The sequence below is a fragment of the Lissotriton vulgaris genome, chromosome 5, assembly GCF_964263255.1.
Source record: "Lissotriton vulgaris chromosome 5, aLisVul1.2, whole genome shotgun sequence".
Taxonomy (NCBI): domain Eukaryota; kingdom Metazoa; phylum Chordata; class Amphibia; order Caudata; family Salamandridae; genus Lissotriton; species Lissotriton vulgaris.
This window is the reverse complement of record NC_141693.1, coordinates 616,178,178-617,331,610: the sequence shown is the minus strand read 5'-3', so window position 1 is coordinate 617,331,610 and position 1,153,433 is coordinate 616,178,178. Positions and strand designations below refer to the sequence as shown.

General features: G+C 45.4%; 3 protein-coding genes across 8 annotated transcripts; 1 reads left to right on the top strand and 2 right to left on the bottom strand.

The window, feature by feature from the left end:
- Positions 1-354,567: 354,567 nt before the first annotated feature.
- On the bottom strand, positions 354,568-359,678 carry LOC147711323 (uncharacterized). Its single transcript, XM_086920147.1, has 2 exons — positions 358,667-359,678; positions 354,568-355,169 (listed from the first exon to the last, which is right to left on the bottom strand). Exons 1-2 carry the CDS (start codon positions 359,676-359,678, stop codon positions 354,568-354,570), a joined length of 1,614 nt encoding a protein of 537 aa, XP_086776273.1.
- A 14,548-nt stretch (positions 359,679-374,226) lies between these two features.
- ARHGEF10L (Rho guanine nucleotide exchange factor 10 like) lies at positions 374,227-1,137,905 on the top strand. Of its 6 annotated transcripts, none has more exons than XM_086922050.1 (27): positions 374,227-374,430; positions 530,881-530,973; positions 538,410-538,676; positions 606,021-606,048; positions 776,966-777,060; positions 777,924-778,025; positions 819,830-819,999; positions 859,074-859,182; positions 929,351-929,457; positions 932,188-932,265; positions 934,797-934,976; positions 936,400-936,516; positions 937,117-937,209; positions 948,746-948,919; positions 968,026-968,171; positions 975,865-976,046; positions 995,615-995,730; positions 997,111-997,238; positions 1,017,455-1,017,555; positions 1,033,797-1,033,918; positions 1,041,819-1,041,905; positions 1,054,557-1,054,777; positions 1,055,528-1,055,682; positions 1,071,344-1,071,486; positions 1,104,468-1,104,639; positions 1,129,252-1,129,374; positions 1,135,403-1,137,905. In XM_086922050.1, exons 2-27 carry the CDS (start codon positions 530,931-530,933, stop codon positions 1,135,927-1,135,929), a joined length of 3,786 nt encoding a protein of 1,261 aa, XP_086778176.1. In that variant the 5' UTR covers positions 374,227-374,430; positions 530,881-530,930; the 3' UTR covers positions 1,135,930-1,137,905. The 6 variants fall into 6 exon arrangements, with proteins under 6 accessions (XP_086778176.1, XP_086778175.1, XP_086778178.1 ...); XM_086922049.1 differs by lacking the exon at positions 374,227-374,430 and adding an exon at positions 481,577-481,710; XM_086922052.1 differs by lacking the exon at positions 374,227-374,430 and adding an exon at positions 481,585-481,710 and having other exon boundaries at positions 1,071,347-1,071,486.
- LOC147711322 (uncharacterized) lies at positions 566,351-572,507 on the bottom strand. The gene is made up of 3 exons (XM_086923593.1): positions 571,854-572,507; positions 571,207-571,498; positions 566,351-566,391 (listed from the first exon to the last, which is right to left on the bottom strand). Exons 1-3 carry the CDS (start codon positions 572,505-572,507, stop codon positions 566,351-566,353), a joined length of 987 nt encoding a protein of 328 aa, XP_086779719.1.
- Positions 1,137,906-1,153,433: the final 15,528 nt, after the last annotated feature.

Below are 1,153,433 nucleotides of genomic sequence, written 5' to 3'. Positions count from 1 at the left end.
GCTATCTAGATGCACCTAAGTGTACCTAGCATGTGAGTAGGAGTAAAGCCAAGAATCCCTCTAGGTTTAATCTACCCCTATTACCTGAAGCAAGAGAGTGTAGGTCCCCATCCTGGTCTCGAGTTGGACACCCCACAAGGGATGTTTAGACAGCTGTCAGCTCGAGTGTCTGCATGCAGGAGCCTCAGCATCTCTGGGCAGTGTGTCGGCCTGGAAGTCTTGGTTCCCCCTAGCTAACACTAGCAAGAGGTGCTGTATTTATACAGAAAGTATCTAAGGTTCCTTTGTCCCTTGTTTTTGTATTAGCCATTGCTGGGTATGAGGATGACGTATGGGATGAACAGTGTATGTAGATATGGGGAGGAAGGTGGTGTAGCCCCAGCCTAGTTTCCAAGAACCCTTATGAATATTCATTCATACTGTGTCAGTCTAAAGATGAAGTCATAGAACACCATTGTTCAGGGAAACCCTCTTCGGCACCCAGGACTAGAACTAGGTAATGGTTCAATCCTAAAAGCCTTGTTACTGGGTAGTGTAGGGGAGGTGATGTAGGTCAAAGGGTATGTTGTTACCCGGACCTAAATTAGGGTACCTATATGAAACATAACAGAACAACCCATGTCACGAAGATGCCATCTAATCTCATTATTACTTTTTCTTGAGTGATAGATTAGTGATCTTCTACCAATGGAAAACTGGAGTATTCATCAACAATCACCATCAGGGGATGTCCATTATCAAGCGGACCAAAGAAGTCAATATCAAATCTTTCCCATATATGTTTTGGCAACTCAGACATGTTTAAGGTGTGTTGAATGGTTTTCACTGATAAGCAATTACATAGGAGACAGGCCTTCAATTCTCTTTCAACTCCTTCATCAAGATGAGGAAACAAGACTTGGTCTTGGCGAGCTCGGTCTGTGGCCACGATTCCACAATTATCTGTTGTGTCAGACTCTCCCTAATAACAATTCTTGAATCTCGTAACATAATATCTTCTTGAGTAACAGACAGTTCCTCTTTGGCATTTTTGAATATCTGGTATTCCCTGTAACTGGGAAGAGGTAAAATATGCTGGTTCCAAGACTGATGTGTATTGATGTCCTTTAGCTTCAACATGCAAACCAAAGGAGTATGCGGTTCCTATAAGAGAAAGGAGAGAAGAGAGATGGGAAGAGGGAAGTGTGTGTATACCAGGCGCTGGAAAGAGAGGGTGTACTAGCACTGGGATAGCTCCAATAAGGAGCAAGGGCCCTCACACACCTGAGAGGTGTCATGCTTCATCATTGGGCAGCTGCTCGTTGGGCTGGTGCTGCAATGCCCAACGGGCCCCAGGACGGGGCTCTTTGCCGGAGTTCCTTTCTGGTTGCTGTCGTGAAGCTATGGGTGTTATGAGAGGGTTATATGTCGTGAGTAGAGGTGAAGTGACGTGAATGTGATCTAAAAATAGCTATAAGAGACTCCAAAGGTATTTGTCTTCTCTCAGCCATCTAGCTATCTTGTGCTTTAAATTACAGTTCAATTATATCTCTGCGAAGAATGACTGTGGCCAACACATTCAACATTTCGATTCAGTGTGTTTTTTTGTGGGGTAGGGAAAAATATCTTTATTGGTGGTCTAATTCTTATTTAACCAAAACAGCAAATGTTGATTGGAATATCCACTTGTTGTCTAGCCTTGTCAAGAGTAAATATCAAGCATTTGCAATGCAATAGGTCTCGCATTTGCAAGAGTTTGAGCTATTGGCATTGTGAATGACAATCCTTTTTATTTATGTGTTTTGAAAACCTGCAAGCGGTGCTAAACACACACTTTGTACTTATAGTCCTTGCTTACAAGAAGCAAGGCTGGCAGCTAAGCTTTGTTCTGGGTTATGACAAATCACGGGCGGCGACGAATCTCCTCGCCACCTGCGATCTTCTTTCTCCTCACCTAGCAGTCATCGCCTCCCCGCTTCCACAGGTAGAGGCGTGATGATTTATTGTAGTCACCGGCAGTGCGCTTTGAGACCCCAAGAGTGTGATGCAGAGAGGGGGCAGCGTTGATCATCCTGGCTCCTACACATGCGAGGGAGCCAAAATGGCAGCACCAGTCTGATAGCGGAGGCTGTCCTGGCTTCCTGACTGCATTGGTACATTTTTGCGGGGCCGGTGCCCCCTTACCGGCAGAATACTTGGGGGGGCATAGTCCTGAGAGCCCCTCTACGACTCGCCACTTATACAGTGGTGGTGGCAGTGGCTAGAGCGTGGACATTTGGTTCTGCCCAGGGCACTTCCTTTCCCAACCACGAATGGATATGGGAGGCTGTCGCGCTCACCCTGCCCCCTCATATCAACAGCTGGTCTCCTCAACACTCCGGGTCAGTTGAACTAGTGCTGCCCTGGGTGGAATGGGTGATAGGCCATCCAGCGGCTCTGGAGGTCCGTTCTGTGCCTGGTGCAGCGAGGAGAGGGGGCCGTCAGCACCAAAGTGCCAGCATGCTGCCGTTTGGACCAGTGGCTGCCTGGTCGCCACCCTTCTCGCCCTGGGCTGGGAGCAAGAAGTCATCCTACTTCGCTTGGTGCAGACTATGTTTCCGGAGTGATCCCATGGTGCCGCAGACTGCTGGAGCGCGGCGCTGGACAGAGAGTCGAGGAGGGTGCGGTTCTGGAAGGGGAGAGGTCACATTTTGGAGAGTGCAGATGATGCCAAGAAGAACAATGGGGACAGGAGGTGAGCCTGCAGTTGCCTTTACTTTCAACTCCCCGTGGCTTGATGACGCTGATGTGCCGTCTCCCCCCCCCCCTTCAAGAGTACACCTCACCAGATGCAGGACTGATGAGGAGTGCTCCAGACTGTTGGCTCAAGGAATGCCACCTCATGTTTCCCTCAATCTCGTGACTCGCCAGTTACAGGAACAGTGAGGAGGCACCCATGCCAGCATTGGCGAGAAGATCATGCTTTGTAAATTTGTATTTTTATTTCTCCAACCCTTACAGCTTCTACCTCTGGCCTGATCGCCCCCTCGCTCCTCACCTCTCCTGCACCAGAGCCTCCTGCTGCCAAGAACCTCGCCGCCGAGAGCCGACGCCGATAGCAGCGCCCCAGCCGCCGCTGGGCCGCCCGCTCTGCCTGCTCCCGTTTTCCCGCCGCTTCCTGCCTGCGGCCCCGCCCCCACAACAGACGATTGGACAACGCGATCCCGCCTCCCAGCTGACACGCCCTCCCGGCTCCCTTCTTAAGGGGACCCTGCCTGCCACTGGGGAGCGACCACTGCGCCTCTGGCCTGGTCGCCCCCTCGCTCCTCACCTCTCCTGCCCCAGAGCCTCCTGCTGCCGAGAACCTCGCCGCCGAGAGCCGACGCCGATAGCAGCGCCCCAGCCGCCGCTGGGCCGCCCGCTCTGCCTGCTCCCGTTTTCCCGTCGCTTCCTGCCTGTGGCCCCGCCCCCACACCAGAGGATTGGACAACGCGATCCCGCCTCCCAGCTGACCCGCCCTCCCGGCTCCCTTCTTATGACGCCCCCTCAGCGACCGCACAGCGGACGCACGCAGCGGGAGCACCGACTGAGCGCCGAAGGTGCGCCAAAGGTAAGCCCGTCTGCGCCCGTCCGTGCCTGGACCGCGCCCAGTGCCAGGACCCCTGGCCCTCGCAGACCCCAGCCCACCCGCCGGACGTACGACGCCGCCACCCTCAACGCACTCAACGCCAGCCGATTCCCGGGCTGCTACCGAGCCACCCCGAGACGCACCCACGGACCCTTCTGCTGCAACTCCTGCAAGTTCACCTGCATCCGGACCTGCACTACTCCAGCACCAACCAAGACCAAGACGAGCAACAGTAGCAGCCACCTGAAATGCATCCTGCTCAACACCCGCTCCGTCCATAGGCAAGCCATCGAGATCTGGAACCTGCTCGACACCACAGCCCCAGACGTCGCCTTCCTCACGGAAACCTGGATGAACGCCTCTTCAGCGCCCGACATCGCCATCGCCATCCCAGACGGCTACAAGATCATCCGAAGGGACCGCATCAACCACAACGGAGGAGGCATCGCCATCATCCACAGGAACACCATCCGCATCACGACCAACACCGACGACACCCTCGCACCCGCTGAGCACCTGCACTTCCAGGTCCACATCAACCCCAAGACCACCCTCAGAGGCACCCTCATCTACAGACCCCCGGGACCACGCACACAATTCAGCGAAGACATCGCCGACTTCATCAGCCCGCACGCCCTCTGCTCCGCTGACTACATCCTCCTCGGGGACCTCAACTTCCACCTGGAGAACAACAACGACTGCAACACCACCACCCTGCTGGACAACCTCGCAAACCTGGGACTCAAGCAGCTGGTCACCACCCCCACCCACTACGCCTGACACACACTCGACCCCGTCTTCTCATCCAGCAAGGACATCGCCTTCAGCCACGCCACCGGACTCCACTGGACGGACCACAGCTGCGTCCACTTCAGCTTCAGAAGGACCACGATACACCACCCCCAGCAACAGGTTGCACGCAGAAGCTGGAACAAGATCACAGCCGACCAGCTCGCGACCTCCCTGAGCATGAACCCCCCCACCAGCACAACGAACCCAAGCCAGGCGGCCACCAACCTCACGAAGTGGATCAGCGACTGCGCAGACGACCTCGCCCCCCTGAGGACCCCGCCTAGCAGACCCGGCAGCAAGAAAGCCCCATGGTTCACCGACGAACTCAAGAGCTCCAAGAAGAACTGCCAAGCCCTCGAGAGAACCTGGCGCAGAGACCCAACTCCGGACAACATGGCTGCCCTCAAGCTCGCCACCCGAAAGCACCACCAACTCATCCACGCCACCAAGAAAACCGCATTCAAAGAACGACTGGACAACAACGCACACAACAGCAAGGAACTCTTCAACATCGTCAGAGCTCTCCAACCCCAACGCCGGAAACAACGACATCACCCCTTCGCAAGACCTCTGCAACTCCCTCGCCTCCTACTTCCACAACAAGATCGCGGACATACACAACAGCTTCAGCACTCAACCGACGCACGCCATGACCGAACCACCACCCCCCACCACCACCCTCCGCGCCTGGACTCCGATCAGCACCGAAGACACCGTCCACACGATGAACTCCATCCACTCCGGATCTCCGACCGACCCCTGCCCTCACCACGTCTTCAACAAGGCCGACGCTGTCATCGCACGCCACCTGCGGGACATCATCAACACCTCCTTCGACACCGCTACCTTCCCGGAGAGCTGGAAGCACGCCGAACTCATCGCCCTACTCAAGAAGCCATCAGCCGACCCCACCGACCTCAAGAACTACCGCCCCATCTCGCTGCTCCCGTTTCCTGCAAAAGTCATCGAGAAGACCGTCAACAAGCAGCTGGCCGCCTTCCTCGAGACGAACGGATCCCTCGACCCCTCGCAGTCTGGCTTCCGGGCCAACCACAGCACCGAGACCGCCCTGATCGCAGCCACCGATGACATCCGAGCTCTGCTCGACAACGGAGGAACAGCGGCCCTCATCCTCCTAGACCTCTCCGCGGCCTTCGACACTGTCTGCCACCGTACCCTAGTACAGCGCCTCAGCAACGTCGGAGTCCAGGAGAAGGCACTGGAGTGGATCATCTCCTTCCTCGCCGGAAGGACACAGAGAGTCCGCCTCCCTCCATTCAGATCTGAAGCCACCGAAGTCATCTGCGGCGTTCCTCAAGGCTCCTCGCTCAGTCCAACCCTCTTCAACGTCTACATGAGCCCCCTCGCAGACATCGCACGCCAGCACAACCTCAACATCATCTCCTACGCCGACGACACCCAGCTGATCCTCTCCCTCACCAACGACCCCGCCACCGCCAGAGCCAACCTTCACGAAGGGATGAAAGAGGTAGCCGAATGGATGAAGAACAGCCGCCTGAAACTGAACTCAGACAAGACGGAAGTCCTCATCCTGGGATCCTCACCCTCCGCCTGGGACGACTCCTGGTGGCCCCCCACCCTAGGCAGCGCACCCAAACCAACAGACCACGCACGCAACCTGGGCTTCATCCTGGACTCCTCCCTCACCATGACCAGACAAGTCAACGCCGTCTCCTCGTCGTGCTTCAACATCCTGCGCATGCTACGTAAGATCTTCCGGTGGATCCCCACTGAGACCAGGAAGACGGTCACCCAGGCCCTCGTCACCAGCCGTCTGGACTACGGCAACTCCCTCTACGCCGGAACCACCGCCAAACTCCAGAAGAGACTCCAGCGGATCCAGAACGCCTCAGCACGACTCATCCGGGACATCCCCCGTCGCAGCCACATCTCCGGACACCTGAGAGACCTGCACTGGCTCCCGGTCAACAAGAGAATCACCTTCCGACTCCTCACCCACGCACACAAAGCCCTACACAACCAAGGCCCAGGATACCTCAACAGCCGCCTCAACTTCTACGCTCCCAAATGCCAGCTTCGATTGACCGGCCACGCCCTCGCCGCCGTCCCCCGCATCCAAAGAGCCACCACAGGGGGACGGTCCTTCTCCTACCTCGCCGCCAAGACATGGAACTCCCTCCCGACCCACCTCCGCCTGACCCCGGACCACCTCGCCTTCAGGAAGCAACTCAAGACCTGGCTGTTCGAGCAGTAGCGGACCCCCCTCCCCTAGCGCCTTGAGACCCTCTGGGTGAGTAGCGCGCTATATAAATGCTTTGATTGATTGATTGATTATTAAAATGTAATCTCGAGTGAATCTGCAACTTGTATACATGTAACTCTAACCATTAGTATCTGTAGTAGACTTTTGTACTTACTACTATTCTGATGTGATTTTAGAGCTTACCTATTCGTATCTTTCCTCAAGTGAATTTGCAACTTGCATACATGTAACTCTAACCACTAGTATCTGTAGTAGACTTTTGTACTTACTACCATTCTTATGTGACTTTAGAGTTTTTCTGTTTGTATCTTTTAAGTAACTCATGTACTCCGAAACCCTTATGTAATGTAACTGGTCCTTTGTAAAGCGCTCTTACACATTCGGGTAAAGTTTGCGCTATATAAAATCGCATTACATAAATGTGCGTATATACGCACCGCTTGCAAGTTTAAAAAATATAAATAAAAGGCATTGCCATTCATAATGCCAATAGCTCAAAGTCTCGCAAATGAGAGATCTATTACATTGCAAATGCTTATTATACTATGCTAACAATCCCTCTTTTCAGTTTACACTTTCATTGCGATGGAGCTGTTTGTAATTTCAGTCGTGTCTCATCTTCTGCTTAAATGTAGTCACCTTATCACACAGGAAATTGAGTAATTTGCTGTGGGCTATCCAAGTTTCTGACGCATGGGGCTGAATCCATGTCTGTCTCGAGCCGCCGGTGCAGTAGTTGCTATGACAGCACAGCGTGGGATTTGCTTTCGTCTTCTTTACGTATGACGGCTACTCCTTCCTAAAACACCCGACTGTATCTCATAGCCACGAATGGCTGAGTCCTTGTTTCGACAATAGGCCTCTGCCCCTCCACAGTCTCGTGTTTGATGATGAAGGGCTAATGACGGGGGTAAAAAAGATATTTTCATCCAGTCCCACCTCTGTAGCTCAGATTAAATCGTGTTTTAGGACTCGAGGTGCATTTTAACACTGAAAGCACGGGTTCAAGAATCTCAGCCTGCAACGTGTTGTCGGTTAAAAATGCCCGGACCTGATGTAAGTGCACTCGGCGTAGGCAGCATTGTGAAAATGGATTCACGCCATCAGAGCTACCACATCAATAAATAGGATTTCTCCGTAAAAAACACAACACTTTCTTGCCTTGATTTCCCACTGCACACATTCATTTAGCGGTTTGGGCGTTCCTTCTGGCAGGTCCAGTTGGCCCAGCCCTGTTTGTTGCAAGCTGGTTCTTGTAGTTTTCCTTATGAGTGTACCAGCAATGATGGGATGGATCAGATCTTCGAAAGCATTGATTAGTTCTCTATGGTTTTCCTCTGGCTTCAACTTGCAAATATTAATAACACTATCATGGAAAAAGGAGTGAGTGCATGGCACCGCTAAATGAGTTAAGTGCAGTGAAGGAGACAAAGAAAGTGAAATTATGAAAATGGTGAACAAAGGACAGAGCTTTAGAGTGTCAAACAGCAAGAGTGAACATGATAGGGAAAGGTTAGAAAAGAAAAGTAATGAGGGAAGGAAAGAAAAATGGGTAGTTTAAAAGGACAGAAGGGAGGAAAGTTGGATGGAAGCAAGTCGCAATGGAAGGATAGGGAATGCTTTGATTTTAAGAAACAATGTTATATACCAATCAGAACAAAACTACTGTCAAACAAACATTGGCCAATCCAAAAGTCCTGGGGTTTGCTGCCAGCAGTTTGACCTGCCGGCCTTAGGGTGGTCTTCTCCCAAACATGTTGCCTTCCTCCTCCTCCATTTTTTTTGCTGATCTCGTTTTTGCTGGGCGTAGGACTTTGTGCACTTTACTACTGCTAACCAGTGCTAAAGTGCATGTTCTCACTCCTTAAAACATGGTGGCATTGGCTTTTCCCCATTTGACATCTTTAACTTATTTGTAAGTCCCTAGTAAAGTGACAATACTTGTGGCCAGAACCTGTACTTTAAATGCTACTAGCGGGACTGCAGCACGGATTGGCCACCTACTTATTTAGCCCTTTAAACATGTTGTGGCCTGCCTTTGCAGCCTGTGTGTGCAGTTTAACTGCAACGTTGACCTGGCAAAATAAAACATTTACCAGGCCCAAACCTTCCCTTTTTCTACATGTAAGTCATCTTTAGGGTAGGTCTTGGACAGCCCAGTGGGCAGGGTGCAGTTTTAAAAGGTAGAACATGTACTTTTAAGTTTTACATGTCCTACATTTAATAAGCTGTCATTTCCAAATGGGACTACGTAACCAGTTCATATTTGGTGCCTTTGGAATTTTAATGAAAAATCCTAACTTATAGTGAAAGCGGATTTTAAATTAAAATTTTGATTATGCCACTTTAAGAAAGTTGGTATTTTCCTGCCTTAGCTATTTAGTGCCTGTAGCCTGTACCTGGGTCACATGACTGGGTTTAGCTGGCATTTGAGCTTTGTCTATTCCTCCTAGACAGCCATAGATGACAGGGAGCTTAGATGTGTCTGAATGTGCCATTTCTGGATGGGAAGGAGTAGCTGGACATAGCCCCACTTCCACTTGAATAGGCAGTGGCGGCTCTTCCGGAGTGTTGCTCCACATAAAAAAAATTATAATAACATTATTATTATCATTTTATTTTTCCCTATTATCGTGCGCTGTAAAGGTGTGGATGGGCTGTGCCAGCCACTGATCAGGGGGAGGAGTGGAGAACACATTCCAAAATGTACATGACTGTTTGTCCGCCCGTCTTGGGCCAGCCAAACAGTCATGTGCACTTTCCATGTTCCCCACAATACTGGTGAGTAACATGCAAGGCTCCCTGTCTGAGTGCTGAACTGTCACAATGCTGCTGTGAGGCAGCTTTGTGATTGGCAACAACCTTGCTCAGGGACCTGGACTCTGCCATCTGTGAATCTACCTTGCCAAGTGGACCCTTGGAAGTGAGTCTAAGGGGTTCTGCCAGCCTCCATGGATTAAGTGGAACCGACGCATCTCCTCTGCTGGGCAGCACAAACTAATCGACTGCAGCCTTGACAATGACGCCGAACTCCACATCACAGCCTTGCAGCTCCACGGAACCGACGCATTGCTCCAATTGTGCCATGCATCCTTGACTCTAGACTTCCCATCCCAAGCCCTCATCGACGAGATCGTCGACGTCAACACAGTGGTACCTCTCATTGCATCGCCTAAGCATCTCAGAACCATGCATCGCTTAGGCTGTGCGGCACATCTTAAATGCAGATCCTCGCAACACTCCGCAAACCAGGATTTAAGGTTCTCTGTTCAGCGGGCCTAACTGGGTCCCTGTAGCTGACCCACGCCCCATCGTAGTCAGCCTGAACTTGTGACTTTGTCCTTGTCCGGCGCGACCAGATCTCTACATTTGGCGCTTTACTCCTTTTGGCTCTATTTTTCACGAAAAACCTAAAAAAATTTATGTCTCCGGTTCTACTGATTGGAATTTTGTTGTGGTCTTATTTTATTTATTAAAAATGTCTCTATTTTTGTAACCCTTTTGTGGGCTCCTCTTGTGGTGTGTTTTCACTGTGTTACTGTTTGAAGTTTTGCAAAAATGCTTTACACATTACCTCTAAGTTGAGCCTGACTGTTCTGTGCCAAGCTACCCAAAGGTTGAGCACGGGTTAATTTAGGGCTTGCTTGTGACTTTACCCAGAGAAAAATTGTGTTTGTTGCTTGAGAAGGGTTCAACCCTCCTCAACCTGTAACCTAATTTCTCACACAAGCCCTTTGACTTTGTCAATACCTCATAGGTCTTGCTTGCCAGACAGTCCAAACAATCTGGTTAAGAAAGAATTTTTGTGGGCTTACCAAAAACGTAGTTAGCTGACAGCCTGCCCATTTCTTACCATTAGTTAGGTTTTTTGTCACTCTCATTTGTTTCTTTTTTATTCAATGGCTTACATTCCTTTTCATGTGTTTGTCTCTCTCGTGAAGCATGGCCTCTTTACAATCATTTTGATTGCTGATTTGTATCTTTCACTGCTCACTTTTAGGAAACTATTTTTTCCCTTGTAGATTAGGAACATGAGTGAATGTATTTTCCATCTCTCTCCCTCATATGATTCTTCACTGCCTCCCTCGCGTGCTGCTCATTCTCTCTTGTGTGTTTCATCTGAACTCCTCTTCACCCTCTGTTTTCCTCACTCCTTTCTGTGCTGCTAGTCATTTCCTCCTCCCACCTGCTCCGCCATTTCCCCTACCCCTTATCATTTTTGTGTTAATATTATTTTTTTGATCTGCCAGATAGCAAAGTCCTGCTGGCCCCTCAGCCTTCCAAAATGCCAGTAAAGTTGGATTTTTTTAAATTTACCGATCCATCATGGATTTGTAAAAAAAAATGCACCTGTGTCATTTCGTAGGTGTATGAATTTGTATGACACAGGCATGCATATACGTCATCATGCATGCACACCCAGTAAATGACATGGCCAGGGACCGAGTCATTGCGCTTTTTAAAATCTTTTGTCAGGTGCTGCACGGATTCATCAAACATGTTTTTATCTCAATTCTGCACAGCGTTAGCAAACAAAAATGGCAAAGCAAAATAGTCGAAATGAGAGACCTATTTGGTTTGCCAATGCTTGATATTTTGTGGGTTTTATCAATCAAAAAAGTGTCTTAAAAACGAAATATGTTTTGGCCTTTAAGACACTCATTGCTACCCTAGTACCTGGCAGCAAAGGGAACTACTTTTATTTGTGGATGTACTCCTTGTAAAATAACAGAATGCTGCCACTCATTGTGAAGTTAGCCAATGGCTGAAGGAGCCATTGCCTCATGCTATTTGCTGTAGTGGGAGGGAAAAAAAAGAAAATGACACAACAGGCCAATGGATAAACAGGGCTGGTTGAAAACCCATATAAGTAGTTATATATACATATAATTTTAGTGAAATCAAAAAGTGTTGGCTAACTCCAAACCTAAAACATAACTGGATTATGGGTATTGAAACTGAAAGGTGACTAGTGCGAGGTTTTCATCAGCATTAAAAATGCTATACATGTCTGTTAGTGGTACTACAACAATTTTAAATTAGCAAAACCTGTATCTTGATAGAAAGAGTGAGAAATCTTTCAGTTACACACACCGCATGTCGATATCAAATAGGGAGAGAGAAGGTGTGTACATCCCAGAGGACTGTTCAAATAGCCACCCTGCCAATGTAGTATCTCCTCACTGACTACTGTATTGGTTAGGATAAGATTCAAATTCTCTGTTAACAACAGACCCAGTTGACTGTATTTACAAATGATAGACTTCACAGTGCAAGCAAAATGAGCCACAATAAACCGCTTGCTCTAATGAATAGGATTTCATATTTTGTTCGAATATCCTGACTGGAGCTGGCCTGGAACCTCACACTTAAATGTAAATGCCACGGAGGGAATCAAAGGCACACAGCTTGTAATTTCTTCATAAGTACTTAGGGGAGGCATGCTTTTGCCTTTCTTCACTCCCTGTATGTAAGAGATGGATGCACTGTGGTAATGTCAGGTGTGTTGGTCTGTCCCAGTAGTTACATAAATAACAATTTCAATAGCACTATTTTATTTATTTTATAGCGCTATGCAACCCAATGCAGGGTATCAGAGCTCTCTACATATCATACACAGTATACAATGACAATGAAGCATGAACATGTGTAAATCGATGTTCAAAATGAGTTAACATGAGTCAGTGAGGGTTAAAAAGGTGTAGGAGTCACATGTCCTTCTTACCTCACTGTGGTCTTTTAGAAAGATTACAGGTTATGAACTGTATGTAACAAAAGGATCTCTGTGTTAAAAGCAGTATTCCACTTTACGATCTACATAAAATAAAAATCTGTCATCTGCATGTTAGATCATGTGCTTTACAGGAGACACATTTACCTTCTCTACTACTTTGATACAAATCTGGGACTTTACCAAATACAGATCTCTCCAGCAAGTGCCTTAAGCACTAGAGTTATCTCACCATTATTAGTATTCCTTGAGATTTACTGGGCACCTTTACAGCAGATGCATTAACCCAATCAAATATTTTAAAATGTAGAGTTTGAAACCAATTAAGCATAACAGATCTACTACCATGCTTCTCCTTTTTGCCAATTACTTTGTGGCAGAGTTAAAAAATACATTTATTAAGTGAGGCCCAGATTTTGTATCAGGATTGTGCCACTTTTTTGGCACGACCCCAAATCTAAATCTCATTTGTTAAATCTCATAATGCACTTAAATGTACTCATGATATACCTGATTAACATATGTGTGAGGTCTTAAATCTGATGTCACAATTTGTGATGTCACTTCCAGTGAGGTCACTTCCTGTGATGTCACGTGCAATGTCATGCGTCGTGACTTCATGCGCTGTGATGGCACGCGTCATGATTTCACTTGCATACTGCTTAACCTGGTTAGTCCCCCCGACTAGAACTTGTGCCCTGGGTACCAAATGTGGAATTGGTGGGAAAGCCAATGACACAGATGTATTGGAAGACAAAAGTAATGCTTTAATGAGTAAAGGAAATGTTGTGGTCACACGGAATGGAGGAGCGTCATGGCAGAGTGACAGAAAGCAATGCAAATTGCTAAGTCACAAAGACGGACAAAATCCATAACTAAGAGATGCACGGTAATGAGACGGTTTTACTACATGCATGCAATTTTATTGTTTCAGTTTGTTAAATCTCCGCAGCAACGTGGAACTGTAAGTAAAATTCTGTGAAATGGGGAATAACCAACGGGCCGATTTTCCAGCCATAGAGCCACATGAATCCCCGATTTCATGAGGGTTTACCTCATATACTTACAGTCTGCTGTGTACGGGTGGTAAAATGTATGTGGCACTGGTGTGTGGGGTAGTAGACGACTGAGGAGTAGGGTCGTGGGAGTAGGGGAAGGTAAGGGAAGTCTTTTTTAAGCAGTGAGATCTATTGTACCATTCTATCCTCTACACCCACTCTCTCATTTATCCTAAACCCCATTGTTATATTCTGGTCTTCTCCTTCCCTGCTGCTCAGCCTGTGTGTGATGTCATTAGAATGTTCGTGTATGCATGGTTTGAATGTGTGGTCAGTTTGAGTGAGTGGGGCTGAGCAGCTGGATGCTGCTCCCGGTGGAGCCTTCTTTCCTACCTAAATTATAACTAATAAACCTACTTAAGAATACCTACGACTATTGGATTTTCTTACCTCTTAAGATACTTTCATCAAATTTAACAGTGGCGACGATCGTGAAAGAACTACGTGTTCAGGAACTATATTTGAAACATGGAACTACAAAGATGTGAAGAAAAGCTTAAAAAAAAAGACAAGCAACGCTTTTGATGCCCCACCGGTGTCATGTTACATCTGACAGCCTGTTGAAGACATCCTTTCTAAAGGTTTGTTTAGAGCCTTGGACTTTGTGTGACCTATTTGTTTTAAACTTGCTGATTTAATTATCGGGGCCATCGGAATTTCACAGTAAAGACCGAGTCTCAGCGTGAAGCAGTAATGGACATTGCGTGGCTGGTATGCCTGGAAACCTTTAATGCCTTTTGTGCTAATTGTTACGATCGGGTTCCAGTTTAAAGTGACCAAGTTATGTGTTGTCGGGGGCAAAGATCGGGCCCGATGTTAAAGTTGGAAACTGGAAATGTTTATTGCGGTAATCGGGGGTCAAAATCGAGCCCCGGAGTAAAGTGCTGACAACTGGCATAGTGAGGAATTACAGCAATCGGGGAGCTCTGTTCTGAAGTGATTAGCTATGAGCACTTTAAGGATGTTGCATGCGACTGTCATCGATGCAACTGTTGGTCTGAGTCACACATCAAGTTTCAAGTTTTGAAGTGGGTTTTGCTTGTGTGTACCCATGTTTTACCCCGCTACACAGTAACTAATCTGACATGTAACAAACTTTCCTGAAGGTGTGTACATTTGAAAAACGTACCTGTGATGTACTGTAGCTGATTCCTCGAGCATCAGCCTGTCAGCTCCAAGAATCTTCAGCTCTATTGCGTTGTTCAGATGTTCCACATTCCGGTGACAGTGAGTGCTGATGAAAGACGGTGATTCATCACGCAGTCATCTCAGAAGAACCAGTGAACGTAACCAGTGAATGCTCGCACGCAACGTGATTACGTTTTCCTTACTGTCCGGAAGCTACTGTGACGTGTCCCAATTTCTAACAACGCTTCTACAACTGGTTAAAATGCACAGAATTGACGGTGATTTCTTTGAGTCAATTTCTGAACAACGATTTTGAAGAGATGGAGCTGCGCATAATTGATGGTGACTTCTTAAAATATTTCAAATAGTTGTATTGCCAAGTGTGAATTTTGCAGAGTCAACGGTGACTACATTTATTATTTTAATTTATTATTTTGCCAAGCTCAGGTCTTACACCCATACCACCACTATGTTCCCCAAAATAACTCTTTCTTCACTCTCTCATACTCTACCCCTCCTTGCATCATGTGACACCTCTTTTACTATACCGATCCCCCAAAACAAACCTTTTTAAACTCTTCCCTCTGACTCTTCCCCTCCAAAAACCCTTTTAACTCATCCAAAAGCCTCCTCCTACTGCTATGACCTAAAAAAAGAAATCCCTCACTCTTCTATCCCTCCACTATCCTTTTCAATCTAAATAACAGATTAACATGTCCACTTCTCTAATTCCATTTGCAACTATACTAATTCACCACTAACCCTTTATGGGTACCAGAGTAGCGTGCTACTCGCCAACAAAGCGTTTCAACACTTCATCAGGGTTACAAGCGCTATATAAATGCAAACCTTTTTCCTTTTTTTACCCCTCCCCAACCCTTCTCAATCCAAATAACTGACTAACATACCCACTACTTCAATTACTTCATATGTCACTATACTAATTTTCAACACTAATCCTTTATGGGTTCTGGAGTAGCCTGCTACTTGCCAGAAAAACGCTTCAACACCCTATCAGGGGTAACAGGCACTATATGAATGCAAACCTTTCTTTCCCTTCTATCCCCCCACTATCCTTCTCACTCCAAATAACTGACTAATATCCACCACAAAAATTACTTTCATATTTCACCATACTTATTCACCACTAATCCTTTATGGGTTTCCGGAGTAGCGTGCTACTCGCCAAAAAAAAGCACTCAGCACCCCATCAGGGGTAAGAAGCGCAATATAAATCCAAACCTTTTTTCCTCTTCTATCCTTCTGCTAACTTTCCGAATCCAAATAACTGACTAACATATCCACCACTTAAAATTTACTTGCATGTTTCACTATACTAATTCAACTCTAATCCTCTATGGGTCTCGGAGTAGCGTGCTACTCGCCGATAACACACTTCAACGCCTCGTCAGGGGTAGTAAGCGCTATACAAATGGAATTACAATACAATACAATTGTACGCACCCTGCCCCCAGTTAGCAAAAAAAAGCAACAAAAGACACAACTGCTGCTGCAGCTGAAGTCTCTTACGATTTTCTTCGGCTGTTTTTTTTTTTTTGGCTAGACAAATTGGGTCAGGTTGTTCCACACCCAGGGAATCTGGGTGTGGAAAAACCTAACCAAGAATTAATTAAGTATATTCCGCCTGACATGTGGGAAGGGTAAGTTACAAGGAAAAGAACAAAAGGATGGCAAGGACGAGCTAGTGACACAGACAGATGTCATAGTGATGCAAATGGATGGGCATGACATGTGATGTAGGATGGAAAGAGCATATCAAGGGGACAATGCTAGGTATGAGCACAACACAGCGACACACAAATGTGGGGCACACCTGTCACAGAATCGGCATCTTTCTCCGACATACAGCAAGCGTAGTTTGCTAGCTAATGCCCACATACGCTGCACATGGTTGCATTTTGTGGCGAGGAGGCAAGCCCGGCTCCAGGATTTGGGATCTGGGAGGGCCATGAAGAAGAATGGGTTGGCCATAAAGATGAGTAGGGTTGTCCATAGTCTCCCAGGCAACTGAGAGTTGAGTCTGGACATGCTGGACGGTTTTGTATGTATGTGAGCTGTATACCATACCTACTGCCAGGTTCAGTCTACTAATTTTAACTGTGTATTTCTAGAGGTTTAAACCCATGGGTATAATATCTTCTGCTCTCTCCACTTCAACCTCCTTTCTCTCTGTCTCACCCTCCTCTTTTCCGACTTCACCCTCCTTTCTCTCCACCTCACCCTGCTGTTCCACTCACCTGACCCTCTACTTCCTCCCACCTCACTGTATTCTTTCTTCATATCATCCTGTTATCTCTCCACCTTATCCGACTGTGTCCTTGCTATGCCTTTCTCTTTCTTCAATTAAGCCTTATATTTCTCTCACCTCCCCCACCTCTCTTTCGGCCTTATCCAACTTTCTGTCTCTCCTGACGTCGCCATCCTCTCAATGTGTCAACTTACTCTCACTCTTCTATTTCCATTTTACCCTTCTCTCTCCACCAAAGCCGCCTTTCTTTTCCTCATCCTTTTCTTTGTTACTTGCCCTCCTCACACTCTTGCTCACCCTCATTTGTCTTTCGAACTTGCCCTGAGCACCTGCAGCTTTTTAAAGGGGGTCTCGAAACGGGTCTCATTCGGGCTCTGTTTTGTGCCTGCTGTCACTGCAGTCCGCTTTTTTCCGGACTGCAGTGACAGCAGGCACATCATGTGCGCGTGCTCACACTGCTCTCTTCTCACTAGTGGAGAAGTCATGGCATGACGTCATGCTAAGGGAGCGTTGTAGGGGAAGAGAAATCCTTTAAAGAGAGTCATTTTCTCTCTGGATTTCCCTTCTCTCTTTGAACCTCAGGAGCAGCAACATTGTCCTAGTGTCACCAGGGCTTTACGTGGAAGCTTTTTCAATATTATATACAAGCCATAGTTGCTGCTTACTTAACTTATGCCACTAACAACCATTGACAAAGCCAATAGTCCTGGCTTGTTGTAGGTATGATGTTTCTTGTTGTATCACATATCTGGATGGAATGACAGAAACAGTAAAATACAAGTAGGGTGGCACACAATGCTAAGCATAGGTTTTTTAGTTTAAGTGTTTTTAAGCCACGCCTCTAATTACACTGCCCACGGCCCTTTGAGAGACCCTCCAGTTTTTTCATTCCACTTAAAGCCCTGTATATAAATGAATGAGGGGTGTGCATGTGCTTGTGTGGGCGTGCACACGCAGAACACTACCTCTGTCTCTGTACTTCACTGCCAACTCTTTACATGCTAAACAGTGGTAGCACGAAGGCTTGGATTATATAATGCATGCTCACAAGCACACATACGTTTTACAAGGACCTGAGGTGATGTCTATTTTAACTAAATAAGGGCCTGATTTATATTTAGCCATACAATCTGCATTTCTGCCATAGAGAATGAGTAAATTACTCCATCCCCATGGTGGAGTGGCCACCCACCTAATTTATAAAAGACATTGACAGGAACCGCCATCATGGCGGTTCTTGTCAATGCATTTTACTGTTTGCTGGAGGGCTGCATATATGGACGCAGCCCTGCAGAAAACAGTATATTTTTTTTCTTTTCAAAAAGAAATTCCAGAAACAGGATTTTCTTACTGTAAACACAAGTAAAGCTCCCCTCGCCATGGGAGGCTTCTCCCATGGAGAGGGCAGCATTCAAATGGTTTTACTGTTCCTTACCACCTGATTTTAAGTGGCAGTAAGGAATGATAAAAAATTACTACATGTTCACCCATCGAAATTGGGTGGGCGGACATGCACCATTTCTCCGACGGCCTTTATTCCCCAGGGCGGTGGGAGACGTTTGGCCACAGAGGAGGCAGAGTATTCTCCGATGTGGCCAAACTTAACGTCTGCCCACAATCTAATTTGGTGGGCGGACCACTATATTGGCGGGAAGGCAATTCCGATTTTGTTGTGAATACCCTCTCCACCAATATATAAATTCATCCCTAAGCGAGGTAACAATTAGAAGAGCAATCAAAGGTGGCAACCAAACCAGACATCAAATGTAGGCCTGTTTCGACACCTATCTGCATACTGTGCCCAGGTTGACGACTTGACTTATAATTTGATGGCTAGTTTCTCAATCACTCTTTTGCTGTCAGTCCTTTGAGCAGAATGTATCTTAATGGGAACAAAGAGGAAACAACCAGATCACGCGAGTGCCTCACAATTGAACTGTCTCTCCAAAATAATGACTGGTATGCTTCCTCTTCTTTTCCATTCTCCTGTCTCCCACCAGTCTCTCCCATTCCCATCATCTCCTTCTTACCCATCACCCTACCTGTCCATCAGTCTCTCCCCCTTGGTGTCCTACAACTATCCTCCAGTCTCTTCACACCCCTTCTCTGGCCCCTCCCCTACCACTTACCATGTGCTCATAACCCTCCTACGTGACCACCTTCCTCTCTCATCATCCTCATCCTTCACAAGCATCATCCTCTGCCATCATCCTTCTGTTTTCCTCTCCCTCTCTTCACCTCTTATCGCCCCATACCCAGTACATTCTTACCCATCTCCTTAATTGCATCACACATTTTGCTCATCAATACACTGCTCCATCCATCCTACTTCCTCTGACTCCTTTTTAGGGCTCGGACTACGCCCCCGAAGGGGCGGAGCTTCGAGATCCTAATGTTAAAGGAAAAAAAAGGATATGTAGGGCTATGGCCAGGCACATTCCTTAAATTCCATAGTGTTTTATGGCATGTGCCTAGTGATTCCTCTTCGCTGTGCTGTCTATTTAGTAGCCTTGACGTGATAGGCTATATTGACTTTTCGTCCGTCATTGATGTTAGTTTCATGGCATATTCTGTAGAGGGATTAATCTTAATTAGGAGCTGTCAGAGTGCCCGTGTAATGCAATCCAGATGATGCGTGCACTTTCACAGCGGTGAGCGCGTTCAATGTAAAATGATGAGGCAGCAGGCGAGGCTCACAGAAGATGACTCATACATGCTCGTCCACACTGTAGTTCTTGTGTTTCCTGAATACTCTCATTTCCAAAGGTCATTTCCTTCTTTTCCTCGCACGCTGCGCTGCACTATTTTTGTCTGTGGTTTAAAAAACGGGGTTTAAAGGCGTTTTATTTTAAAACATTTGGATTCTGGTTCTGTAAGCTTTGTTTCCGAATTTTAATAAATGCTGACATGCAGACTACTGGTTGAATAAATGATGAAGGTTAAAAGTGACCTTCGTGACACGTGCTGTTGAGCCTGACTCCCAGAGTTAACATGCAGTCATCATTATTTTAAAGTTTGTGGAAAAAACGCGAATACGCAATAATCATGGAAAACAGAGCCTTCCCGCTGTTACAATGGGAATTCACAAATGTCTTGTGTGTCTCACGTAATGCCAATGGCTATTTCATTAGGAAAAATTAGACTCATTGATACATGCACCACCACCAGCAGTACTACCAGTACTACAGCCACCAGTACTACCACTACCACCACCACCAGTAGTAACAGTACCACGACCACCAGTACTACCACTAACACCACCACCAGTACTGCCAGTACCACCACCACCAGTACTACCACTACCATTACCACTACCACCACCACCAGTACCACCACCACCAGTACTACCACCACCCCCAGTACTACCAGTACTACAGCCACCAGTACTACAACTACCACCACCACCAGTACTAACAGTACCACGACCACCAGTACTACCAATACCAGTACCACTACCACCACCAGTACCACCATCACCAGTACCACCACCACCAGTACTACCACTACCAGTACTACGGGCAACAGTACCACCACCACCACTAGCACTACCACTACCGGTACCACCACCAGTACTACCACTACCAGTACCACCACCAGCACCAGTACCACCACCACCAGTACTACCACTACCAGTACCACCAACACCCCCAGTACTACCAGTACTACAGCCACCAGTACTACAACTACCACCACCACCAGTACTAACAGTACCACGACCACCAGTACTACCACTACCAGTACTACCAATACCAGTACCACTACCACCACCAGTACTACCACCACCAGTATCACCACCACCAGTACTACCACTACCAGTACTACGGGCAGCAGTACCACCACCACTAGCACTACCACTACTGGTACCACCACCAGTACTACCACTACCATTACCACTACCACCACCACCAGTACCACCACCACCAGTACTACCACCACCCCCAGTACTACCAGTACTACAGCCACCAGTACTACAACTACCACCACCACCAGTACTAACAGTACCACGACCACCAGTACTACCACTACCAGTACTACCAATACCAGTACCACTACCACCACCAGTACTACCACCACCAGTACCACCATCACCAGTACCACCACCACCAGTACTACCACTACCAGTACTACGGGCAACAGTACCACCACCACCACTAGCACTACCACTACCGGTACCACCACCAGTACTACCACTACCAGTACCACCAACACCCCCAGTACTACCAGTACTACAGCCACCAGTACTACAACTACCACCACCACCAGTACTAACAGTACCACGACCACCAGTACTACCACTACCAGTACTACCAATACCAGTACCACTACCACCACCAGTACTACCACCACCAGTATCACCACCACCAGTACTACCACTACCAGTACTACGGGCAGCAGTACCACCACCACTAGCACTACCACTACCGGTACCACCACCAGTACTACCACTACCAGTACCACCACCACCAGTACCACCACCACCAGTACCACCACCACCAGTACCACCACCACCAGTACCACCACTACCAGTACTACCACCAACAGTACTACCACTACCAGTAACACCACCTCCAGTACTACCACTACTACCAGTACCACCACCAGTACTACCAGTACCACCACCACCAGTACTACCACTACCAGTACTACCATTACCATTACCACTACCACCACCACCAGTACCACCACCACCAGTACTACCACCACCCCCAGTACTACCAGTACTACAGCCACCAGTACTACAACTACCACCACCACCAGTACTAACAGTACCACGACCACCAGTACTACCACTACCAGTACTACCAATACCAGTACCACCACCAGTACTACCACCACCAGTACCACCATCACCAGTACCACCACCACCAGTACTACCACTACCAGTACTACGGGCAGCAGTACCACCACCACCACTAGCACTACCACTACCGGTACCACCACCAGTACTACCACTACCAGTACCACCACCAGCACCAGTACCACCACCACCAGTACTACCACTACCAGTACCACCAACACCCCCAGTACTACCAGTACTACAGCCACCAGTACTACAACTACCACCACCACCAGTACTAACAGTACCATGACCACCAGTACTACCACTACCAGTACTACCAATACCAGTACCACTACCACCACCAGTACTACCACCACCAGTATCACCACCACCAGTACTACCACTACCAGTACTACGGGCAGCAGTACCACCACCACTAGCACTACCACTACCGGTACCACCACCAGTACTACCACTACCAGTACCACCACCACCAGTACCACCACCACCAGTACCACCACCACCAGTACCACCACTACCAGTACTACCACCAACAGTACTACCACTACCAGTAACACCACCTCAAGTACTACCACTACTACCAGTACCACCACCAGTACTACCAGTAACACCACCACCAGTACTACCACTACCAGTAGCACCACCACCACCAGTACTTCCAGTACTACCACCATCAGTACTGCCATTTCCACCACCATCAGTACTACCACTACCACCACCACCAGTACTACCACTACCACCAGTAATACCAGTACTACCACCATCAATACTACCACCACCAGTACTACCACTACCAGTACTACCATTACCATTACCACTACCACCAGTACCACCACCACCAGTACTACCACCACCCCCAGTACTACCAGTACTACAGCCACCAGTACTACAACTACCACCACCACCAGTACTAACAGTACCACGACCACCAGTACTACCACTACCAGTACTACCAATACCAGTACCACTACCACCACCAGTACCACCATCACCAGTACCACCACCACCAGTATTACCACTACCAGTACTACGGGCAGCAGTACCACCACCACCACTAGCACTACCACTACCGGTACCACCACCAGTACTACCACTACCAGTACCACCACCAGCACTACCACTACCAGTACTACGGGCAGCAGTACCACCACCACCACTAGCACTACCACTACCGGTACCACCACCAGTACTACCACTACCAGTACCACCAACACCCCCAGTACTACCAGTACTACAGCCACCACTACTACAACTACCACCACCACCAGTACTAACAGTACCACGACCACCAGTACTACCACTACCAGTACTACCAATACCAGTACCACTACCACCACCAGTACTACCACCACCAGTATCACCACCACCAGTACTACCACTACCAGTACTACGGGCAGCAGTACCACCACCACTAGCACTACCACTACCAGTACCACCACCAGTACCACCAGTACCAGTACCACCACCACCAGTACCACCACCACCAGTACCACCACCACCAGTACCACCACTACCAGTACTACCACCAACAGTACTACCACTACCAGTACTACCACCAACAGTACTACCACTACCAGTAACACCACCTCAAGTACTACCACTACTACCAGTACCACCACCAGTACTACCAGTAACACCACCACCAGTACTACCACTACCAGTAGCACCACCACCACCAGTACTTCCAGTACTACCACCATCAGTACTGCCATTTCCACCACCATCAGTACTACCACTACCACCACCACCAGTACTACCACTACCACCAGTAATACCAGTACTACCACCATCAATACTACCACCACCAGTACTACCACTACCAGTACTACCATTACCATTACCACTACCACCAGTACCACCACCACCAGTACTACCACCACCCCCAGTACTACCAGTACTACAGCCACCAGTACTACAACTACCACCACCACCAGTACTAACAGTACCACGACCACCAGTACTACCACTACCAGTACTACCAATACCAGTACCACTACCACCACCAGTACCACCATCACCAGTACCACCACCACCAGTATTACCACTACCAGTACTACGGGCAGCAGTACCACCACCACCACTAGCACTACCACTACCGGTACCACCACCAGTACTACCACTACCAGTACCACCACCAGCACTACCACTACCAGTACTACGGGCAGCAGTACCACCACCACCACTAGCACTACCACTACCGGTACCACCACCAGTACTACCACTACCAGTACCACCAACACCCCCAGTACTACCAGTACTACAGCCACCACTACTACAACTACCACCACCACCAGTACTAACAGTACCACGACCACCAGTACTACCACTACCAGTACTACCAATACCAGTACCACTACCACCACCAGTACTACCACCACCAGTATCACCACCACCAGTACTACCACTACCAGTACTACGGGCAGCAGTACCACCACCACTAGCACTACCACTACCAGTACCACCACCAGTACCACCAGTACCAGTACCACCACCACCAGTACCACCACCACCAGTACCACCACCACCAGTACCACCACTACCAGTACTACCACCAACAGTACTACCACTACCAGTACTACCACCTCCAGTACTACCACTACTACCAGTACCACCACCAGCACTACCAGTAACACCACCACCAGTACTACCACTACCAGTACCACCACCACCACCAGTACTTCCAGTACTACCACCATCAGTACTACCATTTCCACCACCACCAGTACTACAACTACCACCGCCACCAGTACTACCACTACCACCACCACCAGTACTACCACTACCACCAGTAATACCAGTACTACCACCATCAATACTACCAGTACTACCACCACCAGTACTACCACTACTACAACGACCAGTACTACCACTACTACAGCCACCAGTACTACCACCACCACCAGTACTACCACCACCACCAGTACTACCAGTACCACCACTACCAGTACTACCACTACCAGTACTACCATTACCAGTACTAGCAGTACCACAACCACCACCACTACTACCAGTACTACCACCTCAGTACTACCAGCACTAACACCACCAGATTAGTGAGTAGAGTAGTGAGTAGAGTAGTGACAATACTACCAGTACTACCACCACCAGTACTACCACTACTACAGCCACCAGTACTACCACTACTACAGCCACCAGTACTACCACCACCACCAGTACTACCAGTACCACCACTACCAGTACTACCACTACCAGTACTACCATTACCAGTACTAGCAGTACCACAACCACCACCACTACTACCAGTACTACCACCTCAGTACTACCAGCACTAACACCACCAGATTAGTGAGTAGAGTAGTGAGTAGAGTAGTGAGTAGAGTAGTGAGTGCAGAGTAGTGAGTGCAGAGTAGTGAGTGCAGAGTAGTGAGTGCAGAGTAGTGAGTAGTGAGTAGTGAGTAGAGTAGTGAGTGCAGAGTAGTGAGTAGTGAGTAGAGTAGTGAGTGCAGAGTAGTGAGTAGTGAGTAGAGTAGTGAGTAGTGAGTGCAGAGTAGTGAGTAGAGTAGTGAGTAGTGAGTAGAGTAGTGAGTAGAGTAGTGAGTAGTGAGTAGAGTAGTGAGTAGAGTAGTGAGTAGAGTAGTGAGTAGAGTAGTGAGTAGAGTAGTGAGTAGTGAGTAGAGTAGTGAGTAGAGTAGTGAGTGCAGAGTAGTGAGTGCAGAGTAGTGAGTGCAGAGTAGTGAGTTGAGTAGCGAGTAGAGTAGTGAGTGCAGATTAGTGAGTAGTGATTGCAGAGTAGTGAGTAGTAAGTAGTCAGTAGTGAGTAGAGTAGTGAGTAGAGTAGTGAGTAGAGTAGTGAGTAGAGTAGTGAGTAGTGAGAGTAGTGAGTGCAGAGTAGTGAGTAGAGTAGTGAGTAGTGAGTGCAGAGTAGTGAGTAGAGTAGTGAGTAGAGTAGTGAGTAGAGTAGTGAGTAGAGTAGTGAGTAGAGTAGTGAGTAGTGAGAGTAGTGAGTGCAGAGTAGTGAGTAGAGTAGTGAGTAGAGTAGTGAGTAGTGAGTGCAGAGTAGTGAGTAGAGTAGTGAGTAGTGAGTAGAGTAGTGAGTAGTGAGTAGAGTAGTGAGTAGAGTAGTGAGTAGAGTAGTGAGTAGAGTAGTGAGTAGTGAGTAGAGTAGTGAGTAGAGTAGTGAGTAGAGTAGTGAGTAGTGAGTAGTGAGTAGTGAGTAGAGTAGTGAGTAGAGTAGTGAGTAGTGAGTAGAGTAGTGAGTAGTGAGTAGAGTAGTGAGTAGTGAGTAGAGTAGTGAGCAGAGTAGTGAGTGCAGAGTAGTGAGTAGAGTAGTGAGTAGAGTAGTGAGTAGAGTAGTGAGTAGAGTAGTGAGTAGAGTAGTGAGTAGAGTAGTGAGTAGAGAGTGAGTAGTGAGTAGAGTAGTGAGTAGAGTAGTGAGTGCAGAGTAGTGAGTGCAGAGTAGTGAGTGCAGAGTAGTGAGTGCAGAGTAGTGAGTGCAGAGTAGTGAGTAGAGTAGAGTAGTGAGTAGAGTAGTGAGTAGAGTAGTGAGTAGAGTAGTGAGTAGAGTAGTGAGTAGTGAGTGCAGAGTAGTGAGTGCAGAGTAGTGAGTAGTGAGTGCAGAGTAGTGAGTGCAGAGTAGTGAGTGCAGAGTAGTGAGTGTAGAGTAGTGAGTAGAGTAGTGAGTAGAGTAGTGAGTGCAGAGTAGTGAGTAGAGTAGTGAGTAGTGAGTGCAGAGTAGTGAGTAGAGTAGTGAGTAGAGTAGTGAGTAGTGAGTGCAGAGTAGTGAGTAGAGTAGTGAGTAGTGAGTGCAGAGTAGTGAGTAGAGTAGTGAGTAGAGTAGTGAGTAGAGTAGTGAGTAGAGTAGTGAGTAGAGTAGTGAGTAGCGAGTAGTGAGTAGAGTAGTGAGTAGAGTAGTGAGTAGAGTAGCGAGTAGAGTAGTGAGTAGAGTAGCGAGTAGAGTAGCGAGTAGAGTAGCGAGTAGAGTAGTGAGTAGTGAGTAGAGTAGTGAGTAGTGAGTAGAGTAGTGAGTAGTGAGTAGAGTAGTGAGTAGAGTAGCGAGTAGAGTAGTGAGTAGAGTAGCGAGTAGAGTAGTGAGTAGAGTAGTGAGTGCAGAGTACTGAGTAGTGAGTAGAGTAGTGAGTGCAGAGTAGTGAGTAGTGAGTAGAGTAGTGAGTAGAGTAGTGAGTGCAGAGTAGTGAGTAGTGAGTAGAGTAGTGAGTAGAGTAGTGAGTGCAGAGTAGTGAGTAGTGAGTAGAGTAGTGAGTGCAGAGTAGTGAGTAGTGAGTAGTGAGTAGAGTAGTGAGTAGTGCAGAGTAGTGAGTAGAGTAGTGCAGAGTAGTGAGTAGAGTAGTGAGTAGAGTAGTGAGTAGAGTAGTGAGTGCAGAGTAGTGAGTAGAGTAGTGAGTAGAGTAGTGAGTAGAGTAGTGAGTAGAGTAGTGAGTGCAGAGTAGTGAGTAGATTAGTGAGTAGTGAGTGCAGAGTAGTGAGTGCAGAGTAGTGAGTAGTGAGTGCAGAGTAGTGAGTGCAGAGTAGTGAGTGCAGAGTAGTGAGTGCAGAGTAGTGAGTGTAGAGTAGTGAGTAGAGTAGTGAGTAGAGTAGTGAGTGCAGAGTAGTGAGTAGAGTAGTGAGTAGTGAGTGCAGAGTAGTGAGTAGAGTAGTGAGTAGAGTAGTGAGTAGTGAGTGCAGAGTAGTGAGTAGAGTAGTGAGTAGTGAGTGCAGAGTAGTGAGTAGAGTAGTGAGTAGAGTAGTGAGTAGAGTAGTGAGTAGCGAGTAGTGAGTAGAGTAGTGAGTAGAGTAGTGAGTAGAGTAGTGAGTAGAGTAGCGAGTAGAGTAGTGAGTAGAGTAGTGAGTAGAGTAGTGAGTAGTGAGTAGAGTAGTGAGTAGTGAGTAGAGTAGTGAGTAGTGAGTAGAGTAGTGAGTAGAGTAGCGAGTAGAGTAGTGAGTAGAGTAGTGAGTAGAGTAGTGAGTAGAGTAGTGAGTGCAGAGTAGTGAGTAGTGAGTAGAGTAGTGAGTGCAGAGTAGTGAGTAGTGAGTAGAGTAGTGAGTGCAGAGTAGTGAGTAGTGAGTAGAGTAGTGAGTGCAGAGTAGTGAGTAGTGAGTAGAGTAGTGAGTAGAGTAGTGAGTAGAGTAGTGAGTAGCGAGTAGTGAGTAGAGTAGTGAGTAGAGTAGTGAGTAGAGTAGTGAGTAGAGTAGCGAGTAGAGTAGTGAGTAGAGTAGTGAGTAGAGTAGTGAGTAGTGAGTAGAGTAGTGAGTAGTGAGTAGAGTAGTGAGTAGTGAGTAGAGTAGTGAGTAGAGTAGCGAGTAGAGTAGTGAGTAGAGTAGTGAGTAGAGTAGTGAGTAGAGTAGTGAGTGCAGAGTAGTGAGTAGTGAGTAGAGTAGTGAGTGCAGAGTAGTGAGTAGTGAGTAGAGTAGTGAGTGCAGAGTAGTGAGTAGTGAGTAGAGTAGTGAGTGCAGAGTAGTGAGTAGTGAGTAGAGTAGTGAGTAGTACAGAGTAGTGAGTAGAGTAGTGCAGAGTAGTGAGTAGAGTAGTGAGTAGAGTAGTGAGTAGAGTAGTGAGTAGAGTAGTGAGTGCAGAGTAGTGAGTGCAGAGTAGTGAGTAGAGTAGTGAGTAGAGTAGTGAGTAGAGTAGTGAGTAGAGTAGTGAGTAGAGTAGTGAGTAGAGTAGTGAGTAGGACATCACAGGCAGCAGCTGTGCAAGCTTCTTACACTCACAAGGAGACCACAGGCAGCTGAGGTGCAATCTTCTCCCACTCACAAGAACGACATCACAGGCAGCAGCAGTGCAAGCTTCTTACACTCACAAGGAGACCACAGGCAGCAGAGGTGCAAGCTTCTGACACTCACAAGAAGGACATCACAGGCAGTAACGGTGCAATATTCTCACACTCACAAGGAGATCACTGGCAGTACACATCACATGAACACACTCCATAACACATAGCAACAATACATTGGCATTTACAATGCCATTAGCTCAAACTCAAATAAATCCGAGCCCGATTGCATTTCTAATGCTTGTTTTATTCTCCTTCCTCCACCTTTTACCCCATCGTCTTCGCCTTCCACTGTCTTCGCCTTCCACTGTGCAAGAACACGTCACTGCATTTTTAGTAACTTTTGATCGGTTTAAGATGGCTTTTTGTTAAATCTGCTAATTATGCAGCAGATGATAGACTATGTGGTAAATGTGACAAATCCATAATTACGCATAAAACGCTCCGTCTGCAGAATTGCCCGCGATTCTGCGCCTGTGCGGCACATTTCTATCGCGGGTGCGGTCATGACAGCCGGGAGCCGTCATCAGCACAGGAGCACTGTGTGCCATGACGGCTACCGGCCGTCATCAGCATGGAAGGGGTTATTTTTTTTTCTAATTATATTAGCAAGCTTTGCCTTCTGTGAGTACCTTGGGAGATTGACAGTAGGAAGGACATGTTGCCAATGCTGCCACAGGATTGTTACTACTGCTCTTCTTTGCATAATAGGCACATGCACCACTCCTTCCCATTCTGTATTTGTGCTGTATTAGTGAAACTTGACAAGTCTTTCACTTAAGAAGATGGAAAACTGCAAATATTAATTGTTTTTGCCTAATGTAGTACCAAAAGCAGGGTCACTAGAATTACGCGATTCTGTGGCTACAGCATATTCTGCATAATTATGGATTTTCCACAGTTGTCACATAATCCATCATCTGCTGCATTATTTGCAGATTTTAACAAAACTAAATATTGTCTCTAGCTCAAACGGATCAAAGGTTACTAAAAACGCGGAGATCGGTGTCACTGTGCTGTGGGAGGCCCTTTGCTAAGGTTGACTGGTCACCTTTTAGTTGCCTATTGCTGTATTTTGGTGTTAATATGGTACTCCGAGGTGTAGCCTTTGCCAAGACAGTGTTAAGATGTAAAAATAATGAAGTAATACTATCACAAAATGTGCCATATTACTCTGAATAATTTGCCTTTTTTCTGCCACATAATTTAGTCAACCCTGCCACATAATTTGGGGTTCCTCAGGCGCATAATTCCAGGTGATCTGGCCATACGTTAGGAATAACTTCACAGCAGAAAGAAGCTATAACTAACAGCTATTAAGATATATACCCTTCGTCATGATTATTTTCACTTTCTTTTCTTGCAATGGCAACATCTTTCCCACTGTCTAGCCATAAAACTGTTTTCATCTCCTAATTACGGTGAGGAAAGCTTGTGGTCTTGACATGGAGATGTCTCAGGTGCCCCTTCTATTTACAGGTGCAGAATGCTAATAGCAGCCATAACTTGTGACCTCACCTTTGTCCCCAGGCACTTAAAGTAGCCCAAGGCAATGGACTTGGAGAGGAAAGTTAAACTGGTAAGCTTTGATAGCGAGGCTACAGGCCTGTGTGACAATGGTTTTCGGCTTGTGGATGGGACTTGGGTGGGTCACTGGGCTATCTTGGGAGGGCCAGGCCCACCTGGACCACCCTCTAGAACCGGGCCTGCTAAGGGGAAGTGTGTACGGCCATGGGTAGATGGGCTGTATGCCTGATTCTAGCTTGAAGTATAATATGCGGCCAGTGTTACTTGGCTCCAGCCTTGTTATTCTTTATTTTATTGCACAGCGATTCTTTCATGTGTTGCAGAAAGGTGGAGCTGTTGCAGCCGATGACTATGGGCAGAGAGGAGCGGACGTCCAGGAAGCCAAGTGACAAAGTAGAAGGGCTGGTATTCAGGGGCATCTAGTGATAGAAATCAAAAAGGGTGGGGCTTTCCACAAATTAGCAGCAATCCTTCAAACGGTCTTAAATGATATAATAATGAGATTGACTCTTTTGTACACTACAGAATCCAACAGAGATGGCTTTCTATTTCAACGCGAGTGTCTTCTGGGGAATGCTGTCTTTGCCCACCTCAGTCGCCCATACAGAGATGCAGGACAGAGGCCCTTGCACCCATTTTCAATCCATTGAAAACTGATGGGTGGTTTCTGAACCTCAACGCTGACCATCCTCTCCTCTCACCCATGGCTCCTGACCAGGATTTGTAGGCTGTCGCCCTTATAGCAGCAGGGCAACAACCCTGCTGCAGTGTGCTGCAGTTGGGGAGCAAATGTATGGATCACGGGGTGCGGCAGCAGCATGGGACCTCAGCATAGTGCATGCTGTGGTCACATGAATGGTTGGTGGGAGTGCATTGTGGGATCTGAGTTTGGACGGTCTGAGTAGCTCTTATTGTGGTGCAGGAAAAGCCTTTCACCGGGTACTTTATCAACAGTTATTAGAGCTGTAGTGTACCCAGATCCCATAGCTCCTTAAATACAGCCTTGCCTGCACCGCACCAAGTAACAGGTAACACACAATCTTGTTTATTTATTTATTTATAAAGTTTTATATAGCACGAACTTGATTTGTAAGCTCTGGGCTGCCCATCCACAAGGGTTGCGACCTGGCCGTTTTTTACTGTCTTGGAATGCATTTATAAGGCCAAGCAAATACAAAAATTGGAAAGACCAGTGAAATCCTCTATTTCTTTACATGTAAAATCTAAATCTAAAATAGCAAACATGCGGAAATCACTTAAAAAGTGTTTCAGACCTATCTAAAAGAATGCCAAATGTGTATGTGTGTGCTATCTCAAGGATAGTCTAACATTATAAAGATAGAGATGAAGTGCCTATTAAGGGGTCAGGACGGTGTTGTCCTCAAGAATAGATGAGGTAGGGAATTCTTAAGGATAAGATTCAAAACAGCATTTCAAAATGCAGTCAATAAACAAAGAAAGGACTGACTCAAAATGGACGTTGGAGGCCAGTAATTTATGGAAAAACCATGAAGGTTTATTAAAATATTAAAGTGCAATACAAAATGCAAACATATAGCTCAATCAATTCAATAACTCATTTTAAGACATGGGAATTAGTGGTCATAAAGGCCCTCTAGTATTTAAATATATACAATAATGAGCAAACTCTGACAAATAGACTAAGGGCCTGATTTAGATCTTGGCTGAGGGGAACACTCCATCACGAACGTGACACATATCTTGTCCACCTTATTATGATCCCATTATATCATATGGAGATCATAAAACAGCGTACAGGATATCCATCATGTTTGTGACGGAGTATTCCATTCGCCGAGATCTAATTAAGACCCTAAATCCAAAAAGTGCAGGAAATCGGTAATAGAGCAGCATCCCTAGTAGAAACCCATAAGTGGCTGGCTCACTCCAAAATTGAGGGTCCTATGTAGTAATTTCTAACCAGAAAGGAATGAGGAATTGCACAGATATGGTGGAAAATACTCTTTATTTTGAAATACACTAATAGGACATCACAGGATAATACAAAATAGAGGGGCAACTGCGAATATGTTGCACTCTCTGTGACTGAGGGAGGTAAGCATGTACAGATAAAACAAACCTTCACCTTTGTAATTTCAATACATTCCGCTAATAAATTTGAAGACATTCCCTTATAATTACCTACCGATCTATTTCTATGTGTTAACTTGATATTCACTATATCATTGTGTGTTGTGCTTAATTCAACTTGTGGAGGTAAAACACATCCAATGGGAGAAATCAAGCATAGCAATAGACCAAGTAAAAATATTCATACTGATATAAATTAAAATATCACTAAATCAAAGGAGAGAGGGAGGACTAGGTAAGCTAGTCTGGATCCCCGTTTATATATTCAAAATCAAAAGAGACTAGCTAGGTTTAAGCAGAAAAGACTCAAAAGGAGTACGTATGTCAAGGGAAACCAGTAGGTTTTATTTGAAAGCCCTCACCCACCAACCTAGTTGGTGGCATGCTTCATCATCGGGCCCCACCGCAGTGGCACCTAACGTGCCCCGGGTGTGCTTCGACGCCAGATTACTGCGGAGCTGGTATAATTGCTGAGTGTGCAATGTGGTGAGTATGAAGGTGAAAATTTAAAAAGCCATACAGAAATCCCAGCACCCGAGGGTAAAAACTATTTTAATAAAACTGGGTATCTGTTGGCACGTTAAAAAGGCAGACGGACACAGTGGAGTATGGATTATGACCTCCAGTGTCCTGTGTGGTCTACATGTTTCAGCCTGGCCTTTCTTAATTTGAAACAGGCTTTCCTCAGGACCAAGTGAGTATGTGTGGGGGTATTAAAATAAATTACAGTGAGTGTGTTTAAGGTTCTATGTGTAGCACACACTAAGGTGCTATATGGGTGAGAAGGGGGTTCCCTCTCGCTTTGACAGTGTTTTGCTGATCAAAGCCTCCTTGGGTCGCCTGGCAGAGAAAGAGACCGAAACTGTCGATCTAGTTCCTCCCTGGACCTGTAATCCTTCTGCGGCGCCCGGATGGATTACAGGTCCAGGGAGGAACTAGATCGACAGTTTCGGTCTCTTTCTCTGCCAGGCGACCCAAGGAGGCTTTGATCAGCAAAACACTGTCAAAGCGAGAGGGAACCCCCTTCTCACCCATATAGCACCTTAGTGTGTGCTACACATAGAACCTTAAACACACTCACTGTAATTTATTTTAATACCCCCACACATACTCACTTGGTCCTGAGGAAAGCCTGTTTCAAATTAAGAAAGGCCAGGCTGAAACATGTAGACCACACAGGACACTGGAGGTCATAATCCATACTCCACTGTGTCCGTCTGCCTTTTTAACGTGCCAACAGATACCCAGTTTTATTAAAATAGTTTTTACCCTCGGGTGCTGGGATTTCTGTATGGCTTTTTAAATTTTCACCTTCATACTCACCACATTGCACACTCAGCAATTATACCAGCTCCGCAGTAATCTGGCGTCGAAGCACACCCGGGGCACGTTAGGTGCCACTGCGGTGGGGCCCGATGATGAAGCATGCCACCAACTAGGTTGGTGGGTGAGGGCTTTCAAATAAAACCTACTGGTTTCCCTTGACATACGTACTCCTTTTGAGTCTTTTCTGCTTAAACCTAGCTAGTCTCTTTTGATTTTGAATAAATTAAAATATGCCAAAAATATTGCAGCATCTTTGTCTATAATTTTCCATCTTCTACTAAGTAAAAATAAAAATGAGACAATGTTCAGTTCATTGTCTCAGTCCATAGAATTTGAGAAACCCTTTGTCTGGATATCGAAGGTTCAAATAAAATCTTATTACTTCTTCTTGCCTGTTTAAAAAATTTCAGCTCAAAAGTTCATCAAGGAGGGTTCTTCCTTTTATAGTCCATCTTCAAAGCGAAACTGTCAGCAATTTGTCAAATCATAGGTTTCCACATCTGATTCTTCACCTGTTGAGAATGATGCTAGATAGGTACATTCGGTAGATGAATACTTTCTCTTTAGATATCTCTCTTGCTGGTCGTTTGGCAACAGGCGATTCACTTTCACTATTCTAAGAGTTTTATTTTGATTATCACTGTCTCTTCTCTAATTGACTCTGACCTTTGAATTTTCAAGTGTAACCTTTTGTTTCTTCTAACAGATGTAGGCCAGTGGTCTCCACAATGCCCATTTTCATCTTCCAAATCTCTTGTGACTACTCATGAATCTGCTTCACTTTCACATGGATTTCTGCTTTGGTATGCATCAGCAGCTTGGCTCGTTGAGAACTGCTTTTCTTTGGGGGATTATGAGACTCAAAATTTCAGATTGACTTTTTCACAAACTGAAGTTCCAGTCTTTTTTCATTTTCTTGCTCATGACTTTGCTACATCTCTTCTCCTTGATGTTTGATTTTGTTTTCTTCACCCTCCTGTGGAGCTTGAGGTTCAATTTCTCCTTCCCCACTCTGGCTCCATAACCAGATACATTTAGGCCCATTGTAATCTGGCCTTTCTATATAGTCTGCTTGAAGCCTGGTGAATGGGCCTTCGATTTCCCTGTGACTCGTAGCCAGCAGTGTTCGCTTTTCCGAATTAACTCTTTGACAAGTAATACATCTTTGACATAAATCTTCTGCTACAGCTCGAAATGTTGTGTTGTGCTAATATTTTTTTGTAACTCTTGAAAATACTGTCTCTCCCTACATGTGTCTATCCGTGTATTAACCTCCCCATCCCTGACAGCGTTGAATCAGGAAGAACATATTGATAGTCTGGAGTTATGCAAATATCATTGTAATGTTTGTTATAACCAAATGTTCAATGGCAAGAAGTACTGTTTTTTAACATATTTATATTTGCATTCATTCCATGATTATTAAGAAACCATCTCCGTCTGCCTTGTGCAGACAACATATTGTTTCCTTGCACACCAATTCCTTGTACTCCTTGCATTCCCAAACTTGAATTTGCGGTATAAGTAGTATCATCAACCAAAGCGCATTCACAATCTTAAATCACCATCTGATTTCTTCCACCTTTCCACCTTTTGCTTTGTCTGCTCAACCATCAACTTCTACTTTTCTGCTAAGCGTCAAAACAGTAGCTGCAGTATTTGGCATTTTTGAGTTTCATCGATACTCTTAGTTTGCCAGCACATTACACCCTGCTAAATATGTGAACTAAGGGGCATATTATCAAGGGATTTATCTCCACTTTTTTGGCTTTAAAAGCCAAGAAAGCGGAGATAAAATTATCTCCCTATTAGCAACAGGGTGCTAACACGCAAATTCGCATGTTAGCACCCTTTTTCTCTAAGCTTCCCCTTGCTTCTCTAATGAGATGCAAAGGGGGCGTTCCAGAGAAAAATAATAGGAGAAATGTTGTTAAGCGACATTTCTCCTATTATCAAGGATTTCGCTAACCCTGTTAGTGATAAAAAAAGCAGCGCTAACCGCGGTTAGCACTGCTTTTTTTTACACCTGGTATTTTCCTGACTTAGCCATGATATCCTATGGAAGGTGGATATCATGGCTAAGTTTGTGAGCCCTATTATCAAGCTAACGCCAAACTTTGAGAGATTATCGTTGGTTTTCCAGAGATAATCTCTCAATTGGCAGTTAGCGCGAGGATTTTTATCACTACTGAGATAAACCTTGCTAATAGCAAGTTATCTCTGCTATAATTTCTGGCGATGCTTAGCGTTAAAAAATTTGTTGCTAAGCATCGTTAGCGGTAAATATCGCTAAACGTTGGTAATATGCCCCTGAGTTCCGGACGCAAACTATAGCTGATACGAATCCGCTTATGCCTTCTTTCACCAGTTTTTCGACTTTGCTGTACTTTCTATGGGTTTGCCTATGCCTCTACTAGTATGTACGCACTGATTCTTTCGGCTGTTGGGTAGCTCTCCTGATGTTTTCAAGACACACCTACTTTATTGGCAGCTTCGCTTGAAATGCATTATGACTGCATTGTATTTTTCCATTCCCGGAGCAGCCGGGCCATTATTAGGCTATACTCTTGGGGGTTCGTCTGTCAGCCAACCTGCAGCTGCATTTTATTCAGTCCACAAATCCTAGGGAACGATAATATCAAACAGTGCATTCAAATTCATTCGAAGGACCATCAAAATAGTCACTAGCCTTCCAGCTTTCATGTACCATTAAACTGGTTCATATCTCAACTATGGAAAATTTGACGTAAATTAATAGAGGTGAGACCTAGTCCAAGGAACAAGCATGCAATGCCCTTCAAGTACTTCTCGTAAAGGGAACTCTGTCAGAACCATCTCCATTTCATGCTCACTCGTGACCACATCCACTTTCTTTTAAGTATCAATCCTTTTGTTTTTAGGGCTAGCTTTTTTCTTCCACATGTCCTTGAACTTGCTGAATTCTCTTCTGTCTTTTATAGAATCAAATCAGTTCCCTGATACATGCTCACAATCAGTAGAACCATTTTTTCCACTTGGGCTTCACTCAATTTCATTCTAAAGTTTTTATAAAAGCTCCTGTTTTTGCACAAATCAATAGCTAACTCATCATACCTGTCATGTACTTCAGCCGTACACCTAGCTGTTTCTCAGATTGAAAAATTAAATGTATCTGAATTGTACGCAAGTAGTCTTTATACATCAATTCTACACTGTCATATTTAATTTCTCTAAATTTAATTTTCAGATCAGCAAAATTCATTTCTCTCCTTTCCAGTTCAGCTGGCTGTGGTGTAGCAACAACAGCTTCAATGACTGGAAATACTGTATCAACAGCTGTTGTAATTCCACTAGGAGTGGGTAAAGCTCGTCAAAACATTCTTAGGTGGAGCACTCGTAGTACCAAGTGCTGTCATTACCAGTGTACCCATGTTAGACTCTCCTGCACATATATCATGTGCTGGTGGTCTGTGGAAGGAGGAGGTCTAGAAGCTAGCAGGTCATTGATGAAATTACTATCCAATCCAAGAGGAGGTAGGTAGAATATATTTTCAAAGAGAATAACTCATTAAACCAACAGGAGAGAAAGCCTGTCAGACAAAGTATCAGGACGGGTTAGGGGTAGAGACCCTATTCTTTTTCAATGGACTCTTACCCATATATTTTTACGTGGTATACTTTTTATTTATTTATTTAGATTTGTAAAGTGCCTTATCACCCAGGTGTCTCTAAGCGCTTATCAGAGGGTACACACAGGTTTGATGGAGGGGCAGGGAGCTGCTAGGACGTAACCCAAGCCTCCAGGAAGAGCACGGTTTTAAGCTTCTTCCTGAAGGATAGGAGGTTCGGTTCCTTGCACAAGTTCACTGGCAAGTTGTTCCAGGCCACGGGAATTGCATTGGAGAAAGCTCGCCTCCCATAGCGGATAGTTTAAAGCGGGGGAAGACCAGGAGGGTGGCATCTGCTGATCGGAGAGTCCTGCTGGGAGCGTAGGGGACTAGACGTTCCTTGATGTATTTTGGGGCTTGTCCGCACAGGGCTTTATGTGTGGTACAGAGGCCCTTGAACATGATTCTCTGCCTAATTGGGAGCCAATGGAGTTCACGTAACAGTGGTGTAACGTGTGCCCCTCTAGGTTTTTTAAAGATTAATCTTGCTGCATCGTTCATGACTATTTGTAATCTGGCCAACAGGTGTTGGGAGAGGCCAGCATACAGCGAGTTGCAATAATCCAGACGCGACAAGATCATAGCTGATACCGCCCGTCTGAGGGTGGCCGAGGTCAGGAGTCGTGATATTTTCCGCAGTTGTCTTAGTAGACCTACGCAAGTACCGACAACTGAAGAGACTTGTTTTGTCATGGAAAGTTTGGCATCTAAATAAATGCCCAGGCTTTTCACAGCCGCTGCTGGTTCCGGAGAGGACCCTAGTTCTTTTGGCCAAAGAAGGTAATTCCAGGGGCTAGATACTGTGGTAATCGCCAGCACCTCTGTTTTGTCCGGGTTTATCTTTAGTGAATTTGCTGACATCCAATTGACCGTAAATTTTAGTATATTTTGCAATCTAACATATGCCGAGGGTGAGTTGTCAATTTGAATAATAATTTGAGTATCATCGGCATAGTTGTAAAGCCGGCACTCCATCTGGTTTAATGCAGATAATGTTTTATCATTGAGTCCTCACCGGGTAGACTAGACAGTATACCGGGCAGGCTCAACCATGTTTAGGAATTAACTATCGGCTGAAACATGTTGACCTATGGATGTGGGAAGAATGAACTCTCCCAAAGGACACAACTTTTTGTGTTTTTAATCTGTCTCTGGTTGCTTATTAATAAAATTCCTTGACAAAGGGGGCACCCAAAGATATTTTGATTTTCTGACTTTTCTCTGGGTCCCAGCAATATATCACCTAAGAAAATCAAAGTGCCCCCCCAAAAGTGGGTTGAGCCGCCTGGTACACTGTAAAGTGCACCAGGCGGAGACTCAATGATGAAGCATGCCACCTAGAATATGTGGGAGAGAGCCTGTGAAATAATACTAGGGTTTCTCCCCCTAGCCTGTTCTAATCTTTTGTCTGGGAGGATACCTCTCCTGTTGGCTTAATGCATTCACTACAATCATCTTCCTCATCAGAATCATTCTCCTTGTCTCTTGTTTCTAATTTTTTGAATCATAGATGTATTCTCAATTCTCTCTTTGTTTGAGTCACTAATTATTGCAGGAAATGCAGCCATACCTTGCATTGCATCTTCTCTCGATGCCTTTCTCTGCATGCCCCACTTGGATTACAATTGACTCATTGTATCCCTAACCTGCTTCTTTATTCTTTTACTTTTCTTTTCCATGGCCACTTGATCCCACTCATTTGATGCCTCACATTGTGCAGGTGTAGGTTGTGGCTTTCTCTCACGTAATATACATGTCAGGAAATCAAGCTTTCTAATATTAAATGTATCAAGTAAAGGAAGTTGCATATCCTTGTTACTAGATGTGAACTGGTGCACGATCAATTGGTCCCACTAGATGCAAGATGGCATATACTGTGCATTGCGGGGAGACCAAGTGGCCGAGATACACCAGGTTGTGGTTAATGCTGGCAGCTGTGATTGCCAAAAGGAATGTGGCTAGGGCACGGGAGCATCACACCTTCCTAGGGTCATAGACTGGAAGGAGGACCTGGACTGGTGTGGAGCAGCTGAAAAAGTAGTCTATCTCAGCCTGAGATTCCCGGAGAAGAGGGGCAAAATATAGAACAGATGGGTGGAGTACAGAGGGAGTTGAAATGTCACATGGATGTAAATGAAGCGAGACATGTGTAAACACAGTGGCGCGTGAACCTAGATAAATTGAATAGTTAATTAAATAATGTTGAGAGGGAGAAATGAGAAATGCGGGGGTTTGGGAGATGAGATTGCCTTTAAAACTGTACATGTTATGACTGCTGTCATTGACCTAAGATGTGTGTTATGCATCTGCAAGTTTAATAAAAAAGAATTTTCAAAAAAAGATGTGAACTGGTGCGAATCTTTTAACCCCTTCGATGCTCATGACGAGCTCAACTCGTCATGAGGCACGGTGCTCGTGTGCTCATGACGAGCTGAGCTCGTCATGACCACACCCAGTTCTATTATGGCCCAGCACAGGAGAAGAATATCTCAAGCATCGATGAGGTTAACCACATGCACATGTGAAAATCAGCATCCGTCATCCTTTCAAATGCACGGGAAGCATTAGGTTAAAACATTTTACCTTCCATAATAGGAACTTGGGGCTTTTTCAATCCAGCTCCCATTTTACCCCATCAAAATATTCGCAACACACACAAAAACAAACATATTACAATCAACCAATTGCAGTGTGTCTATGGCAAAGGTCCACCAATTATAGCGCGACCCACATAAGCAACTGACAGCACACCTCGTGATGACGCTCCACCAATCACAGCCACCCATTTACAGCATGATTCCTGTATAAATAAAATGCAACACAATGCTTTCAGCCACAGCAACATACAATTCAACAAAATAAATCTTGTTTGCTCAACCTAAATAAAGTGAAAAAGAAAGAAAGCAATCTCACATAATTAAAGAAATCAGCACCATCGCTGTACTGTCAATTACACTAAGGCAGACTGTTTGTTCTTTGCAGCAGGCATATTTACTCTCTGTGCTACTTTATTGTGAGTTAAATCTGCCACTAGGCAAAACTCCAATCTCTCTCTCTAGCAGGAACATTACTCACAAGTTATCTTGACATTTTTATTGCTGCCTGAAAGCTGGACGCACAAGCAACTCTGCAGAAGGTGCTTTTAAAACGTAAGTTATTGCTAAACACAGTACCCCCCCTGAGATCCATGCCCCACTTCAGGTCTCGACCCAGTGCGACTGATCCGGTTGCACGGCTCTAATGCCGGCCCTGTGTGCAGCAAATTGAAATAGAAATAGTAGAAATTCAAAATAATCTGGCTCCCCCACAAAATTAAAGGACTTATATAGAATTATCTAACACATAAAGCAAGGAAGAATTGCACTTTCAGCATTGGATGAGCAAATGTATCATTCTAGCAACAAATCACAGTGCAGCACTATAAAACGTCATATAATACCACCATGTTAGGATTATCCCCTAACATGAATATATTAAACTCTTGCTGACCTAATGGCATCATAGGTGTCATAACAAATGTTTTGCAATAAATAATGGGAAACCTCATAGATGTTCTGTCTACATTGTGTGAAAGAGCCTTGAAAGTAGCAAAAGGCTACCAGTATTTCCTGACAACAGCCTATCGTTACAAAACAAGCAGTGCACATTCTCCTGCGTTCGGTGTCAATGAGCAATATAAACACTAAATGAATATTCAGAAGCAGCAGCCATATTATTTCAAAATGCAGTTAAGGCCAAGGTAAGCATAGGCCAGAAAATGTGGTTCTGTACATCACAGCATTTTTGTTACAATTGCAATAGATTCATTATACTATGCACATATGATTCTAATCAGAAAATAACCCCCCTGGCAATAAAGAAAACAGCAGAATAATTGCCATGTTAGAAAATAATATTAGAAAAGAATACTGAGAATTGTATGCAAATTATCTTTCACCTGCCAGCACTTGACACTTCCAGTGGAGTAGTTGACATCCCTACCACCCATGCACAGAAACAATCCATTTTTTTATATAGTTAGTGCCATGCCTGGTGTTGAGGGTGCCTACTCGTACCTTCCCACCACAACCCACCACACTCTACAAAAATCACCAGATAGCACAACAGTTACAACACTATGACCCACAGCAAAATGTTCCCCCCACACAAACATATTTCAAAGTCCTCATTTCCTTAACCAAACAACAGCCCTTCAACACCAACCAAAAGCCATCAGCATAATACACCCCCAAATTAGCCACATCAAAATTATGCCAGTGCACTTCTACCCATACTAGAGGACATGCAGATGAAAGAAACACAACAACTAAAGTATCTACTCGTCAACAAAAGATCCATGAAAAGAAATCTCTTTAGCATCTTTGACCTACTTTCAAATATCATTGGGCCTCACCTTCATTACAGAAACATTGCTCAGAGAAAATTCTGCACCCACACATCACAAGGCCATGCCTCCTGATTTTCACATCATTAATAAAAATTGTATTGGCAACGTTGGAGGAGGCCTAGCTGTCATCTATTAAAAACATCACAAATAATAATTTAAAACGTCACCATGAACAGCTGTGAATCCTTGGTGATAAGCTGTCACCCCACTCCAACTAGTACATATTCAATCCTCTTTATATATAGACCACCATGCAGCAATGCCAACTTTAAAGATGTCCTACTTGATACAGTAACCAACACCGATCGGATCCAACCAAACCTATACATTCTGGAAGACATCAATATATGGTACGACAAGAATAATCTAACATAACCACAGCTATTACAAAAAACCTTGAGTTCTTCAAAGTACAACAAATCTCTTCTGGCCCAGCTCATTTCCCAGGACACACGTTAGATGTCATATTTGTATCCGTAGGACAAGCCACAGTTACCGACAACTCCCCTGTAAGTTGGAAGAACCACAACATCATCACTTTTACATCAACACACCTATCAATAACAGCATTTCAAGGGCAACAAACATCAACACCAATGAACAGACAATGGAGAAAAACTAGATATGCAGGAACACAACACCCACCTTGGAAGTACCCTAATAAATGTGTGGCCGAAAGACGTATACATCTGCTATAAATAAATCTCCACTGCACTGAACAGTTACTAATAGAAACCACATCCAGGGTTAAACCCAAAAAGAACACCACACAGGTTAATGGCAACATCAAAAGAATAAAAACACTACTCAACATACTACCACGCAAATGGAGAAAATCAGTAGATCAAACAGACAATAGCATGATACAACACTATAACAGAACCACAAAAGACTGAAGCAGGCTGCCCGGGCAAAGGGCGGGCCGTTTGAGGCCGTTCGAGAACGGTAGAGACCGGGACTGGGCCACTCCCTTTGCATTTCCACAATTTACCCTCTACACGGATCAAACTTTGAAACTATGGCCATGAGAGAGACGAGGAGCAAGAGCACGCTAGCTGCAGGGACCTCAAAAGGTACTTTGGACAATTACTTTGCTAAGGCGGGGTCTCTCCTCATTGACGAAATTACGATTTTGGAAAGGCGAATTTCGCAAGAAATAGACTGGGCAAGGCGATCATCCATGGGCATAATAGCGCAGGCTAGGACCCCGGTAAAGACACTGGATTGCATAGACTCTGATAATGGGGAGAATGGAGCTAGTGGTGTGCTAGATACCCCTGACTTAACCATCTCCACCATACTATCCAACGATATCGATACTAGTGCCCCTGTAGAGTTAAGCCTATTACCCCTCCCTTAGCTCCCTCTTCCCCCTATTAATGTCATTGTTAGCTTGGCTAACACGGGTGACAATATTGATACAGTTAGTTGCCCTACGCAGGGGGAAAGAGAAGGAGCCATCCCAAAAAGGAAAAGAGGGCCACAAAACCCAGGGGGCCGCAAGGCCAAGGTAGCAAAGCATAACCCACTAAGAGAGGGAACCACCTTGGGATCTGGTAGAAAGGGGCATACCCCCCTAAGGAGTAAGATGCCACCACCCCAGCCAAACCCCCCCCCAAAACCCAACCCCAGTCACCTAGCCACAATGTAACTTCATGTGACGAAGACATCACCCTTTCTGATATCGGCACTCTTCTGAAGTCACTCTTAAGCCCTTTGGAAGCGCGCCTAACTAAGATCGAAGCTAGATTAGTGTCAATCGAAAAAGCTACGGTCCAACTAGCAAATACCTCCAAAAAAGATAGTCTTGTTGTTAAAGGTGGGGGGGTCTCAGGAATAATAAGCCTGTATCCACGTCAATAACAAAGGAGGTGGTGAAGGAGGCGGCACCGGCCTCTAAGCCCTCACAATCCCAACAACCTGTACCCACATAGTGTCAACCCAGCAGACTGATTGTGCTACATCTTCTCAGCCCCCGGAAAACTCAAATGTAGTTACACAGGGAGATCAGGGCACTAACAAAAAACACAGGGTAGTAAACTTACCGCCAGAGGCGAGTCCATACACAGTTATTCTGGCAGGGGTTCCGGAGCTAAAACCATCTTCAAAAGAACATGTCACGGCTCTTAAAAACAAGGTGATCAGTTGGCTTTCCATCAACAGGCCCCTCCCACATGGAATAACTAGTGACGTCCTTATGGTGAGGAGAGTCCCATGGTTAGGTAATACACGAAAATCGATCAATGGGGATTGCATCCTAATCAACTTCAGGGACTCCTTGACCGTCGCACATATTTGTAGTTGGTCTTAGCCTGACCTTGGGACATCTATCCAGCCCTTACCTCTATCTTTGTTCTACCCCCCAGCAACCCATGTGAGAGATGAGGAGCAATGGGAGACTATCTATAGGAGGGAGGGAAGTTGGGGCGACAGAGGGAGAGGAGTCACCTACCGTCCTTCTGCCTACTATCTGGTCCATATCCCAACCTTTAATAGGTATAGCACCTTGGATTTAGTCGATTGACAGAGTGGGATTGTGAGGGGCGAGGCAGTAAAGTTTCCCAGGGGCTTCATGGAAAGGGGAGCTATTTCCTCCAAACTCTGTCCTAATAACTCCTGTGAGTCAGCTCGCTGTGAGGAGCAACATTCCCCCAGAGTGGTCCACACAAATATAGCCGGGATCATCCCCACTCAGAGTGAAACTATATATGAACAAGTGGAAAGTCTCTTTGGTAACACGCCTCAAATGAACCCCACACACATGGGCACCTCCCCCCCTCTGACTCTGAACCCCAGACCGCCCTTCCTAAATATACTATCTTGGAATGTGGCTGGCCTGGGGAACAAAATAAATTCTCCGGACTGGAATTCATTCATTGAGGGTAGGGACATATGCATGTTCCAAGAAACCTGGGCGAGAGAGGAAATCCCTCGCACAGGTTTTGCATCATATTTTGTCCCCGCAAAGTGGGGGGGGTAGGGGGCGCCCCTCAGGCGGCTTAGTGACTTGGGTGGCGGTTGATCTGGGATGCATGGTTGCCATGCTTCCATCAGTCACAGAGGATATCCTTGGTCTTTTGCTAGAGTGGCCGAACTCGAATAGACTTGTGGTGTTAAATGTCTATTCCAGGCCGGTTGGTATCACACAGGAGTCCTCCACCATTGATGACCTCTCGGTCGCCATTAGTGACATTTCCCAGGGCACTCCCCTCTTGATTGGAGGGGACCTAAACTGCCACTTTGAACCTCTCCTGGGTCTAGTGGATGGACTCTCCCAAGAGGAGGACGCATTATGGTCTGTACCACCAACGGCAGCACCTGCGCCCAGAGCCTGGACTCCGTTGGCCGTCCAAATTACCGGTCTGACTCTCAAACATGGTGTGCGGGCCTGTAATGGACGCACTAATTCTGATATCCCTCCCAAATGTACATACAATAGAATAGGTAGGGATTAGATTATATTCTAGTTCCAATTTCGTCGTGGTCTCACATTATTGACTTCCGGGTGATACCTAGGGAGGACAGTGACCACAACACACTGGAACTGGAACACGCCCATCCAGGTACTGAAGATAGAGGGTATGCGACGGGCGTCCCTGGAAAAGGGCTAGCATTGTCAAATAATAGAAGGAGAGTTAGGTGGGAGAAGCTTGCCTCCTATCCAGAAAAGGTTTCAGGGCTTTACGCCCTGGTTATTCCAATATTTGAAAAGGTTTGCACACTAATGGAGCAACCTACCTTGCCGGGCATTAACGACCAGTTGTGGCTGTTGCATGAGGACATGGTTAAGCCTGTGACCGATGTTTTCTTCTCGACAGGAAAGAATGGTGGTGGCCATCATACCCGCTCCACTTGGTATAATGCTGCATGCCGCAAGGCCAAATCTGACCTGCTGACCTCGATCAAGGAAGGCAGAGACAGATCCGTGATCAGGGCTAGGAGAAGGGCTTACAAGTCCCTGATTTCTCATGCTAGAAGTGAATGGGAGCAGGAGAAATGGGAAAATCTCACAAATTCATTATCTTGTAGGGATTCACGCAAATTCTGGTGCATTGTAAACACGGGGTCTGAGGAGCTAGCCTCGGCAATAGAACCTAACATTTCGCCCAAGGTTTGGCAGGATCACTTCCAGTCCCTCTATGGGGTTGATGATGGTGCCCTTGGTAAACCCTCACCGATCACCAGTACGGTACTAGAAGGGGACCTCTTTACTGAAGGGCTGTGACCTGGTAAGGCGCCTGGTCTGGACGGCTTACCGGGTGACCTATTTAAACAGGACCCCGATGTATGGGCACCATACCTAATGACGTTATTTAACGCTGTTTTAAGGGGTATGGAAATACCGGGTACTTGGCTGGGCGCAGAGATTGTCCCTATCTACAAGAAGGGGTCACCTCTGCTCCCAGCCAACTACAGGCCTATCAGCCTCATTGATGTAATCCAGAAAATTTTTGGTAGGCTGATACTCGACCGCCTCCAAAACTGGATTGAGGAATTTGCCATCCTAAGTCCCTACCAGGCCGGATTTAGAAGAGGGGTTTCAACAACGGATCAGATCTTCCGCTTGAACCTTCTGTTTTGGAAGACTGTGACAATCGAGGGCGGCAGCTTGTACACGGTTTTCGTGGACTTGCGAGCAGCCTTCGATCTAGTGCCGAGAGATAGACTGTGGACTGTTCTGGCGGAGTTAGGGATCCCGGCGGATATTCTGTCAATCTTGATAAGATTACACCAGGGGAACTTTGCCAGGGTCAGGTGTGGCAGAAATGGGGCACTCTCGGGTAGTTTCCCCGTTGGTAGAGGTGTAAGACAGGGCTGTGTGCTTGCACTGACCCTGTTCTGCCTCTTTGTTAACGGGGTGATCAACCACTTGAATAGGCTGGCTGATATCGACGCTCCCAAGCTCAATGGCAGCAGGGTGCCCGCTATTATGTTTGCGGATGACACCCTCCTGCTATCTAAATCTCCCATGGATATACAACGGGTTTTGGACGGGTTCTCGACCTTTTGTGTGGAGCGAGCGTTGGAGATCAATGCCATGAAAACAAAATTTATGATCTTCAACCCTCCCCCCTCAACTCGCCCAAACCCTACCATAGGGCCGCTGAGACTTGAGAGGGTCCTCACCTTCGAATACTTGGGGGTAACCATCAACCAGAATATGACTTGGGACTCACACTGCACCAGGGTTATCATGAAATTAGTCCAGTTAACGGGTGGAATCTGTAGGATGGCAAGTAGGTTGACTTCAAAGCCTTTTGGTCCCCTTATTCATATTTACAAAATGCAGGCAAGAGGGGCCGTTACCTACGGCAGAGAACTATGGGGCCACGCAACCGTCAAGAAATTATAGACTAGTGAGAATAATTTCTTGAGGCAGCTGGCAGCTTTACCACCTGGCACACCCCTCCTCCCACTGATGCATTAAGCCTATTATTGACAAAAGCATTGCTTGATGATTTTTTAAATGTAATGTACTGCAACTGTTTTTTATCTAACATGTTTCTGTAATGTTTTTACTTGTTTACTTGCATTGTTTTTAACTTATTCTCTAAACTTCTCTTGAATTTGATATATTTTTAATCATCCAATTGTTGTAATCTTTTATGATCTATATTGATCGAAATAAAGATTGTAAACGAAAGAAAGGCACTGTTCAAGGCACTCTGCATTGCTCACAGAGCATCCCAACAAAAAAACGACTATACCTAAAGTTTAAGCCAAGCAATACTCACAAAACAGAACACTGCACTCCAGGCTTCCATCACTTATCATACCACCGTACAATAAGAAATCTGTTTTTTCTAACTTTTTTTGGCGGAGAGGCAAGATGGCGCCGGCGTGAGCGGACACACCGGTCTCGCTCTGTGAGCCTTGAGCATCGAAATGCTAGATTGTGCCCGAGTTTACGCAGACAGGCATCGGATAATGCGGCTTTAAAATACCGTGACAGGAGCCCGATTTTGATTCTGCGGGGGAAACGTGGACATTGCTGCGTTTGTTTTGGTCATCCGCCCATGGTGTCCGGTGTTTGGCGCATGGTGGCCCAAGGCAGGCTGCGTTGTGTTTGAATGGCTACAGGATGCAGTTGCGGCTGTGCGGCTGTGTCGGACCGTCGGCGGTGATTAGCGGCTGCTTTGTGGATGTGTTCCGGATTTGCTCAACAACCCCGAGACTTGTTTAAAAGCGACTGGAATTGGCAGAGAAGTATTTTGTGTAGGACCTAAACCGGCGTTTAGAGACTGCCTGCAAAAGCAATTTCAGCCTGAACACTTGGCAAAAGGTAACGTGCCGGTATTCTCTACGCAACATACTGATAAACACACTGACATTTAGTAACCTTAGTTTTGGTCAAGGTTTCCAGCGCTTGTTTCCTTCTCCTCTTTTTCCCTCGGAAAGCACTCTGACTTACCTGCAGCCACGTCATCGGAACACTGGGGGACTGTAGCTAAAAACAATTACAGCAACTACTGTGGAGCATTAGATCAGGCTTGAGGGAGCGTCTGCAAAATTCAGGATATATCAGGGGAAGGAGGTGAATGAGGTGGATCAGTGCGTCTGGATTTTAATTATATAGATATTTTTGTAGTCTTGCACTGTAACTGTACTCCAATTGTATGCATTTCAATGCACGCACACACGTCTGTGAGGGTATGGATATAGTCGAGGGAGAGGAAAGGAAAAAATAAATACAACAGAAAAAATCTAAAAAATACCCCAATACCGGAAGAATCGAATAACAACAATCACATATCAAAAAAAAAATATATATATATATTTTTCATTAGAAGTCAAGACAGCTACCTAGTGACTCTGTAGCTACTGAGCAGTAGTATAAGGACATCTTCGCCTCAGTTAATTAAAGTCTGCAACAAGCCTTACCCTAAGCCTAAGCCTAAGCCTAAGCCTTAGAACCACAATTAATTGTTATCCGAGGGGGCAGTGGAAGGAAATAAGAGCACTCAAAGAGCATTCAAACAAATGTCAGCACAGCGGATTGCTCGCCGTATGATCTGGGTCTGGGCCACTTCGGAGTTCTACGCCTTACCTTTTTGAGTTGCCCTGGTCAATAAGGAATTAGGAACTCTATGCCTCACCACACCACACCTCGCTACGACCTTTCAGACCCTGAACACCCCGAGTATCCTGAATACCTGAATACTTGTCATTGGTAAATTTGAAGCTGGGGGCTACTACGGAGTCACAGGCAAGGGGTGTTGGTCGCACCCCTGGCATCCCAAGTATATCAATTCAGATTTTTGTGGCCAAAGTGATCTACTCCCTCCCTTCGGTGCATCTTTGGAAATGGGGTGACGAGGTCAAGCATAAAACAAACCTTATAGGAAAAATCAAACAAAAGCTGACACTGCTGAGGATTGCTACTAAGAATATTCTAAGGACTGTCACAAAGACTGCCATAAAGACGGCCCAGGAGGGGGGCGACAACCAGACACCTTGTGAGCCGCGTGAATCGTGTGAATCGTTTGAATCTACGATGGAGCTGGATTCTATCCAGAGAGTGTTTCTAGAGACACAGGATGAGCTTGCGGTTCAAGAAAGCCCGGCGGCTCTGCCAAATGAGGAGGAAATACAAGCAAGTAAAAATTCGATAATGGTACAAATTCATGATACCTGCTCAAAACTACAAGTACTGACTAGTCTGCAGAAGACAAATAATATTGGTAGAAGACCTGAAACCAGAGGGCTGAAGGCCCAGGAGGATAAAGTGGACAAAGAGGACAAGACTGGAAAGACTGGAAATGAGGGCAATGGGAAATCTAAAAGAAGTAAAAACTTGAACAAGAATGTTGAGAAGGAGAAAGATAAAGAAATGGGGAAAATAAAAAAACTGGAGCAGGCAAAAGAGCAACATAAGTATCAGAAATATTGCAATATCGAAGATAAAACCGATGACAAGGTCGATGAAAAGTCGGAACTCATGGGTAAGAAAGCCAAAAGGCTACAAACTATCAAAAACTTGAAAGCCACAGCTAAAACTACTGGCCAACCCGGCGAGACTCAACCAAGGATCTCTAATATTTTCGCTACATTACCTAAGGAAAGTACACATAACATCAACATTAATAGGAAGGAGCAAGTCATAACATCGGATTTACAAAAGAAGCAAAATGGCGTTATAGATCAATTAAGTGAAAGTGGAACAAGTGTGTATACAAGTACAGACTTACCTAGCACTGGGATAGAAATATTGGCTGACTTTTCACAGCGCCAGGATCCCCCTGAAACTGAAGATCTATGTTCAGAGGATGAATATATCTCTTCCAGGAGACAAACCACTATCATCGGTACAAAGCCACAATCAACGCAGGAAGATACTTCTGAGGAGTCCAACTCAGATATCTATGAAACTGGGCTGTCTATTTCCAGTGAGACCACAGGGACAAGCGCAACAAGTGATGAGGACAAACCTGAAGTAACTCCGTTGGAGGAGTCCGATAATACAGGTTTAAAAGATGCCAACGCGTCAGGTCAAGATATAAGCCTAAGAAAAAGAGTGGAAAAAAAGAGGTTAAAACAAAGAAGACTCCACAAATCAAATGAAGATGAAACGACTGACCAGGGGAGCAACCCGGATCAAGCAAGGAAAAAACCTAAGCATATACGGAAAAGCTCAACCCCCAAAACATCAGGAGATGTTGCCGGTAAATTGTAGAATCATGGGGAGATAGAGAGGGGCTTAAAAATTTCGTACAGAGAGCATGGTAATCCGGGACTGCCAGTTGAACCATCATTGGGTGATGTTTTTAACTCCATCAAGGATTTCCACACAGATGTGAAAATGGATAGCCAAAGGAATCACGCTGCTATACAACAACTTCAAGGTGCTATCCAAAAAGTGGGCAACACCTGTTCAGAGATTGTGGATAGAATGGCCTCGGTCGAAAGCCGCACCGAAAACCTTGAGTCAGATGTCATCAACCTCCAAACCTGTGGTAAGGCTCAGGCCGGTATTATTGAAGACCTAATGGCCAAAGTAGAAGATCTCGAAAATAGAGGTAAAAGAAACAATCTCCGCTTTCTAGGAATCCCAGAAGGGGCGGAAGGTAATGACTCAAAGGGTTTCATAATCAATCTTATTAAAACTGCCCTGCCTGAACTCCAAGCGTGGGAACTGGAGCGAGAAGTTCAACGCGCTCATCGTTTTCCTTTAACACTTCCCAAACATACCAACCGAGCAAATCAATACCCGAGAGCAATATTGGTTTGCTTTGGAAATTTTCTCTTAAGAGAGGCCATTTATGACAGTGCCCGACCAACGAGTAAAAGAGAATACAAAGGATCTATTTTCTTTGCACGCCCAGATTTTGCCCATGCAACGGTGGAACGCCGCTGGAGGATGCAGCAACTCTTTGCCCCTTTTGAGCAGATTGGAGCAACAGTATACCTGCAGAACCCTGCACGGCTAAGAGTGATCTATAAAGGAGTGACCAAGAACTTTACTAGTGAGATTCAAGCGGAGGCTTATCTACATGAACTTTCCGGCCCAGGAAAATCCGGGGTGGAGGGAAAAAAAATAAGGACTTACTCTACGAAGATCTAAAAATAACTCATATATCAAATATGTTATAATCCTTGGGGCACAATCTGTAATGGTGGTAGGGGAGCCGGTGGGGGATTTTTTTTTTTTTTTTTTTTTTTGCTACTCTAGTTGTGCAAATAGAAAGTTATAATAAGCAACTAGGAAATAGCAACAAGAGCAGCCTTGTGTTCCACCCATCAGGTTTCTTCATAACCACTTCACCTTTATTGTCATCTCAGGCAACCTTAGCGAGCGGTGACGTATGCATCACTCGGACGCCCACACCTGGGTGCCCTATGACCCAGGAAGCCTCTAGTTATGGTGGGGGGTGGGAGGGTGGGTGTCTTTTAGTGGTGGGGGGGGGGACATACAGGCAAGACATTAAGGTAGAAGCTATAGCTCGATGGAGCATTAAGAGACCAGTTCTAGAAGATAAGACAGACCCTATAGGTACCAATGGCTAAGCTGAAAATTCTGACTATAAACATTTGTGGGCTAAATGATATAAACAAAAGACAAAGAACCGCAATAAGCTTAAAATCAATTGGGGCAGATATCGTTTGTCTGCAAGAAACTCATGTTGAGGGGACTCAAATACATTCATTGAAAACATTAGGATATAGAGTTGTCATTGCTACAACTCAGACAAACAAAACTAGAGGGGTAGCTATTCTAGCGCGGGGTGGAGTGGTACAGTTTATGAGATCTGCAGCTGATAAATATGGCCGATGGGCCATCTCTGAGTGCCGATATGGAAAGGGAGAAAAACTTACGGTCTGCTCTATATATGGGTGTGTCACTGACGATCCCGATCTCCTGAAATTGTTAACTAACGAACTAGCATATTGGCCGGTTCCGATGATTGTCTGTGGCGATTTTAATCTAAATCTCCCGTCCAAGTGGTTATCTGTTCATAATTTTAGCTACCAGGGTAGGAAACCCAAAACATTTAGTGCCCTTAGGGATCTTTGTAATACACATGTAATTTCTGACTGTTGGGAAATGAGATTCCCAAGTAACCCGGGGTACACCTTTTTCTCTCATCCCCATTTTAAATTTACAAGATTGGATTATGTTTTTGTATCAGATACCATTATATCTAACTGTTCGGTTGACCGACTACCGAGGGTTCTATCCGATCATAACCCCCTAATCGTCAGCATAAAAATAGGGACTCAGCAAGTAGACCGTAGTAACTGGACATTTGAGAGGGCTTTACTGACTAACGTTAAATACTGTAACCTCATGGAAAACTGGATCCCCAAATTTTTGGAGTATAACTTGGGGAGTGCCCCGCTGGAGGTGGTGTGGGATACACTAAAGGCTGGCGTAAGGGGAGAAACCCTCAGGTTTTCTATCAAAAATAATCAGGAAATAAAACAAAAATTTATAAATCTACAGGATAGCCTTGCTAGTAAAGAAGAAGAACTGATGTTAGCTGTTCAGGGTAATATCAACATTGAAGGAGCGGTAAGAAATGTTGCAATCGCAAGAAATTTAATTTCGGAAACGCTAACTACTAAAGCTATAAGTAAAGCCACTCTGAATCGGGAAAAAGTTTATGAGCTTAGCGAGCAGGTTGGACATCAACTGGCCGTCCACACAAGACAGCAGAATAGCGATAATACAATTAAAGAAATTAGAGATCCCATTATTGGCCTTACCTGTGATTCCAAAGAGATTAGGGTTGCGTTTCATAGATATTATGAGGACCTATACACTGAGTCTGGGAAGAGTCAATCTAAAATAGATACATACTTGGATGGTGGCATGGGGGTTCAATTACCCCAAACAGATAAAGATACCCTTGCAGAGGCACCACAATAGGTCGAAATTCTTTTGTCTATTAATAGCCTCCCAACCGGTAAAGCAACGGGCCTAGATGGAATCCCGGCGGAATTCTATGCCAGATTCAACAAACAATTAAAAGAAATTTTAACCCAGCTGGTTAAGCATGTCTTCCAGGGGGGTCGACCACCCAAATCGTGGGATCAGGCCAAGATTATCGTTTTTCCAAAAAAGAATAAAGATCCAACGGATCTAGGGGCCTATCGCCCCATCACATTAATCAATAATGATGCCAAAATATATTCCAAATTACTCGCCAGTAGACTTGCCCCAGTAATTCATAAAAGAATTTCTGCCCGACAGCATGGATTCATTCCAGGAAGATCCACTACCGATCATATCCAAAGGGTGATCACACTCTTTGACATAGCAGACGATACAGGAGATCCTATGGCATTAATACTTCTAGATGCCGAAAAAGCCTTTGATAGGGTCTCCTGGAAATTTCTTTGGACTGCTATGTCAAGGAGTGGGATCGGGGATGTATTTATTAATGCGGTTCATATGATGTATGTCAAGCCAGAAGCAGTGGTTTCGATCAATGGTGAAAACTCAGCTACTATTAAAATATCTAGAGGAACAAGGCAATGGTGTCCGTGCTCCCCTTTGCTTTTTGCTATATTTATCGACCCGTTTATCCACAGGTTAGAGACGAATATATCTATCATTCCAATAAAGACCCTTAATGGTGAAACTAAGTGCCTTGCATACGCCGATGACATCGCTATAGTCAATGCTGATCCAAATAATTCCGTAGATGCAATGGAACAAGAGGCAAAAAAAATTGGAGAAATCTCCGGATATAAACTGAACCGGAATAAAACTCAAATCATAATCAATAGTAAATGTAATTATGCGGATGAAAGAGTGACGGAGAATGCGATATATCTCGGCGTTAATCTTACTGCTAACTTAAATAATCTTGTAAAACTCAACATGGACCCCCTAATGAAACTAACGGAAAAAAGCCTAAAAAAACTCCATAATCTGCACTTAACAATTATCGGAAGATGTAATTTAATTAAAATGTTATTTTTTCCAAAATTCTTATACTTTTTTCGTACAATCTGCTTAAACTTTGAACCACTGTTATTTAAGGAAATTGATGGTATTTTTGCCCGCTTTATATGGGGATATGGAAGAACTCGTAGAGCTAATAGATTTATCACCTTGCCGACAGACAGAGGAGGTCTCGCACTCCCTAATCTTAAAGCTTATTGGTGGGCGACAGTCCTTAAATATAGTAGACTGCTGTTAACTTCACATCAGGATAATACCCCAGAGCGGTTAGTTCCAACTCCTCAGGAACTTATTCTAGATGAGCAAGTGAGCGCACATTTGTGGCGACTGACTTACGATTGTCACTTCAAGAAAGTGCGCTTCAAAACTCTTAAAGGCATTTATGCCACCTGGAATTATGTTCAGAAACATCTGGGGCTAGGTAGGTTCTCGTATTACACGACTCTTATCAGTAATAAAAACCTCCCAGAGATTTTCTCGGATTCTTGTATGACCAGGTGGATCAGTTCAGGTATATACCAAATTGGCTCCTTGTACGAGCCAAATGGCTTTACTTCATTTGAATCTTTAAAACGTAAATTTGGCCTACTACATCGGGACTTTTTTAAATACTTACAGGTTAGGGATTTCATTATGAAGAAGGGGGGTGGTCGGGTTGGATTCAAGAAAATTGAGTTAATCGAAACTGTTATTCAGTGTAATAGAGTGAAAATTGGGGAAATATATAACAATTTAATTATTGATCTTCCGGATGACCTGGATAAACATACTCAGAACTGGCAGATCAAACTTGGAACTTCAGTTAGCTCCATACAGAAAGCACTTCAATTTTCTCAGTCACTTTTAATGTCCTCTAAATTGCAAGCTCAATTCTATAAAACTTTTTTCCACTTATATCACACCCCCTATAGGCTTGCAAAATGGAGCACTGGTAAAGGGACTTCATGCCCCAGATGCGCGATGCCAGAAGCTGATCTAATACACATGTTTGCTACATGTGGGGCACTCCGTACCATTAGATGCGAGATTTCTAATTTTCTTTCGGAAATATTTGCGACTAAAATGGAGATTACTACGTCAGAAATAATATTGGGGGTAGACAGTGACATCCGAGCGGACAATAGAAAGGGACTTCTGTTCGTCTCTATGGCCGTGCTTAGAATCTGTCTGGCTTCGGCTTGGCTGGACACTGTTCCTCCATCTTTTCAACAATGGCGGGCACGATTATTATCGACATATAGTCTGGAAAAAGCAATATACAGCAGGAAGGGTATGAAAAAGAAAAAGAAGGGACTAGATATCTGGTTCCCACTCGCACATTGGATTGAATGTCTAGAACTGTAACGACTTTAATTATTTTATTGAAAACTTCAGTAGTTGTGTGTTTATGTAATTGGTCTATTTCTATATGTCTAGTATATGTAGTGGATGATGCTTTAGTTATTAGCTTCGTGGAAAATTGCCTGTATTGGGGTGGGAGGGGGGAGGAGGGGTGATATAAAATGTTAAGAAAATGTTCTGCAATAAAGATTTAAAAAAAAAAAAAGAAATCTGTAGGAGACACTGCTTACTCAGTACAAGCCACCAAGCTCTGAAACTCACTACCAACCAACATTAAACGCATTCAGGACTATATACACTTCTGAAGACACTTGAAAACATGGCTATTTCATAGATAACGCCACTACCCACATCCTGGATACAGAGCCCAGTAGACAGTTGCACCTTCAGGTGTATTCCTCTGCTTACAGTCAATGAATTGCAAACAACTGAACCAACAAGATGATTTCAATATACATGTAAGCTAAGAAGGGCTCACCTCTGGTTCGCAGTGGCAATACACAGTTGTGTACCTGCATATATAACAATTATGGCCCACAATAATACTAAAACTATAATACGCAGAGGTCAGCAATAAATTATACCTTTTACCTCTTAAATTCACATACTACACATCTGCTATGAGGGTTGTCAATCATCAGCACTGTATAGCCAAAATAAACAACCATCACCAAATGAACAGACCTGGAATAACTGAAAAGATTTGTCACAGAGTGCGGAATAACCAAATACCTAAACAATCTGTCTACTTCCTTACATCCCACAAAGACCCTCAGACATGGGATTATTATATATATGCCCATCCCTATAATTCTCTCCATGTCTATCTCCCTTCAGCCATGTCAGCTCAGGGCTACATAAAAATCTTAAGTTGGGACAACCCAGTGCAGTAACCCTCTATCATATGACATACCGTAAAGGGACCTGCTAGCTGTAAAAAGCTACCAGCAGACTGAAAACCATATAACTGTGCATCTGTCTCTCCCATTTCATCATCCAACACACTGTGACGCACTGCGCCCAATAACATAACAACTACATCTTGGTGGTCATCATGCACTAAGGCATGGAAACACTTCCCACAAGGGACTGACACAAGACATCCTTCCAACCACACACCTAGGGTGACCAGGCATCCCGGATTTGCCCGGACAGTCCCTGTTTTTCGCAGCTGTCCGGGGAGATTTCAGGAAATTAGGCTCATGTCCCGGTTTTTTGAGAGGGTCGGCTGAAAAGGGTGGGTGTTATCTTTTTATGTTTTGCAAAGCAGGGATAGTTAGCAGCTGTTATAAGAAAGCAATTTAATTAACAGACATGCACTGGCTTTAAAAATTGCCTTTTATGTGGGTTCTTACTGTCTTTTCTGTAATTTTCCGCTAAGGAGCGCTGTTTTTCTGTGGGCTGGGTTGAAGTAAAATGTTAGTCCTTCTTCTGTTTTTGGGAAATGTCCCGGTTTTTGGCTTTAAAATTCTGGTCACCCTACACACACCCTACTCTATGTAGGGTTCTACTATGTAGGCAAGCTCTTCAGTGACCCACATAGGGGTATTAAGCGCCTTATAAATGTTGCAAGACAAAACAAGCCCTTGTATGGGTTGCTGTCTTTATATGGACCTGTTTACATGCTACTCTTACGGATCTAACACACACTACAGTAACTGGGTTAACAGGTTAGATCCTCAGCGTTGGCGCAACATCCTGTGATTCTGGGCAACTCACTTAATATCCCCGTGCCTCCCCAAAAACAAAAAATGAATGGGTTCTTGTGTAACGTAATTTATTTTGTGCTCATGTAAAGCGCTCCAATACCTTCGAGCCGAGTTCGCGCTATATAAAAATCTGCACAAAAAAAAAAAGTAAAATGATGAGGGCTACTATAGATTTTCAGCTTGTAGGTTAGCGTCATCTGGTGGCCTATTTGTATACTACATCCACACGTTCAACCTTCAACAGCCATGTTGCTTGCTTGGTTCTTGTCAGCTGTTGATTGGAAAGCTGTGTAAATTTTGTTAGGCACATCCGTAGTACAACGTACTCGAGTTATGTAAAGGAATGACTTCCTATGTCCAGACTGCGTGTGCCTGTTTCATCGTGCGGGTTTTCGGGTTACACTTTGGTCTCGTGAGCAGAAAAGGCTGTTTTGGGCAAAGGGTGCGCTTTTTTCAGTGGGGTAATTAGTTTTAGGGGCAGGTCTGCGGTGTTAGAATCAGTTTGGTTTTAATGAAGGGTTGTTGTTTTTTAGGCCTCTGTAAGTGTATGATGTGAGATTTTATGAATAAACTGTAGTTTATATAGAAAAAAGTAAGTATGCGCAGCCAAAGTAATAGAATAAATGAACAAATTCCAGCCAAAAAACTTATATTGCGATGCTGCCCCGGTCTCATCTACCGACGGACACAGTCATGAATCATGTGCGAGAAATTGCAGGTTCTGCCAAATTTCTTTTTAGTATTTGGCTACAGACGACCTAGGCTCTCTGATGCCTAGAGCTAATGCCATTCGTCAGCTATGCGGCATATCTCGGAGACTCAACATCCTGTCTGTGATTTAGGGCAAATCGCTTCATCTCCCTGTGCCTAAAAAAATAATCAATCGAATCCATCGTCTGACCATGTGTAATGTAACTAGTGCTCATGCCGAGCGCCCCAATAGGCCGAGGTTGCGCCATATAGACCTGCAAAAAGAAAAAAAAAGTGTTATATGTTTAGACACTATGCCGTTGAAGTATGGATGATGGATTTTTCGTGTTATTAAGTAGAGCCTTCAATTTAACATAGATGGGCTCGCACTCCACCGTGTGGCATACTTATAATATTGCAGGCAAATATTCAAAATGCAAGCCAGACCTGTTTGGTGCATTTTTGTTTTATAAATTATAAGTAGGGCTCTGGGTTTTATCCTATTTTTTTTTTAACATTTCCGTCTGTATTTATCCAAATTCATTTTTTAGTCATTTTAAATGTATTTATCCATATTTTATTTTGTCACTAACAAAAAAAGATGCTGCAGCTAGTATTTTTCACATTTATTTACATAGCGCTTGGTTTTTATAACTTTAAATAGATGTATGTAGGTGGGTAAATCGGATACTGCTTTTAACAACTAGATCCTCTGGTTATTTGCAGTTAATACATTGCAATCCTTCTAATATAGCACAGTGAGCTATGAAGGACCTTGTAACCCTCACTGTCTTTTGTAAAACATCCTACGCATTGATTTACACACATATGAGTTATTGTCCATGTATAATGCTTGATGTAAAGCGCCCTGAAACCCTGCATTGGGATGTATAGGGCTATAGCGCAATAAAAGAATAAGAACAAAATAGTGGTATTTAAATTGTTTTTTATGTAAATACTGGGGCACACATCTAACAGTGCATGCATATCTCTTGGTTTCAGGGACTGAACAAAGTCAAAAGCATGCCTCTCTTAAGTACCTGTCAAGTGATGGGCTGTGTACCTTTGTTTTCCCTCAATTGCTTTAGGTGTGCGTCTGCACCCTCTCCCCTTGCCCCCTTCATAGCTCCCAGCCACCATACTTAAATAAAAGGAGGCTTGATGGCCCCTTAATGTTGACCTTTGTTATGGGCTCAGCTGAAATCCGATATGCCCTCTCTCTGTCTGCATTCAGATAGGCTCCTCTTCTGGCAGACAAAATTAACATTAAACATATTTAATGTACATTTTTCTGTTTCTATTTATAAATACAGACAAAGGAAAAATATTTTTCAGTCTGTATTTATATGCAAAAATCTATATAAACGGAAAACCGGGAGCCTTAGTTATAAGCAAATTTAAGAGAGCCTTAAAGGGGCAATCACTGGATGAGGTGACACACCGGAACATAAGGAGAAATTTTGTTTCTGATGAAAAATATGTCTAGTCCCACCGGGTTTTGTTTACAAGGCACGAGGCCTCAATCTAAATGATCACACATTGGGTCAGTGCAGAAAATATTCAGGAGGAGAAATGACTTCTGCATTTCTGGCCCCAAGGAGCAACCTGGCCATTGCATTCTGAGGTCAGAGAACAGGGTGACCTGGAAGTCCCAGCTGGGGAGATCCAGTCTGAAGAACTCTCATGCCCACTGACTTTGGGCCATCAACAGGAAGAAGGGTACATTTTTTTTGACACTATTTTGAAGAAAAACATCCCAAGTCTCAACTATAGTGGCCACCTGGGGGATGGACTAACAGGAGTTGAAGGGGGTACACGAGATGATGGCCAAGATGAAGGAATCCAGGTGAAGGAGGTCCAGTCATAGCCATTACCTCTGACTTAGTTAAATTACATTAATGTGTATCACATCTCCTCGGGTCAGTAAGGTATGGAGGGCGTGGCTTGGAGCCCACGGAGGTTGGCGGCGCCCAAGTGAGGCTCCTCAGGTCTGCGCGGACGGACAGCAGTAGAACGTCTTTTCTGTAAGTTCGGTAAGGCATCCTCAGCTGTGGATGTCTTCCTGATGGGGGAGACACCATTTGATGTGATTTTTTTTGCCCAGGGACCTACTCTTAAATGAGGGAAGCTCCTGCCTCAGAGCAATGCTGTTTGCAGCCACTATTTTTAATTTGAAACACACTGTTTCCCTGATACGATGCTATCTCATTGGTAGTCTCAAAAAGGCTACCCGGTGCTAATTTGAAGCAAACATCGTAATTTATGAGTAGGGCTCCCGGTTTTATGGTATTTATTTTTTTAACATTTCCGTCTGTATTTATCCATATTTATTTTTTGTTAATTTTTCCTTATTTATCCATATTTATTTAGTTGCGAGCAAAAAAAAGCACTGTAGCTAGTATTTATTCACATTTATTTAAAAAGGCAATGCACTCTTGGTTGTTATAACTTCAGATAGAGTTATGCAGATGGGTAAATGGGTTACTGCTTTTAACAAAGAGATCCTTTTGTTACTTGCTGTTAATAAATTGCAAACATTCTAATATAAGACAGTGAGCTATGAAGGGCCTTGAAAGCCTCGCTGTCTTATGTAATGCATCCTATGCATTGATTTACACATGATTTATTGTATTGTATTGCAATTGCATTTATATAGCGCTTACTACCCTTGACAAGGCATTGAAGTGCCTTTTTATCCAGTAGCAAGCTATTTTGGAACTAACTCATAAAATCAGGGATTGTGAATATCATGACTTTCCGTGGTGGTCACTAAAACAACCAGGAAAAAAATATTATTTGACTAGAGGTGAAATAATTTACTTTTAGACTGAATAAAATCATTCTTTGCCATTTTTACCCATGCATATTGTCTTGTCACTGACCTAGCAGTACTAAAAGAAATGCAGTCTTCTTCATAAAAACATATTAGAAATGTCAACATAAAGGCTCATCTTGAACATTCGGACTGATGATTCACATTTGCTGATTTCACCTGCATCCTAAGATTGAGTAACAGTGAAGAAACTGTTTCTGGGCGCAAAGATAGGTAAGTGACCTCTCAGTAACCAGTAATCTAAACTCTCTCAGATGAGAACCTTATTTCAGTGGAGGCGCGCAACGCCTATTGGTCCCAAAGGGCTTCTCCCCCCGCCCCCTCTCCAGATGTGTGTGTCAGGCTGACACAGCCCGGGCTGAGAAGCACCAGAGTACTTCACAGGTCTTTGAAAGACCATTTACATTTTTCGAGGCTTTGTTGTTCTTTTACCCCTTCTTAGAGCCCCTGCATCTTCAGTCTTGCAATTGCTGGAACAAGTACCCCCCGACATTTTTATTTGCCCCCCCATCTCGAAATTTCACTCTAATTGCGCCTCTGTTTCAGTGTCGCTGAAGGATATGTTGGTCTGAGACCCCCATGGAGAAACTGGAGCGAGAGAAGGTGACAGTGCAGAATGAAACTGAACTAGAGAAAGCACTCCATATCGAACATGGCAAGGAGAACATTAGTTAAACTGTGCCCACCACACTTGGGGGCCTATTACGATGGAGGATTTTCCGCATCCTCCAGGCCGGCGGAGCCACCGCCGGCCCGGAGGATGCGGAAAATCCTCTGCAGACCCACCAAAGACCCACCGCCACATTAGGATGGCTGGTGGGTCCTGGTTTCCGTCCGCAGCTTTTCCGCCATGGTTGGCTTACAACCGGGGCGGAAAAGCTCTAATATGGTGACGGGGTCTCTCAGACACCGTCAGCCAGATTAGGATGGGCTGTGAAACATGCTTTTCCGCGGCGGCTTATCCGCAGTGGAAAAGCATGTGTAACTTCACTGCGGGGGCCCGTTGCGCTCCCCCTAGGTGAAGGGAGGGTGCACCTGGGGGGATACCTATGGTACCCCCTGCATTTGTATGCAGAAAGCGGCAGGCACCGCGCAGTGCCTGCCACTTTCTAAATACAAATGCAATGCGTGCATTTTTAACATTGCTGCGGGTGCAGCTTGAAGCCGCACCCGCCGCAATGTTAAAAATAGATGATGTGACCGCCAGGGTGGTGGTCACATCCTAATTGCACAGGAGGGAACTCCGCAGCCCATGCGGAGGTTCCCTCCTACTCTATGGTGGCGGACGGACTCCGGTCCGTCCGCCATCATAATCGGCCCCTAAGTGTGCCACACTAACTTGTGTTTATTGGGAGGCAGAGAGCTGACAATCTTTCTATCGCAATAGCATATATTATTATTAAATCAGGATGTGACAAGTAAAAAAGAGTACTAAAATGATTTTCTAGACATTACACCGTTTGAAAAAACATGTTTATACTGTTTACATACATGTACGTTTAAAGTAGTTCTCCAGCGCTACGGAACTTTGTTTTGCCATTCGTGCTGAACTAATATTTCAGGTCTCCATCAGTTGTTCTAAAACTCGAGGATAACAGAACATGAATATTTTTGTTGTCATATTTTTGCAGGTAGCAAACTAACAGGCGTGCTGCTGAGAATCACTTCTCCCTATTTTACTCCTAAGTGCCCTTGCGATAGTCGTATCCTACACCAAGCCCTTCTTATTGAAAGATGAGACAAAGTAGTGTAATCTTCCCTGCTCCTTTCATCCTTTATCTCCTGGGGCCATGTAATCAACGGACCCAGAAGCAGTGCAACAGGTGCCCCATTATTAGCACTTCAAGGTAATTTATAGAGGAGGCCACACAGTGTGCATCCCGCCGCACCTCTGCTCCAAGCCAGGATATTTAAACAAAAGGAGGTCTAATGGCCCCTTAACATCGACCTTTACATTGACTCGGGTGAGCCCTCTCCCCGCCTGCGCTCGGACAGACTGGCCTGGAAGACCATAACAAAGTTAACCCTATTTATTTTTCCGTTTTTATATATAAATGCAGACAAAGGAAAAAAAAATTCCGTCTGCATTTATATGTAAAAATCTGTTTAAATGGAAAACCGGAAGCCTTATTTATGAGCTATAAGAGCTGCAAATGCAGGTATCATCTAGATACTACAACCTGCTTTTGTAGGATAATACTTCTTCCCTCAGATGATGCTATTAGAGGCTGCCATTTGGATTAAAAAAAATTCATTGGGGCTTTGCAGATTTGCAGGCAAAATGAAGGCAGCCGCTTCCTTGTACTGATATTCTTATGGTGCGACACATTCTAATACCGCAATTTGCTAGCATGGTGATTTCAAATACATGCCAATGGGTTTTTTTCCTTCTTAATTTCTTTTTTTTAATATACTCCTCTCTGAGGGGAAAAGTGTGGAGTTCCACAGCATACAACAGATTTCTTATTCACCTCCTTTGTAATTTCCCTCTTTGGCAGCCCATATCTGCATTTCTTCATATAGCTGACCGCTAACCTTCTTTATTCCAATATCTCCTATGGGAAGATTGAAAAAATGGGGTCCACCTGCATCACGCTCTACGTAATCCTTCATTAAAAACTCTAAAATGTTTACAGAATTATCTAAAATTGAGGATCCTTTGTTGTCTCTATCAAAAGGGTCACCTTATTTAGTAATGATGCAAGGGTGGTGAGATGCACACTATGTTTCTCGATTTCACCATAATAATCCAATATTTAAACAAGAGTGCGTGCTCACTGGGGGAGTGCCTTGCCCTATGGCACACTTGATGTTTAATTATTAATATTTTAGAGAGAGACCCCTTAAAACCAGGGGAGTAGGGTACTGTAACACAGTGTAGACACGTTTTTCCCTTGGCTCAGTTCAATAGCTATTGAAGCCCAAATACTCGTCTTGGACACAAGAAACTAGAAGTTAAATCATAAACGTGGCAGCATTCTTTGTACGAAAATATATAAAATGTTTTATTAAAACAATTGTCGGACCATATGGACAAAACACTTCATAAAAATAGAGTTAAAGAGGACTCTATGCGTAAATTATAAAAACATCACCACATAATTGTATTAAAAAACATGAATGAAACATGTATATACAGCATTAATCAAACAATTAATCAAAAGGAAGACCTAATCAAGTTCAATAAAGACATAAAGAAAAGATGTTTGGGGGAGAGAAACAAAACAAACACAGACATTCACAATTTGTCATTAAATATTGCACATTAAATATCCGATTTGACTCAAACCCAGACCCGACTTGTTCTCGATGTTCTTGGGGCGAGTTAGATTGTTTAATTGTGCACTAGTATGCGTTGACGCGTTTCGATGGTCTTTCTAGATGAATGCCATCTTTATCAAGACTTGTAAATCTTGTTTATTGCTCTCCTACAATGGCACTGGATGGTTGCCTTTGTACATAGATCCTGTTGGTAAATATATTTGAGTAAATATATGGCATGAAGTTACATATTATTTTCACTGTGAACATTACTTTAGTCCCACTCAACATTTGTTAGCTCTTGTTGTCGGCGTATGCCATTTCTGTTTCACATTTATGCTATACACGAGGTTAACAAACATTAGTCAGCTGCACCTTGTTGTTCTAACACCCCTGCATCATTTCTGGGCACATACTTTTAAGAAATATGTTATTATCACAACTTTTTCGTCCTACCAGTATGTGGGCTTCTGTTGTTGAATTTCCCAATAACTATAAAAATTGGGACCCGCCGTATTTTAAGATAATCAGGGCGTGGACCATGGCTTAGGCAGTTCCTAATATTTCCTCACACTCTATGTTGGGAGGCAGGGCAAAAGAATGAATTACCTTAAATCATCTTTCTTGTGAGATAAACAGCTTTAAGCATCTTATTTTGATGGGTAGTACTGGTGGATGGACCTGGTCTGCAAAGATATAAGTTGACGGAATTAAACTCTAATATCCTATTTTTAGTCCCGGGTTGATTATGCTGTTTGGGGTGTATAGATTACCTGAAAATGATATCTCCTTCGAAAATTATTGGTCCTGGTCAGAAATTCTTGATCTTGAATCAGGAGATATGGAAGCATAAATACGGTAACACCTACACAGTAAATATAGGTATTATTGTAAAAAAGTATTATCCTTAATTCTACTTTAATTGTAAGACCTCTTGGTCACTATTAAATTGCATGCACAAGAGTACCTCAAATATTGTTGTCCTAAGCTTGGTACTTCCGTTCCTTTCTGCTTACTGTTCGCTGTATGATGGGGTTCCCCCTCTTACTTCATATCCTAGAGTGAATATTAATTGTTGTGTAAATAAGATACCGCTACTCTATTGCATTTCGTGATAAGGGACTAACAGTTGGTTGATACCTTACCTATTAGTAACAAGTAAAGAGTCTTGGGATCGGGTGGTTATAACAGTGAAGGGCGCCGTATTTCCTTGTTGGGTTTGACTGGCGTTCCTTGGGGTAATGGAAATGGGAGAGAGTGGTTAGTTTGCTATCCCGTTAAGCATATCTAAGGGCTCCCAGGGTTGTAGAACCTTACCTGTCGCTCTGTTTCTCCTTACGTCCCGCCCGTCCGTATCGCGTCTGTCCTGTTCGCGGTCTTCCGAGAAAGTGCTAGTTCTCGTGGACGGTTGGGGTCTTTTTTAACCTGTGTTTCTGGCAGATGATTGGCTGATATCTAATTTATAACAGCTGTGTTGTATTTAAGTCTAGGCGGGATCGTATTTTTACCTATCGGAACGCGGGTTAGATTACTACCGCGTTCCATGCCTCGTTATGAGTTTGTGCACGCCTCGTTATGGATGTACTTCCGCGTGTTACAAGCTCAGTTCCGGGCAGTTGTATATGTTGCCTTAAATACTGTTTCAGTTGTCCGGCTTGTATTTACAATAAAAACGGCAAATCTTGATTAGATCTTTGCGTGTCATTAAATATTTTAGAATTTTAGAAAGTCAATGTTGTATATGTCTGAAACGCGCGGTAGGATACTTCCGCGTTCCAAGCCTCGTTCTGAATTCATGCACGCCTCGTTTTGAATATATTTGCGCACATTAGGACCTTATTATAGACAAACCTTATTATCTCTATGTGGGCTGTCAACCCTTTTTATAGAAGGAGTCATATTGCTCTAAGCTTCACATCGTCGATGTACTAACAGTAGCGAGTTATTAATTCCCTATATTGTTCGCAAGTCAGCTAACACTCTATTTGCAGTAAACCAAGTTAAATCCTATGTATTAGTCATGTCAGCTGACACCCTATTTCAGTAGACCGAGATAAATCCTATATGCTGGTCTGGGTGGATATAGTGGATTCTTTGTTAAACTGGGCTGTCCTATATTCTTATTAGTTATGTATTAGCTTCTGATTGTATTAATAACTCTGTTGCATAATCCTGGTTATTATGATTCATCTTACAGATTCAAGATAATTTTCGTCCATTCCTCCCTAGAATTTAGGCCCTTTTCAATGGTTTCTAGGTAGCATATGAACCATTGTTCTCTTTTTTTTCTTTTGGCCTCGATGCTGCCTCCACGTTTACTGACAGTTGTTTTTTCAAGGATGTACCACGTAAATTCCTCACAGCCATGTTTTTTATCCTGGTAGTGCTGTGTTAGTGGTACATTTTCTTTATTATTTCTGATTGCTGACTTATGTTCTAAGAGTCTAATTCGTAGCTCCCTACCAGTCTCCCCTACGTAGCCTAAGCCACAAGGACAGACTAGCAGGTACACCACGTTTTTGCTTCTGGAATTGTTTAGACTTCTAGGTATTAGTGTTTTATTATTGAAAATTAGTTTCTTGGTCACAATGCAATTGGGGCAGATTGCACAGGACCCACATTTGTAGTTTCCTGTTGCCTTTGCATTATTTGTTAAGGTGGTTTGGAAGGTGTCACTGGGATTTTTGTAGGTTCTCACTAAACTATTTTTGATAGTTTTGTTCCTACGGAACGAGAAAAGTGGTTTGGGTAGTGGAGCAGACAAGCCACTGTTTATGACTTTCCAATTTCGATATACTATGTTTTTGATTTTATTGCTTATGTTGGAATATTGGCTTACAAAAACTATTCTGTCTTGAGCTTTATTGGCCTTTTCTTTGTTCATGTCTAATAATTGTTCCCGGTCGTAAAACCTAGCGCGTTTTAATGATTGTTTAATTAATTTTTTAGGGTAACCCCTATCTTGAAGTTTCTTCTCCATGGTTTCTGCATGTTTGTAAAAGTCAGTTAGATTTGTGCAATTACGTCGTAAGCGTAAGAATTCCCCAAACGGGATGTTATTTTTCTGGGCTTTCAGGTGATTGCTTTTATATTGTAGGAGAGTGTTTTTATCGGTCGGTTTTGTGTATAATTCTACTTCCAAGTGACCGTTGCTCTCTTTGATTTTTATATCTAAAAAGTTTACGCTGTTATCACTGTAATTTGCAGTGAATTTCAAATTCCTGTCTCCAAGATTTAACCATTCTAAAAATAGATCTAGATGTTTAAGCCAAAAAAGATGTCAAGCAACATTTTACCCCAACCCAGTCACACAGCCAAAAACGAATTCACAAGAAAGATCAAATCTCTTCCTTCATTCATCTTCTTTTATCGTAACGCTTTGTCTCAAAATTTTCCGGAGTACTCTTGTTTTTTTCTGATCCACATGCAAGTTGTCATGTTGTTTTGAGAAAGCTTCAAATATTCAAGATGTGTCTATCCAGACCTCCTGGATAGACACGTCTTGACTATTTGAAGCTTTATAAAAACAACATGACAACTTGCATGTGGATCGGAAAAAACAACTCAGAGTTCAAACGAATGGTCAACATAATGACCAATCAAATATCTCAAGAAAAAGATAAAGCCTCATTGACTACGAAAACCAATGCATGGATTGTGCTGCCAAAAAGTCAAAGCCTCAACCATACTTGTCAGAACATTTTGCAATTCGCATGAAGCAGCAACTGACAATACTGAGACTGGGAGTTTATTCAACCAAAGACCTAACCCCAAAATGGAAACACACTTGGCCATCAATGGACTGCCGCCTTTGTGGACAAGGAGACGAATCCTTGCTCCACCTACTTTGCATTTGTCCGGCATTATTAACCACACGGAAAGAACTTTTACGGCCAATAATGAAAAGACAACAAATAAGGACCTGTAGATCTGCCGTAATAAAATGTTTGGGAGGCTCAACAGTACAATTGGCATGCAAAGCAATACAGTTTTTTACTCTATCTGCTAACAAACTAGAAAAGAGAGACAGAGAATATGAATCGGTAAAGCACGCAATGTGATAAATTGTAGTTAGTTAGCCTGCAGCTCATATAAGAACTATGTAGCCTGAAAGCCTGTCTCACTATTACAAGACTGAAGTTTCCAGTTGTACCCTGTTTTTAGAGAAAAAGTTTTATTATAGATTTTAACGAGAATTCACTAACTAATTTGTATCTTGGTTATGGATTTTATGTGTTTTAGCGGTAAGCCGCTTTTTTTTATGATTTAAACCAAATGAAATAAAAGTAATTTTTCTCGTTAGAAAATACACAGTCCCTAAACATCAGCTTTTAGTTTTCATTGAGTACCGCCATGTAAAAATGCCTCTCATGGACGAATTATGCTTCAAATACCCAGGTATTGGAATCATAGGCCATGCTTCCTCACCAGAACACTAAGAATGCCTCTGTTATGCCAATAATCCCCACCATTAAACCAGGGCTATCGCTGTGCCTCAGCTGGATGCCCAACATATCAGTTATGGCCATTGTTATGGGAGAAGTGGTTGCCACTCTATCAGGAATGGCTAAAAGCAGGCCAGTCATGCTCTTAATATGTCAGTGATGGCAGCAAGTCTGTAATTGCTAGACGTGTATGTCCAAAATAGTCAAGGATGAAAATATTATGGATATGGCACAATTATACCATGAATGGGCACAATTGCGTCAGAGATAATACTCTTATGATGGAGACCAGCATACATATTTGGCAGTCCTTGACGCTAGGAGTAGTTTTAAGGAATCAACACTGTTTATTTGGGAAGGGCACTATGTCACACACCCACACAAAAATAAATGTGATTCTTTTAATTTCTGTGCCCTGGATGCTTACTCTCTTCTCCTCAGCGCTTTGGTTGATCATGCTCCCAACTAACACATTTTCACTCTAGTTCTTGTAGTCACACCCTTTGGTGGGTCAGCCCATGTTACTGCTGCTACTATTCTTTGATGTCACACACAGTGTGACTGATCGAGCAAGGCGGATAACATGGCCAAACTCCTTCTTAGTCAGATTTAAAGTGGATAAAAATGGTTCATGTGGGAGACCCATAGGCCATAGCTGCAGTTTCCACATGCTTCAACACCCTCCCCATACTCAGCAAGACCTTCAAATGCACCCACTCCCTGAATCTAGGAAGATCGTCAACCATGCACTCATTACCAGCAGGCTGGACTACGAGAACGCCCTCTATGCCGGAATCAACAAATCTCTACTTCACAAACTTCAGACTGTCCAGAACACCGCAGCCAGACTCATCCTCAGCTTCCCACGACAAGAGCACATTACCCAGCATATACGAGCACTCCACTGGCTCTCTGTTGAAAAAAGAGTGACCTTCAAGCTGCTCACACACACCTATAAAGCCCTCTACAACACTGGACCCCAATACCTCAACAAAAGAATCTCCTTCTACACCCCCAAAAGAAACCTCCGCTCCGCTGACCAGGCCTTGGCCGAAATCCCCTGCATCCACAGAACTAGAACAGGAGGCACACCCTTCACCTACATCATGGCCAAGACCTGGAACAAACTCCCCCTCAGCATCAGATGAAGCCCCACACTGAAAGCATTCAGGAAGATCCTCAAGACCTGGCTTTTCAAATGACCTGAGCTTCCCAGCACCTTGAGACCCTCACAGGTGAGTAGTGCGCTCTATAAATCCCTGATTTATTGATTGATATGCCACCACAGTGTGTATTTGAGGGTTATTAACAGGCCCTGCCATTGGTTTGGCTATCTGTAACTATTAAGGGTAGTGAAATGAGCAGTGCTGCCTTATTTAATATACACAGAATCTCTGAGATTGACTTGGTTTGCCTTCACCTCTGAGAGATACTTTGAGGGTGCTGGTGAGCTACCAGTAGCTCCCGAGCTACTGGTTGGAGATCCCTGCCCTAAGCTAATGCATCTACCAGAGGGAACTGTCTTTAATATCCAACGAGCTCAAAGGTTAGGCCATCCGCCAACTGGAGTATCAAGTTCACAGAGACTGAGGGGAGTCATCCTATACTTCCGTGAATACACAGATCTGATAATAGTTCTTACAGCATTCAAATGAATTCAATGCATAGGTGGTCATGTTCAACTTTATTTTTCTCTCAGGACTACGCTAAAACTACTGCAGGTAGACGCAAGGAATTCCTCAACATGAGACCTGATTTACATTCTTTGGGAGCCCGATATGGACTTTTTCACATATGCCTCTTCAAGGTCACCTATAAGAACAAAACCACAACATTTGACAATCCAGTCAAGTTCCAGAGCTTTATTAACTCCTGAAAAAAAGAATCCATGGACTTCTCTGGAGCCTCGACATCTCAAACCATTTAATGTTAATAAGCTCTTACTGTAGCTTTTTTTCTTTTCCTTTATTACAATGCTAATATTCTATTATATGATTGTGTTAGGGGTGGTCGGATTTTACCGCATAAATGAGTGTTCAACGTAGATTCCCCAGGGCTAAATCAGAGTTCTCCTTTCCGCATTACCTATTGAACTCCATGAGGCCTTTTGTGACATTCCCTAAGTAGCATGCTGCATTGTGTTTCCGAACTTTGAGACGCTCCCTAACTAACTGAAAAGGGAGTCCCACCCGCGAATCATTGCTTGGCTTACTGCTTGGTTAGTGACCACGCCCCCTTTACTCAGCGTCCTGCTTTGTGAGGTTCCCGTAGCGTTCTTGGTTCCTGTCTGCCTTCGTGTTCCCGTTTGTTCCTCTGATTCCTGAGCCCGTGGTATTTGTCCTTGATCCCCCGTTGGATTCCCGGTATCCCTTCCATTTACCCGACTTTTCCAGATCTATCCTGTTCTCGATACTCAGTCTCCCTACTCCCGTCCCGCTTCTCCTTTTTCCCCAGTGCCTTACACACTTTTCCGCATTTTTGACTTTGTGTCCCTCACGCCCCGTTTTCGTTGTTTGGTTCGTATTCGAGCCATTCTTTCCGCTCCGTTCCACTCGGGCTTTTGTTATTGAGTGGATGGAGGCTTTCCTTGTGCATTAGAGTTGTTGTGTTTGTAATTGTCTATGCGCTCCACTCTGTCTTCAGCTTACGAGTTGGACGCATTGTGCGTAAGCCGTGGATTGTCTCGTTGTGTGTACACCCGCTCCGCTCCGTCATAAGTTTCAAGAGTCGGACGTGGTGTGCGTATTCGTGTGTGTTGTGTGTACACCCGCTCCATCAAAAGTTTCAAGAGTTGGACGTGGTGTGTGTATTCGTGTGTGTTGTATGTTCTATGTTACCCACTCCGCTCTGTCTTTAGTTTATGAGTCGGAAGTGGGAGTTATTGCCGTGTCACTTTGTCCTTAGCTCCATAAGTGGTACGAGCTTGTCATCTGCTGCTCTGGTGGCCCAGTCTTGCTCTGTCTTCAGTTTAGGAGCAGGACTGGAATTGTGTACCTTCTTACTTGGAGGTATCCCTTGCTGAGTAGTCATCCAGGTTCCCTTCATTACCTCCTGGTTCATGACTTGACTGCTCGCTTAAGCCCTGATGCTCACCTGGTGAGGTAAGTGGAATTCTATGTTGAACACTTGAGTATTAGTCCTGTAAACTACTAGTGAGTTTAGTACTGTTGTATGTTTGATTCCAGCCATCTCCTGCCATCGAGACTGCAGCTACATCGTCCCTGCTGGGGGAGAGTGGTATATTCCCTGGGAAATTCCCCCCACACTTTTTGGGAGCAACTGACTTTGAGAGAGTTATTTTTTCTCACTTGGGTCGTTGCTGTTTGGAAGTGTGTGGGACATTCATCTTTGCTCCTGTGGACATCCATCCTCCTCTACACGGGAGGACCCTTGACAGAAAGCCAAGCCCAGGTATATATTCCACCTGAGCAAAGATGAATACAGACCCGAGTACGGGTATCTCTGAACACACCCCTTCAATGGAAGAGATCAATACAGTAGTAACAGGATTACAACAGGAAGTGGCCATGTTACGAACAGAAAATATGAAGTTACAGGCAGAAGTAACCCACTTACAAGCACAAGAGACAGGGGCTGTGGGTGGGACAGGTACAGTTCCCAAGAGAAATTATATTCAACCAGCCCGTTTTTCTGCGCAACCAACCATGGTCAGTCCCCCTGTTGATGCATCAAACATAGTCCCTCCTGTCTAAGTCACCGTCCATACACCTAGTCCCGTTCCCTTGGCTATGCCAGAAAGATTCAAAGGAGACAGTGCAAAGTTCAATAGTTTTATGACCCAGTGTCATCTCCAGTTTAAGTGTAAGCCGGCTGCCTTCCCAGACGATGCCTCAAAAGTAGCATTTATTATTTCTTATCTAGGAGGAAACGTTTCAGAATGGGCAGTCCCTCTGGTGGAAACTGACGATCCCTTGTTATACAATTACAATGATTTTCAGCTCAAGTTTAGAAGTCTTTTTTCCAAACACACATATATGCAAGCCAGTGACAATGCCCTGCTTAATCTAAAACAGGGGTCCAAAGATCTCCTCACATATATAACACAGTTTAACCGGTTATTGGCCGAAACATATTGGCCTGAAGAGTAAAGAACATTGTTAATTTACAGAGGATTATCTGATGAATTGAAAGACATACTGGCGCAAATAGTAAATCCGCCTGAAGATTGTCGCTCAATTATTGAGCTTACGGTGAAGCTGAATTATAGACTACAAGAGAGAAGAGGAGAAAAAACTCACATCGGATTTCCCAAGATTGTGGTACAGAGACCCGACAAGAAGGAGATTAAGGACATGCCTGAACCCATGCAAATTGGTGGGGTGAGAGGCCCTATCTCAGAGGAAGAAAAATCCAGAAGAAGGAAGAACAACTTGTGTTTATACTGTGGCAAGAGTGGCCATTACGCTAGAGACTGTCCCAATTGTCCTTCTATTTCTTCCAAGAAGATAGCCAGTGTTCAGGAAAACTACCAAGCTTGAAGAATGAGGGGATCGATTCTTCAAGTACATCCCTTTTTCAGATCTCTCAAAACCAAAAGACATTGATTAGACCAGTGAAACATTTCTTATTGAATATTACCCTTGTGATCAGCAATCAAGACAGACATAACATGTCTATACTCCTAGACTCAGGAGCGACTGGAAATTTCCTCGACATACAGTTAGCCCATAGGATGAACATACCCTTCGTGACAAAAAATAGGCCCGAACCTGTTAAGTCAGTGGATGGTTCTGAACTATCATGAGTAATGTAACTAGTGCTCATGCCGAGCGCCCCAATAGGCCGAGGTTGCGCCATATAGACCTGCAAAAAGAAAAAAAAGTGTTATATGTTTAGACACTATGCCATTGAAGTAACTTCATGGATTTTTCGTGTTATTAAGTAGAGCCTTCAATTTAACATAGATGGGCTCGCACTCTACCGTGTGGCATACTTATAATATTGCAGGCAAAAATTCAAAATGCAAGCCATACCTATTTGTTGCATTTTTGTTTTATAAATTATAAGTAGGGCTCCGGGTTTTATCTTTTTTTTTTAACATTTCCGTCTTTATTTATCCAAATTTTTTTATTTTATTTATTAATTTGTATTTATCCATATTTTGTTTTGTCACTAGCAAAAAAAGATGCTGCTGCTAGTATTTTTCACATTTATTTACATAGCGCTTAGTTTTTATAGCTTTAAATAGATGTATGTAGGTGGGTAAATCGGATACTGCTTTTAACAACTAGATCCTCTGGTTATTTGCAGTTAATACATTGCAATCCTTCTAATATAGCACAGTGAGCTATGAAGGACCTTGTAACCCTCACTGTCGTTTGTAAAACATCCTACGCATTGATTTACACACATATGAGTTATTGTCCATGTATAATGTTTGATGTAAAGCGCCCTGACACCCTGCATTGGAATGTATAGCGCTATAGCGCAATAAAAGAAATAAGAACAAAATAGGGGTATTTAAATAGTTTTTATGTAACTACTGGGACACACATCTAACAGTGCATGCATATCTCTTGGTTTCAGGGACTGAACAAAGTCAAAAGCATGCCTCTCTTAAGTACATGTCAAGTGATGAGCTGTGTACCTTTGTTTTCCCTCAATTGCTTTAGGTGTGCGTCTGCACCCTCTCCCCTTGCCCCCCTCATAGCTCCCAGCCACCATACTTAAATACAAGCATTGGAAATGCAATAGGTCTCGCACCATTAGAGTTAGTGCTTTTAGAATTGTTTATGGGTTTTTTGTAAATGTTTAGCATTTTTGTTTCCTGTAGCCAATGCTAAAGTATTACAAAGTATTACAAATAAAAAAAGCCATAAACATTTCTAAAAGCTCTAACTGAAATGGTCTGAGAACTATTGCACTGTGTGAGGGGGAGGGTGAGTGAGGGTGAGTGAGGGTGAGTGAGGGTGAGTGAGGGTGAGGGGTTGAGGGTGAGTGAGAGTGAGGGTGAGTGAGGGTGAGGGGTTGAGGGTGAGTGAGAGTGAGGGTGAGTGAGGGTGAGTGAGGGTGAGTGAGGGTGAGGGGTTGAGGTTGAGGTGTTGAGGGTGGGTGAGGGTGAGTGAGGGTGAGGGTGAGTGAGGGTGAGTGAGGTGTTGAGGGTGAGTGAGGGTGAGGGTGAGTGAGGGTGAGGGGTTTTGGGTGAGTGAGGGTGAGGGGGAGTAGTTGAGGCTGAGTGAGGGTGAGTGAGAGTGAGGGTGAGTGAGGGGTTGAGGGTGAGGGGTTGAGGGTGAGTGAGTGAGGGTGAGGGGTTGAGGGTGAGTGAGGGTGAGGGTGGGTGAGGGGTTGAGGGTGAGTGAGGATGCGTGAGAGTGAGGGTGAGTGAGGGGTTGAGGGTGAGGGGTTGAGGGTGAGTGAGGGTTTGAGGGTGAGGGGTTGAGGGTGAGTGAGGGTGAGTGAGGGTGAGGGGTTGAGGGTGAGTGAGGGTGAGTGAGTAACAGTGAAGAAACTGTTTCTGGGCGCAAAGATAGGTAAGTGACCTCTCAGTAACCAGTAATCTAAACTCTCTCAGATGAGAACCTTATTTCAGTGCAGGCCCGCAACGCCTATTGGTCTCAAAGGGCTTCTCCCCACCACCCCCTCTCCAGATGTGTGTGTCAGGCTGACACAGCCCGGGCTGAGAAGCACCAGAGTACTTCACAGGTCTTTGAAAGACCATTTACATTTTTCGAGGCTTTGTTGTTCTTTTACCCCTTCTTAGAGCCCCTGCATCTTCAGTCTGCCAATTGCTGCAACAAGTACCCCCCCGACATTTTTATTTGCCCCCCCATCTGGAAATTTCACTCTAGTTGCGCCTCTGTTTCAGTGTCGCTGAAGGATATGTTGGTCTGAGACTCCCATGGAGAAACTGGAGCGAGAGAAGGCGACACTGCAGAATGAAACTGAATTAGAGAAAGCACTCCATATCGAACATGGCAAGGAGAACATTAGTTAAACTGTGCCCACCACACTTGGGGGCCTATTACGATGGAGGATTTTCCGCATCCTCCGGGCCGGCGGAACCACCGCCGGCCCGGAGGATGCGGAAAATCCTCTGCGGACCCACCAAAGACCCACCGCCACATTAGGATGGCTGGTGGGTCCTGGTTTCTGTCCGCAGCTTTTCCGCCATGGTTGGCTTACAACCGCGGCGGAAACGCTCTAATATGGTGACGGTGTCTCTCAGACACCGTCAGCCAGATTAGGATGGGCTGTGAATTATGCCTTTCCGCGGCGGCTTATCCGCCATGGAAAAGCATGTGTAACTTCACTGCGGGTGCCTGTTGCCGGCCCCCTAGGTGAAGGGGGGGTGGGGGTGCACATGGGGGGGGTACCTATGGTACCTCCCTGCATTTGTATGCAGAAAGCGGCAGGCAACGCGCGGTGCCTGCCACTTTCTACATACAAATGCAATGCGTGCATTTTTAACATTGCTGCGGGTGCAGCTTGAAGCCGCACCCGCCGCAATGTTAAAAATAGAGGATGTGACCGCCAGGGTGGCGGTCACATCCTAATTGCACAGGAGGGAACTCCGCAGCCCATGCGGAGGTTCCCTCCTACTCTATGGTGGCGGACGGACTCAGGTCCGTCCGCCATCATAATCGGCCCCTAAGTGTGCCCCACTAACTTGTGTTTATTGGGAGGCAGAGAGCTGACAATCTTTCTATCGCAATAGCAAATATTATTATTAAATCAGGATGTGACAAGTAAAAAAGAGTACTAAAATGATTTTCTAGACATTACACCGTTTGAAAAAACATGTTTATACTGTTTACATACATGTACGTTTAAAGTAGTTCTCCAGCGCTACCGAACTTTGTTTTGTCATTCATGCTGAACTAATATTTCAGGTCTCCATCAGTTGTTCTAAAACTCGAGGATAACAGAACATGAATATTTTTGTTGTCATACTTTTGCAGGTAGCAAACTAACAGGCGTGCTGCTGAGAATCACTTCTCCCTATTTTACTCCTAAGTGCCCTTGCGATAGTCGTATCCTACACCAAGCCCTTCTTATTGAAAGATGAGACGAAGTAGTGTAATCTTCCCTGCTCCTTTCATCCTTTATCTCCTGGGGCCATGTAATCAACTGACCCAGAAGCAGCGCAACAGGTGCCCCATTATTAGCACTTCAAGGTAATTTATAGAGGAGGCCACACAGTGTGCATCCCGCCGCACCTCTGCTCCAAGCCAGGATATTTAAACAAAAGGAGGCCTAATGGCCCCTTAACATCGACCTTTACATTGACTCGGGTGAGCCCTCTCCCTGCCTGCGCTCGGACAGACTGGCCTGGAAGAGCATAACAAAGTTAACCCTATTTATTGGCATTTTTTCCGTTTTTATATATAAACTAGCAGCCCGCCCCAGCGTTGCCTGGGGCAGAAGGGGGCTGGGGGCAGCATTTTTACCCCGGGGCAGAAGGTGGCTGGGGCAGCATGTTCTCCGACTCCCCGCCCGGACTCGAATTAGGTTAAGAAGTAGCAGGCCCCGCCCCGCCTCCCGCCTCGCCTCCCGCCCAGGCTCCATAAACATTAAAGCCCGCGCTGGGCACCCGCCGACTCCCTCCCCCCTCCCGCCCCCCGCCCCCCGCCCCAGCAACGTACCTCTCACTGCCACTGCTCCTACGGTTCTCGCAGCTCCTACCGGCGCTGTTGTCCTCCGCTCTTCCTGGTTCTGGTCAACGCCGCTCCTCCCCTCGCGTCGCTCATGTCGTCGCCGCTCCTCCCCTCACGCAGACGACGCGGCCGGCGCTAGTTGCAAGGGACTACTTTTTTAAATTTATTAATATTTTAAAAAACGTTTTATTTTTATTTTTATGTAGCCTATGTCCTTCTGCTTGCCCTGAGGTTTTCTAAGATGTCTTGGGTGTGTGGATTGGCGCTGTAGTTCCCGAGTTTACCTTGCCTAAAGGTGCAAGTTCTCTCTTTATAATAGTAGTATAGACTAGCAGCCCGCCCCAGCGTTGCCTGGGGCAGAAGGGGGCTGGGGGCAGCATTTCAGGCTTGCGTGCACTCCCGCCCAGGCCCCCGTCCGCCACGACATTGTCTGTATCCCGGACAATGTCGTGGCGGGCGGGGGCCGGGGTGGGAGTGCACGCAAGCCTGAAATGCTGCCCCCAGAGCCTGAGCCTTACCTCAGAGCCTTACCACCTTTGTTCTGGGCCAACCTCCCGCACCGGCTCCCTCCCGCCCTGACATTTCCCCTGTCCCAGAGCCTTACCTGAGCCGCCGATCCTTCCCGCGCTCCTCACTTCACCGCCGCTCCTTCTCGTCATCACGTAGGTTGCGGCCAGCGCTACATCGCGGCCATCGCAGCATCGCGGCCGGCGCTACTTTCAGGGCACTACTTTTTTTTTTAAGTTATATTTTTAAATTTACGTTTTTTTTTTCTATAGCCTATGTCCATCTGCACACCCTGAGGATTACAACAATGTATTGGGTGTGTGGATTGGCGCTGTGGTTCCCGAGTTTACCTTGCCAAAAGGTTTGTGTTCTCTCTTTATAATAGTAGTATAGATGCAGACAAAGGAAAAATATTTTTCCGTCTGCATTTATATGTAAAAATCTGTTTAAATGGAAAACCGGAAGCCTTATTTATGAGCAATACGAGCTGCAAATGCAGGTATCATCTAGATACTACATCCTGCTTTTGTAGGATAATACTTCTTCCCTCAGATGATGCTATTAGCGACTGCCATTTTGATTAAAGACAATTCATTGGGGCTTTGCAGATTTGCAGGGAAAATGAAGGCATCCGTTTCCTTGTACTGATATTCTTATGGTGCGACACATTCTAATACCGCAATTTGCTAGCATGGTGATTTCAAATACATGCCAATGGGTTTTTTTTCCTACTTAATTTCTTTTTTTTAATATACTCCTCTCTGAGGGGAAAGGTGTGGAGTTCCACAGCATACAACAGATTTCTTATTTACCTCCTTTGTAATTTACCTCTTTGCCAGTCCATATCTGCATTTCTTCATATATCTGACCGCTAACCTTCTTTATTCCAATATCTCCTATGGGAAGATTGAAAAAATTGGGTCCACCTGCATCACGCTCTACATAATCCTTCATTAAAAACTCTAACATTTTTACAGAATTATCTAAAATTGAGGATCCTTTGGTGTCTCTATCAAAAGGGTCACCTTATTTAGTAATGATGCAAGGGTGGTGAGATGCACACTATGTTTCTCGATTTCACCATAATAATCCAATATTTAAACAAGAGTGCGTGCTCACTGGGGGAGTGCCTTGCCCTATGGCACACTTGATGTTTAAGCCAAAAAGATGTCAAGCAACATTTTACCCCAACCCAGTCACACAGCCAAAAACGAATTCACAAGAAAGATCAAATCTCTTTCTTCTTTCATCTTCCTTTATCGTAACGCGTTTGTCCCAAAATTTTCCGGAGTACTCTTGTTTTTTTCTGATCCACATGCAAGTTGTCATGTTGTTTTGATAAAGCTTTAAATATTCAAGATGTGTCTATCCAGACCTCCTGGATAGACACGTCTTGAATATTTGAAGCTTTATAAAAACAACATGACAACTTGCATGTGGATCGGAAAAAACAACCCAGAGTTCAAACTAATGGTCAACATAATGACCAATCAAATATCTCAAGAAAAAGATAAAGCTTTATTGACTACGAAACCAATGCATGGATTGTGCTGCCAAAAAGTCAAAGCCTCAACCATACTTGTCAGAACATTTTGCAATTCGCATGAAGCAGCAACTGACAATACTGAGACTGGGAGTTTATTCAACCAAAGACCTAACCCCAAAATGGAAACACACTTGGCCATCAATGGACTGCCGCCTTTGTGGACAAGGAGACGAATCCTTGCTCCACCTACTTTGCATTTGTACGGCATTATTAACCACACGGAAAGAACTTTTACGGCCAATAATGAAAAGACAACAAATAAGGACCTGTAGATCTGCCATAATAAAATGTTTGGGAGGCTCAACAGTACAATTGGCATGCAAAGCAATACAGTTTTTTACTCTAGCTGCTAACAAACTAGAAAAGAGAGACAGAGAATATGAATCGGCTAAGCACGCAAAGTGATAAATTGTAGTTAATTAGCCTGCAGCTCATATAAGAACTATGTAGCCTGAAAGCCTGTCTCACTATTACAAGACTGAAGTAACCAGTTGTATCCTGTTTTTAGAGAAAACGTTTTATTATAGATTTTAACGAGAATTCACTAACTAATTTGTATCTTGGTTATGGATTTTATGTGTTTTAGCAGTAAGCCGCTTTTTTTATGATTTAAACCAAATGAAATAAAAGTAATTTTTCTCGTTAGAAAATACACAGTCCCTAAACATCAGCTTTTAGTTTTCATTGAGTACCGCCATGTAAAAATGCCTCTCATGGACGAATTATGCTTCAAATACCCAGGTATTGGAATCATAGGCCATGCTTCCTCACCAGAACACTAAGAATGCCTCTGTTATGCCAATAATGCCCACCATTAAACCAGGGCTATCGCTGTGCCACAGCTGGATGCCCAACATATCAGTTATGGCCATTGTTATGGGAGAAGTGGTTGCCACTCTATCAGGAATGGCTAAAAGCAGGCCAGTCATGCTCTTAATATGTCAGTGATGGCAGCAAGTCTGTAATTGCTAGACGTGTATGCCCAAAATAGTCAAGGACGAAAATATTATGGATATGGCACAATTATACCATGAATGGGCACAATTGCGTCAGAGATAATACTCTTATGATGGAGACCAGCATACATATTTGGCAGTCCTTGACGCTAGGAGTAGCTTTAAGGAATCAACACTGTTTATTTGGGAAGGGCACTATGTCACACACCCACACAAAAATAAATGTGATTCTTTTAATTTCTGTGCCCTGGATGCTTACTCTCTTCTCCTCAGCGCTTTGGTTGATCATGCTCCCAACTAACACATTTTCACTCTAGTTCTTGCAGTCACACCCTTTGGTGGGTCAGCCCATGTTACTGCTGCTACTATTCTTTGATGTCACACACAGTGCGACTGATCGAGCAAGGCGGACAACATGGCCAATCTCCTTCTTAGGCAGATTTAAAGTGGATAAAGATGGTTCATGTGGGAGACCCATAGGCCATAGCTGCAGTTTCCACATGCTTCAACACCCTCCCCATACTCAGCAAGACCTTCAAATGCACCCACTCCCTGAATCTAGGAAGATCGTCAACCATGCACTCATTACCAGCAGGCTGGACTACGAGAACGCCCTCTATGCCGGAATCAACAAATCTCTACTTCACAAACTTCAGACTGTCCAGAACGCCGCAGCCAGACTCATCCTCAGCTTCCCACAACAAGACCACATTACACAGCATATACGAGCAGTCAACTGGCTCTCTGTTGAAAAAAGAGTGACCTTCAAGCTGCTCACACACACACACCTATAAAGCCCTCTACAACACTGGACCCCAATACCTCAACAAAAGAATCTCCTTCTACACCCCCAAAACAAACCTCCGCTCCTCTGACCAGGCCTTGGGTGAAATCCCCTGCATCAACAGAACTAGAACAGGAGGCACACCCTTCACCTACATCATGGCCAAGACCTTGAACAAACTCCCCCTCAGCAGCAGATGAAGCCCCACACTGAAAGCATTCAGGAAGATCCTCAAGACCTGGCTTTTCGAATGACCTGAGCTGCCCAGCACCCTGAAACCCTCACAGGTGAGTAGTGCGCTCTATAAATCCCTGATTTATTGATTGATATGCCACCACAGTGTGTATTTGAGGGTTATTAACAGGCCCTGCCATTGGTTTGGCTATCTGTAACTATTAAGGGTAGTGCAATGAGCAGTGCTGCCTTATTTAATATACACAGAATCTCTGAGATTGACTTGGTTTGGCTTCACCTCTGAGAGCTACTTTGAGGGTACTGGTGAGCTACCAGTAGCTCCCGAGCTACTGGTTGGAGATCTCTGCCCTAAGCTAATGCATCTACCAGAAGGAACTGTCTTTAATATCCAATGAGCTCAAAGGTTAGGCCATCCGCCAACTGGAGTATCAAGTTCACAGAGGCTGAGGGGAGTCATCCTATACTTCATTGAATACACAGATCTGATAATAGTTCTTACAGCATTCAAATTAATTCAATGCATAGGTGGCCATGTTAAACTTTATTTTTCTCTCAGGACTACGCTAAAACTACTGCAGGTAGACGCAAGGAATTCCTCAACATGAGACCTGATTTACATTCTTTGGGAGCCCGATATGGACTTTTTCACATATGCCTCTTCAAGGTCACCTATAAGAACAATACCACAACATTTGACAATCCAGTCAAGTTGCAGAGCTTTATTAACTCCTGGAAAAAAGAATCCATGGACTTCTCTGGAGCCTCGACATCTCAAACCATTTAATGTTAAAAAGCTCTTACTGTAGCTTTTTTTCTTTTCCTTTATTACAATGCTAATATTCTATTATATGATTGACTAGTTTAAAATCGTTTAATATGTTATGTTCCAACATTTTATTACAATTCCTTGTTATATTATTTGCCTTTCTCCTTCCCTGCAAGATTGTTGATGTCTGTGCCTGCCTTGTCCTTTCGTCATATGTGATGCAGTTCCTCCTCGCCCTTCGTTTGGTTGAATTTGGTTGAATCTATATGATGTTTCTAGGTACGTTTTACCTCTCTTACCCTTCTACTTTTTCTCCCTCTCTTTTCCTCTTGTCTTTTCTCTCTTTCTTCTTTAATCTTTGTCCTACTTTTCTCCCTTTTTTATATTCAATCTTCTTTTCCTTCATATAACCATTCTTTCACATTTGTATTTTCATTCATTTGTCTTATTTTTCTTGTATTGTTTGGTTAAGTCATTTACAGTTGGATTGTTAAAGGGTTTATCTTTAGTTGCTTGATGGTTTGCCTAGATTGGTGTAAGTGACTTTTTCTTGAGTCACCTCCATGTCTTTGAAAATTGTCTCTTGGAACGTCAGGGTTTCGAACTCTCCAATTGAAAGACAACATGTTTTAACACATTTGGCTAAAATAGATGCTAATATAGCCGTTATACAGGAATCCCATCTTACAGCAAATTAATCTTTAAAGTTGAAGAGGGGTTGGATGAGGGAGGTCTTTTTCTGACCGGGTAATGTTAAGCAGAATGGGATTTTAACTCTTTTGTAAAACGTTTTCGGTTAAATTGCTCTCCCAGAGTTCTGATAATGATGGCAGATGGTTGCATACAAAATTGTTGGTTGGGAATGCTCCGGTTTCTTTACTCAACATTTATGCCCCCACCTCTGGGGATTCCTCTTTTTGGATATCCCTTGCTCAACATACCTCAAATTACATTGAGGATAATTTTATCCTTGTTGGTGATTGTAACCAAGTTATTGATCCCTTCATTAATAGTACCTCGATGGTCTCTTTTGTCCCACATAAGGCACATAATCATTTTGTTCAAACTATTTAACAGTACAAGCTTATTGATGCCTGGAGACTTTGTAATCCCACTGCAAGAGAATTCACTTACTATTCTCCGGCCCATTGTACCCAATCACAAATAGATTATTTCTTTATATCCCACAGTATTTATCAATCTCTACAAGCTGCGGATATTGGCTCTATTCTAATATCCGATCATGCCCCAACCTCTATTCAATTGGATATTTTGCAAAAACCTAAGGTACCCAGGAAATGGAGTTTTAATAATGTTCTTCACATAGATCCAAAGTTTACCTCCTCTTTTGTTTCCTTTTTCAATGAATACTTTTTGCTTAATCAAACTGATACCTTTTTCTGTTGTTTGGGATGCTTTTAAAGCAGCTGTTCGAGATTTTATTATTAGTTTCGTCTCTAAAAAATGCAAAACTACACGTAAACTAACCAAAAACCTCTTGACTAAGATAAAGAGATTGGAGCATTCCTACTACTCCTCTAAATTAAAGGATTGTTTATCTGGGCTTATGAATGCCAAATTTCAATTTAACAAGAAATCGACAGACAATGCCTCAACATACTTATTAAAATCTAGTGCAAAGTTTTAAGGTGGCCAGAACAAGGCTGGGAAAATATTAGCAAATTATTTTAAACTTAAACACAGTAAGCGTAATATAGAGTCAATTATGGATGCACAACAAACATTGAAGTTTCAAGATGCTACAATTTTGAATTAATTTCTTTTTTTTTACAAGACACTATATGTGTCGGAGAACTCTCCCTCAGAACTCCACATCTCTCCGTTTTCTTCTGACATTCAGCATTCCTCTGATACTAGGCTAGATCTCACCTCCTTAGAATCTGATATGTCACAAAAGGAACTCTGAGCTGCCTTACAGACACTCAAAAAAGATAACGTTCCAGGTCCAGTTGGCTTCACTGTCGAGTTTTTCCTGCACTTTGCGCACCGCTCCTTCCTAAACTACACAATCTCCTAGACTTCTTTTTACATTCAGGTGTATCCTCTGGATCTTTTTCAGATGCCTTAACTTGCCTTATTCCTAAGTAAGGGAAGGACTTAGGATAATGCAAGAATTATAGACCCATTTCGTTAGTAAATATCGATTATAAAATGTTCTCTAAGGCTCTGGCCATACGTTTGGATTCCCACTTACCCCAGGTATTAGGCGCAAAACAATCTAGATTTGTTAAAGGCCATCTTATCACAGACAACACTTGCTTATTTTTTTGACATATTATCTAAGTCTTCCCGCCTACCCTAACCCTTAACAGCTGTAGCCACAGACGCAGAAAAAGCTTTTGATCGACTTGAATGGCCTTATCTTTTTGAAACACTTAAATGGTTCAGTTTTAGTCCAACAATTATTACTTTAAATTGGATCCTTTATTTGCAACCACGGGCAGCAGATTGTGCACATGGCAACACATCTTCATACTTTGATCCAAGCAGAGGTGTTCGCCAGGGTTGCCCATCATACCCATTCTTCTTTAATCTAGCCTTAGAGCCTTTTTTGTCTAAAATCCATCAAAAGCAAGATATACATGGATTTGATTTTAAAGAACAACAAATTAAATTGGCAGGATACGCTGATGATGTATTATTATTGGTCTCACAACCCCAATCCTCTATCCCCCCTTTCTTGAGGAAGTTGAATCCTTTGCCTCTGTATCCGGGTATCAATTGTACAGAGGCAAAAGCGAAATATTGCCTTCAACTAAATACACTTTCAAAGGTGATCTTGCTGCCTCAAATTTTACATGGAACGCTCACCACATATAGTAATTAGGTTTATATTTTCCCCTTCCATCCCAGCAACACTTTCTTTATGTATGGATAAATGTATGCAAAGAATTTCCACATTTACTGCTAAATGGCACCCCTTATATTTATTTTGGTGGGGCCGTTAAGATACTATAAAGATAATGATAACCCCCATAATACTTTACACAATTTCCAATATTTCTGTACCCATTTCCTCAAAAAATGTTAAGAAGATAAACTTTGTGTTACCATCATTTCTGTGGAATAACAAGATATCTCGCATGTCATTACTAAAATTGACATGGCCAAAATCAGAGGGTGGTGTCAACTTTCCCGATTTCCCATTGTACCAAAAATCATTTTTACTCTGTCAATCATCAAGGTGGCTTGCTGAGTCTTTCTTGGTTTGTCCTTTGTGGATTTAACTTGAAAGTTCATTTCTTACCCACTACACATTTCAAGAATATTTATCCTTCACCCGTAAACCTCAATCTATAGCTATCGCTACACTTAGAACCTAACTCATCAACACTCCCTACCGATTTAGACTCTTTTCTTGGATCCACAATATGGCACAACAAGCTGATACTGATACGAGGTAAACCTTTGTATTGGAAATCCTGGTGACAGAAAGGTTTAATTTGGGTGCATCAGCTTTTTATACAAGAGGAGGTCATGCCTTTTTATACAAGCTATCCGACTTTCAGTCTAAATATAACCTTTTGGAGCAAACTTTTCAAACTGCTTCTGCTCAATTTCTAACCCTTAATGCCCATACCTCTTCCTCTGTGAACAGGTTACATACTCTTCTTTGCACTTATGCCAAGGCTTCTATTATTTACAACTATCTCCTCACCTCATACAACGCTAGAGAAAAAACTAAAGTAGAGCTTTACTGGGAACAGGATTTAGAAGTGTGCTGGTCATCCTCCGTAGGGAACAAGATATGGACTAAAATCAGGAAATCCTCTAGAGCAGCAAACACCGCTACTTTTCCCTAACCCCTATTCAACAAGAAGTTTCTCAACCTCCATGAGTTTCCACATGTTAGATATATATCAATTTGTTTATATTAATATAATTAATTTATTCTCTGTATGAAATGTATTATCTCTTTGTATACACCAATTTAATTCTCCTTTTACTTTTTCTTCCCCTCCTTCAAGCCATGTTATTCTGATATGTACACCCAACTATTTTGTTTTTACGTCTTAATTTAATTTGTGCGATTATTCACTGTCTTACTATATTATGTACCTTTATCTTGAATTCTTCGTTAAACTTACTTCGGAACTTGGGTCAGTAAGGTATGTTTTGCATTGGGAAAGCTCGGGTGCATTGACAGTCAGACCCACCTTCAGCTGAAAACAGATGTCAGTGTCATCGAGTAGAAATAAAATCTAAAACAAAAAAACTGAACGATTAAGGAAGGCCAGAGGACAGACATAAGCACTGAAACAGACAGGAGTAATTAAGTAGAGTGGAACAGAAAGGGAATCACACTGACAATCCACTGTGCACACCCACTTCTGACAACAGGAAAAAATATTTTAAATATATTAACAAAAATAAAAACATATGAACCACTGCAGTAGGATGTATTGCATGTCTATTTATTATGTACTGAATATTGGATGAACATTGTATTGTAATGTGGGTCTCCCTCTTGCTCCACATCATTGTGTTTACAACATATTTGACTGTGCCCTTTATGTTTATATTTAATAAATACCTTCTAATTGTTGGATGTATAGTTTAATGTATTTTTAGGTCTCCTTTTTTGTCAATTTTATTGTTCATATTAGCAATTTGTTTAAAATTAATGCTGGAATGTACTTCATTTTTAATATTTAATCTTGAATTCACTTTATTATACCTTACCACTTAAGTGTATTTCATCTAACATGGCCCACAGATCCAGTCTATTACAGAGTGGCCCTGACTCACCGTGCCGAAAGTGGCGGACATCTTAAAAAATTGCGATAATAGCTGACCACTATTCGCCTGGTCCAGATTGCTCTTCCAAGTTTTCACCAGCTTTGTCTCTGCGCCCCTGATTGGGCTCGAATCTGGAATGTAATGGATGTAGGATGTGACTATGATCTTGATGCCCTTGTAAAAAGGAACCAGACCATCTCTCCGTGATTTTGTATTAAAATGGAGTCCAGCAGCAGATCTTTAATTACCTGCATCGGGAGGGTCAAGGGGCCATATTATCAAGCAAGGGCAATGCATTATCGCCGCTTTTATCGGCAGGAAACTGCAGATAAAGCGGCGATAATGGGCTTGATAATATGCCCTTGTGAATTCCAATAGAAGCCCAGGTTAACACCATAACCTGGGCTTCTATGGGAATTCACAAGGGAATATTATCAAGCCCATTATCGCCACTTTAGCGGCAGTTTCCTGTCGATAAAAGCGGCGATAATGTATCGCACTTGCTTGATAATATGGCCCAAGATTCGCTAAGCAGTACGACGTCTTGTTCCACTCATCATAATTAACATTGGTGGTAGGGGGAGCCATGTCTTCTGAACCTCTAACATTGATGGAGGCTGGAATGGAGGTTACTGGTGAGGAACTGGACTTGGGCTGTGTCAGAAAGGACGTCTCTGTTCGAGGAGCAGTTTCAAAAACAAAGAGGCACTCTGGTGAAGGATGTCCAACACTGCCGTTCTCTGACTGTGATGTATCAATAATACTGACCTGCTATAAGCCAGCCTCTTAACAAAGGCCTGAGACTAAATTACAATAAAGAAAACCTGGGATTCACATTTGGGCAGTGCTTAATTTGTGCTGCTGTTTGCCAATGCTCGGCACCAGCAATTATTTTGTAGAACCGTCTCATTTTTTTATTGCAGGCTATCAAACAAATCTTGCAGAATCTTTTTTTTTTTTTTTTTAAATTTTTGTAAACCTTTATTGTGCATAAAAAGGGTGAACAAATACGGGCCTACAACCGTCAGGCCGGCCACGAAACGATTAAGCACAAAAGTAAACGAGTTAAACCCCCCTTGCGGTAGCAGGCAGTACAGCATCAAATAAAGCAGTTACCCAAAGTGAATCATGCCGTCAAGGGGAAGGATCAGTGAAGGTTAATTTTTTAAAATTATATCAAACCAAAAATCGGTAAAAATTAAGACAAGGAGAACTGAGTCCATACAGTCCACTTACAGCACATGTAGGCAGCAATAAACATGGCAATAATGATAACACCCAACAGTTTGGCGGCACCATTCTAAACAACAGGAGCAGCAGCCCGCATTAGTGTACCACCCACAACGCTACCCACTCCATACAAACCCTCATTACAGACCCAGAACAAGGAAAGAAAAAACAATAAAAAGCTCATAAATAGGTACCATAGAAATTACAAAACTAAAACATACCCCCCCACCCTACACACATGCAGAGGCTATGGCCTGCCCCCCCCCAGCAGAGTGTCTGTCGCCCCATAAACCCGAAATGCAGCAAGAAAGAGAAAAAGAGAAAGGGAAGAAGAAAAAATAAAGTCCTAGATCGGAAAAGGTCAGAGAAGAAAAAGCGTCACATTCGACATATAGGGAGGAAGACAAGTATGTAAACTAGCCTATAACCCCCCAAAAATGAAACGGGGTGGGGAGGAGCCAACAAATATCAGATCTCTACGCTAGCGAGCGAGACAGCAATTAGTATCCCAAACGGAGCTTCAGAATTAAGTGACCTCACAACAATTATAGACAATTCGCCCTCCCCCAGGCCCCCACGCCGCCCAGTACCAGGATATCATCCACAAAGGCAACCCCCCGTGCAACCAAGCAATCAACCTCCAGACCTCCCACACCGCCCATAGCCGCCATATTGACTTCGGTAAAGCACCGATAGGATGTTGTTACCACCACCTTCAAACAAAAGAAGCGACCCCCCCAGCGCATTGAAAAGAGCAAAAAATGTTCCAGGCCATGTCATCTCCAGTCAGTTGGCAAGTCATTGTGCAGAGGGTCCTCAACCTTGACCAGAGCGCCGAAAGACATCCAGACATGTCCACTGCCGTACACTCCCCTCCTGCTGGACAATGAAACAAAATGGCCACCTCCGAAACTGAGGGCAAAAAGGAGGAGGGGGTGAATTCTCCCAATATTCGACCCTATCCATATCTAGGTGGCAAGTCGCCCCCCCCGCCACAAGTTGTTGCATGTTCCGCAGCCTCAGGGAAAAAGTCGAGATAGTAGAGGCAGGGAGGGGGACCAGCGCCCGGGGAGCCTCTGGGGAGTGCCACAGTGTCGGAGGGATAGCTACAGTTTCCAGCAGAATAACAGAAAGCGACTGTGTAGCAATAGTCTCGTCAATAATAGAACTGACATCGGTGCATCCAGGGGCCGGTCGCACGTCTCCGTGCGCGCGGTGGAGAGCAGTCTCTCGGACAGGGATAGGCAGTGGCAGCGGGGGGGCAATCGAACCCAGTCCCGAGATATACGAGGCAGCTCTCGCTATCTTTCGTTCCAGGATTTGGGCTTGTTGCCGGCATGTCGCTCGCAATCCGAGTAGGGCAGTCAGGATGTCGCCATAGGTTGGCTCCCTTTGTGATGCTGGCTGGCGCACACCGCACGAACATTCCCCCGGATCAACAGCCAGGTCCGCCATGGCAGAAGTACTGCCCGGTGAGAACAAAGAAGCCGCCATCTTCCCTCTACAGGGAAGGGGGCGTCATGGCAGACCAGCAAGAAGCTCGCTATGCAGAGGGGGGGGGGGGAATGGCGTTGCCGACAGGAACAGAAGGAGCGGGAGCCACCAACAAGCCGGCGGCACGCAGGTCTAGGGCAGGGCAGGGAGAGAGATTAATCCCCAGCCAGCGATGTAATGGGCAGCGGTAAAGCAAGCACCCCAAGATGGACTCCGAGCAGCCTATATGTAGCAAGTCGGGACGTGGCTGTCGCAACTCAGGTCCAGTGTCTCTCGGATGACGGGCAACCCAGCAAGAGCCTTACCGCCGAAAAGGTAGGCGATGGAGTCCGTTTCGGTGATCAGAAGCGCCCCTGCCCCAGCCAGCGCCGCCGCGACGTGCCCGTCTCACAGCACCCAGCCGTGTCCAGTGGTAGGCATTCAACTCCAGATCCCGGGTCGGAGTCGGGGGCCGAAGAACGGCACCAGTACACCATGGAAATGAGCGGCGGAGGTCCCAAAAGAACGCCAGCAACCTCCGAGCTCACATATCTCCGTTTGAGCGAGAGATATTCAGGATTCGTGTCAGGATCACGGTGCAGGATCGGACGGCTCGCGGAGCTCAAAGCTTACGCGTCCGTCCCGATCGCCATCTTGGCTCCTCCCCAATCTTGCTGAATCTTAGCATGAAGTACAGCACTGTTAGGAGCACCTGTGCAAGAGTGGGGTAAAACGAGATATTGCTTTCATTTTACCTGAGGTACGCTTGTTTCTGATAAATGGGCATGCTTGGCCATCTTTCCTATGAAATGTATCTTGACAGTGCGAAGGAAGAAGCTTGTGCTATGGGTGTGCAATGCTCTCAGTGCCCCAATCACTCTTAAAAGTTTTCAGAATCCGGGAACAATGTGAAAAAAATAATCTAGAATTCTCTCCATTTTGTTTTGAGCAATTCCTTCATGCAAACCTTTCTTAATTATCAAAAAGGATTGTTTTGACATGTTTTTCTGCAGGTTACACTGCAACACTCGGGCTACACCTGTTAGGCCTGAAGCCGTCTATGCACTGCCACTGTAGCTTTTGGCACAATAGATGCTGCAGTCCACGAGTGCCATTTTAACTTCCAGGCCCAGTACACTTTCTACATCAAATACTTATTGGCAAGTTAACGGTTCCATAAGCCAATGTAACCATGTTTAAAGGGGGAACACATGTACCTAAATACTGGTTAGCAGGGGTAAAGTCCACAGAGTTGTAAAAGCAACAAAAATAGGGTCTAGCAAAAATTGTCTGCCACGAGGGCCGCCAAGGAGCAGCTCGCTCTTAGACTCCCAGTGCTGCTGCTACTGGGCATTGCAACTTATCTCTTCTGCACAACCTATGCCTCTAAGACCACTGACTATTTGCTTCTTAGTTACAGGGGTTCCACTAGACCCACACTTCGGGGGCAGGGCTTTCTTCAGAACTAGAGTGAAAATTATTCGTGGGAGCTCCTTTCACTCTTGTGGGACACTGCACAATGAGGGTGGCCCTTTCTGGGCAATATTTGGTCAATTATGCTCCAAGGACCACTAACAATGGTGTGGGTTATACATTCTTTACAGATGTTAAGAGTTTTCCTGAAGGAGTTGTAAAAGAATGAATGGAAAATGCTGCACTTTATGCACCCGCTGCAAGCAAACTGAGCAGGATTTGAAATCTGAGGTTCTTGTGTCACGGACAATCATTGGTGCATAGTTAAATACTTCTGAGTAAGTTGCATTGGTTTCAACCATCAAAAACAACTTTTATAACATATTTAGGCATCTACCCCAAAATAAAAATTTTGAAAATCGATAGCAAATAATGTAGGACACGAATATTCCTATAAGTATTTTTTGGATCATACTGCATTTGGCAGCAGATAATACCTTTCAGTTGTTCGCAGAATAGGATGTTATTACAGGATAAAACTCTCTTGCTGTTTCAGGAAGGATCATTCATGTCCATGCTCTATACCACATAGACTGCTGAATCTGGCGTATGTCAATCTCTCATCAAATATTGATGGTTTTGATTTGCTTGGTCACTGCCACAGCCTGTAAACTGTAACCCACATTTGGAAATATTTTGGTACCAGTGAAACAAGAATCAGATGCAAATATCCATGGTGCCCTTGTAGCACACATTGACCTTGACCAGAGGTAAACAGTAGTAGAAGCTGCTACAATTCGCTTGCCATTTGAAACCCCTAGAACTGGCATTGCTACTACTGTTTTCAGGGTTCATGAAGGATTTGACAGGATAGGGAAGTAAACACAGCTCCATACGTTCAAATTACTTTCTTTATATACACTTTGTTGTCTCCAGCTAGCCTTTGGGTAGTGAATAGAAGGTTCTTAAATGGTTAAGGGTGGATCATGCAGTCTCTGGTATGACGGAATCGATGGTCAAATGGAGTGTGATGTCACTTCCGGTCAAATGGTGTGATGCCCCATTCACTCCTATTGACAGGCAGAATGCTGTGAGTCAAACTTTGTTCCTTTATCTTAGTTTCCCTGCCAATCACATGTGGCATTTCTCAAGATTCAGCGTGTGTTGCTCCTTTTCTTTAATGTATATATTAGGACTTGAATAGGACTTATTAATCACGAAGGGTTTCTTTTAACTTCCTATTTTGATAACATTGAATTTAAGCTTTGAGTCATTGGCCCAAGGATAGATATAATGACATTGTATCAATTGACAGAATGGAGGTTTTTCTTTTGTTTTATTAACACATATTTTCCTCTGAACTCTGCCTACAAATGCCACCTACATTGGGAGCTCCACCAAACAAAAGGACAGTGTTAAATACTTAATTTCTGTTTGGATTTCACACATGAGTCAAATTCCCAAAACACTTAGGGGCCCATTAGGATGGCGGGCGGATTTCCCCCGCCGGGCCGGCGGTAGGTACCGCCGGGCCGGCGGGAGCAATCCGCCCGCCATCCTCAACACAATGACCCCCCCGCCACATTAGGATGGGTGGGGGGTCCGCGACGGACGGAAAGTCCGTCCGCCGCATTTCCGCCGGTCGTGAAGTCGACCGGTGGAAAAAGTGCTTGTCTATGGTGGCGGTGTCTGCGAGACACTGCCAACCATATTAGGATGTGTGCGGTGAAATGCTTCTCCACGGCGGCAACGCGGTCTTTACTTTGGGGGCATGTTGCAGGCTCCCATGGGGAAGGCGAGGTGGGGGTGCACATGGGGGGTACCTGTGGTACCCCCCTGCATTTGCATACACAATGCGGCAGGCACAGCGTGGTATGCAAATGCACAACATGCATTTGTCACATTGTGGCGGTTGCTGGTGTAAACACCGCCCGCCGCAATGTTACAAATGCATGATGCGCCCACCAGTGTGGCGGGCGCATCATAATTTGCATGGCGGGACCGCCACTCAGGTCGCGGGCGGTCCCGTTTCCACAGGGATGGCGGGCGGACAAAGTCCGCCCGCCATTCTAATGTACCCCTTAATTTCCAACATGGGAGCAATCATGTGGGATGGGGCGGACATGTGATAGAGATTAGTATAGATTCATGGCAATAAACTTTATGGATGTTTCAAAAAGTCTCAAATACAAGAGCCAGAGCATATCCAAAGCTCTGCTTTTATAATAATGTTCACACTGGAGGAGGGGCAAACTTTGCCAGATAAAAACACAGGATGTATATTGGTAGACTAGATGGTACACAGTCAAGGTGTTAAAAACAGTCCTGGGCCAATGGCAGCAGGTCTCAGAGTGAGAAATAAGAGGAGCAGAAGCACTCTAGTGGTAGCAGATGATAAGTGCACTACAATCAGCACAAGGAGTGGAACTAGATACCAGAAGATGTAAAAGACTGGGAAGTCACTGCAGACCCCAAACTATAAGGCAGCAAAGGGGGCAATATTCGAGCAGCAGGCAAACATTCAGGACCACTCCACTATCATGAACTCCATAAAGGATCAACAATGTCTCAGGTACAATTACAGAAACACCAGAAACAAACTGCACCAGGTAGTCAAAAAAATCAAGATGATGGATATTTGGTGTCAGCAAACAGGTTGGCACACAGAACCCCACAAAAGATGGTACACAGTCTGCTAAGATGCTGCCCTGGGATCGCCAAACAAGTTCTGAGGAATTAGCTGCTGCAGTCGGAAATAGCAGGTGGTGCTCGCATAGATGCTGGAGATGCATGGCCCCACAATACAGCTGAGATTTGGCCTCATGAGGCAGGTGTGTGTTGAGGCGTCACCGGTACATCACAGAATGCCTCTACCAAGCCCTGATTCTGAGGCAAAATATGCCTCTATCAGGATTTCTGCAGCCAGACGGTGGGATAGTGTAGCATAAAGGTCTCCAACCTTGTCTCCAGTGGGAGCTACATCAGATCAATTAAAAGGATTCTGAGCTACACCCTATTATGGATTAGATAAGGGTATGTAAAGAACAAACAACTGTACCTCTGCCCTTTAGAGTACTCAGTCCTTATGTAATTGGCACAGGGCACCAATGCCACATGAGCTGTCTCTTGAAAGTTGACCTGTGGTCAAAGTAGTTTCGTCCCTTTGTTCTTACTTGTTTGTGTCCTCTCTCATAAATTAGATTGAATGACACTGCCCTGATTATGTAAACAAAAATACCCCCCTTATCTAGCTAATGGAGCTGAAGTGCATTGGTTGTTGACCAGAAATACACCCAGCCTTAATGCCTCAGGATTAAGAATTACTGGTTGCAGGGACAGTATAGGTTTTATAGGCATGGGTTTTTTAGGCCCATGGGTAAAATGCCCACATACTAACCTGTTCATTCACAACTAAAGCATTATGTTTTTAAAACATATACTTTACATGTTTTACTGGGACGATTAAATGTCACACATTCTGAAGGATTGATGTTAATATTAGAAGCTATAAAGGAGGTAAAGGAGGGATGGGAGGAGTGCAGGAATGGAAGGAGAGGAAAAAATGAAAGAAGGAGAAGAAAGAAGGGGAGGTAGAAAGGAATGGAAAAAATGAAAAAGAAATGAAAAGTGAAAAGCATAGTGAGGAAACAGAACAAATGTGCGAAAGAAAAGAAAGAAGGGAAGAAAGAAGGAAAGAAAAAAACAAACAAAGAAGTGAAAGTGAGAATGAAACAAAGGAAGCAAAACAGGAACAAAGGAGAGAAAAAAGAGAAGGGTTGAAGGAGAGAATGAAAGAAAGAACCACAGAAACAATCAAGGAAATGACCAGAAGAGTCAGAAAGGAAACCAAGAAAGGGGTAGCAAGAAAGAAAGAAACAAGGAATTGAATGTGAAAAAAACAGAGACGCAAAGAAAAAAGAAATAATAGGAAGAGAGAAAGGAGGAAAGAGATAAAGAGAGGAAGAAAGAATGAAAACAGTAGGGAATTAAATAATAGAAAACAACATCAAAGAGTGTGCTGTGAAGCATTTATTTGTTTACAGGCTTCATACTGGGCAGCAGATAGACACTGTTTATTTAACAAGAGGGTGTGCTGGTTGCTGCGCCTGCACTGTACCTTTTGGTAGCCTCAGATAACCGGATACAATTTTTTTAAGGTGCAGCATTAGAGAGAGAGCAGACGCATACTCCTGAACTCCATGCGGAATTTGTGTATTTCAGAAAGTAGCCTCTCCACACTAGGACGTAGATGTAAACCTCTGAGAGTAGATGTACTACAATCTTTGTGAATCAGCCCCAATGTTGCATGCACTTGCAATTTACTAGACAAACATGGAAAGGATTCCTGCTCAGACAGGACAAAACTTTACTTGATCACTTTCATCCAGGAAACACAACGTTTTCAAGAGGCGTCAAAGAACACAATGGGTATAGACTTTGTGAGAAAGTACCTCTTTTAACATGGTTAGCCAACCCCACTTTTTGCCTGGAACATGATGTGGTTTCGATTGAAAGCGCACATGGTTCTTGTCCACCTAGGTCCCCTGTGCCAGAGCTCCTTTCCTAAAACTGTACCACAACTGGTACAACTTCAGATCACCCCGTAATTCCCTAGTAAATGGTACCCCTGGTACCTAGGGCAGTGGGACTGAAGAAGGTCCCCTAGAGACCCCTCACCAAGGCCATGCTAACTGCCACTGCATTCTGCATGCCTTGGTGCAGACAAAAACAACAAAGTCGATATTGCACACTGCCTGTGTGTCATGTCAAAACAACACTTCCCAAGGTATAGGTAAGTCACCCCTCTAGCAGGCCTTACAAGCCCTAAGGCAGGGTGCACTATTTCTTAGGTGTGAGCATATCTGCATGAGCAGATATACCCCTACAATATTTATGTCCATTCTTAATATTGTAAGTGCCAGGGAATCCATAGAGAGTACACAGGCTGGAAACTTGACAACTTGAGTTCCCCAGCACCATGATGGCTTGACTAACCCAGGAGCGTTTAGTACCAAACAACTCCTCCTAATAAACCCACACTGATGCCATTGTTGGAATTTTAAAACATGTAATCAGAGGGCACCTCAGCGGTGCCTCACGAAAACCTACTAACCCTGGTGTGGTCTCTGACTGGCTTTAGGCAGCCTGTCACCGCCAGACATGTTTCTGGACACCTGGGTCGATAGCCTCTGCTATCTGAGGCCAGAAACAAAGCTCATCCTGGGCGTAAGTGTCACACCTCTCTCCCTAGGATGAGCAGAGTGCTCAAGAGGGAAGTTCAAAGGCCTTGTCGCCTTTGTAATGTGACCTCAGCCTCTGCTGCGAGCAGCAGATGGCAGCCCTTGGTACAAACCCCTACTTTTGGCAGGAGAACGAGGGGGAAAACTAGGTGAGAATAGGAGGTGTGCCTTCCTTCGCCAATTCTACCCCTCAGTTGCTGGTAGCGAAGAGAAGCACATTTTTCAGTGTCCCCTATCTTGAAGATGTTGGACATATCCAATCAGGGCTAGGGCTATGCCCCCCACAGGTACCTCCCACCTCAGATAAGGAACCCATTGGTCCCTACCTGTCACTCCCCTATAGCGCCCCTAACTCTAGTATTTAGGTGGCACCCCAGACCCCGAAAACAGATTCCTGATGACCCATGAAGCACAGAGGCTGAACAGCTGCCCCAGCAAGAAAGAAGAAGGACCTGTGAATGACTTGGCCAGCCTGTCTGCTTCTTTTCACCCTTGAAACAAAAGTCGACTCGTCCTGGAGGGATTATTTACAGGCCCCTTGCGCTGCCGGTGCATCACTTTTTGTGACGCACTGGCAGCGCATTTTTCTGCTCCATGTTTACAAGGACAGGAAAAGCCACCCTGCGTGGATTTTCCTGTCCTTGTAAATACGGCCCCTTTACACGCAGCACTTTGCGTGAAAGGGGCGTTCCATGGGTGTTGCTGTGAGTGTTTCCACGCAACACCCAGGGAACCTGACACATTTCCAGATTTACGAGAAATGCTTCTGAATAGTACTCCTCCCCAGGGAAGGCATAGGGAGGGGCAACAAGGAGAAAGGTATTCATTTCTCCTCGTTTTTTCCTCTGTCTATGCCTGCTGCATTCTGAAGCACACGTAGAATGAGGAAATCACCTCTGGTGATTGTTTATGTACAGGAAGGTGTCCCTTCCTGCACATAAATAATTATTTAGAAAAATGACGTTTTGAAAGTTCTGTGTGCAAATACAGCACACATAGAAGTTGAAAACGCAATTTCAGATTGTTGATGTCCAGGAAGGGAACCCTTCCTGCACATAAATAATCATCCTTGTGACGCAGGCATCCTTGCACCATGGTGCAAGTGTGCCTGTAACGGCGCATGGCAGCCAATTGTGCGCCAGCGGAGGGGAAAGCATAGGGATGGAACATATTTTTGTAAATATGTTGCATCCCCGTGCTTTGAAAGGGCTGCAGCGTGGCACAGCCAAAGGGCTTGCGGTGACGTGCTGTGGCACTTTCTTGTAAATGAGGCCCTTTATCCTTACCTCTGTGCACCCTTACCCTTTTTCTATTGCTGCTTACCCCTTACTCTCTTATTCTTCATTCCCTTTACCATTAACCCCTGCCCTTGCCTCCTTAACCTTAACTCTATGGCCTTTCTCTCTAATCCTCAACTACTTACCCTTAACAATTACCATTGGTCCTTAACACTTTGGTCCATTGAACTCTTACTCTTAATTATTTACCTCTAGCCCCTACCTTTACCTCTGTCTTCATACCCATAACCCCTCACCCTTATGCCCTTAACCTCTTGCACCTTTATACTAAAGTGTTGACCCTACTCCCCCTAACACTTTATCTTTTGCTCATATCCTTTCCTTAACTCCTTGCCCCTTTATCTTACACGTAACCCCTTACTGTGCACTCTTTGCCCTTACACATATCCAACTATCACATTGGACCATATCTTAACCCCTTAGCCTTATCTCATTGTCCCTTAATCCCACACTTCTCTTATCCCTTACCCTTATCCTCTTACCGCCACCCCATACCTCTTCATACTTCATAAAGGACTATTTACCATTCTTTTTCAATATTTGCCTATTGGCGAAATCCAAACTTGCAAAGCAGTATAAATCAATTGTACTCTCACAGTTCGTTTAAATGGGCCATATGCCCGAATATTTTTTACAATTTTTCAAGGAGGGACACCTCCACATCTCCTAATCCTCCTCACATGATCTTGAGAGAGCGCAATTTGAATAAAACTTATATCCGAGCCATATTTACAAGTATATCGTATAAACGTAGGAATGAAATGTATATCGTAACATGAAGTTGACACTTATAGCATATAATTAACCGATGTAATCAAAGTAATATAGGAAATGTAACTGTATTCACTTTAGAACATGCATTAGATTTAGAAGGCCCGTATACGTAGTGGGCTAATGTCGAAATGTGTAGAAATGCTTACGAACAGTAGAACGTGCAAAACTGAATGTACGTGTGTAATCATGAAATGGAGAAACGGCGAAAACGTAAAAACGAAGAAATGTGCAGAGAATATATATATATCACTATATAAGTACAAGAATAAAATGTTGTATTCTATGTAGAATGTATTCACTTATAATCAAACGATTTACTAAATGCGATTATATATAAAGATGTGTTAAAGGTTATACTGTGTAGAAAGCTTCTTGTAAGAATGTTAGAAGGGTTTAGGTCATGTGTGATTTTAACCTAGCTGACCAAGGGTTCGCAGGAGTGTAGTCCGATGTTTGTAATTTAGTGGGCTCACAGGAGTCGTGAATAGTCTTGATGTGAACGTGCGAGCCAAGGGGTCTAGTCTTTGCTAGATTTAAGGTGACAATGCCGGACGAAGTTTATGGCCTAAACGTGATAAGGGGCGCTTGGAATTTGAGTCTTGTTTTGAAATGACCATTCACAGGACCAAGAAAGGTTATGTATATAGTTGTAAAGAGTAAAGTTCTGCTGAGGTGATAGACTTTTGCTCCGAAAGGACAACTGATATGTCAATGAAGTCACCAGCAAGAAGACGAAGATGGCGCCTAAGGAGAAGGGTCAACTTAACGGACGACGGAAAGAGATGAAGCCATGGAAAAGAGCAAAGAATGAGATCATGGGGAAAGTCCGCGGTGGGCGTCGAAGGGGCGTTCCACCCACACTGTGATTGTGTATTTTAGGGACAGCACCCCGGGGAGAAGATAGCGAAGGCGAAGGCGAACAGCTCATAGCGAAGAGCTCAGAGCGCAGATGACTTAAGCAGATGTCCTGAGAAGTCAGAGAGAAAGAACAGAGCGCAAGAGAGCAGTAGGCCGAGGACCCTTAGAAAGCGGATGGGTAGGCAGAGAGGGTACTGCTTCTCGATAGAAATTACCATTAGGAGTTAAGAGAGTTTGAACTTCTTTGGAAGTCAAACTGCTGACACCTTTTTAGGTAAGGAACTTGCGAAGTAGGGATGTCACTTAGTACAGAGTAGGGACAGATTTAACTTGTTTATTCTTTTGTAGATGACGCAACGAGACCACATTGTATCTATGCTTTAATCACCAGATTCAAAACAGAATTGAAGGAGATTTGGAATCGATTTTAATTGTATTCTTTTGTATTCTTATTGAAACTTATCCTGAGAGGATTGTATACGCACTTAATTTTGATTTTATATAAAACTTTTGAAACTTCATCAGTTGTAAGTGGTTCTTCAGAGTTGCGTCAGTTAATGGGGTTTATCTAACCTATGCGGGGTTTGTCTTTTACTCAATGACAGATAACAACCGATCCAAATTGATGAATGAGATTAATATCTAAGTGATCAAAAACGGTATCAAAATCTCATTCCCCGCAGTTGGTAGCAGAGGATGGTTTTCTTCTTGAGGAAGACAACCTAGGCCAGGTCTAGATTACCCCAAGGTCCCTAGTCATCGACGACCAGAAGAAGAATCCCTGCCGAAGACGGTGCTGACGGTGTGTCGAGAGAAAAGCAGCAGAGTCGGTCGAGAGTGAGTATAAGGGTCATGCGTTGTAAGATTGCGGTATTTTATGTTGTACCTGTGTTGTAATGTCAAGCGGAGTTGAATGCCTGTAGTGTGATTGAGGGAAGGTTGTGAGCGCGCGCAACCGGATAAAATCTTAAGTTCAAAGAGAGCTTAAGTGGTTCGGGTGTATCGAACACCCAGAGTAATTTGTTCACCATTGAAAGGGGGTCATGAGGTACCATTGATCGCCCGACAGACCGATGATAGGGGGAGCATAAGAGTGAGTGTATGAGTAACGGACGCTGGTCGTACGTTTACTGTGTGTAAGTAACCTATCAGTTAAGGCGATCGTCTGACCGTGTGAGGAAAGACGTTTCGTCAGTTGAGGTGACAATTACAGTTAGACTGTGGCCGTACAGTCAGAGAAAAGTGATCGCTTGGACGGAAGTAGTCATTTTTCAGCGTATGAATGAAAACGCATGCGAGATCGTGAGACGAGTTGAGAAAGAAGGGGAACTGCTGCAGAGGGAACGAGTGACGTCAGCATAGAGCCGCGCTGAGATTGGTTAGTTTGTCATACGTCAGCGTAGAGCCGCGCTGAGATTGGTCGGTCAGCGTAGAGTCGCGCTGGGATAGGCCGATTAGCGAGAGTCGCGTAGGGATTGGTTGGGTTTGTCATCGGGACGTAAACAAGGAAGAGTAAAAGGAAAATTGTAGATTATCGAAAATGAAGTGTTTTAAGAATTTAAGGGCGATCTTTAAGAGAGATAGAAGAAACTTGTATGCCGGAGAAGAAGCTCTACCAGAAGGCACACCAGCTTATCATATGGCAGTGAATGTAGGCTTACACTCGATACTATGGATCTCAGAGTGGAATAAGCTAACAGAAGGGAATAAGGAACTGACGTTTCCGAGATACGGAACGTTTAAGCTAGAAGTATTGAACCAACTGAAAGCGGTAATGCTCGCAACGAGACCTCTACCGAGGCCAACACAGTTCGAAGCCCTTAGTGCATGGTTTAGAGCAGCACATGAAAAGAGCTTAAAGAGGCGCCAAGAAAGAGTGAGACGATCGGTAAAGGCAGTGCAGGATGCTAAATGGGACGATGAAGCCAAAAAGTGGAGAGTGCAAAAGATAGAGGCAGACAAGCTGTACCCGATGCTAGAAGTTACGGGGGAAAAGAAACCTCTAGAAGAAGATGAGGATAGCGAGACAGAAGAGGATCTGATAGAGAGACTACTAACAGATAGACCACCTCCGTACAGTGGAGAAGCCGAAAGTCCTGGAGTACAACAAGGGGACGGAGCTAGGTGGGGGGAATATAAATCACTTCCAGTAACAGAGTGGGATGTCAAGAAGGGTGAGGAAGTACCTCAATCTAGTTCCGAACAGAGAGTAGTAGGAAGATTCGTGGTCCAGAAGGTGCCAGAAACGCAGTATGCAAGGTCGTATCAAATGCCAGATGCTCTACAAGTACCTGTTACCATAGGGCCTATAGTGTCAATCTACAACCCAGAGGGGGTCCAGCAGGAGGAACAGGCACGATGGGATAGGGAAAGGGCAGAGATGGAGAATAGGAATAGGACGATCAATCCTCAGAGGCAGATACTAGCACCAATGAGTCGGAGTACCCCACTAGATTCTGCAACGGGTCCCTGGATAGAACAAGGGGGTCAAAGAGGACAGATGGATTTGAGGGGACCGAAACTGAAATCCTATAAGGAATTAAGGGAATATTTGAGAGAATGGGATACTGCCGAAGAAACTGAGAATAAGAAATTAGAAACAGGAGCAGAATGGAGTGATCAGGATAACAGGATCCTCTCTCACTGCGGAGCTGGCGAAAGCAGCCCTGAGTGGGAGGGAGGGAGTCAAGGAAGTAGAGGAGATACTTGCCATATTACCAGTGGCAATAGGCAAATGTGCAATGACAGAAGTACAGGGTGTGGGGAGGTGCCTCGCGTCACTTTTAGTGAGGGAGAACGAAGGACACAGGAGTATCGAAATAGTTTCAGATGCACTCACCATGCCTCAGATGAAAATGCGCGACATTGGAATCACGGGAACATGGAGAGTCGTGAAACGTCTCGACATGCATCCGGCGATCATAACCGAAATCACGGAAACATGGAGAGCCGCGAAGGGTCTCGCCATGCATCCGGCGAAAACGAACGAAGTCATGAGAATATAGGGAGTCGTGAAGGGTCTCGCCATGCATCCGGTGATCACGAACGAGATCGTGGGAACATGGAGGACCGTAAAGGACCCTTCATTTTATTGAGCGACACCAGACAGCAAGCGAGTTACAATGGTTTAGAACAGCACGGTGGATCCTATATCGTATCTGGAGACACCGAGCCAGAAAGACGGAATGTAGTGATGGGGAATGGAGCAATGTTCCACCACACCCCAAGGGAAGATGGAAAGGCTTGGGATCTAGAGAGGTGGGAACAAAGAGGTGGAAGAAAAACTCCTCATAACTCACCTGTGCTTAGGCGTAGGGCGCATAGTGGAGGTGAGGGGGATGTAAGAGAACAACCTAGGACTGACGTGCTGAGAGCTGAAATAAAAGCAAGACGGATTGATGTAATGAGTTTAAAATCAGACTTGGATGAGATAATTGACGGCACAGTGGCAATAGAAAGGTTAGAGCTGTACGAACCAGATGAAATACTGTTTTTATCTAAGGATGTTACTCGGAAGGCAAGGGCAGCTCATGAAAAATTATCTGAATTGGCAGACAGGTATATGATAGACATGTCACGGACTAAAGCTTTACAGGCTAACCACAGGCTAAATTGTACCGATCGAGATCTAGATGAGCGTAGAACGATTGGGCTAAGAGTACACATAAGGGAATTGATCATGTGTATCAGAATATGGAGAGATATGGATAGATGGGAGGAAAAATGGTCCAAGAGGGGATCTGTCAGAAGGAGTGCACTTGTGAAGTCCCAGGATGGAGACCTAATGCGAATGGAAGCTTTCCCTTTGCGAGAAATCGCGAACGGAAACTACGTTCATGTGCCCTGGAGTAGGGGGGATTTAGCGGCATTTACTAATTCTTTCCCCAAGCTTAGAGAGAACCCCGTAGAGTGGTACAAGCAGGTAGAGAGGTTCGTGAAGATCTCTAAGGTGCTATGGATCGATTTGAATACTCTGTTTGATATCGTAGTACCTGGAGATTTGTGGACGGCATGCAAACTTAGTATCGAATGGCCCACTTGTGAGCCTCCGAGAGATACCCAGACAAACGGCCCATCTGATAGAGTCATGGAAAAGTACGAGAGAGTAATTGCATGGCTAAAGGAGAAAGTGCCAGTGCAAGACATAGACTGGGTTAAGATAGATCGAACGACTCAGGAGCCTAAAGAAACGGTTCACGAGTTCTATGAGAGATTGCTGAAAGCATTCAAACAGTATAGCGGGTTGGATGTCATGGATCCTAAAGACATAGGACAGTTTGTGTCGAAGTTTGTTCTAGGATTGAGACCAGACATAAGCCTAATGATACAACAGCATTTGATTTGTTGGCAGAACAAACCGTTAGATGAGATTCTGAGATATGCAAGGTACTGTAGCGACGAAATAGACTCAAAAGCAAAGAAACTTAAAGAAAAGCTGATGTTGGTGCAGATGCAATCAGCTGGAAAGGGTGGACAGCGGCAACAGGGAACAGGAACACCAGTAAAGAAACAGAATACTCAGAGCAGAGATGAGGAAGAAAGACCGAGACCGAGAATGGATATCGCGACACTGAAAAAGACAACGAGGTGTCATCAGTGTAACGAGGTGGGACATTGGAGACGCGAGTGTCCATATAATGTCGAGACGGGGGAATTAGAACAGGAGGAGGATGAGGTTCAACCCAGCATGGTAAAGGGAACAGCAGTCCCGAAGGGAAGGTTTATCAAAGGGGGGAATCAGACTCCTTGAGCCCCGTTTCCTCAACCGCCTCGCATTACAAATGGAGGAAAAACCTATAGACAAATGCCATTGTTCGTAGGAGGAGAAGAATGCTACTATGTTGATCCTCTTACAGGGCAATGAGTAAATAGGGAAGAAGACTGTACTCTAGGTGCAGCCCTGGAGGTAGACCAGAGAGGACCATACGTAGAGGCTGAAGTAGCAGGATGTCCTACGACCTTTTTGGTAGACACGGGTGCCACTCGATCCACTTTGAGATCAGCGGTAGTCCCAGGTTTGCCAATGTCGGGAGAGATGATTCAGGTGGTAGGAGTCGCGAACAGGAGAATGACGAATCCTCTAACAGAACCAGTGTCAGTGAAGATAGGGAATTACAGTGACGAGCATCAGTTCGTAATCTGTGATTCTAGCCCTGTGTGTCTGTTAGGAAGAGATCTGTTGTGTAAACTGAATTGCACAATACATTGCACACCTGAAGGAGTAGAAGTGCAGACCAACGATGAGGATGCCGATTTTAAAGTTGTAAACTCGCAGGAATGCGTGGAACTATATCCTACCTTGACAGTGGAGGAGCTTCCACAGGATTTGAGGGAGAAAGTGTCAGCTGAAGTGTGGGATTTTACGGGAGAAGAAATAGGATTGATCAAAGGGGTAGAACCTGTAAAGATCATGGTAAGACCCAATGCCGAGTATCCGAGAATACCACAATATAAGTTGACACCGGAGACGATTGCAGGAATAAAGCCTGTGATCGAATCCATGATTAAGCAGGGAATACTGAAAGAGATCGTGGGAAGTCCATGTAACTCCCCGATTATGGGTTTACAGAAGCCTAGTGGAAAATACAGAATAGTGCAGGATCTTCGAAAGATTAATAATATTGTTGTCTCATGTTGTCCAGTGGTACCGAATCCATCAGTGATATTATTTCAGATACCGTTCCAAGCTGAATGGTTCACCGTAATAGATTTGTGCCAGGCTTTCTTTTCGATTCCTTTAGATGAAGAGAGCCAGTATCTTTTCGCTTTTAAGCTGGAAGATCGCGTTTTAACATGGTGTCGTATCCCTCAGGGGTATACAGAAAGCCCATCGATCTTTAACCAGCTGCTGAAGAAAAATCTTGAAAGTCTAGTACTGCCCAAGAACTCGGTTCTAGTCCAGTACATAGACGACCTCCTAGTTGCGTCAGAAACTGAGGAAGCTTGCAAAGTAGACACCATTACCTTATTAAATCACTTGGCCGAGAATGGACACAAGGTGTCTCCAAGTAAATTGCAGTATTGTCTGACCGAAGTGCAATACTTGGGCCACAGGATTGAAAAGGGAAAGCGGAAGGTGTCTCCAGACAGAATAGAGGCGATCATGAAAATGAACGCGCCTAAAACACAAAGAGAAGTCAGGATGTTTCTAGGCATGGTCGGTTATTGTCGACAGTGGATAGCCAACTTTTCACTGAAGGCAAAACCTTTGCTACAACTGACGCACAAAGGAGTAAGTGATCCGGTACCATGGGACAAAGATTGTTTGATGGCATTTTTGCAGCTGAGGGAGGACTTATGTCGTGCCCCGGCTCTAGGAATGCCTGATTACACAAAACCATTTTTGCTTTACTGCTGCGAAAGAGAGGGATGCGCTTTAGCAGTTTTGGCCCAGTTACATGGAGATGCGCGTAGGCCAGTTGCTTATTTTTCGGCTACATTAGATCCAGTAGCCGCAGCGTTGCCCGGATGTCTCAAATCCGTTGCTGCAACGGGTGTCAGCATTGAGCGTTGTGAAAGTGTGGTAATGGGACATCAGTTAGTGGTGTACGTACCGCACTCTGTAGAATTGTTAATGACCAGGACTAAGACTCAGCATCTGACGAATAGCAGGCTCACATGCTACGAGCAAGTCATACTGGCTGCCGAGAATGTGACCCTAAAAAGATGCTCCGTCTTGAATCCTGCAACTTTGATGCCACTTCCAAATGAGATTGATGATGAAATTTGTACAGATCATGACTGCCTTGATGTGACTGAACTATGCACCAAACCGAGACCAGATATCGTAGATGAGCCATTGACTGACCCCGATGAAATATTCTTTGTTGATGGTTCATGCGTAAGAGACGATATTGGTCAGCTGAGAGCAGCTTATGCAGTTTGTACTATTACCAGAGTTGTGGAAGCCGCCTGCCTGGAAGGAGTACATTCCGCTCAGGTAGCTGAAATTATTGCTTTGACGCGTGCCTGTTTAGCAGGTAACAAAATTCGAGTCACCATATACACCGATAGCCAGTATGGTTTCGGGGTAGTTCACGACTATGGGCAGTTATGGTCTCAAAGAGGTTACATGACCTCCTCGGGTTCTCCAATTAGAAATGGAGAATTCGTGAAATTATTGTTAGAGGCATTGCAAGGTCCGTCAGCCATAGCAGTTGTCAAATGTGCTGCGCACACGAAGAATGTAGACTTTGTGTCGCAAGGCAACCGTTATGCTGATGAAGTAGCGCGTTATTGCGCAGAACAAGGTTATTCTCACACCAATGTAGAAGTGGGAGGAATACGGGAGAGAACTGAATTAACAATGTTGTTAGACACTGTAGATACGTGGGATGAGCTAAAGAGTGTTCAGGAAAATGCACCAGAGGATGAGAAAAAGGGCTGGGAGACAGCTGGATGTACTAGAAGTGAGATGAATTTTTGGATCTCTGCAGACGGGAGAGCAGTTTTACCAAACGAGCTGTTAGTCCAATGGCAAGGAAATTGCATGGATCAGCACACATAGGTAGAGATGCAATGGTGAGAGTATTCAGACAAACGTGGTTTAATCCAAAGTTTAGGGTAGCGGCAGAAGCAGTATGTCAGCGATGTGCGATCTGTCAGCAACTAAACGTAGGAAAGAGAACACCAGTCACACTGAGTCACATAGGAAGGTCTGGGGGGCCTTTCAATAGAATGCAGCTTGATTTCATTGAAATGCCTCAATGCAATAGACTCAGATACGTTTTGGTGATTGTCTGTATATTTTCTAGATGGGTTGAAGCTTACCCTACACGTAGGTGCGATACACTCACAGTAGCGAAATTGTTGCTTAGAGAGTTGATACCGAGGTTTGGGGTGCCATCCTCTTTGGAATCGGACAGAGGAACTCATTTCAATAGCGAAGTAGTGAAGATGCTATGTTCAGCTTTGAGTATTGATCAGAAGTTACACTGCAGCTATCGACCAGAAGCTTCAGGGATCGTAGAACAAATCAACAGTACAATCAAGTCCAGACTTGCCAAAGTCTGTTCATCGACGTCTCTGAGTTGGCCAGACGCACTTCCATTGGTTCTTATGAGCATACGTAGCACACCAGATAGGAAAACAGGTCTGTCTCCACACGAGGTGCTAATGGGAAGAGCTATGAGATTGCCATCGGTTCCGACTGCAGCGTTGTTGAACATCACAGACGATTTGATCTTGAACTACTGCAAGGGACTATCTGATGCCATTAATTCTGTGTCCCTCCAGGTCCAGGCTGCAGAGGTTCCATCAGCACAAGACTTGTGCCATGACCTGTGTCCGGGGGACTGGGTCCTGGTGAAGAAGCACGTTAGAAAGAACTGTCTAGACGTGCGTTGGAGAGGACCGTTTCAAGTCATACTAGTTACGAACACTGCAGTAAAGTGTGGAGGTTTGCCCAACTGGATACACGCTTCACACACCCGAAGAGTGCCAACACCTCTGGAAGAAACAGCTCCTCTCTCGGATGAGAATCCAGCGGAAAGCGGAGAAGCCACAGAGGGGGAAAGCCAAGCTGTAGAGGTGATCGAAGAGGTTGAGCCTGTGTCGGAACAGGCTACCGACGACGGTCAGGACACCAGTGAGACCGAAGTCGTCTCAGAAGAAGAGAGTACCTGGGAGTTCGAATCAGATAACGAACAAGCTGTGAGTGATCAAGAGACAAGTCCAAGAACAAGGAGCAGGAGGACAAGGAGTGACGAAGCTAGTTGGCCGGAGAGAAGGAGAAGGCCAAGCTTAAAAGCAAATCAAGAAAGAACCCTTGTCCCGATTTCTGAAGAGTCGGATCAAGAAGAAGAAACTACGGATTCAGGCTCTGAGAGTCCAAGGAGATCAAGAAGGGTACGTGTGCCCTGCAGAAGGTACGCTACCCCAGAGTGGACTTATCTAGCAGATGTCTTGGGGACAGAAATCTGGGAGAGTGAAAGAAGTGAAGGTAATCGATCTCGATCCATTTGTGGCAGTGGAGATATGGATGTTGACGCCTGGACTCGAGACTGAGGGGTTACTGACTTTCACACTTCCCATACCCCCATACCTAAGTCGGATCAAAGATCTAGTGCTAAATCGATTACAGTTTCCGACTTTTGGTCATCAAATTCCAGAAGAAGAAGAAAAAGTTGTTCGTTTTGAACTATTGGAACTTGTTGTTAAAGCCGCAGGTACGAGAATAATTGTTGATGCATAAAGACTTTTGTATATAAGCTATAAAGAAGAAGATAACCTAGCGCCGAGTGAAAAGAAGAATAAATTAGGGATTACATTTAGAGGACGGAGAAGGGTTAGGGTTGTCTGTTGCAAAGAGAAAAAGACATTGTTGCGAAAAAGAGACTTTGTTGATTAAGAGCACTTTACAGAATTTGAAAACAAACAGCAAACAAAGACTTGCAAAGAAACTTTTCTTCGTAAAAGAAGGAGTTACGCTGTTTTGATAACATGGAGAACGGCAACCCAAACCGAAAAGCTAGATGTATAATAGGTACACTAATAACAGTAGTAATTTTTCTTATTATTACAGCAGTTACCACATCATACATGGTAGGACGTGAAAGTGATAAAGAAACAGAAGATGTAAAGCCTGTAACGACTTTGAAACCTGCTCTTGTTGGGAAGAAGGAGGAGAGCAATGTCAACCGTGAAAAGGCGTTACTGGCAAATGAAGCTCGTAGGTTACACGTAGACGAGTCACAGGGAAATTTTAGGTCAAATGCATATGCCAAGCTGTTATACGAGTATATCGATGCCATGGAGGCCAAGGAATGCTATGTTTGTATGCAATTACCGGCTTCCGTAGATGAAGGCATCCGATATCATCATCTCCCACTGACTTATGGGATAACATGTAGTTTACTGCTTAGTATATTTTATGGTAGAGAAGGATTTGAGTACTACTTTTCAAATTATGATTCGGTACTGCCTGAAGTTCCGAATTATAAACAAATGAATAAGTGGGACTATTACAAAAAGGAGGATAGACTGACCAAGTTCTTTCTTCCTTGGGATACATTAGATACTTCATACGCACGCAGAAATAATCTGACTTGCAAAGTGTCAGAAGTAGAGAAAAAGTTCATAGGACAAGTAGATGACCGATACAGAAGGCAGAAGATTCTGAAAATGTCAGGACAGTGGAAAACTGATTGGACCGAAGAAGAAAAAGCACACAAAAAGAAAGGTAGCAATGGTCCAATAGCTTTGGATAGAACGCAGAAAGGAAAGTTATGTTTAACTCGAAGCAAGACGTATTATGAGAGTGTATTTGTAGGTGAAGTGAATTGCGAACATGCTTTTAGGTTAGAGTACTATACGACAGATTTCATGAAAGGGATGCAAGCGATTCCTAATGTATATTTTGTATGTGGAAGAAATGCCTATGTAAAACTGCCTGACAATTGGTATGGTTCGTGTTACTTGGCAATTGTCTTCCCCAAAATATATCATGCAAAGGATTTGGCGATCATAGAAGGAAAGGCTTCGACAAGAACGAAAAGGGAAGTAGAAGATGCAGAAGTAGTTGGAGACATTTTTGGAGCAATGTTTCCTATGTTAGGTTTAATACTTAACGATGTTAAGATCAGGAGACTAGCTACAGTTGTAGATAGATTATCCGCAAATACTGCAAGGTCATTAATGCTAGTAGAAGGAGAGATGCAGTCGATTATAGCAATGGTTCTTCAGAACCGACTTGCTTTAGATGTACTGCTAGCAAAAGAGGGCGGAGTTTGCAAGGCTTTGAAGGTCCAAGAATGTTGTACTTACATTCCAGACAATTCAAAACCACTTGAGAAAGTCATACAAAATATTACACAGATACATAAAGAAATCGAAGATTTATCAAAAACAAATGTTTGGGAAAAAGTAGGTCATGGAGTAGGAAAGGTTGGAAGTTGGTTTGCCAACCTTGGTAAAAGCGTTATATGGTACATACTGAAACCTGTATTGATAGTATTAATTTGCATAATCACATTATTAGGGTTAGTTAAATTGTACAAATGGTATAGGTCGAACCGGTTACAAAGGTCCATGAGAGAGCAAGAAAGGAGATTAGCTGCTTTACAAGATCAACAGTACAAAAGTTTAAGAGCTCTCGAAACGATAAAAAGAGGGAATATTGTAACTAGTTCTGTGTAAGGGTGCTATTCAAATTGCTTTTAGTGATGACTCCCAGAAGTCATCAAAGGGGGGAACTGAGAGAGCGCAATTTGAATAAAACATATATCCGAGCCATATTTACAAGTATATATTTACAACAAGGGGTGGTGAGGGACAGAGTCTCTGAATTAAGCAGAAAGCTCTCACCCAGTCAAGAGATCAGGGCTAGATCCAACACCGTTTTTTAGCTCACTGCACCACCATCCCAGTTTCAGAACCTGGCTGTATGCAAATTAGTCTGTTCCTGTCCCAGTGCACCCCCTTTTGTAAATCGATTTTGGCCACTATAGGTGTGGCAGGGTATACTCAGACATGAGTCCCTTTCTCACTGCTCCATCAGGATTCAAGCAAGCCGGGCCGAAGAGGCTGAAATGCCAGAAACCGGTCCCCGGTAGCTTGTCTCCTTTCTGGTAAAGAATTGGCTTGGTAGTTTAGTCTGCCCTGTTCCCATGATGCACTGGGCCAGGGACAGACTGATTTGCATATAGCCAGGTTCTGAGCTGGGATGGGGCAGTGAGATAAATAACGGTGATGGATCAAGCCCTGATCTTTGGACTGGGTAAGAGTGGTCTGCTCAATTCAGACACTCTGTTCATCACCACCCCCTTTTGTAAATCGATTTTGGCCACTATAGGTGTGGCAGGGTATACTCAGACATGAGTCCCTTTCTCACTGCTCCATCAGGATTCAAGCAAGCCGGGCCGAAGAGGCTGAAATGCCAGAAACCGGTCCCCGGTAGCTTGTCTCCTTTCTGGTAAAGAATTGGCTTGGTAGTTTAGTCTGCCCTGTTCCCATGATGCACTGGGCCAGGGACAGACTGATTTGCATATAGCCAGGTTCTGAGCTGGGATGGGGCAGTGAGATAAATAACGGTGATGGATCAAGCCCTGATCTTTGGACTGGGTAAGAGTGGTCTGCTCAATTCAGACACTCTGTTCATCACCACCCCCTTTTGTAAAAACATATTTACAAGTATATCGTATAAACGTAGGAATGAAATGTATATCGTAACATGAAGTTGACACTTATAGCATATAATTAACCGATGTAATCAAAGTAATATAGGAAATGTAACTGTATTCACTTTAGAACATGCATTAGATTTAGAAGGCCCGTATACGTAGTGGGCTAATGTCGAAATGTGTAGAAATGCTTACGAACAGTAGAACGTGCAAAACTGAATGTACGTGTGTAATCATGAAATGGAGAAACGGCGAAAACGTAAAAACGAAGAAATGTGCAGAGAATATATATATCACTATATAAGTACAAGAATAAAATGTTGTATTCTATGTAGAATGTATTCACTTATAATCAAACGATTTACTAAATGCGATTATATATAAAGATGTGTTAAAGGTTATACTGTGTAGAAAGCTTCTTGTAAGAATGTTAGAAGGGTTTAGGTCATGTGTGATTTTAACCTAGCTGACCAAGGGTTCGCAGGAGTGTAGTCCGCTGTTTGTAATTTAGTGGGCTCACAGGAGTCGTGAATAGTCTTGATGTGAACGTGCGAGCCAAGGGGTCTAGTCTTTGCTAGATTTAAGGTGACAATGCCGGACGAAGTTTATGGCCTAAACGTGATAAGGGGCGCTTGGAATTTGAGTCTTGTTTTGAAATGACCATTCACAGGACCAAGAAAGGTTATGTATATAGTTGTAAAGAGTAAAGTTCTGCTGAGGTGATAGACTTTTGCTCCGAAAGGACAACTGATATGTCAATGAAGTCACCAGCAAGAAGACGAAGATGGCGCCTAAGGAGAAGGGTCAACTTAACGGACGACGGAAAGAGATGAAGCCATGGAAAAGAGCAAAGAATGAGATCATGGGGAAAGTCCGCGGTGGGCGTCGAAGGGGCGTTCCACCCACACTGTGATTGTGTATTTTAGGGACAGCACCCCGGGGAGAAGATAGCGAAGGCGAAGGCGAACAGCTCATAGCGAAGAGCTCAGAGCGCAGATGACTTAAGCAGATGTCCTGAGAAGTCAGAGAGAAAGAACAGAGCGCAAGAGAGCAGTAGGCCGAGGACCCTTAGAAAGCGGATGGGTAGGCAGAGAGGGTACTGCTTCTCGATAGAAATTACCATTAGGAGTTAAGAGAGTTTGAACTTCTTTGGAAGTCAAACTGCTGACACCTTTTTAGGTAAGGAACTTGCGAAGTAGGGATGTCACTTAGTACAGAGTAGGGACAGATTTAACTTGTTTATTCTTTTGTAGATGACGCAACGAGACCACATTGTATCTATGCTTTAATCACCAGATTCAAAACAGAATTGAAGGAGATTTGGAATCGATTTTAATTGTATTCTTTTGTATACTTATTGAAACTTATCCTGAGAGGATTGTATACGCACTTAATTTTGATTTTATATAAAACTTTTGAAACTTCATCAGTTGTAAGTGGTTCTTCAGAGTTGCGTCAGTTAATGGGGTTTATCTAACCTATGCGGGGTTTGTCTTTTACTCAATGACAGATAACAACCGATCCAAATTGATGAATGAGATTAATATCTAAGTGATCAAAAACGGTATCAAAATCTCATTCCCCGCAATCTTTATATGATGTTCAGTTGTCACCAACGTAACTAGATAAATGTATTTCAAAAGGCACCATTTACCATATCTTTGTCCAAAAAGTCTTTGGAGGAATGACCCTCAACTTCCTTCAATGATTAATTCTACTGGCCGAAAGGGTTCGCACAACATCACTTATTATCCGATTTACCCCAACTTTATTGTTGGGAATAGTCACCAAATGACAGGTAAAGGGTTCTTTAAACTGTATCTAGTTCTAACCAATGTTCATGGTCTGACACTATTTAAAATGATATACCCAAACTGAGCAAAATAGGGTTTGAGGATGAAATTCCATGTCCCATGTAACCTGATTTTTTAACCCGTACACAGTTCTGACCAGGGCTAATGGCTCACCAAAAAGGCTATTGGGTTGTTAAAATGCCTTCACGAAGACTCCTTCGAAAATAGCTGAATCATCACTGAAAGCACGGGTCCCCTGCCCAATCAGTTTCTATGATTTGAACTTCAAAACCATACAAAAATACAGAAATTATGGAATACTTAATTTAATTCACGATCACAAAAATGTGGAAATCGAAAGCTATACTTTAGGTTTAAATTTGTTTTTATTGTTACAGCTTTATCTGCTTACCCAGCTGCCAACATGGCATGGAGGGATCACTGACAGAATATTGTGGAGCAAAATATCGACCTGCCAAAATATTGTGGATAAAATATACAATGCCAGAATATCGAATTCCTATCTACAAACAGGTAAGTACAAAAATATTGAAACCAAAATATCGTTGTAAAAAATAAAGTTTGTTAAAATATCAAATTTTTTAAATGTCTTAAAAGTAATGTAAAAATAATTAAATAATAAATATAATTAACTAAACCATACTTAAAAACACTTAAATAACCTTAAAATTAACAAATAATTAATGTAGGTTAAAAAAATAAACATGCATTTTTATTTTTTTTATACATATATATATATATATTAACTTAATATTAATAACAAATATTCAATATTTTTAGCGTAGGATAGCGGGAGGGTAAAAATGACTATTCCCACTCCAGAGAGTGCAACAGTAGGGAAAGCGTTGGATAGCGTAGGGGTAAACATTACTATTCCCACTCCATAGAGTGCAACAGTAGTGAAAGCATTGGATAGCCGGAGGGTAAAAATTACTATTCCCACTCCAGAGAGTGCAACAGTTGGGAAAGCGTTGGATTGCGTAGGGGTAAAAACTACTATTCCCACTCCAGAGAGTGCAACAGTAGGGAAAGCGTTGGATAGCGTAGGGGTAAACATTACTATTCCCACTCCAGTGAGTGCAACAATAGGGAATGCGCTGGATAGCGTAGCGGTAAAAATTACTATTACGACTCCAATGAGTGCAACAGTAGGGAAAGTAATGATTTAATATTTAAATAAAAATACATTAATTATCAATACCAATAAAACATTAATTAAAATTAATTACGAATTGCAAAATATGTAATATTTAATTAATTATAAATACCAATAAATATTATTTATTAAAAATTAATTACCTATGAATAATTAATTACCAACCAATTAATTTTCAATACCCAAAATGTAATAAGTAATGAAAAAATTACCAATTAATAATTTAACAATACATTAATTATCAATACACAAAAATACCTTCAATAATTACTTAATTACAATTAAATTACTTCCACCCTATTCCCCTATAAACCCACGACCCACTTGGAACAATAAATTAATTTAATTAACATAAATATCAATTAATAAAATGTAATTACCAATCACTAAAAATTAATTACCAATTAATAATTAATTAACACTTCATTAATTATCAATACCAATAAATAAAAATAAATATTTACTTAATTACAAATACATTGCTCTATTCCCCTATAAACCCACTACCCGCTACAGACCTAAAACGCAAAATTACATAAAAAATAATTAATAATTCCTAAAAATGTATATTTAATTTACTATAATTAAATTACTTCCCACCCTATTCCCCTATAAACCCACAACCCACTACAGAATTTATTTACGCAAAAACTAAATAACATAAAATTCATTACTTTGAAAAAATTCAAACATACATTACAAAAATAATACATACTTTAAACACATATACTAACACTTAAAACACTTTGAAAAAAAATCAATATTTTTAACAACTATATTATGGCTGTCGATATTACTGTAATGTAATATAATGTAAAAATTATTTGTAGAGCGCTCGGACACCACTGGTTTCATGGCGCTTTAGAACAGATAAGCACAAGGTGGGGGCAGGGAGCAGGTATTCAGTCATCATATGCTTGTCGCAACAGGTGGGTTTTTAACAGTTTCCTGAAGGATATGTAACAGGAGGTTAACCGGAGTTCGTAGGGGAGAGAATTCCAAGTCTTGGGTGCAAGAAAGGAGAACCCAAGGTCGCCGTGTTTCTTCCGCTTAAAGGAAGGGACAGAAAGAAGATTGTGTTGCAAGGAGCGCAGGTTACGGGAGGGGGCATAGCGATGGATCCTAGATGTAACAAAGGCAGGGCCATGGCAAGTCAATGATTTGAAGACGGTGCAGCCAAGTTTAAAAATACCACGTTTTGCCACTGGCAGCCAATGAAGCTTTTTCAATAGGGGGGAGACGTGTTGATACCTAGGTTGACGGAAAACAAGTCTCGCCGCTTGATTCTGCACCAGTTGTAATTGGCGAAGTTGGTAGGCTGGGATGCCAACGTAGAGAACGTTGGCATAATCAAGGTGGGAGATGACCAATGCCATAATGACTTGTACAAGGGCCTCAGTGGTCAGAAACCTGCAAATTTTTCGGATTCGCCGTAGGTGGAAGAAACATGACGAAGTAACTGCCTTGATCTGGGGTGTGATAGAAAGATCTTTGCTGATGGTAACCCCTAAACACTTTACAGAATCAGAAGGGGAGGGAACGGAGCCCCAAGACGGTGGCCAAAAGTTGAGGTTCCAGGGATTAAGGGAGCCTCCTGTTAAGACCAACTCCGTTTTGTTGGGATTTAATTTCAGTTGGCTTTGGCACATCCATTCGCTAATAAAGGTCATAGTAGACTGAAAGTCGGCGATGGATGTGGGTGTGGAGTTAAGATTAAAGACCATTTGAATGTCGTCAGCGTAATTGAAGATGGTGGCAGGATAGTTGTGTAGGGATTGAATCAGGGGTTGCATATATAGGTTGAATAAAAGTGGTGATAAGGCTGACCCTTGTGGAACCCCACAGGTAAGTTTTTCAGGGGTGGCTGAGAAGGAGGATAGGTGAACAGACTGGGAGCGATGGAGTAAGAAGGATCTGATCCACTCTAACGCTGTGCCCCGGATGCCGGCGCTACCGACACGGTCGATCAAAAGAGTGTGATCGACCGTGTCGAAAGCGGGCGACAAATCCAGAAGCACAAGGGCCTGGGGGATGTTGTTATCAGCTCCCTTCCTGAGCTCACCATCACAGCCACAATAACAGCCTCAGTGGAGTCTCCCGGCCGAAAACCCGCCTGCTGGGGATCCAGAAATTGGGAAGACTCAATGAAGGAACTGAGACAATTGGTCACATGGGCCTCTAGAATTTTACTAAGAAAAGGGAGTAGGTAAATGGGGTGAAAGTTACTCAGTACTAGGGGGTCATCATTGGGCTTTTTAAGAATGGGCACCACTGCGGCACATTTAAAAAAATCAGGAACAGTGCCTGTAGTCAGAGAGCTGTTGAGTAATGAAAGTGGAGGGTCGGGGCAGACTCGAAAGGCTTCTTTTAAGACCTCAGGGGGGCAGCAGTCATTTGGGGAGCCAGAGTTTACTCTATTTAGGAGGGCCAAAAACTCTGGCTTGGAAATTGGGGGGATATGGTCTAGCACCTGTGGATTCCCACAAGTGCTAGCGGGGACCAAACAAGGGATAGAAAGCGGAATATTGTTTTTGCTGAGAGCAATTTTTTCAATGAAAAAGGCGTTCAATGAGTCACACAATACCTGAGAGGGGACCGGCTTGGCTAGTACCCGGTCTGGTAGAGTGAGCTCATTAATGATGGAGAAAATATCTTTGGATTTGGACGAGGAAATAATGATTTTTTGAGAGAAATATGTACATTTAGTTTGTAAGATAACATTTTTATATTGTTTTAATAGGGTGATGTAGATAGTTTTTTCCTCAGGAGTGTAGTGGCGCCGCCAGCGGCGTTCAGCCTGCCGCAGGGCTAGTTTCGCCTTTTTTAGATCCTCGGAAAACCAGCGCTGAGCGTCATGAGGACGCTTAGTTTTAATTCTTTTCATTGGAGCAACTTTATCACATGCTGATTCCAACCAGTTAACAATACTAGAAGCTTGGGCGGAGGTGGAAGACAGTCCCTTCGGGACAGAGGAGATCAAAAGACTGAGAAATTCGCAATGGTCAACTCGTGTCCAGTTTCGGGCTAAGAAATTATTGACAGGAATGGGAGGGACATAAGGGGTCTGAGTGATGACAAAGGAAATAAATGAGTGATCAGACCAGGGACATGGAGAGATAATAGGGGGAGTGATTGTGATATTGAAGGTCCAAGCTTGATCTAGAATGTGCCCCTTGATGTGAGTAGCCTTATCAATATTTTGGGTGAAATTTAGGCCAGTCAATAGATCAGAGAATTCAACTGATAGGTTGCTTTCGCCAGGATCTAGAGGCCAGTAGTTGAAGTCACCAATAACATTGATTCTGGCATGATTAAGAGCAAGTTGAGATATCTGTTCTCCAAAAAGCTGAGGGAATGAGGGCATGTGATCGGGGGGTCGATAAAAGAGGGCACAAATAAAGGCAAACTTAGTGGAGGTGAATTGTAGTACAAGACTATCGACACCAGGAAGGCTGACTCTTTCTAAGGTGGTGAATTTATGCTTATGATGTATAATAGCTGCGACTCCGCCGCCTGGTTTGCCTTAAGGGCGATTGGAGTGGAGTAAATAGTAGCCATTAGGGATTGCAGCAAGAATATCAGGTGCAGAGCCGTCCGTTAGCCAGGTTTCTGTCAAAAGGAGAATATCGGTAGTACCAGCGTTGAGTAGTTGAAAAATCTCCAGTTGGTGTTTTACCATCGAACGTGTATTAAGATATGTAACAGTTAGAGGGGCTAGGACCGGGGCGGTAGATTTCCATGGACAGTGAGGAATCCCAGGTGACCTAGCAGGAGATAATCTTATCTGGTGGTTGGACCAGGTGGGTTTGGAAACATAAATATCTGAAGTACGTGCAGCCTGCCTGTCCAGAGGGTTCATAGGACCATCATGTTGTAGGTTATAAAGCTCAGGCAAGGTGTAAGTAATGTAGGGAGCATTATGCCTGGCCCCTGGGCCTGGCCTGGCGTGGACGGGCGCAGACGGGCTTGCCTTTGGCGCGGCCGGGAAAGACACATGATTTAAATGGGGAAAAGGAAGGGGCATGGCCTAGCGTAGAGGGGGCGTAGTCTGACCAGGGGGGCTTACCCAGAATGGCGTCGATCTTTGGAGCAACCCGCGGCAGCATTCAAATCGGCTGCGCAGGAAGATGTACTGGCGAGAATGAGGCAAAGTGCAAGAATCAGCTAGAAGTAAAATCACAAGAATACAGTTTTTAAAAACACTCGTTGCTCCCGGCTTCCGCCTCAGGAGTTCGTATCTGTCTGGCTGCGCGTTAGTTTGAGCGCGCTATAAAGGGCTGGGGGTGTGGCCTAGCGTAGAGGGGGCGTAGCCTGACCAGGGGGGCTTCCCCAGAATGGCGTTGAACTTTGGAGAGACCCGCGACAGCGTTCAAATCGGCTGCGCGGGAAAATGTACTGGCGAGAATGAGGCAAAGTGCAAGAATCAGGTAGAAGTAAAATCACAAGAAAACAATTTTTAAAAACACTTGTTGCTCCCGGCTTCCGCTCAGGAGTTCTTATCTGTCTGGCTGCGCGTTGGGTTAAGCGCTATAAAGGGCGGGGGGCGTGGCCTAGCCCTTTAACTAACTAACTTCGATATTATTAAAATCGATATTTCTTACCTGAATTTCGATATTCTGCACCACTATATTTTTGCAATTCGATATTCTGTCCATTCTATATTAAAAAACTCGATATTTTGTCCAGTCGATATTTTTTTTCTCGATATTGTGACTGTTAACCGGCATGGAGGGCTATTCAATTGTGAGCAAATTACAGTCATAAAGCATAACCTTACAAATAACCCACACCCCATCCTGTGACCCTTCCCCCTCCCTCCCAGGGTACCAATAGCAAAATTAGTGCATAGAGAAAAACTAACAGACAAGTGTTTCTCTGAGGGGGGGCCTCTGCATTCCTTGTCGAAGCAGGGTCTGCGAGACGTCGGGCTGCACTGTTCCCATGAGGCACAGGGTCGGACTGATTTGCATATAGCCATGTCTGAACTGGGGTGGCAGAGTGGGCTAAAGAACGGTGATGGATTAAACCCAGATCTCTTGACTGGGGGTGAGTGTCTGATTGATTCAGAAGCTCCGTCCATCATCAGCCCCTTTTGTACCGCTTTTGGCCGCCATAAGTGTGGCAGGGTATACTCAGACGTGAGTCCCTTGCTCACTTTGCCACTGGATTCAAGCAAGCCGGGCTGAAGAAGGCTGAAATGCCAGAAACCGGTCCACGGAAGCTTGTTTCCAGTCCAGGGAAGACATGGCTTGGCAGTTCGGGCTGCACTGTTCCCATGAGGCACAGGGTCAGACTGATTTGCATATAGCCATGTCTGAACTGGGGTGGCAGAGTGGGCTAAAGAACGGTGATGGATTAAACCTAGATCTCTTGACTGGGTGTGAGTGTCTGATTGATTCAGAAGCTCCGTCCATCACCAACCCCTTTTGTACCGCTTTTGGCCGCCATAAGTGTGGCAGGGTATACTCAGACGTGAGTCCCTTGCTCACTTTGCCACTGGATTCAGGCAAGCCAGGCTGAAGAAGGCTGGAAGGCCAGAAACCGGTCCTCGGAAGCTTGTTTCCGGTCCAGGGAAGACATGGCTTGGCAGTTCGGGCTGCACTGTTCCCATGAGGCACAGGGTCAGACAGATTTGCATATAGCCATGTCTGAACTGGGGTGGCAGAGTGGGCTAAAGAACGGTGATGGATTAAACCCAGATCTCTTGACTGGGTGTGAGTGTCTGATTGATTCAGAAGCTCCGTCCATCACCAACCCCTTTTTTACCGCTTTTGGCCGCCATAAGTGTGGCAGGGTATACTCAGACGTGAGTCCCTTGCTCACTTTGCCACTGGATTCAAGCAAGCCGGGCTGAAGAAGGCTGGAATGCCAGAAACCGGTCCTCGGGAGCTTGTTTCCGGTCCAAGGAAGACTTGGCTTGGCAGTTCAGGCTGCACTGTTCCCATGAGGCACAGGGTCAGACTGATTTGCATATAGCCATATCTGAACTGGGGTGGCAGAGTGGGCTAAAGAACGGTGATGGATTAAACCCAGATCTCTTTACTGGGTGTCAGTGTCTGATTGATTCAGAAGCTCCGTCCATCACCAACACCTTTTGCACCGCTTTTGGCCGCCATAAGTGTGGCAGGGTATACTCAGACGTGAGTCCCTTGCTCACTTTGCCACTGGATTCAAGCAAGCCGGGCTGAAGAAGGCTGGAATGCCAGAAACCGGTCCTCGGAAGCTTGTTTCAGGTCCAGGGAAGACATGGCTTGGCAGTTCGGGCTGCACTGTTCCCATGAGGCACAGGGTCAGACTGATTTGCATATAGCCATGTCTGAACTGGGGTGGCAGAGTGGGCTAAAGATCGGTGATGGATTAAACCCAGATCTCTTGACTGGGTGTGAGTGTCTGATTGATTCAGAAGCTCCGTCCATCACCAACTCCTTTTGTACCGCTTTTGGCCGCCATAAGTGTGGCAGGGTATACTCAGACGTGATTCCTTTGCTCACTTTGCCACTGGATTCAAGCAAGCCGGGCTGAAGAAGGCTGGAATGCCAGAAAACGGTCCTCGGAAGCTTGTTTCCGGTCCAGGGAAGACATGGCTTGGCAGTTCAGGCTGCACTGTTCCCATGAGGTACAGGGTCAGACTGATTTGCATATAGCCATGTCTGAACTGGGGTGGCAGAGTGGGCTAAAGAACGGTGATGGATTAAACCCAGATCTCTTGACTGGGTGTGAGTGTCTGATTGATTCAGAAGCTCCGTCCATCACCAACCCCTTTTGTACCGCTTTTGGCCGCCATAAGTGTGGCAGGGTATACTCAGACGTGAGTCCCTTTCTCACTTTGCCACTGGATTCAAGCAAGCCGGGCTGAAGAAGGCTGGAATGCCAGAAACCGGTCCTCGGAAAGCTTGTTTCCGGTCCAGGGAAGACATGGCTTGGCAGTTCGGGCTGCACTGTTCCCATGAGGCACAGGGTCAGACAGATTTGCATATAGCCATGTCTGAACTGGGGTGGCAGAGTGGGCTAAAGAACGGTGATGGATTAAACCCAGATCTCTTGACTGGGTGTGAGTGTCTGATTGATTCAGAAGCTCCGTCCATCACCAACCCCTTTTGTACCGCTTTTGGCCGCCATAAGTGTGGCAGGGTATACTCAGACGTGAGTCCCTTGCTCACTTTGCCACTGGATTCAAGCAAGCCGGGCTGAAGAAGGCTGGAATGCCAGAAACCGGTCCTCGGGAGCTTGTTTCCGGTCCAGGGAAGACATGGCTTGGCAGTTCGGGCTGCCCTGTTCCCATGAGGCACAGGGTCAGACTGATTTACATATAGCCATGTCTGAACTGGGGTGGCAGAGTGGGCTAAAGTACGGTGATGGATTAAACCCAGATCTCTTTACTGGGTGCCAGTGTCTGATTGATTCAGAAGCTCCGTCCATCACCAACCCCTTTTGTACCGCTTCTGGCCGCCATAAGTGTGGCAGGGTATACTCAGCCGTTAGTCCCTTGCTCACTTTGCCACTGGATTCAAGCAAGCCGGGCTGAAGAAGGCTGGAATGCCAGAAACCGGTCCTCGGAAGCTTGTTTCCGGTCAAGTGAAGACATGGCTTGGCAGGTCGGGCTGCACTGTTCCCATGAGGCACAGGGTTAGACTGATTTGCATATAGCCATGTCTGAACTGGGGTGGCAGAGTGGGCTAAAGAACGGTGATGGATTAAACCCAGATCTCTTGACTGGGTGTGAGTGTCTGATTGATTTAGAAGCTCCATCCATCACCGACCTCTTTTGTACCGCTTTTGGCCGCCATAAGTGTGGCAGGGTATACTCAGACGTGAGTCCCTTGCTCACTTTGCCATTGGATTCAAGCAAGCCGGGCTGAAGAAGGCTGGAATGCCAGAAACCGGTCCTCGGAAGCTTGTTTCCGGTCCAGGAAAGACATGGCTTGGCAGTTCGGGCTGCACTGTTCCCATGAGGCACAGGTTCAGACTGATTTGCATATAGCCATGTCTGAACTGGGGTGGCAGAGTGGGCTAAAGAACGGTGATGGATTAAACCCAGATCTCTTGACTGGGTGTGAGTGTCTGATTGATTCAGAAGCTCCGTCCATCACCAACCCCTTTTGTACCGCTTTTGGCCGCCATAACTGTGGCAGGGTATACTCAGACGTGAGACCCTTGCTCACTTTGCCACTGGATTCAAGCAAGCCGGGCTGAAGAAGGCTGGAATGCCAGAAACCGGTCCTCGGAAGCTTGTTTCCGGTCCAGGGAAGACATGGCTTGGCAGTTCGGGCTGCACTGCTCCCATGAGGCACAGGGTCAGACAGATTTGCATATAGCCATGTCTAAACTGGGGTGGCAGAGTGGGCTAAAGAACGGTGATGGATTAAACCCAGATCTCTTGACTGGGTGTGAGTGTCTGATTGATTCAGAAGCTCCGTCCATCACCAACCCCTTTTGTACCGCTTTTGGCCGCCATAAGTGTGGCAGGGTATACTCAGACGTGAGTCCCTTGCTCACTTTGCCACTGGATTCAAGCAAGCCAGGCTGAAGAAGGCTGGAATGCCAGAAACCGGTCCTCGGAAGCTTGTTTCAGGTCCAGGGAAGACATGGCTTGGCAGTTCGGGCTGCACTGTTCCCATGAGGCACAGGGTAAGACTGATTTGCACATAGCCATGTCTGAACTGGGGTGGCAGAGTGGGCTAAAGAACGGTGATGGATTAAACCCAGATCTCTTGACTGGGTGTGAGTGTTTGATTGATTCAGAAGCTCCGTCCATCACCAACTCCTTTTGTACCGCTTTTGGCCGCCATAAGTGTGGCAGGGTATACTCAGACGTGAGTCCCTTGTTCACTTTGCCACTGGATTCAAGCAAGCCGGGCTGAAGAAGGCTGGAATGCCAGAAACCGGTCCTCGGCAGCTTGTTTCCGTTCCAGGGAAGACATGGCTTGGCAGTTCGGGCTGCACTGTTCCCATGAGGCACAGGGTCAGACTGATTTGCATATAGCCATGTCTGAACTGGGGTGGCAGAGTGGGCTAAAGAACGGTGATGGATTAAACCCAAATCTCTTGGCTGGGTGTGAGTGTCTGATTGATTCAGAAGCTCCGTCCATCACCAACCCCTTTTGTACCGCTTTTTGCCGCCATAAGTGTGGCAGGGTATACTGAGACGTGAGTCCCTTGCTCACTTTGCCACTGGATTCAAGCAAGCCAGGCTGAAGAAGGCTGGAATGCCAGAAACCGGTCCTCGGAAGCTTGTTTCCGATCCAGGGAAGACATGGTTTGGCAGTTCGGGCTGCACTGTTCCCATGAGGCACAGGGTCAGACTGATTTGCATATAGCCATGTCTGAACTGGGGTGGCAGAGTGGGCTAAAGAACAGCGATGGATTAAACGCAGATCTCTTGACTGGGTGTGAGTGTCTGATTGATTCAGAAGCTCCGTCCATCGCCAACCCCTTTTGTACCGCTTTTGGCCGCCATAAGTGTGGCAGGGTATACTCAGACGTGAGTCCCTTGCTCACTTTGCCACTGGATTCAAGCAAGCCGGGCTGAAGAAGGCTGGAATGCCAGAAACCGGTCCTCGGAAGCTTGTTTCCGGTCCAGGGAAGACATGGCTTGACAGTTCGGGCTGCACTGTTCCCATGAGGCACAGGGTCAGACTGATTTGCAAATATCCATGTCTGAACTGGGGTGGCAGAGTGGGCTAAAGAACGGTGATGGATTAAACCCAGTTCTCTTGACTGGGTGTGAGTGTCTGATTGATTCAGAAGCTCCGTCCATCACCAACCCCTTTTCTACCGCTTTTGGCCGCCATAAGTGTGGCAGGGTATACTGAGACGTGAGTCCCTTGCTCACTTTGCCACTGGATTCAAGCAAGCCAGGCTGAGGAAGGCTGGAATGCCAGAAACCGGTCCTCGGAAGCTTGTTTCTGATCCAGGGAAGACATGGTTTGGCATTCCGGGCTGCACTGTTCCCATGAGGCACAGGGTCAGACTGATTTGCATATAGCCATGTCTGAACTGGGGTGGCAGAGTGGGCTAAAGAACAGTGATGGATTAAACCCAGATCTCTTGACTGGGTGTGAGTGTCTGATTGATTCAGAAGCTCCGTCCATCACCAACCCCTTTTGTACCGCTTTTGGCCGCCATAAGTGTGGCAGGGTATACTCAGACGTGAGTCCCTTGCTCACTTTGCCACTCGATTCAAGCAAGCCGGGCTGAAGAAGGCTGGAATGCCAGAAACCGGCCCTCGGCAGCTTGTTTCCGTTCCAGGGAAGACATGGCTTAGCAGTTCGGGCTGCACTGTTCCCATGAGGCACAGGGTCAGACTGATTTGCATATAGCCATGTCTGAACTGGGGTGGCAGAGTGGGCTAAAGAACAGTGATGGATTAAACCCAGATCTCTTGACTGGGTGTGAGTGTCTGATTGATTCAGAAGCTCCGTCCATCAACAACCCCTTTTGTACCGCTTTTGGCCGCCATAAGTGTGGCAGGGTATACTCAGACGTGAGTCCCTTGCTCACTTTGCCACTGGATTCAAGCAAGCCGGGCTGAAGAAGGCTGGAATGCCAGAAACCGGTCCTCGGCAGCTTGTTTCCGTTCCAGGGAAGACATGGCTTGGCAGTTCGGGCTGCACTGTTCCCATGAGGCACAGGGTCAGACTGATTTGCATATAGCCATGTCTGAACTGGGGTGGCAGAGTGGGCTAAAGAACAGTGATGGATTAAACCCAGATCTCTTGACTGGGTGTGAGTGCCTGATTGATTCAGAAGCTCCGTCCATCACCAAGCCCTTTTTTACCGCTTTTGGCCGCCATAAGTGTTGCAGGGTATACTGAGACGTGAGTCCCTTGCTCACTTTGCCACTGGATTCAAGCAAGCCAGGCTGAAGAAGGCTGGAATGCCAGAAACCGGTCCTCGGAAGCTTGTTTCCGATCCAGGGAAGACATGGTTTGGCAGTTCGGGCTGCACTGTTCCCATGAGGCACAGGGTCAGACTGATTTGCATATAGCCATGTCTGAACTGGGGTGGCAGAGTGGGCTAAAGAACAGTGATGGATTAAACCCAGATCTCTTGACTGGGTGTGAGTGTTTGATTGATTCAGAAGCTCCGTCCATCACCAACCCCTTTTGTACCGCTTTTGGCCGCCATAAGTGTGGCAGGGTATACTCAGACGTGAGTCCCTTGCTCACTTTGCCACTGGATTCAAGCAAGCCGGGCTGAAGAAGGCTGGAATGCCAGAAACCGGTCCTCGGAAGCTTGTTTCCGGTCTAGGGAAGACATGGCTTGACAGTTCGGGCTGCACTGTTCCCATGAGGCACAGGGTCAGACTGATTTGCAAATATCCATGTCTGAACTGGGTTGGCGGAGTGGGCTAAAGAACGGTGATGGATTAAACCCAGATCTCTTGACTGGGTGTGAGTGTCTGATTGATTCAGAAGCTCCGTCCATCACCAACCCCTTTTGTACCGCTTTTGGCCGCCATAAGTGTGGCAGGGTATACTGAGACGTGAGTCCCTTGCTCACTTTGCCACTGGATTCAAGCAAGCCAGGCTGAAGAAGGCTGGAATGCCAGAAACCGGTCCTCGGCAGCTTGTTTCCGTTCCAGGGAAGACATGGCTTGGCAGTTCGGGCTGCACTGTTCCCATGAGGCACAGGGTCAGACTGATTTGCATATAGCCATGTCTGAACTGGGGTGGCAGAGTGGGCTAAAGAACGGTGATGGATTAAAACCAGATCTCTTTACTGGGTGTCAGTGTCTGATTGATTCAGAAGCTCCGTCCATCACCAACCCCTTTTGTACCGCTTTTGGCCGCCATAAGTGTGGCAGGGTATACTCAGACGTGAGTCCCTTGCTCACTTTGCCACTGGATTCAAGCAAGCCAGGCTGAAGAAGGCTGGAATGCCAGAAACCGGTCCTCGGAAGCTTGTTTCAGGTCCAGGGAAGACATGGCTTGGCAGTTCGGGCTGCACTGTTCCCATGAGGCACAGGGTAAGACTGATTTGCACATAGCCATGTCTGAACTGGGGTGGCAGAGTGGGCTAAAGAACGGTGATGGATTAAACCCAGATCTCTTGACTGGGTGTGAGTGTTTGATTGATTCAGAAGCTCCGTCCATCACCAACTCCTTTTGTACCGCTTTTGGCCGCCATAAGTGTGGCAGGGTATACTCAGACGTGAGTCCCTTGTTCACTTTGCCACTGGATTCAAGCAAGCCGGGCTGAAGAAGGCTGGAATGCCAGAAACCGGTCCTCGGCAGCTTGTTTCCGTTCCAGGGAAGACATGGCTTGGCAGTTCGGGCTGCACTGTTCCCATGAGGCACAGGGTCAGACTGATTTGCATATAGCCATGTCTGAACTGGGGTGGCAGAGTGGGCTAAAGAACGGTGATGGATTAAACCCAGATCTCTTGACTGGGTGTGAGTGTCTGATTGATTCAGAAGCTCCGTCCATCACCAACCCCTTTTGTACCGCTTTTTGCCGCCATAAGTGTGGCAGGGTATACTGAGACGTGAGTCCCTTGCTCACTTTGCCACTGGATTCAAGCAAGCCAGGCTGAAGAAGGCTGGAATGCCAGAAACCGGTCCTCGGAAGCTTGTTTCCGATCCAGGGAAGACATGGCTTGGCAGTTCGGGCTGCACTGTTCCCATGAGGCACAGGGTCAGACTGATATGCATATAGCCATGTCTGAACTGGGGTGGCAGAGTGGGCTAAAGAACAGTGATGGATTAAACCCAGATCTCTTGACTGGGTGTGAGTGTCTGATTGATTCAGAAGCTCCGTCCATCACCAACCCCTTTTGTACCGCTTTTGGCCGCCATAAGTGTGGCAGGGTATACTCAGACGTGAGTCCCTTGCTCACTTTGCCACTGGATTCAAGCAAGCCGGGCTGAAGAAGGCTGGAATGCCAGAAACCGGTCCTCTGCAGCTTGTTTCCGTTCCAGGGAAGACATGGCTTGGCAGTTCGGGCTGCACTGTTCCCATGAGGCACAGGGTCAGACTGATTTGCATATAGCCATGTCTGAACTGGGGTGGCAGAGTGGGCTAAAGAACAGTGATGGATTAAACCCAGATCTCTTGACTGGGTGTGAGTGTCTGATTGATTCAGAAGCTCCGTCCATCACCAAGCCCTTTTTTACCGCTTTTGGCCGCCATAAGTGTTGCAGGGTATACTGAGACGTGAGTCCCTTGCTCACTTTGCCACTGGATTCAAGCAAGCCAGGCTGAAGAAGGCTGGAATGCCAGAAACCGGTCCTCGGAAGCTTGTTTCCGATCCAGGTAAGACATGGTTTGGCAGTTCGGGCTGCACTGTTCCCATGAGGCACAGGGGTCAGACTGATTTGCATATAGCCATGTCTGAACTGGGGTGGCAGAGTGGGCTAAAGAACAGTGATGGATTAAACCCAGATCTCTTGACTGGGTGTGAGTGTCTGATTGATTCAGAAGCTCCGTCCATCACCAACCCCTTTTGTACCGCTTTTGGCCGCCATAAGTGTGGCAGGGTATACTCAGACGTGAGTCCCTTGCTCACTTTGCCACTGGATTCAAGCAAGCCGGGCTGAAGAAGGCTGGAATGCCAGAAACCGGTCCTCGGAAGCTTGTTTCCGGTCCAGGGAAGACATGGCTTGACAGTTCGGGCTGCACTGTTCCCAGGAGGCACAGGGTCAGACTGATTTGCAAATATCCATGTCTGAACTGGGTTGGCGGAGTGGGCTAAAGAACGGTGATGGATTAAACCCAGATCTCTTGACTGGGTGTGAGTGTCTGATTGATTCAGAAGCTCCGTCCATCACCAACCCCTTTTGTACCGCTTTTGGCCGCCATAAGTGTGGCAGGGTATACTGAGACGTGAGTCCCTTGCTCACTTTGCCACTGGATTCAAGCAAGCCAGGCTGAAGAAGGCTGGAATGCCAGAAACCGGTCCTCGGCAGCTTGTTTCCGTTCCAGGGAAGACATGGCTTGGCAGTTCGGGCTGCACTGTTCCCATGAGGCACAGGGTCAGACTGATTTGCATATAGCCATGTCTGAACTGGGGTGGCAGAGTGGGCTAAAGAACAGTGATGGAATAAACCCAGATCTCTTGACTGGGTATGAGTGTCTGATTGATTCAGAAGCTTTGTCCATCACCAACCCCTTTTGTACCGCTTTTGGCCGCCATAAGTGTGGCAAGGTATACTCAGACGTGAGTCCCTTGCTCACTTTGCCACTGGATTCAAGCAAGCCGGGCTGAAGAAGGCTGGAATGCCAGAAACCGGTCCTCGGCAGCTTGTTTTTGTTCCAGGGAAGACATGGCTTGGCAGTTCGGGCTGCACTGTTCCCATGAGGCACAGGGTCAGACTGATTTGCATATAGCCATGTCTGAACTGGGGTGGCAGAGTGGGCTAAAGAACGGTGATGGATTAAACCCAGATCTCTTGACTGGGTGTGAGTGTCTGATTGATTCAGAAGCTCCGTCCATCACCAACCCCTTTTTTACCGCTTTTGGCCGCCATAAGTGTGGCAGGGTATACTGAGACGTGAGTCCCTTGCTCACTTTGCCACTGGATTCAAGCAAGCCAGGCTGAAGAAGGCTGGAATGCCAGAAACCGGTCCTCGGAAGCTTGTTTCCGATCCAGGGAAGACATGGTTTGGCAGTTCGGGCTGCACTGTTCCCATGAGGCACAGGGTCAGACTGATTTGCATATAGCCATGTCTGAACTGGTTTGGCAGAGTGGGCTAAAGAACAGCGATGGATTAAACCCAGATCTCTTGACTGGGTCTGAGTGTCTGATTGATTCAGAAGCTTCGTCCATCACCAACCCCTTTTGTACCGCTTTTGGCCGCCATAAGTGTGGCAGGGTATACTCAGACGTGAGTCCCTTGCTCACTTTGCCACTGGATTCAAGCAAGCCGGGCTGAAGAAGGCTGGAATGCCAGAAACCGGTTCTCAGAAGCTTGTTTCCGGTCCAGGGAAGACATGGCTTGACAGTTCGGGCTGCACTGTTCCCATGAGGCACAGGGTCAGACTGATTTGCAAATATCCATGTCTGAACTGGGGTGGCAGAGTGGGCTAAAGAACGGTGATGGATTAAACCCAGATCTCTTGACTGGGTGTGAGTGTCTGATTGATTCAGAAGCTCCGTCCATCACCAACCCCTTTTGTACCGCTTTTGGCCGCCATAAGTGTGGCAGGGTATACTGAGACGTGAGTCCCTTGCTCACTTTGCCACTGGTTTCAAGCAAGCCAGGCTGAAGAAGGCTGGAATGCCAGAAACCGGTCCTCGGAACCTTGTTTCTGATCCAGGGAAGACATGGTTTGGCAGTTCGGTCTGCACTGTTCCCATGAGGCACAGGGTCAGACTGATTTGCATATAGCCATGTCTGAACTGGGGTGGCAGAGTGGGCTAAAGAACAGTGATGGATTAAACCCAAATCTCTTGACTGGGTGTGAGTGTCTGATTGATTCAGAAGCTCCGTCCATCACCAACCCCTTTTGTACCACTTTTGGCCGCCATAAGTGTGGCAGGGTATACTCAGACGTGAGTCCCTTGCTCACTTTGCCACTGGATTCAAGCAAGCCGGGCTGAAGAAGGCTGGAATGCCAGAAACCGGTCCTCGGAAGCTTGTTTCCGGTCCAGGGAAGACATGGCTTGACAGTTCGGGCTGTACTGTTCCCATGAGGCACAGGGTCAGACTGATTTGCAAATAGCCATGTCTGAACTGGGGTGGCAGAGTGGGCTAAAGAACGGTGATGGATTAAACCCAGATCTCTTGACTGGGTGTGAGTGTCTGATTGATTCAGAAGCTCCGTCCATCACCAACCCCTTTTGTATCTGCGAGACGTCATACACACAGATAGTGGGGGCAGGTTAATTCCATAAACTCTTAAGACAAGAGTGTTATCAATGGTTACCAAAGGGTTCTGTATGTGTCACCCTGTGTGGAGAGGGTAAGGGTCAGTTTTTCCATTGCAAGGACAAATCATAGGCGCTGAAGCCACCCCAGATAAATTGGTACCGTAGCCATTCCCCACAGTGCTAGGTTAGTTTGATGGACTGCCCCTGCAGCTATGCTGATGTGACGTCCTCTACATGATGAGAGCAGATATGTGAGAGTGTTGGGGAGTCCCAACAGGATGTATGATGGAAATCTGGGGAGCTGGGTGGTCAAATAGGTATCAATGTCATCCAGCATGGATTCCCGAAATGAAGTCACATTTGGGCACTCCCAGAGGATGTGGGTGAGCGTGCCTTAGCCCCACAATGTAGCCAACATCAATTGCTATGAGCTAGGTTACCTCTGTCGAGGCTAACGGGGATCAAGTACCAATAGGGAGCAATTTTTACTGCTATTTCTGTGCTAGATGTGTTACGTGCAGTGTGCTTCATTCTGTAGTAGATGTCTTGCCACTCTTTATAAGTGAGCTGTCTTCCCAGTTCTAACCCCCAACATAATTGAACTGGTGATTTGTCCACTTTGCCTGCTGGGAGAAGAAATGTGTATAATTCTGTGAAGAGGATCTTATCTGACCTTTTAGCAAGTAGTCTTTTTTCAAATGTTGGTATTGGCCTCTGTGCCCCCTGCCGAACAGTGGACTGTAAAGATCCAGTGTCTAATCTGAAGGTATCGAAAACGCTGCTCTTCAGGAATATATTAGTCCACCTTTGGGGTTTCGAAAGGGATGTGGCCATCCTGATACAGGAGTCATTGAACCACAAGTTAAAATCCACTGCTCTAAAATATCCAATTGTTTATAAGATAACATTTAACAAAGTGTGGTGGTAATTCCTTAACTCCCTAGTAAAGTCTATTTTTCTTAATTTCAAGTTCTGACCAATCTTACTGGTTTGGTGTGCTCTAACGGTCTCTAGGTATAACAAAATATATCAATCTTTCATTGGGAATGAACCCAAACTTCCCCGACCAGTGGCGGCCGCCATGAACAAAGGGTGGTGAGTTGGGTGGAGGGAATGCTGGAGGGGTTGCATCGTGGGGGTTAATAATAATATATTAATTTAAAAAAAGAACTTACTTGAAGCGGCGGCCGCCTCCCGCGTCACGTAGTGCCTTCTCTCCTCTTCCTGGTCCCAGCAGCCCCTGGGGAAAACTCCCATCCAATCACTGTGCTGTAGAGCAACGCAAGGATTGGCCTTAGAGGACTGGAAAGATGCTCCGCTCAGGGAGTCATTAGGATTGGAGAAACCTATGTGCACATGTGTGTTTTGGTCAGCCTGAGATGGCTGGCTAAAACACATATGCTCCTCTTCCCCCTCCCATGCCTTGGCCCCTCCCCTCCCTACAGCGCTGGCTCAGATGCTAGAACATTGTTTTATTTTTCATTTGTTGCCTCTGAGCCAGACAGTGGGGCGATGCTCCTCTGCCATTGTGGAGGAACGGCTGCTGTCCCCAACACTTCGTGATAATTCTTTAAACTACACCCAAGGTTGTCCAATCACCTTGTGAGATGTGAAATATATGATTACAATAATAAAGATAGCAGCTTCATTAATTAATCAAATGCATATATGATTAAAAAACTGTCAAAAATAAAATATTTGGTCCTAAAACAAGAGGGAATATTAGATAGAACCTCGTTAAAATTATCACCATTTTAGCGGCAGGAAACTGACGCTAAAATGGCGATAATGGGCTTGCTTGTATGCGTTATAGAATTCCAATAGAAGCCCAGGTTAGATGTGCAGGACCTCTAACCTGGGCTTCTATTGGAATTCTATAACGCATATTAGCAAGCCCATTATCGCTGTTTTAGCTGCAGTTTCTGCCGCTAAAACTGGGATCATTTTAACGAGGTTCTTGCTAATATGCCTCAAGCTTCTTTAGACTTTTTCAGAAGAACGTTAACAGAAAGGAAGCTATCGCAAAACAGGTAAAAGGATCATCGAGTTTCTTTAAGAGAAATAAGGTGGGGCGACATTGCCTAATATAACATTTCTTTACATTTGGAATTATAAATTTCGATCGTTCCTTCTCATAGAAGCTACAATTAAAGAATATATGAAGGTCAGACCGCTCCGATCTCTTGTCACAAGGGTAGTACAACTGGTCAGTGCTTCTATACCTCTTCGCATCAGAGGAATTTGGTTTAGTCTTAATCTCAACAAGATAAATCTATGTTGGCCATTTCCTATACTCTGTAGATATGGGTAATCCCCCTCTTATAACGGTGGGGTTAGTTGGTACAACAACACTGTTTTCTTTAAACTGTTTTCTCTCTGAAGCTCATAAGCCGCCTTTGAAAAGAAGATAGATTTCAGCTTTTGCTTTAAAATTGTGGTACACAATCCAGGGGTAGTAACCAATTCCTCCTGCCCCAAAGCTACCAGGTTTGTCCTCACAGAATCGATACAGGGAATTTTATGTGAGTTGTCCATTGCTAGGCAGTTTTTAATTATAATCTGGTTAAGATTTACTGTTGAGCTTCACCATACAGAATGACTTAGAAGGACCGGATCCAACTTAATAATATCTGTTATGTAAGGTAGACCTGATTCGAGGTGGCAAATATAGTTTGGTCACGAACTAGGAAGGGCGAGTACTTTTTTGTAAAATGTGTCTTCTAAAATTTGGAGTTGGGTTACCGGAACCATACCCTATATCCCTGCTCCATAGGTAGCAACTGATAAATATTGTTTATGGTAGTAAATGGTTTTAAACCCAGCCTTTTTGTAAAACCCATTATAGCTCCCATACTCCTCTCCATCATCAGTGCTCTATTCTTCACCATATTTAGCCAGGTCTGTATGTAGTCGAAGTGAACCCCTAGGTACGAGAAGGAGTCTACCACCTCTAGTTTTCTCTGGCCTATCATAAACTTATATGCTCTCTTTACCACAGGCGTCCCTAATATAAGGACAAAAGACTTGTCTTCATTTGCCCTTAAGCCCAAGGAGGACATAAAGGATATGTAGGCATTTAATAATTATTGTAGGGCCACCCCTGTCCGTGCAATTAACACTGCATCATCAGAATATGCAAGAATCAATACCGTTACAGAATCAAATACGGGGACATCTCTTGTTACTCCTCGGAGTGCTGTTTCAATACCATTCTTATATAAAGAATGGAGCAAGGACACACCCTTGTCTGACACCACTTCGGATCTTAAATGGGCGAGTGCATTACCCCTGTTTTCCGAATCTCACCCTCAGAGTAGGGTCAGAATAAAGTTGCAGAATAAAACTAATTATTGCAGGCTCCACCCCCAATTCCTCCATTATGTTCCAAAGTTTGGAGTGGATCATGCAGTCAAACGCTGCGCTGAGATCCATGAAAGCCAGAAAGACCTGACCTGTTCTGGCTCTAGTATATTTATCAATTATCATGTTTAGGTTGAGGCACTGATTCATGGTGCCTTTGCCACTCTGGAATCCATATTGCGCCTGCATTAGAATACTTTTTTCGTTGGCCCATTCTTCCAGTCTAATTAGAAGTAGGCAGCCCATTAGCTTTGCCGTGGTATCCAGCAATGAAATTGGTCTATACTTTTGGGGCTTTTCTTTGTCACTCTTTTTGTACATAGGCTTTGTACATAGGCATACACTGCTCAACATGACCTGACACAACAGCAACAGGGTGAGTTTTTACCAGGGACTGGGGGGACGGGGGGAGATGGGCACAATGGCACACATGCACAATTAAGTATAGCATAGTGCACACCCACAATGACTCTGGATCATGTCCCTGACCCTCTTGGCACACTGCAGCACACAGAGAAACAGCAAGTAGGCCCCTGTCGACTATGTGCCCAGCGGGGCCCCATCCCACACACCACCAATCGTACAACCAACCCATGCACATGTGCTAAACACAGCAAAGCGGCGTGTCTCTGTGCAACACTGACAATGCAAGTGACACTGCAGGACGAATAGCATTGCTGCAGCCAATATAACATGAAATGTTGCACACCACGACACTGAGGTGGCTGAGTATGGACCACATCCGTAAAGGAGCAGGTCACACTCTGACACATCCACGTGCGCAAACAACCCCTGACATCAACAACACATCTGCGGACAAACCATGCCCCAGAGTACCCAAGTCTGCAACATCTCAGCACTGTATAAGCACAGAAGTCAAAGGCACACCGCGTGAAAGGGATAAGGGGCAGCAGAATCAGAGCTGCATGGGCGACTCTCCCAAATTGCAGCTCATCAACATTGACAACAATGTGGTACAAACCGCAACACGTTCACAACAGAACAGAGGACACAACTGGTGCCGCTTGTGTGTAGAAACTGGCCATTCACATTTGGCATAGCAGGGAAATGTGAGTTGAGACTGTACAAGTACAAACTCACATCCGTGATGTTGTCGAAATGTCCACTGTCCCGCATCAAATAGGCAGCTCCTCCCAAACAGTCACAATGTACACTGTCATGCAGTCTGTATGTAAACATGTACAATGCGTCAGTATACATGTGAACACAATGTTAAACTGCATCTCCCCTTCACATTCCAGAGGGAGAATCAACACCTTCTGCAGAGCAGACACAACAAATCTTTACTGATGACGAAGAGGACCTCCCCACCTTCGACACTGACGCACTCCAAAAGCTCATGGACAGCCTCACCACCCCACCTCCAGAAGCAGGGCAGCCCAGCCGCATCGAGGAGACCCCACCCTCTGCACAGACCACAAAGCAGGATGCACCCACCACCACGGCAGCCTCCCAGGACACTCACGAACAACACATGGCCTTCCAACGCTGTGTGTTGGGGTGCCAGGAGAATATGGCTGAACAGGTGCGGGTGGGGTTCGACCTCATGGCATCCAAACTAGATGCCATACGTGGGTGTCTAAGTCCCATCAGGGACCACTCACAGTCTCTAATGGATACCCACAGTCTGCTCCATGCTCTCCAATGAGCCATGGCTGAAATCGCTGGAGTTCTGACTCCGAGACAAGAACAACTGTCTAGTCAGAGTGGCTCCGGCGATGTTAGCCGGGAGTTGGGACACATGCGGAAGATCATGGAGAACATGGAGCGGATGCAGGCAGAAAGAACGGCTGCCACAGCTGCACACCTTGAGAGGCAGCTGGGTACATCCATGCCCTGCAGACCCTCATCATGGCATTTCTGCCACAAGGCCTGGCACGGATGAAATGCTGCTGCTACCACTCCATCCACATCTCCACCCCCTGAAGTGTCAGTGCCACACAGTTCGGCAGACATTCCACCCGCCAGCTACTGATGTGTCACTGCCACACAGTGATGCAGACAAAACAACACCCCCCACATGTGAGGCACATGATACATCAGAGGACGAAGATGCAGAAGATTTTGCCGCAGTGGTAAGAAGGACGCAGTAGCATTCATCTCCACCATATGGCATGATTCTGCTTGGTTCTGCCCTCTGCATCATCACCTTCCACTGTACCCTGATACACTCTGCGACACTCACCTTGGACCTTAACATGGACTGCCATATTCTGTTTGGTTACCAATGACACAGCGATCAGACTGCAGACTGAACTCTTCCTCTTCCGATGAACTTGCCATTCCCTAAAGGACTCTGAGTGGCCCTCCACGGGGCAACAATCTAAAGTGGGGTTTGCATGGCCCTGTATTTCTCCAGCTACAACACTCCACTGAATGTGCATTAAAAATTCAAATTCACACAGATGTGTCATGTCTATGATCATTCAAGTGTGGAAGTATGGATCAATGTAGGGTCAGTGATCCCTTACGTCCATGTTGCTCATGTTGTGGGACTTGAGTTACAGGGTGCAACATTACCGATTGCAGTCCAGGTGGCTCCGACACTACAACAGAGACACATGCATCCCTTGTGCAGCCCAGACGAAACCACGCCCAGAGCCCCGGGGTAATTGTTCACACCCCTATGCTGGACTGGCAAACGCCAGGCCAGGACACTCCGCTTACGCTAACAGGGTGGGATGACAACGCTACATGTCCCAGGTCTTCGCTGTAGTGATCTGCTGATCACAGGTCTAGTTGTCAGTATGCCACAGCCACTCCCGGAGGGCTGGTTTACACCGACACCACTCCCATCCAGCACAGGGGTCACAGGACATGTGACCCTACCAATAAAACGGGCTGGGCGCACGTGCTCGAGGCCATTTCCACTATCTATCTGGGTGTGTCCATGTGGTTATTATTTATGCATGAGGGCCTAAGGCCCTACCACATCACATTTCCCACTGCCGGAGATAACATGAAGGCATCCGCACCACAAGACTCAATCATAAAGGGCCAATGACTTGCGGTGCACAGAGTTGGTGGCAGCCGAGGCACTTTGGCTGGCATGGGCCTACCTCCATGTGGCGATGACTTGCAGTGCACAGAGTTGGTAGGCACTTTGGCCTGCACGGGCCTACCGCCACGTGCAATGACTTGCGGTGCACTGAGTTAGTGGCACCAGAGCTGAGCGGGTGTGCAGCCTGTGATGACGCGTATGCCTCGATACGCTGTCCTGCCAATCAAGGTTCGATTTGAATTGTGAGCCCAGCTGGACCACTGTGTAGGCTGAAAGCAGCAGGCTACACAGACATGACTCCGCGGCTGGGGGCCTGTGGCACGGAACCCAGCGACTGCTGAGGAGGTTGCACCGGCATGTGGTGGGCCCTCTTGGAGACATGTGCGGAAAGCCTGCTATGGTGTAGTTCCCTTGCTTGGTCTCCGGCTGTTCCTGCGCAGTGTGGGGGAAGTGAAGGTGCAGGGGTATCAAGCTGATACAAACCGTGATGCTTACAGGTATGATATATCCTGCCTAATGAGACCGTAACAGAAGTTCGTGTGGTCATAACCTTACATTTCTTTCCTACGAAGGTTACGACCACACAGACTGCTGTTACGGTCTTTTGGTGCAGGATTGATCATACCTGAATGCATTCCGGTTTGTCCAAGTGCAATGCACTGTACCAGATTACGTTTGTGACCATACGTATGCTTGACCGTTGCCACCAATTGTCCAACAGGTTACTGAATACGGACTTTCGGAATATGGAATTGTATTGGGGTTTTCCCGGATGATAGGCAGTTAATAGGATCCATAAGTTGCCCTGATGTAGTTCCCCATTGGGAATGGAACGCATTGGATGCTGTTTTCGTGTTGTTAATTTATGTTTTTGTAATAAAGTACTGTTTTCCCACTACTATTGACTACTAGACTTCACGCCCTGGCGCTCACCCATTTCAGAAACCACAATCTTGGATCTGGAGAACAGAGGTGCCAGGCAATGGCTGGGGTTGGGGTTGGTTGCGCAGGAACACTACAAATTGGGACTAGCTTCTGGTGCGGATACAGCCGTTGCTTTTGTGGATATGCATCCAAGACATGTGTGAGGAAGTTTGATAGGGCTGGCTGTGAGACTCCTCCGACTCTGGCAGTTGTTGGTTGGAAGGTACCAAAGGCCAACAGGTGCAGCACAGCCAGCAGCTTTGTCGGCAGAGGGTTGTTGGTTGTCCGCTGTGTTGGTACCGTCAGCCTGTGGGAAATGTGGGTCAAGATGCGGAGGATGAACGTCCTTTTGAGCCTGTAGTGGGCAATGACATCCCCTGGCGTTTAGACTTGGAGACTGGTGCATTTTCGGAAGGTCCGCTGCCTTGTTCTGCGCTACCTCAATGGTTGTCCGAGGGGGTAGGGGGGTCGAGGGTGGGGATGGGGGTGGTCCTGGGGGTGGTAGTGGTGGGTGTTGTGGCCCTCTTGGGTCTCCAAGCTGCATGATCATTGGCTCCATGGCATCTGTTGGTCTTCAGATGTGGGTGGCTTTGGCCTGGGCTCCCTTTCATACTGCAGGTAGTCATTCTGCTTAACACCAGTAAAAGGAAGGTGTTAAATTCCCGCTGCTAACACGCCTTATCGCCTGTTTTTGGATCGCATCGCAGATCTGGCTGGTCATTGAGAATATCGCGTAATGGTGTTTTCTTGTGTTTTTGCACGGGACTGCCTACTCTGCATATCATTAGCGTTAGTTGTGGCTCTCATCCGCGCCAATGTTTTTTGCGGAAGCTATTGCTGGAAAACTGGCAATATCTACAGTTTGAGAATGGGGTGATAATTCTTTCACCACTTTTTGCTGTGCTAAAGTGATGATAAGTCCTTGAGAATATGCCCCTGAGCTTTCTGTAATTGCATTCAGTTACACAACACAGCCACTGACATACACAAGTCAGGACTATTGGTTTTGTCAGTGGTTGTTAGGTGTTCAAGATGAATAAGTTACAAAAATGATTTTGTTGTAAACAATTAATCTTGAAAATGTTTCAATTTTGAATTTGTAAGACTGTGAATTAAACATTACTAAGGCTTTTGGAAGGAATAATGGTCTTCAGTGGTTCTCATTCACTCCCGTTCAGTTCACTCTGCTAGACATGTACGCCAAGTTAATTCACCCACATTGTTCATCTGCACATATTACACCCCATCTTGTTCCCCTTCAGAACCCTCTTTTTCACCCTGTCTTGAATGTGCTTCCTCCCATTTCCTTCACTTGATCACCCCCAAGCACACAACGCACCCACTCACCTGTAAGCACAGCTTGTTCTTCTAGTTTCACCATGTCAATATTTATTTATTTTTTTTTTTTTTTTGGTGTAAGATTTTTATTGACAGTTATCATCAAAATAACAAAAGTACATTTAGGCAGTAATCGCGTCGTATGGTAATGCAGTATTATGTACTTATTACACAGCTATTCAGCCGACAACCCTCCGGTCCGGCAGCGAATATTAAAGATGATATGGTATGCCATCAGGATAAAGTATTCGGAGCCATGAAATCTTACGTTTTCAAGTCCACTTTTTCATTTTTGTAAAAGAAAAACCAAACCAAACTCAATGGCTCATCCGTGTTGTATAGTCACAAAGCGTTAAGAAAAATGCTGTCAATAATGTATGCCGATCCCAACCATCCAGGTAAGTACCCCTCCCCCCTCAAGCATCATGTTAAATCGAGATCCTCATCAGCAATGTTACATTTCCGATCCCTCCCCAGAGCACGCTTTCAATTCAATCAATCAGTTCCTCCTCGTCGTCCGAATCTTCATCATCATCCTCCGGTAGTGGCTCACACAGGTCCCCTCTGTATCTATTCCACGCCTCCCATACCTTGTTCCATTTCTTTGGATTCGCTCTCATTTTATATACAGTTCTTTCAGTTAGCATCAATTTGTCCATTGTTCTGCACCACAACGCCAAAGTAGGTACTTCCGCCACCCCCCATCTTTGCGCCATATCGCGCTTGGCCACCATTGTACCAATAGTAACCCACTGCTGTTGTCTAAGATTAAGGTCAGTACCCTCCCATATATTCAAGAGACAGAGGCGCGGCTCCGGCGTAAGGGAGGTATCAAGGGCCTGGGATATTGTGCGCATGACCTGTTGCCAATATCTAACAATGAATGGGCAATCCCACAGCGTATGCAATAACGTGCCATCCTCCCCGCATCCCCTGAGACAGTGAGGGGTTTCAGCCCTATGTATTCTATGTAGGGTGGTTCTCGTGTAATATACTCTGTGCAGTATTTTTAACTGTATAAGCCGGAATCTGGCCGACACCCCTGCCTCCCTTGGAGACGCCATAGCAGCATTCCAATCCGTCTCATCCATAGCCCCTAACTCAGTTTCCCACTTTTCTCGCAATTTCTGCAGGGGATCCGGAAGGTTATTCAGCAGTTTGTGATATGTGAGTGAGGTGGCACGTGTCTGTAAAAAATCCGTAAGAAGCCGATCCTCTAGGGGTGAGGACTCCGGGACGGTGGTCCCTGGTTCCAACACCGCCAGCAGAGCGTGCCTAATTTGGATGTATCTATATGTTTCAGTGGGGCCTAGGGCATATTGTTGTTGTAGTTGCGAAAAGGGAATCACCCCTGAGGACGTCCAAAGATCCCCCACCGTTGAAATGCCTATATTATCCCACTGGGTGAATCCCTTGCTGGACCTAAGGCAGCCCAGTTTTTTGGTGTCCCAAAGCGGGGTGAGTTTCGTGATGACCCCTTTCCACTTCAGCCGAGTGAGCGCCCTGTACCATAAGGCAACTGTATGTTTAGTAGGGCCAATTAGTCCTTTGAGGAGGCTCGGGTTATATAAAGGGGCTAACAGACTTTGCGTTCCCAGTTGGGCCCTATCGGCCAGATATGCCGGGTCATCGTGTGGTGCGTGGAGCCATTGGTTGAGTACCTTAAGTTGAGATGCCCAGTAGTAAAGTTGTACATTCGGTAGCGCTATTCCCCCATCATACCAACCACGGTTAAGTTTGAGGTGAGCAATTCTCGGAGGACGCTCACCCCACAGCAGGGTAGTCACAACTGCGGTGACTTTATGGAAATAGGAGGGCGGAATTACATCCGGGGTATTTTCCAGAACATACAGGAGGCGCGGAAGTGCCATCATTTTAAATAAGGCAGCGCGCCCCAAGAGCGTGAGTGGCAGGGTTGACCAATGTCGGGCATCTGCCTTCAGACGAAGGAGGGGGGGCGCCAGGTTCCGATCGTAGAACATGGCCGTGTTGTTGGTGACATGGATGCCCAAGTATTTAAAGGAGACATCGGTCAACACTAGAGGACAGTGTTCAGGGAGGACTGGCATAGGGCCCTTCAGGACATAAAGGACCGACTTCGTCCAGTTAATAGTATAGCCGGAGGCCGAGCCATGCTTATCGCAGAGTGCCAGTAATATCGGAACATTCGATTCGGGGGCAGATAAGTAGACCAACATATCATCAGCATATAGTGATACTCTGTCTTCCCAGGCCTCCGTCCATTTAATACCCTTCAGTAGTGGTGTCTCCATGTCAATATTTTGACAGCTGAGTACCTCCTTCACACACGTTTCCACAGAATAACAATTGCTACTGGAATACACGACCTTTGCTCTGTGCACTATGCATAGAGGCTGATCCAGCGGGCCAAAGGAAATTCAGTCTCATATGAACAACTCTACACCATGATACTCACCATAATTCATAAATGTAACACCAGGCCCATAAATGACTAAGACATGAAATGACCAACTGAATTATATGACCTAATTATTTAGAAACACTTTAGAACATTTAATTAAGTCAAAATCATAGGCAATGGACTAACTAATGGTAACTCACAGAAACAAACAAGACCAGCTTGTCATTTCAAAATCTATTTTATTAACTTTATTATAAAGCAAAATGCATTTTAAAGCTTAAATTCTTTTATTAGCAATTTTTATTAAGCAAAATTATTTATTAGAAAGGCACATTTGACTGTCAGCTCAAACCAAAATCAGCATGAGAAGTGCTTAAACATTAGGAAGTTTCCCTAGACCCTATTTCCCTAACTTTAACTAAAGAAAACCTAAAGGGAAAAAGTAAAGTACAATGGATCTTACGTGAATCAAAAGTCCGGCAGCATCTCTGGAGCACAGAAATGAGCCAACAGTTCTCTTTCCAAGGGGGCAATTTTTATACCTTTTTCCTATCTAAAACTAACTAAAAGAATACAAATATCCGAGCGACACGAAGCGGGATTGGTCAAGAAATGTCATCCGATGAAGTCATTTGCCTTTCACATAGCAAAAATCAAGTTTCCTCAAGAGCAGCATTGTTAATTGATTATGAGTGTCACAGGCTCTTCCGAGACTCGCAACATTAGACAAAGTCATCCATTGCTTCCTCCTCCAAGCTTTTCCGCCGCTACACATCCTGTCCTTGGCAATGAAAGTTTTATCAAAGTTTATTTCAATGCTCGACACAGCCTTGCTTTTATGAGCGACTTTCAAAGAATTATTGAAGAAAATATTTTCCTTTTCAAACGCTGCTGTGTAAGGCCCAACTTTGACAGAACTTCGGGCATCCATTTTAGAAATAGGCCACAGGCCTCTTTTAGCATGAGTCTAGTATGCAAGGAAACACAAGACAATAATTAATTCAGGAAATGATAATTATTCTGTTATCCACCCTCTTTGCTAATGTTAACCCATTAGTCTATGTTACCTAGCTTTGCATACAAAAGACTAACATAGCACAGTCACAGAAAAAGACACGACATAAACAAAAGCACATTTAAAAGAATGCACATGCTATTATTTGAAACAGCCGCAATTAATGTTTGACAAAACGAAAGACAAGGTAAATATATTATTCAAAACAAAATGACTAACATGACAAGAGCACATATAATTAAACCCGCGTGTTCGTGTAGGTGCACATTATTCTAGGTTGAGTCAGTACAAAAACATGCAACACTCATTAGTGAATTAAAAATTATGGAAGTTTAAATCAACGTACTCAATTCGAAACTTATTTCAAAAGTCCGCTTCATCAACTCCCTCATCTGGTGATTTATAAATCACCAAACAAACCCCAAAATGTATTCTAAATTCTACTTTTAGTAATGTCATATAATGATCTCTCTCTGTGTTAGTAAATCTAAACTCCTGTTTCATCAGTCTGTCTAGAACTCTCATATTGATCCCTGCGAAATTCATCCATTTCTATCTCCTTCTCCTGAGCCTTTCTGAGCTTATAAATTCTCTTCTTTTCCCTCGCATGCTTCTTTCTCTTGTGAATCATGCAACTGGTTTTTAACAAAAGTGTCACTATAACAATGATTATTACAGGATAAAGCACTTTGCCAATGATTGAACTGCCAATTTCTGCAAACCATTCTCTAATTGCCCCAAATCTTTTAGCCAAACGTTCTGAAAAATTGTCACTTTCCATGGGTTCTATTTCTGAGTGAAATTCTGTGATATTCTTGATCAACAATTCTATATTCTGACTCTTGTCTGGGATATATGTGCAGCAATGCTGAACATGATAAAATCCCACAGACTCCTCCCTCTTTTGCTAGAAGGATATCTAAAGCAAGCCGGTTTTGCATAACCATGCTTCTGGTGGCAATGAGCTCAGTATTAACTAACTGAAAACCGCCTGCAGTATCAGTGGACAACCTGTCAACAATTGTGGAAACCTTTCTGATTTTGATTGCATTCAGGGTAATTCCTACCATAGGAATTATTGCGCCAAATATATCTCCCATTATCTCAGAAAAGCTTTCTCTTTTATATCTATTCAGGTGTTTGCCAATTTCAAATGAACCTTCCCCATTTCTGTCAACATGGAAAATTTTAGGAAAGACAAGACCAAGGTAACATGTACCATACCAATGGTCTGGGAGACTAAAATATGCTTTGTTCCCACAGACAAAATAGATTCCTGGGAAAATTGGGTCCTTACCACCTTTAAATCCCCAACCCCTACAATTCGATATGTGTCTTCACATTGGCTAGCACCGACAAAATAATTGGCGTAAAGCGTGTTATCTCTTCTAATGCAGAACTTTCCACTAACTGGATCATCTATGTGAATAGCAGCATATCTATTTTCACCATTAAGCTTCTCGTCCTCGATTTGCCAAAACTTAGATTTAGTTTGTTTCAGCATCTCATTCCTTTTGTAAATCGCTCTCCTCTCCTCAACCTGATCCAGGAAAGATCTTTCTTCATCTCTCATTTTGCAAGTTAAATTATTCTTGTAAGCGTACTCGTAAGTGAGGTCATTAGTTACCAGGAAGAATTCCCTCATCTGTTTAGCAGGCCTAACTTTGTTAAGACTATGCACAACCTTTAAGTTAGCAAAAATCTCATCGAAGTCTGAGTAATGGTACTCCAGTCGACCTGTTTGATAAAACAAGCTTGATATAACACTGCATGTTATTCCATAAGTAAGGGGAAGCATATTATGCTTGACCCCTTCAGAAACAGAAGTAGGAAGCTTAACGCACACATAACAGTCTTTAACATCCATGACTCTAACGTACTCCGATAAGAGTCTTGAAAAAGAATTAGTAGAAAAATCTCCAACAGATCTGTCCTGATGGATCTCTAGTTTATGCTCAATAACCCTGTTAGTTTTGCCTGCAATGCCATGAACAGCTTGTTTAAATTCAGCTTTGCTTGTCATATTCACCGTATAATCCTCTTTGTCAATTCCAAGAGGAAAGATGACTGCCAAAATTAACCAAACTAGAATGATTAGAATCACAAAAATGGAAGACATTTTACAACATCTTCTAAAAATTGCACACCTTGAATTGTCAGTATTAGGCCTTTTTACTCAGCTCTTACTAAAACAAAATTTAAAAATTAAAAATACGTATCTTTAGAATAACACCCTCCCCCTTTTTTTTTTTTTAGTAACCCTCTAACAGCTTTTCTTCGACCTTGCGTACATAAAGTGTATCCAGCTAACACAATTTCTTCGACCTTGTGTCACCTAACACAATTTCTTCAGCCTTATGCCAAAAACAAACCTCAACCTAAAAGAAAGCTAAAACCTAAGCGTTGTCACTATTTTCTTCCAAATCTTCTTGGCTGCTACTGCTAACCTCAACTACTAGTGGAATCAATATATAGGCCCACTCTGGAGATTTGTACTTGTGATTGGGCTTCAATGGTCTCTTGCTTTTTATAGTTATTACTTCAATTTTCTTTCCAGCTTGCTCTTTTTTCTCTGAATCACTCTTCTGACTTGATATTTCATTAACTTGTTCTTTCGACTTATTCACAAATTTGAATTTCAAGTCTTCTTTTGGCCAGACATCACCTTTTCTCAAGAATTTCTTCGTAGGCTCAACTTCATTCAATCACAGGAATGACACCTTCGATAGTTTCAGGTTTCATCTTGTACTGGGGAATGTTTGGAAAGTCTATTCCCTGTCTCACAGTAATTTTTACTGGGTCCACATGTTTCATTAAACCCATTTCATCACCAGTTAGATCCCAAATTTTCGGATTTACTGTCTCTTTTAATTCCTCAGGTAAGTTATTTTTATCAAAAGCAGGGAACATTCTATTTTCTTCGTCAACCATTAGTAGTGTCAATTTGTACAAACCATCTTCTTCTAATGTTTGAAGCTCAAAACCTTCCGGTGAGCAATACATTTTCCAATTCATCTTACATAACAGATCACGTCCTAGAAGATTAACAGGACTGCTGTTACAGACAACAAATCTGTGCTTGTCTTTGTAATTTCCAATTTCTACATCAACTGGCTTTGTCAAGTTTGTTTTAATCTGCTGATTAGCTACACCAACTACCTGGATGGATTCACCCGAGAGAGGAAGATTTTCAATTTCCACTGACCTAACAGTAGAACGGATAGCACCAGTGTCCACAAGAAAAGTGATATCTTTGTCATTCACTTTACCATTTACAAATGGACCTGACTGATCTACCTCAAGAGTGGCTCCAAGCACACACTCTTCCTCCTCTCTCAGGCACCGTCATGAGAAATCCTCTGAGTCACTGCTCTCATTTTCTTTTATCGTAAATATTTTCCTGTTGTTCCGCTAGTCTGACCAATCCGTGCGCGAAAGTCACCAACAAGCCAATCAGGTTAAGCCACTTCACTACCTTGCTCAACCAATGAGAAACCTGTTTTCAGAAATGACCAATCAGCTAACAGCTCGTTTTGGTCACGTGAACCAATCAGCGCGCTCACTGTGACGTATGTCGACCAATCGCAGCGCGAACCCTGTGACGTATACTGCCACTGCAGCGAAGCTGCACGTGTCAGTGTCACTCCGTAAACTCACCCCTCCTTTACAAAATATTTTCACAGCGCCATTTTAAAACAAACCCTTTTCAATAGATTTCAGTTAATAACTACAGAAAAACAAACCATTTGTCCGCTCCGCTAAATAAAGTGATAGTTTTACCATACATTCAAGATTCCACTCTCGTGAAATAGACAACGCTATTTTCACAAAACAGTTTTACAACTTTCATACCGAAAACCTACTCATGCATACATGAAATCTACGGCAGGACTTTAACCAACCAATAGAAATCCAGAAACGCCAGTAAGAATAGACAACGCTACTTCACCCTTCACACAAGCTCAGAAAAATCCTACTACTCTTTTCGCAACGAGTTTTAAAACAGGCTCCTAGTCCCTATACTCAGAACTACAATTTGATAGGCAAACCTCACTATTCATGCAACCTGTCATAGCTAAAAATCCTAAACTTCTGTTGTACGTCCACAACACTTAGTGATATTTCAGTACCACTAATTTGAAACAGAACAAATGAACTGTGTAACTTCACCTGTCACACTACTCTGCCGGCACATAAGATTTTTCTCACTGCTGGAAAACCCTTTAGACAACAAATATCAACCTGACCAAACTTAACATGTGGTAAACATGTATCCTATGTAATTACCATGTAACATGTCAGTTACCATAGTAACCAAACTCTGCTACCAAAGATTTTTTGATCCAGCGGGCCAAAGGAAATTCAGTCTCATATGAACAACTCTACACCATGATACTCACCATAATTCATAAATCTAACACCAGGCCCATAAATGACTAAGACTGAATTGACCAACTGAATCATATGACCTAATTAATCAGAAACACTTTAGAACATTTAATTAAGTCAGAATCATAGGCAATGGATTAACTAATGGTAACTCACAGAAACAAACAAGAACAGCTTGTCATTTCAAAATCTATTTTATTAACTTTATTATAAAGCAAAATGCATTTTAAAGCTTAAATTCTTTTATTAGCAATTTTTATTAAGCAAAATTATTTATTAGAGAGGCACATTTGACTGTCAGCTCAAACCAAAATCAGCATGAGAAGTGCTTAAACATTAGGAAGTTTCCCTAGACCCTATTTCCCTAACTTTAACTAAAGAAAACCTAAAGGGAAAAAGTAAAGTACAATGGATCTTACGCAAATCAAAAGTACGGCAGCATCTCTGGAGCACAGGAACGAGCCAACAGTGCTCTTTCCAAGGGGGCAATTTTTATACCTTTTTCCTATCTAAAACTAACTAAAAGAATACAAATTTCCGAGCGACACAAAGCGGGATTGGTCAAGAAATGTCATCCGATGAAGTCATTTGCCTTTCACATAGCAAAAATCACGTTTCCTCAAGAGCGGCATTGTTCATTGATTATGAGTGTCACAGACTCTTCCGAGACTCGCAACATTAGGCAAAGTCATCCATTGCTTCCTCGTCCAAGCTTTTCCGCCGCTACACATCCTGTCCTTGGCAATGAAAGTTTTATCAAAGTTTATTTCAATGCTCCACACAGCCTTGCTTTTACGAGCGACTTTCAAAGAATTATTGAAGAAAATATTTTCCTTTTCAAACGCTGCTGTGCAAGGCCCAACTTTGACAGGACTTCGGACATCCATTTTCGAAATAGGCCACAGGCCTCTTTTAGCATGAGTCTAGTATGCAAGGAAACACAAGACAATAATTAATTCAGGAAATGATAATTATTCTGTTACCCACCCCCTTTGCTAATGTTAACCCATTAGTCTATGTTACCTAGCTTTGCATACAAAAGACTAACATAGCACAGTCACATAGAAAGACACAACATAAACAAAAGCACATTTAAAAGAATGTACATGCTATTATTTGAAACAGCCGCAATTAATGTTTGACAAAACGAAAGACAAGGTAAATATATTATTCAAAACAAAATGACAATCGGAGCGTGGCTAAGGAAGCCATCATGGCAGACGCAGCTTAGCAGAGCTCCGTCCCGCCGCTGAAGATATCCGCCTATATATCCTTCCTCCCCCGCACCCACTGAAATCCCGGGGTGGTGAGGTGTAGCTGAAGGTGCTTGGCAGCTGTAGAGCAAGTTTGAGCCGTGTCGCAGCATCGGAAGGCGCTCCGCGACATCTGAGACCGGCGCGGCCTGCTGCGGCGAGCGGCGCCGGGGACCTCGAGTTTGGCGACGCCCGGCGGTGCGGACGGCCGGTGGCGGCTGTGGAGACGCTGGTCCGGTGGCGCTGACGGGTGCCTTGGAGTGGTACCTATACACATAGAGGAATGCTGGGCTGCTGTTGATGTGAGGCGCTCGCGGTCCCTTCTAGAGCGGAGGAACAGTCAACCGGAGGGGCCTCTGGAGCCCGATGCCCGCGCTCCGCCGACACCGGACCTAGGCGATTTGGCCGCGTCTGAGGGCTGAGCCCGGAACATACGGGCTGCTGCCGCTTCCTTGGCGACCTTAGTGATCGGAGGGCTGCGCCCACCGCTTCGATCCACCCGTGCCGCCTGGTGGGGGAGATGGTGGTGAGCGCCCGGATTTGGACCTCGGAGGCGGCCATCTTGGGTCTGCGGGAGGCATCCACCTCAGGACACATTCAGACAGATTGACTCTCGCAGCCTCGTATCCACATATCCGGCTGCCCTACCCAACATTGAACATGACCAGGGGTGGGAACTCCGGGGGATCCTCGAAACAAGGGCCCATCGATAAATTTACCGGGCCCAGCGGCCTTGCTGGGGCCTCCGGGAGCACCCAGACCCAGGGACCGGACAACGCAGCGCTATTGGCGGCGATCACCCAATCTAGGGATACGTTGGGTGCCAAGATCGGCGCCTGGGGCGGATGTCACCCTGCTACGCCAGGACCTACGAAATGCGGTGGCCCGCATTACCGAGGCAGAGGCCCGGATCACCGGGGTGGAAGATGACGTGGTGATCCTGAAACGGAAGGTGGCTCACATGGAAGGTATACAGAAAAACCTGGCGCTCAGAGCAGAGGATGCTGAAAGACGGGCTAGGCGCAACAACCTACGCTTTGTCGGCTTCCCAGAGGACTGCGAGAAGGGCAACATGGAAGCCTTCCTCACTGAATGGCTAGAGAGCTGGCTCCCGCCGGAGTCCCTCTCCCGCTGCTTCATCATTGAGCGGGCCCACAGAGCACTAACTCAAAAACCGCCGGCTGCCGAGTGCCCACGACCAGTTATTGCCAAGCTGCTCAACTACCATGATCGGGACACTATTCTAAAGCAGGCACGTTTGAAAGACTCTCTCCAATGGAATAATCAGAAGATCTTGATATTCCCAGACTATACACAGTTGGTGCAGCAACAGCGCCAATCCTTTACAGCAGCTAAAGCTTGTCTGCGGGGCCTAAAGATTCAATACGCCTTGCTATATCCGGGGCGTCTACGAGTGGTCTTCCAGTCCCGCACGATGTTTTTCAATTCTCCTGAGGAGGTGTTCACCTGGACGGATGAGACAGTACGTGTCAGACCGCACACTCCACCAGCTCGCGATTCGGACACATCCTCGTCGGCGATGCCGCCCCGAACGCCCCGGCGTTCCCGAAGCAGAAGCAACTGGCGGTCTCGCTCGTCGAAACGCTCCCCTACTAAAAGAAAGAACACCGTAGAAACGGACCCTCCGGACTCTCCGAAAGTGGATCCTTGAGACACGTGGGATGCAGGTGGTTTGTTGCAAGACAGTAATACGCTCTGGTTGGAGCGGTGGTCGCTGGAGGACAGCCTGGAGGAGTGATGGACATATACTGCATATACATGAACAGAAAAGTAAAAACTTTTTTCGCGGGATGAAGGTCGGGTGGGGTGGGATGGACTTATGAGGTGGACACGTGCCTCACTTTTTGGGGAAGTTTGTGCCTCTAACGAGGCGGTTATACAGTTTTGGGGCTGTTGGTGGGGATCCATTGGTGTAGACAGTCTCAAGTCTCTCGTTGGGGACTGGGGATGCCTTATACTGCGACAGGGACTTCAACACTGCTGAGGTATGGGGAGGGGGGAGTTGGGGGCAGTTTGAGGGGATGTCAGTTGAGGGGGGCATGGAGGGAGGGGGGAACAGTTCTGGGGAGGGGTCTGGGGGGTGGGATGCGGGCGTGGAGTTGTTTTGCACACAATTGTCTCACATGCTACTGTTGGGGTGTTTTTGCCAAATGTACCCATTGCTACGGACACTATTGCAACTGCGCTTAGATGGTAATGCTGAGTCGATTCGGGCTGGAGCCCAACTGAAAGTGCTGAGTTGGAATGTGCGGGACATGCTTGATAAGATTAAGAGGGGTGCGGTGTTGAGGCTGGGGAAAAGGGAAAAAGTAGATGTCCTACTACTACAAGAAACACACTTAATGGGTAATAAAATGCTGAGCCTACAGAGATACGGATTTGACCAGGTTTGTCACGCAGGCTTTGTCAGGGGGTCTCGGGGAGTAGCGGTCCTGGTACATCGTAGACTGGCCTACACTCACACAAAGCAGTGGATCGACCCTCAGGGCCGTTATGTCTTTATACAAGGGATGTTAGGCACCGAATCAGTAGTGATAGGGAGCGTGTACGCCCCGCCCCCATTACAGTGGGCACTGATTGAAAAATTGTTCACCATGTGGGCCGAGATCCCTGAGAGCCTGGCTGTGATCGGGGGGGGGATTGGAACGATGTCATGCAGTGTCGGCTTGATCGTCTCCGGCCTGGAGATGGCCCCATTGCAGATATTCCCACTAAACTACATGACATGGTCCGAGCATTGGGCTGGGTGGACACTTGGGGCTACCTCCATACACATGAACGCAAATACACCTATGTCTCGGCGGTCCACCACTCGTTCTCGAGGTTAGACTACATATTTGTCCCATCCGCGGTTGCGACCAGGGTTGTCTCGGCGTCTATTCTACCACGTGGACTGTCAGATCACATTCCCGGTGGAGATAATACTCACCCTTGATAGGGAGAGGCAACCATTTTGATGGCGCTTCTCCACCTGGAACCTGCAGCAGGAGGCCTACCAGCACCATATGGAGGTTGCGGTCGCCCGATACTGGGAAGAAAACGTAGATACAGTGTTGGATGCACGGACGGCCTGGGAGGCCCTGAAGCCCACGCTTCGAGGCATAGACATAGCCTGGTGTGCGGCGGCACGCCGTAAACGAAAGGAGGATTTAGTGCAAGCGGTGGCGACAGTAGAACACCTGGAGACTCAGTGCGCGGTCGCGGGCCGCCTTGAGGAGGTTGGGCAACTGCTCCTTGCACAGCAAACGTATGCGTCCCTGCTTCTGGACGAAGCCCGACAAGTTTGGCTGGCAACGCGGAGCAGAATTTATCAGTGTGGGGACAAATCTAGCACCATGCTCCATAGGCTCTGCCAAAGGGTATTTCAGGCACAGGAGCTGCCGGGCCTTAAAGATGGCGCCGGCAACTCCATCTCGGCCCCCAGCTAGCTAGCGAATAGCTTTGCTGGATATCTGGCGGCCCAATACGCCCCGCAAGACGCACTCCCGGCGCTAGATGTCGATAAATTCATAGCGGACCTTCCGCCCCGTACACTCCCAGATGATGTGCGAGAACGCCTTGAGGCTCCGCTATCAGCCGAGGAATTGGCAATGGCACTGGGGGAACTTAATACAGGCAAGGCTCCAGGACCCAATGGCTTTCCGAGTGAGTTCTTCAAGCGATATCACCTTCAATTAGGGCCCCACTACAAGGCTGCCCTGGAGGCGGCGAGAACAGAGGGCCTCCTGCCAGCTGACTGGCGGCATGCAGAAATAGTGGTGTTTTGTAAACTGTGTCGCCCCCCAGACCGACACGAGTCCTACCGACCGATTTCCCTCCTAAATATTGAGGCCAAAATACTAGCTAAGGCGCTTGCGAATCGACTGCTTCCGTACATAACAGACCTCATTCACCCTGATCAGGCTGGGTTTATGCCCAGTGGGGCGACCAGACACAATATCAGACGAGCACATGTAGCAGTAGAGGAGATGAGTAGGACCGGGGATCAGGCAGCTTTATTACTGGCGGATATTGACAGGACCATCGGACAGAATCGCACTGTACGCGGATGATGTCCTCTTCTTTCTGACAAATGTGAACAAGTCCAGCCCGCGAGTCATGGAAATAATGAGAATCTTTGGGGAGGTCTCAGGATTGTACCTTAATCCGCGGAAATCCACACTTTGGACACTGGGTGACCGCTCTGGGGTTGGGCCGTGGGCTGCGATGTTGCAGGGGGCAGCAGGAGGCCTTATGTACCTGGGGGTCTTCTTGACGACCTCGCCGGCTATTGCATGGGAACGTAACATAATTCCAGTGTGGGATAGAGTGCAGCAGGAAATGAAATGCTGGTCCCGTATGCCCCTTAATATATACGGCAGGTCGGCCATATTTAAGATGGTTGCTCTTCCCCGTATGCTGTACCAGCTGCAAAATCATATGTACCCAATCCCATCACGGTGGTTTGGGCAAATTAACTCTGCCCTGAGTCAGTTTCTTTGGGCCGGAGGTGCAGTGCGGGTAGCTTTGCGCACCTGTTTTTTGTCCACATACTGTGGGGGTTTGGCGACGTCCGATATACTATCCTACTACCAAGCGTCACATCTCTTGGTCCTTAACGACTGGTGGGATGGTGACAGGGGGGACCCGGCGTATGCCCTCGAAAGATATTTTATGGACCCAGCAACCCTCCATACTGTCCTTTACTCAGCACGCCTGCGGCAAAGTTTACCTAATGCAACACAAGTGGTATTTCTGGTTTGGCGGCAATCGCTGCGTCGCATGGGATGGTGGGGGAAACTCACGAGGGAGACCCCACTTTGGCACAATGGGCAGCTGCCGTCCCTGATGTCCTTACGAGGTTTTGAGGGCTGGGACTCCATAGGTATATCGGCATTGGGACATGTTCTAAAAGGCACAACCCTTAAGTCCTTCCATGACCTTAGTACCGAATTTGCCATGCCCCGCACACAATTCTTCCGCTTCCTGCAGCTGCGGCACACCCTTGCACCTACACTCGCGGCCTTGGACGCCCTCCCAGAATTCAGCCCCGTTGAGGCAAAGGTGTTCATGGGGGACTTAGAAGACAAGAAAATATCCCGCATATACCAAACACTAGTCACACATTGCTCCTCAGATTTGCAGCCCCTCAGGGACCGTTGGGTGAGAGACGTAGGAGACCTTGGGGAGGAAGATTGGCGGGAGGCCCTTGAATCCCCTAGAGGAGCGGCTATAGCTGTGTGTCTACCCCTCATACAGTTCAAATACTTGCACCGTGCTTATTTTACGAGGGAAAGACTGTGGAAGGCTGGCCTAATTGAATCACCCGAATGCTTGCGATGTGGCTATGAAATCAGTGACCTCCTGCACACGGTATGGGACTGTGGCGGTCTGGTGAGATTTTGGACGGGTGTGTGGGACTGTCTGTCAGAGGTGTTGGGCTGGGACCTTCCACGGACCCCGAAGCTGGGACTGTTACATGTGTTAGAAGGAGTGGGGGGCAACATATACAAAAGACACCTGCTACTACTTGGCCTTACTCTAGCAAAGAGAGACATTGCGCAGGCCTGGAAGGACCCCAGAGCCCCCAAAGTGGTTGTGTGGAAAAAAGGCCTTGACTTTTGCATGGGACTAGAGAAACCGGTGTTCTTGGCCAGGGGCTGACCCAAAAAACACTATAAGATTTGGAAACGGTGGGCGGATTATAGGGGCCTGTGGCTGGAGCCTCCGACATCAGCGAGAGAAATGGAAGAACCAGTGTGAAGGGTATCTTAATGGCATTCTATTCGTGTTGATGTATCCATGCTTCACCTGTACAGTACTGATGAGACGTTGTGCACGGGGGGGGGGAGTGGTTTGGGAAGTTGGGGAGAGGGGTGGGGGTTGTTGGGGAGGAAACTTCTATAATTGAATGCATCGCTATTTATGTTGTGCTATACTGGCTACAGCTCTCCCGGAATGCGGAATGCTGTTTGATTTTATATGCGATCTCACAATAAAACGTTTTGAAAAAAAAAATGACAAACATGACAAGAGCACATATAATTAAACCCGCGTGTTCGCGTAGGTTCACATTATTCTAGGTTGAGTCAGTACAAAAACATGCAACACTCATCAGTGAATTAAAAATTATGGAAGTTTAAATCAAGGTACTCAATTCTAAACTTATTTCAAAAGTCCGCTTCATCAAGGCCAAGGTTTGGATGATCATGAATTCTGACCCTCTGGCATGCAAAGTGAGAAACTTGCACTGCCTTCAGCCTCAGCTCCAGAATGGTGAACTGTGGCCCATTGTAAACACTAGATGCGACTCATTTCAAACTATGCACCGTAGAAGAGTAATATTTTGTATGAAAAAATATACAGTAACAACAACATCCTGGAAATAGCTAACACTGGCATTCAAGATTAAGAAAAAAACACATGAAATCTAAACAGGAACCAAATCGCTTACATGGAGTACAGTAACTTGTTTGCATTCGTTGTTCAGAAAACAATCAGTGTTTTAATTATGACAGTTGAGGACATGAATATATGGCCATTTTTCATTATTACCGGGTCTCAGACCTGGAAGGACCTTGCCCACCTAAATCCCTGGTCAGAAGGGCTGTTAGATGAATCAGCCTGTGACCCTGTGGCAGCGGCGTGTTTGGGGAGTCACACTCCCCATATACATTTATTTCTGGTAAATAGTTGGGTACAGGCGCTTTCAGTCGGGTATGGTGAGGCGCCTCTCAGATTTTACTATGAATTTTTCCATACACACAAAGACACACACAAACTCTCTCCCTTTCAATGCCATTGTGATTGTTGGAAAGTCTAAACCTCACACTCCGCACTCTTACTGACCAAGCTACCCTTGTGGATGTCAGTTCCTAGCACATGCTCATTAATCAGCTAGCTTTCTGGCATATTCCATCATATAAGTGGATCCATTGTACCTCTAGGGCCAGTGTCCTCACAACACCGTCATTTAGAGGCCATAGCGCCTTCCCCAGCCCAAAGCATGCAAACAGATCTCTGTAACAGACGTCTTTATTCCTCCACATATGATCACACAATGCACACATTGCGTCATAACTTTTATAACCACACCTTAACACCTCCTAGCAGTTTACATAATTCCTGTTTAGAGTTTGCCCAGAACCGCAAGGGTCCTAGTGCACATAATATCAAGATACTACAGAGGCCACCTCATGTCAAGAAGTTGGCACGCTCCCAGTGCTACAGCAAATAAGACTGCCAGGTGCCCTCATAATGCATGTTGAAGGGGCATGACTAAATGTTACTTTGCCAAGGGTGCTCAAAGAAGCACCAGTCCTGCACACAGTCATATAGGGTGGTCCAGGAAGTTGATGCTACTTTCAGAAGGTCTGTGCAACTGCAGTGTTTTTTACCGATTCTAATCCTAGCAGGGCTGAGTCAGCCGTTCATCATTCCTCTGTCGGTAACAGGAGTACAATTCAGTTAGATATTTCATGACCATGAGGCGATCCTGTTTGTGGTGTGGGCTACCACACCACTTCAGTTGGTGTCTAGGTTCTGTCCGTTCTGACACCTTAGGAAACAGACACACAGATAAAACAAAAGTGACCAGGGCTACCACACAATTATGGTCAGTAGGGCGGGAGCTAGAATTATCACTCTATTATGATGATTATGGAATATGGAATAAGTCATATTCCATATTTAACAACTATAACATCTTTTCACTAAATTGCTGGTTTAAATAGTGTGCCCAGCTGAGTGCCCGAAAAGTAGAGTCCAAGGTTTTTCTTCATAAAGACCCACTGGAGTAGTGGAGTGTGTGTGCCTTTTAAAAAAGAATGCCCTCTGAAGGATTGAATGGACGTGTTCCTCATAATACCATGCTTTCAGTAAAACCCTCGATTTGCACATCCGTGTTTGTGACAGGGGAGGTTCTGTGCTGAAAACCGCACATTTTACAATTCTTTAGGTAGTGACAATATTTGTAGGGTTTGGATGGTAAATGCCAACCAAAGTCTGCTTGGGTCAACAGTAGCTCAAGGTGAATTAGTGACATATTACACAGACCTGCAAAGGTAGGATTGTAAATTATTAACTTTACAGCCAGCTGAATGAAACATCAGATGTAACGAACCAGGGAGGCCACAAATACTTATTGAATGAAGGCAGGAGAACAAATACAGTAAAAGAGACAGCCTGGCCGAGAGGAATACTTGTACATTGCAGTTGAAAGGTCACGAGGTTGGGGCAACATTATATGAATGCCAGAGACAGGCTGACACGTGACTGGTTAGTGGACTAGCTAGGCTTACCTTTGGCCACCCGTGGCGGTCCCTGCGTTTGCTGCCCTCCGACAGCCGCAGGTAAAAGTGTGTGTGTGTTGTGGGGGGGGGGGGGTGATCCATGCGTTTGCTGCGATGGCACGAGATAAGAGTGGGGGGGGGGGAGCCCGCCGCCCCTAAAACTCGAGCCGCCCGGGACCGACTGCCCCCGCTCCCCCCTTGCTACGCCACTGTGACTGGTTTTTCTCTAGTCTCATGGTCCTTCCAGAGACATAGCCTTGTCTCCAACATCTCCAAATTCCAATTTAAGGGTGTTTGGTTGACATTGAAAAGGCACTACTAAGGAAGTCTACCTTGTAACTAATACATAGGGGCAGATTTACAATAACTGGCGCATCCCCAGGGATGCGCCAATTATTGTACGCCACAGCTCCGCCACCCATGGTGCGCCGCATTTACAATGCGGCGCACCATGGGGCAAAAACGGCACAGATGCATGACGCATCTGTGCCGTAAAAGCGGCGCATTGCTGGAGTTGCGTCGCAAGCGCGACGCAGCTCCAGCAATGCTCTGGGGGGCCCTATCTGTCCAATGCTGCGTCAAGCCTTACGCCTGCTTCAAGCAGGCGCAGGGTTTTGACGCAGCATTGGCCTAAAAGTGCCTGTGTGAAATCTTGTATATTTCACGCAGGCACTTTTGCGAGGCGCACCTGCCCCGGAACGCCCACCCTATGCCGGAACGCCCACATGTGGCGCAGGGCTTTACAACGTGACGCATCTGCCTAGATGCGTCACGTTGTAAATGGGTCGCAGGGACGCAACGGCGGCTTAAACGTGGCGCAAGTCCGACATAAATCTGCCCCTGAGTATCTATGATGCAGTGTTTGCAAGGTAGAGGTAGAGAGTACCACCCCCTCCCTGTACCGGGGCCTAAGCCACTAAATATAAACAAAACACTCCCCAGCACACACTAGATTATTGACATAAATTATATTCAAATTTGTGTACATTTCTGTCTCGTTTTTTTTATTGCAGATCCAACAGTCTCAGCCGCCAACACGTGTTTCGTCGTTTGTCGGGTATCAAATCCAGCGACTTCTTCAAGGATGAAAAAATATATACAACACAAGATCTTTGCTATAACTTTGTTACTTGTACAATCTCCATGTATGTCACCCTCGTGACTTCAGTGCAATGCTCAACACATTCAAAGTCCTGCTGTGACATCAGTTGTGGAAACCCATGGATAATAGTAGCAACTCTTCATCCATAATCAACTTCGAGTTGTAAATTTTTCCAAAGGACAATATCATAATACACATTATTGTTTTACAATATCAATTTTTTGTGAATATCCTCATTGGGTATCTTCCATTCGTCCAAGCATTAATCCTCTCTGTGCTCCCTGCCACTCAAACCTGTATCTACATAAAGTGTGCCACCTACACCTTGCTCATTCAATTAATCACATACATTCTATAAAAGAAAATGAGAGAAATACCTTTGTATACACTAAGTCATGCCTGAATCCAAATGTTCCAGAAGGAAAAAAGAAAAGAAAATAATAACTAAGGGGCATGTATCCTCTACTTTATCTAACATAACTATTATAGCTGTTATCAAAATGTGGAGCCCATATGAGAGTCAATGAAATACCTGTAGTCATTCCAGTATTCAGTACTACCCATAGGTGGCATAACTGTTACACCTCTGTCAGATTTTCTCTTGTTAAATCAGTCTTCCTTAAGGTAAGAAAGTTTATGTCATAAGGTCCTATCAACACACTTAGCCATGAGTCATTCAATTTCAATCACACATTCTGATGATCTACAGTGAAAATTTCACAAAAAGATTAGGTTGTCAAAAGAGGTTTAGGTAAAAAATATATATTTTCAGACCAGAGAAGCGATCCTTTCCTGCAAATCTGGATCCCCCTCCGACCCCTGCCCCCCTAAGATTCTCCATCTCATCATTGATGAGATCAACCCTATCGTCAATGATATCATCAACCTATCTCTCAGTTCTGGCTCTGTGCCCCTTTCATGGAAAAAAGGCGTGGTTAAGCCACTTATGAAAAAGGCCAACAAATCTCCAACGGACTTGACCAACCTCCGTCCTATCACCCTCCTCCCCGCCCTGGGCAAAATAACAGAACAGCTAGTCCATAAAGAACTCAAAACCTTTCTGGAATCTCACAACATACTCCATCCCCAGCAATCTGGGTTCCGGTCTAAACATTCAACCGAAACTGCCTTAATCGAACTGACCGACACCATTAAGACACTGCAAGACCAAAGGAAGAAGGCCATTCTGATCCTTCTCGACCTTACGACAGCTTTCGATACCATATCCCACTCCATCTTGATCAATAGACTTATGGACATCGGCATCACCAACTCAGCCCTATCTTGGATCAGATCTTTTCTAACCGATAGGTCCCAAACTGTCACCCTGGGTTCCTTTCAATCCAATGAGAAAAAGGTGTCTTCCGGAGTCCCCCAAGGGTCCATCCTAAGCCCCCTCCTTTTTAACATTTATCTTATCCCTCTTCTCACCCTGATAGAATCATTCGGCATAACTGTCACTTCATATGCCGATGACACTCAGTTGATCATCCCCCTAGACGACAATTCCAATAAGGCAGAGCTCAATCTTAAACAATGCCTAACTGCAGTATTCCAATGGATGGACGCTAACCACCTCTGTTGCAACTCAAATAAAACTGAGATCCTCCCCATTGGAAAGAACGCCTCTTTCTGTCCAGCCCTGTGGTGGCCTGACAACTCTGTTGCTCCCCCCCAGACCGTCACCTCTGCCCGGAACCTCGGGGTTCTCTTTGACTCTGACCTTTCATTTGATCACCACGTCACGTCCGTAGCAGGAAAATGCTTCGGCATAATCAAGTCCCTGAGAAAGTTCTTTGATTTTCTCCCCCTCGACTCTAGAAAAACCGTAACAGTAGCCCTCATACTCTCACGTGTAGACTACTGTAACGGCCTCCTGGCAGGGACCAAGAAGTCCACTCTCTCTAAACTTCAAAGTGTTTTACACACTGCCGCCCGCCTCGTCCTAAAACTTCCACGCAAATCTTCAATCTCCTCAGCCCTAAAGACCTTACACTGGCTCCCCTTGCACAAGAGAATACTCTTTAAGATCCTCACCGTTGCCTTCAGAGCCTTTAATAAAACAGGTCCCTCTTATCTTACCAGACGCTTCCCTCACTACAATCCGAGTCGTTCCCTCCGATCCTCACAAGAAAACTTCATGATCTCCACCAAGTTCAACCTGAAGTCTAAAGGCGGAAAAACCCTCAGCACCCTGGCTATTAGAGCCTGGAACAGCATGCCCAGACACCTCAGACTTCAGTCACTTGAGAAACCATTTAGGAAACTTCTAAAAACTTGGATTTTTAATCTCTCCGACGACTGGACTAAAGCCTCCATCTAGCCTCCCCCCTATCACTCTGTGACCTGGTTTCAAGGACTTTCAGCGCCATGATGCTCCTTCCGGAGCGAACGCCGCGCTCTATAAATACCCCTCCAAATATCCAAATATCCAAATATATATGATTATATATATATAGTATTTTATTAAAAAAAGGTTTAAAAACACATATTTCAATACACAGTAATTTATACAACAAATCAATAAACAAAATAATAATAATGATCCGACAAAAACATACAATAGTGTTTTTGTCGGATCATTATTATTATTTTGTTTATTGATTTGTTGTATAAATTACTGTGTATTGAAATATGTGTTTTTAAACCTTTTTTTAATAAAATACTATATATATATATAATCATATATATATATTTTTTACCTAAACCTCTTTTGACAACCTAATCTTTTTGTGAAATTATCACTGTAGATCATCAGAATGTGTGATTGAAATTGAATGACTCATGGCTAAGTGTGTTGATAGGACCTTATGACATAAACTTTCTTACCTTAAGGGATAAACTTGTGTTTACTGAACGTATACTGATGCTCCATTCCCTTCGGGTCTACAAAGGAGTAACTCTCATTGCCTTTGAGAAATCAGTCTTCCTACAAAAAGCAGAAACCCCTTTGCTGTAAACTAAACTTATTAGCGTTTCTCCCTATTTGAACACAAACACCTCCCGTCACTGCAGTGAATCTGTGACGGTTACTGTGAGAAGTTGGCCTGCTATATGATGCTCACTATTCTAGTGAGCACCTTGCACCAGTCCAAACAACCCTTATGGTGATGGTTGTAAAGTCAACCTTATAGACCAGCTATCCTAGGGGTAGCATGGACAAAGCAGTCTTCGGCTAAACTTAAGAGGGCATGTAAAGCCAGCTGTTTTACCATATGCAATCCTTTTAATACCAAATGAAAGGACACCACACAGGTTATATATTCAAAATATATGTGTATTTATTTCTAAAGCAATCCTCTAAACTCTTTATGATCACAGAAGCACAAGCGCATAAGAAGTAACTTAATATAGCATACAAAAGTTGCACAAATATGGATAGGCCCAGGTGGCCCGCTAAACCATATACTAAAAAAGTTGTATAAGAACCACGTCACGGACAATGGTAAGGCCTAGGGCCTTGGAAATCGCTGGGGCTACACTGGACTAACAATAGTTAGGGAGCAGGAGGCCCACGGGATGCGGGTGCAGGGTCTGAAGGCACACGCGTGCACACATAGAAGTCAATGGGTGCGTAAAGTTAAAAAGTTAAAGGTTTGGGAGTCTTCCGACTGGACTAGAAGCTAACCACTTGAAACTAGGACACTAGCGGCCAGATGTATCAAGATTCCGTTTTGCGAATCCTAAATAGCGATTTTTTGCAAATCGCTATTTAGAATTCGCAAAACGGTATGTATGTACAAAATCGCTATTGTTTAGCGATTCCTTATTATTCTTTATTTGCGAATTCGCAATTTGTGAATTCGCAAATAAAGAATAATTTCCAATGCATTCCTATGGGCCAGGAGGCCCATAGGAATGATAGTGCAATAATTCTCAAATTGCGAATTCGCAATTTGCTAATCGCAATTTGAGAATTATTTCAAGGGTGCAGGGGTGTCTAAAAGACACCCTGATGCACCCCTGAAATCTACATATGTGTGCATGTGGCACACATACATGCCCTATGGGCATGTATGTGTGTCACATGCCACCCTCACAAATGCCAAATAGGGTATTTTTAAAGAAATCGCAAATTACCACCAAATACAAGTTGGTGGTAATTTGCGATTTCTAAACACAAAATCGCAATTTCAAAATGTTTCTTACATATCATTTAAGGAATCGCAAAATTTGCGATTCCTTAAATGCTATGGCAAAGTAAGGAATCGCAAATTATTGCGATTCCTTAAATTGCGATTTTTTCATACATACTAGAAAATGCAAAAGGCCTTTTGCGAGTCGCAAAAGCCTTGATACATTTGGCCCTTAGAGAGTTACTCTTTACAGGAGCACCACAGTACTCGCGTTACCTAACCCACAGGAAGCGGGTGCATAGGTCCCAAAGTGTGTCGGGTTTCGTCGTGGAGTTCTATGGAGCCTTGGAGAAAAGATGCTGCAGGCGGCCAGGAGAGAAGAGTCCGGGTGGATCCAAGGGTGGATCGAAGATGTAGAGGACCTGAAAGCAGAGGGGACAGAGTCTGGGTCACTAGCCAGTGACCAGGAGGGAACCAGGAAGGAACCAGGCGATGTCGTGAAGCAATCAGGTGCTGATGGGAAGCTTGTCTCTGCAGCCACGTGGACCAGGAGGTGTTGACGATGACCAGGAGGCAGGCACGGACTGTCCCACAAAGGCTCTCGCTGTCGGCGGTATTGGCTTCAGGATTGGAGTCAACAAGCCTTGGCAAAGGCAACCCATGCAGGATACGAAGTAGGCTTCTTACTCAGAACAGCAAGGTCTGAGGGGCTGCTTCTTTTGAGGGAAGCAAGGACCAATCTGGAGCAACCAGACCAGTGGTGTAAATTCAAAGGATCATTGCCAAGATGGCCACTAGCCAACGAGCAAGTGACCGGGCAGACGCGTCAAGCAGGAAAATGCAAAAGGGCCCCACGCAGAACTCGTGGAGGGTGCAGGGCTGATCTTTGGTGCAGATGCTGCTCGGGCTGGGGCTTCTCAATCCCCAATGCACAGCTTCAAGGAGGCCTCGGGGCTGCACAATTCGCAGTTCACAGACTTTTCAAGATGGCCGGTCCCACATCTCTTGTCGCCTCCACGGGTCTCAGCTTTGCAGGGACTGTGGATCGAGCTGTTGGATGTCTGGGAATCTGGTTCTTGTCAGGCTCTGTGCTCGGGCTCCAGCGGGAGGCAGCAACAAAGCAAGCCATTGATCTCTGGATGGTGCCTGCTTGTGCAGGGTGGTCACTCCTTGACCACAAGGGAGATTCTTCAGTCGTCTTCTTCAAGTAGATCGTCGAAGGTCCAGAGTTTCCTTTCAAAGTTTCAGTCAGGATTAATCTAAAGTCTTGGGACTCAGCTCCTACCTATATACCAAATCTAGGGGCTGGATTACCTGCTAGGTTCCTCCTATGGGTGGGACCAGGGAAGTGGGTGGTTACACCCCTTTCCCTTTGTCCAGTTTCACGCCAGAGCTGGGGCTGGAGTGCCCCAGCACCGGTTTGAACTGGACCATGCATGGGACACCTTGTGTGCCCCAGGCAGTGTCTCATTCCTTTCAGCCCTCCATGTCCTAATACACAAAAGCCTGTCTGGGGTGGTGCTAGCACCTCCCAAGGCAGGAAACCTATTGTCCAAGTCTCCCTCGCTGGAAGGACTCCCAGCAGCAGGAGGTCAGACTTGTGTCTGTGGCAGCAGCATCCATTTGGTGATGCTGAGGCTCTGGCGAACTTTAACCTGGAATAGTAGGAACAACATGTCTTCTCCCTCTAGAAGGGTGGAATGCTACCCCCTCGCCAGAACTGGCGAGGGGGTAGTATTCCAAATCGTATGACACCTTACTCGACATGTTTTGATAAAGCCAAACCAGAGTTAGCATTTAACCGCGAGGTTCATAATGCACTTAAGAGTTTATGGTATGGAAATATCCTAGAACAGCTATAAGGACATGGTTCCGAAAGCTGCAGACAGGCTCAGCTCATGCTAGAGCACCATCTCACATAAAACCAAGCACTCTGCCTCCAGGATTGTTAAGGCCTGCCATAGGATTGACTTATAGGTATATATGTGTCTAGATATAAGGTTAGATATAGGTATACTATATCTAAGCAAGTGGTTATTACACAACCTTGCCCCAGCTGAGTGATCAGCCATGTGTGTCAATGTGAATGGACAGCCAGGGGTGGCATAATACATGCAGCAGCCCCTGGTTGGCCTTGGATGCACCTATGCCCTGGGTACCTATAGTACACTGTACAGGGGCTCATAAGGTGACCCAGTATCCATTTGGAGATGTACCTAGGGTACATGGAGTCCATTTTAAAGAGAGAGCAGATATCCTAGGCCCTGATTAGCATGATCCCAGGCCAACTAAGTCGAAAATCAGCTAAACACTAGGCAAAAAATCTGGGGAAACCATAGTCAGGTATCCACCTTCCTACAGTTACAGCAAAATAGTTTGAATACTGGGGATCGCATAACTTGTTAGCATGGAGAAGCCTCAGTCGTTATCGGAATTAACCAGACAAATCGCTCCACCAACTAAGAACGGCATGTCTCCAACAACTACATCTGTTAAGCAACACAGCATCTATCACCAGTGGCGGCCGGCACAGATCAGGGGTGGCGGGCCAAACAGTCATGTGCACTTAGTGTGTGCACACCACTCCTCTCCCTGTGCCACCATTCCTGCTGCCCCTCCCCCCAAGCTGCCGCAGCAGGAGAAAATAAAATGATAATAGGATCAAGTTATTATCATTTTATTTTTCCTTTCTTTCACTGCTGCAAAGCAGTGGGCCGGTGCTCCTCCGCATTAGCTGAGGAACTGCCACTACCTAACACATACGTGTGCCTTCGGTAAGTACCCATGGCATTGCGGTAGATGCAGACCTTTCATTTTTTATTTATTTTTTCAATCTTCATTTGAGTAGAAAAAACACTGATCGATTTTCAGTTTGGAAATCTTCCATTTAAACAGTTTAGTTTAGATGGTTTTATTTATAATTCATTGTATTTACAATGTAAAGCAATGGCAGCAACTTAGCATAAAGATGCAAATCAAACAAAACAGGCAGAAAAGGGACAGAACCGAAACCAAATAGTACTTATGAAAAGGTCAGAGATGGATCAAAATAATTTTTTTAATTTTTTTAAAAAACATGCATAGCATAAGTGTACATGCAAACAGTAATGAACCAAGAAGAGTTCAGACATGCTAGCTGCACTGTTCAAGCATTCACGTGACATTAGGTGCAGTTTAAGGATATTTATAGCAGGTGTAAAGTTGGAATCAGTTGTGAGGCTTTTTGGAAGTTCATTTTAAATCTTGAGCCCTGCCACTTTTCAGCGAGTAGGGGAGGGAAGGGTAAAATTAGCTCTGAAACGGGGGTAGGGGCGCAAATAGACCTGATCTTCGGGTGGAGGGCTAACAGTCAACCAATGAAGGTGGGGATAACACTTCAAACAATGGGCTGGAGCTATGCTCAGAGCCAATATAAAAAAAAATAGTAATAAGTTGTGAATTTTAAAAATATTAATCAAAAGTCAAAGCATTAGGGGAGGAGCCAAGCTCGCGACCGTGATGGCCGCAATGTAGCTCGGCTTCGCTAGCCTTCCTGCCCAACACATATATCCTGACACGTATCCTGCCCCGAGACGACATACTCGGGAAGACTCGGAAAGACGAAGGAAAGCTTGTACTCACCATCTGTCCCGGGGGCTCCTGCGAGCCGCGGATCCGAAGTTACACCCCTGCTTGGTCTGGGGCCTCCGCGGTGTAGAGACCGGGGACTTGCCTGTGGAGGTCAGCCGGCGAGATGGTGTCGACGGCGGCCCCTGGTGGAGAGGAGAGGTCGCCTGGGAGAAGCCGTGGTGCGGTTATGCCGATGGCAACGGATCGGGCCCGGTCCAGCGGCTGGAGGGCCCCGTGGTGAGGTGCAGCATGCCGTGGACGGGGGAAGACCGTGTAGGAGGCTCCCCCCTTTGTTGCCTTGTCCGGCCATCTTGAAGCCCTGCACCCGGAGTCGGCGTGTGGCGCCCGCGGGGCGGTGGCGCTGGCGGTCCCCCTTTTGGTGGCTCTCCTTTCTGCATCCAGATTGTCATTCCTGGGGCTCGAGGGGGCTCCCGTGGTGGCCTTGCTTGAGAGCCCGCTCCAGAAGTTGAGGCGCACGGGGACATGGCTGGATCTGCAAGATGGCGGCCGGCGCCCTGAGTCACGGACTGAACCGGGGCGGCGAATTTGTGTCACTGAAGTGTACGGGGGTCTGGTCATGTGAGCGGGAGCCCACGCTTGGTGATGTTCTTGACGCCTTAAAGACTTTACGCGCGACCCTGGCCCTCGACGCCCTTGTACTGGATAGAGGGACGGCCGCCATTGCTGTCGGGCCGTCCCTCATGGACGCGGCTCGGCTCCAAGTGTGTGCTGTTTCATCCCCCTCTGTTGCCGTGAGGAGTGCTGTCACTGTGCATCGGCAAGACTATACACCAGCGGCCCCGGATCCCGGGGTCGCCTTGATCGTGGCGGGCGCGGGCGTGGGCACCGCGTCGGTGCCCGTTCCTGCTCGACTGATCGGGGAACAACGTAGATTGCCGATTCGAACTGCCCCGGCGAGACCCCAGTGTTATCCTGCGGGGACGACTCTACTTTCCTGGGCGGTGAGACTTTACCCACACTGTCTGTTGTTCCCGTTGTTGTTGCTGAAACATCTAGACTGCCGCACAAAGTTCTTGCTTGGCCGCTGGTTGATGGAGTCCTCTGGTTTGCTCCCATGGTCTGTCCTGTTTCTACCATACGGCCTCACCACTTTGATTTGTTTGCTGCCCACTACTCTACCACGCGCGGTAGCAATGGCTAGGAAAGGACAGGGGTGAGCCGGTTCTGGACCCGGAGGACTGATGGTTGGCGGAAGGAGATGAGGAGTGCCCTCAACCACGATACTATGGACGATTCCTTCGAAGGTTTATGATAACCGAGACTATGTCGATTTTGTTTTGATGTTGCATTAATGTGTGTGATGGCGGGGGGTAGGGGCCGAATGGTTCGATTGATGGCTCTTCTCTCCCTCTGGTTCTTTTTCCCTTTTTTTTGTCTCTTTTGTTTCCTTTCCCTCTCTCTAACTTTTCCTATATTTCGGGTTTCCTATTTAGGGCGACGGCACGCTGCTGGGGGGGTAGGCCGTAGCCTTCTGCAGGGGTGCAGGGTGGGGTGGGTGGGTTGGGGTCTTTTTCTGACCGTTTTTTTAGTTTCTGCGGCTCTTTTGTGTCCCTTTCTTAGGACGCTGTGGCTGTGCGTGTTTCCCACGGTGTGATTGCTTGTGGGGGGGGGGCGAGGTTTTCTTACTTTATACGATATTGATTGCACGGATATCCTGATGACTTGAACGCCCCACCCCCAATAACGTGGTCCCCAGTCACTTTGCTAGCCCTTATCGCTGTGGGGGCGCGTACAGCAGCACGGCGTTCCTTCTTTTCTTTCTTTTTTTAGTGTTCCCCCTTTTTCTTATCTTCTGGGTCAGTATAGAGAATGACTGTAACTCCTTTTGCCGTTCTGGTTACTCAGCTAGGTATAAGTATAATAATTTGGTGGTCTGTGTGCACGTGGCGGGCTACGATGGGTACTGTTTGGAAATATGGCATCTATATTCTGATTGCTGTAGACTATTGCTGATAACCGTTTTTATTGATGCCTTAATGTTTTGCTGCTTGATTCGTGGCCTGCTATGGGCACTCAGATGATTAAACTGCAACTGATCCTACTATAATCTCTATTATAAAATTAACCTTCTTTGATCCTACGTCCGGCGGTCACACTCAGCTCCTCTATGATTGAACTACTAGTCCGCAATATACTGGGGGACTGCCGTGAAACCTCTTTATTGATTTACGTGCTTTTCAGATTGCTTCGTGGCCGGCCTAATTGGTTGTAGGCCCGTATTTGTATGCTACTATCTGCACAATAAAGGTTTTCCCCAAAAAAAAAGTCAAAGCATTCTCATCGCATATAGAAACTGAAACAGGAATATTCCTTTAGTGGCCCATCTAATTGAAAGGGATATAGGACTACCTCGCAGGATCTGCTAACTAATACAAATGGTGCGGCCATCTTGGACTGACTCCCTCACAATGGATTAGCCCCTAGACGTTGCTAGACAACACTCTTCGGCTTATTTCTCCACAAGAACATAGGTGAGAATTTTTATTCTGACCTAGCTCCTCATCTATCACACGTTTTCCAGCTGGGCATCATTCTCTCAGATTTGAGACAGCCCATACTCCACCATACCTCTCCTTCCCCTCTTCCCCTAAGCAGTTGCCTGCCCCCCTGTGTTCCAACACCTCCTCCCCATCTCACGCCTACTGTCAACCTATCCAAGCCCATACCCCCGTCACAGCTTATGCCCCCCATAACTGTCCCAATCCCACAACCGCGCATAACGCGGCATACCACTCCATCCCCACAAACAAGCTCCAGCCCCATCATGGAACGCACAGGCCTACATACTTACATCAATAATTCCACCCCAACCTATCTAAAAAAGCACAAATTATTAAAATCACACCGAACCCCCTCAGACCCTACTTCTCAACTAATAAAGGACACATAACCACCAACATTATTTTTTACACCAAAAGAAGAGCACAATGGAGGAAAGCCTTTCTCACCCTGTGCGTGATCTCCTCCACTAGGAAAACAGCGCATGGTTTCAGAATTTATATCTCCCCTGCCCAATCTACAATGCCACAGTTACAATCACCATTTATCACAATGGGATCATCCTCATGCAATCATCGGACAGTAGCTTAAACTCGCTGGATATAATCTTTCCCATCATCATTGAAAACATTTTAAAACCTCACCCCACTCCCAAGTGGCACCCCACAGCACACCTTCTAACTCTTCCCCTAATTCTCCATCCAGACACTCTCATCTGATGACACCATCTACATTCACACCCATTCCTAATGCGACCCCCAACTCCCATCCCAACTCCCCTACAAGACACTCCCCTCTTATAATGCTACCAGCATTTATACCCACTCCAGATCCATCAATCACCCCAGGAAAAAGACATACATCCCCCCAATCCCAACCCTTCCCCTTGCAAAACCAACATTCCCCAGCTCAAGTCACTCCTCACATCCCTGCGATCCATACATCTACAACCCCCACCAGTCCACCTCCCCCGTTCTGGATAAGCAACTGAGCAGGATGCAACACAACAACCCAGACTACTCATACAACGTCCCTGACACAAGCACACCTCCCTTACCCACAATCCAATCACTAAGTATGCTACCACCCACACCAGACCTGAGACTTGACGAGATCTACTCTCTGTGATGCAAGTCAAAGAGGTCCTCCAAGCTCTATTTGATCTGATTCGTCACCCACCCTTGACCAATAGATCTGAACAAGAAACCAGGACAAACGTCCACAATAACCACTCCAAATCCACCCTACTGTGGCACGCACACCCCCAGAAAGCACTGCCCTCAAGGTGGAGATCAGTTCCTCACCTCAATAACACATCCCGCCCAATCCGAAGGACCAATCCCCTATCAGACAAAGACATATTCTCACTTCTACGCTCCTACGATCTCCCACATCCCACCCTCTACACAGTACACTCTGACAACTCCCATAAACCTTCCGTAATCCAAACTATCCCTTCCAATACTCAAAGACTCACAAGACATAATCCCAGATGTATAGTCGAAAACAACCTTAATGAAGTCTCCCTTGTACAAGTGCCCAGCACAACCCTCATCAAGCCCCATCTTAAATGCATACTGCCAAATTGTAGATCTGCCTCAAGACATGCAGCTGATTTAGCTGACCTCATACTTATGCAGGAACCAGACCTTTTAATTCTGACAGAAACCTGGTTAAATGAATCCTCTACGCCTATACTCGACATACTGGTACCCCCAAACCACAATATCATCAGACTAGACAGAAGTGATAAGCTAGGGGATGGTATTGCCTGCATACACCGGAACACTCTCTCAGTGAAACAATCCCAATCTCCAGTATTCCCATCTTGTGAATACCTATGCTTAGACATCACTTGCAATAACAAACCATTGTGCTCTCTGCACACTCTCTATCATCCACCAGGTGACAACCTCACCTTCAGCGAACATCTTATTGACATTGTTTCTACTACTACCTGACAACATAACACCCTAATATTCCTCAGAGACATCAATCTCCACTGGAGTGACCCTAATGATTTAGCGGTCAATAGCCTCAAAACCTTCCTCTCGGACCTTGACCTCACCCAAATCGATAACAGCTCCACACATGATAAAGGTTCAATCCTGGACTTAGTTATCTCTAAGGCCGAATCCATTTATCTCAATTCGATCTTTCCATGCGATTGGTCTGATCATCACCTTTTACATCAACGAAACAGTAACATTTAACTCTGTTCAACCCATAAGAACTAAAATATGGAAGATGGATCTGAAAAATATCGAGGCTAACCTAATTACAACCTCCAGCTCCAACATCCTTATTCCCCCAGTTGGATTATCCGATGTTCAAGATCTTACTAACCACTACTTCCACTCCATGGATATGCTATTAGATAAAGCCACCCCCCTACAGCTGAAGAGTCTCCATAAAAGACTCAAAACCCTGGTACAATGGAAGACTCAAGGAGGACAGATATTCCCTGAGATTAATTGAAGAAAGACGGGGATCTGCACCATCTGCCAACCACCTCAAGCTGCTAAGAATGAAGAGAAACTCCTACTACAGAAAGGTCAGACGATCTAAAGCAGACTATTTCAGTTATCAATTAGTCCAAGCCAAGAATCGTCCCAAAAAAACTATTTGATCTTATCAAAACACAATCAAAGGACGCACCTCAACCCCCCACGTCAACTCAGGCCCATTACTCAATTGTGAAGCGTTTGCCTCCTTCTTCACTCTGAAGACCGAAAACATAAAGAAGGAACTATTCAATGATTTAGTAACACACATTGACACCCACAGCGACTCATCGTCATCCCTTCCAGGAGTCAGACCCGGAGTTCACCAAATTTCGACCTAAAAAATAATGCATCCTGGTCCTCCTTCAAAACCTATATTGAAGAAGCTATACTCAAAGTGCTCATGGCATTGAATCACGCCAATCACTTCACAGGCCCTCTCCCCGCAAACTGCATTAAAGACTTCATCCCAATGCTACTGCCTCTTTGGACCAAGATAATAAATACCTCTCTCCTTCAAGGAATCATCCCTGAAATCCTTAAATTTGGGCAAGTATCCCCCATCCTGAATAAGCCAACGGTTGACCCCGCAGATTTAAATAATTACCGCCCAATATTCAACATTCCACCCTGGCCAAACTCTTTGAAAAATATGTATTCACTCAGCTTGGCAAACACATAGACCATTTCAACCTTCTCAGCCAATACCAATCTGGCTTCCAGTCAGGACATAGTACTGAATCAGCTATTACCCACATAATAGATGACGCACTACAAATCCTTGACCAAAATGAAGCCTGTTTGCTAATCTTGCTTGACCTTTCTTCTGCTTTTGATACCGTATAACACAATAACTTGCTAGACCTAATGAATAATACAGAATGGGATTATCTGGGTCCGTTCTAAATTGGTTCACCTCGTTCTTCCAAAACAGATCGCAAAGATTCAAGGTTGATCATTCCCTGTCCAAACCCGTCCCACTCACTTTAGGAGTCCCACAAGAATCATCCCTCTCTCCAACACTTTTCAATCGATTCATGGAACCACTCACCGAAATTCTCAAATCCTCTAACGTACAGTATCATATGTACGCAGATGATACACAACTATACCTAAAGATCCATTACCTAGAAGACATCAAATCCCTCAATTCAACGCTAGAAAAAACTCAGACCTGGCTGGCCAAAAACCATCTAAAACTAAATAACCTCAAAACCGAATTCCCCCTAATCACTCCACACTCCCAAGTAATCATTATTCAAGACTGGCTGAAACACCTAACAGCACTCAACTGCCAACCTCTCATCATCAAATCAGCGAAATTGCTGGGAGTAACTCTGGACAGAAATCGAAATATGCAGAAACACATCAGCGCCACAACAAAAGGAGCAAACTTTCAGATCAACACATTGAGAAAACTAAAACCCTTCCTGCCTGAAAAGGACTTCAAACTGGCAGTTCAAGCACTAGTTATCACAAGAGTGGAATATAGGAGTGTCTCTCTTTACGCTCTTCCCAGATCCTCAACGGCCCCTCTAAGAGCTTCAATCAACGCAGCAGCTAGACTTATTACCAGCTCCAAAAGAAACTCTCACATCTCCCCAGACCTCAGATCCCTTAACCGTCTTCCCTTTGAAGCCAGAATTCATCTAAAAATCGCATGCTTGACACTTAGAGCCATTCATTCTAACACTCCCAGCTATCTGGCTCAGAAATTGGTGCCCTCATGTGGCAACAGATCCTCCAGATGTGCCAGCAACCTTTTACTGAAAGCACAAAGACTCATCAAGAACATAACATACGACCGAGCCTTCTCTGGGAATGCGCCCAGGATCTGGAATGCACTGCACCCAGAAACTAGACTGAATCCCTCTACCGCATCCTTAAAAAAAGAAGTCAAATCTCTTCTCATGCCCAAATTCACTTGAGCCAAGTTATAAGTGCTTATACGACTCTTGATTTGTTAGGAACTTTAGAATGTTTACGATTTGCCTATGTGTCTCTTATCTTTACTTTGTAAAGCACTCTGATACCTGCAAGGGTCTTGTTTGCACTATATAAAACCTTCAAAATAAATAACTAAATAAACCTGAAGGGATAATAGCAAATATTTTTGAGTGGATTTGCCAAATTTATAGGCTACTAAAAGAAATCTTTAAAAAGGGAAATGAGTGAAGACAACCAAAAGCAGCTTCCACAGATTTCAATCAAAAGCACTTTACAACCATTTTTTTGCAAAGTTATTTCAAGTCAGTTGGCCATGGCTTCTACTCACGATAGGAGGGTTACACCCCCTAGATAACCCTGCTCACCCCCTTGGTAGCTTGGCATGAGCTGTCAGGCTTATCGCAAAGGCAATGTGTAAAGTATTTGTACCCACAATGGGGCACTACACCAGTTTACATCAGTTTAGAAAAAACTATGTATCTTTATCTAAACCAAACAACCAAAATGACAAAAGTCCAACATACATATGTTAGAAGTTTTCAAGCAAATCTGTCCATAGAAATCTCTGGACGCGCGATTTTACACAAAGTACCTTCAGATGCGCCAAAATTCACAATGCCAAACAGCCGCAGAGAAGGGTAGAGTCAAAAAACACAGCGATGTGTCAGTTTCTGAGTCCCTGGGGAGGCGATGATTGAGTTCTGCTGCACGCAAGAGAAGTGTTGCGTTTAATCCTGACTGTATTAGGGAAGTGACCTGTCAATTCCAAGATGATTCTAGTATACAGGTTATGCACCAGAAAACTTGAAGGACAGGTGTGATGCGTGGAAATCTGGATGTGCTGGAGGTCGATGCAACAGCAGCAAAATGGCGCTGCGATGATTCCTTTCTTCCGCGGTCCCACGATGCATCGATTCTTTCAGCTGCACAGCAGGGCCTGTGTCGGAGTAGGTGCGGTGATCTCATACTTCGGAGGTCGGTGCACTGGACCTGGCGTGCTGTGTCGATTCTTCGGCCGCACAGCGGCGGTGCATGGAAACTCTTCCTGCACGGAGTGCTGCGTCGGAAAAATAGGCCCTGGAAGGCAAGGCATTGATTTTCAGGTTTCTTTAGTTCTATGCAGTTTTTTCATCAGGAACAACCTCAGAGGGCCCAGAACCTGAGTTGGTACCTCAAGATAGGCCAGTACGCCCAGCTATGGAGTTGAAGGATACTGCAGGTGAAGTCTTTGTGTCCCTGAGACATCTAAACAGGAGGCAAGCTCTACATCAAGCCCCTGGATATCTTCTTTAGGCAGGATACTACAGAAAGGCAATTGTTTAGTTCCTTTTCTCTACCCATAGACAGAAGCAGCAAAGGCAAGCCAACCCAAAAAAGCAACACACAGCAAATGGGTAGTACTCCTCGTGGCAGATTTTCAGCTCTTCTTCTTGGCAGGGTCCTCTTAGTTCTGGAAGTGACCTAAAATTCTGGTGTTTAGGTCGAAAATTTACACACCATTTTCTCTTTGTTTCCATAATCTCTGAGCTCAGTAAACATCAGTTCTGTCCTTCATGATCCAGCTTCACTAAAGGAGGTGGAGACAACATTGTGCAGAGCAGACACAGCATATTCATGTGCTAGTGAAAACTCCTTCCACCATTCTAAATGCAAAAAAGGTTTATTCAGCCTGGATATGAGTCACCCAGGAAAGCCAGGGTACACCTCAATCCCCATTGTGACTGTCTAGAGTGAATGCACATCCCCTGCTCCTGCCACTCCAAAACGAGATGGTGAATACACAAAGAGGCAGAGATACACAGGATGGTTAGACAAGAAAATGCCCACTTTCTAAAAGTGGTACAAAAGGGGGTGGTGAAGTAGCATTTTCAAACACACAATTTAAAAACCACCTTTACTAAAAGGAGGGTTCTTAAATTCTGAGTTTAGAGAACATAATCTCCAAATCTCTAGTTGTTACCAATTTAAAGTTACACATGTAAAATGTTACAATGCAGCTCCAATGGGAGCCGATGGAAAAGCTAGGCCTTGCAATAGTAAAAAAGAAATTAACAGTATTTTACTATCAGTACATGTAACACATACCAGTACATGCCCTACGTTTAACATATACTGCATGCCACCCATGAGGGCACCTAGGGATTACCTTAGGGGTAACTAACATGTAGTAAAAAGGAAGGGTTAGGCCTGGTAAGTGGGTGCACTTGCCAGGTTGACACAGCAGTTAAAACCTGCTCATGCAGACACTGCAGTAGTAGGTCTGAGACCCATTTGAAAAGCTATTAGGGTGGATGGCATAATAAGTTCTGCAGGTCCCCTAGCAGCCTCTGCCCTTGCAGGTAAGAGCGGTGGGCCGTGTGGGGGGGTATTTCAACAGACGATGACAAGGGAAAATTAATTAATTATTCAATTTTCCCTCGTCATCGTCCATCAAAATACCCCCCACACGGCCACATTGCCCCACCACTCTTACCTGGATGGGCAGTGGCTGCCCCCTAGTAGCATTTGATTTACAGACCCTGGACACACACTGTGCACTTTAATAGGGACTTATCTGTACATCAAAGATGTCAATCATGGATAACCAATCATATTCACAAATTGCACAGAGAGCATATATACTTTAGCACTGATCAGCAGTGGCAAAGTGCCCAGAGTGCTAAAGCCGACAAAGACAGGTCTGAAAATATAGGAGGAAGGTAGTAAAACAATTGGGGATAACCCTGCAAAACGGTCCCGGTCCAACAGTTTGACATTACAAAATACGTTTGTTTGAGACCACACACATATACAGGTCTCATGACATTAAGCTTGGTGGGTTAACACACACCTTTTTTGAGGACGTGTGACTGGCAAGTCTCGGGTTTGATCCCTTTAGCTTGTTCTATTGCTCCTGAGATTGACTAAGTGAGGGCCAATGAGTTAGTAATATTCCCACCTGTAAATTACTCTGCCAGGAATCTGTGCTAGTCTAACTCTGAAGACAACAGTTGTTGTAGCACCCCACTTTGAGCAGTTCTTATGTGAGATGACTGATTACATCCATGGAGGAAGCCACTGGGCCCAAAAGAACTGGCATAAAAGCTAGTGGTGTTCTAGCATATAAAGGACACAAATATTCCTTCAACCTCCAGAACTCATAGATTGTATCTCTGATGGCCAATGTCCTGCCAAGAGGTCACTCCAACAGGTTCGGAAATAGTGGCACGTAATAGCATAAGATATAATAACAATAACCTTGCTTTCAATTTTGTTCTGACGCTCAAGCACATGAAGTGTGAAATCCACTAAAATAGCAATATTGTTTTTGAATCCTGCAGAAACAATGTACATAATAATATACAACTTTTATTACAAATTTCTCCAGTTAGCCTGGATTAGGGACAGAAAGGGAGGACCTTGAATGGACCACAAGAAAGGCATAAAGCAGACACCATGCTCACATTTTCAGCATAGTAACACTGGAACAAGTAGTTCTGAAAGTAGTGTTTTCATTGTGCAATGTTTTTGCATTTGCAAAATATTATTCACAATATCAGAATTGTGCTGCTTATGACAGACCCAGTCTTAGTTTGACAGCAGATTAATATTTTGTAGGCATTTTGCTGCCAACCTACACTATTTCAGAGAGAGGCCACAGGGATTCCAAGAGTACAGAAGGGTGTACTGCCTCTGATTAGACACCATCCTGGAGAAAACCACACAAGGCATGTGTTAACTTAAATTCTACAACTGTCTTGCAGTGCACTCTGAGAAATTGATCATAAAGGTGTATGGTTAGGAGGGAGAGGTATGCCTCGGGTTAAAACATAAATTATATGTTCAGCTTTCACATAGCTGATCTATCTGCAAGACACCCACGTTGTTCCTCAGGTGACAATGCTCCATCTCCAAAGGGCAAGAGCCACAGCCCACTATTTCTGCTCAGTTTCTCCGAAAATGTGCTGCCAGCCCTGTATTTAGTGCCTTAGGGCACCCATTAAATACATTGAAAACCTATACATGCAATATATAAGTAGAGTTAACTTGTTGCTTATAAAATGTAGCAAATACCCTAAGACATTTTCATGCTGAACTAACAACATCAGAAAAGATATGAAGATAATTAATAAAATAGATGACTTTCAACAGTTTTCTTAAACATAGAAATATCCTCTATTTTGTAAAAGTCAAAACTGAGTGCATGCCAAATAGGAGAAGCAACAAAAGATGAGGGAATATCCCTCTTTAGCCCCTAATACCAAGCTTTTTGTAAAGCAGGGGACGAAAATAAGGAGAAGGTGGAGCCAAAATGAAGGGATCACTTAAAGTTGGAAATAAACACATAAGCCGCATGCTGCCTGTTTCATAAAAGGCTCTGTGGGCAAGGCAGAGCACCATACAATGGATCCTTTTAGAAACTGGCAACCAATGCAGCTTATGACAAGCCTCGGATAACCTATCAAATTTCCTGAAAATTCCTGACAAGTCACACCTCCATATTTTGAACACCTTGAAGCTTGTTAATAGCTGACCCAGGAAGGCAAACATAGCAAGCATTGGCATAGTTTAGTGTAGAAAATATGGTAGCATTAACCTCAAAAGATTATTAGGCTTCTACAGTTTAGTGGCATGGAATAAAAAGAACGTTTTTTGTCAACATTTTCTAGATTACATTGTGATGGAATCTTACCTTCTCTGGGTCTCATTTATGAGGTTTTGCCTAAGGGCAGAGGCCTTCCTGCTGCGCTTCCCTACGGCAAATGAAAAGGGCAGGAATGTGCTGTATCTATAAGATACAGCACATTCCTGTTGTTTTCCCCTGCGCCGGCGCACAATGTGCTGCCATGCGCCAACGCAGGCACCTTTGCACCCTGGTGCAAGGGTGCCTGCGTTGCTGAGATGATTACTTTTGTACAGGAAGGGAAACCTTTCTGTACAAAAATAATCAAAAGAGGCGTTTTCCTCTTTCTCTGTGTGCTGCAGAATGCAGCACATATAAAAAAAGGAAAAACAAGGAGAAATAAAGATATTTCTCCTCGCTGTGCCTCACTTATGCCTCCCCTGGGGAGCCGTAAGCTTTTGGCGCGGCCTCAGATTTACGATGTCTCGTAAATCTGGGGCAGTGTCAAAAAGCCATGGATGTTGCTGGGAATGCCCCCAGCAACACCCATTGCACTCCCCCTTAATGCAGAACACTGTGTTAAAGAGACTGATATTTATCAGGCATCATTATGCCCAAAAAAGTGGCTTAGTGCTGCCTGATAAATATCACGCAAGCTTCTGTGCCACGGAACGTCACAAAAAGTGACGTTCTGGAGGCGCAATGAGTCTCATAAATGAGGCCCTCTGCCTTTTGTTGAAGTAAAAGTGAGGTGAAGTACCCCAGTGAGCATTTGTAGAGATGGTGATATGTAATAACTAGGCCTTTTAACCCTGTTGATCTATCCCAGGCACTTTAAGTAACCCACCCTGACCCTGAATTAAACTTGCGCAGTACTGGGAGGTACAAACTCTGCAACAGTAATTAACAGTATCATGCTGTAATAACCCACATGTACTGCGCAATTATAAGTAAACCCCACGTAATGGTGAAATACTGTGCAGACCTGGATTTACCTGTCAGTATTCTGTACAGTGATCCCTTTCCATGGGGTTTAATGCACCCATTAATCATTTGCCCCGAGCAGGTGGTAAAAGTGTGCAGGGGGCTGTTTTAAGGCCAAGGTGAGGAGTGTGAGTAAAGAGTCGAGAGTGTTGTCTGGCACATGGAGCTTGTAATGCTCCCCATGCTTTGTCTGAGATTTGATTTGCAAAGGAGCGACATCTCACTCCTACACCGAATGGACAGCATGCGTTGCTCGAGAAGCAATACCAATACTTTGTTGAATTAGTCATAGTTTTTTAATTGTATTCCTTGTATTCCTCAGTTTACATGTTGTTTAACATCTTTTGTCACAAGGCCAACGTTTCATGCATAGTAGATTTCTAAATATGACGGCTACGCCAATCCAGGCTTTTTTGCTGCCACACGAAAATGTACACGAACTTCCTCCATAGTAACAATGAATCATATATCCAATGCATTTCGGGCTCCCTTTTTCGCCCTTCATCAGGGATTCACTGTGAATATTTAAAAAGGACAATATTAGACCCTATTCAACCCCACGTTCACCTTTCAAATCTACGTACATTCCACCTTGTGTGGTAACTTTGTAACGTGCACTTTCCCGCCAAATGTGCATTTAACCTTCATAAACCCTACCCCTCCCAATCTCTCTATCAGCATCAACTATGTATCTTGCTCCAGTTCAGACTCCCCTCGTTCCCTTCCCAACCATTCATCAACCCAGGATTCCCTGTCACTCTGAGATTTGGGCATCGTTCCAGACTACCATGCAGCCTTCTCCCACAATGGGACATATTGTCAAGGATTTATTGCCGAGTTAACAGCACTTTATCACAGCCAAAGTGGTGATAAAAATATTGCCCCATTCACAAGCCGGTGATAATAACCTCAATCACCAGTTTACCTGCGATAGCAGCCGCAAAAAACATTGCCACAGATGAGCCCGGCAACTATCGCTAATGAGATGCAGAGTAGGCGTTCCCGTGCAAAAAGCCGCAACAACACCACTCCGCAACATTCTCAACGACCAGCCAGATCAGCAATAAAATCCCAAAACAGGCAATAAGGTGCGTTAACAGCAGGAAATTAACACCTGCTTTGACCTGGTGTAAAGTCGGACGACAGCTTGCACCAGAAAAGGGAGCCCAGTCCAGAGCCACACCTGAAGACAAACATAAGCCATGGAGCTACTGATCATGCAGCTTGGAGCCCCTACAGGGCCACAACACCCACCACCACCACCCCAGGCCCCCTGAACCCTCCCCGGACCACCACAGAGGCAGTGCAGACACAGACAGCAGACCTTCAGAAAACGCAGCTGCCTCACAGACTTAACACAAGAATATGTCATTGCCCACTACAGGCTCAAAATGACAACCATCCTCCGCATCCTGAACATCATTGCCCACAGGCTGACGGTACCAACACAGCGGACAACCAACATCCCACCTCAGACAAAGCTGCTGGCTGCGCTGCACCTGGTGGCCTCTGGTACCTTCAAACCAACAACTGCCAGAGTCAGAGGAGTCTCACAGCCAGCCCTATCAAAGTTCCTCAAACCTGTCCTGGATGCAATCATCAGCTTGGTACCCCAATACCTATACTTCCCCACACTGCGCAGGAGCAGCTGGAGACCAAGCAAGGCTTCTACACCATGGCTGGCTTCCCGCATGTGTTGGGGGCAATTGACTGCACACATGTCCTACTTGTGCCCCCTGCCGACACTGCACACAATTACCACAACAGAAAGTACACACATTACATCAATGTGCAGGCAATAGTGGACCACCGGGGACTCTTCACCAATGTCGTCGCCAACTACCCAGGCAGTGTGCATGATTCCTACATCTTCCGACAGTCCATCATCAACCAGCGCTTCCAGGCTGGCACCTACCGAAATGCCCTGCTCATTGGTAAGTACCAAATGAACACACCACACACCTCAACTACACAATCATGCAATTCACAACTCTGGGAATGCACACGTCACTAAGTCACATAAAACATGCCAAACAACATGCCCACCCACCAGACACAACAGCACAACTTACTGTGGTATCCTGGGCCAGCCATGTATGCAAGCCATCAACGGCATGGCACCTCAGCCACACTTTAGCAGAATGTGGGGAGAGGTGGGAACCAAGCATGTGTGGAGGAGGCAAGTGACCGATGAATGAGAATGTACACAATGTCAAGTGTGGCGTGGATGTTCTGGACAGACTGCAGTATGCAGACAACAAACATATCCATGTTGACATACACCGCTGGTGTATGGAGTATAGTGGACAGTGGATGCAACCATGTCACCCCAGCCAGTGGGGTAGATCACGGAAATGTAGCTTGTTACGTCCCCATGTAAGCATGAGCAGAGTGGGCTGGCCCAGCGTACGTCAGGCTAGCGTAGGGGTGTGAAAATAAAGCATGTAACTCTGGGCATGGTCCTCTTCCGGAATGGCCAACGTCCCTGCCAGGGCGGCGCCTCTCACCCCACCACAAGGTCGAACGCCGTGAGCGGTGGTGCCTGCGATCCTGTGCGCCTGCTGCACCCCGGGCCGCTGGTCCCCAAAGCCGTCATGCCTCCCCCTGCACATCCAGGCATCACTGCTCACCTGCTGACACCAGTGTGTGTCAAAGCAGGCCCACCACGTGCCGCTGAAAGCTCCAAGCCCGAGGCCCCTGACCTTGGCAGCCTCCTCAGACCATCATGGCCTCCGCAACACAGGCCCGCAGTACTCCTTTCTCGTTGACGTACTCCACCGGCATACACAGCGGACTAGTAGGTCACACATTTTAACTGAGTCTTGATTACACTATGGGAGAGAACATTCTTTTTTTTTGATAATCAGTTTTATTAATTTTCCAAAACAGCCAAAAAAACAGCACCGTTCAGAAGTACACTGGATAGAGTCAGACCAAGATATTCACAATCCACATCGATACATTAAATGACATAAGTGCAGAACAGAGACCAACACATCCAGAGGCAACCCGTAGGCCCACCCAGCCCACCCAACATCTCCGGTGCACAGACATAATATCGACTCCAAAATATCGACTGGACATAATATTGACTTTTAAATATAGACTGGACAGGACAGAATATAGATGACCAAAATATCGTTTTTAATGTAAGTGATATAATATCGACTGTTAAAAATATAGATAGTAAAAAATATCGATTTTTTAATAATATCTAATTTTTCATAGTGTATTTTTATGGTATAATATGTGTGAAAAGTGTGTATTTATGTTATAATTAATTTTTATTAATGATTTTTGTTTTTATAATTATTGCGTAATTTAATTCTGTAGCGGGTTGTGGGTTTATAGGGGAATAGGGTGGGAAGTATTTTAATTATAATTAATTAAATATTTAAATTTATTTCTTGATATTACATTTAAATTAATAGCTAATTAATTTATAATAGTTAAGTAATTAAATTTTAATTGGTAATTAATTTTAATTAATTGATTAATTGGTAATTATGTAAATTTAATGAAAATATTTTTGTAGCGGGTTGTGAGTTTATAGGGGAATTGGGTGGGAAGTGATTAAATAATAAATAATTCATTATTTACATTTATTTATATTTATTTAATTTCAAATAATTGTTAAATACTTTTTCATTAATAAATAATTAATTGTAAATATGTTTATTAATTAGTATTAATAGGTGATCAATAGAAATAATTATTGTTAATTAGTAAATTTAATATATTAATTATTATATTGTATACACATATTATTTATTTTTAATTAATTATTAATAGATATTCAATAATACATTTTTTAATTATTTATGAAGTATTTACTTTCCCTAATGTTGTATTCTCTGGAGTGGGAATAGTAATTTTAATCCCTACGCTATCCAACTTTTTCCCTACTGTTGCACCCACTGGAGTGGGAATAGTAATTTTAACCCCTACGCTATCCAACACTTTCCCTACTGTTGCACCCACTGGAGTGGGAATAGTAATTTTAACCCCTACGCTATCCAACGCTTTCCCTACAGTTGCACCCACTGGAGTGGGAATAGTAATTTTTACCCCTACGCTATCCAACGCTTTCCCTACTGTTGCACCCACTGGAGTGGGAATAGTAATTTTTACCCCTACGCTATCCAACGCTTTCCCTACTGTTGCACTCTTTGGAGTGGGAATAGTAATTTTAACCCCTACGCTATCCAACGCTTTCCCTACTGTTGCACCCACTGGAGTGGGAATAGTAATTTAAACCCCTACGCTATCGAACCCTTTCCCTACTGTTGCACTCACTGGAGTGGGAATAGAAATTTTAACCCCTACGCTATCCAACGCTTTCTCTACTGTTGCACCCACTGGAGTGGGAATAGTAATTTAAACCCCTACGCTATCCAACACTTTCCCTACTGTTGCACTCACTGGAGTGGGAATAGTAATTTTAACCCCTACGCTAGCCAACGCTTTCCCTACTGTTGCACCCACTGGAGTGGGAATAGTAATTTTAACCCCTACGCTATCCAATGCTTTCCCTACGCTTGCACTCTTTGGAGTGGGAATAGTATTTTTTACACTTCTGCTATCGTACGGTAATATAATAGTATCTCATTTAATTATAGTATGTTACTATATATATATGTTTTAACAAATATGATTGTAAAAATTTCTTTTTATTAATTTAATTTATTATTTAATTATTAGAAGTTAATTTAAGTATTTTTAAGTATATTTTAGTAATTAAATTTTAATATTAATTTAATTTAACACTGTTTTTAATAAAGTCGATTGTTTTTAAACTATATTTTTGTAAACGATATTTTGTACTCGATATTTTTGTACTTACCTGTTTGTAGATACAAACTCGATATTCTGTCTGTCGATATTTTGTCCACAATATTTTTGCAAGTCGATATTTTGTCCCTCGATATTATTTCAGTGATCCAACATCTCCATCACTCCCACCCACTTCCCCACATTACTTGAAATTTCTCAGGGCAGCCTCTGGCCACATAAAGAGGCCGTTCCTGTGCGGCAAACCAGTCCACGCCTCTGCGGCAGCGGCCCGATGTTGGCGCGGTGCCAGTCAGCCATTGGGAAGCGATATCTCTTTTAGCTACCACCAAGGCCGTGTTGAGGTAGAGCTTCTCGGCTCTATTGCCGTCCAGGCCATCTATGATGCCCAAAAGAATTTGCCTGGGTTCCAAAGGTACCTCCCAACCCAGGACCTCCATCAACTCCCGAATCAAAGTCTCCCAGTATCGCTGTATCGCAGGGCAAAGCCGCACCATGTGGTAGAAGTGTGCGCAGGGGTGGGGGCAGCAAGGGCAATGGGCATCTGGTCGGAGCCCAGTGGCATGAAGACGCAGCGGTGTAAGGTAGGTGGTGTGTAAGAAGTAGACTTGAACCATTCAGAGTCGTGCTGAGACCGTGATCATTCTAGGGCCCATTAAGGCGTCACTCCAGTCGGCGTCATCCAGAACTTCGAGCCAACCCTCCCACCGACCTCGGAGCTGAGAAAGGGAGTCGGGGTGTTGTTGGTAAGTGTTCGATATATCCTGGAAATCCCCCCTTTCCCAAAATCCCCAGTCATGATCTGGGCTTCGGGCGGACTATATTCCGACAAGGAAGTACCATCCGCGATGTAGGGGCGGAGGGCATGGGGCAGCTGCAAGTAGCGGAAGAACTGGGAGGAATGGAGGGAATATCTAGCCTGCAGGTCCGGGAAGGAGCGCAAATGGGTACAGAGAACATTATTTATGACAGAGTTTATATCACTATACTCTCTTCGATGTGGTGCCACCAACTCTGTGCATATCATTCCAACCACACGTGTCTGTGGGCCCTTGCTGACTTCGGCCTTCGCCCTACACTGCGGTCCTGCAGGCCTCAGACCAATCCAATGCAGTCCGTATCAGGCAGGACACGGCATCGTCGCAGGCTGCACACCCGCTCAGCTCTGGTACCACTACCTCCGTCAGCCACAAATCTTCTCCACATGCCATTCCAACATTGTATGTTGGAGATCCAGGAGGAGATGGCTGGACAGCGGTTAACCCACACTGACCGCTGCCTCTGGCCTCCACTGCGGTCAACTAGGTCACACATTTGGAACTGAGTCTTGATTTCTTCATGGCAGTGTTCATGTCACAGTATGCAAGGAGAGGAGTAAGAGGAAGACGCGCTTCAGTCCGGTGGAGAAAAGGCTCTCCATTGCGGAGGTGATGTGACAGTACCAACAACTGCACTGGTGCCACTAACTCTGTGCATCACAGGCCTACGACATGTGTCTGTGGGCCACTGCTGACCGCTGGCTCCGGCACACACTGCGGTGGAGTAGGACACACAATTTTGAACTGAGTCTTGCTCTCTTCATGGCAGAGTTCATGTCATTGTACAGGCCTCATCGCAGACTGCATCCCCTTTCAGCTCTGGTGCCACTAAGTATGTACCCCGAGAATTCATGGGCACTCTCTGGTTGAACTTTGGTGGGTCTGAGTCCATGGGCTGGGGGTTGTCTTCATCATCATGTAGCGGATACTGACATGGTGGTAAAGAGGAGTCTGTAGCAATCAACTCCGCCATATGCCTGTTTCTGCTTGCTTCTGCCGTCTGCATCATGCCCTGGAAGGACACCTTCCCCTGACCCCCGCAACCCTCCACAACATTCACCTTGGACATCGATGCGGACCCGCTCAGCTCACGTGACCCTACTTCAGTACACCACAAGTCACTGTCCCGTGGCGGGGTGCCTGTGCTGGCCGCAGTGCATCTGGGGCCACTAACTCTGTGCTGCTCAAGTCAGGGACCCTTGCTGTTTGAACCTTGTACTCTTGATTGTCTGATCACTGTTGTGGTTGTTGCCAACACCAACCAACTCCTGAGGGGTGGCTCACACTACCCAACACCCATCCAGCACAGGCGTCACTGGACATGTGACCCTAGCAATAAAAGGGGCCGGGCGCACGTGCCCGTAGGCTGTTCCACAAACTCACTCAGTGTGTCCGTGTGGTCATTATTTATGCATGAGGGCCCAAGGCCATACCACATTACATTGTCCTGTGTACAGCGGGTGAAACCATGTCACCGCAGGCAGTGGGGTAGACCTGGGACATGTAGCTGTGTCGGACCTCCCTAAGAGCACAAGCGGAGTGGACAGGCGTACAACAGTGCAGCCTAGGGGTGTGGCTCCTCCACACGTGGATCCGGGTGTGGTTAAGTTTAGGTCTTGCCAAGGAACTGACTAATGCGTGTGTCCCTGTTGTAGTGTCTGCGCCACCCGTCCCGCAATCGACAATGTTGCTATGTGGCATGACCCACAGAGTGCGGGCTAGGCTGAAGAGGTACATGGGGGAGGGCATGCCCGCTCGGGTCAGGGTTCACACATGCCAACTATTGTGTGTGTCGCTATTAGCGCAGCATAAGCCAAAGATCTACCCTCAACAGCATGGCGAGTTCAGCCAGGCAGGTGCTCTACATCTGGCCATGTCGTTACAACAGGCCTACACACATGGCTGGCCACCTTCAGCGCACATCATCACTGTGTCGTAGTCAGGCTTCTGTACATGTACAGACAGGCATGACAATGGTATGCTGTAGGGGTGCAAGTGATGCAACCGCGCTGCACTCACTAGTGACTATGCTCGGGGGGAGGGAGGAGCAGTAGTGAGGGTTTGTAATACACATTGATGCCGCTCATTTGCAACAAGCATTTCATGTTATACAGGAATCACTAAGTCACACATATCACACACCAATGAACGAGTGAGCCTGCCAACACATCATGCAGTACGTAGTCTTGACTCACGTCTCTCTGCACTGTCACAGGTGACCAAGGATATGCACTCTGCACTTGGATGATGACACCCCTCCGAACCCCGAACACACAGGCCCAGAGGCAGTACAATTTGGCCCACAAAAGCACCAGGGGCATTGTGGAGCACACATTTGGCGTGTTGAAGTCAAGTTTCAGGTTCCTGGACGTCACAGGTGGAAGGCTCCTGTAAAGCCCAGACATTGTGTGCAAGATGATCATTGCATGTTATGTTTAGCACAGCATATAAGTACGCAGCAATGCCCAATGGATACGAGTGCCAGATGCAACGGACGATGATGATGAAGATGAGGCAGGTGGACCACACCCCACAGCAGCCGCAGCAGGAATAGCCCGTAGGAACACCATCATTGACAATTTCTTCTCATGATGACCTCACATTGTGATGGTCCTTTGCAATCATGGGACAGTACAATAAATGACCACAGGCACAGCATTCGCAAATAAATGCATTCCAAGACACATTCCCTGTGTGCATGTCACTCTTCTGTACAGGCACTTCACTCAGACAAGTGCTGGTGCAACATGTTGTGCTAGCAAATTTGAAATTTGTTAATGGATGGTGGATGTGTCTGTGCAGTGAGGCTGTTTAGGGTGCCACGTATTCGAACTGCCAGTTCTGTGTGTCACAGTTGGTACGGTATCCCACTCTTCGGCGTTTCACATGTGTCCCAATTCATTTCATTTTGGCTGTCATTCGTGGCCTACAAATGACAACAGGGGTTCTATTGGGCTCTGATATGTGTTGCCACAATGCAGGGAGTCACCCTGTGACTCAAGTCCGACGACATGGGCAACATGTACATAAGAGGGAGTCCATGCTTTCATTATTGCTTGATCATGGACATGGCTTGTCTGTGTGCAGGGGGTGTTGATTGTCCCTCTGCAATATGAAGAGGAGATGCGGCTTCACAGTGTGTTCCATGTATGCTTCCGCATTGGCGCAGGTTACATGCAGAATGCATGTCAATGTACATTGTGGCTGTTTGTGAGGAGATGCCTATCTGATGCGGGACAATGGTAATTTGTTCTACGTCACGGTTGTGTGGTTGTGCTCGTACGTTGTCATCTCACTGTTTTTTACTCTGCTTTTATAGAGCATTTTCCCGCATGACGCGTGGGAATCGCAGACCTGTTGCTGGTTATGGCTGATGTTTTTATCGCGATTTGACTCATTGCTACTATTTTCGCGTTGGTGTTTTGTGTTTTTTCCGCGTCGTGTTGTTTTCAACGCAGACATTTAACGTGTAATCTTGAGCCTATCGCATGGTACCGCCGTGTTGTGAATACGCCATTAACATGGCGTTGTTTTCCCACGATAGACTGCAATGTGCAATGTTGCGTTATGCTTATTTTGCGCTGATTATCACACATTCTTGAGAATATCCCCCAATGTTTTTTCTGGTCAGTAAAATTGGATTTGTTGTGCTCGTACCCAATTTGGATGCAGCAACACTGGAACTTTTATAAGTGTATGGAACAGATTTCCACATGGGAATTCCACTTCACAAAGTTCCCAATCAGGGCCGTGTCTTTTATGAGCACCTTGTAGGTGAGCTGATTAGGCAGAGAGAGTGCAACACCACGAGGCATGAGAATCAATGAAAAAAAGAAACAAAAACTCCTCTAGGACAAAATTATTTCTTGAATGACTTCAGTGATTGAAGTGGGCAGGACCTAATGGGAATGACATTCCCAAAGTTAGTTACTTTTTACATTAACACTTTCCATACTTTTTTAAACAAAAACAATTCCAGAACGGTTTCAACCATCAAGTATGGAGGTGGGTCTCCTGTTCTAGGAAGCCACGGGATAGGCGGACAGTGAAAAAAGTAAACAAACCTTCACACCGGGGTGCTTACTACCTTAAAGAAATATAAAAGTGTGCAATTACTTAGCAAATCTAGAGGCTGCTTGGAATTCAAGCTATTTGTTTACATGATTGAGTCAGTTGAGGCTTCATGATGACAAAGGTTTATTCTTTTTGAGAGGTTCTGTCAGGGTGTTATCAGCTGTGTTTCTGGAATATGTCCTAATTTTCAAACGTATCAAATAAAGGTTCGCACTAGCTAAGGTCTGATTGTGCATTACTAAAAATATACATTTTTAATGTACTTATTTTTGCCTAATACATGTACCGGCAGATCTACTAACAATATGCTCCAGGTTTTTATTAAAGAAGTGACACAAACCGGCACAAATAGTTGATTTTGGATTTACTATATAGTGCAAAATCTTATTGGTGCTGGAAAGTAACCCTAAAGTCATGCTAGGCATCAGGTGGAAGGCCATTTGTTTGCATGACAAACGTTGTTACTGGATGAAGAACAACTGCCTGCAGCTGAACACAGACAAGACAGAAGTATTGGTCTTTGGCAACAGCAGCAACACATGGAACGACTCCTTGTGGCCATCAGACCTAGGACCCGCACTAGGTCCCTCCAACCACTCCAGAAACCTCGGAATCATCATTGAAAACAAGCTCACCATGAAAATCACAGATCAACCCTGTCTCCTCCGCCTGCTTCCTCACTCTTCACATGCTACATAAGATCTTCAAGTGGCTACCCCTACACATGAAACGCACCATGACACAAGCCCTCATTACCAGCTGACTGGACTATGGCAATGTCCTCTACGTAGTAATCAGTAGAGACTTCAGACCATACAAAAAGCCACAGCCAGACTCATCCTCCGCCTTCCCCAACAAAGCCACATTACACCCCACCTCAGGAAACTCCACTGGCTCCTCGTACAGAAGAGATGCCTATTCAAGTTGCAGACCCACACACAAAAGGCTCTACACAGCCAAGAACCTGCCTACATTAACCACCATCTGAACTTCCACCAACCATTGAGACGACTAGGCTCCACTTACCTTTCACTTGCCCATACTATCCGCACCTACTGAAGCAGAATTGGAGGACGCTCCTTCTACCACATAACAGCAACGACCGGGAACAGCCTCCCCATGCACCTTCTGACCATCACCTCACTTCAGGAACTTCTGAATGGCCATCTATGCCGGGGTTGTACGAATAAGCCTATGAGGCCTGCAAGCGCCTGGAAACCCTATCGGGTGATGAGCCACTCTTTATAAATCCTGATTGATTGACTGAATGATTTGTGGCAAATGGGTATTCTCATGCAACCACCCATGGTTTTGTAGGCAAAGCCCTGTCTACTAACATTTGTAGACAAGACGTTTTGCTAAAAAGTAGTGTATCTTGGAGGCAGGCTTTAACTTGGAGAAATGTTTTTATTTATCCAAATATTTCCCAACTTTGCATGTGTGATGTACTGTACAACACACATGTTAAACTATGTCTATACATAATATTTTGTCGTGGAGTGGTACCCTTCCTCTACAAAACATATTCTTACCAGAATACACACATCCTTACACAACTGTGCAGGGGTGTGTGGTCTGGCGCATGTCAGCCTAAAGGGTACCAGCTCAGAGAGAAAAGAAAACAGAGCCATATCTTAATAGATACAGTGCTGTTCAGTCATATACATTTTCTGCAACATAACAACTTTGGTTTCTGCTCTGTGTTTGCATACAAAGTTAGTAAATCTGCCCCTTAGTCCTGTTGCACATTTTGTAGCAGCCTTTTTAATAATTTTTATATTATGCATGTTCACAGCGATTTTCGTCGCAGTCGCAGGCGGTGACCTCATTACCCTATAAATAGCATTAACCAACAGAGCTTTGACAGCATAAAAGAATGCATTTCCAAAAATGTATTTAACTTAATTTTTTCATTTAAGATGTCTGCCTTGTATTTGACAGATGTTGAATACCACAGGAGTAACCCGTACACCCAACAGAGACCTTGGTAATTTTTGTATCATACAACTATGTCCCTTGCGGCATCAATAGGAAAAAACTAATATATGAATCCTTACAATACTGAAAGACTATTGCAAAAGGTTGAAACACCATTGACATTCACCAGCAAAAAAAGGTGGTGTTTGGTGAGTTTTGTCAGTCCCTGGGGTATTAAGTCCCTGGGGGGCAAGGTCTTCCCTGGGAAGGGGCCACACTCCGATCCTCTCACTATTAAAAACATTCATAATGGAGATTATACTGACCCTTAGAAACTGACCCATCTCTTGGGTAATATTAGGAATTTGAACAAAGCACTAGATTATTTGTTGTCAAACTGATCCCCAAAGGAGCCAGGCTTCTTTCTTCATTCTCTTTGATCCCGTAGGGCTGATTAGCCAGTGGAAATTGTTGTTTTGCTCCTTGTGGCCAGGTTTAGCCATCATGAGCATTTTCTTCAGGTATCCTGGCCTCCAAACATGAGTTTCTTTATGGGGCTTTGATTCACTCCTTCTGGATCTCTCCTGTCTGGGCTCCAGGCACCTGCCTTCTTCCGGGAGCTTCCTCAGCAGTACCTCTGCAACTCAGCAGCAGAATACCCTCCCTGCTGTACTCCCTACAGCCTTATGGCTTTAATCATATAGCAATGCACCAGTGTCTCATCAGCAGATTGAGTGGTCTCCCTTCTGATGGGGGGGGGTCACCCATTTGAAGGGCAAGTCCACAGAAGATCAAGTGGAACCCTCCAGGGTCTCCCCAAGCAGGCCCATCCATCGATTGTCTCTCAGTGGCATAAGATGGCCAGCACTGCTGGTGAAACACTCCCAGTCCCTGTTTGCCAGATAGAATCAAAGTCATTAATTCCACCAGTGCAGTAGAGTCAGATGGCTTCTCCTTCCAACTGGGCATTCCTCCGATACTGCCGCACCCAGATCCAGTGAATTCTCAACTGTCTTTCCCTTGTGTAGGGGTTTCTAAAAGGGGGTCAAACATACTATAAGGTAGGAACCTCTGCCCAATCCTGGGGTGCCACATTATCACTCAACCTATGGCCCAACCTTCCTGCACAGCATTCTGCAAGATGTGAACATGGAGGTCAAAGGTGCTCTAAGGAAAATCCTGGCCTGGGAGTCTCAGATCTCCCACAACTGCCACAGTAGCCTGATCCCTTTGCTTCAGTGGGCTTTCCACGGTGGGTGCATTGTGAAGAGTTAATTAGAACATGCAGATTATATCCACCCTCCCTTCCTTTCCCAGAAACTGTGCCAAGAACTGTCAAATGGCTCTATTGTGTGAGGAGGCATTTGATCCTCCTGCTGGTCAACAAAGTAATTAACTTGGTCCCATAGTGTGGGCAAAGGCCTGGAATCTAATTATAAGCTGAGCCAGTAAAATGTGACAATTCTCCACTGCCCAGGTATTACAGTTATCAGCAAGGTGACAGTGAATCTATACTCTGGAAACATTTGTACCCTAGGATTGATACCTGTCCTGTCTCTCTTGGCCTGTATAGGATAAAACTGTGTTGTGTTGAAGGTTTCATCCAAAATGTGTAAATCAGTAAAGCACACAGCCTCTTCAGTAATCATCACAGATTACACTATTAATACCCACTCACATTATAATGTCTACACAGGTCAGCATCACTCCCTAAAGTGTCCCTTCTGCAATAGTGTACCTGTGCGCAGATTCCAGGCTGAGCTAGATGGTAGCCTTACAAGCCCAACCCGTATATGTGTGCATATATATGTGCTCACATATGTGCTCATGTGTTCACATGTAACCAGCCTGGAGGCGGAGCCTCTTACCCTAGCTGTGCAGCTGAGTCCATTTCCAAAGAATTTACTGTGACACTCAGCAAAATTCCCTCACAGTGAAAGTTCAAAACCGGTACTCAGAAAGTGAAAAATCCAGGAGGATTTAATGGACTGACTTAATTTTCTACACAAACCATGCCTTAGACAATATGTTTACTAATGTTTCATTTGTTGGAAGAAAATGTCATGGTCAATGGTATCAAATGCAGCCAACAGGTCCAATGGGAACAGGACTGCTCAATGACGCTCGTCACTGAGCTCTTTGGCCTTTTCTCTGCCTCATTTGCTTTGAGTCATTTCAATACCTCAAAGGGGACAGTTTCCACTGAGGTAATCTCATGGCATTGCACACACATTAAAGGTCTTCAGAGAAGCTTTAACTTCTTAGGAGGGGCTCACTTTAAAAGTTTCAGAACATTTCAAATGCGAGAATGACCAAGTACTTGTTTCTAGCAAAGCAGCTATACACAGTATAGAGTACAGGCTCAGAAAGCAGCAAGCTAGAAACACATGAACACAGAAGGGCATATTTACAAGGAGTTAACGCCATCAGAACATCTCTTTTTCCGATGTTCTGATGGCGTTAACTCTTATGCCTTATTTACATGGCGGCATTAGGCCACTTAACGTAGCTTATTGCCGCCATGTACATAATGCCCCTATTCTCGCAGCACTTATTGTGAAAGGGCTGTGCAATGGGTGTTGTAGTGGGTGTTCTGCCACAACACCCATTACTTTTTAGCGCTGCCCCATATTTACAAGGTCTGGGGAAACACCAGATATACCACCAGGGAATATCTGGTCTTAAGCAGGCGATACGCGGAGAAATGTTTTATTTCTCCTCGTATTTTGCTCTTTCCATGTGTGCTGCATTCTGCAGCACACATGGATAGAGCAAATCGCCTGCAAATATTGTCTATGTGCAGGAAGGTGCCAAACCAAAATGGAGCCAACACTGGCATTTTGGAGTTAGATACTGAAGGCAACATCTCGAATGATATGTCCAGTGTTGCAGGCCACTTCCGGGATATTGTGTCCAAGCCATGATGTCCTATGTCAAGTGCTTCATTCAGTTCTGCAGCCACTTCTGGCAAATTGTATCCAGTCCATTATGCAACATCTGGAATACTCTATCCAGTTCTAGATACCTCATCTGGAGTGTTATACCAAGTTATGGATTTATATGAGTAATTTCAAGATGGAGATTTAGGAATTGTATATACTTGTATTCACTTCCTAAAATCCACAAACACCAGCACAATTTGCCTAGTAGACCTAACATATCAGGGTGTGGCACGCTATTAGAACCTCTCTCAAGATATATAGATATCTTACTTAGATCATTTGTCCCACTCACAAGAGCATACACACGCGATTCCATGGACTTTTTAAATAAAATCGAAGGTTCAGTTTTGACACCACTTGGGAGTTGTTGGTGACATGGGATATTAAATCTCTATACACCAACATCCCACAGGATGAGCCTATTGAAGTTATAAGGGAGGTGTTGGTCAAATGGACAAAGACACACGATGTTCCCAGACATTTTTTAGTGAATTTAGCGTTGATATGCCTGAAAAAGAATATTTTTATATTCAAAAAGGATCTTTTCCTGCAAACTAAGGGTGTGGCCATGGGCTGTACTTTTGCCCCGGAAACAACAAATCTCTTTATGGCATTATTTGAAGAGAAAGTGATTTTTGGTAATGACAACCCTGTTAGGGACAAGATTGTCAAATTGTATAGATATATTGATGATATCTTCACCAATTGGAAGGGGTCGGAAATCAAGCTTAAAGTATTCCACAACTGGTTTAACCACTAGTGTGCTGAGCTTAAATTCTCTATAATAGCTATTTGGAATGAAATTAATTTCCTGCATCTATGTGTCATGGTCCCACATGGTAGAGTAACTATGAACTTATACCCTAAACCCACAGACAGGACACAGTGCTACATTTTACAAATAAGTACCCAACATCACTGAAAGACAACCTTCTGATTGGACAGTTTTTAAGAATTTGGCATAATTACACCTTTGTGAAAAACTGATAGTGAGAGGGTACCTGAATAAAATTGTATGTAATGCCTTGTAGAGGTCATTGTATACTCCTAGGGAGACACCACTTACTCCTAGAAATAAAGAAACAAATCCACCATTATCTTGTGTAATTACAAATGATCACAATCCTAACAGGATAAAGAAGGCAATCAGATCCAGCTGGAAGTTCCTATCAGGTCTGAATCTTTCTGATCCTTTGTTTTCCTTTAAAAAAGGTAAAAACCTGAGGCAAAAGTTTTTCCAGGTAGCGAGAAAATTTCCTCGAAACGATTTACAGTCTACTGTGCCTTCAATCTGTGAAAGACCACTACAAGTGTGGTGGCTGCATCACCTGTCAATTTACCAAGAACTCCAAAGAACTGAACATCAATTGTTTCACTTTCCCACAAAGACAATTCTCGAATTGTAACACCAGAAATATGGTCAACTATATCAGTTGTCCGGCTGAGAAGTGTTACATTGGGCGAACCAGTCAACCCATCACAAACCGTATATCACAGCACAGGTTCATGATTAGATGCCAAACCACAATCAAAAAACGGGGGAGGTAGGGGTTAACGTTAGGTTCACCCTCCTTACTGAATGCAATTCCACAACATCCGGAATACCAGAATTAGAAACCTAACCATAGTTTCGAGTTTTCCCCCTAAAGCTCTTCTTCAGGACCACACGAGGGCCAGCCCCGTGCTTACCACTCCTAAAGAATCCCATGAATAGGAAACAATGGGATGCACACCTAATGTGTGTTCACCTGATACCTAATACATACGGTTGTACACTGACACACTGTATTTTTGTTTAGGCAGAAATATGCCTCATGATCTGCAGGGGTAGAGGGGCTTGTAGTCACACCTTCGTTAAAACACTCCTCTTGGAAAATGACCTGATGGCACCCCTGGAGACCACATCTAGAACATGTTGACCCAGTACTAGGGACACCATACTCATTACAGTTAGGTCTTTCCTTAGTATTAACCCTGATTTCAAAACATACCGACTAGGAGCATCAATACAATATTATCTCACTAGCTAGGTATTTTTAACCTATTTTTCCCACTCCACATCACTGCAGCACACATATTTTCCAAAAACTAAGTACTCCTACGTAGTTCGCAAGTCGCAGCATGCCTCAATCCGCAGCAGATTGAGAGGACCTCAATGAAGATGCATGCCACCTAGGGGTAACCCTAATAATAATAATAATAATAATAATTCTTTATTTTTTGATTACTTAAAATCTTACAATATAACAAATACATATACATATACTATAATTTAAAACCTCTAAAATAAGTTACTATAAAATATGTCACTAAGTACTAAACCAATTATAATCGATTTCAAAGGATTTTAAAACGATTTCATAACATTTTCACAATATGAAACTCCCAATTTTGCTTTTACTCTCAATAAGAACTTTCCGAAGGCAGAATTCATACTTATGTCATTAGAGTGCAGACACCTTATCAGAGCTTGCCTACATGTCCTTATTCCTCGCATATTAAAAGATACTTTAAGTATAGTTTTTCTTTCGGTCTGAAGTCCAGGACAAATACATAGCAGATGGACGATATTCTCCTCACCGGTTTTACACAGTCTGCATAGTGTAGACCCCTTCGTTTTCATTCAAGGGGGAAGATGACTAAGTACCGGGACTGCACCAAATCTTGCTTTGATGAAAGTTTGCTTATTTTTTTGTGACTAAGGTATTTCCAAATACACTTGTACCTGCTTTTTTGTGAACCCATTTATTATTGGCCATGCATGTTTTCTCTTTGCCAGTATATCTTTATCTTGAACGAGCGACAGTTGATTTGTTGTTCGGTTGATTACCTTTTTGAATGATGCTGTGTTTATTGAGTTGTTCCAAATTGGCATAACAGCAAACTCTTCTAGCGCCATTTTAAGATAATTCCAGACTGGTGATTTTGTAATGTTATTTATTTCTTGCCATAACAACTGAGACAACTGGTTATCGTGGTCAATTATTTTCCTATTCCATGTTTTAATAAATTGGCCCTTTCTTGCATAGTGCTGGTTATTAAGACCGAACTCCAATCTGATTTGTGCTGGCCTTGCATTATTTGGAAGATAAAAGAGGGATTTGTAAGTTTTTAAAAGTGCATTATTTATTATTGAATAATCTTTCCCAATTAATGCCTCGCTACCGTATGTAAGAGTGGGAAGGAGTTTTGCCGCTATAACCTTTAAAAGGGGACGATAGGTGAGATTTCCAAGTGATTTCTGCAGAATCCTGAATGCTGCCGTCAATGCATTTGCCTTCCTTTGTATGTCCAATTTTTGTGGGCGGTAGTTTCCCTTTTCATCGAATATTACACCCAAGTACCTGAATACTTCCACTTGTTCGAGTTGGGTGTTCTCCATATACCACTTATATTTATGTTTTAAGCTTACATGTTTAGTGACAACCATGATTTTAGTCTTTGTTTCATTTATCACCATTCCATTTTCTTTTGAGTATATTGCTATTCGGTTTATTAGACGTTGTAATCCCACTTTAGTTTGGCTTAAAAGGATGGCATAATCAGCGTATAGCAGATTAGAAATTTGTTTGGAAGCTAATTTCGACGGGTGACCGTTTGTTTCATCTAGGAACACCAATAAATCTGCTAGAAACAAATTAAAAAGTAGGGGGGGGCAATACACATCCCTACTTGAGGCCTAGTGTTGTTGTTATTTCCTTTTTTAGTGTATGGTCATCCCCCATACTCACTCTGACCCATGTTTTGGTGTACAGATGTTGAATCAGTTTTAGCAATTGAACTGGAATATTTTTTTGCTGCAGTTCTTTCATAGGAGGTTTCTTTGAACACAATCAAAAGCAGATCTAAAATCTACAAAACATAAATACAACGGTTGTTTAGCTCTAATTGATTTGTCGATCAATAGTGATAACACTAAGATGTTTGTTGTTGTTCCGAGTCCTTTAATAAAGCCGGTCTGATTCGGAGGCAATACCTTATTGTCCTATGCCCATTCTGTAATGTTGGTGAGCAGGATCCCTGCAAACAATTTAGCGTCTGTACCTTGTAAGGTGATGAGCCTATAATTTTCAGGGAGTGCCCAGTTTCCTTTTTTATAGATGGGCGAAATTAGAGACCCTCTCCATGATTCACCTGTCCGTACTATATCTTTGAAAACGTTTATCAGGTATTGTGACCATAAGTCCGGGTTTTCTTTCTAGAGTCACCTCACCCTGGTGGACTCTAGAAAATAATTTTTCTTTCTGGAAAGAGGGTTTTGTTCAGTGGAATCCCTGCTCTTCCTATGGTTAGGTTTCTAATTCTGGTATTCCTGATGTTGTTAGATGCCAAACCCCCTGTGCCCCACTTGTGCAACAGTTTATCAGACAAAATCACAATGAAAATCAAATCAGATGGTCAGTAATTTTGGTGGCCATCACTAATGTCAGAGGTGCGTCAACGGAAAACATTCTTTTGAAATTGAGGCAAAATTAATAGCAAAATTCAAAACTGCAAGCATAGGCTTAAACTAAAACAATGAATTATTGGCTTTATTACGCGTTTAACTGTACACACATGAGGATGTTGCCCCTCAATTAATGATAATTAGGGTAACCATGACCAGCTGAATATATAAATGTACATCTGATTCTCTTTACTATTGTGGCATGTGATATATATTTTTCTTGTTGCTCAGCTGAAGCCATACCTTAAGTTGTGTTTACTTACAATTGAGACAAAAATTATCTGGATGGTAAACTTTATATTTTGGTTAATGAACACTACATGATTTATTCTGTACTTTAATGGAATATGGGCTTGTCTTTAGCAGGAAAGTTCCACATCATTGCTACTCTGTGTAGCTGCAGCCCTTCTCGGTTTTTTCTCTATTACATTTGTAAATATTTATATTAATAATTGTTTGTGTTTGCGTTCATGTTTTGCCTTACTTCATTGCCATAGCCATTTGCCCAGCCTAGTGAAGTACTCTCAGTGTCTCCTCTGCGGCGCCTTTCTCTGGTTCCCACACTAGTTGTTTTCCGGGTGATGACATCATAATTACATGGCCTCCCGCTACGCTCTCTGTAGGAAATTGGGGGTTTGTTACAGTAGGCCCCCCCCTTTGCCTTGTATCTGATGCAACCTTTACTGAAAGTATGCTGGATTCCTGCTAACCAGGTCCCCAGTGCCAGTGTTCTTTCCCTAAATTGTACGATTGTTCAACAATTGGCAACCCCTTTAGGACCCTTGTAAGTCCCTAGTAAGTGGTACCTCTGGTACCTAGGGCATTGGAACTAAAGAGGGCCCCTAAGTGCTGCAGCACAAATTATGCCACCCTAAGGCGCACCTCACCAAGCTCATGCAAACTGCCACTGCAGCCTGCATGTCTTGGTGCAGAGAAAACCGAAGAGTTGACATGGCACACACCCCTGCATGCCAGCAAAACACTGCATGTGGTATAGGTAAGTCACTCCTATGGCAGGCTTTATAGCCCAAAGGCAGAGTGCACTATACCCATGTGTGGGCACATCTGCCTGACTCGATGAATCTCTTTGATATCCAAGTTCACCCTTAGCTATTACGAGTGCACAGGGAAGCCATGACAAGTACATGGGCAGAACACTTGTAATTAAGAGTTCCCCAGCTACATGATGGCTTCACTGTCCCCCAAGGTGTTTGGTACCAAACACCTCATCTTAATAAACCCATAATGATACCAGTGCTGTATTTATTAATAAATGCACACAGAGGGCACTTTAGAGGTGCCCCCTGAAAACCTACCGACTACTAGTGGATTGACTGACTGGTCTCGTCCAGCCAGCCACTCTAGACAGGTTTCTGACCTCCTGAGATGAGAACCTTTGCTCTCGGAGGTTGGGAACAAAGCCTGCTCTGAATGAAGGCTGGACAGTCCAGGATGGGAAGATTCAAAGGCCTACAACCTTTTTTATGTGACCCTGGGCCTCTCCAGATAGTGGAGATGCCCACCCCATTGTCCTGCCCCACTTTTTGGCAGCAAGACAGGCAGGAATATTAGTTAGATTAGGAGGTATGCCCACATTCAGCCAGCACCTCCCCTAGGCTGGGCCAGCTGATGTAGACCCCACTTTTCAGATTCCTCCATGTTTTTTTTTAGAAGGAATTAGCCTTCTAGGGTCAAGGTTATGCCTATTTTACACAGGAAGTGGTCATATAGAGGGTGTAGGCATCCTAGGGTAGGTAGCCATTGGCTACTACCTGTTAAATCCCCATAAATACCTTTAAATTGAGTAATTAGGTAGCACCCCAGAACCCAAGTACTCAGATTCAATTGATCAACAGAAGAACGATGAAGAAGAGTCACTGTCTGGCGAGAACTGCAATAGAACTTTGGTGGGAAACCCTGCCATCCTCAGTCCTTTCTCGACAGTCACAACACAGTGACTCATCCTGTGTGCTGGAGAACTACCAAAGCCTCGGGAAGCCTGCCAACACTTCAACCAACACTGAAAGTCTCCTTTGGCACTGCCTTGTAGCTCCCTGGCCCGACCAAGGCCGTAGATGATCAGGAGAAGGTACTTGTGATCTGGAAGCTTAGATCTGTCCCCCCACCTAGTGTGAAGGAACCTGGACCAATCAAAGCTGTGCAGTACCAATCCCCGGTGTACCGGACGCCATGCACCAAACACCAACAGCGAGGGTCCAGTCCGGACTCTCACTGCACCAGGACTAAGCAGCCTTGATGGACATCACCATCACTGAGACCCACTTCGAGAGTGACACAGCTTTGTTGATTTCTCCTCATCTAGCTGTTTGTCCCTGATTGCGGGGTGCATCTTTGTGCACCAGCCCAGCCAACCAAACCACTCTGCTCCCGAGCCCTCTGACCTGGGTCCTGATGAAGTGGCTGTGTCCCCAGGCTCCAAGACCCCCATTTGGGAGCCAATGGACTTGCCTGCAAGTCCCAAAAGTGCAGCCTCTTTTAAGGTGCCGCCCTCTTCTTCGTAGCACGGCAGCTAGCAGCCTCTCAACCCTGCTCCCGGTAGAACCCGGGCGTTTCCTGAAGAACTGCTGTTATTACTTTGAACCTTGACCCACTACTATTCCAATTCCAGAAGATGAACCCCTGAAACCGACTGTACCTACATTATATGCATCTTTGACTTTTCCTACTATAGGTTTGCATTGTGCGTAAAACCGCACAGGTTTGAATGCTTTACTGATCTGTGCAAAAATTGTACTTACCTTGAAAAGAAGTTCTTGAGTTTGGAATATATGTAAAAAGAAGTGTTATTTTTCAAAACGGGTCTCTGATGTAGTTGATTATTGTTGAAAAATTAATTGTCTGATTTATCCCTACAGAGACCCCTATCTTTGTAATACTGAGATGAGTTTTAAAGTGCACACTGTGAGATTCAGGTTAGGTGGAAATGTGGTGGGTGTGAGGTTCACATAATGTTGAGGTTGAAAATTGGTTGAAGTGAGGTGAGGCTTATGTGTGGTTAAAATTGGCCTGATGTGTGGTTGAGGTGAGTAGGTGGTGAGGTTGAGGTGAGGCTGTGCTAGAAATGATGTGCGGTTGATGTGAGGGCAATTTGAGGTGAAACTGAAGTAAGATGCGGATGAGGTGTGTGGAAGTTGAGTCTAGTAAATGTCAAAAGCAGAATAGACCATGTACCTCCCCTTATCCTTGTGGAAAAAGCATGGACATGCACCTTTTTTTCTGGAGAGACCGCTGTCCCCAGACAACTAATTTGGCAGCGATTAGCTCGCAATATGAGAGATGAATGTCACATTTTGTTTATTTCACAGCACATTGAATTTAAGGGTTCTTTAGGTGAACACACCTTGCAAAGTGTTGGCCAGTAAAGGTCCTTTCTGTTTGAATTACAGAGATTATGAATGCAGGACTGAAAGTGGGTGAGACCTTGGAAGAATCTCGACCGCAACACCGGTGTCCACCCCCACCCACCTCGCTGGACACACACTCGACGCCGTCTTCTCATCCAGCAAAGACATCGCCTTCAGCCACGCCACAGAGCTTCAATGGACGGACCACAGCTGCGTCCACTTCACCTTCAAGAGAACGACGACCCACCACCACCAGCAACAGGCCGCCCGCAGAAGCTGGAACAAGATCACAGCAGACCAGCTCGCCACCTCCCTGAGCCAGCACCCTCCTGCCAGCTCAGCGAACCCCAGCCAGGCCGCCGACAACCTCACGCCCGCTGAGGACCCCGCCCAGCAGACCCGGCAGCAAGAAAGCCCCGTGGTTCACCGACGAACTCAAGAGCTCCAAGAAGAACTGCCGAGCCCTCGAGAAAGTCTGGAGAAGGGAACCTACACCGGACAACAGGACCACCCTCAAGCAGGCCACTCGGAAGCACCACCAGCTGATCCGCGCCGCCAAGAAAACTGCATTCAAGGACCGGCTGGACAACAACGCACACAACAGCAAGGAACTCTTCAACATCGTGAAAGAGCTATCCAACCCCAGCGCAGGAAACAACGACATCACCCCATCGCAAGACCTCTGCAACTCCCTCGCTTCATACTTCCACAACAAGATCGCGGACATACACAACAGCTTCAACAACCAACCAACGCACACCATGACCGAACAACCACCCCCCACCACCACCCTCCACGCCTGGACCCCGATCAGCACCGAAGACACCATCCGCACGATGAACTCCATCCACTCCGGATCACCAACCGACCCCTGCCCTCACCACGTCTTCAACAAGGCCGACGCTGTCATCGCACCCCACCTGCGAGACATCATCAACACATCCTTCAACACCGCCACCTTCCCTGAGAGCTGGAAGCACGCCGAACTCAGCGCTCTACTCAAAAAACCAACAGCGGACCCCACCGAACTCAAGAACTACCGCCCCATCTCGCTCCTCCCGTTTCCAGCCAAAGTCATCGAGAAGACCGTCAACAAGCAGATGGCCGCCTTCCTCGAGACGAATGGATCCCTCGACCCTTCACAGTCCGGCTTCCGAGCCAATCACAGCACCGAGACCGCCCTCATCGCCGCCACCGATGACATCCGAGCCCTGATGGACAACGGAGAAACAGCGGCCCTCATCCTCCTAGACCTCTCCGCGGCATTCGACACTGTCTGCCACCGCACCCTAGTACAGCGCCTCAGCAACGTCGGAATCCAGGACAAGGCGCTGGAATGGATCATCTCCTTCCTCGACGGAAGAACTCAGAGAGTCCGCCTACCACCGTACAAGTCAGAGGCCTCCGAAGTCATCTGCGGCGTCCCTCAAGGATCCTCTCTGAGCCCCACCCTCTTCAACGTCTACATGAGCCCCCTCGCGGCCATCGCACGCCAACACAACCTCAGCATAATCTCCTACGCCGACGACACCCAGCTGATCCTCTCCTTGACCAACGACCCCGCCACCGCCAGAGCCAACCTACACGAAGGGATGAAAGAGGTAGCCGAGTGGATGACGACCAGCCGCCTGAAACTGAACTCTGACAAGACGGAGGTCCTCATCCTGGGCTCTTCACCCTCCGCCTGGGACGACTCCTGGTGGCCTCCCGCCCTGGGCACCGCACCCAAACCGACAGACCATGCACGCAACCTGGACTCCTCCCTCTCCATGACCAGGCAAGTCAACAACGTCTCCTCGGCGTGCTTCAACATCCTACGCATGCTACGGAAGATCTTCTGGTGGATCCCCACCGAGACCAGGAAGACCGTCACCCAGGCCCTCGTCACCAGCCGACTGGACTACGGCAACGCCCTCTACGCCGGTACCACCGCCAAGCTCCAGAAGAGACTCCAGCGGATCCAGAACGCCTCAGCCAGACTCATCCTCGACATCCCACGAACCAGCCACATCTCCGGACATCTGAGAGACCTTCACTGGCTCCCCGTCAACAAAAGAATCACCTTCCGCCTCCTCACCCACGCACACAAAGCCCTACACGACCAAGGCCCGAGCTACCTCAACAGCCGCATCAACTTCTACGCTCCCAAACGCCACCTCCGATCAGCCAACCACGCCCTCGCCGCCGTCCCCCGCATCCGAAGAGCGACTACAGGAGGAAGGTCCTTCTCCTACCTGGCCGCCAAGACCTGGAACTCCCTCCCGGCCGACCTGCGCCTGACCCAAGACCACCTCTCCTTCAGGAAGAAGCTGAAGACCTGGCTGTTCGAGCAGTAGCGGCACCCCCCCTCCCCCAGCGCCTTGAGACCCTACGGGTATGTAGCGCGCTCTATAAGTGTCACTGATTGATTGATTGATTGATTGATTGATTGATTCGGGTGACCATCTTAAAATGCCAGGTTGGACATTTAATGAGCAGTAATCTTTGAACTTTCTACACCAATTCTGCCATTCACTGTTAGGACCACACTGTCCTGTTTTTATATACTGCAACTGAATCCAGATGTCTATATTCTAAATGCACAGATTGGCTACTTCCTACTGTAAAATTTAAATATTACAAGTAATCACAAATGCCACCAAATATTCCACCCAGGAGAGGAATGGACAAATAAGAAGAAGTGGTCTTCATACTTCTAAGACATTAAAAAAAGGGTTGGGTCCGATTTTCAAAGAGAATCTTAAATCTGCACTTTTTGATCCTCATAGATGCAAATATACAATTTTTCATACTTCACAAAACTCAGCAGTAGTGTGTCTGGAAAGCTATGTGAGGCACAGATTTCCAGGTATTTTGAAAGGTTGTTATTTTCCCAAAGTGGAATTTTGTATACTGTGCCACAATAAATGGCGGAAAGGCAGACAGATGTGCGTACACACATTTCTTTCTTCTTCTTTTCTATGGGAAAAACAGTTTTCCCGTTGGAGATACCCCTTTCTCCAGTCTCCACCAAGTTTAGGGGCGATCTGCTATGCTTCGCACCACAGAAGGGAAGTTTCTTTAATCTTTTGCTGGAGAACTCTGACCATTTCCAAGGTAAGAAAGGGTCAGAGAGGATTTCATGAATATCAACAAACTGACAAGTTTATGGGACTTCACAAATTAACAAGGCAAGTCACACCAAGATGCAGACACTCGTGCTCTGCTGTATTGGTGGAGGTTGTTCCATGTTCTGGGTGTGATGTAGTAGAATGAGTGGCCTCCTGTGCTGCATTTAAGAATGTGGTGGGTGTGTGCTAGTGTGATGTAGATGTCTGGCAGGTTGGTAAAAGTGTATGTGGTTGTTCAGGTATGCCGGTCCAGTGTTATGTAGGGCTTAGTATGTGTGTGCGAGGAGTTTGAATTGGCTTTGCTTGAATTCTATTGGGTGTTGACTAGCCGGTGGTGAATCTTGAAGTGGGTTGCGAGTTGCTTATTGACGGCCTTCTTAGTCCCTTTGGCTGGGTAGGGGACAGGGAGAGTGGACAGAAGTTGCTCAGATGGTCCAGGTAGGCTGATGGTCTCTTCAGGGGGCGTTGACTTCTGCATGTTTCCAGGTGTCCGGGAATTGAGGTTCCATGAATTCTGAACATGGGTCATAAAGGTTATGGTTCCGTTACGATTTTGGTAACATTGAACCGTAAATAGTGAGCTCAGCAAGCATGAGTGTTTTCGTCATGTTACACCGATGGATTAACTGTGTATTTGACGATTTTGTTCTGAACCATGGGTTCCATTTTGTGCATGGCAGTCATTTTGTAGTTGCCCTCACATAGGCTGATGACTTTAGCTGACTGCTGGATGACCTGAGTGAACTGACCCTGTTGCCTGAAGCTGACCTTGTTAGACCAGTTTCTTTCCCAGTAGCTGATCAAGATTAGGATCAAAGAGCAGGACATTGTTGAGTTTATTGTACACGCACACACCCCTTTATCTTGATCCTATCTGTTTCTGTTCCCTCTTTATGGTCTATTTATGATGTGGGCTGCGGGCCCTTTTATTATGAGTTTTGTCCAGCTTGTCTAAAGAAGATTGTTTATCTTGGGTTTGTTTGATGATTAATTATGGGCTGGACAACTGAAATGTGGGTTTATCATCATACAATGCTTCGGTCTTGTATACATGGGATTGGTCAAACTGTAAATAAGAAATGCTGGGGTTTTTGCATGCTTCCAAAAGCTAAGACTGCCCCTTTCTTTTGTGCTGAGTCATGTAACCCTAAAACATATAAAAGGCCTCTGTCCTCTGTATTCCTCAGACTACCTCATTCAGTTACTACGGTTTCTGTGAGACGTGGCCTCATTTATAAAAATTTAATAAAGATGTCTTTTCATATTTCAGCTTCTGTGCCAAGTTCTTTATTGATATTAGGAAGACGCCTGAGAATGAAGATTTTTCATTTCTTCAACTGACGCAGCCAACGCGGGGCTCATCAGAGAAGTGACTTTCTGTGGGAGTGATCTTGTCAGGAGACTGAAATCTACTGAAGGGGACAGAACAGGATTCTACTAAGAAGGTACTCTGTGCACAGGGATTCTGGAGATTCTTTTTCTGCAGCCCAGTATATTTCTGATCTTCCTGATTTTGATCCTGCACATGATGTCATTCCTGACTGAGAACCTTTTTGGCGTGAGTATTCTAAAAAGACAGTTGGGTCATGTAGAACTTGACAGTTAGAATTCGGATAACCTTTTGATTAGTAAAAGTAAGAGTTAAGTATAAGTGGGTCACTCCCAGTCCTTTGGTTTTTTGGGTCTTTGATTTGGTTATCGCAATTACCAAAGCCGAGGGGTTGGTTTCTTGGTTTTTGATTTGGTCATTGCAATTACCATAGCCGAGGGTCTCGTATATTTGCGAGTGTATTGGTAGAGATAACCCCTTGAAGTTTGAAGCTAGATTAGTGAGCTATAAGATGCCTGATCTTAGCAAATTTGGAAATGTAGCTGTGGAACTTTGGAATTTGTGTTGGCCAACTTTTGGTTTGTATAGGTTTGGATATGCGAATTGCAATTTGTGTAGGCAGGTAATGAGGAGATATTTCTCCATTTGGTTTAGTTGAACAGTGCATGTACAAAAAGTACCTTAAGCACCACTTTCATTATAAAACTTGCGTTTTCCGCAGTATTTTTGGCATGCCTGTTTGTAAGCTCACATGGAAAAATGTGTTGCTTTTTTTTTTGGAAGGTACCGTAGTGTGATTTGAAGTAAATTAGCCGCCCCCCCTCCCCCTAGCGGGAAATATCTAAATAGGTTTAGATTTACAAACATATTTCTTCCTTGGTGATTTTGTATCCCCAGGGAATTAAAATATGGACATAATACAAAACAAGGATCCTTTGTTCTGCGCAGTTTTATGAATGAAGATATGCAGAACGATTTTGTTTGGTGTTCTGCTAGCCAAAGCTAGTGAAGTGAGTGTATTTTCGGTTCTTGGACATACATCAGTCTGTTGGGCTGCTTTTGCAGTCTTCTGGAACACTATTGAGAAGCGTTTCTTGTGAATATGACTTACAACTAGTATTTGCAAATGGTTTGGTTCAAGTACAGTCTGTGGGCTGTTCTTTGTTTTTGTTCTGAGTATTGATTTGTGGGTCAAATGTGTGTTTAAATGTCTATGTGGTTTTCCCATTAGTGCAACTTCTGTAAGTGAATAGCGATGGCGCTATTCACGAAATGCATGGCGCGCCATATTGTGTGTCCTGAGTGTTTGACCCTTTTCTGTTTATGTCTGAAATGAGCTCAAATGTGTGTTTGTGTTTTTTTTATGTTTTCAATCTATTAAGCAAAATTTTGTAAGCATATTCTTTGGTCTGTTGCTAATTACAAATTGTCCTTTTAAAGTGGCACAAACATTTTGTCATGTTATAAGTTAGGTTTCTGTACTTCGGCTTATAAATGAATGCGTCTAAAATGATAGGCAAGGGATGCAGCTCGCTTTTATATGTGGAATTATCAAAAATGATTGGGTTTATTAAAAATTATTAATACATTTAGAAAAATAATTATTAAAAATAAGCGCTACAAAATTAGTTTTTCACTATTCATGAAGCTTAATGCTCATACTATGACATCCTAGCATTAAAATTTAATTTAAGTTGTGCTATATCGCATAATGAGAACATTAGCATATGGAATTTCACTTAGCGCAGGCGTACAAAACTCATTTTTCTAAAGATTTACATGGGATATGTCTGATTAAAAATCTCTGTAAATGGTAAAGAACATTCTGAGGATGATTAATATGTATAACAAGTATAGGATATTTATTTTTAAGTGCCCCAAACATCAAAGTCAAATTTGGGTAAAATAGACCATTTAAAACAGTATTTTTGACATTTAAAATAGCTTTAAAGTGCATTAGGCCTCAGTAAATGTATACATTTAGGTATAATACAAATTTGCAGGTTGTCCCCATTTGGGTTTACTTTTAAATGGCCCAGTGAGATCCAATTAAGGTTGCTGAAATGAGTACCATTGCAACAAGCATTTGTCAGCCTCATAATGAGCAGAAACTGTGGGCTAGGAGAACAGGCTGCTCAAGTTGCGCTAAGATGCTATCTTTAGTTTTCCTGTAAACAATGGAAGAGGCTGTCATGTTGACATTTGTGACCTTTTAAATTCGAGCCTTGTCTCTGTGGAATGCAGAATGACCTTGCTAAACAGGCCTCTGAAAGGTGCGATTTCTGGTTTCTCCACAAGAACATCAATAAAATTAAAGAACTTAATTCCAAAGGGACAATATAAAAAAAGGTTTGTTTGAAAGTCCCAACATCATGACATTTGTATTTCTGCTCTGAAAGAAATGTTCATGTTTTTTTTTATGTTTGTGTATTTGGTCCTATCATGAATTGGTCTTGCTGGTCCTGTATGTTAGAAAGTTGTATTTGACAGCAGATATCCACTAACTGGTGATCTACTGTCAAAAGGAGGGTGAGGATTTTAAGCCTGACAAATTAAGCAGGCCTGAATATTCTGTTTTGGGCTGCAGGTTCACAGTGCATAAAGTACAGGACTTGCTTGATATACAGCAAGTATATCTGATGGCTTGACATGTGCGTTCTGTACGTTTTTTTGCATGTTTTTCTTGTTTTATGTTGCTTCTTCTGGTACTATTACAAGTTTACCTGTGTTGTGAAGGGATATACATGACGATGTGTATCCTGCAAACAGTTGGGTAGATTTGCTTTGACACTAAATTTCACAGAAAGACAGACAACACTTCATCAGTGTATGTCAAATTTGGCTTTAATGGTATTTGAAGTAAAATAAAAGAAATATACAGGATCAAAGTATCTCACATGCTGTTAGTCACGTACTGCTCCTCCCCTTAAGGAACAGGCAGCCCTAAATTTATGTATCCTGATTGGACGTAAGGATAAAATTATAGATCTGTGACTCTTGTACATGGTGACCTAATTTCTATATTACATTAGTCAGTTTTGTTCTGCTTCCTAAGTAGTGTATGGCTTTGTACCATAAAGGAAACAAGGCTTCATTTTTACCTAGTCCCATTTCCCTTTTCCAAATTCCTTTCACCAGTTGGTGTATTGCTCAGGTTCACACTTCCAGACTGTAGTAATGTACCAGAGACCCCATATTATGTATAATTCCCTTTTGTATGACCAGACTGGTTTTCAAAATTTTCTTTAGGCCTACTCTGATGTTTTCCAGTCTGACTGTTAGGGTAGTGATGGACTGATTAACGGACTCAATACTATAGTAAGATAAGTTTTCCACCTCAATAGGAGACACCTTACGTTTTTTTGAATATGACATATTCAATGCCTATTCTAATTTGGTTCTTAGTTCCTTTTTTCTGCTGCTTTAATTTTTGATGGACCAGATGTATTTTAAATAATGGAAATACCAGGACTCTCTAGTTCTTGTCTTTTGTTTACACATCTTGATCATTAGCTTTTGTATTGCATAGTCTACCTGATGCACAATTATTAAAGGGAGGTATCTACATGTCCCTGATAATATGTATTATGTGATCTCTCTGTTGAGGTGTTCTAGATAAGGAATTTAGGAACACCTATATGTAATCATTGAGAAAAAAATGTGTTTGCCCCATTAGACAATGCCACCATATGTGAAGACATCCATTTAGATAGAATTCTCGTGTAGTTATCTACCCTTAGATGATGGAGGATATGCTCTCACACGGAAACTCAATTGAAAAGCCTAGAGGCACTGTTTTGCCTACTGCCTTTATATTTGTATTGCTTTTTGAGAATGACAGTGTATTCTAGACCAAAATTGTCCCATGGCGTGTGGCCACTCCTTTGAAGATCGCAGGCCACCTGTTTGCAGTCCCCTTGTTATACAATGAACTGTTTAAAGCATCGCACTTGCTTCATCAGAAGGCGTTCAACATCAGAAAAGAAGGAGGAGCTGGTTTTGCCACAGAACCAGAATTTCAGTGCAAAAGAGCGCCTGTCATGTGCTGGTTAACCTCTGACAGTGTGCAGTCCCTTGAGGACCTTGGCCTGAGTTTTTGGCCACACACCCCCTTTTCCTTTGCTCCAACGGAAGTGCAGTGCCCTGGAGGATTTGAGATTGGCAAAAGGCACTACATTATGGTGCCAATGAAAGAGCAGCCCGAGCATCCTCTGACACTGAATAGAGAGTGTTGGAGCCTGAAAGTGTTGCTGAGAGTCACAGTCTGTTACTCTTTCCCGATTATTAGTACTTGGGTCTGCATAAGATGATCTGTGCCCTTGATCAATGAAGAGCACACTATCTGTAGTGCCTCCAGCACAGGAAATATTGGTGCACTGCATTGAGACATTGAGACTTTTTGAATGAGCTATGAGTGTTTGCCAGGAGGGCACTCCAACGGATCATGAAAGGCCTGAATGAAGAGGCCCAAGCAACAACAAAAGAAGATTTGATGAACAATAGAAGCCTGCCAGAGAGGCTTTTTGAACGGACTCTGGCCATAGTTGGTTATACAAATGGCTTCCGTGCGAGTGCATAGAATAGGTGTTAGGAGACTAATTTTTATTGTTTGGCTGGCATTGTTTTAAAGAACTATTCTGTTTAGTAAAAGCAGAATAAAGTCCATTCTCTGTGGAAGAGTATTCCCTTTTCACCTCAGAGCATTGATAAGGATCGCCACTGTTTCACCTGAACATATAATAAGTTACTGAAATGCATAGGAGCCATAAAAATGTTCCTAGATAATTCTAGGATTTGCTTTCTGCTTAGGGTTGTGAAAATGATAATTGTCTTTGTAATGGTGGTCATTACTGTCTCCTGTTGTCTATATGTTCCTAATAACGTGTTTTCTAGTGTTTTTAAACCTGACATTGTCTTTTATGGGTGGGATTGTTTTTTCTACCCAATTGACATCTGTATCCACCTCCCAACCTATGTCTCTTCCTACTATTACTCCTTTGCATTCTTTCCATACTTTACCTGAACATGAACTGGTTAGGAGGTCAGAGTTTATTAATAATTCCTTTGTACAGTTTCTGCATCAACACCAGTTAGTAGTGAACATCACTAATTGTTGGGTGTGTGGTCTTATGCCACATACTACAGATAGAGGTATTCCCTATTTGGTCCTGCCATATGTGGCCTTTGCGCTACTACGTGTGTAAGGAGACCTGTCCAGAGAGAGTTACTAAGTAATAGGATTATGCTCCAGCAACATCTTGATGATGTGATGAATATAGACCTGGATTCAGATTGACGTGAATTTAGGTTATTGCCTATGTAAGGGCAAAAGGAGGGTCTGAGGTTCCGTGAATTCTGAACCTGGGTCATAAAGGTTATGGTTCCGTTACGATTTTGGTAACATCGAACTGTAAATAGTGAGCTCAGCAAGCATGAGTGTTTTCGTCATGTTACACTGATGGATTCACTGTGTATTTGACGATTTCGTTCTGAAACATGGGTTCCATTTTGGGCATGGCAGCCATTTTGTAGTTGCCCTCACATAGGCTGATGACTTTAGCTGACTGCTGGATGACCTGAGTGAACTGACCCTGTTGCCTGAAGCTGACCTTGTTAGACCAGTTTCTTGCCCGGTAGCTGAACAAGATTAGGATCTAAGAGCAGGACATTGTTGAGTTTATTGTACACGCACACACCCCTTTATCTTGCTCCTATCTGTTTCTGTTCCTTCTTTATGGTCTATTTATGATGTGGGCTGCGGGCCCTTTTATTATGGGTTTTGTCCAGCTTGTCTAAAGAAGAATGTTTATCTTGGGTTTGTTTGATGATTAATTATGGGCTGGACAACTGAAATGTGGGTTTGTCATCATACAATGCTTTGGTCATGTATACATGGGATTGGTCAAACTGTAAATAAGGATTGTTGGGGTTTTTGTATGCTTGCAAAAGCTAGGAGTGCCCCTTTCCTTTGTGCTGAGTCATGTAACCCTAAAACATATAAAAGGCCTCTCTCCTCTGTATTCCTCAGACTACTTCATTCAGTTACTACGGTTTCTGTGTGACATGGCCTTATTTATTAAAATGTAATAAAGATGTCTTTTCATATTTCAGCTTCTGTGCCAAGTTCTTTATTGATATTAGGAAGACCCCTGAGAATGAAGATTTTTCATTTCCTCAGAATATGGTAAATGTGAAGGAGGTGTTGATGATGTGGGTGAGGGCCGTGCTGGTTAGTGGAGCTCCCAAGTTGTAGAAGTGATGGAAACATGGATACATTGGTGGCCCCTGAGTGGATGGTCCGCATGAGTGTCGCTGTGTTGTCCCTATTGAGGGTGGCAATTACTTTTCTAAGTTCAGGTTGGAGTGCAAAGTTGCTGTAGATATTTGCGATTTTGCAATGGAGGATGTTTGAAAGGTTGTTGCAGAGTTCTTGGGAGGGAGTGATTTTGTTGACCTTGGCTAAGGGTGTTTTGCAGGAAATGAGGATCAAGAAGATTGTTAAGTTACTAGTAATATCCAGGCAACCACAGGCATGTAGAGCTATACAAATGCTTTATTGTTTGACAACACCAGTTTGCCAATTCTCCTTAGCTTCTTCCATAACTGTCTCAACTGTCACTTCAAGAACCATCCCAACCTTCTATGGAAGGGAACAAGGGAACATGTAGATAAAGGGTGAATGTTGCATTGTATTCGGCAAACGAGATATGCATAATAATTGAAATAACTATATGTATTTTACAAACTGGAAACTTTAATAATTTATAACAAAGATCTCCATGCAGCTGTTGAAGCCTCCTAGATGTGGTTTGCTAGCGCTCTTTTCTTGATGTCTCTTAGTTGCTGGTGGTAGCGTCCGACCTTAAACCATTTTGCAAGATGCTCATTTTTCTCATAATAAACGTTTCTTCTGAAAACATAAAGGAACTTCCGAAAACATAGGGAAATCTGGACAGGCATAATTACATCAACTACATAATCTTAGCCAGCATTACTTGCTGAGAGTTCAAACTAATTTAAAATATTTCAAATGTGCAGATCAATTGAAGTCAGATAGTTTGCACATATAAGTCAACAAAAATAATAATGTTCATATTCTTCGCACATTCCTGTCAATAATATTTATAATACTAATGTTTGTTTTCTCTTTTAGAGTATTTGAATTTGTTACACAGTCATTAGCAAGTTTCATCCAAAGTCTACCGGCAAATTCTCAGATGAGTTTCTCAGTTACTACATTACAGGAGCCATCAGTGTGTTACCATTGAAGAGTTTTACGTGTGTGTGTGTGTGTGTGTATGTATATATATATATATATATATATATATTCACTGAAAAAACCATAGGTTTGACACCAGTTATAGTTAGCTGGAAATTTTACTGACATAAAACCAATGAAATTCCACGTTATAGTTAGTAGGACTCACTATAACTTGCGCGTGTAATGCACTGCTGATGACGTCACATATTACATCACTCAGGACATGGTCAGTGACATCACTCATGACATCACTGATGACACCATCCAGTGAATGTGTGCCTTTCTGAAAAATAAATATGTTTTATATATGTATATGTAAAGGTCAATGGAAGAATACATCTTTAAATAAGTGTCTTAATGGATGTTTTTAAAAAAAAAATTGATTGGTTAACTGGCTTATTAAGTGTATTTTAGTGAATACATATATTAGTGAATATTGTTTAAATATTTAAATGTTTTAATCAGTGTTTCACTTTGTGTATAAGTGGCTGCATGGGTTGGTGAGTAGCTACATGTGTGTGTATATGGGTTATTAGATTTTTTTTAGTATCAGTATGAGTGTCTGTATGGTTTGGTGGGGGTATTACTTAGCACATAGATGCATCAATGACTGTCTCACTGTTTGTATATGTTTGGAAGATGGCATATGTGCAGGACTGTATGGATGGATGAGTGTTTATATATGTGTGTTAGTGAGTGAATGACTGTCTTACTAGTGTCTTTATCAGTAACTACATATGTTTTAATCTAGTATATGTGAGTATTGATGTATATAAGTGAGTATATGTGAGAGTGAGAGATTGTAAGAGTTCCTGTTTAAATAAGTATGTGTTTCGATAAGTGATTGTTTAAGAGAGTAAGTATGTGTAAGTTTCCTTAGAAGTAAGGTGGTAGTGTGTGTATAGCTGTATATGCAAAGAAATGGATGTTCAATAGTTTATTTGCATGTGTGAGTATGTGTGTGAGCAACTTTTGGAAGACTGTCGATGTGTTACAGGATGTATAGGTGTATCACTACATATGATGAGTGAGTATATGTATGAGTGACTACATAGAACTGTTGGTGAATTAGTGGATGTGTATATAAATGGTGGAATTACTGAATTGGTTGTTGTAACTGGTATGGGTATCTCCCTTTTTTTGAAAATTGTAGTTTCTATTTTTGAATATGTGTTTAAAGGGTTACAGTGAAAGGAGGTCTGTCACTCTGTCACAAGGATGGTGTCATCAGTGATGTCATGAGTGATGCCACTGACCATGTCATGAGTGATGTAATATGTGACGTCATCAGCAGTGCATTACACGTGCAAGTTATAGCGAGTCCAACTAACTATAACGTGGAATTTCAATGGTTTTATGTCAGTAAAATTTCCAGCTAACTATAACTGGTGTGAAATCTATGTTTTTTCAGTGAATTTAATATGTTTTTTAAATGCTAATTCCTAACTATAACTGGTGTGAAACCTATGGTTTTTTCAGTGAATTTCATAGGTTTTTTAAATGCTAATTCCTAACTATAACGGATGTGAAACCTATGGTTTTTTCAGTGAATTTCATAGGTTTTTTAAATGCTAATTCCTAACTATATATAAGGCCCCAAACCTATATTTTTTTCTTTGAATTTCAAAATGTTGTTAATAGCAAATGTCTATAGCTATAAAATGTAATATTTTTGAAAAAGAATGAATCCTATATTTTATTTGTATTTAAAACAATTTTTTTAATGTATTATTTTTTTTTTTTTACCCTGGAGCGCTAGCGTCCCGGAAAGCGTAGTCTTTTGAAGCGCCCTAGGGCGCGTTCCGGAGAGCGTCCCATTAGCGCTATTGCCGCGAACGAAAACATCATCGTGACGTATCGCGTAGCCGCGTCCACGTGATACGCACGGCGTAAGCGCACCCGGAAGCACTCGAGCGAATACGATCGTGCAACGTAAACATGTGACGCGCTTACGAGACGCGCCTGGGGGCGCGCCGCGTAAGCGCGTCGGTCATGTGACCTGAAAATAACACTTTTTATTGGTGCAGAACAGTTTTGGTTTCATAATGATGAAATCCCTGGTCTTGTGACCTGAAAATAACACTTCTCATTGGTTCAGGCCTTTTTTTTTCCAAATGATGAAAGACCCCACCTTTTTTCCTTATTCTGACTTTGTCCTTTGACTTAGGAAGACCTGTTTTGCAATCTTTCAGGTCTATTTTGTACTTTGAAATGGCTTCAAAAGCAGCAGCAGCTGGAGCATCTGCACCCCCACCACCACCACAACCACCAAGAGGACCACCACAAGATTACATAGGTGGTCAACAAGAGGAGGAGGAGGAGGGGAGGAGAAGATGGCTGCAAGAACACAATACCCCATACCAAGCTCCACCTCCCAAAGAAATCAACCCACTCCACTGGGACCAGAGGCAAGGGAGACGATCCCTTGCATTCAGCCACGGTTTGGGGATTTCCGTATAACATGTATACATTGTGGTAAGACCATCTCATATGGTGAACTGAGCATGCAAATATGCAAAAAGGAGAGATTCAAAGTGCTTGTGCGAGATTGGGGTTTTGTGGACTTTCTACTGAGGACATATACAGCCAATGTTAGAAACGGTATTGCACCACAGTTGTAAATATTATCTGTAAAATACATTATTCGTCCTTAGTGCTAATCATATCTGCATCAGCAGTGTAAAAAATATATATATATTTTAAAGTCAGATATCATTGATGTTATTAGATTTTCAAACAATCGACAATCAATACACAATAGTTAATAGGCATACAAATATACATGAAATTCATATATAGGCCTGTTAACACCTTAAAATGGTTATTAAAAGGCTAAAAAATGAATTCATATGGTATATCTAAAATCCTTGAATAAATAGATTGCTAAAATCTAAAATAACATAAGGCAATTGATATGCAATATATATAAATATAAATATCATTGACTATTAAAATATATTTCATTATTTACAAGTCCCATAGAAAAAATTGCACAAATTGTATATTAAGGAGAAGACCATCATCTTTTCTTATCAAAGACAAGTATACAGATCCTCAGTAATGTTGATGCCCGAGGGATGCTTTGTATTTAATTCAATTATGTAGTGTGTTTCGAGGCGGCGTAGTTTGTCTTCTCTGTTACCGCCTCTTCTGCTAGCCTGTACACAGTCAATAACAAAGTATTTGAGGTCACTGCTTCTGGAATTGTGTTTTATTTTAAAATGCCTCGCTACAGGGTATGTGTTATCCTGGTTCCCAATTGCCCGTAGATGCTGTAGGATCCTTTTTTGTACTGGGAGCTTCGTGCTCCCCACATACAGCATGTTGCAGGGACAAATTAGCACGTAGACAGCATATTCTGTTTTACATGTTAATAATTTGGTAATCTTGTGTTCCCTGCAATCAAACGGAGAATGGTAACTTTTCTTATTAATAGCTTGTTGACAGGCTTTGCATACCTTGCAGTTAAAAAATCCTGTATGCATTTGATACCAAGTTGATGCTTCAAGGACCTCAGGACTGGTCTTTACCAGTTCATCTTTCATGGACTGCCCTCTACTATATGTTATACTGGGCCTCTTAGGGAGATCTTTCCCTATCACTGGATCACTAAGTACTAGTAGCCAATTTTTGCTGATAATGTTTGCTATCTCCTTATGTTGGGCATTATACTGTACAATGAATCTGAATTCAGGAGATTTCTTAACAATGTCCTCAGAGTTCGTTGATGGAAGTAAGTTACCAGCCAAAAGAAGAGATCTATCTTTTTGATTTGATTTTAAAATCGCTGCATCTATAATTTTAGGGGAATAGCCACTTTCTAAGAATCTTAGTTTACTCTCCCTCTGAGCGTCCTCCAGATCAGTCTGTCTGCTGTGTATTCTTTTTAAGCGTAACATCTCGCCATATGGGATGCTATTAATGAGGTGTTTCGTGTGTGAACTGCTAGCATGTAGGGTAGAATTACCCGCTGTGATCCTGCGGTGTAATCTCGTCTCTATTCTACCATGTTCTATGAAAACCTCGGTGTCAAGAAAAGTAATGGATGACTTACTCAAAGTGGCTGTGAATTGGAGATTTAAGTTGTTTCTATTGAGGTCTGACACAAAAATCTCAGCCGATGTCATATCCCCCCTCCAAATCACGAAAAGGTCATCAATAAAGCGTAACCAGGTTACTACCTGAGCTCGCATAGTTGCTGAGTGTTGAACCAGGAGGACCAGCTCCTCCCACCAGCCCATGTGGAGACATGCGTAGCTGGGGGAGAAACCGGCCCCTATGGCTACACCCTGCAACTGCCTGTACATGAGATTATTGAACATAAAGATATTGTTATCCAGGCATATTTTAACCATCTCTAACAACATTGCTCTGTGGTCAGGCATATCTGGTAATGACCTCTTCAAATAAAAATCAAGAGCATTAAGGCCATCCAAATGTACAATGCTGGTATACAGCGAACAGACATCTAGTGCAATCAATATGTAGTCTTCTTGCCAGTCAATGTTTTTGGTTTTGTTAAGAAAATCACTAGTGTCGCTAACATACGACGGAAGACCTTTGACTTCTCCTTGCAGGAAGAAATCTACATATTGGGACATATGTTCCAAACAGCTATTCCTAGCTGAAATTATAGGACGTCCAGGGGGATTTGTAGAGTTTTTGTGCAGCTTTGGTAGAAAGTACATTGTCGGTACCACCGGATAATCATTTCTTAGGAATTTGTGCTCTTGGTTAGTAATGAGGCCCTTAGATTTCCATTTAGAGAGTTTTTTATTGCAGTTTGTATACATGGTCTTGAGTTCTGCAACTGAAAATCTAATATAGCACGTTCTGTCATTTAGTTGTAAAAGGGCTTCCTTCATATACATGTCTCTGTGGAGCAGCACAATATTACCTCCTTTGTCCGATGCTCGAATGATTACATTGCGATTGTTCTGTAGTTTGGAAATAAGAGCCCTGTAGTCTGCTGTTTCCTTATTGTACTTATGTCTACCCCTGTGTATTTTTATATTTAGACCCTTTAATTGGTTGGTAACTTGTTCATGAAATAAATCTATGGAGTCTTTAAGCATAACTGGAGTGTATGTGGACTTGGCTCTGAAGCTGGTTAAAGGTCTTTTCTGCTGTTGATTCGCAGATACATTAATAGTTACACCTTCAGTTTCAGATAGAGAAACAATTAGATCACTTTCGTGTGGTGCATTTGGTCCCCACATTTCCGCCAGTTCTTCCATTAATGTCTCTGTTGTTTGTGAGGTTTGACTGGCAAAGGTGTCTCTATTGTCTGGCAGAAGTGTTTGCACATTTTCAAATTTATTCAGTGTGAAATATTTTTTGAGTTTTAATTTTCTTGTGCTTTTGTAGACATCCAATCGTGTGTTAACATAATTGAAGTCCCTTCTTGGACAATAGGTTAAACCCAAACTAAGTATCTCCTTCTCCTTTTGATTGAGTTCTATTCCTGCGAGGTTGACAATGGTTTTGTCCAGATCTATGGGGGTAGTTAATTCTTGTTCCATCCCCCTCTCTTTTTGTTTTTGTTTTTCCAGCTTGCTCCTGCGTTTATTTGCTTTCCTCCGCTCTCTTCGTTTACAGTTTTTTGCGGGGCGTAGTGCTGTTGCCTTGTCCGAGGACGCAAGGTTTGTCTTCGGTCCTCGCAAAAAAGGGCTAGCTCTTCATCAAGTGTGCTTTTGGGTCCTGCTGCCCTTGCCTGTTCATCCTTTTCCTGGTCACTATCGGGGTTAGAACTATCCTCTGACACAGATGATCCAGTGGCACTTTTTTCAACATCCGTAATAACATTTTTGGTAGCCCCTTGTTTGCCTGCTTGCCTGTTTTTCCTTAGAACCTCATATTTCCTGGAGAATGTGAAAATCTGTCCTGTTTCATAATCGGCTTTGTCCCTGAAAAATTTGTATGTTTTACGATTTTTTATTATATCATCTTCTTTTTTTAGTCTTGTGCACATTTCCTTTCTGAGTTTACTTGCTTCATCCACTTCATTGAGAGCCTCGATTTCCTCATTAATTTGATTAATTTCTTCCAATAATTCTGCTCTGTCCAGTTCTGCATGCTTAACTAAAATTACCATGAGCCTTTTGGAGTTGTCTAAGTTGCAATCGGCCCATTCGCGCATTAGAGCGGGATTCAGTTTATCGCACGTAGGCGCCAGTAAAATACGGAGCCCACGAGGGACCCGATTCACATCTAAATACATCTTTAATGATCGCGCCTCCCACCATTTGCTTTGCTCTGCGCGGCTTTTCTTCTCCAAGAGTTTGAATTTTTCTTTAATTGTATTTTTGGGTTCGTTTATTGCACTCGTCGCACCACTCTCCTTTAGCGGTTCAGATTTCTTTTCATCGAACATCATGAGAGCTGCACTCTCTCTCTCTTGAACTGTGTCTGACGACATAATGTATATATGTTTGTGTGTATATATTGTATATATATATATGTGTGTATATGTATATATATATATATGCACATACATTAACTACCTAGTTTCCATAGGAAAACTGTATTTTTGTTTTGTGAATAACTTTGGTGCTGTTTAAAGAATCCTCACATTTCCAAACTAGTTTGCCAGTTACTTCAGCTGCAGTCTGGAAAGTTTTGGGGTGATTCATCAAAGAGGGGCCAAAAAAGGGGGAGGTCCCAAAACACATTTTCCTTGTGCTATTTCCCATAGGGATTTTAGACATGACTACAGCCCGGACCATTGAATGGAATTACATCATATTTGGCAGAAAACTAGATCTTGGTCTGGGAAGAGGCTGTTTTGTAATTTGGTGTAAATCTATTAAATTGTTTTGGAGTTATTAAAGAAAAAATATTTATGTATATCTAAAGACGTGGATCCACCGCTGATTCACCATGGATTCACCATGGAGGATCTCCAGATCCACGTGCCAGCAGCAGTGCTGAGATTGGTTGGCCACAACCTGAGAGGAAAGTTGCAGCCGTCATTATGTATACGGAACTCGGTCCCTGGAAAGGGAAAATAAAACTTAAAACCGATAGAAGTTGTCAGGGTACTGTAACCCTGACCCAATGGGACTAATAAAAGGGTCTGTGTGCTATCCCTCGAGGCAAGAAGTTGCCTGAAGTTGTATTTTGTAGCCCTTGAGTATCCGTGGATCCACCACAGTGGCCAGCTCGGTTCCCTGGGTGAATCTGCAGCAGTTCCACGGATCCACACCCCAATTATACAAAAAAATACACTGACTTATCACCTAAGAGACAGTTCTCTGCGTACAGTACTGTCTGTTCTGAACCATTGCTTCAAACACTAATGACCAAAGAAAACGTCTAATTGTACAGGCAAGTATATTGCAAACCACAACACCTTTCATGAACCCGGAAGGCGTTTTTTGTGTAAATGTCAGATTTACACAAACCACTACAACATACAGCCAGTAGTGAGATCTTAGTGGACAGGCAACTGTGTCACAAACTACTAGTAAAGTTATTCTTCATCCTGGAGAAAGGTATACATACACACACATACACACACGCACACAAACACAAGGTTACGTTAAAAAAAACTGGCCCGGGCAGATACCTCCCTTTACCATTGTCTGCCTTTAGTCCTAATTCGATGACTGGCCTGCTCTGGTTTTTGCTTCTCAAAATCTGGTCACCCTAACTACCAGCCGGACCTGCCGACCTTGGAAGTGCAAAACCAGGTTTAACTGCCTACAGCGGCTCGGCAGCCTGTAATTCTGGATAAGTCACTTACCCTTCCAATATCTAAAAAATGAATCTGACCTTGTGTAATGCAATCCGATGGTCACGTGAAGCGCTCCAATGCACTTGGGTCGGGTTTGCGCTGTATAGAACCAGAAAAAAAGGTTTTGGGAATCTGTTTGAGCTGAAATGCCTCGCCTGTTATAGGTAGGTAAAAAAGAAACTTGCAAAATATAATTTTTCTTTCTTCTCCTCTTTTTTTATAAAAAAAACTGAAAACAAAGAAATCCTTACCATTCATTTAAAGTACTATTGTAACATACGAAACAAGAATCTCAGCTGTTTCTGAGGTGAACAAAGTTCCAGATTTGAAAGTAATTTATTTAAAGGCTACAGTATCGCAAAAGTTTACTTAGAACGTACAGTACAGTCAGCGAGTGTGTGTGTATGTATAAATTAATCTCTGTACAATCAGTAATACATGAACTAACAATCTAATAACAGGAAGTCCTGTAGCAGTAGATAGCATTCGCTGGGATCTTAATATGGTAATCAAATCAACTAAATCACCCGAAAGCTCAATAACAGAAAAATGTAGCCCAGAATCAACAGTTGCAGGGATTTCAAGCATTTATGAGCAGGTGCTATCCTTGGGTCAGTGTTAGAATAAATAATAAATCACTCAACATTCTTTTCAAACTAGACCATTCTATTTGAATCAAACATTGCTCTTTAGTGATCAGTGAGAAGTAATTATAAAGTAATCTTTTTCAGTACAAGGGTTTAGAAATAAAATGTGTTCTAAATACTTTGTGATTGTTTTTGTTAAAGATGATTTCTCCAATAAATGACTTTCATGTTGTCACATACAGGGGAATGTGTATAAGGAAATGGCGCAGCGCTGTGGCAAATTTAGCAGTGCCGCTCTGCATCATTTACAGAAAGCAGGGATGCGCTGTATTTACAAGAATACGGTGCACACCTGTGTATTCCCTGGAACTGGTGCTAAAAATAGTTGCCCAGCACCAACACAAAAACCCTTGCACCATAGTGCAAGGGAGCCTGCGTTGCAGGGATGATTGTTTAAGTACAGGAAGGTGTCCCTTCCTGCACATCAACAATCAATAATGGCGATTTGATATTTCTATATGTGCTGCATTCTGTAGCACACATAAAAGTAGCAAATAGACATTATTTAATGATTGTTTTGTGTGGAAAGGGTCACCTTTCTGCACAAAAACAACCATTATTGGCATTTTGCTCTTTCTATGTGTGCTGCAGAATACAGCACACATAGAAAAAGCAAAAACGAGGAGCAATGAAAGAAATTCTCCGCGTTGTGCTGATCTAACACCTGCTTTTGCATGGCATTAGTTGTTGACACTGCCTCATATTTATACATCCTTGTAAATCTGGGGCAGCTTCAAAATGCAATGCGTGTTGCGGTGGAGCGCCCAGAGCAACCCCCACTGCACGCCCCTTTCACGCAGATACCTGCATTAAAGGGTACCATATTTCCAACGCAGCGTTAAGACATGCAAAGTGGCTTAACGCCGCTTTGTGAATATGGTGCAGGGCACTACACTGATGGAATGTTGAAAAAAGTGATGTTCCAGTGGCAAAATCCCCTTGTACATATGCCCCATAGTGGTTACACCACTAAAGCCCTCCCCAGATAAGCAAATCAAACAAATATACCACACCTTCCCAAAAGCCTTAAAAACATGGTGCTTCAAGGCCCTGAGTGATTCTTAAAACAGTTTGACAACAGCAATCAACCGCTTAAAAGAAACCACTTCTTGCATAATACCCCCTCATTACAGTTACAGTGGTACACATACAAGTAGGTATGGAACTTAAGCAATATACGCAACTCTTCCTACATAAGATGTGGGAAAACCAGATGCTCTCCAAACAAACAGAGTAAAGACTGTGATAGCTCCAGACAGTTTGAGTACTATGATACCATGCTAATGTCAGTTGTCCACTACTACAATACTAAATAACAACATAAAGGAAGCAATTGTCCAGACATCAGTAGCGTAGCTTCAGGCCTGTACTGGGAACTGAAAGCGGCCCTGGCAAACTGCTCAGCCGGGCTCCCTGGGGGAGGAGGAGGGGGGTACGGCCCAGCTGTTTGCTAAGGCCGGTTTGGGCCGATTTTGTTACAGTGGGCAGATATTGGCTGCCCCCAATAACAAAAATGGCCCTGGGGGACAAAAACCAGCCCCCACCCTGGTGGCCAACCGGGGAAACACCTGTGTGCCCGCTACGGGCAGTCCGGCCCTGCGTAGCTCTAATGCAGTGAACCCTGGAGTATGCAAGGAAAATGGCCCCTTTGACTGATGTTGTAGTTGTAAAGTGCAGCATTTATCAGGGTTCAATAGCCCTTCCAGCTAGCCCGGCTGATGACGGGTGATGACCCGAAACCGGTCCCAGGATTCTTGTTTCCGGTTCAGAGAGGACCTGGTCTGGCAGTTCGGAGTGAACTGTTCTCATGAGGAGCAGGGTCAAGACTGATTTGCATATGGCTGGGTCCAAACTGGGGTGGCGTGGTGAGCAAAAAAATTATGGATTAAAATCCAGATCTGTGACTGGGGATGAATGGTTGCATTGTTCATCATTCTGTCCACCAACTGTTCATGTTGCTTTTGTTGCCCTGAGTGGGAAAAGTATGCTCAGACGTAGGTCCCATGCTCGCTGTGTCACTGGATTTGAGCTAGCCTGGCTGATACTCTGAAACCGGTCCCACAATATTTTTTCTGGCCCAGGGAGGACGTGGCCTGGCAGTTTGCGCTGGACTGTTCCCATGAGGAACAAGGTCATGATTGATTTGTATATGGCTGGGTTCAAACTGGGGTGGAGTGTGCGTAAAACATGATGGATTAAACCCAGATCTGTGATTGGGGTTGGATGTTTGCATTGTTCAGCATTCTGTCCATTATCTGTTCTTTTTGCTACAGTCACCCTAAATAGGAAGGGTATGCCCAGACGTAGGTCCCATGCTCATTTTTTCACTGACTTCAAGCTAGCCTGGTTGATGAGGGGTGATACCCCTAAACCGATCCCAGGATGCTTGTTTCTGCTCCAGGAAGGACCTGGCCTGGCAGTTCGGCTGGACTGGTCCCATGAAGAGCAGAGTCAAGACTCATTTGCATTAGGCTAGGTCCAAACTGGGGTGGTGTGGTGAGCTAAGAAAACAATGGATTAAACTCAGATCTGTCTCTGGGGGTGAATGTTTGCATTGTTCAGCATAACTTCCATCATCTGTTCTTTTTGCCCCAGTGCCACTGCACCTGCTGCACCAATGGTAGCTACACCCCTGCCAGACATGTGTATTAACTAACAACAGTCCTTATCATTTTATGCCATACTGAATGATAAGATGGCAGGAGCTCACAAAATAATAATTTAATATGCACCTTCCTAGAATCTTAACATTGGGTAATACAGATTGGCCCAAAATAATATGCGCAATGCATCATACCCTTCCTCTGCTAAACAGAGAAAGCCCTTGACCACAGCTCACCTATTTTCTTCAATGCGTCGGCCGGCCCCCGGCCGTCCGACTCAACAGTGGGCGTGTTCGTCGGACGGCCGGGGGCCGTCCGTTCCGCGGACACGCATCAAATTCTACCACACTGTGGTGGAATTTGGGCCGCTTCGAAGATGTTAATTAAACTCTGCTCCATGGACCTCATTTCCCTTCTCCCAATATAGAATGTACCTATCAAGCGGTCCCATGTCAGGATTGCCTATTGCTTATAAGTTTTGAGCCAATGGAACTGAGGACATACTGGTATTGTCATAAAACTAGAAACACCAAAATCACCAGAGTCACCATCATTACACATGATACATTTGCACCACTCTAAAAATTAACAAACTATACGATGAAAACAGAAACTACTCACTTTGGGCCGTTCCGAGTTCACCTGTACATTTTTTTTTTCAAATGTGCCATTTTATTTTCCACTGACAATTCGGCTGTGTTGTTTCAGACAATGAGGAATCGTCTGGGATAGCTGTGTTTCCATCCACACGAGCAGGGAGTGAACTTAAACAGGGCCTGTGCGACAGGGGCTTTCTCCACTTCGCTTCACAAAACTCTCTGATGGGGCCGACTCAAGAGCTCTCATTGGCAGTGACGTCAGAGTGGTCCATTGTATACACCTCAATAAAATAGCCTTCAAATTCAGACTACCAGCGCACATGTGCCATTATATGTCTGGAGGAAGTGACAATAAATCTGTTCAATTGAATAGAATACCAGTGAAGTGCCACCCTGAGCTCCGGGGGTATAATACGGAGTAGCCTAGCAATTAAGTGCCCAGGTTGTTTCATCCAAAGGACACTTAATGTCGTTATATGATCATCTAAAGTGCCAGTCCAAACATAACCAACATGGCTGCACCAGTATGGCCCGCACCAGACCGGAGATCCAGGGGGTGGGGGCAAGCGCCCCTCCTTGCCCCTCCCTGTGGACGCCCATGACTGGAGTCGTCAACAAGTAGAAGCATTTTCTCAAATAAAATCTGACTTGTTACGTACTCCTCTGCTAATACAATATATGCCAGGTCTTCCTGTTAGTTGCAGCTGCAGCTTTTGCACCAAGAGTATTTACGGACTCAGAATTATTGAGAAGGAAACGTTGGCCTTCACCTGGGCAGTAGACAACTTCAGAAACTCTCTGTGAGGCATTTATTTCCAGCTCAACACTTACCACAAAGCATTGATGTATATTTTGAACAAGCCAAGTGATCAATCTGATAAACTCACTGCTCGGCTTACCACACTATCCTCGAAATAGCTTAAATACAGTTTCACTGTAATATATGTACATGGCATTAGAAACAAAATGGCAGATTTTATTTCCAGATTTTCATAGCAGATCAGGATTAGCTGTCAGATAATGATTTAGAAGAGTGCATTATTGCTTCTATTGCTTTCAATGACAAGATGCATTCAAGTGATTTGATGAAGGCTTAGTCTGAAGACAATGAGTTGTGAGTAGTTTCTCAATATGTCACTCATGGTTGACCCAGAGAGTAGAGTTTTTCGGGTGATCTACAGATTGTTTCTAAAATTTCACCAGAATCCCCCTTAATAGATGATATTCTTTTCAGGGGGTGGATAATTGGTTGCTCCCATCTTGTTAAGGAATAGATCGCTGGAATTGCTCATGTTGTGTATTTGGTAGAACCTTGAACAAAAAGAAGTTACATTAAATATATTGGTGGCCAAAAATAGATTCTGTTTTTAAACTGAAGGTTACAAACTGTGATAATTGTAACAAGACTAATAAACTAAATATTGTGGGACCTCCACCTATGGTAGCAGTTGAGTTAACTTGAAATGTTTGAGAAAAGTTAACTTTGTACTTTTTAGGTCCTTTCTCCTGGCACGAAGATGCGGAGCGATTTTATGGGCATTCAGTTTATATAGCTCAATAGGCAATCCATTGGTACCAGTCGCTTTCCCAAACTTTATGTTTCTAATTGCTTGCACAATTTCATCATCAGTTATGGGTGAGTCTAAATATTCCCTATTTTCTTCCGAGAGGCTCGGCATGGCTATATCTCTAATCATTTCACCGTTCTCAAGCTCAGTAAAGCCATTCGCTGAGGTATAGACTTCTTCATAATACTCGGAGAAGGTGTCCGCCATTGCCTGCGGATCCGTGATATTATCCGGACCCGACCCCTCTAACTCAGACACCAGACGAGAGGCCCGCTCTCCGCGTTCTAACCAAGCAATAAAGTTGCCGGCCTTATCCCCATGCTCGTACACTCAGCTTTGTACGTCTTTATCATGTGCGACTGCCCTTTCTCTAGACAGGCACTTGTATTCATCTTGTTTCACTTTCAACAAGTGTAGGTCTCCCGGAGAAGCCGCATCGGCCACCCTCTTCGCCAGCTCCACCACCTCCGCCTCTACACTATCCATTTAGGGCCGGTGTGCCTTCTTCCTACCTGCAATAAAGGAGTGGACCTCACCCCGCAACACTACCTTATATGCCTCCCCCAGAGACTGCGCGGAATCTACTATGCCCACATTCTCCAGAAAATAACGTTCCAAAATTTGGCATATCTCCTTCCTTGTGGCCGGGTCCTTCAAGTACTACGCATTAATCGGGGCGATCTTACCAACCGCTGATTGACCAACCTCGACTTGCAACCACATCGGGGAATGATCTGAAACACCCCTCCCCAAATATCTTGCCTCTCTAATAGTGTGTGCCATGGCAGCTGGGACCAGTATGTAATCTAGTCTGGACATGCTATTGTGTGCGGCGGATATATGAGTGAAGCATCTCTGAGTCGGGTTCCGCACTCTCCAACTATCTACCAACCCCAGCGATTCAAGGAAGTCAGGGAGCCACTTCTGCACCGTCGTATGCGGACGAGCCGGGAATCTATCCAATTCCCCGTCAAGTACTGCATTGAAATCACCCCACAGCACCAGGAAACCCAGTGGCAGGGTCAAAAAGACAGTACTCAGATCTTTGAAGGTGTCGGATTGAAGACCCGGAGGGACGTATATGGACAAGAAGGTAACCATCCTACCTCCCAACTGCCTCAAAATACCCACATATCTGCCCCTCTGATCAGACCACGTAACCTGCAAATTGAACGGGAAGGAGTTTTTAATTAGGATACTTACCCCCCTAGACCTGGATGTAAACCCCTCTATGCAGGACCATGCACCGATTACCAAAAAGATGTGTCTCTTGTAACATAGCCACATCCGGGGAGTGCCGTCTAATTAGCTGATTGACCATACCTCTTTTAATCTCATCACCCAGCCCATTAACATTCCAGCTCAACACTTTTATCCCAGATCCCTGACTAGTACGAGACATTCACCCCACGCCGCTAGCATTGAAATGCAATACTGTCACCTGATGCAAAAAAAAGGACATACACAAAAATCAAACTGAAACTCAAAACACCCCACAACTCTAAACCACCCTCCCCCCACCCTGCACCCCTGCATGTAGCTAATGCTCATCCCCAACTAGCGGTGTGCCTGTCGCCCCAGATCTAATCTACCGTTAACTAAAAGTAGAAAACAGAGGAGGGCCATTGGGTAGACTCGTCACCCCCTCCCCCGACCATCATTGTCACCCCTGCACTGATCAATCAACCGAGTTAACTTTCAGAATGCAGTGAGGCAGGGGACCAATGTACATGCCCCCCCCAAACCCCATCAACTTACAACACTTTGAGTCTCATATTTACGAAATCATTGTTCGTCCGTCTCTGCTCGGTCTTGACTCTCGGAGTCCGCTACTACCTCAGGATTGTCAAAAGACCAGGCCTTCCCGTTGAATTCCACTCGAAGACGGGCTGGAAACATCATAGCGTACTTCATACCTTTGTCTCTCAGTTTTTTCTTCACTGACAAGAAGCCCTGTCGTTGCTTTTGTACCGCTTGGGTAAAGTCCGGGAAGAAGGATAGAGTTGCATTTTTGAATCTCAATGGAGCCCCAGTTCGGGCCGCCTGCAGGATCACATCTCTGTCCCGTAAATTCAGAACTCTAGCAATCATGGGACGGGGGGCGCCCCCGGTCTAGATCTACCTCCAGGAACTCTGTGGGCACGTTCAACCGTGAAGAAATTACTACGACCTTTAGGTTTGAGGTGATTGAGAATGAAATTTTCAACAAAAAGATCCGGCGTTGGACCCTCTGATTTCTCTGGCACCCCCAGTATGCGGACGTTGTTGCGTTGCGCCCTTCCTTCATAGTCATCCAGCTTAAGATCGGTAAGAACTCTCGAGGCCTTAAGATCACACACCTCCTGCTGCAACTCGCTCACGTCATCTGTGAGGCTAGTCATCTTTATTTCTAGCGATTTGACTTTCTCACTTGCCTTTGTGAGATCCACTCTTATCAGCCCCATCTCAATCGTTACAGTGTCAAGTTTATTGTCCAGGACCTCCATCTTCTGGCCCAGGGATGCCTGCACTCCAATGATGGCCGCCATGAGATTCGCCAGTGTTGGTTCATTCCTGACGGAGCGCCCTCTCCCCCCACCACAGGGGCCTTCTTTGAATCCATCGGCGACCCTTTAGGCTGAGTGTAACGATCTAATTTGTTGGATTGGATGTTCCTGGCCCTCCTAGTAGACTTGGGCAGGGACTTATCCAAGTCTGTTTTTGTTGCCATCTCGCCTACTCATAACAGGTTCCACTTCTCCACACTGCTGTTAGGGTCCCAGCGCCTCCGCCCGCCCCTGAAACCAGCAATGGGCCACCTCCAATTCTGCCCCACTGGCTCCTGCCTGATCGATTCTGGTCACCCAATCCGGGGCTCTCCACTCAGATTGTCTAACTCTCGCGGAGTCTTAGTATGGCCCGGGGGTCCCCACCTCTATTGAATCTGCACCCCAAGTCAAGATATTCTACAACTCTATCGCAGCAGTCGCCACCCCCTGGCTGAATCCTCCACTTCACGAGGCAGATGGTGCGGTCAGCACTCTCACTAGAATCTTCCCCAGGTGCCAGCTAGCGGCTCCCAGTGCTCTCACCAGTGGCTCCTTATCTCTGCTGGAAATATATCTGGTAGCACCTCACAACTCTCACATTTGTGTCTGCCAACTCCCAGGCATGGCTCGTAGCGGGTGGATCCCGGGGTCATCTATTGCGACGTGCTCTGATGTCAGGCCTCATTCAGGACGCCAGCTGGGGCCCCCAGGCAACAGGAGATCAGCACTCACCGGGCCGTCCCAGGGCAGAGAAGATCCTCTGGGGCCCTCACTCGGGAGCCTTCTGGCGGGTTCAATGAGAAGCCCATGCCCGCGTCCCTCCTCCGCCGCTCATCCGCCGCTCCAAACGTGTGGGGGGTACGCCGCCGATCGCGAACCAATCACGTTCCACCCCCAAATCGGGCCGACCTCATCCGGTCCGCGGTGGCCGATGTAGTCTTATCGGCAGGCGGCCGTGCCGCCACCCGAGTTCCCGGCTTTTCAGACAGAACAGGCCTCAAATTTCACCACGGCGTTGCTCCGCCACCGGACCTCGGGGCGACCCAAAACAACACCAATGGGCGTCGCTTCAGCTAACCTACAAGGGAGTGGGGCAGGGGCTCAGGATAATTATCAGGATCTTGTGTCCGGAAAGGGAGGTCGGAGGAGCCACTCGCCTAGCTAGGGGGGGGCGAGGGGGGCGGACCGCCCCAGGCGGCACTGTTTTGGAGGCGGCAAGCGCAGCACTTGTGGCCCGTTGCGGCGGCCTTTATGATTTATTTGGGGACACTCACTGTCTGACACTTTGTCAGTCAGTGTCCCCAGCCCCCAAATAAATTATTAAGGCCGGCGCAACGGGCCACCAGTGCCGCGCCCTCGCCGCGGCACAGTTTGATGAAGTGCAAGTAAACTCACCTGCTTGCAACTGCTGCCTGCAGCGCACGCACGCACGTTGCATGCATGGGGGTGTGGTCGCGACCGGGTCACTCCAAAGTCAGGCAATCTCTCTACAGCCTGTAGGGCTGGCCCTTGCAAAATAACATTAAAATATAGATAAACCCTCCGATGCATTAACTAACCAGGAAATAGCGACGACGCTGATGCACAATGCTTTGGACGGTGCTCCCACTAAGACCATCCTCCACCCCGGGGCTCATGGCAAACTCTGAACGCCCCCCATGGCAGCAGAACTCACTACAGCGTTTTAACCCCTCCTGGTGTCCCAGATCAGTATGGCAAGATTGCAGACTTCCTACTGCTGCGGCTGGCTGTTGCACGCTTTAGTTCATGATAACAAAGTTTCAGGCTGCATTGCTAATGGCAGTGTGTGCTGCTCCTGCGTGTGGCAGGGTAAAGTAAATGCCGATACAGCGAGCAGACCCAACGATCCACCGGCTGCTGAGTGAACCACACTGACCCTGCTGGTCGACGCTGGAATGGTTTCTCAGCAGCCCAGACAACACACCACCACTATGATTGCACTTCACTTCTGCGCAGAGCTGCGCTGAGCCCCAGAAGCATGCCCGACTGCTGTGTTTTCCGCGGGAGTCATTGCGACCTTGAGGCGGCCCGTTACTGAATAGTGAGTTCCTAATGATATCTCTCTGCTCAATAACATTCTCTTTTAAATTAATAGCTTGGTCATTATGATCGTCTTCAGTGGCCTGCTGTCGTGTTTCAAGCAGGAATGTGCCAGGCAGTGATGTGTGATACTGATCCATGGAGCCATGCGTGAAGATGTAAAGAGATTTTTCAGAGCCTTTGTGTAGGTTTGTTAAAAACCTCACATCTTGTCAAGAACTACAAATATTTCTACTTTCTTATTTCTGTTAGAAAGTTATGACTTTTACGACAAATTAAACTGCACATTTACTCATTTACCATTAGCAAATTGATCTGTCAAAGAAAGCATTGCAGGAAAGAGGTTGGGCCTGATGTACAATGTTTGCATGATGTGTGAACTGAAGTAAGTTTGCCTTCTTACAGTTCTCTTTTTTCAAATGGGTGTAATTTCTGATATTTATGTTTCCATTGTTTTTATTGCTTGATTTTCCATGCAAAAAAATTGCAACTCATAGTTGTTGAAATGTCACTCATAATTACGCTGACATTATAAAAATGTCACACTTAGCAATCTGAAATCTTGGCAGCTATGTTATGTCTGGCCTGCTGTTGTTACCTGTACTTCCGGTGCCAGCTGCGCCCCGCCACGTGCACAAACCATGAGCTGAACATCGCAGGCATTGCCCTGCAACTGCAGAAGCGTAGACATGGCCGCCGGTTGTACAGTGGGGTGTCGGACAACATTCCATACAGTACAGAACCCTGCGAATGCTCGTAATTTCTACGTTTTTATTTCTTTATTTGAAATTTTATACCACACGCAGACAAAATTAAAGTACTCTACATTTATTTTTTTACAAAAAAATGTGAGAAATTATTCCAAATAATTAACATATATATTTACGAAGAAATGTTCAGGATGACGTCAGAGCATTTTGCAATTTGTAGATACATATTCTGAGAAATGCATCCAAGTCATGCAATCCATGTTAGCAAAGATGTGTTGTCTTATAGTGAACTTTAAGTCGTCAGTTTGTTCTTCACGCTACAATATTTGATTTAAGAATTGAACTGCATATGTGGCGGCGCAGGTGCTGGAAAGAGCTGCAATTAAATGTCTCAAACGTAAGTGTTAGTGTGGTGGCAGTCTGTGTGTTCTCCTTTGTACTGCCGGTCACCGGTGTATTTAACTGTGTAGCCTTGGACCGTGTCATGTAGGTGCATGTAACTTGCATGATCGAGGTAACTATTAGCGGCAATACTACGTGTCTCTCAGTCCTTTTTCCCCAGCCCTCTCCCCCGCTCCCCAGGGGCGGCAATCTGAGGGATAGCCCCGGGTGCCACAAGCTCTAGCTACGCCTCTGGGCGGAGCTGAGTCCCTAAGCGGCCATCTTGGTCGCTGACGTGGTTCCTCCCCCAAATCCAGGAAGATTTAATGGACTGACTTCATTTTCTACACAAACCATGCCTTAGACAAGATGTTAACTAATGTTTCATTTGTTGGAAGAAAATGTCATGGTCAATGGTATCAAATGCAGCCAACAGGTCCAATGGGAACAGGACTGCTCAATGAACCTTGTCACTGAGCTCTTTGGCCTTTTCTCTGCCTCATTTGCTTTGAGTCGTTTCAATGCCTCAAAGGGGACAGTTTCCACTGAGGTAATCTCATGGCATTGCACACACATTAAAGGTCTTCAGAGAAGCTTTAACTTCTTAGGAGGGGATCACTTTAAAAGCTTCAGAACATTTCAAATGCGAGAATGACCAAGTACTTGTTTCTAGCAAAGCAGCTATACACAAATAGAGTACAGGCTCAGAAAGCAGCAAGCTAGAAACACATGAACACAGAAGGGCATATTTACAAGGAGTTAACACCATCAGAACATCACTTTTTCTGATGTTCTGAGGGCGTTAACTCCTACACTTTATTTACATGGCGGCATTAAGCCACTTAACGTAGCTTAATGCCGCCATGTAAATAGTGCCCCTATTCTCTCAGCACTTATTGTGAAAGGGATGTACAATGGGTGTTGCAGTGGGTGTTCTGCCACAACACCTATTACTTTTTAGAACTGCCCCATATTTACAAGGTCTGGGGAAGCACCAGATATACCACCAGGGAATACCTGGTCTTAAGCAGGCGATACGAGGAGAAATGTTTTATTTCTCCTCGTATTTTGCTCTTTCCATGTGTGCTGCATTCTGCAGCACACATGGATAGAGTAAATCACCTCCAAATATTGTCTATGTGCAGGAAGGTGCCAAACCAATATGGAGCCAACAACTGGCATTTTGGAGTTAGATACTGAAGGCAACATCTGGAATGAAATGCCCAGTGTTGAAGGTCACTTCCGGGATATTGTGTCCAAGTCATGATGTCCTATGTCAAGTGCTTCATTCAGTTCTGCAGCCACTTATGGCAAATTGTATCCAGTCCATTATGCAACATCTGGAATACTCTATCCAGTTCTAGATACCTCATCTGGAGTGTTATGCCAAGTTATGGATTTATAGGAGTTGTTTCAAGATGGAGATTTAGGAATTGAATGTACTTTTATTTACTTCCTAAAATCCACAAACACCAGCACAATTTGTCTAGTAGACCTAACATATCAGGGTGTGGCACGCTATTAAAACCTCTCTCAAGATATATAGATATCTTCCTTAGATCATTTGTCCCACTCACAAGAGCATACACACGTGATTTCATGGACTTTTTTAGAAAAATCGAAGGTTCAGTTTTGACACCACTTGGGAGTTGTTGGTGACATGGGATCTTAAATCTCCATACACCAACATCCCACAGGATGAGCCTACTGACGTCATAAGGGAGGTGTTGGTCAAATGGATAAAGCCACACGATGTCCCCAGACAATTTTTAGTGAATTTAGCCTTGATATGCCCGAAAAAGAATATTTTTATAATCAAATAGGATCTTTTCCTGCAAACTAAGGGTGTGGCCATGGGCTGTACCTTTGCCCCAGAAACAGCAAATCTCTGTATGGCATTATTTGAAGAGAAAGTGATTTTTGGTAATGACAACCCTCTTAGGGACAAGATTGCCAAATTGTATAGATATATTGATGATATCTTCACCAATTGGAAGGGGTCGGAAATCAACCTTAAAGTATTCCACAGCTGGTTTAATCACTAGTGTGCTGAACTTAAATTCTCTATAATAGCTATATGGAAAGAAATACATTTCCTGCATCTATGTGTCATGGTCCCGCATGGTAGAGTAACTATGAACTTATACCCTAAACCCACAGACAGGACACAGTGCTACATTTTACAAATAAGTACCCAACATCACTGAAAGACAACCTTCTGTTTGGACAGTTTTTAAGAATTTGGCATAATTACACCTTTGTGAAAAACTGATAGTGAGAGAGTACCTGAATAAAATGGTATATAATGACTTGAAGATGTCATTGTATACTCCTAGGGAGACACCGCTAACTCCTAGAAATAAAGAAACAAATCCACCATTAACTTGTGTAATTAAAAATGATCACAATCCTAAAAGGATAAAGAAGGCAATCAGATCCAGCTGGAAGTTCCTATCAGGTCTGAATCTTTCTGATCCTTTGTTTTCCTTTAAAAAAAAGTAAAAACCTGAGGCAAAAGTTTTTCCATGCAGCAAGAAAATGTCCTCGAAACGATTTACAGTCTGCTCTGCCTTCAATCTGTGAAAGACCACTACAAGTGTGGGGGCTGCATCGTAAGATGTGCGATTCCTATGCGCACTTTGTAAATTTGGGAAGGTGTCGGTGTTAGTTATGATAGTGGGGCTACTATCGCACGTCTGTTGGGTTTTCAGTGTAAAGCCATTGGTCTAGGCACGGTAAAGTTATGTGCTTACTGTGTCTTTTATTTTTACACTACAGAGCGGGGCCTCATTCTCCCGAGCGGTTGCCGGGTGAGGTGAGGCCATCACCCACACAAAGCTGGGTGAGTATCACTGTGAGGAAAAGCCTCAGTGTGATCGAGCCAGTTTGCTCTCTATAAATGCAGAATGCAAATCATTCATGCATGTGTGCCTGTACGGTCCCTGTGTTTGTGTGCTGGTGGGTGTGTGTGGAACTTGGCGTTGTTTGACATATTGTCTTTTTGTTTTTTGTTAGGAAGAAGAATCATTCCTCTCCCTCCGGTGGACATTTAAGTATTTAAATTCCTGGTATATATGTAACTTTTTTAGTACATGCTTAAATTCTTCACTAATACACTTTGTATGTAGTTGCAGTAGCTATTTTTGTCAATCGGTCCTGAAGAAAAACGGGTCAGATGCCCCCATGGCTGAAACATGTCGACCATACTGCACAGCGCTAGAGGGTAGTCTTACTACCCAGCGTGCTTTTAATCTTTGACACCCGGACTTCTGTTTAAACGCCTCCTGTAGTCCGGGTAGTCAATTTTATTATTATTATTTGAGCACTGCACTTTTTTCATTCACATCATTTGAGGATGTAGATTATGATCATCACTTTTGACATCCATTCCCGCACCGGCATTATTTGGTCGGACTTGGGATGGCATGATCAACAGTTCCCACGTGACATAAACTCCACCACAATGGTGGTCTGATGGGAATTGCTTCAGCCTTCCGTCACCAATAGCCTATATTTCTGGCAGCCCTTGTTTCACGCATTCACCACCAGTGCCGCACGGGTACTGTTGTAGGCACACACCTTTCCTTGACTTGATCTGCTCTATTGTGTGTTATGTATCTTGATGTAGGGGAGCGAGCAGACAGGTCATGAAACATTCCCCTTGACCCTCCACATACCCTTTTGTTTCTAGGCTGCATCACCTGTCAATTTACCAAGAACTCCAAATAACTGAACATCAATTGTTTAACTTTGCCACAAAGAGAGTTATCTAATTGTAACACCAGAAATGTGGTCAACTACATAAGTTGTCCATGTGAGAAGTGTTACATTGGGCAAACCAGTCAACCCATCAAAAAACGTGTTATCACAGCACAGGTTCATGATTAGATGCCAAACCACAATCAAAAAACGGGGGAGGTAGAGGTTGAGGTTAGGTTCACCCTCCTTACTGAATGCAGTTCCACAACATCCGGAATACCAGAATTAGAAACCTAACCACAGTTTTGAGTTTTCCCCTAAAGCTCTTATTCAGGACCACACGAAGGCCAGCCCCATGCGTACCACTCCTAAAGAATCCCATGAATAGGAAACAATGGGGTGCACACGTAATGTGTGTTCACCTGATACTTAATACATACAGTTGTACACTGACACGATGTATTTTTGTTTAGGCAGAAATATGCCTTATGATCTGCAGGGGTAGAAGGGCTTGTAGTCACACCTTCGTTAAACCACTCCTCTTGGAAAATGACCTGATGGCACCCCTGGAGATCACATCTAGAACATGTCGACCCAGTACTAGGGACACCATACTCATTACAGTCAGGTCTTTCCTTAGTATTAACCCTGATTTAAAAACATACCGACTAGGAGCAGCAATACAATATTAGCTCACTAGCTAGGTATTTTTAACCTATTTTTCCTACTCCACATCACTGTCACACACATATTTTCCAAAAACGAAGTACTCCTACGTAGTTCGCAAGTCGCAGCATGACTCAATCCGCAGCAAATTGAGAGGACCCCTATGATGATGCATGCCACCTAGGGGTAACCCTGGTGGGTGAGGGGACTCTAGAAAATCATTTTTCTTTCTGGAAAGAGGGTTTTGTTCAGTGAAATCGCAGCTCTTCCTATGGTTAGGTTTCTAATTCCGGTATTCCTGATGTTGTTAGATGCCAAACCCCCTGTGCCCCACTTGTGCAACAGTTTATCAGACAAAATCACAATTAAAATCAAATCAGATGGTCAGTAATTTTGGTGGCCATCACTAATGTCGGAGGTGCGTCAATGGAAAACATACTTTTGAAAATGGAGGCAAAATTAATTGCAAAATTCAAAACTGCAAGCATAGGCTTAAACTAAAACAATGAATTATTGGCTTTATTACGCGTTTAACTGTACACACATGAGGATGTTGCCCCTTAATTGATGATAATTAGGGTAACCATGACCAGCTGAATATATAAATGTACATCTGATTCTCTTTACTATTGTGGCATGTGATATATATTGTTCTTGTTGCTCAGCTGAAGCCATAACTTAAGTTGTGTTTACTTACAATTGAGACAAAAATTATCTGGATGGTAAACTTTATATTTTGGTTAATGAACACTACATGATTTATTCTGTACTTTCATGGAATATGGGCTTGTCATTAGCAGGAAAGTTCCACATCATTGTTACTCTGTGTAGCTGCAGCCCTTCTCGCTTTTTTCTCAGTTACATTTGTAAATATTTATATTAATAATTGTTTGTGTTTGCGTTCATGTTTTGCCTTACTTCATTGCCATTTGCCCAGTCTAGTAAAGTACTCCCAGTGTCTCCTATGCGGCGCCTTTCTCTGGTTCCCACACTAGTTGTTTTCTGTGTGATGACATCATAATTACATGGCCTCCCGCTACGCTCTCTGTAGGAAATTGGGGGTTTGTTGCAGTATGCCCCCCTTTGCCTTGTATCTGGTGCAACCTTTACTGAAAGTATGCTGGATTCCTGCTAACCAGGTCCCTAGTGCCAGTGTTCTTTCCCTAAATTGTCAGATTGTTCAACAATTGGCAACCCCTTTAGGACCCTTGTAAGGCCCTAGTAAGTGGTACCTCTAGTACCTAGGGCATTAGACCTAAAGAGGGTCCCTAAGTGCTGCAGCAAGAATTGTGCCACCCTAAGGCGCACCTCACCAAGCTCATGCAAACTGCCACTGCAGCCTGCATGTCTTGGTGCAGAGAAAACCGAAGAGTTGACATGGCACACATCCCTGCATGCCAGCAAAACACTGAATGTGGTATAGGTAAGTCACTCCTATGGCAGGCCTTATAGCCCAAAGGCAGAGTGCACTATACCCATGTGTGGGCACCTCTGCTTGACTAGATGAATCTCTTTGATATACAAGTTCACCCTTAGATATTACGAGTGCACAGGGAAGCCATGACAAGTACATGGGCAGAACACTTGTAATTACGAGTTCCCCAGATACATGATGGCTTCACTGTCCCCCAAGGTGTTTGGTACCAAACACCTCATCCTAATAAACCCATAATGATACCAGTGCTGGATGTATTAATAAATGCACACAGAGGGCACTTTGGAGGTGCCCCCTGAAAACCTACCGACTACTAGTGGCTTGACTGACTGGTCTCGTCCAACCAGCCACTCTAGACAGGTTTCTGACCTCCTGAGATGAGATCCTTTGCTCTCGGAGGTCGGGAACAAAGCCTGCTCTGGATGGAGGCTGGAGAGTCCAGGGTGGGAAGATTCAAAGGCCTACCACCTTTGTTATGTGACCCCGGGCCTCTCCAGATAGTGGAGATGCCCACCCCCTTGTCCTGCCCCACTTTTTGGCAGCAAGACAGGCAGGAAAATTAGTTAGATTAGGAGGTATGCCCACATTCAGCCAGCACCACCCCTACGCTGGGCCAGCTGATGTAGACCCCACTTTTCAGATTCCTCCATGTTGTTTTTTGGAAGGAATTAGCCTTCTAGGGTCAAGGTTATGCCCATTTCTCACAGGAAGTGGTCATGTAGAGGGTGTAGGCATCCTAGGGTAGGTAGCCATTGGCTACTACCTGTTAAATCCCCATAAATACCCTTAAATTGATTATTTAGGTAGCACCTCAGAATCCAAGTACTCAGATTCGATGGATCAACAGAAGAACGATGAAGAAAAATCACTGTCTGGCGAGAACTGCAATAGAACTTTGGCGGGAAACCCTGCCATCCTCAGTCCTTTCTCGACAGTCTCAACTGAGTGACTCATCCTGTGTGCTGGAGAACTACCAAAGCGTCGGGAAGCCTGCCAACACTTCAACCAACACTGAAAGTCTCTTTTGGAATAGAGGAGCTACTGCCCTGCATTCCGCAGACACTGATAAGCAGAGTCTGGTCCACTGCCTTGCAGCTCCCTGGCCCGACCAACGCCGTAGATGATCAGGAGAAAGTACTTGTGATCTGGAAGCTCAGATCTGTCCCCCCGCCTAGTGTAAAGAAACCTGGACCAATCAAAGATGTGCAGTACCAATCCCCGGTGTACCGGACGCCATGCACCAAACACCAACAGCGAGGGTCCAGTCCGGACTCTCACTGCACCAGGACCAAGCAGCCTTGACGGACATCACCATCACTGAGACCCACTTCAAGAGTGACACAGCTGTGTTGATTTCTCCTCATCTAGCTGTTTGTCCCTGACTGCGGGGTGCATCTTTGTGCACCAGCCCAGCCTACCAAACCACTCTGCTCCTGAGCCCTCTGACCTGGGTCCTGATGAAGCGACTGTGTCCCCAGGCTCCAAGACCCCTTGTGACCTGAGCCCCCATTTGGGAGCCCATGGACTTGCCCGCAAGTCCCAAAAGTGCAGCCTCTTTTAAGGTGCCCCCCTCTTCTTCGTAGCGCGGCAGCTAACAGCATCTCAACCCTGCTCCCAGTAGAACCCGGGCGTTTCCTGAAGAACTGCTGTTATTACTTTGAACCTTGACTCACTACTATTCCAATTCCAAAAGATGAACCCCTGAAACCGACTGTACCTACATTATATGCATCTTTGACTTTTCCTACTATATATTATTGCATTGTGCGTAAAACCGCACAGGTTTGAATGCTTTACTGATCTGTGCAAAAATTGTACTTACCTTGAAAAGAAGTTCTTGAGTTTGAAACATATGTAAAAAGAAGTGTTATTTGTCGAAACTGGTCTCTGATTTATTCTTTGAGTGTGTGTCTGATGTATTGCCTCTCTAAGTACAACAAATGCTTAGCCCTACCCTCTGATAAGCCTAGTTGCTCACCCACATTACAACACAAGATAGCATTAGCATTATCTACTTTAGCCTCTGTAAACCAATTGGGGACCCACTGAACACTCTGCACAGCGTACTTTGTTTTAGTACACTATATAGAGAACCAGCTTCCTACATTCTCCTTACAGCAAGCCGTCATAAGTAATACTACTCAGGGGTCGCTGCAGTTACCAGCAGCATTTTGGGTCCTTCACAGCATTGGTCCTTGGTGGTGCACAGACATAATATCGACTCCAAAATATCGACTGGACAAAATATTGACTTTTAAATATAGACTGGACAAAATATCGACAGGACAGAATATAGATGACCAAAATATCGTTTTTAAGGTAAGTGATATAATATCGACTGTTAAAAATATAGATAGTAAAAAATATCGATTTTTTAATAATATCTAATTTTTTATAGTGTATTTTTTTGGTATAATATGTTTGAAAAGTGTGTATTTATGTTATAATTAATTTTTATTAATGATTTTTGTTTTTATAATTATTGCGTAATTTAATTCTGTAGCGGGTTGTGGGTTTATAGGGGAATAGGGTGGCAAGTATTTTAATTATAATTAATTAAATATTTAAATGTATTTATTGATAGTAAATTTAAATTAATAGTTAATTAATTAATAATAGTTAATTAATTAAATTTTAATTGGTAATTAATTTTTATTAATTGATTAATTGGTAATTATGTAAATTTTAACAAATTATTTTTGTAGCGGGTTGTGAGTTTATAGGGGAATTGGGTGGGAAGTGATTAAATTATAAATAATTAATTAATTACATTTATTTATATTTATTTAATTTCAAATAATTGTTAAGTACTTTTTAATTATTAAATAATTAATTGTAAATATTTTTATTAATTAGTATTAATAGGTGATCAATAGAAATAATTATTGTTAATTAGTAAATTTAATATAATAATTATTATATTGTATACAAATATTATTTATTTTTAATTAATTATTAATAGATATTCTATAATACATTTTTTAATTATTTATGAAGTATTTACTTTCCCTAATGTTGTATTCTCTGGAGTGGGAATAGTAATTTTAACCCCTACACTATCCAACACTTTCCCTACTGTTGCACCCACTGGAGTGGGAATAGTAATTTTAACCCCTACGCTATCCAACGCTTTCCCTACTGTTGCACCCACTGGAGTGTGAATAGTCATTTTTACCCCTACGCTATCCAACGCTTTCCCTACTGTTGCACCCACTGGAGTGGGAATAGTAATTTTTACCCCTACGCTATTCAACGCTTTCCCTACTGTTGCACTCTTTGGAGTGGGAATAGTAATTTTAACCCCTACGATATCCAACGCTTTCCCTACTGTTGCACCCACTGGAGTGGGAATAGTAATTTAAACCCCTACGCTATCCAACGCTTTCCTTACTGTTGCACCCACTGGAGTGGGAATAGTAATTTTTACCCCTACGCTATCCAACGCTTTCCCTACTGTTGCACTCTTTGGAGTGGTAATAGTAATTTTAACCCCTACGCTATCCAACGCTTTCCCTACTGTTGCACCCACTGGAGTGGGAATAGTAATTTAAACCCCTACACTATCCAACCCTTTCCCTACTGTTGCACTCACTGGAGTGGGAATAGAAATTGTAACCTCTACGCTATCCAACGCTTTCCCTACTGTTGCACCCACTGGAGTGGGAATAGTAATTTAAACCCCTTCGCTATCCAACCCTTTCCCTACTGTTGCACTCACTGGAGTGGGAATAGAAATTTTAACCTCTACGCTATCCAACGCTTTCCCTACTGTTGCACCCACTGGAGTGGGAATAGTAAGTTAAACCCCTACGCTATCCAACACTTTCCCTACTGTTGCACTCACTGGAGTGGGAATAGTAATTTTAACCCCAACGCTATCCAATGCTTTCCCTACGCTTGCACTCTTTGGAGTGGGAATAGTATTTTTTACACTTTTGCTATCGTACGGCAATATACTAGTATCGTATTTAATTATAGTATGTTACTATATATATAGTTTTAGCAAATATGATTGTAAAAATTCATTTTTATTAATTTCATTTATTATTTAATTATTATAAGTTAATGTAAGTATTTTTAAGTATATTTTAGTAATTAAATTTTAATATTAATTTAATTTAACACTGTTTTTAATAAAGTCGATTTTTTTTAAAACTATATTTTTGTAAACGATATTTTGTAGTCGATATTTTTGTACTTACCTGTTTGTAGATACAAACTCGATATTCTGTCTGTCGATATTTTGTCCACGATATTTTTGCAAGTCGATATTTTGTCCCTCGATATTATTTCAGTGATCCGTCCTTGGTGAGGATCCTGTCACATGCATAGCACATGGTGGTGAATAGGCGTCCAGTCTTTGCAGAGCTACAGCTGGCTTTCCACCTATTCCCTGAGCTTGTTGCACCACTGGTGGTGAGCGCTCTCCATGTCCTTTGATCCAGCAAGCCCCCACACAGTTTTAGCAGGTGAGTATAATTAATTTATTGTGTAGATACATGCCCTTTGCTTGGGTTTTTTTTTTTTACCTTGCTTATTTACCTCATCCATGTGTTGTTCTCATATGAGACAGTTTTCTTCTTTCCGACCCTGAGGACATGATCTAGAATAAGGTAATAACTTGTGAGCATGTGTTGACCCCGTTCTCGCTCACATGCATGTGTCTACATAGCACGCTGATATTGCACCTGGTTGATTTTTGGCGGGTGCATAGCTTTGGTATGGCACAGGCTTGATTTATGTATCTAAGACCACATGGCCTGTGTTTCTTTTAAACAGTACCTTTGACATGTTCTTATTTTATGGATCCTTGGTTCTACGGGCTCCACTTGGTTTCTCGCTGTAACTGGGGTGTAGAGTGTTAGCATCATGTCCATAGGGTTACTGTGCACACATAAGGCATAGGTAGCAGTTCCATTAGTTATTTTAGAGATTTTTATGTTTAGTGGTTTTTTTTTTAATCTTCACTTGAACTGAGTGATACGCAACCTTGTTGTTGGTCGTGAGGAGGCTGTTACTTATAGGCCGAAACAAGTTGACACATACTCATGGAAGCATGATCATTACTAAGGAATTACACAAGGATTTACACCTGGAGGAGACTTTGGTTCCTTTTTTTTGGACATTGGATGTCCTTCAGGGTTGATATTTGTGCTACCAAAAAGGGTTTACACACTTCAGAGTTATTATGTGGACACCCGTATATTCAACTATTGGACTATTAGTGCTAATGGACTTATGAATAAATAGAAGTGTACATGACAGATAAATTAATGCATTAATACCACAGAACTGCTGTATGCACATTGTTGATTGACATCATGATTTGAGGGTTTAATGCTGTATGCATTTTAAATTAGGTTGATTTTACTTGAGGCTAAAAGAATAGTCTAGTCCAAAAATACCAGTTGATTATTGTTGAAAAATTTATTGTCTGATGTATCCCTACAGAGACCCCTATCTTTGCAATACTGAGATGAGTTTTAAAGTGCACACTGTGAGATTCAGGTTAGGTGGCAATGTGGTGGGTGCGAGGTTCACATAATGTTGAGGTGAAGTTGAGGTTGAAAATTGGTTGAAGTGAGGTGAGGCTTATGTGTGGTTAAGATTGGCCTGATGTGTGGTTGAGGTGAGTAGGTGGTGAGGTTCAGGTGAGGCTGTGCTAGGAGTGATGTGCAGTTGATGTGAGGGCAATTTGAGGTGAAGCTGAAGTGAGATGAGGATGAGGCGTGTGGAAGTTGAGTCTAGTAAATGTCAAAAGCAGGAGAGAGCATGTACCTCCCCTTATCCTTGTGGAAAAAGCATGGACATGCACCTTTTTTCTGGAGAGACACATGTCCACAGACATCTAATTTGGCAGCAATTAGCTCGCAATATGAGAGATGAATGTCACATTTTGTTTATTTCACAGCACATTGAATTTAAGGTTTCTTTAGGTGAACACACCTTGCAAAGTGTTGGCCAGTAAAGGTCCTTTCTGTTTGAATTACAGAGATTATGAATGCAGGACTGAAAGTGGGTGAGACCTTGGAAGAATCTCCATTTGGGTGACCATCTTAAAATGCCAGGTTGGACATTTAATGAGCAGTAATCTTTGAACTTTCTACACCAATTCTGCCATTCACTGATAGGACCACACTGTCCTGTTTTTATATACTGCAACTAAATCCTACACTAACATTTAAATATTACAAGTAATCACAAATGCCACCAAATATTCCACCCAGGAGAGGAATGGACAAATGAGAAGAAGTGGTCTTCATACTTCTAAGACATTAAAAAAAAGGGTTGGGTCCGATTTTCAAAGAGAATCTTAAATCTGCACTTTTTCACAAAACTCAGCAGTAGTATATCTGGAAAGCTATGTGAGGCACAGATTTCCAGGTATTTTGAAAGGTTGTTATTTTCCCAATGTGGAATTTTGTATACTGTACCACAATAAATGGCTGAAAGTCAGACAGATATGCATACACACATTTCTTTTTCTTATTTTCTATGGAATAAAACTGTTTTCCCGTTGGCGATACCCCTTTCTCCAGTCTCCACCAAGTTTAGGGGCGATTTGCTATGCTTCGCACCACAGAAGGGAAGTTTCTTTAATCTTTTGCTGGAGAACTCTGACCTTTTCCAAGGTAAGAAAGGTCAGAGAGGTTTTCATGAATATCAACAAACTGACAAGTTTATGGGATTTCACAAATTAACAAGGCTAGTCACACCAAGATGCAGACACTCCTGCTCTGCTGTATTGGTGGAGGTTGTTCCATGTTCTCGGTGTGATGTAGGAGAATGAGCGGCCTCCTGTTCTGCATTTATGAATGTGGTGGGTGTGTGCGAGTGAATGTGAGGCAGGGCATAGATGTCTGGCAGGTTGGTAAAAGTGTATGTGGTTGTTCAGGTATGCTGGTCCAGTGTTATGTAGGGCTTAGTATGTGTGTGTGAGGAGTTTGAATTGGCTTTGCTTGAATTCTATTGGGTGTTGACTAGCCGGTGGTGAATCTTGAGGTGGGTTGCGAGTTGCTTATTGACGGCCTTCTCAGTCCCTTTGGCTGGGTTGGGGACAGGGAGAGTGGACAGAAGTTGCTCAGATGGTTCAGGTAGGCTGATGGTCTCTTCAGGGGGCGTTGACTTCTGCATGTTTCCAGTTGTCCGGGAACATGGTAAATGTGAAGGAGGTGTTGATGATGTGGGTGAGGGCAGTTCTGACTAGTGGAGCTCCCAAGTTGTAGAAGTGATGGGAACATGGATCCATTGGTGGCCCCTGAGTGAATGGTCTGCACGATTGTCGCTGTGTTGTCCCTATTGAGGGTGGCAATTACTTTCCTAGGTCCAGGTTGGTGTGCAAAGTTGCTGTAGATATTTGCGAGTTTGCTATGGAAGATGTTTGAAAGGTTGTTGCAGAGTTCTTGGGAGGGAGTGATTTTGTTGACCTAGGCTAAGGGTGTTTTGCAGTAAATGAGGATCAAGAAGATTGTTAAGTTACAAGTAATATCCAGGCAACAACAATCATGTAGAGCTAAATAAATGCTTTATTGTTTGACAACATCAGTTTGCCAATTCTCCTTAGCTTCTTCCCTAACTGTCTCAACTGTCACTTCAAGAACCATCCCAACATTCTATGGAAGGGACAAGGGAGCATGTATATAAAGGAGGAGGGGGAATGTTCCATTGTATTCAACAATAAAGATATACATAATAATTGAAATAACTATATGTATTTTACAAACTGGAAACTTTAATAATTTATAACACAGATCTCCCTGCAGCTGTTGAAGCCTCCTAGATGTGGTTTGCTAGCGCTCTTTTCTTGGTGTCTGTTAGTTGCTGGTGGTAGCGTCCAACCTTAAACCATTTTACAAGATGCTCATTTCTCTCATAATAAACTTTTCTTCTGAAAACATAAAGGAACTTCCGAAAACATAGGGAAATCTGGACAGGCATAATGACATAATCTTAGCCAGCATTACTTGCTGAGAGTTTAAACTAATTTAGAATATTTCAAATGTGCAGATCAATTGAAGTCAGATACTTTGCACATTCAAGTCAACAAAAATAATAATGTTCATATTCTTCGCACATTCCTGTCAATAATATTTACAATAATAATGTCTGTTTTCTCTTTTAGAGTATTTGAATTTGTTGCACAGTCATTAGCAAGTTTCATCCAAAGTCTACCGCCAAATTCTCAGATGAGTTTCTCAATTACTACATTTCAGGAGCCATCAGTGTGTTACCATTGAAGAGTTTTACGCGTGTGTGTGTATATATATATATATATATATACATTTATATATATGGGAAATAAATGGACTTACTTGACTTTAAAAGCACTGTACCCACGGAAGGTCATGAATTTGTACTCACCATAAGAACTGCAAGTCCCAGAACACCATCGGGCTAATGATGCCACGCCCACTACTAAGTGTGTTAATACTAAATAAAGGAAAGCTAACGGTGAGCCTTTCAGTGTCTTTTTGGTCTGCCTGAGAAGAAGAGGCGCAATGCCTCGAAACGCGTCGGCTTTGTCTAGAGATTATAAGGTACAGAGAAGCGAGCTGCAGCGAGGCTGACACTGTGAGGAGAGCGCTGTCGAGTGCCCTCCCGCTGCTCAAGGGCAATTTGTATTCCAATCAATCACACGGCAGCCCCTGCCGTGGGGATGAGCACCATTTTCTGCAAGGAAAAGGCTGTGGAGTGGAACCCTTCCAAACCACGAGGCACAGCGCTCTGATGCACGAAAGAAAGCCTGCCTCTCTGGAACCTATCCTACCAAGGAAATAAATGGACTTACTTGACTTTAAAAGCACTGTACCCACGGAAGGTCATGAATTTGTACTCACCATAAGAACTGCAAGTCCCAGAACACCATCGGGCTAATGATGCCACGCCCACTACTAAGTGTGTTAATACTAAATAAAGGAAAGCTAACGGTGAGCCTTTCAGTGTCTTTTTGGTCTGCCTGAGAAGAAGAGGCGCAATGCCTTGAAACGCGTCGGCTTTGTCTAGAGATTATAAGGTACAGAGAAGCGAGCTGCAGCGAGGCTGACACTGTGAGGAGAGCGCTGTCGAGTGCCCTCCCGCTGCTCAAGGGCAATTTGTATTCCAATCAATCACACGGCGGCCCCTGCCGTGGGGATGAGCACCATTTTCTGCAAGGAAAAGGCTGTGGAGTGGAACCCTTCCAAACCACGAGGCACAGCGCTCTGATGCACGAAAGAAAGCCTGCCTCTCTGGAACCTATCCTACCAAGAAAATAAATGGACTTACTTGACTTTAAAAGCACTGTACCCACGGAAGGTCATGAATTTGTACTCACCATAAGAACTGCAAGTCCCAGAACACCATCGGGCTAATGATGCCACGCCCACTACTAAGTGTGTTAATACTAAATAAAGGAAAGCTAACGGTGAGCCTTTCAGTGTCTTTTTGGTCTGCCTGAGAAGAAGAGGCGCAATGCCTCGAAATGCGTCGGCTTTGTCTAGAGATTATAAGGTACAGAGAAGCGAGCTGCAGCGAGGCTGACACTGTGAGGAGAGCGCTGTCGAGTGCCCTCCCGCTGCTCAAGGGCAATTTGTATTCCAATCAATCACACGGCGGCCCCTGCCGTGGGGATGAGCACCATTTTCTGCAAGGAAAAGGCTGTGGAGTGGAACCCTTCCAAACCACGAGGCACAGCGCTCTGATGCACGAAAGAAAGCCTGCCTCTCTGGAACCTATGCTACCAAGGAAATAAATGGACTTACTTGACTTTAAAAGCACTGTACCCACGGAAGGTCATGAATTTGTACTCACCATAAGAACTGCAAGTCCCAGAACACCATCGGGCTAATGATGCCACGCCCACTACTAAGTGTGTTAATACTAAATAAAGGAAAGCTAACGGTGAGCCTTTCAGTGTCTTTTTGGTCTGCCTGAGAAGAAGAGGCGCAATGCCTCGAAACGCGTCGGCTTTGTCTAGAGATTATAAGGTACAGAGAAGCGAGCTGCAGCGAGGCTGACACTGTGAGGAGAGCGCTGTCGAGTGCCCTCCCGCTGCTCAAGGGCAATTTGTATTCCAATCAATCACACGGCGGCCCCTGCCGTGGGGATGAGCACCATTTTCTGCAAGGAAAAGGCTGTGGAGTGGAACCCTTCCAAACCACGAGGCACAGCGCTCTGATGCACGAAAGAAAGCCTGCCTCTCTGGAACCTATCCTACCAAGGAAATAAATGGACTTACTTGACTTTAAAAGCACTGTACCCACGGAAGGTCATGAATTTGTACTCACCATAAGAACTGCAAGTCCCAGAACACCATCGGGCTAATGATGCCACGCCCACTACTAAGTGTGTTAATACTAAATAAAGGAAAGCTAACGGTGAGCCTTTCAGTGTCTTTTTGGTCTGCCTGAGAAGAAGAGGCGCAATGCCTCGAAACGCGTCGGCTTTGTCTAGAGATTATAAGGTACAGAGAAGCGAGCTGCAGCGAGGCTGACACTGTGAGGAGAGCGCTGTCGAGTGCCCTCCCGCTGCTCAAGGGCAATTTGTATTCCAATATGTTTGTTTGTGTGTATATATATGTGTAAATATGTATATATGTATATATATATATATATATATATATATATATATATATATATATATATATATATATATATATATATATAGATATAGGCAAGATATTGCCTGAAGATGTATTTGTGGCCCTGGAGTATCCGTGGATCCACCACCGAGGTCAACTCGGTTCCCTGGGTGAATTTGCAGCAGTTCCACGGATCCAGAGCCCAATTATACAAAAAAATACACTGCTTATCACGTAAGAGACAGTTCTCTGCGGACACTGCTGTCTGTTCTGAACCATTGCTTTAAACACTAATGACCAAAGAAAACATCTAACTGTACAGGCAAGTCTATTGCAAACCACAACAACACCTTTCATGAACCCGGAAGGCGGTTTTTGTGTAAATGTCAGATTTACACAAACCACTACAACATACAGCCAGTAGTGAGATCTTAGTGGACAGGCAACTGTGTCACAAACTACTAGTAAAGTTATTCTTCATCCTGGAGAAAGGTGTAAGCAGAGAGGTCAGTCTGTTGTAAATGTCTACTACACTGAGCCATCAACCTACAGAAAGGTCTTAGTGAGCAGATGAATTCATTGTAATCCACTACTACAGCCATTCATCACATGGGAGAGAGCGTATTTTAATTCTATTTCCAAACTATAGCACCCCTGTACCCTTTCTTTTTTCAGGCAATACTTAAATGTATATTATATATATATATGTATATGTATATGTGTACATATACATATTACCTACTGGCGGTCGCCAGTAGGTAGTTATAGTTAGGACCTAGTTTCCATAGGAAATCCGCAACATTCTATTTGGAATAACTTTGGCGCCGGTGGACGAATCTTCGCAAATTTCACCAAGAAAATGGCCTGCTCCGCTCCTTACCTGAAAGTTTGGGGGTGATTCGTGAAGCAGGGACCGAGAAAAAAGGGGGGTCCCAAAACGTGTTTTCCCCATGCAATTTTCCATAGGCCCTTTAGCCAGGGCTACAGCCGGAACGGCTGAACGGAATTACACCAAATTTGGCAAAAAGGTAGAATCTGGTTCGCAGATCATGGTTTTTGTTAAATGGTGTAAATCCTTTCAGTAGTTCCTGAGAAAGTCATAAGTAAAATCATAAGTATATCCATAGGCGCTTACCGTACGCGTGCCTACGCGTACCTTTCCGAGCACGAGCTGCATGCTGATTGGCTGGCAACTGTCTGTCAACACTCCAAACCAGAAAGTGTTGGCAGCCATCTTGTGCGTCGGTAGACTGCGGCACAAGAAAGCAGAAAAACAAACGTGTAGAACGCAAAAAGGGGGCAGGGTAGAAACACCCTGACCCCCTAGGTCTGCTCAGGGGGTCCCACAAGGACCCCCAAGGCCAAAAAAAAAATGTTTTTTTACGAAAATCGCGGGGTAGGCGTACGTACCCGTACAGGTCCCCGTACTGTACGCATACCTTTCCTAGCACGAGCTGCATGCTCATTGGCTGTGAACACTCCAAACCAGGAAGTGTTGGCAGCCATCTTGTGCTCGGTAGACCGAGGCACAAGAAAGCAGAAAAATAAACGTGTAGCACGCAAAAAGGGGGCAGGGTAGAAACACCCTGACCCCCTAGGCCTGCTCAGGTGGTCCCACAAGGACCCCCAAGGCCCCCACATATTTTTTTAAAAACCCGGTCTGCTTTTTTTCAAATTACCCCCCGGGGGGACCAAATCCCGGGGGCATAGTGAAAAAGAAGTGTAGAAGGGGGGCCCCAATCCCCCCACACTGCCCCTGGGACCGCCACCCCCCGGGGCAAAGCAACGCAGCCCCCTGGCGCATACTGGAGGTTCCTGGTGGGCTAGTTGGCCCCCAGCGACCCCCAGTATGCAAGGGGAATTAGTTCCCCCTCTGCAAACATGCCCGTGGGCTGCGTTGCAGAGAGGTGTAAAAAGGGGCATGGCCTCATTACGCCTCTCTGCAATGCAGCCACCTGGCGCATACTGGAGGTTCTAGGTGGGCTAGTTGGCCCCCATGGACCCCAGTATGCAAGGGGAATAAATTCCCCCTCTGCAAACGCACCGGGGGCTGCGTTGCAGAGAGGTATAAAAAGGGGCGTGGCCTCATTACACCTCTCTGGAATGCAGCCCCCTGGCGCATACTGGAGATTCCTGGTGGGCTAGTTGGCCACCAGGGACCCCCAGTATGCAAGGGACTTAATCCCCCAACTTAGAACATTCTACAGGGCGCGTTTGCACAATGGTGAAGGTAGGGGCGGGAGTTGAGGTGATGTGAGTGCAAACATGCCCTGAGGCACGTTTTAAGTTGGGTAATTAATTCCTGTTCAATCCAGAGGTCCCCTAGGGGGCAACTAGTCCAACAGGTATCTCCAGTAAGCGCCACGGAGCTGTGTTGCAGAGTGTTGTAAACACCTCTCTGCAACACAGCTGCCTAGTGCATACTGGAGGTACCTGGTGGGCTAGTTGGCTAACAGGAGACCTCAGGATTGTAGAGGAATTAATTCCCCAATCTAGCTCACTACTATTCCTGAAAAGTAAATTTAACTGTACTTACCAGTAACTTGAATTTCCTTCCATAGGATATAATTGCCTGATATATAAAATATATATTAATTAAAAAAAATATTAAATAAAAAAAAACTATTGAAATTCCCCCGTTATAGTTAGTTCAGCTAGCTATAACTTGCGCGCCCGCAATGCACTGCTGATGACGTCACATATTACATCACTCATGACATGGTCAGTGACATCACTCATGACATCACTGATGACATCTCAAATGACATCACTGATGACATCACTGATGACATCATCCTTGTGAAAGAGTGGCAGACCTCCTCTCAGCATAATATAACCCTTGATACACACATTCAAAAATAGAAAATAAAATTTTCAAAAAAATGGAGATACCAATACCAGTTAGAACAACCTGTTCAGTAATTCCAAAATCTACATACACATCCAGTCATTCACTAACAGTTCTATATAGGCACTCATACATGTACTCACTCAACAAATGTACTCATACACCTATAGATCTTATTACACACCGACACTCATCTATAGAGTTACTCAAACACATACTCACAATCACTTATAGAAACACATACTTATTTATACAGGAACTCTTACAATCTCTCGCTCTCACATATATTCTCACTTATATACATCAATACTCACATATACTAGTTTAAAACATATGTAGTTACTCATAAAGATACTATTGAGACAGTGATTCACTCACTAACACACCCATACACACACTCATCCACCCATACAGTCCTGCACACATGCTGTCTTCAAAACAGATACAAACAGTGAGTCAGCCATTCATGCATCTATGCGGTAAGTAATACCCCCCACCAAACCATACAGACACTCATACTGATACTCTAAAAACCAACTAATAACCCATATCGACACTCATGTAGCTAGTCACCAACCCATGCAGCCACTTATACACAAAGTGAGACACTGATACAGATATTTACATATTTAAACATTACTCGCTAATACATGTCTTCACTAAGATACACTTAATAAGTCAGTTATAAAATCATTTTTTTAAACAAAAACATCCATTTAGACACTTATTTACACATTTATTCTTCCTTCGACCTTTAGATAAACATATATAAAACATATTTATTTTTCAGAAAGACACACATTCACTGGATGGTGTCATCAGTGAGGTCATCAGTGATGTCATTTGAGATGTCATCAGTGATGTCATGAGTGATGTCACTGACCATGTCATGAGTGATGTAATATGTGACGTCATCAGCAGTGAATTGCGGGCGCGCAAGTTATAGGTAGCTGAACTAACTATAACGGGGGAATTTCAATGGTTTTGTATGAGTGAAATGTCCAGCTAACTATAACATGTGTGAAACCTATGTTTTTTTTGTGAATTTCTAAGGTTTTTTAAATGCTAATTCCTAACTATAACGTGTGTGAAACCTATGGTTTTTTCAGTGAATATATATTACCTACTGGCGGTCGCCAGTAGGTATATATAGTTAGGATTTTTTCTCTATGGGATTTTTGAAAATTCTATGTCTAATAACTTTGGCGTTTGTGGACGGAATTGGCTGAAATTTTCAGGAAAATTGAACATTTTGTTTCTGAGCAGCCCCTGACAATTTGGGGGGGTTTCATCAAGGGGGGGGCGAGAAAAAAGGGGGGTCCCAAAACGCATTTTTCCCATGTTAATTTCCATAGGGCGGTTGGCCTCACTTTTAGCTCGAACGGCTGAATGGATTTGCATGAAACTTGGCAAAATTGTAGGGACTGTTAGCCGGATGTGCCTTTGCTAGGTCTCAATATATGTGCTCCAGTGGATTTTGAGTAATTTAGGTTCAAAAAAAGATATATATCTGGGCGGAGCCTAACCACACATCTGATCTGATTGGCTGTCAGCACTTCATCCAAGAAGTGTTGGCAGCCATCTTGGGACCAATATACATGATAGCACCTCATTAAAAAGCATTGTAGTTAATAGAGGGTTTTAGGACTTTAGTTACATTATAAATCATTTGTTGATTGTACCATACTCGTTTTAGGAATTGTGGTGGGTTCTAAGGTGATTTTACCATGTGAAAAAACCTTCTGCTTTGATATCATGAATATTGTTTGAAAGAAAACTAATATCTCATGATTTTCCCACAGTGGTTTGGAAGGGGATCTATAAGCTAAACTGAAAGCATATTTTCTGTAAATTCACATTATCTTTCTCAGTCATGTGAAAATGAAGTCTGACATTCTCAGTAAAACATGTACATCCAACAAGGGCAGAGACTGTCAGTTGATTCCTTTGTGCTCTACTGCAGCCTCCTAAAGTGTTCTAAAGAACAACTAGAGCGCTAACAGTCCTACGTATTACAAAGGTATAGCACACCTGGAGCCATCGTGATGGGAATAAAGTGGTAACTCTTAAAACATTTAATTTAAAAAGGAACAAAATGAGGGGGTATATTATGCAATAGAAGGTATTATTAGTGCTGCAGAAAGAAAAATTAGGGCACATTTTGAGTGACTTTTCAAATCCTCTTCTATTTCATTAAAAAATTCTGACATGCAGTCTCCCAAAATGGCCACCAGAGACAAAAGAGCCCAAATGTAGCCCAAATATCACCCAGATGTAGCCCAAGTATAGCCCAATGACAGAATGTCCCAGAGTGTTCTAAAGAACAACTAGAGCGCTAACAGTCCTACTTATTACAAAGGTATGGCACACCTGAAGCCATCTTGATTGGAATAAAGTGGTAACTCTTAAAACATTTAATTTAAAAAGGAACAAAATGAGGGGGTATATTTTGCCATATGAATTATGATTAGTGCTGCAGAAAGAAAAATTAGGGCACATTTTGAGTGACTTCTCAAACCCTCTTCAATTTCATTAAAAAATTCTGACATGCAGTCTCCCAAAATGGCCACCAGAGACAAAAGAGCCCAAATGTAGCCCAAATATCACCCAGATGTAGCCCAAGTATAGCCCAATGACAGAATGTCCCAGAGTGTTCTAAAGAACAACTAGAGCGCTAACAGTCCTACTTATTACAAAGGTATGGCACACCTGAAGCCATCTTGATTGGAATAAAGTGGTAACTCTTAAAACATTTAATTTAAAAAGGAACAAAATGAGGGGGTATATTTTGCCATATGAATTATGATTAGTGCTGCAGAAAGAAAAATTAGGGCACATTTTGAGTGACTTCTCAAATCCTCTTCTATTTCATTAAAAAAATTCTGACATGCAGACTGAAACATGCACTTTGAATACCAGCAGCAGACGTCCCTGGTGAGCAGTAGCTTTACTACAGTGATCTAATGTGCAACTAGAGTGCTAACATTCAGAATTTATGGCAAATGTGTGACACATCTGAATGCCATCTTGATGGAACCAAAGTAAACAAGCATTGAAAATGCAATAGATCTCGCCCTCGTTTAAGTTAAAGCCATTCTGTTTGTAATGAGGTGGCTTTTTAGCTTTGCTTTTATTAGTGTTTTTTCAACTTTCATGTAAATAACATGCATCTGTATGCATATAAGTATATGTATGCATGCATTTATGTTTGTATTTATATAGATATACAGATGATATATGTTTATATATGTATGTATATATATATTCACTGAAAAAACCATAGGTTATAGACCATATATAGTTAGGAATTAGCATTTACAAAACCTTGAAAATTCACTGAAAAAACCATAGGTTATAGACCATATATAGTTAGGAATTAGCATTTACAAAACCTTGAAAATTCACTGAAAAAACCATAGGTTATAGACCATATATAGTTAGGAATTCGCATTTACAAAACCTTATTTTACTCACACAAAACCATTGAAATTCCATATATAGTTAGTTGCACTAACTATATATCGCGCACCCGCAATCCACTGCTGATGATGTCACATATTACATCATTCATGACATGGTCAGTGACATCACTGATGACATCACTGATGACATCTCAAATGACATCACTGATGACATCACTGATGACAACATCCAGTGACTGTATGTTTCTGTAAAGTTAAAATATGTCTTACATATTGAAGAATGAGTGGATGTATAAGTGTCTGGATGAAGGATTTAGTAGGTGCATGACTGACTGTATGAGTGAGTGATTAAATGTGTCTCACTGAGTGCATGGGTTAGTGACTAAACTGTCTTAATTTGTGCATCATTATGTCTGTTGTTCTGTAAACTGTTGCATGTGTTGATAAGTAGCTATATGAGTAACTATATGGGTTATTGATTGGTTGCCCAAGTATTTGTATGGGAGACTGAGTGTGTGTGTGGGTGGCTGGGAGGTGTATGACTCTGTGCATAGATGTGTGAGCAGTTGATTCACTAGATGTATGGTTTCAAAAGTGCATGTGGAAACAGCTGTATGGGCGGTTGACTGTGTGCATGAGTGTATTGGTGAGTGAATGGATATCTCAGTGCTACATGTCAAAGTAAGTACATATGTAAAACAGAGTACATGTGAGAGTTGACATATATAAATAACTGTGCATAAGAGCCAGTGAATGTGTGAGTGGCTGTATGGATCATTGTGAACTTGTATCAGGGATTGTATAAGAGAGTAAATATGTGTTAGTATATGTTTGAATAAGTAAAGTTTGTATAACTGTATAGTTGAGGAAATGGAGGTGTGATTGATTCTTTGCATGACTGACTAGGTGTGTGAGTAACTCCATGGATGAGTGACAGTCTGTGAGTGTCTGTTTACACTGATTGTATCTAAGGTTATATTAGAGTCTGAAGAGGTTCATCGTATTATCACATGAATGATATCATCAGTGATGTGATCAGTAATGTCAAATGAGATGTCATCAGTGATGTCATCAGTGATGTCATTTGAGATGTCATCAGTGATGTCATTTGAGATGTCATCAGTGATGTCATCAGTGATGTCACTGACCATGTCATGAATGATGTAATATGTGACATCATCAGCAGTGGATTGCGGGTGCGCGATATATAGTTAGTGCAACTAACTATATATGGAATTTCAATGGTTTTGTGTGAGTAAAATAAGGTTTTGTAAATGCGAATTCCTAACTATATATGGTCTATAACCTATGGTTTTTTCAGTGAATTTTCAAGGTTTTGTAAATGCTAATTCCTAACTATATATGGTCTATAACCTATGGTTTTTTCAGAGAATATATATATATATATATATATATATATATATATATATATATATATATATATATATATATATATATTCATTCCACAAAGGTTGCCCTGTTGGAAACGCCACACACGAAGGGTTGAACGCACAAATGCCGCACTCCAGCCTGCCAAACACACCAATCCATGTCATGCCATACGCGTTTCGGGCATCCTCGCGCCCTTGTTCACTGGCTGCACAAACGGAAAACAAAGGCTTTAGTTCCAAGCACATGGTTTATTTAAATATACAAGTCCCACCCATGTGGGGGTGTGGCAAAGAAGCATTGTGGTTATTGCAGTGCATTGCCCTACTCAATAGTGCCAAAACCCAAGTGGGTGCCTTTGTCCCTCCGTTTTCAAAAATGTTATTCCACAGTGGGCGGAATGGGTTGTAAACAGCGCTGTTGTGTTGCCAATATCTGCCGACAGCTCAGGCCCCCTTCGTTCTTGTCACTGCTCGAGTACCTGAGCAATGTGGATCTGCTTGTGTCAACGGCGGGGCATTTCCGTGACTGGACCAGTCGCATAAGATTCATTCCACAAAGGTTGCCCTGTTGGAAACGCCACACACGAAGGGGTGAACGCACAAATACCGCCGGTAGCAGCAGTCCAGCCTGCCAAACACACCAATCCATGTCATGCCATACGCGTTTCGGGCGTCCTCGCGCCCTTGTTCACTGGCTGCACAAACGGAAAACAAAGGCTTTCGTTCCAGGCACATGGTTTATTTAAATATACAAGTCCCGCCCATGTGGGGGTGTGGCAAAGAAGCATTGTGGTTATTGCAGTACATTGCCCTACTCAATAGTGCCAAAACCCAAGTGGATGCCTTTATCCCTCCGTTTTCAAAAATGTTATTCCACAGTGGGCGGAATGGGATGTAAACAGCGCTGTTGTGTTGCCAATATCTGCCGACAGCTCAGGCCCCCTTCGTTCTTGTCACTGCTCGAGTACCTGAGCAATGTGGATCCGCTTGTGTCAACGGCGGGGCATTTCCGCGACTGGACCAGCCGCATAAGATTCATTCCACAAAGGTTGCCCTGTTGGAAACGCCACACACGAAGGGTTGAACGCACAAATGCCGCCGGTAGCAGCACTCCAGCCTGCCAAACACACCAATTCATGTCATGCCATACGCGTTTCGGGCGTCCTCGCGCCCTTGTTCACTGGCTGCACAAACGGAAAACAAAGGCTTTAGTTCCAGGCACATGGTTTATTTAAATATACAAGTCCCGCCCATGTGGGGGTGTGGCAAAGAAGCATTGTGGTTATTGCAGTACATTGCCCTACTCAATAGTGCCAAAACCCAAGTGGGTGCATTTGTCCCTCCGTTTTCAAAAATGTTATTCCACAGTGGGCGGAATGGGATGTAAACAGCGCTGTTGTGTTGCCAATATCTGCCGACAGCTCAGGCCCCCTTCGTTCTTGTCACTGCTCGAGTACCTGAGCAATGTGGATCCGCTTGTGTCAACGGCGGGGCATTTCCGCGACTGGACCAGCCGCATAAGATTCATTCCACAAAGGTTGCCCTGTTGGAACCGCCACACACGAAGGGTTGAACGCACAAATGCCGCCGGTAGCAGCACTCCAGCCTGCCAAACACACCAATCCATGTCATGCCATGCAAAGCCTTTGTTTTCCGTTTGTGCAGCCAGTGAACAAGGGCGCGAGGATGCCCGAAACGCGTATGGCATGACATGGATTGGTGTGTTTGGCAGGCTGGACTGCTGCTACCGGCGGCATTTGTGCGTTCAACCCTTCGTGTGTGGCGTTTCCAACAGGGCAACCTTTGTGGAATAAATATATATATATATATATTACCTACTCATCAGTGATGTCATCAGTGATGTCACTGACCATGTCATGAATGATGTAATATGTGACATCATCAGCATTGGATTGCGGATGCGCGAAATATATAGTTAGTGCAACTAACTATATATGGAATTTCATTGGTTTTATATCAATAAAATGTCCAGCTAACTATATATGGTCTCTAACCTATGGTTTTTTCAGTGAATTTTCAAGGTTTTGTAAATGCAAATTCCTAACTATATATGGTCTATAACCTATGGTTTTTTCAGTGAATATATATATATATATATATATATATATATTTATATATATATATATATATATATATATACACACATACATACACACACATACACACCATACATACTCACACATACACACACATACACATACACACACACACACAAACACAAGGTTACGTAAAAAAAACTGTCCCGGACAGATTTCTACCTTTACCATTGTCTGCCTTTAGTCCTAATATGGCCCCATATGGTCTATAACCTATGGTTTTTTCAGTGAATATATATATATATATATATATATATATATATATATATATATATATATATATATATATATATATATATATATACACACACACATACATACACACACATACACACACATACATACTCACACATACACACACATACACATACACACACACACACAAACACAAGGTTACGTAAAAAAAACTGTCCCGGACAGATTTCTACCTTTACCATTGTCTGCCTTTAGTCCTGATTCGATGACTGACCTGCCCTGGTTTTTGCTTCACAAAATCTGGTCACCCTATCTACCAGCCTGACCTGCCTACCTTGGAAGTGCAAAACCAGGTTTAACTGCCTACAGCGGCTCGGCAGCCTGGGATTCTGGATAAGTCACTTACCCTTCCAATATCTAAAAAATGAATCTGACCTTGTGTAATGCAATCCGATGGTCACGTGAAGCGCTCCAATGCACTTGGGTCGGGTTTGCGCTGTATAGAACCAGAAAAAAAGGTTTTGGGAATCTGTTTGAGCTGAAATGCCTCGCCTGTTATAGGTAGGTAAAAAAGAAACTTGCAAAATATAACTTTTCGCTCTTCTCCTCTTTTTTAATAAAAAAACTGAAAACAAAGAAATCCTTACCATTCATTTAAAGTACTATTGTAACATACGAAACAAGAATCTCAGCTGTTTCTGAGGTGAACAAAGTTCCAGATTTGAAAGCAATTTATTTAAAGGCTACAGTATCGCAAAAGTTTACTTAGAACATACAGTACAGTCAGTGAGTGTGTGTGTGTGTGTGTATACATTAATCTCTGTACAATCAGTAATACACGAACTAACAATCTAATAACAGGAAGTGCTGCAGCAGAAGATAGCATTCGCTGGGATCTTAATATGGTAATCAAATCAACTAAATCAGCCGAAAGCTCAATAACAGAAACATGTAGCCCAGAATGAACAGTTGCAGGGATTTCAAGCATTTATGAGCAGGTGCTACTCTTGGGTCAGTGTTAGAATAAATAATAAATCACTCAACATTCTTTTCAAACTAGACCATTCTATTTGAATCAAACTTTGCTCTTTAGTGATTAGTGGGAAGTAATGATAAAGTAATCTTTTTCAGTACAAGGGTTTAGAAATAAAATGTGTTCTAAATACTTTGTGATTGTTTTTGTTAAAGATGATTTCTCCAATAAATGACTTTCATGTTGTCACATACAGGGGAATGTGTATGAGGAAATGGCGCAGCGCTGTGGCAAATTTAGCAGTGCCGCTCTGCATCATTTACAGAAAGCAGGGATGCGCTGTATTTACAAGAATACGGTGCACACCTGTGTATTCCCTAGAACTAGTGCTAAAAATAGTTGCCCAGCACCAACACAAAAACCCTTGCACCATAGTGCAAGGGAGCCTGCGTTGCAGGGATAATTGTTTAAGTACAGGAAGGTGTCCCTTCCTGCACATCAACAATCAATAATGGCGATTTGATATTTCTATATGTGCTGCATTCTGTAGCACACATAAAAGTAGCAAATAGACATTATTTAATGATTGTTTTGTGTGGAAAGGGTCACCTTCCTGCACAAAAACAACCATTATTGGCATTTTGCTCTTTCTATGTGTGCTGCAGAATACAGCACACATAGAAAAAGCAAAAACGAGGAGCAATGAAAGACATTCTCCGCGTTGTGCTGATCTAACACCTGCTTTTGCATGGCATTAGTTGTTGACACTGCCTCATATTTATACATCCTTGTAAATCTGGGGCAGCTTCAAAATGCAATGCGTGTTGCGGTGGAGCGCCCAGAGAAACCCCCACTGCACGCCCCTTTCACGCAGATACCTGGATTAAAGGGTACCATATTTACGACGCAGCATTAAGACATGCAAAGTGGCTAAATGCCGCTTTGTGAATATGGTGCAGGGCACTACACTGACGGAATGTTGAAAAAAGTGATGTTCCAGTGGCCAAATCCCCTTTTACATATGTCCCATAGTGGTTACACCACTAAAGCCCCACCCAGATACGCAAATCAAACACATATACCACACCTTCCCAAAAGCCTTAAAAACATGGTGCTTCAAGGCTCAGGCCCCTGAGGGATTCTTAAATCAGTTTGACAACAGCAATCAACCGCTTAAAATAAACCACTTCCTGCGTAATACCCCCTCATTACAGTTACAGTGGTACACATACAAGTAGGTATGGAACTTAAGCAATATACTCAACTCTTCCTACATAAGATGTGGGAAAACCAGATGCTCTCCAAACAAACAGAGTAAAGACTGTGATAGCTCCAGACAGTTTGAGTACTATGATACCATTCTAATGTCAGTTGTCCACTACTACAATACTAAATAACAACATAAAGGCAGCAATTGTCCAGACATCAGTAGCTTAGCTTCAGGGCTGTACTAGGAACTGAAAGCGGCCCTGGAAAACTGCTCAGCCGGGCTCCCTGGGGGAGGAGGAGGGGGGTACGGCCCAGCTGTTTGCTAAGGCCGGTTTTGGCCGATTTTGTTACAGTGGGCAGATATTGGCTGCCCCCAATAACAAAAATGGCCCTGGGGGACAAAAACCAGCCCCCACCCTGGTGTCCAACCGGGGAAACACCTGTGTGCCCGCTACGGGCAGTCCGGCCCTGCGTAGCTCTAATGCCGTGAACCCTGGAGCATGCAAGGAAAATGGCCCCTTTGACTGATGTTGTAGTTGTAAAGTGCAGCATTTATCAGGGTTCAATAGTCCTTCAAGCTAGCCCGGCTGATGACGGGCGATATCCCGAAACCGGTCCCAGGATTCTTGTTTCCGGTTCAGAGAGGACCTGGTCTGGCAGTTCGGAGTGAACTGTTCTCATGAGGAGCAGGGTCAAGACTGATTTGCATATGGCTGGGTCCAAACTGGGGTGGCGTGGTGAGCAAAAAAATGATGGATTAAAATCCAGATCTGTGACTGGGGATGAATGGTTGCATTGTTCATCATTCTGTCCACCATCTGTTCATGTTGCTTTTGTCGCCCTGAGTGGGAAAATTATGCTCAGACGTAGGTCCCATGCTCGCTGTGTCACTGGATTTGAGCTAGCCTGGCTGATACTCTGAAACCGGTCCCACAATGTTTTTTCTGGCCCAGGGAGGACTTGGCCTGGCAGTTTGCGCTGGACTGTTCCCATGAGGAACAAGGTCATGATTGATTTGTATATGGCTGGGTTCAAACTGGGGTGGAGTGTGCGTAAAAAACGATGCATTAAACCCAGATCTGTGATTGGGGTTGGATGTTTGCATTGTTCAGCATTCTGTCCATCTCTGTTCTTTTTGCTACAGTCCCCCTAAATAGGAAGGGTATGCCCAGACGTGGGTCCCATGCTCATTTTTTCACTGACTTCAAGCTAGCCTGGTTGATGAGGGGTGATACCCCTAAACCGATCCCAGGATGCTTGTTTCTGGTCCAGGAAGGACCTGGCCTGGCAGTTCGGATGGACTGGTCCCATGAAGAGCAGGGTCAAGACTCATTTGCATTAGGCTAGGTCCAAACTGGGGTGGTGTGGTGAGCTAAGAAAACAATGGATTAAACTCAGATCTGTCTCTGGGGGTGAATGTTCGCATTGTTCAGCATAACTTCCATCATCTGTTCTTTTTGCCCCAGTGCCACTGCACCTGCTGCACCAATGGTAGCTATACCCCTGCCAGACATGTGTATTAACTAAAACAGTCCTTATCATTTTATGCCATACTGAATGATAAGATGGCAGGAGCTCACAAAATAATAATTTAATATGCACCTTCCTAGAATCTTAACATTGGGTAATACACATTGGCCCAAAATAATATGTGCAATGCATCATGCCCTTCCTCTGCTAAACAGAGAAAGCCCTTGACCACAGCTCACCTAGCTTCTTCAATGCGTCGGCCGGCCGCTGGCCCTCGGCCCCCGGCCGTCCGACTCAACAGTGGGCGTGTTCGTCGGACGGCCGGGGGCCGTCCGTTCTGCGGACACGCATCAAATTCTACCACACTGTGGTGGAATTTGCACCCCTTCAAAGATGTTAATTAAACTCTACTCCATGGACCTCATTTCTCTTCTCCCAATATAGAATGTACCTATCAAGCGGTCCCATGTCAGGATTGCCTATTGCTTATAAGTTTTGAGCCAATGGCACTGAGGACATACTGGTATTGTCATAAAACTAGAAGCACCAAAATCACCAGAGTCACCATCATTACACATGATACATTTGCAAAATTCTGGAACAATGAACTACTTGAAGATCCTGACATTAAAACTGAATCTTCTTAGGGCTCAAAAAATGTATCTCATTGGATACTCTCTTCTCCAATTTCCTTTCAAGGTAACTGTGTTACTGGCAAGATTTATATTACATTCAAAGAAAAAACATTTCGTTCCTGATAATGTTTTGTCACCTGGTAAGATCAAAAGGTTATGTATTTTTTTGATGTGTTTCAGTAAATTTTGAAATCAATTTAATGGTCAAGTAAAATGGTGCTAAGATTTTTTGCAAGTTAGAATTTTGATCAGCTTACCATCAAGTGGCAGTGGCTTGTCCTTCTCGCCATCTCACATCAGTTGTTACACTCGAGGGGGGTTTGCAATTTCGAAGGATGCCTTTTGGTTTATCCTCTGCCATGTCTGTCTTTCAGAGAGTGATGGATAACATTTTATGTGATATGGATGGAGTACACATATTTCAATATTATGTTTTGGTTGTTGGTAAGGACTTTCAGGAACACGTGCAGATTGAAAAATGTCTTTGAAAATTGAAAATCAATGTTCTCCGCTTAATACAGGAGAAGTGCAATTTTGCTCAGAACCAGTTGGAATATCTTGGTCACGCTGCTAGTGTGCCAGGGATAAGTCCCAAACCAGGGGGCATTTTTACATGCCCCTTGCGCCACTGGAACTTCATTTTTTGTGATGCTCTGGTGGTGCACATTGCAGGCCCATTCTACAAGGCACAGCTTTTCATGGCCTTGCAGATAAGGTGTAAGGCCACGCAGCGCAAATCTCTGTGTTGCCTTACATTGAGGCAGGGAGGCGTGCCATGGATGTTGTTGTGTGTGTACCCCCGCAACAACCATGGATTTTGACACTGCCCTGGATTTACAACATAGAGGGAATCTGTGGAAGCACAAAAAACGTACGCCTCCCCAGGGCAGGCGTAACGAGAAATATTAACATTTCTCTTTCCTCTTTCCAAATGTGCTGTATTCTGCAGCACACATAGAAAGAGGGGAAGATTGTTTTTTCTGTAGGATGATGCCCCTCCCTGCACAAAAACAATAATGTTAACAACACAGACACCCTTGCACCATGGTGGAACTGTGTCTGCATTGATGCATGGCTGCAGTTTTTGCTCCTATGCCAGCTGAAAGGACAGGAATGCAATCTTATGAATACAGTGCATTTCTGTCATTTTGAATTCGCATAGGGCAGCGCAGCAAATTTACTTGCAGCGCTGCCCTATGCCAATTCTTTGTAAATAAGTCCCCAGGTTTGGTGAAAGCAATTTAGGATGTTCCTTAAACCACAACAGGGAGTACGTTATGTATTTTATTGGGTTATGTGAAGTTTACACAAAGTTGCTTCTGAATTTTGCACTGATTGCTGAAGCCATCACTAGATTATTGAAAAAAAGAATACAGTTTGACTGGGGTCGTCAACAACAGGAAGCATTTTCTCAAATAAAATCTGACTTGTTACGTACTCCTCTGCTAATACAATATATTCCAGGTCTTCCTGTTGGTTGCAGCTGCAGCTTTTGCACCAAGAGTATTTACGGACTAAGGGCCATATGTATGAAGCAAATTCGCATTCGCAAAGGCCAAAATTCGCAGAATTTCGGCCTTTGCGAATGCGAATTAGCAAAAGGATATGTATGAAGTAAAATCTGGTGCAAAATAAGGAAACGCGAAATTTGCGATTCCTTAAATGCAATGTATGAAGCCAAAAAAATTTGCAAAATGCCCTTAAGGAATCGCAAATTACCACCAACTTCTAGTTGGTGGTAAGTTGCGATTTCCTTGAAAAATGCACATTTCAGCATTTTTCAAAGTGCCATGTGACGCACATACATGCCCTTAGGGCATGTATGTGCGCCACATGTACACCCATGCATGTTTCAGGGGTGCAACAGGGTGTCCTTTGGACACCCCTGCACCCTTGAAATTATTCTCAATTTGCGATTTTCAAATTGAGAATCGCAAAATTGAGAATACCTTCCCATTCATTCCTATGGGCCTCCTGGCCCATAGAAATGAATGGGAAAGTATTCCTTAATTGCGATTTGCAATTTGCTAATCGCAATTAAGGAATACTAAGAATTCGCTAAAAAAAGCGAATTTGTACATACATACCAATTTGCGATTCTGAAATAGCGATTTCTTAAAAATCGCTATTTCAGAATCGCAAATCGGTACCTTCATACATATGGCCCTAAGAATTATTGAGAAGGAAACGTTGGCCTTCACCTGGGCAGTAGAAAACTTCAGAAACTCTCTGTGAGGCATTAATTTCCAGCTCTACACTTACCATAAAGCATTGATGTATCTTTTGAACAAGCCAAGTGATCAATCTGCTCAGGCTTACCAGACTATCCTCGAAATAGCTTAAATACAGTTTCACTGTAATACATGTACATGGCATTAGAAACAAAATGGCAGATTTTATTTCCAGATTTTCATATCAGATCAGGATTAGCTGTCAGATACTGATTTAGAAGAGTGCATCATTGCTTCTATTGCTTTCAATGACAAGGTGCATTCAAGTGATTTGATGAAGGCTTAGTCTGAAGACAATGAGTTGTGAGTAGTTTCTCAATATGTCACTCATGGTTGACCCAGAAAGTAGAGTGTTTCGGGTGATCTACAGATTGTTTCTAAAATTTCACCAGAATCACCCTTAATAGATGATATTCTTTTCAGGGGTGGATAATTGGTTGCTCCCATCTCGTTAAGGAATAGATCGCTGGAATTGCTCATGTTGTGCATTTGGTATAACCTTGAACAAAAAGAAGTTACATTAAATATTTTGGTGGCCAAAAATAGATTCTGTTGTTAAACTGAAGGTTACACACTGTGAAATTTGTAACAAGACTAATAAACAAATTATTGTGGGACCTCCACCTATGGTAGCAGTTGAGTTAACTGGAAATGTTTGAGAAAAGTTAACTTTGGACTTTTTAGGTCCTTTCTCCTGTTTCAACAATCAATATGTATTGATCTCAGTTGATTATAAGTCCAAATGGACTGAGGTAGAATTTGCTGATATGCTAACACTGATGCAGTGATTTACTTTCTTAGAAAGATTTATTCTTCTGAGGGCTTTCACAAAACTGCAATCATGGACAATAGTGTGCAATTCACGTTTGATCTTATGCTAAAATTTCGTAAAGAGGCAGGTATTGAAAGTAGGCGGACTAGTCTTTACCACCCTCAAGGGAATGGTCTGGCAGAAAGAATCAAAATATTATTTGGTGAATCTATCAGATTAGTCAATAATGTGTATGATGATACTGCAATGCAGTATTTGTTATCGGCATATCGTGACATTCTGCACACGGCAACTGGTATTCCTCACTATCACCCTCTTATGGATTGTACTCCATTTATGCTAGTAAAATCTCAGTGGATCAAGAGGAGTAGGTTTGATCTGAGGTGTTTATATAGTAAGGAAAAAGTTGATGAGTTGGTACTTTCGAAACGAGACAAAATGTATTCCAAATACAGCACATTTAAAAGAGCACATTTCAGGGATTTTAAAATTGGTGACATGGTACGCATCAAAATTCCCAGGCTGATCAAGAAAGGCCTTTTGAAATGTAATGATCCAGAAGGATAGTTGCTGTTTTTAATCCTGCAGTTTATGTGAAAGGGGGTAAGTGGTGGGATAAATCATTAGTAACTCATGTTAAGTCTACTGATCTTTATGGTTCAAATCTAAGCAATTGACACAGGCTTAGTTATACAAGTCAAAGCACTTTGGACAGGGCTAGTCAAAACAGATCTGGTTATGTACAGAGCGCGGAATTTCTATACCTGGTGTACCAGAGTTTTTTTTATCACAATAGGATGATAGTCAATTATGACAACAGTAATGGTTGACACCCATTATAGGTGTTTACATAAGAATTTCACTTTTCTGGATGAAAGACTAGGTTTAATGTTCCAGGTTGATTTTATTTTCATAGCAGATCAGTTTGATGACTACCATGGTGTTTTTTTATTGTTTATGTGGCAATAGGTTTTCTTTAATGTTTTAATCTGTTTTCTGAAAAAGGGGAGATATGTTGTAATATGGGCAGTGCAAGCTCAACATATCTCTTTGCGCGGTTCCAACATGACTCCACGCATGTAGGTGGGCGGACCCCTCATCTACATGTGAGAAGACTTCTTGCCTGCATGCAAGTCCTGACTGTTAGTAAACTGCAGATGGAACCTTCAGAGACCAGGTGCCGCCGCGCTGCTCTCTCTATGGTTGGCATTTCCTGACCCGTAAAGTGTGCTTCACTTACCTGTTATTGCAAGTGGTGTCTTCTCTGCAGCCTCCTACTCACTGTCCTAGAGAACCGGAGTCCCACAAGTCGCGGTACTGGGGGGTTCATAAGCAACAGATTCCAAAAATATCAAAAACTGTCTGGTACCATCTCTTTCTTTTTACAAAAGTGCAACCATTTTTTCCAGACAGTGACTTCGCGATGCACTATTCAAGGCCTCATACTCTTTCATTTAGATTGTGGTAACTGAATGCTCTATGGCTTCCTAATCTCCATACTGGCACCCTTTATGGCATTCTACAAATCACTGGAAAACAACACTGGGTGTGGGCTTCCCACAGTAAGGCCAAGCCACTCGATAACTAAACAACTAAACAAGTGCCAATACTGTTAATTCTAGTATATAAACCTTGAATTCTACACAAATAGAATCAAACTTAATGTGGGTTATAGTCTTAAGAATCAGTCCAAATGAATCACTTTATTTTTCATATATTTTTTGTAATTTTGTGTTGGTTAAGATTCACCAAATTTCACAATTCATATAGAAGGAGCAATACAAAACACAATTTCATAAAAAAAACTATTTAAAAAAAAACACACTTCATCATTTACTTTCATACATCGTTGATCAACATAAACATTCCAATCTCACACTCTCACACATACCTCACACACATTTCCTTATTTACAATTAAATATAAAAAAGCACAAATTATTAACACCAAAGATAGTTATTTCATTAGTTTGAAAATTCTTGTCACATAGGTGATTATTTTTTGAAGAATCTTATGGTGTAGAAAAGCTTTTCTTAACCAACACAAAATTACAAAATATATATGAAAAATAAAGTGATTCATTCGGACTGATTCTTAAGTCTATAACCCACATTAAGTTTGATTCTTTTTGTGTAGAATTCAAGGTTTGTAAACTAGAAATAACAGTATTGGCAGTTGTTTAGTTGTTTAATTCTACAAATCACAGCACGCCTAATTCAGGGCCTGATAAATTATGATCACATCACCCCAACCCACCCCCATGAAAGAACTCCATTGGCTGCTCTTGCTGCCTGCCCCAACTTCAAAACTAGCAGCATTATTTAGAAAGCCATTACGACCAGCACTCCGGCATATATTGCAGAAAGTTTCACCATTTTTGGTGGATCTTAGCACACACAACCATGATACCATCAGACTGGAGACTAAGGGCATAATTTCAATGTCGGCCAGACGTGACCGTCGCTGTCTCAGGACCGACAGACCTCCAGTCGGCGGTCCCGACACCGGGATTACAATACGACCACACATGGTGCGGTCGCAAGCTCCCATTTTTCTATCGCATGGAGAAATAGGAGCTTCTGGTAATCACTGCACTGCGTTTGCAGGCACCTCACGGTGCCTGCCACACAGTGCAGGAATTAACAGTGGGGCACCATAGGTGACCCCCACGCACCCAACTGGAGTCCACTGAGGGATGTGGGCTCTGCTGGGTGCCCCAAAGTTGCTATGCGACAGGCTTTTCATGTTGTAAAGACTGGGCGCTTTCCACCAGACAAGCCACCTTGCTTCTCCTACCGGAGTAAAAATGGCGCTTCGCTAATTGACTATACCTTTGTCAGTCTTCCACTTCTCCGCCAAAGAACAGGTTTTAGCCTTGGATGCAGAACTGAAAGTGACCACCGCCCACAAGAAATATCGCTTATGACAAGATTAATTCAACATGAAGAAGATAGGTCACTGCCATCTGACTGCTACACGATAAATTTAAAACGCATCATGTGCTCCTTCAGCAACTTTCAACAAATAGCAGCAGATGCCAAACTTATTATGGAGGGCACCAGGAGGTCCACAAACGATGAAATTGCTAACTGGTCAACATTCGCAATCGAACTGATCGACAAACATGCAAAACCCATAAGGCAGGCGAACTTGTACGGGCAAAGCCAGACGCCCAGTCGCAACCCCGCAATACAATCTGCTACTAGAAACATGAATCGGTCATGGCGGGCTTTAAAAACAAATCCTATGGATCCTCAGTTATTAACAAATTTGAGAGAGGCTCGCAGCTACCTAAAGAAGGCTAAATGAGAACAACGCAGAAGTCTCTGGAACTCCTTCTGGGCTAGGCTGCAAAATGACATCAAAACAAACAATTCCGCTAGGTTCTGGCGAACCATCAACAGCATTTCTGGGCGAGCCCCGAAGGTTGCGTCCTCATGCATACTGGAGACTGAGTGGGTCGCCTCTCTGTATCTTCATTTTAATGACCAAAAAGTAAAAACCCTTCATCAGAATCTTAATGTCGAAGACATTCTCGCTCATAAAGTGGCCGCTAATCCAACTGATTGTAACATCAAACCCCCTTCAACGAAGGAATCTTTCAACGTTGGTCAGAAAACTGCGCAACCAAATGAGTGCCCCATGTCGCAAAGCAACAACGAATCAACAGCAATCGAGGTGGCCCAAATTGAAAAACTGATCAAAAAGGGTCGGAAGGGCGGTGCCCCAGGCCCTGGTGGAATTCCTCAGGCTCTGTTTAAGGAGGACACAACCTACTGGGCCTTGAAGCTAACCACCCTCTTCAACTGTATCCTGCAAAATAACATCATACCACCCTCCTGACAGGGATCCATTTTGGCACCAATCTTCAAAGGAGGGGATAAAAAATCTCCCGGGAACTATCGCCTCATAGCCCTCATTGACAATGAAGCAAAGTATTTTGCTGGTTTGCTCCTTAACTCACTTAGAACGTGGGCTGATGATCATTTTGTAATTCCTCCGAACCAAACTGGTTTCACAAGTAACACCGGCACCTCGGTCAATCTTATGACCCTCTCTTGTCTGATCGACCAGGCAGAGGTAAGCACTTGCCCACTTTACATGGGATTTATTTATTATAAAGCTGCCTTCGACAAGGTGAATAGAGCTAAGCTCTGGCAGAAGTTGTACAGTTTAAACATCCCAAATGATCTCCTAAGAGCCATACAGCTTCTCCATCAGGACACATGGGTCAGGATAAAGATTGGGGACGGGTCCAGACTAACACGTCCAATTCCGACGACAAAAGGGCTCAAACAAGGATGTGTCCTTGCCCCAACACTTTTTAACTTGTTCCTATCCGACCTTCCAGAAGCCTTAAATAAGGCAAATTCTCATTCTCCCAAAGTAGCTGGTTTCTTGTTGTCAAATCTTTTAAACGCTGATGATGTACTTCTTAGCAAAACAAAGATCTGCTTGCAAAGACTCATGGACGCCATCTCTGACTATTCAAATAAGAATGAGCTCCAGATTAACAGCAAGAAGACCAAAATTTTGGCGGTTCGCTCAGGAAAGGCCAAGAAGCTGGTTTGGGTCTTGAATCAAGAAAGGATTGTTGAATCCAAATGCCACAAGTACCTTGGAGTCTTTTTTAACAACAACGGTAGATACAAAACACATCTAGAAGAACAAAAAAAGAAGGGTTTTGCGCTCGCTTTCGCAATCAGTTCTATACATAAGAAACTACAAGGCCCAACGTTCGCTCCAACAATCCAGGTAGCGCAAGCAAAAATTATTCCAACATTAACCTACGGAAGCGAGGTTCTTTAAGGCTTGGATAGCGGCCAATTGGACAAAATTATTACAAAAATGTATAGAATAGTGTTCAAGCTACCAAGTCAAACATCACCGGCCCAAATTAGGTTGGAACTGGGAATCTGCCACCAATCACTTGCCAGAGCCTTGAGTTTTCTAATGTGCTGTCATAAATTGAGGTCATCGAAGGAAGGCAGCCTAGTGCAACATCTATGGTCTTGCCTTCAAATGAATCTATGGCGAGCAGGGCATGCATATTGGGAAAGAGGATTAAGAACACTAGGCCTGAAAGACCTTTGGGGCATGCAAGTAAGCCATAATGAATTCAAACGACTAGCGAAAATAAGCACAAAAAAGCTCTCTTCCGTGGAAGACAAGGCTCGGCTGGCAAAAAGAAGTCACGGATGGATGTCCTTGCAATCCTATGTCCTGTTGACCCCACAGGAGTACCTAACTCAACCATTCACTGCTCGAACAAAATTAAGTTTCCTAAAGTTGAGAATGGGAGTAATCAACCTGTTTGTCCATTTGCCAAAATGGAAAAGAGCCCACGGACAGGAACAATGTAGACTCTGCGTGAATCAAAAAGAAGACATAGTACACATCCTTTGTCTTTGCCCAAACCTGCTGAACGAAAGACGGTCCCTCCTGAGGAAACTCTGGAACACAAACATGATTAGATCGTGTAGAGCAGCAGTCTTGGCTTGCTTTGACCCTCGGAACACTAAATTAAACTGTGCCCTAGTAAGGTTTTTGGAACAAGCAGAAAAAAACTTGGTGAGGTGTCCCAAGTACGTGATCTCTCACCAGCACAATTACTAGCCAAGTTCCAACTGCCACCTTACTGTATAATGGACATGATCCTTAGCTCTCCTTTTTATAAGTATGGTTTACACATTTTTACAATCTTCATAACACATATGATCCTATACTTATTTTTATATGTATTTATTGATATATCGTTCTTAAAATTCTGTAACTTGCAAAGGTTTTTTTTAATCATGCAATAAAGATTTCTACTTAAGGGCTATGTCGTAAAGACTGACATGAAAAGCCTTTTGAAATCCAACATCATAATCCCAACAGCGGAAACTCTGTCCATAGGGGATTATGAAAGGTTTTCGACTGGCCAACAGCCTCCCTGAGCCCCTTGGAAGCTAGTCGGAATGACCGGCCGGTTTACACTCCGACCGTCTACATTAGAATTGTGCGGTCGGACTGTAAACTTACCATGTCGGTCTGTAAGCCTCCATCAAGCAGTCGGAGGCTTACCGACCAACATCGTAATCGGCCCCTAAGTGTAATAAAACAAGGCAGCAGGCCTTTTCCATCTATGGGCCCAGGATCTGGAACAACATCAATGTATCCACCACATCACAGGACCACCCCAACACTGCTCCAATTTAGGAAAGAGTTGAAGAGTCACCTATCTAAGGAACACTACATCACAATGCATTAACAGCCCACAAACGAGTTACCTCTCCTATCATTCTTTGACAACATGTTTCTCTCTGACCCCTTCCAATGCTCCACTTCCTTTTGGGTAGGTTTGCATTATAAAACTACCACATATATACATACATACAAATGATGACAATACTGTGATTTAATTTTGTATGATAGCTACACAGCAAAACCGTCAATAACATACAAAGCAAATGGGAACTGTAATAATGATAATATAGCCATGTCCAAGGTCCAGTTTCCCAGAAATTCAATTCTTATCTAATTGGAAGGCTTACTCTCTAAATTAGCCTTAAAAGATGTCGAAGATTGAGTGGATTTGATCCCAGCTGGAAGGGACACATTTCCTCTCCCCACCTCTAGAGGATCATAGGCTTTCCTCTTATATGATAATCATGAATATTACACTTCTGGAAAGATTAAATTGTCAGCCAAACAATCAGTAGTACAGTCTGGCAGTACTAACCTGTACTCTACAAAGTTAAACCTTGAAGAGAAATCATGCATTAGGTTCTGAAATTGCCAAGTTTTTAGCAAAATCAACACAAACGGAAAATGTGAGGCTGAGCAACACAAAAAGAATAAGGGAAAGTAAAGATTCACCCAAAGAAAAGATTGATCTCTCCAAGTAGGAAGCCCGGTGGCCTGGAATTTGAGGAAAAACGTACTTTCTCCAAACACAAGCGTTTGTTTGAACCCTGATGAATATTTAACAATAATCACAGAGGCCCTTTAAGATTTCCTATTGTTTAACAATCCAGATACTGTTTCTCAACTAGGGCTTCTGCAAGTAAGGAGGAGCACATATAGAACAAAGAAATCAACAGACTAGTACGTCCAGCATTTGAGGCCCGCGCACCACAACATTTTCAATCTAAATTGCTGATCTCCTTCAGAAAGAGGATAAAATAAACAGAATTAAAATGAAAGTCCCCTGTAAAGTAACATTTCTGAAATAGGCTTAAATTGTGAAAGTCCAAACCACACAAATGCTGGAGTCATCTTCTCCTAGGGCTGTGGGATCAGAACAACACTGACACGGGCCACTACTGTCATTAGAAGTCATGGATTCAACACAGCCACACTCTAAAGATTCAGTCCCGGTCGACATGGAAGACACCTGGTCTCAATATGAAGTGCGTAAATAACGAGGAGGGGAGAGAGAGTATTTAGATGGATTTGTTCTCCCTAATAAATTATGCATAAACAATAGGAATCCACAATTACAATGGAAGGGTTTCCCTACAATGGTTGGGAGCACCCAGTGTTGGTAAAATACCCCTCACACACCAAAAGGACCCTTGGTGTCATGCTTCATCATCGGGGTCTGCGCACCCCTCTACGGGATGCGGCGTGCTGCGACCTACGATTGCGCGGGAGCACTTTTTTAGATGACTATGGGCCAGATGTAGGTCGGCAAATACCGGTCGGTAACGGCCGAAATTCGGTAATTTCGGCCGTTACCGACCAGTATCCATGAAATGAGATGTAGGAGTCTAATTTTTTCCGAATCGGAAAATATGAGTCGGTATTTTACTGATGCGGAATTTTCCGAATTCACATTTACCGAATTCTTAATTACCGAATCGGTAAATAAGAAATGGTAAAATAATGGGCATGGAGATGTAGGAAACCCGAAAAATACAGAATTTAAGGAAATTCGGTATTTAGGAGTCGGTATTTGCCATGGATTGAATGCAGGTGGTAACCAGGTGCAGGCTATGAAAAGAGGCCCAAAATGCAACAGTGTAACCAGAATGGCGGCATTCTACGTCATTGCAAGGCGGCAAAGACTACAGGCAGCAGGAGAGAGGGAATGGCTAAGCGAGGAGTAAGTGTACAGGCAGAGGATAACACTTTTCCAACTGACAGAGCCAGAAATACTCCAAAGGTACAGGCTACATCCCCAAACCATCCTGAACCTGATCAGGGACCTACACCCACTCCTGGAGCACCCAACACCAAGGGCGCACGCCATCCAACCACCATGTGCAGGTGCTGTGCAGCCTAGACCTGCTTGCCTCTGGGAGTTACCAAAGTGTGATAGCTGCAGTAGGTGGTGTGTCCCAGAGCTGCCTGTCCCATTTCTTCCGGAGGTTCCTTGACGCCATGATGCAGAGGATGGAGCATTATATTTCATTCCCTGACACACCTGCGGAACTTGCAAAGACCAAGACTGATTTCTATCAACTGGCACAGTTTCCTCACGTGATAGGCTGCATAGATGGTACCCACATACCACTCTGTCCACCTGCAGCCACAGAACACATATACAGGAACCGGAAGTCGACGCACTCCATCAATGTGCAGGTCATATGCAACGCTGGCAACATCATCACAGACATCGTTGCGAAATTCCCTGGGAGTACCCATGATTCGTACATATTCCAGAATAGTGGGATATACACACGCCTAGTTGCCGGAGATTTTGGGAACGGATACCTGCTAGGTAAATGACATTGACACACCCTGACAGTCACAGTAGATGTATGTATCATGATAATGCAACTAATGCCAATCTTTCTCCCCCCAGGAGACAGTGCATATGCCCTGCGGTCCTTTGTGCTCACCCCCTACCACAACCCATCCACCAGGAGTGAAAGGCGTTACAATGTGGCTCACAGATCTACATGCAACGTTGTGGAGCGCACATTTGGACTCCTCAAGAGCAGGTTTCACTGCCTCCACAAGAGTGGAGGGGCACGCCAGTACACTCCAATCCTGTGCTGCAAAATCATTGCGACCTGTGCCATGTTACACAATCTCGCCACCAAGGAAAGCACAGAGGTGGAGATCACACATCATGAGGACATTGATGATGACACAGAACAGGCAGAGCCCTTTGCTACAGTATCAGCACCAGCTACAGATGGGAGACTAAGACGGGCAGGGATCACACAGCAATATTTCTGAGTGAGTAATGAGACACAGACAGGCTAAGATTATGATGTACGTAGTTTAATTTTCACTACGCCATTGCAATGATACCACACAATGGTTACACAAAATATCAATGTCCATGACTGGGTGGTCACAGTTAACCCCACTGTGACCTGTCCTTTGCGTGGAGGGCATAGTCAATGTTTCCGTCCACGGATTACAGGGTGGGACTGATGTGGCTGTATTTCACGGCTTTCGGTGTTGCCTGGCTCTGTGGAATGGCGCCTGCGGCTCCTGCGTATTTCCGTGACAGGAGTGCTTGCGCCACTCCTGCCGGTGGATTCTTCACTTTCAGCTACACATGTGTCGCCTCGAGTGGCAGTCTGTTGTGTAAGCATCAGCTATAAGTCAAAAGAGAAATTCCCTTTGGGCAGATAAACACAGAATATCTAGTTCTTACGGACCAAATATAAAACAAACAATGTATAACACATGACCACATATACACAGGGGAGGCAATGTAAACAGAATGGAAACCAAGTGAAAAACACTCAAGTAAAATTAGTCTAAACAATTTATTAGTATACACTATATTGGTTAAAAAAGTTTAAAAAATGGGAAACATAGAACACCGGAAACCATATACATTCAATTATAAAAACATTCCAGTAAACAAAAGGAGGTACAGGTTGAGGACTAAATTCAGACAATGATATTGAAATGTCCTCTCTTTCTTGACCATGTATTGCTCCTTAGTGCGTCGACGCGTTTCGGTGGTAAATACTCAGTTAAACCACCTTCATCAGGACAGAAGAGATAACTGTTTCCCATAAATTCTCAACAAAAGTCAGTGGTCTAGGAAAAAGGGGTATTCAGCCTCCTTTCACACTAAAAGGATATACGTCTTTGTGATATATCCTCCTACTCATAAAGGTTAAAAGATCGTGGATTTTTTAAAACGTAAGCTTGACACACGGTATAAATGATTAAAATGACGGCACATTACTTTAATGTATAACAAATAACCCGATGAGGGGCAGTCTTCATATGTATATTTCTGCTTTTGTGGCTTCTAATGCAGGCGGTTTAGGTGAAAGCTTCAATGCAACATATTTTAACAAAGCCGGAGCCTTCGGAAAATGGAGTCCGCCGTGATAGGGTCGTGCGTCTCCTCTATGCAATACCGGAAAAAGCGTCCCGCGTGTCTCTCTGTTGATGCTCTGCAACTAACCACCGGCCGGTGGTTAGTTGCAGAGCATCAACAGAGAGACACGCGGGACGCTTTTTCCGGTATTGCATAGAGGAGACGCACGACCCTATCACGGCGGACTCCATTTTCCGAAGGCTCCGGCTTTGTTAAAATATGTTGCATTGAAGCTTTCACCTAAACCGCCTGCATTAGAAGCCACAAAAGCAGAAATATACATATGAAGACTGCCCCTCATCGGGTTATTTGTTATACATTAAAGTAATGTGCCGTCATTTTAATCATTTATACCGTGTGTCAAGCTTACGTTTTAAAAAATCCACGATCTTTTAACCTTTATGAGTAGGAGGATATATCACAAAGACGTATATCCTCTTAGTGTGAAAGGAGGCTGAATACCCCTTTTTCCTAGACCACTGACTTTTGTTGAGAATTTATGGGAAACAGTTATCTCTTCTGTCCTGATGAAGGTGTTTTAACTGAGTATTTACCACCGAAACGCGTCGACGCACTAAGGAGCAATACATGGTCAAGAAAGAGAGGACATTTCAATATCATTGTCTGAATTTAGTCCTCAACCTGTACCTCCTTTTGTTTACTGGAATGTTTTTATAATTGAATGTATATGGTTTCCGGTGTTCTATGTTTCCCATTTTTTAAACTTTTTTAACCAATATAGTGTATACTAATAAATTGTTTAGACTAATTTTACTTGAGTGTTTTTCACTTGGTTTCCATTCTGTTTACATTGCCTCCCCTGTGTATATGTGGTCATGTGTTATACATTGTTTGTTTTATATTTGGTCCGTAAGAACTAGATATTCTGTGTTTATCTGCCCAAAGGGAATTTCTCTTTTGACTTATAGTCGTTACGGAACCCCCTCCCTTTGGTTTTGGGGTCCCTCTCTCTTTTATTAGAGAGTGTAAGCATCAGCTCCATGGCAGAGGTGACTCTGCCCATCCCCACAGATAAATTGGTGCAGCACTGCACAATAGCATCCTCCATCGCTCCTGACCGTCTGCACAGCAGGGAGTTTGCAGTTGCAAAGTGGTTTAATGCTTTTGTCTGCTGGCGCACATCCACACGAGCCTTGCGCCTCTCCAAGTGGTCCCTGTCCAATTCGTCGCACAGGACAGTCATGCACTAGGTCATGTCTGTCATGCCATTTGCCAGCGACTGCATGCTGTCCGAAATGTTTCCTATGCCCTTGTCAATGTTATCCAGCTTGTTGTTAATGCTGCGCGCCTGCCTCTAAACACCCATCATTGCCTTTGCCTGCAGGTGCTGGACCTTGACCATGGTGACCTCCAGACCGCAGAAGACAGTACTGCCCTTCAACTCTCTCCTGTGCCCTTCGTCTTTGGACACTGGTCCGCACAGCTCTTGGAATGGGCTGCTGCTCAGCGTTGGCTGACTCTGGTGGATTGCTTGCCATGTCACCCTCCTCCTCTTCCTCCTCAGATGTTTCTAGAATGCGGGGAGGAGGCACATCAAGCCGCCTTGCCCTTTCCTGCACAGGTGACGAAGTTGTTGGTGTGGGGGACTGTGCAGCTGCTCCTGACTCCTGAGTCCCAAACAAAAGAGGAGACTGAGGCTGTGGTGTGGTTGTCTGCTCAGGTGTCTTGGCTGCCTGCTCTGTGTTCTTCCCTCGTTGAACTGTGCTGGGACCAGCTTCTTCTATCCTCTTCTCCCTATCCATTTCTGTGCTGCGCAATGACTCTCCTGTGGACAGACATGGACATTGTGTCAGTGGAGTAGTTCACCTGTGTGTCTTGATTAAATCACACTACTATCACACATTTGCCTGCTCCTCATTTGCTTATGTTAGTAGTGTGTTGCATCCCTTACTGTATGGTATGCTGACTGCATAGCTTTATCTACCTATGACTACCTCTCCCATGGGGCATTGCTGGGCATTAGTAAAACCTGTTCTGGAGTGTGAGGTAGGCACACAGAGTGGGGAAGGGGAACAGGTAAATGGGTTAATGATGATGTCCATGCATCTTACCTTGCTTCTTTGCAGCTCTGGCAGAGCTTTCAGCGTCCCCAATGCCATGGATGCATTCCGGCTTGAAGGACTGGGCTATTCTAAGGCCCAGCGGTGCCAGGGGACAACACCTGAAACCTTCGTGGGTTACCTGTTCCAGCGTACAAATCACAGAGACATGGGACACTTCCTTCGGCGTCAAAGATCGAGGTTTATTTACTGCAGGGAACACAGAAGTCACAAGAAGTACAACACGTGTAGGTTCTAGGAGACTGCTTCAAATTGCAACAGTGGATCGCTCCTTTTATACAGATTTTAGTCATTGCACAACATGGCGAACAAAAGGTTACAGCTCAGTTCCCACAGTAAACTTCAAAAGGGTCGCTTTCATGTATTCAGGGTCCCGGAACATAATTACAGTAGCATTGCCGGTTCCCAACTGTAAAAGTACATTATCCCTTCATTAAGTACATTCCATTTCGGCTGTAAACGAGTTTAAGGAAGAGACAGAAACAGGTGCAAGGAAGACAACAGATTGAAAAGAGTGTAGGGGGCGATATCGGAAACACGATTGCAGGATCAAAGGATTCGTGCCTTATGCATGCACGGCTGAAACAATAGACCGGCACGGTAAGATGAGCCTCGAGCGGGGCCATCTGCCTTTGCAGTGTCATCCCCCTCGCCATAAAGACACCCTCAAAGGAACACGTGTCTTCCGCAAGAGCTTGGGAATCCCAGGGTCACGAAGCGGACAATGTCGTTCGCTGGCTACTTGAGGGCAAGAGACAAAATGGATGCCGCATCTAAAATGGAACCCGTGGGTTCAGATGAAGAAGCCCATGAATAAGACGAACGGTTCAGGCCAGTGTAGCGAAAACGCATACACCCACTAAACTCATTTGCGGTTCATAGATACCAAACTCGTCCATATTCGAACGAGTCGAAAACACCACTTATAATTGTCACGGAACCTCAGGCTCTAGGGTGGATTCCACAAGCTCCTCAATGTCGGTGAGTCGTGGTGCTCGGTTTCTGCCTCCCCCTGTTGCTGCAGCTTCTTTTCTGTGGGCAGCTAGTTTCTTTTTGGTAATAATGCAAAGGTCATACCACCTTTTTTTTAAATCGTCAATTTCACGGTGGGTGACCCCGATGGCATTTACCTTTGCTTGGATATCAATCCAGGTAGTGCGCTTGACAGACTCTGCAACATGCAGTGACTGTTTTCCAAAGATTTTGCTGTAGTGTTTCACAACCTCTTCAACCAGCACATGCAGTTCTTCAGGGCTGAATTTGAGTTTCCTTCTGCGCTCTGCTGCATCCCTCTGTCCATCCTGGGTCTCCATGGTGCTGTTCAGGTAAGCTCAGGGAAGCCTGCTCCTCTGTCTGTCCTCCTGCTCTCCTGACAGTTGAGTTTCTGCACCTGCATGGGTGTGGCCACTCCCAGGTACTTGGGAGGGGTGCTTGATTATGATTGGTTGATTCCACTGTAGCTTTGTTTTTGGGTATGGTTGTTGTTTCTGATTGGTTCACAGGCTCACATGTTTGTCAGTTTCAAATTTCCGATTTGGTATTTATTGATTCGGAAAATTCCGAATCGGTAAATTCCGAATCGGTAAAACACATTCATTCCTATGGGCCAGGAGGCCCTTTGGAATGAATGGGTTTTACCGACTCGGAATTTACTGTTTCGGAAATTACAGATTCAGTAAATACCAATTTCAGATTCCGAGTGATTCAGAATCGGTAATTTTTTCCGATTTTTTACCTACATCACAATTTCCGATTCTGAAATACCGATTCGGTATGAGTCGGTATTTAAGAATCGGAAAAAGTAAATTACCTACATCTGGCCCTATGTGTGGTGTATGTGAGGGTATTTGTTTTGTGTGCGTGAGTGGTGAGGTTATCGGCGAGTGATGTTTAAAAAGGGCCTGGCTCATGGGGTAGACTCAAAAATAATTTTAATGGGCCCCCGGGCTGGCGCTATTAAAAGGTGAAAGAAGTGGAGGTGTGGTATGCAGGGCAATGTGCATCACCTCCTGTATGTGTGTGTCAACATGTTTCGGAGTCGGAACTCCTTCTTCAGGATGGGGTACACAATCCCCACCTTACTCACGTTTCTCTACTTAAAAATGTGATTTATTTACAAAAGTGAAATATAGTGCAGGTTATGCAATGTACCTACAAAATTTGATTTCTTTTGTCGCTATTCAGCCGACCTGCAAAGGAAGGGGATAAAAAATGCCAATCCACCTTCCAGCAGGTAGGTGTTCACTGCAAAGTCCCCCGCTGCTCAGTGGGAGCTGCTCAGCTTTGTGCGCCTCCATGTGCGGTGATTCCCGGAAGTGGGCGTGTCCGCAAAGGAGACTGGGAGCTGTAGTCTTCCCCCGCTGCGGCCCCGCGATGGAGTTTGCGGTGGCGGCAGGGAAGACCGACAACGTCAGGGCCCCAGACGAATGGTGCAGAGCGAGTGGCCAATCCACCCTCCAGCAGGTAGGTGTCCGCTGCAATGTCCCCCGCTCCTCAGTGGGAACTGCTCGGCTTTGTGCGCCTCCGTGCGCAGTGATTTCCGGAAGTGGGCGTGTCCGCAAAGGAGTCTGGGAGCTGTAGTCTTCCCCCGCTGCGGCCCCGCGATGGAGTTTGCGGTGGCGGCAGGGAAGACCGACAGCGACAGGGCCCCAGACGAATGCTGAAGAGCGAGTGGCCAATCCACCCTCCAGCAGGTAGGTGTCTGCTGCAATGTCCCCCGCTCCTCAGTGGGAGCTGCTCGGCTTTGTGCGCCTCCATGCGCAGTGATTCCCGGAAGTGGGCGTGTCCGCAAAGGAGTCTGGGAGCTGTAGCCTTCCCCCGCTGCGGCCCTGCAATGGAGTTTGCGGTGGCGGCAGGGAAGACCGACAGCGTCAGGGCCCCAGACGAATGGTGCAGAGCGAGTGGCCAATCCACCCTCCAGCAGGTAGGTGTCCGCTGCAATGCCCCCCGCTCCTCTGTGGGAGCTGCTCGGCTTTGTGCGCCTCCGTGCGCGGTGATTCCCGGAAGTGGGCGTGTCCACAAAGGAGTCTGGGAGCTGTAGTCTTCCCCCGCTCCGGCCCCGCGATGGAGTTTGCGGTGGCGGCAGGGAAGACCGACAGCGCAGGGCCCCAGACGAATGGTGCAGAGCGAGTGGCCAATCCACCCACCAGCAGGTAGGTGTCCACTGCAATATCCCCCCATACTGTTATGAATCAATTCCAGTGCCTCATGAGCCTCAGAAACGAAGGGGTCCTCGCGCCGGTTCGCTACCTATAAATGATGCAGAGTTTGAGCGTTCTGAAGTACTTACATAGTCGCTGGACTGATAGTCTGATTCCCATTGTTTGAATACCCATGAAGCCTAAGAGAATATGCCTCCTGACTGCCCCATACACTGCTCCGCTGAGAGTGCGGTGTCTGCAGGTAGGGCCTTGTGTTATATACTCGTTGTGATTGCCAATTAGCCTTGTAATAGGCAATTAGGTAGTTGGATGTGTCCTTACTTGGTTATTCCGGTGTTCGTGGCCGCGTAGCACCTGTGTAGACTGCCTGTGTTCACCGCGCATGTGCGTTAAAGGGACACGCCTCTGCGCATGTGCGTTAGGATGCGGTCTCTAACCAGAGCCTGTGCGAATCATCAGTATTTCAATACTGGAACATGCACGGCGCTTGTGCCTCGTGAAGTGTTGGTTTTTGGCTCACGTGTTGGAAATGTAAATACATAATCTGGTATCACTATGAAAATGCCTCGAGCCCTCCAGGTTTATTAGTGTAGTGAAGGAGAGGCGATAATTATGCTGAGGATTAGTGAACCATGCTGCCCCGAGGAGGACTGTTGGATACATCGTTCAGAATACCAGACTTTCTGGGAAATGGGGTCACTTTTGGTAATGCATGGAGCCTTTAAACCAAAGATTTCGGTATCAATAGTTCAGCGATGTTCATTGGGTATTTAAAGATACAAACAGCCCCCGAAAGGGGTTTTGGGTATTTAAGCAATAGAGTGATGTTCACGCTGGTCAGTTAGTGCTGTAATTTCTATTGCGGAGTATACAGGGCTGAAACCTAGGTAAAAGAGAATGCCTGAATTTCTGATGAGGGATTACTGAGTTATGATTAAAAGGGAGGATAGATCAATGCCTATGATTCAATTCATGTGAGTTGGCCCCAGGGTATTTCGTTGTTGAGGCCTGTGGTGTGGGTGCCCAACCGGAACACCCAACGTTGTTCTTTTTCAAATAAGCCTGCCTCAGATGGCAGTTGCTCAATTATTGTCCATGCAATGTCATTCACACAGAGTTGTGTTTCTAGGAAATGAGTGGCCATCTTGGTAGTACTTTTCTTGCACTGAATGTTACTTTTGAGTTAGTTTAGCCACACTTTTATTGCTCTGGTGGTCATTCCTATGTATTCTAGGCCACAGGGACAGGTAATCATGTACACTACATTCTTACTATTGCAATTTGTCAGTCTACGTTGGTCCCACTTTGTTCCGTTACTGAATGTGAGTTGTTTGCTCTTTTTAGTGAGGTGGCAGCTTCCGCAGTTGCCACAAGGATAGTGGCCTTGTATTCCATGTAGGGCGAGTGGCAGTTGCAGGTTGTGCTTAGAGCGAGTATGGACAAGTATATCCTTGAGATTTCTCCCTCTTCTGTGTGCGAACAGTGGTTTCTCAAGATGCAGTGTTCTACATGTAAGGATACGCCAATGTTTGTTAACGATCTTGGACACTTCATTGGAGTGTGTACTATACGTAGTCACACATATAGGTCTTGTCTGCTCTGTGCTGGGTTGTACTTTATCTTCCAGTAGGGTTTCTCTTTTGTTATTTCTAGCCCTTTTCATGGCTGCGTTTATGATTTTATCTGGGTACTGCCTCTTTTGTACTTTGATTTTGAGGTCAGACGCTTGGGATTTGTAATCGGCCACGTCTGTACAATTTCTTCTTAAGCGAAGAAAGTGGCCATAAGGTAAATTAGCCCGAAGGTGTCGGGGGTGGAAGCTGTCGAACCTGAGTAGGCAGTTTCTTACTGTGGGCTTAAAATGGGTTGTTGATTTTAAGATTCCATCCTCATGGTAAATGTTCAGGTCTAGGAAAACAAGTGATTCTCAGGACACCGATTTCAAACCAACAATTTCAGATAGAGATTTTGGACATTTAGCCATTCCATGAATTGTGTTACTGACAGTAAGTCCCCCTGCCCGATGACAAGCACATCATCGATATACCTTTTACAGGTGATTATGTGCTGTCTGAAGGGGTTGAGGGTGTGGAGAATCTTATTTGTCTCCATGTGGTGGACATACAGCCCGGCCAGGCTTCGAGCGAAGGTGCTTCCCATGCTGGTCCCATGGCTCTGGAGATAGATGGTGGTGTTGAATTCAAAAAAGTTATTTGTGAGGGCTAGTGCGATACATTCCAGCACTACTCCTCTGGGTGTCTGGTATTTCCAATTTGTGGTGTACAGGACTTCTTCAATGATGGCCAGTGTCTCTTCGTGGGGGAGGCTGGTATACAGGCTTTCCACGTCCAGACTAAGCAGTAGCTGGGTATCTGGGTCAAAGGGAAGCTTTTTAAGTAGTTGTACGACGGACTTCGTATCTTTAAGGTAGGTGTCTGTGGTTTGTACTAGAGGGCGGAGGAAGGCATCGGCAAATTTTGAGAGTGGTTCTAGGATTGACCCGATACCTGAGACAATAGGTCTCCCTGGGGGGTTATCCAGGTTCTTGTGTATTTTAGGAATACAGTAGAAATAAGGGGTCCTGGGTGATTTTTGCATTAGGAACTCCGCTTCTTTTTTTGATAGCCAGTCATGTGCTAGTGCTTCCTCCACCATCCCGCCTATCATGATTCTGAGTGATTCTGTGGGGTCCTCTCGTAGGATTTTGTAATTGCGTCTGTCAGACAGCAGTTTAGAGCACTCCTGCTCGTATGCTGTCGTTGTTTGAACCACTATTGCACCCCCCTTGTCGGCGGGTTTGATAGTAATCTCTTTCTTAGTAGCCAGCTCCCGAATTGCCTCTGGTTCCGCTCGGTTGGTGTTATGGAAACATTCTCGTTGTGATGAGCTGAGTGTTTTCAAATCACTCATCACAGCCTTCTCGAAGGTGAGGACCTCAATTGGTAGTAAGGTATCGGGGGCGTGAAATTCGATTTAGGTCTTAGTCCTGTGTCAGTATTTCTGGGGGTTTCCTTATTTTAAAGAAAGTCCGTAGTTTGATTTTACGTACAAACTCTTGCATTTCAGTATGTAGTTTGAAAGAGTCAAGTTTGTTGGTTGGAACGAAACCTAGACCCTTGTTCAATACAGCCCTTTGGATAGTTGTCAGTTCCCAGGGGGTGATGTTTACCACTAAGTCACCTTCTTGCTGGTTGATGGGTGGCTCAGGAGTGCTCCCGTCATGCTCCTCCTGTTCATTCTGGATCTCCCTGCTCGGGGTCTTGCCACATTACTATGTCTGCTTTCCTGTTCCGGCCTCTTCGGGTCCTTGGCGTGACCCTAAAAAAGGCTGAGGGTTATAGAAGCATGTCTCAAAGTCTGGGGCCCACTGTTGAAAGTTTGGTCCAGTTTGTGGTGGGCCGTAGTGATAGGGTGTAAAAGAAGTGGGTCCTGGGTATTGAGGATAGAAGGGTTGTGCCTGATATCCCCTCCACCCTCTCTGTCTTGGGTACTGTTGTCCCTGATGTCTATGGCTGCCTCTCATGGACTTCTGTCTTTGGTTGCTGCTGGAATTTGATCCAGATGAACCACAATCAGAGCCATCACTATCGTTGTCGCTATTGTTGTACCTTGAGAGATAGCCATCCTTGGTGTAAGGGTAGGCCCCCTCTGGTGTGAAACGGTCTTTGTCCTTCTTGAGCTTGTTGAATTTGCTCTGCTTAAGGGTAAATTCAAATTCAGACATCTGCTGGTTTATCTCATCAAGTCTCTTTTTAAGGTCAGCAGGTTTTTGGTATGTTTTGAGTTGTACTTCTATCTTTTGTATGTCCACCTTAAGTTCCTGTGCAATTCTGGTGGCCGTTTTCACTATTAGCACAGGCCAGTCATGTGTACAATGCCACGATATCAGTGACCATTCTTTCTTAAACTGCATGTCTGTCTGGAAGATGAAGGGTTCGTTTTCCACTAGTAGTCCCTGTGGTGCTATCTTGTTCCTTAGGTACTCTGTCATCAGCAGTCCGTGGAGGGCTGCCTTGATTTGTGTTCTTCTCAGGTTCGTCAATTCATCCCAGTCCGTTACACTGGGTCCTGGTTCTGTGCTACTTAGACCCTCAAAGGAGTTGATTGCCGATAGGATTCGATCAATCTCGTCCTCTCCAAAGGTGAGGCCATTTTCTTCCTCCATAGTGTTTTGTTAATGGAAGTGTGCTTATGTGAATGTTATGTGTATGTCAAAAAGGGCTCCCACAGTTGTGCGCTGCCTGAATAACGTGTATAACAAGGAGGGGAGAGAGCGTATTTAGATGGGATTCTGTACGATGTATTCAACACTCCTCCTCGGGGCAGCATGGTTCACTAATCCTCAACATAATTATCGCCTCTCCTTCAATACACTAATAAACCTGGAGGGCTCGAGGCATTTTCATAGTGGTACCACATTATGTATTTACATTTCCAACACGTGAGCCAAAAACCAACACTTCACGAGGTGAGGTTCCGTGAGAATCGTAATGGTGTTTCTGACTTGTTCGAATATGGACGAGTTTGGTATCTATGAACCGCAAATGACGAGTTTAGTGGGTGTACGCGTTTCCGCTACGCTACCTTGCACCGTTCGTCTTATTCGTGGGTTTCTCCATCTGAACCCACGGGTTCCATTTTAGATACGGCATCCATTTTGTTTCTTGCCCTCAAGTAGTCAGCGAACGGACACTGTCCGCTTCGTGACCCTGGGATTCCCAAGCTCTTGCGGAAGACACGTGTTCCTTTGAAGGTGTCTTTATGACGAGGGGGATGACACTGCAAAGGCAGATGGCTCCGCTCGAGGCTCATCTTGCCGTGCCGGTCTATTGTTTCAGTCGTGCATGCATTAGGCACGAATCCTTTGATCCTGCAATCATGCATCCGATATTGCCCCCTACATTCTTTTTCAATCTGTTGTCTATCTTTGTCTTCCTTGCACCTGTTTCTGTCTCTTTTCTTAACTCGTTTACAGCCAGAATGGAATGTACTTAATGGTGGGAACCGGCGATGCTACTGTAATTATGTTCCGGGTTCCTGAAAACATGAAAGCAACCCTTTTGAAGTTTACTGTGGGAACTGAGTTGTAACCTTTTGTTCGCCATGTTGTGCTATGACGAAAATATGTATAAAAGGAGCGATCCACTGTTGCAATTCGAAGCAGTCTCTCAGAACCAACACATTGTGTACTTCTTGCGATCTCTGTATCCCTGCAGTAAATAAACGCTGATCTTTGACGCCGAAGGAAGTGTCCCGTGTCTCTGTGATTTGTACGCCGGAACAGGAAAACAGCGAAGGTTTCAGGTGTTGTCCCCTGGCACCGCTGGGCCTTAGAATAGCCCAGTCCTTCAGTTGGCGCCCAATGTGGGGCGACATCAGTGGTACCGGTCCAAAGCCCGACAATCGTGAGGAACTTCGTGTGAAATCTCCGAGGGAAGGTGCATCCCGCTTCATCGATCCTGTTGTCGAAATAAGTGGTCCGAAGACTTTTCCCGCGAAGATTCCCGCCTCCTGACGGCTGCGACGGACTGATGCCCTGACTGTCGACCTGTTTTGGCACCTGGCGTAGTCCTTTGTACGGCGAGACGATAGACTGGCCTTCCTGGTGACGCCATTGTTCTTTCAGTTAAGTATTTGTGGGTCGCCCCCAGAATCCTTGGTCGTTGTTGTTGAAACTTGGTTGTTTGCATGGTTCCATTGCATTTGTGGTTCTTAGTTGTTGGGTTTTTATTTGACGATTGCAATTGCCAAAAACCGAGGGTCTTGCATTTTTGCAAGGACATCGTAATTCGATAACCCTTGAAGTTTGTAAACTCGGTCAGTGTGCACGATGCCTGGCCGTAGTACTTTGTTTGGTTTCCTTAAATGTTGCGGTACGGATTCCCGGTTGAAGGACTCATGTCCGATACCTCCAGTTGGAACTCCGATTTATGAGCTCTATAGTCGACACGGAGTGGGTCCTATCGTATATAATGAATATTGGATCCGTTACACTAAAGATGATGGTGTCCTTAGTTGGCCACCCCATGGTAGTTTCGAAACTGCAATTTTGGACAATCTCGAAGCAAAATTGTTTAAAAAGAAAGCTAGGCCGGCTATGTTTGATTCCTTTCGGTTATGGCGCAAAGAGGCCAAGCAGAAAGAAATCAAACAGATTAAGAAAAATAAGAGAGAAGGTATTTTTACGGTGATGCGAAATGCAGAACAGTATCAGCGAGACAAAGACGAGAAGGAAAAGGAAGTTTTTGCTAGACTGCATCATATGGCGGTGGATAAATGTTATCCGGTTTTACCGTCGAGTTCTGATAAGAAGGGAGAAGAAGCGGTAGAGGACCCTTTGCTGTCCTATCTACTGAAATCACCACCTCCATACGCACAGGATACTACAGCCCCTGTGGTTCCTCCTGTCCCTCAACCCGTTGTTCCGGCAGCTGCTGGTCAGCCTGCCATTGGTCCTGTCCTTCCGAATCCTCTTGTTCCTCAAGTTGTTCCTGCTCCCTTACCTGCCCTTCTTCCTACTGCTCCACTGCCTATACCTTCTCAGTCTATTGTTCCCGCTACTTCTGCTCTCTTGGCTACTCCTACTGCTCCTACGTTCAGTCCTCATGTTGTTGCCCCTGTACTACTCCGATGTTTCTGACTTCTCTCAGAGACGAAGTCAAATTCCTGGTGGTAGGGAGAGTGAGACGTTAGTGAAAATGACGCGTAAATGGATTAGGCATCCCGCTAAGGACACCCCGCGCATAGTTTTCGACGCGTTTTCTCAGTTTAATGAGCCCACACAAAGATTTGTGTTTGAGGAAATGTGTAAATCCTTACGAGAGGAGTGGGATAATGATGAGGTAGACAATGTACCGCCCGAAATGACTGAACTCCAGAATCAGTTTTCGAAAGGTATGATTGTGGGTGGTAATGTTCGACGTGCTTTAGAGCGTCTGTTAGCTTTTTGATCTACAGTACAACCTTGAGTATTGTTTAATGACGACACTGAGGAGTGGATGGCACAACCTGGTCAGTATCCCATGCGAGAAGTTCCCTCAGTGTGGATGCCAGGTAATCCTGCTGCTAACCCTGCCATTTTACCACACTTCCAGAGAGTTTGGATACACCTCCCATGGAAGCGGTCGGAAGTTTTGCAGGTGAAACAATCTTTGCCTGACCCCCGGAAAAATCCGGCAGGTTATTATAAGGAGTTATCCCAACTTGTGGATGCTACTATTATGAACCTTGCCGATATTGACATGTTGTTCGGTAACGTAGTACCTCAACCAATTTGGGCAAAAATCCGTCAAGAGAATCACCAAGCTGAGTTAGGTGGTGATTGGGCTGCTCTTGCGGCGGCTGACGGACGACAAGTTGGTGGGGCTAAGCCTGAACAGATCATTACGGATCTGCCTCAAAGGATCATTACACTTATGAAGACACTTATGCCAGCAATGAGAGTTAACTGGGATAAATTGTCTGCGTGCAAGCAAAAGAAGGACGAGAGTGTCTCCGATTTCTTTACCAGATTTGAGGAGGCATTTATCGATCACAGTGGTCAGGACATGAGCACTGAGGGAGGTCAGCGACTGTTTGTTGATAAATTTGTGTCGAATTTGTTGCCTGAACTAAGCAACAAATTGAAAAATTCCGAAAGTTCATGGGCTGTTTCTACCACTGCTCAAATATTAGCTACGGCTCAATATTACGAAAATAGAGAAAAGGAAGAAAGTGATCGTGCAGATAAGAAAACGAAGGATCTTAAAACTAAGGTTTTGTTGCAGCAAGCGTATCCTCCGCGCTCAAATCAAAATGATTCACAACAGCAAAATCGATCACAATCACAGTCTTCTAGGACGCAGTCGCGTACTGACTCCTCTACACCGAGATCTATGCTTGGGTATAATCAATGCGCATATTGTAGGGGTGAGGGCCATTTGAAGTTTAATTGTCCGGTTTTACGTGACCGAAATAATGGCGTTTCGGCTCGAGGAGGTCGTAGTGGTCCTCAACAGGCATCTCGCGGTAGAGGTCGCGGTGTCACTCAGAATCAGAATGAGCGTTCTACTACTTCATCAGACTCGAACAATTGCTTTGATCAGCGCGATTTATCGTCTCGTAGATCTGCACAGTATCATGTGGACGACTATTACGTCGAGCATGACATTGATGCTGACGGTAATTACTTGGACAGCCATAGACAAAGAGAGGGAGTAGTATCAGTTCCGGTTGAGCAGAGAGGGCCTTACGTCGCAGTTGCCACATCAGGCGTAGTTGAGCCTTTTCTGTTGGACACTGGTGCAGCGAAAAGTTCCATCATGCATTCGAAACTCCCTGGCGCACCTTTGTCTGGCTTAACGAATGTTTCCGTTGGATTCTCTGGCGCCCCCGTTAGCAATCCGGTTTCTAGCCCTTTGCCCCTTACAATTGGGCCGCGTGAGCTAGAAGCTCCTTTGATTTTAACTACTGGTTGTGGTGAGAATCTTTTGGGCCTGGATTTGTTGAAGCGGTTACATGCGACTCTGTATTGTTCTCCTGCGGGAGTGGAGCTTACATTGGGTCAGAGAGTGATCTCTCCTATGTACTTGTCAACTGATAAGCTCCCACCGGAATTGAGTTCTCTTCCCGAGTCTTTGTGGGCAACAGGTCCCAATGACGTGGGCCTGCTGGACACATCACCTTATGCTGTCCAATTGAAATCGAATGTGCGATTACCACGTATCCCCCAGTATCGTATCTCTCTTGATGGTGAACGAGCGCTATTGGCGATCATTTATGACCTGATCAAGAAGGATGTTATTGAGGAAACTCGGGGAAATGTGTGTAATAGTCCTGTGTTACCTATTTTGAAACGAACTGATCCATCCAAGACTCCTGTGTACCGTTTTGTCATTGATTTGAGAGAGGTAAATAAAATTGTGATTCCACAATTTCCTGTGGTGCCTGACATTACAGCTTTGCTGACTCTGATTCCAGCCTCTGCCTCTTGGTTCTCGGTGATCGATCTGAAGAATGCTTTCTTTAGCATTCCGATTGCTGAGGAAAGCAGAGATCTATTCGGCTTCTCATTAGGTGGTCGCAGCTTCAGGTTTAAACGCGCTCCTCAGGGCTACTGTGAGAGTCCATCGATCTACAGCCAAGCCCTTAAGAGTCAACTTGACGCGTTTGTGTTACCGGCTGGTGCGGCCTTGATTCAGTACGTTGATGATCTGTTAGTGGCTGCTGACACTAAGCAGATTTGCAAAACTGCTACAGTATCGCTGTTACAGCATCTATGTGACTTACATCACAAGGTGTCACCTTCTAAGCTACAATATTGTTGTCAAGAAGTAACCTATCTAGGTCACTTATTGTCAAAGGAGGGAAGAAGGTTGACCCCAGAAAGAATTGCAGCGATTGCTCGAATGACTGTGCCAACTACTCAGAGAGATGTGCGTGCCTTTCTAGGTATCACGTCATACTGCAGGCAATGGATTCCAAATTTTTCCTTACTAGCGAAGCCATTGTTAGCCCTCACGTGCAAGGATGTTCCGACTCCTTTGCCATGGACTGAGGAGTGTCAGAAAAGTTTTTCTGAATTGCGTGATGCGTTGTGTTCGGCTCCTGTGTTAGGTACTCCTGATTACAGTAAGCCGTTTACACTATACGTTCAAGAGAGGGAAGGTTGTACGTTGAGTGTTTTGACGCAACAATTTGGCGGTAAGCAGCGTCCATGTGCATATTTTTCCTCGACCTTGGACCCAGTAGCTAGAGCATTGCCGAGTTGTCTAAGAGCGACAGCGGCAGCTGCGGTGTCCATCCGGCAATCTGCAGGCCTGGTCATGGATAATATGCTTACGTGATGGTTCCGCATGCAGTTGACACTCTCTTGAATCGAACGAAAACTCAACACTTGACGAGCCCAAGGTTGTCTGGTTAGGAGTTGACACTTTTGGCAAGTCATATACAAATAAATCGTTGTAATGTGCTGAATCCGGCGACCTTGTTGCCGACTAATATGGAATCAGATGATGTACCACCACATGATTGTTATTTAAGAACTGAAGAAGAAACGAAGGGTCGTGTTGACCTAAAAAACACTCCATTGGCAGATCCCGATGGTACTCTGTATGTTGATGGTTCATGTTTTAAGTTGCCGAATGGTGATGTGACGACTACGTATGCTGTAGTGACGTTGAGTACGGTTGTGGAAACTGCGAGATTGAGTCAGAATTCAGCGCAAGCTGCAGAGTTGATTGCGTTGACGAGAGCGTGTGTTTTGTCTAAAGGAAAGCGAGTGAATGTGTTTACAGATAGTCAATATGCATTTGGCGTTGCACATAGCTTTGGTCGATTGTGGAGAGAAAGAGGATTTATGACATCGCATGGCAAGAAGATCCAACACGGACAGCTCGTGAACGATCTTTTGGACGCACTTACATTGCCTAAGCAGGTGGCAATCATTAAATGCAGCGCGCACCGAAAGGTTACGGATGATGTTGGTCGTGGTAATGCGTTTGCGGATGAGATTGCTAAGGAAACAGCTAAGAATCTTGCAACCCGAATGTATGTTACGAGTTCAGTGAGGTGGCCTGCGGAGACTGGTATGTGTGAGGACACTGTTGAGAGCGTGAAAGCGATTCAGAATGAGGCCACCGAAACTGAAAAGACTAAGTGGAAAGAAAGCACGGGAAAGTTAGACGCGCATGGATGTTGGGTTGATTTGTCAGAATGTCAGAGGTGGATGTTACCGGATGCATATGTGCTAGCCGTTGTGACTATGGCTCACGGCTTGTCACATATTAGCGCGAAAGGTATATGTAAGTTGTTGTCTCCTGTATGGAAGAATGATGGTATTGCTAAGTGTGCTCAGAGAGTGGTTAAGAATTGTATGGTATGTATGATGTATAATCCTGGCAAGGGCACCCCCACTCCACCTGGCCATTTTGCTCCTCCTACATGTCCCTTTGAAGTTATCCCATTGGACTTCATCCATATGGAGAGATGCAATAACCTGAAATATGTTTTGGTTGTGGTTTGCGCGTTCTCCAGATGGATTGAGGCCTATCCTCTTAAAGATAATACTGCCCTGTCCACAGCGAAAGTCCTACTGAAGGAATACTTTCCTCGGTATGGAATGCCACGGATTGTATGGTCGGATAACGGAAGTGAGTTTGTGGGGAGTGTGATGAAGAGTGTGTGTAAGGGCCTTGGAATACGGCAGAAGTTCCATAGCGCCAATCATCCCCAGTCAGCAGGTTTAGTGGAAGGGTACAATGGCACTCTGAAACTGAAACTTGCTAAGATTCAAGCAACGACTGGTCTGTCATGGCCCGATGCCCTGCCTCTAGCTCTCTTGTCGACCAGGGCGACCGTGCACTCTCGAGTAGGGCTTAGATTGTGTTCGGCCGTCCTGCTAACATTTGGGGAGTTCCGAGGCCTAAGGCATTTGATAGTCTTGAATATCCAATGCTGATTGATTATCTTTATGATCTGACTGCTAAATTGAGGTTAATTCATCAGCAGGTCTTTGAAGCTCTACCGGCACAGATAGAGGGTCCTGGACATCGGCTCCAACCGGGTGACTGGGTAGTCACCCGCAACTTTGGGAGAAAGCGTAATCTTGAGCCAAGATTTGTGGGACCCTTTCAAGTTCTGCTGGCGACAAGGACTGTAGTTCGGTTGGAAGGCAGGAAGAACTGGGTGCATGCCACCCACACCAAGAAAGTCCCAATCCCTTTGCCAGCAGATAACTGGGTCCGAACTGGAATTGCCGCAACGGAAACCGAGACCCCTCTACGTTTTGTGCCGTTCAGTGATGCTCAACCTGTAGGAAACAACTCATCGCAGCCAGATACATCTGTTGAATCATCAGCATTGGAGAATTCAAGGCCTGAACTGTCATCAGAACGATCGAACACTGTTTTGCCATCTGAACAGTTATTTGAAGAGCAAACTCAACCTGGAAGAAGTCGATATTTTCTTCGTTCACGTGACAAAGACTAATAAAACATCCCTTTTTGTTTTTCTTTTTGAATTCATATTACCCCCTTACTGTTGCCACAAACATTATGAACAATTGCATCTTTTATTGATTTTTGAGTTCTTTTTCATGTGTATTCCTCTTTTTGTACAGCTAGGAGACTTGTATTAAATTGAATGTTTGTTTAAGAAAACCTTTCATCCGGGTTGACCGTAGGGCCGTGCGGGTACTTCCTTCTGTTTAGCAGGTTCCTGACACTAGGTCGGTTACTTTTGTCGATTCCTGGGAACTCCTGGGAATTGATAATCGCTACTCAGAACAAAGTGCGTCAAGAACGTTACGGACGGTTTTTTAGAGGATGGATTTCTCTAAGCTGTCGGAAGTAGAGAGGATGTCGGCGCAAAGATCGAAATTGCATAAGGTTGTACGAACAAAATGTTTTCTGTTTCAGGTATTCCTGCTGTTTCTGACTGTTTCTATGCTATTGGTGGGTGGAGTGTATTTTGGAATACAGTCATTATTGCCTTCCACTTCACCTACTTCTTCTTCTCCTGAACTGAATTCTATTCCCACTGTTTCTCCACATTCCTTTCATCCTCTGCCCCAACATGAACAGGTTAGACGTGCGGAATTCATGAACAACTCCTTTGTCCAGCTCCTACATCAGCATCAGTTGGTGATGAATACTACTAACTGTTGGGTGTGTGGGTTAATGCCACATACCATGGATAGGGGTATTCCATATTTGGTTCTTCATTACAGCTCCCAGGGGTCAGCTCGGGCATTCCAAACCATGTTCCGTAGTGCACTAGATTCCTACCCCCATCGAGAGCCACGCTCTGCAGATCTTGGTCCCGGCCCGTACCACAAGACTTTGGCAATAGCGATTGCTGACTTAGATAGAGACATTTTTGATGCATCGCTTATTCCGGAGGAAGAGGTGCGAGCATACAAGGATCTGAGTGAGGCTGAGTATAGTATGTCAGTGGGTGATAGACAGCTTAAGAGCTCGTTTCCGATCTGGATCGTACCCCACCTCGGTAATTTTTGCTTGCAAGGTCTTGGTCGAAATCCGCGAGCTCAGCTTGGGAAGAGCGCTTGTACTGAAACGTATGTTTTACCAATGCTCTCTTCCCCTGTTTTCCTGACTGCCAAGGGTACCTATTTTGTATGTTATGATCGCGCATATACGTGGTTGCCCCGTGACTTCTCGGGCACCTGTTATATTGCGAATCTTTTGCCACCGACTTTCACAGTTGCCTCGGACTATCACAAGACTAGAGTTGTGAGAGGCGTTATTAGCAAAGAGGACACTGCCGGTCAAGAAGCAGGAGATTTCTTTAAGGGTTTCCTGCCGTTTTGGGGACCTATGGTTAATAGTAGGAACCTGATACAATTGACTCGTGTGGTAGAATCAACTGCTAACATAACTGCAAGTGCTCTTGGTAATCTGACAGCAGAGCTTCAGGTGGATAGGCTTATGACGTTGCAGAACCGTATGGTTCTAGACGTTGTTCTTGCAGATAGAGGTGGTGTGTGCAAGGTGATCCATTCGAGTTGCTGTATTTTCATTCCTGATAACGCTCCCACTGTATATCAAGCCATCTCGAAGTTGTATAAGATCTCCGAGTCCATACACGTGGACGTAGGTGATTGGACGCTATTAGGATGGTTTTGGGGCCTGATGTCGACTTGGGGTTGGAAAATTCTGATGATCATCGGGGTTGTTGTGACGTTTCTGTTCACGTGTTGTCTTTGCGTGCAGTGTGGTCCTGCCTTATGTGGCCTCTGTGCTACAACGTGTATAAGACGGCCATCTGTTACCAAAGAAGCATTGCTGGATAGAATACTGTTGCAGCAACATCTGAACGATCTGATGACTATCGAGATCGATTCTGATATCGACTAGTGCTTGCCTACATGAGGGCAAAAGGAGCGTCTGAGGTTTTGTGAGAATCGTAATGGTGTTTCTGACTTGTTCGAATATGGACGAGTTTGGTATCTATGAACCGCAAATGACGAGTTTAGTGGGTGTACGCGTTTTCGCTACGCTACCTTGCACCGTTCGTCTTATTCGTGGGTTTCTCCATCTGAACCCACGGGTTACATTTTAGATACGGCATCCATTTTGTTTCTTGCCCTCAAGTAGTCAGCGAACGGACACTGTCCGCTTCGTGACCCTGGGATTCCCAAGCTCTTGCGGAAGACACGTGTTCCTTTGAAGGTGTCTTTATGACGAGGGGGATGACACTGCAAAGGCAGATGGCTCCGCTCGAGGCTCATCTTGCCGTGCCGGTCTATTGTTTCAGTCGTGCATGCATTAGGCACGAATCCTTTGATCCTGCAATCATGCTTCCGATATTGCCCCCAACATTCTTTTTCAATCTGTTGTCTATCTTTGTCTTCCTTGCACCTGTTTCTGTCTCTTTTCTTAACTCGTTTACAGCCAGAATGGAATGTACTTAATGGTGGGATAACGTACTTTTACAGTTGGGAACCGGCGATGCTACTGTAATTATGTTCCGGGCTCCTGAAAACATGAAAGCAACCCTTTTGAAGTTTACTGTGTGGAACTGAGTTGTAACCTTTTGTTCGCCATGTTGTGCTATGACGAAAATATGTATAAAAGGAGCGATCCACTGTTGCAATTCGAAGCAGTCTCTCAGAACCTACACATTGTGTACTTCTTGCGATCTCTGTATCCCTGCAGTAAATAAACGCTGATCTTTGACGCCGAAGGAAGTGTCCCGTGTCTCTGTGATTTGTACGCCGGAACAGGTAACCCACGAAGGTTTCAGGTGTTGTCCCCTGGCACCGCTGGGCCTTAGAATAGCCCAGTCCTTCAGAGGCACAAGCGCCGTTCATGTTCCAGTATTGAAATACTGATGATTCGCGCAGGCTCTGGTTAGAGACCGCATCCTAACGCACATGCGCAGAGACGCGTCCCTTTAACGCGCATGCGCGGTGAACACAGCCAGTCTACACAGGTGCTACGCGGCCTCGAACACCGGAATACCGAAGTATGGACACATCCGACTAGTAAGTAGTAATTTTATTGTGTTGATTATTTAGAATCTTACAATATTACACATCTAAAACGAGAAAACAGTAAAAACTATGTTCAAATATAAAACACTTAAAATACCATTACATCATATAAATTCATTTGATTTCCTAGAAAAATACATATTCTAAGTAATCATTCTCCTAATTTCCTTTTAACTGTCAATAAAAACTTTACAAAGGTAGCGTTCAAGATTATGTCATTCGAATGTAGACACCTAATCAGGACCTGCCTGCATGTCCTTATGCCGCGTACTTTATATTGGAACTTAAGCAATGTTCTTCTCTCTTGCATGAGCTCCGGGCAAATACATAATAAATGGAGAATGTTCTCCTCACCGTTATTACACAGTCTACATAACGTTTGGGTTTCCACTCTCTCCCACGGTGGAAGGTGACACAAGCCTGGCAATATTCCAAATCTTGCTTTAAGGAGCACCTGTTTATTTTTTTCCGTCCAGGGTGTTTCCAGATATTGTTGAATTTCCTTTTTTCTATAACCATTTATTATTGTCCAGGCATGTTTTCTTTTTGTAAGGACCACTTTATCGTTTACAATGGATAGTTGGTTTGCAGTTTTATTAATTATTTTCTTAAACAATGCTTTGGTTATACGTTTTTCTCAAATGGACGTGACTGCAAAATCCCTTATTGCTTCCTTAAGGTAGTGCCATGCGGTTGAGTTTGCGTTGTTATTTATTTCCCTCCATATTAGCTGCGATATCTCATTTTCGTGGTCATTTTTTATTCGATTCCAGATTTTTATGAAATGACCTTGCCTTGCATACTGTTGATTTGTTAGTCCGAACTCCAGCCTTATTTGTGCTGAAAACGCATTCGCTGGGAGATGAAATAGGGCCCGATATGCTCTTGTCAGAGCTATGTTCCGAATTTCAGTATCGTTACCCACTGCCGCTTCACTACCATATGTGCTAGTTGGTAGGAGTCTTACTCCGATAATACTCAGGAGAGGGCCATACGTTAGGTTCGAGAGTGACTTCTGTACAATTCTGAACGCTGCACTTAATGCATTAGTCTTCCTTTGAATGTCCTTTTTTTGTAGCTGATAATTACCCTTCTCATCGAATAACACACCCAAGTATTTATATACCTCTACTTGTTCTAGTTGGGACTTATCCATGAACCATTTACTTTTGTATCTTATCTTGTTATTTTTAGTGACTACCATGATCTTAGTTTTTGTATCGTTTATCACCATCCCGTTGTCCTTTGCGTACATGTGAGTCCGACTGATTAGGCGCTGGAGTCCCACTTTAGTGTGGCTTAGCAGTATGACATCGTCCGCATACAACAAATTAGTGAGGCGCTTATCAGCTAATTTCGGGGGGTGAGCATTTACCTCGTCCAGTATTCCAGTTAGGTCTGCTAGAAACAGATTAAAGAGGAGGGGGGCTAAAACACATCCTTGTTTTAGGCCTTCATTTGCTGGAATCTCCTTAGATAGCGTTTGTCCATCCCCCATTCTCACCCTAACCCATATCTTAGTGTATAAGAGACAAATCAACTTCAATAGGGCAATGGGATTTTCATTTCTTCGAGTTTTTTCCATAGTGCATTTCTTTTGACACAGTCAAATGCAGATTTAAAATCTATAAAACATAGGTACAGGGGTTGCTTAGCTCTGATTGACTTATCCATAAGCAAAGCTAGAACCAGTATATTTGTTGTTGTACCCAAGCCTTGTATGAAACCTGTTTGGTTCAAAGGTAGTATTTTCCTTTCCCCGACCCATTCGGTGAGATTAGTCAGCAAAATTCTGGCAAACAACTTGGCATCCGTGTCTTGCAGAGTAATCAACCTATAGTTTTCTGCAAGCGCCCAGTTTCCTTTTTTAAAAATTGAGGTGAATAAGGATCCTCGCCATGACTTGGGTATGGTTCCATTTAGAATGACTTCTCCATATAGTTTCTCTAAATAAGTCCCCCATAGTTCTGTATTTTCTTTATAGAGTGCAAACGGTATCCCATTTGGTCCGGGAGCACCTTCTGTTTTTTTATTAATTTTATTATCTCTTCTTTTTCTATTTGTATAGATGTATCCGTATCATTGCCATAAGAGGAAGTTTCCATGTCAGTATCGTTATTGCACCTGGGTTGCATTTCCGCTACCCATAACCGTGTATTGTCCTGGTTTAGGTGTTTCCTCAGAAAAGTCTCCCATTCCTGCTCGGTTAATGGTGATGAGACCACATGCTTATTTGGTCTAGCAAGACCGTTGACAATTTTCCAGAATTCTCTTGGATTCTTTTGCTTGCTAGCGTGGAATACTTTTGCCCAAATTGCCTGTTTTGCTTGATTTTTTTCGCTCCATATTAATTTCTTTAGGTTTTGATTCAATAGTTTCAGCTTGCCCAGGGTTTCTGCTTTTACCCCAGGTTTCTTTGTTAACCTAATAATCCTATTTTGGTCTTTTTTCATTTTCTTTATTGTGTATGGAAGATTTATGTAGTTTTCATCATCCCTATTTGCGTCTTTCCACTTTGAGTTCTTTCTTGTTTGTGTTTGATTTTGCGTTTTGATCAGCATCCCAGTGAAGTTTTCCCAGTGCTCTATCACTGATACTGATGTTGTATCTTTAAAGCATGCTTCCAAAAGACTTTCCACCTGTTTATTCATTTCTTCTTTATTTCCAACATTCCAGAACAGTTTTTTGTAGTTAGTTGATCCAATGCTCCCCTGGACAGTCGGGTAAGCTTTATTTGTTTTCGTTCCGATATTCATTGTAATTATCTGCTGGGCGTGATCACTTTCCATTACTTTCTTTAAGTGATACGAAGTAATGTTATGAAACATATCTTTTGAAGACATAGTATAATCAATCCTGGACTTTGCATTATACCCAAAGTAACTATATGCTGGTGGCACATCCGTTTTGAATCTGCCGTTAAGAATTCGAAATCCCACCGCTTCCATGTCATTGATGAATTGTATACCCATTCTGTTCGTAGTGAGATTAGTCTCTTTCCCTAAATCCTGCTGTGGAATTAACCATTGGTGGTTTTGTGATTGCGTTATATCATCTCTTGTGTGAGGAGACATTAAGTTAAGATTAAAATCCCCAGTAATCAGAAAGTCTGCTATCGGATCCTCCAACATTTTATTAATTATAAAATTGTTCAAAGTTGCACAAGTTGTCTCCCTATTTATTTGTGTTGGCAGGATATAAACATTAATCAAATATAAAGATTTAGATTTTTGGTTATTTATATTATGATTCAGTTTGACTATTAGAATGTTCGTACTACCTACTTCCGCTTGCTCATGGTGTGCCTGTATGGTGTTCGAAATAAATATTGCCAGGCCCCCACTTGCTCGGCCGAACCTTTGCTTTTTCATTGCATTTTCGTAGTAGCCTGCGTATCCATGTAACAAAAATGGATTGGTTTCCCATGTTTCTTGTAGTATAATAATCTGACATGGTCCTATTATAGAATCTATATGGGCATTATCGATTTTACCTCCCAATCCATTAATGTTCCATGAGTACATTGTTATTAATTCCGTCTCATTTTTAACAGCTACTTGCTTTAGTCTATCATCTCATTGTTTGCTGCTACTGTGTAATGCCATGTTTATCCATTTTTCGTTTATTTCTAGGTTCCTATCTACAGGGCTTTGCGGAGGGGTCCATACTTTTTTGTAGGAGATCTACCAAGTGCATGTTTTAGGACTGAAACAGTCTGTGTATCTACTTTTTCATGTTCTAATTTTGTTTCATCCCCAATAAAAGGAATGGGGTATACCTCTGGGATTTGTTTGGTTATTGCTATGCCCAAAGTTTTGAATGCCATTTGCTCATTCAGAATCTGTTCAGCTACTATTGGTGATATTAATGTTTTTAGTGTTGGAGTCAGACCGCTGTGTCTCCCCTCCAAAAACTCAATAGAGACAATATCCTCACTTACAATGTTAGTTAGTGGTGCCATTGATTTGAATAATCTGAGTAAGTTCCCACAGTTTAATATATCGTGCCTGCCTCTAGACTGAAATTCTGGTGTGAATATAAGTTTTTCATTGATCGTAGAAATTTGGTAATTTAGGACCTCACTTTTCCTGCTTTGCTTAGGTTTGTAGCTAATTGTTTTTATCCCTTCTCTGCTTTTAATCAGCAGAAGGTCCCGTTCAGGCATTTTTGTAGACCTGTTCCCCACCTCCCTCGCTGTGAGTTCCCAGTCTTTTTTTATTATTTCATTAGTACTTTTTTGATTTTTTCTTGCTTTACATAGTTTTTTCCTTTGACGTTTTGACATCGCAGTAAAGCCATCTGTATCGTTATCATTTTGGGTCTGATCACCTTGCATTTTTTTATATATAGTTTCATCTCCAGGATGTTCCGATGATTGCAGGGCTGGTATATTTACTATTTCATCTTCAGGATGTTCCGATAATTGCAGGGCTGGTAGATTTACTATTTCGCCGTGTGCTTTTATTATTTTTTGTTGTTTTGTTAGTGATTTATTTACTGTGCCTGTAGAACTTTCGGGGCCATTCCTAGTTTCGTTTTTATTCTTTTCCTTAATAGTAGTGTTATGCACCATAACTTTCTCCTTACTATTTTGGATATCTCTTTTAGTATCTTCTATTATGCTAGTTAAAACTTCAGGTAGTACTGCTAGTTTATCCATAATAGGTAAGTAGATACATTCCGTAGTTGTTTTTTCATTTTCTGTCTGTGCTCTAATTATCAGTTCACTAAGTTGGGCAATTTTGTTATCGATTCCTACTACAGTATTTGCCATCATTTTTAGGAGATCGATTTGGATGTTCATTTTTTTTGATTGGTATTGAAGAGCTTCTAGCGTGAGGGTCGAAGTTTGGTAAAAAATATCCCAGGTTATCCCTGCTTTATTCTGTTTTGTTCCCAATTCTGTGTTTTGAGCCGCCTCATACTTAGCGTGTTTGATATCCCGGGTGATTTTATAATCCACTGTTTGTTTATCAATGATTTTTGTAGCTAAATCGTTAATGTCTTTATTCCCTTCTTCGTCTTCCTCAAACGGCTTATCTCCATTGACCATATCTTTATTATTGGCACTCTCGTGTTTAGCCCTCTGGTGGTTCGGTTGTTTTTCAGTTTCCTCAGGGGCTAAGCACCACCTTTTATTAATTTCAACATTGGCTTCAATAGGAATCCTTGGGAACATTTGTTCCATCCTATCTCCCTGGTGTTGTAGATTAATTTCTGGAGAGTTTAAGTGAGGTTTATTTGTAGGAGAGTGAACATCATTAGCCTTTACCTCTATCTCAGACGTTGTATTGCAATTTTGCTGTATTATCCCTAGAAGTTGCTCTCCAATCATTATATCTTGGTCTGTAATTTGGAATTCATCCGAATTTTGTTCTATTTGTACAGTATGCATGCTTTGTTTTGTACTACTATGAGTTTCACTACTAGTAGGTTTCATGGGAGTCTGTAATTTGTCCTTATCCGATTCAGTTTGCATTGACATCAGAACTCCGGTTGGGTCCGTCATAAATTGAAATTTGTCCGGTATTTTACTGGATTTCTCAAACATTCATACTATTGGGGAGATAAGAGACTTGGTCAATCCTGATGTATTGGTTTTTACCTTTTTTGACACTTTAGATTGTTGTATTCTTTTTGTGCGTTTTGTTGTTGTACCTGCAGTCCTTTCCTTTCCTGATCGCATAGTTCCCGGTTTTTGTTTTCCTTATGTCTGAGTGTATTTTCAGCGCTGGCACTCCGCCACTTTTACCATATAAATGTAAATGTTGTCAGTGGTCACAAGTCCTTGAGGAGTCTCACCCTGTACACAAATGTTTACAGTTCCACTTCCCCAGCCTGAGTGCGCTTCCTTCCCTCCTCTCGGTTATACTGCTTCTATAACACCAGTGGGACGGTAGTGACGATAGTGGTGCCTACCACCACCGAACACTGTTCACCACCAGCCCCCTCAGTGTAGAATATGGGCCATTTTTCTAAATTCTTTTCCTGTTCTCCATAGATGTCCCCATATTGTAGGTCCTGAAGAGACCCAACACCCAGAATAGGGTCGAAATGCCGTTGACAGAAAAAGGAAAAGCAAACCATTTAAAAACTGTACTCTATTATTTTATAGATACTATTTAATTGTTAAACATGAAACATTGGTCGCTTTTAGAAACGGAAAACACTTTGAAACCTTGTTAATATTGTCACAAAACGTCACTCTTGTTATGTAGGTTCAGGTTTTCACTTGGGACACTATACACACCTGTATATATTTTTCATATATTTCTCTCAAATGCTTTGTAAATATTGGTAATTGATTTAAGGAATACAACTTTAGTTAACAACTAAGTCAGTGTATGTGTATTCCTTTCTCTATGACACCTATATGAAACCCTGGCCCAATGCGATTTTCGCTTAGTCTGTCCCAAGTATATATTAAGTATATATTCCACAGGAACCCATGCTCTGAGTCAGCGGCTCTGACACTGCGCCACACCTCTCCCTCCACTTATTCAGGCTGGAAGAGAAATATTCTCTTTATATCACACACCCCATGGTAGCAACACTATGGGGCAGGTTTACAAGCCTGTTGCGCCACGTTTACGCCGCCTTGCATGACGCAACAGCGGCGTAAACGTGGCACATCCCTGCGAGGCATTTACAACGTGACGCATCTAGGGAGCTGCGACACGTTATAAAGCCCAGTGCCACAATGGGGGCGTTCCCACGCAGGGTGGGCGTTCCGGCGCCTGTGCGCCTCGCAAAAGTGCCTGCGTGAAATCTACAAGATTTCACGCAGGCACTTCCGCGACGATGCTACGTCAATTCCTTACGCCTGCTTGAAGCAGGCGTAAGGACTGATGCAGCATGTTAAGTATTGGGCGGCCCTGAGCATTGCTGAAGCTGCGTCGCACTTGCGACGCGACTCCAGCGATGCGCCGCCCTTATGTCACGAGATGCGTCACGCATCTGCCTACCCTTACGCCACTGCGCGCCGCATTGTAAAAGCGGCGCATCTGCCGTGACGCAAGGGTAGTTTTGCATGACACATTTGTTCTGGTGCATCTCTGCTGATATGCAGAGATGCGCCAGAGCTCGTAAATATGCCCCTAGATCTTTTGCCCAAAAGCCATTGGACACAACTGATATATCACATGTATTGAAAAATATGGATTGGCAAGAAGACTAGCTTTTTCCAACAATAGATGTAGTGAGCTTATATACATCCAACCATCCATCACTAGGATGGGATTGAGGCTGTTAAACGTGCCTTGAAAACCAGACCGGTACATCTCGAACAAAATCAAATGATTTTCGAGATGTTGGAATTCTGCCTCACAAACAATACTTTCTGCTTCAGTCTGGATTATTATATCCAGAAACAGGCAACCAGCATAGGAGCAGAATTTGCTCGAATTTATGCTTGTATCTTGATGGAAGAGGTGGAAAAATACTGTCCGTGATAATGATCAATTTGAACAACTGACAGAGGGTGGATTCCTTGACCCTTAGCATCTTCATCAAAGATGGGGTCTGTAGTAATGACCGAGGTACTGATTTGCACCTTTAGGCCCTCATTTATGCGGTTTTGGCGTAGGGCAGCAGAGCAAGTCACCTTGCTGTGCTATCCATGTCAAAGTGAAAGGGAAGGAATGTACCATATTTATCCAATACCGTACATTCCTGTCCTTTTCCAGTGCATTATCTCATTGACACTCTTCCATATTCATAACCTCAGCTCAAGCTAAATCTTCCCATTCTAAGATGGTGGCATGGGCTTGCAGTGATGATCTGAAAGCAGTAATCAGCGCTGAGAGGATGCATTTAAAATTGGCATCGGCATTAGCAGCACCAGCACTCGCTTTTCGGGATACAGACTGCATGAGACACCTTATACGGGCAATGATGGCCCCCTCCTCTCTTCTTCTTGGCCAGAAATTATTAGTAAGTATTATGATACCCATCTAGTATAAAATAGGGAGTTCTGTCCCTATATTCCATTATCCCTGATTTCCCCACCTATTTTATTGCCCAATGTGGCTAAGGTTGGGGGACCAGCTGGGTCCCTCTGGGGTTCCCTTTTTGTGGTTTATACTGTGTGTTTTATTTTCAGTCTAAGGAACCCTTTTCCTTGAGATGCTTTCCGTGTGTAGTGTTCTTTTTTTTTTTTTTAATTTTTGAAAACCTTTATTTGTGTAGATGGTGACATACAAATACGGGCCTACAACCCAGCGGCCGGCCACGGAACAAACTGGAAGACACCAATAGCATTGAAAAGTACGGAATGGTCACGCAATACTACCCAATGCTGCGAGTCTATAATGCTAACTGGGCGTAACCCCCCGGTAAAGGATCACTGAAGGTTAATTTTATATATATAAAAAATAAAGGATCGGTCGTATAATAAGCGTCTTGGTACACATGACGGGGAACAGAATCAACATCATTATAATAGGGAATCCGTAAGTCAGTTATCAGAATAGTCCAAAGCGGTCAAGCCATCAATGCCCTTACTATTCTTCTTCAGTCAGTGTCCACCCGCAACCTCATGTGCCCAAAGACAAGCAAAACATCACTCTCATGATAATGAAATCATCAATGAGACGGAAAAAGGTGCAATCACTATACAATCCAACCCGGAGAGTAAAAGAAAACGAAAACATTAGAAAAAAAGGGGAAAGGAAAGGGGGAATCCACGTTACTGTACCCGCCTCACGGCGATAATGGCGATCCACAATCCAGACAGCAAACATTCTCAGGGGCGGGGAGGCTAGGTCAGGAAAAGCGAAATAAACCCCGAAAGTACCATACCATATGGGAATACCCAAACCCCCCCCCCCCCCGGGCACTCATCCCGCGGGGGTCACGCACAGCAATGGAGACCCAAGAAAAGGACAGACAAGAGCCATAGAAACAAAGAACTATCTACTAGACCACCATCCACCCGCCCCACCCTGCACCCCTGCAGAAGGCTATGGCCTACCCCTCACAGCAGCGTGCCTGTCGCCCTAAGCGTGAACCCGAAATTTAGAATGAGATAATGTAGGGAAAGGAGAAGAAAACAGATAAAAAGGAAAAAAGGAAAGTCAAGGGGGGAGGATACCATGTAACAAGGCGCGCGGCCCCCACCCCCGCCCATACAAACATTCTAGTGTAGCCCAAAACAAAACTGGCATGGTTTCAAGTAACCATACATATTAAGGGTTCGACAAGGTATCTCAATTTGTGGCAGTCCATAAATCCGTGCATCGAACAGCAGTCCTCCGGGTGAAAAACCCCCGGGTTCACCCCAGTCCTTTCTTAGCCATCGCCGCGATGTATGGAAAGGTAGCAAGCATAAAACAAAGCAGTGAGAAGAGGTCATGGAGCCACCGCTGGACGGTCAATGGAAGCCACCCACCAGATCTCCACCGCCAAAGGCAATGCAAGAGCTGTTCACGGCAGTCATGTAAATCAGTTGCACTGATCGCCAGCAGTTCTTCCCGCATGCGGTCCAAGCCGTCGCCGTCCCCGCCAAAGTACGGGAAACAAAAAGTAACCACCTCAGGCCCATCCGCATCTCTGGGGGACTGCTCGGAAGCAATGGCGATCCCCACGTCGACCTGCACACAAAAATCCCGGACCAGGGTCGCCTGCCAAATCCTTAGTGCCCGCAGGACGTCGCCAATCATGGGTTCACACTCCCCGGTGCAGGTCCCGTCACGGCACAGAGGTACAGCACCAACATCCCAGGGCGTCTCACAGCTTATAGCATCAGCCGCCATTTTGTGATTACTACGCAGTCTTTTCGAGACCGACTCCTGGGGTGGGCTCACATGCGGGGCCCACGCGGGATCCCCCTCAATCGTCCACGCAGCAGCCACGGTGCAAAGATGTGAGCCACCAAAGAAGAGGGACCCGCCGGCGCCAACGCTCCGCCGGAGCCCCTCTCCACCACCGAGCGATGGAAGTCAGGATGGCCGAGCGAGGCAACAAGGGGGGGAGCCACCAGCACGGCTTCCCCCATACACAACTTGCCGCACCTCACCTCTGGACCACCGGAAGGTATACCCAGGCGCGTTCAGTTGCCTTCGGCTTTTCCGCACAACGGCCTCCTCCGGCCGGCATCCGTCCTCCACCCGAGGCCGCCGCCGACTCGTCTCTGCCGGCTACTCGCAGAAGGCAAGGCCCCGGTCTCTGCTCCACAGAGGCCGCACTTCCTGGGAGGACGCCGCTGCGGGCTCACTGATCTCCGGAGCCACCAGGATGGGTGGTAAGTGTCAGCAGACCTTCATCTACAAAATGTTGTCTTTTCTGGGCAGGATGGGCGACAGGATAGGTTAGTTTGGGCAGGGAGGCCGGCGGAGCCGAGCTACCATGCGGCCATCACGATGTCGAGCTCTCAGACACCCGTGTGTAGTGTTATTACTTTGAGTATTAGTGAGTGTATATCACAGACAATAATTTTGATTATTGTGCTCATATAAGCCTACTCGTCCTCTAATAGACATGGCATTTACTGACCTTCACTGGGTCAAATGATAAAAGTATTCTTTGCTGCAACATCGGGCCTTGATAGTCAAATCAAACCAAATAGCTTTATTCAAATATTAAATATGATCATAAAAGCAAAAACATTAAATCACACTTGATTTTAAAACTTTTCAAACAGTATGTTAAAATCCTGGTCTTTATGACTTAACCGTACAGTTCACAAAGGTAATTTGGCAATCACATATTGCACCTGGTGGTGTGACTGTGTTGCTACGTTCAGTTTCGAACTTATAATATTAGCACTATGCATCCCTGGATTTACCATGAATTTCTTATGGACTCACAGTATTTACTTAATGGCTCTTTTCTTGATCTATCTATTGACTTTCCTGGGTGCCCTGCTTAAAATATTGTAAGTGATCACTTCCTCTCCAATCTCTTGGCACCTAAGTCTCCACAAGAGCACCCATAATGGGTTGGAATCCAATCCTGGTAAAAGGTTGCATTGCCTCACAGTGTGTGACACAAAGGGGCATATTTACAAGAAACTAGTGGAGCGCTGTTATGCCAAAATTGGTAACGCTGTGTTCCGACAGTTTCAAAACACAAGGCTGCACCATATTTACAAGAATGCGGCACACCCCTGCATTACCCCTAATGCTGGTTCTAAAAAAGCTGACTAACTCCCGCCCAGGCACCCTAGCACCATTTTGCTAGGGTCCCTGCGCTGCAGGGGCAATTTCTTACGTTAAGGAAGAGACACATTCCTACACATAAACTATCTTTACAGGCGATTTACTTTATTTGTGTGAGCTGCAGAATGCAGCACTTGTAAAAAGAGCAAAATACAAGGAGAAATAAAACATCTCTCTCCTTGTCGCCTGCTTAAAACCAAGTTATCCCTGGTGGTATTTTGGGCGCTGCCCCATACTTTGTAAATATGGGGCAGCGTCAAAAAGCAATGGGTGTTGCGGTGGAAAGTCCACTGCAACACCCATTGCACACCCTTTCACGCTAGCTGCTACGATAATAGAGTCATTATTTACAAGGCGTTAACTCCTTGCAAATATGGCCAAAGATATGTACCATTTTAGTCTCTTATGTAATAGATGTACTTATTGAGTAAATTAGCGCTTCTAATTTATCTTTTTCATCCAATTTCTTTCTTTTTGTTTTCTCCCCTTTTTTATTTTTTGTTTTCTCTTTATGTAATGTGTTCAGTGCTATTTTTATTGTCATGGGGTTTCTTATGCGATTCAATTTTCAGCCTTGGAAAAGCCATAGGCTTACTTGCCCCCATAGGGCGTCACTCGTGTTGGCTGGGCGCTAATAATCACTACCTACTGTATAAAGTTTTAATTGAATAAAAGATTGAATTTACGCACCTGAGTACTACTGCCTTATTATTCTGGAGACTGAAGATACTGATGGATCTATGCACAGGAAAGACACTTGTCAATCAGATAAATTAGATGAGTCATTAATTTCTTTAGGAAACAAAGTTAATAGCAATGCTGTATTGCATGTGATGTACATGTGTCTCACCTATGATGAGCTAGTACGTGTTCTAGGTTTTGGGCTTAAACCTAGATTTATGCATCTACATCTGATTAATTAAGCACTTGATGGGGTATTATTGGTTAAAGGAAACAAGCAAATAGCCCTTCTTTTTCCTTCTAACGAAGTCAGTAAGTCGAATTTTATTTTTTATATGAGGGCTTGCATATGCACGCATTAATGTAGAACAAGGCAACACATAGTGTGATGGATACCTTGCAGCCAAAGCCTGAATTGATCTCCCTTTCCACATCAGAGCAGCCCATTCCATCTTCGATTTCTGCAAGACACTGAAAACCTGGCTTTTCTGATAGGCCTCAGATTGACCTCCACCCCCTTCTTAGGTACCAGGATACCTTCCTGGGTGACATGTGCGCCATACAAAGAAGCATAACGTAATATAAATGTAGATTTAGTCATAATAGAAGCATAGCATGTGTCATTAAATGTTTTTCATGTTATTTGTAAAGCAATCATCTCACGGTATCATCTCATCCACCTGTACTGGCACCTCTTAGTTCCCCTCACAGAACCTGACAGATAAATGCTGCAGGGAGAAAGCAGGAAGGTCAGAAAAAAGTAAGAATAGGTATAGTTAAAATAGGTAAACATGATCGCCCATGAAGCATGGTATTATACATTGCAAATATTGTTTGTTCATTATGTACCAAACTATCAAGAAAGTCTGTTTGCTAATGTAAAATGAGTTGAGTATGTTGGGTATGTACTGAAAAGATACTTGCGAGCTTGTGTAGCATACAATGGCGGCCCAAGGAGTTTATTTTCACAACCCCGTCGTATTTTGACTTCCAGCCCCCTGCCCTACCGCGCTTACCCTCATGGGCCGCCACTGGTTATCTAACAAAGCAATATCACATTTACAGTGGGTACTTATGCCTAACCACTAGCACAACTTTGTACTGTACATGTGGTACCTATTCTGTGAGCATCAGGAAGAATATGCTACTGCACGTGTGTATGAGTACATTATTAAACAATGCTATTAGTGATCGGTATAGTGTATGTTTGCAAACTACACATTGTTGACAGTAGCTGCTGGTATCTACAGGGAGAAGGGGTGGGCATGGCCACATAAATATGTAAAGAAAACTTAACGGGCGAACACAACGTTGCAGCTTCACAGGAAATGGAAAGTGGAGCTTGAAACTGCCTCAACCAATCAGGGTGCTGCTCTCATGCTGTGAGAGCAGCACCCTAAATGGAGAGAGTGGCCTCACTCAGCGCTCCACAGTGCCCTGGAGTCCTGCAGTGACTCTAAACCAGCTGTCTTAAGACAGCTGGGTTAGAGATGTTTAAAGTGCATATGTGTGACTGGCTCTCTCAAGACAGACAGCCAAAAAGATATGCACACTTTACACATAAGTGCAGAGACAGCTCCCTGCTTCTGCCAATCAGCAGTGTCCCCGCCTCCATCCTGATGCTTGGCTCTGGACTGGGATGAGAAATAAATTACCATTTTATTTTCTATGGGGTTTTGGATGGATTTTAAGTGAGGCGACACTCCTCCGCTCCAATAGAGGAGCCGCCCCTGATTGTTGAACAGCACCATGAGTGTTCAGAATCAAGTTTGAGGACAGAGTGCCAAATAGTATTGTGAGCAAATGAAGCCAGAAAGATGGTGGAACCTTCTTTACCAATGCACCTGACCAAAATAACCAAAGTAATACTTTACCCTTTATATTTGAGGAAGGGGTCTGTGTGCACACCGATAGTCACCCACCATCACAATGATAGTTCTATACAGAACTTAAACATAATTGAATTTATAAGCACAGGTGCACCACATATAGAGATTGTACAAACTGAGTCACAAGTTTGTCACAAGAGATACTGAGAGTAAAGTCCAATTTTTTTCAAAAAAGATTTTTCTTTATTGTTCCATTTGTAAGAGAGAACAGCCGACGCGTTTCGTCCCGAATGGGACTTCTTCAGGGCTGTATTGTAACAAAAACAAAACATATAAACATGCCATTAAAATCATGAACTATCTGCAAGCTCAGCCGAGCCACAAATAATCACATATTTAAAACACATAAATGCCAGTGTTACTATGTCTAATTCATTTCTGATACATATAAAAGCACGTAACAACCTTGCCGCTGGTACATTAGACTTGTCTCTCCCTTATTTGCAAATGTCTATCTCTCAGACCTCACCTATTGTATGTTGGCATCAGTTTACAATAAGCTTTGATTACACAACTTTGTAAGGGGTTTGTGAAAGCATTGGCCATCGTCCAGGCCCTATGTTACGTGCTTTTATATGTATCAGAAATGAATTAGACATAGTAAGACTGGCATTTATGTGTTTTAAATATGTGATTATTTGTGGCTCGGCTGAGCTTGCAGATAGTTCATGATTTTATTTCCGTAAGGGGGAGTTAATAGAGTTCATGATTTTAATGGCATGTTTATATGTTTTGTTTTTGTTACAATACAGCCCTGAAGAAGTCCCATTCGGGATGAAACGCGTCGGCTGTTCTCTCTTACAAATGGAACAATAAAGAAAAACCTTTTTTGAAAAAAATTGGACTTTACTCTCAGTATCTCTTGTGACAAACTTGTGACTCAGTTTGTATAATCTCTATATGTGGTGCACCTGTGCTTATAAATTCTAGTATTGTGAGCGCTTGGTACAGTGAACATATAAACAGTGTTAAACTGTCACTTGAGTGCTTTCCATAGTGTATGAGTACACAGCACACATTATAGAATATCACCATTTGTCAGTGCTCTGTACAGTGCAAGCTTCCAAGACATTAAATAGATCAATTATTGCTCTTTAGAGTGTAGGAAGACACATTTTTAAAGAACACCGTGAGTGCTCTGTACACTGTTAAAAAGCCACGAGTGCTCTGTACTGCATTCCATTTGCTGTGTCATGTTATCAGCCTTTGCATGGGGTCTTCAACTATTAGCTTAGCACCTACTAATAGTATGTGTTCACATGAGCTGGAGAAAATGTAGCCTACAGCAGGTCAGGACAGCTCCACTCGCCCTTAATGACGTCAGTACCGGAAGTAGCCCCTTTGCAACCTGTGACATGCATGCACATGTAGACGTTTTCAGCTAAGGTCACATATTTGGAATGTCTAAGCTAATGATTTACATGACACATTTCTTTCAAACTTCCGCACGATTCTCAGCCTCAACGGTAGTTTGATAGGTTACATTTCTTGAAAAGGCAAAACCTACATCATGGAGCGGATTGGAGTGGGCGTGGACAGGTGGCAAACTTCAGGTTGGCTTTCAACAAAGGGTTGAAGGCATCACCCTTTTAGGGGACTTCAGAACTAGACACGGTGATAGAAATAGGCAACCCCTCAGGAGGGACAGGACGTTCTGCTCAAGCAGGCAGGGCCGAATTGGGAACCCGAAGCAACCCTGGCAATTTTCTGAGACCAGCCCCTGGGGAAGCATTGCCAGGCCCTGGGATGCTGGAAATGCCTGTTTACTGGTTTTGTTACTGGGGGCCGATATTGTAACATAGTTGGAAACCGGCCCGAGTAACAAAACCGTCCCCCATCCTTCCAGCCTCTCGGGGAAACACCTGATTGCCGGTACGGCCAGTCCGTGCCTGCAAGCAGGGGTTGTCTATGCTGACACCACCTACAGTCTGTTACACAAGAGAAAATAAGACTCAGAACAGACTCTAGCGTTACGGAAGTTGATAACACTGGGCTGGTTTGAGGGTCCACTCCTCTTCTTCAAACTGCTGGGATTTGTTAATTGGTTCATTTAATGAAAATGTAGTTTCTCTTAAATTTCTCTTGATACTGTGGAAGTGAACTGAGTTTGCGCATGAGGGAAAGGACGCAGGTCTGCCACCCATATTGTAGACAACCCCCCCTTTTTTACAACCTATGATCAGAACCTTTGGTAGTGATCTATACACAAGTACTGCCGAGGTGCTGCGATTAAGGGGCAGATTTACTAACAAGTCAAGCAAAGCAGCAACTTGTTGCATTGCGTGACAGGGAGAGGGCAGGAATGCGCAATATATGCTAAGATATGGCATATTCCTGCTGCCTCCCTATGCTGGCGCACTGAGTGTTGCATATCGCCAACGCAGGCACACTCGCGCCATGGTGTAAGGGAGTCTGCTTTACAGCCTGGGTTGTTTTTGTGCAGGAATGTGTCCCTTCCAGGCCTGGACTGGCCATAGCGGGCACCGGGCAATCCCCCGGTGCGCCGCAAGGGTGGGGGCCGGTTTTGAGCCCCTGGGAGCCTGTTTCGTTACAGGGCCGTTGTTGCAGCATAGCTACAAATTCTGCCCTGCAACAAAATCGGCTGAAAAACCGGCCCTAGCAAAGCGCTCGGCGGCACCTCCAACCCCCCTGATCACTTTGCCAGGGCCGGTTTTGGTTCCCAGTCCCTGCACAAAAACAATCCTCTGAGACTTTTCCCTCTTTTTATGTGTGTCGGAAAAATGCAGCAAATGTAGAAAAAGGAAAAACGAAGAGAAATAAACATATTTCTCTTTGGTACACCTCACCTGGAAGGCGCAGCATTTTGACGCATTCCCAGGTTGTCTAGGTGTGGTAAATCTGGAAACGTGCCAGGAACCATGAGTTAATGAGTGGAAACACTCACGGTCCACCCATCCCTTCTCAGGGCAGAGGAAAGCAGGCCAGTGACTTGCACCTCCTTGCGTTCCTCCTGATTTATTATGCCACACAGAACTACTTTGCTAAGCAAGGTGGGTCTGCGTGGCATAGTAAATTTGACTTAAGGGCTTGCACCGCCTTGCATGATGCAACGGCAACAGAAGCCCTAAGTAAATCCAGGATGAATTTCAACTTTCTGTCTGAACCCTTGAAAATGTGATTTGACTCAGCGGTTTTTGCCTTGCAATTGAAAACATAGTTCCTGCTGAGCTGGTGAATACTGTTGTCCTCATAATACAGGCCTGAATTATACATCACACTCACAGTCTCTGTTTGTGCCTTGGGGCATCCTTAAATGAGTGCACCTGGTGCAGACTGGGAAAGTACATCTGATTACATAAATAAATCTGCTGTGCTCAACGCACTCGGCGCAGGTGTAACTCTGACAGTCTTTCACTAGAGGTGGACCAGCTTCAGTCCAAAATAGGAATGTGATCCCCCCTTGCAGTGAGGTGCAGTGTCTTATTGCCTTTGCCTGCATTGTGGGTGTGCCTTTGGAGTCCCTGGGACCTCCACAACACCCTGTTTGAAGGGCACTTGCGGGGCATTGTGGCTGTGGACCAGGACCTATGTGGTGCACAATCAGAGCTCCTCCTGACAGCTTCTTTGACATTGTGCCTGCGTCCAGGAGCGGCCGGTATGCTGGAGGGGTGGGCGGCCTTTAGAGGGGGAAAGAGGCACTAGGAGTCACGGGGAATAAAAAACCTGAAAAAACGTACCTGCAGCCATCCCTGTCGCGTTCTTCCGCTCCTCTTCACCTCCTCAGGAAGGCACAGGCTCAGAGAATGCCCTGTAGCCAATCCTGAAGCTGCTCTCGTGCTTGAGAACAGCTTCAGGATTGGCCTGAGCCTGAGTCTGTGCCTACTCTGTCCAACCCAGCTGTGTTGCTTGGTTGGAGAGAGCTTTCACTAAGCATGATGGTTTGACCAGCCTGAGACGGCCGGCCACACCATCATGCGCAGTGACGGGAGTGCACTACTACTACTCCCCTCAGTGCCTTTCACCACCAGGCTTATTTGCTAGGTTTCCTATAGCTCTACTCCCAAATTGGTCTCACAGTTATAATCAAAACCCTTATGCAGAATTACTGATCGTTCCTCTTCCAACCCGAGAAGGACAAGTTTCTCTGTAGCATTGCCCTCTCCTCTCAAAAGGACTTAATTTAGAATTAAGGGATTACATCCACGTGTATACTCTACACTCCAACATGACCAGCCCCACAATTATCAATGATCTCACTGTTATGCATGGCTTCCCAAGGTGACTCACTACTATGATGTGGCAATAGTTGATAACAAAACTCATTACCCACTGTTACTTCCTCACAAAGGACTTCCAGGCCAGGCTGATAAGGGTCTCGGAGCCTGTAAGAGTTGTGCTGGAAAGCAGGGAGCGCAGTTTATGGCGGGAAGGGAATGCATAGAGAGTGGTGGGGCAGGGTAGCAGGAGGCCAAGAATTTTTCTTTAAGTTTGGGACAGGGAGGAGAGCCCATGTTATGTCTGGCTCCCCATTACTTCTCTATCCCTGCGTAACTGCTGAAATCAGGGAATGGTGATTTTGGGGGCTATGAATAGCATAAAATTATAGATGGGTAAAAAGTGAATTAAGGGGATGCATTTCACTTCTGGGTTCTGAGTACATAACAGACAACCTGAGCTTCACTCTTGTTGTCTATTTGATGTCACTCAGAATCCTTAAGTGAAAGACATCCCCACTATTCACTGTTACCAATCTATAATTCTATATGTTATCTCTCTTTCTCACAATTCACCAACAACTTTCATACGTAGTGTCTCTATTGTTATGTGTAAAATGCACATATGTCTAGACAGTGCAGCAGACTACAAAAATCTATCTATCTATCTATCTATCTATCTATCTATCTATCTATCTATCTATCTATCTATCTATCTATCTATCTATCTATCTATCTATCTATCTATCTATCTATCTATCTATCTATCTATGCCAATTCAGGAATGTAGAATGTATAGATCATAAAATCTCTTCATGACACCTCCATTGGTACGTAATTAGCTGTTCAAGTGTCTGTAATGTTTGTAAAACTAGCCAACAAACAGACAAACTAACATATTCAATGGGCAATCCCACAAATCACAAGGAAGTATTGGTACTGTACACAATATGCCTTTCAACACTAGACACATCAAGCTGACTAGCTGTAGCGAGAACTAAAAAAGGCCCAATGAAACAGTAAACAAATGAGCAAATAGTTGCTAGGTTCGATGCACCCCCTACTAGGTTTTTGATCTGTGAAGCAGTTCTCGTGTTTCTCTCAGGAGGTGTGGAGATGCAACTGCACCTCTGTATGGTTTTGTATACACCTCAAATACCCGCAGACTTACAGTTAGTGCAAGTCCCTGGTACAATTGGACTGTACATTAGAGGTGTAGGGCACCTTCTAAAGGCACATGGCAGTAGTCGTGGAGGCTTTCCGTAACAGATTCATCAGCAACACTACACACTACTCAGAGTCCACCCGAGCAGCTCTGTTGCTTCTCTGGACTGCCCACTGCCCAAGTACAACCTGTGTGATATGTAACTTATTCTTCGAGAGCCCTTTATCCCCTCAGAGATCTGTTGAACAATATCCAGATTGTCACATATACAACTTTGTCCTCACACAAGACATTTGCCCACATTACGAATGGCCCATAATTTCCAACAGGGTAAGTAATTATGTTACCATTGGAAACTATGTGGTGTGCAGAGAGATACTGTGGACTTCCCATGTTTTCCTGGAGAGTTTTTCAGTTCCTACATGGAAGAACGTGGAATTGGACCTGGAATCACGGAATCCCCTGGTAATTTCTCATTTCTCTTGGTATTCCTGAATTTTCCTTAATTCTGCAGCCCAAGCATTTAATGTGAACCTCGGCAGCTATAACTCAGGTGTGCTTATTTAACACTCCCACTTCCAGAACACCATTATACTCCAGACTAAGATGTATAAAAAGAAAAAAAAACAAGGGAGCAGGCCTTTTCATCTATACACACAGGATAGGGAACAACATCCACATATGTTATCCATCAGGACCCACCACCTCAAACGCTGATCCAATTTAAAAAAGAGTGGAAGACTCACATTTTTAAAGAGAACTGCAACACAATGCACTGTCCATTTTTATTTATTTATTTGCAAAGTTTTATATAGCGCTGGCTAGACCCGGAAGTATCAGATCACTTTACAAGAGGATCAGAGCGTTACTGGGTACATAGTTACATCAAGTTACGGGCTTCAAGTAAAGACATAGGAGAAAACAAAAACATGAGATGCGGGGGAGGGAAGAAAACAGAACAGGGTGACGAGGAAAACAATGTCAGATGTCCGGCTCGGTATGTGTCGGCCGAGGGGGTGAACCAGAGCCAAAACTCCTCTATAGCTGCATAGGACAGCTCCACCGGGCATCGACCAAGGTTGCTCGGGCTCCGGGGTAAGTACAAACAATTATGTTATCCGCCCAGGGGGCATCGTCAAAGTTCCATTGAAAGGCACCTGTCCTCGTGTTACTGGGGAGCGCCTTCCGCTATGTTCTCCAGCTGGCCCCCGGGCCAAAAGTGGTGAGAGGAAAGTTGGGAAGGGACAGATTCCAAGGTCGGCAGATTGTAGGACACCCATCGTTCTTACCTTCAAGCCTCTTGGCGGGGGAGGAGCTGAAGAGGAGTTGAGCCTAGAGACCTGATCCTCATCAGATTTTAGTCTTCTATAGCACTCCCACTGCGACATTGAATATTTGTTCTGAGAGTCATTTTAGAGTTAAGCAAGTCCGGGCCTGACCTATTCTTAGAATAAGCAGGTCTCACTATGCCCCAGTATAGAGGGCTGATAATAGGGAGCCCCTTCTTGTTCCTGGGTAACAAAAGCAGCCATTTTCCATTGAAGTCAGAGACATAGACCGGTAAAACAGTATTAAGGATACTACAGGCGAGGCCATTTTGAGTAGCTCCCGGAAGTACAAAAATCAGGGTCAGAGTACTGGAGGCCATTTTAGGTATTGGGCAGAGAGAAGGCAAAAACAGACAAAGGGAGCCATGAAATAGTGGGCAAAATGTGAGGTGCGGTACAAAAACAAAAAGTCAAGTTCCCTTCCTAAGCTCAGAGTAACAGCCCCAGCAGACTTCAGGAAATAAACTCTACAAAACAGCCTCAAAGCAGTCATCAAATGGGCAGATTGGGGGCTGCAGTAAATTAGACAAGTCAAGCCCCTTGCCGAGGCTCAAAGCAATAACCACTGCAATCTTTGGGAGCATGGACGCAACTTGGAGAGAGCTGGCATTGCTGCGGTGAAGGGCAATGCAAACAAAATGTACCCAGACCCGGTCCGATGTCCGGGCAGGGGAGATGCTCCTCCTCACTTGGATGATAGGCAACTAGTGAGGTGAGATGAAAAATGGGGCGCGCCGCTCTTCTGCAGCTTGAGTGGGGGCAACAGGAGCATGTCTACATGTGCACAGCATACAGAGCAAGCCATCAGCCACTCTAACTACATAATCCAGCTACCTCACCAATTAGTCATTCATTGTATGCTTGTCTTTAACCCTGTACAGTACTCCCCTGCCGTTTGGATAGGTTCGTGCTATAGAAATACCATATATAAACATACATACATACATTCTGGAACCTTAAAATAAGACTGATTGCACCCTCACGCGGGACTCTGATTACTGTGTGAGGAGTCATTTTGAGGCCTTTCCGGTTACAGGAGATAGGTCGACCCACACAAGTGGGGTACCATTTTTGGGGGAGAAGTGTGGTAATGCTGCTGGAAGGAATTTTGTAGATACATGCAGATTCCAGTACTTTCCAGCACAGAAATGTAATGAACGTGTTTGATTTGTTTGCCAATGTTTGTGGTTTACAGGGGATTCTGCACGAGAAAAGGTAGTGGGATCCATGCACGCCACACCACCCTGGACTTCCATGGATGTCTAGTATTCAGAAAAATCTGGGTTTGGTAGGTTTCCCTGGGATATAGCTGAGAATGGACCCAAATAATGCATTTACCCACATCACCAGAAAAGATCAATTTGCAAGGCAAAAATGTTGATGTCTTCAAGTTGAGTTTTGTGGGGTTCCTGTCATGGACCATAGGCCCATCCACACAAAACACACGTGTAGTATTGTTTTTATCGTGTGATAAAACAGAATAGTAGAACATATAATATTATAAATTGATTTTCTCTCCATTGTTGGCTTCTAAATGTAAGCCAGTGTGCATGAAGAAACACATTTTGCAAAATGCCATCCAAATCACATGAATATATGGTTTATACCAAATTCAAAGTTATACACATAACCACATAAAAAAGTTGCAATTGTTTCCTTCACACCATTTTCATTCATTACATTTTAACATATGAATTACTTGTGGTCGTTACAAACAAAAGCATCAGTAAAAACTACAACTCAGTTGTTGACTCTTGGTATTGCAGGTTTATGGACAACCTGCGACTAGAAGGTGGTGATGGGCATATGTGTATAGTATTTTTGTAAATCGATCATTGGGGCAAAAAATTTCAGATGAAAGCATTCTAACCTCATTCGCAATATGGAACTTTGTTTGCCTTTCAGTTTTCCATAGCTTTGTGGGTTCAGCCATGGGTTTCACACCTATTTCAACCACAAACTGCAATTAAGGAAAAACCCTAAAAATAAAAATCATCGACTACCTCTTAAAAAAATGCAAAAACTGTGATAAAAAATTGTATATATTGTGTTTTTATAACTCTGCTTCCTCCACAAAAATGGAAGATGGCGATCCTAGCACAGCAAAACCTTTGATGGCGTAATTTTTAGAAAAAAAATAATCATATCCTTTCTCGCACTGCACTTTCTTCCATTTTCTAAAAAATAAAAAAATGTTTTGTTATATTTTGTCTATTTTCTCAGTTCCTTCCAGGGTAATACACAAACACTGGGTACCTTTAGAATTTCCATCATGTGGGGGAAAGTCTGCAAAATTGGTCTGGGTGACCTCTGAGTAAAAAAAAAAAACTTATGAAAGCTTAAGTGCAAAGTGCGCCGATAATCAAAAAAGGGCTCAGCTTCTTGGCGCTTTGGGAAAACAGCAGCTAAGAGGTCAATGAAAGAGAAAAAAGGCAAGACAAACAGGTCAAACAATTTCTTTGAGAAGATAAAATGCGAACAATAGAGATAGGTCAAACAATAACGATATAAAGACCCAAGGGAAGACAATGCAAAGAGGCGAAGGCTGTGGCGGAGACCAGCTCACACAGTGTTAGGACACACTACATCTAAAGATTACCTGCCTCTTACAATGGGTCCTTCAAGGCACTTTATGGGATGACCTGGAAGTAGAGACTGACATCTTGGAATATACATTGTGCACAATCTTCAGTTGCTCTTTGGGCAGAAACAGTTTCCATGTGCAGGCACGTAACTTATTTATTTGTTCTAATAATATTTTTTTTAATGCATTTATGTATTTATTTATTTATTTATGTATTTATTGCAGAAGGCACATTCGCCGTTTCGCTTTGAGAAGCAATGGTGTAATTAAGAGCACTTTTCTTGAACATTGCATTCGCGAAGCAGCATAACACCCACCAGCCTGACCTGAGCGTTGTACTCTTGGCGGAGGGACATAGTGTCTGTTTGTACATCCTGTCCTCTTTCCTGGAACAGTGCACTGCCTCGTAAATGACCTTGGCTTTGAGGCGACTCACCGGTTCAGAGCCCTGTGAAACTTCTTCTGAAAAACAAAGGCAGCCAAGCCCAGCCGCCCCTCATCCCTCACCCCCCGGTAGGCAGCGATGCATAATTCATCCCTTTATGTCTTTTTCCAGGGGGGTCTCAGCATCTCAGCACACTTTCTGGAAATACACCGCCTCAGTTTTTTTGTTTTTTTTTAAAACCATGTTGCCTAGAATCTTTATTTATGGTTTAGTTGATTGTGCGTGGTGCGGATGTCCGTCGTAGGTTCGAATCCCCGCAACCCCTACAGAAACCCTTGACATCGTCTGCATAATGAGGCTAGCTCGACTGATCTTGAAGCTTTGAATCATTGAGGGGCAGATGATCCCAGTTTGACAAGCAGGCCGGCGCCCCTCCTAATCTAGTGAAGCTGGGGCCGCATCCATCACACGACACACTCAAGGAGACAACAACAATGGCTGTAGGCAGAAAAGTACTCGTCATAGTTACAGGAGTTGACCTGCATTTCAGGGCCTTTCCAGCACTATTTTTTAGCAAACCGCTGTAGTTTATGTAATGTTGGGGGCACTGGGCCCTCATGCTCGAGAATGACTGACGCAGACACCAACAGCTACATAGTGCAACTGGCCCAGAGCACGTGTGCTCGGCCCCTTTTATTAAAGCTGTGTCACCTGACCAGTGACATCAGTGGTGGGTGGGTGTTCAGTGTGCTGGCTGACAGAGCACTAGACTGCTGACCGTGATTCTGGATTACTACATCCCTCCCAAACTTCGGGGAAAATGAAAACAAATGAGAGTCCAACCTGTGGGAGAAAAAGTACAGTTCGCAAACCCCACGATAAAGTTCCACCTGTGGGAAAGAAAATGTATATACAAAATAACACTGGACTCCATACTTTGAAGTGAGTCTCTTTGGTGGATTGCAGGTTGCAGATGGTGTAGTTGCTGCATCCAGGACTCATGAGTCACTGTGGCATGGTTTGCCGTTGTTTGGCGGGTCCTATCTTCTGTCTGCGCCGCCTGGACGTTGTTCTTGGTCTTGCCTTTGCTTGGCACCACTGGTGACAGTTGGTAGTTAGATAGAAGGGTGACGTGATCCGAGTATTGTTTTCTTCTCGGTTCTCCTCTTCAGTCCTGGTCCTTGGTGATGTCTCTGGGCAGGCTTCAAAGTGTTTCTGGGCAGATGAAAGGAGTAGGTGCATACATCCCTCTCACTAGGATGCCCCTCTTCGCCGGTATTCCTCTCTCACAAGATGTCCGGGAGGACCTCTTTGCCAGGCTTCCACTGGACTGGTGTTGTCGGTCATGTTGCTCCACCATAGCCTTCGGGCCGTGAGCGGGGCGCTCCACGATCTTCACCGTTGTGTCCTAGTTCCACCTGAAGGTTACGCTGTTGACTCTTTTCTTGCACACGAAGCTTCCTTCTCAGTGGGTCTTGCAGACGCACCGTCGTGGATCTGTCTCTCTTGTGGGACTTGCTGCCACCAGAGTCCCTTGAGGCCTTTGCTTCTTGGGCTGCCACGGGTTGGTGTGGAGTGGTCAGTTCCTCAGCCGGATGTGTGAGCACTCTTGCCATCCAATCTTCCGCTCAACCCCAAAGGTAGATTGTTGTCAAACAGTCCAAACTTGCCCTCTTCTGCGATTGCCACATTGATGGATGGCTTGTAGGTGGATATCTTTGACTTGTGCCGCCGGTGTTCATGCCAGGCCTTGTTCTCCGCTGCACTCCGGTGTTCTGGTGCATGTCGCCATCTTCTCCTGATGTTTGTGTGAGTTGGCTGGTCACATCTCTTCTCTTCTTGTAATCTTCTAGTGGCACCGTGGCACTCACTATCCTTCTTCTCCTCCATTCCTTTCACGACGTGGTCTGTCCCATTTCTTTTCTTCAACCACCCAGGCCATCTCCGTGTGGCGTGCACTCCACATGAATCTCCCTGGTTGCGTCCTACCCTTAGGACACGCCTTCTCTTCTTCCGATGGCCAAACCAGGCATCGCACCTTTCTTCCTGTCGCTCCTTCTTTACTTCGGGTCGGTGTCATCAGACCTCTTCTGGGTCCCGTCCCTGGACCTCTTCTTGATCTATTCAGTTACTATGCCTTTGATCTTCTGGCATGTCTTCGCAGCCGTGATGTTCTGACTGTCATCTTCTCCTTTCTTTTTCCGGGTGACCATCTGACTGGTCATCTTCTCCTTTTCTTCCGGGGTGACCAACTGACTGGTCATCTTCTCCTTTTCTTTTGGGGTGACCAACTGACCGGTCAACTCCTTTTCTATCCGGGCGACCAACTGACTGGTCATCTTCTCCTTTTCTTTCGGGGTGACCAACTGACTGGTCATCTTCTCCTTTTCTCTCCGGGTGACCAACTGACTGGTCCACATCTGGCGGTGACTTTTTTGGCAAGTCATCTTCGCTGTGACCTACTGACAGGTCTCCGAGGACGCGATCCCTGCGTCACTCAGTCGTGGTGGCGTGGAGTTCCTTCACTCCTTGCACGGTCCTGCGCAATGCTGTTCGGTCCTGAGGTGTGGAGTTCCTTCACTCCTTGCGCGTTCTGCGCAGTGTTGTTCTGTGGCGTTGGCGTGTCGCTGGGCAGCGTCACTCGGGCGCTCCTGACTTCTGGCACTCCTGGCGCAGTGCTGCGCTGTCCTGTTGTGTGGAGTTCCTTCACTCCTTGCGCCTTCCTGGAGTTTCCGGCGATGTCGCCTGGCGCGTCCCTGAGGGTTTTGGCGCGTTCCTGCGCTGGTGAGGCAGTGTTCTTATTCTTCTGGCGTGTTCCTGCGCCGTTCTATGCTGTCCTGCGTCACTGGACAGTGACAGTGGGCTTGTGAACACTGTGGTTTGTGGTGGTTGCCGTCCTCGGCTTGCGTTGCTGCTGGCTTGTCTTGGGTTAGGTTCTGTAGTTCGTTGGCTCACGGCTTGTTCCTTTGTGTGGAGCCCTTCTGATTTCTGGTGGTGGCGGCAGTACCACTGGCAGACGTGGATGTGGCTTATCCACTTGCTTCTCTGGCACTTGGTTTGAGCAATGCTTGCTTGTCCCTTGGAATCCTTTCATTTGCTTGTGGTGCAGTTCTAGTTTGATTTCCTGTCGGGTGTCTTCTGCGGGGAGCCTGTTGAGCCTCTGGTACACTTGGGGCTCCTAGGGCATAGCTGCAGCATGCCCTTGGGTTGTCGTAAGCTTGTTCGGTGGCAGTGTGTCTGCCTTCTGGGGCCTGGCTGAGTTTCTTGTTCTCTGTGGCGCAGTTGTAGCTCTCTTGTCCTCAGCAGTTTCTTCTCCCCTGCCAGCGTTGTGCTCGCTGCCTCCGTGGATGACCACACTCCCAGGCGGCCCGCTTTCTTCTCTTCTCACCTGCTGCTCGGGAGGGGCAGTAGCTGCAGTCGGCCACTAGATGGCCGTGTAGGGTAACTTGTGGGACCTCCGTCCCGGGGCCTTACTTGCTGCTAGTCCCGGCTGCTTACGGAGCTCCCGGCCTCCCCCAGCCTGCTCCGGTGAGTTTCTGAGTATTCTTCCCCTCCCCGCAACAGCTCCTTCATTTCTGCGCTGCCGGGGGCGGGGGCTGGTGTCGGCGCTGTTCTTTGCCCTTCCTGCCCGCTGCAGCTTCACGCAGTCCTCGCGCGGGCAGGGGGTTGCTGTGTACACGGGCGGGCTGTTTTGTTAGTCAGTGTCCCGCAGCTTCCCTCACGCTGCGGGGACGCTGCAGGCAGGCCGCGGGTGGGCTCCGCTGGCCTTGCTATATTGCGCACTGCTGGGGCAGCTTAAAGGTTCATAGCGGGTAGGCTCCGCTCTGTGTTTTTCGGCGGCGCCGGCTGGCGGCCGCCATTGTGCAGTTCTGACTGTTGCGGGTGGGCTCCGCTTCTCCGATTCTTCTCTTCACCCCGCCGCACCTCCTCACACACGCGGCCGGGCCAGGGGACACCTCAGGCAGGCCGCAGGTGGGCTCTGCGAGTCGTGCTTCATCAAAGGCCACCGCCACTCACGCTTGGGGGTACTGGTAATGTTTATAGCACGGCGGGTGGGCACCGCTTGTATAAAGTCATGATGGGGGGTCGCCTCACTCTCCCACGGCCCCCCAGGCAGTTCCTTTATGCCCGGGCTCACCTCCGGCCGACGGGATCGTCCCGGTGGGGTCACGCTGTTGCGGCCGGCGCAGGTGGGCTCTGCTCGGCTCCGCTTACTCTCTCGTCGTGCCGGGATGCTCACGCTGGGCATGGAGGTGCGGGGTGGGCTCCCGGTCACCTCCTGCTGGACATCTAGGCCCTGGGGCACGGCACACGCCCCTCAGGCCTCTCGGCGGCCGGCGCCGCTTCCCCGGAGGGGTGCCCTCCACATGGGCAGTTCCCTTCTTCTTTCCGGGGGTTTGCCTTCTTTGATAAGCGGCACGCGTGGCTAGCGTCCGCCCTCCTCGTCGCCAATGTAATGTTGGGGGCACTGGGCCCTCATGCTCGAGAATGACTGACGCAGACACCAACAGCTACATAGTGCAACTGGCCCAGAGCACGTGCGCTCGGCCCCTTTTATTAAAGCTGTGTCACCTGACCAGTGACATCAGTGGTGGGTGGGTGTTCAGTGTGCTGGCTGACAGAGCACTAGACTGCTGACCGTGATTCTGGATTACTACATCTTACATCAGAAAATCCTGAAATAAGTTTCATCTGATCCCGAAATCATCGAGGACTATTTAACATGGACCACTTCTTTAATGAGGACATTTTTGTCCAAGCTTTCGGAATTTTGTTCGGAAGCGGCAAATTACTCTGTTTGTTCATGCACGATTACTGACTTCACACCAATGTACACAAGGACTTGTATTACAACGGCAGACTTCGTAAAGTTACTAACAAAAGTGAAGCAGGGCAGCGACCGCCGGTGGTTGTTCCACTAGGCTTAAGAGAGGACCAGAAAATGCCTCCGCCGTAAACCTCCTTACCTCTAATACAGCTTTTGTCGATTTGATGGTACAGAGAGACCAGCCACAGAAGGAATAGCATGAGGAATGCAGAGGAACTTGGTGGCATATTCACAACAGAACGACGGAGCACGATGATAAGCCACAATTGGTAAAGCTGTGCTCCGACATTCTGAAAATGCAGGGATGTGCCGTATTTACAGTAATACAGCGCACCGCTGCATTTCCCCTAGCGCTGGTGCTAAATTTAGCTGCCTGGCGCCAACGCAGCCACCCTTGCACCATAGTGCAAGGGTGCCTACGTTGCAGGAAGGGACACCTTCCTGCACATGGACAATTACTAATGGCGATTTGTACCTTTATACGTGCTGCAGAATGCAGCACATATAGAAATTGCAACTCGTCATTATGTAATGATTGTTAATGGGGGGTGGGGGGGGAGAGGACACCTTCCTGTACATGAACAATCACTAGTGGCGATTTGCTCTTTCTATGTGTGCTGCAGAATGCAGCACAAGCAGAAACAATGAGAAATTAATAATTTCTTCTCGTTACATCAGGTTAGAGCCAGGTTTTCCCCGACCTTGTTTTTTGCCACTTCCCCATATTTATGCAACCTTGTAAAAAGGGGGCAGTGTAAAAAAGCAATGGGTGTTGCGGCGGAACACCCAATGCCACATCCATTGCCCGCACCTTTCACGCTAAGTGCTGCGTGAATAGGGACGTTATTTACAAGGGGGCTTAAGCTACGTTAATTGGTTTAACGCCGTCTTGTAAATAAGGCGAAGGGGATAGCGCCACCAGAATGCCAAAAAAATGTGACATTCCTGTGGCAATAGGGGCTTATACATATGCTCCTTTTTCTCCCTGTGCCTAAAAAGAATATGACCATGTGTAAGTAATGTCAAGTTTAATGCACTGATCATGTACAGTGCTCTGATGCCTTTGGGTCAAGTTGTCCACCATATAAACTGTAAAAAAACAACTGGTAGTCTTAAACTGTCCATCAACCTACATTTCTATGACTATCACAGCAAGTTTTAGTCCTTTCAGCCCTTATAGATGCAAAATTATTAGGTGATTTCATGGACCATGTAGAGCAACAAGCTTGATTCTATCCGGGCAGTAGAAGATGCTCCGCTCACTTCTGGAGATATAGTTAAAGAGACACAACCTTTTGTTATGTTCATGAAGTACGGTCAATTGAAAACCATGGTGTTAAATATGATTGATTCCACAGACTTTTAAGTTAGGTACTCATTTGTTATACGAATACAGAGCTGCTACAAATTGACCCAAGCAGGCTACAGCATTGACTTCCCAACTAGGTCAGGAAACTTGTGCACAGCAAATTGTCATATGACAGAAGTTCAGTCTCAATTGCAAAAGCACAGACTCTGTGGAGTTCAGCACTGACTAACTATTTGGGGATTTAGATCAGCTCACAGGCCATCTCCCTGGCTTCACAAAAACTAAACTAAAACCTATGGAAAATTGACCTGAATCTAAGTCGTTGAAATAACAAAATTCTTATAAATTTGCAAAATTCAACAGATTCTTCATACAGGTTTTTTTCCTCTGTCATGGCTCCACTCACTTTTCTTACCCAGAAGGTGAGTCACTCCCCTGGGGAAAAGAATAAGACCAAGAATTTCAGTTTTTTAATTCCACTCTGATTTTATGCTAACTGAATTTGACTCAAAGTTTATGTGAAGAGAAAGAAGTGTTAGCCTCAGTGATCGAAGCATTAACCACAGAAAGGCCTCACCACTAGACTATTTCTTCCAGTTGCCTACATTTCTTGCACACTGTGGAGTACTGAGTGCAACTTAACAATCTATGATCAAGAACTTCTGACCAATTAAAAAGGCCTAAACCAACTAAAGAACCAATCCCATTTAGAAGGATCTGTGCATGACTCTGTCACTTTGGCAGACCATAAGCAATGGAGCTTCATGAAATCAATAAAGTGGTGTAAGCACCAATATGACAAATGGCCATTATTTTCGCATACTATTTGTTTCATGTTTTGTACTATGCCTGTAATTACAAAGTCAACATGGACACCTTGTTGCATCTAAAGACTTCCGAGAAACCAAGGAGAATTCCACCTACCATTTTGTTTCTATTACTTTCACCCACCTAAGGGACAGATTAAGTTTTGTGAAAGTGCAAACAAGCTCAAGGACACATTGAACCAGCTACCAGGATACAACAAAGTTCAGACCAAAGGAAATACATGTGAGACATTTTATGCCATCAGAGGAAATTTCTGAGTTCTGCTGATGATCCTCAAGGACCAAAATTACAGTGATTCTCCACTGGCAAGTCACCCTGACATGGGGAAAACTGTAGCTTTCCTGCATTTTGGTGGACATGTTGGTAACCATGTTATATCTCACTGTCTAAAAACATGTGACTTCATGCAGCAAATGGGTTTTCTCCATTCCATGCCAATGCAGTATAACCACGGAATTTGCTCTCAGTATATTTTATTGAAGATCCACTGTTCTTTTGGTCTTGATTCATTTAATGACTAAACGGTGTCTCTTCATACCATACCCAAACTTCAAATACCCATGTAACTGGCTACAATGATCTTGACATAGCTGGGCTTGCTCCATTGGCCACAATATCGGTTGATCATAGACATAGGTAGACCGTTCATCTCCATGGGTTACCACTCACAGGCTGTTGGTCAAAGAAAAAGAATACATCAAACCATCAAGTAGTACATTTGCTTTTTTGTAACCCACAACCAGCATGAATGGTTTAAATGGATCACAATTGCTGAGCTTCCGTACAACAATTTAAATAATTTCACGAAATACTCATTTTTCTACCTGTGGTTTCCATCCACATATGCTTCCATTTCTCTCTTGTCGATTGGGATTCCAGAAGTTTTCTAATACATAAAAGAATGTTTTGCAATACACTGGGATGTGGCCTGCCATCCAATAGATGCGAAAGCATCCTGTAAACAATTTGCTGAATTGACATAACGTGGTGATTTTTTAAAGTCTCCAGTTATCACCTAAACCTTCATCTACTCATCAATGTTTGAATTGTTTGGGTTGTTGATCACAGGGCGATTGAACTAGCTACTTCATCCTTTAAAACATTTTTTTTTAGTTGTGATCAGTACCTACCTCAATGTCTCTGCATTTGATTCCTCTTACAACTCAGCTTTAGTTGTACAGTTCATTGACATTTGAGGCTGATGTGATTTTGGATTCCTAACTGCATTGGTGGCAGCTACAATTTGTGATCTCCTGGAAAGGGGAGGGGCGCACTGACCACTTGTTGGAGCCTTCTTTTTTTGGACATGCACTGCTTGGTTTTTGTTGTAATTTGCCCACCAGGTTCGTTGTGCCTGTTCAAAGCCTGGAGTGCACCTCTTAGTTTGAGTTAGAGTATGTTATATGCAACTTTGATATTGCTCACATATACGAACAGGGTTTCTTGGTGCACAGGGTGTAATAAATAGAACTGATCAGACTGTCGTCAACAGTCACATTCTAAATAGACATGATTTGAGATTGTGAAATAGGTAAATAGTTGGCATTGACCATCACTTGTCTTGAGATGCATGGCAAGTGGAAGCTGTCATATGGATAATGGTAGAAGTCCATTTGCACATCCCATAGATTGAGTGAACAGCAGACCGGCTAACTGGAGCCTTGAGGTCTGATTATGTTGACTGCTGAGGTAAGGTAGATGAGGTTTGAGCCAACAAGGATAGTAAATCAACTGATTTCAGTTTTCTGTCAACAATTATGATCTCTGTTTGAGCTGATATGAGTTTGAGATAGTTGCAGCCCTTCCAGTTGTGGGCGTTCACACGTCAATGCCAACACACCTGCCTCTCGATCCCAATGTAGTATGATTTGGGGCTGCTCAGCACACCAGAAAGAGGAAGTCGTGCAACTCCATTTGGCTGACAAATGACTCAAAGTTTGGAACAGGCTGGTTAATAGGAAGAAACTCTAGCAAATCTGCAAGTCAGGCCTCTATATTTTGAGGCCATTGCCATCACTTGGTCCCAATCAATTAAAGAGGACTAAAATCACCCAAGAACTTTTTCTGAAAGACTGATGAAGAGTAGAATTGTATTGTCGACACTGTGCAATGCTGTTGACATATCTTACAAGATCCAGGCACACGTTCGATAATCATCAACCATGAATCCTCAAATCACCCAGTCCAATCCAGCACTACTAGAAAGAAAGATCAGGGGCCATATGTATCATAGTTCCGTTTTGCGATTCCTAAATAGTTATTTTTAAGGAATCGCTATTTAGGAATCGCAAAATGGTATGTATGAAGAAAATCGCTTTTAATTAGCGATTCCTTAATCTTCCTTAATTGGGAATTCGCATTTTGCGAATTCACAATTAAGGAATAATTTCCAATGCATTCCTATGGGCCAGGAGGCCCATAGGAATGATTTCCAAATAATTCTCAAATTGCGAATTCGCAATTTGCTAATCGCAATTTGAGAATTATTGCAAGGGTGCAGGGGTGTCTCAAGGACACCCTGCTGCACCCCTGTAAATTACATGTGTGTGCATATGGCGCACATACATGTCCTTTGGGCATGTATGTGCGTCACATGCCACAATCAAAAATACAAATTAGTGTATTTTGAACAGAAATCGCAATTTACCACCAACTGGAAGTTGGTGGTAAATTGCGATTCCTTAAGCTGAATTCGCAACAGTAAAATGCTTCATACATAGCATTTAAGGAATCGCAAAATTGCGATTCCTTAAATGCTATGGCAAATTAAGGAATCGCAAGTATTTGCGATTCCTTAAGATGCGAATGTTTGATACATTTCAATTCATGCTAATTAGCCTTTTGCGATTCGCAAAGGCCGAAATTCGGCGAATTTCGGCCTTTGCGAATCAAAAAAGGCTTGATACATATGGCCCCAGGCTCCTTGAGTAGGTCTGCAAACTGCGTGAAAATTGGTATGTTGATTATCAAGGTCCATATAATTCCAATGTCCCTCTGCCCCGGGTGCTGTGGCAGTGCCTAGACCCGTCATATATACTAGAATTTAACAAATTGTCACTACCAAAATAATCATTCAAATTGTGTTTTTCCAAAACAAACTTAAAATAACAGAAGGTGGGGGACCTTTAAAGTTCAAATGCATTTGTACGGATCAGTCTTGAATTTACCTTTACGAACTATGGAGGGAAAACGAAAGAGGCCCAACAAGCAACAGGGACATTAAGGAAAATAGAAGACTTCTTGAAATTAGAACAGGCATAGAGATACACAGATAAAAGTCTACTAGCATCTGAAATAATTAAAAGAACACATACTCTTAAGGAAAACAACCCAGGTGTAAGTAGAACACAGCGAAAAAGAGGCAGGTAGTACAAGTCAGGAAGTACAATGAACAGCAATATTACAGCCAGGAAAATCCAGTATATTGGGAACATAAGCAACTGTGATAAACAAATGAAAACGATTTAGAATAAGTGAATGGGAGTAGCTTTTAGCTCAAGTGTGTTTGATGACCTCTAACTCTGAGTTATGTCAACTTCCGACAATCCTTAAGGTCCGACTACCCACCTGACACCAACACGCCTTATCGGCAAGGGATGTACATAGTACCAGAACACCTGATGCAGGACCAGTAAACGTGGGGTTGTACCGATACCATCGTGGTGATATGGTGGAAGGAGCTGCAGGTGAATTGTGGTTTGCATAGTTAGCTTTGTTTCACATTTCTAGTCAAAGCAGCTTCTTTCACACTGCTTGCATGAGAGGGGCGAGCATCACTGGTACCTTCTTTCATTTGCAAGAGAATACTTACTACAGGCTTGCATATGACAAACTTTATAGTGAACTGTGTTGGGAACATTCATAACAAAATACCATTAATGTTGCGTTTTTGAGTCGATTGCCACATAATAACAGAAGTATTGCCTTCAATGTGCTCGTAGATTTTTCTTTCTCTGCAACATTGTTAATTATTCTTTTAAATGCACGATGACAGTAGCTGTGTTGATCTCCAAGCATTTTCAAATCTGGCCTTTTGATTTTCACTTGAATTATATATACTATACTTACTAAAAGGGATTTTTAGAGAGACTTCATCATCCCTTGTGTCATTCATATTTTTTTCATCCTTTACAGCACACAGTCTGGGGCAATGGATAAACCCACTTTAGCCATTGGCTAACTTTACTGTGGGTGATGCCATTCTGCTCTTTCACAGGGAGCACATTCTCAAACAATATAGCTCCCTTCAGTGCCTGAGACTACCATGATAATGAGTGCTTTTTGAGTATAATGTTTTGCTTTTAACCATTGCTTTTTTATATTAGCGAGGGGATGACAGCTCCCACAATAATGACGTTTTACAAAAAACCCAATCCATAAAGAAAGAAAACGAGCATTCTCAAATCCAGATTTCTGCCAGTCAACTCCAGATCCACTGGCTTTGCCAAGGCTTGTTTATTGATACTGAAAAGCTGAAGAGTAATTTCAATAAGTCCAATAACGCCTCCTTTGTCGATGGCTTACGCTGGTGTAGCGTAAGGTTATAGCTCCTCCCAATAGTCAAGGGTTACTGGGCAGTATCTTACGCAGGCAGAACGTTGAGCAGATGGACTGCGCCCACTGAAAGAGCCCATTATATGGTGACTAGCATTTCAAAGGAGTGCAAACTCGTGGTGGAAGTATGTGGGCATGCATGTCCAAAGAAAACAAGTAATGAAGTTCAATTTTGATCTTAGTACAAAATTCCTCATATACGCCTTTTCCTTTGTAAATCTGTGTAGGGCCTCGATTATAAGCAATTGTTCCTCTGCTGACTATGAATACAAATTGAAGCCTCATGTCACACCCTGTGTGTACTTAGCCAATAAACACCCAACCCTGAAGATGCCCTGATATGTTTCCAAAGTCTTTCACTCACCAAGGGCTCTGGAATGTGTACAATAACAGGTTTAGCCTATATTACTATACATAGGAGAAGCAAATAACCCTGGAGATGTTAGGTGGGATGTTCTTTCCACAGAAAAGAGATATCCCTCTCCACATGAGCAAGAACACCTATTGCTGTGCCCAGTTGGCATTGTTATTTATAAGGACTATAAGGGTCACCAACAACAGTCTGGTATTCTGGGAGTCACTCCAATTCGTTTCACTCAATATTGAGGCATGGTCACCCTAGCCAAGTATTGTGTATCCTACAAATGTCTCTTTCCTCGGTTGTTATTATTTAATGATACTCTCTCCCACTCCATTCAACAGGCTGAGACACCAATGAAATATAAATACATAGCACAGGCTGTGTAATAACACACAAAGAGAATGGCCTTTGCATTCAGTTCTTTGGCAAGATGATCCACTCTCATGCTGACTGCACCAAGATCCAATGCACCACCCTAAGCACTTTAGCTCTTAGTTTTTTTGACTTTCAAAAGTGTCCTTGGCGTTCCAAGTCCTGGGTTTTTGGCTGGTGTTGGAACGTACTCCTTACCTCAAGCTGCAACTTTCTGCTTAGAGAACTGATGGAGACTGGGGTCACAATCGAAGCCGCGGCCATCGACGTTGAACATGCTGGCCGGCCTCAAGTTGCTGGATTGCCCGGCTGAAGGTGATCCGTATTCCGGAAAAAGTGGAAGTTAAATGTAGAGAGCTTCTCTGGGGTTGATGCTGAGCAGCATCCGATCAACGTCGAGGCTTTCTTGGGCATGAAATCGCCCACTCTGAGCTTTCCTGCCTTTATGGAGGAATACACTGGGACCTCGTGCTTCAGCAACCCACTGTTGTCGAGCTTCACTTCGGATCCAGGTTGCAGCTTTGACTAGGAACAACCAGGCTCCTATATTCTGCGCTCCATTGCGGTCGACCTCAAACCATACCCTTCTCCCGGTCTAGTATGACCAGTTGCCTACAGTCAGGGCTTTGAGCCTTTTCACGCTATTTGTATTTAAAACTTTAAGAAATCATGTCTCTGCTGTTTTGGTGTCATTTTGTTCAGTACTATACTCTCTAGTCTTATAAATTGGAGCAGGACTTTTATTGTGTTGTGTTTTTTACTTTTTAACTGTTTTGGTTCTTCTAAATGCTTGATGCATTTACTTATATAAGCTTCTGCTCGGTGCCATAGCTACCAGGGGTTGCGTTTGGGTTTAAATTATTGAAATCTTGACTTAACCTAACAAGAATGGTGATATTATTATCTGTGATGGACAACCATTCACCACAACTAACAATTCACTTTCTCATATTGGTGGCAGCAGTGGGATCCACAACTTGTACCTAGACCTACCACTCAGCTATCAAATTAGTAATTAAAAATCCCTAAATTAAACTGAAAGTTCACTTTTTGCACCTTTAAAAGTCTAATGGAGTTGGATCTGCTTCCTTGACAACTCTCACAGTGGTGGAGGTGAATGTCCTATGAAGAAAAAGAAAATGTAAACAGGGCCACAATGCCTTTGGCATACGTTGAGAAGGCCCCAGTGCCTGGGAGGAAGCCTGCCAAGCACAAATCCCCTTTTAGGAAGATGCAACACCAGAGCATGAAGAAGAAAGTGTCAGCCTGTCCTAACATGGTTTTGTGGTGCACAATTCAGGTTGAAAGTAAAGTGGGCTCTACCAGCGCACGCCCTTCTGCACTGGCCATCCGCCACTTTGAGACAGTGACAAGCAATCAGCAAGGGAGATTCAGGCTAAACTGGCAGCCCTAACCCTGGAGGAGAAGAAACTGGCATTAGAAGAAAATAAATATAAATTATCCTTGGTGGAAATTAAGGCCAGGCTAGGTTTGATGGGCAGTGAAGATGGTGGCAGCAATGATGTGGAATCTGCAAGATGGCCACATACCCCTCGCTTGGCCAAGGATATTGTGCTTAGCTTTGTGGAGGGTACAACATTGAAAATATTTTCTCTCCCATGACAGAGCATTAAGAATGTGCAGGTTGGGACACTAGCTCAGAGGAGCCTTACTGTGGAAGTTAGTAACAACACTGGGGTGCGATACATTCCTGACAATTGAAGAGGGGTAGCTGACTCGTACACATGCATAAGGAGGCCTTTATGTAGATGTTTTGTCTCACACCTGAGGAGTACCAGAAGAAGGACACACACAATAATCCTGGTATGGCTTTGCAGACGTCTTAATAAAAGCACTAGAGGGGTTGGTGAAGGGCAATACAGTCACTACTTATCTTGGGCTACATAATCTGATCATGAAGTAACACATCTTGAGTAATTGTCACTTGATGCTAGTGTTTGCCCTGCAGTCATTGCTTTTTTTAATGGGGCATGCCTGCATGACTCAACTGCCATCCCCACCCTGCCTAAGGGCACTGTCTTACCCATCAGCAACTGGTGGATTCCAAGTTGTCTTACCCCAGGCAGCTTGGTAAGGAAGCTGACGTGTGGGTCACACTAGGATGTCTAAAAAGCCCCAGGGGGTGATCCCAATAAAAGGGGCTCATTCCCACTTAGGAGAAAGGGATTAGCAAAATGGATTTAAAAAATGAGATCTCACAAGGGCCCCAAAAATATATTCAAGATAGGGGGTCCATGTCTTTTCAAACCTAAGTGGGGAAGGAACAAGTTAAAAAACCTTTGACCCCATGACAGTTGTGCATTTAACAGTCACAAGCCAGGACACATGAAGGGTGATTCAGCCTGTTCCAAGGGTTCCCTCACTGGTGAGTAGTCTCAATGGATTGATAAAGTAGGATTCTGGGTGAAAATTTGCCCAGGGGAATCTAGGAATTGGGCTGAGGACACTTTCATTTCTGTGGGCGGGTTGGATGATGAAGCCCTGACCAACTTACTTCCCAGCATGGTGTAATACAGGCAATGCACAAGGCTAGAAGGGCGTTCCTGCAGTGGCCGTATAATTCAATATTGTGAGTGCATCTCTAATGAATCAATACAAGTAGTGACAGAAAGAGAAAAGGTACCAACAAAGTTCCTTCAAAAAATATATATTTTTTATTTGCTTATTCTATTTTGTTTTTATGTGGGTATAAATACATATAAATTCTTGATCAACAAATCTTCTTTATACAGTTCATAAGAAATACATGCAGTGTTTGAAGAGATTCATAAAGGAAAACAACCAATTTTAAAATCCATAACAAATTAATAGGAATTCCCCTGAAAGACAATCATACACGGCAACTCACTTACGTGCTAACAATCATACTACATTCATACCACATACACAGATGAGAGAAGGAACTGGATTCCAATTAGCAAGATGGCTACGCTAATGTGGTACAAGGGCTCCAAGGTGTAGTTGTTGGCCCTTGTGGCGGGTCTACGCGCGTTTCGGTGGGCAAGCCACCTTCATCAGGACCTTGTACATCGAATTGTGCAGATAACAGGGGATCAGATAAGAGAGCAATTGGCAAAGTGATAGATCAGCTATCATCAAAAACAGGTTCTTTTGAAGGAGTAGAATGATAGGGTCACTCATATGGCACTGCATCCAATTGCCAAGTCGGAGGTGCTGGGTGACCCTCAAAGCTTCATCTTGATGTCTTTTAAATATCAAATTCTGTATAGGCGAAGTGGGCAAGATGTTCCCATTACATGGTGGGTTCTGAAGAAGTACTCCTATTAAATACAGAGTCCCAGGGTACTGAGGTCCGCGTAGATCCCTGGGGACGCGTGGATGCTTGCACGCTACTCGCCGAATCCAAAGGGTCGCGTTGGTCTCAAAGTATCCAATTACCTCGCAGAGTGCCTGCCCCTTTTGGAAAAATAATCGCCATTCAGAATTAGACCGAAATAACATAGGAATTCATGCGCTACGCGGACCTCAGTACCCTGGGACTCTGTATTTAATAGGAGTACTTCTTCAGAACCCACCATGTAATGGGAACATCTTGCCCACTTCGCCTATACAGAATTTGATATTTAAAAGACATCAAGATGAAGCTTTGAGGGTCACCCAGCACCTCCGACTTGGCAATTGGATGCAGTGCCATATGAGTGACCCTATCATTCTACTCCTTCAAAAGAACCTGTTTTTGATGATAGCTGATCTATCACTTTGCCAATTGCTCTCTTATCTGATCCCCTGTTATCTGCACAATTCGATGTACAAGGTCCTGATGAAGGTGGCTTGCCCACCGAAACGCGCGTAGACCCGCCACAAGGGCCAACAACTACACCTTGGAGCCCTTGTACCACATTAGCGTAGCCATCTTGCTAATTGGAATCCAGTTCCTTCTCTCATCTGTGTATGTGGTATGAATGTAGTATGATTGTTAGCACGTAAGTGAGTTGCCGTGTATGATTGTCTTTCAGGGGAATTCCTATTAATTTGTTATGGATTTTAAAATTGGTTGTTTTCCTTTATGAATCTCTTCAAACACTGCATGTATTTCTTATGAACTGTATAAAGAAGATTTGTTGATCAAGAATTTATATGTATTTATACCCACATAAAAACAAAATAGAATAAGCAAATAAAAAATATATATTTTTTGAAGGAACTTTGTTGGTACCTTTTCTCTTTCTGTCACTACTTGTATTGATTCATTAGAGATGCACTCACAATATTGAATTATACGGCCACTGCAGGAACGCCCTTCTAGCCTTGTGTATTCTTTCTCCCCTCGGTTCCTGGGCCACAACTTATTTGTTTGAGGGGGTCCCCTTGTTCATGTTGTAATACAGGCAATGGCCAATCATCAGGACCAGGGTGGGGGCTCTCGGGGATACAGAAGCCAGCACAACCACAAGGGTGAATTGACTGGTATTCCCAGAGCAGATAATCCCAAATGTAATCCATAGGGTAGTCAACGCTGACAAGGAGGTGAAATTTCATCCCACTGCCATGGGTTTACTGGCCTGAAAAAGGGAGCTGTGAGCCCTGCCATACCAGTGAAATGTCTGTTGGGAATGGACTTAGAAATTTTTATTTTACTCTGCTTTTAATAGTTCTGTATTGGCCACACACTTGCATTGTAAATTGGGCCCCTCACCGCGTTTTGAGCGGATTTACGATCTGTTTGCCTCGTTTTTGGCGCGTGGAAGCCATCTTGGGGGTGACTTGTGTTGACTGTGCCACTTGTTGAGCGCTCTAGCGCTTATCTGTAACACAGGTGAGCCCTACTTAAGGCGAGCATTCTCTCAGCTCGACCCTGGATAAGGTAACAGCACGCACGCGCGCTATGCTGTTGTAATTGTAGGCTGCAGCGCTGGTTATTTTAAAATCATACCGTTTTTCGATTTTCTTTCCTGTTAATTTTTATTTTACTTTGCTTTTAATAGTTCTGTATTGGCCACACACTTGCATTGTAAATTGGGCCCCTCACCGCGTTTTGAGCGGATTTACGATCTGTTTGCCTCGTTTTTGGCGCGTGGCCGCCATCTTGAGGGTGACTTGTGTTGACTGTGCCACTTGTTGAGCGCTCTAGCGCTTATCTGCAACACAGGTGAGCCCTACTTAAGGCGAGCATTCTCTCAGCTCGACCCTGGATAAGGTAACAGCACGCACGCGCGCTATGCTGTTGTAATTGTAGGCTGCAGCGCTGGTTATTTTAAAATCATACCGTTTTTCGATTTTCTTTCCTGTTAATTTTTATTTTACTCTGCTTTTAATAGTTCTGTATTGGCCACACACTTGCATTGTAACTTGGGCCCCTCACCGCGTTTTGAGCGGATTTACGATCTGTTTGCCTCGTTTTTGGCGCGTGGCCGCCATCTTGGGGGTGACTTGTGTTGACTGTGCCACTTGTTGAGCGCTCTAGCGCTTATCTGTAACACAGGTGAGCCCTACTTAAAGCTCGCTACACCCGCGCAGCGGTGACGCGCAGCGGTAGCGCCTGACTCGCGCCGGTGTCAAGCCAGAGTCCTGCCCGTCTGTGCCCGTCCGCGCTAAGGACGCGCGGACTACGGCAGGACTCTGTGGTTTGTCACTATGAGTATCATTTACTCCCGTCTGGATCTCCTCCGGTTTAGACATAGTCTGCCCCCCTGCCCCCATTCAGATCAGCATCCCCTGTGCGGTCCTCACTCCTGCCCATGTGGTCGGTGGGAACTATCAGCACCGCTTTTAGCTCCCAGCCAGGTACCACTACATCGGAAGAAGGCACCTCCTCCTCCTAGTACCTTCAAACTTTGGCACCATAATGTCAGGTCTCTGCCTAAGCACCATCGAGACATATACGAGCTGATCTCGCTAGAAGGCCCTGATGCCTTCTTCATGACGGAGACCTGGCTAGGTGATGAGGATGTGGCTATTATCAACTTGGCCCTTCCTCCTGGCTACGCAATCCATACCCTAAATCGTAAGGGAAGAGGAGGTGGTATAGCCGTGGCTTTTAAAAATTGCCACACTTGTACCTGGAAGCCCATGGACTTGAGTGGGGCTGAGTGTGCCCATTTTTCCATCAGTGTCGGGCAGACACAAACTCTATCAGGCCTCTTGATATATCGGCCCCCAGGGAGCGATTGTGCCTTTAGGAAAGCTCTTCCAGAGCTGGTTAGCTCTTTGTCTTTGTCTTCCTCCAATATAACCATCATCGGCGACCTTAACATACATTTTGATGCCACTGATATGCCAGCGGTTAGTAGTCTGTTGGATGATCTCGAAGCAATGCAGTTACCTCAACTGGTCTGTCTTCCGACCCACGAGGGTGGCCACACCCTTGATCCGGTTTTTACTAACCTCCAACTGGTTGAGGTTTCTACTCCCAGACCCATGGGATGGAGTGATCACCATCTCATTGAGCTTTGTGTCACTATGACAACACGCCAAACCGGGATGCCTGATAAAACATCTTACAGGCGCCCCTGGAAAAAGCTCAAACTGGAGGATTTCCATCGTCTTTTGGCCACCTCTCCCTTGGATCTTAAGGAGGACATTGCAACCGGTTATAACACCTTCTGCAACTGGATTGTCCAAGCGCTAGACGCACTTATTCCAGCTAAATGGAGCAGAAATCGCTCTTCTCAACCGAACCCCTGGTATACAGAGGCACTTAGACGGATTAAAGCCACCTGCCGTCAAGCCGAAAGAGCATGGAGGAAAAACTACGACAGAGATCTAAAGGTACTCTACCTGGCGAGGGTTAAGATTTATCATAGAGCTGTCTGTCAGGCTCGGGCCAACTACTATGCTGGAGAGTTTCAGGCTAGTTCCAATCCATCCAAGCTGGTCTTTAAGGTCTTGAAGGAGCTCTCTGCAAACAGACTTCCTAACACGGAGATATGCTCCCTTGCGCACTGTGATTTGTTAGCCAGCTTTTTTGTGGAGAAGTTAAACACCATCTACCGCTCCTTTCCTAAAGCTGACTCTGACAGTACGACCTTTACATTGCGTACATCACAATGCCTGGCTATTCTTCCCATACCGTCGGAACTGGAGTTTAATCTCCTAGTAGCCAAGGTTAAGTCTGGGTCGCCGGATGACCCTCTGAGACCGGCCCAGTTTTTGGACTCCGCACCTATCTGCCTCCCACCGATTCGAAAATTGGTGGATCAATCCCTCACCACCGGGTCAGTGCCACCTAGTTGGAAGGCGGCCTGTGTTATGCCCATCATAAAAAAGCCGGGACTGGATCCAGTGAAGCCGGAGAGTTATCGACCCATCTCTCTCCTCCCATGGGTGTCAAAGATCACAGAGGCCCATGTGAATAACATCCTAACGAAACATCTGAACTCCGCTCACCTTCTAGATCCTACACAGAATGGTTTTAGATCTGGCCATAGTACAGAGACGGCACTCTTATATATGGTTGAACACCTCCGCTCTGTACTAGATGCAGGTCAAACGGTGGCACTGGTCTTATTAGACCTTAGTGCCGCCTTTGACACTGTATCCCATACCATTCTTATCCGCAGGCTTGGTGAGGCGGGCATATCTGGCAAGGCGTTGGATTGGTTCCAGTCGTTTCTTGTGGAACGGTCATTCCAGGTAATAGTGCCACCATTCCCATCAAAACCTCACGCCATTACTCAAGGAATTCCGCAAGGTTCGGCGCTGAGCCCCACTCTTTTCAACTTATACGTCCAACCTTTGGTGACGGTTGCGAAGAGTTGGGGTCTCACAATGGTATCTTACGCCGATGATACCCAGCTGGCAGTGGTTCTTAATGGGGACTCTGACCAGTCGGCATCCAACTTTGCGGATGGTTTGAGGGCTGTTGCTAGCTGGCTCACTACCAACTGTCTACAGCTCAACGCCCTCAAAACCGAGGTGATGGTGCTAGGGAAACATCCTGATCTGTGGGGTGCGAGTTGGTGGCCCAACGAGTTGGGTCCCCCACCCAAACCGGTCTCTGAACTCAAAAACCTTGGCGTGTGGCTTGACTCCAAACTTACCTTCTCGTGCCACACTAAGAAGGTGGCATCTACATGCTTTGGCATCCTGCGTGGTTTGAGGCCCATCCTCAAATTTTTTGATGCCCCCACCCGCCAGTTGGTGATTCAAGCCAGCATAGCATCAAGGCTTGACTATGCAAGTTCACTGTTTTTAGGCGCCAATCAGGCGGAGGTCCTGCGACTCCAACGGGTGCAGAACGCGGCTGCCAGGGCTCTGGTAGGCCTGCCACGATTCTGTTCAGCCCGTAGCACAATTTGTAAATTACATTGGCTGCCAGTAATCAGGCGCATAGAGTTTAAGACAATGTGTTTCGCATTTAAAATTCTTAAAACCGACACCCCTTCCATCCTCCAGCATCTTTTGACCCTGTATATGCCATCTCGCAGTCTTCGCTCTGCTAGTCAAAATCTAGCACTTGTTCCACGCTTTAAAAAAAGTAGACTAGGTGGTCGTTCTTTTACTGTATTGGCTGCCAAGCTTTGGAATGCGCTTCCTGGGCACATTCGAGCCTTGGAAGATCTTCTGGTTTTTAGGAAGGCTGTTAAAACGCATCTCTTTCCCCTGCCTTATTAAAAATTTCTGTTCTTTCTGTTTCTGCCTGTTATGTTGCTTTTCCAGTTATAGCGCCGGGACGCCCCTTCGCTGGGGCAGCTGTGCGCTCAAAAATCTTAGTAACATAACATAACATAAAACGTTCGTTTGGGTGGAGGCGGAAAGAAAGACCATGCAGAAATGTTGGGTCTGCTTGAGTGAGTGTGTGAGGCAACAAGATCCCAGACAGCTCTCAGGTAGGTCAAGGGACTCTGAGACTAGAACAATGGCCCTGGTTCCCACAACAAAGAGGAAGCACAAGAGGCGTGGGAGGCCAACCTCAATATTTCCCATGACTCAGAAGGAATCTTTCCCCCAGGGGGAAGATCTGGAGCCAAAAGGAGAAAGACCTTCCCTGATAGACCTGCCAAAACTCCTAGACTTGCATGGGGCAGGCAGACCCTTCGGGGGGGAATTATGCAGCTGTTGCTGGTGACATTTGAAAGTGGTGGAACATAAAAGTTCAAGATGAGTACCTGGTGGCAAGCGAGCATAGCAAGCGTACCTTACTGCCATAAGGGCGGTTTGAGGCGGTTCTCCCTCAGAGAACATTTTGAAAAAAGATTGGGCAAATGGTGCCTTTTTAAGCAAATCGGAGAAAGCAAAAAGGTTATTAACGCAATTGTGAAAGTGCAGGTATTACATCAATAAAGAGATTTCATATGATAATGACATAGGGTTTCGGTTTATTCAGTATATCCACATAGCTGTTCGTTTGTCTGATATGGCTGCCCATTTCTCTCTGCCCTGGCTCATCTCGAGCCCCAGCGCCTATCCTATCTCCTGCCAGCCCCTACTGTTTTCGTGCTCTTCTTTATCTCCACCTAGTTCCCAGCCAGCCAACCCCTTGTGCTGCCTGTGTTCCCTCGGTTCTAGCACATTGCTCTCTCCCATACTCTGGACTGTACCAGAAGTCCCCTGTGCTATCTTTTGACACCTTTACATTGTGTGTGTGTTCCTTCTTCTCCTGATGCTCTCCCTCTCTGAACCATCAGCTCCCTCTTGTCGTTTACTTTGACCCTAGTGCTTTAGTTCTGCAATCCCTCCTGCCTGTGCTCTCTCCTTCACTGTTCCCCCATCCTCTTGTGATCTCAAATCTCAAGACCAGATCATTAAGGTAAGTGAATTCTCCAGCTCATTCTAAAATACTCTGTTCACAACAAACTTACACTAAGTCATGTACATGCAAAGAACTATCCAGACAACTGTCAATCCGACAAACCTGCAGAAACATTCTTACAGTGATGTAACTGATCCGTATTATCCTTAAAATTCTCTGTTCATAATTCCCTTACTTCACACAGGCATTCAATTTTTGTGAATCGCAGGGTTTGCAATCGCAAAAATGACTCGTACATGAGACATTTACACACCTTTTGCTAGTGGGACCCACTAGATGCACTATGGGACAGACTACCTTACATCATTCCTTATGCTAGTCTGTCTTCTTTCTGTAGCCACACAAAGGAAGATAACAGAATGGACGGCAGCAACAATAACAAAATATAAAGAAGAGTAAAATAAGTAAAGGTGACATAATTGACGAAACAAGGCAGTGAGTACTCTAGGGGGTGAGATCTGCTTGGGAGTGACCCTGACGCCAGCTCTCACCGGAGGTGCCCTGACCACCGCGGCTCCCTGCTTCACTCTCCCCCGCCGCCGCCTGTGAAATCCCGCGGCTGCCGAGAGGGGAGAGTGCCTTGCTAACACCGGGACTTCTGCCTACAATCCCCAGAGTGCCCTGCTGCAACACGTGGGGACCGGCTGCAGCGTCCGCGTCAGTTGCCCGTGCCCGGAGGCGCTTAACAAGGAGACGCTCCTGCTGGGGAGTGGGACGCGCGCGGGCGACGCCGGGCTGAGCCCGGGCAGAGGGCCGTCTGTAGCCGTCCGTGGATGGAGGTGGACTAGACTGGCCACCCAACTTTCATCCCTCGAAGAAGTGAAACTGCCAAGGCATCACCCAGAAAGGTACTGTTGTCTTCTGGATACACATCCCTTGGTCAAACTATTGCTATTGATAATATAAAGCACTGGGTCAACGCGAGGGGGAACTACTCACTGTCTGAACACAGGACTCTGGTGTACCCCATTACTCATCTCCACATCAAATACATTTATTTGCAAAATGAATAATCGGGGGGGGGAAAAAGCTAAGATACCAGTTATACGCCCACATACCAGGCAGCATGCCGCAGAATCGCAGCCCCTACCCACTCTGACTGCTATTGACAAGATGCTGCAACAAACTATTGGTGTTGTAGCAAATGCCATCGAGAATACAGAGAGGAGGCTATCTATTACACCAACACTATGTATTCCAAACCAAGAAGGGGACATTTCTATTATTGTGACTGATGTATTAGAAGCTAGTTCCTACTTGTCATCGTCATACGTAGATTTACCCTGTAGCCAGTTGCCTGTGGAGACTCCTATTGCTGTCCAGGATCCCCCAATTATTCTAACCTCCCCCTCTTTGAAGAAAAGGCCTGAGGCACGGAAAACATGCTCCAGGAAGAAGAAAGATATTAATTCTAAAAATACTAGTAATAATAAACCAGCTAACCATGACTTGGTGACTCTGATCACTAATCCATCATGTCCAACATTAGGAGTACCGTGCTGGGTCACCAATATGGTTGCTGATTTACAAACATCCCTGGAACGGACTATAGCTATCCAACTCAAACCCTTAGTGTCAAAACTTGACAAACTCATTTCTACTATAAATTCCAAGGAGGCAGGAACAATAGAAACTGCTAAACAGTCGAGAAATCCGATACTTCCTGCTAGTGATACTCTACTTCAAAACAATCATAGTGCTAGAGTATCCGAAAATAAAAACCCTTTAGCACAGACCTCCAATGCAGGAGCCAAACCAACCACTCAAAAGGCGAAGCACGTTACACCACAGGCTATGACCAGTTCTAACTCTCAAAACCAAACCCATCAAATAGCAGGAAATTTGGTAAATGATAGAGATAAAGCCACAGCAAAGACAAAAAAGGGCGAAACGGGGAGCAAAATTAGTGAAACACTAGATAGAAATGCAACACCAAGAGTTATTCCAAACCAGTTACCATCGATTCACTTACCCCCTGAAGCCCAACCATATGTGGTCACACTTGCAGGAGTACCACCCCTAAGCGAAGGGAAAAGAGAAAGGGAGACAGAGTTAAAAAACAAATGTATCCAATGGCTTACAATTAATAGACCCTTGCCACTGAATGTTTCAGGTGAAATCATGTTGGCCAGAAGAGTAGCATGGATTGGGAGGGGCCCAAAAACTATAGCAGGGGATGTCATAATCTTGAACTTCAGGGATGTCTCAGCCGTAGTGTATATCTGCAATGCTCCATTCACTAGACCAAATACACAAATATGCCCACTGCACCTCTCATACTTTTACCCCACCCCTAGTCTGGAGCCTTCCCGTCATAGAGGAGTACATTATAATAGGGGATGTAATCCTCTACCACAGAGAACGCCATATGGAGGGGTATTAAGGGAGGGTATGTCTCCATACGGTCCCCTATTCCCATTGCAACCACACTGGAATAGGTTTAGTGTACTGGAAGAGGTGGATTGACTCAGTTCAAGGGGAAATCCTCCTCTACAGGTTACTAATGAAATTCCTAGAAGGGCTGGGAAAATAGAGGAAAATGTTTCATTATCTACCGATAGGGAGGACTTAACGAGTGATTTCCCAGAGAGGTTGGGGACTAGCGGTAGCGGTAGCGGGAATGGGGAAGGAGAGGGCTCCGAAAATCTACAATAAGGATGTCTAAAGTTGATCTCATGGAATATAGCCGGGTTAAAAAATAAGCTACTAACTCCAGAGTGGGCCGTCTATATGGCAACACATGACATATGCCTTATGCAAGAGACCTGGGCACTGGAAGAGAGCACCAGCTCGACTTTCGCAACATTTGACATCTTGGCAGTGTCTACAGGTAGGGGCCGTCCATCGGGTGGGTTATCAATTTGGATAGGTACCCACCTGGGCATCCAGGTGACCCAAATAGAAACAAACTCCTTGGATATACAGTGCGTCTTATTAAAACCCGCCAGCACACCCAAAGTAGCAATAATAAATAATTATTCTAGGCCATCCATGAATGGGCAAGAATCGGAAACAATTAAAGCCCTGAATTCATATATCCAGGAGTTAGACCCCTCAATGTCAATAATTCTTGGGGGAGAGTTTAATTGTCAATTCGAGCCACTGGGTAGCCTGGAACTGCGGGCGTGCAATGGGAGATTGGATCCTGATTGCCCAGCCATAGCTACGTTCAACCGAGTAGGTCAAACATCCATCATTGACTACCTTATGGTGGATGCCACAAATTGGGACAAGCTAAAGGAATTTAGGGTCGTACAAAGACTTGATAGCGACCATAATGCCCTGGTTTTAACTCTTAAGCCGGGGTCCTTTGGTTTAACAAATCCTGAACCCAAACCCGCGGCGATGATGCCTCCCCTCATGTTGGCTAATAATAGAAGGAGGGTTAAATGGCCTCACCTAGCAGATTCACCATCCCGGCTAGCAAAAATTTACCAACTTTCAATCCCACTTATAACCCAGATGGGTGATCCATCCTGCAGGTATCAGGCAGTGGAGACACATAGGCAGCTAGTTACGGCATTGGGGGTGTGTTCTACCCTGTAAGTGGAACTAAAAGGCGTGCCCCAAAATCTCACCCCTGGTTTGATGATGCATGCAAAAAACTAAAAAAGGAGCTACTTGCGGCAATCAAATCTAATGATAGAGTGAATATTAGGGCAACCAGACTGCTGTATAAAAAGGAGCTTACTAGGGGTAAGAGGGAGTGGGAAGAATTCAGGTGGGAAGAACTGAGAGGGGCCCTCCTGGCAAAAGATGCCAAATCATTCTGGGCAATAGTTAACTCTGGTGTGAAAGAGGGAGGGGAGGCTCTCCTACCAAACATTGCTTCGTCAGTTTGGGAGGCGCACTTTTCTGCACTTTACACTAGCCCGAGACCGACACTAGTGAACATCTAAATGAGGCAGAGACACTGGTGCCGGATGATGCCCTCCGGATGTCCCGAGCCCCAGACCCCCCGCACGAGTATCGACTGCGGGGGGCCTCGGACTCGGGATATCCGATAGGTCAGCGGGATGCCAGGGCGAGGGTGGGCCCTGGAGATATTGAGAGTATCTCAGTCAAAGAGGTAGAATCGGCTATTATCAGGCAGCTACCTAATAAAGCCCCAGGCCTTGGCAGATTACCTGGAGATCTTTTCCGCTCCCAGCCAAAAATCTGGGCGCCGTACTTGGCTGTTTTATTTAATGCGGTCCTTTGGGGAGCTAAGCTACCGGACACTTGGGCAGGGGCCGAGATTGTTCCAATCTTTAAGAAGGGCTGCCCTTTAGTGCCATCAAATTATCGGCCGATTAGTCTCTTGGATACTTCGCAGAAGCTAATGGGACGAGTCCTCCTGGATAGACTGCTGGGGTGGATGGAGGAGCATAAAGTATTGACTACCCTTCAGGCCGGCTTTAGAGCTGGAATCTCGACCCTGGACCACATTTTTAGGCTGCTGGTCCTTTTTTGAAAGACAGCAAGAGTAGAGGGTGGCAGCCTCTACCTTGTCTTCGTAGACCTGTGGGCTGCTTTCGACCTTGTCCCCAGGGAGAGTTTATGGAAGGTACTGACAGAACTAGACCTCCCGCCCTATCTACTAGACGTCCTGAAGCGTTTCCATGCTGGGAACTACGCCCAGGTGAGATGCGGGAAGAACGGGGAATTATCAGCTCGCTTCCCCGTGACCAGAGGCGTACGCCAGGGCTGCGCCCTGGCTCCCACGCTCTTTAGTCTTTATATAAATGGCCTGGTGGGTGAATTGGACAATGTCAGGGATAATGATGCTCCCTGGTTGGCCACTGGTCGGGTACCTGCTCTGATGTTCGCAGACAACACCTTGTTGTTGTCTCGAACATCATCAGGTATCCAGAGGATTCTGGACGGTTTTGTATCATTCTGCGCGTTGAGGGGATTGGAGATAAATTTAGCAAAGATGAAGTTTATGATCTTTCATCCCCCAAAGCGCACTCGCCCTAACCCTGTATTAAATGGTGTCCCGCTGGAAAGGGTGAGAATCTTTGTATACCTGGGCGTCACCCTGACTGAAGATTTCGGTTGGGGCCCACAGGTATCCAAATCTGCTCTGAGGTTGTCACAGATCGTAGGGGGCATTGGCAAGTTCCAGAGAACAACCCTGTTTAAGCCAGTTTCCCCAGCCCTTGAGATTTATGGGGCACAAGCTAGACCAGCTGTGATGTATGGTGCAGAACTCTGGGGCCATAAGAGTACACCAAGCCTTCTTAAGGTGGAGCAGGCCTTTTATGAGGAATTTGCTAGGCCTTCCCCAGAGCACCCCGCTCACACCCCTGAGACTAGATCTAGGTTTAGAGTCCATCTCAGAACTGCTAGCTGCTCGACCTCTCCTGTATTGGAGAAGGCTTTGGACAGTAACTGAGCTCGAGGACTATAGAGCTGAATTCACTGCAGTTTGGGGACAGTTGAAGAACAAGAATATTCCCTGGTTAGCCCATATCAAAGCCCTTGCACATCAAATTGGTATGCCCCAAATATGGGAGACCCCGGAGGTGAGCTGCCCGGAAGTGAAGAGAATAGAGCTCTTGGCCTCCTTGAGATATTACAACCTAAGTCTGCTGCATAGCTCGACAACTTTGGGCAGATTGTCCACAGAATTTTTGCAGGTAAAACTCGTGTCCAAGAGGGAGGAGTTTTTGGACTTAATACAGCCTCCCCTTGCAAGAAAACTCTATACACAATTAAGACATGGTTGTTTACCTATTGGGGCTTTTACTTGTAAATGGGATGGACGAGAGGGGGGAATTTGCCCAGTCTGCAACAATATTAAAGAGGATATCATTCACGTTTTATTCCTCTGCCCAGCTTACAGTATAATACGGAGATGCTGGTTGGCACCATTATGCAGAAGTCTTGGTCTAAGGCAATGTGCACAAGCTGTTAGAATTTTAAGATATGACACCTCCCCTTTTGTTGTGTTTGCGGTCTCCCGGTTTTTATATGGTATGTGGCGCAGAAGGCTCACTCTAATGAATTGTGATAAATTGTGATCAATTGTGATGTTTGTTACCTTCCTTTTGATAACTTACTGTATAATAACTTTTTAACCATGTATTCTTAACTATTTATGTATTTTATCTTGTGTATGTACATATTTTATCTGTGCTTTTATGGTCTATGACCGCAATAAAGTTATCCAAAAAAAAAAGAGTACTCTAGCTTACCATTACGCATCCCAACATAAACATTCCATGGTGCTACTTCTATTCAGAAAGATAGCACATACTGCAGTAATTTACATCATATCCTGCAAGTAATAGTTGAGACACTTTGCTGATGCCTCTCAGCATTTCACCCTATCGTGGATCATAAAATGGCTATCAGTGGGGTAATAAAAGCTATATTACACAAAGCTCATGACAATTTTGTATGTGGTGCAAGCTATATAACACCTTTTTAATGAAAACAGTTAACCAAAGCAAATTTTGTTGAACCTGTATGTTTGTTACCACTTTCAAATGTCACCAGCCGCCACTGTTTTAAACATTCATGGTGCTGAAAATACACGCGAGGGGTAGTGTGATGCAGTCCTCTTATTACTGACAAACATATTCAAAGGTTTTTTTTTATTTGCATAATTAGTTAAAATTATTACAAAATTCACATAATAAAATAACAATACAAAATTTATTTAAAAAATTACTAAAATTATTGTCTCTCGGCTATTGTTTTGTTTGGGGGCGGGGCTTGTGAGGTCCTGGGGTTAAGCTGGCCCTGTTTGCCCACCAACTGGATGGTCCTCATATTCTATTAGGTCTAAAAGTTTTCTTGCTTCTGCCAAGAATTTGACTCCACGGCATACTAGGATTATGTTGGAACCACCGAGCCAGCTTGTGACTGCGTGTCTGCAGGATCGAATGTTTAGAGCATTGAAGATGGGTTTCAATAAGAGTCGTCTCTGACTTATCAGGGCCGGACATAAGCAGAAAAGGTGGACAAGTGTTTCGGTTTAGTACCCGCAGAGGCGACATTGATTCGTCTGGTGTGATGATTTCCAGGACGGTAGTAAATCCTTTGTGACATGCATCCCCATCCGATAGGCTGTAAAATACTTTTTTAGATGACCACTGAAGTGGGATGTTAGATATGTGTGTGTTTTTGGGGTTGTGAAGCTGTTCAGGATGGTCCAGGCATGCCGCCGTTTTGCCAATAACTCTTTGTCCTCAAAAAAAGATTTCCATTTTGCGGCCGCATTGGCTGATTTTTTTAGACTTACTTTATCTGTCCCTGATTTCCAAGTGACTTCTAGCTCTAACTTTTCCACGCAGAATGTCAAATACTTTCCCCAATTGTTCATGGATTCAGTTTCCCCTCGTTTTTTAATTTCCTCCCAGCTTAGCCAGTCCAGGGAGTCTGGATCGGCAGATCTAAGTTTGTGGCAGAAGTTCACGAAGCCGCTCATGCTCCGGAATTTCTGATTTTGCAGTCCAAATTCGAGCCTGACTTGTGCGGCTGAAGCAGATTTAGGAAGATTGAAGACCGCTTTATAAATTTTGATTTGTAGTTAATTTAAAAGGTCCACCTCCTTGCCGCACCATGTGACTAAGCCATAAGATAAAGTGGGCATAATCTGTGCAGCCATTGTTTTTAATAAATGAATGTAGTTGGGGCAGTCCATTTTTTCCTTTAGAGAGCGATATGGAAAGATTAAAGATTGTACTTTTGCTTTGAGTGCTATTTTGTGGTCCTTATAATTTGCTCCTTTTGTTATTGTAATTCCCAAGTACTTATAGTGTTCTTGTTCTTTCACTGGTGCCCCTTGGGCCATCCATTTGTACTTTAGGTTTTGCCGGTCAGCTAGGCGGACCACTTTAGTTTTCTCTTTGTTAAGTGCTAGGCCTTCCCGTTCTAGGTACAGAGTTAATTTATTAATAGCTCTTTGTAAGCCAATAGGTGTCTTGCTCAATAATACAATATCGTCGGCATATTGTAAGTAATGTATTGGATTGTTTGCCAAAAATGGAGGATGGTTGTCTGCTGATTCGATCGCGCTTGTGAGGTCAGAGAGAAAAAGGTTAAAAAGGGGAGGGGCTAGTACACAGCCTTGCTTTAAGCCTTGGGGCGTTTGGATGCTACTGGTGGTACTGCCACCATTTCCCAACTTCACTCTTACCCAAGTACGGTGATGAAGAGCTTTGATGGCTCTTAGGAGTTGGTAAGGCATCCCCCAACTCTCTAGTTTGCTCCACAAGCGCACTCTGTTTCCCCGATCGAAGGCAGACTTGATGTCTATGAAACAGGCATACAAGCGAGTGCCATTTGCTATCGCTTGGTCCGTGAGGATAGACAGGCAGGTTAGGTTAGTTGTTGTTCCCATTCCTTGCCTGAAGCCTGTTTGAAATTTTGGCATGATCTTTGTTTCTGAAATCCAGACTTGTAATTCACGTAGAATGCAAGAGGCGTAGAGTTTAGCCTCTACATCTAGTAAGGATATCAGTCTAAAATTTGCAGGATTGCGATGATCGCCATGCTTAAAAATTGGGTGGATGATACTTCCCTCCCAAGAGGCGGGTATCTCTGCGAGATTGTATATTCGATTGAACAGTGGCATTAGAATTTCTGCCCACAGATCCGGGTCATGCTTAAATATCGCATTCGGTAGCCCGTTTGGTCCTGCTGCACCCTCTGACTTTAGTCTTGAAATTATACCTCTTAGTTCAGTTTTGGTGATTAAGTCAGCTGGGTCTGTTGATCCCTTGAGGGGTTTTTCCTGGTTGGATTTCCAATTGTCCTTCTTCGTCACTCCTTTTGGTTCCTCCATGTTGGCTTTAACTGCCCCTGAATCTTTAACGAGGCCTGTATTTGTATTGCTATATAGGGTTTGCACATGTCTGATCCAGGTTTCTGCTCCAACCCCGGCTTCTTGTAGGATTTTTGCCCCTTGGTTAAGCTCGTTTATGATGCCCCAGAAGACCCTGCTATTAGGTTGTTTTCCCGCAATTAGCAGTTTATTCCAAATAGATTCTTTGTATGAATACTTTGCGGCCCTCAATGCCTTCCTGTAGATGTTCCTTGCTCCCCTCAGATTAGATTTGTTTACCACTAGCCCCGACATTTTTTGGCTTGCGACGGCTCGAACCTCCTTAGCGACCTTTCTTTTTTTGGCTCTTAAATCCATGTTGAACCAGGGCTCCTTCTTGATGTTAAGGTTACTATGCTTCCCTTCCCTTGCTGGGAACTTTTGCTGCAGAACTCAAATCATTTGCTCCCAGCTCATTACGAGGTCCTCTTCGTTTGGAATTCCAAGATTGGCTATATGTGATTTTAATGTGTCCGTAATTTTGCCCAACCCCTCTCCGTGCCATTTTAATTTTTTCAAGTTGAACTTTGATGCATGATGCAGAAGGGCGGTCGTAGTTGGCGCCATATCTGGTGCAATATTCAAGGTTAGTATTTGTGGGAAGTGGTCGCTTTCTACCCGATGTTCTATGTGGAATGATTTGATGTTGGGAAGTAATTCGTCACTTACTAAGGAGTAGTCGATTATTGAGTGTACCCTGCCGCACAGGTATTTAACCGCTGCCAGCGTGTCCCCCTTAGTATTGCCATTCATAATCGCCAGACCATGATCTTTTAATCTGGATGCAAATTTGTTTCCACTACCATTTCCCGTCATCTTCACCTTCGCCTTGTTTTGATCAATAAGGGCGTTGTTGAAGTCCCCGGAAATTACCATTGGGTATTGCGAGTAGGTTCTTTGCATGGACTTGATAAGTGACAATAACGTTGCGTGTTTTTCTTTTTGTACCTTTTTGTCTGGATGGATGTAGACGTTAAATATTAACAATTTCCATGGTTCAGTCCCCGGTGGCGATACTTTGGTGATTTTGATCACTTGGGCCCACTTCAGGCTAACGTCTATTTCCTCAGATACCCAATTATATTTATGGGTTACGTAAGTTGATAGTCCGCCACGGGGATGGCCGTGCATGGAGAGTCTTTCTGCGTATATTTGATGTTCATGGAAGCCTTGGACTGGGGTTGATTGCAGTTTCCAAGATTCCTGAATCAGAATTATATCTTGTCGTTGGAAAAAGACTCTGGTTTCACTATCATGGGCCATTTCTCGAAAACCATGCACGTTCCATGAACAAATTGAAACTGATGAGTTCTTTGTTAGGTTCTGGGGGAGCGTTTCGTTGTGCTGGATTACGGGGACGTTTGGATCTGGGTTAGGTAGCTTTATTGCCGAGGACATTAGGTATCCATGACCAATCCGTTCTATCAGCGTGGTGAAAACCGTTTCTTTGAGCTTTACAACTTTCGCTTAATGGCTCTATCGTAGAAGCCCTTTTCGCCACGTAGACAAGAGATGTTTTGACCTCTGCTCCCATGTCCCTTGTCTTGAACAATTGTATTTGATTGTAGGGGATGGGGGTACCTTGGGCGCTTATGTCTCATTATGGATATTCCCCATGATTCAAACTGCCATTTTTCAAGATATATCCTTTCTACCAGATCCTTTGAGGCCCAAGTTGTAACTGTTTCCTCAATCGCCCCATTGTTAGCATTTTGTTGAAATTCAACAGAGTTGAGGTCCTGGGAACTGATTTCTTTTAAAGCCGGTAGTTCGTTAAACAGTTTTAACAAGTTGCCTCGATTTAAGAAATCCTGCAACCCCCTAGTTACATATTCGGGAATAAAAGTTAGCTTTAAATCAGACAACTCTGGGTAATTAGTTGGCTCCATTTGTGATGTTCCGGTTTTGCAAAGTAGTGAGTTATAGGGTTGCGATTGGGTTTGGGCTGAGTTGATTAACTTCATTTGGGCCGTACTTTGCTCCCTTCGTAATAACGAACATTTGCATTCCTTTGCTAGAACTGTGATTCGTATGGGGGTTGAGGCTTTTTGAAATTCGGGTATTGCTACTGGTCCTTGAGGTTCATATGCATTACTTTCCAATATGGTAGAAGGTTGTTGCTCAATTGTAATTTTTGTACCGGCATTGTGGCCCTCTTTGGAGTCACATTTAGAATCCAAACTATTTTTTACCCGGGCTGTGGTCAGCTCATGTTGCTCGATGCCTCCCTGTTTGACCACCTGTTTTCGCTTTATTTGTTCTTTTCCCAGTTCTGGAGCTTGTGATTGGTGGTTCAATATTGTGAGCGTTTTACTAATTTCCATTGTGGAAGGGGATTTGGTTGATTTGGCTCCTGACGGGGGCCATCACCCCTTGATATGAATGAAGTGTTTGAGTGGTCGAGTCGGTCTATGTGGATTTCCTCACTCACTGACGGCCCATTCAAAAGGTTAGATTTTTTTTCTTTGAGGGTATTGGTGTTAAAGATGGGAAAAGTTTTGCCCTGATCTATAGGTTGATTGTTCTTGTATTTTTAGCCTTGCCTTCCTTGCCCTTTTCCTTTGTCTCTTTGTAGGATGCTCCTCAAATGTGGATAGGTGGGATGGTACAATTTCTTCAATATTTGAGTCTCCTTTATCTGGGCCACATTCCTTTAGTAATGGTACTTTATCCATTATTTGTTCGCTTTTCTTTGGGCCGTTTGAGAGATTTCTCTTGAGCGACTGAGAGTTCTCCGGGGTTGGCTTAGTTTCTGTCATCTGGCTGTGGCCACGAGATTGTTTTACTTCCCCTAAAATGTCCATCAAAATGGCCGGGAGGCTTGCCAGCTTTTCAATAATACTTTCACATCCGCAGATTTGTTGTTGGTTGCTCCAGCTAGTTTTGGGGTCTAATTTCCCCTGGGTTGACAGGAGCAATGAAAGGGAGTCCAATTTTGTGTTTATACTTGAGATATGCCCAGCCATCAGAGTGATGAGGTCGATCTGGACTTCCATTTTGTTTGATTGAAAGTTCAGCACTCTTATTGCTTGCTCTAGAGTGCTTAACAAAGGTTGGGTCCATGATGCGGCGGGCTCGGCATTTTGGATTTTACTTGGGTCCTTGGACTATAAGTCCAACGCGCTCCCTGATGAGATTGTAATTGGGTCGGTATGGGCGCGGTATGGTTGATTTGCCTGCATGATGATGCTGTCATTTATGCTTCCTTTTTGTTGGTCACTTTTTGGCCCTAGGCCACGCGGGGTTGAGACCCGCATAACCGGACTCAGATGTCGGCCATCAAAACCGTATTCTTCTCGTGACGTTCTTCCTTGTGAATCGATATACTTTATAATTCTCTCTGAGAGTTCCTCAAGTTGGGAGTCATTAGATAGGAAAAGAGGCTTTAACCATGGGTCTCCTTCTTGCCCAGATGTGATGGATTGGTTTTTGTGGTCTGTATTAGCCTCCTGCGCGCTCTTGCTCACCATTCCGTGATCTCTATTCTCTGTTTGCTCCATGATTGCCTCACTTTTGTTCTCGCTCGACCTGATGTCCTTCTCGAGGCAATTATCTGTGGTATTCTTTTCTGCGCTACCTCCCTCTATTTCGTTTGTAGCTGCGGGTATGTTGGGGCCATGCACCTGGGCGATGACTAATTCTTGTTTGCCTTGACAGTTGGGGTCCAAAAACGGTGGTGGGGATACACACGCTGTATCGCTACATGACGTATTCTGCAAAATATTGGCCCGGGGGGAGAGTGCGTTCAATGGCGCGATGGGGCTTGGTAAGTTACCTGCCTCTGCAGTCTGTGCGTAGATCGCCGCCATTGGATCCTTGAGATAAAAGAATTTTAGAAGTCCAGATTTCCTTCTGGGGTCTGGTTTTAACTCAGGGGTTGGTGCAGATACCAGCCTCTCCCTTGGGTTAAATTCAGGCCCTATACCTGATGACGTATTGGGTACCGTGGTTGTCTATCTTAGTTTTTTGGGGGATTTTTTGCTCTCCACAGGTTGTCGCGTTTTTCCCGATCTCATTTCCCCAATTGGATCCCTTTGACCCCCCCGTCGAAACTCTGGTCGTGGTTGGTGGTAATTATTACGATGCAGTCTTGATGAGGTTGGGGGGTATGTGAACAACTGCTCAGTTGAATGAGTGGCCCAGCCTAGCTAGGCGCGTCGCTTCCCTGGGCCTGGCGCAAAGGCTCTCTTGGACTCTCTCTCGGGCTCCCAAAAGTCCTGTGGACCGGCTGTGGACAGGCGGTACTTGCGCGTGACGACGGCCACAACCGCCCTGGCGAATTCGCCCACTGGGCTGGTATGGTTCAGGTCCGGTCCGGTCCAGAGTGATGGCCGCAATTGAAATTACCGCGGCTTCTCCCGGCCTCTCCCCGGCGCTCGGGACACAGATCCCGGCCTGGATTCCTGTCGTGACCTGCTGTGCTGACACTGGCTACCAATCAAGGGGCAGACAATCTCTTGACTCGAGACTCAAGGCTCCGTATTGACCTGTACCCTGCTGTCGGCTTCGTCTCCCACCCAGCTGTTGCTGCTACTGCGCTGTATTTTGGGGCTGAGTTGCACGCCTGTGCAAGAGTTAATGCTCACCCGCTCAGCCTGTTTCAGTTCCCGCGGCGCTCCCGCCTCACCTGCTTTGCCGGTCAATAGCTTACCCCCACTTGTGTGGAGGTCGCTGGAGGCAGGGGGCGGCAAGCTGGGGGCTAAAAGCTGGGGGCTAAAAGTCTGGGCTGAGCATGCCGAGCTGAAATCCGAGAGCTGCCAAGCCGAGAGCAATCAACAGCCAGCAGCCAGCCAGCCAGCAGCCGGCTTCTCCCTCGCACTTGCCTCAGGCGATCAGCGTGAAGACACGGAACTGGAGTCAGAAACACCGCAGAAAGAATAGGTTTGCATTCACAGCTTTCTGCACTCGGCGTGCCCGCATTATGCTTCTGCAGTCATTTCTGAGGGGTGAAGAGTGTTGTAGTAGTTGGAATTTCCCAATGTTCTCCAATGCCCTCGCGGTTCCTCCTGTTTGCTTCCTCTGGTCGCTACCGTCCTGCTGCAGCCCCCGCAGCCTTACTCATTGCTCTGCTGCGACCTCTGCAGCCTCTGTGACTCCTGCCGCGGTCCCGCTGTCCCACTGTTCTGCGGTGTCTGCAGCGGCTCTGTAACGGCTCCCGACTGTGCTGCCACAAGATACAGGCTACAGGCAGGGCAGGGGGGCCACACTCCGGAGCGTTTTGGGAGGGAGGGCGAGGGGTGGGAGTAAAGTAGACCGAGATTGTTCTGAGTGTGTAAAAGGCCGCTTTATTAGGAAACAGGTGCACATTACAAATATAAAACCTTGGCAACGCCTTACAAAACTATACCTCACTAAATAAATAATTAACTACAAACTCGGCCCCCCACCCCCTCCCCTAACATTCTTTGGCCCCTCCCCCACCCAACAATACAGCATTACAAAATTACAACAACATTATAAACATCACATCATCAATAAAACATTACGTCATAGATTAAAACATTACGTCATCATTAAAAACCTTTATTCATCAACCCCCAATCACATATTGAAATCCAGGCCCTCTATAACCATAAACCCTGCCTGACCCTTCACTCCTGCCAATACCCCCCAAAACCTGAACGGTCAAACAATGACCAACATTCCCCTGAACCTGTCAATCAAAGCATCGATCCAATACTCAAACAATCTACCATAAACTGCACCGATACAACCAAAACCCCGCACAGCACCTGTTCCTAGCGACAATACAAAGCACAAGAAAAACCCATGCACACCTATACCCAAGAAAACAGCCTTTAATAAAAATAAAGTTGAAAATAAAAAGAAAAGAGAAAAAACCCCAGCTGGACAAAAAGGGTAAGCAAAACCAGAAAAAGGAGATAAATGGGAGGGAGGGTGGGACAAAAAACACTACAGCCCTCCTAGCCAACCAGGTCACCAAACCTAAAATGGTGGCTAGGAGGCGGGGACAGAGAAACTTATAGTTGGGCTGGCCAGTCCTACTAGGCCAGCCCAAATGCTAGAACATTCCAGCAACTTCAGAAAAAACCCCTCGCAGCCCTCCCAAACCGCCCGGGGGAGGGGACCTCCCTGCGGTCAGCTCCCTCCCCCAAGCCCCCCTTGGGAGGGAGGGCGAGGGGTGGGAGTAAAGTAGACCGAGATTGTTCTGAGTGTGTAAAAGGCCGCTTTATTAGGAAACAGGTGCACATTACAAATATAAAACCTTGGCAACGCCTTACAAAACTATACCTCACTAAATAAATAATTAACTACAAACCCCGCCCCCCACCCCCTCCCCTAACATTCTTTGGCCCCTCCCCACCCAACAATACAGCATTACAAAATTACAACAACATTATAAACATCACATCATCAATAAAACATTACGTCATAGATTAAAACATTACGTCATCATTAAAAACCTTTATTCATCAACCCCCAATCACATATTGAAATCCAGGCCCTCTATAACCATAAACCCTGCCTGACCCTTCACTCCTGCCAATACCCCCCAAAACCTGAACGGTCAAACAATGACCAACATTCCCCTGAACCTGTCAATCAAAGCATCGATCCAATACTCAAACAATCTACCATAAACTGCACCGATACAACCAAAACCCCGCCACCCAGAAAGGTAGGGGGGGAGAAACTACCCACCTCCCTTTCAGCCCCCCCAAAACAGGAAACTAGAAACAAAACCATAAAAATACTAACGCTGCATAGCAAGCGAACGCGCCAAAACCTCTCGTAATTCTAACAAGTATAGATCCATTCCAACTCTTGACAAGTGAACACCATCATCTCTGAAAAATTCCACCGTCTCGAATTTAATTTCCCTGTGGGAAATCCTGCTAAAACCAAGACCACAGCAGCAGCGGGACACTTCCGAGTTTACCTTCTTCCTGGCTCTGTCCACAGCCCTGGGATTAACTGCCCCTCTCCAGATCCTACGCGGTATCAATTCCGTCCAAAAAACATGGCACCCAGCCCAAAGCTCCTTAATAAGGCCCAGATCCCTTTTAATAGCTCTAAGTAACACCACACCTTTGGTAGCACAGAGATCGTTCTCCCCCAGATGGATGACCAAAATATCAGGACATAGACCGCCCACCATATTGTTGTTAAGACAAGGGATTAACTCTCTCCAGAGCATCCCACCTTTCCCCTTCCAGACCACATTAAACATTCGAGCATTAAATCCCAGGAGTTCTCCAAAGTAACTTTGTGCCGCCTGGACTCGGGCCCACTTTACGAAGGAATGCCCAACTATCCAAACTGTGACCACAGGAGAACGAGGCCCAGCAACCGATCCTACAAAAGAAAACAGAGTTAGACTCATGGGAAGGAAGATGACGCATGCGCCTCCTCCGCTGGACTCCTCACGTAGCGCTGAAAACAGTTTGAAGACCAACGCCCCAATCTCATGATATCTCTGTCAGTCCAACCTCTGTTAAAGGCTTCGGTTGCAGCACCAATCCTGAAAGAATGTGTCCCATATAAGTTCCCATCCAGTCCCAAGTGCTGCAAAGCCTTGCGCAAAACCATTCGGAATTGGTATGTTGTAACAGGGGTGCCATCAATATGCTGAAAAACAAGCGCCTCATCACCACCCCCAGAAAGTGAGCGCCAGCGCCGCGCCAACAGTAAAGGGCAAGTAAGCCTTGGAGCACACGCCTTCAACCACACACCTTTCCCTTTTTTCGTCTGATCGGTCTTGGAGCTAGCCAGCCAGACATGCACCCCCTCCTCTGAACAAAAAACATCCCGCCAAAATAGGCCACACTTGTGTTTCGAACCCAACAACTCCGATACCCTGAAAGCTCCAAAAAACATGAACGCCATCAACATGGAAAATAAACCTGACTCAAAGTCATCTGAACAAACAGAAGGTAAAATAGTGATCAACCTAGCTAGGATCTGCCAAGATAAAGGCGCCCTAAGTCTAGTAGCATGCCCCTGTTCTCTGGCCCAACCCTCTAGCATTCTTCTGCCAATTTCCCCCGCTGTCGGGGAATAACCCCACAACAACTTACCCATAAAAGCTATCCCTGCCAATTTCCCCGCAATGGTTACCTTAGTCAACCCTCTATCCATTAGGTCTAAAATGAAGTTCACCACATCCTCAGAACGGCGCCAAACTTCCTCCCGCCTAGAAGCACCTGATTCCAGAAACTCCCTGTAGGCCAGAGAATAAGCGGAACGCGTAGACACAGACAAAGAACCTACCACCAGTTGTACGACCCGACCTTGCCTACGTGCCACAGATGAATCGGCATCGGGGTCGGGGTTCTGTCTGCGTCACTCGCCAGTCCACGAAATCTCCCCCACTGTGAACGAGACAGAGCATCCGCAATGTCATTGTCCACCCCAGGAATGTGCAAGGCACGAAAATGAATGTCGTGTTTCAAGCAACCCAGCACGAAGACTCTCATGAGCTTCAAAACCTGTTCATCCCTGGCAGACTGTCTGTTCACGATCTCCACTACAGCCATGTTATCCACACGAAAAAGCACCTTCTTGTGTGCCAATTCCTCCCCCCACAGGGTCAAAGCCACCAGCAAAGGGAAAAGCTCTAAAAAGGTAATGCTGCGACCTCCATTCAACCACTCATCCGGCCAACGTTCAGCACACCATCTTCCATTCCAATAGAGCCCAAAACCATCACTGCCAGCAGCATCCGAGAACATCTGCACATCCCACTGGAAGTCAAGGTCCCACAACAAAGGAACACCATTAAAGGAGGAAAGAAAAAAATTCCACATTCTCAAATCCTCTTTGACACCAGCAGACAAACGGACACGGTGGTGAGGCAACTGATGACCTGCAAGAGCCCAGCCCAATCTTCGACAAAAAGTCCTGCCTGCCCTCACCACCCTACAGGCAAAATTAAGATGGCCTAGTAACACCTGAACATCTTTCACCAACACTTTCCTTTTTGATAACATGGTCTCCAGTAACTCCAGCATTTTCACTTTTTTGTCCTCGGGCAGGCGAGCACACATTGCCACAGAATCAATCTCAATACCTAAAAAGGACAAAACAGTGGCAGGACCCATCGTTTTCTCTGGAGCCAAAGGAACTCCCAGATCCTCCATGAGCCCTTGGAAAGTGTCCAGAGCAGCCTGGCACTCTGTGGAGCCCGGGGATCCGACAAAGAAAAAGTCATCTAGGTAGTGCGTTACCAGTGAGTGACAGGACTGCTGAGTAAAGTACCATTGCAGAAAAGTACTAAAACACTCAAAAAGAGCACATGAAATGGAGCAACCCATTGGCAAAGCCTTGTCCACATACCATTGTCCTGCAAAATGAATACCCAGGAGACACCAGTCGTCCGGGTGGACAGGCAACAGCCGAAAAGCAGACTTGATATCACATTTGGCCATCTCAGCAGCTGCGCCCGCGGTCACAACAAGTGACATGGCCACGTCAACCGAGGAATAAGAGACTGAAACAGCCTCTGGGTCAATAAAATCATTGACAGACAACCCTTCTGGCCATGATAAGTGCTGAATAAGCCTGAATTGCCCCGGATCTTTCTTCGGGACAACTCCAACAAGTGATATAATTAAATTAAGGATCGGCCAATCATGGAAAGGGACAGCCATCCTTCCTTCATGTACCTCTTTATTTAGCTTTTCTTGCACCACTGCACTATGCTCAGATGCTGATTTTAAATTGGCAGACCATCTCCTCTCCCTTGCTCCCATGTAACCAAGCCGAAAACCAAACTCAAAACCATCTAACAATTTTTTCTTTATTGCTACATCCTCATAGTCTCGAAGCGCAAGGCGCAACTTCTCTAACTTAACCGGTGTACGAGCCCTTGGACCCAGCACCCTTAGCACCTCTGGCTCCCCTACCCCCTGAAAACTGTGAAGTTGTCCCTGAACCACCTGCACTCCCCTGTTTCCCCTGTTGGCTGCCTGCTGGCTGGTTATCCCAACATCTGGAAAGTGGGTGTCTCCTACCACAGCCAGAGCATTCGTGTTTAAACTTACAATATTCCCTGGTACAAGATCCCCTGTTAAACTCCCAGCATGTGCCAGTCCCTGACTGTGTGGTTGGAGTAGCTCCCCCCCCTCCCCGGGTGGGCTTGCCCTGAAAGGGCCGGTAAACTAAAGGAAAACCACTCGCTGTAAAAATAGTCTTCCCCCCAGACGCAGATCCCATGGTATGCTGCCATAAGTCAAGATCAAGCTCGCCCCACTTGGCCTCAGGATCCCAAGCCATCCTGGCTCTAAACTCCTCATCATATTGGGACCATGCAAACCCCCCACCAGTAATCTGCGCCGTGCGTATAACATCCATGTATTTAAAAAGGGACACGCTGCGCTCTGGGAACTTTTCACAGTATACACTGGCATAGATAAGGAATGCAGCTGTCCAATTTTCAATGTTCAGGGGGACTCTAGGACGTTTAGCCAATTCAAACTCCTCTTCTTTAGACCCCTCTTTAGACCGGACTTCCCGGTGTAGCAGCTTAAGGAGTTCCACATACTCACCGTTCCAAATACGCTCTTTTGTCGTTAACATCAAATGAGCACCCAAAGGCTTTGTGACCCCCATATAAGGTAACTTTTTGATTTTCAATTCTTTACTGGCCACAGGCTCTTTAACCGTACTGGAAGCACCAGTGGTAGTACCACTCTCCACTTTACCTGTGACTTCCACAACATCATCAGTGCCCACAGCAGTGTCTTTCACATAACGTCCTTTGCACAATCTCCCTTCACCACCAACAACAACAGTTTCTTCTCCTGTGCCCACAGACACCATGGTAGGTTTGGCCTGTGCAGCTAACTGCTCACCTGGCAACAGAGAGACCACTCTCGAAGGCTCCGCCCGTGGCGCTGAAGTCAATGTGTCTTGTCTGCGAGGCGCCCTGACCGATGGGCCGTGCTCTCTTCTCACTGGCACTTGACTCTGAACCACTGGAGCCTGAAAAACACTATGAGAGGCATGAGAGGGCACCCCAACCTGCACGTCCCGCAATTCACCTTCTTCGGGACTATCCTCGTCATAGTCAAGGACCACTGAATCCATACCAGTAGGCAACATATCACCGCGGGTCTTACCTAACCCGGTATCAACAATATTACATGTAAATGTTTTTGAAGAACCTCCATGTGGGGGAGCAGACTGTCCACGCCTGTACCTCCCCTTGCGTTGACTCTGCGGCTCCATAGCCGCCGGCAAGGTAGGACACCTATACCTGCTACTCGTTGGGGCCAGCGGGGTCACGCCAGACCCTCGTGTGCTGGCCGCGGCGGGTTCCCTCGGTGGAACAGAGAGGGCCGCGCTAGGCATTCTCCTCGCTTCCCCTTGGCGAAAGTGGACTGGACCGCACCCTGCCAAGTCTGGACCTCCGCACCTATCCCTGTCCTGAAAAGAAAAGGTTTGGACTGGTGTGCTAGGGTTCCTAAAAGCTACATTCAAACCAGACTCTCTCCCCCGCCAGTTAGAACCCACATTCAGCCTGTGACCCCTGTCTAAAGAACGTCCTCGAATACTAGATCTCAAAGGCACCTCTTTGACTGGAGAGCCACCTACAACCTCTTCATCCTCACTGTAATCCAAATTATCCAATTCCACTGCAGAAGAAGCAGTCTGAAAAGGAGCCCTGGCGCTCCACTCATGGCCTGTACCCTCTTTCTGGAAACTCCGCTGCGCAAGGCCTGCCGCACCAAAATGCTCCCACCCCGGGGAACCTTGCATAAAATATGGGCCACTGGTAGTCCCAGGCAAACGTAGAGCTGAATCCCCAGGCCCTTGCACCAATCCACTACTCGAATGGCCAAAACCCCTTCCATGTCCCAACATCGTGTCCTGAAAGCCTGCGCCCCCAAATCTCAAAAGCCCTCCAGCATTATACACCCTTGAAGTAGTAAGAACAGACGACCCTGTAACAACATCCTGTCGTGTTACACTATTGCCAAGGGGAAATGTCTCCTGGCCCCCCAGTGCGACTCTCCTGCCTTTCCTCTGAAAACTGTCATCTCCTCCCATAAATAAAGAAGACCCAAGACCCCCTGAACAAGGAGCCTCTTGCCCCAAAGTCATACCTGAAAAAGAACCCCCTTCGCCCATTTGCGCCCATTCACCCTCACCCCTAGAACCCCCACCAACAGACAGAACCTCACCCACTGAGGAACCAGGTGTGGAAAACAATAAAGGGCTACCAACATTACCCTCTACCTCCAACATACCAGTGTCAGCATCTTGCCCAGAAACTACCGGACCATAAGAATGAGCCAAATCCCCAGACACCAAAGCCATATTAGCACCCAACACATTTGAAACCCCCCTCTCTTCAACAGGCCTGTCATGCACAAAACTCCTGGAAGGGGTTAATATTCGTGGTGCTGTCTCAGGAACAAACTGGGACTCTGACCCAACCAACTCAGAAACCTGTACATCGTGCACAAACCGCTCCTGGCACGCCCCTTGAGGAACAAATTGAATCGAACCTCTGCGCGCTCCACGCACAGAGACTACTTCTGTCTGCTGAGCGCGCCGCTCAACCAACGGGTCTGAAGCGGAGCGCTTTTTACCCCCTCCCCGGCCCCCCCTTCCCCGCCTTCCCGACGAGGCAGCACCTGAACCCAACGGTTCAGTTAACAAGGGAGCCCCCACCCGCGCAACCGAGGAGGGAAGCAGCGCGCCACCCGACAACTGCGCCTGCCCCACCACGGCGCCGGACATGCACAGGGTTCCCCCCGCCCCCACCGCCATGCTCACCTGGGGCACCGGAGCCAGAAACGCCTCACTCCCGCCCTCAGCAGCCGCGCCGCGCACCGCCGGAGCATTCACCTCACCCCCAGTTAAACGCGCCACACGCTGGGGGGCCGGTTTCCTCGTGCGGGACCGGCCCCTGTCACTCACCTGGCTCGGGCGTCTCTTCTTCGGCGACGAGCACGCCATTACCGCAGCAACCACGCCAGCGGAAGCCTGTCGCTGGGGACGCGCCGGCACACCTCCTGTCACCAAATCCATGCGACCCGCCTCAGCCAGCAAGCGCATTGCCTCGACAACTCTAGAATCCTCCATTGAAAAGAGCTACGGACAATAAACCTAAACAACAAAGCCTAAGCAAACTGTCTCGCAATAAAAGTAATAACTTCACAAAAAACACTACAGCCCTCCTAGCCACCAGGTCACCAAACCTAAAATGGTGGCTAGGAGGCGGGGACAGAGAAACTTATAGTTGGGCTGGCCAGTCCTACTAGGCCAGCCCAAATGCTAGAACATTCCAGCAACTTCAGGAAAAACCCCTCGCAGCCCTCCCAAACCGCCCGGGGGAGGGGACCTCCCTGCGGTCAGCTCCCTCCCCCAAGCCCCCCTTCCCGCATTACCCGCTGGCCTGATGCGAGCGAGCTGGCCAGACGCAGTCTTCCTCAACAGTTAGCAGTTAGCAGTGGCGATTAGCGGGTCTGCGATCTGCGGTCTATTGTCTCCAGGTGCTCCTGGTGCTCTGCTCTGCTCCGCTCGCCGCTTCACCGCTCACAGCTTCACCGTACTTCTGATTTCTTTTTCTGTCATTGAGGAGGGGCAAGAGGTTGACAAACATATTCATTTTTCCTTGCTTGTATTTGGGTCAATGATTCTCTTGCCACAACACTGATCTCAATATCCATAGACGATGCAGGAGGATTAAAGGGATGGTCAAAGGGACAACCACACCGCCTGGAGGACTAGCAGGTAAAATGAGACTTGATATATCATTGCTGAAGACCATTTCATTTGATGCACCACTCTTTTGCTCCAGTGTACACGTCTTCAAAATATCAAGCTAAATACAATTATTAAACAGTCTTTATACTGCCTGTGAACCAGGCTAAAGAATAATTTTCTTTATAAAACAATATGTGAGGATAAGCTGGAATATGGGGCCCGCACTTCTTCAAACAAAATAATCATTGAAGGTACCGTTTCTCTTGTTTAGAGCTTGACACAAACACACTAAATGCCCAAAATACATTAAGTTTGTGCTTCTACCAGTGTTTACTTCTTGCACAGAAAGACACTCTACGAATGTAGAATGATGGTCAGCACATTTTAGGGCGATGGCTGCATCTTACGCCCCACCAGGAAAATAAAGACCAAAGAAGAGCAATTTAGACTATGACTAGCCTCCTAACTCTGCACTTACTATGGCTGCAGCCTGCACCTATGACCTAAGTACCACACAGACATACGAGCCAACAGTATAGTATGACAGCCAATTGGCCCGCCGGCACCAAATGGCACTTTTGTAGATAACATCCAACCAAGTTTTGAGTTAAATGGGAATTCAAAAAACCAATCATGCAACGTGCTTTTAAGTAGCTAACTAGAGTTGGTTCTCGGCATCTCAACACAGTTTTAACACACGACTTACATGGTTGCCACCTCGCAGGTTTTATACCGACATAGCTGGTTTTATTTTAATGTCCCGTAAGTACAAAAATTTAGAAAATCACCTGAATACGGTATTTTCTCACTTATCAGTACATACTTTAAATAGTAGAGTTAAAAAGAAGACAATTTAAACTGTGTTCTATAGCTGCCTTTTTGACCCCTTGCTGCTAACCAAAATAAATAGACAGGATGCTCATGTTAAAAATGAATTTCTTATGAAGTTCTACTTAAGAATCATGCCAGGGCTTTTTCAGAATGTTAAAAATGTGGCTACCCGAGCGTGCGTGACACACCACGAGACGTTTAGTTATTCCTTTTTCACGTCAGTTCGCTTTGCATTGTGGTACTGGTAGTTTAACTTTGCAAAGCGACCGCGCTCATCATTGCACACCTGCCATTAATACTATGTAGAATTCAAACAGCAAAGTACTTACGTCTTGAGAGGACAGGTTTAGTTGGGCCTGCAACAAATGGGCAGCATGGGGATATGGTACACTCAGATTTGGTTGCTCTCCATCTTTTGGAGCACAGACCAGGACCTTGACTAATAATCTGGGTAGAATGGAATCCGAGAACAGGCATACACTTCCCCCAGGCTACGACTGGAGTTATTGCTCAACAACAGTCAATGACCACCATGAAATGGACGTGTCTCCAGCATGAAAGGCTCCATCAAACTGGCCTCTACTTCTTCATGGGATACTTCGCTGAAGCACACACTGGTTAGTGCGTGCTGTATCCCACAGCAAGAATTCTTTTTTTAGGTCGAGCCTAGTGTTGCAGCACATGGGCTGCTCGCTTTGTGAGGCATGCTGTATTAGGGTATGTTTTAGAAGTGGAATGGAAGCCCGCCCATATTTTTCATTGGCTGGCATCATCGTCCATGGTAAATGCTGGCTTCCGATTGATAATGAGGCTTCTTAGTCCCTCCTTGTTATCAGCCTGTCTCCTTTTGGGACCGCCGTTCAGGACTGGATCTTTTACTTGCGTCATTATACTGTCTCCTTCAATTAGTCGATAAGCACTTTTTGTTCCATTCTCGCAATGGCAACAGCTTGTTTTTAACTCATTATGTATATATTTTTTTTCTTTTGTGAAGAAAAGACCATTCTGACAAAATTGCTTCTTTGTTTTATTAAATGGGGTTGTTATAATGAAGAAAAGACCACTGTTACAAAAGTGTATTCAGACTCACAATGTATACTATACCTGATTAGCATCAATAGCACCGTTACAACTTCCCAGCTGCATTAATTATGCATAGCCTGTCTTACACAAGCTGACGGGGAGTCTTAAATGCGAGTAGGACACTAATATAACTGCTCCAGTTCCCGGCAAAAGTGACAGAGAAGATTGTCAACAAACAGCTAACCCGTTACCTCGAAGACAACAACCTACTGGACCCATCCCAATCAGGCTTCCGCAGCAACCACAACACGAGACCGCCCTCATCGCCGCCACCGACGACATCAGGATCCTGATGGACAAAGGAGAATCAGCCACCCTCATCCTTCTGGACCTATCAGCTGCCTTCGACACGGTCTGCCACCGCACCCTATCAGCACGCCTCCATGACGCCAGAATTCCAGAGAAGGCCCTGGCCTGGACCACATCCTTCCTCTCCGGCAGAACCCAGAGCGTCCGCCTCCCTCCCTACCTCTCAAAAACCACCGAGATCATCTGCGGCGTCCCACAGGGATCCTCCCTCAGCCCGACGCTGTTCAATATCTACATGGCTCCACTCGCCCACGTCGCACGACAACATAGCCTCAACATCATCTCCTATGCCGACGACACCCAGCTGATCATATCCCTCACCGAGGACCCCCACACCGCCAAAGCCAACCTCCACAGAGGAATGAAAGCCGTCGCCGACTGGATGAAGGACAGCAGACTGAAGCTGAATTCAGACAAAACGGAGGTCCTCATCCTCGGACCCACCCCATCAGCCTGGGAAGACTCCTGGTGGCCCACGTCGTTAGGCACACCACCGGAACCCACCGACCACGCACGCAACCTGGGCTTCATCCTCGACTCCTCCCTCTCCATGACCAAGCAAGTCAACGCCGTCTCTGCATCCTGCTTCAACACCCTCCGAATGCTCCACAGGATCTTCAAGTGGATCCCTCCCGACACAAGAAAAACAGTCACCCAGGCTCTCATCACCAACAGACTTGACTAGGGAAATGCCCTCTACTCAGGAACAACATCCAAGCTCCTGAGACGACTACAACGAATCCAGAACGCCTTGGCATGACTGATCCTCGATGTCCCCCGACGCAGCCACATCACACCCCACCTGAGAGGCCTGCACTGGCTCCCAGTCAACAAGAGGATCACCTTCAAGCACCTCATCCACGCACACAGGGCGCTACACAACAACGGACCATCATACCTCAACAACCGACTCAGCTTCCACACCCCCACCTGCAACCTCCGCTCAGCCACCCTCGCCCTCGCCACAGTCCCCCGTATCCGAAAAACAACCGCCGGCGGCAGATCCTTCTCCTACCTCGCCGCCAAGACCTGGAACAATCTCCCTACAGCCTACGACAGACCCAGGACCTGCTGGCCTTCAGAAGACTTCTCAAGACCTGGCTCTTCAATCAGTAGCAGCCCCCCCACCGCCTTGAGACCCTCACGGGTATGTAGTGCACTTTATAAATGCTTGATTGATTGATTGAATGTAATGCTGAAAATAGCTAGTGTAATTTTATGTTGTGTTTTTCATAAGCCGAACAAATCAGTGCTTATTACAGAGAGCATAAGATGAACAGAGGTTTCTTACCCTAGGCACGCAATGCAGCCTTGTGGCAACGAGCCCGAATATTGTTTAATGCTATGTTAACATAAAAATGCACGTTTAACAGTTTGCATAAAATCAAGGGGTTTCGCAAAGGAATCAGTTTGAACTAAGACGTTAATAAATCCCTCCATGCCCTGACTTTGTACTTTACCTGTAGTACAGGTGCCAGCTCCTTTTCTGTCAAATTTCAGAGACAGAATCATTGTTGATTTTTTTATTTTTTAACCGGATATTCGAGTACTAAATTGAAACAACCCTTGGAAGAAGTGATGGTTTTAAATCAAACAAAGCTCACAAATATTTAACAGCTATCTGATTACACTTTGGAAGGCTCTGCTTGTCCCTGGGAGACGTTTTTAAAAGATAACTTAAAACAAAGCTGAAAGGAAAGAAGAACACTCTATAAAATCAAGTAAATAAATCCAAAAACTTAGACGCTGCATTGTAACTTCTGACTTCTTCATGGCCCACTTGTTCAGTCACAATGTGGAAAATTAACTGGGGTTGGCAGACGCCACCACTCAATGTGGTGCAGTTTTTATGATCGAGTCATGGAACTCTGAATCTAATCCTGGTTTGATCACTTTACTTAAATATGCTGCAACTAAACAGCATTATAAATCTGGTTTCTCAGAGCCCAAGACACAAGCAATCCTTTTGCCGTCCCATTAGAATCACTGCCACCCCAGCTGTGGTCTAGTTGGGAACCGAAGACACAGGACACGTTTTTAACCCCACATTCCCAGCTTGGCCATGTTGTGTGCTCTCTATCAATCATTTTTAGGTCGAGCCTAGCGGCAGCACATGCGCTGCTCACTTTGCGAGGCATGCAGTAGTCGAGTATGCTGCGGAAGCCTCACCTTCTCTCCGCCCATATTTTTGATTGGCTGGTGTCATTGTCCTTGGTAAATGCTGGCTTCTGATTGAAAATGAGGCTTGTTAGTCCCTCCTTGTTACCGCCCTGTCGCCATTTGTTACCTCCCATGAGGACTGGATCGTTTACTTGTGGCGTTACACAATCTCCTTCATAAGTCGGTAAGCACTATTGTTTTTGTTTTTTATTTGCAGCGCGGTCCGCTTTCACTTTAGCGGCTACCCTTGTTTATTTAATTAATTTGCCACGTGGGCCGAAAGGTAGCGTTTCTACTCACTAATCTAACAAGCATTTGCAATGCAATAGGTCTTGCATTTACGCGAGTTTGAGCTATTGACCATGCAAATAACAATGTCTTTTATTTTTGTTTTTGTTTTTAAAACATAAATAAAAGGTATTGTCATTTACAATGCCAATAGCTTAAATTCACGTAAATGCGAGACCTATTGCATTGCAAATGCTTGTTTTTAAAGTAGCACAAAAAATACTTTTTTTTTCAAAAGCTGGTTAATTTTTGGGAGGTGAGGGGCATGGAGGGATGTGGGAGAAGCACACGTACGACATGGGTGAGAGCGCAAAACCTTCTACACCTGCAGCCCGACTATTCACACCTTGTGAAGACCTGAGCAATGCATGCTGGGCAGGCAAAGTGAAACGAAAACACCATGCATCTCAGCCAATAAAAGCACTGCTCTCATGCTGTTTATAATAGTAAACAGCATATGAGCAGTGCAAGAATTGGCTCGGACAGGTGACCACAGTGCTCCATCTGAGACCGATGGGCCTGTGTTGCTTGTCCACCTCATTGACAGCTATGCCTAGGGAGAAACCATAAACTGCGCATTTCGGATTGTCCGTAAGCAAAATACTGGCCAATCAGACATGCGCACTTCAGTCAAGCCCTATCAGCCAGTCAGCAATAAAGCCATGCCCACTACTGACTGCAAGAGGCTGGTAGCTCCGTGCAGTGGCATACATACAGTTGTAATGGCTATGGCTGCAGTCAGGAGGTCAACACCCCTCCACCGTTATGCAGAACCTACTGCTGGAATTATGTCAAGCACAGGGAACTTGCTCAATCTGTGAAGGCCTTCAGCACCAGGCTGAAATTGAGGAGTATGGGGATACTAGTAGAACCCACAGGATCTTTTGTGAAGCCTATACAGATAGTCTAGGAGCCCAAAGCTGCGGCAACCGGGATATTAGTAGTCCCCCAACAGCACAAGGTCTTCCTCTTAAACTTAGTCCAGGATATCCTGTTGGCTGGCCATTTGGGGCAGATGCAAACCAGAGGGGGCTGGTTGGTCAACCACTTTTACTGGCCTTAGATGTCTGAAAAGGTGAAGGAGTTCTGTTGCTCATGTACCACCTGTCAAGCCATTGGAATGACAGGAGGGAAACCCAAGTGTTGCTTAATCCTACTACCTGTGATTGCCACTCCTTTTGAAAGGGAGGGGATGGACACTGTTGGTTACCAAGACTTACGTTGCGTCACGGAATAGGTACATATTGGTTGTGGTGGGCCATGTCACAAGGTATCCCAGAAGCAATCTCCCTGAGAACTATAAACTCCCCGGTTGCGGCCAGGTCCCTGCTTGGTATCTTTACCAGAGTCTGGTACCCCAAATAGGTACTCTCAGGTAGGGAACAAACTTCAAGTCAGCGTTCTTGGAAGCTACGTGGTATCAGTTTGGCGTGACTTATAAATTCATCACCTCCAAACCAATGGTGTTGTGGAAAGATTCGACAAGACCTTAAAAGGTATGGTTATAGGGTTGTCTGGGAAACTCCATGAGAAGTGGGATGCCCTACTCCTATAACTTTTATTTGCCTACAGGGGTGTACCAAAAAGGGAGTAGACATCAGCCCCTTTGAGCTTTTCTATGGGCACCCTGTCAGAGGTTACCTAAGCCTTTCCCGAGAAAGGTGGGAGAAACCTCTCAAGGAACTCAAACAGGACACCGTGGACTTTGTGATGAACCTGTGTTCCCACGTGGCTTAGTACATAAAAAGGGTTAACACAATCTTGGAGGCAAGACAGGAGCATATTAAGCACAGGTAGGACAAAGAGGCAACCTTGGTAGAGAATCAGCCAGGTCAGAAAGTATGGGTCGTGGAGCCTGTGGCTTCCAGGGCCATCCAGGGCAAATGGACTGGGCCCTACACAGTACTGGAAAAGATGGGAGAGGTCACCTATGTGGTGGACCTTGGAACCCCCAGATACTCCGACAGAATAATCCATGTCAACCATCTGAAGCCCCACTTTGACATGGCAGACATTACCAGGGTAATGGTCACTGATGGAGGGGAGGAAGAGTACAGTGAGCCTCTTCCAGAGCACCTATCCCACAATGCCAAGGAGGGGTAGGTGGAGGGACCAGTGCTCTCCAATACATTGGTAGATCAATAGCGGCGAGAATGCCACCAATTATTGGGACAGTTTGCCGGACTGTTCTCACTGACACCTGGATTGACACAGTGGTGTGCTCATGACATTTACACTAGCGACAGCCAACCTATCAGAAACAAATTATACATGTTGCCAGACAAAGTGAGGCCAGCATCAAAGAAGACATTTCCAAATGGTATACCTGGCAGTGATTGAGCTCTCTAGCCTAGTCCCTCGAGCCTCTAGGCCAGCCCAATGTTGCTGGTGCGCCACTGTCAACCAAAAGGGGCGGGGTGGGGGGGCTCCAGAACCCAGATCCTGCATGGACCACAGAGGTCAAAGTACCATCACCAAGACTGATGCACACCCCATTCCCTGAGAGTATGAGCTCATTGAACTCAATTGAATTCAAGACCTGGCTGTTCGAGCAGTAGCGACCCCCCCCACCCCCTCCTCAGCGCCTTGAGACCCTACGGGTGAGTAGCACGCTATACAAATTTCGTTGATTGATTGATTGATTGATTGAACGGTTAGGGGCTGCCAAGTATCTCTGTATGCTTGATTTAATTTCTGGGTACTGGCAGATTTCCCTCACTGAAACAGCATTCTCCACTCCTGATTGCCACTTCCAATTCAAGGTAATGCCCTTTTGTTTCAAGAATGCCCCTGCCACACGGAGAGGGACCCGGCAGGGGTGCCCTCTCTCACCGCTCTTGTTTGCCCTTACCATAGAAATGATGGCGTGTGAGATAAGATTCGACAAAGGGATAAGAGGGTTTCAAACTGATTGGAACGATAGGGTTGAGAAGAAAATGTTGCTATACGCGGATGACATCCTCCTATATGTCACCCACCCAGAGGTCTCTATACCACGACTATTCACCTTGCTGGGCGGCTATGGATCTCATTCAGGATATACGATAAATTGGCATAAGTCACTCCTGTACAGCCCCAGGGGGGAGGAGGTATGGTCTACACTGTATGACGCGCTTCGGGTCACGGGCGAGGGGATATACGTGACGAAGGACCGATCACTTTCGTATCAGAAGAATATCCATTGAGTGCTTACAAACTTTGCTTGCGGTGCAGCTAGATGGAAGACCCTCTCCCTTACGATTCTCGGTCGTGCAGCAATGTTCAAGATGATAACCCTGCCACGGTTCTTGTACACCCTACAGAATGAGTATTTCCCCCTTCCTCAACAGGTTTTTAAAGTTATAAATGAAGAGCTCCGGTCGCTGCTCTGGCTAGGGAAGCATCCCAGAATAGCCCTAGAGACATTGCAGAGGAATCAACATAATGGAGGGATCTCCTTACCCAATCTTGAGGCGTATTACTGGGCGGAACATTTATCGCCAATAAGTGACTGTCTCCATGCCCCGGTGGATCACCCCACATATAGATTGGAGAGAGGGGCAATGGCGCAGCGCACCTGTCCTCATTACATATATGGTGGCAGGGGAAGGGAAAGACTACTCTCTGCAACGCTGGTGACTGTGGCGACATGGGAGAGGGCGACTAAGAGGATTGGCTGGGCACACAAACCGAAGAAACAAACACCGATTTGGCACTGTACATGGCTAAAGGAACTGCATAAATTGAAGGGATTCCTCAGGTGGGATGTCATTGGTATCTCTATTCTGGGGGATCTGCTGAAAAGGGGAGCTCTGAAGTCCTTCCAGGCGTTGAGAGTAGAGTATGGATTGCATCATACTCAGTACTTGAAATATGTGCAAGTACGTCATGCATGGGGGCGGGGATGGTGCTCTCGGGTCCCCTGCCGGAGTATGCACCGCTTGAGGGCCGTCTGCTGCAGGAGCACGTCCCGACAAAACTAGTGTCCGTGACCTATAAAACGTTGATTAACAATATGCCGGACGGACTGGGGAAATTGAAAGGAACGTGGGAACTAAATCTGGGGGAGTTGGACACTCATGACTGGGGGGCAGCCCTGATGCACCCTAGGAAAGTCGCAATAAAGTCTAGGCTTTGGCTCATTCAATTTAAAATCCTCCATAGGGTCTACTATGATAGACACCGATTGCACCGGATGGGGCGGGCCAGTGACCCTAATTGTCTGCGGTGTGGGAGTGTACAGGGAGACTTTTATCATACCATCTGGGACTGCAGTGTCATTCAGGACTACTGGGCCAAGATATTGAGTGAATTAAGTGATATACTGGAAAAGACCCTCCCGTTGGAGCCTAAACTGGTTCTGCTGGGTATAACAAATGAGGTGGATCTGAATCGCCCACTCTTGATCTTCCTTACACTGGCCTTGGTGGTAGCTAAGTGAGATGTGGCTAGAGCTTGGGGAGCTCCTATGCCTCCTCGACTAGATGAATGGAGAAGAGGAATGGATATCTACATGGCAGCTGAGAGGGTCACATACAAAGTCAGAGGTTGCCCCAAGAAGTTCAAAAGAGTATGGGGGAAATGGAGACGGTACTATGGCCTGGATGAAGGATTGTGACAGACGGAGGTCAGGCCACCCGGTTGTCCTGGTATATGCGGGGGAGACTATAGACAGCACTGTGAAATGTTGCGATGGGTGGAGCACCACTGTATCCATGTGTAGTGTTTTCTGTGAGATGCGGGGAGGGGTGGGTGGAAGGTGGAAGGGGGGTAGGGTGTGGTGGGCATTCTCATGTGACATGCCTTTTATGTTTCAATGTTTCAAAAAAGCAATAAAAATATATAGTTTTTTAAAGAATGCCCCTGCCACTTTCCAGAAGCTGGTAAACATGGTACTGTCTAAGTTGGAGACCTTTAGTGCAACATATCTAGACTATATTGCTGTCTTCAGTTCCATCCTGTAAACCACCTGATCCTCCTCAGAGAAGTGCTTCAGGCTCTGCAACAGGCAGGGCTGACAGTCATATGGACTGAGGCTTTGACACTCCGAAGGAGGTGCTGTGTACACCACCTCTACTCAAGGCACCTGATTTCAGCAAGGAGTTTGTGAACCAAGCAGATGCTTCAGATCATGGGATTGGGGAAAGGTTATCACTGCTGAATGATGAGGGTCAGGATCACCCAGTCAGTTGCATTTATTATTATATCCTCAGAGAGAGAAGTGTTGGGTTGCCAGAGAGAGGGACGACTTTGATGTGATTTAGTCACTAAAGAAACTGAGGCCCTGCCTGTTTGGTACTCATTTCAGGGTTTAGACTGACCATAGGCCTCCCAGATGGCTCACACATTTGAGAGGGGAAAACCTCAAACTGTTGAGGAGGTCCATCTCCCTACAGGGCGTGGACTTTACAGAGGAACATAGATCTGGGACTGCGCATGCCAATGCAGATGGCTTTTCCAGCTTCTTCCGCTTTAGTGATGAAAAATGGCTGAGCTGCTTCCTCATCTTTCATCTGGATGTGGGCCATGTATGAAAATGCCTCTTTTTGCATGATTACCCCCATTTTTTTGGACTGATGTTTCCGATTTTCTGACTCTGTGCACTGGGGCTCTGCTAAGCAGGCCCCAATGCATGTGCTATGATCCTTAAAACATGTTGTAATTGGCTATACTCCTAATTACCACATTTAACTTGGCTATAAGTCTGTAGTATATGGTACAAAGTGTGCCCAAGGCCTGTACGTTAAGTGAAACTAGTGCACTGCAGCACATATTGTGCCCACAGTAAAGTGACAATGTAAAACATGATTGCAGGCCTGCCACTAGTAACTTGACTGGGCAGGATTAAACTACAAATCTGACCTGTCAAAAACCCCTTCTGACAATCCTAAACTAGGCATGAGCGGGAAATCCGTTACGCCCGCGGATTTTGCGGATTTTTGGGAAATCCGCAATCCGCGAATTTTGCGGATTTCCCGCAAAATCCGCAAAAAAAATCCGCGGACGTAACGGGTTCAAAAGTTGAATCCCCACTCATGTAACTATTTTACAATGGCGCCAGCAAGCTGCCAGCGCCGTTGTAAAATAGTTACAAAGTTAGCTTGCACAGGAACCACTAGATAAAACGAAGCAGGTGCTGCTTTATTTTATCTAAGTGCTTCCTGTGCAAGCTAACTTTGTAACTATTTTACAACGGCGTGGCAGCTTGCTGGCGCCATTGTAAAATAGTTACAGCTCACTCAAGTGACCCCTGCGCCCTTCGGGGCGATTGCATAGCAACACACACATGGTCGCTCGAACTAGTTGATGCTCAAATTCAGTGACTCATTCATTAGCCCAAAAACCATCGTGAGCGTTGTCGAGGCTGGACAGGTGTGCCTTCTTCCCAAATCTACCGTGGAAAATCAGCTGTGATGCTGGATAGACTTTGCATCCTTGACTTTCACGAGCGCAATACCCGTGCTGTTCCTGTGACCAGGAGCTTCTTTCTCTTCATCTGCTGAACTGATCTTTCTCTGACCTTTTATACACACAAGAGGTACATACATGAGCAGGCACATTGTGTTCGCACGGGTTTCTGCAAGTTCGTGAGCGTTTTGTACAATTTCGCAATTTGCGAAATTGTACAAAACCCTCGCGAACTTGCAGAAACCCATGCGAACACAAAAAAAAAAATCTGCAAGGATTCGCGGATTTTGCGGATTTTGCGGATTTTCGCAATCCGCAAATTCGTAAATCCGCAAATTCGCGGATTGCCAATCCGCAAAATCCGCCCATGCCTATGACCTAAACCATAATGGAATAATGAAACGCTTTTTATGAATGGGAGAGCGCACTCATCACTTTTTATAAGCACTATAGAAGTGTTTGGGGTTCCATATCAGGACCCAGGGCCTCCGAGCATCTGTAAGAGTTTCACATTTTCTTTATTGTTCCTCTTTCAAACTGCCCAACAATTCCAGCAAGAAAATAAAGCCATATTATTTTATGATAGTACATAGGTCTGGCTGAACATTGGTTTTATTGCGTGAAAACAGGGGCTTGAACCTGGCTTGAATGCTTTCCTCGCTATCCATGTCCAGTGCACCAAGGGAATAACTTTGTTATCAAACTGGAGTCTCACTGCACCCACAGCCATTATACACTTTTTTTTTTTTTAACTACAATACCCAAAATGGAAACTTCCCAATAATCTCTGACCACCTCCAGACCTAGAAAGGAGGCATATGCCTCATATAAAAAAAAGCACAAATGAATTAATTTGTTAGTTAGAGGGAGGGAGGTGGTAAAAACTGAAGGAAGCGTGCCACGAGAGATGGGAGATCCGTAAAGAGTAAGGAGAGTGAGACAGAAAGCGAGAGAGCACAGGAGAGAGAGGGGGGGGTATAGTAAAAACTGAAGGAAGCGTTCCACGGGGGATGGGAGATCCGAATAGAGTAAAGAGAGTGGGACAGAGAGCGAGAGAGCACAGGAGAGAGGGGGGGGGGTATAGAAAAAACTGAAGGAAGCGTTCCACGAGGGATGGGAGATCCGAATAGAGTAAAGAGAGTGGGACAGAGAGCGAGAGAGCACAGGAGAGAGGGGGGTGTTCTGCTGATGCACACTTCATGCGATCCCAGCTCCTCCTATACTCTGTCAGGCTGCTATAAGATGCCCGGCTGCTTGTGTACCTGTCTTAGATGCCTGGTACTCTGCCAGACTATGGGAACCCTGCCTGCTCCTGTGTACTGCCTAACTGCGTCTCCTGAGGGATGCTGGCCGCTCATGTCCTCAGTCTGGCTGGCTGCTTTGCTCCACGTGCTGCGCGGTGCCTGCTGGACGCCGCTCCATCGCCGCCTGCCGTACTCTAGCCGCCTTTGCCCCTCCTAATGAATATTCATGCCCAACCCGGCCGGTCCCCGGGGCCGGGGGCAGCCTGGGCCGCCATTGGCTGCCGAGGCTGGTGGCTGGGAGGAGAGGCCCGGCTGGCACTATTGATCGCGCTGGAGCCCCGCGGCTGTGGGAGGGAGAGAGGCGGGCGGGCTGCTAGCCGGAGCTCCACAGGAGCAGGAGGGGAGAGTGTGGGTCGGACCAGGACAGGAGGACCGGGCTGGCGGGACCGGCGGCGGTAGAGTGGAGCTGAGTGTCCCGGGATGGACTGCAGGGAGCCGAGGCGGCGGGAGCAGCGCTGCTGCCGGCGGTGAGGACCCGGCTCCGGAGAGGAGGCTCGGCTTCTTTGTAGCGCCCAACAAAGGCTGCAGTGTCCGCACGGGTGAGTGACGGGCCACTGACGGCTCCAGCATCCCATCCCGAGTGTCACTGGCCTTGAGCATCCCAGGGCCAGAGAGACGCGCTCTACCCGCAGTGGGGCTCTAACTACCCTGGGGTCACTGTAGTGCTCTAGCAATTCCCCCCAGCAACCCCGTCGCCCTCTGCTGGGATCAGATCTGTTCAACTAAGTGATGGGTGGGTCACTGATGCGCTCCTCTCACACAGTTTGTGATGGGCCCTTGGATTCCTCGTAATCCACCTCTGGTAAGTGGTTAGTTAATGACGGACTATTCACTTCGAGTGAGTGATGGGCTACTGACGCCTTCTACCCCCCCTCCCCCCCTGCTCACTACCCTGATGTCAATGCAATGCTCTGTCAATACGATTCCCTCTGCTTGGGTCAGGTTCCCTCAACTAAGTGAGGGGGGGGGGGTTTATTTTATTTATTTATTTATTCATGCGTTTTTATATAGCGCGGACTTTACCCGAAGGTGTCAGAGCGCTTCACAATAGGAACAGAACTGATACATGAGAACATTACAAGTGAACAAATTACAAAAGCAAACGCTAAGTTCCTTTTGGGTGAGGGGTGAGTGTGTGATGGACTCTTGGTCTCCTCTCATGTCTTCTGATAATTGATGGGTTAGTGACAGGCTCTTCCCTCTAAATGTCTGAGGGCTTGGTGATAGGCTGTTTTCATCACCTTCGGTATGTGATGAGTTATTGATAGGGCAGTCTCACCCCCTTGGGAAAGTGATGGTACTGCAGCCTTTGTTAAGCGGTCAATCAATGTCAAGTTCTTTGCATCTCGTTGGGAAAGTGAATGGTCCCCGTCGCCTGATCTTTTCAGGTAAGCCATGGTCTCTTCTCCTCCCTGGCTCTCTCCTAAGGTCAGCGACTGTCTCTTTCCCATCTCTCTTCTCATGTGAGCGGGAATGCACTAAAGGACGTACCCCCAACCTGTCCCTACCACTTCTGGGGGTCGAATGTACATTGTGCTATAATTGCTGTGTTTTGATGTCTATAAAGCTCTTCATTGTGCACGTGGCTCAGTTCTTGCTCTACAATTACCATAAATAAATAAATATTGAGTTGGAGACTCCTCAGGTACCAAGTCAGGGACTCTTGAGATGCACAGTGGGAGACTCCACAGATACAAAACAAAGGATTCTTCAGATGCTGATCTGGGGGCTCTGGGACTCCTCTTAAGCCATGTTCCGGACTAGATGCATAGCGGGGGGCTCTCCAGTTGGGCCTCTTTTGGATATTGAGTATGGGGGCTATTGCTACTGAGATATGAACTCTTCCGATAGAGAGTAGGGAACTCTTCAGATGCCAAGTTGAGGACTCTTTAAGATATTGAAGTGGGGTTCCAATTGGAAGCCGAGTACTGAATTCTTATATTGCAAAGTAGGGGGTCCTCGCAATAACAAACAGGGGATCATTCATATTTCAAATTGGGGGCCCTCGAATGCCGACTTAGAGACCCTTCATGTCAACAGAGCCTTGCACTTTATCCAAATATGTAACCTTCACTCTACACTCCTATCCCACAAATACCAGCATTTTATAACATAATTTATAGCCCTTTTAAGTTTACATAGCTGCATCACTACTTAGCTACAGGGAAAGACCAATCCATACCTTTCCCCTGCATTTTAGAAAATGACATCCAAGTGGCTTTGTGCTGCAGCAGTGCACCACTTCCACGAGAAAGGATCTGGGATTCTGAAAGCTTTAGAAGTGTCCCAACAGTGCCATGAAAAGGTACCTAAACCAAATAGTTCTGCAGGTAAATTGGCAAATGCCTTCACAGTCGCATGACTACATTGACACATGGACGCAGATACATAATAGAGCATCACCAACTGTGACTGCGACACCAAAAATGCTTTCTCCTGATCTATTTTGGGCCATTGTATTGACTAAAACATGAGGAGCTCGGTTGTGGATGGAATTTTTTTATGGTGCACTCAAAAAGGTGCTTTTCTATTTAAAATTAGTGGCGTGCAAAGTTTTACAGATTTTCCTCTCCACTATTGGTGAAGTTTTTGTGTGTGTTTATGTGATTTAAGTGTTGTACCATGGGAAGCCCAATTCTACTGTGCTATGCAGCTGAAGGAAGGACAAATATCTAGAAAATACAACGAAAGACCCATATTAAGGGTCTCCGCTGCCTGCAGAGTTGAGGATGTATTTGCCAACATGTCTGCTTGGCTTTTGTAATAGATGATGGTGCTTCTCTTTATTGTGGCGTTCATTTTCATTCCCAGCGAATACCTTTAAAGTATTTTTTCATCATTAACAAAATGAGTCATGTCAAAATTGGTTGATGCCATTGGTTTCAATGCCGCGATATGTTTACATACATACATTGCCCTGAGTAGGTAGATCATTGAAGGCTACGAGTTGGATCAGGGGATCTGGCACCTGCAGGAGTGAAGGTCAGGCATGATTACAACCACAGACATGTTTTTTTTCAATCTCTAATCTTTTCAATGGAAGTTTTTTTTATCAGATATCTCTTTAAAAGTGTTCATTTTGTTGTTTAGTGTCCCCTAATAGTTGGAGTTAAACTAGTCTGTTTACTGGAATCTATAACTTCTATGAAAAAACTTCTATTGCCATACTTGTCACAGGTGTGATGCTTGTCGTTTTGTGAGAATTAATTTTCAAGGTCTTCTTCTTAAAGTGACCTCACTATCCATTACTATGCATAAGGTAAAATTTAAAAATATCTTTCATGTGCCTTGCACAGAGGGAATCTATACACATGTAGAATTTGAAAGATACTATTAAATGCACCCTTTTGTGCATATAAGGACAAAAGGAATATTCAAAAGATACCCCAAATACTTCTGCATCATTATGCACATCTACACACCAAGAAATTCTCAATTAAATTAAATATATGCTCCTGGCCACGCCCCTTACCACCGCCCATAGCCCCTAGTCCACAAATCAATTAGCGGAGTACCTGCACTTATTTTATTTTTTTATTTAAATCACTGAGGCTCAGGTTTGTGACACAATTCTCATGCACTCTAAGAATCAAAGTTCTGGGGTCATAGAGCCTGTGCTGAGAGTGAGGAAGACACCCAGATCCGCTCTACTGTGATCCTGAGCCCTGCTCTTGATGGTTGTTTTTAAGTTCTGACTGAGGACCCGAGTCCTGGGTTGCCCGAGGGTCCTGACGGCAAAGACTAAAATCCTAAGTGTGAATAGATTGAGCCCAGAGCACCCAGGTCCTTGGTCCACGATACTCTGGCCCTCGTGTGAGCCCTCGTCAGACTTGGTAGGGTCGTGAGCCCGAGGATTGATCCCTGCTTTGTGGTACTCTCACCCTGAGTCCTTGGACAGTAGCTGTCTGTCCATCTGTTTGAGAGCCCGGGTGCTGGGATAAGCGTGGGTCCTGAGAGCAAAGACCAAAATTGTTGGTTTGAGAAGGTTGGGCCCTGAGCACCCAAGCCCTCGCTCTGCGATAACGCTATCCCTCTCGAGCTCGAGAAGAGTCCTCGGTTTGACAGGTTCAGGTCCTGAGCCGAGAAGCAACCCCTTGTTTGTGTTCCTCTCAGCAGTGGCGTAGGAAGGGGGGGGGGAGTGCGGTGGGCCACCCGCGGTGTCATCACTGAGAGGGGTGACAAACTAGCAAATATATGTGTTTTAAACACATATTTTTGCAATTTTGTCAAGCCGGGGGTGACAAGAAATTTTCTGCACCGGGTACCACCTGACCTTGCTACGTCACTGCCTCTCAGGTTGAGTCCGAGTCCTTGAGTGGTAGCTGTTGGGCCCTGATTCAGGGAGCCTTAGTCCTAGGGTTGTGGGGTTCGAGCACCAGGTCTGAGTCCCTCGGCCATGACCTGTTGTACTGAAGTTTTGGATTAGTGCTACATCATCTGTGGGGAGTTAATGGGTAATGCATTGAAGGGGGAGTTAGGTTACATAGTTAGTTTAACTGGCTGTTTTGTAACTTTTCATGGTTTTCTTTAATAATCCTGTCAGCTTGCTAAGAAAAAAGTCATTCAATTAACATCATATTTTTAAAGCCGAAAATGTAAATGTAAACATATATAGACATAAACATGTACATAAAATATCCTTAGAGCCACGGGTACACAGATTCATAGATATTAGCTGCATTTAAACCTGGCAGGCCAGTCTACCAATCTTAAGCCTAATGCATCACTCTAAAGTTTATTTAGGTTCCAGCTCTATCTTCATATCTTTGTTTGCTTTTATTTGTTTTTTAATTTGGTGACCGCAAAAAAGCAACGAATTCAAGCAATGCAACTTAACTCTGCCCAGGCATCAGTTGCCCGTGTGAAAGCCTGAAAGGCTGGTGGGGTTGGGGCAAGGTCAGTCACAAGTCAGGCTCCCAAGACAGCGACTTCAGTCAAACTCACATTGGAGGTTAACCTTGGCACCCGTCTCGCTCTTTATTCCAGTGTTATACCAGACCTTTTAAGTATAAAACATTTGTGTTGGCTTTTCTGTTTTTTCCATATATGGTGCAGGCAGAGCACTCGGTTTTTGAGTTACTTTAGATCAGACCTCGATTGGTGTGTTAGTGCTAATGCTGCAGCACCTGTTTAGGGTTGGACTGCCCTATAGGACTATGAGACGGGCTGTCTGACCGGTCAGTGTGTGGGCAGGTTTTTGGGGCTGCTTGTGGGGCCTGTTTTATGGTCTTGTAAACCGTTTTTTCCTGAAGATTTCCCTGATATTACCACAAACATTGCCTGCAGCAAGAACACATGTATGCAGTCTCCCAGACGTTGCAAAACACCTGTATACAACGTTTACAAAGTTAAAATGTGCTGATTCGCAAATGTGGCCCACTTTTTTTAAACTATCATATTCGCTAAAGGGGCCGCTTTTATTTTGGTGACCTGGGCCTATTTCCTGTCCCAGGCCGGCTCTGCACCTGTTATGTGAGCGCGGGAAGCCTGCGTCACTGCAGGTTGTCGCTGCTGTTCCCTGTTTGTTCTGTGTCTGAGAGAAGCACACACTCCTGTCTCCCTTACTGCACATAAACTACTTACTTCCGGGGCGTTTGCACAAGCGCCCTTCCTAGTCTGTCTGTGATTGTGATGGACAGATTACGCATACGGGTGTGCGTGTTGTGTATGTGTGCCATGGAAGGATTAAACAGGGTGGTAGCTAACATTGGTGCAGCAAGTGCAGTGGTACCGGGGTCCTGTCTCGCGGACTTAAAGCACTCATACTCTCTGTGTGTGTTTTCCTTTTTGTGTGGTGGGTAAATGTGTTCTGTGTCTGGCTACACTGTATCTGCTCTGTGTCATTTTGCCCTGCTGATTCTTGCTAATAGCTTTTGATGCAATGTTAAACTTATCATACTATAAACAATTTTCAATCTTACACAGTGATACCTGTCAACTCACACGGTGCCAGTGTGCAACACACAATATCAGCTCCCATCACATGGTCTCCAGCCGTGGCCGGTGCAGGTTAGAGAGGTGAGGAGGGGTGGGGGGTGGGGGGGGGGGGGGGGGTGAGTTAACATAGAGAAAACCACTTACCTTGCGTACATGGCAAGCGAAAGGTGAATGATTTTCTTTAAAAAAAATTATTCTCCCTCGTTGTTGTATGCCGACTCCCCCCACCACCCCCACGCTTACCTGGACCGGCGGCAGCTGACGGTCTCCTGGTGAGGAGCCGATATCACAAGGTGGCAGGGAAAACAAGCTGAAAACCACTGTAAACTGGGCTTGTCTAAGTCTTTGAACCGCCAACACCCATTACGGGTGCGAAAACACCCCAGGACATTGGCACCAGCCTCAGCAAGCTTTTTTTTTTTTAGGAGGAGAGGGCCTGGAGGTGGGCCGGGTTCAAAAGTGCTTCGAAGGTACTTCTCATCACAAGTCCCTGCCCCCTTCAAGGCCCCGCTCCCTCCTCACACAGTTAGATTGTTTTTTAAGTTGGCAGGTTTGTATATTTTAAGTGGATTACCTAACACTGAATGAATAGAAATGCATAACGCTTTGACCTGGTAAACAACATGCACATTTTACGCGGCACTCTCTGCATACCCATTCTTTTCTGTCTAAGCAACGTTTTGTGAAGATCCAGTGATCAAGCCCCCATCCAAGCCCTAACAAATCATTGGTACTGAGATTTTACAATACTAACTATCCTCTCTATTGATATCTGTATGATATTTTTTGTGTTTAGAAATATGAGTAGTTAACATTTCATAGTATTGTACTTTGTGACCATAAATCGATTTATTGTTTAAATCTTTTTCGACATATTGTATATGTATTGACATGTACTTATCAATAAAAATGTGTTTTTTTAAATTAAGTATCCTAAGAATTTGTTTAAAGTCGAACCAGACATGCGTGTGAACCCTACTGAATGGAGTTGTATATCCGCATCGCTACTGCGATGATTTTTGCGCTACCCGGCTTTTTTGCAAAAGCCACGTTAGATGACGAGCTCAGCTCGTCATCCGCACACGCCCCCCGTGGCTGATGACGAGCTGAGCTCGTCATCAGCATCGAAGGGGCTAATTAATAAGAAAAGATATCAAGAAACGAGCATGCACAAACTTTCTGCACAGGAGAATTGCAGGAACCACTTTTCAGAGCATAACATCGAAGACTTCAACCAGTATCTGCAGGTGACCGACTAGAGCAAGCTGTAGTAGACACCCCGAGTCCGGCTTACTGCCTCCTTGCAGCTCGAGGTGGGCAGATATCAAGCTAGCTTTCCTTCAGTCAGGTATCCCATCCTGCCATTTTTGTTTCATTTCACTTCTAAATTCTCCACTCACTCATTTGTCACGGTCAGAATGGGCAAGAGCCTCAATATTGCACTGAATTCAGATTCCTGTTTCTAAAAACTTCCATTATTTGTCGGAAGCTTAACGTGCCTCTGAAAGAATTCCCACTTCCCTCCCTGCCCCACAAATCCCCCTCCTCCAACCACTTGTCTGAGGTCCCACCAACTCAGCCATAGGTCCTTGTATACCTTTCAGGTGCAGAAATCTAATAGACCTCTGGCCACCTTTAGCCTGGGGCTCAGTGTGTATGTATGGCCATTAGTTTTGAAAATTTCGCGAAGATTCGTCAACCGGCGCCAAAGTTATTCCAAATAGAATGTTGCAGATATCCTATGGAAAATAGGTCCTAACTATAACTACCTAGTAAGGACCGCCAGTAGGTAATAATAATAATAATAATAATATATATATATATATATATATATATATATATATATATATATATATATATATATATATGTGTGTGTCCGGAAAAAGCACCTGGATAGAAGTGACTCCAAGGACACAGTGGGGATTGGAAAGGGAGCCCTTTATTCTCTGAAAGTTGCGCAGCGTGATGCATTTCGGCTAATCTGCCTTCTTCGGACGCTTGCTCGCAACGGAATGGTGCAGTTTCCCTCCGTGAAAGTCCTCCGGTACTCCTAATGATAGGAGATCAGCTGACCCCACCTGATTGGGAACAGCTGCAGTCATGTCCGTGACTACAGTTCCCAGAGTGCAACATCATGGTAAGTACCAGCGCAGGGTTGGTAGCTGGTGTACGGAGTCAAGGGGGGGCCGTGTAGTGGCAGGCAGCATCCCAAATTGCTAAGTCAGAGGTCCCTTGAGTCCCCAACGCCCCAGTCACGTTCGCAGGGAAAACAGAAGCAGGACTGTGGAGAGCGCTGTGTTAACCCTCTCCTCCATGTAGTTCACAGACTGCAACCTGGTGTATATATATATATATATATATATATATATATATATATATATATATATATATGTAAATATATATATTTTTGCCGTTATGGACTAAATGAGGTTGCACTTTCTTGTCAAAACACGCTTATTTCACAAACTCCTTATGCACAATAGGTCTCGCCTTCCTGGCTTTTAAATTTGAGCAGCACACAGCGAAAGGAAATCATTTTGTAATAGGAGTGCAATCTAATGTAGACGCCGTTAAGAAATTCAAGGCAGTGTGAAAAGGCTGTTTTACCAATGACGGTCAGGAGCATAAAGTCAAGAAGCATTAGCAAAGCCAATAGGTTTTGCCAATGCCAAATCTGTTGTGTTTGTGATTGTTATTTTACTTTCCAAGACTGCTACAAACTGTATACCAATGTTTGTTGCACATTTGCTGCAGTGCGAGTTGCAGGAGTGCACAACTGTAATTTTAAGTCAGCCTTCTGATGTTATTTGTGATGATTACATTTTTCTAATAAAAATAGATGGGGAGAGGATTTGGCGTGATGGCTAGACCAGCCGACTTTGAAGTTGAGGAACTGGGTTCGAGTCTCGGCAGAAGGCTCAACATCCTGTGATTGTGGGCAACTCACTTAACCTCTCTGTACCTGAAAATCAATGTGTCTGTCTAATATGCAACTGGTGCTCATGTAAAGCGCTCCAAAACCGTCGGTCCAAGTTTGTGCTATCTAAAATTGGAAAAAAATAAAAAAGAACAAACAGAGGGGGTGGTAAACAAACTCGAGGGACATGTGGGAAGCAATAGCGGGAAGGAGTAGGTGATATGGAGTACAAACAATGGACAGTGGGAAGGGTAAAGCAACACAAGGAAGCCAAAGGAGGGCAGGGAGAGTGCAAGCCAAAAAACATACATCGACTCTGTGCAAGAAAACAACGGAACACATGCACTCCTATGGAGTGTGAGGAAGACATTTTTAAAAAAGTACCTCAGAAGCGCACAGCCAATGGAAGGACACTGGTTGCCAGCCTGTGGCTGCCGGCCAGAAACAGCACTTGGTCCAAGCTCCAGGTAACAGCTGAAAACAGCCGAGGAAATAGAGGAAGTGAAGCCTGATGATGTGAAAAGCTGCTGCTGACCAATGAGAAGTAAGAAAATAAGAGTGACTTTGACTTTGAGTGACTGAGAAACTTACAAATGTTCAGGCTGTAAGCCTCTTTTAAGATTTCTTTTAATTGTAAGAGATTTTACAAGCACATTGCAAGCGTTGTGCAGACAAAGCCTAAAAATCAGGACACTGAACCACAACTGTTATGCACATGAAAAAGTCAGCCAATGTCATTCAACATAAACATATACAACGGGAATGCCACACCTTCTTTATTCTGAGGAAGGTCCTAGAGGATTTTACTATTTTCTTGGTTAGGCTGTAATTCATTATCCAGGGTCCTATCTCTTAGATACCATCTGCATTCCTCTGGTTGATTTTTAGGTTTTTCCCACAGTGAACATGAGCTGTCCATGAAAGCTATTGTTTTTTTTAAAAATAATCTTAGAAAGAGGCTTAGAGGAAAAACCAAGATGGCGGAGGAAAAACCAAGATGGCGGATTGAAGACGCCGCCCGGAGTAGCTCGAAAATGCCGCTCCCACCACTTCACTGACGGCGGATAGACAGAGAGGTATAGCGAAGCCCTGACTGACTGAAAGAGAAACGGGCTTATTCACATTTGGAGAATCGTTTTTGACCAAGGATACAGCCGAGGACACAGCTGAATTCAGACGCGGCTCCTGCTCGCGAGCGGTGTCGGTAGTGGCAACCGCGGGCTGGGGGCGGAGACTGGTTATCTGCGCTGGGTTCGCTTGACCCTGCCCTGACCGAGAGCTAAACGGCTCTCTAACCAAGGATACAGCCGAGGACACAGCCGAACGCCGAACTCGGATGCGGCTCCTGTTTGCAAGCGGCGGCGGTAGTGGTAACCGCGGGCTGAGGGCGGAGACCAGTTACCCGCGTTGGGCTCGCTGGACCCTGCTAACCTGGCTTGGCTCGTCAGACCCGGGAGCCGGAGTATTAACCAGCGTGAGACGTGCAACCAGTGCTCTTCGTTGCACTGACCGAGAGCTAAAAGGCTCCCTAACCTTGAGACACTTTTCTTGCTCAGACGCTTGCTCAGAGAGTCTAATCAGGGGCATGGCTCCGAAGAACCAACCACGGAGCACTAGGACCTCGAAAGCGGTCTCAAATCCCGAGGATAACGCTGCAGATAAAGATAAAGTGAAAACGCCAGCCAAGATTCAAGGGAAGGATGGAGCTGCTGCTGGACTACAGGACTTGGCTGCTACCGGGAAACAAGACAAAGCAATAATAATGACTAGTAAGCAATTGCAACCACTTTTGCCTGCAGCGTCTACCGCCAGTGATAAAAAATAATGACACTCAAGTTAAAGGGGCCAATATAGATTTAACTATGGCTATGGTGTCTGATACACGGAGTACTATAAGAACTGATATTAGCAATGCTAAGACTGTTGAGACTGATGTGATGACTACAGATCTGGTTGTAATACGCTCTGACGCAGATATAATAGCTGCTCAAAATGATAAAGATAAGGATAATGATAAAGACAAAGCTAAGCAACAAGTACAAGCCCTGGAGCTAGTAGACACTGAGCTAACAAGAAGCTCGGATACTGACAAAGAGAAGGGCTTAAGAAGTGACCCAGTTATTACTACGCTCACTCACTTGATCTGCGATACCTTGGTGGATACTGTTCTGGATGAGACAAACGACACAATCAATCCAGTCTCAACTAACGGGAAACAAGCAGAATCCAATGATGAATATGAGGAACTGATTGATGAGGAGGGGGACAATGAGGCGAGCTTCCGACAGGACAAATGGAAAATAGTGCCACGAAAAAAAGGAAGAGGGAAAGCTAAAAGCAAATTAAAAAACAAGAAGATCACTAATCCCTCTACTCTTTCCTCTGCCATAACTCATGCCAATACTAGAGGCAAACCAATCTTTGATGACAGCCCTCTACGTAAGTGGATACAAGCTAAGGGAGGGGTAAAATCAATGGCCTTACGTCTATCTGGAAACAGCTCCACGGGGCCATCAACTCCACTACAAGAGAACCAAGAGAACCAAGATGGGGATAATGCAACTCTAGCCACACCTCCAAGTCCATCAAATCTGAATTCGGGAACACAGAGCCTTCGACAACAAGATCCTATGGCAAGAGAAAAGACTAATGAAGTTGCTTCCAGTCTAAATGACCTTGTGTGCCCGGTAGATAAAGAAACAGACTATGTCACGCAAGACATCAAAGATTTACATCGGAAGCCTCACCTTCTGACGCTTCACTGGGGGCCCCTTCTCTGGCATTAATCTTGAATATGCTCACTGAACAGAGGCAAGAAGCGCAGCAACATTTTATGCAACTGAAGGAGGACAATACTAAAATTCAATCGTACTTATATGAAGTTAATAGTAATATGAATACGATAACGCAAGAAGTGGAAGAACTACAACATCGAGTTGCACATATAGAAGAGTCTTCGGTTAAATATGAACAGAAAAGCTCCAGTCATGGGGATGAGATCCGGGCTCTACAATTCAAGATCGAAGACATGGAGAACAGACAGAGAAGACAAAATCTCAGGCTCTTTGGGGTCCCTGAAGGGGCAGAAGGGGCTGATCCAAGAGCGTATATAGTCAAATTATTTCAACGTGCATTTCCTGATCTTGCAGATTGGGATTGGGACTCTCAGCTTCAAAGAGTTCATAGGTTGCCATCAGTTAACAAAAACAGAAGCAATAAGTTCCCTCGCCCATTCTTGATTTATTTTGGAAACTTTTTACTCAGACAAGCTGTATCTCTAAAAGCCAAACCAGACTCTCCTATTGTTACAGAAGATGTGACTTTTTTTGTTCGGTCTGACCTATGCAAAACCACCATGGAGAGACGCTGGAACTTGCGTCAATTAATTGATTCATTTAAAGCCGTGGGGGCTCAGGTTTTCCTCCAAGAACCTGCATGTTTAAAAGTTATTAAAGCCGGGCATACATACTATCTTAATCAGGTCAAGGAGGCAGAAATGGTCTTAGGAAAATTTACTAATGCATAAGCTATTAGGTATATATTTTTAGAAAGGCCAATTCTATGTGATTGCTATTTGGAAGGACATGACCAATTTGATAAATCTAGCATAAATTGCTGATCACTAAAGGGGGGAATGATACACTTAATGAGGTAGGTGGGAGGCAGGTAGGTGGCTACACCTTCAAGAGGCTGTCCTATCAACGACAGCAGGTATAAAGGGGGGGTGTTTTCCTATGGTACGGGGGTGAGAGTGTGTAGAATCGGGGAGCGAGGGTGGGAGTGAGGGGAGGGAGAAAATTAAAATTGGCATGGCAAGTCAAAATGAAGTTAAAATATTTCTAGCAAGGAAGGAAACTTGGAAGAGTGATAAGAAAGGGAGAGTGTTTTTTGATTGGTCCTACATAAAATGATGTACTGTAGCTGTCTTGCTTGGAACGTATCCGGCCTCAACAATAAGACCAAGAGAAATTTAGTTTTTCAAGAATTGAAAATGTATGATGCACAGCTGGTCATGCTAACAGAAACGCATATTTGTTACAAAGATAAAAAACTTTTGAAACAACTGGGATATGATTTGGTGGTTTGCACTACTTTAAATGCACCTATAAGAGGGGTTGCAATTTTAAAGAAAAGACATTGGCAAGGGGATGTTATCAAAACTGCAGCAGATAAGGCTGGACGTTGGGCAATAATGCAAATCCGGCTAGAATATAGTATGTATGTTTTCTGTGCCTTATATGGTCCTAATGAAGATGAACCACAGCTATTTGATTGGTTGAATATAGAATTACTATCATGGGAAGGAGAGCTTATATTAATGGGGGATTTTAATTGTGTATTAAACTATTCACAGGATGTAACTAAGAAAGGAACAGGGATACGTATGCGTAAAACTAGAGCAGCAATACTGGAGCTAGCAAAAATACACAACGTAAAAGATATATGGCGTTGTCTCTACCCAGGCATACCTGGCTATACTTATTATTCATCTCCCCATAAACTCTGCTCTAGGATAGATCTGGCTTGGGCCTCAGACGAATTAATGAGCCAGGGATCTATGCAGGTTATGCCAAAAATTTCCTCTGACCACAATCCCATAATGTTTACATTTGGTCTAGTTTTAAGGGCAAAAGAAGGGCGCCCTTTTACTTTTCCTAGATACTTATTATTGGATGAGGCCTTTGTGACTTCCCTTAAAAAACATATAAAGGAGTTTATTACACATAATATGGACACGGCAAGCGTTCTTATAGTTTGGGATGCCTGTAAGGCCTCCAACAGAGGAATAGCACAACAATATATCTTCAAACAAAATGCAATAAAGAAAAAAGAGGTAAAACTAATGACAAATAATATCTTACATATAGAGAAACAACTAGCTGACTGCCTTAGGGATGGGGCTAGGAATAGAGCCCGACATATTACCTCTGGAAAATAAACTACTGATCTTACGCACAGACATCAAAAGTTCTCTCAAGGAAAAATATAGCTGGAAGATACTTAAATACAAAATCTCGCAATATGAATGCGGGGATCGAGTAGGAAAGCTCTTGGCGTATAAAGTGGCCGAAGATCGGGCATCAACACTGATCAAGTCAATAAAAGGCCCTAATGATATTCTGTATACGCAACCTGTACATATTATGGAGCAATTTGTCTCTTACTACGAGGAACTATACACTCCAGAGACCAAGGTCAGCTCAAATCAGATCCAATCCTACCTAAATGATAATCTTCCCGTAAAACAATTTGTAGATCAGGTCACCCTAGATAATTTGGAAGAGGATTATACAATTGAAGAACTACGTTTAGCAGTATTCTCTCTCCCATCCAATAAAGCGGCAGGGGAGGATACGCTTCCTATTGAATTGTACAAAATCTGTGCCGAAGAATTACTTCCCCTTTTGTGCTTAGTTGTGAATTCAATAGGCACAACAGGTAAGGCTCCGGAATCCTGGAGAACTGCGAAAATTATGTTTTTTCTGAAAAAAAAAAACCCTCCGACGCAATGCGGGTCATACAGGCCAATTTCCCTAATAAATACTGATGCTAAGGCCTACTCTAAGCTGTTATCATTACAACTGGCACCCCTTATGCCTTACTTAGTGAATGAACAACAACATGGCTTTGTAGCTGGTAGGGATACCACAGCGCATGTCAATATGGCAATTACGGCATTCGACATAGCTGCTACTAATCGCACCCCACTCGGCATGATACTTCTGGACGCAGAAAAAGCGTTTGACCGGGTGGGGTGGGATTATCTGTGGATAGTGCTAACTCAGTTTGGGTTTAAAGATCGCTTCCTCAGAGGCATACAGGCTATTTATAGGGAACCCAATGCTAAAATCAGCTATGCGGGGCTATTATCACCAACTTTTGTAATATTAAGGGGGACTCGGCAGGGGTGCCCACTTTCACCCCTGCTGTTTGCTCTCTCCATGGAACCTTTCATTAATGCCCTGCAGAATCAAGAAAAGATAACACCGCTAGATCATGAACACAAAATACTTAAAATTACTGCATATGCTGACAATTTAGCTATATACACTACAAATGTAATAGAAGCATTAATCGGAATTGTAGATGAAGCGAAAAAATTTGGGGTTATCCCTGGATACAAATTAAACTTTAACAAAACTCAAACTTTGATGAACCATCAAATTAATCAACCAGTTACTGGGCTATGCAACTCAGCTGTGTACTTAGGGGTGAAAATCTCCTAAAATTAGTGAAATAAACAAATTAAATTACGACCCTCTACTCAAATACACTTCAACGGTTCTTAAAAAATGGCACAAAATTCCACTGAATATCTTGGGCCGAATTAATTTGATTAAAATGAATATTTTGCCCAAATTTTTATATCTTTTCCGTTCTATTCCCCTTCGAGTTAATAATATATTTTATAGGAAACTGGAAGGAATCTGCAGCAGTTTTGTTTGGAGCTACAAAAAACCTAGGAGATCAATGACGATACTAAAATTACCCCTAGAGAAAGGCGGATTGGAATTTCCGGACTTTAAGTCTTACTTTTATGCATCCTTTTTAGGACGGCTTAGGAGCTTACTAAATAAAAACGAAACCCATTTCTTTTTTTATCAATTTATGTTAGGTACAAATTCATCTCAATTTCTAGCAAGAGTACAAGATCCTAATTTTTTCAAACAAGACAAATTTAAGACAGCAAGGGATTCGGTAGTGATTTTTAACCAGATCATGACATTTTGTGATACCTCTTTTTTCCATACAGATCTACCATTATGGGACAATCCAGGATTACCAGGTATTTTTAATGACAAAGCGGGGAGAGATTGGGCCATTTATGGGATTAAGATACTGGGAGACCTTTATGGTTCCGATGGTTTTCTTCAGTTTTCGACTTTACAACTGCTTTACAAGTTGTCAGGGGAAATGCTACTTAAATATATGCAAGTTAGGGACTACCTAATACGAAAAATGAAGCTGAATAAAATTACAAGCTCGGATATGTGGGGTTTCTTGTATAGCGCAAAAAAGAAATCCCTAATCAGCTCTGGATACAAACTCTTAAGCCAACATAATGTGGATGATTGCCCGAGATTGTCACAAAAATGGACTATAGAATTGGGAATTAATGTGACACCACAGAATATATCTAGTGCTCTTGTTAATATTAACAAAATAGTCCATTCTTCGAGCTTAAAGCTTCAACTATATAGGAAGGTCAACAAACTTTACCATACTCCGCTGAAAATCTCTAAATGGTCACAAAATAACGATCGTACCAAATGCCCTAAATGCGATCTGGTGGCAGCAGATCTAATTCATATGATCTACTCGTGCCCTATGTTGGCTCCGTTTTGGCAAGAAGTAGAAAACACCCTACTTCAAAAGCAACTGATCTGCTTCCCACTTACTGCCCCTATGGTCTTACTTTCTCTAAATACGAGAACTAATAACAATACTGGCTGGCTAAATATAGCGCTATCTTGTGCTAGACTGGTGGTAGCTAGAGCATGGATCTCACCAAACCCACCTTATAGGACAGAATGGTTAACCTTAATTCACGAAATATACTCTATGGAAAAGGCTCTTGCTAAGAATAGAAGCCAAAAGGCAGTAGAAAAAATGGAAAGGATATGGGCTAATTTTGTATAAATCCTATATGATACAAGATGAATGGTTTGGGACTCTGAACTTTGAAGATTGAATGCTTTTTGTCTAATTTGATTTCTTATATCCAGTCTTTTTGTCAGGCTGATGCGGTATTATGTGTAAGAATATTGTGTTACTTTGTATATTTGATCTTTCCCTGAAATCGCTCTTAAATTTGTTTTTGATATAATGTTTTCTCTTTGACATGCTTGCCAAAATAAAAGATTTTTTAAAAAAAAGAAAGAGGCTTAGAACCTGCCCATTACTTACCTCTAATTATCATTGGTTGGCTCCCATGAAACTCATGTTTCTTTACTTATCATTGGTCAGCACCTCCTCCTCGCCTCAGCTTCCTCCTGAGGCTTTCCTGCATGTCCATGCTGTGGAGCATGGATCAAGTACAGCTTCCTGTGGCCAGTGTCCTTCCACTGGCGTCAGGCTCCTGTGGGTACTCTTTTGTTATTTTTTGACATCCACTCATATTGACTGCATGTCCAAAGGTAACTATTCTTCATCCTGCCCGTCATTCTCCACCAACCTGCCCTCCATTGTTTCTCACCCACCCATCCATCCTGGACGCATCATAGTACTTTTTCCTTATTTTACTTTGAGCCATGTTGTACTGCAGCTCGTGGTACTGTGCAGCATGTAAAAGAAAATTGACAAAGCCATAGGCGAAACCTATTGGCTTTTCCAATGTTTGTTTAGGACTGGCACAGTGAAAGTACACCCTGGCTCAAAGACCCAGAGGAGATGGGCTGCATATAATGCCCCCACCCGTTTATTGATGAAAAAACTAATGCCTGCTTCTGTACAGTCCTGCCCACCTCATGTTCGGGTTATCATAACCTTGTAGTATCAACTGACATTTCTTTGGCTTCACTGTCAGACCGGAGCCTTTGGCTCTCCTCGGCACCTCACTGCAGAGCATCAGCATCCTTAGCCTAATCAGCCACCCTTTTCTACCTCAGCCTCTCTTTTGTCAATAAAAAAAAGAACAAGTGTTGGCAAAGCAAATAGGTCTGGCGTTGTCCAACAGCCTTCTTGCAATATCTGTTTTGTTTTGTCATGGTTTTTACAAAAATCAGCCCAAAGAAAATTTCTACAGATGAAGAAATTGTTTTGGTCTTAAAGAAACACATTACCATAGCAATGCCTGCACTGGAGGGTACTACGTAAAAAGTCAATCAGTCTGACATTGACTGCAAGCCTCAAGAAAGAAAGAAAGAAAGAAAGAAAGAAAGAAAGAAAGAAAGAAAGAAAGAAAGAAAGAAAGAAAGAAAGAAAGACAGAAAGACAGAAAGAAAAGAAGTGAAGGAGAAGAACATAAAGAGAGTAGGAAATAAAGAAGGAAATACATGAGAAAGAGATAGAGAAGGAAAGAATGAAAGAAAGAGAGAAGAAAAGGAGGAAAGAGAGAACGTAAGAAAAAGAAGAGAGGGGGAAAGAAAAAACCGCAAGCCAGAAAAAAAAGAAAGATAGGAGGCAAGAAAGAAGGGAAGAAAGAAAGACAGAAGGCAAGAATGAAAGAATGAAAGAAAGTAGGAGAAAGAAAGGAAAAAAAGAAAGAGAAAGAAAGTAAAAAAAGAAAGAGAAAGAAAGAAAGAAAGAAAGAAAGAAAGAAAGAAAGGAAGGAAGGAAATAAGCCAGAAGAGAATAAGGAAAGAAAAGAGAAAGACGGGGCAAAAACCTAAAAAGTAGAAAGAGCAAATGCAAGTAAGAAAGAGAGAATGAAAGAGGAAGAAAGAGAGACATAAAGATAGAAACACACTGGGTAAGAGAGAGAAAGAAGGAAAGACAGAAAGACAGAAAGGGAAGGAAAGACAAAAGGAGAGAAAGAAAAGGAAAAAATAATGAAAGAAGGTAAAAATTAAAGGAATGAGAAAGAAGGAAGGAAATAAGAAAGAAAGAAGGAAGGAAATAAAGAAGGAAGGAAAGAAATTAAGATAGAAAAGGAAAGAAAAAAAGGAGAGAAAAAAGTGGATAATATATCACAGCACGGTTTCAAATAGGCACAAACTGGTATGCTATGAATTAGCAACAGTCAGAAAAGGAAAACACTCTAAAAGAAATTTGCAACAGGATTGTCAGGAGATGGTATCCGATCAAACGGAATGTGCATCCGAAGTGTCCTGCGTTAATTTCAGGCTCTAAACAAAAAGACAACACTAAAGCAGTTAAAAGAAAAAGCAAAAACACTGGCACTCAATGGGACTAGCTGATGTGCTCCTTGTGAGAGAGCAAACTGGGGTCACTCCAAGTGAAGTTAACCAGTGACTTAAGTAGGCTGTCCCACTCCCTCAGGCTATATGCTGTAGTGGTCGGAAGCACCATTTGATTGACAGTACAACAGACCTAGGGAGGAAGAGAGATTACTGAAATACCTGTGTGTACATATACATAATTTATTAAAATCAAAAGGTCATGGATAACACCAGACCTAAAAATTTATTTTTGCTATGTTGATCATGCCGGTGGGGAAATTTTTTTTAATTTTTTTTTTTTTAGCAATTTATGATATGCTGCATTGCAAGCTGTAAGTTTGTTTCTAGGCACTTCCTAAAACTTTGTACCTTGAGACCCTTGTCATTGGCTGATCAGTGTACTGACTCGCCCAGCTTTCTTACACTGTCCTTCCAATTCCTTAGATTTTCATTCTCTATATTATAGTCTGTTATAGTAGTCCTTTTATATATGAAATGCCAATAGGTGCTGCTGATTTTGTTGTGTTACCTGAACCCTGAATTTTCATTGACATAATGTAGACATTTGGGATATATTAATTTTATTATTGAAAAAGCACACATAATTAGGTGAAATGGAGAACTAGCATTTGGGGCTTGTGAGATCTAATTTGATGCTAAAAAATAAAGTACAAAAACACAATTGCTGCAGCAGCTCACTTTCTGGTCATTCTCGTTTTTTCTGTTTTCTGTGTGCTTGTGCCCATTTTTTTCAATGGACAACGCATTATTATCAGCAGCGGCTCCTCCTCAATTGCGGAGGAGCGTCACCCCCTCTACCAGCTGCCTCAAAACGGCAGGAAAGGAAAAATAAAAAGATAATAAACACGTTTCATTATCGTTTTAATTTTTCTTTCCTGCCGAGTCTTTGGGGGCAAGGCCATGGGGGATGACAGGCGGCAGGAGGAGTGGTGGGCACTGTTGTCAGTGTGCATCATAACTTGGCTGGCTGTCTCAGGCTGGCCAAACCATCATGCGCATTGAAGCTTGTTCCAACCCACGTTGCATTGCCAAGTTGGAGACAGCAGTCACAAGCTCCCAGTCAAACTGGGAGCTCAAATTCATGGCACTCAGGCCATTCCTGACGCTGCTTTAATGCTGCCACCAGCAGCATGAGAGCAGTGTCAGGACTGGCCGCAGTGGAGTCTGGGAGCCTGTGCCTATGGAGTAGAGGAGCAGAAAATCATGATGCGACTGGCTGCAGGCAAGCTTTTTAAAAAAAATTATTTTGTCGTTTCCTGACCCCTCCCCCCCCCCACACCCCACCCTGCCCTGCCACTTTTTGTCAACACCAGCCACTACTGGTTATTATGCAATATGTGGTAATAGCATAATATCAGGAATTTTTGCGTTATCCGAATGCAATATTATCGAAATTGCGCTAGATTACACAGGAATAATGGGCATTTCGACTAGGCCTACAATTTTTGCAACTATGTGGCTTCTCGTTTCATTTAAAAAAACTGCACTGTAGAACTGTGTAATACATTTGATATTGATTTTGAATGTGTTTCACTATGTGATAGTTTAGGATTCAAAACATGGGATCTTAAACAAAGATGTAATACATTTGTAATTCTTCAGAAGGAATGCCCTTTTGAAGTAACTGAAGCTTTGGGGAAAGTGTTTGCAGTGTGAACTTTCATTTGAGTTACCGGTGAATTATATGGCAACAAAATGAATCATTCTGCCGATCCCTTTCAAATTTATTGACATACTAGCTGTACCCGGCCACGCGTTGCTGTGGCTCAGTCTGGTTAAATGGAGGAGAAAGAAAAGAGTAAGCGTACGTTTCTGAAATGTTAAATTTCACAATGCTTGTGGGTATACAATATATTTTTGTCCATCCTAATACATGTAGACTATTGTCTATATGCGTCCCTTGTATTTGTTGAGCAGCAACCAAATCAATAGGGTCTGTTCGTGTTGCAAAATGAACCAACTCCTCCCCCCTCCCTCCACCCACTTCCCGGTCTGCCATCCTGACACCAACTGTCCATCCTAATATATGTAGTCTATTGTCTATATGCGTCCCTTGTATTTGTTGCGCAGCAACCAAATCGAAAGGGTATGTTCGGCCTTTCGATTAAAAACAAGCGCGTACTGGACACGCGCGTATTGGATACGCACAAATGTTGCATAGTGAACCAACTCCTCCCCCCTCCCTCCACCCACTTCCCGGTCTGCCATCCTGACACCAACTGTCCATCCTAATATATGTAGACTATTGTTTATATGCGTCCCTTGTATTTGTTGCGCAGCAACCAAATCGAAAGGGTATGTTCGGCCTTTCGATTAAAAACACGCGCGTATTCGAATCCAACGTTGTTTATATATAAACACGCACTAATGTTGCCAAGTGAACCAACTCCTCCCCCCTTCCTCCACCCACCTCCCGGTCTGACGCGCTAATGTTGCAAAGTGAACCAACTCGTCCCCCCTCCCTCCACCCACTTCCCAGTCTGCCATCCTGACACCAACTGTCCATCCTAATCTATTTAGACTATTGTCTCTATGCGTCCTTTCTTAATGTTGCAAAGTAAACCAACTTCTCCCCCCTCTCTCCACCCACTTCCCGGTCTGCCAGCCTGACACCAACTGTCCATCCTAATATATGTAGACTATTGTCTATATGCGTCCCTTGTATTCGCTACGCAGCAACCAAATCAATATGGTCTGTTTGGGTTGCAAAGTGCACCAACTCCTACCCCCTCCCTCCACCCACTTCCCGGTCTGCCATCCTGACACCAACTTTCCATCCTAATATATGTAGACTATTGTCTATATGCGTCCCTTGTATTTGTTGCGCAGCAACTAAATCGAAAGGGTATGTTCGGCCTTTCGATTAAAAACATGCGCGTATTCGAATCCAAGGTTGTTTATATATAAACACGCACTAATGTTGCCAAGTGAACCAACTCCTCCCCCCTTCCTCCACCCACTTCCCAGTCTGACGTGCTAATGTTGCAAAGTGAACCAACTCGTCCCACCTCCTCCACCCACTTCCCGGTCTGCCATCCTGACACCAACTGTCCATCCTAATATATGTAGGCTATTGTCTCTATGCGTCTATTGTAGTTGTTGCGCAGCAACCCAATCGATAGGGTTGGTTTGTCGTTTAGATTAAAAACACGCACGTATTTGACACGCGCGTATTCGCATCCAACGTTTTGTATATATAAACACGCGCTTATTCGAATTTAACGTTGTGTCAAAATTTCAAATGAATCGTTGAAGAACTTTCGTAGATTTAAGATTTTTATCAAACGCACATTGACATTTGTATGTGTCTGTTTGTGCTTTCGATTAAAAACACACGCGTATTCGACACACGCGTATTCGAATGCAACTTTGTATCCAAATTTCAAAGCAATCGGAGAGGAACTTTCGGAGATTTGAGATTTTGAACAAACGAACAGTTACAGTTTTTATTTATATAGATTTAGGTTTTTATTTCTTGCTGCAGAACAAAGCCCTTACTCCAGATCATCAAGGCGATGTATAGACTATCTGGGCAATATTGTTACCTATTTAAATTGCTATTTACAGCACTCTGCTGCTGAATGTGACCAGCTAACTTTTGTAAAGAGTCTGATTCAGCATTGCCATGCATGTGTAATAGCTTGAGCTCCTTTTGAGCTAGAAATGTATGTATGTATGTATATGTATGTATGTATGTATAGGCATTTATATAGCGCACTACTTACCCGGAGGGTCCCAAGGCGCTTCGACCGCTGCGAAACCCTTCCTGGCTTCCCTGAGAGATGGTCCCTTAATGGGTGTCTCCAGGGTGAGACCAGGCATCCCCGGCGGTTTTAGTCTGTAAATTATGCAGCATTGATGGCTTGTGTGTCAAGCAGTAGCAGTGGGCTGCCTTGATGTTCCCTCAGGCACTGAGGGCCAGGGGCGGCTGGTGACATTTGAAAGTGGTGGGCGTAAAATCATTGTTATATTTCACCGTAGCGAGCGAGCGCAGCAAGTGAGTGTGAACAACCTAAGGGAGGTTCGGGGTGGTTTCCCCATGAGAAAATTTTGAAAAAAAAGTGGCCAAATGGTGCATTTTCAAGCAAATTTGAGAAAGCAGGAAGGTTAATAAAGCATAACTTGTGAAAGTGCAGTTATTATTACATTAGTAAAGAGATGTCATAAGATAGGTAGCTGCTTATTCAGTATAACCACAGAGCTTCATATCAGACTTCGAGATGCAATGCATTTCTGAGTACAATGTTCAAAATGTGCACCCACCCCAACCACCATGTAGAGCGACCACACACATAGTCCTAACTCCAATCTAAAAAAAGAAAGGTGGTCTGGTGGTAGTCAAAATATGTATTTCATTTTTTTCCTTTCAAAATAAGCAATTTTTGTACCATGAAATTTCCAAAAAAGAGTGAGTCCTGGGGAATGCTTTTCACAACCACTGTAGCTGCTAAGTCACTCATGTTAATGGGTACCTAGGCCAAAATTAGCTAAAAATCATGCACTAATGTGTGATTATCTGCAGTGCTACATTGGTCAAGTGGGGAACATTAGGTTTCACCCCATATTTACAGGTCGTTGTACACTGATGATTTAATTGGCCACACATGCAGAAAATTCCACTATTCAAATAAAAAAAATCAACCAACTCCACAGCACCTCCTTCAAACATCAAAAACAAACCAGCAACACAACACCGGTACCACCTTCAAATAAAAAAAAACCAAGCAGCAACACAACACTAGCACCACATTCAAAAATCAATAAGCACAACACTGACACCTCCTTCAAACATCAAAAACCAACCAGCAACACAACACCGGTACCACCATCAAATATCAAAAATCAACCAACACCCAAACACTCTACCTTTCAGTCAGATATTAAAAAAACGTAATTTAAACGTGGCAACCTTCAATACCAAAAACACAAACTAAGCAACCGGTGCAAAGTTACACACTCTGTAGCAGTCTCACTCTCACCTCACACCATCCTTTAGCCCAAACTCTAATAATGCCACTCCTGTGAACTCTTATAAATGTGTGCTGTAGGCCCCAACCGACCTATATTATACTCCTGTTGTAGAACATGACAATCATTGGTGAAAAATATCAACAAAAGTGCAAAACGCACCTCAGCAGAAGGAAACGATCGCCAGTACCCATCGGAGTGTACTAATGCCCCAGGCACACACCCATGCACTAATGCACCCATGCACCAATGCTCCTAGTGCACACCTGTGCAATAATGCTCCACACACACACCTGTGCACTAAAGCTCCAGGCATACACCTGTGCAACTAATGGTCCAGCCACACCCTATGCATTAAGGCTCCAGGAACACACCTGTGCACTAATGTCCCAAACACACCCCCAAGCACTAATCCTCCAAGTAACACACCCATTCTTTGCTCAAACAAGACAGGCATCAAAGTATGAATGCATGTTAAATAAATGTTAAAAACACAATTTTATGACTTTGTGTGTTTTCCAAACACAAAATAAATATGAATAAATACAGATAAGATGGCAAATATTGAATAAGGATAAATACAGACGAAAACATAAATCAATAGCATACACCCGGGAGCCCTAATTATAATCCACCCCTAAACACTACGCTGGTCTCCTCCATGCAGCCTGAGCAGCCACTCTCCAAAAGGACTCACCTACAAACATCACAAAGTACAACTTAATACTGGACTAACCGGGCTCTGTAAAAGATGCCCAAACCAATCTGCAACTCGTGCCCGGGTTATAAGGCAAGGTGTGAACCCTGACCCCAAGCCACCACATATTTATTATTATTATATGATATTTAATTAAATTATCTTATTTATTATAAGTCACATTAAAACAGAATCAGAACAACATATTTTCAAATGAAAATACTAAGCTTCCATTAAAACGCAATGGAGTGAGAGAACAAGGAGCCGAATTTAAGAGTGTGAATACTGCTTACCGGGGGAGAGTACAGCGCCTCAATGGTCTTGTCAGAATGCAGTGCCTGCCATACCAACAGCCAGAACTCTGTGTCCTGACCCTACCTTGCACACGCCTGCTCTCAACAAATTGGCAAGAACCTAAATAAATATACCGAAGGTGATCACAGGACACCACTGTAAGACATGGAGACAGGAGGCTAGTCTGCTTTGCCCTTCGATTATCATACTTGCTTTGGTGTGCTTCTAGTGTGATATACATTTCAAGCTCGATTTTAGCGTGATATACATTTCAAGCTTGCATTTTGTGTGTTATAGATTTTGGAGATAGTATCATTAATCTGTGGAGAAGCCTTGTCGGAGTTCTTTCACTTTATCATATTTTTAGCATTGTTCCCTCAGGTGAAGTGATTAATCCTGAGTGGATGTGCCATACACATCAGTCCTGGCTTGCGGGGGGGGGGGGAGTCGCGGGGGGGAGGTCGTGCAGGGGGAGGAGGGAATTGAATAATAGACAGAAAACTTACCTCACAGCCGGTCCACGCCACCTCTGTTCCTCTTGGTGCCTTCACGTCGGCACTGGAGTGGACTGGCAGCCCCTCTCAGCCAATCCTGGCGCGGATAGCAGCGCCAGGATTGGCTTGGGACACAGGTTACTCTTCGCCCGCCGCTTGCCCATTAGGAGACCTCCTAATGGGCATGCACAAACAAGTGAAAACACAAGTGCGCATGACTGGGCTCGGGCAAAACATTTGCCCTCCATCCCCACTCATGCGCACTTGTGCTGCTGCCTGTTGCCCCTGGTCTGACAATTATGTCAGTCAACATATTGCCAGACGCCCACCCCCTTCAGACAATGAAGGGATGGGCGGTCCGACGTCATGCTGACTGACATGATTGTCAGTTCTCCCTCGGTGTCTTTGAACTTAAGTTATCTGATTCAGTTTTCTTAAGTTCGGAGACGCCGAGGTAGCTGCGGGCGGGGGGGCTATGCCCGTACGCCCCAATGGAGGCACCAAGCCTGCTGAGGGCTTCTGCCTGCTCTCCATCCAGCTGTCTAAGACAACTTGGGAGGGAGAGGTTTAAAATGTGCGTGTCAGGCTGGCCGTCGCAAGGCAGCTGGCCAAAGTGACATGCGGAGTTTAAACTGGAGCTGCAACCACCACTACTCCCTGCTGCCAATCAGAAGCAATGGCCCGCCCGCTTTCACTTGGCTTGGCTGAACTGAAAAATAAAATGGTAATGAAATCTCTTAATTACAATGTCATTGTTCATGGCTGCTACACTGTTAGCAGAGGGGGCAACGTTCTTCCGCCATAATGGAGGAACCGCCGCCGGTGGCAAGTGCCGGAAATTCTTAATTTCTTGAAAAATGTTGCAGCTGCACTATCATGTTATTCCAGTGGCTCTAAACGTGTGATATGTGGAAATATAAACAAAGAATGAGAAGGCAAGCCTACAGTGACTATTTAGTACTGCAAATGCACACACCAGGATACTCCACCCTGTCCTCGATTATCAGTATTGACTAAACGCACATGAATGCACTGTGAACATTTATGGATGGTTTTTAATTACAAACAAACACAAATTACTCAAATAATAATCCTCCACACATGCCTTATTTATGAGTAGCTGGTAAAAATCCCAGTCATTTCCTTCTCCCAGGTTTACCATTACCAGGGGTCCTGTTCATTTCAGAGGGGATAATGTAGATTTTTATCAGCTTTGATGGACAGAAAATCTGGATTTTATTAAAGACACAAAGGCTGATATTACAATCTTCCTTTATTGCTCCACCCACAGCAGCACCTTTAAAGAACCAAGAACATTAACCAAAGTTCTAAGAATCCGACAAAGGGCCAGAACCACCAGCCATCTTCCTTCTTTTTTGTACACTGCAACAAAACACAAACATAAGTCCTAAAAATGAACAGCTTGATAAATCCATGTGAAAAGTTATCCACTTTTAACAGGAAACCATCTCCCTGTCTCATTGTTGACCACGTCCTGCAAAAAAACAAACAACAAAATTAAACAGGGTAGGAAAAAGGGTGGGATAATATTAGCCTCAGTGTCTTTAATAAAATGCAGATTTTCTGCCATCAAAGCTGATGAAAATCTACATTTTATGACAAGACCGGTGGCTAAGATTATTGCAAGTTCAAAGCTTCTCTAACAAACAAGAGGCTGCTTTAATCACAGTTTTAAAGAAAACCTCTGAAAAACAGAATCATTTGACCAATCTGCACATCTCAAAATATCATGCAAAGCACCACCCAGCATAAAAGCTTTCGAAACAGAAGCACCTCTCACCCAATGTGCACCAAACCTGCTCACATCAACTCCAGCATTTTTCATCACTTCTTTCACCCATCTTCCTAGAGTTGGGCTAGGTACAACCCTGTGCGGTTTCCTATAATATATTAAAAGCTGCTTCTCATTCGAAGAAAGAATACTGGAAGTTCTCCTCTCATACTCCTTCCAACAAAGCACAACACATAAACATTTATGCTCATCAAAATAAGGATAGAAAATGGTCTCTGAATTTGTTTTCGTTCTACTGCATAGCTAGAAACAAACTCCTTCTGGGTTAAATATCCTAGCACAGACATGCAAAGCTTTCACATCTGAAACCCTTCTAAAAGACAGCAAACACAACAACATTATCAATTTACCACTTAAAATCCTCAAATCCAAACCTCTATTATTTCTTAAATTCTCCAAAAATGATAACACTTTTGCTACATCTCAAATGGAAGAATATCTGTCCACAGGAGGCTTAGAAACTCTCACACTTTTCATCAATCTTTTCACCAAAACATTCTGTCCCACAGATACTCCATTAACCAGTTCATGAGCAGCAGCAATGGCTGATCTACGAAGATTGATAGTTCGATATGCTAAACCAGAACCAAACAAAGTAGCTAAATAATTGACTGTTTCGACTACATCAACTGAAACAGGATTAAAATCCCTCTCCACACACCAGCATAACCATTTATCCCACGCCAGTCTATACATTTTTCTGGTTTCTGGAGCCCAAGGTTCTCTAATAAGGTTAGAAGCCTTCTCCGAAAGTCCAGGCACTTCCCAGACACGCCTGAAATTCTTCATGCCATCAGTCTCAACTGATCCAATAACACCGTTTTGTGATGTTTCCCCAACTGACCCAATAAAATGTCTTGAAACGATGGAAACAAGATTGGAAAATCTATTGACATTTCTAGAAGGATTGGGTACCAGACTTGAAACTTCCAAAGTGGAGTTACCAAAACCACTGTTTCCTTCCATTTCCGAACCAACAAGGTCACTCGTGTATTCATGACAAAAGAAGGGAAAGCATAAAGTCGAAGTCCCCTCCAATCCTGTCTGAAAGCACCTATCCCCGCTGAATACAGATCCGGACGCCAACTGAAAAATCTCACCAACTGGGAGTTCCTCCTGTTCACAAACAGATCCACATAAAAAGTTCCCCAAATCTCCATCAACCTCATAAACACTGATCTGTTGAAACTCCAGTCGATGGAATTCTTGTAATTCCTCAAGCACCAATCTGCTTCCACATTTCTCAGGCCTGGAATATGTTCCACCTGAGCCAGGATATTCTGACTCAAACAATAAACCCAAAAAACTCTTGCTAAATCTGCCAGATCCTTTGATCTTGGACCCCCTAATTTGTTCACATATCTCACAGCTGATACATTGTCCATTCTCATCAGAATTGAACACCATGCCTTGTCCTTTGTCAAGCTCTTTATCACAAAAGAACCTGCAAGCAATTCCAGGCAATTTATATGCATTTTCCTTTCTTCCAAAATCCAAATTCCTCCTATCGATGTTGCACCACGACCAGCTCCCCGGCCAGTTAAACTCGCATCTGATTCTACAATCAATTCTGGATTTACTCTGAAAATTGCTTTCCTATTCTAAGCCTCCATATTTCTTAGCCACCAATGAAGTTCTAACTTTTCTTCCTCTGAAAGTGTAATCTTCTCTGAATACTTCAAACCACACCTTAAGTAACTGCTCTTCAACCTTTGAAGTGCACGATAATTTAAAGGTCCTGGAAAAATAGCTTGAATAGTTGAAGACAACAAACCTATAATCCTTGCTGGTATTCTCAAAGAAATCACATCCAACTACAAAACTCTTCGAATTTCCTTTCTTATTCTCTTTATTTTTTCCATAGGTAATCTCAATTGTCCTTAAATCGTGTTTATCAAAAACCCCAAGAACTGTATCTTCTGACTTGGAATCAAACATGACTTTTCCCTGTTTACTACAAACCCAAGTCTCTCCAATAGATCTATTGCCAACCTCGTATTATCCTCCATTCTCGATTTCTCCTGATCCATAATTAAAATATTGTCCAAATAGATGATCACATGAATTCCTCTCTCTCTCTCAAAAAGGCAACAACTTGTTGTAGCATTTTGGTGAAACACCATAGGGTCGAGGATAACCCGAAGGGGAGACAGACAAACCTCCACTACCTTCCTCCCCATCTGAACCTTAGAAATCTCTGATGTTCTTTCCATATTGGAATAGTTAAATAATCATCTTTCAAGTCTAGATGAGTCATCCAGTCTCCTAACTGTAACACATCTCTCAGCATATGCATTCCTTCCATCTAGAAGTGATGGTATTCCACCCAAACGTTTAATTGCCTCAAATGTATGACAGATCTAATACCTTTTCCTTTCTTCTCCACCAGAAAATATTGCTTACAAACCCCACAGTGTGATTTAATTCCTCCACAATTGCACCTTTCTTTACTATTTTACTTCTGCATCCACTAGTTCTGTTAATTTTTAATCTAATGGTATTATAACTGGGCATTGATGCTGAATCGGTTCCTCTATGAAACCTAAGTGATACCCCATAACTGTCTGAAGAACCCACGGGTCCTTTGGTATCACACACCAATTTTGATAAAATTGAGCAAGTCTGCCACCCAACTTTATATGGATACCAAAAAGGGCCTTGACTTACCTGAACCTCTTGACATTCTATTTCCTCTCGAGTTGGCCCTCTGCCTTTGAGGGTAAACATTTCCGGATTGATAACCATCTTGTATCTGGTACTGGTAAGCTCTAAACCCTCTTGAAAACATGGCCTTTGTAATTCCTTGTCCATGGCTGGTGAAACAAACTCTATTTCACCCGCCCCCACCAAAAAAACGACGGTCAACGATCTTCTTAATTTCTCTCTGCGACTTTTGTAAAGAGCTGAAAGCCGCAACATATTTTGACATTTCTTTTATAAATGTTTCACCAAACAACATTCCATTGGCCTCCAAGCCACCTTCATTATTAGCTAATTCAGCCAAATTTGGATCAATCTTGAGAAGGATACTTTTCTTTCTCTTCACTGAAACGGCTATGTTTGCATTGCCCAGCAAACAAACTGCTCTTTGAATCCATTCTCTCAGTTCTTCCACATCCAAATCTTTCTTCCCCACATAGGCCTCTTCGGCCATATCAAACATTAATGTGAGTGGACCAGTCAGATCCAAGAGCCTATCCTGGCACATTCTTAAACCTTTATCTAAACCCTTCCTTGGGTCTCTTCCTCCTTTCCCAATAAAAGCTATAATCTTAGCATCAAGATCTGGTGTCATTCCTATTTTCTTATCCAGATTAGGTCGTGAACATTCAGACCCTAATCTCATTTTCACATCCTTTGGAATCTGTTTCCTCAACCACAATTCCACGTATTGTGCCACATGTGGAGCCGGGCTCCAATCCGGTGAAAGTGGATGATTCAATCAACATCATTGGGTCAAACATAGACTCCCTAAGAGGGTCCATGGCCCCACAAAGGCCATCCACCTTGTCAATTAACATATTGTCCAGACCCTTCTCCCTTTCCACGATTTCCACTGCCAAATCAAATTCAGAAGACAACTCAGCTCTATTTCTGCGCTGCCTGATGACTAATCACAGAGAATTGTAGTATGCCTCTACTACATTTATTCTTAGATTTTGTGATTATCTGACCTCTTCCAAGGTCCCCATGCGTGTCCTTGACACTACCATTTTTTGTACTCTTAAACCAATGTCATCTAAATTCTTCCTTTTCCTACTAACTTTTCCTCCCTTCGTTAATTCCTGCACAGGTCCCTCACCTGCAGACCAAAAACGCTCTTCTTGTGATGAACTAGCTTTATTTTGAATACATTCTTCAAACTTCTTTTCCATCTTTTTATCCAAGTCAGTGGCAAACTTACTAAGCATCAAGAAGGGTTGCACCTACACGAGTTGTGTGAGTGTCTCCTGGGGCACAGCGGTGTGCGAGGATTCTGCTAACAGAGTTCTTCAAAATTAATTGGGAAACACTGTGGAAGTGTGTCTTCAAAGTATTTTAATCATACTTCTTTTTCATTTCCATATGTTCCTTTACAATTCCATAAATGTCCATGCATATTAATGATTAAAAGCAACCTTGATAATCATCATTCCATAGTTTTCATCATTCCATTCCATTCCATTCCAATGAATTTCGGCAAACAAAATGCCTTCATCAGGGAAATCTGTAGAAAAATCAAAATAAAATAAAACTTTCTAATATTCTACCTCTAGAATTAATAGTACATAATATAAAGTCACACAATTGCTGGTTAATATTATCTACAATAGATGTTACATAACCGTCTGTTCTATGTACTCTCTGCTTAATGAATTCATAAAACAGTATCCTTGAATGTAAACAATGCATGATAGATTAGCCTTTTTAAATGCACAGAAACGGAAGATAATGCCATATATTCACCCCATTTACGAGGGATTTATAAAGCGAATTGTCATATGAATGTTAGTGGAGTTTAACACGCTAACCAGTATTACTGCGAGTTTAGATTATGTTACTCGCAGGCTGATTTAGTGAGTCAGACAGTTCAATCGTGAAAGCATCTATCGCTATGAACGTAGCTAGTTTTGTGGCATTTAATTTCATGCGAGCTCATGTTTTAAGACAAAATATCCTTCATTTAGCAAGATGCAACAAAGTATATACTGAAGCTGCGCGCTTAATAGTGAAATGGTCAACAAGTACTTAATGTTACAAAGCTTCCTTCACTACGCAAGATGCAACAAAGTATTATCTTACGGTGCGCGCTTAACTACTGAAATGATCAGCATGTACTAACGTTTACCGCTTAAGAATGGAGTGTCAGCAAAACGCCCGGATCCGTGCAATACGCAAATCCGGACTGTGAAGGCGAGTAACCGGCAAGGGTTCCCTCGTTGAGTAAAGTTGGCGTGTGACGTCGGGTGGGAGGTGGGCTATAACGTACCAACTACAGTGCTCCAAATTAATTAAAGGGAAAGTGTTGTTTAAAGCGGGCAGAATGTTGTTTAAGCAAACAATAAAGTTTTTTGCAATGGAGATGAAGTAAGGCTTCAGCAGGACTCTAGAAACAGAGTGTATCACAAGATATCAGGATATTTGCTCAGATAAATCATTGTAGTAAGTAAATGGCGGATCTCTAAGACAATCCTTAGAGTGAACTGTAATAATATGTACAGCAGTGCAATAACAGACTATGGTGAAATTAATGATAAATGAATCTAAACAATATGACGCTTGTTCATAATAAGTGTTCAACAACAACGCCAAGACTCAGTGATGATAGAAAATGGATATTCAACTTCTCATTCAACAGACTATAAGGATATATGCTATTTATAAATACCAGTCGAATTCCATCCTTTCATTCATCCCTGTGGGCTTCAATGTCTGTAAGTTGTATATCCAGTAGTTCTCTCGTTTTAGAAAAGTTTTTCTGTTGTCTCTATTGGCTCTTTTCTCCACGGTTTCCAAAACACAGGTTTTGATCTGACTGATCTGGTGATTAGCTTCAATGAAATGGGTTGCCACGACTGATTTCAATGCCCTTGTTCTAATATTACTTTTATGTTCGTTCAGTCGTGTTTTTAGTTTACGCTCAGTCTGACCGATATAGGCCTTTCCACAGGGGCATTTAATCAATAGATAATATTGGTAGTGTCACAAGTTGCATTCACTTTCAAACTGATTTTATTACCCCTCATGGGATGTTTGATAGTGTTGCCTTGTAGAATGTTATTGCAGTTTCCACAGTTTCTACATGGGATGGTTCCTTTGAATTTTTGTACGCTGGATAGCCTTGGTGGTCGTTTGATTATTTCACCTAAATTTCTTCCTCTGTTGAAAGCACAAATTGGCATTTCATTGAAGATCTCTTTGAAGTCTGGTTCTGCTTGTAAAATCGGCCAATGTTTTTTAATAATGCTCTTATATTGTGGAGAAATGGTGGAAAATGTACTCACACATCTTATTTTTGGATCCTTTACTGTTTTCTTTAGTGTCAGCAAACTCTTTCTGTCTCGGCTGTTAGCTCACTCTACAGCTTGTTTCAGTATCCCATCTGGGCATCCTCTCTGTTTGAAACGTTGTACCATTTTTTCTGATTGTTTAGTGAATTCCTTGGGGTCAGAAACGATCCTTTTGACTCGTAACAGTTGCGAGTAAGGTAAATGTTGTCTGAGTGCTTGCGGGTGGAAGCTCTTGTAAGCCAAAAGATTATTGCGATCTGTTTTTTTGGAGAATAAAGTAGTTTCAAATTTGTTAAGGTTTTTCATTATGGTGACATCCAAATAGTTGATACTTTTTTCATGTATCTCAAAGGTGAACTGTATTCTTGGGTCAATTGTATTTAATTCCTTGATATTTTCAACCAAGTCTTCTTTTGGACCTTTCCACAGTATAAATATATCGTTGATATATCTGAGATACAAACTTAATTGATTTTGCCATTTGGTATTATGTAGAATGTGATCATTTTCATATAGATGCATGAAGATATTGGCATACGCAGGCGCCGCCGAATTGCCCATAGATGTGCCGCTCTTTTGGAGATACCAATGGTTTTCCCAAGTGAAATAACTATGCATCAAGGTGAAATTCAACAATTCTAATATGAATATCTTCATTGGTTCCTCATAGTTCATGGATAGCAAGGCCTTCTCTACTGCCTCGATCCCAGCAAGGTGGGGTATGGAGGTATACAATGCCTGTACATCAATGCTGCACAAGATGATTTCTTCCTCTTCGGACAATTTGATGGCTTCTAGTTTATTCAAAAAATCTGTGGTGTCTTTCACAAATGAGCCCATCGTGATCACAAACGGCTGCAGAAATTTATCAATTAGTTTGCCTACTGGTTCGTGTATGCTGCCACACGTAGATACAATCGGCCGACAAGGTGGTTTCTTCAGATCTTTATGGATTTTCGGTGTCATGTAGAATTGTGGTGGTTTAGGGTACTCGGTAGTGAGAAATTTTTTCATTTTTTCATCACTTACACCTTTATCCATTTTGGATGATTTTTTGTAAGGTCATTTGAATTTCCATAGTAGGATTAAAGTCAAGTTCCATATATGTGTTTTCATCTTGGAGATGTAACCTTATCTGAGTCTGATAGTATTCCATGTTTAAAATAACAAGAGCTCCACCTTTGTCTGCCCTTTGGCAGATGATGGTTTTGTTTTCTGCTATTGATTTTAGAGTAGCCTGTTCTTTTTCTGTCATATTTTTAGCTTTAGATGGTTTGCGGTAATTGATTTTGGCTATATCCTTTTTCACCAATTGTTCGAATAGATCAAGTGTCTTATGGCTTATTGGAGCCATGTCTGGAAGTAGTTGCTGTCCTTCTTGTTGTTTCCGATGTGTTGGTGTCTGTAGAGGAAGTATCTGTTTGTGCTGCATATGGGCGTTTTGGGCGTTTTTTGGCATATACTTCAGCCCAGGCATAAACCTCGCCCAATTTATAGTCAATGGTATCTCTACGATACTTTTGTAATTTCCTTTCATTGACCTCTTCTGTATGTTTATTAAGTTGTATTTTTATATCCAGTATTTTGTTCAATTCTTCTGTTGACATTGACTTTTCTAATTCTTCCTTCACCATTGTGATGTCTTTTTCTAGTTCTTCTAAAATTTGTGATAGTTCCTCTATGATTAACAGAATAAGATCGAGTGAACACTTGTTCAATATTGCGAACCATCTGACTGTGAATTTTTTTGAATTTTTGCACAAAGACGGTTTTAGTGAGATCCTTAGGCCTCAAGGAATTCTGGATGCTTCATGGTATCTTACCATTGTAGTCGCGTGCAAGCGTTGGTTGATCACTTTTCGCAATAAGTATAATAGTTGTTTAATTTGTTGTTCTTTGGTTCTAGAGGTAGAATATTGTGTGGTTTCTTCATTGATCAAGGAATATATTCTAGTAATCTCTTCGTTGGCATATGCGAACGTGTCAGCTCTACTTTCCGTAAGTTGCGTTATTTCTTCGTACTGCATTTTTAGTGAACTTGTGTGCCGCAGTCCATGGCAGGACGATTAAATGAATTCTGTGTTGTGACTGAGCACTACTGATATTATGTAAGGGATTTGGTAAAAGTTGGTGCGTGCTCCTCAGGTATACTCCCTGCACTGGAGTAGATACTGAAATCAAGAAGGGTTGCACCTACACGAGTTGTGTGAGTGTCTCCAGGGGCACAGCGGTGTGCGAGGATTCTGCTAACAGAGTTCTTCAAAATTACGAAGCATATCACTGATCTTATTTTCCAGGCTCATTTCACCTTTACCACTAATATTTACTTCAGACATTGTTCCATAAAATAAATCTTTCCTTATCCAACTAACCTCAATTATAGCAGTTTCCTTTCTTCAAATGTAATTTAGGCACAACAAAAATCAAATCAAAAAATCACCCAAATAATAATTTTAAACTCTTTCAATTGACTTCCACACAAGAACTCCGACTCTTCAAAACTTAATTACTAAGCACCTGCGCCTATAAAACAAGCCAGAAATCTTTGCGTGTAAATCCTGTCAGTTTCCGACGATCGTGAAACTGACTCAAGCGCTCATGCACACGCCAAGCTAACGTGAGCATGTGCGTATGCGTCATGCTGAAGATGATCAGCGGATTCATCTTACGGCGAGCTTCTCGTCAAGACGACCATCATTGTGACGTTTTATTCCCAGCTCGCGCTCAACAACGGTGAGTCCTCTCCTTATTTAAAAATGATTTCAAAACTAAACATCTTACCATGGGCGTCCGCAGGGGAGGGCAAGGGGGGGCACTTGCCCCCCCTGGAACACCGGTCCGTCACTATTGACAGCCCCCACAGTGGTGTTTGTCTGCAGGGCCGTCAATTTTAAAAGCGTGAGAAAGCGCTTGCAATGACGGTCCTGCTTGATGAGCGGGGAAACTGCTGCTGATGGGCAAGAGAGAAGGTCCGGGCCTGGCTGCTCCCACAGCTTGAAGCAGAGGCGCACCTAGAGTCAAATTTCGGGGAGGGGGGGCACATTTTTCAAGCTAAGGAAGAGTGGAGCTGCAGCCAGGGGCCCTAGGAAGGGGTGAAAACCATCAAAGCCTCATTAACGCCGGCACCAAATTACACAATTCGCCCAGAGAGATGCAATGAGTGTGTCTGCCTGTTTTTTGCGAGATCAATTGGAAAGTCCTTCTGTGCACTGGTGATTTATTCGTACTCAAGCTATATTCCTTTCTTTTGTTGGTACTACTACATCCTGGTACCTTTTCTTTAGGTGCCCTTTCGTATACCATATCTTGTGTGGTGCAGACACTTCTGGTCCGATGGATGTGTGCACTTTTCAGCGAACAATAACGTTTCATCAATTTCTTTTCCATGGTAATAATCAGTTTTAACTCTTTTTCAGTTGTCAACAAAATATTTTAATTCATATTTTGGTTTCCATTGTTAACTGTTGTTATACGTTTTTTAATATATCCATTATTTCTAAAATAAAATGATGGATATATTAAAAAACAGTTAACAATGGAAACCAAAATATGAATTAAAATATTTTGTTGACAACTGAAAAAGAGTTAAAACTAAACAGAAGTGTCTGCACCACACATGATATGCCTGTTTTTTGCACCATAAGCACTAGTATTACAGAAGGGTCTGCATATGAGATGGATTAAAGAGTTTACGCCTTGAGCTCCAAAGGGGCAGTCCCTCATGTTCATTGCAGTATCGAGTGTAGCCCCTGGACCACTGTCTGTACTCACTGTCGCCTGACATGATTCCAAAAGGGAAAGCTGTCCCACAGAGAAAACTTTTCTTTTCTGAATCGTGTACCAACTGCAGTTCAGTGTTGGCATCAGATCAATGGTTTGTGATTGCCATTGCGTTTGAAAACCATTGATACATGTCTTTGTAAATTGCAATTTGAAGATAGCGCCCTTTTCACTGCCCCTCCAAAGTCCAATATGGAGTAAGATGCAGAACCCCTTTTGTCAATCATGAAGCTTATACACAACTCCAAAAAGGGGTTTGCAGCAGCAACCACTGTGATGCTGCAAATTGTAAGCTTTATGACCACAACATCCTTTTGTATTTGAGGGCCCTAGTTATTTAGATAAAGCAGGAAGTGCAGTGAAAGGAATGACGCTACAAATGAGTAGTGCCTTTAATGCTCTGGAAATGCTAGGATCTCCAATCTACCTCTCTACCTCTCTCTCTCCACCTCTCTCTCTCCACCTCCCTCTCTCTCTCTCTCTACCTCTACCTCTCTCTCTAACTCTCTCTCTCTACCTCTCCCTACCTCTCTCTCTCTACCTCTCTCTACCTCTCTCTCTACGTCTCTCTCTCTCTCTATGTCTCTCTTTACCTCTACCTCTACCTCTACCTACCTCTCTACACCTCTCTCTACACCTCTCTACCTCTCGCTATCTCTCTCTCTCTCTCTACCTCTCTCTCTCTACCTCTCTCTCTTTACCTCTCTCTCTACCTCTCTCTCTCCACCTCTCTCTCTCCACCTCTCTCTCTACCTCTCTACCACTACCTCTACCTCTCTCTCTACCTCTCTCTCTCTACCTCTCCCTACCTCTCTACCTCTCTCTCTCTCTACCTCTCTCTACCTCTCTCTCTATGTCTCTCTCTCTCTCGCTATGTCTCTCTTTACCTCTACCTCTACCTACCTCTCTACACCTCTCTCTACACCTCTCTACCTCTCGCTATCTCTCTCTCTCTCTCTACCTCTCTCTCTCTATCTCTACCTCTCTCTCTACCTCTCTCTCTCTCTACCTCTCTCTCTCTACCTCTCTCTCTCTACCTTCCTCTCTACCTCTCTCTCTCTACCTCTCTCTCTACCTCTCTCTCTCCACCTCTCTCTCTCTACCTCTCCCTCTCTATCTCTCTCTCTACCTCTTTCTCTCCACCTCTCTCTCTACCTCTCTACCACTACCTCTCTACCTCTACCTCTCTCTCTCTACCTCTCTCTCTACCTCTCTACCTCTCTCTCTCTACCTCTCTCTACCTCTCTCTCTACCTCTCTCTCTCTCTATGTCTCTCTTTACCTCTACCTCTACCTACCTCGCTACACCTCTCTCTACACCTCTCTACCTCTCGGTATCTCTCTCTCTCTCTCTCTCTCTCTCTACCTCTGTCTCTCTCTACCTCTCTCTCTATACCTCTACCTCTCTCTCTCTACCTCTCTCTCTCTACCTCTCTCTCTCTCTACCTCTCCCTCTCCACCTCTCTCTCTCCACCTCTCTCTCTCCACCTCTCTCTCTCTACCCCTCTCACTCTACCTCTCTCTCTACCTCTCTCTCTCCACCTCTCTCTCTCTCTACCTCTCTACCACTACCTCTTTACCTCTACCTCTCTCTCTACCTCTCTCTCTCTCTACCTCTACCTCTCTCTCTCTACCTCTCACTCCCTCTACCTCTCTCTCTCTACCTCTCTCTCAACCTCTCTCTCTACCTCTCTACCTCTACCTCTCTCTCTACCTCTCGCTCTACCTCTCTCTCTCTACCTCTTTCTCTACCTCTCTACCTCTCTCTCTCCACCTCTCTCTCTCTCTCTACCTCTCCCTCTCTATCTCTCTCTCTCTCTCTACCTCTCTCTCTCCACCTCTCTCTCTCTCTACCTCTCTACCACTACCTCTCTACCTCTACCTCTCTCTCTACCTCTCTCTCTCTACCTCTCTCTCTACCTCTCTCTCTACCTCTCTCTCTCTACCTCTCTCTCTATGTCTCTCTCTCTCTCTACGTCTCTCTCTCTCTCTATGTCTCTCTTTACCTCTACTTCTACCTACCTCTCTACACTTCTCTCTACACCTCTCTCTACACCTCTCTCCCTCTCTCTCTTTCTCTCTACCTCTCTCTCTCCACCTCCCTCTCTCTCTCTACCTCTCTACCACTACCTCTCTACCTCTACCTCTCTCTCTACCTCTCTCTCTCTCTACCTCTCTCTCTACCTCTACCTCTCTCTCTCTACCTCTCTCTCAACTTCTCTCTCTACCTCTCTACCTCTACCTCTCTACCTCTACCTCTCTCTCTCTACCTCTCGCTCTACCTCTCTCTCTACCTCTCTCTCCCTACCTCTCTCTCCCTACCTCTACCTCTCTCTCCCTACCTCTACCTCTCTCTCTACTTCTCTCTACCTATCTCTATCTACCTCTCTCTCTCTCTCTACCACTCTCTCTCTCTCTCTCTCTCTCTCTCGACCTCTACCTCTCTACCTCTCTCTCTCTACCTCTCTCTCTCTCTCTACTGCTCTCTCTCTACCTCTACCTCTCTCTACCCCTCGCTCTCTCTACCTCTCTACCTCTACCTCTCTACATCTCTCTCTACCTCTCTCTCTCCCTACCTCTACCTCTCTCACTCTACCTCTCTCTCTCTACCTATCTCTCTCTACATCTCTCTCTACCGCTCTCTCTAACCCTCTCTCTACCTCTCTACCCCTCTCTACTTCTCTCTCTACCTCTCTCTTCCTCTCCCTCTTCCTCTCCCTCTCTACCTCTCTCTCTCTACCTCTCTCTCTACCTCTCTCTCTCCCTCTCTCCCTCTCCCTCTACCACTCTCTCTCTACCTCTACCTCTCTACCTCTACCTCTACCTCTACCTCTCTCCCTCTCTCCTTACCTCTACCTCTACCTCTCTCTCTACCTCTATTACTCTACCTCTCTCTCTCTCTACCTCTCTCTCTCTCTACCACTCTCTCTCTCTCTCTCTCTCGCTCTACCTGTACGTCTCTCTCTACCTCTCTCTCTCTCTACTGCTCTCTCTCTCTCTACCTCTCTCTCTCTCTCTACCTCTCTCTCTCTCTCAACCCCTCTTTCTACCTCTCTACATCTCTCTACTTCTCTCTCTCTCTCCCTACCTCTACCTCTCTCTCTCTACCTCTCTCTCTACCTCTCTCTACCTCTCACTTTACCTCTCTCTACCCCTCTCTACCCCTCGCTACCTCTCCCTACCTCTCTCTCTACCTCTCTCTCTTCTTCTCTCTCTCTACCTCTCTCTCTCTACCTCTTTATCTCTTTACCTCTCTCACCCTCTCTACCTCTCCCACTCTCTCTCTACCTCTACCTCTCTCTCTACCGCTCTCCCTCTACCTCTCTTTCTCTACCTCTCCCTCTATCTCTATACCTCTCTCTCTACCATTACACCTCTACCTCTCTCTTTACCTCTCTCTCTCCCTACCTCTACCTCTACTTCTCTCTCTCTACCTCTCTCTCTACCTCTCTCTACCTCTCACTCTACCCCTCTCTACCCCTCTCTACCCCTCGCTACCTCTCCCTACCTTTCTCTCTACCTCTCTCTCTTCCTCTCTCTCTCCCTCTCTCCCTCTCCCTCTACCACTCTCTCTCTACCTCTACCTCTCTACCTCTACCTCTACCTCTACCTCTACCTCTACCTCTCTCCCTTTCTCCCTACCTCTACCTCTACCTCTCTCTCTACCTCTATTACTATACCTCGCGCTCTACCTCTCTCTCTCTCTCTACCACTCTCTCTCTCTCTCTCTCTTGCTCTACCTGTACGTCTCTCTCTACCTCTCTCTCTCTCTCTCTACTGCTCTCTCTCTCTCTCTCTCTCTCTACCTCTCTCTCTCTCTACCCCTCTTTCTACCTCTCTACCTCTCTCTCTACCTCTCTCTCTCTCTCCCTACCTCTACCTCTACCTCTCTCTCTCTACCTCTCTCTCTACCTCTCTCTGCCTCTCACTCTACCCCTCTCTACCCCTCTCTACCCCTCGCTACCTCTCCCTACCTCTCTCTCTACCTCTCTCTCTTCCTCTCTCTCTCTACCTCTCTCTCTCTACCTCTTTATCTCTTTACCTCTCTCACCCTCTCTACCTCTCCCACTCTCTCTCTACCTCTACCTCTCTCTCTACCGCTCTCCCTCTACCTCTCTTTCTCTCTCTTTCTCTACCTCTCCCTCTATCTCTATACCTCTCTCTCTACCATTACACCTCTACCTCTCTCTCTACCTCTCTCTCTCTCCCTACCTCTACCTCTACCTCTTTCTACCTCTCTACCTCTCTCTCTCTACCTCTCTCTCTACTTTTCTCTACCCCGTCTCTCTAGCTCTCTACACCTCTCTCTCTCTACCTCTCTACACCTGTCTACCTCTCAACCAGTTGAATTCCGGGAAGCACAAACCATCAGTATTTAAAATCTGCGCCTGAAACGTGGGTAGGATGAGCCGTGCAGCTCAGAAAGGGATGTTCTTTTTACATCATTTGTATTTAATAGAATTGGGAAGCAGGAGAGCAGTCGCACAGTTGAGATATGGATTAACATACACTCGTGACAGCTTTTGAATTGGCTTTAAAACCATTCAAAGATGGCTGCAGCATCTACGTGGGATGTGGTGGACTAAGTGGCAGCCGGAGCCATATAGCACTGCTTGTCATTTTTTAAAAAGAACAGCATTGACATAGCCAATAGGTCTCCCCTTTGGGACTTTATAAGTGTTTAGTTATCCAGCACAATATCCTTGGTGCAACAACTTCAAGTGTTGCATGTCTAAACACTTATAAGGTCCCAAAGGCGAGACCCATTGGCTATGCCAATGCTTGTTTGTTTTTTCCTCTGTTTCATTGTGGTTGCCAGGTAATCTGCTGTGAAGCCTCACATGATTTTCTCCCACTCCATGGGTTTCTTTGTTTATTTAAGCTCTTTGTCTTATTAGATTTTTTTATTTGTTTATTTAATACTTGTGCTCAATCATGCCGGAGGATGGTGATGAAGTAAAAATGTTGCCCCCCCCTGGAAAAATTTCTGCGGACGCCCATGCATCTTACCCATCTATAAAATAAAACGCTCGGCTCCTATGTAAAATGCAACCCGCTCTATGCCTATTTAAATACCTCATTGATCTCACGATTATACTAATGATCCTCACTTATAATATGAAAGCTATTTCGAACCTCCAAAACCGCTATCAGTACTCTAAATAACAGGGATGTCATGCGCTCCACAAATCCTGTTTCCCAAGACACAGAACATTTGAAACAAATCTACTTGTCAAAAATCGAACTATAAAGAAAAACGAGAGTGCTACCACATGAAAAAACATAAATTAAGCATTAAAATGTGAAACTCACTCACTCAAATATGTTGAATCATTCCAGATACAATCTCAAATTACTTTAAGAAACTATATTTTTTTTAAATGTTAAACTTAAATTATAAATAAATCATTCATTCAATCATAAAAGTAACGGCAGACAAGACTTATCAGTTTGGGCAGCAGCAAAAAAAGAAGGAAGATGGCTGGTAGTTCAGGCCCTTTGTTGGATTCTTAGAACTTTGGTGAATGTTCTTGGTTCTTTAAAGGTGCTGCTGTGGGTGGCGCAATAAAGGAAGATTGCAATAATCTTAGCCTCCGGTCTTGTCATACAATTAGATGGATTATGATTTCTGAGGAATAACATCAAGAAATTACACCTACAGTGCCAATTTCCGCATCTTTTTCCGCGGTATACCATGTGAGGACTTATGATAAGTTGATTTGTATAGCGCACTGATCACCCAAGAGTGTATCCATGCGCTTGGGAAGATATGTAGGTGTGAGTTTCGCAGGGTGCTTATATGAAGATACAGGTCTATAACCCCTTCCGTGCATGGCTGTTTCCGCCCGCTGTGCTGGGGTCAGGGGGGCGCGCACAGCGCCCCGGTGCTCATGACGAGGTCAGCTCGTCATGAGCCACGGCGCTCCGGTGCTCATGACGAGTCGAGCTTGTCATGACCACGCCCATTCCAATGGAACGCTCAGCACAGCAGGGGAATTAGCCCAGCATGCGAGCATTCCATTTAACGGGCGAGGTCATGACGAGCAGCTCGTCATGAGCACTGGAGCGCTGTGGCTCATGACGAGCTGACCTCGTCATGAGCACTCAAGAGGTTAACTCTGTGTTGAGTAGGGTCTGATGTATTGAGGGAGGTTGTTCCATGTCTTCGGTCTATGTAGGAGAGTGAGCAACATCCGGGTCTGCTTTTGGGAATCCGGGTGATGTGTGCAAGTGAGAGTGAGGTACAGCGTAGGTGTCTGATGGGTTGGTAAAAGTGTATGCAGCTGTTCAGGTATTCTGGTCCTGTGTTTGTTATGGCTCCTGTGTGTAGAAAATGAAATACCACTGAGCAGCAGTGTTCCTGCTAAACTCGTAATTTGTATGGGTCTGTAATTCCTGCTACCAGGCCGAACAGAATTAATGGGCCACTCGTAATGAAGGCTACAGTAGGCATAAGAATGCATTACCGAATATTCTGAACCTACACTACCCTACATCAGGACATTGACATGAAATACTTGTGGTGAGCTCCTAGTCCAAACTGGCATGCACCCAGACCAATAAATGGGATTTTAGGAGCAAAAAAAGAACATTTTAAAGTGGTTAATTTAATGTCGGTGAAGAATTTTTTTCTTTGTTCATCTCCTGTTGGTGGCAATGAAAGGCATTCTACATTTTCCCTTGAAAGTGTAGTTTTACACACTGCTGACATCTGCTCTTTGCAGTTATTCACTTCCGGGTCTCCTCACATTATCCAGTGCATAATGATTGTAACTCCTTTTGTTGCTATAGAAATAGAGCACATTGTTGAAGAGAGGAAGCCCAGAGTCGTTGCAGTGCTGACCTCATGAAGGCATATCAGAATACCGCAGGCACAATATTAGAGGTACAACTATTGGTCCAACGATGTGTGTGTGTAACTCGAACCAGGGCGTGGCTAGCTATTTGCTTCCAGAAATACGTTTTTAGAAGGGTTTAAATATTCACTTTGTCAGAGGCAACTTCCCTATGGGGTTTCAGGTCAACTGGTGCCTCTGAAAAGCTCCTTGGGGTGGAACATACTTTCCTATGTCGGGTATGCCACACATAGGGTTTCCACTGGTCAGTTTTCTTCCTGTACCACAGGTATTTTAATCTCCCAACCAGTACACAAAGAAGCAAAATCGCCTTAAGCCAGTATTTTTTATCCCTTTTCCATGCATACTTCAACCAGCAGATATAAATAGAAAGCACTTTTAAATGTGTTCTAGAGCTGAGTTAGCAATCCACACCTAATAATTAAAGTAAACAAAGGCAGAAAAGTCATGTTATGTATGAATACATTCGATTGTGTTGAAAGTCCTCATTAGTATCATGCCTGGCCTCTGCAGACTCTTAAATCACCAACAGATGTGGAATTTTTCTCTGGAAAAGGTGGCAACCCTGGCCACACATAGGCTGTAAGGCAGGGGCAGAGTGTCACATTTAGGCCTGCCGGAAAATGTCAAATTCTCTGCTGCGGCGGAACCCACCACTCTTGTTTGTGCAGGAAAGTGCCGCCTGTTGGCATATGTCCTTATGACCCATAAGCCCCAGCACTCTTTTGACCTTTAAGTTCCCCCATCTGTTAAAACTGTCAGTGCTGCTTAGCCTCTTCTACGCATGTGTTGTTCGGGATTACCAATAGGTAACGTAGGCACTGGTCTATGTGCCCCACACCTTTTAGGGTCCCCGCGACAATGGATCAAAATACTACTTAAAGTACATACATCAGAGAATTCAGATTCACATAACAGTTTGTCTCTTAAAAGCTCATCTTCTGGCAACTGTCAGTTTGTAAAAAAAATCCAGTGGATTGGGTTTTAGGAGATAATTAGCAAGTGGGGCTCTGACATTTCGACTGCCTAGGGACTTAGGGACCAACACAGGGTTCAATCCGGCAGTGCGCATGCACAACTCATTTCGTGCATGTGCCCTGACATGCAACAAATTTCCACGCTCCCCACATTCCGAAAGTATGTCAAGGCTCACCAAAATAAACTCTCACCAAATATTCGAGGAATAGTAAATTATTTGAGTTTATTTTTGCCTCTGATTTTCTGGGGCAGCAAAGAAATACAAGCACTTCGTGGAGGCATACGGGGTGGGGTTGCTTCAACAATTAAAACACCAGCATGTGTTTTTAACAAATATAAAGAAATGGGTCCTGATCCCTTAAGAACATAATTAACTGCTCTTGAAACCAGGGCACAAGTCTGGGGTGGACGGCATCCACCCTCTATTTTCACAGGGTAGACAATGTCCACCCTGCAAGAAGTATGCCCTACTGAAATAGGCTGAACTTGTGCTGGTGTAATTTTCAGACATTGAGACACGTTCAGCAGCATCTGCATTAATTCAGAGCAGCAACGTGCAGGTGAGGGGGCTTTCATACTTCATACTTCAGCTTCCATCATGCCTACTTTTGTTTGAGTAGCCTGGCTGGGAGCTATCTGCGCCTCACACCTAGATTCAAATGCAAGGGAGGGGAAACAAAGGTACACAGTTTGTTATCATTTCACAAATACTTTAGAGGCATGCTTTTGACTTTGTTCAATCCCTGTATATGAGAGAAATGCATTCGCTGTAAAAACATCAGATGGGTTGGTCTGTCCCAGTATTTACACAAATAACAATATAAATACCATTGTGTTGTTGTATTTCTTTTATAGCTCTACTCATCCCATTTCAAGGTCTTAGAGCACTTTACATCACACTGAAACACCATACATTGAGAATAAAATTATAAAAATGTGTAAATCAGTGTGCAGGATGTGTTACCTAAGACAGTGAGGGTTACAAGGTGTAGGAGTCACAAAACCTTCGTAGCTCGCTGTGCTAAATTTGAAGGATTACACTTTATGAACTGCAAGTTACAAAAATATCTCTGTGTTAAAAGCAGTAACCCACGTACCTATCTACTATAATAAAAATCAGTCATGTATGTTAGAGGGTGTGCTTTCCAGGAGACAAATTCACCCTCTATGCTACTCTGATATAAAGGGGCTAGAAAAAACTCGGATTTCTCCAGAAAATGCGTTAGTCCTCTCCCTCTCCCAAGTTGTCCTACCATTATTATTGTTCCCTAGGATTTACAAGGCACACAAAGATCTCGCAGCAGATTATTTAAACCTCATAAGATATTTTAGAAAGCAGACTTTGCAACCAATTATGCAAAATAGATTTACTTCCATGTTTTTCCTTGTTGCCAATTTCTTTGTAGCAGAGTTTAAAAATAAATAAATGTTCAAGTTGAGGCCCACATTTTGTGTTGTGGTGGCATCAATTTTTTGACAAAACCCTGACGCAAAATTGAATTTGCTAAAACTCATTATGCACACAAATGTACTCATGACAGACCTGATAAGCATATATTTGTGAGGTTTTAAGATTTGATGTCACTTCTTGTGATGTCACTTTCTGTGAGGTCATGGGTTGTGATGCCACTTCCTGTGATGCCATGCCGGGATGTTGCACTGTGATGTTACATGCCATTATGTCACTTGCATATTGTCTTACTTGGCTAGTCTCCCCACTTCTTTTTTTAGGATTTGTGCCCTGCTTAAAACTGTGTCTCTGAAGAAGGTGATTTGGGGCATATGGTGATTATGGGGGCGTCATGAAATTTCCAAAGTGGACTTCACACACAAACCTGTCTGCGAGTCATGGCTGATGTAGGAGGGCTGCAACCGGCTGTTGTAAATTGTTTTACAAATTGAATAGTCTTGCCCAACAGTCACATACTTTGACTTAACCCACTATAGCCCATGCATTGTGGCAGCACTATTTTGGTAAGTGATATGTTCTGAAAAGATAAAATAAGTATAATAAAAAAGACAATATACATTACATAAAAAAATATTGCTGAACTCGTATTTAAAATCGCATTTATATTTTATTTAAAAGCAGGCCATGTGCATGTGTGTTTTTTTTCATTTCAGTAAGTATTTATTGAAAAATACAGTGATAATAACAGCAAAACATGAAATAGGTATACACCATGCATACCTCAATACGTATACATCTAATATTAGTTTAAGGTAATGTCCCTAGATTAGTATTAGTTAATAACGATATTCGCATCACAAACTAGATTTCACTGTGAGCATGGTAAGGGTTACAGCAGATACTTAGGTACACAATACATTGAAAGACACAAACAAAACTTCCGAAGCAACATTCAACGAAGGTCTACTGACATTAGACGTAGGCACCAATATACTGTAGTTATCAGGGGCGCCTATGGCCTTATGGACCAAATTAAGAGTAACGGTTTATTAGCAAAAAACAAAAAAAATTTCAAAAACTCACCCTAAAAAAGAAAGGAAGAAGAGATCTAAGAAATATCGTAGGAGTAAGGTATTTATTAAGTATATAGTTGTGTAATCTACATTTAGGAGCAAGGAAGTATTTAGCTAAGGGTATTATGTTGTATATATTCATCCAGAGTTTGCCAAACCACTTGACATATTCTAGTGTTCCCCAGAAGAGCATCTTGAGAATTATGTGCACTGCTTATATATGTAATTCATACCAACCAGGCATGATAGGAAATGCGAGTAGACAATTTCCATTCTGTGAGGATGTTTTAATAGCTATATTTAGGAGAAGATCAAAAGTGCCGAGTTATTATCGTTACGTTTCTGCACAATCAGGGAAAGCCAGGGTCTCAAGATGACCAATGAAAAGTCCAAAGTGATCATCATATTGGCAATTAATGAGAGTTGTCTTCTTAAAAAGAGAGAGGGACCCTTTGACACCCAAAGGACTAGGGTTCAAACAAGAATTCTAAAATGAGCATCCTCTGGGTATTTCAGAAAATCCTACCACAGTCTTTTATCCCAGATGCAACTACCATTCATCCAAAGAAATATCCTTCTCCATTCAATCTGAGGTATCACTCTACCATACCACAGATCTGAGTGTTGGCACAGAAACTTGCAGTAAATGTATCGATATATTGATTTTATTAAAATAATGCTACAAAGTTAAAAACATTTCATCAAAAAAATAAAATACCTAACACAATAATAACACAAATAATACTTTAAAAGTAGTCCGAGAGATACAACAAGACATTACATTTTTGTCATTGATTTCCACAACCACTACCAAAAGACTGTACACAAACCACCCAATCTATCAGAATTCATTAGTATTTGGGATAAGTTTGAGAGCGTTTGAGAGCGTTGGGTTTGTGTCTTTTGGCGGTATTTTCTCCTGACGATTTTTGAATTCCACTTGATCAATCTTTCAGTGCCAAGGGTCTGCTGATTGAATCTGACCCTTCTCCGAACTCCCTTCCTGCACGATACATTTACTGCCAGTTTCTGTGCCAACACTCAGATCTATGGTATGGTAGAGTGATCCCTCAGATTGAATGGAGAAGGATATTTCTTTGGATGAATGGTAGTTGCATCTGGGATGAAAGACTGTGGTAGGATTTTCTGAAATCCCCAGAGGACACTCAGTTTAGAATTAATGAGAGTTGGCCAGCATTTTCTCCTAAAATGACCGGACATGGGTGCAACTTAAAAAACTGAAAAAGATGTTCTGCAATTCCGGGGGCAAAATTTGCAGTTCCAGCAACCTTTCTAGTCTATTAAATGCAGTTTGCATAGTTTACCCGGTGTCCAATGTAAAAGGGGCATGAAGAATAATGTATATTGTGCAAGTGAGGGGATACGTTTATGTTGTGCTGCTTGATCAAAATAGTGCTCCACATTTCTACGATGGGGTTGGTCCAAATGTAATGAGTCAAATTGCTTACCCCATTTCAGTTGGATTGAGGATGGAGATTTTGGTGTATGAGGGTTGCTTACTTTATGCATTTTTGAAGCAACATGGCCAGCTGAATTCCAGAATTTGAAGCCGCAGATCAAATCTGGGTGATCAAGAGGGCCTATTTTAGAGAGTCTACCTTTGATTTTCGAAAAACCATAGAAGTCAATATCATTGAGAGAAGTTCAGAAAAGGATAATGGAGTGGACTCACTACATAAATCTTTAGCGAGATATATTCCTTTAGTAGACAATTTTGGACCAAGATCAGAAACAGAATCAAATTAAAGCTTGTTATTATTCCAGAGAATAATAAAACTAGATTAGGAGATGAAGTTAGCCATTCCTTTGTCATAGATTTCCATTGCTTTGATCGTGTTCGTGAAAATTTGTTGTGAGTGAGGAACTGAATAAAGAGACATGGTGAGGATGGAGGAAACATGAAAAGGGGAATGCAGAGATCGTTCAAAGTATAATCAACGAGGATGGACAAATGTTTCATCCAGATGACAATGTTCACCTTGATAAGCCAGAAAGGCAGTTTGATAGTTGAACCAGTTTGGGAATTTACATCCACCCTGTGTGAAATGTAACTGAAGGACTTTATAGACGATTCAAGATCTTTAGTTATTCCATAAGAAAGCAGAGGTGATTTTATATGTATAGGCAAGAAAAGAATGTCTGAGACAAATAGGACAAAGTAAAACCAAAGAGGATGATGGACGAAGTGTTGATCATTGCAAGCACTCACCCCCAGTCAACTGATCTGGGTTTAATCCATCATCATTCTTTAGCTCACTCCGCCACCCCAGTTTAGACATGGCCATATGCAGAGACAAATAGGAACCACGGATGCAAGGAGGTATATAAGGGGTGTTATGAGCATCTTCAATTTTTTCTAGCCGCCGCTACCAGGATATATGTTAAGGTGCCTCAGAAAAAAAAGTTTTTTGAATGCATTTATTGTTTTACATTTTTTGTGTCTGACTGAGACTGATAGATAATTACAAAACCAAATGCCAAGGTATTTGATAAATGTGGGTTGACATTTAAGATCAGAATCCCCAAGGTGAAGTGGCAGCAGTGGGTGTTGAGAGACAGGACCTCTGTTTTGTCTTTATTTAGAGTCTATCTGAAGACTGTAGAAAATTGGTAGATAATGTTGATAATCACAGGATGGCCTTATCAACATTATCCAAAAAGATGTGGATATCATCTGCATATGCTGCTGTTTTCTATGGAATTGTACCAAAATAGAATATTTTGATCCTTTGAGAATTATTAAGTAGTTGTATTAATGGGTCAATAGACAATAGAAATAAGAGTGGTAATAAGAGGCAACCTTGCTGTGTACTCTGATAAAGACTGAGGTGGTCAGAGAGGGCACTATTAATTCTAATTCTTGCTGATGGGTTGAAATATAGGGCCATGACCATTTTAATAGATAAGTCTCCCAAATTCTGTTTCATAAGGACCGTTTCCAGAAAAGGTCATGAAGCCTTCTCTGCATCCAAGTCCACTGTAGTAGCTGGGTGCAAAGATAATTGTGTCCTTTCTATAACATACCAAAGTAGGTGGACATTACTAGCTTGTCTGCCCTTCACAAATCCGGTATGGGAGTAAAGCATTAATTTGTTCATGAGGGGCTCCAATCTCTTGGCCAGGATTTTGCACATATTTTGACTTCCATATTTAATAGGGATATCAGTCTATGATTTTTATGGTCTCTGTGATCTTTGGGAAAACCACTATTGTAGCCTCTGCTGCGGTTCGAGAGACTGTACCTTGTGTCACAAAGTGATTGAGGGTATTTTCTAAACGAGACATAATGATGGCATAAGAGAATGTTTTCTAAAATATAATAGAAAACCAATCTGGACATGGTGCTTTCCCAGAACAGATGCTCCTGAAGGCCTCCAACAATTTCCTCATTTCTAAGGGATTGTTTAATGTTTGTTTGTCAGTGTCTGAAATCGTTTTTTAAAGTATTTCATTAAAACATTTGAACTAGTCATTTTTAGGGATCATTATAGTTGGTCAATATATGGAAGTGTAAAATGTTCTAAAAATGTTTAGTACATCACCGTTTTTTTATTTAACTGAGCCGTCAGATGCTTTGATGTTGATAATTAGAATACTCTTTTTCTTGAATTTGAGTGTTGCAGCTTGTTCTTTCCTGGCTCAGTTGAGGTAGAGGAGCTTTTATTCTTTCTGCACATGTATCCACAAATATGAATGTTTATTAATAATAGTATTATATTTATATTTTAGATGTTTAATTTCATTTATCTGGGGGAGTTTTTAGAGTGTCTATAGGAAATTTCCTTTAATTTGATGCTGTAGAGAGTTGTTTAAGGAACTATTACATGTGTCTGTTGTTCCTGGCCATACTCTTGTTAATCTGGCTTCTAATGGTACATTTAAATGCATACACAAGGAGATGATGGACCGAGAGCTGAAACTTTTCAGACACTCACCCCCCCCCACCCCCCCGTCACAGATCTGGGTTGAATCCTTCATCGTTTTTTAGCTCACTTTGTCACTCCAGTTCATTTAAATGCATACCACAAAGTTACTGGGGAAGAAACCTAGTTTGAATTTTCTGTTAAGATCAATTGTATTTCTTTCTCTAAATCTTGAATATCAGGTTCTTTTTCTAAAACTTCAGTGATCATACGCCAAGATGTGGTCTTCGGCGTGGTGGATGTTTTGAGACTGGTGATAGTAATGGTTGTGTGATCTGAGATAATAATAGATACTATTGATGAGTCAGTGGTGACCTCTAGAATAGCAGGGTCTACCAATAGGTATTCGAAACAAGAATGACCAAGATGATGAGGGGAGAATAAAATGAAATCCTTATACTAGGGATTATATAGCCTTTAAATGTTTGAGAGACGATTAGGAGTTATTTATGCGCTTTTGGTGGTCTGAGCTTAAATGAGGAGTGACGGTCAAAAATACTATCCTATGGGAGATTGAAATCACCTCCACATATAATAGTAGAATTTATAGGTATAAGGGACACATTTGCATTCAGTGAACAACAAATTTGTTGGTCATCACCTTTGGGCAAAGATGTTCATTAAATAAAGATTATTTTTACCGTTTTTGGTCCTGGTAAATAACCATCTGCCCTCTCCATCGAGTTCAGTGGAAATAATAGATAGGACAAATCTTCTCAAAAGTAATGTGATAACTACATTCTTTTTATTCAGTACTTTTGAAACAGGCAATATCTGCCACCCATCCTTTTCGAAGGGATAATGCTTTCTTGCAACTTATTTTGGTTTCCTGTAGGAAGACTGTATCACCTTTCAGGCCATTACACACGTCTGATATCTTTCTCCTCTTTACTGAACGGTTTATCTACTTATTAAGACATACTATTTTAAGAGACAACGTATGTACTATTTGTAAATTAATGAAAGTCCTCTGGTCCAAGAAACCAAACATATGGTTTTAAATCCTCATTAGTAAGCAGCATATGGCAAATAACCCCTTTGGATCTGAATAAAGAAATAAAAAAGGTTAGAGCAACAACATCAGGAAATAAGAGCAAAAGTGAAAAGAAGTAGGTCAACGTGCAGTGGACTAGTCAGGATCTCATAACAGATGTATTGAGTCACAAGTACCTCCCAAGCACACGGAAACCTCTACTCCCCACATCACCAAAGAAAGTTTACAGGAGACAAAGTAAGCAATAGCAGACTGTGTAGGATTAGGCCAAAACACCAAAACCCCAGTGTATCCAGAAACTAGAAGATAATCTGGGGAGGTGGCTCATCAAGGTAAAATGTGATTACAATAGGCGACACCAGGGTAATCCTATACACTAGGAAGCAATATTCAATCCTGAAAGATAAAACAAAGAAGAGTTGGTAATACTCATGATCTCAAACATCTGTGTGCTAAGAAGAGGATCATATTAATTAATGATCAACATGGGATGATGAGACAATCACATATCATATATAATCTACAGGTAACTGGGTATAGCATTTGGACTGAGCCTATACACACTGTTAATGTTCGGTTTGGAGTATAATACCCCTTGGAAAATTGAGCAAACATTGGTGAGCTGATCCTGTAGAGCACAGATTGAGTTTATAAAGTAAGCACAAGACATTTAAACAGGGCCGGACTGGGAACCAAAACCGGCCCTGGCAAAGTGCTCGGCCGGCCCCACCCTTCCCATTAGGGGGGCGGGGGGAGGGGGACGAGGGGTTGGAGGTGCCATGAGCGCTTTGCCAGGGCCGGTTTTCGGCCGATTTTGTTGCAGGGCCGATTATACTGCAAAATCGGCCCTGTAACAAAATCGGCCCCCAGGGACTCAAAACCGGCCCCCCACCCTTACGGCGCACCGGGGGATTGCCCGGTGCCCGCTGTGGCCAGTCCGGGCCTGCATTTAAAGTGTGTTGATATGTATATAGATATTCTTGGAGATTCTTAGAACTATTGATAGAGAAAGTCAAACCAACATGTGACCTACACCCATTTCTTGCGACTTAACTCAAAACGTTGTATAATGCAATATCCTTTTAGCCCATTGCTTGGGGAAGATTCTGCTTCCATGTTAAATTCTGATATATTGTCTAAGAAGTTACGAAGCTAAGCAGGTTCTGCAAAAATAGTTTGATATTTGATAATATTTTAGACTTTCCAGCGACCAACAAAGAAAAATTGGCTAGCCATGTCCGTGAGTTTATTCGGAAGGCCCAAGAAGCCTTTCCTTCCAATAACTGTATCTCTAGCATAGCCATGGGATATTGATATTTTGGAGCCCTGCCACATTACAAGTCGATCTTCCTCATATGGGCTAGAATAGCTTCAGAGTGCTGATGGCGCAGAGGTTTGAAGACCACTGGATGTGGAGCTGACATGTTGTTAGGTTTATAAGAGAGAACTCTGTGCACTGCCTCAATTTCCCCATCATTTCAGAAAGGTGATGGGCGAAGAGGCAGTATATTACAAACTGTCTAGAAGTTCAAAGATTGTCAAGTTACTTCTTCTGTTGTGTTCTTCAAATTCAGTTATATCATGTTTGAGCCCGAACAGAATTCCATCCATAGCCTGAAATTGTTTGGCTTGTACTTTATTGCAATTTTCTAAAGAACTGATTCTGATGTTGCTTTAGATATCCTTATAGAGAGATTTTTTAGGTCTTTATGAATTACTCCATCCTCAATCTTTAGTACCTCAGTGTTCTTTTTTGAACTATGGGCAATATCATGGACTGTGTTGAGTTTTTGGAGTATAGTCTCAAGTCTGAAGGAGGAGTCTGGTTTGTTTTTTATCGGTGACTCTGGAATAAAATGTTCTTGTTTTGTGCATTTAGGTTTCACCTCCTTGTCTTTTTTATCTTTAGAGTCTGCCATGATTCCGGATATAGATTTCCAATGCAGGTACAGTTTCCTCCCTGGGGAAGGATACCAGGCACTGATATATGCTGATATAATGCTAGCACAATTGTCCACGTATGTATCAAAGCCATGCTTACATTAAGTGGCAGAGGAGCTCCTAGACGATATGTGTTGGCAATTTACTGTATTTGTGACACGGACCAGACAAGCTATCACTATCTCCTCCTAGCCAGTGAACATTGTCTCCTTCCGGAAAAACATATCTACATAGGTGAATTAAAGAGCAAGAAAAAGACCCCCAAAGTCACTGATTATGCCAGATTTAAGCAATCAATCAATCAGGGGGTTTATAAAGCACGCTACTCACCCGTGGGGGTCTCAAGGCGAAGCAATGAGCAAAGGGAATGAAACATGTACCTTTCCGAAACAGATGGCTGGATTCTGGTAAATCACATGTCCTCTCTTGTAGCTCAGACGATCTCCAAATCCGTATTGAGACTGAAACACATCAGTATTGACATTCAGGAGGTGCTGAACAAAGCTGGCCTGCTGAAGGAGGTTGGAGTGAAAGACATAGCCATAAAGTGCGGAAAGCGTCTAATTGTTTACTAATTTCCTGGCCACCTCAAGTTATGCCTGTTCTGGCACCAAGGGCCACTCATGGAGCTCTTGATGTGGGTGCTCTATCTTGGGAGCTGAGCTGCTCTAATGCTGGAGTGGCTGTGCCTTGTCCGGGTGAGTTTGTTGTCTTTGGTCCGGCTGTGATAGTTATTGCCGGTTCATGGAGTCTTTGAGAGGCTTAAGCCCCCACAAGTGCATGCTCTAATACAGGTAGTGCTGGGGAAACCCACTGGAGGCCCGCCGGAGCTCAGATGTGAGCTGCCATCTTAGCCACGATCCAGGCCACACCCACAAAATAGGCCACATGTGTTTAATGTACCATGCATAACAGAACCTTGGTTGTGCCATTTTAAGGACTGAAGTGTAACAAAATAGAAAATCACATCCTGGGACTGTATGGGTACTACAGATACAAGCACAAGGGAGAATTGATGGACAGAATGCAGAACAATGTCATACATTCACCCCAGTACAGAGATCTGGGCCTAAATCCATGTTTTTTTTTGCTCACCATGCCATTCCATTTTGGACCCAGCCACATGCAAATCAGTCTTGACCCTGCGCCCAATGGGAGCAGTCCAGCCCGAATTGTGGTTTTTTTTGCTTTCTTGCCCTAAGTGCGCCAGGTATGCCCAGACTTGGGTCCTGGGCTCACTGTGCCACTGGAATCAAGCTATCCTCGCTGAAGACGGGTGAAACCCCGAAACCGGTCCTAGGATGCTTGTTTCTGGTCCAGGGAGGACTTGGCTTGGCAGTTCGGGCTGGACTGTTCCCATGAGGCACAGAGTCAAGACTGATTTGCATATGGCCAGGTCTAAACTGGGGTGGCATGGTGAGCAAAAGAATGATGGATTTAACCCAGATCTCTTGACTGGGGGTGAATGTTTTGATTTGTTCTGCATTTTGTCCATCAATTGTGTATCTTTGGGTCCTACAGATAACCATGGCAGCTTTCACCATTTTACACTGAATCTCGAGTGACACACCTCCTAAGTGGGTGATCACAATGAAATCATAGGCAGATCATTGTTCAGAAGGGAGGCATACTCATTGAGCGGGTGATCACCCTGAAACCTAGGTTTGGACAGATCATTGCTCAGAAGGTGACGCATTTTTACCCATTTAGGCCATTATAAACTGTACTGACTGTCTGTTAAAAAAACACTATATAACCAGGTAAATATGTAATCTTGTAAAATAACTTTGATAATGACAGAAGAAGAGGGTATGAATGTTTATTACTTCATCAACATCCCCTCAAGAATCTAACCAACACAATTGAATCTTGAAGGATGAAGGTTCTGAAGGATATACGGTTCTACGGCGCGGGTGCAATGATTTATGGTTAAAAAGGAGAACAGTGGTGGGAGAGATTGTGCTGAAAGAAATGAGGGGCCTTGGAATAAGCAAATGTAATAAGGAAAATTAAGAATAACAGTGGCTTTGATCTCAGAGTGAATCGGACATGCTGGTGGTGAGGCGAGTGATGGGAGTGACGGGAGTGAAGAAGAGGGGCTTCAGAAGCTTGTGTTTTGGTGTTTAAGTTTCACACTTTTACTACTTTATGCGGAACGACTAAACTTTCTGACATAGGTACACACTAAGGCTGCCAGGCCATCTTCTCAGAATTCCTGACATTTTATTTACTGTTCACCCTCTACTATTTCCCAACCTGTGAGGCTGTTGCTAAGAAAAACAGTCGTTAGTCTAAAGATGGAGCAGATGGAAAAAGACGAGGCAAAAATATGTCCAAAATATAATGTTTTTGACATATTACCAACAGAAAAAGGTGCAGATTTAGGGAAACTAAAATATATGTGTACTGCTGAAGTTAAAGACTGTGTTCACAACCCATATTTCATGTCCCTTCGTTTTCAATATCATAATTCATCTAATTGGCCAAGGAAGCATCAGCCATGATTACCCATTTTCAAAACTACTTGGCTGTGTACAGTGAAAGTTGCTGTACAAATACAAATTGCCCAGGCAATGAGGATCAAGTCTGTGCATACGTGAGCCTGGGAATGAAGAAAGGCATCTCAGAAAGGGTAGTAAATGTTTTTGTTCCCCTCCAAAATACTCCATGATATGATGCTTGGTCTACAAACATATTAGACGAAATGTGTGGACATAGAAGGAGGTGCTAATATTATCACTGGTCAATTTCAGCGTTTTTTTGTTTTTGTCTCAACCAAAACATCCCTCAAAGTATGTTTTTTACACTGCGTGACCTGTTAATGTGAGGGACTGAGGACAACACTAGCCCGCTGGAACCAGGCGAGCTATTTCTTCGTCTGCGGAAAGTCTTTCGGTGGGAGCCTAAAAGTTGCAAAAAAAATCACTGCATGGGTCGATTGGGATGCTGAACCGCAAAGGGCCCCTAGAAGGGTCAGACACCTGGGGCCATATTATACATACAGCACCACATTTTCCTTGATTGCGCCAGGCGCACCTTTTAAAATGTGCGCCCAGCCCAATCAAGGAAAATGAGCCGCATTAGGGTGAATGCTCTGCCCCCAGGGCACCCGTCTGTACTTTTAACCCCTTCGATGCTGGTGACAAAGCCAGCTCGTCATGGGCGTTACCTGCGCTGCGCGCATGACGAGCTGGCTTTGTCACGTGACGCGGGTTTTTTGAATTTCCAGCGCACAGCGGGAAAACCCGCTAGCGCGCATGCGGTTAAAGGAGATTAGAGATCCCTTTCAAGCAGGTGCATTGAGTGGCCGCACGGGGATGTCTGACCCCCTGTCCCCCCAGCACAGGGCTGCAATCAGGGAGCACACTGAGAGCCTCCGGAGAGCTTCCGTGCATCCTGAGAGCTTCTTTGCCTCTGCGCTCGCATCTGTAATATGTCGAGGCTAGAAAGGCAATGGGATTCCCACATTTTGCATGGGGCCACACCCCCATGCAAATTAGGGAATGCCCTCTTGAGGAAGCGCTGGTGCTGTATGTGCACCAGAGTTTTCAGTATTACAAAAGGGGAGGCACAAGCGTCTGCGGCCCCTTCTGTAATATCAAAGTGCCCCGGGGGCATGCAAAGCGGGCTCAAACACCCGTTGTGCATGCCGGGCACTTCTATAATACGGCCCCTGGTCAGGAGGCAGCATCTAGGTGCTCTGCAAACACTAAATAGAATGAGTAGTCACCAAGTATGTCAGCCCATTTCTGTAAGATAGGCCTTAGGCGTTAGGTGATAGGGTGATGTCTGACAAGGGACTTCCCCTTTCTGCAGTAGACATTAGGAAAGATATGATGATGAGCGGGTAGAACAGCAGGACGCATAGATCAGTATTTTGAGGTCAGGCGAGGTCAAGTCTGCCTTAGCTTCACGTGTGCGTGCAGAGGCCACTGGAAAGGGGCTGGCGATACCTTGAGCTGACAGGCTCCTCTCCCACAAGCACCCAGGCAGGCAGTGCTGCCAGGAGAGCCTTAGGCTAGACTTTTTGTTTAGACACCTGAGGCTGCTGGTTTGATGCCCAGGGTCGTGCACAGGCGCAACCAGTGCCTCATAGCCAGTGATGCTTATGAGGTCTCTTCCAAAGTCCACCGACTCCTGTGAGGCTGCCTGGTCAGTGTCGCGCGACCTTCCCCTTGCAGGTGATGATGAACGTGACAGAGTTTCAAGAGCACAGGTAGCATGCAAGTCAGGACATACCTGCTCCCTAATCTAACCGCTTCGGAGGGGAAGAGGAATTTAAGGGGGCCTTGGGCGGAATGTATGACGTTACTTAGCATGCTATTACTTAGCATGCCTTTACTACAGAAGTTTTTACTTGGCAAATGCCTTTACTTATCAGTTTTAATTATGCATACCTTTACTTCGCAAAATCATTAAAAAGCATTAAATAGGCATTACTTAGCAGTACTTTACTTCGTAGGATTTTACTACGCATAAAGACTCTTTTTTTATTTTTTTCCCTACACAGCAAGATTACCCTCCACGCCCCCTACACTTCCCAAAACACTAAAACACTACCCTACACTACACATACACGACAACACTACCCTAAAACACTACCCTACACTACACATACTCTACAACACTACCCTAAACACTACCCCCTACACTACACATACACTACAACACTACCCTAAACCCTAAAACACTACCCCACATAACACATACTCTACCCTAAACCCTAAAACACTACCCCTACACTACACATACACTACAACACTACCCTAAACCCTAAAACACTACCCCACATAACACATACTCTACCCTAAACCCTAAAACACTACCCCTACACTACACATACACTACAACACTACCCTAAACCCTAAACACTACCCTACACTACAACACTACCCTAAACCCTAAAACACTACCCTACACTACACATACACTACAACACTACCCTAAACCCTAAAACACTACCCCCTACACTACACATACACTACAACACTACCCTAAACCCTAAAACACTACCCCACATTACACATACTCTACCCTAAACCCTAAAACACTACCCCCTACACTACACATACACTACAACACTACCCTAAACCCTAAAACACTACCCTACACTGCACATACACTACAACACTACCCTAAACCCTAAAACACTACCCTCTACACTACACATACACTACAACACTACCCTAAACCCTAAAACACTACACCCTACACTACACATACACTACCCTAACTACACTGCCCCACTTACCTCTCTCTGCCCGTGGTCCACTCTTCTCCTGCGAAGTAACGGCATATACGAAGTAAAGGCATGCTAAGTAAAAGCATGCAAAGTAAAAGACAATGCTAAGTAAAAGATGCTAAGTAAAATAAGTGCGAAGTAAAAGATGCAAAGTAATGGTTGTTTACCCTTGGGCTAATTCCTAAAGTGTGCTAGCATATCGCTTTTCAAGGTAGCTGGACTGGTGCCAGGATCGGGTCATAAGGCAACTTTCCCGGAGTGCCTGGTGTTTCTAAATAGGCAGTAGGACTGCCCAGAAGCAACTGATGGTGCCTCATCCATACTATTCACCACTGAACTGACCTTTCCCAAACCATCCAAGCCTTACAGAAACCTTCATGTATTCAGTGACATGAGTCTGACTCTACCCTAGGAAGACCAATCTCTGTCGCCTCACTCGAAACAGACTCTTCCTCAGTCCTGTTGGCCTCACAGGCAGGGCCGGCTTTAGAGCAGTTGGACTGGTGCAGCTGCACTGGGTGCTGACCTGAGGAAGGGTCGCAGGCTGTGTTTAGCAATAACTTACGATTTAAAAACACCTTCAGCAGGGTTCCTTGTGCGTCCAGTTTTCCTGCAGCATAAAAAAAGGCCAAGATAACTCTTGTGATTAATGTTCCAGCGAGAGAGAGGTCGAGTTTTGTCTAGGGACAGTTTGACTCGTCATAAAGTAGCACATAGGGTTAATATGCCTGATGCAAAGAACATGTACCGTGCAGATCACAGATGTGTATTTTGTATATATAGCTGAGTGAATTACTGGTTTTGTCACAGAGATCCTTTTGTTACAGCAGTTCATAAGATACAACCCTAATATAGGACAGTGTCCGTACTAATGAAATGTATGTGGGAGAAGGGCTATGGAGAGATGAGGGTCATTTTTGCCTGGTGGTTGTGAGGGAATCTGAGGCGGTGGTAATGGGGTGGGGGTGCCAAAAATTATTGTCGTACCAGTGTCAACAGCTCTAAAGCCGGCTCTGCTCTCAGGCACTCAAGAGAAAGACCTTGCCCCAGTCCCTCTGGCATATCTGATACGGTGCCATTTTCAGCCTGAGATATGACTGATCCTCCACAGCCCGTTCGACACCTCAGAGGCAGAAGTCTGCCAGGAAGCCTCATCCTGTCACTCATAGTTAACCCAGCTTTGAACTTCACTCTGGGCATGTTTGAACAAATACCTTTCCTAACCATGCTGAACATTCAGACTTGAAAACTTGTGGCTGGGTGCTGCAGGCAGGGTGTGTTAATGATGATCACAATGGTTTCATGTGTACTGTGTACCCCACCACAGGGGACTTTATCCCCACACTGCATTTACCTGGCACCACCTTAAAACGTGTTGGAAGTTTGAGTTTTGCTCACCTTTAATGTAATCACACTGTAATAGCAAAGATTAAACTTGGAGTAACGAGTGTTTTATGGTGTTTCCTCGGCAAGGTACAGTAGCAGACCAGATGGTCATTTTCACCCTTTAAAGCATGAAAATGTGATTAAAATCATAATTATTATGAATGAAAACTGTTCCGGTCCTGTCCTGGATAAAAGCCTTGGAGGAACATTTCCTGTACTAAGTATGTTACAGTAAGACAAATGAGACTGCAATGCAGGAATGTTTGCTTAAGGCCTACATTTTTGACAGTATATCCCTCTTCAGTGTGCAAACCTGTTATCTCCCAATGTAATATCCTTTGTGTGTTGTGTTTTCCCCATTACTGGTAAAAAAAACTGAAGCACAGAGATAAGTTTAAATGTTTATTGCCTAAGTGCCCTTAATTCAGTGGGCTTAAATATCATTTGTCTTGGTTCCACAGTTTCCAATGTACCCACCAGTCTACAATTGAGTTGGGCGATTCTGATGGTGTTTCAAAGAGACTGGTCGACAGGCTGTTTGGAAACCTGCTCAGAATATTAAAGCAATGTTTCTTACAAGCATAGTGTGGTTAAGTGATATAGATTAACTACTCACTGAACCATATCGAGTGGTGACGCTTGTGGGACGCTGGTGGTGTCTGATTACCCTAGTGATTTGCCATGGTTTCAGGCCACATTGAAGGCGGTAACAGGGCGTAGCTACCATTGGAGCAGCAGGTGCCATTGCATGGGGGCCAGGGGCCCGGATACCCGAGTTGGCCCATTGACAGCTCATAATTGATGCAGTTTGCCAGGCATTTTCCCTGCTTGCACCATGGCATCCTTGCTAAACTGCTGGGTACAATTGAACTCTATCGCCCTGTGCATGGTGTCTGGAGTACCAGCCGTCCACGCGATGGGCGGCCTAAGAGGAAATCAGGAAATGTCCCGACAGCCAGGGGCCTGGAGTCAGGCACTTAATAGGTGCTTGTGAAGCAGTGACACGCATCTCCCACTTTCTCAGTTTTCCTGGCCTTTGAGCTGACCCGTAATCTGCTTTCTTTGGAGGCCGGGCCTGTGTCTGGAGCACCAGACAGCATCAGAAGCAAGAATCAATGGAACCGCAGGGTATGGATTACCGCCGGTGACGCAGGCCCGAGGAGGGCCGGAGCTCACCCCGGCACGCGCTAACTAGGCCAGCTGGTGCCGGCCGACCGGACAAACGGGCTGCAGGGAGAGGGCAGAGCAGAGCGCACAAAGGAGCCGAAAGAAGAGCCCACGGAAGGAGCACGCAGTCCAGGCAAGCCAGGCGGAAGTCCAGGTGCGACGTGATTACCGCCGACTGCACGGTCCATGAGTACGGGGTACCGTGGTAGCATACATGCCAGCATTTTAGGAAAGGAAAGTGGGTGATTTAAAAAAAAAATATTCGGGAGAATGTATTTTTCCCACCGAGGTCTGTTGAAACAGAGGCAAATTCAGGAGGCAAATAGCCAAAATAATTAAGCCTTTTTTGTTTATAAAAATCTAGAGCCTCCCGCCTGAATCTGGTCTATTGGCATGTATGTTGTAGGTCAGGAGAGAGGTACATTACAGCTGTGTGCAGTGCTACTGTCTGGAATGGAGTAATTACACTTCTTCAATTTGAGAGGGAGAGTACTGGCACTTCTCAGCACTTCTGCAATACATTAATGGGAGACCATCGGCACTTCTCAGGAGCAACCAGGTACTCTAAGCACTTCTGTAATTCCATTAAAATCCCTGGCTGCGTGGGATTTTAAGTGCTGCATCAGCAGGGGTCGGAGGCCTCATTCCAAGCTAGAAGTACATTGGTAAGGCAGTGTGTGGGTGTTTGTGCGGTTTATCATGGACTGTTAAAGTCTGGCTTAAGGTGCACTGGCAGAACTGTGTATGGGATGCATCCTGTTCAGCTAGGGCTACTGAAGTCACGGGTAAAGCGGTGTGAGGATGTTGGTCCTCTTCACCAGGAGCTGTTGGCGCTGCGGTTAAGGTGAGCTGTTTGAGGTTATTTGAGCTGTGTATCATGGGATGCTCAAGTTACTAGGTAAGGTGCAGTGACAGAGCAGTGTGGGTAGTTGTGCTGTGAAGCAGGGGCGTGCCACTACTAAGTTGCACTGACAGATTAGTGCCTGGGCTAGTGGCAAGTTTCTTTTGCCAGTATGTGATCACAGTGGCGGCTGCCATGTAAGTACAGAGGTGAGGCGGGCAAAAATATGGGTGATATTAAAATAATAAAAAATAAAAAGCCACCTACTTTCTTACTGGCTGTGCAACGTCACCCTCCGTCTGGTGTCTTCTCTCCTGGAAGCTCTGGACTCAGGAAACTGAACTACCCGATCCTGGTGCTGCTCTCACAGCATGAGAGAAGCGTCAGGATTGGAGGGGGCCATCTCTCTCAGTGCTCTTAAGAGCGCCGGAGGCCTGTGCTTTCTCTATCCCAGCTGTCTAATACAGCTATTTATTTATTTATATTCTTATAGCGCGCCTGAATCAGCCCCGAAGGGGTATCTCCGCGCGTAGCTTCTGTGAGGGTTGAGAAACATAATAGGGGATGACAGTGTAGGGAAGCAGAAGTAAATTAATCTAGGGTGAATAAGTGTGTTTTTAATTTTTTCCTAAAAGAGAGGAGATTAGGAATTTGTCTCAACTGTGGCGGCAGGGAGTTCCATAGCAAGGGGCCTTTGAGTGAGGGGGCCCGGCCTCCCTGTCTTGCTCTGGTCACTCTGGGCACCTGCATCAACATGGTGTTACTGGAGCGCAAGGCACGTCCAGGGGAGTAAGGGACAAAAATGTCTCTTAGGTATTTGGGACCGGACCCGTAAATACACTTATGCATTATGCAACATAGTTTGAAATTGACGCGTTGTCTCACCGGGAGCCAGTGAAGGTGAGAAAGGAGTGGGCGTGAAGGGGATCGGGGGGGGGCATTCAAGATGAGTCTTGCTGCAGTGTTCTGCACCACCTGCAATCTGCACAGTTGTTCTTGATTGGCAGATATGAGTAGACCATTGCAATAATCTACCCGTCCGATAACCAGTGCTTGTACCAGCGTTTTCCTGTGGATGTCGGGCAGGAAGGGGAAGATGCGTCGTAGGAGTCCAATTACTCGGAAACACGTTCCCGTAACTTGACTGACATGGTCTTTTAATATCAGTGTTTGGTCTAGGCGCACTCCCAAATTTTTGATGGTCTGTTTTAGCGCAGGGACAGGTCCAAGCTCAAGTGGCCACCAGTCCGGGGACCAGAGCAGGGTGGCCCCTCCAAACAACATGACTTCGGTTTTAGTCACATTGCATTGGAGGAAGTTCTGGGCCATCCAACCTGCCACAGCTCTCATACCATTTTGAAAGGATTGCATGACTGCAGGTGTGATGGTTTGGAAGGGAAACAACAGCTGGGTGTCATCAGTGTAGGAGATTGGGGAGAACCCGTAAGATCTTATGATGTCCGCCAAGGGGGCCACATATACGTTAAATAACGTGGGGCTCAGGCATGAGCCCTGTGGCACTCCCTTGGTGAGCTTCCTACAGATAGATTTGTGGGAGCCTAATTTGACACCTTGTTGCCTATCTGCAAGAAAGCTTTCAAGCCACGCAAGGGCGATCCCTTTTACTCCCACCTCCCTCAAGCGGCCGAGAAGGATTTTGTGCGACACCGTGTCGAAGGCAGCGGACAAATCCAATAGCACCAGAATCACTGAACTCCCCCTGTCAAGTGACATTCTGATGTTATCAGTTACTGACAGGAGGGCTGATTCGGTGCTATGGTTTGGCCTAAAACCAGATTGGGAGTGGTCTAGGCCGCCCGCTGCCTCGATGTAATTGGACAGGTGCGCGTTGACATGTTTCTCGGCCAGCTTGCTTAAATATGGTAGGAGGGAGATGGGCCGGAGGTTGGAGAGCTCCATCCAGGGGAGAGCAGCATTCTTACGGATGGGGTTCACCACCGCTCTTTTCCATTCAGTTGGTACATGACCCTTCTTCAAAGACTGATTAATTACATCTTGAATGTGGGGGCCTAACAAGGTACTAAGGGAGGTTAAAGTTTTAGCAGGAATAAGGTCATCCGGGGACCCGGATTTTACATGGGTCATTAATGTAAGAAGCTCTCTATTATTGATAGGAGGGAAGGTAGTCAGCATGAGGTTAGTGTTTTCAGTGGGGAGGGGGGCAGTCAGAGTGCCAATGTCTGTTTGAGATGCTAAGATTTTATCATAAATGGATTCTATTTTGTTTTCAAAATATAGGGAGACTTCCTCGCATAGATTTTGTGAGAAGTCATCTGGACTTACACATGCCATAGGCTTGACAAATGTCTCAAGAATCCTATAAAGTTCTTTTGGAGAGTTGCCAGCTTCCATGAGCTGTTGGGCTATGTTGTTTTTACGGGCAGCTTTAACGTGTTTATAGTAGTTTGTTTGGGCTGCACGATGTGCCTTCTTATTATCCTCTGAGTGGGATTTTCTCCATCTCTTCTCTATCCTCCTACATTCTTGCTTCTCTTTTCTGAGAGCCTCGGTGTACCATTTTTCCTGTTTGGCCACAGGAAATTGCCTAAATGCTTTCAGGGGGGCAATTTTGTCAATGGCTACAGTAAGTGATTCCTGAAATATAGTTAGGCTATGTTCCACTTCATCAGTATCCTTAATATCGGGTTTTTCCCATACCTTTTGTAGTGCCTCCAATGTGAGTTTGTGCCACTGTCTACGCATAGTAGGGGGTAGGGATTTTTTACAGGAGCCTTTGTTAATTTTAAAAATAGTGAACTCTAATAAAAAGTGATCAGACCAATCTAGTTGGGTCGGTTTATTGCAAGATATATTATCAAAGTTGGTATATATCAGATCAATGCAATGTCCGCCTTCATGTGTGGGACCCTGATTTTTTTGTGTGAGGCCAATGGTTGTCAAATCAGCAGACAAGCTTTTGGTCTCCGTAGATTCAGGTTGGTCGGTATGTATATTAAAATCCCCAAGAAGAAGGAAATCCTCATTGGCCCGTATATGTGGGCCTAGTATCTCTAAAAGAGATATAGAGAAACTAGGACATGTAATTGGTGGTCTATAGATAAGTGCTCCCTTGCTGGTCTTTCTATTAGGGAAAGTGATTCTATAAACCATTATTTCCATTTCTTTACAGCATTGTTTGTCTAGAATATTCAGTTTAAGGTACTCTTTGTAAATCATAGCAATGCCGCCACCTATTTTTTCAGGGCGGTCTGAATGGTGGAGTTTGTATCCCACTGGTACTCCCAGGGCAATAGCAGATGTCGTGTGAGGCTTTAACCAGGTTTCAGTAATGAAACAAATATCCGGAGTCAGGGAATGTACCAGGTCCCAGATCTCGATTTGGTGTTTGGGCATTGATCGGGCATTTATGAGAATACAGTGCAGATCATCAGATGACGTACTTGGTTTGTGTGAATCAAAAGAATTAATGGTGGAATAATGGCATTTTAAGCATGAAAAAGGTCCTTCAGGACAAGGCCAATTATCACTCGTATAGCAAGGAGAGATGGGCTGCCTTAATTTTAGCAAGGATGATGCCTCATACCTGATGTGTTTGGCCACACAATTGGGCGGCATAGTGGGGACCCGTCGCCCCGTCAGCGCGTCCTGTCGCGGACGGGCGCAGACGGGCAGCTCTTTGGCTGGTCTTCGGCTGAAATGAGGCTGCGCGCAATCGCTGCGCGCTTCCTGTGAGGCGAGGGCTAAATAGCCCCCTGGTAACAGCTAGAGCGCTGACCGCTCCCGGAAGTGCCTGGCCCTCACCTGTCCGCCCTCCGCACAACGGTAAAGAATTACCGAGTCGGACCGAGGCGGGCAGGAAATGGGATCGAGACCAGCACTCCGGTAGGTTACAGGAATTAAAAAATTATTAAACAGTTAGTGATGCGCTGATCGCTAAAACGTGCACAAGTATTTTAAAATCAAAGGGAGTCTTAAAAAGCGGCTATGTTAAAGAAGCTCTGCAATGTCACTCTAAAGATTGTCTTCCCGTTCAGCAAGCTAGCGGTATGAAGACACTGCCACCGTCTTCCACCGCAGCTGCGCTGTGAGAGGCTCCGCCTAAATAGCCCCCTGGTAACAGCTAGAGCGCTGACCGCTCCCGGAAGTGCCTGGCCCTCACCTGTCCACCCTCCGCACAACGGTAAAGAATTACCGAGTCGGACCGAGGCGGGCAGGAAATGGGATCGAGACCAGCACTCCGGTAGGTTACAGGAATTAAAAAATTATTAAACAGTTAGTGATGCGCTGATCGCTAAAACGTGCACAAGTATTTTAAAATCAAAGGGAGTCTTAAAAAGCGGCTATGTTAAAGAAGCTCTGCAATGTCACTCTAAAGATTGTCTTCCCGTTCAGCAAGCTAGCGGTATGAAGACACTGCCACCGTCTTCCACCGCGGGTTAGAGAAGTTTAAAATGGGCATGTCTGAGTGGCTGTCGCAAGATGGCCTGCCAAAGGGACATGCACACTTTAAACATAAGTGCACAGCTCCCTGCTGCCACTCACCAGCAATAGCCCCGCCCCATCCTGACACTCAACACTTTATTGCCATTTTATTTTTTTAGCTGCTCTTGGCATTTTGTCAGCAGGGCAACGCTCCTCCACTCTGATGGAGGAGCTGCTCCTGTGTACCCACCTCCGACTGTGCTGCTCCCTTGAACCTACATGACATTGAAGGTGAGATCCCACTCCTACCTGTGAGCCACTTTAAAGCAGGACAGGTGCCTTAGGAGTGCCCTTCACAGAGGAGAAGATGGATGTAGATACAAAGGAAAGGACTTGAAACGTCGGGACACATTATAAGCTTGTAGAACAAAAAACAGGCCTTCTATTTATTTATTAACCACACAATAGTGTATCTTTGTATTTAGGCAGAGAAAGCTGAATAGGGACGAATACTGCTTGGCACCACCGTTCTGGTGCATTCAGGCCTGCCTGTAAATGTCCAGTGTCAATGAGCAAAAACACCGGACGAAAAATATTTAAGTGTGACATCTAGAGTTCTGGCTCGAGTGTTGCCTGTTGCAGCTGTATATCTGTAAAACTCAGCGTTTCTGGCAAGAGAGGTTAACAGGCTGAGCTGAATGAAACAAGACCAAGGGTAACATTTTCCAGTTGGAGGCCACCATGGCCCACCAGAATATGGACTCCCTTGGCAGAGGGCTTTCTTCAATTGTTACAAATAGCGCCGCCTGCCTGGCACGGGACCTCTGTGCCTTCAGTGCATCTGCAGGTGTGACAGATGCATAACGGCTGGTGCCATGTATCTTTGCCTACTCGGCATTCATATTTTGTTTTTACTGAAACAAACTCCTACTACAAGAGTTTTTTTCCATAAAAAACAAGCATTTGCAATGCAATAGGTCTCGCATTTGCAATAGTTAGAGCTATTGGCATTGTAAATGACAATGCCTTTTATTCTTTTGTTTTGAAAACCTACAAGCCATGCATAAACATGCACTTTGTACGTATAGTCCTTGCTTACGAGAAGCAAGGCTGTCAGTAAAAGAGACCTCCAGCTTTGCTTCTCAAAAGCAAGGACTACAATTACAAAGTGCTTGTTTACGCACAGCTTACAGGTTTTCAAACGCTTTTCATAAAAGGCATTGCCATTTACAATGCCAATAGCTCAAACTCTCGCAAATGCAAGACCTATTGCATTGCAAATGCTTGTTTTAATGAACTGTGCAACTACAGATTTGACTCTAGTGAGTCCCCGCCTGTGGCAGCGCAGAGTACTGTGAGCCACAGCATCCCAATGCTAGCCGTGCCAGGGGAAGGCCAGATTCCGACAGAGACGGGTATCCCTGAGACAACACAGAAGGAACAGTTCTACAGTGTCAGGAAGCCACCCGAGCCCTGTGAGCCACGGATTTCTCAAGTCACCAGAGCCTGTGGCCGGGCAGAGAAAAGCAGTGAGCCAAGGTGGCACAGAGCTACCTTAGACCGTGGCAGGGCATCCTTTTAAGATGAAGTTTCGTTCAGCTCTGTCTTAAATGCACCAAAATGATTACAAACACAAAATTGTTTTTTTCCCCAAGGGCTTGTGAGTCTAATAGGCACCAGAGAGGCACCAGTGCCACCGCATTCACACTTATAAACATTTGCATAGCTCCCACGCGGTTGTCTCTTGAGAGGCGCTGTATCAGCTGTGCGTTTTCCTGCAGACCCCAGCCAGTATGCACTAGCTGTAGTGCAATGTGAGGGCAGCAGCAGCCCAGACCCCTCTGCGGAGGACGCCCCCTGACCAGCTGTGCGGGGCTAACAGAATGCGGATGGGATATTAAGCCGGCCTTTGATTAGTAATTACAGTTATATGGGAATCCCAGCATATATAGTTAATCAAAAAGAGACTAGCTTATGTATATGAGGTTAACAAAAGTTTAAGGACTCAAGTATGTTTCGTCAGGGGGTAGGAGCACCTGGTGAGTGTGCTCATGAAGCCCTCACCCACCAACCTAGTTGGTGGCATGCTTCATCATCGGGCCCACCCAGTGACACCTAGCGTGTCTCGGGTGTGCTTCGACGCCTGATTACAGCGGAGCAGGTATGTCGCTGAGTGTGCGGTGAAGAGTGTTATGAAGGTGAATTTAAAACGGCTTGGCGGGGGTCCCAGTACCCGAAGGTGAATTAAACTTTAATACCTGGGCCACTGTCAGCGGTTAAAAATAAGGCTGTTGGATGTTAGAGGCGAGTTACGACCTCCCACATCCTTTGGTGGGTCAACATGTTTCAGCCAGTGCCTTATGAATATGCTGGCTTTCTTCAGGACGAAATTAAAATAAGTGTGTGTGATTAAACTAGTGGGTGTGTAATTCAGACTATGTGTATACACGCCCTAAAGTGTTTTTCTATGTGTGAGAGGGGGATTCCCTTCTCAAAACACCTGTACATGTAACATATATAGACAAGGACAAAACATACAAGGGGAAAAGAGAGTCACTTGAATAATTGCATTATATACATCAGACTGCCGACACTATAGCGATGGGAGTGCAGGCTATAGGCGGCTACAGTGTAATGGTATTGGTGGTACCATTAGGGTGAGATTCGCACTTGAAGTTCGGGGGTGGAGTGGCTAAAACACGGTATTCACAACCATAGTGCATGAGTGGTAAGAAAAAGTGCAAGAGTTCTTTCTTACGCTAGTTTAAGCAGTATTCTGCTCCAAGGTGGTGAAGTGGCAAGGGGTTGACCCTGTAGGGGAGAAAGGTTTTGGCCACTTTAATTAGGAGACCTGTAGGGAATAAAGGTAGCGCTTACCAGTGGTAGTGGTGGTTGTTCATCATACTCACAGCTTTTCTGGACAGAGCCTGCTCTGGACCTGTAGTGCCTCCTTCGCAGAACCGGTAAGTAATGGCCGTTGCTGCCGGGTTTTTATACTGTGGTTAATTGGGTAATTGTTCGCACCTGCATGGTGGAGGAAATGGTAGAGAGACTCGAACTGCCGAGTCATGGTGCTTGCGAGGGCGCCCAGGCGCATTCTGATAAGTGGAGAGCGATCGCGCATGCGTGGTACCCCTGGATCGCAGTGCGCATGCGTGGACGGTAGTGTTATGTCCGCGCATGCGCATCGGGGGAGGACGCACGTGGTGCATAGACGCGCATGTGCGGGCAGGAGGTTCATGCCGCTAATGCGCTGGGGGCATTTTAAACAGTAAAAAAGTACTGATATGTTTGTGCAGGCGGAATGTGTATACCGCTGGCGCATAGGGGGTATTATTGAAGGAGATAAATAAGGGGCATGCCATTGTTCAGAGTGCCAAGGTTGGGACGTTTAACATAATCATGGCTGGGGTTCCAAAACCCCAGTGTTCAGAACTGTAGGGCTCTATCTCCGAAGGAGATATGTTACAAGGGGTTTCTTAGTAATATAGGATGATGAAAGGACAGATAGACCAGGGTGGTACTGGAGATGTAATCCCTCAGGTCACGAGCATGTCAGGGAATTCCAAGGAATAGCGTCGTTGAGACCCTCGGTTGCTGTTGAAAGACGATATATCCATCGCTGTTCTTTACTCAGAAGTTTCTTGTCATTATAATACTAACAAACTAAAACTAAACGCCAATAAAACCGAAGTCATCTTCTTCGGTAAGGGTCCTGTCCCCGCCCCAGAGCTATGGTGGCCGGTGGAAATGGGCCCCTCACCCCTGCCCTGTCATTCGGCAAAAAACCTTGGAGTGAGATGGGATGATAAGATGTCTTTTACTTCCCATATCCAACAAGTGGCCGGCTGCTGCCTAAGTAAATTAAGAAACCTCCGAAAATTTCTTAAACTTCTACCCGAGAGCTGCAGGAAAATGGTAGTCCATGCAACTGTCACTTCACGGCTGGACTACGCCAATGGTCTATACCTGGGCCTCCCAAAATTCCTAACCCATAAACTGCAGGTAGTTCAAAATGCGGCTGCGAGGCTGCTACTGCGAATTCCTTTCAAGCAGTCAGTCTCTCCGCATCTTCGAACCCTGCACTGGCTCCCCGTGGCCAACCGGATAAAATTCAAAGCCCTGACGCTTGCGTTTAGATCTTTGCATGGCTCCTGCCCACTCTACCTAAAAAAACGCCTTCCAAGGTATTCCCAAAGCCGTGCATTACGGTCAAACGACCGTATCCTACTGGTTGTCCCACGAGCTAAAAAGGCACGCCTTGGCGGTCGTACCTTTTCAGCAAACGTATCTGCTTTGTGGAACTCCCTACCTCAAGCAATCCAGCAGGCTCCATCTGAACCTTGCTTTAAGAAGTTGCTAAAGACTTGGCTCTTTTCCCAGCCTCGCTAGGTCTCCCACTTCTGCCCCTGGACCTCTGTGGTACCTTTTAGCGCCGGGACACCTCCTCGTGAGGTAGCTGTTCGCGCTCTATAAAACACAGTATTATTATTATCAATTGTGCTCTCTGGGATTTGCTCAATGATTGTCCATTCTAAATCATTGGGTGTGTGGCAGTGGGTGATGAAGTGGTTGGTGAGTCTGCTAATGTTTTTCTAGCATCTTATGGTGCTTCTATGCTCTGGTATTCTTGTTTTTATTTTGCGTGTTGTCATCCCCACATAGCGGAGGCCACACGTGCATGTGAGAAGGTATATCACATTGCGTGAGTTACAGTTGGTGTGGTTACGTTGGGTCCAGATCTTGTTGGGCTCAAGGTTCAGGGTCTTGGTGTGTGTTGTGAGGTGACACACGCTGCAGTCGTTGCAGGGGTAGTGTCCTGTGATCTTGGGCAGGCCCCATGCATTCAGAACGGTGTTCGTTGGTGGCTTTGGTTGTGGTCTGGGTCGGGTGCTCACCAGTTGATCTTTTAGATTGTTGCATCTTTTGTACGCGAATCTCGGGGTGTCCCATTTCCTCTGCCCGGAATTGATTATTCTCCAGTGTTTTTTAATGATTTTTGTTACTTTGGTGGATGCTGTGTTGTAGGTAGTGACACAGGTGATGGGTTGCTCCTGGTCCTCCTTTATGATGGTCTCGAGTAAGGCTTCGCGATTTTGATTCCTCGCCCTTTTCTGGGTTTTACGGATGATGGCTTTGGGGTAGCCACGGTTTTCCAGTTTGGTGGCCAAGTCCGCAGATTGTGATTTGTAATCACTGATGTTGGTGCAGTTTCTACGTATGCGTAGAAAATGACCGAATGGTAGGTTCTCTCTGAGAGGGCGGGGTGGAAGCTCGTGAAGGGGAGCAGTGCATTCCTCGCGGTTGGTTTGTAGTAAGTTGTTGTAACCAGGGTCCCGTCTTTGACTGTGATGTCCAAGTCTAGGAAGGGAAGTTGATGGTTACTTGCTGTGCTCGTGAATTTCAAGTATGGGTCCCTGGTGTTGAGCCAGGTCATGAATCTGTCAAGGTCAGTCTGGGATCCCTGCCAGATCACTAGAATGTCATCGATATACTTGTGCCAATTCAAGATATGATGACTGAAAGGATTGGTTTCTGCGGAGATGTTGGTGCATTCAAAGTGGTGTACATACAATCCTGCCACACTTGGGGCGAAAACGCTGCCCATGGATGTTCCATTCGTTTGTAAATAAAATGTGCCTTCATATTCAAAGTAATTTTCTTTGAGAGCCAAGGTTGCGCATGCTAGTACAAAATCCCTCGGAGTGTTGTAAGGCCAAGGGGATTCCATTAGAATGTCATGAAGGACTTTCAAGGTAGCATCCTGGGGGAGACTGGTGTATAAGCTCTCCACGTCTAGCCCTACCAGAAGTTGTGTGTCAGGGTTGAAATCCATATTGTTTATGACCTGTAGAAGGTGTTTGGTGTCTTTTATATATGTAGGTGTTCTTTGCACCAAAGGGTTCAAGGGCCCACTCGGTGTGCTCTATCGAGGACAATGTCTGTGCTGTCAGGGACTCCCAATATTTATCCGAAGAGGCCTATCGTGAAAGCAAAGTGATCCTTAGTATCATCCGTGGCTTTGACTCCTCGAATTCTGATGTTGTGTCTACGTCATCTGTTTTCCAAGTCTTCGAGGTGCACTTGGGTGTCTAAATGCTGCTGTTGGAGGCGGAGGATTTCTTGTTGCAACATGGCCACCTCCGTCGTCGTAGTATTGCTTCTGCCTTCTAGCGTAGCTACTCGTTCTCTCACCTCGTCAACATCTTTGCGGATCTCCTTTATTTCGGCGGTCAAGTCTGTTTTCACGTTCTGAATGTCAGCCCGGAGGGTGTTAAAGAGGGATTCTAGGAAATCCTTAGTGATGGGCTCGCCCTTTGTACCAGGGGATTGTTGCTGGGAGGCCATTTTGGGTGCAGCCGCTCTCACGCTGTGAATGGAGGGAGCTCTAGAGAAGATGTCTGTCAGGGCTTTCTGCTTACGCGTTCTGGATGAGGACATAGTCGTGCACGCTGCCAGGAGTGCACTCTGCCTGGAGCACCTTATGCTACGTAAGGGTAGCGAATCCCCCTCTTCAACCGTGTAGGGTCCGATCTCCACCGCTCGGGTGTCTTGTTCAAAGAGGGTCCTCAACGGCCCCTACCGGAGACTCACCGCCGCTTACAGGCACTTCTGCGAGGTCTACCTGATATGAGTAGGCAGCCGAGCCCACGCGGTCATCGTCCCGCTGCCACCACCAAAGATAGCCGCCTCCACAAAGGCCTTCGATTAGGCGCTGGAGGAGCGCTCTGCAAAGGTAGTCCTGTCTCACGTGGAGCACCCTAGCTTCGTTTAAGCACCCCCAGCCAACCCAGTTCGAAGATGTCCGCCACTCTCTGTATTCAATGCAGGTCTACTAGCAGGTGGTTTGCGCAATCAGTCCAAGGCACTAGGCACTGCGTGAAGGACTAGCGCTGGGCAAGAGAGCCCCTCATGCGGACAGTTCGATAGGGAAATCACACTCCACAGGAAGGCTGGGTAGGATCACAGCCGCATTCCCTCAATCCACGTGTTCCCGGGAAGGGTCAGGGTAACAGTGTGCTTGTGGGCCCAAGTTTCGGAGGGGGGATGGGCACGCTGAGGAGTTATGTGCATCGGCCACGTCTTCCATTGTTCCACAAGCCCCAATGTTGGCAGGCGTCTCTATGCAGTCCTCATCCGCCTAATCATTTCACAGCTCACAGGGGGAAGTGCTGAGGGCTAGGGCGAGCCACCGTAGCGGGGGGTGGGGTAGACGCCCCACCGTCTTTATGTCCACTCCAAGGCCACTCCAGGAGCTCAGTCCTCTGGTATGGACTCCCCACTCTCCGCTTTGGGTGGGAGCAAGCAGTCCACATCTGCTCAATCACTCTACAGTTCACAGGGGAAAAGTGCTGGCTGTTCAGTTCCAGAGGCAGCCAGGAGCGAGCCATGGCAGCGGGGGAGGCCAGACGTGTGCCCCACGCCCCACCGCCTCTGCGTCCGCCCCCGGGCCACCCCAGAGGCTCAGTTCTCCGTCATGGGCTCCCCGCTCTCTGCTGGGGGTGGGTGCAAGGGCTCTGGTGCTGCCCCGCGCTGCAGGTGGCACAATACTGTTAGGCTATAGGGAGATCCACTGGTTCCGGCCCTCCAAGTATCTAGGCGTCGATAGCCGCTGTTAGCTGCGGGCTGACGCTTCACTATGCGGCACAGGGAGGGGGAAGCTCACCTCCATCCATGCCGGGTGAAGCAGTTCCGCACAACTCTGCAGGCCCCTCGGGGCTCGCGGACGTCCTCTGCCCTCCGCTGTGTTGAGGCAGTCGCTCCCTGAGAGTCTCGGTATAGGCGGCCAGCAGTTGTAAGTCGATGGAGCGCGACCCGCGTGTCTTCCGGGTCGTGCAGAGAAGGCCTCTAAGTCAGAAGCTGGCTTCAGCAACCCCAGTCAGGGGCCGCCCCTTACGCAAGGCCGCTGCCGCAGCGTGGTGTGTGTCTGGTAGGCCGCACTCCTCACCGGCCGTCGTCACCGGGGTAAGCCATGTCCGCCCGCCACTGAAGTTAGGGCGAGGGGGGGTACAGAGAAGTCTCTGGGTGATGAGAGGTTGGCTGGGCTCCCGCACAAGCTGGATGAAGCTAGATTCGGTGGACGGCGAGAAGGAGCTCCGATATATGCATCCTACCTCGCCGCAATCTTGGCCACGCCCCCCAGCTGAGGCTTTTGTGCATTACATTTCTAATAAGGCCCTAAGCAAATCTCTTGGTGGACCTCTCTGTCCTGCTGTCCTGCTGTCCAGACAGTATCGAATTAGAGAAGATGGCCTCGGCTGAAAGGTTGTGTGACTCCTGTTCTGTGCAGCAGTGACTCCTCTGAGCTGCTACTGGTCTGGTGGCACACCAGTGATCTGCCTCACTCTTAAGTCTCCGAGATAAGATGTAGGAGCACAAAGGTTCATGCTATTTACTAAGAGTTTATTACATAAAATGAGGATGAAAGTCATTTTTTATAAGGAACAGGGAATGGAAGTCTCTTGCTGAGTGACGAAGTGACGAAGGGAGAAGGTAGCATGTTCATAGTAAACCAGGTGGGTCCAACATGTTGGTGAGAAACTCGTTTCTTCCATTTGACACCTGCTATGGCCATTCTTCCTTCTATCCGGTCTAGTTCCCAAGAATGAAAATTATGCTGAGATCTGATATGTAATGGTTATTCCAACACCAGCTGGAAAGGACTGGCCGTTCAGCCACCCTAGAATTTCCCAGATGGGCTACAGGCTAGGGGGCTGATTTCAGAGCAGGTTGTGCTGTCATGACCCAACCAGGCCCCTGCTCTAGATGCTAGTTCTTGCAGGTTGATTTAAACATTTTTGACAGACTGGTTTCGGTTTCGAATTGACAGTAAGACCAGAATTAACGGAAACATAAATATTCTCTGACAACAGATATTCTTCCCAGTTGGTTAGGGCAAGTCATGACATGGTAGATAACTTAGTAAAATCGTTCTGGTTTGAGCTGGGTGAATCTTCCCTCTTACCTATCAGATAAATGCTGCTGTAAAACTTGGGCCTCCAGACTCAAGCGATTTTACATCAATGGCAATTTTTCCATAATTATACATTTCCTGCACTTGCCACATAATCTACACTCTGCTTCAAAATTTACAAGTTTCAACAAAAAGGTCTGTAAATCAACTAGATCAAAAGTTACTACAGAATGCTCCACACATGGTGCAGTGCAAGACTTTTTGCAAAGACGAACTGGTCAGCATTTGTTTGCTGATGTTGTAGTCAGGTGTTAAACTTGTACTACTTAAAATGTTTGTTTAGAGAGCACTAATGTGTGCTGCAGCATATTTTAGTCAACCCTGACACATAATTTACCTTCTAGCTGCCACATAATTTACCATGCCCTTCATAACACCCAGCAAGAGTTGGTGTTTTATGTATTATTAGAATCTCGATAGTCTGGGTGCCTTGTGCCCTGGTACCAGACTATTGAGTGCTTCACGTCCTGCTACAGAAATATTGTAGCAAACATATTGACAACCAAAATACTGACACAGTAAGTATATGTTGATAGTTTTAGTTTGACTACTCTCTTAACTCCAAATGTGATATATATCACAGCATGGTGGCCACCACCGTGTAGTTATAGTTAAGTCAGAGTTTCCATAGGAAGAGCATTTTTTTTGTTAATAACTTTTGCACTGTTTGAAGAATCTTCACAAAAGAGGTAAAGTGAGCCAGGTTTTGCTTCAGTATATTTCCCGATCAGTAAATCAAGATTGATGAACTGGTCGAGTGTACCCCTACCCTTCCTAAAGCCATACTGGCTGTCAGCCAGTATGCCCTCTCGCTCGACCCATTCCTCTAACCTGACAAGCATGACTCTACTCATGATCTTAACTGAGGAGTCAAGAAGAGAAATGGGGCGATAATTCTTCACATCAGACCTGCTGCCCTTTTTATAAATCGGGACAATGATAGATTCTCCCCAGGTTTTGGGGGGTTCAATACACACAGCCGCATTAAAAACATTAGCCAGGAGAGGTCCCCACATCTCAGGTGCTGCCTTGTATACATCAATTGGCACCCCGTCAGGGCCTTGGGCTTTGCCCCCCTTACTCGCACGTATGCCAAGTTCAACCTCACCAGCTGTTATATCCAACGGTAAAACAACCCACCTGCTAGGGTCGGTGTCTACACTTCCATTGGTATCAAAGATGTTAGAAAAATGAGAGACCCACCCTTCACTCGGGACATTAGAGGTCAACTCTGGTATCTTTTCGTCTTTAAGAAAAGGAAAATTGACCGTTGTCCAAAACGGAGTATTATTGAATAACTCAGCTGCTTGATTAAGGGAGTCCCAGGCCAGCTGCTGTAAATCACTCTTCCTCGGTTTCAGTGCAAGCCTGTAGTCCGCTCTTTAATGATTGAAGCGGAGTCCCTGGGCTTTTTTGCAAGCGCCTGTTTAAGTTTAGATAATGAAATGGTACATAAATGATTGAACCAACCTGGTTCATTTCCGGTATTGTTTTTAGTGAACCTGGCATCTATAGAATTATTAATGCAGAGGAAAGAGGTTAAAATTTTGTCATAATCAGCACCATTTTTAAGAATGAAAATATTATCTGCCAAGCTATCCTTCACTATAGAATTGATTAGGACATGGGCCTTGTCCCCTGCCCATCTTAATCTGACTCCGTTAGGTCTGTGTGGCTCAACATTTGTGATTGTAGTTCCTACTTTAACCAAGCTACTACCCCAGAAAGTGGTGTCCAGGATGATGTAATTGTGGCCACTTAATGTGGTTAGTTCGAATCTGGGGGGAGCACAACACGAGATAATATCGGAGGAAACAATCACGTGGTCAATAACAGAGCTAGAGTGCCGGTTTTTAAAAGTCGGAATGGTTTGACCATTTACATCTTTCATGTAGTCCATAATTTCCAGGTCGTAACAGCCCATGAATTTATGAAGTGCTTCTCCATAACTGTTATGTCCAAAATGCAAATCATCCCATCCCGCATTATTTCTGACCGCGCAGACCTTTTGTGTTGACAGTTCACATAATGTGGTATTAAAATCACCCACCCAAATAAAATCAAAAGTAACATTCCCTTCTAAACATAAATTTTCAATGGCACTGGCCAGGTCGGTTACTACTTTCACTCTGGTGTTATCAAAAATATTATTGTAGTAGTTTAACAATAGGATATTACGCCCTTTATCCTCCACAAGCCAAAGGATCTGAACATGGTCTCCCACAGTAATATACTTTTTTATTACTATTGGGCGGAGTATAGATACTAATATCAGTAGACCACCTTTCGCTCTCCCTGGTCCAGAACCCCGCGCTGACAGATTATAAGAAACAAATCCCTCATAACTGACATCTTCCCTACACCACGTTTCTTGGAAACAGAGAATGTCATAGGTGTTAATAAAATTCGACCAACCTAGAACATTCCCCTTAGATTTTAGTCCTGCAACGTTCCAGCTAACGATTGTAATCCCTTTGCCCCTTATTCCTAAGCCATCTGACGTCAGAGGGCAGTTAATACCGTCTTCCTCGTTACCGTTTCCATACTCTGGGCCCCACTCTCGGTGGTCAGACTTAAATTGGCCACCACATTAGGCTCCAGTGCAATGGTATTATCAACAGTCTTTTATAACTGAACACTTCGGGTCTCACCAAGTTTACACTGGTCATCCTGGGCAAGTCAGTCATTTGCATCCAATGAGTTTATAGTATGGAATCGATTTTGAATCGGTATATCAAATAGTGGCCTATGAAAAGGAGTATAAAGCTTGCTACTTTTATTGTCATAAGGAGCTTTGTTAAGATGGCTATAAAAAAAGCCGAGTGACCACATGCACACACTGTTATCAGGGGTCGTCGGTAGGGAAGCTGCTCTAAGCAAGACAGTAGCGGCGTGTTGTGGGTATTTAAAATTAACAATGACGCAATCACCCCTGCAGTTCTTCCTTGAGTTCCCTATCCAGTTAACCCTTCTGGTAGTCAACACCTGATCAGAGTAAGCAAGTGGAAACCCACATTGTCTATGCAGCGAGGAAACAGTTTTATTTTTTAACGATTCATGGGATTCCTGTTGACTCTGGCTCGTATAGATTTCAAATGGCGGTACATTAGTTAAAACCACCACATATGGTGCACAATCAGGAGGGAGGTTAATATGGCGCCTTCTTTTTACTTCAGTCCATCCCTCTTTAATCTCATCTAATTTTACGGTTTGCTTATCAAAACAGGCCGCAAAAGAAGCATTCTGCGTAATTATCTCATTGACGCATGGTCCCCCCTCAGGTGGAGCAGCTATATTAACATTACTGCTAATGCTCTCTGCTGGAGCTTTAGAACTTCTCGCTGAGGCTTTGCTAACACTAATGACAGTGCTCTCAGCTTGTGTCTTAGTACTTCTAACTGAAGCCATATTGGTGTTCAAAAGGCCCCCTAATCTTATCACCTCGGCAGAGAGCTGGTCAAGTTTAGCCACTAGGGGTTTAATAATCCCTTCTACCTTGGAATCGATGGCACTTACCAAAAGATTAAATTGCCCAATGTCCAAAATAACTGAGCCGTCTTTAACCATAGACTCCCCATCCTCAGTAATATTTTTAGGAGGGGTAGCTGCTCTTCTTTTTGTGTTACGGGTTCCCCCTCATTTGGTATGAACTTTCCTGCAGGCCCTGACCACTCTAGGGGCAGGGGCTGGGGAACACTGTACCGAGGTATCAGGGGAGTCATCCAGTACAACTTGGTTAGACACCGGTTATTCGGTGACTTCCTTATCGGTAGCATCGGGGTTGTTAAGACCATTACTATCATCTGAAACTGGTGGGGCTGATGAAAGTGGCAGATAGGAGACAGGGGAGGACTACCTAACCCCAGAGACAATCACCTATCATTATTAATTTTACTGACCATCTTAACTAGGTAATTATCTAATGTAGCCAATTCCGTTGGGGTGTTCACAGATTTCGGTTTAGACATAGCTAAGAAGGAAAGAAAAATATAACTAAGATAAAAGCTACTACTGATGTCCGAAAGCTAACATGGAATTGCACAATAAGATAAGATTATAACTGAGCCAGTTCCTGAAGGCACAGAAAACTTTAAAAACACTAAATAGAGATGACACAAATGTATTTCAGTTGGCACTGAGCCAACTGAGTGCATAAAGGTGACCCACAGTATTTTAGCTATAGTGGCTCCTGTTTGAGATACAAGGAAGCTAGTCCTGGGGAGTTATCTTGTCTCCCAACATGGAAGTATCATTATCCCTAGTAGTAAACTACATTCTGTACTTTAAACACAGGCAACATAGTCAAATCTGCAGACCTTTGAGGGCTAGTGTGCCCACCAGAGGTGGAGAAAAATATGATAAAAGTTGAAACACACACAATCCACTCAGGGAGAAATTTGGCAAATGATACAAATGTACCACTTTTTCCTAATTTATTTCTCTGGGTGTATTTCACAGAAATTCACAGTCATGCAGAATGTTGGGACCATTACAACCCCCACATGCTCACACCATTTGGCAAACCACTACGAAACATCACAAAACATGAATCTGTAAAACCTTTGGCATGTGAAAAAAGGGGCTTTTCATAAATGTTCATTTTTATTCCTACACCTTCACACTACATCATCTCTCTCCCCTTCAGTCACATGTGGAGAATTGCACCGGAAACCACAGGCTCAAATTAAGCTCTGAGTACAGAGGAAATAATGTTTCCTCTTTGGAAGCATTGGCAAGTGATGGTGAGGATTCCCATCTCAGACTGAGGGAGGCATGTTGGTAATCAGCCACTGGTCAACCTGTACTAGCAACTGGCATTGAACAATGGCTCCAGCCAGTGGCAATCAACTCCCTAGTTCAAAGATTCAATATTCTTGATGCCAGGTCGAAACCCCAAGATGGAGAAACACTCACACGTGTCCACTGAGCAAACCGTTAACCAGGACTAACCCTACTGAAATCCTGGAGCCTGCCCTGCTACGTGCTAGAAATTGTGGGCCCGGACTTATACGGAGGTAATTTAACCAGCACTTCCTGCTGGGCACATACTTTTACAATCTCTCTTTGTGATGACAATTCTGCCCATCCCTTTTTGACCAGATTCTGAAATAATATGCACAAACACAACCCACTCTAAAAGTCCGCAGAACATTATATGCCACATTTCTTTCTGTGAAAAATATAGAGATTTTATTTTACTGCAGATAGGTTTACGCTCTGCATTTCATTTCGAAAACATGATGTCCTGTTTTTTTTTCCTCACTGGATAAGGAAACCGAACAGACACCCTGAGTTTGACTTGTTTTCATTACCCAGAGACACACTCTGCAGAGATAGATTTGGTGACTCTTTCAAGGCTGAAAAATACAAAGTATGTTTGTGGAACATCGTGGATCTGATTGCAGCACTAACTATGTTATTATTATTTTCCTTTTCCACTCTTACTTGGCTTGGGGCATTCAGTTTATGCCAAAATAAACGTGGCCATTGCCCGCGCTTCCTGACATGTTTTATATTGATGCAGCAAACTCAGCAAGTTACAAAATGTAGGCATGGACGTCAATTTACCACAATGCCAGGGGTAGCGGCAGTGACTTCACATGCCCCTTGACCATCACTTTCACTCACACATACATATGCTTATACATAAACATGCCTTCACACATACACACTCACATATGACACACACCATGCCAACACATGCACACACATTCACACATACACACTCTCTTACATAAACACAATCAAACCTGCAAGCACGCACACAATATACATACATTTTGAAACTTTTTTTATACTTATCTCAGCTGCCAGGGAAAGTCATATTCCAGCTATTTGTACTCCATTTTTATGAAACTACTAGCGAATAATGTAACATTTTTCACTGTTAGTACAATCAAAAAAATTGACAAAAAACAAGGTGAGTGAATTGCGTTCTGGACCTAAGTGCGCCAGGTATGCCCAGACATGTGTCCCATGCTCACTGTGCCACTGGATTCAAGCTATCATGTCTGATGAGGGGTGAAACCCCGAAACCGGTCCTAGGATGCTTGTTTCCGTTCCAGGGAGGACCAGGCTCAGCAGTTCGGGTTGGACTGTTCCCATGAGGCACAGGGTCAAGACTGATTTGTATATGGCCGGGTCTAAACTGGGGTGGCATGGTGAGCAAAAGATGAATTGGTTTAACCCAGATCTCTTGATTGGGGGTGAATGTTTTGATTTGTTCTGCATTCCGTCAATCAATTGTGTGTCTTCTGCTCTTGCCACTGATTTTGCCTTTGCTGACGCTAGGGATCACACAAGCAGTGCCAGGGGTCACAAGGGACATGCCATGGGTTGCAGCAGTAACCCCTGGCGACCCCTAGATGATGTCCATGAACGTAGGGCCAGCCTGCAACACTCTTAACTACTGGCGGAGGAAAGTAAGCCTGTACAATTCGCACTTGCAACTACAACCCATCTCACAGGCCTTGGCAATTTTTTTATTGCACTGGCAATTTTATTTTAATTCTCAAAGTTTGTGTTATGTGAATTTTTTTTAATTTCTCCAATATTCATGTTTGCTTAATTTTTGTCCAACTGAGGTTGGTCCGCGCAGCAAAGGTGTTTTTGAGCAACATTTTCTGGTGGAATCAGTCTCAAGTCGAAATTTCTGAGGAACTTTTCCTGCAAAGTGCAAGCTCACAAGCATACGAGTCACGTAAGAAACTGGCATAACACACTTCATGATGAATGAACAAATGTTCATAAATCTGTAAAACGTTTATGAAATAAAAACAAAAATTATGCATTTTCCCTCAGTCCTAGTATCCGTCGTGCCTATTCAGTACTGATAAAAGTACAGTTGAGCACATCTACTTAAAAAACAGGAGATTCCACAATAAGGCCTCAACCCCAAAAAAATATATACATTTGTAAAACAAATAAATAGCTGTATTACATTTAAGTCATGGAAAATCTTGACATAGCAAACTGTTCCTCATGCTATCCAAGGCATCTGGCAAAATAGAGTGCCTAACTGGTGTTTACAGTTGGTGGACAGTGGTACAAAACAGACAAAAAGAAGGGGAAAACTGGGGAAACAGTGGCAAAGGGAAACAGTAGGGATGATAAAACTCTGTAAATATGAAATAACTAGACAGGAAGTGTAGGCTGGTGAAAGATGAAATCAAGGAAGGCATCCTTTGTGCTCTGCAACACCGGTAGCTCTGGTGACGTGCCTCTGCTTCATTCCTTATGTTGGAAGGTTCTTCTAGACAGGAAAAAAGAATATTACAGCCATTTGGAAGTAATAGGGACAGTGTAGATATTGTCAGGCAGCATCACTAAGCTGTGGGAAGGACTTGTCCTTGTTTTAGGTTATTGCCCTTTGTTTTTCACTTTCGTAGAGATCGATGGATGGTGTTACAAATTTACTACAAACGTTGCAAGAAGTAAAACAGGGTTCATTTGCATAGAGCACTGGGTGAAAGAGAGATGTTTGTAGACTACAGCGAATCACTACATTTGTCCCAGGGTTTCCCTCGTTTCTGGGGTCCTCTAGCACAGAGCAATTGAAACTGTCCAGATTTTCACTCTTAAGTCGCAAACAGGACTTCCTGTTGCCTTAATGGTGATGTGTCCAAAATCTTCTTTAATTTTGGTTATCAGTATTGTAGGAAAGGGAACAAAAAAGATTGCCAAGAAAGGACTGGAAACCAATATCTGCCCTGTAAAAATGTTCAAACCAGATCCACACTGCTGTCGTATGGTTCCTACTTTCTCAGTAAGAATGTGCGTTTGGGCAACATAAGCGTAAAAATTATGTGGGACTGAGTCAGCGCATACCATCAGACCATGTTAACCCAGTTCCTGGCTAGCTCACAGTGCACCAGCTGGGCCTCTAAACATTACAAGGTACCGGATGGCGTCTGCAACCTCATAGCTTGACAACCCTAATTCCCCCAAGGAAATCATGGAAACAGCTCTTACCCTTTTGTTAGTAACTCAGTCATGCCCAAAGGGAGGTACAAAAAGTACACAGATTTGTATTTCAATTTTTTTAAGCAATTGGGCTCTTCTTTAAAATACGTGCAGTTCAAATATTAATAGAAGGAAACAAAACAAAGTAACCAGCATTAATAGAATGGTGAAGAACATAAACAGTTCAACCATTGTACTGTTGCATTGATTATATGAATACATGTAATTGTACTCCTATTTCTGCCTAGCGCTACCTATCCTATTAAGCATAGGGTGTGCAGGTCTGCCAGAATTCTTAGGGGGGTCTAACTCCCCATTTACCTGCGGGCGTGTGTCATCTGGTAGCCAGTCATGCAACAGGCCACCGTCCTTCTCAGGTTGGTGTTGGAATTCAGCTGGGCTAGAATTCAGGCATGGGGTGATCCTCGTCAATCCATTTAATGCTCCTCTGTCTAAACAAAGGCTGCCACAGTTTGTATAATAAACTGGACCCATTTGTTCTGTGCCTGAGTCCTCTTCCTGTGTCATTGTTTATTTTTTCCATCCAGAGCTGTTACCGAATGGACAACAGCAAACAATGACATTTTACACAGTGTACTAAGTCCTTGTAAAGAATGTTGTAAGGCCTGCTAATGGGCCTACGAGGGAGTGTAACTGTAAGCAAAACCATTTCTGAGTACTTTATCTCATGAGGTCACTCAAGCAAATGTGTGCTAAATTTCATCATTTAGAAAGATGTAAAATTTAAACAAGAGCATGCAAAATGGAAGTGTGTGTTCCCGCAGCCTATGTAACCACTTGACACTGCAAAGGCCACATCTAGAATGGGACCATAAGAGCATGATTGGTTCATGGCACCAAATCATGCTTAAAAAGCCTACGCCTAGCCTGCAGCCCAGCAGGGAAATGCCAAGGTCTCAGAATGTCCAATACAGCCTCAACGTGACTGTTCCTTTGAATTCATGGCTGAAAGTACTTCATTTTTAAGGATGGGGCATCGGGCCATATCTGGGAATCTGCAGATAACAGTAGATATTTTCAAATCACCACGGATCACTGGAGCATTTGTTGCCTAATAGTTTTGTGGTCATAGAAGAGTTTTTTCTGTCTAGCTATTAGCAGTCTAGAATTTCTTACTGCTATGGATTACTCCAGCACTGGCATCTTCTCTTTCTTATTTAGGGGTGGTGGGGTTGTGGGAGGATAGGAGCAGAAATTGTGGTAGTAAGGAGGGTAGACTTTGCATGTGTAAAGTTCAAACACCATTGTTTGCAATTAACAGAGCCTATGCAAGGGTTAGCTGTTACTGCATCTCCACATTGGCTCCCGGAGACCTAGGGGTGTTCCTGTAAGCCATAGACACATTCACAGCACCAAGATGGGGTACTCAAGTCCCAGTTCAATGACAAAGGGGGAAATACAATTGTTGGTGAAGTATTAATATGCCCGCCTGACATGGTCACTGTTCGAGTTGCTCACTAGCAATTGTCCTTGATAGCCTACTGGTAACTCCACCATTGTGGCTCAGCTGACCTAGTGCTGTACACAGTGGCATGTTCTCTGGGGGACTTAGAGCAGAATTAAACCAAGAGTGACGAAATGCACACCAGTTTCTTTCGACGTTGTGTAACAGTTCCTTGAATATTGCTGGTTTTTATTTTTTTGTGTGCAGTCCAGATATATTGTGGTTTGCCTAACACCACTCACTTAAGAACATCAACACATGATTGGAGCGGCATCTCTACCCTGTATCGGACCCACAGCGTGATCCCCTTTGGGCTCTCAAAAATATCGCACGTTTTTCAAGCTCAAAAGATCATATTTATTGTGGGTAATCAATAATTCCATGACTGTTCAGTCCTAATTCAACCTGTCACACAGGCGACGTCGATGTATTCCAAAGGTTTCAAATACTGTAGATGTGCCAATCCAGGCCTCTTTCTATAGTACATCGTCTACATCAAACAGGATCAGCGATGTTACTCAATGCATTTCGTCTGCCTTCATCAGGAGAATGCTACAGATTATAAAAACAACACCATTACAATGTGTAATCAGACCTTGTTGCAAGCAAACTAAAAACAATAAATCAATGATTTTAACTTGTCTTTTTTTTAAAAAACAGATACCATAATCCATATTTTCCCTCTACATTTCATCACTTCCCGCTAACGAAAAACATCTCCCAAAAAATGCCAATCCTCTATATTCTTTGTTCTCAATTTGCATAAAACCCCATTAGATCGTTCCCCGTTCTTCACTGATGTTCACTATACTCTTTATTCATACACACACAAACCTGCGTCTACTCGCCTTCCCGCCAAACCAAACATTCCCCGCAATGGAAACCTTCCGTTCCCCGCCTTTCTTCCTTTTCAATTGCCGGAATCTTGCCTCCTCCCCCTTAGTTGTACAAATCACCAAGATTCATAGGTTGACATTACTACAAATCCCAGAATGCATTCTCATCAACTGCTACTATGTGCACACCGATATTTAAGCAAAACTAATTTGATCTGATGCCATGCCCCGCCCACCCTCAGATGTCAACTATACGTGAATAATATGCTCTGCCTTATTGTGTAGGCATGAACATGTTTGCCTGTGTAAAACAATCAAGTTTTTATCTTTCATGTTTTCTATCGTCCATTCCCAAATTGTCCGTATTGTTTTCTCAACCGCTGATTTTCCAAAGGATGTTTTGACATCTCGCTTATGAAATTTAACTGGTTTGTCGATAATCATTGGGTGCATCATGTCAATATATAAGAAAAAAACATTTAGAATTAGACCAAGAGTGACGAAATGCACCCCAGTTTCTTCCGATGTTGTGTAAAAGTTCCTTGAATATTGCAGTTTTTTCTTTGTTTTTGCGTGCAGTCCAGATATATTGTGGTTTGCCTAACACCACTCATTTAAGAACATCAACACATGATTGGAGTGGCATCGCGCCCCTGTATCAGATGCACAGCATAATCCCTTTTGGGCTCTCAAAAATATCGCAAGTTTTTCAAGTTCAAATACTGTATTTGAAACTTTTGAAAACATCGACATCGCCTGTGTGACAGGTTGAATTAGGACTGAACAGTCATGGAATTATTGATTAACCCACAATAAATATGAATTTTGAACTTGAAAACTTGCAATATTTTTGAGAGCCCAAAGGGGATTACGCTGTGCGTCCGATACAGGGGCGAGAAGCCGCTCCAATCACATGTTTTTTTTTTTAAACAATTTTTTATTGAAGTTCTTTTGTTCTTAAGGTCTGAACAATTAAATACGATATCAAAATCAAAATCAAGGCATACATAAATTAGAATTACATTCAGGAAACAAGGAGAACATAGAGCTACATTTTATAGCATAACAAGGCAAAATCAAGTCCATAATTACTCAAAAAACGATCCCCAAGTTTTTTCAAACTTCCTCAGTCCTCCTATCCTTTTTGCGTATAGAAATTCACTTCGTCTAACATTTCTTATCTTTTGCAGCCAAACTTGGAACAGCGGGACCTGAGTTGATCTCCAATTTTGCAATATTAACGACCTTGCTACGGCCATTACAATATATAACAATTTGACAGTTTGATCAGTAATTTCTAGTTCGGAATCATATCCATAAAGCATTAATTTTTCATTACATGATATCTGAATCTTACAGTCAACTTGTAGAAAACTAAATATCTCATTCCAGAAGGGTACAATTTTAGAACAGTTAACTATAGTGTGAGACCAATTAGCGGGGGAGAATTGCTGACATCTAAAACAATTAGCAGATGTATTGACGTACATTTTTGAGATAGCGGCTGGCGTATAATATAACAACCATTTATTAAAAAATAACATTCTTCTCCAATTAGCACCACGTAGCACTCTAAAGTTTAAGTCATTTAACGTTTTCCATACATTTGCAGAGAGAACATGATTTTCTTGATCTTGCCATTTTTTAATAGCTTTCGGGGTGGCATCTATCTCAATATGGAGAGCTAAGCAACGTTTCCATCCCCCCGGCTTCTTTGACCGTGTAGTCACAAACAATTCTTCCCATAGCTGAATCCATAAACAGAGATTTCTTGGGTCCAACCGTTCTAGCATTTTATGAATCAAAATATAAGAACCTATTAGCAAATAATTCCCCTGAATTAATTGTTGCATCTCGCCCGGGTTTAACCAGACATCATCCCTTAAAAAATCTGATAAATTGTTAAATCCTCTACGATTCCATTGTGTGACTACATCTGAACTTATTTTAGTCTCTGTATACTTAAAGACATAATTTAAAGGGGTTTTGGAGTTAAAGCGCGGAAGGGAGTATCTTTTAAGGATAGCATCCCGTCGTTTAAAAAACCAATTCATGATCTTATATCTCACTAATTTGGGGGATTTCGGTATTTGCCAAGAGAAGGGAATCTGAGTATCATAGCAAATGAGGTCAAAAAAGAAATTGATAAATAAACTAGGACTTTACACTCCAATTTTAAAGCGCTCTAAATATTGTGCAAAATATGCACTATAATAATCTTTAATATTAGGTAAAGAAAGCCCACCTTGTTTTATATCTGTGTAAAGAGTTCTTAATGCTAATCTATGAGGTTTTTTTGCCCAAATAAAACCGGAAAATAAAGATTCTACTTTTGAAAAAAAGGCTGCAGGAAGAAAGCATGGAATAGTTGCAAACAAAAAATCAAAAAGTGGAAGCACAGACATTTTGATCAGGGCCACCCGACCTAAGATTGATAACGGCAGAGGAGTCCACCTAGCAAACATTGAGTGTATTTTCCGCAGAAGAGGTTCAAAATTGAGTGTGTATAAATCTAAGACCGAGACAGAAAAGAGAATCCCTAAATATCTTTTTGGCCTTGGATTGACACATCCAACTAACTCTGGATGAAGATTGGAGTTCTTCCCTCCACACACTAATATTTCGGTTTTGCTTTTATTGATCCGATAACCACCTAAGGTTTCGAATTCCTCAAAATGTTGTAAGGCAGAGACCTGAGATTTGATATCTGGTCTAATTAAAAGCATGATATCGTCTGCGTACATTTTAATTTTTGCCATAGTGGGAATGGGGGGACTATGTCTACAGAATTACGAATTGCTATGGCTAAAGGCTCAATAAAAAAAGCAAAAAGAATAGGGGATAAAGGACAGCCTTGCCGAGTCCCTCGCTGTACCGAAACTGTGCCCACTAAGGCCGAATTAATGATTATCTTAGCTTTGGCACCCGTGTACAAATTTTGAATTAAACTGATAATCTGTGGGGGAATTCCAAATTGTGCCAAAATAACAAAAAGTGTTTTCCAAACCACCAAATCAAAAGCCTTTTCTGCATCAAGCAATAAAATTAAAGCAGGGGTCTTTTTAATCTCAAAGTAATCTAAAGCCTCCACCAAAAAATGAGTATTAGTTGCGAGTTGGCGGCCTGCAATAAATCCATTCTAATCTGGATGTATAAGATCTACAGCAGCCATGGAGTTAAATCGCAAGGAAAGCAATTTAGTTATAATCATGTAATCAGTATTAAGTAAGGTAATAGGCCTATACGAATTGGGGTCTTTAAGGTCTTTGCCTTTTTTAGGAAAGCTGACCACAGAACCTTCCGCAAAAGAATTTGGAACTTGCCCACCTTTTAGCATAGAATTTAACAGCTGAAGTAATAGGTCAGCGAAAGCGTCAAAGAAAACCTTAAAAAATTCGGCTGGCAGGCCATCCGGGCCACAAGCCTTGCCCATTGGTAAATCTTTAACTACCAGTTCCAACTCGGCGTTAGTGAAAGGAGTTGACATTGCTTCCTGATCCTCTTGTGCAGGAGATGGTATTTCATTTTTATCTACCACCGCGAAGGGAAACGCTACGCTGGAGCTCCACGCCTCCTCGTAGTGCTCGGACGTCCTGTTCCGCTCCGAGACTCCTCCCCCCTTCCATGAGGCTGATGGCGGCTGACGGCGGCAACATTGTAGCAGCGGCGTTCTGAAGCGCCGATCACCGCATTCTATCTTAAAACTCTGAGAGGACTCCGGAAGGCGAGCTGATCACTCGGAATGCCTTGATTTTACTCGTAGACATTTGGAAACGTTAGGCTCGGCTGGATTACGAGCCCCTCTTCATATCCCACTGACGAGACTGTAATTTGGATGGACTGGGGGATAACGTGCTAAGCAGGTTAGTGGAGAGAAACTTTCGGAAAAATTCCTGCAAATCCTGTAATATTCAGAACTGCTGAGCTGCTACTGGCTTATTGCTTATTTTCTGTGTGGGAGACCCTTTTTACAGGCTTCACAGGCTACTCTGCTTATGCTAAACGAAGTAGCATAAAATTCCTGTACTCTCGGACTCCCTGTCCTCAGCAGAGGAAATACTCGTCAAAAACCCTGCCGTCGCAGATGCTCACACGTTAAGCCTCGACCACATTGTGGGTAGGACTACAGGTCCAAGCCTCTTTTGCTGATCGCTATTCTGCTCTGGATAGCTTTGGATTACCTTGGAGTACAAACTTAGTGAGTAGCTCGAAGCCCTGGTAAACTGAAATGGGGAAACAGTTAACAGCTCGTGCCAAAGCAAACAAATTAAAGAAGGAGTAGATGCAGCTAAAAATGCTGGTGTGGTAGGGGATAAAGGACCCTCTTCTGTGGAAAACTCGGAGAACTCTGGTGAGGGGGAAGAGGAGTATCCCGAAATTGTTTCTACCCGCGCCCCGTTGATCTGTGCTGAGAGTTCTGGTGATTTGCTAGTAATGGAAGCACCTATTCAGGATACGGAGACGGGTAAATCAGTGGACAAGTCGGGGATTGTAGGGCCAAAAGTGAAGGAAGCGATATTTGCCATCGAGGACCCTAAGCTGAATGGCTCGCAAACACTTAAAGAAGCCAAAACACTCGGAGAGTCAAAAATCGCGAAAGTCACTAAACAGTTTCCCTTATTTGAAAGGAAATCCACGGTATCTGCTAATAATCCTTCTGTTGCATTTAACACGGATTTGATGGCGGAGTCAACGGGTCCTTAAATCTTTACAGAACATGAGGTATCAGTTGGTGATAGGGGAACTGAGGCCCCACCCTCTGTTTTCTCAGTTACCCCACAACCCAGCTCAGTCCCAGTTCAACCAAACGTGCACTCAGTTGATGTTTCTAATGCACAGGAATGTTCTGAAATAGAGTCTGACACAACAAGTGATTTTCAGATATCAGTAAAAGACATGCTTAATCTGATTTTAAGCGAAGTAAGAGAGATGAAGCAATCTCAGAAGGCGGAGCTTACCGTGATTAATCAACGGCTAGACAAAATGGAAGATTTAATGACCCTATTTCCTGCTCGTCTTCAAGAGGCTGAAACCAGAATTACGGGGCTAGAAGGGAATCTAGCAGAAGTAAAGAAGGTCACCGCAAGTGTATCAAAAATCTCTAAAGATCTTGAATCCAAACTCGATGATTTGGAAAACTATAATAGAAGGTCAAATCTGAGAATTGTAGGGGTTCCAGAGAATATTGAGGGGTCTGACATGAAACAGTGGATTACTTCATTCTTTCTTCATGAGGTAATTCCCGAGTTTAAAGGAGATTTGACCATTACTCGTGCACATAGAGTCCCAAGTCATCAGCCCCTGAACTCTACGTTTCCCCGAACCATTTTTGTGAACTTCTCTGATATGCATGTTAAAGAGACTATTCTTTCTGTTGCATTCAAGCAAAGACAATTCGCGGCGAATCCCACTACCAAATGTCGGATTTTCTCAGACATGTCTGCCGCTGCCGCAAGACGGAGGAAAGAATTCGTTAAGTTACTTCAACTATTTAAAGATAAAGGTGCACAAGCTATGATTGCGCAGCAATCCAAACAAAAAGTTTTGGTAAAGGGTAAATTCTACATGTTTACGGAGGTGGATGAAGCAAGGGGGCTTTTGGATAGGATTACACAGGGTTAATATGATATAATATTAGGCATCAGCTTTTCGGTGCATATTTGTGTGTTTTTTTTTTATTACTTCAGGGGAGATGGAGGGGTAGGGAGGAACAGGGACGTCACGGGGGTAAGAGGTGCAACTACAAGGCACCTCCAAGATAGGGGTTAGTACCTGGGGGCCAGCGTGGAAAGAAGAGGAAGGGAGAGAACAGGGCCACAAGGTAGGGCGTAGGAGGGTGGAGGGGTTGGCATGGGTGAGGGGTGGGAGAAAAAATGAAAACATTGAAGTTGCTTTGGGTAAGGCTGGAAGTTCATTTGAATGGAAAAATGGCTTAAGGATGATAATGAAGGAACTACTTATTCTAAAAGCAGTGAAGCATTTTCTTTGTAATGACTAGTAGAGGCTTAAAAATAATTTATTTTAATGTCAATGGACTGAATAATAAAAAAAAATGCGTGCTATTGAGTCCTGGATTAGAACGGAGAATCCATCCGTTGTAATGTTGCAAGAAACCCATATTCCTGTTACAAAAATTGATAATTTTTCCATGTTTAAACTTTGGGCCTCATATTGAGGGTTCTCATGTGCTTTAGAATCTGTTCGAGGGGTCGCTCTTTTTCTAAATCGTAACTTGGATGTTGAGATTCTCCAAACTGAAGAAGATGGGGAAGGACAATGGTGTTGGATCACATGCTCAGTGAGTGGCAGATATAGGCCTATTACTTTTGTCTCCTTTTATGCCCTAGTGGATGATTGGAATCAGAAGTATGATGACTTATTTCAGTCACTTTATATGATTAGGGGGGATATTGTAATTGGAGGAGATTTTAATATTTTGATGGATGTAAAATTGGATTCAACTGTGCCCACTAAAAAACAACTTAAACCAAAATCACGAAGATCCATAAGCCAGAATATAATTACACTAGATCTCTGCGATCCTTGGCGCCTAGATAATCCACAAAAAAAAGAGTTTACCTTTTGGTCAGGAAGACATAAATCCTCGTCTCGAAATAATTTTTTCTTAGCTTCTACAGAATTAGAGTTTTCCTGTCAAAAGTCGATGCATGATGGGTTTTCAGACCATGCTATGTTAGTCATTGAATTTGTGGTGGGAGAAGTCGATAAAATCCCTAAAAGATGGTTATTTAATAAGATATATTTACAGGATGAGAATTGGATTAAAACATAAAAATTTTAGATCTCAGATTTTATTATACGTAACTTAGATACTGCCCCTCTTCACATTGTGTGGGACTCGCTGAAAGCTTTCATTCGTGGCATTTTAATCAGTAAGGATGCTTCAGAATGGCGTGCTGTTATGCAAGCAAGAGATTCACTGTATCATAGAATAACTACCTTGACTCTTTTACGGCAATCTGATTCCTCTAATATAGTTAAAAATAAGTTAAATGAAGCAAAGCGCGAACTTAGTACAAACTTTTTTAAACAGAGTGAAGAACAATTTTGTAGACAATCTCAGAAGATATACGAGGAGAGCAATTTTACGGGTAAACTTTTGGCCTGGCAGGCGAAAGAACAAGCTGCTGCGAACAAGATCCATATGTTAAAATGTCCTATTACACACACAGAGACATCACAATCTGTAGCAATAGGTAACATAATGCTGTCACATTATCAAAAGATATACACTCAACATCAAAATATAGATTCAGTTAAACTCAGGCTCCAATCACGTGTTAATGGACTTAGAGCAGAGCCCTGAACTCAAGCTGCTGATCTCATTTTGCTAAGGAATGCTACTTGCCGGTAGGGAAAGGGAGTAGCCAGAAAATTTAAATACACCCCACATTAACCAAAAGGTCTTCACCAAGCAAACGAAGCAAGTCATCACGACCCTCCTAAGAAGAGCGCTCTTGTCTGTTAATTCCAATCTATCCATCAATCCTTCCATCCACATGCTGATATCTACAATTTCACCATTACATTGTGTCAACGATTCAAATGCAATTCAAAATTACTTTATTGGATTAATACAGAATTAATCATAAAAGTTCACAAATCACAGTCAAAAACAATAAAAAACAATTCATTTCAGCAAACAATCATTTTCCTAGTTCTCAGGGACGCACATAAAAAGGAGGCAACACTAAAACAGGTTAAAGGATCAGGCAACATTCGTAGAAAATATAAGGCTGGGCGCACATTGTCTAAAATTAAGCTTACGTAAAAAAGGAATTAGAAACCTTTTCCGATGATTTGAGTAAAATTTACAAAAGAACAAGTTGTGCAAATCAGTTTGGCACAAAAGATCATCACAACAGCAACAAGGGAGCTCATTGGCAGAATAAATAACTGCAGGATAGCCCAACATGCATGGGATATAGTTAAGGCGAAATCTTAACAAAATAAATTTGTGCTGAGGAAATGTTACAAACTTCAAATAGGAAGATAGCCACATATCCTGCAGTGGTCCCTCCTGGTATTCCCTTATAGATGATTTAATATGATTTACATTAATTCTCATATCAATGACGACTGCTAAAAAAACAAGTTTTCTGGAAATTCGAATAAATTCCCTGGATCTAGAGTATGTAAGTTCTTTTTCACATACATCAACCAGTTAATATTTTCTATGTGATCCAGGTCTAGACAATCCATTATTATTTGTTGGGTAAGGGACACAGTATCTCTACACCATATTGAATGCCAAAGAAGAATAGGAGCTGCTTTAATCTGGTCAGCTATATAGGGGCTGGTTAGCTCACTGTGATCCCCACCGAAACCAGAAGAATGGTCACCCAAGCCCTCATCAGCAGCAGGCTGGACTACGGCAACACCCTCTAAGCGGGATCCATGGCCAAACTCCAAAAACTACTCCAGCGCATACAAAACGCTTCCTCACGACTCATCCTCAGAATTCTTTGAAACAGCCACATCACCGCCCACTTGAGAGACCTGTACTGGCTCCCAGTGAACAAGAGGATCACCTTCAAGCTCCTCACCCACGCTCACAAAGCGCTACACAACGACGGACCAGCTTACCTCAACGAATGACTCCCCTTCTACACCCCAAACCACCAGCTCCGTTCCGCTGACCGCATCCTCGCCACCGTCCCACGCATCCGCCGAATGTCCACCAGTGGCAGATCCTTCTCCCACCTCGCCGCCAAGACATGGAACGCCCTCCCCATCCACCTGCATCAGACTCAGGACGTCTTGACCTTCAGGAGACTTCTCAAGACCTGGCTTTTCGATCAGTAGCTGCCCCCCCTCCCCCCCTAGCGCCTTGAGACCTTTACGGGTGAGTAGCGCGCTCTGCAAATATACTGATTGATTGATTGATTGATGGTGTAATTTAAAATTGGATCAGCTACTAGGAAGGCTCATCATTCATTCTTTCATCTGTCATTCCATTTCGTCCATCCGCCTATCCATATCCAACCCAACCATCCATCGTCAAACCTATCCATCCATCCATCTTTCTATCCATCCATTCACCCATTCACTCATCCATCTCGCCATCCACATTTTCACTCATCCATCCATCCTTCTACTCCCTCTATCTATCCATCCACCCTTTCACTCATCCATCCACCCTTTCACTCATGCTTCCACTCCTCCACTCATCCATCCTTCCATTTAATCTTTTACTCACCCATCCATCCACTCATCCATCCTTCCACTCACTCATCCATCCTTCCACTCACTCATCCATCCAGGCTTTCACACTTTCACTCATTCATCCTTCTATTCTCCCTCCCTTTTTCACATCTATCCATTCTTTCACTCATCCATCATTCCACCCTTTCATCCATCCACCCATCCTTTCACTCATCCATGCATTTTTTCATCACTTATTCATCCTTTCACTAATTTTTCCATCCTTTCACTCATCCATTCATCCTTTCGCTCAGCCATCCATTGACTCTTTCACTCAGTCCATCCATCAATCCGTTCATCCATCCATCTTTCCTTCCTCCCTTTCATTTATCCCATCCATTCACCCTCCCATTCATCTTTTCACTTACTCATCCATCCATCCTCTTATCAACCATCCGCCCTCCCGTTCCACTCATCCATCTATCCTTTCATCCAACCATCCACCATCCCTTTCATTTACCCACCCATCTTTTTTTTAAATGTTTATTTTTATATTTAAAAAATTGCCAGGAGTACGCTGGTTATATACAACAATGAAAAAAGGGAAGAAAAAGGGACAACAAAATGTTATCTTTACATTTGGTAAATTAAAATTGTTATTACCAAGATAAGAGACAGGAATTAAAAGAGCAGAAAGAAGGAAGTACAAGATTGCAACAAATAATAATAGAAATAAGTAAATGACTAAACCCATTGTAGACCGTACCAAACCCCATTGAGCCTACACAATGCACGGGGGCCTCTGGCCTTAGCCAGGGCTAACTCAAGATTCAAACACCTGTCTGAGCAATGCCCAAAACTCTTTAATATTTAGACTGATAGGGTTCATCTATGACCTAGCAATACAGAGGCTGGCGCAGACAATGACAATAGAGAAAAAGGCCCTCTCAAAGTTATTGAAATCATGCTAAGACCAAGAAGAATTTATTTTTCAGTAAGCTGGAACTGCCGGCCAAGTTGTGCTGCTAGTGTTGTACAAACATCTTGCCAGTAAGACCTAAGCGTTGGACATTCCAAAAACATATGCTTTAGTTCTGCAGCATATAAATTGTATTTAGGGCAGAATTAATTATTAGGGAATCAGGATGTTGTCCACTTAGAGGTGATCTCGGGGTATACTAAAGCATAAAAACAGTTTTATGTTGTTGCAATTTTAGATTGATAGAGGCGACTGCTCTATCTAAGGTAACAAGTGACTCCTGCACTTCTTCAGCCGTATTATCGGTATTCACAAGCCGTCTTGGTTTAATAGATATGCACAGGTTGTCATCAGGAGCACATGCCATAAATTTCTGATATATCACACCTATGACACCTCTACCAGAGTTCTCATATATACAAGACAATATTTAAGATGTATATGGTGCAGTAAGCAATTTTATACTGTGTAAGAAATAATCTCTTACCTGGAGATATTTAAAGAAAGAGCTATGAGGAAGCTCAAACGCATCTCTAAGTGCCATAAATGAGTGGAATGTACCCACCCATCCATTCTTTCACTCATCCATCCCTACATCCACCCTTTCACTCACACATCCATCCATCTACTCATCCATCCTTTAACTCACTCATCCATCCACACTTTTACTAACACATCCATCCATCTTTTCACTCACTCATTCACCTTTGTCTGCCAAGTTGCAGGCAGAAGAGGCCCATAATGAATTCTACTCCCACTGTAGCTGCTAAAGTCAGGGGTTCACAACCCCCAGCTCCATTCTTTCACTCATCCATTCATCCTTTCGCTCATCCATCTAACCACCCTTTCATTCCATCCATCCACCCTTTCACTCCACCCATCCATCTACCTTTTCACTCATCCATCCATCCTTTCTCATCATCCATCCACACTTTCATTTTTCCATCCACCCATCCTTTCTTTCACCAATCCATCCTTGCATCAATCATTTTACTTAATCATCCATATATTCATCTACCCATCCCACCTTTCACTCATCCATTCACCCTTTCACTACACACCCACCCTTCCTTTCACTCACTCAACTCTTTCACGTTATTTTAGTCTTTGCCTGCTGAGTTACAGACAGAAGGGGTCCATCAATAATAACTTCACCCCGCTGTAACTGCTAAAGCGGGGGGGAAGGTGTGAGGGGGGGGGGGGGGGGGGTGATGACCGTAGGGCATCCCTTGTAACTGGTAGATCAGGGCCCAGGGGGAACACTTCTTCCACCATTTGCCCCAGGCGCAGTGGAACAAGCACCGAGCTTGTCCACGTCCAGGAAGACACTCATCTGATTCACGAAGGAGCTGTGGGAGATTCAAAGTAATGTTGCCAACTATTACTACCATCCAGAGCAGGTGTACTTTGCTTCATCCCCCACTCCATATCGGATACTAATTATCTGAATTCCAAATCCTCTGGCCACTTTGGGAAAATACCATGTTTGCACACTTCCCCCTATTAAAAACCTGGAAAGGCTGGTTTGACATCTAGGGATGTGTGAACAGAATTACATCAGGAATGTGGGAAAATATCATTTTAAGGGTATGGAAGATCCTATGGTGTGAGAAGGAAACACATTTAGAGGCTGCCCGTAAGAGGGATTCGACTCATACATTATTTGCCTCTTACTGCCCACATTGGTGTAGGGACAAGACCTTGTTAGGTAGGATATGTGCATTTTGTATGAGGGACAGCAGGCTTTAAAATGAGGGTACGGAAAAAGACTAAACGCTAAATATTTGACAAACTGACTAATTAGAGCGGCTGCTTGTTTGGTACCAATCAGTGGTGTAACACAGGCCCCTGCCGCCCACGCGGGGGGGGGGGGGCAAGTTCCAGGGAGCCCCCTCAGCACAGTACTCTGCCTGGAGTGCTCCTTAATGGGTCCAGAGGGGAGGGGGGCTACACGTACCTTGCAAGGAGGCCCCCTCAAGTTTCATTAAGCCAGTGGTACCAATGGAGGCTACATTGACATGATAATGTAGATGGGAACCCTTAGTGTCCTACCATCCATTAGCAGAGTGAGGGAACACTGCCGTAGGCACCAATGGACCTCGTAGACTTAGAGTGAAAAGTGAAATAGAGGAGTTAGGAAGAAAAAAAGAAAAATAATGCAGGTGGGAAGTCAACCACCTACAGCTCCAGATGTTAGTCATCACAAGAGAAGGCATTTGAAGAATGGAGCACAAACTCTTTAGTCTATGCAGTGCTTCATTTGTCTCTATGGTTGCAGGCATTTGGTACCAGTGTTCACTTTTGGGGACAGGGTCTTATTTTTCATATTCAAACTTAGACCCGGCTTAGACCCGGGGCAAAAGAGAGAAAGGCAGAAAAGAAGAAAGAAGGAGGTAGTGAAATACACAATATAGTGACAAAAGAAGAAAAACAGAATGATAAAGAAAAAGACATCAGAACCCGTTCACCCTTACTGTAGTATTTCCTGTTAAAATGAGGGCCTTCGAGATACGTGTATGTTGCCAATCTCCATACTGTTTCAAAGGTGCTAGACACCCATCTTCAAGACAAGAGAACATCTGTTTTCAGCAGCCGCAAGCACTCAGGAAGTATTGCCAGGATGCCCCTGAAATACTGTGTGTGGAAATATTCACGAAGAGAGGAAAACTCGAAAGGCTAACAGTGGTCCCCCGACTATGTTCAATGTGAGACTGATGGCGCCTAGTGAAAACGAACCCTGCCTAGAAACGTGTAAGAAAAGGAAGCATAACTTCACTGCTGTGAATGCTAATCGGAGCATTCCCTCTAGGCAGCATTCCAGCTAGAACCATATCAACACTTTCCACCCCGGGTGATTGCCAGTGGTTTAGGCTGTTCGCATTCCTCCCATCACCTTTTGTGTGTTTGATGTCATACCGAAGTGGCCAAGGTTATGCCCCGAGGTGGGTACCTAGCCTGCTGTATCACTGGAACCAAGCTATACTTCGCTAATGATCACTAATAAGGAAAAAAACAGTCTGGGGTTGCTTCTGGTCTCTTCTGAAGGAGGCCTCGCCTGGCAAATCGAGACAGACTGTTCCAATGAGAAGGGTCAGTACTGGTTTACAAACTGCTTTCGGGGGAGGTGAGGAGAGTGAGGAACAAGCTGCAGCAATAAGGGCTCTAGACAGATGGGAGGGTGGGAAGTAGGGCCAAAGAAGGGGAGTGGCTGCAAGCAGCTGTTATTGATTGGCCCCTGCTGGACTTTCACTAGCTGGTGGCTTGAGGTGGAACTGGCCTGCTGGCTCGTATGTTGCCAACTCTATCCAGCCATTGGCCTTAGAGACATTGGCCAGGTCACGGAATCTGCCTCAACTACGCCAGCCCCCAGAATCATTGGTTTACTGGCTGATATGTAATGCCACTGATCTCCAGTCTTATCCGCTTTCCAGGAGCACCTGTCTGCTACCTGACACGTTGATAGAACATCTTCACCAGTCCTATCAGTAGCCATTCTACAGCCTGACATGTCAATGGTCTATCCAGTAGTATACCAATCTTTCCTTTGTACTGGTCTGCCACTATCATGTTTTATTGACTTCCACGTTCAAAAGCATCGCCTGCTGACTGACATGCAACACAGCACAATTTATCAGCTTTTATTGAGGACTACTATATGCCAGCAATTTGCATGGCGTTTCTCGAGCCCTGATGGGCGCATTAGCAGGATTGCCATGGGTCCTAATACTAACAAGGACAATGGGCCCCCATCATTGGTTTGGTAGTGAAAGACGCTCTTATCAGGGAAAAGTGGCACCTTCACTCTCCTATACCCCTGTGTCACTATTGAGACTGCACCCCCACCAGCTTTTCCAGAGATGTGAGCTTGACATAGAGGTGGGCGAGCCACTAGGAGCTCGAGCAGATGCCAGGATCAGGCTCAGCTCGATGCACTCTTGAACCCTCAAGCCGAAAACGAGTCAAGCCTTTATGTGGCATCTGCGTGCCTCCCACTCTCTGACCTACTGAGAATGAAAGACAAAGCCTTAACCTTCAATGGTTTGATAAGTGGCCCAAATGAGGAAGAAGACCATTATTGGTCCATCCCTGAACCTAATATCCCGCCCCTAAGGACATGGACCCCGCTAGCCCTACAGATACAAGCTCTGACACTAAATTTTTCACGCAGAGCCTGCAATGGACGCTTTAGATCTGATAGTCCAGGGAATCATACTTTTAACAGACCGGGCCATACTTCTTTAATTGATTATATCATCATAGATGTGCAGTCCTGGGATAAGGTATTAGATTTTAAAGTCAATCCTCGACATGACAGTGACCATGACGCTCCAGTTTTAGAATTATTATCTCCAATTAAAATTAAGCCACAGACGAACCCTGGCGTCCCATCACAATCCCTAATACAAACTAGTGGGGGAAGAAGAGTACGTTGGGCTGAAATAGCTCTATCCCCAGATAAAATGGCTAAACTATATCACCAAGTGGTTCCACACCTTGAATTCATCTCCCAGCTTCCTGAGGGCAGTGGTGAATTAAATACACTCTCAAAGATTTCACAAAACCATGATGATTTGGGGACGCGACTGAATTCGGTCGCGCTTCGATTTACCGGATACTGACTGCGGCGGATTTGGCCGAGTCGCAGGGATACCTATTTGATATTACGCTTAGGTACATTTTGTTCCATTGCAATTTGGACTGGTATTATACACTTGGAATTGACTGGGTCGGATTCCCATCGAGAATATTTGAGAAGATACAAACTAACATTTTATAAATAGGCCTGCTGCTGAAATTATCAGGTCTCTGAATTATTATATCTGTCGACCTACAACTGCTACTAACAATTGCGTGACGAATATACCAGCCAGTCAGAGTTATCCAGATATTCTATATTGGATTTATTTTGTGTTTTTTGGAAGGATCCTATACCTGTCAGTGGCATTCACTGTTGGTGTTTTCTACAATTGCACACGCCCTGAAGAAGTTCTGGTGGTTCAGAACGAAACGCGTTGGCTGATGGTTCTTTTGAATATAAGAAAATAATAAAAAACTGAACTGAGAAAATATCAAGACTCCTAATTTTGGATTTGGACTCTGAGAAACTTTGAACTGATTGTTGATGATTGGAGTGGTGCCCTAAACTGGATGATAAACAAACCATGATGATTTGGTTACCCTCTGGCAACTCTATTTTATCAAAAAAAGAAACCAAAAGCAGACAGCAAGACCAAACATAAATGGTTTAATTCTAATTGTAGAGTCACACAAACCGAATTAATAACAGCTATTAAAACTAGGGATACCACAAAAATTAGAGAAACTAGGACCTATATAAAATAGCCACAACCAAAGCTAAACAGAATTGGGAAGCACAGCAATGGGAGAATCTCAGAAGTGCACTATTTTCTAATGGTCGGAGTGCCTTCTGGAATATAGTGAACACCGGCTCTAAGGCCTTTAGATCAGCCCTAAAAGCAAATTTGGATGAATCCGTCTGGCGGGCACATTTTGAATTGCTTTATGCTAGAGATATAGAGGGAAGTGAGGAAATACCTAGAGCTCAGGCACACCTTGGGCCATCTCAGGATATACCCCCTAAAATCACGGTAAGAGAAATTTCCATAGCCCTAGAGAAGGTCCAGCCTGCAAAAGCGGCAGTCTTGGACAGAATCCCTGGTGACTTCTTTAGGTCAGAACCTACCATTTGGGCTCCCTATTTGACTATGCTGTTTCACGCCATCCTATAAGGCATGTCAATACCAAATACGTGGTGAGGGGCTGAAATCATTCTGATTCATAAAAAAGGCTTGCCGCTCCTACCAGTCAACTATCACCCAATAAGCCTTATAGATGTAGGACAAAAAATGTATGCCCAAATTCTTTTGGGACGCTTGGAATCCTGGATAGAGGAACACGATATCCTCACCCCCTTTCAAGCTGGGTTTAGGACAAAAACCTCTACGATTGATCAATTATTAAGACTTCAGATGTTGCATTGGAAATATGTAAAGCTAGAGGGTGGCAGCCTCTACCTTATCTTCGTAGATTTAAAATCGGCCTTCGATTTGGTCCCGAGGGAAAGGTTATGGTTAACACTACGAGAAATGGGAGTTCCCGAATATCTGTGCTACCATACAAGACAGCTCCATGAGGGGAATTTTGCACAAATTAGATACAGTCAGAACTGTGAACTCTATGCTCCTTTACCTGTGGAGAGAGGGGTTCGACAGGGCTGTGTCCTGCCTCCCACACTTTTTTCTCTATACATTAATGGGCTCATAGATTTTTTGACATAAGGAAAGAACATTGATGCCCCTAGATTGGCTAAGCGTAGGATCCCGGCCCTGATGTTTGCAGACAACATGCTTCTTCCCTCAAAATCCTCAAGGGGAATACAGAGAATGTTGGACAACTTTAGCGACTTCTGCAAACAACGGGGCCTGGAAATAAACCTACAAAAAACAAAGTATATGGCCTTTAACGTGGGTAAAACCACTCAATCAAATCCCTGCCTAGGTTACAGACCTCTAGAAAGAGTAAAAATATTTGATTATTTGGGCCTGACGTTGACAGAGCAAATGGATTGGGGAGCCCAAATCGACAAAGCGGGGCTAAAACTTACCCAAAAAACGGGGGGTATCCTCAAACTTTACAGGACCTGTATTAAAAAACGTCTTAGTCTACCATTAGAAATGTATAAGTCACAGGCAAGACCTGCCGCCCTCTATGGAGCAGAACTTTGGGGACATATGCCGACGGCCCCATTTTCCAGAGTAGAAAACTCCTTCATAAGACAGCTTTCAGCCCTCCCAATTAGTACCCTCTAGTACCACTTCGTATGGACTTAGGGGTTAGGCCCCCGGTGGATGAGGTGGCCCTTAGGCCTATCCTCTACTGGCGCCGCCTCTGGAGTACCCCCGAGTTAATAGCATACAGAGAAGAACTAACCAAAGTTTGGGTATGCGAGGCCCTGGGAGGATACCCTGGCTGTCAAACATCAAGAATATCTGTGAGGGACTGGGAAGCGGGGGCCTCAGGACTAATGCGGAACATACGTCCCAAACGATAGAAATAAAAAATCTTATAGTGAGCTTCAGAGAGCATAAGCACAACGAACTTGGTCGCAGAATTGCCCCTGGCAGTTGTACAGAGGGGAAACATCCTTTGCAACGCAACTTTTACCACGCAGTGCTTTTACATCGCAACTTTTACAACGCAAACCATTACAACGCATTGTGCTGGGGGGCGCTCTAGGATAGGGAATAGATTTAATTTACTATCCAACACCTTCCCTACTATCCACGGGGACTGGAGTTGGAATAGTAAATTAAACTATTCACTATCCAGCACCCCTCAACACTATGTGTTGTAAAGGCATGCGTTGTGAAAGTTGCGATGTAAAAGCATGCATGGTAAAAGCATGCGTTGTGATGTCATGCATCCGTACAGAGGCAATTCTAACTATAAAAAAATTCTCTACATCTTCGAACAGGCGTTGGACGCTATCCAGCCCCTGCTCGCAAAAAAAATATTTATTCAGTTTAGGCATGGAGTTTTACTGTTGCGTGCCTTAGTGAAAAACTGGGAGGGGTCCACAAATAGGAAATGCCCGGCTTGCAACTTCCCTGAAGAAACCGAAATACATGTACTATTTGTCTGTAGAGGTTATGCAAAGGCCAGAAAGCACTGGCTAACACAGCTATGTAGAAATTTGGGGACCAGACTCTGTAGTGAAGCTTATGGGATTTTAAAATCAAATATGCAAATTCCCATTGTTTATTCAATATCTCGTTTTCTTTTTAACATGTGGTGTATTCGCAGGACCTTCCTTAAAGGACTGCAGCAGTAAAGGGATAGTGTAGGCTGATGTAATTTTATACTTCTGCTTCATTGTGATGTAGATGGGGTGTGGCTGGGTTCTACTTAGCTCTTCCTTTCAGCCGTAGTAAATTGATTTTTAGAATAGCATTGTAGCCGATGGCTTTTAATTATTTATTCAGTAATTCTGTGTCTTTTGAATGTATGGTAATATATGTTTTAATGTGATGCTTTTAGGGCAACCATTTGCCACAATAAAGTTTTTTATGAGTATGAGTAACCTTCAATGTAAAACAGGAGCGAGAGAGATATCCATGTAGTGGCTGAATTACACAATGTGAAGCCAGAAAACCTAGGATCAATTCTGGCTTCCCCACTTGACTAAATTATTTGATCCTAGATGAATATATTATTCCACCAAGCCTCCTTTGAGATCATCTTCAAATACTTGATTTTAGAATGATCACTGTACGAAAACCTTTTTGTTCGATTAAGCAGTCTGTACTACTGCTCCTTGTATATTAAGATTGTCAGCCACAGATATGTTGTGCATGGCAACTGACTTGCCCCATTGTTGCACTATTGGCATTGTTGTCAGGTTTGGGGCAGGATTTTTTCTAATTGTTTGAAAACTATCACTGTTAATAAATGCTGATCAATGCAGTGATCTAATCTGATCTACAAGGGTGAACCTCTTCTGCATGCTAAAACAATACTGTTTTGAAGAGACTTCAGCATATTTTGACAAGTTTATCGCACAATTTACATCCTAGGTATGTTTAGGGTTCAGAATGTGCTGGGGCTGCTCTCAGAGGCGTGACACACTCTTGGATAAGCTCTGGTTCTTCCTGTTAATTTGTTGGCGCACCCAACTCTAGAAGGCAGGGCCGGCGCTAGGCATGGGCAGCGAGGGCAGCTGCCCAGGGCCCCGCGCCTGCTCGCCAGTCGTGAGGCCTCGCACCTTTACAGACTCCAGACTATTGAGGCCCAGGGGGCCCGCTAAACGTTTACATTTTTTCTTTGTTTTAACAATCTTCCCTGCAGGCCTGTGTCTCTGGGCCTAATGGCTGCATGAGCACATTGATGACAGCAATGAGACAGTTTATTGAAGAGCCTTTGCCTGTGAAGGTTGCCTTGCCCCTGTATCAATGAAAAGCAGAATATCTTGCTGGGAACAGAACAAAAGATAGAACAGGGCATCACAATGGAAACTGCTCACCTAGGACAATTGGAAAGAGAGCAGAGAGCGGGATTTAAAGGTTAAGATACACTGAATAGAGCGCGGGCAGATAGTTGTGCTTACGGCAGTGAGACAAGAGGTGCACGCATAGGAGCAGAATCAGCATGTAAAAGTGGATGAAGCAGGGTTTAAAGTCTGCTTGTTTACTTAAGTCTCAGACCTGGTAGTGAATTAAAATGGTCATTCAATTATTATAGACAAGGAAGCCGTAGACGTTGCTTGTTCATCCTATGCAACTAATAACCACTGACAAAGCCAATAGATATGGCTTGTTGTAGGTGTAATTTTACTTGTTGCAATATTTATCTGGAGGCAATGAAAGGCAGCAAAATACTAGTCGAGTGGCGCACTATGCTAAGCACAGATTTAAATAGCTTTCATGTTTTTAAGCCACACCCATAATTACATCAGCAACGCCCCTTTGAAAGACACCCCCAGATTTTTTTCATCCCTCTTAAAGCCCTTCTTCAGGTAAGTGTCTAGGCCATTTTTTTGGCTAGCTGTGGACCTGCTTTATGGTCAGGTGAGACAGTTTTTACTATTGATTTTTTTGATATTAAAGCAAACATTGCCTGCACCAAACTCATATCAGTGCAGTCTTCCATAGCTTACAAAAAGCTTACACAGCATATCTTTACAGGTTTAAAACTGCCCTAGTTTGCAAACAATGGAAACTTTTGAAGCTAACTAATTCACTAATGGGGCCCCTTTTATTTTGGTACTGAGCCTATTTTCTTTCATAGTCTGATACTGCATGTTTGGCAGGGCCACTGGCATTATGTGATTGTGTGGCAGCGGCGACTTCTGCAGAATCATGCATTTGACGCATTTGACACATAATCCATCATCTGCTGCATAATCTACAGATTTTAACAACAAAATTGCTTTCTTTCTCAAATGGTTCAAAAGTTACTAAAAATGCAGCAACACATCTTGCTACATCTGGGAAGGCCCTTTGAAAAGTAGGAATACTCAACTTTCTGTTTCCCACTGCTAAATTTCGGTGTTAAATTGGTACTAATGGGGTGCAACCAGTGCCCAAACAGTATTACCAAGTTTAAAAGTTCCCAAAAAATGAAGTAATGCTATTTCAAAATGTGCCGGATAATGCCGCATAATTTGCCTTTTCTTGCCACATAATTTACTCACCCTGCCACATAATTTAGCCTTCTCCTGCCGCATAATTCTAGTGGTCCTGATGTTAGGGTAATCCATGTCAGTGATTTTGTTCATGTTTATATTTCACATGCTTTACTTAATCTTGCATTCCCCAAGGGTGCTAGGTATTTCCAGCATGTGTGTTTCTGTATTTCATTTCACAGCATATTATTACTCTTAGATGATATACCCTTTGTACTGAGTCGCTTCCAGGTGTTTATAACAGGTACAGTTGAGCACTTTGGAGTTGAGGATGCAGGCAGTACAACTTTCACACTGTGCCTGTCTGTGGGTCACAAAAGGTGTTCAGATTACATGATCATTCAAAATATGGCCTCTCTGCAGAGCACAAAGAGCAACGGTCCTGCATTCCAGTTGTGATCCTATGCAAATGTGTGTGAAGGAGCTACTTATTGGTCAAAACAATAAGGTGAAAGGAAAATAATTTATTGTTGTTACGCATTCAGCTTAAACAGCTAACAACCATTGACAAAACCAATTCGCTCCCAGCATGAGTCGCGGTTGTTGGGGTTGGTTTAATTTTAATTATAAAAAATAAAAAAAACTTTTATTAGCCGGCCCAATCCAATCCCACGTCGTCTCTGCCTAAGGACCTCATATGTTCCTATTTTGCCCGGGTCCCACATATCCTATGACTGGCCCTGCTAGAAGGACACATGACTGAATGTATGCCAGCCTTATGCTTTGGCCCTACGGATGCAGCAGTCTCCTGCCTCGCGATTTCTTAGTCCCACTGCAATTTCTGAGGTATACGACTGACTGTTCCCAGCCCCACCGGCGCTCCCCAAGCGAACACCTGCATGAACCATCTCTTGAGTCCTCCAGTGACTGCTGCGCCCAGGGGTGTGTGAGTCAGCCTTCAGCGAGATTCCAGCCCGAAGCCCGGCCCCGTCGCACCCCACGCCAGAACTATTTCCCGTAGTTTCGCTAACTCCTAAAGAGCCAAAATTAGAGCGCAGCCCTGGATGTAGCAGGCAAAACAAGAAAGAGCGTGGCGCAGCGCCCTGGACGACGACAGCTGCCAGGGGCGGAGCGTCTGAACCTGAGAGTACGGGCGCGCCCAGTTCACCTTTCAGGCCGTATTTTAATCGGGAACGGGTTCACCTCAGCTCTCTGGCGGCAGGATACACCGGGGACGGCGCGAGCGGGACCAAACCACAGTGAGGACTGAGAGCGAAGAAGCCCACTAATAGCAGGCGGCCCAGCAGGTGAGGAGCGCGGTGAGGTGAGGGTCGCGTGCCGCGCTCGAGCTGCTTATAGGTCAGACCCTTAACCCCAGGAAAAGCGGAAGTTGCGGCAGGTCAGAATGCATATGGATTCAGAGGTTGCGCACTGGTGTTGCAGGTGTTGCAGGCTAGGACTAACGAGTCTTGGGTGCGCTTTTGTTCTGGCTCCAGTAAGATTAACGCAGTGGGCGTGGTTGGCCATCACTGAGGAGTATTGACAGCTATGTACATGGGTGCCACCTAGTGCTTGAATTGGCAGCAGAATACTCGTGGGAACCGCTAAATTGTGGATCAAACTGTGTCGAAGGAAAGGCTGTGGAGTGACGAGGGGCGGAGTCCTGAAAAGCGGAGTTTGACAGACAATACATATATTTATTTTTTTAAATCTCTGTAACATAGAAATTGGCAGGAAGTACAAATGTGACATTACGTCTGTTCTGCCTTACTTAGTTGCTCACAAACAGGCTGTGTTTTAAACTATCTTAGGAGGTTAAGGTACCTGCTGAAGAGATCTTCATGTGCCTAGCAATTTTCAGGAGATAATATTTGTATAACATAACTTTGGTGGTTAATGTACTTGATGGAGAGTTCTGTGTTTTGTCTAGTTACGGCTTTGACTAATAAAGTAGCATAGATGGTTAATATACCTGCTGCAAAGCAAGTAGCGTAACATTCAGGTCACAGATTTGTATTTTATTCCTTTTCTTTCTTACAGTTCATAAGTTGTAATCCTTCTAATGTACACTGTGAGCCATGAGCCGACACCAAAGAGTTGCTTGCAAACTCCAAGGCATGCGTTTAGAACCTTACTGGTTATTTTCATTACTCTGTATTTTTCTATGGAGGAAACAAGGCATCCTTTGGTTAGCAATATAGTCTTAGTAGTGAAGAAAAACAAAAGGGGCCCGATTCACCAAGGTAAACTTAGACTTTTGTTCTAAGTTTAGACGTTTAAGTTTGCGACTTTGGGGCCCGAGATCCGCCCAAATGCGGACGTGAAGATACTACTAGCGAATGCCCTTTGTGAATGCTCCAAGTCGTAAATTTAGACGTTTGGTCTAAGTTTAGACCAAACGTCTAAGTTTACCTTTGTCAATCGGGCCTAATCACTGCATTATGTTAAAAATCCTGACTCCTTGTTGCTCCTGACCATGCACTCTTAACATATATTGCCAACTGTAAGGAAGCCTGTAACCCTTATTGTCTTATTTAACATTTCCTGTACTTAGATGTACACACTTCTATGATGTATTTTCTCTGTATAATGTGTGCATTTCATGTAAAGTGCTCTAACACCCTATGTTGGAATGAGTGGCGTTATAAATTAAAAAATAAAATAAAATAAAATTGTGAGTGCTATTTAAATAATTGTTTAATTGCTCTGACAGACAGACATATCTAACATTCTTCTAGTGCATGCATATGTCTTCAATACAGGGAGTGATTTTTTTTTTATAACTTGCTTTCAAATCATAGTTTCTCTTTAGTGTTTTTGGAGTGATACCAAGCTACATGCCTTTGAGACTGGTCCCAGCATTGGACTCTTAGGGTGCTGCTGATCAGAATGATGGACAGCGGCGGACAGCACATGTAAACTTGGTGAGGTGGGGCATGAAGTCGACAGACGACGGAATAAGTATAATTAAATAAATAAATAATACCTATTCCACCGTTTGTCGGCTCCCCCCCTGCTGCGCCCTGCCCTACCTCACTGCTTCACCATGCCTGTCTCCGCTGTGGATGGAGGCGCCTTGGTGGAGCTGTTTATCGGTTCCTGTGCTGGAATAGCAGTGTGCTGAACGTCAGGGTCAGATGAACCCCTGGAACTTTCAGAAAGTTGGTACAAACAGACTGAAAGTTTTTAGGTTGTGTGTTGGGTGCCAGGTGATGATGGCTGGTGTGAATGTAGTGGCGTAGCAAGACCTACTTCCACCCGGGGCGGACCCTATGTTCACCGCCCAGTGCAGATAAGAGCGGGTGGGGTGGGGGGCAGAGCTGGACTGGCTACCGGGCGTTTTGGAATGCTGCTGAGATGGGGGTTGATTTAGTTGATGGGGACCTGCGTGTGCTGAACGAAATTCGTTTTACTTTATTTATTTCGAAGCGCACGCAGGTCTCCATCAACAAAATCAGCCCACACAACAGTGAAATCAGCCCCCAGCTCAGCAGCATTCTAAAACGCCTGGTAGTCAGTTCGGCCCTGGTGGGGGTGGGATGGGGTGGGGGGGGAGACACACTGTGCCCAGATGGTCTGGTGCGGGAAAAGAACACATGTACGTTGTTTAAATATATGATGGGGAATAGGGCAGACACACTGCAGCACTGTAGGGAGGTCATTCAGTGTTTGTAGAAAATACCGAAAGGTAATATAAACCAGGTGTTCACTATTTACCAGCTCCACTGTTACCTGGCCATTCCAGCTCAAAATGGGTAGAAAACTGCAACACCACGTTTTCCTCTGGCCCAAGCAACAAAAGAAAGTCAGAATAATACATTTTTTCTAGCACACAATTTGTATTGGTATTACAATGTATGCAATAAAAAACGTAGGGTGCCTGCTCTTTTGGTTAGTTTGTGCCTGGGTGAGGATTACCCCAACCCTTAGAATTCGCCATAGGTATCACGGAAATCTCAGGTTTAGCAAAATCTTTGTCTTTACCAGTTACAATGAGGTGACAATTATTCTGAGAGGATAACTCACAAATTGTCCCAATCTTATATAGCAAATAAAACAGAAAGATAATTAAGGTATTTTTTATGCTTCTCACATGGTGACACACAAGGCATAGCATGCATGCATGTCCACCTAGTTCCCAAAGCATAACATGAGGGGATGTTAATACATATGGGCAGTGCTTAATTTGAGCCGGTGGTTTCCGGTGCCCAACACCAGCACTTAATTGTCAACACCGGCGCTTGTGACAGTTTGAAACAAGGTGGTGCTGTCTGGCTAATTTAGGGATGACCACAATAGCAGTCAATTATTAATTCAATTTACATTAAAATATACATTAAAAGTTACTTTTACCTGCCACCCAACTCATTCTTATAGCTTTGGGGCCTGAAATTGTCTGAACAGTCATACTTGTAGAAGTGTGATGATTAGTAGTTGTGTTGTTACTACCTTTGGAATCATGACATGAATGTGTGGTGCAAGATGCAGGGGCCTCCTAACCAGAGCCCTGGCACTTTTTTTTTTGCAAATTAAGTACTGCATGTGAGGCAGTGTAGAAGTAAGTTCTCTCTCTCTAAATTCGGTGTGAGGTTACACCAAACTCTGAATCAAGCCCATAGTCTGTGTTTTCTGAGTGAATGCCCCTGGTTTGCATTGATGACCACAGGAAAGTCTAATTCAGATTGTTCATGGCATGGGTGTCTCAACATTCTGGTTTAACGAAGGACCTCAAGTGTGTACCAGAAGGCACACTATTGATTCCCTAAGACTTGTTTCATATCCCTGAGTTATCACCTCCTGCCTACTTCCCACATTGGAATTTGACACCTGCTGTTCTACCGTAGTTGTGCCACAAAACCCAAGTGATAGAAAAGCTGTTTTGCGATTTGCTCCTGGTGTTGCTGTTGTGTTTACCACTTTTTCAATGTAGTACCACATCTTAAAGATGCACTTCTGTAAACTAAATAATCAATCAACTCTTCTTAGCTGTGCTCTGAATCGATGATTTGGACAGGTTCTATACATATTTAGTATCTACTTACAGATCCGGCAAGGTAAGGTATCCTTGGGTGTGCTGGTTCATTTAGCCACATGCATCATTGTAGGAATTTGCGATTCCTAAATTGCGAAAATTAAGGAATCGCAATTTAGGAATCGCAAATTCCTATGCATCAAGAAATCGCAAAAGTTTTAGCGATTTCTTAATTTTCCTTATTTGTGATTCCTTAATTGCGAATCGCAAATAAGGAAACACTTTACATTGATTCCTATGGGCCTAGAGGCCCATAGAAATCAATGGGAAGGCATTCTCAATTTGCGAATTCGCAATTAAGGAATCGCAAAATGAGAATTCAATTTCAAGGGTGCAGGAGGGGGTCCAAAGGACCCCCCCCGCACCCCTGGAATGTCATGTAAGTACATTTTACTCACACGCATGTACCAAGGGCATGTGTGTGTGTAACATGTAAGTTTCAAAAATGCATTTATTTGCATTTTTGAAACTTTTCGCAATTTACCATGATGGTTTACTTCATGGTAATTTTTCCCTTCAAAATTGCGAATTCGCAAATTAAAATTAATCATGCATAGCATTTAAGGAATCGCAAAATTTGTGATTCCTTAAATGCTATCGCAATTTGAGAAATCGCAAAAAATTGCGAATTCTTAAATTGCGATACATGAGAAATGAATGATGCATCCCAAAAAGTGATTTTGGAATCGCAAACGGCCAAATTTCGCGATTCGCACTGTTTGCGATTTCAAAATCGCTTGATGCATGTGCCTGATTGTCCCTACCTGTTGTCTACTCTAAGACGTCATACTTCCCTCTCATTTGGCATGATTGGCGATATCATACTGTCAAATGATTTTATGATCAGTTACACATACACCTGGACACATCTGCATGTTCATAGGGAGTGCCGAGCCAGTTGTCTTGATTGGCCTTAACATTCGAGGCATGTAAAAAGTTACTATGAAAAAAACATAACAGTCCATTTATTTAACATTTACTAGAGTTTGAGTGTAGCACTCATGATATTACTAAAATAATTGTTTAACTTAAATAAGGTTTCCATCCCTAAAAATGACCCGATGATGGTTTTATTATTATTTATATAGATCAGCATTATGATTTTTAAACCCATTTATGAGTGAGGATTTTGTTTTGTGTAGTTCTCATTCTTAAATGAATACTTTGAAAGTGCTCACAAATATGGCAGTCGAGTAAAAGAAATACAGTGGAGCAATGCTCAACCGCAGGACTTGTGAGGAAACCTGAATGTCAACCAAGCTTTCTCTGTATTTCAGCAGCCGGAAAATGTCTCCTCCTTTCTTCAGTTTTGCAATAAATAATAAAGTTGGGACATATGAAGCTTTCAAGCAAAGTAGATAGATTAAAAATGCTTTTTACGTGTTTTCCATATTAATAAATAATTTCTACATAAAATAGGGCACTCTTTACACACCCGCAAATCAATAGATTGCTCAAACACAAATAAAAACGAATTTATTTCAGGATTAAGCCCAGCTCCCTAATGTAGACAATTACATATAGCAACGAAATAATGAGGTCTTGGATGCCAAGATGATTGCCTTCTTTACACAAGTTTCCATTGGTGTTTAAAAATGCTGCTCCACTCTGTTGATACTGTTTCAACTGTTATCTCGGTGGGAGAACTTCAAGGAAAAACACACAGTTCGTACTTGATTTATGAATATGCGAAACATACTTGCTGGCTGTCTGGCATGGGAGTTCGACCTAGCTGCAGGAGAGTCGAATCAAGGCTAGATGTTTAAGATACCCATTTAAAATACATTTAATTATGTCATATCTAAATTAAACTTATTTACAGAACTTTATAATTTGAAATGGATCCAAACCTACTGAACCTCAGTTGGACACCCCTCCTTCTTTTCTTTCGAAACGCAAACAAGGGAGAAGAGATTGTGCAGTGCCAGATTAAACCCCGTGGAGGTCCCTAGGCAGTCGGAATTTCGGGCCCCCCTCGTAAATTATCTCCTAATACTAAATGCACCTGATTTTTTACAAACTGACTGCTGCCAGAATATGATCTTTTAAGAGAGAAACTGTTTTGTGATTCTGATGTCTCTGGTTTAATGTACTTTAAGTTGTTCATGGGTACATTACATTTATACACTATTTTCTCCTTAGAGTCTTTAATGTGAAGTTTTCAATTCTTTGAGTTGATTCCTTTAAAAAAAAATCTTTTGGAAACAATATTTAAGAAAGCTTGATTGTTATTTTGTTTAAAGATCTAATCAATATAATTTTGTTCCGTTGTCACAGGCCCCTAAAAGGAGTGGGGGCCATAGGCCGTTCCTACTTTGCCTATTTGGTAATCCGAACTGAGATTGTGGGTCATTACATGCATGCCTGGCTCAGTAACCAACAGTGCTTTTGCCACAGGCTGGAAGTACTTTGCTGCATAGTGTGTTCTTTATACAATTATTCATTTAAGAGTTTCTTATAGTGCTGCACCACTCATTAACTCCAGAGAACTGGCGACTTGACAAAAATGTCCTACTTGTAGGCAATGAAGAAGTGTTGAGTGATGCAGAAGACCTTGATTTTTGCATTCGAAAGAAGCCAGTGGAGTGCTTATGGGAAGGTTTCATGTGGTTGGGCTAACAACGGTTCAAGCATCTTGGCTGCTTGGTCCTGCAGCCTTAGTGTGTCTTAGGGGAGATCCTTGCGGGTGATGTTGCAGTGGTCAAGAAGGCCACCTTGCTCCACCCAGTTATTTGAGAATTCTTTCAGAGAAGGACATCTGCAGATGGATGTCCTCAACCGCACCTTGACTGAAGGAGTGAACAAGAGTTGAGAGTCAAAGAGAATAGCCAGGTTTCTTACTTTTGATGAGGTCGATGAAGGGCTTCTGATGTCTTTGGTTCAGTTGAAGAGTAACGAATCGAACTCTGTTCTCTCATTGCCAGAATTTCAGTTTTGTCTCTATTTGTGCAGAAGGGGCACTCCTTCATTGAATAGAACACATAACCCAGGGGATAGTTGGTGTCGGCTGTGATCCACAGCTTATTTTCCAACCAGATTTAGGTCTCACCAGCATACATTTGAAAGTCCACCTGATTATGCTCACAAAGCTGCACCAAAGAAGCACATAGATAATTGATGTTGAATAGTAGAGAGCACATGGATAATAGCTGTGGTACACCGCAAGACACCTTCATGTGGATGACCCAATGACATGATATTGTTATTTTGACTCTGCTTTGAGAAAATGGATAGTCTTTTAGATGAGTAGATACAGAAACACCGACCCATGTTTCCAATATTTCCAACTAGATTGTGCTGCCTACAGAGCCTGAAGCTGCAGAGAGGTCAAGGAGAGCTGGGGCTGTTTTTTTGTCTAAATCCGTGGAAAATAGGTGGTTTTCTCACATGCTCATCACAGCAGATTCATTGTGCTTCACAGCCCTGAACCCTGACTGCGTGGTTTAGATCCACATACTCTTGAAGTTGTTTTTCTAACTGACCTTTTCATAATTTTATTTGGGTGTTCAAAGTGAGCATGGTAGTTCTTCAAGATATTGGGCTTTGCAGATATTTTTTTCAGTAGACTCGTGGTAATAAGATGTTGCAGCTTGGGAAAACTTCAGTTAGATGGAAAGAATTCATGCCGGTAGTATCACAATGAGAGTCGCGAGTACTTGCGTAAAGTCTGCCAGTGAGGACGGATTTGTAGTAGAGCTAGTTGCTTTGTTTTGAGGGCCTGTCAGAACATGTAATTACTCATCAAAGGTTCGAATGTGGTCACATTGTATTGTAACTGAAGGGGGTAGGTGAGCAGGAGTGAGGCTGTTCCTGTTTGCTGGTAAAGGAGTCACTAACGCTGGACTCAAAGAGCACAACCTTTCAGGGCAATACATACTCTCTTTAGCACCCACCACTGCTGGATGACCCAATGCTGCGCAAGGTGTACTTTTCCTTTTAGCGAAGCTTGTTAAAACCAGTGCAGATCGGAAAGTTAAAATTTAGGGAACAAGGCCCCTCCACACACCTCTAGGGCAGTGGCGACTCCTCTGCTAAGGTGGAGGAGCGTCGCCCACTGCGTTGCAGCAGTGAAGAAAAGGAAAAATAAAATGAATGTAATGTGATGTTATTTTATTTGTCCCTTATGCGGCAGCATGGGGGCGTGGCACAGTGGGGCGGGCTGCTCTGCTCACAGAGCAGGGCAGGGGATGCGGTGCGGTGGGCACACTGAAGTGTGTATGATGCTTTGGGCGGCTGTCTCTGGCTGGCCAAACAGTCATGCTCGCTTAGTATGTTCTCCACCAGGCTGCATTACAGCCTGGGTGGAGAAAATGCCTAGATCACAAGTCCCTGTGTCAGCGCAGAATTTCGGCACTCAGACTGATCCCAACGCTACATTGCAGTGTTGTGATTGTCTTAGGGAAGCCAATCACAATGTTGATTTGCAACATTGTGATTGGCTCAGGGGAGCCTGGCTGCTTCCTGTTCTGCCGACAGAGGAGAGACGACTTGGGACAGAGCAGCGAGGAGGTAAGTGTATTTGTCTTTTTTTTTACACTCCCTTACCCCCTCGCCCGCCCTGTCACCCCAGATCTGTGTCGGCCGCCACTGCTTTAGGGCTTCATGTGGAATAGTGGCATAGTGTCTGTCCACATTTCTTATTGGGCCCCCTACCTCCACCAGTAGTTCACTTTTTTGGCATCAGGTGGCAATGCAGTGACTGTTGGCTCTAAACACATGAGCCCTGGATTCGTTTTGAGGTGTTTTCTGAAGGTGGTGAGTCAGGTTTATGTTCTTGATTCTGAGAGAAGAGAGATTTACAGATTGTGTTATTGGTCGTAAGAATGATGGTTTCAGTGAGGACGTGGTTCTAAAATTGATTCCTTCTACAAGTAGGGTGTCCAGCCTTCAGCGGACTCTCGAGCCACCTGAGATGGTAAGACCTTCTGCCAGGTACTGCAAGTTGTCGTCCTGTCGAGCCTCACAGGCACGGCAGCAGAGTTTGACTGGGATTCTTGTCATGATGGAGAGCCAGTGGAGGTCACCAGTATGGGGATGATGTGACTGAATTTCGTGCCGCCCGAGAATTCTGGCTGCAACGTTAAGCACTGCATTAAGTGGGGGTAATGAAGGTTTGGCGGGCTCCTGTCAGATGGCGTTTCCAAAGGCTAATCTGGTTATGAGCCCAATATTGGTAACAATGATGACTGCTTTCAGATGTTCATGGTAAATGAGGTGTGGAATTTCTTTCAGGATATGGAGATGGAAATCTAAAGCTTTAGCAACCTTATTTGTGTGTAGTATGAACAGGAGGGCTGGATCGAGCACGAATCCAAGAGATTTTATGGTGGGAGAAGGTAAAGGGGGAATCACCCAGTTTGAGTGTGTCTAGTATGGAAGCATTTAATTTTCTCCTAAGAGAGAGGATGAGAGGAGAAGGATTTCAGTTTTTTGGAGGCTCTGTTATTAAAAGTTATATGTCGTTCGATTGTAGAGTTGGGCAAAATGGTTTCTAACAGCAATGGTGTTGTTGAATCACAATCTCTTTAGATACAGTGTTATCTGGGAAACTGTACCACCATTCTGACTCAGGTCTCCAAGAACAGATTGAATAAAAGAAGCACTAGGATCAAGTCTTGTAGTACGTTAGAAGGCACTATAGCTGTCCAGAATTTGGTGATCATCATCGAGTATCTTGGTGGCGGATGTTTCAATGTTGGGCTGGCCTTCAAGCCAGATTGCTGGTCGGACAACATTTCTTGGAGGCCACACCATTCAATTGACCATTAACTTTCAGGTTGATGCTAGACCACGCTTGCGCTAACTACAAGACATGCTGTGTTCAGTCTATGGGCTTTAAACACGCCCAGTGCTTTTGGTTGGTTGTCTGGCCATCTGCTGCCTCCTCGCTCACACTCCCTCCCTCCCTCCCGTCATTGCAGTGTAGATGGAGCCTGCTTTTTTTCAGGAAATTGCAGCCACAGTTAAAGGTATTAGACTCTGCTTCATTTCCTGAAAAAAACACAAGGACAGCAAGGAATTTACATGTATGACTTTACAAGTCCGTTATAACTGGGTTTTCTCACACAGATTGTCTACTGATTTCCTTGTACAGCAGTCTCATTCTAAGTCCTCTAGACAGTGCTTCAGCTGCCTCTCTGGTCCTGTTGGTGATAAGTCCTTCAGACAGTGCCGATAGCTGCTTCCCTGCTCCTGTCAGTAATTCCTCATTCCAAGTCCTCTAGACAGTGCTGATACCTGCTTCTCTGGTCTCATCTGTAATTCCTCATCCTAAGTCCTCTAGACATTGCTGTGGCTGCTCATCTGGGCCCAATGGTAATTTCTCATTCTAAGTTCTCAAGACAGTGCTGCAGCTGCGTCACTGCTCCCAGTAGTGATCCATCATTCTCAGTCCTCTTGGCAGTGCTACAGCTGTGTTTCTGTTCCCAGTGGTAATTCCTCATTCTAAGTCTTCTAGACTGCTGCTTCTCTGGTCCTGTTGGTAATTCCTCTTTCTTAGTCCTTTAGGCAGTGCTGCAGCTTCTTCTCATTCTAAGTCCTCTGGGCAGTGCTGAAGCTGTGTCTCTGCTCCCAGTGGCAATTTCTCCTTCTTAATCATCTAATCAGTGCTGCTAGCTGCTTGTCTGGTCCCATCAGTAACTCTGCATTCTATGTCCTCTAGGCAGTGCTGCAGCTGTGTATCTGTACCCAGTCGTAATCACTGATTCTTTGTCACTGAGACAGTGCTGCAGCTGCTTCTCTGTTCCCAGTGGTAATTCCTCATTCCTAGTCCTCTAGATAGTGCTGTAGCTGCTTTTCTGGTCCCAGTGGTAAGTTCTCATTCTTATTCCTCTAGGCAGTGCTGCTAGCTGCTTCCCTGGTCCCATCAGTAATTCCTCATTCTAAGTACTCTACACAGTGCTACAGCTGTCCCTCTGGTCACAGAGGTAATTCCTCATGCATACTCCTCTAGGCAGTGCAGCTAGCTGCTTCTCTGGTCCCAATGGTAATTCTTCATTCTAAGTCCTCTAGCAGTGCTGCAACTGCTTCTCTGGTGCCAGCGGTAATTCCTCATTCTTTGTCCCCGAGACAGTGATACAGCTGCTTCTCTGTTTTCAGTGGTAATTCCTCATTGCTAGTCTTCTAGATAGTGCTGTACCTGCTTCTCTGGTCTCAGTGGTAATTTATCATTCTTATTCCTCTAGGCAGTGCTGCTAGCTGTGTCTCTGGTTCCGGTGATAATTCTGAATTCTAAGTTCTCTAGACAGTGCTGTTAGCTGCTACTCTGGTCCCATCAGTAATTCCTCATTCTAAATACTCTAGGCAGTGCTGCAGCTGTGTTTCTGGTCACAGTGGTAATTCCTCATTCTTAGTCCCCTAGGCAGCACTGCTGGCTGCTTCTCTGGTCCTGTCAGTAATTACTCATTCTAAATCCTCTTGGCAGTGCTGCTAGCTGCTTCTCTGGTCCCAATGGTAATTCTTCACTCTAAGTCCTCTAAGCAGTGCTGCAACTGCCTCTCTGGTGCCAGTGGTAATTCCTCATTCTAAGTCCTGTAGATAGTGCTGCAGCTGCTTCTCTGGTTCCATTGGCAATTCCTCATTCTTAGTCCTCTAGCTAGTGCTGTAGCTGCTTCTCTGGTCCCAGTGGTAATGTTTTCATTCCTATTCCTCTAGACAGTTCTACTAGCGGCTTCTCTGGTCCTGCTGGCAATTTCTAATTCTAAATCCTCTAGACAGCACAGCTAGCTGTTTCTCTGGTCCTGTTGGTAAATGCTAGTTCAAAGTCCTCTAGGCTGTGCTGCAGCTGTGTCTCTGTGATAAGTCCTCATTCTAAGTACTCTAGACAGTGCTGCTAGCTGCTACTATGATCCTGTCTGTATTTCCTCATTCTAAGTATTCTAGGCAGTGCTCCAGTTGTGTCTCTGGTCACAGTGGTACTTCCTCATTCTAAGTGCTCCAAGCAGTTCTACTAGCTGCTTCTCTGGTCCCATTGGAATTTCTCACTCTGAGCTTCCTAGGGAGTGTTGCAGCTGCTTCTCTGGTACCAGTGGTAATTCCTCATTCTAAATCATCTAGGAAGTGTTGTAGCTGTGTCGCTGTTCCAAGTGGTAATTCATCATTGTTTGTCCTCTAGGCAGTGCTGCTAGCTGCTTCTCTGGTCCCATCGGTAAATTCTCATTTTAAGTCCTCTAGACAGTGCTGCTACTCTGGTCCTGTCTGTAATTCCTTATTCTAAGTCCTTTGGCAGTGTTATAGCTCCGCCTCTGTTCCTAGTAGTAATTCCTCATTCTCAGTCCTCTAAAATTTGCTGCTAGCTGCTTGTCTGTTCCAGTCAGTAACTCCCCCATTGAAGTCCTCTAGGCAGTGATGCAGCCGTGTATCTGTTACCAGTGGTAATTCCTAGTTCTATGTCCTCCAGACAGTTCTGCTTGCTACTTCTCTGGTCTCATTGGTAATTCCCCCATTCTAAGACCTTTAGAAAGTGCTACTAGCCGCTTTTCTAGGTCCCAGTGGTAATTCCTCATTCTAAGTTCTCCTGACTGTGCTGCATCTGCAGCTCTGCTCCCAGTAGTAACTCCTCATTCTCAGTCCTCTTGGCAGTGCTGCAGCTGTGTCGCTGTTCCAAGTGGTAATTCATCATTCTAAGTCTTCTAGACAGTACTGCAGGTGCTTCTCTGGTCTTATTGGTAATTCCACCATTCGAAGTCCTTTAGACAGTGCTACTAGCTGCTTCTCTGGTCTCGGTGTTAATTCCCCATTCTAAGTCCACCTCCCAGTACTGCAACTGTGTGTCTGTTTCCTGTGGTAATTCCTCATTCTTAGTACTCTGGACAGTGCTGCAGCTGCTTCTCTGTTCCCAGTGGTAATTCCTCATTCCGAGTCCTCTAGGCAGTGCTGCTAGCTGCTTCTCTGGTCCTGTCAGTAACTCCTCCATTCTTAGTCCTCTAGACAGTGCTACTAGCTGCTTCTCTGGTCTCATTGTTAATTCCCCATTCTAAGTCCACCTCCCAGTACTGCAACTGTGTGTCTGTTCCCTGTGGTAATTCCTCATTCTTCGTACTCTTGACAGTGCTGCAGCTGCTTCTCTGTTTCCAGTGGTAATTCCTCATTCCGAGTCCTCTAGGCAGTGCTGCTAGCTGCTTCTCCGGTCCTGTCAGTAACTCCCCAAATCTTAGTTCTCTAGACAGTGCTGCAGTTGCTTCTCTGGTCTCAGTGGTAATTCCTCATTTTAAGTCCTCTATGCAGTGCTGCAGCTGTGTCTATTTTGCCAGTGGTAATTCCTCATTCTTAGTCCTCTAAACAGTGCTGCTAGCTGTTTGTCTGGTCTTGTCAGTACCCCCCCCCCCCCATGTCCTCTAATTAGTGCTGCTTGCTGCTACTCTGGTCCCATCTGTAATTTCTCATTCTAAGTCTCTCAGACAATGCTGCTAGCTGGTACTACCGTCCCATCGGCAATTCCTCCTTCTAAGTCTTTCAGAGTGCTGCTAGCTGATACTCTGGTCCCGTCTGTAATTTCTCATTCTAAGTCTCTCAGACAATGCTGCTAGCTGGTACTACCATCCCATCGGCAATTCCTCCTTCTAAGTCTTTCAGAGTGCTGCTAGCTGATACTCTGGTCCTGTTGATAATTCCTCAATAGACAGTGCTGCTAGCTGCTTCTTTGGTCTCATCAGTAATTCCTCATTCTAAGTACTCTAGACAGTGCTGCTCGCTGCTACTCTGATCCTGTCTGTAATTCCTCGTTCTAAGTACTCTAGACAGTGCTGCAGCTGTGTCTCTGGTCACAGTGGTAATTCTTCATTCTCAGTCTTCCAGGCAGTTCTGCTAGCTGCTTCTCTGGTCTTGTTCTAAGCTTTCTAGGGAGTGCTGCAGGTGCTTCTCTGGTACCAGTGGTAATTCCTCATTCTAAGTCATCTAGGTAGTGCTGTAGCTGTGTCTCTGTTCCATGTGGTAATTCCTCATTCTTAGTCCTCTAGGCAGTGCTGCTAGCTGCAGCTCTGGTCCCGTCTGTAAATCCTCATTCCAAGTCCTCTAGACAGTGCTTCTCGCTGCTACTCTGGTCCTGTCGGTAATTCCTCTTTCCCAATCTTCTAGGCAGTGTCATAGCGGTTCCTCTCTTCCTAGTAGTAATTCCTCATTCTCAGTCCTTCAAAATATGCTGCTAGCTGCTTGTCTGGTCCCGTCGCTAACTCCCCCATTCAAGTCCTCTAGGCAGTGCGGCAGCTGTGTATCTGTTACCAGTGGTAATTCCTCATTCTAAGTCCTCCTGACAGTGCTGCTTGCTGCTTCTCTGGTCTCATTCGTAATTCCTCATTCTAAGTTCTCCTGACTATGCTGCATCTGCGGCTCTGCTCCCAGTAGTAATTCCTCATTCTTAGTCCTCTAGGCAGTGCTACAGTTATATCTCTGTTCCCAGTGGTAATTCATCATTCTAAGTCTTCTAGATAGTACTGCAGCTGCTTCTCTGGTCTTAATGGTAATTCCCCCATTCAAATTCCTTTAGACACTGATACTAGCTGCTTCTCTGGTCCCAGTGGTAATTCTTCATTCTAAGTCCACCTGACAGTACTGCAGTTGCGGCTCTTCTCCCAGTAGTAATTCCTCATTTTAGTCCTCTAGGCAGTGCTGCAACTGTGTCTCTGTTCCCAGTGGTAATTCCTCATTTTTAGTACTCTAGACAGTGCTGCAGCTGCTTCTCTGATCCCAGATGTAATTCCGCATTCTAAGTCCTCTATATATTGCTGTAGCTGCTTCTCTGGCCCCAGTTGTAATGTCTCCTTCTTATTCCTCTAGGCATTGCTGCTAGCTGCTTCTTTAAGCGCTGGGATGCCTCAGGGTAACCATGCGCTATAGAAATGTGTAATCATTCATTCATTCATAATCATTCATTCTTTGGTCCCGCCACTAACTCCCCCATTCTCAGTCCTCTAGACAGTGCTGCAGCTGCTTCTCTGGTCTCAGTGGTAATTCCTCATTCTAAGTCCTCTACACAGTGCTGCCGCTGTGTCTCTGCTCCTAGTTGTAATTCCTCATTCTTAGTCCTGTAAACAGTGCTGCTAGCTGGTTGTCTGATCTCGTCAGTAACTCCCCCCCTCGTGTCCTCTCTACAGTGCTGCTAGCTGCTACTCTGGTCCCGTCTGTAGTTCCTCATTCTAAGTCTTCAAGACAATGCTGCTAGCTGGTACTACCGTCCCATCGGTAATTCCTCCTTCGAATTCTTCAAGAGTGCTGCTAGCTGCTTGTCTGGTCCAGTTGATAATTCCTCTTTCCGATTCCTCAAGACCAGTGATACTCAATGTACGGCCCGGGGCCACATGCGGCCCTACTGACCTTTACCAGTGCCCTTTCTGGGCAGCAGCAGCACTGGGCTGCCATTTACTCGACTCAGCACTAACATGAAAAAAAAGTTAAATATACAGCAAACACTTATTTAAAGGTAAATTGCAGTTTAGGGAAAGGAAGTAACAAGGCCCTTAACTTTAGAAAAACCTTCATTTGTAAAGACAACCACTAGATATAAATGATTTGCTTCTTCTACCTACACCCACTTTACACCCCCGCTGGCATCAGTGCGGTCCTCGGTCACACTATAGACCATGTTTTGCGCCCCCGGTAAAATGTTTGTGAGTATACATGCTCTAGACAGTGCTGCTAGCTACTTCTTTGGTCTCATCAGTAATTCCTCATTCTAAGTCCTCTAGACAGTGCGTCAGCTGCTTCTCTGGTACCTTATGTAATTCCAACATTTTAAGTCATCTAAGCAGTGCTGTAGCTGCTTCTTTGGTCCTATCAGTAATTCCTCATTCTGTATCCTGTAGACAATGCTGCTAGCTGCTTCTCTGGTCCAATCTGTAATTCCTCATTCTAAGTCCTCTAAACAGTGCTGCTACCTTCTTCTCTGGTCTCATCAGTAATTCCTCATTCCAATTCCTCTAGATATTGTTTTTGCTGATTCTCTGGTCCCAGTGGTAATTTCTCATTCTTATCCCTCTAGGCAGTGCTGCTAGCTGCTTCTCTGGTCCCGTCGGTAATTTCTCTTTCCAAATCCCCTAGACAGTGCTGCTAGCTGCTTCTCTGCTCCAAGTGATAATTCCTCAATCTAAGTCCTCTAGGCAGTGCTGCAACTGTGTCTCTGTTCCCAGTGGTAATTTCTCATTCTTAGTCCTCTAGGCACTGCTACTAGGTACTTCTCTGGTCACAATGTTAAATCCTCATTCTTATTCCTTAGGCACTGCTGCTAGCTGCTTGCCTGGTCCCGTCAGTAACTCCCCCATTCTTAGTCCTCTAGCCAGTGTTGCAGCTGCTTCTCTGGTCTCAGTGGTGATTCCTCATTCTTTGTCGTCAAGACAGTGCTGCAGGTGCTTCTCTGTTCCCACTGGTAACTCCTCCATTCTAAGTCCTCTAGGAAGTGCTACAGTTGTGCATCTGTTCCCAGTGGTAATTTCCCATGTTAAGTACTCTAGACAGTGCTACAACTGTGTCTCTGTTCATACATCCACTACACTCCAAAACAAAACACATGGAGTGGAGTGGTGTGGCTCACTGGTTAGAGGCGGCAGACCCGGGAGCAGAAGTCGGCCGGGACCAGGGTTCAATTCCCGACGCGGCAGGGTCGTGGACTTGGGTCAGCCGACTCGATAATTCTTGCTTCGGTGCCTACTCTAATCAGGGGTCCCACTCGGCAACTCTGGGCATCAGCTTGCCTAATCTCCACAACGGCCCCATCAACGCCGGGGATGCCTGGCTCCACCTTGGGGACTCCCAGCAGGGACCATCCCACAGGGAAAGCCAAGACAGGTTCCCCAGCGTTAAACAGCGCCAGGAAACCTACGGGTAGCAGTGCGCTTTACAAGCTCAAATATAATAATAATAATAATAGGTAGAAGATATTGTCATTTACCCCGCCAATAGCTCTAACTTTAATAAAAAATGAGAGAACTATTGCATTGCATATGCTTGTTTAACAAAGCTTTCAGTGGGCTGGGTATGTTTGACCCCAATCAGTGGTTGGTTGAATGGGCGGGGCCCAAGCTTGTTCACTCATCTATAGGGCACTTAAGAAAAAGGTAAATCGGAGCACTCCTTACAATTTCAAAAGTACAGAAGTTGTCATATAGAATAGGTGTAAAGACATTTGAAATGAAAGCTCCTGTTGTCACATCCCTGCCAAATTCACAAAAAATATCTTGGTTATCCTTTAACACTCGGGCTACAACCGATTATACAGAATGCTATTTTATATCACAATACAATTAGGTTAGGTAGTCCGAGAGAAAAAAAACATTGTATCTGAATCACACTAAGAAGAGATATTTAGCACAGTCCTGACTGCCAAGCCTTACTACCACTCCCACACCATTCACTATGTCATACCTGTTCTCAAGGCTACACAAGACTGGGGCAAGCACAGATATCCAAAACGTTATCTGTGGCATACCTGGTCCCCAGTGCTGCACTGCCAATGTGGCCATGGCGAACCCTGCTTGGTAGCGTGGTAGGCATGCGGACAGAGCACTGGTTGAATGCTGTCACCAGGGCCGGACTGGGAACCCAAAGTAGCCCCGGCAATTTTGTCGGATCAGCAACGACCCCTCCCCTTGCAGGGGCTGCAAGTGTGAGGCACTGCTGCTTTTGTTACTGGAAGTCGATATTGCAGCACTGCTGCAAAACTGGCCCCCAGTAACAGTACCAGCCCCACCGCTTCAAAACTGGCTCCCACCCTTCCATCCTCCCAGGGAAACGCCTGATGCCCGCTACGGCAGGGGCGGCCTCAGGCATGTGCAAGCTGTGCGCCTGCACAGGGCCACCAAACCCCAGGGGCCACCACGCCAATATATATCCTTAATATAATAACTCTCCGAGGATGGATACATATTTGTGTGGCGGCCCCTGGCAGGGATTTGGCGGCCTCCACTTCCACTTCCAAACACTCTGACCTCTCCTCTTCACTGGCCTCCGCACTCCGCCCCACCCGGACCCCCTCTTCCGGGGCCCCCTACCTACGCTCCCTGCCCAGGGCCGCCATGAGTCTAGAGCCGCCCCTGGCTACGGCCAGTGCGGCCCTGGCTGTCACTGCTTCTCTGGACAGGGTGGGGCGTGTGCAGCTAGCACCCCACACTGGAAGGAGTACACATTCCAGAGTCTGTTGACAGAAGGGCTCACCATGGCCTCTAGGCGGAGGCACCACAGGACATTAGACTCAATGTGATCACTTTGTTACCTTTGGAGAGTACTCCAAGCTCTTTCAGCTGCAATCTGGGGGGCCGAGACTTTGTTGCTTTACTTATCCCTCCACAATGTTACAGGGAAAGAGTTCAGCGACGCCATCTGCAGAGGAAATAGTACCCAATAGAACCAATGTCTCAAAAGTGACATCTTTTTCTCTGGCCCTGTTCCCAGTGGATGCCCAATGCAGTAGATCACTGAAAACCCTGGCCTGTTTGGTGACGGTCACTCCTCACACATCCTCTCTTATTACTTTGCTGATTTGCTCAGCTGAGGCTGCATTACATTAAGTACCCGATGGCGCAATTGGCGTGTTTGCCCACTTTCTGTGTACACAAATGCTTGTGCGGCCCTTATATAATGCAGACGGCACTAGCGCTACATGGTGCTGGGGCAATCTTGAAGCTTCCCTCATTGGCATGGGGATGTGGTCCCTGCAGACTTCTGAGCACTTGCTATATCATAAGCAGGGCCACTGGAATTTTCCGGCAGGGGAGGGTCAAATTATGCAGCAGAGTTGAGTAAATTATGTGGCACAATGCGACACATTTTGTGATAGTTGGTCATTTTTAAACTTGTTAACACTATCTGGTCATTGGTTGCACCTTATTAGTGCCAGTTCCATACCCAAATATAGTAATAAGCAACAGAAAGGTGACCAGACAGTTTTTGCAAAGGGCCGTCTGCTACGCTGCAACATGTGTTGCTATGTTTTAGTAACTTTTGAACTGTTTGAGTGAGGAAGGAAACATTTTTTGGTAACATTTGCAGATTATGCAGCAGATGGTGGATAATATGGCAAATGCAGCCAATCTATAATTATGAGGTAATCGTTGTGGCCACACAATCACAGAACTCTAGTGGCCCTGATCATAAGCTTGGGAGCAGAAACACAGGGGCAGTCAGAAGGTGCAACAGCCATGTGCTCTGTAGGTGTCCCTTGGAAGAAGGGAAGGTTCGGTTCCAGGGACCCTTCAGGCACCCGCTGCTGACTGATGGAGCCACTCACTGCACCGACCTGCAGGGGGATCGCTTCCCCTACTTTTAAAGTCAGGTTGGTTATCGCCTGCATAGTGAAAGACGGGTTGGTGGCTTCAGTCAGCTTCAGGGCACAAGTCCTAAAAAAAGAAGTGGGGGGACACTGACGTCACAACAGGAAGTGACGTCATGAAAGGTGGCTTGCACCATCAGACTCATTGCCTCCTCTCTCTCACCCCTTAGATGCGATTGCATCAGAGAAGCCAGCACGTGAGGAGCGTTCTGAATGGGCTCCGATCTCACCCCAGAGAGGCTAAAGAGTGAATGTGTGGCTCCATTTGCTCCAGTTATCGAGATCCCGGTAAAATAAGTGGGGGGACACCGTCCACCCGCGTGGTACCACAACTCGAGCCCTGGTCAGCTTGTCTCTCTTTCACCTGCTCACTGCTCCCAGTGCAAGAGTGGGTTCGCATCTGTACTAGTAACAGCACATCTGTTGTAACAGGGCACACTGCCCAGGTCTGTACTCGGAGCACAGACGCAGGTCTTGACTGCGGCTCAGAGTTGGACTTTGCACCGTATTAATAACACAGCCCATGGAGGAGAGACTGATGTTTAAGGATGTGTCTCTTTTCTGCTTGTAAACTGTCTCATCTGCCTGAAAGTGATCTCTTGAGCCACAATCTGTCTTGCACCTACCCACAAGCTATGACTCTCTTAGACCAACAAACAGTCTGACTTCTGCGGACAAGCCTCTCTCCAGTCTCTATCTCTGTGAAATCTATGTCTCTCCTCTTGCTGCAGACTGTCTCCCCACTACCTAAAGCCTATTTTCTGCCAAGATGCTGTCCGTCTCCCACCTGCAATCTTTCTCTAGTCTGCCTGCAAGTTGTCTCCTCTGCCAATACTGCCCATCTCATTTTTGCGCACTCTCTGCAAATTTTCTACCCAATGTACTCTGATGCTTCCGATTAGATTAACAGCCAACGAAATTTTGAGTAATTTTCAAATTTATAATTACGTAAATTTGCAGTTTTCAAAATGTTTGTCGTTATGTATTCTAATTTATTTATTTATTTGTGTAATTTATATAGCGCGCAGCTACCCCAACGGGGTGTCCCGGCGCTTCTGAGTGAAAGCAGAGTGATAGTCCTGGGGGAATTAACAAAAGAGAAAAGTTTTTAGTGCCTTACGAAAGGGTAATTCTTCCTGGATCATCCTAATTGCGATCGGGAGTTTGTTCCAGAGAGTTGTGGCACAGACCTGGAAGGTTTTACCTCCAGAACGTGCTTTCCTGAATCTTGGTATGGAAAGCAGATGTTGGGAGTTGGAACGGAGGTTCCGAGAGTTACAATAAGGACGGATACTAACAGAGAGGTAGGCCAATCCCCTACCCCTAGTTGCTCGATGGGCTAAGGTCATGGCTTTGAATGCAGCTCTTTGATGGATTGGAAGCCAATGTAATGCTCTGCGATGTGGCGAAATATGGGTGCGTAGGGAAACCCCGCAGACCAGCCGAACAGCCGCATTCTGGACTGTCTGGAGCCGATGTAGGAGGCCCGCGGGCAACCCTAAATACAGGCCGTTCGCATAGTCCAGGTGAGATGTAATCAATGCCTGGACTATGGTTTTCCTGGTATCACTAGGGAGATAGGTGATGAATTTCCTAATCATCCTGATCTTGGAAAAACAAGCGGCTGAAACGGTCTGTATTTGGTTGCTAAAAGAAAGATTAGAGTCCCACTTGACCCCTAGATTTTTTACAGAGTCCTTAGGGACAGGGGGAAGGCTGAGTTCCTGTGGCCACCAGAGAGTTGAATCAAGAGGGGAGGGTTGATGGAAAAAGAGAACCTCCGTTTTCGCCGCATTCATCCGGAGGCAGTTATGGTACATCCATTTTGAAATGTCCCGCAGACAATCCTTCAAAGGATCAAAAGTAGTTTGCGTGGCACTCTCATAGGAGAAAAGCAGCTGAATATCATCTGCATAGGAAGTAGCTATGATGCCCGACCTTGCAATGAGTTCAGCCAGAGGAGAAAAATAAACATTGAACAATAGTGGGCTCAAAGCCGAGCCTTGAGGGACACCCCATTTCAGGGTACGGCTAACAGAGGTAAAAGGGTGAGTATAGACTGCCTGGGTGCGATTAGACAAAAAAGAGGTCAGCCACTCCAGGGCCTTCCCCTGAATACCCTTCGACCGAAGACGGTCAATCAAGATGGGGTGAGAGACAGTGTCGAATGCTGCCGACAAGTCGAGCAGCACCAGCACCGCTCTGGAGCCCCCATCCAGTTTCCACCGCACAGAGTCGGCCATTTCTATAAGGGCAGACTCAGTGCTATGGCATTTTCTAAAACCATGTTGGGATTTATGAAGTAGGCCGTGGGTTTCAAGAAAACCTGCCAGTTGTTGCTGCACTAGCTTTTCAAGGACCTTGGCAGGGGCTGGAAGCAGAGAAATGGGTCGATAGTTCACCGGCTCATTAGGATCTGTATTAGCTTTCTTTAAAATCGGGACCAGTAGGGCATGTTTCCAAGACTCCGGGAAAATTCCGGTTTTGAGCGAGTCATTCCAGATGTAGTTGAGGAAGGGATTAAGAAAAGAGGCCAAAGATTTATATTGCTTGGCTGGCCAAGGGTCAAGTGGTGAGCCGGAGCGGCATCTAGATAGTTCCATCAGTGAGTGTTCCAGTGAGATTGCCTCAAAGTCTGAAAAGATGGAAGAAGACTCGATGCAGTCAGGTAAAGGCGTATCACTCCCAAGATCATTATTCTTGGGGAAGGTGTCATAGATCTTCGCGATCTTGTCTTCAAAGAAGTCAGAGAGGCGGGAGCAAAGGGCCTGAGAGACTGGAAGACACTGTTTAAGAGCCAAGGGATCTGTGAAAGTCTTCACTGTGTTAAAAATTTCCCTGGCCGAGCCATGCGCTCTATTAATTTTCTCCTCCAGGTAACATTTTTTATGCTCAATTATTTTCCTACGGTATTCTTTGAGGGCCAGTTTATATTTAAGTTTTGTGTCAATAGAATAGGATGACCTCCACCGGCGCTCCAACAGCTTACAAGAAGATTTATATTTCCGAAGCTCGTCGGAGTACCATGGGGCGGAGGGAGCTGCTCGAAAGGTTTTAATCGGTCGCATAGGAGCGAGCGAGTCAATAGCAGAGGTGACCCAGCAGTTGAGGTTAGTCAGGCGTGAATCTAAATCAGGGGCGTCTTTGGGAGTGGTATTTACAAGATGTAGGGCAACACTGACAGGGGAGATCTTACTCCAGTTACATCCTACCGCCTTAGGGGGAATTCTAGGTCTCACATGCTGGCAAAAATGAATAGCAAAAGGGATAAAAAAGTGGTCCGACCAAATCACCGGATAGGGATCCTCAATCAGGATGTTTGAGAAATTCGAGCAAACAAGATCAAGAGTATGACCAGCTTTGTGCGTAGGTTGAGAAACCAATTGGCTTAATCCAGCATCTTTTAAAGTAGAAAGAAAGTTAAGGCAAAGCTTGTCAGAAGAGTCCTCTGCGTGTAAATTTAGGTCTCCTAGTAAGGTAAAATTGGCATAGCGTAAGCTAGCCTGAAGGACATAGTCCAAAAATGTAGCCAAGTTGGAAGCCTTAGATTTAGGAGGGCGATAGACCAGTAGCCCTGTCAGTGTGGTATGTTCAGCTAATTTAATACCGAAGGGAAGGGCTTCAATCAGTTCAATTTGTGTGTAAGGGAAGGAAGAGATCGTCCATTGGGATCTATAAATAATAGCTACCCCACCTCCCCGATTGCGACCCACTCTATTGGCGCATAGGATATTATATTCTGGGGGAATGGCCAGGCATAAAGACGGATTAGATTCATACTCCAGCCATGTTTCTGTTAGAAAAAGTAAATCCCAGTGATTGTCCATCAGAGACTGGGCAATATCGAGAGAATGTTTAGGCAGGGAGCGACAATTAATTAGGCCAGCCTTAATAGAGAAATTGCTGGTGTCTTTAGGGGCCTGAAGCGGCAGCTGATCAAAGGGGCACGTGACCAATGTGTCATTCAGCATATTGCAAGGTATGCCCAACTCTGGATATAGGGCTAAGTCCCTTTGAAGAGAGACAGTGAGAGCACAGCATTTGTGTTGTATCGAAAGAAGAGACTCCTTACTATATGTTTTAAAGCAAGATGTTGGGGTTTCCACAGAGTACCTAGCCTCGGCTGCGTCCTGATCGTGGACGGGCGCGGACGGGCAGGACTCTGGCACGACTCCGGCGCAGATCCGGCGCGTCCGCTGACCGCGTACGCTGCGCGGAGACATGACCGTTGCCTTTTATGCTGGTGACTAATGAAGAAGACTTCATGTCAAAGAGCTCTTTGTAGACATATATCCAGACTAAAGCAATGTGCAGGGAAAGTACTAAGTTACAATTCTAATGCTTCATACTCTTGGACAGAGGATAATATTTTGAACAAATATTCAGTTGACTTCAGGATTTTTTTTACCTCTGGCCTGGACACAGCTTTTAGTGTCTCTTCAGCCCTATGTTGCCCAAAACCTGATAATAGAGATACATAGAAGCATATTAGTTCAACCCTCTTCATCCTTTTGCATGTTGAAGTGTCCTTCGCATTTTGGTTCTGGCCACCACAGCGTGGGGCAACGGATTAGCCCTGCTTAATCAATTAGCTGTCTTGCACTGTGAGTGACAGTATTTTGCCTGATTACATGCACAGAACTGCCTGACTCCACTCAGAGGAGTATTGCTGCCTCGCCTCATGTTATAGGCTGTGACTCCTCCCAGAGGAGTATTTCTGCCTCGCCTCATGTTATAGGCTGTGACTCCTCCCAGAGGAGTATTGCTGTAAATTGTAAATGTAAATTGATACTTGTGTAGCGCACTACTCACCCGCAAGGGTCTCAAGGCACTTGTACGAATACCACTGTGGAACCCATCCTGGCTTTCCCTGTGAGGCGTCCACTCCTGGGCACCCCCAAGGTGGAGGCCAGGCATCCTTAGCGTTGTGGGGGCCGTTGTGGAGATTAAGCAAGCTATTGCCCAGAGTTGCAGAGTGGGACTCCATGATTGGATTAGGCACTGAGGCGAGAATTATCAGGTCCGTGGAATTTTGAGCCCAAGACCCGCCGAGGTGGGGAATTGAACCCTGGTCCTGGGCTAGACCTCTGCATTAGGGTCTGCCGCTCTAACCATTGAGCCACACTTCTCCACTTCTGTGACTCCTCCCAGAGGAGTATTGCGGCTGCGCCTCATGCTATAGGCTGTGACTCCTCCCAGAGGAGCATTGCTGCCTCGCCTAATGCTATAGGCTGTGACTCCTCCCAGAGGAGTATTGGTGCCTCGCCTCATGCTATAGGCTGTGACTCCTCCCAGAGGAGTATTGCTGTGACTCCTTCCAGAGGAGTATTGCTGCCTCGCCTCATGCCATAGGCTGTGACTTTTCACAGAGGAGTATTGCTGCCTCGCCTCATGCTATAGGCTGTGACTTCTCGCAGAGGAGTATTGCTGCCTCACCTCATGCTATAGGCTGTGACTCCTCCCAGATGAGTATTGCTGTCTCACCTCATGCTATAGGCTGTGACTCCTCTCGGAGGAGTATTGCTGCCTCACCTCATGCTATAGGCTGTGATTCCTCTCAGAGGAGTATTGCTGCCTCGCCTCATGCTATAGGCTGTGACCCCTCCAAGAGGAGTATTGCTGTGACTCCTCCCAGAGGAGTATTGCTGTCTCACCTCATGATATAGGCTGTGACTCCTCCCAGAGTAGTATTACTGTGACTCCTCCCAGAGGAGTATTGCTGTCTCACCTCATGCAATAGGCTAGGAATCTTTCCAGAGTAGTATTGCTGTGACTCCTCCCAGAGGAGTATTGCTGCCTCGCCTCATGCTATAGGCTGTGACTCCTCCCAGAGGAGTATTGCTGTGACTCCTTCCAGAGGAGTATTGCTGCCTCGCCTCATGCTATAGGCTGTGACACCTCCCAGAGGAGTATTGCTGCCTCGCCTCATGCTATAGGCTGTGACTCCTCCCAGAGGAGTATTGCTGTGACTCCTCCCAGAGGAGAATTGCTGTCTCGCCTCCTGCTATAGGCTGTGACACCTCCCAGAGGAGTATTGCTGCCTCGCCTCATGCTATAGGCTGTGACTCCTCCCAGAGAAGTATTGCTGTGACTCCTCCCAGAGGAGTATTGCTGCCTCGCCTCATGTTATAGGCTGTGACTCCTCCCAGAGGAGTATTGCTGCCTCGCCTCCTGCTATAGGCTGTGACTCCTCCCAGAGAAGTATTTCTGCCTCACCTCATGCTATAGGCTGTGACTCCTCGCAGAGGAGTATTTCTGCCTCACCTCATGCTATAGGCTGTGACTCCTCGCAGAGGAGTATTGCTGTGACTACTCCCAGAGGAGTATTGCTGCCTCGCCTCATGCTATAGGCTGTGACTCCTCGCAGAGGAGTATTGCTGCCTCGCCTCATGCTATAGGCTGTGACTCCTCCCAGAGGAGTATTGCTGTCTCACCTCATGCTATAGGCTGTGACTCCTCCCAGAGTAGTATTACTGTGACTCCTCCCAGAGGAGTATTGCTGCCTCGCCTCATGCTATAGGCTGTGACTCCTCGCAGAGGAGTATTGCTGCCTCGCCTCATGCTATAGGCTGTGACTCCTCGCAGAGGAGTATTGCTGCCTCGCCTCATGCTATAGGCTGTGACTCCTCCCAGAGGAGTATTGCTGTCTCACCTCATGCTATAGGCTGTGACTCCTCCCAGAGTAGTATTACTGTGACCCCTCCCAGAGGAGTATTGCTGTGACTCCTCCCAGAGGAGTATTGCTGTCTCACCTCATGATATAGGCTGTGACTCCTCCCAGAGTAGTATTACTGTGACTCCTCCCAGAGGAGTATTGCTGTCTCACCTCATGCAATAGGCTAGGAATCTTTCCAGAGTAGTGTTGCTGTGACTTCTCCCAGAGGAGTATTGCTGTCTCACCTCATGCTATAGGCTGTGACTCCTCCCAGAGGAGTATTGCTGCCTCACCTCATGCTATAGGCTGTGACTCCTCCCATAGGAGTATTGCTGTCTCACCTCATGCCATAGGCTGTGACTCCTCGCAGAGGAGTTTTGCTGTGACTTCTCCCAGAGGAGTATTGCTGTCTCACCTCATGCCATAGGCTGTGACTCCTTCCAGAGGAGTATTGCTGTGACTCCTTCCAGAGGAGTATTGCTGTCTCACCTCATGCCATAGGCTGTGACTCCTCCCAGAGGAGTATTGCTGCCTCGCCTCATGCTATAGGCTGTGACTTCTCCCAGAGGATTATTGCTGCCTCGCCTCATGCTATAGGCTGTGCCTCCTCCCAGAGGAGTATTGCTGCCTCGCCTCATGCTATAGGCTGTGACTCCTCCCAGAGGAGTATTGCTGCCTCGCCTCATGCTATAGGCTGTGACTCCTCCCAGAGGAGTATTGCTGTCTCACCTCATGCCATAGGCTGTGACTCCTCGCAGAGGAGTATTGCTGCGACTCCTCCCAGAGGAGTATTGCTGTCTCACCTCATGCCATAGGCTGTGACTCCTCCCAGAGGAGTTTTGCTGTCTCACCTCATGCCATAGGCTGTGACTCCTCACAGAGGAGTATTGCTGTGACTCCCCCCAGAGGAGTATTGCTGTCTCACCTCATGCCATAGGCTGTGACTCCTCCCAGAGGAGTATTGCTGTGACTCCTTCCAGAGGAGTATTGCTGCCTCGCCTCATGCTATAGGCTGTGACTCCTCTCAGAGGATTATTGCTGCCTCGCCTCATGCTATAGGCTGTGACTCCTCCCAGAGGAGTATTGCTGCCTCGCCTCATGCTATAGGCTGTGACCCCTCCCAGAGGAGTATTGCTGTGACTCCTCCCAGAGGAGTATTGCTGTCTCACCTCATGATATAGGCTGTGACTCCTCCCAGAGTAGTATTACTGTGACTCCTCCCAGAGGAGTATTGCTGTCTCACCTCATGCAATAGGCTAGGAATCTTTCCAGAGTAGTATTGCTGTGACTCCTCCCAGAGGAGTATTGCTGCCTCGCCTCATGCTATAGGCTGTGACTCCTCCCAGAGGAGTATTGCTGTCGCTCCTTCCAGAGGAGTATTGCTGCCTCGCCTCATGCTATAGGCTGTGACACCTCCCAGAGGAGTATTGCTGCCTCGCCTCATGCTATAGGCTGTGACTCCTCCCAGAGGAGTATTGCTGTGACTCCTCCCAGAGGAGAATTGCTGTCTCGCCTCCTGCTATAGGCTGTGACTCCTCCCAGAGAAATATTGCTGTGACTCCTCCCAGAGGAGTATTGCTGCCTCGCCTCATGCTATAGGCTGTGACTCCTCCCAGAGGAGTATTGCTGCCTCGCCTCCTGCTATAGGCTGTGACTCCTCCCAGAGAAGTATTTCTGCCTCACCTCATGCTATAGGCTGTGACTCCTCGCAGAGGAGTATTTCTGCCTCACCTCATGCTATAGGCTGTGACTCCTCGCAGAGGAGTATTGCTGTGACTACTCCCAGAGGAGTATTGCTGCCTCGCCTCATGCTATAGGCTGTGACTCCTCGCAGAGGAGTATTGCTGCCTCGCCTCATGCTATAGGCTGTGACTCCTCCCAGAGGAGTATTGCTGTCTCACCTCATGCTATAGGCTGTGACTCCTCCCAGAGTAGTATTACTGTGACTCCTCCCAGAGGAGTATTGCTGCCTCGCCTCATGCTATAGGCTGTGACTCCTCGCAGAGGAGTATTGCTGCCTCGCCTCATGCTATAGGCTGTGACTCCTCCCAGAGGAGTATTGCTGTCTCACCTCATGCTATAGGCTGTGACTCCTCCCAGAGTAGTATTACTGTGACCCCTCCCAGAGGAGTATTGCTGTGACTCCTCCCAGAGGAGTATTGCTGTCTCACCTCATGATATAGGCTGTGACTCCTCCCAGAGTAGTATTACTGTGACTCCTCCCAGAGGAGTATTGCTGTCTCACCTCATGCAATAGGCTAGGAATCTTTCCAGAGTAGTGTTGCTGTGACTTCTCCCAGAGGAGTATTGCTGTCTCACCTCATGCTATAGGCTGTGACTCCTCCCAGAGTAGTATTACTGTGACCCCTCCCAGAGGAGTATTGCTGTGACTCCTCCCAGAGGAGTATTGCTGTGACTTCTCCCAGAGGAGTATTGCTGTCTCACCTCATGCCATAGGCTGTGACTCCTTCCAGAGGAGTATTGCTGTGACTCCTTCCAGAGGAGTATTGCTGTCTCACCTCATGCCATAGGCTGTGACTCCTCCCAGAGGAGTATTGCTGCCTCGCCTCATGCTATAGGCTGTGACTTCTCCCAGAGGATTATTGCTGCCTCGCCTCATGCTATAGGCTGTGCCTCCTCCCAGAGGAGTATTGCTGCCTCGCCTCATGCTATAGGCTGTGACTCCTCCCAGAGGAGTATTGCTGCCTCGCCTCATGCTATAGGCTGTGACTCCTCCCAGAGGAGTATTGCTGTCTCACCTCATGCCATAGGCTGTGACTCCTCGCAGAGGAGTATTGCTGCGACTCCTCCCAGAGGAGTATTGCTGTCTCACCTCATGCCATAGGCTGTGACTCCTCCCAGAGGAGTTTTGCTGTCTCACCTCATGCCATAGGCTGTGACTCCTCACAGAGGAGTATTGCTGTGACTCCCCCCAGAGGAGTATTGCTGTCTCACCTCATGCCATAGGCTGTGACTCCTCCCAGAGGAGTATTGCTGTGACTCCTCCCAGAGGAGTATTGCTGTGACTCCTTCCAGAGGAGTATTGCTGCCTCGCCTCATGCTATAGGCTGTGACACCTCCCAGAGGAGTATTGCTGCCTCGCCTCATGCTATAGGCTGTGACTCCTCCCAGAGGAGTATTGCTGTGACTCCTCCCAGAGGAGAATTGCTGTCTCGCCTCCTGCTATAGGCTGTGACACCTCCCAGAGGAGTATTGCTGCCTCGCCTCATGCTATAGGCTGTGACTCCTCCCAGAGAAGTATTGCTGTGACTCCTCCCAGAGGAGTATTGCTGCCTCGCCTCATGTTATAGGCTGTGACTCCTCCCAGAGGAGTATTGCTGCCTCGCCTCCTGCTATAGGCTGTGACTCCTCCCAGAGAAGTATTTCTGCCTCACCTCATGCTATAGGCTGTGACTCCTCGCAGAGGAGTATTTCTGCCTCACCTCATGCTATAGGCTGTGACTCCTCGCAGAGGAGTATTGCTGTGACTACTCCCAGAGGAGTATTGCTGCCTCGCCTCATGCTATAGGCTGTGACTCCTCGCAGAGGAGTATTGCTGCCTCGCCTCATGCTATAGGCTGTGACTCCTCCCAGAGGAGTATTGCTGTCTCACCTCATGCTATAGGCTGTGACTCCTCCCAGAGTAGTATTACTGTGACTCCTCCCAGAGGAGTATTGCTGCCTCGCCTCATGCTATAGGCTGTGACTCCTCGCAGAGGAGTATTGCTGCCTCGCCTCATGCTATAGGCTGTGACTCCTCGCAGAGGAGTATTGCTGCCTCGCCTCATGCTATAGGCTGTGACTCCTCCCAGAGGAGTATTGCTGTCTCACCTCATGCTATAGGCTGTGACTCCTCCCAGAGTAGTATTACTGTGACCCCTCCCAGAGGAGTATTGCTGTGACTCCTCCCAGAGGAGTATTGCTGTCTCACCTCATGATATAGGCTGTGACTCCTCCCAGAGTAGTATTACTGTGACTCCTCCCAGAGGAGTATTGCTGTCTCACCTCATGCAATAGGCTAGGAATCTTTCCAGAGTAGTGTTGCTGTGACTTCTCCCAGAGGAGTATTGCTGTCTCACCTCATGCTATAGGCTGTGACTCCTCCCAGAGGAGTATTGCTGCCTCACCTCATGCTATAGGCTGTGACTCCTCCCATAGGAGTATTGCTGTCTCACCTCATGCCATAGGCTGTGACTCCTCGCAGAGGAGTTTTGCTGTGACTTCTCCCAGAGGAGTATTGCTGTCTCACCTCATGCCATAGGCTGTGACTCCTTCCAGAGGAGTATTGCTGTGACTCCTTCCAGAGGAGTATTGCTGTCTCACCTCATGCCATAGGCTGTGACTCCTCCCAGAGGAGTATTGCTGCCTCGCCTCATGCTATAGGCTGTGACTTCTCCCAGAGGATTATTGCTGCCTCGCCTCATGCTATAGGCTGTGCCTCCTCCCAGAGGAGTATTGCTGCCTCGCCTCATGCTATAGGCTGTGACTCCTCCCAGAGGAGTATTGCTGCCTCGCCTCATGCTATAGGCTGTGACTCCTCCCAGAGGAGTATTGCTGTCTCACCTCATGCCATAGGCTGTGACTCCTCGCAGAGGAGTATTGCTGCGACTCCTCCCAGAGGAGTATTGCTGTCTCACCTCATGCCATAGGCTGTGACTCCTCCCAGAGGAGTTTTGCTGTCTCACCTCATGCCATAGGCTGTGACTCCTCACAGAGGAGTATTGCTGTGACTCCCCCCAGAGGAGTATTGCTGTCTCACCTCATGCCATAGGCTGTGACTCCTCCCAGAGGAGTATTGCTGTGACTCCTTCCAGAGGAGTATTGCTGCCTCGCCTCATGCTATAGGCTGTGACTCCTCTCAGAGGATTATTGCTGCCTCGCCTCATGCTATAGGCTGTGACTCCTCCCAGAGGAGTATTGCTGCCTCGCCTCATGCTATAGGCTGTGACCCCTCCCAGAGGAGTATTGCTGTGACTCCTCCCAGAGGAGTATTGCTGTCTCACCTCATGATATAGGCTGTGACTCCTCCCAGAGTAGTATTACTGTGACTCCTCCCAGAGGAGTATTGCTGTCTCACCTCATGCAATAGGCTAGGAATCTTTCCAGAGTAGTATTGCTGTGACTCCTCCCAGAGGAGTATTGCTGCCTCGCCTCATGCTATAGGCTGTGACTCCTCCCAGAGGAGTATTGCTGTCGCTCCTTCCAGAGGAGTATTGCTGCCTCGCCTCATGCTATAGGCTGTGACACCTCCCAGAGGAGTATTGCTGCCTCGCCTCATGCTATAGGCTGTGACTCCTCCCAGAGGAGTATTGCTGTGACTCCTCCCAGAGGAGAATTGCTGTCTCGCCTCCTGCTATAGGCTGTGACTCCTCCCAGAGAAATATTGCTGTGACTCCTCCCAGAGGAGTATTGCTGCCTCGCCTCATGCTATAGGCTGTGACTCCTCCCAGAGGAGTATTGCTGCCTCGCCTCCTGCTATAGGCTGTGACTCCTCCCAGAGAAGTATTTCTGCCTCACCTCATGCTATAGGCTGTGACTCCTCGCAGAGGAGTATTTCTGCCTCACCTCATGCTATAGGCTGTGACTCCTCGCAGAGGAGTATTGCTGTGACTACTCCCAGAGGAGTATTGCTGCCTCGCCTCATGCTATAGGCTGTGACTCCTCGCAGAGGAGTATTGCTGCCTCGCCTCATGCTATAGGCTGTGACTCCTCCCAGAGGAGTATTGCTGTCTCACCTCATGCTATAGGCTGTGACTCCTCCCAGAGTAGTATTACTGTGACTCCTCCCAGAGGAGTATTGCTGCCTCGCCTCATGCTATAGGCTGTGACTCCTCGCAGAGGAGTATTGCTGCCTCGCCTCATGCTATAGGCTGTGACTCCTCCCAGAGGAGTATTGCTGTCTCACCTCATGCTATAGGCTGTGACTCCTCCCAGAGTAGTATTACTGTGACCCCTCCCAGAGGAGTATTGCTGTGACTCCTCCCAGAGGAGTATTGCTGTCTCACCTCATGATATAGGCTGTGACTCCTCCCAGAGTAGTATTACTGTGACTCCTCCCAGAGGAGTATTGCTGTCTCACCTCATGCAATAGGCTAGGAATCTTTCCAGAGTAGTGTTGCTGTGACTTCTCCCAGAGGAGTATTGCTGTCTCACCTCATGCTATAGGCTGTGACTCCTCCCAGAGTAGTATTACTGTGACCCCTCCCAGAGGAGTATTGCTGTGACTCCTCCCAGAGGAGTATTGCTGTGACTTCTCCCAGAGGAGTATTGCTGTCTCACCTCATGCCATAGGCTGTGACTCCTTCCAGAGGAGTATTGCTGTGACTCCTTCCAGAGGAGTATTGCTGTCTCACCTCATGCCATAGGCTGTGACTCCTCCCAGAGGAGTATTGCTGCCTCGCCTCATGCTATAGGCTGTGACTTCTCCCAGAGGATTATTGCTGCCTCGCCTCATGCTATAGGCTGTGCCTCCTCCCAGAGGAGTATTGCTGCCTCGCCTCATGCTATAGGCTGTGACTCCTCCCAGAGGAGTATTGCTGCCTCGCCTCATGCTATAGGCTGTGACTCCTCCCAGAGGAGTATTGCTGTCTCACCTCATGCCATAGGCTGTGACTCCTCGCAGAGGAGTATTGCTGCGACTCCTCCCAGAGGAGTATTGCTGTCTCACCTCATGCCATAGGCTGTGACTCCTCCCAGAGGAGTTTTGCTGTCTCACCTCATGCCATAGGCTGTGACTCCTCACAGAGGAGTATTGCTGTGACTCCCCCCAGAGGAGTATTGCTGTCTCACCTCATGCCATAGGCTGTGACTCCTCCCAGAGGAGTATTGCTGTGACTCCTCCCAGAGGAGTATTGCTGTGACTCCTTCCAGAGGAGTATTGCTGCCTCGCCTCATGCTATAGGCTGTGACACCTCCCAGAGGAGTATTGCTGCCTCGCCTCATGCTATAGGCTGTGACTCCTCCCAGAGGAGTATTGCTGTGACTCCTCCCAGAGGAGAATTGCTGTCTCGCCTCCTGCTATAGGCTGTGACACCTCCCAGAGGAGTATTGCTGCCTCGCCTCATGCTATAGGCTGTGACTCCTCCCAGAGAAGTATTGCTGTGACTCCTCCCAGAGGAGTATTGCTGCCTCGCCTCATGTTATAGGCTGTGACTCCTCCCAGAGGAGTATTGCTGCCTCGCCTCCTGCTATAGGCTGTGACTCCTCCCAGAGAAGTATTTCTGCCTCACCTCATGCTATAGGCTGTGACTCCTCGCAGAGGAGTATTTCTGCCTCACCTCATGCTATAGGCTGTGACTCCTCGCAGAGGAGTATTGCTGTGACTACTCCCAGAGGAGTATTGCTGCCTCGCCTCATGCTATAGGCTGTGACTCCTCGCAGAGGAGTATTGCTGCCTCGCCTCATGCTATAGGCTGTGACTCCTCCCAGAGGAGTATTGCTGTCTCACCTCATGCTATAGGCTGTGACTCCTCCCAGAGTAGTATTACTGTGACTCCTCCCAGAGGAGTATTGCTGCCTCGCCTCATGCTATAGGCTGTGACTCCTCGCAGAGGAGTATTGCTGCCTCGCCTCATGCTATAGGCTGTGACTCCTCGCAGAGGAGTATTGCTGCCTCGCCTCATGCTATAGGCTGTGACTCCTCCCAGAGGAGTATTGCTGTCTCACCTCATGCTATAGGCTGTGACTCCTCCCAGAGTAGTATTACTGTGACCCCTCCCAGAGGAGTATTGCTGTGACTCCTCCCAGAGGAGTATTGCTGTCTCACCTCATGATATAGGCTGTGACTCCTCCCAGAGTAGTATTACTGTGACTCCTCCCAGAGGAGTATTGCTGTCTCACCTCATGCAATAGGCTAGGAATCTTTCCAGAGTAGTGTTGCTGTGACTTCTCCCAGAGGAGTATTGCTGTCTCACCTCATGCTATAGGCTGTGACTCCTCCCAGAGGAGTATTGCTGCCTCACCTCATGCTATAGGCTGTGACTCCTCCCATAGGAGTATTGCTGTCTCACCTCATGCCATAGGCTGTGACTCCTCGCAGAGGAGTTTTGCTGTGACTTCTCCCAGAGGAGTATTGCTGTCTCACCTCATGCCATAGGCTGTGACTCCTTCCAGAGGAGTATTGCTGTGACTCCTTCCAGAGGAGTATTGCTGTCTCACCTCATGCCATAGGCTGTGACTCCTCCCAGAGGAGTATTGCTGCCTCGCCTCATGCTATAGGCTGTGACTTCTCCCAGAGGATTATTGCTGCCTCGCCTCATGCTATAGGCTGTGCCTCCTCCCAGAGGAGTATTGCTGCCTCGCCTCATGCTATAGGCTGTGACTCCTCCCAGAGGAGTATTGCTGCCTCGCCTCATGCTATAGGCTGTGACTCCTCCCAGAGGAGTATTGCTGTCTCACCTCATGCCATAGGCTGTGACTCCTCGCAGAGGAGTATTGCTGCGACTCCTCCCAGAGGAGTATTGCTGTCTCACCTCATGCCATAGGCTGTGACTCCTCCCAGAGGAGTTTTGCTGTCTCACCTCATGCCATAGGCTGTGACTCCTCACAGAGGAGTATTGCTGTGACTCCCCCCAGAGGAGTATTGCTGTCTCACCTCATGCCATAGGCTGTGACTCCTCCCAGAGGAGTATTGCTGTGACTCCTTCCAGAGGAGTATTGCTGCCTCGCCTCATGCTATAGGCTGTGACTCCTCTCAGAGGATTATTGCTGCCTCGCCTCATGCTATAGGCTGTGACTCCTCCCAGAGGAGTATTGCTGCCTCGCCTCATGCTATAGGCTGTGACCCCTCCCAGAGGAGTATTGCTGTGACTCCTCCCAGAGGAGTATTGCTGTCTCACCTCATGATATAGGCTGTGACTCCTCCCAGAGTAGTATTACTGTGACTCCTCCCAGAGGAGTATTGCTGTCTCACCTCATGCAATAGGCTAGGAATCTTTCCAGAGTAGTATTGCTGTGACTCCTCCCAGAGGAGTATTGCTGCCTCGCCTCATGCTATAGGCTGTGACTCCTCCCAGAGGAGTATTGCTGTCGCTCCTTCCAGAGGAGTATTGCTGCCTCGCCTCATGCTATAGGCTGTGACACCTCCCAGAGGAGTATTGCTGCCTCGCCTCATGCTATAGGCTGTGACTCCTCCCAGAGGAGTATTGCTGTGACTCCTCCCAGAGGAGAATTGCTGTCTCGCCTCCTGCTATAGGCTGTGACTCCTCCCAGAGAAATATTGCTGTGACTCCTCCCAGAGGAGTATTGCTGCCTCGCCTCATGCTATAGGCTGTGACTCCTCCCAGAGGAGTATTGCTGCCTCGCCTCCTGCTATAGGCTGTGACTCCTCCCAGAGAAGTATTTCTGCCTCACCTCATGCTATAGGCTGTGACTCCTCGCAGAGGAGTATTTCTGCCTCACCTCATGCTATAGGCTGTGACTCCTCGCAGAGGAGTATTGCTGTGACTACTCCCAGAGGAGTATTGCTGCCTCGCCTCATGCTATAGGCTGTGACTCCTCGCAGAGGAGTATTGCTGCCTCGCCTCATGCTATAGGCTGTGACTCCTCCCAGAGGAGTATTGCTGTCTCACCTCATGCTATAGGCTGTGACTCCTCCCAGAGTAGTATTACTGTGACTCCTCCCAGAGGAGTATTGCTGCCTCGCCTCATGCTATAGGCTGTGACTCCTCGCAGAGGAGTATTGCTGCCTCGCCTCATGCTATAGGCTGTGACTCCTCCCAGAGGAGTATTGCTGTCTCACCTCATGCTATAGGCTGTGACTCCTCCCAGAGTAGTATTACTGTGACCCCTCCCAGAGGAGTATTGCTGTGACTCCTCCCAGAGGAGTATTGCTGTCTCACCTCATGATATAGGCTGTGACTCCTCCCAGAGTAGTATTACTGTGACTCCTCCCAGAGGAGTATTGCTGTCTCACCTCATGCAATAGGCTAGGAATCTTTCCAGAGTAGTGTTGCTGTGACTTCTCCCAGAGGAGTATTGCTGTCTCACCTCATGCTATAGGCTGTGACTCCTCCCAGAGTAGTATTACTGTGACCCCTCCCAGAGGAGTATTGCTGTGACTCCTCCCAGAGGAGTATTGCTGTGACTTCTCCCAGAGGAGTATTGCTGTCTCACCTCATGCCATAGGCTGTGACTCCTTCCAGAGGAGTATTGCTGTGACTCCTTCCAGAGGAGTATTGCTGTCTCACCTCATGCCATAGGCTGTGACTCCTCCCAGAGGAGTATTGCTGCCTCGCCTCATGCTATAGGCTGTGACTTCTCCCAGAGGATTATTGCTGCCTCGCCTCATGCTATAGGCTGTGCCTCCTCCCAGAGGAGTATTGCTGCCTCGCCTCATGCTATAGGCTGTGACTCCTCCCAGAGGAGTATTGCTGCCTCGCCTCATGCTATAGGCTGTGACTCCTCCCAGAGGAGTATTGCTGTCTCACCTCATGCCATAGGCTGTGACTCCTCGCAGAGGAGTATTGCTGCGACTCCTCCCAGAGGAGTATTGCTGTCTCACCTCATGCCATAGGCTGTGACTCCTCCCAGAGGAGTTTTGCTGTCTCACCTCATGCCATAGGCTGTGACTCCTCACAGAGGAGTATTGCTGTGACTCCCCCCAGAGGAGTATTGCTGTCTCACCTCATGCCATAGGCTGTGACTCCTCCCAGAGGAGTATTGCTGTGACTCCTCCCAGAGGAGTATTGCTGTGACTCCTTCCAGAGGAGTATTGCTGCCTCGCCTCATGCTATAGGCTGTGACACCTCCCAGAGGAGTATTGCTGCCTCGCCTCATGCTATAGGCTGTGACTCCTCCCAGAGGAGTATTGCTGTGACTCCTCCCAGAGGAGAATTGCTGTCTCGCCTCCTGCTATAGGCTGTGACACCTCCCAGAGGAGTATTGCTGCCTCGCCTCATGCTATAGGCTGTGACTCCTCCCAGAGAAGTATTGCTGTGACTCCTCCCAGAGGAGTATTGCTGCCTCGCCTCATGTTATAGGCTGTGACTCCTCCCAGAGGAGTATTGCTGCCTCGCCTCCTGCTATAGGCTGTGACTCCTCCCAGAGAAGTATTTCTGCCTCACCTCATGCTATAGGCTGTGACTCCTCGCAGAGGAGTATTTCTGCCTCACCTCATGCTATAGGCTGTGACTCCTCGCAGAGGAGTATTGCTGTGACTACTCCCAGAGGAGTATTGCTGCCTCGCCTCATGCTATAGGCTGTGACTCCTCGCAGAGGAGTATTGCTGCCTCGCCTCATGCTATAGGCTGTGACTCCTCCCAGAGGAGTATTGCTGTCTCACCTCATGCTATAGGCTGTGACTCCTCCCAGAGTAGTATTACTGTGACTCCTCCCAGAGGAGTATTGCTGCCTCGCCTCATGCTATAGGCTGTGACTCCTCGCAGAGGAGTATTGCTGCCTCGCCTCATGCTATAGGCTGTGACTCCTCGCAGAGGAGTATTGCTGCCTCGCCTCATGCTATAGGCTGTGACTCCTCCCAGAGGAGTATTGCTGTCTCACCTCATGCTATAGGCTGTGACTCCTCCCAGAGTAGTATTACTGTGACCCCTCCCAGAGGAGTATTGCTGTGACTCCTCCCAGAGGAGTATTGCTGTCTCACCTCATGATATAGGCTGTGACTCCTCCCAGAGTAGTATTACTGTGACTCCTCCCAGAGGAGTATTGCTGTCTCACCTCATGCAATAGGCTAGGAATCTTTCCAGAGTAGTGTTGCTGTGACTTCTCCCAGAGGAGTATTGCTGTCTCACCTCATGCTATAGGCTGTGACTCCTCCCAGAGGAGTATTGCTGCCTCACCTCATGCTATAGGCTGTGACTCCTCCCATAGGAGTATTGCTGTCTCACCTCATGCCATAGGCTGTGACTCCTCGCAGAGGAGTTTTGCTGTGACTTCTCCCAGAGGAGTATTGCTGTCTCACCTCATGCCATAGGCTGTGACTCCTTCCAGAGGAGTATTGCTGTGACTCCTTCCAGAGGAGTATTGCTGTCTCACCTCATGCCATAGGCTGTGACTCCTCCCAGAGGAGTATTGCTGCCTCGCCTCATGCTATAGGCTGTGACTTCTCCCAGAGGATTATTGCTGCCTCGCCTCATGCTATAGGCTGTGCCTCCTCCCAGAGGAGTATTGCTGCCTCGCCTCATGCTATAGGCTGTGACTCCTCCCAGAGGAGTATTGCTGCCTCGCCTCATGCTATAGGCTGTGACTCCTCCCAGAGGAGTATTGCTGTCTCACCTCATGCCATAGGCTGTGACTCCTCGCAGAGGAGTATTGCTGCGACTCCTCCCAGAGGAGTATTGCTGTCTCACCTCATGCCATAGGCTGTGACTCCTCCCAGAGGAGTTTTGCTGTCTCACCTCATGCCATAGGCTGTGACTCCTCACAGAGGAGTATTGCTGTGACTCCCCCCAGAGGAGTATTGCTGTCTCACCTCATGCCATAGGCTGTGACTCCTCCCAGAGGAGTATTGCTGTGACTCCTTCCAGAGGAGTATTGCTGCCTCGCCTCATGCTATAGGCTGTGACTCCTCTCAGAGGATTATTGCTGCCTCGCCTCATGCTATAGGCTGTGACTCCTCCCAGAGGAGTATTGCTGCCTCGCCTCATGCTATAGGCTGTGACCCCTCCCAGAGGAGTATTGCTGTGACTCCTCCCAGAGGAGTATTGCTGTCTCACCTCATGATATAGGCTGTGACTCCTCCCAGAGTAGTATTACTGTGACTCCTCCCAGAGGAGTATTGCTGTCTCACCTCATGCAATAGGCTAGGAATCTTTCCAGAGTAGTATTGCTGTGACTCCTCCCAGAGGAGTATTGCTGCCTCGCCTCATGCTATAGGCTGTGACTCCTCCCAGAGGAGTATTGCTGTCGCTCCTTCCAGAGGAGTATTGCTGCCTCGCCTCATGCTATAGGCTGTGACACCTCCCAGAGGAGTATTGCTGCCTCGCCTCATGCTATAGGCTGTGACTCCTCCCAGAGGAGTATTGCTGTGACTCCTCCCAGAGGAGAATTGCTGTCTCGCCTCCTGCTATAGGCTGTGACTCCTCCCAGAGAAATATTGCTGTGACTCCTCCCAGAGGAGTATTGCTGCCTCGCCTCATGCTATAGGCTGTGACTCCTCCCAGAGGAGTATTGCTGCCTCGCCTCCTGCTATAGGCTGTGACTCCTCCCAGAGAAGTATTTCTGCCTCACCTCATGCTATAGGCTGTGACTCCTCGCAGAGGAGTATTTCTGCCTCACCTCATGCTATAGGCTGTGACTCCTCGCAGAGGAGTATTGCTGTGACTACTCCCAGAGGAGTATTGCTGCCTCGCCTCATGCTATAGGCTGTGACTCCTCGCAGAGGAGTATTGCTGCCTCGCCTCATGCTATAGGCTGTGACTCCTCCCAGAGGAGTATTGCTGTCTCACCTCATGCTATAGGCTGTGACTCCTCCCAGAGTAGTATTACTGTGACTCCTCCCAGAGGAGTATTGCTGCCTCGCCTCATGCTATAGGCTGTGACTCCTCGCAGAGGAGTATTGCTGCCTCGCCTCATGCTATAGGCTGTGACTCCTCCCAGAGGAGTATTGCTGTCTCACCTCATGCTATAGGCTGTGACTCCTCCCAGAGTAGTATTACTGTGACCCCTCCCAGAGGAGTATTGCTGTGACTCCTCCCAGAGGAGTATTGCTGTCTCACCTCATGATATAGGCTGTGACTCCTCCCAGAGTAGTATTACTGTGACTCCTCCCAGAGGAGTATTGCTGTCTCACCTCATGCAATAGGCTAGGAATCTTTCCAGAGTAGTGTTGCTGTGACTTCTCCCAGAGGAGTATTGCTGTCTCACCTCATGCTATAGGCTGTGACTCCTCCCAGAGTAGTATTACTGTGACCCCTCCCAGAGGAGTATTGCTGTGACTCCTCCCAGAGGAGTATTGCTGTGACTTCTCCCAGAGGAGTATTGCTGTCTCACCTCATGCCATAGGCTGTGACTCCTTCCAGAGGAGTATTGCTGTGACTCCTTCCAGAGGAGTATTGCTGTCTCACCTCATGCCATAGGCTGTGACTCCTCCCAGAGGAGTATTGCTGCCTCGCCTCATGCTATAGGCTGTGACTTCTCCCAGAGGATTATTGCTGCCTCGCCTCATGCTATAGGCTGTGCCTCCTCCCAGAGGAGTATTGCTGCCTCGCCTCATGCTATAGGCTGTGACTCCTCCCAGAGGAGTATTGCTGCCTCGCCTCATGCTATAGGCTGTGACTCCTCCCAGAGGAGTATTGCTGTCTCACCTCATGCCATAGGCTGTGACTCCTCGCAGAGGAGTATTGCTGCGACTCCTCCCAGAGGAGTATTGCTGTCTCACCTCATGCCATAGGCTGTGACTCCTCCCAGAGGAGTTTTGCTGTCTCACCTCATGCCATAGGCTGTGACTCCTCACAGAGGAGTATTGCTGTGACTCCCCCCAGAGGAGTATTGCTGTCTCACCTCATGCCATAGGCTGTGACTCCTCCCAGAGGAGTATTGCTGTGACTCCTCCCAGAGGAGTATTGCTGTGACTCCTTCCAGAGGAGTATTGCTGCCTCGCCTCATGCTATAGGCTGTGACACCTCCCAGAGGAGTATTGCTGCCTCGCCTCATGCTATAGGCTGTGACTCCTCCCAGAGGAGTATTGCTGTGACTCCTCCCAGAGGAGAATTGCTGTCTCGCCTCCTGCTATAGGCTGTGACACCTCCCAGAGGAGTATTGCTGCCTCGCCTCATGCTATAGGCTGTGACTCCTCCCAGAGAAGTATTGCTGTGACTCCTCCCAGAGGAGTATTGCTGCCTCGCCTCATGTTATAGGCTGTGACTCCTCCCAGAGGAGTATTGCTGCCTCGCCTCCTGCTATAGGCTGTGACTCCTCCCAGAGAAGTATTTCTGCCTCACCTCATGCTATAGGCTGTGACTCCTCGCAGAGGAGTATTTCTGCCTCACCTCATGCTATAGGCTGTGACTCCTCGCAGAGGAGTATTGCTGTGACTACTCCCAGAGGAGTATTGCTGCCTCGCCTCATGCTATAGGCTGTGACTCCTCGCAGAGGAGTATTGCTGCCTCGCCTCATGCTATAGGCTGTGACTCCTCCCAGAGGAGTATTGCTGTCTCACCTCATGCTATAGGCTGTGACTCCTCCCAGAGTAGTATTACTGTGACTCCTCCCAGAGGAGTATTGCTGCCTCGCCTCATGCTATAGGCTGTGACTCCTCGCAGAGGAGTATTGCTGCCTCGCCTCATGCTATAGGCTGTGACTCCTCGCAGAGGAGTATTGCTGCCTCGCCTCATGCTATAGGCTGTGACTCCCTCCCAGAGGAGTATTGCTGTCCTCACCTCATATGCTATAGGCTGTGACTCCTCGCAGAGGAGTATTGCTGCCTCGCCTCATGCTATAGGCTGTGACTCCTCCCAGAGGAGTATTGCTGTCTCACCTCATGCTATAGGCTGTGACTCCTCCCAGAGTAGTATTACTGTGACTCCTCCCAGAGGAGTATTGCTGCCTCGCCTCATGCTATAGGCTGTGACTCCTCGCAGAGGAGTATTGCTGCCTCGCCTCATGCTATAGGCTGTGACTCCTCCCAGAGGAGTATTGCTGTCTCACCTCATGCTATAGGCTGTGACTCCTCCCAGAGTAGTATTACTGTGACCCCTCCCAGAGGAGTATTGCTGTGACTCCTCCCAGAGGAGTATTGCTGTCTCACCTCATGATATAGGCTGTGACTCCTCCCAGAGTAGTATTACTGTGACTCCTCCCAGAGGAGTATTGCTGTCTCACCTCATGCAATAGGCTAGGAATCTTTCCAGAGTAGTGTTGCTGTGACTTCTCCCAGAGGAGTATTGCTGTCTCACCTCATGCTATAGGCTGTGACTCCTCCCAGAGTAGTATTACTGTGACCCCTCCCAGAGGAGTATTGCTGTGACTCCTCCCAGAGGAGTATTGCTGTCTCACCTCATGATATAGGCTGTGACTCCTCCCAGAGTAGTATTGCTGTGACTCCTCCCAGAGGAGTATTGCTGTCTCACCTCATGCCATAGGCTGTGACTCCTTCCAGAGGAGTATTGCTGTGACTCCTTCCAGAGGAGTATTGCTGTCTCACCTCATGCCATAGGCTGTGACTCCTCCCAGAGGAGTATTGCTGCCTCGCCTCATGCTATAGGCTGTGACTCCTCCCAAAGGATTATTGCTGCCTCGCCTCATGCTATAGGCTGTGCCTCCTCCCAGAGGAGTATTGCTGCCTCGCCTCATGCTATAGGCTGTGACTCCTCCCAGAGGAGTATTGCTGCCTCGCCTCATGCTATAGGCTGTGACTCCTCCCAGAGGAGTATTGCTGTCTCACCTCATGCCATAGGCTGTGACTCCTCGCAGAGGAGTATTGCTGCGACTCCTCCCAGAGGAGTATTGCTGTCTCACCTCATGCCATAGGCTGTGACTCCTCCCAGAGGAGTTTTGCTGTCTCACCTCATGCCATAGGCTGTGACTCCTCGCAGAGGAGTATTGCTGTGACTCCCCCCAGAGGAGTATTGCTGTCTCACCTCATGCCATAGGCTGTGACTCCTCCCAGAGGAGTATTGCTGTGACTCCTTCCAGAGGAGTATTGCTGTCTCACCTCATGCCATAGGCTGTGACTCATCCCAGAGGAGTATTGCTGTGACTCCTTCCAGAGGAGTATTGCTGCCTCGCCTCATGCTATAGGCTGTGACTCCTCCCAGAGGAGTATTGCTGCCTCGCCTCATGCTATAGGCTGTGACTCCTCCCAGAGGAGTATTGCTGTGACTCCTTCCAGAGGAGTATTGCTGTGACTCCTTCCAGAGGAGTATTGCTGCCTCGCCTCATGCTATAGGCTGTGACTCCTCCCAGAGGATTATTGCTGCCTCGCCTCATGCTATAGGCTGTGACTCCTCCCAGAGGAGTATTGCTGCCTCGCCTCATGCCATAGGCTGTGACTCCTCGCAGAGGAGTATTGCTGTCTCACCTCATGATATAGGCAGTGCTTTAAATGGGGAAAAAATAAGTGCAGGTACTCTTAAAATGAGCTATGAGTGTAGCAAGTGGGCGGGTCTAGGGGCGGGGCTAAGGACAAGACATATAAGACACTTCTACTATGTGGCCGAATGGCGAATACTTCTTTATTCTTGAGTGCGCACTCACAGAAACAAGCAGCAATGCTCACACAAAGCATTCCAAGAATGTCCTTTAAAATACCCCCCTAGTGTCTGGATTCTCTCCCTCTTTCACTCGCTTTTCTCTCACACACACACACACACACACACAAACATGTGCACACAAGCAGGCAAATACCCGGACACAAGCAGACAGACACTCACACAAAAGACTCAGGTGGGATAAAGGCCATGGTACACCCCTTATCTCCCGTGGCTTTCTTCATTGCTGCTGTCTGCAGGATGCCTGGATTCCATGGTGTGAATGTGATTGACAGTGTAGGGCCTGAAGGGCTCTGTCAAACACAGCGTGGTGGTGAACACCGGACATTATGCAGATGAGCCTTGCTGACTTGTTTAGAGGTGGCTCAGCTTGGGCTAGAGGCGCTTTGGCTGTTACACAGCCTCGATCGTGCGCGCATGAGCCAAAGCAACAATGAGCCTACCTTTGATGAGTACCAGTACTCTCGTTGGCAGCAGAGAAGTGCCGGTACTCAGAGCGGTAAAAATAGAAGTGCCGGTACTCAGTACCGGTGAGTACCGGCCCATTTAAAGCACTGGATATAGGCTATGAATCCTCCCAGAGTGGTATTGCAGCCTCGCCTCATGCTATAGGCTGTGACTCCTACCAGAGGAGTATTGCTGTGACGCCTTCCAGAGGAGTAGTGCTGCCTCGCCTCGTGCTATAGTCTGTGACTCCTCCCAGAGCAGTATTGCTGTCTCACCTCATACTATAGGCTGTTTGATGTATCATTTCGGCTCTATTGTGGTGTTGCTTCCCAATGATTGATGGATTCTTTTTTCTATCTCAAAAGTACAATTAATCATGCTACATAAACTGTTGTATTTTATGGATGCGTTATACAGAAAGCAATTTGTTTTAACTGCTGCAGGATTTTAAAAATGTTCTCTTTAGTGCTTAACATGCAGCTCTGAACTTTTTCCTCTGCCTGTGCTTGTAACGTAGCATAGCATTCACAGTATACTAGGCCGTTTGGCGATTCATGTCGGCTCACGCAAAAGGCGAGTTCTCTGTTATTCGTCTACAGTGCTTGGACTTAGTGTGGTGTGGACACTCGGGTTTATGATATTTTATTTGGTTAGCAGCTGCTGGAGTACCTGGGGTCCAGCAGGAAACTACACCTTGCAGCAGAAGAGCCAGGGGCGGCTATAGGCTCATGGTGGCCCTGTGCAGGGAGCGTAGGTAGGAGGCCCCGGAAGAGGGGGTCCGGGCGGGGCGGAGCGCGGAGGCCAGTGAAGGGGGGTGGGGGGGTCAGGGTGTTTGGAAGTGGAACAGAGCCGGAGCCCGACAAATCCCTGCCAGGGGCCGCCATGCAAATATGTATTATATTAAGGATATATATTGGCATGGTGGCCCCTGGGGTTTTGTGGCCCTGTGCAGGTGCACAGCTTGCACATGCCTAAAGCCACCCCTGGAAGAGCACAGCCACATATGTAGTAGGCTGTGAGGTATTTATTTGTGATGTGCTCCTCGAGCGCCATTGAACTGGCAGGATAGAACATAGATGTTGCTGGGACTGGTGGCTCAGTGGACTAATGCGCCCTCTGTAGATGCCTGTTTTGGATCTCATGGTCACAGGTTCAAATCCCAGCAGGTCCACTCAGCCTTTCATCCATCTGAAGTTGATAAAATGAGTAAAATTGAGTTGGGTAAAAATAAAGATCTGTTATTCAACGCCAATATACCCCGTAAGGTGTGAATGTGTGCTTTACAAATACACATTTTATGTTACGTCTGGGATGTAAAAATATTTTTTTCAGTTCTCCACATCTGCTGCCCTCAAAGACACAGAGAAGGAGGTGCAGAGCAGAACCCTTTTATATGAGCCGCCCACGATGAGGAGGCTAAATTCAAATTGTGCCAAAAGCAGTAAAGCAAAGGACAAGCTTAGCCTGGAAATCCCTGCAGACCCTGCAAACCAGAATAAGAGGAAAGGTTGGTTTTCTGAATATCAAGTTTCAGAAGCAACTCTACGAAATGTAAGGCAATTCAGAGCAGTCGGGCTAAGGATATAGCACTAGTCAACATAAGGGGTGGGACAGCAATTTATTGTTTATAAGTCCAAGTAGGGTATGCAGTTGATCAGTTTACTCAATGCGCCTCTTAATAGCTCTGTTCATGGAATAGGGAGTTTTAGCGCCATTCTGTCTTAATTTAATGCTCCATGTCTCCCATTTGAATTTAGCATTACTCCCTTTGTTCTTCTTATGCTTAAGTCCCATGAAATATGAATTTTTTAATACTGCAACTATTCAACGTGTGTGTGCAGAATGTTGTATTAACAATGAGATAAAATGGTCTATTCAAAAGCATAAACAATGATGCATAGGTGAGTGGTACTTTTTTTGGGTAAACAATAGAACTGGGAATCTACATCACTGTTACTGAGGCACATTCTAGAAAAAGCTTTCCCTTTGGTGCTTGGCCACCTCCTAGCCATTACTTTGAGTATTTTTTCATGCTCTGGTCAGTTGTGAGTGTCTCTTTTGAGTTTTAATCCTTTTTAAACCCGTTAGTTGGAGAGTCTAGCGGTAGGGGTTTACCGATTAGTAACCTAGAGTAACACCTCCACTCCGCCAAAACAAACTACAATATCAATATTCTCACAACATTGTCCTGTACAGTTCTGGGAGTCAAAAAATCTTCAGCTTTGTTAACTTCATCATTTTCCTTCCAATTTCAGGAAGCTGGAGGAAGGGAGGTTTGCTATTTTTGTACACAGCTATCATTGACAACCAGACCTAAAAGTCACAGGGCAAATGGACTTCAACCTGAGAGAATAAAATGTTCTGATCCTCAGTCTGGAGGGCAAAAAGGAAACAGCTGGTGCCCTCACGTTGTTCCCCTCACCTCCGGTCCAGGGACTAGCAACTTGTCACTGGAAAACCAAATGTAACCCTGGCTAAAATATTTAAATCAGCCTCGCTCCCTTCGTCTCCTCACGCTATCCATCTCTTTCTATCTATCCATTCGCTCTCTCCTCTCCTCTCTCTCTCTTCCCCCTCTCTGATTGCATCTGTCTTAATGCACGGGCATGCTGGGTAGTTACCCGGGGGCCCCATGAGTACAGGGGCCCCATGCAGATCAGAATTTAACACTCATTTTCCGTTAAACGTTTTTATTCCTGTGAGCGGTTGTGTAGGCAGGGCCCAGTGCACTGCTTTGCTTGGGGGCCTAGAATGCTATTAAGGCGGCCCTGGCAGGTCCCATCTGACAGAACCGTTGACACACCTTGTTGAAAAACGCTTCAGTTCTAGTGGTGGCTGTGATGCAAGGCAGGTAGGTTCAGGCTGGTTATAAAATTGCAAGCAAGATGCACGCCACCTGTTGTAGTAGATAAGGTGTCATTACGCACTGTTTGTTTTAACAAATACTGCAAACTGGGCACATCGCCAACCTAACAATAAACAGTCATTTTTGGACAACTATAAACTTTAGCAGAACTAAACCAGCTGTAATGCCCTTCGGCACACCCATCCATGCACACACCGCTCTACCACAGATCCATGACAGCATCTAGCTGGCCACTCGTCTATGTAAGCCATTGTTACACAGGAATCTTTTCTAACATTTATGGCCACTAGCCTCTACAGCACACCTCTAAAGTATGTGAAATACTACTAAGATACGATGTCAACAATCCACATTGACTGAATGTAAATGTTTTTGTACTTGTATAGCGCACAGCTACCCGCAGTGGGTTTTCCGGTGCTTGTACGAATACCGCAAGGGAACCCTTCCTGGTTTTCCCTGTGAAGTGTCCACTCCTGGGCACCCCCATGGTGCAGACCAGGCATCCCTCGCGTTGTGGGGGCCGTTGTGGAGACTAAGCAAGCTATTGCCCAGAGTTGCAGCGTGGGACCCATGATCAGAATATGCACCGAGGCAAGAATATCCGGTCAGGGGAATTAATGAGCCCGAGACCCGCCGGGGCAGGAATCGAACCCTGGTCCCTGGCCAGAGCTCTGCATCGAGGTCTGCCTGCTCTAACCATTGAGCCACACTTCTCCACTGAAGGCGCAGCGCAGTTATAAACAATGCCATTGCTACCAAAGTGCAACAAGACATACAAATGGTTGTAAGAGATGCACATTTGCAGAGAACTTAACATAACTAGGAGGGTTCAGCTTAGTGCCTGATGATACTTAATAGCCCCTGCTTGGCAGGGACACTGTGCTTTCCCTTCTGTCTGGTGTTATCTTGGATCAAATCGCCAGAAAAGTTTCCATTGGCCTGGAAGGTAAAATGCCTCCAGGAGACTATTTGCCTGGTGGTCAGATGGAATGTAAAGAATGTCAATCGAAGTGGTGGCTGCTAGGAAATGGTAACGGGGTAGGAAAAAAGAAAAAAAGAAAAGACGACTTACCCTCCGAACACCGGTTGCCGCCTCTCCTCCGGCCTTCTATCCACGACGCATGGAAGCACACAGGCTCTCAGACCTCCCTAGCCAATCACCACGCTGCTGTCACCAGCATGACAGCAGTGTCGTGATTGGGCTGAGCTCCGTTGTTCAGCACTCAGACTGGGACTGGGAGCCTGTGCATGTTCTCCACTCTGGCTGTGCAATACAGCCCAGTGAAGAACATGCTAACGGCCGACCAAACTGTCATGTGCACTTAAGTGCACCAACCATTCCTCCTGAAGCTGGCTGTGAGGACAGCCCAGCTCTGCCCGCCCCTTAAAATTGCCTCAGTACAGAATAATAAATGATAACATTGTGTAATTATCTTTTCCTTTTGCACTGCTTAAATAACAACGGAGCGGTGCTCCTTGTCTTAGCTGCAATCAATCCTGTGAACTCCGACATGGAGTGAAAGAAGTGTATGATACTGAAAATGGTCTCTCTGGTAGTATGCTAGACTAGCCACATAGGTTATTGATAAACAGACACTGCGAATGGCATATTTGATGGTATACAAAAGGACATTTATCAAAGGTGGTAGAATGAACACCGTGTTTCCAAACTTGCAAACTTTTTAGGAAAGCCCAAAGCTCTTGATTGTTGCGGCGTGCAACCCCGATGTGTGTTCCGTCTGTGCACACAAAGCGTGTTAGAGTGATAGTGGAGCCTCGCCAGGTCCCAGCACAGCGTGAACAGCCATGAAGAATTTCACAAACACATGAATTCCAATCATTTCTTCCTTGTTTTAATCCATTTTATTGCCTCCAGATCTCAATTCATGAACCATGCGTGTCCACACGTATTCCATATTTTAAACCATGTTCATTCATTCAGGCCTTTCCTATACAAAAGGACCTACCACACTGGTGATTGATGATTGATTGATGAACGCTGCCCATTAGGTCTCTGATATTAAACAAAACTACATGTCAGACTGGTGATACATAAAAGTCACTGCAAATGACATCTCTGATGGTATGCCAAACTAGTCACACTGCTTGTATCATCAGCCAATGAAAAGGACTTATGGTATGAAGACCATGTCTCTGTTAGTATGAAAAATGGCATGTCCAACTGGTTCTAAATTACTAGCTAGTGCAAATCATGGTCGTTGATTCACTAAAATGGCCGGAGTTGCAGGAATAACACCTCACACAGTTGAAGAAACAGCATGTTTGACACATTGTCCAAACCACGCTGAGGCTGTGAGCGTGACTTGTTGGGGTGCAGGGTGTCATTTCTTGGAAGCTGTAAGCTCACTGAGATAATGATTGATATACAACAGTGTGAGAAGTTATAGAACATTCCAGGAGTAGGTGTTGGTGCCAGTTCTGCAGCAGTCAAGTTTGCTCTCACTGTTGAAGCCCACCTCTTACTTTGCAGCTTGGCTCAGTGAGTTGCAGTGGTCTGCGGCGTACCGAAACTTAAGACCCCCCATTCCCTGCAAGGCACATGGAGGGACCCCCACTCCAGATTTAATCAGGAACTCTTGGGCCAGAGTACTGTGCTGAGGGTATCTAGACAGTTTGCCTGCAGCGGTGATGGTGGACGTATGTAAGATCAAGGAAGGGGGTTCTGACGATTGCACTGCGGCTGCCACGCAGTCAGTGCAGGTAAAAGTGGGTATAGGGGAGCGCCCTGCCCCTCCTTGCTACACCACTGGTGAGTTGAGCACCTGCTGCTCAAATATGCAGAGATGTGCAGGTAACTCGTTTGAATCCTGACATGGCCCACTAGGCCTTACACCATTCCGAGCTTTTTAAATTGTGTATCATGAATTGAATTATAGTAATATCTTTTATGTACAATGCTTAGAAATAGCATAAGTGTGGTATGAAGCACTGTATAAGAGGACATTTACAATATTAGTAATTGGTGCTCCTGCTAGCTCCTCCTATAGTGGTTTCTGTCGCGCCTCTTCTAATAGCAGCTTTTGTCTCTATTTTAGGGTGACCTCCGGCTGGCTGGCCCTTCAGCTCACTGTGCTACTAAAGGCAGATGGACTCTGAAGAATCAGCGCGCTTTAGTTTCCATCCTGTCGGTGAGTTCAACAAAGAAATACCCTTACTCAGGAGTGGTAAGGCGCTCTTTCACGACTGTGGTTTGCTGTGACGTGAACTCTCTGCGAACCACACCTGTCTTGTGACATCTCACACCAGCACTGCAGAATTCCTGTCAGTGACTTCCAGCAGCTATATATGCAGGATTGTACTTCATAAATGTAAATTATTTTACAAGGTTGCAGTATCTTTAAACACATGCATGATTGTCATAGAGATATAGCTAGATCACAGCCATTGTTTGTGGAAGCCATTGGCTGATAATTTGCTGACCTTCTTTGAGAACTTTCTGTTTGCTAGGATAGGAGGGTGTTGTTTTGTGACCTCAACCACGGGTTTGATTGCCTCTTTAGTCAGAGTGTCCAATGATTCCCACAAGTGAGTACAGAGTGACTGTTTTACATCATCATAATCAATTCGCTTTTGTTTAGGCTAAAAACCATAAAAAGCATATATACAAAATGTCATGGAATAAAATACAATGCAATTTCCAATGTTAATCCAGCACATTTATAGCTTGTCATATACTCAGTAAAACAGGATTACATAAATGAATGAAACGATAAAAATGTCTGGTAAAATAGGCGACATGTAATCTACACAATAAAAATCTCTTTGCCGTAAATTTGGCTTGTAATGACTGTTTTGAATAATTCACAGAGCTCCTCCAACACATTTGATTGATTTTCCTCTGATGCTCTGCTGCAATACATGGAGAAATTAGAACTGTCCTGCATTAGGCCCTTCATTTGGGGAGAAAACTGAGAAGAGAGTGTCAGAAAATTGAATGGTCACCATAGGCGAAGTGAAGGAAGAACAGAAGATGTGGACATCCTGGTCTTCTTGGCCGAGGGAATAACCCACGAACAGACAATGTACACAGTGGGGCAGAGATAACATGCTTTCCAGATGAGGCCATTTTATATTTTCCTCAGGTTAAAGGTTGCCATTTCCTCAAGATGGTCAGTATGGTGCAACTACACCTGCAAGACTTAGACCCCAAATAATGAATAAAAAATTCCTAGTTGTAAAGCGCAAACATATCACCCCTTAAGGTTTCAAGGCACTTGGAGCAGTCGGGGAAATTAAGTGAGCTATTGCCCAGGGCAACCTGGTGGTGAGCTGAGCTGCCGCGGGAACTAGGGATCGAACTGTGAACCACGTGCTCAGAGTCAGCTTCTCTGGCTGCTGAGCCACACCTCGATTGCCCAAATATGTCAGTGGGATAGTTTTCTTTGTGCTGCTTCATCTTGAGGGATTGGCAACCTTTGACCAGAGAAAACAAGCATTTACAATGCAATGGTCTCGGCATTATTAAAGGTAGAGCTATTGGCATTGTTCATGACATTTTTTTTTTTTAATCATAAATAAATGGCATTGTCATTTACATTGCCAATAGCTCTACCTGGGGGGCGTGGCTTGGACGACAATGAAGACGGTCGTCTAGGTCCGTCAGCTCCGATGCCCTGAGGCAACAAAGCAGATTTTTTACCAGCCAAACTTGACGGTTCTGACACTGGAAAGGAGATTAAGGCGTCGGAAGCACCAGGCAACAAGAAGGGCTCCAAGAGGCAGAGGGCAAAAGGCGATCTCTGGAGGAAGTTGGAAAACAGACCCCCCTCTCGCCCGCAGCCCGAGCGCGCGTGGCACGTGAGGCTTCCCGCACGTGCAGGGGGCTCTTGGGGTGTTCAATGCCCCCCAAGAGATCTCCAATGGTCCCGAGAAGCTGCTCATCACCAAGCTCGCGCAGCAGGGGCCACCAATGTCATCAGCCATGCCACTTGTGTGGCCTCAAACATGCACACGTTACAGTGTTCTATTGGGCAGACTGAAAAATATACTTTTAGTCTGCAATTGGAATGAACGTCTTTCTGTACTTGAATTGATAAATAGTGCTTGAGCGCACTGTCCTACCACAGAAAGAACGGCGGATGCATTGCCTAAAAACATCACCTTGAAATAACTTTTCAAAAAACGGTACCAATGGGCTTTGTACCGCAATCTGTAGCAGCTCCATTTTAGCTGTGTTTGCACCCGGCCTCCTTTCAAAGATCACTGTTAGTAGCCTGTAAATGATCAAACCCACAGAAATATGACTGTTCTAAGCCTACTGGCTTCGTCCAATATGTTTAAAATGCAAAGTTTGCTGTGACATTCCCTCATACCATCTGTATTGATATCTTCGGCCTTATTGCTTCAAGTATTAGACCTGCCACCTATCATCCTTAAAGTGTTAGTACCACCCCCCTCCCCCCAGGTTCAAGCCTAGTTGCGCCCCTATGTTCCCACGCACATTGGACCTGCCATTTCTGAGTCTCTTTATGATTTCCCCGACTCCGGCCTAAAGAATTCACGACGCTCTGCAGAAGAGCATGGATGCTGCTTGAATAGCTAACCCCGGCCCCAGTATCAAATTGTCTAATTTCCTGACATCTGGTAAAGGGGACATACATATAAATGCATGGCGCGGTGAGTGAATGAAGTGTTAAATTATAAGATAGCAAAATAAAAGGCCCGGCGCTGCGGTAACCAGTTCACTGATGGAGGGGGGGGGGGTGCCTAGTGAGCGAGGCCCTTGCTCAGAGCTGCGAGAGGCGCGTGCCTTGGCCATAGCGATAGAAACGTATAACGCACCTCGTGGGGAGAGGAGCACCGCTCGGCTCTGGGGCTGGCTTACCTCTGGAGGCAGAACGCGGCTTTGTTAAGATTTGCAAGCTGTGCCTGCGGCTACTTGCCCCAGAGGGACCGGGCGGATGGAGCATGACGAGGCAAAACAGCTCTGCCCCACTGTAGATCAGAACCCGTCGATACAACCCGTGGCCGCTCAATTTTATGTGAAAGCAATTTTATACAGTCAAACCAAGTGAGTTAAAAACAACGGAAACGTGTATGAAATAACTACATAAATACAATGTATTTTTATGGCAATAACAAAGCGCTGTAATACAACTACATATAAAACCAGCAACAGGAAGGAGGGGGCCGCTCAGCGAAGCTTCTGTCAGCGCCGCGCGCCTCTCTGCAGACTCCCCCTGCATTCCAGAGAGGCGCGCGACGCGATCCGGTCTGCCCTGCAATGCCGTGGAGACAAGACCTGGCCGCGCGCACAACGTTATCCTATGGGAAAACGCTGCGCGCAGCCAGGTCTTGTCTCACTTCGGCGTCTCAGACTGCTGAGACGCCGATAATAGTTCTCTGGCGAGAACGCGCTTTTCAAGCGCGTTATAGCCGAGACCTAAATATCTAATGACCTCATCTGGAAAGCATCTTATATGGGCAAACATTATGGATCGTGATTTTTAAGTCTCCTGGCGTTGAACCGCGCGAAAGCGCGGTCTCGCCAGAGACCTATTGTGAGCGACTCTGCTTCCCCAGGAGAGGGGACAGGAGCTGGCCACGCGCTGGGGAATGGAGCGGGACACGCGCACGGGAACGCGTTCGCTGTGGCCAGCTCCTGTCTCCTCTCCTGGAAAGCCGTACCACACAGCCACACCTCCCCCTGCATGCATGCGCACAAACAGAGACACACACAAGCGCACCTACACACGCACGCACACACACATACAGAGGCCCCCGCCACCCCCCCAGCACACATACACACAGGCACGCGCACACACACACAAGCGCACCCCCGCTCCCCCCTTCAACTAAGCCCCACTTACCGCCATTCTGGAGTTCTGCAGCGTCCGTGGGGCTCCCCCTCGGGCATGAGAGCCCCGCGTCACCAGCGCTGTTTCTCTGGGCAGGCACTCCGTGGGCGCGGGCTTCCGTTGACGGAAGTCCCGCACCACGGAAGGTTTCGTTTTCGCTCACGTCTTGTGAAGACCTTGCTACTGAGGGCGGCTATAGGAGCACGGGACACTGAATCCTTCACAGGCAGCCATCAGGCTCCAACACAGAGCGCAAGAATCACAGGTACTTCCATCCGTCACCAATCGGATTAGGGGGGGCTGCCACTTTTGTTGTCATTGCACGCGCACACGTTTTTCAAGCGATCGCAAAAGTGAAAGCGATCGCTTTGTCTTCCTTGCCTCCCGGCTGAGACACCGGTTTGCAGCAGACACAAATGTGGTGACCCGGCGCTGATCCTAGCGGCGTGGTGGAGGAAGGGGGGACGCCGAGCTGGGCATGTACTCCCAGTAATTGTCCGGGCCTGGATGTGGCTTTTAACATTAGCACTTCCGCAGGCCAGAAAACAGAGCCCACGTCTGCAGTGCTAACTTCGGCTGAGGGAACAATGGGCCTAAGAGGCTGCGAGTGGTGCTTAGAGGTTCCCGCGCCAGTGATGCGCTGTGCACGGAACTAATGCGCTTTCACCATGAATGGTGAGTGACATCTTTCCAGAGCACACGGCGACGAGCACCGACTCTCTGGGGCCGAATCTCAGATACAGAGCCGGGGGCGCCGTTCTCTCAAGGGTGTTCCGGACAGCAATGCACAGGGCCATGCTGAGTAATACACCGAGACACAACTCGGGCCTCCCACTCATCACTCGCAACACGTATCAGCCCCTGGGGAGGAGTGGCGCTGAATCTACCTGATCAGACAGTAAGCTGAGTCCCACCAGAACAGTCTAGTTATCTGAAAACCATCTCGTATCTCTAGTAAAGTACATAAAAGCTCATAAATACATGAGGAATGGGCGGGCCAAGGGGCTGTTAAATGACAGGTAAAGTGGATACGGAGGAGGGGAGGGTTAAGAAAATCAGAACAACAAAAGACAGACAGGGACGGTTTTAAGATTTTTGGGGCCCTGGACAAAAAGGGAACAAATGAGGGCAACCAATTTGCTAAAGGCAACCACAGGAAATTACATCACAGAAAGTGTCATGAGCATACTGAGGCAGAAGCGGCGGGCCGCGGCGACCACAGTGCCAGGAGGACACACAGGCAGTGTCAGTCCAGTCGCCGCCCGCAGCGCAAGAAGAGGCATTGGTGATAATCGCAGGCGACGGCGCAAACTAAACTACGGGCAAGAGGGTGGACGAGGAGTGTCTCAGCAACCAGTGTCTGGGGGTCGGAGAAAATACTAATGCAATCCCGCAGAGTGCATCATGCTGCAGAGCAGTCAGTGCTGCAGCTGAGCTGTGTGGCCTCGGCGGGGGTCCCTGAGCGGCCCCCGGCCTCCGGACGGACCTGGAAACGTCTCTGAACTCTTCTAGTTCAAGTAAGTTTATAATTGTAATACTACTTGAATGAGGTCGCTTCTGACAAATACATTAATTTCACGCAATGGCATCTCATCTGCAGGGCTGCCCACTCTCATCATCTTCCCAGTAAGCCTCTTGGTTTAAATCTGCAGTCAGTCGAATCATTGTGATTATTACAGTCAATGCAGGCGGGGCCCCAGGGCTTCTCTGTCTGAGTCTCAGATCTGATCCTCGGGGCACCAGTAAGTTTATAATATTCACGGTGCACAGTGCGTGACAGTAACCACCAGGCAGGACTCTCTTATCTCGGCACAGTGGTGGGGGAGAGTGCCGCAAAACACAAACACAGGTCAGTCATAACATAGCCAGTCGTACAAAACAAGTTTCCCCAGTAGCCCCTTTGAATTTTTTCATGCGGCTCTAGAAAGATGAGCGTTTCATAAATAATAATAATGTATTCTTAGTGGAAGATCTTAAAGCTACCCTGCTCAAAGGGGTGTTATTTCATGTATTTAAGTGTTTCCCTAGCCTTACGAGAAAGTGTCACTCATATTTCTGGAAATGTCACTCATATTTACACTGAAGTTCTGAACATGTCACACATGGCAATCTGAAACCTTGGCAGCTATGGCTTTCCTGTCTTCCGATTCACTCCTTCCCTCAAATTGACTTAACCACGGTATTCCTTGTTTTTAACCTTACACTTAATGTTGTTTCCCTCGTTCTCTTTGCCCGATTCTTGCAAGTAACTGGCAGACCTCCTTTCCTTCCCCAGGAATTTCCTACCTGACCGACTTTGCACACAGTCGATGGGGGCTCCGACCCTGTTACCAGCCCAATCAAGCATTGCACTGAATGGCCATTTGGTGATTTTCCTTTCTTACCAGCGCATTCGCTCGCCCTTCTCTTGAATGCGCCTACCAAATGATGCAAATGTTTTTTTTTAATTTACTGCTCCAAGTTGGATCTGTAAAGAAAAAGAAACAAAGTAGTACAAATGCAATTTAATACAGGTGTGGACATGGGGAGAGCAACAGGAAACGGGGAAGGCTGGCGTGGAAGGCAGAAGAAATTCAGAGGATCGGCGGGGGTGGGGGAAGGGGGGAGAGAAGTGACATGGAGAGCCCAGGTGGAGGTAGTATGACCACCCCATGATGCCAATGTGCTTCTCTTCTGCCCTGATGGGGGCAGGGAAACTCAGGCGGCTGTCTCATGGAGGGTGGTGGGGGAGAAGCACACAATATGAGCTTTTCCGTTGTGGAACTTGGTGCTTAACTTTTTAATGAACTACTCTTTATGAAGTTGGGGAGATAGTGATTTGCCCAGATTCACCGGTTTCAAGGTCGGCCTTGGATCACAAGGATGCAGAAACTTCCTTTATAACATACCCCTTTCGATCACTGTGTGCCCGTCCCTACCCCAGGGAGGCCAAGAGAAGGCACTATCTTTCAGTTATGTCATTCACTTCCAGTGGCATGCTGTTCTCCCGGGACGCCTTTCCCCTTCAGGCTACATGAAGCAGCATGCATTGTTCCAGTCAGGGCTTTAAGTGGGAAGAAACAACTAGGGGGGGTCTCTCAAAGGGACGTGGCCAATTTAATTAAGGCGTGGCTGAAAACATATGAGCTAAAAATCTGTGATTAGCATAGTGTGCCGCCCGCCTTGTATTTTGCTGTTTCTGTCATTGCATCCAGATATATGATACAACAAGTAACATCATACCTCCAACAAGTCAGGACTATTGGCTTTGTCAATAGTTATTGGATGCTTAAGATAAAAAAAACTGCAACTATGGCTTGTATATAATATTGAAAAAGCTTCCAATTAAAGCCCTGGTGACACCACCTGGTAACTTTTGTTGCAATTAGTGTTGCAATATTTAGCAATGCCAAATGCTCAAACTTAATTACTGGGAGACCTATTGCATTGCAAATGCTTGTTCCATATGTTTGCATCATCTCCTGAGTTAACACACCACTGTCTGCAGTTTGTGTGGTATCAGAATGTCTTTGCCAGAATATTGTCTGACTTTAAATACCTTGCTTTAATTATAATCTGCAAACATATTTCTCCATTAGAGTTAATAAAGGGAAATTGCACCCAATGCGATGATATTTTTGGAAATAATATCTAGGATACAATATTTATGCTAGATGATATTTCTGTATATGATATTCTGAGTTACAACATTGTAGTTCTATCACAATCAAGCGAATAGATAAGATTCTTCTCTTTTTTAACCTTCTCTTCGTTAAATTCCCAAATAGATGATGTCATTCCCTTGGCAACAAAAGCGCAGAACTTGTCCCAAAAGCCTGATGAAGAGGAGGAACTGGGTGAAGCATTTGAGTTTGATGACAGTGATGGAGAGAAAGAGGATTCTGGGACAGGTACCAGCTGCCCCAGCACTGAGCCCAGCATTGGCGAGACAGCCAGCCAAGCCCCATTGGCTGATGGACCTCAGGATCGGGTAACCTCCGTCAAAAATGAAAAATCATCACAAGGGAAATTGTCTAGCTCCGGATCCCACTCTGGTAAGAAGCCAAAAATCCAGAATTCAGTTAAGAATGGTTGGTTCCTTTAAATGCTGTTGCCAGGAGACTTGGCAGTAGATAGTGAATTGTGGCTAGCAACAAAGGTTGGTGCAATGCACTCTTTATTTCAAGTTCTAATCTAAAAATGTTTTACTACATTTGCTCTACACTCGCTCTGATCACAGATTGTTAGGTCCTGCCTGCACTGATTTTAATTGCTGTTAGTGGGTCACCGTTGCACCCATTCGGATTACTGGTGTTCTTCACTTCTGAATGTATTCTGAACGATGTTGGTGTGTCTCTTCCACACCTCCTTTGATTAATGGCGAAAGGGATTATTTTGCATCCTTTCTGATTGCTGGTGGGTGTTCCTTCTGTTCACAGGTGGGGGATTAATCTTTGCATCCATTCCGGTTACAGATGTTGGTCCCGTCTGTACTCATTTTTATTGCGGATGGTAAATATTCTTTCCCTCCATTTGAACTGGGACTCATAGTGATAAGTCATCCCTGTAACAGTTTGAGGACTCAGCCACTGTTCCCCTCTTCTATTATTTGATCGCAGGTGCGGTTCTACTCTGCACTTAGAATTACTAGTGGCGAGTCTCCCTTCAACTTGTTCAAATGTTTCTTCTAGTTATCACTTATTTTCTAGTGTGCACCTTCACTGACCATTTTTAACATCAATAGGATCTGCCTTTCCACCCAATGCAACAATTGTTATTTATGGGTATAAGGGAGAGGATGTGGCCTAACGGCTAGAACGGTCGACCTCAAAGCTGGGTAACTGGGCACGAGTCTCATCTGGGATGCTCAACATCCTGTGATTCTGGGCAAGTCACTTAATTTCCCCACGCCTAACAAAATGAATGCGTCCATCTGTAACGCAACTGGTGCTGATGAAAAGTGATCGGATACCTCCGGGTCACGTTTGCGCTGTATAAAACTAAAAAAGAAAAATGGGTCCTCTGACCAACTATGGCTGTAATAATACCAAAGAAGAGTCTCCTTTGTGCCCATTCTGAGAGTGACTACATACCTCCCGCCACACTCCACCTTCATCCTATTGCTTCTAGCTGCAAGCTCCCCCACAGATCAGCATCATCCTGTGTTCTATTCTCCCACCTTGCATCTTGGTGGTCTGTAGAAACCTATAACTGAAGCACTATCTCGCATTAGTGTACGGGTGGCTGAATTTTGTCGATGGCCAAAGGTGGAGTCTTTTTCACAGAAGCAGTTGTCATGATGAGGCACGTTCAGTGAGTAGTACTCCTGTCTTTTGTGACCTGGAATGGATCGTTAGTGGCATAGAGCTTAGGAGACTAAAGGGTGTGTATGGCAACAAGAACAAAAAAAGGCAGGTAAAGGTCGGGGACATTGTGAACAGGGAATGCAGCCAGCAGGAGAGAGAAATGAGTCGAGAGCCCCGAACAATAACCACAAATAATATAATCAGTGGGAAGGACAGAGCCAGAATGCAGACTAGAGCAACTACACTGAATGGATCAGTGTTAGGAAAGGGAATAGTTTCATGAGAGATGAAGGAACGACAGCAGAGTATGGAGTAGAAGATCAATAATAAGAACAAGATATGGAGGACTAGAGCTAGGACAGTGATGAACAAGAGCAACAAGTAGCAAAATAAAGATGTGATCTGCAAGGCAGATGCCTGTGCAACTCTAGGTACACAGAAAAGGCCCATCGAGTGTATTATTTTGTTGCACACTGTTCAGCCCTATGCAGAGCTCTGGTGTGTAATGTGGGTCTCGGTCCTGATGCTTGGATCCACTGTGGCATCACATCCGCAGCACCTGTATATTGTTGTGTTTTTGCATTGTTGTGCCCTTAAACGTAAAGTTTCAGACTGAAGTTCATTTTGTAGAATACACCCGTCTGGGCACTCTGGACTTCGCTGGACTTTGCTCTTGGTATCGAGACTGCAACCGTTAAGACTCCTGCTGCTCCTGGTCTCATCGCCCTGCTCGTCTGCTGCAATGTCTGTGCCTGTGCTCCATACAGGATCTTTCAAGGCCTGTGTGCATCTAACACACATGAAGGAATCTCCCTTGAAGTGAAGTAGTCACTTCCCTGCATCTGCAGGCACCACAACAAAGCTGACCAGTCTGTTGATCCTGGGCTCCCATGGACTCCAAAAGGCTCAGCAACACAGATGGTGGGTCTTCACTTCCCACAAGACCTGTCTTGCCCTCTCACCGAGTTTGAGGCCATTAATCCTTGTTGGAGAGGCAGGAACCAAACCCCTGTGTACTGCGTCCACTTGCCATTGCAAAGGCTTGTTGGCTCTCTTCCTCAGAGATCTTTGGGCTCCAAGTAGCCTACACCTCAAGTGTCTCTTGTGACCAAGATCTTTGTCCTCACCGCATCTTTTGCACCGTGGGCGTGCATCTTTGGTGAGCTGATCGAGGTCCCCTTGCAACTCCAGTGTCTCCGGCATGTGAGTCCTCTTGAGGGTCTTCTTTGCTTCCAGTGGGCTCCCCTGATTGCTCGGGCCTGCTCTGACTACCCTGCTTGTGGTGAGTCACCTGCACCTTGCTGGTCCCGATACTGCACCTTTTTCCTTTCCATGTTGTTTGCAGTTGCCAAGGCTTGTTGGTGCTCCCAACGGACACCGACCCCAACTCTTGACATCCGATGTGGGACAGCTCGTGAATGGTTCCTGGTCTTCCACAGCATTGCCTGGTCCGGACAGCAGCAGCTTCAAGGTCACTGTCAACTCTCCTGCTCCACCTGACTTCGGTGGGCATTCATCTTCCATGACCCCTGGTCACTCCTGAGTGGCAAAGACTCTGTCGCCTCTGCTTGCAGGTACTTCTCATTCTGAATCCACCGTCAGATTCCATCGGACATTTTCCACTTGCTCACCATCAGCATCTTCCTGATGTCCTCCATTGAATTCAACAGCGGTTTCTGATGCCACTACGCACCTATGCACCCGGCTTCCGTGGTGTTGGTATCCTGGTTCCTTGGGTATCCATGGGTGGGGTGGTTTTTTAAACTTCTGTCTTTCACTGGGTTTCTTTAGGGTCCACTAGGAAGGGTCCTTCTTCTTTAAAATTGCAACCGCGACTTACCCATTGACTTGTATTAAGCACGCGATCGTGTACCCACTCGGCACACGGCCTCCATGGGGTATCTGGTTACTTACCTCAGCATTTCTATGTCTTCTGGGTATTGTCTTGACTTAAATCATGGTTCGCATCCTACTATTTTAGTATATGGTTTGGTCCCCCCCGGTGAAGTGCTACTTACCTGTTTTCTTTGCAAAAAATAGTGTGTAATATATGATGTAATAGTGTAATATATCTCCGGGTAGGAGAGATTTGTGTGTTAGTGAGTGTCTTATAATAAATAAATATTTTTATAAATACACTGTGTGGTTCTTTTTCACTTAATCTATACCAATAAGATTACGTTATGGTAACAAAAAGCTCTTTTACACTCCGTTTGGACTAAGCCTGAAGGCTGAGCTCCACAGCTACCACTTAGAGAGCTTGCTAAGGTTGTCTAAGACCTCTAAAATCACCATAAGGGTTGTCTGGATTTGTGCAGGGTGCTACAGTTACATAAGTGAGCACCATATACTAAGCCAGCTCCTTACATATATCTCTCCAGAGTAGATTGTGCTCTGGCTTTTGAATCTGCCATGAACGAATGAAAGAGCAATGCCAGGGTAGGCGAAAAATATTTGAGTATATTTTATATCTGCTTATTTTGTTTTTTATGCTATGATTTGTATTTATATATTGCATTTTGACATATACGTACACTACAGACATATGTTTATGTGCCCAAAAAGTTAATAGTCACATGGACGACCAGCACATCTAGACCCTTTGCAGCTATACTCCATTAGCACATCACGACTCATTGCCACTATCGAAAGTTAGCACAACGCTGTCAATTTCTTTATGGGTAGTTCCTACATCATGTCCTCATTTAATAACAGATACATGATCAGTTGCTGGGAAATGTAGTTCACATGTCATGACCAGTTTACATTAGTTATATGTAAAACAGCACTGGACGGTGTCAATGTCCTGATTTCAAGTGCAATGCCTAATTATAATATATAACATTGGCACAATATTCCTGTTAGAAATTTGATAATTTTTTTGGGATGGGTGACTGTCCACCTTCAGAAATATTTACAACTCTCACGATGAACACTCAAGGTCATTAACTTGAGCTCAACCCCCTTGTAGTTACTGCACCGAGCTGACAGGCTAAAACCCTTCAGTGCTGTTCAAATCCTCCGCCGTGCGGGAGAATGAATAAGTGGGCGGGATTCAGACGGCCCCTGGCCGTCCTTAGCACACGCCCACTGTGACGTCGGACAGCCGGGGGCCGTCCTGAGCACAGACGAGGTTAATTTAGGACAATATGTACAGTGTTTGTGTAGTATCAAAACAGTAATAAAGTAAAAATACCAAGGAATAAAAGTCCCAAACCGAATGAGAAAATAAAGTAAAATGTAATAAGCAAAATGAGAAAAAGGATAAAAATCCAATACGGGGAGCCGGAGAAATGAATTGGTAACAATTTTAAGGAAAATAGCACCAAATAATGCAAAGCCCCAATAGTTCTCCATGGAAGCTATAGACTGGGACCTAGACGCAATTTGTAGCCCTAGCCCGATATTGCAAGTGGAGTGCTCCGGGTCAAAGTCTGTAAAGTCAAACAGTTTGAAAAGGTTTCCAAGTCTGAATGCAGACAGGGGCTTTATCGCCTTTTGAGAAGAAAATTCCTCTTTGAGCAGCCCACCACTGAAATAGTAGCAGCTGTCATGGAACCAGAGGCCGAATACCTGAAGCAAGTTGGTCCCACTGGAACTATGGAGCTTTGCTTCTGAGAATTTCCCAAAGCAGAATGGGACTTACTTGTTATTTTGAGCTGCTTAGAGCCTTGATCAGGACACAGCTGAAATTCATTCCAACACTGTGGAACTGCTGACTGTAAACTTGTTTTCCACTAGTCTACATGGAGCTCTGGAGGAAAAGATTTTCAATGTTTCACAATTTCTTCTGGTGCCCAACAACAGGAGTACACTTCTAAAGCCTCAGGGGGGGAGCAGCAAGTAACGACTCTCAAGGTGTCTGGCAGAGAACCACAGCACAGTCCAGTCCTGGTCCCACTGCCACTGATCACCTGGGTACTTCTAGGAAATTACCTCTTTAAGCTTGTTGTGTACCTGTAGCAACCCAGGAGTTCAGTTCTTTGTCCTAGGTACAAGAGGGAGCAGGCCCAGCCTTTCAGGTCTCCTCTCAGGTCTCAGTCAGTAGGGACAGTCATCTTCTGGTCTTCCTTAGGTAGAGAAAGTGTTCTGAGGAGGTCTCTTGGGGTGCCATAGTAATGCCTGGCACTAGCCAGTAGATGGGGATGAATGCAGTCAATGGGATAAAACATCCCTGGAGCAATCTACCCGCTTTTTCAGTAGTTATGGCTTGCTTTGCTGCAAACAGTTCAAAATATCATATGCTAAGGCATTTTCAAGATGGCGAAAGTCTTTGGCTATTGTAAATTTGGGTTTGAGGGTTGTAGATTTGTAGGGGAGTACACTATCGTAATCACTAGTGTCCTCCCATATCTAACACTAAAACTAAAGAAGTCTGGAAGTGCAAAGGTATGGTTCTATTACACCCAGTCAGGGGCTACATAAGAATTGTCCTGCCATACTGTTTTCTCACTTTCAAGTATGCCAAAGTGTTACATGTGGTTCAAACAGACCTTTAAGGCAAGATTTGACACAGCGGTGTCAACAGGATACCGACACCCCCCACCCTGAATATTCTACTGAGCTCAGAGTACTCATCCCTGCTCATTCAGATCAACCTATTGTGTATTTCCCAGGAGGAATTTCACACCTTATTCTCTCCTCATTAAGCAATAGGATAGGCTGGGAGTTAGCAGAGGCTAAAGCTATTTAGCAAGAAGGAAGTGACCCGATTAGGGTCACTCGCGACCACCTCTCAGCCTTCCATACAAATGAAGAGTCTGTGAAACAGTCAAGAATACAAACCAAGTTATTTATTAGTATTGCCCTTGAGCGGAGTCCAGTCTGACTACCCTCCTAAGATGCTACCGAGGGGACTGACCCTCTCCAACATTACATCAGATATTATACATTTCCAATGTCCAATAAGACCCGCCCAAAACTGACAATTTCCAGTTGGAGCAGGTTAACAAAAGGAGCCACAGAAGATGAGCTACACTACTGGGTTCGGGTACATGTTATCTCAATCTCAAGGTTACTCTGCCCGTGCCCGCCTCTGTAAGCATGAGAACAGACATATCTAACAAGGAAGGTATGCAAAGGCACATTCATGTATTTATTGGGACAACAAAGCTCAGCCTTGGCAAAATACAAAAAAAATATGAAGCTGCTTTCTGCTGAGGCAGGCAAAATGAGACAGAAGCGAATTTCGATCATCACACAAAATGGCGGCTAAATGCAAAACGGTGCCGCAAATGCTAACTTAAGCATAATGCTTCTAGGAGGAGTCAACGGGAAGTATTTGTCTAGTCCAACAAGCCTTCTAACAAACTTTACTGGTAAAGGACGACTTCCTCAAAGTTATGTTTCCTTAATATGTATTAAAAATCTGGCTTCACAATCAAATTGTATTTTGATCAAAATAGTGGTTAAATTCTTTTTCTAGCTGGTCCCATTCCTGAGCTCGCAGTATTAGTATTTTAATCTGCACTCTGGTTTTCTACATAGTTTAGCCTGCTACAGTGAAACTAGCTTTTTTGGCCTGGTCACTGTAGGGACATGGTAATATTAATGTATACTTGCCCCACTTTTTAAATACCATTCACCCTGCTTTGTGGGCTACAAGGCCTACATACAGGTGAATTACTAATATTTAATAGGGTGGTCTTTACCTGTCAAAAACAGATATTTCGACATGTCACGCTGCAGGTTTTACAGTGCAGTGATCAGGCTTCATAGGGTAGGCTGAACCCATGTTTGCATTTCCACTATAGTGGATGACACAATAGGTGCTGAAGTCCACAAGTAGCATTTAATTAAGAGGCCTTAGGTGTATTTTCTACACCATATACCAGAAATGAACAGTCAAGTTAAATGTGCCTATCAGGAATATGAAAATGTAACCATATTTAAAGGGGGAGTAGAGGTACTTTACTTCTTTTGACAGGTGTAAAGTGCACAGAGTTCTAAAATCAGCAGCAAAGTAGATAGGGAAAAAATCTGGGGGTGCATCAAGCAAAAGGTAGTCATTTCATATGATGGCTAATTTCCATAATACCCAGTTCTGATAGTGTCAAGAAGTGCCCTAGCAGATTAAAGGACAAAAGGGACATAGTCTAGTAATGAGTTTTATTTTCAACTCTCCAAACACCAGCAAGGTGCCGCTGCAGAGGTAAACCAATGAATGAGTGTAACCGTAGCTCATATTTGGTAGTTTAGCCTGTGCACAAGGCGCTTCCCAGAACAAATGTACCCTGGAACAACCACAACACAGGAATGCACGAATAACTAGGACACAGCCCTCATCATATTTAAAAAAAAAAAAGATAAACATTTTATAAGAAATCAACATATGAAAACTAACAGAGCTGGTTCAGGTGATTGCATCATATTCTACTTAGTGTATGTATAGCTCTTGTCTCTTCACAATAGGACCATGAATGAGTATTCTGTTTGGAGCAAGTGTTAACTGTGGCATTGGAAGGCAGCCTGAGCTGTGATCTTCTATTGTTACTGGTTGGACATCAGCAACTCTGAGCCTTAGGACTAAATTAACCTATTTGTAACTTGACTGTGCTGTGCTTTAATGCTATACCAGTGAGGTCATCTCTGGACACCAGAGTGGTCACAAGTCAAGAAGATGAAATGAACCTCCCATAGGAATATAGTTCCTCGGACCTGTGAAGGTTGACACAAGCACGCGGAGCAGTGAGGTACAGGCTCCAACCTAAGTGGCATACTTCAGCCAGTTTGAGAGCAGCTTGTACAAATCAAACAACAGAAGTATGTTAAAATGTTATTCGAATGGCCCAGCAAAGAATGGAGCAAACCTTGTGGCGAGCAGAGCCCGGAGCAAGTAGGATACATGATGTATGACATGGAGTCTGCTGCTTGCTGGAGTGAGGGTAGAGTGAGGTGACATAGCAGGATCCAGAGAGCAAAGTTACAGTGCGGTTGGGGATATCCAGTGCTAATTTTGAGCTGGTGTTTGCAGGTGGGCGCACCAGCACTTATTTTTTGGGGACTGGCACTTATAATTTCTCAGTAGGGTTTGACCTAGTGTAACAGAGAGAAAAACGCAAAAATGGGAAAGAAAGATAAAGACGGAAAAAAATTGTGACAAGGGAAAAAGCGGTGAAAATAAAGGGGCGTGTAGTGTCTTGTGGTGGATAAAAGAGCCTTGTGGTGGAATAAAGACAACACAGCCTTGGTTTTTGGCACCCCTTGATATTCGATAGTGTCGCCCATGGCCTTCTGTTTTAAAGCAACAGTGGCTTCTATTAAAAAAGTTAGGCTTCAACACACCAGCAAAAAGATTTTCCAAAAATATTATTTTAAGAAAATTTAAGAAACAAAATTCATGTTCATTGGTGATGCTGAGCAGAAAAACATGCTCCGGCCTCAGGCGAGGGCGATAAAAATACACAATGAGCGTATCACAGTTTACATAACCTATAAGCAGGCTGTATGCTTCAATTATAAATATTAGAACAGGTCTGCACAGTTTAGTTGACGGCGCTTCAATCCACAAACATAAAGGGATCAATCAGGACTTGAATCTGCCCGTGAGAGTGAGGAGAAAAAACCAAGAAGTAATTACAGTGTTCTCTGTTAGGAAAATGTAGGTGCATCCAAAATTGTATGAAGAAAACTGGTCTGGTGAAAAAGGTTCATGAATCATGATGCAGATTCCTGGAATCTTTAATTCCAGCGCAAACTTGAATGATTATGTGGCGATTCCAAAAATCAGATTGTATTAGCTAGTATCAAGCAGCAAGGAGTCTCCAGCCAGGCGGGGATCGGAGAATCAAGATCCCTCGTGGAACACCATGTGATAACCAAGTCCGAACGGTAGGTAAGTGCAAGTCAAGCACAAAACGTTGTACAAATGTGGAAAACCCTAATTAAATTAGCGGTCGACCTAAGGATACCATTCTATCTGGTAACTTGTATTGATTGACCAGTGCTTAATTTGAGTTGGTGGTTGCAGGTGGGGACCATCAGCACACTTTTATTTAGGGATTGGCACTTCTTTTTCCTCATCAAACTTTGACCAAAAAGCAAGAGAGAGATGAAAAAGACATAAGGGGAGAGAAGGAGGAGGAAGAAAAAGACGGAAAAACAGTAACAAGGGCAAAAGTAGGGACTTGCAAGAGTGAGATACAGGGGTAGGGGGTATCTGGTGGTGGTTTAAAGAGGCATGAGGTGGATTCAAGACCATGCAGCTTTGGTATGAGGCAATCCTAACTTTGATAGCACCAGCAGTGGGCTTCTAAGCATAACTTTGGGCCCTGGCACCTATTATTTCACAAAGTAGGCACTGGGGATACATGGGGCCAAATGCGTTACTGCTGTCATTCCATATATAAGCAATTCACCAATCGGGTTAGAGAGCTGCCTCCTTCCGTCAATCCTGACTAAAGCCCTAGCTTGTCGAGGGGGGGTGGTGGTACAACACCAGCCGGCCACGATTGGAGCCGAATGTTATTTGCCAACTGTGATTTTTGGCTATAGCTCTGATTATAGCTGCCCTTGGTACATGATGTGATGACTTCATCCCCTGGCCGTTATCAGTCAGACCCTGAATGTGCTTGCTCTGCAGGGTCACCTCTGCAGACCTATGGTTGAATGACTTCTCATGGCCAGCACGGTAAACAGTGCTGTGTATTTGGACCTCAGACCTAGCGCCCTGAGTTGCATCAGAAGTGGAGCACTACATCTGTAGAGTATGGAATTGTCTGGGCATGCTCCTGCCTCTCCACGGAGGTTTCTGTGCTCAGTTATATGTCAGGTATTGGCCTGAACTGTTGGCTCTTCAACACCTCAGCTGTAGAAGACCTAGGCCTGAACAGAATCCACTGATGCATTTGCTCTGTGCAAGGTGAAGAATGGCATAACATAACACATGCATTTGTAAAAGACACGTTCATCCCTTGAGGCATCTTGGCATTGAATAGCACTCACCAGTACTCCTTTTTATCGACCTCGGAAGTATGAAGGGCTGTGAGGACCACCAAGATTTGAATCTGTGGCCATAAGGTAAAACATATGTTTCTAGAGTGGATGCATTGGTCCACCGAACCACCAGAACCGGCAATGAACTTTACATACAGTAATTGTGTCACTGTGATGCTCATGTAGCCTCCTGCTGCCTTGCTATCTCCTGACAGTAGGACTCTTAGGACCAGGCTGGAAACCAAAGCAGCCCTGGCAACAGTGTTCAAACCAGCCCTGTTCACTTCCTCATCTTCTTTTCTCTCTCAAAAGCTTACTGCTGCCGACCCCACCCCTGTGCCTGTTCCAATTTCCCAGGGAAGCTGGGGAAAGTGGCAGAGGGACCAGCAGCGCCTCCCTGTCTTAAAACAGGCCTCCATAGGCTCCAGCCCACCAGGGAAATGCCCGGTGGAAAAAGCAGGTAGTCCGGATTTTTGGGCATTAGCCTAAGATGCCACCTGCTGAACCAGTTCATGGCCATGCCAGGACTGTGGTGGGCTGAGTGAGGCCTACAAGGTTTTTTTCTTGTGGAAGTGTTTAGCCAATAATTTCTTGTAGCTAATGAATACATAATTGCATTTTTTTGCAGGTGTCAGAATGCTTCTCATATTCAACAATTATAAACAATTTATAGCATTTGAAAACTTGCAGCTTTGTATTTTTGTTGAACGGCGATGGAGCGCATCTCAACCACTCGAGTGACTTGCTGGCTTGTAGCACGCCTATTTTTAAGTCTCGACTCTAGATAGCAGGCATGCGCTGCCTTGACCTGATACATGTTGTATCTGCTTTGTGGGCTTACAGCACGCCCGTAGGCTTCAAATTTGCTGGCACCATAGTCACTCCATTTTTAGTTCTCCTCATTTGTTGTAGGCATGCATATGTCATGCCTCTTCCAGTGTTTAGTTAACCCTTCCCGAAAACACCACCCAATTACTTTTAACATATGCAGAAATCATTGTAGGGCATTGTTTGAATGCCTCAGGAGTGACAACCCACTGTGCCCTCTAGCCTTATATCACCATCTACAGCTGTAGGTGACAAACACAACAATAACAGTGTGACCTGGCGATTATCCTGCTGCCAACAGCTTTCTCGTCCAAATAGGCTGTGTTGGGGTGATCAAATATGTACTTTTCTACAATGAAATGCACAGGAATATGTAACGTTTGTTGGAGTTTCAATGCAACATATACTATTTGAAACCCCAAAAGCTTGGAGCTCCACCATTGCCGAGACCTATTATCTTTGCCAATGCTTGTTGATATACCTTATTCAAGCTGCCAAATGGCTCCATGTCACATGTGACCATTTCAGTCATTCCTGGCCTTTTAGCCAACAACACTTAGGATTTTTAGGCCCATACTTAGATTGGCAACAATTACATCACTTTAGAGAGGTCTTTGTGCCAGTTATGCAAAAATGAAATAGGCCTGTGAAAGATATGGCTGCAGCAGCTCATAGCTTTGAGCCCTGGTGCGGAAATTCTGATCTAACATGAGCTTTCCATGGAAGTCCACAGCACTCAATTATAACGTAGAATCTCTGCTCCTTAGATGTACGTGCTTTCTCAAGGTCTCTGGTTCAAGTAAAAGTAAGATAGGTTAATGCACTAGCGTTAAAGGCCTCTGTGTCGCTTACAATCAGTAGCACAGGAGTAGCAATTGCTACCCCTGGTATACATTAAACAACACCAATTCTCTTGCAAAAAATAACATCATGGCACTTGAAAACGAGGAGAAGAACTACTACAGTCAGCAATGACCTTGATTTGGAATTACATCCAACAAAATATCCTTCCAGAAGAAACCCAGCAGTTGACTTGAGAGCTAGCTGTTGTCGAGAAAACCATACTGTGCTCAAGGGCAGGAGTGACCTCACTTGCTTCTCTTTTTATGAGTATGGTCTGGACAACTGTGTGATAGACTGCCTACACCGAGGTCTGCTTCCAAGGGCATTGACAGAGGACCTCATTCCTGGCCCACACCCATGGAAAAAAGAATACAATATATTTTCTTAGATAGTTTACAAGAGGCAATGTTCACAATAAATATACTTAATACAATACAGTAAAACTCCACCACCCTGTGTCAAGAGTGCCCACGGTTAACCGTTGTTAATCCTTTGTCTTTGAAAATGCTGACCCCCTGATCTGACCAGTGGATCCTGGTGTGGTGAAATTTGAACTCTCACTTATCAAATGGTAAGGAATGCACTTTAATAGACACATCAATTTCAGCTGCTTTGCTAATAGAGTGTCACGTCATCTTATGGGCAGTATCATGCCCTATGCAATATGTCGGGTCCTCAGTACTGCCTCGGGCCCATCTTAGACCTCACAATCATTAGCATGCAATATCACTCTAGAAAGCCAGGTACCTCCAGCACCAATGAAATCCAGCACTGTGCCACTACTTCATGTATCATTATATAGCGCCTAGACCGCATGCAGTCTAGCACCCTCTTTTCTGCAGCAAGGAATTTATCTAAGCTTTCAGCTGTTCAATATTCATAGGCAAAAAAGGCAACTGAAATGCTGCCCACCTTACTTTAATGATGCTACTCGTGATCTTAGCCACATGACCAGGTGTAACTTTGCAACCAATATGGTGCTAACTGTGAGCCCTCTTACCCTTATGGTAGGTCACAACAAATGAGTACACATCTTCTTCAGGCACTATTCAATTCGAAATATCTTTATTCGATTGTTTGATGCAATCATAAAAGTACAGATAAAAATATCGTAAATACATAGTTACATAAAAATACAGAATTTCATTATATTCATTTAAAACCAGTTAATTAAGAAGATAAAAACTATTTCATTTATAAAGTGCAGATTAAGTGTCCCTACGTTTCCTGATAGTTATAACATTTTTCTAGGAACAAAGTTGTTCTTGATACAGATACATGATTGTCTAGAGCTTGAATGCTAATCATCGCCTCACGACAATGGCGAAGTCCTAGCTCTCTTAATAAAGGTAGTAAAACAATTTTCCTCATTTCGTCATAAAATTTACAAAAAAGAAATACATGAATCATACTCTGAGGAGAGGTGTTATCACAGGGAGAGAGTGGTAGCTCATGTGTCCAGTTGTTGATCGTGGGAAAGCTAACCAATCTATGGAAGATGTTAAATCTGAAACGTGTGAGCAGAAATCGCTCATAAGTGCTTGTTACATATATTAAATAGGGCTGAATCTTAAAAGTTGCTAAAACCAGTTGATGCTGCTGAATAGAGGATTTTAGGACCTCCGCAGCAGTCCTATTGGAATCCAAAAGTGCTTGACACTCTTTCTTCAAGTTTTTTCGAGAAATTGCTGAGATATCAGACAGATTCTGTAAGTATTCTTCTCTCCCGATATCTTTAAGAAAGTTATGTACTTACTTAACCCATGGGATTTTTATGGCACCATCCAATTTCAGTATATCTGTCAGGACATCTCTGTTTAAATGTGTCGCTTCTTGGGTCCAGACTCTGTGCCATAGTAGAACTGGCTCTATTTTAATAAGATCAGTAATATAAGATAGGCCAAGTTCTGAGTGGCAATTGAAATTGGAAGAGCTTTTAGGAACTGCCAGTATGTATTTTAAAAAGGTATTTTCAGGCACCTGGATGGGTGCGGGGTTAGCAAGACCCCACACCCCACTGCCATAAATATTTCCGGCTACACCTAGCTTTGTAGATTTTAATCAATTCCACGGGGGTCTTGTTCCTAACCTTCTAGAAAAGATTTTGAGAGCGGCAGTAGATCTTGAAAGCTCAAGCTTTTTAACAGAAAGAGCCACGTCTCATTTTGAGCCAAATGTATCCCGAGGTAGGAAAAATGTTTAGCAAATTCCAATTTATGCCCTGCTATAAAAATTGGTCTCTTGGATATATTTTGTTTACCACAATATATAGTAAAGGTTTTTGATGTGTTGACTTTCAGACCCAACTCCTTCATAAAACGGCAGAAACTATCGACCACACGCTGTAAGCCCACCTAGCACCCTCTTTTCTGCAGCAAGGAATTTATCTAAGCTTTCAGCTGTTCAACATTCATAGGCAAAAAAGGCAACTGAAATGCTGCCCACCTTACTTTAATGATGCTACTCGTGATCTTAGCCACATTACCAGGTGTAACTTTGCAACCAATATGGTGCTAACTGTGAGCCCTCTTACCCTTATGGTAGGTCACAACAAATGAGTACACATCTTCTTCAGGCACTAGTGGACTGGCTCTAAGGCATTAAGAACACAACATAAGAAACACCTCTCATATGACTGGTAAAGCAATGTTTTTTATTTAATTGTATTTATTTAATGCGATTTTATATAGCGCGAACTTTACCTGAAGGTGTCAGAGCACTTTACATAAGAACCAGTTGCAAAACATAAGGACTTAGCATTACATGCGTTACATAAACGATACACGCAGAAAAAAATTGCAAATGTACAAGATGTAAAGTCACACAAAGAAGAGACTGGTAATTATAGTTATGTATATATACATAGGGAAGGGATATGAATGGATATACTCTAAGAGTCACATAGGAATGGTAGAGAGTACAATGGTCTACTGCATATACTAGTGATTAGAGTTATCTCTATATACATAGGGAAGGGATACGAATGGATATACTCTAAGAGTCACATAGGAATGGTAGATAGTACAAAGGTCTACTGCATATACTGGTGATTAGAGTTATCTCTATATACAGAAAAGAAGAGTTCCATTAAGTGGGGTCGGAGGGAGATGCAGTCACAGCACCAAGGGAGGGACAGAGAAGGGCAGGAAAGTGAGACAAACGAGAGAGGGAAGCAGATAGTAATGAATAAGACAGTGAGGAGTGTGTCAGAGGCAACAGGAGAGACAATAGAACGGTCGCTAGGACAGAGGGGGAGGTCAGAGATCGCTAAAATGGCGGAGGAGAAAGGTAGAAGAAGAAGCGAGTCATAAAAAGAAAATGTTGGGGAGCACAAAGGTCCAAGTCCGAAAGTCCAGGAAGAGGGCTGACATAGCCAGCAAGTCCAGGGGGAGAAAGGCAGTCCGCAGCAAAGTCACAGCCTCATCGTTCATAAGGAGCTGGGGCAGAGGAGTTCAATCCGGAGACCAGGGGGTCAGGGAAGAAAGGCCACAGGCGCCAAGGCAGAACGGGAGGCAGCAAAGTCTAAAACAAAGTTTGAAGGGAAGGAGGGGCCTCTCACCAGAGCCCAGTTAAACACGTTGTGGGTGGTGACGTTGTGCGTGGGGGTGAAGGCCGTGTTGACGCAGTTGGTGTGGTCGCGCTCCTGCGCGTTGGCCGTTTGGTGCTGGCACGGCTCCCGGTGCAGCCAGTGGGTTGTGTGTGGGTTCATCCGCCCTGGTAGTTGTGCGGGCCGGCAGGGGGGCAAGCAGGCAGCAGACATATGGCAGCAATATGTGGGAGCTATGGACGCAGAAGGCACAGAGCGCCCAAATGAAGTCCTTCGCCACAGGAACCGCCAGGAGAACGGGCGCCTCAGATGTTGAATCCCGAAAAGATCGCCGTGTGGGCAGCAGCGGCCGCCATTTTAGAGTCAGGCACCGGTGGAGCCTGCAGCAGAGATGTGATGTGTGCAGAGGATTGAGGGAGCTTGTATGCAAATTAGCAGGTTGATGCCTCTTGCACACCTTCAGAAGTAATTTTTTAGGTTTCGCCTATTATCATTCGCTTGCGAATGTAATAGGCGAGAATTCAAGGGCTCGATCGACTCGTCAAACCACTGCGGTTTCTTCACAGTGCATGTGAGTCACGTGACCACAAAAGCGGGTCACATGACCACACAAGTACGCGCATCTCCCTAATCCGCCTGCCACACTTCTCCTCCCCTCGCTCGCATTCCCGCCCCCCCAACAGGCTCTCCCGCCCCCATCCGGCTTCCCTCCGGCCATTTGCCAGCATTGCGAGGCCATTTGCCAGGAGCTCTCCCCCGCCCGCAGATTGTTGTCTTTGCCACTTCTTGTCTTTCGTTCGTTCTTTCTTTTTTTCTTTTCCTGTTTCTTGTGACCTCTTTCTCCCAATGCACCTCTCTCTATTCCTCAACCTTGCTCGTTGTTGCTTTCCGGGTGTTTACTTTCTTCAACCATTAAGTCCTGTATGTAAGTGGATAATACCGCACATCGTCCCGTACAAGCCGTTAAATGCGAGTTCAAATGATAAACGCAACCTGGGGTCAGATAAGATACGGCAAAAGGCAAACTAGGCAGAGTGTAGCCCCCTCGCGCCCACCTCATAGGCACAGTTTGCTATGGAGGCAGAATGCGAAGACTTGACTACCGCATGCTATCCTCGTCTCCAATTCCACAGGGACATAAGGCTGGCCGCCACGGTGCACGTGTGCTTGTATGTAGTGAGGCAGACCATCAGAGATCCTCTAACTCATCGGGAGCCCCCATTATCCGAAAGCAAATGAATATCTAAGAAATATGAGAGGTTCACAGCTCCGTAATTTCACGTGTGCTTGTATGTAGTGAGGCAGACCATCAGAGATCCCCTAACTCATCGGGAGCCCCCATTATCCGAAAGCAAATGAATATCTAAGAAATATGAGAGGTTCACAGCTCCGTAATTTTGAGTTTTGCCACTGCGATGCCACAGGAGCTTGCGTATTGTCAGATGAAGCCTTAAAATACCCTCCATTCTTCTATCTGTAAACCGTGCACAAGCTTGCTGCCATTTGCACCCCGAGCCGCCTGCATCATCGCATTGGACCCGCCACAGCAATGCCGAGAGCTTCACACTTCAAAGGAATGCTCTCCCCCCCCCCCCCCCCTCTGCGCAATGCCTCGCTCCCATTTGCTCCCCGTCGCTCCGTGCTAATTGCATTAGCCTTCGTTCTTAGTTCATAGAGTCTAGGCTACAAATCTGTCAAAAACGAGCTTATGGATGCACAATTGTGTTTTTGTCGGTAAATTCCCGCATTTGGATGTTTGCTAACTTGTTTCTTTTCCTGTTTCTTGTCACCTCTTTCTCCCAATGCACCTCTCTCTATTCCTCACTCTTGCTCGTTGTTGCTCTCCGGGTGTTTACTTTCTTCAACCATTAAGTCCTGTATGTAAGTGGATAATACCGCACATCATCCCGTACAAGCCATTAAATGCGAGTTCAAATGATAAATGCAACCTGGGGTCATATAAGATACGGCTAAAGGCAAACAAGGCAGAGTGTAGCCCCCTCGCGCCCACCTCATAGGCACCGTTTGCTATGGAGGCAGAATGCCCAGACTTGACTACCGCATGCTATCCTCGTCTCCAATGCCACAGGGACATAAGGCTGGCCGCCACTTTGCACGGGTGCTTGTATGTAGTGAGGCAGACCATCAGAGATCCCCTAACTCATGGGGAGCCCCCATTATCCGAAAGCAAATGAATATCTAAGAATTATGAGAGGTTCACAGCTCCGTAATTTAGAGTTTTGCCACTGCGATGCCACAGGAGCTTGCGTATTGTCAGATGCAGCCTTAAAATATCCTCCATTCTTCTATCTCTAAACATAATTTATTTACCTACACACCAGCCCTTCTCCTGCAGACCCTGAGCTCAGTTTTAAGTGATCCTGTGCGCGCTTTACAGTGACCCCCTCCTGGAGCCTGATTATACGCATAATACAGCTGACTGGCAGGTTTGCACTGCGCCACTTCCTCTTTGCACTGGAATTTGAATCCAGTAATGGATGAACAAGCACTGGCGTTGCCAATAGGTTTCGCATTTGAAAAGTTGGAGCTATTGGTTTTGTAAATGACATTTTATATTTATATATCGTTATTGGCATTGTCAATAACAATATATAAATATAAAATGTCATTTACAAAACCAATAGCTCCAACTTTCCAAATGCGAAACCTATTGGCAACGCCAGTGCTTGTTCTCTAAGCTTGTTATTTTATTAGCTTGTTGGAATTCGAGCGCATCATGAATTTTATTGTTTCGTTTAGGCTGCTTGCTTGGTCACTCTCACTTAAAATCTAGTCCCACATGCCCTTCCAGCCCTAACCCCCCTCGCCCAAACCCTAATCCCATGAGCTCTCTATCAGCCACTCTGTAACAGTGCAACCAAAAACCTGGCATTTAGTGATCTCTGCTATGAATAAAGGGATACATATTTAGAATTAACAATATTTCCTACCTTCTGGTGATCACGTTATGTGGGATTTGTGTAGAGTTCAGCTGTCACTGATGTTGTTTTGTGGCACTCAAACTGAGGGATTCCAGGAAGATCTGTATGTTTAAAAGCAGAAGTGAGTTGTTGTAGGGAACGTTGGGTGAGGTCCTGACAAGTGGTTTGGTCGCGTTGTGATGAACTTGATGCTGCTACTATGTGTGCAATGTTTATAGGACATATTCAAGGGAAAATAGGATGCGTTACATGCCATATTTATTTTACGTACCTCGTGGCATAGGAGCAGCATGGTTGACCTATTTTTGGGGCTGGTGGTGTGACCAGTGCTTAAAATGTAAAACAATAAGGGTTGGTTCCCAAAGCTCTTCCATCACCTAGGCTATTACATGTTGGTGCCTCTAATACTAAGGCTGCGTAGTTTTGAATCGACCTCGTGCCTCTTTAGTCTGCTACCAAACACTCCCATCCCTTTATCTCACTCTTGCCTTTCAAACTAAAAGACACACAATTGATGGATGGAATGCAGAACAAATCAACGCATTCACCCCCAGTCAAAGATCGGGGTTAAATCCAGGGCGCCACCCCAGTTTAGACCTGTGCCTCATGGGAACAGTCCAGCCCGAACTGCCAGGCCAGGTCCTCCCCAACCAGAAACAAGCATCCTAGGACTGGTTTCTGGCTTTCACCCCTTATCAGCCAGGATAGCTTGAAGCCACTGGCACAGTGAGCCCGCGACCCGCGTCTGGGCATACCCGGATCACACAGAGCAAGAGAGCAAAAGACCCACAATTGATGGACGGAATGCAGAACAAATCAAAACATTCACCCCCCAGTCAAGAGATCTGGGTTAAATCCATCCTTCTTTTGCTCACCATACCACCCCAGTTTAGACCTGGCCATATACAAATCAGTCTTGACCCTGTGCCTCATGGGAACATTCTCTCAAGCAAAACCTGAGGCAGGCCCCATTATTTGCGTAAAGTCTGCTATATAGGGTCTCCTAGGCGGCAGACGCGATAGTTTTTCTTCTCCTAGTAACTCAGACAGTTTACAATAGGTCTAGGTAGCGGGGAAATTAAATGCTCAGATCTGCTTCACTTGCTCTGTGGAAGCGGCAGGCTGTGTATCAAAATGGCACTGCATGGGAGCTCCAGTGGCAAATGCTCACCACTCCATCATGCAGGGGGTAGCATGGGTAGGGATACGTGCATTTTGTTCATTTGCCTCAGAGGGAGAGTTTGTGGATTTCCGGATGGTTGCATAGCAGGGACAGGCATTGCTAATCCATATAGCTTTGGCTATGACACAAGAGGCCCGGTCAACCCAATCTCTTGAAATGTCTAGATGTCATTGGGAAGAGGATTCACCATCTAACACTGAAGGCAAATTGGAATAGGAAAGACAGAGAAATCAATGAGCATTAGTGGAATGCTTTCCACGGAGCGGAAGGAGGATGGCAGAGTCATTTCCTTTGGTTCATGACCAAAGGGCACCCTTTAGGATGCTTCCATTCAGATTAGATTTTCACTCGGGGGTTAAAGATCGAGTTAGTACTAACTGTCATTCAGACCAGGCAACAGAGGCATTTGAATACCTATCTCACCTGAATGTCTTTCCTGGGTCTGTCCGCTTTGATTCTTTGTGAACATTTCTGACTCTTACATATTCGATGCTGGTGCACTGGAGTTGGTTGCAGGGACTAGCACACAATTCTTCTCGCTGCCTTCAGTGGTATTTGTAAGAAGTCTTGACCAGTTGTGTCCACTGATGAAGCTTATCGTTGACAGGAGAAAGTCCTCCTGTCCAAGGCGGTGGTTCTAGTCCCTTGTGCAGTGATGGTAAGAATGTGTATTCCATTCATTCACTGGTTCAGACGTCACTGGGGAAAGACAGTAGAGTTATTCTCAGCCTAACGAATGCGTACTGGTCCGTAAGTCATGGATCATTAAAAATTATATTGGCCCAATAGGTAATCCCCTTGATCTTTCTGTATGACTTTCTGTCATTGACTGAAGTGTAGAAGGCCTATTTGCACCCCATTGTTGCCAGCCCACAAGCGTCTGTTTGTATGTATATGTATTTCCAAGCAGTTGCATAAGATAATTCACTTACTCTGTCCCCTACCTTTTTTGGCAGACATCCTTTTGTCCACTGCCAACACTTTGCTGATATCCCAAGGCCAGAGTGAAATGGCTTCAATAGTGGTCAAAGCCTTATTAACAAACATTTGCAATGCAATAGGTCTCGCATTTGTGAGAATTAGAGCTATTGGCATTGTAAATAAAAATGCGTGTAAAGTATGTGTTTTTGTTTGGAGTGGAGTGGACAAAGTGAGGAGGAAATACAGAGGGGAAGATTGAGAGTGCATCGCGAGATTAGTGGCAGAGGGCAGGGTTAGAGGAAAAAGGAGGGCTATGGGGACAGCAAGGAAATAAATGTGAGGGAGGAGGAGAGTAGTAGATGCAGATGGGGATTAATGAGGTAGTATTTGAGTAGAGGAGAGACAGAGGTATAAGACAACAGATAGGCCGATGAGAGAGGGGGGTCAGGAGAGAATCCTATTAGCCTGGCTCAATTAGCGGTATTTAACAAATCTCCCATTGGTGTCAATATGTATGCAGAATAAAGGTGAGCAGGACCCCGGCCCCTTACTGTGTTTTGAACTATTTTTTTATCCTCCGCCCAGGCAGCACCAGGTATTGCAGTACCTCTAGGAATGGTGCACTTCCTCATCTGGTGAACACAATGTTGTTTTAGGAAAGGGGAAAAACTAAAGAGGCGCTAATCTGCACCCCCTGCTGTACTGCATTTAAATTATTACAAGCCTACACTCGGCCCTGGAAACATTAAGACGTTAAGACGTATGGGTATACGAGAAAAACGAGTTAAGCATAAGCGCTATCTTCTTGGTATCAGGGATAACTAAAAACTCTGCTGGTGTGATACCAAGAACAAACAGATAAAAAAAAGTTAACTGTGGAGATCGGGGCCAAAAAAATTAATAAAAATAATAATTATTATTACAAAACGTTATATAAGTGAGACAATAACATTGGCCACAGGGGTTACCAGAAAAACAAATAGGGTGTATTAAAACTAAAAACATAAAAACAATTTCTGCATTACAGTAAAAAGGAGTAAACACAGTATAATTGGTAAAGGGGCTAAACACTTTACATCTGGAATAGCAGGATATAAAGTTCACAATAAAACTCTGCCTCTGAGATATAGGGACTAGGCATTCATCATTAGGGATACCAGGATTAAACACTGCACCACGGGTACCGAGACTGCAAATTCTGCATTTGGGATACCAGGCGTAAACACAACAAAGCCTCTGTACTTGGGCACACCATAACTGATAAGTTTTATGGGGGACTAAAAATTGTGCATTGGAAATTCTGCCACTAAACCCCTTAAGGACTGCAACGTTAAGGGCAGCGTGAATGATTCAATTAGGAGCTAAAACTTTGATTTGGAGTATACAGGATAAAAAAAATTGTTGTACCAGGGCTAATTACACTACGTATAAAACCAACGCTTGAAATGGAAATTTAGAATGGCGGGTATTCAGTTATACCGGAACACCTGTTTGCAACTGAGAAGTTTACGTTCTCTCTCACTAAAAATACTGCAGTAGTGGATTCTCCCTTTCAAACCGAAGTGGTGCAAGTACTCAATGCCCACCCATATAAAGCACGGCATATAACAAAACCATTAACTGTGCTAAAATCTCCCCATTTGTTAATAAGCGAGAGCATGACCTCTGGTGGTAGGCCGGACATGCTTTAGGTGGGCAAGCAATAACATGGCGGCTTTACCAAGAAATTCAGTCAGCGCAGAGGGAGGGAATTGGCCACGGCATCAGCTACTAAATACATAGTGTCCAAGCCTGTGTAGAGTGGGTCCGGCATGGATGTATTTTCATAGCTCTTCGCACTGTCCTCCTGACCGAGAGAATAGGTCTGTGCCATGTCACATCACACCACTCCCCTCACAGTCCTACACAGCGGCTGCTAAATGCGCATCCCCTCTTAGTGAATGCAGTGTTTTCACGCGGCATTAATTAGAGTCGCCATAAAAGCGCATTTTAATTGCCGGCCAATTGTGCACACAGTACCTCCTCACACAGCTGCCCACATGGAAGTCAGTGGACCCACACAACCGTATATCAGGTGGGTCACTACTGAAGAAAGCTTCACATAGTAATGAAAGTGAAAGCACAATCACTTGCCGTCCCTGCGGTAATCTAATTATAGTCAGGGCTCGAGTCGGGGTACCACGCGGGTGGACGGCGCCCCCCCACTTATTTTACTGGGAGCTAGATAACTGGAGCAAATGGAGCCACACATTCACTCTTTGGCCTCTCTGGGGCAAGATCGGATCCCATTCAGAACACGGCTCATGCGCTGGCTTGCCTAATGCAATCGCATCTAAGGGGTGAGCGAGGGGAGGCAATGAGTCCGATGGTGCAAGCCACCTTTCGTGACATCACTTCCTATCGTGACGTCAGCGTCCCCCCACTTCTTTTTCGGTCTCACCAGTCAATGCGCTTGCACATTGCTGGCGAGAGATATAGAGGGGCAACAGAAAATCCTACCAAGAGGGCTTTGGAATGCGGATTATCGCCAGTGCATGTGCGACGGGCGCGTGCTCGCCATTTGCTCCCCCTCCCCCCCATCAGACTTGAAAGCAAGCCGCTTGCACACCACCATTTGCCTGTGCCTCGCATCATTAGGTCTCGCCTGACAATGAACTTGCACATTGCTGGCTAGAGATATAGGTCGGCAACAGAAAATCCTAACAAGAGGGCTTTGCCTGTACCTCGCATCACACTTCAAAGGCTGCCGCTCCCCCGCCCCGCATGTACATCGGACACCACCATTCTCCTACTTCCCCTCCCACCTCCCACGGCCGCTCTTCCCATTCACGCGCTCTGCAGGTCACCATTTGCCAGCATGCCGCCGCTAGCGCTTTCATCCCGATCACTCCCCCCTCTCCTACTTCCCCTCCCACCTCCCAAACAGCATTGAGCCGAGAAGACTTGTTTAATTTCAGCGTCGTGTTTGGTCCCTTCAGTGTCTTATAAAGTTAATAGACTCTAACCACAGGACTTTGCTGGTTGTGAAATTGCCATGTCTAGGTTTCCAAGCTAAAGGTTAATACAATTTAATTAGTAAAATGGAATAAATGAGGACTTGGCAGAATTGCAGAAGTCACTAATGATCAGGTAGAGCACGCACAGTGTAGGCAGAAAGATACCACAGCACCAACAAGTCGTACTGTAAACACGCTCGCGAGCCAGTCTATACTTTCTCGGGGCTTCACCGAGCGCCTTGAAAGCCGTGGCGCATTCACACCATGCTCTGCGTTCGGTGCAGCTGGTACCAAAACACAACATAGACACGTAGTCTGACCGAAGTAATTTTTAGGCACAACAGCGACACAAGAAACTACCTGTGTTTGTTTCACTGAGTTGTTTACTGCATGAAAACCGCAAGCTTTCTAGCTCTTAACTAAGCAAATAACAAGCATTTACAATGCAACGGTCTCGCCTTTGCAAAAGTTAGAGCTATTGGCATTGTAAATGACAAAAATTTTACTTATGTGTTGGTTTTGAAAACAGAAAAATAAATGGCACTGTCATTTACAATGCCAATAGCTTAATCTCTCGCAAATGCGAGACCTATTGAATTTGCAATGCAATAGGTCGCGTATTTACGCGAGTTTGAGCTATTGACATTGCAAATAACGTGTTTTATTTGTTTCAAAAACACACACAGAGCCACACACATACACACAGAGCCACACACCCACAGAGCGACACACACACAGCCACAGCCACACACACAGAGGCACACACACAGAGCCACACACACAGAGCCACACACACACAGAGCCACACACACACAGAGCCACACACACACACAGAGCCACACACACACAGAGCCACACACAGCCCCACACACACAGAGCCACACACACACACACACATACAGAGCCACACACACAGACACACATACACAGGCACACACAGAGCCACACACACACAGAGCCACACACAGAGCCAGACACACACACACACAACACCAAGTTACCACCTTGCTTTGACGGTGACTGTTGCACTCTAATTTTCTAGTGGAAGTGCTCTCTCAAACAGTGATCTAGCCATGTTTAACTTTTTTTTCCAGAAAAGGGCTCTCCCTTTTAAATTTCTGGCTTGTCCTCCTCTAGGAATTTTAAAGCCATGCGCAGTGCTGCATTTGTGCTCCAGCTGTTCCAGGCGTGGTCACCTGTGCCTTTCACACCAGAAGTAGTCCCGGAACCCGCTTCTCTGTTCAGGTCGACCATATTCTGAGGCGTTGATTTAAACAAGTTTTCCAAGTAGAGGCATACATATATGAGGGAATGTTTCAGATATGCCGCTACTTCTGAAATACCGATAGGGCACGGTCTAAGGCAGTCACCGGACAGGCTCAGTCCAACATGAGCCTGGGTTCTACCCAGGCACTACAATTGGCTGCCTTGTAGCCTTCTAATTCGTTTCAGTAGAACCCCCAGATTCTACTGACACGAGGAGGAGAAAGGCATCTGCAGTAAGCATGGGCGAATTTTGCCAATCTGGCGTTCGCAAATTTTGCGAATTTGCGAACTCGCAATCTGCAAAATCTGCGAATTCTCGCGAATTTTTTTTTTTTGTGTTCGCAAGGATTTCTGCCAGTTCGCAAGGATTTCTGCCAGTTCGCGAGGGTTTTGTACCAGTTCGCAATTGCGAACTTACATGTCGGCTCGCAACGGTCACGATTATGTTGTTTCTACGTCTGGTTCATCATCACAGGTTCCCAGAACCCTCTGTTTCACCCCTGCCACCCTCTGTTTCACCCATGCCATCCTCTGGTGCATCAATGCCACCCTCTGGTTCATCATCACTGTAGATTATGGGGGGGGGGAAAGCAAGCACACCTGCCTGCTTCAACTGACATGAATTAATTTGGGGTTGATTTATTAATGTGTCACTGTTTTAAAATTCCAGTCTGGCACCTGCTTCCTTATCTGTAATTTGCTTTCTGTTGCAGTGCAATTTTTTTTCCAGGACCTTTGTGGCCTACTTGTAGCTATTCTATGAGCCTGCTGTGAGGGTCAGAGCAGGGTCATATAATTGTTGCAACTAGCAACTGAACTCTGGAGAGGCCCTTGTCAGGAAGCACTACAGGGAATGGTTACTAATGATGAGTTTGAACTTTTGAACCTGCTGAATGCTTTTTTTGTGTTCACAAGGATTTCTGCCAGTTCGCAAGGATTTCTGCCAGTTCGCGAGGGTTTTGTACCAGTTCGCAATTGCGAACTTACATGTCGGCTCGCAACGGTCACGATTATGTTGTTTCTACGTCTGGTTCATCATCACAGGTTCCCAGAACCCTTTGTTTCACCCCTGCCACCCTCTGTTTCACCCATGCCATCCTCTGGTGCATCAATGCCACCCTCTGGTTCATCATCACTGTAGATTATGGGGGGGAAAAGCAAGCACACCTGCCTGCTTCAACTGACATGAATTAATTTGGGGTTGATTTATTAATGTGTCACTGTTTTAAAATTCCAGTCTGGCACCTGCTTCCTTATCTGTAATTTGCTTTCTGTTGCAGTGCAATTTTTTTTTCCAGGACCTTTGTGGCCTACTTGTAGCTATTCTATGAGCCTGCTGTGAGGGTCAGAGCAGGGTCATATAATTGTTGCAACTAGCAACTGAACTCTGGAGGGGCCCTTGTCAGGAAGCACTACATGGAATGGTTACTAATGATGAGTTTGAACTTTTGAACCTGCTGAATGCTTTTTTTGTGTTCGCAAGGATTTCTGCCAGTTCGCAAGGATTTCTGCCAGTTCGCGAGGGTTTTGTACCAGTTCGCAATTGCGAACTTACATGTCGGCTCGCAACGGTCACGATTATGTTGTTTCTACGTCTGGTTCATCATCACAGGTTCCCAGAACCCTCTGTTTCACCCCTGCCACCCTCTGTTTCACCCATGCCATCCTCTGGTGCATCAATGCCACCCTCTGGTTCATCATCACTGTAGATTATGGGGGGGGAAAAGCAAGCACACCTGCCTGCTTCAACTGACATGAATTAATTTGGGGTTGATTTATTAATGTGTCACTGTTTTAAAATTCCAGTCTGGCACCTGCTTCCTTATCTGCAATTTGCTTTCTGTTGCAGTGCAATTTTTTTTCCAGGACCTTTGTGGCCTACTTGTAGCTATTCTATGAGCCTGCTGTGAGGGTCAGAGCAGGGTCATATAATTGTTGCAACTAGCAACTGAACTCTGGAGGGGCCCTTGTCAGGAAGCACTACAGGGAATGGTTACTAATGATGAGTTTGAACTTTTGAACCTGCTGAATGCTTTTTTTGTGTTCGCAAGCAATTCTGCCAGTTCACAAGGATTTCTGCCAGTTCGCGAGGGTTTTGTACCAGTTCGCAATTGCGAACTTACACCGCACGCAGCAAAATTGTATCACCAAGAAAAAAAAATCCGCTGCGTGCGAATTTGCGGATTTTGCGGGAAATTCGCGGATCTCGCGGATTGCGAATTTACCGAAAATCCGCAAAATCCGCGAGCGTAACGGATTTTCCGCCCATGCTTAATCTGCAGGCTTCAAGCCCGGTTTCACATTGACAGGAAGTTACAATCCAGATAATATGGTGTTTTCCAGGAGCCATATCTGAGCAACTGGCAGCAGGCACACACATTCACGCAGTCTCACACACGCATGCAGAATGAGTTAATTGTAAAACACCAATCTCACACCAAAAAGGATTAGGAGACACTGACAACGTACGAACACATACATACACACACACACACACATACAAGCATTTGGAGGTACTGTACTGTCAATGCACGAGCACAAAGAAGGATTTGAAGGCACTGCACTGGCAATGCATGAGCACACATGTACTTGGATGCAATACACTGTCAATGCACGAGCAGGCGCAGACACAAGCATTTAGAGATGTTGGATCCATGAACCCACACACACATTAAAGGCTAAAGACATTGACAATGTACTAACAGTAAAAAACTGATGACACCCTGGAAATTGTGTACACGCACACATGCGGCACTGACAATAAATGCACACTCACATACAAGTAGATTATGAGAGACACTGTATGCAAAAAAAAATACAAGCTTGTAAAATGTCATACACGCTACCTAAGATAATAAGGACTAGCAACAACCATCTAGCACTCAAACAAGCATTTAACACTGCTTTTCCTTAACGTGATCGAATAAAGTAATTTTATAGGAGACGCACATTATATGTGTGTTCTAATGACCTTCTTGCAGATAAGTACTTTCCCTGACCACTTCTACAGACAAACAAAAAAGCTTACATTAACACAATGTTTATTTAAAGCAGTAATAGTTAAAATGGTTGTATATTCTGGGGACAGGAAGTTAGTCTTCTATAGTCTACTGGTGCACGGGGTTCTGCAGTGGGCAAAGGGGTGCGTGCACTTGTGCTATAGCCTACTATAGTCTACTGGTGCACGGGGTTCTGCAGTGGGCGAACGGGCACATGCACTTGTGTTATTTCCACAGGTGCGCGGGGTGCTGCAGTGGGCGAACGGGCACGCGCACTTGTGGTAAAGCCTACTATAATCTATGGTGCGGAAGGGGCGTGTGCATTTGTATAGTTATACTCAATTTTACTGGTGCACAGGGCATTGCAGTAGGAGAAGAGGCGCGTGCACTTCTGCTATGCTCTACTGGATCATGGGGCAGGGCATCCCTCCTTCATTCCGCACTTGTTAAGTTGATCAGACAGTTTATACAGCGCCTCCACGCACAGTATTTGCACCAACCAGTGTAAAAACGCCTTTTCCACTGCCCTTCACAGCGCGAACGGGCAGGCTCATGTTACGTATGCTCCTATCTAAACTGGTAATGAAAGTCAGGGGTTTAAAATTTACTGCTGAGGCTTTTGTGTTAATCTGCAGATTGGTACACATGCGGGGTTAACCTCTGCCTTTCATCCTTCTGTGGTCGAGAAACCAATAACATTCAGTACTTAAGCACCAAGAGGAATTCTGGTTTCTGGTGCCATAGACTACTAATCACACGCGCTGCTCTGAGGGAGGGGGGCTGATACAACGTGTACCATAGGCGGGAAGAGGGAGTTGCAACTTGCAGCCCATGAGTGCAGATTGAACTGGAGGGGACTGAGAAGCGCTGCGAAGCGGCTACTTTGGATATACTTTAAGATGTTGCCACAAAGAACAAGAACCCATGAGAGTGCACAGCGCCTTCCCCTGGGCAGGAATGCAAGTTCATCTAGCTATCTTGCTAGTTTCTCCAGGTGCGACACGCAATACACCCACTCAAAAAACTACTTTTCTGGAAGGGGGTTGGAGGGGGCAGAGCGGTCGTGCTGTGCGCTCAGCTGTATCAACTGGTCTCACTCATTCACTCACTGAGCCTCGGAACAAGGAGTCCCGGCTTCCAATGGAGCTTCATAACTGGACTATGCTGTGTTATCTTGGGCAGATATTCAATAGACATTGCTCAAACACCAAACGCGAGTCTTTTCAGAAAAAGATTACAAAACAAGAGTCGGCAGCGCAAACTTGTCCCAAAGTATGGCAGAGGGAAGGGGGAGGCGAGAGCGGGACGGAGGAGGGCTGCGGGCAGAGGGAAGGGAGGGGGAGGCGAGCGGAGCCGAGCAGCTCCAGGAAGAGCCGAAATACGGCGGGGGGAAGACTGGGGGCAACCAGGCCCCGTCCTCCGATCACTCACCCGCTCCCACGACATGGAAACACCACCATGTTTCTCTGAGGCGAAGCAGAAATGCCTCGGAGAAACGCACAATCATTTTTGGGATTCGGGGGCGTGTTTTTCGTTCTCTCCTCTTCCCATTGGCTGGAAGGTAAAATTCCAGCCAATGGGAAGAGAAGAGAAAAGAAAGTAACAAACACAACCCCGAATCCCAAAAAGACGGGGCTTAAACGGAGTGATGCCCCTCTCCTCCAATGGCTGGCCTCCGTTTAGGAAGCCAGCCAATGGAAAAGAGGGGCGGGTTCAAGCCCCACTCTGTAAAACATAAGATCTCCCCAGCGAGACTGCGCAGGTGCAGCCTTCGCTAGGCGGAGACCTAAAAATTGAGCAATGAAAGGCAACGTTGAAAAGTTAGTTGAGATATTCCATGCCGCTTTTCTCTAAAAGGCACGCCATCAAAACCACAGTTTATCTATTTGTTGAATATGGATGAGTGATAAACTCCATTTGATTTCTAATTTTTATTTTGGCAGGGAAACACATGGTAAAACATAGGAAAGAATATACCATTTATGCCACATGATGATGTACAAACCATTTCACTGAATTTACTGGATTTTGCAAAGGCTCTTCTCTTACTTTGTGTGTGCATAGGTGCACATCTGTGTGTGGGTGGGTGTGTGTGTGTGTATGCCAGTGGGTCTGTGTGTGTGTACTCTCCTACTTCCCCTCCCACCTCCCACGGCCGCTCTTCCCATTCACATGCTCTGCAGGTCACCATTTGCCAGCATGCGGCCGCTAGCGCTTTCATCTCGATCACTCCCCCCTCTCCTACTTCCCCTCCCACCTCCCAAACAGCATCGAGCCGAGAAGACTTGTTGCTACAGTCTTGTGGTAAGGGAATTACTCATTTCCTCCAAGGTTGTCAACCTTTCTCTAATCTGTTTATTCCGTATGAGGTTTTGCCTCTTTGCACATTTTTATTTACCACTTGCTTCTACTTTATCACATTTCCCGTAATTGTTCATCTTTTCCCTTTCCTCCTCAACGCTTTCTCACTCCTATCCTTTTGTTGCTTTACCCCCATTCCAATTTCTCCATTTCGTGGTCCCCACTCATTTGTATTATTTGCTTTCTCTCTCCCCCGATAATGTGCTTACTGCAATCATGTGCTATTCAGATCGTTGGACGTGTGCACACTATGTGGTTTGAATATTCGGCAGTATTCGATTAAAAGAAACATCCATAATTTATGAAACATTTAGTTAACATATCGAAAGGGGTCCCAAAAGCTTACATTTACAGTACTTCCAGTGCTTTAAGCGGGTAGGTTCGGAGTACCTGCTCTCAGCTTAAATTTGAAAGGGAGAGTACCTACACTTCTTACCACTACTGCAGTACGTTTAACGGGAGAGTACGTGCAGGTTTCAAGCGCCAATAGGTATTCTGAATAGTGAGTACCTGCACTTCTATGTTTCTGTATAAAGCACTGCAGGTAATATAATGCATCTAATTCTGGCCCTTCCAAGGGTCATGAAAGCGGTAACAAGCAGCTAGGCAATTTGTTTGCTTTCTGATCTGAAGGTCAGTCTGGCGTCACAAGTGAGGGGGCAGGCTCTCCACTGAGCCTCTCCTACTCCCTTTTCCACACCATGCATCCATGAGCAGTTGGGTCAGTTGACTTGGGTTGTATATTCTAAGGACTTACTGGTGTTGGAGCGGAGGTTACTCTCCATAGCAAAGGTCATTGCCCCAAGTCGCAAAGTCTGCCACACTACCCTACCCCTCAGCACTGTTCCAGGGGACTTGCGTCTTATTGCCCAATCCCCACAAACATTTCTTATTAGCCTTCAAGGAAAGTTGCCCACTCTAATGGGACAGAGCATACATACAGCGGAAGCGCCTCTTTGTTGGCCTGACTGGTCACTGGAGTGCTTCATGTTCCTTACAGACCTCCTGCCGCCCTACTGCAGAGAAGAGTTGAGGTCATTGGACAGGTTGCATCGGTGTCGAGGCAGATGCTTTTCCTCTGCTGCTGGAGACTGGGTATGTTATGGTCCTGTGATGTGGCCTGTTTGACACCTGCCCTGTTGGTCGAGTGCAAAATCTTTCTTTCCATCTCTTTCTTTTTTTAAGAAATGTTACTGTACGTACCTACCTTCACTCTCGCTTCCCCTCTCTCTCGACCACAAACACACACAATTTCTTATTTTCTCTCTCTCTCTTTTCTCTTTTCTCTTTTTTTCTCTCTTCTCTTTTCTCGGTCAACACTTCTCCTCCTTCTGGGTATCTTTCTATTCCATTGCTCTCCTCAAATACTAACTAGCTCTGTCTTTGTCGCATATTTATTTCTTTGCCCCTACACAGACACTCTTAACTTGCTGTTTCATTCTCTATCTCTGACCTCAGTACTTCTATATATATTACGTTATAATGATTTCGCACTCTGACAACACAGTTTATGATATATGCCCCTTACCACAAATTCAGCCTGACCTCAGAATATTTTTTAAACAACGAGGGGTTGGGCAATATCTACACCCAAACAGGGCCACATTTAGAATGGGAACAAGAGAAATGTTTGGACGAACATTTACAATTACTACTTTTCATAAGACAGTAGCTACCTCGATAACTAAAGTAGTATTGGTGTATACAATCCACCTTCTCTTTATTCATTAATTTTTAAAGCACACAAGATAGACATTTAATTCATGTCACAAACAAGAACAATAAGTGCTGGCAACCAACAAAACAACAATAAACACATAATTTTAGACAATTGACAAATGTTGCAAATACTTAACAATTCACAAAATATCACACAACACAGTTGACAGTCCTTAAATTGGAAACGGGGAAATGGAGGTACAAACATTGGGGTCATGCAGCTAGCAGTAACCATCACTAACGTTTGGAATAAGAATGTGTACAGACAGGACAAAAAGCCTGATGTATATTTAGTGTTGCTGAACAGTATATGACAGGGTTTATCTTTGAAAAATACAAATATTTGTACATTTCACGCAGCATATTTACACTGCACATATATCCACTTAATTTCAAAACACATAATTTCATTCCACAAAAAAATTCAACTTGGCAACATGCCACATAATTCGACATCATATAATACTACTCCACACCAGTGGCGGCTGGTGGATTTTATAAGTGGAGAGGCTGTAATCTTTGCCCAGAGTGTAATTTGAGAGCAAGTAAAGCATACATGCCCGAAATGGAAAAAAGGGGCATGCATGTGTGGGGGATCAGGGAGTTTCTTCCTATTAAGAATTTTTTTTAATGGATTTAAGTGGGTGGGTTTTACAGCATACATATGCTTTGGATTTTCTGCACCACCACAGCATCACTCTGCACCACCACAGCATCACTCTGCACCACCATAGCATCACTCAGCAACACCACAGCATCTCTCAGCAACACCACATCATCACTCAGGGCCAAGAATGCATCACTCAGCACCACCACCGCATCACTCAGCAACACCACATCATCACTCACGGCCAAGAATGCATCACTCAGCACCACAACAGCGTCACTCAGCGCCACTACAGCGCCACTCAGCGCCACCACGGTGTCACTTAGCACCACCACAACATCACTCAGCGCCACCACAGCATCACTCAGCACCACCACAGTATCACTCAGCACCACCACAGCATTACTCAGCACACAACAATATCGCTCAGGACCACCACAGCATCACTCAGGGCTACCACAGCATCACTCAGCACCACCACAGCATCACTCAGCACCACCACAGCAACATTCAGCACCGCCACACCATCACTCAGCAACACCACAGCATCACTCAGCAACACCACAGCAGCACTCAGCAACACCACAGGATCACTCAACACCAACGCAGGATCACTCAGCACCACCGCAGGGACACTGAGGGTCACCACAGCATCACTCAGCACCACCACAGCATCACTCAGCACCACCACATCATCACTCAGCACCACCACAGCATTACTCAGCACACAACAATATCGCTCAGGGCCAGCACTGCATCACCAAGCAACACCACAGCAACACTCACCACCACCACATCACTCGGCACCACCACGTGATCACTCAGCAACACCACATCATCACTCAGGGCCAAGAATGCATCACTCAACACCACCACAGGATAACTCAGCACCACCACAGGATCACTCAGCACCACCACAGCATCACTCAGCACCACCACAGCATCACTCAGCACCACCACAGCATCACTCAGCACCACCACAGCATCACTCAGCATCACCACAGCATCACTCAGCACCACCTCAGCATCACTCAACAACACCACAGCATCACTCAGCAACACCACAGCATCACTCAGCAACACCACAGCTTCCCTTAGCAACACCACAGCATCACTCAGCAACACCACGGCATCACTCAAAAACACCACAGGATCACCCAGGGCCACAACAGCATCTCTCAGGGCCACCACAATATCACTCAGCACCACCACAGCATCACTCAGCACCACCACAGCATCACTCAGCACCACCACAGCATCACTCAGCACCACCACAGCATTATTCAGCACCACCTCAGCATCACTCAGCAACACCACAGCTTCACTCAGCAACACCACAGCATCACTCAGCAACACCATAGCATCACTTAAAAACACCACATGATCACTTAGGGCCACCACAGGATCACACAGGGCCACCACAGCATCACTCATGGCCACCACAGCATCACTCAGCACCACCACAGCATCACTCAGCACCATCACAGCATTACTCAGCACACAACAATATCGCTCAGGGCCACCACAGCATCACTCAGCAACACCACAGCAACACTCACCACCACCACAGCATCACTCAGCACCACCAGAGGATCACTCAGTAACACCACATCATCACTCAGGGCCAAAAATTCAAAAAGATGTTAATATTTCACTTCTGTTCTTGGATTTTCGTCACAATAAAATACACTGAACATAATCTTCACAAAAGTTATTTACAAAAGTTTAAGCTATTGCTATTATAAATTACAATAACTTTTATTTAAGTATTAAGTATTTTAAAAAAATTAAAGCCATTGTTATTTGTATTAGCAATACATGTAAGTCACTTAAATACAACACATATTGCATTACAAATGCTATAGGTGTCACATTTGCGAAAGTTATAACTATTGGCATTGTAAATGACATAGCTATTCATTTCACTATTTTCAAAACCAACACATAAATAAAAAAATTGTCATTTACAATACCAATAGCTCAATCTTTCCTATTGCATTGCAAATGCTTGTTTAGGACTTGTGCCCTGATTATAGTAATGAAAAGGAAAAGCCTGCGACAAGTGCGGTCAAACTTCCTCTCCAGTGCCCGTAATTCCTGTTTAAATGACCCGGTGGTTTGTCACATGGTCAACCTAAAGCTCTAAAAAAGACTGAAATGCGAAAAAAGACTAACAGTGCAATTCAACTCACTGTTAACCTTTTTCTTACCGACTCATTGTGAAACCTTCAATCATAAATAAATTCACTGTTTAACGGCGCAACGTAAGCCCAACAAATAACAAAAAGAAAGGAATAATGAAAAGTGACAAGGTAAAAAACACACAGCGCAACGTGAAGCCCAACAAATGATAAAAAGAAAAAACACTTACCATTTTATGTGTAATCCTAAGAAAATAAAATTGCGGGGGTGGCTTCGGTATTCAGGGAGATGTTCTTGAGCTCACCGAAGCGCCATCACATCAGGGGCATCCAGTGTGTGCAAAGAAAAAGGCCACAAGAAGAAAGACAGCAAAAGTAGAAATATGTGCATAGCGCTGTGCTTAAACAAAGCATGGCCACCAAGGTAATACAAAAGTAATAATGATGAAAATGGCCGTTCATATTAAACATATATGCGTATGGCGACCCGTGCTGTGCAACTAAACTGGAGTTGGTCGGTCCTGCCTGCCATGAAAAGAAAGTGACATCTCAGGAGCGCCAGCCAATAAGGAGTTAGAAAAACAGAGTAATACCGGAGGGATCCCAATCGCAAGCAGCAGGCGGGATTATATTCCGTATACGGATTACTTCAGATCTTGCAGACAGCGCATGCATGCTGCCTAGGCGCGACCTAAAAAGGGAGAGAGTTTGTGAGGTCTCCTGGACTGGAACCCTCTATAAAATATTTTCAAAGCAGCCACTTGGATTCCCCGCTACACTCTAGTTAATCACGGCAAGCTCACTGATGATGGCCCAGGCTCAGAGACGTTTGACTCTTTTCAATTTCAAAAAGGTTTATTATTTATTCAAGAGCGGGACAAAATGTAAGTTTATATCAACATCATCCACTCACGAATCTTGCGTAAATATCAACTAACAAACATATTGCCTTTGGGCCAAAAGGGGTGCAGCACAGACCACAGACTAGCTTGTTGGTGTGAAAAAGGCCGCTTTATTGGAAACAGGTGCACCTTACATCCAAATTCCCTTGGGCTGTGCCGTACAAAACTAAACCTCACTAAATATAGTCAGTCACCGTTACCCACCACACCCTCCCCTAAAAAGGTTCCACCCTGCAACAGTTATAACCCCCAAAACTTACAATTTCCTAACTTCTCTTCACCTATCTATCTACATAAACTTCCTATGCTCATTCCCCTTCCTGCATGCTACCAGAGGGACCTTCCCAAACAATAAAACTGTAACTGTACGCCACTTTACCAACCATTACCCAGGAAAAAACGCCCCCATCGTACTATTATGAGCCACACCAGCACCTGCTACCAGCGACAACCCCAGTACAAAACTACCCCGCGATGCACCTGTTCCCAACGAAAACTGCCGTAAGTAAAGGGGCGAAAAAAACATAAAAACAGCTACCCGAAAAAACCCTCATGGAATCCGCAAAAAAACCCCAGCCACATCTCTTTGGGAGGGAGGGTTAAAAAAGCTCAAGCCCACTAAACCTCCCCACTGGCTATTGTGTCACAAACCACCAAAATGATGGCCCGTGACATAAAATGGCTGGTTATATAATGGCCCAGCCCAAAACTAGCCCAACCCCAGCCCAGAGAGCCCAACATCGCCCAAGGGAGTCCAACCAGCCCACTGAGCCCTGGCTGCCCCCGGCCCAAAACCCCCCAGGCGGGGCAGTCCTCCTGGTGATCCCCCCCCCCCCCCCCCAAAAGCCCTATTGGGCCAAAAGGAGTGCAGCACAGACCACAGACTAGTTTGTTGGTGTGAAATTGGCCGCTTTATTGGAAACAGGTGCACCTTACATCCAAATTCCCTTGGCCTGTGCCGTACAAAACTAAACCTCACTAAATATTGTCAGTCTACTTTACCCCCCACCCCTCCCCTAAAAGGGTACTCCCCTGCAACAGTTATAACCCCCAAAACTTGCAATTTCCTAACTTCTCTTCACCTATCTATCTACATAAACGTACTATGCTCGTTCCCCTTCCTGCATGCTACCAGAGTGACCTTCCCAACCAATAAAACTGTAACTGTACACCGCTGTACCAGCCATTACCCAGGAAAAAACGCCACTCAAAAAAGACAGCTCCCTTGACTTTTTTGACCCCACCAACTAGGGCTCCTGCCGCTTCGGGTACCTGCATACTCCTACCGACCTGTCCAAAGCCTCCTTAAGCTAAACTATGTACAGTTCCATACCATAGCGGGACGGATGAACCCCATCTTCCCGAAAGAAATACATTGCCAGCTCAAGCCCACTAAACCTCCCCACGGCTATCGTGTCACAAATCACCAAAATGGTGGCCTGTGACATAAAATGGCCGTTTATGTAATGGACAATAAAAAGTGTGGACACGCACAGCCTGTTATCATGAAGGGTTGATGCGTTGTTAGTTGTTGCGTGCAGGCAAGGCTTCACTGTCAAAACCAAAGAGTGTTGGAAATATATGCAAAGTGTTGCAACCCCTAGGTAGGGGTTGTCCCCTGGTGCACAGCGTAATGAAACAAAACAATGTTTTAATCAAATGTTATCACCAGATTTCAATTGCAAAGTCTCTTATTCTGGTAAGTTTTTATTCTTGATCACTTGATTTCAATGATCCAATTTTTTCAATGTTAAACATCCTCACAACTTTTGAAGCTTGGATAACTCATGGTTTAAACATGTCCAAAAGAATATGACCATAATCCCAATGCATTTCGGGCATTGATGTTGCCCTTCGTCAGGGGACCAATCTATGGTAAAAAATGAAAATGAAGGGCTCTTAAATAGGGAGAATCTCGAGCTGGCTCCAAAAATCAAATTAGTAATAGTTCATGCAGGTGAAATGAAGCGCACGTGACGTGGCTAGTTAGGAGTGGAGATGAGTATAAACAATCCTGCAACGATTAAAACAGTCGGTTAAAAGAAAACCACGATGTGCAGGTTGTAGTGGTAAGAGCTGGAAATAACGAAAACACATTCTGGTCGTCGATGTGTTGATAGAATTGAATCATCGGCCCATAAAAGAAAAGCATGCCGGTGCAAAACAATATCAGACGAGTGAAGAGGGATGGTCCCGGTGTCTATGGAAAGAGTGAAAAGTTTGGAATCAAGTGTGCAACTAAAGGAACGCGGTGTGTCTGAAGTAAAAACCAAGTTTTCACGTGTCAAAGTGTGAACGGTAACTCGGCGTTCTGTAAGAAAGAATGAATGGAAACCCCGTTAAAAAGATCCACAGACAACACGCTGGACGCGTGAAAGTGGCTGACAGGTCCGCTGGATTGCGGTACTTACAGTTGTGAAGCATACTTCAGGAGAAAAGTTTCTCAATAGTTAGTCCGACCGGCTGGTGGGGAGCTCACGTACGGCGTGCGCTCGAGTTAGCTGGGTGAGGCTAATAGTGAAGAAAGGTAAACATAGAAAAGGGGCTGCTCGGCTGAAGAAGCGCGGGCGCCATCTTAAAAAGGTGAAAGAAATGTGAAAAACGGACTGTTGAGAGCCCGGGTGATGCTCAAAAAGGTAAATAATGCTGTATGAAAATGAGGCTGTCCATGTGGAAGCAATAACCGTCAAGAAATACATATAGAAAAATTAACGAAGACAAATTCATAGAAAGTCTATATGAATCCTGTAAAGCAAAAATTGATACACAGAGTCATATTAAACAGTTACAGATAACATAAAAACTCCATCCTATCATTGAGCCCGTGGGGCTGCATGGTGCGTAGATAGCGAATCCAATAGTTCTCTCTTTGGAGTAGTCTGTTTTAGATGTTAGTGCCCTCAATGGGTTTGATTATTTCTAGTACAAGAAATTTTAATTGAGCTACATTGTGTCTCTTTTCCAAGAAATGAGTGGCAACAGTTGACCTGAGGTTTCCAGTCCTGATATTGCTTTTATGTTCCAATATTCTAATGCGAATCTTTCTTTCTGTGTGTCCCGCGTAGCACAATCCACATGGACACTTCAACATGTAGATAACATTTGAAATGTTACAGGTAGCATTCACTCTTAGTTTGATTTTTGTCCCTTTCATTGGATGGTTGAAAGTGTTGCCTCTGAACACATTGTGGCAATTGCTGCAGTCTTAACATGGTAATAAACCTGTGTACTGACAAGGTGCATTGAGTTCAACGGGTTTAGTTAGTAAGTCTTTACGGTTGCTGCCTCGAGTATATGCGAAAATGGGTTTGCTTTCAAATATTCCCATGAAATCAGCTTCGCTGCTCAGTAAAGACCAATGTTTGAGTATCATATTACGAAACCGATGACTTGAGGTAGAGTATTTGGAAACCACTACTATTCGCTTGTTGGTGTCCTTCTTGACAGTCAGTAGGTCTTGTCTATTCAGTGATTCGCATCTGTTTTTGGCCGATCTCAAGATCTCTTCCGGGTATCCACGACCTTAGAATTTATTAACATTGCATCAATTTGTTGATCACACTGTCCCGGGGACGATACTATGTGTTTGACTCTGAGTAACTGGGAAAAAGGTAAGTTGTTTTTGAGGCCCTTTTGGTGAAAACTATTATAATGCAAGATACTGTTCCGGTCTGTACTTTTTCGAAACAAGGTAGTAGAGAGTTTACCTTCGTTGAATTGAATTTCAACGTCAAGGAAGTGAGTGAGTTTTTTGTTCATTTCCCACGTGAATTGTATACGGACGTCAATCGTATTCAAATGATGTAAAAAGTCGACAAGAGTTTGACCTGTGCCTAACCATAGGATACAGATGTCATCTATGAATCTTAGGAACAGCTTTCCATGTTGTTGCCAAATAAGTTGATTAAGTATGTGTTGCTCTTCGAAGTGTCTCATGAACGAATTTGCGTACGCCGGAGCAGCGCAATTGCCCATGGAAGTGCCACATAATTGCAGGTGCCATTTGTCATTCCACTTAAAATAACTGTGATACAAGGTAAACATAAGTAATTCCATCAAGAAAACTTAAAGGTCTGCATCCATGGTTGAATTAAGTAGAGTTTGTTCGATGGCTTCAATTCCAAGATTGTGGGGAATTGATGTATACAGGGATTTCACGTCCACTGTACATAGCCAGAATTCCTCTAGTTCAGATATTTGAGTCTGTTGGAATTTATACAGGAAATCAGAGGTGTCTCTGATGTAGGATCTGCTGATAGTCACGTGTGGTTGTAAATGTTTGTCTAGGAATTTCCCGACAGGCTCGTGGATGCTGCCCCTAGTTGACACAATTGGTCTGAAGGGAGGTTTTGGGGCGTCTTTATGAATCTTCGGCAGCATGTAAAGGGAAGGTGCTTTGGGATTCTCTTTGATGAGGAACTTCTTGGCTCTCTCATATATGGTGCCGTTGTCTGCTGCTCGATGAACAATGGTAATAAGTATTGATGCGTACTCTTTGGTAGGGTCTCCATCCAGTTCCACATAGGTGTTCATATCTGATACATGTAGGGTGACTTGTTCTTGATAATAAGAGCTGTCCATGATGACAAGGGCGCCGCCCTTGTCAGCATTCTGACACGTGATAGATGGATTGTTAGCCAGTTTTTTCAAGATATTCCGATCCTTCATGGTGAGGTTATGATGTGTGGTGGTAGCTTAAACCCTTAGTATGCAAAAATAACTCTCGCTTTGTTGAGAAATGGTACGCCATTCTCAACAAATGCTCGCTAGACTTGATTCTTCTAATTATAGAGGAGCTATCTAAAGCATTGGAAGAATTAACCACAGAGATAACTACCATTAAGTCTGAGTTAGCCAGCAACACGGAAGCCACTGATTTCATCAAGGTTCTAGAGGACATCAATATCCAACACATGGGTGTTCATGTCTAATACATGTAGGGTGACTTGTTCTTGATAATAAGAGCTGTCCATGATGACAAGAGCGCCGCCCTTGTCAGCATTCTGACACGTGATAGATGGATTGTTAGCAAGTTTTTTCAAGATATTCTGATCCTTCATGGTGAAGTTATGATGTGTGGTGGTAGCTTGAAATGGCAGTGTAGAAATCTCATGTTTGACTTGTTGTTCAAAAGTGTCAATGACTTTGTGGCTGATGGGAGCCATGAAAGTGCTGCGAGGACGTAATCCTAAAAGGATGTCATCATCTGATGTCATTGTTTGAATTATATTTTCAAAATAATGTCTCAATCTGATATTTCTCATTAGTTTGACGAAACTTACTTCCAGTTCCAGAGTGTTGGTCGTGGTGGTGGGTACAAAAGTGTGTCCCTTTTGTAGGGTCCGGACCTCATGTTCCGTTAGTTGATAAGACGAAATATTGATCGCAAGGTTATTGAAATCCATCATTTTCTCCGGTTGCTCTTTTTCTTGACTTCCATTGGAGTTTTTGATGTGTCTGCGGTTTTTGCCCCGCCTGGGTCTGCCTGCTCGCTTTGGCCTTCCTCTTAAAAATGAACCACGACTGTTGATGTTTTTGCTGTTTGTGGGGTTCCGCGTTCCGGTCTCTGTGTGGCCTGTGATCTGGCGTCTCCATCCGAGGATGAGGTATCCGTTTCTGAGTATGGATTGTAGGGGGATGTTGGCGTCGGCGGACATACACTTCTGCCCAAGTGTAGACCTCGCCGAGCTTGTAATCAATCGTATCCCGTTTGAATTTACGTATTTTACGTTCTTGAATTTCTTGAGTATATTTATTGGAACTGGATGGAGACCCTACCAAAGAGTACGCATCAATACTTATTACCATTGTTCATCGAGCAGCAGACAACGGCACCATATATGAGAGAGCCAAGAAGTTCCTCATCAAAGAGAATCCCAAAGCACCTTCCCTTTACATGCTGCCGAAGATTCATAAAGACGCCCCAAAACCTCCCTTCAGACAAATTGTGTCAACTAGGGGCAGCATCCACGAGCCTGTCAGGAAATTCCTAGACAAACATTTACAACCACACGTGACTATCAGCAGATCCTACATCAGAGGCACCTCTGATTTCCTGTATAAACTCCAACAGACTCAAATATCTGAACTACAGGAACTCTGGCTATGTCTCAATCTGATATGTACAGTGGACGTGAAATCCCTGTATACATCCATTCCCCAAAATCTTGGAATTGAAGCCATCGAACAAACTCTACTTAATTCAACCATGGATGCAGACCGTCAAGTTTTCTTGATGGAATTACTCATGTTTACCTTGTATCACAGCTATTTTAAGTGGAATGACAAATGGCACCTGCAATTACGTGGAACTTCCATGGGCAATTGCGCTGCTCCGGGGTACGCGAATTTGTTCATGAGACACTACGAAGAGCAACACATACTTAATCAACTTATTTGGCAACAACATGGAAAGCTGTTCCTAAGATTCATAGATGACATCTTTATCCTATGGTCAGGCACAGGTCAAACTCTTGTCGACTTTTTACATCATTTGAATACGATTGACGACCGTATACAATTCACGTGGGAAGTGAACCAAAAACTCATTCACTTCCTTGACGTTGAGATTCAGTTCAACTAAGGTAAACTCTCTACTACCTTGCTTCGAAAAAGTACAGACCGGAACAGCATCTTGCATTATAATAGTTTTCACCAAAAGGGCCTCAAAAACAACTTACCTTTTTCCCAGTTACTCAGAGTCAAACGCAAAGTATCGTCCCCGGGACAGTGTGATCAACAAATTGATCAATGTTAGCAAGATTCTAAGATTGTGGATACCCGGAAGAGATCTTGAGATCGGCCAAAACCAGATGTGAATCAATGAATAGACAAGGTCTACTGACTGTCAAGAAGAAGGACACCAACAAGCAAATAGTAGTGGTTTTCAAATACTCTACCTCAAGTCATCGGTTTCGTAATATGATACTCAAACATTGGTCTTTACTGAGCAGCGAAGCTGATTTCATGGGAATATTTGAAAGCAAACCCATTTTCGCATATACTCGAGGCAGCAACCTTAAAGACTTACAAACTAAACCAATTGAACTCAATGCACCTTGTCAGTACACAGGTTTATTACCATGTTACAACTGCAGCAATTGCCACAATGTCATCAGAGGCAACACTTTCAACCATCCAATGAAAGGGACAAAAATCAAACTAAGAGTGAATGCTACCTGTATCACTTCAAATGTTATCTACATGTTGAAGTGTCCATGTGGATCGTGCTACGCGGGACACACAGAAAGAAAGATTTGCATTAGAATATTGGAACATAAAAGCAATATCAGGACTGGAAACCTCCGGTCAACTGTTGCCACTCATTTCTTGGAAAAGAGACACAATGTAGCTCAATTAAAATTTCTTGTACTAGAAATAATCAAACCCATTGAGGGCACTAACATCAAAAACAGACTACTCCAAAGAGAGAACTATTGGATTCGCTATCTACGCACCATGCGGCCCCACGGGATCAATGATAGGATGGAGTTTTTATGTTATCTGTAACTGTTTAATATGACTCTGTGTATCAATTTTTGCTTTACAGGATTCATATAGACTTTCTATGAATTTGTTTTTCGTTAATTTTTCTATATGTATTTCTTGATGTTTATTGCTTCCGCATAGACAGCCCCATTTTCATACAGCATTATTTACCTTTTTGAGCATCACCTCGGGCTTTCTTTCACCTTTTCAAGATGGCGCCCGCGCTTCTTCAGCCGAGCAGCCCCTTTTCTATGTTCACCTTTCTTCACTATTAACCTCACCCAGCTAACTCGAGCGCACGCCGTACGTGAGCTCCCCACCAGCTGGTCGGACTAACTATTGAGAAACTTTTCTCCTGAAGTATGCTTCACAACTGTAAGTACCGCAATCCAGCGGACCTGTCAGCCACTTTCACGCGTCCAGCGTGTTGTCTATGGATCTTTTTAACGGGGTTTCCATTCATTCTTTCTTACAAAACGCCGAGTAACCGTTCACACTTTGACACGTGAGAACTTCGTTTTTACTTCAGACACACCGCGTTCCGTTAGTTTCACTCTTTCCATAGACACCGGGACCGTCCCTCTTCACTCGCCTGATATTGTTTTGTACCGGCATGCTTTTCTTTTATGGGCCGATGCTTAAATTCTATCAACACATCGATGGCCAGAATGTGTTTTCGTTATTTCCAGCTCTTACCACTACAACCTGCACATTGTGGTTTTCTTTTAACCGACTGTTTTAATCGTTGCATGATTGTTTATACTCATCTCCACTCCTACCTAGCCACGTCACGTGTGCTTCATTTCACCTGCATGAACTATTACTAATTTGACTTTTGGAGCCAGCTCGAGATTCTCCCTATTTAAGAGCCCTTCATTTTCATTTTTTCCCATAGATTGATCCCCTGACGAAGGGCAACATCAATGCCCGAAATGCATTGGGATTATGGTCATATTCTTTTGGATATGTTTAAACCATGAGTTATCCAAACTTCAAAAGTTGTGAGGATGTTTAACATTGAAAAAATTGGATCATTGAAATCAAGTGATCAAGAATAAAAACTTACCAGAATAAGAGACTTTGCAATTGAAAGCTGGTGATAACATTTGATTAAAACATTGTTTTGTTTCATTACGCTGTGCGCCAGGGGACAACCCCTACCTAGGGGTTGCAATACTTTGCGTTTATGTAATGGCCCAGCCCAAAACTAGCCCAACCCCAGCCCAGAGAGCCCAACATCTCCCAAGGGAGCCCAACCAGCCCACTGAGTCCTAGCTGCCCCTCGGCCTAAAACCCTCCGGGCTGGGCAGGCCTCCCGGTGGTCGACTGCCCCCCAAAGCCCTATTTGTTTCAGAAAAACTGTCAACATTCTATAAGTGCCAATGGGGGGGTATAAAGCAATTTAGGGTATTTTAGTAATAAAGTGAGATTTTTACTATCAATTGATATGAAGATTATTGATCATATACAATGAGACAAATAAAGCACCCCCTGTATTATAAACAATGTAGTCTGTGGTAAGTGAAGTGATACGATTTAAAGTGTTTATGACAAGAAGAAAAACAGAAAAGGGAGAAAAGTAACTGACAAATAGGAGAAGATAGAAAAGCAACATGTCTAGTTAGAAATAGGTTTGTGAGAAGTTTGAGAGGTGTTTCTGCCAGTTCTAGCCGATATCATTAGCTAGTGTCAGGAGTTGATTCGGATGACTCAAGCTGGAGCTGTCTTGCCCTTAGGTGTATTTGATCTAGTTTATGGCGGTTTATTTTTCTGTAGGTGTAGATCAGCTTTATCCGAGGGTTGTTTAGGAGAGGTAGATTTCTTTTTTAGGTCTCGCCTTTTCCATTCCGTGGAGAGAATTCAAGTGCTCAAAATACTCGTCTAACCAAGGGTTTTTTGGTGCGGTTTTCTTCCAGTTCACGTGGCCTCAGGCACGCGCTTTTGGGCCATAAACTTTCACGGCCATCTGTTCCCCAGCTCCAGCACCTCCCCTCTCTCTCCCGGCACACAGCCTTACTTGGATTTCTCCTCCCCCTCCCCAGCCAGCTTCCCCCAGGCCGTGTTCCCTCCCCTGCTACCCCATCCTCACTCATCCCTCGCACCCCCTCCTCGCTCATGAGGGAAATCACATAAAGCTGCTATTATTTGCTGGCCGGCCGTACTTTCAGTTTCCCGGCCGCTCTTGTTATGTTAAGTCACTCACACACGGGGTCACCTTTCAAATTACGTGACTAGCGCGATTTGCACAACCACTCATTGTCTTTATTTCAACAGGTACACCAGAATTAACGACTTCACTTTAGCCCATTCAATGGTGTCATGTTTCTATCTAACCCAATGCGAGTCTTTACTTTATGCCGATATTTGCACCAACTAGGTAGGAGCTTACCAAGGACTCCCTACAGACTTTTTAAACTGTTTACTTATTCTTGTTGCTTTTTTGCAAGCACTCTACAAGAGCATGTGTTCAGGCTGTCTTCTCCCCTTCTGCCATACCTCCCTAATTAATTTTATTATTTGTTTCATGCAAAAGGTTTTCAGTGTTGGTGTCCGTCACCGCTTACAGTTCACCTAATCACCCGTGCCGTGTCGACCCACCACCACCTCCCGCCCATCGCTGGTTGTTGTTATGTGTTTCCTGCTTGTGTTTTCGGTGCGCCCCTTTCACCGTCTGTGCGTCGCTAGAATGTAATTAGCTTTCGGCCCAATCCTTCCCATTGTACTTACTCACTTCAGTACAAGTTGGCCGAATCTTGCGAGTTTACCGACTTCCTCATACATTCCACTATGCAGCATTGTACTTCGACATAATATTCTTACAGATTACACAGAATGCTAAATGGCTCTTTCACAGCATGCTAATGCTTTGTTTTTACATTCATTCTTCAAATAAATAAAATAAATTGTAAGTCTTACAGTTATTACTTCGGTTTCTTTTGCTCTAATTATTATTAAAAAATGGCCAGACACTACAGAGTTATTTTCTAGGAAGTCCTTTTTCTAGCTCTAAGAGATCCCGTAAATGCAAGAGGTTGGTGACTGCGTCCTGCTACGGTGCTCCAGACCCCACACCACTGTTTGAACTTTGGCTTACAGGTATCATACTTGGTTTTTGTGGGCTGCATTATGTGTTCACTTTTATTCTATCTAACCCAATGAGAGTCTTTTTTTTATGCCAATATTTGCACTAACTAGGTAGGAGCTTACCAAGGACTCCCTACAGCATTTGTTTACTTATTCTTGTTGCTTTTTTGCAAGCACTCTACAAGAGTATGTGTGCAGGCTGTCTTCTCCCCTCCTGCTATACCTCCCGATGTGCCCCCATGCACATTGGTGCAGTTGATCACTTTTACAAGAGCACCGGATTAAATTTCACCAGGTCAAATTCACTTTTTCAGATACAGGCAGGTCTTAAGTTACATTTTGCATGGGAATCATTCTTTCTTTTAAAGTGCAAAATGTTCAGTGCAACATACACTCCAAATACCACTCAGTGCCACATAATTACACACCACATAATTACACTCTACCGAATGCAACACACACTCCACACGATACCACTCAGTTCCACATAATTATATGCTACATATTTACACTGCGCTCAACGCAACATACACTCAAAACCACCCAGTGCCACATAATTACACGCCATATAATTACACTGCACTCAATGCAACATACGCTCTAAATACCACTCAGTGCCACATAGTTACACACCCCATAATTACTCTGCACTCAATGCAACATACACTCCAAACACCACTCAGTGCCACATAATTACACGCCACATAATTACACTGCACTCAATGCAACATACACTCCAAATAAGACTCTGTGCCACATAATTACCCACCACATAATTACACTGCGCTCAACGCGACATACACTCCAAATACCACTCAGTGCCACATAATTACATACTACATAATTACACTGCACTCAATGCAACACACTCCAAATACCACTCAGTGCCACATAATTATATGCTACATAATTACACTGCACTCAATGCAACATACACTCCAAACAATACCACTCAGTGCCACATAATTACACGCCACACAATTACACTCTACTGAATACAACATACACTCCACACAATACCACTCAGTGCCAAATAATTATATGCTACAAAATGACACTGCGCTCAACGCAACGTACACTCCAAATACCACTCAGTGCCACATAATTACATGCCACATAAATGCACGCCACATAATTACACTGCGCTCAACGCAACATACACTCCAAATACCACTCAGTGCCACATAACTATATGCTACATATTTACACTGTGCTCAACGCAACATACACTCCAAATACCACTCCGGGCCACATAATTACACTGCACTCAATGCAACATACACTCCAAATACCACTCAGTGCCACATAATTACACGCCACATAATGACACTGCGCTCAACGCAACATACACTCCAAATACCACTCAGTGCCACATAATTACACGGCACATATTTACACTGCACTCCATGCATTATACACTCCAAATACCACTCAGTGCCACATACGTACACGCCTCATAATTACACTGCACTCAATGCAACATACACTCCAAATACCACTCAGTGCCAAATAGTTACACTGCATTCAGTTCAACATACACTCCAAAAACAACTCAGTGCCACATAATTACACGGCACATAATTACACTCTACTGAATGCAACACACAATCCACACAATACCACATAATTATATGCTACATAATTACATACACTCAATGCAACATACACTCCAAACAATACCACTCAGTGCCTCATAATTATATGCTACATAATTACACTGAGCTCAACGCAACATACACTCCAAATACCACTCAGTGCCACATAATTACACTGCACTCAATGCAACATACACTCCAAATACCACTCAGTGCCACATAAGTATATGCTACATATTTTCATATGCTACATATTTACACTGCGCTCAACGCAACATACACTCCAAATACCACTCAGTGCCACATAATTACATGCCACATAATTACACTGCACTCAATGCAACATACACTCCAAATACCACTCAGTGCCACTTAGTTACATGCCACATAATTACACTCTATCGCATCACCACAGCATCACTCAGCACCACCAAGGGGCACCACCACATCACTCAGCGCCACCACAGCATCTGTGCAACCATTCAACAACAACTGGTTCAAATATGTTCTCTCAATGTTTCAAGCTTTATTACAAATGTCACATAAAGATGTTAATATTTCACTTCTGTTCTTGGATTTTCGTACATCCAAGTCACGTAAATACAACACATATTGCATTACAAATGCTATAGGTGTCACATTTGCGAAAGTTAAAAGTATTGTCTTTGTAAATGACAAAGCTATTAATTTCGCTATTTTCAAAACCAACACATAAATAAAAAATGTGTCATTTACAATACCAATAGCTCAAACTTTCCTAATGCGAGACCTATTGGCAACGCCAGTGCTTGTTTTTTGGAGGAGCATGTTTTCTACCTTTCTTATAAGGAAGAGCCAAGCCCACCACACCATGTATGTATTGAAATATTGAACCTTTCGGCTCTAATTTTCGCATTGTCATTTGTTTTTGAGAGGAGTCTGTGTTCTTCCATATTAAACATTGCTGGTACATCATAACATTATCAATGCGACCAGGTACGGCTCCTCTGCCAGGGCGGAGGAGCGTTGCCCCAGTAAGTACAAAAAAAAAAGAAAATAATAACGCAAAGTTAAACATTTTACGTTATTATTTTCTTCTTGGAACTAGCCAGATTTAGGCGGGCTGGGCTTGCCTGAAAGAGGGAGGAGCAGTGGTTCCTGCAGCACTTAAGTGCCCATGACGGTTTGGCCGGCCGTCTCGGGCCTGCCAAACCAACATGCGCACTTTGCATGTTCTCTACCCAGGCTGCATTGTAGCCTAAGTGGAGAACATTCCCAGCCTCCCAGTCCCCACCTGAGCGCCGAACCAATCACAGTGTGCCCTTAGCAGCGCTGTGATTGGGCAGGGAATTCTGGGAGGCTGGGTGCTTCCTGTTCCTGCCTGCATCGGAGGAGAGGTGGCAGCTAGCGATCGGTGGCGATAAGGTAAGTCTTTTTCTTTTTTTCTGACCTACCTCCACCGTTCCCAACCAGCCGCCACTGAGTGCGCCTTTTGATGTTTACGGCTAAAACCAGTGTAATGACATGCTATGGGTGTGTCTTCAATGAATAAAAACTATGATGGAAGTATGAGGAAGGCTAAGGGAGGAATACCCCTCCCCTATCCACTACTCACTAATCTTCCTTTTGGCAGAGCAGTTACTGCTTAATATGACAGGTACTTTTTGGACTGTTGCTGGGTTTTAAACTGAGATGTACCAAGGCCATTTTAGATTAGAAAACATTTGTCTATACTTCTTTAAAATTACTTTTTATTTAGATTTACACAGAGGACATGAGCAACTTACTCCATTACAATTGTAAGCAAATACCAGTAGTATAGTGTATTTATCAGGTCAAGCATTAAGTATAAATTCAACCAGTTTGGTACCTCATAACATACAAGTACATGTTTATAGAAATTACACGGGAAAACTACTTTAGCTGTCTGACCAGAGTCAGCTCCCCTTAATGGATATGGACTCCAATAATGAAGCATTAGACTTGGACTAATGAAAATTACGGGTAAGTAATCAAATCAGGGCAGTAGAAAGCACTTAACATGGAGCTAAGCGATGGACCAGAGCAATAAAGCACATGTGAACAAAACATCAATGAAGATAATAAGCAAACCAGGAGCACCCTTCACAACTCAACATTAACGATGGACATCAGATTATGGTTCATCCGCAGTCAAATCAAAACTGTGTCCAGCATCTCTGCCGCCTGTGCCTCGCCAGACAGTGCAGGGTATTGTGGGTGATGCTTCAGATGTGATGGGCCTCAACTTGGGGCACAAAAAGAAATCCCCTGCACTGAGGAATGTCCTGTTGTTTCCACCTGGGCTGAGCTTTGCTAGGCACTTCCAGCTTCATCTCCAAAGTAAAAACAATCAGGTAGAACATTGAGGCCAAACGAGTTTCCATCCCTGAAGATCATCCCGCCGCCTTCTCTTAGTTAATTAATGAATTTATTATTGATTTGTAAGCTCCTCGAGTAGCCTTTCACTGGCTCCAGAGCACCGAACAATAAGGAAATGAAGCCTAATGGGTGGGGATGAAGTTGGAGTACAACTGAGTGGGTAAGTAACCAGGTCAGATATTCATTGATCGCGACCCTTGTTCTGTGTCAAGTTCAGTTGAAATAAAGTCTGAAAAGATCATTTTTTAGGAGTTTCCTGAACCTCTTATGTTTGTGTTTAGCTCTCATTTTGGGGTTAAGCATGTTCGAGCCCATGAACTGCCTTCCTGCTTCGTCCTCCTGAAGGACTGCTGGTGGATTCGATAAGCAGATCTTGATTGACCGTCTCTGGATGGGATACATTGAGGTGTCAGTTTCTGCAGGCAAACAACAGCCCCTCTCTTTACTAATTTTGAGAGGTTATCGTTTTCTTTTTAGAACTTTATACCCAAAACATGGCAGCCTCTCATCGTGACCCTCGCCCAGCCACAAACACGAGAGGGCACAGAGTGGTTTTATTTCCTCATCTAGCAATTCTCTCCTATCTGGTATGCTACAGCACACCTCTGATATCAACTGTACAGCCTGTAATGGCTCCAAAAAGATTGAGTGCTGCAAAGTCACGAGTGATAGTTGAGCGTTATACATATGCCAGATAACATAACGTGATCACCAGAAGGTAGGATATGTTGTTAATTACAGAAATCATCATATCTTATTTTTTTTATCGTTTTTTTCACTCCCACTTGTGAAAAATACTGCTATTGAGCCTGGCGACACCACCAGATTCAGCCCCGTTTCTTTATATCCAGCTACAGCTTTGCTGCCAGGTTTTAGTGAACAATATTGCATGTTATGCCCCTTCAGGCTCACTTTTTGCAAAGTATGAATGAGTACAGAAACAGCGGACCTCTCTCTGCTTTATGACACAAAAGTGGAAGAGGATAAGGCGGTGTTCTGGTATTGATGGACCCAACGACAGCCTTTGAATCCAGGATCATCCATTCATTCATCATCTCAACCAAGTCACTGGGAGAGGGACTACCCCAGGCTAAATTTAGTCTTTTCCATTAACCGTAAACAGTGGCTATCCCCCATGAACCCTCTCCCAGTGCAGTGATTGGGAAAGTTGCTCAAGATTCATCAATATCCCTTTGGAGTTTCAATTTTTAATGATGGCCTTTTGCTATGATTATATTTTTCCTGTGGTGTCATAAGGCCTTTCCTGTGAGGTGATCACACGCAATTGAGCTTCCAAGTCTCACATTCCATGATCCATCCAGGCATCTGAATATCAGGTCCACCTTGGTCACTGCTGGTGGGTATCCACCCATTTTCTATGACAGAACTAGGATGGCTTGATTACATTTACCATCACCAGGGAATGACCGAAGATCCCCACCACACCCCTTATGTAAAGTCAACTTGTTGTTTACTTCTAAGAGTCTATGCCCCAGTATCTCAGCTGTTATTAGGAATCTGAGTCCCTAAGTTTTACCTTGTCTTGCAGATCGCTGCTGTTACCTGGTCCTGCACTTTTTTTCTTAACTAGCCCAGGTGAAGCCTTTTCTACATTTCTTCTTCTCTGAATGTAATTGTTGCCTATCCATTCATATGCACCAAGTCAGATGACGGAAAGTGCCTTTACGTTAAATATTCTAACCTGGCCCTTCTCCGTGGCCACAACCGAGTCCAGAACACCGCTGTAGCTGCCTTATTCAAGCTAAGCACATTTGGCCACATTGCAGCTTCTCTTGCCAATCTTCACTGGCTTTCTTCCTGCAGAATTATCTCTTTCATTTGATTTTGTATTGATATTTTGTGAAAGTTATAAATATACAAATTAATAAATAGGGATTTCTACACCTTTATTGTGCCATTCTTATAAAAAAAAGAGGCATATTTATAAAAAAAATGTCGGAGCGTAGTTCTACGCCAAATTTGGCAATGCCGCATGTCGAAATGTTTTAAATGCAGGGACTTGTGGTATTCACAAGAATACGACGCACCCCTGTGTGTCCCCTAGCGTTGGCGCAAAAAAGGCTGCATAGTGCCAGCGCAGGCACCCTGCCGCCATGTCGCAAGGATGCCTGCGCTGCAGGGGTTATTGTTTATGTGCGGGAAGGGACACCGTAGCACCACCTTGTAAATATTGGAAATGGTGCTAGGCCACCGGAGCGACAAAAAAAGTGATGCTCCGGTGGTGATAGGGCTTTCACATATGCCTCAAAGTTCTCAGATACTCTCACTCTTACTTGGGACTTCTACTCTACCCTGACCTGGATCAAATGGCAGGGCAGTTCGTAGAGGAGCAGCCAAACTCTGAAGCAAGTTGTCTTTACCTCAGTTCAAGTGCAAAGTTGAGGAACGCGTAAAAGACCTGTATTTTCACAACATAAGTCCCTTATTGGGAATGTATTGTATTTTTATGCAAACATACCAGCGGCCAGAATTCCTGCAACAAAATAGAGGGATTACGAATCATTTCCCCCAGAAACGTGGAATAACATAGGGGTTGAAGAACACCACATCCAATTCTCTTTGTTTTCACTATTCCAGAGAAAATAAGAGGTCTAAACCTGCTTCCATACAGCAGGTGATAAATGGATTCAAGGGCTTTACTTAGGCCGGTGGTGCCAGGAAGGGGATTGAAGGGGGTGTATAGCAAGTGTACCATGAGTACTAGTGCAAGAGATGAGAGCCATTGACAGACGGTTGAGTAGCAAAATGCATCAATACTCAGAGTTCAGTGGGGCCCTCCGGCCACTGGACCCTGGTGCCACTGAACCTGCTGCACCATCAATAGCTACACACCTGTTTGGGGGAGGGGGGGCGGAGGGGGTAGGGACTAGATTAGACTAACAGCGCTGCTGTAAGGCCCGAAATTGTACATTCTCTTTAATCGGCGGGCAGGCTCTGCTGCTTTAAAAATATATAAGCTATGGGTAAATGGAGAAATATCTCTTCTTTCTAAAACCAGTGTTTCTGCATATTCTGAGTGATTGCTTGGCCGTGACAGTCCTGAGCCTAGATGGCTTTTGAAACTCTATAGTTCTTCTACCCATTGCCTGAAATGGAAAATAGAAGTGCAGGTACTATGTGCCAGAGTACCTGCTTGTATCTGAGAAGTGCAGGTACTCTCCAATTAAAAGTATTACCTCACTCTTGAGAAGTGCAGGTACTCTCCCTCTCAAAATAAAAAAAATGCCAGTACTCAGTACCGGACAGGACCGGCTCATTTAAAGCACTGCTTCTGCCTCAAAGCTGGAGCGTGAAAGATCTGTGTAGACTGGTGGAAAGCTCTGCTGGGCGACGGTCAGCCAAAAGGCTTTTCTTCACTTGACCGATAGCTCTGCTGTGTGATCTGCGTCTCTACAACTTCTATGCCCCCTTGATCCACGGCTCTCCTGTCGAAACCAGACATTTCAGGAGTGTGCAAGCTGTGTGGTGGTTCTGCCCTATGAGACCCTAGCAAGCACGTCTGCCACGTGGCCCCCTGTCATAAAGTGATAGATAACCACTTCCAGTCGTGACGTTTTGAACTTTTGACCAAACATTTGGGACGATCTGGAAGTTTAAAATCGTGCTTTAATTGACCTTAAATTAAATACTTTAATGTACAGATTGCAACTGCAAGTCCCAGAAAACCATGGAATGTTTTCTAAAACGCCAGCAATGCAGGAAGATGGCACACATGGCTAGAACACACTTGGCACATTTGCGCCTGTGTGCTTTGTGACACCCCATGGGAGTTAAGAAGGGCAGGGTGACATCTCGTTTTAAAATATGGGCTGCCCACGATGCCATTCTTTTTGTAGCCAAAAAACCCTTGTTAAAAATCTTATGTTCCAGAGTTAAAAGAAATGGGAGGCGTCCAGAAAAAGGACTATGCATGGAGAACTAACCGGTAAGAGGGAAGCGACTGCCCGTGTGGAGTTTCATCCTTCACGGAGACCTCTACACACCCTTGTACACCTGCTAGTTTAGGCAGACTGCAATATTCAGGGAGACGGTGGCCTCTCTCTGCACACCCCGTGACAACTCACACTTTAGGGAGACCCGAATATTCAGGGAGACCTGCTCGAGGACAGCTGTCAGTTTAGAACAGCGCTGTGAAGGGGAACCCTAGCGCTTTTAAGGAGAGCTACCCCTCTCAGGTAGCCCCGACACGCCCGCCCTCCGGCCCGGGCCGAGCCTTGGCAGAAGCGGGCCTCAGCCATCTCGGGCTCTATTAATAGGCCCATTCCACGGGTCTCAGCTGACAGGCGGGCGGCCGAGGCACTGGGCCCGAGGTCAGGCGCCTTTCCTTGTACAGAAGCGTCACTCCTGAAACCTGATGCAGTGCCCACGGCTCGTGAGCTCGGCCAGCCGCAGTCAGACAGGAGGGCCTGGGACCGACGGGGGCCCGCGGGCGCACTTCACTGCACGGTCGAGCACCGAGCCTCGCTCCGAGGCGGTCTGCTCACAAGGAACCGAAGGCGGCGTCAAGTGACGTGACGACCCTGCAAGTTTCCAGACAGCGAAATAAACAGGCAAGGTTAATAACGCATGCGCGACTGCTGCACATCACAACACCCGCCATATCACACTCGTCACTTAATGCTCGAATTCATCAACATTTCCACAGTATCAGATTTACAGAAGTTCCGCCGGTCTGACTCCCCTTCCCCCTCCTCTTAGCCACAAAGTATGCTTTAATTAGCCACCATTCACTAATCACCTCTTTAAAGGTGTTGGAAGGGTACTGTGCACCCGAACGCAAGCACAAATAAAGTGACGGCCTAGTTGGGAAGCGAGAAGCACAACAGTCACAGTTGGCTGCAGAACAGCCCATCACTCTCCCTGACCCCTGGCGCCATTGCACCTGCTTCCCTAATGATAGCTAAGCCACTGCGCGTCATCCGCCATGCCCAGATTAGATTCCCCAACATCATCTTATGTGAGGCCACAAACATTGTCTTCTGCCTTCCCAAGGATTATCACATGATCAGTCTTCCCTGTCATTCTCTGTTGTGACTCACCATGAAGGTTCACAGATGCAACCCCCAGAGAACACTCTCTGATCCAACGACATGCCAACATTCTTCCAACATCTTTCCACTATGTCCAATCTGGCTCCCAGTCAACATCCCTCATGGCAACACTTTGCCAACATCCTCTCACCTGGTACCCTGCTAGCATTGGTTGATCCGGTTTCTGAACAACTTCCTCTGATCCAACTCAGAAGGCAACATCTGCCAATCAAACATCCAAATAATATCACTCAATCCAGCTCAGAAACTGCAAACCTTAAAAATTACGTCCTTCCAGACTCCTTGAATCTGGCTTTCCTGCAACTTTCTTTTGTCCAAATCGAAGTCAAGCATCTTCTATTCAGACATGATGGCAGTGCCATCCAGTTTAAACTTCTATGCTGCCCTTGAATAAGACTACAAACCTTCTTAAATCGAACTCCCATTGAGCAGCCTCCAATCTGTCTCCTCTCCAACACATTATTAGCTTACTTGCAGTCAATATCATCAAGTTGGACATCCTTCCATTTTATGTCAGGCTTATTCCTTTCAATGTAACTAACTTCTAGGAACCATCCAGCCTCCAAGCAACATCATACAGTTTGACGCCTCGCCAACATCTTCAAATTAAATTCTCTGCCCCCATAATCCCAACTGCCAACTTGCCAAGTTTCTCTGACCGGACTGCCCAATTCCGACTGCCGACCAGTTAGCTCTGATCCAACTCCGTATCAATGTCCTCCGACTGCTAGAGCTCTCGCCCTTTGAAGAAGGGCTCTTGCACTACGACGTGTGCTCTCCCACTTGGAGCCAGATTCATGACGAGTTGCTGATCAATGCTACACTTCAGCACTCAGTCCACTCTAGCCACTGCTCTGCTAAACCTCTGGCGTACCGCGGTCCTCCAATCAGATACAGTTCTCCCTTTCACTGAAGCAGACTCCGCAGCAATGGTGCCGCTGCACTTGCAACCATTCTGCTGTGGTGAGATCCCAAATGTATTGTAATCCAATACTTGTCATCAATTGAGGAGTATCTTGCTTCCAGTGGAATGCCACTTAGATGTGGATACATGTTGATAAGCATCCAGAATTTGGCCCCAAGTCTCCAAATCTGTATGATTCACAAACATTTGGATGACATCTTTGAACGTGTACCAGGATGCCACATTACAATCACTACACTTGGAGAGCACTTGCCATTTATCTTGTCTCTAGGCAGTGAGAACAGCTGTGAGTTTCGACCACCCAGGTTGCTAAACAACAAACTTATATTCAGAATTTGTTATCAAAATTCAGACGGTCTATCTGGGATTCTTGTTTGTACCACTGCTTGTAATAGCGATATAGGTACTCACTAGGTAGAGTACCTCTTTGTTCATGAGAAGTGTTGGCACTCTCCCATTAAATGTGTGGCATCATTGCTGAGAAGTACAGGTACTCTTCGCTTCAAATTAAAGAAGCACAGGTACTCAGTACCAGACTGTATCTCCCCATTAGAGCACTACTGTTGGCCCTTTAGCACTAAAAATTGATCTATCACAGTTTCTCTTTCTGTATTCCAGAGGTACTCGCTATCGTTCACAGGACCCCTTTCCCAGTTGACGTAAATTGGAATATCCACAATACTCTAGAGGAGATTGGATTCTGAATTTGTGAATTGAAAATCATGAATTCTGTCTTTTTGAAGAGATTTGCCTACCTAATGCATCCAAATGATTATTGGTCAACATATTTCTGTATTTTTTATCATGAAATTTGCACAACCCTGGATTCATTTCCTATTGGACATTTATGATGTTTCTCAGATTATATTTTACCACAATCTCTTGCTCTCTCTTGCTCAATCTAAGCTGTTTTCCGTATTCAGATCAATATGTTCACCATCTTTTTGGTCAGAATGCTCTAAAACAGACAATGGGATGCAAGGAAAGAGACTTTCATTTGATATGTTGTGCTGTACTACCCCTAACATCGCACGCAGGATATATTGGAAGCAGGGTGCTCCTACCGCTTGAATAAATACAACATAAGAAATAAAATAAAGGTATTGTTAGATAAGACCTGTTATTCCTCACACCATTCATTCTTGTCAAAATGGGAATACCAGGAGTCAATATTATGAGCTGAACAATAATAATCATATTAATGCTATTTCTGCTAATACTCATACAACCACTGATACTATTACCACCACTAATACTACTCCTATTGCTACTACTTCTCATTCTATTACTACTAATCATACTCTCCTCTTACACTACTCTTATTTGATATTTTGATATTTATGAGTTTTTATAAAGCGCGAACTTTCGCTCCGGAAGGAGCATCTTGGCGCTGAGCATGCATGAAGTGGATATGTGATGAAGATACGTGATGAGGATCTGGAACTAAATGGCTGCCAGTACAGAGGAGTCGGGTTGTTGATACACCCATGTCTTGAGGAGTTTTCTGAAAATACTCTCTTTTTCAATTAGTCTAAGGTTGACGGGTAAGTTGTTCCATGCCCTAGCTGCCAGAACGGTAAAGGTTTTCCCACCCCTAGTTGTATACTTGAACCTGGGTATCCTTGTGAGATTTGTCCCAGAGGATCTCAAACATCGTGTGGGGTTGTAACAGGTGAAGCGTTTTGCAAGGTAATGAGGCCCTGTGCCTTTCATGGATTTGAAGACAGTAAGTAAGAGTTTAAAAAGAATTCTTTTATGGAGTGGCAACCAATGGAGGGAATTTAATGCAGCTGAGGCCGATGACCTTCTAGGAAGTTTCAGGACCAATCTGGCGGCTGCGTGTTGTATACTCTGAAGCTTCCTCAGGGTGGACTTTTTCACTCCAGCCATTAATCCATTGCAGTAATCAAGTCGGGAGAGTATTAAGGCTACCGCGACTGATTTTCTAGCTGCAATGGGGAGGAAGTCAAAGAATTTCTTTAAGTATTTGATCAGTCCGAAGCATCGACCAGCAGTGATCCTGACGTGATCTACTACTGACGTACTACTACTACTACTACTACTACTCTGGTTAGTACTTCTCATACCATTATCACTAGCCATACACTACTCACACTAATGCTACTGTTACTCATGCAATTACTACTCGTCCTATTACAACTACTAATATGACTCATACTACTACTGCTCCTACCACTGCGTCTACTTATCATACTATTACTGCTACACTACTGGTACTAATACTACTAGTACTCATGCTACTACTACTTATATTATTGCTCCTCCTGCTACTACTACTCATTCAATTACTAATGCCACTACTCATGCTACTACTACTGCACATACTGCTACTAATAGTAAATACATAATTAGCCGTTCAAACTGCACCACAACCTCAATCATTTGTACCAGCTTTTAATGCCCAGCTCCATGAAGCTTATTTCACCTTATCCACCTCAGAAGGATGAAAGACTGAGCCAGTCTCCTTTTTCCAGAAAGATGAAAGTCTGAGGGATTTCAAGTGGTGCCCTAGAGTACGATTTCGCCTTACTGATCACCTTCTGCCTTCAAGTGGAGTTGAAAGACAAGTGTGCATCATTATGGCGAATAAGAAATGATCTGATTGGTGGGCTATTGATAAAACCCGCCTCCTCCTACAGGAGAACTGTGTTTGACTGAGCCATCTGAACTCTTGGGGACATCCAGCCAGGCCTGTGCATATGAAAGAGCTGTTGGACTGGGGGGGGGGGGGGGGGGGGGTCAGGCACTCATCAAACAGGCTCATTAGGATCTCTGAAAAGAGTGCCCCCCCCCATTAACTAACAAGGCCAGAGGAGACCGATGCTGCTCGGTGTAGTATATCTACACCTAAAACTCCCTCCCTAAGATCAAGAGCAAAACAAATCCTCTTCTGAAGGTGCCGAAAATCTAGGAGGGCAAGCTAGCAAATGACCAGGGAGCGCCAAGCAGGGAGCCTGTGCACGAACCGTGCCGTGGGTGTGTTCGGCAAGTAAAAGGTGCAACAAACATCATGTAGAAATATGATCCGGTCTCTTCAAAATTCAAAAAATGTACCTCAGATTATACCTCTGCATTGAGAGGCACTTATTAAAAGGGATAGTTTTCAAACGTGAATTTAGAAACATTCATGTCTTCCAACTCAGAATGACAACAATGCGATTAGTGAAGTAAGAGGCAAATCAGATGTCATATGGGCTCTATATGTGACCTAGATTTGTATTCTATATGAGTCAACATTATTGTTTACTAAATAAAACTAAGGTTTTGGTACACTGCAAATCCTGAACTCAAATATTTCAAGGTGCTCTCAAAAGGAATTATGAAGAAAAAGGATAGCCAGTGAAATAAAGTATCTCCCTAGGATCACACAGTTTGATCAAGTGGGGAAGCTGATTTCACATTGTGCTATTCAACCAACAGATGCGTGCAGTGGCGGCTGGCAATTTTTAAAAGTGGCATCTTTTAAAAGCAGCGGGGCAGGTGCAGCACGTAAAGGTTAAATAATTTTATAAAGGGCGTACATGCTTATATTTGTATTGCAAAGGTGATCAGGCACATTCCACTTTATTTATAGGCACATTTACATAGAGTGTGCACCGATCACCTCTGCAACACAAATTTAATTTATCAGCATATGGTTCCTGAGTATGTGGAATTGGTGACACTATGTTGTCCTCGATATTCTTGCAATACTTATACTTTTTTGACAATTGCTAACAGGTGTACCAGTCTTCTTGTCGTTTTTTAAGCGAGATATATTCAAAACAAAAGTTCTGTTCAAATGTAGAGCTGTGATGCCATCTTTCATAGACACAGTGCCAAAGATAATACATATGTCTTTAATGTGCTGCACACAATGCTCGCATGCGGTGCGCATGTTTTTCCAATGCTTGTTTAATTAACAAGATCACAGCAGCTTCATCTTTGTGACCGGGGCTGCTCGGCTGTCACTACGTTTGTCAGCAGGACATGGCGTCCGGGTGTCTTCACACTCGGTTCACCCTTTAACCTTAATTAAAAAGACGATAACATCTTGTTCCTGCAGATATGAAGCTCTCTTCTGCCTTTCTTAAATCATCACGGCCAGAAGATACGTTCGCGTCAGCTGGAGTTTTGAGCAAGTTCTGTCATCAATTATTAGAACAACTGAAGCTCTGTACACTCACTAAATATAATCGTCAGGAGCAACTTGCCCTACTTGATTTGGATTAACCCTGGTGAGAAGTATTCTAAGTGACACGGAGAGATAACCATTTAAAACATGAAATAGAGCACTGGTATTACTGAAAAAAAATATATATTCTTACCATGATCCGATCCTCAGCCTTGCGCTGCCGGCTGAAAATGTGCATGGTGGGTAAAAGCATCCCAGCCAATTGAAACACTTCTGCTATGCTGCGTGTCATACCAAACATAAGAGCAGCAGTGCCAGGATTGGCGGGGTCAGAGAAACACAACGCTCACTCAGAGCTCCATAGGGCTGTGGCGAAGCTACTCCAGCTCCCAGGTCAGTTGATCGTGGAAGCCTGACCTGTGCATGTCAGGTTGGCCACAGTGAAAGCACTGAACAATCTGACATGCACAGTTCATTTTCACAGCCTCCTTCAATCCTTGTTTGAACTTCTCCGTAGCTCTGCCCTTACACTACAGGAACCAAATCCTAAAAGATATGTAGTCTTTCTGGTGATATGGATGAGCCGCACCCTGCACGCGTAGCTCTTCTCACTCCACTATTGCAGCAAGTTTTGTCTGAAATTCTTGGTGAATGATTTGAGCGTGTGTTACATGGAGAAGCCTCATGGCAGCTTGGCTCGTTTTCGGCTCATGTGTCTAAGAGAATCTCGAGCTGAACTACAGCAAGGTATCTGGCTTGAACCTGGCTGGAGCCTTCAGTGACTTGCGCACCATTGTTAAAATCCTTCTCTGCGAGGAGAGCAGCCCGTAGCTGCTTCCATCAATGTTCACTTCTCTACCGAGAGACAATGACCCTCTTCTCGCCACCCCAAAGACTAACTCCTGTTACTCATTTCCCTTCTACCCCGCCCAATTGCTCAGTTTCTATAGGGGTTGGTGGCTTAACTCAAAGGAGACATATTCTATTCTATAAAGCGCTAAATAAATAAATCTTTGATCTGTCGTATTTGTAATAGCATTCTCCTACAGAGTAGGTTTAAAAATATGCACAGTGTTCCTAGAGTAGACTACTTAGATCAACTCCAAAATGTCATTCATACTTCCTTGTGCACATGGTAAGCATTCACTCACTAACTTGTGCACTCATCCGCTTGTAGTAAATACTCAAAGTCTTTGTTGTGCTAACCTGTGCCTGATTGACTATACTTACATCTCAGTTACTTGACCCTGAGCCTGGGAAGCACAATCATGTTCCTACCAAGCAGGAACTGGTTCCTCGCTCAGTACAGAGTGAAGGTCACATTTGCCTCCCTCACCTTTCAATCTGTCTATCCACAGTCTATCACCAGACCTGCCCCCATCTTCACTCTGCCAACTTGCACAATGTCAACGCTTATGTGTCCTACCTTGAACCTGAGCCTCTAAACCCTGCCAGTTAAATATTTGCCACTTCTTGGTCGCTGACATTACGGTCGGCCACTTAATTCTGATATTGGACGAAAATTTGATGTCGTGATTTACCGCATCCAGTATTAACTCGTGAAAGAAATCGATCCACCACATTAAACCTGGTGGAACCTGTCCTTATGAAAAGAGCTGGAATTTAAAATTTCTTGCTGAAAGTTTCAGTAGCATTGATTTCTGCCTGTTATTACCCATTCCAGTTGTAATGGCCATTAAAGTGTGTGATCATGCTACCTGTTGTTGATAATGCTGGCTGCTGTATTACCACAGCTTTTTACCATCCCACTTTTAATGAGGTCCTCCGTGGACAGGGTTAAGCTTTTACATCACAGGCTCTGGTTATTAACTTAGGGCTCAAATCACGAACAAAAACATAAAACAAGCTTTGGCAATGCCAATAAAAGAGTTTGGAAGTGTCTATAGTGTCGTTAGGCAAGGCTCCCCAGGTAGGATAGTAGACAGTGGTTTTGTCTTGTCCCCTTTGCATTTTACTGAGGGCGAAGTAATAGAGGCAATTAGGTCAACAGCAGGCGGGAAAGCGCCGGGCCCTGATGGAGTCCCAACGGACCTTTACAGAGCGGATCCTATTTTATGGTCTAAACTTTTAACTCAGGTTATTTATGTAGCTGCCCGGGTTGGCTTTCCCCTGTTTTGGGCTAAAGCTGTAATCATTCCGATTTTTAAAAAGGGAGCCAGAGATGACCTGGCCTGTTATAGGCCTATATCTCCCTTGGACTCCGCAGCCAAAATAATGGGGAAAATTGTCCTTGCCCGACTAACGGATTAGCTGGATCAAAATAGTATCATTTCAGACCTTCAATATGGGTTTAGGCAGGGCAAAGGCACCGTGGGTCAATGTCTCAATCTCCACTTAATAATTGGAAAGTATACAGTCTCCAGGCGGGGGATCTGCATCTGACATTTATGGATCTATCCTCTGCCTTTGATCTCGTAAATCGATCAAAGTTATGGGTGATGCTGCAGGGAATGGGTTTAGATGCAGTTTTGTCTCCTTTTCAGCGGCCATGCATGAGAATACCGTAGTTTCTGTGCGTTATAATAAAGATGGTAGTCTCACAGATCCTTGGCCCGTTAAAAGAGGGGTGAGGCAGGGGCGCATCTTGGCACCCCTGTTGTTCACCCTCTATATTAACAACACATAGGGGCCGCTTTAATTTCCAGTTGTAAAAACATCCCAAGGGCTGGCTCAAAACTGATCCCAGCTCTGCTTTACGCAGACAATGCGGTTCTACTGGCAAGGACCTCAAGAGGGCTTCAAACTCTTTTAAACTGTTTTATTGATTTTATGGACTCTATGGATTTGGTTACGAATTTTAAGAAGTCCCATTCTATGTCCATCGGCTCTGTTAGAGCAAGGAAGGTTAAGTTCTATTGTAAGAACTTTGAACTAACAAAGGTGTCTGCCTTCCCTTATTTGGGGGTTCTTTTTGACGACCGACGCTCTTGGGTCACGCAGCGTATGCACAAAAGGATCATTTTAGCCCGAGCCTCGGGAGCCATCATGGAATTCGTAAAAAGAATTGGCTTGAAACCTATCCCTGCTCTCTTAAAAATTTATAATGCTAAGTGCATCCCAATGGCGACTTCTGGGAGCTACTTATGGGGCTATTTAGAGATGGGTGACATCCAGGCAGTAGAAAATGGTTTCTTTCGAAAACTACTATCGCTCCCTATCTCTGCCCCTGTTTTTAATATCCATGAGAATCTTGGAGCTGGGTATATCTCAGACCAGATCGCGGTTGCTCCCATAATGTGCTGGCTAAGAATCTGGGCTCAACCTCCACCCAACTTAAATCAGCTGATCATACAAGACTGCATTATGCTGGACAAGGGTTTAGATATACCTTGGATTCGCTATATCAAGTCTCAAATGGCCCTTCTTGGCTGCTCTGAATTATTTTTAAACCCAAGACCTATAGCCAAACCGGTGATTAAAGACTTGAAGCGGCAGTTTTTGAATAGATCTATGCTGTGTAGGGAGGAAAGGGAATTAGTGAAACCTAAAGTGAGGAGTTCTGTTACACTGAGCATAACTAGTCTGTTGCAACCATATCTAACATATATAAATAGACCTTATCATCTGTCTGTCTTAGTTAGATTCAAGCATAATATGGTCTCCTGGCTACTGGCCTTTCCGAAAGGGTTTTTTAAAGAAGGTCAGATAAGACCCTGCCCTTGTGACAACTTCTCAGATCAAAATCTTCTTCATATGGTATTTTTCTGTGAATTTTATGACTCTCTGTGCAGAAAATTTACTATCCCCCTCCTAAAAGGTCAAAACTTCGAAAAGGTTAGGCCGGCGTTTGCCTATTTACAAATGTTGGCATCGCCATTGGTGTGTTTTGGGGTCGCAAGCTATTTAACAGGTGCCATTAGGTGCAGGAACAGGCTGATGATTGCATAAATGGGACTATTTATTTATGAATTTCTGTAATAATTTTTGCATTATTATTTGTATTTATTAACTTAAGCCTTAGTATGTTAGACCAGACTATGTTGTATCGGATGGGTTTTAAAAATTGTGTATACTATGAAACCAGGATAATAATGTATGTATTTATGAATTGTTTGTTTGCACTTTGATGGTTTTAATCTAACCGAATAAAGTTAAACTTGACTTGACTTGAGTTTAAAGGAATGTTTTTTTTTTTTGGAAACCTTTATTGATGCATTCAACGTATTACAAGCGCGGCCTACAACCACAGGGGCCGGCCGCAAAGTAGCAAATCAACGTAAAGTTTATGCATCTATCATCGACCCAGGCGACATCTGCAAAGAAAGTGCAACATATGATAGGATGCGTCACCAGTACAAAGGACATATCAAAGGTTTCTTTTTTTTCTTTTTTGAAGAAGCAGTAGTGGCAATACTGTAAGAGGCGTCACGCCATACTTTAAGAAGCAATGAGAGATGAGGGGATGTACCACGCACTGCAGTCAAGAACAGGTAACAAATAATACAGCCTTAGTCACGTGACAGAACAGGAATAAAAATAGATCTATTAGCAAGCAATCAAGTGCGAGTACCATCCAGTAAAACCACTCTCAGGAGACAATAAAGTAGAAGCTGGTATAGACGCCCCATAAATCAAGAAGTGGCAGAAGGAGAAACAGCCGACCCAACTGGAAAGAGAAAAGGAAGAAAGGGACCATAGAACAAAACAAACTAAAATAACAAAACCCCCCCGAACACCCGCCACCCTGCACCCCTGTAATGGCTACGGCCTACCCCACTAACAGCGTGCCTGTCGCCCCGGAACTACCCTAAAGAAAGGAAAAGAAAGCGGAGGAGGAGAAGAACATATACACTCCCGATCTCCCTTACCCCCCACCATTGGCGACCTCCCCAAGACATCTTAGCCACTGTTGAAAGCGAGTATAGAACCCCAACTTGGGGAGGACATAAACAAAACCACCCGACCCCCGTTACAATATGAGGTACAATCCCAGCTTGTAGCACATGACGCAGCAGACCCCAGAAGCCAGAATCAACCCTGACCAGTACGTGTCTTTACGATAGTCCTTGTCGCCCATTCCAGAGTCCTCATAAGGAAAGCGAAGCATTCAATACAGTACAAGTAAATGGAGTCGGATCGAAGACAGGATAAAAGATGGCGACATCCACAATTCCTGCAAGGAAAAATAAAGAAGGAAGGCGAACCTCTCCGATAGTCACTAAAGAGCTGTTCGTGGCGATCAAAACTTTTAGCAACGGTGTTCCGTCGAGCAAGGATTGAGTAGGGAAAGTCAGCAATGATCATAGGTACGCCATCCATGGAGCCAGATGCATCAAAGCGGGCGAAATCAGGCTTCCGCCCAGGGATCTCAGAATGGTAGGCAGAGGACTCCACAGGAACCACAGCTTGCTGATAGCATGTCGGAGCATCGCGCTCCGGTCTCAAACAAACGTTGTTTAGCGGTACAGACATCCGATCGTACATGAGAGCAAATTGAGAGTGGAGTGCCCCAATGGCGGCCATTATGGACCTCAACGATATTGTGCCGTCCGTCCCCTCCATCCCCTCTCACGAAGAGACGAAGCAGGACACGAACCCCGGACACAACTCCGAGGCACCAGGCACACACAAAGCCGATGACAACAGCTGGCGCTCACAAAACTGGCTGAATCGACACCTTCGCCGCCCGCGGGGCCAAGCCCGTCGACCCCGGCCCGGAAGGTTCTCCGGGCGTCGGACCCCCAACCGCAGCTGCCGATCTTCACTTGCGTCACTGTACCACTTCCGCAGCGTAAGCCGGTCACTGAGTTGCCATTTGAAAATGCCAAGAATGGTCCAAGATCGGGAGACCAGACGCAGCCCTGGTCTCACAGCCGATGTTGTGCAATTCCAACCCGGATGGGCTAGAAATCGAGGTCCCGGCTTCAGCCCTGGAGTAGGCCAAGACTAGTACTCGACATAACTTCGTCACCCGGTAAGTTGGAAAGACCGGGATTGCACCACAAGAGTCAGGAGCACTTCATGCGCACAGGAGTCCGGTGTGAGGAAAGGATAATCAACAGGATATGAGAGCCGCCGGCGGAGGTTGGCGGAGCCGGGAGCCTATGCGGCCATCTTGGTTCGTAGCGTAGCTCCTCCTCGAGTTTAAAGGAATGTTGTATGATAATGTGAAGCATTACAAGTAAATAGCATGGGAATAGATCTATTTGTTTGGAATTAAGGAACTGTAGAGTAATATTGGTCTAGATTAAAAGGTCAGGTGACAGTTACACTATCAAGCAAGACCTACAAATCCATGTAGGTTAATAACTCCTACACCTATCGTTGCTGCTGCCAGAGAAAAAACACATAAATGATATCGTTATCCAAGTCACTTTCTTAAAATTCCAATGTCTTTTATGTGCCCCTGAAAGTTCAGGCTTAGGCAGATGGATAAATAAACAACATAATCACAGCTGTGTGGAGGTCAAGCACTTAATATGGAAGCACACAATATCTGCCCACTAAAAGCATGACCTCCTAGCTAACAACATGCGGGCGGAGCCAACCCCCCCTCTCTAGTGGTCCTCACATAATTGTCTGGCGACTGCTGCGCTGTCAAGACAGACCGTAACCACATCCATGTCGGCATGTAAAGCTCTGCATGTAGTTTTACCTTTTCGCAGACCTTTCAAAGAGTAGGCCTGTGATGGTGCGCTCATGGGACAGGCATGTGAATATTCATAAATGTTATTATTTCTTCAATGCAAAATTGTTCACTAAGCACAATTCTGCTTTGGGGGAGCACAGCGCTCATGTGCAATTACACATTTGTTTTTTCCTCATGGAGAACCCCTTCCATTAAATTCTCCTTACACCTGAAATTGTTGGTTTTCTGTACCTCTCAGACACTGGAAAGGGATTTACTTCACCATTGTGCATGCTTTGAAACACCTACTGCATGAGTTTTACTCCTGTGCAATATTCTGCTCTTTAATGGATAATTACAAATTTTGTGCATCAGTAGAATACTTTACAAGTTCAATGTCACCTTTTGTGAATACCCTGCACTCGTAAATCTAGCAAGTCTGTCAGTCACAGACGCTCAGTTAGCATGCATGAATCATAAGGTCTGTTAGTGGCATTTCTCCATGACTTGCTTACTGCTGCAAACACAGATTTTTAATACCAGTGGACTTTGGTTCTTGGGAGGGTTTGTGGGTTTTAACCAAGTTTGTTACCTGATCAGTCACTGACTGCCTACCTTTTGCCCCTTTCTCTTGCAGATCTGGCAGGATCAATGCTGCACACAGGGTAAGTGCTAAGTTTTTTGGTCCTTAAGTTTTATTGTGTTTTGTAACAGTTACTTCCACAACTCACGCCTGCTCCTTAGCGCTTGTGTTCAGGTTACTGATCCGGGTAGTTTGGGGTGTTCATGAGCATGCCTTCCATGCTGTATGAGGGTGCTTTGCCACACAAAACTGTGTTGTTTTGATGTCGACTATGGCATGTGTAGTTGGTTAGGATGATGTACATATAAGCCAGTGCTTAATTTGAGCCAGTGGTTTCCGGTGCTCGGCACCAGCACTTAATTGTCAGCACTGGTGATTGTGACAGCCTGCCACAGGGTGGCGCTGTCTGGCTAATTTAGAGATGACCACAAAAACAGCTGATTCTTAGTGCAATATACTTTTAAAATGACTTTTACCTGCCACCCAAGCCATTCTTAAAGCTTTGGGGGCCTGAAATGTCACACTTTTAGGAGTATGATGGTTAGTAGGTGTGTTGTTACTATCATTGATGCATGGAAGGGGCAATGTGCTGTGCAAGCTGCAGTGGCCTCCTGATGAGAGCCCTGGCACCACTTTTTCTTTTTTTTTTTTACAATATAAGCACGAATATAAGCATGCAAGATATGCAATCTCAGATGTGTGCGAGGGTGGGCATGTTGATGTAAACGGAGGGCAGGAGTAGGCCTAGGATGGCAAGGAGGGGCAAGTGTGGTACTGAGTGCACCTCAATACTGGCCGATTGGCATTCGGTGCTGTGGTGAATGTGTTAGTGTGGCCGGGAGATAGTGCCACCACAAGGTATTTTGACGTCATACGCCCACTTTCTTCCACATGCACAAACCATGCACCAACCCCTGCTCACCGTAATGCGTCCAGTTTTGCATGGATAAAGCGGAGGGATGGATTTGTTAGCTGTTATTTTATTCATGCATTAGAAACAAATCTCACACAAAGAGCTTTTACTCTGATGTAAACCAATACGCCCACAAGTGACTCTGACATGAATCAGCCTGCAGACTATTCCGTTTGTGGTGTGCACTGTCGAACAGCCTGACCTCTTCCACTAAGTTAGACATGTATGGGCGAGGCAATCGGTGACCTCAATTTTGTGTTCTCTCAGTTTTGTCATTTCAATTTATGAGGTGCTGAGAAGGAATGTGATGTGCCCAATAATACACGTTTGGGGCCCGGGATGTGCTTTTATCCAAAGTGTCTTATTTCAAAATTCTGCAACATAAACGCATGACAATCACTCCTCTTGCCTTTACTCTTCAACATATGTTAAGATGTGTGCGTTTTTTAGAACTAAATTCGTAGGCATTCTTAGAAATCGTTGTGAAGCTTTTTTTAACTTATGAAGGTGCTAACAATGAGGTAAGTTGTCCTGTACACAGTATGTAGTACCCAGTACTTGCGGTATAACAGAGATAATATAACTATACTAGCACGCAAGAAGTGTAAAAGTCATCAGTGACTATAAGTCACCCCGGTAAGGAAATGTTGCTATTGTTTTGTGAATATAGTAAACTATGTTTGATTGAGAGGCAAAACCCTTACTTGACAAGGACACAACTCACATGATAAGTCAACCTAACCTGCTATTCAGGAACGAGAGGATTGGTCAACAAGAACAATTGTTACTTACCTGTAAACGGTGGTTCTCCAGTATTGGTGTCTTTCATAGACTCACATTCGACCCACTCAGCTCCCCTCAGAGGCTCGCTTCTCCTCCTAGACTCTTTTGTCACTCTTGTGCTACGAAAATCTGAGGGCCTGAGCCTCTAACAAGAAGGTTCTAGAGGGGTGCTTGCGCCTGATTGGCTGTAGTTCGGACTAGCATAATGACATGGATATGCTACGAAAGTGCTTTTTTCTTTTAATGTATTCCTATGTGTTAATGCTAACCTTGGTCCTTATGAGTATTTATGGTTTTAGAATGTATGTAATTATGTTTTTATATACATATATGATTGGTTTGATTGCTATTTTATTTACAGTGGGGCTCCCACTTCGACAACGGGGAATATTCAAGCATGTGAATCTATGAAAGACACCCCAATACTGGAGAATAGAAGTTACAAAAGTGTCTCAGGATAGCCTGGATTTTAATATATGAAATGCAGTGAGCAGGCGCTCAACCGGTTTCCAAGGTAGCACCGTCCTTCAAGGAGGTATCAGTCGGAGCCTGGTCCTACTAGCAATTCGGATTCTGCAACCTGCATGCATGTGTGGCAGGGCACTGATGCCCCCTGTATGTGGTGCTTAAGTGATGGTCTATGGTGCCCATGCCTACACACGCCCAGGCCGGAGGGGACATCGTAAGGATACAGCAGGCAGCAGAGAGGAGGCAATAATGGAAGTATTGATGTGAAAGTGATGCAGTGTTAGTGGTTTGGCCATTGGCGTTGTGGTGGATGCGGGAAGTGATGTCTGCACATATTTAGTAACAAGGCAGCACCCGCAGCACTCTTTAAGGTAAATAAGGATGATGACTTGATGGTGCAACCTTTTACTTTACCCATCAGAATAAACATTTTTTTAGAGGATTGATAGGGTGGTCTTACTTGATAGGATAGACAAATTTCCTGCCAGAGTAACATCACTGAAGTGATCACTGGTACAAATCTAGATGGATTCCCTCTGTTCTTGCATGCGTTGTTGGATGTGTGAAAGCATTGCATTACTGCTCTTAATGATGGGTGGGCGACATCATGCTGCATCCTTTGTCTATTGAATTCTGCTTGTGTTGACATGAGTACGATCCTCAAGTGTATGCTAAATTGAACAACAACGGTCTTTAGCGTCAAGAGTCCATTCTTAGGTAATTGAGAGTGTAAGTAATTGGGTTAATGGTTGAAGGGGGTAAGTACTCACCTCAAGTAATAATCATAGTCCTTGTTAAGGTTAACTGCTAAAGTCACTAAATAAACCTGAGCTCAACCCCCTAGTAGCATGGCTCAGGGCAGACAGGCTTAACTTTGAGGCAATGTGTAAATTATTTATGCAGTACTAAAACCGTAATAAAGTCAAAATGTAAAGCAATAAAAATCCCAGAACAAATGAGAAAAACAGAGTTAAATTTAGTAAACAAAATGCCATAAACATGACAAAAATTCAATGTGAGAAACTGGAGACATGAATATTAAACAGTTTGAGTCGGAATATGGCCAAGAAGCACAATGTGTCAATGATAGACAATGGTCGCCATAGAACTGGACCTAGACGCAATTTGACACTGAATGCAATGCAGCCTAGGACAGATAATCTAACCAGGTTGATCTTACTCAAAGGTTTTAGCTTCCGTTTTTTAATCCTTTAAGCTCCAATCCATGTCAGGAAAAAATGTATAAAGTCCCCCCCCCCTCCCCCGGAACATAGGGGAGGCACTTAGAGACTCACAGGGTGGCAGGCAGAGGCCAACTGGAGTGTCTAGTCCAGGTAGAATTGCCACTGGTCAGCTGTACAGTTGAAGAAAAAGGCCTCTTGTAGCTTGCTGCATCCCTGTAGCTTGAACAAGAGGTCAGCTTTGTGATCCTTGGAGCCCACTTCTTTGTCCTGAGTAAGAGAGCGAGAGAGAGAGAAGGAGAGGGAAAGAGCAGGTCCAGTCCTCCAAGGGTCTTCTCAGGTTGCAGACAACAGTTTAGCTGTCTTGCGATTTTCCTCAGGTCCAGAAGTGTTGTGAAGTGGGTACCTGAAGATGGCACTTTTATGTTTGGCACAAGCTAGTGCATGAGAATTAAGTATGAGCGGAAAATCCGTTCCGCTCGCGGATTTTGCGAATTTTCGGTAAATTCGCGATCCGCGAACTCCCGCGAATTTACCGAGAATTCGCAAATCCGCGAGCGGCGGATTATTCCGGGGGCAAAAGTTGAAGCCTGGCCTGTTGTAACTATTTAACGATGGCGCCGGCAAGCTGCCAGCGCCATCCTAAAATAGTTACTAAGTTAGCTTCAACAGGAAGCTCTAATAGATAAAATAAAGCAGGTGCTCGATTTTATCTATTAGAGCTTCCTGTTGAAGCTAATTTAGTAAGTATTTTAGGATGGCGCTGGCAGCTTGCCGGCGCCATCGTAAAATATTTACAACATGCCCTTCCTGTGAGCCCAAAAACAATCGTGAGCGTCGTCGAGGCAGGTGTGCCTTCTTCACAAATCTACCGTGGAAAATCAGCTGTGATGCTGGATAGAGGCTTTTGCATCCTTGACTTTCACGAGCGCAATACCCGTGCTGTTTCTGTGACCAGGAGCTTATTTCTCTTCATCTGCTGAACTGATCTTTCTCTGACCTTTTATACACACAAGAAGCATGTGTGAACTCGCATGGTAGCCCTGCCCGTTTGGCCCCGCCCACACACTCGCGGTTTGCACCGTCTTCCCGCCATTCACCCACTATGATGGACAGCTCACTCAAGGGACCCCTGCGCTCTTCGGGGCGATTGCATAGTAACACACACATGGTCGCTCGAACTAGTTGATGCTCAAATTCAGTGACTCATTCATTAGCCCAAAAACAATTGTGAGCTTCGTCGAGGCTGGACAGGTGTGCCTTCTTCCCAACTCTACCGTGGAAAATCAGCTGTGATGCTGGATAGAGGCTTTTGCATCCTTGACTTTCACGAGCGCAATACCCGTGCTGTTTCTGTGACCAGGAGCTTATTTCTCTTCATCTGCTGAACTGATCTTTCTCTGACCTTTTATACACACAAGAAGCATGTGTGAACTCGCATGGTAGCCCTGCCCGTTTGGCCCCGCCCACACACTCGCGGTTTGCACCGTCTTCCCGCCATTCACCCACTATGATGGACAGCTCACTCAAGGGACCCCTGCGCTCTTCGGGGCGATTGCATAGTAACACACACATGGTCGCTCGAACTAGTTGATGCTCAAATTCAGTGACTCATTCATTAGCCCAAAAACAATTGTGAGCGTCGTCGAGGCTGGACAGGTGTGCCTTCTTCCCAACTCTACCGTGGAAAATCAGCTGTGATGCTGGATAGAGGCTTTTGCATCCTTGACTTTCACAAGCGCAATACCCGTGCTGTTTCTGTGACCAGGAGCTTATTTCTCTTCATCTGCTGAACTGATCTTTCTCTGACCTTTTATACACACAAGAAGCATGTGTGAACTCGCATGGTAGCCCTGCCCGTTTGGCCCCGCCCACACACTCGCGGTTTGCACCGTCTTCCAGCCATTCACCCACTATGATGGACAGCTCACTCAAGGGACCCCTGCGCCCTTCGGGGCGATTGCATAGTAACACACACATGGTCGCTTGAACTAGTTGATGCTCAAATTCAGTGACTCATTCATTAGCCCAAAAACAATCGTGAGCGTCGTCGAGGCTGGACAGGTGTGCCTTCTTCCCAACTCTACCTTGGAAATTCAGCTGTGATGCTGGATAGAGGCCTTTGCATCCTTGACTTTCACGAGCACAATACCCGTGCTGTTCTTGTGACCAGGGGTTTCTTTCTCTTCATCTGCTGAACTGATCTTTCTCAGACCTTTCAAACATACAAGAGGCATGTGCACTCGCATGGAAGCCCCGCCCCAAATCCGCGGATCCGCAAATCCGCAAAATCCGCGGATTTTGCGGATCCACGATCCGCAAATGCGCAAAATCCGCGGATCGTGGATCCGCAAAATCCGCCCATGCCTAATGAGAATGACCCTCCACCCCCACGTCCCCCTCCCAGGGACGCCCTAATCAAAAGGATAAGTGTTCCCGGGGATAACCCTATCCACTTTGGGCATTTTCAAGATTGGCCAAGTCTTCAGCCACAATCAGCTTGGGCTCTGAGGACTGGAGATGTGATGAGGAAGTGCACTTTGGTAATCCTAGTGTACTCCCACATCTAACACCAAAATCCAGCTTGATGCAGTCCCCATACTCACAACAACCTCAGAGACAGTAGTCTGGTAGAGCAGAGCACAGCTGTCAGAAACCAGATGCAGCATCCTGTGTTCGTTCTTTAAAGTGCACCCCACACTTTATAGGTAAACCCAGCAGACCTGTCAAACACACTATGGCACAGTAATGTCAAAAGAGGCCCTCCATGATTGGGGCCTGACTGGATGGGGGGCAAAAGAAGGTGCCTGCCCAGGTGTAAGCTAACATTTGCTGGAGACAGATGAGATCTCTTTGAAGTATGCCCCAAGTATCATATGAAAAGTTCCAACCCAAGCAGGATGTCACATTCAAGCAGGACTTGGCACTTTATTGTCAAAAAGGATACTCCCCGTTCCCCTTCCATATGATGTCAGATTCAGATGGATTATCTCAGCCTGTTTATGCCATCCTATTGTTTGCTATTGGGAGCAATTTCACACCTCATTTACACCTATTTAAAATGATAATTACTGGCCGACCAAAGTGGGAGAGTAAAAGGCAGATTAAGCTTCTGGGGATATCAGGCAGGGCAAAGGTAACTTTCTAAATATTAACTTTCTCTAATAGGTAGAAAAAAATACAACCTCACAATTGAATTGCATGTTTAATAACTATTAAAATAGTGGTTTCATTATTTCTCTAGCTGGCCCCATTCCTAAGATACAGGATTAGTATTTGATATTGCATCTCAGCGCATTCCTATTCAACAGCCAATCCTACTACAGGGAGAATAATTTTGAGGTGCGAGTCACTGTAAGGACATGTTTAACATTAATCCTTTAAATGTCCTACTTTTAAATACAATGCACTCTGCTTGTAGGCAATAAGGCCTACATAGGGGTGACTTATAAATATCTAAAAGGAAGGTTTAGACCTGACAAAAGCGGTTATTTTGTTGGGTTGAATTTGCAGTTACAATCAGTGCAGCCAGGTTACTGGTAGCTGGGCTTCAGCCATGTTTACATTGTCACTGTAGTGTATGACAGAACTGGTGCTGCAGTCCTCTTATGACAATTAATGTTCAGGCCTTGAGAACACCTTAGTACCATATACTAGGGACTTATAGGCAGGAAAATTATGCCAATCATGGGTATGCCAATGTAATCATATGACAGGTGAAGCACAAGCACTTTACCACTGTTCAGCAGGGGTAAAGTGCATTGTACAGAGAGTTCAGTAGCCAGCAAAAATAGGTTTCAGCAAAAGGCTAAAAAATATGGGGTGACCTTGCAGTAACGGCAACATTTCCAACAGGGAGCGACCCACCAGCATGCACAGGAGAAACTCATTCATTGTAAATGTTTCTTAGTCACTACCCAGGATTGAACAAGGGAGAAGACCAAGGCAAACACCAGTTACAGGCAGCCCTACAACCCCATGGGTCTTTCTAGGCATGACGTGGTAATAGTCATTGGCATGTATGGGACACCAGCAGCCATCACAAAGCATGTAGAGAGTTCACCCTGGTGTAAGAAAGGAGTGGCAGAAGGAAGAACAGGATATAGGTCATTGTATCAAGACCTGGACATGAAGAAATTAGCCATAGTCAAAGGCTTTCTGAGTCACCCATAGTTGATATAGATCAATCTTAAGGCATCCACTAGTTGCAAATAACAAAGGACCAAAGGTCACAATCGGGTGTGGAGACTTACAAGCAGGGAGACTAGGCAGGGGTTTGCAATATAGGTCCATGCCAGATTTTCACCATAACCATTAACCATGTAAATAATTGGGGGGCGTCTAAGATGGCCACATCTGTTTGAAGCTCCGTCGGTCGGCCCTGCCTGCATGGAGCTTACAATGATTTGAGCCTTCTTCATGCCAACAACTCTGCTCCATCCTGCAGCCGCGCCTGACTGGCATACTCTGGGCGAGGAAACGGGGTCCAGAGATGGTCCGCGACCCGAGAATGGCAGAGGGGCTAGGGGTGCCTCGCTGCCTTGGCCCTGATTACGCCCTTCTGCGCCACGGCTGGTTGGTGAGTACTGCTCCCGCTGGGCCTCTGCTGGCTGCTGCCCCCCTCTCGCGGCTATCGTTGGGCCTCCTCTGTTCCCCCTGGTCCTGGTTGGGGCCGTGTTGCTCGGTTCCCGGCCTCGGTGACGCGCCCGCGATTTGCGGCCTGTTGCGCGGTCCTGAGCCGGGGACTCGATTTGCGGGCAGCCCGGTGGGGCTTGGGGGTAGGGGCGGGCGCTCCGTGTGACACGTGGGGGCGGGTGGCGGTGGCGGCGCTGTGGGGGTGGGAGGCGCCCCTGTCCTGTGGCGGCCCTGCCAGTTCTCCACGGCCCTGAGGGTTGCTCCGGCCGCCTTCCTGATGCCGGCAGCCACATAAGCCACCATTTTGATGCCGTTTTGCGGCCTTGGGCCCAGTTGTAGGCCGCTATTCTGCTGGATTTACGACCCCCGCCGATGCGCAGTGAGTGGGGTGGATGGAAGAGGGGCGCGGGAGCCCCCAGAGTTGCGGGCCCGTGGGCCTTATCAGTAGCTAACCTACCGCCACACTTCTGCGCCATAATACATTTGTGTGCTGGTTGGAAGTCCTGCACTAGGGCTGACAGACGGGCGTAGTGCGGATTGTGCCTAAGGGGTGGCGTTGACCTGCCCTGGCCTTGCTACCTGTGCGCATTATCGGTTTCCCAATCTGTGGGAACTGTCGGACTTACCTCTGTTTGCGCCGCTTGGAATCTGTGGTGCTGTCTCCTGGGCCAGTTTCATTGACACTGTAAGTTGTACACTCCGGCCACTGCCTGCCGTATCACCGCTAGCACCATGGGCAAGAAAGATCCCGCCCAACGTAAAATTAGCTTTGAGAAGGCTGCCCTTGCTGACCCGGTTCCCCCCCAGTTCCTCCAAGGGAAAGGGATCGAGGCTGGCGGACAAGACGCTGCGGCCCTGGTGGCCACCATGATGAAGGAGATGAAGGTCGGTTTTAAAGCATTAGACAGCCGCTTCAACAGCTTAGAACAAAAGATTGCTGACATGGGAGCCAAGGTGCAGGCACACGACCGACGGCTAGACGTGGTGGAGTCCAGGGTCTCGGATGTGGAAGATGGTGCATCCAAATCGTTAAAACGTCTAGACCGAGTCGAAAAAATCCTAAAAGAGGTGGCCATAAAAAAAAGAGGACCTGGTGGCGCGTAGCCAAAGAAACAACATCCGTATTCTTGGTGTGGAGGAAACGACATCGACCAGACGTATGGATGTTTTTGTGGAGAAATTGCTGGTGGAACTTAATTAAACCGATCTATTCCCCTGCCCTCCCCTCTCCTTGTATCTTAGCGCCAAGACGCCGCGGCATTCGTGCGCTCTATAAATATTTCAGTCAGTCAGTCAGTCAGTCAGTCAACTGTTCGGCAGGGAAATCTTCACGCAAGGGTTCGTGGTGGAGCGAACCCACAGATCGTTAGGCCCCCGCCCTCGCCCGGGCCTTCCTGCTCGCTCCATCATCGCCAGACTTATGAATTTCCGGGACCGCGATGCTGCCCTGCGGGCAGCGCGTGAGAAAGGAGAGATCCAGTAGCAGTGCCCTATCTTTTTTCCCTGACTTCACCATCATGGTACAGGAGGCGCGGCATAAATATAACGGCGTCAAGGCTGCACTCTGGAACTTGGGCCTCCAATATGGGATGCTGTATCGAGCGAGGTTGAAGGTGGACGTGGCTGGCAGATTCCACATTTTTGACTCCCCCACAGACGCACAGGAGTTCTGCCAGAGCTATAAAAAACAGGGGTCGGGCGCGGTTGGCGCTTCTGGCAATTTCTACCCGGCGCACGGGGACTCCCAGGCTAGCGCGGATCTGTTCTCAGATACTGGGGCTGGCCGATAGCCCGTCCTTTAATTTCTAATCCTCTTTGTTGGCATATATATTTGCTTAATGTTGTTTTTCTATTCGTGTATAACAGGATGTGTTGGTGGGCCCGACTGTAGAGGCGTGGCCACCCCCCATGGCGGAGGCCTTTGATTGCTTGTTCTGGGGTATTTTCGGTAGCATTGCATGTTGTGCTTTCCAGATGCCATTGTTTTTCCATTTACTATGTCACACCATGGGAGCATGCTGGGTTTGCCTCTGGGAAGTTACCGTGAGGCTGGGCGGTGGGAGGGGGATGGGTTTGTTTTTTGTTTTTTCCATTGATGATGGTTATATTTTTCCTGATGCATGCAGCACACACCGGAGCGACTTGTTTCGCACAACATTTTGGGCCTTATTGATTATGTCCCCCACATGACTAGGCTAGGCCTCCAGCCTGGGCCTTCCGGGCTATCATTGGTGTCCTGGAACATTTGGGAGCTGAATGACACAAAAAAACGTAGAGAGGTCTTCAATTATATCACTTGTCACAGGGTCAATATAGCTTTCCTACAAGAAACGCATCTGACGGCCACAGATGCCACGCGGGTGGCCAGTAGCTTGGGCGCCCACTGGTTCTTTTCACATTACAGTAGATTTTCTAGGGGTGTGGCCATAATAGTTCATAAACAGGTGCCTTTTGTTTACTCACACAGCATTGTAGACAAGGAGGGTCGAAATTTGATAGTCATGGGGGCACTTTTTGGATATACGGTTACACTGGTGGGAATTTATGGTCCCAATATTGACACTCCCTCCTTTTTTCGGGACCTTCAGGTGCAACTCCTCACACTTGACACTGGATACTTGATCATGGGCGGGGACTTCAACTTATTGATGACCCCTGCCAGAGACAGCACGTCCTCCTCCCCGGACACCAAGGCTAGATCCCGTACAATTCTTTTGGAGCTGTGCACTCACTTCGCCCTGGTTGACATTGAGGCGCAATTACACCCACAGTCCCCTGACTACACACATTATTCTGGGTTCCATAATACCTGGACCCGAATTGACTATTCGCTCCTGTCTCCTGGGGTCTCTGGTTTGGTCGATGGTCTTCCACGCACGTTGTCGCACCACTCCCCAGTAGTGCTTAAATTGTTGATTCCCAGATTGGGTGGTTATGAGAAACAGTGGCGGTTCCCTGTGAGGGCATTGGCGGACCCGGTTTTTACTGAAGACATTCGGCAAGCCATCGAAGAATATTTTGATCTTAATACTGGGACAGTGGGGACATGGCCGGTGCTGTGGGAGGGGTTGAAGGCCACTATTCGCGGCGCTTGCATTGCCAAATAAGCCGGCGTCTTGAGAGATATACGCACCACACTTACCCGTATTGAATCGGCCATAGCGGCACTAGATGGAGAGCTCTTACAGGACCCCACTGGGGACAGAGAGGCCAGGCGCCTGGCCTTAATGATGGAATTTAGAGAGGAGGCGGATAGGGAACTACGATTCTTAAATAGACAGAGCACTGCCAGACAGTATGGGGAGGGGGACAGGCCAGGTAGGCTGCTGGCTCGTCTGCTTCGGCCCCCATACCAGGCAACCTACATCACAGAGATTAAGGGACAACAGGGACACCTACATCATTCCACACCAGACATCTGTGATGCCTTCCTCTCATATTACAAAACATTGTATACATCAACGCTAGCGGGAGACCGGGAGGAACAGGGGGAATACTTGAACGAAATAGCAATGGCTTATCTAGAGAAATATATGCAGGACTTTTTAGCTGCACCTATCACTCAGGACAGCGTAGTTGAAGCCATTGAGGTGTTAAGAGGCTCATCGGCACCGGGACTCGACGAATCCTGCGCTGAGTTCTACAAGGACTACAAGGATGTTTTGGCTCCCTGTGTTGTGGAGGTATATGCGGAGGCGCTGGAGTCTGGCAGTCTGCCCCCCACACTGAGAGAAGCAGTCATCATTCTCCTTCCCAAGCCCGGCAAAGACGCCAAATTATGCAGCTCTTTTAGACCCCTCTCTTTATTAAACCTTGACTACAAGATCTTGGCCAAGATTCTTGCCATTCGGCTCTCTTTGCTGATGGAATCCATCATATCCCGGCACAGTGTGGCTTTGTCCCGCATCGCTCCACTTCCTTGAATCTGAAGACATTGTTTGCTGTCCTGCATTGTATTGACCCCTCTACCCCTGCGGCCACTATTCTTCTTGATGCTGAGAAGGCATTTGATTCGTTAGAATGGCCCTCCTTTTTGTCCACTATGAGACGCATGGGTATGCCGGAATGTTTCGTCTCCACAGTTGCACTTTTGCACACCGCGCCCACAGCCAGAATACGCCTTAATGGCACGATCACAGAGCAGTTTTCATTGTCCCGCGGCACCCGGCAGGGATGCCCCGGTCCCCGCTGCTCTTCATTTTAGCTATGGATCCACTAGTCCGTCATTTTCAGGAGCGACATTTGCACAGAGGACTCCAGTTCCACACGGGTCCTCTTTTAATGTCATTGCATGCCGATGACCTGATCTTATATGTCCGGTGACCTCAGGCTAATTTGGAACCGCTTATCCGGGAAATAATACGTTCAGGTCTCCATATCAATTGGCATAAGTAGATTATCTTCCCACTGACTCCGTGTACTGAAGAATGGCATTGCCCTTATCCTCTTGAATGGAACCAGGACTCAGTGAAGTACCTGGAGATCCACGTACACTTGGACACTGTCACCATTGTGCGTCTAAATTACGGGACCGCACTTGACTTTCTGGAAAGCCAGATTGAAAGGTGGATCCGACTTCCTTGATCTATGGCTAGCAGAATTGCCATAATTAAGATGGTCGTACTTCCGCGGTGTTTGTACCTTTTTAATAACATCCCAATTCCCTTTACCAAGGTTTTTTCACACAATTGCGTTCTTTATTATTGCGATTGGTCTGGGAGACAAGAACCCACGAGTGGCAGGGAAGGTCTTAACCCTCCTGTATGAGAGGGGTGGCTTTGGGGTTCCTGATTTTTATCTTTATTTTTTAGTAGCACAATGTTCGTATGCATATTTGTGGTTCCACCCTGATGCCCGGATTTTATATTCGAAACATGAAGGGGACTTGGTCCTGCCTGGCCAGCTCTCCACTGTCCTTCCCAAGGGATTTCTGCGTGATCCACAGGACATACAGACAGTTTCGGCGACCTGCTGGGCCTGGGAGAGGATGCGCAGGCTTCTGGGCCTGGACCTATTGTACTCTCCGGCTCGCCCTTTGCCCAATGCTTCCTGGCTTCCTATTACTGGGGAAGCGGTGGTCCGACGCACATAATCCAAATTTCACATACAAACTATTGGCGACCTATTCCCTGAGGGGCATGCTTTCTCACTGTCTGATGACCAACGCTTTTCCTGCCGTACATTTATGGACTCATTTGTATTGTCTAGGATCAAATTCATGCTGCGCGCAGTGTTCCCTACATTTCCACTAGCCCCCGTGGATTTCCCACCACTTACACTAATTATACAACATCCATCAGGAACGCATCTCGTCTCCAGATTGTATAAGCTGTGTAGCGTTGCCCTCCCCATTGCAGACTCCAGGGTGCGCGCTGCATGGGAGGAAGATCTGGGTAAGCCCATATCGGACGACCAGTGGGCGCAGTGTTGTAGGGGCACTAGGGAAGTTTCCCTGAACACTAGGCATAAACTTATTCATTTCAAATTTCTCAGTAGACTATACCATACCCCAGCATTGTCCTACAGGATAGACTCCACCCGTCCTCACAATTGCCCGAAGAGCAGAGCCCCATATGCTGACTCTGCACATTTATCGTAGACTTGCCCTCTTTTACATGAATATTGGTTGCAGAAACACCGCACACTGGGTGACATGTTAGGGATACACCTGCTCCCCACCCCGGAAATAGCGTTACTGGGATATGTCTCAAACTTCCAGCGCCCTGTTCGCAAACTTGCTGCCCTGGGGTTATTGTTAGCTAAAAGAGAGGTTGCACTGCTTTGGTGCGATAGGCGTACACCTCGGTTGAGATCCTGGCTTAGAAGCATGGCGTTCTGAAATGTTAACTGTGAGGAGTACTCAACACTGGTTCCCAGTTCGTCTCGTCCTGTCGACATTTAGGGACCATACCCTACCTACATTTCTAAGATCACTGCAGATCAACAGGCTCGGCTGACAAGCCAGGTGGTCCCTGAGGTTGTGGCCTGAGGGGTTGTGTATTCTAATACCTATAGTACAGGTGCATTTTTTGCATTCGAGGTACTATCTCCCGGTGTTTGCTTCCTCTGGCTGAACAGATGCTTCTGTTTAACAGACTCCAGAGTGTCTATATTATGTATCATCAATGTGTATTCATTCAACATCACGGTTGTACGCTTGATGCTGTATGTAATGTAAAGTGCATCAATGTCTTTTATTTTGGAAAATGATAAATAAAATTACAACAAAAAAACATGTAAATAATTTCCATTCAGATTCATTGAATGCATATTTTCTTATTTCTATCCTAAAAACCTGTCGTGGATTCTGCTCTCAGGTACCAAAGTTCGACATCTCCGCTCTATCGCATCCATCAGGAGATGGCAGATTGGTGCCAGCTATGGCATTCACTGGTCACAGGCAGAATAGATACATGCCTATAGAATCCATTCAGGAACGACAAAGGAGTAACCCTCAGCATGCACTTGTTACAGGTGACCACAGCAAATGCTCTTTGATGCCTACCCAGGAGCATCAGAAGGGCACCATGCAGTGCACACTGGTAGCAGGTTGCTGGGATAAATGTCCCGTAGAGTCCACACAGGAGGAGTTCATGCATGTAGTGATTCTATGAATCAGTGTTAAATTCTGGAGTTACAAGTAAGTGGCTACAGCATGCTGGGGTTTCATGATTCTGGGATACATGGCCTTTAAGATCCATCCAGCAGTGTGGGAGAAGGTGCAGCCCACTGCTTGCACAGCATGCTCTTTAAAGCTTATCCAAGAGTTACAAAGGTGCTGGATGGGCAAAGGGACAATCCTTTTCACACTGGCTCAAACAGTATGGAAAATAACAGAAACAAAAATTAGCCACAGTTATCTTTATATTGTGGTGGTTTGGACTCATCTTGAGTTAGAGGAACTGGTTATTCTAAGTATGAGCTACATGAAGGTTTCACTTCAGTCACTGAGTATCAGCCAGGCCACTTTGGTCCACAGATTTAGCGGCATGGAATAACATTGTGCAGTCATAATGGCTAGCTTAGCCAATAGGCCATAGTTATAATATCAGCCTAGATGAATGGAAGAATAGAGTTTATCTACTTTCATGCCACCTCAGTTCCTACCTCCCTACCAAGTCTTATCACTTTTCCCTTCAGCATCTGACCCAATAATGTTAACCAAAAACCTTGGCGTGGCGTGGCAACTATACCATGTGGAAGGACACATTCTTTATTGCTACAGCAAGGGCTGCAGGCACTAACGCTTAAATAGATGCCAGATCTGCACATCATTCCCCTCTCAGACAGCCAAGGCACCAGTCCTCGGCACCTAGTCCCAGACTTCTGCTATAACCTTTTGTTCTACTCACTCCTTCACCATTCAGGACCACCACTAAAGCTCACCAATTACCCTTAAATTCACAAGGTGTGGCCACGCCTCATAGTATTTTCACCTGGACAAAAGGTTATCATCTCAAAACAGTTATTAGCACAAATGTTAATGCTGGTTTTTAAGGCTTTGGAAACAGTGGCGGCCAGCACAAATCTGGGGTTGTGAGGCGAGGGGGGCATTTGGGTAAGGAGATATATTTGTAAAAAGAAGAAAAATTCACTTACCTCCTCGCCGCTCTGCCCCATGCCGTCGTCTCTGTCGAACAGGAAGCAGCCAGGCTCCCCTGAGCCAATCACAACGCTGCAATGCAGCATTGCGATTGGTCTGAGCGCCGTGCTTCGGCGCTCAGATGGGGACTGGGGGCATAGGCATGTTCTACATGCAGCTGTAATGCAGCCTGCATGGAGAACATGCTAACGTGCGCATGACGGTTTGGCCGTCCCGAGAGGGCCTGTCAAAGCTTCATGAGCACTTTAGTGTGTCCACCACTCCTTCCCACGCTCTATCAGCGGAGCAGCCCTGCCCTCATATGCTGCAGCAGGGAAGAATAATATGATAATAACATTGTGTTATTATCATTTTAAGTTTCTTTTCTTTTACTGCTGCACAGCAGCAGTGGGGCGACGCTCCTCCGCCTTAGTGGAAGAGCTGCCATTGTCTGGTAAAGCAGATGTTGAAAGAGTTAGAGGTGACCAAATCTGTCGGACTGGAAAGGTCGGATCGAGGAAAACAAAGCCATAGAGATCTGGGTCACTGAAGAGGGTTCCCAAATCAGAGGCAAGAGACTCACTCTCAAAGGCTTTCTGCTGATCTCACACTATGAGAAGGTAACACTAGTCTGGTTGGCCACACAATGTTGTCCCCTGTGTGAAAGTCTATGCCCCATGATTTCAGAAGGAGCCACGCCGCATTTCACTGTCCGCAGCTGTCCAGATCAATCTATGCGGGTTTCAAGGTGTTTAGCTTTATGGAATGAGAGTCTATAGGATGGACATTAGCTAGAAGGGTGGAAGTCCAAGACTCTTTTATAACAAATATATGTAGTTATTTGTAGATGCGGATCCAAGCTAGTGATAATGGGATACTGAACAAGGTTGGAAACCCTGATATAAGCAGGGCTCGAGTCGGGGTACCACGTGGGTGGACGGCGTCCCCCACTTATTTTACCAGGAGCTCGATTACTGGAGCAAATGGAGCCACACAATCACTCTTTGGCCTCTCTGGAGCGAGATCGGTGCTCATTCAGAATGCTGCTCACACGCTGGCTTCTCTGATGCAATCGACTCTAAGGGGTGAGCGAGGGGGGGCAATGAGTCTGATGGTGCAAGCCACCTTTCGTGACGTCACTTCCTGTCGTGATGTCAGCGTCCCCCTGCTTCTTTTTTTAGGACTTGTGCCCTGGATATAGGGTTCGGGTTTATTTACAATGAAGTTTAAGGAGTGGACACAACCTAAACAAAGGGTAGAAAGGGTGAAATACAACCAGCCTGAATTGGTTTAATACAGACGGCATGCACTCTGTTTTTGTGAGGGTTACGGGAGCCCAATCAGTTTTTTTCCAGGAATTGATGTACTATCTAAACTATTGTCCTAGTTCTATTACGGGTAGTTGCCAAACCGGTCAGCCATCAATTTCCCAGAAGCTGCAGGAACCTGTTGTCCTGCCATGGACCACGGAGACACAGACAGGAATGAGAAAATGATGTTTGTTATGCATTTCATCTTTAGCCTTGCACTTCAGAGCACTGTACCTCCGTGTCCCCAGGTCTGGTAAGGGCAAAATAACACAATCTCGAGACATTGGTTGGGAAGGAATTTTCCATAAACCGCAAGAGAAGGAAATGCCTTTCAAACTAGGAACGTTTCACTTTCCCATAACCAGTTTGTCCACATATTGTTATTAATAATAATATTAACGTCGTAGAAAATGTTGAAGCCTCAACGTACACATTTTTCAACAGGCATAACTATTCTTTTTTTTTTTTTTTAAGTTTGAAGTTTATTGAAATATAAAGAAACAAAGACAGAAAATGAAGAAACAATCAAAAGTTATGAGAAAATGAGAGTAATCTTACATATTAGCGAATTACATTTAGAAAACTGAAGTATAAAATATGAATAAATAAGCAATGAGAATGAGGAACATAGGAGGGTGAGGAGACATCTTAAAATATGAAAATAGATTAAAAATATGATAAAACATTTGCTGTAAATAACAATATGAAAATTGAATAACTGAAGGTAATGCATTTATGGAGGTTTACAAACTTCAACCGTACGTATTGGAAGTGGAGGAGGAGGTTTAGCAACTGAGGATAGATAATCAGTGAGGGGAAGCCATAAGAGATCACGTTTGATTGCTAAGGAGATAGGAGAGACAAAGTTAGTGTCAAGTCGGTGATTAAAGCACACTGCATTCCACCATGCAGTAAAAGAAACATCCTTAGCTTGCTTCCAATGCGATGTAATATGGTGGAAGGCAATGGCTATGCATAAGTCAAGTAATTTATGGTTGGAGCTGGACTCAACAAAGGTGGGAGATAGGGAACCTAAGAAAATGTGTGAAATGGAGAATGAAACCGTAAATTTGAAAATTTTTTGTAACTGGGACCAAACTAAGTGCCAGAAACGTAATACAGGGGGACATTCAAATAGCATGTGTTTCAAATCAGCTGAAATGGATGTGCAAGACCAACAAGTAGCTGGAATGTCTGGGGAAAAGGAAGACAGGAGCAACGGAGTGAATAGTAAACGATTATAAATAAAGAATAAGGTTTGCGTGGTATTTGCAGCTCTGGATGTACTATGGATCTTGGACCAGATTTTGTTCCATAAAATGGTGGACCATGTGTGAGAGAGATCTTCTTCCCAAGCCAACTCAACTTTAGATTTTGAGCGATCAACAGAGGATTGTAGAGATTTATAAATAAAAGATGCAGAAAGAGATTGATCAATAGCATTAGAAATCGATAGATAAGTGGTAGGGATAGAGTTAGAGATTGGGAGTGAAGAAAGATATTGAGTAAGGGATGGAAGAATCGATAAATATTGTTTACGGGAAGAGGCAGGTAGCGAGAATTGGGTTTGTAGATCTTGGAAAGAGAGAGGCTGATTGTCCGAGAGAAGTTGCGAGATCCATTTTAAACCAAGGGAATGCCAGGATTTCCAATATAAGGAACGGTTGCGAATTTTGAGGCAATTATTATGCCAGATAGGTTGAGCATGGGTGGAGGAGGCAGATGGGTAAGTGGATAATAAATATGGACGAAGAAGAGAGCAAGAGTGAGAGATGATGGGGGAACATATGGATAACACCCTAGAGGTAAAGGATAGAACTTCTCGAAAATCGTAGGGATGCAGAAGAGAAGATTCCAACGTGAGCCATAGTGGAGGGATGAGAGGGAGATCTGAAGAGAGCCATTTCATGGATTGTTTTAATGAAAATGCGTTATGATATGACTTAAAATGGGGGAATTTGACACCACCAAGGGATTTGTCTTTTTTCAGGGAGGAAAGCGAAATCCGAGATTTTTTGCCTTTCCATAAAAATTTTAATAGAAGGGAGTCTATCGATTTGAAGTAATGATCTGGAATACGAATGGGAATCATGGAAACAGAATAGAGGATTAGGGGTGCTAACATCATTTTGATGGAATCTAGTCGGCCCCACCAAGAAAGGAATAGAGGGTTCCAACGTGTTATTGATGTATTGATTTTGGTAGAAAGAGATTCGAAATTAAATTTAAGAGTGTCTGGAATACGGGGGGCAAACCAGATACCCAAGTATTTAATCTTTATAGGTTGCCAGGAAAAACCAGAAGAGTCAAAGAGATGTTTTTGGCAAAGGGGATTTAAAGGCAAAATTTCACATTTATCAATAGGCATAACTATTCTGAATGAGGAAATAAAGCACAATGTGGGGTGATCAGTCCAATCTGGCTTTGCAGAAACTGACACAAAGAAGAGCCACTGCCGAGACAGCAGGTCAGGCAGGGAGGGTTGTGGGGGACCTTCCTACAGGAAGGGCAACTGAGATAATTCTATTCAGCAACTACTGTTTTTTCCGTATAGTTATAGATTTACCGTATTTGGCACAAAACCCATCCTTTCTTGAAAAAGTTGCAGATTTCAACAAAAAAATTGTTTTTAGCTCAAAAGTTAATAACAAGGAAGTCGCTTAACTGTGGTTTTGCCAAATAACAGATCCTTTGTAAAGGTAAACCAGTCACCTTTCTGCTGTCAATTGCTGTGCTGAGGTGTAAAACGAGTGCTAATTAGATGAAAAGTTTTCCGATAAAATGACAAAAAAAACTAAATAATACTGCTAGAGAACGGGACCTATTACGTTGCACAATTCACATAGTCTGGTCTACCACTTACTCGTGATTCTAGTGGCCCAGCAGATAGGTAACTGTGAGATTTCTTAGTATAAGAATTGGCTTGGTAGTTTGGTTTGCCCTGTTCCCGTCATGCACTGGGACAGGAACAGACTAATTTGCATGTAGCCAGGTTCTGAGCTGGGATGGTGCAGTGAGCTAAAAAACAGTGATGGATCAAGCCCTGATCTCTTGACTGGGTAGGAGTATTCTGCATCAATCAGAAACTCTGTCCATCACCACCCCCTTCTCCAAAATAGATTTCTTAGAATGTCCATAGTCTTTTCAAAACTGCTAGGCCATGAGTGCAACTAAATATCTAAAAATAAAAAACAAGATGCCAGTTACCAGTGTGAGAGACTTCTGCCCCAGTAGAATTGTTCATAATTACACCCCAGGGCGATACTCCTAGTGCCTACCCTCGTAGTGCACTACTTTACTCGTAATAAAAATAGGAAACCCCGCCCAGAAAACAGCTAGAAAAGAGTGGAAAATGTTCTAGCGTTTGCAACAAGAATTTTAGATTCTATTAAGGACACAGAGGCGAGGATTATGCTTCTCAATCTTTACTACTCCCAAAAGCAGCCAATGAAAAAACAGTAAACACATTACAACGCTACATATCCCATGAGACTTTGAACCACGCCCCCTATAAACCCACCTATCTTATTTGTTAGGCTGCGTGTTACCAAGGAAAAAGGCAGGAAAAAGGGGGCTCTCTATTTTGTACAGGCTACCAAGAGACTACTGGTGGGTTTATAGGAGGCTTGGTTCAAAGCTTCATGGGATATGTAGTGTTTAAATGTGTTTACTGTTTTTTTCATTGGCTGCTATTTTTGGAGTAGTAAAGATTGAGAAGCATAATCAGAGCCTCTGGTCCTGCTGTAGAATTTGCAGAAACCTCATTGGCCGAGATTGTCGACCTGGAGTCAGGTGGCCATCTGCACTACACTGGTTCTGTTTGACATCACGTTGTGCAGTCGGTATTCTTGTTATGGTTCTGGTTACCATTACAGAGCTTATCCAGACGGAGCGTCTCACTACATCACAGCTGTGTGAGAAATGAAGAAGCCTGGTGCTGACGTAGCTGCATGTGCGGCAGAGTGGGAAGGGCACTGGCAGTGCCGCGCCTCGCCACAGTGCTGCATTGGTCCTTGGATAGCAGTGGGTGCTGCTTCGGAAGGGTTGAGGGGTGCTGGCTTTCAGGGGCTGAGGTCCATTTATATAACCATGTATGGTGGGTCCTAGCAGTGGGTAAGCAGAGGCACTGCAGGGTGTGTGGTGTGTCGACAGAGTGGTGGATACGCTTCAGCATTAGGGTACCACGAATGCTGCATGCCAGTCAACAATGTCCTGAGCACCAAATCAGTATCCAGAAATTTGAAAGTCCACAAGACGTTCCAGTTGGTATTTTCACTTTGTTTCCAAAATCCAACAGAAGTACATCATGATCTCGTAGCCAACCCGTTTAGTCTCAAGGTAATTCTACCAACGACTTCATCAGGGCCACAGAACAAATAATAACCACCCTAATTAATGGTTTTGAAAAGTTTCTAACCACTCCTAACATACCACCACGGTCTGTTATGTGTTTGGGCCTCCCCACTGGGGCGGCCGAAGAGGCGCAGGTCAGGTCTATGTGGAGTGGTAGACTCTTGAATGTCCTTCACTAGTAGGGTAGTGTGAGTACTGTCTCAGGCGTGTGTGAGTTTCCGTGCTATGGCAGCGGAGTGCTGCCAGTAAGGTTTTGTCCTGTAGTGGCAGATTTATTTGTGTTGGCATTTCAGCATTGAACTTCACCTCAGTAGCACTGCAGTTCATTTGTACTCGTAGAAATATGTGGCTTACAGGCTTGCAATTTCAGGTCTGCTTAAGGTCAGACATGAGGTGCATTGGCTGAGAAGTAGCTGGGCCGTAGTCCTTGGATTTCAGGGGGTGAAACGTACTGACTCGCGTCATCGCGTAAGGCATCGTCCTCACATGGCACGTTTGTGCTGCGGTTAGGTCTGTAGCAGCGCAGGTGCTACAGCAGGATATACAGATTGGGTTTAAAACTGAAGGCCAATGAATATCCGTGATATTTGGGAGACTCAGAGGGCCATTATCATATTCTACAGAGGCCCCATCATGTTGCATTACGCTACTGTGTGTACTCTAAAGGTACTTGTAAGTTGAAGGAGTGTCCAGTTTCACATACCTTGGCATAACATAACAAAAACCGTTTGCTGTGTCTTACAGAAGTAGTATCAAATCTTTTCTATGTTCAGGAAAATTACTTGGGTCCTTCTTGTTCCGCCTGAGACACCAATGGGCTTACTACCTTACACTGTGTAGCATCGCCCGCGGGATAGCGCCATAAGGCCACTTGTATGTGGTCCAACACTTTTCATGCACTTTTTCAATAGTCTGCCATGGTTAGCCACTTTACTCTAGGATGTTCCTAACAAGTGCAATAGATCACAATGCGAGGTGGAGGTGGTAGAAGGCAGATTCTGCCGCACATCAATCACACTGAGGCAGGTGCTTGGAGTCGATTTCGTGACTTAAGGGTAGATTAAAAAAAAAGACGTTGCCAAGCAACTCATCTTACTGTAGTAGTTCAAACTCCTTCCAAAACAAAAGAATATCTTGCCTATGCATGTATTAGCAGAAGTGAGCCTCGGGTCATAAAATAATATTAAAAACTCTCCATACCCTGTGGTGTTCCTTCCCCACCTGTTGGAAGAATGTTTGCATGTTTTGGTGAAGGACTAGACTTTTCCTGGTTGCACGGCACTTGGTTCCATTGACAGTACACACGGCCCCCTGAAAAAGTGCTTATGACCCACTGTTTGAAAAGGTATGGGAGTTCAGACTTCTCAAAACTGCAAACACTTAGTAAATTGATGGCCACTGGAAATACACTGTAATGGAGGATCAAAATATGCAGTAGTGTTACATAATTGTCGAGCAAAGCAAAGGAAAATTATGTGGCAGCAAATGCAAATAAAGTGGTATGTTGTGCAATTATCGGAAATTATGCTGCTCTTTCAGAGGCATTATTGATTACCAATCTTGCCAGTTTTACCCACATTGATACAAAGGTGAGCCTAAGGCTAATGAAAATACATAGGTCTAATCCATATACACATACAGTGGATGACATTGGAAATGTTATTCACCAACAGTTAATAAGTTATTTTTTCATGGAGGCGCAGGGCGATATTTTACTAATACTTTCCTTTCTACCTCCCACCACTCACTTTTTGCACCAAAGATGCACCTCTTTGATTATGCTCACCCAATTAGATTTTAAAACTTGCTTTAATTTTCGGCAGTACTTTGTTTTCATACTGCAGGGCTTTCGGGTGCATACAGATAGGACTGTATGTGACATACATATTATATATATTTTTCTCTACGAATCTCTAAAAGATTGAAGCCCTCAGGAATTAAGCATGTTTGGGCTGCTTCTTATTTTTGAGTGCCCTCTTAAAATAACTGATACTTTGAAACAGTTGTTGCTGTGCGGACAGTGTCTGTGATGCAAGCTGAAACAAAGATTTTTATGAGAAAGAAGAATTTGTTTTTCCCTCCTGTATGGCTTCCCCGAGTAGCGGCTGCTACCGGACGGGGGTGGTGAGGCAGGGGGTGTCGGTAGTGAAAAAAAGGGCTTACCTGGAACGGCCGGTCGACGCCTCTCCTCCGTTCTCTTCCATTTTCCTGTTTCTACCGGCAGCAGGAAGCACCCGGGCACACATGCTTCCATGAGCCAATCACAGCGCTGCAAGGCAGTATTGTGATTGGTCTGAGTGCCGACGGGGTCAGGGAGCCCGTGCATGCTCCTCATCAGTCTGTGTAATGCAGCCTGGTGGAGAACATGCAAAGTGTGCATGACTGTTTGGCCAGCCCAAGAGGGCCGACCAAACAGTCATGCCCACTTAAGGAGTGCAAACCACTCCTTCCCATGCTCTGGCCAACCCTGCCCCACCCCACCACTGACTGCAATAGGAAAAATAAAATGATAACGATACGGTATTATCAATTTATTTGTCCTTTTGAGCAGTGGGACGGCGCTCCTCTGCCTTAGCCGAGGAGCCGCCACTGGCTTCTCCGCCAGACCCTCATTAGGGCATATTAACACTATCGGTACAAAATTGTTCCTTCTTTAATACAGCAACAAACAGCTATAAGGTGATCTGTTGTCTTTTGCTAGCAATGTATTTTTTACATTTTAGTTATCTAGCCAAGGGTTGATCACGTTGCAAGTGAGTCAAATTCAAATTCACAACTTGCTTGGGAACAGCTCAGGGTTGCATACGTTCTTTAGATAGTGTTAGCTATTCAGAGAGTCACGCCTTCTGTAGTTGCCAAAGTGTGCTGAAAGCTACAGCCAATGTTGGGAGTCGTACTGCAGGCTACTCGCAATTCCATCAATTTCAGAATGGTCTGTGCCCGTGAGAGGCCACAGAGCTGATCCAGAGTCACCCACGTCGCAGGCAGAGTATGAAACTCATAGGCACTAATAGACGCTCAGTCACTGGCTTGTTTGTACTTGGGAGCTATACATATAGGCAGGGCCACAGGATTGTGCGGCCTTGTCGATTTGCCACACAATCCGTTAGCTGCTGCATAATCTACAGATTTTAACATAAAAACATTTGTTTCTAGCTCAACCGGTTCAAGAGCTAGGAACAATGCAGCGGCACATGTTGCCGCGCAGTACAAGGCCTTTGGAAAGCTTGTCTGGTCATCTTTCTGTAGCTTATTGCTATATTTGAGTATTAAACTGGTACTAATGAGGTGCATCCATTGCCCAGATAATGTTAACAAGTGGAAAAAGTACAACATTATTAAGTAATACTACTGACAAATGTGCTGCATTACGTTGCATAATTTGCCTTTTCTTGCCACATAATTTACTCTACCCTGCCGCATAATTTGGCCCTCTCCTGCCACATAATTCCAGTGGCCCTGCATATAGGGAAGTGCAGCACCTCAGAGAGCAGCTTGCGGAAATTGAAGGCACTAGATATGGGACACTTTATGCAAGACAAGACCCTCAGTGAATATCATCAGTGCTGTAGAATCCTACAGGCAGGCATTTTTTGTGAACACGTTTATATCTAGACATCTGATGTCTTTTTTTTTTTAAACACGATTTAGAAAAATGATTAGATTGTGCAGCCTTGACAGAATGTCATCGAAGTCATTGGGTAGCTGTGCCTGAAAAGTAGTGTCAATTTCATAGCACAAGTCCTAATTGCAAGCATTGGGGAGCTATATATAAGTGTGACAGACAGTGTACGTTTGTGAACACAAAGTGGTGGTTTAGATTTTTTTTTCACAACAGATTTTATTGGGGTTTTGCCAGCAACGTGACCCATTAGGGGCATATACATACACATTATTCCTTATGATAAGCTGTGTTTCTGTATGCCCATAAAAAAACAAACCAAGTAAAACATGGTAAACATAAACATCTGCACAGTAAGCCCCTGTCAGCCCCCTCCACCCTGACATAAAGTCTAAGATCTTATGCCGTTGTGGTCCCAGATGTCCTTGTAGCAGCATGTGTACCCTGGCTATATTGTCTGATTTCGGCATCTAGTTGATGTTCAGCAGTGTCACATTCTCTAGAATCAATCCCTGGTAATCCGCCCATCTCTGCCAGATCTTGGAATGTTTTTGAGGACAACCCCTGGCCTGGAATGCCGCGACCTCAAGCCCCGGTGGTTAGGATTTTTGAGTTACATTCCATTTCACATATTTACAATCGCCATACACACATTTACATTTTTATGCACAGGCATATGAAGTGGCTAGGCAGACTCCCTGAATTTTTGATTAAAAGTACCGAAGGTGGGATTTCATCTCAGGACTACAGGTTCCAATGTAAACAACTTAGACATTAGACCACATCGCACCCTCAGCTCAAAGTGACATCAAACAGGTTTTGCCCCCTGGTGTTAGCAGCAAGAGTGACATCGCATCACATTTGAATCCCATGATCATGACATTTTTTTAACCTATATGGTGCACTCAACATACCTGTTCCTAAACATTTATTATTAACGGGCAGAAATAAGAGATCGCTAAAGCGAACAGACTGTATTTCTAACCTGTCTGTAAAAAGATTGTTGAGGTCACAGGGGTTGTAAGCAGTGATAGATCAGTAGCTTCTCTTATCTCTGAATGATGTCCCTGTCCTCAGAAGTCTTTAGGTACTGTTTAGGGTTGCTGCCTAGATCCATGTCGTTAAGACACCTCGTTTGAAGTCCAGATCTTTCATTTGACAACATTGTGTTCTGCCATAGGCAGGTGATGCTTCTAGTAAATTGATTTGACTGATGATCCGTGTGAAACGCAACAGACCTGGCCTGGAAACATGGTGTACCTGTGCTCTTGGGTTTCATGAGTCGCCCACCCAGTCCAGGATTTTTCTTGGCCTTCTGGTACTTGTGGTCCTGATTTTATAATGGAGCCAAATGACTATAAATCCTGCAATGCAAGGCAAAAAACTGGACTGGGTTTGGTACTCACTCACTGAACTGGAAAACGGTAGTGCTCTGATCTCTTTAATTCAGTGAGCAGGTTGGCAATCCTTGAATTGGTACCAGCCTCATAGGCTGCAAACGTTCAAACTGTATTGATTAATTTAGACCATGGTTTGATCTTAGCAAGTCTGGGGTAGAATTAATTTGGAAAAATTGTTACACAATATTGACTCATTGTTTTTTTTTTTTTTTTTATTTCAAATCTTTTTTATTGAAGAATAAGGATAAAAAATAAAGACAATACAATAACTCTTTAAAGGTACAAATGAGCAAATTCTTGGTATAATGACACTTACAATAATCAAAAAGCAAATCAGGGAAGAAGATAAGAAAAGGGAGAAAGAGAGGTAGAGAAGGGAAAAGATAGAGGAGAGGAGAAGAAAGAGGTGAGAAGAGAGAGGACAGGTGTATCCATAGAGCAATAGTAGTTAGTTTACCCAGACTTGGCACACTGTGTGCGTAGCAGAGAATATGCAATAAGTATACAAAACCAAAAGCAAACACCTCAAATTCCACCTAGATACTGTCTAGGAAAGTCAATTGTTGAGATGCATATCATGGTGGTTCAAAGTGGGAGGATGATGCATCTAGGGATGTCCAGAGTTTTTTGTTCGAGGGCTTCCAAGTGGCTGACTGTAGTGCAGGATTATCTGCCCCTCTTAAAAATGAGAGCCATTCCAGCCACATTTTGAAGTTGACTTCGTCGAAATTTTTCCATTTGTAAAGAATGACCTTGCACGCCAATGTCAGCATAATGTCAAGCAATTGCCTGTCATGAATGTCCGGCAATTGTGTTTCCAGAGGACCTAAAATGACATATATGAAGTCTTGGACAGGCGTGATTCCAAGCACTTGTTGAATGTATGTAAATATTTTACTCCAAAATGTTCGTAATAGGGAACAATGAAAAAACATGTGTGCCAAGTCACCAGGAGCTTCATGGCAGTTCTAACAGGTAGGCGTATCCCTCAGTTTACATTTAAACAGTCTCTGGGGGGTCCAGAACACTCTATTCAACAGCATATATTTAGTTTGACATAGGATCGGGGATATCTTGTTTGTCAGTGCGGTGTTGTGTATCACCTCCCAGTCTAATGCAATGCCTGTGGAATTAGGTTCCGCTTCCCACTTAATTTCGGTCAGCCTATGTGGTTTCTTGGGTACGGGGAGGAGCAATTTATATATTCTTGATACAAAGTGGTCAGCATGGTATAGTATTCGTAGCCGGGTCACAAGCCATGGTAATTCTGTGTTGAGGGGGCATTTGGAGATAGCGGCCTTCAGTTTTAGGAACTGGTAAAATTCTATGGGTGGTAAGCTAAACTTTTCTTGCAATGTCGAAAAGGGCAGGGGTCTGCCATTATCATAGAGGTCATTCACTATGTGTACACCTTTTCCAGCCCACACTTCCCAGTAAAGGGTTTTCCCTTCTATCCGGATCTTAGGGTTATGCCATAGTGAGAGTAGGGTGGATCTCTTAATCACCAGAGCAGTCTTATGATACTGGTCAAGTCGGAGAAGTGCTCTTCTGGTATTTAGAAGGATGTATTTAGAGTGAGGTATATGGGCCAGATCCATTGTGAGGAGAGACGAGAGGGGTGCATCTGCTATTAACGACCGTTCAATATTTAGCCATACTGGAGTGTAGGATGTATCCTCAACCAACCAAAGGGCCCCTTGCTTACATAGGAAAGCCGTTTGGTAGTTCCTAAACGAGGGCAGGCCCAGGCCGCCCTTATCTTTTGCTAGCTGCATCTTTTTAAGTGATATCCTAGCTTTTTTCCCTCGCCATAGGAACTCTCCGAACAGCTTATCTACCTTCTTAATAAATTCGTCTGAGAAAGTCATGGGGAGCATACTAGCCAGGTAGTTAACTAGAGGCGTGCACATCATTTTTAGAGTTTCAACCCTACCCCACCAGGACAAGAATTTTGGTGACCAGCTGTCTAGCAAAGTGGATATCTTTTTTAATGTTGAGTCTTCATTTAACTTCAGAGTCGTAATCAAGTCCTTCTCAAAGTCTAGGCCTAAATATTTAAAAGCTTTCGGTTGCCAGGTAAGGCCAGATGTTCCCAGAATTCCTTTATCCCCGATGTTGTTTAGTAACTTAACCTCTGTTTTATCCTTGTTTAATTTATATCCTGAGACTCTTGAGAACCCCTCAATTGTGTCCATCAAGGCCGGGATGGCCTCGTCAGCCTTTTCCGACAAGATCAGGACATCGTCGGCGTATGCAGTCAATTTTACGGTGCAATCACCAAATGGAACCCCAGCAATGGCTTCATTGTGTCTGATGTGCCACAGAAAGGGTTCTATTGCCAATAAGAACAGAGAAGGCGATAGTGGGCAGCCTTGTCTCGTCCCTTGTTTTAGGCAGAAAGAGGAAGAGAAGGAGCCGCCCGCTCTGACCTTAGCAGTAGGGCCGGCATACAAAGCCATTACGAGTTTAGTAAACGTCTCTCCTAGGTTGAAGTTACGTAAAACTGCCTCAAGGTAGGACCAATCTACCTTGTCGAAGGCTTTTTCTGCATCTAGTGTGACTGCCACCGTGGGGGTCGTCAAAAGCTTCGCTTTTTCTAGAGCATGGGCCAGTACTCGGGTGTTATCACTAGATAGTCTATGTTTTAAGAAACCCGCTTGAGACGGATGTATTAGGGTAGGGAGGACTTTTTGCAGACGGGCTGACAAGATCATGGCCAGTAATTTACAATCAAGGTTAATCAGGGAAATCGGCCTGTAGTTCTTTGGAAGTGATGGGTCTTTGCCATCCTTAGGCAGGACTGCAATAGTCGCCTCAGCCAACGTGCCTTTGACTTCTCCTGACTCTGTAAATTCGTGAAAGAGGTTTAGAAGAGGATCAACCAGGTCTGATGCGAAAGTTTTATAAAATTTGGCCGTGAAGCCGTCCGGACCTGGTGCTTTCCCACATTTTAACCCCCTGATCGCTTTTTCCACCTCATTAGCCAAGATCGGCCCATTCAGATTGAGTTGCTCCTCAGGCTTTAACTTTGGTAGTACACATTCTTGTAAATATTCCTGAATTTTGTCCTCCGCCACCAACTCGTTTTTCGAGTATAGGTCCTCATAAAAGTCTTTAAAGACCTCAGTTATCTTTTGGGGGTCCGAGTGAGCGACTCCCGTCGAGTCCCTAATAACATTAATAGCATTCTTTTGTACTTTAAATTTTAAGTATGCTGCCAGGCTCTTACCGGCTTTGTTAGATTCACATAGCTTAAACCTTCGCTTCCTATCCAGCCACACTCCTGCTCTTTCGCTCACTAGCTTGTTATATTCGTATTTCCTGTGGGTCATGATATTGAACGTTTCCCGGTCCCTTGTCATTTGGTGTTTGTTCTCTAAAGTAGCTATCTCAGTTTCCAACCCTTCTAACTTCACATTACAATCCCTATTCATTGCTGAACGGATTTTGATGCACACCCCCCTGATTGTACTTTTCAAGGCCTCCCATCTCACTAGTTCTGAAGTATCCCCTCTCACATTAGTCTCCAAGTAAGATCTAATAGCCTCTAAGATTTTTGTCCTATTCTGTTCTTTGTGCAGGATTTCTTCATTGAGCCTCCAGGACGTTTGTTTAGGGGACGGTTTAATGTTACTGATGGACAGAGATATACATGAATGGTCCGACAGTACCCTTGGTTCAATTGAAGTATCCTCTATCCTTGCCACACCATTTTGTGTAATGAAAATGTAGTCAATACGGGAGAACGAGTCGTGAGGGGAAGAGTAGAATGTGTAGTCTCTATCAGTAGGGTTTTGTATCCTCCACGCATCAATTAAATGGAATTGTTGGCATAGTTTGATGAAGGCATTATGTGACTTGTTTGGTTTGAATGTACACTTAGAGTCCCTATCTAAGGCCGGGTCATGCGGAAGATTAAAGTCACCCCCAATTATGTGTATCGCCGTATCAGGTACCGTTGCAATCTGCTTGACTAAATCCTGCCAGAATTCTAAATCATTAGTGTTAGGTGCGTAGACATTAGTGACAAAGAATTCCGTGTTATCCTTAGTGAATTTCACCGTAACCCAGCGACCCTTTTCATCTGATGAGGATGACAGTAGCTCTACCTTGGACTTCTTTGACATTAATACCAGAACCCCATTCTTTTTACCGAGTGCACTAGATCCTACAACCTCTGTATAAAACTTGTTGCGCAGAGTGTAGAACTGTTTAGCATCCAATTTGGTTTCTTGCAGCAGAACGATGTCCCCCTTTTGTCTCCGCAAATAATCTAATATCTTTTGTTTTTTAACGGGCTGATTCAGACCCTTAACATTCATGGATAAAATTTTCAATCGATCAAGAGAGGTTGTACCAAGTGGTGTGGACAGTGTTCTATGAGACATTTATCACAGTGTATGTGTCATGGTTGTACCAAGAGAGCCAAGGGAAAACATAGCACTCGGCGCATCATGTAAGGAGCATATTGTTCTGCTACTTAAGCTGAAACACATTCGAAAACCACAACCAGATATTTGGTTACCCAAGGATATAGCACGCCTGGTCTGAGTATGGATATACAAACACATCATATGCATGATACAACTTGTCCAATCAGGAGCAAAGAGATAGATCAGAAAAGAAAGAAGCGGTACGGAGAGGAGAGGAAGAAGGAAGAAGGAGAATGAAGGAGAAAGAAGGAAAAATAATACAAACCATAGAACACAGCACCCATCCCTCCCAATCCCACGCAACCCCCCACCCCACCCACCCCAATTGTGATACAGAAGCATGGCGACGTGAGGAAAACCGCAGTAACCCCCCCGTCTAAACTTAGTCATGTATAGACATTGGAACAACAATACATAACGAAAAATGCATATAAAAGACTATGCAAGCAGTGGAACGTTGGAATGATGCAGCATAACCGACATGTGAACAACAGCGCATACACAATATACATTCTCATTAAATCAGAATAATTCCTGAGTGCTTACTAGACTATGATTATCGAACAGAAATTTGAGAATATAACCTCATGGCCCATAGGAGATATTATAGCGTCATATCCTACACTAAAGGCACGTAATGGCTAGTAGTATCTAAGTCGTCACATCAGTGGTGAAAAAACCTAAACAAGGAACAATAGAACATCAGTAATCAATAATCAAAGAGTCACAGTTTTGTCAGAACGAATCCGGTCTACTCCGAGTAACCTGTCCTTATATCAAAGACTGAAGTTAGACAGCACGTTGTGATTTATATATCCCGGCCACCGTCACTTCGGGGCCAACAAGGCGAGCCAGCACTAGTCAAGAGGATCAGATCAATAACAGCTGGATCACGCCAGCTTGAAACAGGGAGGTAAAGTAAATATTGACTCATTGTTAAACTTACATAAACCATTCCTATGTTCACAGTGTAATTTGTACACGAATGCCCGGCTAGATTATTCAAAATTAATCCTGAAAGACATTTTCTCTGCCAAAAAAACAATAAATGGACGTTTACCTAAAAGAACCGGATGTGCTGCACATGGAGTCTTGGTGCAAGTCCTGAAATAACAGGAGTGCTGCAAATGAACGAGGTGCATTGCCAGAGGTATGGAACATCTGGGGAAAAGGGAAAGCTGCACTGGGGCAGGACTACAAGTCAAGTCATCCCCTGTCCAAGTCAATTCAACCACAAACTTAGCCATCCACTGAGAAAGGACACAAGTGTTGTCATTCACTGGGGCAAGACCACAAACGTAGCCATCAACTGGGCGGGGACCACAAGTGTAGTCATTCACTGGGGCAAGACCACAAACTTAGCCATCCACTGGGCGGGGACCACAAGTGTAGTCATTCACTGGGGCAAGACCACAAACGTAGCCGTCCACTGGGCGGGTACCACAAGTGTAGTCATTCACTGGGGCAAGACCAGCCACCACTGGGCGGGGTCCAAAAGTGTAGTCATTCACTGGGGCAAGACCACAAACACACTCACCCACTGGGTGGGGACCACAAGTGTAGTCATCCACTGGGGCAAGACCACAAACATAGCCATCCATTGGGCAGGGACCACAAGTGTAGTCCTTCACTGGGGCAAGACCACAAACGTAGCCATCCACTGGGCGGGTACCACAAGTGTAGTCATTCACTGGGGCAAGACCAGCCACCACTGGGCGGGGTCCAAAAGTGTAGTCATTCACTGGGGCAAGACCACAAACACACTCACCCACTGGGTCGGGACCACAAGTGTAGTCATCCACTGGGGCAAGACCACAAACATAGCCATCCATTGGGCAGGGACCACAAGTGTAGTCCTTCACTGGGACAAGACCACAAACGTAGCCATCCACTGGGCGGGGACCACAAGTGTAGTCATCCACTGGGGCAAGACCGCAAATGCACTCACCCACTGGGTGGGGACCACAAGTGTAGTCATCCACTGCGGCAAGACCACAAACATAGCCATCCACTGGGTGGGAACTACAAGTGTAGTCATCCACTGGGGCAAGACCACAAACTTAGCCATCCACTGGGCGGGGACCACAATTGCAGGCATCCACTGGGTCAAGACCACAATCACACTCACCCACTGGGGTGAGACTACACGTCTAGTCATCCACTGGGGCAAGACCACAATCGTTCTCACCCACTGGGTGGTAACTACAAGTGTAGTCATCCACTGGGGCAAGACCATAAACGTAGCCATCCACTGGGCGGGGACCACAAGTGCAGGCATCCATATGGACAGGAATCACTGCTTTTTGTGAGCCGGTGGTTGCAGGTTGGGTCCACCAGTACTCATTTTTTGGGTTCATCACCTAATATTCCTCCGCATACTTTAATCCAGAACAAGCAAGATAAAAAGCAGAATCAATAATGCTTTGCTCCTGTGCTGGGGTTTGGATTTAGAACCTAAAGCCCTCTTGAAGAGGCATTGTGGCTCACTATAATGATCATGATAACTAACAAATCTAAAAAAATGTGCTATGACTGGAGCTTTGCATATTAATGGCCCTTGGAGAAACCTAAGTAATGCTTCGAGACATGACTAAAGCCAAAGCAGTGCATTATGGAAGGACTACAAGCCAAAGAGTACAATGGGGTAAGACTACAATTAAAATTCTGCACTTACGCATTACTTTTAAATATATCCTTTCAAGTACTCTGACTGTACAGCTTCATTACATATGGACACCATGCTTCCAATGATGGGCGTTTCTCTTACAAATCATTGCTATTAAGTGTGTGTGTCTTATTAGTGTAATAGAGTAAAACCGAGACTACACCACCCTGAATGTATTAGGTTATCACATGGGAGTCTAAACTTGAAACCTCAGTGTTTGTGATGAAGTAGGGTGAAGTTGCCACCTTCTTAGGGAACACCTGCAGAATTTGCACTTTATTGACTGCAAGAAATAGACCACACATAGGGACGTAAATGGGCACAGTTCCACGTGCAGCCCTGTTTCAGTTATTAAAAACACCCTTCTGCAGGGATTACATTTTGAGGGGTTAGAAGGTGCTGGAGCTGCTTCAAATATATGGAGGGCCTTCAAATTCCCACGGTCCATTCTTGAATATCTTTTTCAGGCCTGGCCTGTGGAAGCTGTAGACCTACTTTTAGAAAGGGATCACCAGGACTACAAATACCAGAATACATGAAAAAAACTGTCCTGGAAGGGCTACTCACATTTGGAATTCGGACATTTGAGAGACAGATATGCTGCATTCCAGCTGTGTGATTTTCAAGAGACCTTAAAAGTGAAGATCTTTTCTAAGAGGAAATCAACACTTTTTTCACTTTGGAGTGCCAGATGGCCAGTAGTGGTTAGTGACATTCGAAAGCGGTAAGGCGTAAATGTTAGGGATGAGTTTTAAGCAGCGAGCAACGACTGCATTTTCGTTTATTTTCACATTGTCATTTTGAAAACTGTGTACCCACGTGATGGGGGCTCATCGCACCCATTTCCATATAATCTCAATTACATCTGAAATATTTGACTACTGCCATGTGCATTCTGCAGAGAGGCCAGTGATTGGATGGCCATTGTCGTGTTCCCGAACCCACAGAACACACGCCAAACGTCGTGGTGATATACAGGTACCTTTATTGTATATATCAGCGTAGGTCATACAGCGCTCCTTATCCTGCGACCTCTCGCCCGGAGGTCCTGACCCAATCTGCCCCCCTGATCCCTCCCCTGACCGGATGTGGTGTCTGGTGTCCCTTGTCCCCGACCCTTGCCTTGCAGGGTCCTAGTGCCACCTTCAGGGCACGACAGCCATGTATTCTGAACACCTTTTTGACCCCCCCCCCCCCGACAGACCCTGTGAGAAACTCGCAGTGCCTTCACCACAGTTCCAGAGCACTCAATCATGCAAACAAGTGGTGCCCCTCAGTTCAAAGTATGCACTTTACAACAGTATTGTGCATGTACTAAAGAAAAAAGTACAAAAGCAACATCCTGGAAATAGCTAACATTATTTTATATTATCCTGCATATTGAATTGGAACCCATTCAAAACGGATAGCCTACCTGAACTGCTGAGCTATCTGGAGACTGCTGATGCCTAGCTGTGGTTTAAAGTCATCATCAGATGCTCATGAAGAAGATAAACAATGCAGCCCCCTTCAGCTATTGGTTGCTTTGGATCCACCCCATTCAGCCAATGTGGGTTGACAGCGTTATCCATAGTTTGGATCGGACCACAGGAGTATTTCCTCATTACTATTGTGCTGCAATTTAATTGGCTAGGAGTTGTATATTTTTAGGTCTCGCCTTTTCCATTCCGAAGGAATGGGAAATGGAGAGAATTCAAGTGGTCAAAATACTCGTGAAACCAAGGGTTTTTTGGTGCGGTTTTCTTAGAGTTCACGTGGCCACAGGCACGAGCTTTTGGGCCATAAACTTTCACGGCCATCTGTTCCCCAGCTCCAGCACCTCCCCTCTCTCTCCCCGCACACAGCCTTACTTGGATTTCTCCTCCCCCTCCCCAGCCAGCTTCCCCCAGGCCGTGTTCCCTCCCACCTTTCCTCCTCTCTGTCCCTTCTTTTTCCGTGATGTTCTCCACTAGCATTTTACCTCTTTGCTCCATTTCTTGCTACCTTTGCCTGTTGTCTCTCTCCTCTCTTTTTCCTTTCCCTTCTCCTCTCACAAATGTTGTTGTCCCTCTCTCTCTCCGCTGCTCTCACAGTGTCCCTCTTCTCTCTCCACTGTCATTATCCCTCAGTGATTCCTTAGACTCTCCAGCCTCCCCCATCACATTCACACTCTATTCTGTGCGCTCGCCCCCCCTTCTTACTGGGAGCACTGATTAGCCGAGCCAGGCAGGCCTCTCACAAAGTGCTGCCGTCAAGGTCTGTTCAGACTTGTTAGGTCAGTGGGGCTTGGGGAGAATCAATACCAGGGTGTCTACAAGTTGTTACAGCTGTATAGGATCAGCCTTAATTGGGCAATTCAAAACTATTGGGACACACTTGCACGTTTTTGCATTTTCATGCAGACGATTTTTCACATTGGGACTTTTTTGTCTGGATTGCACATGCAGGGCAATATTTTACGCGATTATTCGATGATTTCTAATCTTTTTAGTTTTCCATCTGGGCTGTCTCTTATGCTTGTGATGATTTTCAAGAGTGGTCTTTTAACTGCGACTGAAAACTCTTTCGGGAAATATTTTTGGTTGGTCGATTACCTACTTGGTATATCAATAGCTTATAAAATACCTTTCATACAGAGGTTATTAATTCAGGCTCCTATATTTACAATGACATATTGGAACTAATCCTCGTGAAGTGACACACACACACAGACACACACCCAAGGGTAGACACGTGTGCACTGTGATCGGAAGAAATACAAATTGTAGACGTGCAAACGCAGATAGCATAACACACGGTGCAAACTCACACAGCAACAGATCTTTCCCAGCAGACGCCGCTCACACACAAAGGATCCTTCTTCTCACACACCCGGATAGCACGCTAAAGAATTATTCAGCTTTGCTCTCATTTTGCAAGCCCCTAACCAACAGTGTAATTGGGGCTAAGCAGGACACCGAGGAGGCCGGTTAATCAATACTCTGGATTCCTGGGCCCATGCCATGGAGCCCCTTTTCTCTCAAGGCTTCTACTATTGTCAGGAGTGGGGGTTTACAGTGAGCCGAGGAAGCCCTACAAGCACTGGGGAGCTTGGCCCCTCTGCCTGACTACAATGACGAGTGCTCCAGTCTGCTCCCAGGATACTCACAGCAAAAACTAGACAAGGGTGTTAAGTGTCAGTAAGAAATTCTACTCGTTTCAAGTGCTTCCTTATCCTTTGAGCGCTAACTTGCTGTAAATATCCCCCTCCCACCTCAATCTTGCCAAACAGCACCATTTTAGGCCATCTCAATGAATAGTCCGCAGAACAAGGCAAGTACTGATGGAAAATGACCACTGCAGGCTTTTCAATGGTCTGGCCCATTGAGGCTCTAGATACAACAAGCATTGGCATAGTGGGACCTATTGCAAATACACTGTCAAAGACTGGCTTTTTATATTAGCTCCTGCACCACTATAGCTACAAATTAAGCACTATAAAAACAAATGGATCAAAGCCATTATTTAGTTGTAGTTTCTGCCAATATTGTAACAACATTTTAAATTGAAAACATTGCGTTAAGCTGCAAAATATTTAGAACCTAGGCACTTTTTTCTCTTGACAAAATCAGTACTAATAAAAACATTTGTAGCTACTTTTTTAAACGTGTAAAGAAAGAAAATAAGCAGTTTTGTGTTCAGAAAAAACAATATGTTTTACAATATAAGCTTTAAACAATTTAAATAAACAAATTTGCATACCTTCATTTTGTAACTGGGCTAAGCTATTGTAATGCATTTCCATTTGGTTCAGACAAAAAACACAGACCGAAAGTCTGCAAGAGTGTGAAACATCACATGTTTTCACCAGTTGGAAACGAAACAAGAACAGGATACTTTAGTGCTTTAAGCTGCGTCATAAAGATTGTAATCTGTTGCCTGGCAGCATCTGTGAGATGCAAATCAACTAACAGCAGGAAGCTAAGCTCCGGAAAAAAAATAGAAGTCACTGCTGAAGTAAGGGGTAAAAACACAACTCCCCCTTCCCATACGTTTAAATGCACGAAAAATGCTATTACTTTGTAGTCGTCAAGATATCTTTGCTTATATTTTACAAAGAGAACGGACCCAGGAAACTCTGTCAAAAGCCGTAAAATACATCACCAAGAAAAGATGTAAATTAAAACATTAGCTTTACTTAAAATACTGTTGGCCAGGCCCCTTGCCACTGCGCCTGCAGCACCACTAATGCATACATGTAAATCGTCAGTGTGAACTATGCCCATGCTGTTAATAGGATCTCTGCTAATATTACAAGGAACAATTTAATAACAGCCCCAGCAACACTAACAATACATATTAAGTCCAGTAAACTCAGCTGTCAAACAGCAAGTATTAAATCGTAATTAAAGCACTAGTCCGGGCCATTACTACAGTTTCTGTGTTAAATATTAAGGGACACCACCACATCACTCAGGGACACCATCACACCACTCAGCAACACCACCACACCACTCAGGGACATCACCACACCACTCAGGGACACCACTTCATCACTCAGGGACACCACTTCATCACTCAGGGACACCACCACATCACTCGGGGACACCACCACATCATCACTCAGGGACACCACCACATCATCACTCAGGGACACCACCACACTACTCAGGGACACCACCACACCACTCAGGGACACCACCACAGCCCTCAGGGACACCACCACAGCCCTCAGGGACACCACCACAGCCCTCAGGGACACCAACACGGCACTCAGGGACACCACCACAGCCCTTAGGGACACCAACACAGCACTCGGGGACACCACCACATCACTGATGTATACCACAAAATCAATCAGGGACACCACCACATCACTCAGGGACACCACCACACCACTCAGGGACACCACCACACCACTCAGGGACGCCACCACATCACTCTGGGACGCCACCACATCACTCTGGGACACCACCACATCACTCACGGACACCACCACATCACTCACGGACACCACCACATCACTCACGGACACCACCACATCACTCTGGGACACCACCACATCACTCTGGGACACCACCACATCACTCTGGGACACCACCACATCACTCTAATACACCACCACATCACTCAGCACCATAACAGCATCACTCAGCACCACAACATCACTGTCCTTGCTGGCTAACAACAAGCATTCCCATAGCCAATAGGACTTGCATTAGGAAAGTGTAAGCTATTGGCTTTGTAAACAACAATGCTATTAATTTATATATTTTCAATGCCAACACATATTAAAAAAATAATTGCCATTTACAATACCAATAGCTCACACTTTCCTAATGCGAGACCTATTGCATTGCAAAGGCTGGTTGCCTTTGGTAATGTGGCCTCTGTTGCAGTGCATGCACAGTGAAGCGTCCATGAAGTGCAGTGGACTTGCACTGGTCTTCTTTTCTAAGGCTTGCACTGCTTGCCATTTGAGTACAATGATAGGTTCCGCTCAGGGCTGGACTGGGAACCCACAGCAGCCCTAGCATTTGTGTTGGGCCAGCACCCAAGGCGGGGGGGCGGGAGGGGGGGGCAGGGGGAGTTGTGCAAGTGTGAAGCACTGCTGATTTTCCCACTGGCGACTGATATTGCAGCACTGCTCCAAAACCAGCCCCAATAAGAAAAGCACCCCCCACCGCTGCAAAACCAGCCCCCACTCTTCCAGCCTTATGGGAAAACACCCGATGCCCACAATAGTCAGTCCGTAAAACAACGGAGTCTGGTCCTGGGACGAGGGGGCAGCTGGACCAAATATATCACAAGAAAGAAAGTTGCTAGCCCTCTCAACTGTTTAGTCTCTGAACATTTTGAGACAACAAACAAAAATGAATCAATTGTTTGTAAGGGTAATTTTATTTAGCCCTTTTGAACTTATTTTAGTGGTATTGACCTATTTTAAAGGCGAGAAGAACACTTTACAAAAATTTACAAAACACAATAACACCTATTTACAACTACTACACAAATAACATACATACAGTTAAACAAACAATTATGCACAAACTTCTTTTACAAAAGAATATAGTGATTATATCCACAAATAATTACTCTTTGCGAAATTGCAAACCACTACAAAAACCACAAAGTGAAAGAATGGCAACAAGAATTGAATTTTTTGTTTAGCAGTCAATTCAGAGATACTGAATAATCCCTTCAGGGGCAGATAATTTATAGTGCCTGTCTGCCGTTTGCCGACGCATTTCGAATCTGTGACGAATCGCAGATTCTCCTCAGGGCTCTTTCATTGTAGTTGATCTATACAAATAAGGATATAAAGGAAGTTTGTTTTAATAAATGATACTCAGACACTTGTCGACCCCCTATGGTCGCTAAGAGTTACCAGACTAGTTACCTTCGTGAAAGGGCGGTATGGTCTCGTGGTCCAATTGCATATTCTTTTGTAAAAGAAGTTTGTGCATAATTGTTTGTTTAACTGTATATATGTTATTTGTATAGTAGTTGTAAATAGGTGTTATTGTGTTTTGTAAATTTTTGTAAAGTGTTCTTCTCGCCTTTAAAATAGGTCAATACCACTAAAATAAGTTCAAAAGGGCTAAATAAAATTACCCTTACAAACAATTGATTCATTTTTGTTTGTTGTCTCAAAATGTTCAGAGACTAAACAGTTGAGAGGGCTAGCAACTTTCTTTCTTGTCACAATAGTCAGTCCGGCACTGGTTGCCATCTATGCACGGGCAGCTCTCTGCCTGCAATGACTTCTCCCTCGGCCTGCTTGCACCATGGAGCATGTGACAAGCTCAGGCTGCTGCATACAGAGACAGACTCCTGCTCCCCTCACAGCGGCTCCGTCCTCGGCCTGCTTGCACCATGGAGCCAGGGGCTGCCGACATAGCTCATGGGTGGGGACGCGGGTGAAGGGGGGGGCTCACGGGATGCTTTAAAATATATATATATATATTAAAATAAAACTTACCTTGCCGTCGCCGAGTCCCGCATATTCTCTCCTCCTGCTTGTGTCCGACTCCAGTTCGGAAAAGGAAGCAGGCAGCCAGGATTCCACCCCTATGGCAATCAAAACGCTCCCGTGGAGCGTTGTGGTTAGTCTGACTGCAGTGATACGACGCTCAGCCGGGGGCTGTAGGGGTGGGCATGTTCTCCATGCAGGCTGTAATGTAGTCTGCATGGAGAACAGGGAAGTGTGCAGGACTGTTTTGGGCGGCCAGAGAGAACCGACCAAACAGTCATTACGCACAGCAGTGTCTACCACTCCTCACCTGCAGCCCCCCCCCCCCCCCCCACCATGTACTGCTGCAACAGGAGGAAACAATAAAATGATGCTAACATTCCGTTATTATCATTTTATTCTTTCCTTTCTTTGCTGCTCCAGGCAGTGGGGAGACGCTCTTCCGCCTTAGAGGAGGAGCCGCCACAACATGGAGCATGTGACAGGCTCCTGCTACCCTCACAGGTCCCTCATGTGCAGCTTCCCAACTTTCTCAACGGAGCCTTCAGTACTTTAGAGGAGGGGGCACCTACGTCTGTCACGAGAGGTCACATCTACACCACATCCCATTCACTGAAATCCTATAAATCCCTCCTCTATTTCTACGTGGAGGAATCAATCCAAGCGAACAAGCCTGGAAACTATCAAAGGACTCGAAATAAAAGAAAATGCAGCAACTATTTCTGCTCAGTAAAGGAAGTGACATTTTCAGGATGTAGTTAAAAATAGAAGTTGCCATTTCTTCACCAATCTTTAATCTTCAATCTTCAATCGGGTTTGTTGTGTTTGTTTTCTCTCTTTTCGTCTCACACATAAACGGCAAGGGGCATCTTTTGGTAACATTTTAACTAGGTGTTTCATTTTGATGGGGGCTGAGTTTGCCTCATCTGGCAGCACGAGGGGCCGATTGGGGATTGCCTGGTAAATGTGTAGGGATTTCCTGGCAAATCCACTGGTAGCGGTGTTCAAGAGACCGCAGGTGAAAGGCAGGAGTGCACGGTAAGGCAGCTGAGCACTTCATGGGGTGCTCAGCATATGCAGGTGAGGCATAGGTGTGGCACACAGGGCAGTGAGTCCACCGGCAGCAGTGTCACACTGGGCAGCCGTCCTTCTGCCTTCACTCTAGGTTGGGAAGTCAGTTCTCATGTTTTTCCAACAGTAACGAGGCAAGGGTGTCCGGCGCTCTAAACAAAATATCATTTTCCTTCGGAGGGCTCCCATCCTCGCAGGGCAACACAGTTTTTCGAGGAGGCTATAAAACCAGCAGGCGTTTCATCGGTTATAATTGAGTATTAGCACGGTTTCCCCTTGACCAATTTCAATCATTCATATCTAAGGACAGGAACGAGTGTATTTTGCTCCGAATAGGGTTTCATATTAAAAAGTATGGGGTTGGGGCGTGGCCAAGATGGCGGCGGAGTAGGACGCTTTTCCGAGCCGCTCCGACAAAGCATCTTATAGCACGGTCCTGAGGGAGCGATTTCACTTCAAAAGTGCTGCGGAAGTCCCCCTGGCAAAGCGGAGAGGTTTGGTGCCGTCGGTGGGGCGGAGAGACTTCAGGATCGACCACGGGACCGACTGAGCTCTGAGGCCTGCGCGACCCCGGCCTTTCTTGGGTCCTGGCGGCCGATGTAGGACGAGGGCGGAGCCCCTGAGATCCCGCCTGGAAGCTCCGGAGCTGGCTGACGGTGGAGACCGCGTTGAGTCGGCGTGGCGGCAGATCTAGCGGCAGGAGTGGCTTGGAGTCATCTAGCCTGTGGCATGGAGCGGGCCCACGAGGCCTGGAGGAGGAGGTTTAACGGCGCCCGGTGGTGTTCGACGGGAGGAGGCCCGAGACATCTGAACGCCGGTGGCGATGCGGACAGGACTACGGCTGTGGCCTTGAGCGAGACTGGTGGTGGAGAGCGATGCCAGGTCGGTGAGCTCCGGTGAGGCCGGAATTGCGCATGAGGAGGACGCGGCCTACGGGATAGCGGCGGCATTCATGCATGGCCGCCATTGGACTTTGGGCCGTCCGCAAGCTTGAGCTTTACTCTGCCCCCTGTGACGCCTAAGGAGCGAAGAACCGGGCTGCTGTGTGGGCCGTGAGCGTTTTCTTTTCGGGAGTACTACGGCCTATAGTTCGAAGCTTGGTCACTGGGATCAAAGGCCTAGGTTCTAGACTGGGACGAGCGGCAGGGCCCGCCATCTTGTTTGGCCGCGTGGCGCTTGGGTGGAGTGCCGCTTGCCGCCATGTCTAACACTCTGCGCAAGGGGCGCCCGGGGAAGGATGGCACTTCGAAATCTTCCCAGCAGCCGGCATCCCCAGGAGCTAGTGGTTCCTCGAAGCAATCGGACGATGAGGCGCCGGTGACTAAGGCTTTTATGTCCGAGCTCTTTGCCTCCATTAAGGAAGACATCTCCGAGCTCCGCGCGCAATTGGCCTCCGATCTACGGGAGGTGCGGAGGGACGTGGACGGTATAGGCGAGAGGGTGGCGACGCTGGAGGACCATGATTTAAGTATGGCCAACGATGTGCACTTGTTGCAGCAGGATATCATCCGTCTCACCGAGCAGAACCTGGACTTACAAACGCACACGGAGGACTTAAGAAAATCGTTCCCGCAGGAACAACATCCGTATCCGAGCTGTGACCTGGGATGGTGAGGCAGGCGATCTGCGTGGATACGTCCAAGAACTGTTCCTCCAGATACTGGATGAAGAGGATGTGCGGGAAATTCGGATGGACAGGGTGCATAGAGTGGGGTTGCCCAGGCGAGGGGGGGGGCCCCCTCCTGACATTCTTGTCTGTGTACATGACTTTCAGGTGAAAGAGCGTATCCTCCGCAAAGCCAGGGCAATCACGTCATTGCAGTTCAGGGACCACCGCCCTCAGCTGTATCAAGACTTAGCGGCCTCCACACTTCCAAAACGAAGGGAGTTCCGCCCAGTGACTGCTTTTTTGAGGGAGCGTGGCATCGCTTACTCCTGGGGCCACCCATTTCGAATCATCTTTCGGTGGCAGAATCGGCTCGCACAGATCCGCTCGCTTCAGGTGGCGAAGGACCTCCTGGGCCTAGAGGATGTACCACCCTCGCAGGAAGCACCTGCTTCTCCGTCTCGGAGGTGCCACCGCTCGTCTTCCTGGCACAGGGTGGGCGCTTCCCCTGATCGGCGGCGACCGGACCTCACTACCAGCCTTCAGGAGCGGGGCAACGCGGTGGCATCGGTGGCTTCGGCTACACTAGCTGATACGCAGCAAAGCTCCGGAGCAGCGTGACCTCCTTTTCGCTGATGGATCGACGCCGGAGGGGTTCTGGCCTCCTGGTCTGGGGGTATGAATGTACTTTTGGAGGAGACACCCCTGACCGTGGCCATGGGGGATACCGTATTGGTCCCCCGGACCTACTTCCTGATAGGAAGGCCCCTTGCGGACCCTGGACTTCTGGACACGATGAGTACTGTATTTGCTTTCACAGTTTTGCTTTTGTTCTTGCTATTGGTTGCTTTTCGAATGGGGGGGGGGTTGGAGTTGGGGAGTTTGGGGTGTTGGGGGGGGTCCCATGATGGTGGGAGGGGGGAACTGCTGGATAGATGGCTGCTGGTGTGCTTGCGAGTTGGCATCATGGATAGAATTGCTGTGGTTGGATGGCGGGTTTTGGGTTATGGTGGGGGGAGAGTGGCGGACCCCCTGGGCGTCCCTTGGATCGGGGGTTGTCTGTATATGGGGAGGGGGACAATTGGAGTGACAGGAGAGATTTTTGGGGTCCATTTCTTTAATGCCGATTAGCATAGGGACATGGAACATTAAGGGCATGAATTCACAGCAGAAGAGGCAGAAGGTGTGGAAATATGTGGTGGATCATCACCTGGACATAGTGGGGTTGCAAGAAACCCACTTAGCACGGAAGGATGAGATGCGGCTCCGCCATAGGGCCTACCCAATTATCTATAGGTCTTCCGCCGCTACGAAACACAGGGGGGTGGCACTCCTTTTCCGAGCTACGTTGCACTTTCAACCTATGGAGGTGCGTCAGGATAAGGAGGGCCGTTGGTTGATGGTTAAAGGGCTTATTCAGGGCCGACTGTGCACTTTTGTGGTGGTGTATTTACCCAACGCAGGTCAGAATAAGTATTTGCAGGATTTGTTGTTGAAGGTTGGAGACTTTGCGGAGGGTCATCTATTCTTGCTGGGGGATTTTAATCTGGTGTGGGACAAGGATATGGACAGCTCAGGGGGGCATAGGGTGGGCACGGGGTTTTTTTCTGGTTCGACACAGCGTGAGGTGGGGGAGCTGGGGCTAGTTGATGGCTGGCGTTTTTTCCACCCTACCACAAAGGATTACACATTCTTCTCCCACGTGCATCATTCCTATTCCCGTTTGGACTCCATTTTCCTTAGCCAATCTCTGCGCGGGGACGTGGTAGATGCCGCCATTCTTCCATTATCTGTTTCGGACCATAGTCTCTTGGTGCTTAGCCTTCGTTGGTCGCCGACCGGTGCGTCACATCGGAAATGGTATTTTCCGGCGTCGGTGATCAGGGACGATACGTCTCTTCAAGCCTTGCGACTTGCCATCAGAGAATTCTTTGACCTTAATCCCCCGTCGGACACCTCACTGTCGACCACGTGGGACGCCTTTAAGGCTACGATCAGGGGCACATGTCTGGGACTAAACTCGCAGCTTAACGCCCTGCGGAGGAAGGAACGTGAGGCCTTGGAAGCCGAGGTGGTCGAGCTCGAACGTGCTCATAAACTCAACCCCTCGAGGGTGACCCTCCGCCCGCTGACAGCGGTGAGGGGCAAATTAAAGGCACATTATGCCAATAGGGCCGAGCTCACGCTTTTGCGACTGGGGCGACAATCATATTCATGCGGTAACAAGGTGGGTAGGCATCTGGCGCGGCAACTGCGGGATAGGAGGGAACGGGAATACATAGGAGGGATCAGAGATGCTGCAGGTGTGCTGCAGCACTGGGACGGAATGAAGGCGGACGTTTTTGGACGCTTTTACGCCGAGTTGTATACGGGTGACCACCTGGATGAAGAAACACAAAGAGGGTTCTTGCGACGTTTGCCGTTGCCTCGAGTATCTAAAGAATGGAACGACCTCTTGGAGGCGCCAATTTCCAGGGAGGAGGTTCTCTCCGCCATCAAAAATTTGAAATTACACAAGGCCCCGGGTCCGGATGGTTACACTGCGGTCTTTTACAAGACGTATGCCACCGAGCTGTGTGATTTTCTAGTGGCTCTCTTTAATGATATGGCGTCGACCGGAATGACCACAGGGACCCTAGCCGAGGCGGTGATCACGGTCCTGCCGAAACCAGGGAAGGACCCGGAGCACTGTGCTTCGTTTCGCCCCATAGCCTTACTTAACATTGACGCAAAACTATACTCGGCAATCCTGGCGAGCCGCCTACAGGATCTGTTGCCGGCGATTATCCACCCAGACCAATCTGGCTTTATTAAAGGTCGCCAGACCCACGATAATACCCGTAGAGTGGTTCATCTCATCGAAAAGGCGGACAGGTTCCGCATACCGGCTGTGCTGGTGGGCCTGGACGCGGAGAAGGCCTTCGACCGAGTGGATTGGGGCTTTCTGTTTAATACGCTGATGGCCTTCGGCTTTTCTGACAAATTCATCACTATGGTAAAGGCAAACTTTTGCAGCCCACGCTCGAGAGTGGCAGTGAATGGCCACCTATCGGCCTTCTTCCCACATTCGCGGGGCACCAGACAGGGGTGTCCCCTCTCTCCCCTGCTGTTCGCGCTCAGTATTGAGCCTCTGGCGGTGGCGGTGAGGGAACATGAAGGCGTGAAGGGCATACCGTTCACAGGAGAGCAACATAAAATCTCGCTCTTCGCGGACGACGTCCTGCTCTCGGTGGCGGATCCGGCTGGTTCCTTGCCCTGCGTTAGGGAGATTTTGCTTGAATTTGAGGATGTGGCGGGATTTAAAGTAAACTATGGCAAGTCTTACATTTTGAATCTGACTTTATCGCAAACTGAAGTGGCTCAAGTACGGGTGTTGACACCGTTGGCGTGGGCAACCGGTTCGATTGTTTATCTGGGAGTTCACCTGACTCCGACGGTGGGTAAACTGTTCGCGGCCAACTTCCCACTCCTCCTGACGAAGACCCGGGCAGAATTGGAGAGGTGGAAACCTAAATTCCTGTCCTGGTTAGGTAGGGTACATGCGATTAAAATGGTCCTTCTCCCCAAATATTTATATCTGTTCCAGGCTCTACCTATTCCGCTGGATGGCGCCTACTTCCGGCAGCTCAAAACGCAGATACTGAAATTCATCTGGCAAGGGGGCCGAGCCCGTCTGTCCTTCACAGTCATGCGCCGGCCTCGGTCGGAGGGTGGGATTGGTCTCTCGGACCTGCACCTATATTATAAGGCTGCCCAATTGAGGATCATGGTGGAATGGTCGCAGCAGCTATCAGAAAAGCATTGGCTGCATATGGACCGGAGTGTGGCGGGTCGGTCCATATGGGATTTGGCCTGGAAGCCGAAGAAAGACCGCCCCTTGAACGCCTACATCAGTACCCCCACGGGTACTACGCTGAAGGTCTGGGACACCTTGGCTAATGATGAGCGGTGGACAACCTTCCCATCTCCGTTCACGCCGTTACATTTTAACCCGGCCTTTCCGCCGGCGTTTGCCGAGGGGCCCTTTGACGCGTGGAGGGAGGGTGGATGCAGGGCGCTGCTTCACCTGTTTCATGGCTCTGATCCTTTGACCTTTGCTAACTGTATACGGGACTACCAGGTGCCGCAGACTGATAGGTATAGGCATGTCCAATTGCTACATTGGGCCACGTCGCCAGGAGTGTTGGAGGCAGCTACGAGGCCTCCCTCGAAATTTGAGGCTTTTCTGCTACGAACGTCTACCATGAAGGGAGCCATCTCCTTCCTATATCGGTTACTGCTTCAATCTGAATTGTCACCTAGGCCACGATGTATGGAGCAATGGGAGGAGATGGTGGGAAGGGCTGTAACCGACGCCGAATGGTCAGCGCTTTGGGGGGATATGAACCAATTTAACCATTCGATCCATCTACGGGAGGCTCACTTAAAGACTCTCACGCAATGGTATATGTGTCCGACTCGGCTCCACCGTATCTATCCGGCTGCCTCGGATAAGTGCTGGAGGGGATGTGGACTTCTGGGGGACTTCCGCCACATTTGGTGGGATTGCCCTGTGATTAGGCCGTACTGGGATGAAATTCTTTCCCATATCAAGGATATCCTTAAATATCCTATAGAGGACTCTATGGCCTTTGTGCTGTTGGGCCTGCGGGACCCCGGTCTTGAACATCAGACGCGCTCGGATAAAAAGATTTTGTGGCTGTGCTTGGGAGCTGCCAAGCTCACACTGGCGGCGGCTTGGAAACGGAAGGAAGCACCAGCGATATCCCTTTGGCACGCAAGACTCTGGAGGCTTTTGAGCCTGGAAAGAATGGCTGAAATCTTCCTCGGTAATTACAAGAACTTTAAACACGTGTGGGGTCCCTTGGTAACCTTCCTATCTACTGGCTTGCCTTCGGCTGTTTGCCCAGCATCATTGCGATCTTTACACCTCTTCCAAATTTAGTATGCCTGCTGAATGAATGTGGTATGTGTGCGTCACCGTCATGGGGGTGGGAGGGGGGGAGGGACTGGGGAGTTGCATTTACTCTTTCATTTCCTCTGTTGCAACCGAGGTGCCTGTTTTCGCCGGTTGGTGCATCTCCATGGTTTTGTATAGCCAGAAGACCTGCTTGCTGTGGGACATTTTGATTCCGCAAGACTCAGCACCAATGAGGCTTTCTCTTATGGCTTTTTTCTTTGCAGGTACCTGGACTGAATGACTGACCTTTTTCTTTGCGATGTAGGGTCACCACCGTTTTAATTTGCCTTTTCTCCTCCTGTGTGGGGACATGTGCGGCACCTCGGTGCTGCTTTCTTGTGTCTTTCTTTTTTGTTATATGCAAAATAAAAATTTTACAAAAAAAAAAAAAGTATGGGGTTTGGCACTTCCAGTTTTCCACGGGTGCAAGTGGTGCTGCTAAGACAGAGCCAAGAGAGCGGAAGACCAGAGGCTGCTGTAATAATGACGGCAACATCTTTAAAGCAGTGGTTGAAGCCGCATCAAGAAACATGTTTCAAGCTTCCAAGAAATGGCTGTAGGAAGTCCATCACCTTCCGTTCCAACGCGAACGTAAACAATCCTTAAGTTCCTCTCGTACGGTGTTCAACATGAGAGAAGCACCAGGATTGTTTGAGCAGACTAACCCAGCGCTCCTTTTGAGGCTGGGTTACAATCTGCTTCTGGGGGACAATCCCCCAGCAGCTTAACACCACTGGGATTGGTGCGTTCATAAGTGCACGTCAGGATGACTGTTGCAACTCCGCTGGCATATCTGACAGGTGCAATCCGCACTGGCAGCTTCTCAAGTCATCTTGCTGCTGCCATTAGCCCCACCCCCGCCCTCAGGCACATCATAAAATATAATAGGAAGCCGCCAGCCCGCTATGTAATAAAATGGTCATGGAAATTACCATTTTATTTACATTTGCCTCCTGCGCTCCCAGCAGGCGGGGAGACACGCCTCCCCCCTTTAGGAGGAACCGCCTATGCAAATGACTCCTTCTCGGCTGGACTATTCTTTTAACAAGTCTATGTATTCCATGAGATTGGTTTAGCTTAACCAAATAGACTGTTGCACCTGATAGCATTGATTTGTATAGGAATTCATTTGTGCTAACCTGCTAATATGTAGTGAGCAGGTGTTAGAAGGTGGTTCTGGCCTTCCGAGTCGGCCAGATTTTTTTGCTTTTTGAAAACCTAATTTTTGAGCTTTTACTGTAGGGGAGCCTCGTAAGCTGGGATTCACCCACTGTGAACTCATGATGAAATAGACTGCATGTGGATTTCACCTGTATCTGCCTTGTGAGAGAAGGCTGCTGCGCTGCAGCCAGTGTGCACCCATGTAAGGGCTGCGTGGAGGGGATTCCTGTCATTCACAGCTCAGGAGTAGGTACAAATAGAATGGTGTGGCAGGAATTATGCAGAGTTGGGTGGTGACATGGAATAGGCTTTATAATGTGGGGAGACACATATAAGGGAAGGTCAGTGTGCTTTACTGTTTCACTGTAGGAACACCCCATTACTCTTCTATGAAGACAGAGACCACATGGGGTAGTTTCACTTCCCTAGGGCCTACAAATTCCAGACACGTACCAAAGTACACTGTAAGTTGAGTAAAAAGAAATATTCTGCTGTGTCCAAAGCCATATCTGTACTGCCTATGGGTCATCCAGGAATGAAGACACTCCCGGGGCCCGGGATTGCCAACTCCGGGAACCGCCGAAAAGGAAGCTGGGGAGTGCCGTTGCGCTCCCCGTGAACAATTCCCTGGGGCCCGGGACCCCAACTCTGGGCCCTAGTGTGAGCGGAGAAGAGGGGGGAGTGCTGCCAAACTCCTCTGTGGCAAGAGGAAGGAGGGGAGAGTGCTGCCGCAGTCCCGCGAAGCCCCGCCCAACCAGCTGGCTCATCCATGTTCGCCCGCAGGAGCGGGCAGACCAGAATTGAGAGCTGGCTCCCACAGCAGCCAGCATGTGAGGTTGCTGGCCAATCGAGGAGCCCGCGGGAGCAGCCGGGAGTGGGCTCCCCGAGCTGCTCCCCAACTTACCTGAAGGTGGGTGGCCTGGGTGGGACCGGGTCCCCAAACAGTTGCGAACGCGGCGTGAGGCAGTACAGCTCTCCCCGGAGCAGCGGGAAAACCGCTGCTAGAAAATTCACATGCTGAGAACGAAGCGCCCATAATGCCTTGCACGGCATGGGGAAACCTGCTTGCTTTGGTGCGTGTTGGCCCCCGGAGGAGGGGGTCACCGACACGTGCGTGAAAGGGTGCAGGAGAAGCTGCAGGAGCAACGCAGACTCCTCCAGCACAAAAGAGGAAAGTCCCTCCGTAACTGCCAGATTCATCAAAGATCCGTTTTGCGAGTCTGTGATAGCGATTCATAAGGAATCGCTATTACAGACTCGCAAAACGGGATTCATGTAGGTATCGCAAAATAAATTGAGATTCCTACACATTCCTTATTTGCGATTAGCAAATTGCTAATCGCAAATAAGGAATAACTCCCCATTCATTCCTATGGGCCTAAAGGCCCATAGGAATGAATGGGGAGTTATTCTTTATTTGTGATTAGCAATTTGCTAATCGCAAATAAGGATGCGATTTCAAGGGTGCTAGGGGTGTCCAAAGGACACCCTGTAGCACCCCTGAAAGGTAATCTACATTGGTGTTGTGCACACACATGTCCAAAGGACATGTGTGTGTGCAACATGCAACTTAGAAAAATGCTTTTAAAAGCATTTTTCTAAGTTTTCGCTATTTACCACGAGGTTTGACCTTGCGGTAAATAGCGGCCCGAAATTGCGATTTCGCAATTTAAAAATGGATGATGAATTGCATTTATGGAATCTCAAATAGAGATTCCTTAAATGTAATTCCTCGCAAATTAGCGAATTCGCTATTACCGATTTTTGCATTTGGGATGATGAATCCCAAATGCAAAAATTGCGCTCGCAAAGGGCCAGATTCTGAGAATCTGGCCCTTTGCGAGCGCAATTAAGCTTCATGAATCTGGCCGTAAGTCTCTGGGGACTTAAAGTAAACAATCCCTCCAGGGTTCAGGCATGTGTAAAAAAACACCAATGGCAGGAACTTTTGTTCTGCATCTGGGTGTGGGCGTTTGGAACCACACCAAGGTGTGAAGGGCTGAGCTTGGGGTGTCTTTGGAGAAACATCCTTTAGAGCTGAAGAGGTGCAATTGCACAAGTGGTGTATTTACATGTTGTTGTTTCTTTTGGGGACTGGAAGTCGCATGTGATATGTGAAATGATAAGTGAATTGGGGTTATGTTGCTAGGCATTCCTGCTAGGGGCCTGGTTGTAAATGCTTAATCCTGTGGTTATAACTGTGATGCCTTTTAGGGTCTTTAATTGACTTGCATTATACTGGTTACCAGATACGATAAGTAGTGTCATTCTAAGTGATGGCTAGACATGTATTCTTGCTACTGCATTAGACGAACACCCCAACTGTCAGCCTCGGTGATTTAAGTGGGTATACTGTATGGTCAGCATGAGATGCTCAGTGAGGGTTATGTGTCACTATGGCAGGTGTTCCCATTATAAATGCTTGTTGAGATAATGGGGTGGGCAGCCACTTGGATCGTGGCAGTGGGAAGGGCTCTCGCTCAAGGTAATGGTCAACTTGCTACATTTAGGGGCAAGATGATGGGCATACATGGGAGTGGTGGTACTAGTCCCACCCTGCGGTAGGGGTGGGAATGTTATGCAATGTTGCCAAGGATTTCCAACAGCTTATGTATATTTGTAAACTGATGCATAGTATTGAGTAGGGTGTGTATATAATAAATGTACTCTTCCTTTTTTTATAAAGCCAAATACAGACTGGACAGTCAATTATTGAGTGCTATTTCTGCATACCTGTAAATTGCGATTACTAGCTCACACCACCTCCCTTGAGTAAGCCTTAGACTGCTCTGCAACGCTACCCTCTGAGAGTCAAGCGCTACAATAGGGTGTTTGGTTCCAAGTGAAGGACAAATGTAGACATATTTTTTGTGAAGGTCTCACAAATAATGCCTCTTTTTCCAACAGTAGGCCTTTCTGATGCCCTGTCAGAATCACCTCCAGGTGTCTTATTAGGAAATGACTGAATTAGTTCCATTGTAATTTCATTACTCTGATTATATCTTCTTCATAATAATCCTTCTGAATGTGAGGTGTGTGAAAGTCCCAGATAGGCACCCTGTTGCTCACCTAAAAGAAAAACATCTGTCTTGGCTCTTCACTGTAGGAGTCTAAGCCCCTCTCCAACAAATCCAGGCACTATATCCCCAGAGCTGGTATCAGAACAATAGGATTACCAGTAAGTAATCAAAGCATTACCTCCTCGTCCAGTTCCTCATCCCAGTCCTTACTAAAGTGACCATTCTCTGGGGCCTATGTATAAGCCACAGAATACAAAAGTGGAACAACTGAGCACTATTAAGGTCACAGACGGTCACCTCCTACCAATGAGCTCTGCAGATGTGACTGAGAGGAAAAAACAAAACAGCGGGGAGACGTTTGGTTGAAAGCCACTCATATCTACATCCTAAAAGGCATTCCAATCAGAGAGTAAATGTCTTAGAATCACCCGAGGGCCGAAGATGAAGGAAAATCACCAACCGCACAAGAACAGAGATGTTCGGAGGTCATGCTGAGCTGTGACATCTCTAATAAAAAAAACTGTCACAAAGAAGCAAGTCAGCAGAGCGAACTCAGGGAGAGAACAAAGTTTGCCACCCTTCAAGAAAAGAAAGGAGCAGCCTCTAGCTGTCTCACAAAGGAAAGTCAGAAGAAACACCTGAGAAAGAAGAAGATGGCTGTGGAACATGATCACACACATTCTTAAGTGATCAGAGAACACTGAAAGGTGCCCAGATCACCAGGATGGCTGGTACTCTTAACTGCAAGTGTTGGACTTGGCCCTTTTTACAGTGTCATCCCAGAACTTTTTGCCTTCCTCCTGGTATTTTTCTGACATGTTGTTGGTGGTTTTAGGACTCTGGGCACTTTATCACTGCTGTTGGGTGTTAAAGTGCATGTGCTCTCGATGTTAAACTTGGTGAGATTGTTCTACACCTGTTTGGCGTATTTAATTTACCCATCAGTCCCTTATAAAGTGGTTTATCATATACCCAGGGCCAGTAAATTAAATGCTACTGGTGGGCATTCAGCGCTGCTTGCACCACCCACCAAAGTAGCATTTCAAACCTGTCTCAGGCTTCTGCCATTGCAAGACCTGCCCATGCAGTTTACTGCCACTGTGACGTGGCACTTAAAGTGGTTGCCACGTCTCTGACTCTCTTTTTACTACATATTAGTCACCCCTAAGGTAGACCCTAGCTAACCCTATGGGCAGGTTGGGGTGTAGGTAAAAGGTAGGACATGTGCCTAAACTGTGTGGCATGTTGTGGTAGTGACAAACAGCTTATTTGGTTTCTCACTACTGTGAGGCTGCCCTCTCATAGGAATGCATTGGGGACTCCCTGATATGTGTTTGAGTGGTAATTCTTGATATGAGAGGGGTGGCGTGATCAAACTTGGTATGTTTGGAATAGTGGTGATAAATGCTGCATAATGGTATTCGCAGATCTATTATCACTATTTTTGAAATGCCACTTTAAGAAGTGGCCATTTCTGTGTGCTATGTGTCTTTATGCCTGCCTGTTGTGTATTGTATGTCTGGCTCTGGATAACAGGGGCTGGGGAGGTGCAGTGGCTTCTGTGGGCCTGGGTGAGTCAGCGCTAGGCTGAATGGGCCTGATCTGCATTTGGAGTAGTGGGAGGAGTAGCACCTGGACCTGAATAGGACTGTGCCTGCCTTCCACAATGCTGGCTCTGCCCCCCTGTGGTGTGTCTGGGGTCAGAGCCTACACTAACAATGGGTACTGTTTTGCACTTGATAAGTGCCCCCCAGAACTGGTTTGGACTATGTCCAAGGCCCTTTGCCAGGGCAGAACAAAGACTTGAGACATAAATATTGGGGCTGTGGCCCCATATGTTAAACCTGCTTGGAGCTGTGCTTGCTGGAGGACTGCTGGGTGCCAGGAGGAACCGCCATGAAGGACTTCCCCTCTGCTGGAGGGCCCTGTGAGCTGGCCTGCCTGGGCCCAGCTCTGCCCTTTGCCAGTTTCATGAGAGGGGCGCTGTCTGCCCCTGGCTGTGTCTCATCATGGGAGACACTGAGCATGAAGAGCCTCCCCTACTGACAAGGCAAGAGTAGGGTGAGCGCTCTACCTTTTATTGGTCCGGGTGCCCAGAGCAGCGTGTGGCTGTACTACCAGGGCCAGGACGTTCTGAAGACTTCACTCTGTATTTTGGGGTCGGGAGCGGCTGAGCCGGAATCCCGAGAGCAGTCCGCACAACCAGAAGACAGGCGAAGGAGCCTGACCGTGGGCAGAGTGTTACTGAGGGGAGCCCCGCATGTTGAGGCAGCCAGAGGAAGGACCGGAGCTCCGCGGGCTCCCTTCTGCAACTTCCCGCCTTCCGCCGTAGCGGACAGTCTCCAGCTGAGGAGACCGAAGAGTCAACTGTTGTCCTGGAGGCTGCCACCAGTTGAGGAATCCCTGAGGGGGAGGGGGGCTTTCCAGAATCGCCTCTGAACCGAACAGGGAAGATGGGAAATGCAGGTGAGGAGTCAGGTCACCGTCACCACCTGTGGCCAGGGTAGCAGCTGCCCCAGATGGTAGTGGGCAGCTGCCGGAGTGGCCTTTGGCCCCACAGCTCTACTTTTGGGGGCAAAAGCATTGTTGTGGGTCTTGGAAACTAGGGGTAAACCTCGACGGAGGCCCCTGAGCCTTGGAGGTGGAAGGGCCCGCCACAGAAATGCCTGTGCAGTCCAGGTTGTGAGCACAGAGATGCTGGGACTGCAGATTGGGGGCTAGTAGGCTCCCAGAGAGATTGTTGCATATAAGCAATTACGTTTATGCTTGAGAATCGCTAATGAGATGTACACTGTGGCTGGTGTTACTGTAGTGCACTGTTGCTAATTAGGATATATGCCTAAAATGGTATAAGAAGTATACTCCTACCAGTGGTTACTGGGTGGGGACAACTGTGATGTTTGTGACTATGATATTTGCACTGCTGCTGATGGTTTATACATAATGCTTTTGTGCTAAGTGTACCCTGGCCAGTATTTATTGGATGTTTTCACTCACTGTGAATTATGATGGTGAGGACAGAGGCCCGATTGGTCCTGTAATGTATATAATCACTGTAAAGTAATACCAAGTGCCAGGTGGCACAGTGTATATATGTAATGTGTTCTAATGTGTTTTATGGATAATACAAAGGCTATTTTATATATCACCTTGTGTGGAGTTTCCTTTGTGGTGTGCCTAGTGTGTCGCTGATGTGTGAGCGTGTTGCGCAAACACTTTACACATTACCTCTGGGATAAGCCGGACTGCTCTGCCAAGCTACCAAGGGGGTGAGCAGGGGTGATATTCAGTGTGCAACGCTCTTTCCCTGACTATAGTGGTGGTTTCTGCCTGGCTTAGGCGCATGCCCTAGCCAACCAGAAATCCTATTTCTAACAGCAAGTATAATAGATACCCCCAACACTAGACCTGCAGCAAAGAAGAGATAGAAAGAGCAAACTCCAATAGACAAAAGGGAGAACTTTGCATAAAAAGCAGCAGCAAGACAGGACCCCACAGCAAAGGTGGACTGTAATTGATGACTGTACCAGGAGCTCTTGCAGCCGATAGGCAGCTACAGTCAACTTGTTGAACCTTCCACCCAAAAAACTTTAGAGATGTGGAAGGCTAGTCACAAGACATGAAGTGTGGCGATCTGAGCGTGGATCTCCTGCTCAGCAAAAAGTTGAACAAAACCTGAAGGTGACTGTAGGATCAAAGGGAGGCTGTACACCAAGGGGCCCAAACTTCAGGAGTAAAACTAAGAGACAAGCCAGTAACCCGGAGCCCTAACCTCGCAAATGTTAGCCTATCAGGAGGAACCTCTGGGAGATCCAAATAGGGATTACAACTCACAGAGCAGATTGAGATTAATTGGCACACCCACACCCTGGTAGTGAGAGAAACTGCAGCAGAGAACCTCATCACAGAAAGGGACCCCAAGATGACACCCATCCAAACGTCACCAAACCAACATGAAGACAGGGCTTAGGAGAGGAAGAGTAAACAAAATATGAGGGTCTACCACCAAGAAGCTGGAAAAACAGGGGAGACAACATAATGGCTGTTCATGATAGAAGTCCTAAAAAGGGAGTACTTGAAACACTGGCACAAGGAGGCAAGCAAGAACGGCAAAGAAAAAATACCTCGAGGAGAACAAGGCCTAAGGGATCCACCAGCCTGTTAACAAAACCATGGCTGGGTACCAACTCCAAAGAGAAGAAGAAAGGCTCTATCATGGAGTAATGAGCACTGCTACTACAGCCACAGATCACATAAGACAATAAAAACAATCAAGACAGAGATCAGGGTAGAACCAGCGCCAATCAATTCCCCTTAATGAAGAGATTCAAGGATTCAAGCTATCCTGGCTGATATGGGGTAATACCCTGAAACTGGTCCTAGGATACTTGCTTCCGGTCCAGGAAGGACCTGGCCTGGCAGTTCGGGCTGGACTGTTCCCACGGGGAGCAGCGTCAATACTAATTTGCATGTGGCTGGGACCAAACTGGGGTGGTGTGCTGAGCAATCAAACTATGGATTTAGGCAAATAACTCTGACTCAGGTGAGTGTTTGACATTGATCAGCATTTTGTTCATCAGTTGTTTTTTCATCCAAAGACATGCCATGAATCCTCATCTGAAGCATCCAGAGGCAAGGATGACCAAAACTTAGAGAAACCAAAGGACCCCTCAAACTAGGGCTCCTGTACCAAACACCACGGCAGAGTCCTGTGGAGGAGATAGGGGACGTAGCATCCAGATGCAGAGGCAAGCGACCCCTGAGTACAAGGAGATGACGGAAAACTATCAGTGGTAGTAGAGTCACTCAAGGTGCCATAAAGCTCTGTTGTGTAGAAGAAATGTCACTGGCAGTGAGCATTAGGAGCAACTTAAACTAATTACCTGGACTTGCATCTATATAAAGCAGAAGCCATAAGTAAGTGAGCCACAGGCAAGAAACAAGTATTCAAGCCTGGCTTGAACTAGGCGATGAAAAGGAGAATTTGTAGTGGATATAGATGAAGGCAGAAGGAGGTGAATCCTGAGTGATTGCAACCTTCTACAGACCCTTGCTTAAGCCTTTGGTGCTGGAGGATCCGAGGACTGGAAGGTAACTAAAATGAAGAAAAAAAAAACAGAGAAGAACGCAGAAATAATGGTCACAGGTAGCACCCTCCATCCCACTCATCGACTACCCACTAGAACATTGGGGACTACACGCCAAGATCCCTCACAAGGTAAGGAACAGCTGATATCATCACTAACTGCCTCCTCTTAACTTCCCTGAGAGCAGAACAAAAATGTGAAGCAAAAACAGTCTCTCAGACTACCAAATACTATGCCCTCCAGGGCACTTTCATATCCTTGTAAAATGATACTGAAACCAGACTCATTATGTAAAATGCAAACAGATCTTCTTCGCCCACTCTCTCCTTCTCCCATAACCTTTTCCTCCACTCCCTCTTCATTGTGGTCAGCCTCTCCACCAACAGGCTGGGCCAACAAGCCAGACCAGGAAGATGAAGCAACCTTGATTGAAGAACCCAATAAGTAGGCATACCTATGTGGTGACAGAGGAGACCATCCAGCAGAACACAAGTGACACATGTACACTGGAGGCCCATGGAGATAAGGGCAGAACATGACATGTATATAGCCAGTCTTGAAGGAATTATTGAAATAAGATGACTCTACCGGGGACCCCGAACCGCATAAACTAATCTTGCTGAATTCCCTGCCATTGGCTGGACCACTGAAGTGTTAAGGAGTCTTGGCAGGACCCAAACTGCAGTCTATGGAGAACTTCATCTGTTAGCGTTGAGCATTTAAGCCATGAACTTTAATGCAACCCAGCATCAGCAGAGAACGCCAGAAGGACGGAGAGATTGTCCATGGGCCAGGAATAGGAATATTATAGACTTTTTACTTACAGGAGAGATTTTTTACTTACAGGAGAGATTCTTGAAACATTTTGTGACAGATCAGACCTTCAAGCAGTCCTGCAGCTTGAAGGTCTGATCTGTTTCAGTCCTGCTGCGATAGCAGGACTGAAACTTAAGCGTCAAGCTAAGATTCAGAGACCTTTTCCTCTAGCCCACGAGTCAACCACTGTTGTTGTGGTAAACATTAGGCATGAAAAAGGAAGCGCCACAAAAAGTCCACGACAGCCCATTGTCCTACTGACCAAACAAAAAATGGAGGCCAAGGTACGTGGGATCTCCAGGCAACCGAAGCATGTTTCCAAAGGTCAGGCCAATCAAAGATGGTGCCAGCAGACACACAGCATCTCAAACTCGCAGAGACACAATCTCCTAAGATCTCCCAACTGCACCTGAGAGAAAAAATCTCTGGAGCTATGAGATGGGTTCCAACACCTAGAACAACCCTCATCATTCATGACCCAAGCATGCCCCACATACCCTACCACAGCATAACAGGTAAGAATAAAGTGAGACTCCCTCCCCGTAAACCCTTTAAGGCCGAACAGAGAATGGCAATGAAAGAGCAGGTGTATAACACAAAAAACAGGGGGGCCTACCAGCTTAGTTATGTGGCTGCACTGTCAATCCGAGTTAACAGAATCTCGGGGTGGATAAGTCACATCAAGACAGCTTATTTCAAAACAAGGTGAACACTATATGTATAGGAAAGACCAACACGGTACAGATCATTCATACATGGTTGACAAATCCAAAACAATTAGCAAAGGGTTACCATCAAATTTACTCAATGATCAGTCCTATCATATGGCCAAACCCCGGTGCAAATCAGGCTAGTCCCCTGATCATTGGGACCAAGCGCCGCACCATTGGTTGCTGGTCAAGGATTTGGTCCACCCATACAAACAGACCAACAATGATGGCTGATCTTTGATGGTAAAGTGAGAAACCATGCAAAGAGCAGGGACATGAAAAGAAGGTAAGGGGCAGAAGAAGAGCCCCAGCACACCTACCCTAATCCCCACATGGGCGGGCGATGGGTGTAGTAGACACCTCTTAGCAAAATTCACTGAGGTGTGAGAATAAACTGGAGAGACACCATATAGAAAATAAGGCGCACCCTACCTGCCAGCAGCTGTCCTCGACAATGGCCTCTCGCCCAAGCAGGGCCGACCGAATCACCCGAATCAAACCTGCCCAGCACCAGAACTGAAGAAAACAAAAAAACAGAAGATGGGCCCTCCGACCCGATGAGTGTACAGCGAAACATCTGTCAAAATCTGTCACAGGCACAAATAAGAGCCGTAGGCAGGTCTGCTTTGCGTTTATAGTGCCTGGAAGATAACGGAGCCTCCATCAGCAAGGACCCAGGGCAGTTGTTTGTTTTTAGGTGAGCAGTGGGGTGCCTCTCTGCGAGGTGCACACACCTCCCGTTGGGAAGGACTGGTACAAGGATGGGGATGAAGACAGAATTACCAAGGGTCACAGGTCCATGGGTGATTAGCTGGGCTGCTCCAGATTTTCCGTCTTTGCTCTGTCGTACCTGTAGCCTTGTTTATCTCACTATAACATCGGGACTACAAGTCCCAGAATGCAAAGATAAAGGCAGACTGGAGCAGCTGGTCATGCAACTTGGCAGCTTGGGAGTTTTCCATGTCGGACCTCTCGGCTCACATGCCGGTATAATACTTGGAAAGAAAAGTAATCACTCACTAAATGTCCCCTCAGGTGCACCTCAAATAGGGGGAGGAGCCTGACCTGTAAAGAAACCTCCGCTTTTGTAAGAAGGGCCGTTCCGCCCGTGATGAGGAATGCAAGCCATTGGGCTCTGTCCCCGCCTTCGGCAGGCGTGGAGTTACCAGCATGACCTCTGTACCTGCTTAGAGTTCTCAGGCTGTCCCCTCCCTTCTTCCTGGTTTGTTGCGCATTTCTGTATACGGAGGTGAGATCCGATGCGGAGTCTTGGCTAGCACATCTGGAATGGCTTCTAAGTAGGGGGCGCCAACGACGCAGACCCCTCCCCGGGTGCGCCAGGCACGCCCCAGGGTGCCTTTACCTGGAGGTAAGCAAAAGAAGGCGGGAGAGAGCATCTCCACCGCCCAGTGACGTAAGCTGTCCCGCTGACGCTGACCTACATGCCGTGCGTAGTCTACTGACACCCCCAGACTTTGAGGTATTTGATCTCCAATCTGTCACATTGCAATTCAGTGCGACAGGCTTGCCCCTACCAGCACACTGGTCTCCCACAGAGGAACATGCTTGCTTTATTTGTATGGTGATTGAGACTGTCAGAGGCACTGTTTGGCTGTCAGCAGAGCAGACCTTGCTTCAGGTTTCCTGATGGGCTTCGCTCACTGCGTGCTCCTGGGCACAGGTGAGCAATGGATAGCCCTTTTAAGGACAACCCAAAATCCCGATGAATTTAAAATTGTAAATTACATTCACGCACCGTCCTGTATTTTTCTTCCCCCTGAATCATCTTCAGAGCTTTACTTCTTCTATTTTTCTAGCTCTCGCCATTATTTCAAATTGAGGTTTGCAGATTTCCCCTGCACACAAAGCATTTAAATAGCTCATTCCACAGTGTCTGTTTTTCATACCCTGTCAACAAAAGCAGGCGAAGTCTCATATGTTTGGCTCTTGTGAGATTTCTGCACGCTTTATATATTTATTCTTTAATACAAACTGTTTTAAAATCAAATGAGTTCCCCCCCTGTGTATTTTCTCCTACAGCGAATGTTGTGAAATTCTGCAACGGGTTATTACTTAGTTTATTTGGTATCGGGAACAACTTGGCAGATCTGTCCAGTACATGCGAATTATTTTTTTTGTTTACATTTTATATTGCACGTCTCTGTGTCTGAGCAAATTATGTGTCACCCAGGCAGAAGCAGTACCCTAGAATGCATAGGAATTTATCTAGGCTAGTCAATTACCAAAGGACTAGAAATCAGGGACAGTTTAAGGATTTTTGGGAACCCCAGGCCAAACATTTTTGGGGGCCCCTATTTGAAACAACGTTGACTTTTTGGACCATTCTCAGCTCTTTAATGCGTGTTTCGGCCAGATCACAGCCACTCATTTTAAGAATAACTGGGCCACAAAAAATTCTGAGGACCTCAAACTGGACAATTTAGACTTAATAATTGGTACACATTTCACATCCCCAAGACACAATTCCCTCTATCAATTCATAGGTAAAGAAGAAAGACTAGAATTTCAAGAGACCATATTACAAGACCTACAACCATGTATCATGAAACAGAAGGGACAGACTTGAACATAAGTAAACTTAAAAAGAAGAAAGATATTTAGGACTGTTTTTCCCCTTAACTTAAGAAACATATGGGGCGTACTGCAGCCTTTTCATGAACGCTGTAGGTTTGCATACAAATTTTGTAGACATCCAAGTGCTCTGCACTGAAGTGAGGTTTATCTAGTTGGGGTCAGCACCAAAGTAACTGACTCTGACTTTAGATAACTGGGCTTTGTTCATATAAATCACATCATAAACATTCGAGCTTTTGCCTCCAAAGTAATAGCTCTGGTTACACAAATGCTAACATGGGATCAAACGTCACACATGAAAGCTATCCCAAAGTTATACATGTAGAGTTTACAGGCTAAGGTAGTATTGTCTCTAAACCCTGGCGTCTGTGCTATCCCTCAGAATAGACATATTTAACAAACCCAAACCCCAGACAGCAAATCTGGTCTACATGCTACATACACATCAAACCTTAGACCGCAGTCCTATCACTTAGAAATCTGACCAGGGCCAGACTGGCCGTAGCGGGCACCGGGCTTTTCTCTGGTGGGCCGGATGGGTGTGGCCAGTTTTCTGGCCGTGGGGGGGCGGTTTTGTCACAGGGGGCCTGATTTGCAGCAGCGCTGCAATATTGGCCCCCAGTAACAAAAGCGGGAGCAGTGCTTTTTTATAGTCCCCACCCCTCCACCCCCGCTCCCAGGGCCGGTTCAGCAGCAATCTGCCAGAGATGGTTGCTGTTCCCAGTCCTGCCCTGCATCTGACAGCAATACTGTCCCCCAAATTACACATATTTTACAGTCTCAGGTCTGTTATAGCATGGTTCCTTTTAGGTTACATGGACCTTACACGCAAAGCAAATTGATTACATGTCCTAATTGTAAGCGAGAGACACGCATGAGAAATAACTAATATCTTGCCATATTTTTCATTGGAATGGTCATGGCAATATTTTGAACCACTGAGGGGCAACATTAACAATGAGAAATGCAATTCTTTCTAAAGACTTGTTTGAGTAAGAAAGAAATGTTGTTACAAAATGAGTGCATTATATAAGTGTCGGATCTTTACTGCAGACATGGCATTAATAAGACTGGAGTCTTATAAATGTTCTCATTTAGCTCCAGCTGGTGGGTAGGCTTTAACCCAGCTGCATGTTTTCTGTGTGACACTAGATGGTATAAGTTTCCTTTGTGAAGAAAATAAATAATTAGGGATTTCAGGTGTAGCTGGTAGAAAACACTGAAACAAGAAACTCAGTTGTACTATTAACAGACCAATTTAAGCCCAGCATGGATAGCCACTCTCTGCAGTTGGGCATGGACGAGCTTGATGGACAAGCTATATATAGGAGGACCTATTGTCCACATCTGTGGAGTGGTAGGTTTAAACAGCTGTGCAAGGCACCTGACAACCTATGAGAGAATGGCACCAGTCACCGACCAACTCAAGGCAGACTAGGTAAAAATGAACAAGATTAAACCAATAATTTTAAATATTGTACCTGGGATCAGGCAAACCAAAGTCCAAGAAACAAAGAAAGAGAATCAGCTGAAATAATAATGTGATAATTTTTTTTTTTTTTAGAGTTTTATATAGCGCGAACTAGACTTGAGACATCGGGTATCAGAGCGGTTTACATGAGCACCAGTTTCGTTACAGAAGGTCACATTCATTTTTGTTAGGCACAGGGAGATTTAGTGATTTGCCCAGAATCACATGATGTTTAGCGCCGTTGCTGAGACTCGAACCTGGTTCCCCAGCTTCGAGGTCGACCGCTCTAGCTGTAAGGCTACATCCTCTCCCCAAAAACAAACGAGATCTAATTCACATTTTAGTTTAGCAGAAAATCCTGTGATCCAAAGGAGTTCAGATCGTGGCTACCATTACCCCCTCTTGGGACCTCCCCCTCCCAGTCCTTACTATGTGAAGCAGTCCTGCCTCCACCCAGCCAATCAAAACGCCAGAAATCCAAAAGTTTAAAAATTACATAAGGCCCTCCCACCCACCACCATGACTGTTTTTTTCTGCTCCGACGGCAGTCGGAACACCTGTTCCTCCCGGTTCCTGTCTCTGTTCCGGTTTTTCTTCTGGATGGTTTGGCGGTGCCGTCAGTGTTTCTTTTGCATTTTTTAAATGCTTCTGTTTATTTCAAATGTAATTTTCTAACGGCGTGGCCGCTCAGGTCCTCCAGTTGGGCGCTCCTGTTCTGGAGTCAGGGCGCTCCCCGCGAATGTGCTGGGCAGGTGCGAGGAGCTCTCCTGGTGTCCTGGCCCGGGTCGTTCGGCGTTGGTGCTTTTGTGCAGCGTCCCGCCCTGCTACCATGTTCTTTTGTTGTGTGGCTGTGGGTGGAGACTACAGGGCTGCCCTTTTTTATTGTCATTCTCCGGTCTCACGTTACGTGACTTGGTGTTTGGGGGCAGTATTTATAGGAGGTTGCTGGGCACTTCCTTTTTTGTGTGGTGTGTTCCTGTGAGGTTTACTCCGGTTTGCTCACCATGAGTGAGGGGGCTTCTCCTCTTTTGCCTGCTAAGGCAGTTTCCAAGCAGCATAATATCCAGGATCTGCAGGAGGATGACATTTTGAAGATTTCTAGGGATGATTTGTGGGAGTTGATAGAGTCAGCTGTCTAGTCTGTGCTGTTGGAACCTGCGGCAAAGAGGTCTAAGGATGATGAGGAGGACATGGACAATTCCCCTAAGGGAAAGTACATCCAGGGCGAGGTTTTTTCTGATATGCTGGTCCATATTCGGGAGGTGCTTGGTTTTGACCCTAAATCCCTGTCTAATGAGGCGTTTTACGCACAGTATATTTCCTCTGTGGTGGATGACCTTCCCTTCCAGGATGACCTGAAGGATAGTCTGACTAAGGAGTGGCTTGAGGTGGATAAGCAGGATATTCCTCGCTTTCTGGGAAGCTGTATCGCCTGGTGGAATTTGACACCCAGTTTCCTGTGATTCCCAAAGTCCATTCTCTTTTGTCCTCTATGGTTTCCGCCTCCTCTTCCTTTTTGTCGTCGTCGGAGACTTCCCTGACAGATCCGGTAGAGCGGAAAGTGAAGTCTGCTCTCAAACGTTCCTACGCCGCTTCTCACTTTGGGGTGCGTGCTAGCAGTTATGCGGCCTATGCCTCACAGGTCCTGCTGAAGGATTTTGAGAAGTTGTTTGACTGTCTTCAGGATCAGGGGGACCCTACTCCTGTGTTGGCTCAAATGAAGGTCTGGGCACAATTCCTCTCAGATGTGACTTTTGATTCCTTGTGGGCCTTCTCCTCGGCTGCTGGTGCGGCGGTGGCTGGTAGGAGGTCTCTCTGGACCAAACCTTGTCGTCTTGAGGCTGCGCAGAAGGCCTTTGTCCATACGCTGCCTTTCAAGGGTCCCCGTCTCTTTGGGGATGCTTTGAATGTGGTGGTCCAGCGCTCTGCGGAGGAAAAGAACTTGTTGAAGCCTTTTCAGCCTGCACCTCAGAAAAAAATCCTTTTTCCATAAACAGGGTTTTCAGGCCTTGTCTCCTTAGGTCTTTCGTAGTCGGGCCCGTGGTCGGGGGGCCGCGTTCCATTATAAGTCCCGGCCTCTGCAGCAGCAGAATCCCTCTGGTGCGGGACAGAAGTGACTATGGCATTGTGGGGGCCCGACTCCCTTTGTTTCTGGACCGTTGGTCAGCTCTGCTTTCCGACCAGTGGGTTTTGCCTATCATCAGGTGGGGTTACCAGATTCCCTTACGGGGTCCTCCCCCTCTGGATTGATTTCTGGTTACCCCATTATCAAGAGATCCAGTGTGGCGGTCTGCCATGTTGTCCGGCGTTGCCATGTTGTTGCAGAAGGGGGCGGTTGTGACAGTTCCAGTGGAGGAAGTTGGCCTGGGGTTCTATTTCTATCTGTTTCTGGTGCCAAAGCCAGATGGTTCCTTTCACCCGATACTGAATCTGCGTTCCCTGAACAAGTTGGTGCGGTTTGATCATTTTTGGATGGTCACTTTGCAGTCCACCATTCCCCTTATCCAGGAGGGCAATTTTTTTGGCTTCTCTAGACTTAGAAGACGCCTATTTTCACGTTCCAGTCCATCCTGTCAGTCAGCGGTTCCTGAGGTTCGCGTTCCAAGGGATGCATTTCCAGTTTCAGGTTCTGCCGTTCAGCCTTTCCACTGCTCCCAGGACTTTTACCAAGGTATTGGCTCCTGCTGTGGGGGTTTTGCAGCATCAGGGTTTCTGCATGTTTCCCTATATTGATGATTGTTTGATCTCTCCTTCCTCCTTTCCTAAGGCTTTTCTGTGGGTGAAGGCTACGTTGACCCTGTTCCAGGATCTGGGGTTCAAATTGAATCTGGCCAAGTTGAATCTGGATCCTGTTCAGAGACTTCAGTTCATCTGGGGTCTGTTCGACACCTCTCTGGGGGCGGTGTTTCTCCCTCCTGTTCGGATCCTTTCCCTGCAGCCTCTGTTACGGGGTTTATTGAGTCGTCCCACTTCCCCGGCTCATGTTTGGTTGCGGGTCCAGGGAATGATGGCTGCCACCACTGCTGTGGTTCCTTGGGCTCGTCTCCATCTCAAGCCCTTGGTGACTCATCTGTTGGCTTGGTGGGACTCCTCCCTGGTGGATTTCGAGACTCTGGTTCCTCTCTCTCCTGCTCTGGTACGGGACTTGGTCTGGTGGCTTTGCACTCCCAATCTGGAGAAGGAGGTGCAGTTTTGTCTTCCTCCTCCCCTTTTGTTGACGACGGATGCCAGTCTTTGGGGTTGGGGAGCCATGTTGGGGTCCTTGGAAGCCACGGGTCAGTGGTCTCGGGAGGACAGCGTCCATTACTTGAACTGGCGCGAGTTGGCGGCCGTCTGGCAGGCGGTGCAGGTCTTTCAGGTTCATCTCCACGGGACGATTCTGTTGGTTCGAACCGACAATCAGGTGGCTCATTGTTACTTGAAACGTCAGGGGGGTACCAGGTGTGCGTCTCTGAACCTGTTGGCATCTCTGATTTGTGCATGGGCAGAATCTCATCTGTTACATTCTGGGACAGTTGAATTTTCATGCGGACGCTCTGAGCCGCAATCTTCTATTCTTTGTTTTGTACCATCTCTCTTTTCCTCTGTTCCAGTCCCTTTGTCTTCGGTTCGGGACTCCCTGGATCGATCTCTTTGCCTCGCCTCACAACACTCTTCTCCCCCGGTTTTGTTCGGAGGTGATGTGTCCTCAGGCTTGGGCAGTGGATGCTCTTTTGATTCCTTGGCCTCGGGGACTTCTGTATGCCTTCCCTTCCATTCCCCCCTTCCCGTGGGTGCTGCAGAAGATTCTGGGGGGGAGAGTTTCGGTCCTGCTGATTGCTCCTTTCTGGCCTCACCGCCTTTCCTCTCCTGTTGCGGCTGGCGGAGGGTTGGTTTGTCCGGCTTCCTTTGGTTCCGGCTCCTTTTCAGTTTCCACTCTGGTATCTGCCTTGTCTTCATCGTTTGCAGCTGAAGGCTTGGCTCTTGAGCAGTTGACCTTGGAATCTTTGGGCTGTTCCTCTGTGGTGGCTCGTGACATTCAGTTGTTGCGTCGTCCTTTGACCCCTAAGTGCTATGGTCGCCACTGGGGATCCTCTGTCTCTTGATGTTCCTCCCATGGGGTGGATCCTGTGCTGGGGGGTCCTGCTTCTATTTTGGATTTTCTCAGGGATGTTTTTTTCAAAGGCCTTTCCCCTTCCACTTTGTCTGCTCAGTGGGCGGCGGTTCCTGCTTGTTCGGGTCCTTGGGCTTCCTTTCAGGTTGTTGCTCCTTTGGTGGGTCGGTTTCTTCGAACCTTTCAGACAGTCTCTCCCATGATTGTGCCTTCTTGGGATTTGCCTACTGTTTTGCGGGGTCTGCAGTTGCCCCCTTTTGAACCCTAGGTGGAGGCGGATTAGTTGTTGTTGTCCGCTAAGGTGGCCTTTTTGTCGGCCATCCCCTCTGCTCGCCGGTTGGGTGAGTTGGGTGCCTTGCTAATTTCTTTTCCTTATTTGCAGTTCCTGCAGGACCGGGTTGTTTTGCGGCTTGATACAACTTTTCTGCCTAAAGTTTCTTTGAGTTTCCATTTGCAGCAGGAAGTGATACTTCCTGAATTGCCTGCTGATGGGGATTCCCCTGTTCCCTCTTCTTTGTATGTTCGCAGGGCTCTTCAGATTTACCTCCAACGTTCGCTGGAGTTTCGGGTTTCTCCTGACCGGTTTGTCTCCTGTGGGGGTGTGGCTAAGGGAAAGAAGGTATCCATTTCTACGATCAGTGGATGTGTGTGTTTGGAGGTTTGCCAATCCCATAAGTCTTTGGATCTGCCTCTTCCATCTCAGGTGCAGGGCCATTCGACGCGTTCTGTGTCTGCTTCTTTGGCTGAGGCGGCGGGGGTCTCTATCCAGGAGATTTGTAGGGCAGCCACCTGGCAGTCCCATCACACATTTGTGCAACATTATTAGCTTGATGGTTTACATGCCTCTGCTGACAGTTTTTCTTTTGGCCTCTTGAACGCTGCTGTTCAATGATCATTTATTGATTAAAGTTTTGTACTTTTGCATAGATCCCAGTGTCCTGCGTTTTTTCTTCTTGGTTCTCTGCTTGTGAGTTCCTCACGTAGTAAGGATGGGGAGGACCCATGAGGGAGTAATGTCTTGTTACTTACCGGTAATCTTCATTACCCTGATTAGGGTCCTCCCCATCCCAGTCCTCTTCCCTCCCTCCCGCTGTGTTTGTGTCTAGGTCTTGTTGATAACAGGCATGGTGGTGGGTGGGAGGGGCTTATGTGACCTTTAAACTTTTGGATTTCTGGCATTTTGATTGGCAGGGTAGAGGCAGGACTGCCTCACGTAGTAACGACTGGGACGGGGAGGACCCTAATCGGGGTAATGAAGATTACTGGTAAGTAACAAGACAATGGGCACCAACAGCCAATGATGGAGGAGCTACAGTCTCTGCCACAACCCACAATGAAATTTCCTCAACCTATTTTCAGGTCTGGCCAAGAAACGGCTTTAGCTGTATTGCTAGTTGTAATGAAAAAAAGATAAGTTTTAAATACATGCAGAGATGGGCTTTTGGTGAGCCCTCTTCATCCATTGGTCTGTCTGGCTGTCATACATATTTTTTTTCTGCACACTGCAGCATACAGCAGGGGGCGGTGGTTTAGACCACTTCAGCCATTGGCTCTTTTGCACTGCCAGGGACCCCATCATATGCAGATATGCGCCCAAAAGGATACTCACTTCATATTTTTTGGGTCATTGTTGATGGTTTACACTATGTCTTCAGATTATATTAATTCAAAGTCAATAGTATCTTTTCTTTGCTTCATTAAGAATCATATATTTTTTTGTGATTTGTGGTAAAACTAAAACGGTTTCTGTGCATGTATACCTGATTGCTAGTAACACCTGTGCTGTTATATTAAAATAATATGCAATGGTTAATTATCATTAACTTAAAGTTTGTATTGCACATTTTGCTTCTTTTAATTTTGTGGCACATGCTTGCAGAAAAATAAAAGAACAATTTTCCAAGCTTGTCAATACAAAGCTACTGGTTTTGCTAATGCTTCTTTAAAAGTGGCTGTTTGCTGGGTCACACAGTGTGTAACGTTGCAGCTCAGATGCGTATCAACTTAAAATTCAAATAAAGGTTACTGGCAATACAAATTACACCAGGGTTGACAAAATGAATACAGAAACACTTTGTCACAAAACCAATGGATACAGCAGCAGTATCTGAGCATTGCCGCTATTCTGTTGTCATGCAAAGTTGTATATATACATTTTGTGGACCATTCAGCTTGGAGGTTGTATATTGGGTGTGACTTGATGACCCAATGGTACATATCCTGCAGCCATTTTAGTTGAATTTCCAGGTTGTCTTAGGATCAAAACTGTGCAGAAATGAGATGGATCCATATTTGAAACAATATGTCACAATAGCTGAACCATAATTGTGTTTACAATTGTTGTAAAACTAAAAGCGAGAAATTTACAGTAAAAGATGAATTGTGAGATGAAATTTTGTCTGTCATTTTGGTTTAGAGGCGACAAATATAATTCGATTTTGAATAACGTTAGTATTGGCACTATTTAGCGTCAGTGGACCTGAAGATGTTTTTTTGGGGTGTTAACTTTGTGTTATTTAAATTGTCAATGATTTACGCAGCAGTGACTTTAGCATGTTGAGCTAAGAAATATGAAGTATTGTGATTATGAAAATTATGCTAGGTAATAGAAAAACCGTCTCCGGATATATTTATAGAAACATAATTTTACTTTACCTCCACATTTATAGTATCCTAAAGTTACGTTACTGACCATAGCTGAACGCAGGGATTAACTTTCATAGAATGAAAAGACAATGTATGGATTTAAAGTGCACCAGTGTAATGGTTAGTCAGGGAATTTGGAAAACATAGGTATTGTGCTCATATGCTAATTGGCGCATTGTACATACTCTAATATGATACCAAAGTGTACTATATGGTAGTGTTTTATTCCACTGACTCTTATTCTCTGCCTTGTGTGTATTTTAGTGCCGCGTTCACATAGCTCTCTTTCTGTTTACTTCCTGGGTTTCCACATTTAGTGCTGTTTTCCTGTGCTTGCCAAACTCTGCTTTGCACGTTTTACCCATATTGTCCTCAGGCTATAATTCTGAGACCATTAAATAAATTACGGAAAAAGAACTTACAGGGCATTTGCAGGGGAACACGGAGAACACAATCTAAGTGACAGAAGTGTTAGTAGGAATATGCATTAAGCCACTCGACATTGAATGTGAGTGGGCAACAGGAACCCATTCTTTTAAGTCTGTATTGAAGATCTGGGGTTATATCGATAAGCAGCAACCTACATTATATTATCATACAACATCTCTACATTGATGTAATTGCTACACTTTCCCAATTGCTTTATTAACATTCTTGCTTTCAGAAATGTCCTTGCAAATACACCATTTGGCTGCTCTTTTTTCAAAATGTTCTCTGGGGAGAACCCCCCGAACCCCACTTGATACTTTCGGGCTTGCTCGCTCGCCACAGTGCGCTGCCCGCAACTTTTACGCCACACCACTTTCAAATGTCATCAGCCGCCACTGCTCTCTTAGTTTCTAGAGGGTTGAAGAAAATGCCTCTCAGCTTTATTTTTTCTGTCCCCCTTGATTCAGAGAAAGGTCTGTCTGGGTTTGCATGTGTTTATGTGGATTTGTTGTGCTCTACATTTTGAGACCAGGATGCCTTTTCATGGTAGAATTGAAGACTTGATAACTGAAGAATGGCATGATCTGGGCCGCTTCTCGGTTCCCAGATTTTTGCAGAAGCTTTTTTCTCTAGAGGAAGGTGAGGACTCTCTTCCACGTAATGTTAGGTGGATGCCATGTTGGCTACTCTGACTGGTAGAATGGCCATAAACCCTGAAGATTGTTCGCCTTCTGATGCTACCATTAAGCAGGTGGATGAGGCACTTCCCAAAGCCTACTCCACAGAGAATCTGACTCATAAAGCTGCTTTTTATCCTGAATATTGAGCCTAGTCTCTCGTCTCAGACTTTGAAAAGCTGGCCACAGTAATTCAGGAAGAGACCGATTGTTCTAACTTGCTAGTAAATATGGAACACAAGGCAAAGTTTTTGGCAGACGTTTCCTCTGATATCTTGAAGCTTAGGCCATCGCAACAGATTCAATGGTTTTGGCAAGAAGAAATTTGTGGATGAGGGATTGAAAAGCAGATTACTCAGAGAAATCTACTCTGCTAAAGTTTCCCTTTAAGTGCGAGTTGCTGTTTGGTGAGCAGTTGGACAATATGATTACCAAGGCATCGAAGGATTGGAAGTATGCTGTGCCTTACAAAGGTAAGCCCTCGCCCTCTCAACATTTCTGGGATCAGCCTTCATCTTCATTTCATTCGTTCAGGAACTATTCAAGGCCCTTTTTCGTGCTTAGGAGGAAGTTTGAGCCCAAGAAGTCCTCTTCTCGGCACGAGCAAAAGGGCAGGAAGAATCTTCAAAGCATAAGTCCTGACAATTGGGGAACCGGGGCCTCAGTTCCAGTGGAAGGCAGAATTTTGTTTTTTCAGGAGGCCTGAGAAAAGGATGTAAAAGATAAATGGGCTTTGTAAATTGTCAGGGAGTGCTATAAAGCCCTGTTGGGAGGGGTCCATGCCCTTCTGGTGAAGAGCAATAGTTACAGTACCCATGTGAGAGAGGGGAGAAGGAAATTATTACATTTTGTTTCTGGTACACAAGGTGTCCGGAGATTTTAGGCCAGCTCTGGATCTAAAAAGGGTGAATGTTTGGATCAGGGCAGTTCATTTCAAGATGGTTACCTTACAGCCCATTATTCCCTTATTAACCATCAGTGACTTTATGACTTCTATAGATCTTCAAGACGCTTACTTGCATGTTCCTATGGCAAAAGCACATAAAAAAATTCTGTGATTTGCTATCCGGGAAGACCATTTTCAAGTTGTAGTATTGCCATACGGTCTGAAGTCCACACCAAGGGTGTTTACAAACGCCTGGCCTCCTTAGTGGCATTGGCTCACCATTAAGGGATCTTCCTTCATCCCTACCAGGATGTAGGCTGTCTCACCCTTGCGCAATGTTTTTGGCTCACAAACACACAGGTGGTTCGTGTCATTTTGCAGGGGCACAGTTTTCTTATAAATCAGGGAAAATTCAACCTTGTGCCAGAGCAAGACTGTCCGTTTATTGGAACAAGGTTTTGTACGGATTTGGGGGTGGTCACCTTGCCCAACGTAAAAGTAGCCAAAATTTTAGCCCACATTTTGAGTCTGTTGGTCCACCCTGTTCCAGAGGCAGCTATTTGGCTACAGGTTCAGGGGGATTTGGCAGAAACAGTATTTTTGCTTCTGGGGGCTCACTATCATCTACACAAGCTGATGACTCAAATCCTAGCTTATTGGTCTCCCATTTGTCAACCTCTGTCTTTTCAGATTCCTTTCTCTTCTCCGGTCAGAAGGGACCTGTTTTGGTGGCTAGAAAAGGATCATATCCTGAAAGAATCCCTCTCTCCCTTCCCACTCCCAAAACGAACACAACAGATGACAGTCTGTCAGGTTGGGGGGTATGGATGGAGCACGTCAGATCAGGGGTTCTTGCTTTCCATCTCAGAGCAGAAGATCATTGAATGGAGGGAACTGGAAGCAATCTTATTGTCTCTGACGGCACTCTCTCTGTATCTGAAGAAGGGGGCAGTTCTTTTGATAGGAACAGACACTGTTACAACGAAGCTTTTGTGAACTAGCAAAGATTGCATACAAGCTGTTTCATTGGGCGGAGTTGGCAGTGTCCACAATTCACATTTAGGGGGTGTCCAATACTCTGGCAGACAATCTCAGCAAGGAGATTCCATCGTCAGTGGATTTTCATCTCCAACAGATGTTTTTGGAGATTACAGAGCAAATGGGATTCCTGGTGATACATCTTTTTGCTAGCTCTCTCGATGCCAAAGTGTAGAAGTTTTGTTCAAAGTCAAAGGAGTTTCTGGCTTGAGTGGTCGATGCTCTCTCATGCAGGTGGCTTCGAAGTCTTCTTTATTCCTTCCCCCTGTTTCCGCTGATTCTCAGGTTCCTTCTCAGGGTGTGGAGGGAGGGAGCATTGGTAATTCTGATTGTCTAGGCTTGGCCCTGCTCTTCTTGGTCTCCTCTTCTGGTGGAGATGAAGCAAGCGGAGGAGTGGATGTTGCCTCGAATCGCTCACCTCTGCTGTTCCCAGTATTGCGATATAAAAGGGGATGATGGACGGAGCATTTGAGCAAATCAAACACTCACCCCCAGTCAATAGATCTGGGTTTAATCCATCACCATTATTTAGCTCACTCAGCCACCCCAGTTCAGACATGGCCATATGCAAATCAGTCTGACCCTGTGCCTCATGGGAACAGTTCAGCCCGAACTGCCAAGCCATGTCTTCCCTGGACCGGAAACAAGCATCCTGGGACCGGTTTCGGATTCATTATCCTCATCAGCCAGGCTATTTTGAATCCAGTGGGCAAGTGAGCAAGGAACTCGCGTCTGAGCATACCCTGCCAACTTAGGGCGAACAAAGCAATACAAAAGGGGATGATGGACGGAGCGTTTGAGCAAATCAAACACTCACCCCAGTCAATAGATCTGGGTTTTATCCATCACCATTCTTTAGTTCACTCAGCCACCCCAGTTCAGACATGGCCATATGCAAATCAGTCTGACCCTGTGCCTCATGGGAACAGTCCAGCCCGAACTGCCAAGCCATGTCTTCCCTGGACCGGAAACAAGAATCCTGGAACCGGTTTCGGCACAGGGTCACACCGATTTGCATTTGGCCATGTCTGAACTGGGGTTGCTGAGTGAGCTAAAGAATGGTGATGGATTCAACCCAGATCAGTTGACTGGGGGTGAGTGTTTGATTGGCTCACACGCTCCGTCCATCATCCCCTTTTGTATCGCTGTATTCCCAGTATTGCAGCAGGCTGTTTTGTCCAGGATGAGGTTAGCGGCCTGGACGTTGAAAAGCTAGGATTGCTGCATAAGGGGATGCAGCCTAGTTTGACTCAGAATCTGCAAGCTCCTAGGTTCTTGTCTACTAATAAATCTTATTTACGGCACTGGCAATCCTTCAGTAAGTGGTGTCAGGGTAAAGGTTTGGACCACACTTCTTCTGAATTTTTTTGATGTGATGGTGTTTCTTAAAGACTGTGTCTTATTGGGATTGAAGGTACACATCCTTAGGCTTCAATGGGCAGCTATTAAAGCTTTTAGAAGTTCACAGAACAACCAGTCAGATACGGAAGGTTTAGTGGGTCATCTGTTTAAAGGTTTGAAGAATGTTCTTCCTTTTCCTAGGAAGCATTTCCCTTCTTGGGATTTATCTTTGGTTTTGGAGGCTTTGATGGGTCCTCCATTTGAACCTCTTGAATCCATTGATATAAGGATGTTGTGACTTAAAACATTCTTTTTCCTGGGTGGGCTGGGAGCTCTGTCTTTTAAGCATCCCTTTCGAGTCTCCTTCCTCGGAGGAGAAAATACGGCTTCATTGTCTGAATGTCAGGAGGGCTCTTCTGATATATTTGGATATGATATCTCCTATTCATCTTTCTGTTTTACTGTTTGTGAATTCTGGCCCAGTGAATAAGGGGTTGAAACCTTCCACTTACTCATGGAGTTGGTTGGTTCGATCTTTGATCTCTCTGCCTACAAGGCTTCAGGTCAGGTGTCTCATTTGGGTGTTGGGAGTAGATCTAAAAGGTCAATGTCTACCTCTTGGGCTGTGATACAGGAGGCTTCCATTGCTAAGATCTGCATGGCATCCACCTGATCATCTCCGTTGACTTTGCCTCTCATCATAGGATTGTTCAGGAGATTGAACTGTCTGATGTGTTTGGTTCTAAGATGTTGGCCACTATGATGTCTAAATAGCGGTTCAATACCTTGCTGTTGTATTTAATAAACAGGAGAGAGTATTGTGTTTTTTGGTTGTTCTGTTTGGCTTTGTACGTCTCAATATGGTACTGAAGGGGAGTGAGGAAGGGATGATGAGGTAATGCCTCAATTACTTTGTGGCAATTGCATTACTCTGAGTCACTTCTATTCATTACATCCCTTCCTCCCTCCCAGGTAGTCAAGGGAACCAAAACATGGTGGCTGTGTCGTGTTACATTTTACATACAAGAGGAATGGAGAGGGGAAGGTCTTTCACTTGGAGAAATCACGCGGGATGGGTGTCTGGCGAGGCTGTATTGTCTCAATACAGTAATAAATAAAAGTGAGGGAAGAGTACTCAGAGTAATGTAATTAACAGGAAGTAATTGAGGCATTAACCTAATTAATATGCATCAGAATATGAAAGGGTTACAAGAGAGGGTGAAGTTCATGGTAGCATAGCCTAACTTGCATGGTGTACCGGGCCCCTTGCTTTCATACCCAGGACATTCTATCCTGAGTCTTTTGATGGCCACTACACAAGGTCTAGAAACTACGCCTTGCCTACCTAGGATCTTCCTTGCCACACATCTTGCTCTACCACCGGATTTGTCCTACCTGAACTTACCCACAAAATTAAAGTGAAGAACTAGAGTGCTAACTAATCCTACAGAAAATGCCAGCACTGGGTGCCTGTTGCTAGAAAAAGCTACAGTAGAATCTTTCATCTTACTATGCAGCGTTGCAAAATTGTTCTTGTTTGCACTGCTACCTCCTGGACAAGTAGAAGAGGGAAACATTCTTTTTAAAAAAAAAAATATTTTTATTGAAAAGTTACATGACAGACAACACATTTGTTTCTTATACAATACATTTGCAAGTTACAGCCAGCACCATACTGTGAGCCGAGACCACAATAAAATATATTTTTAAACAGTGCTTTCCCCGTCCCTTCGTCTCCGTATTTCCAACTCTACCACGGGCGACACACATATCTCCCCATTGTATGAATTCCACCTGGACCATTTCCTGTCCCACTTCTTCGGGCACCCCCTAGCTACAAACACTTATTTTTCAGCCACCATGCATCTGTTAAGCTCTTTCTGCCGTCGCCACTGCCGGCGGTGTCACTCCGCTCCATCCCCTCGCTATTTCCCTCTTGAGTAATGTGAAGCCCAACGTCACGAACTGCTGCTCCGTCTCAGTAAGGTCTGTAGCTTCCCATATATTAAGCAAGCCCAAGTGGCGCGTCAAAGTAAGAGTCTTCCCCGGGGCAGATTCCATATGGGTCGCGGCTCTGTCCCACAATCTCTGCACCAGCGGGCAATCCCATATCATATAATAAAAGGTAGCCGACTGTCTGCAGCCCTTCAAACACAAGTCATCTGATCGAGACCCAATTTTCATTAGCGTTATCCCCGTCAGATATGAGCGATGTAAGATACGAAGTTGAATTAGTCGAAATCTAAGTGTGATGGCAGCCTCTCTAGAGGACATTAGCGCCTGTCTCCGATCCTCTTCCTCATTCGGTCCAAGGTCCCCTTCCCAATGCTCCTTGAGCTTCCCAAGAGAATCAGGCATATTATTACTGAGTTTTTTATAAGTCAGGGAGATCGCCTTGGAGTGCAACTGCCCATCCAGCAGTCGATCCTCCAGAGGGGACGATTCAGGTATGTCCTCACAGCTGGGGATCGCCGCCTGCAAGGCATGACGGACTTGTAAATATCGAAAGACCTCTCCCGGCACCAGTCGGTAGGTGTTTTGTAGTTCCTCGAACCTGAGGATCTTGCCCTTCTTAACCAGGTCCCGGACTGTAGAGATACCAATCATATCCCACCTGTCAAACCCCGGGTGATTGCAGAGCATACCGAGCTTCTGTGAAGACCACAATGGTGTCGCTTTAGTAAGCACCCCCGCCCAACCCAAACAAGACTGAGCTAATTTCCAGATCTGTACCTTATGCTTAGTGGGTCCTATATAGTGCCGCTTTCTGTTGTGGGAGTAGAGAGCCTCACGATGCCCAGAGCGACCCATCTGATATCTGTCCAGGGCACAGTCCGGGTCATCCGTATCGCCACCTATTAACAGTCACCAGTTGCGAGGCCCAATAGTACAGCCGTATATCCGGCAGCGTGGTGCCTCCATCATACCATCCTTTCGTTAATTTCTGAAGCGCAATAATCTGGGCCTTACAATCCCAGAGCAGTGTGCATATCTCCCCTTCTACTGCAACAAAGTATGTGTCCGGAACTCGATGCGGGCAATTCTGGAGAATGTACAAAAATCGCGGAAGGGCCAACACCTTAAAGAGGGCCGCACGGCCCACCAGAGACAGTGGCAGTGACCTCCAGAGTTTAACATCAGCCCGCAGCCTTGTCAGCGGGGGTGCCAAATTGCAGCTAAAAAAGAGAGCCAGGGCTGGTGTGACGTATACTCCTAAGTACTTAAAGCCTTCCTCCGAGACCACCAGCGCACAATCCCTCGGAAGGCGGGGGTCTGCCCATGGAGCACATAGAGCACAGATTTGCTCCAATTAATTGCGTATCCTGAGTACTTCCCGAAATTTGTAGATATGTTAAGGACCATATGGATGGACCGATACGGATTTGCAAGATATAACAATATATCGTCCGCATAAAGAGATATTCTATCTTCGCACTCGTCTGACCATCGCATACCTCTTGTCATTACATCGCGCCGGATCCATGCTGCCAAGGGCTCCAGCATGAGGGAGAATAGCAACGGCAATAGAGGGCATCCTTGTCTGGTACCTCTCCGTAAGGCAAAAGGTCGAGACGTATAGTTGTTTACCCTGACCTGCACCATGATATCGGTGTATAAGGGAAACATTCTTGCGCATTCTAAAAATTAGAAATAACACTCCTATTTTTTCTGCCTAAAAGAAATCTAACTCAGTTGATGAAAACCATTGTTCTGGCTTCTCTGAAAAAAAATTGTCTCATTTATTTTGAGCAACAGCACTCAAAACTTCTGTCTCATTTATGTAATTTGCACCGTCTTGCTACCCTGAGTTTATTAGAATGAAATATTAACACCAGAAAACGAGAACTTGTTTTTACAGGCGCAGTTTCCATAAATCTGCTACTTATTTCACCCCTAGCAGAAAGTATGCTCACTGGAATTCCCCAATGTACAATTTTAGTACTAATCCTGAAATCTGTTCATTTGTTTTGCCTCAGGGTAGCATTAGCTGTTGGAATGGTTCTCCTGAGAGTAACTCTTGATGAAACATCTTGTCACATATTCGACACGTTGTTTAATTTTCTTTTGTCTTAATTGTAATGCTTTGGAAAATCATTACCGTTTAGGAGCATGGACATGCTAGTCCCATTGACATGAGATTAAATGCTTCCTTTCCTTTAAAAAGAAGAACAATTCTGGGCAAAGAATCGAAATCTAAAACATGTCCTCCTTTTCTTCCAAAATGTCCCTCAATATTAGGCCTTGGTAAAAATCGCAAAAATCCAGATTTTTGCATTCTGATTATTCACTTCACTTTTTCTAAGCATGCGTGTACCTCGATTAAAATGTATTGTGAGATACCAGTGGGAGACTGGTTCTCAGAGGAAGTTTCTCACCAGGAGGCATGCTCTTCTCCAACTAGTCTAGGGCTAGCATCCCATGAGACTTTTTTAAACTTTTTTTTTCCCACAGGGTTTTAGCTTGCTTAAAGAAAGTCATGCAAGATACCCGTAAACCACATTTCACAATGAAAGCATCATTTTGTGAAAAATTCATGGAATATTGGGAGAACAAAATTACTCCGTTTCACAAATCCTACTCCATATTTCAAATCTAGGAAGCTTGAACAGAGAGAGAAGATGAATAGTCTGATTCGTGCGTATATCCTTCCCTAGGTATGGTGGAATTTCTGTTTTGATGTCCCTGATGCACAGTGCAATGTCAATTGCTCTCCTTGCTGGAAAAACCCTGAACCTGGTTCAGTGCTCCTACAATGTGCATTTGGGGACTTTGCTAAAGCATTTGACGCTAGTAAGCATGGAGGAAGTGGTTATCTTTTGGCCTATCCAACTCCTACTGAGTAGTCTACATACCAATAGCTGGGCCAAGATGGCTTCTATCGGCAGGGCCGGACTGGGAACAAAAACCGGCCCTGGCAAAGTGCTCGGCCGGGTGCGACCGAGCTCTTTGCCAGGGCCGCTTTTCGGCCGATTTTGTTACAGGGCCGATTTTGCAGCTAAGCTGCAAAAATGGCTCTGCAACAAAATCGGCCCCCAGGGGCCCAAAACCGGCCCCCATCCTTGAGGCGCACCGGGGGACTGCCCGGTGCCCGCAATGGCCAGTCCGGGCCTGTCTATCGGGCTGGAATAAAGATGACTGCTGCATTTCGATGGTATTGGATATCTGTCAGTGATGTGCACTGACAGCAACACTTTTTAATTTATTTGAAGTTATCTGGGCTCAGCGTTAGAGGTACTTGCTAATTTTTTTACCTAAGGTACGTTAAAATCCAGAAGGGCTTTATGTTATGCAGATGCCCTTATTTAAATGGATCGAACACCAAACTGGGGAAAAACGGGGCAGCTCCTCCGCTAAGGCGGAGGAGCATCTCCCCACTGCTCTTTCAGCAGGAAAAATAAAATGATAAAATAACATACTTATCATTTTTTTCAGCAGGTGAGGGGGGTGAGGGGGCTGGGGACACAGGGAGAGGTGTGGTTTGCACACTCAATGTGCGCATGACTGCTTGGCAAGCCGTCTTGGGCCGGCCAAACAATCATGCGCACTTTGCATGTTCCCCACCAGGCTGCATTACACAGCCTGGTGGGGAACATGCCTAGGGCCCCAGACCCCATCTGAGCACTGATCCACGGTGCTCAGAACAATTGTGATTGGCTTTGGGGAGCCTGGGTGCTACCTGGTTCCGGGACTCGCTGGAGAAGCGGAGAGCTGTGGCCGGCGGAAGAGGATAGCAGTATTTTTATTTTGTCCCTTCCACCCTCATTCCCATCCAGCTGCTACTGACACCAAAGGGACTGTAGCGCTCTTTAAACATCTTGAAAGACTATGCAACCAAGAATAGTCTCAAAATCAATTTAGATAAGACTAAGATAACGATTTATGGAAAATATTCTCCTAAACATTGTTTACTAAAAGAACAAGCAAAGCCAAAAGGTCTGGCCTTGGCAAGCCAGTGTGCTGGGGCAGTTGTTTCCATTTATTGTTGCAAGTATACACCTCACAAAGTAAAAGAAAACATACTGCTGTGAAAATCACACTTCCAACCAGCTATTTGTAGGCGACTGTTAACAAGAAGCACAGACACTGAAGGGTCCGATGAGTACACTAGGCTGACCCATTGGCCCATGTTCTATGCCAGGGGTCTCCAACGAGTAGCTCGCCAGTACCTTTAAAGTAGCTCTCAGAGATGACGCCAAGCCCAGTAGGCACCTATTAAAAAATGCAGCACTGCTGATCTGAAGATCCTAAGAGCGCCAGCCAGCCAAACCTATGGCAGTAACTCATACTAAACACTCAAACACACAAAGTGTCGACCTATAGGGCCTGCCACTTGACAATCTGTATCTAATCTCAACATAACTAAGCCACAAGGAAAATTACCATCTTGTATCCCTGCTTTATCAGTCACAACATGTGTGTGACCAGTGGACCATAAAAGAAGTACGACAGTAGTAGCCTGACCAGTAATGAGTGCTGACCCACCAAACTGTGGGACTACAGGGGTTAGAGTGAAAATGTGCCAGTTGGGTGTATAACCAGCTCAAGACCTGAGGAGAACAGGGCATGATTCAGACCAGAGAAAATGAAGAGATTCATCAGCATGTATGTGCGTCTCTAATAAACACTATTGCTTCTTGAAAGCTATGCCAGGTGTCAAGGACCACCAAATGTCTATGCTAGTCCCCATCATAAGGGTGTTATCTCTGACATAATTGTGCCCATTCCTGGCATAATAGTGCCAATGGCATAATAATGGTTATCCATGACTATTCGGGGTATTTTTGGTCTAGTTGTGGAATACTGGCAGCTATCATTACATACTGGGGGAATGACTGGCCTACATTTATCTATTCCTGGCGTAATAATGGCAATGACTGATATATGGTTTCTGCTTTGACTCTTATGGTTTCAAGCCTTGGCCCAACTGCGGCCCTAGTATAATGGTGGGCATTATGCTAGGGTGAGCATCTATGGCACAAGACTGTTAAAAAAAGTAGTCTGTCCATATGAGGCATTTGTTTGGGAGTACTTGGTGAAAATGACAAGCTGATGTTTTGGGACCGTGCATTTCCTAAATTCTGAAAACTGATATTTTAACAGAAGTTTTCAAAAATTGGTTTTCTTCTGGAAAATTGAGATGGTTCGCCCACAGTGGAAAGTGGTATTTGATAGAAAAATGTGCACTTTCAGAAACTGATGAATAATAATTCAAGCTGAGCTGGGGAGACCTACTGCTGTGCTTATATACTTTGTAATCTCACAAAAAATATATTTGGACGTTATCTATTACTGACTATGGTGTTGGTGCCTGGAAGTGACAGGGCATGTGTCTTTTAAAGACGAGAACCCTCACTCACCCAAAGGTGACATGCTTAATCACTGGGATCCCTCTTGCATACTGTGACCGCAAGGTTCACAACATGAGCTACAACTCTCCTATAAGAAGAGGAGCGTGAGGTGTTTTGATCGTAAATCATCCAATGGAAGTAGGGAGTGAGGGGCAGAGTGCAAATAAAGTGAAAAGAGTATTAAAACGAGCTCAAGGGAGACAAAATCTACTTTAAATGTTGTCTCCAATGGTTAGGACTAAAAAGCTTAGTGAATAGGGGTATGGATGTTCCCTATTAGATTGAGGTCAACATGTTTCTCCCTTAGATGACCTGTCAGTTCATGGCATTCATCAGGACCCACTTATTGTCCCTCTGCTAATCAATTGTAAAAATCATATTAAAAAAATAAGAAATACCATACGTATTTATGATGGCATCAATCATAGTGGTACCAGCTGCAGTATGGTCCACAATCACTAGGGTACTATTAATTTACCACCACATTCCAGACTTCCTTTACTGATAGATCTTCAAAGGCTGATTTTCTGGGGTCTGTTTTCATCTCAGTTAGGACCGATATATACTTTGTGTCATAGGTCATGTCTAGATTTGAATAATACTTCATAAATCCGTTGGAGGCATTTTATATTGATGAATGTTTTCCTTGCATTTCTGATGGTAACGGCACCAGGAATACTTGGGTGGTTACTACTGATAATCCTACTTAGGGTGGTCATAGTGAAGTCACTATTTTACAGTTATAAAATGTTCTAATAGCTCAGGAAGAGTATCCTTGAGCAGAAGTAGCTCTCACTACAGAAAAGGTTGGAGACCCCTGTTCTATGCTGTGGTGGGTGGAAGGAATTACCTATTATGCTGGCTACTACTTGAAAAAGAAATTCAGCACATCTGAAGCGAAGGCCACACAATTACTAAAGTGGGTCTGGAATCTGGGTCCATGAAAACCGAAGAGAATTAGAAAAGAGGCAGCATTTTGATCAAGATTTTTGCCAACACGGGCCTCTAACTCATTTGAGAAATGCCTTCTGGTAGGATTTCGTTTTAGTTGGCTTATTGGACTCATTTTAAATGTCTGCTTGATGTTTATAAAAGGCAGGGACTTAGTTGGCCAGTGGATTTGGCCTGAACTTAAACGCATCAATTATGTTTTCTTTATAGTGGATTTATTGCTGATCGTCTAGGGTGTGTCAATGTTTCAACTTCACACAGTTGATTCAAGTGTTTTAGGTTAACATTTGTGTCAATCAGTGCCCATAACATGTATGTCGGTATCCTTTGGGATACACCTGCGCTGTACATTAGTCACTGCTGTTCTGAGCCTCGCTACGTGAAGGGAGTAAAATGACGCACATTGGAGGGTACCAGAATTGGATCAGGTCATGAATTGGTGTAGGGGCTCACTGTCATGTATGGTGGCCTCCCTTCGCTGTCCGATCGAAGCCCAAGTCTATATTGTTCTACTCTTTGGACATGTTGGTGAGTCTCCTCTTCCTGTCCTTCCGCTGAACACATGGGCATAGCAAATGGGTGTGGCTTGCAAATCGTATTGTGAGCCAGAACCATTGGCTTTGACAATGCTTGTTTTCCTTTCCATCTGGATAAAGAGTTAGTATTCTAGTATGTATTAGAATTCAGAGGGCGTATCACTCGGTGGACTTCTAGGATATGATCAATAGCGGGGTTCTACTCAAGAAATACACAGCGATCTAGTCTAACCGTGAAAGAGCTATCCAACCCCAGCGCAGGAAACAACGACATCACCCCATCGCAAGACCTCTGCAACTCCCTCGCTTCATACTTCCACAACAAGATCGCGGACATACACAACAGCTTCAACAACCAACCAACGCACACCATGACCGAACAACCACCCCCCACCACCACCCTCCACGCCTGGACCCCGATCAGCACCGAAGACACCATCCGCACGATGAACTCCATCCACTCCGGATCACCGACCGACCCCTGCCCTCACCACGTCTTCAACAAGGCCGACGCTGTCATCGCACCCCACCTGCGAGACATCATCAACACATCCTTCGACACCGCCACCTTCCCTGAGAGCTGGAAGCACGCCGAACTCAGCGCCCTACTCAAGACACCCACAGCGGACCCCACCGAACTCAAGAATTACCGCCCCATCTCGCTCCTCCCGTTTCCAGCCAAAGTCATCGAGAAGACCGTCAACAAGCAGATGGCCGCCTTCCTCGAGACGAATGGATCCCTCGACCCCTCACAGTCCGGCTTCCGAGCCAATCACAGCACCGAGACCGCCCTCATCGCCGCCACCGATGACATCCGAGCCCTGATGGACAACGGAGAAACAGTGGCCCTCATCCTCCTAGACCTCTCCGCGGCATTCAACACTGTCTGCCACCGCACCCTAGTGCAGCGCCTCAGCATCGTCGGAATCCAGGACAAGGCGCTGGAATGGATCATCTCCTTCCTCGACGGAAGAACACAGAGAGTCCGCCTACCACCGTACAAGTCAGAGGCCACCGAAGTCATCTGCGGCGTCCCCCAAGGATCCTCACTGAGCCCCACCCTCTTCAACGTCTACATGAGCCCCCTCGCGGCCATCGCACGCCAACACAACCTCAGCATAATCTCCTACGCCGACGACACCCAGCTGATCCTCTCCCTGACCAATGACCCCGCCGCCGCCAGAGCCAACCTGCACGAAGGAATGAAAGAGGTAGCCGAGTGGATGACGACCAGCCGCCTGAAACTGAACTCGGACAAGACGGAGGTCCTCATCCTGGGCTCTTCCCCCTCCGCCTGGGATGACTCCTGGTGGCCCCCCGCCCTGGGCACCGCACCCAAACCGACAGACCATGCATGCAACCTGGGCTTCATCCTGGACTCCTCCCTCTCCATGACCAGGCAAGTCAACAACGTCTCCTCGGCGTGCTTCAACACCCTACGCATGCTACGGAAGATCTTCCGGTGGATCCCCACCGAGACCAGGAAGACCGTCACCCAGGCCCTCGTCACCAGCCGACTGGACCACGGCAACGCCCTCTACGCCGGTACCACCGCCAAGCTCCAGAAGAGACTCCAGCGGATCCAGAACGCCTCAGCCAGACTCATCCTCGACATCCCACGAACCAGCCACATCTCCGGACATCTGAGAGACCTTCACTGGCTCCCCGTCAACAAAAGAATCACCTTCCGCCTCCTCACCCACGCACACAAAGCCCTACACGACCAAGGCCCAAGCTACCTCAACAGCCGAATCAACTTCTACGCTCCCAAACGCCACCTCCGATCAGCCAACCACGCCCTCGCCGCCGTCCCCCGCATCCGAAGAGCGACCACAGGAGGAAGGTCCTTCTCCTACCTGGCCGCCAAGACCTGGAACTCCATCCCGACCGACCTGCGCCTGACCCAAGACCACCTCTCCTTCAGGAAGAAGCTGAAGACCTGGCTGTTCGAGCAGTAGCGGCACCCCCCCCCCCCCCACCCCCAGCGCCTTGAGACCCTACGGGTATGTAGTGCGCTTTATAAATGTCAGTGATTGATTGATTGATTGAACCTGCTCCGCGAACCAATACGGCTTGACCATGCACACCAGGCCTTTCACTAAACCCATCATTAAACAACTCGCTGCACCAGAAGCAGCATATGTTGGCCAGAGGCGTAACACAGGACCCCGCAATCCTCCTCCGCACATTATTCTGGCCGGAGATCTCCTGATTGAGTTTGGAGGGGCCCCTCCAAATGCCTTACAGGGGGTCTTCAAGTTTTGTTACGCCAGTGATGTTGCCCTTTCACAAACCTCGGACGTGTGGGGCAGGAAGTACAGCATGATCCTGCAAGTGGCAACAATGTAGCTGCTTTCACTTGTGCAGTAAAAGTAGCTATGTAAATAAAAGAGGAGAATGCATGTGAAATAGTGCAGTACAGTTGTGAGCATCATTGGACGCACTATTGTTCTAACCACTGTGGGGTGGGGGGAGGTCAGCCACAGAAGATCGAACCCAGCTACCCAAATGTCTGGTCCAGCTTTGCCATGCCTACTTGCCCCCCCCAACTCCAGCTGCAGTGAAAAAGGTGTAGCTAATCCTGGTGGTACTGCTTGATTGCTGAGTGGGGTCTCCCTACTTACCTACAAATGCAATCCTTTGTTGAAAACCACAGACCAGGAGAAGAGACTACGCCCTCATCTCTTTCCTCCAACTTGGAGGTGTTCGAAGGTGCAAAGTCAGTGGACTCGTGACCTTGCAGATCCTATAACACACTTCTTGAGCTCCTCAAAGTTTGAAGCTTTTAAAAAATGTGGGTCAGTGTGAGAGTCCTTTTTATGGCAAAGGATAATTGTTCTTTCTTCTGAGAGAGGCCTTGAGTGGACTGCTGCCACCCAGTGGCAGTCTCCTCTTCAGATCCTCCCACTGAGCCTTTGGTGACCCTGGTTCCTCCCACCAACACACCTTGTCCCACACTTGTCTCTCGAATTATCCCTTGCATCTTGCTCCATCTGCTTCCTCTATAAGAATGAACCTGAAAGCCAGCTCCCTGGCCACTCGGTGCCTGACCAAGCCCCTTCTTCTCGGCATCTCCTACCCGGTCATACTTTTCAGCTCGGCACCTGCTTTCTAGTCACAGGATGTCCCTCCCCTTCATTGACAAGGGACGGTGTGCGTACTAGAACTGACATAAAAACACAGTGGCCACGTCAGAGTGGTACAATAAACGATCTTTGTGGCTGGGGCTTAGCAGTCAAACATCAGACACAGAGGCCATGGGCAGAAAGGCATCCTACGTGACAACATATTTAAGTTTACCATAGAAGAAAACTGCCTGAAATGGCAAAGCAAGAATGACATTGGGTGGTGGGTAAGGCGATGGGACAAACTGTGAGCGACTAAAAATGCACAGGCCCAGAGCTTGGGAGCACAGATCTTTTGGGAAGGTCTAATGAGTTGCGAGTCAGTAGATGAAGGAAAACTATTTTTTGCATAGCCCAAGTTTCCCAACACAAGGGAGTGGCTTTTTTTATTAACTCTCTTCATCGCTATGACCTTGTCCCAAAATGTTGCTTAAATGCAAAACATTGCATCACATCACAGCAAAAAGGTCTGCTTGCCGATGCTCCTGCACTGACAATCAATATCTTTTTGGTCATAGAAACTGGCCAAAATATTCCTTTGTTTGAATTTTTTTTTTACATCTGTTGATTCTATACGATTGGTGGGGATGCATTATGCAAATGCATATAACGTAACATTCCCATTGCATAGTTCTGATCTCTATGCGATTTTTGGAACCACTACGTTTGTCGCACAATTATGCATTTGCTACTTAATCCACTATATGCTGGATAATATGTATAGTTTAACAAAAATATTGTTTCTAGCTCCAACGGATCAAAAGTTACTTAAATTCGAGCGACACTTGTTGCAGCGCACTGACTGGTCATCTTTCTATTGGTTTATTTGAGTGTCAAACTGCTAGTAATTAGGTGTAACCTTTACCCAGATAGGTTTAACATTCGTAAAAACGGCAAATGTTAAATATCATCACAAAATGTGCCGCATTATGGCATATAATTTGCCTTTTCTTGCCACAGAAGTTAGTCAGCCTGTCACATAATTTAGTCCTTCCTGTTGCATAATTCCAGTGGCCCTGGGTATGCCTCTCTTACTTGTAATTGGCACATTTTGTTCGTTTTCCACTTGAATGGAATGTTTTTATGCGTCACAAGTTGTAGGTCTTTATGCGTTTACTCGACTCTCTGAGGCACTATGAGGCGCCAAGGAATGGGCCAAGACTGCGCACTATTAAATCACAATTAAATAAAATACTTTAATAAATCCTAGCTATGGGCAGTTGGTGTTTTGCATTCACGCATTGTAAAGTCTAAAATGGAGCTGGAGACCACTTGGAGTGGGTTCAGGACCTCGGACTAGTCGTCTCGTTGCGGTGTTTATCGGCGGTCAGTCGGCCTCCCTGCGTGCCTGGACCGCAGTCCCCTCCTCCCTCCGAGCATCTCACAGCCGGGAGTGGAGCCTGGGAGGCCGCCTCTGGCAGCCGAGGGAAGGGGGAGGGTATCGGCCGCCGCAGTCCGGGGAGAGCCGCAGAGTCCGGGCCCGCTGCTACCCGCGTCCGCCGGCAATCTTCATCGTCACTGCGTCATCGTCTGCAGGTACTCGCGGCCGTTTGTTGCGTCACGAGGGTGTGGGAAAGGGGGAAGGTCCAGGTGGGAGAACACATGGGGGATGTGACGTCTGAGCACGAGGCTTAGCGGCGGAAGCGAGCCCCTCGCAGCATTCTATCAGTGTGCCCAGAGCACTCTCTCCACTGCGCAACAGGCCTGCCGCAGGCAGGGAAGGGGCCGCCGAGTGTGCCTGTTTCGACCTGCAGTAGATGCAGTCAGCTGAGCAGATCCATGAGGCCGGCTGCACGCTCCTGTTCATAGCATGTCGGCCGGCTGCATGTGTTTTAATCATTGCGAATAACTTCAAAAGTGCGCTACGGAAAAAAAGGAGATATTTTCTCTGCATGAATAGTATGAAATATCCAACAATCCAATTACAAGCTGTGTTCTCCCGGCGTCGACCCTTCAAGGACTTTCATCCAGAATTGAAATAGTCAATGTCATTTCTTGCTTCTTATTAAATTGCTTTCCATCCCCCTCTTGTGCTTGTAACTAACTGCATTATAGTATAGCTTTTTTTAATCGCCTTCTTGATCGAATTACTAACAGTGCTTTCAAGCGGAAAAAAATAAGGGCAGGTATTCACCCAAATGAGCCATGCAGGTTGGGCTGAGCTAGAGGTGGGCTTAAGTTGCAAACATTTAATGGGCTCAATATCCAATGTCGGTAAAGTGCGCTCCATCAAAAATGGATGATAGTAGCATCTGATGTTTATAAAGCTTAGATGTGTAAATGCAAGCGCTAAGAATCAAAAAGCAAAGCGAATAGCGTGCATCTTACATGTAAGGATTACCCTCAAAATTATATTGTATCATACATGGTGGGAATGGTGCCATTTATTTTGCGATAGAGAAAATGTTTTATTGTTACAAAAATCTTGTCCAGCATATTTCGTTATAGGTGACTAGGTCCGTTACGTCATGTAAAAGTATGCATGACAGTGTGTCCCATTATAAACGGACTCTTACCGAAGGATATCAGTGATGTTCTCGCCCTTGTCGATACTCTGGCTCTTTCCTGACTCTTCCTCTTCCGCAGTCTCCTGCTCCCATTGTCAACCCTCTGCTTGAAATGTCTCTTTTACTCCTGATCCTCTGTCCTCTGGTTTGGGCACTCTGTTTCACTTGCGCTGTGACTCTCTTGACTCATCCTCCTTCAAATGCCCAGTCTCTCATTTTCTATGCACCTTTTTCTCTCCCATGCCTGAAAGCAACCCCCCCCCCCCCCCCCCCGCCCCTAGGCTTTCCCTTTCTCTCTTTGATACCTCTGTAACCTGCATCTCTCCCTGGCCTCTTCTTTCTAATGTACATCTCAATGTCTCCTGTCATCTCTCTGTCCCTGTCCTTTCTTTCCCTCTACCTTTGCCTCACTATCTGATCAGGGCCTCCTGGGAAGAAATGATGGGGCGGAGGTGACTGCGCATTCCCTCTCTCCCTTCTCATCCTGTCCTACTCTGTGGAACGCGCCTCACTTGTTGCATGACGCACTGGCCTGAATGTACTGCATTGGAATATAAAGGCGGGATTCCTGCAGAGACATAGCGACCCCTAGTATGACAAAGTTCAAACACACTGTTTTGAGTGGAGTGTGTACATCTTTACTTCCAACAGCACAATTCTAGCTACCTTGTATGTCAGAGCACAGACGCAGTCACAACGCAGGCCTACTCCCGGCTGTAATTTCAACAAGAGTGCTTTCTATGCAACCTGTACAAAAAAAGTGCACCCACAACTTTTGCACCAGTTAGAATGCACTGCATTGGAGGGCAGATGCGTCTCCACTGATGGGCTTATGGAGGACAGGCAATGAGAGACTCGGGGCAACAAAGGGTGCACCGGGGCAAGTTTTATTCCAGGAGTCAACACTCACTAGGTCACGAGGCTAAATTCATCTGTACCTCACTAGTTCAGCCGTTTTCCTTCTAGATACTGCACTTCCTTCTTTAAACATATTATGGTGATTCAACCACCCTAATGGCAACATCCACACCACTGAATCCTGACCTGTATTGTGACAACTCTTCCCCATGATAACGGTGCCAAAGCCTCCAGTTGGCACCCACCACCATCTCCACTGGTTCACTCCTCCGCCTTCCAACGACTGCCCCCCCTCCGCTTCCTACCTTTGTAGGCTATCTGCAGAATGCTGCTAAAGGCTTGCAGAGCTGGTCTTGGGGTCTGTCTGGGGGCGCTGGCAGCATTTTTAAAGTGGAGGACAATGGAGCCAGACACACACACACACACACAAACACACCTCGTGTATGCAAGAACAAAGTACAGGCACTGGCCCATGCACAGCATTCAATATGTTTAATGTGTTTACATTTTCCGTACAAATTCATTTTGGCTGGCAGATGATAGCTTTATGTTTTACCAAAAAAACATTCTGCCAGATGGAGAAAGCTCCACTGAGCCCCTTCGAGTCGAACCTGCTGCTACTGGCTTAGTTCATAGCCTTTCTAACTCGACCCTAGGCCACAGGAAGCCGCCCGTATCACTTCTTTGCCAGGAGGACACACTGACTGGCATGAGAAGCATAGTGTGACTGATTGCGCGGGGCATATTTAGACCCTGCACTTAAAATCCCAGAGTGGTTCAGTTTTCAGCAACCACTCCGCCTACATAGTGGCTCGGTGCCCTTACGATCTCCACAGCAGCAGAGTGGCACCTGTCCTGCCCAGGTATGCTGTCCATCTGAGCACTGATACTCTCCCTGGCGAAAAATTAGTACCGGTGACTGAGTACCTGCCCGTTTGAAGCGCTGATTAATAGTTTACGTTCATTGCATGCTTAAGTACTTCATCATGATGTGTGCTGCAGGGTGGCAGTCATGTGGTGTCGAAAATATAGAAAACAAGAACACAATACAGAACAATAAAGAAAAAAAGCAACTGCTGCTTTGCCCTGTCGTACTGTATGGCGCAATGTGGTGTCCCTCTTTAAAGTACAGAAAAACAGTGTGTTTTATACTTTCAGCGTGGCTGTTCGCCACTTCACGCTTTGCCAGTGTAGTATAAAAGCATCCAACAATGGCAAAGCCATACATGCCAACATTTTAGTAGAGGAAAGTGGGAGATTTATATATATATATATATATATATATATATATATATATATATATATATATATATATATATATATATATATATATATATATATATATATATATATATATATATATATATATATATATATATATATATATATATATATATATATATATATATATATATATATTCCAACAACCGCTCCCGGCTATTCCTCGTCTCGTAGCACGACGAGCCTGTGTGGGTGCCGGACACCCTTATTTACCAAAACAAAGTTCCCCCTCTCAGAAGAACGGCACAGGCTGCCTTTGGATGCTTCAAAATATATTTATTTAAGGCACAGAATCGTCAGCTCCCTACCGACGCGTTTCGCCACTAAGGCTTGGTCACGGTTATAACCGTGACCAAGCCTTAGTAGCGAAACGCGTCGGTAGGGAGCTGCCGATTCTGTGCCTTAAATAAATATATTTTGAAGCATCCAAAGGCAGCCTGTGCCGTTCTTCTGAGAGGGGGAATTTTGTTTTGATATATATATATATATCGTAAGAATGTATTGCTCTCATCGACTTCTATTAAAGCAGAGGCAATTTCAGGCGGAAGACAGCCAAAATGAAGCCTTTTTTTTAGCTTAAAAATCGGGAGTGCTCCGCCTAAATCAGGTATATTGGCATGTATGTAAAACGATAGCAGCGGTCACAGAGCATTGACAAAGCGAGACCTATTGGGTTTTACAGTGCTTGTTTACTTTAAGTATTCCAAGACGTCGTTCTAAGTTAAACAAGCTGTCAGAGTGAAGAGACACATCTCTTAAAGATGTTTAACGATCACAAACTAATTTCAGCCTCTGTTACGGGCTCATCGGCGTGATTCTGTTCGAGAATTGTAAATATCAAAGGTCAAGTTCTGGCAGAAAATCTGAAGAAAGAGCTTTTTCGGACCGCCCCGGTCTATTTTAAGTAAGGGGATGACCGGAAATATATAGCCTTCGACCTTTTCCCTACAACATGCATATCCGGACTGCTCTCTTTCCATCCCAGCGTGATTTTTTTTTCTACGAAAGGTAAACAAGCATTTACAATGCAACGGTTTCGCCTTTGGAAAAGTTTGAGCTATTGGAATTGTAAATAACAACATTTGTATTTATGTGTTGGTTTTGAAAACAGATAAATAAATGGCATTGTCATTTACATTGCCAATAGCTCTAACTTTTCCAAAGTCTTTTTTTTTCAAAGAAGGGAGGCACGTGCTCTGAGACAGTTCTGTTCCGTTTTGAAAAGTCACCTCCGCGTGAACAATCAGCATGGATATCCTCGCAAAGATTAGGAAAATAAATATTGCGTTTGCTTTCACAAAGGGGAGCTGCTAAATAGATCCTGAATTAATATGCATGCGAAATTAATTAGACGCAATTCGTGACATCGAAAGCAGTACCTGGGACGGAGGACACATTCTGGGCATGTAGAGCATATGTTGGAATGCTACTTAATTGACTCATTACATAAATTAAGCATTCGTTTTTAGAGCACACACAGCCGAAAATATATCTGAATTAACAGAGTATAAATTACGGGGGTGGGGGAGGAGTTGAGGACGGCATTGCCCCCCACCGCACCTCCCCGTGAGCCAAAATGAGAGGACAGGAAAGGGAAAGAACCCAAATACGACATTTCTTATTAATTTTACATAATAATAGTAACCGTAATAATAACACTATTATGTTTTACTATTGTTGTTATTTCCATTGTTATTGGCATCGTCGTCATCTATGCAATAAGTCACAAGAATTAGTGACCGCGGCGCTTTCTTCGGACTTGGTACTCCTTTTCTCTTCCTTGGTATATGAAAGAAACCCCCCCTTCCCCATATCTGCACGGAGAACTCGGTGAAGAAAATGTTGTTGCGGCAGAAACCTGTATTGCGTGCAGCCAGCGGGGCTGGGTGAGCTGACATCCTGCCGGCACTGCGGGCAGTGCACAGATTCAACCTGCATCTGCACGCTATGGAATAGTCTCTGCGCACCTCGAAGTGAAATACAGATGATCCGTTACAGATAATTAATCATGTGCTTCGTCTACCTCGCCCCTTCATTCCCATAGAAGGATAAATAATGAATCGCTCACCTTCCAGGTGGTGAAGTAGTGACAGGTAAATATCGCAAAAAAAACCCACAAAATATAAGAGCCCCTCCCCCAACCGCTTCCAGTCCACACACCTCTTAGTCTAATAATCTCATGTTGAAATGTACACAGGAACATTATAAGGTCGTTTTTACATCCCCTTTCTGTGTTTCGCCCTGTGCTCGTCGAACCCCTACAGTGAAATATTTTTTCCTGTGTTCGTTTTCATTCGTGATTTTGAACCTTTTATGCAAATCTGAGTTCCGTGCAGATTGTTCAGCTGCTGCCCGAAAACGAGCTCTTTTTTTGCTCCTGTGTGATCGCTTACCTAAATCGGTATTTAATCCTCTATTTATCTCTAATAACCCGTTCCGGCTGGCTGGTCGCGTGAGGTCTCTCTTCGCATCGATCATTGCGGGAGTTTACGCAGATTGTAGAATCGACAGAGTGGAGTGCACGTGATGGACCTGAAACTGAAGGCTGATAGATGTTTTAAGTGAGAGTTCGATAGCGCTGTATTGCCACTCGCGACGCTTTGACGTCAGGCTACCTCCGACCTTTCCATCGCCGCATATGTCCGTTCGGTCCTTCTGAGTGTCGGAGCCCTAATCTTTGGAAGCAGAGGGAATCGGGTAAAAGGACGGCAGCGCGAGAGCCTCGGCTGGAGGGTTTTCTGCGACCACATGGCCTGGGAGGCTGCACTTCTGACAGGGCTACAGTGGGCACCAGTACCAGCCCCACAAGCATGTGGTGAGCGGCCTTCTGCACAAGAGTATAGACACGAAGGTTGGGGACCGCTTCGCGGGCACATTTCCCCTAAAATTGTAGAAGAATCCGCATAAGCGCATGGGTGCGCCTGTCACGGTACTGAAAGCGCCGCATTATGTTTTCCAGGGGGGACGGCTGCCTAGGTTACCGGAAAGTACCGCATTATTCCAAGGGTGCGCCTGCCACAATACCAGAGAGCACCGCTTTAGGCTCCGCCTGCCAGGCACCGGCAAGCACCGCATTATTCCAGGAATGTGCCCTTTCACCGTAGAGCATTGCATTAATGCAGGGGTGTCTCTGCCACGGTCCCAGAAAGCACCGGATTATTCCTGGGGTACCTCTGCCACGGTACCATGGCGCAGTGTGCCCCCCGGAGGAGCACGTGTGTGTGTGTGCTGGGCTGGCACACCCATCCCACTCTGCTCTCTGGCGGGAAGTGACCTGCCTTTGACTTCTGGACTCTATGCTGGTTGTTTCTGACTTGGAGTGAAAGCCGGACCCTTCGCGCACAACTGACAGGGTTACTCGCTATAGTTGGTTCATTTTTTACTGCTCCTTCATAGTGCTCTATGGCTCAAATATTCTTATACTTGCCTTAACTCTGAAATAGTGCCGCGGAGAAACGAGCACATTATTAGTGTTTCCGCTGAAGGACTTGGTTTAAAAAAGTATAAACAAAACAAGTCTTCATCAGAGATACGGACCGTCGCTTCACTGTCGTGGATTCCGTGGTCTGTCTCTTGCGGAAGAAGCCTTAGCGCCCCAGGCAGGCTCATGTACCAACACCGGGGAAGGAACTGTCGGCTGGAGGAGGCAAAGGGAGGAGGGACAGCTGGAAGACAAAGAACCGAGCGCTAGACGAACGGCAACAGACACGAAACATGGCAGTGGGGAACATAAAGTGGGCAAAACTAAAGAACAAAATCTAGCGAGAAAAACAAAGCAAAATCTGAAGGAAGGAAACGAAGAGCAGGCTCCTCCAGTCGAGCGGGCCAATCCAGACACGGCAGAACGGGCGAGCCTCCAAAGCACGGGAGTCAGCCTATGGCAGTGCGGCTCCCGGGTCAAGCCTGCGATGACGCTCCTCGCCCTAGCCAATCACCACACGGCAACAGTGGTGACGCTGCGCCGCACGGGCCAATCCCGTCGCGGCGTTTGGTGAGGGGGCTCGGCTCTCCCGTCCAATCGGAGAGCAGCGGGCTCGTTTTCGGTCGCGTTGGTACCAGCAAGGTACGGGGCCCTTCGTCGGGGGTTTACTGATCCCGGGTCGCGGTGGTGAAGCTGCACACAGGTTATTTTAGTGCGCTCTGCTTGGGGAAGAGGGAGGCGGGAAACGTGGGGACGGCGGGAGGAGGGACACAAGGCAGGACAGCAGCAAGCACGGCCCGGCCGGACCAGATTCGGGGGCGTTCCCGGCGTCGCGTGACGTCGGCAAAAGCCAAAGAATCTCGGGAACGCCCCCGTGTCTGGTCCGGCATTGACGGACAGGCCCCTAGTCCAATGGCTAGGCTCCATTTATGGAGCTAGCCAATGAAACAGAGGGAGGGACTAAGAGTACACACTAAGAAACATAAGATTTCTCTGGAGGCGGAGCCTAACGGCTCCGTTCCCCAGCGAAACCTAAAAAGTAAATCTCGGGCTTCCGGTGACCCCTCGTTGCATTCCTTCCGCTCCGCACCTCACTGCTCATGTGACTTCACGTCGGCACAAAAATCAAGAGCAGCTGTTGTCCTAGGCAGGAACAGGATATAGTATGGAAATAGATGACCAATCCGCCGTTATTTAGGTAAAATAAAAAAAGCAAAACACCTTGATAGGAAATATAACAGACTGTGGCCTATTTACTCACACTATACCTATCAGTGGCGGCTCCTCCGCTAAGGTGGAGGAGCGTCGCCCCACTGCCACGAGCAGCAAAGAAAGGAGAAAATAAAATGATAATAATGGAATGTTATTATCATTTTATTTTGTCCTCCTGCTTCGGCAGTGCGTGAGCGGGCGGGGCGGAGCTGCAGCAGAGGTGTGGTAGACACACCTGTGCGCAATGACTGTTTAATCGGCCCTCTCGGGCCCCCAAAACAGTCATGCGCACACCCCTGTTCTCCATGCAGGCTGCATTACAGCCTGCCTGGAGAACATGCCCACCCCTACAGCCCCTGGCTGAGCGCTGTGTCACAGCGCTCAGACCAATTACAACGCTCCATTGGAGAGCTATGATTGGCTTAGGGGTAAGAGCCTGGCTTCCTGCTCTGACCTGGAGTCGGACACAGCCAGCAGGAGAGAAGGCGCGGGACCCGGCGGCGGCAAGGTACGTTTTATTTATTTATTTATTTATTTATTTATTTATTTATTTATTTATTTATGTAAAGCTGCCCTCGGGACTACCTGACATCCCATGCGCCCGCTCTCCCACCCGCGAGCCATGGCTGTCGCCCCTGCCTATAACTAATTTTGTTCTGGAACTTTCTGTTAAAGACAGAATTATGGTTCCGGCATGAAACCTAAACTAGCCCTCTCAAAAATGTTCAGACTAGTCCTACACTGCAGAAGGCTGTGACTAGAATAGGGCCATCAGAGGCCTGGTTGGGTCATGGCAGCCCAGCCTGCTTTGAGAGCTGCCCCCTAGCTTGCAGGCCAACGAGGACATGTCAGAGTGGCCAGTCCGGCCCTGGTGTTTGGTGCCAGTTGAGGCTTTGATGCCTCAATCGTGTTGCCAGTCCTCTTTCCATTATTCACCGGTGTGTACATACCTGGTGTGAGACGGATTATCTTTGCCTAAGATAGCATAGTTACCAGCATTTGAAAAAAAATTCCCGGGACACTTTGCCAGAGAGGGCTGCTGCAGATAAAAAGTTTTTGTTTGCGTACCTGTGTGTAATAAAGAGGAACAGTTTCTGCAACAATATTACCGTGACAGTCTCCAACGTGCCAGGATTGAATTTGCGGGATTGTGCTTGCAAAAACGGTACAGTTGGCAACTATGAGATAGTCGTTTGACTGTAGTGGCTTCAAAGGATCTTTTGTGCTTGTGTCTAGGGCACCTTGTGGCGTAGTGGCACTAGGAATTCTACCAGGTATGTAATAGAGCGGGTGACATTGACTCAGTTTTAGTAGGAGGACGTAGTTGGTCACATGGTATGTTGAATGTGCATGTTGAGGACTAAACATGCAATTGTCCTATTATTTCAAAGCCTATTTTCGTACACTTTGCTTACAACATACTTCCTGCGTCAGAAGTGTGTTGGGTGAGCGGCGAGGTAACCACTGATAATATTTCCTTTTAATGTCAGTTTTCCTGTTTGGATGCTTCATTTCGATGGATTGATTGGATGATATACAAATCCTTTATTTATTTACTGTTTTTGTGTAGCACTGCGTCAACCTGAAGTTCACTTCAAAGCTCTTTAAAGGGTAGTATCGCAGAAAGGGGCACAAGTGTAAACACTATTGCAATCTCCACAGTAGTAAAAGGGGAGACCATGCCTGAGTAGGAAGAAGTGCCCTTCCTGTAATCTCAAGAAACTTGGATTTACAAGATGAATGCCAAACAGGAACACTCATCTTTGAGGCAATAGAAAGGGGCACGGTAACCGCTACATCGCGCTTCTCGGCATGTGCAAAGGGGGCTAGAAGGTATAGGAATCTAACCTGGCAAACTTTACCTAGGTCAGTTCCCATCTCAACTCTTTTCTTCTTTCTCGCAGTTGTATTTGGCGTAGGGCAAGTATTGATTTAATTTGTATGGGATTTATTTCAAAGAACAGATTTTTACAGTGACAGAGGGCTGATTTTAAAAAGTAGCAAACCCAAGAGCACACTACACGCCAACTAAGATGTTGGAAAAATTGCAAGAGAAATTTTTTGATTGCGCTATATAAATGCGTATAAACTCCCCACCCCCCGAAATTAATTTCAAAGTTTATTCTGTCTGTAAATCATTCCTCATGTGATTGATTTTATTTTTGAAATGCGTATTTTATATGTTATCCCTGTCGTGGTTTGACCTGTAATATAACAGTTAAAGGTCCTGATCGCAGAAAGCAAAAACGTAATGCATAAGGCGCGAGGGAAAGTTCGATGTGCTTGTGGATTGAAGGCACTCTTACTCATTGGTTAAATATCTTGTTCCTCTAGTATTATCAATCTTGGTTAGATAAATAACTCTGGCAGCCCTCTTTTAGTTGAACTAGTGAGTGCATACTTTAGCCATATATGAAGGTTATCAAGTATATTCAGTGGTGGGTGGTGAGTGTCTGAAACGTTTCAGCGCTCTGTCCATCTTCTCCTTGTGTTTGCTTTGTTCGCACTAAGTTGGCAGGGTATGCCCAGACGTGGTAGGTCCCTTGCTCACTTTGTCACTGGATTCAAGCTAGTCTTGCTGATGAGGACTGTTAGCCCGAAACCGGTCCCAGGTTGCTTGTTTCCGGTCCAGGGAAGACATGGCTTGGCAGTTCAGGGCTGGACTGTTCCCATGAGGCACAGGGTCAAGGCTGATTTGCATATAGCTGTGTCTGAACTGGGGTGGCGAAGTGAGGTAAAGAACGATGATGGATTCAACCCAGATCTGTGACTGGGGGTGAGTGCCTGAAAAGTTTCAGCTCTCCGTCCATCATCTCCTTGTGTTGGCCATGGAGCTCAAATCAGCTGTGTAAAACATGATTGCATCACCCCCTTTTGAACCATATACGTTTATTTTGACTTTCCCCAGGAGACAGTGAGGGGACAAATTGCTTATGCGTGCCTATTTGCTGTCTACTGAAAGGAGCTCCCTAGTCCTCACCCTACCATGAGATTTCCTTATGGTTCAGGTGGCCAGTCCAGCCCTGAAATTATTTCTGATAAACTAGCATAATAAGTTTTCATGGAAGTGATGGGGTAGCACTTTTATCAGCTTGATCAGATGGCATTCATTTATGGAAATTAGTTTCTTTTTATTTCACTGCTGGAGGTCGTTGTTGTGACAAAACAGGATTTTGTTTCTGACATTAAGCAACCATTTTGAAAGTGACGTATCAAACTGCTTGAAAATGTGTTTGGCACAAATTTCAAATCAAGTGTTGATGTGTTTATTTTTTTCACAGTACAGATTTCCCATTTATTCTAAATACCTATAAAAAGACTGTCTTTTTTGAGGTGAAGCCAGAGACCAAGAATTTAAAAGAGGATTACAGAGGGTGACAATGTGTGCCATCAAGAGTTATGTCCTGGTTCTCCAATGTCGGTCCTGGAGGGCCGGATTCATGCCAGATTTTTAAAATAACTAAGTTTATGTCAGTGTGAATATGCTAAAAATCTGGCGGGGATCTGGCCCTACAGACTCACATTGGAGAACCCTGTGTTATATGGTATAAAATACCTCCTTTCCATACATAAAAATACTGCAAGTCTCATCAGACTCTGGTCCTGGAACAAGGGACGCTGACCTCGTGCTGACATCCGTGTTATATCACTGAAGTCAAAGTGATTGTGAAAAATCAAAGCGTCTCACAAAGAACAAGTATAGCAAATGAGTCACGGCTATTTGCAGGAGAGTGTTAAGGGTGTGGGATGTAGCCAGTGGTGCATATTGGAGCACAGTATTGCAAATATATTACGTAAGCCTGGTGTGGTTGCACACAGTCATTTATAGGCAGCATATTTTCCATTGATATGGCCACTAAGTTCACGCTTCCCTGCAGTTATACAAATAAAACTATATATATATATATATATATATATATATATATATAGGGCACAAACGATACTGTGTGTAAATCTGTTTTCAGCAAACATTTACCATTTGCACATCACCAAGTAAAGCGTATTGCTTTGTTTTGATTCTATTAAAATCTTTTCTTTCCACCACGCTTCTGAATTAAAATACAAATGACCTTCATTTGTGCTTTGCTAACTCTCTAAATATTTTGAAATATTTGCTGACATATTTTGAGATATTTGGACAGTTATTTTACAGGTATTTAAACGTTAAATAAATAACCTGACATCCTGCAGCCTTTCTTTTGCACACTCCTTCAACCCATCAAGATTGTTAGATAGTTCACTTTACAGTATCCTCTATGTTTGCAGTAAGAGAAAGAAAAGTAAACACCAATCTCCATGTTAAAAAAATAGCAGCAATTTGTCAGATGACAAAGCATGACATTTGACCTTGGTCTTTGAAGGAGCAAAAAATGTGACCATATCAAAGTAACATTTAAAAGCATCTTTATTGTTTATTCACCTTCTGAATTCCTGCTTGGTTATTTTGGGGGTGCTGCTGCACCCCCCCATACCCGTACTTCCAGCGCCTAAGTTCAGAGTTATGTTATATTATAAAGGAACTTGTTCATTGGGCTTGTTTCTCTATATAGTCATGCACATTTTTGTGGTCTTGTAATATATTTATAGTTATTGGGGGGCACTTTATCCCTTTTCCATTTTGACGGCAATCTACTTGTTAACCCCCACTGATCTATGCAGTGGTTAATTTGTAAGATAAAAAGTGCCGGGGCTCTCCTCAGGAGGCAGCGCTAACAGGAGAAATGTGCTGATGTAAACAGCCTCCGAACTAGAGCCCCAGCACTTATTATTCTGGAGAGGACTTGGCCTGAAGGCTGGAGCTGCCGTTTTCGGAGCTGGGGAATCGGGTTCGAGTCTCAGCGTGGCTCAACATCCTGTGATTCTATGGAAAATCAGGCTGCCTTCCAAATGAGTGTCCTTAACTGGTGCTATAAGCACCGGTGCTGAGGATTAGGTGCCGGTGCTGAGCACCTGCAAGCACCTGCTCAAATTAAGCACTGGATCTATGGAATATTGAACCCCACACGCTTCTTTGGCTGTGCTTGGACAAAGACTAACGTTTCCTGTACTTTAAGACCACCCTTCATATGTCTCCATTACTTTCTCTCAAATGATTCCAGTCTTGATGCGGCCTGTGGCAATCATGGACTTCATTCTTCATTTAGGAGGATTCATGGGTAGCAGCTGCCCCTTGAAGATTGCATTAATTCTTTATTCCTGGCACTGCCCTTGCCAGGTCCTGGCTGCCATGCACTTGGCAGGGGGACTGGAAAGAAGGCTAAACTCTAAGCTTGCTGTTGACGTAAAAGCTGTACTCGTTGCCCCTTCTGAACACTTCAGCAGCAAACAGGAGCTGCTGAGGGGCTAATACTGAACCTCGTGGTCAACCCTGTGATGCGTTCGGGAGACAAAGGCCAGGTGACTAAATGTACGTTGTTTCCACCATTTTTCTTAATCAACAACATTCCTTGCCCTTTGCTTCTTTCTTTTCTGCCAACTACAGTTTCCACATATTTGATTAAGGGCAACATTTACCATTTAGAGCAGTTAGTTAAATTCTAATGTTGACATCAACTTGTTCGCCCACATTCTTTCCTTCCTAGTAGTTTTGGTCTTTTTCTGCACAATAATACTTAATTCAGTTATTAAGTTATCAATTAGGAAATGAAGTACAGTGAAATGGCAGGGAGTAATATCAACATTGGAAATAACGAAATTGTATACAGTAAATTTCATAGCCAGGGTTGGACTGGACAGTAGGGCAGTTTGGCAATACCCTGACATGCTTGGGACAGTTTTCTGTCTGTTTGTGGTTTGTAGGTCAGTTTTTAATGTTGATTTCCCTGATATTACCACACACATTTACTTCTGCAGGCATAAATGCATGCAGTCTCTCAGACCTTGCAAAACACTTACACAGCTTCTCTTTACAAGTTCAAAATTGCACGGTTATACTCAAATGTAGTCACTTTTTTTAGCTATCTGATTCACTAATGGGGTGCTTTTGTTTTGATGCCCAGGCCTATTTTCTGTACTATTCCAAACCTGGCTATAGCCATTGACTGTGTAGTTGACTGTGTAGTTCATGCAAGACAACAACTGTATAGTAGAAATAAACATATAGGGCCCGATGTAGGTCACCAAATACCGGTCGGTAACGGAATTCGGCCGTTACCGACCGGTATTTGGTGATTGAGATGTAGGGGGCTATATTTTACAGAATCAGTAAATTTACCGATTAGGTAAATTTACTGATTCTGTAAAATACCGCATCGGTAATTTTACTGATTCGGAAAATTCCTGATGTAGGTAGCACTGTTTCCAGTGCTACAGGCCTTTCAGAATCGGTATTTTACCACCCAATCCAATTGGGTGGTAAAATACCGAATCCAGGTGTGCATGCACATGTGTGCATGCACACCTATGCCATGTGACAGACAGACATGCCCTTAGGGCATGTCTGTGTGCCACATGGCACACATGCCTGTATTTGGGGTGCTAGAGGGTGTCAAAGTGACACCCCCTGCACCCTTGCTGGAATCGGTATTTACCGAATCGGTAAATACCGATTCGGTAATGCCCATTGATTCCCATGGGCTTCAATGCCCTTTGGAATCAATGGGCATTACCGAATCGGTATTTACAGAATCGGTAAATACCGAATCTTAACGATTCGGTATTTACCGATTCTGTATTACCTACACCCCCCCCCCCCCTATTTTATCACTTCTTAAAAACCGATTCGGTATCATTCGGTATTTAAGAAGTGGTAAAATAAAATTACCTACATCGGGCCCATAGTGCATGGAAACTGGCACGAAAATATATTAAGGTATAGGAAGCAAATCTCCTCGCACAAGGTCAGATAAGGCAACGAAGACATACTGGAGGGGAAATAAAAGTAAAAGATAGGGTATATATTCACCATAAAAGGAATAACAGACCGAGCCAGCCAAACATACAGCCCAGGAAGTAGGATAGGTAATATGCATGCGTTTGCTTCACTTGATATGTGCAAACTCGAATTTCAGCTCTGGGGTTACAATGGAGCAGGCGTTGTGCACAAGTCTAGAGTGCATTACTATCTAAAGGTGTAATACAGGTGAGGAAATCTCAAGGAAGTTAGACAGTGGGGCAATCCTCATCTAAAACTGAATGCCACATGTTGCTAAATTACATCAGTCAGTTGTTAACTGTGTATACAAATTTCTCAGAAGCTGCAACTCAGAACATATCTGTCAACCCCTCTACTTGTGTTGGTAGTTTTTGTTCCTCTTGTATTTTAAGCTTCAGTACAGTACATGTTGCCTAACTTATGCCTAGATCCTCTGGCTATTCGATTCAGGACTTTGCCTTGATCTAACTGTGGAATCCGCATATCTGTACTAGCAGGGGAATCTCATATCATTCTATTGCTTTTTTGTCCTTTCATATTCCATTGTAGCATGCCCTCGGTAAAGCTTATTTCAGGGCTGTGTTCCTACACCTTCTGGTTTTCCTCACCCTGTTGTAGAATCTTGTGGTTGTACATTTTGTTGCTTTATTGAAAAGCTTGTCTATATTTTAATATTGGTGTAGCAAATCTTAGAGCTTGCCGCCCCCAGTGGTTTCCCAGCCAGGAGGATGAGCAGCTGCTGCTTCATGCTGTTAGACCTGGCACCGTTGGCGTGGGTCTCCCTTCCATTTTTTCTGTTGCCTCATGTATTTTTGCTGGTATTAGATGCTTTGGGCACTTTGCTACTGCTATCCAGTGCAACAGTGCAAGTGCTCCATATTGTAAATTGATGTATTTATCAGTGGTTCCATGTTTGGCTAATTGGTTTACTTGTCAGACCCTAGTCTAGTGCACTGAGTGTGCCCAGGGCGTGTAAATCCAAATGCTGCTGGTGGGCCTGCCACACTGGCTGTGCCACCCACAGAAGCAGCCTTGTAAAATGTGTCTAAGGTCTGCCATTGCAGATCCTGCGTGCAGTCTGGTACTGTCATGCTGATTGGGCAAGTGCACCCACTTCCCAGTCCCTAAACCGTCCCTTTTCTTCATATCTGTCACCCCTATGGTAGGCCCAAGGGCCGGCTGCATTGTAAGTATAAGGTAGGACAATCCCTGGTGTGTGTGGCATGTCCTAATAGTGAATAACTGCCATTTTCGTTTTTCACTATTGCAAGGCTACCAGTTCTCCACAGGCCAGAATGGGCTGTTAGAGTTACTACATTTTATAATCCTAACTGTCTCGGAGAACATGGTAGAAATTCGATTTTAGTATGCCTGGACTCAAAATAATAAAATGCATCTTTTAGTAAAGTTTATTTTAATATTCTGTGTTTGCAAATACCACTTTTATAAAGTAGGTATTAGCTTGTCTAACCATTCAAACCTGCCTCTGCTAGGTTGTGTATTCCTATGTCTGGTTTTGTGAGTGACAGGGCTGGGGAATCCCAGGAGACAGGCTGAGTGAATAGAGAGATCTGCATCTAGATGGGAGGGAGGAGTTGCACCTGAACCTTGAATAGGGCTGTGCCTACCTTCCACAATGCTGGCTCCACCCCCTGGGGAGCAGCTGAAGTCTCTGCCCTGCACACTGAAAGATGAGAAGAAGTCCTGTAAGCAAAGTTCTCCAGGACTGTACTTGCCTTCCACAATGCTGGCTCCACCTCCTGTGGGGTGCCTGATGTGCCTACCCTGCACTGTGAAAGGAAAGGAGAAGTCTGGTAAACAGAGTGCTTCAGAACTGGTTTGGACTGGGCAAAGGCCCCTCTCCCCTCAGAGAACAAAGGTTTTGTGGGTATAAATATTGGGACCCTGCTCCCAAGAAATTAGATCACTTTGGACTACACAAAGAAACCTTTACTGAGGAGAGGAACCTGAAGAAACTGAGGAGAGACTATTCCCAAGCTGAAGTGCTGCTTGGGGGATTGGCCTGCAGTGGTTGACTTACTTCCAAAGGAAGGAAAAAGGAACTTTTTGTACTTTGCTTTCAACTTGTGAAGGATCTCCAAGGGCTTGGACAAGTGCTTGCCTCCTGCTGAAGTCTCAGGGACAACAGACTTCACCCCCAGCGTTCTTTGGAAGTGCCTGCTGCTGTTTTTGGCCTTCTGAGGGACTGTGTGCTGCAAGGAGCTGGAAGCGCGACTCAACGAGAAGAAGCGTGTCGCTGTCGCTGAGCCTGCCGTCACAACTCCGAAGGAGGGTGTCTCCGCTGGAACTGTTGCACCGCCTCGGAGAGAAGCGTGCCGCAATGAAGAGGAAGCCTGTCGCCGTCGGTGCTGCTGCCGTCGCAACTCCGAAGGAGGGTGTCGCCGCAGTGGTTGTCGCACTGCACCACATCAGAAGAAGAATCTCGCAACGAGGTCGGAGCGTGTTGCGTCGCTGTGCCTGCCGTCGCAACTCCGAAGGAGGGTATCGCTGCTGGAACTGTCACACTGCACCGCATCGACCAAGAGCACCTTGCATCCCCGAGAAGCGCGCCGCTGTCGGAGTTGCTGCCGTCACTGTAGTTGTCGCATCGAGCAGAAGCTTCACGCATCGTTGGAGAAGAGAGTCGCCGCTGGAGCAGTTGTCGTCACATCATAAGGGCATCGCCGGTGCACACCACGCATCGAACCGAGAAGTTCTCGCATCCCCAAGAAGCGTGCCGCATCTGTAAGATCTTCACGTCTTTATTTCTTTGTATCTGAACTTTGCCGCATTTCCCATCGCTGCAACACTGCTTGTCGTGGAAGCGCAACACAACTTAAGGTACATTGACGCAGAGTGTTGCATCTAAGAACTGAACTGAACAAAGCTTAACTCCATGGCTGCTAAGGCAATTCCCCTCCTGTGCTGGATATTGCTATTTTACAATGTTTCATGACGAGCTGGGCTCGTCATCAGTGTACGAGGAGGCTACACCATGACGAGCCCAGCTCGTCATGAGCGTGGAAGGGGTTAAATCTACCAACTTAAAGTAATCATAGTGTGTAGTTTTGTCGTTTATGGTCTTGTGGTAACTCTATATAAAGTCTACTTATTTTTTATATAAAACCTGTGTGGTGTCCATTTGTAGTGTTGTCACTGGGTTGCTGTATGTGGTCACAACTGCTTAACTTACAACGCCTCTGAAGTAAAGCCCTTCTGCTCTTGCCAAGCTACCAAGGGGGTAAGCAGGTGTTATTTTAGGAGTGTAATCCCCTTATCCTGAGTAGAGGAGAGGGTCCCTATTTGTCACAAGTACCTACCTGTGCCAACTAGATACTCCCAAATCTAACACATACCATGACCACCTCGAGGCTTAAAGAAGGTGAGAGGAGTTTGAGGATCTCTTGGCGAAGGATACCTCTATGACTGACAAGCCTGAACGGATGTTCGGATGGTGTTATTGGCCTTGAGAAGCATAGCCATGTGGAAGTAGCAGTGCTAGCCACAGGTCACATGCCTACACCACAGTCAAAATCAATGGTGGAAGGGAAAAAGAAAGATGGCAGGAGGAGCTGCATTGGCAACTCGTGTGGAGGTGTCCCAGAGCTAAACTCCACCATGGCCGGCAGCGAGGCCAGCTGCGAAAGGAGGAGGGCCATGCGTTGACCTGACAACTTTCTTGCAGAGACCATGAACGCAAGCATTGAAACGTCAGTAGACCTGCTCTACCCCTTGTTTGAAAGGGTCTGGGTAGAGGAAAATGTGCCATCAGACCGGAAGGAGGGATATCCCCCAAAAAGGTGACCTGAGTAACTGCACAAACTACAGAAGGATAACTCTTCTATCAACTCGAGGCAAAGTGTTCAACAGAGTCATCATAATCAGAATGAAGGAACAAGTCGACGCCCAGTTACGAGACCAGCAAGCTGGCTTCTGCAAAGATAGATTCTGCACAGACCAGATTGCAACACTGCGCATTATCATTGAGCAGTCGGTGGAATGGAAGTCTCCCTCTATGTCAACGTCATTGACTATGAGAAGGCATTCAACAGCTTGGACAGAGAGACCCTTTAGAAAGTCCTCCCCCACTACAGTGTGCCAGATAAACTTGTAAGAATCATCCGAAACTCTTATGAGGGAATGACCTGCTAGGTAGTCCATGGAGGACAACTCACAGAAGACTTTGAAATTAGGACCGGAGCCTGCAAGGGTTGTTCGCTCTCGTATTTACTCTTGCTGCTGGCCATAGACAGGCTCATGAAGACATCCACAGCAAGGAGAAGAAATGGGATTCAGTGGACACCTTTGATGCAGCTTGACAACCTGGACTTTGCAGACTACCTGGCCCTACTCTCCCATCCTCCTCTGCAGATGCAAGAGAAGGCCGACTAAGTGGCAGCCACATCAGCCCAACTTGGCCTCAACATCCTCCGGGGCAAACCCAAGATCCTGAAGGCTAATATGGCCAGCACAACTGCAGTAACTCCTGTAGGCGATGCACTGGAAGAGGTCTTTGACTACCATGGCGGCACAGAGGTTGACGTCAAGGCAAGACTCAGCTTGGCAAGGGCGGCCTTCATTCATCTAAGGAAGATCTGGAGTTCCAAAGACCTAACCCTGCAAACCAAATCAGTATTTTTTAAAAACCAACTTAAAATCGGTCCTTCTGTATGAAGCAGAAATATGGAGGACAACAGTGACCACCACTAACAAAGTCCAGACCTTCACCGACAACTGTCAGTAAAATCCTCCAAAGTCACTGGCTAAACACCATCGGCAACAATGACCTATGGCAGCAGACTTTCCAACACCCTGCTCATGAAAAAAACATGAAAAGATGCTGAGGTTGCATAGGTCACACCCTCCGCAAACCATATCAAACACCAACAGGCAAGCCCTCTCCTGGAAACCTCAAGTGAAAAGGAAAAGAGGATAGCCATGAAACACCTGATATCAAGGCCTCGGCTGTCTTTAAGGAGATGCATTACACCTGGAGTCAGATTGAAAGAAAAACCAAGGACAAAGATCGCTGGAGAATCCTGGTACATGGCCTATACCCCTGGAGGGATAGTAGGCAGAAGTAAGTCCCAGAGCTAGCTCAGTGCTGGGAAATACACTGTTCCACTGATTGACATAGCCATACTGCTTTGGGTGTGAGGGATTTGTTGTGAGCCAATAGGTACAAGGGTGGTGGTTACGGTTTTTCCACAGTGTTTCTGAGGAAACTTACCTGTCACTGGCATTGTAAGGGCATACCATTCCCACCTCTCTCCTCCTCTCCTCAGTGAAGTTGCAGCATTGTGGAAAGCGAGGAGGTTGTACCTCCACTTCAATATATGTCAGAAGTAATGCCCTTTTGCCAAACGACACAGCACACCTCAAAGACAACCTTTGTGGGTGTATTGTAGCCACGGCCACTGGCCCTTCTGTGGTACGAAGACATCTACCGGCCCAGGCTACATTTTAAAGGAGGCCTCGTATACCAAATCATTATCAGCTGGATTTCCTTTATGGAAAAGGATGAATAACATGTATTCTGAATCACTTTAAGACAAACTCCCTGTACCACATCAAAACTTTGCTGTGGTCTCACGGAGCAGCACATCAGGTATCGTTTATCACAAGAAAGCTCTTGCGTTTTGCGAGACAGGGGGCTTTTTTTGTGGACTGTGTACCGAAGGTAAAATCCTACACAATGTACAACCATATGATGTGGTCACCAAAGAAACTTTTTGAAAAGCTCACAAGATTACTAAATAAATAATATTCCAATTTTACAAACAGATGTTTACCACATAAATAATCCTGCCAAAGATGTAAATCCAGTTCCAGATTTTTCCTCCCGAAATGGTTGGCTAACTAATGTTGAGGAGAGTTTAAAGAAGAAAAGGCCACACCTTTAAACCTATATCAGTGACAAGAAAGGTACTGGAACACTCCGAAGTCTATGCCGTGTGATACCTGTGAGATGTTTTAAAGTAAAAGTTCAGCGATTTCAGGAATACTTTGTGGCGCAAAACAAGGCCACGAGGTGGTGCATAATTATTGGTCGACAAGTGCCAGAAAAAAAGCCCAGAGATTTGTGAATGTCTTCTAGTTATGTGACAGGAATGGCACGCGAGTTCTTGAAGTCCACATTGATGGAGGATCACGTGATTTGAGTTCTGTTTTTTTTTTTATTAGCCTTTTAATATTGTAGTGCAAGAACTTTCTTGCATGAAAGGGCATGTAAATATCAAGGTGGAACCCTCTTATCTCCGACTCTGCTCTGAGGCGGAAAGTGACAACTCTGTCCTTGACTTACTGTTTGCAGGTTGGACAATCGAGGAAACACGTGTCTCCCGTCTATATCACGTACATACATCTGCACCAGCACAAACATGGGGGAAACTTACAATGACACCGTTTCGGAACTTACAGGGTGTAGTTTTAATTTAGAAACCATTTACCAAGTGTAACTGAGTTTATAACAAGTATGCTGTTGTACAACAATAACGAAAATTGAAGCCGTGAAAACAAATTTATATCAAGACTGAAAATTGGAACATTTCCAGCACTCTGGGCCCTGTATGAGTGTTGCACTAGTGAAAAAACGTGGGTGCTTCCGCCCACCAAAAAATACAGCATAGGGCGCTTGCGCAGCCCAATTCAGCCACTGGTGCTCTTGCATTGTGAGTGATGGACAGTGGCGTCACTAGGGTTGGTGTCACCCGGTGCGGGTAACTCATGGTGCCACCCCCTCACAACTTACCGGATGGACCATCTCCCCTCTGCCTGCACCATTTCACCCCCGCCTGCACCATCTCTCCCTCTGTCCGCACCATCTCTCCCCTCTGCCTGCACCATCTCTCCCCTCTGCCTGCACCATCTCTCCCCTCTGCCTGCACCATCTCCCCTCTGCCTGCACCATCTCCCCTCTGCCTGCACCATCTTTCCCCTCTGCCTGCACCATCTCCCACTCTGCCTGCACCATCTCCCTCTGAGGTTCCGTGACAATTGTAATTGGTGTTTTTAACTCGCACGAATATGGTCGAGTCTAGTATCTATGAACCGCAAATGACGAGTTTTGTAAGTGTGCGCAGTTTCGCTGTGCTAACTTAAACCGTTCGTTTGTTATGTGGGTTTGTCATCTGTACCCACGGGTTCCATCTTAGATACGGCATCCATTTTGTCTCTTGCCCTCAAGTAGCCAGCGAACGGACGCTGTCCGCTTCGCGACCCTGGGACTCCCAAGATATGGCGGAAGACGCATGTTCTTTGTAAGTGTCTTTATGACGAGGGGGATGCTACTGTAAGGCAGATGGCGCCGCTCGAGGCTCATCTTGCCGCACGGGCTTATTGTCTCAGTCGTGCATCTCATTAGGCACGTCCCTTTGATGCCTGTATCTCGTGCTTCTCGACACTCCCCTTTTACACCCTTTCCGATCTCCCTACTGTCTCCGTCTTCCTCTGCACCTGTCTTCGTTCCTATTTCGATCTACTTTACTGCTGATTGGAATTTGCTAATGGTGGGAAGATGGGTTTTTACAGTTGGGAACCGCCAAATGTTTCCGCACTTATGTTCCGGATCTTGTGTGTTTCAAAGTGATCTAAGCGACCCCTCTGAGAGCGACTTGTGGGAACCAGGTTGTAAACTATTGTGTATCATGTTATCCTATGGGTAAAAACTGTATAAAAGGAGCGATCCACAAATACAATTTGAAGCAGTCTCCCCGAACTACACTCGATGTACTTCCTGTGACTTCTGTGTTCCCTGCAGTAAATAAACCTTGACTCTTTGACGCCGAAGGAAGTGTCCCGTGTCTCTGTGACTTGTACGCCGGAGCAGGTTACCCACGAAGGTTTCAGGTGTTGTGCCCTGGCACCGCTGGGTCCAAAGAACCCAGTCCTTCAGTTGGCGCCCAACGTGGGGCTGCATCAGTGGTACCGGTCCAAGCCCGACGATCGTGAGGAACTTCGTGTGAAATCTCCGAGGGAAGGTGCACCCCGCTTCATCGATCCTGTTGTCGAAATAAGTGGCCCGAAGACTTTTCCCGCGAAGATTCCCGCCTCCTAACGGCTGCGACGGACTGCTGCCCTGACTGTAGACCTGTTTTGGCGCCTGGCGTAGACCTTGGTATAGCGAGACGATTGACGGGCCTTCCTGAGGACGCCATTGATCTTTGAGTTAAGTATTTGTGGGTCGCTCCCAGAGTTCTTGGTTGTAGGCACTTTAGCGAGTGTCTTTGTTGTAAACACTTTAGCGAGTGTTTTTGTTGTAGACACTTTAGCGGGTGTCTTTGTTGTACACGCTGTGTGAGTGTTTTTGTCGGTGACACTTTGCTAGCGTACTTTGTTGTTGTTGTATTTGTTTGACGACTGCAGCCGCCAAAGACCGAGGGTTTAGTTCTTTGCTGGGACTTGGTAAATCCCGAAATCCCGTAACCCTTGAAGTTTGTGAAACTCGGCTAGTGTGCAAGATGCCTGGTCGTAGTACTTTGTTCAGTTGCTTTAGACCTTGTGGTGCGGATTCCCTGCTGGAGGACTCGTGTCCGATACCTCCGGTTGGAACTCCTACATATGACTTATATAGCAAACATGGGCTAGGCCCGATTGCTTTTAACGATTATTGGATCAAATATACAAAGAAAGACGGCGATCTTCGTTGGCCACCTCACGGTAGCTTCGAAGCGTCGATCTTAGATAATTTGGAAATAAAGTTGTTCGAACGTAAATCAAGGCCGGCCATGTTTGATGCCTTTCGGTTCTGGCGCAAAGAAGCCCGACAGAAAGAGATCAGACAAAATAAACGTAGTCAGCGAGATACTGTTGCTACTATAGTGAAGAAAGCTGAGCAGTTTCAGCGTGATAAGGAGGATAAGGATAAGGAAGTGTTTGAGAGATTACAGCGTATGTCCATAGACAAATGCTATCCTGTTTTGCCTACGGAGTCGGATAAGAAGGAAGAGGCAGTTGAGGATTCTTTAATGTCCTATCTTATGAAGTCGCCACCTCCGTACGTACAGGGTACCGCAGCTCCTGTGGTCCCTGCCGTACCTGTTCTTCCACCTGTTATTCCTCCACCAGTTCCTCAACCTGCACCTGCTCTTCCGACTGTTCCTGCTCCTTTGCCTATTTCTATTCCTACTGCTCCTCCGCTTCCACATACTCCTGTTCCCGCTACTGCTCACGCTACTGCTCCTGTGTTGTTAACCCCTGTTGCTGCTAACGTCTCTACTCCTTCTCTTGTTAGTCCTGTGTCTTACTCTTCTCCCTCTACTCGTAATCGTGATTCTCCCCTTGCGACAAACTTCTTTCAGTCGCTCGGACCTGTTTTTGGGTCTGCAGGTTCTGATGGTCCACAGAGACGTAGCCAGCTTCCTGGTAATAGAGAACGTGTTGCGCTATACAATATGGCGATGGGTTGGATGATAAACCCTGTTAGAAATCCACCTCGTGTTGTCCTCGAAACGTTTGATCAATTCAACATACCTACTCAGAGATATGTGTTTGATGAAATGTGCAAGTTCTTACATGATCAGATAGCGGCCAATGCGCCTGACGAGGTGCTGACCGCCCTGTCTGAACTCCGGCTTCAGTTCGCAACTGGACTGATAGTCGACACTAATGTCCGACGTGCTATTGAGCGGTTGCTATCTCTTCGTCCCGCTCCTATTCCTCATGCATTGTTCGTTGAGGACATTGAACAACGAGATGGGTCTGGCCAATATCCTATGCGTGAAGTTCCGCCAGTTTGGGTACCCGCTGATAATACTAATGCTAATGCTCCAATACCAGCACATTTCCAGAGAGTGTGGATACACCTCCCTTGGAAACGATCGGAAGTGCTTCAGGTGAAACAAACTTTGCCTGATCCTCGCAAAAATCCTGCGGGGTATTACAAAGAATTATCGCAGCTCGTAGACGCTACGATAATGAATCTGGCCGATATCGACATGTTGTTTGGCAATGTCGTACCGCAACCGGTATGGGCCAAGATTCGTCACCAAGATCACGCGAATGAATTAGGTGGTGATTGGGCTGCCATTACAGCGGCAGACGCTGGACAAGTGGCTGCTACTAAACCCGATCAGTTGATTGAACTTCTTCCCCAGCGAATCATTACATTAATGAAAACGCTTATGCCAGCTATGAGGGTAAATTGGGACAAGTTGTCAGCCTGTAAGCAGAAGAAAGATGAGAGTGTTTCAGACTTCTTTACGAGGTTCGAGGAAACATTCGTCGATCATAGTGGGCAGGATATGGGTACTGAGGGTGGACAGAGGTTGTTTGTGGATAAATTCGTATCGAACTTATTGCCCGACTTGAGCCATAAATTGAAAAATTCAGAAAGTTCATGGGCCGTTTCTACCTCAGCTCAGATATTGGCTACGGCACAATATTACGAAAATAGAGAAAAAGAGGAAAATGACCGTGCCGATAAAAAGACGAAAGAGCTGAAAACTAAAGTGTTGTTACAACAAGCATATCCGCCGCGTTCTAATCAGAATGCGCCTCAGCAGAATAGATCGCAGTCGCAATCGAATCGATCGCAGCCGCGTAATGATTCATCTTTTCAGAGATCTTCATTAGGGTACAATCAATGTGCTTATTGTAGACAGGAGGGACACATTAAATTCAATTGTCCTGTTTTAAATGACCGTAGTGGTGGTAATTCGTCTAGAGGAGGTCGTGGTGGTGCACAGCACGCATCACGTGGTAGAGGTCGTGGTGCTCAGAATGATCGCTCTGACCATTCATCAAATTCTAATAACTGTTTCGATCAACGTGGATCATCGCAAGGACGATCTGCGCAGTACAATGTAGACGATTATTACGCCGATCAGGGACCTGACGATAGTAACTACTAGGACAGCCAAAGACAAGGAGAGGGAGTGGTATCAGTTCCGGTTGATCAGAGAGGGCCTTACGTCGCAGTTGCTACATCGGGCGTCGTTGAGCCTTTTCTGTTGGACACTGGTGCAGCGAAAAGTTCTATCATGCATTCGAAACTCCCTGGCGCACCCTTGTCTGGCTTAACAAATGTTTCCGTTGGATTCTCTGGCGCCCCCGTTAGCAATCCAGTTTCGCGCCCTTTGCCCCTTAAAATTGGGCCACGTGAGCTCGAAGCTCCATTGATTTTGTCTACTGGTTGTGGCGAAAATCTTTTGGGTCTGGATTTGCTTAAACGCTTGTATGCGACTTTGTATTGTTCTCCTGCGGGTGTAAAGCTTACGTTAGGAGAGAGGGTAGTCTCTCCCATGTACTTGTCCCTCGATAAGCTTCCACCGGAATTGAGTTCTCTTCCTGCATCTTTGTGGGCGACGGGTCCAAATGACGTGGGCCTACTTGATATCTCCCCTTATGTTGTTCAGTTGAAATCGAATGTGCGATTGCCACGTATTCCCCAATATCGTATCTCCCTTGATGGTGAACGAGCTTTGTTAGCGATCATCTATGATTTGATCGAGAAAGATGTCATTGAAGAAACTCGGGGAAACGTGTGCAATAGTCCTGTACTGCCCATTCTTAAACGTACTGATCCTACCAAACCGCCTGTTTATCGTTTTGTTATCGATTTACGGGAGGTGAATAAAATTGTGGTTCCTCAATTCCCTGTTGTGCCTGACATTACGGCGCTACTGACTCTGATTCCAGCTACAGCTTCATGGTTTTCGGTGATTGATTTGAAAAATGCGTTTTTCAGCATCCCGATTGCCGAAGAGAGCAGGGACCTTTTCGGTTTCTCTCTTGGTGGACGTAGCTTCCGGTTCAAACGCGCTCCTCAGGGCTACTGTGAAAGTCCATCGATTTACAGTCAAGCTTTGAAGGGTCAACTAGATGCGTTTAGGTTGCCGGTTGGTGCGGCTTTAATTCAATATGTCGACGACTTATTGGTGGCTGCTGATACTCAGGACATTTGCAAAATTGCTACAGTGTCGTTGCTGCAACATCTCTGTGAGTTAAATCACAAGGTGTCACCTTCTAAACTCCAATATTGTTGTCAAGAAGTAACCTACCTAGGTCACTTATTGTCAAAGGAGGGAAGGAGATTGACCCCAGAGAGAATTGCAGCGATTGCGCGCATGGCTGTGCCACAAACCCAAAGAGATGTGCGTGCCTTTCTAGGTATCACATCGTACTGCAGGCAGTGGATTCCTAATTTTTCATTGCTAGCGAAACCATTGGTGGCTCTTACGTGCAAGGATGTTTCGACTCCTTTACCATGGACGGAAGAATGTCAGAAAAGTTTTTCTGAATTACGTGATTCATTGTGTTCGGCTCCTGTGTTAGGTACCCCTGATTACAGTAAACCGTTCACGTTATATGTTCACGAGAGGGAAGGTTGTGCTTTAAGCGTCTTAACGCAACCTTTTGGTGGTAAGCAACGTCCATGTGCATATTTTTCCTCGACCTTAGACCCAGTAGCTAGAGCATTGCCGAGTTGTTTGAGAGCAACTGCGGCAGCTGCGGTCTCCATCCGACAATCAGCAGGATTGGTCATGGATAATATGCTTACGGTGATGGTTCCGCATGCAGTCGATACTCTTTTGAACCGTACGAAAACTCAGCACTTGACGAGTGCGAGGTTATCTGGGTACGAATTGACGCTCTTGGCAAGCCACATTCAGATAAAACGTTGTAATGTCCTAAATCCGGCAACTTTGTTACCAATTAGTGCAGAGTCAGATGCAGTAACAGAACATGACTGTTACTTGCGGACAGAGGAGGAAACAAAAGGTCGTGTGGACCTTAAAAACACCCCATTGGAAGACCCGGATGGCATCCTGTATGTGGATGGGTCATGTTTTAAATTGCCGAATGGTGATGTGACTACTGCTTATGCTGTGGTGACATTGAATACTGTTGTTGAGACTGCGAGATTGAATCAGAATTCTGCCCAAGCTGCAGAGCTGATCGCTCTTACTAGAGCATGTGTATTAGCAAAAGGTAAACGTGTGAATGTGTACACCGATAGTCAGTATGCTTTCGGTGTAGCGCATAGTTTCGGACGATTATGGCGAGAACGTGGTTTCTTGACGTCACATGGCACGAAAATACAGCATGGCCAGCTTGTGAACGATCTTTTGGATGCATTGACTTTGCCTGCTCAAGTTGCAATTGTTAAATGTAGTGCGCATCGTAAAGTGACGGATGATGTTGGTCGTGGTAATGCGTTTGCAGATGAGATTGCTAAGGAGACTGCCCGGAACCTTAGCACTCGAATGTATGTGACGAATTCGGTTAGGTGGCCTACAGAATCAAGTATGTGTGAGAATACTATAGAGAGTGTGAAAGCAATTCAGAATGAGGCCACCGACACTGAAAAGATGAAGTGGAAAGAAAGTACGGGAAGGTTGGATGTGAATGGTTGCTGGATTGATTTGTCAGATCAGAAAAGATGGATGTTGCCTGATGCGTATGTACTGGCCGTTGTGCAAATGGCACATGGGTTAGCACATATTAGCGCGAAAGGTATTTGCAAGTTGTTGACTGATGTGTGGAAGAATGATGGAATTACTAAGTGTGCTGAACGTTTGGTGAAGAATTGTATGGTGTGTATAATGTACAATCCTGGCAAAGGAACCCCAACTCCCCCTGGCAGTTTTGCTCCTCCTTTGTATCCCTTTGAGGTGATCCAATTGGACTTCATCCATATGGAGCGATGCAATAACCTGAAATACGTTTTGGTTGTGGTTTGCGCATTCTCCCGATGGATCGAGGCCTATCCCCTCAAAGACAATACTGCTTTGTCTACTGCGAAAATCCTACTGAAGGAATACTTTCCTCGGTATGGAATGCCTAGAGTCGTGTGGTCAGATAACGGAAGTGAGTTTGTTGGAAGTGTGATGAAGAGTGTGTGTAAGGGCCTTGGAATAAATCAGAAGTTCCATAGCGCCAATCATCCCCAGTCAGCTGGATTGGTTGAAGGGTACAATGGCACCCTTAAACTAAAATTAGCGAAGATTCAAGCTACGACTGGACTTTCGTGGCCTGATGCTTTGCCTCTAGCATTACTGTCAACTAGGGCGACTGTACACTCCCGAATAGGGCTCAGTCCCTATGAAATAGTGTTCGGCCGTCCTGCGAATGTGTGGGGGGTTCCTAGGCCAGGAATATTCTCTGATCTTGAGTTTCCGATGTTGATTGATTACTTACATGACTTGACTGCTAAACTGAGGTTAATTCATCAACAGGTTTATGACGCCTTGCCGACGCAGACGGAGGGTCCAGGCCACCAGCTCCAGCCCGGAGATTGGGTGGTTACCCGAAATTTTTCACGAAAAAACAATCTGGACCCTCGCTTCACCGGACCTTACCAGGTGCTCCTGGCCACGAGGACTGCCGTTCGTCTTGAGGGGCGGAAAAATTGGGTACATGCTACCCATTGTAAGCGAGTCCCTATTCCTTTGTCGGCAGACCCGTGGGTAAGGAAAGGCATTGCGTCAACAGAAACAGAAACATTGCCGGCGTTTGTACCTTTTGGCGACGCACAGCTTGTTGGAGAACCCTCAGCGCAGCAGAAAGCCACTGTTGAACATTTGTCAGCAAGAGACTCAAGACCAGACCAACGAACTGATCAGCAGGACGCTGTCTCTTCGACAGATCCTTTGTTCGACGTGCAGACACGTCCCGGGAAACATCGATATTCTTTGCGATCTCACACTAAGGACAAATAAAAATTTGCTTGCTTTGCTGAAATTGATAACTGCAATATCTTCGTTTCCCATGATCAACTTTGAACATTCGTATCATTGAAAATTGTTTTGTATATATATATATATCAAGCTTCTTCCTTGTATCTTTTTCTTCCACAGCTGAGAAATATTGTGCTAATATATACATATTGTGTATTGAGGGCCGTAGGGCCGCGCGCGTACTTCCTTCTGGACAGTAGGTCTTGACACTAGGTTAAAGACCGTCGGTTCCTAGGAACTCCTGGGGATTGACTATTGCTGCACAGAACGAAGTGCGTCAAGAAACGTTGCGGACGGTCGTAGGGAAATGGCATTTTCGAAGCTGAATGATTTGGAAGGAGCTCAGGCATATAGAGTCAAGCTGCAGAAACTTAGTCGTACGAAATGTTTTGTATCCCAGTTGTTTGTTTTGTTTTTAACTGCTTCTGCATTTTTGGCGGGTGGGGTGTATTACACTATGTCTTACTTCTTACTTCCTACCCCTACTCCTACTCCTTACCCTAACATTACTTCTACTGCTTCTCCTCATTCCTTTCATATGTTACCAGAACACGAACAGGCTAGACGTGTAGAATTCCGCAACAATTCCTTTATCCAGCTCCTCCATCAGCATCAGTTAGTGGTTAACACTACTAATTGTTGGGTGTGTGGGTTGATGCCACATACTACGGGTAAGGGAATTCCATATCTGGTGTTACCGTATAGTTCCCAGGGGTCAGCTCGAGCATACCAAACAATGCTTCGAAGCGCACTAGGTTTCCACCCCTCTCCAGAACGTTCCCCCAAACCAGGTCCTACCTCGTATCAGTGGGTGGTATCGATGGCAATACAGGATTTAGAAGATGAGATCTATGATGCTTTTCTCATCCCTAAGGCAGAGGTACAAGCCTATAGGGCACCGAATAGAGGGGAATATAGTACGTTCACTAATGAAAAGCAGCTTAAAAGCTCGCCTCCAATATGGGTCGTACCCCACACTGGTAATCTTTGTCTTGTGGGTCGTGGCTCGCAAGCCTCACTTGGAGTAAGTGCTTGCACTGAAAGTTACGTTTTGCCAATGTCCCCGTCCCCTGTGTTTCTGGCTGCCAAGGGTACATACTTTATCTGTCATGATCGTGCATACACATGGTTGCCCGCAGACTTCATGGGCTCATGTTTTGTTGCAAATCTGTTGCCTCCGACGTTTACTGTAGATGCCGATTATCATAAGACTAGAGTTGTACGAGGCGTAATTAGCGAAGAGGATACTGCCGGTCAAGAGGCAGGAGACTTTTTCAAGGGTTTCCTCCCGTTTTGGGGACCTATGGTTAATAGTAGGAACCTGAGACATTTGACTCGAGTGGTAGAATCGACAGCTAACATTACTGCCAGTGCCCTTGGTAATATCACCACAGAACTTCAGGCGGAGAGACTTATGACATTACAAAACCGTATGGTTTTAGATGTTGTCTTAGCAGATCGCGGTGGGGTATGTAAAGTGATCCATTCGAGCTGTTGCATTTTCATTCCAGATAATGCTCCTACTGTCTATCAAGCCATCTCGAAGTTGCACAAGATCTCCGAATCCATACACGTGGATGTAGGGGATTGGACGCTACTTGGTTGGTTTTGGGGCCTGGTGTCGACTTGGGGTTGGAAGATTCTGACGATCATCGGGGTTGTGGTAGTGTTCCTGTTCACGTGTTGCCTTTGTGTGCAGTGTGGTCCTGCCTTATGTGGCCTCTGTGCTACAACGTGTATGAGACAACCATCTGTTACCAAGGGGACTCGGTTGGACAGAGCTATGCTACAGCGACATCTTGATGGTCTGATGAATATCGAGTATGATTCCGACTAGTGCTTGCCTACATGAGGGCAAAAGGAGCGTCTGAGGTTCCGTGACAATTGTAATTGGTGTTTTTAACTCGCACGAATATGGTCGAGTCTAGTATCTATGAACCGCAAATGACGAGTTTTGTAAGTGTGCGCAGTTTCGCTGTGCTAACTTAAACCGTTCGTTTGTTATGTGGGTTTGTCATCTGTACCCACGGGTTCCATCTTAGATACGGCATCCATTTTGTCTCTTGCCCTCAAGTAGCCAGCGAACGGACGCTGTCCGCTTCGCGACCCTGGGACTCCCAAGATATGGCGGAAGACGCATGTTCTTTGTAAGTGTCTTTATGACGAGGGGGATGCTACTGTAAGGCAGATGGCGCCGCTCGAGGCTCATCTTGCCGCACGGGCTTATTGTCTCAGTCGTGCATCTCATTAGGCACGTCCCTTTGATGCCTGTATCTCGTGCTTCTCGACACTCCCCTTTTACACCCTTTCCGATCTCCCTACTGTCTCCGTCTTCCTCTGCACCTGTCTTCGTTCCTATTTCGATCTACTTTACTGCTGATTGGAATTTGCTAATGGTGGGAAGATGGGTTTTTACAGTTGGGAACCGCCAAATGTTTCCGCACTTATGTTCCGGATCTTGTGTGTTTCAAAGTGATCTAAGCGACCCCTCTGAGAGCGACTTGTGGGAACCAGGTTGTAAACTATTGTGTATCATGTTATCCTATGGGTAAAAACTGTATAAAAGGAGCGATCCACAAATACAATTTGAAGCAGTCTCCCCGAACTACACTCGATGTACTTCCTGTGACTTCTGTGTTCCCTGCAGTAAATAAACCTTGACTCTTTGACGCCGAAGGAAGTGTCCCGTGTCTCTGTGACTTGTACGCCGGAGCAGGTTACCCACGAAGGTTTCAGGTGTTGTGCCCTGGCACCGCTGGGTCCAAAGAACCCAGTCCTTCACCACTCTGCCTGCACCATCTCCTACTCTGCCTGCACCATCTCCCCCTCTGCCTGCACCATCTCCCCTCTGCCAGGACCATCTCTTCCTCTGTCTGCACCATCTCTTCCTCTGCCTGCACCATCTCACCCCCTACCTGCACCATCTCTGCCTGCACCATCTCTCCCCTATGCCTGCACCATCTCCCCTCCGCCTGCACCAAATCACCCCCTGCCTGCTCCATCTCACCCTCTTGCTGCACAATCTCCCCTCTGCCTGCACCATCTCACCCCCTGCCTGCACCATCTCTCCCTCTGTCCGCACCATCTCTCCCCTCTGCCTGCACCATCTCATCCCTCTGTCTGCACCATCTCTCCTCTGCCTGCACCATCTCTCCTCTGCCTGAACCATCTCCCCCTCTGCCTGAACCATCTCCCCTCTGCCTGCACCATCTCCCCCTCTGCCTGCACCATCTCCCCTCTGCCTGCACCATCTCCCCTCTGCCTGCACCATCTCTCCCTCTGCCTGCACCATCTCCCCTCCGCCATCTCTTCCTCTGTCGGCACCATCTCCCCAGCACCTGCACCATCTCACCCCCTGCCTGCATCATCTCTCCCTCTGCCTGCACCATCTGACCCTCTTCCTGCACCATCTCCCTCCACCTGCAACATCTCACCCTCTGCCTGCACCATCTCCCTCTCTGCCTGCACCATACCTTCCCCTCCGCCTGCACCATCTCCCTCTCTGCCTGCACCTTCCCTCCCCGCCTGCACCTTCCCTCCCCCTCCGCCTGCACCATCCCTCGCCCTCCGCCTGCACCATCCCTCCCCCTCCGTCTGCAGCCCCCTCCCCCGCCTGCTGGTTTTTTAACCCTTTCCTCGTCGCCTTCTCCACCCAGGGTTCCTCCTGATGATAAAGCAAAGCATAGCTGCCAAGGTTTTAGTTTGCTACGTGTGACATTTTCATATTTTTAGTGTACTTATGAGTGACATTACCACAAATAGGAGTGACACCTTTCACAAGCAAAATCAATGAAGACGAGGGAAACACAAATATCATAAATAACACCTATGTGAGCAATGAAAAACTCGTAAGTTTGCTGCAAAGCACCACAAATGGAAGGGCAATAACGTAGTGCCCTTCACGACTAGGCCGCCCTAACAATCATGTGCGAGGCTCCAACAAACTCTTACCCAAAGCAGAAGAGGTCCACGGCCCAGTCAGCGCGCTGCTACGTTCCAAGCACTGGTGTAGCCGGTGGGGCACCGATGTAGCCAGCGGCCCAGGTGAGTTGCCTTAATGAGCCAAAAAACTTGAGTGGACTTACAGGCGTCGCGTCAGAGAGCCCCGGTCTGCTTATTTATTCCGGGGACAAGGGTGCGAGGCGCGCACACACGCATGCACAAGAGCCATTGCTAACGTCGCATGATTTAAATAAAGTGCGTTACAGCGAGCCGCGCTACATAAAGCACATTTTACCTGCAGTAGCCACAGGGGGTGAACGGCAGACGGGAAATGCGGTTTAAGGCCGGGCCGCCCCACGCTTACATAGTGAGTCCTTCAGGCCTCAACTATCTACTGGACTCCCTCAGCCCGCTGCATTCAAGGCTCAGCTGCAGTACTGTAGCATGTGCCTAAGCTCCAGCCGCGGTCGCGTTGATTCTATCACCGCGGCCTTCACAGTTGCAATTGCCCAGCCAGGCTTCCAGTTCCAAACCTGTAGCCTCACTCCCGCCACCGCAGGAAGCGGCAGCGTAAGATTACGTAACGTCCTGCAAAGCGAAAACAGCAATTGGGCACGGCCTCTACTGACACGGATCACTGTCAGAAAATGAGGCCGCGCCCAGGAATACTTTATACAAGCAGGGCAGAGGCAAGGCTGCAGAGCTGTCACTGTGTTACATGCGCAGCGTAACCAGATGGTGTCGCCCCATGTGAGGGTGTCACCCGGTGCGGTCCGCACCCCCCGCACCCCCCTAGTGACGCCACTGGTGATGGATGCCATTTCAGTTGGTGTACATTCCCCAAAAAGAGGTGCACTTCAGGACCAGTCAGAGAACTCAGCTACTAGGGAAAATCATTTACAAATATTTATTCTTATTTTAATACTTTTTGTCATTCTTGTGCGTCCAAACTAAATCTTTAGGTTACAGTATTTCACAATAGAGTGCTGCATATTAGCTTTGCATATTGGCTTTGCCAGTGCTTGTCTCTAAATGGGGAAAAAAAACCTGAAGTCACCGATTTTGCAAGAATATTAAATTAGAACATGCATGTAGTAATGTATAAGAACAAGAAAATTCCAAATCATTTTGCGCATTTTCTTTTACCCTGTTGCAAGATTCGTAGTAAGGGTCTCTGATTCAGCGTTGTGCACTACCTGAAAATTAGCCATTTTCTGTAAGAGGTACTAAATCCAGAGAAGAACTGCTTACACCTTGCTCCGATATGGCAAAGGAAATTCCAACCTAAATAATATGGATTTACCTTTTCCTTCAGAAATGATCACCAAGATACTCTAACTAGGCCCTTACTATGGACGGATGAAAGTCTGTTTAATCCATTGAATAAGATGCAACAATACTGTGGAATAAATTTGCTCTATTTTTGCATTAATTTAAAGTTTGATTGTAGATGTAAACGTCTCCACCAGGAGGAAGCTTGTATCCATTAATAATTACCTTCTGGAGACGGGACTCTTTTTAATTGGACAGCCTGTGACTGTTTTAATTATTGTTCCTGTAAGGAATTAGCTACTGGAGTTGTGGTGATATTTATCAGGCAACATTGTGATTTGTAGATGTAGCTCATCACCACAAGAGAGCTCCTAAACATTGGAGCGTGATCGCTTCCATCAGACAGCAGTGAACCATTGGAGCTGTGACTCCCTATAGGAGAACATTTAATAGTTGCTGATGTGGTTTTAGGGCCGAAAGACCTTGACCTCTGACAATTGCGCCTTTTTTCTCGCCCATTAAACTTTCTGGAAGTCTCGATTTTCCCCAGCCGAAGTCTACAAGAGGTTCTTCTCCATGTGTTTTAGTGTGGTTTTCCCAGCAGAACTCCAAGCTTTCTGCAGCTGGGTGTGCACCCAAACTGTACTTCCACCATTAGTAGGGAATGACTAATACCCATACGGTGGTAGACATGTGGTCCTGACAGTTGAGATTTTAGTGGGTGGCACAGACATTTTACCTGTACCCCTGGAAGAGGAGTCTATTGACTTGTTAATGATCTAATCTTTCCACCCGTGCCTGTCGTCCTTCACCTCCGGGGCTCCGGTTTCAGGTTTTTGGGCTGATATTTGGTGTTTATGGGGAAAGTTTTCCTGAAAGGACGTTGCAATCATCACAAGAGGGGTTTTCCCTGTCCAGGGGAAAGACTTGTGTAGTTTATCTCGTTAAGCAGACCTGGAGCTGTGCCTCAGTGACGCCATAACAGGTTAAACTGTGTCTTGTTTCTGGGTGAAGACTAAATTTAACCATCAGTCCCTCAGAACACTTAAACTGATCAAAACCACTGATGTTGCTTTTCACCTCTGCCTGCAGATCGGCTTAGAGACAAAAATTGCCAGCTTTGAAATATGTCTGATTTGTTTGAGGCCCAGTCCACACAATGAACGAATAAATGAATGCACCAGTCTGCCCAGGACATCGAGATGATAGGACTGAAAGAAATACAAAAACAGGCTTCTCAAGAAAACTAACAAAAAGCAACTAACAAAGTGTGTGGGATTTGAGTGCCTTGTGAAACTTTTCATGAGTAGCAATCTGACAATCTGGAAGCTGAGAGAACTAGCAGAGTGTATTCCAAAACTGTGGGCATTGTCAAAGACCTGTTACCAGTCTGAGGTTGCATAAAGCGGGGGAAAGGGCAAAGAATGTTGGCACCAGATCAAACAGAGTAGAGAGAAGCTTGCCAAAACAGTCTGGCTGTATACATTGATGTCCTTGATTGCGACAGCCCAGATGCACATGACCTTCTATACACTCTCTAGCAGTGTGTCGTAGTTGAACTGATTCCACTTTGGGAAGAATGCGCACTCTCTCCGGGAAGCCATTTTCTTCACCAGTGAATGCTTAGCATTTCACTCCTGCCTTCCATGCCCTGATGGTTTCTGTTTTGATTGCCGCAGTTATGACTTTTAACCTAACGCCCGGCTTCTTTGACTCTGGCTTCCTGCTATGGCTTCGAGTTTTGAAGAACGGGGGTCTCTGTCAATTAGAATGTAGTATTTTGACCTTTGGCCAATCTCTGACGCTCATTACAGAGAAACACCTGACCATAAACAAGTTGAAAACATGCTTTTCGTGCTTTCTCACTTTCGTGCTTTCTCACTTTTTTTGTACATTCTCCACTGCCTGGGTCAGTGTCAGACTGGGACAGAAAATAAAAGTGGCCATCATAAGTGTCCCATGTTTGGAAATTGGGGCATTTTTGTACTTGTAAAGGCACACTACGTAAGTGTTTTGCAAGGTATGGTAGACTGCATGGATCTGGGCTTGCTGCAGACTGTGTTTGTTTTAAATTCAGGGAAATCGACAGTAAAAACTGTAATGTAATAAAAAGCCCCACAAAGTTCAAAAAGACCAGCCTACACACTGACCCTTCTCACCAGCCCATCGGGCAGTGCCTGATTGCCCCATAGGCCATTTATGACCATGGCCTGGGTATAAACCCACTGATTTGTTATAACTTTTACCAGGGGCCACTGAAAACCTATGACAAATGCTGAGATTTCATAGCATACATAATTCATTATTGTATTCTGAGTGTGTACTTTGTTTCAAAGCCACATTTGGTGGCATAGCGAGGTCAGGTGGAGCCCAGTGGGGAAAATGTCTTGTCACCCCCGGCTTGACAAAAGGACAAACATATGTGTTTAAAACACATATTTTTGCCACTTTTTCACCCCCTCAGTGATGACACCAGGGATGTCCCTCACCCACTGCACCACCCCCCCTTCCTACCCAACTGGCCAAATTAAAGTGAATTGAGCCCTAAAGGGGTTCAGAGGACAGTAGAGAATTAGTAAACCTCTTCCTATAGAATCATGTTTTCCCAGAAGTCCATGTAATGTTAATTGTTGCGCTTTAATTCACAGCAACGTGAAACTGCCTGGAGTTTTATTTTAGCCCCAGCAGCTGCTAAAACATTTCTGTTTTTTTTTTTACCATTCATTTTAAAAGGCTTATATTTCATATCTGTACATAAAGAGCTATTCCTTTTTGTAAAAGTAATACATCTCTCTCTCTACATTGAGTTAATTGTGTGTATCCACTGATTCATAGTATATCTAATACTGCTTCCTGCACACCATGACTGCTCGAAATAGTTACCTTCAGAGAAGCGAGAGTACAAAGGGAGTAGCTTGGTAAAGCCACCAAAGTGCAGCAGTACCTGGGACCATGGACCACCAGTGACAAATGACAGTAGACACCATAGATGCTGCCTGGTAACGAATGAACTGACAAATGACTGTACGTACAAGAGATACTGACTGGTAATTAATGAATGATAAATGACTGTAGGTACATGAGATACTGCCTGGTAATTAATTAATGATACATGTCTGTACGTACAAGAGATACTACCTGGTAATAAGTGAACAATAAATAAATGTACGTATAAGAGATACTACCTGATAATGATTGATTGAAAAATGACTTTACCTACAAGAGATGCTGCCTGGTAATGAATGAAGGATAAATAACTGTACGTACAAGATACTGCCTGGTAAGGAATGAATGATAAATGACTGAACGTACAAGAGATACTGCCTAGGAATGAATGAATGAATGAATGAATGAATGAATGAATGAATGAATGAAAAATGACTGTACGTGCAAGAGTTACTGCCTAGTAATGAATGTATGATAAATGACTGTATGTACAAGAGATACTGCCTAGTAATGAGTGAATGATAAATGGTAATAGGCACCAAGGATACTGACTGATAACACATTATAAATGACTGCAGGCACCAGACATACTTGCTGGTAACCAATAAATGCTAATGACAGTGACTGTAGGCGCCAGAGATACTGCCTGCTGAAGAGCGGATGATCATCTCAGTAATCACCAGCTAATACTGCCTCCTAAAGAATGAATGATAATGCAGTTGGCCAGTGATATTGGCGGTGGCATGGTAATCTCCACTAACCTGCCAAAATATGTCAACATTGGAAGCATGACTCCCCTCTACAGTGAGTATTTCAAAACGTGAGGCATAACTGTCCTGTACAAGAGAGCATGTAAAATGTACCCGGGCGTCTCTTGCATTACAGAACATCTATGTTTTGGCGACGTGACTGTGATGCACCAGAGAGCACATTTAATTGAGAGATGTCACTCTACTGTGTGTGACAGCATGTAAACTTTGGATGGGTGATGTTGTAAGAGAAGTATACTGGTACCAATAATATATATATATAAAATAAAGATGTTTATTTCGAGTAACAGAGAGTAGTTGGTGCTCCCACCAAGACTAGCAAGCAACTGCCCACTAGATGCATTGTACAGAACATCAACACACTAAGAATCTAAATGGAACATATGACTTAAAGGGGAAAGGAGCAAGCAATGCTAAATGAGAATACAACATATCCTCTTCCCTTCATACATTAAAGTGAAACAAGATACAAATAATATAAAAAGTAAATAAAACAAGTAAAACAGAGGAAAAAGTAACGCTCCACACATTAAGCATCTTCACAGAAATAATCTTTTAAATAACTTGGTGGTCGTCTGCATCTCTGTAAAGGAACACGAAGGTCAACAACATTATCCTTATGACCAACATGAGTATCATCATGAACACAAGTTTCATCATCCTCATTCCTTGTACTTTTTTTGTACAACGCAACCCTTCTCATATTCCAGTGTTCCCCATTGTACAATGTAACAAAACGATTATGTACAGATTTTACCTTAAATGGACCCCTGAATTTTGTCAATCCACTGCTAATACGACCAGGTTTCACCTTCACTAGGTCATTTATCTTAATCTTATTAGCAACAACCCCATCACCATACACATTTTCCTTTCCACAACTTTCCAAAACTTCCATATTCACGCCTTCCTTCATCCATGCAGGTACGAGCTTGGTTCCAGCAGCTCTTCCTCTCATCAATTTGAAGGGAATTTCCCCAGAAACGCTGTTCTCTGTGGTGCGATATGCCCACACTAGATCGTTCACCATACTTTTTACATCACCACCAGAAGAAACAGCCATCTGCATTACACCCTTCACCATCCTGTTCGCCCTCTCCACAACACCATTCCCTTGTGGATTATAGAGAGATACTCTTGAATGTATGATTCCACATGCCTTTAAGAAAGACACCATCTCACCAGAAGTTAATTGTGTTCCATTATCGGTAATTATTTTCACTGGATACCCTTCTTCTCTGAAAATCTCAGACATCATTTTAATAGTAGACTTGGTTGTAATTTCACTACAAAACTTCACAACCAACCATCTTGAGTAAACATCAACCATGACAAGTGCGAATTTCAAATCCACTCCAAAACCACAAAAGGGTCCAATAAAATCCAAACTGACAGTGTGCCAAGGTAACCCTGGATCCTCTATTTCACCATGATTACCCTGACCGCCCACCTTCAATCTCTTCTCACTTTCTAAACAATCCACACACCTTTCAACCCACTCAGATATCTGCTGATCCATTCCCGGCCACCAAAAATGCTCCCTCACTCTTTTCTTAGTAAGAGACTGCCCAAGATGTCCCTCATGTGCCAACTTTAATAAGAGAAATCTTAAATCACACGGTGGAATATACTTGTCATCCTTCATCACCAAGTTTTCCTCTTTATCAAAAATTGACAACTGATCTAAAACCTTCAAATACGGTCTAACATCGATTGCAAGAGTGCTTTCTCGCCTAGCTCCTTTTATAATCAACTCCTTCACACTACGTAAGACCTCGTCCTTTTCCATACTTCCATTCCACTGCGTCTTCCCCATCGCACCATAACACAAACTAACAACTTCATCAATAGCTGCAACAGCACCTTCACATTGTGCTAATTCCACACCTGACCTGTCTACATCCTGCCACGGTAAAGGAAGCCTCGACAGACCATCTGCCCTGCAACTCTTCCACCCAGGAATATAGACAACCTGGTACAGGAAATCTTGCATGCATGCCGCCAACCTAGCAGACCCCTTACCTGCACCACCAGGTGACAAGAAGCTCAGCAAAGGTTTATGGTCCGTGAGTAATCTGAATTTAAATCCCCACAAGTACATTCTAAAGTACTCACAACCCCATGCGCCCGCTGGTGCCTCCCTCTCTATTATCGAGTAATTTCTCTCCGAACTGGTAAGCGATCTTGATGCAAATGCCACTGTCTTGACACTGGAAGGATGCTCCTGTGCCAAAACTGCACCTACCCCAACTCCACTAGCATCAACAGTTAAAACAGATTGCAACTTGGTATCAAAAGGTGTGAGAATTTTAGCCTCACAAATCTCCTTCTTTATGTTGTCAAACACTCCCTCCAATTCCTTGTCCCACACAAATTTACAACCTTTTCTTAACAATGCCCTTCTCTTCTCCGTCTTATCTGCAAAATGTTTCACAAACTTCGCATAGTACTCTATTAAACCCAAGAAAGACCTCAACTGGTCTTTATCCTCAGGTGCAGGAGCCTTCCTTATAGATTCCAACAAATCTCTTTTCGGTCTCACTCCATCAGCTGACAAGGTATAACCCAAATACTCTACCTCCTCCACAGCGAATCTACACTTCTCTTTCTTCAATCTCAAACCTGCTTTCTCCATTTTGCTCAAAACCTCACTCAAAATCACATTATGCTGTTCCATACTTTCGCCAAATAACAAAAAGTCGTCCTGGAAGTACACTACGTTCTTTATCCCTCCCAGTACTGATCCCATCATACGCTGAAACACACCAGCGGCAGTCGCCAACCCGAAAGGCATGCGCGTGAATTGATAAATACCCTCAGGGGTGATAAACGCTGTCAAAGATTTTGAATCATCATTCAGTCTTATCTGGTGGTACGCGCTACGTAGGTCAAATTTTGTAAAATACTACTTTCAACAACAAAATCAGTTCATTTATGTTTGGTAAGGTATAATTGTCCACAACAATATTCTGGTTCAGGGTGCGCAAATCCACACAGAACCTGTACTTCCATCAGACTTGGTCGAAATAACAACAGGCGAAATCCAATTAGATGTCTCTATCTGTTCTATAATACCCTGCTCCAACATCTCAGACAACATTTTCCTCACTTCATCCCTTGCTATAATGGGCACCTTCCTCACCTTATGCTGCATGGGAATTGCATTCTCCTTAAGCATAATCTTATGAACATACCCCTTCAAAGCACCGATCTCCTCCTTGAACAAACTTGACATCCCATCCACAATCGAATCTGTTGTCACCTCATCCACAACCATCACTTGATTTTTTGCCCTAGGATTTATAATGATATTCAGATCGTACTGATGACCCCACCCAAGTATTGGCGGTCCAGAATGGGCAACATACACTTTTCCATTCACACTCCTTCCCTGAAAAACAATGTCTGTCAACATGTACCCTATTATGTCTATCCTCTCACCCTGGTACACCCCTGGTTTGATTTTCTTAGGCTTCAAAACTACATCTGGCCAATTTGTTCTAAATAAGCAGGCTGGAATAATCGTCCAGAACGATCCTGAATCAACCATCAATTCAGTTTCCTTTCCCTCTATGACAAACAACGCCTTGGGTCTTTCCTTTCTCCCCTTCTCACCTTCCATCTCCTCATCACTTACACACAATATTTTGTTGGCACTCTGTACTTTACATCCGTTCACCACACACACCCCTTCATTTTGTACAACAGCAATCTTCGTCTTATTTTTTTTGCACATCTTATAAAAATGGCCTATTTTCCCACACTTCTTGCTCTCTTTGTCCAATGCAAAACATCTTCTATATTCAGCTGTGTGGTATGTGCTCCCACACCTTGTACACACCTTCTCCTGTCCTCTGTACTGATCACCACTATTCTGTGCGTTCCCAATATACTTTTTTACTCCTCTATCGTTTCTTTCACTACTCCTCCTAGAAACAACAGCTACGTCATCCTCTTTTTCCACCTGAGACACGCCCACAGCACTCACATTTTCCTTAACACTTTCTTTCTTTTCCATTTCCTTCATGCACACACTCGATTCCTCTACAACCTTGGCTATTTCTATTGCATTTTGCAAGGATGGGTTCTTTGCCGCCCACAATTTTTCTTGCATTTTCTTGTTCCTACACTGGACAATAAGTTGATCCCTTATCATCTCATCCCTTATTGTCCCAAAATTGCACTTTATCGACAGCTCTCTTAACCTTGTAACAAACTGATCTATGTTTTCATCTATCCTCTGCGGTTGCGTATAGAATTTGTGCCTGGCCATGACAATATTCACCTCTTTTGAATATTGTTTCTTAAGTCTAGCTTTTGCCTCAAGGTACACATTAGTTATAACTCTCCCATCTGCGTTTGTACCTGCCGGTAAAAACTTGAATGCATGCGGAGCCTCCTTACCCAGAGTGCTCAACAAGAACGCTTTCTTCCTAGCCGCGCTAAAATCTTTCCCATCAAATACCTCTATGTAATTTTCGAAAATTTCAATCCATTCCTCCCACTCTATAGGAGAATCGCCACTCTGTTGCAGAAACAATGGTGGCATCACCACATTATGCCCTTTCATTTTTTTATGTATAAACCAGGTATGTCTGCACACACAATCCAGTAGAATAAAACTTTTCCTTATTTCTCTTTTTTTTAAAGTGTTGTTCTTCCACACTGATATTTCCTTGCCCCTTCTTCTCTGTATAGTACTGTCCACTTGTCTTTTATCATCAACACTTCACTTCCCGTTTTTCTCGCTCTTTTTTTACTTCGATTTCGCTTAGTCACCTTTATGTCCCACTAAAGGATGTCTCTACTTTCTTCCTTTCTTATTTGTTTTCTTCTTTCAAAACGGGTTGTTTCCGCTGTTTTCCGTCTTCTTCCGTCTTCTTCCATCTTCTTCGTAAAAGGAAAACGGGTTGCTAAGATACGCTTTGTTTTTTTCTCAAAATGGCCGCTACGTGTCGTGTCACTACGCACGCCACGCGTTCCGTACTTCTGTTGTGCTCTTTGTCACTGCGCATGCCACACGCCGCTCCTCATCATTCCTTCCGCATCATACTCCCCGTCAGACGCTGCAAGGATACACAAACAGCAACACGTGCTGTCTCACGAGCTCCACAGATACACTTTTGAAAGTCACACACTGCTCGCTCTCTCCCGTGCACAGCTGTTACACTTTTAAATAACGCGAATTGTTTTGCTTTACATTAAGCTCTTCTTATTTCGTCCAATTCTTTTCCCCCAATTTATACAACAAAGTCTAATAACTCACGCTTTGTTGTTCGTCGTAAATCACTTCTTTTCCTTCAAATTGGGCTTTTCTTCATTGTCCATACACATCTTCAACACCGTTTTTCCTTTTTTTTATTTCCTTGAATATTTCCGTTAAATGGTTCTTTTCTAATTTTCTTTTTGCTTCAGCTAAATCAGTTCCAATATTTCTTTTGCTTTCTTCTGATTTTTAAACTGCACACGAAGTTCTTTTCCACCAACAGAGGTACAACCTCACTCTGTCCTCTTCATTACTCTGCTAGTCATCGTCGCCATCTGTTGTAAGGGAAGTAGACTGGTACCAATAATATATATATAAAATAAAGATGTTTATTTCGAGTAACAGAGAGTAGTTGGTGCTCCCACCAAGGCTAGCAAGCAACTGCCCACTAGATGCATTGTACAGAACATCAACACACTAAGAATCTAAATGGAACATATGACTTAAAGGGGAAAGGAGCAAGCAGTGCTAAATGTGCCCAAACACAAGGATACGTTTACATACCCTGTAACGCACTCAACCAGCCTAAATGAGAATACAACAGGTGACTCTTGCATTAAAGAGCATATAAACATCAGACATATGACAGCCATACACCAGATAACATGTGAAGATTAGAGAACCTCACTCTTTTTGTATCGGGGAGCTTGTAAACTTTGCATCGTTGACTCTTGCATTGCAGTGCATATAAACATTGGCGTTATGATGGCCATGGACGAACAACATTAAGAGAGGGGAGATGTCACTTTTGTGTTATGTTATGTGTATTTGTATAGTGCACAATTCACCCAAATACGGTATCCTGGCGCTGAAGCAGGATCTGTATGGATGTAGCTAAGACCTGGGATAGGTGAAGAGCCAGGCCTTCAGTTTCTTGCAGAATTCAAGAACTGTGGAGACAGCTCTGATGTACAGGAGAGGTCATTTTGGGCTTTAGGAGTAAGGTAGGAGAAGGCATAACCGCTGGATCTGGTTCTGCATTTGCAGCGGATGTGTGCGAATAGGAGTCTGGCTGAGCGAAGGTGTCTGGTAGGTCTGTGGAAGTGTATGTTGTTGAGATACGTGGGGTCAATGTTGTGTGAGGCTTTGTATGTGTTTGAGAAGTGAGTGCTTATTTGTGGATCCGGAGTCAGTAAAGCCAGCTGAGGTTGGTGTGATAAGAGTACGAGGTGGGAGGTTGAAGGTGAGCCTGGCCTCTTGAGTTTTTATGGCCCAGAGTCTTCTGGTCAGTGGAGCGTTGATCCCGGCACAGACTGTGTTGCAATAGTAGAGCTTGCTGGTGATGAGAGCTTGGGTGACTATTCTGCAAGTGTTGGTGGAGAGCCGTTTGAAGAAGTAGAGCTTCTTGAATGTGTGCAATGCAGGAGATGGAGACTGCATTCCCTGGTTATGGTGAGTTGGTTGTTGATTACTATTTTGAGGTTCTCTGCGTGGGTTGCTGGGAGGGGCGTGGGTCTGAGTTGATTATGCCACCAAGTAGAGTCCCAGAGCAAGGTGTCTTTGCCGAAGATTACTACTTTTGTCTTGTCTAGGTTGATCTTGAGGCTCGTGTATCTGAGAACATGTAACATTTGTAAGGATAACTTTATTATATGAAAGATCATTTAAACATTGGAAAAGTGATTCTCTTGTACCAGAAAGCTGGTAAAAATTGATGATATGACTCAAGTATTAGAGCGGTTGTATCAGTTGGTGATGTGACTCCTGGATCTGTCAGTATGTGCTTATTTGAGATGAACCTCTTCTGTATCAGAGGGCTCAAACAACCTGACATTGAGAAGGTCCTGCATCAGAGTGTATGTAAGCTTTGGAGGGTGTCTCTTTTGCATAAAAGAATAGTTAAACACCTGGGAGATTATCTCTTGCTTCAGAGAACATGTAAACATTAGAAAAGTGTCTCTTTATCATAGCTACTCATTGACACACATTATAGGTTGCTCCTCACGAACTGTGTTACATTGGATTCTGTTGTACTTGCATTGTAGGCTATGTCACACAATGAAATAATAGTTTCTTATGGTCCTGTACCCCGATCCATCTTTAAGAGTTTATTCTGGGTGTGTGCATCAAAGACCTGAAGGAAATGTCGGACATGCTCAGATTTAGCATTTGATGGGCGAGTACTCTGTCACAAACATGAACTGTTAGAATATTTGTCACATTTGTGACAATCTACTACTCTGCCGAACTCTAAATCATGCTCTATTCTTTAAGCTGGTGGTGTGAGAATTCATGGCATAGGTTACTGGACACCTAAAACGGCATGGGAGGGCAGAGTTGTGATTTTTGCGATTGCAGAGTAAGAGGCAGGCAGGATCTTGCCTTTTCACTCCTAGACAGTGACTTTCTGTGATAGGAATTACCTGTCTGTGATGTTACTGACTCTGATTTAGCGGTGCAATGTAGTGTGCTGTAGTTTTTGTATAGGGATTACAATGCCTTTGGTGGTCACTGAGCATGTGCCCTTATTGTTGGCATGTTGCGATGTGTGTGGTTGGAAAGGTATTGTCTTTGTTTTGAGCTTTTTTGGGAAGTGTTTTCATGTTATTTGGGACTGGCCAGACAGGCACTCCATCGATCAAGGTTTTGTAGAGCTTACTACTCACCCGTGAGGGTCTCAAGGCGCTGAAGGAGAGGGGTGTGAGCAGCTTCATTAGGTTAATTCAAAGACCCAGTTCTTGAGGCCCTTTCTGAATTGGTGCAGTGTCAGGCTTCGTCGGAGGGTAAATTCATTCCAAGTCTTGGCTGCGAGGTAGGAGAAGGATCTTCCACCTGCTTTGGTCCTGTAGAAACAAGGCACGGTGGCTAAGGCGAGGTCGGCTGAGCGTAGGTTTCTCTTGGGGGCGTGGAAGAAGATTTGGTCAATGAGGTATTGGGGTCTGGTGTTGGGAGGGCTTTCTAGGCATGTGTGAGCAGTTTGAAAGTTATTCTTCTTTCGATGGGGAGCCAGTGGAGTCGTGGACGTGTTGGGTGATGTGGTCATGTCATGGGATGTCGAGGATAGGTCTGGCTGCGGCTTTCTGGACGGTCTGGAGTTTGTAGGGGAGTTTTTTGTTGATTCCGGCATAGAGAACTTTTCCGTAGTTCAGTCTGCTGGTGATGAGTGCACTCCTATCTTGTATTAGAATACAGTGTGTGACAGTGTGGCAGTGTGATTGCTGATGGGTATAAGAGATGTGCAGGTTAAAATTGAGTTGGCTCAACGCGTTGTTTAGCCCTGCAGAGCCTGACAAATTTGTATTTTCCATTCGGCCCCTTTACACCCCAATTGAAGCCTAAGGATCGCCACTTGAGTTATGGTGGACCTTTATAGGTCGAGTCTGGGCAGCGCATGCACTGCTCTGTGAGGCATGCTGTACTGAGGTATGTAATAGAAGCTCTTCGCATTTCCTGCCCATCTTTTCAATTAGCTCCTGTTACTGTCCTTTCAAAACCATTGCTTTTCATTAATGAATAAGCATAGTAGTCCCTCCTTGGTACCGCCTAGTCTGCATTTGTAACCTGCCATAAGGAGTGGACTTTTTACTTGTTACACGGTCTGCTTTATGTAGTCGGTAAACACGGTTTTCTTTTATGATCTTCCCTATTCTATCCATAACATCGAAGCATGCCGCCCGCGTTTATATTGTTATTAGTAATATATGTATTTAATTTACCGCAAGTTCCGCTTTAACTATAGCGGCTGCTCTAATTTTTTTAATTTACAGTACGTTCCGCTTTCACTTTAGCAGCCGCACTTATTTATTTATTTAATTTACAGCGAGTCCTCTTTCACTTTAACAGCCTTGCTACAGAACCTTTCTTTAATTATTTATTTGTTTGTTTTTGGTGAAAGTGCCCCATACCACGCTTTCACTTTAATGTTGGCTGTGCCCCCTTTTTTTAGATGCTGTTCACTTTAACCTGAATATGGCGGACAGCGTTTAAAGAAAGAGGCGCGGCCACCATTAAAGTGGTCTCGCATTTGTGAGAGTTTGAGCTATTCGCATCAGAAATGACAATGCCTTTTATATATGTGTTGCTTTTAAAAATACATAAATAAAAGGCATTGTCATTTACAATGCCAATAGCTTAAACCTTCGCAAAGGCGATACCTATTGCATTGAAAATGTTTGTTAACTCTATATTGTCCTTTTTCGTTTTGTCTTTTGCTTACCGTTTTCCTGCTTTTATTCTCTTTCTGACATTGGGTTGCATTTGAGAAAAGTAAGCAGACGTGCAGAAACTCAGAGGTGCACACAGCAGATTGGTTGGTTCTATTGCTGTGATAAATGATTAAACTTTGAAGGAGCGGTGAAAAACGAACAAAACTGTTTTATGTAGCACACCGACAAGTTATGCAGATGGGTGGGCGCCTGCACAGTGTGAACAGCTAAAGCGAGGGTGTATTTTCTTTTTTTTTATTTATTTTTTTTAAAGTTTTATATATCGCGAACAAGATCTTTGCAGATATCAGAGCGCTTTACAAAGGCAAGGGGTAAGAACAGGAGTGCGCCAACAGGCAATTGGGCATAACGTAATTGTAGGTAATAAGTGAATGCTAGGGTAGGTACACGAAGGAGCATAGTTAGGTAGGTAAGTCATTAGTACAAATAGGAGGGAGCATGGACAATCAGGTAAGTCATAATACAAGTAATACAAATGGGCAAAGAGATCAAACAAGTAGTAAAGATCGACGCAGAGTCTTAAAAGGTCCAAAGTAGTAGTTCAAGTGTATTTAGCCATGAGGATAGCTTTTACTTCTTTCTTAAAAAAGAGGAGTGGAGGAGATGAGCCTGGTTTCAGGAGGGAGTGAGTTCCAGATCCTAGGCGCCATTCCTGAGAAGGAGCGTTTGTAAGTTTTTTCCTTCCGGAATCTTCGAGGCTTCAGCAGAAGATTGTTTGTGCTTCTGGTGGTTCTGGAGCCGCCAGAAATTGTCAGCTTCTGAGTGAGGTAGCCGGGTGAGTTCAGGTGAACAGCCTTGTGCATCATGCAGGCAATTTTCAAATGTATTCTGGCTTCAAAAGGCAGCCAGTTCAGGGATTTAAAGTCAGGGGATATATGTGAGTGTATTTTAGATCCAGTGATGAGTCTCGCTGCCGCGTTTAGCGAAGCTCTTAGGGGTGCAGTTGTAGTTAGGGGGAGACCGCAGAGGGCGATGCTGCCGTAATCTATGCGAGGGATGACTAGTGCTTGTACTGCAGTTTGGAAGTCTTTGGCTGGGAGGAAGGGTTTAAGTTTCCTCAAGGTATTTATTTGGAGGTTCGCTCCCTTAGTTGCCTTGCTGATATGCTGCTGGTTTGAGCAAACAAAAACAGGTGGGAAGGGCATGCCCTAGCATATTGGGAAGGTCACAATGAGTAAACTGTGCTAGATGTTTGTTCTCTCAAGAGAACCCCTTGTGCCTCTTTTGGTGTTGAGAAATATTTTGGGATAAAGTGCCCATGCTAGCCACATGGGTATCTTGAAAATTAAGTTGAGAGCTAGGGAGTGCTACTGGTGGCAATCAATGGAATTATCGGTCAAAAAGGAAGTACAGGATTGCATTGAATGTGCACAATGTGACAGAGTTAAAATGCAGAACACAGCCCATGGTGATTAGGGAGCAGGCCTCTGGACCATGGGTTGACATTGCACTAGACATACTTGGGCCAGTGAGAGTAAGTTCACATGATAATTAAGTGTTAGTGTGTCTTGGCAGGTTTTCCCGCTGGCCAGAGATCAAGGTGGTGAATTCTATCAAGTCAAAGGAAATGGTTTGTTTCCTGAAGGAACGGTTTCAGAGAGAGAATGCTTTTCTACCAACATTCTGACAGACAATGGAGTTCTATTGACCTCAGCAGTAGTTGAGGAATCAGAGGGTGAGACGTGTAAAGCACAAGGTCACACTTTTCGATGCTATAACAAGCAATGCATACAGCGGCGTAATAAGCCTCCATCTTTGTCAGCGTAGGTGGAGTGGGTGTCACTAGACAGTTCTTTGTGTCATCAACAATTAAATTGATTGTTGTATCTTCTTTGACTTTTAAATGTGTTTTATGAGTTGTTGTGTGTGTATGCGCATTGGCAGTGCTTCTGGGGCAAAGAATGGATTCAGGCTGTAGTGGCCTCCTGAGAAAGGCCCTAGCATTTACAAATAAAGCACTGCCGAGGACTGGCATTGCCCTCAAAGTTGTGCCTGTCGAATGCACAGTGGCACACAACTAGATTATTTGTATTATTATCAATATATTTATAAAGCACAGCTGATACCTATAAAGGTGCCCCAGCGCTATCCTCAAATCCTTTAATCTCTCGTGACGTTTTAGCTTTACGAAGTAGACGATTTTAAACCCCCGTAGAGTCAATCGGGCTAGAAAAGGTACTAGGCCTTTTTCCACCTTAGTTAAGGAACTTTCACCTACCTACCTGCAGTGAAAAGGATTCCTTCCATCCTCTTTTTATGACTGAATGTCCACACAGTGGCCTACACTCAGTTTTTTGTTAGGGCTTTAGCGCCCTGATGCCCATTGTTGGGCTATTTTAGTGCTTTACAAAAAGCCTTATTGACAATGGATGACCATCATGATGAAAGAACCTACACACACGGCCCCAGTCATGTTAACACTATGATTTGAACTCAAGAGAGCGAACTTAGAACCTGAAGCATAATGATGGCTGGGGAAAAAGCAACAACGTTTTTATGATATGGTAAAGGTATTGCATACATTCTGATTTTTGACATGCCCATTGCTAGAAGAGTTTCCCACTATTATTATACTAACGTCCAGGCATAGTTTTTCCCTGCAAAGTGGCAATCTTTCCTCATGAGTGCGGCTTGGGACTAAAAGCCTGTGTGCTGTTTTCTCGCATGTTAACTTAAGAACTGTTTTCTTTACAACTTCAGAACATAAATGGAGGTTAAGTTTTTCTTTTAATAAAACATCATAAAATGGGTGGGAATAAACCGATTTTAACATGGAAGTCGTACCATGGTTAGTAGTCCTATTATTTGCAAGAATTGCAGGAAGTTTGTGAGAGAAAAAATTAATAACTTTACACTCCCCTCAGAAAAACCCCAAGCCATCCACCTGAGTTCCGAAAGGGAGGTAAGGCAAAGCATCGTTTCGTGGGGGACTCAGTAGAGAGCTTGTGGGTCTCCGGCACTTTATGATCCATCACCTTGGAAAAAGTTTAGAACGAGCCCCCAGCAGTTCATTCGTTGTCTCTGTGAACCCTTACAGACCTCAACAGTACAGATATATTTGCCTTGTTGAGCACATTCATAGGTACTTATGCCCCTTCGCATCGCAAATCGGGCTTAGGACCAAAACACCTTATTGTTTGCTGTGTACAAGAACAAATGCAATGCAACTTTATAAGGAAGTGTACACAGTGAAGTACAGAATGTGATGTGATAACAAAAACAAATCCAACCTATTCCACGAAAGTAAATATAAGCAAACTGCACTTTAGTTCTGACATTCTATTTGTGCTGACAAACAGTCAGTTGAGTTGTTTCCACACAGTGGGGCCACCTATAACTTTCTGGCTTTGGTAAGTAGATTTCTCACTCTTGTGGAGCTGCTGAGATACTTAATGAACAGACCTCTTTTTCTGGTGCCTCATGCTCCTTCGGCCTCTGCTTCTACATCTGTTTCATTCTCATCGGCTTCCTTTACTTACATGACATTCACCAACCTCACCTCCTACACTTCCCCTGCTTCCTCTTTTTTTATTTTTCTGTTTAGTCCTGCTTCTTTAGTCTAACAACACCTCTTTCTTATTTTCCTGTATGTGCCACCTGCTCCCTCCTATTTATTTTAAGCTTCTTCCTACCTCTCTGATCTCCTTTGCTCTCTTACCTTTCACCTTCCCCATCTATCTCTAATCCGCTGTCTCCTCATGCACCACCTTCTCGCTTCTGTCCTGCTGTTCCTTCTCTGCCTCCCCACCTCCTCTACAGACCACTGTCTCCTCTTCCTACCTGCCTTCACCACCTACCTCACCTTTTCAATGTATCCTCATACTTCACTTAGGGCCTGATTATGTTGTCAGTTGTACTCTTGTCCGACCAGCACCAAAGCGGAGGCAGGACCGCCCGAGTAGAAGTTAGCGGTTCTGCTGCCCTGATTACGATGCGCACGCCTTCACGGCAGTCGCAATGTGTATATTTTCTATTGCATGTGCTGAGGGCTGCAGCACATGCCCCAATAGAAATTAAACACATTAAAAACATCCCTGCACTATGTGGCAGGCACCATGAGGTGCCTGCTACATGGTGTACGGATGTTTAGGGAGGCACCATAGGTGCTCTTCAGACCCCATAGCGGAGGGCCAGGGGGAGAGGGGGCCCTGCTAGGGACCCCCAAAGTCACTTTCCGCCTGCCTTTTCATGGTGGGTGAACAACTATGAAAGGGCTGGCGGAAAGGGACATTGTAATCCCTACGATGGTGCCTGAGCAGGTGCCACCCTCATTGTAGTGTTTACTGACCCTACGATGCACCAACTGGCTCCTTGAGCCCGTCTGAAGCGCAGCGGACGGTCCCTCCGGTAGATTACTCTGCCCGCCGCATCGTAATGCAGCGGGCGAACGGCAGGGGCAGCTGTCGGTGGGTCCAACAAGGACTAGTCGTCGGTGTCAGACTCACCGACCTCATAATCAGGCCCTTAGTCACACCTTCTTCTTTACCCCAGCAACTCCACTCCTTCCTTCATTTACCTCCGCATTGGCAAATAGCCACACTTACTTGCTGTCTCGTCCATCCACCCTTCTTCAGTGCTATGATCAAACTATCAATAAAACTTTTGTCACTGTCCAGGGGAGTTTTAGATCTTCCAGTTCAGCTTTTTACATTCACTGCTTGTAATATCTTCACCGTGGCACTGGAATGAGGAAGAGTTTCTTGAGTTAATCAGTTTTTATGTAAGAAATTCCTTGTAGATAAAGCAATCACCACCAGTTTGCTCCTGTTCTATAAAGGTAGAGGAAATTGGATCACAGTGGTAATGTAGTGGTATCATTAATGTGGAAAATCAAATTTCGGTTAGTGCACTCCAAAGTCATTCTAAGGTCACAGTCAAGGATGAGGGCTGATATGAAAGCTGCAGTGGAAACTACAGGTTTACAGCTTTAGAGGGCAACTTTGATGTTTTATGTACGAGATGGATCATTACGTTGAGAGCAGGCGATCCTTCTAAGGTTGACTGGACAGACTCATCTTTGTGTTTTGAACATCTGGCTCTGGAGATTAGAGTGGGAATAGTGGGATTAGAGTGGGAAGACATTTCTCCCCTCTGCTATCCAACACTTTCTCTACTGTTGCACTCACTGGAGTGGGAATAGTAATTTTTACCCCTACGCTATCCAACACTTTCCCTACTGTTGCACTCACTGGAGTGGGAATAGTAATTGTTACCCCTACGCTATCCAACATTTTCCCTACTGTTGCACTCAATGGAGTGCAAAATGTAAATTTAAAAATTATTAAAGATTTTAATGTTTTAATTTATAAGATAATATTTTTTATTAGATTTTATGTTATAGGTTTATGTGTATATATATGTATTGATTTGTAATTGCATTTATATAGCGCTTACTACCCCTGACGAGGCGTTGAAGCCCTTTTTTGGTGAGTAGCACGCTACTCCGGGACCCATGGAGGATTAGTGTTGAATTAGTATAGTGAAACATGCTAGTAAATTAATTGGTGGGTAGGTTAGTCAGTTATAGGTTAGTCAGTTATTTGGATTCGGAAAGATAGCTGAATCTTGAAGCACGCTACTCAGGAAACCCATATAGGATTAGTGCTGGATTAGTATGGTGAAATATGAAAGTAATTTGAGTGGTGGATATTAGTCAGTTATTTGAAGTTTCATTTTTTTCTTTAGATATTTTGTACATTGATATTTTTTACATCTTTATATTTTTTCCGATATTTTACTCATTTACATTATAAAGATAGAATGTCGATATTTTAGCTGTCGATATTTTTTGTGTTGATATTTGTGTATGGGGATATTTTGGTAATCGATATTATGTCAGTGATCCTCAGTTTTATATCAAGCAGGTTATTTTGGGAAGTGGATAAAAGGGAATGAAAAGAAGATCGTACTCAAATGGTAGGCATAGTTCAGTGCACGTGTCCGCAGCCAATTTAGAAGCATTTAGGGCCTTCGATTTATCAAACAATGGGGTGAGGATAAAGAGGTTAATATCTGAGACTAAGTGCATTACTTTCCCATTTTCATACAGCCCTTACAAGGGGGTGCGTCGCTGACCTTTCCGTTTATGGTAACCTGAGATTGTATGATTTCCAGTAAAACAGAGTTGGTCAGTTTGAATGGAGTGCTGTATGAGACTGTGGTGTTTCATTTAAGGTTTCTGATTAGTCATTGGGTTTGTTGTCTGTGGTACTTGAAGGTGGTTTTGAATAAGCCAAGAGGGAATGCAGTGCTTAATTTGAGCCAGTGGTTGCAGATGGGCCCACCAGCACTCACTTTTGGGCACTAGCACATTCTTTTCCTCATCAAACTTTTTTCCAGATCAAGAGAGAGAAAAACATACAATGGGGAAGAAGGAGGAAGAGAAAAACAGAAAAGCCATGACAAAGGTAGCAAAAGAATCTGAAAGAGGGAGATGAAGGTGCAGGGCCGTTAAAGTGGTGGATTAAAGAGGCATGAGGTGTAATCAAGACCATATAGCCTTTGTATTTTAAATGCTGACTTTTAATAGCACTGGCCTCTGAACAAAGCTTTGGGCCCGGCTCTTATTCTTTTGCAAATGAAGCAATTCAAAGTAGTATCTTTGAGGTGTTTTTATGTGCAGCCTCGAGTTTCTGTCTGACAGAAGATTGGCTTTTTAGGCTTGGTGCCCGTAATAATCTTGAAAACCTTTGAAGGAGAAAAACTTGCTTTTAGGGGAAATATTACTTTCAGGCAGGAGCAGCCCGTGCAGGTAAGTGTTGCAAATTCTTAATTAAGGGCATAATCACACTTGGTGCTACATCAGTAGTGAGTGGGGTACACTTTAGGTGCAAACTTACATTTAGAAGCAAATATCAGATTTAGGTTTAGGAATTTAAGGTATGAAATCCCCATTTTTGCTAACAGAGCAGGAGTGTGGTATCAGATTTAGGTGCAAAATCGTTCAGTCCAAAGAGAAAATCTTGCAGTAAAACCTCTAATTAGATATAAAAGGAGTACACCAGTATGATATCATGTATAGTTGACTGCAGATTAAGATGTAAAAGACCCTTTGGTGCAAAGTCAGCATGAGGCTTTAAATCTTTGAGCACAAATTACATATAAATGCAAACTAGCATTTAGCAATGCTAAATCACCCTAGACCCGAAATCATTAGCATTGTAGTACTGTGTTGTTATATTTTGGAGCAAAACTGCATTTAGATACAAAGTAATATTAAGATGCAAAATCAACAGGAGTGTGGAAAGACTTTGAAGAGCACACGTGCTCCTCCTCTGCAGTGCGTGGACTCTTCACCTTACCCTCCAGGCGCTGGTAATGGGAAGCACGCTATGCAGGCAGGCTAACACAAATAATAGCCAATAGCTTACATTGAAACTCAAATACCCATAGGGCCTAATCTGAGTGACACTTTCTTCTGTTTAAAGGAGACTAGCCCAGGAAACCCAAGAGGTGGAAAGCACTGAACCAAAGTACCAAAGTCCTTCTCTTTTTTATGTTGTTATTTTTAATGACTGCAACTTTGGCAGTGGTTTTTGTTGTTCATCACCAGACCGACACAGGGTACCACACATACCGGAAAGCAAGAAGAGTGTGCTGATTCTCTCCTACTTTCTCCTACTCCTCCAACTCTCCGGTTTCCACCTCTGCAATGGTGGAAGAGCATTGATCCCCCCCCCCCACCCCCCACTCCTCCGCCAGCTTCCTCAAAAGACAAGAAAGGAAAAATGAAACGAAAACAAACACGTTGTAGTATTGTTTTTATTTTTCCTTTTCTGCTGAGTCTTTAGGGGTGGAATGACAGGCTACACGGGGACGGATGGGCACTGTTGTCAGTGCACATGACTGTTTGGCCAGCCGTCTCAGACCAGCAAAACCGTCACGCATACTGAATCCGTCTCTAACCCGATCTGCATTGCGAGCTTGGAGGCAGCAAGCACAGGCTCCCAGTCTCATTGGGAGAGCAAATTCACGGTGTGCAGGCCAGTTGAGAGACTTTTTTCATACTGCCACCAGAAGCATGAGAGCAGCGTCGGGATTGGCCACAGGGGATTTTGGGAGCCTATGCCTGCGAGGAAAGGAGACGAAGAGCACGACACGGCTGGCTGCGGGTAAGTTTTGTAGAAAAAAAAATGTTGTCACCCCGAGTCACCTTCCCCATCTCACCACTTTTTGTCTACACCAGCCGCTACTGCACTTAACCAGCCACTTCCCTCTACCTACCTTACCTACTTCAATTACTTATACCTTCTCTGCGTATCCTATTTGTTTCCCATGCCTTCTTTTCTCCCACTTTCTCCATTTCCCCAACCTTGTTCAAATATTCCTGGCCACACCTATCCCCGCTCCTTCCTCCGCAGTTTCTGATGCTGCTCCATCAATCTTTTTTTAACTTCTCTATATACCCCACATCCTTCTCTTACTGACTCCCTTTGAAACACCCCATTCTCCTCCAGGTGCCCCCCTCCTCTCACTTTTCACCTCCACTCACTCATCTTCGCATCTACTGCCACCCATGCACCCTTTTTAGGTCTCGCCTGTCGATGCGCATGCGCATCGAGCAAGGCGAGAGTATTGGGACTTATCCACTCTTTATCCACACTGCAAGGAATCGTGGCGATTCCTTGCAGTGCCCGTGACTTTTAAGCTCAATGCGGCTTAAAAGCGCGTGCACGTCCGTCTTTGTTTACCCGCTCCGCCCCCTCCCCTTCCCGCCGTGTCGCATTTCTCCTCCCCCCTCCCCTCTCTTCCCTCCGTCTTGTTTATTTTACCCGCTCCGCCCCCTCCCCTTCCCGCCGTGTCGCATTTCTCCTCCCCCCTCCCCTCTCTTCCCTCCGTCTTGTTGCCTATGGGCGGCTGTGCTGGCAAGCAGCGCTGCTTCCTCTCCTCTTTCTGTTGAAACAAACAGCAGGGAGGGGAGGCGTTTCCAGGGCCAGCTCACTCTCGCTCTCTTCGTCTTGTTAGGGTTTTCACCACCAGAATCAAGGAGTGACAAACCAGCCAGTATGTACATTTTCAATTCAGAACGCCACCTTTTTTATGCACACTGATTTACACAATATTTCTGCGCAGTGCCCCGTTATTATTTCAAGGCGCTACATTTGCTCGTGACAAACATCTCGCAAACCATTTCAGCGAGCAAAGACGCGCCTCGCGCTGCCTGCGTCTATGTGACAGCGCGAGACGCTTCTTAAAATAGAGCAGCGGTCGCTGAGCTCCGGTTCAAGCCCTCGTAAACTTTATTTTTTCAATGCAATACGTCTGTTCCAAAACAAGCAGGCCCTCGGCCCGCCGCTGCCGCTGCACACAGGCTCCGTTGTGCCGCCGCGGTGAATCACTCCTCCTGCAGGCGGCTGATCTCCTGGGGCTGGCGGGAGGCCAGGGCGGCTGCAGCTGGGCCTTGCTGTCTGTTCTCCAGGCCTGGGGGGCAGGAAGGCTTGGCGCTCACCAGCGCGCCCTGTTATGAATGCTGCCTGTACCCAATGTGCCCTCGTTCCTCGCCTGTGCCCGGACCCCGTCTTTTGCCTCTGGCTGTGGAGCGCTTCTCTCTGTTTCCACCTCGTCTCCCCGAGCGGGGGCCGCACCTGGTACCCCCTCCAGCCTCACACCCTTTACGCTTCCTGTCTAATGAACTGTGTTTCCATCACTGCTCTCTCTCCCTGCCAATGTCGCCTTTCTCTCCCATTGCCCTCTGTCTATGACCCTTCACCAGTCGCTGTCTCTTCTTCTCTGCCCGTCACCTCTGCAAGGGGGGTCTCCTTTCTTCATGCCCTCCCGTCCTTTGTTGACATTGTCACTCTCAGCTCTCCTCACGCGCCCTCTCTCCTGAAGTGTCAGTAATCGCGGCCGCCGTTTCTCCCTCCCCTCCCCTCACCTCTCTCCCTTCTTCCCTCGATCTGTCTGTAACAGAGTCACTGCTCCTCCCACTCTCTCTCTCTGTCTGCCTGACGCCCTCTCGCCTATCCTCCTATCCTGCCATCTCTCTCACATCCTGACATCTCTCTCACATCCTGACATTTCTCTCACACTCTCTCCCATCCGGCCATCTCTCTCTCCCATCCTGCCATCTCTCTCCCTTCCTGACATCTCTCTCTCCCATCCTGCCATCTCTCTCTCATCCTGCCATTTCTCTCACACTCTCTCCCATCCTGGCTGCTCTCTCCCATCGGGCCACCACCCTCACCCTCACTCACCCTCACTCACCCTCACTCACTCACCCTCAAACCCTCACCCCCTCAACCCCTCACCCCCTCACCCTCACTCGCCCTCACCCTCAACCCCTCACCCTCAACCCCTCACCCCCTCAACCCCTCACCCTCAACCCCTCACCCTCAACCCCTCACCCTCAACCCCTCACCCTCACTCACCCTCAACCCCTCACCCTCACTCACTCACCCTCAACCCCTCACCCTCACTCACTCACCCTCACTCACCCTCAACCCCTCACCCTCAACCCCTCACCCTCAACCCCTCACCCTCAACCCCTCACCCCCTCACCCTCAACCCCTCACCCTCAACCCCTCACCCTCACTCACCCTCAACCCCTCACTCACCCTCACTCACCCTCACCCTCACTCTCACTCACCCTCACTCACCCTCACTCACCCTCACTCACCCTCACTCACCCTCACTCACCCTCACTCACCCTCAACCCCTCACTCACCCTCACTCATCCTCACTCACCCTCAACCCCTCACCCTCACCCTCACCCACCCTCAACCCCTCACCCTAACTCACACTCACCCTCACTCACCCTCACCCTCACTCACCCTCACTCTCACTCACCCTCAACCCCTCACTCACCCTCAACCCCTCACTCACCCTCAACCCCTCACTCACCCTCACTCACCCTCACTCACCCTCACCCACCCTCACCCTCACTCACCCTCAACCCCTCACCCTCACACAGTGCAATAGGTCTCGGAGCATTTGAGTTAGAGCTTTTAGAATTGTTTATGGCTTTTTTTATTTGTAATTCTTTAGCATTGGCTACAGGAAACAAAAATGCTAAAGATTTACAAAAAAAACCCATAAACAATTCTAAAAGCACTAACTCTAATGCTGCGAGACCTATTGCATTTCCAATGCTTGTTAATTTTTCAACCAATCTTTGTTTCATCAATTTACACCCACATCTATCTACAATCTCTTTCACCATGAGTGCAAGTCTCCTTCACCTCCCACTGCCTGCACTCAATACCTTGCTTCCTTCATTTATCTCTAATAAAGCACAGTTTAACCTTTGTCATGAACATCAGCTTTTTAGAAGGATTTGTCCTAGCATCAGTACCTAATCTGGGCCTGTGGTTGCAGATGGCAGGCACTAGTGCTCATTTTCAAGGATGGGAATATATTTTTCCTCAGAAAATGGAGAGCGAAGGAGGAGACATGGTAAAGTAGTGACAAAGGGAAAAAGCAGGGATGAAAAAAAACCTCCTAGAATAAGCAAAAGAGGATGGAAGCATAGAATGGTTGAACAAAATAGGTGGAGTGTAATTAATGGAAGTGGTATTCGTCAACGTTGCATTTGGCGGCACTGGGAGAGCTCTCCTCAGAAAAACCTTGGAGTCCAGCGCTTTTTGTTAATTAACAAATTGAGCTGTCCTCATTACTCTGGAGTCATGTGTCATTTTGCATTGAATTTGGGGTATTGGTTGTGTAGTTGTCTAGCACACAAGGCACATTAAGTCATTTGACTTTTGGTAGAGAGGTGCACTGTGGGATATAGTTTACAGTAAACCACACAGGAGATGCTGCAAAAGTGAGTAGGCTCACCCCAAGAACTTGTACCCCATAGGTTAGGGAGCGGTCATGAGTTTGCCCCACTGACAGACTGGCACTGGGTTTAAATGTGGCACCTACAAGTACCCTTTTCAGAACAGTGCTGGATCTCTGAAGAACTTAAGAAGGATTGCACTTGCTGGTTCAACTTTTGGGGAGAATCCTAAGGCTGGACCTGCTGCCACCAAAAAGGGGACTACAAGAGCCAGTTGTCTGACCTCCTGTTAAAGCTATAGGCACACAATAGCTTCAACAAGCCCCCTTTCCCGAAGAACCCGTCTGACGAGTTCCCACTGGACCTGGCCTGGACCCTACATGTAGCTTCTACTTGAGTGAATCTTGACCCCTGAAGGGGTCGCTAAGGTCCAGGGGCCCTTAGCTTGGTGTCAGAGTGTACTCCTTCTGCCTAATCTTAAAAGCTGGGACATAGTTCTCCCAAAAAAGTATTTAAAAAGTTTATAACAGGGGACCAGGACAAACCTGACAAGTGAATCCAACGAAGATGCATAGCTTCTGGGGCCAAGTATTCAGGCTGCTTGTGCTCGAAGCTTTTTCCACACCAGCAAAGCTGTTTCAACTGGACGTCGGATAGAAGTTATCCAGCCTTGTGAAGCCCTATATGCCTACTGCTTGCAGCCTTGCCCTGTTGCAGTAATCCAAACTCCAAACAGTGACTAGGCCCAAAGGTAGAGAAGGCTGCAAAAGTATCTGGCCAGCGAGGGACCTTTTGTGTGTGCCAATTTTGAATTTCTCCGGCTCAGAGCTTCATTTATTTATTTATTTTTGTGTTTTATAGAGCGCGAACATGACCCGTGAGGTTATCAGAGTGCTTTACATGGTATACATTGTTGAACAAGCAAAAGGTTTAAAGTGCAGAGACAAACAAGATCAACATGTATGGTTACAATCACCGTTAGAGTCAGAAACAAAAACAAAGGTTCCATATGTTCTCGTCGAGGGCAGTTGGTGATATGGGAAAGCAGTAGTCATAGAGTAGTCCCGCACAATGAGGTGGTTGCGGGCAGGCCTTAGGTGAGGAATTTACCCATGAGGAAGGTTTTGGTCTCATTTTTGAAGCGTGCTAGAAGAGGGATTTTCCTGAAGGAAGGTGGGAGAGAGTTCCAAATTCTTGGTGCTACTCCGGTGAACGCCCTGTTGTAGGTTCTTTTTTTTTTAAACGAGGCAGGTTGGAGCAGGAGTTTTCTAGCGTACCTGGAGTTCCTGCTTCCTCAGGATATCACAAATTTCTGTGCCAGATAAGCAGGGGAGTTTGTGTATAGACCCTTGTGTATAGGGCATTCCAGTTTCAGCTGAATTCTGGCCTTTAGGGTGAGCCAGTTCAGCACTTTCATGTGTGGAGAGATGTGGTCAAACTTCCTGGTACCTGTAAGTAGTCTGGCGACCGCGTTGAGGCAGTCTTTTTGAGGCGCTAAGGAGATCTCAGGTAATCCTGTGAGGGTGGAACAGCTGTATTCCAGTCTGGAGATGACAAGTGCTTGAACTGCCATATTTAAGTCCAGTGCGTCGATGAAAGGTTTCAGCTTCCAAAGGTAGCTCAAGTGGAATCTGTCTGCTCTGGCCATCGAGTTGATGTCCGCAATGGTCGGTGGGCAGTGTCAGCCACAGTCTGTTTCTTTGCCCTGCTGAGGATTTTTAACTTCCATTTCAAAGACCTTCATACCGAGACACATTTGGTCTTGTGTCTTGTGTCTTGGACCTGTGCTCTATTGCTGTCAGCCTTAAACCATACCCTTGTCTCTGACTAGCGTGAACAGCTGCCTGCGGTAGGTGCTTTGTGGTGATATTTTTATCTAAAACTTTAAAAATTCATATCTCTGGTGCCCCTTATTGGATTTTTGTCATTTTAATCTCCCTTTGTTCATTAAAATATTGTCTGTTTTTATACATTGGAGTGGGATTTTGATTCTGGTGTTTTTGACTTTTTAGCGGTTTTGGTACTTATAAATGCTTTACACATTTTCTAAGTTGTGTGGCTGTCCTGTGCCATAGCTACCAGGGTTGGAGCTCAGGGTTAAATCGCTGAGACCTTTAATATACCTAACAAGGAGAGTGACATTATTGCTTGTGGTGGACTACAATCCAATATACAATCCGTTTAATAATCCACTTTCTGGCAGTGGATTTATCGCACAATGCTTGATAGTCTTTAAATGAGAGCCTGAGTGTTGCTGAATTTACCCATTACTCTGCTGCATGTGCCTTAACCCTCTAAGCCATCTGAAGATTACATACAATACGATAAGCAAATATCCTTGGTAGTCAATATTTCTGCTTTTGTAAACTGAAGGGAATGTGACAGTCCCAGGTTCGATTCTTTTTGCACGCAATTTAGACTTTAATTCCTGTAATCTGAATAAAATAAAAACTTCTAATGTCACATTAGAAAAGAACGGATGATGTCGAATCGGTAAACAATGGGCTTTTGCGCCCCATTTTTTCTGCTAAGTTGTGCACAAACTTTGAACTTGCCCGGATTTCTTTTTCTCTGCACACATTGTGCCGTGTATTGACCGACGTAGTTCACGCAGAAAAAAGGACACACGTCCGAGGTTCGCAGCTCGAGGGGAAATGTGGTTTTGCAATGCAGAAAAACCACAACTGCATTCTATTCCTCATTGTGACACGTGAAACTCAAAATCAGCGGGTAAAAATCCCCCCGGGGGAATAAATGGTACATGTAACGATAAATCCTAATGGGGCAATGTTAGTGGACTGAACGATGGGGGGAGGGGGGCACAGAATGAGGAACCACGCTGTGTGTTGGTGACTCCTACTAACATTGCTGCCAAGCTGCAAGACTGTGTGAACTAGAAGAAATTAATACAAGGAACGTGTGGGCATGCACTTACCTTTGAAAAATTGTGCTGCATAGGTCTGTGTCACTTATGTGGGTGGGGCAATGGTTGGAATTTGTATCAAAGAAACTGTTGTATGTGGTATTGGAGTAGCACAGACCTGTCGAGAGCACTATACAGGACCAAGGCATTGAATACAATCAGTGAGTGTTTCCAGACTGGAAGGGAGCCATATGGCAACCATTATGTAAACTTCTCAAATGTGGAAATACACAGCTTTGCCACAAGATTTCTGCTGGCTGCATGTGGTCTGCACTTAATTACCAGCCTCACCCTTGCTTTCTAGAGGCTCGGTATCCTGAAGGAAAGTTATAGAAGGTGCTGTGTACTACACCTATTTAGATTGGCTGCCACTATGGGTAAGGAATTTAGTCATGTTTTCTTTATATTACTTTTTAATCGTCCATATTAAACTTGAAGGCTGCTGTCTGAGGGACAAAGCATGTCGTCACACACGCTCTCAAAATGTTCAGCTTATTTCCTTTTTGAATGTTGGGAGGTGGGGTGGATGACGGAGATGTGTAGGGTAAGATTGTAGGGCATTTGAGCAGTTTATGCAGGCAGCTACACTACAGGAAGGCAATGGGATAGGTAGTGCTGTGTATAACTTTCTTTAGCAGGGGTGTGTGACGTTATTGAGAGGGGTGCATTGCCCTAGCCTAGAGGGATGGGTGATGGGAAATGGCTAATCCCCATATGCACTTATTTGTGGCAAAGCACTGTGTTGTGCTGGGTTGCCACTTTGTAGCTCTGGTGATAGTGGAGGATGCTGTTTGCGATGCCTTTTTGCCAGCTTCTTGGAAGAAACAGTTATAGAGCGTGGCGGTCATGAAGGAAAACATTTCAGGTACCATCAACCGCAGGGTAAAACTGCTCAACGAGGGACCCTGTCCTTTCTTGGAAGGACTTAGAATCAGTCCTGATAGTTGGAAAGTGGTCTTTTGTAAGGTTTTTTGTACTTCTTTTTAAATTTAATGGGCTATGAAGATTGTTCAGGTTTGGACAGAGAGTTTTCCGGAGCTGAGCACCCACAGCACTGACAGAATTCCCACAGTGCGTCTCTCAATTAAATCTGGGTGAAAAAGCTCATAGACTTCCCATTGCTTACCCTTGGTTGGCTTCATTGTCATTGTCACTGTTATTCGCTTTTATCTTATTAGTCAGCTTTTGTTGGCTTCCTTTCTCTTTACGCGTTTGCCCCTCCCCTGGAGGATGGCTGCATTACATGTGTCTTTTCAATGTGCATTTTTTCACATTGTTTTTGTTTAAGCAGACTACAAGAGCTTGCGGTTTTGCCCTGTCTTAAACGTTTAATGCTCCCACCTGTGCTCTTACCCCAATTCCACCCACCCGCTGACCCATCATTGTCCATGCGCTTGCCCCCAGCCTCTCCCTCCCACTCTCCATTGTCTGTCTTTTAGTACCCAGCCCCTCCACCCACACTCTGTTGTCTATCTGCTTGCCCCAGCCCCTCCCAGCCACCATCCCTCGTCCGTGTGCTTTTCCTCTGGCATGCCATCTCTCCTCCGTTGTTCCTCTTCTAACCCATAGCCCCTTCCTCTCATTCTCCATTTTCCATCTGCTTGGCCAGCCCCTCCAAACCAGCCTGCATTGTCTGTGTGCTTGCCCCCAGGCCCCTCCCAAGCACCCTGCATTGTTCGTCTTTTTGCCACAGCCCCTCCTTCCCACCCTCCATAGTCCATATGCTTGCCCCCAGAAACTCCCTCCCATCCTGCATTGTCTGTCTGTTTGCCCCGAGCCCCTGCTTCCCACTCTCTGGGAGTCCATCTCCTATCAGCAGCCCCTCCTGCACAACCTCGTCCATGTGCTTCCTCACCCGCGTTCTTGCCTTTCGCCCTCAATGTCTCTCCCTCCCTCTGTGTTTTCTCAGCAAAGAATAAAAAAAAAAATGAAATGACACGGACAGTGCTGGCCATGTCATAGCCCATTTTTGGTATTCCTCCCCTACCCTTGTCCTTCTGTCTCATCCTTCCTCCCTCAATGTTACCTCGAGGGAGCAATAACAAAAAAGCACGATAATGTGGCCAGTGCTGACCGCTTCATATCGCTTTTTTAGATCAAAGCCTACCAGCCAGCACAGCCGTCTGGTTGTGTAAAGCTTAACTCCTTAACCGCAGTGCAAATTCCACCGCGGTGCATGAGTTCTAAAGAGTGGACGGGGCTGCGTTGGCCAACTGACGTGTGCACCACTACCGAGGTAGAGCTCGCGACGGTGATTGGCCGACGCGCGCATGCAACGGGTTAATGGGAAGAAGCTAAAATCTGACCTAGGAATTCATTCCGCCCATTTTTTAGAGGCTTTATTTCTGTCATTCACTTTTTATTATTTTGTTTGTTTTAGCTAGTCCAGCTAGTGTTTGTCCCTCCTGTGGAGCATTGCTTGTTTACACCTCTGACTGACTGCTTGTACCTGCGCCTCCACCAGTGTCCACTTTTTAGGAACTATTCTTTTTATTTTTTGTGAAGCACTCCATGAGAGTGCATGTGTCTTTCAGACTTCGTCTCAATCTACTTTTGTCCCCGCCGCTTTCCACTTACCTCTGTCTCCCATGCAGCCGCGTTTCGTCCTTTGGGGCGTAGGGGCGTAGCCCCACTAGCCCATGATCCTGCGGCTGCAAGGAAAATAATTTGTCACACACTGTCTTTAAAAATAATTATCATGATCATCCGAGCGCCTTCCCGGAATCCGGGCAGCACACGACTTATCCGGGAGTCGGGAAGTGCGCTGCACGCAGGGGGGCTGGACTGCTGTGCAGCTTGAGTTGAGTGACAGTCCACGCATTCACTCAGCTCAGCTGCAGCAGCAGAGACCGGTACCTAGTAGCGCGCAAGTGAAGCTTGGGGCTTAAACTAGCCAGAGCATGCGCATTTGAGCTTCCCTGATAGCGACTGACCAGGGGGGTGCTGGTTTAAGCAGCCGGCAGCCCCCGGCAATAGAAAGGGCAACAGGGCGAGCACTCAGTGTGCCTCCCTAACCAATCCTGGCGCTGCATGCAGGGACAGGATTGGCCGGTCACCGGGCAGCAGGGCAGGGAAATCCATTATTGGATGCCGTGCGTGGGTGGCTCAGCTGCACTGCATAATGGCCAATCACTGTGTCTGACTTCATGTAGTCATGCAGTGATTGGCCATTTCGCGGTGCTGCTGACGTTGTGGATCCGGTTCTATACTCTCTCTCTGGGGGACTGGGACTCGCCTCGTGGTGTGTGCGCATCAGCTAGCCTGTGCTCTCGACCCGTCGTCATAACCAGACTACTTCAGTTCAGCACTAGTCTCTTTTTTTTAGTGAGTATCATTTCGTTCTTACATAGTGTACCTCTTCAGTAGTTGATATAGTTATAAGTAATTTATTGTTGAGCCGGATTGTAAAGTGCAGAAAAGAGTCATAAAATAATGGATGGAAGGACAGACCTTATGTGAGGAAAATACAGTTATGGGCCTACATGCTTAGGAGACGGAAACTCTATTACGCGCGTATGACTCTTTGTACTTCATCAAAATAAATCTATTGCGGATTCCAAAGCCTGAATATGGTTTTCCCGACTTTACATAACCAATATAAATCCTCATTGATTACTTTTGCATACGTCGATCCTCTCTCGGCCTCTTCCAGAAATGTGGCCTCTATTTCCAGGCGCCGGCCCGTCAGCCAGGGAAATGTTCGCTCAACACATGATGCAAAGGAGTATTTTATGGTATGTAATGCAATATTTCTGTGTGCACTGGGGAATGTATCCGGACACATGACCGCTTTGAGCCTGTTTTCAGTCCACATCTCGGCACCCTCACACCTCACTGTCTGCATCTTTCAGTGCTGGTCCCCCACGACCTCTCGCTTCATGCTCCTACCTTGTACAAACACTCTGTGGGGTCCACCTCACCCCCACCTGACTCGTGCGGGGCTCTTGAACTGTTTTTACTTTCAGACACGGGTGCCTTGCAGGTTCTAAACGTGTGCACACACATCAAACACACAGGCACACACCACAAAAGCCAGTGTACATTTGCACATACGAACAGTGTTCAAGGATATAAATGCTGCCCGGGCACGCACACACAGGCTTCTTAACACAAAATATGCATCATTTTCTTACTACCGACACCCTCACTGTAGATTCCACTTCTGACACTGTGTGAAGGCAGCTTTACAGATCTGCCCTGACAGAGTGCTTAAGCCAATCGAACAATAATTATAGCGTTCGCTATCCCTAGATATTGCATTCAGGAGATCTTATTTGTGCTCAGCTTTGATGCCCAGAGCCGCAGGTGAAAGACGAAGGAGCGGCCAGAGCACCCGAGAAAAGGCAATCGATTCAAGGTGGCGATAGGGGAAAAGAGTGCAATCTAATCTAGAACGACGACGCTGGGCCTTGTGCAGCCAGAGGCCTAGGTTGTTTGAGGAGCCGTATGATGCCGCACCTCCTTGAAACCAAATCCCACACCCCTCCAACATGACATCTCCCAGTCCCTGCCACCAGATGACCGCAGCGTATGCGAGAATCCACTGAAGTATTTCCAGAGGCTTTCATGATGTTTACCTAATTAACTCCCCTGCTAAGCTAATTACCAAAGTGTCATTTTTGTATGTGCTCACTTTCGTAAATGCACGTCCTTCATGGGTAACCAGCAGGGGGTGGCACACGTTGTACCGCATTGTGCTTAAACTGAGTCCCAGTCTTCTGAGGCCAGCCGGCCAGGTCTGCGCAGTGGATAAACCGCCAAAAAACACTTTTGTGAAAAGGAAAGAGAACGCAGACCTCAGCGTGTCTGACTCATCCTTTCCCTTTACATTCTGGGACCCGTAGTCCTGTATGTATGAAGCTCAAACATGGTAACCAGCACTAGAAAGCAAATGCAAAATGGAAGGCTGGATAAACTGCGGTCTGTGTTTCTACATGGCGGTATGGGTGGGGGTGCAGATGTAGGGTGGCTGAGAAAGGCACAGTTATGTCCTGGCACAGTTATGATTATCGCTCCCTGTGCCACTTGCATAGGACAATCACTCAAAAGTAAGGCACGTAAGTTAAGAGGCTGCCAGGAAAAGCAGCATTGTAAAATACAATTGTGTCTACCTTTGGGGTGAGGAGGGAGATGTTGGGATTGGGCTGAGTGTCAGAGTGCCTGATAGTAGCCTAGATGGATTGTTGTAAATTGGATTTTCCCAAGCTCAAACTGGGTGCCTTTTATTATGGCTCAGCAGAATTGCAGAACTGCTTTGCGATGCAGAGCTGTGAATGTCGAGAATGTTTTCACATGTGAACATACAAGGCATGCAGATTGTTTTTTCCCGGATAATAGTCCATTCAGATAGATGAAGTTTTGCGTGATGCCGTAAAACATATAATTAAAGCGCAAATATTTACTTCTGGCTGGCGATGGTGAATGTTTTCATCAAGCATAGTGTTTTTCATAACTGTGCCATTGAATGTCTTGCCTGGTTTCATCTGATTTCTGTTTTTCACGTTCCTGACAATGTTGGCCCACATTACCCCGGCATGGATTTTAAGCTTTATTCTAATGTTTATTCTAATGTTTATTTAGGCAATAATGGTGATGTAATGAAACTGGTGCTCATGTAAAGCGCTCTGATACCTGATGTCTCAGGTCTACTTCGCTATGTAAAACAAAAAATAGAAACATCAGTTGTTGGCCTATAGTAGGTGCGTTGGCAGTCTGCCAGACTTTGTTTGTGGTCCCAGTATTGAAAAAGCAGCAGGCGGCAGCGCAGAAGGTTAATGTGCCTGCTGCAAAGAACATATACCTGATGCAGATCACAAAATGTATATGATGTAATAGGTCAGTCAGTCACTGCTTTTGTCAGAGAGACCTTTTGTTACTTGCAATTTCTAAGTTAAAATCCTAACATTTAACAGCGAGCTATTAACTGTCATCTAAGAGCTGCATGCAAACTGCAAGGAAAGAATTGGAGCGTTATGTTGTTTTCTAGTGTTTGTTCTATTTGGGGACTAAATAGATTTTACTGATCAAATGGCATATTAAGTACATTTTGTTTCACCTACACAATATAAACTGTGTGGAAAGACATGCGTGATAAAGTCACATGCGTTCTAATGGAAACGTGGTAAAGGTAATGCGTGGTTCCCAATGCTTTGTGAAGGCTGTTTCCCAACTGCTGTGCAACTTCTTCTACTCTCAGAGCTGAGATTTTCATGAAAGTCTTATAGTCTGAATTCAGCAGCGTAATAGGACGGAATGTATGAAGCTCTGTGGTTATACTGAATAAGCAGCTACCTATGTTATGCATCTATTAATGTAATAACTGCACTTTCACAATTGCTTTATTAACCTTCCTGCTTTCTCAAATTTGCTTGGAAATGCACCATTTTTCTTCTCTTTTTTCAAAATTTTCTCGGGGGGAGAACCCTCTAAAACCTCCCTTATGGGGTTCGGGCTCGCTTGCTGCGCTCGCTCGCTACGGTGCAGTATGCAAATTAGTTTATGCCTCACCACTTTCAAATGTTACCAGCCCCCCGTGCCATTAACCCATTCGGAAAAAGCGTTCCAAATCTGCAAATGTGTTTCGTAAATTCAAAAATATTTTTGATCAATTCCAAATCCTCTGAATTAGAATACGGGAGAGTTTGCAATTGTTCAAGTTTCATCCATCTGGCCCCTGCTGAGAAATGAAAGGGATTTCTCGCTGAACATATAGCAGCCCTCCAGAGAGAAGTCGAAACGTCTCAATAAAACAGTGGTATAATGCAAAATGATGGGGCTCCCCAGCAGAAGGGATTAGGGGCTCCTGAGTCTCCAATATCTCACAGATATTAGTTGGCTTTCAGGTGAATAGGAACCCTTGATGGTTCGGCTCTGAGTTACCCCCCCCCCCCCCTGCAATAAAAAAACTCCAACTTGGTGGTAGAGAGTGCAGATTTTAAGTACAGCAGCACCAGCATTTCTAGAATAGTGGCAGATGGGGCTCATGCCCCAGCTCTCTTTGTCCTGCTCCTTCCTGAGGCCTACCAGCACAGTAGTTAAATGCGCCAGGAGACAACACAAACCGCACCTTGCCAGGCACATTCATATGCCTAACTACCTTTCACTTCAAAGCAGCTTTGTTTTGCTAAAAATGCATGTGTGTGTGCGTGTCTACATATACAGATATAGACATATATTCCTACATAAAGTCGAATGTATATATTTAAAGAAAACGTACATATTTGTGTAGATATACACACACTTTACAAATTACATTTTTAGCTGGTCCCATCAGTTTTATTTGTAGCACAATATGTGCTCCCCGTAAAATTCACTTTTAGTGATGCCACTGTGCAGCAGGATTGGAGAGCTCAAGCCCGACCATCAGGAAAATAGACTTGGGCATAAAATTAAAAGCGTTCCCCATTAGCGAATCAGAAAGCTAAAAAAGTGACCCATATTTGCAAATCAGGGCAGTATTAAATTCTTAAAGACAAGCTGTGTAGGTGTTTTAGAAGGTATGGGGCAATGCATTTGTGCTTGTTGCAGGCAATGTCTGTGGTACTATCAGAACTCAATAGGAAATACCGGCCCACAGGCTTGCCTGTGAAAAATCCCCTATTTATGTGTCCCACTAGCCGGCATCAGCTTATTAATCAGCGGGGAGGTTTTGTCTTTGAGTGACATTGTCTCTCACTGGAGCCAGGAATGTCAACACATCCGCTCAGCTGTAAGAATCTCCTGGCAGCTGAGCAGCTTCGAGCCATGTCCCACCCATAGGGCTGAGGCGCAGCCTGTGGAAGGGCGGAGTCCGGACCAGTCCGACTAGTCGGGCCTCATTCATTCAAGAGAGTATTGTTCACGGTGATCACATAGCTCAATGTCACATTAATAACAGGTAATGCACGGCCAGCCGCTGCTGTCACGCAAAACCCTTTGTGGCTGGACTAGTGGGCTGGTGGTGCAAAGATCACAGGGTGGGTGGCAGGGATAGATATCTAAAGGAAGGGTGTACCAGATATCCAGGAGGGGTGTGTTGCAGATTTGTATGAGGAGTGTGTAGCAGAAATACTAGAGGGGAATTAGAGTTTCGCAGACAGTAAGAGGAGTGTGTTGGATAATAGGAATGTTTTGCAGATATGTAAGGGGAGTGTGTTCGATAATGTTTTGAAGATATGTAAGGGGAGTGTTTTCGATAATGTTTTGAAGATATGTAAGGGGGGTGGTGTGCTGCAGATATAGAAGGGAATGATAAGGATGTTTTGCATATACATAAGGGGAGTGTGTTGCAGAAATACTAGGGGATAATCGGAATGTTTTGCAGACCAGGGATCAGCAGATATATAAAGGTAGGATCTACCCAGTATCCAAGGAAGGGTCGAGCAGAACAGGGGAGGGTGTAGTGGTGGTCCAAAGTCAGGGCAGGTATATGAGTGGGAGAGTCTAGCAGATATCTAGGGGGAGGGTGTAGCACATAAGTGGCGGTGCTGCTGTTATCGAAGCGGTACAAAAGGGGGTGGTAATGGACGGAGCATCTGAACCAATCAAACATTCACACCCAGTCAAAAGATCTGGGTTTAATCCATCACCGTTCTTTGGCCCACTCTGCCACCCCAGTTCAGACATGGCTATATGCAAATCAGTCTGACCCTGTGCCTCATGGGAACAGTCCAGCCCGAACTGCCAAGCCATGCCTTCCCTGGACCGTAAACAAGCTTCCGAGGACCGGTTTCTGGCATTCCAGCCGTCTTCAGCCCGGCTTGCTTGAATCCAGTGGCAAAGTGAGCAAGGGACTCACATCTGAGCATACCCTGCCACACTTATGGCGGCCAAAAGCGGTACAAAAGGGGGTGGTAATGGACGGAGCATCTGAACCAATCAAACACTCACACCCAGTCAAAAGATCTGGGTTTAATCCATCACCGTTCTTTAGCCCACTCTGCCACCCCAGTTCAGACATGGCTATATGCAAATCAGTCTGACCCTGTGCCTCATGGGAACAGTCCAGCCCGAACTGCCATGTCTGAACTGGGGTGGCAGAGTGGGCTAAAGAACGGTAATGGATTAAACCCAGATCTTTTTTTTTTTTTCACAACCAATTTTATTAAGCAAATGATCATCACAAATGTGGCATCTCCACCCATCGAGAACACCACAACAAAATCAGTACAGCAATTACACAGGCAGCAAATAATAGAGCAGATTCAGAATAGGCTTAGTATAGAGATTTCCCAAAACCCTACCCTAACCCCCAACGCTACCTCCCCCCCCATTCTAAGAACCCCCCCCCCCCCCCAACCCCCCCTACCACACGTGTACATATAGCAACAGGGAAGAGTCATATGGGGGTGTAATTCCACCAGGGCGTTACTGCTGCGGACCAAGATTGTCACTGCGATCAGATGTCCTCCTCCTGCTCCGCCGGGGGGTCCAAGGACAGACCACGGTAGTCGGCCCAACGCTTCCAAATTTTGTAGTGTTTGCGCGGACACCCCCTCGCCTCAAAGATCGGTCCCTCCAGACCCATGAAATAATCCAGCCCAGCCTTCCACGCCGACAAGGGGGGAGCCCTCACCGACTTCCACGCTCGGGCCAGGTCCCGCTTAGCCACGACCAGCCCCAATAGCAACAAGTGGCGCTTATAAACATTACCACCAATCCCTTCCATGATATGCAAGAGGCCCAGCCGGTGAGTACGGGGAAGATCCCAGCCCAGGACCTCAGCCAGACAACTCCACACGCCCCTCCAGAACCCAGTCAATCGGCCACACGACCACACCGTATGCACCAGAGAGGCAGGCACCACTCCACAGCGCAGGCATTCCGAGGACGCAATCAACCCAGCCTTCCACAACCGCTCACGGGTATAATAGGCACGATGCAGATATTTGAATTGGATTAGCCGGAGCCGGATCGCAATGGCGGTTCCACGTGGGGATTCCAGTGCCTCCCTCCATTCGTCGTCATCAAGGGGGCCCACATCCACTTCCCACGCCTCCCGAAGGGAGTGTAGGGTGGAGGAGCAATGAATTACAAGTGTCTGGTAGATCCTAGAGACCTTCCTGTCCCCCAGGTCCCCCATAAATACCTTGGCCTCTACTGGACTAAATTCCGGCAGGGAGTCGAGACCGACGATGCTCGGGGCGAGGGCATGCCGCAGCTGGAGGTAGCGGAAGAACTGGGACTGAGGCATTTGGAACTCTGCACGGAGCTCCTCGAAGGATTTGAGGGTGGTGCCCGACACAACCTGGCCCAGCTGAGTAATCCCAATGGTCTCCCAACCCTCAAACCCGGTTAGGGCCGCCAGCTCCGGGAGCAAACCATTGTGCCAAAGCGGCGTCTCAGCCGTCAACCTGCCCCACCATCCCATGCGGCGCAATGACTGTCGCCACACCGCAAAGACCACTCCGGTGACCGATGGCAATGCACGACGTAAGCGAGCGGAATAAAGAATTGTATGGAGCGTGTGGTCGCCCATGAGCAACCGTTCCAGGGCATAAGCCGGGTCTCTTCTATCACCATACCACCAATCATTTAGGACCAGCAGGTGGGAAGCCTGGTAGTAAGAGAGGAGGTCCGAGGTGGCCAGGCCACCACTGTATGTGGACAGAAAGCACGTCTTCAACGCCACTCTGGCCGCACCACCACCCCACAGGAAGCGGCCCAGCACCGAGTTAACCTGACGGAACCACTCCAGGCCAATGGGGTATGGGAAGTTCTGGATTTGGTACAGGAGCCGCGGAAGCGCCACCATCTTGAAGATGGCCGATCTCCCAAAGATAGTAAGCGGCATTCTAGCCCAGGTCTTGACATCAGCCTGAACCCGCTCCCACACCGGCAAGACTCCACGCGCCCAGGCCACGGCCCGCGACTCCGAGAGAAAAACTCCCAGATACTTTAGGCCATCCGAGGCCACTCGCAACTCAGCAGCCCAGGGGTCAGCAACCACACCACCGCCCAGCACCCACAGGGTCGATTTATTCAGGTTAAGGTGAAGGCCCGAGACCCCGCCAAACTCCCGCATGATTTCCAGAACTCGGGGACCCGATCGCCGTAGTTCCGTAAGGAAGAGGAGGACGTCATCCGCATACAGTGCAATCCTATCCACCAGATCCTCATTCCAAACGAAACCGCGCAACCGGTCATCCGCTCGTATCCGCGACGCCAGAGGTTCCATGGCGAGGGCAAACAGGTACGGGGACAGCGGGCAACCCTGCCGAGTACCACGACCCACATGGAAGCGCCCAGAGGTAGCACCGGCCACGCGGACCGAGGCCGTAACGTTGGTGTAAAGGAGACGAATGTACGACAGGAAGACCGGCCCCAGGTTGAGGCGGGCCAACAGTGTGAACAGATATGCCCAGCTCACCGAATCAAAGGCTCGGTCCATGTCCGCTAGGAGGAGTGCCGCCTGCTCATCTCTAGCACCCATAGCATCCACCGCCGCCTGCGCCCGCCGAATATTATGTCGAGTGGCCTTGCGAGGCATGAATCCAGCCTGATCGGGGTGAACTAGGTCAGCAACGTGGGGCAGGAGGCGGTTTGCCAAGGCCTTAGCCAGAACCTTGGCCTCAATGTTGAGGAGGGAAATCGGCCTGTACGAGTCATGCCGGTCTGGTGCCCTGCCCGGCTTCAAAAATACCACGATTTCCGCATGTCGCCAATCTGGTGGCAGCTCCCCCCGAGCCCGCGCCTCCTCCAGAGCACAGTGATAGTGGGGTCCCAGCTGGACGTGAAACTTTTTGTAGAATTCACTTGGGTAGCCACTCGGGCCGGGCGCCTTACCCGTATTCAGTTGACCAAGGGCCTCTCCGAGCTCCTCAGCCGTAAGCGGGGCGTCCAGTGCGGTTCTGGTCTCATCGGGGACGGCTTGCGGCAGTAGGTCGTCAAGATACGCGGAGATCTCGCTCGCCTCTAAACGATCCCGGGGAGCGTATTGCGCCTCGTAGTAACGGGCAAAGCTAGCCGCCAGCAAGTCCGGGTCGGTCATGACCGAACCGTCATCTGCGGTAAGGCCCGGCAACACTAGGGGCTGGAAGGTCGCCTGGCACAATCTATGCAGCATAGTACAGGACTTGTCGCCCCACTGATACACCCTGCTGCGCGTGGCGAGCCACGCCTGCCGGGCTTCCTCATAAAGAACAGAGGCGTATGCTTGCTGGGCCTGCAAGAGCTGCCTCACAATGCCCTCGTCGCTCCCAAGCCGGCCACGCTGCTCCAGCTCCTCCACGCGGGCCGCGGCGGTCACAATGGCCTCCCGATGTTTTCGTCGAGCAGCCACGCACCAAGCTATATCCACGCCCCGAAGCGTGGGTTTCAGCGCCTCCCACACCACCACTGCACTCACATCTCCAACCAAGTTCTCGCGCCAGAAATGATCAATCGCCTCACGCAGGTGATGCACATAATCAGGCCGCTGCAACTGCCAAGAGGACATCCGCCATCGAAACGGCTGTCTCGTGGAGGGGAGGGTCATGGTAGCTAGGACGGGGGAGTGATCAGACAGGCCCCTGGGAAGTATCATAGCATCCTTGACCCGACTCAGACAGGCACCCGGCACAAACAGATAGTCCAGTCTCGAGAAGGACCCATGCACCGCCGACACATACGTGAATTCACGCACAGCAGGATGAAAGTGCCGCCATACATCAACCCAGCCCAGGCCACTCGCAGTCGCACGCAATTTGGTGGGAGCAATAGTGGGGGGGGAATCCGACACCACAGGCACCCGCCTCAGACGATCCAGGCCAACATCCATAACCTCGTTCCAGTCGCCCCCCACCATGGTGAGGACCTCCGGAATCTCATCCCACAGCGCGAATAGCCGCTCAGACAAAGCCCACTGCAGAGGGGGGGGGGGCATATACGCTACCAAAAACCACCTGTTCAGTACCCAACCGGCCTTTGATGAAAATATATCAGCCCTGAGGATCAATCCACTGCTTGTCATGCACATAAGCCAACCTGCGGTGTACTAAGATAGCCACCCCCCTAGAACCCCTCGTAAAGCCCGCATGGTACACCTGCTGAAACCCAAACCTCTGGAGGCTAAGGGCCTTAGAGCCCAGCATGTGAGTCTCCTGAAGCAGCAGCACATCTACCATCTCTCTTTTCCCCCAACGCAGCACAGCCCCACGCTTGATTTTGTCCAGAATACCCCTCACATTCCACGTCACAACACGCAGGGTCTTTTGAGGAGGTACAGTCGCAGTATCAGCCATAATTAAGACAGTGTCCAGCATCTGGCCCCCCGCCCCACCCTGGCACACCCCACAAAGCAACAAAATCAAAAGCCAAAGACACGTGTGGTCCCACCCTCCCAACCCGAACACCCAGTACCCCAAAACCCACCTGGCCACCTCCGGCCCCGACCTCCCCAACCCCCAACAATAAAACAACACCCCCCTGCACCCCACACCCCCCACCCCAATACCTCAGTAAACAGTGAAGTATCTGTCGCGGCATGGAGAGACCTGGGTCCAGAACAGAGAACCCAAGGCCCACCATACCAATGGATCCCAACACCCCCATCAACACTCACTCACCACCCCCCCAACAACACCCACTACTCGTGAGGGTCTAAGGCCCATAAAAGCCGCCACCCGAGCCCCGCAGTGGCTCTACCCAGAGCCTCAGAGTGTTTTAGAAGCATACAGAGAAGCTCAGGCAAAGTCACATGGAACAGTCTCACCAGTCGGTCCATTTCGGGCAACACCAACAGCCAGGCACCACCAGGGTTCAACTGCCAGCATCAGAGTGTTCAGAGTCAATTGTGCCGTTCGTCTGCGTCGCACTGGCGGAACTGACCGTTTCTTAGACCTGGACCTTCGATGCCGTCCTTTCCGGTTGGTGCGGTCCGTCCGCTCCGGTGATGATCTCTGGGACCCGCCAGGATCCAGCCCCGGCTGGGCATGGGGCCGAAGTCGCACCGTCTCATCGGTCCAACGAAAAACCTCCTCGGGTGTATCGAAGAAGTGTGTCCGGGACTGGTGTACTACCCGCAGGCGGGCCGGGTACAGGAGAGAGTATTGAAGCTTCAGGCCCCGCAACTTAGCCTTGGCGGCCACAAAGGATTGTCGCTGCTGCTGAACCATTGTCGTGTAGTCCGGGAAGATCATTATGGCATGATTCTCATATGTAAGCGAGCCCTTGGTCCTCGCCTCCCGCAGTATGGCATCCCGGTCATGATAGTTCAGCAGCCGAGCAATGACCGGCCGAGGACGTTCCCCCTCAGGCGGCCGCTGAGTCAGGGCCCTGTGCGCCCGTTCAATCACAAAACACGCCGACAGCGTCCCCTTGGGGACCCAGCTCTCCAGCCAGTGAGTCAGGAAACGCTCAATGCCATCTTTCTCGCACCGCTCCGGAAAGCCAATGAAGCGGAGGTTATTTCTCCGTGCGCGCCCTTCGGCATCCTCCACGCGGGCCGCAAGCGTCTTCTGGACGCACTCCACCTCCGCCATTCGTTTCTTTAGGGCGCCAATGTCTGTTTCGGTCACCGATACTCGAGATTCAGTCTCAGTGATCCTCGCCACTGCGTTCCGGAGGTCCTGGCGAAGCAGTGTAACATCCGCTCCCACCGCCCCTATTTTGGCGTCCAGCATGTCCCGGGATTGGGTAATGGCCGCCAGGATTGCAGCGTTGTCTGGCCCTGATCCGCCACCTCCACCAGACACCCCGGCGCCACCACTGGGCCCGGCAAACTTGTCCATGGGGCCCTGCTTGGGCGGGCCCCCTCCGCCACCCCTGGTCATGGCCGCTCACGGACACAGCGGATCAGCACACTGGACTGGACAGGCAGGTTCAGCAGGCCCGGGGCAGTGAGTCCACAACAAGAAGCTCAGGACCACGTTCGGACAGCGGGTCCGGTGCCCGCGCAGGAGGGGCGGCGGGTCAATACGACTCCAGTGGCACGACACACAAGGCTCCGGACCAGACAGGTCCCCACGATGCCCACAGGTACCTCCAGGAGCCAGAGGGGGCAGGGCACCTTCAGCAGTATCCTTATGTAGCGGCGCCCCCAGGCTGCAGCAGTGTCCTCATGCGACAGTGGCCCAAGAATACTGCAGTGTCCCCACGCAACGGTGGCCCGGGAATGCAGCAAGGTCCCCACTCACCAGTGGCCACCGGGTGAAGTACTCGGCCAAAGTCTGCGCTGTTGACGCCACTCGCAGCGGCGCGCCCACTGCCACCTCTCGGCTGTCCCAAAATCGAGGTCCCCGGCCCACAGCCAGCTACCAGGCCGCCGACCGCCGTCAGCGCCACAGGGTCCCCGAGGGAATGGAGCCGCTAGAACCCAGCGCCGGAGGAATCAGGGCCCACTCACGGACCGACGGCGCCCGCCCGGCACCAACCACGGGCTCAGGGTCCAAGCGCTGCAGGGGCGTCCGGGATCCGCACCACAGATGGCACCCTCAGCCGCGCTCCGACAGCCGCCGCACGGCGTCACCAAAATCGAGGTCCCCGGCTCGCGGCCAGCCACCAGGCCACACACTGCCGTCGGCGCTTCAGGGTCCCGGCGGAGACAGAATCGCGGGATCCCGTCACCGGAGAGAACAGGACACCCTCCGGAGTCAGCAAGACTCGACAGGGATCTTCTGCGGGCTCGGGGGCCAGGATAAATGTCTCAAGGAAGTTCGGGCCGGCGGGAGCTCTACTAAGCTGCTACCGCCATCATCGCCCGTCAAGCCCTAAACCCAGATCTTTTGACTGAGTGTGAGTGTTTGATTGATTCGGATGCTCCGTCCATCACCACCCCCTTTTGTACGCTGTTATCGAAGGGAAACCTGAAGCACATTAGCAAAAGTCTGAGGGGGCCAGACTTCCTGGTGGAGGCAGGGGTCTGAGTTCTGTGCGAGGGCGATGCTGAGATCCGGGAGCGATGGGTCCGGGACATGCAGGTGGTACAGCCTGCCTTGATCGGGCGGTGTGCCCACGCACTCTTGCAGGGACACTATAGAGTCGTCCATTGTCTAGTGTCAGCGGTTCATGGACCTCTGATTCTGAGTGCTACATTTCTAATTCTGAAAAGACTGGGCATAACACAAGATGTTGGGACTCCCGAGGATGATACATTAAGGGAGGCCTTGGAACTCAAGAGTCGTAAATGCCCAATCATAAGCATGTCATCTCCATAGAAATACCCACCGAAATCTCAACGTGACTCCGAACTTCCCTGCAGGCAGTTGGTGTTTGGTGCTGGACGCACCATCATGATTCAGTCATGTAATATTGACGAGTAGTTTGTTTAGAAGTGGAGTGATGCAACTACTGTGATTGTTTTGCACACCCAAGACACGTGTGTGAAGTCGAATGGCACGCCCACGCCCTCTCACACATACCTATTCTCGTAGAAAGTCCCTGAGGCACTCAAACTCTCTCTGGCTGCCACCCACTTGCTGTATATCACTGTCGCAGTGTGACGCCTGGATACCCACCCACATACCCGGTCCATCACATTGGTTTTGTCTGCCTCAAGCACAAGTACACACCCACAGTATCATATACTGTCTGATGCACGGTATCCCAGTCACTTGCGCTCTCATATACACACACTTACCATATTTCATTCTCAAATATTGTCATACTCTCACCCACCCACAGCGCCACGACTGTTCCTTCGGTGAACTGCATCTGCTCTTGGAGGTCGCAGGGTCCCTCGGCGGGTCTGGACAATGATTATACACAACACTACTCTGTCTCCAGCAAGCGCATTGCCAGGCAGAGTATTAACAGATCTACCCAGTGGCTTTTGTGATATGCGACTCTGTAAATCAGCACTGACCTTTTTTTGTCAGCAACCCATTGCATTGTGGGACTTGTAGTTTCGTTTTTAACTTTGTACGTATGAGTTCTAAAGTAGCGGTGTGAAAAGTTGGCTAAAACGCCAGATGTTCTGTACATGAGGCCACTTTGCACCTATGCGTTGCCCAAAAAAGTTCTAATAGATAAGGGTCGGAGGAAAACGGAAATGAACTCCCCAAGATCGCACATCGAGTGTCTGTTGAGCTGAGATGTAAACACAGTCTGAAAAAATATTCACACCTAATTTGTATTCAACTCCTTTTGCCTTCCTCAAGGAATCAACCAGGGCACACAGTTTAAGATTCGCGCGAGCTTGGCAGTTTCTAATTCCTAATACTTGGTTGGCAATTCCTTCACCCTCTCCAGCAGTACCTAGTGCTGTAGAGGTTTCCGGATGACTGATAACTGGTTCATGTTGTGATGAAATGTGAATCAACTGGTTCAACGTAAACCAGCTCACAGTTGGTTTTTGTTATAGTCACCCGTTCGCCAACTAGGCCTGGAGCTGCAGGATACCTTGATGGTCATGATGTGTGGAAACCCACGACCTCGGAATAGTTGCAGACTTCTGTTATGCCCCCTTTCATAAAACGTTAACTGGGCACAACGGCAATTAGAGCTCTTTACATGAGCACCAGATTACATTACACAAGGTAGAATTTATTTTTTAGATTCATCTGTTTACCTTTTTTAGACATGGGGAAATTATGAGATTTGCCCAGAATCACAGCATGTTGAGCCGACGCTGGGCCTTGAACCTGGTTCCACAGTTTCAAAGTTGGCCGGTAGACCACATCTCTACTCCAACTTTTAAGAAATAATCAAGACTGTATGACCTACATCACCACCCCCTTTTGTACTACATTGGCTCAGGGCACGTTGAATTTTCAAATCTCTTTTTTGTCTCAATGCCATGACCTTGCTAGACTTTCATGCTCAAGACTATTTACTATCACCTGGCTCTGAGAATACGGATTGTGCGTCTGAGCTCGTGTGGTCTGCTAGCTGCAGACACTGACAACTATGATGTTATTGACACTCCTGGTCTGTGGGTCTGAGTACCCCGATATGGGTACCATGGTCATATCTGGGCTGGTGGCCCTGCACCCTCCTGATCTAGAGGTCATGATATCTCCTGATGCAGTGAATCTGGAATCACCTTATCTGGAGTTTCCAGCCTTTCCAAGTCTGTTGGTGTACAGCATTTCTGGTCTGCTCTATCTTTGCATTAATGCCCTAATTTATTTAAGAATTGTGGGTCTGGGTATTTCTAGGCATTCCTAATTAGTTGGCTCTAATCTAGTGCACCCTTGGCCAAGCGCACTCCAATTTCACCGACTACGGGCACTCTTGTTCTGATGTCTATTCCTGATCTAGCAGCCTCAACATTTCTGATTTAGCCGCCCTTGCCATGTCTGGTGGCCGGAGAATCTGTTTATGCTATTCATTGTAGTCTGCAAGCAAATTATTTGAAGTATGTGATGAAACAAACTTCCTTGTTTTACTTTTTGAAGGAAATTGCTTTCCCCAAATGAACTGCAAAAAAACATAATGAGACAATTCAAATGCAGACCTTTCGGACTAGGTGACTGGGGATTTACTGTATTTGTGCCACAAGTTTGTTGTACACTCGTGTTTTCACAAACCGCTTCTGCTACGGATTGCCGTCGCTCAAAGTGAAACATGGCTGGAAATGCCTGTTTTTACTTTGTAACTATGGTCGAGCACACAACACTTCTTTTATAAACGGACATTGGTCCATGATCTATGTTCTATCGATGCTCAAACATCCCCCTTCTGTCACGTGGCACATAGGGACATTGTCGTTTTTTACTAACTTAACATGAGCACTTTGCAGCTTGCCTGCACCTTTTGCACATATTACTACACGTTTTTATTTTTGCAATAATTTCAATGACTGCTTTCACCTAAGAACTAATCACTGTGTTCACTCTCTGCATGTTCCTGGGATTTTTACTGAACATTATGTGCAAGGTCGAACAACAATGCCCCCTGTTATTTTGTTCTGATCAGACCTTAGCCTTAGAGAAAACATACCGATGCAGCTATTTTTTGGACAGCATACTTGTGTTTTTAGTGGGGTACACGAATAGGTGACACACACTTAGAGAGGGACCTTTCCAGGGAGAAGAGCGAGACAGTACCTCTGATGTAGATCTACTCTCTATAGGCTAAGGTATGGGGTCTGCTGACAAAATGTAAATGTCATTTGTACTTGTAAAGCGCACTAATACCCCAACTGGGGTGTCCTGGCGCTATAACGCATACCGCGGTGGAACCCTTCCTGGCTTTTCCCTGTGAAATGTCCACTCCTGGGCACCCCCAAGGTGAAGCCAGGCATCCCAGCGCTGTTTGGGCCGTTGTGGAGATTAAGCAAGCTATTGCCCAGAGTTGCAGAGTGGGACCCATGATTAGAATAGGCACTGAGGCGAGAATTATCAGGTCCGAGGAAATTGAGCCCAAGACCCGCCGAGGCGGGAATTGAACCATGGTCCCGGGCCAGACCTCTGCATCAGGGTCTTCCGCTCTAACCATTGAGCCACACTTCTCAAGCTCATAGACCTTCTATTATACAATAATACTTCTTCTTAGCAAGGGGAGGGAGGTTAGGCACTATAGTCTTTTCTCCATTGTCTTTTTATGATGACATCTCCCTTCATGATATATGGACTAGCTGCTATGCTGACTGTATGTGTACTATTCATTTTCCTGCTTGTGGTGGCACGTGCTGCATGTTAGGGCAGTTTAGATAAAATAAATATTTAAAGCTGTTTTGTGTCTCCGTCAGATCTTATTTTGAACAAGTACAAGAGTGCGAGCAAAAGGGTGTACCTTGTTACCGCGATTCTTGAGCGATCTGGGAGTGTTGTGTTCTGGGTTGTCTAATCATTTGTTTCTCTGTGAGTGAGTAGGTGAGCAAGTGAGACACTATAGCTAGTCTGTCCTGGGTTTGTGGGTACTACGGTGGTAGGAAGACCGAGTCCCTATACACGAAGGTCCCATACTCCTTTGCATAGTTCTGTATTTGTGCAGAATCCCTGCAAAACGTCCTGATATTACAAAACAGTGCCTCATGAACCACATTGTTTGGAAATGTGAGAGACAAGGGAGCAGCTAAATTTGTTGGCCTAAAGAGAGTTAACTATTTATTATTTGCCATGAGTTCGCTTGCTTGACCATTTCAATTTTATCCTCCATGAATGATAGCCATCACATCTGTTTGTTTAGGAGCCTTTGGATGACTTCCCTGAGCATGGCAGAGGAAGGGAAAGATTATTTGGTTAGAGGCGTACTGTGTAGTACTGGCGCCAAAGAGGATGAAGCGCATCTATTATTATTCTGCTCTGCGAACACACACCCTAGGAAAAAGTGGATAAAACCTATCTGCCGTCTCTTGGGATTCAGACGTTTCAGTGAGCCGGAAAGAATTTTTAGAACTGAAACAACTCAATCCACAATCTTCAGTGTAAGCAGATATCTCTTTTCTGTGGCGATAGTACGAAGGAGATGGGGTTTTAAGCTCTAGCGACACTTGATTCGCAATTACTAGATGTGGGATGGGGAACCACCAGTTTGTGTCAGTAATGCCTGTAATTATCTCTTTTTTTAAATATTTAGTCCTTCTTTATGGTAATTAGGAAAAACGAGTAATAACATTCATGCAAAGTATGCTTTAATCAAATATTAATTGTAATGCTGTGATTCTAAAATCTTTGATGAATGGTTTATGGTTTTAGATTCAGAAAGCTATTTATTGTTTTATAATCGCAAGTACTTCTGATTGGTCTTCAATTAGTATAAATGAACTGTGGGTAAATGGGCCCGAATGGAAAATCGTTTCTGTTTTTAAAATTATATGTATATCTTTTATGGTTTATGTTTTAACCGAAATAAAGATTTTGACTTGACTTGACTTGACTTCCCTGACCATGGCAGAGCTACTAAGTGAGATGCCTAAGTAGTGATAGTGGAAGAGTCCATTTAGTCCCTATATTGTAAACTAGTTATTAAAATGATTAAATCTTGCCAGATTCAGTTGTCCATAGTGCCCAGTGATGGGTTCTTAAACTAATGATATGCCTTTAGAAATTCTCCTTGCCTGGCCATACTTTGCTTTTGAAGACCAAACTCTAAACGCACTTGGGTTGAAAGTATCGGCAGACAAAAGGTTGAACAATAGATTTTAGCTACTAATCAATCTAAGAGCACTTAGTCCTTGCCCCCACATTATTTTGCTCCCATACATTAGAGGTGGTGCCCATTAGTGAAGAGGCTTTTGAGCAGAGGGTCAAGTGTTGGACTCCTCAGTGCTTTTGATAGAGTTACAAAAGTGAGGTTAAGCGATTCAACTTTGGCCTTCCTTTGTAACTTGTGATGGGAGATTGAACCCGTTATCAATGACTACCTCAAGATATTTATATGTATATCCAATCTTGCTGGCATATCTTTTGACATGATTCTCCATGTCCTGTTGTGATGCATCCAAAGATATCAGTCTCTCATATTTTCTCATTCCCTTGCAGGCCTTCTGGTGTTGTGAGCAATGGGGATAACGTTGGGGATGTTACACAAGGGGTGCGCACTTTGAGCCTGAAAAAGCGCCTCTCGAGGCGGCGAGGTGAGTGTGTATGTGGTAGTGCATGGGGTGATGTGTAAATTGGTTTAAGGTGCAGGTTGCCGCTCTACTCCTCTGGTAATAGGAATAGTGTGGGATATGTTAACCACTGAGGATCGCACGCTGACCCTGAAGAAGCTCTGCCTAGGCAGCAAGGTGAGCCTATGTGAGGTTAGCAAGGTGGGGGGTGGTGAATGGGTGAATAGAGCTTATGGAAGTATTTGTGACACCATAGTTTAAACAGCATTTTGCTGCTCCCAACCTATAGCAATTGAGACAGATTTGCTGCTTGTATGATCAATCTGGAGTTCCTTAAGGGGGCAATGATGGGTGGTTGCTGAACCTAGAGCCGGTCTTCAGGGTTTATTATTAAAGAGGTCAGTAGCTCTCAGCACCCCCCCATTTTCAGGAACGGTGTAAGGTTTTTTTCTATTTTCAGTGAAGAGGAAATTGGCACTCCTGTTAGGCCAGCTATTGCTTTTGGCTAATACATGTGCACCACCGTAGCACACTATATGCAACAATTGCAAGTAGGGAGGGAGGTGTACTTTGAGGATAAATATGCGAATAGTGCATAACCTAATGGAAATACGTTTCTCATCCTAAGGGCGCCCCGGTTAGTGTGGTCTACACTGCCTAATGGGATGAGCTAGCCTGGTTCATCTTTGAGGTGTCAGCCTCGGGAAAGATGTTTCATAAAAGGGAGACTCCATCATCATTACAAGTTTATCGGGTCTTGTCTTTCTAAAATGACCTTAGAAAGAAGTGGAAGCAGAGGGTGGGGGGAACTAAGAACATGTGGGTTTTGTGTATTGGGAAAATTCCTTCATTCTGCTCATAAATTGACCTATGCCTATCCTTTCTAGGTGTTGTTTCGACTGGGGACCGCCGTTCACGTTCCTCTGTGACCGATGATGGCATCATTTATGATGACGTTCCCTGTGATCATCTGGACCCTGATCACTATGGTAGGAGTGCATTCTGTGCAATGGATTCACAGAGGTGGAATGATCTTGTAAATGCGAGGATTGAGTGGATGAAGATGATTGGGAAAATTACATTTTGAGGGTGGCAAATGCATGTATCCTGAAGGAGGAATGTACAGCATTTATTGTAGTGCTTCATTTGAGATTTAGTGACTAGGTGAACATCGGTGGATATGTTTGGGTGGGTGGATGGCTTTCTCAATATTTTCAGTTTTGTAAATACCAGGGTGAAGATGCCTGTTGTTGGAATCTGTTAAAGAATTCTCCTCACATGCTAATTGGAGTCTGAAAGGGTTTATTGACAAAAAAATTAAAGTCTGTGAATCACCGTGTCAATTGGCCAGGGGTTCCACCGGCAAAGGTTTGTGGAGGCTAGATCTTAGACAGAGGGCAACACTCAAATGTTAACCCTACTTGTACACAAGTTTGTCATAGCAGTCACGTGGTAAATTCTTATTATGAAAACAAGCAGGCTCTCATTTGAGATTGAGAGAATAAGTGAGAATGGCCTTCAGACAGAAATGTAAACTGATCCTGCTGAGCAAGTTTTTCTTCTTTTTACTGTCTCTGTAGCCAAAAATGCCAAAACAGTTCCATGAGCGAGTTAACTCCTGCTATATTTACATAAACACATTGGGCAGAATCAGAGAGCACCAATGGTCCGTGTTGAGTCAGAGGTGTTGGTAATGAGAGGGGAGCTTAATTGCAATCTCATGTGGCCTGGTGGAGGGAATTTGATTTAGATAACCTACCTGATTTTGCACATTCCTGAGATGTAAGAAATTAGCTCTGCTCTTTATCGGAGCTAATGGGACTGATCTATCTTAGGAACAATGGGGAATACCATTTACAGAAGCATGTATTGTGATGGAATATGTAGGGCTAGCATTTTGACAAAAGAGTGAGTAATACGAGAAGAGAGGAATTCAATATGATATAGAAAGACAGTAAAGACGAAAAGTTACTCATAGATTCTTGTTGGGTGCTTTATTTTCCTGCCGTGTAAAAACCTATGCCAGAGAGCATTTAGGGCATGGGAAATATAGGCCTTGAATGAAGGCATTTTATATGATGGATTTGGTGTTGTAAACCTTTACAGCAATATACTTTTTATTGAATATATGCTTATGGGTCTTTGTTTATTGCAATGTGTAAATATGATTATAACAATTGTATCTATAAGTGCCTCACTAGTGGAATACTGTGTAGACATAAAAACCAAAAATAAATACATAAAAAGGAATAAACATAGAAATAAAAAAATTAAAAAGAACATAAAATTACCCAAAAATATTAAAATAAATAAATGACCTTTATGTACAGCAACACTTGAAAGTCTTGGGCCAGATGTAAGACCATGACAATTTGTGACTCGCAAATTGCGCTTGATTGCAAGTCAAAATTTGCGAGTCACAAATTGCCATGTACACCAGTGTCTGAGACACTGTTTGCGATTCCAATTGGGGTCGCAAATTGCATGCCTCATCAATATTCATGAGGCGCTCACAATTTGCAACACCATTGGGAATGGCTGGTCCTCCCAGGGATGATGGCCTGCTGGGCTCAGCAGACCTCCATGTCTGGGACTACTTTTCAATAAAGCATTTTTTTTCTTCAATGCAGCCCGTTTTCCCTAAAGGAAAATGGGGGTGCATTTAAAAAAAAAAAGAAGGAAACATTTTTGTTTAATTTTTTAAGGGCAGATAGTGGTCCATGTGACCACAACCTGCCCCATAAAAATATTTCCCCCTGCATTTGCAAAGAGGAAGTGGGGGGTAAATTGCGTGTGTTTTGCGCCCGCAATTGCTGTCGCAAAACATTCTTACATTAGGTAGTTGGTTGCAACTAGGAAGGGACGCCTTTGAAATGCCCCTTCCTAATTGCAAGTCGCAAATCCTATTTACTGAGTCGCAAATAAATTGTGACTCGCTAAATAGGGTTTGTACTTGGCCCTATTAGTTTTTGCATGCAAGCAAAAATGGGTTGTACATCTGCCCTTGGTTTCTAAATATGTATCCATACATGTACATCTGGGACTTTATATAATTCACTTTTATATCTCTTAATTAATTTCCATGTACATGTATAACTTTTTATGCAGTTATGCATCTAAATATGTATTACTTTACTCCCACTGTAAATTTAAAAAATCTACTCACTCCAATTCACTACTCTGTCTCATCCTATTAATTGTCCTGTTTATACCCTACATCCAATCTTTGACTCCTCCCAAACCTCATTTTACTACCCAAAATAACCCTTTCTAGCCTCTTCCCTCCTCGATTCTTTCTTTATCGTATTCAATCCAACTAACAGACTCACATATCCACCGCTCCAATTAATAACTTATATTTCCCTATTCTAATCCACCACTAATCCACTTTGGTTACCGGAGTAGCATGCTACTGGCTGAACATCGCATCAGCGCCTCGTCAAGGGTAGTAAGTGCTATATAAATGTAATTAAGATTACAGTTACAACTGCTAAGGGAGGCATTTCTTCATGAAGCTACTCAGTAATGATTTGCTCAATGCCTGTGTATAAAAGATGATCTAATGTTGCGCATTGTAAATTTTAAATATAACTGGATTTACCAAACCAGTGGGGAGTGGCCGTGGACTCTAAATCATACACATTTGCACAACAGTAGTTTTGGGAATCCATTTTCACCAATCTATTTTTTTCAATCTTCAGGATACATAGCATTCACTACATGTTAGAATCTAAATCAGTGCATCCCTTTTATCTTGAGAATTGTTTTACACGTATTTCTTTTACTTGAATGATCACACAACTCATTTTTTCCTTCATTTTTTTTCCTACCCCTTCAACTGCCGAGAACTGTCTACTTTTTTTTTTCTTTCCTTCTTGGAGGTGAGACAGTGTTTTTACACACCTTCCCTTTTACTTCCCTTTTATTCCATCTCCTCCTTCCTCCCTCTCCTCCACTGTCTTTGTTTTTAGGTCTCGCAGAGAGACCTATTGCGGTGAAACCACAAAGTTAAACCATCCGGATTGCGAGTGCAGATTTTCAACAGTTCACGTGAAATCACGTGACCACAAGCACGCGCATTTCCCCACCTCAAAGCCAGCCGTCAGCCTCCCTCCCACAGGCTTCCCCAGCATGCGCGCTGGCTTCCCTTCTCCTCCCCCTAATTGCTTGTTTTCACGGCCGGCCTCCGAGAGCTTCAAAGGGATCTGCTTCCCCGCCCACTGCTTCACACTTCGTGGCGGCCGTGACTCGCATTTCTCCTTCCTTCGTGCTCAGCCCCCATCCCAGCGCTGCCTTGTTCTAAAGTCTGTGGCTCCTCTTAATCTCGTCTATCTTCCCTTTCTTTCCCTTGCCTTCGATCCCTTCATGCCCTCTCTCTTCTTCCCGCCACTTTGCCTCCCCTCCCTTCTTCTCTCCTCTCTCCTCCTTTTTTTGCCTCCTTTTACACCCCTGCCTGCACCACTCTCCATACTTCTCCTCCCACGGCCGTCCTTTCTGCCCGCCTCGCACACCACATCAAAGCGTCCAGATCGCAGCCTGTCTAGCCTGTGCCGTCTCTCCCTACCCCTTAACCCTTCACCCTGCCCCCACCACCTCTCGATATTGCTGCTTGTTTTAAACTTGTTTTGCTTCTGCTGCATCCATCGCCTCCACCTTCAGGCAAAAATACATTGTTCAGCAGCACTTTCAAACTTTGTAAAATTGTTTTAGAAATTGCACATAGTCACTCTTTGCATTTACACATAAACATAAAAGTCCAATTTTATGTAGCATTTAATGTTGACATTCTGGACCATAGTGCAGATAAAGGAAGCCTGCATTTGTTAAGGATGTCCGAAAAACAGTTAAATGTACAGCACACTCTGTGTATACCAAAGGCAATGACGGGGAACGAGTCAAATGAAAACAGTTGTCCAAAATTGTTATTGTCAAAACTGCGGATCAGTTTCATACAAGGCAATGCGCCTTGAAGATGTGACTTGCAGCCCTGGGCCCTGGTTTTTCGAAGCACAGCCCATGGTCTTACGGGAGTCATACTGGCAACCCGAGAAGCTGAAAAGATAGCATTTCTCCTCCCCTAATTATTCTCTCCATGGCCAGCCGGCACATCAAAGGCTGCTGCTCCCCATGCGTCTCGTCACCCTTCCTCCCTTGTTTACTTTGCAGGTCACGAGTAAAGCCAACTCGCGCTTTCATCCTTTCTAGAGCGGCAAACTGAGTGCCATTAATTTAAGTTTTAGAAATACACAATTTTTCATAGCACTTAGAACCAACCAGTAAAAGTACTGTACGAAGTGCCACATAAAGATATTATTATTATAAGCATTTTTCCAGTCTCGGAAACAAACGTGATATTTGGAACAGCTTTATTAAAAAGCAGTTTCCAAGAAACGTGGATAAAGTAACGTGCCGGTCTGATAATTGTTCGGTTTATTGTATGTCAGCTTTGGTTTTTCACTGACCCAGTTGAACAAAAAATTAATGTTTTTCAACCGAAGATAAAATCGTTTTAAAACAATAAGGGGAAGCGTGTAGATATTTTGGCTGTCCCCACCCTGCATCTGTTGCTTTGGCTGATCGATTTCGGTGTTGTAAAAATTAAATGTACGCTAATTTTTAGCAAGGAGCATTGGGTGCGTGGGGTGTGAAGCTGGAATTTCAACACGTTTGTGGTCTAGCAAATGTCAGCGTGGGCATCACTGTGTGTAAAAGGCATTTGGGGTGGTTAAAGAGGCAGCTGAATGATGAGTATGCTGACAGGTAGAACTCTGGCATGGTGACGGGGCTGAAGAGAGGAGGGCGCACATGGTCACAAGAAATATTATCCGCAGCAGCATTTTGGGTGTTTATGAGGACCTTCCTGCTTCTTATACTGTGCTTACAAAAACATTGGTTGGCCTTTACACCAATATGTGCACTTCTCGTACTGCATGCGTGATTTCCCATGGTGCTGGATAATTGAATTTCTCTACCTCTCACCTGTCCTGGCTTGTGGTCTCACAGAAAGTTTCTAAATTCAGGGGTTGAGGTTGGAACTTACTCGTGGATACTGTGGTGGGGGAACTATTCTGTTTTACAAGACATTGCAGTTCAGTCGCATAAGGTGGTATTTGATTATCTAATTCATACATTTCAGTACATTTTATTGCATTCAATACATTCCTTCCTTTCATATCTTTCGTTTTCAGAAGCACACCAGCTCCACCGTCCCGTAGCTCAACATATTTTAAATAATCATATTCTGAACGCCTGCATTTGTTAAGGATGTCCGAAAAACAGTTAAATGTGCAGCACACTCTTTGTATACCAAAGGCAATGACGGGGACCGAGCCAAATGAAAACAGTTGTCCAAAATTGTTATTGTCAAAACTGTGGATCGGTTTCATACAAGGCAACGCGCCTCGAAGACATGACTTGCACCCCTGGGCCCTGGTTTTTAGAAGCACAGCCCATGGTCTTACGGGAGTCATACTGGCAACCCGAGAAGCTGAAAAGATAGCTCGGTAGTCCTGAGTGCTGCAGAGGTGCTTTTGGGTCGACTCCCTCATATCCGAACTCAGCTTTCATCCTTCTAACATCACTGCAAAGGCCATACCAGCAGACTCGAATCGCGCGCATTATTCTAGCGCCAAGGGGGCGGTGAGCGCTATAACAATAGCCAGCGTTATCAGTTTTTAAACACTCATTATGTACTCGCATCATGTGTTTTTGAACTACAATTCTTCACCAAGGAGATGGTGCACCGACCCTGGAGACCTCTCTAGCCTGAGGGAAACGTTTACTTCTGTGGGGAGTTCATTCATGGGCTGTAGCTCCACAGAAAATAACCATTTACATGTGCCTGAGCAGGGAGGGGCGCAAATTCCAAGGAGGGGGCTAGTGTGATGAATTACTAAGCACGAAGAGGCGTTTGGTTGGCCAGTGGGTGAGATTTGTATGTGTAAATGGTAATTAACACGCACTGAGCTGCATTTTTCCGTGTTGTAAAGCCATGTCTCTTCCTACCATGTTCTCGGAGTGTGTCCACAGTCCCTGACTCCCCACACAGACTTGCACGCAGAAGACAGCATTATACTGGCCTGGGTTCTCATCCAGTATTTTACCAGAAAAGTCCCAGCAATGGCTCCGTTTTTCACCCTACTCGTCTCCTCTGTGCAAAATCCTCACTCACCCTCAAACACCCTCACTCACCCACACACCCTCACTCACCCTCACACCCTCACCCACCCTCACATATACCCTCACCCACCCTCACCCTCAAACCCCCTCAACCTCACACCCCCTCACCCTCACATACCCTCACCCTCACACCCCCACACCCCCTCACACACCCCCTCACCCTCCCTCACGCTCCCTCACCCTTACCCTCACACCCCCCACCCTCACACACCCTCACACACCCTCACTCACCCTCTCACCCTCACACACACTCGCACCCCCTCAGCACCACCACATTATCACTCAGCACCACCACATTATCACTCAGCACCACCACATTATCACTCAGCACCACAACAGCACCACTCAGCACCACCACAGCACCACTCAGCACCACCACAGCACCACTCAGCACCACCACAGCATCACTCAGCACCACCACAGCACCACTCAGCACCACTCAGCACCACCTCAGCACCACCTCAGCACCACCACAGCACCACCACAGCACCACCTCAGCACCACCACAGCACCACTCAGCACCACTCAGCACCACCTCAGCACCACTCAGCACCACCGTAGCATCACTCAGCAGCACCTCTCAGCAGCACCACTCAGCACCACCACAGCACCACTCAGCACCACCACAGCATCACTCAGCACCACCACAGCATCACTCAGCACCACCACAGCACCACTCAGCACCACCACAGCACCACTCAGCACCACCACAGCATCACTCAGCACCACCACAGCACCACCACAGCACCACTCAGCACCACCACAACATCACTCAGCACCACCACACCACCACACCACCACTCATCACCACCACTCAGCACCACCACAGCACCACTCAGCACCACCATAGCACCACCACAGCATCACTCAGCAGCACCACTCAGCACCACCACAGCACCACTCAGCACCACCACAGCACCACTCAGCACCACCACAGCACCACTCAGCACCACAACAACACTAAGCACCACCACAGCTCACTTAGCACAACTCAGCACCACCACAGCATCACTTAGCACCACCACAGCACCACTCAACACCACCACAGCACCACTCAGCGCAACCACAACACCACTCAGCGCAACCACAACACCACTCAGCGCAACCACAACACCACTCAGCGCAACCAGAGCATCACTCAGCGCAACCAGAGCATCACTCAGCGCAACCAGAGCATCACTCAGCGCAACCAGACCATCACTCAGCACAACCACAGCATCACTCAGCGCAACCACAGCATCACTCAGCACAACCACAGCATCACTGATTCAAATATGTTCTCTCAATGTTTCAAGCTTTATTACAAATGTCACAAAAAGATGTTAATATTTCACTTCTGTTCTTGGTTTTTCGTCACAATAAAATACACTGAACATAATCTTCACAAAAGTTATTTACAAAAGTTTAGGCTATTGACATTATAAATTACAATCACTTTTATTTAAGTATTGTTTAAAAAAATGATAAGCCATTGTTATTTGTAATATCAATACATCTAAGTCACGTTAATACAAAACATGTTGCATTACAAATGGGTGTCACATTTGCGAAAGTTATAACTATTGGCATTGTAAATGACAAAGCTATTTATTTATTTTATTTATTTTGAAAGTTTTATATAGCGCGAACAAGATCTTCGCAGATATCAGAGCGCTTTACATAGGAGAAGAGCAAATATACACAGATACATCTATAGTGTTAAAAGTACAGTGAAATGATATCATAAACAATCAAGTAAGTCAATTTCAAAGTCAAACAAAAAAGCAAAGGGTTCGAACAAGTAGTACAGATGAGCACTGAGTCTTTGAAGTTGATCCCCAGTAGTGGTTCAAGTGCATTTAGCCATGAGGATCGCTTTTACTTCTTTCTTGAAAAGTATGGTAGATGGGATGAGCCTGGTTTCAGGGGGGAGTGAGTTCCAAATCCTGGGAGCCATTCCTGAGAAAGAGCGTTTGTAGGTTTTTTCTTTGCGGAATCTTTTAGGCTTTAGCAAAAGATTGTTTGTGCCTCTAGTGTTTCTGGATCCTCCAGAAATCGTCAGCTTCTGAGCGAGGTATCTAGGTGAGCTAAGGTGGACAGCCTTGTGCGTCAAACAAGCGATTTTCAGGTGTATCCTGGCTTCAAAAGGCAGCCAGTTCAGGGATTTGAAGTCAGGGGAAATGTGTGAGTGTTTTTTTGATCCAGTGATAAGTCTCGCTGCGGCGTTTAAAGAGGCTCTTATGGGTGCCGTAGTAGCTAGGGGGAGACCGCAGAGGGCGGTGCTGCCGTATTCTATTCGAGGTATGACAAGTGATTGTACCGCAGTTTGGAAGTCTTTGGCTGGAAGGAAGGGTTTAAGTTTCCTAAGGGTGTTGATTTGGTAATTTGCTCCCTTAGTTGCTTTGTTGATGTGTTCCTGCATGCTGAGATTGGTGTCGAGTGTTATGCCCAAGGATTTCGCTGAGTCCACGATGGTGGGTTGAACATTGAGTGCCGTTAGGTGTTTAAGCCACATTTGTGCGGTAGTGATCTTCGCAGGAGGTGAGATCAAAAGGAACTCTGTTTTGAGGGCATTAAGTTTGAGATGATTAGCGGCCAGCCAGGATTGGGTGCTACTGATCGTTGAGTTCAAGAGCGTGATGTCATTGGGTGATTGAAGTTTGAGATAAAGTTGGGTGTCATCAGCATACATGTGGAAGTGTACATTGGATTCTTGTAGCAAGGTGGTGAGAGGTTCCATAACTAGGTTGAACAAAGTTGGGGATAGGGAGGATCCTTGTGGTACGCCTAGCGATACAGGTCTTGGCGCGGACATCAAGTTGTTGCTCTTGAATTTCTGCGACCTGTTATGCAGAAAGGACGTGAACCATTTGAGCACAGTTCCAGATAGGCCCATTCTTGTGTTTAATAGTTCAAGTAAATTCTCATGTTTGACGGTGTCAAATGCGGAGGAGAGATCAAGGAGGATGAGGAGGCAGGTATCGTTATGATCTAGGATTTGGAGGGCGTCATCGATTATGTGAGTCATAGCAGTTTCAGTACTGTGATTTGCTCTGAAGCCTGATTGATGAGAGTTGAGAAGATCAAACTGAGTAATGTGTTTAGACAATTGTATTTGTACGCATTTTTCCAGCAGTTTGGCAAGAGTCGGAATGTTGGTGATGGGGCGGTAGTTGTTGAGGTCAGAGGGGTCGGCTGTAGGTTTCTTTAGCAAGGGTGTGACTTGTCCAACTTTGAGGGAGTCGGGAATGGACCCTTGTTGAAGTGAGCTGTTAATGATTTTAGTCCAGAGTGGAAGGAGCGACGGGGTAAGGACTTTGACAGCGTTAGCAGGAAGGGGGTCCGTGAGGTGATTGGAAGGTTTCAGAGTGCTGAGCAGTTTGCCAATTTCTTCTTCCGTGTAGGTGACAAAGGTTGACCAGGCGGCATTGTTTTTTGGTTTAGTTGGTGCTATGCAGTGGGGTTTGGGGTAGCGGCTTGCATCCATGAGTAGATCATTCTTTATGTTGTCAGTTTTTTGGATAAAGAAAGAGGCAAAGTCTTCGCAGGAGGGAGCTTCACCCATAGTGTTGAGAGGTTGGGGGTGTTCTTTGGATTGCGTTCGGATAAGCTCAAACAGCTTTCTCGGACGATTTTTGGCTAGGTCAAGCTGACGGCTGAAGAAGACTGATTTTGAGCGTTTTATTTTCCTGAAGTAGGCATTTCTCTTTTTCTTCAGGGTTTTTAGGTTCAGTGCAGAGGGAGCTGATCTCCAGGTGCGCTCTGCCATTCGCATGGCGCGTCTTTCGTCATTGAGACTCCCGTCGTACCAGGGATTGGAGATTTTTGCGGAGGCTTTTTTTAGCTGCAAGGGTGCGACTTCATTAATTATTGAGGACATAGTATTAAGATAGTGATCAGTCAAGGATTGGACGTCCTTAACGCCAGTAGGAGGAAGTAGTAAGTTGCAGCTGTTGGGGGCAGAGAGTTTGAGTTTAGTTTTTTCATGTCTCTTTTCCAGACTTTGGGCCTGGCGGATTGAACAGGGTTCAATTTAACTTTTTCATTGATGAAGAATGTGATAATATGATGGTCTGACCAGTCACAGGGTTGGATAGATTCGAGTTGGATAGAGGCTTCTTTGGAGATGATAAGGTCGAGGATAGAGCCTTTCTTGTGAGTTGGACTATTGCAGATTTGAGTGAGGTCAAGGGCGTTAAGGAAATTCTTCAGACCTTTTACCACTGCATCATTATGATCGTTCCAGTGGAGGTTGAAGTCACCAAGGTATATTTGTGTGAGTTGTCGCCCGGAGTTGGTTGAGATCATATCCATGATTTGCTGGGAGAAGGTAAGGTTGTCGCCGGGTGGGTGATAAACGCCGTGAAGAGTGCAAATCGGTTTGCCCTCACTGATAATATCGAGGCAGATGTATTCACAGGAGGTTGGGGAGGGTAGGGAGGGGGAAGTTACTTTCAGGACAGAGAGGTTGCGCCTGTGTATACATGCGATTCCGCCACCTTTTTTATTGCCAGTCCTGTCAAGTCTAGTGATGTGGTAGTTGGGGGGAACCAGAATGTCCATTATAGGTGTAGAAGATTCTGTTAGCCATGTTTCAGTCATGATGATTAAGTCAAGATCCAGTTTTAGGATGAGATCGGCGATAGCGAAGGAGTGTCTTGAGGCTGATCTGCAGTTGAGGAGAGTGCATTTGAGACGGGGTGTGTCGAGGGTGGAAGGGGGTTCTAGAGCGAGGGGGACTTTACTCAGGTTACTATGGATAGCTATTCTGTTGTTCAGTGTGGGGGGTCTAAGGGGATTGGAGTGAATCGTAGGAATGGCAGTGAGAGTGTCGGGTGTATTGCTATGGGGAGCTGGGTCGTAGGAGCGGAGGCGGGCGATTGTGTCGAGGTCCGAGAGAGGATTACAGGAGCGATGGGGGCGGTTTTCGCGGTTGTGAACAGGGATTGTGGTCCAGTGCGGTGGGAGTCGAGTGCGAGAGTTTGCCGCCCGGGTGGAGGTCCAGTTGGGAGGGGAGGTGATGGTGGAGGCGCGTGCGGGCTGTCTGGGATGTGTGCTGAGTAATTGTTTGATGATGTGAATGTCTTGTTTGATCTGGTGGAGGGTGTTGGGTGAGGGGTGACTGGAGTGTGATAGGCAGAGTAGTTGTTGTTTGATGATGTGCATGTCTTCTTTGAGCTGGAGGAGGGAGGTCGTAGTGCAGTCCAGTGTGGGAGATGTGTTGGTGGTGGGGATGGGAGGGTCGGGCGTTGTGTTGGGGGTGGGGATGGGAGGGTCGGGCGTGGGTGACATCGGGGAGATGTTGGTGGTGTGGATGAGAGTATTGGTGGTAGGCGGAGAGTGCAGGGTGGAGGATGGGCGTTTATTAGTGGTGAAGGGGGCGCATGTACGGTAGTGAGGGGTGAGAATGGGGGGGGAGGTGGGATTGTATGTGGTTCTTTGTTGAGGAGTCGTAGTTGAAGAGATAGGGGTGGCGTGTTCTGCGTGGTTGGTTAATGAGTGGAGGTGAGGGCTGAGAATGGGGGGGGATAAAGGGTGGGGTTTATCTGTGAGCGTGTCGATCAGATGCTTAGCTTGATTAGGCGGGATGTGGGTGGGGGCTGTGATGTCATGGGTGAAAAGAATGGGAATGTGGGCTGGTGTATGGGGGGAGGGGGTACGGCTGGTGTATGTGGGGCCAAGATCAATGTCAGTGATTGAGGGGTGTGGGGTAGCAGCAGTGGATGGGAGCATGGCTAAGGTGCCGGTGGTATAGGAGAGGTGCGTGTCGTTTTGGGGCTGCGCTAGATTAGCGGCGTTGTTGGTATGGGAAGTGGTGTCAGGGGTGAGCGGAATGGTTGTGGTATGATTGGGGGTCAAGATGTTGGTGGGGGGGGGTGCGGCTGGTGTGTGAGGGGGAGAGGTCTGAGTCTGTGAATGAGGAGTGTGGTGTGGCTACAGTAAGTGGAGGAATGACTGTGGTGACGGGGGTAGAGGAGAGGTGCGTGTCGTTTAGGGGCTGAGCTAGGAGAGAATGGTTGTGATTGGGGGCTGTGAGATCAAGGGTGATAGGACTGAGAGTGCTGTGAGTGCTGTGAGTGCTGTGAGTGGGGGTCCGTGGTTTGGAGAGGTGCTGTATGAAAGTGGGGAACAGGTTGTCTAGTAGTTCCAGGTTCCTGTCTGTGGATTGGATAAGGACAATCCCGTTGTTATAGATAGTGATGGTGGTTCTGCCCGGGAAGAGTTGGGAAGGTGTGATGGTGAGTGTTCGGCCATGAGCGGATTTCCTAGCATTGGAGACGGTGAGTAAGGAGAGGAACGTTTTTCTCCATTGAGCTCTTCGTGTGGTGTGGAAGATGATATCAATGTTTACGGCACCATTGACCGGTGAGAAGTAGGTGTCTGCAAAGGGGGTTTCAGGGTGGGACCTCAGTAGATTGTGTTTAAAGCGTTTTGCAGCGTTTTTGGTGAGTGCGGGTGGGTAGTTGATTCTATATGTGTGCTTGCCGATGAGCTCCATGTTAGGGTGACGGAATAGGTAGGGGCGTGTGGGTGCCCAGTAATCGCCGGTTGCAGGGAGTAATAGTGACACCAGTAACAGCCAGGGTATATGAGGTAGTCGTCAACGCAAACAGGGATAAGAGTTGTAGCAGGAGCGGAATATAGATGCAGACAATAACTTCCCTGGCACAGGGGCGGTACCGGAGGGCACCCAAAATATGTGCAGTAGTAATCAGTGTGTCCGGGAGGGAACGGTGTAATGAGTGCAGGTTACATCAGTGTGACAAGTCTACATGAGGAATTAATTGGTATATTGCAGGAATAGCAGTAAATTCGATGTGGGTTACAAACAAAATAAAGTGGACGTATAATGCTAATCATATGCAGGAATAAAAATAAAATACCTATGCAGGCAGTAAAAAACCTGAATCGAAAGTGACAGTAGTGAGTATGTGTCAGTAGCGAAATACACTTGCAAACAAAAGTCAAATGCAGAATAAAGTAGACGTACAATACTAAAAATATACTGGAATAAAGTACCTATGCAAACTGTAAAGTACCTGAATCGAAGGTGAACAATAGTGAATAGTCAAAAATATGTGAGGTACATGAGTCAATAGCCAGATACAATTGATAACAAGAGTCACATGAGACAGGTGGCGCTAAATACAATACCACTGTAGAAGGCAAAAATATATGAGGTAGCCCTCGGTGCAAGATACAATTAGGAATATAAAAATATAAAACCACAATAAACTGCAAAAAAATATATGAGGTAGCCCTCGGTGCAGGATACAATTAGGAATATAAAAATACAATACCATTTAGCTATTTTCAAAAACAAAACATAAATAAAAAAATTGTCCTTTACAAGACAAATAGCTCAAACTTTCCTAATGCGAGACCTATCGCACTGCAAATGCTTGTTAATAATGTTTTCTGTGTTCGAGGGTGAATCAAAGCCCCACCTGCTCTTATGCCCGTTTACCCACCTATTTTTTCTTTGGTTTTCCTTCCACTTACCCCAAGAATCTTTTACCCGTTTCACTTGGTTTGTTTTCCTTAAAAGGACACGTTATTATGCATTTGAAAGATTTTGAACTCGTTTTTGAGATTTCTGATGCTTGTAACAACTTTCTAGCAGCATGTGGTGCACAGCCTCAATGCTGTGTATTTGTCCACACAAAGTATTGATGAAGATGTATTATTACAGCCCTACAGAGTTCTTAAAACATAACATAAAGGTTTCAATCACAGCACTGTGTGGGGACATCAAAATCCCACATTTGAGATTTCTAGAGTTTTGTCCTTTTCAAAGAGTGTTGGGGCCAAATAATTTCTATTTTTCACAATACCCATCTTTTTTTGCTAATATATCATGGGGCTGTTCGGGGAGAGAAGAATGTGTCCGAGATGTCTGTGCTCTTTTGAGTACAGCAAACTCTTAGACCCATTAAGTGGGGGGCAACTAAGCTTGATAATAATAAAAAATATATATATTTTAACTGGTCAAGTCTCAATCCTGGGAACCCCAGAACATGGTAACCCAATTGGCCTAATCACAGTGGCTATACAGTCAAGACACACGTTTATGTCCCTTGATTAGCAGGAACAAAGGAACTCCCTTTTCTGCCGTCAACAGACGCCTTGCAAATCATGACCCCAAACTACATACTGTCAGACAAACCTTGATGATTTGTATCCTAAACCACGCACATTAAATGAATTAACTGCAAAAATGGAACTCCATCTGCCAACATTATCAATATCCCACCAGCACTTTGTAACCAGAAGCTACTTGTACGGCATACGACAATTGCTGAAATGTAGTCGTACTTGCTAACATTAATGTATGTATGACGGTACAACGCGTACCGTTACAACGCGTCCCTTTACGACGCAGTTTTAACAACTCAAGTAGTTACAACGACTTGCGTTGGGGGGGTGCTGATAGTGAATAGTTTAATTTATTATTCCAACACCAGTCCCCGTGGATAGTAGGGAAGGTGTTGGATAGTAAATTAAACTACCCCCTATCCTAGAGCGCCCGCCAGCGAAAGTCGTTGTAAAGACTTTCGTTGTTAAAGCTGCGTCGTAACGGTACTGCGTTGTACCAGTTACGTTGTAAAGGATGTTTCCCAACATTAATACGATTAGTATTTTATAACCCGCTAAGGCAGTGGATCTCATTCTCGAAAAGAGACCAGAAGCCATTCAGTAAAGCAAGTGTGTTGTCGAAGCAAATAAACAGAATCAAAAAACCTTTTTAATAGTATGGTGCAGAATACTTGATCCATTGGAAACCTCAATTGAATAACAAATGTCCATAGGTCCTGCATTATCCTATGATCAATCAACATAAGCCTGTAAAAACACCTTTGATTACTTTTTTAATATTGCTGTTCAACTGTATTGAATTTAGTTTGTGCATTAATGGCTTTCTTTGAGATTCAAGAATATTGCTCAAAGGTAAGTAAACACTCATTAGTTAAATACTACAATTTAATTTGATTTCTAGACATCAGAAATTAATTGTTCATGGCCTTCTTGGGATATTACTGCATCCAATGGAGTTTCATAATAACCGTATTCTTTTACATGGACAGATATGCGTAGGACTTCTCCAGCATCATATCCATCTCTGCAAATGATGCAAACAGTTTACAAAGGAAGCCATGTCTTAGCTTACAATGCAAAGCAACTCAGGCAGCCCATTTCTGAATCATGGGTGGTGCCACTGATAAGGGACTCAAGTGCCTTGAATGACGTGCCTAGATTATACATGTCTGACAATTAGCAGGAAAAAAGCTGTCACAATTTGTATTTATTCCCTTAAAAACTTTAATTGAAGCGACGTCGTGATAATGCTCAAACACCCTAAAAATAGTGAACTTTCACTCCTATGGCTATGCAACCATAATACTCCCGTTGAATAGTTTGTGTCATAACACGTGAAATTGCTAACATCACCAGTAATGTCATCAGTAACATTACTTATGTGGCATCACAGCTATTGTTAAGATAGCTGTGGTGTTTAATGTAGAGTGTTCCTATTGACACGTTATGTTTAGAACTGATGACAGGTTTTTATTGAGTTAGTTCACTTCACTAAAACTAATGCATTTCAGTCTTTTCCAGTGCTCCTTGGCCCACAGAACTTTGGGGAACTGGATGAGGTGGGCCGCTGATAGCTGCCTGATGATGTGTTTGCAACTGGAGCACAAACCATAACTCGCGTAAAAGCCAGGGAAATTTTAGGATGAACTCACCAAATGCCTCGCTCATTACATCACCCTTAATGAGACAGATGCAATTACAAATGTTGTAAATCATTGTACAAATTAGATTATCTATCAAATCACACCTACCACTTTGACAGAGATGACTATAAATGTAGCATTATTAATTGGTTTAATTGTGTGTTCTTTTTTCGTTACATTCCACTTTTAGGTGTTGGTATTTATTGGTATACATATTGTGAAATCATAAGCATTGCAAGGGCTGTGTGAGTGATGCTTTACATAGGCTGTTGGGAGAGGTTTGGATTAAGCTCTTAAACATAACTTGCAAACTCTACTGTTTTTTTTGTTTTAATTTAAAGCCATACCTGTACTTTAACTGTAGTTTTTAGGTGAATTTCTACTCAAACATATATTGAGGTGTTATAACCAAAGCTAACAATAACTATAATACCCTTTTGTTTTTTTCAGTATTTAAAAAAAAATCATATACCACATCCAAGAATTCCCTGTGCCAAGACGTCTGTGGACGGTCAACACCTGCTGCGTATGGCCTTTGGCTGTGTGCATCAGGGATAGGAGCAGAGCCTGGCCTCCGGTCAGGCGGAGCACCAAACCCTCGTCTGGTGGATGGAGGAGGCTTATTGTGGGGCCCCTACTCCCACCAGGCCTTGTGTCCGACCCTTTGTGGGCAGCCATGCCTGCAATACGTGGCCTTCAGTGGAATGTAGTAGTGGTTGGCCACAGAGCCAGGCCTTGCCCTGAAACATTTGTGAGTGGCCAACCGATCCAGGCTTGGCCCTTTGGTCATGCACAGCCAGGTTGGCCACAACGTTTGTCCTCCACACCCAGCTCTACTCTGCTCAGTTTCCCAACCCCTGCTACATGCAACCTCTGGCTGTGAGCTTCCAAATAGACCCTGCTTCCAACTCTTCATGTTTGGCCACACTCTTCAGCGGAGTTTGGCCAAGGTGCCCAGCATTCTTAGGGTAACTGACCCCATCTGCACATGGTCTTTGGCTGTGCACAGTAGCAGTCTGGCTGCAGTGTCTACACTGTGGGTGGTCCCTCTTTCTGGCCCCAATGCGTTTAGCCAACTCCCACCTGTGGACGTTGGCCAAGCACAGCAGTAGTGCACAAAATATTTTGTACACCATTTTTGACAGGATTTGAGAATCCTGTGCTGCAGTGAGTCTGCTGGTCCAAGGGAGGGTTCATTTCTAATCTTGTGTGTGAACAGCATAAGTTATAGATCTCCTAGGTATGTAGACTTGCACTATTCAACGTCATATTCCATGAAGCATTGGTGGGACATGAGGTTTAGTCATGGTGGGATCCATGATGGTGTATCGAGCCCATCCAATGACTTTATAAGTGTGTATAGTCCTAGTTTGTGCCTCCATCTAGGCAAGTAGTGCCTTGTGGGTCTTGAAATGCCTTCTACTTTATGTTCACATACATCAGATTCCAGTTCTATCCAACTCAGGTGGACTTAACACACAGTGGCTCCATGAGGGGTTTCAGTGTGTCTCCATGTAGGTGTATAGTGCTTTCTTTGTATAGTGCCTTCTTTGTGTCTTCATCGTATAGTACCTCATACAAAGTGTTTATGAGCATCTTATTCCATGTAGTACCGACTTGTAGAGCTGTCTGGGATGAGCTTTGCACAAAAGGGGCTTCCTATAGTGCTACAGTGCCTCACTTGTTGCTTCATGTAAGCTTATAGCACATGGTTTGGGTTTTTATGTAGGTGTATACTATCTTGTGGCTCATAGTATATATAAGTATGTGAACATCATATATTTTGTGGATCCATGTTCCATACAGCACTCTGTGTCTTCTTTTAGATGTATAGCACACTGTGTGCTTGGTAGTGCCATATAATATATGTTTGTGAACATCATGTGCAGTTCTCAGCAACTTGAAAGCATTCATGGCACGACTCCCACCCTTGGTAATCTTACATAACAGTGGTATTTCTTGGCAAATTGTGGAAACATTTACTTGTCCTCCTATTAAAATAATGGTCTTCCCATGATAGCGGTAGTCCTTGGCAACTTGCGAGCATGCTTGGCATGATAGTCACTGCTGAAACCCGGTAAAATGGAGGCCCTTGCAAAATGATGCTATTTACTGACAACTTATGGGAATCCTTGCTGGTTCCACAGTAAAATATTGGCCTTCACATATTATTGATAATTCTTTGCCTCTTGGGGCATGCATGGTATGATGCCCATTGCTAGACTCTGGTACAATGCTGGCCAGCTACATATTGGTGGTATTTCTTGGCAACTTGTGTGTTTTATTGGCATGAAACCAAGCCCTGGGAAGCCATTCCTTGACCCATGGAATGAGAGCGGGCTTGTTTATCTGTTTTATGTCCCTTTCTGTATCTTCCTCCTCCCTTCTTGTCCACTTCTGGGAACTTTATGACCATCATACATTGCCATGTGATCCACTGTAATTGTTTTTTAGTATCTGTATATGCAAACATAACAATTATTCATCCTGAATGTTACATTAGTTGGCTCAGGCATGCAATTTCTGTTAATACTTCTGGACTGTCATTCCTTTTCATATATCTTCTGTTTTTCTGTAATTCTCTTGAATGTATGCGAGTAAAAAGGCAGTAAAAAGATTTTTTTAAATTGAGCCAAGCCCTCGGAAATGCTGGCCCTGGACCATTGCTGGCATTTTTTGCTAACTTGTAACTACACATGACATACTAGCCAGCCGTGGTAAATTGCTCGCTGTGACATAATGGTGGTAATTGCTGCCAATTTGTGAGCATTCAAGACATGATGGCCACCACTGGTAAAATGCTGCCCCACAGCCAATGCCTGTAATTCTAATTCATGGCAATTTGAGGGCATTTGTAACATCACTGTCAACCTTGTAGATAGTTGGACTGCAGTTTAGAGTGGTATTTATTGGCAACTTGTTAGTGTTCATGAAAGTCCTGCCAGAATGGTAGTAATTATTGAATAAATGTGAAAATCCATGTTATATTGGGTTCAGGATAATTTACCCTAGGACATTCATAGACTAGTGTTTTGTGCCTATGTCTTTCCCATGATGAGTTCCCGATGTGCATGTTTCTGTTTTTTTCTTCTTTATCTTTTTTGTGCCACTCTTCTTTCTTCTCTATGGCTTTGGAGAAGAGCAGCATTGCATCCTCGTTTTGTTATGTTGGTTTGTGTTGGACCTGGCCCTTTTTTCCCAAACCTTTTGCCTTCTCCTATTTTTTCTGACCTGTTTTTGTTGGTGTTAGGACTCAGGGCACTTGTTCACTGCCAAACAATGCTAAAGTGCATATATTCTCTATTCAATTGTATCTGTGATTGTTTTAACCATGATTGGCACATTTGGTTCAATAGTAAGTCCCTAGTAAAGTGCATCAGGTATGCCCAGGGCCTGTAAATCGGATGCTACTAGTGGGGCTTCACCACTGATTGTGCCACCCACTCGAGTAGCCCTGCAAACATGTTTAGGACCTGCCACTGCAGTGTCGGTGTGTGCAGTTTTGCTGCCATTTCAATCTGGTAAGTGCACCCATATTTGCCAGTCCTAAACCTTTCCTTTTACTGCATGTAGGTCACCCCTAAGGTAGGCCCAAGCCAGCCCCGTAGTCAGGGTGCAGTGTATTTAAAAGATAGGACATGTACTGGTGTGTTTTACATGTCCTGATGGTGAAATACTGCTAATTTCGTTTTTCATTATTGCAAGGACTATCGCTCCCATAGGGTAACATAGTGATTGCCTTGAAATATTTTTTTAATTTACTTTTCAATCAATGTTTTTAAAATTTAAAAACACATCTTTTGGTGAAGTTGGTTTTTAAATTACATATTTGAAAATGCCTCTTTTAGAAAGTGGACATTTTCTTGCTTAACCATTCTGTGCCTCTGCCTGCCTGTAGAATACACGTCTAGTTTGGCTGACAGTTGGGCTCTTGTGCATACACTCTAGACAGTCACACAAAGGGAGCTGAGGTGTGCCTTACATAACCTGATGGCCCATCACCAGACTGATGGGTCTTCCTGAGCTAGAATGTTGGGAGGAGTTGTCACAGGTACCGGGGTAGGGCAGTGCTTGTCCTCACACAAAGCTGTCTCCACCCCCTGTAGTATGTTTGGATCCAGGTCAGGGTGTTGTGCACTACAAAGGCTTTTCTTTTTAAGTTTGCCTTCTTTAAAGGCAAACAGGGGTGCAAGTATTGGACCTCTCGCACCGCAAAATCAGAACATTTCTGGACTGAGGATATTCTGCCAGAACAAAAAGTTGGATGCTGTAGGAGGGTCTGCCACACTGCATGCTGCTTTGTTGTGCTGGCCTGTTGCATGCTTCTTTTGCCCTTGGAGTGAAAGGACCGGACTTTACTTTCTCTATCCTGCTTCCAAGGTTCTCCAAGGCCTTGTGTGTGCTTGCCTCCTGTTAAGAAGTCTTAGGGCCATCAAAGAGTTCCCCCTACCAGTGCCTGGGCTCTTCCGCTGAAAGTCCTGACAAGCCAAGTGGTGCCACATCCAGTTCCAGGGCCCTTGAAAGTGTATCTGGGTGATCTTAAGGAGAAAATCCACTCATCGACTCCCAGCGCTTCTTTTCTCTGCTCATCGCTGCAAAAGATTGATGCATAGCCGTTGCCTGCACCAAAGCGTGGCTCCGGTTTAAAGCATCGACCACAGCTTTCACCGCAGGCCTCAGCTCCTCGTCCCGAGCATCATGGCATGCCACTGACATCCGTGGCACCTGCTCCGACTCAGACAGAGCACCAGCTCACGACTGTGAAATTGATGCAGCGCCTGCATCGCCGCTGTCACATTGAACCAGTGTGTCTGGATTTTCGATGCATCGTCCCTTGGCGCGGACTCTTCATCATTACCGCGTCACAGTAAGGCACTGAGGCTGCATGGATGGAAACCAACGCATCACCTCCCCAGTAAGGAACTGGCACATCACCTCCCCTACCAGTAAGGAACAGACATATCACCTCCCCTGTGTAGTAAGGATGCATCGCTTTGCTTTTCCGGTACTTCACCTCCCCTGCATCTTGCACAGTCTTGGTTTGTGATGCATCTAAGGTAATTTGTGCTTAAACAAACTCATACATTGATTTCCATGGACAAAAGTTGCTGAAACTTTTAAAAGTGATACTTTGACTTTTGTATGTTGGATTTTTGTAAATTTCGGTCCTGACTTAGTCAGATAAATATTGGCTATTTTTCTAAGCTGGTGTGGACTCCTTTTGTTTTTTCACTGTGTGTGGGTACAAATGCTTTACACATTGCCTCTGAGATAAGCCTGGCTGCTTGTGCAAAGCTACCAAGGGGATGAGCAGGGGTTATCTTATCTGTGTGACTCCCTTACCATGACTAGAGTGAAGGGCCCTACTTGGACAGGGTGCAAACCATTGCCAACCAGAGATCCCATTTCTAATCGTTTCTTACCTGGATGCTTTCTTTTTAATAGCCGTTGCGGTTAACCTCCCTAATGTGTGACCCCACCACGCTCCTGCTTTTTCTTCATTTTATGTTAATAGGAGGTGCTGCCCCACACCATTGCTCCTCATGTTACATTTGTATATCCTCCTCTGCACCTGCTATGGTGACCAATCCTGCAAAGTGGGTCAGAGAATGGAAGAACCAGTGCGGTAATGTGTACAAAAAGCCCCACAAACCGCTATCGTGGTGTTCGCCTCAGGAATTTAAATGCTGCTCATATTATAGTGTAATTTGCGGAATATTGTTGGGATTTGTGGTATTGTGGTTCCTTTCTCTGATGCAATTCTAATCCTGACATAATGGCCATCTTTCATGACATATTTTGCATATCTATTGCGCAATACTGCTCACCCTGCACATATTGTTTGTATCCTATTACAATGGTGATACTTCTTAATTTAGTGTGGGCAGCTAAGACACAGGGGCCTATTAGGATGACGGGCGGACTTTGTCCGCCCGTCATCCTAGCAGGGAATGGGACCGCCCGCCATAAGGGCAGGGGTTCCGGGAGTGGCATTAGGATGTGCCCGCCACTGTGGCGGGCACATCCTGCATTTCTAGCATTGTGGCGGGCGGAGCGCTCAGCACCGCCCGCCACAATGCTAGAAATGCTTGTCAGCATTTGCATATACAAAACGGCAGGCACCGCGTGGTGCCTGCCGCTTTGTATATGCAAATGAAGGGGGATACCATAGGTACCCCCTCATGTGCACCCCCCACCTGTACTTCACTCTGGGGGCCCACAGGGGGCCCCCAGAGTGAACACCGCATGCCTTTCCGTGGCGGCATTGCCGCCACGGAAAGGCATTGAGACCAGACCATTGTAATATGGCGGGCGGCGTCTAACAGACACCGCCACCATGTTACTGGTTTTCCGCCCCGGCCGCAAGGCGACCGGGGCGGAAAACATGTGGGCGGTGTTTGTCACCGCTGCGGTCCCCTCCGCCATCGTAATATGGCGGGGGGGAATGCAGGGAAGGATGGCGGGCGGATTGCCTCCGCCAGGGTGGCGGTGGCCACCGCTACCCTGGTGGAGGCAATCCGCCCGCCATCCTAATGGGCCCCTAAGTGTTGATTCTGCAACATTGTTGGTATCCTTTAAACAGTGTGGGTAATGCTTGACATGCTTGAGTTTAAGTAAGATGTAAAGCAATGCAAGTGATCAAATGTAACAGATGTATTCATTTGCTTACTGAGCAACCCCTCTCCCCAAACCAGATGTATTTTCAACTGTCTGGAATTTTGAGTGATTGTGGGATAAGGAGCAATCTACAGCATTGCTAAAAACGTGTGCTCTTCTGTTTGCAGAAACGAAGTACAGCATATGTTTCTAGAATAAACAAGCTGTCTTTCCCTTTTTGAATATGTTCAATTATTTCTCAAATAAATTCATGGTACAAGATCAATTCAAGTTGTACAAATTGCACTTTGTAAACACCAGGTAATGATGGGCTGTCGGTTGAATTCTACCAGACGTGGAATTGCTGTGGAAGCCATTGCTAGCTATGCATAAGGAGTGGTTGTGTGATGGAAAAATGCATGCCTTAACAAACGGTTCACTGATGACGGGAGGAGAAGATGGCGGCTGACTAAGCAGTCTAGTTGTGAGCTCCCCGTCTCTCTGAGCTTTTATAATGTAACGCTTCCAGCCGATAGAACCCACAAACCCACAAACCCACAAAACCGGCGCCGAGTGAAAGAAGGAGATTGTGCTAACTATGCGGTGATTTGCGGTGATTTTTGATGTACCGAGCAACCAAGAATCAAGAAATACTGTTTGGGAAGTGGACATACATCTAAAGAGAAAAAAATGCAGGTATGCGGTCATGATGAGCGGGTCGAAGTGATGTGGCATTAGAGGGGCTGGACTTTCGAATCAACTCTGTACGGGGGCTGTTCTGCTTGTGAAAATACTTACGGGCGCTGTGGAAAGCCTGCTGCAGTCTCCTCGCTCGCTTCCTCTCTCCCCTTCGAACCCAGGTGTCGGCGTCTGGCTTTTCTCTGTGACATTTTGCGGAGCACCTTACACAGGGGCGGGCGGGTTGCAGAGTCGAGCTGGAGTGTCGGCGCAGAGACTCTGGTGCAATTTCCGGAGGAGGATAGAGACGGAGGGTTTGTGGAGCAGGGAAGGCAAGGTGGTTGGAGCCCAGGGAGAGGCTCGCCACAGCGCCACGGCAGGAGGAGGTGCGGACGGGTGTAGCACTGGAGGAACTGAAGGCAAGCACCCTGATCAAACAAACAAGGGGGTCAGTTTCTGGAGGATTTCACCTTTAATGTGGGCGAAAGCGGCTCATGCTCGAGTAATAAGCATTAAAACTGCACACCGTGTCCCACATCATGTTTCAATCAGAGGAGAAGGAGGCATAATCTCGGACTACAGTATAGTCATTGCACTGAATAATCTAAAAGAGGGTTCCAGGAAAGCAGTGCACCAAATAAAGACTCCAGAAAATACTTTCTCTTATATTATTTTGAGGTCTAGAGGTACGGAAGGGGGCCTTAAGGCCAAGGCAGAGGCAGCATATAGTGAGCCTGAAAACAGAGAAGGAAAGCTGCGTAGAGCACCTCCCAAAAGCAAACTGGATAAACTGAAGGTGCCCCCCCCCAGCAAAAATTACCCTACCGGAAGGAAGGTCTACAGGAGGAGGTTATAGCCTGAGAAGTCTGAAGGGTGGCCACCAGGGGGATAAAGTTAAAGATATAACCAAAACTGAAGATCTGAAACCAACAGATATACCCAAGGAAGTCAATAAGGACGCTGGCAGAGGTAAAAACAAGCCTTGCAAAACACCAAAGACTGCTAAAGGAAGAAAAAAGAACACTGTACCACTGTCAAATGCAGCACGGCTCAGCTTGTCAAAGCCAGGTGGGAAAAGTTTGCAAAAAATCACCCCCTCCCTACGTCTGTATTTTAAAATACAGGAGAAGAAGGGTCTGAGTGAGGGGTGCGAGAAGGGACCTGGAGACTCTCAAAGTGAAATTACCACACGAAAGGAGGTGAAGATGGCAGAAAAAACAAGTATAGAAAGCTATGGAGTCCCAGTAAGCAATCAGTACCGGGTTTTGGAGAACCTTGGTAATCAGGAGACTACAGGGAGAGACCAGGTACAAAAAAAGACGCAAATTCAGGCTCAAACAACCCCCCCAACACCGCCCCAGAACCGGAATCTACTAAATCAAAGGAAAAAAGCAAAAATCTAGAAGACACAGGAGGGTCTCAAACAGAAAAAATCCTAGGGGAGATGGGAGAGATGATGAGGGAGCTAAGGGATAAATTTGCGACCTCTGAACGGAATCAGATCAAGATACAGGAGACATGCGAAACGCTGGACCACAAAATAAACACTTTGATAGAAAGAGTAACGCATGTGGAAGGGGAAGTGGAAGGCCTAAAGAAAAAAACAGAAGACAATCGTAAAGAGATAACCAGATTGAAAACCAAAGAAGCAGAGATAAGTGAGAGAATGGAGTCTTTAGAGAACCACGCCCGAAGAAATAACCTTAAAATTTTAAACATTCCAGAAGGGTTGGAAGGGAATGATATAAAAGGGTTCACTATTAGGCTCCTGGAAGAACTGATACCCTGGACTAAAACAGTAAACCTTGCTGACGACATACAAAGGATCCATCGAGATCCCTTCAGGAAAAGTAACCAAAGGAAAAATCCAAGGAAAATATTAATCAATTTCCTGACGTACTCACTTAAGGAGAAAATCTTGAGTGAAGGTCTAAAAGCAACATCTTTCTCCAAAGACGATTGGACTTGTAGAATTAGATCAGACATCTCAAAAGCCACACAAGATAGACAGTGGGAGTTGGGCCAATTTATGCCACAGCTTAAATCGCTTGGCGCAAATGCTCAAATGCGTTTTCCAGCCTCTTTGAGGATTATGTGGCGAAACAAGATGTTTAATGTTAAGGACCCGAAGGAGGTGGAAAGACTAATAGAACAAATAAAGACCCAGCAGGAAGAGGATGCCTACGCTAGTACTCACAAATAGTCTTGGTCCACTCTAAAAATAAAATGGAAAAAAAAAAAAAACACTCGATGGTTGCATAAATAATAAACTAAAGGTTGGAAGTAAAAGGAGCATTAAATCAAAGTATACAAGTTGAGAGGGGGAGCTCGAAGCAAGGGCAATTGAGCCCAAAGGAAGAAAGAAGAGGGAGGCTTCTCCTGGGGGGGGGCAAATACCTGGGAAATACACACAAAAAATAAAATGTAAAAAAGCAGAAGTTTCACCGGGTGGGGAGCAAACTGGGAAAAAAAAGAAAAAAAATCGAAGTCCTTACAACAAGTCAAAAGAGAATTCAGAGGCCTTCAAAATCATGGTTAAAAATGAGTAGAACAAATATGAGAGGGAAGGAGAAAAAACTCAACATCCTGACCTGGAATGTAAATGGGCTGCGACTAAGAAATCGAAGAGCAAGAATCTTGGAATATTTAAAAAACATTGATTGTGAGATACTGATAATCCAAGAAACGCATTTAACAAAAGAAGAATGGGATCCAATAAAGAAAAAGCAAAGTTGGATAGATCACTGCATCTGCACAAATCAAAATTGCAACGTTAAAGGAGTGGCGATAATATTCAAGAAATCTCTTAAAGTAATAATAGAGAGAACAGAAGTAGATAAGAAAGGGAGATGGGCAAGTGTGACGGCTAAAGTACTAAATAATCAATATACAATAGTGGGATATTATGGTCCAAATGTAGATGATCCGGAATCAATACAAGATTTATATGCTCACCTACTCACAGTAAATACTCCTATAATAATGGGAGGTGATTTCAATATCTTATTAAATCCAAAAGAAGACAGATACCCGGTAGGGAAGTTACCATCAACTCCGAAAATGAGAGAGTGGGTAGGAATCTGCATGAAAGATCTAGAGATAATAGATATTTGGAAAGTGAAGGGGGACAAAGAACATAAATTCACCTTTAAGAATAAGAGGCTAGGACACGAATCCAGAATTGACTTTTTTCTTCTTAGTTATAATCTTGCAGAATATACAAGTAAGGTGAAACATATCCCAGAACATCTGTCTGACCATTCAGCAGTGCAATTAAATTTGGTGATATCGGAGGTTCAAACGCAACAAAGATGGACTGTGGATAAGAGAATTTTCTTAGACGAAGCAAGTGTGGCTAAACTAGTAGAGGAAACACAGCAATTTTTTGATTTGAATAAAGAAGGAACCTCCAAACAAATAACGTTGGATGCTTTTAAAGCCTATATGAGGGGGAATATCACGAGCATAATGGCTCATAAAAATAGGGAAAAAAGAGTCTTTATACAAAATATCGAAAGGGACTTATTGGATCTCGATAGAGACTTAAAAAAGGCCACAAAAGATCACGAAAGTGAAGAACTAAGAGAAAGAGTCAAAATAAAGAAATTGGAATTGTCTGAGTATCTGGAAACAATAGTAAAAGAAAGATGGGAAGTTAGCAAACTCTCCAACTATGAATATGGTGAAGGATGTGGGAAAATTCTCGCCTGGAAAGCAAGAACTGAGCGAACTAGGAATCACGTTAACAAAATACATAGAGAGGGTCAAACTGGATGTGTCTCTGAGAACAAGGAAATAAGAAAGGAATTCGCAGATTTTTATTCGGAGCTATACAAAGAAGAAAATACTTGCAATGAAGATCAGATACAAAGTTTGCTCAAAATGGTAGAGATTCCTGAAGCATCGCCGGAACAAAGAATGAAATTGAATTTGAAAATAAGTGAGAAGGAAGTTGCAGATGCAATAAAATCACTAAAAAGAGGAAAGGCTGCCGGTCCAGACTCTTTACCAAATGAACTATATCAGGTACTTCAAGAGAATGTTCTGACCCCTTTTACAAATCTTCTTAATGAAATTTTCTTGAATAATGGTGAACTTCCAAAATCATGGAATGAAGCGATAGTAAGTATATTGTTAAAACCATGAAAGGACCCCACTAAATGTGAGTCCTATAGACCCATATCGCTGTTAAACAGCGACTACAAAATATACACACAAATATTAGCAAAAAGATTGGGGGCAGTGGCAGGGTCCCTAATACACCCGAATCAAAAGGGTTTTATTAAGGGCAGACAGATCACAGAGTTGTCTCACGAGTTTATAGCCACCATAGATATTGCAACCCAAAATAACATACCTTTGGCAGTTATAACATTCGATGCTGCCAAAGCGTTTGATCGGGTCAGCTGGCCCTTTCTTAGCACCACACTAACAAAATTTAACCTGGGAAATAACTTTGAGACAGCTGTAAAAAACATCTACAAGAGTCCAACGGCTAAAATATTGGTTAATGAGACACTTACTGACATTGTGCACATTAAGAGAGGAACTAGGCAAGGATGTCCCCTGTCCCCATTATTATTTAATTTTTACATAGAACCACTAGCTAGCCTTCTAAGACGGGAAGAAGAGATTATACCCTTTAAATTTCAGGGATGGGATAAAAAAGTTGCACTATTCGCGGATGACCTGATGTTATTCACGGGGACTTAAATAACTCCCTTCCAAAAATAGAGAAGATTATAAATGATTTTGGAGAAGTTTCAGGGTACCAAGTAAATAAATCTAAATCAGAAATATTGGAATGGAACATCATGTCTGGAAATCCCTTAGTGAAGAGCAAATTAAAGTATCTTGGAGTTGAATATAGTAAGAATATTGAAGAAATAGCGAGCCTAAACTTCAAAAGAGTACACAAGGAAATCAGCAGACTTCTAAAGGCCTGGTCAGGTCTACGCTTATCTTTCCTAGGAAAATCAAACCTAGTAAAAATGACAGTAGTACCGAAGTGCACATATCTATTTAATTCTCTTCCATTGGAATTTAAAAAAGCAGAGATCAAAAAACTACAAGGGGAAATATCCAATTTCATATGGGGGGCAAAAGGAGTAAGAATCAGTTGGAAAAAACTGAGAAGACACAAGCTACAAGGAGGAATAGCTAGTCCGGATGTATTAGAATATTGTAAAGCGTTCCAATTTAAAAATATAAGATTTTTACTAGGCAGAAGTGATGAATGGCCTGAGTTTTGGAAAGCAATAATTGGACCAGGAAATGATCATTACTTATACAAATTTGGTCATCCCAAATATTTCAAAAAAATCAAGTTGAAGACGATAAGATCAGCAGTAAGAATATGGTACGAAATGAGAACTACATTAGGAATTCCGTACTATAGCAAATACTCCCCAATTTGGGATTCTCCAGGAACACCAGAATGCTTAAAAGATAGCTTAATTAACCCACTAAAAGAAGCCAACATAATGTACTGGGGCCAGTTGATAAAAGGAAATAAGATCACAGAGTGGGAGACACTTGACAGAGAGACCCAGGGGAAACTATCAAGATTTAAGTATTATCAATTAACAAGTTGGCTTAAAGGAGTGAAAGAAATTGTTCAAAAGGTTGAAGATATTGAACAAAAGACTCTTAATACAGCACCCTTTAAAAAGGAAATATCATTTTGGTATTGGGCTTTGATAAGAGCTGGAGAAGAAGAATATAAAGTCCCGCAAAATATCTGGGGTAACTCCATACTTAATCGTCCAATTGGAGAACTTTGGAAAGACTCGAATACTCTAGCAGCTAGAGTGATAAAATCTGCTCCACACAAGAAGAATCATCTGTTCACAATACATAGAGCATATTGGACTCCAAAAAAACTGTCAAAATTTAAAAACAGCACAGTAAAGAAATGTCCTAAATGCGAAATGGAAAGAGCGGAATGATCTGCACATGTTCCGAGAATGTCCACTGCTGGCAGAATATTGGGACCTGATTGGTAAGACGCTTTCCGAGGTCATAGAACACCCTATTGAGGTAAGCGATGAACTAGTTATTTTTGGGACTCGTAAATATACACACAATTTTATACTGTCTAAGGGGCAAGAAAATATCCTATTCTTACTAATCCTTTTGGCCAGGAGGGAAATATGTATTAAATGGGTGAAAAGTTCACCACCAAGTCACTCAGATTGGTTAAACTCCATCTTAAGGGTATGTAAAATGGATAAACAGGGAAGGCAGAGCAAGAATAAGAATAGGTTCTGGAATATTTGGGAAAAATATATAGGGGGAACTGAAAGGGAGTCCAATGATTAATAGCAAAGGCACCACTGATTTCAAGCTAGTCTTGAACTGAGTAGTCAAAATGACTAGCTCTCCTCCCTCCGAAAATCATGTGCTAAGAGATGGACAAAAGGAGGCCCCTGAAAGCCAAGGTAAACTGAACACCTCGAAGAACCAAGGGCCAAAGGAATCAAAGAACAGAGGCCTCTGACTCCTCCATACTCTACAATCTTTTTGCTAGATGAGGACTAAAAAAAAAAAAAAAAAAAAAACCAAACAAAAAAAAAAAACAACGCATGCCTTAACCACGTGGTCTAAACCCGACTGCGTCTTTACCACGCATGCCTTTACCATGCACGCTTTACCACGCAATTTCGTGGTAAAGACCTGATGGTAAAAGATCACACTCCTATCCCTCTGCCCTAAACCCTAAAGACACCCTAAACTTAAAATCCCTACTTCCCGCCTACCCCAGCCCAACTGTTCCCTCAACCTGAAAACTGCCCCATCCTTTCCCCTACCCTAAGCCCTACAACTCAGCGCCCTTAAAACTACGCCAACCCCAGCCCCCTCCCTGAGCCCTAAAACCAGCCCCTACCCCCTAAAACATAACCCTGCCCCAGCCCAACTGACCCCTCAGCTTTAAAACTGCCCCTTTCCTGTTCCCTGCCCTGAGCTCTAAAACTCCCCACCCCAGCCCTGACAACTACTGCGACCCCTCAACCCCCAAAACGACCCCATCCCAAATAATCTTTTACTTTGCATTTGTGGCCCATCTATGGTCTGTCAAATAATAACTACCCCCTCCACCTGAAAACTGCCCCTTTCCTGTCCCCTGCCCTGAACCCTAAAACTCCCGTCCCCCAGCCCTGTAAACTACCATGACCCCCTTCCAGCCCTGAAAACTGCCCACAACCCCTACAAATTACCAACCCACCCCCTCAAAAACCTGCCTACCTCTCCTCCTCGTCCTGATCCTTCCTCTTCTTGCTTCCTGCTCTTCTGCCCGACAGCAGCAGCAACTAGACCGCGGATATGCCTTAACCATGAATATGCGTGGTTAAGGCATATTCGTGGTTTAGACGTGCGTGCTTCCGCCTACGTGCTTTAGCCCCGCGTAGCTCATGCTGCGTGATTAAGACTGTTTCCCATAAGGAGGCGTTTAAAACGGGAGTATTACCAACTTTACTAAGGTAGGCAAATATAGTTGTCTTACCCAACCCTGGGAGGGATCCCATTAATTGCGAATCCTATCACCCACTGTCCATGATAAATGTGGATGCTAAAATATTGGGCGAAATATTAGCACAGCGCCTTAGCAAAGGCAGCGGAGGGGATCATACACGCTGATCACACAGGATTTGTGGACGGGTGTACCACCACTACCAACATGTGGAACAGGCTGTGCAAAGATAGGAACCAAGGGCACTTGGTAGTCTAGATACCCACAAGGCTTTTGATATTGTTAACTGGGTATTTATTGACCACACATTATGATGCTATGCCTTAGGGAGCAGCTTACTTGCAATGGGCAAAGCACCTTTATACTGCGAGCAAGACAACAGTGAAAGTAGGTAATAGAGTGCTGGATAGTAGGTCTATAGAGAGAAGGACTTGCAGGGGTATCCTCTCTCTCCACTGATATTTGCGCTAAGTACAGAGCCACTGGCGCAAGTTGTATATATGCATGTTGTAACCTAGTCTAGTTTCCCCCCAAGCCTCCTGGCAGTGGTTTCTACCAGCTCTCCTGCGCGAGAGCTTCCATGGTTTCCCGCCGTCCTGATTGGCTCCCTAACATTCCACACTGCCCCTGTCACCTTCCCAACTGCCCAACTGATAAATGATAATGGCATTCTGACCTACGCACCGCTTGAGGTGTGGGGCTGTTAGTAATAAACTTGTTACTTAAACTGCTACCTGACTACGACTACTTACTACAAGTGGCGACGAGGACCTCAGCCCCTCACCGCGGACCCACCGCCTTCCAGCTTAAAAAAGAAATAATATCTGCTAAGACACGGCGCTTCAGCAGAGCCCTGGAAGAACTGGCTTCCTACCTTGTAAAATCCTGGTGCGTCTTCGCTGATTCCTGCCGATCCTTCTGCTTACATGTGCAGTCTGGAGAATATGCTGTTCGAGGCATCGTTCCGGTAGGAAACATGAAACCGGTGTTTGCCTGTGTGAATTGAATCATCACAGCGAGCCTGAATGCAGCGTCTACTCCAGCTAATTAAGGGAAGAAGGTACTGTTCCGCAGCGTCAAGTTCCTTTTTCATGCTGTGCGAAGCTCTGCGCAAGTCCGACTAAAGGAAATCCTGTCAGGGGATTTTCGCGCCACAAACGCCCCTTCTGCAAACCAGTCTGCGCATGCGCCAAGGCGTGCTACGTCACTGAAACGCAGCGTAAGGCGCCATACTTGGAGATTCAGCGCTGAGATTAGAATCGGTGTCGGGAGTTCGAATCCCGCTTGGGCACACGCACAGTTATGTGATTTTAAAAGTATTGTAACCCTTTGAATAAAAAAAGGACACAACAACTAAAACAAGCATTGGTTTCAACGGTCAATATTAACAACATGAGTTAATTAAAGAAAGGAAGAATCAATAGCAACAGCACTCTTCTGCATTCCCATATTCTTCTTCTAGAAGTGTGAACTAATTGATTTCTGTGTTTCGGAAACTTTTTCGCTTGCACTTGAAGGTCGTGTTCAGCAAAATTACATTCAAGAAGAAAAGGAATTTATGGTATTTACCTTTACTAGAAAACGCTATAAAGCAAAGCAAGTCCTGATCTGTGCAAGCATAAGCTCACTTTGAAAATAAACTTTACACAATGTGTGCTCTAAGTTCGCTGAATCTTACACAACCCCAGGCGTTCTTACCCAGCAAAGGTGCTCCTTGCATGCCTTGGAAGGAGTGGAAAGAGTACTTTACTAATTATATAGAAACAGTGGAAGATGGGGACTTCACAGCTGAGAAAAAGAAGAAAGTTCTGTTGTACTGTTTAGGTCCTGGTGGCGTAAAGACTTACAATAACATTGAAAAAAAGGCGAGAGAAGGGGATGATGTCTATCAGCATGCGTTGGATGATCTTGATGCTCATTTGATATTTGATATTTGATATTTGATATTTATGAGCATTTATAAAGCGCAAGCGTTCGCTCCCAAGGGAGCATCATGGCGCTGGGCGAGCTGCAGAGGAATAGCTGAAAAAAAATGAAATGAATGGAAGAGAGAACTAGATGGCTGCCAAGACAGAGGAGTCTGGTAATTTGTAGACCCATGTCTTGAGGAGTTTTCTGAAATTGTTCTCATTGTCTATGGCTCTGAGGTAGGCGGGTAGGGTGTTCCAGGCTTTAGCTGCCAGAACATTGAAGGATTTTCCGCCTCTGGTCTTATATTTAAATCTGGGAATTTGAACCAGATTGGTCCCAGAGGATCTCAAGCAGCGCGAAGGGTTGTAGTGTTTAAAACGGTTTACAAAGTAACGGGGTCCTGTGTTCTGCATTGTTTTATGGACTGTGAGAAGCAGTTTGAAAAGAATTTTCTTGTGCAGTGGCATCCAATGAAGTGCATTCAGGGCTGCAGACGCAGAAGACCTTCTGGGGAGTTGTAAAACCAGTCGAGCTGCAGCATGTTGTAAGCTCTGCAATTTTCTGAGAGTAGATTTTTTCACTCCAGCCATAAGGCCGTTGCAGTAGTCAAGTCGGGAAAGTAAAAGGGCTACCGCGACTGACTTTCTTGCTGCAATTGGGAGGAAATCAAAAAATTTCCTCAGGGATTTTATTAATCCGAAGCATCGACCGGCAGTGATCTTAACGTGATTGTCAAATGTAAGGGAAGAATCGAATTGTACGCCTAGGTTTCTGGCTGATGTAACTGCACTAGGAGGGGCCTCGGATCCTGTGGGCCACCAATCTTTCGGGCAAAAAGAAAGATTCTTACCTATTGGGATGATCTCTGTCTTTGCGCTATTACATCTAAGATGGTTGGTATTTAACCACTCAAAGACATCAAAGAGGCAGTTTTTAAACCGGAGATCTGCGTCAGTACGCTGTTTGTCAATGGTGACGACCAATTGAGTGTCGTCAGCGTAGTATGTAACCAGGATCCCATGTGATTCTATCACAGCTAAGAGGGGTGCCATGTAGATATTGAAGAATAAAGGACTCAATATGGACCCCTGGGGCACTCCAGATGTAATTGGCTTTTCGCAGGATAGGTGTGGTCCTAATGCCACAGTCTGAGACCTGTTTGATAGAAATGATGAAATCCAGGCTAGGGCTGAGTCTGTTACGCCAATCTCTCGCATTCGATTGACTAGGATGACATGCGAGATAGTGTCGAATGCTGCTGTGAGATCCAACAGATTGAGGACAGCTTGCTTGCCCTCATCCTGTAGGAATTTGATGGAATCAGCAAGTTCGATTAAAGCTGTTTCGGTGGAGTGACCGGAGCGGAAGCCCGATTGCTGGGGGTGCAAGATGTTATGGGCTTCTGTGAAAGTTTTAAGTTCCTCATGCACTAAGTGCTCCGTGACTTTGCCCAGAATAGGAAGTAAGGAGATGGGGCGCATGTTAGTCAAATCTGTAGATGATTTGTTCTGTTTTTTCAACAGGGGTTTGACAGTGGCCTTCTTCCATTCTGCAGGTACAATTCCGGATTCAAGGGATTCATTAATGATTCCATTAATGTAGGGGTTGACTGTGTCCATCAGATGGTGAAGAATGATTGGGGGACAGGAATCAGTGGGTGCTCCTGATTTACAGGCCAGGATAGCCTTGCTTGTCTGTTGCAAGGATACTGGTTTGAAACTGGAGAGAGGAGAGTGGTTAACTGTTACCTCTACAGTGGTTGTCGGGGGTGGGGGAAAGTCTTTCTGAATGTTGACAATTTTGTCAATGAAGTAGTCAGCTATTTGGTTACAAAGACTCTCTGAGGGAGGTATATCGGTGGTGAGAGCTTTCGGGTGGGTGAAGGACTTAACTATGGTGAAGATGGTTTTTTGATTTTGGTGCGCTTCCATTATAAGATTGGTAAAGTATTTTTCACCCATAGTTTGCGTAGCTGTTGACCGTTACAAATTTTCAAGAAGAAAGCAAGGTAAAGAGGAGAGCATTGACGATTATGTCGCTGCGTTGAATAATTTGGCCTTGACTTGCAGGTTTGGTCAACTACAAGAAGAGTTTGTTCGTGACCAAATCATCATGCATGCCAGCAATCCTAATATCCAGGACAAACTCTGGGTTAATGGTGAAGCTTCATTAAAGGAAGTGGTTGCTTTAGTCAAAAAAGCCGAACTTACAGGCAGATGTGCCAAGGCCGTTCTTGAAGAACCTGTAGTAGTAAAAGCCATTAAATCTTCCAATGCTGGCAAGCTAAGACAGTATGATAAAGTGAGAGATGTTGAACATGATAAACATAAGAAAAGTGAACATTTCAGATCCAAATACAGCAAAGAAAAACATCGCAGTACAAGGAACAACGACTTCTCTGAACTTAAATGCTATCGCTGTGGGTCTCCCACCCACCTAGCGGATTCAACAAAGTGTCCTGCAAGACATCAAAAATGCACGTCTTGTGGTTTGACAGGTCACATTGCTAAAGCTTGTAATAGAAGATCTTCAAAACAAGGTAAACATGTCAAACAAATTCAAGAGGAAAGTGACTCAGACGAGGAAAATTCAGAGTATTCAGATTCTGACAGCATCAGTTACGTTTTCTCAATTGAATATGACGTTCTGGAGCTCACACCTACGAAGAGAAAAAAAAACCATGTGTGATGTGAAATTAGGTGGGGTCACAGTAAATCTCATGGCTGACTCAGGGTCTCCTTTCACAATCATAAATGAGAACGTGTGGAAACAATTCAATGACAGATTGGGTTCTTCTTTGGAAAAATCAAAAGTGATTGCTAGAAGTTACACCGGAAACAATATAGATTTCCTAGGGACACGTGATCTTGAATTTGAGTTCAAAAACAGGAAAGCATTTTGCAGGCTTTTTGTGGCTAAGAAGGGTCCATCAGTCCTAGGTTGGAGCGACCAAGCTGATCTGGGCATTATCCTTGACCCGAACAGCGATGATCCAGTACTGTCTGTCGATGAGTCCTGCAAACGTACCATCCAAAATGACTTTCCTGAAGTGTTCTCTGGTAAGGTTGGTCTTCTCAACAGTTTTCAGCATAAAATTGAACTTAAAGACTCAGCCATCCCATGCATTCACAAGGTAAGACATTTACCAGTTTAAGTAAGAAGTGATGTTCAAGTTGAACTGAATAGACTTATCAAGGATGGAATAATAGAAGAAATTGAGTCCGCGGAGTGGGTTTCTCCCTTGGTGGTGGTCAAACGTCCCAACGGAAAAATTAGACTTTGCATCGATCTCAGGGACCTGAATAAGAATATTATTGTTGATCAATATCCCCTGCCACGCATATGTGAAATGTTTAATGCCACCAATGATATGTGTATATTTTCAATAATTGATTTAAAATCTGCATATCACCAGATTCCCCTACATGTGGACAGCAAAAAATACACCACATTTATCACCCCGTTTGGTTGTTATCGTTTCACCAGGGTGCCGTTTGGCTTAGCCTCTGCCGCGGCGCTTTTTCAAAGGGTCATGACTACCATTTTTGAAGGCGTCAACGGTATCAGGTTCTTCCAAGACGATATCCTGGTCATGGGTAGCAACCAATCTGAACATGACACACATCTCAGGCAAGTTTTTAATAAACTTAAAATGCATGGTCTGACTGTTGAATTAGACAAGTGTAAAATATCGCAAGACAAAGTAGTATACTTAGGTCACACCATTAGCAAAGAGGGCATCAAACCCAAACAAGGATTAGTGGACGCCATTCTCAATGCTCCTTGCCCATCGAGCAAAGATGATGTCAGAGCGTTTCTTGGTCTGACCGAGTATTACTCGAAATTCATAAAAAACTTTTCTGAGAAGACATACAGCATTAGACAATTATTGAAAAATAAGACAAAGTTTGAATGGACCATGGATTGCCAAAAGACCTTTGAAACAATAAAAAAAGAAATAAGCGACGCTCCTTTTCTCAAAGGATTTGACCCCAATGCAGAAATCTTTGTGACCACCGATGCAAGTAACAAAGGAATTGGTGCAGTGCTAGCACAGAAGGATACCTCAAAACAAGAATGGGTCGTAGCATTCGCCTCTAGATCACTCACCTCTGCTGAGGAGAAATACTCAGTAATCGAGCGCGAAATGCTGGCTTGTTCTTGGGCGCTCAATTACTTCAGAGCATACATATGGGGTTACAACATTCATCTTCGCACAGACCACAAACCCCTAATCAAGATACTGTCTGCCTCCGGTTTACAGAATGCTTCCCCACGACTAAGCAAAATGTCTATAAAATTGCTGGACTATTGCTACTCTGCTGAATATTGGCCAGGAGTCAAGAATAAAATCGCCGATTTCCTCAGCAGACTACCACTCCCACACAGTATTGAGGAAACTGACACGTCAGAGGTTGACGAAAAAGTGGCTCTACTATTCAATGCAGAGTTGGACGGAATATCTGCGGCAGAATGGGAACAACAAATGGCACGAGATTCAACCCTCCAAGATGTGTGCAAATATGTGAACACCAGGTGGCCAGAGAAACGCCATCTTAGTGACAACGAAAATTTTTTCTGGGAAATAAGAAATGAACTCAGTTTGGAAAATGGAGTGCTTTTCAGAATTGGTAAAGCCATAGCCCCCATCACACTCAGAGACAGAATACTTAAACTCTGCCACATTGGTCACCTAGGCATCTCCAAAACCAAGGAAAGAGTTAGAGCCAGTTACTGGTGGTCTGGCATTGACAAGCAAATTGAAACACTAATAAGGAACTGCGTGGAGTGCAGTGATTCAGACAAAACTCTCAAGACATCTAAAGTCTCTCTCTCTCCACTCCAACCCCCCTTGATGGCCTGGGAGAAAATCGGTGTTGACATCGCGGGGCCCATTGAAGGACATGATGGAGAGATCAAGTACATCCTAGTGGCTATAGATCATTTCTCGAAGTGGCCTGAAATAAAGATTGTAACAGAAATAGACAGCTCCACATTGATATCGTTCTTGGACAAACTGTTCATCAGCGAAGGATTACCAAAATTTGTGCTCACCGACAACGGTCCACAATTTTGTTCTGAAGCGTTCAAAACATTCCTAACGAGAAACTGCATAACTCATCATACCACTTCACTGTACCATCCTGAAGGTAATGGCCTCACCGAACGTTTCAACCGTGTCCTGAAAGGTCACATACAGCTGTCAAGAAACGCAAATCTTAACTGGGAGGAAGAGGTATTCAAACTCATTTGGGCTTTCAGAATAGCTCCCTGTGCTAACACCTGTGAGGCGCCCTTTGTGCTCATGAGAAGCAGACAGCCTCTGAGTAGTGATCTGGGATGGATGCCAAATTCAAAACAAGTGGCATGGTCACCTGACGTAATAAGGAATAACATAATAAAAGCTCAAAAGTATTACAAAGAATGGTATGATTCCAAACATGGTGCAAAAGAACATTCATTTAAAGTTGGTGATTTGGTAAAAGTTCGTTTGGAAAAAAAAGTAAGGAAAGGAGAAAGCAGATTCACCGCTCCAATGCAAATTGAGGAACTATTCAACAACGCGGCCAGACTCAGCGATGGGAAGGTTTGGCACATGAGCAGATTTGCTAGATACCATCAGGGGACCAATGTTTCCAACCAGCTGCAACATGGGTCACATTGCAAAGACTTGTGGGTTGAAGTTGATAGATCCAGTGCAGAACAAGGTTCCAGGCTCACAAATGCCAGTTCACACGCTCTCCCACTTGCCACTGACTCAGCTGACTGTCAATCATCAGACCAGTTTGAGGATGTCACTACCCACACTCCGATCACCAATCGGAGTCGTTACGGTGACTCCCACTCTGACTCAGAAGCCATGTCTGGCGGTCACAGCTTCAGCGGTAGGTCGGGTAGAACCAGTAACAAATCTCACTCTGATACAGAAAGTCTCCCCGGTGCCCTTGTTACCAAGGGAAGATTTGGGAGAACCATACACAAACCTAAACGTTATGAAGACTATGTTTGTGATTAAAGCCTACCTGTTTATTTAGCTCTATTGTTCCCCTTGCCACACCCTGTGGCCCATTTGTAAAACTCGCAAGAGAGGAAGATGTGTTGTAACCTAGTCTAGTTTCCCCCCAAGCCTCCTGGCAGTGGTTTCTACCAGCTCTCCTGCGCGAGAGCTTCCATGGTTTCCCGCCGTCCTGATTGGCTCCCTAACATTCCACACTGCCCCTGTCACCTTCCCAACTGCCCAACTGATAAATGATAATGGCATTCTGACCTACGCACCGCTTGAGGTGTGGGGCTGTTAGTAATAAACTTGTTACTTAAACTGCTACCTGACTACGACTACTTACTACAATGCAGCACACAAACAATGGTATTATGGTGGGAGGTACGCGGGGAATCCTCTCATTATATGTTGACGATATACTGTTAACATTAAGAAACCTGATGATCACATGGCCGGCTGTATACAGTACATTAATGTGGGTGGGGGCACACTCAGGATTCTGGCTAAATGCCGATAAATGGATTATGTATTCCATACAATCGTCTGTAGCTGGGGAAGTATGCCTACCAAACATTAAGATCAAGACGACACCAGTGAAATACCTATGAGTGTTTTTGAGCTCAGATTGCAATGAAACATTGGGGCAATTTACTGGCATTCCTTGAGCGAAGTGTGCACAAGTACCCCCCCCCCCCCCCCCCCCCCCCCCCAACAAAAAAAAAAAATGGGTGTCCGGCTTTGCTTGGAAGCCAGGCTGTAGTGTGAAGGTTAAAATCTGTGCCCAACCTCCATTGTTCTGAGCATGGCGCAACTCAACACAGGTAAGGGCAGGGTCTGAAAGCAGGCCAAGTCATGTTCCGAACCCCTTCTAGGCAACAAAGGTGGGTTTGCCACAGAAGAGGGGATCGGCGCACACTGCCTTACATTCCAGTACAGTTAGCCCCAATGCATTATGGTAAATGCCGTACAAGATTAGTGCTTATTTCAGAAGTCACTGTAGTTCTTCACCAGTGGTGGTGCAGCTAGTGCTTTATATCTCTAGACAGTGTACTGGGACACAGTTAGCCCAAATGCATTATGGTAAATGCGGTACAAGATTAGCGCTTACTTTAAAAGTCACTGTAGTTTTTCACCAGTGTTGGTGCAGATAGTGCAGTATATCTGTAGACTCGTGTATGCGTTTCTGGATTTCGTCCTTCATCAGTAGAGAACAGCAAACTTTTATCTGGGGTTGCTGGAAATGCTGCCAAAGTCTGTTGAGTGCAAGCCCTGCATGCAACCCTACAGCATATGGCCGACTGCATGCTCTGCGTAAGTACACCTTAGCAAAACCCTTGATAGTTACTGAAAAAACACATTTAGAAACCGAGTTATGGTTCTGGCTCATATTCCTAATAGCACTTAAATTCGCCAGTTATGGTTATGAATACCCATGGCATAACTCACAGCGTTTACTGTGGACAAAACAATTTGCCAAGGCAGAGGGACACAAGAGACAGGAGAAATATCATGGCGGATGCCGTGTGTTGTGTTGTGTGTTCATAACTGTAACTGCCAATTTGTTTGATGGATCCTAATGGAAAATACTTTTGGCACATATCTGCAGAGATTTGTTCGGATTGGGAGCTATATATTCTTTATTTCCTTGGCAACACTGAAAAATGTCACATTTCAGATATCTTCTTACAACATTTGCAGTTATACCTAATACTGGTGGTTGAAAATCCACTCTTTATTTGTCCAACCTGACAGCCACCGGTACATCAGAGCGTTTGACCGACAAGGCTCTTTAAATAATTAGAGTATTGTTATGTTTTTAAGAGTTCAGACATTCTACATTCATAGATATGTGTTGCTTTTACTTTGCATTTGTGGCCCATCTATGGTCTGTCAAAAAAATAAATAACGTTTCCGGGCTTTTCATATTCAGCATATTTAAATTTCAGCAAATGTGTGCATGCATAACCTGCACATGGGAAATTGTCTTATTATATAGAGATGAATGAGAGTGCTAACACACTACATTAATGTTGAGGAGGCTTTAGTCATAAAACCAGGTTTTCTGTTGTTTTCTGCTTTTCTAAAAGCAAACTTTATCTTTGCATGCACCAGATCTAACAGCGTGGCAATAACTTTGTTGCCCTGCTCATTTAAGCCCAAACATGTTGTAAGACTTTCCAAACCTTAACAGATGCTGGTGGTGAGAGACTGGTGGGAGAGGAGTTGGCCTAACTGCTAAAGCGGTCGACCTCGGATCTGGGAAACTGGGTTCGAGTCTCGGCAATGACGCTGAACATCCTGTGATTCTAGGCAAATCACTTAATCTCCCCAGTGCCTAACAAAAAATGAATGTGTCCTCATGTAATGCTACTGGTGCTATGTAAAGCGCTTTGATAGTCAATTCGGGTCAAGTTCGCGCTATATAAAACTCTGTAAATAAAAAATTAAAAAATAGTCCCCTAACTTGGTTGACGGGTGATGTATGAGAGTGATAGGATGCACCTCAACCAGTAAGAGCACCGCCAACCCAATATGATTGGTGAGATCATTGTGGGGAAATGGTAGCATGACCACCTATCTGGGACACTGTATCTATTAAAAAAAATATTTCTGTATCCTACTTTGTGGAAAGTCCCTTGAGCTTAGCAGGGGTATCTTTCATCACTATAATGCATGGGTGGACTACTTAAGGGGCTATGATTTGCATAATACCACATTTTATGAAGAGGATCATTTTCCTATTGGTATTCAGCTAAAGAATGTCTAGGACCGACCTAACCCACTCCTTCCAATCTTTCATTTCCCACTAAAGAACTCAAACCTTTCATCTCCCGCAGATCTATCATGGAATGGGTTTGGGGGCCGCATCGCTTCTATTGCATCCAGACGATTCAAGCACATTCCAATTTTCATTTTCATAAAAACAAGGCGAGGCATTGTGAAATGAAATTGGGAATGCATCTTTCCTCCCCCACTAAGAGGTTCAACATTATGTACATTCATGGAGCAATCAGTGGTGAAACGTCTGGTATCTCCAGCAGAGAGGTAGTGGACACCCCCCTCCCCTATGTAGAATCAATAAGTCAGTAGTAAATTTAGTCCAGAGAGGAACTAGTTTTTGTCCTTTCATCCTGTGTAAAGGAGTCTGACTCGTCTCTTACAACTCTTCCAGTAAGATTAAAGATCTAAAACCTTTTCTGTTCATAGAGGCCAATATCATCTCTCCATCTTTTACAGGTATGGCAGGTGGCATGATTTATGAGAATGTCCATCGCGACGGAGATCCTCCAGACCATGAAGATTTGGGCTGGAGCTCCAGTGATTTTGAGAGCTACAGTGAGGACTCCGGTGGTGAGCTCAAGGTCGAAGCAGAACCAGCCAAAGTCCGGGTGGCTTTCCAGCCCAAGGTAAAGTTGTAGGCCCTACTGAGGTAATCGTTGATTTCCAAGTAGCACAATGGATGCGCATAGATTCCTGCTAAATTTAAGCCTTGAGTGACAATTCAAGCTAGCCCTCCTTCTTCTAACTTCTCTGACAGCGTTTTTATTTGTTTATTTATTCACCATCTTTCAAAGAACAAACTTAAATTGGCACAGGTTTCAATGGCTATGCAAACAGGGTAGGCAATTAGAGTGGCAACAGATGTTTACAAAATGTAAAGCAGCAACATGTAAAGAGGGAATTGTAGGCCTGCAATAATGTAGGGCTTTATAGCTTCAAAGATGCAAGTGTAGCGGAGGGATAGAGGGCTATAGTAGTCGCAATTCCTTGCAATTGCAGGGGATAAGATTACCAATTAGAATAAACCTAAACAAAATGCATACACATAGAAATAGCTGCATAATAGAATCCATTTTGGTCACTGTTGGTTGAGAAAGAGGCTAGGGTACAAGGCGCTGAATATTCATATAAATATGATAGAAGGTTTCAAACAATTATGGCAAGTCTGATAGGTTAGTAAGAAATGTGGCAGTCAGCTATGCAGGGACTAAACAAGAAAACAAAAGTTGGAATTGAGATAAAACGACCTAATAGTTGAGCTAACATGATAACAAGAATTAGGCAGGGTAGAAAATAGGATGAATAAGGAATAAGTAGTAATGCAAGGGTGAAAAGGTAGGAAGAAAAGTCAACATGAAGCACTATACAGAGGCACAGTGCATGGCTTCGCACTCAGTTTATAGCTGAAAGACTTCAAAACTTTACAGACAGTTACCAGTAGTATGGAGTGTATTGATTGGGGCAAACTTTTAGCAACACATTTTTCTAACTATAAACCTCCAAAATGCTATTTCATTGGCTCTTGGCAGAGACTTTGTAGACAAAGGCCTTGAAAGTCTAGCTGATCAGATTGTATTTTTAAAGGAGTCTTGGAGTATCCATCTTCAGAACATTAATACGCCCCTTATCCCCCTACAAGTCATTGATATTCCTATATCTAAAATGGTATTAGAGCATCAGGACTATTCCAAACCTTCTTGTCAACATCTACAATTAACAAAAACCATGACATATACCATTTCCTTGATTTTTTACGAAATAAACATGATAAAATGCACATGTATGTTCTATAACAATTCTGCTCTGCCTATTTTCACTAATCCCGACTGCTCTAAAATATGGGATTCCCATGCTGATTCACATGGATGTTCAAACTAAGTACCCAGCATCAATGTTTGAAATCTTAAATTCTTTGGCTGGGATGCAGTTTAAAATAAGCACCCTTTTGTTTCAAAAGCATGTATTCGAGAACTCTACATAATAGTATTTTCCAAAAATTCATTGAACGAGAAACAAATAAGTAGTAGAAGGAGTAAAACTATCTTTTCTGAAGATTCCTGCTTGAGTAGCTGCTCTGAAACATTTTAGTGTGTCAATTAGTGTATGGTTCACTTTTCCTCGTAAAGTTGGGGAGGGAGCATAGGTCTGCTTTTCAATATGTCTCTGTTATGGGAGTTCTCTACTTAACTTGCCTTAGTTTTTGCTGTTAAGCTTGCGAACCCTGCAATATAGTGTTTTTTTTCAACTTCCCTCAACTTTGCAGCTACAGGTCAGTGTTGTCACCGTGCTGTAGAAGTGAGCACGCCTGCAAACTAAGAGGGTGAGCGGGGTCAGAGCTGAGCTTAGGGTCTGTCTGAGCTCTAATAGACCAGGTACGAGCCGAGCCCTGAAAATAGTTGGCATCTAAATCATGCAACAAACTTCAAGTAAAAATATGATCGTCTCTTTACATTTTAAAAAAAGGTATCTCTTTTACTTCAGAAGCGTTTCACCTTAATACAACAGATTATTTTTGTACAGTACACATCCTGAACTCCTGTATTGGACGTTGCTCTCATGTGTGGAAACGAAGAAAAAGGAGGCTCTGTAAAATACAATATTTGCTTACGAACACACAATTTGGTCAAGGGTAGAAGTCCGGATTCGTCCCAGGTTTTCTGGTCTCACATTACACAATGTACTCACTAGAGGGCACTTCTTTACTTCCTTTTTAACACCAAAGGTTTATTCTTTAGTTTTAATTCTTGGTGCATGACTTTTGAGCATGGGTGGCAGGCAGAAGCCATACTAAAGACCAGCTTGGGACTCGAACAGAGCCAGGCCTCTCTAACTCAAGTCTGGTTCAAGCATTGATGTTATGCTACACCGTATTTAAAATGTGCATGTATACCAAGAAGGTTTCATGGTGCTGAAAACACAGAGGCAAAGGAGACCCAAAGTTTAGCCGTAGAGCTAGGTTTTTTACTGAATCCTGCAGCTTGCATAGAAATTCATGATTGTAATGTTTAAGAGAAGAGAATGCCGTACATTTCGAGCAATCACGGCAAACCTAATTCCACCCAATCGCTTCCTATTAAATTTAGGGACCTCTAGTAGATTATGCTGAGATTATCTAAGATTATGTTTGGGAATGTAATTCAGGAAGTCAAAAAGTTGGGCTTTTTATGTGTCGGGATTTGAAGATAATGCACCCTGTTTGAAAAAGCGTCCTCAGAGCAACTGGAAGCCAGTATAATTCTGCCATCAAAGTTTGATGTGGCAGCGTCTAGGCTGACGCCAGTCCAGCCTAACTGCCTGATTTTGAACCAACTGAAGCCTCTGACTCATTCCCTTTGGAAGTCCCAGATAGAGAGAATTAGCATAATCAAAATGGGGCATAACTAGGGCAAATATGATCTGGATAATATCCTCGTGGGTAAAATATTTCCTGATTTTTTCCCTCTTCTTCTGGAGCTAAAAGAAACAGAACAAGGTCACTGCACCAATCTGAGGCTTCATTGAAATGTATTTACCAACAGTGAACCATAGACTTTTGACTACTTTTTTAAGGCCCTGTGGGGCTCCCATCTCCAATAGCCAGAAGGGAGGGTTTATTTTTTATTTATAAAGTTTTATATAGTGTGAACTTGATCCTGAGGGATATCAGAGCTCTTTACAATTTGAGGCACCCTGCGTCACCCCGCCCCCATCCTATACCAAAAATACATGCATCACACACATACAAAACAAAAACAAACATAATTACATTAATACAAAATAGATATTTCCAGCTATACAGTTTATTTTAAATCATCATAATTTCTGTTTTGTCCGAGTTCAGTTTCAACTGGTGACAATCCATCCTATCATGGGTGTATAGCATGGTGTTCTGAAAAAACTCTATAGATTCCGTTGTGTCATCAATATTGAAGAGCGACTGCATGTCATCGGCATAGTTGTATATTTGCACCCCTTGCCTCTGTAGTGCTTGTACCAGTTGGAGAATATAAAGGTTGAAAAGATGGGGGGACAAAGAAGAGCCTTGTTGTACTCCAAAATTAAGCCTGACCTAGGATAAATAGAAAGGGGAGAGGCGGAGCGTTTGAGAACGGTCTAGGATAAAATATTTATCCAATCTAATGCTGAACCCTGATAGCCTGCTGCCTCGAAACACTCAATTAGGATATCATGATCCACTGTGTTAAAGGATACCGATAAGTCCAACAGGACTAATGCCTGGGCCAATCCTTTATCTGCAGCTTCTCTCAAATTATCAACTATGGAAAGTATAACAGATTCCGTAGAGTGGGCTCTACGGAAACCAACCTGGTGGAGATCAAGAAAGGAAGAGTCTTTCAAAACGAAGAAGAGATGTTGGGCAATGTGTGCCTCTAATAACTTGACAAAGTAAGGGAGTAAGGAAATAGGATGGTAGTTCTTCAGGACAGATGAATCTTCAACAGCTATTTTTAGAAGTGAGATGACTACTCCTTCCTTAAAGTTGTGGGGGACAATGCCCTAACTTAGGGCTAAATTGAGCAAGGGAATCACTGGATCAGGGAAGTGTGAGAAAATTATTTTTGGGATCCGAGAAGGGCAAATGTTTTGAGGGGATCCAGACTTGACTTTAGTCATCCGCTTAGAAAGACAGTCTTCGGTAATAGCCGGAATGGCGTGGGTTTTGTAGAATTCATATCTTCCAAGGAGATTAAGGAGCTGAGAGGAAAATTGTATTTAATCCTCTGTATTTTATTGATTAACAAAGAGTTCAAATCATCACACATTTTTTGAGTAGGGACTACTGGAGCATTTGGGTGATCCAGATTGGACAGCTCAGTGATATCAAATAGTTCTTTGTTTTTGTGTTCATAATTCAGAATTTAATTGTTTATTTGACCAGTCGGTCGATTTGGCCTCCCGTGTTAATTTCTTATAGCCTTTAGCCGCAGGACAAAACTATCCTTTTTGTCAGGCGAATATGCTGTCTACTATTTTTGCTTAGACTGGCATAACTCATGTTTGGCTTTCTTGAACTCATCTGTGTACCATTTTGATGCTTCACGGCAACAGATTGATTTTATTTTACTCCAGGGGGCATTCATGTTGCTGGCTTCTTTGAGACAGTCAGTTATTGTCTTTTCCAAATCTTATAGACTCTCACTACAGATAGGTAGAGACAGTGCCAATGAATCACAGAAGCTATTGAGATTAATACGATTCCAGTTTCTGGAAAATGCGCCTGGACAGGTAGGGGCTTCATAAGTGTTAAATCATCTACATCAAATTAAATTAGACGAAAGTCCGACAACGTACATTGGGAGACCGTGAGGTTGGATAGAGTTAGGTTTAATTACCAGACCTGATCTAATGTGTGGCCATTAATATGTGTGGCTAAGAACGCCTGTTAATCTAAGTTCAGATTATTAAGATGATCAGCAAGGTCAAGGAAGGTATGGCCACCATTGTCCTCATTTGGCCAGAAATTAAAGTCTCCAAGAAGTAATATTTTTGTGTAATCAATGACCAAGACAGATGAATAAACTGCTAAAAGTAAATGAACTTCAGACATGTACCCACGGAGTCTGTATATGAGGATGCACATTACCGGAAATGTGGGCGAATCTTGTTTAATTACAATGTTCTTCTTCAGTGGTTTGACAACCTCTAGCATGCTTCCATCGACTTTGATCATGAAGTGGGCACTGCTTCGCATGCATACCTTTGAACTTTTCCCAACACAGATGCTTGCTTCTAATACCTGAACAGGTGGGGGCGCTCTCTATTTAAATGTCGATTATTAGCGCTGCCTTTAAATGGAACAGTTGATTGCACAAAGCTGCCATCATTGTATGTGCCCATGTGCTGATTTGGCACTATTGAAAACACTTTGTACAACCAATGCTTTCTTGCATTCGAAGGATCTACCAATTTTAATGCAAGTGTCTTGTATATAGGGTATGCAGCTTAATTTCATAAACCCACACAGAGCTCTGATGCTTTAAACAGTGTGGGTAATTTTTGAAAAACTTTGAAAGATGATAAAAATAACATCCAGCTGTGTGCAAGTGTTTTTATGGCTCCAGCTTTTAAAGGCTGCAATATTTTGGTTTTAAAACTACAAATTTATCCTAGGTCCCGAAACTTCGATTGAGTTAGTAGCATAAGAAATTTGCTGATCTGTGTCCAATTCTAGGAAGATTTCTAGTAACTTCTTTTTACCTTTTGGAGATTTGGGGTTCAGGGAGGCTTATCACAATCCTCAAGATGACCAAGTATCAGCAATTTTCCACCCATCTATGCTGAAAGAGAGATTCTCAAAATGTAAGAGAGAAGCTGAGCGCAGAGATTAGGTTCACTTGCTGACTCTTGTGTATGTTGTGTGTGTGTGTGTGTCTGTGTCTCTTGATTAGACCATTTTGAAGACCAGTCCTATTAGTAAATGGTGCACTCCTATGACCAAACCGTGCACTTTGCTGGTGGGTCTTGTAATGGCACTGTGCATAATGGAACTGATTTCCAGTTTTTGGTTTACTACTAGGAATTAATATATGCTGATTGCTTTAATGATCCCCATGTCACCTTTTAAGCAAAATCAATCATGTTTATATCTGGAAAATTACCTCACAGCAGAATGTATGTTGAGACCGAGGATCAACGTAAAAGCAGTAACCCCTAGCCTAGAATTCATATTACAAATGGAGTTATGTTATGAGGAAATAGCTGTTTACAATTTTACCCCCTCTCCCCCTTTTTCCACACTTTATGACTATCAGGTATTGGTGTAATGACTCTGAGAGTGCCTTGGGGCCTGCTAACCAGACCTCGGTGCCAGAGCTCTGATCCCGAAAAGAGTATTTCCTTGGCATATAACCAATTAACTTAAGCTAACTTACTCATAAGTACCTAGTATATAGTTCCAGGGTACACGGGGCCTGTACATTAAAGTGCCCCTCAAGGACTTCAACACTTCTTGTGCCACCATGAGTGTGACAAAGTAAAAAACATGTCTCATGGGCTGCCACTGGAGACTGAAAGAGTAGTTTTTAACTGCTAATTTGACTTTTAGGTGTAAACTGGTGACAAAGTCATGACTTTCCTTTATAATATATATATAAATCATCCCTAAGGCTTGTCTACCCTAATAAAAGGTGCTGTATATCAATAAGCAGGACATATGTTTTTATATCTCCTAACAGTGACAACCCAAATGTTGCTTTTACTGTATAAAGGCTAGTAGCCCCATTGGCAAATACAGGGTTACAAGCTGACAACACCTCTGAGCTAATTTCTGATTGAGACTACTAATGTTGGTACTGTATGGTTTCAAAAGAATTGTTGATCTGAACCAGACTCATTGACAGATTTAATGTAACTTTTGAGGATAAGACAACTTTAAAAAGTTACCCGTCTGTGCCCAAAGCTTTCAGTGGCCATTTACAGTTGCTGACCTTGAGACAGCCTTCTACCCTCCTGAAGAGACGTGTGAATGACTCCCAGGAAAGGACAAAATAGAGTTCTGCAGTTGGAAAGACGTATTTCCTCCCCATGGCAGGAAGCCACACAGGATGTAAGCCTAAAAGGTGATCTTCAAAGGAGAAGCCGCCTTAGAAGGAGAATGGTGGACACACACAAGAGCTGCTCTTTTGTTCTGGTGGATTGTTGGGTTTTGGGGACAGAGAGGGGGAAACCATTGCTTAAAAAACAGCTTTTCTGTAGTGTGTAGCCCTCAGGAAGCCACACCTCTATGGTGGGCTATCAAGCTCGACACACCAAGCGAGCAGTTCTTCTATTTTGGGAGTGGGCAGAATGTCCCACTATATCCCACTATGGGATAGCTAGATGCCACACTTTGCAGGAAGTCATCATTAGGCAGTAAGGGACCTGGTAGCCCATTGCCTAGTAGACACTGCATCTACGAGTGGAAATTATGGGCATAAAAGTGGCACCCAAGGCACACAGACCTTCAGATCATGTCTGCACTGGAGATATGGCTGAAGAAGGACAGCCCTACTGCTCCCTTGAACTGGCAAAGAGAGGGTGCACCAAAGACTGGACTGAACCTGCTGCTCCTGGGCTGTGCCTGTGGTGCCCTGCTCTAGGAAAGTAGTCCCCAAGCACCAGACAGAAGAAGTGAACTCTAACATACAGTCGGTTGCCTTCCTGTTACAGCTCCTGGCCCACAAAAGCTGAAGAAACTGCCTGGGCGAATTGGTAGTTACAATCGTTTGATCGCCGCTGACCACTGAAGCACAGCCCAGGAGACCCGGTCCTAGTACTCAAAAGTTGCCCCCTGAGACTGCTGGCCCTGGGGAATCATTAGAGTACAATTTGGACGCCCAAGATGGACACTAGCCGTAGTTAATGGGAACTGCTGATTTCGCTGTAACTGGTTACCAGTAGGACAGTACCAACTGGTTTTAACTGATCTTTACCTGGACTTCGAGGGGCATCGATCTTTGTTGCCAAAGTCACCTCACAATGTTTGTGGACTAAGGGGTGGCCCCAGGAAGGACCCCATTGACTGAATAAGCATCCTTAGCATCCTGTATCCCTTGCATCAGGACCACTCCATTGATGCTTATGGTGATATGCCCATAGAGCCTGGAACTCGACTGGAGACTGCTTTGACTGCAAGGTAACTATCATTCTGGCACCGGTGACTTGCTCCTTTCTGCAGTTGGTCACCCAAAATGGTCCCGAGTACCAGAAAACAACTCTATATAAAGATTTCAAAGTAACACATGTCCGTGGTAGTTGTCAATGCTTATTTGCACTTTGAGTACAAAGCAGTGATTTACAATTTCCTTTATCATTTATTTCTCTGGAACCCTCTGGCGGATTTAGTTCGTTTTGGGGTCTAAACATTCATACAAATAAGATTTATTTTTATAAATTGCTGTCAGATTTCCTTTGTGTTGTGCTTCTTTTTTTTATTCAATTGTTTTGATACTTCTAACTGCTTTGCACTTGTTCCTTTGTTAAAGGCTGACTGCTCGAAGCTTGAGCTACCAAAGGTTGAGGTAAAGATTTTACAAATGATCCTGGCAGGATCTAAGTCAGTTTAGTGAGTTTATCATATGGTGAGGTCTTGCAATCATACCCATATAATATACCACTTTCCTCACAAAGGTTACCTTGATAGCTTAAGAAATGAGTAAAGGGAAAGGCTTATGTTGAACGAGGAAGTGCCATTGGCACTCTCTTATCTCCAGTGGCTGAAGATCTCATTTGGTCTGCTTTGGCTTGGGCTCTGCAATTTCCTGCTTTGGTGAGTGTTGCCTGTGCTAATGCTATGTTTTCTGCTTGTCTCCTTCCCCGCTGCCCTCCGCTTCTGCTGCCCTGTTTGGCTGCTCAGCTTTCTCCAGATCGAAATAGGCTAAAGGAGAGCTACTGCAGGACTAAGAGGGATTTCCTGAAGGTATTTTAAGTCTGCCCACACATTCATCCTTCTATCCATCTACCCATTCATCCATCCATCTGCCCACTCATCCATTCGTCATCCACCCATCCATCCATCATCGACCCATCCATCCATCCATCCATCTTCCTTCCATTCATTTTTCCATACTATCTCGGGAATTGAACCCTCCCTCCTATAGGACACACAGCCTACTTCGATTTTGCTCTCTCCATTAGTTCCTGGTAGGTCTTAGGGAGCCATACCACCACATAACTGGTTGAACCAGTTACCATGGTGTGTCATGTACTTTGAGTACCAGGAGCACACGTACATGTTCGTTGGGGTTATAATCGTTCGGTGGGCCTGTGTTGTTACCTTTTTTGTACGCCTTCCCACCCCCACTTGTTGAATTGAATGTTGATGAGTTGTTTGTATTATTTTAATGCTAGAATGTGCTGCATCCAGTGCCTTCTTACGCCTCAGTGTAGTATCGGCATCAAAAGTGAAAGAATATTTCTATGGCACTCATTCCAATCAGGCTGCTAATCCCCAGTTATCCTCAAAATTGGGATTACAAGTAGTGTAACAATAACACACATTTTTCCTTACAGAAAGTTTGTCACATACAACCTGGTGGAATTTGTGCTGGGAACACACCATAAATTCCTAATTTTGTAACTCAATTGATAAAATCCCCAGTATTACTGTTCTTCCCATTATGAGGTGTACAACTTGGAATGGGGAAATAATGTCGAACCCAGTATATACTTGATCCCCCAGTATTGGTATTTACAGGGCACGGTTTTATCACTCCAAATATTGTGGTACTTGTAGTGGGGCCTTATGTGAAAGACCATGAGGTCCATTTGGATGGCGGGCGGATCGCCCCCGCCAGGCTGGCGATAGCCACCGCCGGCCTGGCGGGGGAGATTTGCCCACATCCTTGCAGAAATGACCCCCCGGAAAGACCATCCGCCGCATTTCCGCTGCGGAAAAGGCTGCAATATGATGGCGGTGTCTGTTTGACAGCGCCAGCCATATTACAATGTGTGCTGGGGAAAGGCATGCGGAGTCTACCGGTGGGGGCCTGTTGCGGGCCCCCAAGGACTCCGGGGGGGTGGGGGGTGTGCATGGGGGCACCTATGGTACCCCCCTGCATTTCAAAGAACAACGTGGCAGGCACCGCGCAGTGCCTGTCACGTTGTGCTTTGAAATGCACAACATGTACTTTTAGCATTGCGGCGGGCGGTGCTTTCAGCACCGCCCGCCGCAATGTTAAAAATACAGGATGCGCCCGCCACTGTGGCGGGCGCATCCTAATTTCCCCCACAGGACCCCCGCCCTTATGGTGGGCGGTCACTTTCCACTATGGGATTGCTGTCCGCCTGTCATCCTAATGGGCCCCCATGCCTCTTCCTCCTGCGTTTCACAGTGCTTCAGAGGTTTTGCACCGTCTCTGCTTGTTTTCTTCCCAATTATTCAGTTTCTTTTCACAGTTTTTTTCTACTTTCTCCTCTCATATTCTTGTATGTCCTATTGTCTATCCTGTGTTTCCCTTTTCTTCTCTGAAGCCACTGTCACTCCTTTCTTCACCGTTGTTCATCTAGTTAGGCAAAATAAATTACTGGGACAACTAACCTGCAACCAACTAGCATATAACAACGACCTTGCCAGAAACATGTGATCCTCGTCAGCTTTCCTGGCCAAACAGCACCACCATCGCAGACGACCCTTAGAGCCTAATGTCCCAAGATAGGGAATAACCTCAGACTCGCGTATGCTTTGAAGCAGATTCATTTGAGTTCAGTAAACTCCTAAAAATCAAACTTTTGAAACCGGCTTTCAAGTAGGCCTGTAATCACAATGTGAGGTGTCAAAGAATGCCAGAGCTTGGTTCCTCCAACTGGACTCCAACGCTCTTGGATTTTGGCCTTCCTAATTTCTTAATTTCTTGTTTTTCTCCCTCTTTTTAGTGCTCTGAAGTGGACCAGGAAACATACACTGCTCAAAAGTGTTCAATAAACTAATCTTTCTGTCTTCCTCCTAACTTCATTTCTTGTTCTTCTTTCTCCTAACATATTCTATTATTCCCCACTCTTTACTTTCTTCCATTTGCACCATTCATTCCCTGGTCCATGCATTCTCTCTTTGTATTTCACCGGCCCTGTCTTCTTTTTTAAATTCCATTATTGTTCTCTGTCTCTTTTGTTTTAGCCTGTCTCACTCACTGTTGTCACTGTCTTTCCCAGGATTCTCTTAGTATCGCCTTTCTCCAAGCCTAATGCCATATTGGCTGGCTTCTGTCTTTTCTCATTTTTCTCCTCTTCCTTCTCTTCCTCCCATGCTCTCCAGGCATGGGCATGCATGGGGCAGTTGCTACCCATGAGGTCCCTGGCACTATCCTTCTTACCCTGCTTTCATGGGTCATGAAGGCAGCGGCAGGAGACTATGTAAATGGGGCTCTTATGGTAGTGGCGTAACAAAACTTGAGGGTGCCCCCCTGCAAAGTACATGGAGGGGGCCTCTCATGCTCCGGACCCAGTCAGAACCTCTCAGGCCAGGATTCCATCGCCTGCGCACAGTGCCCGGAGGGGGCTTTCTGGAGATCAGGGCTGCCCCACACCACAGGGGGTGCTGGGTCTTCTCTTCTGTTACACCACTTTCTTATGGCCCAGCTTACTTTCTGTAGTTTCCACTTATTGCCCTTCCACTGGTCAGCAGAAGATAAGAAGGTACAAGTTAGGTCAAGGAGTCAACCCTGTGATGCAATCAGCAGCAGTGCTTAACTGGAAAAAAAAAGAAGGAAGGGGACAGTGTCCCAAAGTCTTTCCTAGTAGCCCACCGCTGTTGGCGCAGCTGTTTAAGCTCAATTCCGATGTTCCTGAATTCCAAGGCTTCCTTTTCTTGATTTCACCTGATGCCTCTTTCCCCCAGCACCCTACACTTTCAGTCTCCTGATCTCACTCTTTCAGAGTCTTTTTCATTCCTCCTTTCTCACATTGCCACTGTCTTCTTATTTATCTCTTGATTCTTCCTTTTCTGCCTTTGTCTCTCTTGCTTTGGGCCAAAGTCTGATGATCAATGATTAGTTCTGGCACCAGAAATTGATTAATGGTGCTCACCACCCTCAACTATGGGTCCAAATTCAGCACTGCTCTCAGAGTGCACAGCGTCTCATCTGCTGCACCCTTCATTGTCTTGAATCAGCCTTCAGGTCTCCCTGTGGTCTCATTTCTCTGAAGCACACAGTCGATCTAAGTGCTTTTTTGTTTCCATTTCACCACCCCGTGCATGTTCTTACTTGTACAGCTGATTGCAACATTCCATGTTCGACCTGCTCGCACCCCTCTTGTACTTTTCATTTTAAACTCTTGATGTGTCTTTCATAGTTTCGTTTGTTTGTCTATAAACCCTTGCATTAAAGTATTACATCTCGTCTTTTGTTAACCCCTTTATCTCCCCTCCGCCTGGCATACACCCATTTTTGCTAATTTATTGTGTGATTGGCTCACCACCTGATGCAAAGGTGTGGCTTCGTGAACCATTCTGGAAAGTCCAGTTGGTTTGTGGGCCTCTGTAGTTGTGGGCAAGATGGTAGAATTGTGGACCTCTTTATCAACGGATATGCCTGTGTCCCCGTTGGCCACTGAAGTCGAGGGCAGATTCGTTGATGCAACCTGGCACTAATTGTCGATTAACTCGCCCACATAGGTTACACCCCAATGGACCAAAAAAGGGGGTGGGATGGGGGAGCTCCCTATTCCTATCCAGAAATTTTTTGTATTATAACTCTGTGTCATAAGAAGCTTTGCGGTGTCGCAAGAGCCCTATGATGGACTTCGACAACAATAAACCAGTGTAATTGATTGAGATGACTTGGACATTGTAAAAATTGAATATTCTGAACAACTCTAATGGGATAATGTGTTGCTCATGACAAACACATTGTGTAATAAAGGAACATTGTATCCGTTTCAAGGGATGAATTGTATTAAAGCCTTTGAAAAGCTATTTTCACGAAACACGTTGGCTTAGGTTTGAAACCGAGGACGGCTATGTGAAGCAAAAGCTAGTTTCTTGGAGGGTGGTTCTTGAAACAAAATTGAATGCCAACCCATTGTGGAAATGATGACCCTCGAATTCAGATTGTAAGCCATTGTTGAAAAAAGACTGATGGACATTGATGAAACCGAAGATGTGCCTTCCGAGTAAGACCAACAAGAAGTCCAAGACCGAATAGTTTGAAACAATTGGATTGTATTTAAGTAAGAGTTTATGAGAAGCTTAATACCTGAAGGGGATTTTGAATCTTTGGATGACTAGTTGAAAGACCTATTTGAATGCAATAATATGCAAATTAATAAAAACATTACTTCTTGGTTGCTAATACCTATAATTAATGATACAAAAATATTTTGGATAGGTGTAATGTGCTCCCCAGCCTCCTCTTCTTTTGAGGTCTATCAGTAGAACTTGCAGCGCTGTCATGAATGTCTGCGTGTGCTGTGGCCATGACTTTGGCTCTGGCGGCCTCCGTGACTACGCACATGCATGTTGCTTTGTAGGCCTCTGCACTCATCTGCTGCAGTGGGACTTTTTGTATCTCTGGAAGAGGGCTTTACCCATGAATTACATTGCTGCCCTTTTCACCTTCTTGTTTCTACTTGCTAGTGCCTTTGCCTCACCCCATCTTGCCCTCCTTCTTATGTTCTGTTGGAAGATGATGGTTTCCTAGAAGATGTCAAATAAGCCATTCACAGCAACAAAAAGCAGAGAAAGTGTTCAGAAAAAAACGGAGATGGATAGAAAAACACAACCTGCGGATTGTCAATACCCTCCCTATATCTAGCTGTTTGTAGGCAGGCAAGACAGAGGCCACTTGAGTACCCTTAATAGAGAATACTAAATTGATTGCGAGTTATTTTTATAGGGGGTACTAATTTCCAAGCTCATGAAAAAAGTGAAGATGAGTGACAACATTTAAACAATATGCACAAACAGTACAATAATGTGAGTAAATATGAATTTTAATTACAGAAAGCAAGCTTTCGTAATTGAAAGCTTTTGGCAATGAAACATGACTCATCGAAATGAGATGATGTAAAAAAAGTGTCATTAGTCCCAGATGTACTAAGCATTTCAACAGCCACAGATGTTCCAATCTAGAGTTTGTGACTCTTAAAATGCTTTTTCTTATGTAGTAATTCCATTTTAGGAGATAGGACATTTTTAACAACTCCTAAAGTGGAATTTCAAATGGATTCCGATTCAGTATCTTGAATGCTGTAGGAGTCTCTTCCCAATACCGAATCGGTATCATTTGTATTGATGTTTTCTGATTGAAATTCTGTGGCAAGTCATTGACATTTTCCCAACACATTGAAGAAGGGGTAATGTGCAAATGGGAAACGTCACCATTGTGAATGTAAAAAAAATCGTTTGTGAAAGAAAAGGGAGGCTTAAACAAACAAACAACACCATACTTTTTTTAAAAAACTTAGTCGAGTTTCCTTTAACCAAAGAAAGGTTGCTTTATTAACAAGCGTTGGAAATGCAATAGGTCTCGCAATAGGAAAGTTAGAGCTATTGGTGTAAAAATATTTTTATTTTTTTATTTATGTGTTGTTTTTTCTAAATAGCAAAATTATTAGCTTTCTTCTTTACAAAGCCAATAGTTATAACTTTTGCAAATGTCACACCTCTTGCATTTGTAATGCAACATGTTTTGTATTTACGTGACTTATATGTATTGATACAAAAAAACAATGTCTTTAATTTTTTTTAATCATTAATACGTAAATAAAATGGATTTTATTTTATATTGCTAATAGCTTAAACTTTATTAAATATATTTAGTGAAGATTATGTTTTGTGTATTTTATTGTGACAAAAATCCAAGAACAGAAGTGAAATTTTAAGATTTAGTTTGACATTTTGAATACATTTTGAAACATTGAGAAAACATATTTGAACTAGTGATGCTGTGTTGGCGCTGAGTGATGCTGTGTTGCTGAGTGATGCTGTGGCGCTGAGTGATGCTGTGGCGCTGAGTGATGCTGTGGCGCTGAGTGATGCTGTGGCGCTGAGTGATGCGGTGGCGCTAAGTGATGCTGTGGCGCGGAGTGATGCTGTTGCGCTGAATGATGCTGTGGCGCTGTGTGATGCTGTAGCGCTGAGTCATGCTGTGACACTGAGTGATGTTGTAGCATTGAGTAATGCTGTTGCATTGTGTGGTGCAGTGTCATTTAGTGTTGCTGTGGCATTTAGAGGTGCTGTGGCATTGAGTGGTGCTGTGGCGTTATGGTGTTGTGTTTGAGGGTGGAGGTGGAGGATGTAGTTGTTGGCGGGAGTTGAGGAAATGAGTGTTTGTGTTGTTTAGGATGTGTGAGGGTGAGTGTGCTAGAGCGTTTTTAGTGTGTGAGGGTGAGTGAGGATGTGTGAGGGTGAGGGTGAGTGTATATGGTGAGTGAGGGTGTGTGAGGATGAGGTGTTGAGGGTGTGAAGGTGTGAGGGTGTGAAGGTGTGAAGGTGTGAAGGTGTGAGGGTGTGAATGTGAGTGAGGGTGTGTGGGGGAGTTTGTGGGTGTGAGGGTAGGTGAGTGTGAGTGTATGAGTGAGGTTTTGAGGAAATTAGTGTTTGTGTTGTTTAGGATGTGTGAGTGTGAGTGCGCTAGAGGGTTTTTAGTGTGTGAGGGTGAGTGAGGATGTTTGAGGGTGAGGGTGAGTGAGAATGGGTGAGGGTGTAAGGCTGAGGTGTTATGAGGATGTGAGGGTGAGGTGTGTGAGTGTTTGACGGTGTGTGAGTGATTGATGGTGTGTGAGGGTGAGTGGTGTGTGAGGGTGATGGTGTGAGAGTGTGATGGGGTGTTAAGCCGATGGGGTGATGGTGAGTGATGTTTTGTGTTTACGTGACTTAGATGTATTGATATTTTAAATAACAATGGATTGTAACCTTTTAAAATAATTAATACTTAAATAAAAGTGATTGTAATTTATAATGGCAATAGCTTACATTTTTGTAAATAACTTTAGTGAAGATTATGTTCAGTGTATTTTATTGTGACGAAAATCCAAGAACAGAAGTGAAATAATAACATCTTTTTTGACATTTGTAATAAAGCTTGAAACATTAAGAGAACATATTTGAACCAGTGACACTGTGGTGATGCTGAGTGATGCTGTGGTTGCGCTGAGTGATGCTGTTGTTGAGCTGAGTGATTCTGTAGTTTGCGCTGAGTGATGCTGGCGTTGCGCGGAGTGATGCTGACGTTGCGCGGAGTGATGCTGGCATTGCGCGGAGTGATGCTGTTGTTGCGCTGAGTGATGCTGTTGTTGCGCTGAGTGATGCTGTTGTTGCGCTGAGTGATGCTGTGGTGGTGCTGAGTGGTGCTGCTGAGTGATGCTGTGGTGGTGCTGAGTGATGCTCCGGTGGTGTTGAGTGATGCTGTGGTGGTGCTGAGTGATGCTGTGGTGGTGCTGAGTGATGCTGTGCCGTTGAGTGATGCAGTGGCATTGAGTGATGCTGTGGTGTGGAGTAATGCTGTGGCGTTAAGTGATGCTGTGGCTTTGGTTGGTTCTGTGTCGTTGAGTGATGCTGTGACATTGTTTTTTTTGACATTGATGGATGCTGTGCACTGAGTGGTGCTGTGGCGTTGAGTGGTGCTGTGACGTTGAGTGGTGCTGTGGCGTTGAGTGGTGCAGTGGCGTTGAGTGGTGCAGTGGCGTTGAGTGGTGCAGTGGCATTGTGGGGTGCTGTGGCATTTTGTGGTGCTGAGTTATTTTGTGGCGCTGAGTGATGCTGTGGCATTGAGTGGTTCTGTTGCGTTGAGTGTTGCTGTGGTGTTGAGTGGTGCTATGGTGTTGAGTGACGCTGTGGCATTGAGTGAGGTGTGTGAGGGTGATGGGGTGTGAGGGTGATGGGGTGATGGTGAGTGATGGTGTGTGAGGGTAATTGGGTGAGGGTAAGTGAGTGTGTGTGAGGGTTATTGTGTGATTGATTGATGGTGTGTGAGGGTGAGTAGTGTGTGAGGGTGATGGGGTGTGAGGGTGAGTGATGGTGTGTGAGGATAATTGTGTGAGTGAGGGTGTGAGGGTGAGTGAGTGGGGGTGACTGTAAGTGTGTTGTAAGTGTTTGTGTTGTTGTGAGCTTGTGTGTGTGTGGCTGTGTGAGTTTGTATGTGTGTGCGTTTTGAGTCCGGATTTTGGCATAGTCTTTGAATTAGTCCCTTTTCCCTTTTTTTTTTCTGTGCGTAAAAATGGCGGACGCTACCCTGTGCCATAACGCTACCTATGTTTTTTAGGTTAGCGTTCTAGTTTATTTTCCTGATTTACTTTGCATTTTGATTGACGTGTATTCCGTCCAATCAAATTGCAACGTTTTCCTACGTAGAGTTGCAATTGCGTCACGTTAATTGGGAAACTTCCAGATCTTCACGAACCGGCGTATGTGTAAGGCGCGTCGTGCTTCCCGCGTTGTAGCTGCGTCGTTTGACAGGTAAGTTGTCAATTTTTATTTTTTTTGTGTTGTTTACCTAGTGTTTCTCTCCTATATATATATATTTAGTAAGTTTTGTAATGTTTAGTAATGTATTTTAAAGAATTTTGTTTGCGATCGTACTTGGCTTGTGTATGTACCTATTGTACTTTATTGGAATGTTTCTAATTTTCCTTATTTAATGTTTTTTTGCTTACTTTTATGTAATGTATGTCATAAAGAAAAAGTTTTTGGATGTACTTTTCCCACATGTTGCTATATTTGTTTAGTTGACAATGTGTTATTTAGACGGTACTTTCTTTTATTCTTCCTTGTGTTTTTGTGTTGCTTAAATTGTATTTATGTTTTTATTTTTTTTGTTATTCGTATACTTTGTGATTTTCGACCACCTTTAAATATTAGTACCTATTGTAATGGTACGTAGAAGCTATATTTGCTGCATAGTTTGAAACCTACATGTTTTGATGCGTATGAGCAGCAATTCCTTATCTATATTTTTTTAAATACTATAAAATTTTAAAGCAATACTTATGGAGTGTAAGCTTATACTTTTCAAAGCATGTATTTTTTTATCAAAAATAAATGTTATATTTTCAATATCATTTGAATGACTATAAAGTAGTATGTATGTTAATTAATGGAAAAGTATACGTATGAAGCCACCTTTATTAATTGTTTTGATTTTTTTGGTTAGTTTGAGTGGAATACTTTATTGTAGTTCTGGAAGAATTGCAATTAGGCTGTGAAGTCTCGTGCTCTTGTGATTACGCACTTTCTTTGTTTTGTGGATTATTCCCGCCATTGTTTAATGGTTTAATTATTTTCCCTTACTTTAGTAACTGCTTTATGTTGTGAATTCTTGTCCTTTAGATGGCTTTGTCCCCTTTTAAATTGTTGTATTACTCGCTGTGTATTCAGATGTTTCCCTATTTTGTTTGCATTTATTGTTTTTTTTAAAAAAAGTTTTATTTTACAATCCCTTTCTGCATTTTGATGTATTAATTGCTGCACTGTCCTCGCGATGCATTAAGTTTTCATTTTTGAATACCTACAAGTGTGTAATCCGATGTTTAGTTATTGAAATAAATGTTGGCTAATGCTATTTATGTGTGGAGTTTGAGGGTGGATTAGTAGTTTGAGGGTGGAGTTGTAGTTGGAGGGTGGAGTTGGAGGCTGGACTTGGACGGTGTGAGTGTGAGGGTGAGTGGATGTGAGGGTCAGGGGATGTGAGGGTGTGTGATGGTGTGTGAGGGTGATCGAGGGTGACGGTGTGAGTATGGGTGAGGGGGTGAGGGTGTGTGAGGGTGAGGGGGTGAGGGTAAGGGGGTGTGAGAGTGTGTGATGATAGGTGTGGGTGAGTGAGGGTGAGAGTTTGAGGGTGAGTGAGGGTGAGTGTTGTGAGGGTGTGAAGGTGAGTGAGGGTGTGCAAGTTTGAAGGTTGAGTGTGTGTGGGTGAGGGTGTGTGAGGGTGAGGGTGTGTGAGGGGGTGTGAGGGTGAGGGGTGATGTTGAGTGATGGCGTGTGAGGGTGAGTGGGTGAGGGTGAGTGAGGGTGTGTGAGGGTGTTGAGGTTGTGAGTGAGGGTGAGGGTGTGTTGGTGAGTGGTGTGTGAGGGTGTGAGTGTGATTGAGGGTGTGAGGGTGTGTGAGGTTGTGAGAGTTTGTGAGGGAGGGTGAGGATGAGTGAGGGTGTGTGAGGCTGAGGGTGAGGGTGGGTGAGGGTGTGAGTGGGTGTGAGTGTGAGTTGTTGTGATGATGCCTATAAGTGATCATTTTTTCTCCGTGAATATTGTACACTTCAAATGTATTAATGTTGTGAAGCGTTGTTTCAGAAGCTAATAGAGACCTATGTAATGTTGATTGATGCTGTTGTTAGCGCTGAGTCAAAAAACAAACACATCATTAACTTTTTTCATAATTTGCATGTAAAAAGTTATCATTTTTTTTGTGAGGTACACATCAATTCGCACTGCAAAGCTTTGCTTGTATTAACATAGATGCGCAGTAATTTTGTCTGTGTTTGCTCATTAGAGGCAATGTTTACCTCCTTTTAAATGTTCGACCACAGATGCGTATTAATTGTGGCAAAGTATACGTATGAAGCCACCTTTATTAATTGTTTTGTTATTTTTGGGTAGTTTGAGCGGAATACTTTATTGTACTTCTGGACGAATTTCAATTAGGCTGTGAAGTCTCGTGCTCTTGTGATTACGCACTTTCTTTGTTTTGTGGATTATTCCCGCCATAATGGTTTATTTTTTTTTCCTTACTTTAGTAACTGCTTTATGTTGTGAATTCGTGTCCTTTAGATGGCTTTGTCCCCTTTTAAATTGTTGTATTACTCGCTGTGTATTCAGATGTTTTCCTATTTTGTTAGCATTTATTGTTTTTGTAATTTTTTAAAATATTTTACAATCCCTCTCTGCATTTTGATGTATTAATTGGTGCACTGTCCTCGCGATGCATTAAGTTTTCATTTTTGAATACCTACAAGTGTGTAATCCGATGTTTAGTTATTGAAATAAATGTTGCCTAACGCTATATACGTGTGGAGTTGGAGGGTGGATTAGTAGTTGGAGGGTGGAGTAGTAGTTGGAGGGTGGAGTTGTAGGGTGGTGTTGGAGGGTGGACTTGGACGGTGTGAATGTGAGGGTGAGTGGATGTGAGGGTCAGGGTGTGTGAGGGTGTGTGATGGTGTGTGAGGGTGAGTGAGGGTGACGGTGTGAGTATGAGTGAGGGTTGTGAGGGTGAGGGTGAGGGGGTGAGGGTGTGTGAAGATGAGGGGGTGAGGGTAATGGGGTGTGAGAGTGTGTGATGATAGGTGTGAGTGAGGGTGACAGTTTGAGGGTGAGTGAGGGTGAGTGTTGTGAGGGTGTGAGGGTGTGAAGGTGAGTGAGGGTGTGCGAGTTTGAAGGTTGAGTGTGTGACTGTGGGTGAGGGTGTGTGAGGGGGTGTGAGGGTGAGGGGGTGATGTTGAGTGATGGTTGGTAAGGGTGTAGGGGGTGAGTGAGGGTGTGTGAGGGTGAGGGTGTTGAGGTTGTGGGTGAGGGTGTTTTGGTGAGTGATGGTGTGTGAGGGTGTGAGTGTGATTGAGGGTGTGAGGGTGTGTGAGGTTCTGAGAGTGTGTGAGGGTGTGAGGAGGGTGAGGATGAGTGAGGGTGTGTGAGGCTGAGGGTGAGGGTGGGTGAGGGTGTGAGTGTGAGTTGTTGTGATGATGCCTATAAGTGATCATTTTTTTTGTAAGGTACACATCAATTCGCACTGCAAAAGCTTTGCTTGCATTAACATAGATGCGCAGTCATTTTGTCTGTGTTTGCTCATTAGAGACAATGTTTACCTCCTTTTAAATTTTCGACCACAGATGCGTATTAATTGTGGCAAAGTATACGTATGAAGCCACCTTTATTAATTGTTTTTTTTTGGGTAGTTTGAGCGGAATACTTTCTTGTACTTCTGGAAGAATTGCAATTAGGCTGTGTGGGGCGGTGTGAGTATGAATGAGAGTGTGAGGGTTGGGGGTGAGGGTGTGTGAAGATGAGGGGGTGAGGGTAATGGGGGGTGAGGGTAATGGGGTGTAAGAGTGTGTGATGATAGGGGTGGGTGAGTGAGGGTGAGTGTTGTGAGGGTGTGAAGGTGAGTGAGGGTGTGCGAGTTTGAAGGTTGAGTGTGTGACTGTGGGTGAGGGTGTGTGAGGGAGAGGGTGTGTGAGGGGGTGTGAGGGTGAGGAGGTGAGGGGGTGATGTTGAGGGATGGTGTGCGAGGGTGAGTGGGTGAGGGAGTTTGAAGGTTGATTGTGTGACTGTGGGTGAGGGTGAGGGTGTGTGAGGGTGAGGGTGTGTGAGGGGGTGTGAGGGTGAGGGGGTTATGTTGAGTGATGGTGTGTGACGGTGAGTGGGTGAGGGTGAGTGAAGGTGTGTGAGGGTGAGGGTGTTGAGGTTGTGGGTGAGGGTGTGTTGTTGAGTGATGGTGTGTGAGGGTGTGAGTGTGATTGAGGGTGTGTGAGGTTGTGAGAGTGTGTGAGGCGGCTGGGGAGGGGGAGGAGAAATGCGAGCATGGCTGTGTGCGGGGAGAGAGAGGGGAGGTGCTGGCGGCTGGGGGCTGGGGGCTGGGGAACAGATGGCGAAGGCTGGCGAATTTTTTAAAAAAAATAGTCTGTTTCACTGGTAAAAAAATGAGTTGTGCAGGCTGAGGCGGTGGCGCTTGGAGTCATGAAGTTTTGCAAGTTGCAGCCCGTTCCTTTCTGCTGCTACGCGGTTTGTACCGAGTGTCGAGGCTGCATAGTTAAGAGCAGGGCTTCAAACTGAGCCTGCAAAGGGAAGCCGCATTCAAAGCCCCCTCAGCCCCCCACCCCATCAAGGCACACGAAACAGATAGAGGGCTGCCAATGTGTGTTAGTTATTACAAATTCTTTTAAGAACATGAGGCTTCCAACATCTTTTAGTATTCAATGCGAAGATCTCAAATGCGGGTTTAAGACGAGAGACGGACGTGAAACTGCAGGGAGAGAGAGGGGAGGTGCTGGCGGCTGGGGAGGGGGAGGAGAAATGCGAGCCTGGCTGTGTGCAGGGAGAGAGAGGTGAGGTGCTGGCGGCTGGGGAGGGGGAGGAGAAATGCGAGCTTGGCTGTGTGCGGGGAGAGAGAGGGGAGGTGCTGGCGGCTGGGGGCTGGGGAACAGATGGCGAAGGCTGGCGATTTTTTTTTTTACAAAATAGTCCGTTTCACTGGGAAAAAAATGAGTTGTGCAGGCTAAGGCGGTGGCGCTTGGAGTCGTGGAGTTTTGCGCTTGGAGTCGTGGAGTCGTTCCTTTCTGCTAAATGAGTTGTACAGGCTGAGGCGGTGGTTTTAGTATTCAAAGCGAAGATCTGAAATGCGGGTTTAAGACGAGACACAGCCGTGAAACTGCAGGGAGAGAGAGGGGAGGTGCTGGCGGCTGGGGAGGGGGAGGAGAAATGCGAGCCTGGCTGTGTGCAGGGAGAGAGAGGGGAGGTGCTGGCGGCTGGGGAGGGGGGAGGAGAAATGCGAGCCTGGCTGTGTGCGGGGAGAGCGAGGGGAGGTGCTGGCGGCTGGGGGTGGGGATAGCCGTGGGAGGGAGCCTTGTCTCTTTCATGTGCACGCGCTTTTAATGTCAATGCGCTTGCGCATTGAGCTTAAATTTGACGGGCACTGTAAGGAATCGCCATGGAATCGCAAGTTGGTTAAAGTCTGTTTAAGCCCCTATAGTCTCGCAAGCTCAATGCGCATGCACATTGACAGGCGAGACCTAAAAAGCAATCACAGACTTGGTTGACTACTGACCCAAGCCTGTGATGGCCTGGTCACAAAAATGCTGGTTGTAAAGACACTATCGAGCCTTGTGACCTGTATTTTTGTGACCAGTAAATAGTATATTCGGCCCTAATTCTTTTTTTCAGAGTTCTGTGAGAAGATAATATCCTGATGGGTGGCAGGATGGAAACTAGGTGATAATCATTTAGCTCTTCAGAGTCTGCTCCTGTTTTATAAATGAGAGGGTAACAGTTGACCTCCCGTATTTAAGCAATTTGGGACTGATCAATATGTCAGTGAGTTTTTAATTAGGCTCATCCAGAAGGGTGTAACTGAAGTGCTTATCACTTTAAGAAGGGATGATGCGATGGTTTTAAGTACACAAGCAAAAGGCAAACAGTTGATAAACGGAATGCAGAACAAATCAAAACATTCACCTCCAGCCAAGAGATCTGGGTTAAATCCACCATTCTTTTGCTCACCATGCCACCCCAGTTTAGACCTGGCCATATGCAAATCAGTCTTGACCCTGTGTCTCATGGGAACAGTCCCACCTGAACTGCCAGGCGCTCTCTAGAAACAAGCATCCTAGGACCGGTTTCAGGGTTTCACCCCTCATCAGCCAGGATAGCTTGACTCCAGTGGCATGGAGAGCACGGAACCCACGTCAGTGGTGTTTATCATTTCTGAATGGGTTACATCTTCGAGCAATGACCAAGTCACCCCTGTGTTTCTGGGTCGCGTCACAGTATAAAAAGATAAACATTTAGAGAGCACCACAAAGTTAGAGTATTATGGTCTGTCAATCCGACAGGTCCAATAATTGTCTTTAAATGAACAAAGGATTGATAATCAATAAATTAGAGTCCAAAGATACGAAGACACCGTGTGGATATGGAATTCCAAGAATTTTTTAATTCTTTAAGCACTCAATCTGATAGAAATCCAAAACTGAAAAATCCGACACATGTTTTGGCGTTTGACGACTTTCTCAAGGCTAAAAAATTCATGAGGAGACACTGCACTCCAAAGCACATCTGGCACAGAAAGAGTTGTTACTCAAAAATGCCTCGGTGTCCTGAGGACACAACTCAATTGATTTCAAACAGTTTTCCAGAAGTCACCCAGAGATATCGGCAGAAGAATTCAGTTCCATCAAAAATATGTAATTATGATGCGGTCAAAGAAAAACAACATCCTAGTAAAGACGTTGTAACGCCTACGGCTATGATAAGCCGATAACTGTGAAGTGTTACAATTGCAGCAGCATCATTTGTGTGGACGTGTCCACACAGATGATGCTGCTGCAATTGTAACACAGTATCACAATCTTGCCTTTACTGTAGATGTAGATCAGTAGATTGGCTTTTAAAGGTATAAAGAAATAGGCAGATGGTTTGCAACCATGCAGGATTTTATCATTAAGAGACACCTTCAAGTGTTTTGAGAATTGTTCCGAATGGTCAGAGTGTTATGAGAGAAGATGAAGCCCATTTTAAGGGAGTTATTGCAGGCCCTATGATATTGGTCCACTGTGAGTGCTTCAAGGGGCTTTCTTAAACATATTTCTTTAAAGTTTTTTCCTGTCATTCTTTGGTATGGGTCACAAGATTTTTAAAGAAGTCTGGCCTTGTGTCCGAAATCAATTAAAGTAGCAGATTTTGGGGTGAACCATAGTAATAATAATGGTTACAGAGCGAAGACGGGAAGTGTAAGTCCGTTGCTGTTTAAATGAATGTGCAGAGACCGAATATCAAGTAAAAAATGTGGAATTGCACAAATATCATGTCACAAATAACGTGGTTCAGGAATATCGACAGACAAATTCTCATGGTCAAGAATATCGATTTTAGGTAAGTAATATTGATTAAAAAAATATTGAAGTGGTTAATATCGTTTGCAAAAATATAGTTCTTAAAAATATCCATTTTTTTATTAATGTTATATATTTTAGTATATATTTTAGAAGTATGTGATGTATGGTTTTTTTGAATTCTTTATATTTTTATGTGTTGAAATTGTAGTAATTATTAGTTTTTTTAATTTGAATTATGCATTTTTATTTCCTTATTGGGTTGTGGGTTTACAGGGAAATAGTGAGGGAAGTAATTTAATTATATTACACTTATTGAATAATTTTTATTTAATAATATTTGTTTAATTGAGATGTTATAGTGTTAAATGTGTAAAACTATTAATTATTCAATAGTTAATTAATTTTAATTAATTTGGGGTTAATTATGGTAATTGTGAAATTAATTTTAGGTGTGTGTTGTGGTGCTTATAGGTGTAAATGGTGGGAAGTAATTTATTATTTATTTATGAATTATTAGTTGGTAATTAATTTAAATTAATTGGTAATTACTTATGGTAATTGTGTAATTCATTTTAAGTGTGCGTTGTGGTGCTTCTTGGTGTAAATGGTGGGAAGGGTGTGAAGTAATTTATTTTTTATTGATGAATTATTAATTAGTTAATTATTTTAATTAATTAGTAATTAATTATGGTAATTGTGTAATTTTGGCTGTGTGTTATGGATATTATAGTGTTAAAGAATGTGTATTCAATTAATGTTTATTTTTCACTGATATAAAATTTGTTATTTATTATGTTAATTATGGAAATACATTTAAATAAAAATGTTGACTTTTTTTATTGGTGTGGTGTTATAGGGTATTAAATAAAATTAATACATTTATGTTTCAAATAATGTGTTGGTTTGTTAATATTTGCTCCTTTTAAATAAATATTGTTTATAAATGTATTTATTAATTTATTTTATATAATATTTGTACCTTTTTGTTACATGTAAATATTATAATATGTGTTCTTTTTATATGTTCAATATATTTAATCGTATCTTTTTTAAATATTGTTTATTGTTAAGATTATTGAATTTTTTTCAATTGTTTAAATGTTATTAATAATTTTTGTTTCTCTGCTATCCAACACTTTCCCAACTGTTGCACTCACTGGAGTGGGAATAGTAATTTGTACCCCTCCGCTATCCAGTATTTTCCCTACTGTTGCACTCACTGGAGTGGGAGGAGTAATTTTTACCCCACCGCTATCCAACACTTTCCCTATTGTTGTACTCTTTGGAGTGGGAATAGTGATTTTTGCCCCTCCTCTATCTAGCACTTTCCCTACTGTTGCACCCACTGGAGTGGGAATAGTACATTTTACCCTTCCACTATCCAACATTTTCCCTACTGTTGCACTCTCTGGAGTTGGAATAGTAAATTTAATTCTTCTGCTATCCAGCACTTTCCCCACTGTTGCACTTTTTGGAGTGGGAATAGTACTTTTTATCCCTCCGCTATCCAACACTTTCCCTACTGTTGCACTCACTAGAGTTGCAATAGTAAATGTAATTATTCCGCTATCCAACATTATCCCTACTGTTGTATTTTTCGCATTGCGAAATGCATGTTTGAATTGATTTAATAGTTTAATGTTTTAATTAATTATAGAATGTTTTTTACATTTTAAATTATTGATACATGCATATATTTTATTTTGATATAATTTAAGTTTAAAAATTAAATAAAGATAATAGTTACATTATTTTAAAGTAAAGTAAATATATTTATATGTAAAAATCATGTATGTTTATATTTTAAATTAAATTTCTTTTTTATTTATTTAAAATGTATATTAAAGTAAAAAAAGTTAAAGATAATGTTAATAATGTATATATTTTATATATATTTTATTTATATTTTATATCAATATTTTTTACATCTATATTTTTAACTTTGATATTTTTGATTCAATATTTTTGTACTTACATGTTTAAGTATAGGCAGTTGATATTTCTGCATCTATATTTTTGCTGTTGATATTTTGTCAGTGAACCTTAAATGAATATTTATGATACATAGTCGTCATTGCAAGTTTTTTCAGGCAGAACAGAAGTACTGAACTGTGGGGAAAAAAGGAGGTGTAAGGAGCCTTTTTAATCCCCTCTGGCAGGAGAGCCAAGTTGTGTTATGGCAGTCAGCGTTAGACTAAGGTTTCTCACCTTTGAGAAGTTGGGGCCCCATGAGGATGGCGGGTAGACTTCAGTCTGCTTGCCACCCTAGCGGCGCTGGGACTGGCCGCCAGGGGTGTGGCGGTCCCACACCGCCAATTGGGATGCGACCCCCACCCTGGCAGTCACATCCCAGATCTTTAACATTGCCAAAGAGGCATGTTGTACATTGCTATGCACAACATGATAGGCATCACGCGGTGCCTGCCACCTTGAGCATGGCAATGTAGGGGGGTACCATAGGTACCCTCCAAGTGCTGACCCCCAGCCCCACCACACCCCCTAGGGCACGCAATGGGCCCCCAAAGCAATTCCTGCCAGCCCTTCCAAGGCGGCATTGACGCCATGGAAAGGCCTGAACTGCCATGCATCATAACATGGATGGCGGTGCCTTCCAGGCACCGCCACCATATTATGCCCTAGTTCCGCCCGGCCGGCAATCGTGACGATTGCTGACCGGTGGAAAAGTGGCGAACTGACTTTCCGTCCACCACGGTACCCCCGCCATGGTAATATGGCGGGGGTAAATGTGGTTGTGATGGCCGGCGAATCGCCACTGCCGGCCGGGCGGTGGCGATCTATGCAAAGGATCTTGGACATGCAGGAAACGACCATCACAGTGAAATGTAGTTATATATTAAAACCTAAAGTCCAAGCAAAAGTAAATATAAAAAAATGTAAAAGTGTTTTAAATATTTGAATGACATGGTTACCTTCTGAAATTTCAGTGGTCAGTAAATAAAATTGCCTAACAACATGTAAAACTTAGAATTAAATTACCGTACTAAAAATGTCTCTTTGATGTTCCAAATCATATACGTTTTTTTGTTGAGCAAACAAAAGGCAAAATAGAGAAAACAATATATAGTATGTTTCGAAGTACAAGTGCCCACTCGAGTGCTACAGTGAATCACAGTCCTTGGTTGGGCTGTCTGAGTGGGGCATAGGGCAATCATGGGTAAATCTCTTAAAAAATAGATTTTGTACACGACCAGAGTCTGTGGGATTACTCTTAACTCCGTTAGTTAGCTAAGGAAGACCTCCTTCAGTCTGTCTGAGCTGGGTTCATTTCATCTTGCAGCAAAGACTGGAACTGCTAATACTTCGGGTTTAGTAGGGGGTACAATCAGCTGGTTTTAAACAGCTGTTGTAATTATGCGAATGTGGCGAAATCACGGTGCCACATAGTTGTGATGTCTGGCACACTACTGTTGGTGTCCATGTGGGGTCTTCTCTTTTTTCTGATTGGTGCCTTAATCAACTAAATCAGACCTTTGAGGAGTCTCTCCCAGAGAGACCTGTGGGATCTTCTCCACAGCATCCTTTACAGGCTGCTGGGCACTGGTTGCCTGATGATCATTGCGATTTTCTAGTGATCACGTAGTAGATGGGCAGATAAGCCCCGGAAGCAGTTGTCAGCCATACAGGGACTCTTGGCAAATACACAAGCTCTTCATCTAAGAAGAATGTAAACTAAATCAAACATGTTTGTTGCAGTTTGTCATTTAAAGGGAGAAGCTAACCATGGATTAGTGAGAAATTAAAAGTCTTTAGTTTAACTAGAATTGATTTTCTTTGGTATTGTGCCCCCTAAACACTTTCACAGTGTAGGTTTTGTGGTATATCATGAGATTTCCCTTCGAATCATAACATTTCATACCTCGCATCTCATGGCTCAATGACAGCTACTGACGGGCTCTGTACCTTCGTATCCCCCATAGTTTTCTGCATGTGCTCCGTTCTGGTACTTTGTTTGTCCATTGAGGCCACCACCCACTCCATTCCTGTAGTCATCTTAACAGATATGTTAACATGTTCAGCAACATCGGTTGTAGCCTCTGGGGCAGTATGTCGGACACTGACAGAGTCGAGAAGTGTTTTCTGTTCAGATGTAAGGTATTTTTTCTGGATGGGCCCACCACCTGCACCTGTTTTGCTTTCTTCCCTCCCATGGTTTATAAAGGCGGTGAAGTCTGGGTGGCGATCAATCAGTCACTCTTTCTCTTGTCCCACTCATCTGGGGAATGACTTATTGGCATCCCAGATGATTACTACTGGGGTCCTCAGGTAATCCGGTGATCTCCTGGCTGTCCCCCTAGCCCTCAACGTAGCTATGGGTATTGTTGTTCTTAGGCTGGAGTGAGTTTACATACAAGTCTCCAACAAACCTGTTCTCTCCCCTTCTCTTTTTGTATGCACTCTGACGAGAGTGCAGAGAACAAGCATTGCCAAAGCCAATAGGTCTCACCTATTCGCTTTGGCAGTCGGTGGGGTGGAGGTAAGGAACATGAAGGCATGTGCATTAAGCTTCTTCCCTGCCCTTGTGTTAATCATGACTCAACCCCACACACATGCAGCATAGCTTGACTGAAGGCAAGGCGTGGCCATCTTGGACTAGTATTGCATTGCAATGGTATGTATCCCTATGCGTAGCAAACAGGGTTTCTGCAAAGCATGTTGCTGGACATTGAACTGAACTCTCCTGCTCAAGATTGATACTTTCTACATAAAGTCAAACTTATACTTCAGAAATAAACATGAATGCAGGCTAGGTGAGTTTTTCTGCGTTTAAATTTACCAAACACTTTGGAAGTGTCATTTGCATAAGGTGAGTACAACATTTGCCTGAAACACCCTTATCGGGCAACACAGGAAGAGTGCTTAGAGTTCTTTTGCGGAGGCCGCTCGGTGGGAGAGAAGGTGGAGCCCTGACCCTGACTGCTGCAGTAGTGGCTGGCATGGATCGGGAGTAGCGGGGCAGGGGGGGATGGTGATGTAAATAAACATACCTTCTCGCCACTGTCCCGCACGTCGTCTCAGTCTCTCTTCTGCGGGGCCGGAACAGGATGCAGCCAGGATCCCTCCCCTAAGCCAAACAGTCATTGCCCACTTGGAGTGGGCAAACCACTCCTATCCTGTTATGAGAGCAGACCAGCTCACCCTACCAGCAAAGCGGCGCAGCAGGAACAAATGCAATGATAATAACTTTGAGTTATTACCTTTGCAGCAGTGGGGCGACGCTGGACTGCTGTGCTTTGACTGTCCCACGACCTCTGCTTCTTCTTCGGGAGATGGCACCGCATCCTGTGCAGTTGCCTGCGGGGGGCCTTGATTTTACTTCTGGACATTTACGGCAGCACTACACCCATCAGCTTCATGAAGGTGAAGAGAGGGGAGAGGGGGCTAGCCTACAAGATCAACTAAGCGCTGCCACCTACCAGTTAGGAAGCACAAACTGCTAGGGGATGTGACTACCACAGACCAAAGGTTTTCATGCCAGAGAAACTAAAGTTGCATATTATCTAAGTAGACCAGCTTTTTGAGAACCTGCATAGTTCCTGCTCCACTGGTTGTGAGAGCTGCAACATGCAACAACAAAAGGATGGATGCAGCCTTTTACTGAAGGAGAGGTGGTGGGGACGGACAACAACAAAATGATGGAGGAAGAGTGAGTGGGTGGGGGGAAGCAACAACAGGACACCAACGCAGTGAGGGCTAGTGGGGGCAAGCAACACTGAAGAATGAGGGAAAAGAAAGGGCGGGCACTGAGGGAGGAGAAATACACAACACGACAGATAAATATGACCCCCTCTAATAGAGTACTTAAACCGAAAGAAAAAAATTTGCCTAACACAAAACGCAGTGGAGGGACACAAGTAATGCGTCCATGCTCCAGGCAAGCGACAAACACACGGAAAAGGAGGGAAGCCTGGTGCATCTGGCCAATAAATCGCAAGGAAATGAGAGTGAAGCGAATCACTAGTAAGTAATGAGTGGGCTCCAAGCCCACTGACAGAACAAAATGTCTTGAAGATACAGCACATGCGTGGTTTAGGCAAGACCTAAAAAGCGCACAACTAAACATGGAGAGCACATATGGCCCTTACCTACTCATGTATGATGCATTTAGCCCTCAGTGTATATGCTGTGTCAAGGCATTTGTTCAGTTTCCTTCAAGTTGTTGATTCTTAGGGAGTACATTATGGAAGTTAGCTTCTTTTTGTCCAAGGTGCTTGTATGTATACACCGTGGGACACTATGTGCCATTAAATTAAGATATATTTTTGTCTCAACACCTTGAAAGGGTTAACACCCATACATCTGGAAGCTCGATCGGAGTGGGCCCAAACTAGATAAAGCATACTGTAAACAGTATAATATATGATTTCATAGTGAACATACACATAGCATGCCTTACATGATTTTTTTCTACACATTCTTGTGCAGGGTCACAAAGTTTTTCTGTGAGTCCGTCCCCTGTGCAGCCAGCTACAAAGTCTGCTTAGTCATGGTCCCCTCTTCATGCCTCTTCCTTCTACCTCCAGACACTTCCTGTTTCTATATCTCACTCTGTGAGGTTTTTCGTCCTTACTTAATCTCTTTGACACTGTTTTCTTATTTCCCCTTCTACTTTCTTGCTCCTTTTCTCTTGTTCTGGGTCACAGTCTGGCGATGAAACCGAAGTCAATGTCACTCAGAACGAGTGCCGGTGTCGTCACCTGTGACTACTGGCACCCGCCCGGAAGTGCTGGCAACAAACAACAGCCACGCATTACCGTCAAGCTTGAGAGACGACCTGAAATCTCAGTGAAAGCACACTTGTTGTTTAGCTTGTTAAAAATCCGCACTTTGAGTTTATCAATTGAATATTTTACAACGTGCCAGCGCTCCCGGTAGTGTGACTAGACCTTTACAGTTTTAGATTGTTTGTTGTTAAGCTGTTAAAAGGAGCCGTTATTTCTTGCATGGTAACAGTAGCACACTGTTTTGAATAATGGCTTGTACGAAAAGTAATTTCACTCGTTTCAGAAAGAAAATATTTCTGTCTTATCCAAACTGGGTATAACCAGGCCTGCAAAATCATTTTAAATGCAACCCATGTGGAAGTTCATTTTAAGAACCGATGCCCTGCGATTTAACCGAAATACACAACAATTTGCTTTGAAATGAAAATGACTGTTTTCTCTCTTGCTGTTTAATTTGTCTTTTCATTTGGCCTTTCATTCGCTGCAAAATTGCAGTGGAATCTGCTGGTGACGTAGCATCACAGCAGAACTAACTTGCTCCCTACGTCCAGATCCGAAGACGTCACCACTTTATGTATGAAGCATTCACAACATTCACAATATATGTATATATATATATATATATCTACATACGGAGTGTGGAGTGGAGAAATAAAACATCTTGCCAATATATCCTTGGGTGTCCGTTACTCAAGAGGAGGTCTCGAGGGTGTGTAGAATTGCTATATATATATGCAACAGGATGATCAGCACCCACTATATCCAATTTCAATTTTGCTTCAAGATTAGTCTTTCACATTTAGGTAAGTCACAAATGGTTTCATGATGACGTATTTTTAAGTTTTCAAATTCTTTATTCTTTTCAAAGAATAAGTCTTCCAAGAGTAGCCAACGTGTTTCGTCCCGTCTCGGGACTTCTTCAGGACTTGGTCACATACAATGGATTCCTATCTGTGATGTATCATCTGTTGTAAACCAATTCATGGAATTTATTGGTAGTCTTTTTAAAGATGATGGTTGTCAATCCAACAATTTCAATGGGATTCATCAGAAGTGATTCAAGCCAACGTCGGCCACCACATCTAGTGCTTGCGGCAATCAATGGAATCGAGCTGTCTCCGCGCAAAGTTCCGTATTCAGTGTCAAAATGTTTGAATTGGTTTACAACAGATGATGCATCACAGATTTGTATATTTTAACATGGACTATGTGTGAAAGCCCATTGAAGGGCTGGAACATATTGAGTGAACCTACTATGTCCAGAATGCACTCAGGATGATTTGATTGTGGAAGCTCATGGGAGCCAATGATTTGAATAAATTCAAGTGTGAAAAACATAGTAGTCACGTGAATAATTAGCCGCATGCACCTGTGAACAAGATGAATTAATCAAAACGCGACGGGGAGGCGCATGCTGTTCCGTGTTTTGAATTTATTTAAGAAGATTGCTACTGGTCGAGGAGTGCATCTCATCCTTCTTGGGGCTGATAAGGAGTTTGTTTTGATATATATATATATATATATATATATATATATATATATATATATATATATATATATATATATATATATATCTCATTCACAAAACTGCCCAAACAGTGAAGACGCCACACAGCAGAGAGTTGAACGCCTTTAATGAAAGGCTGTAGCTTGGCAGGGCAACAATCTCGCTTCACAGTTCGTCAGAAGCCCAACGCGTTTCAAGCAACGTGGTGCTCTTGTTCACGGGCAAAGCGGCAGAGATGACTGCTGGCGATCAATCAGGAACAGCTGATGTGCAAAATAGTCCCGCCTATGTAGGCGTGTGCATGCGGAGCATGCCGGTATTTTGAGTTCCTGTTGTTTTTCCCCAGTGAGCGCCTTGTCATCACTCATATTGTTTGTTTTGATATATATATATATATATATCTATACACCTATATATCTATATCTATATATTTGACAGTTAGATAATATATATTAGGTTTATATATCTCCAAATCCATAAAAACTTCTCGGGTCGCCCTGATGGTCTGGGTGTCTGGAGAGACCCCAGAGCTGAAAGGAAGGTGTTAAAATGCTTCTTCTCTCTATAGGTGGTCAAAGTGAGTGAATGGGGGGGGGGGGGGAGCTGTCCCGTGCTGACGTAAACAAAGCCTCTTCCCTCCTCCTAAGGTGCTGCAGTGATTTATTTTTCTTCCTCTTGCTGCAGTGGTAATCTCTTGTTTGACTCCTCACCCATTGTGTCGAGGAGACTGCAACTTGTGTCTGGTTGTTACTGGGCTGCTCTATTCCCGTCTGTAATCTGCCATTAATATGGCATATTTTCTGCAGTCACAGTGGAGAAGGCCTTGCCAGGCCAACCTCACAGCCTGCCCTTATTTTATGTTATGAAATCTTTAAAGCGCGCGATTACCAGAGGTTTCTTGGCACTACCGCTTTTCCGACATGTCGACCAGGCGGAAAAGGGTTCAATATAGTGGTGGTGTCTTTCAGACAGCGCCAGCCATATTAGTATGTGCCTTTGTGAATGCCTTTGGTCCAGCTGAGCAAAAAGAAGCTAAATTGCACTCACTGTATTGGCCGGCAACTTCTGAATTGGCCTCAAAGGCCAGGAGTTCGGCCAGTTGAAGGTCCTAAAAGGCTGAGTTAAGGATTCCCAAGGCAATTCGAGCAGAAAAAGCTGCCACACCCACACTCTCCTCTTGGCTGCAACAGAAAGAGCGACTAGGAAAGGGTTTAAGGCAGAACGTGCAGTAATAATTTGTAACAAGAAATCAACTACAAGTCGGCTTGAATACCTTTGGAGATGTGAAGGTTGCTGTAGGCGGTGAGTCTTGTTAATCCTAACAGCATGGCCACTGTGGATAAGAAAAGATACAGCGGTAGCTGCAAAGCAGACATGGCACTCGCAACCTGGATTAAGCCTAGATAGCAATAAGAAGACAGAAAAAATGGTAGCAAGGGAAGCCTAGAACCTGCAATGCTCAACTCCGGAAATGATCATATTCAGTGTACAACATCATTCTGTGAATGTGCTATTGGGCCTCTTTCGTCTGCGAGTGGTGGCTGTGAATTATGGGGCTTATGATAACAAACAGTGGCCTGTTATCTTCAACAAAATCATAGTGTAATAGTAACTCGTATATAATTCTTTCACAAGAAAATCAACAAATACTCTCAACTTAGGAGCTGATGTTGCAGGCTAGCTCTTAGATATCATTCTCCCCTTACAATAATCAGTTGATGGCACACAATCTCCCTACAGGCTGCCAAACCATGGTACTCCCTTCCTGAAAAACATAAGAGACCCTGACAATCACCAGGAATTCGGATGAATAGTTAAGAACTGGTTATTCCCAACCTAACCCTTATTGACAACCTGAGGCGCCATCTTCATGAAGATAGGATACAGAAAGTGAAACCCGGCCGTTATGTACTCTTGACAGAAGTTCGATCGGACTTGACAAACTCCTTATGGAAGCATGAAATCAAACCTATCGGTAGATAGACCCTAGGCCACCTTTCGTGCTTATGAAAAACATATAGTACAAATATTGGCTCCAAGGCAAAAAATGCAGTGAGTGCAATTTCGCCAAAAATCATCCCCTTATTTGCTGTAACCCCCAGATGGAGAATTGACGTTGGTTTACAACTGTGAACTATCCCCTCTCTTTCGCTCCTTTCATACTATCGAATGATCCCTCGCGTGCCCAGCATCCTCTATAAGCCCTATTCTCCCTGTGCTTATTCTACACTGCCACAGGCTCCTTTGCCTTTGTTTTCTATTATGTATGTCTGTGAAGTGATTCCAACGCGTTCCATAGACCACAACATCTTTTTTCCTTAAACCCAATAATACAGTATCTCTTCAGGCCCTCCTTTCATCCCACCTATCATTTGATGATGCCAGAGATCCCCAAATGTTGCCATCTAACTCATATTAACTGAATTTACCACAAAAGAAACTGAAGTAAATTCATTAAAAGGTTTCCCAGAAGTGAAACTAATAACCAGTTAACCTCTGGCTTTTACCACTAAACTGGGTTGTAACTTGCCTAAAGTGCTTCGATGCATTTTCAAGGGTCGCAAGTACTCTACAAGATATAATTACAAGACAATACCTTACATCAACTGTTGGTTATAGCGCCATAAAACACCACAAAATACAGGGGCCAGTGCTGTAAAAAAACTTGGTTTTAAATATTACAGCTATAATTTTATTTCCATGAACCTCCTTAAAATATTTCTTGGTCCTACTCAGATTGTTTATTGTATTCCAATCTAGAAATCTTTGTAGTTCTTGCTGAAGCCGAGTAGCCCCTTTTCCGATATGGTCAGTGCCCTTTTAGTCACTTGGGATTTCCGAATCTGTGATTTTGTATTTTTTCTCCAGACCAAACTTAACTGGTAACCTGCCAATTCTGCAACAACTGAAGCTGGCCTTTCCGGCGCACTTCTTCCCGTCTTCCCGTCTTTGATTTTGGTTTTGTTTCCTTTTTGCAGTATTTTGCTGTAACTGTGGTTAAAATGCCCTCTCCCAGCACTTGGCTTCACTTTCTGTTCCTTATTTTGATGGAGCACACACATCTATAGATATATATATCTCGTGTATGTCAGATCCTCGGGTGTTGTTTTCGGACTGCTGGAGGCAACGGCGGTGAGGATCTGCCGGACTCCTGATCAAGTCAACTTGGAGATGCTGAACGTTGGAGCAGGATGCAGGCAGAAACCATGACTGTCAACTGCTGGTTAACTAATGAGTCTGATCTGGGATTTACGTTGGAGATGTGCAATTGCAGGTCATGTTGGCTGTCGCTTCAACATGCAGGCGCTGTTCCTGTGTTAGAGGTGGACACATTCAGAACCTAGTCGCACTCCAGCCTCCATTTGCAGATGAAGTTTACAGTGAAGGTTTGACCCTTATTTTATGATGTTAAATTTATGGATGTCACCTGTCCGAGATTCATGCAAGTAGTTGTACTATAGCTCATTTATTCAGGAGTATAAACTTTTCCCCAAAGTGACCCACATTTTGTTTGCGGTTGAAAATTCTTTATTTGGGCAGAGAATTGTTGTTCCCCTTTGGGAATCCTATTTGCTTTGTTCTATAGAGAGCCTCATCCTGAATCGTTTGATTCGGCTCAAGGAAAAGTTGGCAGCTCATGGAACCTTTTCTCCTTTACCTCTGGGGATTATATTTGCTGATGGCAGCCTGATTGGGTAACGCATTTCTTCACACTGGGTTGCTGGTGCTTTCATGTGTGCTGCTGAGCAGGCTTTATCTGGGATAGAACATGTCCATTCCCATGCTGTCGTGTTACGCATTTGAATATTTATATACCTTGATCTCTGGTCTGAGCTTGCTTGGACTTTACATGAGGCTTTCCCATGCAGTGGAGGATGCCACGACCACTTCTGAAGCTGTGGTGCTCAACCCATCCTTTGTTGGTTGATCTGATTTGAGAATTTGTCTGTGGCTACATCCAGGCACTCTCGAGCATTTCCAACGGGGGTATTTTCAAGAGTCCCGTCAGTGATTTTTGTGGTAATCCAAATTCTCTCGCTTCTGCCCGTTGCTTCTTCGGCTCAGCTTTTCCTACAGTCTTCCCCTGTGTGTTTTAGATATCTCTGTTTCTCTTGTATGCATATCTTCTTCCAAGAGGCTCTAATCGTTGCAAAAAATGCCCCCATTAAGATCCCCACGGTGCCAAATCTTGCATTTGCTCCTATATTTTATTTAATGTAAGCTTCTCCCGAGCTCTTAAACTTTATGCTGTTGTAAAACCTGAATTGCTCGATTGCTTTTTCTTCATTTCACAACTGTTTTTTTTCAGATTGATTGCCGTTTTTTTCTATATTTTTTAATTTTAAAAACATATTCTTCTATGGAAGATCTCACCCTAAGTAAGTGTGCTCCCCTTCAGTCTTACAGATCGTCATTCAACCAAGTGGAATGCTGGTCTCCATTTGCCAATGTTACTTCTCTCTAATATGCATAAAACCTACCTCCCACAATGCATTGTTAGACTTTCGATAGCAGAACATTGATAAACTTAGGATGTAAGCTCAAAAAGAAGCGAACACAATAATTGAACTGGGGATCAAGGTGTCCTGTAGTCAAACAGTTGTAGGGAGCTTATTATAAGCTGGGCCACTGCAATTATGTGGCAGGGGAGGACAAAGTTATGCTCCAGGGTTTGACTACATTTTGCTGCAAGAAAAGGTCCATTATGCACCACAACGCAGCACACTTTGAGATTGCATAGCCTCTATATTTTGTCATTTTGTATTCATGTTAACTCTATCTGGGCACAGAGTTCACCTCACTATTACCAATGTGTCACTCAAATACAGGAATAAGCAAAATAAATGTCTCCAATCAATCTTTGCGAAGGAGCTTCCACTTTGAGGCAGCAGTATTACCACGTTTTTAGTAACTTTATAGAGATAGTAACTTTTTTTGTCTGTTAAAATCCATACATTATGTATCAGTTTATGGATTATATGGCAAGTGTGGCAAATCCATAATTATATGGAAAAAGCTGCTGAATTACATAATTGCAGTGGCCTCGGTTAGAAGTTCTTCGGACTCTTTTATACATAGAAGTGGAGTACGGTGTGTTAGGAGCTCTCTGGCTGGCCAAGACAACATACTTTTGGAATCTAGTTTTTCTGAGTTTCTCTTACCTCACTATCAATGTTTTTTGGTGTGATATCGGCTTCCGTGGAAGGACACTCCATCCACAAAGTTCCATCCATACTGCAGCTATTCCTGCTATGTTGGGATCTATTCTCTCTGGGTTCCTCCTTTCCATTTTTTCGGGTACTCTTCTCTCCAGTACTTCGAGAGAACAATATGGCGGTGTAAATTGCTTTACAAATAGGAATTGTAACATAAGATCAAAGTTAGCAAATGAGCCATAATACCCAAAACAGATTTTCAAGGGCAGAGGTCTGACTTTTTTCTGCTGCTTTGATGTTGGTTGGCCTGTGATATCACTATGACTGGGTGAAGTGTGACCTGTGTGCCAAAGCCCGTACCGGGAATTATTTTAAGTGCCCCAGTCGCCCACCTGGTAACTTCACCTAATAACAAGGGTACTGGCAGCTCCAAGGGAAAAAGTTTCTGTCAAAAATTGCTAGTGGGACAATGAGGATCACCGTAGAAATTAAGAATTTGCAAGGTAATTTGGTAATTTCTAATTTTCTCCCAGCGTTTCAGATATATATCCTGTCTGTTTTCACCTTTGGGAGAAACTAAATGGATCTGCCGTGTTTGCACGTGTCCCGTACTCACAACGAACCCAGTAACTGCGGAAACTGTCCCATTTAAATTTCTTAGCCACTGGTAATCAAGACCACAGTATATATTTGGAAAATACAAGGTTTTATTGTTGCAGAGAAAACTCTTGATTTGCAGATCTTGCAAATAGGAACATTCCAAAACACAGAAGGGTCAACCAAAGAATGAAGAAAAAATATAGACTGGAAACATTCTGGAGAGAAAATGAATCAGGACATCTCGACACATTTGCTTGATCCTCTCTTAAGTACACTGAAAGTAGGCTTTTATCTTCTTCTTTGTTTCTAGTATAACTTAAAGCTGTTAGTTTTTGGCCCACATTATCTATTTTAGTAGGTCTTACAAATAAAGCTAGTCAGTGCGAAGTGGGGCAGTTGCAGGTGGCGGGCAAACTTAAGGGGAGCAGACTTTAAAATTACTTGAGCTGCATGGCCAATAGCAAAACAAAATGATAATCAACCACCGCACATTTGCTTTCTTGCTGAGAGCAATCAAAATATCAGATGTGTCCTGAGCACTTAATGGTCCTCTTGGAATTTCTGCGTTTGTGTCACAACTGGGCATGCAATAGGTTTGGGTCATGGTGGCAGAACTTCTGCAGCGGCGTGTCTAACCAGCGTTTCACATTTTGCGCGTGTTTCACGTTTTGGGAGAGATGCTCATTGTTTTGCCCGCTTTCTCATGGTGTGTATGGGATCTTTTCTTCTCTCCCCATGCTCAGATGACACAACTGATGAAAGCGGCAAGAAGCAACACCAAAGACGGCCTGGAGAAGACACGGATCGCCATGATGCGCAAGGTGCCCTTCCTTCATCGTAAAGAGACCGCAGGTAGGCATGCCGCCATTTCTCATTCACAGGTAGAGTTCAAAACATTCTGAAGTGTGAGAGTCTTGGGGACCCTCCAAGTCTTCTACTATGATAATCGCAAGGAGTAGAATATTGAGCATCAATTATTAATTGCAATATGATAATTGCATGTTCTAAGACATTAGATGCAGTGCTTAATTTGAGCCGGTAGTTCCCGGTACTCAGCACCGTCACCTAATCATCAACGCCAGTGCTTTTCATGAGCATCAGCTAAGGACACATGCATTTGTGGTAGGCACATTACGTCATTTGCCCAGAATCACAGGATGTTGATCCAAAGCCGAGACTTGAATCTGGTTCCCCAGCTGCAATGTCAGCAGCTTAGGCCATAAGGCCACATCCTCTTCCCATTTTCATGTAACTGAACCAGCTCCGAAGACGCCAGGTGCAGGCTGCCTCCCGACGAAAGCCCCAGCACGTACTTTTTTTTTACAAATTAACCACTGATTAGATGCATTGGAATATTTCTAAACATTTCTTGGGGCGGTTTGTGGTCAAAGCTCATTCAGGGGTCGGGTTTCCTACAAAAGCAGGGCGAATCTGGTTGGTGCAAATTAGGAACAATTGCTCTCTGATGTTTGTTTGACATGAGGAAAAAACTTCCTTATAAAGTGATGAGGAGGCCGAATTAAATAAGCAATATATGTGAACACAATATAGAAATACACCTATTACTCTCCAGACAATTACTTTCAAATAAATATGTAATATCATGAAGACAAAGTTTAATTTTTTGGAAAAACAGTGGGACACGTACGAAGACTTTCCTAGCTACGAAAAGATAATTCTTCCCTTTAGACACAGAAAAAAGCATATTTTGGTAATAACACCCAAAATGGGATGTAATTATGGATACCCTGGTGAGAAAAATGTAAAATAAATAGTGTCAAACTGCAGATGGAAGTGTAGTACCAACCACGAGGATCGTGTCAGATTGAATAGAACATGAGCAATGTATGGTAGTTGGTGTAGCCTACACCTCGGACAAATTATCTATTTGCACTGAGCGTCAGTGCCACAGTAGTCCAAGAGAAGCTTCAAAGATCTGATTGTTATAGTTATTGTTTTATGGAGTGCCAACATGGCCCAAAGTCGTTAGTGTGCTTTACAAGAAAAACACAAATTTAAAATAGAAAGGGAGGCAACCTCGAGAAAAACAATGAGAACTGTGTCTAAATAGCATAGAGTATGGGAAAGAAATAAAAAAGTATATATGCAAATAACCGGAAACACTTGTAATAAATAAATAAAATAAAAAATTGGAATGTGTTCCAGAATGGGATATGAATGCACAAAAAGGTAATTCTTGTGTGGCTGAAATCGGGGTCAGATAATATCTGTGAGAAGTCTACTGTGAGAAAGGAGCAGTAGGAAAGTAAAGCGGGGAGGGGTAGTAGTGAAGAAAGATTCAGGACACAATTCAATTAAAATACATGTGAGAGTGAGGGAGGCAAGTGGCCGAGAGCCATATAGGAGTAGTAGGAGTGAAGTAAAGCGGTAATCAGACAAGGATGTAAGCATCTGAAACTGTAAGGCACTTTTCTTCAATATTTTTCTCTTTTTGTGGCACTTTCTTTTTTTAAATATAATGAAAGACCTCCCACATGGAAGTATCTAAATTGCTGCACTTACATTTGCTGGGTTCAATCAATACAACACAGTAAGGCAATATAACCCACCATGTTGGAGACATCCAACATGCACAGCAGGTTGAACAATGTTTGTCTTCTGGTGTCTGCTGCTAAAATGCATTTCTTTGATGCTAATAAAGACAGTTTAAGGTATATGACCAAGACAGAATCCCAGATGGAAATAGTTAAGGATGTGAAACCAAGTATTCTTGCACTTCTGAGGTAACATCTTTCTTTTTCCTTGGAGGTATGTTGTAAAGGTATGCTTGTGAAGAGACTTTAAATTCAGGGCTAGTTTGGGATTAACGGAGCTTTGCACGTTTTAGTAGGGTAGCGAATGACTTCTGACAGTGTACAAAATTGGTTGGGATGCAGAATTCTCTTCAATTTCTATGATAATGCTGGAGGAGCTTGTATGCTGCCTGCCGATGGTAGGTGAAGAGCTCAAGGACTCTGTTCTGACACGCATGAGTAAAGCATCAAACTGGGCACTACATGCCTTGCTGTAGAAGGCTTGTCATTCTGTTTATTTTTCTCTATTTGTGTCTCTTAATTCAGCTAGTTTTAAATAAGATGCTGGCATAGGGGGCGGTCAGTGTATGTTTGTTGGCGTAAGGTTCTGATTGTACATTTCCATTTGGTGATGAGCTACTCTGCAGAAGGTAGGAGGTTTTCCTTGTGGCCAGTCGAGAGTCTGGAAAAGGGCCAGCGTTTGAACAGTAGCCTGAAATTTGGTGCCAGGAAGGCATAGTTTGCTTCCGTACAGGTGGAATAGCTGACGCCAGCCTCCATTTTTGCATTGTGAATCTTGAAGATGATGTCCATGATGAGGCTTTGCGGTTTGGTGTGTGATGTAAGAGGACATGTGAATCTGTCTAACTTCATCTCAAAGAGCCGGTATTCATTTGTTCGTTGCTCTAAGTAACGGTAATTAGTTTGCCCTTTATTGGGCTCAGTTTGAGACTGGGTTTCAACATCAAAGCTTGAATGGAGCTGCAACGGCTTTTGAATCCGTCTATGGGCTTGCTGGTGGAACTTTTAGGCAGCGTCAGCTGCCCCCCTCCTATTCGAATCATCATCCTTCAACATCAAAGCATAGGTCCCTCAAGGTCGTCTTAATGCACCCACTACTTTTCAACATCTTTTTGATCCCTCCTCTGCATTTTGCCAAGACTTTCAACCATTCCTGATATAGCTGACCTGATGACGGCAAAATTGGAGAAATATAGGCACAAACACATCAGGCCACCCCAACTCATCAACGCCTCTTAAGGGAATACAGTTAAAGCAAAAACTGTAATCAATATTCTTTTTAGGTTTTGTTGGCCCACAAAAAAGCAAGCCTGTTATGCAACTAATGTAGACAGTGTGTACACTGGGAACGGGGCATACAACACTAACCCATTACCCATTATCGACAAGTAATCAATATCATACCGTCAGTGCTCAGATGTACACAAAAATATAACAAAATCACAGATGGTTAGTGGTTCAGACATTTGCAACTGACAGCACTCTTGACGGATGACCGCACACACCTTTTGCAACAGCTCATTTACCATATGTTCTTAAATTTGCTCTTTGTTCTGCACCTTGACAGTGACCTATTCTAGGGCATAAACATTCAAAACTTTGGACCATCAAACAAACCCACAGGAAAGGATGGCTTGGGGCCTCCCACTTCTCAGCGATAGCCAGGCAGACTACCTAAAGCCGCTGGAGCATTGACTTGCCTACAGTATATATGACGAGTAAATATCGTCTTTATCCACATCTCGAAACAGGAACACTAGTAAACAATCAGGTATATAAATACACATTATATTGCATCTGTTTTATTGGGTTTACCACATGTGAAACATAGTAGCTGGTTCACCGCAGTCCCACCAGAAATTCTCTGCCTCACCCATCCCCTCCATTCCGAACACAAATTCAAGAAACGATAATTATTCAATATCGGACAATCTTCACTCCAGTGTTGAAGTTTCAACCTGTAGAATAATTTGCGTTGGTCTTCTCAGGACAAAAAGTTCATCTGACAAAGCAACTCTCAACTGTATTTATCCTGCGTCTGTCGAGGTCTCCAAATGGGCTCACCAAAAGTCCCTTCTTACTTGGGGGAAGCAACCATGTATTGATTAGAGGGTCCGGTTATGAGGTTCAAGGTGTCACTCCGCCACCAGAACGCAAAGGTTTAGCGCCTCCAAAGGGTAGTTAGGGTATACCTTAGCGTGTATACACCGCCCAGTGCCTTCCCTTTCACCATCCTGGTCCTGATGAAAGCTCAGCCTAGTTGGCATCTAACGAGCAGAAACATGTTAACCCTTGATCACTAATTGGATATCTTTGACTCAAATTAAAAGCCATATTTGATTGTCCACCACTGGTTTTAATAAGAGCTTACTTGGCCCTGATTAAACAATCTTTTGGCTCAAGTTTGCACTTTTTTAATCATCACTTTTTGTCACCAAATTCACTTCTTTGATACACTATTAACCAGCTCCACTGCAACCGCAGGTGTTGTAGCACACCGGGTTGACATTCGGCCCACCCGGTGGAACCCGATGATGAAGCATGTCACCCACTTGGTGGGTGAGTGAGGGTTTTCTTAAAAAACTATGCTTTTTTTCACCCTGGTACACACCCCACTTTTTCTTGAGTTTATTATTTTTATGGCACAGACACAAATTCCTCTGTGTTTGATAAATAAATATTAGCCACTCCTTTGTTGTTATGGATATTCTGTATTGGGGTAGAGGAGTGTCCTGCAACCCTATCTCTCCTGTTGTTTAGTAGTACCTCTGTAACTACACAGACAGGGATGGTTCTCCCTTCCAGAAGAAAGTAAAAATTGGAGGAACGTTGTGTGATGCGGCTTTCCTGATTGCTATCACATGTGGTGCCTCCAAATAAGACTTTCATGCTTCCAAGCTGAAATGTAAGACTTTAATAAGCCAAGGTATAATGAGGAGGCCGACCAGTTTATTGGCCAACAGCAATTGAAGCTAACTGATAGTTCTGGAACCTAAAGTAGATATAAGTAAACATTCCATGGAATCCAGACTAGTACACTTCAAGGGAGTAGGGGAAAGCTGATCATCGGAGTATTGTCACATATGGCCACATATGGCACTGTTGGATACATTTAATTCAATCTGGGTCATATACACAGCCAGATGTCCATTAATAACATCAGATTGGCATGCAAAGATGGGACTCTGCCAAATATTTCCCAACTACACTGTAAGAACACTTGTAAAAACTCTGTGTCGCAATTTAGTAGCTCTGTGAGTTGATACATACCTTCTCTTTTGGGGTCTCTTGATAGGTTTCAGTAATAAATGACAATGTTGATTCCATGATACGGTCTGACACAGGCCTATTTACTGGATTGAATTCAAAACTTAAATCGATGGATAGACTAGCATTGCCTAGGATGCTTTGTAGAAGCGGTAGTGATGCTGTCAGGGCTTGGGGCTCTGTTACTTGGCACAGTGCACCTCCTTTGCAGTTAGGGGGGGCCTGTAACAAAGCTGTTAACTCGTGATGAAGACCAGAGAAAATTGAATCTCTCAAGGTGTTCATCTTGTGTCCCAGCGTCGGTAAGATGGGATCCTTATAATTCCGAATAGTGATCCTGAATGGTTGACTGCACCGTCCCATTGTGATCTTTAATTTTGAGAATATATTTTCAGAAGATTGTCTGCTTTCCTACCTGTCATGATAAAGTTATGTTATGTTATGTTAATTTCGATTTATATAGCGCCAAATCACCGACAGGTCTCTTAGCGCTTGCTTTGGGAACCCGTCCTGGCTTTCCCTGCGAGATAACCCCTACTGGGCATCCCCAAGGTGAAGACCAGGCATCCCATCGCGGTTGGGCCATAGTGGAGATTAAGCAAGATATTGCCCAGAGTTGCAGAGTGTGAACCCATGATTCGAGTAGGCACCGAGGCGAGAATTATCGAGTCTGTGGACATTTTTGAGCTCAAGACCCTGCCGCATCGGGAATTGAACCCTGGTCCCGGGTCTGACCTCTGCATCAGGGTCTGCCTCCTCTAACCAGTGAGCCACACTTCTCCACCAAGTAGTATCGCGGATTACATGTTGTGAAAAACATCTTTAATGAACAGGGCTTGCAGTTCACTCCTCGCTTTATGAACCCACTTTAGATCTCCCATGAGCAAGTAGGTCTGTGTTGATAAGTGTCTTACCAGGATACCAAGGGGATATTTAATAAGTGAGCCGAGGGACCACCGAAAAGGTAGCATATACAGTGGGAAACAGAAAATTTCATAAAATGATGCATTTCCTTGCTGTTTTGTATTTTTAATAACTTTACAGTACAGTTCACAATTGTTTAAATCCGTTTACCATTTGATCTCAAAGCGTGCATTTGTTATGCATGAAAGTAGTCACAGGGAGGCAAGAAAGGTAGTGGTTTCTGTAAAACAGATTCTGGTGCTCGATTTTCCTTTCAAGTCACTTCAGAAAATAATGTATTCTTGGTTAGCATTGTTAATTACCTTATCGTCCCTCCCTCGCTTTCTTTCATCACACATGAAACTCCCTCCCTGCCTCATCAGACCAATCAATCTTGTCAATTAACCCCCTCCTCTTCCTGTCAGTAATCAAGCATCCTAACCAACCTATATGTCAGTTGTGGAGACGGGGAGGGCGGGAAGGAATAAGAGTGAGGGAGTAGTACTCAGACTAATGTCATTACCGGTAAGTAATTTAAAGATTTTTACGCATTGGACCTGCAGTATAATCGAGATTACAAATCGTGTGACTATGCCACACTTTCTGTGCACACTTCTTACTCTGTAAAACCTGGTGGAATTTTTGCTAAGAAACACCTCAACGGGGTTAAACATAGTGTTATTACAATATCCACGTTTCTGAGAAGCCGAATTTGGAATGGGAAGGTAAAACTGCACCGGATAAATACTAGACCTTGCAGTTTCACTTTACTGTTCATATTTACGTGTTTCAGGCTTCTTTTCAATCGATATTACAAATTGTGTGAAAATGCCGCTCTTTCCCACCGACATTTTACCAGGTAAAACCTGTTAGAATTTGTGCTGCGAAGCACCACAACCAGGGGAACCTTGGTATTACTGTGAAACTCACCTTTCGGAAGAGCAAAACTCGGAATGGGAAGGTAAACCAGCTCTCAATAAATATCGGACACTGTGGTATCTTTATTTACCTTTGCGCTGTTACCACTCCAAAATGGTGAGCCAATCGAAACCAGGCCTTCGTGTTGATTTGCTTAGTCTAGTTGTGTCCGGTTCAACAGATGCAGGTCTGCCTATCCAGTGCTTGAAATGGCAAAATGGAAGTGCAGGTACTCTGTAGCTGAGTACCTGCTTGTTTCTGAGAAGTGCCAGTACTCTTCCTCTCAAAATAAAAAGGTGCCGTATTTTTGCTAAACAAACTAAATGTATTACAAAGTCTGCTTTACTCTAAAAATTACCATAAAGTGTTTTCCCCATTCGTTAGTATGCTTTGTAATATTTAGAAACTAACAGAACTCCTAGCGAGAAGATGGTCTCTTGACTTTATTTTAACTGAACTTAAATGGTGGCCACTGCTTTGTTTAGAGGCACAGAAAGATTGGGCAGTGACTCTCCACTGTCCTTATCTTAATATCTACTTCTGGCATGTCAGGGACCGTGCTGCTTACCTCTGCTGCCCTGGGGCTATGGGGTGCTCTGCTACTTCTGAGATGTCGGCACTTCTCATCTGGGCTTCGATGGTGCCCACTGAGCCTAATGCGGGGCCAGACAATGATCATACCTGGTGGTAACAGCAGTATCAGTGAAGCTACTGCTACTGACCTATTGAAGAGACAATTGCATGTGCTCTTTTCCTGCAAAGACAGGCAGTGGGTGGAGGAGGCGGCGCGAGACATGTTGCAGAGGAGGGCGTCACTGAGCTCAGGAGGTAGTCATCCGACATCTGGATCTGGCCTATTTGAGCTCTGTGCAACTTTCCTGTCATGGGGTGATCAAGGTAAATAAAGAATTTAATGATGTGCCCCACCGACCAATATTCTTTGCCTGTCATTACCTTCTGTTCTCCCCAGTTCCTTGCCCTTGTATTCTCTGCTGCTCTAGCCTCCATCACATGTTCTAAAATTGCAACTTTACCCCAAAGATTTTATTATCAAGTTGGCTAATTATCAACACTTGTTCCAGCCACACACTATCCATTCACCCGCACTCTCTTACTATGGCCACGTCCCTCCCGTGCACCCATAAACACCCAGGCTCCTCTCTCACCAACAATGTGTTTCAAACTCGGTTACGCCAATAGCCTCTACCACGGATCACCTTTAACCACCATGAAAAGACAACAACGGATTCAGAACTCCGCTGCCTGACTACTCTTGCATATCAAACCACAAGACCACATCTCCCCTGCCTTGAAAGCCCTGCATTGGTTACTGGTTGCCAGAAGATCCACGTTCAAGCTGCTTTAAATCACCCACAAAGCAATACATGGAATGGGACCACTCTTCATCAGGAATAAAATCACCAAACACATTCAACTAAGGAACCTCCACTCTAAAGGAGCATCTCGCCTTAAAATCCCACCATACAAGAAAAAAACCATGGGTGGCACATCCTTCTCTGTTTAAGCAGCCACACTATGGAACTCTTTACCCCCCAACATAAGATCCACCGATAACCACCTTATCTTCTGAAAACTACTCAAGATCTGTCTCTTCCCCACATAAGCACCATACGGAAACAGAAATTTACAGCATATCCCTCTGTATATAAGCATTTGTTTTCACTATAGATGTGTACCTATCTTTGTGTATTACTTTATAAAACATGTAAAATAATTATGTTAAGAGAAAATAAAAAATAAAAAATAATAATAATATTCATCAATAAATAAAAATCATCTTTCGGTCTACATGTACATACTTACATTGTGCATCTATGTACCTTCCATGTACTTGGATCTGTGTGTCTGTTACTTTTCTCGTGAAAAGGCATATCCATGGCACTACCCTATTTCTCATCCTGTGCCTCTATCAATATATTTAATCTAAATATACTTACTTCCTTTCTGTATCTATATACTTTCAATGTACTTATGGATCTATATATTTATCACTTTCTTCTAATTTAGCATTTCCAATGCACTAGCCTATTTCTCAGCCTATACTTCGCTCAATATATCTTCTAGCCCAACCTTCTGACTCATCTCAAACTTCTTTCTACAACTCCTTCTAATGCACTACCCTATCTCTCATCCTATACATCTATCAATATATCCACTACATCCACTCTCTCATTTATCCCAAACCCCATACCACTACTTTGATCGCCAAAATAACCCTTTCTAGACTCTCTCCTGCTCTACCCCTCCTTGCATCATCTGACACCTCTTTTCACTACACCGATCCCCTAAAACAAACCTTTGTAAACTCTCCCCTCTGACTTCTTCCCTCCAAAACTCCTTTTTACTCATCCTGCTGGTAAGACCTAAAAAAAAATCCTTCAGTCTTTTATCCCTCCACTATCCTTTTCAATCAAAATTAACAGACTAACATGTTCACTTCTCAAATTCCATATTCCATATTCAACTATACTAATATACTGCCCAAATAACTGAATAACATATCTACTACTCAAATTACTTCATATTTATACTATACTAATTTTCAACACTAATCATTTATGGGTTCCGGAGTGGCGTGCTACTCGCCAGAAAAGAACTTCAACACCCGTCAGGGGTAACAAGTGCTATATGAATGCAAATCTTTCTTCCCCTTTTATCCCCCCGCTATCCTTCTCACTCCGAGTAACTGACTAATATCCACCACTGAAATTACCTCATATTTCACAATATTAATTCACCACTAATCCTTTGTAGGCTTCCTGAATAGCGTGCGTCAACAAGCGATAAATACAAACCTTTGTCCTCCTCTATCCTTCTGCTATCATTCCAAATCCAAATAACTGACTAACCTATCCACCACTTAAAATGTACTTGCATGTTCCACTATACTAATTCAACACTAATCCTCTATGGGTCCCAGAGTAGGGTGCTACCCGCCGAAAAAGCGATTCGACGCCTCGTCAGGGGTAGTAAGCGCTATATAAATAAAATTACAATACAATACAATTTAAAGCACTGTGCCTATCTCCTTCATGTCTCGCTGGCGAGCTTCCATTCGTTTTCCTGTTTCTTAGACTGTTTTTTTAAGACTCTTTTCATCATCAGTGTGCCCTATAGGGTCAAAGTTGTTTAAGTGGATGACTGATTGTTTCCAGTAGAAGTCACTGAACGAGATTCCAGTAGAAGTCACTGAACGAGATTGCTTCTTTCTTGGCAGTGATGTAAAGGAGTGTAAAACGACTTGTTGCACAGCATACATTTCTCTTCGAAGAGGCTCCCGCCAGGCAGCTGAAAAATAGACGTTCGTAGATACAGATCTGCTGTATTTATTAGTGTTCATTTACCTCATATATGATGGTAGTCTTGCTCGTCTTTCTTCAGTTTCCTTTTTTCCTTTCTATTCTTGCCCTTTAGTTAGATTTAGTTTAGAATGCTGGCACATCATCTCTGTCGGTTTCTTTTTGGAGTGTTACATTTACAATCTGTGGCAATGGACAGTTGTGCGCTGTGCCTGCAGACAGGAAGTAAACACGTTCGTTTCCACCTCATAGAGTGGTGGCTTTAATAAAAGCATTATACAAATTACATCACTGTAAAGTTCTCTCTTTCCCACTGCAAGTACACGCTGAGCCAGTGGAAGGTGAGTAACTCGCTTTTATTAATTGGTATAAAGCACTACAGAGCTTAGGGCGCCGAGCGTCTGACTATCTCCCGCTCCGGTCGCCAACTGCCGCTTTTCGCCTTTCACCTCTCCGTCACTGCGCATGCGTGCGCCTCCTGCTCTAGTCTATGGCGTGACGCGTCATCGCGCACACGCTCATAGACTAGAGCGATACCACATATCTCCCCCCTTTAATATAAACAACAAAACATTCCCCCCAGGAGGTTAAGAGTCCCTCACAGGAGCATGAGTCCAAGTTGGGGCACCCCGGGAGGTGGCACCAAAAGCTAGTGTCCATCCATCACAAAGTCTCTATAGCGAGAGGGCACAGTGACTGCCCTTCCGCTGCGGGTGTGTCTTACCGGCATGTTCTCTCTCCCTTCTGTCTCTCCTTGGGACCTCTCATCTTCTCTCACATCAGCTCTCTGCTCTGCATTCACCGGTGCGCCATCTCCGTCAGTAAGCACTGCTCCCGGGCCATCCACCTCAGTGTCCTCACCTACACTTTCCCCACAGTCTCCTGTGCTGTGCCCCACTTGGGGTCTTGCTTCCTGTAAGTCCATCCGTCTCTCGTCCTCTTCCGACTTGGGCCATACTATTATTTTATTGACTCTGGCCATGCGGTCTTGCGACCAGACCTTGCCGTCACTGAGAAGAGCCGCCCTGCCTCGTACCTCCTGAACTTGTAGGGGCCGGCTGAACTTGCTTTCGCCTTTCTTTTGTAGGGTAGGGAGTTTAACCCTGACCCATTCCCCTTCTTCCAGCACGGTTTCCTTTGTGTTGCGTCGCTTGTCATAGTGTGCTGCGTAGATCTTCTGGGCCTTCTCCAGATTGTGCTGCACCACCGCTGGGGACCACTTGCTGGTGATGGTCTTCTCCCTCCATGCAACGTTGTCCCGGGTGAAGGGATGCCGTCCTCTTAGCACTTGGAACGGACTGTACCCCACTACTGAGGGCGTGATCCGGTAAGCCCATAGCATGCTCATTACTTCCACTTCCCAGTCCTTTCCTTGTGATATGGCTGCCTGGATGGAGCCCATGAGCACCCGATTGAACCTTTCGACCTGGCCGTTGCATGCCGGATGGTAAACGGCTGTGTGTTTCACCTCAATCCCATTCCTTTTCATATATCGACCCCACTTGTCTGATACAAATTGTGGTCCGTTGTCACTGAGAATGGACTTGGGTATACCTTCACGTAGGAACACCGAGGTCAGGAATCTCAATATAGTGTCAGTGTCCATTGACTCTTGTATGTCCACTTCAGGCCATTTGGAATACTTGTCCATTATCACACATATGTATTTATTCACCCCTCTACTGTCTAGGACGGGTCCCAGAATGTCTATAGCCACATCCTCCCAGGGGCCTTGCGGGGTGTCAAACTTCCCCAATGCAGGTCTGAGTGGGCAGAGCACCTTGTCCGCTCCTTGACACTGCCCGCACTCCCGCACTTGTCTCTCTATGTGGGCATCCATTCCTGGCCACCAGTACATCTGCTTGACCAACGCCTTGGTTTTCACTATGCCCAAGTGTCCCTCGTGCAGTAACCTCAACAGCCTGGGTATCAGTGTCACTGGGGGCACAACACGTTCTCCTCTGTACAAGAATATTCCCGAATCGCTCAGGGACAATTCCTCTCTCATCTCATAGAATCGTCGCACTCCCTCTGTGAGCTTCTTTTTGTCCGGCCAGCCCGAAGTGAGGTGTCTCCTTACTTCCACCTTCTCCTCATCTAGCTCGTAGGCCGCCTTCCATTCCTGTGCACTAATCGACATCTCGTGATCCTCCATGCTGGCCACCATCTCCTCCTTGTCCGGGGCCTCCGCAGGCGCTTCCTCCATCGCAGCAGCCCGGCTGAGAAAATCAGCCACCTTGTTTTGCGTGCCTGGAAGATATTCTACGTCGTAGGTGTAATCCAGCAGCTTCAAAGTCATTTTTGCGATTCTTGGGGTCGCTGTGTCATGGCCCGAGGACGTCAACACTTTGATAAGCGGCTTGTGATCCGTTTGGAGCTTGAATCTTGTGCCCCATATGAACTGCCGAAACTTGTTTAGGGCCCACGTGACCGCCAGCATCTCCTTTTCGATTACGCTGTACCTTTGCTCCGTCGGAGAGAGCGCACGGGATGCAAAACTGATCGTTTCCTTGGATCCATCTTCTCTTTCCTGCGCCAACACCGCCCCCAAGCCCTTGTCGCTTGCATCTGTCGTCACTATGGTCTTGCCAGTGGGGACGTACCCTTGCAGAGGGATGGCTTGGCTGATGCAGTCTTTTACTGTCTCAAATTCGGATTGAGCCTCTGCGTCCCATTCGAATTTTGCATTGTTTCTGATTAGTTGTCTCATCCTGTAGGTCCGAGTGGCAAAATGTCTGACAAACTTGCTGTAATACTTGGCCATTCCAAGGAATGACCGCACTTCCTCTTTGGTTGCCGGGGCTTTGGCATCCCTTATCGCCTTCACATTTTGTTCTTTCGGCGAGATGCCGTGTGTTCCTATTTCGTGTCCTAAGTAGGTCACTGAGTGAGTCCCGATTCTACATTTGCTCCATTCCGCCGTTAAGCCCTTCCCTTGCAATACTCCTAGGACTCGATGCAGTTTCTTGTCGTGCTCTCCCTTGTCGGAGCCCATCACTAAAATGTCATCTTGAAAATACTGCACCCCCGAGATGTCCTTAAACAGCCTGTGCATTAGCTTCTGGAAAACGGCCGCGGCGGATGCCAAGCCAAAGGGCATTCTCCGGAATTGGTAGCATCCGAAGGGTGTTATGAAGGATGTGTACTTCCTACTTGACGGATGCAGTTCTATTTGGTAATATGCTGACGTGAGGTCTATTGTGGAGAAGTGGGTTATGCCTTTCGTTCTCGCCAGCATCTCCTCAATCCTGGGGAGCGGGAATCTCTCCACGATGAGGTTTTTGTTGAGCTCTCTGAGGTCCACACAGAGCCGGACCTTACCATTCGGTTTCTTGACCACCACCAAGGGCGATAGCCATTCCGCACTGTCCACTGGCTCGATGATGCCTTGTTCTTCCAACTTCAGCAATTCCTGTTGTACCGCTTCACTCGTGGATATGGGTATGTTCCGGACTTTATGGACAACTGGTACTGCCCCCTCCTTAAGGACTATTTTATGTACGAATTTGTCCAGTTTGCCGACCGTGCCCTCAAAGACCTTGGGGTATGCCGCTTTCCAGTCCTCATCTTTCGAGAGGGGCCATTCATCTGTTAACAGTATTTGCTCTTTCCCTCCTGGATTGAGTATGATGCCGAGATCTCCTGCATCTCTCCATCCCAACACCGATGGGCCCTTCTCCGCTACGTATAGGGTGCACGTGGCCGACCGTCCTCTGAATTCGAACACGAAGTCCCGGCACCCCACCAGGGGGATGGAATCCTCTGTATACGAGATGGGTCTGATGTCTGGCGGCATTAGATCGGGCCCCACAACCGGTGCGAAGTCCTCTTCCCATATCGATCTTTGCACGATGGTCCAGGGGGACCCTGAATCGACGGCCACATGTACCTTCACACCCCCGATGAGCATGTCCGTGCGGGGCTTATCTCTTCGCTTCCCTGCTACATCCAGTACCTGGTCCTCTATGCACAGAACCAAATCATCTTCTTCCGGGTCTTCTTCCTCACTCAAGTTCGCTGTGGCAGAGTCGATACACTTGACGGTGGACTTCGACCCTTTCTTCCGACACACCTTTTCGAAATGGCCGGTCAGCCCACAGAACGAGCACCGGGTGCGGAACGCGGAGCAACGTCTGTCCTGCGCCGCGTGCGCTGCACTGCCGCATCTGTAACACGCGAATTTGTTACCAGGGCTGGAGCGGGCCGTCTGTTTTCCAGTTCCTCTTGTGTCCTTCCTCTGGTCTCCATAAGTGCTTTTGGGCTTGCTGGACTGGGGTGCCTCATCAATCTTGTTGATCATCTGCCTCGGCCCACTTTCCCTTTTTGCCGCGTCAGCACCTCGCTTAGACATTTCTGCCTTCTTGACCATCGCCACCACTTCTTTAAGGGACGTCTCGTTCATCGCCCATAACTTGTCCTGGACTGCTCTGCTGGTGGTGTGCATCACGATTTGGTCTTTAATGTATTCATCCTGCAGGGCCCCATACCGACACGTGATAGCTAGGCGTCGGAGTGCCGCCACGTAGTCATCAATGGATTCTCCCGCCTCTTGTTTTCTCTGGTGGAAATTATAGCGGTCTATGGAGACACAAACTGCCGGGCGGTAGTGGCTGTCCAGGTCGTCCAGTGCATTCATAAAGACATCTGTCTCCGCTGCACCTCTCTCCTTGGGTACCAGATTCTTGAACACTCTCACCCCTTCTGGGCCTAAGTTGTGGAGCAACAGTCTCTTTTTCCTTTCCGGCGTGTATTCCCCTTCACTTTCATCTCCGAGGGCCTCTATGTAGTTGAGAAAGTATTCTTTCCAGTCCTCCCATTTTAATTGGGGTTCTCCCGGCCTGGGTAGGAAAGGGACGGGTGCCATCAGGGCTGAAGCTTGATTCGCCATTCTGACGTCGCCTCTAGGGTCTCCCTCCTGGGCCCTTCGTTGGGTAGGCTCACCGGATGCTCCTGCGCTCTCTGCCGTGTCGCCTTGGCCCCTTGGACTACCTGGGGTATTGTCCCTCGCACTTTGCGCGGTTTGCTCGGTCTTCCCCCCGTCCTCTAGCTTGGGGGTGTCTCCCTTGGTTGCCAGGGTGCTGGCTGAGGGCCCCTGGTGTCTTGGGCAGCACTGACCTGACTATGGAGTCGGTGTTGGGGTCTGTACCGTGCTGCTGCGCTGCTGCCACGCCCTTAGCTCTTCCTGTAAGTGTCCTGCCTTGCTGGCTCTTGCGTGGGGTTTGCAGGGGGTGATAGTTGTCGTCCTCTGCGCCTGGTGGTGTTCAGATGCCAGCCTCGTCGCCACTGTAAAGTTCCCTCTTCCCCACTGCAAGTACACGCTGAGCCAGTGGAAGGTGAGTAACTCGCTTTTATTAATTGGTATAAAGCACTACAGAGCTTAGGGCGCCGAGCGTCTGACTATCTCCCGCTCCGGTCGCCAACTGCCGCTTTTCGCCTTCGCGCCTTTCACCTCTCCGTCACTGCGCATGCGTGCGCCTCCTGCTCTAGTCTATGGCGTGACGCGTCATCGCGCACACGCTCATAGACTAGAGCGATACCACAATCACCAAAGCGTTTTACCAATCTTTCACTTTCAAAGTTAATGTTTTCTCTTCTGTATAATAGAGACTCGTATCATCGAGGCCGAGTTAGGTGGAACATTCTAAAGAATTACTAAGAAAGTTGCATTAATACTAAAATCCTCTATGTTAAGAACTGGTGTATTCTGTGCCACGACTTTTAAAGTTGTAGGATCTGAACCCGAATTCAATGGACTCATAACCTGCATTAACAACATCACTAACTGGAATTCCCCAGCTACAGAAGTAAGATCTCTTACAGCTCTGCCCTTGATTTAAATGGCACTGTCACGTGATGAGTAGTTAGTTCCCTCATTCAGCACTCTGGCTGTCTGGGTGGCCATCGCCACTAATGTTAGACGTCCTGCCGGCAAAGGAGGCACAGTTATCCTTGTCTCTTACTCCTTCATCAATCACAGCTTCTACTTCCAGTTCACCGAAGGTCAGAAGCAGGTTCAATCTGGTCGGATCTATGCAGAGTATCAGGATAAACACAGGCAATGTAAATGCCTCCAATGTACATGTATTCTTTATATTTAAATTCATCTGATGAGAATGAACGAAGTATCTAGGTTGGTACTGGGATTCCTAGACTTACATGGGGCACCCCCTCAAAATATGGCCACAATAAATGTATTAGGAAACCATTATTACCCTTATGAGCATCAGATTCAAGGTAAGTATGTAAGGACAGCACAGCAGAATTCTTGCCCATAAATTGCATAGGTGTACTCTGACTCATTGCCATTCCTAGGATGAATCACCCTGACAACAAATGGGAAGAAACAAAGGATGCTTTGTTGGCTTATTGGGAACAAGTGGGATAACCATATTTTGTTCAGCAGGTAAGTCAGCAATAGCTCTTTATAGATGGACTGTGCCGTCTCCAACTTATGACTTGGCCTACGGTTTCTTTATTGTTATTCCTCTTGGCATCCACATCCCATCATGTGTACTACACACGAGCTGAATATTTATAACCCCCACAGATCCACGGCCTACTCTGCTGTCATTGGTTACTTAGTCTGGACAGACCACAAACGTAGAACGTCTGGATTGCCAGCCTGGTTGTTGTGGCTACTATAAGCATCTTCTGGGCATAACAGCTTTGTGTCAATTCCAGCCTCTTCTGCCCTAAAGACACATCCTTGGACCCTTGGCCACTCTGGTTTTCTACACCGGAGCCTTTAGGCATTCGAAAGGGTGAATTTCGTGTTCATATTAGTTTAAAAAAAACACCCAATTTTTTTTACACTGTGGAAACATACTGCCACCACTGCTAAAGTCGCTCTGATCCTAAAGAATGGGTACTGTACACTATGCCCCAGAATACCTAAATTCAGTGCCTGGTGCTTTCATCATGCCACCATATTGATAGATCATTAACTGGTGCCCATCTTCATTCAACAGCCTCATCAAACCATGAAGCATGCTTTGGCGATTGACCCTGGTCATCATATCTCTTATTGGCTTACAGTATCACCCAGTATCCCATCCCAGTTGCAATCAGTCTCAGACTTGGGAACCCTGAAGCCTCTCCTGCCCTCTTCTGCTCAACATTCCAATTGTATTGAATCTCAGTGCATAGAGCTAGCGCGGCACACAAGCACATGTCTTTTTTCAAAGAGTGTATACGGCTGGTTTCCGTTTGAAGTGGCACAAGGCGAAAAAAGACGATGAACTGGAATGAGATCTGAACAAATGCCAATTGCTGAGGCTTCTGCAAGCATTCAGCACATCAAATCTGTGTATCAGTGTAACACTAAGTGGGACGAAAATGTCCAGGCATGTGTCCTGGGATAGCAGTGAGCGAAAGGAATCAAGCTTTATGTCCAAGAGACTGAAGACATTTCTGGAGTTGCCCGTGTTCCTGTATAGATGGGGCTCGGTCTGGCAGATGAGGCTGGAGTATTCCTCAAGAAGCACGATCAACTTTGATTCCAATGTGATTAGTCTGTCGGGAATAGCACAGTGGGCAAATCAATAATTGAATGGCCTGCAACCCAAGCAGTTGTCAGTGACTAGGACATTTGCAAGCGTTCTACCCATTACATTTATGTTTCAGGGGCATGGTGTGTAGTCGTAGCTGGTAGGTAAACTTGCAGTGTTGCAGCTCTTCCTATACCAGTCTGTGTGTTTGATCTAAGCTTTCAATGCCTTTGCCTATATGCAGTGTGCAGCCTTGGTCTCTTCCCTATCTCTTAATGTCCACATATCTATCTATCTATCTATCTATCTATCTATCTATCTATCTATCTATCTATCTATCTATCTATCTATCTATCTATCTATCTATCTATCTATCTATCTATCTATCTATCTATTTCTCTCTCTCTCTCTCTCTCTATATATATATATATATATATATATATATATATATTCATTTTTTTACAGCAAAATTACACTACACTCTGTGAACTGCACTTAAAAGCATTTATTGTTTCACACAATGCTCCGCCAATGCGTTTCAGCCTCACAGGGTCTTTTTCACATGAAAAAAGACCCTGTGAGGTTGAAACATGTAGGTATGAAACAATAAATGCTTTTGAAGTGGAGTTCAGAGTATGGCATAACTTTGTGGTCAAGAATCAATTTGGGCAGGTGATCAAGCCCCTACTGCAGCACCCGTTGTAGAGCGCGCTGAGAAGACTGACCAAATTGGATATGAAATATATGTGGTTAACATTTCCTAAATAAAAAATCAACTTTGAACTCCTACCGGAGTGCTGATTACGTCCTTAGTGGTGTTGTGGAATATATATAGTGAGGAATCTTCACAAAACCTTTCAAAACAGTTCTCTTTGTTGCATAGTTAGTGCATAGAACGTTTCATGGTGATCTATCAAGCGGGGTCCAAGAAAAATTGTTGGTCCCAAAACATATTTCTCCACACCGTGTATATTTCACGGTGTGGATGATCCGGGGAGCTGAACAATCTCAAGGTGAGATTGATTGGCTTCCATCACATCAAGAAAGATGTGGCTGGAGTCATCTTACTTCTCAGGGACTGAGCCCCACTTCCTGTTAAAAAAGTTATAAGGTGGTAGGGTAGGGATACGGTGCACCCTTGGTCTGATGACTGAGTTCCTAAGGGACCACCCCCAGGGCCACTTAAGAACATTTTCTTTTCATCAGCATGGCAGATCCACAGATTATCCATGGATTCGTGGCTCTAGGTTAAAAAAAAAAAATGACAGTCTCTCGCCTTATATCATAATTTGGGGGGGATAGGGAGGGCCAGGTTCTGATGGGTGGCACATTATCATTTTAAGTGGAGGTGATGTGCAGCCCCTCTCCCTGAGTCTCTGTGAGATCCCAGGATCCCCAACCCAAGGGGCCGCAAATAATAAAATGGGGAGAGGTGCACGGTCCCCCTTCCATTGCCTCTTAGAGGACTAGGTGACCCCATCCCCAGAGGCCGATACTTTATAAGCAAGGGATATGAGGTGCACAGCCCCCATCCCTGAGCCTTCTCCGGGCCCCAGGGACGTCATCACTGAGGGCCAATGAATTATATTTAATGGAAGGGGGTACATGGACCCCTCCCCAAACCTTGACTAGGACCTGTGTACCCCATAGCCTGGGTCCAAAAAAATCAGAGAAGTGGAGGGGGCCCCATGCAGGATCGGAGCAGAGGACCGCCTACTCCTGGATACTGCTATACCCGTTGAGTGCTGGCATACCTTGCCTGTACTCTCCCAGGAAGAAAACAGAACTCACAGCAGGAGCAGTACAATAATTCAGCTCCCACCCAGGCAAGAGCAAAGAAATGGTGCTGGCTCCTGCCAGCACCCAGTATGATACCAGCCGTGGAGCCCGCTGGAGCTGCTGGGACTTGTGGCTCCCACCGTGGCCCCTATCAAAGCAGGAATTGTGGGTGCCCCGGGTTGACACCGGGTAGGCGCCAAGACACCCTCCGAAAATTTAAGTACCCAGCTCCTCCAAGGAGATTCGGTTTGGGTTATGGGGGTCCTGGTGCTACCCACCGACACTCAACAGAAATGGAGCTGTAGGTGCCCCAAATGGGCCCAAGGTCACCCACTTAATTAAAGAAATGCAGTTTTCTGCTGTTATCCGCAATGGATGCATGCTGGGGAGGCAACTAGATCTGCAGGGGCCCTGGGGCTCCCCTGTAGCCAAGTAGAATTAAAGATATGGGTCTCCGGGGTGGGCATCAGACCCCCAAAATGTAATTATAAAATAATAAGAATAATAAATGGCCAACAGATGCTGCTCGTTTATTATTCCTTGCTCACACAAGGAGCGTTCCCATAAAATCCCTAGGGCTGGTGGTGGTGTCCCTAGAAGGGGCAGGGGCACCACCCAAAAAAATAAATGAATGGAAATTCACTTAAAAAACAACACAGGTTAAAGGGGGGTTACAATTAGGTGAATATGTCAGTTAAAACATACATTTTTTTAAGCAAACAAAACCACTGAACTTCTCCAGTTATATTTATCTCAAGTAACTATAACTTGTGCTCAAAAGTAACTATAATTTGCGTTCTCACTGTCAGACTCCACACTGCAGGATCTGGCTGATGCACATAAAACTCCACCTCCCGATCTCACCAACACACTGGCTATAAAAACACAGTGGGTTCGAGCGATAGGGCGAGGGAAAAAACAGGAGACCAAGGAAGGGAAAGGAAGGGGGCTGCTGGGAAGGGATAGCTGAAAGACAAGAAAACAAAACAATGCACAGGTTAGAACGATTATTTCATACCCCTGTCTCTCTGCTTCTTGTAATACTATCTGTAAAGGGTTCACCTTTCTAGAATTAATGCACTCCTCCACCTCCCTGTATATCCTGGTTGTGAATAGCCTCCTCTCTGTACAAGGATGAATTTATCTGCACAGGTTTCCTATGGATGGTAAAAAACAATTAGATCTGAGTCACACCTCCTACTGTAGAAGGTATATTCTGATGTCATAGACACAGCACCTACCCCTCCTTGTTTGGAAAGAGTCTTTAAATAAACGAATATCCTCCACCTATGTGTTGCCAAAAACCAAAACAAAGTTATGCTCTTCCAAATGAATTTTTAGTGTCACTCTTAAATGCAAGGTTCTCTTTTAGGAACACGGCAAGACGTAGCTTCCTACTACTGTCCTCCGCTTCCTTTTCAAATATAACCAATTGTCTCCAAAAGCCTTTTTTCCCCCAACACGGCAAGATGTAGGCCTTCCCACTATCTTCCGCTTGGTTAAATAACAGCCTAAGACACTAGTGCCGTTCTTCGTAGCGGCAGCGCGCGGAGAGTTCCCCACTGCACTCCGCTCTCCGGCGAGAACACTCGCAGGTTATAAATCACCCAGATCAGTTCTTTTTACATACAGTTTTCCTTTAGGTTGCATCACCTTTTAATCTCGCTGCAGCGCGTTTAACATCACGCGCTGCCAAAGTACTCACTGTACCAACAAGACGCTTCTCCTTCCTTGTCGCGTTTCCTCAGCGAGAAGCTCCCAGTCCGTTTAACGAGCGGCTAGAGCAGACAGCGTGTGCTCAGCCAAATGTACGGGAAAATCCTTCCCCGCCAACTCCGGAATGAAAACGGTACCATCGGCACCCAGCGCGTTCCAAACGCACACGCGCTGCAGATCGCTAACACTCCAACAAAAAGGCTTCTATAACATAGTCCCATGAGAAGCCAAGAAACCACAGCCAGGATAGTCACACAATCACTAAGGATTACAAAATTACTAACAGGAAGTACTGGGTCCACCTGACATTTATAGGACCCCGCCCCCTGTATATGCATTGTGGGACTTGTAGTTCTTAAACATTAGGTAGGCGCCTTGTTGAATCCTGACAGTATGTCCCCCCCCCTAGCGCCTCCTAGGGCCAGGTTTAGCGGGAAATCTCCGATGGAATGAGCGCACCGCCGCCGGAGCATGTACGTCCGAACATGGCTCCCAAGAATCATCCTCCGCGGTGTACCCTTTCCATGAAACTAGGTATTTAAGAACACCCCTGCTCCACTTAGAGTCCTTAATGCTTTTCACCTCGTATTCCATTCCCCCATCACACAACACTGGAGGAGGGGCCGCTCTGCGTGAAGAAAGAGCAGGTTTCAACAGCTGTACATGGAACACCGGGTGAATGCGTAAGGAACCAGGCAATTTCAGCTTATAAGTGACAGGGTTCACTTGCTTCACAATGACATAAGGGCCAATAAACCTGGGGTGGAATACGCTACGTAACTTGAACCTGATGTTCCTGGTAGACAGCCAGACCTTATCACCCACCACGTACTGACGGCTCTCTATCCTGTGACGATCCTCCCATTTCTTGTACACTTCCTTAGCCCTGTTCAAATGTATCTGAACTCCCTTATGTACCTTCCTCAGCATTAGTACCCGTTCCCTGACTGAGGGTTGGTCTTTGAGATCGAGTGGTATATCAATTGGCAATGTTTTTGCGTCAAATCCGAACGTAGCTTTGAAAGGCGACATTCCTGTTGAACTGTGCCAGGAGTTATTATACGCCAGCTCCGCCATCCACAACAGATCAACCCAGGATTCATGTGCTTCTTTAGAGAAACATCTCAAATACTTCTTTAAGGTTTGATTAAGTCGCTCTGTTTGCCCGTCTGTTTGTGGGTGGAAACTGGTAGACAGATTAGACTCAATATTCAGGGCCCGACACCACATACGCCAGAACCTGGCAATGAATTGCGGTCCCCTGTCTGACACTATCACCCTGGGAATACCATGCAAACGGACAACGTGACTAGCTAGAAGTTGCGCCGTCTGACTGGCATTCGGTAGATTTTTACATGGGATGAAGTGTCCCATTTTTGTGAGACTGTCCACTACCACTAACACAGCTGAAAATCCCTTGTCCAACGGAAGGCCAGACACGAAATCCAAACTAATATGTTGCCAGGGTTGATCGGGAGTAGGCATGGTTACGAGCTTCCCCGCTGTTTTCGTGTTTAATCCCTTAGCCCTGGCACATGTGTCACACCGGGCTACCCATGTTTTGATGTTCTTACCCAAACTGGGCCACCAGAAATGTCTTTTAACTATTTCAAGGGTTTTACGAACACCGGGATGTCCCACCAACTCTCCCTCATGCCCCCACACAAACGCCTTTTTCTGCAATGGTAATGAGGGCAGAAACAATTTGTTCTGATAAAAAGGCAAACCATCTCTCACTCTCCTCTCTGCTATGCCATGAGCCCATGACATCCATTCTCCAGGATACTGATAGGCTCGTACCTCGTCCAAAAACGTTTCAGCTCTTACAATACACAAAACTTTCCCCTCTGGAATGATGGCCTGTTTTTCTTCCACACTTTCAGTGGGCATGGTCTGTCTTGATAGGGCATCTGCTTTTCTATTTTCAATCCCCGGGCGAAAGGTAACTACAAAATTGTATTCGGCAAAAAAAAGCATCCATCTCATTTGCCTTTGGGTTAAATGTCTAGCAGATGACATGAATTGCAGATTCCTATGGTCGGAGTACACCGTGATGGTATGTAGTGCCCCCCATAGGTAATGCCTCCACTCCTGAAAAGCCCTTTTTATCGACAGTAGTTCCTTCTCTGCTATTGTATAGTTGAGTTCAGCCGAACTCAACTTTTTTGACAGAAAGGCCACGGGGTGCAACTGCCCTGTACTCCCATCCCTCTGTGACAATACCGCCCCTATCGCTTCATCTGAAGCGTCTGCCTCAACAATAAAGGGATGTTCTAGATTGGGATGTGACAGCACAGGTGCAGTAGTGAATGAGTTTTTTAGTGTTTCAAAAGCCTCCCCGGCTTCCACCGTCCACTCAAACGGCTTACCCTTTCTCAGAAGCTTAGTGATCGGTACCGCCGTCAACGAGAAATGCATTATAAATCGGCGATAGTAATTCGCGAAGCCCAGAAAACTCTGGACCTCTCTCACATTTCTCGGAACCGGCCAGTCTCGTACTGCCTCTACCTTCCGTTCCGACATTTGCAAACCCGATGGACTGATCATCACACCCAAAAATTCTACACTATACACACCAAACTCACATTTGCTGAGCTTTACGAAAAGGCTATGTTCTTGCAACCTGGCCAACACTCTGCAAACATGTTCCACATGACTCTGGTCATCCATCGAGTACACCAAAATGTCGTCTATGTACACGACCACAAACAAGTCTAAGAACTCCTTTAGCACGTCATTAATCAGGAACTGAAAAGCCGCGGGGGCATTACAAAGCCCAAACGGCATAACTAGATACTCGTATAATCCATACCGCGTCTTGAAAGCCGTCTTCCACTCATCCCCCTCTCTAACCCTGACCAGGTGATAAGCCCCTCGCAAATCCAAGCGAGTATAGATCACAGCTTCTCTCACCTGGTCGATCAACACGGTGATTAGAGGGAGAGGATAACGGTTTCTGATGGTATTTTTATTCAAGACGCGGTAGTCCACACACGCCCTCAGATCCCCATTAGCTTTCGCTATAAAGAAAAGGGGAGAGGCTGCGGGGGAACGAGAAGGTCTTATAAATCCAATGCTCTCATAGTGCGTAATATACTCCCGTAAGTGAGCTGTTTCAGGTACGGATAATGCATATACCCGACATGTAGGAATCACTGCCCCATCAATTAAATCAATCCTACAGTCATAGGCTCTATGGGGCGGTAGCTTCTCTGCTCTACTTTCGCTAAAGACCTCCCGATAGCTTTCGTATTGTTTTGGAAGCACTACCTCTTTCTCTGCCGCTGTAGCCACCCTGAATTGCAAGGCTAACACTGCCCCTGGAGAAGATACATAAGGCACTAAATGTTCCTTGCACATACCAGAAGAGAATAGCACTGTGCGGGATTTCCAGTCAATGGACGGATTATGGAACGTGAACCATGGCATTCCCAGTATTACTTCGTATTGTGGAGCATCTATGATGTTCAATTCCACCCTCTCCACGTGTCTCCCTTCGGAAACCTCTATAGACAACTCCACCTCTGCTGTCTTCTCGGTTATTAAGCCCGACTTAATGGGCTGCCCATCTACCGCTAATACCTCTTCAGGATTATCTCGGGGTACCCTAGGCAATACCAGTCGGTTCACCAATCCATTGTCGATGAAATTCCCTGTTGCCCCGGAGTCCAACATCACCATCACAGAATGGGATTTTTGTTCGCACTCCAAGGACATCTCCAACACCAAGTGGGACTCCGTTTCTCCTATACCAGAGGAAGCCAAGGAGGTGAGTTTCCAATCGGGAACCTCTTCCGCCTTAGACAATGATGGAAGCACTTCTTCCTTCTCTCTTGCCGAGCTTGACACTGCCACCCTTTGATTCTTATTCCAAGTATTGGAGGTCTTGGGTTTTGAAGGGCATTCCCTTACATAGTGTCCCTTTTTTCCACAATACATACAGAGCCCTTGTACTCTTCTACTTTCTCTCTCTGTTTTCGATAAAGGGGGCCTGATCGCTCCGATTTCCATTGGCTCCCCCCCTGACTCTGCAGAGCCCGTAGTTCTGGAAGGAAACCCTGTATTACGGGCGTAGCCCCGGTCCCACTTCCTTCTATCCCCACTCCTCTCAGTCAAACGACCATCCAACCGCAACACCAGATTCACCATGTCAATACAAGTGGTTGGCTGTGGGTCTATGTGCGCCACTGCGTCCTTCAGTTCATCCCTTAAACCCTGATAGAACAGGGACATTCTTTTACCCTCAGGCCATTCTGTTTCGGCTACTAAGCGATTGAAAGTAGTCAAATACGTTACTAAATCGCTTCTCCCCTGACGTAATGACAATAGCTCTTTATCCGCACTAAAATTGGTGGCCCTTCTGTCAAAAACCTTCTCAAATTCCTCCCTGAACATATTCCAGTTGGACAGCATGGCATCGTCGTTTTTGACTAAGGGCACCGCCCAATTCGCAGCATCCCCCACCAAATATGACAGGGCAAACGCCACCCTAGAGTGATTAGTTGGAAAAGACGCCGGTTTGCATGAGAAATGTAACATTATTTGTGTCATGAAGGCCTGTGTTTTGTGTGGATCCCCTCCATAACGTTCAGGAGTAGCTAAAGGAATGGGGGGAGGAACTGTAACTTGAATCTGTTGTGCCCCCGAAGAAAAAGGGTTTTTTGACAACTGCTCGACCCTATCCTTCAGAGCCACAGCTTCCGCCTTGGAAGCCGCTAATTCTTGCTGAACTAAGACCAAAGCCCTCAACACATCATCCAAGGTGGCCATATGTACCCCAGCCGGACCGGGCAGTATGCAATTCGTGGGTTAGTAATTCTGTCAGACTCCACACTGCAGGATCCGGCTGATGCACATAAAACTCCACCTCCCGATCTCACCAACACACTGGCTATAAAAACACAGTGGGTTCGAGCGATAGGGCGAGGGAAAAAACAGGAGACCAAGGAAGGGAAAGGAAGGGGGCTGCTGGGAAGGGATAGCTGAAAGACAAGAAAACAAAACAATGCACAGGTTAGAACGATTATTTCATACCCCTGTCTCTCTGCTTCTTGTAATACTATCTGTAAAGGGTTCACCTTTCTAGAATTAATGCACTCCTCCACCTCCCTGTATATCCTGGTTGTGAATAGCCTCCTCTCTGTACAAGGATGAATTTATCTGCACAGGTTTCCTATGGATGGTAAAAAACAATTAGATCTGAGTCACACCTCCTACTGTAGAAGGTATATTCTGATGTCATAGACACAGCACCTACCCCTCCTTGTTTGGAAAGAGTCTTTAAATAAACGAATATCCTCCACCTATGTGTTGCCAAAAACCAAAACAAAGTTATGCTCTTCCAAATGAATTTTTAGTGTCACTCTTAAATGCAAGGTTCTCTTTTAGGAACACGGCAAGACGTAGCTTCCTACTACTGTCCTCCGCTTCCTTTTCAAATATAACCAATTGTCTCCAAAAGCCTTTTTTCCCCCAACACGGCAAGATGTAGGCCTTCCCACTATCTTCCGCTTGGTTAAATAACAGCCTAAGACACTAGTGCCGTTCTTCGTAGCGGCAGCGCGCGGAGAGTTCCCCACTGCACTCCGCTCTCCGGCGAGAACACTCGCAGGTTATAAATCACCCAGATCAGTTCTTTTTACATACAGTTTTCCTTTAGGTTGCATCACCTTTTAATCTCGCTGCAGCGCGTTTAACATCACGCGCTGCCAAAGTACTCACTGTACCAACAAGACGCTTCTCCTTCCTTGTCGCGTTTCCTCAGCGAGAAGCTCCCAGTCCGTTTAACGAGCGGCTAGAGCAGACAGCGTGTGCTCAGCCAAATGTACGGGAAAATCCTTCCCCGCCAACTCCGGAATGAAAACGGTACCATCGGCACCCAGCGCGTTCCAAACGCACACGCGCTGCAGATCGCTAACACTCCAACAAAAAGGCTTCTATAACATAGTCCCATGAGAAGCCAAGAAACCACAGCCAGGATAGTCACACAATCACTAAGGATTACAAAATTACTAACAGGAAGTACTGGGTCCACCTGACATTTATAGGACCCCGCCCCCTGTATATGCATTGTGGGACTTGTAGTTCTTAAACATTAGGTAGGCGCCTTGTTGAATCCTGACACTCACCATACACTGCTAATTTCCTCCCATATTAGATCACCCATGACCTGTTCTATGACATAATTGATAACATTACTGAGACATCTGAAATAGCATGATTGATGACAACGCTGTGCATGGAGGGAGTGAGAGTTATAGTTACTTTTGAGTACAAGTTATAGTTATTGAGATAACTATAACTTGTGTATTTCAGTAGTTTTGTTTGTTTAAAACATTGTTTTAACTGACATTTTCACCTAACTATAACATCCCTTTAACCTTTGTTTTTTCCATGAAAGTAAGGTCTACGTGCAATGAAAATTTTGGAGTGATCTGTGTAGAGGGGACAGAGAAATAGGGGCACGAAATAAGGGTGCGCTTGTAATGTTAATTCCCTTAGGAATGAGTTGTCGAACCTACATCCCGAACCACTGGACGGAATTACAAGAAATTTGGCAGAAAGGGATAGGCTGTTACGCGGATTGTGCTTTTTATTATTTGGTGCAAATCAGTTCTGTAGTTTTTCAGAAATGTAAGTTGAAAATTATAGTGATATTTCTGGTTGCAAAGCTATCGCAAAAAAAGACAAGCTCGGCCAGGGCAATGCACTGCTCTGATTGGCTGTCAACAGTCTCACCAGGCAGTGTTGGCAGCCATCTTGGGACTCGGCTTCACTGAGTCCCCCAGCAAAAAAATGAAAAAGAAAGAAAAGGGGCAGGGTAGGAATACCCTGACCCCTCAAGCCATGGTGTTGGGGTTCACCAGGGACCCCGTCACCACATAAAAGCATTTTTTTAATCAACCGCAAAATCACAAATTTGCTGCAATTTTTTTTTTAAAAGCAATCGCGGGCTGCCGCGCTTGCTTTAGACTAACTCCCGGGTGGACCAAATCCCGTAAACATGGTAAAAATAAAGAAAGGGGCACACAGGCCCCACTCTCCTTGGGCTATTTAAGGCCCTGGGGACTGCCACCTCCCGTGGGGAGTGTTATAATTATATGCGAAGGAGCCTTGCGCCTCCCCCACTGCCCCAGAGACCGCCACCTCCCCAAGGCATCAATGTTAACATAAAATAATGCGGGGGAGGCCCGCCATCTCTACGGGCAACATAATTCAATTCTTTTTTTTTAATTGCGGGGGAAGCCCTCTGCAGCCCTGGGGGACCGCCACCTCCACAGGTCTAAAAAAAATAATAATGTATGGGGCTCTGGCCCCCCACACACGCCCAAGGGACCGTCCCCTGCCTGGGGCAGTAATACAATATTTAAGGGGGTGCTTTGCGGCCCGCCGGCCCCGGGAACCACCACATCCCCGGGGCTTACTGAACAAAAGAGAGCCACCATTCCCGAAAAAAAAGTAATTAAAAAAACGGTAAGTCACCAGAGGCCACGCCCCCTTACCCACCTCTCTGCAAATGTGCGTCCTGGTGCTGAGGTGGTTGGGAAAGGAAGTTTCCTTGAACGCTGAGAGTATTTTGAGGCAAACTAGCCATCTTATTATCTCCAGTAAGTCCCAGAAAGCGGGATTGCTGAGAGGACTTGGAGGCTGCACCCCTTTTCTCCACCACACTGCAAACATGCCTCCTGGGGCGCTTGAGGTTCGGGAATTAATTCCACTTTACTTCTGAGGGCCTCAGGACTAAAGTGGACTACTTCCCCCAACTAGTAGTGTACCAGGCGGTGCGTTTACAGAGTGATGGAGAAAAGGGGTGTGGCCTCTCAAAGCAATCCTGCTGTGTGGGACTTACTGAAGGTAACAGGAGAGGTAGTTGACCCCCAAAGCCGTCTCAGTAACCAGTAGTTCTCATGGTGCACTACTGGTTACTGGTCGTGAATAAAGTCCATTTTACTCCTGGGGGACCTTGGGGGCCAAGAAGCCCTCCAGGTACCTCCTGTAAGTCCTACTCAGTGGGATTCTTGAGAGCAGGTCGGAGGCCCAGCCTCCTTTCTACACAAATCTGCAAACACGATTACTAGTTTAAAAAACATTGAAATTCACTGACAGCACCAAAGGTTACAGGGACGTTATATTTAGTAAATGGAATTGAAAAACATCAGAAATTCCCTGAAAAAACCAAGGGTTACAGGGACGTTATAGTTAGTGTCAGATTTCACTCATACCGAAACAGTGAAATTCAGTAATTATAGTTACCTGAGTAACCATGACTTACGCCCTCGCAATGCACTGCTTATGACCTCACATATTACATCACTCAGTCATGTCAGTGACATTACTCTTGACATCACTGATGACATCTCAAATTACACCACTGATGACATCACTGATGACACCTTCCAGTGAGTGCAAGCATTTATAAGAGTTTATGATTTTTAAGCATACATACTAAGGTACTACAAAACTTAAGGTAGTATGCTAGGTGTACTACTAATGAGTGATAATACTTTTAATATATCATTTGAGTGTGTGTGACTCTATGTATCCTTGTGCATATGGGTGTGTGAGTGGCTGTATGGGTGTATAAGTGGCTGTGTAAGTAGCTGTATTGGTGAATGAGTGGGTGTGTCAGTGGATGTGTGGCTGGGTTAGTGATGGTGTAAGTGGCTCTATCAGTGGGTTAGTGGGTCTGTAGGGACTGTATGGGTGAGTGAGTAGGTGTGTGAATGGCTGTATGAGCAAATGTCTGGGTGTGTAAGTGGCTGTATGGGTGAGGTGAGTGGCTTTTTGAGCAGGTGTTTCGTTAAGTGACTACGTATGTGAGTGACTGTATTGGACAGTGAGTGTCTGGGTAAATGGCGGCATGAGTGGGTACAGGGATATGTGATTTGGTATGTAAGTAGCTGTGTGAGTGACTCTATGAGGGCTTCCATGGGTGAGTGAGTTATGAAGAGAGGTACATTGGGCGAGTGAGTGGGTGTGTGACTTTGTAGGTAAATTAGTGGGTGTGTGAGTAACTGTATGGGTGAGTGTGTGGGTATGTGGCTGGCGGTATGGGTAAGTGAATGGTTGTGTGAATGGGAGTACAAATGAGTGATTCGGTGTGAGTGGCTCTATAGAGGAGTGAGTGGGTATGTGAGTACTGGTAGAGGTCTGTGAATAGGTATGCCAGTGGTTGTATGGGTGCGTGAGTGGGCGTACAAGAGGTTATATGGGGTGTGAGTGGGGGGGTGAGTGGTTGTGTGGATTATGCCATTTGAGAAGTCATCAGTGATGTCACTGACCATGTCATGAGTGATGTAACGTGAAGTTCTAAGCAGTTCATTGCAGGGCGTAAGTTATAGTAATCTCAGTTAACTATACCTGCTGAATTTCACTTGTTTTGTACGAGTGAAATCTGACCCTAACTATAACGTCCCTGTACCCTTTAGTTTTTTCAGTGAAGTTCTACGTTTTTTTAAAAGCTAATTACTAACTTTAACGTCCATGTAACCTTTGTTTTTTTTCAGTGAAAATATATAGTGTATTTATTTATTGGAACTAATGTGGATAAACAGCAAGTGCCTGCACTCTATAGATGCTCTAAAACAAACAACAGGCAGAGATATGACTATAATGCTATGAGGGGTGCACAGAACGTCACCTGAAAAGAAAACGTGGTTTACTCCAGTCTTCTTGGGTGTAAAGCAGTCTATTTATTTCAAATTGTACCTATGTGCAAAAAAAGTATTAAGGCTGTTAGGAGAAGTTCACTTGAACATGTTCAGTTATGAGTTACTCTATCATACCGATCTTATGTATGTAATATATAAACCTCTTCATTAAAGTAAAACATGTTACCCTCCTCCTAACCCTGATGGGGGATGTGTCACAATTATATTGGTTATTTATACATTGTTAGTCATTGCTCAGTCCTTTGGGAGGAACATGGTACGTCTGGGAGGAATAAACTTGAGGCTAAGTGGGTCTATGCCAAGTGTCTCCTAAGCCCTTCCTTCACAGATACCACCAGGTCACACTCTGTTCTTTCAAGAGTCTATTGCAGAATCGGTGCAATTTTCCTAGTAAACCACTTCTTTCTGGATTGGTGGTCACCAATAAAACATATTCTGCAATTTGCACGCCATCATCATCAGGTCAGGGTTTGTCAGCTAAACTATCCTTTCTTCTAGCAAACAGGATACTAACAGGGACATGCATCAGTATTGCTTTTTGCGATTCCTAAATTGCGAAAAATAAGGAATAGCAATTAAGGAATTGCAAAATGCAATGCATCAAGAAATCGCTAAATAAATTGCGATTTCTTAGTATTCCTTAATTGCCTCTTCCGCAAATTGCGAGTCGCAATTAAGGAATACCTCCCCATTCATTCCTATGGGCCTAGAGGCCCATACGAATGAATGGGAAGACATTCTCAATTTGCGATTCGCAATTAGCGAATCGCAAATTGAGAATGCGATTTGAAGGGTGCAGGGGTGTCCAAAGGACACCCTGTTGCACCCCTGAAATCAATCTGTGCACATATGTTGTGCACAACATGAAACTTTGAAAAATACACAAAAGCGCATTTTTCAAAGTTTTCGCAAATTACCATGAGGTTCAACCTCATGGTAATTTGCTCCCCCTAATTGCGAAATCGCAATTTTTTAAAGTTTCATGCATTGCATTTAAGGAATCGCAAAATGCGATTCCTTAAATGCAATCGCAATTTGAGAATTCGCAAATATTTGCGAATTCTCGAATTGCGAGGGCCTTCACCCTTCATGCATTCCAAAAGCAGATTTTGCGATTGCAAACGGCCGAATTTTGCGATTCGCACCGTTTGCGATCGCAAAATCCTTTGATGCATGTGCCTGTAAATCTCAAGGATTAACGAGTCACTGTTTTCTCATCAGCTTCAATTAACACCAACACTACATTGTGACACATTCTGGGACATTTCTTAAAGAGTGGAAAAATATCAGTTGCATGCCCTTATCACATTCTACTTCGGCCATAGGTTTCCCTTTGTTGAGACTGAAGAGGATCCACTTGCTAACCCTTTATTGTGGTACTAAGTTTAAACCATGCTGTCCAACAGGACACACAATCACCTCCCCCGCCCATGCATCCCATTCTTCAATTCCAACATGCCTGTCTCACATTGTCAGTGTTATTTGGTTGATCTTCCATTAGTGCTGCTTAACTAAGAATCTGAAATAGATGGGATTCACCACACAGCACAATATATCCCGAAGTAGGGCACACCCAACAACCACACAGGCAGACCTCGTTCAAAAATGAAATATTAGGATGTAATAATCAGAAATCTTCTTAGAAACATCCCCGGTATTGAGTAAAATGGTGACAGAGTCCAGCAGCAACTTAATTCTGCTGTTGCCAATCAACCCCCACACATGGATAACCTGACTTCAGGCCTTCCAAGCACTACATCTTTTGTACTTGTTCACTGAGAGAGGGAATCCTGCATTACTCCTTTTGTGTTACTCTTGTACTGCATAGGAGATGAGAATGTCTTTTTGCTGCCTGTGCTGTAACTATTTTGAGTGTGTATGTGTATTCACTTGGGGGGAAAAGCCATGCTCTGACACTCCCCATATACCTGTTTTCTCTGTGCAACACATCTCCTTACAGAACACTGCATTACTTTTATTTTCAGAACCCCGTTTCATATAAAACCACTATTTAACTGCATCTTTGCCTTTGTCTAGTACTCTACGGCCTTATGGCTAGAGATACCAAACACATACATACAGAATGAAGCATGCTCTTCTGCTGTATGTTCTGTACGGCTATCCATGAGAGATAATTGCACTGGTGGACTTCAAGTTAGATGATTCTAGACTTTACTCATGTTGAAGAGAGAGGATCAGACATTTTTCTCTGATAGAATGCGCTCACTAGATGAGAATGGCTTGCATGTAGATGCTTCTAGAGGAGATCTTTCTTCAAATGGTTATTACAAATTGCTTTATGAGTACTTTGACACTGTGGGTGCAAGGGATTGCTATGTATGCATGCCTCCTATGTTCTATCGATCCTGAAATTGTGTTGTACTCTCCCTTGTCTGGGTGTTGCCAAAACCTGTATTTTTCTTGACTATAATATTACTGATTCGATTTGTCTCTGCTCTCTGAACAATTGTTAAGCGTTCTCATACCTGCAAGGGCAGTGCTTTAAATGGGAAACAATAAGTGCAGGTACTCATTAAAATGAGCTAGAGGTGTGCAGAACACACCAAAACACATGAGAAATGTGTTTCTATAAACAAAGCAGGTTATCTCATTACACAAAATGAAAGACAAATGTGATAATATGTTACCATTTCCTTTTTCTTTGCAATAGATGGCATGGCATACTGTTAATTGCTGTTTGGCACAATACTGTATATTTTTGAGCACGTGAGTAATAAGAAACTGAAATGCCCCCACTTCGAACCAAAGCTCTTATGGCACCAAGCAAATGAAGCACTTCATCAAGACCCTCTCCACTAGATATCTCATGTCTCTTCCATCAATCTAGCCTTTCAAGCTACCATTAACCTGCTGATGTCCACCACTTAACCTTTACATTCTGTTGTCTATTCAGTTTTTCACCATTCTGTCTGTCCACCCTTCCATATCCAAACCTATCCATCCATCTCCTAACCTATCCATCCATCCTTTCACTTATCCTTCTCTTTATCCACCTTTTCACTCATCCATCAATCTTTTTGCTCATCTATCCATCGACCCTTTCACTCATTTATTCCATCCACCCGTTCATTCCAACTACACTTTCACTCCAGCCTTCCTTTCACTCGCCCATCATCCACCCTTTTATCTATCCTCCCTCCCTTTAATTCATTCATCCAATCTTTCACTTATTTACCTATCACCTGCCCTTTTTTCAATCATCCACCCTCTTTCACTCATCCATTCATTCTTTCACCGATCCATCCATCCACCCACCCACCCATTCATTCACCCACCCATCCATTCATTCATCCATCCAACCTTTCACTTACTCATCAATCCACCTTTTCACTCACTCACTCACCAACCCTCCCTTTTACCTTATTTATGAACCTTTGCCAAGCAGACATGTACACACAAAGTGCCACAAATGTTCTTTAAAATACCTCCAAGAGTGTCTGGATTCTCTCTCTCTTTCTCCCTCTTTTTTTCTTACAAAAAACAGGCATACAAATGCATGCAAACACACAAACATAAGCAAACACACCAAAAGACTTGGGTATGATGAAAGCCATTTTATACTCTTCACCTACCATGTTTTTTTTTTGTCAAACCAGATTTTGTTAAGTTTTAGTGACAGAGAGAAAAGAGACTTGCGACAGTCCCGCATGTCATCCCACGCAGGGGGTAGCTAAGCAAGGCATACAAGATATGACACCAAGTCCAGGTGGGATAACAGGTACCCAGGCAGTAAATGGCCAAGGCCAACTTAGAGATCAAGAGCTTAGCGGGGGTCACATCACTATCAGGTGAACCATTGGAGCTCAGTCTCGGGAGGAGCAGTGATAAAGGAGGCTCTGACAACCGTGGGAGTTGGTAAGCCCACATCCCGTAAAGGCGGAGTGCCGTCACTTTAATATGTCAGACTGTCGCAAGCACATGAACCAAAAGAACTCCCCCATACCCATATCCCTCCCCCCACCCCTAGTGGTGGTAGCAATGGCTGCAAAAAAACCCAAAATCTATTCATTCGAGAGCTGGACAATCACACTTGAAATAGATGGAGAGCTCGCACACTGGGCGGACAGACAGCCGAGGGAAGACCCTTAGATAAAAAGCGGACCAGGAGGCCCCAACGGAATGTGAAATTCTTAAAGTCATCCCTGAAGATATCAGCCATTCTCTCCATACTCAACAGCTTCCACAGTCTCATGTGCCACAACGAAATTGCGGGGGCTTCTTTCTTTTTCCACGCCGCGGCCAGAGTGAGCTTGGCCGCCCCCATACATAACCACATTATCTTTTTATCCGCTTTGGTCTGGAGAGTGAGGGCCGGGTCTCGGAGTCCTAGTAAGATATGAGCCATCGAGTCCAAGATCGGATACCCCAACATCTCCTTAACATGAGATAGGATCTCTCCCCAGTAGGGGCGAATGACAGGGCAATCCCACCAGATGTGGCGACAGTCACCCAGTAGACCGCATCCCCTCCAACACCTATCAGAGGAACCAGGAAATATCTGACGCAATTTGGACGGGTAGAGGTACCAATCCATCATTGTTTTGAGGTGCGCCTCGCAGAGCTCCACTAAATGGTTGTGTTTAGCAATGTCTACCCACAATCGGGACCATTCCTTGTCTGATATGTCGCAGTTGAGGAGTTCCTCCCACATGCCCGTGTATCGAGGTCGGGGGCTCTGGTCGTAAGAAGAAGGTTATAGATTAACGTGATAACCCCTCGCATGGTGGATGTTCTAGGGAGGAAGGCCTCGAAGGGAGTAAGTGGCCTAGTGGCTACATCTCTAACCGCAGGGGAGTGCGCCCAATGGAGGAGCTGGGCATGGTGGTATCGCTCAGTCGGCTGGATGCCATAGTCCTGCATAGAATTGTGAAAGGTAAGTGGCGCTGAACCATGGAACAAGTGTGTAAGGGCCAAGCAGCCTCCCTCCCTCCAGGCATCAAAGGGACCCTCAACAGCCACAGGTGGGAAGGCCGGGTTAAAGTGAATCGGCGTATAGGGGGAAGGGAACGACGTCCAGCGTTCATCACAAGAGACCGAGTCCCACACCTTCAGGGTAGTGCTGGTGGGAGTACTGATGTAAGCGTTTTTGGGTCTATCACTCTTAGGTTTCCAGACTAAGTCCCAGATCGACCTACCCGCCACACTCCGGTCCATTTGGAGCCAATGTTTCTCCGACATAGGCTGAGTCCATTCTACCAGTACCCGAAGTTGCGCCGCCTTGTAGTACAACTGCATAGCGGATAAACCTACCCACCCTTCCTTCCTTGGGCGACGTAGCGTAGCAAAGGCGAACCGTGCCCGACCCCCTTGCCAGATGAAACGTAACATCAACGTTTTAACTCGTCGGAAGAATTCCCCGTCAAGCACTATGGGGAGTGCCTGGAAGAGGTATAGAAGCATGGGGAGGAGTGACATTTTAATTGCATGGATTCTCCCTAGCCACGAAATAAACATTGGCTTCCAGCGGGCCAGTTCAGTCTGGATTTTCGCCAGCAAAGGAGGAAAGTTAGCGGAGTAAAGTCGTTCAAGTGTGGGCGTCAATTGGATCCCCAGGTATGGTATGGAGGAACTGGACCAGGGCAGGGGTGTGAGCGGCTGGAAGCGAGCCACCTCAGCTGGTGCGAGCGTGAGGTTTAGAACGTATGGTTTTTCATAGTTGACCTTGAAACCCGCTACCAGTTCGAAGCGTGAGAGGGCATCCCGGACCCGCGGAAGGGAGAGGCCCGGATCCGCGAGAGAGAGGAGGACATCGTCAGCAAATAGGGTGATCTTGTGCTGTTCTCCCGTGAAGGGGAGACCCCGAATATTCGGGTCTTCCCTCATTGCCACAGCCAGCGGCTCAATGCTCAAAGCAAAAAGAAGGGGGGACAGTGGGCAACCCTGCCTAGTGCCCCGGGAGTGCGAAAAGAAGGCCGAGAGGTGACCGTTGACCATCACCCTGGACCGGGCTGGCTGTAATTTGCTCTAAGCATCGTCAGAAATTTAGCTGAGAAGCCAAACGCCGACATGGTCCGAAACAGGAAACCCCAATCCACTCGGTCAAAGGCTTTCTCAGCATCGAGGCCTACCAGGACCGCCAGGATTTTGAACTTGTTGGCTTTCTCGATCAAGTGTATTACCCTCCTAGTATTATCGTGGGTCTGGCGTCCCTTAATAAAGCCAGATTGGTCTGGGTGAATGAGGGCTGGCATCAAGTGGTTGAGCCTCCGAGCTATGATGGAGGAGTAGAGTTTAGCGTCTAGGTTGAGGAGGGCTATCGTTCTATAGGAGGAGCATTTCGATGGGTCTTTCCCCGGTTTGGGAATGACCGATATGAGGGCTTCAGCCATGGAATTCAAAGTGATCCCCTCCTCCGCCGTTGTGTTAAATAGGCGAGTCAAATAATCACTGAGTTCGGCTGCAAAGGTCTTATAAAAGACAGCCGTGTATCCATCCGCTCCCGGGGCCTTATGGGGTTTTAGGCCTTTGATTGCCTCCAGCACCTCCTCTCTAGTAAAAGGGGCAGTGAGGAGCGCGTTCCATGCCTCTGACACCTGGGGGAGCGGGAGCGCCCCCAGGTAGTCCCTCTGTGCGTCGCTATCCAAGGACTCTCCTCGATAAAGAGCCTTGTAGAAGTCACCAAAGAGGCCAGCCTTGGCCCCATCCTGGTGAGTCAGGACTCCTGTCGCGTCACGGATGCCTCTGATGTACTCCCTCGCACGCTTGTCTCGGAGCTGCCGGGCCAGATGATTCCCAACCTTGTTCCCCTGCGAATAGGAGAGGTGCCCTAATTTCAACAGCGTATATTCTGCTCTATTATTGTAGTGGGCCCGGAGTTTACCCCTGACGGCCGTAAGTTTTCTCAGTGTTTGCCTGGTGGGGTTCCGTTTGTGATCCTGTTAGAGTGTAAGAAGCTCTCCCTCAAACCCCTCCCTGTCCATCCTGCGCTGCTGGTTAAGGGCAGCGTTAAGGCCCAGACAGGTGCCACGGAGAAATGCATTGAAGGCGTCCCAGGTGGTAAAAATTGAGGTGTCTCCAGGGTCATTAAGGTCGAAAAATTCACGGATCGCTTTCCGTAGTTCCTTACAAGAGGGTTTGTCCCGAACCAAGGAGGCTGGAAAGTACCATTTACGTTGCGTACTGTCCCCCCCCACTCCAAGAGAGGCAGATGGCGAGCAGGCTATGATCTGAGACTGAAAGAGGAAATATCCTGGCCTCCTGCAGTGACCCCCGTAGGGACTGACTTAGAAAGATATGGTCGAGGCGGGAATAGGAGTGATGTACGTGGGAAAAAAAGTATAGTCCCTGGATTGCGGATGGAGAGAGCGCCACCCATCTATAAGGCCCATAGTCTCTATTGCCCGTTGCGTCTCATCGGAGAACAGACCCGCCTCTGATCTCTGATGATGAGTGCAATCTAAGTCTCTGTGCCAAACCAAGTTGAAGTCTCCCATCACAATTAGAGGACCCTCGACAAAGTCCATTACAGTACGAAGGAGCCCCTGAATAAACCCGTTTTGGCCTGCGTTGGGGGCATAGAGGACAAGGAAGGTACAAAGTCGACCGCGCAGTACACCCTTAACGGCAAGCCAGCGTCCCTCCTTATCGCTACTAACTCCCAGGGGTTGGAAATGTAGGGCCGAGCGGAATAAAAGCGCCTCTGCGTTTAGTGGTTGCTGAGGACCTATAAATAAGGGGAAATTGCTTGTGTTTGAGGTGGGACTCGTCCACTCTAGTCAGGTGGGTCTCCTGGAGACCCACCACATCTAGCTGATGGTCAATGATATATCTCCAGACCTTCTGGCGTTTCTGAGGGGAGTTCAAGCCTTTCACGTTCCATGATCCAAAGGTGAGCAGCATCACGGAGTGTGTACCAGGACTCGCTCTGTATTCGGATTCAGGTTGGATAACTCACACCTCCACCGGCCAAGCAGACCCAATCCCCGTCCCCCCATCAGGACAAACCCCCAAATCAGTACCTCCCCAGGGATGTCCCCCAACACCACAACATCAGTCATCACTTGTAGCTCACGTCCCAGTCTCTCCAGCTCACCAAACATCTCGCCACGCAGCCAGCAATCATCCTCCGCCGGCCAAACCCAGCTACCACCACTAACCTCCCAGACCCTCCCCACCGCCCCCCCTTCTCCCCCCTCCCTCCCAGCCTCCCAAAAAGGTCATCACCAACAGGTAGTAGAAAACAGGGCGGTGATGAGGTCCTTGACAATTGGCCCTATAGAGGCCACCCAGAGGTGAAGGTCGCGGGAAAAGTTAGAGTCCCACCAGTTCCTGGGGCCGGGGTGGTTCCGTAAATCAAACATGGATTACACACGGTAGCTTGTAGAGATGTGCCCCTCCGACGCCTCCACGCTGTCTTCATGGGGCTCATGCTGCTGAGGAGCTGTCCTGTGACGAAGCCTCCATTACCCGGGCCACCGAGGCCACTGCTGCTCCCCTCTCGTGTATGCTAATAGTGGGGTCTGGCCTTCGTGCCACAGCAGGCGGGCCCACTCTCTGCCAAGATGAAGAATGCCGCCGACGCCTCGGCGTGGGGCCTTGCTCCTCGGGGACCGGCGAAGTGCCGAACAGGTCAAGGAGCTCTTTAGCTGCCTACAAAGAGCGGATCTGGACCAGCCTGTTCTGCCCTCGGAAGATAAGGCGAAAAGGGTGGCCCCAGGAGTAGGCCACATTCTGATCACGCAGATATGCAGTTACTGGCCGAAACTCACTTCTCTTTTGCAGCGTCGAGGCCGCCAGATCATGGAATAACTGGGGGTGATGGTCACTGAAGAGCAGCGGGTTAATGCCTCTCGCTTTTCTGAGCTCGGAGATGTCCTCCTTTATAGCGTTGAATAGTTCCACCATGAAAGCCTTGGTGGCGGGTGCCTCGTCATCTCCCTTCAGGGGGGATTTGCTGGTTCCCGGTGGCATCGTCGGTTGGGTGGTCTTCGAGTGCCCCTCCTTACCGGGCTTATCCTTGCGGGGTCTGGTGTTCATGGTGCCAGCTCGGTACGGGCGGTCTAAAGGACAAGACCAGATCTCCTCCCCCTCGGTGCAGGTGCACTGCATGACCAGTCCGTGCAGGTGAGTCTCCTCAACGCCGGCCCCTTATAACAATGGAGCGACCGGGGATAAGGTTCTGCGCTGGTCCCGTCACCCTTGCTACCCAGGACAGTAGGCCAAGCACCGCCCGCTGTGGGCAGAACCGGGCGCGATGCTATCTGGCCTCCTTAGGGGCTCTTAGTCTCTCCAGTCCGGCTCCGGTGCTCAGGGAGGGGCGCCACAGGGGACCCCCAGAACCCAGACCGGGGGGCCTCTCTCAGCAGTGACCCAGGAGGCAGCGCAGGGCCTCCACCGGTAGCAGGCGCAGGGCAGGGCCATCACCTCTCTCCGTCGGCAGGGTCGTAGGGCTCACCTCCGCTGTTCAATGCCCCACTGCCAGTCCGCCACTCAGAAGCAGCCAGGGAATGCCGGAGTCAACGCCTCCGGGGCGGCTCCACTCCGGGCCACCGCGATGCAGGCCGCAGGCGTGCCCCGTCAAAGGGTCCGCTCAAATCTTCTGCCGATTTGAGGAGGCTGAGCGCTCCCCCCGAGCCCCCATGCGAGCCGTCTGTCTCACCGCTCTCCTCACCTCCGCACTGGGCTTCCAGCCGACGATCGCTGCAGCAACCCGGCTTCTGGAACAGTCAGGCCTGTGGGCCCCAAGCCGCGGCCTCAGGTGGGAAGGGCTGCCCGGCAAGTGCAGCGCCCAGAGGGTCGCGAAACTCGAGGGCCGGTGCGGCTCTCCCGATGCCAGCAAGGAGCTCTCCCCTCCAAGAGTCGCCCAATCTCCGCCGCTGCACCTGCCTCAGTGCGTTGCCCTCACAGCGGCAGTGGCGGCTCCTCTGTCTCCGTCGGGCCCTCCTCCGTAGCCGAGACTGCCGTCACCCAGCCTCGCTGATGGGTAGGCCGCCTCCGGGTCACTCCTCGGTCCCGAATCGGATCCGATACAGCTCCGCAGCGGACCGGTAAACCCCTCCGGCCGTCTCTCCGCACTCTCGGCACTTAGGAGAGCCAGAAACATGGGCGAAAGCGCGCCCCAGGAAGATGCTGGTCAAAGCTGATGAAATTGGCGACGGAGGGACTCAGATTCACGTCTCACCTACCATGTTTTTTTTAATTGGCACTGCCAGGGGACTGCCATGATTACTGTGTTTGCACAAATGCACATAATAGTGTGAATTTGATTGACCGCGCAGGTCGTGAATAGACCATGCTCTGTCAAACACAGCGTGATGGTGAGCACCCGGACGCTATTCAAATGAGCCCTGCTCAGGCAATAGTTGAGCTTTGGCTCAGATCGGGGCTACAGAAGTAGCGCCTTGGCTGCCAGAGACACGTTCCAATCCTGCTCACCAGCACTCACATCCAATGAGCCTACTCTTTCATGAGTACTGGTACTCTCCTCTGCAGTAGAGAAGTGCCGGTACTCAGAGTGATAAATTTAAGAAGTTCCCGTACTCCGTACCGGTGAGTACCGGCCCATTTAAAGCAGTGCGCAAGGTTCATGTTCACCCTATATAAAACTTTCAAAATAAATAAATACTGCTGATGTGAGGCCTGTTCAGTGTAAAGAAGGCTTGTCCTACTGTTACCCCCGTACTACCTGTTCTGATGCATGAGGGCATCTTGCCCTGATGCTACCCCTGCAGTACCTGTCCAGGGAGCATGAGGGAATCTTGTCCTGCTGCTACCCCTGTGGTACCTGTTCTGAGTGCATGAGGGCATCTTGCCCTGATGCTACCCCTGCTGTACCTGTCCAGGGAGCATGAGGGAATCTTGTCCTGCTGCTACCCCTGTGGTACCTGTTCTGAGTGCATGAGGGCATCTTGCCCTGATGCTACCCCTGCTGTACCTGTCCAGGGAGCATGAGGGAATCTTGTCCTGCTGCTACCCCTGTGGTACCTGCTCTGAGTGCATGAGGGCATCTTGCCCTGATGCTACCCCTGCTGTACCTGTCCAGGGAGCATGAGGGAATCTTGTCCTGCTGCTACCCCTGTGGTACCTGCTCTGAGTGCATGAGGGCATCTTGCCCTGATGCTACCCCTGCTGTACCTGTCCAGGGAGCATGAGGGAATCTTGTCCTGCTGCTACCCCTGTGGTCGCTTTTCTGAATGCATGGGAGAATATTGCTTTGTTTCTACCCCAGCTGTACCTTTTTTGAGAGGGTGAGGGATTCTTGCCCTGCCTCTACCCTGTGAATCCTGTTCTGAGTGCATGAATGAATCTTGCCTTGCTGTTAACCCTGCGGCATTGGTTCTGAGTATGTGAGGTAATCTTGCCCTGCTGCTATCCCTGCTGTAGCTGTTCTCAATTTCCTTGCTGATGCGTGTGATAAAAAACTCTATCTGAGGAAGGCTTTTGCTTCTGCTGCAGGTGCTGGATGCATGAGGGAAACTTGCACTGTTGCTGTCTTTGTATGTATCTGTGTGATAGTAAGGGAAACTTTTATTGCTACTGTTTTACTCTCTAATATTTTTTATGGAACTTTGGTTGTTACTGCATGTACATTACCTGATCTTCCAACCTAGTGAACCTTGCACTGCTGATATTCAAGTAATACTTTTTCGGTCTGGCATTAGCAAAGAGCTTATGATTTTACTAAAATTAGATGTATATTCTATGTACTTAAAGAGGCTTTCAGACAACCTTCTTCATACATTAGTCTGGTTTTGTGTCTTTCTCATTTTTCTTCCACCCACTACAGCACGAGTCAGTAGCTCAGCCTGGTTCAGCCACAGCTGGACTACAGTTTGCCCTTGTACAAGAAGCACATCCACACATGAAGTATTATCTTAAGTGCCAGGGGCTACTATGCAGTGCTTAATGTGAGCTGGTGGTTTCCGGTGCTCAGCACTGGCGCTTAATTGTCAACACCACACTTATGACAGTCTGCCACATGGTGGCACTGCTCATCTAATTTAGAGAGTAGCAGAACAACAGTTGTTCATGAAAACAATATACATAAACCATTGCTAATACCCGTCTCCGCAGCCATTCCTTTAGCTTTGGGGACCAGGAATAATCTTAACAGTCGCACTTGCAGGTACGAAAGATGGTTAGTAGTTGTTTTGGTACCGCTACTGCCAGCGAAGTCAGGGAGAATGGGTGGCACAAGCTGCAGTGGCCTCCTGGTCATGGCCCTGTCACTTAATATTTTACAAATTAAGCACTGCTACTTTGGCGATGTGTGCTTTTTGAGACCAAACAAAAAAAAAATTTTCAGCCAGTAAGCTTTTTTTTTTTTTTACATTGATGAGAGCCCGGCAGCTACTCCAACTCCAATGTTTTCCAAAAACCATGACAACACAAGCATTGAGAAGTCTAAAATAAGGGTTGGCTTTGTTAATGCCTGCTATGTGTGCAATGGATGCTGGAAGCATTCTTTTCTCCAGTGGATCCCTTCTTTGTGAAGGAAGCTTAGAGCTGCTCAGCTGCTAGGGATGCTGTACCTTGCATGCGCATCACGGACGCTTGCACTGCCCCTACTTGTGCTGTATTTGGTGTGGCTGTGGTTGTAGGAGAAGAGCTGCAGCCATGCGGGAACTGTTCTCTGTGTCCTATAGGAGTCCGTGTAAATATTTGACTCATAGTTCAATGAAATGGGGTAATGACAATGGGGCCACGCTGCCCCTCAAATTGTGCAATATGCACTTGTGATGTCGTACCCTAGATAGTGGACAATACCCCTATGCCCACAATTGCAACGTTTGGTAGAAGGGAAGACGGCTGACAAAATAATTGATATGACGAGTCTAGGGAGATACATCCCTGCGACATTAACACAGTAAGGCTCGTTAGCTGCATTATAAACAACGTAATTTATGTGGTTGATTATTTATGCATCAGAGGTCCTGGCTTTGGAACCAATAGAACGATGCATGTATGTTAGGACTTACAGCCCATTGCTATAATGACCGCGTGTAAACTACAAGTCCCAGAATGCAAACTGCTGTTGGCTAAACAGCGAGTACTGGGTGTAAATGCCAATCGTGGCATGGGGGCAATTGACAGCTACGCATGTATTCGCTACTTCAGGGTATTTGTCTGCTACTCTCAAGCACTGTCGGTGTCGACCTTATCACACCGCGTTAGTTCCAAAAGGGCATAAAACGTGTGTGACTGGGGAACGTCTTTGAGAAGAGTCTCTCTTCAGACCGATAAAACCCCCATAGCCAGGTGATGCCTTTTGACAATAATAGACTTTCTGAATTATTTAAAGCTAAAAAAAAGAGAGTTCCGTTTTTAAAGCATGCCGACTTGCACGTGCTTTCCTTTGTGTCTGAGCCACGTTCCCCGAATGAGTTCCACGGGGGCAAGGATGGTGGCGGGGCCGGGGAACGCTCCAGTTGCCTCGCGGTACAACAGGCTTGTCTGGTTTCCGAGGCCCTGGCTTGTTTGCCTTCCTTGTAACTGTGGAGCGTGAGTGTGGCCAGCCCTCAGCCTGGCCTGCCCGGGCCTCTGCCAGCGTCTCTCCGGGCCCCCGGACTCCCTGCGCCCCTCTCACCCGTGAAAGGCGAGAGGACGGTGCGGTCAGCAGTTCCCGGGCAGCAGCTGGCACTTCCGTGGCGCCCAGACCCCTATTAATAACCGCCCTCTCAGCCCCCGCCTCTCCCTGGCGTTTCCTGCACAATGGCTAACTTCTAAAATGTGACGTTTCAGTGGTAAGACACAACATTCCCGCCGGCGAGGGCAGCGGCGGGGAGAGCAGCCCCCACCCCGGGGCGCGGGTGGAGTGGAGAGCCCGGTGCGCCTGCAGCCAGGATGTGGATGAAGCGGAGGCACAGCGCCCGGGAGGCGAGCCCCCCGCCCGCGGCTCCCTCCCCAGAGGACTCTCCCTCAGGTAAGGCCGCAGGGGGACAGGGCCTGGTGTTACTCAGCCGCCTTCCACCTCCTGAACCGGCAACCCCACTTCTTTTCTTCTTCACCTTGGCACCCACCAGCGCCTGCAGGGAAGTGAACCGTCCTTATACCCCCCTTATTTCAATTCTATTTTTACTACAGTTTGGGATGACGTTATAGTGGCGCACTTAACTTTTTTCAAGCATGCAGTATTCGATCCCGACCCTTCCTGCTGAACTGGGCCGTGGAGTTTGCACAGTGGAAACGTGTTCCTCAGATCGAACCTTTGGAAACATGACACTTTTTTATTGGACTTGCAACTGTTTATTTGCTCATATGGGTGTTTTATCCGGTGTTTCCTATGATTGTATGTTTAGCAGTGCTTAGTTTGAGCCAGTGGTTTCCGGTGCTGAACACCTGGACTTAATTGTCAACACCGGCACTTTGACAGTCTGCTACATGGTTGTTTATTAATTTAATATACATTTAAAATTACTAATATCTTCCGCCCAAACCATCCTTGCCGCTTGCTGGGCCTGGACCTGGAATAGTCTGAATTGTCCCACTTGAGGGAATGTGATAGTGATAGCAAGGAGTTCAGTGGGTACTGTCATTGGCAGTGCTGGCACGGGCAGTGCATGGTGCTAACTGCAGTGACCTTCTGATGTTTTAGTGTATCATTGTACATTTGTGTTTAAGGTGGTGTGTGCAAAGCTCCCCATGTGTTACCGTAGAAGTCTGTTGCACCTGTGTTGCCTGAATAATTTGAGCATCTGGGTGGTAGGGGGCTTACGTGTGCTCTGTGTTACATATAGTGTCTGGTTTGTGTGTCTTTTGCATTGCATGTTTTGAGTATACCAGCGAATATATGAGTTTAATACAGCCTTTGCTTGCCTGTACGACTTCTGTCTGTGCCTCTGATTACACGTGGGTCTATTTTGAGTAGATATCTCAGTGTATGTGTTTTGGCATCTCTATTATGTATTCCATTTTAAATGCCACTTTACATCTATTTGCTCACTCTTCACTCCTTTTCGCTTCCACAGCGGTGATCCATAATTAATGACCTTCAGTCCCACACTAGCTTTGAATAAATCAGATTGAAATGGATGTTTCTATATAACCCCTTCCATCTTTCGTTCCTCAGCCAACCCTGTCCCAGAGACTAACAAGCACGCGGAGGGAGGATTTTGAAATTAAACTTTACGTAATTGCCAGAGCTGGAAGAGGCAACTCCGACATTAGTCCTTTCAGCTAGCCAGTCTAGGGTAAGGTTACTTGGCCAAAGAACGACTGCGAAAGTGTACGTATTGGCTCACAAAGAACGTAATGGTACGTGTGAACCTTCATTGCCAGCACTGCAGCAACGATTCTGCTACTTCGCAACATGCAACGGATCAACTAACCATGTTCCTTCTTCACAAAGCATTTTATGGTGATTTCACTCTTCCTTAAATTACAAATTCAAAACCTGGACAACAAGGAAACCTTTCTCAAGTAACACTTATACAGAGCTCTTATTACTCCTCCCATCTTTCTCATTTATCACACATTGGCATTTAATTGTATTTCCTTGATTTCCATTTGCCAGTTCTGCGCAGGTAGTAATTCTGACATCCTGTGAGTATGTTATGGTGGACAGACCTTAGCCTCACCTTTAAGTCTGCCACCCGCAGGCAACGTGACCCTTCCTGCCCTCATCTTAAATCAGTTGACAATTCACAGTGCCTGCAGCTTTTACCAGACTATTGTGTATGACGAAGGTATAAATACATTATACAGTGTAGATATGGGTTTGTTCTCTATGGGGCAGATGTATCAAGCTTTTTGCGACTCGCAAAGGCCGAAATTCGCAGAATTTCGGCCTTTGCGAATCGCAAAAGGTATTTTTGCATGTTTTGGCATGCATCAAAAATTCGCAAAATAAGAATTAGCAAAAGTTTGCGATTCCTTATTTTGCCATAGCATTTAAGGAATCGCAATTTTGCGATTCCTTAAATGCTAAGTATGAAGCATTTTTGAATTGTGATTCCTGTTTAAGAATTCGCAAATTACTACCAAGTTGTAGTTGATGGTAATTTGCGAAGTCTTTAAAAAATGCACAATTTAGCATTTTTGATGGTGGCATGTGATGCACACACATGCCCATAGGGCATTTATGTGCGCCATATGCACACACATGTTTCATTCATTTCATTTAATCTTTATTCGGTTTAAAAAACCTTGTAAGATACAATACATTAAAATCGTAACACATCTTTAAAATACATAGTAGATAGCAGTAGTGGGTAAGAAAATATATCATCACTTCATTATTTGTGCAAAATACGCAGAAATCATCTAACAGGGGCTAGCTAGGTCCTGGTCGGTCCCTCTTCTATAAAGAACACTGAATAAATATACACAATAATAAAATAATAAATTAGATATCTATTTTGTTTAAAAAGTGATATGCACCATAACAATATAACAATAGGCAGGCGGCACTATGACTAACACACAGTGAGTAACATGGTAAAATAGCCCATTACATTTAGGTTTTCTGATTTTTCCTTCTCCTAATCAATGCAACACATAGGAGAAAACGACTTAGGCTAAACACAATCAGTTGTGCAGTATCTCCTTTGAATATTCTGAGTCCAACCTTAATTTGTCTGAGGCCTAACCTATTACAAATTGGCTTAAGCCATTTTTTCCTTGCTTTAAGGTATGCTGGGCATATAAATAAAACATGAGACTCATCTTCTTTCATCCCCATTTCACAAAGCTCACATATATTGGAGCCAGCAACCCCGGTCAACCCCTTATTACAGTTCCAGCTAGTTGTTCTATCTTTTAATAGCAAGATGCTATACCGGAACTTTAAATATAGGCTTTTAGCCAGTGGAGGGTGAATTTCGTCCATGAGGGGCTCTAATTGCATATTCATTTTAATTTCAAAAAATTTCGAAGTTAGAGTCCCTGTTCTGGGATTTGCAACCGCTGAGTCTCTGATATAATCCCAGTACCTTTTCTTCAAGATGTTTTTAGAATTATTTGTAAGAGAATCAGGGTCAAACCAAAAGTCACTTAACCCTAATTTCTCGAACCATTTTTTGACGTACTCTAGCCATGGCAAGGTCGTAGTATTCTTTATAGCCAATATCTCTTGCAATGCTTCTCTATAATCGGCCAGCTCTTCAGTGGACCATAAGCGGACCCAGTAGAGTAGCGGGTGGAGAGAAGCATAATCATCAGTACGCCTAAAATTGAGGTCCCATAATACGGGTATCAGTGGGGTTGACCCAGGTATTCCTAGAAGTTGCCTGATAAAGGAGTTTTCCTTCACTCGGAAGGTATCCTTTGAAGCATAGGCCCAAAGGTCCGCACCATAAAGTGAAAAAGATTGCACTTTATATTTAAATAATTCGATGGCTGGTGAGACCGCTTTGAAATAACTATTCTTATGCTTCTTTAAGATCGGTACCTGATTTTGGGTTAGCCTTAGTTTTGAATTCTCCAATTGTGTTTTCCATGTAACATCACTGTCTAAGATGATACCCAGGTATTTAAAATTAGGGACTTCTTCAATAGGTTCGTTGTTTATTTTGAAGACCTTGTTAAAACCTTTGTGGGGGTTGATTGTCATGACTTTTGTTTTTGAGGAGTTAATTTCTAATTCCTTGTCATGACAGTACAAACTAAACTTGATGCACACACATGTACATTTCAGGGGTGCAGCAGGGTGTCTTTGAGACACCTCTGCACCCTTGAAATAATTCTCAGATTGCGATTAGCAAATTGCGAATTCGCAATTTGAGAATTACTTCACAATCATTCCTATGGGCCTCCTGGCCCATAGGAATGCATGGGAAATTCTTCCTTATTTTGCGAATTTCGCAAATAAGGAAGATTAAGGAATCGCAAATAAATAGCGATTTTGTTCATACATTCCATTTTGCGAATTCTAAATAGCGATTCCTTAAAAATCGCTATTTAGGAATCGCAAAATGGAATCTTGATACATCTGCCCCCCTATGTTTTGCAGAATATACACAATATCGCTTTGAGATGGCCCTTCTATATTTTTTTAAAGTATGGGACTCTAACAGTGATTGCTGTGCAAATTCTGCAAGGGATGTGACAATGCGCATTCTCTATCTTTAGTGCTTAATTTGTAAAAAAAAGTAAGTGACAGGGCCCTTCTCGGAAGGACTCTGCAGCCTGTACCACGCATCGTCCCTGCCAGCACTGTAAATGACAGTACCATCATATCGCCTTCTGAAACAAAGACAGTCATATACGTTTTACATATGTACAGGTTTCTCAGGATATGCATCAATTGAGAACAAGCAATATGAAAAAAATTACTACAGAATACATTCGAGAACTCTCTCATGGGAGCATTATATTGACTGTGCAGGCATTCTCACACTGTCTCTTCTGGCACCCGGGTCGAGGGGAGCTGCTTGTTTTTTCCCGCTTGGCACCAATTGTAGTGCTTGATGAGGGGCGGATAGACCCTTCCTCTTCCAAACAATTAAAGTTTGGAATACATATAGAGATAGAACCATACGATGGAGGAGATGTTTGTGACTTTATAACTTTTTGATGGACCAGTTCAGGAGTACTGAGATTCGTAATGATGTCTTAACAGATGAAACCCAGTTTTTTTATGAGATTGGACTTTCCAGTATAATTATCCACTATTGATGTGCCCTGAAGAAAACCATTTGTATAAGGACGAAATGCGTTGGCTGGGTTTGCTGTACACATATGAAGTAACAATAAAGAGGCTTTTTTTTACTGATTCCTGATCTTTGTGGAAACATTTAGTAAACCTTGTAATTATTGTAAATGTGGTGCACCTCTAGCTCTTTTGTATATTGATTCGCACCGGGGACCGCAGTTATTTTCTACTCCTAGACTTCTTAAATTATAGGACCACATTATAGATTGTCCTGCCTTGAAGTAACCCTCGGCTGGCTGGCCAACTGGGTGAAACACGTGTCAGCTGCTCTTTATATGAATATATTGGAGCAATAAGCAATTAAGACGGCACATTTGGCTTATCAAGCATTAGAAGATCCTTGAACTTTGGAAATCATTATTTCATGTTATAATTGATCAACGGGCACATACCTCCTTCTCGATCACAGTTAGTTCAGCAGTCAAGTAGATGCATTGTGCACATATAGCCTGGGACAGTTGAGGCGTCTTTGAAATATAGCAAAGAGGTCTCTGAACTGTTTACAGGTTATTTATGTGAGTCTTGCAATCATGTATGTATAACAGGGGAAACGACTACAAAGGGCACGTGATATTGGTGACGTACAAACAAGATGGAGGACAGTGTAAAGAGGCCTTGAGTTAGTGTAAGCCAAAACTACAATACATTTAAATGAAAAATCCGCTCTCACAGATGTTAAGATGAAGAGTCCTTTAGAATTCCTGATACAATGTCCAAATTTTGTCCTAGTCTAGATGATCTACTTAGATTCCATTGTCAACATGCCTGCTTCCTGCTCGCTCTTCTCCTACCCTTTCCCTTCATGATGAGGATTCCGGGTAAACGATTCCCGAGATGGAGATCTCCAGTGCTGCTGTCTGGTGCCATGAATATGCGTACTGTACGCAATATCAGAGTATAATTGGTAGCTCCCAGTGCGCTTTCATCAGTTCCTATTTAGCCAAAGCTCACCGATATGGCTCTAGAGCTTTTTGTCGGTGCTTCACCAGTGAACCATCCTCAGCTTTCGACAGTGTCTCAGTCAAATATCTGTTTCTGAAAATCTCAAGGTTCAACTCTGAACTCTAGCGCCTAGACTCCTCCGGGCATTAGTGCGCTCTACAATTCCCACTAACATACCTCCTGTTTTAGGTGCTGCAAGAAGATGGCTTTATCAGAAGTGCATGACGTCTGGGTTCTGACCACCACTTCCCAGCGGTGGCGTCACTTTCACCTGGTGGGGCAGGTGCCCCACCTGATAATGCCCTTGCCCTCCCTTGTACCTTACCTACAGTGGCAGCCTTTGCTAGCTTAAACAGACACTGCCCTCAAAGTCTGGGAAGAGCGATGTTGTTCCTGTTTACATTTCACGTTTTACATACTTACTTAATTCCCTGAGAATATTCGCATTTTTTCAGAATGGTGTGTTTTTGTTGTGTTTCATGCAGCATATTATTCATTTATGAAAATAGTTTCTCCTTTGTAGCTGTGTGAGTTCAGGCTGTGGGTGGGTCACAGTCGAGAGCTGTGGAGGTCAGGCTAAACACTGTATACTTCACACAGTGCCTGACTGTGGATCATAAAGGAGTTTAGAATAGATGCTCCTCCATTTCTTGGCCCCTTTCCAGAGCACACACAGCAATGGTGAGGCATGCCAATTGGAATTGTGAGTGTATGCCAAAGTGTGTGAAAGGATGTACACAATGTCAAAATATTGACAGGGTGAAAGCTAAAGAAATGCAGTGCGTACCGGTGAGTGGGTGCGTTGTGTGTGTTGGGATGTCGGAAAAAGGGTGCTGGAGAGGGAAGGGATGGGATATGCAGATTGGGTGTTTTCAGAAAAATATGAGGGAAAAAAGAGTAAATATCTAACAGAGACTGCAGAAGAGAGTGGCGTGAAGAGGAGGACGGGAGTGATTGAGACACTCCAAAAACCTTGCCTCTTCCACAGACCGTAGTAATATTTAATTCACAACCTGCTTAAAATGTCTGTCTATCTATCTATCTATCTATCTATCTATCTATCTATCTATCTATCTATCTATCTATCTATCTATCTATCTATCTATCTATCTATCTATCTATCTATCTATCTATCTATCTATCTATCTATCTATCTATCTATCTATCTATCTATCTATCTATCTTTCTATCTTTCTATCTTTCTATCTTTCTATCGCACAATCTTTGTAATCGCTTGTTGTAGATGGCCTCTAGTTTTATTTGTGGGACCTCCCTAAAAATGATGTCTAGAGACGCCACTGCATCTTAGCCTGTGCCTCATTTTCACTGATCTACGCAAAGGCCATCAGAGATCGTGAGTCTTTTTCAAGGACAAGGGCCCCAAGGATGTTCCAAAGCACCCCCTTCCTCATTAGGTAAGTCTCATGGGAAGGAACAATTTCCCACGAGTTCTTCCCACAAAAACCACAAAAAGGAACTACCGGAAAGGGAAATCCTGTTTCTCTCGAGGAAACAGTCATAGGACTATTGAGAATAACAGTGCCATTCCCCAACGCCGAACTTTTCCTAATCTTGATTCCAAGACTGAAAAAGATTTGTCTGGAATTCTCTGCTCCTTCTGCTGAGCCATGCAGTCGAGACCTCCCATCTGGCCATGCTAATTTCATTCAGGAATGCTCCAGCACCCTCTGAGCAACTCCCCAGAGATGGACCCTTTCCTGCCAGTATAGCAACTCTGGCGGCTCCAATGCTTCCCTTCCCCTTACCTGCTCCGGTTCCAGACTCAGCTCCTAAAAGAAACCTCAACCAAGGGCACCTACGCCTGTTGTCCAGCTCTTTCACACTGCTGCCACCAGAACTGTTCTTCCGTGTGACTCTTGGAGTGGTTTGCAACACCCTTGAAGCCTTTGAAGTCAACTGAAATGGCAAAAGAGAAGATCAGAGCTGGTTTCATCTTCATTTTGAGAGCATGCACTCTCAGTTGTCTCTCACAGGAGGACCATGAGTGGGTGATGCACCAGAAAGCGACATTGATGATTTTTTCCAGACTGAGATGTCCTTGCGTGCATCTATCTCTTCGCCACAGCCTGGAAATGTCCTCAGGTGTATGCCACAGGCATCCCTTTATATCCAATGCTGCAGCTGCATGCGTAGAGATTGAGCGGTGGTAGCTAGAGTCCTTTTGTCTTCTTGATGAGGTTGGCAGCCAGAAAGTCTGCTATAACCAAACTTGTTCAGTAGTGCTTGTTGGAAAGCATAGATCCTTCTAAAACTCATTTCTGATGCTCTACAACTACGTATCTCTTGTATAGCACTGTATGATCAAGGGCAATTGGGCTGTCCTGCCTAGCTTCATGTGCCTCCTTTACCTGTCATCCCTCTTTAGATCGCCACTAGTGGAGTGTTTTCTGAAAGATTTACTTTGCTTGTTTCCGCCCACGCTGCTTATTGTTTCTCAGTGAGATTTGAATCTCGCATCGATTTTCTTAATTTCATACAGTGGTGTGGTTTGACTTCTTACTTTCACGACAGTATTGCTAAAGGTCACTTTGAACTTCAGATCATATGGTTGAAGAACTCCAGGTCCTTTCTGATCATCCATCTTGCACACTTTTCTACTTGGATAAGCTAGTTCCTCTGCCCCGGACCATCCTTTTCCCCCAAGGTGATCCCTTCCTTTCATTTGGGTTAGTCTGTTGTTCTTCCACTTTTCTTCCCACTGCCTCATCCAACCAAGGAGTAGGAGCAGGTGTGTAAACTAGACCTTAAGCATGCTGTATCCTGTTCTGTTAATGCACCTGACACAACAGATTTGATGGTCAGCTTGTAGTGAGTCCCAGCAAGACTAAATAGGACAAGCTAGTGACCAGACACACCATTTCCCACTATCAGGCACGTCAGTCAAAGAAATTAATCAATTTCTCAGTGAATGGCCTTCTGTGTGAAAACCTACTAAGCCTTAGCTATAAAAGACCCTCTGAATGGCATTTGTACCTGCTCCTCTAGTCCATAGCAGCGAAGTGTGCCAGATTTGTGTTGTAGACGCACCATAGCTAATCAGAATCCATTGCTAGGACTCTCTTCAAAATAGGCACTCCTGGTGTTCAAACTTTTATCCATGTTGAAACTGGTTCATTAATGCTTGGCGTGGAACATGGGAGGCGTTCACTTGTCCTGGGGACTCACTGTCATGAGACACCTATGCGCTGCCCAGCCCTTTGTTTGTGTCTCCCTTTGCAGAAAGTGGAATATACTCTGCATCATTTCATCCAATGCTTTGATTACAGTTATATAATCAATGCATTTGTGTTCCTGTATTTATTGCCACTTTCCTTTATTTGAACCCATTGATCTAGTGCTGATATTCGATAGCACAATGCATTTCGGGCTGGCAAAGCCCATCCTCATGTGGGGATGTTAAACATAATATTGATCTACAGCATTAACAAAAGCAATATCAGAGAGTTGTGCATTCAAACCTACCCAGTACAGTTATCCAAAGGTACAACCAATATATCTTAATTTAAGTTTTATAGAGTGTATGAACCACTTTGTAGTGGTAGGTGATGATTATATAGAACCATGTATTCCGAAAAGATATACAGTCAATTACTAAAAGAAAATACAGTTCGTTTATAATTTTGTCTGAGATGCTCCAAGGTGAGTCAATATCTGGATCCCATAAGGGTTATAGTCTGTGCCTATGGTGGAACATTATCGCAAATATTCCCTATACACGTTATTATCAAATTGTTTTCTGTGACTGTTTTAACATATGTCCTGGTGCCAGGATATGCATTAACACAGTTATTGGAAGATATCGATAATAATGTATATATGGGATATTTGCAGTAGTGTCTACCACACACATAGATTATACATCTTTTGGGGTATAGATATTTACCTTGTAACATCTCAGATAAGAATAAAATAAAAACAAACATTATTTTCTTTTGGGAAAGAATCAGCTAACTTTTCATCACAAACCTTTCAACATGGACCACATACAATGGTTTACACAGTCTATAAAATGTAATTTAAGACCCCTAAAATAGAATTTTGATACATGCACAAGTGACGTTTTGAATGCAGAACCCTCTGATAAAATAACATAACTTGTGTATTTGTAAAGTGTACGTTCACCCATAGGTCTCTTGGCACTGAATAACAGATGTTCATTGTTACCCAACTCAATGGTACTCATGTTTTCGAACTCAAATGAATGAAAGGCGGAGTGGACCCATCGGGATTCGAACCTATGACCATGAGGTCGAACATAGGCCCCTGCAGTGGATGCATTAGTCCACTGAGCCACCAGACCCGGCTGATGTTTCTTGTTGCTTTGGTAAACTTTGCAAATCAATAATACGACTGCCAACACCCACTGAATAGGGCACTGCATGGCTTGAGATGCACTGGGCCATTGAATGTCAACTTATATACGATTAACAGGCAAAAATGCATTTTAAGCTAGATTGAAGTTAAACGAAAACAATAATAAATACAGGAGCACCATTTTTTTAGAGTCTATATATTTATAATAAGAATATTCCATCATTGAATGAGGTACTACAAAGTATGTTTTACGTTGTGCAACAGGGAGACACGAGGTTTGGGGAATGCATAGGCATCTATTTGGCCAATCAGCCCTATTGAATTCCACTTCCAAGGAGGTGTTTCTTTAGGGCTCATTATTAAGTTGAGGAATCTGTGAGAAGATTTTTCTGGTGGAAATATGATGTTCCTGCAGATTTCCTCACTGTACTTCTTCCTCCCCTATAGCAGTGGATAATGAGATCTCAAGATATATGTTATTGGCTGTTGTTGACGCTGTCTTTGATTATATCACTTATTCTACACACGCCCCATGGGGGGCATAGAAAAGGTACTAGGAACAGATGCTAGTGCACCGGTTGGCACTATATATATATACTTCAATGTCATCATGTCTGGTGGGTGGAGGAGAAGATGAAACCTCATGGTGCTACATGGCAGTACTAAAGAGCCGTGGCTTAGTAAAAGTTTTCCTGACCTGTCTGACACCTGCAAGGGATGTTCTGGGTGTAAGGGCTCTGCGGGAAGCTTATGTATCCACCAGAAATATTGTAAACTGAGGTAAGTAACTTTTTCCATTGGATTGCTATAATTCCATAGTAGACTTCCTAATTCTCCCAAAAGTTTCATAAAGTGGAACTTTGGTATATAAAAATGTGAACTCTGTGATGCATACAAACCTCTCTGCTCTTAAATGATATCAGGAGTCCTTTCCAGTGCTCTACGTCCTTCCCATTGGTACAAAATCAAGGTTGAATTAGGAAACAGTTCCTTATCTCCACTATTGTCTAGCCATTGCAATCAAAAGAACGTATTTAGTTCCATTAGTTTGTTTACTGACTTCACCTGTAAGTTTAGATTCCAGAATACGTTATCTGCGCTTAGTGTTTTATTTTCGTCTTAAGACCTTCATGAGTATTTTTGCCAGTGGCCGAGAGAACTTAAAGCACCTCCACCCCCTCCTAATGTGGCAAGGAATTTAGGAGCCGTCGTTGACACAACCATCAGGATTTCTAACACTCTCATCCAATTCCGTAAATCACTCAAAACCTGGCTTTTTCCACAATCTAGCTAAAGTCCCTCTGTCTCTTTCAGCATCCAATCAGCGCCAGGAAACTCATGGTGACAGTGCGCTTTATAAGCACCCCCTTAACAGAACAACACTGTTGCCAAATCCTGTTTTTGAATTTTAAAATCCTTGCATAACTTATTTCTCCTTTCCCCCCAAGTCCTCCTATAAACCTCTTGTAGGCCAGGTCCTGATACCATCCCAAAAAATTATAGCAAGTCACTTTGACTATCATTTCCATATAACATTCTAAATTGGTTACAGATATTTCAAAATGATTTGGATATGTATATATATATATATATATATATATGGAATTATCTGTCCTCATTCTGTTAAACAGCATCTGGCAGTCCTGCATTTTCCTCCCTGTTAAAAACACATTCAATTCAAGATGCTTTCCTTTACACACAAAGCGGTTCCTTGACCCACAAATCTTAGCCTGTGTACCTACTCATAGACTAAGATCCACCACAGGACATTTGCAAGGTGTCCCTAAAATCTCATAGAGTTACCTGGGGAGTTGATCTTTATCCTATTTTATGGCCAAACCTTGGCATGCTCTACCATTCCACCTAAGATCATTGGCCAGTATATTTAGACAAAAATATTAAAATTTGGTTATTTCTGCGGAACATATAGCTTTTTCGTCCAGCCTTGCTTTTACTCGAAGCTCCTGGATGTCTTTTAGGTAGGAAAACTTTATAAATTATAATACTTAACTCATTCTTTCTGTTATACTATTCAGAGTACAACTGCCTCTATTTAATTCGTTATAAGATTCAAGTCACTACATGGTTAGGGACCTGGCTTTATAGACAGCCTTATCTCCAGGTACTCTCCCTCACGGAATCTTCGCTCGGCTCACCTCCTATCAACATCAACTCCTACCTTTAATTTAAAGCGACAAGGAGGAGCCAGGTTTGCAATTCTGGCCCCTAAATTGTGGAATTCCATGCCCCTGGTAATCGGGTCCAGCACTGACTTATTGAGATTTAGAAAATTGCTCAAAACTTGGTTGTACACTAAGGCTTACAATTGAACTGTCAACCTACACGGTACCTTCTAGGATTAGCGCCAAGAAACCAATTGGTGAACGAGCGCTCTACAAACCTTCATTAACATAACATAAGATTAAGTCCTCTAGGATCATATTTTTATTCAGTTGATTACAGCAAGCATGATGTCATTCAGCAGAATGTTTTCAAATCTAAATTGCATTTGTTTTGTCGGGCTCAGGGTGAGAGTTGTTAGGTTTGTCTCAATCTTGTGGCTTGGAAACAGTTGACAGGCTCAAAATCATATGGCCAGGAATGTTGCCAACTACCTGAAGAAGAAGCTATCTCGATGGTGCAGTAGGTTGGTTTTGTGCGGGACATCAAAGCAGAGGCTTCTTACATCCGGCTTGAAGAGAGAGGGTGCATGCTATCGCTTCACCATCTGTGGGTTGAAGTGGATCTTTAGTGTTGGCTAGCAGTGCCCACAGTCATCCATTAGTAATTTTGTGGGCATGTCTAGAGCCAAAGGTTTGCAAAAGGGGAGTGAGACAGTTCTTACTAGTATGGAGGGCAGTTCGAGATTCTTTGCATTATGAGTTATAGAATTAAGAGCGCTGATCAGTGAGGTAGGAAGTCAAGTAGGACATGGGGGTGTCTGATCATGTGTGAAAGGTATTTTAAACACAAACAATTGAAACAGAAACTTTGAACTTCAAGGCATAGAGCTTGATTGAGGAAAAGGGATACTAACAGTGCCATATAATCAAGAGCAAGTTTAAGATGTGATTTGTCCAGCAACAAACCCACTGCTAGACCAATAATTGGATCTTCTGCATTTGTAACCACTCACACATGTTTCTGTACTTTAGCTATTGTCCAAGTAACAGTAACAAAAACAAGCGGTATGGGATATTTACCACCAGACCTAACTTTGGTGTAATTGGATTAGAAACAAGCATTTCCAATGCAACGTTCTCGCCTTTGCCAAAGTTAGAGCTATTGGCATTGTAAAGACAACATTTTTATTTATGTGTTGGTTTTGAAAACAGATAAATTAATGGCATTGTCATTTACAATGCCAATAGCTTAATCTCTCGCAAATGGACGATGGTTACAAAAATTCTTGAAAAGTGCTCTATAGAATCAGGAGGAGTCGGGGAGGGATAATGAATAGAGATAGAGCCAAGAAGGAAAAACAAATTAAACCAGGGTGTCCTGGGACAGCAATTGGGTACCTGCTGACACTGGGGCAGAGAAGTCCGTGCGGGGAGGGCGGGAGCAGGAAACCATGAGTCTGGACCTGCAGTGAAAGGAATAGGAGTAGGGCAGGGGAACACGGCGTGAAAAGGTAGTTAAATCCCAGCCAAGAGGTTACCTGTAGCGAGTAAATCCGAGGTGGCTGGGCGGCGAATGATTCGATCCAGTCCACATCAAAGGAGGCAGCTGATGCGAAGTGGGACTGCAGTCTGGGAGTAGGGATGACAAACGGCCCGGGGTAACTACCAGCGCGTATGGCAGAAGCACACGGAAAGTACTGGCTGGGGCATCGCATCGTAAGCTTGCCTAGGAGAAGGTTCTAATCGGCAGCAGGGATGCCGATGTCTGCAGGACGGGGAAGAAATCCGATCAGGCCCTGCAAGGTAGTGTTTCAGGGGTCCGGGATGTGTACGGTAGCGAGACTAGTAAAGCGCCACATTCTTACTAATCAACGGTTCCATGTTAAATGGAAACCTGCAAGGGGAAAGTGGGGTCACGTGGGTGTAAGAGGACGTGACGCGTGGGAGGAAAAGGAGCTGGTGCATGCTCGCTCAGGGTCGTCAAGGGCATGTGTGTGCATGCAATCCACTGCACATCCAGGAGACACGGACAGCGGGAGGGGGGGCGGGAACGGGCACACGGACAGCGGGGGCGGGAACGGGCACACGGACAGCGGGAGGGGGGGCGGGAACGGGCACACGGACAGCGGGAGGGGGGAGGGGAACTGGCACACGGACAGCGGGAGGGGGAGGGGAACTGGCACACGGACAGCGGGAAGGGGGGTTTCATGAAGTGCTCTCTGAACTGCGCACGCGCATTTCGCTGAACAGGGTACTTAAGACATACTTGATATGGTCGCCTGTCTGTGCTTCAACGCAAGGATGGTCTGTGTTCGTCCTTCTAACTGCTGGTCCGAACACGGCGTTCTGGACGCCTCAGTGACCGCCTCCCGACACTGCTTCTTCTCCAGTTGTGGATAGCTTTGGCGGCTATGCCACGTCCGCCATGATGGATCACAATCACCCCCTCTTGATACAGCCCACCAGCCCGTGGCTTGCCATTGCATCTGCGCAGTGAAACTGCCTTGTGTACCCCGTTCTGTAGCCATATTAGAACAAGGGTCGGTAGCTACTGCCCGGGCGCCATCTTCGGAGAAATGACCAAAACAAACCTTTAAAAAAAAAAAAAAAACACCGCCCACCGCCGCATGACGTGGGCTTATCAATAATCTCAATAAACCAAGCCCCGTCCATATGGGCACCTTTTTTTTTTACAGCCAATGTTTGCTTATTGTGTCAAAAATTACACATTTCCTGATTGTCAAAAGTCAGTCTATTGGCTCCATGCACGATTCTGAAAATTACTGTCTAACAAGTTTGTAATACAGCGTTGGAAAAAAATTCATGAAAAGTCTGCTCAGACTCTTGCGGACGAGCTGTAAGAAAATAATTCAATACCTATGAAGCATGCAGACTTTTGTCCACCATGTTCTATATAGTCAGCAATTGTATATCTTTACAGAACATAACAGATAAATATGCAAACAAAAAACATTACCCAGTGAACAGGACACTTACTAATGCATCATGAGAATTCGTTCAAGCATATAGACCCATACTGCAGACAGAGCTACAATTATTGGGATTTCTAAATAAGCGGTTAAAGATTTTTAAAAGGAATTGCAGGACAAGACATGGGTACTCATACAACCGGACAACAAAGCAACTTACAAATGTGTCTCTTTGCCCTTTCATTGTATTTACAGCTTGCTGATTTACCTGGAGTCTCAGATTGTTTGTTTCCTCCCACTAGTATTAGGAGGGAGACCATTCAACTGCCAGTTTTATGCTGATTTGTACCTTTTTAGGACAACATAGTACATTAAAAAAAGCTCACAGACGAACGAGCCAAGTGCGAAACATATAATATCTAGAACATATTTGAATGCACTTCACTTCGTCGCAGATGATTTCCCGGTGAACAAATAAGTATGCTTTTTCTTTAGACTAAATGTTGTGGTTTTAAACAGTCATTTTTGATTGCTGTACCATAATTCTGTTGAAAACTCAGTTGCAAAGCCTTCTTATGGACCTAAAGCATGCACTGGTCCTTGGCCAAGCTATCAACCCGAACACTCAGGTCAAAAGAGCAATAGCCTAGACCCAACAAATGATTTGATTACGATTTAAGAGGTGTGAGGCACCCACAACTAGTGACTCAGTCTACACAAATGCTGTTATTAGCATTTGTACACCACACATTTAGGATTTGCACGGTCCTGTAGTAATTCAGAGTTATTCACAAGTCAGCCCATGACGCGGTAATTGAGAGTTACTGGTAAAGATCCATCAGTACAATATATTATTAATTACCATCTCATACTGAAGTAGAGTTTAACATTTTTTTGCAAAACCAGTAAAATTATTTGTGAAATGGTTGGTGTTTTATGATGCATAAAGTCGGGACTGGATGAATTAAGTTGCACTTGAAATTAGTTTACCGAGTCATTTAGAAATAATTAATGCTGGGAAGTAGATATTCCACATCTTCATATGAGATACTATTTGCTTTAACATAGGGGCAGTTTTGGGTGTCTGTTCGACTTGCTCATGTCCCCCCTCACAGTGTACCGCTGCAAACCATCTTCCTTCCTCTTGTCTCTGCGGTCTATGATGTGTATGGGTATGTGGTGAAAGACCGACATTTGTTTTGTTCTGTTTCTCGAGGCCCAAACTAACCAGCAAACAATTGTAGCAACCACCTCCATCTTTTCAAGCCTGTACTGCGCCAATTTACGACCTTGCCACAACATACATTTTATCTAAAATGGTAGTATAGAAAAGCATAATAGAAATAAGCATGTAAACTCAGGAGAGTGCTCTATAACTCTGAAGACACCAGTGAATCCCTCTCAACAGCCCGAAGACCCCCAAACAACTTCAACCAGGGGCTTTTCTCAACCTCACCCTGCCAAACCCTACTCTGGCTGATATAAAATGCCTCCTGCGTCACAGTCAGAGAAGGCTCTCAGGTAAGGAACAGGCACCCCATAATACAATGAAATAATAAACCTGGCTTTCCATAATTATATTGCACCCATTTTTCTAAGTCAGAAACACTGCAAAGCTGCTTAGTTGGTCAAGCTGCAACATACCACCGTGATACAAGAAGCTAAACACAATGGAAACAAACAATGGGGAAACAAACATCAAAGAGGATTCTAGACTTTGTGGCAAACAGTAGACGCGCACCTTCGCCCACATATTCTATACCACTCCATCACCACGCTTCATGAATACTCGGTTCCAAACTGCTAATAGTGACACCAAATCCCATGCAGAGACAGATTCATCCTCGCTGATGTCCCTCTGCCCAACCAGCTGGAGGACCCCCGGTCTCACTGGGCCCACCTCACATTTCCTCATCACCTTCTTACACTTCCCGTACGACCCAATGCCCATGGTGTGGAGCTCCTGGTAATCCTCCAGTCGGGAAGGCATGGCTACAACGGGGGACAACTAGAAGCTCAAGCTCTCCACGTAGATAACCTGCGAAGCAACGGTAACAAGTCCTGCAACCTTCATACTGCGCCGCCTCTGTGGGCGCGCGTCTGATTGGACACCGACAGTGCGGTTCACGACTCTCTGATTGGAGGGCCGACATAAAAAAGGAAGGTCGCTAGGCGGAGAAGAACGTCGCGCACACCCCCAAAGTTCAAGCATCTCAATACATCCGGGCACTACGCCGATTATCCCCACCTCTTCCTGTAGCGGCCTTTCAGGAGAAACGAAAACAAGCATTTACAAGTGGGGCCGGAGACACGGACAGCGGGAGGGGGGTGGGAACGGGCACACGGACAGCGGGAGGGGGGTGGGAACGGGCACACGGACAGCGGGAGTGGAGGGGAGCACTCACCTGGACTTCTTCCGGTGGCGGTCGGCCTGGAGGAATGACCCAAAAAACCCTTTAAAAAAAAATAAACAAACCACCGCCCACCGCCGCAATGACGTTCACAAAGGGGCGGAGAGCGAAAAAATTGCTGGAACGCCCACAAATCTGCTCGGGCAATGACTGACGCATCTCTGTTCCACTGGCTAGCCTCCATTTATGGAGATAGCCAATGGAACAGAGAGGCGGGTTAAAGCCCCGTACTGATTCTCAAAAGATTTCGCCTGCGTGAACACTGCTGCGCAGTGGACGCCAGGCGAAACCTAAAAAGAGTATCCAGAAGGGGATAAAGAAAGAGAGCAGGGCTAAAGAGTCAATGTTTTCATTCTGAGTTGAGGTTTCAATTTTCAGGGACCAACTGTCACTTGATTGTAGTCATTTCTATGTATTTCACTTTAGTTTAAATGCATTGTTCAGACTCGTTGTGAGGTGGGCGAAAATCCCTATTTGACTCCCAGTCCATTTGGTCCTCATCCCTCGTGATAAAGCTTACTTTTGACATTATTAGATGTGACACATCATTGGAAGCCCTACATAGAGGACAAGGGTGCAGATGCAAGTGTGTGTTTATGAAGCCACTGCTAAACGGTTCCCGCCTACCCTTGCTGCTGAAGGCTGCTATTGCTATAGATGAGATCTACCATTATAACAACCTCAACTTTAATTTGTACTGATTTAAAGAAATTCTTGTTTATTTGTCTATTTCTTTGTAGTTTTCTTACACCTGGGATGCAATCTAACACGTCATTTAATAAGCATTTAAAAAAATTCATAAACTATTAGATTAGTCAGACCCGCCCCCAGGATATAGCGGCATGGATTAGCAAATTTAGCGGCACAAATATGGAAATTTAGCGGCACAAATATGGAAATTTAGCTGCATTTTTGCGGCACTTTATTTTACTTCTAATCATTCATTTTCAGCCTTATATCAATGGAAACTGTTTTAGCAGAGTATTCTGCGTTGAAATAGGCAACCTGGGATATGGAACAGAGGAAACAGCCCACAGGTGAAAGCGGTTATCCCTTGGTAATGCAATCCTCCATTTGCTTTAGTATAGGTTCTGAGAAGCCCATCAAAGATGGCCTGGTAGCATCCCATAGGAAATGGCATTGTGTTGCAGAGTTTAAAAGTAAGCAAGATAATGGTATAATGCATCACCAACTCATTTTCCATATATGAAACCTGCCACTAGTTCACAACTTTATTCACCCTATTTGCAAAATAATCTTTCATCTATATCCCCTCGAGCTTCGAGAACCCTTTGTTTAATTTGTTAGAAGATTCTGCCCTCTAGTGGCAGAATGTTCTAATAGCCTTATAGCCCTTCGTAGCAGGGCTATACCGGCAATTAAAGTCCCGCTGTCCCGTTAAAGTTCCTCGCCTTCGGCTCGGGCCTTTAACGATTCAGCGGGCCTTTAATAGCCGGTATAGCACGCTACGGCGGGCTATAAGGCTATATTGAGAAAATGTTGGTAGTCTGACGCAGACTGCCATTTAAAAGCTCTGTCTCCCAGATCCATGCCAGAGAAACTCATCCACTCCAGGTTATATCTTTGCATTCTGAAACATACAGTCAGGATTTTATAATGACGTAAACTCAACTACAAATCCGAGAAAGACGAGCAAAGTCTTGGAATAGTTGAGCAACTCTCTCCGGGAATGGAATACTTGAGAGTTCTGATTGTTATGTGATTCTACACCATCTACCACAGCATCCTAGAACAACGGCTCTGGGAGAGGGGTGTCAGAGGTATGGCCCTAGACTGGCACAGAAGTTATCTAACTGACCGAACCACCACGGTACAGATAGTCAACATGGTCTCTCGCAGTCGGCCAGTAAAGATGGTAGTCCCTCAGGGCTGCATTTTTAGCCCTATGCTGTTTAATCTTAATGTGACACCACTGGCTAAGATGATCAGGTCCTATGGTTTTGATGTGGTGCCATACGCTGATGACACACAGCTACTGATCACCCTAGGCCCTGATCCCATTGACACAAAGATCCGGTTCAAAAACGGTATGACCCACATTAATAGCTGGATGACCGCTAACCATCTTCAGCTAAATGGTAGCAAGACTGAGGTCATTCTCTTCGGCAGGACACACGCATTTTGGTCGAATGACTGGTGGCCCCATAATCTTAGTCCTTGTCCATCTCCAAAACCAGTGGTGTGGAACCTTGGATTAATGATTGACAACAAGCTATCAATGAAAAATCATGTAAACCATATAATCAGCATCTGTTATGATATTATGTGCAGTCTACGAAAAAAATGTCAATGGATCCCAATTGAATGGAGGAAGCCACTTGTCCAGGGACTAATATAAGCCATATTCATTATGGAAATGCCCTGTTGGCCTCAATCAATGAAGAACTCTATTCTAGGCTTCAGGTCCTGCAGAATCCAGACGCCAGACTGGTACTGAACCTTCCTTTTATGTCGCCATCAGCGCCCAGCCTGAAGCATCTTCACTGGCTTCCCATCAGGAAGCGAACCCGTTTCAAGATCCTCTGTTTAGTGCATAATAACATGTATGGAAGCGGGCCTAGCTATTTCACAAAACAACTTAGCTGGTACCAGCCAACTAGGACGCTCAGGTCAAGCACCAAATCTCTTCTTACCCCATGTAGAGTTCGTACCGCCAGGAATGGCGGGAGATCCTTTTCTTTCCTCGCACCCACTCTCTGGAATAAACTTCCATCTCACTTACTCTCTGTTACAGATCACAATTGATTCCGTAAGGAACTAAAAACTTGGTTGTTTGATCATCTATAGCATCCCTGTTTTTTGTCCTTCTGGCTAAGTGGAGTCGTACGCAAGCACATGAGACCTCCGGGTGATATGCGCGCTCAACAAATATTCTTGACTTGACTTGAATTTAAGAGCCCTGGATTTAGAACGCAAAAGTTATGTGCCCACTTATAAAGTATATTAAGTTGTCAATGTCCATGATTTTAATGAAAGGAAAGTGAGTGCGCTTTCTAAGTTTGTTCTACAAATGAATGATTCTTGGATCAAATGTACCAAATAGGGTTTCGGACGCAACAGAAGAGCGATCCATAATGTATTATTAAATGTACACACCTTGCTTAACAACTGAAGGGTCTGGAGTGGCCACTTATTAATTTATTTTATTTATTTATTTGAGTTTTATATAGCGCTGGCTAGACCCGGAAGTATCAGATCGCTTTACATAAGGTTCCACAAAGTTACAAAATTACATAAATTACAAGTTACTAGAAAACATTTCACTCACGTAGAAGACGAGATAAGTGGAGCTTAGATAGGAAAGGGTGTAGGGTAAAGGGGTAGGTGGGAAATAGGATGGAGAGACGAAGGAGAGTCTGCTCAAAGTCTGGCTGTGTAGGAGACGGACGAGGGGGAAGTCCACAGCCCATCTCCTCTATAGCTATCAGGTAGCTCCACCGGTCATCGGTCAAATAGCTAGGTCTCCGCGGTCAGAGGTAAGTTCGTAGATTCAGTATCCTGATGGGTAGGCCGGATGGGGGATGGATAGGGAGTAGCCATTCCGCAGCGCCTGGTCACTCCTGTTTGTTCTGTTTTTTTTTTGGGGGGGGGCTGTACTTTCTCGGGCCTGTACTTTCTCCCCTTGTGTCTCAGCAGATTACAAGCTAGTCCACATTCGTGCTGCATAGGCCTTTGCCGGTTACTATTGCTCTAGGGGCCATCAGGCCAGGTGTTGTTGCCTTAGTTTTTATGAAGCATCTCCACCAGGTGCCATTTTAAAGTCAGGTGCCCGGCTTCAACAGCCCCTTACCTCGTCTCAGTCCCTCAGCGATGAATATATTCAGGCCCCCAAGCTTAATTATGTCCCCGTGCACATTGTTAAAGATCCCAGGCTACAAGAAGGTGAGGAAGGGCTTACCAAGAGCCGAGAGGACGGGCAATCGAGTAGGAAGGTGGCGCCAGTCCCTTGCGGCTACCTGGGGTGTTCCATTCAACCTCACGGGTGTCCCCTTTCCCACAATCGGGTCTCTGGAGTGGATGAGCGGTGGACGCGACCCGCCCCTGTTGCTCCCGCCTCCAGCTGGAATTCCATGCAAATTCAAGGAGATGCACAGCGGGCCTCCAGGTCCAGGCTGCAGCGTGCGCAACGTACCGTCAAGCTTCGTGGTTGATGTTCAGGGATCCGAGGCGGGTAGTCCAGGGAAGACATGGCTTGGCAGTTCGGGCTGGACTGTTCCCATGAGGCATTCCTCTTATTTCCTTAATATTTCCACATAGGACCCACGCTGCCCCCACACACCTGCATGCACCATCCGGCGATATATAAAAAAGATCTCAGATAAAGTGACCCTTCGGGGGACCCGTAGGGAATTGCAGCACTGGCCCTACGAGGAGCAAACGCCAAATGATGACGCATGACACCCCTCGGGTGTGTGAGGGCAACAGTTTATAAGACTTGTTCTTTCCCTGTCACTGATGGGCCCTCTCTTACCTAGTAGTCTGTTTCTTTCCTTTTCTTTTTACTTCCTTGGTGACTTTTTGAACCCTGCCTTAGGAACAGTGTCCTCTCTTTGTTTACATGTATGATATATGGAGCATGGACACTGGACCATTAATGGCTCCTGCCCCCCCCTCCTTTCTTTGGTTATGTTGTAAGTATTCAACTTAAAAACCTTTGAAGATCAATTTAGCTTTGACATATTTTATAATCTGCAGCTTTCTTTATTAATGAGCAGCTTCCAGACTATGTGAACCCTTCTTCATAACCCTTCTGATTTTAGCTAGAACGGTGGGAATGTTGCTGTTCCGTTACCAGAGTGCCTCTGCTTTGCTGTAGTTCTGGGTGGAAATTTGGCATTCCCAACCCGTCTGCTTACATAGGGCTCACTACACAGCGATTGCATCGCATAAAACTCCCTGTCAGGTCCTTCTAATCAATAAGTCAGGGGTTTTGTGTATGAGGGGAGGTTGCTGGTTCTACTCGCCTGCTGCTGAATAATGTAATGTAGATTTGATTTGGTGGCTGGCACTATTAGTCCTTCATACTGGGACAAAGGGATAGAGGCATTTTACAAATAGTTCTGGCAAAATATATTTATTTTTCTTCTGTTGCTTCAGGAACTAATTTTGGCTAAATTCGCCTCCTTTTGCCATATAAGGAAAAAAAGAACCGCAATCCGAGAACCAACTGGTTCAGGTTGTTTGTGTTCTTCTCTCTAGCAAAATATCATCCACTGAGAACCGATATAACTATCTGGTTCGTGGGCAGTTTGAGTGTTACTGCAGGTATTCCTGGACCTCGTTTCGCCAGGAAAAACCACACACACGCTAAGGGCCCGATAATGAGTCTGGCACTCTGAGGACTGCCAGACTCATGGTGGCGCGGCGGTGACGGTCGTGCGACTGCCACATTACGACCCTACTGGTCGTGCGGGTCTGGGACTGCCGACTCTGCCAGGGAAACGTCGGTCCCATGGCAATTGCGCGGAGGTCAAGAGGCTTGGTGGGACCACTGTGGTCCCGCCAAGCATATTATGACTTTCATCTCTGCAACTGATTTCATGGAGGTCTTTCCTCTATGAAAACAGTGGTGGAGAGGAAAAAAATGGGGCCTTGCAGGGCCCCCTTGTACCTCACGCCTTGTGGTTACACTCAAGGGGGGCACAACATGTGCCCCCCTGTGTGCATGCACAGAAGTTCCAGCACGGCATTGACTTTAAGTCCATGCGGTGCTGGAACTTCCTTTGACGTTCTTATTGCAGTGGCTATTTTATGGGCACCGCTGTGGAAACGGCAAAGGAAATGCCTGCCAATTACTTAAAAAGCCATTAGTGGGCAGTCTTCATGCAGCTTTGGTGCAGCCGCACTGGCGTAGAGCCGATGCAACTGCGCCAAAGTCGTAATCGGGGGCTAAGTGCACAGACAACTAAATCTGCCTTTCTCATGTTAAGTTGCAGAGCGAATTTCGGTGGTCTTTGAAGTCTCATTTTGCTCCGCACACAAAATAATGAAACTGGCAAATTTAGCCTATTTTGCATTTCACAAAATAGTTTGTCACTCCTAGTTGCTGGTCCAGATTACATTGTAGTTGATTTCGACGTGATGACATAGGGTCAGATTACGACTTTGGCGGTTCAAAGACTGCCCGCCTGATTACTAGTTCAACTCGTGCAGGCGGATGGTCCTTTTGCCTTTCCCACTGCGGTGCCCTGAAAAAGGGCACCCTAATAGCAACAGCAAAAATGTTCCAGCACAGAATGGACTGTGAAGTCCATGCCGTGTTGGAACTGGGGGTGCAAGAAGACAGGGGGGGGCACATGTGCCCCCCTGAATGCATCCCCATGGTGTGGGGTGCATGGGAGCCCTGTAGGGCCCCCTCTGTTCCTCCACCGGCAGGCTTTTTGTGGCAGGCTCACTGCCATGAAAATGCCGGCGGCGGAGGAACTCGGGGAAGTCCTGCTCTGCAAATTGCATTTTCCCTCTGCTGCGCCAATGCCAAGAATCAGCAGATCCCTGGCACAGCCGGCGGTCCACCGATGGAACGTCTCAGAGACCCAGAATCCGGCAGTTGGACCACCGCGAGTCTGTACCATAGGTCGGTAGAAAGAGACACTCTAGCGGCTTGTGGAACACCTTTGAGATATTACAGGTGCCACTGTACCTTCCTAATACAGAAGACCCACTGAAAGATGCAGTTGATTACATCACTTCATGGACAAAGTAAACACTGTACTGTTTTTCGGGTCTTTGCTGCAACACTGCAATGAGGAATTACAAACGACACTGGATAAGAGCCCAGTGGTTTCACACAAGTCCATGCGGCTTCCTTTGCGTAGGCACAGTTTCAAATACATTGTCCTGTTCTATGCAGGGCCCAGGGATACCTTTTGACCTACCATACTATACTGGGAACTGTTGCCTGTGTCTTCACTACATGCAGTTTTGGTTCCTGATATCGGTCATGAAGTGTCTTTGGCAATAGATTATCACTGGAAACTCCATACATTACACAACCGAAATCACAAGCCACATCAGAGGCAACTTGTAAGAGCACCAGCTGTGGTCTCGGCTGGTTTGCTGTCTTTACATTGGGCTGTAGAGCTGTGAGATGCTCTGTCAGCATAGAACAGCATTGATAGCAGTGAGAAGCAAGGCTCTTATAGCCGCTATGGGCTCTGAGCTCTTGCGACAGTGCGTTGCTCTGCGCCTCTGGAGTGCAGTGCCATGAGTACTGTGCTCCCTTATTCTGGCTCTTGGATCCACAAAGATCATCCCATCAGCTCTTGGGCATGTACAACTCTCCTGCTGTCCTTTTAGGTATTTCTTTAATGATTTCGCTTTCAGGTGATTCACTTTATTGCTTCCCTTTATTGATTAGGTCAAGGTAGGTTTTCAAAGTAGAAATATGTGATATATATGGAGCTCTCTGGAGTTCCTCTGGATTTAGTTATTTGCAAAGGAGCTCTCTGGAATTTCTCTGGATTGCATTATATGCAAGAGGACCCTCTCGATTTCTTTTGGAAAGCATCCAATGCAAGAGAGCTCTATAGATTTCATCATGAATGTATTATGTACAAGGTAGATCTCTCGATTTTCTCTGGAGCCTCCTTTATTTAACCCCTTAGTCTTTATCGCAGGAGGAGGTTTTTTTCTGTAGGATGAGGTTCATCTGACTGCTGTTTTAGGCATCCCGTAAGACCCTTGCCCAGGCAGTGCATTTGACTGTCGTTGCCGTCCCGGATACTATAACAGAAACATTGATTTCTGGGAGGAGTAGGGTATGGGTCATTTGTATGAGTGTAATATGATCCCTCGCGCAGGCAGGTTCTACTCCAAATTCCGTTCTCGAAAAGCCACATTTCCTAATATTCCTGGCTGAGCTCCTGCAGGTGAGTTCAGTGGCAGGGACCACCTGTTGCAATGGCTTTACGTGTGATAGTTGGCACTGTTTATTCTGCATGGCTAGTGTGTGCACTTAAAGCCTGTCTTGTATATTTATACATCCTTTGGCTTGTGTTTTGTCACTTATGTTATATCTTGTTTACTCTTTCAGGGGACTCTGAGGAAGAAGAGATGGGCTTCATGGAGGTCAGTGCACTGGATTTCAAGCATCCCCTCCCAGAGCTGGGGCCTATGCCAGAAGGACTGACTCCTCAGCAGGTGGGTTCCGGGTGGAAACCTGGCTTTCCCACTACTTGGTATCCAAACAATACGAACTGTCCAGAATTGGTTAGCATTGAATACCTATTCCAGTGCTCTCCTCCCCATCAACTGCTACAAGCAGCAGGCTCCAAATCTTTGTGCCAATAGATTCCTGGTCACCAAGTCTTGCATGGTGTGATCTTTGTACCCTTGTGCCAGTGTTTTCTGTACCCATAAATACAGCTCTACGTGTGACAACCTCTGTAACTGTGTGCTGAACCATTTGCAATAGACTTTGTACTCGTCCAGTGATCATGCACTATAGGTGAAGAGCAATACTGTACTATGCTTTCCCAACCTCTTTAGTATCATACAATTTTTTCATAATCGATCTACCTGTATCTCACATACAAATATGGAGTAATGTTTTTCAGATTTTAGATCTTTGAGGATACCCTACAGTACCCTGAAAATCCTGAGATGCAGCATTCCCCAATTTTCCCTTGTCCTAATTATTTGCAGTCACCACTACAGGTGGCGTGAGTAGAGATCCTATCGATATTTATTTTATTTATTTATTTATATTCTTATAACGCGCCTGAATCAGCCCCGAAGGGTTATCTCCGCGCGTGGCTCCTGAATGAGAGGGATAAATCATATTAAGGGGATGACAGAAAAAGAGGTCAGGTTAACCAGATGTGAATAGGAAAGTTTTTAGTTTCTTCCTAAAGGAAAAAAGATTGGAGATTTGTCTCAGCTGCGGTGGTAGAGAGTTCCACAGCAAGGGGCCTTTTAGGGAGGGTGCTCGGCCACCCTGCCTTGCTCTGGTAACTTTCGGTATATGTAGCAGCATAGTGTTGCTAGATCGCAGAGCACGTCCGGGAGAGTAGAGGAAAAAAATATCTTTTAGATATTTGGGACCAGACCCATATATGCACTTATGCATAATGCAGCAGAGTTTAAAACTCACCCTCTGTTGCACTGGGAGCCAGTGAAGGTGACAAAGGAGGGGACGAGAAGGGGTACGGGGAGGAACATTCAGGATGAGTCTTGCCGCGGTGTTCTGTACCACCTGCAGTCTGCGTAGTTGTTCATGGTTGGCGGAACTAAGTAGACTATTGCAGTAGTCTACCCGTCCAAGGATTAGGGCCTGAACCAGCGTTTTCCTATGGATGTTCGGTAGGAAAGGGAAGATACGCCGTAGAAGACCAATTGTGCGGAAACACGTTCCCGCGACCTGGCTGACATGATCTTTCATAATCAGATTTTGGTCCAGGCGTACCCCCAAATTTTTGATGGTCTGTTTGGGTGATGGGACAGGTCCTAGCTCAGATGGCCACCAATCCGGCAACCATAGCAGGGTGGCCCCTCCAAACAACATGACCTCCGTTTTGGTCACATTGCACTGGAGGAAGTTCTGGGCCATCCAACCAGCCACCGCTCTCATGCCGTTTTGAAAAGATTGCATGACTGCAGGTGTGATGGTTTGAAAGGGAAACAACAGCTGGGTATCGTCAGCGTAGGAAATTGGTGAGAACCCATAAGATCTAATAATCTCAGCCAGAGGGGCCACATATACGTTAAATAACGTGGGGCTCAAACATGAGCCCTCTGGCACACCTTTGGTAAGCTTCCTGCAGACAGATTTATGGGAGCCTAATTTGACACCTTGTTGTCTGCCTTCAAGAAAGCTTTCAAGCCATGCAAGAGCGGTCCCCCTTACTCCCGCTCCCTTCAGACAGTCGAGAAGAATTTTGTGCGACACCGTGTCGAAGGCAGCGGACAAATCCAATAGCACCAGAATCACTGAGCTCCCCCTGTCCAGTGACATTCTGATGTTATCTGTCACTGACAGGAGGGCTGATTCGGTGCTATGGTTGGGCCTAAAACCAGATTGCGAGTGGTCTAGGCCGCCCGCTGCCTCGATGTAATTCGACAGGTGTGCATTTACATGTTTCTCGACCACCTTGCTGTAATACGGCAGAAGGGAGATTGGACGGAGGTTGGAAAGTTCCGTCCACGGGAGAGCCGCATTCTTGCGAATAGGGTTCACCACTGCAGTTTTCCATTCAGTTGGTACTTTTCCCTCTTTAAGAGACTGATTGATTACATCCTGAATGTAGGGAGCTAACAGGGTAGGGAGGGAGGTTAAGATTTTAACAGGGATGAGATCATCCGGTGATCCAGATTTTATTTGGATCATTATGGTGTGGAGCTCATCAGTGTTAATAGGAGGAAATGTGGTTAATGTAAGGTTGGTATTTCTGCTGGGGGAGGAAACATTCAAAGTCTCGCTATTTAATTGGGATACTAAAATTTTTTCATGGATGGTCTCTATTTTGTTTTCAAAGTATAATGATACTTCATCACATAGGCTTTGTGAGAAGTCATCTGGACTTATACAAGCCATAGGTTTTACGAATGTTTCCAAAATCCTATATCCTATATTCTATCCTTGTTATAAACTGTAGCAAGCGTCATGGAGATGTGCTTCACAACCGTGGTCCCATCATCTCATAGTAGAGAATTTACTGTGCGCCGATGGCTTGGCTTCCCAATTCAAAAACATTCTATAGATGTACTAGCCTTGCAAGTTGTTTTATTGATATCAGTTGGGTTGTGGTGTTGACACTGGCATGATAAAGCTTTGGGGGATTTGTTCTCTGGGTTTTAGCAGCAGTGCTTCTTATATAGGTCATATTAGGTCTCCTATATACTCGTACTGATGTCATGTTCTCTGCTCTGCAGGTGGTGCGGCGACACATCCTCTCCTCCATCGTGCAGAGTGAAACCAGCTATGTTGAGTCGCTGAAACGGATTCTACTGGTAAGGTGGAGCAATATCTGCTGCTGCAACTTCAGCGATTAAGGCCAGTGAAGCTATGCATTGACTTGCTGGATGATGTGTTTGAATTTCTACGTTTGCAGGCCAGTTAATGTGGGTTTCTGACTGTGTGTGTTGGAAGCTGGATAGCTTAGTGGGTGTAAATGGTATATTATCGGTAGACATGAGTTATAGTATTGGGTGCCTGTGGAAGATGAGTCTGACATCTGCTGAAGTATCTGGAAGCCCCCTGCCAAAAGACAGCTGCTTTGGTGAGAGATGGTTTATGAGCTAGTGTTGTGTGTGTGTGTGTGTGTTTCTGTCAGTCTTTGGTTGTTATTGTGCACAAAGGCATAAAGTGAGTGGCATGTCAGGTGTGCTTATTTGCCTGCCTATTGGTCTTTGAGGTACTGTTAGAACCTTTAAAGTCCTAGCTAGAGTGACACCTAGGTGCTGTTCTCGAACATTGCCTGGGTGTGCCCATTTTCTGCTCTGTTGCCCTGGCCCTTTAACTCAGATCAGCCTGGTTAGAGAGTTGGGCGATATGATATAACCAACAAGAAATTCTCCCTCCTTAAGTCCCAGATCCAGGCTGAGTTTCCTCGAGAGTATGCGATGAGAGCGCAGGAGGCTCAGTCCCGGGTTCGGCATGAGTAGGTCAACCCATGGCCATGCATGAAAATGAAACCAGTGTCAGAGTCGTGTGATGTTGCTTAAGTGAAGACAGGCAATGTGGTGCACATGCGAGGGAGACACTGAAATTAGACTGTGTTGGTGACCCATCTTGTTAAAGCATTATTGCTGATGGGGATATTACTTTAATTCACTCACTGCCCAACCCATTTAGGTTTTACAGCTAAGTATTGTAAAGTGTGTTTGCATGACCTAAAGGTGACGTTTCTTGTTCAGCCTCTGTGCTGATCTTCACGTTGGGACAGACTTCATTGAAATGAGGGGACATATTTTACCTGTGACAAATGCATAGAAAATTGACCAGAAATCCTGGATATTTCGTTGGAAGTAAAACTATGCAACCAGTTAAAACCTGTCTTCGCCTACATGCCAATGTATCATCTCTTTGTAAAAAGAAAGCCAAAAAGAAAAAAGATTTCCCACTGCTCTTGTTTTTCGGTCATGTTATGTAAGAGTATTTTTGAGTGCGTGAACCGAAGCTTCTTGGAGCTATTTAAATCCACGAGTGAAATACGAGAGGAGTTTGCGACAACTTAAAAGCAGTTTTTTCCGTTAAATGTTTTTTATAGTAAGTTAACAAAGCAATAAAAATACAAATAAAAATTCATATCAAAAGGGTTTTAGGTCTTTTTAAAGCGAGCCAAGGAAGGTTGAGTACCACGTTCTACTAGTAAATTTAATTTTTTCGCAGCTACATAACAAAATGGCCTTCCACCAAAGAGACTGTGCGGACTATGGGCACATCTAATACGAGTTTGCCAGAAGAACGTACCTTGCGATTAGGAGAATAGATGCTAACATTTTCAGCCAAGGGGCTGGAGTACTGCCATGAATAATGCTGTGCACAAGACTTTAAAACTGGATCCTCCCTGCCACCTGGAGACAGTGGAACTGGATCAGGATGGGAGTCGTATGTTCTTTGGTAGTACTCCTAAGAATAATACGAGCCTAGCACTGTGAGTAAATTTCCATCTTCTGGTTAGTTTTCTCAGCATAACAAAGTGGCAGGAATTGGGATAGTCCAGCCTATGTTTGGATCATGGAAGAGAGGCATGAATACATGACTAGATGTTACTCAAAAGTTTAACGTGCCAGAGCTTGAAATCTTGTTTATTTGAGGTTCAAGGGTTATATTTGCATTTAAATTAAAGCAGATTTTTTTTACTCTATTTACTAGGGCTGGGCGTAGTTTGCGAAGTAGCGCTTCGCGAAACTATGTGAGCTACGCGTAGCACTATGCGAATTGCGTAGTAGCATGTTCGTACTGTGCAAGATGCCGTTTTCAATGATTGCACAGTGCCGGATGCTTGTCCGCACTGGGCAATCATTGAAAACTGCATATTGCACAGTGCGAGCTGTAGTTTCTGCTGCTCAAGGAGATTTTTACTCGAGCTGCAGCTTTCTCGACGCGGACTGGTAGTTTCTCATCGCGAGCGGTCGTGAGCATACGCAACCACTCGCAATGAGAAACCAGACATCCCCGCATTGAGAATCTCGCAGGGAGGTTTATTTTCCACTCTCGCGATCGGCAACTTGATGTTGCTGATCGCGAACGAGGAAAAAGTCTCGCCCGGATGTCATTTTACTTGCTCGCGGTCACCAACTTGACGTTGAGGACCGCTAGCAAGCAGGCTTTGCAGTGATGTTTTGTGTGGAGAAGCTGATGGATGATTTGTGTTAATGGTTGATAGAAAGCTTCATGTAAGTCTGAGCAACTGTTTTCCTGTGATCAGAGGGTGTGGGGGTGATGTTTATCAAGTTATCCCATTGAGAGCTGTTCTACTGATGGAAGCTACAAAAACATTTGAGTTTGTTCTCTCTCCCTTCTCCTTGCCCGGCAGGACTATCGAAACCCACTGTGGGAGATGGAGCCAAAAGCTCTAAGTGCCCGGAAGTGCCAGCTTGTCTTCTACCGTGTGAAGGAAATTCTGCAGTGTCACTCCATGTTCCAGATTGCACTCTCTTCACGTGTGGCAGAGTGGGACACTACAGAGAAAATTGGGGATCTTTTTGTTGCATCAGTAAGCGCTGGCCAGGAAACGTGCTATTCTTTATGTGTGGGGTAGACGCAAGCTTGTGGACATGTTGAAATTTAGCAGTCTGGCGAGTAATGGGTCAGAACACAGTCAGTCACATGTTTCTTTCCTTATCACGGCCCCTACCACACTTGTTTTTAAGATGTCTGAACGCTTTTTAGTGCATTGGATCTAGGCTACCAAAAGTCACGGTAGACTCCGGGAGAAGAAATCTCAAAACATCTCGTTCATGATAGCAGGTTATGCTGGCATCCTCTGGGAAACAACAGTCCTCCTTATTGACTGGGAAAGAGCTGCTAGATTGTGTTGTGTGGGCCTTCCGTCTATCATTGAATCCATGTACATGGACTGTGCTGTGTAAAACTATCTGCTGGTCTGAGTAGATGATTATTATTAACAACAGGGGGTACCCGGTAAACCATGCGGCATCTGGGTGAATATAGTAGATGATGCAGTTTCTGTGCCCATTTGATCAGCCAAGGAATCCTTGTTGGTATCAAATAATGAATCATGCATGCCAGGTTCCATAAACTGCTTTAAACACATATGTTCTATTACTTTATGCTGCTTTTTGTGTTTTTGTGCATCTCATGCAGTCCTAGTGCCAACATGTCTCTGGGTGGATATGCCCTGTGTACTTTCTTCTTTTAGATCTTGTAGTTGGGGTCTCAGCCTCCACACTCATTCTGTGCTAGGTCTCTTTCTGCAGGGATTTGTTCTAAGGAGGAGCAGTGATTCCAGTCTCTGTGACTATTCGGTCATTTGCTCTGCTCCTGCCAAAAATAAGTATCAAATATTTATTGCTTGTGAATGCTGCTCAGTAGGTCTGTACTTGAATGACCAACCCGTGAATAGATTAACTCCAAATGTTTGCATCAACCTTCCGTGTAGTATATCCCTCTAGGCCAGAAGTTCTGAATTCTTGCATCAAACCCCGAGTCAAGCAGCCAGAGAGGTGCGGGCTGTGTATCCCTTTGCTAATAACTGAGGCTTAAAGTCTGAGCGTTTAAAACCACTGTGCATTCTGTTCCAGCACTGAACTACCAATTCCAAGAAGTGAGCTAGTGTTTCTGTATACTGCTGATCGCTAGGCTCTGCTGCCCAGTAGGTTCAAGGTTGTGTTTCTTGGTTCCAGTACCGTGAGCTATTCATTTATTCCCCCAGATAAAAGGCACATTAGTCATGTAGCAATTAACAAAGCCAACCAACACCATAGATGAGCTACTTTGAATTCCTCTCACTAGCCGTAGAGATTGAAATGTGAAACCTGTGCAGATCCAGTGAGCTCTGCAGCACTAGGTCTGTAAGGTCTGTATTACGGTGCCTTTCTCCTTACCTGCACATTTACGTGGCTTTGAATGTTTCTGCTTATCGTTTAAATAAATGATAATTTATCTGCTACCTCTAGTTCTCCAAATCGATGGTCCTGGATGTGTACAGCGAGTATGTCAATAACTTCACCAACGCCATGCTGATCATCAAGAAGGCATGCCTCACCAAGCCTGCTTTCCTGGAGTTTCTCAAGGTGGGTTAGATGGCCCTACAGGCACACATCTCTGATTTGGTATCCCTTTTCATGCTACATGGAAGTGTGTGAAAAGCACTAACAATTGATGAGTAGATTTCATCAACAAGCAGGTGCCTCAGAAAGGCTTAAAGGACATGCATGGTCACAAGCCAGGCTCATTGGACCTGTGAATGACTGTCCCATCTGTAGCCCTTTGTTTTGCTCTATGGCTCTTCTCCCTCTGCTTAAGGCCACCATTTGTGGTGTAAAAATTCTAATCACGTTGTATAGAAGATGTACCAAACCATGTTCCAGAAGGAACTTCTAATACTTTGAGGTTTAATTTCCTTCCTTTTCCACAATGATAGGAGAAGAAACTGTTATTCTTTGGCATAATTTATTCTGCATTGTGATGACAGACTTCGAAGAAAGGTGCTGATTGTGCTTGGCTTTCATTCTCCATTACCCTCTAAGCTAAAGGATATTCCATCTCAAAATTTAAATATTTTGTTTTACAACCAAATCAAGATTGTAAATGGCTTTTAGTTCATAATGCAATTAGAAATTATATTCCTTCTTCTGTTTTAGAACTGACTGTTTTGTATTTGTTTCTCACAGCGCAAGCAGGCTGCCAGCCCTGACCGGGTCACCCTCTATGGATTAATGGTGAAGCCCATCCAGCGGTTTCCACAATTCATCCTTCTGCTGCAGGTAGGAATCCTAGGATCAAAGCTACTCACATCTCCAATCATAACCCAATAGAAAATCCACATCACCCTGCCGTAAGAAACATCAAGATACGTGGCCTGCATCACATTGCTCTCGACAACCCTTGTTATTTGATTCCAGCCATCTTGAATCACACTACTGTGAGACAAATGCATCCTTTTATGATAGGTCGCTTGCATCATACCCAGGTGACTGCACTATAGGCAGTGCACCCACTGCGTATGGAGCACATTGCACCTCATGATAGGTTGCCAGTGGCACACTGCAATAGGTAACAGTGTTCGAGGCATATGAGCTGCAGATTGTATACTTAGCATTAGATCGCCACCTGGTGTTGGGCTCGGATGATTGCATATTGTTGTCGTCTTGGAAGAAGTCTTTGTAGTCACGAGATAGGTGACTCCTTCTTTGGACAATAGTGTGCATGGGCATCGGCTCCATCTTTAGATTGTCTTTTTCTGCCACTGGGTTCGGATGCAACTTTTCTGCTCCGATTCGAAAATCTACTTTTCAAAGACTTCGACGCGCAAAACTTTCTAAAAACAAATTTTAACTTCAATATACATAGACTCGACCTCTTCACTTTGATTCCAGTCGTCGACGCGGGCCGTCGGGCCTACCCATATGGTGAGGCCTACACCTCATGGAAAGGACACCATTCAAAAGATGCCCCAGGTGTGGAGCAAAATTTCCACACAGCGACCATCACTAGGTGTGTAACCTGTGTTTATCACCGGAACATGATGAGTTGAGCTTCACAGCTTGTGCGTCCTTTGGATCCAAGAAGACCATTCGAGATCGGAGGGCCCGTCGACGCAACATGCAGAGATCAGCCCCGGAACCGGTGGATATCTTCGAAGGTCCATGTGTCCCCGAGGAAGATTCCAATCTCCAGATCGTATCTGAGGTAGACGACTCCGATGACTCCTTACAATCAGGTCAACGTGTGAGTATGACTGCCCCTACCCCAGCCCCAACACCTAAACCAAAGGCTAAGGTCAAAACTCTGCCTTCGGGGCCCAGTCGAGACCGAGACATTGCTTCGAAAGCCCTGCCATCGAGCTCGGCTCCGAAGAAAATATTAAAGCCTTCTGGCAGCTCCATACCGAGCAAACCGCACATGCCGATACGACCAGCTCCCTCAGCACCGAAACCGAAAGAAGTCCTGGTTCCGAAAAACACCCAGAAACCGTCGACTCCTAAAGACAATACAGCACCGAAACCGATGAAGCCTGTTTCCGACGCTCCCAAGCCGACCAAAACAGCTTCCAGTCCAAAATTTTTAGTGCCGAAACCTACAAAGCCTGCTATTGATGCCTCCAAGTCCTCAAACCAGGCCTCGACGCCGAAAACCATACCTTCCGTGACGAAACCTACGCCAAAGGACTATACAACAACTCCTAAGGCTAAAGACAAGCAGAAATCACACCCGGAGCCGAAAAATCCACGCCGAAAGCAAGTTCTGAAGAAGAAGAGCTTTTTTTAGACCTGATCCTTTGCAAAAGAGGATACACATAGACCCAGAAACAGGACATGTTTCCACCACACCACAAAGGAATAGGAAGTCCGATACAGCACCTACACCTCCAGTGCCTGTCAAGAAGAAGGACTCTGCCACGTCTCCTATGCACCCTTCTTCTTCTGTATCTCCATCTCCTGCTGTCCCTCTAAACATTTCACCTCAAAATTCTCCTCTTCATTCTCCACAACATACACCTACTCAGGATGCTGATGAGGATTAGTATAGCATGGGGGGAGGGAAAGATCCTGATTACCCTTTTCCCTACTAAACAGGTTCACCAGACTGGGAGTATCCAAACCCACAGGATATACCAGATATTCCTGATCCACATATATATCCATCTAAACCTTCTCCTCCAGAAGACAATATTGGGTTTGGACACTTGGTTAATAGGGCTGCCATCTATCACAATGTCACCATGCATTCAGATGAGGTAGAAGAGGATTTTTTACTAGACACTTTGAACATTCAAAATAATCTGTGCAAATGCTGCCAATGATTAAAGGAGTTATTAAACATGCCACAAAAGTGTTTAAAGATCCTGTACAGGCTAGAATCATAAACCCAAGGATAGAAAAAAGTACACATCAGCTCCTGGGGATCCTGCTTACATTAAGGGACAGCTAACCTTGGACTCCCTAGTAGTTTCAAACGCTAGGAAAAGAGCAAATTCACAAACATCAGGAGAAACACCACCTCCTGATAAAGAATTCAAAATCATAGATGCTTCAGGGAAAAGAATAGCTGCCCAAGCTAGTAATGCATGGCGCATTGCTAACACATAGGCCCTCCTCGCAATATATGATAGGGCTCACTATGATCAGCTAGAGAAGCTACTACAACATCTACCTGATCAATATAAGGCACAAGCAGATTACCTCATACAGGAGGGTAAGCTTATATCTAACGCCTCCATTAAATGCGCACTAGATGTAGCAGACACTGCATCCAGGGCAATAAACCCCAGTGTCCTTCTTAGACGTCACGTGTGGCTACGCATTTCAGGATTTAAGCAAGAGGTACAGACTACAATCTTAAATCAACCATTCAACCAACACCAGTTGTTTGGTCCAGAAGTAGACACAGCTCTGGAAAAAATTAAAAATGACACTGATACAGCCAGATCTATGGGAGCTTTGCAGTCCACCCAAGCAAGAGGCTCCTTTTGTCGCTCCTTTTACAGAGGAGGCTCCAAACAAACTGGAGCAGACAATTCAGCTTCCTTTAAAACGAATACACAAGCATCCTCTAATAAATAATACTTTATAGGGGGCTACAAAGGTAATAACAATAAGGGAAGAGGTCGAGGTAACAATAACAATCGATCCTCTTCCACCACTAAACAGTGACTTCCTTCAGCTCTCCCAACAGCATACCACTTCTGTAGGGGGGAGATTAACATAGTTCCTACCGGTCTGGAATTCCATCACAACAGACAAGTGGGTAAGGGAGATTATCCAGTATGGTTACTGCCTAGAGCTTACAGCTACCCCTCCAAATATGCCACCCAGACAGCGTCCAATGTCCACAGAACATCTAACGCTGCTCCAACAAGAGGTTCTCTCATTGCTACAAAAAGATGCAATAAATCTAGTTCCGTTGCAACATCAAGGAACAGGGGTCTATTCACTCTACTTCCTAATACCCCAAAAGGAGGGACACTAAGACCAATTCTAGATCTGAGGCCTCTCAATCTGTACATACACTCAGATCATTTTCACATGATCACTTTACAAGTGATCCCATTATTGCAACAAGGCGATTTCCTCACTACACTAGACCTCAAAGACGCCTACTTTCACATTCCCATACATCCTTCTCACAGGAAGTATCTCAGGTTTGTGCTAGAAGGACAACATTATCAATTCAAAGTCCTTCCATTCGGGGTAACAACAGCACCAAGAGTGTTCACAAAGTGCTTAGAAGTAGTAGCAGTACATCTCAGAAGACAACATATTCATGTCTTCCCTTACTTAAACGATTGGCTCATAAAGGCCAAGTCGTTCAACCAGTGTGTTCAACACACATCCCACACAATTCAGACACTGCACAACTTGGCGTTTACAGTAAACCACAACAAGTCACACCTACAGCCCTCTCATGTACACCGATACCTAGGGGCTATAATAAACACCAATACAGCTCTAGCTTATCCCAGTCCAGCCAGGATACAGAGCATTTAAGCCTTAGTCAAAAGGTTTCAAAACCAACACTCTCTCCCAGCTAGAGTGTTCATGCAACTAATAGGCATAATGGCATCTTGCATTTTTATTGTACCATCTGCAAGACTGCAAATGCGTCCATTGCAGGAATGTCTAGCACCTCAGTGGAATCGGGCACAAGGACAACTGACAGACCTGGTATTGGTAGACAGCCGCACACATCGCTCTCTGCAGTGGTGGAACACCAAAAACTTGTCCAGAAGGCTTGTCCTCGAGCCTGTTCCACAAATAGTACTGACAACAGAAGCATCCCTGACAGGATGGAGAGCACATCTGCTCCACCACACAACTCAGGGAAGATGGACTGCTCAACAAAGGTGCTTCACATCCATCACCTGGAATTGCTGGCGATTTTCCTGCCATTAAAGTCCTTCCAAGTACACATACAGAACAAAGCTGTCTTAATCCGGACGGACAACACGACAGCCATGTACTACATACAAAAACAAGGAGGCACACATTCCCTGCAACTGTCCCAACTAGCACAAAACATTTGGAGATAGGCCATTCCACAAAAGATATATCTGCTTGCAGAACACCTTCCAGGAGTTCACAATCAGATAGCCGATCTGTTAAGTCAACAGACACAACAGATTTACGAATGGAAACCACATCTGTAAGTTCTTCAACCATTCTTTCACAAGTTGGGTCATCCAGACATAGACCTGTGTGCCACACACGAAAACGCAAAATTCCCAACCTTCGCCGCCAGGTTTTCACAACGTTGTCCAAGGGCAATACAATATGGATGAACTGGTCAGGCAGATTTGCGTACGCTTTTCCGCCAACGCCACTAATACCACTAGTAGTACGCAAGCTCAGACAACAGTCTCTCAAACTGATTCTGGTGGCTCCCACATGAGCACGCCAACCGTGGTTCCCCACACTGCTAGAACTCTCTCTAGTTCCACACCAAAGACTGTTTCTCACACCATCGATGTTAACACAGAACCATGGAGACATCAGGCATCCAGATCTAAATCAACTGAATCTGGCGATCTGGCTCCTGAAGTCTTAGAGTTTGGTTACCTTAACCTGCCACCAGACTGTATGAATATCATTAGAGAAGTCGGAAGACCTACTACTAGAGCTTGCTATGCTGCTAAATAGAAAAGATTTGCCATTTACTGCAATAATAATCAAATCGATCCCATAGATACTTCCTTCCAAAATATTATATGTTACCTTCTACATTTACAAAGATGTAATCTAGCTTATTCATCTGTACGTTTACATCTTGCAGCCATTGCCGCATATCTGCAAAACAGACAACATATGTTGTTGTTTAGAGTACTAGCAATAAAAGCTTTTATGGAAGGATAAAAAGAAGGATTACAAATAATTATTCCTCCTAGGTTACCACCCTCTCCAGTGTGAAACCTAAACATTTCCTCCTTGAATGTGGATGCAAATTATTAATCTCCCATTCACCAAGTATTAATGTGCCATCTCTCCTGGGACGCCCTTTTGAACCTTTACACAAATGTGAACTACAATTTCTCACATGGAAAACAGCTTTCCTTGTTGCTATTATGTCTCTTAGAAGAGTTAGTGAAATTCAAGCTTTCACTATACAAGAACCTTTCTTACAATTACACAGTAAACAAAGTGGTTCTAAGAACTAATCCTAAATTCCTTCCTAAAGTAATTACTCCTTTTCATCTAAACCAATCAGTTGAATTACCAGTGTTTTTTCAAAACCCAGACTCGGTAGCAGAAAGAGCTCTACACACAAGTCCTTTCGCAAAACAAAGCAACTATTTGTAGCATTCTCGCCACCACATAAAGGCAATCCCATTTCAAAATCAGGCATTGCAAGGTGGATTGTTAAATGTATACAAATATGCTATCACAAAACAAAACGCACATTAACAGTTCCTCCTAGAGCGCACTCCACACGCAAACTAGGAGCCTCTATGGCTTTCTTAGGAAGCATTCCTCTAGAAGATTCATGCAAGGCAGCAACATGGTCTACAACACACACCTTCACTAAACACTATTGTGTTGATGTGCAAGCCAAGCAGCAAGCTGCAGTAGGCCAAGCTGTCCTTAAAGCTCTCTTTCAAACTACTGCAACAGACACAGGTGACCACCGCTAGGGGAGACACTGCTGCACAATCGATGCTAGGTGTACAATCTGCAGCTCATATGCCTTGAATGGAAAATGCTACTTACCAGTATGCATCGTTTCTTGGCATGTAGAGCTGCAGAGTTGTACACGCCCTCCCGCGTCCCTGGTTCCTGTGTCTGTTCCAGTTTTATCTTAATTAGATATACACACATGAACATACTTTCTTCTTTTGACTAACTCCATCATTTCCCATCATGGCGAAAAACAATCTAAGGATGGAGCCGATGCCCATGCGCACTATCCTCCAAAGGAGGAGTCACCTATCTCGTGACTACAAAGACATCTTCCAAGACGACAACAACATGCAATCATCCGAGCCCAACACCAGGTGGCGATCTAATGCTAAGTGTACAACTCTGCAGCTCTACATGCCAAGAACAGATGCATACTGGTAAGTAGCATTTGCCTTACATCACTATTGACAGACGAAATCACAGTGCGCCAACGAGAAGAGCATGCATCACTTCATAGGTAATCCAGGTTACATTGCTACAGGCAGCTCTCATCACGCTCCCCTCATCACACTGGTGTAAGGGGCATGCATTGATGGTGATAATCTGCTGATAGTCTGTGTCACCTTGCTTGATGTAGCCACGTTTATATCAATATACACAGACAGTGTCACTCATCTCCATTTTGAGGCTTACATCTTATAAGATTGACTACTAAGTCTAGATGGTTGCTTGCGATGAGGCATAGTATAATGTTTTTGATCTGTACATGGAAGCTAGTTATTACATTTTGGTGCTCAGAGTTTAACTTATTCCCTCTATTTGCCACCATGAATCTCCCTTTACCCTGAGTGCTGGGCCCTCTCACTTCCCCTTTACTACTTGGATTCCAGCTTTTGGTTCTAGCACTATTAGTTGGCCTGTTGTTATACCCAGTGTGTTGTGCACTCTGCGTCAGTAGAGTGGCACTGGCATTCTTGTATGATATGGAAAAATGTACAATGGCAGAACAGCATTGTGGGCAGCCTGGATTGTGTTGTTTTCCCATTTGCAAGAGCTTCTCCAGGTCATACAATTTCTATGTAAATATTTAAATGTTATTAACCTGAGACTGGAGGCGATCGCCATGTATCAGGAAGCCAACTTTTGCAACAATCACTCCTCATTGTCAACGTCACCCATATCCCATTCCCACTTTGCTCTGAGGGGGTTGAGATGTTGACTGTCAGCTGTCTACATACCCTTGCCTTCAAGTTTTTTCATGGCTATCTTCGGTTCCAGATGGTTACATTCTGGGTCTGAGTCAAGCTTCCCTTCTGTATACTTGAGGGGCATGACGGAGTAGCAGATATCTATAGACTGGGGATTGGGGCAGGGAGTATTCAGCTGTAACCTGCTTGAATGTCTTCATATGGTTGTTGGCACAACTGTCTCACAGATTTGAGATCCCTACCAGGTCCCATGGTTTGAATACCTGGATACCGGTCACCTGTGGCAGCCAAGACCTGTGCCACACTGCCGTCTCACCGGTCAGACTCTTGATCCATTCAACTTGTTAAGGGCATGTTGCCAACAGGTGAGTGGTGTTTAAATCAGAGCAGGCAATCTATGTGGGATAGGGGTGCCGTATAGAAAGGCCTCCAGATCAAAGTATTAGAGAACATTAGTCTGCTCTTGAAAGGCTGGGTCCTCTCTTGCTCCAAAAATCCAATCACTGATGGTAATAATGTGGATGTCTAATAGTAAAGATGGTGTCTGCAACTCCCAGTCTTCCATCATAGGGTGATTGCGCTCATTTAAGGAACAGTACGTCAGAAGTGTCCACTGCCCATTATTGACAAGGGTAGGGTTTCCCATTCTTCCAAGTTAGTTTTTGTACTGGTCATGAACGAGGCAATATTCAAGCCCAAACACCAATTAGGACCTCTGGAAATGAAATACTTGAAATTATCCAGTGCATGTTGAAGTTGTGTAAAGGCCAAGCAGTCTGGATGCAGTTTAGCGACCGGTACGAATGTCGAAATTTGTTTGGTGACTGCTGAGACCTTTGGGACTGATCTGACCTTGTCCCCAGATCCACCGTAGCAGCTTGTAGGAGAGGCCAATGAAGGGGGAGTGGTGACATTTGAAAACTTCATATCTAGAGGGGAAGCTTTTGGGAGCCTTCTGTTACCTTGTTAATTGTGCCATTAAATGTTAGCTGCTATCTGACTTGAGCTAGGAAAGGCGGATAGTAAGTCAAAGCTTCAGATTTGAGAGCCCTCGGGTGTATTACAAGTGCCCAACTTAAGTACTATTAATTTATTCTCAATGTGCAGTTCTGTCAATTTTGGAGTGTGTGTATGTGCTCATACCTCATGTTGATAAGACCAATGATCAAGGATATGAGGAAATATGGGCTATTTACGAGTATCCTCCTGCTATCAACAAAAGGGACGGTGACATTTAGCTGGAAATTAACTTAATTTCTTATGCTTCTTTTTTTTTTTAATTCTCTTGACTTCTTTTTTTTTAATATGTTGACATCCTATTATCTGGAGGATAAAAAAGCAGAATCTGACTGCCTTCATGTTCATGTGTTTGCCATTTAAACTCACCTTATATTAATAAATCTCTAGTGTCATTTTCACATTGGAGTTGTCAATTGTGCAAAATGACATATGCCCATATTTCGCGCTGCTGTGAAATGTACAGTTACAGAGCTAAATGTGCATTTCTTTGTTTTAATATTTTTAATGACATATGTTATGTTAACATCTAATGCAGGGTTTATTGACTCTTGTTTTATTACAGTGATGCACGCCATGGGGTGTAGATTTTTTGTGTATAGAGCACAGAGTTAAAGCTGTATGTGTTGAGGAAAACCTCGACCAGGGGACAGCCCTGAGAACAAATGTGTACTCACTAGAAGTACATAAATTGAGGTCGACACTCAAATGGGGCTACTGCCCCATAAACAAATATGACACTTGCGAGGTATCTGTGCATTGAAAAGCATCTCAGCCTGGGGAAGTAAACGTAAACAATCTCAGGGCTCATGTGAGATGTGTGAGAATCAAGACTTATCTCAACTGTGGGAGAGGGGTAAGGCGACTGTGAACAATCAGAGGGTGCATGTTATGGGTGCACTAGGTGAGAATGTTGTATTTGTGCTTATTGTTGGTGTCTTAAGTTAAAGGGAGGAGATGTGTTGTGATCAGTGTTGGGATGGCCCCTTGGGCTGTCTGTCAATTTGTCACTGCAAGATGGGCCAGCATAGAAGGTCAAGTGAGTAGGCTGTCTTTTTTTGGTTCCATCACAGCTCACGCCCCCCAAAAAAGACCCTCACAATAGATCTTTTAAGTGGCAAACTAGCAGTGCCAGACTGCCCAAAAGGTCAGTCCAACACTAGTCATGTTCTTTCTTTAATGGTGTTAAATGTAATAGTGGGATACTGTGTCAGTCGCCCTACATCCATACTATGCGTCAGATTGGTTAGAACCAAAATACTCTGTTGTCATGGAACGGATGTCCTTGGGCATCTGGCAGACTTGAGAAAATCTGGGTTGCGAAGTTGTCTCCTTTTTCCTGTGAAACCTATTTATTTCTCTTATTTGTAAACTTCTATCTCAGTATCTTTCCTCTTTATTCTAACTACGATCTTACCTTGGAAAGACCAGTTTTTCGCTTCTAAGTCTACCTACCATCTTCCAAATCTTCACAAAAAAACCTTCCTTAAAAACAAGACCCTCAAAAGTGGGAGCCTTAAACCTACTTTTTTTTCTTAGTCTAACTTAGGTTGAAAAATCAACATGTTTCAAAAACATATAAGGAATCCACTTTTATAAAACAGAAATATTATAGTACACGGCACAGTTTTATCCATTTATTGATCACCACATTCTGCCACAAATACATGATTTTTTGTGTGTTAGTGATGCCTTTGAATAAAGCCAGAATAGCAGACTTACGTAAGTAAGTGACATCTATCAATACAATCCTATCACAAGGTTCACACAACAAAGGTCCCCTGTTACTGTGACTGGGGTCCCCAGGATATCTCTGTGACCTGATCTTATCAGGACACATGGTATGATCTTTTTCAGGTGGAGTAACCCCTTTTTGTTCTCTCGTACCTGTGCTAATATTTCACACCCCGTCTTGCTTCTCATCTCTCTTAGATTACCTCTCTCTCTTGCATCCCACCCATTCCCACACCACACCTCCCACTCTCCAAAGCTACCTTACCACTCTCATCTCACCCTTCCTGCACCACATCTCCTCTTCTCTTGAACCACCTCAACTCTGACCTGCACACCACTCTCTTGCACATCATCACTCTTTCTTGCCCGCGATCCACTAGTGCTCAAACTCACGCCTCTTCAGCAGTGTATTATGGCTACTAAATAAACCCTGTCTTCTGCACCCCACACTTTCCTGTTCCACGTCTTTTCATAAGCTTTATTATTATTTTTACAAGCATACATACCTTTATGCTCATGAAATATAATTACATCTTAGTGAAATTACTCTTAAACATTTAAAACAACATGCTCATGCCTTATTGCGAAGCACTTGTTATGGTAACTGACACCTGCATAGAAGAGAAATGTAAACATGCCAAAGACTGAGAGCAGCATCCCCTCCCTACACTGTTCATGTTGCATGACTAGGGTTGTAGACCCAGGGTCCTAGAAGTGGGGCCGCAGATACTGCCTCGAGGGGGTCCCACGCACATCTCGCTCTGTGCTCTGCCAGTAGGAGTGTCCCGTAGATCTCTGATGTGACCCTGCAAAAGATCAGCTCTTTACCCAATCTGGAGCTTTGGGACCAGGCCTGTGCCCTGAGAGATCCGCGCTCCCATTCCTGGCCTGGAGGAGCACCGTAGCAGTGTACCTTCTCACCGATGGTGGTACCTCGTTGACATATCCCAATAGTATCACAAGGGGGTGAATGTGGTGGTGGTGGTGGGGATTAATCCGTATTGTGTCATTCTGACCTGTGCATCCTATATCTCCCTTAGTTATTTTGCGATCCTTGGGCACAACTATAGAAAGCGGATAAAATATGCATTCTTGTGCAAACATCTGATAAAAGCGGTCCCCTTCAACTAGACCCATCAGTGATGCTGAAACAATTTTCAAAGTGAGGGTGCTGCCATCAGTGTTGTATCACAGAAGATTGTGACAAATCTCTGCACCTCACAAAGAAAAAGGGCCGCAAATGCGTCACGCCCATTCAGCTGGAGAGCGGTAAGAGTGTGGGATGTAGCCAGTGGTGCATTTTGGAGCACAGTATTGCAAATATATTACTAAAGCATGGTGTCGAGGCACATTTGCAGAGATCACATTTTCCATTGAAACGGCCACAAAATTTGCACTGGCAGGTTAACAGATAAAACTATATAACGTACAAATTATAAGGCGTGGAAATTGGGTTTTAAAATGTCCTTCTCCCCAAATTTCTATCCAAGGATCCAGCTTCCGGCACACCTTCTGGAGATCCGTGTAAAATTGAGCGGGATCATATCTTAGCCACAAACGTTCACGATCGCCCTTTGCAGTTCTCTGCATCACTTCTCGTGCACAGCCCTGCCCTCTCTCATGCTCCACACTCTGCCCTGCACTGTTTCTCTCCATATCTCCAGCAGTTCCCTTCCTCACACCCGTCTTCTCTTTTACCTGATGCTCATTCTTCTTTTGATGGTCCTTAGGACATGCTAAAGAACACCCCCAAAGGACACTTGGACCGCCTGTCCCTGCAGCTGGCCCTGACGGAGCTGGAGACTCTGGCTGAGAAGCTGAATGAGCAGAAGAGGGTGTCTGACCAAGTGGCTGAGATCCAACAGCTGACTAGGAGCGTGAGCGACCGCAGCAGCCTCCACAAGGTGAGTGTCTGAGATCAGGGGTCTTCTCAAACAATTATCAAATATGTGTGATTATCAAACAAGCTGATACTTTTGCTACTATCGACGGTGCGTCTATTAATACCACTCTTACTGTTACTTCAGTGGTGGCCGGCGAACTTTCAGTAAATATGGATTTGGTATCAAGCAGATGTTGTACAGTGTTGGGTGGGTGGTGATTCTAGACCCCATTTTTAAAGTAAAGGTGGGGTCGCAGGGATTTTCAACAGTTTGCTATTTGATTAAAATATTATTCTTCCCTATATCATCTTTACATTTAAGCCACTAAACTCACTTCTACCCAAATAGTCACTTTCAGTACGTACTCATATTGTACCAAAATACTATTGCTTCATTTCCAACAAAATAAATGTGACCGATATTACATATGTTTCCAGTTAATAAAATGTATCACAAGATACCACTGTTTATCCCGGTATAATGTGCCCCAGTATTGACCCATCATCTGAACGCCAGTGATGTGTGTCTATATATATATATATATATATATATATATATATACACACACCCCATATGTGGCTGTTAATACCATTCGTATTGTCATACGTCCGTAGTATTACGCACCCTGAAATCCGCCACATGTCAGTCAATGTCATGCACCACCTTAATACTGGTCAGTATCCTCTTGTGCTCAGGTATGCCCCATAAAATGCCCGTCAGTGCCATACAAATGTAAGGATGATAGGACAAATTATTAATAAATGGGAACATTCATTCAGCGCCAGACTGGGCCTCACAAAATCTAGGTGCTGTTATCTTAAACATTAAAGGAAGAAACCTTATAACACAGCTAAATACAGTACTGCTTGGTACTAGTGTACAGCTATTCCGCTGAATAGGCGATTGTGTGGGCGTTGCAATTTTAACATAATTATAGATGTGCCTCATTTGCCACATAACCCATCATCTGCCGCATAATATGCTGATTTTGACAAACAAAATGTATTACTCAAACGGTTCAAAAGTCACAGTAGAAGGTCCTTTGCAAAGCTGGACTTGTCAACTTTCATTGCCTGACCTCTGTCTAGAGACAGGGCAGGCAAGGAGGAAGGGGCGGGAGCGGAAACAGAACACGGGAATGGGAACAAGTCAGTACGAGTATGGTAGCAAGAGAATAAAGATGTACTATCATATGCTCCCGACTCCTGTGTCTTATTCAGGGGCAAGCGACAGTTGTGTACGCCTACATTCCCAGCCACTATTCTTTTCTTGTTTCGTTTCATTGCTTATTGCTATATTTGTCTCTTCTACTGGTACTAATGACGTACAACCACAGATTGACCATTTCTCTGGAGAAAAACAGGCACACCCATCACATTTGTTCAGGAAGGTGTTATCATCGTAATAAGTTTTGTCAAATTGTTTTGTTTGCGAAAAATAAAGTACCATTGTGCATTTTTAGGTAATTCTTTTTGGAAATGTTTTGTTTGAACTTTGTGGTAAGCCTCTGACACCGAACCACAGTCACCGACAAACCTTTGGTTTGCTAAACACTATTTAATATTATTTCCATACCATGAAAAAATGATTTGCCATGGGAATTGGGGCATTTATGGTCGTCGATGATGAGCAGTATCAGGTTCTAGAAATTTTTGTCAGGAGGGGGTCCGTACGCCCAACAAATGTTGACATAATGCCATCTTTTTTAACTTACAAATAAAAAATCCTATAAATAAGCGCAGAAGTTACCTACCTCCTGAAACATCCCGTCCTTGGAAAAAAATGTCATCCAACCTACTCGCTGAGACACTGGATAGAAATCCCCCTGACTTTGAATGTGGCAACAGCGAAGATTGGGCTTCCAACTTCAACAAATGGATCACCGAAGCAGTCAATAAGCTGGCCCCAATTGAATCAAAGAAACCCAGAAAATGTCTCGTTACCGCCCAATGGTATACGGCTGAGGTAAAAATAGTCAACATTAAGTGCAGACGCGCAGAGCGGACCTGGCGCTCTGACTACAGCCACGAAAAAAACCTGCAATATTTAAAAACTCTACAGGAGTATAAAACTACTATAGTCCAAACAAAATCCGCTTATTTCACAGAAAAAAATTCAAAACTCTACAAACTCCTCCAGAGAACTTTTTTAAACTGTTGCTCACTTAACAAAAACTCCTCGAAACACAGTTTTTAGTTCTGATCAGAGTTTTATTGATGGAATGGCCACCTTCTTCCAAAAGAAAGTACAAACAGTATATGACGACCTTAGCGCCATGGTATCCGGTACACCCTCTAACGAAGTTGGACATACCGATATAACCCACCCCTGCTTCTCCAGCTTCTCTGCACTCGAGAAACAGCAAGTGTATGACTTAAATATCCAGATGAAATCTGGCTCTCCACTGGACCCATGCCCCCCTTACGTCCTGCATCAAATACCTGAGACCATCGCGAATACCCTGACTCCTCTGCTCAATAAAATCATTTCTCAAGGAGAGTTTCCAAAAAACTGGAAAATGGCCTGTATCAGACCTATTCTCAAAAAAGACTCCCTTGACCCTTCTGAGCCCAAACACTATTGTCCTATCTCCTGCAGGGACGGTCCTAGGATTTGTGGGGCCCCGGGCAGAATAGGAACATGCGAGGCCCCTATAATTTGCATAAGATTTAACCTGACAGGAAGTGACCTCATAGGAGGTAATATCAATTGGACATTAATTATATGGCATTGTTTGAAGCCGCTTTGCAAGAAGCAACTTACCTAGTTTTGATATATAAGTAAAATGGTTAGAAATAGCTTTAAAAATCCTAATAAAATACGTACATAAGTGGAAATACATTAAATGAATTTAACCTAGTTATTGTTCTATTGAATGGGATTAATGAAAATGATATGCAAATCGGGGATTCTGGCACTAAGAGAGCTCCAAAGGAGAGGAGAAAAATAAAAGTGGCCCCCATTAGTGAATTAGTTAGCTAGAAAAGTGTCAAAATTAGGGCAGCTTTTAACTTGTAAAGACATGCTGTTTACGTTGGTATGGGAGATTGCATAGATTTGATTTTGCTGCAGGCAATGTTTGTTTTAATATCATGAAAATCAACATTAAAAATATGTTTATCTGACCATAAAGCAGGCAAACAAACAGCCCAAAAAACAGGTCAAATACTAACCTGGCAGATTAGACCATTACACACTGCCTGATTGCCCTAATGTCCAACCCGGCCACTATGTTATACAATTATTGTGCTGATACAGGATCATTGTTTTTGTAAGTAAAGTAAAGGACATGAATATAGGGTCCGATAGGGGCCTGTTTCAATGTCGATTTTAATTTACCACCAGGTAAAGATTAGACTCGAGGGACCTAACACACTGAAAGCCCTAGTTAAGCCAATTTTACATTCTGATTGTGCTCCTCTTCTTGCACCTCTTGTCTGGCTGCTATCTCACACCTATCTGCTCCCCCCGCCCCCTCTCACTTGATTCCGTATTTCACACCCCTTTCATTCACTCTGTGCTCCCTTTCCCTCGTCCTGGATGAGCTGAGCTGTTTTCAGTGTGAGGCGCGTCATTCTATCTTTTCTTTAGTGCCCTGCAGGTTATCCTGCTTCTTATTCAACCAGGGGCAGGGCGCACTTCACAGGTGAGGGCTCTTGAATGACCTGTCTAATCGCTGCTATCCTCATGCAGATGCAGCGATTAGGCCAAGAGAGACCGGCAGGCAGATATTGATTAAATCCCTTGGGCCTCCGGGCCCCCTGGGCCTCCAAACTCTGAAGTATTTGAAAGCGCGAGGCCCCCTGGCTGCGAGGCCCTGGGCGACAGCCCACGCTGCCCATGCCTAGCGCCGGCCCTGATCTCCTGTCTGCCCCTACCTGCAAAAGTCTTAGAAAAAGCTGTGAACCAGGAAATAATGCGGCATGTGGAGGCAAAGAAGCTACTCGATTCCTCACAACATAGCTTCAGACCCCTACACTCCACGGAATCAGCCCTTATCGTGGCCACTGAAAAAATTCGCAAAACCATGGACGAAGGTGGGCGGTCGGCCCTGATATTATTAGACCTCACAGCGGCCTTCAACACCGTAAATCACTCCGTCCTATTAAAAAGACTTGCGTCCCTAGGTTTCACCGGACCTGCCCTGGCCCTCATCACTTCCTTTCTAACTCTCCGCACCAACCAGGTGATCTGGAATGGTCTACAATCCGCCGAATTCTCTCTTCCGGGTGGAGTCCCACAAGGCTCGGCACTGTCACCAACCCTATTCAATCTTTATGTCACCCCCTTAGCTGCCCTGATTAGATCCCATGGCCTACAATTGGTGTCTTACGCCGACGACACACAAATCATTGTGTCCATCTCACAATCCATTGACGATACGGCGAAGTGTTTTAGGAACTGCCTTACTCAGGTTAAGAACTGGATGAGCAATAACTTTTTAAGACTGAACACAGATAAAACTGAAGTCATCGAGTTCGGCCACAAACCCTCCATCTGGAACAACCTATGGTGGCCCCCAGAAGCAGGAGTTTGCCCTCTCCCCGTAGACAAGGTAAGAAACCTCAGCTTCTTATTAGATAAGGAACTCTAATGCAAAGCCCAGGTGAATCAGGTGACTTCCGCCTGTTTCCACAGCATCAAATTGCTCAGGAAAGTCCTACCCTACATCCCGGACATGCTAAGAAAAATGGTGATGGGAGCCCTTGTAATGTCCTGGATAGACTACTGTAACTCCCTTTACCTGGGAGCAGGTGAAAAACAGTGTCTAAACTCCAGGCAATCCAAAATGCGGCGGCCAGAGCCTTATTGAATCTCCCCAGACGTCACCCTACGTCCAAAGCTATTCGGGAACTGCACTGGCTCCCAGTCAGACTCCGCATTCAATTGAAAGCTCTCTGCCTGGTTCACCGATCTATACACGGCAAGGGACCTGACGACTTCAATAATCTACTGGCCCGATATGTACCCTTGCCTACACTGAGGTCGGCCACCCATGATCTAGTCTGTCAACCCAGAATAAACAGAGCCCGATGGGGGGGGGAAGTCCTTTTCCTACCAGGCAGCTAAAATCTGGAACTCGCTACCCCCAGCACTCCGTGCCCAAAAATCCAAAATGAGCTTCAGGAAGGATCTAAAGACCTGGCTTTTTACTTAATACAATCTGCCCCACGGCCTGCCCCTACTCTCTGTATCTTTAGCGCCAAGATGCCACGGCATTCGTGCGCTCTACAAGCATTTCAGTCAGTCAGTCAGTCAGTCAGTCACAGGGGGGGGGGCATCAAAAAGTTTGAAGACCTCTGGTGTAGAGGGTGTTCACATAGTCCAACTTGCAGGTGACTCGGGCATGAGTGACAGTTTTTCTAATGCTGCTTGGGAACCATAAAATCTTCTTCGGCATCTTCGATGTGGAAACAGGATGCAGGGACAGCATTGACTTGTGCAGCATTGACTTGTGCAGTCATGTTCAGTTTGATGTCTATGATTATTCTGGGGTTCCTGGCAATGATGCTGTGTGTGGGTCTGTGTTGGCCGGCCTTGGTTGGAGTCTCATGGTGATGTGTTCTTGCTGAAAATTGATACTTCTGTCTTGACAGTGTTGAGCTTGAGACAGCTTGCTTTTCTCCAGTTTGTGACTTAGGTCATTTATTTGTATTTGTATTTATTTTATTTGTAAAGCGCAAACATTCATCCTGAAAGGACATCACAGCGCTGAGAAAAAGTTTGCAGGTGATTTTAACGGCAGCACTAGTTGAGAATTATTGATCTGACCTGGGGAAGAGGAATGTCTTTAGTTGTTTCCTAAATGAGAGGAAGCAGTCAGTTGTTCTGAGTTTGGGGGTAACTCATTCCACTTTGTTGCGGCAATGTGAGAGAAGGCCCGTTCTCCCATCTTGACAGTCCGAGCTCGGGTGATGGATGCTCTACCTGACGTCATAGATCGTAGGTTTCTAGAGGGTTTATGAAATCTGATCATGTCATGTAGGATGATGGGGTCTGTATCGTGGAGTACTTTGTGTGAAATACACAACAGTTTAAAAATGGCTCGTTGTCGCATTGGAAGCCAATGAAGCTCACGCATACAGTTTTTGGCTGAGTCGTATTTTCTTTTATTACAGATGGCTTTGGCAGCGGCATTCTGAACCATCTGTAATTTGGAGAAGAGGTAATCTGCCATTCCCACAAACAGGGAATTGCCGTAGTCCAACCTACTCATCAATAGTGATTGGACTAGTGTTTTCCTGCAATCTGTCGGAACCCAAGGAAAGACTCGTCTAAGCATCTTCAGAAGGCCGAAGCCTCTGCCGCAAACTATGGAAACATGGGATTTCATGGATAAGTCCCTATCCAGTGTTATTCCTAGATTTTTGGCTTTTGCAGTAGGGTTGGGAGGCAAGCCCAAGTCGCTCAGCCACCAGCTGTTGTCCCAGGCCTGTGTGCCTCTGCCGAACAATAGAATTTCAGATTTGTCAGCATTTAGTCTGAGACAGTGGTCCTGCATCCAAATTGCCAACTCAGTCAAGCAGTTCGTCAGTCTGGTTTTAGAGTCATCTTTTTCATCAATGGTGACCATCAGCTGGGTGTCATCCGCATAGGAGCACATTTTGACACCCCACTTTTTGCTGATGGTTGCCAATGAGGAGACGAACACGTTGAACAGGGTTGGGCTCAACGACGCCCCCTGAGGAACTCCGCATTTTATAGGTCACGGAGGGGATGTGTAGTCACCCAAGCGAACTGATTGGGTTCGATCCGCTAGGAACGATTGTAACCAACCTAGTGCTTTGTCTTGGATTCCTTTCTCTGCCAGGGTGTTCAATAATTGATCGTGAGGTACGGTATCAAAAGCCGCTGATAAATCAAGGAGTATCAGAGCGACTGTTTTACCTTGATCCACCTTGGTTCTAATACTGTCTGTCACCGCTAGGAGTGTGGTTTCGGTGCTATTGTTTGTCCGGAACCCTGTCTGTGAAGCGTCCAGCAAGCAGTTGACTTCCAAAAATGTGGAAAGTCGTCTGTTGACCAACTTCTCCAGGACCTTTGATAAATAAGGTAACTGGGATATTGGTCTGTAATTGGCCGGATTGTTTACATCTGCCCCAGCCTTCTTTACTAAAGGGGTAACTAGGGCCTGTTTCCATGATTTTGGGAATTCGGCAGAACTAAGGGAGAGATTAAGTGCTCTAGTGACTTCTGGACATATTACAGGGGTTAGCTGGGAAAAAATGTAATGTGGGCATGGGTCAAGTGGTGAACCCGACTTGACCTCAAGCATGACTTTTTCTACCTCCTCTTCTGTAAAAGGGCCAAAACTGTGACAGATGGTATGTGCAACGGTTGGTACATTTTGTTCGTTTTTTACTGTCCCTGGTTTTGGAAAGGAGGCATAGATGGTATCAATTTTTTCACAGAAAAAGTCATTAAGTTTGTTACAGTTCTCCTGTGAAGGAGTAAGATGTAAGGAGAGATTGGTTGGGTTGCATAATTCTCTGACAATTTTAAAAAGTTCTTTTGAGGAATTTTTATTCTCGGATACTCTGCGTGTGAAGTAGTCCTTTTTTGCATTTCTGATCGCCCTATGATAGAGTGTTTGTGCTTTCCTGAAGCTGTCTTTGGTCTCATCTGTCTTGGATACTCTCCATTTATGCTCAAGGGAGGTGCAATTTCTTTTTAAGAGTTTAATCTTAGGTCCGTACCATCTCTCTGATTTTTTGTTGCCAGGTTTGTGACGGGATTGGGTGGTCGAACAATGTTCAAGTGCATTTTTAATGTTTTTGTGAAGGAGGTCTATTTCCTCATGGATATTAGTACTTGTACAGGAGGGATGTGAGAAATGATTTCTGAATTTATCAGGTGTGAAGGATTTCCAATTACTCGTGTTTGCTGTAAGTGCACTGTGTTTTTTGGTCTGGGGGATGGGGAGGTTAATGCGGAAGGTGATCATATAATGATCGGTCCATAACAATGGTGTTAAAGGGTCAATGTCAGTGGATTCGATATTAGAAAATATCAAATCTAATGTATGTCCTGCAATGTGTGTTGGTTGGTGGACTCTCTGAGATAACTGCAAGATAGCCATATCTTCCACTAATAGGTTCGTCAAAGAGCTGCTGCTGTTGTCCAGATGTATATTAAAATCTCCAAGGAGGAGGATGTTCTTGTTCTTTAAACAGACAGGCAGGTAGTGAACTTGTTTCTTGTGTTGGGGGTCTTACCCGAGAGGAAGGCCAAAATGTTGATACCTGTCCACTACTTGCTTCTTTGAAACCAGTTTGGCTATTGTCAACACACAAATCATTTTATCAACCGATTTGGCCCTGGTCGAACTCTCTTCTTGTAAGAGTGAACCAACAGTACTTTTGGCCCTATCTATGAACTTGATGGTACAATTTTTGGGCGGTTGGATTCTGAAATTTGTGTAATCTCTCATTTCTGTTTGTTTCTTTTGTTTGACCTGAAATAAACTATGTTTGTTTTCTTGTATGCACCCGAGTGTTGAGTTTTTTTTTATCGCTTTGATGCTTAGTACTAAGAGATACCCTTATGTATGTATTATTGATCAAATCTGTTCGTTTCATTACATAAGTTAGGGTTTGAATGATCCCTTTGTCAGCCTCTTGTTATTTGGTTAATATTTACCCAAGCTCTCAAGGGGTTCCTGGGTTGCCATTGTTTATTGCATTCCTTACTTTTACATTATCATTCTCCCAGCTAGTTTGTGTGTTTGGGGGAATGGTGGGGTCTGTGTTTCCTGTAGGGAATGAGAGCTGTATGATTTGTGATGGCACCATCGCGTTGTAGGCGTTGGTTTATTCCACTGTTTTATTGACTGAAATGCATCCATGTATTTTACAGAAATTGCATGATCGTCTAGTGCCTACAGATGGCAGTGTTGTACCATACAATATCTGGCAAGCCGCGTCTCCGCCTTGTCAGCAGCAGATACATTTCACATCAAAAGATGTTTCACCAATGCCCAGGTCTTTGTATGTTACAAGCTCACAGCATGTCTGCAAATAGGAAAACCATTCCCGCGCAGTCTGAGAGAAAGAAAGAAAATGCAGACCTGTTTCCTTACAGTCGCAATTGTGAGGCTATTTCTTTCTCAACTGCTCCGGTGGGGGGTTTCGTTCATTTTATTACTTACCTCGGTTATTCGACGCTGTTTGAAGCTTTCCTGAGAACCATTTTACACAGAAACCTGACCGCATTGTCCAGTGTTCCAGAAGATACAAAGGAGTTGCTTCCTCAAAGCACATTAAGGAACAACTGGGGACTTCATCCATCGTCTGCAAAAAATAAATGGATTATAAATGTTTTGTAAAACAATAAGATGCACATTTCTGCACAAGTATATTCACATTTCTTTGTTAAATGACTGGGCCCTGCAGAAGATATGTGGTTTAGTGGCCAATCTGCTGAATGTAGACCAAAGAGTTGCCCATTAGGATCCTGGTTTCCCAGTTGATGCAATTGTGTGATCGTCGGCAAAATACGTTGAGCCAAGAGGTAGCCTGATGTTTCCAATTACACTTCCGAACCTCTGCTTGTTTAATTGACACACCAACCCTGCGATTACGCCCACTCTCCGCCGGTCGATAAAGAAACTTGGAAAAAATATCCTCTAGCGTGCCGTTTAAACACTGGCTTTTGCCATGCGTTTGCGTGGCCAGAGAAGTTCGAGAAGCAGGGTATTTAAAGGAGAGGGCAGGTAGATCTGTTTGTACTGCTGAACAATCAGTGTCTGTCCTTCTCTTCCTGATGGGCATTTCCAGAGGCCCGGTGTTTGATGGGCAGTGTTTTGACGGTGATTTATGATTGGACTGGGCGCTCTCTGCAGGTGTTCTGTGATGGCGTTGTGGCTGGCTTCTCTCTTGGCTGACTACATTAACCGCCCTGGCCGTGGTATTTTTCATGTTTTTGAAGTATGGTGACCCGATTCCTGTTGTATGAATCTGGTTTTGCTCTAACTCTGTTGGTGACCATGGCTGTGGCTTATGGACAGGAACAGCGGGTGCTTTTCAGTGTTTGGTGCGCCAGAAGCAGGGATTCTTCATGGTTTGTTGGATTTCATGTTAACCTCTAATGGACTTCAAGGGGTTTCAGCTTGTTTTAGATTAGGAATGTGTGTCTGAGTGGTGAGGCCTCAAGGGACCCCCGTTTGAAGCGTTAGTCAGAGGTTTGAATTCCGTGCTTAATTTGTAAAATATTAAGTGCAGGTGCTCATATTTTTTTAGGAGGCCACACCCACTTCCCCCGGCTCCGTCCACTTCCTCCAGTGGCTCCACCCACTTCATTTATTAGCTCCGTTCACACCCATAATCCTCAACACATCAGAGCTGCTTCCTCACTTCTTGAGTTCTGCAAGAAGCTGAAGCCCTGGCTCTTCACATAAGCACTTAGGGGCCTCACACCTACACACCTGTCCAAGCGTCTCAATACCCGCTTGAGTGATTAGTGTCCTAAACAAATCAATATAACATAATATTATATATGGGAACGAGGCTCCGGTGCGCCTGGTTCTCTGTATAATCAAAGGTCGAGTTATGTGGGAAGTTTGCTTGATGGATAAGTGACCACCAACCTACCCGCTGAGGAGTCTTCAGCGGTGTTGGAGGCTGATGCTGCTGCCAGGATGTAAACCAAAACCTGGTGTGTTTCTTTCTTGAAACACTCGAACCCTTCGCAAATATTAACGCCAAGATATGGCGATAACGCTTTCATTGATGAAATATTAACTTCTATATTCATTTTTTTAAATAAATTGATTAAAGTGCTGAGTTGCGGTTTCAGTGATTACAAAAAGCTTGTGATTATGATTTTGTGTGTCAAGCCCGGTGTGAAGTCACGCCTGAGTGTTTATTTATTGACGTGGCTAGAATGTCAACTTAGTTTTTGCCTAATACACGCAAACTGTACTCCGTCCTTTTCATTTTCTTTTGCCAATGCACTGTGTATTTTTTAAAGAAACATAGTTGGTAAGGTTTCAAAACAATCAACGTCTGTGAGTTTAACTTTCTTTCTCTTGCCATGATTGGTCATTCTTCTGTTCTTGCTTGTTTTGTAAAAGAACGTTGGGTATATAGCGCTAAAATCTGAATGTAAGCTGTTTTGAAGCACTACTGGGTCCAAATTATGCAGTTTGGTTCTGATGCAATAGAGTTTTCCACTCACATTTCTATAGATTGCCCACCATGTAATCAATACCTTTGAACATGTTAACCGTTGCAAACTTCAATTTTCACATATCATTCAGTAATTAGCTGTTTTTTGCATATCAGGCTGAAGTGCAAATGTTGGTGCAAAATAGTACAGCGGGAGAGCAAAGTGTATGAATCCCGACCATGGCAAACAGAAGTGGGACACGGTGGTTGAGTAGCTTGATCAGGGTAATATCTTTTTGGACTGGGAAGCCAAGATTTGATTTTATAACATTTTGTTCCAATAGCGTAGCCAGCGTGTCATGGACCCTAGTGCAAAGCAGAAAATGCCCCTACCCACAGCCCACTCCTAGCTGCTGTTTGGATTGTAAACCATAGCAGTAGTCCAACTGAATGAGCCTTGGTGCCACTGCACCTGCTGCATCAGTGGAAACTACGCTCCTGGTTAATTCGAAACCAAGAAAAGTAGTCATAAGATCAGCCCCTGCAAATAAAATCCTAAATAAATACTTTGTAAGGTCCTTTGACAAAACTGAGACACATACATCCCTCCCTGTCACCACAACATAATCATAACAACTCAGTGCCAGCTCCTCTGTGAGGAGTCACAGGACCTGGGAGTTAAGAGTGTGATTGAGAGGGGGGGAGGGAGGGCTGTGCCTGTGTGGAGCTTGTTCCAGAGTGTAACGCTGCTCTTTGTGGGATGCACGTTCCTGTGGTGGCCACAATGGCATGTTAATAATGCTCATCATTGCAGCCTGAATGACGGGCTGTGCACTCATGGCATTGTTCTGTGAAGTGCGGGTTCTGCACTTCCCCTGTGTGCACATAGTGGAAGTGATAGTGAAAGGTAGCCTGGAGACCTCGGAATGCAACATTTGCCTCCGCCAGCACCGAGCACCATCTCTGACAGAGCGCGCACCACATTGGGCCTGAAGGCAAACTGCCCCTTCGGTGAATTACCGGAATGACCAGCTGGAGATGGCAGTTAGAAAAGCTGGGCTTGGACTGGCCTGTGTGCGCCTTTTTCCTTTTAAAATATTCAGAAACAGATCTTTAGGGGGAACACCAGGCTCTTGTAAGAGACTAATTCTGTATTTGTAAAGATCAGGGAAGAGGACTTTCTTTTCCTTCTGCTCAAGCAAACACGCTCCACTAGCTCAAAGCACTCTTCTCCATCACTGCCTCTTCTTTGCACCATTTTTTCCTAATGTGTACACAAAATATGGCATTTGTGTCTGTGCTAATCATGGTAGTTTATCTGCCTATCGTAAATAAGCCCCAGCACACAGTAATCTGCACGTTTGTTAGCAAAGAAGTTTCAATTTGTCACATCTGGGAAAACTGAAAATGTATATAATTTTAACATGGACCCATTTCACCAACTGCACTGACCTTTTACCCAGTTCTCTCTTACCAGGAGGTTTTAGGGGATTCACGACGGTTCCTTTCCTCTGACACTTCCTCTGTTTTCTCTGTGTCCTCTCATCGAACTCAACTGCTCCGGCTTCTCTATTCTGGAAGATTCCTTTGCGGCCGGGGGCCTGGATGGGGACAACCAACCAGCTCTCAGACTCTCACGCTGCCAGGAGTTCCCCGGAAATCGACTCGCGCTGAGGCCTGCCTGTTCCATTCGTGCCGAGGCCTGCCTATCCCTGCAGAGCCTTGAAGGTGCCTCCAACTACAGCCCCCCTCGTCGCTTCACTCCTTGCTCTGCAGCTGAGAGACTCCGATCGCGCCTCAAATAATGAATCAAACTTCACCATGAAAAAGTCGGCACCTGCAACACTTCTCAGGAGCATACCCATGGCTCTCAATGCTATAGACCCGGCCCTGAGAAATAGGTGCCAGCGCTTAGCACCGGCACAAATTAAGCACTATTTGAATCCCAACTGCTCTGTTCTGCCTTTTATTCTTCCAAGGGTGATAATACGAGTACAATTAAATTGGGTAACAATCTCAACAGATTTAGAGGGTAAATGCGTGGTCTACAAATATACCCTTTATGTTCTTATGTTGCGACATTAGTTGTGAACAAGTTGCTGTCCCGGAGAGTTTGCTAGCTTCCTAGATGTGCACTCTGATACCCGCAAGGGTTCTGTTCACGCCATATTAACATTTCAAAATAAATAAATGTGTGGAGTAGCTTGCCACGCAAACATAAGGAGATGATGGACGAAGCGCTGAAACTTTGCAGACGCTTTTCGCCAGTCATAGATCTGGGTTGAATCTATTGTCATTCTTTTTAGCTCACTTTGCCACCACATTTCAGACCCAGCCATATGCAAATCAGTCTTGACCATGTGCATCATGGGAACAGTCTAGCCCGAACTTCCAAGCCAGGTCTTTCCTGGACCGGAAACAAGCGTCCTGGGACCAGTTTCGGGGTGACACCACTCATCAGCCAGTCTAGCTTGAATCCAGTGGCAAAGTGAGCTTTCAACGCCTGTAGTTAATAGGGCGTGTTGAGAGAAGAGCGTGTTCCAGGCTATTGATGAAAAGGGTAAACAGGAAGGACGCAAATACACACCCTTGACACCCTCCCCTTGTAGATATAAAATGTTCAATGATGCCCACCCCCTGTGAGTATCTTACTGTGGCAGTGGTGCAAGCATGTAGATTCGCTAAGAGGAGTACAATATAGTAAATAAGTAAACATTTTAGGTCGAGCCTGAGCAGCACATGCGCTGCTCTGCGAGGTATTCTGTATTGTGGTATGCACTTGAAGACCCACCCACACTCCGCCCTATTTGTCATTGACTTGTATTATTGTCCTTCGTAAATGCTGGCGTCTGATTTGTAATTAGGCTTGTTATTCCCTCCTTAGTATCAGCTTGTCTTCACTTGTAACCTTCCATGAGGACACCCCCACTAACGTGTTGCAGTTTGGTAGGATTTAATTATCAGCCTCTTAGCACTATTTCGTTTAATGGTTTTCGCATGTCTGCTTTTGCAGGCAGGACATGTGACATGCTCTCTCCCGACAGCTTTATTATATATTTGTTTTACATAGCACGGCACGCCACGCTGATAGTACAGCCGTGCCTTTGCTTTACTTGCTGCGCCAAACGCGGCTGCATGTTTTTTTTAAATTATTTTTTTCAATTGCCCCATGCCACACTTACACTTTAATATCATCTGTGCCCCTTTCCTTAAACAAGTCGAGTCTAAGGAAAGGGGCGTGACCACCATTAAAGTGAAAGCGCGACATGGGGCGCTTTTACAAAAAAAAGCATTTGTTTGGACAAACTTTTTTTTTTTGTAAAAGCGCCCCATGCCGCGCTTTCACATTAATGGAGGCCACGCCCCTTTCTTTAGACATGGCTCGTCTAAAGAAAGGGGCGCGGCTTATATTAAAGTTAAAGCGCCGCATGGGCATTTATGCAAACTAGCATTTGTAATGCAATAGGTGTCGCATTATGAAACTCACATAAATGCGGGACCTATTGCATTGCAGATGCCTATTTATAAAGTGTGTGTTTGCCGAGACGTCTTAGCACTATGCGTTCCTGCTAGAAAGAGAATACAGACAATCTACTAGGAGCGAGTGGCGAAAAGCCATATATTTGACAGTTTTTTAAAAGAAGATATATTGGACTGGAATCTCAAGACAAAGGGCAAGAAATCCACAGCCTACAGACAAAGAAAGAAAAGGGTCTGCACCCAGCAAAAAGAGCAGATCCCATAACTTCCTGCAATTGACCCTATCAAAAGTGGACTTGAGATCCATGAAAAGCCAGGTGCAAGGATCCTAGCTGGGCCACAATATATTTTTTTCAATTAAATAAAGTTTTAGGCACTGGTCAATTGTTGATTCACCCAGCCTAAAACCATATTGAACCTCTGATAATATCTTATTTGTGTCTGCCCACAGTGATAGTGTATCTAAAATGACCCTACCAAGGACCTTGACTACTGTGTCATAGTGTGAAATAGGACGATAGCTCTGTGGATTGCGCTTGTCACCTTTTTTGAATATCAGGACTATGATGGGAGAGGACCATGATAGCAAGACGCCCTCCCTCACTGCAGCATTTAAAACCAGAGTCAAAACTGGGCCCCAGACATTGATATTATCGCGAAAAAGATCCGGAGGAATGCAGTCGGTCCTGTAGCCTTGTTGTGAGACAGAGCCTGAATTCCCTGGCAAGCTTCCTCATGGGTAAAGATGACATTCGCTCTCCCTGATATCAGGCCTGCCTCATTCTCCACCCCTTCAGTAAATCCAAAATGGTATGCACCCTTGCTATGATCCACCCATTGGTGTGTGGAGATATGATGACATAAGGTAGGCACCACGGGCTCCACAAAACATGGCCTATTTATTACCCGCCATAAAAGGGCAATAGCTCTCAGCTCACTGGCTTGAATAAGATCTGCCCAGGCAGACCTCCATGAAGTGGGCTTGCGTCTCTTAAGTACCTTCTTATAGTCTATACGACAACTGGCCACATACTCCTTATCTCGAGGGGTCTGCTTAAGAGCCGCCTTCAAAAGGCAAAAACCACAATCAAACAATTTAGGATTATCTAAACTAGGTTTGTTTGCTGGGGCCACTAACAGCGCTAAAACCTTCTGGGAAATGTGTGCCAAGGCTCTCAAAATCAACCCCCACCAATCCACCCACGCCCCCCCACCCCCCAGGGGGAATGGATCTAAACAGGTAAGTATCTTCTGCTGACAAGCTGAGAAAAGCAACATGTTGAAGACTCTGGAGTCTACCTGTGACTACCTCAATCGTCTACCCAGTTCAGAGGGGATAACTTCACCTGACATCTTTGGTGTCAGACCAAGCCCACCCCTTACCCCTTCAAAAACCAAAGACAAGGAGTTGTGGTCACTGAAAGGGCTGTGAATAATGATAAAATCCACAATAGACAGATACAAGGAGGCTAAGACAAAAATAAAATCAGTAATAGTTGCACTTGCCCCTCCCTTTAAACGTTAGTGGGATATGTGGCGTGGATGAATTTGCCAGGTTCTCTGGTGTGAAAAACCAAATTGTAAGAGTACAAGAAACTATTTAACTCCGAACCTTCTAGTGTGCGTACCATATGAAGCCCATCTGTAATCATACACTGTGATTTAGCGCGATCAGAGACTAGGGGACTAAGACAAAAATGATATTCAAATCCACAGCCCGGACACGCTTTTCCTGCCCTAGGCCACCCCGCCAGGGAATCAATGGCACAACATAGACTTGTGAGGTTAGATGTCCCACTTGACCCTCATTTTGCATTGTAATAAATAATCAAAACGATAGGTGTAGATCTCAAAACATACAGCTTGAAGGCCTAGAACAGATGAGAATGGCACTTAAGGTCTTTAATAAAGCCACATACATCCAAGGTCACAAAGCAGCTGTAACAAAGTACTTCCAAGACTCGTAGACACGATGAGACGATGTAAAAGATGACTTTTATTCCATGTTCATTAGGTCCCATCCATCACCAACAGCTCCTCACCATCAACGTCCCCTTTCTTCCTATCACACTCTATGACCTCACTCCATTCCATTACCCGGGATACTCTCCAGTGCAAACATCAGCACTTGAGATACCATGCACCTTCCCCCCTTAACAGCAACAAAAATGTATTACAGTCTATGTACATATGCGCCATAAAACAAATTCAACAAATATTAAGAAACATGACACTATGCATTATAAGGGTGCGCAATTTCATACATGGGGATCATACAGTTTTAAGAAAACATTAAAGTCATAAGCATTTCCAGTAGATTACATTTTCCTTTTCATTTTTTCCCCCTTCATTTTAATCCAAAAGATAATCTTTGAAGTATAAAGGCAGTTTAGTGTTGCTAGTAGACTTCCTCATAGGCACCTCTGCAATGGGTACCACCACTGCATCCTGATATAATCCAGTAGACAGGATTTCCAGATAAGAGTAGTTTATTGCAGGAGAAACAGCTTATACATCCACAACCATCAGAAGTCCAACTCCACCAACCCAACTCCCAGGTACAGAACGTTCAACCCACAGTATAACATAACAATTCTATAAGAACATTCCAAGTAGGAATACTACACATCCTTAACAACCAAATCCTTTCTGAGAACAACCACCCTATTGAGATTCCATCTACGGGCGCCTTCCGTTTTGACTGAACGAAAAGAAGGTGAACTCCAATCCCATCCTCGCCGCCAGTATAACAAAGTACTTCCAAGACTTGTAGATACAATGAGAGGGTGTAAAAGATTACGTTTATTCCATGTTCATTAGGTCCCATCAGTGTCGGCCCACTGCCAGGAGCAGCAGAGAGTCCCTCCAAAAGAAAGCAAGGGCCCAGCCCAGCCTCTGCCGGCTGCGGACGAACCAGCTCTTGGCCCGGGTGCGTCCCGTGTGCATCCCGTGATGTGTGGGGGAAAAGCGTCCTTTAGAGCACCTCCGGGCACTGTGGTGACAGTGGGGGCCCTCCTTGCCGTGAATCAGGCTGGCGGGTGTAGGCTGAAGCCGCCGGCCTGCAACTGATGCTTCTCCAGTTTCTAATTTATCTGCTTCCTTTTCACACTGTAATGATATTCTTCCCTTATTCTCCAGCACCTTTCTTTCTATTCTTACTCTTTCTTCTAATTTGATCTTCACAACTTTTATCCCACACTCTTTCTTTATGTAGTTTTCCTCCTGCTTTTTTTAATGTTTTAATTTAATTTCTTCCTTTGCTCCTCCCCAATTCTATCCATCCTCCTGCTGTCTCTTCCTCCCACTGGCCCCACCACCCTTCCACTTTCCCTCAGTTCATTCCCTTTCTCCTTCACTCACTCCATCCTTCACTCCCCCGACCTCCCCTCCTTCTTCATCCCCTCCCTCTTCATCCCTTCCCTCCTCATCCCTTCCCTCCTTATCCCTTCCCTCCTTTCCATCTGGCCTCCCTTCACCCTAACCTTTCTCCCTTCTTCATTCTGTTTCTGACTCCGCCTCATTCCTTCCTTTTCTCCTTCCACTCCTGCTATCCTTCGCTCAAACCCTTCTCACCCATATTTCAACTCGCCCTCTGATTTTCAAGTTCAACCACACTCTGATCTTCCTATTTTCACCCTTTCCCACTCTATTTATTCCCTCTCCACAACCCTTCTATCCTCCCTCTCGACTGCTCTTCTTCCTTTCTTTTCTCCCTTCCTTTCCCTCCCGCCACCAGCTCCCAAATATCCTCCCTTTCGTATATATCTTTCTTCCTTCCTTGACACACAACCTCTTTCCCGTTCTAGGAAGTCTCCGCCCCCCCCCCCCTCCAGCTTTAGTCCTACCCACTGTCCTCCGTCTTCCCTTATCCCACTTTTCCTTCCTCTCTCTGTATTACTTTCTCCTTTCCTTTCTCCGTTTCCCTCCTTCCCTTTAGTCTCCATTTCTCACACCTTACTTCATTGACCTATGTCCTTCCTTTCGTCCCTTCTCCCGTCCCCACTCTTTGTAGTTTTTATCTCCATTTTTCTTTTTATACTTCCTCTTCTTTCTGTTGTTGCTATATCACCTCTAATTTTTCCAACTAATGTTGCTTTTGGTCTCGTTTATATCTCTTCATTCTTGTACTTATATAAAAAAAAATCTCTTTTTTACTTGTTTCATCCTGTTTTCTTTAACACGCTCACGTTTCTATCATTTTTACTTTATTTTCTCCATTCGCCTCTTCTTTCTCCATAATATTTGTTCACACTCTTGATTTATGTAACTCGTTTTGTCTTTACCCTTGCTTGTTTAGTTTATTTTGCCTAGTTTCTTCAGTCTATTTCCTCCGTGTCTTTCCCTCGTTGTATTTACCTAATAAAACATGTGAATTACATTGCGTTGCCTTTCATTGTTTCGTGTTTTTGATGCTCCTGTACACCTGAATTTCGAACTACCTTTCTTTGCCATCTCTTCTTCTAATTCCCGTCCCTCTGGGCACACGCTTTTCTTTTTCACACCGTTTTACTTCCCTTTCTCACCCTATTCCTTCCACCGCAGATGCTGACTTCAGGCACGCGCCAGCTGCTTCTGTGCGAGACGCTGACGGAGACTGTGTACAGCGACCGCGGGCAACAGATCAAGTCCAAGGAGCGGAAACTGTTCCTGCTGAATGACGTGCTCGTGTGCGCAAACATCAATTTCAAGTACGTGCGATCGGTGAACATTTGCGCATGCGCAATCAGAGGCGCGCCAGTCTGAGAGGGAATCGCGATTTCCCACGACAGTGACTCAGCAAGGGTGTCAAGGGGCAAACAAATCAAATATGTTAATTAGGTCCCGTGCTCCCCGTTGGGAAGTTGAAAACACCCATAATTAAGGTGCAGATGAAACCTCACAGTCCCGGTGCTACTGCACCTGCTGCTGCACCAGTGATTGCGACGCCTCTGGTCAAAACATCCTGGCACTCTTGTGATACATGTGGAGCTGAGGCAGAGCCAGTCGCTTCGGCCTCCCCTGCACTATAGAGGGGAAAGATATGGTGTTTTTTTTGTTGCTTTTTGGGCTCAGCCATTATGGGGTGAGAGACTAGTGCATTTTTTGCTCCAATGAGTATAATCCGTTTGTTTTTACATTAAGGGCTCGGGAGGAGGTGATCATTCCGGCCCCAATGATGTAGCCCTTCCCAGCTTCATTTATTCCGTGTAACAGGGCAGAATAATGTGTGGTGTAGTAAGGGGCGGGTATGACTACTTGAGACTAGGACATGCTCTTTACCCTGTGACCTGACATGCTGCGGTGTTCCAATCCTTTGGAGTGGGTTCACCAGTATGATGTCTGAGAGGACCTTCCACAGCCTCTAGTTACCAGGGCACGCCTTCTTCGTCATCTTTTGGGATTAAATCATGTATTTTCCCAGATATTCCCAGTAAGACGCAAACATGGGGACGAAATGGATAAGGTCGAAAATAAGGTGTTGCCTGCCCAGTAACTATGGCAGGAGGTGGGCAGCTTTCTTGGTAAAGTTTGACTGTCAGATGTTGCTGCCGGGAGGTGGGGGTGTGAGGAAGGGAGGTGCTTGTGCTGTTAAAAAGGTTATTAAAAAAAATGGCCGAGTACCTTCGTTCATAACATTCCTTAAACCAGCAGCCGACATTTCGATATGTTTAAAAAAAGTAAATTAAATATGAGTTGTTTAAAAACTGCCATTTACACTTTCGGCACGTGCTGTGTCTGGGGGGGAGGGGGCAGGGTTGATGTGTGAGTGGAGTATGACAGTGGGACACCTGCTAAGGGGTTAGTCAGTGTAATCCACCAGTGGGGCGGATGTACTTTGTGTGTGGTGGGATTTGACAGCAGGGCTTGTATGTTGTTTTTGGCATTAGAGGTTCAACAGTGGAATTAGGTGGAGGGATTTAATGAAGAATCCTTATGTGGTGTGTGAAGGCGTGCACATTGAGGCTGGTGCTTTCTGCAGGTGTGCTGCGATTCAGCCGTGAGCCCCATGCTCTGTTAGGGTGGGATAGGGAGGGATACCAGCTGTGATAAGGTGGGTTTGCATGGGTGAAGGGGTCCAAGTTGGTGGAGTGGTTCACAGTTTCTGTGTGGGTGTAGGGGCCTTCGGGTGGCGTAGGAACTGTTTATTTGTATTGCTCAGTGGAGGCATGAATAAGTTGTGCGGCTAAACTACTTCAGCATTGGGGTCCACGAGCTATGAGTGGACGTGTTCGACAGTGGAGTCCAAGCACTGTGTGACTCAAGGGGTAACCATGCTGGCAGCTCTGTGGGTGTCTGCTCTGTGGGTGGAGTAGTTTGTTGTTTATTGCATATCCTAGGTGGTGAGACGTAGTGTGCATGTTCTTGTAGAGGAGGGGCCCCTCAGTAGGGCACGCGCTGCATCTCCAGCTCCCTGATGACCAGATATTGAGCAGTAGGCATGGCAAAGGGTAACCTGCCTGGCACAGCAGATTCCTTTTCCTTTTCCCGCATATCACCAGCATCAGGGAATTCATCGTGGGCTACAAAAAAGACTGTCATTCGTACTGCTTTGCCTCCAGCAATCTGTTCCCACACCCTGTACACAACTGTCGTTTGATCTCTTACCTGAGGAGACCAGTGCATTTTGCACGTATATTTCCAAGCTCATGCACCACTGCTTTGGACGTCCATAGTTCTGTGCTGCAGAAAACACAGAGGAAGGACCACTGGCAAGGTACTAAGGAGTAGGAGTTTGTTCCCAACAAAGGTATAGATCTTGGAAATTAAGAGGGGCTTGGCAAAAATGTAGGGAATGTAACTCAAAAAAGAAATTGATTTATTTGAGTGTTTTGCTTAATGCGCTATTTTAAGGGGTGTTTGAGGAATTGCGGTTCAAAGTTGTAGGCGCACTGGTGGTGACACAGCCAAGCGCTCACCAATACTGTCTCCTGAGGTGATCTCGGGCTCGAGGGGTTAACTTCGGGGTGCTACGAGTCGAGCTCTTGAGGGACATATTACTGACCTTTCATCTTTTCTTTCCTCAGACCCAGTGTCAGGTGGGTGGCATGTGCCTGTGGTGATCCTGTGGGGATGGGGCAACAGGCTTGGGTGTTTGTTGGGGCGGGAACTAGAGCAAACAGCTTGAGGTGCTAAAGAGTGCTTTAGGAACCTTGGCATGGCAGTGGGCGAAGTTCAGTGCATGTGGGTTAAGGAGTGACAGAGGGGAACTTAAGTCAAGTCAAGACATAGTTTATTGTATGAATAATTAAAATCTTTACAAATTTCCAATGACGGAGGGGACCTGTTTTGGGGGTGGGCGGGAGCTGCACCATTCATGAATCTGCAGGTGTGGTGCTCTGGTGGTGGAGAACGCAGTGTACCCCCGCAAATGGATCTAACAACGGGTGGGTGCACTGTTGTGTGTGTGCTACACCTGCTGAGAGATGCGCTTCTCGGGAGGCCTCCAATCTACACTGAGATCAGTCCTTTCACAAACCTGTGCACCTATGTGGGAGTTACTTCCTGGTAACAAACAAGGAAGCGATAGAAAATGATTCCAGAATTACATGTTAGTGTTTAGGACGATGCACAGGTGGGAGAGGGTTGGCAAACGTGTTTGAAAACCAGCTTTGACATACATGAAGAACCTTTTAGTAGTTTGCTTGGTGTCACATAAAAAGGAAATACGAGTGTGCTCCTGGAATCCTTTCAGGGTTGGGCTGGATTGGCCCTGGATTTTCTTCATGTGTGTGATAGCATGCCTGGGTGGTAAAGGCTGGGTAATCTGTGTCTGTACAATATCATTACTGGGTGAACATGATACTTGTGTTCTGGTTGCCCTGGGTTTGTCCTCTAGCCTGCCCGGGAAGGATATATTGGTTGGGCCCTGGTGTCCCTGCACTTGAATAGTTGCCTTTGTGAGAAGCACCTTTCTCAGCTCTCCTGTCTTCATAACTTGTGCTTGCTGTGTAACCCAATGTAGAAGATAGCTTTACTAACACAATGCTTCTGGTGTGACCTTGCCAGAGGCTTCAGGGGCCGCCTCACCACAGTGTTACAATGCGGCCAACCTTGAGGCTTCTGATATACTCTAACGATGAAGCTTCTGGGGTGACCCTACTTTGATGCTTCATATACAGCATTACCAGGAGATTTCAGGTTTGGCTTATCCAGCATGGTTCAGGTGTGGTCTAACACGCAGGCTTGAAAGTGTAACCTAACACTCTAACTTCAGAAGTGAAATAGCTACATGGGTTTCAGTCGCATACTAACCAGGAAGCTTCAAGTGCTGCCTCATCAAGAATTGCACATAAACTTTCCAGAACTGTTGTGACCAGTGACCACTCAATTTTTCCCTTTGTGATTTGAGTGTGCATCCTTCGGACATCCTCTTTTTCCTCCACACCTTGTTTCTTCTCCCACCACATGATGGCGCCTGGGTGACTACCCTTTTCCCCTGCGTTTGGGAGTTTTGCTTGAAAACATGTTATGGAACAGATCCATACCACTTTGAAATTTCCCTAGTTGTTCTTGGGCTACTAGTATATTATGATGGTGCAAACACAAAGCATTGTGGGAAGAACTCGACATGCCCATGAGCAGCTAACTACATCCTTCTCTGGACCTTCATAATGAGATGGTTGGAAAATCCATGGGCAGAGACCAGGGGGTGGTATTAATGATTCCGGTCAATGTCTCTGTGATAGGTCCCATCCATACTAGTTGTGACCCCGGAAAGAGCAATAATCTAGGGACCAGAATTATCAGGTCAAGTACCACAAGTTTTTCCTGTTTACGGGATTATTTATGCTGATATTTTCCACCTGCCCTAAGCAGGTGGTATTAGTCCATGGAAACCTTTGCGGTTTTACAGATGCGTTTCTGCACCCAGTGAAACCAGGCTCATCTTCGCGCACCTTGTAATCCCAAATGCAAGAAAAACCAGAACATTAGGAATCAGCCAGTGCTGTATCATCGAAGGATACTGCTGAGAACTCCTAATGAGGGCTAAGGACATATTTTCCCTTGCTTGTCCTGATACTACTGCATGCCATAAGCCTTATCATTTTTATGTCTAATTAGTTGCTATCAAAACTTTAGTCCCTTAGTAACTTTTTTTAGTTAACTTCAGGGTAGTTGTATTTTTCAAAGCTATATTATGAGAGTGGAGGATCTTGTGTGCTGCTGCTCCCCTTGATAGTCTGTGACTCTCCTGGAGAACCACATAGCTGTATTTAAAGCTTTTAAGTATCTACAAAGATGACTCCATATCTTGACCCCTCTAAAGATTCTATCGGCCTTCCTACATGTCAGAACCCCTTTCAGAGGGCCACGGCATAGAGAGGGTTACTGGACCAAACCGTGGGGGTTGAAGCTTTTTACTCCTGATGTCCCAGGTCCTGACCTACTAAATGATTCTGAGCAACTGAGCCAAGTACCTCTTCAGCACTTGACTCTCAGAAATAGCATGGCCTGAGTAGTTCAAGGCTCCCTTGTAGAAGGATGTAAGGGGTAGGTGGATACAGGGGAGTGAACACAGGCTCACAATGCAAAACTGCACACAGCAGTAGCAATACATCACTGTCCACTCAGATACCCACTTTTTATTTAAAAAAAAGGGAAACATTTTATTTCTAGTAACAACACAAAGGAAAAATACGACATTCAAAAACAACCACACACATCTTCTAACTCCTGGTGACAACTTCTGGCATGCAGGGTCAATGTATCCTCTCTGTTCATGGGCACCGGCCTGTTTGGCACATCAAATTCCTCAGCGGTGGCCTCTTCTGGCAGATGGGGTCGCGACACACAAGGGATACGGCCCTGCCTCCACGACAATCTTCTCGCAGTGGCTCTCCTGTCATACGTGGTCACAACTCACCACTGCACAAGGGCTAGGGTCCTCACAGCACGGCAGTACACTTTTGGTGGCCCTTCCAGCCATACAGGGTAGCTGGCTCCTCACAATGCATGGGCTCTGACTGATTTTGCACCTTGGTGCACAAGGCTCAAATCAGGGCAGCCCTCCCCTGGCAAAAGAGGGTCGCTGACTTCGTCCTGCACAGGGACTTCACCCTGATTGGTTCAAGAGCTGTCTTCTCACACCTCGCAAAGGGAGTCCACTCGGCAGGGCTCCCCACTAGACCTTGCTCTATTCCTTGCTGTTTTCTTCCTCACAGGGCACACTGGTTTTAGCAAGCAGGCAGGCGTCTCTGGCACTCCAGGCTCCAATGCAGGTGGTCTTGGGTACCCTGGGTGAAGTCTCCCACTGAGTAGGGAGACTAGCAGGCCTTGATCCCCAGTCCTGGTCACCGGCAGAAGTCTTGCAGAGCTTCCCCTCCTCACACAGCCTGCTAGATTTTGGGGGTCTTAAGCTCCTCTTCTTATTGTCCATTTCCAGGCACCAAATGTAATTTAGAATCTAAGTCTTTGAAGTTTGTGTTGGGAGTCTGATTTTTTTTTAAGTGACCACTCCACGGCCCGTTCTCCCTCTTGAAAGCAGTATGCTACTGCAGGAGTGACTCCAAAGCTGATATCTCTTCAACACAGGCCATGGGAGTGACTAGAGTTCACACCTGAATGTTAGCCACAGTAATATGTGTATCAAAAAGGTTTTCCCAGGGCCTCGCCCGTTCTCTTCATTATTCTCTCGTCATCCCCATCGACTTCCTGAGGTGTGCCAAACGCCTTCCATGTGACCTTTCACTGAATCAGAGCACCCTTTGAATTGTACCGGGGAAGCCTGGCACTCACCTCTCGTCTGTGTCCCACCTGGCTCAGAAGAATGCAGCAAAACACAAATCTTCCTTCGGAGGATTCCTCTACCTCCTCTCCTAATGTTTCACCATGCCAACCTGGATCTCCAAAATTGGAACCCAGAAACCATACACACAGCACATGCATTCAGTACACATGCACTTCACAGTACTGAATTATCCCTGTATTGTCCCCTTTCCAGGCACACATACAGCCAGCACAGATACCCCACTAATGTACTACACAGCACTACACACCAAATCAATGTAGGCTAAATGTGAGTTTAGCACACAGCACCAAAGGTTTAATTGAATGAACCTTTAGGCCTCACTCCAGTGACAGGTTAAAAAGAACCTGTTCTATCCTACTGATCATTACACGGTATGCTGCCAAAACCCCACTCATGCTGCAGAGGTGGCCGCCACAAACAGAGGGTGGTGGGGCGGGTGGAGGGAACATGGGAGGGGGAGTGCGGGGATGTTGATAATAATATAAAAATAAAAGAACTTAGCTTAAGCTGCAGGCTGCCACCCGCATCACACCTCCTTTGCTCTTCCTGGTCCCAGCAGCCCCTGGGCCAGACTCCCTGTGCAATCCCTGTGCTGCTCTCATGCTGAGAGGAGCACAGGGATTGGCCAGACAGGGCTGAAAATACGCTTGGCTTAGGTCAGGGAGCCTGTGGGGTTTCTTCAGCCTGGCAGTTCATTGCAGCCTGAGCCAGCTGGCCAAACCCACATGAGCACTTAGAATTGCACATGGCACTCCTCCTCCCCCCTCCCATGTATCAACTTCAACCCTTCCGGCACGTGCAGGCTCAGAAGTGGCAAATGAAAAATAAAACAATGATAGAACGTCATTTTATTTTTCACATCCTGGCTCTGAGCCAGGCAGTGGGGTGATGCTCCTCCACCATTGAAGAGGAACCTCCGCTGTCAAACTGCATATCTCCTTTGAAGCCCGTAGCCTATCACCACTATCAGGGTAGCACTTTGGGCACCTCGCTTGGTCCGAATAGACTACAATCCGTGACACAGCCATGGCGCACATGCATGATCCTTGTTTGTCTATCACATTAAAAATCAGAATGAATTCAAACAAGTCAAAACAAGTGGTAAGTTCCGCGAGTGAATGCTTGTTATAATGTGCACCTCTGTTAAATCCTTATATATATTTTTGTTTTTGAACGAGGCATGTGTTTTTTAAAAATCTGTGTCCATGGTGTGATGCCTGACAGGGATGACTTTCTTGAGGAAAGGCAGCCTGGCCATCCCTTCTAGCAGAGGTTGCCCCGGAAGGGGGCCTCGAGGGCCGGCTCCATAACAGACCCCAGAGACCTGCAAGGAACTGGTTTGTGCTGCCAGGATGTGGGGAGGGACCATCCCGAGCAGCAAACTCACACTGGAGAGATGCCAGGTCACCGGGCCAAAGACGACTGTTGGCTGTGTTTGGTAATACATATATATATATATATATATATATAAGAGTGCGTGCCAACCTGGAATGGGCACAGTGTGGGTGTTAAGGCATTTTCTCTGTACTTCTGCTTACAATCCCAGGAAAGTTGTTGTGCCATCCTCTGCTAGGTTGTCATGGAAAAGTGTAGTGGTAAAAGTAGAAATGAAATTCTCTGACCTGAACATGTATGTGCTTCCCCTGTCACAGGGGCCAGCCTGACATCAGCAGCCTGGTGCCCGTGGGCCCAAAGTATGTCCTGAAGTGGAGTGCGGCCCTGCCACAGGTCCAAGCGGTGGAGGTTGGTCAGGAGAGTGGCAGCTATGAGAAAGAGAGCATTGCGGTACAGTACCCCGCAGCAAGGAAGCCTTCATCCTCAAGTCAGGCGCAAAGTAAGTATGAGCTTGGGCCAAGAGCTCAAATAAATCCTTTTTTGGCAGTGATTTCATAACTAGGGTATGCATGTGCTGAGTGTAAAGGTAGATATGAGCCCCCATCCCCCCACCTCCACCACTAACTGCTGTACACCTGGAGAAGGGGAATTCCTTAGGTAATTCCTAACCAAAGAATGCTGAGGTGAAGACTCAGACCAGGCTGGTGTTATGCCACAATATCCAGTGCAGAATATCGACCGGTCAAAATGTGGAGTGCAGGATATCAACTGCGATTATTGACTCAAGTTTAGGATATATAGGTAAGTATAGATTTATTATTTCTAAGTCCACATTAATGTACCTTGATGAATAGAAAGTAGGCATATCTTCAGGGTGTGTAGGTTTTGAATTAGGTAAGTAATTACATCTATGTCTGTATCTTCATGGTACACACATGCAGAGTTAAGAATACAGCATCTATGTATACAAATCTTCATAATAAATAGTGTGGAGTTCAGACTAGTAAGTATACTTGCCCTCGGGCTGAAATGGTGGTCACTATCCTGCTCTCAATATTTCTGCAGGTCAGTATTTTGTCTCTCAATGTTGTGACTTATACTTAGTTGTGGAATACCCCACAGACTTGATGCCTACAAAGCCAGTCCCACTCAATCCAGTCCCAGGGAGTATTTTGAAAGGATAACACATTTAAAATAGCCTATCATTGTATTTGTTGAAGGTGAAGCTTTGCAAAGTCATGAAGATTGAATGTGGGGGTGAGAGGATGCTGGTATGGAAGATGAAAAAGGGTGGGCATGTGATTTTTTTTTCTTGGATTGATAATTTTTGTAACCATTAAAATAGTTTTTTTAAAAGGTTTTTTTTTATGGAATCGTAGCCTGCACCAAAGCAGAACTACTGTTCTTCAACCAAAGAACATGTTACTGATGGAATAGAAGCTGGACTGAAGTTACACTGCTTATAAGATGTGCAGAATTCAGCATTCTGTCAGTCTGGCTAAAGGGAGACACAGCGGTCCCAGACTGTCGTGATTATTGGAAAAAAAATGACGTTTCGACCCTATTGCCTGTGAGTAACAGGGGCTGAAGTAATAGTAAGTATAACGTCCTGTCGATCCATCAGGAGAAAAGGGGGAACGTGTCCCAACATCGCTCAATCGGGATGTGGCGTGTGTGAGCTGAACGCCTGTCAGCTTGTTCTAAACTCAGGTAATGTGATCCTTAAATTAGACCAAGGGTCCACGGTAAGTGGGGTCCCTGGCAGCTCGCCGGGAATCAGTCACGCTGCAGGCGTTCAGCTCACACACGCCGCATCCCGATTGAGCGGTGTTGGGACACGTTCCCCCTTTTCTCCTCATGGACCGACAGGACGTTATACTTACAATTACTTGAGGCTTCAGCCCCTGTTACTCACCTACTCAGCATCCGGACGCCTTCAGCCCCCACCCGCCCCACACCCGTCCTGAAGAAGACCCGCTGCTGGGGAACAAACCCACCCTTCGGCAATAGGGTCGAAACGTCGACACTCCTTGACAGGCCCACACCCTACTATTGCCCCTTCCCAACCCACAGATGAAGATAAGAACTGTGATTTAAAACAGTTTAACCTAGTGTGTTATACTCAAAATGTCACTATAGGTAGGCCATAATACCTTAAGGGAGACTGCTTCTATCTAATATAAGTCCCCTTATAATGCCAAAAGCAACTGAATTTCCTGTATATCTTTTCCCTGTTTTTCTTTCACTCTTAAAACCTACTTTTCACTTACCTCCTCTCCTCTGCAATAACCGTGAAGATATGATATATTGTAATCATTTGATTATACCCAATTGAAGTAATATTCTTTTTGTGACTGAATAAACGTTGTTTTCAGTCCAAGAATTGTTTGGCAGTGACCTTTGTATGTATTCCTTTGATCTTTTTGTGCCTCAATAACTATTAAGTAGAGTTTTTTTTCTAAATACCACGACAGTCTGGGACCGCTGTAGTTTTGTACCATATGATACCCAGGTCCTTTGACTTTATAGGGTAACCCCATTTTTGATAATAGTAAAGGGAGACACAAGCACCGCCTCTGGACCGGGTACAAGCCTAGTACATATAATGCTATAACCTTGGCCCTCTCTGCTGCCATAGGAAGCCCTAAAATATTGTTATACCATTTTTGTTTTCCAATTCCTGTCCAATTTGTGTACCTTTTGATTATTTGAGCAAATTGCTGAGGAGTAACTTTGTCTGGCAGATACCAGATAGACTGATTTGGAATCCTAAAAGTGTATGTTTTTGATTTATGTGCCGGCACCTTCACATGTGTTAATAACGTCAAGGTGCCAATCAGCCATCCTCCTACCAAGGTCTGGTATTTGTAGGTTAAAGTCAAATTGCATAATACCAAAAGGCGCATGGAAATTTGCGAACAGAAAGATTTTGTACAAGACACCTATACTCGATCTAGGAAATTGCAACTATCTTTACAGTAGCTTGTAAGATCAATCGGTCAGTTTACTAATGTTCCAGTTAGAGACTTCTAGCTGCAGATTCATCACATTCTGAATATTCCCCAGGCATCAGATTGGATCCGCCAACTTTTCAGCTATGCTTCTGCACGCTGGAAGGTGGCACCTTGCAGGTCTGCACTCGCACCTTTCGGCTCTGGAAATGAAATGCGGGGCCTATATAGGTGCCACTCACATTTGCTGACATCATTTTCATTTTTCCTGTGCCTCACTGATATGGATCTGGAGCTGCTCTTGTCTCTGAGACCGCTTTTTGCAACTTTCTTCCAAATTTCTAACCATTTGCAAAACGCGTCTGACGTTTTATGTTTGCCATGAAGATGAAGATTTCAATAAACTGAACAATCAGCACTACTTGGAGAGCTGTTTCTGTGTGGATATATATATATAGCTTTACAAAGTTAGATCAGTATATGGTATGGTAAGTGAAACCAATATATGTATGTATGTATGTGTATATATATATCGTCATGTGATCAAGGCTTTGTGCCGAAACGTTATGGCGACAGCTGAATAAAATCTAACCAGCATCTGAAGTTTTGTCTGTGTCCAGCGCGATCGGAGCGAGAGCAATTGCGGGAGGAAACGGGGGTTGGTTCATATATATATATATATATATATATATATATATATATATATATATATATATATATATATACTTACCTTACCATATACTTACCTTGCGTTGTAAAGGCATTTGTTGTAAAGGCATTGTATGGTAAATGACACGTGGTAAAGACATGTGGTGTTCCATCGTACATCCACCTGATGCAGAACGCGGATGGCACCAACAGTCCCAGTCCCACTCCAGAAGCTGATTGACTTCGAATTCGATGCCGCACCTGGTACTGACACAACCCGAGTTTCTGGTGACTTCAGCCATGCCAGATCGAAGAATTTTGCACAGCTATGCTCCTGCTCTTCACATCCATACGGACTCCCTCTGGTGAACCTTGGGCCTCACAGAGCCACAAGTGTTTCCACATGAATTATTGCCGGTGGGTTTGTCCTAAGCACCAGCTGGACCCTTTAAGCCACTCTACCCATGGCTCCAGTTCTGATCCCGCCCGAGCACCCAAGACCGCGCCAAGCCGGGGTACAGTGACACCGACTTTGCTACTCGTACAGGTGGCTCTGTTGTCCTCTCCGAAGCTGACTTGACGCCGGTCATATTCGACTGACATCACACCAAATCTCACCGAGATTTCTTTTACCTCAAGGCAGACAATATTCATTGCATTCCCTCTTTGGTACTGGCTCTGATAATGAGAATGACCAGGGTGATAACCTCGCTCAGCCCTATGCCGATCATAATTGGTATAAAGACTTGCAAGAGAGTAGTGGGATTGTTACCACCTCCCAAACTGCCTTATTTCTGCCTTCTGGCCCAGCCACTGAAGAATATACCTTCTACGCAATGGTCATGCGCAGGGTGGCCAAAGTCCTCAATCTTCTACTTCCCAATATAGAGGTCAAAACACATGTCAGTCAACACTGCCTGTTTATTGGGCCATTTACTCGTGCCCTGTGGGAGTTGATGACACAGTTTCTCCCCGGTGTTTTGGAAGTCCTTCGCCCTGGTCCCTCACAGGCCATCCAGGATGGTTGTGATGTGGGCCAGACACCACTGACACCACCAACTTGGTTGGGCGAGTCACAGGCACTATTTGCCACCATGTGTGGCTGTGATCCATTGGGTTCACAGGCATTGTCCAGTCATCCAAAAGGACATGCCTTCAATGGGACTCACTTGTTCAGAGATATGTTTGACTCTGCCCTTGAAACATTGGAAGAGAGTAGGGCTATCGCCATTGGCATAGGAAGGGGGTGTGGTGGGTGCGGGCCGTCACGAGTGTCATCCCTGAGGGGGTTGACAAAGTGGCAAAAAATTGTGTTTTTTAAACATATATTTTTGACATTTTGTCAAGCCTGGGGTGACAAGAAATGTTCTGCACAGGGTACCACCTGACCTTGCTACGCCATTTGGCTACCGCTTGCTCTCTTTGCCTTTTCACCAGCCTCGCCGACAACGCTTCCAGTGCTCTTTTTGTGGCGTTGGCAAAGGCATTGCCTACTGCCAGCCTATCCCAACCCAAGAAGTAACCGAGAAGCTGTGGAGGAGATGCCATGGTGCCCACTGCCCCTGCGGCCAAGATCAGTGTGGCATGCAGTTCACCACTAATTCTGCATCCACCACCTGCTAAGCCCATTTAGTGTATTGTTGTAAATGAGTTACATAGACAGCAGGACACTTTCCTTAAGTTACAGGATAGATGTATTAAGACACAGCAGAGTGCACACCTCACCAGCTGATCAGACATCAACTGACCAGAGTGGAACTCTCAAACAGTACAAGGTAGAATGCACATGGGTATTCTGGGAGGCTGTGGAGGTGGGAACACAAAAGAAGGACTAATAACCACATGTGGCCATCTTGTGAGCAGCACAAGTATACTACACATCTTTCTCCCTTACCGGAACAAAGGAAATAAAGAAAAGAAACACACACAAGGAAAGCTTAAAGCATGAGAGACAACAACAACAATCATAAAGACATGTAGGAGGTCAGCGACCTCTTGGACTTTCAGGTCACGAAGGCAAAGAAATGTTTAGAGAAAGGCAAAGAAGCTATTCGCTGTCGAGGGAGAAGTGAGGAGCAAGAGCAACACGACTGATAGACCTCATCATCACCTACTCCCTTCTGACTGACCAAACAGAGACAGTCAATCTGACTTAGTCAACCGCTGCCGTCCGCTCCCAGTCATAGATAAGTTGCAGAACCAATGCCTCCATGCTTTTACTTAGGAGTTTTAACTGCAGACACTATAGTCGTGTGTACACTTCTAGATCTTCAGGTGCAAAACTGCTTGTGATGTTTGCAGTGGTCAGACGAGATAATCGCTGGTCCGGCAACCATCATTGTGTTTCAGGACGGTATTACTTGTGGTTCCCTTAGTACCGATTCTGTTTCTCCTCTGGTTCTGGACTATGTGTCATAGGTTTTTATTTTTAAAACACTCAATTAGCGCTCAAGTTTCTTCTCTGTACCTTCAACTGCAGGTTCCGAAATTTTCCTCAGCTTTGATGAAATTGAGGTCCTTTGTGTCTACTGAAGATGTTGGCTTATGTTGATATCAATCACTGTTGTTCCAAACATTAGTAACTTTTAGATAAGATGGGCGGCACCAGTGTCCTCTGAGCAAAAAAGTTTCCATCACATCAGCAAGGCTGCCATGAATTCCGTATATTTGCCACCATCATTCCTACGACTGTGTGATTGCCCGATGAATAAGCTTATACAGTTCCTTTGTTTGCACATATCTAGTACTACGTGGTACACATCAAAATTCTCCTGTATTTTCCAGGTTTTGAGTAAATTCCAAGTGGATGCATTGTACAGATTGCTCCTATATCAGTATTGGTTGGATAGAACTTGTCTGTTCTACACTTTGTAGAGAGTCTTAGTAATTTAGTAGCTGCAAAGACTGTCTTCACTAGAGGGCTTCTTCCTCTCCCATACTCGCACACTCTGGGCCCTTTGTTTCTGTTCTGTGGGTTCACCGACCCGGTTCAAGTTGCAGTTGTAGTCTCCAGCATGGGCGCTCTGTACCGGTTCTGGTTGTTGGACCTTTGCCCTAGTTTTGAGCTCTTTGGCCTGCTTCTGGGCTGGGAGACCTGGTTCTGGGCTCGCCGTACATTCCTTCTAAGCACTTGTTTTTCACAGATTGTAGCATTCTTCCTTGGATGCCCTTTGAACCTATGCTTAAAAACGGTCTCGAGGGTGTTGTTGTCTTTCTTTTAGCCTGCACTCCCGCTTTGTTTTAAGGGCTATGATGGACTTCATGACGTTCTCCTTTCTCTATGTTTGGTGCCAGAGATGTGCGTTCACGGATTATGACTCTTGGAATTTCCGTAAATCCCATGCAGTTATAAAGTTCAGTAAAAAGCTGCTCAAAGTTTTCAGTGCAGAGATAATGATCAGGTGTCTATGGTCGTGCCTTATCTTGTGGAACAGAAGACCTTTCAGACCTTTCAGACCTCCCTGAGCTCTTGACTAGTAGGCAAACTCGAGCATTGTTGTGGTGTGACAGTATCAAGTTAAAAAAAATAATAATAATAACTGACCGTAGAGACATAGGGTATCCACACACCTGTTTCTCGACACTATGTCATTAGACAAGTGTCCCCTCGTGGTCCTAGTTCTGGGACCTCGTTCTGGGATGACCTTAGACCTCTCCTGGTTCAGGGGCCACCTTTGTCCCCTCTTGGTTCTGAGACGACCTTTGTCTGCTCCTTTTCCCCTCTTGAGCGATCTTTGTCCACTCCCTTTTCTGGGACGACCCTTGTCCTGGTTCTGAGAACCTCTCTGTCACGATTCTTTGTTGTGGTGCTGGGACGTTTGTCCTGGTTCTTCTGGTAACCTCTCTGTCACGATTCTTTGTCGTGGTGCTGGGACATTTGTCCTGGTTCTTCTGGGAACCTCTCTGCCACGATTCTTTGTTGTGGTTCTGGGACGTTAGTCCTAGTTCTTCTGGGAACCTCTGTCACGATTCTTTGTCGTGGTTCTGGGACGTTTTTCCTGGTTCCTCTGGGAATCTCTCTGTCACGATTCTTTGTCGTGGTGCTGGGACATTTGTCCTGGTTCTTCTGGGAACCTCTCTGCCACGATTCTTTGTTGTGGTTCTGGGACGTTAGTCCTAGTTCTTCTGGGAACCTCTGTCACGATTCTTTGTCTTGGTTCTGGGACGTTTTTCCTGGTTCCTCTGGGAATCTCTCTGTCACGATTCTTTGTTGTGATGTTGGGACATTTATCCTGGTTCTTCTGAGAACCTCTCTGTCACGATTCTCTGTCGTGGAAACCTCTCTCTGGGACCGTTGTCTCCTCCTGGTTCTGGGACTTTTGTCCTGGTTCTTCTACCTCTATGTCAAGATTCTTTGTTGTGGTGCTGGGACGTTTGTCATGGTTCTCTTAGAATCACAGACACCTGGTGGGAGACCAGATCCACTGTTGAACCCGGGTTGGCAAGCAATCACTTTAGACAGGTGGGTCCTCCAGATTGTCTGCAAAGGCTGTGCCTTACATTTCCTTTCATCCCTGTCGCACCTTACCCTGCCCACCCAGTGACAGACAGAGGGTCATCTCTCCATTTTGGGGCAGGAAGTGCAATCTCTTTTGGCCAAAGAAGCTATCAAGACGGTAGCAAACACAATAAGAAGACCGGAGTGCTGAAACCATTCAGAGACTCACCTCCAGTCACTGATCTGGGCTTAATCCATCATCAATCTTCTGCTCACTTAGCCACCCCAGTTTGGACCCAGCCATATGGAAATCAGTCTTGACCCTGCTCCTCATGGGAACAGTCCAGGCCAAGTCCTCCCTGGAACGGAAACGGGCATCCTGTGACTGGTTTGGGGTATCACCCCATATCAGCCAGGCAAGCTTGAATCCAGTGGCAAAGTGAGCAAGGGACCCACGTGTGGACATACCATGGCCTCTTAGGCGAACATAGCAAACATAATAAGTAGATGGATGGAGTACTACATTTTTTCAGACACTCAACCCCAGTCACAGATCTGGGTTGAATCTATCATCGTTGATCTGCTCACTAAGCCACCCCAATTTGGACCCACCCAACCCCTTGTTGTGATTACTATCAAGAGGGTGCCTGTGCCAGAAGAAGGATGTGGTTGGTATTACAGTTACTTTCTAGTGTCCATGAAGGGCAGGAGCCTTTCGCCAGTTTTCAATCTGCACCCTCTCAATTTCTTTATTCGAAAGAACAAATTCAAAATGCTCACCCTGCCCCTGATCTTGTCTGCCCTTGATTCCGTGATGGCAGTAACCACAAGTAATGGTCTGTATCAGTTTATAGGATAGTGCATAAGTTGGTCGACATGTTTCTAGCCATAGTAGTCAGAATTGATCAAGGGCCCTGGTTACTGCCATCACTTCTGATTGTAACCTAGACAATGGGAGTCACTAAATTAAAATATTATTAGGGTACTACTTATTCAATTTTAACTCATTCACTTCTACACCCTCACTTCACATATGGCAAAAATAAGATGTCCGGCAAACAGCCCTTTTCTGGTTACCATCTAGGTTACAATCAGAAGTTAAGGCAGTAACCAGAAGTAATGGTCTGCATCAGCCTATAGGATAGTTCATAAGCTGGTCGACATGTTTCGGTGGGCATTCCTGACAAGTTTCTGGATCCAGTCTAACGCCTGCAGAATATTCAAACAGTGATGAATCTATGGCTAGATAGTCTCTTCCAGAAAGAGTGTTACCGAAGGAAAGTAACTTGTTCATTAGTGACAGAGATCTGGGTGTACTATGATTCTTACAGGTTAAATCTAGTGGGTTCTACTAAATAAGCACTTTCTTCCTTGTAAGGGCGATAAAATGCTGGTAAATATTTGCTCTTGTTGATCACAGTGTTATTAGGCTTCATTCTGTGACAGACAAAAGTATATAAAACAAATTATTATTAATATGTGTGTTACTCTTTTGAATAAATATTATTAGTAATAGTAGCAGTAGTAGCGTTGTTATCTTTGGCATTCTTGTCCTTGTTATTATTATTATTGGAAATATTGTTGTCATTTAGATTACTGCTATTAGTTGTAGTTCTGAAATACTCCGTAGTATTATACAGGCGTATGATGGCTACGATTGCTTTTACAGTTATTAATTTTAAGTTTAGTATTGTTAGGAATACTAACATTATTAGTAGTAGTATTACTTGTGTCATGAGTGTCTTTATAATTATTTGTATTTTTGTTTCCTAAAGTACGCCATCCCTAATGCCAGGTGCCTCCCAGGCAGCATCAACTCACCCATCTCCTTCTCCCTGAATCTGAGTCCTCTTATTCAGACACCTGAGTCCCCTTCTTGCTTGGTCACCCTACTTGCTAAGGGCTTGCCTCGTCCCGCTAGTTAGGAATTTCCGTCTTGTTACGAGACTAGCAGGTGTCCCTGCTCGGAACTCCACACACCCTTTGCTCAGAGTCGACCACTTTCCCTGCACTTGATTCCATTCCCCTTCATGCTCAGCTGCGCACTTGCCTCGCGCGCTCCGCGGCGCGTCACGCGCACCCTCCGGTGATCATCTAATCTCCTCGCCGGTGAGTCCATGCTGTCGCGCGCTCACCCAGGGCGCTCGGCTCGTTTGTATCCTCCGCAGCCGAAGACTGCTTTTCTGGGCAGTAATTGAAAGCTTTGCGTGTCTCCCACTGGGCTTCGGTGCTATAGTTTTACGAGGATCATTAAAAGGCGCTAGAAGACGATGAAACACGGAGAGCGGGAGATGCGCTGGTGAATGTTGATCAGTCGACGTCTTTGGATACAGAGCCTGCTCCCGAAGCATTATGGGTAGAACGTCACAGGCTCTTGCTTGCCCCTGCCACTTGCGCATCCGGGTGGACTGAGCTCCCTCTGCTGCCCGTTGTTGTGTGTTTGGCTTTCCTTGACTCCTCCCGGCTCCAGTTCCACCCTCCCATGTGGCCACATCAATTGACGTATCCCACTCCCCTGTCCCTCAGTCTCCCGTATTCTCTCTCTTGCCCCTTGGAGATCTCCCTCACGAGTCAGTGTCTGGATTTGGTGATCTCATAGGCTCCATGCGCTCTATGATATGGCTCTCCAAAAAGACCATGCACATGGCCTGGGCCTGTTTTCATACACATACTGTTTACAGTGCATGGGGCTCACATGCCAGCACTCGTGTTACAACACCAGCTGTAAGCACAGTTTGGAAACACTGGGTGGTGGTTTTTGAGCAGTGCTGTCTTCAGCTCAGGTTCGTACTTTCCTTGTTACCAAGTTGGTTCATGCACTGTAAATGGTGAAAACGTGTCCTCCGTTCTGCACCATTTACAGGCCCAGGCCATGCTCCTGATAGGGGCCGAGGCCCTCTACATTGGCGAGTAGGAGCTCTGCAACATGGCTACATTTTTGGGGTTCCAAGTTTAATGGCACTTCTTTTAATATCCTGATAGAGGAAGTCCTCCTCTGTGCGAAGTAGAAGTGTAAGCACCTCTCCTCTGTTTGCCGTACACGTGTCCTCTTGGCTCCAGAACCACGTTTCTGCCACTTGTGAGCCAATCACGCGTGCCCTGCTGTTTAGAATAAGTAATTAGATCAGAGCCCGTCTCTGCTGTCCAGACCCCAGAGTCCACTGCCCCATCTTTGGCTGTAAAGCAATATTTAGCTTTCGAAAGATACTCGCCTGCCATGTTCGGCCTGTAAATCCACTGACCTTTTCTCATTTTCTGCCTTGCCCTGAACAAGAAAACAGGACGCTCCACTTCCTGTCAAGTGATGTAACTAACTTCCTTGCAATGCACATGACTGCTTCAATATAGATAAGTATACTAAAGAGCGATGGATGGAATGCTTACATTAATCTCCGCCGCTGGTAATTATTCTAGCCGCATCCCAATATGTAGTTCTTTTGCCCTCCATGCCACCTCAGTGCTGACCCTGCCATATGCAAACCATTCTTCACCCTACTCACTACAGAAGCTGGTAAATACACAATGGCAGAGCACATACATCAGTTAGACAAGGCCCTCTCCTGTGAAGAGAGGCATCTTGTATGACAAGTAGCTGAATCATATGAACCTTAGACCTAAAAGTAGCTCAACCATGAAGTCTGACGAACTGGGTCGCCAAAATCTTGGGATGCCCAGGGCAGAGCATTTGAGATCTCTTTCACACAGGTATGGGTATCTGAGTCATTCTCAAAGAGGAACTGAAGACAAAGTACTTTTACCTCAGTATTGGTACCCAGCCACTTATCGCTGTTGTCCGCTGTCATTGTTTTGGGTAGTCTGACCAGTGGCGGCTGGTGACATTTGAAAGTGGTAGGGCGAAAAATAATTTGCATACTGCACTGTTGCGAGCGAGCCCGAACAACATAAGAGAGGGAAAATGGTGCATTTTCAAGCAATTTGAGAAAGCAGGAAGGTTAATAAAGCAATTGCAAAAGTGCAGTTAGGCTCAGCTTGAAGGGAAAGGATGAGAGCGGTGTGTTGCCAGTGAAATTTCAGGATGAGCTGAGCAGTGGAATCGGCGTGAGAGGGAAGGGAACCATATGAGAGGGATTGGCACAGTCAGGGTAGTAAAATTATAATAAAAGTGAGATAATAATAATGAAGGTCAGGGCATGGCTGAGAAGGCAGAGGAAGACGGCCGTGCAAGGAAGCAAGAAGCATGGCAGGGAGGTGGACTGAAGGGCAGTTAGTGATGGGCAGAGCAAGATAGTGACTGTGGGCAGTGAAGGCCACTGAAGAGCTGTGCAGACACAACAGTGAAAGGCAGGATAGTTTAGGACAGTGAAGGGTAGGGCATTAAGGGACTGTCACAGGGTAGTGTGCTGTTGAGACTTGTAGGCAGCAGAATTGAGGGCTTGTGCTTTAGTTTATACAAGTAGGACAGGGCAACAAACCGGAAAGCCTTAAATGAAGACAAGAGAAATGAGTCAAACTGCTGGGGACAGGTGCAGGAGGTGTACTAACAGTACTGTTATTGGGCAGAGACATCTGTTCTTAATATCTATAGGGGCAAATGATAAATGAACAGGCCCTGTCCGTTTAAACAAAGCTACAGTTTCTGGTAACACCAGAGAAAGCGTTTGCACTTCCTTGCTGCAAAAATGGATTTGCTCAAAGAAAGCAATAATTCCGGTTAGAAAGGAGATTCTACTACTCCCTTCTACCTGGAGTTTTCACCAGGACAATCAAGGAGTGTCAAAAAAGATTACTGCCGGTCACCTTTAGAGACTAGCAAGCAACTCTGTAAGCAAGGGCACCTATAGGCCAGGGCCCCGTTGCATGTAATTACCCCTCAAAACCTACACAGAACACAACGGTTTCAATCTGAAGGCCCTTGCATACATATTCCATGCCTGAAATGCACCATCAAATTCAAAGTAAGTAAGTAACCCCAGAGTTATTTGATATACTGGTCTTAGATAAGTAGCCAAACTCATCGAAATTAAATAACTAAAAAATCTCCCAAACATGACGTGGCACTTCGACAAATATGGCATCTCAGATACTGCAAGTCCCAAAAACTTTTCATCATGAATTATACATCAGCAACTCTTGCTCCTCAGCAATTGTAGCACGAAGAATAAATAGTGCAATCAGAGAAGACAAAATACGCTGGAGCGTGTCACATACAACCCGCTTTAAAAACAAGGAACATAGTCAGATAATGAATGCAGAACGTATGTACCTATATTTTTACAGCACAGCGTGCCTCTATGGGTTTCAGTTTATGTTAATTGATTTTACATAGCACGTGTTTGTGTTCACCAGCGGTTTCTTGGCGCTCTGACGACGATCAGACAAGAAGAAGAGGACAGAGTCAATAATAGTTTTTTTTTTAAGTGAATACATCCCGGTATTATTCACATATTTTAAATCCATGCAGATTACTCTGCATGATTCCTAATATAATTAAGATTTCTGAATTGCTAGACTAGAACATATATTAAAGATGTGATGACTGTGTGATTAGGACCCAAAGCCGCACAGTTGTTTTATTTGAAATGGCATGCATGCCTTACTCACCTAAATGAAGAGCCATAGAGTGTCCAATGCTACACTGCTTTGTGCGGTAATGTCACATTAAGCTTAATTGTAGTTGAAGGGACTTCCGACTTACAATACGCATCCGAATCTGATCAGCGCTTGAGATTGGACCCGTCCCTCACCCCCGTGGTACCTGGGCCAGGCCCTCGAGGTTACTTATGACAATATCAAACAAGTCCCATTATTCCAATTTACAACACACGCTGCTGATATCGGCGCCTCTGCCCCAGGTGCATCACAAAGAGAAAACGCATGCACGTGACGTGTGATCCTCTGCACCCGAACCTGTGGCTCCGCGGCATGTCTTCCAGCAATCCTGGCTCCTGCTTTACTCAGTTGCAGCTCGCAATATGCGCAGGGGGTCGCACGAGGTTGGGGGGTAAAAAATAAAGTAAAAAAATTAACTGACCGCAGTGACCGGGTCCGCGCCACCTCTGCTGTCTTCAATGGCGCCTTCGTCTTCTGTTCTGCTAGTGGCTGGTGATTGGCCATACAGTGCGGCTCGACATCCTGCTGCAGTAGCCAATCCTGGTGCAGTGTTAACAGCGCCACTGCGCCAGAATTGGCTACGAGCAGGTACTATTCTGCCCATAATGAGGCCGAGGCCCCGGGTCCCTGCCACAGTCTCTCTTTTGCTATTAGGGGGGTGGGGGGGAGGTCTACCAGTCTACGCATGCGCGGGCCTGTCAAAAGATTTAGAACTCCTGGATTTCACATGCGCAGGCCGCTCGCTGCTTCTACGCTATTCTGCTTTGGTTGCCTGTCACTCTCTGCCACAGCCCCGCCCCCAACGGCCCACTTTCTTGTGTGATGCCCGATTTTGTCGGGCTTGTCCCGGGGCGGTAGCGCGCAGTGCGAGAGCCTGAGTCACTGCGCGCCGCTCAAATTTCATTATTTCAAAACCGTTTTTTAATTCTTGACAGTGCGGTCGTCCAGCTAGTGGGGCAACGCCCCAACGCCCCCAATGGACGCACCGCCACTGAGTCTGACGCATAGGAAGATGCTGTCGTAGTAGGATGGGTGGTCAGATCACCGATCACCCAGCAAACTGGTGCATGCGGGGTGGTTTTCAACATGTTTTTAATGTCTCTGTTTCTCTTTATGTGTTTCTGGGTTCAAGTCACTTTGTTGGTTTAGCTGGGTGTGCAGGGTGGATATGTGCGCGTAGTGAGCCTTTCTTCACGTTCTTTCGCTACCCAGTAGCACATCAGGTGTTGGTTTTCCATCCCTTATGGCTGAAGATAGAGAGGGGTTGGGTCTTGGGGCCTTCCCAAACGCTCCTGTGGGTGTCCTTATTAGTTATGCGAGTGTGGTGGTGTCTGTGCCTTTGATGGTTTGTATGCAGATTAAAAGCTCGAGTGTAAAAAAGTAGCCGACGGGCCATCTACAGCGTCATATAGCATTGATCTTGTTGCATAAACCTTTGAAATCCGGTATTTCAAAGAAATCCTTATTCCCACCCCCTTTGTTTGCACTCTGGTTGATCATGGGTGCTTGGAAGCGAATACTATTTTTAACTAGAAAAATAGAAGTGGAAGACGGACACGGGCCTTTCTGAAACAGCTAAGGCACTAGGTAATGCCCCCCCCCCCCTTTAGTGAAAACCCTTCATTTGTATTGTATCGTGTCAAAACTTTCTTCCCGAAGGGATCTGAAAGTATAAATGCCTGTAACTCCTTGTAGGGTCTACAAGGTTTCAATAACACATTGTAGACGTGATAGACTGCTTCACAGGAAAACCCTTTAACAAGAACAAGTACTAACCGGAACCCGAGCCAGTAGATGCAAAGGTCGTAGGGCAGCAAGGGAAATGTAGAATATTATCGAAAGTGTCTGTGCACAGGTGTTGCAAACAAAGAACACTCCCCTTTTAGGATAAATAAATTCTATAAACTCTTACAACTTCGATATTGGCGCCTAGTGAGGCCAGGCGGCCTGTCTAGCCTCTCCATTTGTCAGTATGCGGGGGCCCTAGAGACCCTGTTTAATCACCAGCTTAGTGTTTGCTTCCATGCACCAATTGTTCCGAATTGGCAGGGGCCTTTTTAGGTCTGTTACTGGCTTTTGCCTGCATCATTTCTGGTGGAAGGTGGTTCTATACCCGAACACTCCAAATTCTTTTTTTTTTTTAAAGAAAAACGTCCTTATGACACTCAAAGCTATACTAGCAGGGATTACCGTGTGATCCCTTAGCATAGATGGCTTGCTAGAATATACTCTATGGCTTGCTAGAATATACTCTGCTCTGCTACTGAATTCGCTTGAGGCAAGTCTAGCCTATTTGCTTCCTCTCTCCTTGCTGCAGGCTGTACTCATGGTCATCCTTAAATATGCTTTACTTTATAAAAAATTGCCACGACATTCGAGTGTGGCCTGCTCGTTTGTTCCAGTGCTTATTTTGAGTGGAGTCAGGACACAGGCTTCGACCTGGGATCTTCATTTAAATGAAGTTAATAATAACAAAAGCACATGCTTACGGAAAGTCAGCTAAAATAAATAGTAAACGCCAATGAACATCAGAAAAGAAGAGCATACAAATTACACTTAGTGCATATTCCACACCCAGAAATTAGACAAGACTGGCTCCTAGATCATCAGTTTGCTTTTAACTTTGCTCATATTTGTTTGGAATTTACTTCATCTTTTCTATGTGACTGATTGGGCAGGGAGAAGTCCTAGATCAAATCCTGTTCTCCGCAATTGGGCCTCAGTGGTTTAGCCTACAGCTGTCTGTTCTAGTGCTTATCTTGTTAAAACACATGGGCTGGTCCCCAAAATGTATCTTAAGAACCTAAGTGAGGAAGGGTTTGTGCTGGTGTGGCAGACCTTACCTTGTTTCACTGCTGTATTTGTGCCGGTGGTTTCCCGTGTTTGACACCAACACATAATTGTGAGCACCCGCTCTAGTGACCGTCCACAACATGGTGGTGCTGTCTTTTTAAAGTTTGAGATGAGCACTACAACTGTGTTTATTAAGTCAATATACTTTAAAAATGAATAATACCAGTCTCTCATGCCATTATTACAGCTTTGCATGGCCTGAAATAGTCTGAATTGTCACACTTGTAGGAGTGCAATGTTTTTTTGTTATGTTGGCACTTCAATTGGCGTGGTATGAGTGGTGCAGGCTACAGTGGCCTTCTGAGAAGGGTCTCGGCACTTCATATTTTTTTGTTTTACAAATTAAGCACTGCTTTCCTTGCTATTTGATCCAGGCAGCAGCTGCAATGCCACCACTGACCAGAGCCCCCAGACCACCTCTGGTGGCTTTTCAACCAATAGCCTGGCTGCAGAGCAACATGCAAACTTTCCAGGAAGGAGGGCATCTGTACCTCTTTATTACCATTGTTTGTGGAAGCAGAAATGCCAATTCACTAAATGGCAAAGGATCACTGTATTGGCTATCGTAATTCTTTTTCCATTGACCTTTTTGGAAATAAAATAACTGCTGCTCGGTCCCCCACTGCTCTGCAGTGTTTGATTTGTGAACAATTAAGTGCCAGGGTCCAAGGTATTTCACAGAGGCCCACATTAGCTGAGGCTGCCCACGTGTCACTTTACACTGTAGGTTTAAGTCCTAGTTTTAGCATGTTTTTAAAATGTGATAGTTTAATGCGGCGCTAATGAAAACTGCAAAAAAGTACACACATCGCCACCATGTCTCGTAAATACGTGCTAGTGTTTACTAATAAGTGGCTGTGCCCAACACCGGCAAATACAAGCACAAATTAAGCACTGGTGCTCGATAATTTAGGAAAGATGCAGACTGGACTCCGAGAACAAGGGAGGTGACAGAGTCAGAGTCCCATGAAATAAGTGCAGGGCCGGCTTTAGTGCTGGTGGCGCCCAGTGCGACAATGTTATTTGGCGCCTCCCCCAATAACCACCTCTGCCACGGATTCTCTCATTAGCACCCTTTAACAGTGACCAAGTCTCCATAACTACTCTCTCTTATGCATTGAATTAGTTAACCCCTTCGGCGCTTATGACGAGTCAGCTCGTCATGAGGCGCAGTGGAGCTGAGCTCATGACGAGCTGAGTTCGTCATAACTGCCGCGGAACGCACATGCGGAGCTAATTCCCTCCTGTGCCGGGCGGGAATTCCATCGGAGTGGGCGGAGTCATGACAAGCTCAGTTCGTCATGAGCACAGCTCCACTGTGCAACATGACAAGCTGGGCTCGTCACGAGCACCGCGGCGCTGCGCTGCCTCCGCCCTCCCGCACCGCGGGGGAATTAGCCTTGCGTGGAAGGGGTTAAATAGCCCCACTCATACCAGTAAAGGATGTCCGAGCACTTTGCATCACACACACATTACACGGAGACACTCAAACATACCTGTGTAAACCAATTTATAGGAAATTTCACATAATCCAAAGGACTAAAAGTGTAGGGGTCACATGTCGTCCATACTGGTAGGCAGTATAGTTTAGGAGTGCTTGGTGTGGAGAAGCACAAACTCTGAGGCGAAAAAGAAACAGCATAGTTGGGAGTTTTCTTTAATATCTATAATTAGAATCGATTTCTACCCAAATTAACCCTTTTTGCAACATTAATCTATGCTCTAATGTATACTTTGCAGTGAGTATGCAGTTCTATGATGAAAGTTGATAGCTCACTGCTCTATATTAGGACGTTAAGTTATAAATTGCAAGTAACAAAAGGATGTCTCTTTTAAAAGCAATAGCCTGCTGATCTGTTTGCATTATATGCACTCTGTAATCTACTTGATGCAGTTCCTTGCCTCAGGCATATTAACTCTCTGCACTACCTTCACATAAGTCTAAACATCAACTATACAAAACTCCAATCTCTCTTCAGGAAGAACATTATTAACAGGAGTTAACTTGACATTTTTGTGAGGCCTGGTAATTGTAGGAGGAAAGGAACGCGGCAGCAGGTGCTTTAAAAACATGATAAACTTGCAAAACACAGCGCCCCCAGAGAGCCAACATCCGGTGCAGTGGTACCGGTCGCACCACCCTAGACACGGCCCTGAGTTCCAGTGGGGCTGAAAGCATGAGTTAAGTGCTGTGTTCATCATGTTTGGCTCTCGCTGCAACTGAACTTGCAAGCCTGGTAGAAGTGTTCCGTAACCAATAAAACAGATCAAGAAAAACTTCAGTAAATGAAAGCTAATTTCGAAATACATATCTTAAACTGAAGGAAGAGTGCCTCAGGTTCACACACTCCTTTCAGAGGGTGAAATGCTGCCAGTCCGGGCACTGGTTCTTCACAGTTCTGGTTCAAAGTCCCAGCATGGCTGACATTCTTCATTGTCGGGGGTTTCAAGAACACCAACAAACAATGCTGTGGAAGTTTTACAAACTTTTATTAATGGAGGGTTCAGCTAAAGGGTTAACTAGCTCTGTTAGAAGACATATAAGGTTGTAGATAACAGAGATAGGTTCTCTGTAAAGCATACACTTGTTCATTCTCTGGCAACGATTAGGAGTCCTGCTACACTGGTAGGTTATTTATATAACAACTTGCCACCCTTATTTATTGGATGTGACAAATAATGCCAACTGTGAGTTTCACACATAAATTACGATTTTGGTGGCCACTTCACCAGTATCTAGGGCACTCATTATCAAGGCTATTCTGTTGGTTTATCCTGTAGGTTGAGTGATTTGGCTTTATTTCTTCTTCGTGTTGTGATTTTTCCCATCAGTATTGTTTGTGATTGAGCTTTATTAATTTTCCTGTTTTGGTTTGTCACCAAAGTTATTTGTTATACAGTTACTAAGTTATGCACGTGGCCTCTTTTCAATGCCTCTCTTGATTTCATCTGAATGGTGTATTTTGGTGAGCGCCATTCTGTTGCCTATGATGTTTTCTGTCAGAGCCAAGCTAATTGGCCCTTGCATTATTTCCTGGGTGGTTTCCTTCGAAGTGAAGAATTAGCTGAGTCCCCTGTGTTGGACTCACCAAAGTCGAGTTGGCTAATCAATATCCCTCTATTGATGCTCCCAAAGTAAAAGACTAGTTCACCCCTAAATGCTCTATATCGGTTTCTCCTTGCAGGGAAATTAGTTTGTTCCACAATCTCGCTTTCCTTGGCCATCCATACGTGTAATGTGCTGGTTTCTCTGAATGGTGAGGGGATGACGAGGCACCCTGTTAATTTCCTCTCTTAGTTTTCCACATATGTCTTTTGTCGTTGGGATAAACTGTTTGTCTACTTTTCCCCTCATCTTGCTCATGGAGACAGGAAACTGCACATTATTATCCTTGTAAGGTCTCCCTTGTACATGTACTTAAAAGAAAGTTTGGTTTCTGGAATTCTAGTTCTTCCCTCTCACTCCTCATGAAATAATCGTTTATCCTACAGGTAGGGTGTATTTGTGTATTATCCCCCAAACATAAGCTTACTTCATCTGTGTTGCTTTTACTTCGAGGCATGACGTGTCACCTTCCTAATGCTGTTGACTGCTTTCTCCTCAAGGCAAAGTTTGCTTGGGCCCAGTGCAGCTGTTCAAGGAGCTCCAGGATGCGGAGCGGGACCTTGCCGTAGTGGAGAAGATCACCGAGCTCATCAGCACTCTCCACGGGACCTACCAGGTATGAAGAAACTTATTCTGGGGGCGGCTTCTCTGCATCTCTGTTCTTGGATCCTTACCAAAGCATGACCCTTTCATGAAGCACAAGGTGTGCCTTGTGCTCCACCTTATGAGGAGTAGTGGCTGCAAGCGAAAATTCCGCTAGGAGGGGTAGAAAATCAATAAAATGGTTAGTACGAGTCAGGGGAGGAAAACATTTAATTTACCTACCTGGCCGCAGCACCGCCTCAACTCCGTCCTCCTCTGTTCCAGCAGGAAGCACACACCATGCCAGCACTGTGGTGATTGGTCTGAGTGCCGTGGTTCGGCGCTCAGAAGTGGACTATGAGCCTGTGCATGTTCCTTGCCAGGCTGTGCATTACTGCCTTGTGGGGAACATGCAAAGTGTGCATGACTGTTTATCCAGCCCAAGACTGCCGGCCAAACCGTCATGCGCACTTAAATGCCCCAACCACTCCTCCCCTGCTGGCTGTGATGGCTACCCCGCCACAACTGCCCTGTAAACCTCCCTCAGTGGAAAAATAAAATGATAATAATGTTGCGTTATCATTTTATTTTCCTTTCTCCTACAGTGGGGTGGCACTCCTCCGCCTTAGCAGAGGAGCCTCTGCTGCTTATGAGACTGGGTAACACTGTGATAAGTAAGTTGGATTATCTCATATTCTGTTGTGCCCCCTGGAATGAAACCTGTTCATGGCCCATCACCGCAGAAATCATAAATACTATCCTATTATTTCTAAGAAGTGTTACATCAAGAAAGACTCGATGCACCACAGATTATCAAATGTAACTCCTACTCAACTCATTTACATGGTCAAGTGCACCCACCATCAGCAAACATATTGCATAACTTCACCAATTATAGCAAGTAGACCCACCCCTCAAGCTTCTGACAAAGATCCGTAACTTTGCTGTGAACGATTTGCTTGTGCCTCCAACATGGCACCCATCATTGCAAAGTTAACTTACTGTCCCACGGTGGACACAGATTGTATGTTTGGTCAGAGCCTTTTATGATACTAGCATGTTTTTCCCAGTGACAGACATTTATCTATGCCTTCACTTGCAGCCACAGTGACGGAGCCTCTTGAAATGGCAAGCACGCTACTTTCTTGATGTACGTTCATAGTTCCTTTATGATGTTTTGGCGTAGAACCTGTTCGTCAGAGACTTATTGATACCATAGCATTCCTCAACCCTGACAGTCTCTCTGCACCAGCAACAGTCTTCATGATCCTCCGTGTGGAGGCCTGTCATGGCAGGAAATCCTTGGCGCCCGGTACTCCGTGTCCGCAATGGCAGAATGCTCTTGACTTAGTTCAGATTTTGTTATTAAATAGCAGGTTTCATTCTGCAACTGTCCTTTCTCTTCCTCCTGCAGAACTTGAACATGACAGTGGCCCAGGACTGGTGCTTGGCCCTGCAGAGGCTTATCCGGGTGAAAGAGGATGCTATTCAGTCTGCCAACAAATGCCGGCTGCGTCTCATGCTGCCTGGGAAGCCTGACAAGTAAGTGAGGAGCAGACCGGGCATGAGACCAGATAGAGGTACCAGGAGAAAGGCAGACTTGCCTTCTCACATCATATGAGCTCAGTTCACACGGTCACCTGGTGACAAACTGATATCACACGGTGGCAGGCAAGGCAAGCTGAAAATTCATGCAATGAGTGGGTTTCCAGCTCGCTTTGGAGGCACTTAGCAGCCAATGTCCATTAATGGGTGTGAAAACACCCCAGGACATCAGTAGCAACCCCATCATCCTTTTTTTCGTGGGGGATCAGGTTTGGGTGGGTCGGTGGAGGGATGGGACAGAAGGGCCTCCAAGGCAGTTCTCATTTTCAAGCCTCCCTCATCCAAGACCACACCCCGTCCTCAAACTGTGAATTTTATTTTAGAGTTGACAGGTCTGGAAGGGGCTTGGCTAAGTAGAGGAATTAGAGACTTAGAGACAAAAGAATAGCGGGACTGGAAAAGGAGAAAAGAGACACTGGGTAGGAAGTGGTATGTGAATACGTGTGAAACATGCTGTGGTACAGACGGCTGGTGTAAGTGTTAGAAAACGCTAGGGTTCAGATGAGGGCACTAGAAGTCTGGAGTGAGCGAGGTGGTCAGGAACTACTGGGACAAGTTAAGAGAGAACTAGACACAGGAGAAAGGCAGGAGACCGAGCAAAGGAACACAAACGAGGGTCAGAGATGGTTTGGTGCAAAAGTCAGTGTGGGACAAAGGCCACAGACAGAGGAACGCCTGAACCAGTGGAAATATCTAGTTGAAGAAGGAGGAAAGGGGGTGGGTGTAAGGGACGTAAGATATGATGGTGAAGAAGCCTAATGGGATTGGTGAGAGAAATTTGGCCAATTGTGATCTACGTGTGGGCAGAAGAAAGGGGTGGGATCAGGACAGAGGGATGAGGCCCCCTGGATTTATGAACACGAAAGGAGACAGTGGAGCCTTCTTAATGTCAGCACCTAACCTTAAATAACTCTTATATAAAAAATCCCTTCCTTTCAACTTAGGGAGATGTGTTCACACTGGTTGACACCCACCATCACAGTGCTAGTTCCAGCAGGAACTCAACAACATAAGCAAAAGCACAGGTGCACCACAGTATAACAACCGTGAAATTAATTCAAATCCAAGTATGACATGGAAGAAAGCTCTTCAGTTTTGATTTCTTTATTCTGTTTTGAAGTAGAAAAGACAGTACAGCCGACGCGTTTCGTCCCAACTAGGGACTTCTTCAGGGCAGTTTAGGAGTAGCGCTTCTTGTCTGTATGCGTAGGTATGAAGATAATCAAGCAACTAATCAATAAACTGGTCAGTAGAATCAATGTTCCAGCTGCTGGATGGACCGCCGGTACTCGTGGCGTTCGAGGTGACCGCATTCTCTGCCCCGTAATCATTTTTTACAAGCCTGGTGCTTATGCCTGATGGGGCATCCACCTTCCACAGTTATTACGACCCAAGAATAAATATACCTAGAATTAAGACACATGGTCATTACCTCCTCAACCACTTGGATTTTGACTACAGGAACATTGATTCTACTGACCAGTTTATTGATTAGTTGATCGATTATCTTCACTTCACAATATTGGGACCAACACTGCCACAGATCACACGTGAAGCTATATTATTATAACCCATCTGAATGACCTCATCTACCTACGAGCTCCATGCATTACACATCTTCGTCTTGAGAACCTTGGACTTTACCCTCTTATATTTGTATGGAGGACGTCAATTTGAGGCATAGCGCGCACCTAATACCGTCTTTGCTACGCATAAAGACAAGAAGCACTACTCCTAAATTGCCCTGAAGAAATCCCAAGTTGGGACGAAACGCGTCGGCTGTACTGTCTTTTCTACTTCAAAACAGAATAAATAAATCATAACTGAAGAGCTTTCTCTCATGTCATACTTGGATTTGAATTAATTTCACTGTTATACTGTGGTGCACCTGTGCTTTTGCATATGCCCCCTGGATTTATGTATACTCGGTGCTTAATTTGTGTCAGTGTTTGCAGGCGGAATCCACCGGCACTCCTGATTGGTGACCTGCACTTATTTTCCTTAGCAGACTTTGATCCAGTGCAAGAGAGAGAGTACATACACAGCACGCATACTGTCCAATACTGTCACCTTCATGTATTGTGCCACCCCAGGTGCACATCCATCCATCACACACACAATCACTCTGTGTGCACTGCTTAGTACGGTATCCTTTCTGTATTGGGCCATGGTGTTCTGTTTGTAAGCACACACTCACCGTGTGCATGCTGCACAACACTTCACCCTTTCTCTATTGTTCGTCTCGCAAACACACATAAACCCAGCAGATCCTTTCATTGTACACTCACTGCACAGCACTACATCACTCATATAATGTTTTCCTTGCAGGCATACATTCACTAAGTACATGCAATAGCCTTGCTTGTACTGTCCAGCACTGCTCTATCCCTGTACTGTACCCCTCCCAGGCACCCACACACATCTAGAGCGGCCACTATTCCTGCGCTATGCACCACTCTACATCTAACTGATGTAGGTAAAGGGTGAGTTAAGCACTGGGTAGCCAAACTTTAAAAAGGCGAGTGAGCCTGTGGGCCTCGCAGTAGTGACACTGGGTAAAAGGGACCTTTTCATTCCTACTGATCACTTCACAGTATGCTGCCACCACTGAGCTCGTTCTGGTTGTCTCTTGGTGAATGCAGTTGCGCTTTGGGTGCCCCTCCCGGTCCAATAAGACCACAATCTGAGAGACAGGACTATGTTATGGTGCACACACATGATCCGTGTTTGCCTATACCAACACAAATCAGCATTATGGAACCAGACAACAGTATAGTTGTGTACTTAGGGCAGAGGTTGACCCCATTAACTGCTTGACTGCAGTGCGAATTTCGCAGCGGTGTGGAGGTTACAAAAGTGGGCGGGGCGCGTCGGCCAACGGATTTGCGCAGCACTAGCCAGGTAGTGCTTGCGACGGCCGTTGGCCGACAGAAGCAGCGAACAGGTTAACAAGCAGGGAACATTTCCATACCAACAAATCGGTAGTGCAAGAAATTTAATCACCTCCAGCTAATGGCAAAACCTTTTACACACGCCCCATCAAGACTCCTGAATCACAACCAGTGGAAGAAAAATCATGCACACACATTCTTGTCTGGTGAATGCTTAAAGCACCTTTCCATGATTTAGTTGGATGTTTTGATTTTCAATTCCTTATATTGAAAATGCCGGGATTTTAAGAGATTATTCTGTCACATCACCAGCCTGAAGTATCATGGGGTTTCGGGGGGAGGGGCATGACGCTAATGAAGTCAGCGTAAGGTTGTGCGAGTGGCTGGTCTGGTGCAAAAGGGGCAGCTTGAGAAAGTTTTGTATCCCTTTCCAAATGTCAAAACTGAAATGAGGATGTGAGCATATGTACCAATTTAAGTCTAAAAGCAAAGGACCATTAGTTGCGCCAATTTGTACTGCTCACCACTGCCAAAAATGGCAGGAAGATGTACTTGACAGGAAGCTCGATGGAGGCTGACAGCAAATAATTGCATTGGTAGAGGGAATGAAAGAAGTGACAACAATCATTCTCAGTCACGTGCATAAGGAAAAAAAACTGCGGTATTCACATGCACACGACACACCACTATGTATGAAAGGGATCATTTTTTGTGCACTTTGACCTTTTGCCTTTGTTCTATTTTACTCAACGTTACAATGAAAATGCATGCATTAGTCTTCCTCCGTTATTTTTTTTTTATTCTTGCCTGGGGTTGACTAACAAGTTCAAAGTGATGTTCCTTTTAGATTTTGAAATTATTCTGAGCCTTTGCTCGTAATGACACATTTTCTGAAAAATGTAGCTCTGCTTTATAGTGTTCTTACCTGCATTAATGCTTGTTTTGATTATATGTATGCATTTTATATTCGATAGCTTGGTACATTTGTGCTTCTGAAAAACATTGACACATTCCTCTAAAATGCTGTAAAATTCGGAGATGTGACATAAAGAAAGCGCCATAGGTTCTACCCGACCGTGAATTGTTGCAAATCTCATTGGTCCAATTAATTCATTTTCTTAGTCCGTATCCTTCTCAGCCGCTAATCAGGGCCGACTTGGGGAACGATGAGCCCTGGCAAAATGCTGAAACCAGCCCTCGCCTCAGTCTGGCTCTCTCCCCTTTCCATCCACCCATTCTCTGCTTGTCCTGCTGACTTTCTTGTCTCTCTCAAACGTATTTCTCCTCACCACCCTCCCTCTTTTCCTTCTTCTCTTTCGTGAAGTCCCCCTGTGCCTGCTGCAATAAACCTCGGTCAGCTGGTGATAGCGGCGAGGGCACCAGCTACAGCCCAGAGCTTTGAAAACCGGCCTCCAGGGGCCGCATCTCATGTGGGAAATGCTTAGAGGATAAAAGGCCCACCCAGCCCTGCAGCTAATTGGTTCCCTTTCTTCCCTTAGTATCACAATTAATTTAATCAGTGAATACCGACATTGCACTATCCGGTCCATTCCAAGCCCGTGGTCCATGAGCACTGATCCTGGAGTATAAAGAAATCACTTGAAACCTTTTTTGCGATTAGCACTATTTATTTGCAGAGATTGCAAAACGGCTACAAAAAAGGTTGCAAACAGAACAAACTTTTAAAATCACACATTTAAAAGCAGAACAATTAATTTCTGTGCAAAGAGTAAAAACTTCACTGCGTGAAAGAATCAACAAAGAAAATATCAGTTTAATTATTTTTACTGCAGAACTATCATTTGTATCACACATGGTACAAAAACAATTTGTTTCTGTAAATATAGAGATATTTTCTTCTAGTAGTATCCCTGCAGCGAATGGAATGAAAGCATACTCGGATATGTGTAAAATGCAAGATTACAAATTTGTGCTCACCGCTGTAGAACTGGTGTTTGATGTACGAAGGCTAAAGAAGGGATGTTTCTTTTGCAATAGAGACATGGATCACCAATGCAAATTTGACAATATTCAAATTCGATGGCCACTCTTGACTCCAATTTACTCAGAGGAAAGCACGGGCTAATATTCATTTGCATTTTATTTTACTGACAAAGAAGGTCAAATTAGCAGCTACAGCTCATTAATTCATTGACTTTTTCAAATGAATCGGACATGGCAGTAGCTTGGTCCGCTCACTTATGGAATGAGTTTAAGCCACACTGAGGTTCAGGCCTTTTGACGCTCTAGCATCTATGGGCTCCCCCTCTTCTGATCATGAAGCAGTCGGCTCTCATTTACTCAGACAAGCTGCTTGAGCACCAGCTTCTGGTAAGGATTCGATTAATGAATGTCTTCCTCAGGGAGTTTCCGGCATTTTTAGAGCTGGGCAGGGGTTTTCATTATTTCAAAGAGGTTCAGCCGTTCCACCAATCGTACAAGTCACTTTTCTTTCTGGCCGTGCAGCTTCATAGGGTGGGTACCACTTATCCTCCTGCCACCTTCTCGGTTTGTATTGGTCAAGCATGTGGTTGAGTTGTGGCAGCGAAACAATTGCCATTAAGGCGGTGGACTTTGTCATGCATGTAGCAGATGAGGGTGGTAGGACCTGTTTGAGAACTCCTGCATCTCGAAGTGATATCTCGCATGGTGGACTGTAAAGCGCACCTCTCGATTCAGTCTACATACATGTGAACAGGAGAAAGCACTGCAGGAGGGTTATCTTCCGCCGTCTCTTTCTGGACTCCTGCAGCTTGCCTCTGCGTTACTTCCTGTTCACATGCCCTTTCTAACAACCTGGGTGCCTCAGAGATCCATCTTGTCGCCCAAGTCTATGTGCACCTGCCGTGTGATGTGGTGTTGGAAATGGGCTCTAACGGTTTATTCTTGGCTGAGGTCTCCCAGTAGCGGAGCTGTCTTTGGGCAAGGGAGGACTGTATGTCCAGACATTTGCTCAGATTAAATCCAAATAAGACTGAGTATTTTGTTAATGAATTCACACTCTTCTATTCCTGTGGGCTTTCTGTTGCTTTTTTCTCTTTGTAGCTCAAATGCTTACACTTGAGGCTTTTTTTTTTACTCGCATCTTTCTTGACATTTCTTTATATTTCCATACTCCTAAGTGTAAGCTTGATCGTGGCTGTGCTTTTCAACTTGATTTATTGGGCTTCATTTGTAAAATAAGATCTCCGAGACCCTACGTTTTGTTCAGGAGCCTGTAGTGAGTGCTATCGAAAGTAGGGGTCTGAACCTCAGGGCTGCTTACACTTTATTCTACCTCCTGCCTCTATACTCCACCACCAGCCACTACCTGCCTCTTTGTCTCACACAGGCTCAATTTCATCCTTGCTCTCTTCTGCAGTCATTGTTTTCCATCTTTATCTTTCTCCTCCATTACCCCTTTTGTGTTTTTCTTTCTCTTGCTCTGGCTCAAAGTTTGTTGAGGAAAAGTAAGTGCCAGTCCCCTAAAATGAGTACCAATGTGCCCCACCTGCAACCACCAGCTTAAGTATTGGATATATGATATACTGTTGTATCACAAAAGAGATATCCTTTGGACTGTATTTCAGGACATAAAATACTATCAGTTATATGTTTCAGAGTACATCTTTGTCTGTTGTAAGAACTTGAAATAGTGAGACTAAGAAAATATGCCATTAAAATAGTACACATCCGTGTTCTCCTAATTTTGAGGACTAAGACCCGGTACTATGATGTAGACATTTCTGATTTGACGTAATCGGAATGACGACATGACGCTGTTGCACGCTAAAAAATCACAATTTTAAAAGGGACTTCTGAGGTTGAAATGAGAAACCTATAAAATCTACCCAATATGCAAGTTCCCTCCTAAAAGAACGGCTGCACGAATTTGGCCGGTGAATAACACGCACATAATACAGGCAGGCGCCACAGCAATTATCAAGACCTGGGGTCCACGAAGGATGTTAACCTGTTCGCTGCTTGCGTCTGCAAAATGCCGTTGCGGGCACTACCTTTGTAGTGCTGCACATGTCCGTTGGCCGATGTGGCCGCGCCCACGCACGAAACGCCTGTACGGGGTGGATTTTACACCGCGCTTAAGGGGTTAATAAGATACATCCTATATTTTCCTAATTGGACACTTAAGAGGAGGACGGAGGTATCTGCCTTAGACTCCGACTGCACCTTCACTTCCTTGGATGCCCGTGTGTCCTCTGCCTAAGTTACAAGAGGTGTTTTTGACGGCTCCAGTTTAAATCTGATTTTCTGTGAGAGTGAAAATTTCTGTCTTGATAAAGATGTTGTTATAAGGTTTCCATCGAAACGAGTCATCACCCCTTAAGAATAACACAATCCGTGAAGAGACTGGGACCATTGAGTACTTATCTACATCATAGTACTGGGTCTTCGTCCTCAAAATTAAGAGAACACTGATGTTTACTATTTTAAAGACATATTTTCTTTGTCTGTTTTATGTACTCTCTGTGTAATTTGATATGTGTTTTCATGTGAATGTAAAGAAATTATTTTGATGTGCCTACAACTTGCATGTGACGTTGAATTTATTTAAGATGTTTTTTAGAAAACAATATAATTGAATGTGTACAGACATTTTTAGATATGTATTTTATGATCTTTTTAAACCAATAAATAGATTTATTCTTTTCTATATAAATGCTGTCCATATTGTTACCATGGGTATACTTCCCTTATATGAATGATGTGAACTTGAATGAGTGAGACTAAGATGAACTCTGAAACATATAACTGATAGTATTTTATGCCCTGAAATATAGTCCAAAGGATATCTATTTTTGTGATACAGCTGCATAGTACCCTATTCCTTTGGCTTAAAGGGGTTCCTCCAATTTTTCCAGAAATATATGATATACTTTCCCAGCACTTGCTTTTTTCATGGTAGCCTGGTGTCTGGGGTTTGGTGTACTCTGAGACAACACAATAGTACAGTAATACTTATCAGAGAATGATAAGCCATGTAAATGGATACTCCAAGAATATTGCCTTTTACACCTATATAGACTGCACAAAACTTAGATTCCTAACTATGGGAAGTCATCCTTAATGGAAGAGGAAATCTCACTCACCTTTGGTGTCATGCTTCCTCATAGGAATCCTCTCCCCACCCTGGTAGAGAACACAGCACTATAGTTCACATAGAATTCTCCATATTCTGGAGATCTTTGTTCTTGAGCACAACCTCGGATTTCTATTTTAGATAGAATTATTCAGTCCGGTCTAATCCCAGAATTCTAGAGTAATTATTTTTCCCCATCTTGTTTGTGTTTCTCTCCTATATCTTCTCAATAAAGATCTTGTATTTTTACTCAGCAAACAGGTAGGACAGACGGTAAGGGCCTAAATAGGCACCTTACTTGATAAATTTAACCAGTCTAAAAGAATAATTATTTAACGCATCTACCACCATTAGGGATCTACATACCCTAACAAACGCCCAAGACCGTTTAGGCTAATTACCAATGGGCAGAAATATGTTGGCTGGTGAGGGATGGTTGTTTTTTTTTTTTTCTTTTACTCCTCATCTCACCGTGTCAAGTCTTTGTGGAACATTTACAGCCATACTCACTCACTGTGCGCTACCAAGCTGACCACGCTTTACTTGGGTCGCCAGACCTCCCCCCCCTTAGTATCGGGGACATGGTGTAATCATTGGAGTGACCAGATCATTCTTAAGTTTCTACCCCACCTCATTAGAGGGTGCCAGATGTTAGACGGCATCTCCTCTGCCCTTTCGTATTCCAGCCGAGCCATACTGAATGATGCTTTTAGCCAGTCCTCACTGCTCGGGGGAAGGCGGTCTTTCCATCTTTTACATATTTCCCTCCTTGCCAACGGTATCAAATATAGGAGGAGCCCTTTTTCCTGACTTGTAGCTTGCTGGTAGAAGCGTTTATCATCTCCAAAAATAACGAGTGATGAGTTTACTTTAATTGTGGTGCTGAAAAGTCCCGACAAAACCTGTCCTATCTCCTTCCAGTATTGATCCAGCTCTTTGCAATTAATAAACATGTGGATGTCATTAGCCATCAGTTCCTGACATCTTGGGCATTTCTGTGGGGGGACAGGGGCACATTTCCCGATTTTATAGGGGGTGTAGTAAAGCCTATTAATCACAAAAAGGTGATTCTTCTTCAGACAGGCAGGCTTTATATATTTATATAAGAGCTTTAAAGATAGTTCAAGCATGTCCTCTGCCTGCAATGCCAATACAGATTTGTTCCAAATCCCTTCTGCCGGTGGTATCCCTATGTCTTCTCCCTCTACTAAATGTTTATACCATATTGAGATTTCTTTTGGTATCAATGTGGGGGATTGGCTAAGCCTTTCAACTACCTCGTTGCTCCCCATCTCCTCCTGTTCAGCTGTATGCCAGGACACTAATTGGCGATATTTGAACCTTGATCAATCGTTCCCTACCTTTGCCCTCAGATATTCCCATGGGTGTAGCCCCTCCTCATTCATTAACTCATTCCAACTCAAAATTCTGGCTCTTTTTATGGGCATGGCCAGAACATCATTTAGACAGTCGGGGGTGCCAGGCGAGTCCCAGATTGGAGATGAAGCTGAAAAATATCCAATCCCACAGACTACCCTTACTCTGTACCATATTACAAGATCATCCGAAAAGACCACACCAACCAAACAGGAGGAGGCATCGCCATCGTCCATAAGAACACCATCAAAATCACGACCAGCTCCGACGATAACCTTACAACCGCCGAACACCTCCACTTCCAGGTCCACACCGACCCTAGAACCACACTCAGAGGCACCCTCATCTATAGGCCTCCAGGAACCCGTAAACAATTCAGCGAAGACATCACCGACTTCATCAGTCCACATGCCATCGCCACCGAGAACTACATTCTATTAGGAGACCTCAACTTCCACCTGGACAAGAAAAACAACAGCAACACCACCACCCTTCTTGACAACCTTGCCAATCTCGGCCTCAAACAACTTGTTGACACCCCCACCCATGTAGCCGGACATACGCTCGACCCAATCTTCACCTCCAGCAAACACATCTCCTTCGATCACACCACAGCTCTCCACTGGACGGACCACAGTTGTGTTCACTTCAGCTACAAAACCACCTCGACCCACAACCCCCCACAACCTATCCCCCGAAGAAAATGGAACATAATCACCACCGACCAACTCCTCACATCGCTCAACCAAAACCCACCCGCCCTCTCATCGGACCCAAACCAAGCTGCCATCAAATTCAAACAATGGATCACTCACAGCGCTGACAAATTAGCACCCTTGAAAAACCATCACACCAAACAAGACAGTAAAAAGGCCCCCTGGTTCAACGATGACCTTAAGAAATCCAAAAAGCTATGCCGCACTCTCGAGAAAACATGGAGAAAAAACCCAACCACCGACAACATGACCACCTTCAAGGCAGCCACCCGCAAACACCACCAGCTGATCCGAGCCACCAAGAAATCAGCACTCAAGATTCGACTCAACAACAACGCCCATAACAGCAAGGAACTATCCAACATCGTCAAAGTATTCACCAACCCCACCGCAGCCTCAAACGACATCACTCCCTCCCAAGACCTCTGAGACTCGTTATCCTCCTTCTTCTACAACAACATTGCCGACATACATAACAGCTTCGAAAACAGTTCCAACAAACAATCCTCTCCACCCCCCTCAGAACCTAAACCGCCCTCTAACAACCTCAGCGCCTGGAACCCAATCACCACCGAAGACACCATCCGCCTAATGAACTCCATCCACTCTGGCTCGCCAACCGACCCCTGTCCCCACCACATCTTCAACAAAGCAGACTCCATCATCGCACCCCATCTCCGTGATGTCATCAACTGCTCCTTCATCTCTGCCACCTTCCCAGAAAGCTGGAAACATGCCGAGGTCAGCGCCCTCCTGAAGAAACCCACAGCAGACCCCTCCGAACTTAAAAACTACCGCCCCATATCCCTCCTCCCATTCCCGGCCAAAGTCATTGAGAAAGCCGTCAATAGCCAACTCGCTGCCTTCCTCGAATCCAACAACTCCCTCGACCCCTCACAGTCCGGCTTTCGAGCCAAACACAGCACTGAAACCGCCCTCATCGCAGCAACAGACGACATCCGAACACTACTGGACAACGGAGAAACAGTGGCCCTCATTCTACTCGACCTCTCCGCCGCCTTCGACACTGTTTGTCACAGCACACTCATACAACGCCTCAGCAACATCGGCATAAAAGGAAAAGCCTTGGACTGGATCATCTCGTTCCTAGCTGGGAGAACTCAGAGAGTCCGACTTCCCCCGTTCAAATCAGAGGCCACCGAAGTCATCTGCGGTGTACCACAAGGATCATCGCTCAGTCCCACCCTCTTCAACGTTTACATGAGTCCACTCGCTTCCATCGCGCGTCAACACAACCTCAACATCATCACCTACGCAGACGACACCCAGCTGATCCTCTCCCTCACCAAAGACCCCAACACCGCCAAAACCAATCTTCACGAAGGCATGAAAGATGTAGCCGTATGGATGAAAAACAGCCGCCTTAAACTTAACTCAGACAAAACGGAAGTGCTCATCCTAGGATCAACCCCCTCTGCCTGGGACGACTCATGGTGGCCTTCGGATCTGGGCTCAGCACCCATACCCTCGGACCACGCACGTAACCTTGGCTTCATCCTAGACTCTTCACTCTCGATGATCAATCAAGTCAACGCCGTCTCATCCTCCTGCTTCAACGTACTTCGTATGCTCAAAAAAATCTTCCACTGGATCCCCGCCGAGACAAGAAAGACTGTCACCCACGCACTGGTTACGGGTAGACTAGACTACGGAAACACCCTCTACGCTAGAATTACAGCCAAATTACAGAAAAAACTCCAACGCATCCAAAACGCATCAGCGAGACTCATTTTGGACATCCCTCGCCAAGATCACATTACCGGCCACCTGAAAGACCTCCACTGGCTTCCCGTCAACAAGAGAATAACATTTCGTCTCCTCACCCACACACACAAGGCCCTCTACAAACTAGGTCCCGAATGCATCAACACTCGACTATCCTTCTACACACCCACCCGCCAACTGAGATCCTCCAATCAAGGCCTCGCCACAGTTCCGCGTATCCAAAGATCCACCATGGGAGGTAGATCCTTCTCCTGCTTGGCGGCCAAGACCTGGAACTCACTCCCCACTCACCTCCGCCTTACACAGAACCACATCTCCTTCAGAAAAGAACTTAAAACCTGGCTATTCGACAAATAATGAACACCCTCCCCAAGCGCCTTGAGACCCTCCGGGTGAGTAGTGCGCTATATAAATTCTCGAACTTGAACTTGAACTCCAAAGCTGTTCTTAATATCTTCAGGCAGACCCTTTTGAAGTATTTTGGAGAGCCGAACTTATACAAAAATTCATCATTCCGCCCTTCTGCTCTCACCATTTCTTGCAACAATTTACCCCAAGATGAATCATCAGGTCTGGTGAGAAGCATGCGGAGACTCTTGAACTGAAAAGCCACAGCATAGAGATTAATATCGGGGAGAGCTAGCCCGCCCTTTAACAACCTTCTTCTAAGTTTTTTCCAGGTTAATCGTATCCCTTTATTTCCCCACACGAAACACCCAATTTTACTCTGTATTTTTTTTACATCCTTCTTAGGGAATAGTAACGGTATAGTTGAAAATAAATATGAAAGCTTGGACAGAATAACCATTTTAACTAGATTCACTTTCCCATAGATTGTCAATGGGAGATTCCTCCATCTACTAAACAGACGGTCTATTTCTTTAGTGGTTCTATTCAGATTTATCTTGGGAATCCGATCTAATTCCCTCACAATGTAGATCCCCAGGTTTCTGAAATCCACACTCTCCACTCCTAACCAATGATCTATGTTCCAACACATGACCTCGGTCTTCGATCTATTCGCCATATACCCAGACAGTGCACCGAACTCTGCTGTCAATTCCTCAATACGAGGGATAGCTGTTACTGGGTCGCTTGTGTATAGAACTAGATCATCCGCATAGAGAGCCAACTTAGAGCTGTACTGCCCAGACTGAAAAGGTACTATAACAGTGTCGAGCCTAATAGCCTGAGCCAAAGGCTCAATATACAGGTTGAACAGCAACGGGGAGATAGGGCACCCCTGTCTGGTTCCCTGCTGAATGTGAAACACTGATGTTAATGCTCCATTTAAAAGGATCCTAGCAGAGGCACCTCTATAACAGCTTTTAGGTGTATTTATAAATAGTGGCCCAAACCCCATTACCTCTAGAACTTCCCAAAGGTATTTCTAACAAACTTTGTCAAATGCCTTGCCTGCGTCGAGGGCTACCACAGCCAAGGGTTCGGATTTTCCCACTGCAAGGTCGATGTTTCCAAGCAGGAGGTGTATATGATCTTCAATGTATCTACCAGCCACAAAGCCCTTCTGATCTTCATGGATCAATTTAGATGTTAATTTGGCCAATCTCCCTGCCAGAATGCCCATAAAGATTTTATAATCTGCATTCAGCAGGGAGATTGGTCTATATGAGTCCGCTCTTTGGGGATCCTTCCCAGGCTTCAAAATCAAGACTATTATAGCTTCCTTCCATGAATTTGGGACCCTGCCTGTAAGTGAATAGATTGAGTTGAAAATGATTTCTAATATTGAACACAGATTGTCTGTTAGATATTCATATATCTCACTAGGTAGTGCATCCACCCCAGCAGCTTTTTTGTTTTTTAACTTCTTGATCTGTACTAATATTTCTTCTGCAGTTATGGGGGCATCCAAACTATTTCTTCCCTCCTCAGACAATTTAGGCAGATTCTTATTACTCAGCCAAGTACGTATGGCTTCGATGGGCGGCTTCACCTCCTCTTTATACAAATTTGAAAATCCTCAGTGTTCCTTGATGTATCCCCATTATTATTGATTATTAACTCCTTAATGTCATTCCTAGCACGGTCAGATCTTGATTTCCATGCTAGTAATGCTCCTGCCTTTTCCCCATATTCAAAATTATCCATCCTACTTACATCCCACTGAGCTTTGCGCTTTGCATCTAAGCACCCTCTATACAATTGCTTAGCTGATTCTAAATCCATTTCGATCTGAAGAAGTCTTTCTTTCTCACTACTGTGCACATTAATCCTATCTTGCTATAGCTGACCTATTCTGTTCTCAATTTCCCTTAGTTCCATCACTTCCATTCTGTTCTTAGCACAAACTAATGCATGGAGCTTCCCTCTAAGCCCTGCCTTATAGGAATCTCAAACATTATCTGGAGTGGTAGACCCCATATTAAATGTAAAAAATTCTGAGGTAAATGCTTGGATCGATTGTATAGTCTCTGGACTGGACAAAATAGCCCTCTTTAATGTCCATCTAGACTGCGTCTGTATTGCACTTTTCACAAACACTAATTGTATAGGAGCATGATCTGATAAAAGACTAGGCATCACTTCTACCTTCTTGATGTCATTAATTGAATGCCTATCTGTGAACATGTAATCTATATTAGAGGCATGTTTAGACTTCTTACTATAAAATGTATTTCCCTGTAGTGGACCTTGCTTAGCTCTCCATACATCCTCCAAATCGAGATCATGGATCATATTGCGTAGTGCACGCCGTATCTTTGGTGCCCATACCTATTTGCTCAAATTGGACCTATATTTGATGGGGTCTAGTAGTACATTTAAATCCCCTTCCAAGATATAAGGTGGTGCCTCTAACATCAATATGGATTGTAGTTTCAAGAGATAAGATGGATCGTCCACATTAGGGCCGTAAAAAGAAGCACATACAACCTCAATGTTATTTAACGACATTTTAACAACTATCCATCTTCCAGAGGAATCTGTATGTACCCCCTGATTGTTACTGAGGTACCTTGTTTCACTAATGTAGCTACTCATCTATTATGTATTGTCTGCTGTGAAACCTCAAAGTCTTTTATCCATTTGACCTTAGAGAATATAGATCAACTTTCAACTGCACTCAAATGGGTCTCCTGTAGTAGAAATATCTGAGCACTCAATATTTCCAATTGTTTTAGAATAAGTCTCTGTCTACGAGGACACCGCATTCCATTCACATTCCAAGTGATAAAAATGGTTTGTTTACTCCCTATACTTTGTTCTCCCATCACTCGTTCTATTCCCTAACAGGCTTAATTCCTTAACTCTAGTGAGATGAGTATTTTTTTTAATTTTATCCCTATGCTCCCCCCCCCAGTGCTCCCCCTGTTCCCCCTCCCCATACGAACTCCCCCTGTGCCCTAACCCCCCATGAGGAACCCTCCCTTCCAATAGGCTAAGCCTATTTAGCTAAGCTCCCTCCCCTGGATGCAGTTTTCTTTTCAATTAATTTTATAGTGTTTTGTCATTCGCCGGTCTTTGTTACGGTCTTACCACTTATCACCAATTGGGCATACTGAGTCCCATATAGAAATATGTAATGGGAAAGACCTAACTACAAGTAGAGAGAAAATAATACAAAAAGATCAGAGAAAAAAGAGAACTTCAGTCCTCAACCTAAACACCTTTTCACCACCTACTCCTAGCCTTTTGTGCCCTGTTCTTTCCTGATTCTCAAAATTAAGTCATCAGCTTCTTCCCCTGTTTTTACCAAATGCATGTGATTATTCCACATTACCCGTAAATGAGCAGGGAACTTTAGTTGTGCCTTGACCCGCAAACCATTCAATTCATCTAGTCTTTTCCCCAGCTCCCACTGTCTAGTGGCAGTCACATGAGAGATATCAGACCTTATTTGAAAATGAAACGGGTTAGAGCTGTTGAATGCAATTGTTTTTTCTTTCAATGCTGATAAGAGGATCTGCTCCTTTACAGTGTAGGTCAAGAAATTTACCAAAATTTTCCTTGGCTTTTGTCTAGCAGGATTTCTTCGAAAGGGGTCTCGATGCACCCTCTGTATTTCCTGAGTTAAATCGACCGTCTCGTCCCCCTTCAAAACAGTCCCCTTGAGCATTGATATCACAAAGCCCTTCAGATCGGCTCCTTCCACTGCCTCTGGTACATTGAGTAGCTTTAAATTATTCCGTCGAGAATGATTCTCTAACCTCTCAATGTCCTCTTTTAATTCTCGGTTTTGTACACTCAACTTTGCAACTACTTCATCTGTGGAGCGAACCGAATCCCTTATAAGTGGTAGTTGTTTCTCCAGTATTTCAGTCCTTCATGTTACACCGTCCAGCCTTTTTGCTAGCGCTTCACACGAGGCCTGAATGGCTGCCTGATTTGCTTCAGAGGTCGAAAACCGGCTAGCCAACTCAGACTGATTGTTCTCAGACACCGTAAACCTATTTGATATTTCCTCCTTCATAGTCAGAAGGATATCTGCCAGTGTTGAAGATGTCACATCCGCTTTAGTGGCAACTGATTCACTAGCACCATTCAGCGCTAAACTCCCCTGCAGCTCAGGCCTTTCATGATTTTTGGGAGACTGGTGACTGAGATGAGGTATACCCCCTCATCTGTGTTACCATCTATCAGCACAGAGTATTTGTTAGAGAGAGTCACATCTGGATGTATAGACAGATTGTCTAAATTAACTGTTGCAGTCTTGCCTACATCCACCTCATCCACCCCTTCAATTGCAGCTACTCTGGTTGTTTCATTATTTGCAGGGACTTCTGCGGAGACTTTTGCAGGTTTCCTCTTGATCTCACTGCCCCCCTTAGCGGGGGAATGTTTCTTTCGCTCTGCCCCTATTCCCTGCTTTGTGGCATTCATTTGGAGGCTTGAGGCCAATGGTAGCGGGGAGGTCTGTATTTTCGAGGGATTTAGTGGTTTAGATGTTGTCTGAGAGGTACTAGAAGCCATTACTTTATAGTAAGTTTTCAATGAAGGGGTGACCTTGGTATATAGAGGGACATCTTTCTTAGTTCTAGTCTTCCTTTTTGGCGGTCTTGTTCTTGCCACAGCTTCTTCTGGACTTTTATCCGGGCTATCAATTTTACCCCTACCTTGCATAGCTTGCCTTTTGCACGACCTTACAGTGGAGATCGGCGGGGACACTCTTGTAGAGTATCCTGAGATTTCTAGCTGGGGATCTCGTATTAACCTTGCCCTCAGTGCATACCTGTTGACTCGTACACCACAGTTTTGTGCCTGGGCAGTGCCTCCCTTCTGCCCCACAGATTCCACTGTCTCTTCCACAGGTTCCACTGCCTCAGGCTTTATTTGATCATACACCCTCCACTCATTGGCCCCCTCTGAGCATACAATTGCATCATCCATCCATTCCACTTTCTGTAATAATGCAGTGGCAACAAACTTATCCGATGTTTTCAGTTTAGACAACTCCACTAATTTGAATAACCCAGCTCGATCAGCTCGATCAGCCCTCCCCGAGAGGTGCCTTAAAGTATACTTCCTGTGATGCCTCTCCACAGCAGTTATTTGTTTTTCAACTGTAAATTCTATCTGTACACAAAACTCTGTACTCACTCTGAAAGCGCTGATTGGTAAACCTGCATCGACCGCGCTAAACGTAGCCTCCTTATTGCCGCCACTTTTGCCCTGGTAAAATACCGCTCCTCTAATCAGAACGACGTCTCCTCTCTTCCTCAGTGCTTAGTGCACTCCAAACGCCCCGAGGGAACTGCGGGCGGAACCGCGTCTCCTTCTCGCTAGAGCTGCCTCCTCCCACTGCGTTCGACAGGACCTCCCGCCGACGCCTCCACAGACGCCGACACCACCTCCAAGCCACGGAGCCTCCTCTGCGTCCCTCGCCGGGTCCCGTCGCTCCGCTCCTGCGCCCATCCAATCCAGTCCCCCACGATCCTCCAACCACTCCACTCGCCCAGGAACGTCCAGGAAGGTAAGCCGCTTCTATTACGCCGAATATCACGCCGAATTCAGAACCTTAATCACGCCTGCATCCAGGGATCCGAGCCGAGCCGCGACCGCTTAGCTAACGGCCGCCTTGTTCCTCGCCATGGAGAGACGGTGAGGGATGGTTGTGAGACATTACACTCTAAGATACCCATCCAATTTTTGATTTTTGTAATCATACCAAGTGTCCCAATGAATAAAGGTAATTCCCAGGGACACTAAGGTATTTTTGAGTTTGCATCTGGATCCCCGTTTCTGTGGTGTTGTCCAGTAAGATTTATGCAAGAATACCCTCCTAACTAGTCCGTCCAAGAGGAGGTTGAGTCTGCCCTGGCGGCACTGCCCTACCAGGGTGGGGAGAGGATTCCTATGATGAAGCAATACACCAAAGTTGTGTGAGTGTTCCTCTTCCATTAAGGATGACTTCCCATGGTTAGGAATCTAAGTTTTGTGCAGTCTATATACCTGTAAAAGCCAATAATCTTGGAGTATCTACTTACACGGCTTATCATTCTCTGATAAGTGTCACCGTACTATTGTGCTGTCTCAGTTTTGTGAAGGGACGTACGATGCCATACCCGTCTCTTCTCCCCGATCTGTGTTTTCATACTTTTGGTGTACCCTATCTGCACTTCCAATCTGACATGTATAATTAATTCTGCAGAATATTTGGTGGTTGGGTGCAAGCAGATCTACTTCTATTACTTCTATTTCTTCACTGGTTGCTTTTGAACTTTGGGTCTTGCCTCTTCACCTTCGTGACCTTTGTTCTTTCCCACCCTCTGCCTCTTGTGGCGAGGACTGGTGGTATCGGGACCACTGGAAGAGAGGATGCACTTTGCCTGCACTTCACCAGAGTTTCTGTTTGAGGCCAGGCTTTTTCAGTGACAGCCCTTCACCTCTGGAACTCCTTGCTTGGGGAGAGCTACACAATCCAGCTTTATAGCCGTTCAGGGAAGCATCAACGACTTTATTCAGCGCCTTATTTATGATCGCCACCATTTTACTTATGTGTTAGTCTTTTTATTGCTGGGATGAACAGCATCCGTCTATCCCGCGGACGCGAGGAATGTATTCTTAAACAAATGCCAATAAAAGATACGGGTTTATGCAGACGTGTTTTTAATATTGTCTACAAGTGTTACCCCATGATCCTCCATGGTTCGTTCGCCCTTTGTCTGGCTTGGACAGTGCAGCTGTGGGGGGAGAGGGAGGGAGGGAGGATTTAAAAGCTAGATCTTACTGACTGCACCATGCAGGGGGCGTGTTTCCATTTCCAAAATATATCAAATTACGAATCGCATCATTAGTCCGAAAAAAGGACGTGCAGAAATCTCCCCCTGTGGTGGAGATGATGATGAACAGTGCATGCCCTCTTGTCACGGGGCCGCGTGCTTTGTGTATCAATACGCTGCTCAGACCACATGTATATGTAGCTAATGATGTCATACAAGTATCCGTTGAAATGGTGATGACGTGCGCTGGCATCCATTTTCTGTTTACATTATTGAGCGCCTCGTGACCTGTGAGTTCATGTCGAATACTAGTGACAAGAACTTTTGTACCCGAAGCCTGGTCATATGTATGTTTGAGTTGAAAAGCAAGGAGGCATAACATTTGTAATAAGCCGCGACATGTGAATTTGACACCCGGATGACGTACTTTCCGGGATATGGAGAACTTCATTTAAAGTGAAGTGTTGATGATGTGTATAAGCATGGAGAGGCCGTGACATCTACATTTTTATTGGGGGCTGGTCACGCGTACACGAGCGTTGCAGGACTGGAGGTACTTATGAGTTTTGGGGAACTGATGCAGTGTACGTTTCCATTGCGGATCTCGTGACACAAGTATTTGTGTCCAGGCTCATGTCAAATGCTAATTTGAGAGGCTACTGGGGTATATTCCCACCTACCTCACTGGCACATGAATATTTAAGACGCAGGTATTGAAATCAAAACCCTATCACAAATACATCACTGTTGACGAAGTTGACATGCTAAATCAGACTCCTGTCACAGGTGGGATCAGTGAAAAACTTTTGAAAATACGTGGATTCCCTTAGTGCTGTAAAGCCACACTGATAGCAGAACATACACTATGCGTTTAACATATTGTATGTTTCAGTGCTGTGCATGTTTGAAGGGATGGTGGTGACATGAACTTTTGCATCAGGACCATTCCCAGATGCACCCTTGATGTGATTGGACCAAGTGTACGACTGAGCTGTCTTTAATGTGGGGTGTTGTGAGCAGCCTTGAGTGCTCTGCCAGCCTTGTAGCTTGATATGTGCGACTGTTTGCTATTGAAGATCACCTTTCCTATTATCCTTCCTGTCTCTACCCGCCATGCTTGTTTCGCTTCACCCTCACCCACGCTTTCCAATCTCCCCACTCACAGGTCAGGACACCCCATCAGTGTGACAGTGGTCTTCATCACTCCCAGCCCTCTCAGCAAGATCTCCTGGGTGAATCGCCTGCACTTAGCCAAGATTGCGCAGAGTGAGTATGCAGCACAAGGCGTGGGCGGGAGCTGCTGGAGGGCATTTGAGATGGGCACTTATTTCACATCAGGTTTGTTGCGGCCAGCGAGAAAGGATGCCAAGCATGGGGGAGCGGTGGGCGATGCGAATGGGTCCTTGCTTTGTTTTGACTCCCAGTTTCTCTGCATGCTGCGACAGTCCTGCAGAGTAATAACCTATTACAGTGGTGGGTGTTAGGGGGGGCATGACTGGTGGTAACCCTTTTAAGCCTGTGCGTATGTACTGCATTGTTCTTCACAATGGTTGCTGTTACATGCACTTGTTCGTTGCTAGCTAGGATGAGCGAATAGCTCTGCTTTTGTAATGTCTTACTCGGTGGTAACAACCCCACTACCGCCCGGCCTATCTGCCTAAGAAAACACCTCTCCATTGGTTGAGCAATGGGCCAACAAACACCCAGCTAAAAAGGAAAAAAGAAGTCCTTTGGCCCATACACATAAGACACTGCAGAAATCTGTGTCTAGATCAGAAGTGTTCTACTTTCACGTTACCAACACAAACAAGTATTTAACTAAACCTTGAACAACTCTCTATTAGCCACACACAACTGAACTCTGTTTCACAATAAACGTAAACAAATGATTGGGATCCAACTGCCATGCGGAAGGGCTCGAAAAATAAGTCGGCATGGGGTTGTGACAATAATAAAACAAAGATTATAGCATTGCTTAGGCTTTCTAGAGACTGTCACTAGATCTTGCAATCTACCCGCAAGCTCTAAAGAAGCTGAAATCCAACCTCCCCCACCTGCATGACAGGCTACCAGAAAACGCTTTGTTGGATTCCAGTGCAGTGCTGGCTATTGTCAGTATCAATACACCAGGTGAAGCTGTGTGACAAGCTGTTAAGACTTTTTTGTTTATTAAATGTTTACTCAGCGGTTAAAAATAACATTGACATTTCTGAGTTAGTCATAGCAGTGGCGACGAGGACAATGAAAGCCTTTATGCATGGACGGGGAAGGCTGCTGGATAGTAGGTGACACAATAATGGCGGAATGCATGATTAATAAATGTAATATAATGAATGGTACATTGACTTTTTTCTTGGGTATTTATACATCTAATAAAAACTGTTAAAAAGCACTGGTCAGACGTTCTCAGAGCTTATCAGAGGAAGGTGCTGTCCATTTATTCATGAAATGGTCGATGCATCTCTAGAATCACATTTTAAATGTGTTGTGTTGGGATGGAAGTGACTGTAATTTACCATACCTACCTCACTGCATAATTCCGGTTTGCTTTCAAATCAGTTGACCGCCTGTACACTAGAAGAGTTTTGTGACCAGATGTTCACCAGGTAAAAACTGGCATCAAGAGGGCAGGAAAACAGTTCCCATTCTGAGCTCTGAAACTCAACATGATATACAGATCTCATCTTGAATTTACAGGATGTGCAATTTGTGCGCCAGGGATTGCATACGACTTTTAGTGAGGCCTATAGTGGGCTAAGTTTGAGATTACGTGTCAGCCTGACTTATATGAACAAGAGATATTTAGAAGGTATTTATTGACAGTATGTTGCAGACTGCATCTCTCGTTTGTGCATCCACTTCAGGAAGATGCCGGATTCTTTTGTCCATGTCATGGAAAATAGAGGAAGGCACGTTTTTATATGTCTCAAGGCAGGATTAGATAACAGCTCTTATCTGGAAGGAGGCTAATAAGCCCGAATAAGACTGGGTTTAAAGTTACATTAATGTATTCCCTTAGTGTCTCAATCGTATTTCTATGTTGATGAGCGATAATCTGCGCCCCTGGGTGGTTGTAAAATTATAGTACCTCTATTTAGCCCCCCAAAAAAAGTGTTTTGGTTTTCAAAATCCGGTCACCCTACTTTGACACCCATGGTTCTAAGTTCCCCTACAGAAACTCCGAAACAACTACATATATTTGGTTAACTCCGCTTTTCAGACGGTGCATGTTCTATCTATAGGAGGGATATATATTTTTTTTTACCTGAATGCGAGGGCCCTGCTGCCAGGGAGGCAGACTCGGGGGGATTCAGAGGCTTGGTGGGCCCGTCTCTGAGGCCGACCTCCCAGGCGCCCGTTTCTTCTGTATCTCCCTGCCGCTGCTGAGCGGCTTAATGGAAAAGAATGCTTTAAATCATCGCAGGGAAGGTGCATTTTAATGCTGCTCCGCCTCAGAGGCCCGGGGATTGCATTCCCCGCTTTAACCATTTGTTTTTATCTGGCAAGCCAGAGGGAAGAGCGCGCGAGCTCGTTTGAAGAGAAAAAGTGTATTAAAATCGAATGGGAAGAAAATGGTTACGCACTCGCGCTTTCTCTCAGACACGCGGTCACGCACACTCACAGTCTCTCTCAAACACACGGTCACGCACACATCCTCTCTTATATTCGATATTATTATCATTTGTTTCATACACTCAGACTGTCTACAACACTCACAATCTGTCCCTAACACATACCCACACACTTTCTTTTACACCTGCTCTCATATTCCGCCTTACTCACACTTTCACATACCTTCATGTATTAAAACTGGCACATACTTGCTCGTACCCTCACATGCACACAGCCAGATACTGCCCATATGTTGTGCACTGTCTCTCTCTCTCACACACACATCATCTCCACAGTTGACAGAGTGCTGCCTTGCTCTCTCTCGCCCATACACTCCCACTCCTTATAACCCTCACATTCCCTCTTTCACTCTAACATACACTTGCTTTCTGTTTCAAGCTCGCTCACACACATGCACGCTTTCATAATAAGCAATGGTGTAGCTAGGGGGGGTGGGAGGGGTGGTCTGCCCACTGCGGTACGATTTTTGGGCGACCGTGGCCTCCCCCCAGCTCTAGGTGCGGCGGCGGCAGAGGCAGGGACCACCACGGGCGGCAAAGTGTCTAGCTACACCACTGGTAATAATGCTCCCCAGTCTAAGACAACCATACAGACACACCTTCCCACTCTTCAATACGCCTGGATCAGGCCTCTTCAACGGGTAGCTCGAGAGCTATTGGTAGCTCTCCAGCTACCTTTAAGTAGCTCTCGTGTGCAGCTAACCCTACAAAATTAGAAACATTTGCTTGGTTGAAATAATATACATAAGCCAAAATTGAGAGTGTGTCAAATTCATTAACTGGTATTTGAAGAAAAATGGCAGAATTTCCAAAATACATTAAAGCTGATATTTGAGTGATACATATTGTGGTATTGAGGTGACATTTTACAAATGTTATAACCTTTGTACCAGGTGCATTGCTGTTATGTATTACCCATGTAGAGGTATTCCATATTGACAAAGCCTTTATTAACTACATTTCTTCTAGCAACCATGCCTGATGCACTGAGGTGATCGCTGGTAGTAACCGTGAAAATGGTAGCCACTGATGTAACATTGTCTGTTGTGGACAATATTGCGATACTAGTAACACTGGTAGCTCCCAATGCGTTTCACTGAACATAAGTAGCGCGCATTACAGAAAAGGTTGGAGACCCTAGATGGACTCCCTCTTACAGTCTTGCACAGTACAACCAGAATCTGTGCTGAGTGGCCTGTGAAAAGCAATATTTTGGGGAGTGGGAGAGAAGACCTGCAGCGCAAAAGGTGGCCCTCTAAACCCAAGTCTTTCATGATGCCTCTAAGGGGGAATGTGGAAACTTTTAGTGAAACACACAAAAGGTAGTAGGAGGCTGCTCGCAATAAGTCTGACCATCTGTAATAGTCGGAGTAGCATTCCAACCCATCGTTCTTTTGCTCACCATGCCACCTCAGTTTGGACCCAGCCATATGCAAATCAGTCTTAACCCTGCTCCTCTTGGGAACAGTCCAGCCCGAACTGCCAAGCCAGGTCCTCCCTAAACCAGAACAAAATCAACCCAGGACAGGTTTCACCCTAGTTACGGGCTCATCAGCCGGGTGCAGCCTGGTTTATAGCATATTGCTAGGTCCAGACTGAGGTGGCATGGTGAACAAAAGAACAATGGGTTGGAGTGCTTCCCTGAGCGATTGGCAGTGGTTAGATTTATTGAAAGCAGACACTCATCACCTTTTATGTGTTTAATGTATTGCCCTAATTGGCATGGGTACACCCAGACATGGGTCACATGCTCACTGTGTCACTGGACCCAAACTGTACCTGGATGATGAGGCCATAACTAAGGCAAAACTGGTCCTGTGTTGCTTGTGTTCCGGTTCAGGGAGGACCTGGCTTGGCATTTCAGACTGGACCTTTCCCATGAGAAACAGGGTCAAGGCTGATTTGCATATGGTGGGTCCAAACTGATGTGGCATGGTGAGCAAAAGAATGATGGGTTGGAATGCTACTCGGACTATTGCCTGTGGTTAGACTTATTGCAAGCAGCCTCCCATCACCTTTTGTGTGTCACAAGTTTTGCCCTAAGTGGCCTGAGAGTGCCCGAGGCATGGGCCCCATACTCACTGTCATTGCAACCAAGCTGTATCTGGCTGATAAGTTTCTCTGTAGGCTCTTTATTAGAATAAAAAGGTAGCACTTGAAGATGAAAAGAAATAAATGGTAATGTAAATCACCTCTAGGAACTCGGATGCACACCCTTCTTAGCCCAGGTTTTCATCAGGGCTAGCGACTGCCTTGACTAATAACACCATGGCAACATTCCACTCCAGATCACACCATCCTCGAAGATCCATGGACTCGGGCTCTAGCCTCAGCATCCACATCACGTGAGAGTCCAAGCCTTCTCCTTCCTTTAACTAACATCACATGCGCTCACTCTACTACAATTTCCTACCTCGTTCTCTCACTTGCAGTTTCTCAAAAACTTTTCCATTCTCCAGCACTTACAGTCTGCCACTTTCTCCGTCATTTTGCCTCTCTGTCACCCACATCTGCCACTCTTTAATACAATTGGCTGCTGTGGCTACGTGATGCATTGGCATGTGCATGACACGGCCTCGACCCTAGCTACCCTGTTGCCTAATATCCAAGAATAACCCAAAAAAGAGACACGCAAAGGAAGGCTGCATTTTGTTTACGTGAGTTGTTTATTGTCAAGGTGTCTAACAAGGTACTCTTACTGCAGCCATTTCCTTCTCCATTGAGCGCATTCATTGTATTTAGGGTTGCCTTTGTCTTGCCCAGGAGCAGCACCTCCCATATTCCCAGATGATTATATTGTATATATTGAATTAGAATTGTCCTTAATTTTCTTCAACAAATTTGTGCAGGTGTTTGCCAATGCTCGGCACCGGCACTTATTTGTCAACACCGGGAATTATTTCATACAGCTACCACATGGTGGCGCTGTCAGTCTACTGTTTAGAATATCACATCAGCAGCTCGTGTAAAACTTCAGTTCTCATTAAAATGACCGTTCTAGCGGCTCAGGTGACATGGAATAAGTCATATTGTCGCGTCAATTTCTGTATGGTGGTTGGTAGTGAACGGTGGCACTGCATTTGATAGTACTGGCAGTGTGTGCAAACTGAAGTTGCCTTCCCGTGAAATACCTACCTTGGGCCCTGACAATTGTATTTACAAATTAAACACCTGCACAGTTTAATGTCATTTAATGAATATTTTGTAATCTGTGTGCTAGTCGTGCAGCGCGTGCTAGGCACAAGTCAGCTGGTCTTTCTTCAGAGGTTCGTAAATCTACAGGAGGACTGTGCCTCTACAAAGGGTGGTAGGCAGGGGGTATACGCAAGTCCCCGCAGCCTCTGCGGTGCTTTGGGGGTGGGCCGGCGGGCCTCATTCTGCCTGAGGTGTATTGATATCTACGAGATCTGGGAGACTGAGGGACCGCCATCACATTCTGCAGGTGGCCCCCATCTTGTTATATTTCGCCACAGAAGGTAGGGCTGGGGCAAAGCCGGTCACATGTTTACCTCTTTCACGGTAGGTCCTGGGGGTCATCCTCGACTCCGCCCTCTCCATGACCAAGCAAGAAAATGCTGTCTCCGCGTCCTGCTTCAACACCCTCCGAATGCTCCGCAGGATCTTCAAATGGATCCCCCCGGACACGAGAAAAAACGTCACCCAGGCCCTCGTCACCAGCAGACTCGACTACGGGCACGCCCTCTACTCAGGAACAATATCCAAGCTCCTGAGACGACTACATCAAATCCAGAACGCCTCGGCACGACTGATCCTCGACGTCCCCCGACGCAGCCACATCACACCCCATCTGAGAGGCCTACACTGGCTCCCTGTCAACAAGAGGATCACCTTCAAACTCCTCATTAACGCACACAAAGCGCTACACAACACCGGACCTACATACCTCAACGGCCGACTCAGCTTCCACACCCCCACCCGCAGCCTCTGCTCTGCCAGCCTCGCCCTCGCCTCAGTTCCTCGTATCCGGAAAACCACCGCCCGGGGGCAGATCCTTCTCCTACCTCGCCCCCAAGACCTGGAACGCTCTCCCTACCAGCCTACGACAGACCCAGGACCTGCTGGCCTTCAGAAGACTTCTCAAGACCTGGCTCTTCGATTAGTAGCTGCCCCCCGCCCCCGCGCCTTGAGACCCTCACAGGTATGTAGCGAGCTTTAGAAATGCAGTGATTGATTGATTGATAGGTCCGGGCCCGTTCCCAAATAATCTCTTATATGCTTGACAGACATGAAGTTGTTCTTAAAACATCTACGAGCAGGAAAGGGAGAAAACATTTTTCCCAAGTCTTTTTTTTTATTGTTTACTGATGTAATAGGAAACCAATTACCTCCGTTTGAGGTTTTGCAGGTGGAGCATGCAGGTCTTGGTGATTTGTACCTTAAAAACACTAATGCATGAATTAATTCTCAGTTTGAGAAACAGCAGACATTTTCAAATAACCACCTTTCTCTGTCCACTAGTATAATCATCTCAGTGGTACAAATGATTGTAGCTAAGAAGAATATAGCTTAGTGTACTGCTGAGGGCTATATTGGTTGTTAGAGGCCCTGCCCCGACAATGGCCGTAACAAGGAAAAGGACCTTTAACCTGTATATTCTGAAGCAGGACGGCTCTAAGACTATTAGAAAATTCTACTCACTGAGGGTGGAATGTTCAAAATTAAAAAGGGAGAAAAAAAAAAGTCAAACATTGGAAAGTTGGAGCAAAAGGCTTATGCCAGCCATTTTAAGCCCTGGGCTACTTCACTGTCTTCAAAGTAGCCCACAGATTCTAATATTCTAATTCTTAGTCCATTTGTGCTATCGGCATTGGCAGAATATTATGTTATTCGATGCTAGAGCCATAATTCAACTCCAAAGCTAATTGCTATGGTACAGAAAAAGAGTTTTGTTGTAACAAAGAGACAAATATATTTGGTCCTGTGCTTAATGTCTTTATGACTCGTTTTTTACTAGGATTGGGTCCAGTATCAAAGCAAGCTGTGCAATTTCTGTAGGTACTGCTCTTGGGCTACACTCATTCGATTCACGCTTCGGTCTTCTGAGGTTTCACCTTTAATGTGAATCACTGAATACGTTATTAAGTAGGAACTTGGTCCTGAATACATAGCATCATGTTTAATAGATTGCAACTGAACCTCTTGACTTGTGTGTACGCTTACCCTTAGATAAGTGATTATTTCTGTAGCCAGTGCACCAGGGCCTATGACTCGCCTTATTTTTATCTATTCATTCACTTGGATCCCAGAGTTCTGATATTCAGACATGCTGGAGTTACTCTATATATTAACATTCGATAGGATGACCAGACGTACCGTTTTTCTCCTGAGAGTCCCGGTGTCATAGGACTGTCCAGGTGTCCCGACACTTTTCTTAATTTTAGGTAAGTGTCCCCTTTTTTGGGATACAGGTCAAATTATTCTGCAAAGCGGAATTGAAAGTTAAACACTCCTGTTCACAGGCGCCTCTAAGACAAATGTTTTCAGTAGTTTATCCATTTCTGTCAGGCAGCACAGGAGGAAGACGCTGTCAGCTCCCAGCAAAGGGGAGACATACTGGGAACGAGGGCAGGGGGACCTCATGGTGGAAGAGGGCTGATATATATATATATATATATATATATATATATATATATATATATATATATATATTTTGGTCTGGCGTCAGTTTCCAAGGCAAACTGACCCGAGGAAGCTCCGGGTCTAATTGATGCAACTCAAGTACTGCACAACAACTGCGCAGCGCTCTACCCACTGGAGGGTTACAAATAATTGAAACGGACTCCTTGACTCACGAGCACGAAGGGGGTATGGAAAACATACCAAATTGGAATAACAACACCGAGGGAAACCCCCAAAAACAATGGAAATAACTGAAAACTCGGACTGTGAATCAAGGGGTCACGGAGTAAGACACGACCACAAGTCCCAAAATGCATCTCAAACAGGAAGTGATTCCACCAATTAATGCCATTGGAGGCAAATGAACTGCATAAAAAACATCGGACTGGGGAGTGACACAGAGCGAGGCTTACCTTTTGAAAAAGTTCCAGGCGGAATGAAACATGTCAAGGACTGAGCCGCAAGCCGCTTGTCTCATCTTAATAAAGGCAATTTTAACGAAGCTTCCTGGTGTGGCCAAAGGTTTTTTTTCCCCGCGGAAACTAACACTGTGAAGAATATATATATATATATATATATATATATATATATATATATATATATATACATATATACACACACACACCTATTGTGAGTACGTCTGTGTATATGTGCAATTAATTAAAAGGCTGTGCAAAAAACAGGACAGGCCAGACATAGAAGTAAGAATAAAGGCTTTTTTTTTCATAATCTGGTCTCTCTAACATTAGAGGACAGAAGGATGCTGAGCAGGTGGATATGTGACATACTTCCAAAGCTAATATTACAGGTGAGAATGTTTTCATTTCTTCAAGGTTCAAACCAGTGATTTAATCTAACTACATTTACATTTACATTTACATTTAATCGAAGAAACCTCATCCCGGGTGAGACATTTTGCAGTGCTAGCACTAAGGATGTACCGTGGTTCCAACAGGGCAGTCACTCCCACTCCTGGAGTGAATCTAGGCACTGAATGAGTAGCTGTGGCTAAGTCACCTGGTTTTGAACTGGCATTAAACCGTAAAGCGTGCCAAAAACCGTGGGCAGGTAGGGCCAGAAATCGATAGAAGAGGCTCTTATAGGTTCAGCACCGGGTGTAGTGATAAGTGCAGGCGTGCATTTATTCGCTGGGATAGAAGTGTCCTACAAGCATCAGAGATAACAGCTAGGGGCTTAGTGGACAACAGGCATGGGCTGGGAGCTCCTTAGATTGAGCAGAGTCTGTAATCCTTTCAGGCTTTTCAGCAGAGCGGATCTGTTGTTCAAGTGAAAAAGCATTACTTGGCTTTTTTTGTGGAGGCGAAATCATCCATATTCCACTTTCAGCGACTACAGAGAAGCTTGCCATTGGAGAGATTCATTTTCCCCGAGCTTACCACCCAGTCTGCGACTACATAAAGCATTTGCAGAAGTGAGCACACTTCCCGCCTTTCAGCCCTTCCACGTTAGGTTCTGCAATGGTCGCTGCCGCATGAATTCTTAGAGAAAGCGCTTCGACGCCTCGGCAGGGGTAGTAAGCGCTATATAAATGCAATTACAATACAATACAATACAGTTAGTAGTCTGTATCGAACGATGAGGAGAGATCGTCCAGTCAGAATGCTTAGAATTCGGAGTGTGTGAAATTTCCTTAATTTGCTCTCACGTTATTAGGCAGAATTTCAGCAAAATTATGCCACGTGGCACTTAATTACACAAATTGCAAATCTGTCATTTAGCACAATCTTAAAAAAAAAAAATACACCATTGCGTTAATTATGATGCGAGGATACGTTTTGTGCACTTTAAAAGAGTGCAAAAAAGGCACTGTGAACAGCAGGTGCTCGCCGGCTGTTGCTCCCAGGCATCCACAGTTCACAGTATATTTTTGTTACAAAGGTCGCGTGATTATGTGAAGTGGTGTAATTTCTGGAATTTTGTGTAATAAGTGGCATACTTTACATTTCTTCCAGGCCTACTTAGAATGCAGGCGCTTCCCTGCTGTTTTCTTGTATTCTAGATGCAAGGGCAGGGACATGAAACGGACCAAGAAGGTGGGTGGCTTATGCACCAAGTCCGGTGCGATTAGGACGGTGAATGCTAATGTCCTCATTGCTCGGATGCAACTGACTATAAACCGGGGTTAATTGCGATTCCCCTCATTATGCTTCCTCACCTTCGCGTCAGGCCTTTAATGATGAAGTCGCGACTAACAACAGTTAACACCCTCTGTAGATGGTAGTAACCACTGTTAACACCCACAGCAGACGGCAATAATGTTTAATTGATATGAACTAAATCAGCTAGGAAGGGCCATAAAATACGCCACACTTAGTGGCAGTAGCGCTTGAGCCCTCACCGTAGGGTTGTATTGTATGAATATTTATACAGGGTGATGAATAGCAAGGACAAGATTCATTGCAGTCTGCTAAGAGAGGCAACTTGGTCCTTGGCCAAGGTAGCCCACTGTTTGCGTAGAAGACTGGCCTGAGGAACATAGAAGGAGAACCTAGGCCTAGGGTGATATGTGTACCAGAGCAGCCGCAGACTCCGGGTACTGTTGAGTAATACAATGAATGTTTTGCATTTTTGGGCTTACATTCAATAGCAGCACCTTCAGTTTGTGAATGATCCTCTCACCAGTGGCTGAAAGTGCACCTCCCTGCATGAAGCATTGAGGATGCACCTTGCATTCTCACTGCCATAGATTCTCCCTCCTTCTTGGTCTCTGCAGCCGGTTTGAACTGAACAAACCTGAAACTCTGTCTCCTAGAGAGGATTTTCTATCAGTTCCTTCGCAGGCCCTGCTAAGTCCCACGCAGAATCTGTTTCATCTGGTTCTTTAGTAATTGTAACTGACTTGGCGCCTGAGTCCATGACTGGATTCCTTTCAGGTATGGACAGTAGCGGCTGCTACCGGACTCGGGTGGTAGGGCCGAGGGAATTAGGTCGGGGAAATGAAAAAGATCAAAATTATTAAAAAACACTTACCTGACTACGGGCGGGGTTGCCACCGACTCTCTTCCGATCCTCTTCATCTTCTTATCTTCTTCCTGCCTGGAGGCCAGCAGCAGATAGCACCCGGGCATCCAAGCCCCCCTGACCAATCACAATGCTGCAATGCAGCGTTGTGATTGGTCTGAGCGCTGTAATTCGACGCTCAAACCAAACTTGGGAGCCTTGGGCATGTTCCCCACCCAGTCTGTAATGCAGACTGATTGGAGAACATGGCAAGTGTGCATGACTGTTTTGGGATGGCCCGAGAGCGCCCGTCAAAATGTCATGCACACTTGGAGTGTCACAATTCCTCCCCCTGCAGTGCTCTAGAGTGACGGAACCCAGCCCCGAGGAAACAACTGAGCCACTGCAGAAGGAAAAAGAAAATTCTAATAACTTTACGTTATTGTATTTTTCCCCTTTTTTCACAGCTTTGAGAGCTGTGGGGTGACGCTCCTCCGCCTTAGCGGAAGAGCCACCACTGGGTATGGATTGCACAAGCACATGCAGATCCACCAGAATTCATATGGTGTGCTCCATTCTGGGCAGAGGTACTGGGTCACCATAGGCAGCTAGTCACGTCGTAGATGTAAATACATGACTGTTTCCCCCCTACATTAGAGTGAATCGATAGAAACATCCATAAACAGATGGGTATTGCAGGACGATTGTCCGCTTTCTGCTTAATTTGAACCGGTGGTGAAAGGTGATGAACACTCATTTTTGGAGATTAATGCTTTTTTTCATCCTCATGCTTTTGACCCAGAGCGAAAGAGAAAAACGCGGAGGGGAAAGAAGAAGGAAGAGAAAGACAGAAAAGCATGCAAGAGAGAGAAAAAGGGCAGGGAGTGTCTGTTGGTAGATTAAAAAGGCATGAGGTGAAATCAACACTGTGGTCTTTCTCAGACTTTGGAGCAAAACTTTGGGCCCTGGCATTTTTTTTTTAAAATAAATTAATCACCGGTGACTGCTATTCCTGTTGGATGTCATCTATTGAATCTGACGTGACAGAAATGTTGGTATGTATTTTCACTACAGATTCATCACTTACGTCCCGGGGAAAAAAGACGTGCAGCTATAGTTTACCTTTTGTGTGATTTAATCACACATAGGACAGGCTATTGCCCTCCAGCAGTTTAAATATGTGTTGGGGCCAGTCCCTTCACAACTGGTCGTAAAATAGCCCCAGATTGCAAGAGGTAGCCTCAAACATGCCTTGTTGCTCCAAGAAATAGAGCAGCCAAACAGTGAAATACAATTTTGCTAGGGCGTTGAAAATCCTTGTATGAAAGTGTAGAAAGTCTAATTAGGTAATCCTGTGAATGTTTTTGCATCAATTGTTTACTGCTAATCAGAAGGGTCGTTAAGTTTCCATCAAGGAAGGGCTAGTATTAACAATATTATAAATCAAGGTCACAGACCCGCATTCCACTTTGTGTGTAGTAGGGTGGTGATTTTACTATGTGCTGTAAATTTCATTACCCCGGATGAGGTGCTTACTGTGGTGGTAAATACCTCTCATTCCAAGTTTTCAACTCGGAAATGAGGCATACAGTGCAGAGTTGTATGATTTATCTAATACATAACATTCATGTTTTGCCTTTTAGCTGTACCTTTCCCCCTGATACATTTCAGCAAGTCTGATCTTCCAGAATCAACCAGGGGGAAACACTAAGGGTGTGAAAATTGTTACACAACTCACAATCCCACTTGCTATGCCAGGGATCAGAATTGAAGGTTTAACCACTGTAATGCAGAGACAGTTAACTTGGAATAAACTGAGCCCCATAATCTTAAGTGACTCATCTCTTTTGTGTTTTGAATGCCTCACTCTCTGCCATGTAAATGTCTGGCTCAGGCTCAAAATTAAGTGTTGGAGTCCTGAAGACCTGCCAGCACGGTCTGGTTTTTGTTAGAGCTTCATTTAATGAAGCAGAATTACAATTTGGCATTGGTTAGTTTGTTTTACTCTGAAATGTGCGTGTTGCCTGTGTCTCAGGGGGCTTTGAACTGTAGCATATAAACAACAAATGTAAGAAATTAGGGAACCTGGCAGTAGTGAACCTGCAGAATTCCTTGGGTGCGTATGTTCTATGGCATCAGACCAGTGGCGGCTCCTACGCTAAGGCGGAGGAGTGTCTCCCCACTGCTTTTAAGCCGTGTCAATAAAGGAAAAATAAAATTATAATAGCTCCATTTTATTATCATCTAATGTTTTCCTGCTGCGGTAGTGCGGCAGCTAGGCATGGTATGGCAGGGCTTCTCTGCTCTCAGAGCAGGGGAGGAGCAGTGGGCACTCTCTAAAGTGCACATGGATATATGGCCGGCCGTCTCGGGCCAGCCAAACATTCAGGTGCACTTTGCATGTTCTCCACCCAGGCTGCAGTACAGCCTAGGTGGAGAACATGCCCAGACCCCTGTCTGAGCGCCGAACCACAGTGCTCAGAACAATCAGTGATTGGCACAGGGGAGCCTGAAAGCCTGGGTGCTTCTGGTTCTGGCAGAAAGAGGGACGAGGAGGAGAGGCGCGGTGAAGTGTTAAGCGTTATTTATGTTTTTCTTTCCCCCTGTCTCGCTCCCCCGCCCTGCCCCCACAATCCATGCCAGCCACTGCTGCATCAGACCAACCTACGTAATACCACTGATGAATGTCTTTACTTGTACTACATCTCCTTCCCCATCGCTTTACTTCCACCTACATTTACTTGGCCTGCCTATCTGTAACAGCGAAATGACCTTTATGCCCCCTTACTTGCCCCTGCCTTCACTTTGTTCCCATCCTTAAGGCTAAAACTCAACATAATGCAAGTTATTTCCTTAAGCCAATTCTAATATAATTACTTTGCATTTCCTCCCTTTATACATGTGCCCTCTATATAAATTAAATTTTTGTATTTAATTAAACTTATAAATTATCTTACGATACTGGCAAACATAACCTCAGCCCTAAATTCATACAAATGTAAATTATTCTTAGTATGTAAAATTTATATTTTTAATCCTACTCCATCTGTTTAGTTTCATACACATAAGAATCGTATTTTTATCCAGAGTTTAGCCCCTCCATTGCATAATTGAATTCAAATGAAATTAACATGTTGTATTACATGAATTCTGCAACTAGACCTATTAAAATACTATTTAAATAATAACGATCATCTTTATTGTAACTCTGATGCTAAACATAACCTTATACTTTTTTCAAAACATTTCATTTTATTTCAGTTGCATTCAATTATTTTAAAACTAGCTCTAACCCTATCTGTTATTGATTTATTTTCGATTTTATATAACTAAACTAATTTATTCACAGTAATACTATCCTTCCTTCTAAATTAAGCCAACTATAATAATATACATTAATAATTTCTAAATTTCTTATTAGTAAAACTAATGATTCCTACAATAAGCATTTTCCTGATACTTTGATCACAGTGATGGTATACCTTATTAAATACAGACAAAGTGAAGAACCTGTCAAAGTAAACTAAAAATGATCAGATGAAGTTAAGGAAACAACCTAAACGTCGGGCACACAACCGCATCTACTAGTGGAACGCTACCCAATAACAACATGACTCCGTATTAAAGGTGCCTTACAAGTATGTTTAATGCAAGTTGTTAAGGTGTGAGATGCTCATTAATTACTGGAAAGCTGGTGCACTGAGCGACCAGAGCATAACAAACGTTTGCGATCATCATAGTTGAAAAAAATCTATTTTTGTCTGTCGGTTAATGTAAATGTAGATACATTGGTCAAAACTGTACTGCTATAGGCTTGCATTGTAAAATCTGGGCAACATTTTGGTATTACAGAAGGGGCTGCAGATTTTTGTGCTCCCTCTTATTTTTGACTGTGTTGATGAAATGTAGGAACCCGTGCAATGTAAATTCGGTTGTCCTTCATTCGCACTGTGTTGTGATCCCACTCAAATAAGGGAATACCTTTGCCCATACACCAGTACCATGTTGCAGATGTTGGAGCTTTAGCAAAAAGGCCACAGAAGAATGTATGGTGGCACATGCGGCACCACTGCGAGTCCTCTTGAAAGAGTTTGCAGGAGGGCCTAGGCATGCCATCTAATATTGGATGGAAACATAGACACCCCCTTCTTAAAGTGAGGCCAGGGTGCTCCTACCCAGAGCTTGACAGTATGGCTAAGGCTGTTTTGTTAGTAGTTATGGAGGGTTATTCATCTCCAAGAGACCATTGGATAGTGTGTGCTTTAAAAATCCATGATGATAATGAAGAATAAATCTACCCTTTCGAGAGGTAGATGAAGGCCCCTCCAAAGCTTGAAAAAGGTACAGAAGCATTGAAACAGAGAGCGCCAGGTGATCCCCAGCTCCATGTTTCTTCTTATTTGGATCTCAGAGTCAGAAAGGTTTTCTGAGTGATGAGTTGTCTAATTCCCTTTGTGTGTCAAGGGTCACTACTCGGCCATTGAATTATCTGAGGAAAGATTATGCTTTCCTTTGGTGTTCTGCCGTAGACCTATTTGTGGTCCCTTGCTTAATTCCACAGACTATCCTGTGTAGGTTACATCCTATTGGAGATCCATAGGAAAAAAACATGCGATGTGGGATCAGACATCCTGCTCTAATAATCTTGGACTCATAAGTGATGGTATTCCTATTGGCTAAACCGGTCTTTGAGGTCTTTATCTGAATAGCTGTATCTGCTTTTGGGCCTCACTTTGGTTGGATAAATGCAATGTACGGTCACCCTCTGATTGGGTGTGCGCACGTTTGGTCTATCGTGAGATGAGCTGCATGGGCCGTGAGTTAATTCTTTGATTGGCTGAATGATCAAAGAGCGTTCAGTCGGTTTTGTATGTTAAAAATCATCTCTCCTGTTAGTAGCATTTTTTTGTGGGTCTCTCTAATTAACTGATTGTACTGAGCATATCTTTGGCGACACGCTAAATTACACATGTTTCTGTGTAAGTGATGTTTTTTTTTTTACTCCCATCTCTTTGGTTCATTGTAAAGTGCACCAACAGCATATTGGTCTTGATGCACTTAATAAAAATCTAAAATAAGTAACTAAATAAAAATAAATAAATAGGTACATTGAAGTCTTAGATTGCTGATAGGATGGATGTTCTTCAAAGGCAATGTTTGCTTAAGCTAGGTCTAGGTGCTCTGAGAGGGTTTGTTTCTGATTGTATGAATGTGAGTACTGGGGAGCAGGGATGATTCATTGTATATAAACCCATTTCTTTTTCTCTTTCTCAGAGGAGGAGAACCAGCCGGGCTGGCTCTGCCCAGAGGAGGACAAAAAGACGAAGGCACCATTCTGGTGCCCTGTCCTCACATGCCGCCTACCAGCCTTCTCTACCAATGCCCATGATCTAAAGGTAATCAAGGGGTTAGGCAGACCATTAAATTAAAGCCATTCTGATATGCAAAGGCTCAGTCTTATTGAACAGCAAGACTAATGTACTGACCAGTGGCCCAACGTATAACTCAACGGTTTAAGCGCCAAGAAACCATTGGTGTACGTGTGCTATATAAATAATTGTTATCATATCGTATCATCATCATATCATCATATCATTGCTCTTTAAATGATTACTTAACCCCTTCCATGCGGCTGCGATTCCCCTGGTGTGCTGTAAACAGCACGAACAGGGGCGGGCTGTGACGAACCCCAGCCGTCATCAGCACACGAGCACCGTAGTGCATGACGGCTGGGGTTCGTCATCAGCATGGAAGGGGTTAAAGCTACTTTAAAATCATTTTGTTTATCCACACTCTCCCTACAAACATGACTTAATTCTGATGATTATCTGTTAGCTAGAATTGAATCATGATAGGTGGCACATAAGTGACCCACTTAACATCTGTATATATTGGCAGAATACATCGTTGTCAGGAATGCTACACAGATGAACTCAAACTCTAAAACAAGCACTGCCTAAACTCCAAAGTAGTTTCAGTTCAAAACTAATCCGGATGATGAAAGCTTTCCGCACAGATGTAGGAACCCTAATACCGGTCGGTAACGGCCGAAATTACCGAATTTCGGCCGTTACCGACCGGTATTAGGCATTTGGGATGTAGGTGGCTACATTTCAGATTATATCGATTCGGTAAATTACCGAATCTGAAATGTAGGAAGCACTCAAGTGAGTGCCTGTCACCTGTAAGGATTCGTTATTTACCACCAACTACAAGTTGGTGGTAAATTACGAAAACCCTAAAAAAAAGCAATTTTTTGCATTTAATAACAGTGCCATGTGGCAGAAACATGCCCTTAGGGCATGTATATCTGCCACATGTGCACCCATGCACAATTCAGGAGTGCAACAGGGTGTCAAAGTGACACCCTGCCACCCTTGAATGTTTCCCCCCTTTTACCGAATCGATAAATACCGATTCGGTAATTCCCGTTCATTCCTATGGGCCTACAGGCCCATAGGAATTTACTGATTCGGTAAATACCTAATCCTACCGATTCGGTAATACTTACCGAGTAATTACCTACATAGCATTTACCGATTCTAAAATACCGAATCGCTAAAATTCGGTATTTTAGATTCAGTAAATGTAGTTTACCTACATCTAGCTCTAAATCTCCCTCAGTAGTTGCTGCATCATATTCTAGTCTGTTGCCTCCAGCACGCCACCCTACCAGGGAAACGGGATGAAGATCTCTGGAGGTGAGCACATTGCATGCAGCTGGGAGACCACCAGGATTGAACCAAATGAGAGCTAGAAGGAAGGAGACAGAAGCCAGGCCTTCTGTTGCAGACAGTGCACCAATGATCTTGAGCTCAGTGCCAACACAGATTCGACAAACACCTATCCTCACTCTTCGCCACCCCCTCTTTAGGAAGCAGGTAAACATCAACACACACCTTATCTAGAAGTAACTCGTTCTATTGCTTACCCCTCATGGATCGCAGTGAAGGAAACCCTCAGATTTTAAAGCAAGTGTTAGTTGCTTTTTGCTTCCCCCTTTCTATTGTTCAGTTCCCACATACTTGATATTTTGTGCTGCATAAATACTTTCATATAATATGTATAGATCATGTGACATGCAGGTGTTTTTCTTCTTGCCCAGTGTTTTAAACAATTGGAAGACACTCTGTGCTCCAAGGCGCTTGCAGTTATTCACCCTCGAAATGGTCCAGATTTTGCAGGGGTCACCCTGCATTTCTGTACATTCTCTTCCATGTTAAGCTCTCCTCATTTCAGCTTTCTGTTCCGGCAGTGCTCTGCCCTCCAGAGCTTTCTGTGCTCAGTTACCTTCCTCATCCGGCACAGCGTAACCATTCCCCAGCTGTGCTATGAGGCTCAGCCTAGAATGCTGGGAGCGGCTTCTTGCACTACTGCCTGCTATGCTGAAATATGACAGTGATACGCTTTGACGAAAACTGCTTTGTTAATCAATATTGTAGCCTTAAAATTCGCAAAACTTTATATTTGTAAGTCACGGCTGTTCCATCTGTGATGTCCCAAGGCCTTTTTTAGGTCTCGCCTGTCGATGCGCATGCGCATCGAGCAAGCGAGACTATTGCGAGTTATCCACTCTTTATCTACACTGCAAGGAATCGTGGCGATTCCTTGCAGTGCCCGTGACTTTTAAGGTCAATGCGCATGCGCATTGAGCTTATGCGCATGCGCATTGACCTTAAAAGCGCGTGCGCGTGCACGTCCGTCTTTGTTTACCCGCTCCGCCCCCTCCCGCCGTGTCGCATTTCTCCTCCCCCTCCCCTCTCTTCCTTCCGTCGGCTCCCCTTTTTCCACTCCCCTCCCCGGCCCCCCCCTTCACCACATCCAGATTGGCCCCTTGCTACCACATCACACCCCTCGCGACCGGCTCCCCGCTCCGGCCCCTCCCGCCGTGTCGCATTTCTCCTCCCCCTCCCCTCTCTTCCTTCCGTCGGCTCCCCTTTTTCCAGAAGAATATTCAGGCATTGCAAACTTAGGCATGCCGTCCATTCATTTGGCCGATCGCGCTGCAACTCCGTGGATTCTGTCCGCCATTACCTGGTCACACAGTTCATCACTCTTGCCCTCTCGGTGCCAGGGTGAAGCAAGGTATCTCCCCCCACTAGGCCGTGTCGGAACTGTCACCAGTGTGGACCCACCAGAGCATGCACACAGAGTACATCTACCCTCCAAATATTGCAAGCCAGCTGGCATTTCTATAAATGGCTCGTGTTCAGAATTCCAACCTCCTTTCATAGTGCATCATTAGCTGGTAAGTAGACCCACGTTTCCTCATTCTAAATATTAAACTTTGGTTGAGCTTGTTTAGTTTTGCCGTAATTTTACCAGGCTTATTTCCTCTCGAGTAAAGAAAGAGTTGAATCTTGGCCTGCCCCCCGCCTCTTAAAATATGGATCCTTTGTAGACAGTACTCCCCTGCGCATCTGTCTTTTATAAGCAGTGGCTCGCAACTTTTTAAGTGCTCGGCTCAAGATACTATACAAAGTGATTCCAGGACATACAGTGCGTGCTTTTGTCATGTTCCAGTGTTTTGGTGGGATGTCCTGCCGCTTTTTGTTCCCATAACTACAAGGTCGTTTTGAGATTCATTTTACTCTACGTTCTTCCTGTTTAGTTGTATTTATACTCCCTAACCCTTGAACCCTTTTACGCACTGAGGGGTTGCACTGGGTTGCTGTCCCAGCTGGCCTTAAGCAGAGATTGAATTATAGAAAAGCTTTTCACAATGCTTTTGTTAGATTGCCTTCTTTCTTAACTCGCTGCACAACACTTGGCTCTTAGGTGTTCAACTGACCTATCTGTCACCTCCCGCCGTGTCGCATTTCTCCTCCCCCTCCCCTCTCTTCCTTCCGTCGGCTCCCCTTTTTCCAGAAGAATATTCAGGCATTGCAAACTTAGGCATGCCGTCCATTCATTTGGCCGATCGCGCTGCAACTCCGTGGATTCTGTCCGCCATTACCTGGTCACACAGTTCATCACTCTTGCCCTCTCGGTGCCAGGGTGAAGCAAGGTATCTCCCCCCACTAGGCCGTGTCGGAACTGTCACCAGTGTGGACCCACCAGAGCATGCACACAGAGTACATCTACCCTCCAAATATTGCAAGCCAGCTGGCATTTCTATAAATGGCTCGTGTTCAGAATTCCAACCTCCTTTCATAGTGCATCATTAGCTGGTAAGTAGACCCACGTTTCCTCATTCTAAATATTAAACTTTGGTTGAGCTTGTTTAGTTTTGCCGTAATTTTACCAGGCTTATTTCCTCTCGAGTAAAGAAAGAGTTGAATCTTGGCCTGCCCCCCGCCTCTTAAAATATGGATCCTTTGTAGACAGTACTCCCCTGCGCATCTGTCTTTTATAAGCAGTGGCTCGCAACTTTTTAAGTGCTCGGCTCAAGATACTATACAAAGTGATTCCAGGACATACAGTGCGTGCTTTTGTCATGTTCCAGTGTTTTGGTGGGATGTCCTGCCGCTTTTTGTTCCCATAACTACAAGGTCGTTTTGAGATTCATTTTACTCTACGTTCTTCCTGTTTAGTTGTATTTATACTCCCTAACCCTTGAACCCTTTTACGCACTGAGGGGTTGCACTGGGTTGCTGTCCCAGCTGGCCTTAAGCAGAGATTGAATTATAGAAAAGCTTTTCACAATGCTTTTGTTAGATTGCCTTCTTTCTTAACTCGCTGCACAACACTTGGCTCTTAGGTGTTCAACTGACCTATCTGTCACCTCCCGCCGTGTCGCATTTCTCCTCCCCCTCCCCTCTCTTCCTTCCGTCGGCTCCCCTTTTTCCAGAAGAATATTCAGGCATTGCAAACTTAGGCATGCCGTCCATTCATTTGGCCGATCGCGCTGCAACTCCGTGGATTCTGTCCGCCATTACCTGGTCACACAGTTCATCACTCTTGCCCTCTCGGTGCCAGGGTGAAGCAAGGTATCTCCCCCCACTAGGCCGTGTCGGAACTGTCACCAGTGTGGACCCACCAGAGCATGCACACAGAGTACATCTACCCTCCAAATATTGCAAGCCAGCTGGCATTTCTATAAATGGCTCGTGTTCAGAATTCCAACCTCCTTTCATAGTGCATCATTAGCTGGTAAGTAGACCCACGTTTCCTCATTCTAAATATTAAACTTTGGTTGAGCTTGTTTAGTTTTGCCGTAATTTTACCAGGCTTATTTCCTCTCGAGTAAAGAAAGAGTTGAATCTTGGCCTGCCCCCCGCCTCTTAAAATATGGATCCTTTGTAGACAGTACTCCCCTGCGCATCTGTCTTTTATAAGCAGTGGCTCGCAACTTTTTAAGTGCTCGGCTCAAGATACTATACAAAGTGATTCCAGGACATACAGTGCGTGCATTTGTCATGTTCCAGTGTTTTGGTGGGATGTCCTGCCGCTTTTTGTTCCCATAACTACAAGGTCGTTTTGAGATTCATTTTACTCTACGTTCTTCCTGTTTAGTTGTATTTATACTCCCTAACCCTTGAACCCTCACTCACCCTCACCCTCAACCCCTCAGCCTCACCCTCACTCACCCTCAACCCCTCACCCTCACTCACCCTCACTCACTCACCCACCCTCACTCACCCTCACCCTCACTCACCTTCACCCTCACTCACCCTCAACCCCTCACCCTCACTCACCCCCACTCACCCTCAACCCCTCACCCTCAACCCCTCACCCTCACTCACCCTCAACCCCTCACCCTCACTCACCCTCAACCCCTCACCCTCAATCCCTCACCCACAATCCCTCACCCACACTCACCCTCACTCACCCACACTCACCCTCACTCACCCACACTCACCCTCACTCACCCCCACTCACCCTCACTCACACACCCTCACTCACCCTCACCCTCACTCACCCTCACCCTCACTCACCCTCACTCACCCTCACCCTCACTCACCCTCAACCCCTCACCCACCCTCAACCCCTCACCCTCACTCACCCTCAACCCCTCACCCTCAACCCCTCACTCACCCTCACTCACCCTCACCCTCAACCCCTCAGCCTCACCCTCACTCACCCTCAACCCCTCACCCTCACTCACCCTCAACCTCATGCTGAAGATTTACAAAAAAACCCATAAACAATTCTAAAAGCACTAACTCTAATGCTGCGAGACCTATTGCATTTCTAATGCTTGTAATCACATTCAACTGAGCCCGGACAGAAACGAATGCAATACTAAATATTACTTCACTTTCAGAACTCTCTTCTCTGAAACTCTTTTTACATCAGTAGTGGACTAATAAGTCAAATTCTGCAACTTTTTGAGTTGGTCTGCCAGAGAATCTTGTTGCAAAACCCGAATTTACTAAATGAATCAGCAGGTACTGTCGAAGCCACAATCACCAAGTTGAAGCTGTTCTCCATTAGAGGTGTTCAATCAGTCTACACCACCTAAAACCTTCAAACTTCCTCAAACCATGGGTGTAAAACCCTTGTGAATAAAAGCCTCTAAAATAAATTGTGTATATTTTTACCCCGCTCTTAGATGCCAAACAGGCACACAAAATAAAGAATAGAACCAAAAACTTGTGTTGTCCGGATGTGACAGCATATTTGCTTTCTATTGCATGTTATTATTTCTAATTCTTTCCATCCCTGCAAACAGGCACTTGCAGAGCTTAATTTGTAAAAAATTAAGAGCCAGGGTCCTCGTCAAAGTGCCACTGCAGCCTGCTCCACTCACGGCCCCTGCTAGCGCTGCCAATGGCAGTACCAATACAACTACTTATCATCACACCCTTACAAGTGTGACAATTCAGCTTACTCTAGTCCCCCAAAGCTATAAGAATGCTTGGGCAGTCAATAGTCATTTTTAGCAGCGCCACCATGTGGTAGACTGGTACATGCCCGGCTCAAAGGCTGGAAAGGTTTGAAGAATACACATTATGCAGTGGTCTACTAACGTGGATGGACCTCTTTCCCTTGCAAAAATGTAAAATACAGATCGTTGACATTCGTTGACATTCTACAGTGAACCCTGGGATCATATCCTACCATTCTCAAGGCCTCTCGCATTTCACAGAAGCACGAACCATGTACTGCTGTCTTTCCATGATGAAATTGAAGGCACATCTCACATTTCATAAAGAGAAAGCTATATAATCGTCCTCACCGGCACCAACTGGTATATCGATCTCTCTTCTACCAATGAAAATACGGAAACATTCTCACCCGCGCATAGTGGAGTTCTGGTAGTGATTGGCAGATGGATCCAGAAGCAATCCCCAATTCCTTCCTGAACAAGACAACTACTGGGATCAAAGTAAATAATCATCAAGGAAGGAACCATGCAGGGAAACATTGGCTATAAAAAAACATCAAGGTGTCTGCAGCACCCTCAATGAGGAGGAGATCTTAGTCAGGCAGCACCTTACAATTGTCTCAGGCATTCACCTCAACTTCTTTCTAGAGACGTAAATATGGCGGGTTACCATGACCACCCCAAATAACACCATCAGCTAATTCATGTTATTGAGCATTAGAAGAGTCTCACTAGTTCCTTCTAAAGAGGTGCCTTGACGAGCTTAGCTTAGAACCAAGACACACTCCGTAAACTCAGAAGGACCAAGCAAGCCAGCTGAAGGGGGATTGACAGTTAATCAAAGCAGCAATAACCAGATAAGCAAGAGGAAAGGAGAAAACCCAGACGGATCCAATGGAAGGACAAAAATAAAAAAAGCCCAGGACTGGAAACACTGGTGATGGACTAGGACATCTATGGAAGCCATAAGACGGTCCAAAAGTTGTTAATCATTGGCTACTTCGCAACTCTGCTAGTTAATAGTATACAGAAGTGTTTTCTTTCTGACAGTCCTTGCCTTGTTCTATGTGACCATGAACCCAGAGTGAATCCCGTAGTAATGTGCGACCCAGAAGCGTATTTGTGCTTGTTAGCATCTACACTGTCTTTGTGTGCACCAGCCATCAGAGGCCCATTTGCCAACATCTCTGTGAACAGTACTGCTGCAGTACATATTTCTCCTGGTGTCCTCCAGGTAGCAGTACTCCTACTCTTTGGTTGGATCCTGACAGCAAAAACATTTCTGCACACTCTTCTTCCCAAAAGACAGTAGTGGCTCACCTTTCACATTTCATGAGGTTCATGGATCCAAACCTCACCATCTAGGGCAGACCTCACAGCTTTCACACAAAGTTGTCATATCTATGCAACCCCTCCCAGGGACTCCTGAGTGTACAAAATAATAGTGGTGGTATCCTGTATGGAGGGATGAAAGGATGTGTGAGGTATCCAAAGGACTTTCAATAAAATATTCTCTCTTTTTTCAGCTTGGAGCGATTGCACACAATCCTGTTCAGACATCGCTACTTGGATTCTCTGCTCTCAGCACCTCTCTCCCTCCAGGATTCCTCTGGGTGAGTAAGTGGCAGATATGTAATTTCTGTTACATGAGATCACTGCATTTGAAGGGTTTATAGAAAAGAGCTTGATAACGACCATAGAATTGTTACATTCTCCCTAGAATATAAATTTCCATTTCTTACTTAGTTATTAATTCTTGACTGCCTCCATAAATGCACACTCCCTCATAGTCCTAGGTAGGATTGTGTTTACGTAGAGACTTTTGTTTGTGTTGCTAATAACTTTGTTACTGTTAGACGAATCACCGCAACATTTGCAAAAAAATGATACTTTTTTGACCACTTCACGCTTGGACAATTTTGGGGTGATCCTTCAAGCAGGAGCATGGAAAAGAAGGGGGTCCCAGAACATGTTTTACCAATTTATTATTTAATAGGAACTTTAGATACTGCTACAGCCCAAATCGCTGAATGAAATTACACCAGATTTTGCAGAAAGCTAAATCTTGGTCCAAAGAGAGTGTGTTTCATGATTTGGTGTAAATCTGTTATTGAGCAACTAATCATCAATAACGTTGTATATCTAGGGGGATGGAGCCTCAATGGATCAGACAGATCTGCTTAAATCTGATTGGCTGCCACCAGATAAAACTGGAAGTAGTGTCTGCCATCTTAGGACTTGGGACTCAGTCCCGAGTTCTACACAAAAGCAAAAAAAAAACAACATAGGGGGCAGGGTTGGGGTACCCTGACCCCATCTAGGCCAGCAGGACCCCACCCTGCTTGGGGCCAGAAATGTTTTTTGTAAATGTTCCTGCTAATTTGAGGAGGATCCATGTTTTTGTGTCAAAATAATATAACAAATTAAATAAAAGTTTGGGCACCCGAACTACTTTATTAAAACTCCCCAGCATGGGCCATGGCCTAGGAGGCCAATGCATCCATTTCTGGGGAGGTGCGGTGCGCGGGGGTGTTTGGCCCTCCTCCCTGAGCCTCTGAGATGTCCCGGCGACCCCAACACCTGGAGCAAAAAATAAGGGTGTGGGCACGTGGCTCCTCTTCCCTCCCTGAGCCTTAAGGAGGCCCTGGGGAACCCATCCGCTGGCGCCGTGACAGATTTGAAAGGTGAGAGGGGCTGCACAGCCTCCTCCCTGAGCCTTTACATCCCTGGGCCCGGTTCAGTGAATGTGTCCTAGGGAGCCCACACTTGTACTCAGTAGTTTCCCTGCCCGTATTAGCTCAGACAGGGAAATGTGTTTGCTCCTGTGTGGCAGGAGCATTTTAGTATCTCTGGCTAAATGGGAGCAATCACTAAGGCATAGATTCATCAACACAAATTGGATTGCAATAGTTGCGAAACAGCTATTGCCATCGCAATACCATTAACTGCAATTCATGAAAGGAAAAACAACCAAATAGCGAATTCGCAAAATATATTTTGTGAGTTTGCAATTAAAATCGGAGGTGGAACCCCCTTTGCGGTTCTGTAATAGCGAAGTTCCACTGATTCTGCGAATTCATTTGCGAACTCACAAAATAATCGCAAAGCAAATTCATGAAAAATCGCAATTAGCGAAAAAACCCAAAATCGCAAATAGCGAGGCGCAATTCAAGAAGAACTCAAACCTGGTGGTAACCATAAAGTTCAATTTGAAAAAAATAAAATAATTTCTCCTAACAAGATACAGGTGCGGGGCTAAACAAACACACTTAAGGAGACACAGTAGGAGCATGAGGACATTCACAATGCCAGGACTCTACATTGTGGTAAGGCGGCAAAGGCTCCAGGCTGCAGCCCGGAACAGATGCAGGATCCAGGAGCGCATCTTCCGGCTGTGGATCACACTCCTCGGCCAGACTGAGGAGGAGATCTACTCGAAGTACAGGCTGAATGGGGCAATGATAACCAAGACTGAGGTAATTAGGCACGGCGCACAGCGTTGGTATTTGAAAAAGTTAGCTGGAAGGGTGGATAGAGTAATCAATTTAAGGTGCTCCTACAGGTGACCAAAACTCCGCATTCACTACGCGGAGTTTCACAACACAGGAACCTGATTCTCACATCTACGCCTAACCGCCAGACCCAGTAAGTCCCTTACTAATCTCTCCGCTGTAATAGCGCTCATTTCTCCTTCCGTTCTCTCAGCCTTATTAAGTTTACGATCCTATTTTTCTTCTAGGACCGCTGTGATCTTTCAAGCCGTTTACGTAAGCCTTGCATGTTTTTTCGAGCCGTTGGCTTTACTGTTAGATACTTCCCCTTAAAGCCCTTACTCTTTTCACATCTTTTCACTCCCTAGACACACTACTTTCATATTTACTTATCACCTTGAACCACTCTTTTCACCGACCCCCGTCCAACCGCCTTTTAGTTTTCTTATCCCCACTAATTACACTCCTTTCCGATCTTTATCCCTTGGTGAGACCTTACTATTTCACATTTCTTCGAATTCCGCTAAAGGGTGCATGAGGTTGACTCACGGAGACACATATGTAACCCTTACAATTATTGTGTTGCATTTAATCAAATCGCGTGTATTGATTTGGATTTTTTTGTATACTCTTTGTTGCAGTGCTCCTTGAAAAAGGACACCCTGTCCGAAATGCATTGGAGCTACTTTCAGTTTCTGACGGTGATAAAATTGATTGTCTGTCAACTCATATGAAGGAAATATGAAACATATCAATGGAAAACTTTAATTAAATTTCGAAACCTTTAATCATTGGAACTTTATTTGAACTTCTTTTGGAATTCACTGTGTTGTCTCGCCACACACAGTACCACATAAGTGTGCCCACCACAGGGATGCGCCTACATCCCAGTAGCGCAATGATAACCAAGCTCATCCGAGACCATGACCCCCTGATGCAGCACCCAACAAGGAGGACCAATGACGTGCCCACCCATGTCCAGGTCCTGTGCTGCCTGCACCTCCTGGCCTCCGGAAGCTTCCAGGGGATAGTTGCAGTTGCAGGGGGGATCTCCCAGAGCACATTGTCCCGCTGCCTAAGGAGTTTCCTGGACGCCATGCTGACCTGGATACACCATTACATTACCTTCCCAACCATCCAACAGGACTTAAATCAGACAAAGCTACAATTTTACAACATTGCGCAATTCCCCCATGTAATTGGATGCATTGACTGTACCCACATCCACATCTGCCCACCCGCTGAGACAGAATACATGTACCAGAACCGCAAGTCTTACCACTCACTGAACATCCAGATGGTCTGCAACTCAAAGACAGTCATCACCGACATAGTGGCACAATACCCGGGGAGCACGCATGATTCATTCATATTCAGGCACAGCGGCACACACACGCTTGGCCAGGGGTTACTTTGGGGGAAGGACACCTCCTAGGTAAGTACACATGCCCACAAACAGTACGTCAAGCCCATGTAGCTGCGCATGACAGGCACTGACCCTCTGCTCCTTTCCTTCAGGTGACAGCGCCTATGGCCTCCGTGAGTACCTCCTCACCCCATACCTCAACCCTGCCTCACCACAGGAACGGCGTTACAATGCTGCGCACATTCGCACCAGGAATGTCATTGAACAGACATTTGGGATGTTAAAGAGCCGATTCCGCATCCTACATAAGACTGGTGGGGTACTCAAATACCAGCCTGAGGTCTGCTGCCGCATCGTGGCCGTGTGTGCCATACTGCACAATATTGCTATCAAGCGGAGGATACCTGTGGAGATCTCTGGCAGTGAGTCGGAGGGGGACAACCGGCCACCTGCACATGTACTTCATGCACGCGGGGAGAATGCTGCTGAGGGACACAGGCGCCGCAACTACATCACACTGAATTATTTCTAGTGCCCCCATACCCCTCACATAACACTGCACTCATGCATGGCAAATGAAATAATGACATGAGTCGGATTTGCTTTTGAAATAAATTCTTATAATTATGTTAACAGGATATTCCCTTCACTTTTTTTGGACAGAAAATATGAAAACTGTATCACGACATACAGCCCCATGATTGAGAAGCAGGCCTGCTTTGTACTGCAGCATGGCACTGCTGCTAATGTTCATACAATCCTTAGCGCCTCCGGCCGGACGTGCCCTGTCCCCTCTCCACATCCACCTCGCTGGTATTGGGCCGTGATGCAGCACTGGACCTGGTGCTGCGGCGTCGTTCTTGTACCACCGGCAGGGACAGGCTGCTTAGACTGTATGTGCCCTCACTGGCATCATCACCCCCCACCCTTGCATGGGCATGGCTACACACCTGCTGGTTTTGGACAGCGGTTGTGACCTGTTCCAACGCCCTAGCAAAATCCTGGCAGCATTGCACCATCTGGAGTTGCATTGCCAAGGAGCAGCGTGAGAGTTGGGCCGTAGCATTACCGATCAGATGATTTGACCTGGTGTATGCTGACAGCCGGGTCAGCAGCTGGCGGTGGCGGCGGCGGCTGATGTCCTGCTGTCCTGCCGTGACACCATGATTTGGCTGTTCTCCCTCACAGCAGCAGTTAACACCTGCACGCTGTCGGTGAGCGGGCTCACATTTCTCGCGGTTTTATATAGCTGCAGCTGCATGGCTGTCATGTGCCGTGCCTGCTTTTGGTGGACTGCTAGCATCCGGCGTTCAATATCAGGACCAGGATCTTGGGCATGTTGCCCCCGGCCAGCTCATCTTGCCACGTTGCCCTACTGACTCATCCGACCGCTTCACTGCGAGGCACAGTGGCTGTGCGCCGTGTCTGCCTCCTGGGTGGTGATGTGGCCTGTTGCACTGCCATGTGTGAGGCATGTGGTGGTTGCGCTCCTCCTGTCGCTGCAGAGGTGGCCCTGTCCGCATGGGGAGGTGGTGGTACTGGTGCTGGTGTGCGTGAAGGTCCTGGTCGTGTGGCAGGATGGCTCTCTCCCTCGGTGTCCTCTGGGTTCTCCTCAATTTGGAGTGCCTCGCTGTCAGTGCTCTGTGGTTCTGCAGCACCTGTGATGTAAATGGGTGCATGATTAATGATATGCATTTTGCACATGGGATGTTGCAACATGCATGCAGGCTTGCTTTTCCTGACTGGCATAAGGGACATGTTTCACTTGACAGGTCTGGCTGTGTGTGGCTATCTTGGAACTATTATCACACTACAGGTCCCACAATGCAATATGGCATTTCAGATGTGCATGGCCTGCATTACTGGGGTTATCAAATGGCTAGCTCTGGGGGCACGGGCATTGTTAGGGGACGGGGTCGCAGTTGCATGGCACTTACCTTGGGATTGTTGGGTGGGTCGGGAGGTGTCCAGCCGGGTGACCCCCCACGCAGGCTGCAGGGTTGATTGTGTCCTCCACCAGGTCTTCAAGTGGTGTGTTGGGCGTAACTGTGGGCTCTCCTCCTCCCGTGGCATGTTGCTCCCCCAACCTCTCTGCAATGCGCTCTTTGGCACGACCTCTGAGGTCGTACCACCTCTTCTTCAGCTCATCAATGGAGCGCTGGGTCACTCCAACAAAGTTTACCTTGGACCGGATGCGCTGCCAAATGCGCCGCTTGTCTGCTTCAGGCACCTTCCGGTATTCCTTCCCAAACAGCCTATCATGGTCCCTGCTTACACCCTCGATAAGGAACTCCAACTCCTGCTCTGAAAATGAGATTTTTCGTTTTCTGCCAGGTGCACTGCTTCCTGCTGCTTCCTGGGATATTCTGGTTTAGTAAGTGTGTCCTGTTGTGGGGCTGCAGGGTGTGTCTGGTGGAGCTCTGTGCTGTGCTTCTTCCACTCTCAGGCTCTGTGTTTAGAATGAGTGAGGGAACTGCCTACTTCCTGGTTGTGATGTCATCATTGTGCTCAAAATGCGACTTCCCGTTTTTGCGATCTGGCAATTAGCAAGATCGCAATTTGCGATTTCGGTAATTGCGAAATCGCAATTTCAACATGGGAAACAGGCGTTTCTGTGAATTTTGTACGATTTAGTGAAAATCGCAATCAGCAATTACGGCCGACTGCGAATCGCTTTTTTTATTCGCTTTTCTTGATGCATCCCATTCTGCGAATTCTAAATTGCGATTCGGTATTTTTCGCAATTTAGAATTCGCAGAATCTGGGCTTGATGCATCTGGGGTTTGGTCTGTTCCCGACCAGCGGGAGCTTTAAAAATGCTCCCGCAGGCTAGGAGCAAACTTATGATCAGTTTCCCTGCCCACACTGGTGCAGGCAGGGAAACAGAACAACATATTGCTCTCATTCCAAGGGTGTAGCATGAATAGCTGCTCCCTCCGGGTGGGAGCAATGCCGGTTCCCAGACTATGTTGGAGCTGGCTGGGACCAAGGGGGACCCTGTTGCTTCCCCCGCAACATGTGCTTGGTGGGTGCCCTGGGTCGGCACTGGGGCATCCACCTATTAGAAAGAAAGGCCCCGGGGGATGTGGTCCCCGAGGTACAAGGTAATAAAAGGCGTCCCCGGGGTACCACGATGCCTGAATTCCCCTTTTTAAATTGCATTTGGCCCTAGCAATGGGGTCATCTAATGAGACTTGGGTAGAGTGGCCATTTGCCCCCTACCCCTTTTTAATGGAATTTGGCCCAGAGGATGGGGCCAAGTTACATTTCTAGAGTGCAAATTTAAAAGTCTCGATTATTACCACAGTATCCTTTGTGCCAGGCGGGGTTTAATGTGTTATCACTTTTGAATATCTCTGTTAACCCTTTCCATGCTCATGACGAGCTCAGCTCGTCATGAGGCACAGTGGAGCTGTGCTGATGACGAGCTGAGCTCGTCATGAAATGATGTAAATCTGAAATCTTCAGCACCGGAGGGGAAAATGTGCAGCAGCGATGTGGTTAACCCCTTCGATGCTGGTGACGGAACCATTCCGTCATCAGTCACGGTTGAGCTGTGCTGATGACGGAATGGTTCCGTCACGACCACACCCATTAACATTAGTGTGCAGCACAGGAGGGAAATATCCAAAGCAGTCAAGGTGTTAATCAAACACTTGAGGAACGACTTGCAAATCATGTTAAGCCCATTTTTAAACAATGTGATTGGATGCACTGGGACTGAATTTTGTTTCCAAGCCACCTCGGAACTCGCAAGTCAGCACTAACTTTCGAGTTTCGTGCTGTGAAAAAAAATCCACAGCCATAGTGTGGAAACCCCCAAGGGTAACTGACCCCAAGGCGATGGTGAGACCTAGACGCATGGGAAATATAAGAAATAATGAGGTGGAAAGAGGCATTGTTTTAGTTTTGCGACTGCGCTTGCCAACAGACATATAAAGTGCAGGATTCCACCACTGTTTTGTCTCTTACTCTCAGAGCAGAGTCGTGAATTTCCTGCAATGTAAAAACAAAAAACAAAATAGCACAAGCAAAGCAAAATTAAAATATGTTTCTGGCTTTGCTTGAACGATAGGAGGTAGGGTGTAGAACCTGACTGCGTGCTAGATCTTCAGCCCAATTCCTGCTGTGCAGTGCAGCACCCACCACAGGTTATCACAGACACCCTGTTCACAAATTTCGCTGGTTAAGGCTGAAGGCCATGTGAGGCGGGGATTGTGCAACCAAGGCAGGTTGAGCGTAAGGCAGGAGTTAGCGTAGCAGGTATAGTGGCACTGGGGTAATGCGGGGCTGATTGAGCCCTAATAATTGCTGTATTTTGCTTCCACAACAGCAGTCTAAAACGCTATTTTCCTTGATTGCACCAGGGCCCATGGCATCCTTGCTACGCTACTGATGCAGTGCAGTCCTTCGTCCAAATCCAGTTGCTCAGGGCAAAAGGCTATGCACAACTGGGGTTTAAAATTAAGTACATTATAAAACAATTAAATTCACTGAAAAACAGCGGTTAAAACTGAGTTATGTTTGTGCCCAGCCATGTAAAACCACTGAAATTCGCCAGTTATGTTTGTGAATGCATGCAAAACACGGCATAACTCACGGTCATCCGTCATGTTGTTCTCTAGTTACCTGTTTTTGTATGTCTGTGCCATGGCCAAATAGGTATTTTGTGTATGGCGGACGACTATGATTTGTCATGTTTAAGTGCACTCAGAAACATAACTAGTGCATTTCGGTAGTATTACTTGTTTGAACTACGAACATAACTCAGTTTTTAAGTGTTTTTCAGTGAAGCTGGTAGAAATTGGGTCTCTAGTGGCAGAGGTAGGCACCCTGTCCAAATCTGAACCATCAATCCTAGTCAGGGTAAGTGTAGTACACACTAAGTTTTCCTGTGCTCACCCTCTGGTAGCTTGGCTCAGAGCAGTCAGGCGAAACAAAAGAGGCAATGTGTAAAGCATTTGTGCACGCATACACAGTAACACAGTGAAAACACCACACAATACTCCGAACCAGTTTAGAAAAATATCCAATATTTATCTGAGTAAAACAAGACCACAATAACAAAAATCCAACATGCACAAGTAAAGATATGAATTTTTAAAGAGTAAATGCAGATCTAATGCTTATGGTTAGGTTAGGTTAGGTTAGGTTAATGACATTTGTTAAGCGCATGGTTGCACAAAGAACAGTGCGTCCCCGCGCACAGGAAAGCTCCATCTGAGGCTATAATATGTGCTTGAAGAAGTCGAATCTCAAAGTTCAGGACCGGCCACAATGGAGCGCGGGCTTGCTATGGAGTCGTACAAACCATGGTTACAGAACCTTGAAAACAATGACAAAACAAAGATGTTGCGAGATGCTGGGAAGGTGAGGCTTCACTGAGGCCAGTGCGGCATTGGTTCCTTACTTGTGGTGCAGGTCGTTGGCATGTCGAGGCTAGGGATGGTGCATTGCACAACGGAGGTGAGGTGTAACTGAAGTAAGGGAAGCGTTGGTTTCTAGAGACGGTGCAAGTTGTTGAGCCTTTTGTGACTGGGACGTTGCAAGACACAGGGTATGTGATGCAGCGAGGAGTCTATTCCTCTGGTGGTGCGGGATCGATGAAGCATCGAGAGTCAGGCCACAAGGCATCAACTTGGTGGTGTTGATGTCACACCACAGGGCAACAGGTGCTGCAGGGGAGTCAGGCATCAAGACTTCAGTGATGCAGTGCTTGAAATTCACACGTGGTGTCTCTCCGGAGATGCTGCGGCATTAGGCCTGTTTTGTATGTCACGGTCATTGGATCCAATGAAGACCATGGCTCCAGTGCAGGCAGCGGCACTGTGTCGAAGTTGACAAACTGGTTTCTTCTCTTTCAGCACAGCAAACTCCCTTCCAAAGGACCAGGAACTGGCACCACTTGGCAGAGTAGGGCTCTCAGCTGAGGAACCCATGTGCACAGGTGAAGTATTTGCTGGCCCTGAGACTACCAACAGGAGGCAAGCTCAACTCAATCCCTTGGCGAAACTTTGGAAGCAGGTTGCAGAGAGCAAAGTCCAGTCCTCTCACTCTCAGGCAAGAAGCAGCAGACATCAGGCCAACCCGGCAAAGCAAAAAGCAAAGTGGCAGTCCCTCCTAGCAGCACAATGGCTCTTCTTCCTGGTACACTGCCCTCAGTCCAGAAATGTTCTGAGTATATAGTGTCAGAGGTCCAGTACTTATGCCCATTTTAGCCTTTGAAGTAGGGAGACTTCACAGAAAGGTCTTTGTAGTACTCTAGACACTACCCTTTTTGGCTCCGCACACACTACAGAGGGGTATACAGCTGTTTGTGTGGGGACAGGCACAGCTCTACTCATGTGAAAGTCTTGACTCCTCCCACCGCTCTAGCTCAGGAAAACCCATCAGCCTGGTGATGGGCCATCAGGATATACAGGGCACACCTGTGCTCCCTTTGTGTGTGACTGTGTAGAGTGAATTCACAAAGCCCGACTGTCATCCAACCCAGACGTGTATTCAGAGACGGGGAGAGGCTCAGAATGGGTAAAGTTATAAAACACCAACTTTCTAAAAGTGGCCTTTTCAGATGTGCAATTTAAAAACCAGCTTCACTAAAAGATGTGTTTTTATATTGTGAGTCCAGAGACACCAAACTCTAATTTTCTCAATGGGAAATTACACTTGAAAAATGTTTTAAGGCAATCCCCATGTTAACCTATGAAAGAGATAGGCCTTGCTGTTGTGATTTTTTTTTTTTAGCAGTTTTTCTCTACCAGGACATGTAAAACACAAGCCTACATGTTCTACCTTTTAAATACACAGCACCCTGCCCTTGGGGCCAAGAATCTGCATGGAGTGTTTCCAGTGCTTACTTTGAGCTACTGGTTTTTGGTGCTCAGCACCGGCGCTTAATTGTCTACACTGGCACTTATGACCGCTGCCATATGGTGGCGCAGTCTGTCTAATTCAGAGATGAGCAGAATAACAGTTTATTATTAATATAATGTATATTAAAAATAACTAATAGCTGCCTCCCAAGCCATTCTTATAGCTTTGGGATCCTGGAATGGTCGTGATTGCCATTGGTAGTGGTGGCAGGGGCAAGCTGTAGTTGCCTCCTGACGAGGGCCCTGACAGTTATTTATTTTACAAATTAAGCACCGAATGTCTGCATTTCTTGAACAAATATACTTCTCTAGGAAGGTGGTAAATGGATGTGGGGGGTCCAGATGTAGGGAGTGGGAGGGCATCAGGATACAGCAGAGAATGTTGACTTGCAGATGGAAGAGTTTTGTGCTCCCTATGCCATGGAAGAGGGTTGGGCAGGGCTAGGGGCCGAGGCCGGGATTTTTTTGCAGCCCAAGCCTCATGTGATCTTCCCTACTGGATTTTTCAGACACACTAAATTCAGAGCCTATTATTGCACACCTACCTTAGGAAGCTTTGACAATATATATTCTGTTATGCTCGCCCTAGAATGCACTCAAAAACCTCCCAGCGTGTTCCTGGTTAGAATGAGAGTTTGCAAAGACAAAGTTTTACTTGTCTGTCATCCTCTGGTCAAAATAAGTGTTTTTCTTTGACCAGTGACAGTGAAGCATATTTGTGTAGTTCCTGGGGGATGAAGAGTGTGATTTCATGGCATTTTATGGTGAAAGGAACACATTGCCATCCTAAGAAAGCAGACAGTGTGGTGTCTTGTAGCACTTGCCATAACATTTGTGCCCAGAGACCTCAGTCTGATTTCTCTTTGGTGGCACATGCTCAAGATGGGATGGGAGAGCACACATTTGCCACTCTGGCGGACCACGGCGACCAACAGATCCCAGAGACCGCTGTGGGATCCTGTGGTGTTGGACATGGACGCTCCTGCTCTCCTGGGCTAGTTGATATTTGTATTTTTAGTGGCACAGGAAAGGCTCCAGAGACCGCAGTCCGATTTTTGAGTGCATGAGGGACCCTACTCATGGTGTGCCCGATTCAGGGGCGTAATGCAGGCCTCTACCATTCCTGCCATGAGCCGTGAGGGGGTCCACCCACCATGGGGCCCCCAAACCCTTCAGAGGGGATCCATTCCGCCCAAGGCAAATGGATATCTATGAGATATGGGATACTCAGGGGCCCCTCTTCACATTCTGCTAGAGGGGCATCCTTTTACATTATGCAGCTGACGTGATTAACAGACATTTAATACTCTGATGTCACAAGTCATACAATAGATTCCACAGACCTTAGTGTGATTTCTGTTTCTCTGGTGTGTCATTTTTGGCTTGATTCCTCTCTTTGATGAGCTTTTATATGTTCATCTCCCAAAATGAATAGGCTCAAGAATGTATTGCCAGAGTAACACACAGGACAGTTTCACACTGCCCAGTACTCTTATTGTCTATCGCAGAGGTTATATTTAAATTGTTTTCTGTGACCGAAGTTTATTATTGTAGACAATGAATAACACATTCATTATTTTAACTCTCAGTGTTCTGTGCCTGGCCGTGTCCATTGTGTAGCAAAGCAGGAATTGCTCTAACTTCGTGTTGGAGTGCCTTTCTCTAACCCCTAAAAACCCCTTAAGATCATCTTAGTTAATATATGTTGCAGAAGCAACAGCGACCATTTCATGCCAGTTGTGCTTCTACTCAGTCCTCAATTTTTTTGCTCATGTCCCTTAATGCATTTCTCTATTCTCAACCTTCACTTGTATCTTACAGCTACCTTTCACCTTCTCTGTTCCTCACTTTTTTGTATTATTATATCAGTTCAGTTCATAATCTTCATTCGATTTTACAATACAATTATAAGAGATAAGTCAATTAGAGTAGATCAAAAAATATAATTGACATACTCACACTCGCTTTAAAACCCAGGGAGAAAATGTACAAGAGGATGCATATTGTGGGAGAATTTAAAAACTGTAACTACAGTAAAGCCGGCCTGACTTGAGTAAAAGTCATTGGTTTTGAAATTGGCAGCTGAACCTTCAATTATTATATCACTTTCTTTTTTTATTTTATGTGATCGCTCTATAGTTTGTCTCCCCCTGTCTTTACATTTTTGCATTCCATCCAATCTGTTAATTAATTGGTCATATACACATCATGCATTTTGTTCCTGCTTGGATCTCTACGGACTTCATGCACTGTCTGCGAAATGAGTTTTTAAAAATCCTTCCTCTAGGTGTTGTTCTAAATTCTAAAACGTTACTCTACTCCATGATTGATTATGCCTTCAGCAGTAACTGAGTTATTTTCCTCAAGCTTAAAGTGCATAGAATATATACTTCGTTTAGTATTCGAAATCCGTTGCTGATGCGTCCCCCTGAGCTTGATCAACTTGCTATCTCCGGCTTCCATGCATGTCAGGATGTAGTAGTGTTGGACTCGGCTTTGATCGCAATAGCTTATAGTGTTACCTTTTTGCGGCAGGTCGGCGGAGGCCAGGAGGCAGGATCTGGGCAAGTGCAGATCTTTTCCTTCAATCACTCGACTCCCCGGGCGGTGAAATCCTTCCCACTGGCATCGAGGGTGTTGTGCATGGAGTACATCCCGGAGCGGGTTAGATCTGCGGATGAAGAGGAGATGCCACCTGAGAATGAGCCGTCCTCCACAGTGCGCCCTGTCATCTGCCTGGGTCTCCAGGATGGAAGGTTTGTGCATAAATGGCAATGGAAAGGGTGGTGGGTGGACAGCCCTCTTGATCCGAAAGAGAGTTCATGTGTATGTGCCTGAGAACTTGGTCTCCTCTCCTCACACTGTGCCCAAGATGCTCTTTCTCTTTGCAGAGGTGTTTGGTTATCGTACGACTGTGTCCATTCGAAATATGTAGGGCTATATACATAGAGTGTGGTGGATGGGATACTCTCTCAAAATGTTGGCGGTATCTCGTCAGCTGTATTACACATGCAGAGGCTATAAGGCTCGAAAACTATGGGATATCAGCAACGTTTGTGATGGAGTATTCTATCCGCCAAACTCTTAAGGCCCAGACTATACATTGCTATGGCTGTCTCTCCTCTAACACACATTGTGTATGTACTGGTTCACTTGATGTTATTTCACTATTAAGTATGGAGTTCAAAAACCTCAAAAGATATACTCCTGTCACCTCCACTCTGTGCACACTGCTTATACCCCAGAGCAGGTCTCCTTCAGCACATTATTCCTCTCTCCCAGGGTAGGGTCTCTCTCTGTGGTTGTACTTTGAAGTCTTCCTCCTCTGTATGTGTATGTTGTAGAGCTCTGGATCGCCCTCATCACATGCCATTGAATCACTCCTCACTCCCCTCAGTGTTTTCTGCATTTATTCCCCCTTTATGTCTCATACGGAGTCCATGCATGGGTTCCTGGAAAGGGGTATTTGCTAACTTGTGATCTTGCTTCTTCCCCTCTTTCTACAGTATTGTGGTGTATGGGAATGTGGACACAGGGACGCAGTGTCTCTTAACTTTTAAAAGCCCCGGGCTGCAACCAGTATTGTGCCTGGTGCACACGCCTCAACACCTGTGTGCGGGCCTGCAGGATGGAACAGTGGCTGTATACACAAGCGACCAAGGTGAGGCAGTGGTGTGACACTGTGTACTCTCCTCTGTCTTTGACTTGCACCCTGCTCTGGCGCACTGCTTATGGGACCAGCAAGAAACCTCCATCAGGACCACCCTTTCCTGGCAGCAAGAGGCCAGTAACTGAAGACGTGTGTCACTCATGTACCAGCTGTGTGAGACATGCATGACATCTAGTGCTGAAGGAAACATGCCCGTGTGTGCAAGCTACTTGGCCTGCTACTACTCCTGCTGCCCACCTGTCTATGAGGGAAGCATCCATTGCTGTTGCCTGTGCTGTGCTTGCTGTGTGCGAAAGAAGCATGCATTGTGGTTTAATACATTCCACCTCTTCTGCAAGTGAGATGTAGGTTTGCGCTACTGCTGCCCAAGCTGCACCAGTTTTATGTGTACGAGGACACATATATGTGTTCTCTTTGTGCAAACAAACATATTGTGCTTATATTTTTGTTTTCTTACCTGATGGATGCTTGGACGGAGTTTGCACTGCTCTGCACTAGTGTGTGTGTGTGTGTGTTTGTGTGTGGGGGGGGGGGGGCTTGCACTGCTCTGTACTGTTCCTTTGATGGCCTTGTTGTAATCCCACAAACCTGCTTATATTGTCCCTCCCCTTTGTTTGGAAGCCTCTAGTGCTGCTGCTCACTTCATGCACATGCACCCTTATGCTTGAGGTGAACTTGCCTTGCTATTGACTATCTCATCGGCACAGGAGTAAGGGAAGCTTGCACTACTAATGCCCATGTGCATTTTTTTACATGAAATGTAAACTTGCAGTGTGGCTGCTTGCTGCACCCGCCCTAGAACTTGAAGACGTTTGTTTTCAGGGATCAATCTTTGTTTTGCTAGCGCGAATTCAAATGGAACAGTTTAAATCCCACAAAAGGGTCTGAATCCTCCTTGGAGCAAGCTGATTCCCCCCACTCTCCCCCTGCTTTATTTGCTTGTATGTGGAGTTATTTACGAAAAATGTGTTTAAAGCAACTGTGAACTGGGCTGACGTAGGGTGCATGCACTGCATTATTCATGTTGGCTCTCAACTTAAAAGCTGTTAAAGTCACATTCACTCAGCCTCTCTCTGCTGAGTCGCCAAAGCTCCACCGACACCCTATAATTCTGCACCGAACCCTCAGCGTATTTGTCAAAATCAGAAGGCAATGAAGTTATCATTTCTGCATAATAATGGCCAAGCCTGTATCACGCTAGCTCGGCATGCTGCAGGCCACGAGTGAGGTAACTGGTAATGGTGCCATTGGCTGCACATACTGACGTAATACGTATACTGCAGCAGTGCCAAGCTCTGCGTTTGCCTGTAGAAGCGGAGTTTCCGGAGTCTGATTGATCAGGACTGAGAGGTATCGTCTGCGCTTTGTGGGGGTCTCAGTGATGGGGAAGAAAGACTGTTGCGGGTCAGGCCACTTGTCAAGCCCTGCAAGATACGGCCCCCACCCTAAGTGCTTTAGCCATGGCGGTGGGCCTGGTGTGGTGTAAGCCTGTTCTCCCTCCTTCCACTGATTCCCTTCCAGGTGATACCCAAGGTTGTGGAATTGATTTAGAAGACAATCTTTGGTCCTTAGCACTGATATAGGAAGGAGTGGTAGTGGAGGAGTGAGGTGAATTGTTGGAATGGTGTGCCCCACATGACTCGAATCAGTGGCAGGCTGCAGGCAAGGCTTTAGTTCCATTTTCAGTGTTATGTGCTTCTGCTTATACCTCACTGGTGGGTCAGCGTGGCTGCAGGAGGGCAGGTTTCCTGCTCTGGAAGAGCTCTTTGAGGATCAGGTTTGTAACAGCAGGGCTTCTGGAGATCAATGTCTGAGTGTAATGGTAAAGCGGTGGGCACAACTGACTAAGCATGGCGGCTGCAGGACATGATCCATGTAGATTTTTAGAGATGTCTGAGGTGCTCTGTGTAATATCAGTAGGCCTGTTGTAGGCCCATATTGTGGTGATTTATTAGAGCTGAACTTTTATCCCTCTACTTCGTTAGCAGGATGTGTTGCAGATCAGCATTAGTTGCCTACCCAGAAATACTAATATGGAGAACTGGGAATTGTCAGAGGACAATTCTCATTAGCTAATAAAGAGTTAGGCCATTGACAGGAAGCTTATGATAACTGGCCTGGATGCGCAGGAGGGAATAGACCTTTCAAGTTGAGGGCTGTGGATAGCTTTTATATGCTATGTTAATTGGTTCAAACTGACCACTGGTGGTTGCTTCAGGAAACTCCCTTTAGGACGAAGCCAGAATCACGCTGTGCTTGTACAGCACCAGCAACAGAACGAATGTGTCTTCAGCACGCATTTGTTCTGCACGCAAGTTGTTACAACGACTTGCTTTAGGGAGGCGAAATGGTGGAGTGGTAATGGAATGAAAGTCCAACACATTCCCTACTGTTGCGCAAACTGGAGTTGGAATAGTAAATTAAACTATTCCAATATTCAGCCCCCCCAAGGCAAGTCGTTAAAACGACTTGCGTGCAGAACGAATGCTTGCTAAACATGCTTCCGTTCAAAAGACGGAGTTCCTCAGGCATGTGTGAAAAAAGAACGCAGAAATTTGTCATACATTAAGTTTCTGCTGTGGTTTCACAGCTGAGAACTCCGTCCTGCAGTTCTTGGAAGATACTGAATCTTCTAGCAGAGCAGAAGAGGATCCTTACTGCTCTTGCCTGTTGAAGACAGGAAGCTTTCAACAGCGAACCAGCCATGTTTAATTTCTTCTTTGAAAAACATTGAAAAGACAATTTTTTTTTATCCGTACAACAACCAAACTACACTAGAAATGGTCAATTTAGCTCTTAGTGTGAAGGTATGTGTGGCCTCCTGTAAGACTGTGATGTGGCAAACAGGGGGATACAGCAATAGAAAAAGTGAGAGGCACCATGGGGATGTATGCCGCCCACACCCGGTAAAGAAAAGCGAGATAGCCAAAAAATAGGGGCAAACTTTTTTTTTATAACAATGTCTTATTTCTGTGTGTAATATCGCAAGGGCCACCACCTGACATTGTTTGTTTCCTGTTCTGTTCCTTTTCCTCTCTCGCTCTGCGCACCCCACCTCTCTTTGTCAAGCTTTTCACCTCCACCCCCATAAATATCTGGGTGAAACTACTCAAGTTAGGGCCCATTCTAATTTTCTTAACATCTACTCAAGAACAAGATTTATGCCACATCCCAAAAACTCCCCACAAAGTGGGCAGGGCATTTGGAAACAAAAGCCACTCAATCTCATGGTCCATCTTTACACATATATTGAGTCCAGGAAGGCTGCAGGATGTTATGATTGATGGGACAAGCACTGCTGTTCACAGAAAAAGAGTTTGGCCAATGCAGACGGATCACTGACAGAACATCAACAGACAAAATATCGAGAGGACAAAATATCGAGGTCAAAATATCGACTGCAAAAATATCGACTTCCTATCTTTTATCAGGTAAGTACAAAAATATCGACTCCAAAATATCGAGTGTAAAAAATATAGACTGTCAAAATATCGAATTTTTTAAATGTCTTAAAAGTAAATTAAAAGTAATATAATAATAAATTAAATTAATTTAAACATATTTAAAATACCTAAATAAACGTAAAATTGAGAAATAATTAATGTAACTTAAAAAAAAATATATGTTTTATATATATATATATATATATATATTTATTTATGTCATTTCTAAAGCGCGCTGCAACCCTACGGGCATCCTGGCACTGAAAAAAAGTGCAACTAAAGAAAACTGAACAGCAAAGAGCAAATGAGTGGAACAGCTCTAGGGAAGTGTGATTTTGGGGAAAAGCCAAGTCTTTATCCTTTTGCGAAAAAGCAACAGTTCGTTGGTTTTCCTAATTGCCAAGGGAAGACTATTCCAGAGATGAGCTGCAGCTATGCTGAAAGCTCTGCCACCATGAGTAGCTTTCCTAATCCTAGGTACACTAAGGAGATTAGTGGATGAGGAACGGAGGGTCCGTGTGGGTTCATACCACTTGAATTTGGCCTGAAGGGGCTTAGGACCCAAACCATGCGCTGCCTTGAAGACGGTGCACAGGGATTTGAACCGGATCCTCTGATGAACGGGCAGCCAGTGCAACTCAGCTAGAGCAAGGGAGGTGGAGGACGACGTCCTCGAGAAAGCACCATCTTTGCAGCTGCCGCCTGGATGCTCTGGAGTCTGGAAATCAGATAGGCAGGAGATTCCAGTAACAGAGCGTTGCAGTAATCCAGGCGGCTGAGGATGGTACTTCTGACCACGGTTGCTCTGGTGTGTGCTGGAAGTAAAGGCAGCAGCTTTCGAAGGCCCCGCATTAGGGCGAAGCAGCTGCTCACCTGTCTGTTGACGTTGGTCTCCAGACTCAAGTTGTCATTGAGACTGACCCCCAAATTCCGCACCGTTTTTACTGGTGCCAATGGCTCACATGAGTCTAGAGGCCAACAGGCAGGTTTCTGGCTATTCTTCCCACTTTACATTGCATTATCTCAGTTTTGCTGCTGTTAAACTGTAGTGAATTTCTTTTTAGCCAGGTTGCCATTTCCATTATGCAGGTGTGGAAGGTCTCAAGAGATTCTGCATGGGCACCATCCAGGGAAATCATCAGCTGCGTGTCATCCGCATAGTTGATCACGCTAATGCCGTGAGCCTTGATGATGGCCATCAGGGGCTGCATATAAACATTAAAAAGGATCGGGCTAATCGCAGACCCCTGAGGTAACCCATGTGGGACCATAGCGAACACAGACTGATACGGGGGCAATGCCACTGCCTGCCATCTATCTGACAGGTAAGAGCGGAGCCAATCAAGTGCCGTACCCTCTACTCCAAAGGTTTTCAACCTAGTCAGCAGGATGTCGTGGCTCACCGTATCGAATGCGGCGGACAGGTCAAGCAGAATCAGAATTGCTGATTCTCCCCTGTCCGCCCTCATTCTTAGGTCACCCAGTACCATCAGTAATGCTGACTCGGTTCCATGGGCTGGTCTGAAACCGAATTGCTCCTCTTCAAGGATGTTATTTGTTTCCAGGAAGAGGGACAAAGACCTACTGACCAGCAGTTCCATGATCTTAACTGGGTACGGCAGGAGTGAGATAGGTCGGTAGTTCTTATGGCAATTGGGGTCCAGATTAGATTTCTTTAGCAAGGGTGTAACAACTGCCTGTTTCCACTCCCTCGGCACAATGCCTGTGCCGAGGGATTGGACACATAGCTGGCGGAGTACAGGAAAAATTTCAGCCCCAAATTCTTTAACTATTTTATGGGGTAGAGGATCCAATGGGGATCCAGATGTTACATTGAGGGCTAGTTGCGCGAACTCTTGTTCTGCGGGGGTAACAAATTTATCCAGGATAGCCCCTGGTACTAGGTGTTCATCCATTTCTTCATTCTTCTTTCCATTCTCCATGCTGCTTTGGTGTTGCACTATGGAGGGGGGGGGGGGGGCATCCTCCATGCTTTCTATGAGTTTGGAAATTTTTACCTGAAAGAAGGAAGCCAAACCATCACATAATTCCTGTGAAGGCTTGATATTGCTGTTAGTGCAAGCAGGGTGGGACAGATCTTTCACAATTTTAAAGATATCGCGTGATTTGTTAGAGCTTTTTAGGATAAAGGCAGCAAAGTATTCTGCTTTGGCTGTGGCAATCTCTTTCTTATATCGGGTTATTGTCAGCCTCCAAAGTAGTCTATTCTGTTCTTCATAGCCTCTTCTCCACTGCCCTTTTACAGACATTTTTCAGATCTTTCAATGTTTCTGTGTACCAGGGCGCGGAGGGGTTACCTCTTTTCCTGATTACTTTCAGCCGAGCTATGTAATTAAGTTTCTTGGTTACATGGTCACAGAGTAAGCGATAATTTGTGGCAATGTCTTTTTCTGGTTTAAAGATGGTCTGCATCTGAAAGAGGTCAGTCTCCTTTAATCCTTTCCAGTCGCGGCTGATAAAAGTTCTAACCTGTGTATTCACTGGACCTATATTGCCCAGGGTGTGGATATCAAACATTATGAGATGGTGGTCTGACCATCCCACTGGTTGGATTTTTCCCATGGCTATAAGATCTTCTTCAGCGAAGATTAGATCTAGGATGTTTCCTTCCCTGTGAGTGGGAGTAGTTACCCATTGTTTTAGTCCTAAGTTAGCGCAGGATTGTATGATGTTGTAATAGGCTGTATCTAAAGTGCCATTAGTCCATAGGTTGAAATCCCCTAGTACTAGTACTCTGCTATGGGTGAGTGTCAGGTTGTTAATGACTGTGATTAGTTCCTGTTGTTGCATAGCATTGATGAACCCTGGTGTCCTATAACAGATTAGGCCAGTGAGACAATAACCTGAGTCGAGTTTGATTGATATCCCAGACAGTTCTGCGCAGGAGGTTTTGTCTATGTCCAACAAGGCAATGTTCAATTCCTCCCTGAAGATGATTCCCGTTCCTCCCTCTCGTTCCTTCGGCCTTGGGTTATGGAGAATCTTGTACCCCTCTGAGCATGCCGGGCCTTGTTCAAGCTCTAGACCAGCCACTGTCCAAGTTTCTGTTAAGAACAGGATAACCAGATTACTGGGTTCGATCAGGAGCTGTATCTCGGTGGCTTGTTTTGGAAGAGACCTAACATTTAGTAACCCACTTCTCAGCTCTTCTCTAGATCTGCGCCCTAATACTGGATGTAATGTCTCGCCAGATGGTGTATGGCTGTTAGCATAGTCTTGGTCTACTTTTGTTGCTAGACCGATTAGGAGTGGATTTATGTACGGCAGATAGGTTAAACAATTTGGACAGGGATTGTTAACCTTAGATTTCATGTAAGGTGCTAGTCGTGGGCAGGTTGCCTTACCTGCCAAAGGGTCAAGCATTATAAGTGTGTCCCTGCTGTATCTATGAACCGCCTTGTCTGGAGTAAGTAGGCCAGGGGGGGTAGCCCTAAGTCCGGGCCGAGCGCGGACGGGTGCAGACGGGCTTTCCTTTGGCGCGCCGCCGTCGCACCCGCTGCACCCGCCCGCTGTGCGGACGTGGCATGTTGTTCTTTTAAGGCAGCCGGAGGTTACCGAAGACTAGAGCGCTACCCCCAAAATGGCCGCCAAACTCGGGCCACAGGAAGTGAGGGTGCACTGGTATTACGCCTGCCTGGAACTCCCTCCACACAAACAGCACAGGCTGCGGTGGACCGGGGAGGGGCGGCGCCGAATACCGAGAAGAAATGAAGGTGAGTAGATTCGGGCAGAGCGTAAAATTACAAGTATAGAAAACAAAATCGCTTTTCACATCAGCGTTTCAACATAAAATCAGGAACAGTGGTTAAAATTCATCTTTGTAAGCAGTGTACATCGGAGTTCTAAAAAATGCTTCTTATTCAAGCATTGATGCGCCTATCGGCGCACGATCAGTTAAAGTATTTCCAAACACGCAAACACTCACTTACAATGCTGCTCGTATTTCAGCAGCAGCTTTCTGAAGCGGCAATGCTCAAGCTATTCTTTTAAGGCAGCCGGAGGTTGCCGAAGACTAGAGCGCTACCCCCAAAATGGCTGCCAAACTTGGGCCACAGGAAGTGAGGGTGCACTGGTATTACCCCTGCCTGGAACTCCCTCCACACAAACAGCACAGGCTGCGGTGGACCGGGGAGGGGCGGCCCCGAATACCGAGAAGAAATTAAGGTGAGTAGATTCGGGCAGAGCGTAAAAATACAAGTATAAAAAACAAAATCGCTTTTCACATCAGCGTTTCAACATAAAATCAGGAACAGTGGTTAAAATTCATCTTTGTAAGCAGTGTACATCGAAGTTCTAAAAAATGCTTCTCATTCAAGCATTGATGCGCCTATCGGCGCACGATCAGTTAAAGTATTTCCAAACACGCAAACACTCACTTACAATGCTGCTCGTATTTCAGCAGCAGCTTTATATATATATATATATAATTTTTTTTTACGAGCAAATGTAACAAGCGGGGGGAGCGTCCTTCGGCTGGCGCTGGCGGTGAGGATCAGGACAGCCTCGCTATAAAATGTCACAACAAGTTATTTCCAAGTTATCACCAACAAGGAAAACGCCGCACACCACCTCAATGTTGGTAAGTTCAATTTATTTTCCTGTAGGCTCTCTCCCAGAGAGCCTACAGGAAAATACATTGAACTTACCAACATTGATGCGGTGTGCGGCATTTTCCTTGTTGGTAATAACTTGGAAATAACTTGTTGTTGATATATATATATATATATATATATATATATATATATATATATATATATATATATTCTCTCTCCTCCAGTGCCGGTATGTGCATATGGGGCTGTCGCGGCGCGGTCCCGGTTAGGCCACCGACAGGCCTATAATATTTACCAAATCCCTCCAAGGTTATGAAGGAAGCCAGGACACACGGAGTTCGTTGCAAAATATTTAATGGCAGCAGAAAAAAATGCGACGCGTTTCGCCGATAAGGCTTGCTCACGCTCGTCATACAAACATTGTCAGCCATTTTTAAAGTGCTGAAAACACACCCCCAGTGTAAGTTTATCCACACAGACGTTATTACAGAGTCGCCATCTTGTAATGTGTTGAATAACATATACGAATATTCCACAAAATATAAGTAATGTAAATATACTGTTGGGGCTTAACACACATGTGTTGAAATTAATGCTCAAAAATTATCTGCCAGAGTGCCGTGATTACAGATTGTCTGCTTACCCATTAGATTTATGTTTGTAAAACGTCAAATCATTATTATAATTACAGGCACATTTAATCAGGTGCATATCGATCTCAAATGTAAGAGTATGTAATAAATCTCACAATTGCGAAAAGTCGCGATCACATGGTGTGCATAGATACGTAATCTGAGCGCTCATTGGATGCTGTAATGTAACAGCGAGTAAGACCCCATGTGATTGGATTCCGTTGCTGGGAAACGTGGAAAACATCAATTGTCATGCTTAAGAGGTGTAACTCCTTGAACATAGCCCAAGTGGGCAAATAAATAACAATGCATTCATCATAATGGCATTATCAAAGTGCGCAGACAGAATCTATTAAGTGTCATAGATGATGCCCAAATACGCTGTAACCAATCATTGTCCGCACAGAAATCAGTGATAGTTCCAATCAAAGTCCACGCCCAAGTGGGCATGTATATTGTACTTCCAAATAATGTCCCAAACGAGGTAGTGTTCAGATCCAATCAACTCATAGTATCTTGCAATACATCATAACGTCTGTGAAAGAAAAGGTTTTATGTGTAAGTGAGTGAAAATAAGATAAGTAATAAAATTGTTAAAATTCAGACAGCATATATACAATTCAATTCATTCTGATATACATATTATTCTTCATACAGATGAATGGCCATGGTGGTAATTGATTGTGTGGATCTGGGGGTACGAGGTGGCAACCATGAACTCTCCATGAGGAAACTGGAGTCCAGATATATTATTGATTTCCAATGTTTGGCCCCTGTGGGATTGAACACAAGTGAAGAATTGGCCATTCATCTGTATGAAGAATAATATGTATATCAGAATGAATAATAACAATATTGATGAAACCACTGATAATAACATGTCCACACAAGAACACCTACAATTGGCTTCAATATCCCAACTGGGGGCAGGCAAAAGCCCATTCAAGCCAAAATCTGTGTTTGTGCCAATCATGCCAAAGGATGCAATCGACATATTCCATGACAGGGTAACAGATGATATTAAAGAGTTACATCACCGAATAAGTCATCACCCCAAAAAACTCAGTCAAAATCAACTAGAATATAACCAACTGATGGAAAAACTAGGTAACAATACTGAGATCATCATCAAAGCCTCAGACAAAGGCGGTAATATAGTATTGTGGCCTAAAGCGGACTACATAAGAGAAGCTAATCGACAGCTGTCTGACATCAAATGTTATGTGGAAACAACTAACAGAGAATATACAAAGGCATTGGAAACTTTGCGGAAACACCTATTCCAATGTAAAAGAGACAATATGATTTCCAAGGAGGAGTATAATTTTCTATAAAATGAGTCACCCATCTTGCCTTCAATATATTTTCTCCCCAAGACTCATAAGGAGAGAACCCCAGTCCCGGGACGCCCAATAATATCAGCAATTGAAAGTGCAAGTGAGCACCTATCACAATACATTGATTTCTTTTTGCAAGATTTGGTCAGGGATTTACCATCATATGTCAAGGATACCGGTGACTTTCTAACAAAAATAGGTAAAATCAAGTGGGAAGACGGTATGAGAATGTTAACATTGGACATTGAATCCCTATACACTTGTATAGATCATCAAGTGGGACTTAATGCTATCAAACACTTTTTGTCCACTAGACCAATTGAATATTATGAGCATAACAAAGTGATCATGAAAAGTATTGATTGGTGCCTAAATAACAACTACTTTGCATTTGCTAAAAAGATATATAGGCAATGTAGGGGCGTGGCGATGGGGTCCTGCTTCTCCCCCAGCTATGCCTGTTTAGTGGTTGGCTGGTGGGAGGAGCAGACACTAAGGAAAGATCTGTCGTCAAAATATGGTAACAACATTACAATTTGGTTACGTTTTATAGACGACGTCTTTGTGTTGTGGAAAGGGGATGATGAAAGTGTAAAAACTTTTTTACATGACATTAATGTGAACAAGATGAATCTAAACTTCACCTCAACCACTAGTGTTAAAGAGGTTGAATTTCTGGACACCAAGGTCTATGTAGAAAATGGTGAATTAAAAACAACATTACATAGAAAAACAACAGCCGGCAATTCCACGTTGCATGCCTCCAGTGCTCATCCCAAACACCTAATTGATAGTATTCCCTATGGTGAGCTTCTTAGAATAAAACGCATATGTAGTGATGAGGGACAGCAAACAATATGCATACGAGAGGCAGTGGAAAGATTCCGTAGGAGAGGCTACACGGCTAAAATTCTACAAAGGGCTTTGGATAAAGCCAACAGTAGACCCAGGGAATCATTACTACCAACAACAGAGGAAAAAATCTTGGAGGAAAGTAAGGACACCCCCAATACACCCAGGCTGATTCTCACCTATAACAACCAGCATCGCCAAATTCGATCGATAATCAATCGAAATTGGGCGATAGTGCAGACAGACGCAGTCATAACATCTGAACTGCCTCAAAAGCCCGCATTAACCTTTCGAAGAGGCATTTCAATGAGAAACAAAATAGCTAAAAGCGTACCTGATCTCAACATCAAGAAGAAGAGCACTCATTGGCTACCAGAAAAACAAGGTTTTTTCAAGTGCTCATCCTGTCGGGCATGTAAATTTGGTGTAACCACCAAAGAATATACCACCCCATTTAGCCCGAGGGAATTTAATATTCAGGGATGTCATGACTGCAAAACTGATTATGCAGTGTACATTCTGACGTGTACTTGTGGGCTCCGTTATGTGGGCAGTACCAAGCAGCAAGTACACGTCAGAATCCTACAACACCTACGTGCTATCGTAAACAACGATAGCACGTATCCTGTCGCAAGACACTTTAAGGCAGCCCACCAAAACAACTTAGCGGACCTGAAATATTTTGTCATCGGAGCGGTGACTGATAATCCGCGTGGTGGCAACAGAGAAAAGCGCCTTAGGCGGCTGGAATCGAAATTCATCATTGAACTAGATAGTAGACAGCCAAACGGTCTGAACAACACGGAGGACCTCCATCATTTCCTCTGAAATAGTCTTACGTTGGTTTAGGTTGTCCCCGACAGGGTATTCTGTAACCTTTGTATCCTGTGTGTAAATATTGATTACTATACTGTGACCCCAGTGTCTACTCCATTTTATCTCAATTTTGGTTTTAGTCTTTCACATTATAAGTATAAATTATTTTTATCTTATAAATTTTAAAAAAATATTCCAAAAAACCCAATCAAATATGACATTTTCTTCTTTATACAAAAAGGCACGAATATTATGGTATAAGGAAAATATCACTTTATGCACTTTATTTGAAGATATATTTACATGCTGCTACAAACACACTTCCGGCACCCAACTTGTAATTTTGTACATAATACTAATGTTGCAGTGTCCCATTGCATAAATAAGCTTAGGTCCGCATAAATTTGGAATTCATTCCGTTAGATCTGTATAACCGATTATGGGAATACCTATGGTTTTAGAGGATGTTTCTATTTTTATATTGTACATAATATATAAATTTATCAAATATATATTTTTATAATGTGAGATATATATATTTTTGTATGTTATGGTATTTTCATGAAAAATGTGGTAAATATATACATATCTGACCTAAACTATTTAGCTTATATGCACGGGAACCTAATTGCACATGGTAATGTACTCTCTTACCAATGAACTGGCATTCATGCAGTTATAATGTATTTTGTTCAATGGACAAATTATACTATGGATTTGGTAAAGTTTGTGGTGTTGATACTACAATACCCAGTATGCATTGGCATGTAGTATTTCTTCTATTTTTGCACTGGGAATAGGTGAAAGCATCACTTCTAAAAGTATAAAAATAAAAAGCGGACTATTTGTTTGTCAATTGAGAAAGAATACAGAGGTATTCGAAACGCGTCTGACAATTTGAAAACAAAATAAAGACCTGCTAGATCCACGCAAAACTGGAGTCTGTATCCGTTTCTTTGGCTGTGTTCCGGCTGGGCGCTGCAAGGGGATTCGGAGATACTGGATATATATATATATATATATACACACATATTATTTACACATATTATTTACAAAACATATACAATATTTTTACCGTAGGATAGCGAAAGGGTTACATTTATTGTAACGACTCCAGTGAGTGCAACAGTAGGGTAAGCATTGGATAGCGTAGGGGTAAAAATTACTATTCCCACTCCAGAAAGTGCAACAGTAGGGAAAGCGTTGGATAGAGTAGGGGTTTAAATTACTATTCCAACTCCAGTGAATGTAACAGTAGGGTAAGCGTTGGATAGCGTAGGAGTAAAAATTACTATTCCAACTCCAGGGAGTGCAACAGTAGGGAAAACATTGGATAGCGTAGGGGTAAAAATTACTATTTCCACTCCAGTGAGTGCAACAGTAGGGAAAGCGTTGGATAGCGTAAGGGTAAAACTTACTATTCCCACTCCAGTGAGTGCAACAGTAGGGAAAGCGTTGGATAGCGTAAGCATAAAAATTACTATTCCCACTCCAGTGAGTGCAACAGTAAGGAAAGCGTTGGATAGCGTAGGGGTAAAAATTACTATTCCCACTCCAGTGAGTGCAACAGTAGGGAAAACGTTGGATAGCGTAGGGGTAAAAATTACTATTCCAACTCCAGTGAGTGCAACAGTAGGGAAAGCGTTGGATAGCGTAGGGGTAAAATTACTATTCCAACTACAGTGAGTGCAATAGTAGGGCAAGTAAATACTTCTTATTGAAATATAAATAATATAAATAGTAACACCAATTACAAATTACTTATAAATTATTTAATAATAACAATTAAAAACAGTTAAAAATTAACTCAATACATTTTTTATTAAAAAATGTAATTACTTACAATTAAATTACTTCACAAGCTATTCCCCTAAAAACACACAACCCACTACAGAAATTAATTTAATAAAAGTAACATAATTATCAATTAATCAATTACAATAAATTACAAAATATATTTTAATTAATTACAAATTAATAATTAACGATTAATTCTAATAAAATACCAATCATTAAAATAACATATTTAAAAAGTTATAATTAAATTACTTCCCACCCTATTTCCCTATAAACCCACAACCTGCTCCAGAAAATAAATTACTAAAATTAACATATTTATCAATTAATCAAATACATTTAATTAACAATTATATGATAAATCATTACCAATTAATAATTAATTAACAATTAATTTTAAATAAATACCCAAAAATTAATTACATATGTAATTAATTATAATAACATTAATTCCCACCCTATTCCCCTATAAACCCACAACCCACTACATAAAAAAATTAATAACATTAACATATTTATCAATTAATCAATTAAAAGTAATTACCAATTATATTTTAATTAATTGCCAATTAACAATTAATTCTAAATAAATACCCAAAAATTAAATTACATATTTAATTAATTATAATAAAATTACTTTCCACCCTATTCCCCTATAAACCCACAACCCGCTACATAAAAGAATTAATACCATTAACATATTTATCAATTAATCAATTAAAATTAATTACCAATTATATTTTAATTAATTGCCAATTTTCAATTAATTGACAAATTCTAAATAAATACCAATAACTAAAATAACATATTTAATATATTATAATTAAATTACTTCCCACCCTATTCCCCTATAAACCCACAACCCGCTACAGAAAATAAATTACAAAAAATAAAATATGAATCAATTAATAAATTAAAATTAATTAGCAATTATATTTTAATTAATTACCAATGAATAATAATTTAACAATTAATTCTAACTAAATACCAATAAATAAAATAACATATTTAATTAATTATAATTAAATTACTTCCCACCCTATTCCCTTATAAACCCACAACCCGCTACAGAATTATATTACACAAAAATTCAAAATTAATATTAACTTACCTTAAATTCGATATTTTTGTTGTCTATATTCTGTCTAGTCGATATTATGTCCATTCTATATTTTTGATTCGATATTATTGCTATTCTAGTCGATATTAATTTTTTCTAGTCGATATTTTTGTAGTCTATATTATGTCTAGTCGATATTATGTCTATTCTATATTTTTGGCTCGATATTATGTCTAGTCGAAATTAAAAACTCAATATTTTGACTAGTTACCAATGCAGACTGGAGGTTCGATCCATTGTGATTCTTACGTGTAGTCCGTGCTAAAGGGGCGACTTCAGAATGTTCTAGTAGTGTACCACTGATTAAAGGCCAGTGCTGGCAGGCACGCTAAAATCAGGAGAGCTAGTAAATCAAAGCCCTGCGATGGGGCTGTAGGAATATTGCATTGGTGCAGGAAGTTGATACAAAGCATCTACAGTAGCGCCTGCTCCATATAAGAGGTCGATAGATGGAGAAACCAAACGAGAAACGATAAGAGGATCAGGATGGGAGCTGAGAGATTTGTGGGGGGTTTAAGACTGAAATTTCAAGCCACATAGACATGCCACTCAAGAGAACAAGTACCTCGAAGTGCTCTCCATACCCATATGTGAAATGATTAATAAATACAATGCTTGATTTCTAAAAAAAAAAAAAAGAAAAGTAGTGCCGGGCTAAACCGCTGCTCGGAAGCCTGTGGCTGGTGCCATCGAAGGTCGGGGTGCCAAATACCAGGGCTGTATACTCTTGATCCCAACTGATGCCCCTTTCATCGGGGTACGCTGACCCCTCTGCTTCAGCCTCAGTACTGGACTAGTAGAGGATGCAGCTGGTGAGGTTTTTCATGCCTGGGAGGAGCTGCGTTTGGTCCTCATCTTGGAATAATAAGTGCCACAGTTCTGGATTGATGTGCATTTGCTTTTACCTGTATGTGCAACAGTGTTGAAATGGCTGCAGTGTTTTTAGATTATTAGGAGGTCCACAGAACACATGTCTGGATCATGTTGCTGGCACAGCTGGCTGGGCTACTGGTCCAGTATGGAAGTTCAATGGATTCATTTTTTTTACTTTGTCTTAACTGTATTCTCTCTCTCCTTCCAGAAGATCTCTGGGTTCATCAGTCGTCCTCATGCGTGAAGATTGGGCCCCAGCCTGTGAGGTGTCTCCTGGCTCTGGAGGACTGTGTGTGGGCGAGCTGTGGGAACAGAGTTTCTGCGCTGGACCCCAATACACTACGGACTCAGGTACACTCAAGATAGTTCATTTTTTATCACTTTAGATATTCTTTCCTCCTTACATCTTTGCTTTCTTCCTTACCGTTCATCTCAATCTCCACTTTAATCCTCTTCCTTTTTTTCTTCTTTACATTGCTATCAGGGAAGGAATTGGAGAATACTTACAAGGTTTAAAGACAACTAAGCAAATCATCACCAGTGCTCAAATCTAGACGTGTTCATATAAGGGCAAATCAGAAGGTCTTATCGAGGCACTCCTTTGCATAACAGTAATAGCCCTGTTTCACCTGCCAGGCGTAAGATTTGTTGTGCAAGGATTAAAATTGTACTTGCACTATGTCTATTATGTTAAAAGATGAAGTACAAAAGAGATAAGGCATAAGGAACCATAACATTCTGAATTTTGAGTTCTGAATGTAGATAAAAATGCCTATAGAAAAATATTTCAAATTTACTTTAACTGTTTCTGAAATGGTAAATTGGGATTAGTCGTTTTTATTTGTGTATGGAGGATTACTAATAAAAACAAGAGAAAAAAAAGTTAAAAAACCTGACAATCGTCCTGTTTTGGGTCTTTCATCACAATCTGAACCTAAAAGAACAAAATATGAGTAGATCTGGGCAACGTTTTCTGTGGGAGCTTGAGACTAGTTAGAAAGGTGACCTGTGCAATTTGTCGGTTTAATGGAGCTCAGTTGTATCCAGCTACACTTGCCCTAACATGCTTCAAGGAAGGGCTACACAAAACCACGTACTGTGCGCTGGAGTTTGTAGTCAAGCATTTCTGTAAACTCTTAAGTGCCGCTATCTAAGGCAAGAAGGCGGTGAGTCTGGGTTGGTCACACTTTCCGCATATAGATGGTGCTGCTTTATACTGATACTTTTGTTCCCTTTAACTCATTTAACTGAGTTTTTTTCACTGCCTGTAGGTCTCTGTAGGCTTTTAGGCTCACATTTCTTATAATTTAAGAGAGCATCAGCTCTGGACCCTGCCCCACTCAGGTATAGTTAGAGCCGGAAATGAAACCAAAAGCAACCATGACAACAATGTTCAAACCTGCCCTGCTCCTTTCCTTTTTTCACATCGCTCTTTCTCGTCTTTCCTTCCTTCAATTCTGAAACCACACCTGGTGCACTAGTACCATGCCAATACACTTACTTAAGACACAAGGATTTGACCCAGGACCAGGACATACTTAGACCACGGCAGGCGCAATGAAGACCTGAGTGGATTCGCTATTTTCTGAGCCTTGAGCAAGCCCGAGGCGTATCAGCCATAGGGGGTGAAACATGTGTCGGCTGTCTGCACACATCATACCCTACACAAAACGTAATATTTCCCCCCTACTTGAACATGGAATTACTCACCTTTAAATAAAGGAGCAATTGCCAAGCAATGAATGGATGTCATTTTGGTTCATTCTGAAAGAGAGGACACCCCTATTCTGGTTTGAAGCCACCCCTGTGCCTGCTGTAATTATCTGAGGGAGCTGGAAAAGTGGCAGGCAGGAATAATAGATGCTGGCAGTGGCTTTTGCCTTCCACAACAGCCTCCAAAGTCTCCAGCTCACTGGGGAAATTCTGGCTGAAAAAAAACATGCAGTTCGGGCTTGGGTATAGTGCCAACCAGTAGTGTGAACTCACCTCAGCATGTATCAAGCAGACATACTACTTCAGAACTGGCTGTAGGACAGTGGGTTACAACTGTGCTGGGCTCTTCTATAAGATTGCTCATTTAGTTCTGCAGCCTTCTCCACACATTTCACCTGTCTGTGCTCAGCCTTCCCAAAACCTATAAACAGAGACTTCAAGTAGCAGAGCTCTGTCCAAGGAGGTCAATGCGCAACACAGGGACCAGGTCAACAGTCATCTTGTCTCAAGGGATCCAAAAATAGCCTTTGAAAGTCCTATTACATGGCCTTTAGCAGAAACAACATTAGTAGGAAAAAAAGTAACTCCAACTCAGTACAATTCTGTAGGGTTCAGGAATGACATTTGTAGGGATGAAAGTCATCTGCATGGCTTAGAAAGGTTCTACCCCCTCCTGTGCACATTTTCTTTCCCTTCAGTGAGCTGAACAATCAAGGAAGCGCCCTGAAGGTGCTTTATGCTGGGTTTCTTTATTAAGCATAACGGCTCTCTGTCCTTTCTCTGTCATGTACCCCTTTCAGTGGTGCAGAAACAATTTTCAGAGAGGGTGCTGGCATCAATAGTGCATCACTGATGTCCTAAGGATTGTGATAAATCCAAGCATCACACAAAGCACAACTGTAGCAAAGGAACCACGCCCTCAGCCAAAGACTAGTATGGGTGTGGTATGCAGCCAGGGATACCGTTTGGAGCACACTGTTGTAAATACATTACTAGAGCATGATGTGAAAGTGCACTGTCACCACATTTTCCATTGAAATTGACACTAATTTTCACTGCCATGTGGTTTTACTGATAAACCCATATGGCACTCAAACGATAATGTGTGGACAGCGAGTATTCATCATTTGTGCATCACCCAAGTGTCTTGATTTGTTTTGGTCCTATTAAAATCTTTGTTTCCATCACACTTCAGAATTATAAAAATGTGCTTCATTTGGGCTTTCCTAACTGCTGATATATATTTGAGCTATTTGTACAGTTCATTTGCCTTTATTTACATTGTACTGTGTCCTAGAAAGAAATGACATCTTATAGCCTTTCCTTTCACATTCCCAGTAACCCAGCAAGAACAGCCTATTATTCACATTACAAAATCTTCTCACCTTTCAGTCAAAGAAAGGAAAGTAAACACCAATTTCCATGTTAAAAGAATAAGCAGCAATTTGTCAGAAGAGATTCCCTGACATCTGATCGCTGTCTTTCAGGGTACAGCTCAAGAGATGTGATAAAAAATGGAATCTAAAGGCATCTTTATTGCTCATTCACCTTAGGAACTCCAGCATGGTTATTTTGGGGGTGCTGCAGCAACCCTCAACCCCTTACTTCCAGCACCTAGGAATCTTTTCTGAGTGTCACAACCCAGGCACCTGAAAGCAGGATTCTAATCTTTTCTATAAATGTTGACCTCTAGTTCAGAAGAATCTAAAACGGAAGACATATAGTTGGGCATTGTGGGCTCATGGTCCTTATCAAAGAGAGTCATTGTTACTCTGCCCTCATCTTGAGAATCTAGAAGAGTTTCAAGCTGTAAAACTATTGTTACAGTTTATAAATTCAAACCCTTGGCATCAATGGTAACATTGTAACACACAGGTGTATATTATGGAATTTCAATCAATTAGAGGCATTAACCCAGTGTTGAGCTGCCCTACAACCCCCTTAATTACATATCAGACTAATCACAGATAGGGGAAACACTCAAAAATCCATATTAATTCAATCGCATCAGCAGAAAAACAAAGTCCATGATTTTGAGGCAGTGTTTCAATGCTGTGCTATCCAATGAGGTAACTCAAACATCAATGATTTAAAAAAACAGAATCAATCTTTATTCTTTATTACTTCTTTTCTTAATTAAAGGAGACAAAGGCAGCCCAGACAACACGTTTCATCCCTACAAGGTACTTCATCTGGTCTGTAAAAGACATATAGAACAAAATGTTACAAAGAAACCAAAATAGCATAAAAACATGTTTCATTCTTCCGTTAATCAGAACATTGCATAATCCCCAACCCAGAGGAGACACGAATGTCCTTAGGTTAGTACAAATTAACCTTTCGATAATATTGGGCAGTTTGCAGAGCAAGAAAAATTCCTATGATGAGCATTTTTCGAAGCTAGATAGCCAGTGGACGTTTCAGCTTTTCAGAAGGGAATATCAAATGCTAACTTGTATAAAATGTAACAGAAACATGCTTTGAAAATGTTTGAACACTTTCAATTGGCAAAAATTCAACTTCTAAATGTACTTCTGGGTTGGAAAAAGAACACAGTGGATACACTTCCCCAAAAAGTAATGTTGTTAAGGTGGTAACTGAGTTTATAGATACATGTTAACGCCCACAAAACACAAGATAAAACAGGGATTGCAAAATTCCTGTTTTAAGGTTAAAGTCACCATTAAAAGTTGTTACTGCTCCTGGGATTAAGAACCCTGTGCGTTCGACAAAAAACATGTTCAGGGATGAGACAGGGGACACAAGATTTCCATATAGATCTTTCTTGCCTGTTTTTCTTTTACTCCCTGCTTTTCTTCCATCCTCAGTTCTTTTTCGATGACTTTCCTTCTTTCTGCCCTCATTTGTCTGCACACATGCCCCCTCCCCTTGCACCAGCCCTCCACCACCCCTTCCCCTGCCTGGTTTCATGACTATATTTGTTCCAATCCTTTTTTGGCATTATTTAATGAGATTGAAAAATACAACACATTTAAATTGAGAGTTGTAAAATTGCACACCTTCAACCCCCTTCCAGCTGTGAAAACCTCTGAATTCTTAATACTAACTCGCTAGTTTCTGTGGGAGGGGCTCACCTACCACACTGCACAGGCTGAGAGCCCTGTGCCGATCGTCTGTGCACCTGAGGGCGCGTCTGTCCCTCAAGTTATAACTCCAGGGTTTAACCAATCAGTCGTAGGAGCCTATGTCCTGGTCCAAATCTAAAGTGCAGCACACATAGAAGTAGCAAATTGCCATTCATTCTCTTAATTTTGTGTGCGTGAGTGTGTGTCGCAATGATTCAGCTTCTGGTTGTCTACTCGCGAGCAGGTGTCTCCGCATTTCTGTCAAAGTATAGAAAGAGACGACGTGTTTGCGAAAGCATTCGGATTGGTAGTATCACATGAGTGCAAGTGTCTTTCAGCCTGTCATTGTCAGTTTATGTTTGCTGCTGTGCATGTGCGCGTCTATATCTTCTCTGTCTTAAGCTGCTGGTGCATCTGTCTTTTAGCCTTTGTGCCTGTGTCTACTGTCTTGTCCAGTTGTGTCCATAATTGCACTCTCATCTGTAAATTGAATCTCCATTTTGTTTTTGTCTACTATTGTGTTCGCATCTTGTGTAGTTTTTGCCATACCTTAATTTACGCATATTTGTACTTCTACTCCGTTCGTTTTTTTGTTTTAAGTTGCACATCTGTTCTTTTTTTTGTGTGTGTGTGATTGTGTAACTTTCGTCTTACCGAGTGTCTGTGTGTTGTATGCCTCAAGTTACTTCTGTGTGTCTTTTGTGTTTGATATTTGCACGTGTGTCTGGCCTTTTGTTGCCAATACTACAAGTGTGCCTATCATCGTGTGTTCGGGTGACTGTATGTTTCCATACATCTTTCTCTGCCCTGTGGGGAAGTCATTCTCTGTTGATTTATGTTGCTGCGTGTTTGAGTTTCCAACAGGTGCAGAACGTGAAATCTTAACGTGCCCCCTCTGATTGTGATCGAGGTGTGATTTGTGTTTTAGAGCCAAGCTTGTGAGATGGTTAAAATCTGAGCATGTGGCACAGGGTGACCAACACCACTCCAGGCCATTAAGGACGCAGACTCAGCTCTGAAGTTTCACCTACAATTCCTTGAGTTTAGGTGTTAGTCTGATTAGTTCACTGGAAGCAAAACAAGACTACCATACCCAGAATGCATTAGGCAATTACACTGAAGTACAGGACTGAAAACCATGTCCTTAATGGCCTTGATGGAGGTGGTCACGCTAGGTGGCATGTGTCTGAGATCCAGCGGTGATCTCTATGTGAGACGTGTGTTTGTGGAGTGTGTTTGAGATCTTGGCTTGCAGACCTCCTCATTGCTGTTTTGTTTGAGAAGCTAACATGCGACCTGTGTCTTTTGTGATCACCCTTGCATGTCACCTGTGTGTTTGAGGTCAGAAACTGTTCGTTCTGTTTCTTCTATCCTCGCATCGCTTGTTTTTTTTAGATTCTCCATGTTTGTTTGAGATAATACATGTGACCTGTGTGTCTGAGCTTAGTACAGGCGAGTTCCGTGTTTTCAGGCCACACATGTCGCCTGTTTGTGTGAGACCCACACATTTGACCTGTCTGTTTTAAGATCTGGGGAATTTGGCTGTATGCATGAGATGCACATATGTGACCTGTGTATTTGAGTTCAGAACATGTTAAATATTGTTGGTCCTCACATGTTTGTGTCAGGCCCTCACGTGTAACCTGCGTGTTTGAGATCAGGACATCCGCGTTCTGTGTTCTCGGTCATCTCATGTCACCTGGTTGCTTGAGACCCTCACATGTGACCCATGGGTTTGAGACCTGGACATGTAAGCTGTGTGTATAAGATACACATATGTGGCCTGTATGCTTGAGATCGGGCCTGCTAGCTCTGTCTTCGTTACCCAAACTGTCACCTGTGTGTTTGAGAGCCTCCCACTGTGTTTTAGAGAGCAGAACATGCGAGTTATGTCTTTTCGGTCCTCCGGTCACCTGCTTGTGTGAGACCTTGACATGCGACCCTTGTGTTTAGAATCCGGCACGCTGCTTCCCGTGTGTATGCGAGCTGCACATGTGTCCGATCCTGCGATAAGTGGCACAGGTACGCTCCCTCCTTGCCGTGCCCACCTCCCCTGGATGCCCGCGGGTGGCACCCTGCCCCGCGCCTCCAGCTCTTGACAGTTAGTGAAAGTGACAGGGAGATATTAGCCTGCCCGCGGCGCGTGCAGCAGTCGCCCCGCGCGCTCCTCTCCCCCTCGCCCGCTTTATTTTCACAGTTTTGCACATAAACTTAGTTTGCATGTATTAGGCCTCATAAATCTCACCGGACGCCCGCACTGCAGATGAATAATGCATAGCCTGGGGGGAGGGGGGCTCTCTTAGTTGGCCCAGTCTTGTCTTATTTATGGTGCCAGCCAGTTCGTGATTTGCAGGGAAAGAAAATGGTCGTTTCCGCTGCAGTTTGGGTAAGTGCGGACTGGCCTGCAAAGATTGGGGGTCAAAGTGTGCTAAAGGAAAGGGGGAGGAGTCGTGAGGGGCGGAGTTTGAAAAACAGTCTGACGGTCGACGTATATACAATTATTTCATAAAAGAAATCGCTGCAAAGAAATTGGCAAGGAGGACATATGTGACCGTAAATCTGTTCTAGATTACTTAATTGGCCACAGAGAGGCTGCATTTTAAAATATCTTAAGGGGTTCATGCACCTACTGCATCAATTTTGACGGTGGTAAGATAACTCTAGCGGTTAATAGTTCTGGGAGACTTCTATGTTTTGTCCAGTCATAGTTTTGACTTTTAAAGTAGCATAGAGGGTTAATGCGCCTGCGCCTCTTGGAAACATGCAAAGTAAAGATTGATATTTTATTTAGAGAGGCAACTGGGCTACCGCTTTTGAAGCTGAGATCATTTTGTTGCTTCCAGTTTACGTTGCAAGCCTTCTAATATAGCACAGTGACCGACCGTTCACTCTTGTCTGCAATTATGGATGATATGTTACCCCTACACCTTATAACACTCATTGTTTTATGCAACACTTCCTGTACAATATTTTACACACTTGTATAATATATTGTGCCTCTGTATGTGATGTTAAGTGTTCCAACACTCGACAGTGGTATGAGTAGCGCTATCAAAGAATGAATTTAAAAAAATAGTATATGGCATGTAAATCAATATGTGTGTGATTACTAATACCGCCTGCATGTTACTGCTCCGAACTGATTGCCGACAGCATGCGGGTGCTGCTAACGTGTCAAACTCTCAGTAAAATTACAAATTCAGCATGTTTTCCTATGGCCGGATCCGGACCACAAATAGCTGCTGGAAATAGGAATCTGACGCGACCCCTCGACTTTCCAGCCCTGGGTGGGATACATCAGGTAGTGGTGACATGTCGCTTATCTTATGACAGGAACTATAACTTGATCTATAAAATAGGCTGCAAGACTCCGAAGTGAGCAGTAATTCACACGAAACCAGAGTGAAGCTGGGGACCAAGGTCGAGGAAACAAGGAAAGGCACAGCCATGGCTAGGCACACAGCTCATCCCCAGGGCCGGCTCTAGGCATGTGCAAGCTGTGCACCTGCACAGGGCCACCAAACCCCAGGGGCCACCATGCCAATATATATCCTTAATATATTAATCCTCTGAGGATGGATACATATTTGCGTGGTGGCCCCAGGCAGGGATTTGGCGGCCTCCGGCTCTGTTCAAATTCTAAACTCCCTGACCCCCTCCCCTCTTTACTGGCCTGCGCGCTCCGCCCCGCCCGGACCCTCTCTTCCGGGCCCCTTACCTTCGCTCCCTGCCCAGGGCCACCATGAGCCTAGAGCCGGCCCTGTCATCCCTCCCTGCCTGGTATCGATCGTGGTATCCCCTGCATCCTGTTGCTAACTGGTATCGTTGTATCACCATGCATTGCTTTGATTAGTGCCAGCCATTTGTGCCATTGATATCGCTGCATCTCCTGCATTGCTTTGATTAGTGCCAGCCATTTGCCCCACTGTTTGTTTCTGTGCCCGCGACCTCCTTTGTGCCTGTGTCTTCCCTTATTGAGCCTGATCTCGCCCAGCATTGTTTAGCCATTTTTGTTGTGCCCTTAGCCCATCCCTGCCGCTGCTCCCCCGCGGCCCCAACCCCGCTCCCTCCAGCTTAGACCGAGCCTCCCCACTCGCCACCCCGCTCCCGCCTCCCAGCTGCTCCTCCCTCCCACTAACAAACTCTAAACTGGTCCCGCGATTCAAGGAGCTGTGACCGTCCTGACCTGGTCAGAACCGGTGCTCCACTCGCAGCTCGTCCCTCCCTGCCTGGTATCGATCGTGGTATCCCCTGCATCCTGTTGCTGCCTGGTATCGTTGTATCGCCGTGCATTGCTTTGATTAGTGCCAGCCATTTGTGCCATTGTTATCACTGCATCTCCTGCATTGCTTTGTGCCAGCCATTTGCGCCACTGTTTGTTTCTGTGCCCGCGACCTCCTTTGTGCCTGTGTCTTCCCTTATTGAGCCTGATCTCGCCCAGCATTGTTTAGCCCTTTTTGTGGTGCCCTTAGCCTGTCCCTGCCGCTGCTCCCCCGCGTCCCCACCCCCGCTCCCTCCAGCTTTGACCGAGCCTCCCCACTAGCCACCCCGCTCCCGCCTCCCAGCTGCTCCTCCCTCGCACCGCCCCCCTCCACTCTCCACTTATGGCATATACACATACGTGCAGCGTTCACGCGCAGCGGACGCGCCCCATGCGTGCCGAAGGCGCGCCAAAGGTAAGCCCGTCCGCGCCTGGACCGCGCCTAGGGCCAGACCTCCTGGCCCCCACAACTGCCATCCCTGCCGTCGAACCTACGACGCCTCAACCCTCACTGCACTCAACACCGGCCACCTCCAAGACTGCCACCAAGCCGCCCCAGGTCGTATCCATGGACCCTTCACCTGCCAATCCTGCAAGGTCTCTTGCATCAAAACCCTCACTACACCCACAAACGCAAAACAGAGTTCCGACAATAACCACCTGAAGTGCATCCTGCTGAACACCCGCTCAGTCCACAGACACGCCATTGAACTATGGAACTTACTCGACACCACATCGCCGGACGTCGCCTTTCAAACCTGGATGAACGCCTCTTCAGCGCCCGACATCGCCATAGCCATCCCGGACGGTTACAAGATCATCCGAAGAGACCGCATCAACCAAACAGGAGGCGGCATCGCCATCGTCCACAAGAATACCATTCGCATCTCGACCAGCTCCGAAGACAGCCTCATAGCCACCGAACACCTCCACTTCCAGATACACACCGACCCCAAGACCACACTCAGAGGCACCCTCATTTACAGACCCCCAGGACCCCGCACACAATTCAGCGAAGACATCGCTGACTTTATCAGCCCACACGCCCTCCCCTCCGATGACTACATTCTCCTAGGGGACCTCAACTTCCACCTAGAGAATAACGACAACAACACCACCACCCTGCTGGACAACCTCGCCAATCTCAAACTCAAACAACTGGTGAGTACCCCCACCCACTACGCTGGACACACGCTCGACCCAATCTTCTCCTCCAGCAAGCACATCTCCTTCAATCACGCCACGGGACTCCACTGGACAGACCACAGCTGCGTCCACTTCAGCTTCAGAAAGACCACCACCCGCAACAAGTTCCCCGCAGAAACTGTAACAAAGTTACCACCGACCAGCTCACCACATCTCTGAACCAAAACCCTCCCGCCATATCAACGGACCCAAATCAAGCAGCCATCAATCTCGCACAGTGGATCACCCACTGCGCTTACGAATTAGCACCCTTGAAAAACCATCACAACAAGCCAGGGAACAAAAAAGCCTCCTGGTTCAACGACGACCTCAAGAACTCCAAAAAGAACTGCCGCGCCCTCGAGAAAGCCTGGCGAAGAAACCCAACCACAGACAACATGACCGCCCTCAAGGACGCCACCCGCAAACACCACCAGCTGATCCGCTCCACCAAGAAATCAGCATTCAAGGATCGACTAGACAACAACGCCCACAACAGCAAGGAACTCTTTAGCATTGTCATAGAGCTCACCAGTCCCAGCGCCGACACCAATGACATCACTCCCTCTCAAGACCTCTGCGACTCTCTAGCCTCATTCTTCCACAACAAGATCGCGGACATACATAACAGCTTCGGCGACCAGTCCACTCCCCTCACCACCGAACTGAAGCCCATCTCCACCACCCTTCGCGCCTGTACCCCGATTAGCACCAACAACACCATCCGCTTGGTGAACTCCATCCACTCCGGATCACCAACCGACCCCTGCCCCCACCACATCTTCAACAATGCCGACTCCATCATCGCACCCCAACTCCGGGACATCATCAACTGCTCCCTCAACACCGCTACCTTCCCGGAAAGCTGGAAACACGCCGAACTCAGTGCCCTCCTGAAGAAACCTACTGCAGACCCCACCGAACTTAAAAACTACCGCCCCATCTCGCTCCTCCCATTCTCCGCCAAAGTCATGGAGAAGACCGTCAACAGTCAGCTCGCCACCTTCCTCGAGTCTAACGGCTCCCTCGATCCCTCACAGTCCGGCTTCCGAGCCAACAACAGCACCGAGACCGCCCTCATCGCAGCCACAGAAGACATCCGGACACTACTCGACAACGGGGAAACAGCTGCCCTCATTCTCCTGGACCTCTCCGCAGCGTTTGACACGGTCTGCCACCGCACCCTTGTACAACGCCGGGTTACAAGAAAAAGCATTGGATTGGATCATCTCGTTCCTCGTCGGAAGAACCCAAAGAGTCCGCCTCCCCCCTTTCAGATCAGAGGCCACCGAAGTCATCTGCGGCGTACCACAAGGATCATCGCTCAGCCCCACCCTCTTCAATGTCTACATGAGCCCCCTCGCATCCATCGCACAACAGCACAACCTCAACATTATCTCATACGCTGACGACACACAGCTGATCCTCTCCCTCACCAAAGACCCAAACACCGCCAAAACCAACCTACACGAAGGAATGAAAGACGTAGCCGAGTGGATGAAGAACAGCCACCTAAAACTGAATTCAGACAAGACGGAAGTCCTCATCCTAGGATCATCCACCTCGGCATGGGACGACTCATGGTGGCCACTGGCCCTAGGAAGTGCACCCAAACCAACAGACCATGCTCGCAACCTGGGATTCATTATAGACTCCTCCCTCTCGATGACCAGACAAGTCCACGTCGTCTCATCGTCATGTTTTAACATCCTACGCATGCTCCGAAAAATCTTCAGATGGATCCCAACCGAAACAAGGAAGACGGTCACCCAAGCACTTGTCACAAGCCGACTGGACTACGCAAACACCCTCTACGCCGGAACCACAGCCAAATTGCAGAAAAGACTTAAACGCATTCAGAATGCCTCCGCTCGACTCATCCTAGACATACCCCGCCACAATCACATATCCGGCCACCTGTGAGACCTTCACTGGCTCCCCGTCAACAAGAGAATCATGTTCCGTCTCCTCACTCACGCACACAAGGCCCTCCACGACCTAGGACCCAGATACCTCAACACTCGCCTGACCTTTTACACCCCCACCCGCCAACTACGATCGTCCAACCAAGCCCTCGCCGCGATTCCACGCATCCGAAGAACCACCATGGAGGAAGATTATTCTCCTACTTAGCGGCCAAAACCTGGAACTCCCTCCCCACCCACCTCCGTCTTATACAGAACCACCTCTCCTTCAGAAAACAACTCAAAACTTTGCTGTTTGATAAGTAGCGAACCCCTCTCCCTCAAGCGCCTTGAGACCCTCTGGGTGAGTAGTGCGTATTCAAATTCTTGACTTGACTTGACTTGACAAAAGAGGAATCTCAAGCAGTAACCACTCTAGACGCCACTTTTTAGACAGGTTGTTTCTAATTAACCCCTCCGGATAGGTTCAGGAACATCAAGTTCTGTTGTTGGATCAAATATATTTAGGGAACCTCACCAGTGGCGGAGTATACCTCAGCGGGGCAAGGAACTTCCCTGCTAAGCCTCGAGTCACAACTGGTGAAACTGCCAGACTCACCCTCGAAGTGACACAGGAATATTTTATGAACGGGGAACAGAGAGACCGCAAGATACAGCGCCAGTGTAAGCATGCTATTTTTCAGTCAATCAATCAAAGAGTTCTTGTGAAGCTCTACTTGTCACCTCGGGGTGTCTCCAGGCGGTAATTTGTCTTAAAGAGTGTTGAAACCATGTGATTTCCAAACCAGAAGAGCCACGTTTTTATTTGTGGTTGGGTTGTTTTCTTGGTCTCAGTAAGGGGTGGCTAAGTGGTGCTAGGAGAAAGCTATTGGAGTGTATCTTTCTGGAAATTAATTACTCAGCAGGAAGTAGTTGTATCAATTACAGAAAGAGTGCTTCCATTTCAAAGCATACAGGGTGAGCGTCCATCAACAGAAACCATCTGTGGCAATACCTCTTGACCCCCCCTGCCCCCCTGGGGGTGCTACTGAGATGCACTGGCGTGGGGGGTTAGGGGCGGCCTAATGTCAAGCACCACTGCCACTATTGTTACAGGGGGCAGATATTGCAGAACTGGCCGTCCATGGGAAACGGCCCTGGCTTACATGCAGTGGGGATGCGTTCTTCAACTTTAAGGAAGTTTAGATTTGTTATCTTGCAATAATAGTCTCTCTGTTAACTAACAGGGTTGGTACTTTAGCTGTGTATTGTGGAGGGGGGGGACCCTGAGTGAGGCCGACACATTGTGGAATAGACAAAGGTGTATCAACACTTTACATGGAGCCCTGACTATTGACCGACAGTTATGCCAGACAAATAGTACCTGCCGGGTAGAGTTCTGTGTTCCATCCCAGATTGCTGCTCGCCCCTCACAGCTACGTCAATTCTGCCCTCCTTGCTTCCCTTCCAATGTGTCTTCTCCCTGTCTCCTTCTCCCCTGTCTGCTCTTTGTTATGCCCTCCTTCTGTTTCATGTGTCTGCCATCTCTCCTTCCTAAGATGCCCCTGCCCGAATCCATACTGCTTAACTCCCCTCCTGTGGAGTGTGTCAACCTTCTTGTACACTATCACCCTCCAGATTAGCAAAAATGCCTCACCTTGACCTCAATACGATCACGCTCCCCTAAAAAAATATCCCACCTCCATTACATTTTATTCCCCATGGACTGGTGGATTCCCGCTCACCCCTCTTAGAGATTCTAAACGTTGGGCAGTCTGTGTGCCCTTTTCTGCCCTCCTTCTCACCCTGATGTGTGTCTCTACCACCACCCTGTATGTCTTGTTCCACCCTACTTCTCACCCTGACTATTGTCCCTCCCAGCACTGAGTGTGATTGTTCTACCCTCCTTCGCCCCTGTACTGGAGGCCTCAGCCCCCAGCCTCCATGTTCTTGACTACTTTGTTAACTTCCCCTCTCTTAATCCACCCTGCCGTCCCCCAGAGTCATCCATTATATGTGTTCAGCCACCGGATGATTCAGTACAAATAGCAGCTAACTAGCGCAGGTGTAACAGCCTTCAAGACAGGCAAGTGGGTGAACTCCGCAGCTGATTCAGCCTACTGGCTTTAAAAGTAAGAAAACAGAATATATTGAGGGACAGCAGTAAGGGGCGGGACTTGTAGTGTCCTGCTGGACACGTTCTAGTGTCTCCGCAGGCACTGAGTTTACCAGCCACTCCCTAGAGGGCTGGACACACTTGCACCCCACACCCATCCACCACAGACATCACGAATGACAGGACCCTGCTAATGAAAGGGCCCGGGTGCCCGTGCTTGTGGCCAGTTAACCAACTATATCCACTGTGTCACTTGTTCTAGCAGTATGTGGGCCTAGGGCCCACAGCTCTACAGGACTGACTGCATATCAGTCCTGCCTTCATCCCAGTGTGAGTGGATGCGACTGCAGTGCCTGCATCCTCCCGTTCCCCTGGAGAAGCCAGTCAGTATGGCTGGTTGTCTTGTGTGGACTCCAGAAACCGAACTTCACTGGAAAGTAACTGAATGCCAGGGCAGTACCAACAAGGCATGCACCATGCTATGCTGAAAATGTGGGTATGGGGAATGCCTGGGACTGCTCTGCAGTGTCTGCCCCGGCCATCTCTGTGCTCTTGTCAAGAATCATTGGAGATGGGCGAGCGTACAAATTAACAGAGAGAAAGCAGAGTCAAGGGTCTGGATTGGCTCTTAGAGCCTGTGCACGAGCCAAGCCCCAAAAAGGTTTGCTTTGTAAACCATACAGCAAACATCACGTAAAATGTGATAGTCTTTCCAAAATTCAAAAAAGTGTATTTCTTTAACAAGTGGAAGCTTTGAAAATCATATGTCACGTTATACCTCTACACTGAGAAGTACTTTTTAAAAGTGAGAATGTTTAAACGTAAACCATTAGTGAATTACGAGGCGAAACAATTGTCATGTAAACCCTGTATTGACCCAGAGTACTATAGAGTAATATTATAGCCTATTAAATAAGCACAATATGGGCACCCTGTTGCATCTGTGCAGGGAGGTGCATGCAGGGGGGCACATAGTGAGCCCCCCTGTATGTTGGCACCCCCATTTCCTGCACAGGACAAAATGCACCACCTGGTGAATTTCTTCCCATGCAAGATCCTGCTTCGGCGTTGCCTTTCTATGACTCTTCTTTGAGCCTTAGAAAGGCGCCGCCTTGGGACCTTGCCACAGGACCAGGGCCTGCCAGGATTAAACTCGTAATCTGACCATGGGTTTGGCGTTCTGTTAGCGAGCGCTGGCGTGGCGACCATCTGCGAAATGGCCAAACTCTTAATCGGGCCTATAGTGTTTTGCTTTCTCCATGCCAGACGATAGCTGCTATTCTTGTTCTGGTCTCCCTATCCCTGTGTTAGGCTTTAGCCGTGTTAATTGGCTTGTCCTCCTTTCCACGCACCAGACTCTAACTGCTGTACTTGTCTCCCTTTCCCCATGCCAGATTCTGTCTGCCTTACCCGCGCCTGTCGCTGTCTCTCTTTGTCTGACAAAACTGTGACCTTCCAACCTGTCCCATCTCCATTGCCTGGCCCCTTTACTCATTATTTTTGTGTCTCATTCTGATTGGTCTCCTGTCACTCGGGCAGGCTTCTTGCACGTGCCGTTTGCTCTTTTGTTTGACCTCTTTGCCAGCGGCCTTGTGTTATCTGCCATCATAAATCAGTGTTTGTGTTTTGACTGAAGGTAACACCTCGGACACAATATCCTGTTGGCTGCTGCAGGACCACACTGAGCCTAGGGGCAGATCCATAGTTAAGAACCACGGAAAAGAACTCCGATGCAGAACCCTAGCACAAACATGAATGCAGAACCCGGTTACAGATCTCAAGGGCCATACCCCAAACCCAGCATCCGGAGACCAGAACTCTGGGCGATTGTGAAGAGAATTCTGGTACCCAGCCCTGGCACACAGCTAGGGATGGAGGCTGGCTCCAGCCACCTAGGCAGCAATGTGGGTGGATACTGACACCTTAAAGTGCAAAGGCAAACTGCTGTAGGATGTGGCTAGGGGTAGGTTTTACTTTCAGTGCTGTGTGTGCGCGTGTTTTAAATCCCTACGTTCTCCCAAGTGACTGCTAATCAAATTCGCCCCACACCCCTCCTTTATCACAGCCTTCGTTATTTCCCTTTATAAATGAAAGCCCTGGCAGCATACATCTGGGAAACGACAGCAGTGCACATCTCCCTCCCCAGCCCGGCGGCCATTGCAGTCTTCAATTAAAAGTGAGCTGGAAGTACATGGAATTGATTTGTGTGAGTTCCTTAGAAATACATTTACCTGTTCCCCCCCCACCCCCGTGTGCTGCCTCCCCACTTCCCTGGGGCATCGGAAAACAACTAGAGTGTAGCGAGGAAATCTGTCCATGAGAGGGAGCGAATGTGGCGCGCGAGAGAAGGCAGAGCTCTGCCTCTGGTACCAGGAGCCGGACCAGGGGCGGAGTACAACCGCGGCCTGGCACTGGGAGCGGGGCACGGGTGCGGACAGCGCAGCGTGGGACAGGGGGTGGGATCCTGGAGCAGAGAGGGGGCCCACAGCCTGCAACAGAGGGAGAGCTGTACACGGGCGAGCAAGGCAACCACAATCTGGCAGAAAGAGAGCTGTACAAAGGCATGAGTAAGGCATCCACAGTCTGACACAGAGAGCATGGCACATGTACGCCTGGATGTGTAACCCAATACACATCACATTAACACCACAGGTATTCTGTGGGTGGGGGTACAGTCTGGGTGATTCCATTGTTCAGCCGAGCTTTGTATTTTGCTTAAAAAGTACAACCAAAATTGGATCACCCATGCTGATCCTTAGTAGCCCCTGATTCATCAGCACCTGCCTCCCACCTCCAGGTCCTCAGAGTCCCACTCTAATTGGCCTGTTAAATAGGACGTCGGTTCTATAATCTGACCACTCAAAACTGCAGCAGGTCAGTGTCATACTGTGACCTTATCAAACAGGTCAGGACCATACTCTGACCACACATACTAGCAGCAGGTCACTGCCATACTTTGACCACATAAAGGAGCACAGCCAGTGTCTTAGACTGACCACCTTAAGAGCAGTAGATCAGCACCAAACTGTGACCACATAAAATAGCAACAGGTTAGTGCCATACTGAAGTGCTGCTGCTTTGGGAGGTAAGAATACACCAAAACAGCAGTATATCAACACCCTGTTCTAAGTCGCGGCTGCTGCCAATAAGCAGTGGCAGAGCAGGAGCAGCAGCGGCAGGGTGGGGAGGGTTGAATAAAAAGAACAATGTACCTGATCCTGTGGTTGCCTCGCGCTCCTGTGCTCCTCTGTTCTCCTGCTGCTCCCGGCAGTACTTGGGACAGACTCCTCATCCTGTCCAGATGTTGCTCTCACACTATTGGCCTGAGCTTGCTGGTTAGACGCGCCGCTCAGGCAGTCTCTGCCGTTTCTCCACCCACTGGTTTAAAGAAACCGGAGTGCAGATGTTTGTTTGGCCGGCCTAAAACAGCCAGCCAAACAGACATGTGCACTATAAAAATGCACATAGCACTCCATTCCTCCTCCCTCCCAAGGCCCGACCCCATCCCTCCTTACACACGCTGGCTGACCCAGCAGCTAAAAAATAAAACAATAATGAAGTATTAATTTATTTTTCAGCTGCTGGCCCTGAACCACTGGGGTGACGCTCCTCTGCCATTGCGGAGGACCCGCCACTGCATGCTCTGATCACACGAACCAGGAGGTTCAATCAACACCATGCTCTGTGCACCTGAAGGAGCAGGTCCATCCCATGCATGCTCTATCCACCTGAAGGAGCAGGTCCATGCCATGCATGCTCTGTGCACCCGAAGGAGCAGGTCCATGCCATGCATGCTCTATGCACCTGAAGGAGCAGGTCCATGCCATGCATGCTCTGCGCACCCGAAGGAGCAGGTCCATGCCATGCATGCTCTATGCACCTGAAGGAGCAGGTCCATGCCATGCATGCTCTATCCACCTGAAGGAGCAGGTCCATGCCATGCATGCTCTGTGCACCTGAAGGAGCAGGTCCATCCCATGCATGCTCTATCCACCTGAAGGAGCAGGTCCATGCCATGCATGCTCTGTGCACCCGAAGGAGCAGGTCCATGCCATGCATGCTCTATGCACCCGAAAGAGCAGGTCCATGCCATGCATGCTCTGTGCACCTGAAGGAGCAGGTCCATGCCATGCATGCTCTGTGCACCCGAAGGAGCAGGTCCATGCCATGCATGCTCTGTGCACCCGAAGGAGCAGGTCCATGCCATGCATGCTCTGTGCACCTGAAGGAGCAGGTCCATCCCATGCATGCTCTATCCACCTGAAGGAGGAGGTCCATGCCATGCATGCTCTGTGCACCCGAAGGAGCAGGTCCATGCCATGCATGCTCTATGCACCTGATGGAGCAGGTCCATGCCATGCTCTGTGCACCCGAATGAGCAGGTCCATGCCATGCATGCTGTATGCACCCAAAGGAGCAGGTCTATGCCATGCCATGCTCTGTGCACCTGAAGGAGCAGGTCCATCCCATGCATGCTCTATCCACCTGAAGGAGCAGGTCCATGCCATGCATGCTCTGTGCACCTGAAGGAGCAGGTCCATCCCATGCATGCTCTATCCACCTAAAGGAGCAGGTCCATGCCATGCATGCTCTGTGCACCCGAAGGAGCAGGTCCATGCCATGCATGCTCTATGCACCTGAAGGAGCAGGTCCATGCCATGCATGCTCTGCGCACCCGAAGGAGCAGGTCCATGCCATGCATGCTCTATGCACCTGAAGGAGCAGGTCCATGCCATGCATGCTCTATGCACCCGAAAGAGCAGGTCCATGCCATGCATGCTCTGTGCACACGAAGGAGCAGGTCCATGCCATGCATGCTCTGTGCACCCGAAGGAGCAGGTCCATGCCATGCATGCTCTATGCCCCCGAAGGAGCAGGTCCATGCCATGCATGCTCTATGCACCCGAAAGAGCAGGTCCATGCCATGCATGCTCCGTGCACACGAAGGAGCAGGTCCATGCCATGCATGCTCTGTGCACCCGAAGGAGCAGGTCCATGCCATGCATCCTCTATGCACCCGAAGGAGCAGGTCCATGCCATGGATGCTCTATGCACCTGAAGGAGCAGATCCATGCCATGGATGCTCTATGCACCTGAAGGAGCAGGTCCATGCCATGGATGCTCTATGCACCTGAAGGAGCAGGTCCATCCCATGCATGCTCTATCCACCTGAAGGAGCAGGTCCATGCCATGCATGCTCTGTGCACCCGAAGGAGCAGGTCCATGCCATGCATGCTCTATGCACCTGAAGGAGCAGGTCCATGCCATGCATGCTCTGCACACCCGAAGGAGCAGGTCCATGCCATGCATGCTCTGTGCACCCGAAGGAGCAGGTCCATGCCATGCATGCTCTATGCACCTGATGGAGCAGGTCCATGCCATGCTCTGTGCACCCGAATGAGCAGGTCCATGCCATGCATGCTGTATGCACCCAAAGGAGCAGGTCTATGCCATGCCATGCTCTGTGCACCTGAAGGAGCAGGTCCATCCCATGCATGCTCTATCCACCTGAAGGAGCAGGTCCATGCCATGCATGCTCTGTGCACCCGAAGGAGCAGGTCCATGCCATGCATGCTCTATGCACCTGAAGGAGCAGGTCCATGCCATGCATGCTCTATGCACCCGAAAGAGCAGGTCCATGCCATGCATGCTCTGTGCACACGAAGGAGCAGGTCCATGCCATGCATGCTCTGTGCACACGAAGGAGCAGGTCCATGCCATGCATGCTCTGTGCACCCGAAGGAGCAGGTCCATGCCATGCATGCTCTATGCACCCGAAGGAGCAGGTCCATGCCATGGATGCTCTATGCACCTGAAGGAGCAGGTCCATGCCATGGATGCTCTATGCACCTGAAGGAGCAGGTCCATGCCATGCATGCTCTATGCACCCGAAAGAGCAGGTCCATGCCATCCATGCTCTGTGCACCCGAAAAAGCAGGTCCATGCCATGCTATGCGCTATGCACCTGAAGGAGCAGGTCTATACCATGCTCTATGCACCTGAAGGAGCAGGTCCATGCCATGCATGCTCTATGCATCTGATGGAGCAGGTCCATACCATGCTCTGTGCACCAGAAGGAGCAGGTCCATGCCATGCATGCTCTATGCAACTGAAGGAGCACGTCCATGCCATGCTCTGTGCACCGAAGGAGCAGGTCCATGCCATGCTGTCCTCTATGCACCTGAAGGAACAGGTCCATGCCATGCATGCTCTATGCATCTGAAGGAGCAGGTCCATACCATGCCATGCTCTATGCACCCGAAGGGGCAGGTCCATGCCATGCATGCTCTATGCACCTGAAGGAGCAGGTCCATGCAGGCTCTATGCGCCTGAAGGAGCAGGTCCAGACCATGCATGCTCTGTGCGCCTGAAGGAGCAGGTCCATGCCATGCTCTGTGCACCCGAAAGAGCATTTCCATGCCATGCCATGCAATGCTCTATGCACCTGAAGGAGCAGGTCTATGCCATGCATGCTCTGTGCACCCAAAGGAGCAGCTCCATGCCATGCATGCTCTATGCATCCGAAGGAGCAGGTCCATACTATGCTCTGTGCACCCGAAGTAGCAGGTCCATGCCATGCAGGCTCTATGCGCCTGAAGGAGCAGGTCCAGCCCATGCATGCTCTGTGCGCCTGAAGGAGCAGGTCCATGCCATGCTCTGTGCATCCGAAGGAGCATTTCCATGCCATGCATGCTCTGTGCGCCTGAAGGAGCAGGCCCATGCCATGCATGCTCTGTGCACCCGAAGGAGCAGGTCCATGCCATGCATGCTCTGTGCACCCGAAGGAGCAGGTCCATGCCATGGATGCTCTATGCACCTGAAGGAGCAGGTCCATGCCATGCATGCTCTATGCACCCGAAAGAGCAGGTCCATGCCATGCATGCTCTGTGCACCCGAAAGAGCAGGTCCATGCCATGCTATGCGCTATGCACCTGAAGGAGCAGGTCCATCCAATGCATCAGTAGGGATATCTGCCTTAAATTACCTGATGACATTCTATCCCTACTGAATGGCTCTCTTGGGAGCGGCATTGTTCCTAACTCTTTTAAAAATGCCATCTTAGTGCCCCTTCTTAAGAAACCTGGAGCTGATCCCGGCGATCTCTCAAATTTTCGCCCTATTTCTCTCCTTCCCTACTTTTCTAAACTAACGGAAGCATATGTCACCCGTTGTCTCTCTAATTTCATTGAGACTTCTGGCTACCTGGAGCCCAACCAGGCCGGTTTTAGACCCGCCCATTCAACTGAGGCTGTTATCCTCGCGGTCTTGGATACACTGAGGAGAAATGCGGATGCGGGCATCCCTCAAGTCCTTGTACTCATGGACTTGTCTGCCGCAGTCGACACGGTGGACCACAACATCCTTCTCCACCGTGTCGGCTAGGCAGGCATCCAGGGTACTGCCCTCAAATGGATCGCGTCATTCCTAACTGGACGTACTCAGGCTGTGCGCCTGGGCCCGTACACCGCAGCAAAAACCTCCACGTCTTGTGGAGTACCCCAAGGCTCTTCCATCTCGCCATTACTATTCAATCTTTACCTCCGTCCACTTATCCACTCACTTAAGAACTGGGACATCACTGTATATAATTATGCAGATGATCTGCAGATAATTTTTCCCCTCAACTCTTCCAACGCTGTCAACACCTTTCGCACCGCTATGATTCACATCCTACACTGGATGAATGTGAATCAATTAAAGTTGAATCCAGGAAAAACCGAGCTGCTCCTTCCCGGCTCCAGTTCTGCTCACTGGGGTCCACAGTTCTGGCCCACTGAATTTGGCCCCCTTCCACCTCCGGTCAAATCAGTGAAAAGTCTGGGCGTGATCATTGATGCAGAGCTTTCCTTGAAAGCCCAAGTGGGCGCTGTCATCTCGTCCTGTATGTATCAGCTGAGAAAGATCCGCAAAGTTAGCCATCTCTTACCACCTCCTGCTCTAACTCAGGTTGTCATCTCTTTGGTTCTCTCCCGCCTGGACTTTTCCAATTCCATCTACCATGGCCTCCCTCAGTCCCTGCTGTATCGTCTCCAGGTGGTTTAGAACCAGGCGGCCCGTCTCATCTATAAAATCCCTAAATGGCAATCGGCAAAACCCCTGCTGCATCGACTTCACTGGTTGCCGATGGGACTAAGGACAGCCTTTAAGGTAGCCTGCCTCACTTACAAAGCCCAGCACTGCACCAGTCCTGCATTTTTGCAATCTTTAATTACTTCACATCGCCCATCACGCAACCTCCGTTCTGCTCACCTTCACATGCTTGTTGCTCCCAAAGTTAAAACCAAGAAGTACGGCGGCCGCCGCTTCTCTCATCTGGCCCCTAGCCTTTGGAATTCCCTCCCTCTTCTCATCAAGTCCAGCACTTCCCTTTCTATCTTCAGAAAACTGCTTAAGACATTCCTCTTCCCCTCCCTAGGCTAACCTGGTCAGTTTCAACTCTTCATTTTCCATCCTGTTATAAAGAGCGCCAGGAAACCTTTGGTGACAGTGCGCGATACAAGAGTCATTTAACATAACATAACATGCTCTGTGCACCTGAAGGAGAAGGTCCATGCCGTGCATGCTCTGTGTACCCGAAGGAGCAGGTTCATGTCATGCATGCTCTATGCACCTGAAGGAGCAGCTCCATCCCATGCATGCTCTGTGCACCCGAAGGAGCAGGTCCATGCCATGTATGCTCTATGCACCTGATGGAGCAGGTCCATGCCATGCTCTGTGCACCCGAATGAGCAGGTCCATGCCATGCATGCTGTATGCACCCAAAGGAGCAGGTCTATGCCATGCCATTCTCTATGCATCTGAAGGAGCAGGTCCATGCAGGCTCTATGTGCCTGAAGGAGCAGGTCCAGGCCATGCTCTGTGCACCCGAAGGAGCAGGTCCATGCCATGCCATGCTCTATGCACCTGAAGGAGCAGGTCCATGCCATGCCATGCATGCTCTATGCACCTGAAGGAGCAGGTCCATCCCATGCATGCTCTATGCACGTGAAGGAGCAGGTCCATCCCATGCATGCTCTATGCACCTGAAGGAGCAGGTCCATGCCATGCATGCTCTATGCACCTGAAGGAGCAGGTCCATGCCATGCATGCTCTATGCACCTGAAGGAGCAGGCCCATGCCATGCATTCTCTGTGCACCCGAAGGAGCAGGTTCATGCCATGCATGCTCTGTACACCCGAAGGGGCAGGTCCATGCCATGTTGTATGCACCTGAAGGAGCAGGTCCATGCCATGCATGCTCTGTGCACCCGAAGGAGCAGGTCCATGCCATGCTTTCTGTATTCACCCGAAGGAGCAGGTCCATGTCATGCATTCTGTATTCACCCGAAGGAGCAGGTCCATGTCATGTATGCTCTATGCACCTGAAGGAGCAGGTCCATCCCATGCTTGCTCTGTGCACCCGAAGGTGCAGGTCCATGCCATGCATGCTCTGTACACCCGACTGGGCAGGCCCATGCCATGCTGTATGCACCCAGAGGAGCAGGTCCATGCCATGCATTCTGTATTCACCCGAAGGAGCAGGTCCATGTCATGTATGCTCTATGCACCTGAAGGAGCAGGTCCATCCCATGCTTGCTCTGTGCACCCGAAGGTGCAGGTCCATGCCATGCATGCTCTATGCACCTGAAGGAGCATGTCCATGTCATTCCATGCCGTGCTCTCTGCTCCTGAAGGTGCAGGTCCATGCCATTCACGATCTATGCACCCGAAGGAGCAGGTCCATGCCACGCTCTGTGCACCTGAAGCAGCCGGTGTGGTAATACAAACCTGCTACCTTGAGTTTTGTATGAAAATGTTTAACGAAGAGCCGTGGGCGAAGGCTGAACGGTGGCGAGCTCTGCTCTTTTTCGTCTGAATGCTACACTGAATGCCTTTGTGCTGCCCTGTGTTCTCGCTAATGCATTAGGTGGTTTATATTCACTATGAGAGACAAATATTTCTATGCCATAATCAGGCCTTGAAAGTCGAAACCCTCCAACAGCCCCCCCCCCCCCCATAAATTATTTTGAAAAGAAACACCGGTTCGAACCTGTTGCCTCATTGCTGAAAGGATAATGTCTTTCTTTCTTTTCGAAGTGATGTTGCTTGGCATTTCCAGCAGCCTCGACCCTAAACATGTACAAAGCAGGAAGCTAACGTGTTTTTTGTTTATGGGTTTTGTTAAGCACCGAGAAGAGCATGTCACGTGCCCAAGCGTTGAACCCTGCTGCTTGGAATGTGATTATCTGGTCTACTTTATTGGCTCTGGTACATATGCTTATTGGAAGCAGGGTTTTCGGAGGAGAATGGGATGTGTCCTTGAGCTCATCACAACCAATAGGATTTCACTTCTATGGTCAAGTGTTGGAAAGATAGTTCACTATGGGGTGACCCTTCTGCTCCCAGGCACTGGGTATCTTTCTAATCCCTGTTAGCACTACTAATTCCCATTGCCAGAGAGTCCTTAACATAGGACCATCCTGAATCTTGACAATCCTCTGCTACCAACTTGATCCTAGAACACAGCAGCCGGAGAGGAAATGGCGAACCCAAGTCATGAAACAAGACTGGGAACTCTTCTTCTGATAAGCGAGTGTATGAAGTCAGGGGATTTCAGAATATAGAGAAAAAGATTTGAAATTTTTTTGCTGCGTTGTTGAATTGTACTGCTTTAAATATTGTGCTTTCCATACACTTGGAAAGCCCCAAGGCGTGTTTCGGATGGTTGAGTAAGTAGCACTCGTATGCTCTATATGGTTGGCACTGTGTTGTTTTTAGAATAGTCTACGTGGGAAGAGTTTTGGTGTCATGCGCGAGATTTGGAGGTGTGCTCCATACTTGTTGCAGAGTGTTGGACGGAGACCCGGAGGGTCAGCTGAGCACGGGGGCAGAGGCCTCCGGTGAGGACCGTCTACAGCAATCGTACAGACTAGTAACTTCCCCCCCACAGATGGACACTACACCAGAATGAGTTCAACACACTTTATATTCGAATCTGGAAGCAAGGTGGTACGGTACAGTGGGGTCAGGACACGAGGGTCCTCTCAATTCTAGTCTCTACAGGGGAAAAGGGTAGCGGGACAGTCTTAGTACCGGTTCGGTGCAGGTGCGGCAAGAGGGAAGCTCACAATCCTCGAGCTTGGGGATCCGTAGAGATGGGCCGCGGCAGCGCCAGCAGGTTAGGTTGAATGTTCACAGCGAGGAGGGCCGCGGCAGCGCCAGCAGGCTACGATGATGGTTCACAGCAAGAAGGGCCGCGGCAGCGCCAGCAGGCTAGGTCGATGGTTCACAGCAAGAAGGGCAGCGGCAGCGCCAGCAGGCTAGGTCGATGGTTCACAGCAAGAAGGGCCGCGGCAGCGCCAGCAGGCTAGGTCGTTGGTTCACAGGAAAGGGCCTTCGCAGCGCCAGCAGGCCTTCAAGGATGAGTTCCTCACGGTGTCTCTCGACTCCAAGATACAACTGCCTTCCTGCTCTGGAGCTGCCCCAGTTATAGGTCTGGTCTCCTTTGATGTCCGGACCCTCGGGAGGTCCGGGATGAGGGAGTCCAGACACCCAGCAGGGGGGTGGAGCCAGCGCCCGGGGAGGCTGGGGGCGATCAACACCTGGCGGAGGGGAGCCATTGACACTCCTTCTCCCATTGACCCGCCAAGTGGTCTCTTCACCCCCTGGGTGGATGGTGGTGCCTCGATGTTGGGGCCTGGCCAGGCCCAGGGTTGGGGTCGAGCCGAGGCCACGCGGCCTTGCCAGGTAGTGTCCAAAGATGGCGGCTGGGCCGGGGCAGTGGTGCTGACGGGGTGCCCAGGCCAGCCGGTACTGGGGTGTTCGGGGCTGGAGCTCTGTTGTAGATGGGTCGTGGGTTGCTCCATCGGGGTGTCGGGATGGTTCTTGTCGGGGATACAGGCTGATGAAGGCCACTGGCTGATCAACTCCCTCGGAGTTGAGCTGGGAGAGGACGGCCCCAGTGCCATGATCTGAGGCGTCCGTCTGCACTATGAACTCTCGGCTGTAGTCGGGGGCCTGGTGCACGGGGGCGGTGCACATGGCGGCCTTCAATTTCTCAAAGGCTGTTTGACAGTCCGGAGTCCAGTTGACGGTTTTGGGGTTTTTCTTGGATGTGAGTTCTGTGAGGGGCCCCACGATGCTGCCATAGTCCTTCACAAACCACCGGTAGTACCCGGTGAGCCCCAGGAAGGCTCGGACCTCGGTTTGGGTGACAGGTGGTTGCCAGGCCTGGATGGCAGCGATCTTGAGCTGGAGGGGGCCACCAGACCGCTCCCCACTTGGTGTCCCAGGTAGGTCACGGACCCTTGGCCGATCTGGCATTTGCTGGCTTTGATGGTGAGCCTGGCCCGCCGGAGGGCGTGCAGGACTTCCCGGAGGTGGTGGAGGTGATCTGCCCAGTGGCGACTGTATACAGCAATATCGTCCAGATAGGCGGCGCTGAATTCTTCGAGGCCCGCCAGTACCTTGTTCACGAGTCTCTGGAAGGTAGCGGGGGCGTTTTTCATGCCGAATGGCATCACTTTGAAGTGGTAGTGGCCATCCGGGGTAGAGAAGGCGGATCGCTCTTGTGCCCCGGGGGTGAGGCCGATCTGCCAGTAGCCCGCTGTCAGATCGAAGATGCTCAAGTAGCGGGCGGCCCCCATGCGATCAATCAACTCATCCGCCCGGGGGATGGGGTGAGCGTCGGTTCTGGTAACAGCGTTCAGGCCCCGATAGTCCACACAGAACCGGAGCTCGGGGGCAACGCCCGGGGCGGCCGCTTTGGGGACTCGGCCGACCCTCCCGGTCCGTCTAACAGGCTGTCAGATGGCTCGATCACTCCTAGAGCCAGCATCTTGAAGACTTCGTTCTGGATGCAGGTGCGCACTCGATCCGGCACTCGGTACGCCCTGTGTCGGATAGGGGGGCTATCCCCGGTGTCCACGTCGTGAAGGCACCAGGGGGTGACCCCGGGGATGAGGGAAAACAGATCTGCAAATTGTAGCAGGAGGTCCCGGCAGTCTAGGCGTTGCTCTGGGGATAAGGCATCGGAGAGTCCCTCCCCCCCTTCTCTGACCAGGCTGAGGGGGCCCCGGACGGGGTGCCCATATAGGAGTTCGAACGGGCTGAAGCCCAGGGATTTCTGGGGGACTTCTCGGTAGGCGAACAGGAGGCACGGGAGCAGCACATCCCATTGGCGACGTAGGGGTTCCTCTAGGCCCATGATCATCCCTTTGAGGGTGCGGTTAAACCGCTCGACCAGGCCATTTCCTTGCGGGTGGTAGGGGGTCGTGAATTTGTAGGTGACCCCGCACTGTTGCCATAGAGACTTCATGTATTTAGAGATAAAGTTCGTGCCCCTGTCGCTGACGACTTCCCGGGGGAAGCCTACCCGTGAGAAGATTCCCATCAGGGCCCGGCCTACCACGGGCGCTGTCACGGTCCGAAGAGGGATGGCCTCGGGATAGCGGGTGGCGTGGTCCACCAGGACCAGGATGAATCGGTGCCCTTGTGCTGTTCGGGAGTCCAGGGGCCCCACAATGTCTATTCCCACCCGTTCGAACGGGGTGGTGACGATGGGTAAAGGCTGCAAAGGTGCTTTGAGTTTTCGGCCGCTCTTCCCGCTGGCCTGGCAGGTTGGGCAGGCCCGGCAGTGGTTGGCTATATCATTTCGCATCTTCGGCCAGTAGAAGTGGGTTACCAGACGGCTGTACGTTTTGTCTTGCCCTAGGTGTCCGGCAAGAGGCACATCGTGTGCTAGGTTCAAGAGGAAGTCTCTGAAGCGGAGGGGGACCACCAGCACCCGGCTGGCCCCCAGCTCGGCAATTTTTTGCTCGCTGTAGAGCAGGTCATTGTCCCAATAAATCCAGTGGGCCCCCGAGGGGTCTCCTGTGCTCTGGGCGAGGGCTTGCTGCCGGAGTCCCTCAAGGGATGGACATGATCTCTGTTCCTGTTTGAATTGTTCCTGAGTGGGGCCACCCTCTTGACGCCACTGGGCCAGTTCGGGAATGTCCCGGAGCCGATCGAGTCCTTCTTCGCTGTTTTCCGGCGGACAGGCTTCCAGGGTGGCTCCCTCGTGGACGATCGGGGGAGGAGGTGCTGGCCATTCTGGTTCTTCGGGACTGGGGATGGTGCGGGCGGCCATGGACCGGGTCGTTACGCAGACCCATTCAGGGAGGCCCAGCATCCCCAGGTGTTCTCTTCTCTCGACGGCGGACCAGGGAGAACTTTCAAGGTCGTTCCCCAGGAGGCAGTCCACAGGGGCATCATCGCGGACAGTCACTTTTAGCATTCCGGATACTCCCCCCCCCCCACTCGAAGGGGACGCAGGCCATCCGACATAGGCTTTCTGAGTTGTCGGCCGACCGTACGGGGCAAAGGATATTAGGCAAGATCTGGTCCGGGGTCACCAGATGACAGCGGACTGCGGTCACACTGGCCCCGGTGTCGCGGAGGGCTTCAGCCCGGTGCCCAATAATGCTGACCCACTGGCTGTACTTCTGCGTGTTGGCGGGAAGGGGTGCCCGCGGAATCAAGTCTCTTTCCCCTAGGCAGACCAGGGACATGGCGGCTGGTTCCCATTCGGGCTGGTCGGGCTCGTATTCTTCAGTGTCTTCTTGGGTTTGCTCTTCTCCCAGAGCAGCGGCAGCGACCTGGCGGGGCATAGGGCTCTGGTTTTTCGGGCAGTTGGGATCATTGGATTAGTGGCCGGGTCGCTGGCAGGTAACGTTGGCGCGGAAACCTGGTCGCATCGGGAGGCTCCCTCGGCCGGTCGGGGGCGGGGTGTTGCTGGCGGGCGCCACCGGGATGGTATCTCTTCCCCGACCCTGGCCTCCCCCTCCCCCTCGGGGGCGATGGAACCCTTGGGCCGCTTTGTTCTGTTCGCTGGACCTGTTTCTGGAAACTCGGGTGCTCTCCCACAGGTCAGCTTCTGCGGCGAGTGGCCGGGGTTCAGTCAATTTACTATCAAGGAGGTGCTGCCGGAGCTCGACGAAGCAGTTATTAGAAAGGTGCTCCCAGACGATAAGGTCAAAGAGTTGTTCGTAAGAGGTCACCTTGCTGCCCTTGATCCACCCTTCGAAGGCTCGGCTAAAGTAGTTCACGTACTCCACCCAAGTTGTACCCGGGATCCGTTTGCAGTCGCGGAACCTCTGGCGGTACATCTCGGGCGTGAGTCCGTATCGAGTGAGGAGGGCGGCTTTCATGTGGTCGTAGGACGTCATCTGATGGTCCGGGAGTTGCAGCAGGGCGTCTCGCCCTTCGTTGACAAACCTCCCCCATAACCCGGCTCCCCAGTCGCTCCGGGGAATCCGGTGGGAGGTCATGGCCACTTCGTAGGCTTTGAACCATTGCTGGATATCATCGTTCCTGTAATATTCTCTGATGACATCCTTGGGGATGTGGACCTTGGGGTCCGTAGTGACAGGGGGGCTCGGGTGCCCGGGGACCCCGAGATCTTTGTTATGCCTCCGAATCTCTAGTTCCTTCAAGTTGCGCTCATGCTCGTAGGCTAGTTTCTTCTCTTCTAACTCTCTCTGCCTTTGTTTCTCTTCTCGCTCCTCTCGGAGCCGTAAGTGTTCCAAAGTTATCTTTTGTTCCGCCAATTTGAGTTCTCCATCCAAGCGAAGTCGAGCCAGCTCCAATTCGTGGAGCCTGCTTTTCTCCCGTTCTCGGGCCTCCTCTGGTGAGAGACCCGGTCTTCTTTCTTCTGTCGGCGCGGGGCCGGTTTCGGGTGTCTCTTGGCTTTGGTTTTGGGGTACGGTCGTACCCGTCTCTGCCCAGGCTTCTAGGGCGTGTTTGAAGTCCTCTTTCGTGCTCAGTCCTGTGGTAGCAATGCCTAGTTCTATGCAGAATTGTTTTAATTCTCTGTGGCTGTATTCTTCTAGTTTTTCCATCTGGAATTTTTCCGTTGTTCCGCTCTCTTTTGTTGTCATGGTGGTCGTGTGTCGTGGGGTGAGTCACTCTCTGTGCGATTATGCGTTGGCTCGGATCGCGCCGCTGGCCACCAATGTTGGACGGAGACCCGGAGGGTCAGCCGAGCATGGGGGGAGAGGCCTCCGGTGAGGACCGTCTCCAGCAATCGTACAGACTAGTAACTTCCCCCCCACAGATGGACACTACACCAGAATGAGTTCAACACACTTTATATACGAATCTGGAAGCAAGGTGGTACGGTACAGTGGGGTCAGGACACGAGGGCCCTCTCAATTCTAGTCTCTACAGGGGAAAAGGGTAGCGGGACAGTCTTAGTACCGGTTCGGTGCAGGTGCGGCAAGAGGGAAGCTCACAATCCTCGAGCTTGGGGATCCGTAGAGATGGGCCGCGGCAGCGCCAGCAGGCTAGGTTGAATGTTCACAGCGAGGAGGGCCGCGGCAGCGCCAGCAGGCTATGATGAGGGTTCACAGCAAGAAGGGCCGCGGCAGCGCCAGCAGGCTAGGTCGATGGTTCACAGCAAGAAGGGCCGCGGCAGAGCCAGCAGGCTAGGTCGATGGTTCACAGCAAGAAGGGCCGCGGCAGCGCCAGCAGGCTAGGTCGTTGGTTCACAGGAAAGGGCCGCGGCAGCGCCAGCAGGCCTTCAAGGATGAGTTCCTCACGGTGTCTCTCGACTCCAAGATACAACTGCCTTCCTGCTCTGGAGCTGCCCCAGTTATAGGTCTGGTCTCCTTTGATGTCCGGACCCTCGCACTTGGAGGTCGGGAGGTCCGGGATGAGGGAGTCCAGACACCCAGCAGGGGGGTGGAGCCAGCGCCCGGGAAGGCTGGGGGCGATCGACACCTGGCGGAGGGGAGCCATTGACACTCCTTCTCCCATTGACCCGCCAAGTGGTCTCTTCACCCCCTGGGTGGATGGTGGTGCCTCGATGTCGGGGCCAGGCCCAGGGTTGGGGTCGAGCCAAGGCCACGCGGCCTTGCCAGGTAGTGTCCAAAGATGGCGGCTGGGTGCTGACGGGGTGCCCGGGCCAGCCGGTACTGGGCTGTTCGGGGCTGGAGCTCTGTTGTAGACGGGTCGTGGGTTGCTCCATCGGGGTGTCGGGATGGTTCTTGTCGGGGATACAGGGAGAGCAGGGATTCGGTCCCCGCCATGCGGGGAGGGAGCGGGCCTTCCACGAGGCCTGTCCAACACAGAGAATTGTTAGATGCTCTGAAACATGTGAGGCTTATGGACTCATTTGCACATACCTACCCCTAATTTCCTTAGCAAGATGGCGTATTCTGGCATTGGGGTATTTTGACGTAGGAATGGGGCTGGCTACATCCAGGTTTGGCAGTTGTGCCCCTATACTATATCAATAGACCCCACAGTAGTGGAGAAGGCGCAACAAAAGCAAAAAAGGCGCAAGCTGACACCATTCGAAAGTGGTGTTGCATTGGCTCTATGGTTTCAATCCAGAAACGACGAAGGCACAACCCAAAAACAATCAGGCACATTAAAGTTGTGGCTGGATGGGCCCAACCCAGGTGTGGTCATGGTTCATCCAAGAGGTCTCTGCTCACAGTACAGTAGTGGGTCAGTGGGTCCACCCTGAGAGGAGGAGACAGTTCACAACTGGATACAACAAAGACAGTAGTTAAACTAGTGCATGGGGTAAATAGAAGTCTTCTGGAAGCTATTGGCAAGTAAGAAGGTTATTAGGGTGCAGGAAGCTAGCAATAAGAGGTGAAGGAGGCAGAGCTCTGGCCCACTGTCATACTAGGGCATGACTGGTCCAAACAGGGATGTCATCACCAGAAGTGACCTCTAGACAGTGGGACTGGGCGCCCTGTAGGAGGGATTGTCTAAGGTTAGGGAAAGTCAGTCAGCAGAAGGAGGAGACAGGCGGCAAGCAGAGTTCCAACACATGAGGTCATACATGGCCAATGACATACCCTCAAACATTGTACACTCGCACTTGGAGGGAGGTGGTACAGAGAAGGGCAGGAGCAGTGCTTAATTGTTTTTTTTAAGTGCCGGAGCCCTCCTCAAGAGGCCACAGCGGTTTGCACCCCACTTTTCCAGTGTACTAATACAACTACTGCCATCAAATGCGACAAGTTTGAGAATTCAGACTGTTGACGGCCGCCAAAGCTTTAAGCATGGGTGGCAAGTACTAGTTGTTTTTATTGTATTTTGAATTAGCAAGCAACAGTTTTTTTGCTCATCTTTAAATTGCACAAGCAGCACAACCATGTGGCAGCTATTATAAGTGCAGGCACCGTCAATTAAGTGCCGGTGCCGGTAATTAAGTGCAGGTTACGAGCACCAGAAACCACCGGTTCAAATTAACCACTGGCAGGAAGTAGATTGTGCCTGCAAAACACCTTAATGGAGGTAGACAGAAAGAAACCAACAGCCCCAAAGGAAAATAAATTTGAAGTGCATTTGTTTCTGACTCCCATTCTAACCAGCATTCAGACACATAATATTCTTTCCTTTTTGGTGGTAGGTGGACAACTGGTTAGTCGCAGCATTAACAGTGCAAAGAACTTAAATAGACCTGCACTAATTCATTTACCATCTACTTTTTCTACTGCGCCAGGTGCATCGCTGTGAGGATGGTGGATGCAGTTTCGTGACTGAGAGGAGCCTCTTGCTTGGTGTAATAAGACCAGTTAAGAGTTGGTACCTAAAAGATAGTACCTAAGGAGAGATCTCCTAAGTAGCGCACTAGTATGGAGAGGCTCGACACATAGTGAATCATATAGGGTCATGAGATGTGCCCAGGTCATGCACCCAGGTCGGGAGGCGGGCAGCAGAGAATTCCTGGAGGTGGTGCTGAGGCTGGTCATTAATTACACTATGAAACTTTGAACCAACTACTCTTTAACCAATCCTGCAACTCAGTCAAATAAATATTTTTTTATCTGTGATGTATGCTGGATTAGCAACTTCTACCAGTCTGCCATACTGGGTGCTCGAAAAGGGAAAGCAAACGATCTTGAATGGACCGTGTCAATAATTAGGCAACTATCCCATGTGGCATTCTTTAGTATGCTAATTCCTGCCCTGCAGCATGAATGCAGCTGTTGACCATTTTTGTGCCTGTACTACCTAAGGATGAAATAGGGCTGCTGGAAGTGAGTCTGCTGTACTTTATGCCCCTTCTTTTCTCTCTTCTCTCCACTATAGGGATTCGAGGCTCATCAGGATCCGGAGGTGTGTGTCACACAGATGGTGAAAGCAGGCAGTGGCGTGTGGATGGCTTTTTCTGCAGGCTCCTCCATTCGCCTCTTCCACACTGAGACCCTGGAGCATCTGCAGGAAATTAACATTGTGACGCGGACAACACTGCTCCTGCCAGGTGAGAGATAGTGGACCTACACACCCACACTCTGCTGCTAGTTTCATGTCAAGTCATACATTTACTCAAGGTCCTAGGGGATACACAGTACTGGGCAGTATCCATGATTGGTACCCTCTTTTTTAGGGTTGAGCCTACAAGAACATGCGCCAGCGCATGCGTCTCACTTGTTTAGGGTCGAGCCTGCCAGAGCATGTGCTAGCACTTGCGTCTCGCTTGCTAGATACTGTTGTTAACAAAAATGTTTTGAAGCCCACCTATTGCTTACCATTTGTTAGCTTCCCTGCCACTCTCCTTTACAGCCTCACAATTCGTCAATGCAGGCCTAACATAATTTCGGTTCCTCTCTATGGAGCAGGGACCAAGCACTGATTGATTCATTTTAATCATTGCCCGTCCGCTGCTCCCGACGTGATTAAGGCACTATTTTGTTCTTTTTAAGGCTTAGTACCTTGGGAAAAGAAGGCATGTGAGTGGCAACAACGTGCCCAGCAGGACAAACAAAATTGCAATGATTTGATTTGTTACAGTTAATTTTCTTTAATTTTGCCATGTCTTCTTTTCTTACTTTGCGTTCATATTTTCTGTTGTTTTTGCTTCTGAGTGCTGTTCTTAACAGATGATGATTATTTCATTGCAAAGCGACATTGTTTTTTTCTTATGTGTACTTTTCTAAAATGATGCTTTAACACATAATCGTGCAGTACATCCCAATCCACCTCACCCCATACCACCCCACTCAAATCCATGCCTGTCTACCCCACATCAATCTGCCCCACTCAATCTAAACATATCAACTCCATTACAAACCACTCACACCAATCCACCACAATGCAATCTTTACAACCCACCGCACTCCAATCTGCCCCGATCCAATTAGCCCCAATCCAATCCACAACAATCTGCTTCACCCCAATCTTCAGCACTCCAATTTGCCCCACTCCATTCCAAACGACTCACCCTAATCCAATCCACTCCAAACCACCACAATCCAATCTTCCCAACCCACCCTACTCAAATCTACTCCACACCAATATGCCCCACTCCATTTGAAAACAATATACCCCACTCCAGTCTTTCACACTCAAACTTGCCCCACTCCAATCCAAAACAATCTGACCCACTCGAAAGCAAACTTCCCACTCCAATCCCAAACAATCTGTCTCACTCCAATCTGAAACAGTCTTCCTCATTTCAATCTGTCCCTTTCCAATCCAAAACAGTCTGCCTCACTCCAATCCAAAACAATCTACCCACTCCAACCTGCCCTACTCCAATCCAAAACAATCTGCCCACTCCAATCCAAAACAATCTGCCCACTCCAATCTAAAAGAATCTGTCGTATTTCAGTCTGCCCCACTCCAATCCAAAATAATCTGCCCCACTCAATCAAAAACAATTTGCCCATCTCCAATCTTCCCCACTCCAATCCAAAACAATCTGCCCCATTCCAATCTTTACTACTCAATACAAAAACATCTGCCCTACTTCAATCTGCCCACTCCAATCTGCCCCACTCGAATCCAAAAGAATCTGCTCGACTCCATCTAAATCAGTCTGAACCACTTCAATCTGCCCCACTCCAATCAAAAACTATCTGCCCCACTTGAATCTGCCCCACTCAATCCAAAACAATCTCTCCAATCCAAAATAATCTGCCTTACTCCAATCAAAAACTCTCTGCCCCACTCCAATCTAAAACAGCTAGCCCCTCTCCAATCCAAAACAATCCTGCCCCAATCAATCCAAACAATCTACCCCTCTCCAGTCATTCCAACTCCAATCTACCCCACTCCAATCCAAAACAGTCTGCTCCTCTCTAATTCGCTCCACTCCAATCTGCCGCTCTCCAATCCAACACAATCTTCCTCACTCCAATCATCCCCACTCTAACCTGCTCCACTCCAATCTGACCTACTCCAATCCCCACTCCAAATTCAATCCACCTCAACCCAATCCACCCCTTCTATCTCAATTCAATCCTCCCCACCCCAGCTTACTCCAATTTAATTTACACCAATTAGATTCACCCCAATCCAGTCCAATCCACCTCACCCCAATCAAACCCACCCCACTCTCCACTACAACCCACATCAATCCAAAACAATCTGCCCCACTCCAATCCAAAACAATCTGCCCTACTCTAATCAAAAACAATCTGCCCCACTCAATTGTAATACAATCCACCCCACTCACCTCACATCGCCCCAATCCACACCACCTAACCCCAATCCACTCCAATCCAATAAACCCCACCCAATCCAATCCACCCCAATCAAGCTAGATCCAATCCAATCCACCCCTTCCAATCTAGTTCACCCCACCCCAATCCACATCACTCCAATCCACCCCACTCACTCTAATCTACCCCACTCAATCTAATCCACCCCACGTAATCCAATCCTCCTCACTCCAATCCACCCCACTGCAATCCAATCTACTCCACTTCAATCTACCCCACACCAATTCAAATCACCCCACTCAGATTCACCCCACTCCAATTCACCCCAGTCAATTCCACCCCACTCGATCCCACTCCAGTCCACCCTGCTCCAATCCACCCCAGTTCAGTCCACCCCACTCAGTCCAATCCACCCAGCCCACCCCACTCTAATCCACCCCACTTCAGTTCACCCAACTCCACTCCAGTCCAATCCACCCCCTCCAGTGTAGTCAAATTTACCCCCTCCACCCAAGTTCACCCCACTCCAAACCATCCACTCCATCCCAATCGAATCCACCCACCCCAAACCGATCTAGTCCACCCCAATCCAGTGCACCACAATCCAATCCACCTCACTCCAATCCACCTCACCCCATTTCAATACACCACTCAAATCTATCCCATCCAGTCCACCCGCTCCAATCCACCCTTTTTCACTCAATCCAACACATTCAACCCAAATCAACCCCAATCTATTTCAATCCCTCCCACTCCCTCAATCGACTCCAACCCACTCAACCCTATTCCACCCCACCCCACTCTGCGCCACTCCACTCTGACTTTCCACTCTGACACTGCACTCTACGACACTCTGTCAGTAAACCATTCAACTCTACTCAACTCTGCAACACTCCAATCCCCCTACTCCACTCAAGGACACTCTACTCCAACAAATCCAGTCTACGACACTCTACTCCCCCTCCCACCATTCCACTCTAGGACACTCCATGCCACTAACTTGTAGCCATACCTCACAGCAGGTACACTGGTGTACAACATGGCAAAAACACATTGCCAAAGCCAATGGCTCTTGTAAAGGTGAGCCCTATTGGCTTTGCCAGTGCTTGTTCATCGTTGTCTTAGGGCCCTGGAGTCTATTGCTTTCAGTAGCTAAAGAAGGCTTCCTTGTTTTCCTAACACTTCAGCAGGAGCCGCGGTTGAGCAGTAATGATTTATGATAGGAGGTGGTTAAGGTTCGTTCCTAGGCACAACATAGGGAATGCTCACAGATAATATCCAGTCTGATGTGTGACTTTTAAAACAATATTTCTTTAATGCATGCTTAGAGAAATAGAGTAGGTTTCATATGAGAAGGGAGACAATAAACAATGCGTCTAGCACTAGCATTTAAAAGGTAATGATCCGAAGCATGTTCAGTGCCTTTCTGTTGAGTCAAAAGCTACAGTTAATGTACTGCTAATGTTCTGAACTCTTCTCAAATGTGCGGTCTGGGTCCAGCCACTGAATGGATGCAGGAGTCAGAGGTGCCAACCCGCTCTAGCATTACAGTCCTGCTGTCTCGTTAGGTCCAGACAATAGGTTATTAAATTAGCACTGCAATATGTACTTTCAGCCTGCAACTGGGAATGTCACAAAATGTGGTGACGGTATCTGGTGAGGGGACAGGTATGTTGAGGGATTTGTAAAAAAAAAAGTTACAACAAGTACTCTTTAGCTCGGCTACACACGGCTCCTTTGCCAAAGGTGGGAGCTCAGCAAAACGGTGCGGTAAGGTTTTTTTTCGGGAGGATGTTTTGTCAGAAGCCCTCTGTACAGATAAAAACGCAAAATTAAATATAAACCCAAAAATAGTGATTGCCAGTGCTAATTGCGACTATAAGCACACATAAACAGACATAGAAGCTGATAGGAGCTACCTGACACTTGTAAATCAAGAAACAAGCGCTGTGCTAATACCCGCGAAGGATTTCTGCCCCATACCAGCCCTTGTCCCGAACCTGACCAGTATTAAGAGTAAACTGCACGCCCTTTCTAGTGCAGTCTTAAGTCAAAAAAACAGTAAGACACAGACTAAGAGGAGGTTTTCAGAAGTGAAGAAGGGACCCACCATTGACAACCTGGGGAAGCAAAAGGGGAAGGGGAAGGGTAAAAAGAAGGGCACAGCTCTTGGAGTTAAAATTGCGGACCCAGACTCAGAACTAGAGCTGGAATACCTGCCTGAAGAGACCCCTGAGAGAAGAATAGAAACAGAGACCGAGACGGAGCCCGAATCAGACTCATTACAAACATTGCATGATAAAGCGCCGATCAGGGTAAGGGGCCACTTGTTATCACGTACTACTAAACCAGTTGACGAGGGACTGGGTAATAGTGTAAAAGAGTCGCCTCAGAAGTCATTTCAGAAGAAAAGTAAATCTAAAAAGACCAAAGCCACACTGATTACGCCTTCCTTCAGGTCTTACTTCAAGACCCTCCCTCAGATTTTAAACATTAACCAAGAATTTCAGGGCCCTCAAAACTCGACTGCCGAACAAAATATACCTACTCCAATTGAACCTCCTGCCATACTAAGCCCGCCAGCCATATATAGCAGCACCAAGTTTCCAGAAGTGGACGAAATGGAACAGGTAAACAGGTAAACAAGTTAACCACGGATGACGATACCGTAGAATTGAGCACTGAATTGAGCACAGCACAAAGACCCTATTAGATCCCCTGGCGGCTAATCTAGAGGGCTCAGAAACTAAGTGTAGCAAAAGATTTGGACTTATGCTCTGGGGGTAACAATGAAGACAGAGAAAGCACTCTCCAATATAAACTCCTCAATATGAGAGACGAGATCAAATCTGGTTTTGCTGAGTCTAAAAAGAGCTTTGCTGAATCAAGGCAAAATCAATCGGAGATTCGGGCTATGTGCGAAAACCTAGAGACTAAAGTGGATGGGCTTTTTGAGAGGACTGGGAGGTTAGAGAATACTGTATGCAAACTCAAAGCTAAAATAGATCATGCAGAAATAAATATCCAATCTCTGCGCAGAGAGGGAGATGCTGGAAAAGAGAGAGTCGAGTCCCTAGAAAATTATTCAAGGAGGAACAATCTTAGGATTCTAAAAATTCCAGAAGGCAAAGAAGGAAGCGAAATCAAGAAATACGTTGTGTCTCTGCTCAAGGAAGCTCTTAACTTAGAGGAGTCAACAACAGAGCTAGAATCAGACATACAGAGGATACACCGCGACCCCTTCCGACTTAACCCAGGCAGGACTAAACCCAGAAAGATCCTCGTAAATTTCCTAACATATGCGATGAAGTAAAAGATACTCAATCTAGCATTAAAAGCTAAGACATTGAAGGATTCTGATTTTTCCTTCGAAGTGAGATCAGACCTATCTAAGACCACATTGGAAAGACAATGGGAGTTAGGACAACCAATGGAAAAGTTCAGAGCTCTGGGAGCCACTGTACAAATGCGATTCCCCGCGTTTTTGAAGATCATGTTTAATAATAAAATGTACAATATCAAGACTCCTCTTGAGGCAGACGAACTACTAGTTTCCATCAGCGAATTCTCTCAATCCCCTTGATACAGGATGCCATCTAGGATGGGAAAAATAAAAAAAGGGGGGGTAAGAGACGTCTGGCTCTATAAAGCCTTCTTAATCTGGACGATAGCGCAAGGTATCTAACTGAGCTGTAGGTCGAAATATAGACAAAAGGGAAAGAAAACACATATAATTAACAAAATAAGGAAATAGAAAAGATTTTTTTTTTTAAAAAGGGGGCGCCGATTCAATATTACACAAAAAGAGAAAGAAAAAGAAAAAAAAGGGGGGATATAAACAATCACACCTTATAAAAAAAAAAAAAAGTGGTGTAACAATTGGAGAACACAGGGTTATAGGATTAAAATTTTAAGTGTTCTTCTCTTTTCCCCCTCTAGCCTTTCCTTTACCTTTATTTTTCGTTAGAAGATATTGGGTCCACCTCCTAAAATAATAACTATGACATCTATTTAAATAAATATTCGACCAACCAACGAATTAGACGGGGCTTCAGGTGGGGCTATGTCAGTGACGATAACCTGGCAAGCCATCTGGCCAGAGTAAGTAGGGGGGGTTTCTAGGGGAGGGAGGGGGGGAAGTGGGGGGGGGGGGGCGAAAGTACAAAAAAGTCCTCATAAGCAAAATGCCAAATCATTAAATGTTGCCGATTCCAGGGAGAGTTATCTAAAACGGCTGGTCGAAACAAATCACAATAGACAGATAACAGCAGAGAAAATACTATGGGAAAAGCGGGGCATTTGGATGATAAAGTTAAATGAGGGACATTAAATTCTTGTCCTGGAATGTAAATGGCCTGCGCGTACGAGGAAGGAGACATAAAATCATGCAGTATCTCAGAGACTCGCCCGCGCAGGTCATAACAATCTAGGAGACTCATCTAAATAAACAAGAGATCACTGACATAATGGAAAAACTGAAATGGGTGGATAAATTCATAAGCACAGATCATAATGCCAATATTCGTGGCATAGCTATTATCTTTAAAAAGGGAGCCAGGGCTCAGATAGCGGATTGGAGGACAGATCTGAGTGGCAGATGGTTGATAGCCAATGTTCAGCTTCATGTAATGCGATTTACCCTAGTGGGTTACTATGATCCCAATCAGGACAATCCTTCTTACTTAAATACACTACAAAATCACTTGATCACCATCACAGACCCAATAATATGGATGGGTGATTTCAATCCAGTGATGGATCAGAAATTAGATAAATCCCCTAGTTCTAGAGCTGTAGTTCATAACAAAATGAGAGATACACTTTTACACTGTATGTCTAACTTGGGGTTGGAAGACCTGTGGAGACAAAGAGCCGGGAAAACTTTGGGGGTCTTGTTTCACAATCATAAATATAAACATAAATCACGTATCGACTATGCTCTATTTAGCTTCACCATAAAAGATTCCATAAAGAATTATGATATTTACCTCAGCACATATCCAATCATTCAGCTATTCTCTTCTCGATAATGTTAGATCAGGGACCCACCCATGCTTCTTGGTCTTTTCACCGCTCCATTTTATTGGAGGAAGAGGAAAGAGAACATCTTATATTTAAAACTACCTCGTTTCTGGAGTGGAATATAGAGTCCGCCTCCCTGGTCAGTGTGTGGGAGTCATGGAAAGCATATATAAGGGGATGTATCACTAATCGGGCGTCCTACAGAAAAAAGAAATACAGAGAGGAGATATTAAAAATAGAGCAAGATCTGGCCCTCTTAGAGCCGGTAGATCCAGGGTCATCGGTAAATCTAGAAAAGAAAAGGGAGCTAAGAGATAAATTAGATACACTACTGCAAGAGAGACTGAATAAAAGATGGCAGGCCAGTAAGCTTTCTCATTTTGAATACGGTGAGTCGGCAGGGAAGCTGCTGGCTTGGAAAATAAAAGCGGACCAGACTAGGAACCATATAAAAGAAGTGAGGCTAGTAGGGGAAGCCGATAGTAGGAAGACAGATCGCGAAATAGGAGAAGCCTTCAGTGCCTTTTTCCAAAACATATATACAAACGAGACTAATGCTAACATCGGGGAAAGAACGGAGTGGCTGGAAAAGGTGAATCTTCCAAAGCTGTCCATGTTACAGAGTGAAAATCTAGATAAAGAAATAACCGAGGCGGAAGTTGAAAAAGTCATTAAACAACTAAAACTGGGAAAGGCTGCAGGACCGGATGGTATTCCGGGGGAACTATACCGAGTGCTTAATTCAACTCTCACCCCGATCCTAACAAATCTTTTCAATAACATCTTGATTAGGGGGGAGACCCCACCCAGCTCTTGGGGAGAGGCAAATATTACCTTAATTTTAAAAACAGGTAAGGACCCTGCTGACTGTGGATCATACGTCCAATCTCGCTTCTCAACAACGACTATTAAGATCTTTTCAACAGTGTTGGCTGCACGTTTGGGAAGCGAGATTGGAACAATTATCCATCAGGATCAAAAGGGGTTTATCAGGGGCCGACAATTGGCTGACTTAATTTACGATCTAGTCGGAGCAATAGATATTGCTTCAACCTTTGCTTTGCCTCTCGCTATTATGACACTTGATGCAACAAAAGCATTCAATAGGGTCAACTGGTACTATCTAACTGCTGTAATGGATAAGCTTCAATTTGGCCCTAAATTCTGTAGAGCTGTAGGTCTATTATATAAAAACCCAAGAGCCAGCCTGTTAATCAACGGCACTCGTACAAACTCATTTGAAATAAGCAGAAGGACAAGACAGGGGTGTCCTCTCTCCCCTCTTTTATTCAACATTTATGTTGAACCATTTGCTCAGATCATAAGAGAGGACACTAATATTCTGCCTTTTTCTTTTTCTGGATGGGAGAAGAAAGTCGGATTATATGCCGATGACATTCTCATCTATACAACGGACCCGGCCCAGGCATTCCCTATAGTAATTAAAAGAGCTGAGTAATTTGGAAGATTTTCCGGTTACGAAATAAATGCCGGAAAAACAGATATATCTGAAAGAAACACGTTAGTGTTAGATTCCTTACCTTAGAATATCCCCAGGCGTCAGTCTGGATCCGGAAACTTTTGCGTAGCAGTACCCCTGCGCGTCGGTAGGCGTCGTCTGCAGGCGTCCCCTGCGGCTCCGCGTCCGTCGTTGGCGTCGTGCGCCGTGATGACGTCGCTGGAGTACATAGACGCCGCCTCCGCGCGCTGACGTCAGTTCTTCTTTTTTCCGCGCCAGTGGACGCAGATCTGAAGAGCAGTACTCCGGTCTTTGACCAAGTTTTTTCGTTGTTATTTCTCTAATTGTGCCTGATAGGATGCCTGGGTTCAAGCACTGTGATGACTGTGAGCGCACGATGTCGGTCACAGACCATCACCGCCTCTGTCTCCGGTGTCTGGGCCCCGACCACGACGTGGACTCCTGTGTCGACTGCCGGGCCCTCACCAACAAGGCTAGGCGGGAGCGGTCCCGCAAGCTACTGGAGCTCCGGGTGTCGGCCCCACGTCGGGACCGGGAGCGGTCCCGGTCCGGCCGGAGGTCGAGAGAGCGTTCGAGGGAGCGGTCGCGGAGCCGCGCCGAGCGTTCCGGGAGTCGACACCACTCGTCAGGCTCATCAGGTAAGAAGCACAAGAAGTCGGGGCGTCGTCATCGTACCCCCGACTCCCCTCGACGCTCGCGCGATGCGGCCGGGGGCTCGGGTGACCCCATCCCCGCGGCTCTGCGAGAGTCGCCGGCGCCGCCTGCCTCATACCCTCCGGTCCCTGGGCATGGCGCGACGCCTGAGGAGATCGAGGCGTTCCTCATGGCCATGAGGGCGCTCGCTTCTCCGACGGGGCCTACGGCGCCTTCGGGCCCAGTGCTACCGTCTGGGGGCCCTGGCGGTTCGGGTGTCCCTGCCTCGGCGCCGTCGGGTGCTCCGGCCCCGGCGCCGCCGACGGATCCGACCCCGACGCCGCAAGGGCCTTCGGGATCGGCGCCGGCTGGTCTTCCGGCCTCCCCGGCGCCGTTGCCATCGGGGTTACCCCCGATGCCGCCCCCGCGCGGCGCCGGTTCTCCAGTGCCGGCTCCGGCCGGCGGTGGGGTTCCGACGCCGGCTCCGGGCGGCGCCGTCCCCTTACCTTCTTCGACGCCGGACGCGGAGCCGGACGGGCGTCGCTCGACGCCGGTTCCGGCGCCGATGGGGCCCATGAACCCCGAGGAGCCGGTCTTCATCATTGACTCCGAATACGGAGAGGATGAGGAGTACGGTGAAGGTTGGGAGGGGTCCGAGGACCCTCTGTCACGCGAGTGCCAGTATGACCCGGACTGGGCAGGTGACTTGGGGGATGCCAGTGGTTTGGACGACTCCCCTAACCCTGGTTTGATCTCTCCTCCTACCGTGGCATCGGTGGAGGGAGCTGCCTATTCTGTGGTGCTGATGAGGGCTGCCAAGGCCTTACACCTTGAGCTCCCCGTCGCGGCCGTGAGGCCTAACATCCTCACCGAGGTCTTCAAACCGCAGTCATGCCCACTGGAGCCACTGCTGCCGTTTAATGAAGCCTTGTCAGACGTTCTGTTGGGCACGTGGTCCAGGCCCGCTTCAGGTGCGCCTGTTGATCGGAACGTGGCCAGGCGCCACCGTCCTTGTCCGGACGACCCCAAGTACCTGTCTACCCACCCCACTCCTGAGAGTCTGGTGATCCAGGCCTCGACCTCCCAGTCCGCATTCCCGTCGGCCCCGCCCGACCGGGAATCCAAGAGGTATGACCAGTTTGGCAAAAAGGTCTTCTCGTCCATTAGTTTGGGCCTGCGGTCTTGCAACACCGCTTGCCTCTTGGGCCGCTACACCCACTCTGTGTGGGATACGGTCGCGGAACTGCTGCCAGAATGCCCCATGGAGTTGCGGGCAAAACTCGGTCAAGCTGTGGCTGAGGGCCGGGATGCAGCGAAATATTCAATACGGTGTGGTCTTGATACGACCGACTCGCTGGGCAGAGCTATGTCAACGACGGTGGCGATTCATCGCCACGCCTGGCTGAGATCCGCCAATTTCTCGGCTGATGTCCAGAATACATTGATGGACATGCCGTTTGATGGCTGTCACCTGTTCGGTGACAAGGCGGACCACGCGCTGGAACGCTTCAAGGACTCCAGGGTCACGGCCAAGTCCTTGGGTCTCTCGACCCAGCGTCAGCAACCGGGTTCGTTTCGTCCCTTTCGTGGCCAAGGAAGGGGCGCCCCCACACGTGCTGCCAGCCACGCGCCGCAACAATCCTTCCAACGCAGTGGCGGCCGTGGAAACCGCCGTGGTGGCGGTCGGGGACAACGGCGGGGTCAGACCACACCTTCCCCCGCAGCATCTACCCCAAAATCCTCCTAGTCCGTGCTTTCGGCCCCATGTGACGCCAGTGGGTGGCAGGGTTCGCCATCACCACGCTTACTGGCGCACGATCACTTCGGACAGGTGGGTGCTGCAAATCGTGCGAAGGGGCTACTCCCTCCCCTTCGAGACCTCTCCTCCAGCCATGCCACCGCAAAACCACCGTGTGTCGGGGGACCACTTGACACTTCTGCAGGAGGAAGTTACGGCCCTCTTGGCCAAGGGGGCCATCGAGCGCGTTCCTGGGCCAGAAGTAGGGCGTGGTTGCTATTCCCACTACTTTCTGGTGCCCAAGAAGGACAAGGGGGGCCTACGTCCTATCTTGGATCTAAGGAACGTCAACGGCTTCCTCAGGAAGGAGAAGTTCAAGATGTTGACGTTAGCTCAGGTCTTGGCTGCTCTAGACCCACAAGACTGGATGGTAGCGTTGGACTTGCAGGACGCCTATTTTCACATCCCCGTCCTGCCGGCCCACCGGCGTTACCTGCGGTTCACGGTAGGCCTGGAGCACTTTCAGTTTATCGTGCTCCCCTTCGGCCTTACCAGCGCCCCACGGGTGTTCACAAAGGTGATGGCGGTGGTCGCAGCCCATCTGCGCAGGTTGGGGGTTTCAGTCTTCCCCTACCTAGACGATTGGTTGTTGAAGGCGGGCTCGCCCCAAACAGTCGTCCACCACCTTCAGATGACGGCAGACCTCTTGCACGACCTGGGGTTCTCCATCAACGTGCCGAAATCACACCTGTGTCCCTCTCAAAAGCTCCTTTTCATCGGAGCGGTTCTGGACTCGGCGCAGTTTCGGGTTTATCCTCCGGAACGGCGGGTTCGGGATATTCAGGCTTTGATTCCCATCTTTCAGCCGCTATCCCGAGTCTCGGTCAGGTTGACGCTGCGGCTGCTGGGACTGATGGCTTCCTGCATCCTTCTGGTGCATCACGCCAGGTGGCGGATGCGGGCTCTGCAGTGGGACCTGAAGTTTCAGTGGGCCCAGCATCAGGGCAACTTGTCCGACCACGTCTTGATCTCGGAGGGCACTGCGAGACAACTGCAGTGGTGGCTTACGGACCGCGATTGGGTCAAGGGCAAGTCCCTCTCCCTTCCCCATCCGGAGCACGTTGTCGTGACGGACGCGTCCCTCCAGGGCTGGGGTGGCCACTTGGGAGAGGCGGAGATCAGAGGCATCTGGTCTCCGGCGGAGTCCCGGCTCCATATCAATCTGTTGGAGCTGCGGGCGATTCGTCTGGCACTGAAGGCATTCCTCCCCTTTGTCAGCGGGAGTGTAGTGCAGGTGTTCACCGACAACACCACCGCCATGTGGTACTGCAACAAACAGGGCGGAGTGGGGTCGTGGACCCTTTGCCAGGAGGCTCTGCGCCTCTGGCAATGCCTGGAACGTCAGGGCGTGACTCTGTCGGTTCAACACCTGGCAGGTTCTCTGAACGCCAGGGCGGACGAACTCAGCCGTCGGTGCTCGATGGATCACGAATGGCGTCTGAACTCGGACGTGGCGCAAGGCATCTTTCTGCAATGGGGAGAGCCTTGGTTAGATCTATTCGCCACAGAAGAGAACGCGCAATGTCATCAGTTCTGCGCGTTGGAGTTTCCAAGACGGCACTCGCACGGCGACGCCTTTCGGCGCGAGTGGAGTTGCGGTCTGTTATACGCCTTTCCGCCTATACCACTTCTGCCCAGAGTGCTGAAGAAGATCAGGCGCGACCGGGCCCAAGTTATCCTTGTGGCTCCGGACTGGGCTCGGAGGTACTGGTATCCCGAGCTACTCAGCATGTCAGTCGGTCCCCCGATCCGCCTGCCCCTTCAGGAGGACCTTCTGTCGCAGCAGCAGGGGACGGTCCTCCACCCGAACCTGTCCAGTCTCCACCTCCATGCTTGGAGATTGAGCGGCGGCAGTTGAGGCCATTTGACTTGCCTCCTGAAGTCTGTGATGTTATTCTGGCAGCCAGGCGTCCCTCCACTAAGTCGGTATACGCCTGTCGGTGGAACAGATTTGTGGCATGGTGCACAGCAAAGGCTGTGGATCCCCTTTCTGCCCCTCTTTCGGAGGTTCTTCTGTTTCTTCTTTCTCTTGCCCAGCAGGGCTCTGCTCTGGGCACTATCAAGGGCTACCTTTCTGCCCTTTCAGCCTTTTTGAGGCTTCCTGATCAGCCTTCTTTGTTCAAATCCCCGATTGTAACTCGATTCTTGAAGGGCATCACTCACATGTTTCCACCTGTTCCGTTTGTGATGCCTCAGTGGGATTTGAACCTGGTTCTGACCTTTCTGATGTGTGCTCCCTTTGAGCCCCTTCATTCTTGCCCTCTCCGTCTCCTGACTTTAAAGACGGCTTTCCTGGTTGCTATCACCTCTGCCAGGAGGGTGAGTGAGCTCCAGGCTCTTTCTGTCCAACCTCCTTTCCTGTCCATTCATCCTGACAAGGTGGTTCTGAGGACTAGACCTTCTTTCCTGCCCAAGGTTGTTTCGGCCTTTCACATCGGGCAGTCCATCACCCTCCCCTCCTTCTTCCCGCCTCCGCATCCTTCGAAGGATGAAGAGCGGCTCCATCGTCTGGACCCAAAACGTGCGCTTTCATTTTACATGGATCGCACACGCCAGTTCCGGGTGGATGACCAACTGTTTGTTGGCTACGTGGGTGCGAAGAAGGGACGGGCGGTTTGTAAACGAACCATCTCTCGATGGGTCGTTCTGTGCATCAAAGCGTGCTACTCTTTGGCTCGGAAGGAGCCTCCTGTTGGGCTGAGGGCCCATTCCACTCGGGCCACGGCGGCTACTACTGCCCTGGGCCGGGGAGTCCCCTTGCAGGACATTTGCCAGGCGGCTACGTGGGCCTCGCTGCACACCTTTGCGAGGCACTACTGCCTGGACAGTCAAGTCCGGAGGGATGGCTTCTTTGGCCGTTCTGTCCTCCAGGACTTTCTGGTGTAGTTTTGTATTGGTTCGCAGACCCACCACCGGGGTTGGTATTGCTGGGGTATGTATTCTAAGGTAAGGAATCTAACACTAACGTGTTTCTTTCAGATGAACAAGTTACTTACCTTCGGTAACGATATATCTGTAAGAAACATTAGTTAGTGTTAGATTCCTTACCGAACCCACCCATCCTCCCCGTTCTGCGAACTGATACCTAGGGTTAAGGTCGTCCCTTTCAGGGCCCTAGTTTTTACATGGCACCAGTGTTGGTTCTCTCATGGCTCTGCGTCTCCTGGCGCGGAAAAGCTGTGTGCAAAGAACTGACGTCAGCGCGCGGAGGCGGCGTCTATGTACTCCAGCGACGTCATCACGGCGCACGACGCCAACGACGGACGCGGAGCCGCAGGGGACGCCTGCAGACGACGCCTACCGACGCGCAGGGGTACTGCTACGCAAAAGTTTCCGGATCCAGACTGACGCCTGGGGATATTCTAAGGTAAGGAATCTAACACTAACTAATGTTTCTTACAGATATATCGTTACCGAAGGTAAGTAACTTGTTCAATGGCTTGGAACATCATAAATCTGCAGCTCCCGGTGAAACCTTCAATCCGCTATCTGGGGATCAAAATCACAAATGACTTAAATCTTTTGACCCAGACTAATCTGGACCGGATTTCTCGCGAATCCAAAGCACTCAAGAAGTGTTGGTCTTTTCTCCCCCTCACCATCTACGGGAGAACTAGCTTAGTGAAAATAACCATCCTCCCCAAATATTCATTTATCTTTAATTCTATTCCACTAATATTCGATACCAAGCAACTCTCTAAATGCCAACAAAACATCAATTCATTTATTTGGTGCTATAAGTCAACTAGGCTAGCATGGAAGAAGTTAAGAAGGAGGAGAGAAAAGGGAGGTCTTGCCTAGCCAGACCTAGAATACTATGCATTGGCTTTTCATCTGACCCACTCTAGGATGTTATTAAAGACCCCGCTAGATAATTCAAATGGTCGTATGTTCAAAGCAATGATACTGGGCTCCGATCTTCCATTGGACGGATTCTTATTTAAGTTTGGACATCAGAGATTTTTTTTTAAGTTAGGCTAAAGACATTATATAGCTCCCTTAAAGAATGGATTCAAATTAAATCTAAGGCTGGGATAGCGTACTTTTCCAATCACACACCGATCTGGGACTTTACAGGACTCTCCACGCAACATACTGAGACTGTCAAAACCGTGTTATTGGAAGCAAGAATAACACGATGGGGAGAGTTAGTGGCAGAAGGATCCTTAATGGAATGGGAAATATTTTCAGATAGGGTAACCTCACCATTATCCTGGTTTATTTATTTACAACTGTCCAGCTGGTTGCGAACTCAAATAAAGAAAAAGGCTAAATTCGGAGGATATAGTACTTTAGAAAAAAACCTAGTTGAGAGACCCTATGGAGGTAAAGAAGTAGCTTTTTACTATTGGAATATCATCGAAGAAGCTGAGGGCGAATTTAACCTTCCGTTAAAACTATGGGGAGGAGAGGGAGAACCCCAGGCAGAAGAGAAATGGATAGATACTTTTAGCCTTCTCTACAAAATTATTAAACCTGCCTGTTTGAGGCGCAACCAACTATTTACATTACATCGAGCGTACTATTCCCCTAAAAAGCTCTCTAAGTTCCAACCAGGGAAGTGCTGCAGTAAATGCTTTCTCCCAGCTGCCTCAGATCTACACATGTTTTGGGAGTGTCCGAACATCACTACATACTGGCATGAAATTAAGACATCACTTGAATCAATTCTTAGAATTTCCATTCCTTTCTCTTGGTCTTTAGTCATCTTTGGGTTTAATAGCAACATTAAATGGCTAGAAAGAGAATTTCTATATTATGCTATTCTATTAGCAAGAAGAGAAATATGTAAAAATTGGGTTAACATCAATTCGCCGACCCATGCAGAGTGGTTGTCTTCACTTTATGGAACATCGAAAGTAGACTTAGCCAGAGCCTGTAGCCCTCGTACTTTGAGATTTTGGAACTTCTTACTTGAGTGGAGACGGAACAACTAGAGTACCCGGGGGTTATTTATTTATTTTTTTCACCCGGTCCGATGATTAAGCCTAAGTTTCCATGTCCAATGGGAGGCACCCCACGCCATAACGTTACTGGACTATCGGCAGATAAAGGGCTCGAATGGAGATAGTTTGTGTGGGGCTCTTTCTCACCAAGACATCAGGCCCACCCTTGTGTAGGTTATGAAACCAACTTCTGGTTTCTTGATGGCACAGAGGCGATTGTCTTTCTGCAGCTAGAGCATCCCTGGAACGATTAAGTGGCTAATGAGGACAAAAAAAAAAAAAAAGTACTCTTTAGCTCGGAGCCTCTGGCTACAAGAGCATTTTCATAGGCCATTGTCTGTACACTGATTGGCTGCAGTGCCAGGGTGTACTGGGTCTGGATTGGCCCAAGTGTCGGAGCATGCAGGTCATGGTCAGATTTACTTGTTGGCAGGGGGAGGTCGCAACAGGCAGTTGGGAATGAAGAATTTGGAAGCTTGGGACAAAGTAACTTGAATAAACGTGCAGGGCCAAAGAACCCTCATGGTGCTTGAACAAAGGAGAGCCTATGTACACATTTCAGAGAAAATCCGAAATAGAATCTACCTTCCCAATCACTGGAGGCTTTTGAAAATCCATTTTGGCTTATTTCGAAAATGAGGAAAACCCTCTTCAAAATGTTTGAGCAATTGTAAAAAAACAGAAAAAGAGAATGTTTGTGGAATAAGAAAACTGCACAACAAAACGGGTAAGGAGGAAAATTGTGAGGAGTAATGGAAAGCGAACGACGTGGAAGAGATCTTATTTTATAAATGTGGGGAGAAGTACGAGAGTAAAGGTATGGGTAGAGGTACTGTGGTAAAGGTAGGGGAAGATGTATTGGAAAACAAACGTGTAGATGCACTAGAGTACAAGGAGGGGGTGAGGATACTGGTTTGTAAGTAGGGCTGAGGGTATCATGCTGTAGGAGGTAGTAGAAGTACCAACGCCAGTGCTTAAATTGTAAAAAACAAAAAATAGTCACAGGGACCACTATATTTCATAGGAAGCCATTGCAGCTTGCGCTGCGTACGGTTACCGCCTGCGCAGCCAACTACCAGTACCAACACCACCAACAATCATTACTTTCCTGGAAAGACCATTCGAGCTATACCATATGACAGAAATCTGTAAGAATGACTCGGACACGCTGGTATTGCCTTTTAACTCTAATGGAATATTGAATATTTAAAAACACTGCTCATTTGAAAACCGACTGACAGTGCCACCATGTTGTGTACTGCCCTAAATATGCTGGTGTTAAAAAAAGATAAGTGCTGCTGCTGCTTACCACTGGCAAACACAGGCGCAAATTAGGCACTGACTATTAGGTAGCTTAGGGTGGTAGTGTGAAGGCACAGGCAGGGAGGTAGGTATTAGGACATATGTTTCATTAGGTACTAAGGTATTAAAAAATATATATATATGTTTTAGTGGTTTATATAGCGCAAACTAGACCCGAGACATCGGGTATCTAAGCGCATTACACGAGCATTAGTTTAGTTACATATGGACACATTAATTTTTGTTACGCACGGGGAGATTACGTGATTTGCCCAGAATCACAGGGTCTTGAGTGTCGTTGTCGAGACTCGAACCTGGTTCGCCAGCTTTGAGGTCGACCTTTCTAGCTGTAAGGCTACGTAGAGTTTAGGATAAGATGCTAGGATAGACGTACTAGGGTATAGGTAGAGGCGAAGATACCAGACAATAGGTAGGGTAGTCAGTACTAAGAAGTAGGCAGGTACTAGAGCATTAGTAGGAATTGGGGTAGAGGTGCTAGAGTATAAGCATGAATAGAAGTCCTAATATACAAGTTGGATTTAAAGGTACTATGATATAAATACGCCACTCCACTCTACAACACTGAATTCTGACACTGTAGTCTGCCACTGAACTGCAATGCCTCTACGACAGTCTACTCCCCCTACTCCACTCTGACACTCTACTCCAACAAATCCAGTGTACAACTCTCTGCTCCCCGGACTCCACTATAGGACACTCCACGCCACTAACTATTAGCCGTGATGAACAGCAGCCACAGTGGTGTACAACATGGCAAAAACACATTGCGAAAGCAAATAACTCTTGTATAGGCAAGACCTATTGACTTTGCAATGCTTGTTCAACATTGTCTTTGGGGCCTGTAGTCTGTTGCTTGCAATAGCTAATGTAGGAGTCCTTATTTTCATAACACTTCAGCAGGAGCAGTGGGTTGGAAAACTAGGGTATAGGCCATGTTAGAGGAGAGAGGTAAATGGAAAAAAACATAGGCGAGCGATAAAGAAAAGGATCTAGCTCAGGGTACAGGAAGCGATAGGAGGAGAGGAGGAGAATAAGGGTGGGAGAGTAACCCTGAAAAACAGAGTGAAAGAATAGGGAACATGGATAAAGGACAGGTCCACAAAAGGGTTCTCGAGCACAGCATCAGCACAAACACTGGTCAAGCCAACAGATCAACAAGGCGAAACCTATTGGCTTTGCCAATGCTTGTTACAGGGATGGGGCCAGTTGTGTTTATAAAGAAAGACAGCTCGTGTGGAGAAGCCGAGCTGCAACACCACCCGGTCTGGGTTGGGAGTTCTACTGAACAAACACTGTCCCAAGGAGGGGACCAGGAATTGATCTTAAAGTGACACCTGCTGGGCAGGCCTGGAACTGAAGCTTAAGTAACAGATCCTGAGGAGCAAAGCTAAACTGACGCTAGTCTTTGAGTGACATTTAATGGTCATGGCTGGAAGCGATACTGACTCAGCACAGCACATCGGGAGCCAAGTCATCTGCTGTCCAGGCCTGCAACATGCTGAAAAATAAATATTTGCACGAAAAGGCAAGTGCTACTTATAAAGAGCGAAATGTTGTGTGGGTCTGAAGCAATGAGCTGGGTTCATCTGTGGGACTGTGGCGAGAGAATTTCTGATCTTGTCAAATCCAACACATGGGTTGTCAAAGAGCATCATTTAGAAGTGTTTGAATGAGTGCTCAGTTTAAATTTCTCTGATAATAAAACCGCTGAAGGAACAACCAGCCATAAGATGCACTTTACCCCAACCCTACTGGCGCGTGGTGAGTTTTCCTTGCATACTCGATGATGCTGGCGGGTGGGAGGATATGAACTAATGCAATGATCGGAATAGCTTCATCTTGGCGGCGACACCTGAGGTAGTGACCATCCATGGGTTCAGAGTAAGGGACCTCGTGCGGGAGTGCGTCCCACTCCCCGCGCACACATTCACCATGCGTCATGGTAACCGGAAGAGGCAGCGCGGGCCGTTCTGCCGCCACTGAGCTAACGTGGAGTGGCACAAAAAACATGTTCGCCGTCGCTGGCCAATTCTCTTCATTTCGGTGCCCGGAAAGCGGTGCGGTATTCTGTCCTCGCAGGGAGAAATCACCCATGCGTGCCGCATTTCAAACAGGTGCGTGGAGAAGGCCCGCGAGGTGCATGCAGAGAGCTGCTGCCGGGCCACGCGTGTAGGTTGCCATGACCCTGCTAATCACGTCTATGTCGCAATGATCAGCAGCATGCTGGTGCGAAATAGCTCACAAACTGCTCACATTGTATGCAATGGGCTCTAATCTCATCTCTCCATCACACTCCGTCGTACTAAAAGCCTTAAACCGCTCCGTCTCCGAAGCATCAGTGGTTACCGGGCCACAATCTGCCCCCCCCCCCCCCCTTCTACTCTCCAACGTCACCTGAGAAAGGAACTTCTCATCCAGTCCCATCGGTGTCATCTGAGACATCGGCTGCTCCGCTCCCTCTCAGATGCCATCGTGATCAGAACCAAAAACTGCTTCTGGCCCAAACTCACGTCACCGATGTGAACTGACCCAAAAAGTGCTTCCCATCCGACGTCACCAATGGGATCCGGGACACAATCTGCTAACGAACCAAAGTCATCTGGGCAACTTTGCCATAAACTTTTCCCTCTGCGCTGCCACCAGTACAACCTGTGCCATAAACTGCTCCCTCTGCAGTATTACCAGTGCAACCTGCACCATAGTCTGCTCCCGCCACCAGTGCAACCTGCACCATAGTCTGCTCCCGCCACCTGCACCATAGTCTGCTCCGGCCACCAGTGCAACCTGCACCATAGTCTGCTCCCGCCACCTGCACCATAGTCTGCTCCCGCCACCAGTGCAACCTGCACCATAGTCTGCTCCCGCCACCAGTGCAACCTGCACCATAGTCTGCTCCCGCCACCTGCACCATAGTCTGCTCCCGCCACCAGTGCAACCTGCACCATAGTCTGCTCCCGCCACCTGCACCATAGTCTGCTCCCGCCACCAGTGCAACCTGCACCATAGTCTGCTCCCGCCACCTGCACCATAGTCTGCTCCGGCCACCAGTGCAACCTGCACCATAGTCTGCTCCGGCCACCAGTGCAACCTGCACCATAGTCTGCTCCCGCCACCTGCACCATAGTCTGCTCCCGCCACCAGTGCAACCTGCACCATAGTCTGCTCCCGCCACCTGCACCATAGTCTGCTCCGGCCACCAGTGCAACCTGCACCATAGTCTGCTCCCGCCACCAGTGCAACCTGCACCATAGTCTGCCCCCGCCACCTGCACCATAGTCTGCTCCCGCCACCAGTGCAACCTGCACCATAGTCTGCTCCCGCCACCAGTGCAACCTGCACCATAGTCTGCTCCCGCCACCTGCACCATAGTCTGCTCCCGCCACCAGTGCAACCTGCACCATAGTCTGCTCCCGCCACCTGCACCATAGTCTGCTCCGGCCACCAGTGCAACCTGCACCATAGTCTGCTCCCGCCACCAGTGCAACCTGCACCATAGTCTGCTCCCGCCACCTGCACCATAGTCTGCTCCCGCCACCTGCACCATAGTCTGCTCCGGCCACCAGTGCAACCTGCACCATAGTCTGCTCCCGCCACCTGCACCATAGTCTGCTCCGGCCACCAGTGCAACCTGCACCATAGTCTGCTCCCGCCACCAGTGCAACCTGCACCATAGTCTGCTCCCGCCACCAGTGCAACCTGCACCATAGTCTGCTCCCGCCACCAGTGCAACCTGCACCATAGTCTGCTCCCGCCACCTGCACCATAGTCTGCTCCCGCCACCAGTGCAACCTGCACCATAGTCTGCTCCCGCCACCTGCACCATAGTCTGCTCCGGCCACCAGTGCAACCTGCACCATAGTCTGCTCCCGCCACCAGTGCAACCTGCACCATAGTCTGCTCCCGCCACCTGCACCATAGTCTGCTCCCGCCACCTGCACCATAGTCTGCTCCGGCCACCAGTGCAACCTACACCATAGTCTGCTCCGGCCACCAGTGCAACCTGCACCATAGTCTGCTCCCGCCACCTGCACCATAGTCTGCTCCCGCCACCAGTGCAACCTGCACCATAGTCTGCTCCCACCACCTGCACCATAGTCTGCTCCCGCCACCAGTGCAACCTGCACCATTGTCTGCTCCCACCACCTGCACCATAGTCTGCTCCCGCCACCAGTGCAACCTGCGTCATAAACTGCTCCTTCCGCACGGCCACCAGTGCAACCTGCGCCATAAACTGCTCCTTCTGCACGGCCACCAGTGCAACCTGCACCATAAACTGCTCCTTCTGCACGGCCACCAGTGCAACCTGCGTCATAAGCTGCTCCTTCTGCACGGCCACCAGTGCAACCTGCTCCATAAACTGCTCCCTCTGCAGTATTGCCAGTGCAACCTACGCCATAAACTGCTCCTTTTGCACTGCCTCCAGTGCAACCTGCGCCATAAACTGCTCCCTCTGCAGTATTGCCAGTGCAACCTGCGCCATAAACTGCTCCTTCTGCACCTCCACCAGTGCAACCTGTGCCATAAACTGCTCCCTCTGCACTGCCTCCAGTGCAACCTGCGCCATAAACTGCTCCCTCTGCACTGCCTCCAGTGCAACCGGCGCCATAAACTGCTCCTTCTGCACTGCCACCAGTGCAACCTCCGCCATAAACTGCTCCTCTGCAGTATTGCCAGTGCAACCGGCGCCATAAACTGCTCCTTCTGCACTGCCTCCAGTGCAAACTGCGCTATAAACTGCTCCCTCTGCTCTGCCGCCAGTGCAACCTGTGCCATAAACTGCTCCCTCTGCACTGCCTCCTGTGCAACCTGCGCCATAAACTGCTCCTTGTGCACTGCCACCAGTGCAACCTGCGCCATAAACTGCTCCCTCTGTAGTATTGCCAGTGCAACCTGCGCCATAAACTGCTCCTTCTGCACTGCCTCCAGTGCAATCTGCGCCATAAACTGCTCCTTCTGCACTGCCACCAGTGCAATTTGCGCCATAAACTGCTCCCTCTGCAGTATTGCCAGTGCAACCTGCGCCATAAACTGCTCCTTCTGTACCTCCACCAGTGCAACCTGCGCCATAAACTGCTCCCTCTGCAATGCCTCCAGTGCAACCTGCGCCATAAACTGCTCCTTCTACACTGCCACCAGTGCAACCTGCGCCATAAACTGCTCTCTCTGCAGTATTGCCAGTGCAACCTGCGCCATAAACTGCTCCTTCTGCACTGCCTCCAGTGCAACCTGCGCCATAAACTGCTCCCTCTGCTCTGCCACCAGTGCAACCTGCGCCATAAACTGCTCCATCTGCAGTTCCACCAGTGCAGCCTGCGCCATAAACTTTTCCCTCTGAACTGCCACCAGTGCAACCTGCGTCATAAACTGCTCCTTCTGCACTGCCACCAGTGCAACCCACACCATAAACTGCTCCCGCTGCAGTATTGCCAGTGCAACCTGCGCCATAAACTGCTCCCTCTGAACTGCCACCAGTGCAGCCTGCGCCATAAACTGCTCCCTCTAAACTGCTACCACTGCAACCTGCGTCATAAACTGCTCCTTCTGCACTGCCACCAGTGCAACCTGTGCCATAAACTGCTCCCTCTGAACTGCCACTTGTGCAATCTGCTCCATAAAGTGCTTCTGCACTGCCACCAGGGCAGCCTGTGCCATAAACTGCTCCCTCTGCAGTAGTATCAGTGCATCAAAAAAATAGGGGGAGGTAGAGGCAAGGTTTATCGTCTTTTTGGATACATACATCACAAAAATCGAAAGATTCGAAGAAAACCTGCCCGGGAATAGCAGTATTGGATACAGCGAAAATCCACTGTGATCATTCAGTAGGAAAGATACTTTTTTCCTGGAGACCCCTCACCCACCAGGGTTGCCCCTTGGTGGCATGCTTCATCATTGTGGTTCATCCTAATCCTCTATGGATTGAGGCGTGCTACGACTTAACAATTACGCAGGAGCACTTATTGGTGTATTAAATGATAAAGGTAGTAAGGTGGGAGGGAGTGGGAAATAAAATTAAAACTAACTGGCTAGTATGACACATTTTTTATTCTCGCCCCTGGCCGGTAAGGTTAAAATCAGGGGTTGTGACTGAAGGCATGGACTATAGTGGGTCAGTTCGCTTCAGAAATGATCAGTCAACATGTTTCGAGCCGTTCCCCTTTTGGCTCTTCTTCAGGACTTATAGGAAATCTAAGCCCAATAGTACCACTCCTCAAGATCCTCTAAAGAGGAAATACTGGGTTGCCTGCCATGCGCATACACCGAATATACATATGGTTACAATTGAGTCGTTTGGTATATTTAGGACGCTATACTATTGTGTCATGGTCTTTGACAGGTGTGAGGGGCCTGGTGGCAGTGCACTCTGCGCCATAAACTGTTCCCTCTGAACTGCCCCTAGTGCAACCTGTACCATGAACTGCTCCCTCCGAACTGCCACCAGTGTGGCCTCAAGCAGGTTCCCTCACCCAGGTTACTGGACTACCCGTGGTATGGTAGGAGACCAAGTTTCATGGACACGAGCAACCTAACTTTGCGTGTTCTGCCTTCATCAATGTAAAGCACTTTTTTGTTGATCCCGATGTGGTCTCTGATAAATAAAACGACATAATAAATAAGTAAATAAGTAAGTAGATTGAAGCACTGTAGTTGCCCCTGCTATGAAATGCGTGTGGGCAGAAAGTCGTGCGAGCTGTTGCCCTAGCTAAGATAAGAACACCTCTTGAGTTTTTGAACTAAGACTAGAAGCTCCTGTATTTTTGTTTGGTTTACCTTTAAGTGTGCTGTTAATCCGATGAGGTATGTACACCTATTTTCTTTCCTTTTTGAAAGTTAATATCTTTGATTGGGCAGTTTTCTTATGAACTTAGGAGTAACTTGCTTTTTATTGTATCTGGTTGCACCCTGCTCACAGCCTCTATTGTAGCGTGGCCGTGGTTCTGCTCGACTACAGCTCCCTCTGGAGAACGGATGAAGACGCAGGGTGCAGGCAGAACATGCAGGACCATCTTCCAAATTGAAAGATGCTCTGTACAGCCAATAAGACCTGGCGGATAAGCGCCGCCTTTATGACCAGCTCACAATTCTTTCTCATATCATTGTGGCGAATGATACACTGCTGTGAGATGGGAATATGGGACAGTTTATGGTGGATCGTAAGTCTCCCTGCCTGTGCAGTCTTTCTTTTGTGCTTTCTGTTCACTGTAACAATCTCTTTGCATTTTCTCCACAGGCCTGAAGGCACTGCGGGTCACCTGCTTGCTGATCTGCCAGGGGCTGCTGTGGGTTGGCACTGACCAGGGCATCCTAGTGGTGTTACCTGTACCTCGGCTGGAGGGGATACCCAAGATCACAGGTGAGTATGCCTCCTGTCCCTGGTGCTCTGGGTCTGAGGCAGGCAGAAAAGCGTCTTAGCTTCTCTGCCTACCGCAGGACGATGGAGGCAAAGCAGGTCTGCACTGTGAGCCATTTCTGGCGCTAAAAAAAGGGGGGGGGGGGGGTTGGCTAGGTAGGCCACGCCAGGAAATCCTCGCAGTGGGGAAAGCAGGGAGGAAAGCCGGCGGTTTCCTTTTCTTGGAGGTGAAAGGGGACTTGTAGCCGGGCATGAGGGTGGCTGCTAGTATTTTCACCAGCCCACTGGTACTTGTTTCACTCTTCTGCAGGGAGTCGCTCAATCTGTTTTGTAAAGATGGATGGGCTTTTAACTTCGCGAAGCTCACAAGGGTTAAACATAAATTACAGTTTTGCACGTCTGCGGACTCGACAATTCGCACACCCTTAGCATGCAGGCATGTGACCCCCAGCACACCTGCAACCACACGACCGAGCTTCTCAAATATAGGGAGCCAGCATACCAACCCTCTCCACCTCGCCCCCGCCGGCACACTCGAGGCAGGCTTCCCCTCCCAGCATGTAGTGTTCAAGGGATGCCATGTTGTTTGTGACACTTTCGACCAGCGCTGTCTTTTAGCCACGAGTTACTTCTATTCAGAGACTTGTGGTCTGTATCTAATGGAACATGTGAAATCACAAGTTGCCAATGCAGAGTGCTATGGGTGTGGCAGATAGGGCTGGCTGGGTGCTTCGTACACAAGTTAAGACCATTTGAAAGTCATGCCAGCACATTTTTGTGGCCCATCCCCCTCAACTCTCACCTTACCCAGCTAAGTACAGACAAGCTTCCGATGGACCGGAAATGGATATGGCTTCAACCAATACTTTGGGTAGCGGAAGTGACATTGCATATACTTTAACACCCTTCCCACTAAATTACAGGGTTGACCATGTGCTCCAGTGGGACCAATTTACCCTTTGGTCTTGGTGCCACTGCAGCTGCTGCACCAATTATAGCTATGCCACTGCTTTGTCCCCACGTTTACCCCTTTGAAGCCTCCTGTTTGCTGATGCAAAGCTTGTGAATAAGCAAACCTTGTGAATTGGAAAAGTAAACCGGGCACCAAGTTCCCTATTATTATCGTATTAGTTCCCCCATCTTCATGGGTAGCAAGAGCAGGGCCAGCGGGCAAGTCAGTGCATCCCCTAATCGATGTACAACTAACCTGCCCTAGCCTTGCTTGAGGGGTGATTGGTAAAGAGATGCTGTGTTGCCACAAAGAGCAGTACAAATAAAAGAAGGGTCGGCTTTAGTCGAACCCCCGCCAGGATCGCTGATGATCATTTTCGTGTCTTTAAACCCAATTAAATGCTTCTGTTTCTTCGGGGCGGAGATGCTTTGAAACCGAAGCCCACAGACCAAGTGTGGCCTCCCTTGCGCTCAAACTGTCGCTGTTGTCTTTCAGCATCAATAATTCAGGGTTGCTTTTTACTTCACTCCTAAAAACAAACATTGGTGAGCGACCCGAGAAGTTACTGAATATTTTATTTTGTCTACCACAAAGGACGGCTAAATTGTTGGTTTTCTGAGTCGACCGTGGCTTGCCCTCCCTCGGGTCTGGGTCACAGCAGAGGAGCGCAGACTGTCTTCTCAGCTGCCAGTGTCTCCTGACCTGAGCTCACAGTCGCAAACATTTGTCCTGCTTGATCCAGAACACGGCAGTGCAGGGTGGGGTCTTAGATGGTACGTGTTTAGAGATATATGATGAGGGAGCGAGCATAAGCACAGATCCCGCACATAGATCAAGGACTGACTGACTAACAGGGCTTCATTTATAAAAATATTAGCACCAGGGCACAAAGTATTCCATTACATCTGGCTCAGCCCACAGCTCCGGCCAATGACAGCATTACCTACTAACCATCACACTAGGTACTTAATTTGTAAAAGCATAAGTGCCACGGCCCTCATCAGAAGGCCACTGCAGTTTGCACCACACACTGCCCCTGCCAGCACTGCCAATGACAGTACCAACACAACTCCTTGCCATCACATTGCCTCAAGTGTGACAACTCAGACTATTCCAGGCCCAGCAAGCGGGAAGGAGGGTTTGGGCGGAAGACATTAGTCATCTTTAATGTATATTGAATTAATAAACAACCATGTGGCAGACTGTCAAAGTGCCGGTGTTGACAATTAAGTGCCGGTGTTGAGCACCGGAACCCACTGGCTCAGATTAAGCACTGATTACAATAAAACCTGTGTAACATTTTGGACTATTCCAGGTCACCCCAGGCTGTAGGGATGGCCTGGAAGTTCACGTTTTAACATTTTCTTTTCAATATATTTATTTATTGAACACTCTAAAATAAGCAGGGTGCCAGCATATGGTGTATTCTCATGCATAAATGCTACTGTTCAAGATACAACTGCTGGAGTTGGGCATCCACAAACACTCCCACACATTAAGCACTGGTAACTGACTACCCGAATGTCCAAGCAGTTTCATAATCATACTCTGAAACTATTCAGATTTTGGGATTTCACAAAGGTTTGCCAGATTATGAGTGTAAACAGGCTACATTCGTGGATTTCCATGTGTACTCCTGAAGGCATTTTTGAATCTGCATTGCTGACTTACGCTTCTGGAAACTGCATTGACCCTGATTCCACATGTGAGGGAGAATTCCGATCCCTCTGCAAGCGAGTTTGTCAAGGATAGGAATTACAAGTTGTGTAATGATTATTGCACCCACGCCCATTCAAGCTTGCTGAAATTACCTGGGAAAATGTGCAGTAAAAAACGAATCATGTGATTTCAGTGCAAAAAATACTGACTGACTCATTTTAATCTCTAATTCAGAATAGGAGTTATTTATCCCATTTATCCCCTACACTTGCACCGGGTTGGGGTATTTCCCCTCCGCCTTACACTCTGGAATGCTTTTACTCCTACACTAATTATAACGGTATGGGGAGTAGTGTGGTGTTTAGCACAATCAACAAGGTAATACCCGAGTTAACATTTGTTTGGTGGAAGAGAATCTTTTGACACAAATTCCATTGGATCTTATTGTAAAAACAAAACATACTATATAATTTGTCACAGTGGTTCAAAAAATCTCAGGCTCCATGTTGCCTTAATAGAGTATAAATTTGTGTTATTCGTAGTTCATAAGAAAACAGCGCATGTACAACCAGCACAGAAGGGCATTTTCCTTTCTGTGGTGCGTTTGTGCTTTGGAAGTTGAGGAACCAGGGATGATTCTTTTTGAAAATTTGGTATATCCATGATCCTGACTGGAGTCTTAAGAATTTGGAGTGAGTGTGAGCACATTCCTAGGGTCATGGTGTTAAGTGACTAGATGTGGATATGACCAGATGTTCAATGTTTGTGTGGGGTGAACTGTAGCACTGATGTGCACATATCATCAGACCTCTTACCGGGGATGACACAGTTGACCTTCCAATTGCTGTTTATTAACGACAAACAATTGTACTATCAAAGATAATTTTAAAGCAATGAAGAAGTGGTGAACGATAAATAACAAGAATGTATGCTATTTTAAATGCAACATGGAGCCCGGGATTTTGTGAACAATTGTGACGAATTGTATATTATGATTTGTTTGCAATATGATCTAATGGAATTTGTGTCAAAAGATTATTTTTTTACCAAACAAGAAGATTAAATGTTAATTCAGGTTGAGAGGTATTACCTTGTTGGATATGTTAAATACCATACTACTCCCAACAGATCAGGGGGGAAACTGGTCTAAAGGGTTGAGTGCGCTGGCCAGGTGTTCAGTTTTCCCCAAATTTGACAAGTATTTACTCCTAGTCTTACGGGTGTAAATTTCCGACCAATTCCAAAGTGGAGATGGGTCATAGAAAGTTTTGAGAATATCTAGAAGCTGTAGAGTTCGTAGGTATACAAACAATGTCCGGGACATCCCCACCCTGGAATTCCTACTTCCACCCATGGGGTAGGATTTATTCACTCAGCCCTACTCCACGGTGGAGTGATATTGTGCATGAGTGGATTTACAAGTGCACGGCCCCCTTTATAATACTTTGCCCTCATACATCCAGCCATTCACACGTATAAGGAATGTTGCACAAGCAAACAGCTCTGTGGATCTTGGCTTGTGCACTGAAAGGCAGAGTGACGTACAAGTATGCCAAAAAGTCAATCACGGCGACAGCACCAAGGTACCAGGGGCATAACACAGGCCTCTACAACTCTTGTGGCGTGGGCCCTTCAAGGGGGCTCTATTCAGCCCAAACACATTAATGTTTGTGAGATATTAGAGGCTCGGGCCTCTTATCTCTTTTTGCAGGGGGGTGGGGGGGGGGCATCATTTTGTGAGAGGCCACTGCAAGGTGCTGCATGTGGTACGGCAAAGATGTGTTAGGCTCTGCCATAATGATGCTAATTGTGATATAATCTGGAACCCCAAACCTTATTCCTTGCCCTTCCAAGCAGACCAGCCACATTGATCTCAACTATGTGACTTGGCTCTTTTGAAATTTCTCGTCACACCATTGTTTCCTGACTATTGCACCGACCCTAGCGCCTGTAGAAGCAGGCATCTGCATTCAAAAGTTAAAGCAGGCTTTTGCGCCTCTGCTTTCTACCAATAATACGTTTTTGCATGTGCAACTGTTATTTCAGTGCTCTGATCCACTTCTCCCTCACGTCTGCCCACTTATAACCATTAATATCATGTCCGTGCGGCAGCGATTGGGAAGGCTACCTATATAATGTTAATATGGCTTGGTTAGGTGCCACAGAGCTATCCTAAGCCAGTTGGGAGTGTCTTGTGAGCGTGATCATCTGCATTATTCTTAAAAATGCAGTCTTTCCTTCAATTCTGAGAGCCACATACCTCAAAAAGATTTCAGCATAACTGCAGACTATCCCATCAGTAAAAGCAAAACACACCACAGCCTTTGTGTAAAAATTCAGACATTAATTCCACCTAACATTCCAGATGATCTGAGGCTCGAACCTGCCACCTCAGCCTGGCCCGGTAACCCTCGAGGTATACTAAATGTATAAACTACCTAGTTTAGCGCCCCCGCATTCTTCTGAGGTGATAGTGCCAAGTTATGGTCCTGTTTACTAAATTTCCTGAAAGCCTAGATACTAGGCGGGGCCCACCAGAGCTTTGTTTATTTGTGTCAAAACCTGTGTTGTGTTTTTGATGAAGAAGTTTGCGTGCTAACTGAAAAGCTTACATTTCTAAATGCTTTTATGTTTTATTTTCCCTTCTCTCCCGTGTCTCCCTCTAACCCACTGTCCCCTGCCCTATTTTCTCTCTGACACAAACCTTCAATGTCACCTCACTCATTGTGCCCCATCCCTTTCCCACCATGTCATCGCACCTAATGACTCGCTAGTTTCCCTCTCCCTTTATTACTTTTACCACTTTCCATCATATTTGACCCTCTTTTCTCACTCTGCCTTATTACTTTGTCCTTTTACTATCTCTTTCTTTCAATCTGCTTTCTTACTCCAATGTATGTGTAAGATGGGGATGAAATGCAATATTTTACACATTTTATTGGATTGGCGAACATTTTTAAACCTTCGTAAATTGTGTTTACGCCCGATCTTTTTAAAATATGATGTATGGGCACGTTCACAAGCTTGGGAGCTTCTTGCTGATATGGAAAACTTAGATACTGCGATAGCTATTGGGAAATATATGCAGGGTGTAAATAGGTCCCCTGCTTGATTATAGGTTTAAGTGGAGCTATGAGTATTGCGATTTAAAATGAAATTTTATTGTTTTAAATTTGCTAGAAATATTGTTAGGAATGAAGTTTTAAGAATATAGATGTTAATATGGGTACCTTGATTTTTAATCCTTCGGAAAACGAACTTTTTAATGTTTTAGACTTCTTTCAATTATTGATGTAAGAGTTATGCGGCTTAAAGACCTAAGGTCTAAATAAACTTTTTTTTTAACTGAACTGAATCACACCTCATCTCTACCCACCATGATTCTCTCTGCTCCCCCTCCATTCTCTTCCTCTCTTGCAGGTAAAGGGATGGTTTCATTCAATGGTCACAGTGGTCCAGTGGAGTTCTTGGCTATGGGGGTGAGCACTCTGGCTCCTGATGCCTTAAAGAACAGCAAAGAGGATGACGGCAGTGTCGAGTCCATGGGGAATGGGGAAGAGAAACCCTTCTGCGCTCCTCAGGAATCACTTCCAGAGAACCCTGCACCCCGCGACCTTCGCCGGAAGGGGATCTTACTTCAGTACCGCCTCCGCTCCACTAGTCACCTACCAGGTCAGATGCTGTCTGTGCGGGAGGCAGCCGAGGCCAACGGGGCCCTCCCAGACCACAGCGAAGAGGACGGCTCCATCTACGAGATGGCTGATGACCCCGATGTCTGGGTTCGGTGTCGGCCATGCACGCGGGACAGTCCTAGGAAAGAGATCATCTCTGTGGTCGTCGTCTCTGGGGGACCTGGCTATCGAAACTTTCACGCCCCATGGCATCAGCCTGCAGGCACAGCAGAGGACAGCACCCTGCTCTTGTGGCAGGTGCCATTGACACTGTAGCAATAATTGCAAATTCCCTAATCCCACATGCCTAGATATCCCATGGTCCGTGACTTGCGGGTTATGCCATTGGTATGAGAAAGGCTGGTCAAAGTGGATGGTGTGGTGGTGTGTGCAACATATGCTGCGCTTAATCTGGATGGACCTTTTCCTCTATCTTGCAGTTTGGATACCAAGTGCCTCAAAGCAAACAAACACCACCTCTCCACTGTCCCTACAGATATTTATTTGATGAACTGTGTTTCTTCCTGGGTCATAGTGCAAAATGTTCACCGTATCTCTGATCACCAGCCTGGTGTACAGTGTCCTAAAGTTTACTGTGCTTTCAGTTTTTGAAGGGGTGACGGATAGTTCCCATCTGAGTAGAATTATTCCAGCCTCCTCTCTTTGTCTTTCTGTTGCTGTTTATATGGTATGGTTGCTTGCTCCGTAATATTGGCTTTACTCGTGACATCATCAGACAACAACCTTTTAAATCATGAACATCCAACATGGGCTGAGGAGGGTTGAATTAAAGTCATGTTTTCAGGATATTCACATAAGATACTTTATATACAATGTATGTAGCTGGAACTCATGTACCTACTTATGTTGGACATCAGTGATATAACCCATCTTTTGGACAATGGTAATGTCACTCACTCAAGGGCTGTCTGTCGTATACATGGAGTATGACTCGCTTTATTAACCTCTTGCTCTTTTCCCTTTTTCGTTTGCGTTTCTTAGTTCACTCTTTTTCTGTGGACCTTATCCCTGGTTTGTTTTTCTTTAACTCTATTATTGTCTGTCTCCCCTTGCTATAATTCCTCCTGAAGTTCTTTTCTTTTCCCTGGCCCTCTTTCCTTATGTTTGGATCTTCTACTGTCTCCAAAACTGTTTCTGAGTTTTAAAACTATATTTTGGAAATATCGTGGCATATTTGTCACTTCCGGCTGTGCTAAATGCCTCTCTTCCACTGGACAGCAGATGTGCTGAGTAGACTTAAACTGTGGTTTGATGATAAACACCACTGCTGTACACCAGGTAGAAATCCAACCAGGGAAGCCAATTGATTTTATTGTATGCTTTTTCTTCCAAAGAGGATCTGGTACTCCTGCACTCAGAAGACTTGTACACTGGTGCAATTACAGGGCAAAGCCATTGACCACCACATGAACAGATAGTCGTCCGGAAAGCTTCATGGGGCAAGTGAACATGGGGCTGCCCTTTTTGCGTTATGTAAGGTGTGGAGTTCTGTACTGGTGCCTAAATAGTATGCACCAGTTATGAATGCATCTCTATCTCGTTTAAATATGTGGACAGGTGTAGACACTGCTCTTAGCGGATCACCACAAATGCCAAACTCTTTACCTTCAGCCCTAGATGCCTTGGGTGGCTGGCATTGCACTTGGAATCCTCATTCTCTTCCAGGTGTGTGTAGTAGGCAAACAGATGGTATGTGCGTAGATTCGGGTGCATGGAAATCCCAGAGCGTCCACCAAGGATGGAAGAGGCCTACACTATCAGATGCTGTATAGGCCGACACTAATGTTTGCGTTTCTAATCCAAGGTGGACAGTTCCGAGTGGGAATGTGGGATGCCTGCAAAGTTGCTGATATTCGTCCAATGCTGCTAGTTTTAAGGCAGTCCGTGACCTATCAGGAAAAGTCTGGCATGTAACTTACCCTGAAACCTGAGTACCAGCAACTTATAGGCACCAGCCTCTGTCAGTCCAAACGTTTGTCTTTCTTGTGTTTTTACTCACAGCTTGAGTTTAAAAAATAAGGGAATTTATGTGTGTGTGTGTCTTTTTGGTTCTGCTGATGCCACAGCTCACTCGTACTCCTATTTCCTCTTCGGGGTTATCCATTATCTCCACTGTCTGCTCTTTTTTTCCTGAGTGTACATACTATATATTATAAATGTATAAACGAGGTTTGTATATATGGTGCAGGCAAAGAGGTCAAGCAAGAATAAATCTTGGGAGTCAAAGTGTATGTTTTGTTGTGGTGGTGTACTAAGCCAATTCATGGAGCTTGCTGGGCTTTGAAAGAGAGCACCACCGCCTTCTTGAGCTAAACACAGTGCAATGTGCAGCACACAAGGAGAAAGCCTTGGTGTGGCGGGCTTCAGCAGAGAGCACCACTCTGACATCTAGTCTCCCACATAAGCTACAATTCACAGCTTTAGTTTGGATCTAGGGAACACTTTGAATAATGATCCAGTTTACATATTGTCCCTTTGATGCTAACTTGGCATAGAGAATGCCATGGCTCCTTAACTTGCGTAATGAGTATCCGCTCCTGTTGTCCTAAATTGGCAAAGATGATCTTTTTTTCAGCAGAATTTGTACGTTCAGTGCCTACCCGTATAATTCTAACTTATCAAAAGCATTTATTTGGTGTTGATTCTGCATAAATATCACCTCTATGGCCCTAAACATTGAAATTACCATCCCTTATTATCTGACCTTGGATTAGGAGGACCCCATGCCCTGATCTTGGGCAAAGCAACCTCAGAAGCTTATGATTTGAAGCATATACGGCTGAAGGATGCTTGCAAAGTGGCTCTCTGGACGAAGTAGTCCAAAGAGCATCCACTTTTGACCTGAATTTCTGGAGGCCCACCCAAAGGTAGTAAAATGTTTATGGAATATTCATAGGCTCAGCCTCATGGGCATAGACACAATAGGTACCTGTATAGTAATAAACTTTTGGAGCTGTCGTTACTCCTAGGGGGATGCCTATAAGACAAAGTGGCGTTCAATTTCATGAAACTATCCCTTAGTCGATCAGTATCATTAGGTGTCAAGAAGCGACCCAACTTTTTCTCACATGTCTGTATAAAAGTCTGGTCAAAACGTCCGTCAGTGTACATTCGTCCAAGGGAAGCTGAAGGCAAGGGCCGCACTCGCATTGTCATTGTCCACCCCCTATTCTGTAGGAGTGGAGTCAAGGAATCTGGCTGCTGGAAATATTTAACAAGACCTATAAGAGTATACCACCCCACACAGCTATTCACTGGCGTTAAAGGGAGAGCGAGGAATCTATCTTTTTTATAGGCAGCAGAAGGCAAAAGCCCACATACCCAGCAATCTGTCATGTTGGTAGTGGCATGTGCGTGATGCAGAGTTTTAATAAAAACATTATCCCTATAATTCTTACGTATCATCCTCTCACCATATTCAACAGTGAGCATTTTATGTTCTGGAACAGCAGTAGGTGTGGGTGCAAATGCATGAACGGGATAATGTTTATCTACGAAAAACAATATTCCAAGAGTCACCAAAAAGGCAATTAAAACAATTATTATTACTACAATCTTTCCCTTTCGGGGAAGGGCCAACCAGGGGGAATCGGGCTCACGTCTAGGGGGAGCTGCAAAAGGCTGTTCCTCATCAGGAATTGGCCGCCCAAAGGGATACATTTTTAATAATCGTTCAAAATATCAAAAATCAAAAGGAAAAAATAAAAATCACACTGTTACTAAGAAAAAAATAGTCCCAGACAATCCTCCACCGGCCAGAGGGGTTCTTCAACCCTTAAAAAGGGATCTTCTCCCTGTGTCCTTCAAAGCCTCACAGGCAGGCTTTTACCGTCCATACCTACTCCCACGTTGTTGGTCAAAAACCTTTGAAACAAGGGAAGCACTTTATTTGGGCCCCGCACCACTCTATAGTCTCAAAGAACACAATCTTCGGCTAAACACCAGGGCTCTTACAAGTCCATCCCTTACCACTAAATCTTCTTTTTCAGAATGTCCACTAAGCCCTTCTTCCAGTATTTAGTCCATCACATTCCAGCACTGCACTTATTTCTTTCGGGGCCTCAAATTGTAGCGAGTGCTCCCTGGCACTTCGGGGTCGGAGAACAAAGCAGGTGTCTCCGTGGCAGATGCTGAACTTTCCGGTATCTCTTTGCTAGCAACAAAGGGAGTTGTCGAGCTCACAGAATTTTCAATGCCGCTTCGCTCTTCTCCAATCAGTGAAGCATCCGAGAAAGGAACATACCTCGGAATGTCTTCAAACTCCTGGTCAGCGATGCCATCTTGAACCCATCGATCATAGGGCAACGGGAGCGGGACCCTCTTTACATGAGAGGCATGGGTCCACGCCTTTCTGCCTTCAACCCGCAGTGCTGTGCGCGTGGTGAGGAGCACCTGACGAGGCTCTGACCATCTCGGCTCCAAACAGGACTTCCGCTGGTATCGTCGCACCACGACCCAATCCCCTGGGTGGATGGTGTGTCCAGGCCCCTCCGGCAACGGCTTCAGAGTGTCTGCTACCTGCTGATGAATAGAACGAAGATCTTTAGTCAAAGCATACAGATAGTCTGTCAACAGAGGATAAGGAACTTCGGAAAAACATTTTGGTCGGGGCACTCCCCAGATATTGGCCGGGCGGCCAAATACCACCTCGTGCGGGGAGACGCCCATTTTTGCATTTACAGTGACTCTTGTGGATAGCAAGGCTAAGGGAAGTGCGTCTGGCCAACGGAGACCTGTACTCTCACATATTTTGGCCATTTTTAACTTGAGCGTCCCGTTAAAGCGTTCCACTAGTCCTGCTGCCTGAGGATGCAAGGCCGAGTGGAACTTCTGGGTGATGTGTAAACCTTTGCATATATTTTTCACTAATTCAGCATTAAAGGACGTGCCATTATCACTCCAGATCACCCTAGGTAATCCAAAGCGGGAGAAATACTCCTTTATCAACATTTTAGCAGTAGACATAGCCGTGCAGTCTTTCGTTGGGAACGCCTCCACCCACCTACTAAAGGCGCATACGACTACAAGGACGTACTTCAAGTTGTTGACTCTTTCCATCTCTATGTAATCCATCTGAATCACCTCAAAAGGGAAAGAGGGGGGTGCAAAATTTCCAGTTGGGACAGAGGTACCCTTTCCAGGATTGTGTCTCAAACACACCATACATTGACGAACCAAATTGGTGGCCATCTTAGAGATATTTTTATTGCTCCACACCGGGTCTAATAGTTTGCAGATACCCTTCGCACTCACATGGGCAGGCCCGTGTGCCATCGTCACTACTGGAAGGACATACGCATTCGGTAACATCCATCTTCTCTTGTCTGTTACATCTGTCCAACATTCATCCGCATCCAGTCGTCCCTGCCCATCCTTCCATGCTCTCAATTCCTCATCCGTCACCTTACTTTGTATGTTCTTGACACTCTGTACCGTGTCTGCGAACATATGAATATCTGGGACCCATCGTGCTGGCCCTGCCACAAACATTCGTGGTAATTTTTCTCTAGCAGTCTCTTTTGCTGTCTCGTCGGCAAAAGCATTGCCTCGCCCGACATCGTCCACTATTGTCTTGTGTGCGCTACATTTTATCACAGCCAATCGTTTAGGTAATGTCAATGCCGTTAACAGTCGTAATATCAGTGGACCATGTTGGATGCGCTGTCCATGGGAGGTCAAGAATCCCCGCTCTGCCCAAAGTCGCCCATAATTATGAACCACGCCAAAGGCGTATTGGCTATCAGTGTAAACGTTCACATCCAACCCCTCACTCAACTCACATGCCCTCAGTAAAGCGATAATCTCAGCAGCCTGAGCAGAATTGTAAGGTATTCTAGAAGTCTCTACCACCGTCTGTAATGTCGTTATTGCATATGCTGCTGTCGATGTCCCGTCTGGTAATTTAAAACAGGATCCATCAACATACAGTTCCCCGTCTGGTTCTTCCATGGGCCTGTCTGTCAGATCCACCCTCCCCTTTGTCTCCTCCTCAGTCCTATACAAACAGTCATGTATGTCGTCATCATTTGTGTCAGTATCTGTGGGGATAGGTAACAGGGTGGCAGGGTTCAATGTGGCACACCTTTTAATTGTTACATGGGGTGCAAAAAGAGTCATCTCGTAACCCGTCAGACGAGCACTTGTTAAATGCTGCGTCTGTGTCCTGTTCAGTAAAATATCCACAGCATGCGGTACCATTACTGTGAGATCTGTTCCCAGCACGAGCCCTGCCGATTGTCTTATAGAAACCGCAGCAGCCGCCGTGGCTCTCAGACAGCTCGGCAGCGCTCTTGCCACATTATCGAGCACAGCAGAGAAATACGCACACGGTCTCTGCTTCCCCCCAAAACACTGAGTTAGGACAGACAACGCGCAACCTTCCGCCTCGTGCACGTAAAGAACAAAAGGCTTCTGGTAATCAGGTGTTCCAAGAACTGGCGCAGAACACAGAGACTCTTTTAGTAACTCAAACGCTTCCTGACATGCGGGGGTCCAGGGTAGGGGTTCGCGCACTTCTTTGGTAGTCAGATACAATAGGGGTTTCGTTAGTAACGCATAGTTAGGTATCCACTGACGACAATACGATGTTATGCCTAGGAACGCGCGCACCTCTCGCTGCGTGTTAGGTACCTGCATGTTAGTGATCGCTTTTATGCGCTCCGGCGTCAATCTCCTCCCCACTTTCGAAAGGAGGTGACCGAGGTAGGTGACCTCCGTTCGACAGTATTGGAATTTCGGAAGGGACACTTTATGCCCCCTTTTAGCCAAATGGTGCAACAATTTCACAGTAGCATCCCGACAACCCTGTTCGTCATCCGATGCTATTAGGATATCATCCACGTACTGCAACATTACGTTGCCAGGTGGAAGTTCCAAATCATCCAATTGTGCCTTTAGAGCCTGACTATATATGCTAGGACTCTCAGTGTACCCCTGAGGAATTCTCTTGAAGCGGAAACTTCGGCCAGCCAATGAGAATCCGAAGAGATACCTGCTATCTTCATGTACTGGAATACTGAAGAAAGCATTTTTCAAATCAAGGACAGAGAAATATTTGGCCGAAGGTGGAATCATTGTTAATATCGTAGTGATGTCCGAGACCACCGGATACTGTGGCTCCACTACTCTATTCACCTGCCGCAAATCGATCACAAATCTATAGACATCAGGAGTATTATCAGTTGCATCAGGTGACCGTCTTTTAAGTACAGGCAAAATAGGACTGTTACATATATTCGAATCAGTCTCTTCTACAACTCCAGACTGTATCAATTCTTGAATTATCTGTAACAAGGCCTTCTCACCCTCTCTAGGTATTCTGTATTGTGGTATTCTGGGCAATTTGGCTCCCACCTTCACTCTAATTGACACCGGGGCAATGTCCATTCTTCCCACATCATTATCACTGACGGCCCACAAGCTGTCTGGTATGCCTCGAAACTCAGGTGGCAGCGGGTCGTCTTTTGAAAAGCACTGTAGTGGGCGGGCAACATTGGGGCCTAGAGTAAGGTACACGCCATCCGGGGAACAATAGATGGTAGCATGCAATCTCTTCAATAAGTCTAACCCCAACAAATTTTCACCACAATTTGATGTCAACAGAAACGGTGAATCAACAGTAAAAGGACCAATCGTTAGCGTGAGAGGTTTAGAAATGGGGCTAATCACCGGAGTTCCTGCGAAACCCACGGATATGTTATTCTTGCCAGACAGAGCCGCCCATGGGACCCGAGAACGAGCCACTGAACTTTTCATTGCACCCGTATCCACTAGAAATTTCTGCTGAGACCCTAGTAAGTCGGCTTCGACATAAGGTCCCCTCTGATCAACTTCCATAAGTACTGGTCCCATGCTCTGTCCTACGCTGTCCTAGTTGTGGGAGAACCCTGTCAAATCATCAACTGAGTAATCATCATTGTAATACTGGCCCCCGCTCCTCTGCGACTGTTGTCTATCTGTCCCGTTGTCAAAGTAATTGCCTCCCGGTCTCCCGCCTCCTTCTGATCGCGCAGCCTGTCTCCCAAAATCACCGCCACCTCTTCCTCGTCCGCGCCCTACACCAGCGCTTGCCTGCAGCAGCGGGCAATCCCTCCACCAGTGCCCCTCCTGCTTGCACTTCGCGCACTGATTCGGTCCCAGCCTGTCCCTGCTCTCACCTCTTCCAAATCCACCTCCGCGGCTCGGCCCTGCACCCCTTCCTCTGCCTCTTGCCACCTGCTGCAATAAAACCCTCGTCTTCAAATCTTTAGCCTTCTTTTCCTGTTTGTCCTTATTTTCATTTTCCCTGTGCTCGTAATATTGCGCCATACTTAGTATTCCCGAAGGAGAGGACGTTGTCCACGTGCTCTCCGACGCTTGCAGTCTGGCCGATATCTCAGGCAATAAGTTTGTGACAAACCTGTTGACGAAGAGCCGTAACCCACCATCCTGTGACACATCCTGCCCACTAAAATCCATATACGTTTCCTCAAACCTCGTAAAGAAATCAGAGACCGCCTCATCCTTTTTCTGCTTGCAAGCCGTCAATTTGTCCCAATCTACCTTTTTCGGGGGGATGAGGGAATGCATATATTTTATAATACGCCCTGGCAAAGCCAATATCTCAGCCTTCGGCTTCTCCCCTGGCTTACGCTCCTTGTCCCAATCCTGCAACTCCTGCCATGTACCACCCAGTTCCTCCGTATGATCCGTACCTTTCACTTGTCGCCACACATCAACCGGGACCAAAAGCCCGAAAAACAATTCAACATCAGCCAACGTCATCACAGTAGAAGACGCCGCTTCCGTAAGCTCTTTGTAATAGGCAGTCGGATTCTTTCTAGAATCCGGCAGCTGAGCTTTCAATGACAGCACCTCACTTCTCTTCCATGGCGTATACACCCATTGCTCCTGAAAATGCGCATCAATTCTGTTCCTTGTTACAGCCCTCGTGAGTGGGTCTAACAGCTCGGGGACCTCAGGATGAAAAATAGGGTGCACCTCTCGCATTGGGTGGAGACCTGGGAAATGGGGTGTACCGGCAGAGGGCAATTCATTCCTGTATTGCAAAAGCGCGCGCAAACTACTCATCACTTCCTTCACCCCTGTGTTCGTTCTGTACGCTCCAGCCTGTATATCCCGCAAAACCGCCGGAGCCACACCTCCATAGCCCTGCTCCCATAACGGTATCAATACACTAGCCATGTGCCACAAAGCGTGCTGCTGCATTAATGGCTCAAAATCTTTCATGGTGGACCAGATATCATCAAACGAATAAATATTATTCCTGGCCCATTGACATGCCTGGTTAGCCACCAAACTTTTTTCATCCAAACCAACAGTAGAACGCGTAAGCAGCTTCCGTACCTGTGAGAGCAATCCGCTACCTGCGCCGCGACTCGGTGTTAGCATCTCCTGACTTGGGGTGGTGCTAGCTGAGACAGTAGGGAGTGCTAGAGAAAATGGCGAGGGGGCGGGTGAAGTGGGCTGAAGTAGAGAAACGAGGGGTGTCGAGGGCAGGGATTGTTGGGGGGCACTCGCTGAAGGACCTGGAATGGCGCTACTAGGGGCCGAAAGTGGCAATGAGGGGTACAATGGCTGCGGGGCATAAGGGGGAGGGGGTCGGGCATTCAAAATGTCCTCCATCTCATCTGGGTCGTCCTCTCTCACTACGTAACTTTTATTTTCCTTCAACCTACAAAGTCTATCTGCGCGCTCCATGCGTAATGCATTCTCATTCCCCACCTGTTCTCTCGCTTTCTGCGCCATAGTCTGGGTGGACTTTTTATACTCCTCTTTCTCCTCTCGCATCTTACGTTTCCTGACCTCTTTCTGCCATATTCGCAAAGAGTCAAACATACTCTGACGGCTACGCCTAGCAAACAGTTTATCTTGCAAATAATCCAATTTAGCTTCATCAAAAGAACCCGTCAAAGGCCATTGTAAATCCACATTATCAGCAGTGTATCGATGCCACAAAGTGCCAAACATGATCGGGACCAGTCCATGTTTAACATACATATCAAAACTCGGTGTCCCTTCAGGGGGTGCGGGTTGGCTCTCGGCCAGTCTGGTATCTGAGGGTCGACAACAGCATCCAAAACATCGCAACTTGCTAAAACACGGCATCTTTGCTTTATCTCGAATCACAGCTCAAGTTCATTCACACATAAACATATAGACAAACCACGTACACATGTACAATATCTCCAGAACACGTGTTACCAAATGGGACAAGGCCCGTCGACCAAGTCCTGGGGAACCTGGACTCTACCGCAGACCGAACAGTACACTAACTGTTCTGAGGAAGGGGAACGAATCCGCCACCCGTGCGGCACTGCGGATCACTGCGCACTTTACCGCGGGAAACCCGGATCACACCTCCACTGAATCACCACACTAGGAGTTCAGGGTAAGCGCACCAGAGTCTACCCACGATGAGCCACGCCTTCACCACAGTACCATCCGGTCGGATCACTACAAACAATTACCTCGAAATACGTCCCCAACCCCGTCAAGTCTGTCAGAGCACCAACTCGTACTCTGAGTTCCCCGGAGCACACTAGCCCCAGGAGCACACCGGCTCCTCAAACCATCGGAGACACTCTAGTCTCCCGGAACACTCCTGTTCCTGCAGCAATCACAGGTGGACCACTCACCTTCCGTTGGCGGCACCGACCTCTACCGTTCTCCACCTCCGGCTGCCAGGACCAACACGGTCAGCTTCAAGTTCCGCCTTCTGGACCCCGGCGTAAGATCCGAACCGGGACCTCTCCCGATCAGCAGGGTGGGGCAGCGCTGCGAGAACCAAGCTCGGCATCAAATGGGATCCCGGACCCACCGTGCCGACCAGCGGGTCCCCGGTCTTCTGCTGCCCACTTACGGGTGAGAAAGATCCTTATCGCGGGGTCCCTATTCGGGCGCCATCTGATAAGCGTGGCTCAAATCCACCCGAGTGACTTACAGCACTCACCTATAATTACCTTATAGGAAGTCAGCCGGACAGTGGAGAAGTATAACAAAAGTCTTTTATTAGGCCAAATAACACTCATATGAGAGGGCCCTGTCCGACCTCACTCCTAAGAGTGCGAACGAGAGGACTGACTCTCTGCATCACAGCAATACATTATAATGCAATACAGTGAATAGGGTACGCCCCTTGTGGAAAACTACTGAGCCCCAGACCAGTGAACAATGCTCTCATACAGCAGGCATCTGCACCTGCGAGGGATACATTATTATCTCTGCTCAAGGCCAGGGAGCCAGGCTTCGGCGTCTCTGGGCATGAGAACATTACTGATAACGAAACTTGCTAGTTTCGACCACAGTAAGCCGAGAAACGAAAACTGCTGTCTTAGTATATTTCTGTATTCCTGCGGGAGGGGCATGAGCGAGCAGAGCCCGCAGGCACAGAGAGTTACACAAAATGGTGGCACACAGGCTAAGCTAAGAAACTAATATGGTCACGCATACATTTGAATATAAGCAATAAGTAAAAATATGAATTCAGCATAAGTGCGTTTACGTAAATGCATTAGTTAGTCATATGATGCTAACTCACACGTCATCATAGGGTAATTAGAGCATCGAAAAGTGAATTCTATCAAGTGGTTGTTCTGACTTTGAAGTGTTCCCCTGAAAGAGAATGATACGTTTGCAGTGCTCTTCTAGGCAAGACATCTCAAATATAACCATTCCTTTCCTGAAGCTGGTGATCAAACATCCATGGTCCCGAAGTTGTAAAACAATACCCTCTAGTTTTCAGCTGTCAGCAGTCCTTCCTAAGATTACAAACATAGACAAAAATAACTTCTAAGTGCATTATTCTGAGGTCCGGGGCAATTTTGAGTCAGGCCAAACGTGTGCTCGTGTCAAAATAGGAATTAGAATTTGTTTGGACTGAGCACGATTTCCCCTGGGCAAATTTTTTACATGTCACCTTTTTTACCTGGCGAAATTTCTGTCAGACTCCACGCTGCAGGATCCGGCTGATGTACATAAAACTCCACCTCCCGACCTCACCAACACACTGGTAATAAAAACACAGTGGGTTCGAGTGATAGGGCGAGGGAAAAAACAGAACAAGGAAGGGAAGGAAGGGGGCAGCTGGGAAGGGATGGCTGAAAGACAAGAAAACAAGTATACCGGTTACAACTGTTCACTGAGAAACCCCTGCTCTCGTTTCACTCTCTCTAAGTAGATTAAAGGGTTCACCTTTCTTGAATAAGTGCACTCCACCTCCTCCCTGTATATTGGATGTATATATAACTGCACCGATAGTCCCTATGGAACATAAACAACAGTTACTCTCAGGTCACCCCTAGAACAAATATTCAATTCTCTTTAGTGTGGTTGTACCTACCCCGCCTTGATTATTCAGTGCTTAAAAGTAAATGTGTGTATTTCCACCAACCAAGTGTATCCAAATCAAATGTCAGTCTCTTAAAAGATAAGTTCTGTTATTCCAGAAAGTACAAGTATAATCCTTAAGGAATACGGCAAGACGTAGCTTCCTACTACTGTCTTCCGCTCCTAACCAACAAACTCCGTGTCCTCTAAAAAAAGAATGCTCCAAACACGGCAAGGTGTAGGTTTCCCCCACTACCTTCCGCTTTGGCAATTGGCCCTGTAGACACTAGTGCCTATCTTCGTAGCGGCAGTGAGCAGAAGGCTTGCCCCACTACACTCCGCTCTCCTATGTTATCACCACAAGGAATCCACGGCAGGACACGGCAGTCCTTCACTTGTACTATATACAAAACTATTCAATAACAATCCCAGCAACGCGTTAAAATGCCACGCGTTACTAATCACTCACAGTACTTGAGCCGATTCTTCCTCCGTTACGATTCCTCTCCGTCCGCCACGATGTTAGGCCGACAACTGGAACTCCAGGGGAAAACAAACGAACAGGAGGCACAACCCCCGCTCTACTCGGAACTGTTCCGAACCAAATCCAAGTTATAGCACGTTTCCTCTTTCACTCGCGCAAGAACTCACATGAAAGGGAAAAAACCTCTCCAGGCTTCAAACCAGGGAGAAGACAAGTAACAGCGCTCATCCACTGGAACCAAAAGCACTGCAGGTAACAAAATCACGAACAGGAAACAATGCGTCCACCCAGCTTTTATAGGACCACGTCCCCTGTGTAGGCATTCTGGGAGTTGTAGTTTCTAAAGTTAGGTAGGCGCCTTGGCAGATCCTGACAGTATGTCCCCGTCCCTAGCGCCTCCTAGGGCCAGGCTTAGTAGGGAATCTCCGGTGGAAAGAACGCACCGCAGCCGGGGCATGCACATCAGAACTGAGCTCCCAGGAATCATCCTCAGCGGTATACCCCTTCCATGACACCAGGTATTTAAGAACACCCCTGCACCACTTGGAGTCCCTTATGCTCCTCACCTCATATTCCATTCCCCCATCACATAACACTGGCGGAGGGGCCGCCCTGCGAGAGGAAAGAGCAGGCTTCAGCAACTGTACATGGAACACTGGGTGTATGCGCAAGGAACCCGGCAGTTTCAGCTTGTATGTTACGGGGTTCACCTGTTTCACGATGGGATAAGGGCCGATGTACCTTGGGTGGAACACACTGCGCAACTTAAACCTAATGTTCTTTGTAGACAACCAGACCTTGTCTCCCACCACATACTGACGACTCTCTATCCTACGTCGGTCCTCCCACTTCTTGTACACAGCCTTCGCCTTGGTCAAATGCACCTGCACTCCCTTGTGTACCTTCCTCAACATCAAGACCCTTTCCTTAACAGAAGGCTGGTCTTGGAGATCGGGGGGTATGTCAACCGGCAATGTTTTCGCATCGAATCCGAAATTAGCTTTGAATGGTGACATCCCCGTTGAACTGTGCCAAGTGTTATTGTAGGCTAGCTCCGCCATCCACAAAAGATCTACCCAGGATTCGTGAGCTTCTTTAGAGAAGCATCTCAAGTATTTCTTTAACGTCTGGTTCAGACGTTCTGTTTGCCCGTCTGTTTGCGGGTGGAAGCTGGTAGACAGATTGGACTCAATATTCAGGGCGCGACACCACATGCGCCAGAACCGGGCAATGAACTGAGGCCCCCTGTCGGACACAATCACCCTAGGAATACCGTGCAGACGGACAACATTGCTGGCTAAAAGTTGTGCCGTTTGACTGGCATTTGGGAGGTTTTTACAAGGGATGAAGTGTCCCATTTTGGTGAGGCTGTCTACCACTACTAAAACAGCAGAAAAACCCTTATCCAACGGAAGACCAGACACAAAATCCAGACTAATATGCTGCCAAGGTTGACTGGGGGTAGGCATTGTAATGAGTTTCCCCGCTTTCTTAGTGGTTACTCCCTTTGCTCTAGTACAGATATCACACCTAGCCACCCATGCCGTGACATCCTTAACCAGGGTAGGCCACCAGAAATGCCTTTGGACGGTGTCGAGGGTTTTACGAACACCAGGATGTCCCACCAGCTCTCCCTCATGACCCCAGCTAAAAGCCTTTTTCTGCAAAGGTGTTGAGGGCAAGAACAACTTATTCTGAAAGAAAGGCAACCCATCTCTCACCTTCCTCTCCACTATGCCATGAGCCCATGACATCCAGCCTCCTGGATACTGATGACTTCTTACGTCATCCAAAAAGGTCTCTGCTCTTACTATACATAGGACTTTCCCTTCAGGAATGATGGCCTGTTTCTCTTCCACACTTTCTGCTGGCATAGTTTGTCGAGATAGGGCATCTGCCTTTCTGTTTTCAGACCCTGGGCGGAAGGTGACCACAAAATTGTACTCGGCAAAAAAAAGCATCCATCTCATTTGCCTTTGGGTTAAGTGCCTAGCAGATGACATAAACTGCAAATTTCTATGGTCCGTATATACTGTGATGGTATGAAGAGCCCCCCATAGATATTGCCTCCACTCCTGAAAAGCCCTCTTGATAGACAACAACTCTTTTTCCGCTATTGTATAGTTGAGTTCAGCCGAACTCAACTTCTTTGACAGAAAGGCCACCGGGTGCAACTGCCCTGTACCTGCATCCCTCTGTGACAACACCGCCCCAATAGCTTCATCCGAAGCATCAGCCTCTACAACAAAGGGACGTTCTAGATTGGGATGGGACAGCACCGGGGCTGTAGTGAACGAGGACTTAAGAGTTCGAAAAGCCTCCCCTGCTTCATTGGTCCACTCAAAGGGCTTACCCTTCCTCAAGAGTCTGGTAATAGGCACAGCTGTCAACGAGAAATGCAATATAAAGCGACGATAATAATTCGCGAAGCCCAGAAAACTCTGGACCTCTCTCACATTCCTCGGAACTGGCCAGTCACGCACTGCCTCCACCTTGCGTTCTGACATTTGCAACCCCAATGGACTGATCATCACCCCCAAGAATTCTACACTGTACACTCCAAACTCACATTTACTGAGTTACACGAAGAGACTATGTTCTCTCAACTTAGCCAGTACCTTGCAAACATGCTCCACATGACTGCTTTCCTCCATTGAGTACACCAGGATGTCATCGATGTAAACGACTACAAACAAGTCGATAAACTCCTTCAGAACATCATTAATCAGGAACTGAAAAGCCGCAGGGGCATTACACAGCCCAAATGGCATGACCAGATATTCGTATAGGCCATACCGCGTCTTGAATGCCGTCTTCCACTCGTCCCCCTCTCGAACCCTGACCAAGTGATAGGCACCTCGCAAGTCCAAGCGAGTATAGATCACAGCTTCCCTCACTTGATCGATCAAAACGGTAATGAGGGGGAGAGGGTATCGGTTACGGATGGTGTTTTTATTCAAGACGCGGTAGTTCACACATGCCCTCAAATCACCATTGGCTTTTGCTATAAAGAAAAGTGGAGAGGCTGCAGGGGAACGAGAAGGTCTTATAAATCCTATGCTCTCATAATGATCGATATACTCCTTTAAATGAGCGGTTTCAGGGACAGACAAAGCATATACTCGACAGGTAGGAATCACTGCCCCATCAATCAAATCAATCCTACAGTCGTAGGCCCTATGAGGCGGTAGTTTCTCTGCTCTGCTTTCACTAAAGACATCCTGAAAGGCTTCGTAGTGTTTCGGAAGCATCACCTCCTTCTCGGCAGCTGTAGCTACCATGAATTGTAAGGCTAACACTGCTACCGGGGAAGACACATAAGGCACCAGATGTTCCTTGCAAAACCCTGAAGAGAAATGTACTGTGCGTGATTTCCAGTCAATGGAAGGATTATGGAAAGTGAACCAAGGCATCCCCAAGATGATTTCATATTGTGTAGCATCGATTATGTTCAACTCCACTTTCTCCACGTGTCTCCCTTCGGACACCTCTATAGACAATTCCACTTCTGCAGTTTTCTCAGTTATGAGACCTGATTTAATGGGCTGCCCATCGACTGCTAAAACCTCCTCGGGATTGCCTCTGGGTACCCTAGGTAACAACAGACGGTTCACCAACCCGTTGTCGATAAAATTCCCTGTGGCCCCTGAGTCTAACATAACCATTACTGAATGGATTTTTTGCTCACACTCCAAGGACATCTCTAACACCAAATGGGACTCGGTTTCCCCTATCCCAGAGGACGACAAGGAAGTAAGTTTCCAGTCTGGGGTCTCTTCCGCCTTAGGCAAGGATAATTGCACTTCTTCCATCTCTCTTGCCGTACTAGAAACTGCCACCCTTTGATTTTTATTCCAAGTACTTGGAGTCTTGGGCTTTGAAGGGCATTCTCGTACATAGTGTCCCTTCTTCCCGCAATACATACAGAGACCTTGGACTCTTCTGCTTTCTCTTTCTGTTTTTGATAAAGGGGGTCTAATAGCTCCTATTTCCATCGGTTCCACCCCGGCCTCAGTGGAACCCATAGCCCTAGAAGGAAAACTTACATTACGGGCATAGCCCCTGTCCCATTTTCTCCTATCCCCACTTCGCTCAGTCAACCTACCATCCAACCGTAATACCAAGTTCACCATATCTACACAAGTAGTGGGCTGAGGGTCTATGTGTGCCACTGCATCCTTCAATTCATCCCTTAAACCCTGATAAAACAGGGACATTCTTTTACCCTCTGGCCAGTCCGTTTCGGCTATTAAGCGATTGAAAGTAGTTAGATAGGTTATCAGATCGCTTCTCCCCTGACGCAAGGATAACAACTCTTTGTCAGCACTAAAATTAGTGGCCCTTCTGTCAAAGACTTTCTCAAACTCCTCCCTGAAAGCAGTCCAGTTGGATAGCATGGCATCATCTCTTTTAACCAAGGGCACGGCCCAATTTGCTGCATCCCCCACCAAATACGAAATGGCAAACGCAACCCGGGAATGGTTCGTAGGAAAAGAGGCTGGTTTACATGAGAAGTGAAGCAAGATTTGCATCATAAATGCTTGCGTTTTGCGTGGATCCCCCCCATACCGTTCTGGTGTAGCTAAAGGGATAGGGGGAGGAACAGTAACTTGAATCTGGGAAGGGCCCGAAGAAAAAGGGTTCTTTGATAATTGCTCAACCCTATCTTTAAGAACAACCGCCTCAGCTTTGGACGATGCTAGTTCTTGTTGAACCAAAGCCAATGCCCTTAACACATCATCCAAGGTGGCCATATGTACCCCAACCGGACCAGGCAGAATGCAATTCGTGGGTTCGTGATTCTGTCAGACTCCACGCTGCAGGATCCGGCTGATGTACATAAAACTCCACCTCCCGACCTCACCAACACACTGGTAATAAAAACACAGTGGGTTCGAGTGATAGGGCGAGGGAAAAAACAGAACAAGGAAGGGAAGGAAGGGGGCAG

What these genes read in the sequence shown, in the direction of transcription:
- LOC147711323 (XM_086920147.1), bottom strand. Translation starts at nt 359,678, where the DNA reads ATGTTGGGACATGGAAGGGGTTTTGGCCATTCGAGTAGTGGATTGGTG. An exon ending in AGTGGTCTCTCTGTTGCCAG is followed by an intron (nt 355,170 to 358,666) that starts GTGAGCAGTTAG and finishes TTTCTTTTGTAG; the next exon opens with GATCGGTTGCTGGGCCTCGT.
- ARHGEF10L (XM_086922050.1), top strand. Translation starts at nt 530,931, where the DNA reads ATGGACTCTGAAGAATCAGCGCGCTTTAGTTTCCATCCTGTCG. An exon ending in CTCTCCACGGGACCTACCAG is followed by an intron (nt 995,731 to 997,110) that starts GTATGAAGAAAC and finishes TTCCTCCTGCAG; the next exon opens with AACTTGAACATGACAGTGGC. An exon ending in CCAATGCCCATGATCTAAAG is followed by an intron (nt 1,033,919 to 1,041,818) that starts GTAATCAAGGGG and finishes CTCTTTTTTCAG; the next exon opens with CTTGGAGCGATTGCACACAA.
- LOC147711322 (XM_086923593.1), bottom strand. Translation starts at nt 572,507, where the DNA reads ATGAGTGATGCTGTGGTGGCCCTGTGTGATCCTGTGGTGGCCCTAAGT. An exon ending in GTGATGTGGTGGTGGTGAGT is followed by an intron (nt 571,499 to 571,853) that starts GTTGCTGTGGTG and finishes GGTGGTCCTGAG; the next exon opens with CGATATTGTTGTGTGCTGAG. An exon ending in AGATGCTGTGGTGTTGCTGA is followed by an intron (nt 566,392 to 571,206) that starts GTGATGCTATGG and finishes GTTTGTCTGTAG; the next exon opens with AAGTGGTCAGGGAAAGTACT.